Below are 1,153,433 nucleotides of genomic sequence, written 5' to 3'. Positions count from 1 at the left end.
ACCAACAATGTTTTCCAATAAATAGCGGAAATAAACTATGGTTACAATAAACATAGATTTCCCATTCTATGTCCCTGCCATCATTTGATGGGTTTTTAGTAGCAAAGCTTTTTGCCATAAGCAAAAATAGGGGAGGACAGTGGGATGGATAAGATAAAGAAAAATTAACCTCTAAGATTTTGATCAAAATTTAAACCTTTCATAACCAAGATGTGTGTAATTTCTGATGAAATATGAAATATTTCTGTATGTAATGATATAAATGGCATATCAGATACAATCGTGGTGCATAAGTGAAAGTGGCAGTAGATTTTGTAACCTAGTTTGGAAAGTGACAAATTTTTTCTAATAACATTTTCTCTGTAAATGACAAAACTACATAAACATAAAGGAAAGAACAGGGTTTAAAAAGCCAGAATAAAATATTTAGCAGATAGAGCCCATTGCAATCAGTGAAATATTTATATGCATAATCTGTTTTCCTATTTGACTCAAATACATGTTTGTAGGGTATACTATTTTTAATGTTCTTATTTCCTTTATTACAATTTAGAACTTGCTCTGCAGTTCTCTGTGTTCTTGAGTTTTTCTCTTCATCATCTCCTCAAAATAAAATAAAATATGGAGTCTCTGATATTAAATGCCTCAGCCCACCATTTAGAAATTTTCTCTGGAGTGCCTGTGTGGCTTCGTTGGTTAAGTATCCGACTTCTGTTCAGGTCACGATCTCGAGGCTCATGGGTTTGAGTCCCATGGAGGGCTTTGTGCTGACAGGTAGGAGCCTGGAGCTTACCTCTCTCTCTGCGCCAGCCCCCCCCCCCTCTTTCTCAAAAATAAATTAGGAAGAAAGAAAGACAGACAGAAAGAAAGAAAGAGAATTTTTTCCTAAGGGAGAAGAAAGAAAAAAGAAAGAAAGAAAGAAAGAAAGAAAGAAAGAAAGAAAGAAAGAAAGAAAGAAAACTTTTTCCTAAGGAGAGAGAAAAAAATAAAGAAATAAAAAGGAAAATCAAAGTTTTACAGAAGTGTGTGTATATTTTCCCCTGAAATTTAATGGAACAAAGCTGACAATATGCATATATAAGATAACTCTGATCTCTTAAGATGCAATTATTCATGTATTTGTCTACTATTTCAACAGATTATTATTCTGATTTCCAATTCCTACAACTTGCAAACCCCTCACAATTATATCTAACACCTTCCAGTTTAGATGCTGGTGTGTGTTAAGAATTTGCATTCATTCTGTATTAAATAAAAACCTGATAAAATATGATAAGGTATGTCAAACCTCCCACTATCCATCTCTACAAAATCCCATAACCTCATTAGACATGTTTAAAGGTTAATCACTGATATTCTATCTACCTTAAAATACTAATTGATAGTTTTATAAAAAAATTTGTTATAAAAATAATATTTCTTATGCATACTTTATTCTTTTTCAAATTCTTTTTTTATTGTTTATTTATTGATCCTAAGAAAGAAAGACAGAGAGCATGAGGGGGAAGGGATAGAGAGAAAGGGAGAGAGAGAATCCCAAGCAGGTTCAGCATTGTCAGCAAAGCGACCAACATGGGGCTCGATCCCACGGACCATGAGATCATGACCTGAGTTGGTATCAAGAGGCAGATGCTTAACTGAATGAGTCACCCAGGCGCCCTTTAAATTCTTTTGTCTGATTCACCTCCACAAACCACTATCTAGGAACTAGAGAAAGTATCTCAAATCCCATTTGACAGAGGCAGAAATTGAGGCTAGGAAAGGGAGCCAGGTTCGTGTCAAAGTTAATTACATGCATCCTGATATCAGGTTCAATGTATAGCAATTAACTTGTGTATAAACTGTTGGAATGATGAAGAGAATGGAGAAAGAAGAAAAATATTGACAAAAGAAGATGCTGAAATGGATGCAAATGATGATGAAAATTAATTGGAGCTCTCAAATAACTGGTGGGAAAGCAAACTAGTATGGCCACCATAGAAATCAAATGGCTTTCTCTTATGTTTGACTTACAGTTTCCATATGATCCAGCAAGCCCGCTCCTGGGTATTTACCCAAGAGAAACGGTGACTTACCCTCCCACAAAAACAGGTACATGAATGCGTATAGCAGCTCTATTCTGAATCATCCTAAAGCGGAAGTAATGTAAATGGTTTTCGATGGTTGAAAGCATAAACTGGTTGACCTATACAATGGAATACTACCAAGGAATAACACAAGAGCGAACTATTGTTCCGTGCAACTTAGTTGAATCTCTAAGCCGAGTGAAAGAAGTCCATTTCAAACGGTTACATATTGTGTGTTTTTATTATGTGACAGTCCTCACAATACAATACCCGTATGATGGAAACCACATTAGTAGTTTTCAGGGATTATGAGTGGGAAGGATAAAGCAACGATTAAGGGATAACAGGAGGAAGTACGGTGGGGTGGTAAAAATGTTTTGATTCCTGATTGTACTGGTGGCCACAAGAATCTATAGGTGTGCTGAAATTTATCAAACTATATAAAAAATTCAGTTTTACCATAAGAGAAGTTAAAAACTATACTTAAAAAATAAATACATTTTTAAAACTGTGAAGGGGTGACGCAAGTCAAGGTAGATTTAACTGATTTTCTAATACACTTTGCCAGAGTAAATGCCTGTACAGTATAAATGACAAAAACAAATTACAGATTTTTTAAATCAAATTTGAAATATTATTTTAAAACAGGAAAAGGAAGATTACTTAAATGACAGATTCAAAGACATATTTTTAAAAAACCTATTTATTTATTTTGAGAGAGAGAGAGAGAGAGAGAGAGCAGGAGAGGGGCAGAGACAGACAGAGGAAGAGAGAAAATCTCAAGCAGGCTCCATGCTGTCAGCACAGAGCCAGATGGAGACTTGATCTCACCACTGTGAGATCATGGCCAGAGTTGAAACCAAGAGTCAGATGCTCAACTGACTGAGCCACCCAGGTGTCCCCAAAGAAGTACTGTTTTTAATCACAGCCAATATTTTCTTAATATCTTACATGACTCCAATTGTATCTTTTTAACCTAGATGACTATCACTGTAGGTGTTATACATTCAATAACCCACATTTGGAGGGACTGTGTCCTTCGCTTTTTAAAAATCCATAGCTGAACAGTTTTAAGAGAACTTATTTGTCATTGATGTCTGGGGATAAGCCGGGAATAATATTCTCGAAGAAACTGGTTCATAAAAAGAGTAGAAATGCTCTGAAAGACTGTGGACTGATTAAAGAAGAATTATCCCCTGTTCTCCCCTCTAGGATTCTGAAATTTGCAGCAGGTGCCCATAAATATTGAAGACAGATTCATGAATTCCTCAGGGGTCTCCATTCACAGTTCTATATTATTTCCGATTAACATGCTAATGAAAAGGGATCTAATTCAATAGTAATATGTTAACATTCAGAAAGCAAGCTGATAATATTCTGTGGATAAATCCAGATTTCATTTAAACTGTTGCCTTTCTATCAGATTATTTTGGGTCAACAAATTCAGATGGAAGTTGTTTCATTTGTGACTTTTAAATTATGGTTTTTAAATGCACAAATAATTGAGGTGAACAAAATCTGCATAATAATATTGGGTGTTCAACAGGATAGATATTTAATGAATAGATTTAGTAATAAATGATAGAAACGAGTACCCTACCAAAAGGAAACCTTAACAGTTTTATTAAAATGTAATTTGCATGCCATACAATTCACCCATTTTAATGTGCAGTAGATTTTAGCAAACTACAGTTTCTTTTCAGGACACTTTAAATGCTGCAAAAAGTAATGATATACTCATTTGCTGTACCTTTCATGCTCCCCACCCCGAGGAAATAATTAATTTACTTTTCATCTCCATCAATTTGCCTGTTGCAGGCATTTCATAGAAATGGAATCCTGTAATGTGTGGTCTTTTATGACTGGCTTCTTGCACTTGGCGTGCTTTTGAAGTTCATCCCTGTTGTAGGAGGTATCAGTACTTGACTGATGGACGTTTGGGCTTCCACTTTTTGGCTACTTTGAATAATACTGTTACGAATATGCATGAGTTTCGTCTGAGCATATGTTTTCGCCCTCTTGTGTGGATACTTAGGAATGGAATTTCTGGGCCTTATTATAACTCCATGTTAACATTTTGGGATAATGTCTAACTGTTTTCCAATGTGCCATTTAAAATGCTGCTATTTTACAGTTTGCTAATTTGCCAGCAAATTCTAAGGGTTATAATTTATCTCCACATCTTGCCAACGCTTTATCATTATTATTATTATTTAAAATTTATAGCCATTTTAGTGGGTGTCAAGTGGTATCTTATTGTGGAATTGATTTGCATGTCTCTAATAACTACTCATATTGGATATCATTTCATTTGCTTATTGACCATTCGTATAGGCATTTTTTTAAAAAAATTGTGTTATACACTTTGATATTGTTAAGTTGTAAGTATTCAAGTTGTAAGCATTCTGTATAGATTCAGGATATAAGTTCCTTCGTAGATAAATGATTTCCAAATGTTTTCTCCCTGTCTGTGGATTGACTTTTCACTTTCTTGTGCTGTACTTGGGAGCACAAAAGGTTTTTATTTTGATGATCAAGAAACTTACGTTGGATGCAGAAAATGCACCTTATGAGCATCATGTAGATTCTACTATTCATTGTAATTTCATATTAGATTGAATTATGAGCGCAAATGTCTAGTCTTTAATACGGATTTTGTGCTGAGCTAAAATGTAGTGTGCAAGCAGTAGTGAGTTGTGCTTGCTAGAGAGCTGATGAGGTTCTAGTCCAGCTTTCTGGCAGCTGTGATTTGCCCCTGTGTATCTGTGGGTCCATCTTAGGGAGACTCCTAAAATCAGGGGATGGTGGAGAGAGATGTGGAAATATTTATGACTCTTCATCCTTCCACAGCTCTGCCCGTGTCACAGGAACAGAAGTGGCTGTTGGTGAATCGTGATTGTCAAGTATGTTTCCTTTTGCCATGAGGGTAGCAGTGTTCCACAGAGATGCTCTGCTCACAGACTGCGTTTCAGAATGAAGATGACATGGGCAGAATTTGACATGACACGTGAGTAAGGAATAATACTTTGTTGCTTCAAGAAAACTGAAATTTCACACCTGTTTATTTCTGCGGCATGACCTAGTTCCCTGACTTAGCAGTAAGCACGTATCTCCCATGCCATGGACCATATACTTCTTATGACTAAATCGGTATTTTGTCTCCATTTTGCAAGTAAGAAAACTGTCTTCTTATAGGCTATAGTGCCTTGGGAATTTTAGTAAATTCCCTTAAGCCTCAGAGTTGGGATCCAAACTCCTTTCTGTCTGAATTTAAAGCTCATATTCCAACAACTCTGCTTTCTGGGCCCACGAGTATTTATGAAAAACAACAACAACAAACAAGATTCATCATAGTTGGAAATTCAGGTGCTGTTGCTAGATTTTGTTTCATCTAATTCCATCTCTTAAAATAACATCTCTGCTACAAATTCTTTAATTAATTTAGATCCAGGTATTTCTAAAACTGGATTTCATATACTAGAGTTATGATCCTCTATCCAGAAAACAAACAAAAGCCAATGATATGAAATAAAGGTTGTGGTTTTATGGTCTTTTTTGATGAATAAAATATTAGGTTTAAATTAAAAACACACGAGGGCCTCCTGGGTGGCTCAGTCAGTTGAGAATCCAACTCTTGATTTCGACTCAGATCATGATCCCAGTGTCTTGGGGATCAAGCCCTGAGTCAGGCTACACACAGAGTATGGAGCTTAAGATTCTCTCTCTTTCCCTCTACCCTTCGCCCCTGCTTGTGCTCTCCCTCTCTCAAATTATATATATACATATGCATGTGTATATATATATATATATATATATTCAGTCAAATATATATATTATATATAGAAATACTCATATATATTTTTGACTGAATATTTCATTTGCAAATTAAAAAAACATAGAAATTTAGAAGAGGGCAGCACAAGGAATTAGAGAGACCTGAATCTCATATGGATATAGGAAGCAAACAGAGAGAGCAGGAAATCAAGGACGCTTGAAGGATTGAGGCAAAATCTTTTGCCGCAAGAAACCAAGAGCAGGATCTATAACAGTTACACAGTTATGCCATGTGATTTGATGAAATAATATTATTATCAGAGAAAATTCTATTACCTGTGTCACGAGACCTTACCGTATCCGGAATTAGATTGTGGGATCTGTGTTGATGTTCGTTTGTTTTTTGCTTATTTGTTTGACAATATTGAAAAAGAAGCTGTGAGGCTGAGATATGTATAAATGCAACGACCGAGCTACGTGGGAAAAGAGGAGAACATTCTGTGCATGTGTGTGTATGTGCCTGTTGTGTGTGGACGTGTGGACATGTTTTCTTAGGTACACATTTGCATGCAGAGAGATAAAGACAGAGAGAGAGCACAAATCTAAAGCTATCACTTAAGGCATACATTGGGGATGGAACAGATGTGGGAAGCGAGGTGGGAGCAGTTGCCTTAATCCTGTTATTTTATAGTTAAGGAGAAGCATGAAACAGGGAAAGAGCATGAGTTAGGAATTTGGCTTACTTAGTTTGAATCTTTTTTGTTTGTTTTTAATTCATCTGGCAAATTAGTTGACCTCTTTTGCAAGTTTGTTGTGCAAATTAAAGGAGTTCATCTTATAATATGCTTAGCGTAACTCTTGGCACACAGACATGCACATAAACACTTGGGCAACCATGACTATTATTCTGGAAGAGAGGACAGTCCCATGGAAAGTTTCATTTCCTCCCCTATGGAGTAACTGAGAGAAACAGTCTCCTGATTGTAGTGAGAACGTTGAGTAATATGTGTAAAATGGCAGACCGCATCAGCCACTTTCCCTTTAGGAACACACGCACACTCACAGAATGTTTTACTTTTTTCCCACATAGCTTGATCACTGAAATGATTCTTACCTCACAGACAGCCACATAGCTTCTTTCAACTTACTTAAGTGTTGCTCCTTTCATACAACAACAAGGAAAAATCCTTTCTGAGGTCCATATTCAACTTTCCATTGCAAATAAATAGTTAGGTCTTTTCTCAGTTTATTGGTAAATTCAAATTTTCTGACAAAACAATACGAAAATAAGTATGCCTTCTTAGAATAATCTTGGCTTTAAGAAATTTATACAAATTCAGCCTTAGCATTCTGCTCTCCTTCTTTCCCTTTGTGCTAAACTCTGGTATGAACGTTTATTATCTTTTTAAATGTTTATTTATTTTTGAGAGAGAGACAGAGCACGAGAGGGAGGTGGGGGGCAGAGAGAGAGAGAGGGAGACACAGAATCCGAAGCATGCTCCAGGCTCTGAGCTGTCTGCACAGAGCCCGACGTGGGGCTGGAACCCATGAACCATGAGATTATGACCTGAGCTGAAATTAGACGTCTTACCGACTGAGCCACCCAAACACCCTTCCGGTCTGAACTTTTAATCCTACTGGCTATGTCTATTTACCTTTCTTATACACATTGGACCTCAGAAAGCAAGCAAGGCTTTGTTGTGCTCTACCCTCTGTGCTTGCAAAGCTCTTGTGTATTTCTGTTTCTTGCTCATTTGACTATACCTTATTTCCCTAACCAGGGAGGGTATGAACAACAGTAGAAACACAGTCACCCTTGTATCCTCCAGAGAATGTAGCACAATAATTGACATAACCTATGTGACGAACATATGCTTCAATATAATTTCATTTTATTTTTGGATGGGGATGCATATATGTTAGTCCTTGTAAAGTCCTGATTACAAGGACTTTGTAATCAGAAACAACTGGGTTTGAATCCCAGCTCTGTCACGTATTAGATGTGTGGCTGTGAAGAGTTGCGGAAGCCTCAGTTTACTAATCGGTTAAATAGAGATACTAGTCTTTAGCTCAGTAGTCTATTGTGAGGATTAAAGCATGATTTTCTAAGGTGCCTGGCATGTAAAGTACCATTGAACAATGTGGAATTTAGATTTTACAGAGGAAGGAATGATGATTAGGTAAAATGATTTGGTCAAGGGCACACATCTTGTTATTACAAAGTCAGAAAATGTAATATGTAATCTTTATAAGAGTACATCCTGTGGTTCAATTCGTGTAACCTTGCAGGTTTTCCTCATGCGAAAGCCAATCTACTTTGTGCTGACAGGTTTATTTATAGTCTGATCTAATGAACCTTTATTTTATTTTATTTTATTTTCAAATTTATTTTATTTTTGAATTTATTTTATTTTACTTTTATTTTGTTTTTTAGAGAGAAAGAACACATGAGCTGGGTAAGAGGGTAGAAGGAGAAAGAGGGAGAATCTTAAGCAAGTTCCACACTCAAGGCAGAGCCTGATGCAGGGCTCAATCCCACCACCCTGGGACCATGACCTGAGCTGAAATCAAGAGTCAGATGTTGCACCAACTGAGCGACACAGGTGCCCCAACCCTTATTTTAAAATGGCTAGTTAATTAACATATCATGTTTATAATATTTAAATAATATCTTCGGGGTCAGGATTTGTGATATAGATTCAATGTCATTGTCATGGGGTGACCATGTATAACTACAGCCCGAAAGCAGTAAACTTTTGAGAGTGAAAGATGGTGAGACTCATACTAAGCCAGATAGAATGCCAGGACAACTAATTTGAAAGAGAACTGTCCTGAGCAAGGGAGGACATACAATTACCCTATTTGTAGAATTAGAATAAGAATAAGATCAAAGTGGCAGTCTGAGGAAAAAACAAATAACCACAACCTTAAATATGTCTAATATAGCTAAACTGAATGAAAGATGTAAGAAAAGAACACCTTGGATGAGTCAGTAACCTGCAGCTAAAATTATTATTTTGAGTTTTATGACATTTCTTAGCTAAAATATTAGAAAATATTATCGAAGAATAATGTCTGTGTCAATTGCCCAGTAGCACATGGGCAAGCTGTTTCTTCAAATATACTAATGAATCTTTAATGTCAGAAACGTGTGCAGGTTAATCCTCTGACATCAGTATCTGGGGAGTGTGCACGTGGGGGTTGGGAAATCCACTGTTGTTGAAGCGACAAGCAGAAAATTCATTTCAGCCCTTAGTTCCCTTCAAGTTTCCAGACTTTACATTTACAATAGCTTAGAAAATGACTAAATCTCTCATTAGTTTTTCTTTACATAAAAAAAAGGCACATTCATGCCTCAATGTCTGGCTTTTACGAGGGCAAATGTACTTAGGTGTTCAATATCAAGGACACTGATTTGCCATGAAAATGAGTTTTCTAACTCTCTTCTAGTGACTTATGTGGCTATTACTGACTTTACAAAAGCGAGAAAAAAGATTTTAAAGTCAAATAGTCAGTTAAGAGTTAAATCTTTGAGATTTAAAAATCACAAAACCCAGGGGCACCTGGGTGGCTCAGTCGGTTTAGCATCCAACTTTGGCTCAGGTCATGATCTCGTGGTTCGTGGGTTTGAGCCCCACATCAGGCTCTGTTCTGACAGCTCAGAGCCTGGACCCTGCTTCAGAGTCTGTGTCTCTGTCTCTCTCTGCCCCTTCCCTGCTCATGCTCTGTCTCTCAGAGTCTCTCAAAAATAAATAAAACATCAAAAACATTTGAAAAAAAATCACAAAACCTGTACATAATAAAATCCAGGATTAATAAGGATGAACTAAAATAAACATTATTTCAAAATTATACTAGCAAGCTTAATTAACTAACACACTCACATCCACCCTTGTGGGGTATATCTTTTTATAGAAATCAGACAGACATAGGTTTCTGCCTGTGTTTCCTCATTGATGAGGACTGACCCAAAGTCCATCTTACTCATGGTCATCCAAGGTCTTCATCTTGAGAGGCACTTATGTATTTGTTAAATGTGTGAAGAACAAATAAATGAAGTGGGTAAATTAGCAGAGCTGCAGTTCCAAACCCATTCCCTTTCCTGTGTAGAAGTTGGATGGGAGTTGCCCTGTGAGTCAGGCCTGAGTTTCCTCACTGTTTTGATTACTCACTAATCTAAATTCACCATTTGTATACTCTTCCTGAACAAGTTACACCACACCTATAGCAACCTATCGCCTGGGCTCTGGGACATGATCTATTACAGTTGGCACTTGTCAATTAAGCAAAAAATAACATACATAGTTTGTGTTCAAGACACATTTAATTGATCCTTGTTTGAAGGAAGGAGAAACAAAAGAAATGAAATTGAAACAATAGAGAAAACACAAAAGAGCAAATTCTTATGTGCCAGGACTTTTGTATATATCATTTCACAAAATCTTCACAAAATATTATATACTCTTATAATCCTTTTATATATTCAAAGTTAATATTATAAAATATGCATAATAAATGCAATATTAACACACTATAAATTCAGTAATCTTCATTTTACACATGAGAAAACTTGGACTCAGAAATGTTAAGTGATTTGCCTAAGGTCATGTGCAAGTTTACAATATATAGAAACCATATCTGTCTCATTTAGGGTTCAGGCTTTTATCAAAATCCCACTTTGCTTTGCCCAGGAAAAGGCAAAATGTAGATCAGAAGTGCCGGAAGCTTTGGAAAGTGTATGTAACATTGGAGCAACTAAAAGAACAAGTGGAGATTTATTGATCTGTCCCACCTGATCTCTCATCTTTTCACTGGTACACAACTTGGAAGGTCAAGCAAGATCACTCAAAAAAATGAAACATACATCCATGTGTAACTTTGGGAAGTAATCTCTGTAACTGTCTTTTGTATACATGTATTAGCGATGCATTTGTAACCTGAACGGCTATAACATTTTAAGTTTATCAAGTTTTGCCCCCCCAAAAAAAGAAAACAAACAAAAAAACAAAAAAACGAAAAACAAAAATGGATGAAAGAAGGAAGGAAAAAAGAAAAGAAAGAAAGAAAGAGAAAGGGAGGGCAGGCAGTAAGGAAGGAGGGAGGGATGGAGGGAAGAGAAGGGAAGGAAGGAAGGAAGGAAGGAAGGAAGGAAGGAAGGAAGTTTCCACTCTGGTATTTCCTGGCTTCCTCCAGAACTTGGAAGCCTTTTTTTTCCAACATCTTATGCTTTTATGTTTTCTGCAAAGATCTATATGCTTTATTTGTTAAGTATCTAAGAACATTTGCTTATATAAAGGGAGTCTTAAAGTATTAGATATTAAATGTTTGCCTGGTTTAGAGAAACATGGATCTTTTGGAATAAGTAGATATGCCACCAGCAAAAAACATATTGAATAATAAAATGTTCACGGTGCCCAGTATTTTTTGTAACTCTAAATTTATTTATAGATTTTGACTTTCTAATAGTAGTCAGTGCATCTCTGTTTCATGGCGTGCAAAGGCACCCAGAGGGAGAATTCATTCTAATCATATTTAACACGTCAGAAATAACCGCACAAACAAATCAGCCAGCCCCTCACATTGTAAACATTGGGTAGACAGATGATTACACTGCTAAGTTATTTTACCTCGAAACTAATTCTCACTGGTTGAAATGTTGATTTCTTTTCTACAAACTGCATTTCTTTCAATGTAGAATACATTTTAAGAATCTACTATCTTTGGGACCAAGTTTCAATATCTTTTACTTTTTACAGTATTGATTTACCTACACAATTTCGCTATGAAAGGACCAGATAGTTCACAATAAAATTTCAGGTCAGTCCAAAAAATGTTAATGCATGTAAAAATAACAGAGAATAAAAATAAGGAAGTAAGGAGAAGAAAAATTTTATATGCAAATTGAATCACATACATACATCTTTAGTTATTTATCATGTCAAAACAGAAACCCAGTGGGTTATATCACTCAGTAAAAAAAGTGGATAACTCGGTGAGAGCCTGTATACAAAATCCCTCACAATTGTCTCTACTTCAATATCATTTTTATTAGTTTTCCCCAAAAACCTATGTTATAACCATATTTAAAATTCTCAAAATTCATCTCCTTAAACAAGAACCATAAAGAGAAAGGAAAATGGTATATTAATTTATATATGTATTTCTACCACTATATAGACGACTGAGGCTGTGCCTTTTTTTATTTGCTGTTGTAATTATACCTCCAATACAGTTTCTTGAAAGGCCAAGGAGTCGAAACTGTTATTGAACCAACCCCCAAATAGGTAATTATATGGGAGAGATGCTCGTTAGAAACCGAGGCCATAGGTAGGGTGATGCAGCCAAATAATGAAAACCTGAAAACGAGGAAGCCAGGGAAATGAAGAACCTAATTTCACTCACCACCTGCACTCTAATTGGCTCTGTCTCCAAGTGGCTAAAACCTAACTAGACGCTGGATGACCTGGAAGCTTCTGCTACAGTCCATAGAAATCAGCGCACCAAGATACAGGAAAGCACAATCAAGGGTGGAACATGGATCCATTACAATATGGAAATGCAAAGTTACAAAAATAGCCAAACGATGCATGAAGAATTTCTAGTTGGAAGGATTTTTCCTATCAAATGTACTGATTTCTTTTTTTTTTAATTTTTTTTAACGTTTATTTATTTTTGAGACAGAGCATGAAAGGAGGAGGGTCAGAGAGAGGGAGACACAGAATCTGAAACAGGCTCCAGGCTCCGAGCTGTCAGCACAGAGCCCAACACGGGGCTTGAACTCACGGACCGCGAGATCATGACCTGAGCCGAAGTCCAACGCCCAACCGACTGAGCCAGCCAGGCACCCCTCAAATGTACTGATTTCTTATAAAGCTACAGTAATTAAGACAGAATGGCACTAGCATAAATAAGGTAATTAGACCAATGGAACAGAATTAAGAGACTAGAAACATATCCATGCATAAGTATGAATTAAAATATAAGTTAAAATGAAGGTAGCTTTTTGGAGCAGTAAAAATAGGATAATATATATTTTTTTTCATTCTCAAGTTAGTTAATATACAGTGTAGTCTTGGTTTTAAGAGTAGAATCCAGTGATTCCTCTCCTCCATACAACACCCAGTGCTTATCCCAACAAATTCCCTCCTTAATGCCCATCACCCATTTTCCCCAACCCCGCACCTCCTCACACCCGTCAACCCTGTTTGTTCTCTGTATTTAAGAGTCTCTTATGGTTTGCCCCACTCTCTGTTTTTATCTTCTTTTTTCTTCCCTTCCCCTATGAACATCTGTTAAGTTTCTCAAATTCCGCATATGAGTGACATCATGTCATATCTGTCTTTCTTTTACTGACTTATTTCACCCAACATAATACCCTACAGGAGGATAATATTTTCAATAAATGGTGTTGGGACAACTGCAGATAGTATAGAAAAAAAATGAACCTTCCAGCACATCATGCAAAAATCCTGGAAAGGTTGAAAAATACTCATGTCTAGAATGTATAAAAAATATCTACGTATCAATGAGATATAGACAATCTAATTGTAAAACGGCCAATATACTTAAAAATATACTTTATAAAATTGGATGTTCAATTGGCCAGGCAGTATATGAAAAAAAATCTTTAGTTAGGAGCAAGGCTCATCTACTCACAGGAACAGGAGGGAATAGAGATTTTAAGGATCAATGTAGATGTTGGTGATTATATGTGTGGGAGGAGTCTCATAGTCACCTTGTGATTACTTTTATTTTCTCATTAAAATGAGAAACAAGGTTAATGGGCAAGAGTAAAGATAGTGAAAGGAAGTGCTGGACAATCTAAACATATGGATAATTTCCTAGAAATAAGCAACCTATCAAGACTGAATGAAGAAGAAATAGATCATCTGAATAGATAAATAACAAGTAAGGCAATTAAATCAACAACAAAAACTTCCAAAGAAAAGCCCAGAACCAGATTCTTTCAGTGATGAATGTTAGCAAACATTCAAAGAAAAAATAAAAGGAACCTGAATCAGAAAGTAAAATGCAAAATTGTCTCTGTCTTCAATGACATATTATATATAGAAAACCCTAAAGACTCTACCACAAAACTGTTAGAATGAAAAAGTAAATTCAGTAAAGTTGCAGGATACAGAATCAACATACATAAATCAGTTGTATTCATATACTCTAACAACAAGCTCTCTCAAAAAGAAATGATGAAAATAATGTCATTCACAATAGCATCAAAAACAATAAAGCACTGAGAAATAAATTTATCCAAGGAAGTGAAAAAGCTGTACACTGAAACCTATAGGACATCATTAAAATAAATTGAAGAATATAAATCAATAAAATCAGAACAAAAATAAATGGAAAGATATCCCATGTTTATAGACTGGAAGAATGAACACTGCTAAAATGTCCATCCTAACACAAAACCATCCAGAGTCAGTGTGATCTCTGTTATGATTCAATGGTATTTTTTTATAGAAATAGAAAGAAAACAATCCTAAAAGTTGTATGGAACCACAAAAGATGTCAAATAGCCAAAGAAAGCATAAGAAAGAGGAATAAAATTGGAGGCTTCATGCTTTCTGAATTCACACAAAGTTACAGAAATCAAAATAGTATGGTATTGACATTAATATAGACACATAAACCAATAGAACAGATATAAAGCCCAGAAATAAACACATGACTATACAGTATATTAATGCTCAACAAAGCTGTCAAGAATATACAATGGGAAAAGTTAGTGTCTTCAATAAATAGTGTTTGGGAAACTAGATATCCACATGCAAAAAAATGTGAAACTGGACCCCTATTCTGCACCACTTGCAAAAATTAACTCTAAATAGGTTAAATTCTTAAATGGAAGACCTGAAACCATAAAACTCCTAGAAGAAAACATAGGGAAAAAACTCCTCTGCATGGGTCTTGGAAATGATTTTTGGATGTGATACCAAAAGCAGAAGCAACAAAAACAAAAATAAATAAGTAGGACTACATCGAACTAAAAATCTTCTGCAAAGCCAAAGAAATGATCAACAGAATGAAAAGGAAATCTATAGAACGGGGAACATACTTGAAAATCATTTTTCTGATACGTGGTCAATATCGAAAATATATAAGAAACTCACGCAGTTCAATAGCAAAACCAAATAATACAATTATGAGCAAAATAATTGGATAGACACTTTTCCAAACAGATATACAAATGACTAACAAGTACATGAAAAGGTGCTTGACATCACTAATCATCAGGGAAATGTAAACCAAAACCGCATTGAGATAGTACCCCACAACTGTTAGAATTGTTATTATCAAAATACAAGAGATAATAAGTATTGGTGAGGATGTGGACTAATAAGAACTCTTGTGCACTGTTCACAGGAATATAAATTGGTACAACTATTATGGAAATCAGTATGAAGTTTCCTAACAAACTTGTAATGTTACCTCTGGGTGTATATCCAAGGAATTGAAATCAGCGTCTTGAAGTGATATGTGCTCCTTCACCTTCATTGCAGTGTTATGTACAGGCAGCCAAGACATGGAAACAGCCTACATGTCCATTGACAGATGAATAAATAAATAAAATATCATACACACACAATGGGATATTATTCAGTCATAAAATAGAAAGAAATTCTGTCATACGCGACATATAGATGAGCCTTTTAGTCATTATGCTAAGTGAAAACGGCAGAGAAAAACACTACTACAAGATCTCACTTATACGTGGAATGTTAAAGAAAGTGAGTCATAAAGAGTAGATTGGTGGTTGCCAGGAGTGGGGGCAAGGAAGAAATGGCAGAATGGGATCAAAGGGTTTAAAATTCTGCTTATCAGATTCTGGGAATAGGTTTCTGGGAATCTATTGCATAGCATGATCATGGTGAATATTGTATACTTGAAAGTTGCTAAGAGAGTGATCTTAAAAGTTCTCACCACATACACACTCACACGAAAGCTAAGTATGTGAGATGTCAGACGGGTTAACATCCTTACTGTGGTAATCATTTTGCAATATATACATATATAAAATCATCCTACTGGACAGCAGTACACCTTAAATTTACACAATGTTATATGTTAGCTGTATCTCAATAGACCTGAAAAAATAAAAGCAGAGCACCAGCTTTTGAGGAGGCTAAAGGAGATGTGGTTTCTTCAAGAGAAAGAAATGTGAAGGTACAGGAAATGTTCAGAGCAGTGAATGAAGAAATAAAGCGTGCTGATAACTCGCTGGGTGGAAGGCAATCACATAAGGGCATGTGAGTGTGATTCAGGGAATGTAGCAGTGAATTGATACGTGGTGGAAGCATCAGGATAGAATTTTAAGGCAGAGCCAAAAGGATTTTCTACTGCACTGAAAGTGTCCCATGAATGAAAGAGGATTCCTTGGTGATTCCACGTATTTAAGCTTGAGCGTCTGAATTAATACTGTTATTGATCAAGATTAGAAAGGCTGAGAGAATGACAGATAGAGAGGGGGGTAGGACTAAAGATTTGAACACATGGATTTTTAGGTGACTATTGGCCGGGAGCTGTTGAAAAGCAAATTGGATCAAAAGATCAAGAAAGCAGGGGCGCCTGGGTGGCTCAGTCGGTTAAGCCTCCGACTTCAGCTCAGGTCACGATCTCATGGTCTGTGAGTTCGAGCCCCGCGTCGGGCTCTGTGCTGACGGCTCAGAGCCTGGAGCCTGCTTCCGATTCTGTGTCTCCCTCTCTCTCTGCCCCTCCCCGTTCATGCTCTGTCTCTCTCTGTCTCAAAAATAAATAAAAACGTTAAAAAAATTAAAAAAAAAAAAAAAAAGATCAAGAAAGCAGTTGGTGGCATCAGCATATACCCTGAGTATATTTTTTACATTGTTCTTATTGTATAAAATATACTTACAGAAAAGCACATAAAATAGGCATGTAAACTTAAACAGTATCTGTAAAGCAAATACCCATTTGCCACAATCCAGATAAAGAAATGGAGCATTGTCCGGACCCTAGAAAACCCCAACCCTTGACACCTTTACGTAACATAAACCTCTCTCTGACACCCTCCAGAAAAACCAAATTCCTGAATCATGTGATACTAAATTGCTTGTTTGCTTTATAATGTTCATATCTGTGAAGGCGCTCCTAAACAACACAGGTTAATTTTGCTTGTTTTCGAAATTTGCATGAACAAAATTATATTGTATGTATGCAATTTCATCTTGTCTCCTTAGCTCAGTATTAGTCTAGCCAAGACAATTAGGTGATAGAAAGTATGCAAATGGGAAAGGACAAAATAAAATTATCTCTATTTGCAGATAACATAGTCTTATATAGAGAAAATTGTAAAGAATCCACACAACAAACTTTGAGAAATAATAATTCTGACAAAGTTGCAAGATAGAATATGAACATACAAACTCATTTGTATTTCGATGCACTAACAGCAAACAATTCAAAAAGCAAATTAAGGAAACGATATCATTTGCAATGGCATCAAAAAATACAACTATTAGGAAGAAATTTAACTAAGGAAAAAAATATTTGTGCAATGAAAATGTCAAAACATTGTTAAGATAAATTAAAGATAACCTAAGTAAATAGAAAGCCATTCATATTCATGGATTGGAAGACAATATATATGATGGTAGTGCTCCCCAAATTGATATACAGATTCAAAACAATCCTTATAAAATCCTACCTCTTATAGAAATTGACAAGCTCTTCCTAAGTTGTATATAAAATCGTTAGGGACACTGAATATTCAGAAAAAAATACTTGAAAAGGAAAGCAGAGTTGGAGGACTTCTCAATTTCAAACGTTTTAGAAAGCCACAGTAATCATGAAAGAGTAATCATGGATATATAAATAAATGGAGTAGAACTGACTGTCCATAAATCAACCAATGCATCCATGGTCAACTGATTTTAAACAAGTGTGCCAAAATCATATAAAAGGGAAAGAATAGCCTTTTCAGCAAATGGTGCTGGGACAATTAGATGATCCTCATGAAAAAAAGGAACTTGGACCGTTACCTGACACTTTACACAATAATTAGGTAAAATTGTACCAATGACCTAAATACAAGAGCTTACACTATAAAACCCCAGAAGAAAACATGGTGAATCTTTATAACCTTGAGTTTCATAGTGGATCATTAGATCTAATATGTGAAGCATGAGAAAAAAATTTAAAAAAATAGATAAATTGGACTTTAGAAAAATTAAAAACATCGTACATCAAAAACCACTATCATGAAAATAATAAGATAGCCCACAAAATGGGAGAAAACTTTTGAAAACCACACAGCTGATAAGGGTCTGGTATCCACAACATATAAAAAAAAACTTTAATAACACACAAAACAAAGATGGCCCAATTAAGAAATGGTAAAAATCTGGTTAGACATTTCTCTAAAGATGTGCAAATGATCCATAAACACATAGAAAGATGTTCAATACCATTAGGTAAATTCTGATCGAAACCACATGATATGCTACCTTACACCCAGTAGGGAGGCTATAACTTTAAAAAAAAAGGGAAAATAAAGTTCTGGTAAGGACTTTTGGAGAAATTGGAACCCTCAGGCAGTGTTTGTAGGAATGTAACATGATTCAGTCATTGTGGAAAAGTTCGGTGGCTCAAAACTTGCCTATGACCCAGCAATGGTACTCCAAGGAATATAGCCAAGAGAAATAAAAACTTATATTCAATCAAATATTTTACACAAATGTTTATTTCAACACTATTCACAATAGCCAAAAGACGGAAAGAAACCAAAGGTCCAAAAATAATAATTGGGTAAACTAAGTGTATTTTATCCATTCAGTGGAACATGACTCAAATATAAAAAAAAAATGTAATAGGAACATATGCCACAAAATGAATGAACCTCCAAAGCATTATGCTAATTCAAAGAAATCAGATATAAGAGATCATATAGTGTCTCAGTCCATTCAGATGGAATGTCAGAGTAGGGAAATCCAGAGAGATAGAAAGTAAATTATTGTTTGCCATGAGTTGGAGGGGTGGTAATGGGAGGGTAATGAGAGGGACTGCTTGACGGATATAGTTTTCTTTTTTGGGTGATGAAAATTTCCCGGAGAGTGGTGATGGTTGCACAGTGCTGTAAACATTCTAAAAGCCACTGATGTGTACAATTTTAAATGTTTAAAATGTTGAACTTTATATTGTGACTTGTACCTTAATGTAAAAAAAATCACTTGTCAGCATATTATCCTTATTTACTCGTGAGATCTGTTTCCTAGACATTCATAAGTGAGATTTGCTTGAGTTTTCTACCCTCCTTACATAGTTTTGGTATTAACATTACGCTAACCTCATTTTGTGAGTTGAGAAATTGTCTCTTCTATTTTTTTTCCCCACTCTCTGAAGGAAATGTGTTAATGATTGGAATTATTTTTTCCTTGACTGATAGATGGAATTGGTCAGAGAAGTCACTTGATCAGGGAGTTTTGTCACAAAATTTCTGACTATGGAATAAGGATATTTCATGATTACAGGAAAGTTAATTTATACTTTTTGTGTCCAATTTGGTAACTTCCATTTTTGTGTGTCTATTTTATTACATTAAAAAAAAATGGGGCACCTGGGTGGCTCTGGCGGTTGGGCGTCCGACTTCAGCTCAGGTCATGATCTCGCGATTCGTGAGTTCGAGCCCCGCATCGGGCTCTGTGCTGACAGCTCAGAGCCTGGAGCCTGCTTCGGATTCTGTGTCTCCCTCTCTCTCTGCCTCTCCCCTGCTCACACTCTGTCTCTGTCTCTTTCAAAAATAAATGAAACATTAAAAAAAATTATTTTTTAAAAAATTAACTGTTTATCTAAATTCCAGTTAATTAACATACAGTGTAATATTAGTTTCAGGTGTACAATATAGGGATTCAACACTTCCATACATCACCTGGTGTTTATCACAACAAATGCACTCCCTTAATACCGAGCATCCATTTACCCCACCCCCCAACCCACCTCCCTTCTGGTAACCCTTAGTTTGTTCCCAGTTGTTAAGTTTGTTTCTTGGTTTGCCTTTCTCTCTCCCTATTTTCCCCTTTGCTCATTTGTTTTGTTTCTTAAATTCCACTTATGAATGAAATCATATGGTATTTGTCTTTCTCTGACTGACTTATTTTGCTTAGCATAATACTCTCTAGCTCCATCCATATTGTTTCAAAGGCAATATTTCATTCATTTATGGCTGAGTAATATTCCATTGTATATATCCACCACCCATTCTTTATCCATTCATCAGGCGATGGACACTTGGTTTGTTTCCATAATTTGGCTATTGTTGATAATGCTGCTATAAACATCAGGATGCATGTATCCCTTCGAATTAAGATTTTGGTATCTTTTGAGTAAATACCTAGTAGTGCAATTGCTGGATCATGGGGTAGTTCTATTTTTAAATGTTTGAGGAACCTCTACACTGTTTTCCACAGGGGCTGTATCAGTTTGCATTCCCACCAACAGGGTAAGAGTGTTCCCCTTTCTCCACATCTTCATGAACACCTGTTGTTTCTTGTGTTGTGGATTTTAGCCATTCTGACAGGTGCAAGGTGTATTGTAGTTTTGATTTGTATTTCCCTGATGATTAATAATGCTCAGCATCTTTTCATGTGTCTGTTGGCCATCTGAATGTCTTCTTTGGAGAAATGTCTATTCATGTTTTCTGCCCATTTTTTTAATTGGATTATTCATTTTTTGGGTGTTGAGGTTTAGAACTTCTTCATATATTTTGTATTTTATCTATATTTTCAAATCAAGTTCAAAATACTTGTAATGCATTCATTTTAATAGGAAAAACTTTTTTGGTAACATCCTTTTTTTTCATTGGTGACATTGCTTATTTCTGTCTTATTCCTTCTTTATAGAACAACCTTCATATTTAATATCCCTTTTAAATATTTCTACTTTTGTTTTGTTGATCCACTCCATTGTATTAGTTTTCCATGTCATTAATTTCTATTTTTATCTCTATTAATCTCTTATGTTTAGTTTGCATTTGTATTGCAGTTGTTTATAAAGCTTTTAGAGATGGATATTTAGCTCATTAATTTCAATACTTCTTTTTGGACACATACATTTAAGTCTAATTATTTCCTCTAATTACTTTTAGCTGTATCATATAAGCTTTTATTCATATTTTTATCACTCACTTAAACATATTTCCAAAATTTATCTTTTATATATCATTTATTTAGAATTGTGTTTTAAAATTTCCAAATATAGAGATTCTAGGGAAGATGGCGACGTAGGAGGACACTGGGCTCACCGCGTGTCCTGCTGTTCACTTAGATTCCACCTACACCTACCTAAATAACCAAGAAAACCGCCAGAAGACTAACAGAATGAGTCTCTGGAGCCAAGCACAGATGAGAGGCCCACTGAAGAGGGTAGGCAGGGTGGAGAGGCGGTGCGCGCTCCACGGACTGGCAGGAGGGAGCCGGGGTGGAGGGGCGGCCCGCCAGCCAAGCAGAGGCCCTGAGTCTGGCTGGCAGAAGCGGAGGGGCCAGATGGAGTGTGTTCTGACAGCAAGTGGGACTTGACATCTGGAAGGTTATAAGATAACAGCTCTGCTCAGAGAACGGGAGGGCTAGAGGACAACGGGAGGGCAAGTTGTTGAGCCACGGACGACAGAGCTCAGTTTGGCTGGGAACGAAGGCACTCGCCAAGGCCATGTCCCTCACCCATCCCCCTGCCAAAAGCCCAAATGGAACCAGTTCCTGCCAGGGAACTTGCTTGCACTGCACAAACACCCAACTCTGTGCTTCTGCAGAGCCACCCCTCTGGCAGCAGATCTGACTCCCTCCCGCTGCCACAGGGCCCCTCCTGAAGTGGATCACCTAAGGAAGAGCGAGCTGAGCCTGCCCCTCCTGCCCCCGTGCACCTTGCCTATCCACCCCAGCTAATACACCAGATCCCCAGCACCACGAGCCTGGCAGTGTGCAAGTAGCCCAGACAGGCCACGCAACCCCACAGTGAATCCCGAACATAGGAGAAGGGAAGAGAAGGTACACACCAGTCTGACTGTGGCCCCAGCAGTGGGCTGGGGGCAGATATCAGGTCTGACTGCCGCCCCGCCCACCAATGCAAGTTATTCAAGACACACAGGGGAAGTGCCCTTCAGGTCCGCACCACTCCAGGGAATATCCAAAATGACTGAACGGAAGAATTCCCCTCAGAAAAACGTCCAGGAAATAACAACAGCTAACGAACTGATCAAAAAGGATTTAAACAATATAACAGAAAGTGAATTTAGAATAATAGTCATAAAATTAATCACTGGGCTTGAAAACAGTATAAAGCACAGCAGAGAATCTCTTGCTACAGAGATCAAGGGACAAAAGAACAGCCAGGAGGAGCTAAAAAATGCTATCAATGAGTTGCAAAATAAAATGGAGACAACTACAGCTCGGATTGAAGAGGCAGAGGAGAGAATAAGTGAACTAGAAGATAAAATTATGGAAAAAGAAGAAGCTGAGAAAAAGAGAGATAAAAAAAATCCAGGAATATGAGGGGAAAATTAGAGAACTAAGTGATGCACTAAAGGGAAATAATATATGCATAATTGGTATTCCAGAGGAGGAAGAGAGAGGGAAAGGTGCTGAAGGGGTACTTGAAGAAATAATAGCTGAGAACTTACTGGATCTGGGGAAGGAAAAAGGCATTGAAATCCAAGAGGCACAGAGAACTCCCTTCAGACGTAACTTGAATCGATCTTCTGCATGACGGATCATAGTGAAACTGGCAAAATACAAGGATAAAGAGAAAATTCTGAAAGCAGCTAGAGATAAACATGCTCTAACATATAAAGGGAGACCTATGAGACTCGTGACTGATCTCTCTACTGAAACTTGGCAGGCCAGAAAGGAATGGCAAGAGATCTTCAATGTGATGAACAGAAAAAAAAATGCAGCCAAGAATCCTTTATCCAGCAAGTCTGTCATTTAGAATAGAAGGAGAGATAAAGGTCTTCCCAAACAAACAAAAACTGAAGGAATTTGTCCCCACTAAACCAGCCTTACAAGAGATCCTAAGGGGGACCCTGTGAGACAAAGTACCAGAGACATCCCTACAAGCATGAAACCTATGGACATCACAATGATTCTAAACCCTTATCTTTCTATAATAACACTGAATGTAAATGGACTAAACGCTCCAACCAAAAGACATAGGGTATCAGAATGGATAAAAAAACAAGACCCATCTATTTGCTGTCTACAAGAGACTCATTTTAGACCTGAGGACACCTTCAGATTGAGAGTGAGGGGATGGAGAACTATTTATCATGCTACTGGAAGTCAAAAGAAAGCTGGAATAGCCATACTTATATCAGACAAACTAGACTTTAAATTAAAGGCTGTAACAAGAGATGAAGAAGGGCATTATATAATAATCACAGGGTCTATCCATCAGGAAGAGCTAACAATTATAAATGTCTATGCACTGAATACGGGAGCCCCCAAATATATAAAACAATTACTCACAAACATAAGCAACCTTATTGATAAGAATGTTGGAATTGCAGGGGACCTTAACACTCCACTTACAGAAATGGATAGATCATCTAGACCACGATCAATAAAGAAACAAGGGCCCTGAATGAGACATTGGATCAGATGGACTTGACAGATATATTTACTCTGCATCCCAAGCAACAGAATATACTTTCTTCTCGAGTGCACATGGAACCTTCTCCAAGATAGATCACATACTGGGTCACAAAACAGCCCTTCATAAGTATACAAGAATTGAAATAATACCATGCATACTTTCAGACCACAATGCTATGAAGCTTGAAATCAACCACAGGAAAAGTCTGAAAAACCTCCAAAAGCATGGAGGTTAAAGAACACCCTACTAAAGAATACATGGGTCAACCAGGCAATTAGAGAAGAAATGTAAAAATATATGGAAACAAATGAAAATGAAAATACAACAATCCAAAAGCTTTGGGACGCAGCGAAGGCAGTCCTGAGAGGAAAATACATTGCAATCCAGGCCTATCTCAAGAAACAAGAAAAACCCCAAATACAAAATCTAACAGCACACCTAAGCAAATAGAAGCAGAACAGCAAAGACAGCCTAAATCCAGCAGAAGAAGTGAAATAATAAAGATCAGAGCAGAAATAAACAATATAGAAACTAAAAAAACTGTAGAGCAGATCAACGAAACCAAGAGCTGTTTTTTTGAAAAAATAAACAAAATTGATAAACCTCTAGCCAGGCTTCTCAGAAAGAAAAGGGAGATGACCCAAATAGATAAAATCATGAATGAAAATGGAATTATTACAACCAATCCCTCAGAGATACAAGCAATTATCAGGGAATACTATGAAAAATTATATGGCAACAAACTGGACAACCTGGAGGATTTGGACAAATTCCTAAACACCCACACTCTTCCAAAACTCAATCAGGAGGAAATAGAAAGCTTGAACAGACCCATAATAGGCAAAGAAATTGATTCAGTCATCAAAAATGTCCCAACAAATAAGAGTCCAGGACCAGATGGCTTCCCAGGAGCGTTCTACCAGACGTTTAACGCAGAGATATTACCTATCCTTCTAAAGCTATTCCAAAAAATGGAAAACCAAGGAAAACTTCCAGACCCATTCTATGAAGCCAGTATTACTTTGATTCCTAAACCAGAAACCCAGTAAAGAAAGAGAACTACAGGCCAATATCCCTGATGAATATGGCTGCAAAAATTCTCAATAAGATACTAACAAATCGAATTCAACAACATATAAAAAGAATTATTCACCATGATCAAGTGGGATTCATTCCTGGCATGCAGGGATGGTTCAACATTCGCAAATCAATCAATGTGATACATCACATTAATAAAAGAAAAGATAAGAACCATATGATCCTGTCAATTGAAGCAGAAAAGGCATTTAACAAAATTCAGCACCCTTTCTTAATAAAAACCCTCGAGAAAGTCGGGATAGAAGGAACATACTTAATCATAAAAGCCATTTATGAAAAGCCCACAGCTAACATCATCCTCAATGGGGAAAAACTGAGAGCTTTTTCCCTGAGATCAGGAACACGACAGGGATGCCCACTCTCACCGCTGTTGTTTAACATAGTGTTGGAAGTTCTAGCATCAGCAATCAGACAACAAAAGGAAATCAAAGGCATCCAAATTGGCAAAGATGAAGTCAAGCTTTCACTTTTTGCAGATGACATGATACTATACATGGAAAATCCGATAGACTCCACCAAAAGTCTGCTAGAACTGATACATGAATTCAGCAAAGTTGCAGGATACAAAATCAATGTACAGAAATCAGTTGCATTCTTATACACTAACAATGAAGCAACAGAAAGACAGATAAAGAAACTGATCCCATTCACAATTGCACCAAAAAGCATAAAATATCTTGGAATAAATCTAACCATACATGTAAAAGATCTGTATGTGAAAACTATAGAAAGCTTACGGAGGAAATTGAAGAAGATATAAGAAATGGAAAGACATTCCCTGCTCATGGATTGGAAGAATAAATATTGTCAAAATGTCAGTACTACCCAAAGCTATCTACACATTCAATGCAATCCCAATCAAAATTGCACCAGCATTCTTCTCGAAACAAGAACAAGCAATCCTAAAATTCATATGGAACCACAACAGGCCCCAAATAACCAAAGTAATTTTGAAGAAGAAGGCCAAAGCAGCAGGTGTCACAATCCCAGACTTTAGCCTCTTCTACAAAGCTGTCATCATCAAGACAGCATGGTATTGGCACAAAAACAGACACATAGACCAATGGAATAGAATAGAAACCCCAGAACTAGACCCACAAACATATGGCCAACTAATCTTTGACAAAGCAGGAAAGACCATCCAATGGAAAAAAGACAGTCTCTTTAACAAATGGTGCTGGGAGAACTGGACAGCACCATGCAGAAGATTGAAACTAGACCACTTTCTCACACCATTCACAAAAATAAACTCAAAATGGATAAAGGACCTGAATGTGAGACAGGAAACCATTAAAACCCTAGAGGAGAAAGCAGGAAAAGACCTCTCTGACCTCAGTCGTAGCAATCTCTTACTCAACACATCCCCAAAGGCAAGGGAATTAAAAGCAAAAGTGAATTACTGGGACCTTATGAAGATAAAAAGCTTCTGCACAGCAAAGGAAACAACCAACAAAACTAAAAGGCAACCAACGGAATGAGAACAGATATTTGGAAATGACATATCAGACAAAGGGCTAGTATCCAAAATCTATAAAGAGCTCACCAAACTCCACACCCGAAAAACAAATAACCCAGTGAAGAAATGGGCAGAAAACATGAATAGACACTTCTCTAAAGAAGATATCTGGATGGCCAACAGGCACATGAAAAGCTGCTCAACATCGCTCCTCGTCAGGGAAATACAAATCAAAACCACACTCAGATATCACCTCACGCCAGTCAGAGTGGCCAAAATGAACAAATCAGGAGACTATAGATGCTGGAGAGGATGTGGAGAAACGGAAGCCCTCTTGCAATGTTGTTGGGAATGCAAATTGGTGCAGCCACTCTGGAAAACAGTGTGGAGGTTCCTCAGAAAACTAAAAATAGACCTACCCTATGACCCAGCAATAGCACTGCTAGGAATTTACCCAAGGGATACAGGAGTGCTGATGCATAGGGGCACTTGTACCCCAATGTTTATAGCAGCACTCTCAACAATAGCCAAATGATGGAAAGAGCCTAAATGTCCATCAACTGTTGAATGGATAAAGAAATCGTGGTTTATATACACAATGGAGTACTACGTGGCAATGAGAAAGAATAAAATATGGCCCTTTGTAGCAACGTGGATGGAACTGGAGAGTGTGATGCTAAGTGAAATAAGCCATACAGAGAAAGACAGATACCATATGTTTTCACTCTTATGTGGATCCTGAGAAACTTAACAGAAACCCATGGGTGATGAGGGGAAGGAAAAAAAAAAAAAGAGGTTAGAGTGGGAGAGAGCCAAAGCATAAGAGACTCTTAAAAACTGAGAACAAACTGAGGCTTGATGGGAGGTGGGAGGGAGGGCAGGGTGGGTGATGGGTATTGAGGAGGGCACCTTTTGTGATGAGCACTGGGTGTTGTATGGAAACCAGTTTGAAAATAAATTTCATATATTGAATAAATAAATAAATAAATAAATAAACAAAATTTCCAAATATATGAATCTTCCTGGTTGTTTTTTAGTTTTTGAAATTTTTTTGTTAGTTTCATTGTGATCAGAGAATATGCTCTGTATGATTTCAATTAGTTGAAATTTACTGAGGCTTGCCTTATGACGAATGCAATAGTTAATTTTTGTAAATGTTTATGCTTGAAAGTAATGTGTTTTCTTCACATTTTCGAGAAGCAAGAGCAAATGGGAAGGTAGCACCCCCTGTACCTCTTCTGGGCAACATGTATTTTAGGTACAGAAGCAACAGATAACAAATATGCATAATTCTCTTTGCTCACCAGCTTCAAGGGTCAGTTCATAGGGATCTACTGAGGCCAGATGTCAGACTACATAAAGGAAATTGATATTATATCTATATCTATTATTATATTCAATTTTGTAGGGGTTTGGGGCTGCATTACTGATAAATAATCAAGAGATGAAGTTCCAGTTGGTAGACCTTCAATACAAGGCAGCTAACCTTGGCTCTGAGTTCTGTGCTGCCACCTAAGCATCCATGGTTACATCATCCCTCACGTAATCAAGAAGCTGGAGTGCAAGCCTTGCTTTTATAAAACTCTGTGATGTCTTGAACCAATGGCTTGACCGCTGACCTTAGAACTCTGCCAAGATCAATTGCTTTACAAGTTCAACTGTAATTTATTTTCTTGGAACTCTGCAGAAGATCAATTGTATCTATGGACAGCCCACCTAAAGGACTCAGTTTTGAGTAAATTGACCCACGTGGATCCACATACAGGAGGTCAACTCTAATTTTGCCTTCCATATTGATGTTTTTATTCCAGGTGATGATTTTCTGCTCAGTCTGTGTGTTACTAAAAGGAGTTTAATGAATTGACTATGGTAATAAATTTGTCTGTCTCCCCTTGCAGTTTTGTTCAGTATTGGATTAAAATTTTATGACTCTATGATTAAGTAAGTATAAATTAAAATTTGAATATTTTTTTATTAAGTCAATGTTTATTAAAAAGTGAAAATTTTTATGTCTAGTGTTACTTTTTCATGTTAAAGTCTATTTTATTTGTGTTACTAAAGCTATTTAGGTTTCTCCTGGTTCATAGATTCACAATTTATCTTTTCTCAACTCTTTTCATTCAGCCTTTTTTAGATATATCTCTTTTAATAGCACATAGGTGGCATTTCAAAAATCTAATCTTTGCTATTTATTGCATAATTCACATTTACAGTTGACCCTAGAATTGCATGAGTCCATTCATGCAGAATTTTTAGTACAATACTGTAAGTGTATTTTCTCTTCCCTATAATTTTCTTAACAACATTTTCTGTAACTTATTTTATTGTAAGAATACATAATATAATACATAAATATACAAAATATGTGTTAATTGATTATTTATGTTATCAGTAAGGCTTCCAATCAATAGTAGGCTATTAGAAGTTAAGTTTTGGAGAAGTCAAAAATTATTCACAGATTTCTGACTGTGTAGGGTGTTGTTGTCCTTAACATTATTCAAGGTCATTATTCAAGGTCAACTACACTGTCATTATTGGTTAATATAAACAGTAAGCATAACATTTTATAACATTTGTTCTATACATTTCAAATTTTCCATGTTTCTTGTCTTCTTTGTTGACTTCTTTCTTGCATTAAATGTTTTACCACTCTTTTTCCCCTTTACAAATTTGGAGATTATATGCTATATATTTTCAGAGGTTGCCTTAGAATATTCAACACACATATTTAAATTACCTGTGTCTAGTTTAACCAATGCTTTTTAAACATCCTCCAGACAGATTAAGGATTTTAAATGATTATATTTGCCTCACTTCCAAATTCTGTTATTATGCCCATGATATCTTCATTATTTTATTTAATTCTTTAAAACACTTCACGTGACATTATTTTTACTGCTTAATCCACTCAGTATTTATTAAGATTTAATCATAAGTTTAGTTTTTTTCCAAATCGTTATTTATTTTTACCTCATTCATTGTGCACTTGGGATCGCATTCCTTCTGTCTCAAGCATCTTATTGATGTTTATTAACGATCTGATGTTCTCAAACCCTTTAGTTTTCTTGGTTGAAAAATGTCTTTCATTTGTCAGTTATCATAAAGACAGTTTTCCCTGCATATAAAATCCTACGTTGGCAGTTCTTTGTAAGTAAAGATATTTTTCTATTACCTGCTAGCTCCCATCAATGCTGGTATTCTATCATAAGGTTAAAATGTTTGTGGGGTTTTTTTGTTTGTTTGTTTGTTTTTTGTTTCTTGTTTGTTTTTGTTTTAATCTGTAGCTCTAGTTTCAATTTTCTGTCTTTACTGTTGTTTTTGTTTGTTTGCTTTTTTTTTTTTTTTGTCCTACCCTAGATGTGCCTCATTCTTTATATTTTTCCTGGTTGGAGTGTGTTGTGCTAATTGAAACTTTAGATTAATTTCTTGTATTACTTCTAGAAAACTTTGTCCCTTTGTATCTTCAGATATGGCCTCTATCCAGTTCCTTCTCTGCCCCAATCATTTTACACTTGCTCCTCCATGTTTCTGAATCTTTATCCTAACTTTTTATCTCTGTGATTCATCCCTCAAGATTCTTCTGACTTATCTTCAGAAATTTTCTCTTGAGGATTATCTATTCTGGTCTTCAACCTATCCACTGGGTTTTAAATGTTGGCCATTACGCTTTTCAAAAACATCAATTGGATTTTTGTTTTCAGAGTTACCTGGTCACATTTTATAGTTTCCCCCTCCCTGGGGAAATTTTCAAGAAAGACCTCCTTTTTTTTTCATTTCTCTAAACAGTAAGCATATTTGTTTCATAACCTGTGTGTCTGCAACACTCATTCTTCTGTATATGTGTGTGTAGGTCTGTATGTGTTAATTCACTCTATTCTCTCTCATAGCATCTTTCCTGTGTCTGCTTAGGTTTGTTTGTTTGTTTTGGTTTGGTTTTGTCCCACGGGTCCTCATTCTCAAAAGATTATTTGTGTGGATCGGGGCCTAGGATGAAAGTTCCTTCTTCTAAAATAGTATCTATAATCTATAAACTATCTGAGGCACTGAAACTAAATGGACAATTTGAGGATTCTTTTAACAAGCACCTGGTAGAACTACCACTTGGAATATTTTAAACTAAATCCTTGGCTTTATTTTTTTGGATTTTGGTTTTGTTTTGGATTTTTATTTTTTTTTGTTTGGTTCGCTGATTGTTTTTTTGGGGGGAGGTGGGGAGCACATGGGGCTAGATTGCTATTATAAGATCTCAGAATCGTTGCGTCCCTCCTATCTGATTCTGGGCCATAGTATGTATGTTTTCTAATCCTTGTGATGTAGTGGAGGGAAGTTTACATGGGTTCATCTTTACCCTTTATGTTACTGTCTCCTTGTGCCTTCAGCCTACTATGAATGGGTCTCCAGTTGGCTAACGTCCTTGAAGTGGTCTGAGGTGTTTAGCTTTTTAGTTGCTTTTGGTTGAGGTTTAGTGAAAATAACCTTCCCTATATTAGTTTAAGAAATTATATTAGGTGGGCACCTAGATGGCTCAGTCAGTTAAGCATCTGACTCTGGCTCAGGTCATGGTCTCATAGCTCATGAATTTGACCCTTGCATTGAGCTCTGTGCTGACAGCTTAGAGCCTGGAGCCTGCTTCAGATTCTGTGTCTCACCCTCTTCCCCCCACCCACCCCCCATTTGTGCTCTCTCTCTCTCTCTCTCAAAAATAAACATTAAAAAATTAAAAATATATTTTTTAGGAATAATATTATAACACAGCTTATTATATCCACATATTAATTTCACAAAATAATTTAACGTTAGAACTGCTATATCTTATTTATTTTATTATTTTTTTCTTTCTCATAAGGGGCATAATAGCATACCAATTTGATTATCAGTGTACATTCAACTGGTGGAGTGTCAATGGCCCCAAACTCCCAACTATTTGGAAAAAATAAACAGACAAATGAAAAATCCTAAGTAGCTTATTTTAAGCAAACAGGAAATCAAAACCACTGCTGCAGAATTTACAAAACCTAAATTAGAACATTATATATTACAAATTATAAAAATGTTCATAATAACTACAAGCCCTCTGTAAAGAAAATAATGTTAATTTAATTTTTAAAAATCAGAGACTTCCACTTCTGGGGACATGCACCGAATGTACTTTCTCTCTTTCCCCCACTAAGTACAACAAAGACCCATGTAATTATATATAAAACAAATAGCGAGAAAGAAGCTGATTTTCTAGAGACTTGGGAGTCAGGTAACCACATAACAGTGAGTTTTCTTGTTCATCCATCATCCTTAATATCCTACATTGGATCCTGGAGACGCTGGCAACCCGGAAACCCCGTGGCACAGATAACAAAAAAAGGAAGACTTCCGTCCACCTGGAGTTTGCTCTATGCAGCCAAAAGACCAGGAAAGGGGAAGAGCATTTTTAGACAATGAACACTCTAGCCCAGTCAAGTGTTACCCACATACAGTCACACATATACAAATGTGGCCTTCACCTTACTCATACTAGCCAAGTCAAAGGGGGAACCTAGATTCCCACCCTTGCCAAGTTGTAATGAGACACCTTTCCTGCCAGTGTCTATGGAAACTAATTCAGAAGCCCTAAATGGTAATATTGAGGTGTGTTTCCAGGTCCTTGTAGGGGTCGTTCCAAGAGAAACCTACTGGAGCCCCAGGACTTTCACCACCACTCAGAAGTGAGACCAACCACTCTGCATTGTCAGGAGAGACCATGTGGGGATGCTGAATGTCCATCCCCACACATAACACATAACTAGTGATATCACCTTCATCCACCTCACTAAGGTGGTGTGAGAAGAGGCCAAAGAAAAGGAATGATTTATACCACCTTTCAGTGGTAACAAGGTCACATCTCAATGATGTCAGGGAAAATCATTTGGTGGGTGGTAACAAGGAGTCTGTGACCTTTTGAGCCAAGAGGGAGGCACAGTGAGATGCCTGAACCCCTGCTCTCATTCAGAAGTGGTGAGGAGCCCACCTCCTGATGTCAATGGAAGCTAATTATAAAATCTGGAAATTCACCACTTGCCTGGAAATGAAGTAGAAACTCCCCTAAACGTACTTGAACACTGACAGAGGACTCCTCCTAAAACATAATATATTAATAGATTCCACCTTAAACAACAATGCCCCTAATGCTCAGGTTTCAGTAAAATATCACGTATTATGCCAAGAACCAGGAAGATCTTAAAGGAGAAAAGATAATGTTAAGATGCTGTCACTGAGATGACACAGACACTGGATTATCTGACAGTATTTTAAAGCAGTCACCATCATGGGATGCCTGGGTGGCTCAGTCAGTTGAGCACCTCTTGATTTCAGCTCAGGTCATGATCTCATGATTCATGAGTTTAAGCCCCACTTTGGGCTCTGTGCTGAGTGTGGAGCCTGCTTGAGATTCTCTCTTCTCTCTCTCTCTCTCTCTCTCTCTCTGCCACTCCCCTACTTGTGCTTTTTTTTCTGTCTCTCTCAAAATAAGTAAATAAACTTAAATAAAAAGAACGCAGCCACCATCTAATGTTGTAATGAGATGTTCCAGACATACTTGAAACAAATGAAAATGTTTAAGTGTCAGCAAATAAATAGAAAGTTTAGAAAATACATAGAAGTTAGATCAACATAGATAGATAGATAGATATAGATATAGATGATATAGATATAGACATAGACATAAAAGTAGACATTTTAGTATTAAAAATTGAAATAACCAAAATAAAATAGCTACATAGCCTCAACAGCAAATTGTAGAGGACAGAGGAAAGAATCAGTGAACCAGAAGATAGAACAATGGCAATTACACATTCTGAAATACAAGGTGGAAATAGTCTGGAACAAATTAACAAAGCCTTAGGGATCTATGAAACTACAAGAACGATGTCAGATTCCTTCCCCTGTCCCATTTCCTCCCTTCTTTCCTCCCTCCTCTCCTCTCTCTCTTTCTCTCTGGGTGTCTCTCTTTCTTCCTTTGTTTTTGTTGAGGGAGGAGTTCTTCAGAAGAACTATGCTAGTCCAGGCTGATGAATGTGTACTTTCCAGCACTACGAAGTCACACAGAGCCTAAACTCATGCAAACAATCCAGGGGTTACCAGGAAAGAATGACAGCAATTGGGACGAATGTAAAGAAAGATGGGAGTGGATTGTTGATTGAAACAAAAAAAAATGAAACTGAAAATTCAAAACACATGCTCTTTCCAAGACTTTGAAGAAAGGACAAAAATGTGGTGCCAAGGTGTGCTGAAGGCTTAAATGGCCAAGAGGCAAGCTTAACAGGACACATAAGACACGTCTCTAATGTTTACACTTCTTTAACATCTTTCCAGTTGCTGTGTTATGAGACTGTACTTCAGTGAAGCCAGATACAAAAACTTGTAAAATTAATGCAAAGCATCAAGAGATGGAAAAGAGCCACTACAAAAGTGTAATTACCTAAATACTTGTCAGTGAGATCATCTTTGCTGCAGCAGTATTGTTCAAGGAGATGGAAAGGGCCTTAAGAGAGTTCCACAAAACTTGTGAAAAAGGGAAAATTGAGGCTATCATGCATTTTGTTATAATCAACTAACCTCATCTAAATATAAATAAATAAATAAATAAATAAATAAACAAACAAATAAGTAAGTAAAAATAAGAATATTTGTCATACCATATATAAAACACAATTCTTTTTTTGGAACATAAAAATGAAAATGATTCATTTTACATTTATTTGTTGAGTGCCTACTATGCACCCGTCATTATTCTAAGCACCAGGGTAACAAACAGAACATAGACATCAGCACCATTCTCATGAGCTTTATGTTATACTGGGAGAAAGATAAGAGTAAATAAAATTAATAAAAAATCAATAAAGCAACAACAAACAAATGGAAAGTCCACTTGCGAAGAACAATAATATGTTTGCAAATTATTCTAAAAATTAGCCTTCCAAGAAAAGATTAATATATTTACTTATTTACATTTTTACCAACTAACTTCTGGGAAGGTGGCAATGTGTTTGTTCATCCCTGAATCCTTCTCCCTCCCCAAATCTCTATATTATGAAATAATGTAACAAAGGGTGACATCCAAACCACCCTCAAGTGAAATCCCTCTAGCTCCCCCTGAACGTTCCAGACGAGAAAGCAGGGACCAAATTTCATTATCCTTAGTCCTCAAAGAGATCCAAGCAAACAGATATTCCTAAGTAAAATTGACTTTTTTTTTTTACTTGCAAGTGCCAATCAGTGAAAAATATAATGACCAGTAGTACACTTGGGTGCCACTACCTTGATTTTTGCTAAGGCATCACCAGCGTTACCCATCATTGCTTTTGTATCATGATTGCAAAAGTAAACACAGTTCTTCCATGAGGTTAAAGAAAAATGAAGAAATTTGGGGGCACTTAGGTGGCTTAGTCAGTTAAGCATCCAACTCTCGGTTTCCACTCGGGTCATGAGCTCACGGTACACGAGTTTAAGCCACACATCGTGCTGTCAGTGTGGAGCCTGTTTGGGATTCTCTGTCTCCATCTCTATGGCCCTCCCCCAGTGTACTCTCTTTCTTTCTCAAAATAAATAAATATACTTTAAAATGTAAGAAATTTGGGCGCCTGGGTGGCGCAGTCGGTTAAGCGTCGGACTTCAGCCAGGACACGATCTCACGGTCCGTGAGTTCGAGCCCCACGTCAGGCTCTGGGCTGATGGCTCAGAGCCTGGAGCCTGTTTCCGATTCTGTGTCTCCCTCTCTCTCTGACCCTCCCCCGTTCATGCTCTGTCTCTCTCTGTCCCAAAAATAAATAAACGTTGAAAAAAAAATTAAAAAAAAATAAAAAAATAATAATAAAATGTAAGAAATTTAAAGACATTACTCAACACTGTGAATATTTCAGTTTCACTTGTGCTTGGTGCCAAACATTCATATAAAACAAGATCTTCCTGGCTGCTTAGTTCGTGCCCTTACCAGATAAATACAAACAAATGGACAAGTCCAGCCATATCTGTAGATTCACTGATTTGTAAGAGAAAAGTACAGTTCTGAAGATATTATCAAAACTCCATTCTAAAAGAAGGTAGTTCAACGTTTCCTCACAAAATCTGGCAACTATGTAACCAAAGCACTTTTTTTTTCCAAAATTAAAATAGATACACTTTTCTGACAAAGAGCTTTTACATTTATATTTCTACATGAATCGGTTTCAGAAGTGGAACAGTAGTGGTTTACTTGCCATCGTGAAAGATGAAGACATTAACATGTTACCATTCCTTCCACCCTGTCCACCACCCACACCTCTTAGTGTCATGGGTATCCAATAGGGTTTTCTCCAAAGGAAGAATTTTTACATTATTTTTGTGTCATATAGCTATCATTTGAAGAATTATAGTGCTTTCATACTATGTATTATAATGTATCATAGTTGATATAAACTTGATTTAATTTTTAAATGGACAACATGTTCTCTATAAGTTATTTCACATGCAAATTCATGTTTCCTATGAATAGATTCCTTGGTCAAGCTTGAAGTGCTTGTTTATTTGTTTTCCTCCATTAAATATCAGTGGTAATAAAGCTATTGAATCTTTTCATATCTGACGTCTTGCTTGGGATTCACACATGTGCAACAACTTAACTGCATGTGGAAATAAATCTTAACAGATATCTCTTCAAAGCTATAGATTCTATTATACTTTATTCTGGAATTTGAATACGGTGTAATTGAGTAGAAGTCTGAGAACAGCCTATTTTTCCCCCTTTGGACTTTAGTCCAATCTCAATGTTTGTAGGATTTTTTCATTATGCTTAAAATGAAATACTTACTCAAAAATATAATCTCATACATGTTACTTCTACTTATACTAGAGAATTACTAGACAATGTTAATCAACAAATTCCTTTAGCACAAAAATTTTTCTCCTACTTTATTTTGGGAAATTGCTTTGTTCATTATTATGTTTTATGTTTGAGAAATCAAACCTTATAAATTTTACTTGCTATTGTCTGTTTTCCTTGCAATACTTTTCTTGAAATCACTAGTTCTGATACATTAAATTCTGTGATCATATTACCTGTATATGTGAATTGGTCTATTTGCTCGCATAGATACATTTTTAGTCCACATTCTGTTTGTTTGTTTGTTTGTTTGTTTTGTGAGGGGGGTGCAGGGCCGAGAGAGAGGGACAGAGAGAATCCTAAGCAGGCTTTGCTGTCAGCACAGAGCCCAGCAGTGGACTGGATCCTACGAACCATGAGATGTGACCTGAACTGAATCAAAAATTGGATGCTTAACCAACTAAGCCACTCAGGTGCCCCTTAGTCTACATTCTTAACATCATAACTTTTATCTATAGTTCCATAGTGTTAACACTTCTGTCATTTTCCTTTAGAAAACAAAATAATTTTGCCTAAAGTTCTATTTTTCCTAGAGCTGAGTTGTCCCAAACTCTGCATGTTCTCTGAAAATACCAATTTTTCCAGTTTTCTTTTTTTTTTTGAAGTGATTTTTACAGCTCCTGTGGTTTGTCTGTATTGTTTGTTCATCTCTGAATAAAAACATCTCTAACCAGTCTTCCTTTTTCTCTGAAAAGATTCTTCCTGGCAACTTTGTTTACCATTGTATCACTTCTGTCACCCCTGTGTGAATAAAGGTAATGGGCAAGTTGCCACAGACGTCTAAACTCTGTAGGGCAACTATATCTCTAAGTAGCCGGAAGTCCAGCATTTTCGTGGCTTAACATAACAGACATTTGTTTCCTGCCTACAAAACAATCCTGTGTTGGTGTTCCTGGTCTGAGATAATTAGGGGATCTAGACCTCTTCCGTCTGATCGCTGTACGATTCACTAGGGTCCTCCTTTTTGTTTTCAACTGGCTAGTAGAAGGGTAAGAACAAGAGTATATGGAGAAAACGTTATCTGCTATTTAAACTGCCCTGGGGGAGAGTAACACTTTGTACTTGTTAGCCTTTAATTGACTCAATGATGGCCCATAGCCATACCTACAAATAGAGGAGAGGGGTTCCTGGGCAGCTTCTGTATATTTCTGTATACCAACGTAATGGGAGGGAGGAGGACACATGTTGATGGACGTCTTCCACCTCTGCCTAGTGTGTCTCTCTGACCATTATCAGTGAACATCCTTCGCAGAGCTAGTACACATTCATGCCTCTCCAAAAGACAAGCCAGAGCCCCATCCAGTAGCAATACCCATCTCAGAGTTCAGGCTCCCTGAGTGACAGGCGGTCGGTCCTCTCCTTCATTTCTGGTTGTGATTTCACACGTCATCTTGTCCCTCACCACCGAGCAGGAAAGAGACAAGATAAACTGTAGTAACAACTCCCATTCGGTAAACGGAAGCATAAGAAACCTCGGTTATATGCGTCCACAGTGAGCTAAGTACCTGCTGGGCAGGTGTTAGGAAAACCGCTGCCCTGCCAATGGGGGAAGGTCCTTGTTTGGATGCTGCTTCTGCTCCCTGGGAATAATGACCTTGTCCACGTTTCTCCACATGCCCTTGACACGGCCTTTGGGGTTAAAACTCTTTGCCTCTCCTCTAGTGCTTTCCAAGGTGCCACTGGGGAGCGTGCATTCCTTGGAGGACATACAGCTCCTTCCTTGTGCCATCTCCAAACACACCCTTCTACCTTCTGCTTCGTGGTACTGATGCTGGCACTAGTCAAGCCACACTTCTGCTTTCCCAGCTGGCTCCCGCGTAGCTTCTGCCAATAGGGGCACTGAAGGAAAGCTGCTAGGCAGAAGTAGAGAGAAGAAATGTGTGCTTTCCTATCTGCACCCCAGAGATGTTTCTTCACCACAGCTGCAGGAGCGACTGGTCCTTCTTCCAGCTGAATCCCAGAGTTTGGCGTTCATCCAACACTTGCAGGGATAGCCAGCTTGCACCTCCCTCAGAGGCACAAATATCAGCCCAGCAGTTCTCAGCATCACAGTGACGGAACCCCTCTTCGAGACATCTAAGGTTTAATACCTTCAAACCCTTTGCTTTGTTCCTCCAGCTCTCGGGATAATAGGTGCCTCCTGAAGTGACTGCCTCTAAAAATATCTTAGTCTTATGTCTTTTTAGCCTTTATAGTTATCTAGTTACCAAATTTATATCTGATCAGCAGTTCTTTATCTTATATTATCTCTGTTAAAATAGCTGTCATGATTTCCGATGCCTGACCAGACCATAGATGATGCCGACATTGCCACCAGCAGGGGTACTGAGAAGTGGAAGCTCAAGACGAGGTTTCGGCATATCCGTTGGGTTGTATCTTTGGGTTTGAACACAACATTGGCTACTTGCCAATGGGTAATGGGAGTCTCTCTAATCCATGGAATATCATGGCCCCCTGATTAACCCAAATTTCACTCATGGTTATTGTGATAAATTAGAACTAAAGAAATTGTTGGGTGACCAATGAACTGCCACTATTCATTTGTAGTAATTATCATGACTACAAGACTTTGGTATGGGACAAATTTTTATGATTATTCTGAAGCATCTATAGGGAGATTACAAACTAAGGCAATTAGACTCTCAACTCACGTCACAGAGAATGAGAATACTTCTAATGAAACCTTAAATTCTCTCTTTTTTCTTATAGCTACAGAGATAGTATTTCTGAAAATAAAACCAAAATTGGATTGTGTGGGTTATAGAATTATAACACAATCTGAATTCACAGACTCACCAGTCTTTCCTGTAGAAGTTAGAACTTACAACAGGGACTTCTGGGGGCACCTGAGTATCTCAGTCAGTTGAGCATCCAACTCTTGATTTTGGCTCAGGTCATGATCCCAGGGTTGTTGGATCAAGCCCCGCATCAGGCTCCACACTGAGCATGAAGCCTGCTTAATTAAGATTCTCTCCTTCTCGCTCTCTAATAAAATAATAATTAAAAAGAGAACGGGGACTTCTGGTTGGAGTTATATGAAGCTAAGAATATTGGAGCTACACCTCACTGTGGGTTTCATTGACATAGAAGGACCTTTTCCTACCCAGTGTGAAAAAACTAATATTTTTCTTTAAAATCTTATATTAAGTTTATCTAGAGAATATGCTTTATATAAAGATAGCAATTATCCCCAAGAGCCCACCCCAACCCATCTTTGTTGCCACTGGACCCACAACTATGGTAATATATTAGCATATTCCACATGTCAATTACAAAGTCTGATACAGTAGGAAGTAACTTACACAAAATTTTGCAAAGTTTTGCTTCATTAATTTAATTAAGCAGAAACCCAAGGTATGTGTATATTGTCATTCAAAAGCTGTTAGACCAGGGAATACAGAATACAACACAAAATCAGATGTTCTGTTTTGTTGTTTGTTTGTGTTTTGGTTTTAATTTTGGGTTTGGTTTTTTATAGGGGTGCACTTGTTAGAGATTTTAGGAATGTCTCCTATATTTCATTTGGTTAATTGACTGCACTTGGCTTAGCAATGACTGATATATAATGAGGTTGAGATGTCAGAACTTCCTTCTCAAACATAGAAGATCCCTAACAGCTGCCTGAGATAGAAATGTCAGAGAGGATTTATCATATGCATTATTTACCTCATCCTCTAAGACACCCCAGAGACCAGTATCCTCAGTAAGGCATTGAAAAATCTAGTGATGGAAAGCTCTATGGTGCTGTCCTCTCTTGGCCAGGAATGATGATGGCAAAGACCACCATTAAACTTCCTGATTTCAGTGGAAATTATAAAATCCCAGAGTAGCAGAGGCCAAATGACAGTGTTTGATTATTAAAGATGAGGCAGGTGCATTTATCCTAATGTTCAGCAGGTACCAAATGGTTATCAGAATGTTTAATTGCAGGATCTTGATCGGTAGCTCATTCATGATAATGTTCCTAGGAATGAAATAAATGGGTGTTTCCTTGTGTAACAGGAAAAAATCCTGTTTGGTGGCCAGAAACATGAACCGATCACCACGATGGAGAGTTGCACCTTCTCACCCTATTTTCAAATCTAAGCCAGTTTGCTTTTTTTTAAAATTTTTTTAACATTTATTTATTTATTGCGAGAGAGAGAGAGAGAGAGAGAGCGAGCATGAGTGGAGGGGTAGAGAGAGAGGGAGACACAGAATCTAAAGCAGGCTCCAGGCTCTGAGCTGTCAGCACAAGGCCCGATGTGGGGGGTCAAACTCACAAGCTGTGAGATCGCCACCTGAGCTAAAGTTGGAATGCTTAACTGACTGAGCCACCCAGGTGCCCCCAGTTTGCATGCAGTCTTCTTGATTAAAGGAGAGGCTCATTTCCCTTGAGTAAACACTGCAGTTCTGTCACTGTAAATCATCCTCCAAAACTTCTGAGAAATTGATGACCAATTACTTGAAAAACTGTGTCTTGGGGAGAAGAGATATGTAGATTTTTCAGAGATTACTAGATACTAGCCCTGTGACACTAATTCCTGGGCACTGAGTCCTGGCCACTGTGGTCCATGGTTTAAAATGGGGCATGTGTGGGGCGCCTGGGTGGCTCAGTCGGTTACGCCTCCGACTTCAGCTCAGGTCACGATCTCGAGGTTGGTGAGTTCGAGCCCCGCGTTGGGCTCTGGGCTGATGGCTCGGAGCCTGGAGCCTGCTTCCGATTTTGTGTCTCCCTCTCTCTCTGCCCCTCCCCCATTCATGCTCTGTCTCTCTCTGTCCCCAAAATAAATAAACATTAAAAAAAAATTTTTAAATGGGGCATGTGGTGGAGTTTTGACCCAAATTCATAAGAGTGACCCATATACTTAGTAGATCTGCATATCCCTCCTGTGTCTGTGGTTATTTCCTCACTTACTGAATGTATACTTGGAATGGCCATTCTTAAATGATGGCAGGATGCTCCCATTAAATCACAGGATTTTGGGATTGAGCCTCTCTTTGATAGTCTCTTTCCTTCAGGAACAATGTAGGCTTTTGATCTATTTGCATTCCATTCTGTTCAAAATCCCAGGAACCACATTAATAGTTACCACTTAGACTAAGACAAAGTTCTCAAACCCTTTTTTTTTCTTCCTTGCCTTATTTATGGAGCTTAAATCATTTAATAGGTGCTACCATAGGATCATCTAAAAGAAATAGGCTGTAATGAGGAGGCAATACCCTTAATCTAATCTGGTTCTCCAAGTTATAGTAGGAATATATTTTACCAAATATTTTGCCTGTTTATTATTATAGGCCTCTAACTTTTACATGTTTTTTTTCTCTCTCTGCCTTAGGAGAGGATATGAGAAGAAGGGACTTTGAAGCATACACTTCCCATTACATAGGGCTCCTGGCTATGCTGTCACTGCCTGAATGAAGAGCTAGAAAGAGACTGTAGTGTCTAAAAGCCAAAGAAAGCTGTGGCCTGCAGGAGCCTAGACCTGTAAGGGGTCGTCCAGGGGAGACTGCATGCTCTCTGGTAGCCTAGTGCGTAGGCTAGTCTAGAACTACGAAGAGACAACCCTTTCTTCCCCCATGATTCCCCGTGTCCTTTCTATTACAAGGCTTGAAATTGTGCCACTCATAAAAAGAAATATTTGCAGGACCCAGCTTTTTTTTTAATGACAAAGCAGGAAAAAGCATGAATTTATAGTTGAGTGGTGATAGGTTGATAAGGGGCACAGCTGGTAATAACACAGCGCCTCTGTTCAGGAGACACCTGCATCAGCGGGTCACATGGTAACATTCAGACAGGAAGGGACCAGGCAAATGGACTTCGTGAAGGAGCGTCCCTTTCTCATGCTGTGTCCAGGGACTGAGAGATGGCATTTTTGTGGCAACCACCATTTCTGATACAGTTCAAGTTGTCCATGCGTTCAGTGGCTCATGGGGAATCGAGAGAATATGAGGCTTCGAAGTTTTTAATTTACATTCATTCTATTGCAGTACAAGATAAATCAACTGTAGGTCAGCTTGCTGGTGTTAAGGAGTTTCAGAATCCCACTGGTATTCATTCCCTGCTTTGGTGTGAGCCTGTCTCATTAGTGCAAAGTTGAGAGAGGAAAAACTCAGAGTCTCTGTCTTTTCCGATTTGAGGATGGCATATATTATCTACCATGCAGTTGTCTTTGTTGTTTTTAGTCTACAGTTGTGAAAGTAGCTTCCACTAGTTTATCTTCTGGATCTATGGGAGTTCCCCACTGATGCTAGAGTCCCCCGTGTACCATCCTGGACGCCAGTCTTTGAACTTCCAAACTGGGGATATCAGTTATTTTCCTTAAATCTCTACACTTACTTCCTGCATATCATACTCCCTCCTAAGAAAAGGAGTTATATTTCCACTAAAGCTTAGGTCTAGTCTTTCTTATGTTTGGTCATATATCCAGATCCTTGGGCATTTCCTGTTGTAAAAGTCAGTTTAATTATGGCATTGTGACTAGGAATGATTGACTAACTTTCAATTAAGTAAATTTAATGAAAAGCTAATTGCAGGAGAGACATGTATTAAATGCTGTTAAATCTGTATAAAGAAAAAAGTAATCCTCGATGATCTTATAATTCACAAGGATCTATCATTAATTTTAGGGGCGTGTCTTTTTAGTTCCTTTACCTGTGCAAGTTTAATATATTTTAATTTATGCTAAAATAAAGTTTATCCTTTTAAAAGTAGGATATAATATTAAATCCTTGTGAATGTCGTTTGTAATGTTTGCACAATTTACTAATATCAGTGTGCTGTGTTTGAAGTAGTCACTCTACTACATTTGGAATTGGTATTGGATCTGATTTTTCTCTGTTATGCCTAGGTTTACAAATAAGCAAAATCAAACACAAAATGGTTTCCCTAAATTTAAATTTTGTAAAAAGAGATTTAAAAAGGTCAAATTTATGGGATGCCTGGGTGGCTCATCAGTTAAGTGTCCGACTTCAGCTCAGGTCATGATCTCCTGGTTTGTGAGTTTGAGCCCCACATTGGGCTCTGTGCTGACAGTTCAGAGACTGGAGCCTACTTCAGACTCCGTGTCTCCCTCTCTCTGCCCCCTACCCCCCACCATTCACACTGTTTCTCAAAAATAAATAAAACAAATACAATAAAAACATTTAATAAAAAAGGTCAAATTTCAAAATTGAAAATTGTGAAATATTAGGTCTTGATATATATTGATAACTGTTTTCTTTCTTTTTTTAAAGTTTATTTATTTATTTTGAGAGAGAGAACAAACACGAATATGGGAGGGGCAGACAGAGAGGAAGAGAAAGAATCACAAGCAGGTTCTGTGCTATTAGCGTGGAGCCCCACACTGGGCTCTGTCTCATGACCCTGAGTCATGATCTGAGCCAAAATCAAGAGTCAGACACTTAACTGACTGAACATCCCAGACACCCATGACAATTTTTTTCTCAAATAATTTTTCTTCTTAACAAGAATTATGACATCATCTTAATGAAATCATCACCAGCACCAACGCATGTTTTTAGTGTCCACATCCTTGAAGGGATATTGTCAACTTTGTAATATCCTTTGTGCCTAATATCTTTCTAAACACCTGGTGCTAGAAATTTCTATCATGTGACATTACAACTGTCTGTCTCTGAAAGTCCCCAACTGTCCCCCATATGCTTGGGGGATTATCTCTTGTCTTTTCTTTAATGTTGATATTTTTATTTTCTCCCCCAGAAGTAACTAGGAAAATAAAACTAGTACTTCTGACATTAGGTGTTACCTGCTTTTTTCACATGTAAAGAATCTTCTGATGTTCTTTTTATTTTATTTATTTGTTTAAGTATTATTTTTTAATACAACTTATTATCAAATGCCTAACATACAATGTGTAGTGTGCTCTTGGTTTTTGGGGTAGATTCCCGTGGTTAATCACTTACACACAACACCCAGGCTCATTCCAACAAGTGCCCTCCTCAATGCCCATCACCCATTTTCTTCTCTCCCCACCCTCCCCATCCACCCTCAGTTTGTTCTCTGTATTTAAGAGTCTCTTATGGTTCTTGATATTTATAGATGACAATACTTCCTATGTGAAATCTTACATAAGAATGAAAGGACTAGCTGTGTCCTGAAAAAAACGTAGAACACATGAAAATGACACTGAGTTTGGTGAGTACCCATGTACCAAGTACTTGGCACTAATGATCGCATTCAAGTTTTAAAGTTAACTTTGAAATAGTGTTAATTCAGGTACTGCATATGCTCCTTTCACACAGATACCAACATTCAACGAACTCAACATGGTGTAATAGTCTTGACCTCCACAGTTGGCTCACACACATGCTATTCTCTCCCTAGCAATGCCTCTTGTAACCCTCAGTGACTCTCTGCTAGGGAATGATGCCACTTCTTTCAGGAATTAACCTCTAGTGCATAATGCCCCCCCATACATAAAACAAAACAAACAAAACAAAACAAAATTCTTATAATTCTGTCCGCTGGCTAGGTGGATCCTCTTAATGTTCCTGTTGGCTTACTCTGCAGCTGCTAGAGGGTCAGTCTGGAAAGACGACCTAATTCACATATCTAAAAGTTGCTGCTGGCTGTTGGCCTGGGAGTCTTGGTTTCTTCTTCATGTGGCCTCTCATACTCAATAGATGACACTGGTTTCTGTTCATGAAGGTCTTAGGACAGAATTCCAAGAAATTGAAAACACAATATGGAAGGCCACTTAAGGTCTGGTTTCAGAAACTGTGTAACATCACTTTTGCTAAATTGTATTGGTCAAAGTAAATCACAAAACCAGCCCACATCCAAGGAGTGGGAAACCCAGTACTCCACCTCTGGATAGGACTGGCCAAGTTGCATTGAAATGGCCATGCATACCAGATTGGGGAGAATTTGTGGCCATATTTTGCAATCTGTTTTAGACCTTATCTGACTATAATTATTTACATTTCTCCTTCATTAAAAATTCACTCGTAGTACCCGTAAGTTTCACCCAGTAATGGCATTAGACTCAAAATTCAGTATCCCAGGAACTGAATCTGGCTCATAGACAGATGAGGCTTCTTGGATATAGCTCCCTTTGATCCAGAAACCTATAAACTAGAAAACTAAGTTATCTACCCCATCCCTCACCTCCACAATGATGGGATGAGACAGGATAACCATCAGACATTCACATCCCAAAAAGAATAGTGGGAGAACACAGTAATCGCCAGTTTGTAGTAATTCTGAAATTCAGTCAAGCACACGTATTGCCGGATCTCTCTACTCTAAGAGCCAGGTATGGTCCTTTCCTTGATGAAGAGCATTTTTCTTTTTTTTTTTTCTTTTTTTTTCTCTAGGAGTATTTTTCTAGTGCATTCTTCCACTTGGTTCTTGTCTCTCCCCTCTTGAATAATCTAAGACAGTATTTTTTAAATATGAAAAATTTTAAATTTTAAATTTAAAACATGAAAAGTTTAAAGTTATGACTACATTGTTCTCCCCTCCTGCTTTCTGACCATATAAATTGAGGGGAAAAGACCTCTTTTGATTTTGAACTGCTTCAGTGTGACACTATTTTCAATAATACAACTCTATTTTGAAGTATGTGGGTTTCCTAGAAATCTGGCTGTGGTTTCCTCATGCCTCAATAGTCACATCTAGAATTGTTCTGGAAACAATCATTCTATTTTGGGTCATGTATGACGCTGCTGTGGGGTTACACACTATTATTTCTATTTTGTATGAACTTTTTCTTTTTCAGCTGTAAAGTTTTACCAGGCATTTCTTAAATCTTTGAGAGGGCTTAATAAAGAGTTTTCGGCTTTGTTTTCAAATTTCTGTTCTTGCCTCAGGGTTAATTCTTACTTTGGGAATCTCTTCTGGGCCGACATGAAATGAAAAACAGCTTTATTTCCAATTCAAACATATGCTGGATCTCTCGATTTTTTTCTACATTCTGCTTGAGAACTAAACATTTCCTTCATAAGTTCATTTCTGTTTCACATGCCTTATAATAGCAATCCGAAAAAATTCAACCGCCACTTTCAGTAGTGTGCCTGGAAATCTCCATAGCCGTTCCATATGCTCGTTAATTACATGTTCAATATTCCACCCTACCACAGGAGAAAATTCACCGATTGTTCTGCTACTATTGAACACCAGTGTCCCTTTCTTCAGTCTCAGAGAACAAATTCTTTACCACTCTTCCTGCCCTGGTGCCCGTCCTTGTCCCACACCCAATGGCACATTTTAGGTTTCTATTCAGGCACATTTCCTGATACCAACTACTATAATGTATATACAAACACCTCAAAACTCAGTGACTTGAAACCGTGGCCATCATTTATATCTTCACAATTTTCCATTTGGTCCTAAGCTTAGCTGGGTGTCTTATCTCTGATCCGTTTGGCTCAGTCTTGAGTTCCTCATGATTGGCCTGAGCACAAATCTCCTATTTCAGCTGGCATGACTGGCATGGTAGGATTTGGTTGTTCCTTTCCATATTCTTGGGTCCTTTTATTCCCCAGGGCCTCTCTCTCCATGTGGCTTCTTATCGTCAAGGACAGTCCTTTAAATGGCATGTGAGAGCAAAAGAGAGCAAAAGCAGTAACTGCACATGCTCTTTGAGTCTCAATTTGTCTATCTGAACAATGGGATGGGGAAGCTAATAACTGTAACCTAGCTTATAGATGAAATGAAAAAGTTTGTAGAATCGTTTCTGGCATAAGGTAACTTTTAGCAGCTATAGTACGAGTAAAACTGAGAGGAAGCAAAAACAAAATTTTAGCTGATGGTTTAAATGTTTTTACAAATGTATTTTCAAGATTCTAGGGAAGCTGAGAAGTGGGCAAGCAAACAAAGATTGGGAACATCATTCTAAAATATGAGTGGGAATAGATGTGGTACCATGGAACCCAGGAAAAAAAAGAAGCTTGTGGAAATGCAGCACAGGGAAACTGAGGGGGAGCAGGGTCATGATTCAGCAGCAGAAGAGGATGAGAGATGAAGACAAGGATCAAAAGGGTCTTGTGGTCTACTTCCTATTCAAATGTATGGGGAGCTATGGGCATACCTTATGTAGAGTAATTTCATGCATAGGTTTGTATTTTAGAACAACACTCTGCCAGCAAAAAGATATAAGTTTTAAAAGACCCTCAGAGAGAGAATCTCTATCACCTGATACCTGGTTGGATGATGCCATTTGCACGTGAGAAGAAAGAGTCGACATTTTAATGTATAAGAAACGATTTTACATACATACTATTTCCTTTTTATTTTTTTTAATGTTTATTTTTGAGACAGATCGACACAGAGAGAGACAGAGCGTGAGCAGGGGAGGGGCAGAGAGAGAGGGAGACACAGAATCCGAAGCAGGCTCCAGACTCTGAGCTGTCAGCACAGAGCCCGATGCGGGGCTCGAAGTCACGAATCGCGAGATCATGACCTGAGCCGAAGTCGGACGCTTAACCGACTGAGCGACCCAGGTGCCCCTATACATACTATTTCTTGATAACACAGTTGCCGCATAAAATAAGGTGTATGTGTACACTTATGAATATGAAAGAGTTTTCTAAAAGACAATACAGACCCACAGCCATTTATGCAAAATTCTCAAGTCCATCAAGTTCAAAAATAAAAAAAAACTTTTTTGTGTGTGTGGCAACAGAAGCTCACTCTACTTGACGTTTGTAGCAAAATTGTAGCTATGTGTAGCATTTATTATTGTTTTCCCACTTAAGTAATATTTATACTTTTGTGATTTACTTTTTAATTAGGGCGGATGCATTATAAAATATATACACACTGTATTACCATTTATATAATACTATAGTATATAATATATACTATAGTAATTATATATTATATAATTACTATAGTATATTATATAGTATATAATATATACTATTATACTATTTATATAATATATTTATATTTGTGTTTGTATTTATATTTATATTTCTTTTTTGTGCATATTTGAATTCTGAAATACTTCTGATCCCAGAAGTTTCAGATAAAAGATTATGTATCTGTGCTACACAACGATAAGAATTTAATAGCATTATTGTCCAAGTCAGAGCAAGAAAAGTAGTCAAAATATCTAATTAAATGCATTTCAAATGGAGAAAAGGAATTATTTCTATACACTTTACATCATCTCAAGCCAGATATTGTTGACTTCCAATCTGGTTGACAACACCATTATCTGCCTAACCTGATTCCATTCAATCATGACTCCAACGAAGCAGTTTGAATAAACAAGTCTGTTATGACTGTCATATCTTGTTAAAAGGAGATAAAAACACAGAGCTGGGGGAGACCACTGCATATGGTCAGGAGTCTGTAAAAGCAAGTACTCACTAGAAACCAGAAGAAGAGCCCACAGCATTGTTCTCAAACCATCTGCTTACAAACCAGCACTCCAACCCTTGCAAGATCATTATTTTATTAATTTAGAAAGATCTCTATGTATTTTCATATCATTTAAAATATTTAGAATGTCATTAAAATGAGAAAGCAGTTTCAATGATTGTATGCCACCTCTGACTCCTCCAACATTTCAAAGGTCTCAGGAGAATGGACCTAAATTTCCTTCAACCTATTTTATATTTTCCACAGCACCTGGTACGGTGTGATTTGCAGGTTTGGCATCAGCAAACCATTACTGATTGCATTAATATTTGGCCTTCTTCTAGACCTTCTAGGGATCAGTGAAGTCACACATGGGCTGTTAACTATTGATAATATATGATGCTCACCATATTCATCCTGACTGGCCATGGCCACATGATCATACTATCAGGTTTTTCTAAGGGCACAGGAAATTTAAGGTGTCAGTGATCCTTCTCTTGATGTACCAAAATGTTTCCAATTTCCTTATTAATGTAGCGTATATTGAGTCCTATAACATTCTGAGATTTTATTTCATCACTTAAAATCTTTCTTTGGATATCTAAATTAACTGAACATGTATTTCAAATATAGGCAAAAATATGGGATCACAATTGCATATTATACTATCAGAGACCAGTCAAATTTGAACATCTTACATACTTTTCTCATATGAATGACAACTTGGCTAGATAAGTAGAACATCTTTGAGACATAATTTTGCTCTCAAAATCTAATTCATTGCTTTCCTGGAAATAATGTTGTAGAGAAGTCTAACATCATGGTGATGCTTCCTCTCTGAGCTTTTTTATTTTATGTGTGTGTGTGTGTGTGTGTGTGTGTGTGTGTGTTTGCCTCATGCTTTAAGAACTCATTACTTAACTTGAAGTTCACTGTTTCACCAGGATATATCTGTGTCAACATCTGCTGATGTGTGCCATGATACAATATTTCCAAGAGATATATTTGAAAAAAAAGTTTTCATGGTTTCGTAATTTGATGAGTGGATTATGCTGTATCACCCTTCTTAAAGATCTATGGTGCACACTAACATGTCAGGCTATGAGAAATCCTGCAATCAAGAAACCTGGTGAATCATGGCTCTGTCCAACGTTCTCCAAACCCATTTAAATATTCAAACACTTGTTTCCTATCCCTTTTAGCCACATCCATGGACAAATCATTCTTTTTTTTAAATTTTTTTAATGTTTATTTATTTTTGAAACACAGAGTGTAAGCAAGAGAAGGTTCGAGAGAGACGGAGACACAGAATCCAAAGCAGGCTCCAGGCTCTGAGCTGTCAGCACAGAGCCCGATGCAGGGCTTGAACTCACAGATGGAAAGATCATGACCTAAACCGAAGTCGGATGCTTAACCGACTGAACCACCCAGGCGTGCTGACAAGTCACTCTTTTAAGAAATGGTTTATAAATATTAGTACTTTTAAATAATTTTTGATACCTTGTAAACTTTTTCAATATATAAATTCCCATATTACGTTTCAGTAGAAAGGCTTTGTTATACCGCATTGTTGACTATTATTTCTATCTTGTTTTTTTCTTATCTCTTCAGGAATATTTGACATCCATTCCTTCTCCTTTATTTCTAACATTATTTCCTCTCGGTATGTTTCCATAACTTTCTGAATTCATCCCCCAAGTCGCATGAATCAGTCAAAAATCTTGGTTGTAGACAACAGAAATGAACTTTTCACAGAACACAGCAGAAAAAAGCATTTGGAGAAAGCATATTCAAATACTCAAATCTCTCCCTGTAGCAGTGAATGGGTGGCATAACTGAGTACAAAGAGTTTGTGGAAACAGATGGAGGGGCAAAACACAGATAGAGCCTCACCAGAAACCATCTGACTTAGACACTTGCATGGCCACCATGGTCACTGGGCACTCACCTAGGTCACTATTGTCAATGCTCCTGGACATGCAAGAGTGTCCACTGGGGCTCTCCTCTCCAGGACCTTTGCTGCCACACTGACGAATGCTGGACCAACTATAAATCCCTCCCCCAGATTCCCTAACTTTTCTGTGGGACAGCATTCCATTCAAATTCTTGAGCCATGCTATCAACCACTTTCGGCCACGCTATATGGCAGAGACAAAGGGGGAAATATGGACCCATCTTTAAGGGGAGCAGGGCTTTATCCTTTTCTCATGTTGAGCTATTCCCCCCACTTTAAAGGGTACTTTTTGACTAGGCTACCAAATACACACACACAATAATGTCCATTATATCACTAATTTGCTTTTTGATGTATCCTTTTTAAGGATATGTGTAATGTGCATTGTTTATAATTATGTTGATGCATATTTGATTTTATAGCATTCTTTATATTATCTAGCTTATTTGCTTTACATTTCTGCTTGCCTTTCAATTAACTTTTCACCTCACACTGCTATCCTATCTTATCTCTCATTTTGTAGAATCCATGCTCCATAAATTTGACTAAGATAACAGCAGATGCTGTTTAAAGTTTACTCCTCTTCCCTACAGTGAAGCTCTTGAAAAATATGTACTTCTGCCTTTTATTGTTGTGTTTTGTCTCTGGCATAATAGAAGATTTCCTTTGGTTTAATATGATTCTTTCCCATCTTTATTCATCCTTTTAAAATGAGATAACTGTTAAGATTTAGTGTCTGCTCCTAAAACAAAGCAAGGATAATTATCTTTGATATGTCACATTTACATTCAGATGTCTCTTCTTGCATCTGGGGCTGGGGAGCTGATTCAGCAACCCAGGACCTGTACAAAGGGCCAGAGTCACAGGAAATTGAGCAGGGGAAATTCATGACCCCTGCCAGGCACCAACTCTCATGAGGCTTATATGCTTTCTTGCTACGGTCATCTTCAGTATCACGGAATAGCCTGTAGTCTGTAAGAAGAAACTCCTGTCATTTCTCCAACCCCCAGTCAAATTTGAAATTTGTTTGGTGGCTTCCTCTCTGTGCTAACACCTGTCCCAACAGCAAAAAACAAACAACAAAAAAACCCCAAAAACAAGCAAGCAAACAAACAAAAAACAACAGTGTCATGCCTCCAAAGGTACCACAAGGGGCTATTCCATGGTTTGTGAATTCATGACTTACTGAATCTCGGGTTTACTGGATTATTCTGCACACATTTTCCTAGCCTCATTCTTGAAACTACCTCCTACAATTTAAAGGACAAGGACGTCCCACTTTTTCTCCATCAATGGCCATAGCTGATGTCTTCTTTTAGGTGTAGTCCATTCCTTGGAACAGGGGAGGGTACAGTCTGCCTCAAGCTTGACTGGCATTGGTCCAAGTGCTGCCTGCTCACCAGGGAAGCACATTTCTACTCTGAAGAAATTAAATCCTTTGGTTCCATAGTTCACTGATCCTCTGGCTTCCATTCACTGGATCCACATGATATCCACAGATATCTCAGCCTCCATCCCAAACTCTAGAGAACTCATGGAATCCAGAATTTTATTGCAATTACTTCTTACATACATAGAAAAGAAATTTCAGTCCTGTCCTTCTTCAAAGGTTGTGGTAACTTAATATTACCTGTCCTTAGTTTCCATTAGAGAGCAGGGTTATTTTTGTGTTCTTATTTTTTATTGTTGCAGATACGGAAGGAAGGAAAGTCATCTACTTCTACCCAAGCTTTTCCCATATCTGGATCTGTAAAAACTTTTCAGCAGTTTGTTTGGATCTCATACCAATCTATTTCCTTACTTGTAGATCAGTTGCAATTTCCCAGCCTTTGGTCCTCGACTTTACTAGTTTTATATATTTTTAAAGATTTGCCATTTATTTATGTTTCAACTTTTATGCCAGTTCAGAAAATTACTTTTTTACTGTTTGACTTAATTGCAATTCAGTGTAATTCATTGGGTTGACTTAGCTCAGTCTAACAGACCATTGTGACATTTTCTATTCTTTATTTTGGTTGTTCTGGTGTTTTTTAAACAGACTTTACTCTTGTATATACAGATATACAGACTCTCTGTATATCCTTCCTACTTCTTGGTGAAAGTGCTAAATATAAAAGTGACAATGGCAAAATACAGGCCACCTCATAAAAGCCCCTCTTCCATACATTACATTTCTACTCACTGCCTTACTACCTTTATCACCTTATTTCTAGGAGTGATTTGTGGTGTGATGGGTTTTGGTTATTAACAACTATGGTTAAAGTATGGTAGAACTTTCCAAAAAGGTCCCTAATGTAAATTAAGGTATCTGATCACAGAGGAATAATTGTAAAGAGTCCATGATTTTCCTTAAGGAGCTTAACTTTCTTTTATTAGTATGCACAAAAGCAGTATCAGTAATTTGTCTAGAACTCTATACATTCTAATTCGTGCCACATGTTCCTATACATCTGACTTTTACCCTTATTGTTTTTATTGAAGTGTAATCGATGCACAATGTTCCATTCATTTCAGATGTATAATAGTGATTCAACCACTCTATACATTATGCTATGCTCGCCACAAGTGTTATGGTTGCTTAAAAGATCAAGCCTATCATACAGTCATTGCTTTATTCTGTGACCTTATTTAAAGGAACCTAGTACAAAAACACCAGGTTCATATGTTAACACTATTGTAATATGATGTCTAGATTATCTAAATGCCCAGAGGTTTTTTTTTTTTCTGTTTGTTTGTTTGGTTGGTTTTTGGTTGAACAAAATCTTCTCTGAACAAAAATTACCTCCCCTAGAAATGAACATTTTTTTCCCCTAATAGAACACAATAATGAGAGAGACCCGGGAAGATGGCAGCATAGGAGGATGCTGGTCTCACCTTGTCCTGCTGATCACTTGGATTCCACCCACATCTGCCTAAAAAACCCAGAAAACTTCCAGGAGCCTAGCAGAATGGACTCTCTAGAGCCAAGTGTAGATAAGAGGCCTACGGAAGAGGGTATGAAGGGTGGAGAGGCTGTGCATGCTACACGGACTGGAGGGAGGGAGACGGGGCGGTGGAGGGGCAGCCCGCCCGGCAAGGTAGAGCCCCGAGTCTGGCTTGCAAAAGCAGAGCAGCCAGACTGCGTGAGTTCTGACAGCCAGCCGGACTTAACACTTGGAATGTTATAAGTCAACAGCTCTGCTCCGAGAGCAGGAGGGTGAGAGGACACCGGGAGGGAGAGTTGCTGAGCCCCAGGGAGACAGAGCTCAGCTCGGCAGGGGTACAAAGGTGCTGGCAAGTGCCATCCCCCTCTCCCATCCCCCAGCTGAAATTCCAAAGGGAACCGGTTCCCGTCACTGAGGTTCCTTGCACCGCACAAACGCCCAACACTGCTTCTGTGGATCTATGCCTCCCACGGGTGTGCCTCCCTCCCAGTGTTGCAGAGCCCCTCCCACAGGGGACCACAGATGGCAAAGCGAGCTAAGCTTGCCCGTCCTGCCCCTATGCACCTTGCGGATCCACCCCAGCTAATATGCCCTTGGCCAGATCACATTGAAGCAGCACCACAAGCCTGGCACTGTGCAAGCATCCCAGACAGGGGCCACACCACTCCACAGTGAGTCCTGCCCCTGGGAGAGGGGAAGATAAGGTGCACACCAGTCTGACTGTGGCCCCAGTGGTGGGCTTGGGGCAGACCTCTGATCTGACTGCAACCCTGCCCACCAACACAAGTTACTCAAGACAGCACAGGGGAAGTGCCCTGCAGTTTGGAACCACCACAGAGACTACCCAAAATGAAGAAACAGGAGATTTAACCTCAAAAGAAACTCCAGGGAGTAGTGACAGCTAATTGATCAAAAACTATTTAAGCAATATAACGGAATAAGAATTTAGAATAATAGTCGAAAATTGATCTCTGGGCTTAAAAAAAGCATAGAGGACACCAGAGAATCTATTGCTACAGAGATCAAGGGACTAAGAAATAGTCATGAGGAGCTAAAAAATGCTATAAATGAGGTGCAAAATAGAGTGGAGGTGGCCATAGCATGGATTGAAGAGGCAGAGGAGAGAATAGGTGAATTAGAAGATAAAATTATGGTAAAAGAGGAATCTGAGAAAAAGAGAGATAAAAAAATCCAGGAGTATGAAGGGGAGAATTAGAGAACTAAGTGATGCAATCAAACAGAACAATATCTGTGTCATAGGAATTCCAGAAGAAGAAGAGAGAGAGAAAGGGGTTGAAGGTGTACTTAAACAAATCATAGATGAGAACTTCCCTGATCTGGGGAAGGAAAAAGGCATTGAAATCCAAGAGGTGCAAAGAACTCCCTCCAGACGTAACTTGAATCAATCTTCTGCACAATGTATCATAGTGAAACTGGCAAAATACAAGAATAAAAAGAAAATCCTGAAAGCAGTTAGGGATAAACAGGCTCTAACTTACAAAGGTAGACACATAAGAGGAGTGGCATATCTATATACTGAAACTTGGCAGGCCAGAAAAGAATGGCAGGAAATCTTCAGTGTGATGAACAGGAAAAATATGCGGCCAAGAATCCTTTGCCCAACAAGTCTGTCATTCAGAATAGAAGGAGAGATAAAGATTTTCCCAAACAAAAACTGAGAGAATTAATCACCACTAAACCAGCACTACAAAAGATCCTAAGGGGGACTCTGTGAGTGACATGTTGCAAGGACAACAAAGTACCAGAGACACCACTACAAGCATGAAACCTACAGACATCACAATGACTCTAAACCATATCTTTCTGTAATAACATTGAATGTAAATGGACTAAATGCTCCAACCAAAAGACATAGGGTATCAGAATGGATAAAAAAAAACTAGACCCATCTATCTTCTGTCTACAAGAGACTCATTTTAGACCTGAGGACACCTTCAGATTGAAAGTGAGGGGATGGAGAACTATCTATCATGCTACTGGAAGTCAAAAGAAAGCTGGAGTAGCCATACTTAGATCAGACAAACTAGAAGGCTGTAACAAGAGATGAAGGCTGTAACAAGAGATGAAGAAGGGTGTTGTATATTTAGAACTCTGCATACCAAAGCAACAGAATATACTTTCTTCTCAAGTGCACATGGAACATTCTCCAAGATAGATCACATACTGTGTCACAAAACAGCCCTTCATAAGTATAAAAGAATTGAGATCATACCATGCACACTTTCAGACCACAATGCTATGAAACTTGAAATCAACCAGAGGAAAAAGTCTGGAAAACCTCCAAAAGCATGGAGGTTAAAGAACACAGTACTAAACAATAAATGGGTCAACCAGACAATTAGAGAATAAATTAAAAAATATATGGAAACAAACGAAAATGAAATACATCAATGAATGTATTGATGGAAAATGAATACATCAATCCAAACGCTTTGGGATGCAGCAAAGGCAGTCCTGAGATCCAGGCCTATCTCAAGAAATAAGAAAAATCCCAAATACAAAATCTAACAGCACACCTAAGGGAAATAGAAGCAGAACAGCAAAGACACCCCAAACCCAGCAGAAGAGAAATGATAAAGATCAGAGAAGAAGTAAACAATATAAAATCTAAAAAAACAGTAGAACAAATCAACGAAACCGAGAGTTGTTTTTTTGAAAAAATAAACAAAATTGATAAACCTCTAGCCAGGCTTCTCAAAAAGAAAAGGGAGATGACCCAAATAGATAAAATCATGAATGAAAATGGAATTATTACAACCAATCCCTCAGAAATACTAGGAATGATCAGGGAATATTATGAAAAAATTGTATGCCCACAAACTGGACAACTTGGAAGAAATAGACAAATTCCTAAGCACCCACACACTTCCAAAACTCAAACAGGAAGAAATAGAAAACTTAACCAGACCCATAACCAGCGAAGAAATTGAATCAGTTATCAAAAATCTCCCAACAAATAAGAGTCCAGGACCAGATGGCTTCCCTGGGGAATTCTACCAGATATTTAAAGCAGAGATAATACCTATCCTTCTCAAGATGTTCCAAAAAATAGAAAGGGAAGAGAAATTTCCAGACTCATTCTATGAAGCCAGCATTACTTTGTTTCTCAAACCAGACAGAGACCCAGCAAAAAAAAGAGAACTACAGGACAATACCCCTGATGAATATGGATGCAAAAATTCTCGATAAGATACTAGCAAATCGAATTCAACAGCATATAAAAAGAATTATTTACCATGGTCAAGTGGGATTCATTCCTGGGATGCAGGGCTGGTTCAACATTCACAAATCAATCAGTGTGATACATCACATTAATAAAAGAAAAGATAAGAACCATATGATCCTGTCAATTGATGTGGAAAAAGCATTTGACAAAATTCAGTATCCTTTCTTAATAAGAACCCTCGAGAAAGTCGGGATAGAAGGAACACACTTAAAAATCATAAAAGCCATTTATGAAAAGCCCACAGCTAATATCATCCTCAATGGGGAAAAACTGAGAGCTTTCCCTCTGAGATCAGGAACACAACACAGATGGCTGCTCTCACCACTGTTGTTTAACATAGTGTTGGAAGTGCTAGCATCAGCAATCAGACAACAAAAGGAAATCAAAGGCATCAAAATTGGCAAAGATGAAGTCAAGCTTTCGCTTTTTGCAGATGACATGATATTATACATGGAAAACCTGATAGATTCCACCAAAAGTCTGCTAGAACTGATACATGAATTCAGCAAAGTTGTAGGATACAAAATTAATGTACAGAAATCAGTTGCATTCTTATACACTAACAATGAAGCAACAGAAAGACAAAGAAACTGATCCCATTCACAATTGCACCAAGAATCATAAAATACCTAGAAATAAACCTAACCAAAGATGTAAAAGATCTGTAGGCTGAAAACTATAGAAAGCTTATGAAGGAAATTGAAGAAGATATAAAGAAATGGAAAAACATTCCATGTTCATGGATTGGAAGAATAAATATTGTTAAAATGTCAATACTACCCAAAGCAATCTAAACATTCAGTGCAGTCCGAATTAAAATTGCACCATCATTCTTCTCAAAGCTAGAACAAACAATCTTAAAATTTGTATGGAACCACAAAAGACCCCAAATAGCCAAAGTAATATTGAAGAAGATGACCAAAGCAAGAGGCATCACAATACCAGACTTTAGCCTCTATTACAAAGTTGTAATCATCAAGACAGCATGGTATTGGCACAAAAACAGACACATAGACCAATGGAATAGAATAGACTCCAGAATTGGACCCACAAAAGTATGGCCAACTAATCTTTGACAAAGCAGGAAAGAATATCCTATGGAAAAAAGACAGTCTCTTTAACAAATGGTGCTGGGAGAACTGGACAGCAACATGCAGAAGAGTGAAACTAGACCACTTTCTTACATCATTCACAAAAATAAACTCAAAATGGATAAAGGACCTGAATGTGAGACAGGAAACCATCAAAACCCTAGAGGAGAAAGCAAGAAAAAACTTCTCTGACCTCAGCCACAGCAATTTCTTACTTGACACATCTCCAAAGGCAAGGGAATTAAAAGCAAAAATGAACTATTAGGACCTCATGAAGATAAAAAGTGTCTGCACTGAAAAGGACACAATCCACAAAACTAAAAGGCAACCAACGGAATGGGAAAAGATATTTGCAAGTGATGTATCGGACAAAGGGCTAGTATCCAAAATCTATAAAGAACTCACCAAACTCCATACCTGAAAAACAAATAATCCAGTGAAGAAATGGGCAGAAAACATGAATAGACACTTCTCTAAAGAAGACACCCAGATAGCCAACAGTCACTTGAAAAGATGCTCAACGTCACTCCTCATCAGGAAAATACAAATCGAAACCACACTGAGATATCACCTCATGCCAGTCAGAGTGGCTAAAAGGAACAAATCAGGAGACTATAGATGCTGGAGAGGATGTGGAGAAACAGGAACCCTCTTGCACTATTGGTGCGAATGCAAGCTTGTGCAGCCACTCTGGAAAACAGTGTGGAGATTCCTCAAAAAATTAAAAATAGATCTACCCTAGGTCCCAGCAAAAGCACTACTAGGTACTTACCCAAAGGACACAGGAGTGCTGATGCATAGGGGCACTTGTACCCCAATGTTTATAGCAGCACTTCCAACAATAGCCAAATTATGGAAAAAGCCTAAATGTCCATCAACTGATGAATGGGTAAAGAAATTGTGGATTATATACACAATGGAATACTACTTGGTATTGAGAAAGAATGAAATATGACCTTTTGTAGCTACATGGATGGAACTGGAGAGTGTTATGCTAAGTGAAATAGGTCATACAGAAGAAGACAGATACCATATGTTTTCACTCTTATGTGGATCCTGAGAAACTTAACAGAAGACCATGGTGGAGGAGAAGAAAAAAAAAAAGTTAGGGAGGGAGAGAGCCAAAGCATAAGAGACTCTTAAAAACTGAGAATAAACTGAGGATTGATGGGGGTGGGAGAGAGGGGAGGGTAAGTGATGGGCATTGAGGAGGGCACTGGGTGTTATATGGAAACCAATATGACAATAAATTTCATATTGAAAAAAAATAGAAAATAAATTTTGATAGAATGTATTTCCTCATCAATATAAAAATCTTGCACTTAGAGTTGTATTACTTAATAAATTATATAATATTCATACAGTGCTTTCCAGACTTAGACACACACACACAATGTATAAATACATGAGAAAATCATAAAAAAAGAACACAATAATGATGAGGAAGAAGCAAATTCAGTAGTTGCTTTTCATGGCAAAATGGGACAAATTCCAATGATTCTAAAATTTGACCAGATCATTCTGAACATAATTTATAATGAAAGATCACTTTAGAATCTTTTGACATTTTTGAAAATGTACAAGATGTTCTTATTCTAATAGCCACTTGTCCCTAAGGCCCCAAGCACCATTTCCACTTTAGCAGAAAGCTTCTTCCATGAATAGAGTCATTCTGAAGAAGTAATCCTTGAAAAAAAATCAACTCGTAATTCTAGGTCACATTGGGAAGAAGCAGGAGAAATAGGATGACTGGAGAAGGTCATTAACAAAGGTGTCATTTCTAGGACTTTAAGGAAAAAGAGGTTTATACATTACTTATTTGCCTGCTTACTAGTGTTCATTTTAAATTGGCCAGTGAATGAATATGAGGTTTGTTATAACCTGCAGTCAAACTTCACTATACTTCATTGAGTGTGCTTATTGGAAACTTGTTTTTTATTTTATTTTCGGTGAAGGAAAACCCCCAAGTAGGTGTAGCCATAAGCAGCGACAACACAGAGGCTTCCCAGCATTAGGTATCTCTGGTGCAATTTAAAGGCAGTCCACCCTTAGCCCACTTTCTGCAAAGTTTCCAAACTAAGACAGTGGTGTCCTGAAATACACAAGGGAGTGAGGCTTACCTCACTTACTCATTCTTGTAGAAAATTAAACAGATTACCGTATTTAGGAAAATGTATATGTTCTACTAGGTTACTAGATCCTTCTTTCAGAAGGAGAATAAGTAGAGATGTATGCTCTTGACTTTAAAAACTAAATGAATTTAGCACATAAATAGTAAAAACTTAAGGATCTAGATAAAATACTTAACATATCAAATGTTGAAAGCAATTATTGAATACAGAAAAAAAAAAGACAACAAAACCATTGCTAAAATACTGACCATTGAAAAAATCAAAGTTGAAAATGTGTTTGGGGTCAAACATAGTTATTAAATTAGACATATTATTGGAAACATCGTTGTGATCTAGATGTGAAGAATGGGCAGAAAATCAGGAATTTCTGAGAGTGGATTTCTCATGTAGATATGGAGAAGGTGTGGAGAGAATGGTATAGGCAGCAAGGAAATAATTCTGAAGGACAGGGGTTTCCCATCCTCATCACTTTCACAGGTTTCAACAGTAAGAGTCTGCAACCTAAGCTAACATATCCTCAGAAAATGGTGCTTTAATTATGTTTTATTTTCCTATACATAAATACATTTATTCATATCAACAAATGTTTATCTTGTTAAAAAAAATCCCAGGAAAATTGAAAATATTATTGATAATAGTATAAAATTAGAAATTATCTAAATGACTGACAATAAAGATATATTACAGCATATACACTCAATGAACTATCAAGCTGCTGATTCAAGTGATTGTTCATATCCGATAATTGTATGTAAAATAATTATGTGGGATAATTATAAAGTTAAAGCAGTTGTGTTTAGATATCAAATTATGATTTTTTTGGCTTCAGGATACTTAACCAGTTATTTAAACAAATATTTAATAAAATATGGAGTAGCAAGACACACAATGTAACACACTGAATGCATATTTTTAAATGAAAGAAGCCTAGGGGCGCTTGGGTGGCTCAGTCGGTTGAGTATCTGACTTCAGCTCAGGTCATGACCTCACGGTCTGTGAATTCGAGCCCTGCATGGGGCTCTGTGCCAACAGCTCAGAGACTCGAACCTGTCTCGGATTCTGTGCCTCCCTCTCTCTGACCCTCCCCCGTTCATGCTCTGTCTCCCTCTGTCTCAAAAAAATAAAGGTTAAAAAACATTTTTAAATGAAAGAAGCCTATATGAACAAGCTTCATGCTGTATGATTCCAACTACATGACGTTCTGGAAAAGGCTAGACAATGGAGACAGTAAGAAGATCAGTGGTTGCAAGGGTTGGGATAGGGAATGGAAGGGAAGGATGAATAGGCAAAACAGAGTGGATTTTCAGGACACTGAAAATACTACGCATTATACAATAATGATGGATGCATGCCATTATACATTTGTCCACACCCATAGAATATACAACACCAAGAGTGGACTGCAATGTAAATTTTCAACTTTGAGTGATTTTGATTGTGTCAATGTGGATCCATACGTTGTAAGAAATGCACTACTCCAGCGGGGAATGCTGATGGCGAGGGAGGCTATGCATGTGTGGAAGCAAGCCATATATGAAAAGGCTTTGTGTCCTCTCTCCAATTTTGCTGTGATCCTAAAACTGCTCTAAAAAAAAAACAAGGACTTAATTAAGAAACGTTAATACTGATTTTGTGAAAGCACATTAGTTAAAGTGATAACTCCAAGTACTGTTCCAAATAAGCCCCCAAGCCTTAGGGTTTAAACATAATGGAACATTGCAGTAATTTTAGACTATTTTTAGAAATAAATAATATATTTATAAGACAGGTAGCAACCAACACCATTATGCATTTAGAACCTAATAATAACATATTATAAGTACTCAACATATTCTATCTCCAATTTCAGTGACTCTTGCCAATATACATTATTATATGATGTTTATATATACGAAAACTAAGGATTGGAAAACTTAAGTAACTTATCCAAGATCACACTAAAATTAAGTAGAAAAGTATGGACTCAAATCTATTTTTGTGACTCCAAGCTCACTTACCTTTCCACCTGGAATGTTCATGTTTTCATAAACCAGTATCTTCATGGCAACAATGAGGAAACTCAAGGTGACATTGCACAAGGTTTTGTTCATGATGCCTTTAGAAAGAAGACAATCTATCTTCACTTTGTCCAACATTGGGAATTGTTTTCATGAAATGTCAAGCCCCCACCATGGGAAGGTCTTCATCTGATTAGCTATCACCATCCCCTGATTTACAATAGCCATTAGTTGGGGCAAGCCACTTTTGCAGGCATCCATATCCCAGTGAAGTGATTTGTCCATGGCCGTATATAATCATAGGCCAATTGGATCAGGCAGGGACCGTCCAACTGCTCCAACATTCATTTTATTATCAGCCTTGATTTGAGCTTTAATTAAATAATAATTTATTCAGTACCTCCCTCAAAGCAGCCTGCTGTGATTAATACTCATACATCACTTCAAGTGTCTATACATACTGTGGAAACTCAATAAATGGTGCTGACTAACTTCATGCCTGGCAGAAAGAGAAATACTGTTGAGGCAGTTGGGGTGGAAACAAACCCAGTAGTGTGATATGTAAAATTGAATCTGTTGATCTGTGTGTTAGTTAACACAGGGACACAGCCGCGTATCAGATGACAGGCAACGGTTCAAAGCCATGTAATATCAGAAGCAGCTGTATAACCTTAACTGCGGTGCCCACTGGCTTATTTCCTTGTCGTTAGAAAGATCAGCTATGGCATTTTCACAAACATAGCTAGCATTTGACACAGCAGGCTTCCCTGGGGGTTAGTTGCATGGTGATCCTGGGCTGAAGCTCCATCAGCCATTGCAAGATGGCACTCTTTTCCCTAAACACCAGATCCGCACAGGAATGGCAAATGCATGCTGTTGACATTAATAACACCCTGCTGTTTATTTCTAGGGAAAGGAGTTAAGATATGTCTGCAGTGGAGGGAGTTCAGTAGCTCCATGAACTCCATCTGCATTTTCCAGATAAGAAAATAAACACCCAATTATAAATAAAACATAAATAAAACAAACGAAGGTAGTCAGATCACAAGCACACCATACATACAAAGGCACAAAGCATTAACCATTATAATTGAGAAGTCTAAATGGCAATGAATATTTAAGAAGGGACTTACCTATATCAATGGTTCAAATAGATAAAAAGCCTGTGATTTATCACCAAAATGATTCTTAGGTAGAATTAAAACACATAGGATTGGATTAATATACAAAGCCATCTCGACTTGCATCTTTGTATTTCTTGCCTCTAGGAGAAATGAGGATTACATTTATATATTTACACATATATGTTTATGTTTATGTATATATATATATATACATATACATATATGTATATATACATATATGTGTTTATGTTATGTTTATATTTATATACATATACACACATTTTAAAAAATATTTATTTAGAGAGAGAGAAAGAGAGAGCAAGTAGGGGAGGGGCAGAGAGAGAGAGAGAAAGGGAATCCCAAGCAGGCTCTGAGCTGCCAGCGCAGTGCCCGACATGAGGCTCAGTCTCACCAACCATGAGATCATGACCTTAGCAGAAATCAAGAGTCAGATTCATAACCAACTGAGCCACCCAGACACCCCATATTTTTTTTTTCTTTTTCAGAAATGGAGCCAGGCTCCTTCCTAACTAGACAGGTTTTTTAAGCTCCTGAGAAGTTTATCCAGAATTGCAAAGCTGTGGAGGTCATTGTAAGCTACAGAGACTAACCAGGAAGTATAATAATGACCACATCCTGCCAAGCTTCACGACAGAAAGGATTGTGACAAAGATGATATTTTAGAATCCACAAGCATCATTAGGTAATGTTTTACAAGTATGGGGCTTCTCCAAAAGTTTTCCTTTACCAGTATTACCCATTTTGCAAAATAAAACGTTAGTTCACCAACTGTTTAAAGCCAAAAACCCGGAATTATTTTTTTTTTTCCTTTCCTCTTCTCCTGCTTTACATCAAAACCATCAGCAAATACTATGGGTTTTATTTTCAGATTGTGTCCTCTATCTGCCAACAACCCCCTATGTTCTCTGCTACCAGCCTGATTGGAGCCTTGGTCATCTCTTGCCTGGACTGTTGGCAATAACATCTAAAGTTTTCTGTTTCCAACATGGCCACCTGACATTTCTTCTCAACATATGACCTTGCACTATTCTTTTAAAACATGAATCACATTATGTGATCATTTTGCATAAAACCCTTAAGAAATTTGATTTCATTTAGAGTAAACACAAAGACCCTATTATGGTAAACAACCCTGAAAGACCTGGCCCCTGCCTACCTTTCTGACTTCACTTATGTGCCCGTAATTTTCCTTGCCATCCTATGGAGACATCTTTTATCACAGATGTTGATAAAAATGGCAAAATGATAAAATGATGACCACAATTTCATGACCTTATTGGTCATTTGTTTATAATATTTGGAGAAATGTCTACTTAAGTCCTTTGCCCGTTTTTATTTTGGGTTTTTTGTTTTTGCTGTTGAGTTTTAGGAGATTTTATATAACCTGGATAATAACCTTTATCATATATATGATTGAAACTATTTTCTTCCATTGATTATTTTTTCCAATATTGACAATGCCCTTTGATGCACTTTGATGCACAAAATTTTAATTTTGATGTGGTCTATTTATCTTTTTTTTTCCTTTTGTTGCCTATGCTTTTGGTGTCATAGCCAAGAAATCATTGCCAAGTTCAATTTTGTGAACACTTTTCCCCATGTGTGAGTATAAGAGTTTTGTATTTCTGTTTTGATCTATTTTCATCTAGGTTTTATGTGTGCCATCATGTAAGGGCTCACATTTCTTCTTTTACATGTGGATATCCAACTTTTTAAGCACCATATTTTGAAGATTGTCCTTTTCTTATTGAATGATTTTGGCACATTTGTCAAAAATCATCTGACCATATGTGTGAGGTTTATTTCTAGTTTCCCTGTTCTATTTCATTGGTATATATGCTTTCTTATAACAGTACCACATTGTATTAACTACTGCAGCTTTCTAGTAGGTTTTGAGTTTTAGAAACTATGAGTCCTCCAAGTTTGTTCTTTTTTTTTTTTCCAGATTTTTGGGCATATTCCAGGTCCCTTGAGATTCCATGTGTATTTTAGGATTTTTTTTCAATTTCTACAAAGAAATTGCCAATGGGGTTTTGATAAAAGTTGAATTGAATCTGTAGATCACTTGGGGCAGTAATTTAATTATAACATTATTAAATCTTCCAATCTATGAGAATGGGATATCTGCTCATTTATTTATGTCTTCTTTAATTTCTTTCAGCAATGGTTTATAGCATTCCGTGTATGTCTTTCAACGTCTTAAACTTATTCCTAAATATTTTATTCTTTTTGGTGCTATAATGAAGGGAATTGCTTTCTTAAAATTTGCTTTTCAGAATATTTATTGGTAGTGTTTAGAAACATAACAGACTTTTCTGTTTATATTTTGTATCCCACAATTTTGCTGAATCTGTTTATTAGCTCCAACAGGTCTTCTTTTGTTTTTGGTTTTGTTTTTATGGAATCCTTAGGGTTTTCCACATATGAGATGTGGTCATCTGCAAACAATTTTATTTACTTAATTCCAGTTTTGAAGTTTCTTTTTCTTTCTTTCTTCCCCCCCCCCCTCCCCGGGTAAGTGCTTTGGCTAAAACCTCCAGTGCTTTCTTGAACAGAAATGGTGAAAATGGAAATCCTTGTTTTGTTCTTAAGCTTGAGGAAAGCTTTCATTTTTTCATCATTGTGCACGATAGTAGCTGTCAGTTTTTCATATATGATCTCATTATGTCTTCTTCTATTCGTAATCTGTTGAAAAAAATCATCAAGAAAAAGATGTTCAATTTTGTCATATGTTTTTTCTGTATCAGTTTAGAGTATCATGTAGCATTTTTATCTTTGTTCCAGTAATGTAGTGTGTTACATCTATTGAATTCCATATGTTGACCCACCCTGCACTGAAGAAATAAATACAACTTGGCTGTCATTATAATTCTTTTAACACACTGGTAAATCGGTATGCTAACATTTTATTGTTTAAATCAATATTCTTTTTTTAAGTTTTCATTTAAATTTCAGTTTGTTAACATACAGCATAATATTAGTTTCAGGTGTGCAATACAGTGATTCAACCCTTCTGTACGATACCCAGTGCTCATCACCACAGGTGCACCCCTTAATCCCCATCACCTATTTCACCACCCCCCCATACACTTCCCTCTAATGAACATCAGTTTGTTGTCTATAGTTAAGAGTCTATTCTTGGTTTGTCTCTCTTTGTTTCTTTTTTTCCCCCTTTGCTTATTTGTTTTGTTTCTTAAATCCCACATATGAGTGAAATACTATGGTATTTGTATTTCTCTGACTGACTTATTTTATTTAGCATAATATTCTCTAGTTCCATCCATGTTCTTGCAAATGCCAAGATTTCATTCACTTTATGGCTATTATTCCATTGTGTGTATGTGTGTGTGTGTGCGTACACATACACACACATACACACGCATACACACACGCACACACACACACATATACATACACACATCTTCTTTATCCATTCATCAGTGAATGGACCTTTAGGCTGTCTCCATAATTTGGCTATTGTATATAATGTTACTATAAACACCAAGGTGCATATATCCCTTTGAATTAGTATTTTTGTATCCTTTGGGTAAATACCTAGCAGTACAGTTGCTGACTGTGGGGCAGCTCTATTTTTAACTTTTGAGGAAACTCCATACTGTTTCCAGAGTAGTGGAACCAGTTTGCATTCCCATCAACAGTACAAGAGGGTTCCCCTTTCTTCACATCCTCACCAACACCTGCTGTTTCTTGTGTTGTTGATTTTAGCCAGTCTGACAGGTGTGAGGTGTTACCTCATTGTAGTTTTGATTTGTATTTCCCTGACAGTCAGTAATGACCATCTTTTCATGTGTCTGTTGGCCATTTGTATGTCTTCTTTGGAAAACTGTTTATTCATGCATTCTTCCCATTTTTAATTGGATTATTTTTGGTGGTGTTGAATTTTAGAAGTTCTTTATATATTTTGGATACTAACCCTTTATCAGATATGCCATTTGCAAATATCTCCTCCCATACATATACTGATTTAATCTCCTTACTATTTATAGACCAATTGCAACTTTATATTTCTTTATAATTTAGTTTTGGTATTTTTTTAGAAATATGTCCATTTCATCTTGGTTATTCAATGTCTTGGGTAAATTTGTTTATAGTATACTCTTTAAAAAAAAGTTTTATTTATTTTTGAGAAAGCCCAAGCAGGGGAGGGGTGGGGAGAGAGGGAGACAGAGGATCTGAAGCAGGCTCCATGCTGACAGCAGCAAGCCCAAGGTAGGGCTTGAACTTATGAACTGCGAGGTCATGACCTGAGCAGAAGTCAACCGACTGAGCCTCCCAAGTGCCCTTGTAGTATACTCTTAAAATCCCTTTTATTTCTGTAAGTTCAGTAGTGAAATATTCACTTTTATTTTTGATTTTATAAATTTGAGTCTTCTTTTTATTAGTCAGTCTAGTTAATGGTTTTTAAAATATTGTTGATATCTTCAATAAAACAACTTTGGCTGTATTGATTTTTCTCTTTTGTTTTTCTTTTTTTCTAAATTTTTTTTTCAACATTTATTTATTTTTGGGACAGAGAGAGACAGAGCATGAACGGGGGAGGGGCAGAGAGAGAGGGACACACAGAATCAGAAACAGGCTCCAGGCTCTGAGCCATCAGCCCAGAGCCTGACGCGGGGCTCGAACTTCCGGACTGCGAGATTGTGACCTGGCTGAAGTCGGACGCTTAACCGACTGCGCCACCCAGGCACCCCTCTCTTTTGTTTTTCTAACCTCAATTATACTTATCTCTGGTTTAAGCTATCTTATTTCTTTTATTTTGTAAGCTTTGGGTTTAGTTTGTTCTCTTTCTAGCTCATTAAGGTGTAAATTTAGTTTTAATGCATGTATTTATTTACAGGTAAAAATTTCCTTGTTAGCACTACTTTCACTGCATTTCATAAATGTTGACATGCTGTATGCTGTATTTTCACTTTATGTATTTCCAGGTATGTTCTAATTTTTCTTGTGACTTTTTTTCTCAAACCAATTGGTTGTGTAAGGTATGCTATTTAATTTTCACATGTTTGTGAATTGCCCAGGTTTTTTTTTCCTGTGACATTTAGTTTCATTCCATGAAATAAAACATACCATGTAAGATTTAAATGTTTGAAAAAAAAATTAAGTTGATTTATTTATTTTCAGAGACAGTGCGAGAGCAAGCAGGGAAGGGGCAGAGAGAGAGAAAGAGAAACCCAAGCAGGCTCCACATCATCAGTGCAGAGCCCAATGCAGGGCTCGAACTCACAAACCCCGAGATCATTCTGTAAGTCTGATGCTTAACCAATCGAGCTACCCAGGCACCCCTGAAATTTTTTTGAGACATGTTTTGTGGACTAATAAAAATTAGACTTCTGTTGCCTAACTTGTCTTTCAGTCTACGTGGAGAATGTTTATTGTGCCCTTGAAATTTTCAAGAAAAAAAGTGTATTCTATTGTTGGATGGAGTGTCTTATACATACTACTAAATCTACTCTGTTCATAGTCTTCAGTCCTCTATTTTCTTATTGATCTTCTCTCTAGATATTCTATCTGTGTTTGAAATTAGTGTATTGAAGGTTTTTTAAAATTTTTTTCTGTCGTATTTTATATTTGAGAGTGAGAGAGAGAGAGAGAGTGAGGTCGTGGGAGGGGCAGAGAGATGTAGACAGAATCCAAAGCAGGCTCCAGGCTCCGAGCTGTCAGCACAGAGCTGGACGTGGGGCTTAAACCCACAAATTATGAGATCATGACCTGAGCCAAAGTCAGGTGCTCAACCGACTGAGCCACCCAGGTGCCCCAGTGTATTGAAAATTTTTAAGCATTATTGTAGAATTCATTCTCCACTTGATTGTCTACTTCCGCTTTATGTATTTTGGGGCCTCTGATGTCTGATGCGCATATACTAATCATTGCTATATCTTCTTGATGAATTGACCATGTTTTTCTAAATAAAATGTCCTTTTATCTCTTAAAAATATTTGGCATAAGGTCTCTTTTGTGTGATATTAGTGTAGCCATCACAGCTACCTTTTGGTTACTGTTTGCATGAAATATGTCTTTTCATCCTCTTATTTATTTATTATTATTGTTATTTTTTTTAATAATCCAGGTTAGTTGGCATATAGTGCAATAATGATTTCAGGAGTAGAATCCAGTGATTCATCCCCTACATAGAACACTTAATGCTCATCCTAACAAATATCTTTAATGCCCCTTGCCCATTTAGCTTATCCCCCAACCCCAAACCTCAGTTTGTTCTCTGTATATAAGAGTCTCTTACGTTTTGTCCCCCTCCCTGTTTTTATATTATTTTTGCTTCCTTTCCCTTTTGATCATCTGTTTTGTCATCTGTTTGTATATATGAGTAAAGTCATAGGATATTTGTCTTTCTCTGACTAATACACTCTAGTTCCATCCAGCTGTTGAAAACAGCAAGATTTCTTTCTTTTTTTGATTGCCGAGTAATACTCCATTTTTTCCATTCATCTTTATCCACATCTTTATCCATTCATCCGTTGATGGACATTTGGGCTCTTTCCATACTTTGGCTATTGTCGATAGTGCTGCTATAAACAAACAGTGGGATGCGTGTGTCTCTTCGAAATAGCACACCTGTATCCTTTGTTCATTGTCTCATTTTAAATGTATTTTACTTATTCAGGTCATTTTGACTTATTTAGATCTATAGAGATTTCTTGTAGACAACAGAGATTTGGATCATGGGTATCTGTCTGTTCTACCAATCTGTGCATATTAATTGCAAAATTATACACTCCATTTCGAGTAATTACTGATATGGAAGGAATTACTTGTCATTTTGCTGTTTGTTTTGTGTATGTTTTACAGTTTTTGTCATTAACTCCATTACTGCCTCTTTTCATGTTTAGGTTTCTTTTTCCCTTTTTTTAGTAGTGATATATTTTGATTCCTTTAACATTGTATTCTGTGGATATTCTATAGATATTTGCTTTCTGGCTACTATGAGGATTACATTTAACATCCTGAAATTATAACAATCTATTTTGAACTGATGACAACTTAACTTTAATTGCATACAAAACAGTAATCCTATTCAACTGTGTCCCCTACTCCTTTGTGTTATTGGTGTCACAAATTACATTTTTATCATTGTGAGTCTAATAACAGATTTATAAGTATTTTATGTACTTGTATTATAAATTCTATAGTAACTAAAAAATGGAGTTATAAAATAAAAGTGCAACAATATTCATTTTTTATTTGCCTATGCATTTACTTTTGTCATAGATGTTTATATCTTTATATGGGTTTGAGTTAATATCTAGCCTTTCATTTCAAGCTGAAGGGATAACATAGAATTTTTATAGGTTAATTCTAGTGCTGCTCAACGCATTCAGCTTTTGTTTATCTGGGATTATATTAATTTCTCCTTCAGTTTTGAAGGACAACTTTGCTGGATATATAATTCTCAATGACAGGTGTTTTTGTGAGTTTTTCAAATTTGTTTATTGTTTGCTTGTTTGTTTGTTTCCCCTCCAGGTCTTATTCCACTGACTATTTGCCTTCAAGGTTTCTGGTGAGCAATCGGCTGAAAACATTACTGACAATCCCTTTTATGTGAATTACTTATCCGTTGGTGCTGTCAAGATTCTCTCTTTATCTTTGATGTTTGACAGTTGGATTGTAATGTGTCTTTGTGTGTGTATCTCTGATCTTATTCTACTCTGGATTTGTTGAGTTTAGAATTGTGCCTTTCATATGATTTGAGAAGTATTGAGATATTATTTCCTGGAATAGCCTTCTGCCACCTTTTCTCTCTCTTTTTCTAGTATCCCCGCAATGTGATCTATGGAAATTCACAAACCTCTTAAGTTCTCTTCACCTCTTTTTTCTTAAGTTTATTTATTTATTTTGACAGAGTGAGAGACAGAGAGAGACAGAGAGAGAGAATGGGGGAGGGGCAGAGAGAGAGAGATGGAAAGAGAGAGAATCCCAAGCAACCTCCACACGCTGGAACCCACAAAACATGAGATCATGACCTGAGCTGAAGTCAAAGGCTTAACTGATTGAGCCACCCAGGCACCCCTAGTTCTCTTCTTTATTCTTTTTTTTCTTTCTTTTTTGTTCCTCAGACTTGGTAATTCCAACTGTCATCCTATTTTCATGTTTTCTGATTCCTTCTTCTGCTTGCTCTAATCTTCTTTTGAATCCTTCTTGTATAATTTCCATTTCAGTTATTTTACTTTTCCATTCCAGAACTACTTTTTTGCTTTTTTTAATAATTTGTATCTCTTTACTGATATTCTCATTTTGTTCATAAATTTTTCCATCTTTGTCCATGTCGTCCTTTAGCTATTTGGACATTTTAAGAGTTATTTTGAAGTCGTTATCCAGTAATTCTAGTATCTCAGTTGTTTTTTTAAGTATATTTTCCATAGGTTTATTTTGTTCCTTTATTCAAAGGATCCAAATTCTTGTTTCTTTGTATGCATTGTGATTTATGTTGAAAACTGGATATTTGAATCAGATTCTTCCTTTTCCCAAAAGTTTGCTGGTTTAACGAATGTTGTTGGAATCAGTTTGAGATGAAAGCTTCTTGGGTTAAATATTTAGAAAAAAATTAATTCCTACCTTACTTATATTCAAAATAAATAGTGGATGGATTTAAAAAAATTGTTTAAGGGGCGCCTGGGTGGCTCAGTTGGTTGAGCATCCGACTTTCACTCAGGTCATGTTCTCATGGTTTGTGGGTTAGAGATCTGTGTCGGGTTCTGTGTGCTGACAGGTTGGAGCCTGGAGTCTGCTTCACATTCGGTGTCTCCCTCTTTCTCTGCCCCTCTCCTGCTCACGCTCTGTCTCTCTTTCTTAAAAATAAACAAACATTAAAAAATGTTAACTATTGTGTAAAATACAGATTCATAAAATCATCAAGAAAAATTTAGTGAATTGCATTGAGCTTGTAAATAAGCAAGGTTTTTGCAAGCAAGACAAAAATGCAGAAGGTAAGATTTGATTATATAAAAAACTAAAAGAATTGAACAGCAAAAGGTACAATCAATCAATGAATCAATAAACAAATAAATAAAAGCTATATACTGGATGAAAAAGCTTTCTTCTTGTAAAGCTAATAGATACTAGAAGTAATATCTCAAATTGATAAAAGTTCTGCAAATAAAAAAGAAAGGAGACAAGTAAAAAGATAAATTGATAAAGGATAAAAACTGACAATTCCACAAAATAATACAAACATAAGGCCTGAATATGTGAAAAATGCCCCATTTTACCAGTAATTAATGGAAAGAAAATTAAAATGCAAAGTTTATCCAGATTGATAAAATTCTTCAGAGTTTGATAATATTGAGGGTTGTCATGGGGATGTGGGGTTTGAGTGGTTATTCCATAAATTGTAAGTGCAAAGTGAAAATTAGCTTAACCACTGTGGATTTTCTATATGCATAGCCTTTGCTGTAGAAATTGTATTTTTCAGATTTGATCCAGAGAAGTATTTATGCAGGTGGATATGAATATGCTGTATGTTGCAGCACTGTTTGTAATGGTGTAATTGGAAACAATCTATGTGAGGACAAACTGAACAGTGTAATAAATAATAATAGAGCTATTGTTAGGAATAATAAGGAGTCATTAAAAACAATGTATAAAATCTGTATTTATTGGGGCGCCTGGGTGGCTCAGTCGGTTAAGCGGCCGACTTTGGCTCAGGTCATGATCTCGCGGTCCATGAGTTCGAGCCCCGCGTCGTGCTCTGTGCTGACAGCTCAGAGCCTGGAGCCTGTTTCAGATTCTGTGTCTCCCTCTTTCTCACCCTCCCCCGTTCATGCTCTGTCTCTCTCTGTCTCAAAAATTAATAAACGTTAATTTTTTTTTAATCTGTATTTATTGACACAGAAAGTTAGGTAAGCTTTATGTTCAAGAAAAAAAACAGAGTGATAGTGCAATACTAATACAGTAAAACCTTGGTTTGTGAGCATAATTCGTTCCAGGAACATGCTTTTAATCCAAAGTACTTGTGTATCAAAGCGAATTTCAAGAACCATTGGCTCAGCTGTGATCATGTGACATTCAGCCTCACGTACTACTCATATTGCAAGTCAGCTCTGGTTTATCAGGTAAAAATTCATTAGAAATATTTTTCATCTTGTGGAACACTTATACACGGAACAAGTTACTCGCGATCCAGGGTGTTACTGTACTAAGATTCATATGCGCTCAGAATAAAAAAGTTTGTGAAGATTCAGTCTTATTAACAGCAAGTATCCCTAAAATTCGAACAGATGAAATGGGTTTGAGTGAATAGGAAGGGAGCTGAAGGGAAATGATTATTTTTTTTCTGTATCGTTGTTACCATAAGCATATATCCATCCTGTAATGAAAACAAATAATTATTTAACACTAATTATGATAATAATTACAAAACAATATCATCTAATAATAGGCATTAAATGAGCATTAAGAAACCATAGAGGCAGCCTCAAACTAGCAGAAAAGAAGTTCCTATAAAAGCAGAGGGGTAACATTGGAAAGCCTTTGTTCTACAAAGAGACTTTAAATCACTTTTGATTACTATGATTATTGAATACCTGTAGATGAGCATATTCTAAGTTCTTGCTTGCCTGTGTCCTTGCATTTTATCAGAAGTTTCCATATGAGATTCATAATTTGTCTATGAGAGTGTGAATGTGTGCATGTGTCTGTGTTCATGAATGTAACATTGGAGCCTTAAAAAAATGCATTGCTTATTTATCACTTATTGTTTTAAGGTATCGATCACAAAGAACCTCAAAGTATTTCCTTTTTAACCTGTGTCTCCCCACCTTACTATTGCTTGAGGCCTGCTGATATTTATTTGCAGCATAAATTGTGGATATAAAACAGCAAAGGAAGGATGTTTCCACTAGATGTGCAGCAATCGAAAAGGAAGCTTTTGATCATTTTGGAAAAACTGAAATTCTTCAGTCTCCATTAAATGTGTATTTTTCCCCCTAAGGCCTCTTACAGTGTAGTTGTAAGATTGACGATCAGTAGCTCTCCCTAGGTGTATTTATTGAATTTAGTAGTTTCATTTTGTTGCCAGAAATGTCATAATTGTGAACAACAGCAAAAGATAATAAAATATAGATAGAACCAGGCTGATCCTGTCATCTCTGGAAATGTTTTCTGTGGGCCTTAAATTTGGATCCTGACTCTATTTCAGTCTGTTCAGTGTTGTTGGAACCATGAAATGCAGACCTTACTAGCCAAGGAAAATACTTGAATCATCAGGTAGGTGTGTGGCAGGCAGCCATACAGGAATTTAGACTCAATAAATCTAAAAATCCACGCAAAGGGAGAGGCAGGGAGCCTCAGAACACCATTGCCTTAGATGGCTTCTGTTCATTTTGCCAATCACCAAAGGCAAGTTCAAAGCTCTACGGCTCTTGAGAGAGCCGAACACACAAGGTTTTTCATTTATTTCAATAGATCAGGTCTACAAGTGCTATCTGTCTCTTAAACTCAGTTTCTAACCAAAACTGCTTCTCCGTGGCTGAAAAAGTCATTGCTCACAGTAACTCCTTTCAGTTAAATGTTTTTCAAAGTACTAGCATATCAGAGCTATGCAGTATTTGGAGAGATTAATAATTTACCTTGTGTACTTTAGAGGTGGGCACACCCACATACAGTAGGCATCACGTGGCTTGCCTAGAGCCATGGCATATTGGTGGGAAACCTAAAACTGATACCCAGGATGTTTTGTCTCACAGTCCAGAGCATTTTGGAGGAACCACACTAGTTTATCACAATGAAATGTGGAGTCCAGAAAGCATTGACAAAGAATGGGACAAAGAAAGTTTTATATGAAACAAATGAATGAACAGAGAAGGTGGAAAGAGAAAAGGGACAAGATTGAAAACAAAGCGAAATTAGAGAAAAAAATTGAAACCAAAGTTAAATAACTCCATTATCATGTGCTGTTAAAATAATACATAGAATATAAAGGTTCAGGCACAATTCCGTAAAAGCCATAATTCACTCCAGCAACTTGTATCAATGTTCTACTGCACTGTATGAGAAGATACCAGAAAGAACACAAAAGAATAGGACTGAGATGTGATCCACTCCAGCAAGCAAGTCAGACCACAGCATTGTGTCAAATCTATGTCATCGTGTCTTTCCAAATATTCAAATTAGCTTTTATAACATAAAAAAGTAAAAATGGGGCAGAGAGAGAGAGAGAGAGCAGAATGGAAGCTGTTTTTTTTTTTAATTGCACTCATTTGGAATTTGTTCATGTAATATTAACTTAAAGTATGCAAAGCCCAGAAAATTTGGGAGATAAGCCTTTCCAGTAGGAGGAGAATTGTGCAGTCGTATGAGATGAGGACTTACTAGGCGGGATTATTGGGGATTCCATTAACATCGGCCTGTAAGGTTTATGGAGTGTACATTAATGCAGTGCATTATTAAATGGAAGTCAGTTCAGAGAGGTTCTGCTGCAAATGACCAATAACCATATGTTGCCCTTTCAGCTCTAGTTTGCTGAATTGTTCTGGAAATGAACTCAGTTGGGAGGCATTCCTCTAAGTGATTTAAAAGAATGAATTTAGAAGCCTCCAATGTATGCTGACTGTGAATAAACTGTTCTAAATCCAGAAAGGATAATTTTCTCCTTTTGAGATGATTCCTCGGTGTGGGAAACCCCATCTTCCTGCAGCCAGCCAGAGTGATTTCAGCACACCATCAGCACACAGCTAGGATTAGAGGTTCTATGTGGCATATTCTTTCATGTGATGTCTGTAAAATGTGAGCCAAGCTTTTCAAGATGTTTTTCAAGTTTAAGGCAAAGTAGCTGAGTCAGAGGCAAGAGATGTTGTCCAAAATTATTCTTTTGAATCATTGAACATTCTTGGTGATAACATATATTTGAGAGAAATTAGCTCAAAGTTTCTGAAGAAACAGGTAAAAAACTGGTAGTTTTCAGGATCTGATTACTGTGTCCACATATGCATGCATTTGTGTCCACACCTGTGTATGTTCATGCGCACATTGTGTGTGTCCATTTCTTTATACAACCCTGCTCTGTAACAGTCCAAAGAAGCTAAGCAGTAGCTGGAGAAAGCACTCGTTTTTTTTTTTTAATTTCATTAAATCTTGGGGCGCCTGGGTGGCGCAGTCGGTTGAGCATCCGACTTCATCCAGGTCACGATCTCGCGGTCCGTGAGTTCGAGCCCCGCGTCAGGCTCTGGGCTGATGGCTCAGAGCCTGGAGCCTGTTTCTGATTCTGTGTCTCCCTCTCTCTCTGCCCCTCCCCCGTTCATGCTCTGTCTCTCTCTGTCCCAAAAATAAATAAACGTTGAAAAAAAATTTAATTTCATTAAATCTTTGCTGAAATAAAACCTTCATATGTGTACTTGCTGTTTGACTGAAACATACATGGCTCTCTAGTTTACCACATTAGTGTAAATAACTTGGAACTGATGTCCACCCTTAATCTTACCTCACCATCCAGAAGGAATATAACTGATGGACAATAAAGCTCAAGAGGACACATCTCCATTGAACCCTTCTTACTTTCCTTATACTTTGTTTTTCCTTCTCTAATCCGGTCCCCACCCTGCATTTGAATGGGATTACTATTCACCTATCAATCACGGAGGACCTACTATGTACCTGTTGAATTTTTTTGTTTGTTTGTTTGTTTTTGAGAGAGAGATGGGGGGAGAGAGAGACAAAGAGAGAGAGAGAGCAGGAGAGGAGTGGGGGGAGAGAATCTTAAGCAGGCTCCATGCCCAGCGTGGAGCCCGACAAGGGACTCAATCTCACAACTCAGAGATCCGGAACTGAGCAAAAATCAAGACTGGGACGCTTAACTGACTGAGCCACCCAGGTACCCCTCTACTGAGTATTTGAATAACACATACTCTTTGACTTTTTAAAGCATTTTTGAGATCTTTCTCTTGTTCTAGACAAGAAAAAAAAATCAGCTTGACCTGCGTCACACACTACCATGACTGGAAACATCTACTGACTCCCAAATCTATGGTTTCCCTAATTAATCATTAGCTCCCCAGGGGACATGAGACCTCCATTCACTATGTAGTTTCCTTAGTTTAATTCATTTGAGTAATTTTGCCTAATGCTAGCCTTCTGGAAGAGAAAACCTTAGCTCTACTTTTTATCTTTGTTGTTTCTGCAGAACCCATGTAGTAACACACAGAATTGCAATCGGGGGGGGGGGGGGCGGGGAATAAACACTACGTGCATTCTGAGATTTTCTTTTGTTTGCTGTATGATAGGCACAGCTAAATTCCCTGCTGTATGTAAGGATGCCGCAGGAAAAGGCCACATCATGATGCTTCATACAGTTTATTTAAAAACATTAGGCTTGGGTTGGTGCTCCTAACCCAGTTCTGAATCCTGTAGATCTCCAAAATGGGTGTTCTATCTACAACTTAGGCAAAATAATTCATCAGAGGTAAAGAGATGAACACATGTCTTGGGAGCACCTTCACCCCTACATTTAACATTCAGTGAATATACATAACTGTCTCCTACTTTAGGGATTGCATCATGTGCAACGGTTCAGTACGGCTACATTGTTCGCATGGAGCTTTCCCCCAACCCTGGGAGATGTGCTGGTCAAATTTAATTAACCAGCTGAGCTGGTCTTTTAATTTAAAAAATAAGTTTCAAAAGAACTCAACTGTTTCCACTAGTTAGTTCTGGTAGGACAGCAGTCTTGCATTTATTTGTTGTTCTCACATTAATATTTAACAATATATTTTGTGCATGATTGGCTACTATCCTACCCAAATGCAGATGATTTCAGGAATTGCACTCTTCTCCTGTTAACAAATGGATGGTTTTAACATATTTAAATAGACTTAGATATTTCTATTCATTCACTGCCCATTATTACTATTTTAAACAAAAAAGTCTTTATTTTTTCATATAAGAATGAAAAGCTTCTTTATGTCAAAATGCAGTATAAACAAAAGAAATTAGGGATAATCTTTGCTAACAGGCAAAAAAGTTTATATTCTTAACACAATTTTACAAATCAGTAAGAAACACATTCCTAAATTAAATGAGAAAAAGACATTAATGTGACACACACACACACACACACATACACACACACACACACACAAAGTAGAAGAGACCTAAACTGTGAAGAACCACTATTTCTTACTGGAAATAGAAGAAATGCATATTAAATAGCAATGAGCATCTCTTTCTTTGTCAACTGAGCATTTATTCAAAGGATAATGCTCAATGTTGACAGTACAAGAAAAAAAATCTTTCATACAGGCTTTAGCAATCAATTTTAGAATGTTTTAAAACTAATTGGTTTTGGGACACTTGGGCGGCTCAGTTGATTAAGCGGCTGACTCTTGATTTCGGCTCAGGTCACAATGTCATGGTTTTGGGTTTCCAGCCCCGAGTCGGGCTCTGCACTGACGGCACTGAGCCTGCTTGGGACTCTCTCTCTACCCCTCTCTCACTGCTCCTCCCCCCTCAAAATAAGTAAACTTAAAAAAATAAATAAAACTGATTTGTTCGGGCACCTCTTTAAAATCACATAGATTTGAAAAATCTCTTACTTTCTTTTCCATATCAGCAGTGTTATCCAATTTTTCTACAATAAATATGTATCCTTTTAATAATTAACTCTATACATACGCATCTTAAAAAATGTATGTAATAGAAGGCAAGATACGAATATGTTCATTGTTTTCTTTTTTATTGTGGTAAAACATACATAACATTAATCTTACCGTCTAAATCATTAAAAATATTTTTTAACGTTTATTTTTGAGAGAGAGAGAGAAAGCATGAGCTTAACTGACTGAGTCACTCAGGCTCCCCCATCTTAATCATTTTTTAAGTAAATAGTTTGATGATATTAAATAGATTCACGTTGTCATCCAACCATCACCGCCATCCTTTCCTATAACTCTTTTCACCTCGTAAAACTGGAGCCCTGTACCTATTGAATGGTAACTATCTATTCCCCCAATATATTAAGATGTTTACTAAGTACGTGCTATGTGCCAGGCATTGTGCTAGCTACTGGATATGCAATGCGTTTAAGAAGCATCATCTTTGTTCTCATAAAACTTAAAGTCTAATAGAGGGTTCTAGCTCTGACAAGCACAAGGCATGGAGGTCATTACTCATATCCTTGTAGGAAAAAGCTAGACAGAGAATCTCTGACATGGCTTGGATCCAGCTGAAAACTATAGCTATAGGGCAAACTTCCACCTCCAGAGAGTCACAGCTAGGAACTGCTTAGGTGGCAGAGAAACTGCTGAGGAATCAACTAACAAGAACACTGGAATGGTAATTTTGTAAACTGCTGGAAGCTGAGTGTAGGAGTAGTGCTAGTGAGAAATTCCTGAGGCTACCGTCTTAGAGAGACCCCTACACTTTCACATGTTTACCTCCAGACAACCCATGTTCCCACAGTGAAAATGTAAAAAATATTTCATCCTTTGTGTGGATATACCCCAGGAGTTTTTAGATAGAACACCAAAAACATGATCTCTGAAAAAAAAATAATAATTTGAGCTTTAGTAAATGTAAATCTTCTGCTTCAAGAAAGCATATTAGTAAGGGAATGACAGGGAAAGCCACAGCCTCAGGGAAATTATTTGCAAATTCATCTTTGGTAAAGGATTTGTTTCTATATCAAATGAAAAATGGAAAAACCAAGCAAAGAAAAGCTGACAATATGAACTGCTAGCAAGGATGCAACAGCAACTCTCATTCACTGCTAGTAGGAATGAAAATGGAAAATGGTACCACCACTTTGGAAGATATTTTGACACTTCCTTACAAAGCTACATGTAGACGTACTATATCATCCAGCAATTGTCTTCCTACTGATTTTTCCTTCATCTGATTTGAAGTTTTATGCCCATACCAAAAACAAACAAAAAAAAACCCTGCATGCAAGTTTTTATAGCAACTTTATTATCTCCCCAATCTGGAAGCCACCAGGATGTCCTTCAGGGTTTTGGTTACTGATTCAGTCTTTTTGCTAGATATATTGTACATTCAGATTCTCTATGTCTTCATGATTCATTCTTGGTAGGTCTTGTGGTTCTAGAAATGTGTCCATTTCATCTACGCTACCCAATTTGTTGGCAAATAATTCATAATACTGTCCTATTTTTGTTTTTTATTTCTATAAACCTGGTAATAATATCCCTAAGTCCACTTCTGATTTAGTAATTTGAGTCTTTTCTCTTTTTATTTGTAAATGTAACTTAAGTTTGTCAAGTTTGTTAATCTTTTAAAAGAATCAATTTTTGGTTTCCTTGATTGTCTCTACAGTTTTTGTATTTTCTATTTTATTTACTTTTGCTCTAATCTTTATTATTTCCTCCATTCTAGTATTTTGATCCTATTTTTCTACTTCCTGAAGGTGTAAAGTTAGGTTTCTAAGTTATTTTTTTTGTAATTAAAAATTTTTTAATGTTTATTTTTTTTTGAGAGAGAGAGAGAGCATGAGTCAGGGAAGGGCAGGGAGAGAAGGAGACACAGGATCTCAAACAGGCTCCAGGCTCTGAGCTGTCAGCACAGGGCTCAATGTGGGGCCTGAACTCATGAATGGCAAGATCATGACCTGAGCCTTAGATGGACACTTAACTGATTGAGCCACCCAGGCGCCCCTAAGTTATTTCTTATACATTTCCTCCTTAGAACTATTTTCGCTGGCTTCAATATGTTGTTATGTTGTGTCTTATCTTCACTTGTCTTAAGGTATTTATTAATTCTTCTTATAATTTTTCTTTGATTCATTTGTTGAGTGTTTTGTATAACTTCCATATATTTGTGAGTTTTCCAGTGTTCCTACTGTTTGATTTCTAGTTTTATATGCTATTGTGATATGGAAAGATACTATGTAAAGTATCAGTCTTTTCAAATTTATTAAAACTGATTTGGTGGCATAACATAAGGTCTATTTTAAAAAATGATCAATGTACACATGAGATAAATATGTTTGCTGCTGCCGTTTGGTGCAGTATTCTGAATGAGTCTATTATATTCAATTACCTTATAGTGTGGTTCAAGCCCTCTTTCTTTATTGATCTTTTATCTGGTAATTCTATCCATTATTGAAAGTGGGATATTCAGTGATTTTGCAGAAATGTTTGCTTCCCCATTCAGTTATGCTCAGCTTTGCTTCACATTTGTTTATACTCTAATTTGGGGTGCATATGTTTTTATAATTCTTATATCTTCATGGTTACTGCCCCTTTGTTCAGTATACAATGTCTTTGTCTCTTGTAAGAGACTTTTATTTAAAGTCTATTTTGTCTGATATTAATATAGAGGCTCAGCTTGCTTGTGTGCTCTCTCTCACTAGTTACATGAAGTGTCTTTTTCCATTCTTTCAGTTTTAATCTGCTTGTGTCTTTAGATATCAAACCAGTCTCATATGTGGGCATAATAGAGTTGGGTTTTCTTAATCCATTTCATACATCTAAGCCTTTTGACTGTGGATTTTAATCCATTTACACTTAATGTAATTACTAATAAGGAAGAAGTTACTTTCTCCATATTATTATTTTTTGTCATAACTTTTTAATCCTTTATTTCCCTTTTTATTGTTTCTTTTGTGTACAGTTCCAGTGGCCAACTTTTGTTCATCTAAGAATGTCTTAAATTATTCATAAGTTTTAAAGGAAGTTTTCCTGGATATAGAATTATTTTTCCCCAATACTTTAAATATAATATCACACTGCCCTCAGGCCTTTAATGTTTTCTAAGAAATCTACTGATGATCTTCTTGAAGATTTCCTTTTAAGTGACAGGTTACTATTCTCTTGTTGCCTTCAAGATACTCTCTTTGTCTTTGTCTTTTAAAAGTTAGATTAAGTGTCTGAGTGTGAGTAACTTTGGGTTTATCCCATTTGGATTTCATTGAACTTCTTGGATTTTTAGATTCATACCTTTCCTTAATTTGGGGACATTTTATGCCATTATTTTTTCAAATAATCTCTCTGCCCTCCTCTCTCTCATCTCCTTGTCATGTAATTGTGTCCAATTTAGCTTCACAGCATTATCTAACTGCACCATCCAACTATATTGCCACCCACTAAATTCCTCTTGGATGGAAGTCCATGAGCTGGCATTTGTTTTACTGTGAATCTAAGTGAATAATGCTAAAGATATGAGACACAGAACAGTGTGCATTTTCTTTTTTTTTTATTTATTTATTTTAACATTTATTTATTTTTGAGACAGAGAGAGACAGCATGAACAGGGGAGGGGCAGAGAGAGAGGGAGACACAGAATCCGAAACAGGCTCCAGGCTCTGAGCTGTCAGCACAGAGCGCGATGCGGGGCTCAAACTCACGGACCCTGAGATCATGACCTGAGCCAAAGTCGGACACTTAACCGACCAAGTCACCCAGGCGCCTGAGGACAGTGTGCATTTTCAATTAGCAGACCAAGGACAGTTAGGATACCCGCTGAGCAGGGGCACCAAAAGAGGTGGGGATTTTGTTATTAGTACTTCCAGGGGAAAATTCCTTTTTAAGTTTGATTTAGTCTTATTTCTACTCATTTGGGTATTTGGGGGGTGGGTTGGGGAAAGATTAGAGTATCAATCTTTTTGGCATTCGTGGCGTCCATAGTTCCTTCATTGGTCTGATATGGCAATGGCAAATTGCCATTGAGATATGTAGGCAAGAGACTTGAGTGATAATACAGAATAAACAAGACCTGTGTTTGGAAAAAGTGATCTTAAAGAATATAATGACAAAGTAATACATTCCTTAGAACACCAGTTGGGAGCAAGAAAAAATTCCTGCTAGAGAAGAAAGAGATTAACCTAAAGCAGCTGGCCCAAACTGATGGCCCTAGGAATATTGTTCAAAAGGATACTAAAGGCATATATGAAAAAAATAAAAACATGTTCATGTCAGTATGAGATACTCTGGATACAATAGAGTTATTCAGATTTCCTTATTTTATTTCTTATTAAAGATACTTCTTAGAGCTTTTGATATGCTAATAACAGTCCATGTGACTAGGAAGTTGGGGTATAGTACTCAGAATTTCCCTTGATAAAATTACCACCATACTGTTTTCCTTGGGGAATTCATCTAGCACGTCTTAAAAATGGTGTCTGCAAATCCAAGTTTGAGAAATTTTTGGACAGATAGTGTTGTTCTAGAAATGGAGAGCTAGTGTTACTCACTGAATCCTTTACACAAATGAGGATTCCTTTAGAAGAGAGTCTTTTCAGAGCAATTTACCATTAACTGTCTTTTCTTTCCCCAGCTTTGTTGAGATATAATTAACACATAACATTGTAAGTTTAACATGTGCAATGTGTTGATTTCATACACTTATATATTGCAAAATGATTCCCACAGTAGGGCTGTGGTTAACACCCCCCATCACCTCCCATAATTACCAATCCTTTTTGTGGTGAGAACATTTAAGTTGCTGCTCTCTTAGCTACTTTCAAGGATCTAATACAGTATTGTTAAATATAATCACGCTGCCATATATTAGTTATCCAGAACTTATTCCTCTCACACCTGAAGTCTATACCCTTTCACCAACATTGACTTCTTAAGGTATCTTTTCTAAAATTTGGTACTTATTAACTGAAACTTGTATTATTTCTAGCACATAATGAAGACTGGAACTATGTATTTCATTGAGACCCCTAGTTGTTAGATAAGTTGTATGTTTCCTCTTGCTTACATACATTTATAAATATAAGGACTGCAGTTTATGAAAATACACGTTGTTACTGTTGGTTTATGGTAGTCATGGTTATCACTTCCTGGAGCTATACATAAATGCATTTTAAGATATTTTTGCAGAATTAAATTTCCTATTGCTGTTCCAATGTAATCGCTACCCTGTAAATATTTGGACTTCTTTTTAATTCTCTAGCATCAGTGAGTTCTTCTTCCCGAAAATATAGGAAAAGGGGAGTGAATGATCCTGGAGTCTTTTACCTGGCTTTAGGAAGGTTGCCAAACAAAAAAGCAACAGAAAACAAACAAAAAAAAAACTTACTTAAAAAAACAAAACACACACACACACACACACACCACCACCACCACCACCACCATCACCACCAGCAATAATGATAAACAATATTGGTCAAGAACCACTATTCACACCTACCACATATATGTCTGTATGTTAGACATGCTGGGAATTATTCCTGAAATCCACAGAGGTCTTTCTTAACTGTCATATCTATAAAGCTGCACCTACCTCCTCTGTCATCATGCTTGTTTGTATCCTTCTTTTTTTTCCCCAAAATATGTGTTAGTGCCTGAAATTTGGTTATTTGGTTTTTAAATTAATTAATTTTCTCATCTCCACTGAGAAGGCAAACCACAAAGACATGGAAGGATGCCTTAACTTGTCTTGTTTACCACCAAGCCCCCTGTGTCTAAAACACTGTGACTGGCACAGGGTGAAAAAGAATTATAGACATATTTTTTGGGAAGGGAGAAAGAGAAACAGGAAAAGAACAAAGAAAAAAAAGGTGAAAGATAAAAAGGGAAATCAAAAGCAAAGGAAGGAAGGGAAAGAGAGAAGATTGAAGGGAGAAAGGGACAGACACAATGAAAGGAGAGAGAGGAAGAGGTCAAAAGTCTTCAGTGTCTCACACCTTTTTCTACACTGGTCATGCCCAGCATAGTATTTAGCACAGCATCTACCTTATATAGGCCAGTAATCTGAAAATAACCTAAAAGAAAAACTTCAATATCTCACCCATTGCATTTGTCCCTGTATTTGGCATTCAACATGTGCCAGCGTTTCAAGGCTCTTTGTTGCTATAATGTCTTTTCCCTTTGCCCTCCGTTCCTTTTGCTTGCCTCCTCTTCTAGGTCCCTTTGTACCACGTAAGCCCTAGAGAGATGGTCTTTTAACAAGTATCCCTTCTCTCTCAAAATCATGTCAGATTAATCTTCCTAAAGCATAGATCAATGCATGCCCATTCAAAAAACAAAAATTAAAAGTCTCTAATTACATAGAGAACAAGATCGAGTCTTCTCATCCTCACATTCAAATAGATTTTCTCATGAAATTTCCCTCCAGATTTTCTAATTGATTTCTTACCAATAACCCAAACATGTGGACTCTGGACACAGACCGAAACAAACACATAAACAAACAAAAAGCCTATACTGCTAGGAATCTACCCAAGGGATACAGGAGTGCTGATGCATAGGGGCACTTGTACCCCAATGTTTATAGCAGCACTTTCAGCAATAGCCCAATTACAGACTGAGCCTAAATGTCCATCAACTGATGAATGGATAAAGAAGATGTGGTATATATATACAATGGAATACTACTTGCCAATGAGAAAAAATGAAATCTGGCCATTTGTAGCAACGTGGATGGAACTGGAAAATATTATGCTAAGTGAAATAAGTCAGGAAGAGAAAGACAGATACCACATATTTTCACTCATATGTGGATCCTGAGAAACTTAACAGAAGACCATGGGGGAGAGGAGGGGGGAAAAAGTTACAGAGTGGGAAGGAGGCAAACTATAAGAGACTCTTAAGTACTGAGAACAAACTGAGGGTTGATGCGGGGTGGGAGAGAGGGGAAAGTGGCTGATGGGCATTGAGGAGAGCACTTGTTGGGATGAGCACTGGGTGTTGTTTATCTGTGTTTCCAACTTGCACATAGAAAAAAAAAGTATACAAAGGAGTACCAATGTTACAGAGTGTTTGTGATAATCATGTGCTGTAGATAGAGTGCCTGACTCTCTGGGCTCAAATCCCAGTTACTTAACCTCTGTGTGCCTCAGTTTCTCAAGTGTAAAATAAGAATAGTACCTACTTCATAAGTTTCTTCTAAAGATTGAATGGGTTTATTTTTTTTTGAGACAGAGAGAGACAGAGCATGAGCAGGAGAGGGGCAGAGAGAGGGGGAGAAACAGAATCTGAAGCAGGCTCCAGGCTCTGAGCTGTCAGCACAGAGCCTGGCATGGGGCTCGAACTGTGGAGTGTGAGATCATGACCTGAGCTGAAGTCAGATGCTCAACCGACTGAGCCACCCAGGCACCCCTAAATGAGTTTAAAATTTTAAAGTCCTAGGGCGCCTGGGTGGCTCCTTTGGTTGAGCCTCCAACTTCGGCTCAGGTGATGATCTTGCCATCCGTGAGTTTAAGCCCCATGTTGGGCTCTGTGCTGACAGCTCAGAGGCTGGAGCCTGCCTCAGATTCTGTGTCTCCCTCTCTCTCTGCTCATCCCCTGATCAAACTCTGTCTCTCTCTCTCAGAAATAAATAAAGATTTTTTTAAAAATTGAATTTTAAAGTCTCTTAGAGCACACAATAGTGTTCATATATGCTGATTCATAATATATTTATACTTTTAGGCAATTCTCCTTTAAGAATAAATTTTCCATCCTCTTTTTTATTTTTTGTATAATATTAACTGATAACCCCTCTGACAACTCTGCCAATATTTTTTTCACTCTTCAAGACTTCTTCTTGAAGCCTTCCCTGGTCCTTTATTGAAGCCTTGATCTACCTGACGATCCTAGTTTTTTTCTTGTTTAAGACTTTAGTGACGCATGGCTTTCTCACATTATTGTTCTTACTCTTCATTTACTGACTTAAAAAATAGGTACTAATTGAAAACTCCCGTTTTTTAGATACTATACTTTGGCTATACAGATAAGCAACTTTTAAAAATGTAACTAAAATGAGACATCAGCAAGATAGCAGACCAGGAAACTCCAGGTCCTCAATCCCCAAAGGAAACATAAAAACAAACAAAAAAAGCTACAGAAGGGTAAAATACTTTATAGCTACCATGGAAATTAGTCAAAGATTGCAACAACCACACAAATGCTCAGTCAAGAAAAAAATACATGCAAATGATAGGAAAGTTTGTGGCAATTTCATTCACCTTAACTGCAAGCCCTCCCTCATGAGGCAAGATAAAGAAGAAGAAACCCAGTTCCTGGTTCACTCTTGATAGGAAGGGGCAGAAAAATTTTTTTTTGCAAAAGTCTAAACTATTCATGGTGTGCCCTAAGGACTGGTTTATTTTGCCTGACTGGGAGCTAACATGAGGAAAGTCCACATAGCCCAGATTTCAGGTTGGCAAAGGCCACAGAAAGAAGTGGTTGATCCTACCATTTGTGTAAGAGTCAGGAGGTCTGAACACCTGTGGAAACCTGGCACAGAGATTCTGGTGACAGAAATACAATAAAACCCCTAAGACATTGAGAAAGAACTGGAATTAATCTTTGGGAAATTAAGATCTTTAAAAGCCATTGTGTATATGATGGAATTTTTTTAAACACACACACACACACACACACACACACACCATTCTAAGCAGGACATTTCAGCAAAAGAGACATGAGACCATCTTAAGCCTTCACTCAGAGTGGATCCCAATGCTAAGAAAATGCCCTATTAATTAGTGAAGTTCTATCTGCCAAGCTACAAAGATTTGAAGAGGTGGCTGTTTTCCGAATTTTGAAACAAAACATCTTCAGGCATATAAACAAGCAGGAAAATATAATCCATTTAAGAAAAAAAACACAAAAATAAATCTCAGAAACCATCTCTGAAGAAACACAAGCAACAGACTTGCTAGACAAATACTATAGAACAACTTTTAATATGCTTAAATAGCTAAAGGAAAGCATTGATAAATAACCAAAGAAAATCATGAAAATGACATAGGAAGAAAATAGAAATATCGACAAAGAGGTAAATATTATTTGAGAAAAAAGGTTGAAGAGAAGTTATGGAGCTGAAAATCACAATAACTGAATTTTAAAATTTATGAGAAAGGAATCAAATAGGCTGAAGAAAGAACCAGCAGGCCTGGGGATAGGACAATTGAAATTACTGAGTGTGAGAACAGAAAGAAAGAAAGAAGAAGAATAAGGACCTAAGTGATTGTGGGATATGATAAAGTCAACCAATATATACATTATGGTAGCAGGAGAAAAAAGAAGGAAAGGTGGGTAGGGACTATTTGAAGAAGTAATGGCTACAAACATCCCAAATTTGAGGGAAGATATGAATCTACAAATCCAAGAAGCTCACTGAAATTCAAGTAGGATAAACCCAAAGAGACCCACACAAAATCATACTAAAATCAAACAGTTTGAAAGACAAAACAAAGACGGATTCTATAAAGCGTACAAGAATAGTAACAAGTCACTTAAAAAGTGATCTTCCGGGCGCCTGGGTGGCGCAGTCAGTTAAGCGTCCGACTTCAGCCAGGTCACGATCTCGCAGTCCGTGAGTTCGAGCCCGGCGTCAGGCTCTGGGCTGATGGCTCAGAGCCTGGAGCCTGTTTCCGATTCTGTGTCTCCCTCTCTCTCTGCCCCTCCCCCATTCATGCTCTGTCTCTCTCTGTCCCAAAAATAAATAAACGTTGAAAAAAAAAATTAAAAAAAAAAAGTGATCTTCAAGAAGCTTATCAGCAGATTTCTTACCAAAACCTTGGACGTCTTTGTCGCTTGCTACAGTTTTCTACTAAAAGTATCTTTTGTCTCATATTAGTATAGTCATCCCTGCTCTATTTTAATTAATACTTGCATGGAATTTTTTTTCATTTTTTTCAATATCAAATTATGCATGTCCTTAGATCTAAAGTTAGACAGCTTATAGTTGGATCCTGTTTTTTTTTTTATTATTTTATTCACTCTTCTTGTTACAGATTTTGATTAAAGAATCTAATCCACTTATATTTAAAGTAATTACTGATAGGGAACAACTTACTTTTGATATTCATTATTTGCTGTATGCATGTCTTTTACTTTCTTGTCCTTCATTTCCTCCCTAACTGCTTTCATATTTGAAAGCCTCATATTTGGAAGCCAGAAGGCAGAGAGATAATCTATGTTAAATAGCCAAGGAAAAAATTATAAAACTAGAAATCTGTATCTGCCCAAACTGTCCTTCAAAAATGACAAAGAAATTAAGGCATTTCAAAATAAAGCTGAAGGTCTTCATTACCAGCACACCTATCCTAATAGAAATGCTAAATGTAGTCCTTCAAATTGAAATGAAATGAAACTAGACTGCTACTCAAAGTCGCATGAAAATATATAGTTCCCTGTTAAAGGTATACACACATAGATAAATATAAAAGCCAATATAATTATAATTTTGATTTGTAACTTCTCTTTTTATTTTATACAGAATTTTAAAAACAAATGCATATAAAATACTATAAAATCTATGTTAATGGGTAAATATATATAACAATGTAATTTGTGACATCAGTAACAAAAAGTGCAGGAGACATTGATCTGTACATGAGTAGAGATTTTATATGTAATTAAAGTTAATTTGGTATTGGGGTGCCTGGGTCCCCAGGCTCAGTCCATTGAGCATCCAACTCTTCATTTTGGCCCAGGTCATGATCTCACAGTTTGTGGGATCGAGTCCCACATTGGATTCTCTCTCTCCCTCTTCTGCCCTTCCCCTGCTTTTGCTTTCTTACTCTCTCTTTCAAAATAAACAAACTGAAAAATTAAAGTTAATTTGGTATCAATTTAAAATAGAGGTTTAAAACTTTAAAAAACATTTTAAAAATAGAACTTCAAGATGTTATATGAAATCTCTATGGTAATCTTTATGCTGTAAAGAATGTATCTACAGACTATATTTAAAGGGAATTAAAAGAGAATCAAAATGTCACCAAAAAAATTTTTAAAGCAAATATGAAAGCAGTAGTAGAGAAAATGAAGGACAAGATGCTAAAAGACATGCATAGAGCAAATAACGAATATCAAAAGTAAGTCATTCCCTATCAGTAATGACTTTAAATATAAGTGGATTTGATTCTCTAATCAAAAGATGTAACTAGGAGAGTGAATAAAAAAAAAAAAAACAGGATCCAACTATAAGCTGTCTAACTTTAGATCTAAGGACATGTATAGATTGATATGGTAAAAATTAAAAAAAAATCCATGCAAATACTAATTAAAATAAAGTAGGGATGGCTATACTAACATGAGACAAAAGATACTTTTAGTCAAAAACTGTAGCAAGAGACAAAGACATTATATAATGATAAAGGTTAAGTTTACCAAGAAGATAAAGCAATTAAAATCATACTTGTACTAAACATTAGAATTCCAGAATGTTTGACAGAAGTGAAAATATAACTAGACAGCTCTACAGTAATAGAAAAGGTCTTTAATACTCTATTTTCAATAATGGATAGACCAATAAAAACATGCTATACAGTCCTATATATAACATAATGCCATGTTTATCTGTGTTTAAAAACATACTAGAAGACTATCTGCCTAAATATTAACAAAGACTATACTTGAGTGATACAATTTTCTTTGTTTTCCAAGTTTGCTGCAGTGAATATGAATGTGTATTACTTATGAAGTGAAAAAATTGATGTTAAAAAATATAAGGATATAGAAGACTTGAACAATACTATAACCAATCAGAACTAACATCATTTGACAAAAGTAAACACCCTATCCTGTTTTAAAAAACATCAACTCAATACACTATGCATAAAGGACATTTCCCCAACATGATATAGGGATTTAAAAAAAATGAAACAAGAAAAAACAAAACAAACAGCCATCAGAGGTGAAAGATATTTTCTTTAAGATCAAGAACAATGCAAGGGTGACTGGTGACTAACCAGATCATTTAGGCAAAAAATAAATCAATTTATTAATTAAAAAACATTCAAATTGGAAAGGAGGAAGTACAATTATCTCTCCTTGGAAACCACATAATCTTACATGCAGAAAGCTCTAAATAGTCTGCATTCAACATACACACACACACACACACACACACACTGGTAAAAGTCATAAATGAATTCTGTGAAATTCAATACACAAAATTCAGCTGCATTTCTATACTCTAACAGTGAACAATGCAAAAATGAAATTAAGAAAACAATTACATTTATAATACCATCAACAGGAATAAAATAGTTAGGAGTAAACTTAACCTAGGAAGCATATTCAATACATTGAAAACTACAAAATATTATTGAAAAATTTTTATGGAAAACACCAATAAATGGAAAGATATCTTATGCTAATATGTTAGAACACTCAATCTTGTTAAGATATCCATAGTAGTAGCCAAATGATCACAGATTCAGTATTAAACCTATCAAAAATTATAATTTTTTGTCAGGAACAGAAATATACCTCTTAAAACTCATATAAAGTCTCAAGGAACCCTGAATAGCCAAAAACATTTTCTTTATTTTTTGTTTTTCTTTAATGCTTTTTTAATGTTTATTTACTTTTGAGGGAGACAGAGACAGAGCACCAGCGGGGCATGGACAGAGAGAGAGCAAGACACAGAATCTGAAGCAGGCTCCAGGCTCTGAGCTGTCAGCACAGAGCCTGATGCATGCCTCGAACCCACAAACCTTTTGTTTTTATTTATTTTTTGTTTTCTTAAAGTTTTTTAATGTTTATTTAGTTTTGTAGCTGAAACCATTTTGAAAAAGAGCAAAGTTGGAGGGCTCACACCTCCTGATTTCTAAACTTACTACTAAGTATCATCATTGAAACAGTGTGGTGCTGGCATAAAAAAAAAGACTTATAGACCAAAGGGATAGAAAAGATTGCCCAGATATAAAGCTTTACATTTATGGACGAATGCTTCTTATCAAGAGTTCCAAAACCATTCAATTCAGAAAGAACATCGTGTTAATAAACAGTGCTGTATGATACCCATATGCAAAAGAATTAACTTGAACCTTTACCTTACACTATACACAAAAATTGATGCAAAATAGATTAAAGATGTAAATGTAAGAGCTAAAACTATAAAACCCTTAAAGTGAAACACAGGGGAAAACTTCATGACACTGGATTTGATAATAATTTCTTGGATATGACATTAAAGGCAAAGACAACAAAAGAAAAAGTACCCAAATTGGATCTTATCAAAATGTAAAACACTGCACATCAAATGACACTATAAACTAATTAAAAAAGGCAACTTGTAGAATTTGAGAGAATACTTACAAATCACACATCTTTTATAAATCAGTATCCAGAATAGATAGAGAACTTCTAAAATTCAACAACAACAAAACAATTCAAAAGTGGGCAAAGAACGTGGATAGCCATTTTTCCAAAGATCAGTCGATGTCTGATAAGCACATGAGATGTTCAATATCACTAATCCTTAGGGAGATGTAAATCAAACCACAGCAAGATACAACTTCACACCCACTTGGATGGATGGCAATTGTAAGAGCACAAAAAATAAGAAAAAGTCAGTTTTGTTGAGTCTGTGCAGTCATTGGAAATCTTGCATATAGCTGGTGGGAATGCAAAATGGTGCCGCTATTATGGAAAACCATGTTGTGCGTTTTCATAAAATTAAACATGCAATTAACATATTACCTAGGAATTCCATTTCTGGGCATGTTTCTAAAATAATTAAAAGTATGGATTCAAAAAGATAGTTGTAAACCCACATTTATAGTAGCATTATTCTCAATAGCCAAAAGGTAGAAAAAAAAGCAGGTGTCCATCTACATGTGAATGGGTAAACACAATGTGGTATATAAAACAATGGAATTTTATTCAGCCTTAAAATGTAAAAAAGTTCTAATGTATTCTAAACATCAATGAACCTTAAGGATATCATGCTAAGTGAAATAAACAAATCAGAATTGTACATTAATTCCTCTTATTTGAGGTATCCGAAGAAATAAAAATCACACAGAAAGAAAGTAGAACAATGGCTGCCAGAGGCAAGAGAAAGAAGAAATGAGTTGTTAGTGCTTAAAGGGTACAGAGTTTCAGTTTGAAAAGATAAAAAAAATTCTAGAGATGGAAGGTGGTGATGGTTGCAGAACAGTGTGAATGTACTTAATGCCTCTGCACAGTACATGTAAAAATAGTAAACCTAAAATCACAATCCAAAACTGCTATAAAAGAGCTTAAAATCTATTGGAAATTGCAAACTCACTCACCTTCAGGGAGTGGGTGATGAAAGAAAATGGAATAGTAAGGCTAATGTTATAAACAAAGAGTGGGTTTCCCACCCAATAGAATTCATTGAAACCAAAAGAACACATAAACAAAATAAGTCAGTAGATTATATTTAACTCACAAGCCTTAAATTTAAGCCTTCTAGTCTAGGTTTACATTTTTTTTTTTTAACACGACAACAACAGGGGCGCCTGGTGGCTCAGTTGGTGAAGCATCTGACTTGGTTTTGGCTCAGGTCACGTGTGGGAGTTCAAGCTCCACATCGGGCTCTGTGCTGACAGTGCGGAGCCTGCTTGGGATTCTCTCTCTCCCTCTCTCTCTCTCTGCCTCTCCCTGGCTTGTGCTCTCCCTCTCTATCCCTCAAAATAAATTAAAAAAAAATAATAATAAACTTAAAAATTATTTTTAAAAAACGACAACAACAAAAAAAGAGTTGTGAAATGTGTGTAGCTGCACAAGAAAAACTATTTACCAGCCAGGCCGGTTTCCAGCCCTGTGTGCTCCTGGATTGTCCAGTCCTGCTCTCCTCTGTATCTGATGCAGCGCAGATCAGTCTTTTGCTAGATGGTCAAGTAATATGTGTTAGATTGTCTGTATTGAATTCCATCCGGACAATCACTTCTTGGCATCCAGGCGCGATTCAATTCTTTGACAGCTCATCCTATGTCTCAGCAGCTAAAGACCTAGGCTCTAAATTGACAGTTCCCCAAATTAGCCCAAAATCTTTCAATGCGAAAAAATTTCAACATAAACCCTGCTCTCCCGTGCTCCATTCTGGGTTCACATGGGCAGCTCTCTGGGGTTCATAATGTAGCATAAAGAGACATTTTTTTTTCAGTGTTTATAGTTTAAAGGGTCACTGTGTAAAAGCAGTGAAATTAAACTCCCAGGGATACAGTTCTGGCATGAACAGAGCTGTGCCATTATCCATTCAGTTCTACCATCCTTTAAGCAGAGATTTTAACCTTACCTTTCCTATTTCTTTGTCCATTAATAAAGAAAATTATAGAACACCCTCTATAGTTGATGCTTAACTATAATGACACTTGAAATGTACTGATTAGGCCATTATAGAAAGGGCCTTAGCAATCTTGCCTCCTGTCTGCTCCAGGAGGGAAAAAAAAAAAAAATCAAAGCTCTCAATGTGACTGTTGGAAATGACTAGCAAGAGCTTTCTGTCCCTTGTTCTTATTTATTTGCATTTTAGAAAAACTCTTTAGAGGGACAGCATGCCCTTGTATCCTTCCCACCCCACATGGCCCATCAGAATCCATATAAAACATATTTTGTTGATTAGAATCACATCTCTCTGGGGTCTCATGCATGACTTATTCCTAGACAGAGTCCCTCTTCTCTCAGCCCGGTACTTCCTTACCTGCCTCATATGTGCCCACATTCTAATGCAAATAAGAAGTATTTGGACCTTGTAGACACTGCTTTACTTTGCACTGGGTTCTCTGACAGGTTTCTGGTGTCATGTACCATGCTTCCTGTATCCTTGAGGTCTAACCAGCTAATTCACAGAAATATAGTGTTTACCAATACATAGTTCCTGATAATATAATTAAGAGGAGGAAAAAGTCCAGGAATTTAATCACTGAGTGTTTAGGATTATAGGCAGCATAGATTTGTACAGATTTAGGGGTCCAGCCTCTTTTCCCCAGAAGACAATGTGGCTTGAATATTAGTTTTGGAGTGAGACTGTTAACTCCTTGAGTTTACATTTCTTTGTGACCTTGAGAATGTTGCTTTCCTTCTCAGTGCCTTATTTTCTTCATCTATAAATTAAGCTATAATAATAGTAATTAGATAAAATGATTTGTTATAAGGGACCAATGAGTAATTTACATAAAATGCTTAAAGAGATGTTTGACAGAAACGTGCTCAGTAAATTTCTAACTGCAGTAATCATACTTATTCTGAAATCAGGCAGACGTGGTTCAAATTCCAGATCTACTTCCTGCTAATTTAACTGCATAGAACTTTAATTTACTCATCTGCAACACAGAGACAAAAAGGTTATATAGGCAGTCAGTGAGACAATGTACCTAAAAATCTTATTAAACTGGTGGAAATCCAATAACAAATACCTTTTGATAAGCATGATGACAATGTATTCAAAAAAAGGTTGGTATGAAGTCAATAATGAATAAATATTAGTTTTCTGTCTCTAATATTCTAACATTCCACTTTGTTAATGCCTTACATCTGTGTTAAAGATGTGACAGATAGAAGAAAAAACAAATCATTTGACCCAAATTAGCTAACATGTTTTGCACTTCAAAATCAACCTATGTTTGAAATTAATGACTGTAATAGTCACCATTTTCTGATCATTCTCTTCCTGCTTCACACATCATCTTGGTGCTCTGTAGAGTCTTAGAAGCTCATTATTATATAATTATTACTCCTGCTTTTCTGACGGATAAACCATAGCTCAGACAATGAACCCAGCCATGCACAGTTGTCACAGATAACATAAGGCAGAAATTGGCTTTGAAAGCAGAAGTGTCCATGCTTTTTTTTGTGACACCTGTCTTAAAATGAAAGTAAATGGTCTCTTTAAATATTGTAGATTTAAGTTTTATGAATTCAATATTCATTTTCAGGCCTCTTTCTATAAATTGCTCCTAAATATTGAGACTATTAAAAATAGAACTAGAACCAATTGCATTCTGAAACACAGAGTATCTAGGAAGCAAAGGAGCCTATTTATATAAATGGCAACTGAGAAAAGGATTATAGAACCACCCTGAGCTGGAACAGACAGCTTTCTTGAAGCAAACAGACTGGGTGGAGGTGATAAAACGATGTCCAACAAAGGAAAATCACACCCCCTGAACACTTAAAAGAGACTCTTGCAATAGACTTCACCACCGTTCGAAACATCTGAGGGCTTAGAGAACATAGTAGCATGTATTTCTAATGCTGAGGCTTATTGATGGAGTAAATTACATATAAATTACTGAAGATCCCCCTTCATACACTAAGAAGGGCTGGGTTGTAAAAGTTTTAAATTACAGTCACAAGTAATATTTGGAAATAATTGTAATTGTTTATTTGAATTAAATTTAAAAAAAAATAAAAGCTTAAGGGAACAGGATCTGGCCTGTTTTTGAATAAGCTTCAACATGGTCCTTCAAATAAAAGTTCCAGAGAAAAACAATCCGTGTTGTGTATTTATACTTAGCAAACTCAGAGTTTAATTCTACCTCTCACTGCCTCTTTAAATTCGATCACTTTGTGAAGTCTACCCAACCCCAACATAATTCAGGTCAAACACCATTTGGTGTTGGGTCTTTTGCCAGTCATCCGCCATTCTGATTGGCAGTGAGGGTTCAGCAATGACTATGCAGACAGTATACACTGGCAGAACCTTTTTTCTGGTAGAGACAGGCGTGAAGATTTTTCCTTGCAATTGATATTTGCTTTAGTGAAGAAGGATGGAAATATTTGTAGACCAGTTCTGGAACCAGGATGGCCTGCTGAGATCACCTAGAATTCCAAATTATACTCCTAATATTTCCTTTAAAAAAAAAGTATATTTATTTGAGAGACATGGCGGGGGATGGAACATGCACACAAGTGGAAGAAGAGCAGAGAGAGAGGGAGACAGAAAATCCCAAGCAAGCTCCTTACTTTCAGTACGGAGCCCAACACGGGGCTCGAACTCACCAACTGCAAGATGATGATCCTCAGGTCAGATGCTTAACCCACTGGGCCACCCAAGCACCCCTTAAATATTTCATTTCATCTAATGCTTAGGTCTTGGAGAAACTTAGCATAACTGAAGAACTTAATTTCTCTGATAAGCATTTGAAAATCATTATAGAATTTGTGAAACATGTTGCCAAAGTTATAGTGAAACAGGTTAACTCTGATGTCAGTGTCCCTGTCATTATAGCCTGTAAGGCATTCTTCACACTCTCATTTCATCCCCTATAGAAATGTTCCTAATTTCTATACATGTCTGGCAATGTAATGGTTTTATATTTATCCTGGTTCTGAGTTCTTTTTTTTTTTCCTGCTGGATCCATTACTAATGTGTCAGCTCAAAGTTATATTCTCAATGACTTCCCTTCAATCAGCCCTGATTTTAGGCTCTCCCTTTTGATTGCCACTGAAATACTCAAAATTTAGTGATGTGAAGAGATTATATTAAAGCAATGTAAACAACTTTAAATTCAATATTACACATTTATATAGGTAAAAAAAAAATCACTCTTAGGGTGCCTGTGTGGCTCAGTCAATTAAGCATCAGACTTCAGTTCAGGTCATGATCTCACGGTTTGTGAGTTTGAGCCCTGCATCAGGCTCCACACTGATGGTGTAGAGTCTACTTGGAATTCGCTCTCCCTCTCTTTCTGCCTCTTCCCCCATTCACTCTCTCTCCCGAAATGAACTTAATAAAGAAATCACTCTCACAGGTGGTTTAAGATGGTAGACTAAGAAGATCCTGAACTCAGCTCCTTCAGTTAACACATCAAATACAGTTGCATATGGAAAAATTCACTCCAAAAAGAACTTGAGAACTTGCCGAACACCTGTTCCACAGCAAAGGATCGAATGACCACACGGAGGTGGGTAGGAGAAGCAGAGAAACATTTGTGCCCCAAACTCCACCCCTGAGGAAAGGGCAACCCACAATTTGTAGGAATCTCAAAACGAACAAAGAAACCAACAAACATATAAATGGGGTTTCTTCTATGGAGTAACCCCACACCAGGCACCCCAAACCTCAAATCCTGCATGAGAAATAAGCCCCTGAAACATCTGGCTTTGAAAAGCTGAGGATTACATTCAAGGTAAAAACAGAGCTGTAGAGAATAAAGATTCTGCTCTTTAAGGGATTGTGTGCAGACCCAATTACCTCAGGACACAAAAAGCCCCTAGACTGTATGTAAAGGAGATTCACTTGACAAACTTAAAGCAGCTGCCAAAGGTGCAAAAGCCTTTTGGGGCTGTCTCCAGGGACAGAATGCTGGCCGATGACATTTTACTGAGCTCCCTCTATGTTACCAACACTCGTGTTGGTGGGCACCATTTTTGCACCTTCACGCTATTGACCTAATAGCAGCAGGTGAATCCCCCAGTTCCCCGACCACTCGTGCGGTATTGCCAGGCATGGAGAGGGAGTAGATCCACAGCCCCCTCTGCTGCTTGTGCTGCCCCAACAGGCACAGCAAGTGAGGGGACATATGCTTCCCCCACCCCACACCACTCATGCAGCCCTGACAGACACAGCAGTTGACAAGTCCTGCCTCCGTGTGCTGCTCGCGCAGCCTCAACAGAGCCAACACGTACACCAGCCCACACGGAGGACTCCCCTTGTGCACCAGACTCAGATCACAAGGGAGAATTGTGTTACAGGAACACACAAGTCTGAAGGAAGGAGAGTGAACACAAGAGACAACCAAGCACTACGGCAAGGTTAAATGGTAAGCTTCATCCTCTGCACAGAGCCATTGCTTCAAGACAGGGAGAGATTGTTGTTTCATATAATGCACAAAAACACAGAGAATCAAGCAAAATAAAGAAGTAGAGAAATATGTTTCCAATACTACCTAGATGATAGAATAGAATGGATCAGTGACCTAGAAGACAGGGTAATGGAAATCAGCCAAACAGAACAGGAACAAGAAAAAATAATAATAAAAATAAGAAGAGCTTAAGGGGTCAGAAGGATGTCATCGAGTGTATTAACATTTACATTATAGAAGTCTCAGAAGGAGAAGAGAGAAATGAGCAGAAATGTTATTTGAAAAAATAACGGCCAAAAGCTTTCCTAGCCCAAGGAAGGAAACAGACATGTAGGTTCAGAAAGCACAGAGAGAGTCCTAAACAAGATGAATCCAAAGAGATCCACACCAAGACATATTATCATTAAAATGTCAAAAGCTACAGAAAGAACCTTAAAAACAGCAAGAGAAAAATAACTAATGACATACAAGATCAACTCCGTTAAGACTATCAGCTGATTTTTCAGCACTAACTTTGCAAGTCAAATGTATAATATATAGTATTACTTGGTCATAAAACAGAATCAAATCTTTACCCGGCTATCAAAAGGAATGAAACCTTGCCATTTGCAACAACATAGATGGAGCCAAAGTGTATCATGCTAAGTGAAACAAGTCAGTCAGAGATAGACAAATACCACAGGATTTCACTCATGTGTAGAATTTAAGAAACACAACAGATGAAGTGGGGAAGGAGGGGGTAGAGATAGAGGGAAATAAACCATAAAATACTCTTAGAGAAGAAATGGAGGGTTGATGGAGGGAGGTGGATGGGGATGAGTACTAAGGAGGGCACTTGTTATGATGAGCACTAGGTGTTGTATGTAAGTGACTGATTGCTCATTGAATTCTGCTCCTGAAACCAATATGGCACTGTATGTTAACTAACGAGAATTTAAATAAAAAATCGAAAAGGCAAAATAAAGAATGTGACAATATGGATGGGCTTGGAGTATATTATACTAAGTGAAATAAGTCAAAGTAAGACAAATACCACATGATTTTACTTATATATGGAATCTATCAAACAAACAAAAACAAGCAAAACAAAACAAGAATAGAAACATACCCACAGATACAGAAAACAGACTGATGGTTTCTACAGGCGAAGAGGTTGGTGGGTGAGCAGAATGAGTGAAGAGGTTCAAGAGGTACAAACTTTTAGTTATAGAATTAGTCATGGGGATGTAATGTGTAGGATGGGGAATATAGGTAATAATATTATATTATTTTTTTATGTTACAAATGGTAACTAGACTTATAATGGTTCTCATTTTTTAATGTCAAATCACATTGTTGTATACCTGAAATTAATAGAATATTGTATGTCAATTATACTTCAATAAAAATTTCACTCTCATTTCCCAAATTCAGACTACAGATTCTTGCATGCCCTTTACTCTTTCCATGTTTTAAACTTCTCTTTTAATCCCCGGGCTCCAGTATCCACTTTTAATCAGGTGATTTGTTCATATATGAATCTTTGTTCCTTTGTCTAGACTAGAAATGACTTTGGCTACTAGAGCTTTACCTATCCCCCAAGCATCACTTAATAATAAGAAAGAAAAATTCTCGGCACTAATTTCAAGATGATATATGGTTTTACTTTTCTACAGTATGTAAATAAGGAGATGATTTAACAATAAAAGTCACATATGTACCTTGTCTCTCAATTGGACACTATATTCTTTGTGAATGATATTCATATTTTAAACTCCTTTGAATCCTCTATTTCATTTAATGCAGCACTCTAAACAGAGTACCATGGAAGGCAGAGAATGTTCTCAATGCTAATGTTCCTTTTGGTTGTCCTTTTGCACCAGCAGAATGTAGAAGGTAGAATGCTAGCTTTCAAGCTAGGTTCTTTTTTTTTTGTTTACTTATTTACTTTGAGAGAGGGCGAGATAGAGAGAGTCCCAAGCACAAAGTAGGCTCTGCACTGTCAGCTCAGAGCTGGACACGGGAACTGATCTCTCAATCTGTGGGATCATGATCTGAGCCTAAATCAACAGTTAGATGCTCAACTGACTAACCCACCCAGGCACCTTGAACTAGGTTCTATTAGCTGCTTGCTGTCTGAATTTGGGGTAAATCATTTAACTCTTCTTCTCTTTAGTGTCTCCATTGGCCAAATTCATTCCATATGGTTCAGTGATGTCTTAAGAATAAAATAAGGTAAGAAATCAAACTAAAATTATGTGTTTTTCTTTCTCTTCACTGTCTATAGTTTTGCAAAGCAAAAGAAAGTATAAAATGAAACATTTTGGGTGCTCTTCATGGTCATCAAGCAAATATAAAGGGAAACTTTCAGTTGATTGAAAGTTTGTGTGTTATGTCTCTGTTGCCCTTCCCCCAACTTGCATTCACTTCCAGGGAACACCAATGTGTTGATCATATTTCTAGCTTCTGTAAACCTGATGCTTTAACATCTGCCCTACATGCATATGCTGGACCCACTTGGTCTGGGACATGATAATACGTCTGAGTTACCCGCCCTTGACCTCCTGCCTCCCTTCTAGCTCCCTTCCTCCTCAGCAGGAGCCCTCCTCCCAAGGGCATAATTTTCAAATACAAACTGACCAATCCAGAGTTCATACCCCAACCACTTGCTTTATCAGGCATTCAAACTGCAACCACTATACACCTGTACTCTTCACCCCACAGTCAGGTACCAGAGAAGCAGGGACAGCCAGTCCCAGTAGGCTTTAGAGCCTATTGAAGTTATTCAAATGAACCGATCCTAAGACCGCTTACCCTGCCTCACCTGTTTTTCCTGAGGAAATCACAGCTGATGCTCTTACCTCTTCTCCCCTTTCCCTCTGCCTTATAACCAGTCCTGGTAATTTCCATTTGCCCTACACCCACCACGATATGTACTCCCCCTCTTGGTATCTATGACTAAGCAAACTCTTTTCAATAACAATACTCTCCCGATAATTGTTCTTACTCAACCTCAATTTTGTAGGAATACACTTTATTTTAAAACATACCACCAGCATAAATCAGTGAAGTTACCAATAGGAGCATCGGATTCTTGTTGTGCCATTAAGCCAATTAGTCCAAGTTGACTTTTTTCTCTTAAATGGATTTCTGAGAAAGAATTAGATCAGTCTATGACTACAGAGATATGTCACGTATGAAGAACACTCAGTATTTGGTTTCTTGTTTGACCCTAATATTATTATTTTTATCATTTTTGAATAAAAAATGAACACACAGACTCTACTGGAGCTCAAAAACCAATAGGACACACACACACACACACACACACACACCAGGCAAAGAAAGATGTGGGAAAATGACATACTGGAGAGTTGGTTAAGGAAGAGCTTTGTTACTTCTCTCTCTTATCAACCATAGAGTCTTCTGAAAATCAAAAAGAAGAAAGAAAGAAAGAAAGAAAGAAAGAAAGAAAGAAAGAAAGAAAGAGGAAGGAAGGAAGGAAGGAAGGAAGGAAGGAAGGAAGGAAAAAAAGAGCAGTATAACATGTTTATTCTTTAAAAGTCCATAGTACTCAGCTCAACTGGCATAGTTTTGATATGAAATATGATAATAGACACATTTATACTGACTAGTGACCAATCGCCCCTGTTAAACATATTTGGAAATAAAAAAATAACTATCCAAATTGGCAATAATAGAATATTATGATACTGAGGTTGAGAATGGAACTAACTGGAAATGTAATGAAATATTTCTGTTTAATGTATTGGAGAGACATTGCAGTGCACATAATATATGTTCCATGTGTTGGAAACACCGCATCATTCATTTGTGCATCTGTGAAATATTTACTGAGAAGTTACTGTGATCTACATATACAGGATGTAATGAAGAGCCCGATTTCCTGTGTGCAGTTGTCTACGACAGAGCTGAGGGTACACTCATAGAGACAGACATATCATTACAATCCAGGGACAGCTGTACATTAAAGGTCCTTAAGGAGACACCTAGGAGGGAAATTATATTAGACAGAGAGTCCTGATGGCTTTTTAAAGGAAAGGATACTTGAAGGGGGCCTTAAAGAAGTAAATGGCATTATTCTCTCCGGGACTCTTGCCACACTGAACAAAAGCAAAAGAGACGGGCTGAGAACACAAGGAAATGAGAAGGCTAGGAATATCTTCTAGACAAATTTTCATAAAATTTCATAATCAGGATCTCAGCAACTTATTCTTCATTTTATAGACGAAGATTTACTGCGACCCAGGGAGGTTAAGTGACTTGCTAAGGGCTACGCAACTAATTAGCTCCTTAGTCAGAACCAGACTTTCTGCCTCCTAAGTCCACAGCATGTGGCAGGAGCTGAAGCCATATAGAGAAAGTAAAAGGACTATAACATAATGGTGAGGTATTTTAGGGACATGTTCTTATCCTGGAGTCTTTTTCAAGGCTTTGTGCTGCCAAATGTGTTTGGGACTAGATTCGTTTCCCTGTCCCCGTGTATCCTCAGAAGGTTACACTGCAATTGACCCTACTAGGAAAAACCCACAGGTGAGAAGAAAACATCATGGCAAAGAAGTCAGCTCACCTATGAAGTCACTAAATAAAGAAAACAGAACTTTATATCAGGGTTGGAAGAATGTTTTAAATAGAAACTTAGACAACAAATATCATATTGACTTATTAGTTTCTTCTCTCATTCTTTCTAGAAAATAGGTTAGCACAATAGAGGAACAGATTTTTTTTTCTTTCTGTTTTTGTCTAAGGGACACACATAGGGACCGGAAGTAGAGTTTTAGTTTTGTTAGTTGTGTCTTCAAAAAGTTAAGGCAAGTGCCTTGCATAGAACATAAATTTGCCCTTCTTAATAGGTCCTTTTATTAAACAGTTAAAGCAGTCACTCAGAAAACAGTAATTGAGTACTTACCAATATGTCTTACATTGAGAAAGACCACGGTTCTTCTTCATGGGGAGCTTAATATCTCTTAAGGTTCGAGGTGGGAAAAGCCAAGAAACAAAACCAGCCTATCTCTCAGCCTGCGAAATCATCCCACCCCAATCAGCCTTAGTTGGGCTTACTCTAATGGTTGCTTTAAGATTCAACTCAAGTTTCACTTTTTCTTCCTTTTCTTGGCTTGATGTTTCAAAAATGGCTCATATGTGCTTCCTCTTTGCTCTTGACATCACTCTGTATGTATTTCAATTGTAGTATTGACTGCATCATGCTGTGATCATAAGAACCTTTCTCTCTCATTAGATTGTATATATATATATACATATACATGTGTATGTATATGTGTATATATATGTACGTTTACTCATTTATTTTGAGAAAGAGAGAGAAAACATGGTGGGGGGGGGGATAAGAGAGAGAGGGAGAGAGAGTATTCAAAGTGAACTCCATGCTGTCAGCACAGAGCCCAATACAGGTCTCAAACTCCCAAACCGTGAGATCATGACCTGAGCCAAAGTCAGATGCTTAACCGACTAAGCCACCCAGGTGCCCAGGTCAGGGACTATATTTTATTTTACATTCTTTGCATTCTGAATAAAGGAATATAGAGTGTTATGGATGTCCAAGCAATAATTAACTGAAGAAAATTCAACACATGCCCAACAGCTGTTTATATAGGTTTATATAGGTGGAGATCGTGTCATATTCATGTTGGTATCTGAGACTTCTGAGTGTGATACAGAATAGGAAGTCATTAATTTTAATAAATAAATGTAAATGAATAGGAGTTCAACTGAGGAGGTGAGGCGTTATATGTAACTAATAATAAAAAAGAAAGATAAATTCATGTTAACTAGAACAACAGCAAAGAAAGTTAATAGATAATGAGAAGGCATTAACTGGACCTTGAAAGACCCTAGATTTTGGATGGAGATTGAGGAAGAGGGCAGGGATTTCAAGTGAGATATAATTTATATGAAGACATATTAGTAAGAATGAACTTAGGATATTTGAAGATAGTCAATTGGAATATTGCCATATGGGTGGGGCAAGTCTGACCAGACAACCTACACAAGATTCACACGCCATAACTTACAGGTCCTTGATGGTATATTACAAGAAACATTAAATAAATACAGATCAATACTCCCATTGTAATCAACCCAGCACAGTTATTGCATACTGATGCAACGACAAGTGTCTACAACAGTCTGCACGTGACATTAATCTCTTCTAATTAAGACTAAATGGAGTACAGATTTGTTAGACATTCCACAATCCAAAAGATACAGCAATGTTGAAGATTAGCAGTTAATAAAATTTCTTTGGCAATATTACCTAAAAATACATAAAGTTTCATGAACATGACTTAATTAGATGCTGGTATTTTAGTCCAATCATGTAACTTCTGTTGCAGTCAATTAGAGAAACTTCCCACAGCAGAAGATTTAGACATTGCCTATATGATCTGAGTAGGGTATTTCCAAAGATATTAGAGATAATGTCCTCCAGAAAAGCCAGCATATATGCATTGGAACCAGATGAGTCTTCTTCCAAATAACTGCTTGCTACTTACTATTACAGAAGATACTTAACATGCTTGAGCCTGATTCTTATCCGAAAGTGCCTACCTTGTGAGACTCACATCAAAGGTTTGCAGTCAAGATTAAAAGAAATAATCCCTATAAATTGTTGAATATAGTATCCAGAATATATTGGGTACCAGAAAATGGAATTATTTTTCATAATTCATTTGTTTTATTTGTTACAGTTCAGTTACTGATTGACACTCATCTATTTATCCATTCATATGTTTATTGTGTGACAACTATGTGTGTTTAGTTCTATTGTTATGTGCTAGTGATGTATCAGTAAATTAAACAGACAAAATAATCCGTATTCTCATTTGTTTATTATATTCTGTTGGGGAGAGGGAGAAGAAATAACAGCCAGTGAAATAAAGAAGTAAACTTTATAGTATCTAATATAAATGGTAATTACTAGGGAAGGGAGTTAAAATAGGGAAAAGGACAGGGAGTGTCAGAGGCAGAAGAGTTACAATTTTATTTATTTATTTATTTATTTATTTATTTATGAGAGAGAGGGCGGGGGGGGAGAAAGAGGAAGAGAGGGGCAGAGAGAGAATACTAAGCAGGCTCCACACACAGCCCAGAGCCAAAAGAGGGACACAATCTCCCAAACATGAGAACATGACTTGAGCTGAAATCAAAAGTCTGTTGCTTAACCAACTGACCCAGCCAAGTGCCCCAAGAGTTACAATTTTATTTATTTTTATTTATTTATTTTTTATTTATTTTTGGGACAGAGAGAGACAGAGCATGAATGGGGGAGGGGCAGAGAGAGAGGGAGACACAGAATTGGAAACAGGCTCCAGGCTCCGAGCCATCAGCCCAGAGCCTGACGCGGGGCTCAAACTCACGGACCGCGAGATCGTGACCTGGCTGAAGTCGGAGCTTAACCGACTGCGCCACCCAGGCGCCCCGAGTTACAATTTTAAAGAAGGTAGTCAGAGAGTGACTCCCCAAAAACTGATAGCGAGTCACACTTTGTTTTTAAGTAGGTTTCACGCCTATCATGAAGCCCAATGCGGGGTTTGAACTTGACCCTGAGATCAAGCTCTGAGCTGAGATCAAGAGTCAGATACTAAACTAACTGAGCCACCCAGGAACCCTAGCACACACTTTTAAAAGGATGGAAGAGGGAGACGTTCAGGTGTCAGAGAGAACATTCTAGTCAGAGAAAAAAAAAGAGTGCTGTCGCCTTGAGGTGGGGTTGGCCAAACCTCATCTAAAGACCAGCAAGGAAAATGGCATGGCTGGGGCACAGAAAACTGGGGAAAACTGAAGATGACTTCAGAGAGAGAGTGGAGCCAGACATTTAAAAAATTAATGGCTTTGGCTTTACTTCTGGGTGACATAGGAATAGTGGAGGGAACTGAGCAGAGGGGTGGTGTGACCTGACCGCTGGTAGGTTTTAATAAGGTAGCTCCAGCTGCCCTGTGAAAACAGACTACATGGGAACAAGAACACTAGCTGGGATCAGGGTAGGGACAATGGAAGGACCAGTGCAGATCACACTCTGGATACAGCACAGATATACTAGGCATAGAGCCTGAAAGAAAAGGCAGTATCAAGAATGACAGCAAGGTCTTTGGTCAAAACCACTGGAAGAAAGGAATTCCCAGTAGAGGTGTGCAGAAAACAGTGGAAAGGACAATCATGTCTTCTGCAGACCTCATGCCTTCCCACCCTCTGCCCCAGAATTTCAAGTTCTGCAAAGGCCATATCCTATGTCTATATTCTACCTGTGTCTCTAAGAGGTCCAGAAAAGAGTGCTCTTTCATATAGCTAGTGGTTAATAAATATTTGAGTAGAAAAAAAAAAAACTAACCTTTGTAATGGTGGCACCATACCATGTCAAGCACCTCATATATGTAACATCATTTAATGTTTGATTACTAAGCAAAGCTTAAGACTCTGGATGGTCTGGCTACACATTCCACTAAAATTGCCAGTGAAATGTTTCCCAGATCTACAGAACTGGAATTTCTTGTCCCAAGACCTAGGATTCTGAATTTTTTACAAGGACATACGATGATTTTCACACACACCCAAATTTTGGAACCACGATTTCAACCGACTGGTGAACGATTGGAAAGGATTAAAGTGGTAGAATAGATGATCTTCCTTGGTATAATTGCACTCCATTATTGCTATGGTTCTGGCCATCGTTTTATATGCATTTCAGATGTTTGAATGTGGATGTATATAGAACGTATCTGCATACAGCTTATTACTTCAACAACTAAAAGAAGTAAGTTACAATCTCTTTCCAAATATGCAAGAATAATACATTCTAGGTTTTATAAGGAGATTATATTCAAAGTATAAAAACCACACCTCTATTTACAGGTGAGCAAAATTAATAGTTTTACCAGGCGGCACATCTTCCTTTTAGAGGAAAAACCCTTAAACCCATAAGTGTTATCTGTCCTTGATATAGCTCTGTGATGATCGGTGTTTAATAGATAACATCGGTAGTTTTTTCTTTAAATAACCAAAATCTTTCACAATTTCAACCCTGAGAGCAGGCATATGTTTTCTTTTTAGAAACATCAGAATTAAGGATTAACTTTTGGGGGGAAAATAATTCGTGATAAAGAAACAGAAGGGAATTATTACTTAAATAAAATATAGAAGGGCAACTATATTTATTTTTGTTATTCAAACTGCTTTGTTAATCACTCCCTGTATACCACCCACTAGGCTCACTCATCGTTGAATCACAAAACCATAGTCATATCCTGGCTGTAGATTTAGCCCGGCAAACAATCCAGATAGTTTTGATAAAGTTGGAAATTTAATGAAAGTCCTTCTATTATGCTCACCGATGGCAGTCTAATATTGGAAGATTGAGTACAGTTTGTGCCTGTGGCGTATTTTTCTAGAGTCAGATCAACCTCAGCAATAATTTAAGTCCTTCCCTGTACATTATGGTTTCTCCTGAACTAGATCTTTACCTATTCACTGAAGCAGACTTTTCTAATCTGTGTCCTAAGGGACACTGATTCCAGATAATGCCCTGGGGTCAACAGAATATAGGACATATATTTCCTCTTTGAGTACATCATATATTCTAGCAAAATAAAGCATCCGAGACATCCTGCAGCAAACGAATATGGTTTTGTTGGTTTGTTTGTTTGTTTGTTTAACTCGGTGTTACCAATATTATTGTATCATGGAACCATTGGCTACCCAGCAGTGCAGTGAAATGGATTATGACGAACCACACTTGGGAAGCACTATTCTTCTTAATTTACAGGTAACTTTGACTATAAGTGTCATAAGTATGGTTGAGTATACACAATTGCGATATCAATTCACGACTCCAGGCCATTTCCCAAATACTAATTCCCAAGACTGTAAATTCCATAAACTTATTATACTGCCTACACTCACCAATCCCACTATGTTCTAGCAACTTTGGTAGGCACTGGGCATTCAGTAGAGAACATAATCTCTCAGCAAGTCACAGCAATAGGGGAAGGGGTCACAAACAGTGAACAATCAGAGTTGTGATAAGCTTAAAGAGAATAATGCATGTGAGGACCCGTGCCTGGTGGTGGGTATATGGTCTACTTTCTTTTTCTCCCCTTTCTCTTTCCCTCAATGTTGGGAAGTATCAGGATGTGAAAAGGTGGGCAATAGACATTAAGAGCAGGTCTTGGTAAGATCTTGGTGCCAACTCTCAGAAGACTGTCTGTAGAAAATAAGAGACAACTCAAATCCAGAGGTGGATAGAAGGGTGATGCTCAGTAGACTCAGGAGCAAAGATATGTGTGTGGCAAGATGGTCCCAAAAAGGATGGCGGCGGGGTCGGGGAGCAGTTTGGGGGCAGGAAGAAAGCCCCGTCATCCCCATTCTCTGCCTTCCAGTATTAGAAAAATGAGACCCCAGTCAAGGATATTAATAAGTGAAAAAAGGGAACTAATTTTGTAAAAAATGTAGCAACTGAGCCAGGAAAGGCAATCTTCCAGTTACAGAAGCAAGAGAAGAAGATCAGTGTATGATCCACATGGGCTGATCCAATATTGAGATCCTGGCTACTAACTTGCCATTTCCTAAAAGGACCTCCATCCAAAGTCAATCAGCCTCATGCCGGGGACAGAATTCCAAGTAGGGGACCAAAGGCCAGCCAAAAATCTCTAAGTCAATACTTCCAAGAGCGTATTGCCGATACTGATTTGCTAAACCTATCAATTCGCTCTAAGATCCATGAGTGTCAACCCTTCAGGAGTAAAGGGAAGTCATACTGAGTCAAGAATAATGAGCCCTAACCTTTTAGACTCTAAGCCTGAAGTGGGAATGGTTAGGATTATAAAGAAAAGCCCGGAATAAGACCAGAATGTTTGACTCTCCTGGGACATCCACTTGGGCCTGCTTTTCTGCCTTTTCTCTCTAGGGTCCTGGCTGTACGTGAGCATGCGCACATGCGCGCGCGCACACACACACACACACACACACACACACACACACTCATACTCTGAAACCAAACCAGGACCCCGTTGCTGCTCCTTTATTTTTTTATTTTTTTTTTTTTATGAGGTAACTTTATTTTTTTTATTTTTATTTTTTCTGAAATTTATTGACAAATTGGTTTCCATACAACACCCAGTGCTCATCCCAAAAGGTGCCCTCCTCAATACCCATCACCCACCCTCTCCTCCCTCCCACCCCCCATCAACCCTCAGTTTGTTCTCAGTTTTTAACAGTCTCTTATGCTTTGGCTCTCTCCCATTCTAACCTCTTTTTTTTTTTTTTTCCTTCCCCTCCCCCATGGGTTCCTGTTAAGTTTCTCAGGATCCACATAAGAGTGAGACCATATGGTATCTGTCTTTCTCTGTATGGCTTATTTCACTTAGCATCACACTCTCCAGTTCCATCCACGTTGCTACAAAAGGCCATATTTCATTTTTTCTCATTGCCATGTAATATTCCATTGTGTATATAAACCACAATTTCTTTATCCATTCATCAGTTGATGGACATTTAGGCTCTTTCCATAATTTGGCTATTGTTGAGAGTGCTGCTATGAACATTGGGGTACAAGTGGCCCTATGCATCAGTGCTCCTGTATCCCTTGGATAAATTCCTAGCAGTGCTATTGCTGGGTCATAGGGTAGGTCTATTTTTAATTTTCTGAGGAACCTCCACACTGCTTTCCAGAGTGGCTGCACCAATTTGCATTCCCACCAACAGTGCAAGAGGGTTCCCGTTTCTCCACATCCTCTCCAGCATCTATAGTCTCCTGATTTGTTCATTTTGGCCACTCTGACTGGCGTGAGGTGATACCTGAGTGTGGTTTTGATTTGTATTTCCCTGATAAGGAGCGACGCTGAACATCTTTTCATGTGTCTGTTGGCCATCCGGATGTCTTCTTTAGAGAAGTGTCTATTCATGTTTTCTGCCCATTTCTTCACTGGGTTATTTGTTTTTCGGGTGTGGAGTTTGGTGAGCTCTTTATAGATTTTGGATACTAGCCCTTTGTCCGATATGTCATTTGCAAATATCTTTTCCCATTCCGTTGGTTGCCTTTTAGTTTTGTTGGTTGTTTCCTTTGCTGTGCAGAAGCTTTTTATCTTCATAAGGTCCCAGTAATTCACTTTTGCTTTTAATTCCCTTGCCTTTGGGGATGTGTCGAGTAAGAGATTGCTACGGCTGAGGTCAGAGAGGTCTTTTCCTGCTTTCTCCTCTAAGGTTTTGATGGTTTCCTGTCTCACATTTAGGTCCTTTATCCATTTTGAGTTTATTTTTGTGAATGGTGTGAGAAAGTGGTCTAGTTTCAACCTTCTGCATGTTGCTGTCCAGTTCTCCCAGCACCATTTGTTAAAGAGGCTGTCTTTTTTCCATTGGATGTTCTTTCCTGCTTTGTCAAAGATGAGTTGGCCATACGTTTGTGGGTCTAGTTCTGGGGTTTCTATTCTATTCCATTGGTCTATGTGTCTGTTTTGGTGCCAATACCATGCTGTCTTGATGATGACAGCTTTGTAGTAGAGGCTAAAGTCTGGGATTGTGATGCCTCCTGCTTTGGTCTTCTTCTTCAAAATTCCTTTGGCTATTCGGGGCCTTTTGTGGTTCCATATGAATTTTAGGATTGCTTGTTCTAGTTTCGAGAAGAATGCTGGTGCAATTTTGATTGGGATTGCATTGAATGTGTAGATAGCTTTGGGTAGTATTGACATTTTGACAATATTTATTTTTCCAATCCATGAGCAGGGAATGTCTTTCCATTTCTTTAAATCTTCTTCAATTTCCTTCAGAAGCTTTCTATAGTTTTCAGCATACAGATCCTTTACATCTTTGGTTAGATTTATTCCTAGGTATTTTATGCTTCTTGGTGCAATTGTGAATGGGATCAGTTTCTTTATTTGTCTTTCTGTTGCTTCATTGTTAGTGTGTAAGAATGCAACTGATTTCTGTACATTGATTTTGTATCCTGCAACTTTGCTGAATTCCTGTATCAGTTCTAGCAGACTTTTGGTGGAGTCTATCGGATTTTCCATGTATAATATCATGTCATCTGCAAAAAGCGAAAGCTTGACTTCATCTTTGCCAATTTTGATGCCTTTGCTTTCCTTTTGTTGTCTGATTGCTGATGCTAGAACTTCCAGCACTATGTTAAACAGCAGCGGTGAGAGTGGGCATCCTTGTCGTGTTCCTGATCTCAGGGAAAAAGCTTTCAGTTTTTCCCCGTTGAGGATGATGTTAGCTGTGGGCTTTTCATAAATGGCTTTTATGATCTTTAAGTATGTTCCTTCTATCCCGGCTGCTCCTTTAGATAGACCCCCATGGTAAATGTGAGCAAGTTGCCTCAGCTGCCCTAGATAGAGTGCCCCATCAAGGGGTTATATGCTGACTTAGTCATGTGGAGAATTATTTTTTAATGTATAGATTGTTGGCAAATTGTTGTTCTACCAAAGCAGGGGACAAGACAGATATATTTCCATGTATGTCCCATTTCTCTTTCCTTTAAGACGTGTTACTGTATCAAACAAAAGTGTCCGGCAGAAAACTCTTATGTGCTAGGTTGGCAAAATAAATACTGACACTGATACCTTTCTAATGTTTTCTTCTCTGGTTGCTAAATGTCTAGTTCAGGTTGGAGGGGGGGGGGGTCTAGCTCCTACCCTGACTCTCCAAATCGCTCTGCTTTGGATGTTTACTCAGGCATCTTGTCTTTGCAGACGTGTCTGTTTTAAAAATTTCCTTCTCCTTTTCCTCACTCTCAAGTGCTCATTTCTTTGGTAAGGTGTTATAGAGAAATATGGTTGATTAAAATAGTTTGTGTTAAGGTGTGAATGACTCATAACTCACTTGATACACCAATGGGTGTTGCATCTTAATGAACACCTTTCTGGAAATGATAGTGGAAGTAAAGAATTTCATATGAGAAAGGAGAAGACAGTACCTGCCTAGAATTTTCTAAACTTCAGTATTTACTACATGCATTCATTTTTAGTCTAGGTCTTTATAGCTGATATGACATTTGAGGTAACATTAAAGAAAAAGAGAGGGGGATAGAATTTGGGTCTAGAATGATCTATATAATTGCTTCAATTCTGTTTTATTTGGGCTTCTCATAACTGGCTTTCCCAAGAAAAACTTCTGCAAGAAGCAAACATTAACAATTCCAACACAGCACTGAAACTCTAAGAAGTATAGCTAATGGAGAAGCCATACAAAAATAATGAGCTATGAGTTTCAATTGTTGTCAACCTAATGCAGCATCCTTATGACAGAAACACTAATCAAGTTTAGAACATCCGGTTCATTTCCAACTTTTGTCTTAAGTAACCAAATTAGTCACCCATACAATATTAAATCTCTTGTTCATTACCCATAAAATGTTTTGCTTTATTTTTGGATAGAAGTTGCTGAAATTAAACAGAGAGTGACACATAAAGCTATAACTAGTTTTCCTGTAAACGGATGTCTTAGTATAGCATATCTTTTCTCTTTTTCAAATGCATTTGGCTTCACACACATCATAATTCCTGCAGCAAATTCAATGTTGATCCTCAAAACAGAAATATTCCTGCAAGTTTTATTGTCCTATAGCATCTAGTATAATTCTCATCTTCCCAAAGGTTCAATCTCTGCTGGAAAACGGACTACTAACTGAATCGGGTTTTCCTCTTGTTAATTTAAGCATGAGTGTGCATGTGTCTATTGGATATTTAATAGAGGATCAGAGTTAGAGCTGGGTCAGAGTCAAGACTGTGCCTCCACATCACTGAAGCTAAAATCAGGATCTGAATCTTTGGGCTATTGCTGAGTGTACTGGAGATTAAGGGAAAGGAGGTGAAGTGGCTGGAGGAGGAGAAAACTATGTTTTTGTAATAGACTTGAGATAGATGAAGGAAGTTTACAAGTCAACCTATGCTCCAAATAGAGGGCATGAGGCTTACCTGGTTAGTGCAAGTAATATAGTCAAGAGAGGGTGTCTTTTGTGCAGGGTGTCTTATGCACTGGGGACCTCATCCTGGAGAGAGGACCAGGGAACCCTACATGTCAGATAGTGAGACAGAATTGCTGCTCAGAGCCTATGCTTAGTGCACCTTTGCAAGTAATATATGCAAATGGAAGGTATAAAATTGCATTGCATATCTATGATGACTTTCCAAATTTCTCTCTGAGGCTGTACTTCCTGAGAAAAGAAATGGTTGGTCATAAAGAGAACTTCCTACAAGCTATTGTCCAAGGTAGCTGTTGTCTCTACCTGGAGAACAGCTATTCATTAACTTGAATGCTCATATCTTCCATATTTAGCATCCCTCTTGCACGTTAGAGGGTACTGTGCTGTTTTTGGTCACTTTGTTTATTTGTTCCTAATGTTTCAGGCCCCTACCCAACACAGTCTTTCTTTGGTTACCTTAAGTCACCATTTAAGATATAGCATAGTAATGTTTCTGTCCTTTCAGGAAATACTCTGACTCTTACTAGGCATGAGGAATTTGCTGTGGAGAAATGGCAACAACATGTACTTCGTCTCTAAGAGTTTGAAAAGCAACTACTTTTATCCCCGGATGTTGCCTTCAGCCGCCCAAACCCGCTAGTTGCTAAACAACATCATAGTCACTCAGATTTCCAGTACAGTCAGAGTGGCCAAATCTATTGACAGACCACAGCGTGTTCCATTTTGGACCCAGAAATTTAACGAGCAACATCACACACTGCCCACTGACCTCGTAAAAGCATCCAATGTCATTAGGCTTTCATTTGGCAGCCCCTACGCAGGAGAAGTTCAGCGAGCACCTCAGGCTATTGGATTGTGCTGGAAAATGTCATCCACAACTGGTAACACACCATAAAATTGTGCTAACCGCAGCTGGGCCCCACTGAACCTTAGCATCCCTTTTCATTCATCTCCAGTTGGCTTCTCAGCACACCTCTGGCAAAGGTGCTTCACTGTCCCCAATGCTAACATCCTCCTACTCTCCGCAGATGAAAATTTCCTAGTGCTTCCCCAAGACTCCCAAGACCTTTCTATATACCTTTTCCACTTCAAAATGATCTTTATTTATTTTCTCCTCCCTTCAACTTTTCCTTTCTCTGCCCTCCCCTCCTCCCCTCCCCACCGTGCTTCCTTCCATTTTTATTTACATTTAATAAGGACCTATTCTGTAGTTTATTAATCCCACGGTTTCTAATCTAATGCAAATTCCCTTCTGCCACAAACTAAGTGTTCCTCTATTTCCTAAAATAGGATTAAAGACTTAAATCAGGTGGAATTTCTTCCGAGGAGTGTTGTCTGAACTCTACAGGCTGACTTGGATTCTCCCTTTCTGTGTAGCCAGAGACCACATGCTGACCCTTAGCAAACTCGACTGTAATTACCACTCACTGTTACACTGCTGGCTCCCCTCACTTGTGATCCCTTTGAAGAGAATGGTTGCCTGTGGTCGGTCTTATGCTTTTTACAGCATCAGACGCAGAGCAAGTTCTCAATAAATGTGTGTTGGATCCCTAAAACACACACACAAACAAGCAAAACTTATTTCTGATCCCTCTCTATGCTTGTTCATGTACAAATTATTCCCTGTCTCTGCCTGGAACATATCTGACCTTCCTACCTTCTCCTTTTCGGTAGCTTCTATATGTGCTTAATCTCCCCCTATGAGAAAGTCATTTTCTTGATCCTCCTAATAACTCAAAGTATCCTTCATCATTTGGGAGAATAACTTGTATTTGTTGTCTCCACTTTATCACCTCGAATTCACCATTCTACTCCTGTGGCTTCTCAAATTGTGGTTCCTAGGTAAACATCATTGACCTCTCCTGTGATCATGTGACATGTGCAAATTCTTGGTCTCTAGTCAAGAACCAGTGGATCAGAAACTTTAGGGTGGGGCTCAACCATCTAAATTTTGATAAGTTCTCCCAGCGATACCAATGCATGCTAATGTTTACAACCACTGTTTTTGAATTATTTTTCCCATACAACGAAAGACCTTGATTTTATTGTCAAATTGAATACAACTTTTTAGTTCTTTTCCTAATAGGTATTTAGAAAACATTATTAGAGCTCAATAACACATCACACACTATAAACAATGATATATAGCTAACATAGTACCTAGAAGAAAATTTATAGGGGAGCCTGGGTGGCTCAATCGGTTAAGCTTCCGACTTTGTCTCAGGTCATGATCTCAGGGTCCATGAGTTCCGGCCCCACATCAGGCTCTGTGCTGACAGCTTGGAGCCTGGAGCATGCTTCAGATTCTATGTCTCCCTCTCTCTCCGCCCCTCCCCCATTCACACTCTGTCTCTCTCTCTCTCTCTCTCTCTCTCAAAAATAAGTAAACATTAAAAAAATGATTTAAAAACAAGAAGAAAAATTAAACCATTAATTGAAATTATTGAAAGATTGCTTCATAGCTTTCTCTGTAAGTATTTAGAGTGTTGTTGTTTCTAAAGATTTGAGGGGTGTTTTTACTGGTTTCTAATTTTATTTCATTTTGATCAGAACACAAGATCTATATGAATAACTATCCTTTGTTATTTTTGATATTTTTATGACCTATACATGATCATTTTTCCTTTTGTGTTTGAAAAGAATGTGTACTCTATAAGTTGTTGGTATAGCTTTCTATATATGTTATATTAGGCTTGATGATAGGGTTGTTAAAATCTTTTATAGCCCTACTAGGTTGCTGTCATTAAATTAATTGACATAATATTGACTAACATAATATTGATTGTGGGTTTGTTCATTTCTACTTCAACTTCTGTTACTATTTGCTTTTGGTATTTTGATACTGTATTATCATGTATATATAATTTTAGAGTTTTTATATTTTAAATTATATATTTTTTAATATTTATTTATTTTTGAGAGAGACAGAGACAGAATGCGAGTGGGTTGGGATAGAGAGAGGGAGGCACAGAATCTGTAGCAGGTTCCAGGCTCTGAGCTGTTCAGCACAGAGCCTGACCCGGGGCTAGAACTCACAAGCTGTGAGATCATGACCTGAGCCGAAGTCGGATGCTCAACCGACTGAACCACCCAGGCGCCCCGAGAGTTTTTATATTTTATCCGTACATTATTTTTATTATTCAGTGTCCCTTGTCATCTGTAAATGTATTTTGTCTTACTATTATCACTATCGATATATTAATATTGGTTATCATTGACTTGTTAGATCTTTTTTCCAACTTTTATTTGTGTGTGTGTGCTTTGGAAGAAATTGGTGACATCAATTCAGTCAACAAGTGCTTAACTTAAAACAAATATTGCACTCCAGTTGAAAAAAAATAAATAAGTGGAGTTTCTTGGGGCATCTGAGTGGCTCAGGTGGTGAAGCTGTGACTCTTAGTTTCGCCTCAGGTCATGATCTCCTGGTTCATGAGAGGGAGCCCCGAGTGGGGCTCTGTGCCGACAGCAGGGAGCCTTCTTGGGATTCTCTCTCTCCCTAGCTCTCTGTCCCTCCCCTATGCACATGTGCTGTCTCTCTCTCAAATAAACTTTTTTTTTTTAAAAAAAGAGTTTCTTTTTGGCAGACGGGATAGAAAGTGAAAAACAAGGCATTATTGTTAGAAGAGAAACAAAAGTTAAAAATAGTGAGGTAATAGGGTGCCAGGTTGGCTCACTCCGCTGAGTATCCTACTCTTAGTTTCAGGTCAGAGCATGGTCTCACTGTTGGTGGGTTTGAGCCCCGCATCTGGCACTGTGCTGACAGTGTGAGGAGCCTGCTTGGGATTCTCTCTCTCTGTCTCTCTGCTCCTCACCCAGTTGCACTTCTCTCTCTCTCTCTCTCTCTCTCTCTGTCTCTCTCAAAATAAATAAATAAATAAATAAATAACTTAAAAAAAGTTTTTTAAATAGTGAAGGGAGAAAAGTTTTTTAAATAGTGTGCTAAAAATGGAAATGATGAAATAGAAAATAGCCTTGGAATGATTAAAGTAAATGCAGAAGAAAAATACAGAGATTAATAGAAATAGACTATAATGGCTGTCAAGACAAGGAAGAATGGTATCCCCAGCTCCTGGCACTTCCAATGCTAAGAGCACTGAGAATTGGCCCTTGGATGTGATGATGATGATGATGGGGTCCTCAGTGACCAGGGCTGCTGCTCTAGAGGAGGTGGGTGGGCAAGGCGTCAGAATGGACAGCAGTCATGGGAGAACGAACAAAGTGAAGACAGCAAGTACAGGTAAATTTTATGAGCTTTTGCACTTCTAAAATAGTGATGAAAAAATGTTTAAATCAGCCAATCATAAGAATTGAGTCACTTATGAGGGAAAACACAAGTGTAGTTTACACGAAGAAAATGGAATGACATGGGAGGAGAGAAAAGTGTGACCAAATAATGCTCCCAATCAATCTTTTATTGATTTATAGAGGACGTGAAAGTTATAATCAGTGTGTAAGAACTTGGAAATATAAAAAGTATGCATGCAACTTTCTTTAAAAGAAGTAAAATCGACAAAATCCAACTGGCTGTGGTAAAAGTCATATCTTACAGAGGACAAGAAGCCACACTGCCAAGTATCCAAGCAATTTTAAATGGCTGAATAAATTTATATTTAGCCAGGCTTTCCTGATATATAAAAACAATTTACTCAAGGGATACAAGAATGCTGATGCATAGGGGCACTTGTACCCCAAAATTTATAGCAACACTTTCAACAAAAGCCCAATTGTGGAAAGAGCCTAAATGCCCATCAACTGATGAATGGATAAAGAAATTGTGGTTTATATACACAATGGAATACTACTTGGCAATGAGAAAGAATGAAATATGGCCTTTTGTAGCAATGTGGATTGAACTGGAGAGTGTTATGTGAAGTGAAATAAGTCATACAGAGAAAGACAGATACCATGTTTTCACTCTTATGTGCATCCTGAGAAACTTAACAGAACACCATGGGGGAGGGGAAGGGGAAAAAAAGTTACAGAAAGGGAAGGAGGCAAACCATGAGAGACTCTTAAACACGGAGAATAAACTGAGGGTTAATGGGGGGTGGGAGCTAGGGGAAAGTAGGTGATGGGCATTCAGGAGGGCACCTGTTGGGATGAGCACTGGGTGTTGTATGGAAACCAATTTGACAATAAATTTCATATTAAAAAAAAACAACATACAGGTAATGCCAATAATGCCAGAAATCAGAATATGCTAGATCGGATCCATTTTATAATAGATATATTCCAATGAACTAGGAATAAAATATAAACCAAGATAAATGGCTGAGGAATGAAAAAGCTATGACAAACAGTGAATGTGTCATCTTCTGAGATATTGAAATAGGACTGAAACCATCTGGTAATTACTCTTACAGAAAAGAATGCAGATGTTCTGAACTCTAACAGGGTCAATTTTTTTCTTTTTAATTAAGTAAAAAAAAAAATATATATATATATATATATATAGAGAGAGAGAGAGAGAGAGGTCAGAGGATGGAAGAAGTGAGAAATCTTGTGACTATTTTTTCCAGTTCTGAAGTAGGGAGAAAATCACTATACGTAACCCTGAAACACGTAGTTAATGTGAAGTCATTATAAACATAAAATACTAATTTTTTTATAATGCTTGCAAAACATTTTAGAAATCAGTAATTTCTTTCTTTGATTAAATATTTGCCTTATGTTTATCCAGTTTTAAAATTCATCTTTGTTTTCTTTTGTTATTTTCAAGTTAAAATAAATTTGATGATGTATATGAAGCGGTATAATTTTATTGTTTCATAAAATTATTTCTAAATACCTATTAAGCTATGTATGAGTACTTATATATCTCTTTCAGTACATACCCATAACAAGATTTGGGGGGCGTTAATAATCATTTATGCTAGATGATGAAATTTTGTCGTTTCTTTTTTTAAATACTTTTCAATACTGTTGAGATTTTGTTGTTGTTGTTAATAAAGAGCAGTAGCTGGCTTTATAAAATTAGGAGTGTCTTAAATTTTGTAAAAGATAATACATTTATTGTGAAATACATTTTGAAAACACAAAGAAAAGAATACAGGCCTTTTGTGTTCATTCCACCTGGACCAAATTTACTTTCTTAGAAAATCCTTAGCTCCCCTCTGCCATCTTCAGTATGGAGCTCAGGTGATTCCCTAAGTCACAGGGAAGGCTGTCAAACCCACTTCATCTCTCCTGGTACTAACGTGTCAATCTGCTTTGAGCTGGTAAAATTAGAATATGTATTTACTCAAGTGACTGCACAACTGCAAACTCTCTTCCACTGATTTCTTTAAAACAAAATGAGGCTCTCACCAATACAAGTCAACTACTCACGAGATAAGTTCACACTGGCAGAGAAGAAAGGATAATGTTAAGTTTCTGAACCATTGCACTTGGGGTGATGGCGAAGAAGTAAATGAGTGTCATGTAAGCAATAGAAAATGCAGGATTGGGCAGGAGCTCAGGGCCGGCCCTATACATTCAGGAGTGTGAGAGCAGTGGACTCTTCACAAAGGTGTCCAAGTGGTGTGTGGGGGTCCGGCGGGGTGGGGAGGGTCTTCAGGGGCCACCAACATGGGCAGTTATCCCAGGATGTCACTATTTCCTGTTAGCAGCTTGTCTTCCACAGTCACTGAAGGGCAGCACTATATTTGCATGCTAGAAAGATGATCACATCAAGACCAATTTACAGTCTTTCAGACGTCACGGAATACTGTGTGTAATTAACACATATAAATTAACGCCAGTGAAAAGCAACTGTATTTCTACCAGAGATTTTAAATATCAGGTTATTCTTTTACTTTTGGGGGTAAGAACACTGGTTTTCATGTTTTTGCTTTTCAAGCTCTGTAGATCTGTGTCAGGATAATTAAAGAAGGCATGAATACATATTCATCAGAAATCAGAATGATAGAATCAGAATTGGTGAAGCAAAAAGTTTCCCAGATGATGCTCTTATAGACCAGAATGCTATGAAAAAATAATTATTAAATAACTGAGTGGTTTTGTTTGCATTTCTTTTCTCTCATCACTCCAGCTTAACATTTTTGCTATATCATTTGAGCTCCAAAAATAACAGCCAAAAATGAAACTACCATTTGGTAAACATGGACTTTAAGAGGAAAAAAGGAAACTGAATTAGATTCAAATACTGGTTCTACCATTTAACAGCTATGTGACCTTGGGAATTAAACTCACCTTTTCTGTCATACTTTTCCGCATAGCAATATGGGGCCATGCCCATCACACAGAGGGGTTGTGAGGTTGATACAGGTCCATGTGTGCAAAGAGCTTGGAATGTAGGAAGGGCTTAATAAGTGGTAGCGACTGTTGCACTAGACTCCATAAAAATTATATTTTGAAACTTTTGCCCCTTTAAGGGATGCAAAATTTGACATTCCGAAGTCCTTATAAATTTTCACATTTTTTATTAGCATCCTCATTTCATTAGCAGATGTACTGTTATTGGCACAGGCTGCTATTTCTTAGGTAGGAACATTTGCTTTCAGCTTAGTTGGCTGACATTCTCAGTTATATCCTAACTATGATCTCACATTCTGTCCCTGAAGTACCGAGCACTCAAAAGCACACTCATTTTTTTTTTTTGCATGAAACAGACATGAATATGATTGCACAGTTGTTGATGACAGAAAACAGTCATCAATACAGTTTACTCATTGAATCCAAATAAGTTATGTATACTGGACCAGACTCAGCTAGATACATCTCCCTTTCCAGTCCAAATCCTTAAAACAATATGAACAAAGAGCAAAGCCCGGATTAGACCATGTGTTCTCCCTGCTTGCAATTTCTCCTCCTCTTATACCCTGAACACCAATGGTTCTACTCAAGAATACCTTAAAAATGTTAAAAATACCCACATGTGAGGCAACTTGTTAAATGATTTGTATACATTAACATATTCAAGCCTTACAACAATTTTGAAAGGTTAGTATGTCTATTTTAAAATGAGAAAGTTGAGGCTCAAAGGGTTTATGTAATTTGCCAGATATTGTACAGCCAAAACCCAGCTGAGCTAGACCAAGTTCATGTCTTCCTGGCCCTTAGACCCAGAAGTTTTGTAGTACACATCCCTGCACAATTATGGTTACTAAAACATGGTTGTTCCCTCATATAGGTTTCTAGTCAAATACCCATCACCAACTGCTCACTGCCTACGAGGTAAAGGTCGTGTGTTTAGAATGTTAATACTCTTACCCAAACTTGGGTTCGGCTTGATTGACTTACCTGCCATATCAGAGAAGGCGACCTGCCTCTGGTAACCCCATGTCCCTCACTCTAGCAGGACCCTGGTGTTCTAAACCCCCTCAGGAAAGAAATGTGTAAATCAAATCCATCCCAAGCCAGGATGATTGATGATTTCACAGGGAGAAGTGAAGGACTAGAGAACATGTTAGGGGGCACTTATGAAGGACATCTTGAGAACACCCTAGAGCTATGTATTTTATTTCCTTGTTTTCCTTCTTAGGGTGAGTGCTTCCAATATTCTTTTCATCTACAATAACTAGGGGATTTTCTTGATATGGAACTTGATGAAAGGTAGAAAACTCAATTTTTGACTCTGATGACCTTTGATTCATTTCAGATTTTCATGAAGTACACAGTGTAGGCATATGGTAGGTTGGTAGAGTGCATGGTTAAATTAAATCATCCCTTTTATTTAAAGAATGGGATATAAAGACAATGTCATAATTTAGACAAACTGTTTTCAACCATGGGCATACTTGCTTGGGGCTAGATGCTCCTTTAAGCCACAGTGGATGGGATGAGAAAGAGAGATGACATCCAAAAGAGACCAGACAGAGTCTCATTTCTAGTCAACACCCAGCTGGGTCTCCCATTCCTTCCCATTTGAGCTTAATTATGGAATTTCATAAATTGACTTCATCCAAGGAACTGATGATTAGATTCAAGGGTATTTCTGCAAACTGAATTTACTTGACTCAGATGTATAAATTACATATCAGGGTGACTTTTACAATTGGGTTTTTTCCTTTCTTCTGACTGAAATACTGTCTCATGTCATAGGCCCTTCCCTTTTGAAGTCATGCCCTCTGAAGATTGAATTCATAATCAAAATATTGAAGCAAAGGCAAATGGATAGTCTCTTGGTAATGGTTACTGGATCTAAGGTAAGCTTTGTTGAAAAAGTTTGCCCCACAATAAGATATACCATGATAGGGCTCAGAATATCTGGGCCACAATGATGCCCTATGTTTTTATAAATAATTACCTCTGTAATGATAACACTACTTGAGAACCATTTTGCTGGTTTTTATTTTCTTTGCAGATGACTTCTGCAAAAGGCTGACTCACACTCCTGGTGAAAGGAGTCTGTGGACGTCCACAGAGTTGCCCTGATGGAAAGAGGGTGCTGGTATGGGTGGGTATTCACTGGGAGGCTGCCCCTGGCTCTCTCCTGGACCCACTGAGAGAGTCCAGCCTTGTTCCTCTCTATCTCCATCCTCCACAGTGGCTCCCACTTTGTAACATTGACTCTTGAACTTTGATAATAGAGTGAGAATACAGAAGAAAGCAAGCCCCTGAGAGTGTGTGAGAGCCAGGGCTCGAGGGATGTTGAGTAAAGTAGCCCAGGCGAAACCATATGCCCTGTAAACTCCATACTTGGTGTAAAGCATGTATCTGCTTTATATAAAGGGGAAAGGAGCTGGATTTTTAAAAGCTTAAAAAACAGGATTATCTTTGTTGTTATAAAATTGTGTACCTTTTCCATGAAGAAACACAAATAAAGCACTAAGTTTGATATTGCATTCGACTGCATAAATTTAACAAAATTAAACATTAATCCTTTATTCATTTTTAGCCCGGTACCACATTACTGTTGCCCTTGTCTGGTACAGCCCACTTTTCCAGTGTACTTAATATGTAGTTTTGTTGTTATTGATTATTGCAAAATGCATATGTTGTTTGCATACTTTCCCATTTCTATGAATAGTATATTGTTATACGGCACGTTTTCTTCGATGTTTTTCAATGAATCACTTAGATTTTACGCTTCATCTCTATTCCTATGTAATGCTTTTCATTAGTGATGCTAATGTAAAGCTCATAAAACTCCAAATGTTTACCTGTCTACTCTCCTGCTTCTGGCCACACACATTGCCCCCAGTTTTCAGACACTATACATAATATTGTATTTAATATTTTTGTATATGTTTCTTTATGGACCCATTGATTATATATACAGGGATATACTTGAGATACATACCCAGAAGTGGAATTGCCAATTCAAAATAGATGCATATATTTAACGTAACTGTCAGTACCCAATGCAAACACTGGGCTTTCACCACCGTTCTCACATTGTTTACAACCTACTGTTTCAACAGGTATTTTAATTCTAGACGGTATTATTTCAATGGTATTATTTTAACTGTCTTGAATTTTTAACTGATTTATGCAGGTTACAGCTTTAGAAGGACTACAACTCTGTTCTTCCAGTTAAGGTAAAGCAAAGAAGGATGATTCCAGCCAAGGGGAAGGTAGGAGCCTGCATTTGACTTGTTTTGGTTTGGAAAATAAAAAGAAGCAAAAGTCAAAGAACTAATGTAGGCTGTTGAGAGCTTCACATAGTGGCTCTCGACCTTACAATGACCAATACATCATTTTATTTTGTTTTCTTTTAAGTTTATTTATTTATTTTGAGAAAGAGAGAGAGAGAGAGAGAGAGAGAGCACAAGCAGGCTCTGCACCACCAGCACAGAGCGGATGTGGGTCTCAAACTCATGAACCGTGAGATCATGACCTGAACAGAAATTAATAGTCAGTTGCTTAACCAACTGAGCCACCCAGGTGATCCACCATTTTATAATAAATGTTTCATAATGCCCCTCTACTATTTGCAAGTGGCATTTATAGGTAATGTAACTTACCAACACAATATTTTCAAACTATTGCTCTAAGACTAATATAAAGGAAAAACAAAAGGGAAGTAATTTATACTGAAATAATATGCTTTTCAACTTGCAAATGACCAGGAAGCTCTAGTAAAGAAGACATAAAGAAATAAATGCTTGCATCTGTACACAGAATGATAATGAAACCACAGCTATAGAAATTGTCTGAAACAGGTGTATTTTATTAGCAATTCAAATACTACAGCATATTGCTCATGATGTGCTTTTCCAAAAGAGTGAACAATTCCTGGCAGCCTTCCAAGAAAGAAAGAAGGAAAGAAAGAAAGAAAGAAAGAAAGAAAGAAAGAAAGAAAGAGAAAGAAAGCAAAAGCTTGCCTCAATTTACAGGTTAGTTGCATTCTTGAAAAAAATAGTAATATTAAAACCATGAAAAAAAAACATGTTTTCTAAACGTAAAATGGATTTAGGTTCTAGGCTCAAAATCTCTAAACAGGTTTTTCCTCCTGTACGAATGTCCATTAAGTTATTTGATAATGATGCAGAATACAGGGTAATTCCTTTTTGGGGACCCGTCCAGCTTTACTATGTTTGTCTCTGTCCCCTGAAACCACCAGCAACATCCTTCAATAAACCAAAACATCCCCTGGATCTGGAAAACTACTAGCCTGGCTAAGTGATCCTTGAAATCAAATCTAAACGTGTAATTACTATTTTAAGTGTGGTTAAATCTTCTTAACCTAACAAGTCGTTTTCCAGTTACAGTTCAAGCTAAGCAAATACCAAATTTGAATTGCTAAGTCTAAATAAATCACATACACAAAACAATGATGTGTGTATAAGAATAAACAATGAAATTTGGTAAAGCCAAGGTCAATATCTCTCCCATTATCAATGATAGAAGAAATAGTTGCCAAGAATAGAGAATATAGGGTTTTGGGGGGATTTTTTTTGTTTTTGTTTTTGTTTTGTTTTGTTTTGTTTTGTTTTGTTTTGTTTTTAATTCAGGTTGGTTTCTAATCTGATTCTCTCACTAGGATATACAATCAATCAAGTTACATATCCTCCCTAAGCCTCTGACCTAACTTGATAGACTGGTTGTTGATATTTGGTACACAGCATTGTTGTTTAGTACAAACAAAATAATATATGCAATCCCATGCCCCAGAGCAGACAGCTAATGAAGGTCACTGTACTTTCAATGAGGGATAACTGTTTCTGCAAATGGACCTCGTGTCATTGACTGCAGGAATTGTGTTTGCATGGCTTCCTCTCCATAAGTACACAATAAGTTCTGTGGATTGATCCACTTCTAACTAACTATAGACAGAATCATTTAGAGTAAAATCTGCTTTAGAAACTCCAATTTGTATTCACACAAAAGAGAAAAAGAAAGATTAGTAAGAGGAGATATTTAGCAAGGAAGAAGGCCAATGAAACTCTGAGCACTGGGGTTAGGACTTTGCTCCCAGATTCATTCTGTAGCATTTTATCAGTCTTTGGAAGGCAGAGTAGCTGAGTCTCACATCGGGGGTCTAACACCTTTTGAAACACTGTACAAGAAGGATGATATTCTCTTCTTGCAAATTGTTCTTCTTTATCTAGAGTGTCCACTGTGTGTGTGTCTGTGTGTGTGTATCTGTGTGCTCGTGTACATTTAAAGTGTATCTCTCTATTTAATTTTATGATGAGCTGTAGATACACAATGTATTTGTGTCTCTGTGGATTCTGTCTTCTGTCTCCTGTGTGCTATTGAAGAGTCAGTTTTGTCGAATCATCACTCCATCTGTCACATTTCATTTATCGTATGGAGTTGGTCCTGAAGTTCAATTTTCCAAAATGCACTGTGAGAGACCACTCTTACACAGAAACTGCCTTTTAATATTTACCCACCATGCCATTTAAGCAATTAGTACATTTTAGAGAAACGATAGCAGCTCCAGCAAGCACACAGACTCTTTGCATTCCTCTACAATCCACCGGAGCTGATGAGATGCTGTATTAATCAAGAGAGTGCCTTGCAACCAATGCCCCCTTTGGAAACCAAGGATGATAGCCAGTTTTGTCAAGCATTTCTGCAGTGGGTGGAGATCCCAAGATGAAACATGCAGGAGAATAGAAGAGTATTATAGATGGAGTATGGCGACTTTTATCTTTTAAAAGCACAGTCTGATCTTTGTTCCCTGTACCTCTACAGCAAGACCCGATAAGATGGGGGAGTGTGGGGCGCACCCCGTCACAAGGGTGGGAAAGGGGGAGGGGCACAGAGAGATGAAACCTGAAGTGGAGCCTCAAAAGCTTCTTTCCAGAGTACAGAACAAGAAGCTTCTTGCCAGGAGACAAATTTACGAATGAATCTGATGTTCTTTTATCTTGCTGGTGCTTTTCAACAGTTGAAAGTGTTTGGGGGCAGACACAGCTGTCTGCATTGAGACAGTCTGTTTGCTTTAACAGAGTACTGCATCCAAAGCCTGTCCAACGGCAAGAGTTCAGATGATCTGCCTTCACCTGGAGCAGAAAACAACGCAGGCTCACAACTCCACTGCTGCAAGAGTGTGTGACTGATTATGGGACAGAGTTTCTGAGGTGAGACCACAGAGAGCTGAAAATGGAGAGAAACAGAGGAATATGCAGAGCCTGAAATTTGGATAAAGATGCCCTATTACCAAAGGAAATGCGCTGCCATGGGGCCAGATTGGCCATGAGGGTAAAGAATAAAAATAAAATGTACTTTTGAACTGGTACATGGGAATGTCAAATTTATTTATTTATTATTTTTTTAATGTTTTTATTTATTTTTGAAGGAGAGAGAGAGAGAGACAGAGCATGAGCAGGGGAGGGGCAGAAAGAGAGGGAGACACAGAATCCGAAGCAGTCTCCAGGCTCTGAGCTGTCAGCACAGAGCCCGACGCAGGGCTCGAACTCAGGAACCGTGAGATCCTGACCTAAGCCAAAGTCAGACGCTTGACCAACTGAGCCACCCAGGCACCCCGGGAATGGCAAAGTTAGAGAAATCAAGCGAGGCAAACTTGAGGACAAGGATGTTTGACAGATCTATCCAAATCATAAAGACTTGAAGGACCACTCAAAATTGAAAGGAAGAGAAGAAAATCGTAGTTTTACTCCCTATGGCCCTATGGCCAAACCCTGTTTAGTGGTTCTCAAAACATGGTCTCTAGCTTGCTCTCTGCATGCTGAGTATTGTTTAGATTGACTTTTAAGATATGGAAGCAACTCAGTGAGATTAGGGAACCAGTAAAATGTAGTCATCAGGGCTAAGGTTCACACCCAGATGGGTCTTACTTTAGAACGTGCTTCCTGTCTGATTTTTTTTCCACACTGTTTCCCAATAAGCACTATAAATATCTGGTATGAATGCAAGGGGGAGAGAGGTATTGTATAATCAGTCAAGGAATGAGTGCTCGGTGGGGAGGTAGTAGGAGTTAGGCAAGGAGTTACAAAGGTCCAGACTGCAAGAGTTTTAGATTCTAACAACAGATTCCTCAGAATCTGTTACCCATAGCAAAAGTTTAGCGTTAAGTTACCTGCAACAAACAGCTGAATACTGAGCCCAAAGCCCTTCTGGGCCATATAGTATCTCTCTGGCCCGAGTAATGATTTCCCAGCTGTGCCCTGGCCCAACAGCAGCACTTAGGAACTTGTTACCAATGCAAACTCTGGGCCTGAGAAAGAAACTCTCGTGAAGCAGAGCGGTCGTTATCTTAGCGAACTCTCCAGGAGACCGGGATGCACGCTGAAGTTCAACTACTGGACTGGAGACAAAATTGGGCTCCGAGGGAGGACAGGAGAGAGGTCATTAATGAGGTAATTAGTAATCATGTGGATTGAAGGAGCAAGGAAAGTGCAGGGAGCAAGCCAGCCTAAAACGTGAGGCTGCAGGAAAGAAAAACAAGGAACCTACAGAAGAGCAAGGCAGGCCTTGGGGAAAACAGTTGGAGGCACATCAGTGCTGCTTTTCCTCTAGCATCTCATTTTTTGCACGATCAATGCAAAGTCCGTGTCAAAGGGTAATTTATCCACTGTTAGCGAAGCAGTTAATTGTGTTGTAATTTTCTTCTGAATAGGATATTGTACACTGATTATTTGATGTATTTACTAGAGCTTGAAATTAACACTGCCATCGGACCGAGACTCCCTGACGTGGCTTCCAACCTCAGCAGGGAGTGTTCTTTTGCAGGGAATACCCTCACACCCGTCTGTCAGTGGTGATGCTCCTGGAGTTGCTGTGAGAGAGAATCAGAAACAGTGAGGTTCCTAAAGTCATTAGCATTTAATTATCAGTGCTATTTGTCAAGGTCGGTAACGATCATTTTTCAGTTTATGAGTTTATTTTGCTGGTTCGTGAGGTTAGTTCTAGGAAAGAGAGCATGTCTGAATGGCCTAGCTCATTATGGAGCAAAATAAATGTAAGAGCTCCTCCTTGGATCCTTTTCTATATATTCAGGTAGGGCCACTCCCCCCCACAACACAGACCCTAGCCACACTTTTCCATTTAAAAGATGATACAAAATCAAAAGGCAATGAGATTTGGCATCGGGCACATGTAGGTCTCTAGCCATTCATGAACTAGACTAGGCTCCCCTGAAGCAGTTTCCTGTTCCTTGGAGCTTCTCTTTTCTCATATATACATCGGGAATAGTGAACCCTAACATAACCATAGCTCATGGGAGTTAAACATGATACCAAATACAAACAGTATGGAATAAAATAATGGTCAGCTTTTTTTTTTTTTTTAATTTTTTTTTTCAACGTTTATTTATTTTTGGGACAGAGAGAGACAGAGCATGAACGGGGGAGGGGCAGAGAGAGAGGGAGACACAGAATCGGAAACAGGCTCCAGGCTCTGAGCCATCAGCCCAGAGCCCGACATGGGGCTCGAACTCACGGACCGCGAGATCGTGACCTGGCTGAAGTCGGACGCTTAACCGACTGCGCCACCCAGGCGCCCCAATAATGGTCAGCTTTTTATTGAGCACCTACTCTACACTAAAATATGCTTAATTAGGGGTTTTTTTTTTGTTTGTTTTTTTAAGTTTTCACCCTGGAGCTTCTCAAAGATACCATTATAATAACTAATAGAAGAGGAGGTAAAAATTATACCACAGCAATCCAAAGACAGAGTCTGATGTGGTCAACAAATAGCATTAAATGTGTATGAACACATTTTTTTGTTAATTTCTATGTGAATTGTAAATGTAATTCTGGAATATAATTATATTTGTTTCTATTAAAATCTATTTTTTATTTTCTATTTTTTTAATGTTTATGTATTTATTTTGAGAAACAGAGAGATTGAGAGCAAGCTGGGAAGGGGCAGGGAGAGAGGGGAACAGGGAATCCCAAGCAGGCTCAACACTGTCAGCACAGAGCCCGATGTGGGGCTCAACCCCAGGAACCTGTGAGATCATGCCGTGAGCCAGAATCAGGAGCCAGGTGCTTAACTGACTGAGCCACCCAGGCACTCCTAAAATATATTTTTTAAATTACTTAATGCAAGCAAATAAGTAATCAGAGATATGCTACCTTCACCCCCTGGCTTCAATTACAGTGAATGGCAACAAAATCCAACTGGAAAGCAGACTTTGTCCTTCCCGCCAGTGACTTTGTGAAGTTCTTCCCTTGCACTATCTTGTTCAATACTCACAGCGATCTCATGTGGTAGATTTCATTGTTATTCCCACTTTACAGTTAAAGACACTGCACATTGAGAGGTTAAGTAAACTTCTCAAGATTGCAAATGCTGAAAGCGATCAGAATTTGAACCCAGGTTCTCAGCCTCCAGACCCCAGGATCCATTTCACATGCCAGTGGAGGCTTCATTCTCCTTTGATTTCTTTCTTCACCTCCACATGTTTATTTCCAAGTTATAGTTAAAATTTGGTTGTTTTTCTATTCTCTATTTCATTTACTTCAGTTCTATTGTCATTTCCTTCCTTCCGCTACCTTTGGGCTTAGTTTGTTCTTTTTCTAGTTCTTTGCGTTATAACATTGGGTTGTCTGAGATCTATCTTATTTCTTAATATAGGAATTTACAGATTTAATCTTCCCTCCTAGAATTGTTTTTGCTGCATTTGTTAATTTTGGTATGTTATTTCCATTTTCATTTGTCTTAAGATTTTTTTTTCTATTTCCTAATGAGCATATTGCTTAATTTCCACATATTTTTGAATTTTTTTCATTTTTTTTTAAAAAGATAAAGAAAGTAGACTTTTAGCTATACTAAGGAAAAAAGAGAAGACTGAAATAAATAAAACTACAAGTGATCAATTGACCTGATACCACAAAAATACAAAGGATGATTAAAAATTATTATGAATAATTTACACACCAACAAACCAGATAACCTGGAAGAAATGGATACATTCCTGGAAACATACTTGTTACTGGAGGGTGGGAGGGACTCTGGTCCTTGTCTCACGGAGTCAAAGAATGAAACTCGTGGACAAGAGAGAGTGAGCCAAGCGATAGAATTTATTGAGAGAAAATGTAAAGCTCTCAAGAGTGAGAGGGGTCCCGACTGGTTTGCCGCTGGGGATTTCTGTCCCTGGCTTTTTACTGGGACCTTATCAGCAAGTTGGTGAGACCCCATGCCTGACACCTGGCCCAGGCAGGTCTGGAACACACTGATCTTCTCCTCTTCTTCCCCAAACTCCGCTGCCATTGCTGCTTCTTCAGCCTCCCACTTGTAGCTACACCCCACCTCCCGGAAGGTCCCTGGTCTCTCCTTGCCCAACACAACCCATTTTCTACTCAATACTGAACCTAAATCATGAAGTAATGGAAAATCTGAAAGATTAATAACAAGTGAGGAGATTAAAGCACTAGTTAAAAACTTCCAAACAAAGAAAAGCCAAGAACCTGATGGCTTCACTGGTAAATTCTACCAAGCATTTATAAAAGAATTAACACCAATCTTTCTCAATTCCTCCAAAAAATGAAGAGGAGACAATATTTCCAAACTCATTTAATGAGGCCAGAGTTACCCTCAAAACAAAGCCAGTCAAGGATATAAGAAAACTACGGTTCAATATCTCTGATGCACAGTACAAAAACCCTCATCAAAATACTAGCAAACTGAACTGAACAACACATTCAAATTGTCATACACCATGATCAAGTGGAATTCATTCTTGGAATGCAACGATGATGGTTCAACACACACAAATCAATACATATTATGCACTACATTAACAAAATGAAGAGAAAAAAATCATACAATTATCTTAACAGGTGCAGAAAAAACATTTGACAAAACCTAACATGATTTCATGATAAAAACTGTCAACAAATTAGGTATAGGAGGAATGTACCTCAACATAATCAAGGCCGTCTATGACAAGTCCATAGCTAACATCATTGTCAAAGGTGAGAAAGCTCAATGTTTCTCCTCTAAGATTAGGAACATGACAAATAAGTTCACTGTCACCACTTCTTATTCAACATGGCACTGGAAGTCATGGCCAGAGCAATTAGATAAGAAAAATAAAATAAAATAAAATAAATAAAAAGGAAGAAGTAAAATTGGGCCTGTTTGTAGATGATGTGATCTTGTGTATAGAAAACCCTAAAGATTGGGGCGCCTGGGTGGCGCAGTCGGTTAAGCGTCCGACTTCAGCCAGGTCACGATCTCGCGGTCCGGGAGTTCGAGCCCCGCGTCGGGCTCTGGGCTGATGGCTCAGAGCCTGGAGCCTGTTTCCGATACTGTGTCTCCCTCTCTCTCTGCCCCTCCCCCGTTCATGCTCTGTCTCTCTCTGTCCCAAAAATAAATAAACGTTGAAAAAAAAAATTAAAAAAAAAAGAAAAAAAAAAAAAAAAAAAACCCTAAAGACTGCCAAAAAAAAAAAAAAAACAATAAACTGTTAGCGCGTATAAACAAAGTTACTACAGTTTGAATATTTGCAGCATAAAAAAATCAATATGCAAAAATCAGTTGCCCTTTTATACACTAACAAGAAAATATCCAAAAAAGAAATGTAGAAAATAATCCAATTTATAATAGTATCAAACATAATAAACTAGAAATAAATTTAACTAAGGAGGTGAAAAATCTGTTCACTGAAAACTATAAAATACTGATGAATGAAACTGAAGATGACACAAATAAATGGAAAGATACCTTGTGTTCATGGATTGGAAAAATTAATATTGTTAAAATATCTACACCACCCAAAGAAACCTAAAGACTTAATGGAATCCCTATCAAAATCCCAATGGGATTTTTCACAGAAAAAATAAATGTTAAATAAAATTGAATAAAATATTAAATAAAAAGTAATATTAAAATTGATGCAGACCCTGAAAAGACCTTCAAGAGCCAAACGGATCTAGAGTATAAAGAACAAAGCTGTAGTTACCAGATTTCAAAATATACTACAAAGCTCTATTAATCCATCCAGCTTGGTGCTAGCATAGAAACAAATAGACCAAAAGAACAAAGTAGAAAATGTAGAAGTATATCTATATCCCTATGGCCAATTTATTTTTAGCAAAGTTGCCAAGAACACAATGGGTAAGGACATTCTCTTTAATAAATGGTGTTGGGAAAACTGGATATCCACATGCAGAAGAATGCAATTGACTCTTATCCCATACTATATACAAAAATTGGCTCAAAATGCATTAAAGACTTACATATAAGACCTAAAATATTTAAAACTATTATACTAAAACTTTGGAGAAAATCTTTTTGACATTGGAATAGGTAGTGATTTTATGGATATGACACCAAAAGCACAAGCAACAAAAGCAAAAATATAGACAAATGGTTTTGTATCAAACTAAAACACTTTGTCACAGTAAAGAAAATAATCAAAAGAGTGAAGAGACAACCTAGAGAATGGGGAAAAATATTTGTAAATCATACAGCTGATAAAAATTAATATCTAGAACATATAAGGAATTCATATAACGCAATAACAATAAAAAAATTTAAAAATAGGCAAAAGACCTGAATGGACATTTCTTAAATGACATAAAAATGGTCTATACATATGAAAAAATCTTGAACATCCCTAATCCTCAGAAAAATGCAAATCAAGAACCGCAATAAGAGATCACCTCATACCTGTTAGAATCCCTATTATTAAAAACATAAAAAAATAAGTGTTGGTAAAGATATTGACCAAAGGGAACCCTTGTAAACTGTTGGTGGGAAAGTAAATTAGTACAGCCATTATGGAAAGTAGTATGGGGAATTTTTTTTAATTTCTTCAGAAATTAAAAAAAAAATAGAACTTTTATGATCCTTCAACACTGCTTCCAGAAGAAATGAAATCAGTATCTTGAGACAAAAATTCTCCCATGTCTATTGCAACATTATACACAATAGCCAAGACATGGGATCAACCTAAGTGTCTGTCACATTTGCAACCATATGGGTGAAACGAGCACATTATGCTAAGTGAAACAAGCCAGGCACAGGGCAAAAGGAAGGAAGGAAGGAAGGAAGGAAGGAAGGAAGGAAGGAAGGAAGGGAAAAGAAAGAAAGAAAGAAACCCTGCATGATATTCCTCATGTATTAAATCTAAAAAAAAAAGCAATTTCACAGGCGCCTGGGGGCTCAGTCCGTTAATCATCTGACTTGGCTCAGGTCACGATCTCATAGTTCGTGAGTTTGAGACCCTCATAGGGCTCTCTGCTGTCAGCCTAGTTGGATCCTCTGTCCCCCTCTCTCTGACCCTCCCCTGCGTGCCCTCTGTCTCTCTAAAAATAAATACATAAACAAAAAAATCTTAAAAATAACAATTTCATAGAAGAGAGTAGGATGGCTGTTTTCAGAGGCTGTGCGTGAGGGAAATGAGAGACGTTGGTCAAAAGATACAGTTTCTGTTATCCAAGATGAAGAAATTCTGTGGCTTTAATTTACAGCATGATGACTATAGTTTAACAATACTATATTATATACTCGAAATTTACCAAGAGAGCAGACCTTGAATGTTCTCACCACCCCCGCAAAAATTACCATGTGACGTGATAGAAAATGTTAATTAGCTTGATTGTGGTAATCATTCCACATTGTACCCATATATCAAAGTATTTTACAAAGTAAATACATACAATTTTTGTCAGTTACATCACAGTAAAAACTGGAAAATACAGTTTTTCAAAAATCTTTCCATATTCTCTATTCTCACCACTCCTGTTTTTGTTTAGGGCTGCCTCACTCTGCAATGAATTACAAGTAAGCAAGCAGTTATTATAATGTAATTATTTCTATAATTGAAGATGGTAAAATTTGCTGCAGAATTCATAACAAATGACTTGATAAGTAATAAACAGTACAATCTACCACCAAGATAAACACTGTATGTATAAAAAGGCCTTCAATAAATGTTTGCTGAATTTAATAAAAGCTTGTAAGGAAAGCGAGTGAATAAACTAATTCAGTTATCTTAGGAGAAGCCACCTTATAGAATGATTACCGTAACTGATTATAACCCAAATATGTTTTTAAAACAACTTCCTTCAGTTTAATTCCAAATGCCTTAAATTCCTTCAGTTAAATTCAAGCTGTTCATTCATTCCGCTGTTTATTCATTCATTTATTCCACAAACACATATCTGCTGCTTACAATGTTACGGAAACTATGCTGAATCCAGGAAATATAAAGAAGAATGAAGCATAGTCTTTGCCTTTCAGAAATCACAACTTGGTGAGATTTGAATTTCATGGAAGTAATGAATTTTCTCAGTATAAGTAGGTCCCATATAATCCCTGGGCTGTACTTACATAAAACATTGTTTTTTGCTTATCTGAAATTCAAGAGCGTCTGTGTCCTGCATTTTACCTGGCAACCCTCGTTTGGGGGCTTTTACAATCTTGTTCCCTCTTCTGGTTTTAATGGAGTTATAAGGGTGAACAGAAAAGAGCACAGCCTACTTACCCATGGTGCCCAAACCACAAAGTGGCAGCACCTAAAACAAAACTAATGAGGTTGTGAGACCCTTGTAAGAAGCATTTTTTTTTTCAAGGAAAATTATGTACCCTGTGAGACATATTTTCCACTCAGAGAGCACTAGTTTTCTCATTTAAGTCTGCCTGTCAGGGCATATTTTGAGTGCAGTGGTATTTTTAATATCATATTTCACTCAAGGATTTCAAAGTACTTTAGAAATAATTACATTATTAATGCCTTTGTGACCCCCGTGAAGTAGCTAGGGGGCATATATTATTTATAATCACATTATGGATGGAGAAACTGAGATAAAGAAAGGCTTAGTGGTTTGATCAAGGTCATGAAATGAGTCACTCGTGAAGCCAAGCACAGAACTTACTACTGGTGAGTGGTACAGTTCTGTGCACTTAGGGTATGAGGGTTGGGGTGGGGGAGGGGATTATGGGAGATAAAATTTGGCGGAAGATTTGAAATAGAGGATAATCACAATTACAATGAACTAGAATTATTCTTCATGTCCTTTCCCTGCCCTTGCTCATCTCTCCTGCCCTATCCTGGGGCAGTGTCATGAGGGCAGGATAGCCACATGGCAGGTGACATAGGAGATGTCACACTGAAGGATGTGACATCATCTGTGTTGTGGTCCTCATCTTAATCAGATGAGGCAGAAATTAGAACCAAACAAAGTCAGCTTCAGTATAGTCTTGTCACTGCATGAATTGTGCAACATCTAAACTAGATGTGCATCCCTGAGAAAGACATCCAATTTCTTCCAGTTTTCGGGGCCTTATCTCTGTTATAAAGATACTGGTATCAATCTTGACACATTGTGCTATTATAAATGCCATTCATAAAAGACTGAGCGAATGGTAGCACATATTTTGACCAAATAGGCTAAAATCGAACATTCTTTTTTTACAGTTTATTTTATTATTTATTTTGAGAAACAGAGTAAGAGAGAGAGAGAGGGCAAGCATGAGCAGGGGAGGGGCAGAGAGAGAGAATCCCAAGGAGACTCCAGGCTGTCAGCACCTGATGCAGGGCTCGAACTCAGGAACCATCAGATCATGACTTGAGCCAAAACCAAGAGTGGGAGGCTTAACCAACTGAGTCACCCAGGGGCCACTGAAATCAAATATTCTCCAGAATTTCTCCTTTTCTCTGGTTCTTGGTTTCATCAGCAATGGAAAATGATGGCATTAGGAGCAGATGACCTCAGAGGTCTTCTCTGGCTTTAAGATGATCTGATTTTATGGATTGCAGCTTTGAAAAAATCGCCGAGGTTCACCTTAAAACAATGCTAGGTTTATAAGCTGTCTCTTAAAACAGACTTCAATTCCGTACTATTCTGGTGCAATGATGCTACTACTGATAATCCTGTGCAAGGTGCAGGTAACGTTCTTTTACACACACTTATATACCCTCTGATAGCTGAAGATTTATTTCCAGCATTAAGTACAACCCCCCCCTTTTTTTAATCTCAAAAAGCCCTGAAGTTATGGCATTTACATGCAAGCTGTGCCTGTGGAAAGCAGGGTATCTGTGCCTCAAACCAATTTTCCAGCAGGTTGGGTAACCCAGGAGCAGTCCTGGACTTTGGAGATAGACCTTCATTTGACCTTGGGCAGGATGGTTCACTTTTCTGGACCTCCCTTGGTTACTTTTATATGAGATAGATGTAATATGATCTAACTTCCAAGTTTGTTATAAGGATGAAATGTCATAGTAAAAATGTTCTCTTACAGAACTTTCCATTTTAATTAAATTTCCTACTAGTTGAGGTTGGAAAGCCTCATTAGGGGTACCCCCTCCCTATGCACAGGTCTTTTCAGGAAGCTCTACAACAAAGAAATAAACCAGTGTACTTTTTTAAGATTCATTCATTCATTCCATTCATCCATTTACGCATTCATTCATTCATTCATAAGAATGCTTTCTCTTTTATTTAAAAACAAAGCAAGTTGTTTCAAAGGAGAGAATGTTCCTTAGATTAACTAAAATACCTTATTCTTTTTTCTTAACAATTCAACATTTGGAAACACGTGCCTATAAGATAATGTGTCCCTTAATTTTTCCATGATCAGTTGACTAATCTTCCACCCACAGTTTGAAAAGTCTGCTCAATTTATAGTGATATACCAAATGAGAATAAGAGGAAAAAAAAGTAGAAAATTATGCAAAATTAGTAGCAAGTGTGTATACACACACACACACACACACACACACACAATTAAAAGAAAACATTGCAGTGAACCAACACATTCTTTTAATTAACTGCTTGTGAAATCCCAGAATAATGAGTCGCTGTTCAAATCCCATTTCTATAATCTTACCACACCTTTAATCATGCTATTTCAGCACCTACCACATTAGATAGAACTCACATCTCCCGTGGGGAATATAGCCCTGACTGTTTACCAGGGCAGCAAAACACAAAATCACGTAAGATGACCGTCTCCCACGTGGCACCATAGTCAGCTGGACCACGCTGTTTGCCCTGTCTCCAGGCCACACTCTCTCCACCTGTCAGGTTCCTTGCTGCGACCCCCAGGTCTATCAGTCCAGCTCCATTGGGTACCACACCCATCCACCTTAGGCTCCTTCCCACTGCTCTCCTTTCTCACTCCATGGTCAATAAACTAGCAGGACTTCTTCCACAAGAGGCTGGTTCATGCCTCTGTGCTTCTGCTGTCTGTTCCTGCCACCCTTCCCAATGCACTTCATTTCCTTGGATGCTTCTCTACTCAGATTCTGTTGCTTCCCTAAAGACTTTCTTGGCCCCTCAGGCTGGCCTAGACACAGTTTCTGTTGTGGGCTGTGATCTCTGATGCTTCAGTCAGAGCGTACCTACTACCATATTCACTGCCTATGAGCTCAGGAAGGCCGTGGCTATGAGCCACCATGATTTTATTCCTGAATTCCCACAGTCTGGCATGTAAAAGCTAAATAAATGGAATATGAGGGAAGCATTGGGTAAGTAAAAGATCATCTTCATTGATGTCTTCCATAGAGAAATCTATAGCCAATCTGTAGGAGAGGCAGGAGCTTGTGAAGAGGTCCTGCATGAAGATCTTAGCCCAAGATAGGTAAAAGCAAGAGGATTGTGTTTGTTTGTGTGTTTGTTTGTTTTTTAAGGTTTATTCATTTTTCAGAGACAGAAAAAGCGTGAATGGGGGAGGAGTAGAGAGAGAGGGAGACACAGAATCTGAAGCAGGCTCCAGGCTCTGAGCCATCAGCACAGAGCCCAACGCAGGGCTCAAACTCTCAGACCGCGAGATCATGACCTGAACCTAAGTCAGATGTTTGACTGAGCCACCCAGGCACCCCTGTTTGTTTGTTTTTAATGTTTATTTATTTTTGAAAGACAGAGTGTGAGTGGGGGAGGGACAGAAAAAGAGGGAGACAGAATCTGAAACAGGCTTCCAGCTGTCAGTACAGAGCCCAATGTGGGACTCGAACCCACAAACTGTGAGATCATGACCTAAGCCAAAGTCTGATGCTTAATTTACTGAGCCACCCATACCACCCCAAGAGGATTGCGTTTCAATGAACAAAGAAATGTTTCTCGGGAGTCTGAGTGTAAGATATATGGAGAGTGCTTGATGTTGGAGGCAGAAGCCAGAAATATACATGGGGAAAAAAAGCTGTATATGTGCCATGAATTATAAGAAATCACCTGCAATGTGGGTGTGATACATGTACCTCCCTCATAAGTAGGTTTCAAACATTCGAGAAATGCATGTAGAACACTTAGAATGGTGCCTTGCTCCAAAGAGGCAGTGCAATAGTGCTAATAATAGAAATCATTAGTATATTGTTAATTATCAGTTTCATGAAGATGTTCTAACTCTGTGACTAAACTTTGATGATATCCTATGATAACTCTATTCCATCACTTATTAGCGATTTACTTGTCTATTGATTGAAAAAATCCACTTACCACATACATATTGAGTGCCTATGATATCGCAAGCACTCTTCTTGGTGTTTATTTTATCCCTATGCAGTAAGCTTTTGGTGACTATATTTTTTGTTGAAGTTAACTGACATACAATTTTATATTAGTTTCAGGTGTACAATATAGTTTACTTATGTATATTATGAAGTGATCACGGCTGTAAGTCTAGCTACCATCTGCTACTAAAGTTGTTACAATATTAACTATATCTCCTATGTTGTACATTGTATCCCTGTGTTTTACTTATTGCATAACTGGAAGCTTGTACCTTTTAATCCCCTTCCCCTATTTTCTTCTCCATCTCCTCACCCTCATTTCCCTCTGGCAACTCTCAGTTTGTTCACTATATCTATGAGTCTTTCTCTGTTCTATTTTGTTTCTTCGTTTGTTTGTTTCATTCTTTTTTTTTCCTTAAGTTTATTTCTCTGTTTTGAGAGAGACAAAGAGAGGGAGTGGGGGAGGGGGGAGAGAGAGAGAGAGAGAGAGAGAGAGAGAGAGAGAGAATCCCAAGCAGGCTCCACACTGTCACTACAGAGCCTGATGCAGGGCTCAAACCTCGAACCATGAGATCATGACCTGAGCCAAAACCAAGAGTCAGACACTTAACCGACTGAGCCACCCAGCTGCCCCCATTCTTTTTTATGGCAGAGTAATATTCCAGTAATATTCCAGTAGTATAATATACTGGAATATATATATATATGTATATATATATACATATATATATACACATATATACATATATATATATACACACACACACACATACATATATATGTATACATACATATATGTACATACATATATATACACATATATACATATATATATACACACACATACATACACATATATGTATATATATATACAAATATAGATTATATTGTATACATTATAGATATATAGATAATTTATGGCTATATATAGATAGATCTATATTATTATATATATCTATAAATATCTATCTATCTATAAGTGTGTGTGTGTGTGTGTGTATATATATATATATACACACATATATATATAATATCACATCTTCTTTATCTATTTATCGTTTGATGGCCACTAGAGAATATCCGGTCGATTAACAACTTTGTTTTCCACATGTAAAGGTATTTTAGCTCAAACAAAGTTCAGGTCCCTTATGAAGATTCTTTCTAAGTCTCCCAAGGGGCTCCTAGTTTTCCCAAAGGTGCAAACAGATCACTGTTTTTTTTGACATCTCCAGGGTTTTTATCAAAGAAGGATCCCAGTCTTTGCCTTTGGGTGGAAACAGGATCACACTGGATCAAAGATGTGTGGCCTTTCTTTTCTTGAATATCAATCCATAAGTTTCTATTAGTAAGTGTCTACTGTGTACGGGGCAATTTCTTAAGCACAAGGGATAAAAAAGATAAATAAGGAAGAATCCTAGGCTTTCAGTTATGAAAATTCAGGCTCAGTTATGAAAATTAATCACAACATAACAATCTGAAAATGCCCATTGTATAGAAGAATAAACTACGAGAGCATATAAAAGGGGCACCTAACAGTAAGGGAAGGAGTGGGTCAGGGACATCTTCTTTGAGGAAGTGATGGCTAAATAAATTTTGAAAAAAGTCAGTGTTAATGAGATAGTAGAGGAGAAGTTTCTAGGAATGAAGAATAGTGCTTTGAAGGCAAAAGATATAAAACAGCAAAATGCACCCAAGTGATTACCCATACATATTTCAGACACGTTTAACTGTAATATACAACATTATGATATACATCTATCTATGTGTCTCATACAAGTACATCTAAAAGAGGTAAAAATTCAAAAGGATATATTTTGATGCATAAAGCCCAGATTTATTATAAGTCCAAATTTCTTGATGAAGCAATTTGACTTTTATAACTTCACTTATCTCTCTAGCTTCCTATTTCTCTCTTCCCTAAGGATAGTCTTTAATTTGGGTGTAGGCATATTTTTTCTATGAGAGACCAGATAGTAAATATTTTAGGTTTTTTGAGCCAAGCAATCTCTGTTGGGACTACACAACTCTGTTGTTGCATGAAAGCAGCCATAGGCAATACATAAACATATGGGCATGGCTGTGTTCCAAGAAAACTTTTTTCATGGACTCTGATATCCGAATTTCATGTAATTTTCATGTGATATGAAATTGTATTTTCTTTTGACTTCTTTTTCAATTATTTATAAATGTAGAAAAGTTTGTTAGCTTGTAGGCCATAAAAAACAAGTAACAGGCTGGATTCCATCCTCAGAACATAGTTTATCAACTCCTGTTTCAGGAAATCATTATAACTTAGGAGGAATTATAGAACAAATTTCATTAGCATTTTCTCACTGTTAGATCTGAAATCAGAATACACTGTTATTAGTTTTATGTATCTATACTAAACTTACTGTGTTTTTTTTCTGATGTCTTTTACAAATATGCTATATTTTCCATTGCGAAGTAATTAAAGGTCAACTGTATATGATGACCTTGTGAGTATCACATTTGATAGGAATGGATTCAGAACCTGCGAACTGCAGATAGGAATGCCTTTGTAAAGCATTTTTACCAGGAACATGGACCATCTGTTTCCTTGGGTGATACAGTATCTCAGTCCACAATATGGTTCCAAATGAATAATGGAGATTGGTTTTTACGAGTCAGCTTTATCTGTTTCAGCAATGATTAATAGCTCCCTGGTCCACCTTGCTTACAAAAAGGGAGAAAACATGTGAAAACAATTTCGTATCTGAGTGAGATGAATCCAAATTTTGCAAATAAGATTACAGTCAACGGATGCAGATGCCACTGAGTTTAGAGCTTTTCCTTAATGTGTTGTTTAAGGGAAAGAAGGTGGGGATTGGAGACTGTATGTCTTGGATTAGGGACCAGATTATTCCTTTAATGTAGCCTCTGACAAATCACCTCACATCACTGAGCCTTCGTTTTATCTCTGTGACATGAGGATACCAACACATCTCATATGCTATTTGGCTGAACATTTATTATTTTGCATGTATAGGATCTCGAACATGGTAACCTACATAGTATTCAATAAGGTATTTAGATTTATTTTGGCAATGATCTCTGTGTGTGTGCGTGCGTGTGTGTGTGTGTGTGTGTCTGTGCGTGTGTTATGCATATGACTAACTCCATTCCAATAGAACTACCCTACAATCTAGCAATAGCACTGCTAGGAATTTACCCAAGGGATACAGGAGTGCTGATGCATAGGGGCACATGTACCCCAATGTTTACAGCAGCACTTTCAACAATGGCCAAATTATGGAAAGAGCCTAAATGTCCATCAACTGATGAATGGATAAAGAAGATGTGGTTTACATACACAATGGAAAATACTTGGCAATGAGAAAGAATGAAATCCTGCCATTTGCAGCAACATGGGTGGAACTGGAGGGCATTATGCTAAGTGAAATTAGTCAATCAGAGAAAGACAGATATCATATGTTTTCACTCCTATGTGGATCCTGAGAAACTTAACAGAAGACCATGGGGGAGGGGAAGGAGGAAAAAAGTTACAGAGAGGGAGGGAGGCAAACCATAAGAGACTCTTAAATACAGAAAACAAACTGAGGGTTGATGGGGGGGTGGGGGAGAGGGGAAAATGGGTGATGGGCATTGAGGAGGGCACTTCTTGGGATGAGCACTGGGTGTTGTATGGAAGCAATGAATCACAGGAATCTACCCCCAAAACTGAGAACACACTGTACACACTGTATAGTAGCTAACTTGACAATAATATATATACATATATATATTATATTACGTATATACATATATGTATATATTATATACATTACATATATTATATATACATATATATCATAATATATATTATGATATATATTATAATATAATATATAATTATAATATATACATATATAATTATAATATATTATAATATATATAATATAATATATACTATATATGTGTGTGTATATATATATATATATATATAATTAAAACATTTTTTAAAAAGCTCTTATTCCAAATTAGCTCTTGATTGAGGCCCAATGACCTCCATGTCCCTGAAACAGACTTTTTTCTTCCATTTTCCTTATTTAACTTCTCAGTACTATTATTTAAAAAAATTATTCTCCTTTGGTTTCTTGAATACCAGATTATTTTGTTTTTATTGTTACTTCTCTGATATCTCTCTCCCTTTTTGCTCTCTCTTTCTTGCTTTTCCTTTTTCCTTCAGTAAAAAGCCATTAAACAATGGACCTCTGTAAGGCTCAGTCCTAAGGCATTATTTCCTTTTACCTTGTGTTCTAACCCTAGGAGACATTTTTGCTCATGATTTCAAATATCGTCTGTACCCAGATGACTTACAACATATGTCTTTAATGCACAATTCTCTTTTGTGCTCTAGAACTAACTAAAACCTAGTGAGTACATGACGCCTCTCTTTGATTGACTAATCTGGCATTGTATCCTTCAAACCCAGTATGTTTCCTGTGTTTTCTATAGTGTTGTTACAGTCTTTCTGTTGCACGATATCCTTGATACCTCTTACTCTCTTATCCCACATACCTTGTCCACCATCAAGCTTTGTTAACTTTCCTCCTAAAATATTTTTATAGCAGAGTTTTCAACCTTAACACCATTGATCCTTTGGGCTGGCTAATTCTACACTATGGGGTACTATCCTATGCATTGTAGGAGGCTTGGTATTATCCCTGACCTCTATCACTTGATACTAGTTGTATGACCCTCTCAAGTTCTGACAATCAAAATTACTCCAGATGTTGCCAAATGTCCTGTGTTGGGAGTATAGAGCAAATAGCTCCCCTTTGAGAATCATAATCTATCCATCCCTCTCTGTCCATCTCACTTGAATCACATAGACCAAGCTTGTATTTCCCTCGCTCTGGAGGGCAGAAATAGCCTTCTAACCAAGCACCCACATCTACTCTTTTCCTCTCCCCCTCTTCTTCCACTGTAGGAGCAGTTTCGTTTGGGAATTCACAGTGTGAGTGCTGAAGTCTGACAGCTGGGGTCTACTCTGCCGCATATTCACTGGGTGAACGTGGACCAGATAATTGCTCCTTTCCTCAGTCTCCTCACTCTTACAGTGGGGATGGCAATACAAACCCTGTAGGGAAGTCATGTGCATCCAATGGGTAACAGGCGGGTAGTGCTCAGAACAGTGTCTGGCACAGGGTAAGCTCTCAATGAATATTAGCCATAATAGAATGGTCTTTTGAAAACAAATCAATAATGACAAGTCTTTACTAAAAAATATGCTTCAATCAATTTCATGGCTCTTAAGGGAAAGAAAAAAAAAGTTATTAGCATGGCCCACAGGATCGCCTGGCATTGGCCCTATTTATCTCCCTTGTCTTAGGTTGCAGAAAGCTTTTTCTTGATATCTTGCCCCAAATGCTTTTGATTTTTTCATGTTCTGTACATTCACGATATATGTATCATGAATCCTTCAGCTTCCAGGTCTTTGCACCTGCCATTCTTTCTGGAATATTCTTTCTTACCCTAACCCTATACTCATTGCCTCGATAACCTCTACTCTTCTGGTTTCTGTCCAATCACCACTTCTTCAGAGAAACCTTCCCCAGTCTCCCCAACTAGATCTGTTATCTTTATTTTATCAGTTGATAGTCCCTTATGCTTGCTTTTCACATTTATTAATTTTATTTTGTGTGATTCTTGGTTAAATGTGCACTTTCTCCACTAGACTATAAACTCTTTGAGAACAAAGTTTCCCTGTTATTTTTTTTATTTTTTTAGTTTTACTCACTGTTAGATCCATGCCTCACGTAATTCTGGACTTACAGGCATTCAAGAAGTCTTTCATGGTGAGTAAAGTATATAGATAGTTTTATAGATGATTAAATGACTTTATAGTTATAAAATTAATGTATATTGCTATGTAGTAAAGACAGAAGTTAATTTAAGTTCTGTGAAAAAAGCAAAGACTGAGAAAAGCCTTACATGTGGGAGGTTTACCCAAAGATATGTTACCTACTTGATGGCCACCATGAGTAGCTATGGCTAGATTCTGCCAAGGAACCTGTAGAGAATGCAGCCAAGAATTGTCTACCAGTTAACAGAAAAGAGGGTTATTTATTTACCAATTCCTATTGCCTATGTTCAAGTGTCCACTTGAGTACCAACTTCCTCACATATCCATTTTTTTCTCATATACCAAGAAGCTGAATGGATGGCTTGTAGGCTTTCTATGTGACAAAATCAGAATTTGCAGGATAGAAAGCAAAATAGCTAAAAAGCAAACTTTGATGTCTAATCATTTTATCTCTAGTACTTCTATGAAGCCACATTTTCATATATTGATTGGCTATTTTGTTGTTGACACAACGTGTGTATGAGTCACTTCTCTTGGCTATTCACAATTTTAGGGGGTCTTTTGTAGACTGATAAGATGATCTCTTTGTCTCACATCTTATTTTAATATAAGAGAATCTGATAGTTTGTGCTTTATAAATCTTTGGTTCCTTCTCTTGTTTCTTGATACCAAGGGAACAAAATAATTAGAATGTTTTTTTTCTAAAAAACTTATACAACATATATTATTTTTATGCAAATCTTTGATCCACTAAGAATTTATTTTGGTGTATCAAACAATGCAGGAGTGATTCAGATCTTCCCCTTCCTTGGCAACATTTGGTTGCCATTTTGGTGGCTATTTTCAAAAAGCCATGTTTTTAATTTATTTTTTACATTTATTTATTTTTGAGAGACAGAGCGTGAGTTGGGGGGAGGGGGGACAGAGAGAGAAAGAAACACAGAATCCCAAGCAGGCTCCAGGCTCCAAGCTGTCAGTACAGAGCCCGACGTGGGGCTCAAACTCACAAACCATGAGATCATGACCTGAGCTGAAGTTGTACGCTTAACCGACTAACACACCCAGGGGCCCCTAAAAAGCCATTTTTATAGGTGTGTAGTGATATCTCATTGTAGTTTCAATTTGCATTTTCCTAATGACCAACGGCATTGAACGTCTTTTCAAGTGTTTATTCACCAGCTCTATATCTTCTTCAATGAAATGTCTGTGTGTTTGTGTGTGTGTGTGTGTGTGTGTGTGTGTGTGTGTGTAATTTCCTAGTTGGATTATTTGTGGATTTTTTTAAATTTCCTTTATTTTTTCATACTGTTGACTTTTGGGAGTTCTTTATACTAGTTCTTTTTTTCTTGGGTATGTAGTTTGTAAATATTTTTTTTTCCTACTCTTTAATCTTGCCTTTGTTCATTTAATTAGATCATTCACAGAACAAGAATTTTTAATTTTTTTGAGATCTAATTTATCACTTTTTCCTTGTATGGATCTTGCTGCCCCTGAAGTACTCTCTACATTCACTGTTTAGATTCTCATCAACCATCTCAAACTACAAACACATAGCTCATAAACACCTCTTGGTTACTATGCAGACCTAATTAGTTCTTCTTGTACTTCCCCTGTCTATCAACAATAACAAAAAAAAAAAAAAACAGTTGATCTATAAACAATCTACACATTCATTGAGATCTGCTGTCCCTAGAAAGAAATCCATGCCATTGTTGAGCCATGGGCTTAAACAGCCCATAGCTATTTCTACTCAATCAAGAGACATGTAGCTAGTGACAAGAAAAAGGAAAAAAAAAAAAAACAAACTGTTAGAGCTACTTATCTTAACCATATTATAATTAACTATTAGAAATTTCATGTAAATATTGGGTGATCTAGTGAAGTTAAGCTACAGACATTTAGAATAGAAAGATTATTGTTAAGATAAAATATCCAAGAAAGGAATCTATTTCATTAGACTCATAGCTTGGAATGTTGTATTCCAAAACATTCCACCATAGAGTCAAATGTGGTCTAATATGTGCATGGAATAACCACAGCATTGGTTTCATATTTGATGAATACTAGAAGTTAGGATGAACAAAAAGGAACAAAGGAAACAGAAGATTCATGTTCCCTCTCTGAAAGATATAATCAGCAAGCACAATGTAAGGGCTGTGCCGACTCTAGGGCAGAGTTGTTACATCAGTTGCTGTTAATATCAGTTGGAAAGATAAGTACTAGATTTCAGAGAAAACAATGCAGTGAACCTTGTTAGTAATTGCAAGAGATGCATTTGAAAGAATTAAGCTGAGTTTCTCTTCAGATAGCAAAGAAAGAATAAGACCTGTGGCTGAACTTAGATTCCCCTGGAGAGAGTCGTGGGGGAAATCGCTTAAGCAAAGTTTTCAGGGGTAAAGGGCATAAGAGCAATAGCTTTGAAACTGAAATCAAGCCAGTTAGTAACTTGGCTTCATTTAGTTTAATTGCATTTAATGAATATCTCTCAAATTCCAGTTACAAGCTTGGCGGTTACTAGACACTGGGACCATGAGGAAGAAAACCACAGTAAAGGTTGTTAAATAATATTTTAGTATATCAGAGGAGACAATCGGCCAAAAGTGTAAAAATCCAACTATAATGACGATGTGCAATAACAGAAATTTGTAGGGGCAAATAGCTTATATTAATTAAATGGATTGTAAGCATTACTTTTAATGAATACCGTAGCCCGGTATCTATAGTACCTTTTCTAAATGAGAACAGAGGTTGTGTCAGTGTTACTTTCTTGATCCCACGTGCTTTTCCTGACACTTTCACAACTTTTTAAGTGTATTTATTTATTTTGAGAGAAAGAGAGAGAGGGAGAACAAGTGGGGAAAAGGGACAGAGAGAGAGAGAGAGAGAGAGAGAGAGAATCCAAGCAGGCTCTGAGCTGTCAGCAGGGGGGCTTGATTTGATGAACCATGAGATCATGACTGGCTCAGGTCATAAGCCAAAATCAAGAGTCAGACGCTTAACCTACTGAGCCACCAGGCGGCCCTCTCACAATTCTTTCTGGTCCTGGTAACAAATATGTTCCAAACAATATTTTGTATGTGTGGTTTTCAAATGTCTTTCTGCTGTTGTCTCTTGCGTCTACTGCAATTGGGTTTCTGCCCCCAACCTCTCCATAGAAGTCGCTTCTCTCTGTCACTTCCTTTCCTGTGGACCTTTGCTTGCTCCAGCACCACTTCCAGAAGAGGATATCTCTCCTGCACTGAATTGCCTTTGTACCTTTGTCAAAAATCAGCTGAGCACATTTAGGTGGGTCTTTTTCTGGGTTCCCTGTTTGCTCTCGCTGACCTAGATGCCTCTCATTCTACCAATGCTATGCTATCTTAATTAGTGTAGGTAAATATTAACTCTTACATAAGGGTAGAGTTATTTCTCATTTTACCCTCCGAGATTTTCTGTTTAGTTAACCTGGTGCCTTTTCATATAGATTTCATATAAATTCTAAAGCCTTGGGGCGCTTGGGTGGCTCAGTCGGCTGAGCATCCGACTTCGGCTCAGGTCATGATCTTGCGGTCTGTGAGTTCGAGCCCCGCGTTGGGCTCTGTGCTGATAACTTAGAGCCTGGAGCCTGCTTCGGATTCTGTGTCTCCTTCTCTCTCTCTGCCCCTCCCCTGCTCATGCTCCGTCTCTCTCTCTGTCAAAAATAAATAAACATTAAAAAAAAATTCTAAAGCCTTTACATAGGAACACAATCAAAAATTTGTTTTTGTCTGCAAAAGAAAAACATCTTACTGGGATTTTAGTGGGAATTGTCTTAAAGTTATAGATAATGTGGGGGAGAATTGGAATCTTTACTATGTGGAGTCTCTTAACCTATGAACATGATGTCTCTCCATGTATTTATGTCTTTTATTTCTTTTATCAGCATTTCATATTTTCCAGCATACGTATCTTATACATGATTTGTTAAGGGTATACCGGGCTGTTCCACTTTCTTACAATGACTGCAAATGGTATTTTGTTTTTTAATTCTTATTTCCACATGTTGATTTTTAGTATATAGGGATGTGTCTGATTTTTGTGTACTGGTCTTGGATCCTGTGACCTAGCCAACCTCATGTATTCATTCTAGGATGTGTTTGTTTACAGATTCTTCTGGATTTTTCACGCGGACATTCAATTCATCTATAAATAGAAGTAGTTTCTTTTTTTATCTCTTCCTTCCTAATCTGTATGCTTTTATTTTTCGTTCTCTGAATGCACTGGCTAGAAATATCAGTACTGTGTTGAATGAGAATGATTCCCAATCTTAGAGAGAAAGCATTCAATCTCTTGGCATTAAGTAGGATGCTATCTTTAGGATTCTTGTGGGGACTCTTCAGAAAATGGAGGTAAATTCTCTCCACTCCTAATTGGTGGAGAGTTGTTGTTTATAAATAGGTTTTGAATCTTGTAAAAAAAAAAATTACACATTAATCCGTATGCTCACATGATTACTCTTCTTTAGTGTGACAATTACTATATTGGCTTATGTCTGTAGTATAATTTTATATTATCTTACTTTTTGAAAGACATGTCCACTGGCTATACATTGAATGTTTCTTGTCTTGGGTCAAAATTCCACACCATTGTCTTTTGGCTTCTACTATTTCTGAGTAGAAGTCAGACATCTTTATTTTTGCTCTCCTGGATGTCATATGTCCGACTCCTTGGATGATTCTTAGATTTTTGTTTTCTCTTAGATTTTTAGAAGTTCATCTCTGATGTGCCTAAGTGTGGCTAGGATTGTATTTATCTTGTTTGAAGTTGACTGCTGTTCTTGATTCTGTGGGTTTGTTTCTTTCATTGCTAAAAAAATTATATCTTAACCCCTCTCACATCGCCTTCTAGGATTCAATTACATGTGTATGAGACCATTTAATATTCTCCCACAAGTCTCGGATGGTCTGCTCAGTTTTCTAAAATCTATTTTGGTCTCTGCATGTCAGTTTTCTTTGTGGTGTCCGCTCTGCTGTTATGTCTATCAAATGACTATTCATTTCTAATGTATTTTTTTAAATCCTAAAATTTCCATGACTTCCTGTTTGTAGTTTCCTTCACATTGCTTAAATTCCTCAGCTGATCCCATAGATCACTTTCCTTTTCCACCTGGCTTTGGTATGTATTTATCATTGTTATTTTAAGACCCTTCATTAGGCTGCCGCTTAGCAGGAATATAGGCAATGGTCTTGTGTATGTTTGGGGAAAATGTCTACCCCCTTTACTGCTTACTCCTGAGTCTTTTCTGTACTGCTGCCCATGGTGAAAGGCCCATGGGAAAAACAAAAGTGCTGATTCTTGTAGATTCACTCAATGATCAGGGTATCTGGGAACTCTCATGCCTCATGCCAGGTCTCAGGGGGTCATTTAGTTTGATTTGAATTTGGGATTTTTCTTCCATACTCTTTTCTTCTTTTTTTTTTTTCAACGTTTATTTATTTTTCGGACAGAGAGAGACAGACCATGAACGGGGGAGGGGCAGAGAGAGAGGGAGACACAGAATCGGAAGCAGGCTCCAGGCTCTGAGCCATCAGCCCAGAGCCTGACGCGGGGCTCGAACTCACGGACCGTGAGATCGTGACCTGGCTGAAGTCGGACGCTTAACCGACTGCGCCACCCAGGCGCCCCTCCATACTCTTTTCTGATTGCCCTTTCTAGCACTGGACCAGTGATAGGGTATCCATGGGTCTCTAGACTCCCAGGAACAGCCTAGTCGTTTTAGAAATTTAGCTCATTTATGGAATGTTTGGGAGGCTCAGTTAAGCATACAAGTTCGGTTCAGGTGATGATCTCACGGTTTGTGGGTTCCAGCCCTGTATCAGGCTCTGTGCTGACAGCTCAGAGCCTGGAACTTGCTTCGGCTTCTATGTCTCCCTCTCTCTCTGCCCCTCCCTCACTTGTACCCTGTCTTTTCTCTCAAAACTAAACTTAAAAAAAAAATAAACAAGCAAACAAAAAACCAAGTAATGTAACCAAGTAAACAAGCCTCACAGTCAAGCCAAGTCATACAATTTATTTATGAGAATTTAAACAGACTTTTCAAAACTCTAATGAATAGAAAAGTAAAAAACCAGGAAAATGATCTGTAGTCATTTTTCCCACATTTTACATTAAACCCACAGGACAGCATGAAGTATTCTGATTCGTTGGGATAATTCCTGCCTCTGGATTTTGCTGCTGTTAATTCGATGGGCTCTGCCTCAGTGGCCTTGCTGCCTAGCCTCTGTGTGTGAGAGGTGGTGGCTAGATGCGGTTTCAGAGTTCATAGAGCTGTGGGATGGAGCTCCAAGATGTGAGCTTTAACACCAGTAAGTCCTGGTTTATAACCCCACTTCCGTATGTTACTACTAATGCAGAACTTGGGTTTTCAACTTGGAACCTATTGACCGTATAGGACTAATATGAGGATTAGAAACAGCAGGTGTCAAGGATCCTGCACCCAACAGGGACTCGGCTGACTGTAGTTGATGCTGGGCTAAATGCTTTGTAAGGAGGCATATGCTTGGACATAGTCTCAGAACAGCACCTAGAGGCTAAATATGCAAAGATTCTGGCTGCAAGACTTCTCCAACTCTTGAAGGATCTCTGAGTCTCGGAGGCACGCTAGAGAGACTTTACAGGACTGAAGATGCGTGAGACTGAATGTATATTTTATTACAACAGTGAAAATATAAACTATCAACTTGGAGATGATTTTAAATATCATTTAAAAATATTTTATTCATGACTGGACAAGTATTTATACTATATATAGCTATAATAATATATAAATATTAAAATATGTGTTATAAAATAAAAATTATAACAAGCTAACCTATAAATAAACATAAATATATAAATCATATAGGTCATATATAAGTATAATAACATGCAAAAGTATATATTTCTTATAACATATGGTATATAATATATTTTATATGTAATAATATATATAACAAAAAGAAATCATGTATACATTAGCTAATATTCACTGAGTTTCTTTTCTCCAGACTCTTCTATAAATAGGAATCATTGGGGCGCCTGGGTGGCGCAGTCAGTTAAGCGTCCGACTTCAGCCAGGTCATGATCTCGCGGTCCGTGAGTTCGAGCCCCGCGTCAGGCTCTGGGCTGATGGCTCAGAGCCTGGAGCCTGCTTCCGATTCTGTGTCTCCCTCTCTCTCTGCCCCTCCCCCGTTCGTGCTCTGTCTCTCTCTGTCCCAAAAATAAATAAACGTTGAAAAAAAAATTATAAAAAAAAAAAATAGGAATCATTAAAGCAACCCAATTCTGGGGCGCCTGGGTGGCTCAGTTGGTCAAGCGTCTGACTTCGGCTCAGGTCATGATCTCACGGTTCGTGGGTTCGAGCCCCATGTCAGGCTCTGTGCTGACAGCTCAGAGCCTGGAGCCTGCTTCAAATTCTGTGTCTCCCTCTCTCTCTGCCCCTCCCCTATTCATGCTCTGTCTCTCTCTGTCCCAAAAATAAATAAACGTTGAAAAAAAATTAATAAAAAAAGTAAATAAGAATCATTAAAGCAACCCAATTCTGGGGCGCCTGGGTGGCTCAGTTGGTCAAGCGTCTGACTTCGGCTCAGGTCATGATCTCACGGTTCGTGGGTTCGAGCCCCATGTCAGGCTCTGTGCTGACAACTCGGAGCCTGGTGCCTGCTTCAGATTCTGTGTCTCCCTCTCTCTGCCCCACCTCTGCTCGTACTCTCCCTCTTTTTCTCAAAAAAAAAAAAAAAAAGGAATAAATAAACATTAAAAAAAACCAAACCAGTTCTGCGTAACAAAAAGGGAGGAGGGCACACTTGGAGAGGCAGTGGAAGGCAGTGAAGAGGGGAAGAAGGCTGTGCCAAGTTCACGCACACTACACATATGCTCCATCAAGAGAGAGGAAAAATGAATCGGATGATGAAAAATGTGCAGCGACAGCCTCTAAATACATTTATCATTGCAATTTGACTTCATAACATACCCACGGTATGGTTTCTGTCATCATCCTTATTTTGCCTATGAGTAAACCCAAGAACAGAAAACCGGAATTATTTGTCCCAGTTCACACAACTGGCAGGTGGTGGATCCAGGTTACAAACCCACGCAGCAGGACTCCACACCCTGAAAACCAAATATGCACTTAAGACTATGGACATACCTGCATTTTTATTGTTTAGAAATGCATAAGTGAAGTGATACATCTCCTCTTATGTGTCTTAATATTTCACAAACTGGGACCCGTGGGACACTTTTTCCAGGAATTTTTCACCCTTGGCCAGAGAAGCTAGAGACAGACTGAAGACTGATCACAGCATTTCTTTCTTGGAGATGGACAGTGTTTATTAACATATTAAGGCTCTCTGTAATAAAGAAACTTCTAATAAAAATAAACCATTTGGCCTTAATAGTTAAAGAAACAAATTTATTTATGTATGGAGAGAACATAGATTTCCTTTGTGTATCTATCAAGAGCCCCTGATATGGTATTTCTTTAAAAGTACCTTGGGGAGTATGGCTTGAGGTCATTCTCAAATTAGGACCCGAGGGTGAGGCCAACAAATTTCCTTCTATGGGAAGATTTGACACACTAATTAGCTTTGTGGCACCTGGTAATATCTTCATCCACTTCAGACCTTCCTCGGCACAGTTTCTGACAGAGTCCTGATGTAGATGTAATTTTGTGTTTCCTTTTCAGTATTGGTCATACTGAGGAGCTTTAACTTGCAGGCTTTGGGTATAACAGTACGGTATTGAGAAATCTTCAGAAAAGATTCCAAATTAAAGGTTTAAGATGTGGAATTGTTTTAAGATTCCTAGTGGAAATTTTACAAAGGAAAAGTGAAGCTTAAAATAAGTCAGCCTGAGTGGGGGTGGGGGGGAGTATGTGAGTGGCTCAGTCAGTTTAGCATCTAACTCTTGATTTCTGCTCAGGTTCTGATCTCATGGTTTGGGAGAAGGACCCTTAAGTCAGGCTCTGCATGGGATTCTCTCTCTCTCCCTCTCTTTGCCCCTCCCCTGCTTGTACTCTCTCTCTCTCAAAATAAATAAAATAAAACAAAAATTTTTAAAAAAAATTTTTTTTTCAACGTTTATTTTATTTTTGGGACAGAGAGAGACAGAGCATGAACGGGGGAGGGGCAGAGAGAGAGGGAGACACAGAATCGGAAACAGGCTCCAGGCTCTGAGCCATCAGCCCAGAGCCCGACGCGGGGCTCGAACTCCCGGACCGCGACATCGTGACCTGGCTGAAGTCGGACGCTTAACCGACTGCGCCACCCAGGCGCCCCAAAACAAAAATTTTTAAAAAGCTTGCGTCACCCTGTTTTCTACCTGGAAACCCACTCGGTGTTTAAGGTCACAGTCTCAGCTAAGTCAATAGTCTCCCTCTTTATCTTTTTAGCCTCTGTTGCAAATGAGGCAGAGAGAACCCCAGCGTGGGGGGGGGCGGGGCGCGGCAGAGTGGAGAGCAGTGAAGGGGAAACTGCATGTTTGTGCTCACTACCCCCCTGTCCCTGTGAGAAGAGGCAAATGGATGGGAATGAGAAAACTCAGGCAGCTACAAGTTTAGAATACTGTGTTTGTCCTTGGACAGGTCACTTTACAGCTTGGGGCCTCAGGCTCCTTATCTGTAAAATGGGCTCCCCTATCTTTCTGTTTCTACGTTTAACTTGATAGCTTGTATTACAGAACCCCTTCTCTGCATGTCTACCCCAGTTCTTTCCAAAGACTTTTAGACAGCCTACCAAAAACGTGGATAATTAAGATAAAATCTGTTTTAAAATCAAAGAAAAATCAAAAGAAAGGATTGAGTCCCCAGTGAAAATGAGCACGGAGAAGCCCGTGCATGCAGTAAGGTCTTGCACAATTAAAGCTTAGTTCCGAATTCCCTAGAAGCTAATGCCCCACAAAAGATGAGAGGTCACAAGTGTCATGTTGTCAAAGAGCACGACTTCCTGGTGTTTCGAAGCGGGAAGGCATCTTTAGTGACAGTGTGTGGAATAAACCTAGCGTAGTCTCTCTGCAAGGGAATGCACACATTGTTCTGGCAACAGCTGGAAAGCGGAGCTTGATCCTGCATCATGGTGGACTGCCCTTACACCCGTGTTCTTTAACAACCATCATAAAGACGCGTGCCGGACGTGACGACATCTCTGCCATTAATACACCAGACACAACTTTCAAAATGGCTATTTCTAAGAACATTGATCACAAAAGTCGGCTCTATATTTGGTCATTATAATTTTTCAGGGTCACTGGCTGAAGCCTCTTCACTACACGCATATTAATTTGTGCTTGTGGCGCAAATAACCACAGACAGCATGGCCTCTATCAGCAAAAGCTTCTGTTTGGAGGAAAATAAACGATTTGATTTTAAACACCATTGTGTACACTTAAGAGAATGTTTAAGTGACTTATATAGCTTAGTATACTCTTTATTACCTATGCTTGGTAGGAAACATGCTTTCCACACTCCCTGTTCTAGTAGGGAAGTGGAGGTGCGGAGAACATTCTAGTTGCTGGCCATGTGACTGACCCTTCACACTCCCAACTGAGGATGCTCATCTGTATTAAAAAGTCAATGGTGGCTGACTTATAAATGGAGTGATAATTAATACTGAGTTTGTTTTATTCTTTAAAATTTTTAAATGTTTATTTATTTTTGAAGGGGAGAGGGACAGAGCATGAGCGGGGGAGGGGCACAGAGAGGGAGGCACAGATTCCAAGCAGGCTCCAGGCTCTGAGCTGTCAACACAGAGCCCTACATGGGACTTGAACTCACAAACTGCGAGGCCATGACCTGAGCCAAAGTCGGCCACTCAACCGACTGAACTACTCAGGAGCCCCATGAATTTGTTTCATTCTTTGAAGAAATACTTGCTGGATGGCTACTATTCCAGGCATCAGCCTGGGCATCAAAGAAGAAATAGAAAGGACATGGTTATTGGCTAATCATGATGGATGTGAAACCTGTAACAGTCTTTAAATCCTATGTATTGTTGTGACTGCTCATAGACAATGTTTATGTTTTAATTAAAACATAAGGAATAACGGAGATATTAGGTCTGCAAAAGAGTAAAGGTTATGTGATTACTACCTTCCAAGCTCTTCTTCTCTGCTCAGTGGTGTCTGCAAAAGTCGACGGCAAAGTCTCTGCAGCTACAATTTGCTTGAAATGTAGGAATCTGTCTGAGGGACGCCCTTGAGATTTCACTTCCTTGTAAGATATATCTGAATTGTGCATATCTCTTCATAAACAATTCATGCAGCATTGTGCTAGCTGATCAAATATATACCAAAAAATTACAGAACCTACTCCATATCCTAATCTGATGGAACTGATAGAATTCCTTTAAAATATCAATTATGAGGAGCTATGAAATTATTTTTTTTCCAGAACACTGTGTAGCGTATACAAGGATGCATTCTCTGGACAGACTATAATGGCAACGCGACCTCCCCTATGGATGGAAACTGTTTAAAATAATCCTTCCTTCCTCTGAGCAGACGCAGCTTTATACCAGAGCACACAGCTTGAGTAGCCAGAATGTGTTGGATACCTTTCCCCACTCACCCCGCTTTGACAGGGGTTGGACAGCTTTGGACAGGTCCCAAAGCACAGGGGAGTGTGTGCAATCCTGGGTTGGTGCCACTGGAATGAATGCAAGAGTAGTAAAATATTAATTAGAAAATTAGTAGAGCGATATTAGCCTTAAGATATTCCAAGCAGAAAAGCTCCCTTTGGACTTTTTTTTTTTACCCAGGAAGACATTATGAAAGATGAAAAAGAGTAATTGCATTTTGAAGGCTAGGTATTTGCACTCGTAGAAAAAGCCATAGAGATATTTTCAGTTGGGGGGATGGAACAGAATGAACAAAAACTGCAAAGATAAGAGAGGGAAATTTGTGGGAACAGCTGGTAACAGCATTTGGTTGGAGCCATTGTATTGAGTGTGAGAATGAGGATAAGTGTGGAAATGCAGCTTGCTGCCAGCTGACAGAGGACTTTGAATACGAGAATAAAGAATTTAAACTCTCCCCTCTAGGCAGCAACAAATCATTGAGGCATTTGGAGAAAATGATTGATATAATTAAAAGGAATCATTTTGGAAAATACCAGTACAATACAAAAGAATTGTTTTCCACTTAAAAAGAAAATTAGTAATGGTTGCTACTGAGAAATGCTAAATGGCAGATCAGGTAAATAAAATCATCTCCAATTCAACTACAGTGAGGTAATGAGTGGTAATGCCTTGGTGCACTTAAATTTAGATTCATTCCATGCATATAGCGCATTTTATAATCATATAAGCATAGATGTTATAAAAATGATGTCCCGCTGTGCATATTTTAAAAATACTTTGTCATTTAACTAGAGACTATGGATTTAGAGTTAATAAGGAGCACACCTTCTATTGGACTCCATAGAAGTTATACACTCACACATGTGTGAGTTCAATTTAAAGGTAAAGAATACAACTATAGCTCATTTGTACACAGAAGTATGAGACCTTGAAGACTGAAGGCCCGGACACAGGCAAAACACTGTCAGAACTGGTTAAAGGCAAAGAATAAAGAAACTCCCAAATAATATTGGGTTTGAAAAATTGACAATAATTATAGATATATAATTGAGACTTAAAAATCAAAAGAAAATTATGAACAACTTCAAATGAATACATAAGAAAACAGGTAAAAATGACAGTTTCTATGAATATATAAGATCATAAATTAACTATCTCCCAAATATAAAACCTAAACATCGTCAAAACTGTAAGAGAAATTACGTCAGCACATAAAAGTTACCACAAAATATTATTTATTACTTCACAAATGTTTTGAACTAACAAGCAAGTGTTAGGAAACCATCAAGGGAGTAACAATTTCTACATTGTACATTTTTTTTCAGAGAAACACACATGAATATTTGTTTAATAAATAAACAGCTAAGAAATTTTATAAAGATAGAATAAGATTAAAACCAAACAGAATAACAAAAGATAAAAAATATAAATATTAAACCAACTCTTTTCTGTAAAAATGCATTAATAATAACTAATTATAAAAATATAAAACATATAATATTTCATCTATATTAGTTTATTTAATCCTTAAAAATACACTATGTGTTAAATGCTACTATTTTACATTTTATAAAGGAGAGACCTGAGTGATAAGGAGATTAACTACTTTTGTTCATGGTCCCAACTATTTTTGATAAAACCAGGTAGTCTAGAAAATATATCTGTATTCTTATTTATTCCATTATATATCACCTCCATATTAAATAAAATACGCTGAATCAAACACAGCGGTATATTAAGAAAAATATTCTATGACCAAAAATGCTTTATCCCAAGTGTATGATGTATTCCAAGAAAGGGTAATATATTTATGTAATACATATTATTAACAGATTAGAGGAGAAAATGTAATTATATCTATACATAGTGATAAACCACTTGATTAAACCCATAGCTAACATCAAACTTAACGGCAAAAGACTAAAAGTTTTCCTCCTAAATTCAAAAACAGTATAAGGATAGCCACTCTCATTCTACTTAATATTTTACTAAAGATTGTAGCCAAGACAATTATGCAAGAAAAGGGGGGGAAAAAAGGACATTGAGATTGGAATGAAGAAATAAAACTTTATTTTCATATCATGTGATCTTGTGTATAGAAAATTCTTAGAAACATATAAAAATATATAAGGAAATTTCAATGTAATAAGTGCAGCTAGGTTTCAGATACAATACCAATATACAAAAATTAGTTGTAATTTTATATACTAGCAATGAACGATCTGGAAATGAAATTACAAAAAAATAGGGGTGGCTGGGTTGTTCAGTAGGTTAAGCATCCAACTCTTGATTTCAGCTAAGGTCATGATCTCAAGATTTCTGAGCTCTGCACTGACATTGTGGAGCCTGCGTAGGATTCCCTCTCTCTCTCTCTGCCCCTCCCCTACTCACACTCTCTCTCGATGTGTATGTAGAGAAATTGGAACTCTTAACTATTCCTTGTTGAAACATAAAATGGTGAAGCTCTTTATTTTTATTTTAAATTTTTATTTTTTAATGTTTATTCTTTGAGAGAGAGAGAGAAAGCATGAACAAGGGAGAGGCAGAGAGAGACACAGAGTCTGAAGCAGGCTCCAGGGTCTGAGTTGTCAGCACAGATACTGATGTGGAGCTTGAACTCACAAACCATGAGACCATGACCTGAGCTGAAGATGGACGCTTAACCGACTGAGCCACCCAGGTGCCCTGGTGAAGCTCCTTTGTGAAGCAATTTGCCAGTTCCCCAAAAAAGTCAAATATAGAGTGAAATATACTCACCAATTCCACTACTAAGTATATATACAAGAGAATTAAAAACGTATGTTCACACACAGAAAACTTGTATATGAGTGTTCATAGCAACATCATTCGCAACAGCCCCAACTGGAAACAACACAAATGTTCATCAACTAAGAAATGGATACACAAATTGTGGCATATTCATACAATGGAACACTAGTTAACCATTAAAAGAAAGAAAATATTCATATATGCTACAATGTGGATTAATTTTTTTAAGTTTATTTTGAGAGAGAGGAAGAGAGAGAGAGAGAGAATTTTTTTAAGTTTATTTATTTTGAGAGAGAGAGAGGGAGGGAGGGAGAGAGAATGAGTGGGGGAGGGGCAGAGAGAGAGGGAGACACAGAATCCGAAGCAGGCTCCAGGCTCTGAGCTGTCAGCACAGAGCCCAAACCCAAACCAGGTCTTGAACTCATGAACCATGAGATCATGACCTGAGCCGAAGTCAGATGCTTCACTGACTGAGACACCCCAAACTTGTACATTATTCTAGTGAAAGAAGCCAGACACAAAAGCCACATATATAATTTCATATAAATGAATTGTCTAGAATAGGCGGATCTAAGAGACCACAATCAGACTAGTGGCCACCAGGTCTGGGGGAGGAGAGAATGAGGAGTAACTGCTAGCATCTATGGGGCTCCTCTTTTGGAAAAATAAAAACATTCTCAGCATTAAATACTGGTACTGATGATGGTCAATATACTAGAAACTTAAAAAGTGCATGAGCCATACATTTTAAGAGAGTGACTGCCATTAAATGTGGATTATATATCAATAAAAAAGATGCCAAATCTAAATGTGAAGTATGAGATTCCTGATCGGACCGTGGAGCAGGAATATAAACTGCAGACATTGAGACAATGGACCAAGCTTGAAATCGGCACGTTAGCCAATTGCATCAATATTAAATTTCCAGTTTTTGTGGTGATGTGGGGAGTTGCACTGAAGTACTTAGTGGGAAAGGGGTCCAATGATTGCTCTCTAATGATTCAGGAAGAGAGAATAATAAAATCGAATGGGACAAAATGTCAGCAGTTGCTGAATCTGGGTGAAGGGCATAAAGAAATTGTTGTGTTTTTTCTTGATATTTTTATATAAGTTTAGATTGATTTCAAAATAAAAATGTTTACCATATTGTAAAAAAAAAGTGGGAGAAAAAGGGAAACATAAAAAGGAACACATAATTTATCTGGCAGCATACGGATAATGGTCCCTTCCGAAAAGAAGAGATGTTGAATTCAATGATTCTTTGAGGTTGTTGGAAGCTTTCTTGGCCTGCTATTAACAGGGAACTTATAACATGTCAGATTAGCTATTGAAAAAAAAAAATGTCCACTATGTTGTTAGAAAAAAAAATGACAGGCGGAGACGCCTGCGTGGCTCAGTCAGTTAAGTATCTCACTTCAGCTCAGGTCATGATCTCACAGTCCGTGAGTTCTAGCCCCATGTTGGGCTCTGTGCTGACAGCTCAGAACCTGGAGCTTGGTTCAGATTCTGTGTCTCCCTCTCTCTCTGCCCCTCCCCTGCTCATGTTCTGTCTCTCTGTGTCTCGAAAATAAATAAAAACATTAAAAAAAGAAGAAGAAGAAGAAAAATGACACTGGGGGAGGGGCCAAGATGGTGGAGCAGTTTCGAAGGTTTTTTTGCCTCTCTCGTCCCTGAAATGTAGCTGGATCAACACCAAGCCATCTTGCACGTTTAGAAAAGTGATTTGCGGATTAACACAACAATCTGCACAACTTGAACCATAGAACTCAGCAGGTATGTGTGCGGAGAGGTGAACTGGAGGAGAGAGAGACCATGGAGGAGAGGGACATGTTTTTGCCTGAGGAGAGAGGATAGAGACAGAGGGGAGAGTACAGAAAAAGCACTCCCCCTGAAAGCAGCTGGAAAGAAAGAGAAAGAGTGGAAACACCCATAAAAGACTGAACAAGAAAGGGAGAAAGGAGAAAGGAGGAAGGAGAAAGGAGAGGGTTTCAAGACGATCAAGATTCTAAAAAACAGGGGAGCGCAGAGTCTGAAACTCCACAGCTTGATACCTCGCAGTACTCCGGTGGGAAAGGTGAATCCTCAGGAGCAGACAGCAAGGTCTGAGGGATCCTCGGGCCACATGGGGAGAGGTAGTTCCCCTTCTAGGAGGACATGAGGTAGAGGCTGTGTGGCCTCCACACAGGCAAAGGTCCCAGAGGACCCTGGAGAGCAGCCACATTCACTGGTGTTGGAACAAGGACATTAAGGGTGAAGCCTGGTGCCGGATGTGTGTTGTGAGTTACCATAATCCCTTAAATGCTGCTGCTATAAGATCCTGCAAACTTATTCTGGGGTGGGCTGGCACCCAGCCTCAGTCTCTGGGCATCTGCAACAAATATTCTTGGGGGTGCGCCAGCACCCAGCTATTGCTTGGTGAGACCCTTCCCCAGAGGGTCTGAGTGGGTCAAAGTCTCAGGGCCCTCAGAAGTGAGGGGTTTGGAAACATAGCCCCTTCTGAGAAAAAACTCTACAGGGAAGTGTCTCCTGGCAGGCAGATGGCTTGGTCACAGTGTAGAAGCAGGTGGTGGACTGAAGCCAGAGACAAAGGAGGGGTGCTTGATTGCCAGTGGGCGAGAGCAGAGAGTTCTGATACTAGAGACAGCATAGCTGGGTGATGCCATTTTCACCCTTCCCACGCATGGGCGTACATGCCTACATGCACCACAATGATCCACCCCAGTAAACTAAGCAGTATCATCTAGTGGAGAATGAAGCCGATACAACAACCTTGGCCCAATGAGGCCAACTGCCCTCGAGAGGACCACCACAAATCACCTTAGATTATGGACTATAGAGTGCTTCATGGTTTAACTTCCAGGGGACACTGGATGCAATTTCAATTGTATTTCATTCTGTTCGCTGGCCCATCTATTAAATTTGTTTTTGTTTTTCTTTTCTTTTCTTATTCTTGAATACAGAAAGAAAAACAATTTTTAATTTCCGGTTTTATAAAAATGATTTTTCTTCATTTTTCTACTGTATTTCTTACTTTTTTGTAAATTTTTAAAATTCTCTTTTACTTTCATCATTTTGTTTTATTCTATTTTACTGTACTCAATTTTTTAAATGGTAAAATTTTTTCCTTTTTTTTCTTTTTTTTTCTTTTCTTTCCTTTTTTCTCTATTCTATCAATCTTCTTTCAACAACCAGACCAAAACACACCCAGGATCTAGCATTCTTTATTTGATCTTTGTGTGTTGTTTTTAATTTTTTTAATTTTTATTTATTTTTTAAATTTCTTAAATTATTTTTCTTCCTTCAAAATGATGAAATGAAGGGATTCACCCCAAAAGAAAGAACAGGAAGAAATGACAGCCAGTACTTAATCAACATCGATATAAGCAAGATGTCTGAACCACAATGTTAGATGTTAGATGTTAGAACCACGATAATAAGAATACTATCTGGGGTTGAAAAAAGCATATAATCCCTTCCTGCAGAGATAAAAGAAGTAAAATCTAGTCAGGATGAAAAAAAAATCCTATAACTGAACTGCAATCTTGAATAGATGCTATGGTGGCAAGGATGGATGAGGCAGAGCAGAGAATCAGCAATATAGAAGACAAACTTATGGAGAATAATGAAGCAGAAAAAAAGAGGGAAAGTAAGGCAAAAGAGGACGATATAAGAATTAGAGAACTCAGTGACTCATTAAAAAGGAATAACATCCAAATCATAGGAGTCCCAGAATATGAAGGGAGAGAAAAGCGTAGGTTTTTGTGAGCAAATCATATTGGAAAACTTTCCTAACCTGGAGAAGGATACAGTCATCAAAGTCCAGGAAATACAGAGAACTCCCATTAGATTCAACAAAAACCGACCATCAACAAGGCACATCATAGTCAAATTCACGAAATACTTAGGCAAGGAAAGAATCATGAAAGCAGCAAGGGAGGAAAAAGTCCTTAACCTCTAAGGAAAGACAGATCACGTTCACAGCAGACCTATCCAAAGAAACTTGGCAGGCCAGAAAGGAGTGGGAGGGTATATTCAATGTGCTGAATAAGAAAAATATGCAGCCAAGAATTCTTTATCCAGCAAGACTGCCATTCAAAAAAAGGGGAAAGATTTATGTGATCTGGAGAGAAAGCAGAGTATAAGGCTGTCATTCAAAATAGGAGAGATTAAAAATATTCCCAAACAAAAACTAAAAGAGCTTGTGATCACTAAACCATCCCTGCAAGAAATTTTAAGGGGGACTCCCTGAAGGGAGAAAAGGCTAAAGAAAAGAAAAAAAAAAAAACAGAGAGAGAGAGAGAGAGAGAGAGACCAAAAGCGACAAAGACCAGAAAGAACCAGAAAACACCACCAGAAACTCCAACTTTACAGGCAACATAATGGCAATAAATTCATATCTTTCAGTACTCACTCTAAATGTCAATGGCCTAAACACTCCAATAAAAAGACATAGCATAACAGAATGGATAAGAAAACAAGATCCATCTATATGCTGTTTACAAAGGACCCATTTTAGACTTAAATACATCTTCAGATTGAAAATAATGGGATGGAGAACCATGTATCATGCTAATGGTTACCAAAGGAAAGCTAGAGTAGCCATACTTTTATCAATCAAGATTTTAAAATAAAGATTGTAACAAGAGATGAAGAAAGGCATTATATCATAATTAAGCAGTCTATCCACCAAGAATATCTAACAATTGTAAACATTTATACTTCAAACATGAAAGTACGCAATTATATAAATCAATTCATCACAAACACACAGAAACTCATTGATTAATAATACCATAATAGTAGGGGACTTCAACACCCCAGTTACAACAATGGACAGATCATCTAAACAGAAAATCGATGAATAAACGATGGCTTTGAATGACACACTGAACTGGATGGACTTAACAGATATATTCGGAACATTTCTTCCTAAAGGAGCTAGAAAAAAACAATCCTAAAATGTGTATGGAAACACAAAGGACTCCGAATAGCCAAAGCAATCTTGAAAAAGAAAACCGAACCTGGAAGCAACACATTCCTGGACTTCAAGATGTATTACAAAGCTGTAATCATCAAGACAGTGTAGTATTGGCACAAAAGCAGACACTCAGATCCATGGTCAGAATAGAGAACCCAGAAATGGATCCACAAACGTAGGGCCAACTAACCTTTGACAGAGCAGGAAAGAAAATCCAATGGAATAAAGACAGTCTCTTCAGCAAATGGTGCTAGGAAAACTCGACAGCGACATGCAGAAAAATGAACCTGGACCACTTTCTTATACCATACACAAAAATAAACTCAAAATGAATGGAAGACCTAAATGTAAGACAGGAAGCCATCAAAATTCAAGAGGAGAAACCAGGCAAAACCCTCTTTGATCTTGGCTATAGCTTCTTACTCAACATGTCTCCAGAGGCAAGGGAAACAAAAGTAAAAATGAACTATTGGGACCTCATCAAGATAAAAATCTTCTGCACAGCAAAGGAAACAATTAGCCAAACTGAAAGGCAACTGACAGAATGGGAGAAGATATTTGCAAATGACGTATCAGATAAAGGGTTAGTATCCAAAATCTATAAAGAACTTATCAAACTCAAAACCCAAAAACCAAATAATCCAGTGAAGAAATGGGCAAAAGACATGAATAGACACTTCTCTAAAGAAGACATCCAAATGGCAAACAGACACATGAAAAAATGCTCAACATCACTCATCACCAGGGAAATACAAATCAAAACCAAAATGAGATACCACCTTGCCCCAGTCAGAATGGCTAAAATGAACAACTCAGGCAACAACAGATGTTGGTGAGGATGCGGAGAGAGAGGATCTCTTCTGCACTTCTGGTGGAAATGCAAACTGGTGCAGCCACTCTGGAGAACACTATTGAGGTTCCTCAAAAAGTTAAAAATAGAACTTCCCTACAACCCAGGAATTGCACCACTAGGTATTTATCCAAGGGATACAGATGCGCTTTTTCAAAGGGGCACATGCACCCCAATGTTTATAGCAGTGCTATCGCCCAAATACTTCGGCGGATGAGTGAATAAAGGAGATGTGGTATGTATATACGATGCAGTATTACTCAGCAATCAAAAAGAATGAAATCTTGCCATTTGCAAGTATGTGGATGGAACTAGAGGGTATTATGCTAAGCGAAATTAGTCAGTCAGAGAAAGACAAATATCATATGACTTCATTCATATGAGGAATTTAAGATACAAAATAGATGAACATAAGGGAAAAGAAACAAAAATAATATTTTAAAAAGGAGGGGGACAAAACATAAGAGACTCATAAATATGGAGAACAAACAGGGTTGCTGGAGGGGTTGTAATTGGGGGGACGGGCTAAGTGGGTAAGGGGCATTAAGGAAGACACTTGTTGGGATGAGCACTGGGTGTTATACATAGGGGATGAATCACTGGATTCTACTCCTGAAAGCATTATTGCACTAGATGCTAACTAACTAACTTGGATGTAAGTTGAAAAATAAACATAAATAAATAAATAAATAAACAATGTCAACAAGAGTAAAAAAACAGGAAAGAAAAATTTTTTTAAATGACATTCATTTGATGGACTTATAAAGTTAATTTTACTATTGGGGCATGTGGGTGGCTCAGTTGCTTAAACATCCGATTTGGGCTCAAGTCATGATCTCAACAGTTTGTTGGTTCGAGCCCAGGGTCAGGCTCTGTGCTGACCGCTTAGAAGACTCTAAGCAGCCTGCTTTGGATTCTGTGTCTCCCACTCTCTCTGCCCCTCCCCTGCATTCACACTCTGTCTCTCTCAATCTCTCAAAACTAAATAAAAAATGTTTAAAAAAATAAAGTAATTTCACTATCAATATTTGAATTGTTTACATTAGGGAAGTTTATAAAAGATGGATGATAATTTTGTGATTCAAGTGAACTTCAATCAAAATTCAAAAGAAATGAAAAGAATTATGGATTGATAAAATATCATGAATAAATATAGATACGGAGATTATATTTACATTTCCTGACTTTGCTTCCTTTTACTCATTAGTAGTGTTTCTAAATCACCAAACATTAATATTTTATTTTCCAGCCTCAGTTTTTTGGCCTGCCTCTATGAATTATTGCATTATTGTTCACATCACTTTAAATTTGAATTTTTCACTGCTAGATTATCGTTGATATCCTGAATGTGAGTTTGTATTAAAGCCAAGAAAAAAAGTGCAGATAATTAAAATAGCTCATTTCTATCTACCCTCAGATGAAAATAAAAGCGAACTATCACTTTCTCCCCATTAGCTATCCCAAGATTCCTCTTCCACCGAGAAATGTCTGATGTCAGGGAAGTGGACTGACCCTGAAAGATAGGAGGGAGTGTTGCCCAGTCCTGCCCAGCCCTTTGAGGTCACCAGGTGGAGTATCTATCTGGTAACATGATGGGGAGGCCTCTGTCACCTCATCCCCTCGCAGCTTTCACCTACCCTGCATACCTTGGCCTTCCCTGCTTTCCATTCTCCTCATTTCTTCCCCACCCTCTTGCTTCTGAACTTGTTTCTCCCCAAAAGCTTTAGAAGACCCCTAATAGCTCACCTTACATGCTTATAATACTTCAGGAATTGAGGTAAACATATCATTTCATCCTCACAAACACTATCCCAATTTATTCTCAGAAAAATAGGGTGAAACGAATGGGTTTCCAGATCTGGCAAGGTGGAGTAGTCCCAATCCTCACTGGTCTTGCCCTGTACGACAAAAAAGCTCTGCACAAAAAGCAACAAACAAGCATGGGAAGTGTCTGAAAGGTAAGAAGAAGAAAGAAAGCATGAGGCTTTGAGACCAGAGGACTCGAGGGACAGCATGGCAGGGGGCTCTCTGAGTTTCTTCTGCCCCGCAGCGGCATGCAATCCTGACCCACCAACAAGTACACACCAAAAAAGCTCCACGATAGCCTGCTTTCTCTCAAATGGCCAAAACAGGACAGCCCAGCATTAGGAGATGTTTTCTGGTAATATACTTTCTACTCCAACTAAATACCAGCAGAAAAACCAGGATGCTGCCCTCCCTCCCCACTGTGAATTCATTGGGACCTAGCAAGAAGCTGATGGTTTTTCTTCCACCTCACCTCTCCTCTCCTCCCCCTTCTCCCATCCTCCCAAGCAGGCAGGGTGTTTCTCAGATGACCTCCGTTTAATTTAAAGTTCCTGAAAAAAGAAATCTTCAGGCCCAGATTGTTTCTCTGGAGAATTTTACCAAACGTTTAAAGAGAAATTAATATTTATACAATTACTTCTAGAAAACAGAAGAGGAGAAAACATGCCCCAAGTTACTTTTATGAGGCTAGTATTATTTTCATACCAAAACCAGACTGAGGCAAAACAAACAAACAAAAAAAAAAGCCTAAGATAATATCTCTCAGGAACCTAGATGCAGAAGTTTTCAATAAAATATACCAAATCCAATCCAGCCATGTCCACATAAAATTATATAACATTTCCAAGCACAATTTATTCAGTTATGAACAGTTATGCTAAAGTGATTTAACATTCAAATACCAATCTCCATAATCTACCATATATATGAACAGACTAGAGAAATCATATGTTGATATCAATTGATATAGAAGTAGTATTTTACAAAATCCAAAACCTTTTCATGTGAAAACTTTTACCAAGATGGACATAGATGGGAGCTTCTTCAACTTAATAAATAGCATCTACAAAACCCTTTGTAACCCACGTTGTACTTAATAATGCAAGACTGAGTACTTTCCCTCTAAATTTGGCAACATGGCAAAGATCCACTCTCCCCATTCTTACTCAACAAAGTCTGGAAGTTCTAGCCCCTGCAATGAGATAAGAAAGAAAGGGAAAAAAATATGCAGACTAGAAATAAGTACATAAAACTGCCCCTATCTGCAGATGGTACAATTGTCTATTAAAAATCCAAAGGAGGGGGCACCTGGGTGGCGCAGTCCGTTAAGCGTCCGACTTCAGCCAGGTCACGATCTCACGGTCAGTGAGTTCGAGCCCTGAGTCGGACTCTGGGCTGATGGCTCAGAGCCTGGAGCCTGTTTCCGATTCTGTGTCTCCCTCTCTCTCTGCCCCTCCCCCGTTCATGGTCTGTCTCTCTCTGTCCCAAAAATAAATAAACGTTGAAAAAAAAAATCCAAAGGAGGGTCACCTGGGTGGCTCAGTCAGTTAAACGTCTGACTTCAGCTCAGATCATGATCTCATGACTGGTGAGTTCGAGCCCCATGTCAGGGTCTGTGCTAACAGCTCAGAGCCTGGAGCCTGCTCAGCTTCTGTCTCTCCCTCTCTCTCTGTCCCTCTCCTGCTCGTGCTCTGTCTCTTTTTCAAACATTAATAATCATGAAAAAAAAATTAAAAATCCAAAGGAAACTAACCACCACAACAAAAACCCTGGAAGTAATGAGTCGTTCAGCAAGGCCATAGGATACATGACCAACAAACAGAAAGTAGTCGCATTTCTATATACTAACAATGAACATGAAAACAAAAATTAATCACACAATACCATTTGTAATTGCTGCATAGCAAATTAAATATATAGTCATAAACTTAATAAAATATGTATAGAATATGTATGCTAAAAATCAGAAAGTGCTGACGGGGAAAAAAAAAGTACATCTAAATAAACATGACCAAGATTCAATTATTTCCAAACTGATCATTACATTTAATTGAATTCTTATCAAAACCCCAGCAAGCATTTTGCAAAGATAAACTCACAATAAAATTTACATGGAAAGGCGTACATCCTAAAATAGCTCAAACAGACTTAAAGAAAAATAGAGTGGCAAGAATCACTTTATTAATATAAGGCCTGATATGTAAGTACAGATATATATCAAGTCAGCGGGTTGGTGGAAGAATGGAAAACACATAGATCACAAACCAAAACAAGATAACCCAGAAGCAGACCCACACAAAAAGGCCAAGATGATTTGTTGTCAAAATGAAACAACAAAACAAAACTAACAAAACACAATTCAATGGAGGAGAACCTTTTTTGCAAATGGTACTGGAGTAGTTGGGCATCCATAAGCAAAATTTTTAAAAAGAACCTCAAATGAAACTTCACATTGTGCAAATAATTAACTCAAAATGTATCCTAAATTTAAATGTAAAATAGAAAACCATAAAACTCTTAGCAAAAAAAAAAAAAAAAAAAAAAAAAAAAAGAACTAGACAAATACTTAGGATCCAAAATTTTGGCAAAGACTTCTTAGACTTGACACCAGAAACTTGACCCATAAAAGTAAGAATTGAGCAACTGTAGCCCATCAAACTTAAATATATTTGTTCTATAAAAGATCCTATTAACAGGGAGGGAAGAAAGGGAAGCTACAGAATGGGCTAAACTATTTGCAAATCACGTATCTGACAAAGGGCTTTTGTCTAACATGTAAAGAATTTTCAATACTGAACAGTATAGAAACAATCCAATTAGAAAATGGGCAAAAGATATGAATAGGTATTTCACCAAAGAATATATATAAATATAAAATAAGCACATGAAAAATATTCAACATCATCAATCATGGAAATGTAAATGAACATCACAACAAATTTTCACTACACATTTTTCACAAAAGCTGAAATTAAAAATCATTCAATACCAAGAAGATACAGGAAAACTGGATCGTTCATACATTATTGGTGGGATTATACACTGGTACAGTGATTCTGAAAACCAGTTTGTTAGTGTCTTATAAAACTGATTATGCAACCACCATAGGACCCAATTGCATAGATGGCCCTTTATCCCCAAGAAATGAAAACTTAAGTTCACCTAAAAGCCCGTCCACAATTATTCAAAGCAGATCCACTCACAATTGCCCAGAACAGGAGATGATACAGACATTATTTAATGGGTGATTGGTGAACTATCCTTGGGGCTCGACCACATCAGGGAGTACTACTCAGTAACAAACTGTTGATGCACACACCTACTTGGATAAATCTCTAGGTAGCTTTCTGTGTAGGGGAAAAAAGCCAATCCCAAAAGGTTATGTATCATATGATTCATTTATAGAACATTCTTGAAATTAAAAATTAGTAGCTGCTAGGGTTCAGGGACCAGAAGACAGAGGTGGGAAGAAGACTGATATAATGTTAAAAAAGCAATGGGAAAAATCCTCATAGCAATGGATCTGTTCTCTATCTTGACTCGATCAATGTCAATATTCCAGTTGTGATATTTTGCTACAGTGTTGCACCATGGTACCATGAGAGGAAACTTGGTCTGTTAGTTTTCTAGGGCTTCTGTAACAAAATACCACAGACTTGATGACTTAAATAAACAACAGAAATTTATTTCCTTTCAGTACTGGAGGCTAAAAGTCTGAGATTAAGATGTCATTAGGTGTGGTTTCACCGAGGAACCTGCTTGCTCCTTGGCTTGCAGATCGCCACCTTCTCCCCGTTGGTTCACGTGGTCTTTCCTCTATGTCTTTGCCCTAATGTCCTCTTCTTATGAGGACACTGGTCAGATAGGATTCCAGCCCACCCTAGTGATCCCATTTTACCTTTGTTACCTATTTAACAATGCTATCTCCAAAACAGACACATTTTTGAGATACTGAGGGTTAGGGCTGCGACATTTGCATTCTGAGTGACACAACCAATCCTATAACACTGGGTAAAGGATACATGTATGTTTATGAATTATTTCTTGTATTACTTCTTATGACTACATGTAAATTTATAATTATCTCAAAATAAATAGTATTTTTTTAATAATGTGAATCACTATTATGCCTCATTGTATTCAGAAAATAACTGGAGCCCAGAGCATTACAGTTACATTGAAGTTACAGGCATCGCAAGGTAGCAACAGGCTATAATTAATTTATTCCATTTGATTGAGCCTTTAATAGGTATCTAAAACATACCTATTATGCCAGGTGATATTCTTGCTTTTTAAGATATAGAGATGAGTGGGGCACCTGGGTGGCTCAGGCAGTTGAACATTTGACCTCGGGTCAGGTCATGATCTCGTGGCTTGTGGGTTCAAGCCCTGGGTCGGGCTTTGTGTTCACAGCAGGTAGCCTGGAGCCTGCTTTGGATTTTGTGTCTCCCATTCTCTGCCCCTCCCTCACTTATTCTCTCCACCACCACCCCCCCCTCAAAAATAAACATTTAAAATTAGTAAAAAAAAAAAAAGTTACAGAGATGACTAAGATCTGAGTAGCTGTGATGGTTAATTTCATGTGTCAACTGGAGTGGGCTGTAGCATGCCCAGATACTTGGCCATGTGTTGTTCTAGATGTTATTGCTCTTAGATATGTGTGAAGGTGTTTTTAGAGGAGATTAACATTTAACTTAGTAGACGGAATAAATCAGATTGCCCTAATGTGGGTGGTCCTCACCCAAGCAGTTGAAGGCCCGAATTTAAAAATATATATATATATATCTGATCCTCTCCCAAGTAAGAATGAATTCTTCCTGCCTGCCTGACGTCAAACTGGTATATCTCCAGTTTTGTTTTGTTTTGTTTGTTTTGTTTTGTTTGTTTTTGCCTTTGGACGCAAACTGAAACTTGGACTCTTTCTGGGTCTGGACTTGAGACCAGAACTGCACCATCAGATTTCCTGGGCCCCTAGCTTTCCTATCCACCCTGCAGATATTAGGACTCCCGAGCCTCCACAATTGTGAATCAATTCCTTATACTAAATCTTCTTACACACACACACACACACACACACACACACACACACATCTTCTATTGGTTCTGTTTTCCTGCAGGATCCTGACTAATCACTAATTCAGGAGCTGTAATATTCTCTTCACATGGAAGATGTTCCCACCCTCAGTTCTCCAGGGGTCACCCCTTCATCCCTATCTTGTTTGAACGCATCTAGGCAATGGAGTGCTGTAAGTTTCCCATTGAAGTTGGCTGCGATGGGGCACCTGGCTGGCTCAGTCATTTAAGCATCCGACTTCGGCTCAGGTCATGATCTCATGGTTCGTGGGTTCGAGCCCAGCATTGGGCTCTGTGCTGACAGCTCAGAGCCTGAAGCCTGCTTCGGATTCTCTGTCTCCCTCTCTCTCTGTTCCCCACCCCACCCCCAACTCATGCTCTTTCTCTCTCTCTCTCTCTCTCTCTCTCTCTCTCTCTCTCAAAAATAAAAAAAAATAAACATAAAAAAATTAATTTAAAAAATTTGGCTGCGAGTGGAACTGTGTGATGCTCTTAGAGGCTCTGAGCACCTGAGGCCCACCGTTGTCTTGGTCTTGACATGATTCCTAGAGTGTCCTACTTCCCAGCTGGAATGAATATCCTTGGAAGCATGTGATTCCAAGATAAATCCTCTCCAGTCAGAGCCTTGTTTGAATGAAGCATCCTGAGAGAACAGATACAGTGAGCATGTTTATGCTATATTCTATCACCAATACTCAGAATAGCATGTGTTTGGAAGTCATTCAATAGACAGAGAGATAAATAATAAAGAAATGATAGATATATGGATGGATGACAGATAGATAGATAGATACATAGATACATAGATAGATAAAATGATTGATTGATAGGGTGATAGGTTCTATTTATATTTTGAATGAAAGAGTAAATCTCTGCTTTATATAAGTAAATTTATATCCGGGATGAATTTGTGAGTCACATTAAGTCTTGTCTAGAAGTAGGTGGGTCCAAAAGAGATTGCAGGTGGGACACATGGACTTTCTGCCATAGACTATCCTATGATAGTGTTTTCCAAAGTGATCAATGATTGTACCCACATCCAAAGCCTTCCTTCTTTAGTCAGTGTTTTATGCTGGCTTTGAACACAGGACAGTTGTCAACCTCAAACAATTTTGGTTCCATGTGGCATAACTGCCTTGACACTTATTAGATGCTATTTTTTTTTATTAATTAAAGGTTTGCGGGGCACCTGGTGGCTCAGTCGGTTGAGCGTCTGACTTCGGCTCAGGTCATGATCTCACAGTTTGTGAGTTCGAGCCCCGCGTCATGCTCTGGGCTGACAGCTCGGAGCCTGGAGCCCACTTCACTTTCTGTCTCTCTCTCTCTCTCTCTCTCTCTCTCTCTGCCCCTTCCCTGCTCGTTCTCTGTCTGTCTCGCTCTCAAAAATAAACATTAAAAATTAAATTAAAAGTTTGTTCCAGTTAATTTTTCCAGAGGTGAGTTGTCAATATTCCCAGAAGTCCTATGAGGAACAAGTAGAAGAAGGGACAGGCACCCTGGTGGCACTACACCACGAAACCACACACCCTGGAGGGATATACAGACACGTACCATTTGAACAGCACACTACATCTTGCACAATGGGCTCCCATCTCCATTCCTCCATAACCATGGGGCACACCATACATCATCCCTATAACATTCTTCGACTAGGAGACGTGCTGACTTGCTTGCCAAGAGCTATGATTGCTCTCTTTGCTATTCCAGCACTGAAAGCAGAGTAGCAGGATTCTTTGATTGGACTGAGGTAACCAGTCTCTTTAATATACATTTAAGAAATCAAGCCCACAATCTCATTTAGAAATCTCCTGAGGCAGACAACTAGTCAAGCAGATGATTCTTGCTTTTTCCTTAGCAATCAAAATTGCCATCGTTGCAAGGATTGCTTGCAACAGGATGAGAAAATATCGGTATTATTTTTGCCACGATGTTGCCGTATTATTAATAATCGCTTCCTGTGCTCTGAAGCTGGACCAGACATGGGTTGTTCTGAGAAGAACATGAAATGAGAGTGGGAAGGGGAGACTGTCATTTGTTTAGAAATTGTGACAGTCCAAGGGGCGCCTGGGTGGCTCAACTGGTTAAGCATCCGACTCTTGGGTTCATCCGGCTCACGTCATGATCTCCTGGTTCACGAGTTCAGGTTCCATGTTGGGCTCTGCACTGACAGCATGGAGACTGCTTGGGATTTCTTTCTCCCTCTCTCTGGCCTTCCCCTTCTCTCTCTCTCTCTCAAAAAAAAAAATAATAATAATTTTTTTTTAAAAAATACTGAGGCTGTCCAGGGTTGAGTCCATGAGTACTGGAGGAACAGACTAGAATTCAGAAAGCAGGAGTTGTTGCAACAGTAACTGGGGCAGCGGCAGCAGCAGGGGCAGGGAGGGGGGGGGGGATACATTAACAGTAACTGTGAGTCAGAGAGTGAAGATACTGTATCTTCATTTTTTTCTTCTGTCAAAAATCATTAACCCCTATCATCTCCTCCTACTTGTTTCCCATGTTTAAATTTCACTGTCCTGGCCCCTAAACCCAATTCAAGTTACACACTTCCTCCCTGATATAGAAAAAAAAGTTAAAAAAAGAAGAATTGGCAAATTGTTTCAAACATGCAGTTACAGGAAATAATACAACAGGTGCATACCAGGCTGATGTGACACGTGTTTGCTTTTATTAATCATGCTTCCCATTCTTCTTTTAAAGAAACAGCAGTTGAAAGCCTCTAATTCTTGCAATTGACATCTGCACATCCTCTCCAGGAATAGCAGGTTTCTGGAGCTGGTGTTACCATGTCTCTATATGTTTAATGATTTTACTCCACATACAAGTTTTCACAATCACTACAGTATTGTTTGGTGTGTTTTGAAACACACAGTAGTGCTAATTTTTTCTACGCCACTCATCTGTATCTTCCTTTCTGTAATGTTTCAAATATATTTTCAAGGATATTTCCATATCCATCCTGAAATGCTAGGATGTAACTCCCTGGAGGTCACTATTCAGAAATCTCTCTCACGACAGGAACTTGGGTCTTCCTAACGTGGCGTAAAAGACAGGGATGGGAATTATATAATTGAAATCTACCTCCTTGGCTTTGGGACAAAGAAAGTATCGAAAAACATTTTGTAAACGGATACACGGTCTCCCTGCATCCCACTGATATGGTTAAGTCAAAGAGTAAATGAAGCAATGGAAGTGGAATTGCTTTAAAAGGCACAAAGTTCAGTGTAAAAAGGAGATCATGCTTATACTCATAGTGACCAAAATAATAATAATGTTGCTGAAATCATATATCCTTACTGCACTGTGTGAAGATTGCTCCCTGCTTTCTCATCGTCTTCAGCCACGCTCTCTGTGGTGCTACAAAAGTACATCCAGGACAAGAAGCATACCCACAACGACGCTTCATAGCTGCACTGCATATCACCCGTTGACATTATGATTGCAGGGACAATAACCTGGTAACGCTGGCACTATTTTCTTGTACTTTAAATTAAAAACAGTTGCCAGGCACCTGGGTGGCTCAGTTCGTTAAGACTCTGACTCTTGATTTCTGCTCAGGTCACCATCTCAGGGTTCGTGAGTTTGAGCCCCGCATTGGACTCTGCATAGGCAAGGGCAGAGCCTGCTTGGGATCCTCTCTCTCTCCCTCCCTCTCTACTCCTCCTCTGCTCACTTTCAATTTCTCTTTGTCTCAAAATAATAAGGAAATGTTAAAATAAGTTAAAATAATTAAAAATAAATAAATAAAAACAGTGGTAGACATAATTCTGTTTAAGTAATAACGTGGAATGATAATTATTACCTCTCGCTTATGATTGCTTATAAATCGTATGGTATTCTCATATAATTCTCATCAACTATGAAAAAAGAAAAAAAGGAAACAGTCACAAGTTGCACACTCCCTCCTGCTATGGACTCCTGAGGGCCCACATTTGCACTATCTGATTTTATAGCTGGACCATGTTTCGAGTGTTTGCAGTTTTGCGAACAACCCCTCTGCCAAGAACCTGTCTTCTCCTGGCAGACCCACCTCACTTTCCAGTGCTTACTTCTCATACCGTATGAGTTTCAATTTCATTTTGTCATGATTATGTCTTCCGAATATGTGTTTCCCCTTCCCCGCAGCCCTTGTGCAAAGATCGTGCCTTCCTTGAAGTGGGTCCTTGTCTTCTCCTGGGCTCCTCCCTCCGAGCTGACCCTAGAATCTGCTCCATGAAAAGTGTGCCAGTTCTACAGGTTTTGTCTCGCGGCTTCAAACCTGCAGTTTATACTCTGCCGTGTGATGCTGGGGCTGAGACTCAAAAGCACATTCCCACTTTGTCGGGTGCTTTCCGTGTGGCTCTGCCCGTGGGGAGTGCAGAGGACCCGGCAAGGTAGAGCGGGAGGAGGGCCTTGCCCCACCTCTCCACTTCCTGTTCCTTTGAGGATCATACCAGCCTTGCTTCTTCACTTTGGTGGCTGTGGTTTACACTAGGAAGACTCAATTCACTTTTTAGTATTTCCAGCATTTGCAAGACTAGTGTCATGGTGTCCCCTTAGATGCCCTCCTCAGAAGTCTCACCCCCAAGGGAACCTTCAGAGACACTGACCCCAGCCAACCCCATTCTTGGATATCTGAGTTTCAGTACAGCTCCCGCTCCAGGTCTTAAATTTAAATAAGCCCAGCTTCATCTGCTTTGCACAGCCAGCCCCATGGTGGCAACTACCTCATCAAAATCTCAAAAGAGTTCTCTCTCTCCAGTTTTAATCTTTATACCTAGTAATTATAAAAAATCAAGAGTCTGCAGTGTTTGAAAAAAATACATTGATTTTATCAAAGTTCTCCGCAAGGCATCAGCAAACCGAAGTTAGTAGCCTACAAAAAAGAATTATAAATCATGACTAAGTAGGAATGAAATATTGACTTAATGTCTAAAAAATCTATTAATATAATATACCATATCAATAGAATACAAAACAAAGACACGTGATCATTTCAATAGGTTTAGAAAAGCCATTCAACAAAATCCAGTATCTTTTTATGATTAAAACTCTCAAAATCCTAGAAGAAGAAAACATCCCTAACCTGGTTAAGGGTGTGTAGAAAAAAAAAAACACAACAAAAATCATACTTAATGGTGAAAGACTGGCTTTTCCGAATAAGTTTAGAAATAAGACAAGGATGTCTGCACTTATCATTTCTATTCAACACAACCACTGTAGGTTTTAGACAAGCAAATTAGGCAATAAAAAGTACTTGAGAGGCATCTAGATTGAAATAGAAGTAAAACTATCTCTATCTGCAGATGACAGAATCTTGTGTGAAGAAAATCCAAAAGCATCCACTAAGACATTATTAGAATTAATAGGTGAGTTCCATAAGGTTGCAGGACAAGGATACCAGTTTCTAGTTATGGAATAAACAAGTCAGTATAAATAAATAAGTACAGCATAAAGAATATAGTTAATGGTATTGCAATAGCCTTGTGTGTGTGTGTGTGTGTGTGTGTGTGTGTGTGTGTGTGTAGTGTTGGAAGATAGTACACGTGTGATGAGCACAACATAATATATACATAGTTGTTGAAACACTATATTATACACCTGAAACTAATGTAACATTGTGTGTCCACTATAATCAAATAAACATTAAAAAATTAATAAATATTTCGAGCCAAACACACAAAATATGCAGATCTAAATAAGTATTCCTCTGCAGATACACAAATGGTTAGGAAGTACACGGAAAGCTTGGCTTTATTTGTCACAAGTAGTAAGAAACAACTTCACACCCACCAGGATCAAACAGTGACGCGATGACAAGTATTGGCAAGGATGTGGGCAAATAAAATCCCCCATTCACTGCTGTGGAAACACAAAATGTTGCAGCAACTTTTGCAAGTAGTTGGCAGTTCTTCAAACAACTAAATGCAGTTACCATGTGACCCAGCATGTTCACTCCTGGAGAACTCTACACCAAAGGGAGGGTCATATGTCTACACAAAACCTTTTACATGAAAGATTATACAGCAGCATAATGAATAATATCCAAAAGTTGGAAACAATTCAAATGTCTGCTGACGAATGAATGGATTTAAGAAATGTAGCCTGTCCACATGAAGGACTATTATTGGTCATGAAAAGAATGAAGTACTGGGGCACGTGGGTGGCTCAGTTGGTTAAGCATTGAACTTTGTCTTGGGTCATGATCTCACAGTTTGTGGGTTCGAGCCCCACATTGGGCTCTGTGCTACAGCTCAGAGCCTGGAGCCTGCTTAGGATTCTGTGTCTCCCTCTCTCTCTGTACCCCCTCCCCCATCTCTCTCAAAGATAAATAAAAAACGTTAAAAAAATTATAAAAAGAATGAAATACTGATACATGAGCCTCAAAACACTATGCTAAATGAAAGAAGCAAGCCACAAAAGACCACATACTGTATGATTCCAGTTGCATGAAATTCATATGAAATATGAAGTCTGTAGATAAAGAAAGCACGTGAGTGGTATGTGGGACTACAAGGGCGTGAGATAAGGAAATCATAGCTAAAGTGCACGGGGTTTCTTTTGAGGTGTTGAAAATGTTCTGAAATTTGACCGTGGTGAGAGTTGAACATCTCTGTGGATATACTAAAATCATTGATTTGTACACTTTACATGGATGCAATGCATGGCATGTGGATCACATCTTGGTAAAGTGCTTAAAATATTGGCTGTGATGGGAATTGAGCAGAGGCCTAAGCAAACACAGTTACCTTACACCATTGCACATTTGGTTAGCTTATGTGGTTAGTTGGAGCTTTGGAATTCAGATGACCTTTGCAGTTCAGAAGACTCAGAAGGGGAACGTGTTGAGGGTGCCTAGGAGGTGTCATTTGGATCCATGTAAGGGGTATTTGATCTTGATGATTGCTCAGTAAGGGTAGAGGTTGGAGATTGAAGAACCTACCTTTTTAACCTGCCACACTTGACCCTGTTGATTGGATGGGCTCACTGGCTTGTATTGTGTGAAATGAGGGTCCCATGGTCCATTGATGTGGCCTTCAGAGGCCCGCCTGACCAGGAGCTCTTTGCAGAAGCCTGACCAGAAGGCCCTACAAACTGCCAGAGGGCAGGCTGGCTGCTGTCCCTCATCTTTTCCTTCTATTCAGAAAACCACCACTCCTATCTCTGTGGTTACCTCCCTGTCAAGTTTTAATAGACTGGAGTATTTGTGAGGTCTTGTGTGTTGAGTCTTACTTCCCCCTGGGAGTTAGATAAACAAAAATGTCCACTCTGCTTCTCTTCCCTATTTGTGTCTCCACTCCGCTGGACATTTCCATTAACTCTGACTTATAAGACATCAACTGCTTTGCTTCGGGCTTAAATTTTCCTGCAATTTCATAATATTTGGGCAGTGGCTCCATTCTGGAAACCTAACCAGTGCATAAAATGTACTCGGAGATGATTTAATCAAAGCAGTCTATGAGTGGGAGCCAGTGGGCCCGAAGGATGGGGGACTTTGTCTTAATGATTACCTCTTCAGTCCTCAGGAGAATTACTGGCTCACGGCAGGCTTTGGATGCATGTATGATGAGCAGAGCTGACATATTATCAAAGGCTTGGAAAGAAGAGTAGGTCAGGTGTTTGGGGGCAAGTGAGTAAGTGTTGACAAGATGCTCACAGGTCACCTCCCAGCTGCATCATTACATGAATAAGTAAATCTGACTGTGGTATGCCTGGATATAATTACAAAACAATTCCCGGGCTAAACTTTGGTTGTGTTTACTTTTTTCTGAAACATTACAGTTACCTGCGACTGCAGGGATCCATACACGAGACATTTTACTTTGTGTTATTTCTGAATGTTAATTTCTTTTCCTATCGCAGAGTCTTAGATTGCCTAGCTATGGGCATTCTAAAAATCAATCCATCAATGAATAAAAATGCTGACATTTTTTTTTTACCAAAATTGCTTTTATAATTAAAGGGTGTATGTTTTGTCTCAAATGCTTCCAAACAAAGGAAATAGCTTGGGGGGTAAACTGGGACGGGGGTTGCTTTTTCTCCACCAAATAAATTAGTATAAATGAGAAATTGATAAAGTAATCCATTAAAAGTCAACTCTAAAATTCCTAATGTTCCTTGTGACTATGAATCCAAAAGTTCACAGTCCATTTTCTCAGCTCATATAAGAAGGGCGGTTGAAATTACCTCGTGTAAGCTGTGACCTGCCAGGTTTTATGACTCTGTGGCTAGACAGGTAGGCTATGTAAATGGTTAGCGGTGCCTACTCCAGAATTAGACACATTTTGAGTGGAGTCCTGGATCCACTATTTACTAGCTGAATGAACTCGAGAAGTTATCTTCCTTTTCTGGGTCTCAGGAACTTCATGTGTAAGATGAAAGGAAGAACAGAACCCTTAGTAGAAAGTGATCCTGTGAATTAAACAGAGAACAAATAGAAAGCATTTAGCACAGTCCCTGGCACATGCAAAGCATTCACGAAATGTCAGCTGTGTTTACTATCATACCTTGGACGATGTCAAAAAGGGTAGTCAATGGAGTACGTAACATGACATGACTAATACAGGCTGTGAGAGCTGAAGGCATGGGTGAGCCTTTTGCCTGATCACCCTTATTTTGGTTTCAAAAATAATAATTTTGATTATGAGATGTATTCATTTCACATGAAGCAAATTGCTCAAAAAACACACAGTGCAGAGAAAATATATAGATAAAATTCTAGAGTCCCACAACTTGAAGAATGTAACTGCTAACACTTTGGCATATAACTTTTTTCAGCCTGTGTGTGTGTGTGTGTGTGTGTGTGTGTGTGTGTTATAGTTTCATTTTGCTCTTTTTTTAACTTTAAGGCTTAATGGTTTTAGAGAACTTGTAGGTTTAGAACAGAATTGAGAGGAAGGTACAGAGATTTCCCATATATGCTCTGCCCCACAAACGCCTCCCCTGTTATCAACATCATTTACCGGAGTAGCACATTTGTTACAACTGCTGAACCTACCTTGAGACATTATAAGCTCCAAGCTCCATAGTTTACTTTAGGGTTCACTTTTGGTGTCGTATATTCTATGGGTTTGGACAAATGTATAATGTTATACATCCATCATTATGGTGTCACGTAAAGTATTTTAACTGGTCTAGATATCCTCTATGCTCTATATATTCATTCTCCTGTGTGGTCCCAACCCCTGGCAGACACTGGTCCTTTGTTTCTGTACTTTTATATTTTACAGAATATCATACAATTGGAACCATACAGTATGTGGCCTTCTCATATTAGCTTCTTTCACTTCAAGTATGCATTTAATGTTTCTCCATGTCTTTGCATGGCTTGATAGCTCTTTTCTTCTTAGGGCTGAGTGATATTGCATTGTTTGAGTGAACCACAGTTTACCTATCTATGAAAGGATAGCTTGGTTGCTTCCGAGTTTGGGCAATTATTAATAAGGTTGCTATAAACACCCGTTTGTAGGTTTTTGTGCAGACATAAGTTTTCAACTCCATTAGGTAAACACCAAGGAGTGTGATTGCTAGATTGTGTGGTAAGTGTACTGAAACTTTCTACAAATGAAGATTCATTGCTTTTACCTCTTGGAAGTCCAGTCTTCTCACATTAAAATGTGGGTAGTATATGATTACAAGTTAAGGATTCATGGGGTATTTAAACGGAATAGTACACTTCAAAAATATAGTAAAATTGCTGACTCATAGGACTCTTCTAATAAATGACAGTAGTAATTATTATCCTGATTTAATGAATTATGCCCTGTCTCATCCATCAGCTGTCTCCTCCTCCCCTCTTAGGACATTTGTATTATATAATTAGTAACATCATGAGTACCTTTGCATATGAGGCCTTTTTACAATTTGGACTTTTTCTTTAAAGCTGCAAGATTTTTTTCAAAACTCTAATTCACAGTTTTCATGTGTTAAGCCGTCATGTTATTGTCACAGTAGCAAAGACCAAACACATGTGTGGTTTTATTCTCATTGTCACACAGCAAGTATGACATCACATACAGATGTGACAAAGTATAGCCAAAAATCCAGTCCTCTTGGCTTCCAGGTATTAGCTTATTCTATTAAACTCATTCTACATAACCATGGCACAAGGGCAGTTGATTTTTCATACCTTCCTGTATGACTCACAGCAGCCAAAGTGATTTAGTCTGGGGAAAATGTATTCACACATGCACCCAAACATCTCAAACCCTTGTTAATGAATGAATAATGTAAACTGTTGCCACTTTCATTCGGACTCTAAATATCTTAAGCATTGAGATGCTAGGGAAAATGCATTACTACCAACAGTGAACCACCATTTCTGGTCTTGGTCACAGGATATGACATGTTTCCTTTGTTGTGTTACAGGGTCCACTAATAGCAGAAAATAAAAGTTTAAATTAAGTCAATGAAAAAATTGAAATTAAGACAATGAAGAAAAGTTAGAAAAGTTTTCAAAAGAGCTGGAGAGTCCCCCAGGACCAGAGACATGGAGTCAAGAAAAGGAGTCCACTGGGAGAAAAAAAAATCAGGTCCTGAAAAAAAGACTCAACCTTGAGATAGACTGGTCAGAGTGAGATATTTAATTAACAGTTCTCAGTGATGGGATTTTCTACAAGGCCACATGTTGACTAGTTGGTTATTGTCTTCTGGGAAAAAAAAAGCCAACTTGGAATACCAAATTACATTCAAGAACTACGGAAGGAAGATTCCTGAGTGGGAGACCCCATCATATCCACTAATGTCCATTCTTCTCATGCTTAGGTTTTTTGCCACCAAGGGATACTTTTATGTTTACCACTATTCAATTGAATTAAGTAATAAGCTTAGTTTAAAATGCAATTCTTATCAGAATGACCATAAAAATCATGTTACTCTCATAGCTGTAGCATTTCATCTGGACATGGGGTGGGATAAGGATGGCATTGACCGTAGTATCACAAAAAAAATGGTTATGTGTTTCATGCTGAATGAACATCACTTTTGTCAACCAACAAAATAAAAACACAATGATCATCCTCCCAAGATGGCTGCAAAAAATAAAATGTAACATATAAACATACCTTATGTACTGTACATATTTAAAAATATATTAACGTGCCAAGTAAATTCCTTTGGGGAAATTAAAAAAAGTGTTTTGCAAAACCTTAATAAAAAATTGTTTTTCTACCTTGAAGCCAAATTGATTTCATTTAAAACTATGTTTGTCATGGTGATAATTATTATTATAAAATATCTGAATACATATTAGATGCACCCTAGGTACTAGGCATTGCTTTAAGTATTTCACATATATTAACACAGGTGGTGTTCACATCAACCCAACAACTCCAAGAGGTAGATAATAACTTGATCTTCATTTCTCAGTTGAGAAGGTCTTACCACATATAGGTCAAATAACTTGCCCAATATCACATAGTTCTTGCTGGCAAGTCAGAATTATAACTCAGGTGGTCAGACATTACAGTGTATCCTCTTACCCATATCACCATCTGTGTCAATCAGGATGGGGCGCCTGGGTGGTGCAGTCGGTTAAGCGTCCGACTTCAGCCAGGTCACGATCTCGCGGTCCGTGAGTTCGAGCCCCGCGTCAGGCTCTGGGCGGATGGCTTGGAGCCTGGAGCCTGTTTCCGATTCTGTGTCTCCCTCTCTCTCTGCCCCTCCCCCGTTCATGCTCTGTCTCTCTCTGTACCAAAAATAAATAAATGTTGAAAAAAAATTAATATAAAAAAATCAGGATGGATTAAGTTACGCTTTAATAATAGCTCATCTCCAAATGTCAATGGATTGTTTCAAGGCATATAAAAATATATCTGGTCCACAACAGACTCATTCAAGGCCTCCACCATCTTGAAATGGTAGCCACGAAAATGAGAAGAAAGTGTGATAAATATTTTAATGTCACCCAGAAGTGATGGATGTCACATCTCCTCACATTTCATTGGCCAAATCAAGCCATATGGCATACTCAACTTCAGAGCAGTGGATTATACAAATGAACCATGGTAATAACTACAATACTGGTGAAGAACCCTACTGACTCCAAAACTAGGCATCAAACACACATGCATACACAAGCATACTTGTGTGCACATGTATGTATACACACAAACCTATTGCAAAGCAGCGTGTATATTATCTCAATGTCTAGAAGCAAACTGAAAATTTCAGTAGGTTCTTTCTCTTCTTTCTTTCTTTCTCTTCTTTCTTTCCTTCTTCCTTCCTTCCTTCCTTCCTTCCTTTCTTTCTTTCTTTCCTTCTTTCTTTTCTTCCTCTCTTTCCTCCTTCTTTTTTTCCTCTCTTTTAGAATTTGATCTTTATTGAGGATCATTTTGTGCTAGTTACTTTGAAACTATGCAGTAAACTACTAATACAGGATGCCTTTTTTTATTGTTTTAAATACAAATTTGGACATGTAACAGGTCAAATCCCTACAGTATGAAGTGGAATTACTCTGACATCAAACTCTGATATTCTAATTAGTCTGTGACCTTTTAGCTACATCTCACTAAGGGGCACTAAAAATTACTTTGTCAACAGTTGGTCTACAGATATTCAAGGATGTTAAAATAATCGATACATTTGTCTAATCTTCATTCACATGAGAATGTCAGTCTCATTTTTTTCTTGGTCATTTACATTTACATATATTTATACATAAGTCTCATTATGTATCATCTGAATGTAAACCAGGTATTAATTGCCTGGTAGCTTCAAGTTTCCATTCTGTCTTTTAACAGTTTTAAGGAGTGTCCCGCTGTAGACATACCAGCAAAAATTCAGCATACCATCAAATATTTCTGGAGATTTGGGATAGGAGTGAATAGTTACAATCCACCAGGGACCTTTTTACTCTAATTCTCTATCTTACATTTTTTTCATCTTTCTTTTGTTTTACTTCCTAACGATAATGCTTTTAAATGCAAACATAGTTACTGATCCTTTTGCATAATCACTTGCAAATAACATGCATTAGCCTCCTTGGGCCACCATAACAAAATACCACAGACTGGGCAGCTTAAACAAAATGCATTTATTTTCTCATAGTTCTGAAGCCTGTAAGTCTAAGATCAAGGCCTTGTCAGGTTTGGTGTCTCCTGAGCCCTCCTTCCCTTGCTTGCAGATAGCTGCCTTCTTATTGTATCCTCATATGGCATTTTCTCTGTGCAAGAACACTGCTGAGATCTCTTCCTCTTCTCATAAGGAAACCCCTCCCATTGATGAGGGCCCCACCGTAATGACCTCATTCAACCTCACTTACTACTTACAGGTGCTATCTCCAAATGCAGTCACACTGGGGAATAGGCCTTCAATACATATATTTTAGAGGGGACACAGTTCAGTTCATAACATATCACTACATAAGACTCATAACATATCGCTACATAAGACATGTACAGAATAGTATAAGTATTCTATACTTGGACAGAAAACATGATGAAAATAAAGAGTCACTACATTATGGCACAATCCAAAAACTATCTTGTTTTAATGTCACTGGATTATATTTAGTTTCTTTCTTTCTTTTTTTTTTGGCACTGTGTACACAGCTCATAAAATAAACAATATCGAAAACTAAAGCTTAGACATCAGTGTTCTAGAAAAATCTTTTGGCCATTCTTTCCCTTCAGAATTCCTTACTAGTTGCCTCTGTATGCACAGCCCTGCTATTCATCAGGGTCTCCTCCTCCCTGTCTCTCCTCAATCCAGCTGCCAGTCTTTCACTACCTCTGACCCTTCCCAAGCCCTGTATCCATCTCTGATGTGGAAACACTGAGCCCCGTCTCGCTTTCAGTGTCTCTACCAGATCTTATGCTAATGAATTTTCAACTTCCAGTCACTACACAGCCTCTTAGAGCATTTCCCTAAACAAAGAACCAAATACTGAAGAAAGGACTTAGCTCCTGCCTTAGCAGAAAGAAGGGGATACAGTCAACTCTGATTTTCGATGGATCTTGAACAGTTAAAATGGTGGAGACAGTACCACTGAGGCTCAGGGCATTGTTTTAAAAATAACTTCAGAAACTCAGAGACACAAAGGAATATGTCGTATTGTGTAGAAATAAAAAGTTTCATTCCTAAGGCATATGGTTGACGCTGATAGTTTCTCTCCTATTTGCATATGTTGCGAGTATTGAATGACTTTTACAAACACTAATGGGTTGTGACCTGCAGATTGGAAAAGACTAGCTCAAGAAGGTGAAATTAATTAACAAAAATCCAAGAACTACTCAGTGTTGGAGACAGAATTCCAACACTAGCTTGCCCAGATTGAAAGCCTGTGCAAGCGCTATTAAAAACATGAAAAGTTTAGGTCTTCTCCAGGGGATGAACAATGTATTCATGAATCTGCAGGAGTTCTCCACAGAAGCATTTCACAGAGAAGCAAAGAAAGAGTTTCCACCTTTTACCCAGAATTTCTCATGCCTGCCAGGGAGGGTGACTGACTTTTCCTTGAAATGGGAATGCAGGCTCGGTTAGGCAGTTCGCTTTGAAGATGTTTTCACAACTGCTGTTTTAAAGCATTTTTATAAAACTCAGTGCTGTCATTAGAACTGTGATCCTTGCGCAGAGGTGAGACCGTAGCTCATTAGGGCTCTGCGAGTTTTAATAAAAAGAGGAAGAAGTGCATGGTGTACTTAATGCAGTGAGTTTAATACCAGGATAAGTACCTACGGTGGATTTTTTTTTTCCTCTCTCCATTAGGACTGCGCCAATCTTGGATTAAGTACACACGCACACACACACTCGCAACTACCTCACAGCCCCTAAGATATAAAATAGTTTATTCCCAATGCTCAAGAGCCAAGTGGAAAATATGTGACAAATAGTCAACATTTGTTAAAGGGAATAAGGCAGAAGTAGACTAGAAGCCAAGACTTTAGGAGGAAAATATTTCTATTTAGAAATAGCTCCTCTGCTTTGCCCATACTTCTCAACTAAGAACTACTTCTAGGGCCTGGCCCCCACAGTGACAGAACAGGCATTCACTTTGGGAGATAGCGAGGACAGGGACTCCAGCTTCACCCACACTTCTCCCACTGCCCCATCACTGAAGTATAAAGAGCCACCCCCTGGGGTAGACATCGACCCTGCAATGGTATGCTACTTAAATCCCAATGGGTGGTCTCCCTGGGACAGCAGACTCAGGCAACATGAACTCCATTTGGCAAGAAGGAGACAAAAGAAAGGACAGGCGTGAGGACATGATGGAAAACATGTATATGTCATAACATTTCAAATGTGAACAATAGGCTTTTCTATTTTTCTTTTGTCCTTTCACAATAAAACAAGAGAGACTCAACAAGTCATGTCATAGGACTCCTCAAATGATGTTTGAAGTTACTCAATCACATCATCCCAAACCAACTAGCAAACTAGATGTGGTGAAGAACCCCCACTGTTTAAGAAAAATTTCAATCCTCGCAGATGGATCCTTGTGTACAATATAAGACAACCTGGAAAGCTTGTTAATTTCAATTTCTGTAAAATGTCTAAACACTTTTTCTTTCTCTATTTATCTCATCTTGGGCTGTAATAAAAAGTTACAACACTCGTGTAACGTATGTTTGAACACCTTCAGCATCACTGCAAAGATCATTCTGTCTTGAGACAAGGAGATTGCATTTCTGCACCTTGACAGAGTGAAGACAGTGTGTCAGGCATTCAGCTGGGTGAAGGAGATACAAAGGTGAGTAAGTCCGATTTGTGTGTGAAGGGGCTCTCAGCCCAGCCCAGAAATGTGAGGGCTTGGGGAAGGCTTCCAGAAGCTGTCTCAAGAAAAGAATAGGAACCAATCAGATATGATTGGGGGAAAAAAGACTGTTCTGAGCAGAACAAACAGCATAATTAAACATATGAAAATTTAAATCAGTACTTGCAAAGCTACAAGCAAATTTGGTGTATAGGAACTTAAAGCTATCTATTTCTCTCTCTCTCTCTCTCCATCTGATATAGACCATATTGGTCTCTCTATAGCTTCCACTCACTGATCCTAGCTTTACTTGTGAGGACCCATATCGATTAGGGACTTTATCATCACTATTGGCCAAAATAAAAGAGAGAAGGAGAAACAGAGGGAGAGAAAGAGAAGAAGAGAGAGGAGGAAAGAGAAGGGGGGGGGGGGGTAAGGCAGAGGGAGGGAGAGAGAGAGGAAGGAAAAAAGGAAGCAAGAAATCTCAAATTAAATAGGTCTAAAAAAGGAAAGTGAATGCTGTTAAATCTCACGGAAAAGGCAATATTTTCCATTCCTCAAATCTCCAGTCAATTTCTTATTGGTTTAATTAGCTTCATTTCCTTAATCTAACCATGCTACCAGAGCAATGTGGGATGTGCACACTATTGGAGCTTCATACATTCTCCTCCTAGAACTGTCTCCAGTGAATCCCACCTAAATCACGTGGTTGCTAATTAGGAAAGAGCGAATTCCCTGAACAAAAATCAGGGTACATTCTGGAAAAAAGGAGAATGGATATGGGTCAGGGCAAAGTGAGGGATGCAATAGGCCTCCCAGCATGTTCGAACTCCTTCTTACACATGGCAGGAATGCAAATCTTTCACGTACTTTTGAGCACTCCTTAGGGTTAAACTAACACAATGTCTTAATTAAAAAAAATTTTTTAATGATTATTCATTTATTTTTGAGAGATTGAGAGAGAGAGAGAGAGAGAGAGAGAGAGAGAGAGAGAGAGAACAAGGATGGGAAGGGCAGAGAGAAAGGGAGACACAGAATCCGAAGCAGGCTCCAGGCTCCGAGCTGTCAGCACAGAGCCTGATGTGGGGCTTGAACTCACGAACCATGAGACTATGACTTGAGCCAAAGCTGGACACTTAACTGCCTGAACTCCCAAGGCGCCCCTAATCCAATGTCTTTAAGTGTGCCCTACACTTCAGGTTCTCTCAACATCTTGGTGACCAGATTTAGGGAGATAAATGTACCAAAATATTTATTTTTTAGAAAAGGAGTAGTGGGAACTTTTCAGTGACTTCCCAGTGGCTCCTAGAACCATGTTCACAAGGTCTAAGGTGAACCCCTCCCCCATGATAAGTCTTGCCTCCAGATTCAGACTCTCCTCTGTCACAGCACAGACTATTGCCACCATTCTTCCTTGGCTGTCCAAGTCCAACTCCTCCCCTGCCATGGACCTTTGCCCACGTGCCTTTCTCTGCTTAAAACACACCCTACTCTGCCATTTGCCTAATCACCACGTGGCTTCACCTGCATCTCCCTGATCTTTGAGGTCTCAGATTCAATGTCCTCTCCTTAGAGAGAGAGACTACCTCTCTCCTTCCAGTATAGGGTAAGTCTTCCTAGTATATGTTTCCACTGAACTCTCTCTCTCTTGCTTTCCTCTTCCATAAATTAATTGATAAGAATTGTAATTGGGGCATCTGTGTCAGTCAGTCAAGCAACCCTTGGTTTTGGCTCAGGTCATGATCTCACGGTTTTATGAGTTCAAGCCCTGCACTGGGCTCCGAGCTGGCTGTGCGAAGCCTGCTTAGGACTCTCCATCTCCTTCTGTCTCTGCGCCTCCCCCACGTTTGCTGTCTCTGTCTTCCTCAAAATAAATAAATAAATAAACTTAAAAAAAAAAAGAATTGTAATTACATAATAATTGTGATATCTCTCTTCCTCCCTAGAATGAAAGCCCTTTGAAAATAGGAAACTTGTCTGTTTTGTCTTTCTAGATGTGGGGTAGTGTTTCTCCGTATCCACTGTGTAACAAATACTTGCAAATGAGTATGAGAATTTGCCAACTAATATTATTAAGGAGTATACTCTCCTGAGTACTTGCCACGTGATCCTTTAGAGACAAATACTATGAACAACAGAAGGTATAAAGAAGTTAAATGACTTATCTAGGGTGGCACATTAGCCGAGCTGGAATATGAATAGTAACTCTCAGTTAGTAATTCCAGTAAAAACCCAACACCATCAGAAAATCAGAATTCTGGTTCTCTTTCCCCCAATCCGAACTTAAACCTCTCTGACTCTCTCACTGCTCCAATGTACTTACCTCCTCCAGAGCCTTTGCTGGGAGAGAAGGATGGGGTGTGGATCAGAACACTAGAAGCCCAAGTCCCAGAAAGTCTTGGCAATGAATTCACCTGTGGAAACAGTACTTCATGGTTACTTGACAGCTGGGAGCCTTGAATCTGGGGACAAAGTCCATGAGAAAGGCAGCTCTATAATCCTGTTTGGGGAGGAGAAAGACAGAGGAGGCAAGCTTCTGCAGTCTCTGGTGTTGATGGTGTAGACCAGTAAAGGTATGGTGAGGTTCCAGTCCCTCAACATGGCCCACCATCATCTTTGCCAGGTTCTACACTGAGGATTTCATATCATCCCTTGGATTAGGAGAGAACAGAGATTCTCTAAGATGGCCACTGGATCTCACTGGGAGAGAGAGCCCTCATGCAGCCCTGCTAGTCCCCTAATGCCACAGATCAGACACCACTTTTTATTTTTTACATTTTATTTTATTATTATTTGTATGTTTATTTATTATTTTTTGAGAAAGATAGTGAGCAGGGGAGGGGAAGAGAGAAACAGGGACAGAGGATCTCAAGTGGTCTCTGTGCTGACAGAAGAGAGCCCGATGTGGGGCTTGAACTCACCAACCACGAAACGAAGTCAAGCGCTTGACTGATTGAACCACTCAGGCGCCCCTTGTTATTATTTTTTTCATCACGATAAGTGACTCTTTAATCCCCGTCGCCTATTTCCCCCATCCCCCACCCACCTCCCCTCTGGTACCCACGAGTTTGTTCTCTAGAGTTAAGAGGGGAACTTCTTTATTTTATTGTTTTCTTTCTTTAAGTCCGTGGATTCTGCCGGAGACAACAGAGCATAAATATGTGCGGAGGAAATTTTGAAACGTCCTCTTGCCTGCAGGAAATATAACTTCTTAGAAAAGGAAATGGTTTTGTTTGGGGAAATACCTTGATAAGCTTTGGGGAGGAAAGGGGAAGCCGGAGGGTGTGAATGTTGGCAGGAAGCAAGAAAGCATGGGAAAAGTTCAAGGGCTCTGCTTCAGCACATTGGCAGACTGGGTGCTCAGTGAGTGAGGGAAAGAGGCTGTGGAGACGCTGAGAGAGAAGCTTGTGTGCAAAGGTAGGAAAAGTAGGCATTTGGAAGCCAGCTTCCCTACAGAAAGAAGCAAGTAGGAAAAGGCAAGTGGAAGGTTGACCAAAGGAGATTTTATTTTTTTACCTTTTTAAAGATATTTTTTAATGTTTATTTATTTTGGGAGAGAGAGAGAGAGAGAGAGAGAGAGAGAGAGAGAATCCCAGGCAGTCTCCACACTGTCAGTGCACAGCCCCAGTGGGGCTTGAACTCATGACTGCGAGATCATGGCCTTAGCCAAACTCAAGACTCAGACCCTTAACCCCCTGAGCCACCCAGGCAGCCCCCCATGGGACATTTTAAACCAGAGGCAGCTTGACATTGAATTTGGAGAGTTTTGCACAGCTGTGGAGATATCTGTCCCCTCCTCCTCGCTGCCTCACCTCGAGCCCAATAAAGTCTACAGCACACACGGGTGCCACACTTTATTTTTGTTGCATTTGTCTTTTATGTCCTGTCATTTTATCTTTTATAAAATATGGAGAGGGGGAGTACCTGCCTGGAGTGAGGCAGTGCAGGAAGAAGCAGCATGTACAAGAGAGCGAGACATAAAGAGATGACATTAGGAGGAAGTGGGGGAATTTGAGGCCCAGGAGTCTGTGATATGATGCCAGCTGGACTTCTAAGAAATTACGGAGGAGAATTTAGACTTTTTCTGGCTTGGGATTGATCCGTTTGATTCTACTTAGATGTCAAAGTACCAGGATACCTATAAGGACCTCTGTGTTACAAGTAAATTAAAATTAATGACGGTTTTATGCACTTTGCCGTTGATTTGCCCTACTTGTCTGCCCACACCAGAGATCGGTAGCCCACCAAAATCAGGTTCAGGGCTCAGAAGAGACACACTGTCTTTCACACTCTGATGTTCATGGGAAATGCTCATACCAATGAAAGCCTGCTAAGAATACAAGTGCCAGCTGAAGCATTCTCTGTCAATACGCTGATTATTGGTAACCATTTTTAGTCTAACACACATACAGGGCAGCACAGTTAGAGGAGGAGAGGCATAAACTTTGAACCTAAGTGTGTCTGCCCCAAACTGCATTCATTGTTTACCAACTGTGTCTCCAGGTGATCTAAAAATAAATTAAAAGAAAAAAATGAAAACTTTAAAAGTATCACTTGAATCACTCGCTTTGAAAAGAGAGATGTGTCTTAGTCACATCCACCAGCCCAAGAGGATCCGTATCCAGTAGGCCCTTCAGACATCCCAAGGGGTTGTTTTCTTGCCAACACAGAGTTAAACACAATGAGAAAGAAAAGCAACTTGCAAATCTTTCTTTTTTCTTTTTCTTTTGAGGAAAAAGGACGTTGGGAAATATATCCACTTCAACTTTTTTCTACTCCCCTCTACCTTCCATCCTTGTGACCAACTTGACAAAAGTTTATCGTTGGCTGTTTGCATTGCTGAAAATAAGTGTTGTACCATGGAGCTTCAAGTTCTATATTTTGGTAGTGAGAGGGAAGGAGGTAGGAAGGAAGGGAGGGAAGAAAGAAGGGAAGAAGGAAGGAGCAGAAAGATAATACTATGGGAGCACCTGGGTGGCTCAGCCAGTTAAGCATCTGACTTCAGCTCAGGTCATGATCCCATAGCTCATGAGCTCGAGCCCCACATCCAACTTTGTGGGCTCTGCAGTGACAGTTCAGAGACTGCCTGGGATTCTCTCTCTCCCTCTCTCTCTCTCTCTCTCTGCCCCTCCACTACCTGTGCTTTCTTTCTCTGTCTCAAAATAAATAAACTTAAAAAGAAATATAATACCACAGACAAAAATCCCTTTTAATGGTAGACACTCAAATTAGCAAGAGTGTGTTACAATGCCATTGTTTACTTACTATAAACACAGAGATTTCTGAAAACATTCAGATTATTGAGAATTTTCTTACTCAACAAAGTTTGAAGCCTATCTAACTTCTGCTATAAAAGCTTCTGACTGCTATGTTAAAGGTCAACTGATTCCAACCAAGAAGCTTTCGTGATAGTGCTGGTTGTGGCTCAGAACAAGAGGCATAGACGTGTGGGCATGCTACAAAGTGACTGGCATCTGGATCTACTGTAAAGACAGAATCAACAGGATATCTGATGCACTGAATGTGGAGTTGAAGGAAAAGGAGGGGTGTGGACTGAGCAGAGAGGAGAAGTGAGGACTAAACTCCCTGTGCTCTTCTGAGGCATATGTAAGTCTTGATCCTTTGTTAACTGAGAACCCAAGGTTTAAAATTGAACACAAAGAAATCATAGAATATCACATCGAGATTGTGTGTGTCTGTGCTTCTTTATTCTGCAGATATAAAAAAGAGATCCCAGAGAGGGAACCCAATTCCCAGAATTCCTCATGCTCGTTTCATTCCATTTTTACAAATGCAACCTTGTACGAAGTAGTACATACACACAGTGACACACGCAAATCATAAGGTACAGCTGGCCAATCACACAACATGCTCACACTCAGCCAATCGGCACTGAGATCGAGAACATCAACAGTACCTGAAAAGTCCCCTCAGCCCGCCTCTCCCAGGTTTCTATCTTCCCTCCAAAGTAATAGGCAATTTTGCCTGCTTTGGAACTTAAAAATGTTAAATAAAAGCATACGGTATATCTTTTATTCAAAATTACTTTCTTGAGATTCATGCATATTGTAAAGTGTGACTGTAGTTCATTTACTTTCACTGTAACAGTTTGCTCCATAAGTAGAAAATGTATTAATCCAGTTTACTTTTAACAGACATTTGAGCTGATCTCTCTCTCTCTCTCTCAGCTACTATGGTTAGTGTTGCTATAAATATTTTTGCATATGTTGGGGAACTATTTTATTCCTTACCTAGAGTTATGTGTCATTATCAATTATAACTTCATCTCCCTTCCCATAACACAATGGCTTCACAAATACATTATTATTTGATGATCTGGCTTTAGCACATGATTCCCTAGGAAAGTTGGCATCAGCTACATTTTATGAAAACAAAATTTGTGTCCTTCTCAAAGATGTGATTTCTGCCAACTCTCTTGTTCTTAAAGATTCTCTAAAAGGTGGCAGAATGCCGTCCTTACCTGAGGATAATCGACAACTAAAGAGTGTTTTGACACATATAAGTCCTGTAATGAGTCATTTAGTTACTCAGGCATGGGTCTAAATTAAAACAAAACAAAAAAACGAAACAAACAAAACAAAACAAAACAAACCATGGAAGAGTGTATGCTATTATTCCAAAGGGAGATGTTAGAAATAACAGGAATACAGAAATACAGAACAGAAATGATAGGAATAACAGTCATGTAATAACAATAATGAGGATATGAGTTATAATTATCGAAGTCCGTAGCATGGTACAGTGGTTAATAGAATGGGAGCTCCTTGGTTAGACTCTTAACCTTCACTTTCTAGCTGTATGAACTTGTTTTACCTCAGTTTTATCATCTGTTGGATACAGAGAATAATAGCACCTATTTCAAAAGCAATTGATTAAATGAGATAACATGTGTGAAGGACCAAGAACTGTGTTCGAAATATGGAAAGCGTTAGACACGTATTAAGAGCCACTGTTATCATTCTTCCCTAGCATGTACCTACATTATCTCTAAGTCCTTTTACAACCTCTCAAGATAGCTATAACTATCCCTAAACTTACATAATGTGCTTTTTTTTGGATGTCATATTTAATTTTGTGGTCTTTGTGGTTAATAAGGTTTCTTTTTTTTAAAGTATCTTGTATCCTATGTCATTAATTTGCTTTTTGGAGTGCCTCCCTTTACTGGGCACTTTCCATTTGTGTTGTCTCCATGCATCAAGTGCAAATCTAGCTAGAATTTTCTTATAGCCTGCTTTACAGATTCAGTTATGAAGGCCAATATAGGTTAAATAACTTACCCAAGGCTTTACAGCTTATTAAGTAACCAAATTGGTGTCTTCTTTTCTGCCAGCGGTCTTTTGCTATTTCTTGCTGCCCCCTGTGGCTTAATGGAAAAATTAAGTCTTCCATGAATTTGACTATTGTGAGCTGGTCTTAATACTCTGAGTTAGTTGGATATTGATGTTCTAGATCCTCATTTTTGGACTGCTGCAACAAAAAGGGCTTGCCCAAATTATCAAGCCAAATTTTGATTTCCGATTTTGGTGATTTAAAATGTCATAACTAACAGAAAACAACAACAACAACAAAGGAATGCATATAATGCCATGGATATTCCCTTCTTTTCTGTGCAGGATTTTTAAGCTAGACTGAAGCTCATATCAGTTATAATTTAAAAATAGTTAATAGTAAACTAAGAGATTTTAATTCTGGTAAAGCTGAGTAAGTGAGAGGTCAATGTGTCTCTCACTAAGTGCAACCAGAATTCTGAACTGAACGTATCAAGAAACAATCTGAGGAATCCAAAAAATAAATAATAGCTGAAAGGTTATGGTAAAAAAAAAAAAAAAAAGATTTTTTGAGCAACTATTGAACTAATAGTAAGTTTCCCTTTTTATTTCCTTTCGCTTTTTCCTAGCCTGGAATCAAAGACCACATGCTACTTAGAGTCTGTATGTGGCCAGAAAGAACCTCAGAAGAATCTCTCTGTGCAAGACGTGGGACAGGGAGCATTTATAGGGCAGATAAAATAAGAGAAAGCCCACTAACTTTTCATTGTTGTTCTCTCCCAAGCTGGTCCCTGGGCAATCGCACAGTGGCACGCAAGCAGAAGTAACCAGAAAGACACCTACAATTCCAAGAGAAAAGTTATTGGTGGTCTGTCTAGAGACAGCCATAGCCACAGAAAGTTCATGACAGAATAAGAAGAGTATGTCCAGGTTTTGCTTTCAGAAGGTCAGAACACAGATCCCCTGGTGCAAGGAAGTTTCAAGGAAATCAGACAACTCAAGAAGATGACCCCTTATAGTTGTGTATGAAGTCCTGAACTCCTCCTAAATCTGGGCATGACTCAATCTATCCAACACACCAAATAGTTTGGGAACTGAACTAAAGCACTGACCACTACTCAGGTCCTGGGCTGGCCATCGAGTGGTCACATGTAAAAGACCTAAATAAAATTACTTTTATTTAAATTACTTTTATTTTCAGGTTCTGAAAACTGAGCTGAGATTGGCAATAGAGCCCTCAGGTATGTAAGCTGCTGAACATAACGTGGTTGATTGTCTACTAAAGCATAGAGATCAGGGCGCCTGGGTGGCTCAGTCAGTTAAGTGTGTGACTCATGGTTTTGGCTCAGGTCGTGATCTCAGTTTCATGAGTTCGAGCCCCTTGTGAGGCTCCGTGCTGCCAGTGCAGAGCCTGCTTGGGATTCTCTCTCTCTCTCTCTCTCTCTCTCTCTCTCTCTCCTTCTGTTTCTGCCCCTCTCCTGCTCACGCCATCTCTCTTTCTCTCAAAATAAATGGATAAACTTAAAAAAAAAACATAAAGATCAACATTATCGTTAGGACTCTGAGACTCATAACATAGTACCCAAAACACACAGATGTGATGTGATCCTTAACTTCTCAACATATGACATCACAGGAAATCTGGATTCTTGCAAAAGGAAAAATAAATAAATAAATAACTAATGTTGACTCTGAGGTTACATAGATGTTGGAATTGTCAGGAAAAGACTTTGAAGCAGCCATTGTTAACATGATCTAAGAAGTAAGGTTGAGTGCTTTTGAAACAACTGAAAAGATCTAGGATCTCAGAATAAAAGGCAGAAAATAGAAAAAGAAACAAAATAGAAAATTTACAAATGAAAAACATAATAACACATATATATATAAAAAGTATTGGATAGACTCAGTAGCGGATGGGGATGCCAGAAGAAATAATTTACTAATTTAAGGATACATCAACAGAAATTTACAAATATGAATAAAAGTGGTGGGGGGGGAGGAGAATGAAAAAATTAACAGAGCCGCAGGGACCCATGAGATAAAACCAAAGATCTAGGGTTTATGCCATCAGAGTCCCAGAAACAGGGGATAAAAAGCAGGAAAGCAGGCTTGTAGAAAAAAAATTAAAACAATAATGTCTGAAATAAGATGACAAATATATAAATTAATTTTGTTTACTGTTTTTTTATTTATTTTTGAGACAGAGAGAGACACAGAATGAGCAGGGGAGGAGCAGAGAGAGAGGGAGACACAGAATCTGAAGCAGGCTCCAGGCTCTGAGCTGTCAGCACAGAGCCTGATGCAGGGCTCGAACTCACAACCTGTGAGATCAGGACCTGAGCCGAGGTTGATGCTTAACCGAGTGAGCCACCCAGGTGCCCCACATATATAAATTAAAAGGTGCAAAAATGTCAGTGAACCCCAAGCAGGACAAATTCAAAAATATACATCATGAGACAGCTAAATACTTTTTAAAGAAGATTTAAAAAGATTTAAAAAGCTAAAGAAAAATAAAGCATTAATTATGGGGGAAAATAATTCAAATGGTTGTGGATATCTCAAAAAAAAGCGAATAAGGTCTAAAAATAGTAAAAAAAGCATTTAAAAAACTTTTATTAATGTTTATTTACGTTTAGAGAGACAGAGCATGAGAGGGGGAGGGGCAGAGAGAGAGGGGGACACAGAATCCAAAGCAGATCCCAGGCTCCGAGCTGTCAGTACAGAGCCCGACACAGGGCTCAAACTCACAAACCACGAGATCGTGACCTGAGCCAAAGTCAGACGCTCAACTGACTGAGCCAATCAGGCACCCGGTAAAACAACATTTTTAAAGTAGTGAAAGGAAAGAGCTGTGAATCCAGATTCTAGATCTCTCAGAAAAATATCATTAAGGAATAAAGGGGTAATGAAGAAATTCTCCGATAAAAGAAGGGTGATAACGTTGGTCAGTAGCCGATCAGCCTTATAAGAAATGCTAAAGGAAATTGCTCAAGAAAAGGGAAATTGTACTAGATGGAAGCTTGGACCTTCCAGACTGAAGGAAGAGCTACAGACATGTAAATGGTTGGCTGCATGCACAAAGAACTAGGGTTATCCTCTTACGTTCTGTAAAATTTATATGGCACTTGAAAGCAAAAATTACAATATTGTTGGCTATGTAGACATAATAGGAAAGGCAACTACAGCATACAAAGCAGAGGGCACAAAAACCTCTGTGCTGGTAAAGTTTTAACATTCCATCTACCCGTCACTTGAAGGAATAAACTATGAATTCAAAGTAGACTGTGAGGGGCGCCTGGGTGGCTCAGTCGGTTAAGCGTCCGACTTCAGCTCAGGTCACGATCTCACGGTCTGTGAGTTTGAGCCCCGCGTCGGGCTCTGGGCTGATGGCTCAGAGCCTGGAGCCTGCTTCCGATTCTGTGCCTCCCTCTCTCTCTGCCCCTCCCCCGTTCATGCTCTGTCTCTCTCTGTCTCAAAAATAAATAAATGTTAAAAAAAAAAATTAAAAAAAAAACAAAGTAGACTGTGAAACATGAAGTGTGTGTATTATAATCTTGAGAGCAACTGCTAAAAAGTAAGCAAAGAGAAAGCCAAACACCTAATAGGTTAAGAAGACATAGCAAATACTATTAAAATCAAACAAAATTAGGGCACCTGGGTGGCTCCATTGGTTAATCGTCCAACTCTTGATTTCAGCTCAGGGCATGATCTCACGGTTCATGGGATGGAGCTCTGTGTTGGGCTCTGTGCTGATAGCACGGAGCCTGCTTGGTTCCTCTCCCTCTCTTCATCCACCCCCCCTCTACTTCGCCCCCACTCAGGTACACACTCTCTCTCTCTCTCTCTCAAAATAAACAAACTTAAAAAGATACAAAATACGATGTAAATGGAAACCACAGAAAAACAGACAGAGGAAACAAAGAAAAAGCAAATAATGACAGCATCCACTTAAATCTAAATATGTCAAATGTTGTGTTAAATATAAATGGTCTAAACGCCAAGTAATATGTCCTAGTGGATAAATAAAATGAGGAAATTATACCCTGTTTCCAAGAAATTCACTACCAATGTGAGAGTAAAAGGATAGAAAATGATACACAATGTAAACACTAATAAAAAGGAAATAGAAATGATGGGAGATAATTTCCCTGGGTGTCTTGCAATCCAGGCACTGACTGACCTCTGTTACAAACTATATTTTTCAGGATTTTTTCAATAGTCAATGGTCTTGGAAGTAAGCACTGTACCTTACTCTGAACCAAAAGGCAGGTTTATTGTAGCCAATTTTAAACTTTTTTTAAAAAATGTTTATTTATTTTTGAGAGGGAGAGAGAGAGAGTGTAAGGAGGAGAGAGGGGCAGAGAGAAAGGGGACAGAGGATCCCAAGCAGACTTTGCCCTGACAGCAAAGAGCCCTATTTGGGTCTTGAACTCACAAACCACAAGATCATGACCTGAGCCAAAATAGAATGGTTAACAAACTGAGGCACGAAGGTGAACTCTTGTCTTTTGTTTTTTTTTTTTTCAACTTTTTTTTTAATGTCTTCCAATTTTGAAATGAGAGTGTCTCCACTCAGACTTCCTCACCTTTACCCAACCTGCTGCTTATGCATGAGTCCCCTGGTTCCCCTCACGTTTCCCTGTGGGAATGGGGCCTTGGGAACCTGAATCTAATCCTCTGGATCCTGCTATTTCTGCGAGGCATAAATTGCCCTCGGGCTCTGACTCAATACCGTGTCCTCCATCAACAGTCACGGAACTGCGACAGGCTGTTAGCTTGCGAGTAAAATAAAGTCTCAGACTCTCTCAGCTCTTGACGTGGAGTGCCTACATTAGTATGAAACAAAGCATACTTCAGAACGAGAAAAATTGGGGATAAAGAGACATATATTGCATAATGACAAAGTGCCTGTTCAGTAAGATCCGAAATGCCTAGATACGGAATAACAGAGCCTCAAAATACATGAAAAAGAACCCGTAAAACTAAAAAGGGAAAGTGGACAGGTGTGCAAGTATAGTTGCAAACACCAATATTCGTCTCTCATTAACTGTATATATTTATATATTATAGATAGATAGATAGATACATGGATAAATAGGTTCATAGATAGATACAAATATATAAACTACTAGAAAAGATACATAAGAACCGGAGAACACCATCAACCATTTGGAATCTGACATTCACAGAACACTCCATATAACAGCGAAACACAAATTATTACCAAGTGTACGTGGAACCTTCACAAAGATAAACCATATCCTGGGTTATAAAATATCTTTAGTACATTTTAAAAGACTCAAAGTCGTACTTCAAGTATACCGCCTGATTATAATAAAATTAAGCTGGAAACTAATAGCAGGAGGAGAAATGGAAAATCTCCAAATATTTGGAAGAAAAACAACACATGTCTCCATAATCCACCAGTCAGGAAGAGGAGTTGGGGCAGGGGGTGGGGGGTGGGGGATGTGACTGGAATTATAGAGCCTAAACAGATGATCAATTTTGTGGTACAGAAATGTAAACATTTATAACAAAAAAGGTTAGGTTAAGAACCATAGCCAGTGTAGACAGAAAGGCAAAAAATATATTCGTCACTGACAAATTTACTTTTTAGCTGGTAGCTCTATCACTTTGTATGGACTTCTGAGTCTCTATAGAGCACAGTATACAGACATCACCCCACTGGAAGTGGCCAAAGGAGCGATCTTCCAGTGCTATAATGCAGCTTTAACTGATTACAAGCCGACCCAAAGGCCTAAAGTAAATTGAAAATGACAATGTTAATCATCAAAATATCGGTGCACTGAATACACCTGTGAAAGCACCCATTACTCTCACTGAAGAGACCTTATTTATGTATAAAATAATAAGAATGGAGGCGCTGGAGAAAACAGAATACACTGCTTACTAGCTTCCGATCCCAAACTATTCTATAAAATCCGTGAGCCTTAGCTTCTTCATTTTAAAAATGGGGCTAATGGTAGTAACTATTTCACTGAGCTGTAGGAAAGAGAAAATTAAACCTGTATCAAACGGTTAGAACAGGGCCTGAAACAGTAAGAAGTCAATATGTGTTGGCTATTATGGTAAGCTGAATACTGCCTATCAAATATGTGCATCGCCCAATGTTAATCAAGGATATGCGACTTTTCATGGTAGAAGGGACTCTGCAGATGTGATTAGGGTAAGGATCTTGAGATTATCCTGAATTGCCAGGGTGGGCCCAGTGTAAGGGCAAGGGTCCTTTCTCGTAAATGAAAGAGGGAGGTCTGAGGGCCCGAGTCACAGAGTTCAGAAGATGCTATGGTCTTCAATATGAAGTAAAGTGCAAGCACAAAGGAATGAATGAGGTGACCCCTGGAAGCTGGAAAAAGCAAGGGAATGGATTTTCCCCTGGAGACTCCAGAAGGAGCACCACCCATTGACTCCTTGATTTTAGCCCAGCGAGACCCGTTTCAGACTTCTGAACATCAGTACTACAAAATAATAAATTTGAGTTGTGTTTAGCCACTGTCCATGGTGGTTTGTTGCAGCATCAATAGGGAAATCATATATTTATTTAAAGCAAAATAAGTTATTTCTCATTTCAATTTATACAACTGCTATTTTACCACTTTCCAAATACTCTTTCAAATCCTCTGTTATTTTTCTTGCAGAAAATAGACACTTTGAGATCATCCATAAAGGTGTTCTGCGTGGTGATAGAAACTCAGACTTGGAGTTGACCAAACTTGGATTCAAATCCTGACCCCCAACACGTACCAGCCCTGTGACTTGAACATATTACCTGATTTTGGGTTCCTGTTTCCTTATAACCAACACAGGGATTAAACTCTTGTCAGTCCACAGGGCTGTTATGAAAAATAATTAAGATACTGTCACAGATCATTTAGTGCACACCCTTAATTAGTAGTCATTAATGAGAATTATTAATACTAATGCTTATCCAACATCCTCACTTTCTAGATGAGAAAACTGACCCCCAGAGAAGGCAGATGTCTTGCCTGAGGCACACAGTCATTTCCTGGTATGTGTCTTACAGCCCATAAGACAAGTGCAAGCTTCTCATAAAGTTGACTGTTTCTGAATATCTGTAATTTGTCTTATTTTTCCTTTAGGAAACTTTGAGGAGGCAAGCAGAGGTTGACACTAGTAGGTTGTGGATCCCCAATGTCCCCTTGTAGAAATCACTGTTCCGAGTTCTCATGGCAAATTCACATTTCTCTTTTCCAATCTCCTTTACCATATGACAAACGTTCTCTTCAAATTTCAATTCAAAAACAGCTCCAAGTAAAGCTGCCTCCTTTCCCCTTGCGAAAATAAAGGTCTCCTATTTTCTTCCCCTTCAAGTGTCTTCTTCTGAAGTAATGAGTCACATGTCAAATGACAACATGATACGCTCCCAGGTATGAAATCATGCTTCCTTAGACCTTTTGTGCTGAAGAGGTGGTAGGAAGAACTGGGAGTGGGCCCAGTTGGACCAGGATTCGCTGCTGTTTGCCACCTGGTGGACACTTGCTATCACTGCAAAATAATTCAAATCCTTGCTTTTAAAAGCATCTCTGATCAATAACCTTAACTCCTTGGTTATGTTTTCTGACAGCAAGTAGAGATCTACTGATAGGAGGACAGTTATAAGTACATGTGATTATCCTTACTTTGGGAGAAAAAAAATCTATATTCAGTAAGCAATTAGTTGCCTGGCAGTTACAATTTCTTAGATGTTCTCAAAGAGACTCTAAATACTACCCAGTGGATCACTATCACTGAAATCTGCATTTCTTGTAACTTTAAATAAAAAATGTTTACCCATTGAGGGGCACCTGGGAGGCTCAGTTGGTTAGGCGGCTGACTTCGGCTCAGGTTATAATCTCACAGTTTGTGAGTTCGAGCCCCGCGTTGGGCACTGTGCTGCCAGCTCAGAGCCTGCAGCCCGCTTTGGGTTCTGTGTCTCCCTCTCTCTCTCCCCCTCCCTTGCTCGCACTCTGTCTCTCTCTGTCTCAAAGGTAATAAACATTAAAAAAATTTTTTAAATGTTACCTATTGATTTTTTGAAATTATTTTATATCCTCCGGTAGAACCAGAGTGTTCAGAGTATAGATAGATATATAGATATAGATATAGATATAGATATAGATATAGATACAGATAGATATAGGCACCAATCTCCTTAAAAAGCACAAACTAGCCCTGTCACCCTTGTCCAAGATCCTCTTTATACATCCATCCTCATTTTTCATCATTGTTTTCAAACTTCATTACATGCATCCTCCATAGGTTCCAATAGCTAGAGTATACAATTTGTAATTGCCTACTACGGACTGAATGTTTGTAATTCCCCCCAAAATTCGTATCTCGAAACTTAATCCCTCATGTGATGGTATTTGGAAATGGGGTCTTTCCCATTTAATCACTATGGAGGCAATTAGGTAACAAGAGTAAAGTAATCATGAGGGGATTATTGCCCTCCTAAGAAGAGATAACCAAACAAGAGTGTTTGCTTCCTCTCTCTCTGCTGTCAGCCACATGAGACTACAGCAATGTGTCCATCTGCAAAGCAGGAGGAGGGCGCACACCAGGAGCCAAAACAGCCAGCACCTTGATCTTGGGCTTCCCAGCCTTCAGAAATGTGAGAAATAAATGTCTGTTCCTTAACCCACCCAAGGGACAGTATCATATGATAACAGCCCCAGCCGAGTAGGACGGTTTCTGTGTTGAGTCATACTCTCCCATGCTTCTCTTCCTTTGCATGTCCTAGTTCCTCTTCATGGGTGACCTTTCCCCTGCTTGTTTTAATGCCACATCTTATTTAGTCCAATATATCTTTCAACATGTAATCACTAGGCAAAACTTAGCGAGCTATTTTGCACATGCTTCCTCAGACGAAGTTTTCAAAATCCAATGTACAGTTTTACACTTACAGAACATTTTAATACAATTAAAAATGTAGTGTCATTGTCACATTAGACACCTTTTAAATGCCCAATAGCCACATGGGGCCACATCAGACAGAACAGCTCTATATAATCTGGGACAGACTCACCTTGACATGGGCATCATTTAAACAAAGATGATAGCGTCGCCATATAGAAATTTGTCAAATTGGTTTCTGTGTCAAAAGAATGATCTTATTCAATTTAAGCATTTATTGGGTACCACAGTCAATGGAGAGGGCCGACCAGAGTTGAGACAGTATCTTCTTCCTCTGTAAATCCCTTGCTTTTATACCTATCAAATTCCATGACTTTTTCCACTTAGTGGAAGAGATCTGAATCTTGCTTTTTTTGGAGGAAGCAGAAAGCAGCTGCTGGTCTCCCAGTCTGGTCGAGAGGGCACCCTCAGTGTGTCCACACATCTTTCATAGCAGTATGTTATCAGTGGATTCATTGCTCTGTGCTCTAATTGCCTGTTGGCTTGGCAGTTTTTCCCATGTGGTGGTGTTTTCCTTGAGGTGTAGACTAACTGCTCCTTCTCTGCATGCTCAGTGCCATAGCCACTCCTGGCACAGAGCTGTGTGCTAGTAACTGTTCAATGAATGGATATCAATCCCTTTAATAGGCCTCAGTTACTAAAAAGTGTCCAAAAGGATGGGATTTGAACTCAAGTCAATGGGGAGAAAATACTGCTGCCTTAACCCCATCTGAAACTTTATTTTACTTATCATGTTTGTTGAAAATACATTTTTGAGACTTTATATAATATATCATGAAGGTGTTTGTGCCACATCCCATTGAAATTCTAACCTCTTTGGAAAGGGGGGAGCTGCTTTTCAAGACATTAGTTATTGTTAAATGTGCTTATTGACAGTGACAGGCAGCTGGAGGTAAGTTCTTTGGGAGCAGAACAACATGGGAAGGAGGGACTCGAAAATACCATACAGAGAACAGAATATGAAAAAGCAAAAGTAGCAAAATAGTAGAAACAAGTATAACATCACAGCTTTGCTTATCAGTATATCTTCCTCCTGCTCGAGGACCTAAAATGGATTATTTTGTTAAAATACAGACATGGATTCCATTAAATCCGAATTGAAATCCAATTTCTTCCATTTCTGAGGTCTCTGAATGAGGGAAAGTTATTCATACTCTCTGAGCTTCATCTTTCATAATGGAAAAAAGGGGGACACATTGTGTGCTTTGCAGGGTTGCTTTGGACTATGATACACACATGATGCATGCCTTACATGATGTTGGAGTCACAGCAGAAACTCAATAAATGGTATAGTATAAATCCCTTCTGCCCTGTGCTCAAGGCTGTTCATGATGTGCTCAGCAATCTATCTGATATTTTTTCCAACTTCTTGCCAACAATAGACGCTAACATCCATTCCTTGTGTGTTCTTCATGCATTTGACCACCCGAACTTTCCACATGCTATTCCTATATCAAATGTGTTGAGCAGATTACTCCCAAGCTTTCCAATAAACACACAATTGTGGGTGATTTTAGAGAAAGCATGTGGGTTGGGGTGTTCATTGCATTTTGAGGTGGAAAAGAAGGGGAACATTTCCTTGTTAATTGGGTTTTGGAACCCACACACTTTGCCAGCTAAAATGTCTGGCTAATTATATGCACAGAAAGTTCAGAATATTCCACATTTATTGGGGGCCTTCTATGTATGAGGCTTAGAGCTGTTTTGCCCACCATCTCTGTCATTTCAGGGAGGAAAGTTAACAGTTAAAAATAGTTGTTTTTCTACAATCCCTTTCAATTTCACCTGATTTAAGTTCTGAATGCACTTAAACGGTATGTGCAGCCTCAGCACAGGGATATATCTACTGTCCAAAAGAAGTAGACTACATTCCAAGAAACTCTGACATCAACGCGCAGGAAGAAAATGTCCCCGAGGTTGAATTACAACTGCCGCATGTAAGGCTGAAGCATAGAGGTCCTGCAAGGGCCCTGCTTTTTTTATTAAGAAATCTGCTGATGGAGTTTGGTTTGGCCTGAGCTCGAGCTCAGCGCTCATAATATCCTGTTCCACCTCAAAATCAAATACAAGTCAATCAAAAATTATTTTAGGCCTGCACTCTGTGCAGTTGTTAGGAAGGCATGATGCAGGTGCAGTTGAATCTGACAATGTGTCCGCCAAGCTGCCCCCATTCCCCCAGCTCGGCTGAAAGGGCAACTCCATGCACAACATCAACTTATCCGCATTTGGGGTATTCGTGTACTTGGGGTTGTCCACCACAATTATCAGCCTCCCAGGAGAGCCATGTGGTAACGTGGACACACTCTGTTCCATCACCTGTTATGTTTATTAAATCAATAGCCCACTAGCAAAACACGTTTCCTAACTTCCATAAGATTTTGGTTATTATTGCTATTAGAATAATACATTTTTTAGGATTTACTAAAAAACTTTCCATCTTCTGAGTCAAACTTCTGACAAGTTTAACACACTTTATAAATATATTAAACAGCTGAGGAAATCATCACCTGGAGTTGCATCTCTGTCTCTCCCCCAATATACTGAGTTCATACAAAAGTACAAGAAAAATTCATTCCCCAAATTCCAATACATAAAGACACGTACTCACATGCACATGCATGCACATCCATCCCCCCACACATATTCAAATAGAAAGTATTTGAAAATCCTACATGTGGGATATTATGACAATATTGGATTCAGCTCTGAAAAGTGTCCCGAGTCCCCTGTAGGAGCTTACGTGCTTTTCTAGTGCTTCCCTAGCATTCTTGCCTTTTTCTATCAAAAGCAAGACATTATATTTAATTATCATTTATTTTAGTGTAAATCTGCATGGGCTCCTGCGTTTTGAGAACGTGGTTACGTTTCATTCACCTGAAGTCTCCCTAGGAAAATCACACAAGATTTGGCACACAGGTTGTGCCCAAGAAATAGAAGAAAAAAACCCAAGTGAAAAAATAAACTCAAGGTTGAATAAATGTAAGAGACGTTAACTGCGCACAAAATTTTGAGGACAAGGTAATCACTGTGGGATAAAGTTAGAAAGGTCATATTAAGGAGGTGAGAATAGATTGGCTATTAAAGATTTGTGAGGAATTTATATTCATCCATTTTAAGTTTAAACGGCATTTTGAGTTCCATTTTTTAATTCTTCATTTATCCATTCACTCAAACACATATATTAAGTTTCTTTTCCATACCAAATCTCATAGTGAGTCCTAGGGTTACAGTAATGAATAAGGGAGACCCTTGAGGACAGGGATATGTCATCAAGGATGTACAAGCTAAAATTGTATCCACTGGACAATGCCATATTAATTTAAATAGATTCCTATTTAAAAAAGCAAAGAAGAAAAAGTATTATCTCCAATTGCTAGGGGAAAGCACTAAGACTCAGGGAGTTTAAGGGATACATCCTATACCCAAAGGAGGTGGATTTGGTATTGAAACCCAAGACCTTCCCACCCTCAGGTTGTTTATTGTTTCTACTGCTCCAGAGTCGTCCATAAACAGGAAGTTGCGGGTAGGTACAGAAAATGAACTAGAAGGAGGCGAGAAACACGCCCTTGCTATAATAAGGTGCACAGTAGTGAGCACCACTTTTGTTTCGGGAGTGCTACATTAGGGATAGACTTATTGACCGCTCTGCGCAGCTCCCCCCTGAGCAGCCAATTTAGGCGCCAATGCAGTTAAAAATAGGCTCTCTAGACATTTTCCTTTGCTCTAGCTCCAGGAGCTGACCACATTACCTCTCCTCACCCCCAATTAGTTCTCAATACAAAAGCACTTTGGCCCCCAGCCATTTCTAGAACCAGGGAAGCAGACTTCAGACCCAGCCTGAGCATAATTCCAAAAACAAGACCATAAGGGGAATGATGTGGAGTGAAGAACATGGGCCGGATGGAGAGAGGTCATCTGACAGCATCATCCACAGTTCATTTGCCATTAAATAACAAGACAGCCTGCATTCCTGGGCCTGCTTCAACCTGCTAATAGGTACTCTCTGGGGACGGTCTCATCCCTCCTCCTCCGGCTGAGTGGAGCCACTGCCGAAGTATCCAGGGACTTAAACTATCGTGTGTAACAACAACGGGACCCTACAGCGTCGGAACCTCTGGACACTCCTCTGTTCCAATGGAAGGGCTTCCTGGCCCTTCTTGTCTTCTATATTCCTCACAAATGAGGGCATTTAATATGTCATCCTAATTCTCTTCTGTTTTCCATTTAAACACTCTCTTTATTAGAAGCACAAGCAATTGATTTAATTAAAAGGTTAATGCCAGAGCAATCTAATCTTCACTCCCCACCCTTCTCATCTGATTTATCTGGGGTTGTAGCATACATGAGCAATCACACAGAAGGAAAAGGGAAAAAGCATCAGGCTAGTTTTATAACTAGATAAATCAAAGGACAGCTGTGGAGGACTTAGTGTAGTGAACACTGCACTTTGAATGGAGATTTTTAGATATGTCACTCAGCGAGACTCTCATCACAAGGCATTTTGAGCAAGTTCGTTCCCTTTCTAGGGTTCAAGTTTCTGATTCATTAAATGAGCGGGGTTTTCCAAACTTGCCTAATTATGAGGATTATATAAGGTACTTGTCAAAAATAGATTTCCAGGACCCACGTGGGATGAACTCATTCTGAATCTTCAAAGAGGAAGAGGTCACCTAAGGTGTGACCTAATGGCCAGAAGAGTTCAGAACACTCTAGGCAAATGGGCCCTGCAGTCTTGTCTATCTCTGATACCTTGGCCACATCTGACTGTGATTCTAAGGTATCATTAGATTTGGGTTATAGATAGAAACAAAATCAAGGGTTCGGGTTTTTTTCCAAAGTTCCTTTGAAGGTGTTAAAGTACAACAGCCAGAAGGCGTACCCAGGGCATGATCAGCCCCATAAAAAATCAGAAGACAAACAAGTTTATTCGCATATCCTGCCCAAACTGCCCTTTAGATGTCCCCAGTCTGTCTCAGTTGCTCTCCCCTCTTGCTGTTATTTGGCTCAAAGGTGGCTTCTGCTTTATATAGACTACCCATTGTGTCTGCTCCAGGGACTAGCACCCCGTTCTCCCAGCCATCTCTCCTTTTCTGTCTCCTACACAACTATTCTCAACTGTGTCTCACCAGACAGTATCTGCAAACCAATTAATATTTATGTGTTAATAACTAGTTTGGGCATAATGTATTTCCTCAGGCAGAGTATTTGCATTTTAACTAGATATATCACCTAAACTTGAAAGAATTATTCTCTGTTGGAATTTTGAGCAACGTGCACAATCTAGCGTAGAGATATTTGGGGCCAATGGGTTGCTTCTGACACACTAAATCACATCATATCATCATGGAAGAAAGTGCATTAATGGGGCTTTATTTTTTAATACTTTGATGTGTATAGAAGATTTAGCTACTAGGCTAAAAATCTCTCTGCCTCATCCACATGAAAAGGAATTTTGAAAATTTAATCAAAAATCCATTTAGCCCTTTCTGCTATTACCAAGCCGGCTACTCTTTTCCCCCCATTAGAAGCATCCCTACACCTTAGCTTTTTATGACAATGAAGTCTGATTTTTCTGCAATGCAAATCTAAAGAATAAATTAGAACCTTGTGAAATATGTGCATCTTTGAAATGTTTAGAAAGGAAATATGATTGTAAGTGTCAAAACCACAGGTAGCCACATTTGAAAATGATGTGATGCACTTTTTTTTCTATAAAGCTGAATGGACACTCCTGATTTTTTTAAACAATGTTTGCAACATCAAGACCAAATGCCTGAGGATTTTCCTGTGTGCAGAATAGAAAACAATTGGAAGATAACATTACTGGCAGAGACAAAATTTAAAGGAAAATATTGTCACCAGTATTCATCTTACAAAGTTCGCGTCAAACCTGACCAGGAAGGCCAAGCACAAGTGTTTTAGTTTCTGTGAAGAAATGGACAATGGTTCAGTTGCCTAGGTTCTAAACAGACTTCCTGGACTGGAATGATGGCCTGCCACCTTTAAGCTCTGAGACCCTGGGCAAGCAGATTCATTCCCCTTGCCTTAGTTTCTTCATTTATAAACCATTAAAATATTACCTACTCAGCAGGATTTCTGTGGAGAATAAATGAAATCATGCAAACGACAAGCTTAGAATACTGCTCTGGCACTCAGTTATCATGGAATGTTAGTGACAAGTGTTATCATCATTACCCAATAGGCTTTTTCCCCAGAGGGATTATTAACTGGGGCCAATCTTTGCAAATCCAAGCTCTTAATTCCTGTTTATCACTTCGGTCCCCATCATGACCAACGTCCTTATAACATGTTGAAAAATTAAGGAAGTCTCAACAATCCTTTTCACCCTTATGACTTAAACTTGGCAGAATCTTGTCCTGAGCGATCGGCTCTAGAATTCTTTCTCCAGTCTCCACCCAGGCTAGAAGGATCCTTCCTGATCTTCTCTCACCAGTGCTCTGCAATGTGAGAAGAGATGCCCCAGTGGAAGAGCAAGAAAACTTTGTCTCCTTGTCCCCTATAGCTTCCACCAATGAAAAGTGTGGTCCAACATATTCATTGGTGGTACATTTGTGACTTCCATTCTCCATGTATCCATTTTAACTTATCCCCCATTGATTTTTTTTAAATGTTTAATTACTTATTTTGAGACACAGAGAGAGAGAGAGAGAGAGAGAGCAATAAAGGGGTAGAGAGTGATCGAGAGAGAGAATCCCAAGCAGGCTCCACACTCAGTGTGGGTCCCAATGATGGGCTCGATCCCACGACCCTGGGATCATGACCCAAGCCAATACCAAGAGTCAGACCCTTAACCAACTGAGTCACCCAGGCACCCCTATTTCCTATTGATTTTAATGTGAGTGAACTATGTATCACTTGAGAAGTCAATAACTACTTAGTAAGAGCCAACTTTGTGACAAGTACCATCCCGGGACTAAAGATTTATTGATGAAAAAGACAAATAGGATTCTTGATAGTCAAGAGACCAACAATATATGTTTTAAAAAAACCCCAATTATCAAACAATCAAAATATGATAAGTGCCATGAGGAAAAAGTAGAGGTACTCTAAAATAGGAAGTTGGGAGGGGTGCCTGGGTGGCTCAGTCAGTTAAGTGGCCGACCTCAGCTCAGGTCATGATCTCACGATCCGTGAGTTCGAGCCCCGCGTCAAGCTCTGTGCTGACAGCTCAGAGACTGGAGCCTGTTTCAGATTCTGTGTCTCCCTCTCTCTGACCCTCCCCCGTTCATGCTCTGTCTCTCTCTGTCTCAAAAATAAATAAACGTTAAAAAAAATTTAAAAAAAATTAAAAAAATAAAATAGGAAGTTGGGAAAAGGACATATAAATTGGACATGTGAGATATAAGTTTCAGTTGACAGGTTGAAATAAAGAGAAAAGGTATTCTATTCAGAAGAGAATGTATAGGGAGGCCATGTGAAGGAGAACATAACAAGCAAAAGCGTGGTGCATGAAGGGAATGGAAGACAGAGCAAACAGAGAGAAGCAGAACCAGCTCATTTGCGGCCTGGGAGACTATGTTAAAGATTTGAATATTTCACGAAAGCAATAGAAAATCACTGAAAAGTTTTTACGAGAGTAATTAAAAGTTCGGAATTGTTTTTAAGAGATCAGTCTGGCTGCAATATAGAGGTGTCTGGCTAGGGAACAAATAGATGTGAGTCTACTGAGGATGCTCCTTTAAGTAGACATGTAAACTATTACGGTGGGTCTCGCTGAAGGGCTAGAAGAGGAGAGGAAAGCAAGTCAATACTTTTTGGACATGTATAGGGATTAGAATTGATGAGATGTGTATGAGAAAGGAGATGTGGAGGGTATTCTGGAAAATTCAGGAAAAGTTGTTTTTTGTGTAGGCAGCCCTGATGTAAGATAATTGGGACATGCTGAGTTTGAGGGTCTCAAGGATATCTCAGTAGAGATGTCAGGAAGATGGCTGAATATGTGGATCTGGAGTTCAGATGAGTGGTGTTGACTTTGGATATAATTTTCAGCAATGAAACCACGGGAGTATAAGAATTCACCTAGGGAAATTGTATCCAGTGAAAAAATGAAATAATCTAAAATTGAACCTTGAGGTACTGCAAACTTGAAAGACTCAAGGGAAGAAAATAAACTATAAATGAGCTATGAGCAAAGCGGGAGACACTGAATAATCTGTAGATGTCAAGAGGAAAGAATACCTCACAACAAGGGAATGGTAGAGTGTGAAATGCTTGTGAGAGGTCAAGTGTGCTGGGGAGTAGCAACGTTTAATGGTTCTACCATCAGGGAGCATTGGTGATCATACCTCGAGCCATTCTGATGGCTTGACATAGTTGGCATGTGACTGGGAAGTAACAATACCTAGATGGTAAATCTGGAGAATTTATGTTCTTCGGTGAAAGGGAGGAGAAAGAATGGGAAAGTTTGATGGAGAATGGAGGTCACGGTAATGTTATATGAGGTTGTACCTTGAAAGGCTGAAGGAAGATATCTAGTATAAAGGGAAAATAAAGAGATTGATCCATGTCTCAGAATTCCTGAGAAAGCAAAATGAACTGAGAAGTGGAGGTATTGGTTTTAAGTTGGGGAAAAACATACCATCAAATCCCTCAGCTTACCAGGAGAGGAGAATGTACAAATACATGAAAGTCCTAGCGGAAGTTTTTCTATCATTCCTTCCAGGCTTCCCACTGCGAGTTCCACTGTTGCAATTTGAACATATGTAGAGCATATGACTTGTCTGTTTGCTTCCTTAGTCTCTGAAATGAAGTAATCTGTGTCTAGAACTGGTGTAGAGACAGGTGCGTATCTCCCTGAGATCTCAGAGTTTGACTTTGGTGCCCTACCTAGATGTATTCTCAGTATTTTCACTTAATGAAAGGTTAGAGTGTTATCTTTTGGAAAACAGCAAACAAGAGAAAGAGTTTCTGAGAATAGCACTCTCTATTTCATAATCCCTGTACTACATATTCTCTCTCAGAGCCAGGATAGGCTAGGGTTATGCTACCAAAACAACTATCTCCATAGTTTATTTCTTGCTTTTGTTCCGTGTTTATTTCAGGCTGTAAGGGTAAAAGAAGTCACAAGCTAACTAATGATCCACTGTCTTATTACTACACCATCTGAAAGCACAGCCTCCCAGTCTATGGGGTAGGAGACAGAAAGCTGAAAATGTGTATGTCATTTTCTGTGTGTGTCAGTCCAGCCTGGAAACCTGTTATTTCCTCCCACAGTTATAGTGGTTTGAACAAGGCCCTTGGCCCTACCTAACTAGAAGGGGGCTTGGAATTTTGGGTGAACATCACCAACTTTGCCACAATCCTCCCACTCTAGTCAGTAAACTTTTCTTTATATCTTTTTCCACACATATAACACACTTGACTCCTTACCAAATTAAACAACCCAAAGTCTCATCCATCCAGGACATTAAACTCAAAGTCTGGGATCTCAGTTTGATGTTCTATAGTTTCATAACTTGTTTTAGACTGGAGACCTATAAAGCAAAAATACAAATCATCTAAACCTCTATACTTAAACTATACTATGGACCAGAGACAAAGTAACCACCATAAGCATCTTTATCTCCTTCAGGAAGGGAAGGAAAGAGAGACAGGCATAGATCTAAAGAAACCTGAATTTTCATTGGATGAATATTGTGAATGTCTCCTGCTTTGGATCAGGGAACATTTTTTTGGCTGTACCTGCGTCTGTGCCCAAAAACTCAAAGCCCTGAGTTTGACACTCTGGAGTGTTCTTGCTTTTCTCTTCTCATTCTTGGACACATCTGAAGTCAGTATTTAGAAATCTCTTGTCTTTCTTGAGAGCTATACAGCTCTCGGAGAAAGTTGAAAGATCTAAGAATTGCTCTGAGTCTCAAAGACTTTAAAACTTAGCTCAAGTTCCCAGTTTCCTAGCAATACAATTCTCTCAAAAAAATTAGTATGTTTCTTGTGTATTTAATATAGATTAAAGTCAATGTCTATATTTGTTTATGAGCCCCCACTCCCCTTTCCATTTGAGGGGGGATCTCTTAATACTAAAATAGTTTATTTTAAAAGGTGTTGCTTTAATAATCCTTGCATTTGTCAGTTAATTCCATTTTTAGGAAAGATTTTACTATGGGGCATGTCTTCGTCTTTGCCCTGTGGGATCTTTTTCATTTGGGAAGTTTTATCAGCAGGTGTGAATGCCATACCTATGTGATATTTGTCAAGAAGCTGAGTTTAAATTAATCCATGTCTTTCAAAGATTCCTCAATTTTATTTCTTAGTCTTTAGGGTCTCAAGGATATCTGCTCCTCCGATATTATAAGTATGAATTTCTGGAATCACTCTATTCTGTTTTATTTCTGCTTGACATCAGAACCATTCCTCCTGAGATGATGTTTTTCTTGTAATACCTTTCCAAATGCTCCCTGTAAACATTAGTTCCCCTCTGATATTTATTAGCTCGTATATGGATCATTAAAAATACCTCTTGACTTCTTTCCAGGCAACTAATCTCTCTTATTGTGATGCAGCTTCCATTTTCCTACCCGATTATGATCATGAAACCACAACTCTGATCCCATTTATTTTTTTAAGTATCTTCATATATAACAAGAAGAGTGTTTATGTAAGGGGTACACATTGTGTGCCAGACATGGTTTCATGTGTTGTCTCATGTAATCCTTGCAGCAATATGATAAATCATCACCCCATCCAACTTGTAAGTGTTTCAGACATAGAGAGGTTAAGCAACTTTTTCCATGTTAGATAATATAACTGGCAGACCTAGCCCTGTGGTTATGGATTGTGTGGATTCCAAATCTCATCTCATTCCCTCCCACTCTTATCCCTGAAAGAGTTAAAATGATAGGTGCAATCCATACACTGCAAGTAATTAAGCCAGCTGGAGTCCAGTGAATGGTTCAGATTTTGCACACTATAGATAAGGTCTGTCTGAATTAAAATGTCTGAGTCCCAGGCACCTTGGTGTCCTTAAGAAATCACTGCAATTTAACACATCTTCTAGACATATTTAGAATGTCAAATTTTAGGCTTTTTTTTTTTGCTTTTTTTTTTTCACTTTCTCCTTAATAGAAATCTGGCAAGGATAAGTGTGGGTGAAATGAGGGAAACCTCTTTCAAGGGAAAAACTGCCAAGGACACCACACCTCAAACTACAACCTGGTGACCACATGATCAAAAAAGCCTTAATTTAAAGAACTAGTAGGAATCACACATAGGTGTTTATTTTTTAATTTTTTTAATGTAGCAATTTTGTCTTACTTTTTTTTCTCATTTCTTAATTCACACTGTGATACTTTTAGACTTTTTTTTTTTTTTAACAGGCAGTGCTGTTGTTTGGAACACTCAATTCACACTCTCTCTTTTCCAGTTCTTTCACACTTCCAGAAAAACATTGCTTAAAACTGCCATTATATGTCTTAGATCTTAATGTGCTCTACCTTGTCTTTTGAATTTTAATCTCTCAGTGACTATCTTTATGAAAAATAAATGGCCCCAAATAAAAATTACAAAATAATCAACCAATCTGGGCTCACTCACAGTGTCTGAAATACAGTACACACATGTAATGTTTATAAATGAAACCAAATAATACGAGCCATGATTTTCTCAGTGATCACATAATTGAGCCATTCAGCCTTTGTTTTGCAACTAACGAGAACTGGTCATTTCAGATTTAAAAGTTTTGTTCTGGATTAAAATAATATAAATTTATAGAAAACATGGAATATTCAATAAACCAGAAAAATCCCATCACCTGAAGAAAAACACTTCCAGTTTTTATGTTCATATATTTTATAGTACTGTTTATATATAACTGCACATATAATGCATATTGAGTTTCTTCTTAACAGTACAAAATGGCATTTCTAAGATCTTCACAAGTATCATTGATGAGTATCATATTCTAATTCATCATGCATTAATTTACTTAATCAATCTGCTATGGTTCTGCATTTATCTGTCCTTTATATTCTTGTGGGATATAAACGACTCTGCCATGGGTATCTTTCTAGTGTTACTTCTTTACAATTTGTCCCCAAAATTGGGATTACGGGGTCAAAGTTTACTGATGTTTTCAAGCCTCCGAGTACACATTGTGAGGGTGTTTTCCAAAACATTTGTACAATTTTAGGGTTTCAACAGTGAAAAACTGTTAGTCACTTCACTCTAGCAAACACTGAGATTTATTAGAAAATCTTTCATTGATAACTAGTTTATAGTGAGCATATCTGGTGTATTTAGCACTTTGTTAAGTGCTGGTATTTTTAAAATGCTTACACGTACAATATCTCATTCAGGAAGACTTGCAAAAAAAAAAGATGGATAAGCTATTATTAGACTCTTGTGTAAGTGGAGCATTTGAGGCCAATTACAGTCAAATAAAATGCCTACGGTCACTCAATGGAGGAGCTGAGAGTCTAGGTCACATTCTGCAACCCGCAGGCTGGTCCTTTTCTTTCTATCCCATCTGGCCTTGTCTGAATGAGTCCCTCTGTGCACTCATGCAGACAGAGTGACACTTTCCTACAGCATGAGGACAGGTGCACGGCTTCCATTTAGCTACCATTTTTTTTTTCTGTCAAACACATCCATTATGATGGGTCCCACTAAATCCTTTTAGATTATGTCTAGGGCCATATTGGTATAAAAGGCTGCTAAGAGCTGAGATCACTCTTTAAATTATTGGGCCATTTACAGAAAGAGAAAACTGAGGAAGACACATGTGCCAGATTCATTATCACCCAGTACCCTGGTTCATGTTCATCACTGTCAGTAAACCTATTGTGTACGTGAAAGGAGTATAGCACAAATCCATGTGTGTGCCCTAGCGCCTGGCAGAAAGCCAATCCTACTGGTTTTCTCAGTTTCCCTCTCATATTCTTTCTTCTTTGGCCACACATTGTTATTCTGAGATCAGAAATATGCAATGAAATCTCACTTCTACCTCTCACTTTTCACAGCAGGCTACCTCATTTGCAGATTGATTTTATATCATTAGCCAGTGATAATTAGAATGCTAACATTTTAATTAATGTAGTCATCATCAGTTGTTTTCTTTTGCTCTATGATATCCATTGCTACATTTTGAACTTATTTTTTAGACCACTGATGGATATAACAACACTAAAGAAAATGTTCTAAAAGGAAAAATCTCACAATGTTTATTCTAGCACATCTATTTCAATGCTTGCTTATTCTATGTATTATTTGTCCATATGCATAATATGCATATATTTATTAAATTTTGAAATTATGTTGTATGAATTTCCCTTCATATGTCATGCAATTTGGGGTCTATGTTTTATCCATAATTATGGTTTGTAATGGTTGTGTGAAATTTCATTGTATGCATATACAAAGTTTGTTCGCTATACATCATATGGAATAGGGGGGTATTTATAATATTTTTTCACTCTTAAAAAGAAAGCTGTAATAAATACCCTTGTGCGTTTGTAGGATTCTAAATTGAGGAACACTTCCTCATATTAATTCTATATTGAGAAGAATCTCCCTAAGATCACTCCCAAAAAGTGACCTCAGAGGGCTACAAAGTGTATACATTTGGCAATTCTTGATGCGTATATCACAATTACCTTTCCAGAGGACAGTGCTATTTCTATTGATTCTTTTTCTGACAAATTTTATTTAAATTCCAGTCAGTTAACACACAGTGTAATATTAGTTTCAGGTGTAGAATTTAGTGATTCAGCTCTCCCATACAACACCCAGTGTTCATCGCAACAGGTGCACTCCTTAATCTCCATCACCTATTTCACCCATTTCCCACCCACCATGCCTCTGGTAACCACTAGTTTGTTCTCTATAGTTGAGTCTGCTTCTTGGTTTTCCTGTCTTTTATGCCCTATATTCATATGTTTTGTCAATTTTTTTATATGAGTGAAGTCATATGGATTTGTGTTTCTCTATTTCACTTAGCATAATACTCTCTAGCTACATCCACATTATTGCAAATGGTAAGATGGCATTCTTTTTTATGGCTGAGTAATATTCCAGTGTGTTAGTGTGTGTGTGTATGTGTGTGTGTGTGTGTGTGTGTGTGTGTGTGTAGTCAATGGACAGAAATGAACCCACAACTGTATGGTCAAATAATCTTTACAAAGCAGGAAAGAATATCCAATAGAAGAAAGGTAATGTCTTCAACAAGCAGTGTTGGGAAAACTGGACAGCAACATGCAAAAGAATGAAACCTGACCACTTTCTTATACCATACACAAAAACAAATTCAAAATATATTAAGGCCTAGAACTGAGAAGGAAACCATTACAATCCCATAGGAGAACAGTTCTTTCTTGATATGTCTCCTGAGGCAAAGAAAACAAAAATAAATAAATAAACTATTGATATTTCATCAAAATATTTCTACTGATTCTTATAAAGCTTTCTGAAGCTGTAGACCATGGTTAACCCATTTTACAGTAGATTTAATTAGATTTAATTTTTTTTAAATTTTTACTTGTTTTTGAGAGAGAGACAAAGACAGAGTGTGAGCAGGGGTGGGGAAGAGGCACAGAGAAAGGGAGACACAGAACTTGAAGCAGGTTCCAGGCTCAGGGCTGTCAGCACACAGCCTGATGCAGGGCTCGAACTCACAAACTGTGAGAGCATGACCTGAGCCAAAGTCAGATGCTTAACTGATGGAGCCACCCAGGTGCCCCATAGTAGAGTTTTAAAGTTGTCAGCTATCTAACATAATAAGGAAAGCCTACTGAGATATGTACTAGAGGAACACAAGTCCCTGTGTTAGGGTATGGCTTGTAGCAGATGATTCCTCTCCTCAACAAGTTCTTAAGGCAGGAAGAGTTGATATTTGGTCTCTATTTGGATAATCATGCTAGTTTTATCCTTTATTCTGTCAATGCAGTATACTGCGTGAATTGGTTTTTATATGTTGAAACATCTTTGCATCTCAGGGATAAATTCTACTTGGTCATGCTATGCGATCTTTTTATTGTGCTGTTGAATTCAGTTTCGTAGTATTTGTTGAGGACTTTTTCATCTACATTTATTAAGGTATTGGCCTGTAGCTTTCTTTTCTTGTGATGTCTTTGTTTGACTTTGGTGTCAGGTTAATACTAGCATCATAAGACAAGTTTGAAAGTGTTTTTTCTTCTTCAGTTTTCTGGAAGAATTTGAGAAAGATTGCTGTTAATGCTATTTAAATGTTTGATAGAATTTATCAGTAAAGCTATCTAGTCCTGGGCTTTTCTTTGTGTAAATTTTTTTAATACTGATTTAATCTCCTTACTAGTTATAGTACAATCTGTTTAAACTTTCTATTGCTTCAGAATTCCATCTGCTGGTTGAAGTTCCAATAATTTATTTATTTACTTTAAATGATCTAGTTTATTGGTATATTAGTGGTTATATTAGTCTCTTCTGATCGTTTTTATTTCTGTGGCATCAAATTTAATGTCTCCTCTTTCATTTCTGATTGTATTATTTCAGTTTTCTTTTTTATTTTTATCGGTCTAGCTAAAGGTTTACTAATTTTGTTTATCGTTTCCAAAAACCAGCTCAGTTTTATTGATTTTTCTATTCTCTATTTTGTCTACTTCTTCCCTTTGCTCTCTATTTTTACCTTGAATTTTTTTTAACTTCCTTTCTTCTACACTTTTAAAATTCACAGGGAACCCAAAGGATCTTGAATAGCCAAATCAACTTGAGAAAGAACAAAACTGAAGGCATCACAATTTCTGATTTCATAATATATTACAAAACTAAAGTAATTAAAATATTATGATATAGTATGATACTGGCACAATGACAGACATATAGATCAACAGAGCAGAATAAAGAACCCAGAAGTAAGTCCACACATATATGGTAAACCGATTTTTGACAAGGATGCCAAGACTATACAATGGGGAAAAGATAAGTCTCTTCAACAAATGATGCTAAGAAAACTGGATATGCACAAGCGAAAGAAAGAAAGAAAGAAAGAAAGAAAGAAAGAAAGAAAGAAAGAAAGAAAGAAAGAAAGAAAGAAATTAGATCCTTATTTCACACCACACACAAATTCAAATCAAAATAAAGATCTAAATGTTAGACTCTCAGAAGAAACTGTAAAATTCTTATAAGAAAACATAGCAGAAAAGCTTCATGACATTATCCTTAACAATAATTTCATGGATAGGACACCAAAATCACAGCCAACAAAAGCAAAAATAGATAAGTAGGACTAAATCAAGCAAAAGCTTCTGCATAGGAAAGGAAACACTCAACAGAGTTAAACGGCTTCCTGTAGAATGGAAGAAAAGATTTTTAACTGTATATCTGATAAAGAGTTAATTTCCAATATTTATAAAAAAAATTCCTACATCTCAACAGCAAAAAAATGGGTTAAAGACATGAATAGACCTTTCTCCAAAGACATACAAATAGCCAATAGATATATGCTAAGATTCTCTGTCACTATTAATCAAATTCAAATCAAAATCATAATGAGATATCATATCACACCTGTTAAGATGTCTATTATCAAAATCCCTCCAAAGACAATAATTTTGATGACGATAAAAGGATATTGGAATTCTCGTACACTTTTAATGAAACTGTAAAATGGTATATCCTTCATGTAAAATTGTATGGAGATTCCTTAAAAACTTAAAATGGAGCTATCATATGATTTAGCAGTCCCACTTCTGAGTATTTGTCCAGAAGAACTGAAATCATGATCCTGAAGAAATATTAGTACTCATGTTAAAGTGCTATTCACAATAGCCAAGATATGGCAATAAGCAAATGCCTATTGACTGATGAATGGATAAATACACACACACACACACACACACACACACACACACACACACACACTGGAATATTGTTTAGCATTTAAACAGAAAAGAAAATTCACAGTATGTAACAATATGGATGAACCTTGAGAACATTATGCTAAATAAAATAAGCCCGCCACAGAAGAACCAACTGCATGATTCCACTTCCATGAGGCATCTAAAATGGTCAAACTCAGGAGTGCCTGGGTGGCTCAGTCAGCTAAGCATCCAACTTCAGCTTAGGTCATGATCTCACGGTTCATGAGTTTGAGCCCCGTGTCAGGCTCTGTGCTGACAGCTCAGAGCCTGGAACCTGCTTCAGATTCTGTGTCTCCCTCTCTCTCTGCTCCTCCCCTTATTGTGCTCTATCTCCCTCAAAAATAAACATTAAAATTAATTAATTAATTAATTAAATGGTCAAACTCAGAATCAGACAGTAGAATGGTGTTTACTAGGACCTGGGAGGAGGGGAAAATGGGGAGTTGCTAATCAATGGGTATTAGGTTTCAGTTACACAAAATGAGTAACTTCTAGAGATCTTCTGTAGAACATTGTGTCTATGATTGACAGCACTGTTTTGTGCACTGAAAATTTTATTAAGTTGGTAGATCTCATTTTGAGTGTTCTTACCACAATAAAATAGAATAAAATTTAACAAATTTTACAATATTATCAGGTCATGTATTCTTCTATTCTAATAGAAATATCTATAGTCTTTTCTAAGCCTAAAAGTAAAAATGGTCTACTTCGGATTACCAGTTTGCCTTCTGCATTCAAATCTCCCTTCTGAGTAATCTGAAATATAGACAACATTGACACATTTAACACTATATATACTATTTATTCCTCTCATTGTTTCTGTATTCATCCCAGGCACATAACATTTATTCTGGTTCAAATTTTCTCCAGCACATGACAAACAGGCTCATGACTTTGGATCCTACTTTGGTTTTGCCTGAAATTCTGCTTTTGCTTTGCTTTTGCCTGAAATTCCTCCATTGCTCCCACAACAGACGAAGTTTTGCTCATCACCTCTGGATTCAAAAAAATCTATCTTGCTGAGTTTTAGGAAGGCAGAGTCCCTTTCTTCCTGTTCTGGCTTTCGCTGGTAAATTCATCATTTAGTATATAGTTAGTGGTTGTGATGTCTGCCTTACTGTCCACATGTGGGAGTGTTCTGAGGGCCGAGAACATGGCGTATTCATCTAATAGCTAGTGCAGCTCTCTCATGTTGACTAAGCCCCCAGGAGGTGATCAATATGTTTGTTGAATGTATAAACTCTAAATTGTTGGACTCCTCCCATCCACAGACCAAACCTCACCGTCAAAAGTTTAGAACTACATTAGTTATAGAACTACATCCTCAGGGCTGTAATGATACATCAAGAACATCAAACATGTCTATGGAAATTGCCCAAAAAGAAAATATGTGTCAGTGTCATGTTTTTATCACGGTCTCCAATGGTCTGGTGCTGTGCAGAATTAACTCACATAGGCAGAAATGGGTATAATTGCAAGCCATGATTGAAAGTCTTGAAAATAGACAGCAAACAGCCTGCCTTCCTAAATCCATCCACGCGGGGAAACTTGGTCTTTTGTGAAATAAACCAAAGTTACAAAAAGTCTTTAATTTCCTTCTTTGTTACAACACATTATTAAGTGATGCTATCATCTTCCCCTGTTTCCCTCTAACACATTTGGTTGGGGCTGGCTTTATTTTCTGTTTAATAGCAGAAAAAAAATGTCATTAAGGAGATATGCAAATGGTTCAAAGATGGTGAGCTGAAGTAATTAAAACCCTCCATATGAAAAGCTTGATCAAGATTAAATTGTATATATACTTTATTCACACATACCTTTTCCCCCAAATCGAATTTAATTTATCCAATCCTATAAACCTAAAGTTGCACACCAGCAATTCATAGACTCATGCTGCATCAAGTTCTCATTTTAATCCAATGAAAAATTGCCAGGAAACCGAGATGCGGATTTTGAAACCCATTAATCAGGTTTTTTGACAAATAAGAAGCAAAACAAAAGATGGAAATATCATTTTATATAGAATTCCAAGAATATAGTAAGAAACCAACTAAGGTTTCCTAAGAAACCAACTGAGGTTTCTCCATTCTCAATGCAGCTATGTACTAAATGCTTTCTGGGGTTGTAAAGGCAGGATGACTCTTTCCTAAACCAGGAAATAACATCATAGCAAGAAAAGATAGTTTCGTATTGGGAACTGGAGGTACAGAGTCAGTAAATTCTGAGCGATGGAATATCCTTGAGAAGCATTTGTCTAGTAAATTTAGCACCAAACTTTTGAACTTCAGCATCTATAAATCTAATCTTACCCAATCTCTAATCATTTTAGACCAAAATCACTGAGCTACAACTTTCTGCTTTTACTTTAAAATCGTCTTTAAATAAATTGCTTTCCATCTGTCTTTTTCCCATTATAAATTTTTAAGACAGACTTTATTATGCCAACTCATTTTGGCTGTATTGAAAACAAATTCTTTTTGAGGGTGAGGTATCATCATTCAGATTCTGAAACTTCCTATTAACGCTTCGGAACATAAGCCAGAGTCCACCAGACACAAATTGTCAGACAAATGTCAAACACAGAAAGTTTGCATTGGCCATATTCTAAGGTCTTTTTCCCCCAGGGGAATATGATCGTCTTTGATAAGTAGGATCTTGATATCCCTACGAAGCTTTGCTATGAGTGAAACCGAGTGGTCCCAAACAGGACTTGCTGGAAGTTAAATTGTCATATTTAATGGCACCAAACTATGAACAACAACCATTTCATGAGCGCTTCAAGTACTAAGCATTGCATTTCATTTGGGATTTTCACAACCACTTTGTCCTTTGGCACAATCCCATTAAAAAAAAAAAATTCAATGTTCATTTTTGAGAAAGCGAGAGAGTGCACACACACGCACAAGCTGGGGAGGGACAGAGAAAGAGGGAGACAGAGGATCCAAAGCAGGTTCTGCGGTGATAGCAGATGTGGGGCTCGAACTCAAGATCGCGAGATCATGACCTGCGCTGAAGTCAGTTGCTTAACTGACTGAGCCACCCAGGTACCCTGACATTCTCCCAATTTACAGTTAAAAAGATTTTAAATAATTTGTCCTTTTTATCATATGCCTAACATGAGATGAAATCTTAATATATGTCCAACATCCTGAACACCAAATCTCAAACCCATACACTGTTATTTCTTTGAAAAGGTGGTAGACACATCTAAAGTGACAACAAATGTTCAAAGGAGGAGTACACATTATCTCCTTGCAAGTATAAATGCATCTATGAAAAGTGGCTTGACTGACATTTGAAACCAAAGAACTACAAAATATGAAACCACGAGTCACTTCCTTCCTTTAAAAAAATAATTAAAATTCCCTCCAATACCTTTTACTATCTCCTTTACCAGATAGCAAACCCTCAACAATTTTCCTATAGTCTGACCCTTAGCTAAATCACTTGTTTATTTGGAGACCACTAGTAGTTCTGGTTGTCTTCACCCTGGGCGTTCTTCACTCAAACTCCTCAAACACACCCTTCTCTTCCCACCTCTCTTGGCTCAACACGTAAGCTATGTTCTCTAGGAAACTCCGGGGCCGCAAGAAGAGGTCAAGTCCTCTTCTAGGTGTGAGTCCCCACTGTGTTGGATTTGTTTCCCTTGGCATGTAATTCAATTGTAATTAGTTGTCAGACAGGGACAAAATATAGAACGTCCTCAACTCATTATGGGGGTATGTCCTAACCAACCGATGATAAGTTGAAAATATTGTAAGTAAAAAATGCATTTAATACATCTAACTTACATCATAGCTTAGCCCAGGTGAACTTACAGATGCTCAGAACTTACACTTACATATATCAGCCTACAGTTGGGCCAAATCATCTAACGCAGAGACTGCTTTATAATAAAGTGTTGACTATCTCATATAATTTATTGGATACTGTAGTAAAGTAGGAAGTGGGATGGTGGTGTGGGTACAGAATGCATTGGTTATTTACCTTCATGATCTGTGGCTGACTAGGAGCTGTGGTTCACTGCCATTGCCCAACATCATGAGAAAGGATGTTACCACCTTATCCTCCTGGGGAAAAGATCCAAAATAAAAATGTGAAATATCATTTCTACTGAATATGTATCACCTTGGGATCATAATAAAGTAGAAGAAAATTGTAAATAGAACCATCTGAAGGCAGGAACTGTCTGTATATGAAATCATGAGTATCACGAGCTTTCACTGCTATTCTCTGCCTGACACTTTCTGGATCTTTCCTTGTGTCGACCCAGGTGTTGGATGAGTCAATGAAATAGAGGAACTATAGAAGATGACAGCCACAGAAAGAAAGCGAAGAGAGAGAAAGAGTATGAATTATTAAGTAAATGGGGCAAAATGTTAAAAAAAATGCTAAAAGCAAAATGTATATAGGAGTTTTTTGCAATTATGCAAGGTTGTAAGTAAGCCACAATAAATACCAAAATGTAAGCATACATAAAAACATGCGGTCAATAAGCAACAGGAATTTACGGGAAGAAAATCAAAATTTCTCAATAATCTCTAAAGATCAAAAGAATAGGAACCAATGATATTTTATGTTATTATATTTTATATAATAAATAAAATTATATTTTATTTTATTTAGGGGAAGTGAAACATTGTGAAGATCCAAACTCAACTCATTTAACAGAAATATGTTTAACTCAATCTAATTAGCACCAATAAATCTACATATCCACCCCTCAAGGGATTCTTTTGTTAGTCAGCTTATCCCATGGTGTCTGATATATCAAAGGGTCTTGATAAAAAAGAAAAAAATCTGAATGGATGAATGAACAATATCATGTCCTCCAATGTATAGTACATCTATACCTTGAATTCTATTCTAGTGTTGCACTTTATAGACTATATCAGGGGTCAGTAAAGAGTCATCTAGTAAATAATTTAGGCTTTGCAGATCTTATAATTTCTGTGGAAACTTCTCAACTCTGCTATTGTAATGCAAAGACAGCCATATATAACATGTAAACAAATTACTGTGGCTGTATTTTAAAAGAGAGAAAGAAAGAAAGGAGACAGAAAGAAAGAAGAAAGAAAGAAAGAAAGAAAGAAAGAAAGAAAGAAAGAAAGAAAGAAAAGAAAGGAAAGAAAGAAAGAAAGCAAGAAAGAGAAAAAGAGAAAAAGAAAGGAAGGAGAGAGGGAGCAGGAAGGGAAGAAAGAAGAAAGAATGTATTGTAGACCCTAACATTTATTTATAGACCAAAAATTTTTGTAGACACTGGAATTTGCATTTCTTTGCAGCCACTAAAAAATGTAAAACAAACAAAAAAAATTCACAGTATGTGTACTGTTCAAACACAAACAGTAGACCTGATTTGACCTATGAGCTAGGGTTTCCCAAACACTTGCCTATATCATTTTTTTGCTTGTATGCCACTCCTTTCTTAAGTTGTATATAGCTTTAGAGAAGAGCAGGTACTATCTTTGTACCTCCACTATCTAGTTATACATTGTAGAGATTTTTTTAAATAGGATACCAAATAGAGATCTTATGTGCATTGAATCAAAACACATTCCACTTAAATGAATTAATGTAACTAACTTATTACAAACATCCGTATATTAATAATTTTGAATGGAGAATGTCTTAAGTCATACATACATATTAACTTAACCTTTAAAATAGTTTCTTTTATGATAAAACAGGGGAAAATTTGTATTTAACACATAGCAAGTTTCCCTGAAATTTGAAGGCATTTATCTTCATAACTGTGCCATAATTTCCTCAAAATCACAGTTATCCCTAATTAACTGAGTATGTGCAGTTCCTCATACAGGGCTAGACTAGAGAAGACACTTAGTAGATAGTGACTGATGTGACTTATAAAGAAAATAAAGATTAAAATGGAGCTATACAGAAAAAACACAGTCAAAATGTCTGTATCACTATACATATACGAAACCCTGAAAATATTTTTTTTCTAAATTGCACAGCTTCAAATGATTACAAAACTCTAAGTTTTTCATTGAAAAAGACATCTGGCATATTTATTTTTAATAAAAATAAAAATAATTAAGATCATGGATTTTATTCAATGTGTTTGATCATAAACTTCTATTATTATTCTTGGTCATGCATGATTTCTTGAAAGACATAATATCAGAGGTGTAAGGAAAAACTTAAAGTAAGTCATCAACAGATTTGGTTTTGTTCCTTTACCCTTTCTGGCATTCTCTCTCCAGGTTCCTCCAAATGAACAATAATTCAGCAACCTACGAAGTCCCCCACACTGCTGCTTCAGATCTGCTTGGGAATTTTTTCTTCCCACTAGTCAACACACCCCCTGCTGGCTCTAGGCTAACATTCACTCCACCTTATTAAAAACGCCAGTAAAAAGCAAATTATAGACGTTTGCACCGTATTTTCGGTGCTGATTCAAATGGAAAAGGGACAAAAGGACAGAACTGCTAGGTATTAGGTTACATAATGAAATAATCCTTTGAAATCAGCTCTTTCTCCTTCCAAATAATTTATTTCCTGAAAAATACACCTTTGGAAAATGGTAAAAGGTTGTAGGGGAGCTTTCACCGTAGTGGTTACCACGGATCTTATGTTCAGATGTCAGCCTGACTTACTTAAGCACCAGATGTGCACATGGAACGGAAGAGATCATTGCTGCTCTTCATTAATTTTCTTCAACCAAGTTAGTAATAGCAAGTTGGCTTTAGAGACAGCTATTCCCTCAGAGACAGAAACACGGCAGCAGTAACCCTAAAGAAGTTTTTTTTAATAGTAGAAACCAATTTGCCAGTCATCTCTGAGATCAAATGAGCAAGGTTTTTTTTTTAATTTTTTTTTTCAACGTTTATTTATTTTTGGGACAGAGAGAGACAGAGCATGAACGGGGGAGGGGCAGAGAGAGAGGGAGACACAGAATTGGAAACAGGCTCCAGGCTCTGAGCCATCAGCCCAGAGCCTGACGCGGGGCTCGAACTCACGGACCGCGAGATCGTGACCTGGCTGAAGTTGGACGCTTAACCGACTGCGCCACCCAGGCGCCCCTCAAATGAGCAAGTTAAGTACACACACACACGCACACACACATACACACATATACACACACAGGATTCAGTAGATTTATTTCATTGCTGAGCATTTGTGGCACTAGCAATGGCATGATAAACCTAAACTCTGGAATTGGAATCTCCGCATTTCTGCTTAATACCTTTGTGCTTTGGGCAATGTTACTCAAATTTCACAAGTCTTGGTATCCTTATCTGCCAAATGTAGCTAATGATACTTCCCTCGGAATTTTGCCATGAATTCTAAAAGAGAAAACAAAGTCACAATGCCTACTCAGGGTGATATTTAATAAATGTTCTATACTTCTCCAGAGAACCTAACTAGGAGTGGTTTAAACAATACAGACATTTATTGTTCCACAGTAGAAGTAACTCAATATTGTAATTAATACCCATGCCATGTTTCTGCTTTTTGCCATGTCAAGGTCCTGGCCATTCCCTCATATTCCCAAGATGTCACAATACTCATGCCCTCATAAGATACTGACCATGCTGTGGGGAAAGCTGCAGGGACAACAGGATTTGTATTAACACTCCTCTCCCTTTCCGAGAAGACAATCTCTCCATCCCCCGGAGTCTTATTGGTCAGAACAGGGCCACAAGGCAAGAACCAGACACTCACTCTCAATGGGAAATATAATTGTAAAGGCTTTCTCAGATCATGATTCCTTCACCAGACTGGATTGTTGTTTTTTGTTTTGTTTTATTTTGTTTTTGTTTTTTTGTTTCTTTCGCAATCAAGGCAGAAGTTGGAAACTTACATTTGCATACACTACCTCCCCTATCTAGAAATTGTGAGGGGTGTAAGAACCTTGAAGACAGGACCGGATCAGCTCTTTTCTATGGCAACTATTTAACCAAAGGAAATGATACATGTCTAGGCACATCATTCTTGCTCAATAAATTAATGTCAGTTGACTGAATTATTGTGTTGCCTTTGAATAATGAATTATGTATATTTCCCATAGAATGGATGGTCTTTTCAGATATTTGCATGTATTTTTACTCTATGGATGAACTGGCAAATAAAATGCATGAGAAATCCAGTGGTTAGGGGCTGAATAAATTGTCTTTTTAAAAAAAAATACATTTATTCATTTTTGAGAGACAGAGAGAGACAGAGCATGAGCAGAGGAGGGACGGGGAGAGAGAGACACAGAATCTGAAACAGGCTCCAGGCTCTGAACTGTCAGCACAGAGCCTGACGTGGGGCTCGAACCCACAAACTGCGAGATCATGACCTGAGACAAAGTTGGACATTTAAGCACTTGACCCACCCAGGCACCCCTAAATTGTCTTCTTTGAACTAGGGCATAATATTTAGAACTTTCCTATATAACAACAACAACAACAACAACAACAACAACAACAACAACAAACTTTTACATGTATGATTCTTTCTATTCACCATGCCCAAATACCAAAGCCAGAAATGATCACACTTCACAATTTACGGATGTAGAAGCTGAATCTCAAGAGTATTTACTCAAGGTCTCATATCTGGTAAGCTGCAAAGTCAAGGCTAATGCTTGGGGTTTCTGATCCTAAGCTCAGAATACTTTTCATTAAACTTGAAACAGGTTTGTCCTGAAACATGATATATATCACAAATGACTTCTGAGTGATTGTTGGAACCACTTCTCTCAGAAAGAGCCAGAAATAAGTAAAGAGGAGACATCCTCTTTGTGACATACATTCTGGATGTGGCATGGCTGGAATTATACAAATATACTTATATAAATACATTCAAAATACTTTTGAATTCCTCTCAAAAACTAAATCCAAGTTTTTGAGAAATGTATGGCTAGGAAAAATGAACTATAAAGATAGTAACCTAAACTGCGTTCCTATTGATTTTTTCATATAACTGATATCTTGATTTACAAGGTAAATAAACATAAATGCCTTCAAAGGAGACTCTGAATTCTGGTGCAATGGATGAAGAGGGGTGAGGGGAGGGGATAGGTATACCTTTTAAAAAGTTGACAAGGCTTTTTTATATCTAATATTATTCATTCATCATTTTTTTTTACATTTTATTGACAGAGAGCGGCAGAGCATGAATGGGGAAGGGGGCAGAGGGAGACAGAACCCCAAGAAGGCTCCACACTCAGCGCAGAGCCTGATGTGGGGCTTAATCCCATGCCCTAGGGGTCATGACCTGAGTGAGTCAAAATCAAGTCAGATGCTCAACCGACTGACCCACGCAGGCACCCCTCAAATATTTTTCAAAAGCCTCCATGTATGCTGAAGACTCTAAGTTGAATGTTAACTGATAAATTACTTCTGAGAAACTACTCAGAGTGAGGAAACCCTATGAAGAGAAACAATATAAAGGAATCGAAAAAGACTTCAAGAGAGATGCGTTAGCTGAATTTGGAGTGCAATGGTGAGCAAAAAGTAGCCAATTGGGAAGAAGCAGTCCACAGAAGGAAGAAACAGTAGTATGTATCAACAGAACGACATATACCAGCTGAACAAAAACATGTGTTTCAGGTGAAGGTATATAAAGGGTTTTTCTACTCATAGGAGATCGATGTAAGAAGATGGCTGGTTTTGATGTCAAGGATGAACACGGTGGTTACGAGATTGAGTCTGAGATGGAACAAGGAGACAGAAGTAGCGGGGAGAGGCTCAAGTGACTTGTTGTCAACCTTTGGCTGAGGTCCATTTGCCTTAATGGAAAAGCCAGTTCTTCTGTAAAAGTAGAATTCTGCCTTCATTACCCTAACATGTGACTTCCTGTGAGGGCAAATGCACCCGACCTAACCTGAATTCAATAACAAGCCTCATGGCAAAGAGTGACTCAAATCCATTTACCCCCAAAGAGACAACCACTTCCTTATGCCAATTGCAAGTTTTCCTTCCCAGAGGAAGCAATCTTTGTCAACTTAAAAACACCTATAGCACTTATTATCTGGGCGATTTGGCACTTAAACATATGCTAATTTGTATTGTCATCTTAACTTTTTAAACATCTTACTCTCCCAAGTCATTTTTAGCTCCTCGAGAGCAGGAACTTTTTTTTTCTTGCCATTTCCTACACCCTACAGGTGTAGCAATTACTGGCTACATGCTCTAAGGAGAAAATTTCAAAAACAAAAACAAAAAAAGAAAAAAATTTAAAACATTTTTTAAAAGAAGGATGAAAAGAAGAATATTAAATTAACTTTCTGCCACATCAATCTTTTTAAGAACTCTATTTTTAAACATATGAGTGGCAGCAGAAATCATCCTGCCATCTTTACAACAAACCATGAATATGTGAAACTGAAATAATCCAAAAGTACTGAGACGCACAACAGACTATGGTGACCAATGCAGACTCCTCTCTCGTACACACCAGGTACCCATATGTCACAGTGAATTTTACCTATTAGCTCTATAAAGACAAAGGAAAAAAAGATGGATGGGTTTTCACTTTAAGGTGTCCTGTCAGTTGGGGCCATTCATTCTGTGTGATCCTTCAGATGTCAATATCTGTCTCCTCTTAGGATATCATCTGTAACATGGAGATGGTCAAACATAGCTGCTACATGCCTCACAGGAGAATTACAGAATCAAGGAGGCAAACCACCTGTTGAATATTCCAAGGCTAAGATGCCAGGGGATGAATGCTTCTTTCCCTTCCACTCTATTAAAAGGAAGGAAGTGGGAGGGCCCAAGGGAAAATCGAAGGGACATGAACGCCGAATCCTGTCCACTTCATTTCTTTTTTAAGATTTCAGATATGCGTTTGTCTTGAGAAGATGTTCCGATTTATCCTTCTAAGATGCAGGCATCTGAGGGTTTCAGTGATCCATTTTTCCTCATTTCCTAGGAGCAATCAATCTGCTCTATCTATGCATCATTTTTAAGCTTCTACAAAGCAAGGTGTTCTGCAAGTATGAGTTCTATATCAAGCAACATGGGGGTTAAGGGACGATATTCAGCTTCCACTCCAGCATTTGAAAGGTGGATTTGTCAGACTAAAAGGTTGACAAAAGAATTTCAAAAGGTAAATATCAATCTGGCTGAGAACGGTTTTAACAGTGATTAATATTCTACAGCTAATAAAAACGTGTTGGCAAAATGCCCCCAGAAGATGGTATTGTTTACACTATTGTCTAAGAGGAACAGCTGTTTACCCCTGAAATGTTAACAAATCTTAGACAAATGTCTGCTGTTTCAGGCTCAAAGTTGCTCTGAGAACAGGTGTATTTGAGAGAGAGAGAGGAAAGCTACAACTGTAAATAGCGCTTTAAATTAGGTGCAATTTATATACTATGCACTAGGATTGCATGTGAACATCTAAATGCAGAGTTCCAATATTTACTAATATCTAGAAGATTATTCACAGTTTGGGGGCTTCCTGTAACAAATTTCCCTAGCTGCCTTTTAATATATATTTCAAACACATTTTATTGACCCAGATAGATTCAGTTTTAAGTCACTGTAATAGGAAATGAAGCCCACATCTTTCATAATTAAAAGAAAATATTTATTTATGTAAATATTTTTTGGAGAGGTGTAGAAGATGGGATGATGTCGGGGAGCGTTAAACTCTGTGAACAAAAATCTGTACTCTCTGGGTATCATTTTCCCATTTGTAAAAAGAGAGGTCTTATGGAGCAAGGGGAAATCTCACCCACTGCTAGTGGGGGAAGACATGTGAATTGCTAACATCATTTTACAAAGCAATTGGAGATACCTGCTAAAGCTGAAGATAAGCATTTCATAAGATATGGAAATTCTACTCCTAAGTACATATTTGAGAAAAAGTAAGAGACGGGTATAAGAGTGCATAGTTCACATTGAGAAAAAACAAACAAGCAAACCTGGAAATAGTCTGTAGGTTCATAAGCAGAACAATTAATGACTACGTTGTGGCTTATTTATAAAATGAAATATAATACAGCAGTTAAAATGAAAGAATTAGCACTACATATATCCAAGCAAAGAAATTGGAAAAATATAATGCCGGGTAAATTGCAAGGTGCAAAATGAAACAGTATGATACCATTTATATATTGATTAAAGGCAACCAAAGTGATACCGTATATTGTTTAGGGATGTAAATATGTGTGGTAAATGTATAAAAACACAATGTATGAGAATGAGAATAAAAGTGTTTACCTTTAGATATGGTAGGAGATAACTGGGATTAGACAAGAATGCAAAAGCAACTTAAATTATATTTGTACTATTTTATTTCTTCTAAAAACCGTCTGTTAAAGAACATGCAAGGCTGGATAATGGTGCCTATTATTTTCTACACTCTCCAGTATGATTAAATTACCTACATAGGTGTTTTGAACCTGAAATGCTCAAAGGCCACAGATTGGGTGGCAGCACTTGGGACACTCAGTAGGAGAGGCAAGACCGATCAGCTTGACTTTGGGCACCAGCGCCCTCCTTACTCAGACCCCTGCCACCAGGGTAGCTTCTTGGATCACCTCAGCTTTGAAGTGTTGTGACTCACCATCTCCTGGAAATGGCCGTCCTTCCACAGGTAAAGCCTGTGCCGGAGAAGTCTTCCGGTTGCCCAAGAATCTAGTAGCTGGCACAGTTATTTTCAATTAGAAGCTCGGAGACAAGAGTATCATTGTAAGTTACACGTGAAAGACCCCCAGAATTCTCTCCTCTCTATGAAAGTAATGGTGTCACAAATCGAATTGTTATTCAACTCCCTTTTAGTATTCCGAAGATGTGAGCAGAGCTCTAACCAAAAACCACAAAGTTAACCTTAGGATTCATGCAGAAGCAGCCTAGATGCTCCTGCAGGAGGGACTATGGGGAGGGAAGGGGAGACATCAACTTCCTCTGAAGTGACTCTACCCCTAACTTGATTGTAAGCTTCACATAGGAGAAATCGTTATGGTCCCTCATTTTGTTAAGGTTTGGCAGCTCTCTGACAGTTTCCAATAAAAACAAAATAAATTGATTTATGGTAAAGCAGGAGAGTCCCCAGATGCAAACCAGAAGCCAAAGACAGAACCAGGGTTTCTAATAAGCATCCAGGAAGAAAAAGAACTACTCTTTACCTCCTTTGAAATTTAAATCCCTCAGCGGGGGTGGGGTGGGGTGGGGGGGTGGGGGTGGGAGGCTCAGATCTCCAATCTTCGGAGTCAACCGGGGCCCTCACCCTGACTCTCCCCATTACCACACCTAATTTGTGTCTCCCTCTCTCGGAGACCTAAAGCCCGGAACATCTTACAGTGGTCACCCCAAGCTCCCTGCCAACAGCATGGAGGGTGTGTGTGTGTGTGTTTGTGTGTATGTGGCCGCCCTGAAAGTGCGAGCTGTGGCATCCCGGCGCGGGGGTCGCAGAGCAGGGGGCGCGGACCCGACATTAAGTCGCTACATCAAAAACCCCAACACCGCCCACACCCGTCGGCCTTCCTTAGTAGGAAGCAACCCCGGGGGAAATCCTTCAAAAATTCAAGTCTTCCCTCTCCCCTTAAAAAAGAAAAGAAAGAAAGAAAGAAAGAAAGAAAGAAAGAAAGAAAGAAAGAAGAAAGAAAGAAAGAAAGAAAGAAAGAAAGAAAGAAAGAAAGAAAAGGAAAAAGGAAAAAGAAAAAAGAAAAAAGAAAAAAGAAAAAGAAAAAGAAAAAGAAAAAGAAAAAGAAAAAAGGCATGTCATTAGCTCCTTGCCAAGCTTTCCACGGGAAATTCGCTCTGGCCGCTGCGTTCTGTCTTGCAACTCCCTGCAGAATCCCTAGGGCAGCGGCGTTCTAGGAAAACCTGGGGGATAGGTCAGCGCCTCTGCTCCCCCGGGCGGGGGCGGGGCGGGAGGGTGCGGAGGGGGGGGGGAGGGGAGGGGAGGGGAGGGCGGTGAGCGCGCGCGGGAGAGGGGCCCGCGGCCCCCGGGGCAGCCGGAGCGCACGGCCGCCGCGCGGGGCCTGAAGGACCCGCCCAGGCCGCTCTCATAGGAGGGCGCGGGGCGGGCCTGGCCGGGGGCGGTGCCGCGCGCCCTGCTCGCCTATAAGGAGCGGCCGGCCCGGGTGCGGATCCCAGCGCCCGCGGCCGAGGTGCAGCGGCCGTGCGCCCGGCTCGCCGCCTGCTGTTGCAGCGGGGCTCGGCTTTGCGCCTTTAAGGAGGGGGAGCGGAGGGCGAGGCGGGCGAGGCGGGCGAGGCGGGCGCGCACAGCGAGCGGCAGGTGCGGGCCCCGCAGCTCCAGCCGCAGCTTCAAGGCAGACCCCGCTGTGCTTTCGGTGGAGCTTCTGGACACGGGATGGAGTGAAGCAGCGAGTGGCTCTCCTTGGGGGGGCGGGAGGGGGCCAGGCGGCGCGCAGGAGAGAGGACGACAGGAGTGAGAGAGAGAGAAAGAGAGAGAGAGAGAAGGCGCAGCGGCAGCCGCGGCCGGCGCCTGCGAATTTGGGATCCGACTGGGAGGGACCGCTTCCTCGGGGGAAATGGATTCTGTACCACGGCTGACCAGCGTTCTCACTTTGCTGCTCTCCGGCTTGTGGCATGTAGGATTCACGGCGACAAATTGTGAGTACCAGGAGCTGGGAGCGGGTAGGTGAGGTGGGGAACGCGAGCGTGGGAGAAAGACACTCAAGTGTCCACGCGTGTTCAGTTGTGCCTGCCCCGAGCAGGGGGGAAGGGGGGCGGGGGTTGCTGATTGGTGTGGTTCCATCCCTCAAACCATCCCAAAAGTTAGCTCCGATGAGCCAGCCCCGCCGGGTTGCCTGCCCTTCTCCCCGAATCGCAAAGTTCCGGGGAGAAGGGAGGGATCGCCTTCCTTTAGCCTCAAGCCAGCTCCGCGTTCTACGCCTGCCTGGTGTCTAAGCAGAGCTTTTCCTGAGAAGGGCCCCGGGTTCAGATTGTAGGCACCGAGGGCTGTGAGCTCCCCAAGATACAGATGCTCCCGGCCACCGCGCTGGCTGATAGCGGTGACAGTCTCCGAATGCGGCTGCCTGGGATTTGCAGTGTGCCCACTGCCTCACGAGACGCGGCTTTCAGCTCTCCCCCAGGCAGAAAGCTTCAGCTGGGGTATCTCGCAACCGAGAGGCACCGGTTTACTGGGATTGGGAGTTTTGGCCTAAGAGTCGTGGCCCACTGTAGTCAAACCACAAGATCAATGGCTGCCCCTGTTCCAGAAGGAAGAGCTTTTGATGCACACTCCACCCCCAAAATCTTTGTGCCAAAGAACACATAATGAGTATGCACTAAGTGTACCCTCTGTCGTCCAAGCTCTAACCTCAGCAAGTGCAGGGCATTTAATTTAATAGGCAGGAAGGCTGGACACCTGGGGATCCGCCACCTGCACTGTGTATTTAAAGAACCCAGTTCGTCAAAGTTGAATAAATCGCTGGAGCCATCAGAGGTTCAAGCTCAATTGCTCAGCTGCCTCTCTAGGCAGAGAGAGGGAAGTTTTTCCAGCTTGGGAACTCCTAAATGAGAAAGAACGCAATTAAGCCATCTGTGTTGTTTCCAAAGATGGTTTATCAAGGTTCCTTGAGTTTCTGTGCTTGCTCCCCTCTCTGCTAACCCGTCCAGGAACCTCAGAATTGCTTAAGCACGTTGGGACATGACATCGCTGTTAGAGAAAGATGGGAAGACTACTTAGTACTTGTCAATCCCCCTATATCACTCCTCACCCTCTTAGGTCCAAGAGGACCTTGGGTAAGAGGTACTCAACCCAGTGTTGCATCTCAAGGGAGGACATTTAGACAAATGTTGTTTACTGGAAATGATCCAAAGCAGAGCCAGAGTCTCTATCTGTGATTGGAAGTTTTGGAGACTGAGAATCCATAGTTATAAGGTATATGCCTTCTAAAGACACTATGAAAGTTTGTATTCTAAAGGAGGGCTAAAGAGGTCAGTCTCTCTAAAGGGAGGAAGGAGCCAGAGGGACTTAGTTTAGAAATCATTTCAGAGAATAGAAAGAAAATGGTTAGAATCTGATGTTTCTCTTTTCCCCCTCCTCCCTCTTTCCCCCCCTCCTCCCCCTCTTCCTTCTCCTTTTTCTTCTTTTAAGTGAAATTGTTCCCATGGTGCTTTAGAAAAACATCTAAGTGGTTTAGTTAGAGGAAGTTAGGCATGATGCTGAGTTAGCCTGTCTACCTCCTAAAACACTAGAGGTCAGTATTGTCCTAATGATGCAAAGGTGTAGCCGTGAAATGGCTCTTTTTCCTTCAGCACATTTACTTCTCTGGAAATAGTGAATATTCTGAAGATCCACAAAGGTGGGGTGAGGAATAAGGGCGAAAGAGGTAGAACATACTCTGTAGGAATGTGGTTTGGGCTTCCTTATATAGCACCTTTTCTTAAGAACAAAGGAAAAAAAAATAAGTTGCAGAATGCCATTTTCTGTAAATTAATTGAATTATGGTTAATATGTTGTAATAATGCTCATGAAACCTACATGGAGTGGATTTAAGTCTCGTGCTTACTGATGCAGCAATAAAGCTAATTCTTAACATTGAAAATGGAACTTTGTGATAATGAGCTTTAGTATTTCATCAGGTGACAGTTTGATTTCCCTATTTCCAATCAACATTTCAATTGAGGGTACACTGCTTGCTAAATATTTGGGGGTCGGTGTTCTCAAAGAATGATACATGTTTTTTATCATGCCGAACAAAATGCGTTAATTCAATAGAATGGCAGCAGAAAATTGCCTCTCAAATCAGTGTATCTTGGTGGTCTTCAGAACCTGTGTTGCAGAACCTCTAAGGAAAAAAAAAATTAACATTCCACAATTCTCCCAGACTTCAATTGTGCACACACTTTATCCATTAAATACAGGGCTTTGATTTACTATTTATCTACAATCCATTAGCAATTATATGCATATACTGAGGAAGATAAATCTCCTTTCTAATAGTCAATTTGTGTAAGTATATAGGTTATTTGGAGAGTTTTTTTCAAGATTTTTTTATATTTTGAAGTAATATTTTCCCTCATTCATGACAGTAGCCCCCAAAATGGGGTATTTACCCAAGATGCTAAATGGTACCTAAGAATGCCTGTGAACTTTGTTCAAATAAAAACCACTTTTAATTGTTTACATTATTCTAATAATAATGTGTTGATATTACTAGTGTGTGTAGAATGAGTGTGTGTGTGTGTGTTTAATTTTCTCATAATCTGACCAAAACTTGGGTGTTCATCTGTAAGAGAGAAATGAATGCTTACCCAATTATAGATTTTATAAGTTTCTAATTACACAAAATTAAAATAAAGTCAGGTTAGAAGGCCAGCTACAGAATAGATATTAGGAATCTGTGCGGAGAACATAATTACCAACCAGTAATAAAAACTCTGGAAATTCCCCCATTCCAGATTTTCAGGATATTAAGTAGCTACAACATCTCCTTTGGGTTTACCCTGAGGGAGTTAGTTAATTTCGAATGTAGCTATGATAGACCAGCGTTAAATGAAAAACCATTTTACATATAATATCAACTCCTTTGACACAAGAAGAAACAATGTGACTTGCTGGTGTTCGAGGGAAGGTAGGAGTTTGAAATGCTGACGGGTTCTAGCCCTGGTTATGCCACAGCTAACAGGTCAGACGCCTGTCCGGTTATGCAACTTTCCCTGTACTCAGAGGCTTGGGTATAAAACAGCTATTGAGATGCGTTTCTTCTCCCAAACAGAACAGCAGCTCAATATTTTACTGAGAAGATTCTTCAAATATTAGGTATGTTGAAAGACTATTGTAATAGAACTTGCACTCAGAAGATAAAAGCAATGCATGGGATACTCACAGGGTCACGTTTTGTTCTATTTTTAACAATCATCAGATGTTATGTGATTATGACAGCCTTAATTTTGACCCAGTAAGTCACTTTGAATGATCCTCAAGCATCTTACCTGCTGGTGCTACATACCAGGTTCAAGGAGATAACAGCCTTGAGAAAGAAATAAACAACTCTTTATTCTCTGATGATGCCATTCATCACAGACGGAACTTCATCTAAAGTATCCTAGGACGTCACTCCTATTCATAAACATCTTCAAGTAAAGAGATGCGATATACTTTGAGTGATCTGAAGCTTCTGCGCAAACCCAGTCGATAGGTAAAATTATAAATAAACAAAGATCAGGCTGACTTTTTCCAGCAGGAGAGTGTTTGAGGTGTATTTTTGTGGCATTTACAGTCAGCAGAAGTAAAGGAAACACTACAAGGGTGATTTGGAAGAGTCCTAAAGATTTTCCCAAGGTTGAACAGGCTAGGCTGATCTTTGACAATTCATGTGAACTCTTTCCCTTCAACCCTTAGAGCCCCCATCTCCAAACCAGATTCATATTTTCACCATTGGAAAATATACCTGAAAAACTAGAAGAGGAATGTTCACACCAGGGTATTATGAGAAAATTGGTTTCCATTCGAATAACCGCACCCCAGCCCCTATTCTCATTCAAATGAATAACTTTCCTCTAAATTGACGTTTTCTTTCTTTTTCATTCCAGCTCTTCCCAATTGCCTTTTCTTTCTTTAGTAGGACCCCGTTTTCCTTTTCTACATCATTTTACTTTTCAGTGCCCCTTTGTTACAAAACAAAGCAATGTGATATCGTTTGAAATGTTCCTAAAAGCTTTCACTGGTGATCCAAAGCCCTGTAGCTTCTTTGCCAGAACTCTGCTGAAATATGGCTAGAATATAGGATGCTAATTATCCCTGCCAGTTAGGAAGATGGGGAGAGGGTCCAGTTACCACAAAGATCATAATAGAGTCATCGTTCACTCAATGAGACTTTGTCCTGAAGATTCTGTGTACTCACTTTGAGCCAGTAATAGCATTTTTAATACATTAGGGAAGCTGTCTTCATTCATCAGATCTCTGACACCTTCCGGCAGGTGTCCTTGTAGAGGTTATTGACTTATCCTAATGATCTTGGTGTATTAACTGAAGGAGTTGTATCGAATGATTATTAAGGTCCTATTTAGTCCTAATGTATTTTTGTCTTTAACTCCTGATGTTGCCTACTGGTCATTCCATTTGGATGCTTCTGTGATGGCCATGCTGAAAATTGTTAAGCAATTATATTTAGAATAACAACATAATAGGTTTTAATTCCTACTAACCACGGTGCACTTCGTATCTCTCACTTCATATGCTGTGTCCACATAATTTGGCAAGGTAGCACAGCTAGGTAGACTTTATTAAATCCAGTTTACAGATGAGTGAATCTAAGGTTAATAGAAGTTAATAATTTTCCCAGGATCATAAAACTAAGCAATGAAAAAAAAATCAGAATTTGGACCTGTGTCTATCTCCAAAGATCAGACTCTGCAAGCTATGAAATTAATTCCCGTGCATTCAGTTGGGAGCTGTATGTGAGTTGGCAAGTTGCCTTGGGATCCCTATGGTTAGGATAGTCTCCATAGCTCTATCCATAGTAAAGGGCAGGGAGGGAGCAGTTTCCAACACAGCCAACTCCTGAGTTATACACTACAAAAAAAAAAAAAAATAGAAAGAAAGAAAGAAAATTGGAATCTAGATTTGATGCTAGATCCCAAACATCACAATGGTCAAATATAAGAGGCCTTATATCTGGATGAGCACCAGATGCTTTAGTTTTCTTTTAAGTTTCAATAAAAAACTGGATGGAGGAACAGCATAGCCTTGATGAAGACTTGTAAGCGCGCGCGCACACACACACACACACACACACACACACACACACGCTTTCCCTCTACTGGGTCAAGTGCCCCTATGTATGACTTCTCATATTTCCATAACACTTCTGTTAATCCTTGTCTCTCCACATAGGTGCACGGTTCCCCAATTATCGTATTTCATTTGAATGTCTATATTCAGTACCTAAAACATTGGCTGAAGGAATGGATGAGAGAATCAGTGAATGGTTTCCAACTAAGAATTTGAACAAAAATTCTTCTATGGTCCTGTTGCTAGAGTCTTTTAAAATGTATTTGGCTTGTTTTTTTTTTTTAACTGGCAAGTATTACTTATTATTGTTTTGGAAATGGTAAGAAGACCTGACCTCCGTACCGAGTTTGAGCTAATTTTATTAACTTGCTTTTGCAATTTTAATGAACATTTCCTATATAAGCTGGAAACATACAAATATATAGCCATAAAAATCTTTCTTCATAGCCCAGGGTTCAGTATAAAAAGGAAAAGTTTGAATGCTATTTAACAGGATTTTAGTAGTAAGGTACTGGAAGGATTTTATTTTATTGAATACTGACCACATGACCCCCAAAACATTGTCCTGAGCCTCCAATGTCACCCCTCTAAGCTGTGCTTGGAAGAAGCTTGAAGTGTTAATAGTTCATATATGTCACTCATTTGAAAAACTTATTGAAGAAATGTGTCCCAACTGAAGGCTCTCTTTCCTAAACTCAGGTTTTTCTAGAAACCAGAGAAAGTAAGATGAATAAGAAAATATAGTCTATGATCTCAAGGAACTTTGCACATGGGCAGCCAGAAAAATAAATCTTTAATCACATCAAAGTGATAAGTGCTAGAACAAAGATAAGCACAACGTGTAATGTGAGAGACGAAATGAGCATCTCAAACTGACTGGGGCATCAAGGCAGGCTCTTGGAGGAAAGAGACTTAGAAGTTAAGACTTCAACAGAGTCAGATTTCACTCACTGGAGAAATGGGGTGGGGGGTTGGGGAGGTTATCACAAGCTGTTTGTATGAAGGCTTAAGAGCAAGGTTTATTTTTGGTGACTAATCGTGGGAGCAGGCTCTAGGCAAACGGACAGAAAAATTGAGAAATCGGTAAGCAGGGAGGGGAGCTCATCTTTGCCATTGAAGCTGTGAAGCTTCATTGAAGGATTTTGTATATGTAATTTGATAATACAGAATCAGGTATTTTTTTTTTTTATCACTGTATGAAGCGTAGACTGGACTGGGCCAACACTAGCGGCAAGAAAACTAGGTAAGAGATGATCACGGTAACTCAGGTGATAATAAATATGAGCCGAAAGAAGGAATTTTCAGAATCTGCAGAGGTCACAAAGAACCAGAAAGCAAGCAATGGCCAAGCCCATTGAAAACATACGGATACATGAACTAGTAAACTCGCAGAAGGCACAGATTTGTGGTTAAAATGTATTCTATAACTGCTTCCATTGTTTTTGACAAATGAGAGCTATAGATGCTAGAAAAGGTGCTCTGTTCTCTGAAATGAAGTTCTTCTCTGGGAATACCAAACGACCATATTCTCAGAGCAGTATATTTCATATTTGCATGACACTCTATAGCACATGCTGTCTGTATCCATCATTCTGATGCATCTTGTAGTCTGTAAATTACGCTGGATTTTGCCAGCAGAGTGAGAACTAGTCATTAAGGAATGTGTAATTAAACCTCAGTGTTTCTGTTCTTGATCCCCTTCTGGTAGGGGAGGGGGTAAACCAGAGATCATGGCTATGATCAGTGGCCGCTCTTTGGAAAGAGAAACAAAGGGAACTTGGGTGTGCCACCTTGATTTGCTATCATTGGTAATTGATTTGCTGGCATAAATTCCATGTCTCTACATTTCTAATTGCTTTTGTGCATATTCTTGGGGGTTGATTAATGCCATCTGTTCACTGGATCAGCTGAATTGATTGAGTTTTAAAGGATGACAACAGTAATGTTGAAGAGAGGGAAAAAAACGAAAGAGAAATGCCAAAACACACTCATGATGTATATTATTTTTAACTATCCACCTTTGGAAGCAGAAATATCCCTTTGAAGATGGTCCAAGGCAAATAGCAGTCTAAAGGAATTTGCCTAACAGACAGATGCTGGTAGGTGTTTGTCTAGGCCACTGTTTGCTGAATATACATGTTCACTTCTCTCCCCCTCCACCCCCTTGCCCCTTCCCTCTCTCCCTCCCTCTCACTTTCCCTTCCTCTGTTTCCCACTCCTCTCTGTCATGTGGCCATGCATTTTTGATATTACGATTGGCTCTTCCCTGAGCTCATGATTGTGTTAAGATGTGAGAAGGGGGGGAGAAAAAAAAGTCTGTTATATTCTAGCATTTCCTTGTTATAAACTACGTGGGCACAGTCACCAAATGTGAAGCCTCCCATTAAGGCCTATTCTAAGGTCAGGCCTGACAGGGATCTGCCTCCCACAGGGCATTTGGGAAAGCCCACTTGATTCCAACACCCCCTACCCATCTGTCCCCAGACAGTTCTTCCGCCAACTCCATCAGTGCCCTGAATCTGTAAATACAGGAGAAAGCCTTTCAATGCACGGAAATAATCCTTAAGACACAAAGCCCCGCTGGAGAGAAAATATAGGGTTGTATATCTATGCTGATCTATACTTCATGGGGAAGAACAGACTTTTTCCTGAAGAAAAGTTAATAGAAGAGATGGTGCTGGATAGCTGAAGAAGAGAATGTTCTGAGTGGGGGAGGGGCAAGGAATGGGAATGTTCAAGGTGTCTAAGAGAAGTGTTACCAACTTCCTGGTTTTGCCCAGGACCTGTCATATTCCAAGCAGGTAGGCAATGGGGCAGCAGTGAGGGAGATTGGGAGGGGTGTATGTCATAGAGTTCTGGGTTGATTTAATTCTCACTCGGCGAACATTTCCTATGGATACTAACATGGACCTTGTAGAGTTAGTATGAGGATAACGTGAATTACTCTATACAAAATGCACATGATGTGGGAATTAATAGTTAAGCCTGTTATTATAATTACGAATGAACCTCAACATGGATTCTCTCAGGATCAGTTATAATACAAATCAGGGCGAAGATGTTTCCATTCTCAGGCAAAGGCAGAAGGGCTCACACTCCCTTCATCTGGGTGAGCAGACAGCTGAGGGATTGGTAAGGCAAATAAAAACTTGTTCTCATGTTAACTCCAATGTCAAGGGGACTGTGGGGAGAATCGGTCTCCACCTGACAGAAACATGACTGATGGGATTCCTCACGTGTTTCCTGAGCTCCTTCAGGGTATGACCACAGCTTCAGGGCCATGGCCAGTGAACCTGCTCGCTGAAAAGCTCACAACGAGAGCCTTATGGGAGAGTGGAACAGGGAGATCCATCTAGAAAAAATGAGCACATCCCTTCCAGAAAAGTGAGCAGACCATTACAGATAATATCAGCATTATGGGGGGAAGTGACCTTGATCAGACCTTGAGAAAAACTGGTAAACCTGGGCAGGAGTCATGTGAACTATCCCCAGTGTCCAAAGCCCTCTGTTTATGGGAGGGTCGGGCAGGAGGTCAGGAGAAGCTTCCTCCCGTGCGCTGCTGAATCCTGTATGGGGTAGATAATAGTAGATATGCTCTTGTTAACATTAAGTTATAAAGTCAGGTGCTGGTACAATGATTGGTGAATCATAAATGCTTCTTCCATTTTCAAGTGAATTATTCATTCATTCATTCATTCATTCACTCATTTAAAAAATATTTATGAAACCTCTGCTGTGCATTCATTTCTGTGTGCATTCCTAAAGCCTTTGGTTCACTGTCTGTGGATGGGGGGTTAGGATTGCTGTCCATGTAGTGCCAGAAACAACAACGAAACAAAACAGCAAAACATAACAGTGTTTCTTCAAAACAAGACTGTGGCACCTTGGCCTCCACTCTGTTCTTGACCAGTTTATTAAACAGCCTTTCCCGTTCCTAGATCGCGTCTCTCTGCTTTCTTGTCTTCGGTGTCCTTCCCCTTGGCCCCAATTCACCTGCTTCTTAATGCTCCTTCCTTTTTGTCTCCCCTTGTCCCATCCCTCCCTTCCTTACGTTCTTCTACTCTTCTCTTCTTCCTTTCTCTGCTCCATCTCTATTGCTACCTTTTTTCATCCTGCCTTGTCTCAATCAACATTTAATAAATGGCTCGTTTTTGTGTTTTGTGGCCAATGCTAACACTTTTCAAACTTTTCCACTGAAGTGCCACTCACCAGAAAAAAAAGAAAGAGAGAGAGAGAAAGAAAGAAAGAAAGAAAGAAAGAAAGAAAGAAAGCCTGAAAACCCAGGGGATCCTTGATTCTGCCCCAAGTAGCCACTGAAGCATGTAATTTCTTGAATTTTTGTCTTAAGCTCTCAGACACATTTGCATTCCGTTCTGCATTATAGCCATGTTTATACTATGATGAAAAAAATATTTTCCCAAGATCACCAATTAAAAATGGATGAGCAAAGTTGATTCACTTAACCCATGGCAGAGGGCCACATATGCCCAGAGGCACAGGCCTGAACTTTCTGGCTGTTTCTTTCTCCCTACGTGTGCCTTCCAGGGCTCCTGTGTGACGAACAACTTCTCTGTGTCTCCTGTCATTTGGAGCAAAAGCAACTTCATTTGCCATCAACTGCGACTGGTCTGTGAAATACACATTATGCTTAATCAATAATGGGAGGTGAGAAGGGCTTATCCATTCACAGGAGGAAAAGAAAGCCACAAGCCTGCTAAGTGAACGGAAATGGAGCTGTTTGGAGGGGCTGTGGGCAAGAAGTCTGTTGAGTCTCTTCCAGGTCCGCCCTGCACCCCTGCTGCAGTAACCTGGAGATGTGCAAGCACATGCGTGAGGTTTTACCCTTGAGTGAATGAGCTCTGCCAGGTTACAGGATTGGGGTCAGCAGGGCAGATTCTTTCTGATTGGAGACAGGCTGAGCTCACCAGGATATGAAAAGAGAGATTAATGCCTCTCATTCTACAACAATCAGGAACCTTTTGACACAATCAAAAGAAATGAAACCAACAGATTGGAATGTTGGAACACTGGAGATTAGAGATAAAGTTAAGTCACATGTCTGGAACACGTGTTCGGAAACCTCATCCGGTGTCCGGGGTGGTACCTGATGAGGTCTCCTTCTGTTTCTCCCCACAGTCCTATGGGACAGTCATTGTCTGCTCCATCGTAGGGTGAGGACGTGCTGGCTCGAATGGTCAGATTATTTACCCAAGATCCAATAGCTAGGAGGTAGTCACACTGGGATTATAGTGCACATTTCCCCAACTGCAAAGTCTGTACTTGTTTTCACTCTACTTGCTGTTTTCTCAAACCCAATGCCAAGGCTGAGCCGTTTTTGAACTCGAGTTGATGTTCAGCCTTGCAGAGCCAGCCTTCTCTCTGACCCAGGGTGAGAAAACCCTTGTCAGGCTAGACCTACAGACTCCTCCCGGTGTCCAGGTTTACCTTTTCCTAACCTTACAGGCAATCCTTTCCCTACATCTAAAAGTCCTCGTGGCAAACACCTCCTGTGCCTCTAACCGTTTGTAAAAGTTGATTGCGTTACTCATTAAAGCTTATGCCATCAACTGTCCACGGCCAGGCTCCGTGCTGTCACTACCAGCCCCATGGATTCCATGATCAGTGCCCACTGTTAGTGTCTGTTCAGTTTCAGCCTCCTTTGAGAACTTCCTCAGTCAGTGCAGTATTTCTTTTTCATCTACATCATACTGCACTGCTCCTGGGATTTGTTAGATGGACGTTCTGGGGGTTTTATTATTGTTGGTTTGTTTCTGTTGTTTAAGTTCGTGCTAATAAAAAAAACTGTATTTGTGATACTCAGGTCACAGGTTCAAATAAGGCAAAAATTGGATGGCCTTCAGATCTGTTCTGCTTCTTTGGGCTCTAGTGTTCATCCCACACACAGCCCAGAAGGTCCTTTCATCCAGTGGGTGTAGCTGGGAGGCTGCGTTTAATAAGTACATACCCAGTACCATCAGTCTTCGCACAGACTGGGTGCAGTGATGAGCCCCTGCCCTGTTGTCCTTGTAGTGTCTCCTTGATGGAGGAGGTCCATGTGTGGACCTCCTTTTATCACAGCCTGCTGGAAAGCCAGGCCAGGCAATTTTCTGCTTTATTTTCTAGCTGTCTGGTGCTTCTCCCTTCCATCTGGGCTGTTGCTTGGCTCTGTTGTGAGGTCTGTCTTTGTGTGTCTCCTTTGTCCTCTTTTTTAACTATTTTCTTGTCTCAGTGGACCTTCTTGCTTGGGTTTAGAGAGGCTAAGTGACTCGTTTGATGGCCAGCACTCTCACGGTCTTGCCTCTTCTCCTCTATCAGTGACTGCTTCAGGAAAGGACACTGAGGCTTACATAGACGCTGTGTTCTAGCTCTCAGAAAGAATCAGTGTTTCAAAGAATAAGACCTTAAATATTTAAAAAAAATTTTTTTTTCATGTATTTATTTTTGAGAGATAGAGTGAGACAAATTGAGAGTAGAGGTGGGGAAGAGAGAGAGGGAGACACAGAATCCGAAGCAGGCTCCAGCCTCCGAGCTGTCAGCGCAGAGCCTGACGCGGGGCTCGAACCCACAAACCGTGAGATCATGACCTGAGCCGAAGTCGGACACTTAACCGACTGAGCCACCCAGGTGCCCCAGGCCTTAAATATTAAAATGTATTTCAAGAGCAGAAACTTTTGGCTTCCAAAATGAAATCTTACATCGAATTTCTGGATGTGAAAGAAATTGCAACAATTGCTGTTTGGGGGAAATAGGGAGAGGACATATAGAATTCCACGGCTCAGTCTACTCTTCTCTTGCTGTTTCTTTGTAGAAGTACCCTGTGAAAACTTAGCCTTAATTGCAGGAATCTCTGAGCTTACAATTTTATGAAAAAGTGATTAGGCATAGGAGAGTGTTGAGGAAGGAGGAGAATGGCAGCCTCCATGGTGGCCAACATTTGCTGGTGTGCCAGCAGCAAGGCCACCCTAGGTGCCTAGCATCTGCGTCTGCTTGGAACAGTTGATGATTGCTATTAAGGTTATTCATTTTTTTCAGTTTGTTTTTTAAAATGTTAATTTTATTTATTTTTGAGAGAGAGAGAGAGAGAGAGGGAGAGAAGGAAAGGGGCAGAGAGAGGGAGACACAGAATCCGATTCAGGCTCCAGGCTCTGAGCTGTCAGCACAGAGCCCAACGCGGGGCTCAAACCCACGAACCGTTGAGATCACGACCTGAGCCGAAGTCGGACGCTTGACTGACTGAGCCACCCAGGCGCCCCAAAGTTATTGACTGTTTTAAATATTATCTGTGCCCAGGTGCCTATTGTTAATACTCTTTGAAAATCTATTTTTGTCCCGATGCAATTTTATATAAGTCTTAGGACAAGAAAAGCTTATTGGCATTTACAGAATGTAAAAGATAGTAGCTTATCCAGGATGTGTCCTTTTGTTTTGATCTCCTTAGTTAATATAGTTCTTCTTATTTTAGAGAAATATTATCTTGTAAAGGCCCTTGAATTATCTACCTCCATCCCAGGTATTCCCTTTGGACCATCTCAAAAGAAGGGATTTCATGTTAGCGTATGGTGACTAGCAAAATAACTACTTGATAGATTGAATTAAAGCATAGACAGCTTCCGTGAAACCCAAGTGCAGACAGCACCTGGATGAGGGACAGTATAGAAGCGAACCCCTGAATGTGGCAGTCAGTTCACCCATAACTGGGCGGACTGTGAATCGTAACCACAGGCTTGTGTTTGCTTATAGTGCCGTGGATTAAGAAATCACACTGACTCTAGACTTATGCTGTACTTGCTTAGGAAAATAAACCCCCTAGCAAACTCCAAATGTTCTTGCTCTGCATCCTTAATAGAAGTTAATATAATAAATAATTTAAGATAATATATGTATGCATCCATATACATATATGTATATGTATAATATATTTGAGTTATTATTCATTTTCTTTCGTGGTTAATGTACCAGGTAGAGTTTTACATGTGTATACACTCTATGCAACTGCTTATTCTGGAAAATGTCAAAATTTATTATCCCCCAAGGTCAATATTGACTTGGGTGTCGCCTTTGTGAATATTTACCTCTGCAGATAATGAATTGAAAGGGGCATTTGGATGGAAATTAATATCTATTTATTTTCTGAAATCGAATATGTTTTGCCAGAAAGGTGGATAGATGCTGGGCAGAGGGGTGCAGACACCCCCCACTGTGGCTGCTCTGGTTCAGGGCGGTATTCAGTAAGCATCCTTTGCATTCTGATTTGATGTGGTTATTTTTTTTATGGTTCTTTCACATGGTTCTTTTACCTAATAGACAGAATGCAGATCTTCAAATATATTCAGCTTGACATTTCAGTAACATAATCGGGAGATAATGATACGTGAGCATATGGATAAGTATACATGGGATTAATGAGCACCTTGGCCTTGGAATTTATGTAGGCCAAGATGCTGTTACCTGAGAAACTCAAAGCTCCTTCAACAATGATCTAATTAAATGAAGAACACAGGAAGAGACATAAAACTGCAAAATGGCTCCTTTGGTTTTAAGGTATCGAATCTTTGTCTTCAAATGCCCTGTGGCATGTCGTGTGTTTTGGAGATGTGAAATGTATGTCTGTGTAACCCTGTGTGTGTGTGTGTGTGTGTGTGTGTGTGTGTGTGTGTGTATGCACCTGTGCACGTAAAGTGCTTGCTTCTGTATTAACAAAAGTTAGCACCACATGTTTTGGCACCTTCTAATATATCAAACCAGGTTGAAATTCTCTCTAAAATTTGAGTATGCGGGATGCCTGGGTGGGTCAATCACTTAAGCATCTGACTTCAGTTCAGGTCATGATCTCACAGTTGGGGAGTTTGAGCCCTGCCTTGGATGAGATCAAGCCCCACTTTTGGTGAGCACAAGCCCTGCTTTGGGTGAACCCTGCTTCTCTCTGTCTCTCTCGCTGTCTCTCTGTCTCTGCCCCTTGTGGAATTCTCTCTCTCTTTCTCTGCCCCTTGTCTTTGCCCCTCACTCACTTGTGCCCCCCCAATAAATAAACAAACAAATAAATAAATAAATTGTGAGTCTGCAATAAAAATATTTCCTGCTGTTCTTGTCATCACTGTTTTAGCCATATGCACACACACACATACACACATTGAGTAATTTTCTGGGTTACAAAGAACTGATAAGACATTTAAATGAAAGTGTAATTGTGGCAGGTGCTGTGTGCTGTCATATAGGCATGGCATGTACATATGTTTCTCTGTACAAATATTCACATACATTGTGTTCCTGATTTTCTCCTTTATAAACAAGACGGATTAGTTTACCTGTCATGTCAGCACATCTTCTCCAGCCGTTAATGGCCTGATAAAACATTTGGATTTAGGAAAGAATATCATAATTAAGCACACAGACTGTAGCTTAGTAGTCAAGGGAATAGACCACTGTGCAAATTCATTAGTGAAGTTAATCCAAAAAACATCAGAGCATGTGAAACAAAATCAATTTAAGGGGAGAATGTATAACTCTATTGATGTTCTCACCCTTGTTGATACATTGTTTGGGGTAAAGATTTCTATGTTTTCTGTATAAATATCAATTTTATTGGATAATTCAATGTGACTTACTGGGTTCCTATAGCTAAGTGTTTTGTGGCTTCATTGGGAAAATGATGTCATTCTGCATATGGGGAAATAAAAACACCTCACTCGATGTCCAATGAAACTCCCATTTTACACACCTTCCAATTCTCATTCTAGATTAGAAACCAAAGCCAAGATGGCGCCTCTGCTTTTGTTGTGCTAGAAAGACTTGATTCCTAGAAGAAGCCAAAGGCACTGGGAAGTTTCTTTGTCATTGTTTACATGTGCTTATGCATACATGTCTGTACAAGACACATATGTGCTCAGTGTCAATTAATTTAGTTTGTGCTTCTCTTAAAAAAAACAAAACAAAACAAAAACCCTGATAGTACTAGATCAGGAGTTCTCAACTAGAAGTGATTTTGCCTCAGGAAACATTTGTCAATGTCTGGAGATATTTCCAGTTGTCACCTCTGGAGGCTTGCTACTGTATCTTGTGGAGAGAGGAGCCAGGGATGTTAACTAAGCATGCAGCCGTGCACAGAAATGCACCCCCCAACAGAGAATCAGACAAGTATCTAGTCCAAATTATCACAGTAGCCAAAGTTGAGAAACTCTAGTGAGATCTGTCAGTTATTTATGGACTATCATGTGTTAATTGAAAAAACAACACACACACACACACACACACACACACACACACACTAAACCTTTTTCTAACATCTAGTCCTATCGCAAGATCCTTAGAATAGAAGAAGAAATATCCTGGTCGTGACTTCTCCACTTACTGGCTGTATGACTGTGCTCATCATTCCATGTTTTTCCCAAGCAAGGTTGATGGTATCTGCCCTATCAGGTATTGTGAATAACAAATGAGAGAGGGAGTGTCTTTGGAGAAGCTGCACACATATATTTTTGATATACTGATATTATATATATATATATATATATATATATATACATATATATATGCATATAATATTTTTTATCAAAAATATTTTATTTTTTGGAGGAATAATGGTCTGGCTATACTGTCCTGGCAGACTAGACAAACAAAGGATAGCAGGGCGATGTAGGCACAATGTGAAGAGGGACCAAGGGGACACATCCTGGACTGGGAATTACAAGGTAAATTTCACACTATTTTTCAGTTTTTCTAGTTACCTTGTAGTTCAGCTTTCAGTCTTGAACATCATCTGGTCATGCCACTAGTTAGAGTGCCATGGTGCCCCCATGCAGTAGTGAAAATCTGTTTCATAGCAAAGCATTTTCTAATTATTTATCTTTTTTTTCTTCTTTTTATAGCCCCATGCACGCGCGCGCACACACACACACACACATGTAAAAAAAAATATGTAAACATATATATACACACACATATATATGTACACATATATGTTTACATATATGTATATATTTGGGAAGTTCTGGGAAGAAAGAAAATGTGCCAAGGTGGTCTATGGTGCCTCCTGACAGGAAAGGCCAGGAACCAGTCTATTCAGATGACATTTTTCTACCTCATCTAACAACTCAGATTAGTTAGATAAGGATCCTGGCTTTGATTGCTTATCTACTCCAAGCCAATCTTCAATTTTTAAAAGTGGTTAAAGCAGAAATACAGTGTTTAATTTGTCTTCTCAATGAAATGGGATGATTGGCCTTGGCCTCTACTGGATTTCTGCTTTTTGAAAAAGACAGGTTATAAAAGCCAGAAAGTGCAGAAGTGGCAAAGAGACCTTTGAAGTTCCGTGATGAAGCCGTAATGTGTATAGCCCATATAGATCTCCACATTCCCTAAAAGCATTCCAGACAGTTGGCAGCTCCATCCTACTTTTTTTAAAGTTTATTTATTTATTTTGAGAGAGCGAGAGATAATGAGTCGGGGAGGGACAGAAGGAGAGAGAGAATCCCAGGCAGTCCCTGTGCTGTCAGCACAGAGCCTGATGCAGGGCTGGATCCCATGAACCGTGAGATCATGACCTGAGCTGAAATTAAGAGCTGGACACTCAATGGACTATGACCCCTGGGCATCCCTATCCTACATCTTATAAGCATAGAACTGTGACTTCACAAGATAGCTCACTTTCCTCCACAAAAAATAAAGTTCATAGGGCATCCTTTCTCCCTTTGTGCCCAAGCCTGCACCCATGCACCACCAGACAACTGCCCTTAGCTCTGCTCACCGGGGCACCTCACACCATTTGTCCCTCCTCATCATCATGATTTTTCTGCAAGTCCATCAGGGTAGCACCCCCATTTGTCTTGTCTTCTTTTATTTTTCCTACAACATGGTTCCCCCTCCTTGCACTTCCCGCCATCACGTTCCACTATTTTGTACACATTCTACTTTGTCAACGCTGTATTTAAAATATAGTGTCCACAGGCCACCGGGGCAGCTTAGTCGGTTAAGTGGTTGACTCTTGATTTCAGCTCAGGTCATGATCTCCCAGTTTGTGAGTTCAAGCCCTACGTCAGGCTCTGTGCTGACAGTGCAGAGGCTGCTTGGGATTCTCTCTCTCCTTCTCTTTCTCTCTCTGCCCCTCCCTTGCTCATGCTCACTCTCTCAAAATAAATAAATAAACGTTAAAAAATTAATAAAATATAATGTCCAGAATAGAACACAGTCATTCCTCCAGACTTGTCTTACTGACCTGTGGGAGCCACAGTGTGGTGACCATAAGGAAAGCCTGGGTTGCAGGGGAGTTTCAGAAAGGTTTTCCAACAACATAAAGCTTTAAGTTGAAAATGAATCAAGCTAGAAAGCACCATATAGCTGTGTCGTGTAAAGGCCATTGGTGTCTTTTCTGCATTAACTTAATTAGCCCTCTGTTGATATAAATGGTTCTCTTCACTTTGTTCAAGGATATCTTGCAAAAGTTTTTCTTGTTGGTTTCTCCTAAACCAAGTAAACTAGAAATTTGCATCCTACCTCTATCTTCAGAGATTTCCCCGATCCAGTCTTGGGCCTCTCTTCTGTAGTCTTCATTACTATTATTTTCCTCTGAACCCTTAAAGCTGGTACTATATATGTATATATATATGTATATATATATGTATGTATATACACACACAGTATATATATATTGTATATATATATTGTGTATATATATATATAGTGTATATATATATATTGTGTGTGTGTATATATATATATATATATATATATATATATATACACATAAAACATCTTTAAGCTCTTAATTATATACTGCCTTTTATTGGCCTCAGTTTTGTTTCTTTTCATCCAGAATATGTCTGGTTGCAATTTATCATAAGGAATCATAGTCTCTGTTTATAGTATTAGTAGCTACCATTATTGACTACCTACTGTATACCAGGCTTGTCATTAACACGCATCACCACTAATTGGCCCCACAACCCTATATGGTTAATGTTTACCAAGCACTATATTCTTTCCACTGAGAAGAGAATTTTAGACCCTTGGTAGGAGCTGAGATTCTAACAGCTTTTTAATATATAATTCCGGTTGACTGGAGGAAATCACATTCGTTTCCCAAAAAATTTTGGAGTACAGTTCCAAATTAAGAACTGATTTTAGCTCTTGGTGTTGACACACATTCAACTTCTGAATATAAACCATGGTCACTTTGATAGTGGCAGACAGAGTCCCACCAGCCTGGGGTTCTACCCTCCCAAAGCCATCATTATGGAGATACCTGTATTGGTCCCTACTCAGGAGCCCCCCCACTCTGTGCCTTTACTCTTGCTTAAATTTTTCATAAAGCCCTATGGTTGTTCCTGTCTCCTGTACTGTCGTGATGATGGATGCTGTGAAATGATCACAGCATGTTTGGGGACACGTATCATTCAGGGTGACCTCATCTCTGAACCCAAGCTTTTCAACTGTAGCTTTAGCATTATTGCCATCACAGAAGAAAGCAATGATAATAAGGAAAGACACACACTGCACACACACACACACACACACACACACACACACACACACACACTAATTGGTTCCTGGAGAACCAATTTCATTCAAAGGTTAAGAAATGCACGTCATTTTGTTATTTAAGAAAATAGAAATGTTTTGGAGCAAGATATAAAATATCACGGAATTTTCAAATGAAACCTAAGATTTCAAACATGTCTCTGGCTTCAAAATGTGTATCCAGTCATAGTTTAAAGGCTCATTCTTCTCTGACTTATGGACTCCTCAGGAAAAAACTTGGTAAAGAATTTCTGAGTCCATTTCTGTGGGCATACGTTAAGCCTTTTGGCTTGTCCTCCAGTTGAAAATTTCTTTCTCAGGGCACCTGAGTGGCTCAGTCGGTTAAGCGTCCAACTTAGGCCCTGGTCATGAGCTCACGGTTTGTGGGTTCAAGCCCCCCATCAGGATAGGCACTCAGTGCAGAGCCTGCTTAGGATCCTCTGTCTTCCCCTCTCTCTGCCCCTCCCCTGCTCCTGTGCTCACTGTCTCCTCTCTCTCAAAAATAAATCAACATCAAAAAAATTTATTTCTCTAAATCTTTTTTCCCCTTTAAGGCAGTTACTAGATTGTGTTACAACAGAATGATGTTATAGTTGTGTGTGTCTCATTTCTCATCACCCACTGATCAAAGGACACTGTGTGGCTAATGATAACATTAACTTAACTCACCTTTTAAATTCTAACACCAGTTTTTAAACATACCTCCGCTACTGGCTTTATGTGTAGGGGAAGAAAGTGGAATGAAAGGACATGACAGAAAGCCCATATCTTGCCCCAGCTTCCCACCCATCCTGACCTTCTCACAGAAAGTCCAGCCGGGTCTGCATTAGCACTCTCCAGGATTTATATTTTGCGTTGAAGAGGTGCCCGTGACTCCCCTGAAATTGTGGATGGACTGCTGTGTCTGTGTATGCATCTGTGTGTTCTTCTTGGATAAAGGGCTTATATTTCACCTGATTTCCAAAACATGTCCGTGACCCAGAAAAGACGAAGAGAGAAAGATTTTGAGAGCCTCATTACCCTGCGTGTCCTCAGAGAGGGGAGGAGGGGAAGGTCTTACTCCAGATGCCAGGGATTGTGAATTTTATCTATGTGTGCATGAGTGAAGCATTCTTTCCCAGCTTTTGACAGGGTGGTTGTGAGCTCCTTGCCCCCCCCCCCCCCACCTACCCCGTGTGTGAGAAGGAGCCCCTCAATGAGGACAGCCATATAAAACCTAAAAGACAAAGACAAGAAAGAACCTCTGAGATTTCACAGTTTTGCCAGTGGCCAAATATGCACGTGGCAAACAAGTGGGAATTTATACAGATGAACATTTTTTATTACAAAGAAAGGAGATTTAAAAAACTTATTCAGAGCCTGTCCCTTTGTCTTTTCCAACCCCTCCCCTGCCATGCCTTCATAAAAGAGAAAAAGAAAGACAAGAACAGCTTAATGTCTAGAATTTGCAAGTCTCTGAATATCTGCCTGAAAACAGCTACCCCCCACTGAGAAATCACTGAACCTTAATCATTTTCCATGGCTTCAGAGGAAAGATGGCTGAGGTATCCATTTTTTCCTTCAAATGTCAGGTGCCCACAGCAATTAACTAATCACACTCCTACCAGGTCAAGTTACAGGGTGAGGTACATTTCATATTAGAAAAGGAGACAATTGGGTTGTTAAGGCTAAGGGAACTTTCTGGAGGGAGGGAAATGAAGAGAGGTATTTCACAATAGGCGAAAGCTCCCAGGGAGTGCCTTGACATCCCCTAAGTAATCTGTGCCTTGAGCCTCAGAAGCCAGGAAATGACAGTGAGTTTGGGCTGTAGCCCTTGGGCACACATTTTTATTAGGTTCATACTGGAATGCCCTCTAAAATCTCCAACATAAGAGATTTCTTTGATACTGAAATCTCCAAAATCCCTAAGACTAAGCGTGGGAGGGCCGCTCCTTCAAATCATCCTTCCTCAGTTATCTACCAGGGCCTAAGAATTGAGTGGTATTATGTGACAGCAATATTAAGAACACAGAGGACGAGGAAGGACTAACCTTTATGCGACACTTGGAGACCAGAAACAGTCTGCCGTTTACATCTGTTAGCACACCATCTACATAATAACCCTGCATGCCAAGTGTATGTCGAATGCGAGTTTATAGATAAGGAAACAGAGGCACAGAGAGGTAAACTCACTTGTCTGAGGTCACATAGCTGGGAAGCGGAAATGTCAGCTCAGGCTGTCTGGCTCCAGGGCCCCAAATCTTTGCGTCAGAGATGGGCTTTATGATCCTCATTTCACGAAGGAGAAAATGAAGGTAGGTCAGGTGAATAAGCTTGCCCAAGGTTTATTACTGGTTCACACAGAGCTTGGCTTTGACCTAGGTCTGTCTGATTATACATGCCTTTTCTGGTGCAACATTCCTTCATATAAACTGCTTCTTGCATATCATTATATTGGAATTCGGCCCTAGGGGGCATGTTGGTCCCTACCTCTGGTACCTGAATGCAGTCAAGTAGAAAGTCTATGGCTCAGCTGGACTCTGTATAAGCCTATCACTCTGGAACCCCTGGGTCCCGTGTACATTCAAGTGCAGTCAATGCCTCTACTCTATGAGGTGTAAGATAGAAGCCTCTTATGCAGAATTGTGAAGTCTTCCACAAGCCGGCTGCTCTCCCTTTGCAGCCAATCTTGCCATGCACCGGGGGTGCATTTAGCAAGCACCTATTGTGAGCACTCAGTGAGTAGTAGTGGGAAAGAGCCTGCTCTGGTCTCATGACACTGTAAGGAAGACAAGATCATATGTCCTCTACGTGTCTAGGTGTAGAGGGGCTAATCCCCCCCCCCCCGCCACCAATAAAAGACAGATTCACTTCAGAAAAAAACAACAACCCTGGAAGTTGAATATCACCTGTACCTCAGGTACACATGGGAGAGACCCGGGAGAACTGAGTAACTCCCTGAAATGGCCCAAGCCTTTGCCTTAAATACTTTCTTTAGCTAAAGACAAAAGAAAAGTATTGGGGATGGGAGAGGCCAACTAGGGGGGATTGCCAGGAAAAGCACAGTAAACAGGAGTAAGAGGGCTGCGCGGATTTAAGTCTTTGCCATCTTCATTGAGAAGAGTTTCTAGGGGTTTATTCCTTCTCTTCCTGGAACAGAGGGAGACACCCTTACAAATGGAGATTTTCCTTATAAATGTAATTGTCTCTTGCCAGAGGGTAACCTCTACCGGGTTTCCAGAGTTTCTCCTGTGTCTGCTGTTTCTTAAAGACACAGCTCAAGATCATCCATATGCCAAATAGACATATTTGGGGGTAGCGTGTTCTGCTCCCCTTAAACACATGGAGGTGAGGATCAGAGAGGCCCATGGGGCTGTTTCTGGTGCTCTCATTATTTTCATACTGTTCCCTGGCCTTGCCTATAGTACATGCGCACATACATCTATACGGATCTCGATCACAGCCATCCCCAGGCCTGTGCAGAAACCTTCATTTCTCTTTGTTTCTCTGAGTCATTTATACATTCTTCTGTCTATGTTACTCGTTTTCCTGGCATACGTATCCCAGAAGCTAGAGCCACTGATTACCCATCTTTGTAGTAGTGATCATCTATTCCCATTGAACTTGGACATTGGGTAAGTAAAGACCTGCTTTAAAGTCAGACAAAACTGGGGTCAAATCCTAGCTCTACCTTGGAATGTCACCTTGGGAAGACCCTGTTAACCACCCTTTTCCCTATCAATAAAATGAGAATTCCTCTCCACCCCCCTCATATTTATTGGGCACGTTCCTACCAGATACAATGCTCATATGTCATTTAGTGATTACTCTTTCCTTTTTCTCTGCATCTACTATGCTCAGTAAAGAGTTTTATTGGTTCTTCCTAAGGTACCGAGAATTAAAGTCATGATACTCTTGTTTGCTTCTAATCTCTACTTAGAGGTTTGTTAGCTGGGTCGGGGCACAGGGGTCCCTGGGACATCTGGGCGGGGGGGGGGGGTGGGTAAACATAAGCTTCTTTAAATTATTTGTAAAGTTATTTGCACCTACTTTTGAATTCATCACACTTTCTAGTGGGACAAGTTAAAAAATGGCAAGGTTTATTTGTGGTTTTTGATTTTAATGTTTAGTATTTTTGAAAGAGAGAGAGAGAGAGAGAGAGCAAACAAGGGAGAAGCAGATAGAGAAGGGTACTGAGGATCATGACCTGAGCCCAAGTTGGATGCTTAACAGACTGAGCCACCCAGATGCCCCCAAGAATGGCACGGATAATAAGCCTTTCTCTGGTACCACCATGAGCCTCTAGGTTTGTCTTATCATTTCCTTTGAATGTCCTGCAGTGACATAGAAGGAACATAGTAGAACATTTATTGTCACCAAGAAGCCCTCCTCTTCTTGCTCTTTGGAGTAAACAATGCCCAAGGTTCGAGAAGATAGGGTGCTTTATTTGCATCTCATGAGACAAGCAGAGGTGGTGTTAGTTCATGTATAAATCTTAAACCTAATGTTCAAAGAATGGCTCGTGTTTATTCTCAACCTGAACAGTCAATAGTTTGGTGTATAGTATTTACCTTTCCATGTACAGAGCTGTGTGTTTCAAACCAGAATAAAATTGTCTGCTGTCTTTTCTGCTAGATAAAGCATAATAATATTTTTAAAAAATAACCAGCTTAGGGGTGCATCAAATCTGAGTTTAAATGTGGGCTCTGTTACATTCCCTAGTCTGGGATCTCCCTGAGCTGCTTCTGCAAGGTGGTAATGATATCTACCCTTTCTGATTAAGGAGCGAGTTAACGGGGCTCCCTTTTACGTTATACTTGAGGTAGGGTGTTGAACATTCAGTAGATGCTCACCTAGTGAGAGATATTCTTGGCTTAAAGTCTGCACGCTTAACCATAAGGCTGCACTACCTTGCTTTGCTAGATATTATTAAAAATGACTGTGATTATTAAGAACACATCATTAGATTTTGTTAGCATGATCGTAGAAAGGAAGCTTGTTGGAGGCCACAGTAATAAACCTGTTTCTGGGTTTTCTGGGTCCGTCCTGACAAACTCCCTAGTGCACTTGGCCTCCTTCTATCTGCCCCTGCCTTTGTGCGTCTCTCTTCTGATGTGGGGCTTTTGACACATGGGTGAGAATGTTGAGCAGTTCGGGGCTGGGGCCCCGGTTCCTCTCAGATTTTCAGGCAGAGCTCTGGACTTTGATGAAGACTACTTTTGAATGAATTTCAATTTCTCTGAAACATCAATCTCTCAAAGTGTCTGAAGCCTTGGTTACACTTGGCACACTCTTCTCGGGACCTGGCAAGTACTGAAATAAAATTTATAGGAGGAACCCACTCAGAGACACAATCTCTCTTCAAAGTGTGTTATTTCTGAATGAGATAGGCACCAGGAGAAAATCAACAGTGCTTAATCTTAGGCATGTGGGAAGTTCTCCTGGATGCAGCATGTTAAATGTCCATGGTCAAAGCCTGAAAGAGAAGTGTGCACAAATGTTCAGTTAATCTAACATTACAGAACGCTGAGGTGGGATAGGGACTGATATAACAACATGTGACAAAGTGTTTCCTGGTGACATTATAGTCTATGTGTACATCTCCAAGAGTTTGAGGCCTTAACAATTATAAAACCTAGTTTTCTTTCCATCTTCCCTCTTCTCAAAACGAACATGTGCACAAACACAGTCCTTGTAGATAAAAACGAAACGTCCCATTATCCCATTAGACCCAAAGACATGGTAGGAAGTTTAATTGTTACTGGGTAAAGATCGGATGCAAACACCCTCCCTAGTAGAAGCTTTGGCCTTCTTCTGAGAGATCCTTCACTTTATTCCTCCAGAGTACTTGATACTGGATTTCATTTACATCTAAAGCAGTGTGTTAACAGCAAGGGCAACTCTAGGGTGATAACCAGTTACCCAGAATATACTGAAAATCTTGTTCCCGCTAGTGCTGTGCTATACAGATCATGGACATTCTTTTTGGGTTCCTAGACTCCATTCCAACAGGTGGGTGAGGGTCCCTACACACAACACCAAGCAATTCTGAGACACCAGCAGGACATCCAAAAATTCAACACAGATCTGACACTTCCTCCTGGAGATAGCATCAGATCCCACAGCTTCAGGGTTCAGTCCTACAAGACTGCCCTCCATGGCCCTCATAGGCCAGTTGCAAGCTTCAGACTGTTACCTGTATTTCTGACTGATAGCTACAGATTGGCAGTTCCAATGGCCTCCTCCTCAAGTTTGATTAATTTACCAGAGTGGCTCACTGAACTCAGGGAAACACATACTTAGGTTTACCAGTTTGTTAAAGGATTTGAATCAACAGTCACATGAAGAGATGCATGGGGTGAGGTATGGGGAAAGGGCATGGAGCTCCCATACTTTGTGCAGGCATACTACTCTCCACAATATCCATGTGTTCACCCAACTGGAAGCTATCCAAGCCCAATCCTCCTGAGTTTTTATGGAGGTGTCCTTGTAGAGTCATGATTGAGTGTCACTGGCCATTGGCTGATTCAACTTCCAGCCCCTCTCCCTTCCTTCGAGGTTGGAGAATTAGGACCAAAAGTTCCATCCCTCTAACCACATGGTTGATCCTCCTGGCAACCAGCCCCTGCCCCTGGGTGGGGTCCAGAAGTCACCTTCACTACTAATAAAGCATACATTTCACCTTCATGGCTCTGAAATGTTTTCAAGGACCATGGATAAAAACCAAATTTATCTAAATGATCAAATATATATTTTGTATAAATCACTATATCATGGCATATCGTATGGGTCCTTATCTTAATAACCTTTCTGTTTCTTAAAGAAGCTAAGCCTAATTTTATCAATAAATTATATGCTTTCAAACAGGGAAGCAGGGGGTATTTAAAAGAGTATTGATTGGGGGATCATATAGATTTGAGGTTGATTTCCAACGCACATAATCTGTATAAATGCTGCCAGCTCCATTTTTTTTTCTTTTGCAAAATGTATGTAATAATGTCCATCTCACAGAGCCTTGGGAAAGGTCAAGTGAGACATCCAATTTACCTGCCTGACACGTAGTAGTCACTCAGAAACTCTTGGACAGTTTTGCTTTATTTTATTTTCTTATGGCATTCATTTTGCAACAGAAGGTGGAACAAGGTTTCCTAGACTATCTGTGATGAAGGACCAGTTCCTTCCCCATCCCTCCCTCTGGCCCCACCCATCACAGATGAATCCTTTTGTAAAAACACAACAAAATGGATTATAGAAAAGTAGAATGAAGAAAATACCAAATATATAAAAGAGACAAGCCAAAGTTTTATAGTTAGATTCCACATGGATAAAACTATGCAGCCAGTTTGCTAAATAGGTGTCTAAATGCTCACGGTGAAGTTCTGCACTAATCCCATCCTGCACTGGTGGCAGAGGGTCCCTGGGCCTGCCGTGGTCTACATGTTGGCCCGCAGATCACACTTGGAGTAGCACAAACTGCAAGACAGAGGTGTTGTCCTTAATGTGATTAAAAGTGGAAATCACTGAGTTACCCTGTTTGAAGCATTTACATCCTGCCAATATCTACAGAAACCAATTTTCATTTGCAAGTAATAAAAAACAAAACAAAACAAAAACTTGACCCAAGGAAGTAACCATGCATACGCAGATATCAAGGACAGAAGCAGGGAAATAGTCAGTGGGCAGTCACTAGGCACAAGAAATGAAAGAATTAGGGGTGCCTGGGTGGCTCAGTCAGTTAAGTGTCCGACTCTTGGTTTCAGCTCAGGTTATGATCTCACAGTTCATGAGTTCGAGCCCCAGGTCAGGCTCTGCACTGTGGAAACCAAAGTTTCCATTCAGTGATTATGAATAATCCCTTCGCTTTCTGGAGAGGGTAGAGATCACCAGGCCAGTGGTGAGACCTTCCAACTCCTACCTCTTTCACTGCCTCTTCCACTTGAATTCAAATGATCTGAATGCATGTCGGTTCATGTCACTCCCCTTCCTGCAGCTTCAACACCCAGACGCCTGGTCCTGGCTGACCTCTCTGAACTCAGCTTTCCTCCCTAGCTCTGCACTAGCCTTGCATTCAGTGTTCTAATGGTTCTGAACTCTTGGCAGTTCCCTGCCCCCACCTCACTCCTGCATTCCTTTGTGCCTTCTTTTTGTGCATGCTTTTTCCACTTGTAGCCTAGCATGGACCCCTCCTTGTCTGACTGACTTCTAGTTATCCTTTAAGAATAACTTCGGATGTCCTCCAGAATGTCTTCCCTTGACTGCCCCTCCCTCATTCTGAGCTAGATGTCCCTGCTCTGTGGGTCCCCACTTTTCTCTGCATACCTTGACCGCTGAACCGACCACATTATTCTGCAACCATCTGTTTGTCCTCATTTCTTATTCATAGACAAATGCCCAATAAATGTTTGAGAAGTGACCATAACTGAGGTACCTGTCATGATAGACCTGCATACTGATCAGTCAAAAACCAAAATTTATAGCATAGATTTGGCTGAGGCAAAACAGAACCAAAGATCATCAGATTCACCCATCAGTTAAATATATAATCAAGGCAATCTCTGTATGCATCCCTTCTGTTTCTTTGCCCTGGTCCCCCTTTGATATAACTACATTTTTAAGTCCAGTTAATTGAGCACCATCAGCCACCAGGACAAAGGTCTCCACTTTGCAGTAGCAAAGAGCATGAGAGATGTTAGGCTTGGTTTAGAATACTGGATAGAGCACCCGGTTTTGATTGGAATTTTGGCCTTGCTACTTTCAAACTCAGCAGACTGTTGGCCTTTCTGAATCTGTACTTCCTCAATAGAAAAACCACAGTAATAACCTATGTCATAGGATTATTTTGAGAGTTAAGTGGCATGATTTACATAAACACCTGGTACAGTATCAGGCATAAGAAGTGGTAGCCATTATGATTATAGGCAATGATTTATTTATATTCTGTTTAAAAGCTTGCTTTATATTACTGTGCTATGTAATTTCTTACAGTCTAATGTATTCCCAGAAACAAGTTTAGGAGGAATAAACTCTAGAAGGCCCATCCCAACATGCCTTTATTCTTCTTAAACCCTTCCCTAGAAATTATAACAAACATCTAATCTTAGGTCCTTGCCTTTCCCTAATGAAGATGTTGGAGGATCTGAGGTTTTCCAAACTATGGCACTCATGCTGAGGAACAGGGATGAAACGAGATGAAGGCAAGAAATGATGCCAAATGGCTTGCGGGAAGAAAATGGCTTCATCTTGGCATCAGAGAGTGGTATCGATGAGACAGGGGTCATGGGTACAAATACAGCTACAGATGTTTCACCTAGCTTAGAGGACCACTAAAGAGGCAAGAGTGCTAGTAAAATTCCTCCATTTGTACATAAAAAAGAAACACGTACCCTTTGCCATCCATCTCCCATGAAACTGTGCTGCTGGCTTTTTGTCTGGATGCTTGGGTTAGTTTTCTTCTTAAGCTGAATATCTGGGGGAGAGAAGGGATATGGGCATTTGGAAAGTGGGAAAGGCTTTTGGTTTTTCCAGTAATGCCATGGGGTAGAAATATTAAGCAAGGTTAAAAAATATTAAAGAAATCATAGTTGATGTGGTAGAAACATTATAGTTGACGCAGTAGGGTCCTTGGTCTCCTCAGACCCTGTTCTGCAGACACCAAGACAAGGGAAACTAGATCATGCTTCAAACAGAACAAGGGTCACAGTGACTTTTCCAGTTACAACAGCTGGCAGTGGCACCATCCCACCTCCAATAGCCTGGCTGGAAGATGCTGGAAGCAAGACTCCTAAAAAAAGAAGGGGCAAAGAATACAAAAACATTAATTCAAAAGGGTATATGCACCCCAATGTTTACTTCAGCAGTATTTATAATAGTCAAATTATGGAAACAAACCAAATGTCTATTCATAGGTAAATGGATATGAAGATGTGGGATGTGGTATGAATCATTCCTACATATATATATATATATGTGTGTGTATATATATATATACACACACACACACACACACACACACACACACACATTTATATATATATGTATATGTGTGTGTATATATGTGTATGTATATGTATGTGTGTGTATATATATATATATATATATATATAAAATATATATAATGGAATATTACTCAGCCATAAAAAAGAATGAGATCTTGTCATCTGCAACAGCATGGATGGATCTAGAGAGTATAATGCTGAGTTAAATAAGTCAGAGAAAGACAAATACCACATGATTTCACTTATATGTGGAATTTAAGAGACAAAACAAAGGAAGACAAAAAGAGAGAAACCAAAAACCAGACTCTTAAGTATAGAGAACAAAGTGGTGGTTTCCAGAGGGGAGGTGGGTAGCGGGATGGGTGAAATTGGTGGAGTACACTTGTGACGAGCACTTGAATAATGTATGAAATTGTCAAGTCACTGTATCGTAAATCTGAAACTAATATAACACTGTATGTTACCTATGCTGGAATTAAAATTATAAAAGAAGAAGAAGAGGAGGATAGAAAGCCCAAGGAGGGAAGGATGCACAAAACGAAGTTAAATGCCTTGGAATTTTATTGCTGCTCGAATCCCAGAATTATTGCAGTAGATCCCAGGCCCAGGCATCTGGGTGGTCCCTGACTATTTCTTATAGCTCTGAGGGCTATGGAGACTACATAACATACTTCACCAAATCCCTTTCTTTCTTTTGGTTCATTGATCAAGTTGTTTTCCCTCATCTAGGTGAAAGGAGCACTTGACATTTCTATTTTTCTCCCTACAGCTGTCCCAGAACTTATTTTTTTTTTTTTATTTTCAGAAATCATTTCTGCCATTAGGACAAAGAGTAGTACTTCTTGTATGCAAAAGGGCTCTCATTAGGAAGTGACTATTGATTGATGCTTTCCCACTAATTATGTACCTAAGAGAGTTTATAGACTGGAACCAAATATTGGGTGGGAGCATGGACTTGTAAGGCTGTCCTTCATACCTTTGTGATGTTGGCCCAAATGGACATAATCACTACCTATGTGAAGAATGGATATAGTGTATGTAAAGTCTCTTTCCAACTCAGACAAGGAGCCAGACAATTTTTTTTTCCTTTCCATGACATCATGAGATACAGCTGAATATGAACACCTTTAAGCCTAAAGCAGGACACTTAGTGAAGCCAATGGTGATCTTCTGCTTTGGAAACACTTGACAAAGGATGAAGTCCAGCAACTTTAGCTAGACTGGAGATCTTTTCAGAAACTAAGAATCATCTGACTCTTTCTTAACATCCCCAACAGTGTCCCTCTCCTCCTCCTCATTTCCTTCAACACTTCCACGTTAATTCGTAGCCTTTAGATAATGCTTTTCCACATTTTGTGGTCGCTCCTTCCTCTTGTATTGTTTTTTCTCCCTCCCCTCCACCAGTCCACATTCTGTTCAACTTTCACAGTTTACCTCAGGCCTCATCTTTTCATGAATCCTCCCTAGAATGTCCTCATACAGCTATTCCTAACCAGTGGTGTGTGATCCTCCTGGTGGAACACAGAGGTTGTCTAAAGTAGACATCAGGTTTTGCCCCAAGCTTCTGAGAGTTACCTGACCATGGAAAGTGAGAGCATTCCAGATTCTTTGACCCCATTCTGAGCTGGACCATTTAAACTGCTTGGCCATGTTTCTACATGTCCTTGCTAACCCCCTACTCTATGTCCTCTAAAAGATTATTTGCATATTCATTTCATTTTATTCCAGCTCCTATTTTTACCATCAGGTCTCATTATTTTCATCAAATGTCTCCTAAGTCAGTGAGAAAGTGGGCATACAATTTGTGTCTCCCTGGGGAGACCTTCTTGAACTCTTCCTCCCTTCCCATCTAACAACACACGTATTTGTATCCTTGATCTCTTCTCTTTCACCACTCAAATGTCTACAATCATGGCTCTGAATTCCACTCCCCTGTGACTGTAAAAATAAAACACTTCTGTGTCTCTCCTCCAACTTCATCTCCTTCCTCTCTCCTGGTTCCTTCCCTTCTGAATGGAAACATCTTTTTTCTTTCTTTATTTCTCAATTTTACATCCCTTCATCTCATGTTACTTTTCTTTTGTTTTCAGACATGAAGTTTTAAAAACAATCACTGACATGCAGTGCCTCTTGTCTATCCCCTGTCATCCACCCTTCCACTTACTGGGCATGAGTTTTCTGAAATTTCTTTCACTCAAGCTTCTAGGAAGGCAGCATGTGATGAAGGATGGGCTGCAGGCTTCCAGACAGAGCAGGGATTGAGGCTGAAGTCAATCTCCTCCTCTCACGGGCCATACGAACATGGGCAATTTATCAAGTCTCTTTTGTGGCTCAGCATCGTGCATAAAACTGAAGTGAGCCTCCTGCTATGTAGTCTTGGTGAAAAAAAAGATGATAACATCATCAAGTAGAACATAAAGGCTCTTGGACACTTTGAATCTCTATGAATCTGACAACCCATGAGAATTTTCACACTACAGAAAGTCTGTCTCTTGGAATGCACTTTACTTTTGTCTTCAGTGATACTTCTTTCCTAACTTCCCTTTCTTTTTCTGGTTATTCCTTCCATATCCCCCTCCTCCCTCCCCCAGTTTTCTGTCTTCTATCAAGCACCACCTTCTCCAGAAGTCTGTGGATACCTTTGTTTTCCTTGATTGTTTTGTGTTCTTAACTCATCCAGACCCTCACTGTAGCTAGCACTAACAGCGTGACAGTTACTAGATGCTGATGTCCAATGCTGATCTCCTGAACTTGGTTACATGAACTGACATCACAATCTGGAAGGAGCACAGGCAAAGAACGCCCACTCTGAGCTCATCTCTTTCCCTAATCAAGCTCACACACTGTCCTATCTTCCATCACTGCATAATAGCTCTAGTTTTCAGGAGTCATCCTTGAATCATTGCTTTTCCTTGTCCCCTACATAAATTAACTAGTGCATGTAGCACTTCTCACCTGGATTAAGGCAATAACCTACCAAGGAGTCACTCTGCCACCTGTTTGCCTCATGTGTTTTGAGTGTCCAAACCAGTCTGCAATTTACTTTGCCAGAATGGAACTTTAAGTGGATAAACATGGCCAGTTCTCCCAATTAAAATTTTTTCAGTAGTTCCTGTTCCACAGAGGATTGTGATGTTCGACGTACCAGAAGTAATACAGTCTGGAGAGATTGTTTATAATGCTAATTTCTAGACTTCAACTCAGCCTCTCTGAATCAGTATTTCCTGATATTTATGGTGATATTGATGCAGAGTAAAATTTGGAAACAACTCCAGAATAAAGACCAAATTCCACAGAATGTTATGTAAGACTTTGGATAATCTAGCTTCTGACCACCTCTCCACCCTCACTGTCAACCTCCTGGCCGTATCACTTGCATGTTCATCACACGGTCTGATTCTACATACCACTCTGACTTTGCATGAGGTCACAGTCCTGCCACTCCAGGCTTACCTTCCATACTTGTTCATCCTTCTAAGATGAGCTCACATCAATCATCTCCACCCTAGCAGGGCTTCCCAGAAACTCTCTGCTCACCACCTATTCAATCCGAGATAGAGGTCCATCTTCCATGCTCCCATAATCCAAGGCATCATTAGGTCACAATCCCTTTCCTTCTTGTGCTACCCCAAAGTCAAGGATATTTTTGGACATATCTCACTGTCATTAATTATTTATTTGCCTGTTTTTCTCACCAGCCAGAAACTTCCTAGCCCTTAAAAAAGCTCCAGGGCCTGTATTAGGTCCTAAAATATTATTTGTTAATTGGAAAATTCTGTCTCTTTAAATCACCGTGTCTACTGGCTGTCTCCAGCAGTCCTATGGGCTAAATCTTGTCTATCAATGACATTCTGAAATTCAAGTAGTAACCTTGTGTGGAAGGTTTTCATCCTCCTGTCCAGTCCTGCTACTTCTAAGCAAGTGCTTTTGCAAGCTGCTTCCTGCTGATCCAATCTGCCAGGGATATTTAATTGGCCTTGTGCCTAGTCCCCTAGCATTCTGAAAAGTAATTTATTGTCCCACCTGGTGATGGAATTATTTCTTATTTCACAGGCATTTGTTTTTAAGTTATAGAAGTAAAATTATTATCAACAAGCAATATTATTGCCAACAGTGTTATTGAAACTTTGGTTACTAATGTGTTGTTTATGTGATAAGTCATGGAAATAAAATGTATTTTCAATAGTACTAATGCATTTTTTATTTATTATATTTATTCTATACTCTTACCTTAAGCAGTAAAAGTTGCCCTTAGCGGTGTTATTAACATTTTCAAAAACTAATGGACTCATTAGATTTGTTTGTTTGTGTTTTAAAGTCATAACTATAAAATGAATTCACTGTTTATTAAAATGATGTATATACATCACATTCCTGTGAGCAATAAATAAAATAATGGAAAGCGTCTCATCATATGGATGTTCTCAGAAAATTATGCTTTTGATTTTTCTCCCCAAAGGGAAGCTGTGCTGCACTTAAATGAGCAGAGCCTTTCAAATTAGACTAAGTTGGGGTCCTGGTCCTGTAAGCTATTAGCATGAGATTCAGATTTTCCTTCTATAACATGGAGATATTGATATGAAATTTGTAAGAATGTGGTAGGTAGTGGCAAAAATAACCTGGACTGCTTTACTGTGATACCTGGCATATATCAGGCACTCAATAAATCCATTTCCTTTCTTTTTCTGTTTTCTATCATGGTAGGAGGCAGATTTGTTTTACACAGATCCATTAAGAAGGAGTTGAGAAGCCCCTATGCGCCTGTCTCTGGCATTTCTTTGTCAGCCTTGATTATCTTCTGTCTGACGTCATTGTCAAATTATTCAATCTACATGTGACTCTGGTCTCTCGACAAGATGAAAGTTCGTCAAGGACAAGAGCCTGTGAACGCCAACACAGGGTGTGCTCAGTAATAAAAATATCCGATGAATGCAAACAAAAAAAAAAAAGCAGGAATACCATTACATAAGGGAAGCAACATTATGCTTGAAAAATAATCCTCCTCCTCACAAACATGGTTTCCTTAAAATAATGAGGTTAAAAATGAAGGTGCTTCAGATCTTTTCTGATTCTAATAGTAAGTGACTTGTAAGAGACTCTTTCCGTAGTTGACTGAGGGCCATAACCTCTAAAGCCTCAACACATATGTGTAGCTTAAGAAGAGCTTTGTTTTACTGTGAGTAGGGTGGCCCCTTTACCTTTCCTGAACTTAAGCGCAGGGCAGAATTACAGGCTGAGAGATGCTGGTACCAGAAATCCCTCCACTATGAAGACATCTGTCATGATTAATCAGGCTCAGGAATTCTCAGTAAGGAAAGCACGCATGAGTTTGTTTTGCTGTAAAGGCCTCCCTGGATCACATGCATTTGGGAGGCAGCTGGAGGTGGCAGCTTACCAGGGGAAGACAGATTGGGAGACCTATGAAATTATTCAGTTGCTCATGGGAAACCCTTCCTGTAATCCACAGGCAAGCCTATTCTTACATCTGAGAAGCAGGGTTACCAAAAAGTCCTGTCAGGGGGCGCCTGGGTGGCTCAGTCGGTTAAGCGCCCGACTCTCGAACTCGGCTCAGATCATGATCTCAGGGTTCATGAGTTCGAGCCCTGCATCAGGCTGAGGGTGTTCAGGGGGCAGAGAGAAAAGCACAAATTTCAGCATTGGGCAGATTTTAGTTTGAATCCTGGCTCTGCCACCTCCTGGCGATTGGAGCTTCTGCAAGTTACGCGAATGTGGTTTTCACATCTGGATAATAGAAACAAGAAGCCATACTTCACAGTTATTGTAAGGATGAAGCGTGGTCAACTTCTTGCCCATGTGGTTGATAAAAAGCAAAGTCCTCATCCTCCCCATTCCCCCCTATTTCTAGGTAATTCGGTGATACGATTTCATAAATATTTAAAGGTGTTTTATTTTTTTCAAAATTATGTCCCCCTGTAATCTCACAGAGTAGCAGACATTTTCACCATGGTCATTTTGTTCCTATGGTTAAAACAGAAGTTCCTTGTTAGCATGCAACACTCCCCTCAGGGGAGAGATAACATAACATAATGGGCATTAAATTCAGATAAACACTTTGGAGGCACCTACTATGTCTCATACACTATGTTTCTATAAATGGGCATCTGGGCATCCAGTGGGCTCTTCAAAGCCTTGATCTCAGAGAAAGGAAAGTCTGGTGATAAGGGAAGTAAGGGCAGATTAGTAACATAGAGGATTCTCTAGGTGCCGACCTGAGTCAAGGCCCCCCAAATCCAAAGAGACCTTGTTATCCAAGGGGTAATGAGATTTATCTTGCCTCACTGGAAGTCTTGCTGGTATGGAGGTCAGATGCTACCCTATATACCTCCAGATTTTGAGTTCATCAAGAACACGAAAAACATGAAAAATGTCCTTTTCATCTTTGTAGTGCCAGTGTCTAGAAGAGAGCCTGATACAATTCTCAATAAATATTTATCAAATTAGGTCAAAGTGAGACATCTGTATAGAAGACTCCAGTGGAGATCCAAGGACCTTTATTTACTTCAGAAAATGAAAATCATAGCTGAGTGTAGTATTCCTCAGAGACTACAGCAATAGACTTTCATCTGAAATCCCATGGATGGTGTTTATCCACTCCTTTCATAGTCTGGCTTTCTCTGATATTATTATCACTGATGTTTCTCAATGCCAGGGGCTTAAGGCCCACATTGTTCCTCTTGGAACTCAAGAGCTTTTAAATCTGAATCTCTCCTCCCTGGCCAACTTTGTTTGCCAGACTTTCTACTAGTCATTCTGGTGGCTTCATCTCCTGCTGGCTCTCATGTCCCCAGAGTTCAAGTCTGTCATGTCTTTCCTTTTCCCAAAATGGCCTTCTTCCCCTACCCCTGGCCCAGCCTCACCAGATCACCCCCACTCAGCTGCAACTGTTCTCGGAAGGCTCAGTACTTCCAAGGGTAAGCCTCCTTCTCACAGGGCACCCAACACAGCTGTCTTCTCTGTTCTCCTCCTGCACTTAACCGGCCCCATGCCATTTCACATTTTCTTAACTGATTGCTTCCCCAGTTGCTGTGTGTGCAGCAGCTGTACCTCTCCAAATAGATTAGAGAGAAGTAATGTGACTGTGGAACTGTGGAACTGTGGTGAGGAATAAGTGAGGCTACAAATGAGACAAAGATTAGCTCAATAAATGAGTTCTGAGCTTCCTCTTTCCCTTCACTCTTCACATAGAGTCTTAAAATAATCTAGATTTTGGAGATTGTTTATATCAACGTATGTCAAGCAATACGTTCCACAGCAGTGCTTTGCATGGTGTTTCACATCATAGAACACAGAAAATAAACATGTCAGTGTGGACCCTGAGGTAAAATCAAAAACTGCTCTTAGTTATAACCAACTGGCCAGAGACTTGGTCCATCCAGACCCTGCCTTTCTGCTCAGGAATTGAGAGAATCAATGCATTGGTCCCTCTGTGACCCATTGGTGGCATACTGACCACCTGAGCACTTAGTGGCTGAGAGCAGTACCTCCCTGAGAAAGTACACCACTATTGAGAATGCTGGCTTTTACCTTAGGGTGAATGAGAGTTTTCTTCTCAGATCAATGAATCCTTGTTTTGACTTTCTAAAACAATTATAGAAATTAAGTTTAAACCCTTCCTCATCTGAAAAATATTTTTCACATGAAAAACAAATGAGTTCCTCCCAAGGTGCTCATTCCTTTATCCTACAGTTTGAAAGCCCACAGTGACCCCAGAATCCCACAGTTACTCCCACACCCCAGAATTACTCCAGAGCTCTACAGTTCCTCCACAATCCCACGGATACTCTACAGTCTCACGGCTACTCCATCCATACCCCATGAAATTCAATTTTCAGACCTCTCACATCCCTGGCCCATTCTCCTCTCTGTGTTTACCATGCCTACTGCTTTTCCATCTTATCAGATAGCAAATTTATTGATATAAGCAATTATTATAGCGTCCAGGAGTGTATTTGCCACTACAGTGACTTCTCTATGATTTCCTAGAACTCTGTATACAGTGTAGGGGAATGACCAGCCTTCTATGTGAGTCCCTATCCAAGCATCACCTCATTGATAGGTGGGACCCCATTTTAATCAACTTTTTTCTCACTGGAGTATCTATTACTGTCTCTAGTACCTAGTAGATGCTCAACAAATGCTTTCCAAACACAACTGAAAGGCTCCTAATAACATGTGACACAGCAAAAGACAGGGTGGTGGCCACAGATTTAGAGCTAGAAATGCAGAAAGCTCTACATTGTCTGTGTTTGAAATCCTAACGCTGAATCTGGACTAAGTGGAGTAGAATGCAAAAAAAAAAAAAAAAAAAAAAAAAATAGAGGCCTCTTTCTTCTGTGGAGGTTTTTGTTTTTGTTTTTAAGAAACATACAGAAGATTCTTCTGGCACTTTTCCATGGGGGAGCCAGCATTCATATTTATATCCCCACATTGGCAGGAAGGTCTCCGGGAGGATGTATCACATTTACTCATTTGTGAATTCATCTAATTGATGACTAAAATGTGCTCTAATCTTAGTGATAAGAGATGCAAGTTGTTATGGGGGTTTTGTTTGTTTTGTCAAGCTTTTGTTTCTTTTTCTCAGTTCTACTGATTTTCTTCTATGGTTCTGTTCTGGAAAACAGATCAAGAGAAACTTGGGGCCAGTAGTATCTTTTTTTTTTAATTCCCCATAAAGCCTAGAAAAATGATACAGCCAAATCATGAGCTCAGAAGTACTAATTTATGAACCAGTAGAAATCACACCTCATAAAGGGCCATTTAACACTGCACTTGGAGCTAGAAGATTAAGTTATATTTTCCAGATCTGTCACATCCAGTTATGTCATGTTAGACTAGTTAGTGTGCACCTCCAAGCATAACTTTCCTCTTTCTTAAATGGGAACATTGATTTAGATGTTTCTAAGATTCCTTACAACATTGGTATTCTGATTCCAAATTCTCTAATTCTGATTTAAGTGATTCCAGAGGTATTTACTGAAACATTTATGCTTAGCAAAACCAGCCACAGAATAAGAAGTTCTGGTCCTTGTTCTTACTGACTTATCATCTGGAAAGAGAAGTATAAAGTGCAAAAACATTAAATGAAAATGTTGAAAGCACTTAGACTCAGTATGACTTATAGCACTCAATATGTAATTCTCACATTCAGCAATATTCTTTGAGTCCTTTCATATGCAAGGTGCTACAATAAGTGCTTGGAATACAAAGAAAAAAAAAGGCAAAGCCTTTGCCTAGAATATAGTAATGCAAAGTTATACAAGTAATTGTTAATTTCAATATAAGCCACTTAAAATACAGCATTCATTATAAGTTTAAGATATAACAGGATTATAAAGGAGTAGGCTTTCAAGGTTGCTGCTATTGTATCCTGTAGGGTGTGATGGCTTCTTTTCAATAAAATGAACTAAATATTGAAAAAAAAAATGCTTGTTTTCCATTGGCTTCAACTTAGTCTCATGCTCACTTCCAGCTATAATACAGACTTTAGTTGCATAAACCATGTGCCCAGAGGAAACTTAATAGGAATCTATTAGAGGATTAGTGGCTCAATTATATATATGACTGATACAAAATGGTCTTAGCCTGGTTTGGGGGGTCCTGTGATTAACATCTGGCAGCTATGCAGTCTCCCAACAAATAAGAGTCTAGTGTCAGTTGGCTCTCCAGGGGAATTCTACCAAACATTTAAAGAAGAGTTAACACCTATTATTTTGAAGCTTTTCCAAAATATAGAAATGGAAGGAAAACATCCAAACTCATCCTATGAGACCAGCATTACTTTGATTCCAAAACCAGACAAAGACTCCACCAAAAAGGAGGGCTACAGACAAATTTCCCTGATGAACATGGATGCAAAAATTCTCAACAAGATACTGTCAAACCAGGTCCAAGATACATTAAAAGAATTATTCACCATGATCAAGTGGGATTTATTCCTGGGCTGCAGGGCTGGTTCAATATCCACAAATCAATCAATGTGGATATATCACATTAATAAAAAGAAAGGATAAGAATCGCATAATTCTCTCAGTAGATGCAGAGAGAGCATTGGACAAAATACAGCATCCTTTCTTGATAAAAATGCTCAACAACATAGGGATAGAAGGATCATATCTCATGATCATAAAGGCCATGTAGGAAAGACCCACTGCTAATATTATCCTCAATAGGGAAAAACTGATGGCTTTCCCCCTTAAGGTCAGGAACACGACAGGAATGTCCACCCTCACCACTATTATTCAACATAGTGTTAGAAGTCCTAGCCTCAGCAGTCAGACAATACAAAGAAATAAAAGGCACCAAATGGGCAAGGAAGAAGTCAAACTTTCACTCTTTGCAGATGACATGATACTCTATATGGAAAATCCAAAATACTCCACCAAAAACTACTAAAACTGATCCATGAATTCAGCAAAGTTCATGCACCTGGATTGGAAGAACAAATATTGTTAAAATGTCTATACTACTCAAAGCAATCTACACGTTCAATGCAATTCCTATCAAAATAACACCAGCATTCCTCACAGAGCTAGAACAAACAATCCTGAAATTTGTATGGAACTATAAAAGGCCCCAAATAGCCAAAGCAATCCTGAAAAAGAAAACCAAAGCAGGGGACCTCACAATCCCGGACTTCAAGCTATATCACAAAGCTGTAATCATCAAGACAGTATGGTGCTGGCACAAGAACAGACACATAGATCAATGGAACAGAATAGAGAACCCAGAAATGGACCCATAAACATATGGCCAACTTATCTTTGACAAAGTGGGAAAGAATGTTCAATGGAAAAAAGACAGTCTTTTTAGCAAATAGTATTGGGAAAACTGGATAGTGACATGCAGAAGAATGAACCTGGGCCACTTACTTACACCACACACAAAAATAAACTCCAAACGGATGAAAGACCTAAATGTAAGACAGGAAGCCATCAAAATCCTAGAGAAGAGAACAAAGGTCAAAGGTCAAAACTCTTTGACCTTGGCCGCAGCAACTTCTTACTTTACATGTTTCCAGAGGCAAGGGAAACAAAAGCAAAAATGAACTATTTGGACCTCATTAAGATGAAAAGCTTCTGCACAGTGAAGAAAACAATCAGCAAAACTAAAAGTCGATCGATGGAATGGGAGAAGATATTTGCAAATGACATATCAGATACAGGATTAACATCCAAAATGTATAAAGAACTTCTCTAACTCAACACACAAAACAACAAATAATCCAGTGAAGAAATGGGCAGAAGACATGAACACTTTTCCAAAGAAGACATCTAGATGGCTCACAGATATGAAAAAAATCTCAACTTCACTCATCACCAGGGAAATACAAATCGAAACCACAATGAGATGCTACCTCACACCTGTCAGAATGGCTAAAATTAACTCAGACGACAACAGATGTTGGTGAGGATGCAGAGAAAGAGGAACCCTTTGCACTGCTGGTGGGAATGCAAAGTGGTGCAGCCACTCTGAAAGACAGTATGGAGTTTCCTCAAAAAAATTTGAGGTCCCCCTCCGCAAATTTTGAGATTTCTCAAAAATCCTGTGACCCAGCAATTGCACTGCTAAGTGTTTATTCAAAGGATACAGGAGTGCTGATGTGAAGGGGCACATGCACTCTGATGTTTATAGAAGCACTATCAACAATAGCCAAAGTAGGGAAAGAGCTCAAATGTCTTATCGACTGATGAATGGATAAAGAAGATGTGGTAAATGTATACAATGTAATATTACTCAGCAATCAAAAAGAATGTAGTCTCGCCGTTTTCAACAATGTGGCTCAAACTAGACTGTGTTATGCTAAGTGAAATAAGTTAGAGGAAGACAAATATCACGTGATTTCATTCATATGTGGAATTTAAGATACAAAACATGAATCTAAGGTAAGGGAACCAAAAATAATATAAAAATAGGGAGACAAACCATCAAAGACTCTTAAATACAGAGAACAAACTGAGGGTTCCTGGCAGGGTGTTGAGTGGGAGAAAGGGCTAAAGGGGTGAGGAGCATTAAGGAGGACACTTGTTGGGATGAGCACTGGGTGTTATATGGAAGTGATGAATCACTAAATTCTATTCCTGAAATTATTGTTACACTGTATGTTAACTAACTTGGATTTAAATTAAAAAAATAATTTAATTTAAAAAATAAACAAAATCTGACAGCTATGGAACATTCACTGACTGAATATAATAGGGATAGAAGTGGGAGATGTGCAGAGGGGTGAGTCTGAGGATAGTATACCAGTGAGGGAGCTATAAAAATCATCAGGTCAAGAGATGAGAGCCTTTGTTAATATGAAAGCCATGAGGGTAGGGAATAAGACCAAGTTGAGATTTTTATCCAAGAAAGAGTAAGACATAAATGGACCCAGAGAAATGTAGGTTGAGAAGAAGAAGGTATGGGGAATCCTTCACTTCCAAGCTTGATAGACCTCAAATCTCAAGAGAGAGTGATGGCTGTCAAAGTAGTATGATACCTCTGGGCATAGGACATTCCACCCTGGGTGAATAGTTTAAGGCAAACATAGCATTTCCATACAAGTGCTAGAGATTGTGTTCAGGGATGGGTGAGACCATTGCTCATTTGGGCCTATGAGATGCAAAGCACAATCTGCCGTATTTTCTGGAAAAGAGAACCTAGGCTCTTTCTCTTGGTGGGAATGACAATGTTGTTGACCCCACTGCTTCAGGAAAGTATCTTATAAACACCTACAAAACCAGACTTAGGATGAAGTTGATGCTTCTAGAGGAAGGGAAGTATGGAAAGATGCCACCTATCTGATGATATAATGGAGAGGTTAAATCCATTAACCTTAATTGTTCTCCCTTTGAATTTCTGGATATCTAAGATAAAATCCATCTGCATTAAGTGCATTAGAATTGAGGTTTTTACTATTTAAAAAGAATAAGATTGATGCTTTGAAAGGGCCCTAAATTGGTAATAAAGGCCAAGAATTAAGATCATTATCTGATAAAGGTCTATAGTTGGAGGGTTAATATAATTCATTTTTTTAGGTATAGTAGGAAGGATCCAGGCAAGGATCCATAGGCATTCCTTTCCCTAATTCAACATGTCCATTCAATCACAAATCCTGTCAATTTTATGACCCTCTTATGTCTTACATACTTTGCCCAGGAGGTCAGTCCAGTCCTTTTCACACCAGGATCACTACTTTGCTGCAGGCTTCTTACTGGTCTCCTACATGCATCCATTTGTTTTTTTTTTTAAATTTTTTTTTAACGTTTATTTATTTTTGAGACAGAGAGAGACAGAGCATGAACGGGGGAGGGGCAGAGAGAGAGGGAGACACAGAATCAGAAGCAGGCTCCAGGCTCTGAGCCATCAGCCCAGAGCCCGACGCGGGGCTCGAACTCACGGACCGCGAGATCCTGACCTGAGCTGAAGTCGGACGCTTAACCGACTGAGCCACCCAGGTGCCCCCATGCATCCATTTGTAACTCCTCTGCTTTATTCTCTACCATAAAACTCTGGTATTATCATTTCCTGGCTTAAAGAACATTTTCAGGAGAACTTGGGTGGCTCAGCCGGTTGAGTGTGCAACTCTTGTTCTTAGCTCAGGTCATTATCTCCCAGTCATGGGATCGAGTCCCACATTGGGATTCTCTCTCTCTTTCCCTCTGTCCCTCCTCAGCTCATTCTCTACCCTACCTCTCTCTCTCTTTCAAAGAAAAAAAAAAGAAAAAAAGAATATTTTGAGTGGTACATCATTGCTCGTTGATAAAGTCAGAGCTCCTTAAAATAGCTCATGAAGATGTCAATAATCAAGTCTACCCATCCCACATAATTATTCATCATTACTCTGTCTCTATGACCAGATCGGGGTTTCAGCCATTCTGAGTCTCTTTGAAATCCTACCAGTGCATGTGTGTCCTCACATGCCAATCGTCCTCAGACATGATTTTCACAGGAAAAGTCAGGAATGCCATGATGTCACATCAGTCTGACTCCTAACATTCTTTGGGCTTTGGCTACAATATCAGATCTTGTGAAAGTTCTCATCTAACCCTAGCTTAGACTGCTTCCTTCTGCTAGACATTCTCGTGATTCTGTATCCACTTTATCTCATTCTAGTGTAACTGGTTTTTATTTCTCTTCATTCTTGCAGGTTCTAGTCTGTATTGTTCACCCATGTAATACCTAGTGCCCATCTAGAGTGAGTACTCCACCCTTATTGAATCATGTGAATCAGGTGAATCATGTGACTCAGGCAGACAATCCTTAGTAAGGCGGTCAGGTTAGGGAAGGCACAGACACTGATGACAAGTAGAAGTGTGTTTTGGCAAAAGAAGAACAACTAATTACTCAATATTCTGTCCTAAGAATTGAGCAAATGACAAGCATTCAAAAAAAAAAATACAGGACACACTAGTGGTTCCCTGATGCCTACCCTGAATCATGCCATTACTCCTGGCCAGTTTCACTCCAATTGTCCAGCCTGATCCCTATGTACTGCAGAGGTAATTATTCAACCTAATTATGTGGGTACTAAGGACAGGAGATCTGCCCACAGTCAGAGGTGAGCCCAGAGTGTCAATGTGGAAATGAATGAGTCACAGAGAGCTAGGGTCAGAAGCCAGCTTGACTAATTTCAAGCTCCGTTACTTTAGTCAAGTTTCTAAATCCCCCTAAGTGTCTGTTTCCACATCTCGAAAGTGGAAAAAAAATTAATTCTTTAAGTAGTTGTACAAATGCCAACTTTGTATGCATAACAGAAACTATAATGCACTGAAAAATGAAACTTGTCATTGTAATAACACAAAGGATCCAAATTTAGAACATTAGAAGAATGGCAATAGCAACCAACAGAAATAAGAATTCAAGTGCTGAGCAAAAGCCGCTTCGTCTCATGGTTGGTGTTCTCAGTTTAACATGGTTGAGCTACAATCCACAAACTAGATGACTCATAATCAAAGGTAAAAAAAAATCCAATTTAGTTCACAGTGTTGATGCTAATGTTAGTCTCCGTCTGGAGGTTTATCAGCTTAAAGTCCATCTGCTTTATAACACTAAAAAAGGACGATGTGTTCACAGTCTGATTTCAGTTTCAAATTGAGAAATACTTTCTGGAGCTCTGAACAGTGGATATGCTCTCGAGGTAGAATATCAAAGTAGCCGTTGCAACAGTCAGAGGAATGTCTCCCTTTTGCTGCTTCAGTGTTTCCATTTGGAAAACCTCCACTCAGCTACCATGGGAACTGTGGCGGCTGCATCTGTGACTGGGGGTGGGGGACCCCGCTGGCGGGTGGATGCAGCACGAGTGACAGTGTTTCTTTTCTTCCTATTTCTTGAAGGGGGTCATGGGCAATAGCCACTCTCACTAACAATGCTTGTTTTTAATCCCAATGGTTTCACTTCAGCTTTGAGAGGGAGATAAACCCAGTTGACGTTTGGAAAATTGTGACATTTTCTGAAATTTACTTTACTGTGATATTTCATCACAGTATTTCATTGAGATTAGGATATGCGTTTTTAGTCTAGTGATCAGTTTTTTTCTCTTTGAAAACTTAATAATTAGTGATGTCCACTTTAATCAATGGCATCTGAGCATTGAATGAAATTGGCATATACTCTTCTGGGTGGCTAAAACCCCTGTCATTAGGAGAAAATAAGGTCCTTTCATTGTGCTCTGGGTCCTTGGAGGAGGAGGCCTGTCACCTGGTCAGTGTCCCTAGATCCCACCTCTCTCTTACTTTTTCATCCTGAAAGGGCTTATAACTGGTACTGAACCAGTTTTTAATTAAGAAAAATGCTTTTATTGTTTTCTCATTAATAAAAAAAATCAGGACAGTGAGCCTGGGTGGCTTGCTTGGTTAAATGCCAGACTTTTGATCTCGGCTCAGGTCATGATCTCATGGTTCATGATTTTGAGCCCTGCATCGGGCTCTACACTGATGGCATAGAGCCTGCTTGGGATTCTGTCTCTCTTTCTCTCTGCTCTTCACCTGCTTGTGCTTGCTCTCTCTCAAAATAAATAAGTAAACTTAAAAAAACCCCAGGACATTGGCAAACACAAACACAGAAGAAAATAAACACCAGAATCTCACCACCCAGAGAAAACTGTGCTCATGCCTTGGACCATAGGCTTACTGAACATTTTTTATGCCCTGTTAAAATTATTTAATGGTACCTTTTTTTCTAATTTGAGAAAGAAAGAGAGCAAGGGAGAAGGGCAGAGTGAGAGGGAGAGAGAGAATCTCAAGCAGGCTCTACACTTTGCATAGAGACCAACACAGGGCCCGATCCCATGACCCAGGGATCATGAGCTGAGCCGAAAGCGGGAGTCAGATGCTCAACAGACTCAGACACCCCAGACCAACGTTTTTAATATGCCCATATATGTGAGCATATTTCTAGTTCAACACATTTGCTTACAGTCTCATTTTAAATGGCCAAATAGTATTCCACTATGCAAATATGCTACCATTTGTACCCAACTTCCAGAATTTGAGCCATTACACTATGTTGTCACCGTTCTAGTCACTGGTTCATGTAGATTATGCACACCTATAAGACAAGGGACTTTTCTTATTCGAATTTTTATTCTGGATGCCTTGCACTTGGAGGTACTCGATAAATGTTTTTGTATTTGAATTAACTCTACAAACAAAAAGGTACTTGGGATAGTACACAAAATCCAGGAAGATAACAATTTAGTTTCTTATGGCTGCTGTAACAAATAAGCTTGAATTTGATTTTTTAAGCCTATTTATTTATTTTGAGAGCAAGAGCTAGAGCAGAGCATGAATGGGGGGGCGGGCAGAGGGAGAGAGAATTCCAAGCAGGCTCCGCACTGTCAGTGCAAGGAGACCAATGCCAGGCTGAAACCCACGAATGGTGAGATCATGACCTGAGCCGAAACCAAGAGTCTGGTATTGAAACTACTGAGCCACCCAGGCTCCCCAGAATGAACTTGATTTCTTAAAGCAACAGAAATTTATTGTGTCCCAGTTCTGCAATCCAGAAGTCTGAAATTAGTATCACTTGGCTAAAAATGAGGTGTCAGCAGGGCAAGCTGCCCCCAGAGTCTCTAGGCGAGAATCTGTTTGTTATTTGTTTGTTTGGGTTTTTTTTCCCTGCATTTTCCAGCTTCTGGAGACTGCCAGCTTTCCTTGGCTGTGGCTACATGTCTCCAGTCTCTGCCTCTGAAATCACACTGTCTCTGCCTCTTTGTGTAAAATGTCCCTCTGCCTCCCTCTTATTAAGGATCAGTATGGTTGCAGGGCACCTGGGTGGCTCAGTTGGTTGAGTGTCCGACTTTGGCTCAGGTCATGATCTCACAGTTTGTGAGTTTGAGCCCCACGTCAGGCTCTGTGCTGACGCCTGCTTCAGATTCTGTGTCATTCTCTCTCTGCCCCTGCCCTGCTTGTGCTCTCTCTCTGTCTCTTGAAAATAAAAAAAAAAAAAAATGTAAAAAAAAATTTAGAAAGGATCAGTAGGGTTGCATTAGGTCCCATCCAGATAATCCAGGATAATGTCTCCATCTCAATACTGTTTACTTCATCACATCTGCAAGGACTCTTGTTTTTTTTGGCTGTACAAGGAAAATTGACAGTTTCCAGAAATTAGGGCATGGATATCTTTTTTTCTTTTGGGGAGGATGTTTTGGTTTTTTGTTTGTTTGTTTATTTTTAGCTCACCACTAATAGTACATGTTTGGCCACAGCTTTTAATCATAGACTTTGCATTTTTAGAAAAAAAAAATATTTGTTACATGCTGGTTATTGCCAGTATTATTCTAAATGGTAATTCATTATGGTCAAAGCATGGTTTGCTCTCCACGTTACATAGTTTATCTCATTCACTCTTCACAGCAATGCAACTTGGCAAGTTGAAACTGTGCCAAGCAGACTCAGTGGCCAAGGGGGAGAAAGTACAGTTGTTCTGTAGCTTTTAAAAATTACCTCCAAAAAATACATAAAAAATAAAAATTACTTTCAAACCATTGGAAACATTCTCATAGTTGGCTTTAAATGTATAGGGATATGAGAAAAATAGTCAAACTATTAATTCCTTGGTACCCTTTAATTTGAAATATTAGAACCATAGGGAAGCAGTGTGTTTCTTATTTGCAAAAAAAAAAAAAACAACAACAAACAAAAAACAAAAAGCAAAACAACTTACCAAGAACACCTGCAGGTGTTCTCGCCTTCTTACTGCACCACTCACAGCACAGAAGCATCCTTTGTACACCTTGGTGGATTGTCTCAGTTTAGATCAGGGCTTTTAACATTGTATTGTGTGTCCTTTCAATGTTGCAAAATATCTCTGAGGGCATCTCATTCATTCATTCATTCATTCATTCACTTATTTATTTATGGAAGTACAGTACAGGATGTTACATCAGGTGTAGGATAGAGTGATTCAACAAGTTTATGCCTTGTTCTGTGCTCTCCCCAAGTGCAGCTACCGTCTGTCAACATTCAAAGCTACTAGGATATCATTGATTGTATCCCCTACTCTGTGTCTTTGGTGCCTGTGACTTACTCATGCCATAACCAGAAGCCTGTACCTCCTGCTCCCCCTGACCCATTTTTCCCATCCCCTGCCCCCCTCTCCTCTGGGAACCATCAATTTGTTCTCTGTATTTATGGGTCTGTTTCTGCTTTTTGTTTGTTTGCTTTTTATTTTTTTTATTTAAAAAAAATTTAATGCTTTTATTTATTTTTGACACAAAGAGAGAGCATGAGCAGAGGGGGGCAGAGAGAGGGGGAGACACAGAATCTGAAGCAGGCTCCAGTCTCCCAGATGTCAGCACAGAGCCCGATGCGCGGCTTGAACTCACGGAGTGTGAGATCATGACCTGAGCCAAAGTTGGACGCTCAACCGACTGAGCCACCCAGGCGCCCCTGTTTGTTTGCTTTTTAGATTCCACACATACGTGAAATCCTATGGTATTTTCTCTGACTTATTATTTCACTTAGCATAAGCCTCTGAGGTTCTCCTTAATGTGGCTTTTTCCATCATCATCATCTCTTCTTCTGAAACATCTTCATCTCCTTTATCGCAACCACTTTTCTCATTTATGTTGGTAAGTGTGCCTTCCCTAGAGTCCTCTGGCTTCATATCCCATCTCTCGAAAGATGGAATGTCAGCCTTCCCAAGGTCAGCTCTTGGCTCTATGGTTCTATTCACATTCAAGTTGCGTTTCATTTCCAGTGTCACAGCTTTTCATTTCTTTAAATTTTTTTTACATTTATTTTATTTATTTTTGAGAGATGGAGCACACGCGGGGGAGGCGCAGAGAGAGAGGGAGACACAGAATCGGAAGCAGGCTCCGAGCTGTCAACACAGAGCCCGACCCGGGGCTCGAACTCACTAACCGGCAGATCATGACCTGAGCCGAAGTCGGGCGCTCAACCGACTGAGCCACCCAGGCGCCCCACAACTTTTCATTTTTTTACTGCGCTTGCGTTTTTGTTGCCCAGTTCCCTCTTTCAATCATCCACGTTTGTCAGATACCTCTTTCCTTGTTTCACTGGGAACAAGGAAGCCACACAATCATACGCCTGGCTGTCTGTGTGTGAGCGAAATAACATGCCCAGTGACTTGAGAGGCACAATGCGATTGGCAACTGACCCTGCTGCCCATCTGTTCTGCGCACGTTAATGTTAGGACTCAGCTTTTGACTTTCTGCGATTACATACTATACTATAGTATTTCTGCACACATACTATACCATGGGAACTGAAATCTGAACCATATTGTTGGAAGATTTTGTTATTGACCCAAATGGTGGTAAGTCAAATGTGTGCAGGTCAGAAACATGCAAAGTAAGGACTGCCTCTACTCTGAAGCGGGGATATTATTTTACCCATTGCATGAAAGAACAAATTGAGCCAGAGTAGATTAAATCCAAGGTATGAAGTTGTGAAGCCAGAGTTAAAATCCAGGCAGCCTCACTCCATTCCACAAGTTTACGTTCCCTCTTTTGGGCTTCAGCCTGAGTCCCCTATCCATAGCCCTCTCAATAATCAAATAAATTCTGATTGCTAATCTTGTCATCTGTACTTTTTAGGGACAACAGTTCATTCTGCGTCCGCTGTAGTTTAGCAAGAACCCTTCTGCGACTATCCGAGCCTACAGCTCCTCCATTGTCCTGAGCAACTGGAGTGTATATGACAGTGTCCACATTTGGTGGTTCCTCTTGTATCCTCAACCCCCTGACTATGTCCATTTGTTTGAGAACTTTAAGCTTGTCCTTTTTTTCTCCTCCTTCAGTTAACAGTACTGGACCCAATATCAACTCCCTTTCTGCCCTTGTTTCTTTTCCACAAACACCTTCCTGGTGCCTTTGATGTTTTCTCCTCACTAATTCCCACCAGCAGAAGAGAAATATATGCAACCTTCTTTTCTTTCTGGGTAGTTCCTTTGCATTTTTCCATTTTCAGGAGAGTGTGCCAACCCTCATTCTATAAACAAGGGATGGAATAAGCCTGAGCGATTGGGTCTGGAAGGAACCAAAATGGTGCACAATTGCTGAAAAAACCAGGAGATAAAGCCATCTCTTCTGTTCAGAGAGCTGACATCTACTCTTCTCATGATGCCAACTTGACCACTGGCTGTTGTCTCTACTTACATTACCATTTTCCAGAAAGAATAACAAACTGAAGAGATGAGGGCTTAAAAAGGGGATTTTTTCTTGTTCCAAAGTGGTGATGCTGGAATTGGAACCAACACGATATAGAAGAAACACCTCCAGGTCTGAGACGCACAGGCCAGCTCCCTCATCTACCCATCTCTGTGGCTTAGGGAAAGGCTGAGCATTTCAGAACTTCCTCTATAAAATAAAGAAAAGCTCAAACACTCATTATTAGTGTAAGTGAAAATTAAAAGACAGTTTATGTAAAGTGTCTGGCATATATGAGGTCAAGCAAAAGTCAAGTCTTACTATGAAGACTTGGAGATTTGGGCCACAGTGGCATGTATAAATCATGCACAGTTTTTTCATTCATTCGTTTATTCATTCAGAAATTTTTTGTCATATCCCCCAATATCTGTGCTCCAATCATTTTTGTGAGCAAGATACTAGACCAATTTATTTTTTTCTTTTAAAATATTTTATTTTTTAAAATAGAATTTATTGTCAAATTGGTTTCCACATAACACCCAGTGCTCATCATAACAAGTGCCCTCCTCCCTGCCCCTAACCCACTTTCCCCTCTCCCCCACACCTCATCTACCCTTAGTTTGTTCTCAGTCCTTAAGAGTCTCTTATGGTTTGCCTCCCTCCCTCTCCCTCTCTGTAACTTTTTTTTTTTTACCCTTCCTCTCCCGCATGGTCTTATGTTTCTCAAGATCCACATATGAGTGAAAACATATGGTATCTGTCTTTCTCTGCCTGGCTTATTTCACTTAGCATAATACCCTCCAGTTCCATCCACATTGCTGCAAATGGCCAGATTTTATTCTTTCTCATTGCCAAGTAGTATTCCATTGTATATATAAACCACAACTTCTTTATCCATTTTCCAGTTGATGGACATTGAGGCTCTTTTCATAACTGGGCTATTGTTCAAAGTGATGCTATAAACATTGGGGTACAAGTTCCCCTATGCATCAGCACTCTTGTATCCCTTGGGTAGATTCCTAGCAGTGCTATTGCTGGGTCATAGGGTAGATCTATTTTTAATTTTTTGAGGAACCTCCACACTGTTTTCCAGAGCGGCTGCACCAGTTTGCATTCCCCCCAACAGTTCAAGAGGGTTCCCGTTTCTCCACATCCTCGACAGCATTTATAGTCTCCTGATTTATTCATTTTAGCCACTCTGACCGGCGTGAAGTGGTATCAGTGTGGTTTTGATTTGTGTTTCCCTGATGAGGAGTGATGTTGAGCATCGTTTCATATGTCTGTTGGCCATCTGGATGTCTTCTTTGGAAAAGTGTCTATTCATGTCTTCTGCTCATTTCTTCACTGGATTATTTGTTTTTCGGGTGTGGAGTTTGGTGCGTTCTTTATAGATTTTAGATACTAGCCCTTTATCTGATATGTAATTTGCAAATATCTTCCCATTCCATCAGTTGCCTTTTAGTTTTGTTGATTGTTTTTTTTTTTGCAGTGTAGATGCTTTTTTATCTTGATGAGGTCCCAATACTTCATTTTTGCTTTTAATCTCCTTGCCTTTGGAGATGTGTCAAGTAAGACATTGCTGCAGCTAATAGACCAATTTATTAAGTATATCCTGGGTAGCATGCTTTCAAGTGAGTCTGAATACAGCCCTTTCAGTTTGACAGGTGTAGTCAGAGAACTTTAATCAGAATTATAAACTTTATTTGGAAGGAGGTCCTTGGCATTAGGTTGTCCTCCGAAACCAAACTGTTTGACAAACCACAGATAATCTCCCAAAATTACACTCCAGCTCTAGTTTCCTGACATTTGTGTTGTCATAAATTAGTGGGAGACCTTGCTTGAGAATGCCTTGTGTACCTGTAACCCGATAACAGTGTCTCATGAACACACATAGGCAAGGGTATGTAGACATAGGTTCTGGTCCCTAAAAATACTCACTGCAGGAACCCCCACCTTTCGTCACCCGGAGTCAGACCCAAAACCTTGCTTTGTCCTTATTCTTTCAGCTTTGTATCTGTGTTTAGTGTTCTCCCAAATGTCATCCTGCCTTGGGTTTGGACTGGTCCTTCTCATTCTGATTAAACAGATGGATAAAAAGAGATTTTAAAGCTCTGCTATCAGCTTTAGAGAAAGTAGGCAGAGTCAAGCCAGATTCTCTCTGGCTTGTACTATAACTTGGCTTGAATCAACCTTTTGGAGTGCAAGGTTGGCACTACTCTAAAAGGATTCAAACTGGAGCTGTAACTTCAGGGTATTTTGCCGTAAGCACAAGAATACAATGAAGGTATTTGGACATGGTTCTCCATTTCCTTACAAAGCCTATTGTAAGATTGTGTGGTGGGGGTGGGGAGGGTTAAAGGAGCAATGACAATGGTGTCAATTGTAGTATTTGTTGAGTTAGCTCAAGTAACATATGTTGACTCCAAAAATAAAATATTAGAAAACATAGAGAAAAAAATAAAAATGCTAAGCCAAACCTAGACTCTACCCATGAAAGGGTGACTACTTTTTAAATTATAATATATAGCTATCGAATTTTATTTTGTTTATGATCACATATACGTTTACTCTTGTAGATGTTACGTTTATAAACAAGATCATGGTCTCCTTATCAAAGTCCTCAAAACCACTATTAAATCTGTTTTGTTCCTCTTAATTCATGTTACACTGATGGTAGAGACTGAGACAAGACTTTGGGTGCAGGTAGTTTATTTGGGAGATGATCCCAGGAAGTATGAGTAAAAAGGTGGAGAGAGTAATACAGAAGAGAAGGTGAAGTCACCATAAAGGGCAATGGCCTGGTAGCTTCTGTAGGCAGTGGGGACTCAATTCTGTGGGATCTCTGGGAAGGGTAGAGAATAGTTTTCTACTTTTCTGTTCTGAAAACATAAAGTTAGGGATTACACTGGTTGAAGATTGCCTCCTTGGGCATTAATTCCTCCTAACATGTAGGAGATCCAAAACCTCTGGAAAAGACACAAGGCTGGGCTTGGAGATGAGACTCCCTCAGTGTAAGTCAGCTTAGATGAGTCTGTCCACTGTGGTTGTGGTTGATAAGTAGGATAAGGGTATATGATTTCCAGCAGCAAAACATCTGCTACATTATTTCAGAAGAACACCAAGATCTCAGAGAGATTATTTGCCTGATTCCTAGCCCTTAGATAGTAATTGGCAGATCCAGGCTTCAGTTTTCTTGGATCCAACACACATGTTCTTCCCATCATACCGTATTGCTTCCATAAATGATAAGCACTTTATGTTTGTATGGAAGCTCCAAACACTCTGCTCTCTTTAGTAGCAACTTGGGCATACCGCAGTGGCTTGCCCTGTGCACCATTCATCACCCTCTCGGTCTCCAATAACCTCGGCATTTGGACATAGGCTCTTCATCCTTTTTTTTTTTTTTCTTTTGCAACTCCTAATTTCCTACTTAGCAAGGATAGTGCACTGTGCATTTTATTTCAAGAAGTGGATTGCAATATATTGATGAGTTGTGAAATTAGTTTCATGGGCCTTGACTAGAATTTTAAAAATGAAATAGATGAGAAAAATATTGCATGGCTTCTATCACTTCAAAAGTGTTTCCATTGTGTGTGTGTGTGTGTGTGTGTGTGTGTGTGTGTGTGTGTATTAGGTTTCCATGGAGAACTTATTCCATATAACTTGTAACTTATCCTGGATAAGAAACTTTGGAAGTCATTACTTAGATGCTCAATGATGTTGAGACGCCTGCGGTCAATTCCCAGCATCACTACGCATTAGCTGGACATGTCTTAGTCTTCCTATTTGTAAATATTACCAACCTTAAGGACTGTTGAGGAGAATAAATGGATTATTATATGTAAAATATCGAGAACAGTGTCTGGCACATTAAGACCAATAGGTAAATGTTGTTATTATTGCAAATGTTCAATCAATCCATAAAGTATATGTGCAATCTTTGTTCAGTATGGAACAAGGGAAATGAAAATCACCAATATTTTGAAGTGTTTGGACAGACTTATTATTGAGATAGAATTAAAATAAAAATTTCCTGCAATTTTCAATGTATTCTTTCTCCATTGTTCCTCACTGGCAAATGTTATAGCTCTATATACACAGGGTTTATTAATTTAAACCATGAATACCTTAAGAAAGTTATTGTAAACATTTTACATTAGTAAGCTAAACTCCTTTCAAATATATGTATTTTTCTGGTATCCTGGAGGATAAATAATCTGCCTAATATGTCCTATGCCATAAAGAGTCTTACAGTATAAACAAATAACTCTTAAATTGCCATAAGCTGAAACAGAATTATAGTTTCTAGCTCAGAAAGAAGACTATAACCTGGGCTTCCTAACTGTAACCTTGAATGAGTGTGGATGTGCTCTGTTTTTGTAATCTAGAGTAATCATTCCTGAATAGAGTGCACATTCAATTCATCTGGGAGATTACTTAAAGTCATTTCCTAGGGCACCTGGGTGGCTCAGTCATTTAAGCATCTGACTCTTGATTTCAGCTAAGATCATGATCTTTGTGAGATTAAGCTCCGTGTCAGGCTCTGTGCTGATAGCTCAGAGCCTGCTTGGGATTCTCTGTCTCCCCCTCTCTCTGCCCCTCTTCTGCTCTCTCTCTCTCTGTCTCTCTGTCTCTCTCTCCCCCTCTCTCCCTCAAAATAATACATTAAAATAAATTAAAATAAATAAAATAAAAGCAGTTTCCCAATTGCACGGACCAATTGTGTAGGAAACTGTGAAAGAGTCCCCAAATCCGTTGTGTAAAAACTGTTCCTAGAAAGTAACATTGGATCAAAGGATACACAATTTTGAGAATTGAATTTGCTGATTGCTCTTTCTAAGGTTGAAATAATGTCATTACAATTATTTTTACTACATCTGCCATGATTATACATTAAGCTGATTTCCATGGGTCCTCCAAAACCATCCTCAGAAAATCATGGATCCTAAGATCCTGAAATGTCAGGAAAGGTTCTAAGGGATCACTTTTTCCAGATTGTCAACTGTGGTAAGAACCCTTCTTCTTCTTCCTTTTTTTTTTTATGTTTATTTATTTTTCAGACAGAGGGAAACAGAACCCGAGTCGGGGAGGGGCAGAGAGAGAGGGAGACACAGAATCCAAAACAGGCTCCAGGCTCTGAGCTGTCAGCACAGAGCCCGACACGGGGCTCAAATCCATGAAACGTGAGATCACAACCTGAGCCGAAGTCAGACACTCAACCGACTGAGCCACCCAAGCACCCCAGAACCCTTCTTCTAACGTCTTCAATGCGTTTTGTTAGATCTGACTGAAGACTTAAACTGATACATAGGCATTGGTCTCTAGTGAATACCCACAGTAGCCTTCATAAACAGTCTTCAAAATTGTCAGTCACTGGTACACTTATTTAATTATAGTTTTCTTTTTTAAAAAATGTACTCTTAAAACTAGACATGTTTTTAATAGAGAATGTATATATCCTATTATAAGTGAAACTTTGTATTACTAGATGTACTATTTTTGTTTTTCTGATACATATACAAAGGAAAGCATAATAATTAACATGAAGTATGTTAGGTCGAATAATCTGTGTGAACCACCCTTTGGGAAACACATTTTATACGTAAGAAGAAATAAGCTCTTATTTTTATTGCCGAACAGCCCTTCAAATGCATGTACCTGTTCACATTTCTCCTCTCCAGGCTGAATTTCCATAACTTAACTACTCCTCATATGAAATGATTTCTTGACTGCTCTCCATTCTATCAACCTTTTTTAGATGCTCTATGGTTTGTCAAAATAGCTTTTAAAATGTGGAAGCTTCTGTAAGGTGTTAATTTATGACTTGTCTCCGGAAAATATAAGCATTCCACTATAGCTTCCTTTTCCTGTGCCGCAAACCAGAGGGACTCTCTTCCTCAAAGTGTAAAGGAATCAGTGTAATTTCTTACAGTTGCAGTGAGTTTCTCTTTGTGCTTCTCTGATAGGGGATTGCATTAGTAAATGTACTTCTTTCCAAGGAGGACAAGCATAAGGTAAATGTCCCACCCATCAAACATTTTAACTCGCTTTTTTACATTCTGAGATGGCTATAGATTCACATGCAGTTGTAAGAAATAAAACAGAGAGATCCTATGTACCTTTTATCAGTTTATCACAATGGTAACATCTTGCAAAATGATACAACCTCACAATCAGGATAATGACATTTATACAATCAAAATATAGAAAATTTTTATCACCACAAGGATTCCTCATATCACCCTGTTCTAGTAAATTTCCTCCCAACTTGAATTTCCCCTTACCTCCTGGCAACCGCTAAAACCTGCATTCCAGTAATTTATGTCATATCAACCGTGGCATGTAAATGAAATCATACAGTATGCACATGTTGGGATTAGCTTTTATCAATAATTCTTCCTTTTTCATTGCTGGGTAGTTTTACATGGTATGGACACACCATAGTTTATTTATTTATTTTTTTACTATTCACCTGTGAAAGGAGAATTAGGTTATTTCTGGTTTGGGGCTATTTCAAATACAGATGATATAAAATTCATGTGTACATTTTTGTGTGAACATAATTTTTTAAAATTTATTTGAGATGAATATCCTGTACAGTTGATGGGCCATATGATAGTGACATATTTGCTTTTCGAAAATAGTGCCAAACTCTATTCCAGATGTCTTTATCATTTATGTTCCCACCAGCAACATATGAATGGTCCAATTTCTCCACATCCTTGAAAGCATTTGAGGTTGTCACTACTTTTTATTCTAGACATTCTGATAGCTTGATAGTGAGATCTCATTGCGGTTTTAAGCGACCTTCCCCTACTGCCTAATGATGTTGAACATCTTTCATGTGCTTATTTGCCATTTGAACGTCTTGTTTGGTGAAATTTCTCTTTATGTCTTGCTCAATTATAATTGGTTTACTCACAATTGACTTTTGAAAATTAGTGGTGTGTTCTAGATGCTATTCCTTTGTTGGATATGTGGTTTGAAAATATTTTCTCTTATTCAGTAATTTGCTTAAAAACCACAAATGGGTCATTTTTGTGGAGCAGAAGTTTTAAATTTGGATGAAGTCAAATTTATCTTTATGAATTATGCTTTTGACATAAAGTCCAAGAACTCTTAGTCTTAAATTTTGATGATTTTCCACATTTTTCTAGAAGTTTTATAGTTTTCTGCTTACATTTAAATTTATTTATAAATAATTAAAGTGAATTTATTTATGATCTGCTTTGGGTTAATTTTTATATACCATCTGAGCATCTAATCAAGCTTAGTTTGTTTCATTTTTTTTTCTATGTCCAATTTCTCTAGCACTATTTGTTTCAAAAACAATCTTTCTCCATTGAATTACTTTTGAGCCTTTGTCAAAAATCATTTGGGCACATATGTATGGGTATATTGCTGATATTCTGTCTCATTGTTCTATGAGTTATTTAGACAATGGTGTTAAAGTCACCCACTATGACTGTGGGTTTGTCTATATCTCCTTTATTTTTGATAGTATTTGCTTCACATATTTTTCAGTTCTGTTGTTTGTGGCATACGTTTTTATGATGCTATATTTTCTTGGTGCATTGACCATTTTATCATCATTTTATATCTTTCTCATGTTGCAGCACTTTACTCCAAAGTGTACTTTATCTGATATTAATATAGGCCTTCCTGTTTTCCTTTCCTGATTAATATTTTCATGATATATCTTTATATTTCTCTTTAAAGTATCTTATATTTACATATATATGTATATGTGTATATATACATATAGAAAATGTATGTATATTTATATTTTCAACCTGACTATATTGCTATAGTTGTAGTAAGGTTTTGTAAACAGTTTGATGTTTGCTATAATATAGTTTGATGATGGTCTATAATCCACCCTAAGAATCTTTTAATTGGTGTATTTAAACCATTTATGTTTTATTTTAATATTAATATATTAGGGATTAACTTTTAATATTTTGTTTTCTGTGTGTTATCTCTGTTTTTCTCTTCTGTTTACTTTTCCATGTCTTCCTGTGGATTACTTGAACACTTTTTTAGAATTCAGTTGTGATTTATCTATAGTGCATTTGAGTATATTTCTTTATATAGCTTTATTAGTGGTTGCTCTGGATATTATATTATACATAAGTAATTTATCAGAGTCTACTGGTGTTGTCATTTTATTTTACCAGAGTAAGTGAAACACAGAAATCTCACTTCTTTTTAAGTCCCTTTAGTTTCCTCAATTGGTAATATAATTATTTTAAATATTTCCTGCATATTTAGAACCACATCAGATAGTCTTATGATTTTTGCTTCAACTGTCAAAATTCAAACTAAGGTTCCCTACTCAACTTCCACTGACACCTGACTGGAGGGCCCCTCTTTACTGCTAGGTAGGAATAAGAACTCTGGCTCCCCAGGTGGATTCCACTGAAACTGTGGGTGGAAAACTGCTTCCTGCCACAGAGATAAATAATTTAGGTAACTGAGGAGGAGGAGAGCCCACTGAATTGATCCATAGTTTTGCTAACTGTGTTATTTTATTTCTCCCTAATGTTCCAGTGTTCCTTCTCTTATTTTCTTTCTGGTTAGAGATCATAGCCTAGCCATTCTTTTAGGGTAGGTCTACTGGTGACAAAATATCTTCATTTTCCTTTACTCTTGGTTCTTTATTTCCTCCTCCTTCTTGAAGCATATTTTTGCTGGGTTAAGAATTATGATTAGCAGTTCTTTTCTTAAGCATGTGAAAAATGTTGGGCCACTTATTTTCTGGCCTCTGTGGTTTCTGATGAATAAAATGCTGTCACCTAAATTGTTTTTTCTTTATGGGTAAGGTGTCATTCTTCTCTGGCTCTTTCAATAATTTTTCTTTGTCTTTGGTTTTTGGAAGTTTAATTATGATATGTCTTGGTAGGGATTTCGTTGAGTCCATCCTATCTGAGGGTTACTCAGCTTTTTGAATCTGTAGATTTATGTCTTTTGTCATATTTGGGAATTTTTCATCTATTATTTCTTTGAGTTCTTTATCAGCCCCTCCTACTTTCTTCTCTTCTTCTTTTTTTTTTTTTAATTTTTTTTTCAACGTTTATTTATTTTTGGGACAGAGAGAGACAGAGCATGAACAGGGGAGGGGCAGAGAGAGAAGGAGACACAGAATCGGAAGCAGGCTCCAGGCTCCGAGCCATCAGCCCAGAGCCTGATGCGGGGCTCGAACTCACAGACCACAAGATCGTGACCTGGCTGAAGTCGGACGCTTAACCGACTGCGCCACCCAGGCGCCCCATCTTCTTCTGATACTGTGATGACACAAGTGTTAAATGTTTATTATAGACTCTAGGTCACTGAAGCTCTTTTTTTTTTTTTTTCTTTTTTGTCTGTTTGGGTATATTTTACTGTTCTGTCTTCCAATTTTCTAATTCTTTCCTCTGTTTCTTTTCTTTTGCTGTTGAGGCTATCCACTGAAATTTTTTATTTCAGTATTGAGTTGTTCAGATTTAATATTTTCATTTGGTTATTTTTCTCTCTTCCATTTATTTGTTGATACTTTTTTTTTTTTGCTGAAGCCTTCTAAGTTTTCATTTGTTTTACATGTGTTCATTATTGATCACTGAATTATTTTCATCATGGCTGCTTTTATTTATTCATTTTTTTCATTTTTTTTTCAACATTCTTTTTTTATTTATTTTTGGGACAGAGAGAGACAGAGCATGAACGGGGGAGGGGCAGAGAGAGAGGGAGACACAGAATCGGAAACAGGCTCCAGGCTCCGAGCCATCAGCCCAGAGCCTGACGCGGGGCTCGAACTCACGGACCGGGAGATCGTGACCTGGCTGAAGTCGGACGCTTAACCTACTGTGCCACCCAGGCGCCCCCATCATGGCTGCTTTTAAATATTTGCCAGATAATTCTGATATATAACATCTTGGTGTGGCATGTATTTTTTAAAAATTCATTTTAAGATCTTAGTTCTTGGTAAAATGAGTGATTTTCAATTTAAACTTAGATGTTTTTATATTATATTATATCACTCTGGATCATTTTTAAATCTTCCATTTTAAGTGGCTTTTTGTGACACTGTTTCATCAATCAAAGGGAGGAGCACTGTCTCATGTGAATGGAGAAACCAAGGTTCCTACTCAACTTCCACTGGCAGCAGACTGGAGGGCCCCTCCTTACTGCTAGGTGGGAGTCAAAATTCTGGCTCCCCGAGTGGTCTCCACTGAAACTGTGGGTGGAAAACTGCTTCCTGCCATGGGGATAAAAGTCTTAGTTCCCTACTTGGTCTTCTTTGATACCACCCGGTGCCTCATCACAGTCTGAAGAAGATTTAAGGATAGTTTTTTCATTTAGCCTTTGCATAGGGAGAAATGGGGCCATGGTTTTTTCCTGTGGTGTTTGGCCAGAGCAAAGCAGTTATTGTCTATAAATTTTCTGACTTGCTCGGCTGCTCTTTCCCTAGTCCTTTGCCTAAGAGAAACAACTTCTTTTGGGATGTTATTTTGTCTACCCCTATAGGCATATCCAGGTGGCCAGCTTCTTCACCTCCATGTCTGAGATATGTGAGACAAAGAGAAATCTCAGGGCACTCACCACTGTGTCCTTCCTTTGGTCTTAGGTTTTGAGCTGGTCTTTTTTTTTTTCCTCTACAACTCTGAATCTTTGTAGGATTGTTTTAATTATAATGTCCAGAATTTTCCCTTGTACTTAGTGAGAGGAGTAGGGAAAAGTATGTCTCCTCCATCTTCTTAGAAGCTGAAGACCCTCAGTCTTTGTTAAGTACAAAAGGTGAAAACAAAAATTTGTTGGATACTATACCCCAAGTATTTGACTTCGTCTCATTTCATCTTTCCCCTACCCTTTTTGTGTTTCCCAAGTATTCAGGTTCCACAAAACTTAAGAACTCAGGTTCCAATGGCCTCCTTCAGTGCTCTAATGTCTTCAGAGTAGCAAAAGCTTTGTAAAGCAGTTTAGTAAAAATTGTTCCCAAGTGTTATAATAACTTTGTAAAGTCAGAGGAGGAATTTTTTATTATTTTTTTGTAAATTTGTGGAGCTAGTATGTTTTTAAGTTCATTTATTTATTTTGAGAGAGAGAGAGAGAGAATGTGCAAGCAGGGGAGGGAAGAGAGAGAGGGAGAGAGAGAATCCCAAGCAGGCTCTGCACTGTCAGCCCATGAACCCACGAACTATGAGATCATGACGTGAGCAGAAAGCAAGAGCCGGGCTTAACTGACGGAGCCACCCAGGCACCCCAGCAGATGAGGAATTATTAATCAAAATGATATAATTTGAGAATAAAAACCCCAAAAGGTAATTTCATTTACCCAAAGGGGTAAATGTTTAGGTTCAAAATATAAGTTTCCTAATCTAGATCTCCTTGCTCCAGGGTGCACCTTCTGCTATAATAAAAAGACAATGAATTAATCCATTAATTCAATTATTGAATTGAGTACAGCTTAGTTGAGCTCAGCTCTAAGGAGATGATAGAGTGTTACAAAGGCATTGGCTTCCTGGAATGTTCTGGCCTGCCTTATTGCAGCCTTTGAGTCCATTCATGGTCATCCTTCCAATCTTAGCCTCTAGGCCATGAACCATTCTGAGAGTGATGTTTGCACACATACCATTATGACAGTCACCTCATACTGCTGTGACTCTATTTCTCGCTAAGAGTGGGGTTGTTGAGAGAAAACCCAAACGTTTCATCTTTATAGTCCTAGCACCTATACTGTTCATTACGCGTTAGGGCCTGATGACACAATATTGAGTGAAAGTATGGATAAGGCAAAGAAGGTATGAGCAGCCCAAACAATCATCTTGTATTTGTGAAAAAGTATTTCTTGATTATTTTATGTCGTTAAAAATATCCTGCCTACACTAAAAAATAATTGGAGATGATTATAAAATTACACAAATAATCAGTCCCATCATGCTCTAATTGGTATCTAATATTTCTCTAAAAGTTACTTTTGATGAGAATATTTGTTTCCTTCCAATAACAATTTGAATAAGAAAACTTGCAAAGCACTGCCTGAGGGTAAATTTTCTCATAGGATTATATTGATTACATTGGGTTGAAGGTAAAGCCACTGATATCCCCCATCATCTAGTAGATTCTACTTAATCAATATCAAATATTTTATTTATTAGTTCCTGTATGTTCAACAAAATCCCAAAGGCTAGAGTAATGAAAGAAGAAATGTAACATGTGGTCCTTTCTTCCATGGTATTCATGTTGTAGTTGAAATACATAGTTTCTATTGATGAAAAAATGAAGGGGGTGGGGCAAGACTGGAAATAGCACTGGGTTTTGTAGAGTGTGTAATATAAACACAGTGGTAGCCTAAAAAGAAAGAATGCTTTAATTGCCTAGTATCTATTAGCCATGATTCATGGCACTTTAAATGTTAACCCTCAGAAAAAACCTTTGGAATGGATATGATCAGTCTCCTTTTATCCATATGAGAAATCGGAGACTTTGGGAAGCTGAATAACTCGCTTAATGCTATATATTAACTGAAAACGTAGGATTCAAATGAGGTTTGAAATAAAATGTGTTCTCTCCAGAACACATCAAGCCCATTGAGCTGAATAACCAGTGAGAGTGTAATGAATAATACGTGTTTTAGAAATTAAGAGGAGAAGAATGAGCAGGATAGGGAAGAGAAGGAGTCTGTGTGGAGGGAGTGTGGACATGAAGATGTGTAGGGTTTGGATGCATGGAGAAGAGAAGACAAGATGGAGGGCTGGCCAGAGGCACAAAGAGTTCCTCCTAACAGGGAAGACCAGACCTGGACAGAGATGCATGGGAAGTGAATGAGGCCTCCCCCAGGATGGTCAGGTGATGAACAGAGGTCTGCAAGTTGGACGTGATGGGAGGAGAACTAGAAGGACATTGGGGACTTTTGATCAACAGACTAGTATAATGATGGTATCATTCAGAGGCTAACCTTGCAGCTGGGGCAGAATGGATCAGAAAAAAGGCATAGTCCCAGGGAGGAAGAACAACTAGGGGCAGGGACAGTTTATCCAGGCCTAGATTCAGAGGGAAGGGAGGAATCTGTGCCAAGAAGGGTTGCCCCCCAGGTCTGGGTGAGGGACTGAATGTGAGGGGAGGATCGGAATGACTTGTGTAGCTCACACCTGCTTGGATGTCAGAGCAGGTGAAGCACGCGGTAGGGAAGGAGCCTGTTGTGATGTCACCACGTAGTAGTTTGTGATCTGGGGGTGTTATTACCATTCTGAACCTCTTTATGGGTTCTTTATCATTAAAATGAGAATATAAGACCCACTCCACAGGGTTCCTACCAAAATTAAGTGAAATAAAATATGTAAAGCACCTGACCCAGAACAGGCTCCCGACAACTGCAAGCTTATATCTTTGGATGGATGGTAGGGCCTGCCTTTCACAGGGAGAAGAAACACAGAAGAGTCGGCAGAAGATGAGTGTGACTTGGGAGCCCTGATACTTGTTTGTGGAGGGAACCACCATGTGTTTGTGGAGGGAGACACTTGATGTGGACCCTAAGGTAGGTCAGGCATCCTAAACATGAAGTCAGGTGACAGCCTCCGTGCCCTAAGATTCTCAGGTGAGAGCAGCATGGAGCTGTCTGTGCCTGTGATATTGCACATGGTTTCTGCTGAAAACCCAGTGTAGATCCAGTACATTCTACCCCAAATCCCCGGGGAATGTGGAGACTTGTGTTTTGCATATGGCGTGCCCATGGCTTCTGTGCCTTTTCTGCATCAATCTGGGCTGGGCTGGTGCCCTTTTGAAATTAAATGGATAATAGTCTCTATATTGCTTATGATGCCCTCTTATATTTTTTATCATATTATGCTTTCTGAACACCTCCTCCTTTTTTTGTTTTTTTGTTTTGTTTTTCTTCCCCACAATCTCTGGGCTTTATAATCATCCTATTGCAATGCTAGGCTATATTATACAGGAGAATAAACTAAGGTACAGCAAGGTGAAGGGATCTATTTGGGTTATAGAATTGTGGAGGAAACTGAGGACTTGAAGAATCTATAGGCATCAGCTAGCCCAGGGGTTGGCAAACTCCATAAAGGGCCAGATAGTAAATACTCTAGGCTTTGTGGGCTATGTATCCTCACTGTTACCCATTCTCCTCCCCTTCCTCCTCCAGCTTCTCCTTCCTTTTCTTTTTTGTGGGGGAGGCAAAGGGGCAGAGAGAGAGGGAGAGAGAGAGACTACCAAGCAGGTTCTGCACTGTCAGCACAGAGCCCAACATGGGGCTTGAACCCATGAACCATGAGATCATGACCTGAGCTGAAATCAAGAGCTAGATGCCCAACTGACTGAGCCACCCAGGTGCCCCTCCTTCCTTTTCTTTAATAATTATTTTAAAAACTTAAAAAAAATTAAAAGAATTCTTTGAAATCTTAAAAAATCATTCTAGCTTATAGGCTGTACAAATAGTGCATGAGCCAAATTTGGCCCCAAAGCTATAGTTTGCCAACTCTGAGCTAGTTGAAACATTTAATTTTATAGGTGAGGTGACAAAGAGACATACAGGTTTAGTGAGGTGCCCAGGGGTCACTTGGCTGGAGACTGACAGAGCTGGGCTAGACCCAAGGTCTCCTCATCAATATTTCCTTCTTACCATGGTTCAGTATCTTGGATACTTGCCAATTGTGGAAATAGTTACTTACCTATTTAAAGTCCAAGTAGGGCCACTTAAAGGGCTATTGGAGATTAGGACAACAGGCTTGTTTCTCCCCTCCTGTGCCTGTCCTCATTAATCATTTCTGTATATAATTATTCATTGCCTTAGTCCACAGAGTATTTGAAGTTGTATACAAAAGCACAAATAACCGACAATAATTAAAAAAAAAATTGAAGCAATCACACGAGGCACAAAATAAAATAAGGAATAATAATGCCAAGAAAATGATTAGCAGTGGGTTGTAAATTTTGCCTTGAACGGCTAAGTACTTATTGCAGAGTGAGATTCATGTTAGTCACAAAAGCCTGTGTCCAAAAGATTAAAAAGAATCAATTGTTGGTTGCAACACACATTTTCCTAGTTTTGAGATTTGAGAAGCAATTCCCCCAGGAGCTGCACGTGAAGAGTACACTATGGGACAGAGTGACCCAGGCTGCCCAACTAAGCTGGATAGAACTGTAGGAACCTGGGGGGTTGCTCAGATTCTGGGGAACCCCATTTCTTTTGTCTCCAAGATTTGAGAGTAGGGATTCTCAGACTTTGACTAGCATTTTAAGAAGCCTGATTTCTAACCTCTTACCAGACATCAGTGTCAGACCTAACTTCTAGGTCTGACAGCTGCAGGGAATAGACCTCCCTGCCCTCTGACCTCTAGCCTCACTGTAGCTCTAAGGTTTGAGATAACGAGAAGAAGGAAAGTGGGGCAGGTGGTGGCCACAAGAGCCTCTTCCCACCCCTCTGGCAGTGTGACCTAAGCCTGTCTCACTCTCCTTGTGGGCTGAAGACTCTAGGAGCCAGACCCCATCAGAAAGACCAGCTCCAAAGTGGAAAAAGAAGGATAATACAATCTGGGTCCCACCGAAGCCTTCCACATCAAAGCAATTCTTACATGGCAGAGGCTTCACTGCCACACATAGATTTCATGCAAATTACCAAACGCTCCGTACATAGTAGGTACATAATGTTACTGGATTTCTTGTCCACTCTGCCCTGATGTCCACCTCTTTCCAATGTGGCTGAGGATTTTCAATGCTTCAAGACAACATTTATGTAAGTTTTCACCTAGCCCAGTTGACGGTCCATCATCTTGCCGTCTGATGAGACGAAGGCCAGTCTTAGGTTGGTAGGACAACATGCACATCTGGAAGCATCTGAGCTCTTCTTCCTGAGTCTTTTCCATGAACACACACAGTCTCCTCCTCTTTCCCTGGGCTGCTTCCTCCTCAGGGGACATTGGCTTATTCCTTTCTTTGTTCTGCTTTCTCAAGCTAGGTGCATGCAAAATCCCTCATCCTAACCCAAGGTACTCACCATTTCAGAGCCTCTCTGTCCTCTGAGCTCTCATTTTCTAAGCACTGCTTTACCCCATCTGCTCCTTCTTGGAACCATAGTCCTTAATTTACCTTCCCCATCTGGGTGTCTTGCAGTTTCCCTAAGAGCTACACCTCAAGTTACACCGTGCAAACAGGCTGGGAATGATAATAGGGGATAGTCACTCCTTCGGTGCATATTTGGTGAGCACATTTAGGGGTCTGGGAATACAGTGGCAAACAAGATAGGAGCTAGTGATCAGCTTATAATTGTAGAGAGCACTATTCATTGAAGTATTTTCATGCTTGTACATTTAATTATCCCCCCTATTAAAGAAGGGGAGTAATGGGGATTTGACTTTAATTTACCGTCTCCACAACATACACTCACTTCTTTGGGTAGTCAGTATCCCTCTTTTCCCATTAAACACCTGGTCCTCCAACAGTCTTTTGTGATATTCCGGGATATTCACAGTGTAACTTAATTTCCACACGTAGAATGGAGGGCATCATCTCTTGCCAACATAATCCTTGTCAGCAAGTGGGAAAAGGATTAGGGAAGGGAGGCCTTCCAGCACAGCAAAAATCCAGCTTATGTCAATGGCTGGATTTTACAAGATCTTCTTCATTTTTTTCATGTTTTTTCTTTCATAATTATTACCACATAAGAGGCTGATTTTTTTTTAATTGAGCGGACCATGGCCTGTGGAATTAGGCAAGCCTGTGTTGAAATCCGATTCTGGTGTATTCTTGCTATGTGGTTTCAGCAAGTACCTTGACCTTTCTCCTCCTCTATGGCCTTATCTGTGACATGAGAAATACGAATATCTACCCTAATGCTTGTGGTAAGGAAAAGTAAATAGTCAAGCCTAGCATGGGATCACTGTTCAAGAAATGGTACCTATTATGATTACTCACTGTAGAATTCTGACTTGCATTTTGAGGGAGTGATGATTATTTAAGCGTCTGCAGCTCAGTACTGATTTGGTATCAGATGAATGCTTGATGATTCTCTGTAAATGCCTGAATATGAATGATTAGTCAGTAGATGTTCAGGTTAGTGGAGGAGAGGAAGGAATCTTTTCCTTCTAGGGGGAATGCACACCCATAGTCACGTTAAAAATGAAAGAACATTTGACACTGTAAAAGTCAAAGCCCCACAAAGCCACTGTTGGTATTTCATCTTGCGAAATGTCTAGTTTGGGCTTCATATTCTCACACTGTCTAATCTTTGTACTCTGGTATAAGATAAGGAAATAGCTCATGGGATATGGACCACAATAATAATTGCATTACATTTATATGCCAGCTCGATGGGGGTGAAAATAAAGATGTTTGTTTCAGCTCAGCATTATCGTACATGATTTGTATTACTGACATCACAGCTCCAACGTTCAAAACCAAGCTTGGAAATTTGCAGATGCCACTAAATTATGGGGAACAACAAATAATGAGGTGCAGTGCATTCTGATGGAGGAGAATTTTGCTCATTTGGGCACCTCAGGCTAGCAGAGAGCTAATGGATGGCAAATACAGTTTGGTGTAGATAAATGTTGAATAATGAGTTTTGAAACACAGACTAAAGAGAGGGAATGCCTCATGAATTAGAAGTGCTTCCATACAATGAATCAGAGAAGGCTGGTGAGTTATTAGAGGGGATGGTCTAAACTGAAAACTCTTTAAGTGTTCACCCTTTGCAGAGAATAGCAGAAGTGGCCACCAGAAGGCCCCTTTGGGCAATCGGCATTTCACAGAGTGGAGGGAGCAGGGGCTTTGAGTCAGGCCTACATGAATTTAATGTCTGCTCTGTCATTTTAAAAACTCACACGATTTGGGACAATTCTATTCATCTAGACAAACCCTATTTCCCTCTCTGAAAATAGGAATAGTGATATCTATGGTGTCAGTTTCACAGTGTGCAAGGTGCCTCAGCTGAGGGGGCACATTGGTTACAGGATAGATTTGTACCTTTATTACAGCAGTGTTCTTGCAGATGGATCCAAAGCTTTATTTTCTTAATCAATATATTATAAAGCATTCCAAATAAATGGAGGCATGGGATGTTGACAAGGGCTGCTCTTTTTCTTCCCACCGTAGGAGGGAACTGATGGGAGCCCCAAAGATGACATAGTTCCAGGAACAAGGAGGTACACAGTGAGGGGGCAGTTTGGGAGTGAAATGTGGGCACAAGCTCTAGTGGGCACCCCTTTAGGATTGACATTGCCCACCAATAAGATGGTGGCCTCACCAGGGATTCACGTGGAACTACGGGATTTGACGGGGTAAATGAACCCATCAAGGGCCACGAGGCTAATCAGCCAGGTAGATACTGCCTTCCTCCTCCACAATCCTATTGTTAAAATGCATCAGTGCAATTGTCGCATTAGCTGTCTGGTCTTTCCCTGATGTGTGTGAGCTGCTTGTAAGGATGAGGGCAGATCTTAGTGTCCCCATTTCCACAGGAGAGTGCCTGAACATATTGGATACAGGGTTCCTTGTTTCTGAATGAGTCATGAATGAATCTCTCTTCTGCTGCCTTCCATCGAGGAGAAAATCATATTTTTAGGTTTTTTTTTAACTTGTCATTTGTTTTCACTTTCATGTGCATCTGTTTTTCCCTCTTTATTTTCAGTTTTCTCAGCATTTATTTACTGAATGCCCACTGAACGATAGTCATTGTGGTAAACATTTTTCAGTATTTTTTATTTTATTTTTTTAACCTTAAAACAAACTTATAAACACACCAGTCCCATTCTCCAGATGGAAAAATTGAGGCTTAGATAGGAAAATAGTAACCGCCCAAGGTTGCACAATGGGCAGAGATTCAAAACTGAATCCACCCGTCCCCAAACTGCTCTCAAACCCTACACGTTAGGATCCTTCACAGTGCTTCTCTGAGCATTTTCCCACCCTGATCTCAAAAGTTACACTGGTATTTTCCTGTTAACATCAACCTACGTGTGATTGAAGTATTTGTACCTCATTTTCTTCTATTCCATTATATCACTCCCGTACATTCCCCCTATCCTGTGAGTCATTCGACTTTCACTAATTGTGTTTAATTACCATTTGTGTTGAGATAAATATCCTACCTAGTTGGTCTTAATTTTGGCCCATTTCATATCGACCCATCAAAACACATTCGTGTGAGCCATGGTGGACCCTGCCAAAAGAATGAAAAAGAATTCCCTTTGGGCAAGAGTTATGCATGAGAAAACGGAGTTTGATTTCATCACTCTCCTGCAAAAACTTCCACTGGGTTCTTTTTACTGATTTTGTCAATTCTGTTGCATGTTAATTGGGAACCATTCCTTTGGGGGTCTAGATACCATTTCCAAGCCTATTTCTTTCATGCTCCCTAACATGACCCTCTGTGACCCTCACCTGTCTGTCTCCATGATTAGCCTATTCTTTTCAACCATAGGAAGCATGTGCTATTCATTCCAATATGCTGTTTGGTGAACTGTATTCACTAGTCTGCATGAAATGTTTTCTTCTCTGTAATTCAAATAAGCCAGATCTTTTCATTTATCCACATTGTTTCTCTGGCTGGACTGTTATTACACTTCTCTGCTATCCAAACATGACCCATTACTACTAATAACCAGAACATATGAAGCATGTTCATCTATGTTATCTCACGCAATTCTCACAGTATCCCTCTGAGAAAAATATGATTAAGCCTTTTTATTTTTCAGATGAGACTTGTAGAAGCTAGGTGACTGGCCCAGGGATTGCCAAATGAATGAAGGCTCTTGTTGGCTTTCTGACACATTTATTCTGATTCTGAAGTCCACCTTTTATGATTCTTTCATGCTGCCTCACCTTGGCCCCATCTGCACCATGATACCTTTGCCTCTAACCATCTGCTCCTCTAGACGTCCGCGCCCCTTGATGATTAAGACAGGTGTTGTCTTCAGTCCACCAATATCGTGATTGCATGAACAACCAAAGAAGCAGACAAAGTAAAACAGCATGCGTGTTTTGCAAACACACATTAAAAACAAGTCCCCTCCTCTCCTATTTTCTCTCACTCTCACCTTTTAATCACACCCCCCTTTTAAGACATTCTGGCAACGCCAGAGCCTGTCTTGCCTTACTGTGCGAGTGGCATCTAACACACACCACCTGGCAGGGGACGATCTGGTCCTTCCTCTCCCTTTTCTCTGTGCTTTACCTGAAGAAGAGGGGAGACAGCATATCTCCAAATGTGGCAACTGGGGGAGGATCTGCACTTGAAGGCTTTAATAGAAGTTGAATTTACTGACTACTTACCATATGCTAGAGATGGTTCTAATGATATTCTGTGTATTGAGTCACTTAACCCCCACAGCAACTCCAAGAGGTGATGTACTATGTGTACCCCATCTTCCAGATGAAGAAACTAAAGCACAAGTATTAAAAAAAAAATTGTCCAGTGGCAAAGCTAGTGTGAGACTTGGAATACATAGCAAGACTGTTCTACCCCATAGTCTGGGCTCTATGACTCTGTGTTTAAGATAGGCTAGAATTGGGGGAAATAAAGCAAAGCAAAACAAAACAAAACAACAACAGCAACAACAACAACAACAAAAACAAGCAAGATGTCAGCTTGAAGAATGGCGTAGAGCCCTAGACAAATGAACTTTATTCCTTTGGGAAAAGCTAGGGAGGGGTAGAAAGTGTCGGCAGCCCTATGGCAGCAAAGTCCCACGTGCAAGGAAATCAAGCTTGTGTAAGCTACATTGGTCTGAGGACATTCTGAGCTAACTGTCCCATTAGCAGCACTAATAATAATACCATCCACCATTCATTGACTAATTCCTATGACTCTCAATGTTTCCCTACTATCTGTGAATAAAGCCCCAGAGCCTTTGTGAGGCCCTCAAGAAGCTTCACAATTCAAGGCCTGCCCACTTTTTCAGACACCTCTCCCATCTTGTCCACCTTCATGCTGTAAGCTCTAATGAAAACACAGGATTCCCCTGTACCCTAAAGTTTGAGGGCATGACTTATACTCTTCTTTTGCCTGGAAAGACCTTCATGCTCTCTGTGCCTGAACAACTGAGCCTCAAATCAGCTATAATCCATTCCAGGATATCTCCTCTGGGCACGTAAGTTAAAGGTGAGATTTCTTTCCTCTGGCCTCTAGAGTACCAAATCCTCACATATATATGGATCTTTACCTATTCTAAGGACCTCCTCAGTTTGTTTTATCTGTCATTAACCAAGTAGCAAGGCCCTTGAGAGCAGATCTGCCATATTCACTTTGGTGTCCTGGCATCTAGCACAGCACCTAACACATGCAACATGTCACAGAAAGGGACGGAATTGTGTAGCAGACCCTAGTATGGTATCTTGAGTCTAGCTCTAATCACAACATGGCCTCATGAATTGGACATTGCCAGGCTGACTTTACACATGAAGAAACTTAAGCTCAGAGAAATACAATAACGTATTCAAAATTGCATCCAATAGGCAATGCATATAATAAGGAAGTGAGAGACACAGAAAGGACCCAAGCATAGCGCTGTTCAGAGTCTGGTATTGGTTCCCAGGTCAGCACACGGCACCACACTGACCGTCTCCACACAAGTGAGGTGACAGTTGAAGTTTGGGAAACTGGGCAAAAGAACCAAAAATCATGACAGTGAATGGAACTGACACACAGAATAAGAGGGCAGCTTTAGAAAGGAAATACCTTGGGCCTTCCCTTGTCCTCACCCACAGCTTAACTAGAAGGGGGCGGGCCCATAGAACTTGGCCACGCCTAAATTACAGTCATAAGGAGGTGAGAGAGCCCTGGGGTGGGTCACATTAATGATGTTCCTCATGAAAATGAAAATAATCACAGCTAGCATTTCTGATCACTTACTATGACATTGATGGTTTTAAATGCTTTACATGTATGACAGTTCTCTTTCACAATTCAGGCACCGTCTTTATTAAATGAGAAAACCAAGGGAAATTAAGTAATTTGCTGAAATTCATGCACGTGAAGTGAAAGAACCAGATTCCCAAACTCAGACTGTCTGACTTCAGATCTTAAACTCATGACTGGAATCCTACACTCTGTGATGAGGGTTGACCTCTAAGGAGGTGCTGACTCCAAGGTATGTCAGAATCCCAGACAAGGGCAGACAAAGGATGATACAACCAGACAAAGCTGGATGTATTTGAGGTGGATTAAGAGCAATTTGCACTGGGACTTTCTAGCATCTATTGCAACTTCCTTTTAACATGCACTTTACCCTGGGTGGGAGTAGGTGCTACAGAACAAATCCAGATAAGACATTACTCTGATTGTAGAACAGGTGCCAAAGTTTAATTTGAAAGCTTATTTAATTCATCAATTCACTCACCCCTGTCCTTATAAACCCATGGACTGGAATGTGGGACTGTGCCAATATACCCCTAATATTTGAACCAAGACAGAAGTAGCACGTCAATGTTATTATCAACATGGAGTACTTACATGACCACCTCACGCTGATCACTTCTTTGAGGCCTTTTAGCAAATAGAATTAGGTTGATTTTATTAGACATGTGCTTTGGCATGGATCAGTAGTCTGTCTCAAACCAAGCATACCTCCCTTATGACTTCTCTCTCTCATGAGCTAATGGGGTCTCTGGCAGCATATCCCTGTCAGACCACCACCAGCTCCAGAAGTGCTTACTTGTGTCTTCTTGGACCCACAGCACATGCTAAAGCCAACATGACCTCCATGTAAACTGAACCCTTTCTAAAAACTGAGGCTTCCAGATCTTTGCCACCACCACCCAAGCCAGAATTAAATATCAAGGGAACAAAGTGCGCTGTACTTTTTAGAAGTCATCTTTGAGTTCACTTTTGCAAATATTAAAAACAATGCCACAGGCACAGAAACAAATCCAGATCTGCTGGGCGACTTTGCAATGAAATAAAAAGTAAGTAAACCTCTGCCTGAAACAAATGAAGAAAGTCCTGGCAAAAATTACTGAAGAATAAAATAGAGAGATTTTAATCATCCTCAGGGGATAATTATATCCTCGACTCTGGCTGAGTTGGCAGGTGACAAGAGCACAAGGCAATCAGCGAAGCGACCAGGGTCTTCATCCTGAGTCTGTCCATTCACTGGATTCGGGGTTGCACCTCAGACAAGCCACTCGGACACTTTGGGGTCCAGTTACTCTACTGCTGCACAGAAATGGCTAACACCAACAGAAGTCACAGAAGTGGACCTGAAAGCCTGAGAAAGCAAGTGTTCTGTCTCTGCCTCTCTATTCTCATGGTGTTCATTCAAATAGGGAACTCCTTGAATTCCTCCTTGACCTCCCCACTCCTTGGTGCCAAGATGGTGTCTTCTTCTGATGGGAGTTGATCTCTCCATTGGTGCTCTGGAAATGGGCTCTCATTCCCTTGGGGGAAATCTAGCCTGGGAAACTCACTGAACTTCTCTGAAATGCAGACTGACTATCTATGAATTTGGGTTTAGGGGCACCTGGGTAGCTCAGTCAGTTGAACGTTCGACTCTTGATTTCAGCTTAGATCATGATTCCAGCTTAGATCATGATCCCAGGGTCGTGGGATCAAGCCTGGCATCTGTGGAGCCTGCTTAAGATTCTCTCTCTCTCCCTCTGCCTCCCTCCACCCCCAGTCAAATAAAAAATTAAATTAAATTAAAATATTACCTACTTCACAAGTCTGTTGTAATGATAAATGAGATAAATCAGGTAAGGCACTTGAAACAGTGACTGGCACGTTCAAAACTAACGATAAACATTAGCTCTTATTATGTCTGGTGCTTATTTCTCTACATATAAGAAATTTCCAGGTGTCTATCATCTTAAATATGCATATATAATATAAATATACTATAATATATATACATATAATTTAATTATTATATGTTATTATTACTAAAGCATAATCTATGAGGTTTTTTCCAGATTTCACCTGTAAGTGAGATCATACAGTATTTGTCTTTCTCTGTCCGACTTACTTCACTTCGCATAGCTTGTTGTGGTAATCATTTTACGTGTGACGTCAAGTCATTGTGCTGTACACCTCAAAGTTTTACAGTGATATATATCAGTTACATCTCAATAAAACTGAAGAAAAACTTGAGTGAATCATAATAATAAATATTAAGTATATATATCTTCACTTCTTTGGACACTTATCCTCCTCTAGCTTCTAGCGACCTCATTTCTCGGCTTTCTGGGATAGCTGATCTTGTTGACCAGAGGCTCAGCATTGGCCATCTTCACGAATTTTTGTCTATTTTTTCAAAGAAAAACAAAAATATAATGAACCCCATGTAATTCTTCCTCATCTTTATCAATTATCCACTCATGTTTCATTTACCTCACCAATTTCCCATCTTCTACATGATTTTGAAGCAAATTACTGGCATATGTTATATAATCTGTCCCCAAATGCCTGTAGGTGCCTTCGAGAGGTTTATTGATTTTAGTTTTTGAGTTTCCATTGACTCCTCTACAAGGATACCTTTGTCCACTCCAGACATAGACGTGATGAACAGATTGGTGGACCTTTCTCAATTCTCTGGGGAATATTGCTTGACCACCTTTCTCAGGCATGTGACTTAGCCATTCTGTCTCAATTGCTCCCATTTTATTAAAAGTTTTGTTTTTGTTTTTAAGCAAGGTAGCTATGACTTCCACATTGTCCAATCTAATGGTAATTTTTCAGTACTAACTGTACTTGATTTTCTGAGGCCCTTGGATATTTTATGGTGAGATGAAGCTAAACTAATATTAGCATCTGAGATAAGTTAACCTGGCCTTGTTAACACTTACTTTTTAAATCTTTAAAATGGGGGAAAGTTATATTATAAAGCATCATGTAACATAATTCATGGCATATAGTAAGTACTTATATGAGACGTACTAACTATATGAGAAGTAGGATTATTAATACATTAATACATTATGTTTTATGTGTTGTGTAAGTAACATTATCAATACTACTTAATTACCTATTTGCTTCCATGGTCCCTCACCCTCTTTGTTTACTTCCTACCCATCATAACTTCAAGTCATTCACAGCCACAGGTTTGTTGTATTGGCATTTGAACCTGGACCTTATTTCCTGGTGTTCTATGAAGCTCATGGTCATTGCTTTAGTTCCCATGTCCAAGTATATGGCCTGTTTGGCCTACTTCCCCTTCATCTGCTGCCAGTGGGTACTTTTCCACATGAGTAATCTCACAAGCTCCCAAACTAGACATTTTCAAATAAAATTTGTCACCTTTCACCGCAAAACATTTCTCTATGAATCCTCTCTGTAGTAACATTAACGAGACATGCATGCAACATTATTTTTTGTTAGCAGAAGAGCCAGTTACACTTGGGGAATGGGGATAAGAGAAAAACATATAGCAATACCTTGGTTTGCGAGCATAATTCATTCCAGAAACATGCTTGCAATCCAAAGTGAATTTCAAGATCCATTGGCTCGGTTGTGATCACGTGGCATTCAGTGTTATGTACCACTCGTATTGTAAGACACCGTTCGTTTATCAAGTTAAAATGTACTAGAAATGTTTTCTCATCTTGTGGAACACTCGCACAACCAGTTAGCTGCAATCCAAGTCTTACTGTACTTGGATTTTCTTGCTCATGATTCTGTGCTCGTGAGCTCAGGTATTTCTACACTGTTTTTAATCCTTTGCCCTACCACACCAATCCTGCTTATTCTCCATTGTCACAGTCTATTGGTTTGGTTCCTCCCATAGACCCACAGCTCCTTCTCAGGGACTAAGTCCTTGGTCTTTGTAATCTCAGTGTCTAGCTCAGTGTCTGGCACACAGTTGTAAATTAATGCACGTTTGATTATTTTTTTTTATATTATTGTCTGAAGTTGAGACCCCAGGTAGGGAGACAATGGAGAAGTCTTGTATCTGTTGATTTTATAGCTACAAAAAGCACTCATGAATGCCTGGATTAATTGCACTTTCGAGGTTTAAGTCAAAAGAGATAGTTCTGGATGTATTTCATTTGGTTAAAGAAGTAACTACAAGTTTACTATCACCATCATCAACCTTCAGTGAAGGAAAAAAGAAAAAACTATATGTACCTACTCATTTGCTCCTTGATTCTCATAAAATTTATTAAATTGTATAGATTCCAACTCATCAAAGTACACATTAAATATGGTTTTTATGTATCAATTATACCTCCATAAAGCTGTTAAGAAATAAACAAAAGAATGAGAGATAAAAACTCCACTTTATATAGGAAAACCCATCAACTGCAGTGACAAATGTTCACGAAATTTCCTCTTCCTCCCAAAGAGATTTATGAACTCGAAGGAGAAATGAGATATGCATATAAATGACTATATGTGAATAGCGCCCTGCGTGCAACAAGAAGAGTGGCAGGAATTTTCGGGGAGCGGGCAGGGTATTGGATGTAGAAATCAGGGGCGGCTGGGCGAGTGTCTGTGAACTGGCTTTCAGCATCAGCAGGGATAGCAACGTGTAGAAATAGGCATGGTGGGAGTAAATGTGAGACTCCATGTGCAAGCAAATAAAATGAGAAAGCAGTGGATTCAAGGACACGATGTGTGTTTGCCAACAAGTGGGTATTTCGGTAACATTGAAGTAGAGGATCCATGTGGAGTGAGGTGGATGATGACTCTAGATGTTGAGGTTGCCCAGACTGTGGATGGTTTTGAGTACCACGTGGGGGATGTGAAACTTGGAGGACTATGGGATATACACATCATGTTTGGGGAGAAGAGTGATAGATGTGGAATAAGAATACTGCATATGTATTTGCATGTGTATAAATGGTTAAATTAATCGTGGTGTTTTAGCTTTAGGAACCTGTATGTATCAAAATTCTCTACTGTATGGTAAACAGTTATCTAAGATCCATTTAATGTTCCCCACCTCACCCCCAACACAGGCAGGGTACACTCCCGTTCTGTGTGGGTCGGGGGGTGGGATGGTCTGATCCTTGGTATAAATAAGAAAGATTTTAGAAGTTATATTCAGTTTCCCATGCCTGATACAAATTCCAGTCCATTATTTTCTCATACCAAAAAAAAAAATTTGCTCATCATACTGATGGCTTTACTTTGTTGGGAGTAGGGATGCTATTGTCCTTATTTTTATTTATTTTTGGAAAAATAATACAGTGTACATTTTTAGAAATGTATTTAAAGATGGACAGGTGAGAGTCTCCTGACATACCTATCCTCCAGAAAACCAGGCCCCCTCCTTGAAAGCAACCCATTTCCAGTCTTTTGTGTATGGTTCAGGGATACTCTAAAAGTATCCAAACATATATAGATGTCTCCTCCCTATCTATCTACCTATTTATTTATCTATCCATCTATCTACATCTATCTATTTATTTTTAAGTAGGCTTCATGCCCAGTGCAGAGCCCAATGAGAGGTTCGAACTCACTACCCTGAAATCATGACCTGAGCTGAGATCTCAAATAGGATGTTTTACCAACTGAGCCACCCAGGAGCTTCTTTCCTCCCTTTGTAACACACACATGTTGGTATAAAGATGAATTGTTTTGCATCTTCCTTTTATTACTTAGCATACCTCTGTGATCCCTTCAGATCAGCACACATAGAACTTCTTCATTCTTTTCTAAGATGCAAAGTGTTACCTCGTGTAGGTATATTCTCATTTCTTTAACCAACCTGTCTTTCACCAATAGCCATTTAGATTGCGTCTACTCATTGCCATTAAAGACAATGTTGCAGTAAATAACTCTGCACATTCCAGAGTTTGCAAATGTTTGAATACATGTATGAGAAATTTCTAGAAGTGGGGCTGTTGAGTCAAAACATATGAACACTTGTTATTTTTAGAGATAGTGCTGAATTGTCCTCTAGAGACTGTGTACTGATATATACACTCCCATCAGCAATTAAAAGAGTGGCTTTTTCCAAAAACTCTCATCAAAATAGTTTTATTAATCTTTGTGATGTATTCAAGTTTAATTAATGAAAAATGATATCTTGGTCTAATTAATTGGCATCTTCTGCCAGCTTTGCCTTATCTGGATCCTTTAAATTTCAGTATGTCTTTTGTTCATGATTGTCACTTTCTGAATATTCAGCATTTTTAGTATTTATCATTCACTCTTAAACACAGGAGTTGTTTTAGCACATCGTCATTGCCTTGCTGTTGTTTTGGTTGCTAATTTCCCAGTGGTAGAGTTAATTGATTTTCTAGCTTTTATATTGATTCTAGTTTTGCCCTGCTGTGATCACAGAATATTGTCTGAATTATTTCTGTTTGAAAACATATTGAGAGTTTCTGAGGGGTCATTTATTGAGAATGTTCTATGGATCATCTGGAAAAAAATGTTTACTCACAGTTATCGGGTTACAGAGGTTAAAATAGATTACTATATCTGCTTTTGAAATTATATCACTTAAGGTATCTAGACACTTCTTTTTTCAACTTGATCTTTCATGGAATGAAAGAGGGGAATCGTATTCCACTCTTAATTTGTTTCTATGTATTTTTCCACATGTCCCCATTTTTTTTTTCTGACCCATCCTCTTGTTATAGGAAATAGGCTTACACAAATGTGAGAGAGGCTGGGAAAGCAAAGGGCAGGAGGTGAGTAGAAGGGTCACAAGGTGCCCCCACAAGCCAGTCCTCCTGAAACACCAGTGCAGGGAACAGTGGGGAGGTTCAGACACCTCTGAGCAACCATCACATTCAGCCGCTAAGGTGGGGCTGAAATGGGAGCTCATGGAGAACGGAAGTGGGCACCCTCAGGTAGTAAGCACCTCTGTGTGTCCATAGCTAGCCTCTGGGGACACTTGGGACCACTGGTGGGCAACAGGGCTAGCAGTGGGGAAGAGCTGGACCTGGAGTGGGGGACAGTGAAGACAACTTGTACCATCTGTCTGTCTTTAGATCTAACCATGAAGACCTTCAGAGGACACATTCCAATCCACCTCCCAGATCCACATCAAGTGACACTCAAAGCCATCTAGGAAAGGGAAATCTGGATAAATAATTTCTTAGCGTAACAAGGTTGGCTCAATACAATCCAGCTCACTTTGCTCAAAATCTTATTTCTAAACTCTGAATTATTTGTGTGTGTGTCTCTCATACAGTATAAAATTGGGGTTTGCTTTTGTCCAATCTTGGAAGGTTTTTTTTTTCTTTTATAGGTGAGTTTAGCTATATAGATTTTGTTGCATGGCAGAAATGTTTTTTGTTAGTTCATCAAAAATTTTCTGTATAATTTTATTCCTTGTGGCTTTATAAAAAGATTTCTGCAAGTAGTCTACATGTTCTTGGCTTTGCTTTAGTGACGTGTGTGTGTGTGTGTGTGTGCATGCACACGCTCACACGTGTGCAGAGGGGATGTTTATTTTGAATAATTCTGAAGGCTAATGTTTTTGCTCTAGTGGTTGACATTAGAGGAAAGATTTTCCTATATCCTTCATTGTCTCTTTCATGAAAGAAAGACCTGTGGGGGGGCGCCTGGGTGGCTCAGTGGGTTAAGCGTCCGACTTCGGCTCAGGTCGTGATCTCGTGGTCTGTGAGTTCGAGTTCTGTGCTGACAGCTCAGAGCCTGGAGCCTGTTTCAGATTCTGTGTCTCCCTCTCTCTGACCCTCCTCCGTTCATGCTCTGTCTCTGTCTCAAAAATAAATAAACGTTAGAAAATTTTTTTAAAAAGAAAGACCTGTGGTTGTGATCTGATTAAATTTCTCTTTCCTCTAACTTGCACTTACCTGATCTTACTTTTTTATGTGTTCTTTATCAGTGTTTATATTTAAAACATTAAATATACTTATTCCCCCATTACTTGAAGTTTTAGTATTTAACAGTCTGACCTCCTAACCTTTCTCTTTTATACCATCTCTGTACTGTTGGTGTTTGTAACATAGTTTGCATTTCTGATACTATTGCTTCTCAAGCTTTGTTGTTACGTCTCAGAAAAGAAGCGGAAATGCCTGCGTCACTCTGTCATAATGTACATTTGAAGCATGTGGACAATTTTTAGTATGTTCAAAATAAATGCTTCCCAAATTTGATCCTTTAGATATTGAAAACAGTCTATCTGCCACACAGTCTGCTGCTTTTAGTCACACACAAGTTTGTGGAAACCCCGCAGTGGTGAACCGCCTTTTCAGCACAGATATGATAGCAATTTCCTTATACATTTCAGAAACCAAAAAGTACTCAGAAAATGTGTTTTCCACGTTGAGGTCATAAAGCTCATGCACGTGCTTTAGAGACTCCCTCCGTCTCTCACTGCAGCCGGGGTCCTCTTTATGCACTCACAAGTCTAACAAACCAGGTTATTACTGAACCCCCATCACATTAAAAGCACATAATCAGAATTATCGAGAACTGTGTTGAGTAAACCTTGCATCCTGACAGACAGCAAGGAGATCGCAGGAAACATAGCAATATAAGGCCATCAGGACTGGCTTCATGAGTACGTGCCAGTGTGTTCACACAGAGCCCTGTGCCCACGAGACTCTCTACTTGGGCACCCTTGAAATTATTAATAATTTTACCTTTGAACTTGTGCTTTGTAAGGGATGTCCAGTGGGAAAAAGAAGCACGTGCAGGGCGCTTTAAACCTTGGCTCACAGATGGATTTTGAGCTGCCAACTTCCCCACCTGCTGACGTCCCAGGCTCCCCCTCCTGGCACCCACGTAGGGATGGCTGTCACCCTCCTCTCATGGCAGGGATCTTGGCACACACATGGAGTGAGTTAGGAATAAACACACATTTCATGGTGTCTTGAGGCAGGACATGACAGAGCTGGCCCTGTGCCAGGTGGGTAACATGAGGGCACGTTAGGCAGGTGACTTGGTGGAGGCGAACCTCTGATCCCAATGCAGATACCAGCCATGTCCTGGAGCCCACGTTGTAATCCCACAGGGGTTGCCTACCTCCCATAAATTGGCATGTAGGCCCTTGGGAAGAGACACTGGCTTTCCCACCGAGGCGGGGCCATGGCCATCTGTTGGGCAGCTGGCAGGAGGCGTAAACTGACAGCCGGTGAGCCCACAGCACCTGTGAGAGTCTGCACTCACTCAGCAAGTATACCTTTGCCCAGAAGAGTGTGACATTAAATAAAAACATCATGACACATCAAAGACACTAGGAAGAAAAGAAAATTTATGTGTTTGTATTTCAGCACTTTTAATGGCATTTTTTGGTCTGTGTTTTCTTCTGCATTGTTGTTATTGTTGTTGTTTGTTTGTTTTGCTTTCAGAAAGGACCCAGAGTTTTATTTTGCAGTAGGCTTCTCAAAGCATCTAGTCAACCTGCCAGTAATTTAGGTGCAAGACAAACAGCTTTACTAATGGTTCTAACTTTTAGGGCTTAATTCTATGCACTTAAAATAAGTGCTCAAAACTACGAGTGCAGGTTGTACTTACGGAGAGGTAGGAATCAGCTTCCTATTGTTGGCTGGCTTTGGTAAACCCAGTCATTTGCAGGCTACCTCTCCAGCCTTTGATTGATTTGCTGTCAGCTCAGTGGAAGCATCTTGGATTCCTATCAGTGTTCTCTGCCCTTTAAGATACCTGTACCTATGCATGGATTTCCCCCTTGGAGCTAAGCACGTGGCTTCCTAGTTAGGAGTGGGACCATATAGTCAAGGATAAGCAGTATGCTGAATAGAGATGCCACTTGTCAAACTCTCTGGGGACTCTTACCATTGATAAATCCACACGCAGGTATCTGGCATGATGCTTGGCCCTGGGAGCAGGGAGGTTCAGACAGCAAAGAACTTTGTTGTGCTTTGCGACTTCAAATTGAACCTGTAGCCAAGCACATATGCACATTAATGAAAAACAAACAAACATAACACATTCATGATGCTGCCAAATGAGCAACGCCATCAAAGAACGATGGGAAACAGAAGACTCTGTGTTGAATACCTGACATAGGTATGGCACGGTGCTAGCATTTTACATATGTGACTTCACTTATTCCTTCTCCCCTTCCTGAGAGACAGCTACGTGTGTTCTCATGTCACAGGCAATGCGACTGAGTCTCACGTAGCTTAGGTTGTTCCCCAGGGTCACGCAAGTGGTTGGCATGCGAAGGCAGATCTAGGTGACCTCAAAGCACTCTACTTAAAGGGCGTCCTTCCCACGGACAACTGGCTTTATTTACTCGGTACATTTACCATTCAAAGAACTCTTCATCTATTACCTCATTTGATCTTCACAAAGCCCTTGATAGAGAGCTCACCACCAGAAAGGGGAGCCGAGGACAGAGAGGGGGTGAAGAACCCAAGTTCATTATCCATTCACACATGTGGCTCCTCTGATCTCCCATGATCTCTACTTGTCTGGTAAATGAATGGACTGAAAAATGACTGTATAATCAAAGTGCAATTTGTCCAGGGTGGTACTGTATGAATAATTTATGTAGCATAAATACTGCTGGATAGAGCACTTAACTAAACCCTTGATCAGATGCCTGTTATTATCTGGCTGGCAGACAATCAAAAAATGAAATGAAATTTGGGCAAATTCCATACACACTTGGGAAAGGCCACAGAGAGCAAAGGAAGAACAGGGAAAAAAAAGAGGGGGAAGTGAATGTGGATTTCTGGGGCTGCTGGAAGCCCCTTATGAAAACAGGCGAAAGCGTAGCGGCATATCTTAGAGTGAAATTATGTGTAGTGACGGTGATTACAGAGAAACCAGAGGCTCCTTTCTGGCTATGATATGGGGGTTGGGCGTTTCTTCCATTTTCTGCCCTGTGGTGACTGACTCTGACATTGTCCATGGGCTCCATAGCACCTGTATGCTGATAAATAGGAAACTGTTACAGTGTATATTTGACAATTCATGGGACATAAAATTATTGATCTCTCCGAGACCCTCAAATGATTGTGCCCTCAACTTATGCTCCATGAGTGATGTGGATAACTGGCAACAGCCCTCATGAAGGGATTGCAAGATGCCTGAAACAAAACTCAGAAATACTGAGCATTCAAAACTCCAAAGCCCTGGACAGATGATGCATTGGCGGTGTCATAAAAATTTCTGTAACACCACATTGTCTTCTTTCTGGCCTTTGTCTCCATTAATCATAGAGTGGGTCTCCCTTCCAAGTAACAGCTTTCACTTCTGACTTTACAATTTCTCCAGACCCAGAGCTCTGAGTCACCAGCCTGTGTCTGTCCAGGGATTTTTTTCAGCACCGTGTGGCTCAGCACACCCACCGCTAAGGTGCTGGTCAGGCCCTTCCCACCTTCGTCCCATCCCCAGAGACATCCTGGTGGGCATCGACACCTGCAGTGATTCATCCCTCACTGAACGTCAGAGTCCCACCCACAGGAGTTTGCTGGGATCTTGTGCCACCATGAATATGACAGTAGTATCTGATGTATCTTCCCAGGGAAACTTAAACTTCTTGAGGTCTAACAGAACACATGTCTTTTCCATTCAGTTTTTCTGTACATAAACCTGGCTTTCCTGGTTGTCAGGCTAAAAGGATGGACCAATGCCTGTCACTGGCTGGCTTCTTTAATATTCCCAAGGATTGCCTTCCAGTTCACTCACTTAGGTTTGTCACTCTTTGATATTATTTCCCCTAGTTCTCAAAGTCATTGATTTCCCATTCTAGCTCCTAATACTGCCTTAGATTTTCCTTGAGTTGACTCTCTACCTCGACATGATGTTTAGTTCGTATCCAGGGCTATGTCTCAAACATGAAACATTGCTCTTCCTCTGATTAGAAGCCATACAGTTCCATCTACGAGGTGTTCTGACCACCTGCCTTGCACAAAGGACCCATGTAAGCTGAGCCAGCTTCTCCTACTCCTCTTGAAGAGGGCAATTCAGTTAGATATCATCCTTCTTCACAAAATAAAAAAAAAATACGTGTTACAGAGTGATTACCCGTGTAGGTACCAAGCATATCGATGGAAAAAAGAAGTACCTCCAGCACCCAAAAAGACCTTAACGGGACCTCCATACCACCTCTACCCTCCCCCTAAAAGGCAACCACTGCCCATACTGTTGTAGTATCCATCTTCATAATTTTTTAAATAGTTTTACCTCTTCAGAAGACATCTCTAAACACCAAACATTTTTAACACTATAAATAGAATCATTTAGTGTTCGACTTCTTTTGTTCAATATTATTTTCCTTTGAGATTCTTTCAAGTTGTTATTTGTAACTGTAGTTCATTAATTTCCAATAGTAATTAGGGAAAGATACACTAAGCAAGATTCCATATACAACTGACAGAATGTCTACAAGTTTTAAAAAGCCCGATAATATCAGGTGCTATGTTGCTGATATGAATGTAAATACATACAGACACTCTGGAAACCAGTTTGCTGTTATGTACTAGAATTTGAGAGGTGTATACCCATGTCCCGTGACTTAGCAATTCTACTCCTAGATATATATCCCCCCAGAAAGGCATGCACAATTTATATCAGGAAACATACACAAGAATGATCATAGTGGCATTATTCACAGTATCAAAAACTAGAAACACTCCAAATGAATCAAGAGTAAAAGATAAATTATTACATTCATACAATGAATTATAACGTGTGAGAAATCTTTGAGTTTTAAAGCTTTGTTTTGTACTTTTCTGTGCAGATGTTACATTTCTCACACAGGCAAAAAGGCTAAACACACACACACACACACACACACACACACACACACACAGAAAAAAAAAAAACTTCTTTATTTAACAAATTTAAATAGAAGGAACACTCTACACCTCCTTGCTGGGTAAATGAACTATTAGGTTTGTTCAAATATTCTGCCCATTTTTCTGTTGGACTATATATATATGTATATATATACTGGGAATTCTATTTATATTCTAGATAGAAGCCCCTGGTCTGTCATGTGTTGCAAACATCTCCTCCCATCCTATTGTTTATTTGTTCACTCTTTTAATTAAGTTCAAACAGAAGTTCTTAATTTTAATGATCTCGTTCGGCAATGTTTATCTTTATTGTGTCTTGTATCTTAAGAAATCATTAAGACATTCTATCATCTACAAGTTTTAATGTTTTATCTTTCACATATATATCTGTCATCTGCTGGGTTATATTTTTGTGGATGTTGTGATGTCACATTTTCTTTTATTTTTGCCAGTTGTCTCAGCACCATTGAGAAGACCGTTTGATGTCTCCATGGCTCTACCATGTCACCTTTGCAATAAATCAAGCATCTACATGTGCAGGTCTATTTCCAGGTTTCTGAGTCTATTCCACCATTCTATTTGTCTAACCTTGAGCCAAGATCACATTGTCCTAATTATCGTAGTTGTAATAATTCATGACAGATGAGAGAACTCCCTCCTTATTCAAGAGCATCATTAGCTCTTCTTGTCTTTTGTTTTAAATTTCCATATAAATTTCAGAATCAACTTGTCAAGTTCCAAAACACAATGAGTTGCAATGTTGGTCAGGATTACACTGAATCAATAGACCAGTTTGGGAGTAACTGACGTGTTCACATGAAGTCATGAGTTGACGGATTTGGTTTGTCTTTCATTCAAGTTTTATTGTTTGTATCTCCCAATAATAGAGTGTTCTACATATGCGACTGTAGTTCCTATTGATTTATTCTTAGGTATTTTCTATTTTTGAGGCTGCTATAAATTGTATCTAATTTTCAAATATAATATCCTATTTGTTGCCAGTATATGTGTGTACATTTCTTTTAGTAAGTTGACCTTGAATCTTCCAGCCTTGCTAACTTCATCAATCCTAATCATTCAACTATGGATTCTTTCATATTTTCTATGTATATAATTATAGCATACATGATTAATGGTGGCTATGTATTTTCCTTTCTGATGTTAATATTTAAATCGTCCCTTTGCTTTCCTGCATTGGATAGGTCCTTTAGTACAGTGTTCTGCAGAAGTAAAGATGGTACATAATCTGTTCATTCCTCATCTCCAAATAATAGCTTTCAAAATTTCATCAGTAAATATGATGCCTGTTTAGATATGTTTGTAGATTCCTTTTATCAAAGATTTTCCTTTCACATATGCGATATTGTCTCTCTACGTATAACATATATAATTATCAAATGCTTTTTCTGCATCTAAGATGATATTTTCAGTTTGAAAATATAATTAGCTATACTGATTTTCTTTTTTTTAATTGTATCTTTTTAAAATTTACATCCAAATTAGTTAGCATACACTGATTAATTTTCAAATGTTAAACCAACCTTGCATTCTAAACTAAGTCCAAACTGATGAGAAGTATCTATATATAAATATACATTTATATATATAAAATGTAATGGCAGGATCTTATGATAATAGTATATGATTATCATGGTATTATCATGTCATGACATATAAAATCAAAATCTCTATATATCCTTTTTAGACATTGCTAATTCAGTTTTTAATATATCTTAATGTTCTGTTGAAGCATGAAAAATATGCAAAAAATACAAAAATGCAATGAATCAGCACAGAATGGATCACAGAATCAACACTGCCATGTAATTAAGTTTGCTAATTTGTTTCAGATTTTACGAGGTTCATGAACACGTAGCAAGTTCTTAAACCATGGACACGAGTTACATGATTTTCAAAAATCACTTCACTTAGGAATCTCAGACTTAAAGCCAGAGGGTTGGGATTAAAGATCTTGACATAAATATCACTGACACTCTCCTCAGCTAAGAAGTAGCCAGGCTCTCACCTTCTGGATGGAAGTGAAAAGAGAGATACATTTTGAAAACAAAACAGAGTGAGATCGGGGCAGAACCACAGGGACTCCTTAAGGTAGGAAAGATCAAGGACTCTTAAGTCAGACAGGCGTGGGCTTCCCATATGTCGCACTGCTATTATTTACGAACTGTGTCACCTTGGACATTTTATTTGCCTTCTCTAAAATTCAGAGCCCTCACTGATACAGCCAAGAAATGATGACATTCTTTACGAGAGTCTCAAGGACTAAACTGCTCTAGTTTGTAAAGCACAGTGTGTAGCACACAGTGGATGCTTGGTAATACTTAATTTCCCTCTCTCTGCATCTGCTTTCAGTTAACACAAATCCAAAACAATGAAGACAAATGTTAAATTATTTAAAGGCTGGTTTCCTTAGGTGTAAACAAAGAACTGACAAGAACGAAAATGGGGGAGAAGTTGTTTCCTGAAGGAAGGTTTAGACCAGACTGTATCTCAGATTGTGGTTCCTCCCTCTGCTTTTAGAACAGTGATAAAGTGGGCAGCAGGCCTTCAGACTAGAAAATGGTGAACAGGAGGCACTGCCTGGGAGGGTGTGAGTCCTCCCACCTAAGTCCCCACAGCATGAACATGTGAGCTGTGACTGTCCTCCGGGTATGCAGGAGGACAGGAGGTGACTTCTCTTCTGCCCGGGTATTGGCACAAAGGAATCTGAGAGAAGGGAAGGATCTGTGGCAGGGGCTGGGTGTCCTCAGTTTAGTTAAATGCATCCAGGCACTCAGTCCCCCGAGGTGAGCCTTGCTGTTTCTCTCCATTTTGGTGGCTCAACACAGGCTTCCTGGCTGTGCACGGAGCACCCCGCATACTTGGAGTTCCCCCAAGATGGTTGTGCTCTTCTTGAAGATGAACTCTTCCTTTCTCACATTAATTTCAATGTGTAGCCCAGAACTCCTAGATATTTGGGGCTGTTTCTATTACGAATTTTGCACTTGCTATTCATACCTTTCAAGTATCTGAGTTTCTGTTAACACTGCCTTAAGGAATGGCTACTCTTCCCACACCATCCTACTCGGTCGTTCACTTCAGGGTTGTCTACAGTTAGTCCCCCGTGGAACTCGGTTCCAAATTCAAGATAGCTTACTGCAACTCAACCGAAATCTCAGGTGAAAGAAGGCAGGCCAGGACGTGTAAGAAAATGAAACATGGCTGCGATTTTAAACACAAGTCTCTGGCCTGTTTTGCCAGAGTTTCCATTTTGTTGCCCTTAAAACTCTAAGGGAGTTCTTGAATTACTTTCTCCCCTTCCCGCTTCCCCAAAGAGAGCTACAGACCAATAGTGTCAACATGATTCTCAAAGTGTTACCTCAGTTTACCTTTTCCTTACTCCCTTTTGATTTCCAGGTTTGACTTTCAGAGGATGCAAACCAAGTCAACCATTTCAGTTGTCCTGGGCCAGAATTCTGAGACCTTCTCTGGCCGCTTTAAAGTTTCCTCTCCCCTCAAAACTTCCTCATTCCGCTTGCCCAGTTGATAATTTTTTTTATTACTAGTTAGCATACTATATATTTTATTTACGGAGCTTGCCTCTTCTTGTCTCCCTTACCAGAAGATAAACCCCACAGAGGCAGACATTTGACTCTATGTGTCCCCAAAGCCTAGAACAGTGCACAGCATTTATAGCATGTACTCAGTAAAATTTGGTCAAGATGATTATCCCAATTTATAACAAATGCATTGAAGTCTAAATTGTCGAGGATAGTTTGGGGTGAAGAGTCAGGTTGGAGGATGGGCGAAAGGAAAATTCAAACCATCTGTAATGAAGTGTACTAATTCAATGCGTACTTAACACAATACATTTTCTTTTTTTTTAATGTTTATTTTATTTATTTTGGAAGAGAAAGAGCGTGAGAGAGAGAGAGAGAGAGCAGTGTTGCAGGATTTCTTACCTCAAAACCCAGGGTTCCTTGTCTTACCACTTCGAAGAGTGAAGAGGTGGACACAGAATGAGCAGTAGCCAAAAGTTTATTAGAGTAGAAGATCAAAAAGGACAGCTCTCTTTACAGAGAGGAGACATTCGAAAGTGAACGCCCACGATAGGAGGCAGGGGTCCTTATTTTACAAGGTTCTGGTCAGCCCTCCCTCCCTTCCCCCTTGTTCCTTCTCAGGTTCTACCCTTTTTGGCTTGATAGCTCTAGGTGCTGGTTGCCCATTCCTGATTGGTTGGTTTCCATTGTATGAGGGGTGGTCTCTGGCCATATCATTCGTTGTGGGTCATGTGGTTTATGGGCTACTACTTATTTTTAGTTAGGTCTTTCATCAAATTCCAGAGGGAAATCTGATGGGGAGTAGGTGGGGTCTGTTACATTCTTAAGAGGAACCTTATGCCTACGGGGTTTGCTGTGGTCAGATGCTCCCTGCATTGTTCCAAAATATGTGTTTTTCCCCACCCAGGGACCTCAGGTCCTAACCTTTCTCTCTCTGCCTATTTTATCCTATTTTTTCCCTATTATACAAGCAGGCTCAACATGGGGCTCAAACTCACAAACTATAAGATCATGACCTGAACCGACATCAAGAGTCGAACACTTAACTGACTGGGCCACGCAGGCACCCAAACACCATGCATTTGCTAATCAAATGATACTCTCATCCTAAGCAGGACTTGTTCTGGAGACGTGAAGTTCCTTCTGTAATAGCAATTCCTTCAGGAACCCTTGCTGATCTACTCTCCTGTTCTGCATTAAAGCACAAATCTGACTAAATCACTGAGATCAGTAGTGCTCAAATGCAGATTCTGAGACCCTGCTCCAGGGTGACCACATCAGAAAGACTCGGGGTTGGGATTCTGAGCAACAGGGGTTTTAGGGTCTCCAAGGGCTTCTGTTAGATGCTCAAGTTTGAGAACCATTGGTCTATGTCTTAAAAGAGAGAACACACTGTTTTATCTTAAAATCATTCTTTTTCTATTCTGAGAGAAGATTTAAAAAAGGAAGACCTTGACAATGCAACATATTCATATGAATATGTGTATGTGTACACGCATCAAGTACACACACACTCACATAATCATGTAAAAGCCATGTACATCCTCCGATGTTTTGATAATTGAAGAGCCTTCCACGCCACAATACCTGCCTCAGGTTGTCATTTGTGTAAGCTACATGTCTTGGCATTCCACTTAGGAGAGTTGACGAGTTAATTCTCCGACCTGTTCCTTCTAGGGGACACCTCTGTCACTAGGCTGATTGAAGGGATAGTAAAGAGGATGCAAAAATAATAAACCTTATTTCCCAGTAAGGAAGTGACAACAACAGTAAGCCAGTTTGCTTCCTAAATCATGGTGACCCAGTCTGCTTGGGGGAATTCCCTGCTTTCCAGAGAACACGGGAAGAGTGTTTCGGAGGGGGATAAGGGTAGTGGAAGGACAATGAAAAATGGCTCTGTGAAAGAGCTCATACTTCTTCATCCAAGCTGCCTATTGCATGACTTGTGGAAACTTGGTATTGACACTTTGGGGAGATAAGTGAGGTGAGGAGAATTGACATCTGCTAAATGCCCACTATGGACCGACTGATTACACGTGCATCTTAATCTTCATAATGCCATACTGTCTAAAACTGCTTCTCCATTTTAGAGAAAGAAACCAACATGTAGAGAAGCCATATAATTTGTCCAGGGATCATAGATCTAGTAAATGGGGTCATTCATTAACAGTTACCATACACGTATTGTTGGACACTCTAAGGCAGTGATTCTCAAACTTGGAACCATGTCAGGGGCTTAAAAAATAATGATTGCTAGGGTCCACGCCAAGTTCCTGATTTAATTGTTCTGTGGGCCAATCTGGGCATGGGGATATTGAAATGCTCCCAGATCACTGTACTACACAGCAGCCAGTTTGAGAACCTCTGTACTGCGGATAGAGTACCAGCTTTAGTGGATGTCAGAGTCTGATAAAAGTGACAGCTACGACAGTTATGATACAGGGCTACAAATGGTGTGTAATAATGATGGTGGTCTGAGGGTGCCTTGGGAGCACAGAATAGATGCTTCTCCATTAGGCCACTCATCACTCCCCAGAATCTAAGCAGACTTACAAAGCACAGAGAGACGAAGAAAGAGAAGGGACATCAGAGGCTGAAACGGAGTTAACACTTGATGAAACAGAGTTAACATCAACTGGAGAGGGACGAGGGGGAGCTAGAGAGAACTAGAACATGAGGAAGTGACAGGAGAGGGGAAGGGGAAAAGCCAGGTCTGGGCAAGTACCTTTGAAGGACTTGAGGCGTAAGTGGTATCTTAAGAGATGGATAGAATATGAAGAGACTTTGAGGAAATGAGGTTAGACTTTGAGAAAACTAGAGTTATAGAGAGTTTAGGACTGTCTGATCTGACCAGCTCATTTTACAGGTGAGGAAACTGGGGTGCAGAAAGGTTACTCAACCTGTCCCAAACCAACAACCAAATCGTGTCAGGAGCAGAACCACAGTACAGATCTGGAGACTTCCAGGCAAGTTTCAGTCACTGAAGTGCCATCAGGAGAAGTTACATTGAAGAAAGTAGAATGGTCCTTGTGTGTCTGAGTCAGAATACTGGTTTAACATGGGAGAAAAGTAGCCACCAGCTGAATAAAGACAAACATGTCGTTTATCGTGTTGTTGTATGACCTCAGAAAAGTCTCTGGGCATGCATTCGCCCATCCCCTCATCTTGTTTCCAGAGATGTTCTTTTTTTAAGATAGTTGAATGTGGAAGGTCTATGTGTTCAATCTACTCAGTGTGTCTTTGGTGTGGTATAAGTGAGTAGATTTTGGAGTAGCAAAGTGATGTGAATTGATCGTAGTGCCATAGTGGACTTGGGTTATTCTGGCCATCTTATGTGTTCCTAGTCGCGGCTACCTCGATCTTTCTATCAGTGTTTCTTCACCTTGAAAGGGATGGAAGTTTTTGATATTAGTGCTTGCCCCAGGCCCCCCAGTCCCCTCCAGGCCCCCAGCCCCCCAGTCCCCCCAGTCCCCCCAGTCCACACACACACACACACACACACACACACACAGGCATGTGCATACACCGATGGCCTTTGTTTTGAATTAAAAGAGTTTTTGTAAGCCTCCTGTGAGTGTCTTAACTCAGTCTGTATTAGGCACAGACTGACCATTATAAAACACATTTCATCAATGCAAGACATTGATGAAAAAATGCTACACTTCCTCTCCAGCTGGTTTTCTAGCATGTTTTTACATTTTCCTTCCCTGCTTCTCGTACTCATTTTCATCCCAGAAATATTTCAGAGGCTTTCTCCCTTCTCTGTATTTTGGTTTCACTGAAGTCTGCACAGTCAACACAATTGCTGCTTATGTCTGGCTTCCAGGACTTTTATCATTTTGAGGAGAGTTGCAAAACCCAAAGCACGTGCCTTTGTGGTCAAATGCTGAATTAGGCTTTGAAAGGGTCTAGGCTTGGTAAAATTCTGGCATATTTTGAGTCATGAGAAGTACCACTGGCGATGAGCTAAGGAACTCATTGTCCCCACCCCCAACCTGCCCTGAACGATCCAGTGCACCTGCATTAGGACCTGAAGCTTTCCCAACCACTGCAACCCACGTGTTGATCTTTCCCTTATATGAACATCAGCTGAGTTTTATAGTGTGTACCAAACAATTTAGCACTTAGCGCTAATTAAATGAGGTTAAATAAAATCACTTCTGTAGAAGTGCCTGCTGTGAACTGTAGTAGACAGATGCATGGTCGTATTACCACCATTAATTAGATTAATTGCCTTTTGTAGGTTCATTTTTTTCTCCTCCACTCTTTTGTCAGCTTTCTACTGGAGGTTCTATGCCAGCTAATGCATGATGGAAAGAGATAAATAGCTGTGGATTTATTAAAGATGGAATTTCTTGGTGGGTCTGATCCATGGCTGCTTATAGAAGGAAGTGTCATTTCTTCCTGCCGCCATTTTCTCCTTGAAAATCCTCACCCATCCCTGCGAAGGGAACAATGCCAGCACTCTATCCAGCTATATTTAGACAGCCAGAAATGAAATAACGGTAACATGATTGATAACCTTAAGTCCAGGGAAATGATATTACTAATTAAATCGTGAAACATTAGGCAGGCTGTCAAGCACAGATATATTTAAAGCTGTAACAGCTCTTGCTTATTTTTAAAGTGTTTGCATATTGAGTGATTCGGGTAAAATTGTTTCTATTTATCAGGCCAAGTATAAAGTGCTCATTTCCATGGTATCTGCAAGCATAACATGCAATCCAAGATAAATCTGGGTCCAAGAGAGCAATGCAGACAATCGGTCAGATTCTATGAATCAGAGCTACACTCAATTTTGGAATTAGAAAAATCTAAGACTTTACAACTTCTAGAATCAAAGTGTGTGGGTGAAGTAATGTAGAAGGAAAAGATACAAGTAACCAAGCTACAATTTACCTAATGCATATGTTTTGCCAGGTTCATCCACACATTGCTAACCTTACTGGTCCCATTTCACAGATGAGAAAACCCAAACACAGAGACATGAAAAGAAAGAAAAAGCAAACAATCTTCCCTGTATGGTGTAGCTAAGAAGGGGCACATCACTCCTTGAACTCAGGGCTCTCTGAAGCCAACGTCGGGGTTCCTTCTGCGTGGTGACTTCTATTTCCTCTGTGGGATCTTCCTTCCATGCTTACTACCTTTATATCTAGTAAAACCCTTAAGCTAACATAAAACCCTGAAGACTAAGAAAAAATTCTCTCACATTAAAGAGTAGATGAAGGTATATTTCTTCTTCAGAGGTGGTCACATTTATAAATTAAATCCTTGTAAGGGATAAATCTCTAAAGCTACGGAGGAGTTAAGAATACTTGGTGGGCTCTGGGGTCAAGCGGATCTTTTGTCCCCCTGGCAGGTCAGACAGAGGATGGTGTGACCACTAACATACTACTCCTCAACTCGAGGGGTCCTTACCCCTTCTCTAGAATGGGGTAATGATACCCACTTTGATTGTGTTGAAGAAAATTGAATGGAGGGGCACCTAGGTGGCTCAGTCAGTTGAGTGCCTGACTCTTGATGTCAGCTCAGGTCATGATCTTAAGGTCGTGGGATCGAGCCTCACACCGTGCATGGACCCTGCTTGGGATTGCTTCTCTCTCTCTCTCTCTCTCTCTCTGTCTCAAAAATAAATAAATGAATAAATAAAATTTTAAAAAAGATTGAATGGAGATAATTGTAAGAGATCTACAAAATGAGAAAGGGAAGGGGAAAATGGAGAAAGGGCAGGATTTCCCAACATTTCCTAAATTGCATTCAGGTGAATGTTTGCTTATGCTCTATTGAAAGATGGCCTTCGATACTGCATAGTGTACAGATTTTGGCAAACATAATAAGCACATCCTGCTTCAGCACAAGGTATTAGATTGAGCATAATAAAATTGTGGTTTAAGATGAAAGGCCTGAAAATCATGTTAAATAGGATAAGGAAGCCTTAATTGAAGCTCCTGCATGATTGCTTTAAAATCTCTTTATCTTGGTTTGTTATTTTGCCTTCTGATCTGAGAGGGAAGAATGACCCCGGCTGACCTATCTTGCATTCACTGTAACAAGCTTTCAGTCACTGTTGCAAATGAGTAAACAGATACTGTTCCTAATTCCCAGTGCTGCAGAATCACAGTAAATTACATGCACCCAGGTAAAGAGAGGTCTTTTGGCATTAAATCCCAGCCCGGGACCTCATCATCATTCCATATGGATTGGCAACTCGCCAAACTCAAGGCTATAAGCTATTGTTGTAATTAGACTTTGAAAACCTTCTTCTGATTTTCCCTTTTCTGTGACAAGGATTTGCTACTTAAAATTATAAATTGCAAATATATTGCCAGGGTCTGGATTTGATCATCTTTCATTTCCTCCCTAAGCTCCAAGAAATTGCTTTTGTTTTCAGGGTTGAATTTGGGTGGCTTTGAAGTGCTAATTCTGATATGAGTGAACAGGGGAGGGAACAAGAAGGCAGGGGGACCCTTTTGTCCTTGCGCAGCAAGGGTTGTTTCCATGCTCGAGGCCACATCTTTGGCTCCTTTCACCCAAGCTGATTGTTTCACGTGAAATGGTTGCCTTTTGGCCTATCCATGCAGTAACCATATTCTTTTGAGTGTGAACAGTATACTTTTGACTTAATAATTATGCCTGAAAAAGATGTATAAATCAAGATCCATGTGGGCCAGCCAGGACATCTGGTCACCCCACCTATGCACCCCCACCAGTGTTCTCTGACCCCTTCCAGCATTAATTGTGAGCCTCATTTCTTCTTGATGTTTAATCCTTTCATTTTATGTATGATTTTGTTTTTAAAATACTTTGACTATATATTTTATCTCACCAGCTAGGTTTCTAACTTCGGCATAGAGACACTGATCCTTTAGTGTCTAATAACGTATTATGGGATGGTCAGAGTAGACATTCAAACACTGAATGAATAAATACACATCAATTAAAACTATTTGGATGGTTTCCTTTTTTTTTTTTTTTTGTAAATGGGAAAGAAGAAAGGTGATGCTGATGTAATAGTACCAATCCCCAGAAGTATAAAAATGCCCAAAATAATGTTCCCATAAACAGTAGCAGCAGCTCCTTTTGAAGTTTGCTGTCTTTAGAAAAAATCTAAAAACTAGGGTACTGGTTGACCTGTTTTCCGTTAATATGAGTGCTTGTGTTTTCATAAAGGGAGCACTGGCCTCAGGACATTACTTGACTTGGGTTATAGTCCTGGCTCTAAGGAATAGCTGTGTGGCCTTAAATGTGTTATTTCCAGCTGGTGAGGCCCCACTTCTCTAGTCTCTTTATTGGGTTATTAGGCAGATCTTTTTTTTTTTTTCTTTCCTCCAATTCACAGCCATGCTCTGATGATGTATTTGACAGTACGACCATTAGGATCACATCCTATATAGGAAGTGCTTTATTGTTCATCCTATATGGGAATGCCAAAGAGTATTTCCCATACAGGACCGTTAAGTCCCCTCCACGATATTATGCCATAAGTATTACTAACTCCACTGACAGATGAAGAAATGGAGACTAAGGGTTAAATAAGTTGGCCAATTCTGTAAGTCAGGGTGTACTGAGGTCTGTACCTTCAGCCTCAGGCTCCTCCGACTCTGTAATCAGGAACTGAATTGTGTCATTGCCTCAGAAAACCCAACCATTTCCTGTTGGGTAAGTGATTGGGTGGTAATAGATTGGGAATTGATCGCAGGATTCATTTAGCTGCAGTGGCTCCATGCAGATTCAGTCCACATGTGTGTTGGTAGGTGATGCAGTTGGAAGACATTGCTTTTATTTCTCTGTTGAGGAGAGTGGGTGGTTTCTATGCAGCAACTAAATGAAAGACTTTTAGAGGGGAAACAAAAGCCCCAGTGCTATGTTATGAACACTCCTTTGCTTACATACTTTCCCTTTCCACTACACAAGTTTCAGAAGGAGACTCCTTCCTTGTGAACCCCCCATTTTAGATAAGCAAGAGCAAGGGTATTTTCATTTAGCTTTCTGTTCTGACACTGTGCCTCGAGAATAAGCATGCAGGGTGCCTGGGTGGCTCGGTCGGTTAAGCATCCCACTTCAGCTCAGGTCATGATTTCAGTCTGCGAGTTCGAGCTCCATGTCGGGCTCTGTGCTGAAAGCTCAGAGCCTGGAGCCTGCTTCGGATTCTGTGTCTCCCTTTCTCTCTGCCCCTCCCCTGCTCATGGTCTGTCTCTCTCTGTCTCAAAAATAAATAAAAACATTAAAAAAAAAGAATAAGCATGTCAGTGGGAATGCAAGCCGGTATGGCCACTCTAGAAAACAGTATGGAGGTTCTCAAAAACCTAAAAATAGAACTACCCTGTGAACGAGCAATTGCACTACTAGGCATTTATCCAGGGGATACGGATATGCTGTTTCGAAGAGACACATGCACCCCCATGTTTATAGCAGCACTATCAACAGTAGCCAAAGTATGGAAAGAGCCTAAATATCCATCAACGGATGAATGGATAAAGAAGATGTGGTATATATATATGTGTGTGTGTGTACACACACACACACACACACACACACACACACACACACAATGGAGTATTACTTGGCAATCAAAAATAATGAAATCTTGCCATTTGCAACTACATGGATGGAACTGGAGTGTATCATGCGAAGTAAAATTAGTCAGAGAAAGACAAAAATCATATGACTTCACTCATATGAGGACTTTAAGAGACAAAACAGATGAACATAAGGGACGGGAAACAAAAATAATATAAAAACAGGGAGGGGAAAAAACAGAAGAGATTCATAAATATGGAGAACAAACTGAGGGTTACTGGAGGGGGTGTGGGAGGGGGGATGGGCTAAATGGGTAAGGCGCACTAAGGAATCTACTCCTGAAATCATTGTTGCACTATATGCTAATTTGGATGTACATTTTAAAAAATAAAAAAAATAAAACGAAAAAAAAGAATAAGCATGTCAGGGTTTTGCAGAAAGAATGGATGAAAACCAAGGGCCCGGTCCTCTCCAGGTAAGATGTCAAAGATGCATGGGCAGAAGTATCTCTGTGGTGTATTGAGTGTGATCACATTCTTCAGGGGACAAAAAAGGATTCCGTGGGGGTATCCTACCCTCCCTTGGCAGGATAAAGGAGAATATTTAAATGTACTATCCATGCTACACCATTAGGTTAAAAAGGAGCCCGTTCTCAGAGCATATCTGAGCAGGAAGGGTGTCCACGCACCAGAAGGGCATTGAAACCTCCCCCGCAGGTATAGTCAGAGGTGATTCTGCCACCAGCTGGGGTCTCAGGGAACACAAAAGCAGGGAGGCAAAGCAAGAAAGACCCAGAACAGCAGCTGCCCTGCCTGGAGTCAGACAAGAAGGACTGGGAAAGTATCTGTGATCAACAGTCAGGACCCGAAGAAAGAGGCAGGCATCCAAACCGTAAAGAGGCCACACCCTGCACCTCAAGTACGCCCTTGTTTAGGCTGCATCACAGTTGTCTTGTTCCTGAGCGGAGGGGCCTGGGTATTTGGGCACAAGCTATTGCTTCTCCTTTACAGATGGCTGACTGTAAGAGCCCACGACCTCTCAGGCAGTGCTCACTGTAATGAAGGGGCTCGCTCACTCTCCGCAAATCCTTCTGGGGGCTTCAGGAAGTGCAGCGCTTATGGTTTGTGTTATTACAGTTAGATATTTGAATACAGTGAAGCATGCCCCGCGATTAGAGTGCAGGTTTTCTTGCATAGGTAAATATTCCCGATGGAATGTGGTCTCACTGTGAGCTGCATTTATCTGGCCGCATTGCATAATATAGTTGCAAATGGGTCATGTGACTTTCCCATTCAGATAATTCTGTGAGATAAATAGAATCAACCTTATTGACCCCGTTTTATGGATCAGCGGCTTGGTTAATTATGATTGCTCCTGTTGATACCCAAATATTCAAGCCATGCGAACTTCAAGTCGTTGTGATAAAATAATGGTAGTGCTAAAATAACACCATTAACTAATATGGAATGAACACTCAAGTATGTGTCAGGCACTCGGCGAACAATCATCTCAATCTCTCACCTGTAAATTGGAGATACAATTATGGTCCCGTCCATTTCACAGCGTTGTTGAAGATTTAGAAGCAGTAATGCACGGCCAAGTGCGTTGGCATGTTAAATACCGCTAGGTATTAAGTGTCCGTTTATCAGCCTGTCAGCTGTACGAACAGGCTCTTCTCCGTCGCTCACTGAATCACCCTCATCTGGAACTGCTGTCAACTATGCTTTTCTCAGGCACCTCTTCTTACATTTCTCTCTTTAACTCCTTAATAATGATACCAGTGCGGCAATAATAATGAGAGAGATAATAATAGTGCATTTCTTTCCATTGTGGAAGCCTGTCTGGTTGACAAAGCATCTTATACATGTGATCTACAAAACATCCGTGTGAAGAGGACAGATCAGATAGCATCAGTCGCACTTTCCAGAAGAGGCAGCTGAGAGCCAGAAAGACTGGCTTTTCTAATTCACATCAGTAGCAAGGGGGAACTCACACCCGGAGTTTTGTCACCTTGCTTCACAGCTGCCTCTCCTTGAAGTGAGTGCTCCTCTCCCGAGTCCTTTTTGTCCGAAACAAAAGTTCTGGAAGAGTCCCTCCGCCTTCTTCAGACCTTCTTACATGAACAGCTACTGCCACGCTGCTCGCTGCCGCAGGTGATGTGAGCTCCCGTACCGTCTGGAGGAGGCTCTCCTACAATGAGCATTTCTTGTGTTATTTCTGTCTGGAGTACCTGGTCACACAGATGGGGATCCAGAGGTCACGCTGCTCTCTCTACAGGCAATGCTCTTACTGTCTTCCTCGATGGAAGATTCAGCTCAAGTGTGTCCACTCCTTTGCCATCACCCCTCATTAAGCACTGCTCTCTGGGCGTCCCTTTGGTACACAGCCCCGACTTTCAGTGAAGCCCGGGCAATGCCTTCCTTCCCCCAGGTAGTCACGAATCGGTCCCACTGCGTACACGGTGGGGTCCTGGAGAGGCGGAAGCACACCTTGGGCCTCTCTCTGTGTGCATACCGTAACAAGAGAGATGCCAAACCCACCATCGAGTTGTGAATTAAAGGCTAGAAAAATAAACAAGCCAATACATAAAACCCGTTGCCTCTGCTAAAGGACAAAGTGTCTGTTGCTGTGGTCAAGCCTCTGTGCTCTGCCGGAACCTGAAGTGCCCCAAACAGCCCCCTCTCTTGTCATGACTCTTCAGTTGCCATTCTTCCCCACAACATTACCAGCATAATGTGCTCATTCTTCCTATGTGTCGCCTGGACACATTTTGAAGTGTATGTGGAGGCTAATTCTCTTTCACTCATTTGTAGAGACCAAAGGTGAGGTGTGAGAGTTTCACCTCCATGAATCGATGAATTTCTTTGGGGTTCACTCCATGGGGGGCCAAGAGTTCCCTAGCCTCCCCCTCATTCTCTTCCTGCAGTGAAAAGGAAAAAAAAATAGGGCAATGGGACTGTCTCCATTAAAGGAAAAGAGAGGTGAGGCAATTAAAAATCACTCCCCAGACTAATTAGCACAATAGAAAAAAAATGGGTAAGTTTTCCTTGATATTTATATTAATGAACTGGGGTTCCAGACAGTAACTGTGGGGTCTATTAATAAAAATTAGTTTGGAAACAACATTGCAGTGGGTTCTTTTATATGGCAGTCTCTTCTTCAGAAAGCTCGCTGTTAGTAAAATACCCCCAGCAAGGGGTCTGGCACAATGCTATTTCTATCTCGTAAAATCCATATTGTCTACTTCTAGTCAATGAAACACACTAACTAATAAAACTCAATTGTGCATGGTCCTGGGGCCCGGAAATCATGTGGATAATTTAAACGAAAGACACAGAATTACAGATAATTGGCTATGGCCAATATTTCTAATGAGCTGCCCCACCTAGTGTTTTAGATATACCTCTATTTCTCAGCAGTCTTTCAGAACTTGGCAACCAGAATTCCTCAACAGTCCCCCTGACCTGATCCCACCCCAAAACTTCATCCTTGTGGAAGACATGTTCTATCTACAGCAGAAAGATCATTGAGCTTCACGATCAGGTACATGAGGCTTCACATTGTGATTCCATCTCGTCCCGGTGTGGGAGCTGGGATTTTATGCCAGCATCTCACCTTCTTCCTTTGTATAATTGGTATAAAAATATCTACTATAAGATTATTAGGAGAAAGGATTAAATTGAAAGGGGCAGGTACACCAGCCAGACTTGCTCAGCTCCATTTCCATTCCCATTGCTTCCCCTTTGAAGCAGAGAGGTCCTTCCTGGAAAGGCAGGAGGGGCCAGAAGTAAAAGCCTAAAAAATTCACAACCTGCATAAATGTTCTATGCAGAAGCTAATGAGTGGCCAGGATTTTCACGTCTTCGGAAGCCTTATAATTACAATTTTCTCAGAATTTCTAGCTGCGGGAGAGCAGGGCATTTCCCAAGCCAGCGCTAGTTGAGGGTCAGGTGCGTATTCAGAAAACGAGATGAGTGCTGGTGGCTGATGGTTCAGCTTCCCATCAAAGCGCAGGCACAGGGAAGAGGACGTGCCTGGGCCATCTTCTACCTCCCCAGGCCTCCTTTCCCTATGTGAAGACACGTATGCTTGATGTTCTCCTTTCCTCTGGGTTTCTATCATACATGTCTACACTGGATCAGTAAGGAGGGGCTTGAAGAGCGATAAGAAGAAAATGAATGGAAACTCCAAGGGTCCTAACCTTAACACATACCTTGCAGATATCATGGGTTTTGTTCTGGAGCACCGAAATTAAGTGAATATTGAAATCAAGCAAGTCAGATGAATTTCTTTTTGGTTTCCCAGTGCAAAAGTTTTATTTATACTATAGTCTTAAGTGTCTAATAAGTTTATTAATTTATTAATTATGTGTATAAACACAATGTACATACCTTAATTAAGAAATGCTTTCTTGCTGAAAATGCTAACCATCGTCTGAGCTCTCGGTGAGTTGTAATCATGGATCACAGATCACAATAACAAGGATGATGATAATGAAAAAGTTAGATATGTTGCAAGAATTACCAAAATGTGACATAGAGACACCAAGTGAGCAAATACTGTTGGAGAAATGGCCCTCCTAGATTTGTTTGATGAAAGATTGCCACGATCCTTCCATTTGTAAAAAAACAAACAAAAAACCCCACAAAACCCCCACAAAACCCCCACCAAAAACCACGCTACCTGTGAAGCACAGTTAAGTGCAGCACAATAAAATGAGGTATGCCTGTATATCTGTCAAAGCAACGTCTGTTTCCCTGTGAAGCTGCCAATACAAGTCCCTCTTCTGGAGACTTCAGGTGTGTGTCGCCATCTACCTATTTCCACTCCTGTTCCTTTCTCGACACCTACAGTTCACCGCCATCTAGATCTGTATCTTTACCCACATCCACATGCACGCTACCATCTTTCTCACTACCAGAAATGAGGTGTGGAGACACAGGTTTTCTTTGTTCATGTTGTTTTCTTTTGTTTCTAAATTGTTTATGCAAATGGTGATTCTTGTGTGTCTTCTGATTCGTGCTGCTTTTTGCCCTATAAACTTCATTTATTCTTATTTCATTCTCGAAAGCTAGGACAAGCACAGCCTCTTTCATAAAGATGTATTGATGGCCTTGATCTTTATTCATCGTGCAATTCTCTGAACTCCTGCATAAATTATTATGGCAGCCATGAACCCTAAATCTCTAAGAACTGACTCACATTAGATGAGAAGCGTTGAAATTGTGGCATTCAGATAATCTAGGGCATGTGGCCTTCATACTTGGAGACTCGGTAGCCCATTTTCAATTAAATATAGTCTACCATTTTTTAAGGGTATAGTCGTATCATGTAAGCATCTGAGACTCTCAAGGACGGGGCCATGGCTGTTCCATCATGGATAGCTCCATAGCTCTCTCTAGCTGAATCAGAGAAGTCTTATAAGTGTACCCAAGACTTCATGTTTTGAACTTTCCCACTGCTGCAGCCATAGGGTGACTGGAATGGGAAGAGGAACTGATAGTGGGGGTGGTGGGGAGTGAAACAACGTGTGCTAACCATAGGGCAAAGACATGTGCCAGCACAGGTATGTGTGTATGTTTGTGCTAGAAACCTACAGAATCAGGTTCATGCTGGAACTGGCTGGCTGGGAGCAGTGGACCTCTTCTATACATATCACTTAGATTGACTGTCAAGTCCTCTAGGACATGTCCCTTCACGAGGAAAGCTCTGGCCATCGCAAACAACATGCCTTTCTTCCAACATGCTCTATGCTCTTTGTCATTGTATATACCATAGTGTGTCCTTTGGGGATCTCCTATCCCAACTCCTTTAGGGACTTAGGCATAGCATTCTATATGGGGGGTGACTCCTAATCTAGGCTGGATAAGATGTCCTTCCTCTAGGTTACCCCGTGTCACTTTTTTCATAAGCATGACTCATATTGTATTCTGTGTACACATTGGTCTTCTTCACCAGGCCATGAATCCCTCAAGGGTTGGATGGCTCTTTTCATCGTCACATTCCACTGCTTAGAACAGATTCCCCCTCAACATTGACATCCCATCAGTGAATGGGATGAGGGATGAATGTGTGTGAATGAATGAATAAATACATGAATAAATAAAACCACCTATTACACTTTTATGATATTAGTTTTCCTCTGTTATTTTTTTTTTTCAAATTTGCTCCTCGTGTTCATTTTAAGCAGATTTTATTTGTATGTAAATGAAAAAGAAAGGAAAGAAGGAAAAAGCTCAATTCTGGCTGGACCCACACATGGATTGATATAGAGAAAACCCCACTGAAATCTATTGACCATGAATGGTAATCTAACATAAACTCTAAGCCCATTCACTAATTAGTAGCTTTAATCGCTTAGAACCAAATTACATGAGTGAACTCCAATTCTAGAGAATTTTTTCCTCAACACCCACGCATTGAACACACACACAAAATTTTGCTCTTTTGGGTACTTCAAGACAATAATAGGTGAAAATAAAACTAGTCTCTAACTTTAAGAGGCTTACCTTCTAGTAAGGAAAATTTGACTGGTATGCATATCAGTGTTTTGTGAGGTATAGAAACATTGTTGAAAGCTGTAGAGATCAAGCTTAATTTGAACTTGCCATTGAAGAGATGGCAAAACAGGGAGAAATTGGTCACCATTCTGGGTTGAAGGAAATCACAGGATCCTGTTAATTAGAGGGTTCTGAGCCTGGAGCCCATAAACCAGAAAGTAAGCCAAGGGAATGCCCCGCCAAGGCCTTCTCTGTCCCACTTGATCCGTATTTGGAGACAATTCTGTTTTGCTGGATTTTGTGGAAAACTTCAGCAGTGAACACAGATTTCCTCAATGAGAAAGAAAGAATTGAAAAAATGTTAGCTCAAAGAGAAATGTTAGAGATTATCCATTGCAGCTGAGGAAGCTTTGGGCCGAAAGCTGGAGGAGTGAAGACGAGAAGCCCCATTCCCCCGTCAATGTCCGCATCTCATGGGAGCTTGTGATCGGTGTTGGATATAACCTAGGTACTGCCTAGAGACCAAATGTCTCTGTGCTCCCGTTCCTGTCACATCTTCATGTGTCCTTTCCTACATAACATCAAGCAAATGAGAGCACAGGGGTGAGCATATGCCAAGGTCTACTGGTTCTTAAAAACATCCGTGTCATGATTCCATATGGAGTGATTATCAAAGCTTTGTTTTCATTCAGGGTTCTTGAAACCACGCACCAGTACTCCTCTAGAGGATCTTGAGTTCTCAATGAGGTAGTATTGAAAGAACTTTTGGCCTGAAACCTATTTCATACCAAAGCCTAACTGACATGGCTTTCAGAGATAAGTAAGCATGCCATTTCATGAAGACCGTCAACTTTCTTTTTTTCACGTAAGGGTTTCTTCATGATTCGCCATGTTATCCCTCAACTGCCATCCATTGAAACTTCGGCTATTCTGGCATTGTTGGAGTGTCTGGGGCTGTAGATGGAGCCGGGTTCTACTCTCACAACCAAATTGAAGAAGTAGTCCCTGAGGTCGAAATAAAACCTATTTAATTTGATTATTGACAGAAGAATAAGTGGTGCTATTACTTCAGTCTAACCTCCTTAATAGGGCATATTCGAACCCACATGATTTGATTCTCTCCAGCTGCTTCCTTCCCCACAGCCTCTCTCTCTCTCCATCTCTGTCCCTCTCTCTCTCACACACACAACAATCTGTGCGTCAGCCCTCTAGAATTACTCGTAAGTCTACAAGAAGATATGCTCTGCCCACCACCACCAGCCTTTGCACAGCAAATGGTTCCTCTCCAGAACACTTTTTGCCTAACCCCAACTAGCCCTTCGGGACTGCACTAAGGTGCCGTATGCCGAGATGTGCTCCTTGCTCTTTCACATCTATAGCTCTTCAGACTCCCCTTCTTTCTGGAAACAAATCTGTTATGGTAATTATTCATTTACTTATTTTTTTTTCTTATAAGACCGTAAGCCACACCTAGGTAAAGGCCATGCTTTTTATCTTTACTCCAGAAACCCTTGCATATTTCTAACACGCCAAATGGTGTAGAACAAAGAATTTAACATCAACATTTTCTATTTCTACACACCGCAACGCACATGCGTACTCCCCTCACACACATGCACACATGCATGCACTGAGTCCAGAGGGCTGAAAAACGCCACCGAATGCCATCTATTCATCTTCATGCCATTGAACAAGGAATTGTTGTCCATTGAAACACACTGAAGGTAAGAGAAGTTCAAAGGATCTCCCGAAGTAGGTCCAGCCTCTGAAAAAGCAGTGGGGTGGTTTGCGCTGTGATACTGCCTTTCTTGGCATAGCCTTTTCCCAACTACCCTTCACCTCTTCAGAGGAAGAGAGATGAGGTCCCCGTGTTAACACTCAGAGATAGTGCCCTTGTCACATGAGGAAGGCTTCAATTTGCTCATGTTCTGTGTTCTCTTTAGAGTGGCAAAGGAGACTCTGGTCTATAATTATCTGCTTCCTTCAGTTTCTTGTTAGTACGTGTGGTTGCTGAATAGAGATAAGTCTATTTTTGAGAATTCTGTGCCCAATCATTGTTATTAATTATAGGGAGGATTTGATGGTTTTAAGTATATTTAATAGGATTTTGAGCTTTGGATGTCATGGGAAGAATGGAAATTTGATACATGTTGATAGTGACTGTAAATAGTACACAGCTGACCAAAATTTCCATTTCTGGTGTGTTGAATAAATAACACCTTGCAGTTCTGCAGCAATTTTTACTTTAAAGGGCCCTTCATGAGAAATGTTTTATCTTCAGAATAACCCAGTTGGAGCAGTAGGGCAGAGGTCATCCTACCCATTAACAAAGAGAAGGGGAAACCCAGGAGGAGAGAGAAACAGGTATTCAAAGCCAGGAAGCTGTTGCCAGCTCTCCTGACACCTGGGCAGGTGTACTTTTCACTGGCAGCTGCCACATCGGTTGGATCCTTGTTGCTAAATGTCCAAATCCTGAATGTGCCAAAATCACTCATACTGCTAAATTTTGTTCCAAAATGCATGCGTGCGCGCGCGCGCACACACACACACACACACACACACACACACACACAACCCGCCTCTCCTGATGTTTCCTGAAGGAGGGATAGGACTCAGGAACACTAGAAATTATTCAAGTCAAATTCAATTCCTTTCAAATATAATGAGCTCAACCCCCTAGCCCTTTCAGGTAGGAGTCCTTCTTCTAGAAAACTACTCTAAATAGTAGAGACATGTGAGCATATTTTGATGTTCATCTCAGAATTATGAAAGCAAATATTTGAAAATGAAGTCCAACATTAGAAGAATACTTAAATAATTTATATTGTATCCACATGCTAGAATTGTATAAAGCTGTTAAAATGCATACTTCTCAAGAATATTTCACAAAGATGGGGAATGCTTTGTGACTTAACATTAAATAAATCAAGAATAAATAAAAATAAAATGATACATCACTAGTAAAGTCTTTTGTATCATAAACTTATGGATTATTTTTCATTTTCTTATTTCTTTGTTTTAGTTATAACATTAAAAACCTTATTTGAGTAATAAGAATTTAACAAATACTTTAAGTTCTATTTGTTCAAACAATAAACTAAATTAACGTATGCTTTCATTCATTGTGTTTTACAGAACCCCTTTTATGATATGATCAGACACTCATCTAAAGGGCTGGGGTACACTGATCCCTGCCTTGTGGAACTCACATTTGGTGATTGGGATGTGGGCGGTGCACAAGTCAGATAACTGACAATAAACGTACCCAATAAAGGCCATGGCATGTCTTTATTTGACAAATATTTTATAAAGTACTCTCTGTCCCAGGTGCTACTAGTACTGAATAATCAGGTGATATGAAAACAAGAAAAAATACAGAGTTTTCCAGGGGAGGGAAAGTTGAAATTTAAAAAGGTGGTTATCAGTCAGGCTCATCAAGAGAGCAATGAAAGAAATGAGAGCCTGTAGCCAAAGCACAATCCTGTATTTGAAGCTTTGGGAACAGGTTTGTTTTCAGAATGTTTTTAAACGTGGAGAAGTAGTTCAATGCATGTACTGTAAATTAGCTAGCATTCCAGTGAGGTCTAAGCAGTACTCTTAATCGAACCAGATAATATTTCTACAGGAAAACGTCTGAATATTCACACAAGGTGGAATCGATAAAAAGTATGTTCTCCCACGTTAGTTCAGGTTAGGTTTCTTCCTCAGGTGAGCTATGGGAAAAAAGGTGGTTTAATCTCAGATTGTTTGGGATTCCAGAAATGCAGATAGGGGTTGTAAAATGAAAATACACAGAGATTGTGTGAAATCATCCTTCATAGTTATTCCCATAAAAATGTACCATTTTGCTCCAGATGCCTTTCTGACAACAGTGCAGCCTTAGGGGTAGACTTGCCAATAGTTCAGATGTTAGTAGATGGAGTGAGCTACTCTGCCTGTGCTGATGAGCTGCTTAGCCCCCAGAGCACCAATGGGCCAGGCTTTGTCCCAGAGAGAATTCCTGCTTGGCAAAGAGGCTTGGGCTAGCTCACCCTTGACCTTTCTCTACCTTAAGAAGATCCCACTCCATCAAGTCATAAATATATTGCATCATCTCTCGACGCCTGTCTTCAACAGTGACCAGTCCAAAGGTAGTACACTGACACAGATGCCTGAAAGATGTGTGGTCAAACCCACCATTTGGATGTATGAACATGATCTTGGCACACGTAAAAGAGTCAGTAAATATGAGTTGAAGGAATGTTCGAGTAACTGAAGATGCCTGGATTCCGCCCATGCTGCTCAAGCCTTGCCCCGGCCCAGGGTGTCCCAGGTTAACTGCCTTATGTCTTCAAGGGTTATGAGGTACTTTATTACATCATTTGCTGTCTAAATCACTCCGGTAACCATGCTTTCCAAAATTTCCAGGACGGCGCATGATTTAAATATTCTCACTTAGTTTTGGTTTACATATCCCAAAAGCTAATTTAGAAAATATTTTACCGTGGAAATGGCATGAGGCAGGAACTTGTGTTGTTTTTGTTCCCTGTTATATTGCCGACTCCTAAAAAAGTAGGCATTATACACACACACACACACACACACACACACACATACACAGAATAAATGAATCTTATCAACAGTTTCTCTTGAACACATTGAATTCTTATAAAATTGTGGGCAAATATGCCATTTTTAACTTTTGTTAGTCATATATATTGTTTTCTTGGAACCCTTTATGGCTGTAAGTGTTCCATTAAATTCTTTATTTCCAGCCGGATCATCCAACCCCCTTCAGTCTGTCTGCTCATATCTCCTACTCCACTTCACCATTCTTCCAGTAATTACATTATTTTGAGTCCTTCTATATTACATTTAATTTTTATAAATGAGTAAAGAAAGAATGTGGCTGTTTAGACATTAAATTTTGATGCTTGTCATTACAAAGAAGACTTAAATGCAGGAAGTAGAGGAAATAGGAGTTTGTTATCATGCGATCCAAGGTAGTGCCTGTCACAGAGGAAACAAACCCAGAAGAATACTGACTTTATTCCAATGGTAGTGAAAATGGAGGTTGATATCACAAATGAGCCAGTTTTATGGTTGCATTATCCAGATATAGAGCTCTCATTTAGGTGTGTCACCAAGGAGAACAGCGTGATTTTCTGCATTCCTTCTCCATTCCTTCTCCAAATAGAAGGAAAAAAAAATAAGCTAACAAAAAATACTAAACGCTTTTTAAAGTCCATTTGTGAGTTCTGAGAGCCGCACGGGATGGGTAGTGAGAATCCAAGGGAGAAATCATGGTGTCCAACCTGCCACACTCCTTCCCCTCCTGTGATCCTGACTGCAAAATGAAATCCTAGAGCTTGAACAGAATCAACAAACACTGGACAACTTACATCTGGCCAGGCCACCTGTGCATCTTTTGTGGCTGCCAAAACAATCCCCTTGTCATCCTTGATCGGCACAGAGACAGCCTGTTGGCCCACCCAGACCAGTCCTGCTGGCAATGAGAGAGTTCCAACTTCTGACTTCCGGGCAAGTGTTACTGCTGTTCAGTAACCTCTGTCTTTGCAGTTGAAAATCCGATCTTCTGTCTCTTGTGATTACCTCTGCATTATTCCAAAAGCTCTTGGGAGTGGTGGAGTGGGAAAGAAAGTCCTTCGTTCTCTTTACTACTTAAAAAACTACTGTGGACAGTAAAGGGCTCAGCGCCCAATCAAAATATCTATTTTTTTTTTCTACAAGGGACTGTGAAATTTATTTCCAGTTAAAAAAAATACAACTAGAAAGTATATGTTTGCTATTATATCAGAACACAAAGTTTTTGGCATCTGTAATATTTGTCATTGTGTTGAATAACTGAGACTTGAAATACGGTGACCCATGGTTCTAAATGTGCCCAATATGTGAGTATCTCAGCTTCAATTTACTAATTTTATGCGTTCATTTACTGCCTTAACCAGTGGAGGTTTTAGTTATCTGCCAGAGTTTCTGCTGGTGATTTATAAATTAGCTATAGATACGAATAATGAGAGCAAATACTCTAGATATCGGATCCTGGATATTGGGTAGTTGTTATTCAGTACCCTCCCCCTCCCTCCTGGAGAGCTCTCTGTCCTTCTTTTGACACATCCAAGTCTGTTCCTTTTTTTGATGCCTATTTAACACCTACTGCTTGGTCACTTGTTAAGCTCTGTGCTGGAGATACACAAGCGAGTAACAGAGAATCAGGATGTGAGAAGGGTCCTACAGGCAGCACATGGGGAGTTCCAAGTAGAGGGCTTGACCTGGGATGGGAAGTCCTAGTTAAGATCCCAGAGTGGAGCAGAAAATGGAAGTTTCCAAGAGGAGGAAGAGCACGTATCAAGAGCCATGGAAGAGAAAGCCTGCCATTGAAAGAATTCAGGGTGATAAATAGATCATTGGGTGCAGTGTGGGGGCTAAATATTCCATGACCCAGGGTGATTCGGTCTGGAGCACACAATGGAAAGCCTTGTGGCTGATATCAGGGATTGAGGCTGTATCATACAAGCAGTGCCAAGCCATGGAAGGTTTCTAAACAGAAAAGTGACAGAAACACATTCACCCTCCTGTGTCCTCCAGGAACATCTTGCTTTACCTGCTCACGTGATCACGGTCCCTCTCTGACCACCTTGCCGAGCACCTAAGACTTGCTCAGTGCCACTAACCTTGCCAGGAGGACTTGGAAGTATGAGGAACCAGGTTTAAAAAATCTGTTCTGCCACTTACTGGTTGTGTGATTTCAGACATTGCATTACTAAGATGTTCTTCCTTAATTGGACCTCCTAATGGGCTACTAATTAAGTCTATGTTTCAACACTTTAAAAATGTTCTCCTCTGTTGTCGTTGTCGTATGAATTTCAATTAAATGTCTTAACTCACTGGCCTTAGGCCCTTAAGCGGATTGCCAAGATGAATTCATTTAAAACTATGTATATCTACATTTCAAGACTGCTGTGCCTGAAAGATAACACGGGACCTAACTTTATGAAGTTGTCTCATGTAGATGATGATGTCCCCTTGTCTCTGAAGCCTACATAATCTCTATCCTTTTGCCTATGTGGGCAAAGCTCGCAGACCCACGAACCAAGAGCAGCTACTGTTACTTTAGCGTGCACCTGCACTGCTTGTGTTTGCACCAAAGGTAGCTGTGCCCTCCGTCATAGAATGATGCATTAATTATCTGGTGGACATCAGATACTTACTGTCATTAAGGACATTACAACTTTGTAAAGGGTAGGCGAGAAGATATGCGGGGCAGGGGAAATAAATGCATAGGGCATCCGCTAAAAGCACGATAGCAGGTGCTTTCCGGGTGGTGATCCATTGAGTTATACTTGACCAACATGCATTGGCGGCCGATGCATTTTCTAGATGAAAACATGGAACCTGAGGGGTACAGCGACTTGCTGACTGTGCTCTGGCTTATACGAACCAATGCACACATAGGGCAGTTGTGAAGCAGGGCCTGGCTGCCGGTGCATGCTCCTGATGTGAGTGTTTCCCGGGAAGTGACACAACAGTAAAAAGTGGATACTGATTTGGCTATTGTTTACTGAATATATACTACATGTTCGGCACTGTGACTGCCTTACCGCATAGGTAGTAAGTTCTATTGTTGTCCAAATGTTGCGGATGAAAAAACTTGAGACCCTGCCACATGAAACCAATAGCCCAAGGTCTAAGAATTGCTAAATGGAGGAGCTGGAATCATCGACCTGCCTTTTGCCAACTTCATTGTTCTTAACCAGTCCACTTAAGCACGATAATATAATCATTATATACATCGTATGGGATTAAAATTGATATATCACTCAGAGTTGATACCCGTTAATGAGGATAAGATGAGATTTTGTTGAAGGAGAGGGCAGCAGACACAGAACTAGTGGCTGGAGGGAATCCGGAAAGGCAGAGGGGAAAACAGAGAGCATTCCAAGCAAGACAACATCACAAGGCATTCAGGGTGTTGGAGAGGAACGTGACAGATTTGAGGGGCATTGAAGAGAACAGACCAGGCAGAATCTAAATTTCGGTTTTGAAAAAAATAGCTGGTAATCCTATCCTATAATAGCATATACCCCTCTGCTTGGTAATCATATTTCATATTTCTCCTCTAGTTTCCTATTAAAAGAAAGTTGGGACTCAGAGACAGGCAAATGAAAATCATCCTCATTTATCAACTTTGGTTGCTATGGAAACTATTGGTGAGGCTCTGTACAAAATCCTGCAATCAAGGTCATCTAGACCATCCCTGGGGTTAATTCCTCTTAGAATATTCCAGGAGCGATTAGCCAACCTAAAACCACCCTTGGGCTGAGGCTGGAAGTTGAGGTCAGGATTACTGACAGATTTATAAAGAGTTAACCCTTCCTGTCATAATGACATGATTTAAATAACTCATACCATCCATTGATTTTTCTGAAGAAGAAAGGATAATGACATTGATCAAAAAATAGAAGAAAATAGAAAACTAGAAAGAAATACAGAGACAAAATGCTGGGAGGCCATGTACAATAAATGCTGCTTAATAAATATTTAAAATGATAGTCTCTATCATTTAGAGAGGACACATAATGCTGGTTTAGAATGTGACCCCTGGCATCAACCCATGCTGGACTCATCCCGATCTGGCTGCTTGAGAACTGAGTACAATGCAGCAGCTAGGTAAATTCCAGAACCTTCCATCTCATCTGAATATTTGCAATATGGCCCTCCTTAGGTAGGAATTTTGCTCACTTGTTGGCTTTCCTCATTGTGGTGTGGGCTCCCCCAAGCCTGGGTGAGCCTAGTTTGGATTCCCCTGTAACAGACTCTGAGAAAGGTGTTCAGCCACAAGGGGTTTGTTTAGGAAAGAAAGGGAACAGCTGTAGGGGGCCTGGAAGGGAGACAGAGAAGAGAAACAGGGTATCACAAAATGAGTGTGGTCAGCTAATGGAGGTGGGGAGAGGTGGTAGGAACTTAACTCCACTGGAGACACTCTGAGGGGCAGTGTAGAACGCACACCTTAAATTTGTCCCTCTATAACATGAGTGGGTTCCCATCGGTCCTGGGTTGAGGAATAGTTCCAAGGAGCAATGGTGGTCTGGCACTTCTGTCCTGCCATGTGAAGGACAGAGGAGGTAAAGAGTCCTCCCATGGGAAGAGGAAGTCTTTGGATGATGAAAAGCAGGTGCTGCAGTGAGAAGTCTGGTGTGTTGAAGTGTTACAGGTGAGGGGTATGGGTGGGCACCTCTAACACTCACTATTCTCCCTACTTCAGAGCAATCAGCCCTCCAGGATTTTCTCCCTAAATATCTGTCAACAGAGTGATGGATAAGATGAATGCCTTCTCTAGCCTTGTGATTCTTTGGTTGCACAATGGAATCAGATGGGGAGCTTTTAAATAATCCTAATGGCTAGGCTCCACTGTGGACCCATTAAAACAGAATCTCCGGGATGAGGCCCGAGTATCGGAATATTTAATAGCCAGGACTGAGAACCACTGCTGTTGTTCAAGTAATGTGTGAATTCTTTCTGCAAAACCCTTGGCAGATATCCCATACAGGCCTCTTTGTGAAATACTTCATAAGGAAGAACTTTGCTACTCTCAGAAGCAAATCATTCCCTTTTTTGATAGAACTAATTGTTCCATTATTTTTTATACTTATGTTGTCCCAAACTGGCCTCTGTACCTTCCTTCCATCAGTCATCCTAGCTCTCCACTTTGGAACAGTGCAAAATAAGTCTATTCCATTTTCTACATGACTGCCCTTTAGATATTCAAAGGCGGTGATAATGCCCCAACTTGACCTTCGTTTTACACTCTGAACACTCTTAGCTCCTTCAACACTGCTATTCAACCTCCTCTAATCATATTTGAGTTCTCCAAGTAGCACTTTTATCCTTTGGAATTCTCAAAGGAACCCATGGTCTATGTCAGCACATGGGCATAAAAAGAGAATGAAGTGTATTGAATGAAGTGTGTGTGTGTGCGTGTGTGTGTGTGTGTGTGTGTGTGCATGCACGTGTGTATAAAATGTTCTCAGTGATGGGTCCACTTAAAATATATCTACTTTAATTGGCTTATTAGGAAACAATAAGATTTTCACTCCTACTTTCCTATCTACCAGAATTTGCCTTTTCTAACCAGGATAACTTTTCTCCCTTGGTGAATTTGTTTGAACACCTCATTCCTCACATTGCTTTTCAGGATGATGTAGATAGATTTCCAACATACATAACAAGGTGGGGGAGAGGGGAAGGGTTTGCAGTGAGGTTTGTCATCAGTCCTTTGCACAAGTACTGAGTGAGCCACAGGATCCATGACCTCAAAAACAAATAAATAAATAAAATAAAAATAATAAATATACCTCTGTGAGAAAGAGATTAAATGGCTGTGGTACTCCAGGGTAAACAATTGTTGGCTCAGTGACTGTATCTGCTACAAATTTGGAGCAAGTGTAGTGGGGCCTCCTCTGGACAGGTGCAATGGAAAAAAAAACAACTTCACTGCTCTGGAGACAGTGTGCATGCCTGGCCGCCCCCTCTAAGACACACAATAAGATGCCAGCAGGCTTTGGAAAGTGCTTCTAAAAGAAAGTTTGGGGAGAAGGTAGATTTGTGCCACTTAATGTAATATGTTCTCAGAAAACACAGACAAATAGAATTGACAGATGGCTGCAGTCAGCAGTCTGGATCTGTAAATAGGATTAAGACTTGAAGACTCAAATGGCCAAGACTGAAAAGTGTCAACAGGTAGTTTGGTATACTGGCAAGCCCGAGGAGAGATGGCAGGAGGACGGTAAAATCCCATGAGGACAAAAGGAGAGACTTGAATCAGAGAGACAGCACTGTGACCCCGGATCCACCACAGACCATCAGGATGACCTTCTGAGAAAGATCTTTGTTTTCCAAGCTGCAGTTTATGCATCTGTGAAAGGAAGGAAAATAACTATCATTAGGTGAATGCCCAACCATGGTCCAACAATTACTGTAGGAATGGTAGGATCTTCTGTCTGTGTCAGGCCCAGGGTAGGACCCCGTGAATGTGAGCATTTTGTCTAATTCTGAAGAGTTCATAGACTTAGAAGCCCTGGCTGGGGCAAACCCTAGCCCCAAAACGCACCCAGTAATGTGACCCAGGGAACTCTTTTATCATCTCTGTGCCTCAGCTCCCTCTTCTGGAAAATGAGATCATAGCACACCTACCTTGCAGGGTTATTGTGAGGACTGAACGGTCTAATATGTATGCAAAGCTTATGGAGCAGAGCCTGGTACATAATAAGCATGCAAAAGACTTAGCTAGTATTTAAGGATCTGTCCCCAACTGTTCCCATTAGTTAAAAAATCTTTGAGGCTTAGTTGTTCCACATGTAAAACAGAGAAGGGGCATTAGAGTCACTGAAGATCCTGGCTCTTATTTTTGGTGACTCTCTATTTATTGCAGGACTTGGCAAGTTGCACTGGGAATACAGGTGCATGTCACTCCTCACGGCTGGCTGGCTGCCTTCTCCCTAAGAGCAGAACCTTGGTCTTAACTTTCAATTCCAACAGGATAGACATTTGGTGGTTCTTCCTATTGATAAGGTGAATCTGAATAGCCCCTTGCAGGTGGGGAGCAAGTGTGTTTCTGGAGGTGTGTTGCATATGGCCAGCAGACCATATGTTGATGACTCAAGCAGCGAGCTGCCTTCAGTGACCACCCCCCCCCGCCAGAATCTTCCATTTCACCCTCCCTGACAAGTCTCCTTTAGGTAAGAACTCATTAGTGGTCAGTGTAGACCTGAGGAGAAAGTTTATGTGATGTGGCTCAGAGACACATATAGTTCATAGGTTTTACTGCTTGCTCTCCACAGTCCTGTCCCCTAACAGGAACAGCTGCCTTTAACATTGACAGTGCATTTGTGACATTGCGTGTCTCTTGGGATATAAAACTCACTTAAGGTAAAAAGTGTTGAACATTGTTGGTTGGTTGGTTTTTCCACTCAAATTCAAAAAAAAAAAAAAGATTTGCATGATAACTCACTTCATTAGTTGGAGTATTGGAGCTATTCTTCTTGACCAAAGGTTCACAAACTTTTTCCGAAGTGCCAAATGGTAAATATTGTAGGCACTGCAGGCCATATGGTTTCTGTCACAACGATTCACTCTGCTGTTGTAGCAGGAAGACTATAGGCAATATGTAAATGAATGAATATGCACTGTGTTCCAATAAAATTCTATTTACAAAAGTAGGCGGCAGGCCAGATTTGGCCTGCGGGTCATAGTTTGCCAACCTCCATACTTAGTCAGCGAAATGGTCAGTGTGAACATTTTGTCCCTGTTTTGTCACTAACCGACTGTGAGAGCATTGAGAAGTCATTGACCTTCTCTGGGTCCCGGTTTTCCTCATCTGGAAAATGAAGGCACTGGACAAGGGGACCCGTATATTTCTTTCTACACCTAATAGATGATGTTCTGTGATTCCAGTGTGACACTTCAAAGGCATAGCTGAAAACCTAGCAGACAAGGATAAAGAGGTTATGGTCGTCTTTTGAAAGCCAGCTGTCGCATCTGAGCTCATTGTCAAATATCAGCAAACAACATAGCTGCCTATATGAAAGAATCAAGGATTCTAGGGAATGCACAAGGGATATCTGGAGGGATAAATACATTTGAAGAATGAGGATAGGAGAGGAAAGGAGAGTCAACCACCTATCCAGAGCTTCCCAAACACTAAACAATATTCTTGTCCTTCACGGATACTGATTATCTTGACAAATAGCCTATCATGCAGATACCACTCTCCTGTCTGAAGAAGCTGAGATTATGCACAGTCAGGAAATTTACACTAAGTAAATGGCAGAGCTTTGAATCACATCTGCTAATTCCCATGTTTTTACCATGTCGGACTTTACTAAGGCAATGGAGGAAAAGGCAGATATTGCCGCCAAGGGAGTGAAAAACCCTAAACTAGGGTGAGCAGGGGAAGGCCAACTTTAGGGTCATTGAATTAATGGGCTGGGTCCCTCTCTTCTGCAACAATACATTCTGCAGTGGTAGATGTCACCTGCTTTAGTCCTCTTCTCTCTTTGGTTGCTCTCTTTGTTTTATTTTTCTTTTTTTTTTTTTCCTTTTTTTTTTAAGCTTGTGAGCAATGGACCATGGTACATAAGCAACAAACTATAAAAACTGGGCATGCAGGTGAGGAGAATCGTGGCATAATCAAATAAAACTTGCAACAGAGTTAATCTGACACGCACCTAATGATATACATAATGCAATTTTGAGGCATGGTAATTAGGTATAAATAGTGAGCTGTTGACATAAATGGCTGTAATTAGTATTGCTCCTGCACACGCAGGCCCCGTGTTCAATTTTGTATTTCTCACTTTGTTGGTTCTTTGAGATTTATAAATTATCATCATTGTTGACAGAGTTTAAAACTGGAGAAGGCGAGGCTTTGGGAATTTGTGGCCAAAAGGCCATATTTATTTGTTTTATTTTATGTGTTTGCTTATATTGTTTGTCTATATTATGCACTGCCAATTTCACAAAGGCTTTGTGGATTATCTGCAATCGCCATAGACAATGCAATAGGAAAATATACAAATTCAATGATAAACAAAAAAAAGCAGGATCAGAGGAAATACCAGTGAGAAAAGGAAGTTTAGACCTTAAAAGAGGCTAAAAGTCGACTTTGTTTCTTCCGGCAATGGAGAGATGATAATAACTTTTGTGAACTGAGTGCCTAGTGCATCAATTTATTTCTAATTATCTTAACAACACTGTGAAGCAGATATTCTAATTCCAGTTTTGCATATAGGTCAGAGAGACAAAACTATATTTACTAAGTTCATTCAGCTAGTAAATTGATAGAGCTGAGATGAGAACACGGTTGGCATGAACTCAGACTCATAGTCCACTCTGCTGGGTTGGAGACCAGTTGCCCGGGGGGGAGACAATGATGCAGGTGATGATGAGACTGAGATTTAGAGGAAATAAACTGCATCCAGAATAGTGAGGGAGCCAGAGAGGCCAGGAATAAGCTGCCTTGCAAGGTCAATGTACACACACGCACTAATGAACCCCTCAGGAAGAGCCCGCTTGGAGACCACTAGGACTTCGCAAGTACTCATTGTTTATACAATGATTCATTGACCAGGGTGGATGTCAATAATTTCAAAAAAGTATCAAGCGTGTGAGTGTCAATTCAATAGCATTATTTTATGCTCATTTTATTTTGGACCCCTTCCTTACTTTAAAGAGATTTCCAAGGGCGCCTGGGTAGCTCAGTCGGTTAAATGTTCAGCTCTTGGTTTTGGCTCATGTCATGATGTCATGGTTTTTGAGTACAAGCCCCACGTTGAGCTCTGTGCTGACAGGGCAGAGCCTGCTTGGGATTCTCTCTCTCTCCCTGTCTCTGCCCCTCATCTGCTCATCTTCTTTTTCTCTATCTCAAGATAAATAAATAAAACATTAAAAATAAGTAAAGAGACAGCCATACCTCAAAAAAATTATTGAGATTTCTGTGCTTATTGTGTACGTATGGAAAAACAAAAACTAAAGCAAATGGTAACTGCCCTGCATTGAAAAGAGCTAATAGTGCCATGGCCTATGACCCCCCTCAAATTAAAATACAAAAATCATTAAACGTATCTTGATAATTACATTTTGGAAATCTTTTCAAAATTCATCCATAGAATTGGGGCACCTGAGAGGCTCAGTCGGTTTAGCCTCTGACTCTTGATTTCAGCTCAGGTCATGTTCTCACAGTTTGTGAGATCAAGTCCCTCAATGGGGCTCTTTGCTGGCAGTGTGGCACCTGCTTTAGATTCTCTCTCTCCTTCTCTCTCTGCTCCTCCCCTGCTTGTGCAGGCTCTCTATCTGTCTCTCAGTCAGTAAATAAACCTAAAAAAATAAATAAAAGTTCATCCAAGGCATCTGGGTGGCTCAGTCGGTTAAGTGTCCAACTCTTGACTTCGGCTCAGATCATGGTCTTGTCGTCATGAGATCAAGCCCTGTGTCAGGCTCTGTGCTTAGGTGAGCCTGGAGTCTGTTTAAGACTTTTTTTTCTCTCTCCCTCTTCCCTCTCCCCACTCATGTTCTCTCTTTCTCTCTCTCTCTTTCTAAAATTAAAAAAATAATAATAATAATTATCCATAGATTTAATATATGATTGTGAGTGATTGGAAAATGTCTCAAGGTGAGATTGCATTTGAAACACATCCTTACTTATGTCTTCAGGTTTTAAGAGTTAAGAAAACAAAGCAAAAAAAAGGGAAATGCTTATTATAATTTTTTAAGTAGCAGGTGCATACATCATGTGCAGTCACTGTGAGGGTATAGCACTCCTCTCTGGAGTCACAGTGAAATCCTGTACCATTGGCTTGAATAGTCTTGGGCAGATTTTTTTACTCCTCTGGACACATAGTGCACTCTGTAAAAATACCTACAAGTAAAGTTTAAATAACATAGTGCACTTGAAGTTCACAGCACTGAGTCTGGCATATAATAACTGCTCAATAAGTGTCAGCTCTTTTTATTCTAAATATCAAATGAAGGGAAGGATATGTCTATGTAGGGAGTAGGACACTGGAGTTGGGATATACATCATTAAAGAGAACTTCTTGTAGGGTCACCTGGGTGGCTCAGTCCTTTAAGTGTTCAGCTTTTGACTTCGGCTCAGGTCATAATCTCATGGTTTGTGGGTTCGAGCCCTGCATAGGGCTCTGTGCTGACAGCGTGGAACCTGCTTGGAATTCTTTCTCTTCCTCTTTCTCTGCCCTCCCCACTTCCCATGCTCTCTCTCTCTCTCTCAAAACAAATTAAAAAAAAACTAAAAACAAAGAGAACTTTTTGTAGATATAATTTTAGTTGCTCTTGATCCCCCTTCTTATAAAAGTATGATTTTTGAATGACAAGAAAAATGCTTAAACCCACATTAAGAGTAGTTAGTCCACAATGTATATTTATTTTGTACGTCATTGGCATTCCTTAATTTAATATTTATAATGAAATTTTGAGGTTAGTCCTCTTTTATTTATTTATTTTTTTTTAATTTTTTTTTCAACGTTTATTTATTTTTGGGACAGAGAGAGACAGAGCATGAACGGGGGAGGGGCAGAGAGAGAGGGAGACACAGAATCGGAAACAGGCTCCAGGCTCTGAGCCATCAGCCCAGAGCCTGATGCGGGGCTCGAACTCACGGACCGCGAGATGGTGACCTGGCTGAAGTCGGACGCTTAACCGACTGCGCCACCCAGGCGCCGCGAGGTTAGTCCTCTTTTAATTTGCATTTTACAAACAGTAAATCAAGACACCGACAGGCTAAGTGCCTCACCAGATGGTAAATGTGGCAAGTCTGGGCTGTATGCTCACATGGGCCAACGTAGCTAGGTGGACCGCTGATTAGTTTTACTCAAGTTGTCCATAAGGTGGATGAAACCCTCATCACCGACTTGAGAATGTTGATGCTAGTGTTAAAATTGAAGAAACTTGACTCTCAGTGTTTATTCAAAACTGCTCTACCCTCATCCATAGTTTGAAATGAAAGGAGGAAAGTAGAAATCAAAATGAAGGTAAGATAATTATCCCCCCTCCCTCCAGATTTTATCTAAAATTTAAAAAACAGAAAAATACTAATTGATCATATTTTGAAAACTAAGCTAGGAGTTATTTGGTTGCCATATGACTATATGAATTAGTAACTATAATAATCATAATCATAATAATCACAAATATGCCACAGAGTGTATTTCAAAGATGCTTCCTATGCATGCCACCATAGTTTCTGCTTCTCTGCACATCTCCTCACATTGCTAAATATCAGCAACCTGGGAGAAATTCCAAAGATAGGGCACTTTGAAACCAAATTTTCTCTAAATTACATGTTAGCTTTCAAAGTAGAAGATAAAAAATGGAGAGTTCAAGTTGCTAGTGAGAGTGGCCCTCCAAAACATTATTTAACTGACAGGTTCTTGAACTATTCCTGTGACCATTATACTTTCATAATTATGGGATTTTAAATCTGGGAATGGACCACAGAACTAATTTGATACCTCCTATCCTTTTATTTTAAAAGTGGGGAAACAGAAGCATAGAAATGAGAGCAAGGGGAGCTAATGGCAGAAACAGATCAGAATGAACATACCATGACCGCCATGTTTGATATTTCAACCATACCACACCAGGCCCATTCCCCCACCCCAGGCTTCAAGGAAGACAGGGACATGTGGTTTCCAGGCCCAGGAAGCATAGCTAGGGAAGTAGTTACTCTGTTCGTATCAAGCCATCATTACAGGAAAACGTCAGAAGGAAACTATCTTAGCTGTTTACCCACAGAAAGTTTTCGTTTATAGCAAATGTCAAGATGGGATCACGGTGCCTTGAGGAGTCAGGCATGGGAGTCTGCATCTTATTTGCATGAAGATATCTCAGGACAGAAATGCTGGCTGTCAGGGCTCATCATTCTACATGAACTTAAACAAGCAAACTCTATTTACCTTCCCTTCTTAAAGGTCAATAAAATCAACATTGGCTTTGCTTAAAGCTCCCATTTTGAAATCAATGTGGTTTCCTCTCTTACATCTGCACTACAGAAAAGCCACCATCTCCTATGACAGCCTTCAAGATTATACACTTCTCCCCATTCTTTTGCCTTTGTTTCTCATCTCATTTTCCAACTTAAGGAAAGAAGAGAAGAACATTCTTCTTCTTCCATAAAAAAAACCTCTTTTTTTTGTAACTCCAAGTTATTTTCTCTGCATGAGTCTGAAACATTCTCTCTAACATTTCCAGCTTAATAATTTTTATTCTCTGATCTAAGGTCTACGACTTGGTTCTTTACTGACTTAGCTGGAATTCACCAGGCATTTCTTTCTTACATCCGTGTTTGGCCATCGCATTTGTTTTCAGTGGATTTCAAACCATGACTGTGTTCCTTGTGTTTGGGCTCTGAAAACATCAACATGCATGCCAGCTATTAGAGAATATACTTGGGTCCTTGAAGTCACTTAACCACACATAAAAAGATTTATGTAGTTCATACTTATTCAGACACCATTCTAAGTGCTTAGACACAACTGTGAACATGCCAATAACTTTGCCCTCATGGAACTTGCATTCCAGTGCAGGAGACAGTCATAAACAAATAAAGAGATAATAGTATAATTTCAGATAGCTCTGTGTGATAAAAAGAGGACAAACTTAGTGCACAGATGCTATTTTAGATACTGATTTCTAATACAGCCTCCTTGAGGAAGTGATACTTGATAACTAAATTTGGGGAACATTGGGGCACCTGGGTGGCTCTGTCAATTAAGTATTGAACGATGGTTCAGGTCATGATCTCTCAGTCCATGAGTTCAAGCCCCACGTCAGGCTCCCCACGTGCTGACAGCTCAGAGCCTGGAGCCTGCTTTGGATTCTGTGTCTCCCTCTCTCTCTGAACCTCCCCCCACCACCTCAGAAATGAATAAACATTAAAAAAATTGAAGTGGGGGAACAAGGTTTGGAAGAAGAAAATGCTTCCCGGAAGAGGCATGAAACTAAGACACCCTTGGTTAACTGAAATAACTGGGTGAATGTCCAGGTGATAAGAAAGGCAGAAAGGACAGGTGGAGAGGAAGAAGAGGGCTAGGCAGGGACAGATGATAAAGGGCCACATACATCCCTGAAAGAATTTGGATTTTATTCTTAGTGGGAAGAGCAGCTTTTGGCAGCATCAGAGCAGGCCTTTAAATGACACAGTTCTGATGTTCTCAAACACACATAGGCAACACTCTGGAAGGGAGACCTTACTGGGGGAATGCCGGGCCACAGGTTTGTCCTAAATTGCTGGCGACTGAGTGGACGGTGGGGGGGGTGGGTAGTGAGCTTGTCCAGGAGAGGGCACCAGTAAGGGTGGACTGTACAGTGTGAGGTGTGGTGGAGCCAGACAAGATGGGGCTCGCCCCTGGGATTGCAATCCATGCCAACGCGGACTTAACTATCTACACACACTTGGACAAGAGCTTACCCTCAGCTGTGAAGGGTAGGGACTGTAGCCTGTTCTGCAAGGATATTATAAGCCATCATGATAGAAGACAGACAGGGCATGTTGCTTGTTATTAATGTAAAAGGCATGTTCTTCTGAGTCAACGGACCAGGATTTGAATCTCAGTTTAACTAGTCACTTAGGCATTTGCTCAGTGCGCGATGATTTTTTTTTTTTTTTTGCATTAGCTAAGGCTTTCCCCTCCCCTGAAATATGTGTAAAACGATATCCATCTCACACAGTTGTTTTGCGAATTAAATCCACGTGTGTGGAAGCACCTAAGGCAGCGTGGATTCAATTTAGTAGCTGGCTGATTTGGGACTGGTTGCCTTAATTTCTCTTTCCTACAGTTTCTTCTATTAAATGGAAAGACCTGATAATGTTTGCAAAGATCAAATGAGAAAATACATCTACAGGGTTTGCCAGAATGTCTGGAATATAGTTCATGTGAAAAAATGCAAGATAATATAATAATTATCATCAGCACTTTTCTATCACCCCCCACCCCTGCTCCATGTATATGAGACAAATTTTCATGGTAAAGATCTAGTGTAAGGATGGCTTTAGAGGCACAGCCTAATGTATGTCTGTAATCCTCTTTCTGTGCCTCTGCATCACTAAAACCTGAGAAGTGGCATAGCATAGGCTCAAGGACACTAGACAGAACCTGAACCTGTCCCTGTCGCTACCTACCTGCCCATGGAAGAGCCCCTTTCCATCTTAGTACCATTACACCTATTGGTGTCTTTCCTTCATTTATTCACCACACACGCAAGGGTCCATTCCGTTTCAGGGCACTAGACAATGAAAAAGATGCCAATAATAATAATAATAATAATCAAGAATATGTGATCTCTATCCTGGAAATACACACAGTTCAGAGCAGAAGTCCCAAAACTACTGACCCATGGGTGCCTCATGGATGGTCCATGCATAAAAAATGTTTTATTATCATTTCCATAATTTAAAGTCAGGAATGTTTCAATGTCTAAAGCCCCAGACTATTGACTTTTCCTTGTAAAAATATAAATATTTTACAACAATTATATGCAGAAGTATAGTAGCTGGGTCTTTGCACGAGGCATGGGCCCTTCGTTAAGACACAATCCCCAAAACCCCCAGTTACTTTTATATGCAGCTGCCTCGCTCATCCATATTGCCTGATGGGTGTACAGGATTGTGAGTGTGAAACCTTGGTTGACTAGGAAAGAATATGGTCTAGACATGGAGACTCTCCAAATATCCAGGTCATAGAATTCATTCTTCCGGTTGAAACATGAATGTTAACAATCCAAACAAAAGTCTCCAAACAGCCAATTATTTGGGCTGTGATTTGCCTGCTTTGCTTCATCATCTATCGCTCCTATGGCTTAACATCTGTGAGTTTGTAAACAGGACGGGGATTGAATTACACAGACTGTTGTTTTGTTTAAAACTGATGTGCCATAATCCTGATTAAAGCATCATGTGGGAGATTTTATAAAAATAATTATATGTGGTTCTCATTAGAGCGAGTAAGAACCTAAATCGCATTTAATGATCTAAAGCTTGGAACTAGTTACACTGACTTATCATGAGGTTTAAGGACAAGCAGCCCAAGGATGAAGAAATGGGCACTGTTGCCTTGCATACTTGATCGCATCTTGGACAGGCAGACAGCTTAGACCAGTTGATACTGAAGTCTTGTCTGGCTTCATTAGCCATCATTTACCTAGTTATTGCCAGTTTTCCCTTTTCCCTTGCTCTCTTATTGGCTTCCATTTTTACTTATTTTAAATGGTGGTGGCAGCTCTTACTATTGTGCCCAGAACCCAAGCTAATTAACAGAAGCCAGCAAAAGAAAGAAATCTACCATTTCCAGCCCCTGGGGTTTCTTGCCAGTCAGTGTTTGCCACCAGGAGGAATACACACGACAACTGGGATGTGCAAGAATATTTACATCGACAAAGACTACACCAGCGGGAGGAATGAGGGGGTGTACAGAATCCAAGAAATTCCTAAGCTTGAGTTCTAGCCCACTCCCTTTGTCCTTTGACAAAACTTTCTCAATTTCCTCTCCAAACCTTCCCCCAAGGTGGAGTGGGAAGGTCAAGTACTTCCCAGTTCCTATATCCTGTTCCTTTGCTTTTCTCATTTCAGTGTTATTGGCATACTGCAGCGGTCTGTAACCAAGGAAGCAAGACAATGGCCCCTGGGAAGTTCAATTCTAAGCCTTTGGCTCCACGTGGTAGAATTCCAGTGGACATTTTTTATTCACCTTGTCTCTTGTATTTATGAAGATAAAAACTCTTCACTCTTCTCATTTTTTGTCCCATGATCTCCCTTAAATTCTCCAAATTAATACATTCTATTTTGTAAATTGTGTCATGTCTCTCTTTCAAAATAAAAGATTGCTAATTAATACACAGAAACATCCTCTTAATTTCTCCTCCCACCCAAAGATTTACTTTTTTTAAGTTTGTTTGTTTGTTTATTTATTTAGAGAACCAGCAGGAGGGGGGGTGCAGAGAGAGAGAAACAGAGAGAATCCCAAACAGGCTCTGAGCTGTCAGTGCAGAGCCCAATGATGTGGGATTCAAACTCAGGAACCGGGAGATCATGGCCTGAGCTGAAGTCAAGAATCGGATGCTTAACCAACTGAGCCACCCAGGCGCCCCCCCAAAGATTTAATTTGAAGTGCAGTTCTACAGTTTATGAAAACCATACACCATTTAGAAAATCCTGCTTCTCCTCCTCAAAAATAGTTTGACAGGTGCTTCCCCCTTAATATATTGCCATATGTGACTGTGGAGTCACAATCAGGGAAATTGAAAAAGTTTCTCTTCCACTCCAGAGCCCATTTTTACTTGGAAGTTTCACTCTACTTATCACTTAGAGTTGTCAAGTTAAAAACAAAACAGTTATTTTAAAGGCTCTCACTTTTCTCAACGCTGTATAAAAATTCCTGAAAATTTTTTTTCTCAGTTTTTTTTTTTTTAAACAGGGTAAACACAAGGTAGGAAGTTTTATGTGGTGAAATGGGCTTCATGACCAGGCAGTCTTAGTAGGATTTTGAAAGCAATCACAGAATGGTGGAGAACAGATTGTGTCTTTACATCTCCTTTTAGGCTGGCTGCAGAGAGCCTGTCTAGCTTGGAGTTGTCAAGGGCAGCTGAGAAGCTTCCACGCAGTGTCAGAGCCACTCTGCAGTGCAGGAGGACCAGCACCGGAGGATTGCCAGAGTCCAGGGAGGTCATATACACAGAGGACTCCTTGCCCCTTCTGTGTGCTGATTGCTGACATCAGAGATTTGTTGAAGGAAGAGAAGGAAAATCCCAAGTGGTGCAAGGCCAAAGCAGGCAGTCAAGACACAGCTATGGCAAAAAGAAGGAAAGGAGGGAGGAAGGAAAGAGGGAGGATATGTGTGGAGGAAAAGAGGAAAGAGGACCAGTGAGGAGGAGAAGATTAGAAGCATATTTTAATTCTCAGCCTTTTCTGGCTGTGTGACCTGGGGTGAGGCAGTTCCTTGATGTAAAAGAGGAAGAGGTGCCCTAAATTTATAAAAAGATCATTGGTTTCCTTCATCTCTCCCTGAGAAGTGTTCTCATTGTAAATTATTAATCATATCAAGGAGCAGAAAGCTGGTTTTTTTTTTTTTTTTGGTTATTAAATTGTTATTGACTATATTCCGTGTGCTGTACTTTTCATTCCCATGACTTATTTATTTTATGCCTGGAGGTTTGTACCTCTTAATCCCTTTCACCCATTTTGCTCACGTCCCCCACCCACCCACTTCCTTCTGGCAGCCATCAAGTCGTTCTCTGTATTCATGAGTCTGTTTCTGTTTGTTTGTTTTGTTGACCAGGGCTCCATGTTTACAGTGCACAAGATAGTATCCATGAGACTCTAATCGTTTCCTGACAGTTCATACAGAAACTAGGCAAAGAGTGTACACAGTCCCTGGGCTCTTGGAGAGCACGAGGACTGCTAAAACGTAGCTCTAAGTTTTCAAGATTTTCTCAATATAGGCTCTGTTTGTTTGGTAGTGGTCGTGACAAACATAAGCCTGTGATAAACAAACGTAGCTCAGTTTCTTGGGCAGAAAGTCCTTTTCCTACTAAACTTTCAGGTTAGGGTCGAGACAGCCCGGAGTAAATCTGTCTGGATGTAGTAGAATGAAAGAATAAATTAGGAAACGTCTTGATTTTTCTCAGATGTCTGCAAGAATATCCTGTGTGGAACTAGCATTGACCTGAACAGAGAGAAGAGCAGGCAAAGAAGCAGCCACTGGAGTTGTTTAGTATCACCTGTGTTGTGGAAACATTATCATGGATCACCAGCTGTGTCAAGTTCTCTATATAAAAAGATGGAGTATAAATAAATAAAAATAGCAATTGTTGTTATCATTACCATTTAGTGATGTGTATTTCTCACCCAAAACCCAGTTGAGCATTTGTATATTAGGAAAGACTGTGAATTGGGGATACAACCCAGTGCTTTGGTGTTGAGGCAAACTTTAAAAGATCAGTCCGTTAGACCTTCTCTACCACACAAATAGCGTACGTAACATGGCTGCCCTCCTCAGCAGAGTCCAAGGAAACCTCGTCTTCCCCAAATGTCCACCTTGGAATCAATAGGCCAGCTATTCCTATACCCAGCACTGCCTCCTTCTTTTCTTCTTGGTTTTCTTTGCTGTTTTATTTACATTTGTGTCTTCTTGAGGGCAGAGGCTGGATGTTATTGATTGCGCCCTTCACAGTCCTTACTCCGCGCGTGATATGGGAAGATAGCATGTGCAATGCTGAGGAGGAACTGAGGGCCTCTTTTCTTTCAGTTATCGGTTTTGGTGGTTGGGGGTCCTATGGCGCTGAGCTTTGGACTGGCACAGGGAAGGTAGAGATGCAGGTCACAGCCAAGTGTGAAGCAAGCATCCACTCACACAAAGGATGCATGAATGTAACCAAAAAAATGAGTCCAATGCATCCATTAGGGAAAATTAATTGTGAGGATGATGGAAAAGCGCCATCAAGACAAAGCTTCTCTTTGAAAGAAAACTTTACTGAGGGTGAAGTTTCTCTAAAGACCCTTGGGTCATTAACAGAAACTGTGGAGACTTGACATTTGTTGTGAACTTTCAAAGAACACTGGAAAATATAGTTATTAATTTTCAGATAAATATTAACTAGTAATGCCGTGGTGCACTTCCAGCAAAACTCACTGGAAACTTCGTTTCTAAGATCCAAGAACCCCGGCCCATTAGTGCCTCAACAATTTAAATATGGTGCCCAAATATTTCCATTTCCTTTTTATTTTTAAAGTGCAGACCAAGATGATGGTGTATTTAGAGCCCTTACTCAGACTTAGGCTCAGTATAATTCTGCAACAGATGTGAAGGGGAGGGAGTTGGGTGAAGTCTGTAGCCCCTGGTTCCAGGAGTCAGGGCCACTTGAGCTGAGGTCCAACGCTTGCCATATCACATAGATCTGGTTTGCTCTTTTCTTTATTGCAAAGATGGCAGGTAAAACCCCAGGCAGGAGTGGCACCAATGAAAGAATCTATCTATAGCCAAGGCCAAAATAACACAACCGGACATTTAAGGGAGCCCGGTTGTATCTTCACATTTTGGAAGGAAAAGAGGCAAGGTGGGAAACCAGGGCAGGCACAGGCACACTGCAAGTGACACAAGGCCTGAGGACAGAATAGAGAGAATAAAGAGAGGTAGGTGGCATATGGAGATAGTTGTGAAGAAATCTACTTGAGGACTTTACATATCTTAAATTTTTCATTTTTTTTTTCCAGAAAGGGTCGACTTCTGTTTCAGTCACTGACTTAACCTTTACTTTTCTCTCTGAGAATTACCTTGGGAGAAGCCCAGTAAGGGTTTGACTTGTCCATTTGGCATGATTTAGTACCTGAGTTAGCTTTTCAGAAATCTTGCCAATATTAGCATTGTGTGCAGACGCTTCTCAAATGAGTGGCGCCCTGGGATACCAATGGAGATGGGACTATTAAATCACACAGCAGTGTCCTCTGTCACTCTGAAAGGCAGACAGTGGGGCAGCGGCTTTCCGATGCTGTCCTCTGGGTAAACTATGGGGTCTTGTTGTAGAGCATTTGGGGTGCACGGTGGTGAGGTGCCATGTGGCGAGCACGTAGCAGACATAGGGCAGGGTCACAGTCTGGGTGGCTCCCACTGGCCACTGTAAGCTGTGCCAGTGTCTCCCGCTGCATGTGGATACCTGTGGGCTGAAGTGGACAAAGGGTTGGTAAGAAGACTGCAGGAGTGGGAACAAGGGAGGAAGTGCCCCTTGAGATAGGAGGGTACAGACGGGCATAGTGGAAAGGCAGTGCTCACAGACCTCACGGCCTGCCCCTTCCAGCTGAGTGACCTTGAGTCAGTTACCCTGACCTCCCTGAACTTTAGTCCCTCACTCTTAAATATGAAACTTGGCAGACCCATGTGCTGCCCATTCTGACCCATTAGCCATGTTCTGACCCATTAGCCATTTGATGAGCCCCTTCTTTACATCTAGGTGGACTTTTCCATTTCTAAGCTGCTGAATACTGTAGTGTCAACCCCATATGGCTGTCACTCCGATGGAAAGAAAGCTATTGCTTTTTCAAAACAGGATAGAATTACAGCAGGGATATAAAATGTTGGCTTCCATCGAGTAATTTCAGATGTCGTGTTGGCTCCACTGCCTTCCACAAATGCTCTCTTTCCCTGCCCACTGGCCTAATGCTCCCTCTTCTCCTTGAGCAAGGTTAGATAGAGGCATTGCATTTAATTCATGCAATTTATTGAACACACCAATTATGCCATTCCAATTTGCCAGGTGCAAAATATCCTTGCATAGTTTTGATCACAATGGGTGCTGCCATACAAGATCTCCATCACCCCCCAGCACGCAGCTAATTTGAGCTGTCCTTTAGATGTGAAAAAGGTGAAGGACTTATGACAACTTGGCTGGGCACCCACAGTCACCGAAAGGCAGAGAAATGGCAGTGTAGGCTGTCTGGCCTTAAATAGGCCCCACCAGAAATCTTGGGATCATCGCGCTACTAGAGCTGTCCTTGGAGGCCACGCGATACATACAGTTTCTGGTTTTATCTCAGACTCTTGACCTTCTCCTATTTCTGGTTTTGGTATTTATTGTTTCCCTGGAGTCGAGGCCTGTCTCCTAGAGCTAAGAATGAGGTGTGCTCACCGTGGTGGGCATTCAGGAGAGTAAAGGTCAAGCCGTTCCTATACATGTGGTAAATGCTGAAACGGGCCTCTCTGAGGAAAAGGTCCAGAAAGGTTTTCTGTCAGCCAGACTTGGTGGAGGTTCATGTTCTTATCAGCAAAGAGCAGCACAATGACTTCACCTACCTGCGTGCAAGACAGTCTCTGTTGGCCAATTTATCAGTTCATTTGTTGTTGTGTGCTCAGAGCCTGGCCACAGCATTGACCATTGACGGCAAAATGCTTAATAACTGAGTAACTGATGATTAACAATCGTATTTACGTTTCACTATTAGGATTTGGTTAAACATAGTTCACTTTTTTTTTTTCTAAGCACTTGAAGTTTCTATATCCCAAGTGCTTATATTAAAAACAAATTATCTAGAAGAGGGCTACCTTTCCCTCTCAAAACAGCAGGGAAAATGGTAGGAATTCTTGAGTAAGGGGAAATATATACACAGTGAGATGGACATTATTATTGCTATTATTTTTGTTATTAATTTGGAGTAAATTGTTAAATAGCTACTAAAATGTTTTTATATTTTTCAGATTATAAAAGTAATATATGCTCAATTTAGAAAGTTTATAAATTACAAAAAAAAAATAGAAAACACACCACACCTATAATTGAACTGCTGAGCACTAATGCCTTAACATTTTGATTCCATGGCATTTATTTTCTCATTTTAAAAGTTCTCTCCCTCTCTCTCTCTCTCTCTGTGAGCCTTAGAATATGCGCTTGTATATGTATCACACAAATGGGAACTACATACATATATATATATATATGTGTGTATACACATGTGTGTTGATTAGAAGCCTACATATTTAAAATTTAGTAGACTGATTTTTTTATACTTTATCTTATATTATGACCTCCTCCTCTGACATTAAATTGTCTTCCGAATTACGCTTTTAAGAAGTTTTTAACTCATAAAATCGAAAACTCACACACTTGAGTCCTTGAGGCTGAAAATTCTGTGTCCATAGGAGAGTTAGCTGTGTCTTTCCCATTCCGTTCCCAGAATCCCTCTCTTATCCAGGCTCTTCAATGGTCCCCCCATCCTTGGTCTAAAAAATGATTGAATTTGCCAGCATGTGCTCTGCTGGACTTCAGCTCCCTAAAACACAACAGTCATTCAATGAGAGATAATACCCCTGGCTTCACACCTCATTATTGGGAGACATGAATTACTTTGTGTGGCTGAATCAAGGGAAGGAAATGCCACTTTCTGAGCCTAATGATGAAATAACTCAAAGTAGAAATCTTAGAGCTCTGAAGAAGCCTTCCTCTCAGCGTTTCTGTGGCCTCAAAACCGGGCAACACTCCTCTCTAGGAGACAGACGACTGTCTAATTTCTTCAAGGAAGGCTGCTGGGTTCTCTATCAGAGTGTGATAAGAAAATAGAGGCTCTCAAGTCAGGTGGTTCTGGATTCACATCCTGCCTCTTACACTTGAAACATGCCTCTCTATACATGTCAATTCATCCTTTTTATGTGTCATTTTCCTCTTATGAAAAAAAAAAGTGACAAAACCTGTATTCATTTTGGTGCTTGTGGGAAATAGATACATAAGGATATAAATAGGGCCTGGCATGTGGGCGTTATGTAATCAATGTTCATTCTGTGTGCACGCACACAAACACATTTCCCTTAGAACCTCATAGCAAGGAGATGTTTGGGGTAAGTACTGTAACGTCTCTGCAATGTTGGATTAAAAATCCTTCCTGCTTTCTACATCAAATTTTTTGTAATGACTTACTTTTTCCTTACTGTTCCCATTCTTCAGCATCCATTCTTGCCACATCTGGCTTATTGCATACAATTGAATCACTGCCTTAAATATTGTTTCCCTTTCAATTGAATCCATTATCTGTACAGAAATTAACACCCTCAACCAACCCAAGTCTTTGTTAGGCTATAAATCAATTTTTTTAAATTATTTCTTAGAGTCTAATTTCTTTCTTTTAAACATGACTCTTGGTTTCCACTGGACCTTCCCCGGATTCTTTTTTCTTTTTCTTTCTTTCTTTCTTTCTTTCTTTCTTTCTTTCTTTCTTTCTTTCTTTCTTTCTTTCTTTCTTTCTTAATGTCTACTTTTGAGAGAGAGAGACAGAGTGTGAGCGGGGCAGGGCCAGAGAGAGAGCGGGAGCCACAACTCAAGAAGTGGGTCCCAGGCTCCATGCTGTCAGCACAGAGCCAAACACAGGGCTCGAACTCACAAACCGTGAGGTCATGACCTGAGCTGAAGTCGGATGCTCAACTGACTGATCCCCCCAGGCGCCCATCTTCTTGATATTATCATGCAGTTGCTGACACTAGAATCTGGACTAGCACTCTAAGTAGAATCTTACCACAAAATGTAGGGCTTACCTGGTGTTTCCCCCCATACTGAAATATCCTGTAGTTATTCTTGACATCTTGTTTACTGTTACAGTTTTAGTGTTCCTTGAATAGTACCATATGGCTTGTGTTCCACTAAGACTACCAAGTCCACTCTGGTCTCAGTCCCTCAGAGGCAGTATTTATTCTCCACCTTAGGTTTGGAATGCTTTTGTTGTTGTGATTGTGGTGGTGATGATAGTTGCTTTTGTTTGTCTTAACCCCTGATGTTAAGGCAAACTTTTAAGATACCTACATGTTACTTGTTTAGACGCTTGGTAGTTTGCTCATTATCATAGGATTGATATAATTTAGAAATAGATCTCAGAAGCGGTAGTTTGAATAAGAAAAAAAAAACAAGTATATATAGAAAAGCTCTCAGATTTTAGAGCTCTTCCAAGAAAGACTATGTCAAATTTAGTTCCTCACCCATCCCAGCCCCCTCTTACCCTTGCTCACACCTCTGGCCAGGCTCACTCTAAACTTTAGTCAGATATTAGGAAGGTCTACACCACAAGATCAATTTTACTTAAGGGAATGTGCGCCTTCTTTTATTTCTCTTCCTTTTTTAAGATCGCAAAACAAAGATGTTAAAATCTTTCTTAGAGTGATTCCGTTACTGTCAGAGACTGCATTCTATAAACCCAGGAGTGATCAACATCCCAGATGAAGATACTTCCTGTAATTATATGAAATGTCAGTCTGCAAGTCACATGGAGGTGAAGGGGGAGTTTTATTTCAATCCACTCAATGACAGATGTCCTTCCAACTTCTAACTATTAAAATCCAAACCCTGTGGCTCTAGCAGAATTAATAGGATTTCGATGCATTCCTGATAGGTTTGACTTTTAGATTTCAACGGTTGGCCCCATGCCTGTGCTTGGCGCGGTTCATCTGCTCATTTCTGCTCCCCTAGGACAAGGCTATTTCAGAGTACACATTTCGTATTTCCATCAACCAGTGAGGGCGTCTCTGAAAAATAAACCTGTGTGCTTTTTTTTGTTTGTTTGTTTTTTGTTCTACCAATGTGATTTGGATGATTCCACAGTAAATAAAAGAGATGAAAAGACATGATTTCAGAAACATTAAGACTATAAATAAGGGGGGGAATCGTTTGGCTTCTGGTGTCTTTTCCAACAATTAATTTCATGAAAGAGTATTCTCATCGTTTACAAACAATGCATGAAAATGCACAATGGTCTTTGACAGGACTTCACAGAGCCTGCAGAGCTGAGATGATTTCCATCACAGAAAATCAATTTCCTGTAAATGGTGAAGAAGCAAAGATTTTAGGCCAACATCAGATAGGATTCTCGAGAGTCTATTTTCTGCTTGTTTTCTGGAAGCGCTCAATGGAAATTTGAAATAGATATATTGTACCTTCATTTACTTTCTCTTTTTTTTCTTTCCATCCTGTGCAATGATACCAAAGTTCATATTTTAGGTATATTTTTAGGCCTAGTTTTCTTCCACAAAGAATGCAGTACAATTACATACATGTTGGGTGTTCCCTGTTTGCAATCTAAACATAGGTGCCAGTGAGAGATGGAGAAGAGATAACGGTACAGGAATAAGTCCCTGATACCACCTTCCCCCCACTCCCCATCCTCTGGTTGTCAGGAACCCAGGGCCTAAATCTATACAAATTGAAAATAAAATGGGAGCTTTAGAAATACTTAGATATCGGGGCCCAGGTTAGGGGCGCCTGGGTGGCTCAGTCGGTTGGGCGTCCGACTTCAGCTTAGGTCATGATCTCACTGTTGGTGGGTTCGAGCCCTGCGTCAGGCTCTGTGCTGTCAGCTCAGAGGCTGGAGCCTGCTTCGGATTCTGTGTCTCCCTCTCTCTCTGCCCCTCCCCCACTGGCACTCTGTCTCTCTCTCTCTCTCTTGAAGATAAATAAATGTTAAAAGAAATGGAAATATTTAGATAAGGTTAAAATTGCCTATAAATTCCAGAAGAGTTTTATTAGCACTCATTGTAACCAATTCCAACAACTGATAGAAATCATTTAAGAAATTACCATACTGTTTGGTCACATGTTACATGAAAACTAATACTTGGTTAATGTTTCCATTTTCTGGGCTCTGGATCTCAGGAAATGAAAATCGCCCCCCTGTTAATTCAAGAGCTGCTGTGTAAGTAACAGGAAATGCCCTCCTCTGCCAGCTCATTTCCTCTTATTGTTCATTTTCAATGGGCCCCTAAGCTACATTTTTGTGCCACCCTCTCCCCTCACTTGCATTGAGCCTGGTAAAAGCCAGCAGCTTCCACTGAAAACGAGCTGGGTCAGAGACACCCAAGAGGACTATGAACTCCCCTTCTGTAAGAGAGAACATGAAGGGCAGTTATAGAGAAGCTAGACATTTTCATCTAGCAAAGTCTAGTCATTTAGACAGATACGTTAAAGGAAAACAAAAATACATCTTTTCAAAACATTTCAATATAATTATACATATATATATTTAATTTTTTTAATGTTTATTTTTGAGAAAGAGAGAGAGTGTGTGAATGGGAGAGGGACAGTGAGACAGGGAGACACAGAATCTGAAGCAGGCTCCAGGCCCTGAGCTGTGAGCACAGAGCCCGATGTGGGGCTCGAACTCACGAACCATGAGATCATGACCTGAGCCGAAGTCAGTTGCTTTACCGACTGAGCCACCCAGGCACCCCAATATAATTTTATATTTGATGTCATTGAAATATTAATTTTATATTTCTTTTATTTATATTTTAAGTATAATTCTATATCTTTTTATAAAGCCCTTGATGTTTCTTTGGATATCCATAGCTTGGTTTGGCAGCTCAGTGACAAATTATTGAATGAATAAAGGTAAAGTATATAAGAATTTCTGTCATCCAGAGAGTGATTTTATTATATTTTGGAGTCAAAATTCCTTCCCTTGTACAGAATCAAGCTGTGGCAATATAGGATACAATTCAGCATGCTGAGCATGATCAAGATGTTCTAGGAATACATGTTGCCTACAGGCAAATAAACCTACATCCACCTGTTACTTTTCCTCCATTCTTCAGTCATTTGTTTCGAGCCGGCTACCATCTATATGTCTCAATACGTTTTCATTCTATAAGCATTAGACCTCTGATCTCAGGCGCCTGGGTGGCCTACTTGGTTAAGCGTCAGATTTTGGCTCAGGTCATGATCTCACAGTTCGTGAGTTCGAGCCCCGCATTGGTCTCTGTGCTGACAGCTTAGAGTCTGGAGCCTGTTTCAGATTCTGTGTCTCCCTCTCTCTCTCTGCCCCTCCCCTGCTTGTGCTCTCTCTCTCTCTGTCTCTCAAGAACAAACTTTTTAAAATATATTAAAAAAAATGAACTCTTTTATCTAGCAAACAGATCAGGTGGAGAAAAGGAGCTGGATGGATTATGTGAAGATCATCCTGAAAGAAACAAGATGAGGCCGGGTTGTGGCCCTGGCTGTGTTTGCAACTACATGTACTTGGGCAAGTTACCTCATTTTATGTGTCCTATTCCTTTTTTGTGTAAGGAAAGGCATATATCTCCCGCCTGCATCACGTTTGTGTCAGAAGCAGCTAAGATTGTCAATGCATTCTGAGATACAGAAAGCACTATATATTTATAAGATGGTATTATTTATACAATGGTGTTAATAATATTATTGGGTAGTAGACCTATATTAACAAACAGATTAGGGTTTTCTCTTCCACGCTTTCAATCTTGATCTCATCAGTAGCTGCTCTGGCTCTAAGATATTTTGAGATTCGAGGTTGGCTATGGGATAGGCACATTGTGATTCTAAAAAGAAAGTCATTCAAAGAGCTAAGTACAGTTTTGACTTGACTTTAATGATCTATAATTTAGGGAAAGTGGATTCAAGATTATACCTTTCTAAGTGTGATTCCTTCCCAAGAGAATCAGGTTTGGGAACACACTTTTGGTCATTACATTTCCTCTCATTCTCCTATTGTGATAGAAAAGTAGGTACGTGTTTGCTCCTTATCTGCCAACGCAGTATTTATTTATAGGAGCACTGTTTATCCTACTGGAAATCACTCTCATATTCTCCTCAAAGGAAATACAGAGAGGTAATCATCCCAAACACAGTTATGTATTCTTCGTTAAATGTAATGATTCGTGACATCATAGACAGTATCTTGTTTTGTTCTGAAAGTATTTCTAACAGGGAGATTAATTGTCCCAATTTTACAGATGAAGAAACTTGAGACTCAAGAAGATAAAGTAACTTGCTGAAACTCACACAACTGTCAGGAACCTCAAACTGGACCCCAGGTTTCTTTGACTGCCGATTGCATACATCTTTGCTTCTGTTTTCTCTGGAAGCTGAAAGCTTGTACCAGTCAAAGCAAGCATGTTGACATTGACACAACAAAGTTCTGGAAACTACTTCATCACTGACAAATCCAGGAAATAATAGTTTAGTCTCATCCCTCTGGTTCTTTAACCATGTGTTTTTACTTATGTATTTGCCAGTTACTTAAAAGTGTGTCTACCAAAATTCTCTAATGTGTTTACACTTACCAAGAATCTGCCATTACCTTCGCATTCTTGCCTTTAAGTCATTCTTCTTCTCTAGGGTATTACCTTTTCTCTGACCCCATCTTCTGCTTGTGTCTTGAGTACCAACAAACAGCTTTGGCTGTGCTGTCTTCTCTCTTCCAGTCAGAGGCTTTCCGCCATTTTATTCCCTAGCGGCAAAATTATGTCACCTTTGCACTTCCAAGTTTTCTATCTTTAAATTGTGCCTTTTTTTTCACCATGAAAACTCTGCATATTGGATGTAGAAATTCTGTTATTCATTCTCCTAAGTAGCAAAGAGGTATCCAATCAATCCCTCAGCATGGAAAACATCCCACGTTTTGCTTACTCATTTCTGTGACTTGAACTAGCCCTTCAATATTTGGCTTAGACTTCACTTCTGCCTGATACCTCACCAATGTCATAAGTATGATTTAGACTTTTGTTCTTTACAGCCATTTAGTTTCTGTATTCCTAGCACTGGACATAGTGATTGGCATTTTGTAAACATCTATTAATAAAAGAATAAGTGAACATTTTAATGAATGAATGAATGAGATATATGTCTATAAATGAGAGCTTGCTTTAAAATTCTCTATTTCTCCGATCCAATTTATAATGTCACCTCCTAAAAAAACACATTGTCTGCTAATTATTTTATGGTAACCTTGAAACCCTTGAAAGATTTTCCTTCTTAACTATTTTCAATAAATGGTAAAAATGTCTATTTTCCTTTGAAATATGTTCAAGTCTTATGAAAAGTTGAAAATGAAATGTACATTCAATGTGTTGTAATCCAGTGGAATCAATTGATATTGAATTTATGTCACTGTGCTTCTGCTGGGTTGAATAGCTTCCTTTCAGAAACCATCATCCATTGCATTAATCAATCTAATCAAATAGTAAATCACACTCAATCCTTTCTCACTTGGCAAAGGTATAAAACCCAGTTAATGTATTTCGTTGCAACCCCCACATGGTCTATTTCTAATGTTTTTATGAAAGGTTGTAATGAGTTTGGCTTAATTTATTCATGCATTCATTCAATACCCAGTTTGTGCGCGTGCGTGCGTGCGTGTGTGTGTGTGTGTGTCTGTGTGTGTGTGTGTAATGCACAAGGAACCTCTCAAGGGCAGGATAAAACATATGCCCCCTCGGATGTGTGCCATCGATGTGGGGAGGTGGATGATAAGGGGATAATTAGAACAATGTGGAGTATTCCAGAGGAAACTACATATTTGCTAACGGTGAGAAGATGCTAGTAGGGTATGGAGAAGGAGGAGGTTGAGAAAGCATTTGAGGGAGAGAGAGCAGCCCATGAAAAACAAATAGGTAAGAATGACAGAGATGTATTTGGGACTGAAAATATATTGGCTGGATGAAAGGAACATGGGAATTGCATATCTGAGAGAAGAGAAGACAATGAGACTGGAAATGTATGCAGCAACTACTTCAAAGAGGCCATGTGCCCTCCCCAGCATTTTGGTGGCAGAAGGGGGAAGGCTAAGTTAAATAGGGGGGCAGTGTGATCACAATAGCACTGGGAAGCCGCACTCTCGTGGAGAGTCATCAGATAAAATATGGTTAAATTCCCGATAATGAATAATTCTTTAGTAGAAGCATATTCTAAGTATTGTGTGGGAGTATACTAACAAGGTCTTCATTGCTGATCTGAAATTCAACTTTAGTGTTTTTTTTTATTTTTGAAAAACAGAGAGCATGAAAGCTGGGGAGGGGCAGAGAGAGAGGAGACAGAAGATCTGAAGCAGGCTCTGCTCTGTCAGTGCAGAGCCCAATGCAGGGCTCGAACGCACAAATAATGAGATCAAGTTCATAACCTGAGCTGAAGTCGGATGCTTAACTGACAGAGCCACCCAGGCACCCCTGAAATTCAACTTTAACTGGGTACCCTGTATTTTCATGTGTTCAATCTGACAACCTTACTCTGGTGGCAGCGTGGAGAACGAGTTAGTGAAGAAAAAGCAAGGCAGAAAGGACAATTTGGAGGATAGGTTATTCAAAATTTCAATTTACCCTTTGAGCCACAGTGGCGGTGGGAATGCACTGTGCTAGATTTCAGAATATGAGCCACCACCTTATGAGGGTTTCTGAGGCTCAGAGAGGCAACAGTTTGAAGAGAAGGTGGCCTTTATATCTTTAGACTTGATTCAGAAGCCTGTGGATTTTTGGAATGGATAACTTTATTGGGCAGGGTTCATACATGATAAACTGGGGAGAGGGCAGCATGTATGCATGTCTGCGCTGAAGACGGAAGTGGCATAGATACTGTGATAATTAAACCCAGGGATACAAAGACCCAGTGTCTCCAGGAGGCACTCTCAAACATGCACCACATTGGTGTTCGAATGATGCTTTGAACTTTTCAATCCCCTATCATACTCAGTATCTCACATCTACACCCCGTGGCCTCACAGACCGAGTCAGTTATTATTAACGCAAAGCCACAGATGAAGGAAATGCACACATGTAGAAGGACTCAATTTTAGCTCCCTTTGCTGTTCCAATTCCAGTTGAAATGCCACCTTTCCCACAAAAATTTTTATGGTTCACAGTTTACTCTCCCTGCCACGTACAATGCCAGCATTATTTTTTAAATATTTTATTTTTTTAGAGTTTATTTATTTATTTTGAGAGAGAGAGAGAGGTCAGGGCAGGGGCAAAGAGGGAGGGAATCCAAAGCAGACTCCACACTCTCAGCACAGAGCCTGATACGGGGCTCTGACTTATGAACCATGAGATTATGACCTGAGCCAAAATCTAGAATTTGATGCTTAACCAAATGAGCCACCCAGGCACCCCGAGATCTTATTTTTTAAATTAACCTCTACACCCAATGTAGGGCTCGACCTTACAACTCCAAGATCAAGAGTCACATGCTCTATCGACTAAGCCAGGAAGGTGCTGCCAACATCAACATTATTAAGTCCACCACAAGGCTGTTCTCTGAGATCTTATTTTTGATTTGATCTTAATCAGATTAATTTGATTTCATCTTAAGCATTCATATTGCCAGCCACTAGACTGCATGCTGCCAAAATGCAAAGGCAAATTCTTGCATTTTTGTGGAAACTTCTCAGTGAGCGTTGGGCATCTAAAAGACTCTTAGTAAATGTTGCATTATCAGACTAGCATTGGCACAGCCAGAAATAAAAGTTTCTGGATTTGCAGGCTGCTTCTTTTCTGGCTCATGCTCGTACCTCTTTTGTGTTCCCTCATTTATAGAACCAGGCAGAGCTACATTTGTGAGCAGAGCAAACACAGAAACTGTGGGTCACAGTGCTATTCAGAAGACACTTTGGTGTCACCTGGGTGGCTCAGTCGGTTAAGCATCTGACTTTTGATTTCAACTCAGGTCATATGCTCTCACGGTTCAAGAGATTGAGCCCCGTATGGAGCTCTTCACTGACAGTGTGGAGCCTGCTTGGGATTCTCTCTCTCCCTCTCTCTTTGCCCTTCTCCTGCTCACTCACATGTGCTCTAAACAAACAAACAAACAAACAAACAAATAAAAGATAATTTATTCATCCAATAGACTTAATGCAGGACTGGGTCTGAAATGCACTAAAGGAATAGTGTTTATAAACTGCATGGGGGCGGGGAGGTACAGTTTAGTGGAGTGACAGAAGTCTATACCTGGCACACACCTAGCCTCCTCTACCCTCCAAAGGTGGCTTGCTCCAATTCTGGGCTCCCTTCCACCCACACTAGAGGTGTGACTTCATTCCTCCTCCGACACTGCTCAGGTTCTAGAAGTGCTGAGCTGAGAAACAGAGTGTGAGCAGGGTCTCCTCGGCACCCCAAAGGGGTCCATCCACTGACTAGTTGATTCACCCCTAACTAAAGGGCGGTCACTTTACATCTATGAATATATTCAAGCATTCATTTTATTTGTTGGCATAAGGGCATATGTGTATACACCTGTAAATAAAAAATGTACAAAATACATGTACTATATATTTTAAAAAAGAGTCATTGGGGCGCCTGGGTGGCGCAGTCGGTTAAGCGTCCGACTTCAGCCAGGTCACGATCTCGCGGTCCGTGAGTTCGAGCCCCGCGTCGGGCTCTGGGCTGATGGCTCAGAGCCTGGAGCCTATTTCCGATTCTGTGTCTCCCTCTCTCTCTGCCCCTCCCCCGTTCATGCTCTGTCTCGCTCTGTCCCAAAAATAAAAATAAAAACGTTAAAAAAAAAAAAATTTAAAAAAGAGTCATTTTCATCTGAAAGTGTCAATCAGAATTCCCTCGAAGACTTGTTAAAACAAACTTTCTGGATTGGCAGGGTTTCTGATTCAGATAGTCCGGGTGGGGTCTGAGAATTTGCAGTTTTAACAAGTTCCCAAGTGATGCTGATTATATTAATCCAGGACCACATTTTGAGATCCGTGGGTATAAAATATATAGTCTTATATTTTTTGTGCTTGTGTCTTATACATGTTGGTTTACAGATAAATGCATCTCTTCTGTAATTGTGTATTATGGTTAAAGAGAAATGAGTAGACATATGCTTATCTATGTATTTAAATTCACACACATATAAATATATACAAATAGTATGCATATTCATAAAGTTGTTTATATGTGAATATAAATGTATATAAATGCATATGCAAATTTATAAGCCCAAATACATAATTTTACGTCTTTGTATACGGGCACACACACAAATTTGTATATAGAAATATGGTTATAAGTACGTTTGTAGGTGATGTTTACACTGTGTATGTGCATATGTATATTATCAATGTGTCTTTCCCTTTTACAACAAAACCCTTAGTCAGTCAAACATAAAACTTGGCATTTTATGTTCAACTCATGAGAAGCCCTGGTTAAGTGTTGCAACCTGAGACTGAGCTACCTTGATGCTCTTCATGTTAAACTTTCTGGGATGATCTTTTCAATGTCTCTGGAGTCTCTTGCACATTTTCCATATTTCACATACGAGAGTGGTGAATTAAACCAGCCGCATGTGCTTTCAGAACCACTATGGTCACCCTGTGAAGTCAAATCATTTCACTTTTTTTTTTTGCCTTCCTCTCAAGAGATCGTGCAATCTTTCCAGCATTTAAGTGGCAGACTTAATGAAAAAGAAGTACAAACTCAATGTGCTGTGTGCTCCTGGGTCATGTCTCCTCCTCCTGCTCACGGTGTCTGGTTTTGTCACAGGCAACTATAGTCTCTAGAGGAGGAGGCAGTGAGAACCACAAGTGGGGAGACTGATGCTTAGGAGGGCAGAGGTAGAAGCGAAAGAAATGAAAGCACCAGGTTTACTGGATTTCATGGGACCCTCAGTATAATAGTAGCTTCTCTCCCCTCTACCACTACCCTCCCTGCTCTAAAGTCCTTCCAGCACTATGGAAGAGAGGAACAGATGATCTGGAAGAAGAAAAAAAAATGTAGAGGGAGGAGATTTCTCTGTGCTTCACGAAAGTGATCATGTTCTGCTTATATCTAATGACACCATATTGAAATAAATATTGTCCTTAATATAGAACGCTGTGAGCTGAGGTTCAGAGTCTTTAAGTAGCATGCTCAAGGGCTCTCAACTAGAAACAGAAGAGCCAGAATTTGAACGAAGATCTGTCTGATTTCAAAGCATAGATCCAGGCATTTTGATGAGGGCTTTCCTAAAACAACTTGCAAGAGAGGCCCAGAAAATAACTCAGCATTCCTGGAAATTTATCAAACTACACTTGTCCTGATGGGAATGAGAGGAGCAGTAGGAGACCTAGTGGAATTGTGCATTTTTAAATAGGAAAATAAATCTGGGATACGAGGGATGGGCAGGCAAAGATATGTTGTGAGCTGTCATCAACAGCATTTATCAAATACAGCGTGGTGAGTTGGCCAACCTGGATCTCCTCTGGTGTGAAGCCTGAGGTTCACATGCTTTTATGGCCATAGCTTTTATCAGGGTGTTTGCCCTGTGGTAAATTCACCACGAACAATCATTGAATTAATTGCCCAATTTGAGTGGGCCTTGCTTAAAGGTAGTCTTTCCTGGCCTGTTCTCTAATGCCTGAAATTCATTTAACAAGGGATAAGATTTTATTTCATGAAATGAGGTAATATAAATGTAAGTAATGCAGACGGAGAAAACGTTGACTCAGCACCTGAAAGTATAAATAATCAATGGAGGATCATCTTCTGAGATTATGGTTTATTAGAGAGGGGGAGAAGGTCACTGAATGTCCCATAAGGGAGTCAGAAGAGGAACAGAAATGACAAATCTAGTGGTATTGGGTAAAATGTTCTGATCTCACTAGTTTCTTGAGATCTGATCCTTTGGGGAGACTTTCAACAAAGAAAAGGTGAGGAGTGACTTTAGGAGCTGGGAGACCCTATGCACAGAAACTTTCCTGGCAGTCTGTCTATCCAGTGACATAACTCTCAGACTCTTCACTCGAGCAAAAAAGGGTATCTATCACTGGCCCCTGTAGAAACAAGAGATCCTGAAGGAGGGAAAACACTGGTAAAGAGGTTTATGAGTCGGCTGAAGCAGTGCTTCCAATGAGGCTCGGGAAGTTTGGAAATAAAACCCTCTTAACAAAACCCACAGTGGATTCTCAAAATTAAATAAATTATTTGAAAGATCTGCCCTGCCCCCCACACACAGGAAGAGTAAAAAAGAAAGAGACAGAGAGACATAGGATTATTTCAACACCGGCCAGAATTAAAGAGTGGCATCTGCCATGCTTTCTGCCTTCTGCTGTCATGAAGAGAAAGATTAATCATGGCCTGAGGGATTTTACATCTGGATGCCTTAAAGTTTGGTCTAGATGATTGAATTCAAGACCATGTATAATAAGATTTCAGTATTTTGAAGATTAAGCCTTTCACGAGTTCTTCATATGTTTTCCTCCATCAAGCAAACTGAAATGAACCAAATATTTAGGAAATGCACATTATAATCATGCACACCCTCTTCATGATTAGGAATTGCCATTTTTAATTTTAATTCCTGTTATTCATACAAAAAATATTTGTTGAGCCCCTGTGTCGGGTACTCTTTTGGATGCTGGAGCTACAGCAGTAAACAAGGCACAAATCTCTGACCTTGTGGAACTTACACTCTAATGGAGGAAAATAAACAAAATAAATCTGCAAAATATGTAATACTCTGAACACTTTATGTTGTTGAAAACTTTTGTAAAGTCCTCTCCTGGGCCTTGTTCTCCAGGAGCCATTGTTAACCTTGTGAGGAGTGGAGGCCATGCAAGCTGGAGTGTTCCTCACACATCTGCTCTGCAATTGCCTAGTCCCCAGACCCTAAACAGGTCATTGATATACCTGAGCCTCAATTACTGCAGCTCCAGTATCATGGTTCTTATATTTACCTTGGAAGTTACTATGAGTTTTATAGGAGAAAATATATGTGAAAGAATGTGAATGTAACTGGTGATGAGGAGAGTCCTGGGTGATCTTTATTAACACACTTGTATCCACATAATTAACTCAGAATAACCAAGGAGAAAATTTCCTTTTATCTAGAGAGACTGGTGTGTGTGTGTGTGTGTGTGCGTGTGCACGTGTGTGTTTTGTCCTCTCTTGTTTTGTTTGTGTTTAATGGACTGGCCAGAGGTTGATATCTTAAGAATTGGCAAGACTCTTGTCATTAGATTGCTAATAAATTCCAAACCACCTTGTGGGGTCACAAGAGTGCTATTCTAAATATATAAGTGATAGTTCATCTAAAGGACATAGAGGGCGAAGGGACAGGAGGCTGTCCTCAGCACATGACCTATGAATGTCAGTGCTATAGAGTAAAACAGGCATCACCTCCATATTGGGGTTTCCATCTGCTTTTTGTGCCCCCTTTGAACGTGACTTTTTTTGTTTAATTTTTTTTACATTTATTTATTTTTGAGAGAGAGAGAGTATGTGCACAACCGGGGCGGGCTGGGGCGGAGGGTGGTGGGGGCAGAGAGAGAAGGAGACACAGAATTCGAAGCAGGCTCCAGGCTCTGAGCTGTCAGCACAGAGCCCGACGTGGGGCTCAAACTCATAAACCTGAGCCAAAGTCAGACACTTAACTGACTGAGCCACCCAGGCACCCCTGAACATGACTTTTAATCTCTTCAAGGTTCTTAGAAAAAATATGGAGCACCTGGTGGCTCAGTCAGTTAAGCGTCTGACCCTTGATTTCAGCTCAGGTCATGATCTCACGGTTCATGAGATTGAGCCCCACATCGGGCTCCTTGTTGATGGTACAGAACCTGCTTGGGATTCTCTCAATCCCTCTCTCTCTGCCCCTCCCTGGCTCACTTGCTCCCTTCTTCGCTGTGTCTCTCTCTCTCAAATAAAAATAAACAAGTAAATAATTTAAAAAAAGAAAAAAATAGCAACTTGCCTATTTGTGGGACTTAGACTCAACGTGCCTCTCCAAAGAGAAAAAAAAAAGATACAAAGGCTTCATACTTGAATTAAAAATTACAGCCTTCATATGTTTTGCTAGACCACTTTTCTTAAGTGCCCTTAAGGGTGAGCTTTCTCTCTCTTTATTCCATAATGTGTGTGTTATTTAAAGAATTTATTGCTTTGGTGATCTGCACAGGAATATGATATGAGCCACTATTAAACTAACAATTGGTAGCAATGATCTTTATGAGCAAACTTCAAGGGTAATTGGAGAAGAAGTCTAACAATACCTGTTTTATGAGTTAAACACAACAGTGGGTAGTAACCAACAAGGAAATCTCCATTAAGAAGGAGGAGAGGATGAGTGTAGTTTCAAATAACACACAATTGACAGACACCACATTTGGCCCAGTGGGACACTTATGGGATCAAGTACCCTAACCTTAAATCAGATATATAACATTCTTGCAAATAATCACTCCATAGTATATAAATTAGTAAAAAATGTGTGTAGCAAGAGAAAAAAAAATGTCTCAATGAAGGTACTTGCACACCGAGAACAGAGACATGACAATGGCAAGTGCTCACACAATATACACTTTGGTTTTCTTCTTTTTTTTTTCAATATGCACTTTTTGAAGCTGCCTCTTCTTCATTAAAACAGAAATAAGGGTGTAACAATACATGCCTATCCCATTACTAAGATCATATAATATCTAACAATTAGTATCATTGTGAATAAAATTATATATAAATATTGCATGCCTCTGTGTGTTTATATATGTGTGTATGTTTTTATTTATGTAAATTACATGTCTGTGAGTGCTTTGTTCTAAGTATATTCTCCAGCTTTCATCATTTATAGTAACTATTGACTATGTGTCATTTCCCATGGCATCAATTTTTTAACCCTTCTCCTGCTCTGGGATGATACCACTTAAGGTGTTTATTTTTTCCTGCAAAGATAGATGCCTCTTCAACTATTGGATGACAGTGGTACAAGCTTGACTTCTTGTGACATATCTTATTTGAACTCAAAAAGCTGAATAGATACTTGTACTTTTTGCAGATTATGTTTTATTTTTATTGGTGGCTTTGGAGAAATGTCCATGTCTTTTGAGAACAAGCACCAAAACATATCTGGATTTGCTGAATAAAGGCTTGAAAATGACTCACAGTGATTCCTTTATTCTACCCATATCCTTAGGCCAACAAATATGCATGACACAAGTTGTGTGTATATGTGTGTGTGTGTGTGTGTGTATGTGTGTGTGTGTGTGTGTGTGTGTGTGTGTCTTTTCTGGAATGTAGGGAAAACTTCAAAGGATAAGGATTTTATGAACTGCTTTTCTTGTGCATTTCAGAGTGTGTTCACCCTTTGGGTTTTTGAACCTCCATGTTCCCACATATGCTTCTTTCATTTAACAAGTTTTACTTGTATTTTTTTTGTCCTTCAAACAAACTTATAAAAAAAATGCTTCCAGTTCTTGAAATTCTTGAAAGTGTTCTAGTTCATGATCAATTTCAGATCCATGGCATTGGCATTATCAGTGTAGTAAAAACGATTAAAATAGTTGTATCCCAGGGGAACCTGGGTGGCTCTGTTTTTTAAGTGTCTGACTCTTGATTTCAGTTCAAGTCATGATTTCATGGTTCATGGGATCAAGCCCTGTACTGGGCTCTGTGCTGACAGCGTGGAGCCTGCTTGGGATTCGTTCTCCTACTCTCTGCCCCTCCCCACTCACACCTGTTCTCTCTCTCTTCCTCAAAATAAATAAGTAAACATTAAAAAAAAATATATGTATCTAATGTCAGCAATCTCCAAATCTTCTCTACCTTACACCACCAACTTTTACCCACATCATACCAGCCCAAGTCAGACACTGCATGGTCTCAGCTTTAGTCTACTCCACATGACGTACACACTTACGAAGGTCAATAAATGCAACTATTCTGTGATTATTCTTCTATTTAGAATAACTAAGCTCACATTAAATTGACCTTTTAAGTTTAGTTGCCTTTCCAGTTTTGATGGACCAAATGTTCTGTTTTACCAAGAGAAAAATAGTAAAAACGAGGGCAATGTGGCTGATGTCACACAACGTGGCTTGGGTAGGACAAAGCAAGAAAACAAATTCAGGTTTCCACTTTCTGGCTTTACTAGCCTTACACAGTTGCTTTCTTGTTAATTTTTTTAACTTCATTACTAATAATTTGTTCTTTTTTCCTCCTTTCTTAAAAAGTGGCATAAGCATCCGAAAGAAAGTTGTATCCGTGTACTATTTATAAAAGCCATATTTTTTAGCAAATGTTGATGGCGACCGAAATAGAAGTCTCAGGGGAAATCTGGCTTAACAAGTTAGTAATGGGTAAGTGTATTTATTAATATGAAGGATAATTGTATTCAGACTGAAGAGCGGATACTCTCTGTTTGCTATGAAGTGCTTGGTGTTACACGAATCTAGAGATTAGTCACTATTGAGAAACTAGAGTTTCTGGTCTTATTAAAATCTGGATAATTCGAGTCAGTATTCTTCATATTAACCACAGCTCGGAAAAATGGTTCTCTTGCCAAGGTTGCTTTTTCAAGTTAGAAGTGGTAATGAACATAGATTATGTACTGCTTTAAAGCGTCACTAACCAGATTCATAAAGGCAAAAAAAAAAATCCTATTCTTTTCTTTTACTTCATTCTATAACTAACAGCTCTGATTTTTTTCCTGAAGCAAAAATAAACAAGGAAGAAAGATTAATTATTAATTTATAAATTGACAGCTTTAGCTCACATCTTTTATTCAGAATAAAAAACTTTGATGTATCCAGATGTATAATGTAAGGTCATGTTTACTGTTAAATCAGTATATTTTTATAGTCAAAACCAGACGCAGAACTTGTTCTATTTCTTAATACTCTAATACCGGAGTGTCCTGAAGAATAATTGTAACTCTCTATAAATAAAATTATCCAAGTCACATCCCACTTTTGAACCATTGTTGAGCTTTAAGAGACTTTATTTCTAGGTATGAATGTATGTATCTCTCTTACTTTGCTATATTGGAGCAGGAGTGACTCTTGTTTACAACTGAAATTATTTTTAAATAAGCAAAAGAGATGTGAAATCTCCCAGTTAGAGTTAACCCCTCATATGTATATGTGGAATAAGAAAACAAGAAAAAAAATATTTGTAAGCATTGCAGTTTCCTTGGCTGTCCTAATATTTAAGGAAATATTATCTGAAGTTACTCCAAATGAGATTATGATATTACTTGGAGGAGAGGTTTAGGTTGTCTTTGGGTCCACCACAGGATAGAACATACAAGATACAAGGGAACTACAAGGTGAACTAGGGGCCAAGCAAAAGGATGCAGATTTAACATTCATACATTAAGTCAACAAAGAGGCACTGAGTGTCCACACTACATGAAGTCTGTACTGGAGAACAAGGCGAAGAAAGTGTAGATGTTACTTTCAAGGATTTCATCAAGAAGAGGAAAGATATAGACCAATAAATTTCCAAATATGGCAGTTGTAATAGGTTAGATGACACAGACAATCTTTAAAACAGACTGGCCTGACACTGAGAGTTTGAGCCTTTTTGGGTGGGGCAGTGGATGGAAGGAGGCCCCCCTTCAACAAGCACACACAGGGTGGTTTGGGCATGCTCTGCCCCCTCCCCTGGTCTCCAGTTAACCTGCAATGTTGCCCCCTCCCTGCTGCTACCTTCTCTCCTGGGAAAGTGGTCGCAATGAAAGACTCTGAGCAAGCAATGCCCACTTGAGATATTGAGGAGATATTCAGGTGGAGAGCGTGGCTAGGATTTCCAGGAAGAAGAACAACTTTCCAAGGCCAGGGAGCCAGGAAAGAACTGGTCCACTCAGATAACTGAAAGTTATTTGATGTGACTGGGAAAACATGGGGTAAAAATGGAAAGATCAGGCCAAAGAGCTCGAGCAGCACCATGGTTGATGCCATAATTGATACACCAAGGATTTGACCTTTTTTTTTTTTTTAAGCTGTGAGGAGCCATTGATGAATTTTAATGTGAGTTACATGAAAAGACAACCAAGAGTAAACTGCCAATTTTTCACACATTGAGATTACAAAGCCTCTTTCCTTGGGATGCTTTAATAGGCTGCCATCTTTGGGTCACGTCGGTTTTGGACATTCTGGGCTTGGGTTGGTAAACTGTGATGGGGAATCTGTGATGTTCTTTCACTGCTATAAAAAATAGTTTAAGCATTGTCTAGAATACCTTCTACTGGCTCAGCATATCTACTCTCCACCCTTGCCCTGCTCTGGACCCTGGGGACTGAGCTCATCAGTTGGTCTTCTTTCCCTCTCACTTCTGCTGGATTCTGTCCCAGGAGACATGAGGAGGAGACACAAGTCTGGGGAGAGCAAGATCAGAATGATTACTCCACAGTCCATTCCTGCCCCCTTCTACCATGCTGGCTACCTGTCCTTAGAGGAGTCCATCCCCCTTCCCCCTGTGTTCACTTCCCGCTACCCTTTGCAGATGTGCTTCTGGCCTGTCCATGTACACCTTCCACACTGTGCTCACCTCTGCCACTGTGGACCACCCATGATGCTCCATCCTTGTGGGTGGCTTTCTCATCACTCTTCCCACACTTGCAAGGACAGTCCCTTTGTTATATTCTCTTCCATGCATTTCCAAGTGCCATCTTCTTCCTGCCAACACCCAGACTGCATAGTGACGTCTAATAACATTTCAGATGTCTAAAACATCTGAAACAGCCTAAAACAACAGCAATTTATTGGCTCACAGTTCTGGAGGCTAAGAGTTCTAAATCCAGGTTTTAGCAATGCCCTGCTTCCTCTGAAGGCTCTAAGAGAGGATCTTTCCTTCTCTCTGCTAGTTTCTGGGAGCCTCAGGCCTTCCTTGGTTTGTGGAAATGTAATTCCAATCTCTGCCTCTGTCTTCACATGGGTCTGTGTCTCTGTGTCATTACGTGCATTTTTCCTATGTCTGAGTATCTATATGTCCCTTTTTTTAGAAAGACACCAGTCATATTGGATTAAGGCCCATCCTCCCTAATTACCTCATCTTGATGTGATTAAATTAAATTTGCAAAGATCCAGATCTGAATAAGGTTGCATTCACAGGTACTGAGGATTATATATATGTATGTATTATGTATATGTATACATATACATATTATGTATATGCATATATCTGTATTATATGTATATGTATATGTATATGTATATGTATACGTATATGTATATGTATAGTATGTGTGTGGGGGGGACATAATTCAACCTATAACATACGTTTTTCTTATTTATTATGTGAATTGCTTATTGTCTATCTTCACAGGCCAAGAGTTCGTATTTTCTATAGTAGGGATCTTGACCTCCTTTGTTTCCTAATCGGAGTGTTTAAGTTCGCTGATCAAGTATCTAAGGTTGTGTGGATACATAGGGGGCGCTCAACAGATATGTGTTGAATGAAGGGAAAGTCTGAATAACAGGCTGTTTTACAGGTAAATGTGAATGGAATTTTATGCAGCATGGAAAAAGAAATATCTCTGAAGCTCTGGTTTGGCAACCTTAGGTTTTGAACAGCAAACACTTTGTTAAGATTTAAAAAGACACCAAACCATGAGCCTTTCGCCGAGAAAGCAATACCTCACTGGACAGGTGGGGATCCACATTTTATTCTCATGATTTATTTTCTGTATTTTACAACATGTTCATGAGATTTGAAATATTTTTAAGCCAATCCCTGTTACATCTTCTGAATATCAGACCTGGGATTTGACTCTACGGCAAAGGGTTGATGTGTACCTTGGGGAGTGGAGGAGACGAGAGGGCAGGTGCAAACCTCTCTGTGAGCAGGCTTTGGCAATAAAGGGACGTGAGGTGCAGCGGCACCTCGTGTGGCGCTGGCCTCACTGCTGTCCTCCAGCTCCGGGTCATAAGTGGCCTAATGGAGCTTAGCCCGGCACCTCTCTGCCCATAACTCGGTGCCTGTTGCTGCACGTGGATCCAAATCACCCGTCCCAGGACTGCGGGTGCATCTGGATCCCTTCGTGGGTTCCAGGGCCAGCTGTTGGAACGTCTCTTCGTTTCAAATCGCTGCCCGACCCCTCCCGCATTTTCTTCCCTTCTGGGCTACTCAGGCTTTCCAGGACTTAATACATCAGCTTGTTCTTCACACTGTCCCTGGATGATTCAGCCAGCTACAGAGGAGCAGGAGCAGGAGCAAACAGCTGTCATATATGTTAATGAATCCCAAATTGCACATAGTACAGATATAAACCAGGTCCCTCATGTACAGGCATGTCATGACTGTCCATATTCCAGTAGGGCCTGGATTCTCTAGTCTTTTTTTATTATTTATTTATTTTTAAAAATTTTATTATTATTATTATTTTTTGAGAGAGAGAGCAGGGGAGGGGCAGAGAAGGAGGGAGAAAAAAATCCCAAGAAGCAGGCTCCCCACTGTTAGCACAGAGCCCAACACGGGGCTCGAACCCACAAACTGTGATAACACAACCTGAGCCAGTATCAGTTTGGATGCTTTACCAACTGAGCCATGCAGGAGCTCCTGGATTCTCTAGTCTTGAACATGTGGTCATTTGACCAAGATGCATCCACTGGGCCTTCATACACTTCCTTTAGAGGCTGGCAAGTAATTTCAAATATTTGGGAGTAGCTCACATCAGTTACTAAACCAGTGAAAAAAATCTATCATTTGAAAGTAAAAACATATCCATGAAAACACTTAGAATAATTATTATACATTCATAAAAATTATATAATAATATATAATATGTAATATGCCACATATATAACATTATAGATAACAGTATACATAGTATAATGACATATATAATGCAAGTCTATATGGTTTTATATAACATATAATATTATTGGATTATAATGCTAATTCCATTATTTCATCATTAATCCTCCGAGAAAGGATTTCTTTTTGACATTAGACACACACAAAAATATTAGCAGGTGAATGCCAGGTGATAGAAGTTATTTGAAGTGTCCCAATTCAGTAAGGGATTGTTGTCAAAATACATAAGGGTTCCTGCACACCAAAAATAATGCCTAAAAGGACAACCACTCCAGTAGAAATAGGCCAAATATAGATCATAGCCACTTTTAGAAGAAATAACTCAAAAAGCATTAAAAAAATCAGATGAAAAGCTCAATCTTTTAAAAACTCAGTAATGTAAATTTAACCCAAACGAGGCATTACTTAACATCTATCGCCCTGGCAAGAAGCAGACAGCAGAGCAAGGTCAAGGGTGGGAGTGGACAAGGTGGCAATGGCAGTGTAGGCTGCTGCAAATGTGCTGGGGAGCCAGCTGCTGTGGATGCCCACCCTACTATGACCCTGCATTCCTGCCCTGGGCGTGTGTCCCAGAGAAAGTTTCACTCAGGTCCATGGAGGCACGCTTATGAAAATCTTTGTTTTAGTGCTTTTTAGGATGTTAGGGAACATGTGGGAGGCTTGCAACCCTTGCTGCAAAAGTGGGTCGGTAGAATACGGTCAGTGAACACCCTAGAGCAGGGGTAAGTAAGCAAACTTGTTCTATAAAGGGCCTGGAGGTAAATATAGTGAAACCTTGGTTGGCGAGCATAATTTGTTCCAGAAACATCCTTGTAATCCAAAGTACTCGTGTATCAAGGCGAATTTCAAGACCATTGGCTCATTTGTGATCATGTGACAAATTTGCATCACATACTACTCATATTGCAAGACATCGCTCGTTTATCAAGTTAAAATTTATCAGAAATGTTTGCTTGTCTTGCGGAACACTCGCAGAACAAGTTACTTGCAATCCAAGGTTTTACTGTTTTTTCAGCTTTGGGAGTCAGAGGGTCTCTCTGGCCATTGCTCAACACTGACAGTGCAACATGAAAACAGTCCTGTAAACATGACCCAAACGAATGGATATGGGTGTGCTCTAATGAAATGCCATTTACAAAAATAGGCAATGGGTTGGATTTAGCCTGGACTACAGTTTGTCCATTCCTATCTGACTAAATCTGTTTATAAAATTTGTTTTAAATATATACACTTGGTAAAAAAAATAGCAAAAGTAAATATAATAAAAGATCCACATCAATCACATATGAATGACTCCTTGTGGGGAATGGAGAAAGGGATAAGGATGATATAAAAAAGAATAAGAGAGGCGCACGGGTGGCTCACTTGGTTAAGTGTCAGACTCTTGATTTTGGCTCAGGTCATGATCTCATTGTTCGTGAGATCGAGCCCCACATTGGGCTAAAAGCACAGAGCCTACCTGAGGGTCTCTGTCTCTTCCCCATTTGTGCGCGCACACACACACACTGTCTCTCAAAATAAAATAATCATTTTAATAAAAAGAATAAGAGACAAACCATAAGAGACTCTTGGATACTGAGAACAAACTGAGGGTTGATGGAGGGGGTGAGAAGGAGGGGAAAGTGGGTGATGGGCATTTAGGAGGGCACCTGTTGGGATGAGCCCTGGGTGTTTTATGGAAACCAATTTGACAATAAATTATATCAAAAAGAAGAAGAAAATAACTCATAGCAACAACAAAAACAACAACAACAACAAAGAATGAGAGGTGAACGAGTGATGAAAATTAACGTAGAAATAAGGAATATCATTAACTCAAGATTTTGTATTTACATGTAATTTCTGTTTTTCTAAACAAGGGAAAACAAGCTACAGTTTCGAACAAGGAACTTTGATTTCCTCACGACTTCAAGAACTGGGGTACTGCGTAAGTGCAGCTGAGTGCCCGTGGTGGGCTAACATGAAATGTGGGCTGGTGTGATGTTGTACCTAACTGCGGCAGGGAATCACGGCACTTCGTGCAAAGTCATTTTTAGTGCCTTTTTTTTTTTTTTTAATAAATGGCACTAGATAAAAATAGCAGCTTTTTTTCCCCCTTGATCAGGAAATAATGATTTGAAAAATGCCCAAGGGGAGAAGAAAAGTGTCAAGCTGCATGTACAATGGCTTAAATCGTTCAAGATACTACCTCTGATAAAGAAGAAATAGGGCTCTGTCTTACAAGGAAACCCTGTCCATACAGGAGATGGAATGAAGGATTAACGTGCAACCATGGTTGAAAGCAAGGGATGGGAGTCAATTTGGGATTCATATCCTGGATCTTCCACATTCTAGCTGAATTACTTAACCTTTGTCAGTCTCTATTTCCCCATGTTAAGATAAAGATAACTTGAAGAATTGTTTTGAGACTGAGAAGCTCATTTTTAAAAATAGGATGAGCACACAGGTATTCCTCTTCTCGTGGAAGATATATTAATGGTTTGTATGAGTAGTAACTCCTCATTTCTTTCTCCATGTTTCCATGCAAAGACTATATGCTCATTAACAGAGAGATGATCATTGCCACAAAAGTGTAGGGTATTTTCTGGAAGAACTACCAATGTATTGTCTTGAACCCCAAAGCATCTAAATAGAAAGCATCCCAGTTCCTGTAAAATACTCGTAAGGCATTTGCAAAAGAGATTAACTAAAAGAAAATGCAATGCTAACGAACTCACTAACTAATTAGAAAATTAGCAAAATGCAAAGAAGCACACCATGATGGTGGAAGGTCACCCGGGGTCATACATGACTCCTCTGGCTCAAAAATTATGTAACAAGATGCAGACTCTGTCCTCTGCTTTAGTCCTTTCCAGACTGCAAGACTTGGAGACAATGTTTGCTTTTCTTAAAGATTCAGCCACAGCCGATTGCCAGCGTCTTTTGGCACTGAGACAGGTAGTGACACACATCATCCACCAAGCCTCCAGTGAAATGATAGGTGGTTTGGATAAATAGGATTTATGCAAAGTCTCATGTTTCCCAATCAGTTCTAAATAATGTATATACTTTTGTTCTCACGTGAAATATTCATTTCGTCTCTAAAATTCTTTCTTATTAAATTGAGAGTTTATTAAAAGCAAGCTTGGAGATTATGTGCAAGGTGTGAATAATAAACAGTGAATACATATTCTTCATGCTCACCATCTCAATTCAGGGAAAATGACATAGTCATTGTGTGACATTGGCCTGTGGGCCCCTCTCCAGTCTTTTTCTCTTTTCTTCCACCTTTGCAAATATTCCAGATCCTGAGAAGGGCTGTGTTTTTTGTTCCCTTGTCTTCCTGTAGGAAGATTTTACCACCTATAATTCTATTTTTTAATTTTTGTGATTTCAAACTTCATATGAATAGATTAAATCACTGCATCTTCTTCCAGGACTTGACTCTTCACTCAATATCATTTTTTGTTGTTGTTGTTTCATAGATATTTTTTGCGGGCAGCTTTAGTTTACTTTCCATGTGGAATGATTTTCCTTTGTGACAATACACAACAGTCTATCCCTTCTGTTGTTAGCTGATATTTGTGTGGATTTCAGTCTTCTGCTGTGCCCTGATAAATATTTTTGCACATATCCTAATGCACTTGGAAAAACATTTGTTTCGAGTATGCAACGAGCAAGGGGATTTTGTCCTCATAAATTGTGCAGATCTTTAACTTGATTAATAATATCAAGTCATTGTCCAAAATGTACCAATTCACAAGCAACTTGTAGGCATTCTAATTGATATTTACCCTCATCAAAACTCATTGTCAAAAATTTTCTTTTGTCTCAAATGGAGGGTGTGAAATAGTATTTCATTTCCATTTTAATTTTCATTTCCATAAATATTAATGAATTCTTTTGTTAAATCTATGAGTCGTTTGAGTCTTTTTGTTTTGTAAAGATGCTTTTCAGATATATTTCATTGGACCATATGCCTTTTTAAAATTTATTTGTATGAATTATTTAGATATTCTGAATTCGAGTAGTTTGTCAATTAGATGGCTGCCAAAACTACCTCCCAATCTGGGACTTGTATTTTTACTGTTTTTATGGATTTTTCTTAATGAACAGAGTTACTGATTTTTATATAGGGGAATTAATCCTTTATTTCCTTGATAATGTGAATGTTCTCTGTTTTTAAAGAAAAGTTTTCTACCTCAAAGTCATAAAAACGTTCTTGTATACGGTTTTCTAAAATAGTTTTTTTAGTTTTGTCTCTTACATTTAAATCTTTAATCTGACTAGAACGTATTTTTTATGTGTGGAGTGAGAAGACATTTGTCCAATTTCATATATTTCCACATGAATAGTTTTCCAGGACCATGAATTGTAAAGTCTCTTCCTTCCCTACTGACACATAGAACCAATTCTGTAATAAATCAAGTCTCCATATATTTCAGGGGCTGTGTCAGCTTGATTGATTGATTGATTCTTGATTTACTTGTTTGTTTTTCCATCGGTAATATTCAATCTCATGTCAATACGCATCCTGCCTTAATTACTACACATTTTAAAATAATTCTTTATGTATGTGAAAGCATTTTCACTCATTTTATTTTTCTTATTTGGGAATATCTCAAGTCTTTAGCTCTTCTACATATATGTTAGTATCAGCTTGTCAGAGGCAAGAGGAAGAAAGGAAGGACAAGAGAGACAGGAGGGAAAGAAATTCAGATATGACATTTGAATTGATGTTTCACTAGCTTTATAGATCTCTTTAGGGAATAGCACAATTGCCAGTTTTATAATACCAAATCTTACTAATTTCTATTTACCTGGGTCTTTTAAAATGTCTTTCAAAAGGGTTTTATAATTTTCTCACTGTTCTATTAGATTTATTCCAAGCTGCTTGAGACTATCATAAACTTTGTTTTCAAAATCATATTTTCAATTATTTGCAGCTGGTGTGTATAAACACAATTGATTTTTTGTACATTGATTTTATGTCTAGCAACTCGAACACTCTTAGTAATTCTAATAATTTTTATGCAGATTGTTGACAGTTTTCTTCTAACAATTTCTGCATAGACTGTTTATGGTTTTCTAAGAATACAGTCATATCACTGGCAGATGATAAGGGCTACTCTCCCTCTTTCTTAATGATCAAGAATTCTTTATCTTTTTCTCACCACGCTATGCAATCTAGGCTCTGTGTAAAGTAAGAATTGTTCATCATGGGCATATTGGTCTTTGTTATGACCCTGGAGACATGCTTTCAGCAGTCGGCCAATAAGGATCATGTTTGCTCTATGTTCAGCATATATTCCCTTCTATTTTAACTTGTTACAAGTTTTTGTCAAGAGTAGAGGTGTAGATATGTTTATTGGATATGAATTTTGATATTTCCCATCTATGAACTAATCATATTATTTCTCTCCTTTTATACTTTAATTTGGGAAGTCATACTGAACAATTTTCTAGCATGAACAGTCTTGTCCTGTTGACTATTGCTAAGGCCTCTGTAAGATTCGTTCTATTCGATCAAGTACCGGGCTCTTCTTAGCATTTGTTTGACGTGGCCATGATGGTGATCTTTAACACATTCCTGGATCTGTTTAGGATTTTTGCCTCAGTGGTGATGAGAGTTGCCTAGAACTTTCTTTCACTGTCTTTGTTGAGTTTCAGTAGCTTCTGTTAGTGTCAGAGAATTCGTTGTAGGGTTACTTCCTCATTTATGCTCTGGACTGATTTATGGAAGGCTGCCATGGTTGTTTCTGTGAAAATTTGGTAGAATTTCTATTAAACTTCCTGGTGCACACACACATACACACACACATTTCTTCTTGGGAGACCACTAATTGTGTAACATTTGCCCAAGGTATTTCCCTTTAACTAGGTTTTCAAATTTACTGCCATAATGTTGTTTAGATTATCCTCTTAATAACTGGAAAATCCCTTCTGTGCCTTCATTACACCCTATTTTCAACTCCTAGCTTCATTCGGGGGCTACAGGCACTTCTGTCTGATCTTGAATTTCTTACTACCTGGGTCCTGAACCTCTTGTCCGTCCAGACTCTGTCCTCTTGTCCACACTCTGGCTGCTCCCGGTCTGCTTGTCTAACACCTAACTGCTGACTGAAACCTGGAGTCCCCACTGCTTGGCTACCCTCTCTTAAGGAGGTCCCTCTGTCCATCCTCTCCAGCAGGGCCCTCTTCGGGCTGAGTCTCCTCTGAGGCCCACAAACTCTCTGGAACCAGTCAATATGCAGTATCAACACCTTTCTCAGAATAATAGATTTCATCAGCAGGTGTAGGGAGTGACCTGATGTGTTTCATTTTCTTCCTTTCTTGGACTTCTCCTTCATGAGTGCTGAGAGTGGACAGGCATGGCTTGGAAGGAAAACTCAGTCCAGGCTCCTATTCATTTTCCATGTTTCACTCCAATAATGTGGAACCCTGAGGCTTATAGTGTGACCTCCCTATAGGTCACTCATCCCTGCTCCCCACCTCAGCCTGCACTACTCTGATTTCTCCTAGCGCTGGTGGTGGTATCTTCCTGGAAACGGTGGACCAATGCCCAGCCTCCCCTGCCCATCCTGGCCTGTGAGTCTTGAGTACCCAGGCAACACCTGGGGATGCCTTGTGGCTCCTTTCCTCAATCCAGGGCGTGAGTTTCCTCCCACAGATTTCAGGGCAGAGGCATTAAGTTCCAAGGCTGGAGCTGCTTCAGTCTTATCCCTTCTGTGTTCGGCTCCACTCTCTTGCTCATACTCACCAGGGAAATAGCTCTTGTTTTTTTAATGTTTATTCATTTTTTGAGAGAGAGAGAGAGAGAGAGCGAGCAAGGGGGGGGGACATCGAGGTGGGGGGGCAGAGGATCTGAAACAGGCTCTGTGTTGACAACAGAGAGCCCAACGTGAGGTTCAAACCCACGAACAGTGAGATCATGACCTGAGCCGAAGTCAGACGCTTAACCGACTGAGCCACCCAGGAGCCCCAGAAGTAAGCTCTCTTTGAAGGGCATCTTTCTCCCTGTTCTTTTTAATGTTTCCATTTTCCCACAGGATGATCTTGCACTGAATGACTGAAATCATTCGACTTGTTAGGATTCTGCACTTCCAATGGCACCCTCCTCCTGTGTCCAGGATACACCTAAATGGACGAAGGCTCTGTCCAATCTAGACCTTCCATCCCCACCATGCTGTCTTCTTGGAGTCCTCAATCAGAGTCCTGTCTTCCAGCCATGCCAGATGTCCCAAGCTCCTATAAACCCTCTCCGGTCACTTTTTACTTTCCCTCATGCTTATGTCGCCATTGCTTAGGTGTATACTTACTCAGGACACACTGAGCACCTACATTGTGCCCAAACTTGTGTTAAGCACTAGAGATGCATGGATAAAAAAGAAAGTTGAAGTCTTTGGTGTGGATTAAGCATGTGGCTTTGCGGACAGTGAAGTGCACAGTCACCTTTCATCCTGAGAGTAGCAGTGTGGGTGAGGACAGTGGAGAAGAGCAGCCTTGCAGGGACAAGGGGATTCACAGGAAGGATTTCTACATCAAATGAGGTCAGGGTGAGACCTGAAAATGAGAGGAGCTGAATTGAAGAAGACAATAGCAGGATAATCAGGTAGCATTACCGTCATGTTTATAGTGAGAAACTCAGTAATGACCTGGAAAAGATGCTTTAACTATATAATGTGTAAATTAGCATCCACAATATGTGATAGACTCCTAAATATGTGATAGAAAGCAAGCAGCATAATTAAAACAAAAACAAAAACAAAACAAAAACAAAAAAAACCAAAAACCTGAGCAAAGAGTATAAGCAGTCAGTTCATTCAAGAGGAAATTTAAATGGTTAATAGAATATTAAAGTGACAACCCTGGGGTGCCTGGATGGCTCAGTCAGTTAAGTATCTGATTCTTTATTTCAGTTCAGGTCACAGTCTCATGGTTTGTGAGTTTAAGTCCCAGGTCGGGCTCTGCTCTGACAGTGCAGAACCTGCTTAGGATTCTCTCTCTCTCCCTCTCTCTCTGCTACTCTCCTGCTTGTGCTCTCTCTCTCCCTCTCTCCCTCTCTCTCCACCTCCTCTCAAAATAAATAAATAAATATGTTAAAAAAAGGACAACACCTCCCCATAATCTGGCAAATATTGTTAACCTGCTATATTGCCAAAAACAAAACATCTACAACATGAAATATTGAGAGGTATAAGGAATAAATTAAAGCCATCTTATATTCTTATATTACTGGGAGTGGATGTGTATTGGTACAATCACTTTGGAAAAGAATGTGACAATTTTTTCTAAAAATGAAAATACATGTGTATCATAGCCCAGAAACTTGACTTCTGGATGCATTCACACATGCACACAGGGATGTTTATTGAAATGTTATTTGTATCACCAAGAAATAAAAAATAAAAATAAAAAACAACCTCAATTCAATAGGAAAGTGAATAACTAAAATACAGAATACTCACATGACCAAAAACACCAACAAAGCTTTAAAAGAATGGGTTAGATTTAAATGTATGGGTAGGGAGAGAGCTAAAAATCAATTTTTACTGGAAAAAAGAAGTTGCAGAATGATTTAACACCAACTTCCAGTTTTATAGAGTTACGTTTCATTCTGTTTTATAACATTCCAAATGATCCTGGAATTTAGAAGTTTCTAAGAAAACTATGTCTTGAAAACTAGCATTTCTTTTATTCTTTCCTTCCTTCCTTTTTCTTTCTTTCTTTCTTTCTTTCTTTCTTTCTTTCTTTCTTTCTTTCTTTCTTTCTTTTTCTCCTTCCTTCCTTCCTTCCTTCCTTCCTTCCTTCCTTATCTACCTTCCTTTCCTTCCTCCCTTCCTTCCTTCTATCCTTCTTCTCTTTCTTTCTCTCTTTCTTTCCTTCTTTCATTTGTTAGGTTGGGGGAGTTGTGGTTGGTTACAGAGTTGGAGGCTGGTGAGTGATTTGCTGCAAGGAAATCATCAGCAGAGATTTGGGTTAAATATTCATTTACATTTTGGAATGCTTTGGCTCTTTCTCATAGCCATCATTTCAAAATGAATCAAAAAAAGTCATTTGTATTATTACTTTTTATCTTCTTTTAAAAGCCAGAATATAAACATAAAATTGTTCAATGTTATTTGCAGTGCTAAGGAAATCAAGAAACAGCTTTATCTAATGTTTATGAGACTTGAAGAAAGAAAAAGAGGAGATAAAATTTTGATAAATTTTTGATAACTTTTGACCAAAGTTCAGAGATACTTGCCCAGTTCTATGTGAAATTTATCTTGGTCAATCTTTTAGTTTTCCTCCATTCCGATAAATACATAGGTCCACATATTTCTTGAAACATCTTTCAGCCCATTCTCCCTCCAGAGAGGGCCTGATTGGATCTTTTTCATTAGTCATGGAAGAAAGAGTCTAGGCATATGCTTTCAAAGGGTCAGAAGCCTTTGGAAATGGGTGATGCGTTTCTTGTCCTTCTACATGACATCAGAATGCAAAACAGTGTCTGGTACTGGTCTAGTCATCTTTAAAGATAATTATATTGGGATGACAAATCAAAATCTTCAGGGAGAAACTTCTAAAGCCCACTCTTAAGTATGTAAACTACTTATAAATGTAGCCAAGAAAAATACAAACATGATTAAAGTGTGCTGATTTATAATTATGAAGATGATATTAATCAATCAAATAATCAGGAGATATTCGACCATAATCGCCTTTTGAAAAAGAACAAGAATGAACAATTACTAAATCCTTGCAATAAATGAAGTCCATTACATGTTACCACATTTAATTTTCCTCCAAACAATCACAGTAAAAAAGGTTAATTATCTCATTTTATGTCAAAGAAAACAAAGGCTGGAAAGGTTAAATAAATTATTCAAGGGCTGCATCTAAAACCCTATTCCTTTTACATGATACAGTCTTCCCCGTGGGGCTCAGTGTAATGCTGGATTACAGAAGAATTTGTAGGTTTCCTCTTGAGGCTCAGCATCTCATTGGAGAGACAGTAACTATCATGTGTAGCAATGACGGAAGCCACCCATAGCCTGGTTCCAAAACAGGGAACAAGAATTCAATCAGGGTATTCAGGAATGGTGTTTGAAATTGACCCGGGAGATTAGGATTTCACCTACTTGAATCTGTTCTCAAATGTCTACAAGATAGGCTTACAGAAGCAGTATTTCAGAACACATTCCATACTCCATAATATCGTTTCATCTTAGGTATCAAAATTGGCAAAGAACTGTAGACTCTGCCCATTAGTCTCATCATGAATATTGTTTTGCTTTTCCTTTGCCTCCAAAAGTGTTTCCATAATTATGAAAAGAAACTTCTTGAAGTGGGTTTTAAAGATCTATGTTCTAACACAAAAGGGTCTGATTTGAATTCACATATTAGTATAATTATGTGCGCACCTTAAATTTCCAGAGATAGCTAATATGAAAACTGTTAATATAATCATTTAAAACTTTCTAAAACCAAGGTAGCAGAATGCATTCTGTCATTTCATTAATGTCCCTAGGATTCTGGACTGAGGCTTCTCCCAATTTCCTATTCTCAATAGGACTGTTACAGTGATCACTCAAAATCGCTATTATGGCTATGCCGGATTGTGGGAGTGTCACCGAGGCCTCACGGAAGTGATTCACTGGCCATCCTGAGAGCATTCAGAGGAAGGCCATGATTTTTACCTGCCAGTTCCATGTCAGTATCTCTTCAGTAGCGTAAAGCTAAAGAACAAAAACTGTCATGCAGGTCTGTGAGTGCGAACCTGCTGGTCAGGTGGGGCTGGACTTTAGAGGAAAGAAAAGAGCCAGCTTTAGAAGCAGAATTTGCATGCCAGCCTTCTGATCAGGCCAGAACACATACATAGTCTGAGAGTCCACAAGCCAAGCTGTCTAAGAAGAGCCTCAAAATCCAGGGTAAACTCCTGTGGAAGTCAGAAAGTTCAGGACGGCAAGAGTACTTCCATCTGAGGTGTCACAGAAGACAAAAATTCTAAATTTCAAGAAAGTACAGCTGATTGTCTGCTGGCCCAGGAGCAGAGGCAGTAGAATGGACCTTGCTCTAAGTCAGAAATCACTCATTTTACCTCCTCTGTGTGCCCTGTTGGCTCTGTAGACCCAGGAGACATAGTCATGTGTGTGCTCAGGATAACACTAAAGGCCAGGTAATGTAATGTCTGTGGAAATTTCAGTAATGGACGTTTACCTACGCTTGGTGATTTAGTTAATGTTTGGTTTGGATATCCTCTTACAGATATTGTGATCTATAGATCTTATAGATATTGTGATCTATAGCACTTGGCAGAGTGTATATAAAGAGCACTTGTATTTTTTCTAAACATTCCAAGGGTGCAAGATTGGCCAAGAGTTTGAGCCTTTCTTCTGAGGTGCCTGGGTGGCTCAGTTGGTTAAGCGTCTGACTTTCAGCTCTGGTCATGATCTCATGGTCTGCAGGTTCAAGCCCCACATCGGGCTGTCTACTGTCAGTGTAGAGCCTCCTTCAGATCCTCTGTTTTGCTCTCTCTCTGCCCCTAATCCACTCTTGCATGCTCTCTCCCTTAAAAATAAATAAACATTTAAAAAAAGAGAGAGAGATATTGGTCAAGAGTTTGAGACAAACTGAACAGAATAGACTGAAGATTCCTCGGTCAACTTTGCAGGATGGTAATAAGATAGTTAATGCTAACAGGCACTGGACAGATCTAGGGCCAAGCCAAGCCTTGTGACCTTGGTCAAGCAACTTAAATACTCTGAAATTGTTTTCCTTATAAAACCAAGACAATAATGCCTCATTCATAATTAGTATTAGGAGGAGGCAATGAGGTAATTTATGTAAATCCCCTGTCACGGTTTACCATTGTCTGCATTCAGTACATGGTGTGTTCTCTTGTAATGCCAGCGGTTATAGCAACTGGAACAGTACACAGATGGCCTACATTGCAAGACACTTTGTGATAGGAAGGGAAACTGTCTATATAACTTTTCCATGCTGATAATCTTCCCTTCTACTTCTCTATCATTCCTTTCTCTTCCACTATGGGGCTAGATAGCTTTACCAAGCTCTGTCTGTGTGTTAGATAGATCCCGGAGGCCCAAGTCAGCCAGTGGGGATGGTTACATGAAATAGCAAAGTGAGAGAAAGCTGCAAGACAGAGACCACCAGTGTCGCAGGGCTTTCCTGACCCAAGTGTAGTGTCAGAGATCTGGGAGCTTGATCTTGAATCAGGATCTGTTCCAGGGAGTACCCTAGGAGATCAAAAGCAAACGCCTGGACCATAACAGGCCACAGAAACCACGAGGATGCCAGAATGGGGTGATGTAGAATTCCAATCAGGCTCCAACTCTTTTGAAGTCACAGCGGGAGCAATGACAACAAAATAGTATCCAGTCGCCACATCAGTACATATTAAACATGAACAAATGACTAGATTTTTTTTCAACTTGTCAGTGTTCATATAGATTCAGTCCAAGTCTGTTTGGCAAATCTAGTATTGAGTATCAAATGGCATTCATTCACATTTTCCTGGTGCACTACATTTACTCCCCAATTAAAATTCCATTTAAACAAACCAGAGTGCCTTCCTAACACATTGTACTGACTCCAAGGAACTAGACTCTGTGACCCACTTCATCAAAATGCACTTGAAAAATTCTGTTTGGAGCTCTCAGACCAATGCTATGCAGTAAAGGTTTTATTTTCTTCATTCTGCCTTTTCTCTTCCAAGGCTTGACTTATAACCACTTGAGATAGAGCTAAAGCTGACAGAGAAAGTGAAAATCTTCTGCCTTCTTGCCCGCAGGAAATGCTTGGCAGGAGATTTCCAGGCTGTGCTGTCATCAAAGCTAAACTTAACCTTGTTCAGGAAAAGAACCCTTCACTTTCAAACCAACTCCTTGTCAGACCCATTCAACTTGCCGAGTACAATGTTGGGGGAGAAAGGAAGGAAAAATAGCAATGAATGCATTTCAGTTTGAGGTTATTGAGTCTTGAAATGATGACTTCTCATGTTTTGCAATGACATTAAAGTTAAATGTCTTAGTTCATGGGCCCTTACCATTCCCTTCATCTCCATTAATCTTTGCTCACAGTTTTGAAATATACCACTTTCTGTCTTGAGCAATGAAATGAAATTTTCCCAGGGTTATAATTGCTTTCCAGTGTGTCTTTTCTCATGTTATTTGATTGCTAAAGATTTCATCTAAAATGGGAGATATTTAGTGAACACAATACAATGCATTTTCCTGCTATTTTTAATCTGTTCATGCATAATTTGAAGGGTTGGGTATGGGGAAAATGGAAATTGAACTCATCTGACCGTGACAGATTTGCAAACTCTGAATACAACTCAAAACTTTATTGATGCTTTTGAATTACAGCACCAAGTACCTGGACATGTCCATAGAACATCTACAGCATTTTATGTCTTCATAGCTACAGCCAACATTTGCTTAAGAGTCACAATTGTAATTCAGGATTGAGCAAGGAGAGCATTTTACAAGGAAAAGTAGAACATGCTGAAGCATTTTGCCTGGAACAAGCTTTTTATTTTTAGCCTGTCCCCAAAAAAATCATTATCTAGAGGCCTGAAATGTCTCAAAAAATCATTATATTTGAGTGCCTGGTAGGTCATATCATAGAGTAGAGGATCAGATGATATTTGGTATCAAATGGGTAAGCTCTCTGGACCAGAAAAACAATTGGTAGAATGGATTGTCTGTTAGAATCTACCCCTTCTTTTGTCTTCTGATGAGTACACATTCTCCAGAGAATGTTTAACAAACGGCACACCATACTGTGGTTCAGTAAATTATATCCAGTATTTTTATTGAGTTATATAAAAGATAGCACTTCCAAAATTAGAATCTGATAATCTGAGGGGCTCAGAATAATTGATATCTGCGTGCATGTAGTAAATGAAGATCTCTCTACTTCTGCAGCTTGGGTATATTTTGTATGAGTGATGACGTACAAAATGATGGCAAAGATGGAAGGGCCAGATTTGATACTTAGCTCTGAACTCTGCCTGGTTCCCTCTCTGCCAGCAAGAAAATTCTTTTTAGAAGAGAATAAACACATAAAGTAGAGCCATCCATCATCAGTTAAAGGGAACCAGCTGGTAAATTGGGGACCACCAATGCCAGTTTATTGGCCATCCCTGCCTAATTCCCATCTTCAAATATTAAAAAAAAAAACTATGTCAAGAGAGGCCTAGTCATAAATTAAGGGGGATGATCACTGGGAACTGGAAATTTTTTCACTTCAAAATGTTAGGATTCAAGTTTAGTGCATTCTCTAAACATTATTTCCTTACTCAAAAATCTATACGGAGACTTACTGGATAATTATAATGTTATAGTTACCATTGATTGAGCACTTTATATGTTCCAAGCATTATTTTCTCTGTTGGCTGTTCGTAATAATCCTAAATTTGTCACAGTACCCCTGTTGAAAACAGGCATCACCATTGGCATTTTCCAGGGAGGGAAACTGCAGCCCAGAGAAGTTAATGGATTTCCCTAAATTTACCAAGTAAGTCAGTAGAACAACCAAATACACGAGCAGGGTGATGGAACCCACAGCAGTAATGTTTTCACTCTACTTGATACTTGAACACTCATTGGACTTACACAGTTAGGCTTCTGTCTGTATTTCCTGTTCTCTGAAACTTGCTTTCTTTGCCTGTAGAATTGGGGTTGGGGAGATGCTTGAGGCTAGAATAAGTACTTTGGGAGAATAGCTAATACCTGTGTGTCATTGATAACTATGCCCCTCACCTGTTAGATGGCCACCATTATAGCTGTCCTACTTGCCTGAGACATGTTCTCCCCAAATATCCAATAAAGAAAGTATTTAGAAATCACACACATATAAAAATAGTAATGATGACCTCATCAAAATTCTCTTCAAGTACTCAGTTTTTCTTTCACTCCTTTATGTGACTTGGGTAAAGACTTTATTGTTGCCCAGACATTTCCCATTTTTGAAAGCTGTCTAGTTCCTACTCAGATTTTTAACCTGAATTTAAGACCATCCTCCATGTATCTAAAATTCTACTTAACAAACAATTATTGAGCAATTGATGTGTGATCATCACTGTGAAAGGCAATGAAGATAGGAAGTAAGACATGGTCTCAGTTCCCAAAGAGCTTGATGTCTCATATGCAACAATATCATCAAAACAAAAACCCATCAGTGAGCTAGGTACTCCTACTGACTTGGAATATAGGATAAAATACCCTCACAGGAAGAAGCATTTCTATCTGATGAGATCTAGACATGCTTCTGGGAGCATTTGCATTCTGTGCAGGGAACAGGATTTGATGGGTGGGGAAGAGGAAGGTGATGTGGAGGGCATACAGGACATACTAAAATATGGAAGGGCACACAGGTGTGACACGGCGTGTCCAGAAAGCTGTCAAGAAATTGGCAATTCTGAGCACAGACTGACAAATAAGGAGTGCCAGAATATAACATAACCAACAATATGATTACGAATGGAAATAGAGAGGCAAGGAGCTAGAATTTTATTCTGAAATCACGGGACAACTATCTACCTCAGGTCAGCGTGATGTTGCTTTTTACTGAATATAGTAGTCACTACTCACTTCTCTCTTTGGACAATTAAGAATGTATCACTTGATAACATTATATGACTTTCCATGCAAGACATATATTCATGTATATATTAAATATATGTTCATATATATATGACACTATTTATTACAGTTATCTAAAGGAAAGGTGAGGAGTGTTAACTCTCCTTTGGAAATCATTTTAACATGGCCATTCGTCTCTGTTTTGCTTGATTTAAATTTGTTAATTTTAGAAACTGATTTGTGAGCTTACGTCTCTAGAATACCAAATAGCCAAAAATCTTGACATTATTCTTTATTCTTACCTCCCTTTTAATTCACCAAGCAATGATGATTTTTATATAATATACCTCAATTCCCTTACCTGTGTCCAATGCAATTGCTATCGTTTAAGTTCAGGCTCTTATTGTCTCTTCTTTACTATTTCCATAGGCCTGGATTGGTTCTGTCTTTCACACTCACTGACTTCCCCTATCCTTACTCCGTGCATGCACACACATATTTGTCCCATTCTCTATGCTGCAACTAGCATACACTTTCCAAAGTACAAATTGGTGAGCCTCTCTCGTGCACAGCACGGTTCCTTGGCATTTCAAGCTTATGATCTCAAAACACAAATAGGGCAGTCCCTATTTTTTAAATATGTGTGTTTTTTTAATACATCAAATATAAGGACTAGCAAGAAATCCAAATATTTTCCACAGCCTTATTCTTTGTAATGCATATATGAGCAATACTTTATGTTCTTCTTAAGAATTCCCAGCATAATGGAACAGACAGCATGATGCCTGGCACTTTGTGCTTAAGAAATGTTATTGAATATAAGAAAAAAAAGCGGTGAAACTTAGAAAGTGTGCCGTGTTTGGTCTTGGAGGAAAAGTAATGCATAAACAGAATAGCTCTTGGTACAGAATTATCCTAAGAGCCCTGAAAGGCTGATAAAGAAACAGTGTTAAAACCATCTGGATGGGAAAAGTCTAAAATATATAATAAAGGGTACAAGAAATGTCATTTTTCAAATGCAGTGACTGGAACTGGAGATGAGGAACTTGAAACTAAGGAAGAAAGAATGGCAGCAAATGAAGGGAATTAACGTGTATCCAGTTATGTGCCAACCACTGGGTTAAATATTTTACATGAATTGTCTCTTTTTGTTCTCATAACAAGCCTATGTACACTTATTATCCCCATTATATATAGAGAAAACTGAGATTAAATAACATCCCAAAGGACATATAATTAGTAAGCTGCGGAGTCAGGATCTGAATTCAGACTGGGCTGGAATCCAGTGTCTGGGCTCTTTCCAAATATACTAGTCTCCAACTGGTCCAGAAAGAACACACACACACACACACACACACAGCCACATTATGATCTTGAAAGACTACTGCTCTGTGTCTGTGCTGTCATTATTTTCTCATCTACAAAGATCAATAAAGATCAATATTTGTTCACATTATCAGTAGATGTTTATCCCATCCACTCATAAATGGTTGGCGTTGACCTCATTGGGTTGTGCTGTCAGCCAGCTGGCCAGTTTCCAACACAAGTCTATCTTTTTTAATCAGGCATTTTTCCTCAATTCCAATGGGCAGACTGATGACACACAGAGATGTTAGTGTTTCCTTTAGAAACTCCATGCCTATATCCATTAAAGATGAAGAGGGTTTTACAAATGTCTATGGATTGATTGATCTACACTTTAAAATCATGGTTTCTAGAGTAACTAGAATTTCCAGTGTAATTTAGAACTACTTGATGCAGGATCCTGAGCAGCTATTGGAAGTCTGGCTTCATTGTATTCAAAGAAAGAATAGATATTTACTGAAAAAGATACAGCTCTAGAAAAGACATTCTCAGCTCTGATGAATACTGAGTTGGCAGAAGCGTTATCTTTATAATTCGTCAGTTGTCTTCATTCCTTCATCTTAATATTCCACCCATAATTCTTTAAGCAATGCACTTTTAAAAGTAAAAAGACATCATCTGTACTTTTAGTTTTTTAAGCCTGTGGTCTTATTTTTCTCATGTTCTCAATCTTCTTCATTCTATATATCCCATTCATTCCATTTTTAGCCTTACTTAAAAACCTAATAAATTCCAAATCTGATTGACACTGTACTTTGCAATGATGTGTACATGTGTGTGTTGTGTGTGTTGTCAGTAATGCTGATAGGTGCGTTCTGTGTAGAGTGTTGATAGGTGGGGATGGGAAGAAGGGAACAGGGGTGTATGGAAACAAAGTTGGATTTAGAAATTATTTTAAATATGAAATTTATTGTCAAACTGGTTTCCATACAACACCCAGTGCTCATCCCAACAGGTGCCCTCCTCGATGCCTATCACCCACTTTCCCCTCCCTCCCACCCATCAACCCTCAGTTTATTCTCAGTTTTTAGAGTCTCTTATGGTTTGGCTCCCTCCCTCTCTAACTTTTTTTTCCTTCCCCTCCCCCATTGTCTTCTGTTAAGTTTCTCAGGATCCACATAAGAGTGAACACATATGGTATCTGTCTTTCTCTGTATGACTTCTTTCACTTAACATAACACTCTCCAGTTCCATCCACGTTGCTACAAAAGGCCATATTTCATTCTTTCTCATTGCCACGTAGTATTCCATTGTATATAGAAACCACAATTCCTTTATCCATCTATCAGTTGATGGACCTTTAGGCTCTTTCCATAATTTGGCTATTGTTGAAAGTGCTGCTATAAACATTGGGGTACAAGTGCCCCTATGCATCAGCACTCCTGTATCCCTTGGCACATCTCCAAAGGCAAGGGAATTAAAAGCAAAAATGAACTATTGAGACCTCATGAAGATAAAAACTTCTGCACTGCAAAGGAAACAATCAACAAAACTAAAAGGCAACTGATGGAATGGATTTAGAAATTTTTTAAAAAAAAGGTAAAATTTTATTTTTTCATGGATTGACTTTCCTTTATCATTTCTTCTAAATCCCTCCAAAATCCTAGTCACCACTCAGCTTCTCACATTACAGAAATTTCCAATCCCTTTTACCTTTTTTACCCACCAAAGATTTCATGCCTTCTAGCTAATCCAGCTCCTCTATGAAGGAACATTCATAATCCTATAGGTTTAATAACTTTAGCATACTTGAGTTTAGGCAACCACCAGACTGATTCTTTTGGCGGTCGTGGTTCTTAGTCTCTGACTGAAGCTGATCTTAGCAACAGGCACTTTATTCCTGACTCTGCTGGTTGGACCTCAGCTTCTGATTCTTTTGACCAGCCCGCGACCCCATCAGTGGTACCCTGACCTTACATTCAGCTGGAGCCTCTTATTTGCTCACAAATCTCTCTTTGTTCTTTCATCTTCATTCTGCCACCTCTGGAAGCCAAATTTAAGGCTGACATACCTAGTAGGACTTGGCGAGAGAAACATGTTGAAAATTGGTTTAGAAATGGCGATTGGATATAGATGGACACGAGCAGGAACCTGGGAAGACGGTTGCAAAAATTGTAACACGGTGTTCGTAAAACCCGAAATAGGATCAAGTAGAGGGCAACCGAGAGAAAAATAAAAAAATAAAAGTGAGTATAAATCTGAGAAATCTTTCTTTCAACTGGTTTAATCAACAAATATTATTGGACATAGACATAGTCCCAGATACTAAATGGTAGAATAACATAATATTCTCGGTCAACAAGATGTTTCCTATGGCTTACATTGGCCCTATATCATAGACCTTACACATGAGGGACTCAGGAAACACTTGTTCAGTTACGTTAAGTCATTGATAAATTATATTTAAAGTTAAAATAGAAAAATTAAATAGCCAGTTGTGAACTCAATATTCCTAACCTGAGAATCAAAATAATAATAATAATAATAATAATAAGTCATCAGTGGCGGTATGGGAGGGAAAGGAGTAATATAAGAGGAAAGCAACCTAAAAAAGCATATTTGCGGCATATTTTGAGTTTGAGCTAATTATGGGACATCCATATGGGGATGTTCTTGAAAATCCAAGAATGGCTAACCTCACACAAGACAGCCAAATGGAAGACTCCCCACTGCCAGTCTGAACGAAATTCCTGCTGTCATTTTAGGGACTGGAAGCCAATTTTCAGACTGACAATATGCAGAGTCACGCTGACCTTGGTTCAAAGCCCAGTATAGACATTGACCAGGGTGTGAAATGGACTAAAACCCGTGTAGCCTCCTCATCCATCCACCGCAAATGATGGTCTCCCTCTGGCTGGGCTGCAGTGACTGCTGACAACCCAGACAGACAGCTGCACCAGAAGTGCTGGGAGAATTATGGTGGCCACCGCTGCCCTGCTGTTATACATACTGGGTTTGATTATGGTAGAGTCCTAGCAAGCCACTTATAAGTGAAGGACAGTACCTCCAAGCCAAATGTTACCTAAAATTTTAAGTAGAATTGTTTGTAAAGCTGAGAAAATATCCCAGAACCCTCTTGTGAATTCGTAGACAGGACTAGCTTCTCTTAGCCAGCTGCACCCCATCCGTCATCAATCACTATTGTAGGGCAGCAAGCGATGTGCCCAAGTCCACAGTGTTTGAGTGCTTTATAATTGCTTTAACTATCTTCAAAGCCTGGCAGACACTCTGATGTCTAGAATGTGCGCAGTGAAAGCTTGTTAAGTGGACAAATGAACGATAACCCCCGCCATTTACAGTTGAGGAATCTGAAATACAGAAAAGGAAAATGAGCGCATGCTCACAGTGAAGGTAAAAGAGGGCCCAGGATTCCTGGATCCGAAGTCAAAGGTCTTTTGCCTGGAATTGTTCATAAACATAAGGAGCTGCTTTAAAAAACATACGGATTATCTTTCAACCCAAAGTAGATGCTTGGTTTCCTGAGCTCAGGCTCTGTGTCTTTGACTTTCGTCTTTATCTTCCTACAGCAAAGAACACAACCATGCATGTTCAGCACGTAATCAAAAGGCGGATCCTGCATTAAGTTGGAGATGGATGTTTAGAAGAAGGTTTAACCTTCTTTTCATGACTCATTCTAGAGAGCCATGTTTTTTGGTCTGCTCATTATGAAGTCGTTTATCTCCTAGGATTTCATGGTGGAAAATGAAGATGGGGTCAGATTCAAGAGTAATATTAGAGTAGTTATTTTTGTTGTTTACTAAGTGAAATTATAGGTAACGAGGGGAAAAATAAATGAAGTTAAAAGCGTGAGTTGTCACTTCTAAGCACCGTTGTAGGCACTATACAAAATGCATGCTTTATGTCTTTTAAACAAAGTAGGCCATTAAGTGTGCAATGCTAAGAGGAATTTTATCTCACCTATAAATACAAGTGAATCTGTTAAGCTCCAAATCCCCACGTACAGACAATTTACTGTGGTAATCAAGACGATCCTCACAATTTAACTTTGGGCCATCTGTTACTCTATTGGTATTTTAATAATAATGAATAAAAATATACGTTGACAACAAAAAGTGTTACTTAAAGTAGAATCGTCTTAAAGAGTCAATGATAATTTCTAAAAAGGTGTGTAAATATCATATTTACTCAGAATTCTTTTGGGCCTTTACCTTTTAATTAATGTGAGAGAAGACCTTTAGTATATAACTGTACATATATATTGAGGAACAAATTACCCCCACTTCTTCAGATTGACAGTATCAACTAAAATGCTTGACTTGAGGATCCATACAAATATTCATAAGGACACAAGTCACTTTTCTTTTTCTCTTCTTACACTTTTTTGAATTTTTAAAAAATGTTAAAGTTTATTTATTTATTTAAGAGAGAGTGAGGGGGGCAGAGAGAAAGAGAGAGTGAATCCTAAGCAGGCTCCATGCTGTCAGCACAGAGCCCAGTGCGGGGCTGGAACTCAAGAACTGTGAGATCATGACCTGAGTCAGTCAGGAGTCACACCTTTAACTGACTGAGCCACCCAGGCACCCCTCTTCTTCTGTTTTTTTAAATCCTTTCTTTAATGTTTTCTTATATATTTTTTTCTTTTTCTTTTCTTTCTTTCTTTCTTTCTTTCTTTTTTTTTTTTTGGAGAAAGAGAAAAATGAATTGGAGTTGAGGGAAGGGCAAAGAGAGAGGGAGAGAGAATCTTCTTTTTTTCTTTTTGTTCTGATTCTTTATATTCTATGAAACTTTTTTTTTTCAATATATGAAGTTTATTGTCAAATTGGTTTCCATACAACACCCAGTGCTCATCCCAAAAGGTGCCCGAGGGAGACAGAATCTTAAGCAGGCTCCGTGTTCAGCACAGAGGTCTATGTGGGACTCGATCTCATGACCCTGAGATCATGACCTGAGCCAAAATCAAGACTCCGATGCTTAACTGACTGAGCCACCCAGGCGCTCCATGTTTTCTTTACTTTTTGATGTTGAAGGAAGAAATAAGAAGGCAAGGAAAATAGGGAAGAAATTAAAAATATTTTGAAAGTTACAGGCTATTCTTTACTATTTTTCTGTTATCTAGGAGGTGGCAACTATGCCTTTCCTTTTGCACAAAGAAAGTTATTCATTAAAACAAAATGTTTTGAATAATAATATTACTAATGGTTATCAGGCTAAGGCAAAGGCGGCAGGAAATCCTGCCCTAGTGGTCGCCATCTGGGAGTGAGGAAACCTGAGTTTTGGTCCAAGCTAGTCAGTCCATCGATTAACTGAATAATCCTGAGCAGACTATAAACCTGAGGTTCTCATTGCTGAAGTGAAGGGCTTGAATTTCACAACTTCAGATGGGTCTTTGGGTTTTGCTACCCTCTTAGTCCATGAATGTATGTCTAAGTCATTTGCAAATAAGAATGAGGTTGTTCAACAGTTACACAATGCAAAGAGCTGCGTTGCTTTCCATCATACCCATAGGAGTGGATTTTTATCTGCCAGGGCATGGGGTAGGGTAAGAAGTGGCATTTCTATTATAAAGGAAAATATTAAAGATGGCAATGAAGTTATTTTTTGAGGAAAAAGGGAGAATTAATAAATCGCACGAGAGTATGGGTTTGCATTTTTAAATAGCCTTTTAATTTCATCTCCTTTCCACACCAAATCTTTTAAAGACAAGCCCTATCCACAGTATTTTTAAGAGTATATTTTGAAAATATCCTACTATGCCAATGCATCCCTAAAGTGTGGAAAATGGTTTTCTGGTAAAATCATGATGGTCCATCTCAGGTTCTGTGTCCCCTTGAAAGCCTGACTTTGGTCCCTCGGTATGTTTTCCCCAAACTTCAAATGTCTCTCTCCCCACCTGAGTTTCTTCACTGTCTCCACTTTCCTCATGTAAATACAGACAAACATCCAGCTCGCTTTTGTAGGAACCGACTGCTCGATTTAGCGTTGTGGAGACATACTGTCAGAAGGCTGGGATGCGAGTGGTGTCTAAAATGTAATGACAACACGAGTTTGCTTATTTAGAGCCTGCAGAATTGGTGGAGCAAATGGCGCTTTGTTTCTTTCTTTCCCAGCCATGTGTTTGGTGTGATGTTGGCCCAGTCTCTGCAAGGCTGGCAATCCACAGAGGGGACGGACTGCCCCATGCAATGTGTCCTCACTTTCCAGTGATTCCTCACCCCTTCACTTCCCCTCCATTTCATATTCTTCTTCTCATCTGGCCTTCCGTAAACCTCCAGGGCCAAAGAGCTACCAGTGACACCAATTCTTGAGGAGGTATTGTGACAGAGACAAGATCCCAGAAATTGTTGAAATGGTTGTTCTCAATGATAGCAAGTATTACAAACCAGTCATACAGTGCTTCCTGTTTTCCTTCTGTGCTTTCTCCTTTAAAGGGGACTTTTCCCCATTTTTTTTTCATTCTGTTTAAAATGAGAAACAGAATGAGAAAAGAGGTTTTCTCATTTCTGAGAAATGAGACAGTCTTCTCTGCCAGAGAAGACTCTTGATTTTGCAGACAACGGAGACCCTGCTTAGTGCATTTGAATATATTACTTGGAATCACCAAGGCAAGAGAAGGAACCAATGTAGAGTGAGGAGCTCCTAGCTCTAGCTTTTCTGATGCTTTCCACTGTCCCAGACTGTCCCAAATCATGAATTAAAGCATACATAAATTGTTCTCACTTATGCTAGATCCTTCTCTTCTGCTTTAAGAATAAGATGCATGTCTACAAATAATACACACTTTTGGACTTAGAATGGTTAGGTGGACAAATCTTAATTCCCCATGACCAGGGTTAATTTGATTAGAGGCCTGGTCTATTCTCAATTTAGGTGACATAGAGAAGACAGAGGGGACTACGTATTGGCTGGAGAAAAGAGGTCTTTATTCCTTTCTGATCTGAAAATTTCCCATTATTATCGCTATTAGGGGTAGAACAAAAGTTCAGCCGTGTTCTTTAAAGGCCACTATTGGGGCGCCTGGGTGGCTCAGTCGGTTAAGCGGCCGACTTCGGCTCAGGTCATGATTTCGCGTTCCGTGAGTTCGAGACCCGCGTCGGGCTCTGTGCTGACATCTCAGAGCCTGGAGCCTGTTTCGGATTCTGTGTCTCCCTTTCTCTCTGACCCTCCCCCGTTCATGCTCTGTCTCTCTCTGTCTCAAAAATAAATAAACGTTAAAAAAATTTAAAAAAATAAATAAATAAGGGCCACTATTGCAATGAACAGGGTCCATGACAAGAAGTTTCCTGAAGGCTCTCCTCTGAACCTATCCTTTGACACAGATTGTTTTTGATGGGTTTACTAATTCCCAAAGTGGAAATACTGACCCCACACAGTGAGATACAAGGAAGGTACAGTTCAGAAGAGGAAATGGCCGGTGGAAATGGCAGCTGTTTTCACAAGGCCAGTGAACTTTGGAAGCAAACCTCTCCCTGAGGCAAGCACCTTGTGAAAGGGGAGACTGCAAAGGCCTGGGGCAGACACAGCAGATCACTTACCTGGGTGTTTGTATAGTCGGGTCCCCATTTTAGTGGGTTGAGTGTAACCTTGGGTAAAATTCTCCTAAACTTCCTCATAAGTTTTATTTTTTCTTTCTTTCTTTCTTTCTTTCTTTCTTTCTTTCTTTCTTTCTTTCTTTCTTTCTCTTTCTTTCCTTCATTGCTCAATAGTCTCTGAGATACTTGAGGTCTAACTCAATTTTACTGCACTCAATCCCTAGTGCCTATCCAAGGTCAAACATAAAGTATATCTTTATAAATATTTATTGGACTGAATTAAATTGCAATGATTAGGTCACTTCTGTTTCTACTTAGGGGAAACATAGGGTTAGGGGCACAAAGCTCAAACATGTCATTGGTATATATTAAAAAAAAAATCCTAAGAGGAGCACCTGGGTGGCTTAGTTGGTTGAGCATCCGACTTTAGCTCAGGTCACAATTTCACGGTTTGTGAGTTTGGTCCTGTGTTGGGCTCTGTGCTGACAGCTCAGAGCCTGGAGCCTGCTTCAGATTCTGTGTCTCCCTCTCTCTCTCTGCTCCTCCCCCTCTCATATTCTGTCTGTCTCTTTCTCTCTCAAAAAATAAATAAACATTAAAGTTTTTTTTTTTTAATCCTAAGAACCTAATAAAAATGGTAACACGACTTCATACATGTTATATGTTTAAAGACTACGTAAATGCTATAATAAACATGGTACTTTATCTTTAGAAAATCTTCAGTTTGCTTGTGGAAGTGGGTGTCAGAAGGGTTGTGAGCTATTAGAGAGTAGTGGGAGGAGTGTTATCTGAAATTGGAAGATGGTCGTACTACAGATGCAGACAGGTGTGGCTCATAGCATAGCTGTGAAGTCCGATATTATATGGTCTTTGACGTGGGTGTGTGTACAGGCGTGGCGTATTTCTGTGGGCTTCAGTTCCACTGATTCCAGTTTTCTGTATTCACCTAGTGTTTCCTGATGATGAAATAGGCATAAGCAAATGTGAGATTTGCATTATATTCAAATTGTCTCCTACTACATAAATAGTGTAACCGATCTGCGTTTCCATACAAATGTATTGGAAGTGTATATGCATCTCCCCTCACCTGCATTTTATGCCTGGAATAAAGTAGCTGTGAGCTCTGCTTTCTATTAGCAGAATGACCATAACTGCAGAGGTGTCCTTGCTGTGATTTTTATGTCGTTCCTCTTTAGTGAGGATTTGGCTGTCTTTTGTGTTTGTCAAATACCTCAAAATATTTTTCAAACATTTGTGTTGGGGTAAAAAAAAAACCCTCAAAATACACTTAGCCAGTGGATTTTTTAACACATTTAACAAACAAAAATTTAATCCTTATGTTTCTCATTAATGTTCCTGTGGTGAGATGAAATAGTCCTCTCTATGAATTTTCTGGATAAAGAAGAAGCCCCATATCCAATGTACATTTAAAAATTAAAAAAAAAAAATCAGACCAACTTTTCTTGAAAGCCCTTAATACATCAAGTTTACCTTTAATCTGAATGACGTAAAATCATGGTTGAATGAGGTATGTCTACATTTCATGATGTCATTTTGCAATGTCCTGCAAAATCAACTGTGCACAAAATGAAAAATTGGAAAATCATTTGGTCCTGTTGTGTGAACTAGTTCCTCCCTTGCTTCCTTCCTTCTTTCCTTCCTTTCTTCTTTCCTCCCTCCCTACTTCCCTCCCTCCCTTCCTTCACCATCCATTTCTTTCAACAAACCTTTACTGAAGGCCTATTATGTATCAGATTATTTGCAAAGTCCCACAAAGAGTGTACCATTTGGTGTAAGGTGCAAACAAATAAATGAATTATTACAGAACATTTACATGACCAGTTTGCTATGTGAAGAGCAGAATTGTCTGCATGAGATCGCATGCTTCATTTGGAGGAACATGTCTGTGTTGTCAAGACCACATCTCTGCCCATGACCCCACCCTGTTCTACATTTGAACAGCATCAAAGAAGCCTTAGAAAACATACCTGTCTGTGCTGTTTCGAAGGGACACATGCACCCTCATGTTTATAGCAGCACTATCAACAATAACCAAAGTATGGAAAGAGCCCTCGGTGGATGAATGGATAAAGAAGATGTGGTATACACTCACACACACACACACACACACACACACACACGATGAAGTATTACTCAGCAATCAAAAAGAATGAAATCTTGCCATTTGCAACTACGTGGATAGAACTGGAGGGTATTATGCTGAGTGAAATTAGTCAGAAAAAGCCAAATATCATATATCTTTATTCATATGAGGACTTTAAGAGACAAAACATAAAGGGAAGGGAAACAAAAATAATATAAAAACAGGGAGGGGGACAAACTCATAAATACGGAGAACAAACTGAGGGTTATTGGAGGGGTTGTGGGAAGGGGGATGGGCTAAATGGGGTAAGGGCACTAAGGAATCTACTCCTGAAATCATTGTTGCACTTATATGCTAACTAATTTGGATGTAAATTTTTAAAAATGAAAAATAAAATTAAAAAAAAAGGAAAAAAAAAGCAAGCATACCTGTCACATTTGGGAAGGCTGGAGAAGCTGTTATTGAAGTGAATAGCAGATTCAAGATTGTACACGATTGGGGACTATTCTCGCTTACTTTACGCAATGAATTATTACAATTAGCCGTTCATTTTCCAAAGATTTTCACACAACTGGGAGTGAGACATTTTAAATCATTCTGTCTAGATACAACTATGGCAGGATCCCTTAGGGATTGAAGATGGGAAAATAGGTAAACAATCATATCCCCCCTTCAACAGTCTTCCTCCTTCTAGAATAAGCTCAATAGCCATAACTTGAGGCTTTTCTCAAGTGAATGATTAAAGTAATGGGTGATTGTTAGACTCCTGAGTGAGACAAATCAGTGAGATTTCTGGCCACACCAGTTTCTAGTGTTGTGACCTTGGACAAACTATTTAACATCTCTGAATATCAGTCTCTCCAACTGTAAAGGAATTTATACCAGTCTTTCAGGATTGTGAGGAATGAATGAAATAGCCCATGGAAACAATTGGTACTGGCCTTGTTCAGAGCATTGGTTAATTAATAATGGGGTTAATGCCATGATTCTTCCCTTTATGGGCTCTCTCTTGCTAATACAATTTGTTTTCTTTCTTTCCTATCATTATAGACAATTGTGATGACCCATTAGCATCCCTGCTCTCTCCAATGGCTTTTTCCAGTTCTTCAGACCTCGCTGGTACTCACAGCCCAGCTCAACTCAACCGAAGAGTTGGTGAGTAAGATGACTAAAACTCAAAAGGCAAATGCTAAATAAGCATGCTGTGGGGAAATGGAATAAAAAGACATTCCTATTCACTGGGATCATGTCCAATAGCAGTGTTGAGAAGAAGAAAGGGAAAGGGGGTTACAATGGAATTAAGCCATGTTTCCTAGTGCATAATGGATATTCAAAGTATGCTTGTTCTTGCCTCCCCAACTCACACTATTTTTCTCTGATTATCATGAGAGGCTTTTGTAAAAATAAGTTTTTAAAAAAATGCTTTATTTTTATATTTCATGTCTCTAACATGAATAGCTACCAACATACATTATTATTGTAGCATGTACACAATAAATGTGTGAAATCTACTAAGATTTTTCTTTCAAGAACTTAAATTTTAACAACAAAAAATGTTGCTAATTTTAAAAATATATAGTACTATGAAGTAAAAGTAAGAAAATACAATACAGAAAAGTAAGTAAGTAATAAAGTAAGTAAGAAAATGCAAGGCAAACCTACCAACTAGTACTTGTGGTTAAATGTTGGGTGTGTATCTTTACAATGTGTGATGGAAGTAAGAGCAGACACCCTTAACTGATCTCTTATGTGATGTGTCTTTAACAAATTATAATGTTGGATATCTAGATAGATCTGTTTTTAGTCAGAGTTGGATGTTGACTTTTATAATGTGTATTTGAATTTGTTAATTTTTAAAAATTATTTAACATCTGGTTATCTTTGTATATTTACATATCTAGTGAATATTATAAACGTCTTCAAGTTGAGAAAAATAATTTATATGCAACTTCAAGAGGTACAGTGATCTGTTAGAGTTCATATTAATTATTCTTGACTGTATCTTCTCATCGATAATATGAGCCCCATCATATTAGTAAGCTTTCTAGTGTTGGCCCATCTATACATTCTGGAACAGATTTTAATTGCTCATTGTGTTATGGATATCATTTTTAGGTGTATTTATTTATATATGAGAGAGGGCGACAGAGAGAGAGTGTGTGGGAGGGGCAGAGAGAGAGGGAGAGAGAGAATCCCAAGCAGGCTCCTCACTGTGAGCACGGAGCCTGATATAGGGCTCAAACTCACAAACCATGAGATCATGATCTGAGGCAAAACCAACAGTCAGGTGCTTAAACAACTGAGCCACCCAGGAGCCCCAAGGGTATCATTTTTATAAGTGCAGGATGATTTAACTGGTTGACATTTTAATTTATAGTTTTTAATCTTCATTAATGGTGAGAGTGCTGTGTAATTTTTGTTTGTGTATTTGATGTTTGTTTCGTACTACGTTTCACAAGTATTCTGTTATAATGGGATCCGTAATTTAAGTTAGCAATTTCTATGGCTTTGTTAAGAAAAGATTTTAAGAATGCTATTCTAAAGAGAAATAGAATGACCAATCAAAAACCCAGCAGGAAAATATTAATAATTGTGTATTAACACTGCCTTTTTGCTGAACACTCTGTGCCAAGAATTTTGTAAAGCATTTCACCTATCAAGGAATTTCGTCTTCGGAAAGCTACCGTAAGATGACTGTTATTACATTTTAACTTCAGATGGGGTTCCTGGGTCTCAGAAAAGTTGTATAACTTGCTTAAAATCACAAAATTTGGAAGGAGAAATGCTTTGATCAAATCTAAGACATCTGAACCCAAAGTTTTGCTCCTCACCACCACGTGAGCAAACCGATTCACTAAGACAGGTTAAAGAGGGCTGTGTTAGAAAGAGACTTGGAAACTAATTGGCCAGGGTTCAAGTGCTGCCCACAGCATTTACTTGCAAGCCCTGTGAGTGTCTGAAAATTGCCTATCTGCTCTTAACTTCAGTTCTTTATCTGTAAAGTGGACCAGTAATGCCTGCTTTGACACATGATGCTCAGACTGTGGCAAGCCTTGCATATTAAAAAGATCCTTCTCGATGCAGGGTAGAGAGTCTGACCCAAGCAGGGAGGTCCACTTGGCAATTTCAGGAAGAAACCAGAGTTGGAAGATTTTAATTTGTATGCCAACAGGGCATCTGGAGCCAGAGTTCTCCCCAGTTTAACCCAACTGTGAAGTGGCAGAAAGTCATTACTGCCTAGGAGCACCTCTGCAGTTTCCTGGGAACCTGTGAGTCTGGTCACAGGCCGGCTCATCCCCTGGTGGACGATATTGACAGAGCAGATGTCTCTGCTCCGATTTATTGTAATTATTCTGCTCACTGGGAAATCTGGGTGCCGGAGTCCAAGGATAGCACCGGCGTGTTCAGAGAGGACATTGACCTCTCTTTCTTCTTCCAGCTAGAGTCTAAATCAGGAAGGTCATGCAGGGGCGACAGTCTCAGAATGTTGAAATGCACTGGTCTTGTCCTCCAACAAACTCCCAGGCCTGGCAGCCTCCGGTTAACTCACTGGGTCCAACCACTGCCCTCAGGGGGAAGTCAACACAGCCTCAAGGAGAGAGTGGATCACTGGTTCCCATCCAAGAGCTGTGCATTTGAATCACCTAGATAGCTTTAGAAGTAGCAATGCATGAGCTCGTAGTCCAGATACTCTGAATTAATTGTCTGGAGTGGGATCCAAGGGTGGATATTGATAAAATAAGTAAATACAAGCTTTCCAGGTGATTCTAAATTGCAAGACTTGCAACTACTAGGTTGAGTGAATTCATAAATCAAAAATCACTCTATTAATATTTATTGAGCACCTAATATGTGCTAGGCACTCTGTTAGAACCCTGGTACATAGTTGGTAAAAATAGTCACAAATCCTATTCATAAAGAGTTTACATGGTTAATTTAAATTAGCATATCATTAATAGCTAACATTTGTTAGTGATAATATTGATATTATTACTTTTATATATGTAATATAAATAATATGTATGTGTAAATATACATATATATATAGTTGGATAGATAGAAAGTCAAATATATACGTATGGTTATGTATATATACACAAAGTCACATATAGAGAAAAGGTGATAAATACAGGGTTGGATATATATAAATATATATATCCATATATTAGGGTATATATACATATATAGTATATGTGTATATAGTATATATATACACACATACATAATACTTATACAGAATATATAAATATAGTGTATATTATAATAAAACATTATATTCATATTAAGCACAGATTTTTTCATATGAGTTTTATAAATATAAAATTTTTAAAGTTGAGAAAACTGTAATTTTTTATTTTGATTGGAAATATTAGTATAAAGCAGTGATTTATTTTTCACCTGCTACAAAGACTTACATGCTGTCTGTCCACCGAAACAGCCTAGAAGTAATTATATATCTCTGTCTAATGAACACCTCTTTCTATATTTCTTCCTTTAAAATGTCCCTTTTATTTTAAAAGAGGAAAGATATTCAATATACCCCAAAGTGAAAACTGTTATGCACGGTGTGAAACAGTTATACAGATATACAGATATACATGGAGATTTCAAAGAACATCTTGGTTTTCATTTGAATTCTCCATGTAGTGTTTTAAACAGCAAGTTCCCTGGCAGATGGAAATCATTGCTACTCAGCACTGTCATGATCAGGTTTGGCTCCTCCCTAAGTGGTAGGGTTGGGTGTCTGCCATCATACAACTAAATCTCATAAGTAAGCAATCTACTTACTACTTACCAAGAGCCATCACTCTTCTAGGCCTTTAAGGTGCATCGCTACTACCCTCTACACAGGTGTTATTATCTTGGTTTCATAGATTAAAAAAAATGCCATGGCACACAGTGGGGAAAAAAAAAGAATATTAGAATAAATATGTTTAGGTAGACACAAAATTAGCTACTATCTTACAATACAATAAAATTGGGGGGTTGTATCTTCTCTACTGGAAAAATACTTATAAGTTAACATGTAACTTCTCAGTATCTAAGATCTAATAATCAATCAATGAATAACAAAACCAAATAACAGGCATATTCTAGAGAAGTAAAGAATCATTGAGTGGTCCTGTTGAAAACTGCCCAGGATGATATTGAAAAGACATAGCATACTCTTTTTTGATTTCCAAGTTCTGGGTGATGTTTTTTCTTAACATACTCCATTTCTTCATCCCTGCCTTCATTGGTTCATTCACCTATCACAGTATTTCATGAATTCCTTCTACTCTACCCCATTCAGCCTTCTATCCATTTATCAGGAAACATCCTGGTATGTCACCCAAGATGAAATACAAGCTGTAAAATTCTTGACCTCCATGAGACTATGTCTCCCTCGTATTGAGTGCGCTCAACCGTGTTCTTGTAGCTGTTCACTCTTGAGCTATTTCACAGAGGTGAACTTGGCTGCAAGTCCTGGGCACGATTTAAAACTGCTGCCTCCACTGGGATCACACACCTCTGGCGTACATTGAACATAGGTAATGAAGGACCACTTTACCTCTCATCTGGGCTCAGAACTCAAGTGCACACAGTTTTCTGACCTATACGCAGGAAGAAAGGATGCCCCACTGGTAACTTTGTCACGTTGGAAGCAGGGATCAACTCAAAAGTTGAAAAGAAGACTATAGAAAAGGCGTGTCGATGAGTGCCCTCATGCCCTAAGTAAAGCAAGTGTCATGAGTTCTGACTAGTGACTAGTGACAAACTAATATTTCTGAGAAAAAAACGCAGTCTTGGAAACAGCCTTTGCCCTTAGGTACTGCTGTGGGAGCCACATTCTGGGCAACCTGCAAAACTAACAGGGAGATTGGTTGGCTAATGCCCACCATAATAGCATTCGTATTGTTATCTTATCTAGGGATGGGATTTGCCAAATCGAATTTGTGTTCTCTCCCTCCACAACATCCCTCAGCCCTTTTGTCATCCACCCACAAGGAAATAAAAATTAAAAAAGAAGAGAGACAGAACAAATTACTTTTAAAAAGAACACGACAAAATATATCAAACTGGGGGTCAGATCGCCATTAACTTAGGTTACCAAGTCAATCTATATAATTGTGGCTTAGGAGGGATCTGACTTTGTCAAATGGGATTTGTTTTGTGGCAAGAAAGCTTTTGATCTGGGCTTTAAAGTCAGCTGGGCTTTGAGAAGCACTAACTGTCAGCAGGAAGCCCAGAGCTGGTGGCACTGTGTGAAGCCGCTGAACTGTGGGTTAGATGTGCTCCAAAGTGAGGGGAAGGTTTTAAGTTACTTTCTATGATTAAAAGGCAAATAACAACAGACATCTCTGGCCCCGGGAGAGGAAAGGTTTGTATTTTTCTTTCCCCGTCCCATTCCTTTCCCCATCCGCAGTTCTGCAAACCATTACGTTTGCCATTTGTTCCTTGAAATTTTAATCTCTCTTCCTCACTTGATATATTTTTGAGATGCTTGCCTGTGTAAGTTGAGATTGTGTGTTTCTAGCATGACAATTTTGTTGCCATGGAGAATCCGATTTTTTTTTTTTTTTATGTCAGGGCCTTTCCCAGCTTCCTGGGCTCACGGACCAATGAAGAGGCTCACAACCCTTGCCCCCATTTCGCCCAGAATCCTTGCACACTTTTTATTTTCCCCTTGGGCAACACTGGTTGCAAACAGCTGAGGACCCACAAAGGCCTCTGTAAGTTGGTTTTCAACCTGTTCTCACTGGTCCTTCCATGCAGAGAAGTGGATTCGGGACAATTCAGGAATCGGGGTTCTCACAATGAGCATCTTGGCTGTCTGGGGACTTGTCCCAGATAGCTAGGTGACAATCTGAAGATCCCGTTTCACAGGCAGCACTGCAGTGCCTGCCTGCAAATGACAGCACCAGTCTCCCATATGGATTGATGGAGCCAGACGTGATATGCGTATCATCTCATCTGTTTGAAAAGACAATGGGACGTACAGAAGTCTCAGTGTTTCCTCCTCTCCACTTGAAGGGTCCTTTCCTTATTTTCAGTACTTTTCCTTTCTTATGTCCTGTCCTAGCTGCCCCCCTCCCCGCCCCCTGCCCCCAGCATGGCCAGCATCAAGTCCTATGCTTCCTTTGTGAGTTTATGCTCTCCTCACTTCTCCAAGTGTGGGCTCTATGTGACAGTGCGGGCAGCACCTGGGAGCCTGTTAGAAATGCAGGATCTCAGTCTCTGTCCCCAAAACTTCTGATTAGAACCTGTGCTTTAGCAACAGTTGCATTCAGGCAGTCCAATTGTTGGGGATGCCCTATTCTAGAATATCCCTAGACTTCTGCTCCTTCAATTCTTAACCTCTGTGCCTTTTTCAGTTCAGCATCTCAGAGGTGGCTGGAGAGTGGATGGGAGGAAATAAATCAAAGTTATCTAAGTTTTTATGAATATGAAACCACGCTCAAAACTAAGAAGTAGAAACTTAACCTCTATTTCTTGTCACTGTGTCAGTATTCCAAGATAGTTGGTATCATTCACGTTTGTTAAGGATGAGGAAGTGGACTCAGAGAGGTCAAGTCACTGACCTAAGGATACACAGCTAATTGTTGGTAGGACCTGGACTTGAATCTAATTCTGTCTACCCAAGTTTAACTAGTATCTTTATTCATATTGATCTGAGATATTAATCTGAGTAAAGGTGGTGCTGGTGTAATAGTCACCCCTTTAGGTCACTTTGGCATTTCAGGTGGTGTTGCCAGTGTTTTAACCACAAAAACTGGACTTTCAGGTGTCAAGAGAGAAAGAGAGATATGGACACCTGTGCCTTGTCGATGCCCCTGAAATCATACTGTGGCCTAATAGGCCAGTGGGCAAAACTAACCTTGACCTACATATTTAAACAATGCCCTAGGCCTCTTCTCTGACTAGGATAGCAATAGATCATTGAGAGGTACAGAATAGAAATCTGCTGCTGTTTAATAGGAGCCTTGGGACCCTATCGCAAATGCAGACAAATCCAATGTGATGACCCTCTCTTTATTCAGCCAGGGTAACTGAAAAACACAATGATGTTAAGAGGGGAAGGGGGGATCATATGAAGACTTTTTCTCACCAATAATATAATACTTCTGAGATTATAAACATCAGCATTCGGCACAACAAAAGTGATAGATAAACCCATGCAATTGACACTTTACTCCTTCCTCTGATGGCTGGTCACTTCCTCTGAAATGCCAAGCTGAGATTATTTCTAAGCAGCACTCTGTAAAATGCTAGCTCAAGTAATCACTTATTTGATGCCACCCCTACTTCACAAAGAGATAAGATCTTCAGTTTGTCAGTTCACTGCATTTAATTCGAAGCATTTTCACTTAAAAATACAGTAATGCAGTTACGGGCATGGCAATTAATAACAGATATTTGTCTAGTGGTTGACAGTTTACCACTGCATTTGCAATGAAGGTCACACCCAGGAGGAAATAATGTAATTGAATAGCATATTGTATGCTGGATACTTTTGCTTTGTCTAACCTGGAGTAGTTAGGTAGGAGCTACTCAATTCGTTTGTTTAAAATCCATCTAGCAATCTTTCACTTAAGACATTGTGGAAATGCCATTAAAAAAAATGAGCCAAGGATTATTGAATCTACCATATGGAGTGAAAATGATAACATATATCCAACTCCAAGAAACAAGAAAATAGGAGTTAATATAAAAAAGTAGTTCATCCTTCTCCAGGATTCCCAGTGGGTGCCTCTTATCCTGTGGTGGCCCCTCCCCTGGGGACCCCTTTTGAATGTCTCACACCACCCTTCTCTTACTCAGACTTATCTATGCAATCACTTATGTGTGTGCGGACTAAATTAAAAAAAAATAATGTTTATTTATTATTGAGAAACAGAGAGAGACAGAGCATGAGCATGGGAGGGGCAGAGAGAAGGGGAGACACAGAATCTGAAGCAGGTTCCAGACTCTGAGCTGTCAGCGCAGAGCCAGACCCGGGGCTAGAACTCAAAAATCAGGAGATCGTGAGATCTGAGGCCAAAGTCAGATGCTTAACCAACTGAGCCACCCAGGCACCCCTGGACTTAATTTTTTAAATCAATGTACACATTTGCTAAAACCCCAGATTTTATAAGAGAATCCATGTCATTTGTTTTGCTAAGGACTTGCTTCTCATTAATCCCTTCCACAAAAATATCCAGAGCAATTGATACTGTCTCTGGGATATCTTTGTTAGGGTAATTTTGTGTGTGAGTACAACAGAAAACTCACTAGTTTGAAAAAAAAAAACCTCAGTAACATGAAAAATTATTAAATGGTGGAAACTCGGCACATGGAGATTGAGAGGTGTCCATACTGTTACTTCTTTTTTTCAATTTTATTTATTTATTTTGAGAGAGAGAGAGGGAGAGAGAGAGAGAGAGAGAGAGAGAGAGAGAGAACAAGTGGGGGGGGGGCAGAGAGAGAGGGAGAGAGAGAGAATCCTAAGTGGGCTCTGTACTTCCCCCTGAGCCTGAGGTAGGGCTCAATCTCTGTGAGATCATGACCTGAGCTGAAGTCAAGAATTGGACCCTTAACTGACTGAGCCACCCAGGCACCCCCATACTTCTTTTTCTTGAACAGCATGATAGTTACAAGGGTGTTCAATCTGTAATAGTTTATTAAGCTAAATATTTGGTTTGTGAGGCTTTCCTGTATCTGTGTTTTATTCTATATTTTTTCAAAAAAAACCCACCAGGAATAAAAATAAAATTTATTACCCTACATCAAAGGAAGCCCTCAGTGAAGACAGGCTTCAGAGCTAGTGGATTAGTTCATCAATGCCATCCTCGGCGTCTACATCCTTCTCCAGCTAATATGCCTGCCCCACAACTCAGCGAGACTTAATAGCATTCTGAGAAACAGAAATCACGGGCACCTATGGCTTGCTTTTAAGCCATCCAATTTGATTCCTCAGAACAGCGTCAGGATGAATGTCACCTCAGAACTTGTTTTAAAAAAAATGTAGCCTGTCTAGACTTATCCTAATCCCAGATCTTCTGGACCAGAAAGTCTGGCAGAGGGACCTAAGAACCCCTGTTTTTCCAAGCTCCTCAATTGATATTGATGTGCGGAAGTTTGAGAACTATGACGTAGAGCTAGGAGACTCTTCCCGGCCCCACAACTGCCCTACTACTCTGCTTTCACATCACCAGCAGTTTTTGTCTGTCCAATTAGCCATAATGTGGTCATGTGTCCACTCCTGGACCCAATCACAGTCAAAGGTGGTAGAATTACCTTGACTGGCTTTAGACTAGTAATCTGATCCAGAGTAAGAGAATAATTGACTCTATTTCTTCCCTCTCCTCTCTCTCTCTCTCTCTCTCTCTCTCTGTCTCTCTCTGTCTCTCTCTCTCTCTCAAGCTGTATCTCCTACCATTTTGGTGGGTTATACTGCACATCTTCCAGTCAAAAGAGTAACTTCTTAATCAAGGGAGGAACTGATGCCAGAGTTATTTTTTGAGCCCCAAATGAAGCTTTTGAAATAACAATGAAACACACTTGTATTTAACCATTTTGTGGCCATAGTAGTTAAACCTATGAAGAGACAAATATTATCTTGATCCTTGATTCTTGGTAAAGTGGACACTTAACTATATTATTTTTGTAGAAGGAGAGAAATTACTTGCCCAAATTCATGGAGTCAAAAGTGATGCTTTCAGCTCAAACACTGGCTTTCAAGACTAGGCACTGTCTTTCAAACAAAACTGTCCTAGGAAGCCAAAGTAAATGTAGAATGTGAGCTGTGCTAAAAAGTATGCTGCTCACGAGAGAAAAGTTTTAAGTGGCAATGCCAGCAAGATGAGATCTGCAGGTTTAAATGAGTTTTGATTCCTCTTCTCCATTTTCCCTTAAAAACTCTTGGGAGAGTCATTTTTCCTCTATCTGCCTAAAAACAGGGAGCGTGTCTTATCTTGCTGCTCAATCTTTTATACTGCTTTACTCATGGATGGAACTCAATAATTATATATCCATTAAATGAGGAATAAATAATCCACTCACAGCTCCCCAGGCCAGAGCAGCCGATGAGTGGAGTTAAACTGTATTGATTTGACAAATTAAATAGAACTCAGCCTCTACCATTTTATAAGAGAAATTCTAGAACAATGCTATCCAATAGAAATTTCTGCAAGGATGGACTATCCCTTAGCTGTGCCATCTAACATGGTAGCCCCTAGCCACACATAGCTTTTGAAATGTGGCTATTTAAGAATTGAAACTTTAATTTAAGTTAAGCTAATTTACATGTAAACAGCTACATCTGGCTATTGGGTATCACATTGAACTGTATGACTGTAGGGTCTTTTCAAGTTTTATATACAAGAACTTCTCACGTGGATGTTTTTCACGTGTATATGAATCAACTGTTGGCCTGCAAGGGGCATCAACGTGAGATATCCTCCTTGGGACCAAACTCCAAATTTTCCAAGCCCTAAATGCCTTCCTGCTGCTTTCCCTCACTTCTTGTGTAACTTCTGAACTGTGAAACGTGCAGCCAGATATACTTTTCCGATCCATGAGGACCTTAATGGCTCCACTGTCTCACAAGGGAAGTATTCACTGTAGGACATCACAGCTGAACTGTGGGAGTAATGAGCTTTAGAACCCTTCAGAGTAATAATACAGCTCTCTCCTAGAAACACAGGCACACAGGTGTGTGACCAAGCACACTCACTGTAGCAAAGGCTGTTGGCACCCACATCTCCTGGACTTTACCACTTTCAGAACAAGGACAACATCTTAGATGAGATGAGATGGGATTTCTTGTTCAAATGATTTCTGAGGGAGTGATTTCTGGAGACAGGCTGTGAGGGAAGACAGAGGGGAAAGCTAGTAGGAAATGTGGTCTCAACTGAGGTCTAGCTTCCTTCCAATGCCAAGAGGAAGTTCTGGGCCACCATAAATATCAGCCACGTCTTGAGACAATGGGATCGGCTTTTGGAACTTTGTATCCGTCCATCACTGGCTGAGATGAGAACCAGGAAGTGGTAGCTTCCCAGGCAAGAACACTTCTGTTTGGACAAGAGCAAATCTCTGGAGAAGGGGGCAGACAGTTCTAGTTGTCAGCCTGCACCCATAGCTGGGCGATGAATCCATCTACTAAGGAAGACCAGAGAGGAACCCTGAAGACGACATCCCCAGCATCACCACTTCCAACCCCAACATCTACACATTCTGTACTCTGCCCGAAGGGCTATCTTTCTGTGCTTTAAACACCACCCTGCCCACCCGCAGTTTCAATCAACACCTGACTGAGTTCGTGTATAAAAAACCTGTATATGGTAATGATCTGACAACAGAACCCTAAAGTGCATCCTGCACTGGTGAGATTAAGCTCCTCCACAGGAATGGCTGGCTTGTAGATGTGCCACGGGTCAGCTCTCCTCCCTTCCCTGTCTCATCTGCATCCCTCTCACCCAGCTTCCTGGGGTCAGTTCCCAAATGAGCTACTTACACTCAAATCCATTCTTCATAATTGACTTCTGGTAAACCCAAACCAAGTCACACACGCAGAGTCACTGCTCCTGGCATGACTCTCGAGGCAGCCTCTATCATGAATGGGTCCGAATGGAACCCAGACTCTCCCTTGCCTTTCATGAGTGTCGTCTTATGATCACTTTTGGTCTTCTCTGTAAATTGGCCTCAACAGGCCCACTCCACATTTTCCTACAAGTGTATCTGTTTTGAAACCTACAGGGTATTTGTTCAAGTTCCCACTTGCTTTTTCCCAAGAGGCTCCTTAGTCCCTAAATAAATGTCCCTAAATAGAAGTGTAGGGGGACCAACCTGCGACACCCAGGTCCTGCTCCACGTGCCCAGTAGCAGAAGGATGATGCCCAGTCTTCCCTCCAACACCCCCCGACCCCAAGCCTCAGAAGTTACTTCCCAGGGACGCCTGGGTGACTCAGTCGGTTAAGCGACCGACTCTTGGTTTCTGCTCAGGTCATGATCTCACCGTTCATGGGCTCGAGCTCCACATTCTATCCCATGGCCTGATCTCTCTCTCTCTTTCTCTCTCTCTGCCCCTTCCCGGCTCACCCTCCATCTCTCAAAATAAATAAATAAACATTAACAAGAAGAAGAAGAAGAAGTCCCTGCCTAGCCACAGGTCCCATTCCAAACGAATGATAATGACGCTGTGCTTGCAGATGCAGGAAGCCCCCCCTGAGGGCTGTGGAGAAGTTTGCCAATGTTGTCATCACTCTTACCCATACTGAATAATGTTAAATATTTATGGGACCATCTCTCTGCCTTATTCATTACCATCACTGGGCAGTTTTGTCCCTGAAAACTCTTGAACCTTTGCTTACACAGGCACCGAATATTTAATAATGATGCAGCTAGTAATTCAAGCTAGCTTCCTACTCATTTGTGATGATGTGCTTGTGGTTTTTTAGGGCCTTGAGTAAATCTGGAGGAAAGCACCCACATAAGAAACCTACTCCCTCTAGGGTTTATTTTGGGGATTTTGTTTTAAATGGCCATGTGCTTCAAATAGTTTAGGTGTGAAATGCTGTGTATGTGATTATTCTACCTCTTGTTGGTCTTGTACTAAAGGGACTCACTCTCCTTTTGAAAGATAGTTGTAAACTTTTGCTGAGCAGAGACCCATTTATAATCCGTTTTGTGCCCATTTCTAATGTGTGACCTCAATCAACTCTCATTTCCTTTGCTGAGTTAAAAGTGGCAATAAGGGTAGAAACTGAGGAATTTCTGCCTTCTACCAGTTATTCTGTCTCATGCTCCAAGCTTCTCCTAGTGTGTAAAGTGGGGAATAAGTATCATGGTGTAAAGGGCTGGGAAGGGAGCTGGCTGGGTGTCAGAAGACATGTCTCTTTGGTCTTACTTTAAACCTGTTTAGAATTCTCCATGAAGAAGAAGCATCGGTGAGACATCAGAACGTTGGGTCTCTCCCCACAATAAGCTGGTTGACTCTTTGAGGCTGCTTTATTCTCTCATAAATGGAAATTTAAAAATATATTGCTGATCGCTATGAGAATCAGGTGAGATGTTGAAAACGTGCAAAGAATTATGTTTCTAGTGATAATTGCTGTTTTGGAGAAGGAAAAGGAACAGGAGGGGGGTACTCTGACCATCCTGTGGAGAGGCGGTGTCGCCGAATAGTTAAGAGATTGGGCTCTGGGTCCTGGTTTTGTGAGTTGGAATCCCCTGTTCTGCCACTTACTAGTTGTGTAGTCATGTGATCTTGGAAAAGCTGTCCAACCTTTCTGGCCTCAGTGTCGCCACCTGTAAAATGGACATAATCATAATAATTAATATCTATGTTGCAGAGATAACTGTGAGGATGAATGAGTCCGTGTGTGCCAAGTGCACAGGGTGGTGCTGAGCACTAAGCAAGGACCATCTGTTATCTAATAGTGGATATGAATGAACACTTCAAGGGCTTGCATAATGGGGGTGATGGGAAGGAACAATAGGCTTAACTGGGAGTGATAATAACTATTGATGCAAGAACAGAGATGGATATTTCCCAATTCACAAAGTTTCAGATTTCCTTGGCAATTTTAAGTCTCCATTTAACTACACCTCTGTGTCTGGTGTGAGGAATTGGGAGAGAAGGGTGCCCATCTTAAATCCAGAGGCAATTTCATGTGGTTATTTGTTATTGTTATTTTTGATCATCAAAAATAGCATATTAGATTTAAGCTATGTCGGTCTACTAAGTAGATAAATAAAGCAAATCTCATTTGTAAAATATTAGAATGGAAACCGTAGAAGCTGTCTCATCGAGTTTTTCACAAACCACTCAGCATGTCAGAAACACCTTTCTAAAAAACAAAACAACAACAACAACAAAAACAGATTCCCAGGTTAGGCGTCTGAATACATTATCAACGAGAAGGCCCAAGGATGTATATTATCATCTTTACAAGGCCTCAAGGTGTTTCTGATGATGGAACACCTCTGAGAATTTCTCATCCAGTCTAACCTCAGGAGCAGAACTGTGCCTTGAACCAGGTCTCCGGGCTTTTGGTCCATAATCTCCTTTTCCCATCCTGTCCCCAAAAGTCACATAATGCACAGGTAGAGTATGGGGGCTTGGGCTGTGCTAGGATTAAATTAAGATACAGCATCAAAATCATGCAGGATCTCGTATTTGAAAACAATTGGAAAATTCTAGGTGACAGAAAAATGTAAAGTTACTTTTCCTTTAAAATCAAAATCTTCTTTGAAATGTGCATTAAAATCTCCTAAATTTCAACTGCAAGGATTGTGGGGATTGCGGTTAATAATCATCAATACCTTAGCCACAATTACAGGCAGCACTGCTTTAGTCAACACCTTTGACTTGCCAAACACAGGTATCTGTGTGTATGTTACACCCCCAATTTAGAGAATAATTCAGACACAGAAAGCCAGTGTGGGCTGGTGTGTCTTCAGAGTAACTGCAAATAGTATCTTCAGGGTTCTCTCATCATTTTGAAAACACATTTATTGTTTGGTGCAAGGAACAAAATGTTTGTCATAGCAACCATGGCAACCCCGGGTACTTGGCCTATTAGCTGTAATGCAGGAAACATCTTCAGCAGCAGGAAAGGAGTCCTTGGCAATTATCACCCAGATAACGTCCTTCTGTTTTAAGAGGGTTGGCTGAAGCTTCTGGGTTTGGAACATTTTTTAACTGTTTGTGCTAATGAAGGAGAACAGCAACAATTCCCTTTTGGTTAATTTCAGAGTGGCTTTGGCTCAGACAAAGTTGAAGAAATGTTTTAGCGTTAACTGTCCCTCTTTTGTTTTGGTTTGGGTTTTGGTCAGTCTTCTGTGATTGGATGCTCTGCAAGTTGACAAGGAGAATTCCTTGTCATTTAAGGCTTTGCACCATCAGCACAGAGTCCGACGCGGGGCTCGAACTCATGAACCGTGAGATCATGACCTGAGCCGAAATCAAGAGTCAGATGCTTAATTGACTGAACGCCCCAGACACCCTTCTCTCTTCCGTCCTTAACATACATTCTTATCATATATGAGTATGATGATAATAATTAAAATAAATGAAGAAAAAATCCTAAAGCACGACTAGGAAGTCTGGATAAAAGAGAAAATAGTTAAGGTTTGAGTATTTTGATTTTCAAACATAGTGATGGTCACCCAGCAAGTCACAAGTTCCATATTATACCCACAGCTGTCAAATTGTTGCATATATTCTTTATGCAATAAACCCCATAAATATGAATTATGTGAGTCTCAGTTTCTGTAAGAAAGATATGCTGATAAGAGAAAATATGTTACAGGCAAAAAGCATAAAAGGATGGAATCACTCATATTTTCATCACTCAGAAGAAATCACCATACAAATTCCTCTCCTATCACGTTTTAATACTGTTGAGATCATATAGTTTATACAGCTTTGCTTTTTTCACATAAGAAGAAAGAGGCATCATGAAACGGACAGGAGGAGAAATTGAATGGAAATAACGAGCAGGTTCAGAATCACTTTAGACTTCTTTTGGAAATGTGAAAGATCTTCTTAAGCCTCCCTGTCAGTTGTGAGAAGTTGAAAGAAGGTCTGTACTGGGAACTGTGGACGTGTTCGTGAAGACAGAGCTGGTTGATAAAAATGTAGCTCTGGGTCTGGCATCTCAGAATCTCTTCTCAAATGCCTCCTGCTTATTTATTGATTTTCTGGGCTTTTAGAAACTTTTTTTTTCTTCTGCTACATATTAGCCTCAAAGAGCTATGATTAAACTCTGAGTGCCAGGGGTTCTAAACTTGCCGGATCTCAGTCTCCCTGACTATATTATGAGAATTGTGCTTTTTATCTCACAGGATATTATGCATGTATTTAAAGTAGGCTGAACTGCAATACCAAATAAATTCCAATGTGCCACCAATGTCTCAAACAACATAGATATTTCGTTCTTGTTCATATTGTAATATAGGGCAGGTGTTTGAGTAGACAGCTGCTTTCCTCCATGTGATGATACAGGAATCCAGGCTCTTTCCAAGCTGTCATTCTGCCATCAGCTAGGGCCTTGGTGCCAACTGGATCCATCAGTAGAAAGGGAAAGCAAGTGGGGAAGAGATTTCTTGGCTTGCAAGGGGCATATCTTCGTAGTCACATTTTTATTGGAGAGAACTATAGCCATGTATGTGGCTACAACTCCAATAGTGTAGAGAGCTGAAAAATGAAATTGAGCCTCACAACCACCACAGAAGAAGAGATAATGGATAGTAGGGAAGTCAGCCACATCGGCCACTATATTCATGTCTTGCAAAATATATAATAAAATACATTCCACAGTAGATGCTGAGAATGTTCCTTCTCTTCCTGTTTCTGCATTTCAACGCTTAAGAGTAGTAGCTATTGGTTAGGAGAAAATCAACCCACAACCTGTAGGATGTGCCTGTTGACCAAAGTAGGGCCCACCTCATGTCATGTATCTCCTGTGTCTGCATGTCCGCGCCCATCGATGAGAGGCTGTCTGCACTGGGCAGCCAGGGCTCAGGAAAGTTCTCGGTTACCAAGGAGAAGTCCCATTGACTCCTTCCGAGATAGTGAGAAAGTAGACCGGGACATTACTAAAATGATTTTCAGTGACACAGGCTGAGCTCAAAAAGGAATTTATTGATTAAACCTTCTAAATTATAATTTTAACTAATTCCTCAACTTGATGCCCTGAGCAAGGTGCCTAACAGAGGTGTTGTTTTCATCTTGTCCCCACCCAAGGTGTACGTACTCTGCCATAGTTTGCACTCAGGATTCAGAAGGTCTGTGAACTCTCGGGTCAGTAAAAATGATTATTAACTTCTTTGTTCCTATGTGAAATGCAAATAGAAAACTGAGGCCATGGTGTTCCCACTAAGCAAGAGCTAATATTGATCTTCTGCAGAGTTCCAGGGTGTCAAATAATGAAATATTGGGCCCAAAGTCTTTTGTCACATGTAAGCATGTTCCTGTGTGTCAAGTACTCTGAATCCCAAGAAGATCCAGAAACACAGCGCACTCTGATGTCCTTCTGAGATTTTGCATATGATGTTCCCTTGGCCTGGCCGATCTCTCCAATGTTTCCTCTAGTTAACCTTGTTTGCCTGCAAAACGGTTATATTTGCTTCAGGTTTAAGCTCCACCATCCCTGTCTATAGGCCTTTCCAATCACCTAGCTAGGCATCGTGTCCTCTGTGCTCCTGTTGTACCTTCTGTTTGCCTTTCATAAGGCTTCTCGTCATATAACATTGCATATTTTTGTCTGTGTGTCTTTGGTACCAAGAACGCCTCAGGTGCTCGGTGAACATTGGACAAACAGATGAGGCAGGAGTCAAAGACATAGTCCATGAACTTTCATCTTTGTATCCACAGCAAAAGAAGGAAAGAAAGAAAAAGGAGACTGGCGCATGGTAGGTGTAGAGAAAACACAGAGAGGGATGAAAGAATGAAGAAAAGCAGGAAGGAGATGACAATCAGGCGGAGGATAGAAAACATGTTACAAGGTTAAGGCAATAAGCCAATAAAAATAAATAAACAAAGCCAATTCTACTAGGAATCCAGAAAATGGAAAGTGTAATGACTGAGGAAAGACCAGAAGACTTATGGAAGGAACAGCATGGATTTGAGATGAATCTTGAAGCATGAGAGGGAATAGAATGGAAGAGAATGGAAATTGAGCCCAGTAAGGGTGAGCAGGGCACGTTTGGGGGTAAAGACATGTCAGTGGAACACCATTTCATTTCTCTTTGAGAGCTGTAAGGTGTGGCCCTGTGAGATGTTACTACAACCCACTGTCTCTGATCTTCTTCCAGGAACTGGTGGTTGGTCCCCAGCAGATTCCAATGCTCAACAGTGGCTCCAGATGGACCTGGGAAACAGAGTGGAGATTACAGCAGTGGCCACGCAGGGCAGATATGGAAGCTCTGACTGGGTGACGAGTTACAGCCTGATGTTCAGTGACACAGGACGCAACTGGAAACAGTACAAGCAAGAAGACAGCATCTGGGTAGGACATCTTTTCTCTTCTGGTGAATAAAACTGAGATGTGGTAATGGTAACCAGTGAGCGTTTCTATCATTTTCCTATACCCAGATTGTTGGTAGCTTAGAAACTATTGAGTACCCATTCAGAAATAATTAGACCGTATATGGGTCCTATCTCCAGCATGGCTCTCGTTCGAAGGGAAATTAGGATGTCTGTTGCAAAAGTTTAGTGTTTTCCTCCTCTTCTGGTAACTTGAGTAATTCACTGACTAGGCCTCAGTTCCTTCGTCCATAAAACCAGTAGGATGCTACAAGAGTCTGATTGTTAATGACAATGTATTGATTTATTGAGTAGTATTTACTCACTTGTTTATTATGTACCAGGCTCTTTGCACACTTTGTAGTGCCCCAACTAGCTCAGTTATGTAATTTGACCGATACTGCACAATTCGTAAATCTTGGCATTAGAATCTGTAATCAGGTCTGACATTGAAACCACTGTGCTCAACAGCCTCTATCAAGATTTAAAAGGAATGAAAATGTTTAAAAACACAAGGCAACTACAAACTGTAAACTCATTCTGTCTTTATAAACAATCAGCAGCTAGGAAGCGAAGGAGAGTTTTCTCCAAGTTGTGAAAAAGAACTTTCCTTCCCTACCGCAAGGCCCAACCTCTTGACCTTCTCTTGTTAGTGAAAGGCTGTCCCCAGACTGAAGTTAGAAAGGGAGAGCACACAGCAAGAGGTATCTGGAGGAAGCTTCAGAAACTCATGCACTGGATAAAAAAAAAAATGTATTCATTTGCGTTGCTTACAATTTAGGGAAAAACATCTCCAAATATTTATTTTTCTCCCAATGTGAATAAAATGTGAAGATTTGACAATTGATAGAATTATCTGTCTTTCTCATAATCTCCCTACATGTTTTTCCTGTGAAATTAATTCCAAGTTTGTTTTCAAACTGGTATTGGTCTACATTTGTCTGTGTTGGCCCTGCTTTTTTGGAAAAAAAAATTTCCTATTTTATGTTTATTGCTTTTTGCTAACCTCCTACTAATAAATATTGCAAATTGAAAATAATAGTAAACTGAGGATTAAGATTAGTCATGAACAGATTGCATCTTGAGAATAGTATTATTATCAACTTTATTCTGGGTTGCCTATAATATTAGGTTGATTTATTTTCAGAAAGCATGTGTTTTCTTCATTTTAAAAATAGGCTTTTGGGGACTATTCTATTTTTTCACTCAATTTTGAAGCCCCTATACAATTTTACAGGTTTTTTTTTTGCTTCCTTTTGTTTTGCTTTTAGTTCTAAAGGAGAAATAATCACACCTTCCATTCTGAGGAAGTTTTAAGGTTTTATGTTGACTTTAGAGGGACTAAGAGATGTGGGATTACTTATTTTCTTTGGCATGTTCAGTCAGAACTGGTCATTTCTCAGAATGAATTGGAGTTTTGAGTTATTTTTTGTCTAAATATTTTTATTAAAGTGTAATTGACATGCAATATTATATTCATTTCAGGTATACGACCTACAATTCAACATTTGTGTACCTTGCAAAATGGTCACCATAATAAGTCTAGTTACTGTCTGCCACCATACAGCATTATTGTCCATATAATATTATAGTCTATATTCTCCAAGCCGCACATTACATCCCCATGACATCTTTATTTGATATCCAGATTATTTTACTTCTTGATCTTCTTCACCCATTTTGTCCCTCCCGTTTGGCAACACCAATCTTTTCTCGGTACCTCTGAGTCTAGGTTTCGTTTGTTCTGTTTGTTTGCTTTGAGTTTTAGATTCTACATGTAAGTGAAATCATGTGGTATTTGTCTTTCTACGACTGACTCATACTACTTAGCATAACTTCCTCATGGTCTGTCCATGTTGTTGCAAATGGCAAGATTTCCTTCTTTTTTTATGGCTGAGTATTATTCTTCTGTGTGTGTGTGTGTGTGTGTGTGTGTGTGTGTGTGTGACATCTTCTTTATCCATTCATGCACTGATGGACACTTAAGTTGTTGGGTATTGTAAATAATGCTGCAGTGAACATACGGGTGCGTGTCTTTTTTGAATTAGCATTTTAATCTTTTTCAGATAGATAGCCAGTTGTGGAATTACTGGATCATATGGTCCTTCCTTTTTTAAATTTTTTGAGGAACCTCCATGCTATTTACTATAGTGGCTGCATCAGTTTGCATTCTCAACAACAGTGCGTGAGAACTACTTGTTCTCCACGTCCTCGCCAACATTCGTTATTTCTTGTCATTTTGACAATAACCATTCTGACAAGTGTAAAGTGATAGCTTATTGTGGTTTTTATTTTCATTTCCTTGATGATTAGTGATGTTAAACATCTTTTCATGTACCTGTTGGCCGTCTGTATGTCTTCTTTGGAAAGATGTCCATTCAGATTTTATGCCCATGTTTCAATCAAATTATTTTTATTGTTGCTGCCACTGTTGTTGAGTTGTATGAGTTATTTATATATTTTGAATATTAGCCTGTTATCAGATATATGATTTCCAAATATCTTTTCCCTTTCGGTGGGTTGCCTCGTGGTTTTGTTAATTGTTTTCTTTGCTATACAGAAGCTTTTCAGTTTAATGTCCTGTGTATTTATTTTTGTTTTGTTGCTTTTGCCTTAGAGTCAGATCCAAAAAAATATACACACAACTGATTTCAAAGAGCTTATGTTCTATATTTTCTTCCAGGATTTTTATGGCTTCAGGTATCTCCTTCAAGTCTTTAATCAATTTTGAGTTAATTTTTGTGTATGCTGTAAGATAGTGGTCCAGTTTCCTTCCTTTGCCTGTAGCTGTCCAGTTTTCCCAGCACCATTTATTGAAGACATCATCATTTCTCCATTGTATGTTTTTGCTCCTTTGTCATAAATTACGACTCTCTATTTTGTTCCAATGATCTATGTGTCTGTTTTTATGCCAACACCATATTGTATTTTGATTACTATAAGTTTGTAGCTATGGTTTGAAATCAGGAAACATGATGCCTACAGCTTTGGTCTTCTTTGTCAAGATTGTTTTGTCTATTTGGAGTCCTTTGTGCTTCCATATAAATTTTAGAATTCTTTCTTCTACTTATATGAAAAATGTCATTGGAGTTTTGATAGGGATGGTGTTGAATATGTAGATTGCTTTGGGAAGGATGGACATTTTAACAATAGTTATTTTTCTAATCCATAGCATGAAGTATCTTTCCATTTATTTCTGTCCTCAAAATCTTTCACTGGGGTCTTATAGTTTTAAATGTACAAATCTTTAATCTCCTATGTTAAATTTTTTACTAGGTATTTTATTCTTTTGGATGTAATTGTAAATTGGAGTTGGTTTTTTTTTATTTCTCTTTCTGATACTTTTACAGTGTGTAGAAACATGACAGATTTTTTCATATTGATTTTGTATTCTGTTACTTTACTGAATTCATTTTTAGTTCTAACAGGTATTTTTTTTTTGGTGGTCTTTAGGGTTTCTTATATATAGTATCAGGTCATTTGCAAATAGTGACCATTTTGCTTCCGCCTGTCCAACTTACACCTTTTATTTATTTTTCTTGTTTAATTGCTATGGCTACAATTTGCAATACTATGTTGAATAAAAGTGGGGGGAGTGGACATCCTTGTCTTATTCCTGAGCTTAGAGGAAAAGGTTTCAGCTTTATACTGTTGAACATGGTATTACCTGTGGGTTTGTCACATATGACCTTGATTATGTCCAGGTACATTCCCACTATACCAGTTTTTTCAGAGTTTTTATCATAAGTTGATGTTGAATTTTATCAAATGCATTTTATACATCTATTGAGATGATCATATGATTTCTATCTTTCACTTTTGTTAATGTGGTATATTATATTGATTGACTTGTAGTTGTTGAATCTTGTATCCCTGTAATAAATCCAGCTTGATAATGGTGTATGATCCCTTTAATGTATTGTTAAATTTGGTTTGATAACATTTTGTTGAAGATTTTTACATCTATGCTCATTGGGGATATTGGCCTATAATTTTCTTTTTTTTTTTTTTAATTTTTTAAGGTTTATATATTTTTGAGAGAGAGAGAGAGAAGAGAGAGACAATACGAACAGGGAAGGGGCAGAGAGAGAGGGAGACACAGAATCCAAAGTAGTCTCCAGGCTCCAAGCTGTCAGCACAGAGCCCAATGCAGGGCTCAAACCCACAAACTGTGAGATCGTCACCTGAGCCGAAGTCAGGCATTCAACTGACTGAGCCACCCAGGCGCCCCAGCCTACAACTTTCTTTTTTGTGTTGTCCTTGTCCAGTTTGGGTATAAGAATAATGCTGGTTTCTTAAAATAAGTTTAGAAGCATTCCTTCCTATTTATATTTTTGGAAATTTGAGAGTAGGTATTAAATCTTTGAATGTTTGGTACAATTAACCAATGAAGCCATCTAGTTTGTTGGGAAATTTTTGATTACTGATTCAGTCTCCATAATAGTAATTGGTCTATTCAGATTTTCTATTTCTCCATAATTCAGTCTTGGAAGATTCTAAGTTTCTAGGAATTAATCTATTTCTACTAGGTTGTCCAGTTTGTTGGCATGTAATTGTTCATAGTAGTCTTTTGCAATCCCTTTTATTTCTGTGGCATGAGTTGTAACTTCTCTTTCATTTCCAATTTTATTTGACCCCTCTCCCCTTTTTGGTGCTGAGTGTAGCTAAAGTTTTGTCAATTTCAGTTATCTTTTAATTTCATTGATCTTTTCTATTGATATGTTTGTTTATTTGTTTGTTTTTCATTTTTATTTCACTTATTTCCACTCTGATCTTTATTATGTCCCTCTTTCTACTAATTTTGGGCTTTGTTTCTTCTTCTTTTTTTCTAGTTTCCTTTAGGTACAAAGTTAGGTACAAAGTTTATACCTTTAGGTACAAAGTTAGGTGCAAAGTTCATTTGAGATTTCGTTTCTTGAGGTAGGTCTGTCTTGCTATGAATTTCCCTCTTAGAATTGCTGTTGCCTCATCCCATATATTTTGGTATGTCATATTCCTGTTTTCATTTGCCTCCAAGTAGTTTTTTTTTATTTCTCTTTTGATTTCCTCTATGATCCAGTAGTTGTTCACTAGCATGTTGTTTAACCTCCATGTGTTTATAGTTTTTTCTAGTTTTTTTTTCTTATAATTGATTCTTAGTTTCATACCCTTGTAGTCAGAAAACATGTTTGATATGATTTCAATTTTCTTGAATTTACTGAGATTTGTTTTGAAGCCTAAAATGTGACATACCCTGCAGAGTGTTCCATGAGCATTTAAGAAGAATGTGTATCCTGCTCCTTTTTGACTGGAATGTTCTATCTCTACCTGTTAAGTTAATTTGGTTTAATGTGCCAGTTAAGGCTGATGTTTCCTTATGGATTTTCTGTCCAGATACTCTATCCATTGATTTAAGTGAAGTGTTAAAGTCCCCTACTGTTATTGTACTGGTGTCAATTTCTCCTTTTTAAGCCTATTAATATTTGCTTTGTATATTTTGGTGCTCCTATGCATGCTGCATAGATATTTATATCACATTTCTTCATTTGATCCTTTTATGTACAGCCCCTCTTATTTCTTTTATCACAGTCTTTGTTTTAAAGTCTATTTTGCCTGATTAAGTGTAGCTATACCAGCTTTCTTTTGCTTTCCACTTGCATGGAATGTTTTTTTGGTTTTTTTCATCCCTTAACTTTGGGTCAGTATTGCTTTGCCTCTGAAGTAAGTCTCTCATAGATGGTGTATAGAGGCATGAGGCTCACAGAGACCAATCCAAGCTCACATAATCAGGCACTGACAGTGCCAAAATATTAAATATTAAGATTTAATTCTAAATATAGGTTATTGCAAAACTGTACTTTCTATTTCTCCTTTACTATACTTGATTATTTTTTAAGCTTAACAAAATTGATTTACTCTTCTCACTTTCAGTGTGAGTTTTAATGGACCCACTGTGTGCAAATAATGTTAAGTCCTATTGCTTAATTCACATGTTGCTAAAGTATGGGTAAGAAGGCAGCAATAATATCAAACTGTGTTTGCATAAGGTAGAGATGTTGCTCAAACTCTCCAAAACTATATCAGCCTTCAAGAATGTCCATCAGAGACTCAGTATTTTACCAAATACTTTACAGACATAGGCAAAATCTGACTTGTGTATAATATTCATTAGTATTTCCACCAAATTATGCTGCTGGATGAATAGATTACTTTAAGGATTTTTATTTGTTCATTTTACTTTTTATTTTAAATTTAAACTTAGAAGTAAGATTATAGATCCACCAAAATTAAGCCTGGTACACAAGGTGAGCGCAATGGGAAAACAAGAGATTTTTACAAAACTCTCCAAATTGTTTTATTCAACTTTTCATAAAAAGTCAACACCTAAAAACATCAATATCAAGTACTGAATTAATTAAGTATGGTGTATAATGGAAGTAAAGAATCTCTTGAAGAAGACTTTCACATGGTCTTTTGAAGATCTTCAATTTTCAGATGATATGCTTTTAAAATTGAGTTAGCAAACAATGCAACTTAGTACATGCCATGGATGGCATATCAATTTACCAGTACTTGAGACTTATTTTATTTTACAAAGTTCGTTTTGGAATGGGGAGCCTGAAAATTTATCTGTCTACACAATGTACACTATCAAATATTCATGCCCTAAGAATTCAATTTGAAGACTTTCTGACCTGGTACTGAATGGAATGTTCATGAATGAGGCCACCAAGCAGCCGCTTAGAGATGAATCATGATTTATGAACAAGCCAGAGTTTCCCACTACATTAAATAATCAGGTGTGAAGGTCTCAGGGACAAACATAGCAACGATTTTAGAATCTTAGCAGATTTAAAATCTCTTCCTGGTTGGCTCATAGACATGCCAAAGAAATGCAAATATTAAGTTTCCTAACTCTGAGCAGCAACATTATCCTAAGATTGGTAAAATGGATAAATATATTTGGAACAAAGGGACCTCTAATTAAATCCACACAGACCAGAATCCTGTTACCACCAGTCATTTTGAAAGATAGGTCTGTAGAAACACTCACTTTTTAAAATAGATATAGAAATTGCTGCTTCAGCTCTGGGTCCCTCTTGTATGTGTTCAAACCCTTAATAAATCTATCTGTGTTTCCCATGTACAGCATGCAAGTGTTCTAAATATGCATCCCCCTCTACATGCATTGACATTTTCCTTTATTTTCTGATGTTTATCACTCTGAAATTTCAAAGACAGCTACTGTGCTTGTGTTTTAATACATGGTGTCCTCTTTTTAAATCACTATCCACATGGCTCATGATTGTGAACAAGTCAATTAGGATCGTCTCCTGTTCTCACCTAAGACAGTTTTTCAATGTATTATAAAATTTCAGGCAAAATTTTACTTGTCTTGTCCTTGAGCTTTCTTTGTCCCTCCCCTCCCCCACATTTCTGGGTAGATCAGTAATGCCAAGTATATTAGGAATGGACACAAAAGCTTTATAGGAAGATTCCAAAGTATGATCTGTTTTATTTCCTTTCTAATGGCAAGTGTCATACCCATTCTGGCTACAGCAGCATATCGGGGTAACAGTTCCAGTCAGTGGACTCACAAGTATTTAATAATTATTAGTACATTAGTACAGAGCAACAAGAGACTGCTAAGATCTTCAACTTTAAGTTGGGCTCCGCCAGTGCATGTTGAAAGGGCATTTCACTCATCTCAAAGTTAATTTCCATTGTCATAGCCCCCAGATTCCATCACCCTTTATCACATCATCCTTTATCACATGTAAAAAATGGTATATATCACAAATCTGTTACCCTTTTATATCCAAGAACTTCAGTACCAGAAACCCACAGTCTATAAAAGACAAAGAAAAATCTACCTGAAGTCCCCAAAGTTATCTTACACCTGACCTGCAGGCCCCCTACTCAACCATTTTTAGTTTATAAATAAAATATCTTTTATTGAGACATATTGAATACATTATTTGTTTTTCCTGACCACTTTTACACATATATGAAAGTATGCATACAAATTCTTTCTGTAATTCAATTATAAATCCCTCCTACTTAGAGATTTTAATGTCACGTAAACACTTCAATAAGTTTTTCACTTACCCTACTGTGCTTTATTTATGAAGATGACAGAAAGTAAGAACTAGAAGCAATCTATAAGAATCCTGGAATTTCCAAATTTCTCTTTCTTCTAATTATTTGCCATTTTTTCCCTAAGTTTACTCCTCCCATTATCAATGTTAAAGCTATATTCATCTCTGTAGGTAAAGTTATTCTACTTGTCTTTTCCAAAGATAATCTAATGAGGCCCCCTCAGGTACTAGTTTTAGACAAGTATCTGTTATTGCTGGATTCGTCAACATTGACCACGAGGATATTAATGGTCTGTTTTACCTACATGTTCTCTTACTTGTCTCTAATCTCCATTTAATTAGGCATTCACAATCAGCCTCTGCTTAATGTAGATCATGTATTTTAAGATGGTATCATTCTAATCATTCCTCTTGCCATTACATAGGAAGGTTTACTCATGGGGGATGTAAGGGCCACAGTGATATGGACCACTGGGGGAAGACAAGAAGCTTAAAGAATTGAAGTCATTACTAAAGCAAGGGATTTTGCAGGGCTGGCACCTAAAAATGAAATAATCACAGGTTAGAATACATCCAAAGGGTTGTAGTGAATTGGGTTAGTTCCTCTGGGGTCTATATTCCAGGAAGCCCAATGCAATGAAGGACCTATTCTATCTGGCACTCAATATGAATAGTCCCTCAGCTAAGATTACCAAATATATTATCTAATACCTTCTAAATAATGTTAATGAATTTCTATTTTACAGGGGAAAAATGAAGTTTAGAAGGGCCAAGGAACCTAGTCCATATCACAGAAGTAACAAAGTGATGAACCAAGATACAAACCCAATTCTATGTGTCCATAAAGCCTAAGCACCTGAATCGCTTGATAACACCTTACTCAGTAGTTGATGACGTAAGAATTAAGAGCCAGTATTCTCAGACAAAGGGCTGATGTAAACTGGGCTAGGATCAGGACACATTCTGGTCCAATGGGGAAGTAGCCCACTAGGCTAAACCAAAGTGGAAAATTCAAGTCCCATCTGGGCTAAAGCAGCATGGCGAGCCTTGTGGGAAAGGTTGGTGGGTATGGTGATGTCCAGAATGTAGCCCTAGCACATTATATCTTTGTCAACTAGTTTCAGATTCTTCCTACTGGTGGCTCTGAAGTCAGTGGTGTGCTCATAATTGTTTCAGAAAGAGGTTAGAACTAGCTCACTGGCCTAAGCCTCTGTTGATGTTTCTATAAAACAGATCATCAGAACAAGAGCTGGGAGAGACTGATGTATACAAAGCCAAAATCTGTCTCCCTCGACTGTTTACACATTGAACCTCAGTTGTTTGCTCATGCAATGTGGGCATGAAAATGTCTACCTCCTACTCTACAGAATGGTTTCTCAAATCTTTTATTTTTAAAAAATGTTTTAAGTTTATTGTGAGAAAGACAGAGACAGCACAAGTGGGGGAGGGACAGAAAGAGAGAGGGAGAGAGAGAATCTCAAGCAGGGTCCACATTGCCAGAGCAGAGCCTGACATGGGGCTCGAACTCATAAAACCATGAGATCATAACCTGAGCCAAACCCAAGAGTCAGACGCTTAATTGACTGAACCACCCAGGCACCCCTCAAATATTTTAACGACAACTAGACTCTTTGATTCCTTTCTGTCATGGATGCAATTTTCATTCCAGTAGGCCTGCTCAGTGATGGCCAATAATCACGTGACAGATTCCATCTGCCTCATTAGCTCATCATTACCCACTGAAACTACTGTAAATTATTGATATTCAGGTTACAGTTTTCTTTTCTGAATATCATGTTGCCTCTTCCCAATATGTCAGGCATTTAGTTCTATATTGAAGAATCCTTTGGCCTGTATGATAAAGTGGTCTATGATTTCTTGTAGCTTTATGGCGTCTGTCTTAATATAAAGCACTTGCATATGTTAGCCAACACTTTTCTCACACAGAGGTCAATAGAAACAATGGATTATACATTTAGGTCATCAGTTCCCTGATTTCATCCTTGAGTGACTTCCAAACTCTCTGGAAGATGGCTGTCTGATCTTCATGATTCATGCACATTTATTTTGCCAATTTGGTCTAGAATATCTTGAGTATTGATCAACTGTTTGATATAGTATTTTAAGCCTACCAATTTCAGAAAACAATTTGTGAGTGAGAATCTCATTACCATCCACATATATCTTTTAAATTCTCATTATACACCAGACAGTATGCTAGGTGTTGGGCATAAAAAGGGGTGTTCAGGTCTGATTAATCCCTTCCCTGAATGTGCAGAGCCATCAAGGGGAAGTAAATGACACTGCAACAGAGCATGTGTGTTTAAGTGGCACCGATGGCCATCCAGGAGCAAGAAACTTCAAAAAGGTGTGCTGGTCAGTAGGGAGCGCAAGGGACATAGTTGAGTCGAAAGGGCAGGGGCTGTGTTCAAGTTACTCTGGCTTCCCAGCAACTACAGAATGCTGTGTGCCTAATACTAAGTCAACAACTGTAAGAAGGGAGGAAGAGGAAGTTGTATGAAGGGAGGAACACTCACAGGGGAATAAGTGCTAGAAGCACAGTCTTAAAAGAAGTGGTATAAGATGCATCTGAGGTACGCAGAATTAATCAATTTAGATGGAATATTTCTCTGGTCAATTCTACGAGATAAACCTGGCAAGCAGAGCTAGCTAGATATTATGGGCTCCTAGTACACACATACTTTCTTGAGCTACAGACCAAGAACATAAGTCATCATGTGTTTATAACTTTGTTTTAATTTTTTGGTTGTTGTTAAATAATAAACATATCATAAAATGCTATCAAATATATTTTTCAAGGTTTTGTTAATAGTTATATCCTTGGTTCTTTCTCATACATATATACATACAAGCTTTTAATGTATTTATTTTACAGTTGGCCATTAATAAAACTTCAGTATTACGCTAAGCAAAGGAAGTCAGTCAGAGAAAGACAAATATTGTAGGATTTCACTCATAGGTGGAATTTAAGAAACACAACACTAAGGAGAGCACTAAGGAGGGCACTTGTTGGGATGAGCACTGGTTGTTATATGTAAGTGATGAATCACTGGGTTCTACTCCAGGAACCAACAGTACACTGTATGTTAACTAACTTGAACTTAAATAAATAAATTTTTTAAAATTCAGTTAAGAAGTTAGCATGTTTAGAATTCTGCCTCTGATTGAATAAAGACCATCAGTGCAAAAGCCAGATATCACCACATAGCAGGCCAACAGAAGCAAAGAATGAAGGGAAATGCAGAGGCTTTTGATTACAGTAGAGTCTAGTTGCACCATTGCTTGCTTGTATGACTTTGGAAATGTCACTTCATCTTTTTGTAGTGATTCTCCCCATCCATGGCAGGCATATATCTAGAAACTTCCAGGCCCTTTGCATCTATTCCTCTACACTTCCCTGCTTGGACTCTTTGTGTTAATGGGCTTCCTTGTGGGTTGCAATGAGAAAGACATGGCAATCAAGTCTGAGTTTCAGTAGGGATCCAGCTCAGAATTGACAAGGTCTTCAAAGCTTGATATTCCCTGTGAATCATCCCCACGGTTTTATCCTGAGCACTTTCCACTGACCTTGGATTCTCTTATCACTAGATGAGGCTCTGCAGAAAAGGGAAGAAACAAGTGGCCAATCAGCATTGTGAAAGCAACAGCTGGGCTTTACCTCAGAATCAGCAGGCTTCCCTCCAGCCCTCTGGCTCCACATGTAGCCCTTGGAAGTTCCTCGTTGATGCCCATCTGTTTTCCTTTCTTAGTGTTAGAATTGGCTGAGATGTTTCAGAGAACTTCCCAACATGGGGTCTAGCCTCTTTAAGGAGTAAATACTTTCACACATTTACACATGTGGCATTTAAACACGTCACATGGACACGGAGTCAACACACAGTCTTCAGGATTAATATTCATGTGGACACTTGCTAGGGGAGAGCAGATGTTTGCGATCTCCTACAAACTGGTTGCATTTGTAGTGGGATGGGATCCAGCAGCTGATAATCAAAGGAAGGAGGAGGCTCTGGTTAAAATTAATTCTTCTAAATCCACTGCTTTTAAATTAATCTTATTGTTTAAGTCCTCAGTTCACAGGAAATTTGACTTTAATTGTATTTCTGATATATATAAACCAGTTAGGTTTTGGAGACATCCACCTTAGATTTGGAGAAATTGGAGTTAATATCCCAACTTTAACATATAGCAAAGCATTAGATTTTTTATGTGAACATATTTCATTATTTTAGTGAAGTATAATGACCAAGAGGAAGATATCCTATTAGGTACCTTTTGTTTATTTAGTCCTTTTTAAAAAATGTTTATTTATATATTTTTTGAGAGACGGGGAGAGAGAGAGAGAGAGAGAGAGAGAAAGAGAGAGAAAGAGAGAGAGAATCCCAAGCGAGTTCCATGCTATCCTTGCAGAGCCCAATGAGGGATTTGATCTCACAAACCATGAGATCATGACCTAAGCTGGAATCAGGAGTCAGATACTTAACCAACTGAGCCACCCAAGCACCGGCCATGTAGTCTTTAACTATCATGATTTTTTTTTCTTTCCTCCCCTTAGATTATACCCATCTTTGAAGTCTGACAGCTAGAAATTCCATGACTTTGATAAATGCTTTAGTACGTACGAGGCTCAGTGTCCTCCTCTGCAAATTGGGTATATAAATGTGCTTACTTAATGTGGTCTGTTAAGGAGAGATTCTCAAAAAAAAATGTGCCTCAAAATGTGCCACATTGCTTATGACACAGATTGCTGGGCCCCACCTGCAGAGTTTCTAATTCAGTAAATCTGGGACTGAGCTGAAATTGCATTTGTAACAAAAATTCCAAGTAATGCAGGTGCTGTTGGGTAGGGGGCTCGCTTTGGGAAACACTCGCTTTGAGAAACTGTCAATGGGTTAATATGTATAAACTTTACACAGTACAAAATAAATAAAGGATAGATACAGTTGCTATCACTATTGAAGGTAGGTGTGTGTGATGCACCTGGGCACCTGGTGCAGATACCCAGAGGAAACTAGCTTTCAGTTTTCATTCTTTTGAGCTTTGTACGCAAATGGGAAGCAATCTTAGTAAGTCAGCTTTTTTTTTTTCCAATAAACTAAATACTCAGTGGAGAAGGTAAGATCTCCTTGTGGTTGCAAGCAAAGATAGGTACCCACCCAGGCTCATTAAAAACAATTAGCTGAGAGTCCTGGTAGCAGACAGAAGAGGAGAGGAGGAACCTGGGGGAGTTACTGACGCCTAAAGAAGAGGGCTCTGGTCCAAAGTCTGAAGCCCCGAGTGCCTACTTGGCTGTAGTCAGATGGAAGGATTCCAGGCCTGGCAGGGACCTCCAGCAGGCTAAGAGACTCTCAAGTGTTCTTTAAAAAGTCCAAAAGAAAGCAAGCTTCATTAAGTTTATGATTACAATGATAGCAGGTGATAGTAAAGAGAAAAAAAGCATAATACAGTCAGCACAAGTTTCAATTCCTATTAAGTATAATTTCTGGTTGAGTTTGCCTTCCTTTAATAGGAAAAAAGGAGAGAACACAAGTGAAATATGAGTGTGAGCGGGACTTGTGAGTGTGAGCGAACTTGTGTTTCGAGTCCCTGATCGATTGCGACTGTTCGTGGTGGGGGGGGGACCCCCCTTCCCACTGCTGGGTCACCAAAGGCATTGCTATGGCTGTAGTGGCCATCTGGATTAGAGAAGGAGCTGAATGGTATCACTAAATTTGTCTAGACTCTAGATTTACAAGTAATTCTCCAATTTAGGGGCTCAAGAATTATTTGGAAATTAATTCACAAGTCTGTATAAAAAAAGAGCAAAGTTTTTCTTTCTTTTTTTTTGTCTTGTTTTGTTTTTAAGTATTAGAAGTACAGAGAGGGCGTCCATAAAAATCAGGCTTGAATTATTGTGGCCCGAATATCCTAGGTGCTCTGTTGTGTGGGAAAGGAGATGTACTTGGAAAAAAAAAAAATCTGTACCAAAGAATCATGGGCCTCTAACATCCTGTCTTATCTGATTGTAATTTAGGATATCAAGCATCTGTTAGGGACATTCTGCATGCAGTAAATTAAGGGGACTTAAAGAGTAGGAGATAGAAATCCCTAATCAAAGGTGAGATAAATGCACAGAAAGGTACACAATAGAAGGGTGTGCACAGATTGGCATGGACATGAGAGCATGAAGTTTCTGACTTGTCAGTAGGATAAGTGCTGTGAATTTTGATCTTGCAATGGCTCTTCCACAGTGGTGAACTATCTGTCCCTGTTTATGACACACTGCAATTATCTCCAGCCCAAGTCCCACTAATGGACTGTGAAACAAAGTGGAAGCAACCGATAAGGGCCGAGCAGATAGGCACGAACAGGTCAGTGCTCTGTTCTAAACAAGACAGCTGCCGGTGTGTGGGAGCTTCTGTGAACGGGAAGGAGTCTGAACCAGGAGAGAACAGGGGGAGTGCTGTGTAGGCAGAGAGGTCCCAGGTATACCTGCTGCATTTACCCTGAGGGGCGGGTCCTTTCTGAAGTTTCTATGTCCACACGCCCCGCCCCCCCCCCCCCCCCCCGCCCTGAGCCCCGCACTTTTCCCCACCCATCACCAATTTCTGTGAGGCGTCATGCTGTGTTTCAGACACTGCGTTTACATGTGTGTTACAGGCATGTGACAATTTAGGAGTGTATGTGCGCACACAGAGGCGGCGCCAAGCCATCGCTTGGGAAGGGCGTCCTGAGTCACCCGCAGAAACAGGTAATTTGAGGGAAGATCCCGTGCTTGTTGGCCACGCTCTGCTTGGACCCCCTCCCTCCATCCCCACCCCATGAAGCCGGCTGCCCTTCCCCCCCCCCCCCCCCACCGCTCATGTCCACCAATGAATAGCTGCTATTGCTGGGGGAGGTGGTGTGTGTACCTCGCTGCAGGAGGTCACAGGTGATGCCCAGGGCCTGTCTCTGAGACATCTCTGGGAGAGAAGGCTGCTCTGGATGCCCTTGACCCCGGTTTCTGTTTCCTCGAACCTGTTCTACTGGGTCCTTGACACACCCTTCCCTCATTCCACGCTATGTGCTGGACCTCTCTTTTCGACATGGATTTGTCACTCGGTGAATAATTTCTGAAACGAATGACACCTCAATAAATGGCCTTGTGAGTGTTGTGCAGGGGCAAGCTAAGTCATCGTGTAAGAAAATGCAAAATCTTTCTTCTTATGACGTCGTAAACACGTTTCCGAAATAACTACAGGGGCGCCTGGGTGGCTCAGTCGGTTGAGCATCTGACTTCTGCTCAGGTCATGATCTCAGTTTGTGAGTTTGGGCCCCACGTGCTGAGAGTTCAGAGCCTGGAGCCTGCTTCAGATTCTGTGTCTCCCTCTCTCTGTCCCCCCCCTCCCCCCCCCCCCCCCCCCCCCCCCCCCCCGCTTGCGCGTGCTCTCGCTCTCTCTCTCTCTCTCTCTCTCTCTCTCAAAACTAAATAAACATTAAAAAATATTTAAAAAGATGAAAATAGCTACACAGTTACAAAAACTTTCTCTCAAAACTAAATAAACATTTAAAAGATATTTAAAAAAAATGACAATACACAGTTACAAAAACTTTCCAGGTCTTTAAGTGTGCAAAATCAGTAAGAATGCTTTGTAAGCCTCCTACCCCCAGCCCCTGAAACTTGAAAACTTACAGATGATGTTATTTACATGTAGAGATATGAATGAAACTGCTGTTTTATGAGTGTGTTGCTATTATTTTAGCTAGAGTTGATAAATTGCATTGATATATATGTGTATGTTTATATGCATACATATTAATATTTAAAGATATATTGGACATATATATTTGTAGATTTAAATCATATGAATATATTTCTAGATTAAATATATGTGTGTACATTTATCTTTAAATAAACTTAGATAAATACATGTGTTGTATATACATCTGTATATGTATGTTACATATTATATATATATATATATATCTTTAAATATTAGCATGTATCACCTTGATTTCTCCATAATTATAAATTCTGGAGACTTTATGATTCTTCCAGATCTTTTACCATTTTGCCAGTTATTAGAAGATTTAGATGATTTTGCTTTATTTACTTTGTATTAAAACCTTTATGTTGGAATTAGATGTTGCAACAATAGCAATATATAAATTATGCCAAGTTACTGTAAAGTTTCATTGCTAATTGCCCAAGTCTTATTAAACTGCAGAAAAATGGAGACATAGTACTTTAGTGACACGATGACCAAGCTGGACTCTACATTTTGTCATAGAAGTTGCTATTAAATGAGAGGCACTATTAGATGGGATTGCAGATACAGATGCAGATACAATGATACAATATTTTTGGCCTGAAACCGTCTTTTAAGCATATTAGAAACAATGGCGCTAGCAACACATACGGAGTGTGTACTGTGAGCCACACTTGTGCTGACAACTTTTTATAAACCCTGCAAAGGAAAGATTATCCTTACTTAAAGATGAGACCATAGGGCTCATGAAGTTAATCATCAACCCAGCCTAATGTGTGTAGCAAAGCTGAGACTTGAAAAGGGGACATCTGTGCTCAAGGCTCATGTCCTTCCCTTCACATGACTCATTCACAACCAACAAAAGTACTACCTGCTTGTAACACAGACATGCCAGCTGCCTTAATTTAGAAAAGTAGCCAGCACTAATAATTCTTTGAAATAATCATAATTTCTGTATTTTATCTACTCGGAATGACCCCCCGTTGAACGTGTTGCTGTATTGTTCAATGACTTATGTGATTTTTTTTTATTGAAACCTGAAACCAAAAACATAAATTACTGTGTTTTGGAAATAATTGGGCACCACTTATCAGAGTTCCTACAGACTGGATATTAATAAAGAGAGTGCACTCTGAATTAATTGTCTTCCACTTGGAACTACATTTGCTTATCCAACACTAGTTACAATGCTGTCAGTAATCGAGACTGTACTCCATGGATTCAGCTAAGATGGTGATGGCAGCCAGCAGGTGGATTTTCATTTTATTTTATTTATTTTTAAAGTTGTAGTATAGTTGACACCCAATGTCACATTAGTCTCGTGTGTACGACATAGCGATTCGACATCTCTATATGTGATGCTGTGCTCACCACACATGTAGCTGCCCTCTGTCAGGGAAGGTGGATTTTTGATTCAAATTGGATCTGGATTATACTGTTTCATTTGAGTCTCTTTTGAGAGTCCTTAAAGAAATTCTCTTCCACGAACAGATTTGGAACACGAACTTTGGATTTAGGCAGATCTGAGTAGGAATGCCTGCTGCTTACTAACGTTGTCAACCCTGGGCAGCATTTTATGTCTCTGAGCCTTAAAGTTCGCATCTTTACAAGTTTATAAAACCTGCCTCTGAGTGGTGCAAGAACTCATTGAGTTATCAATCCGTGCAGATCCCCAGTGTCTCTGACATCTAAGAAGCAAATTAGCCACCTTTGAGTCCTTATTTGAAACGACTTTGGTTGTTTACCAAGACTGTGTCAGCCTTCCGAAAGGCACGTAGTTTTCTTCAAATGTACGGTGATAAATGCAGACAAAATAGCCCTGTTTGTGTTCCCAGTATGTTTTCTAGGCCACTGGCATTTTCCAATCCCTAAGGCCACCCACAACATGCTAGGGGCCAAGAGAGTCACCTTGGAGGCTCTGAACAGTTGAGCGTTTCCCCTGTCGGTGGCTGTGCCTCTCAGCCTGGTCCCAGGGTGGATGAAGCATCTGCTATTCTTGTGCACAGACACAGGTTACTAAGTCAGGACAGAAAGTGTAAGTGGGTCTAGAAACACGGTAACCCACCTGGAGGGCCAGGGATTTAACACTGAGCAGATTTTTAGTCACTGACATTTTGTTTCATTCGGTTCCCAGGAAAATCATTTTGGCATCATTTCAAATTAAAAACTGGGGCCTTGGCTGAGGATGGCGTCTTATGATAGGCATCTTGCTGAAGGCCCAGAATCTCCAGGGCCATTCATCAACACCCAGTCCCGCAGTGCTACGTAATAGCAGAGCATTGTTTGTTCATTTCAGAATGGGCTGGCTAGCCAGTCAAAACGAGTCAGTCAGAATGCTTGACTTCCAGAAGCACAAGCTTGCTTTGCAATTTGTTCTACTACTGACATAGAGTCCTTAACCTTCTCCCACTAAATAAAAATATTGTCTAACATGGGGCACTTGGGTGGCTCAGTTGGTTAAGCAGCTGACTTCGGCTCAGGTCATGAGCTCGTGGTCTGTGAGTTGAAGCCCTGTGTCTGGCTCTGTGCTGACAGCTCAGAGCCTGGAGCCTGCTTGGGATTCTGTGCCTCCCTCTCTCTGCCCCTCCTCTTGATCGCCTCTCTCTCTCTCTCTCTCTCTCTCTCTCATAAGTAAATAAACATTTAAAAAATTTGAAAAATATTGTCTAACAAAGATTTCCATGTGAGCAAACATGTTACCCAAAGTCTCAAGTAGCAGCAAGTTCTGGATGAAGATGTAGACAAAGATCAGATATAAAGATAGGAGGGAGGGAGACATTGTGGGAAGTAACAGATTCTGGACAGGGTATAGGAATAGGGGCTCAAGAAAGATCTGGATGGTGTTGAAGGCACCAAATTCAGAACCATCTCTCTCTGGTGAGACTTAAAGAAACTTTCAAAAGTGGTACCAAGTAGAACAAACACAGGGTTTGGAATTAAGGAATCTATGCCTCCATGCTGTCCCTGTCCCTAATTGTCATAGGCATCTTCAGGGTCACTTAACTTCTCTGGTCCCCCAAGGGTGTATCTTATTCTAATGCATGTACCTTGTCTGGGCACTCAATAGGTGTTCAGTAAATGCTGGCTGTAATTACCATATCACTTTCAACAAGTATTAGCTGAGTATGTATTGTGATGAGTCACAGGACTGGATTTTGGGGAAAAAAATACATATAATAACTGCCCATAAAATAAAGAAATGCCATCTGTTTGGCTGAAATGCAGGACTTGAGTTGGGCACATAGGAGAAAAGCCCGGGCAGTATATTGATACACCTCCTGGATTTGTTCAGGTAAATTTCTTGTTTACACTTGCTCACACCCACATGTTTTAATTGTGTCACCTTTCGCTCTCAAAACTGTTTTGGTTTAGATGCTAAATTATATGGGCAATGTGCTTCTAGGGTCCATTAATTCAGTGCAAGCAAATTATAATTAACACAGAAAAAAGAAGACTAAGGGAATGTGGTATCTTTTGATCAGGTGTGACCAGAGAATGGTTAGTGATATTAACTGATGTTGGATGATCCTTACATCATGTTAATTCAGGAGATGGCCAGCAACATTTTCTTTAAGAGTTTAAAGTTAAAGCCTGATGAAAGAAATACCATAGATAACATTTTCGTTGTAAGCCTCCAGTGGTCTTAAAGTTCAAGGTCTTTAAGAATCTATATGACATCAGTGTGAGCAATAATGCAGCACGTATAGAAACCTAATTTCTTTTTTTTTTTTTGAAACAAGAAAACATTTTATTTTATCTCAATTTTGATGTTTAAAAACGCTAATTTCTAAGGGGTTCCTACAGGATGCCTGTGAGGGTAATCAAGGATGGGGCTTACCTAACTCAATTAATTTTTACTAAGGACAAAATCAGCTTATTTGGGAGAAAGATGTCTAGCAGAATGCATATCAGCCTGTAAGAGACCAATACATTTGATTTTGAAGCTTCAGAGGAATCAAGGAGTGCCTGGGTGGCTCAGTCAGTTAAGAGTCCAGCTCTTGATTTCAGACTCAGGTCATGATCTCATGGTTTGTGGGTTCGAGCCCTGCACTGGGCTTTGTGCTGACAGCATAGAGTCTGCTTGGGATTCTCTGTCTCCTCTCTCTGCTGCTCCCTGCTCACACTCTCTCATTTGCTCTCTCAAAAATAATAAAATGCAATCAACATTAAAACAAGTAGAAAAAAATTAGTAATAAAATAAAGTTTCAGAGGAATTAGGTCACTCTTCCATTCAGTGAAAGTGTATGTAGGGACTACAAGATTCAAGTATCTTCTTGCGGTCACTTTTTAACTTGCACACAGACTTGTAATGGGCTGAATGGCGCCACCCCAAATCCACGTCCACCTGGAACCTCAGAATGTGGTCTTCTTTGTAAATAAGGTCTTTGTGGATGTAAGTATTTATGGATCTTGAGGTGAGATCAGCCTGGAATTTGAGAGAGAACTGTAAATCCAATGACTGCTGTCCTTATAAAAAGAGGAGAGGGCACCAGAAACACAGGGAAGGTCATATGAAGTTGAGGGTAGAGACTGGAGTCTTGCAGCTGTGAACCATGGAACACCAAGGATTGGCAGGACCTCCCCAGTAACTAGGAAGAGGAAAGAAAGGGATCTCCACTAGAGCTTTCAGGGAGAGCCCAGCCATGCTAACACTTTGATTTGGGGCTTCTGGCTTTCAGAACTAGGAGACCATGATTTGATTTTGTTTTAAGCCTCTCAGTTTGTGGGAATTTGTGTGGCAGCCCTGGAAAACTATTACGCTTCATGTATGAGATTGTGAAATGTGCTGTGACTCCACACATGTAACCCTGACCTTCTCTGCCCGAGCATGGACCCTATGCAGAGCGGCCCTGACTCACCTGACTCACCGACAGCACCTTGCTGTTGCACAATGCTGCCACTGGTCCCAAAAAGCCATACTGGCTGTGCTCTATAATCCTTTCTGTCTTGAAGCATTTACTCATAGAAACACCATCATCTGTAATTCTTCCTCAGTCTCCCCTCCCCATGTCCCTTCAACACATACACCTTCACTTCTGGAAATTGTCTCTCATCTTCTGAGATCCAGTGTGAATATAATCTCAGACCCATGATGACACTTCTCCTGATTCAGTCACTTCGAAGAGAAGTGATCCCTTACACATCTGCATTCCCTTCCCACTTTCTTGGCCCACGTCTTAGGATGTGTAGTAAGTCTTCTGTACATTGTGTTGTAATCCCTTCTGGTGTGGGTTCATGTGGGATAGTCTTGTCCAAGGAATGAAACGGCGTGAGTTTGAAAGACAGAGTCCTGTCTGATTCGTATCTCCATCTCTGGACTTTGCCTTGCACAAGTAAATGTTCAACAGCAACATGTTGACTATTTTGCCCTGGCTGTCTCATTCCAGAGTGATAAAACTGAGATGTTCTCTAAAATTACTTTTCCATCACTATAAATTTGACTTGAAAGCCATGCAATTGATGCATTTGCAAGGGATTATCTTTTGCCCATAGCTCATTAAGCCTGCGCTCAGAGAAACAGTCATCCTCAAGACCCCAAGTGAAAAAGTGGCCCGTGAAAATAGCCTGGCATAAGGACACATACCCACAACATCACTGCTCATGCAGTGACTCTGCTCGGTGACTCTGCAGTGACTCTGCTACAGATCTGGGGTGTAGGCGATGGATGAGTTAACTTGGAAAAGGCACCCAGAATTTGTCAGGGGGAATAAGAAGGCACAGCACCTCATTAGTTTGTTCCCAGCAAACAATTTTCAGGAATTAGCCACATAGTGATACTCCTAAAAAATGCTCTTTGTAAATGAACAGAACTGATATGACAGGCATTTCAAAACAGTAACCGTTGGATTAATGACACTGCTGAAGAACGAGGGCTCATTATACCTAATTTGGGAGATTGCGGATATGTTGCATAGATGAGTTACAAGGTGGCATTTGGGCAAATCGGCTGGACAAATGTGATATGACATGATAGTGCCCCTTTGGATGTTTTAGAGATACATCCAAAGGGGCACACTTTTATTTGAAGAATATAGAATAATATTGCACATTTAAGTGTATGAGTTCAAACTGAGTTCGTAAGAAATTGGCCCTATGATGGATATACAATCAGGAATATGTGATCACACTTAAAGGGACTCCACCAGATAAAAAACCACATGTGGCAAAGAGGATTTCATGGCGGTTGCCTTCTGAGACTCACATATCTTCCTATAATAATGCAATTATTCATCAGTGGCCATTTGACATTAAACAATGTAAAGTGAGTTTTTTTTCGGTTTTTATTTAAATTGCAGTTAGTTAACATACGGGGCAATATCAGTTTCAAATGTTCAATTTAGTGATTCCTCACTTCCGTACATCACTTGTGCCCATCACAACAAGTGCGCTCCTTCATCCCTGTCACTTGTTTCACCCATACCTGCTCCCACATCCCCTCTGGTAACCATCAGTTTTTTCTCCATAGTTAGAGTCTATTTCTTGGTCTGTCTCTCTGTTTCTTTTTTTTCCCTTTCTCATCTGTTTTGTTTCCTAAGTTCCCCATCTGAGTGAAATCATATGGTATTTGTCTGATGGACTTAGTTTGCTTAGCCTCATACTTTCTAGCTCCATCCATGTCATTGCAAACGGCGAGATTCCATTCTTTGTTTGTTGTTGAGTAATATTCCATTATATGTATATATACCACATCTTCTTTATCCATCCATCAGGCGACAGATACTTGGGCTGTTTTCATAGTTTGGCTATTGTAGGTAATGCTGCCATAAACATCAGGATGCTTGTAACCTTGTGGACTAGTATTTTTTGTATCTTTGGCTAAAAACCTAGTAGTCCAATCACCAAATCATAGGGTAGTTCTATTTGTAACCTTTTGGAAACCCCCATACTGTTTTCCAGAGTGGCTACAATGTAAAGTGATTTTAAATACATGTATCAATAACCAGTAATACTTCCAACAAGTATAGCTTCATATGCTCCGTAATACAAAACAGGTTGGATGAGACAGGTAGATTCTTAAGAGTTTAAAAGGAAATGTTCATTCATCCATGAATAGAGAAAGAGCTACATGCTGAAATTAAAACACCACGCAATGAAAAACAGAATCTCTTGCCTGCAGATCTGACTCCAGGTAAATGTAATAGATATCATACATGCTTGTACACACACACACACACACACACACAGAAAAATGAATACAATTTTCACATCTTAAATAATGTTGACCAGTTACAAGTTTTACTGAAGAATTATTCCCTTCCATTGTCATTTTACAATAGCTTAAGAGACATAGTCTTATTTTTTATTCACAATTTTCTGTGGGAATGCATCCCTTATTTTATTTATCATTTAGTTTAGTATAATTTATATAAAAAATATTTTAAAATAAAACTAGAATGGTCAAGGGACTCAATGTATCAGAAATTCCATTATGGCAACTTAAAGTTTTTTTAATGCTTATTTATTTATTTGTTTATTTTTGAGAGAAAGAGAGAGAGAGACAGAGCATGTGTGGGGGAGGGGCAGACAGAGAGACAGACAGAAACACAGAATCTGAAGCAAGCTCTGGGCTCTGAGCTGTCAGCACAGAGCCAGACGTGGGCCCCGAACTCGTGAACTGAGAGATCATGACCTGAGCTGGAGTCAGACACACAACATACTGAGCTGCTCAGGTGCCCCCCATTAGGTCAACTTAAACACAGAAATAGCCGTTCTGATGATGATACACATTGATGCAAAGATTCACAGTGGCCATGTTCATTAGATAATTCAGTTAATCTAGTAACTGGAGAGGTAGTGAGCTTCCTGTGTTGGGGCTTATTTAAATACAGAGATCTCCAAAATACAGATATCCCCCCAGCAGAATCAATCACATCCATATTTCCCTGCTACTGCCTCTGAACAAGGACAGACATATCACACACCATTCTTTTTTTTTTTTAACATTTTTTCATTTTTGAGAGACAGAGAGAGACAGACTATGAGAGGGGAAGGGGCAGAGAGAGAGGGAGACACGGAATCCGAAGCAGGCTCCAGGCTCTGAGCTGTCAGCACAGAGTCTGACGTGAGGCTCGAACTCAGGAACTGGGAGATCGTGACCTGAGCCGAAGTCGGAGGCTCGATCGACTGAGCCACCCAGGCGCCCCTCACACACTATTCTAATAACTGTTTTGTTTGTCTCTCTCCCCAGAAGAGAGTGAGCTTTGAGAGGCTGAGACATAGGTAAGAATAGCAGTAAAGGGTGATGGCAATGATAATAGTATCAAGTAAGAACAGCAGCAGCCATAGGTTCCTCATGTCCCCACTTCCCCTGCCCCTCCTGCCCCGGGCACACATCTGCCCCTTGCTTTCTGAGCTTGCAGCGTCCAGATCTGTGGCAATGTGGCTTTCTGCCCAGGACACGCTCCACCTGCCTACTGCCTGCCGCAGTGTTTGCCTTGTAACCAGGCCACTCTGTACTTGGGAGCTGCAGGCAGGATGCTATTTCTGCAGTGACATTTCCTTCTTTCTTGGCTGTCAAAAGCAGAGGCTGTTCAGGTACCAATCCTCATACTCTCGAATAAGAGAAAAATTGCTGTATACGTGGTTGGAAGGGTGTGGGTTGGAGGTTGGACCCAAGCAGGGTTTTTGTAACTGCAAGGGTCAAGGAATTATGGGAAGATTGGATAAGTACAGCTCTCAGTTTCATTGTGATTGCTGTGGCTGTTTACTAGTTATTTACAAACCACCCATGTTAAGCAGAAGTAAGATAGGTGAAAATGTATATAATAGGAAAGAATTAGACGAAGCAATGAGGGAATCGTGGGGAAGAAGAGATAATGGCAGAAAAACAAAACAAACCGAACGTAAGGTTAATACAACAAATTAGAGTGAATACATAGCAGGATTCCCTATGATGGATATCATTTTTGCTAACACTGCCTTTGCGTATGAAATACAAACATCATTCTCCAAGTTGAAGAAATTAGGATAGAAATGTTAGCAATGTGTCCCCTGGTCCCCTTTTACTTCTATCCAACCAGGTAGATACCATGCAGGCCAGTGAAAAGAGAGGCGTTTTGTTGTTGTTATTGTTGTTGTTTGTTTTATTTCAATTCGGTTTATAGAGCACAGCATGGGGTTTTACCCGAAAGCCTTCTGGGAAAAAGCAGCAAGTAGGAAGGTATCACCTGTCAGTGAGTGGCCTAGAATGCCTGGGCCAGGAGCAAACAAGAGCTGGAGGACCATAACAGGACATGTGAGATAATGTCCTCCGTTGAGATATTCCACCTGGATATATGCCCATGTTCGTAAAATATACAGAACCTGAACCATATGTATTTATCTCATCCACCACTAGTGGATACATGCTCCACGGTCCCTATGGCAAAATTCAAGGACCATCTCTTCCCCCGGCCAAAAATGTGATTGGTTTCATGATCAATGTGTCTCAGCGATCCTGACCAGTGTTTCAAAGGTCATACATGATTTGGAGGCTGCTTGCTTTCCACTGACACTCTTTTGGGTATGACAAGTGCTCCCAGAGTCCTACTGAAGGAGACCTGAAGGTGACGTCAGAAAGAGCATGGGGTATATGTCCACAAAGCCTTCGCTTTGAATCTCAGCCCCCCGCCATCACCAGTGTCCTGTGCCCCTAGACCAGTTCTACCCAGACACTTCTACCCTGCCCAGTGTCCTCTTCTATGAAATGCAAATCACAGTGTTAGATTACTGGGGGATTAGAGGTGATGTAGAAGAGGTATCTCTCACACAATAGGCGGTCAACAGATGGTTGATATTATTGGCTACTTTTGCTTTGTGCTAACCCATTTTGCCATATACAGGAAGAGAATCTTTTCAATCTCTAGATGCCAGAGTAGTGAAAACCAGCCTGACCTTGGGAACTATCTGGATACTCAAACTAAACTATGGGTGTTGGTAAGAGACTTCTGAGTTGATTAACAAAATAAGTTCATTTACATCATGTAAATTTTGAATCTATTCTTGTATATGACTGCCTAACTTGGATTCTTCCTATAATACGATACATAAATGATCCTCTGGTTGACAGTCTTTGAGTAAACTAAGTGATGCCCAACTCTGCACACACACACACACACACACACACACACACACACAAACCCTGATCACCAGGCCCAGTGATCAGTATCTGAATTAGATTCCAAGACACCAGAACTATAAATATTGATCCTTTCCGAGGCAACATGAATGTGAGCAGCCAGAGAATCAGTCCCAACAAGGTTCCATGGGGAAACTCTAGAATCAGATGTCTGAGAGATATAGGACCAACACCAAGGCTTAAAGCCCAGAACCAAGGCTGAATTTAAGTTGTCCAGTGGAGATCTCAGGTTCATGGAGAATGGAGTGAAACTAGATCTGGTCCAAGGTAGGAGGGTCCTAGATGATCACCTCCAACTATCCCTGGTGGTTTTATGAACTTACTCGACGTCCAGAGGCAGATCAGAGAATTACCAAACCAAAGGCTGCCCGACTCATTCCTGTTATTTTATTTGCAGGCATCACTGCACAGGAATCTCTCTATAGTACTGTTGTGTGAGTGTGTGCATAGCTAAATGTGCCTATGTGTTTCAGCCCATGTCTATGTATTTGAGGATGCGAGAATTCCTTTCAATGAGAGACACTACTCTGTGGTGAAAGCCACGTGGAGTGTCAGTAACACCGACCCTTGAGAGATCCCAGAGTCAGAGTTGAGACCCTAAGTGGTGCCGCGAGAGGATCTAGGAGGCCTCTGGCTCAAGGTGCTTGTGCTGGGAACATGTAAATTCATTGTATTGTGAATGCAAGTTTTCAGGCAGAGGCCATGATAAGTGCTTCCAGCCTCTCTCAGTTTGTGGAGTGATCGCCATGTTGCCCCCACCTCGGCACATAAAAGGCTGTGAAGAAAGCTCCCACTGTGTGCACTTTGCCATCTGGAATCCCTTAAGTGAGAACCGTGTCATTCCAGTGCTGCCCATCAATGCCTGTCTGCCTCATCTCTTAGTGTCAGTTTCACTTTCTGCGTCCAATAAGGTCCAAATGGATGGCTGGCTATCTCCCCACACTCCAGTTTGGCTAATAATGGTTCGCTGGCTGCGCTAATGTGGTCATTACCCCCCTCACGTTCATGGGGTGCAAATGGCCACTTTAACATCCGTCGCTGCTGTCCTAATCCACCACCACCCTTCATACCAGCTGCTCTTAGAACCCAAGAAATTCTGTCTAAAAAGACGGCATCGTGCCCGTGCTTCCCACAAGCACTCGGAGATGAAAGAGAGGGTACTGAGGACAACGTGCCTGAGAGAGATGATAGCAAGTTCGGGAAGAGAGGAGGCCCTCTGGCAAGGTTTTGAGATGCAGCAAATGAAACTAATTCATGAGTAAAGGATCCTGACACGAAATTGGAGCTGGCGGGTGCGTGTGTACAGTCTGGCTTATCTAGGTGACAGAGGGCCGCTTTGGGAGCCGGGGATCTGTCTTCTGCTCCAGGAGCTCTGGCTGGGCTACACAAAATTAATGGGCCTTCGCATTTCCATTTGCGGCATGAGAATGGTAAAAAAAGAACGGATTCTGTCAGTCAGGATTTGGGTCAGTGCAAAGTCAAACAACCAAGCAGATGACCCAACAGCCACAGAGAAACAAACCACATAGTCTCAAATGTGGCCCTTGCTGACACCCTTCTTTCTGTGCCCATTACACTGCCCGTGCTGATGGGTTCAACCTCTGGAGTCCCACCGTCAGGGGACAACCCTTATTAGTTATGTGACTTTGAACTGGTGCTTAATCTCTCCAAACCTTCGTTTCTTCATCCACAAAAAGAAACAAAGTAACTGACCTCATGAGACTGATGCGATTATTAAGTCTTATCTCCTAAGCCTGCTATGTGGTATCTGCTCAACCAATGGCTACAGATAGTACTTTTATTTTCAGAATCGGATGGACATTTGAGAAGTTTGAAGTATTTTAAACTATGATATCCCAGCATCACCATGCCTGCTAACCAGTTAGAATTCCCTAGTCTACATGACTAGAAATGACCATTTAAACATAAAAACAAACAAACAAACAAACAAAAAACTGAATTGACCTGTTATTAAACTAGATGAAATCAACCACTTGGCATTTAAGGATACAATATCAATTTCTTTGCAGACTTCAGAAACTGATTTTGTTCCAATTGGCTCTGGGAGAGAGTTAGATTTCACCTTACCAAAAAAAAAAAAAAAAAAAAAAAAAAAAAAAAAAAAAAAAAGTTGGGCAACCCTAAGAATGATTTATGAAGAGGTCTCTGATGCATAAAATCTCATTTTCTTCAGTGCATTTGTCAAAAGGTTTTCGGATGTGTGCCTTGTGTAGGACTTGGTTATTGTAATCCCCTCAGCCGCCCATGCAGGAGGCGTATTTTTACTGAAACTTTCTCTTGACAGGTCTTGGGATGATCATACTTGACTGATGTGTCGGTGTTCTTCCTTTAACTCCTGCACTATGAACTTTATAACAAGTTTTACTTCCCTACATATTAATGCTCGGGTCTTCATGTGCAGATGAACCCAAGCCATAAAACTCGGTCCCGTCGGCCAATTAGGATTCATCTGACAGGCGACACTTTGTCTTTTGTGTGCTAACCCAGCAACGGTGAAAAGACAGCATCTTGTTTGCGTTTCCAAAGATACACCCCCACAGAATAGAAATTACATACGCTTTTTGCTGGCTTAAGCATAATATGGATTTATTATATGGGGAAGATGGATGAGAGATTTTTTTTTTAATGTGCGGCGCAGGCTTTAAAATTATTTACTGTCCTCATTATCATTAGGAAGCAGGCGTTATCTGATCTATCTCTCCAGCTTTTTATGGTGAAACTCTATTTTAAGATTCATAATTTTTAAGCATCACCTGTTCCTGCACAGAATATGTGCACACCGCGCTGGAAGGAGTGGCGTCTGACGGGTGTCCGATTGCTTTCACAAAGTTGAGAACGTGTTTTCTAACAGAATGCAAAAATTGGGTCCTCAGCAAAGCGGATGCCGCTCAGAAGAACGTTCGCAAAGGAATGGCTGCTGAATTTATGTAGTGTGAACACTGAAAGTAAAAATTCAAATCCTCACCTTTGGGGTCATGGTGATTAATTTCCATTCCAAATGTAACTCTTCTTATAGGCAAGAAATCCAGTAAATATTCCCCTGTGACCATCAGCCCCCTGAGCTGGTGGCAGAATTAATAAAGCTGTCGGGATTTCTTTGGAATATTGCACGTCTCCCTGTATGTCATTTAATTGTGAAGTATAAATATGCATATGGCGCTTCCAGGAAGACTAAATATATTAGTCTTTAGGGCTTCAGCGCCTGTTTCTGTACTCATTTATCAATTTTGATTAAATTAGGGGAGAGCATTTTGAAACAAAAAAATTCATGAAAATTATGTAGTTTTCCTGGAGAATGGCTTGCATTGTTTTTCCAACCCTAGTGTCTGGGGAGAAATATATATTTTTCGAACACGCAGCTTTGGATAATATAAAATGTTCTGTATATGAGATTATGTTCACAGCTTGGGAGAATTGGGGGAAAATGCTCCTGGCAAGCAAACTGTGTTTAAGAAGAAAAAGTAGAATACCCAGGAGCAGAGGGAAAACGTAATGCAACTTAGTTTCTGGCACTTTAAAATAGGCAGCTTCTAATACTGCCTGGCAATCCAAGGGAGGCTTCTCAGGAAGATTCTGGGTCTGCGGTAGTGGGGAGGATGGTGTCTAGATGGAGGGGAAAAGCTTCTGTTTATGTCAAGATCGAGCCCAATTCTTCAAAGCAAATGAATCGTATTTAAAAGGAGATTGGCTTGTCTTTTACTGGGTGAACTTGGGGCCCCACGTGCTGCCCCACACTAGTTGAATTACTCTTTCTTTTGATTGATAGATATGGGCACAGACAGGAGTAAGTCAGCATTTGGTGACTATCAATACTGTTTTCACTTTGAAACAGTCAAGAAAGAAGACAACCTTTTAAAAAGAATAACAAGACATGTATAAGTGGATATAACTGAGTTTTTTTTAATTTTTTTAATGTTTATTAATTTTTTTATTTAAAAAAAAATTTTTTTTAATGTTTATTTATTTTTGAGACAGAGAGTGACAGAGCATGAATGGGGGAGGGGCAGAGAGAGAGGGAGACACAGGATCGGAAGCAGGATCCAGGCTCCGAGCCATCAGCCCAGAGCCCGACGCGGGGCTCGAACTCACGAACCGTGAGATCATGACCTGAGCTGAAGTCGGACGCTCAACCGACTGAGCCACCCAGGTGCCCCATGTTTATTAATTTTTAAGAGAGAGAGAGAGTGCAAGCAGAGGAGGGGTAGAGAGAGAGACAGAGACAGAGATGGAGACAGAATCTGAAGCAGGCTCCAGCACAGAGCCCAGTGCGGGGCTCAAACTCACAAGCCATGAGATCACGACCTGAGCTGAAGTCAGACGTTTAACTGACTGATTCACCTAGGTGCCTCTAATTGAATTTTTTAAAGGTTTATTTATTTTTGAGAGAGAGAGAGAGAGAGAGAGAGAGAGCAGGGGAGGAGCAGAGAGAGAGGGAGACAGAATCTGAAGCAGGCTCCAGACTCTGAGCTGTCAGCACAGAGCCCGACGAACTGTGAGATCATGACCTGAGCTCAAGTCGGATGCTTAACCAACTGAGCCACACAGGCGCCCCGGATATAAGAGAATTTTATTAAAATCCAGGTATTGAAGTATTTTTTTGTTTTTTGTTTTTGTTTTAATAATTTTTTTTCAACGTTTATTTATTTTGGGGACAGAGACAGACAGAGCATGAACAGGGGAGGGGCAGAGAGAGAGGGAGACACAGAATCGGAAACAGGCTCCAGGCTCTGAGCCATCAGCCCAGAGCCTGATGCGGGGCTCGAACTCACGGACCGCGAGATCGTGACCTGGCTGAAGTCGGACGCTTAACCGACTGAGCCACCCAGGCGCCCCAGTATTTTTTTGTTTTGATTTGTTTGCTTTGTGTTTTGTTTTTACTTCCAAGACTGAGTTTTAGTTTGGAATAGAAGATTAATAAATATTATTAACTGATCAGTTAATATACGTTCTGTGTTGTTATAAGTACTATAAAACTAATTTCAAGCACATTGTAGGTATTATTGTCCCATTTTATAGATGAAAGAATTGTGGCCCATAGCAATTAATCAATTGCCTTCAAGCCCTGCAGTGAGGCAATATTTTCCCTGACAATAATGTGGCTTGGGGCAAAATTATAAATGCTATCATGCTGTACCATATGTGTACATGTATAAGGGCTATAAATCGTATCAACAAACTGTGAATTAACTTGTGCTCTCTCCTCCTCTGTTAACAAACATACTTTCAAAACAACATGGAAGTCTAGGTTCAAACCAGAACACGAGGTACACGGCACACTCTTCCCTTCCGACTGGGCACAGCTTCTATTTCCAGACTCTGATCGTGCTTCCCCCAATGCTCAGCTGACCCTTGCTCGTACCCACACTGGTCTTGTGGCCTGGCCCATCTTATTTGAGGAGGATGAGCCTGGGAGAGGACTGTACAGACCCAGGAAGTGGGTTGGGGGCCATTTGATTGGGGAATTCTCAGATCCCATTACCTGAGAGAATGATGGTCTAGACTAGGATGGATGCAGTGTGGGGGTGTGGGGGGTGGTGCAGTCCAGGCTCCTAGTGAGCTCACTGCCTGCACGGAGTCTGCATCTTCAGGGAGGAACCCCTGAAAAGGAACACCACAGTAGGTTCCCTAGAGACCATGGGACCTGGGACAGGGGGCCTGCCTACCTGGTCTAAAGGAGATTTTACAGCCTGGAAGTAGGGCTTGAAATGAATTGATTCAAACTAGGATCTTGTGACTTGGAAGCTGGTATCTTATCCATTCTACCTTGCTGACTTCCTAGTGCTTTAAATGAAAAAATACAAGATAAACATGTGAATCTGTCTATCTGACCATTTGAGGACTCCTTTTCACATGAACAAGATAAAAAGATTTCAAGAGTCAGGCCTCAGTGCAAAGCCTTCATGTCCCCGTGTGCCCTTGAGAAGTGGCCAGGGTCCCTAAATCAGGGCCTTCATTAAACCCAGCTAGGTTTTTTTTTGTTTGTTTGTTTGTTTGTTTTTTTTTTTTTTTTTTTTTTTTTTAGCGTCTTCTCGAATTGGGCCTTAGGTGCACCTCAGGACCACTTATCTGTTAGTAGTGCCTCAGATAAGATATTCAGGGCTCTGCAGATTTCCCAGCTGTGTTTCCAGTGAGCGATAGGAGCATCGGGATCCTTTGTGTCTGCAATCACTGGGAAAGAGAAGCCATGATAAGCACCAGGGAGAGGGATTTTTCTCGCCTGTAGTCTGAACACAGAAAGTGATAAGAGAGTAAGGCCTCTGCAGACTGACCCCAAAAGTGAATGCAAGCCAAACAAAAGGAAGCCCTGAATATAAGAAGATAAGGCAGTTGCACAATTGGTAACTGGCTGTAGAATATCCATCCATTCAAGTCACAACCATACCCTTCAGCATACATTGGGGCAAAAAAAAAAAAAAAAAAGAAAAAAAAAATATATATAATAAGAAAAAGTCTCAAGGTCTCCACTATTAAAATAGGTCCGAATATCCAATCAGATTTAAAGGAAATAAGGCAAAAGCCTAAGTCCATTGGAAAATTGAAGGCATTGTTTGGTCAGATAGATAGTCTACTTACTCAAACCATGTCCATAGGTATTAATGAGGAGAAGGCAGTGCTGGACTACAGGAAGTACAATGGTCCTTACATGAAAAATTTTTTAAATATTGAATGTGAATGTGAGTGAGGTGTCTCTGAATAACTTGTAAAAATGAGATGTTGAGGGGCGCCTGGGTGGCGCAGTCGGTTAAGCGTCCGACTTCAGCCAGGTCACGATCTCGCGGTCCGTGAGTTCGAGCCCCGCGTCGGGCTCTGGGCTGATGGCTCAGAGCCTGGAGCCTGCTTCCGATTCTGTGTCTCCCTCTCTCTCTGCCCCTCCCCCGTTCATGCTCTGTCTCTCTCTGTCTCAAAAATAAATAAAACGTTAAAAAAAATTAAAAAAAAAATGAGATGTTGAATCCTGCAGGAGGGAGACTGATGGTGATACCCCATAATGACCATAAGCTGGGTCACAGGAACACCCCACTTTGTAAGACTGTGGTTTCCGTGAAAGGACAAAATCAGTGCTTTTAGTTCAGAGATTGGTTAGGTCTTGTGTGTGGGACGTCCCAGTCTTACCCCATATGTACTCAGTGACAGCCAGAGCACCTCTGTCCAGCAAGTGGAATATTTGAGTTCTGTGAGTCTTGAAAGAGGGGAATGAGAATGTCTGTTAACATGCATGGCTTGGCAACTTTTAAGTTTGTAAATCAAATGAGTTTGTGTCTTTTTAGATTGAGGCAAAATGTCACCGCATCAGAATTACCTATTAATGCACTGTGTCAAATACTCCTGTTCCATACAGTATTGAAGTGGCCAGATCAAAATACCAGAATCAAAATGTCAGACCTCCTTTTCCTCTAAGCATTTCTTTCACTGTTAAAATAGGCATTCTTACCACACTATATACCTGGTTTTTGGTTCCCCAGTTATGATCATCAATCCCAGAAAACAGAGCTTCTTGACTGCTGGATTATGGGAAAGAGGAGGCTATTTTTACATACAGCCACTGATTCTCAGCCCTTGGAGCTAGCGGACAGGGTCTGGGGAGAGGTCCAGTCCCAGTGAGTAAGCAACCTCATCCTACACGGTACAAACAAAATCATTGTGTGTTGTGATCTGAGAAGGGTTGGGAGACAGGAACAGACAGTTCTAGGAAAAGGAGAGATGAAATTGGGTTGAATAAATTAGAGAAAATATACAGAAGAGATAGATTTTACATATGTAGACTTGCGAAGGGCACTGAATTTAAAATTAAAGAGGAAATGGGGTGAGTGGATTGCACCAGAGAAGAATAATAAGAGACACAATTGGAAAGATGCAATTAGAAAGTGGGAAGGGGGTGCCAGGGGGGCTCCATCAGTTAAGCATCCCACTCTTGGATTCCACTCACATCATGATCTCACTGTTTCCTAACTTTGAACCCCCACATCGGGCTCTGTGCTGACAGCGTGGAGCCTGCTTTGGGATTCTCTGTCTTCCTCACTCTCTGCCCTTTCCCCACTCACTCACTCTCTCTCAAAAATAAATAAATAAGCATTAAAAAAGAACACAGTGGGAAGGAACGAGTGGGGCTGACATTATGAAGGGGTGCTCTCAGGCTACCAGAAGAGCTGAGCCCAGTCCTGTGGTCTAAAGGGTCCGAAAGAGGGGTCTGGCAAGATGGCTAGAGGGAGAGGAGGTCTTAGGGCAAAGATGTGATGAAAATGGGGTTCAGGAAAATACACCCTTTAACTGTAGGCATACAGGAAAGATGGAAGAGAAGGAAATGGAGTCTGAAAAATCTGATAAGGGGGCCCTAAATCTATGCCTTTTCAGGTTTCATCTAAAATTTGGCATCACAAAGATACTAAAGCTGTATCTTCTATTCAATTGATTTTGTGTATTTAAAAAAAAATAGTTTTCCGCTTGAGAATTTCATCTTCGTTTTGTTTTAGGTTTTAATTGCATGTGCCTGTGGCATAAACTAACTCGTCTTGTCCCTCCACATTTGAGACTTTGCTATAGATAGCTATCATCAAAAATTAAGCAGAGATCGAGCTTATTTCTAAGATATTTTTAGTTTTCCCAATCCCTGATCTGGACTTCCGGTTCTCGTTGATTTTCTCTAGTTCAGATAAGATGGATTGCTTTGGCTTATGAAGTGAGTACTTTCTCTAGCAATAAACTTTACTTTTAAATGTTATGAAAGTGGATTGAAATGGACTTTAATAGGAACTAGCTGTAGCATATATACACCAGACATTTTTATACAGAATGTGCTTATGGAAAGGGAATCTGAAGCCTGAAAACTTTCCAGAAACCATCTGCTCTATCCCCCACCACTTCAGGGGAGGATAGGGAAAAAAAAAAAAAAGAGAGAGAGAGAGATAGAGAGACAGCATGTTAAATCATAAAATTTTAGGGTAAAATAATGTATTTCTAGTTTTATCATTGCACAGAAGAGGAAGAAGAGGTGGGTGAATAAAATACATTTTAATACAGCTTCCTTGCCATATATTAGCTGTAAGTTGATAATCAAATGGCTTAAGTTCTCTGAGTCTGTCTCATCTGTGAAATTAGATAATGGTATCTACCTTACAAGACTGTTGGAATGATTAAAATAGCATGGCATATGTAAAACATCAGTTCTGAGGTAAGTGTTCAATAAATTATGACCAATACACTATTATTATATTGCTATTATTTTTATAAGAATAAATTTGAAATATGACAGCAAAGATTCATACATTTAATTTGCGAAGTAGAGAATTCAGCACATGAATCTGTCTGTCCAAAGCATGAAACACTATCTCTAAGCTTCGGATGAGCAAATGCATGACCTTAAAGGTCATGATCCTCATGATCCTTAGCTCTTGACCTTGTTCTCCAAAGGAAATGTTAAAACATACAAGGAGTGGTGATAGTCTAGATTCCGATACTTATTAGTTGTGTGTCCTTAAGAGAGTCTTTAAGATTTTTCTAGCTAAGAGACCTGTAAATATTAAATATGATAATGTACAACATACCCAGTGTAATGGCTCTCACATATTGCAGTCTGTAAACATTAGTTCCGTATCCTTGCACTTCACCTGTAATGTTAAAATGCTACCAGACTTTCCTACTCTCCAGGGTTATTTGGTGCTCAGATCTAGCAATATATTATGGGTAAGTATATATACGTGAACTTAAAATTAAAAACAATTATCAGAGATTCGTGTCCTGATATGGAACAATGGATGGGCAATGGATGCCCTGAGAAGTTGAAGAGAAAGATAGACTTCCAGATTTCCCTGTACTGAATAGACACTCTGCTTCCTCATTTAATCTATCAGTGTCTAGACTTCAGATATAAACACTTTTCTTAGCCCAATCATTGAAAGTTCTGCCCAGAACAATCCATATGTCTTTCCCACACACAGAATAGGTATACAATGTGCTTCCATGTTGGATGCTATGTTGGCCTATGAGCCCTAAAGGACCAAATGAAATGCTCCCCACTACTGACTCCTGCCTGCCAGGCTGTGAACCCTGGTTCACCTTCCTTTGACCCGAGTTCAATGCAGTGATTTCACCAACGGACCCGAGAGGGAGACAAGTGGGGGTGCCACTTATAAAGTCTCCTTCATAATCTAAATGTGGGCCCTTTCTAATTCACTGCTTATGAAGATTAGCTTTGAAACAGACATTATTTATACCAATATTTTGGATGTTGACACAGAAGCCCCAAAAGTGTAAGTAACCCGACTAAAGTATACGTGGCAGAAGATATGGTGTCTGTGAACAGATCAGTGTGATTCCAGAGTATATAGACCTGTGCTGCCCCAAAGATAAAGAACACAAGCTACCTATGCAATTTTAAATTCTCTAGTAGCTGCATTGAAAAAGCAAAATGAAGCAGTTGACGTTATTTTTAATTATATACTTTACTCAATCCAATATGCCCCAAATATTATTTCAATATATAATAATGTAAAATTATTAATCAGATCTTTTACTTTTATGCTAATGCAAAAAACGACTTAATAGTCCTTAAAACTCATTGTGTCTGTTACACCACCATGAGCACATCTTTTTTTTTTTTTTTGTTAAACTTCTTTTTTTTAGATATGTCTGACATACAAAAAGTCGTACATATTTAATTATACAACTTGATGAGTTTGGAGATAAGTATACATTCATAAAACTATCACCATAACCTATGCCATAGCATATCCATCACCTCGAAAAGTTTCTTCCCACATTATTTTGGGGTGGGGATAGAACACTCAACATAAAAGCTGCTCTCAAAAAATTTTGAGTATCCAATACAGTATTATTAAGTAAGGCTCCACTGCTGTATAGTAGACCTCTAGGAGTTATTTATCTTACATAACTGAAAATTTGGAACCTTTGACTAAGGCTCTCCTCAGCCCCTGGCAACCATCATTTTACTCTCTGCTTCTATGAGTTTGACTATTTAAAATGCCTCATGTAAGTAGTATCATATAGTATTCGTCATTCCGTGTCTGGCTGATTTCACAGCATAATGTCCTCCAGGTTCCTCCATGTTGTCATGAATAACATGATTTCTTTCTTTTTTAAGGCTCAGTAATATTGCCTTGTATGTGTATGTCACACTTCCTTTTTCTGTTCATCTGTCAATGACATTTAGGTTGCTTCCTTGTCTTGTGAATAATGCTGAAATGAATATGAGAGTACAAGTATCTCTTTGAGATCCTGATTTCAATGCCTCTTTCCAGAAATAGGAACGCTGGATCACACTGTAGTTCTATTTTTCATTGTTTGACTAACCTCTACTATTGTTTTCCACAGTAGCTGCACCAGTTTATATTCCCACCAACAGTGCACACAGGTTCTGATTCCTCCACATCTTTGCCAACCCTTACTATATTGTGTGTTCATGTTTTCTATATCACACAAAATCCTCCTTTTTTCAAAGTTTGCCCTTAAGGCACAAGATATACACCAGATTTATCCAAGTTTGGTGCAACATTGAGTCAATTCAGTGAATCAAAATTAGCCAGACTGTTTGCCTGAATGGGTTAATTGGCCAATCCAATAACAGATCAAATACCACAGAATCAAACACCACAAATTTGGTTTTTCATTGGCTGAACAGAAAGTACAGTATCTCAGGGATAGAAGATGCTCATTGGCTGCCCTTTGGGACTCTTCACCTTTTTTCTAAGCCTCTATGCCCTCTTTTCCAACTCCAGGTTGGCTTAGGGGCCAATATTTATAAGTACGGTAAAATGAGTCCTTTTCCTTTTGCCTCCCTTATTTTATATTAGATGCTGATGATTGAAAATGAAGACTCCTTTACAAAAGGTTATGCATTATTTTATTTTTCCCTATTACATCAACTGAGACACCCACAGTCTGTGTGGGGACAGGGTATGAGTATGTGGTCTTGTCCTGTGTACTCCCTCAGGGGATCATCCAGATTCCCACTAAAGCTGATGAATTATTCTGGGCTATCTGTGCATCTGAACTTGGGAAAGGCAAGATGTGAAAAACAAAAACAGGAACGCTTACAAGAGGCCATTCAAAGGGCTTATCACGCATATTTTGTATTTTTGATAATAGCTATCCTAACTGGCATGAGGTGATAGCTCATTGTAGTTTTCATTTGTATTTCTGCTATGATTAGCAATGTCGAACATCTTTTCATATACTTGCTGGCCATTTCTATGTCTTCTCTAGAAAAATGTCTATTCGGTGTATTTACCCACGTTTTAATCAGTTTGTTTTTTGCAATTGAGCTGTGAAAGTTCCCTATATATTTTGAATATTAATCTTTTATTGGATATATGGTTTGCAAACATTATCTCCCTTTCTGTAGGTGGCCTTCTCGTTTTGTTGATTGTTTCCTTTGCTGTTTAGAAATTTTAAATTTGGTGTAGTCATGCTTGTCCATTTTTTTTTTTTCTTTTGTTACCTGTGCTGTTAGTGTCTTATCCAAGAAATCGTCACCAAGACTAATTTCAAGAAGCTTTTCCCTTACATATTCTTCTAGGAATTTTATGGCTTCAGATCTTATGTTTAAATCTTTAATCCATTTTGAGTCAAAGTGATTGACAGATTCTCTATCAAAACCTCAATGTCATTTTTTACGGAATTTCTAAAAAGTTCTAAAATTCATATGGAACCATAAAAGACCCTGATTACCCGAAGCAATTCTGAACAAGAACAAAACTAGAGGCAACATACTTCCTGATTTCAAAATATATTACAAATCTTTAGCAATCAAAACAGTATGGTAATGGCATAAAAACAGACATATTAACAAATGGAGCAGAATAGAGAGCCCAGAAATAAACCCATGCATATACAGCCAACTGATTTTCAACAAGAGTGCCAAGAATACACAATGGGGAAAAGATAGTCTTTTCAATAGATAGTGTTGGTAAAACTGAATGTCTACATGCAAAAGAATAAAATTGGACTCTTATGCCATAGCCCAAGAGTTCATTTTAATTTAAACTAATATGTCAATTGTTCAGTGGCCACATATGAAAAGACCAGGTAGATAATTTCGCTATTTTGTGCTACTTCTCTATCAGTCTTCCTTCTTTTGACACATTCTGCATAGAACATCTACATTACAGTTTAATTTTCTGATACTTGTGGAGGCTTTAAAGGAACCAAAAGTGAAAGGAAAAATCTTCCTTCCTTGTATTTTCCTGTGGTATTGAGTTTCTAAATATCATTTTCAGAATATGGATCTTAACTACCATTGTCTTACATGCTCCGTCCTATCAGACAAAACGATACACCTGGTTATGAACTACAGACCCCATCATGCTCACCTTGACCTGAGTTCCTACTTTCAGATAAAGCACGTAGGGATCACCAAACTGGGCCCAGATCCCACCTCATTATCTTCATGGCTCCACCATCTCCTGGCTGTTGATGACTCATATTGATATATTTTTGTTTATTTGAATTTCTGACCCATTGTTTGATCTTAATCCCTGGTCACTTTGTGGCTGCCTTTATTCTTGACCCACTGTTTCCCTTATTTTCTGAGACAAGCACCTCTCCACCACAGTTTCTCTAACATGGCATCAGACAACTTTCTTGACCCGTGGGACTATTCTTTAGTCTCGCCCATCAGCTGTAGTATTCTTGGCAATTGTTGCTTGCTCACTGGGCTTCATACCTCCACACTCTGCATGAACTGTCATTTGAAGCCTTCCCCAGTGGCCTTTCAGGGACTCCTGCTTTGCACCTGGTTGTCAGGCTTTCTCCTCACTTGAATCCTCATGTGACTCTCAGTTGCTTTGCCAAGCTTTGCTGCCAGTGGATCTATCTAACGTCTGCCAAGTGGATGGGTTTTTTTGGTTGTTGTTTCTTTCCTCTTCGTTTCAAACACTATGAGTTTTCTCAGAAATAAGCTTAGCATCCTTATTCAGCAGACTTCACACTGAAACATTCTGTACTCCTGGGAAATATTTTAAGAGCCACAGAAGCCAAACGTATATGAGAACAACTTCTTAAGCAAGAGATTCCCAATGAATCTAGCGGGTGATAGAACACAGTTCTGAAGTACAGGAAGCTAGGAAGGAAAAAGGAAGGAAAACTAATATTACATGCCTTAGGGCAGCTTAAACGTGCTTCTGATATGAAATGGATTTAAAACGAAAGACCTCAACGGGCAAGTTTTTCTTTTTTTTTTTTTTTTCTGATTTTAACTTAAAGAAAGGTTTGTTGACCGATCCAATTAAACACCTAATCAAGAAAAAAAAAATGGATCAACCTATCTCCCAGTTGTGATGTATGAAAATATACCCCTCAATTTATTCAAATTATACCTACATCTAGTAACTTGCAAAATACAGATCCACCAAACTTTGTACATGTTTGGATAACACGTCCTATCCAAGGAGAGGACAGTTGGGCCCCAGCTTCCAATATTCCAAGTTCAGTTGTGATGAAAACTACATTCCCATTGAGGGAATCTAGAAATTTTAACGAAGTCTGTAGTAGGGAATACTTAAACATGTGGCACACTCTTTTCCCCCAAATTCACTCATGAGAAGGGTTTCGATACTATTCTTCTCTGGGTTGGTAAGGAAAAATCTTAATTGGGGAATTATGTTGGGTGCTACACGTGTAAAGAACAATGCAGGTGAGCGAACATGCACCCGGGGGAAAAACAATAGGGCAGTGAGCACATTATAACCAAGTCACATGGAAAAGTTTGAAAAATGCTACAGATGTCCGGTCTAAAGACTACTGTTTTGGCAGGATTGAGAGGAGATGGCATGTAGCCCAGATGCTTGTGCCCAAGCACAAGAAGCCATAAATGAAGGAGGCTTAGGATACATCAACCAGCCTGACCACCTCCTACAGGTGATGGTACAGGCACAAGATGGGGGAGTTCATGTTAATGACTTTGAAGGGCAGCTCCAACCTTGAGATTCTATCATCAAATATTCCTCTCCCACAACCACATGTGAGATATAAATGTTGTTTCATGAAGCACAACCATGAGCAGACTGCTTTTGACCATGCCAGTAAAGGGGATTCCTGCTAGTGAGGAGTTTGTGCTTTGACCTGAGGCTTGTTTTTCTATAAACAATCAGCAATACAACATGGCTATGCAAGGCGGGGTTGGCCCCAGCACGTTTTCCTGGCCTCATCTCATTAGATGAAAGGTGGAAAACCAGGCCCTCTCTGGCCTTGGGCAAAGAAGCTTTTGTTGATTGCACTTGTCACGAGGAATCTGCAGCCAAAGAAGAGAAACTGGAGGAGTCCTATAAACTGTTAACTCCTGGTCTTGCCTTGGCCATATATACAAAATGGACACAATATACAGGAGCTATGCAGAAACCGAAATGGCCCATATCCCTATTTCTATCTCTAGGAAACCCCAATATTTATTTCCTTTGTAAGTGATTGGGTACAACCCCAGTCTTCGTTAACTTTCAGCTGCAAAAGCTTTAGTATACACCACTGTGTTAAAGTAAATATTATGACAATCATCCATTATTATTATTATTATTATCACCATCATCAATAATGACCTTAGCACATCAGTTAGGAATAGGTTTATCTACTAGCAAGAATAGCTTTAATTGGATGGGGGAAGACTGTGTATGTATGTGTTATTATTTGCTTGTTTTTGCAATCAGAGATCCCATGGCAAGCAAATCAGGGTTGGCAGAGCAAATGCCAAGTAACTAGTAAGTGTATGAATCTGGATTCATGTCAGGTCAGGGCCCATGCATTTGCAGTCATCATTGTGTTGATATACCGAAGAGGTCAGCCTTGGGACATGTATCATCCCATGCCTGACTTTGTTACCCTCCTGCCAAGTGTCCCTATGTTCCAGCAGATGGAACAGCAATGTTCTTATTGTGTTACGCTGGCAGTGCTAATTCATCCTCTAGTGAATATTTGCAGCATCTTCACTAGATGTGATTAAAGCTAAGAAAGCTGAAGGCAATTTTAGGGCTGAGATGGCATATTTCATAAATACAGATGAAGGCAACGCTTAAGTTAGATGGGATAATAAGATCATTGGATTTGTACGAAATATCCAAGATCATCAAGTTTAATAGACCCAACGCTATATTTAACGAACGGCATTGAAAATAACAAGTTTATAATAAGGTATAAGCAGATTCTACTCATTTAATTAATTCTCACCAAAGGAATCGCAAATTATTTCCAAAAGAAAAATACTGAAAAAATGTAATTCAACAAAAAAGTAAGGCATTTATTTCACAGAGAAGTGATCCAAACAGACTTTTAAAAACATTTACCTTTGCATAATTATTCTTTATAGTAAACTTTATATGAAATTGACCAAATCTTAACACCCCAGATGGCCAATCATGTGTTTGTTTACCCGTCCACAATCAAAACAAAGCCCTAGATAAGCAATGACTTCAACATTTTCTACAAATGAGAAAGAATTTTGAACAAATAGGCCTCAAGTGGCTGATGTAGTATCTTTTCTGAGAGATGAAACCTACGAATTAAGATGATTTAGAATCCTGTCATTCCAAGCTATGACTTCTCATTGCAGAATAGTGACCTTTGATGAACGGCTCAAATTAGAGAGGTATGTACCCATATTGAACTACGGTTGGTTTGTATCCCTTGACTTTACTGATGTTTTGAGTGAGTCTTTCTTGTCTCCTTCATGCAATCATTTTATTCTCTTCCTCTTTTAATTATGTTCCACGTCCGATATGAGGAAGTATATACCTCCTTAGAGAATGCTTCCACTGTAATTCACCGTGGGTCTTATTTATGCCTCAGGTTATGACATATGTAAAAGTTTATTTCTATTCCTTTCTTCAGTTTTATGTTTAATACTTACTAAACACTTGCTAGGTGTCAATAGTTTGGCGTCATTCTTCCTAGAGAATGAAAGAGATAGGTTTTGGAAGTGCCATTGTTTGCTGTCCTAAAGCCCAGATGGAACTAATCCTCGGTTGATCATATACAAGTGTTTGCAGGAATTGCCCTAGTTTATGCCTATTATCTGATCTTAACTATGTATGTTGGCTTTTTTTTTTCATCTTCAAGTGTTTCAGTTTGGAGGGTAAACTATATGTTGATTCTGGGTAAAACCATAGGGAATGTGGTTACGTAGGTAACCACATTAGCATGTATTCCTGTGTGTATAAGTAAAGAAACCTCAGATCGCCTGATTTGACATGCTAGTGCCACTGTTCACATATGGAAAAAAAAGAATAAAGTTGGAAGTATCACACTCTCTGATTTCAAACTTTTTTTTACAAAGCTACAGTAATCAGAACAGTCTTGTATTGGCATAAAAACAGACATGTAGATCAATATAACAGTATAGAGAACCCAGAAATAAGTCTGTGAATATATGATCAATTAATGGAAGACAAAGGAGTCAAGAATATATAATAGGAATAGGACAATGTCTTCAGTAAATGGTTCTGGGGAAACTGGACAGTCACATGCAAAACAGTGAAACTGGACCACTATCTTATACCATACACAAAAATTAACTCAAAATCAAGGTGCCTCGATGGCTCAGTTGGTTAAGCATCTGAGTCTTGGTTTTGGCTCAGGTCATGATTTCATGGTTCATGAGTTCTAGCCCCACATCAGGATCTGTGCTGCCAGTGCTGAGCCTGCTTGGGATTCTCTCTCTCTATCCATCTCTCCCTACCCCTCCCTGCCTCTCTCTCTCTCTCTCAAAATAAACAAAATAAACTTAAAAAAATTAACTTGAAATGGATTAAAGACTAGAACATAAGACCTGAATCCATAAAACTCCTAGAAAAAAGCATAGGTGATAACCTCCTTGACATAGTTCTTGGCGATGACTTTATGAATCTGACACCAAAAGCAAAAAAGTGGGAATGCATTAAATTAAAAAGCTTTTAAACTAGGACAGCAAAGGAAACCATCAACAAAATAATTTTAAAAAAGCAACCTACTGAGTGGGAGATACACCGGATAAGATCCAAAGGATCTAAAAAAACTCACACATCTCAACAGCAAAAATCCAAACAATCCATTTCAAAAATGGGCAAAGGATCCAAATAGACATTTTTCCAAAGAAAACATACAGATGGTCAGCAGTAAGTGAAAAGATATTCAACATCACTAGTCATCAGGGAAACGCAAAACAATAACAACAATGAGATGTCACTTCAAACATGTCAGGATGGCTAGTAGCAAAAAGACAAGAAACATCAAGTGTTGTTGAGGATGTGGAGAAAGAGAACGCTCATGCACTGTTGGTAAGAATGTAAATTAGTGCAGCCACTGTGGAAAATAGTACAAAGGTTCCTCCAAAACTAAAAATAGAACTGTCATAGGATCCACTTTCAGTATTTATCCAAAGAAAATGAAAATACCAATTCAAAAAAGGTATATGCACCTCCATGTTCATTACACCATTGTTTACAATAGTCAAGATATGGAAAAAGCCCAAGCATCCATTAATGAATGAAGGAATAAAGAAAATATGGCAGGGGCGCCTGGGTGGCTCAGTCGATTAAGCGACTGACTTCGGGTCAGGTCATGATCTCACAGTTTGTGAGTTCAAGCCCCGCGTTGGGCTCTGTGCTGACAGCTCGGAGCCTGGAGCCTACTTTGGATTCTGTGTCCCCCCTCTCTCTGCACCTCCCATGCTCATGCTGTGTCTCTGTCTCTCAATAATAAATAAACGTTAAAAAATTTTTAAAAAGCAGAAAATATGGCATGCATGCACAATGGAATGTCAATCAGCCATTAAAAAAGAATGGAATTTGGCCATTTGCCACAACGTGGATGGAATTTGAGGGCATTATGCTAAGTGAAATACGTCAGAGAAAGGCAAATACTATATGACCTCTTATCTGTGGAATCTAAAAAATAAAAGCTCATAGATACGTGAAACAGACTGGTGGTTTTAGGAAGTAGGAGTTGGGAAGTCATGATTTGACAAGCTAGTGCCATAGTTCACGTATGAAATCAAGCTTCAACACCTACCAGAAAACAAAGTAACCACCTAAAATGCTCTGCGTAGTGTTAGCTTATAGAAGAGAAGTAATAATAGCTAACATTTATTGACTATATATTATGTACCAGGCTGCGCTAAGGGCCCTCAACCACCGCCTAACCTTCAGGAACAATCCTACAGGGTGGGATTGTTTATTTCCAATTTCTTTGTGAGGACATTAAGGTTCTGATCAGTGAAGACAGGTGCCAATCATAACCTCACTGGAACCGAACTAGGGGATTTAAACAGTTCTGCTTACAAATTACACAAAGCCTGTTCCCACTTGGCTGTGATGTGAACAATGAGCTAGGACAGAGGGAGAGAGTCACAGCCACTGTATTTGATGAGTCTGTGTGGTTTTCCACTCTCTGCCAGCATCTATTGGATTCGAGGACTCATCCTGTCATTCACACTTACTACATGCACTCCAACCTCCTCACCTCTAACCCCCCAACCCCTGTATATGCACATTACTTATTTGTCACCAAAAAGGAATATGCATTTAAATTTTATCCCATGCCTTTCAGCCTTCTAACATTACCTTTCACTCAATATCCAAATGTATAGTTTAAACATCTATCTAGCATTTGCTTGTAGAAAATGTCACATTCCTCACCTTTATCAGAGACCTCCTATTGTGTGGGTTTCAAGACCTGATTGTTATCTTTAACTTCCAACTCTCTTTTTAAGGAAGAAATTTCTTTTTTCCCCCTGCTTCATTGAGATGTAATTGACATATAACAGTGTGTATGTTTAAAGTATACAAATCGTTGACCTGATACACTTACATATTGCAAAATGATTACCATCATAACATTAGCTACGGACTCCATCATATCACATAATTACCATTTGTTTTTGAGTGGGGGTGAGAACATTTAAGATCTGCTCTTTTAATAACTTCCAAGTTTTTTAAATGGCCCAGTCACTTTCACTGTGATCACTGCTTGCTACGCGTGTGACACAACACCATATAAACCAGACTGTTTATTGCATAGCACGGATTTTTTTTAATGTTTTTTTTTTGTTTTTTATTTTATATTTGAGAGAGAGAGAGAGAGAAGGGGAGGAACAGAGAGAGAGGGAAACACAGAATCCGAAACAGGCTCTAGGCTCTGAGCTGTCAGCACTGAGCCCGACGTGGGGCTCAAACTCAGGAGCAGTGAGATCATGACCTGAGCTGAAGTCGGACGCCCGACCAACTGAGCCACCCAAGCACCCCTGCATAGCACGGATTTTTACTGCACTTTGATCACAATGTAGGATGATGAAAGCATCAAAAAGACATGACACATCGAGGCCTGGATGTCACTCCCCCCATAATCATCAGCTGCTCTCCCACTTTGGCTCTCTAACAGGACTCTCCCTTCAGAAGCCCCAGTGTCCCTGGAAAATGTCACATCTTCAAATCAAGCCCCTCCCATTATTTGATCTTTTTTACATGGCCCTGGGTCCTAGAAAAAACAACAACAACAACAACACATATTTGGATTTTAACCTGAAGTTATTAAACAGTTCTAAAGACAATAAACAAACTAAAATCTGTCTACAACAGAATAAACACTTCACTCCCCCCCAGAAAAGAAAGGTGACTTTTCCTGTTATTGAACCCTGAAGGTTAACTTCCTTTGTCTAGACCCTCTCATAACTGAGCCATTTTCCTAAACAGATAAACAAGTTTTCTTTTTCTATTGCTCTAGAACAAGGAAATGCTGAAACCAGCTTTTACATTAGCAATTTTCTTCTAATGATATAAATAAAATATATTAATCACTAAAAATGTGTTTATTGACCACCTGCAATTCTCCAGCAATGTGGGGAAGATTACGGGCATAACAGCATAACATATGGATCTTCAAGGAGCTTTCAAGTCCATTGAAGAGAACAAATCCTCAAAGAATAGATAGAAAGGAGAAAGAGGCTAGCTGTTTCTCCCACACATCCTTCTCCTACCTAGTTAGGCAAAACTGGCTTGAAGATTAAAAGGAAAGCATCTATGGGAGGAGATATGCCCTTTAAACTTTAAGTAAGTTAATTGAAACTAATTCAATGTTTATTTATTGCCCCACCCCCTCATCCCTCAAGTAAGTGTTGACACCGAGAAATTGTGCAAAAATTATTTTAAGTTCCTAACTGGAGAAATACGTTATGGGGCACAAAGTAGAAAAGACAGACTGGTGAAAAATAATTTACCATGGAAAGAGTAAGGTGACTATCAAAAAGAGATACCGTTTTGTTTTGATTGCACACGGTAGTATTTAAAAGACTATCATCTCTATAAAGCTGGTGCCATCCTGTAGGTCAGCCCCAAGGAAGAGCCAGCTAATTGAGAGAACTTGGCAAATGTAGATTCTCCTGGGACCAATTAGATAAGAATAGGAGAAATGAGCTTTTTCTTTCACAAACTGGTTGCAGGATTGTTGCTGACCAAGTATGGAAGCCGGATGGGACCGTTTAAGCAAGAAAGTAAAAAGTGTCTTTTACAGTCTCTCCTTCCCCAGGCTCAGGTCAAAGACCTAGGACCTTCAGTAACTAACGCAGACACTTCCCTCATGCTGGCATGTAATTCCTCCCAGGTGTCCCCATGGCATCTGTCTGCAGGCAGGTTATACCTTTAGTCTCACATAAAAATGATACTCTTACCCTTCCGTCTTTTCTGAGGCTGAATCATTACTTGACCATGTTTGAAATGCAAAGATTCAGAGCAGTGTGCTTTCCAGGCTTTGAAGACAGATGTTTCAAAAGTTAAGCAAATCATATAAAGTAGAGATCCTAGGTAGAGGCCTCAGTATAGGCACTCAGTAAGGCCCAAACAAATTATTGGTGGTAAAACAGAGGGCTTTGGAATCAGGCACACTTGTGTGTGGATGCCAGCTTTTCAGTAAACTGGCTGAGTGATTTCGGTCTAATGTCTAGCTTCTAGAAGCCTCAGTGTACTTACTTCTAAAATGGAAATAATAGTAGGTTCTGAGGTTTGCAATTGATGGGTATAGAGAACCAGGTGTTTAATAAGCTATGGTCATGTGGCTGAAATAAAAATGATATAGCAACCAGGAGTTATTCTCCCTTCATTCATCATTGGAATTGTCTGTGATGGTTGGTGTATGTCATGCATGCCAAAGAGCATTTGCAGTCGGCCGTCTCTGACTGGTTCACGTCTCTCCAGCATATATATTCACGGCATCGAGCATCTCTCCTCGATGTTTCCCAGTTGGAGTTTTCTATTTATTCCTGCACATGGTTAAATTGTGTCTCCTTCCGGATTGTATGTAAGCTCCTTAAAGGGTAAGTGCCGTTATGGTTTCATTACTTTGCAAAGGAGTGAGCATCCCTGGGGCACACCAAGATGCCTAGCTCACGTTTGGCACATGCAGATTTTGATCAAATGAAATTTTATTTTATTTTATTTTTTATTTATTTATTTTTTTACATTTGTTTGTTTTTGATAGAGAGAGACAGAGCACAAGTTGGGGGGAGGGGCAGTGAGAGGAGACACAGAATCCAAAGCAGGCTTCAGGCTCCGAGCTGTCAGCACAGAGCCCGATGCGGAGCTTGAACTCACAAACCATGAGATCATGACCTGAGGTGAAGTCGGACGCTTAACCAACTGAGCCACCCAGATGTCCCGATCAAATGAAATTTTAAAACCTTGCCTTCCAGTTTCACAGGTGAGCAGACTAAGGCTCCAAAAGAATAATTTTCCTGAAGTAACTTAGGTTTTAAATGGAGAGCCTGTGATCCAGACCTAAAAGTGATTGTGAAGAATCCATATGTTTTCTAGGAAGGTAGACAATTTTGCATTATGGTCTATTTTTTTTTTTTTTTTTTTTACAGATGAGTAAACAGAACCTTAGAGGTTGTTAAATAATTTTTCCAGGCAGATGCCTACAGATTTGGGGGCTCAAACCCAGGCTGCCAATTAGATTCCTACAGTTCCTTCCCTGTAACCTGCTTCCTGTTCATGATGAAAACTATTCTTCAGATATTGCTAGAGCCTTCCTTAACTGCCCTCTCTGCTCGCTGTGCGGGATTTGCTTGGTCCAGGCAGGAGTGATTTTTTTTTTTTTTAACTCCCAATGACCTGGAGGAGTCAGTCCTTGCAGAGTCTTGGATTGGCAATGGTTGGGGAAGCAGGCTTCAGCTGCCTCCTGCTTGGTTGTTCTAGTTTTTGCTGGAGGGCATTTTCTCTGAGTATCTTTGACAGGCGGCCAGATCTTTTTATTAGGTGAAAGTGAGACTCGGAATCCACCACAGTGGAGTGTGGGAGGGTTATGCTGTCAGGAAGTTAAGTAGGAGAGGTTGCAAGAATTCACCAACTCAGGAGCAGGTGGTTGAGCCCTCTGCCCACAGGATTTGCTGAGGCCCGTACGTGAGTGTCACAGCTAGAATGATCCTGACAGGTATGCCTTTGGAGTCCAGTGTGGGCTCTGAGTGTCTTGAGCTCTTGTAAGCCAGGCAGGGATGCGGGCTCAGTCAAGTACTTCAAACTCAACTTTTTCAGCCTGCCAAGTGAAATAAATTCAGGAAACAACAGGAAGGCTACTCTGTCCTGGCAATGTTAATTTTTGCTATGAACCTTTGGGTAGTCCACAAGTTCTCTGGGCAGTTGCTGTGGGCTAGCTCAGTACCTGTACTGGTTCTAGGATGTACTGGTTCTAGGATGAACCAGTGTTGCTGGAGTGGTAGAATTATCACAATATTTCCTTTCCAGTTAGCAAAATACCAAAGCTATCCAAAAAGTCCCTATTACCTTGTTTCTACCCTGTCCCCTCTGCAGGAACCCCTAAGTGTTCCCTGATCCAGCCATGACTCATCTAGAAACTGGTTCCTATAGTGTGATAACTGGAGCCCTGGTGGGCAAAGATTTATTAAAAGTTTTTTAATATTGCCAAATTTATTGTCAAATTGGTTTCCATACAACACCCAGTGCTCACCCCAACAGGTGCCCTCCTCAATGCCCATCACCCACTTTCTCCTCCCTCCCACCCCCACCAACCCGCAATTTATTCTGTTTTTAAGAGTCTCTTATGGTTTGCCTCCCTCCCTCTCTAACTTTTTTCCCTCCTTCCCCTCCCTTATGGTCTCCTGTTAAGTTTCTCAGGATCCACATAACAGTGAAAACATATGGTATCTATCTTTCTCTGTATGACTTCTTTCACTAAGCATAACACTCTCCAGTTCCATCCACGTTGCTACAAAAGGCCATATTTCATTCTTTCTCATTGCCACGTAATATTCCATTGTGTATATAAACCACAATTTCTTTATCCACTCATCGGTTGATGGACCTTTAGGCTCTTTCCATAATTTGGCTATTGTTGAAAGTGCTGCTATAAACATTGGGGTACAAGTGCCCCTATGCATCAACACTCCTGTATCCCTTGGGTAAATTCCTAGAAGTGCTCTTGCTCGGCCATAGGGCAGATCTATTTTTAATTTTTTGAGGAACCTCCACACTATTTTCCAGAGTGACTGCACCAGTTTGCTAAATGTTTTAAATACTACTGTGCTTTGAAATGGCTGTGACTTACCTAGTCTCTCTGCTAGACTTGCATTCTTGAGGGCAAGAATTGTACTTTGCTCCCTTGTTTTGCCCTAACATGCCACACAGGAGTTGGGAACATCCTGTATTTTCAAAAAAAAAAAAAAGAAAGAAAGAAAAATGAAGACACTGTCAGAGCAGCTTTTGGTACAGTTTGCTATTTTAAAACAGGCTAGTGGTTCAAGTGTGAATATATACTCAATGGTGTGGCTGTGTTTTTTTCTTCCTGCAGGACCATGACTAGTTTCGGGCTGTAAGATCACAGGTGGTGTTCTCTTTGTTGCTCGCTACTCTCTGAATGCTCCTGTAATACTGGAGTCATGTAGTTCTACAAGAAGAGTTCCCCAGATAACTAGTTTTATGAACCGTGGCCACTTTGGCATCTCTCTGTCTCTCCTGGCACTCCTGGGAATATCCGGGACAGAGGATATGCTTTCTTTTCATAGAGTTATCTTAAATGAAAGGAACTCTACACTATGTAATATATACATTACCCAGTAGGAAACGAGGTTATACAGAGTCATTTAAAATTGCTGGCTGACTTTTATGTGACTTTCATCTCATCCATAGTGTTGGACTTTTGTTCTTTCTCGTCCTCATCAATGGAATCCTAGGCGCGTAACGCTTGTTAAAATCATGGCCAACGTTCCCAGTTCCCAGCACAGCATTAATTGCAGTGTGTTTGGTCATTTGGATGCCTTTCATCTGGAATAATAAAATATGTTGTTAATATTTTTATTTAGTGGACAAATAATGTTTTTAATTTAGTGAATACTTTTGTTGACGGATCTCCCACCGTTCAGCAGGCCAATATATTGCCTTTTATTTTAACCGTAATACTCCAAACTAGGTATCCTTATCCTGTTTTTACCTAGGAGAAAACAAAAAAACAGAGTGATTAAATAACTTCCCCATAGGCCCTCCAGTTACTAATTGGTGGTTCTGGGATTCATCTCGAGTCTGCCTGGCTCCAGCCTGCAAACGCCTTTCCTCCTGGGAGTGCGTGTCTTTCATTTCCCATGGACTCGTGTCTTCCCGAGGACAGCCTGATTCTCCGGACCAACTCAAACTCCACAGAGCCATCCTCACAGTCACAATCTGGAACAACGGGTGTCAGATCCTGGGAACCTTAGAATTAAAGAGGGAGCTGCAAAAATTAGACGCCCAGGTGCCACTTCCAGATAGTCTGTCCGGAGGGGTCTGGAGTGGGCCTGAGCATCTGGATCTTTTTAAGTTTCTTGGCAACTGGAGGTGGGTTAGGGGATGGGCTAAATGGATGATGGGCATTAAGGAGGGCACTCTTCGGGATGGGCACTGGGTGTCATATGTAAGAGATGAATCACTGGGCTCTACTTCTGAAACCAAGACTAACTTGAATTTAAATTAAAAAAATAATACAGGAAAAAAAGAGTAAACAAACAAACAAACAAAAATGTGTGGCAGAGTCTGAACCACTGTTCTAGGGCAGTGCCCCCCGCCCAAGGTTAGTATGCATATGCACCCCTGGAGATTTGTTAAGGATGAACATGAATCTGGAGAACTGGCATTGAGCCTGAGTTTCTACATTTCCAGAATGCCCCGTGACACCACTGCTGCTGGCCCAGCAGGTTTATAGCAAGGCCCCAGAATTTCCATGGTTTCTCTGTCCAGCAGGCCTCATCTTCTCTGGCTTTCTCTCCTCTTGGGAGAAATTCTCCTGCCAGGGCTTTGCAGTGAGTTCTCAGCCACTGTCCTTCCACAGGCTTGGTAAGTTATGTGAAAGCTCTGGTTTTGACTGAAACCACCTGTTAGCCGATTGGATAGCGAGTGGTGAGTAATGAAGTCCGGGTCACAAGTTCAGTGCCCCAGTTCAATGCCCACAGGGATCAGTTAGCTTTTCTCCACTCCTAGCCACAGTCTCCAGGCCTGCGATCGTGCACATGTGTGTGATTGGCCCTGAGGGATAGATGCTTCATCCACCATGCACGAAACACTCCCCGGAAAAGCAGCCAGTGTATGAGTCCTCCTCACAAGGAAGTCAACAGCATCATCTGGAAGTAAGCATTCAACGATATTAGCTAAAACTGGGTGTTCACACATTCTAGACACTGTGCTAGACACTTTAGAATCTTCGCAACATCTACTAGGCATGTAGTCTCTTGATCGCTATTCAGAGATGAAGAGGTTAGACTCATGGTTGTAATCTGATTACACACACACACACACACACACACAACAACCTGTAAGCAACCTGGAACTGCAAGGGCTCAGGCTGGTGTGCTACATGCCATAGAGTAGAAATTAGGGTAATACATTATTTCTAAATTTTAAGGCTAGAAACTTTAAAATTCATTCTTGATTCTTTATATTGTCCCCTCAATTTATAATGAGCGACTGCCTCACTGTTTTGTTTTTAGAGGAGTATGAATCAGACTCTCCCTGTATTTAAAAAAAAAAACTGATTAACTCTGTCATATTGGAAGTATATTACCTACATTCAAGATGGACAGCAAGAGTGTTCACAGATTTAACTACCATAATAAAGGCCCTGGTTTTTCCGATATACCTGTCTTAGGCCTTTTTGATTTGTCCTAAACTTACAAGAAATACATCTAAGTCAGGAGCCTGGGGATTTCTCCATTCAAATTTAGGTTGGATTCCTATGTGTCTGATGAGTGAGGTCTGCTTTATTTTTGTCTGTTAAAGAATCACTAATGTGGACATGGGTGTTTTGTTTTCAAGCATCAAATTCAAGAGGAAGCTGTATCTGTGTTGCTTCAGTGTGCAGAAATATACATCTTAGAAATTAATACTGAATATTGAATGCTAATAAGTGGGAAAAGAATTATTATTCCAGCAAGGTCTAAAAACTGTATGATTTAACACTAAAGCCAAATCACTAAAAGCGGCTGATCCTACAGCTTTTGGGTTGTAATCACTTTTCCTGGGAAGCGTGTCAGTTATACTGTTACTCTGAATGAAGCCAATCCATTAGTCAACACATTTTTATTGACAACTGTGGAAACTGTCTTAAGCCCTAGGAATTGAAGCAGTCAGGCCTATGGCCTGCCCACATAGAGATTTTGTCCTTCCTGATCAATGAAAAATTTTATTTTTTTATTCTCAATTTTTTAATGTTTATTTATTTTTGACAGAGAGGGAGAGAGCGAGAGAGAGAGCGCGCGCACGCATGAGTGGGGGAGGGGCAGAGAGAGAAGGAGACAAAGAATCTGAAATAGGCTCCAGGCTCTGAGCTGTTAGCACAGAGCCCGACATGGGGCTCAAACTCACTGACAGTGAGATCATGACCTAAGCTGAAGTCATATGCTCAAACGACTGAGCCACCCAGGCGCCCTGAAAATTTTATTTTTTTTATTGAAGATTTGTTTGCTATCCCTAGGGAGTTTTTTATCTTGCTTTAATGGAAGACTTATAAATTCTGATAAATACTTTGCTGTTGAGCTACTATTCCTCAGGGTGTTTCAGGTGATGATAAAAAATAAAACTCATAGGTCCCTACTATTTTAACTGAAATATCTCCCTCTCTCAAACTGAAATCCCTTTGGTGATTTTCCAACCCCTCCACCTGCTTTATTTCCTTATTGGTATTTTATCGCTCTCTGAAATTATTTATTAGTGCCTTTAGACACCCTACCTGTCTTTTCTGCACTGGATGTAAGCTCTGTGGCCACAGAAGTTTTTGTCTATAGTTTGGTGGTATGTCATTATAACCAGGAACAGGACTCAGAAAATAGGAGACACTCAACAAATATTCCTTGGAAGGATGGGTGGATGAATGAAATGAATGAATGAATGAATGAATGAATATTGGGCATGGATTCAGTTCAAGAAATTCCTACACTGAATGAGAGGTTACTAAAGATGGCTTTTTAGGCTTCTCCATCTAACCATAAGATTTGAGGATTTTATAATTCAGCTTCCCAATTACCATTATTAATAATCACTTATTGATCCTGTAGCATGCGATGGGGGTGGCTTTGTGGTTAATAATCCAAGGACACTGCAGTCATATCAAAATGGCATTCAGTATTGACATTCGTCTATAATTTTATGCTATGTTTCAGTATTTGAAGACTTCCATGTAAAACAATTTTTATCATCTTTTGTACCAACTGAAGACCATTTCACTTATTACAGACACCTTCCATTTTTGCCAGGGACCCAAAATTATTATGCATTGGATTGCTTTAATAAAGATTGTTTTCAATCAAGTTGGCAACTAGGCTATTGCTAACAACAAGCTAGAGAAAGGAATGTACGACAAGTTTTCAGCTGTCTTCAGAGTAAGTGACAATAGGAATAAAATTGGTTCCCCACGTTTTAAGTGCATGGCCACTTAAAGGAGTAGGTTTAAAGAGTATGAGCAAGTATGAGTTTGTGTATACAAACTTGGCATTAGTCCCCATAATATGAAAACAATATATAATGCTTGAAGCATAAGCACATTGGTTTGGTTTTAGAAGAACTAAAAGAAAACAACACCCTTGCATTATTTAGCAATTACCATTATGAATGCCTACTATGTAGCTAGACAGTGGGCCAAGTGGGCCAGGCACTAAATATATTTATTACTTCTTTTAAAATTAACTATAGCTCTGAGAGGTAGATATATCATCACCATATCACAGATGAAACTGAGGGCCAGAGAGATTTAATAAATAAATAAATTGTGAGAAATTGAATCCGGATTTTGAACAAGGTATGCTCACTGTACCATGGTCTTTGCATGCTGCAACACTGCCTCCTGTTGGTCTAGTCTGGAATTACATACACTAATTTATAACAAGCACACATATATGTAAAGATTATTATACACAAAAGATTATGCATTATATATATTATGGTGGTAGGATTGAGAGTGATTGTTTACTAATTTCTATTTATTGTTATAAGTGTCTACAAAGAATATAAGTTAGTTTTTAAATTTGTGTTTAAAATATCCATTGGACTCTTTGGAGGGCATCTATAGATCTTTGGAGACTGATTTCAAAGGGAGCTAACTATGTTTACCCCAACTGTGCCTTGGGCTGCTGCAAGAAGCAGGGTATCAGCCTAGCGGACCACTGGTTAGCCTCAGCATCACATATTTGAAGATAAACTACTCATCAAGTTAAATCCAATGTGACTTCCACTTTTTAGTACTTCCTGCAACTCAATGCCTAATAGCATGCTATATTCAAATAGCATTGCACAGTTTAATGTGTTTTTCCCAGTGCGTTGAGTTTGGAAATCACTATATAAGTTATTACTACAATTATTTTCCACCTTCATCTGCCAAAGAGAGAGAAATCAATTCAGTCCACATCTTGACTGCAAGGCTGTTATAAAAGATCCATTGTCTGCACCTATTCTATACATGGATTTTTGAAATTGAAACCAGCAATGCACCATAAATTTCAGAAAAGTGATCTTCAACTGCCAGGCAGATCCCAGGACTATTTGAAACATGATTTGGGGACTTGCATTTCAATTTCCATTACTCACAGGTCTTCACCTTTGCTGAGGCAGGTTCTAGGCTTAATGTTCTCACTCAATAGTTCTGTCATGTTCAGTAGGTCACTTGGTGTCTATCCCAGTTTCTAGTTGGATAAAATGGGAACTATTACACCTGCAGTTCATTCATCACATCTGCATTTTGGGATTGCCACTCACCATGGTGGTGTTAGAATAACCTGTGGGTTTCTCAAGGTACTGAAGAGCAGTTATCTAAGTCAGAATGGCCCCAATTTCTGGCTCCACAACTTGCTTCAGGGATTGGTAAGCCCCTGCACCTCCCTAACCCTCAGTTTCCCTATCCTTAAAGTGAGAATGATTATGGGGCGCCTGGGTGGCTCAGTCGGTTGAGCGTCCGACTACGGGTCAGGTCATGATCTTGCAGTTTGTGAGTTCGAGCCCCGTGTCGGGCTCTGTGCTGACAGCTCAGAGCCTGGAGCCTGCTTCAGATTCTGTGTCTCCTCTCTCTGCCCCTCCCATGCTCATGCTCTGTCTCTCTCTGTGTCTCAGTAATAAATAAACGTTTAAAAAATATTTTTTTTAAGTGAGAATGATTATACACATGCCTCAAGGTCATTGTGAATAACAAATGAAATACTATGAGTAAAGAACTTGGCCCAATGACGGTCGCAGAATGATTTCTCCTTGGACGACATATGCAACTATCCAGAGACATACATGCAGGGGCACCTGGGTGGGTCAGTTAGTTAAGTGTCTGATTTCAGCCAAGGTCATGATCTCATAGTTTGTGGGTTCAAGCCCCGCATTGGGCTCTGTGTTGACAGTGTGGGCCTGGAGCCTGCTTCAGATTCTGTGTCTCCCTCTCTCTCTGCCCCTCCCCTTCTCATGCTCTGTCTCTTTCAAAAATAAATAAACATTAAAAAAATTTTTTTGAAAAAGACATACATGCAAATAATTTTTTTTTAATTTTTTTTCAACGTTTTTTACTTATTTTTGGGACAGAGAGAGACAGAGCATGAACGGGGGAGGGGCAGAGAGAGAGGGAGACACAGAATCGGAAACAGGCTCCAGGCTCTGAGCCATCAGCCCAGAGCCTGACGCGGGGCTCGAACTCACGGACCGCGAGATCGTGACCTAGCTGAAGTTGGACGCTTACCCGACTGTGCCACCCAGGCGCCCCCATGCAAATAATTTTTAATGTAAGTTCTTGTGTTTAGGTTTTGCTATTGTTTGGTTTTATTGATTGATATGGTAAAAATGCCTACCTCTGTGTATTATGTATTTATTATTGAAAATCGACAAGGAGAAAATCAAGCTGGGATCCATAATCCTATCACTGCTCCCAGCTGTCATTTTAAACTACTGTTAACATTTTGGTGGTTCTTTGTTTCATTTATATTAATTCTATAAGTATTTTCATAGATAAAGTCATATAAAAATATATAAGTTTTATCTTAATCTTGTTATTATAAATACTGGCAATTTTTTGGGGCGCCTGGGTGGCTCAGTCGGTTAAGCGTCCGACTTCGGCTCAGGTTATGATCTCATGATCCATGAGTTCGAGCCCCGTGTCAGGCTCTGTGCTGACTGTTCAGAGTCTGGAGCCTGTTTCAGAGTCTGTGTCTCCCTCTCTCTGACCCTCCCCCGTTCATGCTCTGTCTCTCTCTGTCTCAAAATTAAATAAACGTTAAAAAAATTTTTTTTAAATAAATACTGGCAATTTTTAATCTATTTTCATTATATAAGTAATTATATATGTATATATATTATTTATTTAGAATCTATAAATAGAAAATTTAGAAAATTATAATTATTTATAATACCATAGGCTAAGAATAGCCACTACTAACATTTTAAGAGCTTCTCTTTTGGTCTTTTTAAATATGCATATATTTATGTTAATATAAAATGCCAGCAATTAGAAGGCCTTCCATTACTTTTTAAGAAAGAAAAAAAAAATGCTACCATATCAACATTGACAGTGCTTTCTTATCACTAAAAACCTTTATTTTGCATATCTTTAAATGGCCCTCTTAAATTATATAGACGGAGGTTTTTATCATGGTATCATTCTTGTACATAAATAAAGAGAAAATAGAGGGGCACCTGGGTGGCTCAGTTGGTTAATCATCCAACTTTGGCTCAGGTCATCATCTCATGGTCCATGAGTTCGAGCCCCGTGTCGGGCTTTGTGCGACAGCTCAGAGCCTGGAGCCTGCTTCGGATTCTGTGTTGCTCTCTCTCTCTGTCCCTCCCCCTCTCACATTCTCTCTCTTTCTCTCAAATCTAAATAAACAATAAAAAATAATAAAAATAACAATAATAATAAAAAGAAAATAGATACAAAATACAATTGATAAGACAGTCATAAAACTCCTGCACATTCAGAGTTTGTCTGTCTGTGTCCAATACAACATCATCTTCTGTGCATTTTGTTATTCCCTGTAAAGCAGCAGGCTCTCAACACCACTTTAAATAGCAATTAAACCCAATATTTTTAGTACCAACAATGCACATAACTCATGTAGTGACTAACTATGCCACTGCTCTGTTCAAATCTACACAATTGTTATGTGGCCAGCAGAATTCCATGATGGCCAACCATGAGCCATTGATGGGGAGACAAGCCCCAATTTCAGGCAGGCTGCAGGTGAAAATGCACATCTGCCTTAGCACTAGGGATATTTTACCTAATATTTCTGTTACGGCTCTTTATTTAGTTTTATCTTTTTTTCTTTTTTTTTTAATTTTCATTCAATATTAAATTGGGAACATTTCCCAGTTTCTTTAAAACTCTTTTGACCATCATTTCTTTCAAATTATTCAACAAATGTAGAACCAAGGACCTTAGCTTTTGAGGCTTTTAGAAAATTACCACTATTGAAAACAAAACTAGCAAACAGGAATATATTAAAAATTCTCTCTATAAAAGCGAGGGAGGAATTGGACAAATTAAATGATGAACGCTGAAATGTGTACAAAATTTAATTTTAAATCTCTATAATTGCACGTTGGAATATCTTGACTTCTGGGAAGAATATTTTGATGAAGCGCCTATTTTTAATTAGATAAATTCATATTCTGTATCAGAAGGGAATGAAATTGAGAAAGCCTATGATTTCCCATAAATCTAAATCTTATGAAACATTCAAGAGAATCATAGTGGCAATTTATTTGACAAGTTTTGTTGTGTAAAATATCTATCAAAGAAAGATACAGTGAAAGGAGGCAAATACACTACATATATAAATTATTTGGGGACAAATATATAAACATTTTTATACAAAGAAATATTGGGATTCAGAATATCCTCCATTTAGCAAGCTTGCTCTGAATATGTCAACCATTTATGATACATAAAATATAGTTTTGAAGAGAACTATAGGCAATTTTAAATTTTTTAATATTATGGCCAAATTGAAAAAAGTAAATTTTTCCAAAATATGATAATGAGGTGGTATATGCATGTAATATATGTATGTATGTAAGTGTATGTAAATATACTAGATAATTGTTATTTTTATTTGTTAAAAATAATTTAATTAGGAAAACAATTTATTTTCTTAATTTTATAAAGATTACCCACTATTATAGATTATGTTTACCTATTGTATTTTATATACCATGTTATATATTAAATTTTATTTTACACTGGTTTGTTATTTAGTAAGGAAATATTTAATCATTTATTTTAGGGGTGCCTGGGTGGTTCAGGAGGTTGAGCATCCGACTCTTGATTTCAGTTCAGGTCATGATTTCAGAGTCGTGAGATCGAGCTCTGCCTTGGGCTCTGCACTGAGCATTTATGATTCTCTCTCTCTCTCTCTCTCTCTCTGTCTCTCCATCTGACCCTCTACCCCATTCACACTCTTCTGCTTGCTCTAAAATAAAAATATATATATATATGTATTTTAAATAAATAATATATACTAAATAATAGACTTAATAAATATTAAATGATAATATTTTCAAATCTTTTAAAATCTTCTTTACTTACACCAGAAATGAATCCCTCTTCTGATGTGTAATAAGGTCTTTAACCCTTCCCATTGTAAACCATGTAAGTGTTTCTATCCCTCCTATTGTACTTATTATTATACATATTAAATGGATATCTCTCCATCTGCAATCCTGATCATTTTGTTAGGATAGTTTCCACGTAATGGAATTTCTGATAATATGAACATTTTATATCTTATAATTTTAACATCTTAAAATTAAATTGCATTAAAGTCTTTTGAAAGATTTAATATGTTCCCTGACTATTAAGAAATAATAGTGTAAAAACCTAATGCATAATTAAAAAAAAGAAATTATTTAAAAGAGGCTTTAAATAACTACAAGAATATCAATAACACTTTGCAAAGAGATCATGTCAGGCAAATAATGTGAACAGTACTTGTGAAAACTATTTAAAATAATTATATTTGTTTGCAATCAATTATATTTTTAAATCCAAGGGACTCCTGTGTTGGACAGTTACCATGCCCCGGGCATTATGCATAATGCTCTAGATACCCAGGTAAATAAGACACAGACTTTGTCGTTGAGGGATTCTTCTGATGGTGGCCAAAGTGCAAGCCACGTAATTACCTGGAACCCTTGCAGTTGTTCCCATAACTGTTCCTGTAACAGAGCGCCTGAACGCCTTGAGCACAGGGAGTGGCCTGCCCCTTCTGCTGAAGTGTGGGGGTGGCGACAGAGAGAGCATACACCAGGCAGAGTTCACAAGCAACAGGACAGAGGAGCTGAGTCTGGAAGGCTGAAGAGTTTGACAGCAGACGTGTAGAACAATATGGACAGAGTCTTCCCAGTAGGAAAAGTGTAGCGGGGCTGAGAAACTGATCTTTAGCATGCGTGAAGCTGAAAGAGAAGGGGGAGTGGAACACGGGAAGGGTATCCGGGATAAAACTGGGCTAAGTCTTACCCGTCTTTCTATGGGTGCTCCCACTGTGTTATCTCATACCTTTGTGGCTGAGGCTGCCACTTGTGCCACTATTCACACAGTATATTCATTCAAAGTTTATTTACTGATACCTTACTTCCTGTGTGCTGCATAGGATTCTAATCCGCAGAAACAGTGCTGGGAGGGGCACCTGGGTGGCTCAGCTGGTTAAGCTTCTGACTGGACATCAGCTCAAGTCATGATCTCACGGTTTGTGTGTTTGAGCCCCACATTGGACTCCATGCTGAAGGTGTGGAGCCTGCTTGGGATTCTCTCTCTCTCTCTCTCTCTCTCTCTCTCCCTCTCTCTCAAAATAAATATTTAAAAAAATGTAATAATAATAAAGTTAGAAAAAAGAAACAGCGCTGGGCACAGCAGATAAGCACATAGGCAATAAATGACTACAATAATATGATAATTTAAAATAATGACAAGTTAACAAAAAAGGTAGAGTTTTAAAGATGTTTGGCTGCAGTTAGATGTGGAAATATTCTGGATGAAGAGGTCACAGAAGGCCTCTCTGAAAAGATGATATGTGTTCTATAGCATAATGCTAATGAAGGGTTTAGCCTTCTTTAGTAGTACTGGAGGAAAACTAGTCCAGACAGTAGGAATAGCAAAATAACAAGTGCAAATGTCCTGGGGCAAGGGCAGACCTGGCATGTTTGAAGAACTGGGAGAAAGTGAGTGATTGAAGTTCAGGAGCAAAATAAGAATGAGAGAGGTGGAAGAGAATGTAGAGATAAAGAATAGAATGACTCTGGAACTTGGAGTTCTTGGTGATGGGTTTGAATGTTATGCTAAGTGTTATGGGCAGCTACTGGAGTTTTCTAGAGGGAAAGAATGTGATTCTAAGAGCTTATTTATTTCCTTGTAATATAAAAGTTCACTCATACTGTTATTACTCTAATGTAGAGGGGAATATATGCCACATGTATGTGTCTCAAAATAATGAATCTCTTGTTTATGTTTAATATTTGAAGACGTAGCTTTGTATAAAACTAGAGTAGACCTTCAACATGGTTCTCGATTTTTGTTTTGAGTACCTATGAAGATCATTCTGGATTTTTTTTTTTAATTCAGAAAAATGTTATTCTCTCTCAAGTATTGAACTCTTGAGCTCACCCTGGGCAGAGGTGGGATGAATCACCTAAACGGACTAGTGGTGTGGTGTAGAGAACACGGGCCTGCCATGCGAGGCCTCGGTTTCAGCCTGTAAACTTGAAGGTATAGGGGAGCCTTTCCGACAGTTTTTCTTTAAGTGTATTATTACTTCAGAAATGAGTTAATTTCCCCTCTGATTGTCCTTATGCCAGTGGTTACTACCATTTTGACTTTGATTGATTTTGCCTCAGCCTCTTTCAAGGAGGTAATCATCTGCACAAAATGAGCAATTAAAAGAATCCTGTAGGCGATTGAAAAGTAACGAAAATTTGTGGATACTCCTCTCCTAAGTAGCGTAGTATGTTTGTATATTCGAAAAAGAAAGTCTTAAAAAATAATTATACACCTTATATCACACCTTCTCTTCTATTAATGCTTTGGTCTATTTGCTTCCTGTCTTTTCTCTATAAATGTTTTATATAACTTTATTCATATCATATAGGCTGCTATTCACTTGAGTATAATGCCAGTGCACACTTTTTATGCTGTTTGTCAAAATAATTAATGCTGGGTTCCCACAACAGAAAAATACTTTTGAAATCTCAGTGGCTTGATGCTACAAAGACTTACTTCTCAAGTCACCTCACAAGTGATTGGGTGACCATCCGCCATCTTGTACCATTCCATTTAAAACAAACACCCTGTAAAGTTGCATGGTGGGGGGAAATGAGAGGGTGCATGCACAGTAGTTCTTAATTGCCCAGAAATGAAAAAAAAAAAAAAAAATTCTAACAGTCCACTGAGCTGATGTGGTTTCATGTCTAAGTACAATAGATGACATGTGGTGTTTGATGAGCACTATCTCTGTCAGCACCTACCTTTCAGACACTAAATATTTGCCTCCCTCTCATTCGCATACATTCCGACCTTGTATCTCACCACACACTGGACTTCTCATATGCTTCCTGAAGGAAGACATTTCGTAGTCTCATTCGTTCACAGCATCTACTTCCAAGTCCTGATGTCTGGTAGTGTCTCCATGAAGTCTGTGTGTGTGTGTGTGTGTGTGTGTGTGTGTGTGTGGCTTCTCTTGGTACAAAGATCTTCGATTTAAGAAAGAAGGAAAAAAAGAAAATCATCTTTTACCATCACCAATACCATTCATAGTTTATACACATCTGTACATGCAATGTGCAAAGATGGACCAGAAACAAAACAATCACAATAGACACTGCCACCCAGAGAGGAGAAAACTGGGGGAAATGACACAGAACTCACGACGGACACTGCCTCATGACCTTTCTGCACAATCCTGTTCAGTAAATGCTAAAAAGTCTTCCTACCCTGGAAGACAGAGGCTTGAGTTGCTCTCTCAAATGGCTCCTTTATGGATCATCTTCTGGACTCTTCAACTCCTCTCTAGAAGGTTCTTCCTTTCCCTGGCATCAGCAAAAATGAGTATCAAGAGATATGCCCACTTTGGAGGCTATAAAGCTTTCTCATCTCACTTCCTGTTCTCAGAAAGTTGGAGCCACCAGGAAAATTTTAAGGGTCAAATACTAAAAGCCTTTTTTTGCTCCAAATCCATGATACGTTTATATGTTTACATTTATATTTGCCTCAAATACTAGAAAATTTTTGATCCATCTACTTCCCCCTTAGTTCTGTGTGCTAATAATCATGCCTAAAGTTCCTTCTGAAGTTTATATAATCTCTCAGAAGCCCTATTCAAAGCCTTTCTCTCTCAACTCAATGGCAAATACCGACCTGGAAAAATACTTGGGAAATGGTACATCCTTAATCTGACATTTGCCTTGATTTGTTTTTTCTAACTAAGAGGTTTTGCTGGACCTTTGTTGCTCAAAATCCTTGGAAAAAAACAAAAAAACAAAAAAAAAGAAACATTATTTTCTTTGTGTAACTAGGAGCACTCCTGTTTTTCCAATCAGGAGGGCCTCAAATTTCTGTAATTCCCCAAGTCCTTTTGTTTCTGCATGTGAACTAGCAGATTCTTTCCTGAGCCCTTCTCTTTCTTCTAAACCTGAACAAACACAGCCAATACACACTTATATCCCCATCGCCAGGCTCTCCCCTTAATCCATAAGTCCACTGTGTATGGTTGACCCTCCAAGTCAATGATCTCACCTGATGTGTCACCACTGCCGATCATAGATCTCCACTGTTCCCACTTCCGCTATCAGACTGTACTGTCCATCAGAGAAACACTAATCTTGGCCACCAACATATAATTATTTACTTAGTCTTCTTTCTTTTTCTTCCCCCTATTTGTTTCTTATGCACACTGTTCACTTCAAGGTACTGATTTCTGTATGAGTCTAAGTGATTAATACTCACTCCTCACAAAAGGCAAACTTCTGACATCTCAATGTGAAATGCAGTGCTCTTTTCCTCACACTTCAGTCGGGTGTGAATGAAGCGGGCTTCCTTCACCGTACAGCTTTGCCATCTGTAATGATGGCCAACCCCTCGCTCCACATGTTACACATCGCTTTTGCTTGTGTCTATTTGCTCGAACCAGTTTGACGGCCCCAACATAAATTTGAGGGTGGCTAGGGAATTTAGGGAAACGCAGGTAACATTTGGTAAGTGTCCACTGCATTGTTGTGAACCCGTCTATCTTTTTAAATTGCTTTCTCATGCGTGATTAAGTATGAATTTCAGGTCTCTCTTAGAAGTGAGGTGGGAAAGTCATGACTCAGTCCAGCTTACTGGATAAGAACTACTGTGTGGCTATAGACCTGCCTTTGCACTAGCTTTGTCCTCTTACGTTTAGCACTCACAGGAATCTGCTTTCCTAATCCTCCAAAGACTATATTGGGCCCAAACATGCCTACAATCGTGAAGGCATGTAATCACAAGAAAGGTAAGTCATTCCAATGAACAATGGCGAGTGGTAGGGGAACCCATACCAGATTTCCCTTACTGTGGGGGCTAGGAAGCGTCTCCTGGAGCAAGAGGCATTTAAGTGGATGTGCTAGGGATGGGTAAGTGAGCCATCCGAGGGTAGGGGAGATGGAGAATGTTCCAGAGAAAGAGCAAGCAAAGAGGAAGAAGGAGCTTGAATCTTTGCTGTCATGAAAGAAGGTCAGCAGGGCTGCAAGCTGAATGCAGAGGAGACAGCGGTAGGAAGGGAAAATGGGCAGACAGCCCAAATGAAAGGTCTGGTAGGCTCTGTTAAGGACTTGAGAGTTTATCGAGGACAGAAGAGTTAAGCCAACCACTGTCAGGAGCCGTTCACCCCCTCTGCCTTCCTCCATCGCACTGCTGGCTGTGTTAACTTAGAAGCATGTTTGGCCTGAGGGCTGACAGCAGCTTTTCGGGACACAGGTTTTCCAGCTGGTTCTACAAAGGTAATCTAAGTGCCAAAGGACTTAACTCTCCTGCAGTTTTAACCTTGAAAAACTGGGCAGAAATGTACTTATCCATCAGGTTGAGTTACAGGAACTATATAACTCAAGCAGTCTATTCAAAACATGTTTCTGCTTTGGAGAGAAATGTACCTTCAAATATCTTTTACAGGGTATAAAAGTAAAAAAGTAAAAAAAAATGCATATTTAAAAAAAATTTAATGTTTATTTATTTTTGAGAGAGAGATAGAGAGAGAACAAGAGCAGGGGAAGGACAGAGACAGAGGGAGACACAGAATCGGAAGCAGGCTGCAGGTACCTGACTGTCAGCACAGAGCTCCATGCAGGTCTCAAACTCAAAGAACCTCGAGATCCTGACATGAGCCGAAGTCAGACGTTTAACAAACTGAGCCACCCAGGCGACCCCCCCAACCCTTCCTTTTTTTTCTTTTTTTCTTTTTCTTTTTCTTTTTCTTTTTCTTTTGTTTTTAATGTGCTCCTCCAAAGAAGTTGCAGGATCTAAGGGCACATTGGTTTCTTTTCCAACTTGTGATTTAGCAATTATGTGATTAGGTATTGCATGTTTTACAAGGGCATCAGTGTTATTGCTGCTACTAAAGCTTTTGCTTTGATGATGGACTATATAACACTGGCAACTGATAGTCTCTGAGTCTTTATTTTCTTTGCAGAGGCAGTGTGTAATCTCCCAAAACTGGACAGCTGTACTTGCTAAATAAAGTATTGTATCGATCACTCTCTTAAACTCTCATGCCTTTTGCAGTTGGTGAACACGCACTGCACTCTTCATTTTGCTCATATTCCTCACACCCGATTCTTGTCTCTTCTGTCTTTCGACCCCCCGATATATGAAGGGAAATCATTAATGAAGAATTTAAGCATGATTTAGCATTATTGGCTTTCCTACTGTAGTTCAATTTTGTTCATATTCTTTTGAAAAAATGATTTTTTTCATTTATTACATGTATTGTCCTATTGGACTATAGTGCTCAGCTTGGCTTACGATCTTGGGTTCCACCTGACACTCGCCCACACATTATTCAGTGAAAACAAGAATGACACTCCCTTGTATCCCACTCGTTGTGAGTATTCAAAGGTCCCATTCCCAAGAGCTTCTATTTGGACATCATTTTCCATTCCGTCCTTCCCCTTGGTGTGTTAAAAGGCTGACAGTGATAAGCCTGATTTTTGGTCTTGCTATGTTGTCTCTGATCTCTCTGGGGACTAATCTGCATGTCCACCTTAAGTATGCCATTTCAGATTATTTGGGGGAAGACACCCACCAGAGGTGACTCCTCTGGAAAGGCAAAAACTTAGTGAAGTAGGACTATTTGCTCTTAAGGATGATGATGATGGTGGTGGTGGTGGTTATGATGACAAAAAACATACTTTCTCTAGCTCTTTGCTCTGTTTTGCATTTGTGTGACCATTTCTCCATCTTTGGATTTGACCTCTTCCCTCCATCAAAGAAGTTCTAGGCCTGAGTAAGCTAAGTATGGTGTAAGGAATACTTAGTTTAGAAGGCAATTAACTCAATATCAAATTCTTTTTTCCCCTTCGTGTACTATCCCTTGTTTCCAGATCTCTGGCCAGGATCATGCCTTCCAGTGCTTGGAGCTTTTGCCTAAGAATTGAATTCTTTTTGCTCATTTTCTGCATTCTCACTACGTACACTTGATCTTTGCCTACAGAAAGGTACAGGTATCAATGCACTTCTTGTTTCTTCCTCAGCAAATCTACCTTCTTATATTTGACTGCAGTTCACCATGAATTATGTTTTCCACCAGTTTTCCCAGTATTGTGGCAACACCCTCCCTCCCTCTCGTGAACATTTGGGCGTTCTGTTTTGTCACGTGGTTTAAGGCCTGCTTTATCATTTACCTGCATGTGGGGAAGAGGGAGGCGAAACCCAGCATCACTTCCCTGAATTGACTCCAACGGGGCAGTGCCTGTTTGGACACACAGCTAGATGGTCTGGACGATATACATGTAAATGTATGTATTGGATCATGGCACAGATTTTCGAAATGGTGATTTTCAAAACTAGAAGGCTCCACCCTATAAACTCTCGTGCACATGTTTATAGCAGACAGATGAAGCAGCTGCTCGCCCATGACACCGTCACAGAAGTGTCTGACCCTTCCTGTGATGCCAAAAGTAGCCGCTTTTAACACCAATCAAGACAGGTGTTCAGCTTACAAATAAACGATTGCTAAAAATACTACCTCTGCCTGTGTCTATAAAACAGTGACACCTTAAAGTGAATTACAGCTTTCAGCTGGTCATGGCACTAACTGTATGAATTATCTGAAAGAAAGGAAAACTATTGCAAGGCCATCCTCTTTGGGCTTAATCGTCTTGATAGGATGAGGCGTGACCTGACTCACTCCGCCAGACCATCATCATCACCATATCATCATCGTCCTCTTCCTCTTAATTTTCCTCATAAGTTCTGTTGGTGCTGAGAACTATGCTACGGGCTGGGAATAAATGGTGAACAAGACAGACAGAAAGCCTAGTTTTATAAATTACATGTTCCAGCAACAGGGATAATTAAGGAAATAATAAAGCAAATAATTAGAAACATGAACAATTTTAATTGCTATGCTAAGAAGAAGTGTTTCATGGAGAGAGAATTCAGAACTTGAATACTTGACTGCAGCTCAAGTACCAAGAAAGGCTTCTCTGAAGCAGTGCCATTTAACCGAAGATCCAACATATAAGAAGAAATAATGCTGGGGAGGAAAACGGAATAGTCGGTCCAGAGAGAGAACAGTCTGTGTGAAAACCTTGAACCAAGAGGATCTCATTAAAACTGCAGAAGTTAGGGGCATTTGGATGGTTCAATCAGTTAAGTGTCTGACTCTTGGTTTGGGCTCAGGTCATGAACTCACGGTTCGTGAGTTCGAGCCCCACATCTGGCTCTGTACCAGCAGTGCTTGGGATTCTCTCTCTCTCTCTCTGTGTCTCTCTCTGTCTCTCTCCTGCTCTCTCTTCCTCTCTCCCTCTCTCAAAATAAATAATAACATAAATAAACTTAAAAATTAAATTACAGAAGTTAGAGGAGCTGGAGAGGAAGGGGCCAGATCCTTCAGGTTTCTGATGGCAATGAGAAGTTCTGAGAGAATTGGACAGCTATTACTAGACCTCTTTCCCATTTATAAATAACATTTTGGGGGCCCCTGGGTGGCTCGGTCAGTTAAGCGTCTGACTTTGGCTCTTGTCATGATCTCATGGTTCATGGGTTCAAGACTCGCATCAGGCTCTGTACTGACAGCTTAGAGCCTGGAGACTGCTTTGGATTCTGTGTCTCCCTCTCTCTTTCTCTCTGCCCCTCTCCCATTCACACTCTCTCTGTCTCTCCCAAAAATAAATAAACATTAAAAAATAAATTAATAAATCAATAAAAATAACATTCTGGGGGCACCTGGGTGGCTCAGTCACTTAAGCATCCGATTTTGGCTCAGGTCATGATCTCACAGGTCATGGGATGAGCCCTGGGTCAGGCTCTGTGCTGACAGTTCAGAGCCTAGAGCCTGCCTTGGATTCTGTGTCTTCCTCTCTCTCTCTGCCCTTCCCCCACTCAAGCTCTGTCTCTCTCCGTCTTCCATAAATGAATAAACGTTAAAAAAATAAAAATAAAAAATAAAAATAGCATTCTGGCTGCAGTGTGGAGAGTAAGGTGGAAGGACGGAAGAGCAGTTATGAGCAAATAAGGGGGACATTTTTTAATCAGTCAAAAAGTGTTGGTATCATCTTTTAGACCATACCTCTGATCATGTCTAGCTTTCTGAGTTCCAAAAATATTCACGAGTCCTAGGTGTTTTCATGAAGATGACTTCAGTCACTCAGCCACTCATTCAGCCTTACTTTACTGTGCATTGACCCTGTATGAGGCACTTGGGTTCAGGGAAGAAATGCAAAACACTGGCCACCAAGGAGCACCATGGGAGAGGCAGGCATGTGAATGACAGTATGCCAGGTGCCATCACAGGAGCAGGCAGGAAAACAAGGGTCACGTAGGACAAGGCACCTAACCAGCTATTGATCCAGAGAGGATATGTCGTAGACACAGAGAACTGAAGCAAGAATCAAAATTAGCCAGATACATCTGGTAGGTATTGACTGTTTTCTGTAAGTTGTGAGTTTGGGACTTTGAAGAGTTGAAAACAACAATCATCTTTGGGGACTTCAAGAAAAGAAGCACATCATGTTTTCGTCTGTATCCTTTATTGCTCACCCTAGTAATTACCTATATATGCCCTTGCTGAGGTTCCTGGATCTTGTTTTAATCCGGCCTCATTTTTCCCCGCCCAAACATACTTTCCACTCATTTTCACCTCTGCCTCTTTCTCACATTTGGCTCTGTCTCTTTAATACCTCTTATTAGTCAGAGAACAGGAGATTGCATTTGCTAGAACCTCAACCAGAATTGTGACTAAGAGAAGGATCATGACTGGTTTATGTAGATGATAATTGAAGACAAGACCAGTTCCAGGCAACCCTGGATCCAGAAATCAAATAGTCCAGAGACTGGAGTCTGGAGTCTGGAAACTTGGTCTCTCTTCCTCCCCAGGGGCTCTCATTTGTTCCCACTCTCTTACTCAAGGTCACTTTATCTAGCTCCAGTGTCTGCTGCACTCATGGGCAAAGCTTTCCGCAAGGAAACGAGTTAGCCATGCTCTTTCCCAAGATGGCGGCCTAGCAATGTGTCCGACATGGGAGAGAGTCACCTTTTCTTTTCAAGTGGTTCTACCAAAGTCCAGAAGTGAGTCCGTATGGAAATTGGAGAATTAATGACTCTAACCAAGAGTACGACCTATGTTGGCCAGCCAGATCTCAGCCATCCATACTACATGCATGCATCCCTGAAAAAGGAGGAGTGACATTTGCTGCACCCAGATTGAGTGGGTTAACAGTGGATGTGGTGCAGATTCTCCATGAGGGTGCTGATGTGTCAACATCAAAGTGGGGGGAAATGTGGATGGCATCCACTACACTTCTCACAGAACACACCTGCTTACCCTGGAGTCCCAGTTTTGCTAACTTGGTTTCTCATCAGAGTCTTTTCCTCCAATGGAAGCAGGGATGAAGAAACTTTCCTCATTGAGATCACCTACACTTGTTAACATCTACAATTCTTGATGGGCATTGTCTACTACTCTGATTTTTGGCCCTAGTCTTTTATCTTTGACCTGAAATCTGTAGGATTAAGGGCTTTTGTCTTCAACCCCAGCTACTACATTTTTCTTTTGGTTGTATTCTGAATAATACTATGGGATACTCTGGCCATCCCTGAAAAGAGCAATCATTGCCCTTTGGGACCATTCTGGAAAGAATAACTTTATATACCAGGAAAACAGAGACTTGAAAGGTAGTTGAAATGTAGGAGGACATGTAACTTGTGTCTTGGGCCAAAATGGCAAAAGTTGACGATGGCTAGGTGTCTGCTACAGGACAGCGGATGTTCCACTCGTATTTCCTAGGACTCCAGTGAGTAAGGGGAGACACTGGTAGGGGAAGCAAATTATGCCTTAGTAACCAGATCTCACAGTTTCTTGATACATATTGCTTTATTTCCCCATTGGTCCTCTATAGCTTTCACAGAGTCTTCTCTAAAACCTTTCTGGATGCTGGTTAGAAATGCAGAGTTTTAAACCTCAACTCAGGCCTACCAAATCAGAATCTGTAATATAGAACAGGGCTTACAGGTGATTTTACCCTTGGTTCCGATTCTGCTTCCAAACCCTTTCTGCAGGCTCTGCCCTGCTTTCTAACGTGATTCTTTATTACCTGCTCAGCTAATGACTGACTTTCTCATTTTCCATTTTCTTTGGCAAAAGTAGACAATGCCAATGCTGCTAACTAAAATCAAAACAGATGTGCTAAGAATCTCATTGACTATTTTATGTAACTACTTGAATTACCAGAAGGCTCAAACCAAATTCATGGAAAATTAAAGCATAGGAATCTTAAGCCAGAAACTGTTTAAACAGGCTTAAAAGGTTACTGCAGGAAAAGAACAGGATCAGTTTGTTTAAGTGATAAAATAAGAACTTAAGCTGAGTCAGGGAGAGAAAACCTGCCTCTTGATCTATAGATTTATCTCCTTAATGAAGTATTAGCTGTTTTACTATTCGGGGAATTAAAAATGACCTAACATATAAATATAAAAGCACCAAATTGGCAAACATCCCACATATTGTACTGAAAAAATCATTTTGTAGATTTGCAGGATTTGAAAACAGAGACTGTGAAGTAGGAAAAAACAACAACATATGTCTGTGAATGAGGCTGAGTTGGCTTCCAGTCCCCATGAGCCATACGCCTGCCTCAGCAAGTAACTTCGGTTCTCCGGCTTGGGCTCCTGATTTACAAAATTACCTATTTTATATAATAATAATAAATTATTAATAATGAACAATAATAAATCTATAAAGAGCTGTTGTACAGATTAAATGAGACTGTTTGGTCATAGAACCCACCATAAGCTACAGATATTCAGTAAAGGGGAGTTGGGACTATTAGGAGAAAAAAGTGGTAGAGAAGTAATGGCAGGAGAAAGTCACTGCTTGGTGCTAGGGAACATTTGTCAGTCAACTTAAATTTTTTTTTAAAAGAAGGTCATCTCTATTTTCATACTTGAGACTTACAGATGGCTTTTGGAGTAAGGAAGATAGATACTCTTCCAACTTAATAGATGCAGATGGAAAACAAGAAGCAATGAGATCAGACAACTCCTTAAGGCACCCTGCCCTTGTATGGGAGTCACGGCTGCATGACATCCGGGGCTTTTAACCAGAGTGGTGCTTCCCAGGCTTTAGCTACTCTGCATCAGGCATCCTTTGGGGCTATGTCCCCTGGCCTCTGCTCCTTGCCAACCGAGTTTCACACTAAGACAGTTGAGAGATGGAATGGAAATGGAGCTCTACATGGAATCCAGAGTGTTGGTTCCATAAGCAGATGTTCTTTTCTATTCAACAGATTTATCCCAAGTATGTGCAACAGTGTCTCCCACATAGTGGGCATCAGAAATATTTGTAGGGATAATCACTAAGCATGTATTTTTATATTAAAAGGTGGGTAGCCTACAGAGTCAGCCTGTGTGTGTGTGTGTGTGTGTGTGTGTGCACGTGTGCATGGATGCACACAAGCATGAGTGCTCTCCCACACATGCTCACACAAGGGCATTTGTGATTGTGTGTCTGTGTGTTTTGGTGGGTGGGGAAGGACGGAGGAAGAAGTTGCCAAGTGATAAAGAAAACATGCAAATGTGTGGCACTTCCTACTTAGAGGGTTCATAAACTCTTTCCCTTCTATTAATAATAACCTTTATCTTTACATCCCTTCAGAAGGAAAGGTCAAGATTGGCTAGAATCATAACTTACCATTATAATTTAATTCCCTTTCTTCCTCCGCTGCCCCCTTTACTGTACTCAACCCCTCCCTTAATGAGCCCTTGGAGAGAGTGAGAAAAGAAAACAGGCCTCATCAATTTCCCTAATGACCCTTTCAAAATGCCTTTTTGTTAAACTTTTTATTTTTAGATCTTTTCAAACAATGTTCATATTAGAGGGTTGTCAAAGGCCTCATGGGATTTATGGAAACTTTCATTAAGAAAAATAGGCAATGATTTCAAGGACAGTGTCAAATGTCATAAAAAGAGCTATTTTTAAAGTTATGGATAAGTAGACAAAGTTTCATTAAGTAGTTAACCGGATTCGCCTTGGGAGCTTGAGGGTGGCCATAGAACTCTATACTGCGACAGGCTTAGGTTTGAAGCCTGATACTTACTGGCCCCGGGGCCCTTGTGCAGGTGCCTAAATACTCTGAGGACAAAGTCATCTCCTTGAAAGTTCCTTCACTGTTTTTTTTTTTTTTTTAATTTTTGGATTAAAATGAGGCGCCTTTTGTAGATAAAACTTAGTACATGTCCTGGTAGTTAGAAAGACATCCAACAACCTTTGAGTTCCTTCACTCTGATGATGTTTGAAAAACTCATGTCTTATTTGAGTTCTCCTCGAAATCTCTTCAGATGACCTTTTATTATTTCTTACCTCTTAGACTATATCTAATAAACTACCGTGCTTTGTTTTGTTTTGCTACCTGTGGGAATCAGCTCAGGCCACCATAACAAAATACCTTAGACTGGATGATTTAAATTTATTTCTCACTGTCCTGGAGCCTTGGAAATCCAAGATCAAGTTGTCATTCAGTTCTTGGTGAGGAATCTCCTCCTGGCTTGTAGACAGCTGCCTTCTTGACGCATACTCAGATGGTCTTTCTTTGGGGCATGTTGCTGAAGACAGAGTAAGATCTCTATTCCTTCCACTTTTTATAAGGTCATCAATCCTATCAGATCGAGATACCATCCTTATAACATCACCCAATTTCAATTACATCCTAAAAGCCTGATAGGACTTAAGGGATTAAGGCTTCAACATATGAATTTGGGGGGAACACAACTCATAAACCACAGCACCACCCAACTCCCAAACTGCAGTCCTCAGCTTCTCCAGTTTCCTAATGTCCCCACAGGAAGAAGTTGCACAAGTCACCTAATGGTAATGTGTACTCAATAAAATGGTAATGTGTATTCAATGCACAATGATAATGTGTATTCAATAAAACTTTGTTAAGAACCTACTATCTGGTGGGCTCTATCCTAGGATCTGGGTTATCCTCATTAATAAGACATGCTCTCCATCTTATGAAATCTAATAGGAAAAAGGGATGCCTAAAAAATAGACACAACAGAAAATTACTGCTGTGATCATAGAAATAGGTTTATGGTAATGTGGTGTACAAAGAAGGGAACTCATTTATGGCTGAAAATTAAGATTCCATGGAGTCTTGCATTAGTAGACAAGGATGTGGAGAGAAAATGGAAGGCAAGAAGCAGCCTAGTATGAGGAAGACAACAAACAATCTGCAGACAATTTGGAGGGTCTAGTAGTGGGATTGGCAGTGGGTGACTCAGTGAACCATAAAACCCCCATTTCAGACAGGAACCGGTTTATAGAAAACTTTGTATGTCTTGCTGAAGAAGAACTCCTTTGTCCTTGAAGGCATTAAATACATTTTAACAATAAATTATGGTGCTTAAAATAAGAATTGGGTTGGAGATATGTGGAATTGGGACAAAAGTGGGCTTTGCAACTGAGTAAGAATATAGCATTATAATTGCTAGTGATCAGTCCTTTCATCAGGGGACTATTGAATGAGCCTGGGTTGGAAATGACAGTGAATCCGTTTGTACCACTGCATCAAGAAGCCATTTGTCACTGTTCCTCAATTAACCTTGTGCCATCATTGATACCTGAGTTACTTGGGTTTGTGCATTCAGTTCATACCAAAAATAGTCTAGTAGGAGATAATTATCTTCAATTATTATATGATTAATCACTAGTCAGGTGGCTGGGAAATGCTTTCAAGTTGTTTTATGGATCAGATCATTAAATATATTTGTAAGAGAAGAGGTAAAATGTCTAGGTTCTCCCTTACCACAATAAAAGTTTATTCAAGATGTAGTCCCTGAGTTTAATACCATTGGAATTCATTAGACATCGTCAACCCCAGCCCTGATGCTGGGTTGGTACATGAGGCCAGAAGCCCACCCAAGAAAGATATGAATAGTAACCAACAGACCTAATCAAGCTCTAAGGACTCTATTTATGTTTACACAATTGCCTAGAAACTCAAAATTCGACTTTTGCTCCTTATATCTTTCTTTCTCTATCTTGATATATTTATTTTTGTCTCTTCACTTGAAAGTATGAAATAAGTTTTGGCTCCTGTCTCACACTCTTTCAACCATTGACACTTGTTAAGAATTTGAGTTTATGGTATTGTCTGGATCATTGCACTCATGTCCATGCTACTAACTGGGGATACTGAATACACCCCAGGTGAACTAGCCCCAATAGAATAATTTGGAATCCAACAAAGCCGTGGGACAGGCAGGGAGAGAGGGATGGTGGTGGTTTAGGGTGCAAGGGATACCAGAAATTCTTTTCTCCCAGATGATTTCTGTTCTTCATTCAATTGCTAATGGTTTGCCTGGGACATCAAAATTTGTACTTCCAGATAAACTTAGTATTTCCTTCATTTTGTCATCTTTGGTGATGGAGCTAAATCACAGACTTCAATTGCTTTTCTTAATAACCCAAAACATACTATATTATATTCCTTGTCCTTCAAAGTAGACTTTGATTTGTTGCCCCAATGGATCCTTTCAGAAATACTGTGGATGGGTGATTTGCAGGAAAGCCAAGATGCTGTATATTTTCCAAGTACCGGATTCGCAAAGAATAATGTGATAATGATGCCTTGTTTTCTCAAGCTTTCAGATGCGCAGTCCTGGAGCTGGCAGCATGCAATCTCTGACTACTTCATCTGAATTACTTAAATGGGGAATTTCTGTCTGCATTCTCTTACTGATTTTTGTGTTTCACAACCTGCAGTTTCCAAATCTTCAGGGGTAAAGAAGGCATAGCTCAAATTAGAAAGTGTCTTGCCAAAGCCCATAAGAACAGCCATTTCTCCATGATTTGCAGTGACTTGTTTGAATCTCCATAGTAGGCCCTGAGAGACCCATATTTTGTCTTTGGGAGCAAGCGCAACATGGAGTTGATTCGTGATTTTAGCTGAGGAGCCACACTGAGGCACCAACTGACTGAATTATTTTCATGTGGATAATGTACTTGTGGGCCTCCAGCTTCTCCTAAACTGAACTCAGGATTCCCACTTTCATATTTTAAATTAACAACACCCGTGGGTTTATTTTTCCGTTTATAAAAGTTATACGTACTCATCTTTAAAATATATAGAGTAGAAATTAAAATCTCTCGTAATCTGTTATTTGGGTGTTTTAATGACCACCCATGTATGTATTTATCCATCCATCCATCCATTTATCCATCCATCTGTATATTCATTCATATCCAGCTTCATTTAAGAATGTATTTAAGACAGCTTACTTTATATTATGAATATGTCCCCATCAGAGTATTGAAACGTACATCAAAAATAATGTCTCATATCTGTGACAATTTTGACTTTAAAAATATATAGAAAAAATATATATGTAAGAAAAGTTAGAGGGAAATGTATCTGAATGTGTATATAGTATATGTGTATGTGTGTCAGTGATGTGCCTAATGCATACAAATGGCAACTAAGCATTTCTGTTTGGTTGGTTGGTTTTGAACTCTGCTTTGGCTGTGCTATTCTTCCTCCAATTAGAGAAAAACTGGATTATGCAGAGTATATAATTTTAAAGGTGGAAAGTGAGCTCAGAGACCATCTGACCCTGGGTTTTCAAATCTCAAGGATTCCAAGCAGGTGCCTCAGGTCTTACCTTGGGCAACAGGGCTTCACCTCTATTGCACGGGGGGTTTCCACTTCTGTTTTAAAAAATAGTGCTATCCCACAAAATAATGTATTTATTTATTTTTAATTTTTTTTAACGTTTACTTATTTTTGAGACAGAGAGAGACAGAGCATGAACGGGGGAGGGTCAGAGAGAGAGGGAGACACAGAATCTGAAACAGGCTCCAGGCTCTGAGCAGTCAGCACAGAGTCCGATGCTGGGCTCGAACTCCCGGACTGTGAGATCATGACCTGAGCCGAAGTGGGACGCTTAACCAATTAAGCCACCCAGGCGCCCCACAAAATAATATATTTAAGTGTGTGTGTGTGTGTGTGTGTGTGTGTGTGTGTGTGTGTAAAGCTTTCTACTGCTTAAAAAAAATCTTTGAAAACTGTTGATTTGGTCTAACTTCTTACTCTGGGGGGGTTATCTCTCCTGCAAGGGGCCTGTCAGCTGGCCATTTAGATGCTATCTCATCCCCCTCCCTCAGTGACTTCAGCTAAGCTTACAAATATAAAGGCTCTCTTCTGAAGGCAGGGGCGTGATCGCTTTAAGAACAATCCGGCACCTCTTGCCAGTGATTGGTAGTTTGGGAATCCAGGTATATGTTTCCTCAGGGGTCAAATGTAGGAAACAACCAACCGTAGGAGAAGAATTTTACGAAGAGCTTTTGAGAAAAAAAGTTTCCTCATCTTTGACCAAACAAACAAATAAAACAGAAGTGGGGGGCCCTCTTCCTACCTTGCTGAAGTGAGGCCTGGAACAACTGTTGTGAAAACAGCCTGTGGAAGGAAGGGTTAGATACAGATGAAGGCAGAGCTCAGAAAACCTCAGAAATGTGGAGACAGACCCCCCCAGCTGAATCACCCTGCCTCCCAACCTTCCCTCCCCCACCCTCAATGCCCAACTGTTATGTTTTGTTGCCATATTGAACCAGGCCAGTGGGAGTTGGGTGTACATCTGCTGATATACAATGTGGTCCTCACTATGCCTGTAGACCAAAGGTTCCCAGGCAAGCTTAGAAACCTGCTGGGTGTTGCACCAGAGAGTGGGGCTGAATCCAGAGAACTCGCATATGATTCCAGGCAGAATCACCTTTTCTTCATGTGAGAGTTGCCTAATCAGTCTATATCTCAATGATCCCATGAGAGAATTGATGGTAAATACCTACACAATACCTAAGTGACAGGGTTGCTAAAGGACTCACATTAAAGTGTGTGAAGTCTTGTGCAAAATGTGAGGTGGCATTCTCATGGCTGTGGTAACTGGACTGCTGCACCCTACAAATCATTTTTTATAAGGGCTGCCTGGACTGGGTTGTTTATTTTTTGGACGTTGAGTTTCATAAGTTCTTTATAGATTTTGGATACTAACCCTTTATCAGATATGTCATTTGCGAATGTCTTATCCCATTCCACAGGGGAGGGGCAGAGAGAGGGGGAGAGAGAATCCCAGGCAGGCTTCACACTGTCAGTACAGAGCCCAATGTGGGGCTAGAACTCAGAAACTGTAAGATCGTGACCCAAGCCAAAATCAAGAGTCAGGTGCTTAACCAACTGAGCCATCCAGGTGCCCCAGAAGAAGCTTTTTATCTTGATGAAGTCTCAACAGTTCATGTTTGTGAGTGATGAACCACTGAATTCTAAACCTGAAGCCAAAATTGGCCTGTGTGTTAACTAAAATTAAAAATAATAAAATAAAAAACAAAACAAAGCCTGCCTGGATAGGTTCCTCTGTCTCCAACCTCGCAGTTAATAGAGTGATCTACATTACCTTTTTAAGAGGATTTTTAGAACACAGAACTGTGTCAAACAAATCTCAGCAATTAATCTTTAGAGCAGAAGAATAAACAGATATGTTTGTCTCCTTTTTCTGCTTGATCTAAAGAGAAGTTGGACCCTTATTAACATTTAAGAGAAAAATATAATTGTGAGAGAGAACAAGCACAGATACAAGCACAGGTGCCAATTTGGTGGTCATTGAAGTCACTGATTTAAAATACACACATGTGGGGCACCTGGGTGGCTCAGTCAGGTGAGCATCCAACTTTGGCTCAGGTCATGATCTCACGGTCTGTGAGTTCGAGCCCTGCGTCGGGCTCTGTGCTGACAGCTCAGAGCCTGAACCCTGCTTCAGATTCTGTATTTCCTTCTCTCTGCCCCTCCTCTGTTCGTGTTCTCTCTCTCTCTCTGTCTCTCTCTCTCTCAAAAACAAATAACCATTTAAAAAATTTAGAAAAATAAAATACACACATGCATGTATATATTTAAATTCATACACACATGTTATATATACATCTTTATATTTGGAGGACATGCATGTGTGCCTGTGTGTGTTATATGCCTGTGCGTGTGTTACCTACTATGTACCAGAATCTGTGTGCGGGACGTGAAACTGGGAGTATGGTAGAGACAGAGAAGCAGATAACAGATTTTATTTTTTTTTAATTGCAATATGTGCGGTAAATTCTAGAATGGAATGTGTGCAAGTCTTCGTAGGAGACGTGACAATGAAAACTTGTCCACCAAGTGCTTCCCAGGAGGCACAGCCCTGCAGCAAGACAGGCAGAAAGAACAGATAGTTCACCGGAGAAAGTTAAGCAGCGGACAGTGGTTGTAGTCGGTGAACACGGTGGATGCAAGCGTACCATGTTCAGTACCGCTGGACCCCAGAGCTGCAGGGTGGAGGGTGGACTGTTGACAAGGGCTAACTCACCAAGGCCTCTTTTGCTTTGAAGGAGTGCCACTATTTTTCTGTCAAAGTTACCATCTCAACCTTAAACAATGCTAAGCTAGAGATCACTGTTAAAATATGCCTTACGTTCAGAGAGCGTATATATTCATACCACCCATTTTTGTAAAGCCCTGAGCTAAAGGTCTGACTTACATAATCAGCAATTCCTCAAAGTGTGGATGAATCTGTCTCACATTCCGGGTACAATGCATAGACTTGCGATCGGGAAATAATGAGATAATTATATTACTTTATGCTCCACAGTCAGCCTTTATCATTTTTAAAGGATGTCTAAAATTCTATTAAGCTTAATTGTTGCAACTATTAATAACCCAAGGGAAGAGTTTGGAAAACAGCACTTACAGTTTTACTTTAGTGATTCGGCTCATGTCTGAGAATAAGGATCTTTATAAAATCCCAGGACAGGCTATTTTTGTAGTGTTTCAGCTTATTCCAGTGTGAATAGCTGGCCACAGAACCACTCTGTTCCCTAAGGCAGAAAACTAGGCATCTCTCCTTCACCTTCTTCCCTCAACCCTCACTTCCAACCGGATTGTCATTTCTATATCTTAAGTATGTCACCCTCTCTTTCTCTCAAACCTGTTGCCATTACAAGAATTTCAGAATCCACTTACCGTCATGGTCCATCATGACTCAGCTCCCCATGAAGCTCTCCTGCTTCTCCTCTACCTGAGCAGAAATGATCACTCATATCTGAAACTCCCACGACAGTTTGGGGGCTGTTTTCCACTATATCCGACTTCCCTCCTGGACTGGATATGACCTGCCTTTGGAAAGCAAAGATGCATGGCTGTTCACTTTTTTATCCATATACTTGGCTCTTGTCACACTCCTGACACAGAAAATGATCAGCCAGCACTTGTTGAGTGAGTGACAGAACATCTATAAATATTTTCCCGACTTGTGGTTTTATTCTTTAATTTCTGTGAATGGTTTTTCCCATTAATTAACATGCTCATTAATACATAAGGCCAACCAAAGCAGATGGCAATTCTTTGCTCTTGGGACTTTTAGGACGTTGATGTGGCAAATGGCAAAAATGTGTACAAACAACTAATTTTCAACATGACACCAACAAAATGAAGAGGTCTCATTGGTTCCCTGAGAAATGTATCAAAGACTCTTTCCTGTGGGGACTCTGCCTCCTGGTGACATGAAGGAAATGTAGAATCTAAATTGGGCAGGTCAAGATAGGTGAATGATCTCATATTTCCATTTAGACTTGCATATGTTTGTCTTTTGTCTTTATTTTGGTGATATTGTGTTTGGTGTGTATGGGTGTCTGTGTCTGTGTGTGCACGTGCGTGCATGTTTTGGCACAGACTCCTTAACAACAACAAACAACAACAACAAAAACAAACAAACAAACAAAACCAAACATAGCCAGGGCACCTGGGTGGCTCAGTGGGTTAAGCGTCCGACTTCAGCTCAGGTCATGATCTCACGGTTCATGGGTTCGAGCCCCGCGTCCGGCTCTGGGCAACAAGCTCAGAGCCTGGAGCCTGCTTCAGAGTCTGTGTCTCCCTCTCTCTCTGCCCCTCCCCTGCTCACTCTATCCCTCCCTCCTTCTCTCAAAAATGAATAAACTTAAAAAAAATAGTCATTTGTCTTTTCTCACTTTATCATCTCCCTCCCGTGCTTTCCTTCCATTTCCATTCCCTAGATCAACATTTCTCAGCCTCAACAGTACTGACTTTTTCAGCCACATCATTCCTTGGTGGGGAGAGCTGCCCTGGGCATTATAGGATGTTTAGTGGCCCTCTGGCCTCTAACCACTAGATGCTCCCCTATACATTTCCCCCTCCAATCTGTGTCCACCAAAATTGTCTTCAGATGTTATCAAATGTCCCTGGGGTGCTGGGATCTTGCCCTCAAGTGGAAACTTGATAGCCAATACTGAGGGTCCAATGGATATCCATCCTTTTATAACTAATTGAATCACCTTATGACCATATAATAAAGGACATGCATAGGAATTTTGGTTATTCCTTCTTTTATAAACCAAGATCCTATTATATCCCCTTCTCAGCTTCCTCTAAGCCCATAGGTAAGGCACCAAACTGCTCTTTTTTTAATGTCCATACAGTCCTTCCATGGTATGGATATGTTACCATCTTTTTAGCCATCATCTCTCTGTGAACATCCCCTGGGTTTCTATTTAGGTGCAAACACACAATACTGCATTAAGTGCCTTTGCATTTATAGCCAGACCTGCTGCTGCTTCTATTTCTATGGCTTACCTTCCCTGGAGTGAGCTTTCTGCACCATTAAGTGTGTGTATGTTTAATGGAAATGGATGTTGATAGATTGATTTCCTACAAGGCTGAAACAATACGCATTCTCTCCAGCAATGTTGAGTGGACCCACCCTTCCTCCTGCCTGCCCACCAATCAGCACTAGCTGTCAAGGCTCTCCTTTTTTCCTTTCTAATAGATCTAAAGAGCTGTCCCACTGTCACCATAATGTGCGTTTTCCTGACTGGCTGCTATGTTGAAGAGCCGCTTTAATTGAGTATCTAACTGGAGTAGCATGACACCAGACACCTGCGGGGCCCCACGTCACTACTCCGCTGCCCACCTCTAATTTCTAGAGCAGCTGCCTCCGACACTTCAGGGCAGACACCGACTCACCTCATCGCACATGCTTGAAGACAATGTTCTCAGTTATAAGTCTTCAGCCTTTTCGTCAAATAAGGTTTCCCTGTACTCCAAATCATCATCATCATCATCATCAAATACACGAGGATTTGGACACTTTGTTTTTTTAAATATTTTTTTTCAACGTTTATTTATTTTTGGGACAGAGAGAGACAGAGCATGAACGGGCGAGGGGCAGAGAGCGAGACACAGAATCGGAAACAGGCTCCAGGCTCCGAGCCATCAGCCCAGAGCCTGACGCGGGGCTCGAACTCACGGACCGTGAGATCATGACCTGGCTGAAGTCGGACGCTTAACCGACTGCGCCACCCAGGCGCCCCATAGGATTTGGACACTTTGTTAAGCACCATTTGAGGAAGAAAAAAAAGCTTCACTCATAATTGAATTTTTTGAGTGTTTCTCATAGTTTATATTTGTGGGCATTTGTGTGTTGAGTGTGTGTGTGTGCCCTCCAAACACAAAACTGGACATGTGCTCACTGGTGGGCCATGCATTTCTAATGTCACGTTAAGTATTCTCAGTTTTTAGGAATGTGCCACAATGGGCCACAAGATCACACATGAAATGGGTGACCGCAGGTTTTAGTTTAGGGGAAAACGGAATGCTCTGTGGGGGAGAATGGAGTCGTTATATTCTGGGACCCAGATGAGCAGTCAGTCTGGTGCTCTGTGGAGTCTTTAAAAACACCTACTATAATACGGTTCCAAAGAGGATGAACTGGAGAAAAAGCAGTGCAGCAAGACGGATGTAGGGGCAGTTCTGTGTGGGGGCTAAAAATTAAAGAAAGAATTAGAACTTGTTTTTCACTTTTATCATCCAACACAAGGGAAAAATATTAATTTCTCTTTGACTTTTTGAAAATATTTTTCCATTATAAAAGAACATGTGCTCATTAGAGGAAATTTGAAAAATCATTTTTAATAGACACTGTGTTTTTCAAATTAGAGTGTGCTTGGAAGTTAGGGGAAATGCCTCCCGGACTCCGGTATTGTGTTGACTCTCAGCCCAGATGTTCAGTATGAGTTTGTTGTTGTCGTATTTAAGGTTTTTTGTTTTTTTTTTTTTAATTTGAGAGAGAGGGAGAGAGAAAGAGAGAGTGGGGTGAGGGCAAAGAGAGAGGAGAGAATCCCAAGCAGACTCTGTGCTACCACCGATGTGGGGCTCGATCCCGTGAACAATGAGATCATGACCGTGGTCAAAATCAAGAGTCGGACGCTCAACTGACTGAGCCATCCATGTTCCACCCAGTATGAGTTTTTATGTCTTCTTGACTTTCGGAATATAAACAAACAGGAACTTGGGGCACATTCTACTGGAGCCTCTTGAATTTCACACTTCAAATTTAAAAGCTAAAATTTTTATATTGTTTTCATAAGCTATTTTCCTGTTGACTTATTTTTCAAAACAAATCTCCAAAGACAACAAATTATTCTTATTTGACACATGATACATCTAGAATGTGCTAAGACCAGTGACATATGACACATACTAGTGATTTCCACCATTTCTAGCTCTGCCAGAAGTTAGGCACATCTTTCACTAGCTAGTATTAGTCTGTTATCAGCTTGAGAGCTTACCATCTGTAGTTAGTTAGGTTAATCTGAGAAATATCACTGTAGCCAATGACCAAGACAGGAAGGTGATAGAAAGGGGTTAATAGGCAAAGAGCAAAGGAATACAAGGGTAATAAAATGATTTGGACAACCCAGATTAGGACAAAGTGAATAAAAATAATAATAATAATCATGAAAATCAGGACAATAAGTATGTGTGCAAAATGGCTATTTAATAGAGCTGGTTTGACCTTGTCTGGGGACTCTCAGCTGAAAAATGGACCGATAGGCATTTTATTAGCTGCTTTGTTTTGCAATAATAACCTCCTTGTGCAGTTGGAACTTTCTGTGTAAAAATGTTTGTGAAGTAGGTGCTCAGATGACAAAAGCATTACTTCCTCCAGAATAGCAAAACCTTGCTGGTAGAACTGCAGTCCAGTTAAATCCTTTTGCTGCCTCTTTAAAATTTTAGGCACTTGGGACGCCTGGGTGGCCCAGTAGGTTAAGCAGCTGACTCTTGACTTCAGCTCAGGTCATGATCCCAGGGTTCCCAAGTTTGAGCCCCACGTCCGGCTCTCTGCTTACAGCACCGAGCCTGTTTGGGATTCTCTCTCTGCCTCTCTCTCTTTCAAAATAAGTGCATACATTAAATAAATAAATAAATAAATAAATAGATAAGTAAGTAAGTAAAATTCCAGGCACTCAAAATTATGCTTTCAATAAACATTAACTGAACATCTGACATATGGCCAGGACTAGATAGTTCTTCCATACATAAAGTTACCACATATGCCCAGATGGGTCATAGACACCTTCCCAGGGGAGGCACTTGATCTGGGCACTGACGTTCCCATGGAAGTCAGGAACTTACAAAACAGATACCTTAGGCTCTTAATTCTTAGCACCTCTAGTTGTCTGAGTTGGTCTTAAGGCTATAAACAAGTCCTAAAACAGAACTTCACAGAATCAAGTCAGTACCTCATTTTATATGCAGATGTGAATAAGGTCTTAGAGTCCTATGAGTCATAAAATTCAATAATACATCTCTTGGGGCGTCTGGATGGCTCAGTCGGTTGAGCTTCCCAGCTTTGACTCAGGTCATGATCTCATGGCGTGTGAGTTCGAGCCCTGCATCGGGCTCTGTGCTGATAGCTCAGAGCCTGGACCCTGCTTCAGATCCTGTGTCTCCCTCTCTCTCTGCCTCTCTCCCACTCACATTCTGTCTCTGTCTCTGTCTCTCTCTCAAAATAAATAAAAAAACATTAAAAAATTATAAGAAAAAAACAATACATCTCTTGCATCAACTAAACTATCCAAGGGAATCAAGCACAGCAAAACAGCCAGGGACAGGGATTCCATCTATAGGAGGAGATGGGCACATATGGGCCCAGACCCTGGGGGATAGAGGCACCAAGACCATGGTAGAGATGGGGGCATCATGTGTGTATAGATGTAACAGCGCTGCCACAGAATCCTCAGATCACAAGCAGAGGCAAGCTAAGTCAGGTCTGTCAACCCTGTCTCCTGGGGGGGTGGGGGGGGGGGCTCTGAGAATTAACTAAACAGTGCTTGTCAAGATGACGGTAATAGCTTAGGTAGGGAGGCATTACGTCATTCTTACATTACTTCATTAGACCTTCGATAACTCCTTCAATTACTCAAATTGAAAGTCAAAATAAAGGGGAAACATTATGGCCTTTGTGTATGTGTGTCTATGTGTATGTGAAAGAGGGAGATGGAGAACAGAGAGCTTTGAGGTGAGTTGTAGGGGTAGAAAGAGAAGGAGAAGGTATTTGTGTTGGGATCTGGAGGTCCAATTTCAGAAAAGTACTAGATAGAATCTGGACCAAGAAAAAAAAAGACAGAGCCAGAAATGGATGTGCCAATTGACATTCATTAATCTGTTTGCCTTTTAATTTTTTTTTTAATTGATCATCTAATATGTGTCAAGCACTGTGACAGACAGTGAGGATAGAAGATGAACAAAACAAGCTATGGTCCAATTCTGGAGTTCCCAGAGCCAGAGTGTATGTAAGCTGCATTGGCAATGGTTATGGAAGGTCTAGAAATTGAATTTCTAGGTCCATAGGTATGTATGTTGGATCCAAATGGGTCTATGGAAAGTTAAAACAAAGTCAGAGAAAATTGGGCTGGGATGAAGATGGCAATAGAGAATGAGCAGATATGTGGCAAATGGAAGGCAGGACCCGGAGAGAATTCTTCAAGCGCTCATGTGTCCAGATAGTTCATTGGGTCCCCAAAGTTTGAGGGTAGGGGCAAAAGTTATAAGTCAATGTATATAACACATATAAAATGGGTTTACCCCTGGGGGTTTGAGAGTGAATGAGTTACTTCCTTTAAGGGGTGTGTAGTCCAATGAGTGAGGCAGTCCTGTCAACTGACAACCTTAAACCAACATGTTGTGTGTAACAGAAGCAAAAGCCTGTAAGAATGATTGCTGACCAGATACAGGGGGCAGGAAAGACGGCTTCCTGAAAACCTCAAGGGGGAAGAAAGGAGAAATTAGTTCTTCACAATGAAAAAGGGGGCCATTTGAAAAAATAAGTTCCCATCAGCTTCAAGGTTTTTGTGGTTCTATGACCTTAAAGGCAATTGACTATATCTTCTAGAAATCCTTTTGAGTGGGAATAGCATAAACACACAGTACAAGAAATACTGTTTTATTACAGTTCTACTCAGGATAGTTTGAAAATGAATGGAAATAGAAACAGAACCATTCATTCAGTTTCAGAGTTTCCAGGAATGGGTCATGAGAAATTGAACCAGTGTCATGACTAGTGATACGGAAGAAAAGAAGCAATTCGCTATCCCATGATGGAATCCTGCAAAACTTTATCTCATCAGTGATGTGTCTACGACACAGGGTGTCTCCATGCATTATTATTATTTTTTTCTTTTTGACCTGTAGTGCAACTGATTGGAAAGTATTAATCTTGGAGTCAAAAACTTTTGCTGCCTCCAAATCTGGCACTCATTAACATAATTGAAGACATTGATCAAGTCCCTTCTCCTGTCGAGCTTCTATTTCTCCATCTGTAAGATGAGAAAGGGAAATGAGAATATTTCCAAGCTTCCTTCCCAATTGAATATTTTATATTCTAACTATTCACATGTTGCAAATAAGGACGGAGATGCCTAAGTAGGGATCTGACTGCCTTAACTCAAATTTACTTAGACTACTAGAAGAAACTGTAACTGGAAATCTTCCCTGGAAAGTGAGCTGCCCTGACTGGGCCCCCTTCCCCCTCACGTCTCTCTAAAGTGGGTGGGGCACGGGGCTCCTGGGTGGCGCAGTCGGTTAAGCGCCCGACTTCAGCCAGGTCACGATCTCGCGGTCCGTGAGTTCGAGCCCCGCGTCGGGCTCTGGGCTGCTGGCTCGGAGCCTGGAGCCTGTTTCCGTTTCTGTGTCTCCCTCTCTCTCTGCCCCTCCCCCGTTCATGCTCTGTCTCTCTCTGTCCCAAAAATAAATAAACGTTGAAAAAAAAAATTAAAGTGGGTGGGGCAGGTTCAGGGCTTCATACAGAGAGAATAAGCATGAGCCACACCAGCCAGAGGCTTAAGATTTAAGCACAGTCACTCTGGCTCCAACAATGAGAATTGCAAGGAATTTAAGGAGGATAAATGCAGATAACAAACAAGTAATAAATAGGATTAAATGTTTGCAGAATGTATCAGAGTGGAGTGCAGTCATGGGAGAGAGCCAAGAGAACATTAAGTTTAGACACAGGAGGGTAGGCAAGTAGGCGGGTAGGCGGAATGATGTTTCTTTGTAGAAGGCTCATCATGAAGAATTCATCCCTCCTGAGAGTGTGCATGGGGCTTGAAATTCCTGATAAGCTATGTGCATGGCCTGCACAAAATACACTTCCTTCTTGAAGCAGTACTATAATTAGGAAGTTTTCAGTATGATTTTTAGAGCAATGAACTTGCTTTTCAGCTAAGAACTAGTGGTGAGTTTTTGCAAGCGTGTGTGCGTCCGTATGATGGCTGTGGGAAGAAACCCCTAAAGTAAAGCATCAAGTTTTTCCATACATGGCCGAGCTATGAGTACTAAGCATTTACTTGACAGAGAAGAGGCTGTGAACTGATCAGAATTATACTGTGTTAGAAAGGAAGTTTATTAAAACAATGAAACACAAAGGTTCTGGAAGCAGATTCCTTGGTTAAAATCCCTACTCTGAAATTTACTCTGAGCTGTGACCTAAGCACAAGGTACTTAGCTTTTCTCTGCTTCCACCTTCCTCATGCATAACATGATTATTATAAAAATGTTTCACTCACAAGATGGTCCTGAGAATTAAGTGAGTATTCCATATTAAAACAAAACAAAACAAAACAAAACAAAACACGACCTTAGAGCAAGGCCTGTTTGTGTTCAAAACTGCTGAAAGTTTTCATGGAAAGAAAGTTTTCAAAACATATAAGATGCAGAGTTACAGGGAAAAGAAGGTGGGATTATTTTTTTTCAGTTGGCTTAATTTCAGGTGCTACAATGTGTATGTTATATTCGAAGGACAAATAGTGCTCTTATTTTTCTTATATCATGTATGAGACAAAGAAGTTCTGGGATTTGTTCCCTTTTGGAGTGGAAATTCCATGCGAGAACCTATAGTTTCTAAATGGCAGGTTTGTATTGTTCTCTGTTTTTTAAAGCAGTAGTTTTGTGCTCATTCCCCCTCCCCCAGTGAGGCTGTGAGCTACTGGCTCATCTTGGATACTGCTTATAATATCTTACTTCTTTCTCTGAATTCCAGGAGCTCATTCAAATCTTGGTCTTACCCCAGAGCTCTCTCCCCCAAATCTTCCGCTTTGTTCTTTAAATTAGTGACTTCTCCCTCCTCACCCTCCAGGAGTTCCCTTCCTTTTACTGTTCCTTTTAAATGCATATAAGTATTGTCCTCTTGCAAGATTTCACCTCAAAGAAATGCAAATGGCTGCAACTCTTCTCCTCACTGCAGAGGGTGAAGAGAAGACTCTAGTAAGCAGTATCACCAGACAATAAGATTTTTGCTGAATGGTTCTAATAGGACTGGCAGAGGCAAGTATTTCTATAACAGAAATATAAAAGGGAAGCTAGGGAGATGTAAAGGGAGAAATTTTTAATCTAGTGAGAAGAAAAGCTTTCATGGAAAAAGTGCTGTTGAAACTGAACCCTGAGGATGGGCGTGACTTGGTCTTATGGATGTGGTAGCAGGGAAACCCTCCCAGTGGGTAGAACATCATGAGCCAGAGAAGGGGTGGATGGCCCTAGGGGTTCTGTTGCCAGGAGAGCCAGTATCCTTTCTGTCTGAGACTTGTGATGCATGTGGGGGATCAAAGTCAGCTAAAGCTGCAGAGAAGAGCATGATCAGTCGATCATGCTGGATGCTTTACATGGATTCCGTACCCTCTGATCATGACACAGTGTTAAGTGGTAAATTGCACCTCCGTTTTACCTGAGGGGGGATCACTGGAAGTTTGAAAATCATGCCAGAGATTGCTCAGTGAGAACATGGTAGACCTCTTTGGCTCCCTCCATCCTGGCTGAATGGCCAGAAATGTTTCAATAACAAGTTACAATAGGTCTCTGACATTTTATAAGCAGGAGTGTAATGTGATTGAAGCTGTAAATGAAGATGAATCCTGTAGCAGTCTGTTGACCAGGTTGGAGAAGAGAAAGAGAAGAGGCGGGAGGCCAGTTGTGAAGAGTAATGCAGGCTTACAAGGAAAAGGCAACTTGGGCTGGAAATACCTGAATACCTGTGGGAAAGGAAAGTGGAGGTAACTGTGTGTAACACTGCAGAGTTACAAAGGTCTTTGGATCTAAGGCAGTGTGGTTTTTTGACTTTAAGCCATTGAAGGTTTTGTTGTAACTAGTAGAGTTTGAATGCACTTATCTCCTATAATATTTTAACTATGTCAGAATATATAGTTTAGTCACCTCCATTGTGGGGTCGTCAGGCAGGCTTCTAGGAAACCATTTCCTCTCTCTCAGAGTTTGCTCTATTACCGTGACCCAAATAAAAACTCAGTGGAAACCGGGACAACATTGCAGCAAGCTCATTATCAGTTGCGTGGAGGTGCAGACCTACTGTCATTAGCATGGGGAAGGACAGATGCTAAAATCTGACTTCCCCAAAGAGGAATTACACAGCAAATTGAATAGCGGCTTAGAATTGAACAGAAGTGGAAAGAAGGGCTTATGAAAATGTCAGCATCCGTAAGTAAAATAATGTAGTGAATGTATTCACAGTACAGATCTAAGTCTGTCCATGCGTCCTTACATTGACATGCTAACCATTATATTCCAAAGTGCTTTTCATATCCACCGTCCCATTTACTCATCACGGTAATTGGAATAGAGCAGAGGACAAAGTGAGGACCAAAACATTGAACGACTTTGCCATGAGGCAGCAAACTTTCTTCCTGCTTCACTATGGCCTCTTTTCCTTACTGAGTTCAGTGAAATGATCCTTTACCCTTCGAGTTCTAGCTTTTTCCCCTCCCACCCACATACATTTACCTAAAATTCCCATCAACCCGAAGTAGTTACTAAAATTGAGAGGTAACAATAAAGAAACTACCAACTGGCCTGACCTTGCCATACTCTGAAGACTACGGAACAGAAGACACGCTCCAGACACATGAATCTCTTGGTTTTAAATCAACACCTTGCCACACCAGTGGGTTGAGATCAATTCTAAATCGTACTGCAAATATTTTTCTATCATAATACTGTGTTGAAGTTTGTGAATGATTTACTTTTTAAAATAAACTAAGGTGCATTCAAGGTTATCTCAATAGTATCTCTAGAATAAATATTACTCACTTGCTTACTTGAATTCCAATGTATTTTCTTCGGTGGGGAAAAAAAAAAAGCATGGCATTGTAGTGAACAAAATAGAGAAATACTTAAAACTCCAACACTGGGGAAGTAACTGTCACTGATGCCACAGTATGAATCTTGAAGTTCAAAAATCATCAGCAGGGGAGTGCTTGGGTGGCTCAGTCTGTTGAAAATCCGACTCTTGATTTCAGCTCAGGTCTGATCTTACAGTCATGGTATTGAGCTCCAGAGTTGGGCTCTGCTCTGAGTAATGAACCTGGCTAAGATTCTCTCCCTCTCTCTGTCTCTCTCACTCGCTCTCTCGTTCTCTCTTCCCCCTACCCCCTTCCCCTGCTCTCAGTCTCTTTCTATCTCTGTCAAAAACAAAACAAAACAAAACAAAGCAAAAAAAACATCAGCAAGATTGTGAGCTGTGATTATTATGGTTTACTTTGGTTTCTTCTTCCTTTTAACCATAGATACATTTTTTTAGTCTGGAAGGAAGTAAATTGGAGGCTGAGAGGCAAATAATGTGTCAGTATTACACATGAGTACAAACACTACAAACATATCAATTAGCAACAACACAGCCCCTATGACTTCTACAGGAAATGCAAAGGGTTACATAGATGGACATTTTAAAAGTGCTAATTAATAACACTTTAAAATGCATAAATTCTACGGATTAGAATTTTAAAAATAAACTAAAAACAATTATTCTTTAAGACTTGCTCTCCTAATTAATATTAGATAAAGTGGAAAGCTAAGGAAGAATATCAAGACTTATTTTTAAGAAACTGAACTTATATTTTTTTATTAAATGACAAATCTTGAAGATATTTTATTAGTGATTTCAGTACATAGATGCTCATAAATAACTGAGTGTAGCATCACTAAAATCCAGTACAATAAGATAATAAATCTGTGTTGTTTTAAGCCACTGAATTTGGGGTACTTTGTTACATCAGCAATAGGAAACTAATATGGTTGTCAAAGCTTGAATGCTTTCTTAATTTTTCTCAGCACAGCCTTTTGCTCTTTTGGGGGACAGCTGGTGGAGGATAAGGTGCAGCTTCTTTAAATGTTCCTTTTCTTGTGAAGGAGGAAGGTAAGGAGAAGCTTCTTGGTGGCTGATGGTTAAGGGCTGGTCACTGACTCACAAGAGCCTCCCAGAGCAGGAGGTCAGGTCCAAGAGCACTTCTAGAAAAACAGACCAATGAAGGGAGGGCAGGGGAGGCTTAAGGAGTTGCACAGAAGAAAGCTGTGAAAGAGAGGCTGATTCCTTTTATCTCTATTCCCTGAATTAAGTATGTGTGCAGTTTTGAGGTGAGCAGGTGAACAGGGATGGCCAGAGTCCGGCTTACCATTTGTATAACTTCGCAGTGGGGGTGCCTGCTACCCTCCTCTCTCACACTTCCCTTGTGTCACATGACACTTAACCCAGGTTCTTCATCAGCTGCCAGTTTAAAATTAACATTGTAAATAATGCCCTTTCCTGCCATCTTCGGTATTTAGAAAGGCAAATATGTGAGCGTGTCTGTACGTTTACATCTATCTACACCCCAACGGACACAAACAACTCACATACGTGTAATTTGCTCTCCCCCACCTTTAAAGTTTTTACCCATGACAGTTTACATGCTACTTCTCCTTAGCTCTTTACAGGACGGAAAATAGAGTGAAAAAGAAGTGCTGAACTGTGGCTTCAGAATTCATGGCCTATTCATCTTCCAAATATGTTCATCATCTAGCAGATTCTGATTGTTATACCCCTAAGGATTTGAAACTGTATTTAAGTAGAAGTGTGTGTGTGTGTGTGTGTGTGTGTGTGAATACATGACACTTTAAAAAAATGTTTTTTTTAATGTTTATTCATATCTGAGAGACAGAGAGAGAGAGCACAAGCTGGGGGTGGGGATGGGGGAGGGCTAGCAGAGAGGGAAACACAGAATCCGAAGCAGAATCCAGGATCTGAGCTGTCAGCACAGAGCCCAGCACAGGGCTCGAACTCACGAACCGTGAGATAGTGACCTGAGCTGAAGTCAGAAGCTCAACCGACTGGGCCACCCAGGCGCCCCCATGATACTTATTTTTTAATGGGAAATACATTTGTTATTAAGGTATTACTCACATAGAATAAAATTTGCCGCCTTAGAGCATACTATTCAGTGCATCTTAGCCTATTCACAGCCATCACCACTAATTTCAGAAATTTTCATCACGCAAAACACAACCCCGTTCCAATTTGCAGTCACTCTCTGTCCTTCTCCCTTTCTCATATAACTCATATTTCATTTTTTAGGAACTGCCAAACTGTTACTCCAATGACTTCACCACTTTGCATTCCCACCAATAGTGTAATTTCCCTACATCCTTGTAAACACTTGCTATTGTCTGTTTTGTTTTTAAGTTTTTTGTTTGTTTGTTTGTTTGTTTTAGATTTTAGTCATCCCACTGGTGTAACTTAGAACATCATTGTGGTTTTGATTTGGATTTCTCTAATGACTATGCTGAGCATCTTTTCATGTGCTTAATAGCCATTTGTATGTCTCCTTTGGAGAAAAGTCTATTCAAATTCTTTATGCATTTTTAAATTGAGTCCTTTGTCTTTTTACTGTTGAGTTTTAAGATTTTGTTATGAATTCTTGTACTGGACTCCTTTTAGATGCATGACTGCAAGTATTTTCTCCCATTCTATGGATTGTCTTTTCACTTTCTCATTGGCGATTTTTAACCCACACTTTAAAAAAAAAAATCATTGGGGCGCCTGGGTGGCGCAGTCAGTTAAGCGTCCGACTTCAGCCAGGTCACGATCTCGCGGTCCGTGAGTTTGAGCCCCGTGTCAGGCTCTGGGCTGATGGCTCAGAGCCTGGAGCCTGTTTCCGATTCTGTGTCTCCCTCTCTCTCTGCCCCTCCCCCGTTCATGCTCTGTCTCTCTCTGTCCCAAAAATAAATAAAAACGTTGAGAAAAAAAAAAATTAAAAAAAAAATAAATCATTAAAGTCTAATTTCTCTATTTTTTTTCCTTTTTTTGTCACTTTTGTTTTTGGTGGCATGGCAAGAAATCATTGTCTACTCCATGGTCAGGAAGATTTATGCCATGTCTTTTTCTGAGAGTTTTAGAGTTTCAGCTCCTGCATTTAGGTCTTAGATCCATTTGATATACATTTTTAGAGATGGTATAAAGGAGGGACCTAAGTATTTTCCTCGTTTTAAAAAAATTTTATGTTTATTTATTGTTTTTGAGAGACAGAGAGAGCCAGAGCACAAGCAGGGGAGGGACAGAGAGAGAGGGAGACACAAAACTCCCAAGCAGGCTCCATGCGATCAGCACAGAGCCCGATGTGGGGCTTGAACCCAAGAACCATGAGATCATGACCTGAGCCAAAGTTGGATGCTTAACCTACTGAGCCACCCAGGCACCCCAATATTTTCTTCTGCATGTGGAATCCAGCTATCCCAGTGCCCTTTGGTGCAATGACTATTCTTTCTCCTTTGGATTGTCTCGGCATCTTTGTCAAAATTAGTGGAAGGGTTTATTACAGAACTGTTTTTTTTTTAAGTATATTTACTTATTTTGAGAGAGAGAGAGAGAGAGAGAGAGAGAGAGGATGCACGTGTGTTAGTGGGGGAGGAGCAGAGAGAAGGAGAGAGAGAATCCCAAGCAGCCTTTGGGCTGTCAGCAGAAAGCCCTATTCGGGGCTCACTCTCACAAACCTGTGAGATCATAATCTGAGCTGAAATCCAGAGTTGGACGCTTAACTGACTGGGCCACCCAGGCACTCCTGTCACAGGACTCTTAATTCTATTCCATTAGTCTGTATTTCTAACTGTATTCCAGGACCAGTAAACTGTCACATTTACTACAACTTTGTCGTAATTTTGCAACTGAGAAGTATGAGTTTTCCAATTTTGTTTTCCTTTTTCATGATTGTTTTGACTATTCTGGGTTCTGGGCCTCTTGTATTTTATATGAATTTTAATATCAGCTTACCTACTTCTTCAAAAAAAGAAGTTCAAACTTCAATAGGGATTGTATTGAATCTGTTGATCAACTCAGGAAGTATTACAACCTAACAATATTAATTATTTCAATCCATGAAAACAGTATTTCTTCCCACTTGTGTGGATTTTTTTCTTTCAACAATGTTTTGTACTTTTCCGTATCAAATCTCATACTTCTGTTGGCATTTTTTTTTCTAATTATTTTTGGTTTTTTACTATATTGTAAATCATTTTCTCAATTTCCCTTGCAGATTTTTCATTGCTAATGTATGAAAATAAAATTGGAGTTTTGTATATTGATCTTGGATACTACGCTTGCTGAACTCATGTTCTTCAGGGCTTTCTACATATAAGTTCTTGTGAGCTGCAAATAGAGATGGTTTTACTTCGTTCTCTCCAACCTGGAAACGTTTGATTTCATTTTCTTACCTAATTGCGCTAATTAGGACCTAGAGTAAACACTGAATCAGAGTAAGGAGAGCGACATCTTTATTTTGTTCCTAAACATAGGAGAAAAGCTCTTAGTCTATCGCTATTAGATATAATGTTCGTTATATTTTTAGTAGATGTTCTTTTTCAATTTGAGGACATATGAGAAATTTGTAAAGGGACTTTCTCATAATAAATCTTCCTTTTTAGTTATTAAAAAGCCATGGTTATTATATTAAATTTAGAAAATGCTAACACGTATTTTGAATCAGTCATCAACATACCACCTAAACAAAACTGTCACTAACAGTCACTCTGGCACACAACCAAGAGGAAAATACTAGACTTCAAGCTTTTGTTCCCTATTCTCCACTTTTGTAGATAATGTTATAACGAATGTCGTTGTGTAAGTTCCTTTTTTCCCATTATTCTGGATTACTTTCTGAAAGATTTCTAGAGCTTGTGCTTTAAGATCAAAGGACATAAGTATTGCATGTGCTTCAATCTCTTATCCATCTCTCTTATCTATTTTCTATCATTTGCCTGTCATCTAGCCACCTCGCCATCTGTCATCTATGTATTAAGTATCTATCTGCATATATAATTTTCTTTATAGATCTATGTATGTAAATACATGTAAAATTTAAAATTTTTCTTCAGGAATTCTTGTTTCAATCCATACTCCTCTAAGACGTGCGTGTTTTCATTCTTTGGTAACCTATAAACATTTGGTACTGTCTTTTCTTTTTTATTTTAACATTTGCTAATTTAACAAATAGAGATTGTATAGGATTGTTGCTTTGAGCTGGCATCTCATGTTTAAAATGTTACTTTGAATTATACATTTCGAATGTGTGAGCCATTTGGTTTTCTTCCTTTGTGAATTGTTCATGACCTTTACACATCTATTAGGTTGTTAATGCTTTCTCTTAAATTGTTTGATCCTTGTATACGGTAAAAGCACCAATCTTTTGGCTATCACACCTATTAAGAAGTCTGACTCTTTTTGAGTTACTAGAAATTATACTTTCAGAGGCTCCTGGCTGGCTCACTCAGTGGAGTGTGGTACTTGTGATCTTGGGGTTGTAAGTTTGAGCCCACATTGGGTGTAGAGATGACTTAAAAATAAAATCTTAAAAAAATGTATACTTCCAACCAAGTAGCATTTCAAAATAGTCACTATGGGAAATTACACTTATTTCAATGTTGTTTCCATTTATTACAGCACCATGAGATATTTTTATTCTGGAATGACCTTAAGATCTCTAATGCAAACCACAGAATTAACCCAGCCTTCTTTATTATTGTGAGCTCAATTCAGTGTCGCCAAATTGCTCATTCACGTATTCCCCAGACTTGATTTTGAAATGACTTCTGGCTCTTTCTAAACTAACATCCACCTTGAAAGGATGAATCTTTGTTGCTATGGGTAGCATCAAAAGGATGAGCTCTTAGTTCTAACATAAATTGGTTAGAAAGAAGAAGAGTTATAAACTCATAAGCAAGCCTAGCAGTATCAGGAAAATTTAATCTCCACCCACTGTGACTACTTGGAATGCTAAAATATTCGTTATGTTTTCTTATACATTTAAATACCTATGTAAATACATGCAATTTATAGAAATACAAATGGTTTGTTCCTCTTTTAATCCCTCATCTCTTCTTGTCAGTTTTTACACCTCTACACTCATAAAATGCTTGTTGTTGTTGTTTTACATTTCTTCAACACGTTTACACAAAGCGATCAACCTTTTTCACAGCTCTTAAAAAATAAATTTCAACATCTAGTGTTTGTGAGGAGACATGACTTTAGTAACTTTAACAAAGAAGAAGAAGGCGTGAAATTCTTTTTGCTACCTTATCTATAATTTCTGAATCCCATTAATGAAAATTCATTGAGTATATATTACATATAAGATTCTATACATTCCTACCATATACACCTGTAACATTCCTGGGCCCCCAAAATAAACATAAAGAAGTCTTTGTGCATTCTAACAAAGTAGCTAGGACTGGTTACCTTGTAGCCCTGTCTTTCAAGGACTTCTCTTTCAGTGCTTTACCTGATATTTTAAAAATACAGACAAGCCAGGATTTTCTGTGTCTCCCCAAAGAGGCTACTGCCCTGAATGAACATCATTAGAAATGCTTCCCTTTAAACTTTCCATTTTTCCAAAGACTTCGACTTACACTGGCTTATACTTCTCTGTATCGTCCCTAGACTTCACCTTATCTGTACACCACAGATAATGCCTTTGATAGATACATTTCTCTAGAGAAGAGAACAAGTTTTCAACATCAAACCAAGAACTCATCCCTTTTGGGGGTTGGGGGACGTGTTTGCAGAAATGTCATAGAAAAGATGTTTCTTAACACCAAAGGTATTCTTTACATTTTTTCCCTAACACTTTACAGATCCTTGAGAGTGTCCTGGTTTCAGAGATGATCCATTTCAAGGCAACCTTTTTCTTTCACCCCAGTGCAAGGGGAAAGTTAAGACAGAGGTTGTATTAGGCCAGTTCTTTCTGTTCTGTGGCTATATACTCTATCTTTACTTTAATGGTGGACACACCATTAGTCGTATTCACTTTCTGTGACAGGCAGACCTGTCAACCTGGTAGCGCTCTCCTTGGTGTGATAGAAGCATCACGATCTCATCTCTAAACTCAGCTGTGGGCAGAGAGCCAATGGAACGTGCAAAGAGTGGGTTCAAATCAGTATATTGGAAAGTCTCATCTGAATGAGTTTTCAAAGCAAAAAGTGCATGATGAAGTTGGGGGTTGGAGGGAGATAATAGGGAAAAAAAAAAGATTGAGGAAGCAGAAAGAATACGAAGAGGTACAAAAGAGCTGTCTTGGAGAATAAGGAAGATGCGTTTTCTCACATCTGTTGCATAATCTGTCCAGGTGTAGTTAAGGGATCTGGGAAAATTGTATAACAATTGGTAGTCCCAAAAAGTATTTTGCTTTGGAATTAAGAGAGATTGACATACATTCATCAAATGTCTATTATATTACTTAAAATTAATTTCGGTAACTCCATTACAGAAGCAAAGCAATAAATACGCAGCTCTAAAAGCTGATATCTACATGGAGGTGTAAATAGGTAAACAATTTAACACGGTAACTACAAAGGTAGAGCTAGGGTAGAAACACCGAGAAAGAATACTGAGCATAATCTTGGGAGTAGGGGAAGCATTCCAAGAATACGTAATACTGACCCATAATAGTAGGATGAAGTTGCAATTCTGGAGAAAATTTCTGGACAGTGCCAGTGTATTCTTGCCTTGTGTTGTGCAAATAGGAAAGTTGCACAACAATTACCTGCTGTGGTGGCCTTTCCTCATTTCATCCAATCCATCGGAAATAAATATTGCTATCAAGGTCCATTTTCCTCTGACACATGATGTTTTCTAATGGTCACTACTCTGAGAAGAAAATTATCAAGGGAGAAAGAAGGATATTAATATTAAGCAGGTATTATGTGTGCAGCACTGCCTTACCCATAGGGAGTCTTTATCACAGGACTATTCTCTCACATGATGAAGTGAGCCTCACTTAGGTTAAACAGTTTACCAATGCTACATATAGAAGGCGAGGGCTGGAGCTCTTGGTGACTCCAGTGCCTTGGAAACAGAGAGATGCCTTGTCTGGAGGGAGAGCGAGCCACTGGTTGGGACATCTGCCACTAACCAGTTGCGCATTCTAAGGAAGGCACTTGGTTTCTCTGAGCTTTTGTAGCTGCTTTGTAAGGCACGGATATAAACCCAAAGGTGCAGTAAATATAGAGGGATAGTGAAAGTTTTGTGGAGTTTTCTGGCATCTCTAGTGAAAACTATGATTTGATAAGCACACTTATGAACAAAAATTTAGGCTCCAGGGCCTAAATATAGGTTACATTTCTCTGCTTATAAGACAAGAGAAAAATTTTTGGTGTTGCTTCCAAGTGTGAGTAGAGCCAGCAGGATAATTGAGAGCTGGAAATACATGAATTGACCCGTCCTTCAAACAGCACAAATCTTTGGTGAAGTTATTAAACTCATAAAATACTTAGGTAAAGGTGTTTTTTTTCTTTCTTTCTTTCTTTCTTTCTTTCTTTCTTTCTTTCTTATGATTTTTTTTTTTTTTTTTTTGATAGGAAGGAAGACCAATAAAGTGGTCAAGTTTTAGGCCCAAATCAAGGTGGGGACGAACTGAAGCAAGATATGCAGGCGTGGAACGTAGGCAAAGAGAAAAAGTATGGGGAAGAAATGAACCAGAAACTTAGATGGCCACAGAACTGGGATTGGGCCACATTGAGCTGGGTCTTTAGCCGACATCTTTTAAAATACTATGAAAATCACAACAGGTACAGACAGAAAGGATATTTTCTTTAACAAAAATTTTTTTCTTAATGTTTTTATTTATTTTTGAGACAGAGACAGAGCAGGAGCAGAGGAGGGGCAGAGAGAGACGGAAACACAGATTCTGAAACAAGCTCCAGGCTCTGAGCTGTCAGCACAGAGCCCCATGCGGGGCTCGAACTCAAAGACTGTGAGATCGTGACCTGAGCCGAAGTCGGACACTCAACTGACTGAGCCACCCGGGCGCCTCAGGCTTATTTTCTTTCTTTCTTTTTTTTTTTTTTTTTCCAACGTTTATTTATTTTTGGGACAGAGAGAGACAGAGCATGAACGGGGGAGGGGCAGAGAGAGAGGGAGACACAGAATCGGAAACAGGCTCCAGGCTCTGAACCATCAGCCCAGAGCCTGACGCAGGGCTCGAACTCACGGACTGCGAGATCGTGACCTGGCTGAAGTCGGAGGCCTAACCGACTGCGCCACCCAGGCGCCCCTCAGGCTTATTTTCAATGTAAGGTGACACTACTATGATAAATACAATGGGTTTGATGTGCTCTGCCTCATTCTTGGGACTTTAGGGTATTGATATGAATTTAAGATCAGTCTTTTACGCTGTCCCAACTTTTCACAAAACGAAAAACCAAGAAATGGGCCCCTGGGTGGCTCAGTAGGTTAAGTGTCCAACTCTTGGTTTTGGCTCAGGTTGTGGTCTCACGATTCATGAGATAGAGCCCCAAGTCAGGCTCTGCACTGACAGCGTGGAGCCTGCTGGTGTGTCCTCAGGTCAGAAATGCAAAAGGCGTTTCAAACAGGAATCTAGGCAACTGCTCTATTGCAGGCCTGCTTCGAGACAATTGCAGTCTATGCCATCCTCTTCCACTATATCTCCATAGCAGACTGCCCTCAGATTCCTATATGAATTTCCCTATTGCCACAGAATCCAGAATAGAAGTAGTGACATCTGTGCAAGTTTAGAAGGAGAGAAAGAATCCAGAGGTGGACACTGATTATCAGGGAGTGGTAGTCTTTGAAACTTAAAAGTATTGACAGGGTTGGACACAAGAATACTCGAGGGGCACCTGGGTGACTCCAGCTGGTTGAGTATCAGACTTCAGCTCAGGTCACGATTTCATGATTCGGGAGTTCGAGCGCCGCATCAGGCTTGCCGCTGTCAGTGCAAAGCCCTTTCGGATCCTCTGTCGCTGCAGAGCCTGCTTTGGATCCTCTGTACCTCCCTTTCCACCACCACCCCATCCCCTGCTCCTCCCCCAGTCATGCTCTCTCTCAAAAATAAATAAACATTAAAAATAAAAAAAAGAATACTCAGAACAAGGGATTTCAATTTCCTTTGTGCTTCTTTTTATCTCCATGCATCTGAGAGCCATATGTAAAGAGTGAGGACAGGTTGGATCACATTTCAGTTAAAAAGCGGTGCGTTTGATAAAAGTCCATTGCAGACTGCAAGTTTGTTTAAAAGATGCAAATGATCATATGACACCCATGGGGCAGATGGAAGTAATTTATTACTTGGACAAGAACGATTCATAAAACTTCATAAAAACTCAACAGGATTCAAGAAGATATGTTTGCAACGAAACAAGGACATAAGTATGAATAAGAGGCATCAAGGTGAGATGAAATAAACACGTGTCAAGTAAGAAAGGATTGAAAGGAAATTAAAAATGGCCACATAGGATTTATTGTCTTCTTCCGTGGAAGTGGTAAAGAACATAAATAACTCTGCAGATATTTAAAACATAGGTGAAGAGAAAAACAAACAAACAAACAAAAGAAACTTGAAAAACTAGTCCAGAGCATGAGAGAATGCTTTTGGTTCTTTAGTAGTGTATAAGGACAACTCCTCAAAAGACAACGATAAAAATACATTGCGAGAGGAAAGCTATTAGACCTACCATAACGAGGGAGAACCCACTTGGTCGGAGCCTCAGTAGTTCTTGGAAGAGGAAAGGCACAGAAGGATATTTTTGGAGGTCAAGAACCCGGGTTGAGTTACTTCAAGGCTGGTCTCATAAGTTGGGCAATTGGTTAGTAGCAGGCAGCTTATACCAAATCCGTTTGGGTTGAAGGACACAGAGAACCAAGAACTCTGAAATGAGTCTTGATGAATGGACTGTTAGTCTTGACGAAATAACTATTTTAGTTGGTTGACAGTTTCATGTCAGGAGACAAGAGTTTTCCAGGGTAAATGGTAAGTCACTTTGGCTTAGTCTCTGTCCTGTTTAATACAGGGGCAAAAAGTTAAGTTGGTTTTAGTCTTCAATGAGTAATCTAGATTGTCTTTCTATTTTTTCCCCTTTGTTCTTCTATCTTGAAAAAAGTGGCCAGATGTTGCCACATGTGGAGTTTTTGTGATTAATTTTGTGTGAATGTAGTCCTGCCTTTAGGTAACTACAATGGGATTGATCATCAATTTAGGAAGGTACATGTCCATTGTGTCTGAGATAACTCTTGTCCTATGCATGAGTTCTTTCTTCTGTAGGAAGAGTTCTCCCTAAATCAGGTCCATGTTCTGTACACTCCATATATATCATCTTTCTCCTCATCATTTTTTGTTCTTTTCTGTATAATTTGTTTTCTAAAAGAAGTGAGTGATAATTTCAAAACTTAAAAATAGACATTTAAATATATGTGTACAAAAAAGGATCAGAGGATAAATGTTCTAAAATCTTTACAAAGTCTGTTTTATTTTGGAAAATGGGCCAACTAGGTGAATTTTTTTAAGTCTACTATTCTTACTTTCCACATCCCTTTAAGGAATAGGTATAATTTTGGCCATAGGTGGAAACCTCATTTTAATTTTATAAAGAAGCATAATAAAAGAGATACACAAGCTTTCAAGCTCTCTTTTCCTACTCTTAACTTTTTCCAGTGTCCAATTAGTGTGTGAGAGAATGTGCTGGTGGAAATGAGCAGAACAGGTCTATGTGATAGTGGACAGCCCCACAGCAGGAACGCGATTTCTGTCCCATTGAACCAACTTTTCCACAGCGGTTCTTTGTGCAGCATGAGCCATCTTCGGAAGAAAACCTATGAAAGTTGAGAGACTTTCCATGCAGGTGAACCTAGAGGTTCCATCTGCATTGCCCTCTTGGGAAGTGAGGTTCTGGCTTTTGCTTTCAGGAGTGAGCTCAGTGTCACAGCAAGGCAGGATAACGTCTGTACAAATTTATGTCTTTTACAGCCAGGGTCCATTTCTATTTGTCCAACTTATGAGAGCTAAACATAGAGGTGAAGCTAGGCTATTTCTGTTTTTTCATTTTTTTTTTTTTTAATTTTAGAGATAGAGAAAGAGAGAGAGGGAGGGAGGGAGCAAGTGCGAGCAGGCAAGAGGAGCAGAGGGAGAGAGAGAATCTCAAGCAAGTTCCACGCTCAGTGTGGAGTCTGACATGGGGCTCAATTCCGCGACTCTGGGATCACAACCTGAGCCAAAATCAAGAGTCAGTCACTCAACTGACTGAGCCACCCAGGCACACCAAAACTTAGATATTTCCAATTTGAATTTACTAGATATGATAAAGAAGCATGAATATCAAAGAGGCAGGAGGGCATTTCCATGGTTGGAAAGACCCACTCTGTGAGCTTCATTTTGCATTTGATGTACCCAATGTCAGCAAGGACAGATGTATTGCCAGGATAACGTATCTGCCAATGAACTGGAAGTAACTTTAGCTTTCCCTCATGAATTTTAATTCATTTAATTTAATTTAATTTAATTCTGTGGGTGTTAAGGGTAGGTGATAAACAATGCTTATAGATGAAACATAAACACAATTTCCTCTCTCTAAGCCTTGGTAGTATGGATAAATATATTATGACCAAATGACAGAATCAAGATTGTGTCACATGATCTGGAGACTATCTTTAGTAAAACCATTATAAAATATGATAAAATCATAACAAATTCTCTGAAGGTATAAAAATGAAAGATAATATCTTGTTTCCATTAAAATATGTACTCACTCAATGATTTTAGCACTTTCTCTTTAGAAATATGCAGACAGATGTTGGTACATAGAAATCCAACACCTTAAATTTCACGAAGAAGAAACAGCTAAGTACTAAACAGTACCCTACGCCTACTAAGTACTGTTAGTTTCCAGAATCTTATCTCTGTTTAGTATCTCATGATAAATTCAACAAGTAGTTACAGCGTATTTTTATATCACTTGCTACTCTTCCAAAATCTAGACTTCTGTTCTGATTTCTTTAACCACTGTTTACCTCAGTTAGTCTTTGAGCTTCTCTACCATGGATGATAGCAGCGCATAAAGTCAAAAAGAAAGCTGTTGTCCATCGGGCTGTGAGGGAATAAACATGATAGCATGCTGGCCTGATACCTCTGCCTTCACCTGGCTGTCAATTTTAATTGTTTCAGCCCTCCAGGCCCAGCCTTAGATTTGACCTTATTAAAAGTGCATCTGTATCTCCTCCATTCAGCTCCCTCAGTGCACACTACACCTTACCGTTTAGCAATGGATTTTATGGCGGACAAGTCACTGCCCTGTCAACAAGTAATGGACTACATTTGATTTACCTGTACATATTCAATCACTGTTCAATAAGTTTTTACGAACACACCTACTGTGTGTCAGTCAGGCTTTCTGTTGGAGTTCAAGATAGAGCAGAAAACAATCCAAGAATGTGGCTTATGGTAGGGTGAAAAAGACAGATGCTAAACAAATAATACACAAATAAGTTTTGCTGATTTCAGTTGTCTGCAGGGATTAGGATTGTAATGTCTCACAGTGATTCCCCTGTTGCTAGCTATCAGTCAGGACATGTGCAGATGTAATTCCACTGTAAATCATATTTTGTCACTTCTTTCTTTATTGGCTCCCTGGACACCTCCCCCTTTGGGTTTTCCTCTTGTATCAGTAGTACATCCTTATCATATTTGCTTATAAAATTTTTCTTTGCTCTCTGACTGGATCTCAACTATTCTTATATTCTCAAATGTGTATCTGCCAACAGATTCCCTCCCCTGACCTCTAGACCTATAAATCCACCTGCCTTCTCAATATCTCCCTTGTACCAACTCAGCACACCTGAAACAAAATGACTTCCTCTCCAAACTTGTTCCATCTCCAGTCTTTGAAATCTTAGTAGATGGCAACTCAATCTTTCCAACAGCCCCCAAAACCTTAGCTACGTCCCTACAACTCCTCTCTCTCTTTCTCACAGACACATCACAGCAATCCATCTTGTCTACCTTCAAAACCATCCACTAACCTTCACCTCCCCATCACTACCCCATGCTCCCAGCCTCTGTCACCCTCCTTATCTCCCTGCAGTCTATTTTCCACCCAAAGGTCGGAGGCACCCCTTTATAGTTTGAGTCGGATTATGTCTCTCTTCTGCTCAATCTCAGGCAGCAGCTTCTGATTAAACTCAGAATAGTAAAAGACAAAGTCCTTGGACTGGCCTATAATGATGGATGTCATAATACACACAACTTCTTGAGCCCCCTCTGATCTTGTTCTTTTCCTCTAGCCACCTTCCTCCTGCTGGAACACACCAGGGCCTTTGCTCTGGCTGCTTCTTATTTCTGGATCACATTTCTGATAACATATGGCTCCCTCTCTACTCCTTTAAATCTTTGCTCAGATCTCACTCTTTCAACAAATACTTCCATGATGGACCTCCTTCATGCAGCTGAGTGCCTCCTTCACTTGTGCACTCTAGCTTTCCTTACTCTGCACATCTTTTTCTTTTGTCCATAGTACTTGTACCTTTCTATCATACTATTTCATATGCTCATGTTTCTGTCTGCCCCTCTGCTAGAACGTAAGCTCCACGAGGGCATAAATCTTTTTCTGATTTGTATGTTGCTATACCCCAAGTGTGGTGAAGAATATCTGGCACTGAGAACATTCAGTGAACAACAACAACAATAAAATGGACGAAAGAATCAATACATTTAGTGATTTTTATTTTTTTCTTACAGAGGAGGAAACTGGTGCTATAATTCTGGTTAATTTTCCTCACAATACTCTGAATTCAGACAGTGACTGCATTGGTAGAATGCAATAAGTAAATAAATAAATAAATAGTACAAGAGGAGAGAAAGGAAATTAATGGGAGATAATACAGTAGAACTTTGGTTCTAAGAGTTGAGAGACACAGCAGTTATCTTACTAAGGTCACCCTCATCACCCTCCTTTCCTCTCACATGGTCATGGCACATGGTAGACATGCAATAATTGTTTGCTGAACTGAACTGAAATTCTAGAAGAGATATCAATTAACCACGAACAATGACCACAAAGTTGATATAGCACTAGTTAATGGTTCTTGAATGGATTTTACCAAGAAATATCAGAAATCCTAAGAGATATTCCATACAATAGGAAGAATGTTAATGGGGAATCTGTGGGGAAACTATTCTGGGGAATCTTCACATGCTTTGCACTTCTCAGAAATGGTGGTTCACATCAATAGGTTAGGTTTTAAGGACACATTTCTTTGCTACGATAAGGAAACTAATTTAGTGAAGTTTAGCTGATTACTTTCCAAATATCTTACACAACACTGGTGCCTCAGAAGGCATGGTGTTGGAAACATTGAAAAGGATGATCTCAAATGGTCCCTTCCAATAGTAACACTATAGGGAAGTCGAACAAAAGCCAGGCTTTAAATCCGGAGACCTGAATTTAAGCTTCAGTTTTACTACTTCTTAGAAAAGCTTTCCTGGGAAAATCCTTCTACCTTGTGAGGCTCACTTTATCAATCTGAAACATGAGGTTGATAAAGGACATCTTCACCAAATGGTTGTGGGGATTTTACAGGCCAACTGACAGTCCTTGCCTTCTTCTTCCTTCTCCTCTTTCTTTCCTCCTCCTCTCCATTAAACAGTTATTTCCTTTAGTCAAATGTATTAAATTAAAAAATTAAATCAAACACAATCTAATTCAATTCAAATCTACACTGAAATTGCTAGGGCAAGACTGACAGTAGTGGCCATCTGGCAGCATTCATAGGAAAAATAATGCTGGTGAGTATCTTGTATCACGATGTCTGCAGCCTCAGGAGAAGGAAACCAACCCTGGGCTGAAGCCCTGGTTACAGAGGAACTTTCTTTGAAGACAAGTAACAGCCTGAGCTTTGTACAATCTTACCTCTCAAGGTGTTTATTTTATTTTATTTTATTTTATTTTATTTTATTTTATTTTATTTTAAAATGTTCATTTGTTTTGAGAGAGAGGACAGGAGAGGGGGAGAGAGAGGGAGAGAATCACAAGCAGGCTCCACCCTGTCAGTGCAGAGTCTGAAACAAAGCTAGATCCCACAAACTGTGAGATCATGACCAGAGCAGAAATCAAGAGGTGGTCACTCAACTGGCTGAGCCACCAGGTGCCCCTCAAAGTGTTATTTTAAAGACACGTCACAGCAGCATAAATCACCAGCCATTTCTTCCCCCAAGAAAATAAGGACACACTCCAATTACAAGTCTAGTTGAAATGCATGTATTCTCACCAATAAAATATTTTAGTTAGGATTATTGACTTAAAGCTATTCATTTCTGGACACTCTGGGATACTTTCCAATCCTCTGCCTTTGGAAGCTCTCTAAGGCAGATAACCTTGCTCCATTTTCAAAATGTAGAAATTGAGGTTTAAGGAGGACTAACGAATTAGTCTCAGGTCACCCAGGGTTATCAGTGGCTGAGCCAGGATTCAATCCTTCATCAATCTGCCTCCAAAGTTCATAGTCTCTAGATTTTTAATTATAGTCAACAACAAACTTGATATGAAACTTTAAAAAAAAAATTGTTAGCCTCCCCCCATGGCCAACAGGAAGCCCAGAGTAAACTGAGGAGCAGGTAGGAGAAAACAAAATATGATGCTGAAATCTCTATGGCTGCAGAGAACAGAATATCCTTGGTGATATCACTAGACTACAAGTCAGTCGTTGTATATTCACAGTGTAGCCTTGCATCACCAAAAGGCTGCAGACATCTCCTTTCACTGTAGCAATAATAAGGGGATGGGATGTCTCTCATGTTTGATTCTCACCCTGTTAGTTTAATTAATTCTGAAATTATCAAAATGCTGGCAGAGGGATCAATGTCATATGCAGCATAATAATTGTTATACCTGGTGCATGTACGTGGTAGAGAACCATCACAGAGAATGTCTGGGATTACAGAAAACAAGGCAGAGTGACCTATTTAAAGGCTGTGACTAAGTGCTCATTATATTTCCTCTTTATCCGATAAACATATCCAGTATTGAGGCATAGGAGTCTTTCCTTGTGACTTGGTTTTTATTAATGTTTTTACTCTCAGCATCTAGTCAGTATGTGGCACATGATAGGTTCTCAATATATGTGATGCTGAATGGGTCTATTAATACAATCAGCAGATGTGTGCACATACCAAGGAATTAGGGCTCCAAATTAGACAGGTGTATGGGCATTGGTCACGTTCCCCGGGAAACAGACTTTGGAAGAGAGTGGTGTGTAGGAAGATTATGGAAGGTGCATTGGAAGTCAGTAGCAGTTGAAGGGAAGGAAAAGCAGCATGGTTGGGTAGAGAGAGGCTGGGATACGATGTAAGAACTTTAACCCATCTTATGGAAGTTCTAAAGCTAGGAGAGCCCGTCGGCATTCTCCAAATCGAGAAAAGGGGGCTGAGCCTTATTCCAGTCTCCCATAGATGCTGACGAGTCTTAGGTTGTAGGCCCTAGGGAGGAGACATGAACTTGGACAAGGAGTTTCTATTCCACCAGCACAATTCCCAGGGATGGACTCAGCCAAAGGCTGTCTGGTGGCAGCATTTCCATCAGCTAAGAGAATGAGAGCCTCAGTCCTGACTGGGGATTGGGCCCACATGGCCCAGCACCCAACCCAGGTGCACATGGTAGCTATGTCAACGTCATGAATGAGTTCAGGTACTCTCATTCAATGCCCAGTCAGAAGAAATAGAAATTACAGTTGACCCTTGAGCAAGGCAAGGATTAGGGACACTGACTCCCAGGCAGTCAAAAATCCACCTTTAACTCATGACTCCCCAAAGCTTTACTAATAGCATACTATTGACTAGATGTTTACAGATAACATAAAGTCTATTAGCTCTAGATAATTAACATAAATCAATTTATGTTATAGGTATCTTATTCTGTATTCTCACTGTAAGTGAAGTTAGAAAAAAAGAAAATGTTATTAAGAAAACCATAAGGAAGCGGGGATACACTTACAACTTGGTAGGTGTATTATTGTAAAAGAACTCAAGTGCAGGTGGGCGGGGCCAGGGGTGGGGGAGAGGTAGGGCTGCAAGGCGGGGCGTGGCCGCTGGATGGCGCTGGTCCTTAGCCCCGCCGCTTCCGCTCACCAGCCCCCGTGGCCTGCAGGCGGCGGCAGCAGCAGCCTTCTGGAGCGCGGGAAGGCTGCCCCGTCCGTCTTGAGCTGCGCCACCAGCCCCGGACCATGGCAGCTGAGGCCACACGTGAGTGCCGCGGCCTTTCGGAGGCTGTGGGGGTCCAGTTGCAGCGCTGCTGGGGAGAGGGTGCCACGCCCGGGAGGAACCGAGGCCTGAGGCCACTCGAGTGCAGCCCAGCAGCGGGCGTGCAGAGGACGGGGAGGGGGCAGGGGTGCTGGGGCACAGGGCTCCCTGCACTGTGCCATCCATGCCATTTGGGAACGTTCTTCTGCGTCAGCCCAGCCCCCTGCCCGTCTGCCCCAGCTGCCAGACCAGACCACCCTGGTGGCACTCCCAGCGACCTGAGGGCCTGCCTCGGCCTGGGCCTGGGGCTGCTGAAGGCTGGGGCGCTAGTCCCGCGCGCGCTGGATGGGTTGAGGGTGCCATCCCTGCACCAGTCGCCTCCATTGGATCCCTTGGAGACCAGGGTGGGCAGTTGCAAATACATGCCTTGTGACTTTTGCTGTCAACTCTAATGAACAACAACAACAACAACAACAACAACAAAGGCAAATAGCCCATGCTTAAGTAGACCCACGAAATCCAAACTTGGGTTGTTCAGTGGTCAGCTATAGTTAGAATGACTCTTTTCGTATAATTATGAGTTTCAGTTGAGGACTGTTGCTTCCTGAACAGAGACACGTTCTTTTGGAGAGGTGAAGGCAGACAGGGTAGAGAGAAACCTTGGTGCTAGGGGCCAGAGGCCTGGTTTCTGATTCCAGCCAGCCACCAGCAGCTTGAGCCCATGCTCGCCACCAGCCCCATGGCCTCCGTTTCACATCTGAAAGCTGTGTGTTGGCATAAATTGATTTGTGAGACCCTTGGGTTTTAAAGGACGCTCCATCTGAACCACAGAAAGGATTTGGCTCCCTGATGTGATGGAAAATTATAAGATTCACAAAACCTTCTAAAATGCTAACTCTCATTATGGCCGTTTAATGACCTTCATTCAAAGAGCAATTACTTAGGGAAAGAAATCAATTCTTGGAAGGGGACTAGCAGATAATTTCTAAATTCACTTGCTTTTCAGCACTGTGAATCTTGAGCAGATATTTTGTCCCCGTCAAACATGTAGCACATGCATGGTGTGGAGCACTGGTGTGGAGAATGGGGACTGTCTATGTTCTACAGTGCATGGTTTTCAAATGTGTACTTATAATTCAGTTGTACGGAACAGTAGTGGATTTTTTATATAAAAATTGTTGTAAATGCTGGCAAAATTCCCTGTCTAGCCCATGTATTAGCCTTCTAAGCTTATGTTGAGACAAATAGTTGCAGTAATAAATACCAAGTTTGATTGGTGAAACACTGAGAATGAATATAAGAGAAACACAAAAAGATATAGCTTTAAAATTTGGCTTCTGAAACCTGATCATACTGAGATATGCTGGAGAGCATTTCACCTGTTGGTTGGCAAAAAAGATCAAAACGCTTCATAACACAATGTGTTGGTGGGGGTGTAAGGAAAGCCACATTCTCACAGATGCTGGTCAGAGTGAAAATCGGTACAGCCTCTAAAGAAATCAATTTAGCAATATCCATCAAAGTTACAAATGTGCATAATCTGACCCAGCAATTTCATTTCTAGAAATTTATCTTAGAAATGTATTTGACATGGGCAAACTAATGGAATAAATTAGTTGAGATCCTTTCCTATAATACCAAAAAAATTGGGAACAAATCAAATGCCCATCAGCAGTAGAAGAGTGAGATATAATTGAGTGCACAAAGACATAAAAAGAATAAAGAAGTACCTTATATACTGATATGGAAGGAAACCCAAAATATATTATTCATTGAAAAAGCATGATGTAAATTAAAACAGATTATATAGGATAATACCACCATGTAATAAGAGCAAAAATTACATGTCTTTTTGGTATAGGCATCGGATACCTCTGGAAAGATACAGAAGAAATTAGACATTGTCACTTCAGGGCAAAGAAGCTGAATGGCTAACAGTGCACGCAGGGTTGGGAGAGAAATCTTCACCGAAAATTTTATCATTCGGTTTTTAGCTACATTAAACAAACAAACAAACAAAAAAAAAAAACCCAAAAAACGTTAGCCATGAGCTGAAAGAAAGCTGGTAGCTTGAAGAAAAGCTGATTTAATTAGAAAGGTATAAAGAGGGAGAAGAAAAAGGGTTGTGGAAACTTGGTGGTCCCTGTCTGGGTGGACCTGGTGGTTCCATAGGGTCTCAGGGTTTTCCCAGAGTCCTGAGGAGGGTGAGGAGAGAGGGTGAGGAGAGAGCGTGATTCTTGGGGAAAGGGAACAAGCAACTTCCTGTCATCCAGTAGTTTCAGAAGTTTCCGCAACTCAGAATCTCAGTGTCTTTAAATGATTTTATGTGTTTGCATAGAAAAAGATCTTGGATACTACTGAGCCTAGAAGAAAGATAACTTGAGTCAAAACCAAGAGATTCCCCTTCTAATTGCAGCAGTCAATTATATGGTTTTAGTTGTGTCATTTAATTTCATGATTCTTAACTCTTTCTAAGATTAGATGTAACTGGAGAGCTTTTAAAAAATATACCCATGTTGGAGGCTTCACCTCAAACCAATTAAAACAGAATCTCTAAAGGGACATAGGAATTGATATTTTTAGAGGAGTCCCAGGTGATTTCAAATTGGAGCCAGGCTTAAAAACCATTTTTTTTCTTCAGTTGTATAACTTGTCAAAGTGTTATTTCTAAGCATCAAATGAAATAATAAATGGACAGTTACACATTTGTACCGCATAAAGTGTTTTAAGAAGAAAGTGAAGCTTTTAAAGAGCTTGCTGCAGTTTTCAGCACAAAGTGTTCAGCAAATTGTCTATATACATATATTCCATATATGTTTTTTTAAAAATCTCCATGGAACAAATGTAAGGAGGTCCTGATTACACCTGTAGCGATTATACTATATGCATATCAATTACCAGTAAAGATAGTTTCCTTGGGCTTAGTAGGAAGAGCACCAAATTAAAATCAGAGCCATCTGAGGGGCTCCTGGGTGGTTAGGTTAGTTTAACTCCTGACTTTGGCTCAGGTCATGATCTCTCAGTTCATGAATTCGAGCCTTGCATCGGACTCTGTGCTGACAGCTCAGAGCCTGGAGCTGCTGCAGATTCTGTGTTTTCCTCTCTCTTTGCCCCTCCCCTGTTCGCACTCTGTCTCTCTCTCCCTCAAAATAAATAAACATGTAAAAAAATTCAAAAAAAAATTAAAGTCAGAGCCATCAGGGTTCAATTGCACTCGTTATTCATTCTTGTTATTTTTTATGACTGAGTAATATTCCATCGTCTATAGACCCCATCTTCTTCATTCATCTATTGATGGGCACTTGGTTTACTTCAATATCCTGGCAATTGTAACTAGTAGCAGTGAACATATCTTTTTGAAATAGCGTTTTCCTTTTCTTTGGGTAAAAGAAATTCCACAGTAGTGGAATTACAGGCTCATATGCACAATTCTTTCGTTTTTGCTTTTTTTCATTTTTTCCAGTTTTATTGAGAAATAATTGGCATACATCCCTGTATAGCTTAAGGTGTATAATATGGTTTGATTTGCATATATTATGAAATGGTTACTACAATTGGTTCAGCTAACATCCATCTTCTCATATAGATAGAACAAAAAGAAAAGAAAAAGAATAATGTTCTTATGATGAAAACTCAGGATTTTAACAACTTTTCTATTTATATATCATACAGCGTATTAACCACGGTCATCAGGTTGTACATCACATCCCTAGTACTTATTTACCTTGTAACTGGAAATTTGTACCTTTTGACCACCTTCCTCCAATTTCCCGTCTCCCTGCCCTGCTTCTCAGGTAACCACAAATCTGTTTTTTTCATCTATGAATTTGGTATTTTGCTTTCTGTTTTCTTAGATTCTACATATAAGTGAGACCATACAGTGTTTGTGTTTCTCTGTCTGACTGATTTCACTTAGCATAATGCTTTCAAGATCCATCCATGTTTGTGTGTGTGTGTGTGTGTTTGTGTATATCTCTCTATCTCTATCTCTATCATCTCTATCTCTATCTCTGTCTCTATCTCTATCCCTGTATTTATATAACTCCTTTTGTTTTATTTATTTATTATTTATTTTCAGAGAGAGAAAGAGAGAGTGAGAGAATGAGAGCAGTGGAGGGACAGAAAGAGAAGGAGAGAGAGAATCCTGAGCAGACTCCACACTTGACACAGAGCCCATCACAGAGCTTGATCTCACAATGGTGAGATCACGACCGGAGCCAATATCAAGAGTCGGACACATAACCAGCTGAGTCACCCAGGCATCCCTATACCACAACTTCTTTATCCATTCACCTATTGATGGGCGCTAGCTTGTTTCCATGTCTTGACTCTTATAGATAAGGTTGCTATGAACATGGGTCTGCAGATATCTTTTGGAGTTAGTGTTTTCATTACCTTTGGATATAATCCCCAAAGTGGAATTGATGGATCCCTACAATTTTTCTAGTGGCTGCACCAAGTTACAGTCCCAACAGTGCAAGAGTTTCCTTTTCTCTACATTCACACTAGCATTTATTATCTCTCGTCTTTTTGATCTTCATTCTATCAGGTGTAAGATAATATCTCATTGTGGTTTTAATTTGCATTTCTCTAAGGATTAGTGACCTTGAGCATCTGTTCTTATACCTGTTGGCCTTGAATATGTCTTCTTTGGAGTAATTTCTGTTCAGTGGGCAAATCTTGAGATGGTGAAGTCCTTGAGAGAAGTCTGAACTCTTGGATATTTGGGTCATTTTAATTTCCTATTTCCCACTCCAAATCAAGGGACGGGGAACTAGGGAAATAAAGTTGGATATGAAGTACAAACTGCTGGTTATGGATTTGATATTTGACATCACAATTTGATTTTTTAGAATCGTGCTTTAGATGCCCTCAGCTGGAGATTGAGCATACCTCATGGGTATAGGAAGAATGTGTTTGCTCTGACATTTGAAATCTTGATCAAAAATGTCTTAGTCTATCAATGTATGGAATGAGGGATAAAATATATAATTAAAATAACTATTGTATAAAATAGAGAAGCTTTTCTCAAAGTGTTCTTTTGGGGAACATTACCATAAGATCAAAGAAACTATATGCAACATGAGAGTTCCATGATAGAGTTAGTTTGGAAAATTTTGGGTTAAATATGCCAAAGGGGCTTTTGCTTTTAATCATGGAGCTTCTTATGAACTTCAGCAAGCTAATATGAACTAGGAATGCCCTCTGACAGATACAGCATATTGGTTTCATAAAGTTGTAGAACTCATACGACTGAAATACTCTGAGAAACATTGCAGTCATTGGTAAGAATAAAGTTAAAGTAGCAGTAAATGTGGGGGAAGATGTGGAAGGATATAGGGAATCATAGATATCATCATAACTTCCTGTATATAAATACTTAACCCATGGGTAATGAAGAAATGCATGGGACGTGTCTACACCATTGCCAGTTTCAGGGCTGGATCTAAAAGCACAGGGATTCTGTGGTGTTAGGGAAGGCCATGATGTCCTACGTTTTCAAATAAGACTGCAAAGGAAGATTTATATTTTATTATTGAAGGGATATAGATTTTTCCTACTTATGAGACCTGGGAGGGGCACATGGTGGTTCAGTCAGTTAAGTGTCCCACTTTAGCTCAGGTCATGATCTCACTGCTTGTGTGTTCGAGCCCCGCATCGGGCTCTGTGCTGATAGCTCAGAACCTGGAGCCTGCTTCGGATTCTATGTGTTCTTCTGTCTGCCCCTCCCTTGCTCTCTCTCTCTCTCTCTCTCTCTCTCAAAAATAAACATTATTTATGTATGTATGTATGTATGTATGTATGTATGTATGTATTTATTTATTTTAAAGATCCCTGGGAAACAAGTTGCCTGGTGCCTGTTAGTAGCCAGTTTCTGACAATGAAGTTAATCAACCTTGGGATGAAGCTGCATCTATGGACAGTAGCAAGGATAGTTGTAGAGAACTTAAGTTTCTGAAGATTTCACAGTATTACTCAGTCAACCCTTAAACTTCCCCTGCTTCTGGACTTACTAATTCTAACACACTGATATGTATTAAATTCTTTTTTATTTAAACCAGCTTGACTATTTATGTTAACTGGAACATCCCCAAAGAATTAATAACATGGCACTCATCAATACAGATTGGAAGAGCAACTGTGTCCAAAAGAGTTAGAATTTATTGAAAAAAGATAGAATCGAATATGCATGTGAGAAGAATATGCTACTGTCTAGAATTCTTTAAACCTGATGGTTTGAGCACGTTCAAGGAACTTTGCAGAGATGCAAAAAACAAAGGCAGCAGAAAATTTATCCTTGAAGGGAGATGGTGTCATTCAAACTTGAGACAAAGACATGACAGTCCAAAGATACATAACAGAATAGTCACATATGGAATGCACCACCGTGCTGGAGTAACATCATTGTTCTTGATATTAGCTGGGAGTCTCAGCATAAAGAAAAACATTTGATAAATTTTTGATTTGCTTTATAGGCAACCTTAAACTCCTGGAATGTATTAGAAAGGATAAAGAACTATTACTTCTTATCCACAAAGGGATGTTTCTTTATAAATTAGAACAATGGAAAACTCATGAAAGCATTGAATCTCCTCTATATGAAGTATTCTAACACATTAATTTAATGGTGGCCATCATCATGATTTCCAGAAAGGAGAATTATAAAGGGAATATATTAAGAAAAGTGGGACACAGTGTGACATGAATTGTCATTAAAAAAAATCAGCATTGACCTTGACAAATGAATTGACAAGGAAGAACTAAAGTATTTGAAGTGGTGGCAAGGAGTTCACTATTAAACTGAGATTTTAATAAGGTGTCTATAAGTCATGTGAAGAAAGACATGTCATTAAGGACAAATACACAAACCTTGCACAGGATTGTAATAATACTACTTAGAAGCCTAAAGCCCATTGTAATTGAGGCTTTCAAAAAAGTGCAAAAAACCCCAAAATAAAACAAATATTTTCATTTATGTTGAATACATTTGGTTAAATTAAGAGCTATGTGATTTTATTTCTAAGGATATCTTTTAAATAGGTGATTATAAATTTGCACAAAGATTTATGTACCAAGGTGTTTATCATAGTGTTACTTATGGTACAGTATTGAAAGAAAACTGACAATCTAATAATAGAGAGTAGGTTAAATTAATTCTAATGAATATGTAAAATGATATACTATGTATTACTAAAATTTTGATTTTGAATAATTTTAGATGTGAAATTCCTCTCATGATACCATGTTAGATGAAAAAATAGCAGAATATAGTTATATTCAGTGTAAAATCACTTGTATGTATTTTGCATATACGTGTGTATATGTACACAGTAGGTAAAATATGTATCTCTGGTGGTGACATTATGGAATTTTTTATTTTATGGTGACCTTGTATTACAGGAGCTTGGCATTATTTTAAAATTTTTTTTTTCTACGTTTATTTATTTTTGGGACAGAGAGAGACAGAGCATGAACGGGGGAGGGGCAGAGAGAGAGGAGACACAGAATCGGAAACAGGCTCCAGGCTCTGAGCCATCAGCCCAGAGCCTGACGCGGGGCTCGAACTCACGGACCGTGAGATCGTGACCTGGCTGAAGTCGGACGCTTAACCGACTGCGCCACCCAGGCGCCCCGGCATTATTTTTAAATAAAGACAAATTCTTAAACTTTAAATATAAAGTGAGATTAAAATTAGATATAGTAAGAAATAATTGTATCCGGAAAAATAAGTTTATGTAAGCTTATATATATATATATATATATATATATATATATATGGAGGATTATGTTCTAATAACAAATGGAAACTCAAAGTTATGTAATGTTTTATCATATATAGTTTTCTTCAGGTTAAAAAGATATGAACCAACATGGTCAGTAGTATAGGAAAGTAAAATAAAAGTAAGAGAGCCCATGAATAAATGCTAATGAATGAAATATTTATCTTTGGCAAAATCATAGAATGACTTAGTTAATAAGTGATGTGTGAGTGCCTAGTAAATGAAATAGTAATTACTGCAAGCTGGTAAGAGTTTATCAGGAATAACGCCTGCTCCAGTAGGAATGAGCACACCTGGTGGCAAGATCTTGGTCTCTAAATACCATTCTCCAATAATCAGAGCCAGGGATTCTTGGAGAAGTGATTGATACCAGAGCTGGGGCAGGGAGAATACAGGGTGAGCCTGGAGCATCTTGTGATGCAAAAAAGAGTAAGGGGGTGTTGAAGAAAAGGTGGGACTGTGTCATGGGGACACACAGGTCAACCTAAAAGAGCTCCCGAAGCTGGAGCAATTTGAGAACATGATAAATCATCATATTAGATTATAACCCATAGACCAAACTGAGTCTGTCCTGATATAAGTAAATCATTGAATACATAAATAAAACATGAGAGAAGGGACTGCTTTTCCTTATAGAAGAATTCTAACTGGCCAAGTAGATTGAGTGAGCAAAATCAAAAGTCACTGTGAGAGTACCGCAGTAATAAGCAGACTAGAATCATCTATGGGTGCTAAAGTTAGTGAGTAAAAGTTTGAAGAGAGACAAGATATCTGCAAAGCCTCAAACTATCTCTCTAAAAATATTAATTACAAAGGGAAAATTATAACTTTATAATAAAGACACCTGTAGACTCCTCCTAAACTGAGTGATCAAGGTTAGCATCACCCATAATACAGCATAGCAATATTATCATCCCCCAGTATGATGTACTGGCAAGGGCACAGTGTCACTTCTGTGGGTTCTTGCCCCAAATACATAACCTCAATATCATCATTAAAAAAAATCAGCCCCGGGGCGCCTGGGTGGCGCAGTCGGTTAAGCGTCCGACTTCAGCCAGGTCACGATCTTGCGGTCCGTGAGTTCGAGCCCCGCGTCGGGCTCTGGGCTGATGGCTCAGAGCCTGGAGCCTGTTTCTGATTCTGTTGTCTCCCTCTCTCTCTGCCCCTCCCCCGTTCATGCTCTGTCTCTTTCTGTCCCAAAAATAAATAAACGTTGAAAAAAAATTAATAAAAAAAATCAGCCCCAAATTGAAGGACATTCTACATGATAACTGACAGGTAAGCATTCTTTAAGTCTGAGGGTCATGGACAATGAGGGAAGAGTATGAAACTGACAGATTGCAGGGGACGAAGGGGACATGGCAGTGAAATGCATGTGGGATCCTGGATTGGATTCTGGAACAGAAAAGGGACAGCAGTGGAGACCCTGGTGAAATGCAAGGGAAGACGACAGTAGAGGTAATAGAATGACCCAGTAGACTTTTCTGGTTTTGATGGTTGTGCTGTGGTTATGCAAGTTGTTAACAGCAGGGGGATCTGGCTGAGCAGTTTTTAGCTACATTCTGTATTATTTTTGCAGTTTTCTTTTAAGTCTAAAATTATTTCAAAATAAGAAGTTTAGAAAAAAATAGAACAATCCAGCTTCACATGTTCTCATATATTTATATAGATAAAATTTTAAAATCTACTAAATGTTAACACTGATGAATTCAGAGATGTTGACCACATAATATGCAAAATGCTTTGGGAGAGTGTCCCCCGAGGAATGGCCTCAGTGAGGAATCACAAGGTCATTGAAGACCTTAGCCTGCTGCTCTGTATTGTAATCAGGATGCAACAGGTACCAAGCTTCCAAGTTTTTCATATAATACAAAACTGGGAAGGAGGAAAAATATAATAGAACTTGGGTCCCCAAATTTGTGAACTGGAGGAGAAAATACTGCCCTTCGTTTCAAAATAATCATCCACACTGGAATGGAAGTGGAAAGATGCTGATTGTCACGACTTCAGGTGAAGTAGGATGAGCTGTAGCTGCTATTCACGTAACAAATTTGAGTTCCCTTTATTGCAAATCCATAATGAAGAATAAATAGTTTTCCTTTTCATATTATTCTCAAAGACAGAAGTAGGAACAACAATAAAAGTTAGTGGGAAGTACATGTTGGCTCATAACCAGGAAAACCCAGCAGTGGTTACTTACGAGGTGGAGTGTCGCAGATCCATGGTTAATGCCAGGAAGAGCGGGGTGGTCACTTTGGGGCTGATTGGCCAAGATTCTCTGTGCTAGGATGAGTTTTTCATGATTCCTAAGAGTGTCTAAGCTAAAATGTTGTGACATTAGAGTATGTACTTTGTGTATGTATGTGTAATCCAAAGTGGAATGCACAAGCAATATTATTATAAAGTTTGGCATTTGGGGGTAGCAGTTTGTGGTTGCATAAATGGCTTTTTGTGAGCATGCCATTCCATGTTAATCTCCAATTTCTTCTATTTTTAAAGAAGATATTTACTTTGGTGTGAGCTTCTACAAAGGGTCCAGATGGCCCAACCTTTTTTTCCTCTTAAGCTTAAGAAAGTAATGAGAAATGAATTAGAGTTCTTTGATGAGTCAAGCTTCATGCCTCCAGAGGAGTGCTAGGGAAGGCACTATCGATTTATTTTCTTCAACTCATTTCCTGTATTTAAATGGAAATATTGATACCTGTAAACAGGTTTCTCCTGAGGTTTTGGGGGATGTGAGGCTGTGTTTTGTATTTGAATCAAAGTAAGATTTAGATTTTATAGCATTAAAGTAAGAAATGTGAGGGATTAAAATAAAAGTTTCTGGGGAGAAAGAAGCTGGAAAAAATCTTTGCTAATAGCCTTAAAGCAGTCCCAGAGGCAGTCAGTACTTTCAGTGATAATGTGGTAGGCAATACTCAAGCTTACCAAGCAGGTAACTAAGTGGAGGTGGTTAGTTACATTAGGAACACTTTCTTCCATTTCAGAAATAATTATTTGATTTTGTAGAAGGATTTATTCTTCAAAAAGGGTCTCTTCTTATGTTTTTAAAGGTTAGCGTATGGGTCACTTTTCGGTTGAGAGAGAGAAGTGAAGAAGGTAGTGGGTGTAGAAATGAAAGAATTACGAAGAAAAATCATAGTCGGGGCCACCAATAATTTCTGGAAACAAAAATAGGGGTCAGGCATCCTAAGGATGATAATTCAAGTCACTGGAAAAAAAGGAAATTGATTTTGGAAAATTTTGCCATTAAAAAGAATGTAGTACCTACAAATTAAACTTTCTTTTTAGTTCCAAGAAATACAGGAATTTCTGAGCTAAATGTGTCCATGCTATTGAAGGGAAAGCTTTCCTGTGTACCTTATGTGCACATCTTAAGTGGTGTCTTGATTCAAGTGGGTCTCTTTGCTGAGCCAGGAGATAGCCAGCCTTTGGATTCATGCTCTTTGCCACTGGTGATTCTAGGAGCCAATGCTAATTCCTGGTAATGTTGTTTCAGGGTTTCTACTTCTTTGTATCACTTTTAGCACCATCACATGCCATATGATCACAAGATTTTGTAAATGGGGACTGATGCTTATTTAGAATCTTTATCAGATGGTCTAAGAGGACTGAACTGGTCTATATATACACATGGGTATTACACATCAAAAACCTAATCCTTTAAGTTAGGACTTCATGAAGACAACATAAAGACTGAAAAAGAATGAACTCACTTTATGGAATAAACCATATATAATTTAACAATTATATATATGTGTGTATATATATATACACACACACACATATATATATACACACACACACACACACATATATACACGTATATATACATATACATATATATGTGTGTGTGTATATATATATATATGTAGGAGGTGGCTATTTTTAGTATCTTTGCATGTGTTTTTACAGATATTTCTCTAAATATACAAGCCTAAACATATACATATGTATGTCAAGGAACACATATTTTTTTAATTTTTTTCTGTCATCACGTGTACATTTGCCTGATTTTATTTTTCAGTAGCTGCTTAACATTTCATTATATGGTCTTACCACTGTTTCCTTCATTTTTGGACAGTTTGATTTCAACTAGGTTTTCATGTTTCAAATATAGTGTAGACACAGTCTTTGTAAAAATTTTTTGGCATACTTGGATGAGAAATAGTTAGAAAGTCATTTCCTGGGAGTGGAACTGTTAAGGCAGAGGGTATAAGCACTTATATACCTATTATTATTAGTATTGTTGACCTCAGTTATTATTGACATTTGTGAACCCTTGTTATTCTCATTTTACATCTTGATAAAAAGAAACGTGTTCCATCTCAGAAGTCTAAGGACAAGCTCACTTTGCAGATGGATTATCTTGCATTGGAGGCTTGCTTCCTCTAAAACCCTATGAAAAAAAAATCACTACTGTTAATTTTTTATTATTTTCATGAGGTCTGTAAGCATGCTGGTTCTGACTTCCCTGAGAATTCTACACTCAAAACAGTGTTCTTCCTCCATCCCTGAGATTCTGCTCCTGTAGATGGTAAACACAGCCTCCTGTGTAGTCTAGCCTGAATATGGACCCATGGTTCGGCAAAAGGGAGATGGTATAATGTATCCTATGGAATAGCACAGTGATACTCAGGGACAGCAGATGGTCAAGGGGGTTAAAATTTAAACTCGTTGTTTCTCATACTTTGGTTGTGGAAACTGCTTAACATAACACTTAACACGTAAATCAGAATTGGAATTAGGACCTGGATTAACATATTTGTCTTATGTTTGTTTTATTTTCTTTCCTTAAGCTCGTTTTCTGAATGATGTGGTTTGACATGTTGGGGTTCGGAGCCAATAGCGAAGAAAGAATTCTTGAGACGTCTTTAGTGCAAAAAGGTGGTTTTATTAAAGCACAAGGACATTACCTGTGGGCAGAAAGAGCTGCACTGGGCTTGTGACTGGTGACTGATTAGATACCTTCAGGTTGGGAGGGAGTTATGGATAGCTTATGTCTCTAAGGAATTTTGGAAGCAATGTTTCCAGGACCTTGAGGGGGCTAGCTATTGTTAGGAAAAGGTAATTTATTACTGTCTCATAAAAATTCAGTCATGAGGGGCGCCTGGGTGGCTCAGTCAGTTGAGCGTCTGATTGTGGCTCAGGTCATGATCTCCAGGTTCATGGATTCAAGCCCTGCATCGGGATCTGTGCTGACAGCTCAGAGCCTGGAGACTGCTTCGCATTCTGTGTCTCCCTTTCTCTCTGCCTCTCTCTCTCTCTCTCTCTCTCTCTCTCTCAAACATAAATAAACATTAAAAAAAAAATTCAGTCCTGAGATCCTTCACATGTGTATCAGGGAGTCCAAAAGCTTGGAGTATGATTGCTAACATATGTCTTGCGGGGTAGAGGTAAAGGAACTTTCCAAAGGAATTTTTATATGTTAAAGTTGACTTACAGGATCCTGGAGGTCAGGATAATGTTAAGCTAAGATTGCCTATTGCCCTTAGCAAAGTGTCATCATGGAGACAGCTGAGTTCCTAGAGGAAGGTCACTCTGACTGTTTCAAGGACTTGTCAATAGGCTGTAATTTGTAAGGAAATCTAATTTTTCTCCTTCTGCCTTTGTTTCCCACATCAATGAATACAGTCCATTTGTTTTGTATATCCAAAAATCTTATCCTATATATTGATTTATTATTGGAATTAATGCAGATTTTATATAAATTTTAAAAAGACTTGAAGATGTTTTTCCAGATATTAATAGCTATAGTTTGTTAAGACTAAGCATATGGCAAGAACTGCATTATAAACATCATCTCATTTAATCTTAAAAGTCATCTTGAAAGATAAAACTGAGGATCTAAGAAATAAGGAAAATTGTCAGAGCTGGTACATGGCTGAGCTTTAAGGTTCAAAGTCAGGTTTTTCTTCTTGCAACTCTCATACTTTTTCACTATACTGACTAATTTATATTGAGTTTGCCCTTGGGGAAATTGGAGAGTACAATATCTCCATACTGTGGTAGAGAGGAAGACAGATAAATGCTGCAATTCCCTGAAATCATAGGAGCGTAGACGTCAGTTAATTTCCATCTTCATCAAATAAGCATATTCCTTCTAGGACTTGCCATACACATTATGTATTTTATCACTTAGTTATATATTTTGTGCTGCTCACGCTTCCTCTTTTCACTGGTTTATACCAACTCCTTCCAAATTTCTAATAAAAACTACCAATTTTTTTTTGTCTCCCCTTTGAAGCAGTTTTTGAGCAAATAGCCAGTCATAACACAGACATTCTTTGGGAATCTTCCTAAATGCAAGGCACTATTGTAGACTCCGGGGATAGAACAACAATCAAAACAGAGTCCGTGTCTTCACAGAATTCATATTGTTCTGGAAAGAAGAAAACATACCAAAAATAAATAAGTGATTTTAGATCATGGTATGTGTTGTGCAGAAAAGGAAAATACTGATCCTCGGGAAGAAAATGATTTGGAAACCAGAGAGAGGGGTATTTCACTGGGGAAGAGAGAGTTGGAGTCTCTAGTATTTGAGCTGGTACTTAATTGTTCAAAACAGGCAGCCACAGGGGAGAAGGGTGGATCTAGGGGAAGTGAGTTCTACCCAGAAGGAACGTGAAGTGCAGAGAATCTGATGTGGAAGCTAGCTGGGTGTGTTTGGGGATGGACACAGGTCTGACGTAGCTGGGTGGTTGGAAACAAGTAGGTATGGTGGTAAGAGTGGTGGAGAGCAAGGTGGACAAAAAACATGTAGGGGTCTTGCAGAACTTGGTAAAACGTCTGGAGTTTGAACTTCATTCAAACTCCCATCAGGCTGCCAACACAACGTTCTACATGGGTGTGTAGTGTGACTTGTTTTACCTACGAGAACAACTACACCAACTTGGGGAAGATGGACAGCAGACAGAATAAGAGTGGAAGAAGTGAGACCACTTTCTTAGAAAGTCATTTCAGCAGCTCAAGAAAGCTGTGATTATGGCTTGGACAAGAGTGGAACAGTGAGGAAATGAAAAAGTGATCATATTTGCTAGAGTCATTGGAAAAGGTGATGCATTATCTTGCATATGTGAGGGAAGGATGGGAATAGGAGTGACCCCAGGACTGAGCCTCTTAAGGGCATCTTCTGATGGTGGCGCAATTACCGACCTGAGAAAGCATCCAGTGAGAGATGATTTGTTGGCAGATGGAGAGAGGATGGAAGGTTTTGTTCCAGCTCGGAAGGTTTGAGATGTCTATTAGCCAGCCTGAGAGATGTGGGGCAGGACCTTCAAGGAGCTGTGCTATAGGATTAGACCTACAGACCTAGAGTCACTGAGCATACATCAGTGGTAGTTACATCTATGGGCTTGAATGAAATCATCTAGGAAAAGATCTTCCTCTGGTGATGAAGAGAATGGGACACAGGACAGCAGATCCCCGAGGTGTCCAACAGTGGGAAGCAGGAATAGCAAGAACAGGGAGCAAACTGAGACAGAGAGATAGGGAGAGTTTAGGGAAGCAAGGAGGAGGTGATGTCGAGGAAGCAATGCAGGGAAGCAGGGAAGCAGAGAAGCAGGGTGGTGGTAAAAAGGGGAAGTGGAATCTAGGTCAGCTTTCTTGTTTGCCTTATTTTTGGTACTTGTTTTGTAAGATGAGGGTCATTGAGGCATATTTACATGCACAAATGCATGATGCAATAGGAAGAGAAAGTTAGGGCTCCTGCGTGGCTCAGTTGGTTAAGCATCCGACTTCGACTCAGGTCGTGATCTCATGGTGCATGAGTCTGAGCCCTACATCTGGAACCTGCTTCAGATTCTATGTCCCTCTCTCTCTCTCTCTCTCTCCCCTCCCCTGCTTGTGCTTTGTCTGTCTCTCAAAATAAATAAACATTAAAAAAAGAAGAAGAAAGAGAAAGCTGATGATAAGGAGTAGCTTCAGAAAGAAAGAGTGGGCAGGAGGGTTAAGAGTAGTTAGCTGGTCCCATGTGCCCAGGTGGACACTTGGTTCACCTGTCTGGTCTGGACAGCAGATAACTATGCGAGCAGATTCAGACTGAGTATGGTTTTGGGGATAGGGAGATGAGCTAGTTCTAGTCTGTTTCTGTTGTGTTCTAAAAATATGAAGGAATCATCAGCCAAGTGTGGGAGTGAGGAGGGAATATTGGAGGTTTGAGAAGAGAGAAGATTGCATGAAATTATCTTCTTGGAGAGTGGGAGAGTGAGTTTACCTAGCAGTGGTTTTAAAACTCTGAACAACATATTTGAGTTTCAATTTAGTCCCCTCCCCAGCTTCACAATCTTGCAAAACCTGCTTAAATCTTTTCACCTAGTCTCTTCCATCAGTACAATTAAAATAATCTTTGGGAATCTTTACATAAAAGCTCTGGGATGCCAGACATCTTCATATACACCCTTCGATTTAATATGCAAAATGAAGAAATGACAGTTACTAGGAGATCATATATATATATATATATATATATATATATATATATATATATTGCAATGGCATTATAAACTATTAAAACATGTAACGATTAAAATACTTTGCTGCCATTGAACATGTAACGATTAAAATACTTTGCTGCCATTGTTCTTACCCACAAATCTTAGGTCAAACTATTTGGTGCTTGATTGATTCTAAGGATTCTTTCTGGTTAATTCCAATGTCAGAAGTGTGGAAATTGAACCTGTGTTTCTCTTAAAGCAAAACAAGGTATTAACACAGGAAAGACTTTTTTTCCCCCTTTTAAAGTGTCCTTAACATTCCTCAAATTCTAGCATTTTCTTGAAATGAAATTACATATGTATTTGGAAATGCCGAGTTTTCAAATACCCTCCTTCAACCCAGGTGCAGAGTAGCTCCCTTTGTTTTAGTACCTTCTGCAGACACACCTTCCATTAGGTTCTGGGCCTCCCGCCCCAGTTTCACATTCTTATGCCAGGGATCTCAGTGGCCCTGTGTGTTTCCCTGTCACCTTTCTTTCAAGGAGTTTAAAGCACTTGGCAAACATTATCTCAGGAGTAATGATAACAATTCTTTAGGTTTGCATAGCCCACAGCCTTCCCCGGAGCCTACTGTCTGCATTCATATTACCTGATTTACTCTTCCATTACCATCTTGAAGCCAGTGTTAGTTTTAGACGTGTAGATAGAGAAACGAAGGTCTTGAAAGTTTACAAGCGTAGCGATAGCATTGGCTTGTAATGTCCTTCTTCCTAACTCACCAGTTTCTAGCAGCCTTTGGAGGTCTCTCTGCACCAGGAAACCTTCCCTAATCACTGAAGCAATGATCGGCCCTGCTCCTGAACTGATTCCATCACCATGATAACAGCCCCAAGCACAGGCTGCAGTGGGAGGCAATGTGGTCTGGGAGAATGAAAACAAACAAACAAAAAAACCCCACAAATCAGAGCTTTAAGCAAACCCCATCTTTTGCTAGCTGTTACATAAAATCTCAGAGCCTCCCTTTCCCTTATTTGTGGAAATTGCAGGGCTATTATGAAGGTCAAGACTAATTTATGCAAAGTGCTTCCCTAGTATGTTCCTGACCATATTTGGGCTCAATGAATTATAACTCATGAGTTATAATCAACATACATTTTATCATTTGCTAATTGTTTCACATAAATATGCTTTTATCTTCCTGATAATAAGAGGGTCCTGCAGGATATGACAGAGATCACATCATAAGAACTGAGTTCTTCAGTTTGACTTTGCTCACGTGCCTTCATGTTTCCATATTTTCTAACCAGTGTAGTCAAGTTACACATTTCCCTCTAGATAATGTCCTTACTTGGATGTGGGTCCTACTACTTGTCATTCAGCTTTAAATTACAATTTCTTTTATTATTCCCCCTTTAATTCATCATTTACTATCAATAGATTATTGAGTTTCTACATATGTAATTTTTAACATTTCTTCTTTGGTTATGTGTTTTTTATATTTCTTTGTGGTCTTCGAACATAGGTCTATTTGTGTTTAATTCTTTGGAATCTATTCAGATCTCTTTTGTGACATCATGTAGGGTAGCTTTTTGTTGTTGTTGTTGTTGTTGTTTTGTATGGGAGATATTTATAAATATTCCAAGTATGCCAAGGAGGAATGCGTATTCTCTACTATACTGACCTTACATGGCCACATTGTATTCAATTTTGCCTGCATATAAAACTCAGCACTTCCCATCACTGCTTTTTCTCCTGTGGAAATATATATGTATGTGTTGTTGTAGTGGAGAATTTGGAAGTTTACATGGGTTGACTTGGAGAGGATTGTTTTATTGTCTAATGGAACATGGAGGATAGAGAAAGGGGGTAAACTCTGGGAAATAAAGAAGGGAGGAGATATTTATTAACTATTATGTATAAGGTCCTTTATAGATGGTGTATCTTTATCCTCTTTTGGGATAAAGGCATATTCTCTTCATTTTAAAGAGGAGGAAACCAACACTTAGAAAAGGTAGGAAATTTCAGTCTGAGTTCCTCTGAATCCAAAACCTGTGTGGTTCCTCTATTAAATAGAAGAAACAGACATATCCAATAAGCTTTGGGTTTGTTTTGTTCTTCCTCCGCTATTTAATTTCCTCAGTCTTACAACCTACAAGGAGAACGGAGCAGGTACACTTTCAGGGCCAAAGGTGCCTCCATCCATCCTTTCCTGTCCACTTGATGTCGCCTGCCTTTCCCTTCCGTGACCGCACCCCTGACAGGCGAAATAGCAGAAGACAGGGATACCATATGGACTCAAATATGGGACACGTGTCTCACTGGCTTGACTGTTTCCACAGAAGCAGCTGGTACTTAGCAAATGATTAGAAGTCACTTTGCAAATGGCAGGTAACCAACCATGGAGCAAGTGTTCCTCACCACACCCCATTTTTTTGATGCAAAAGACATTTTATCTGAACACAAATTGAAGATATAATTTAGTTTTGTAGATGCACAAGGATGTTCGGCTTGAAAAAATCAGCATAAAAAGGCCTGTTGGTAGGTGAAGATGGTTTTTATGTTTGTTCTCATCACAGAGGCTTTAACGAGAGAGGGATACACATCGTCATGGACACTATGTAAATAGCGAACATGTTTCCATCATGTGTTGTACCAGCCACCATGCTAAGCACTTTGCGTGCCTTGTCTCACTTTACCGTGTATCAATCCTGAGAGATAAGTGTGTTTATTATCCCTGGCTCCTGTGGTCAAACTAGGCCCCTGTTCCTCTCATCACAATTATGCTATACATGTATTCAAGTGAATTAATGTGCAATTAATGACTGCCTCCCCCATGAGTCTATATCCTCTGCAGGGACAGGGTCTGTGTCTGTCTTTGGATAACTCTATTTTCGATGCTCTGTACAATGCTGGCCACATGATTAAGCACTCAAAAATAATCTTTTTTGGGGGTAAATGAATCTGCTTTTACAGACGCTTAAGTAGCAAGTAAGTGGCTGAATCAGGATCCGGTTCCAGGCCCGCCTGAGCATCGTAAGTGCTACATTAAACAAATCTGTGCTTCCTTCTTGACCAAGAATGATCATATGTATCCGTTCAAGACAAGTAAAATGTCCCTGAGAAGTGGGAAAAGTTGTCGGAGCCCTGCAGCCCGGGATAGGAGCGCATTACCCTCCCAAGTCTCCATGCCCTTCTTCAGCAGGCTGGGTGACGGTGTGTTTCTTCTCTTTTTCCTGCTCCCTTCCTTTTGGCTGCAGATTCCTACAGAACCCATCATTCACCTTGTATCTCTGTAGCATCCAGGATGTGGACAGCATGTGTGTGTGTCGAGTGAATGAACGAGTGAGTGAATAAGTGAACTTCCTGAGGTGAGTTTGAGCCCTAGACTCTTCACATTGTACGTGACCTTGGCAGTCCTCCAACCCAGTCGGCCCCCTGCAGGAGTCCCCCCTCCTGTGCCATCCCTGGAGAGCCTTGTTAGCTTGCGGGGTGGTGGTGCCTCCTCAGGCAGTCTCTCCCATTCTGGAACAGCGTGACTCCCAAGAATTCCTTCCAACTAGTTCTACATCTCTAACGGAAACCCGTACATGGAAAGGTGCACCTTTCTTCAATAACAGTCTGATGGTAACTGTCCCTTCCCCTTTTCACCATCTTCCTTATCACACTCTGTGTGCTTATCTCAGTAGATCTCACCTCAGTGGCTTCGTGTTCCTCCTGTACTCATTCCCAAACATCCTCCCGCTCCTCCAAATGTCCTCTTGTGATCACGCTTGGTGGATGCATGCTCTGGGGCCCGCAGCCCCCACCCCAAACACGCATGCTTCAGGTTTGGCCTCATAAGTAGAGCTTAACTGGAACGTCATCCCTCCGCTGGGGACAGGCACCAGCTCTTTGGCTACTATGATCCCTTGCTCATTTTCTCACAATCCATTACTTTCAAGGAAGAATTCTGTTTTGTTTTGTTTTAATCTCTGGGTTTGTACTCTGAGATCAAAACAAGTAGAATGGGGGTTAATTTTGAGTTCAGTCCATAGCCCTCAGATCTTAGCCAAGGTTTCCTGAGAAAACCAAGCCTGAGGCTAAAGCTGTTTTGACAAATTCAATTCCTGGGAAGCCGGAGTGAGGGGAAGGGGGTGAGGGAATGCCATTACATCATGATAAAGGAGTGGCACTACAAGCTGGCCACGTCTCTCAAGGCTTCCTAGTAGCCTCACAGAGCCACTGCACATCGTCGCCGTGCGCCCGACGACCCAGTGCGTGTCCTCACCTTGTGCCCAGGGACCCAGTGCGCCTCCCAGCAGCGTGCCTGAGGACGACGGGGAGAAATTTATCCATCAGCTTGGTGTCATAGACCAGTTCCTCTCTGCACATTAACTCCTCACACGTTCAGTTGACCATGTGTGAACACAGACTGGGCCTCTGGGGCCAGAGTGCAGAGACGTGTGGCTTGGGCTCCAGCCAAGGTGCCATCAGGCTGGGGCTGGGAGAGCAGCTGTTGCCCAAGTGATCCTGCCCTACAGCAGCCACTGCAGCCACCGGAGCTCAGGGGCCTTGCAGAGCACTGGGGGCACCTTCCGCGCTGCAGGTGTGGGGCTCCACAGGGACCTCTCATTCAACTCAGCATGCCGCAGGGGTTCTGTCCTTCCCCCTTCCCATGTTTAGTAAAAGCCTTGGCTGTTTTAAAATAAATATTTATTTTTTGAGAGAAAGAGCTTGCATGCACACACATAAGTGGGGGAGGGGCAGAGAAAGGGGGACAGAGGATCTGAAGCCTGATGTGGGGCTCGAATTCCTGAACCATGAGATCATGACCTGAGCCCACATCAAATGCTCAACCACTTAACCTGCTGAGCCACCCAGGTGCCCCCAAGCCTTGGCTTTTAAGAAGCTTAGGGAGCCGGCCTCACTCAGCCCAAGCATCCCATTTATGGGGAGGGCATTTTTTTGAACCTTCATTCTAGGTTTAGGTACCAGAATTATGTGCTCTCAAGGTGTGTGTGTGTACATACATATATACACTCCTTTTCTTCCCCTTCATCATCACGCATTCATTTGTGTGAGTACTAGAGTGTGTATCCTGGACCTGATTTCAGACCCTCGCACGAGGATTATTTGGCTTTCACCATTATCCCCACAGCCTCACCGAATGCCAGGCACACAGAAGGGCTCAGGGTTCATTCATTCACAAGCCAGTGGCTGAACTATGCCCATGAGACCTGAGAGATGAAAGGAACCCATTTCCCCACACCTGTCTTTTTTTCCAGAAATTTGATTCAGTAGAGCCAAACTCAGTGTAGGCAAATTAAAGGAGAGAGAGCTGAAAACAAAACATGACAAACAGACAAAACATCGTTTCTGGGGGGTAATGTTTGGGTGCAGAAAGGAAGTACAAATGAAAAGTTTGAAAATCTAATAAAATGCATGGCTTAAAAAATATATATGTCTCTACAATTTGGGAGGAAAGATGGTCTGCTGGAAATATTCTTTCACTGTTCTCCTTCCCAATTCCACTCAAAATAAAATTCTACAAGTTTCTTTTTTTAATGTTCATTTTTTTTTTTTTTACTAGTAATAAGAATATAACACTTAGTGTCTTTTTTACACGAAGTTTTTGACACTTTTCACAGTCCCTGGTATGGTTAATTACCCCATAGGTTATGTCTCTTGCCTTCTAAAATATGTTTTTGCTTCTATGTTTTTCACACCAGGACTAGATTTTGACAGACAAAAGGCACACATCTACTTAACAAATGAATTAATTATTCACATAATATGGATTATGGCATTAGTTGCTTTGAGACCAAAAAAACAAAACAAAACACAAAAACCAAAACCAAGGCATTTCTGCCTTTTGCAGAGAATACAGATGCAAAGAATTGTCAGACCCTTATTTCTTGTTTAAAAAAATCTAAACTGGGGCTCCTGGGTGGCTCAGTCGGTTGAGCATTCAGCTTCGGCTCAGGTCATGATCTCAGTTCATGAGTTTGAGTCCCCACGTCAGGCTCTGTACTCGCAGCTCAGAGCCTGGAGCCTGCTTCAGATTCTGTGTCTCCCTCTTTCTCTGCCCCACCCCCACTCATGCTCTGTCTCTCTCTCTCTCTTAAAAATAAATAAAACACTAAAAAAAATTTTTTAAATCTAAACAATAACAGTAAAGACAACAAAGCATCTGTTGGTCACCGCTATGAATGTGAGCCCCGAAGTCTCATCCAGCTAAAGAATCTGAGGTATAGGTGCCCCTAAAACATGACTAAACATAACAAAAGGGAAGTAAGTTTGTTTTGGTCTTCCAGGTGACAAACCATGTGTTAGTTCCTGTCCTTGGCTTCAGATAATCTGACTGCTGACCAAGTCAACTGCTAGATGCTTTGCTTATTTATTGTGTGTGTGTTCACATGTGTGATTTTAATTCCTTTTCTGCATCTTCTGGTTCACCTCTCACCTGTCTGACTTTCACAGTTTGGCAGCTGGCCCCGATGAGTGACTTCTGACTTCCTAAATTTATTTTCTTTTTTTTTTTAAGTTTATATATTTATTTTGAGAGAGCGTGTGCATGAGCAGGGGAAGAGCAGAGAGAGAGGGAGAGAGAGAATCCCAAGTAGGCTCTGTTCTGGCAGCACAGAGCCTGATGAGGGGCTCGATCTCAGGACTGCAAGATTACAACCTGAGCCAATGTCAAGAATCGGATGCGACTGAGCCACACGGGCACCCCTGACTTCCTCAGCTTTGTCACATCTGTTCCCACTATGTAGGAAAGTTTCCTTTCTAGCAGAAGATTCTCTCCTGAAAAGCCCACCAGTCCTTGCTTTCCTCCTTGGCTGCCCTCACTGATCCCCATCAGTTTAGGAGAGAGGAGACCATGGAGGACAAAGACCACCAGAGGTGATCATACTGAAGGGAAACATAGCGGAATATAGTTGGAGGCACCTAACTGAGTAAACTGTAACACCTGGGAAAAACCTCTTTGTCTAGCAGCTGAGGCAAAAATAATGACATGTTGGGATGCCTGGATGTCTCAGTCGGTTGAGCATCTGACTCCTGGTTTTGGCTCAGGTCATGATCTCACAGTTTCATGAGTTTGAGCCCCTCCATCGGGCTCTGTGCTGATGTCATGGAACCTGCTTGGGATTCTCTGTGTCTCTCTCTCTCTGCCCCTCCCCCACTTGCGCTGTCTCTGTCTCTCAAAATAAATAAATAAACTTAAAAAAATGGTAACATGTTGGGATGCATCCTTTTCACCTATATTAGTAGAAAATACACATTCAGCTGTGCAGTATTTTATTTTTTTTCTGCGATTAACTCAAGAAGGAATTTTTTAATCACACCTGAGTAAAAAGCCATTAAATGTCATCATGGGCAGTGTATTAAATAGTACTTTTACACAACACGCATAAAAGATGTGACAAAAATGCAGTTCAGCAATATTTTTGCACAAGATCAGAAAAGCATAGCCACTCTCCATAAAGACAGAGAACTAGAACTGAGACCATGTCGTAAGGGTATTTCTGTAAGGAAGATATAACGAGAATTTGTGCTGGACATAAGTTCTGAGAGCTGTGGGCTTACATGTTATCCTGCATTGTCTGGTGGAAATGTTAAATTCTGAATCCAAACCAGCATGGGTTTAGACCTTGATTCTGTGAATTATCAGAGGTATGTCTTGGAGAAGTCATTTGAATTCTCTGGGTCCGAGTCTTCAAGAGATGGGTAGAAATAAATCTATCTCACAGAGAAATTTTAGGGAATTAGCCAAAATAACAGATTTCTAGTGTGTGTGTGGAAAAAACATTAACATGACAGATGCATAATATTTAAGAATAATGTATGAGGAGTGAGATGTTTTGGAGACTTCAGATGATTTAAATGTTAAACTATTAATATGCTTAGGTATGTTAACAAGAATAGAAACTATAGAACTTTCAAACTGAAAGTAGATACAACTTGATCATAAAAATGGATGGATTTGATAAAGTCATCTTGCTGAATTCAACTTATTGACCTGCTCACATCACTTCGTACCTGCTGTCACTCAGACAATAAAAAGAGAAGAAAGGGGCCCCCCTTCACTCATGGCCCTCGGGAAATTGCCACTTGCACTGGGCAAATGGTTCTGTGGCAGGTTGCCTCAGTGCTTTCCTTTGTAATCTCCGAGTCTTTTGTTTTAGCTCTGGTGTAGCAATCCCAAACAGGACCAGTGACAGTATCATTAATCCAGAGCACTTGCTGTTGTCACAAAAAAAAAAAAAAAAAAAAAAAAAAAAAAAAAGGCAAGGTGAGACCAGGCATCAGGAATGACAGCTGAAAAAGGCAAGGAGCAAGTAATCAAACGTTGCTCAGAGTGAGAAAGGTGACAGAGGACATGAATCTGGATGGAAGGCACAGAGCAAAGTGACTTCTCCCATGTCTGCTTTGTGCCCAGCAAACTTAAATGGAGGCATAAAGATATTTATCATGGGAACCTTTTAAAGGACCAATTAGCATTTACTATATACCAAGACTGCTTACTGTGAAGAAATGTTAGCAGGAATGAAGAACTATAAAAGCTGACAAGGAAAAGGTCAAATAATCTAAACAGGATAAAATGGTATATACTCAACAATTACCCCTGATGATGGAAAGAAATGGCTTTGATTGCCTTTAAAAGGAAAACAGTTAAAAGGATGCTAATCCTTTAAGCCAGTTGTCTTTACAAGTCTCTAGGAACCGGTTAGTTAAATGAAATCTCTAAATAGCTCAGTAAGTCAGTTCACAAAACCAAAATCTCTTTAATGGAGACTCTCATGCATTTTGACAGCCACATTGGAAATTAAGACTGAGATTATATCTAACAAAGTAAAGCCATACTGAAATTTATTCATTCGATCCTGCTGTCTCTTTCAGAATCCCTACTTCCTGCTCTGAATAATTTTCTCAGATATGTTTCCTAAGTGTAATATTTGAATAACTCTTTTTGGTTCATATTTTGTTGTTTCTTACCAAAAGAAAATATGGAAGGGAGGGAGGAAGGGAAGAAGGAAGGAAGGAGGGAAGGAAGGAAGGAAAGAAAAAAAGGAAAAAAAAAACACCCCAAGATGCTTTGGTCAGTTTGTTTTGGCAATTTGGGTATCAGGTTAACTGAGAAATTATGAAAAAGACACTTTTCAGAACTCCTCCTGAAATATATTCTGGCACACACAGACAACTGAGACTAATCTACATTGACCTCATAGCATTCCTAAAAGTGGTTTGGTTTTTTAGTTAGCTCTCTAACCGATTTCCAAATACTAGCTTATTTTGGTTTTTTTGCTATTTTTTCCTCCTGATCATTTCGTCTAAACACAGGAATGAGAGAACGTAGTTTAGTGGGCAGAGGTTTTTGTTTTGTTTTGTTTTGTTTTTTTTCTTTTGTCAGATCTGAGTTCATGCCTGTTTACTGTTGCACATCGTGAAGTGTGGAGACATTGTAGTGTGGCAGTCCGAGCTCCCAGTCTGCAGAGGACACCCTGCCACTTAGTCCCCACGTGGCATTAGCCAGACCTCCATTTTTCATGATTGCTCTGACCTCCAAATATTTCTGAGATGCTGGAAAATACTTACGTGTTCTTCAGAGCCATCCTGGTTGTTACTCTTCATTTCAGTCAGGACTCAAGGCCTTTTTGCTGTATCAGGATTTACTTCCCCGGGTCTCCCAAGTGAAGACGCATTTCGCCCTAAGAATTCTCTAAATGCCAGGAAAACTCAGCTGTAGGGTTTGGACATAAGAAGAAGGCTTGGAGGGGCGCCTGGGTGGCTCAGTCAGTTGAGCGTCCTACTTCGGCTCAGGTCATGATTTCACGGTCCGTGAGTTCGAGTCCCACGTCGGGCTGTGTGCTGACAGCTCAGAGCCTGGAGCGTGCTTCGGATTCTGTGTCTCCCTCTCTCTCTGCCCCTAACCCACTCGCATTCTGTCTCTGTCTCTCTCAAAAATAAATAAACATTAAAAAAAATTTTTTTAATAAAAAAAAGAAGCCTTGGAGATAAGTAAAAGAAACCTAAAACACAGTAGAACTTCAAACCGATGATCACCTATTCAAGATCCTTGACCAACTTTCCCAGCACATCTTGGCAGACTGTCCTTCTGGGCACCTTTCTCCTTCACTCCTGGGGTATCCTTCTGTTGCAGGGACTCAGGTGGCTGCCCTGCCCCTCCAGGGTGCCTTTGACTAGACTAACCTGTGCTCCAAAACCAGGGGCACCACTCTGCCCGCTCAGTCTAAGGGGCAGGACACAGTTTCTCCTGCTCTGAGTGCAAGGTCAAGTGTGCATAAAAGCTACACATGTCCTTGTCCCAGGTTTCACTTCATCCAAACCGGCTTGTGGCTTTACTTTGGCAAGACCGAGGGGACCACTGAGGTATTGTGCTTGATTTCTACAACACAATCTTGCAATCCCTTTCTACGCATGACTGAAGAAATGGGGTTCGCTTTAAACTAGCAGTCCATCGTGGATTCCAACCACCAAAGTTTTAGAATGCTCAAAGTAAGTTAGAGAACCCTCTGTAGGAGATATCTCTCATATTTTAGACATTTCTAGTACTTACTTGTTACAACCATGTGTGCTTTCTCTAGCCGTTAATAAAGGAGGATAAAGGGAGGGAAACAGGAGAGACGGAAATGATATATCACAGAACCAGCACCGGGAACACAGTCCCTGGCAGAACGTGGTTTGGACCCCAGGGGTACTTTGAGCTCGTCCTGACCCTATCCTGACAAATGACATATTACCGACGAGAAGGAGAATACGGGTAGCGTACACGTAATGAGCATTGGTCTCATGCAGGACTGCTGTGTATTTTACATGTACCATTGTCTTTTATCCTTCCAACAGCCCTGTGATGCACACACTGTCACCATCCCCATTTTACAGGGGAGGAGGCAAAGGCACAGAGAGGTAAAGTAACTAATGTATGGGGGCTCCCTTGTGATGGAGACAAGACTGCACTCCATTGGGTTGAATGTCCCCCTTCCTTTGGACTGCCCCCCTGCCCCCCGAGAATCATGCATTCTGCCTACACTCCACGAGAATGTAGTCAAACTCAGATTTAGGCTTAAAATCCCATGAAAATGTCAACACCCCTTGTCATAGCGGTGATTTACTTACGGTTTTTTAATGTGAATATTAGAATACTTTGGACATTACCTATCGTACATGCTAGAGTGAAAGAGTCAGCCCCAAATTAAGTTCACTCAAGGAATGTAGACTCTAACAGAAGAAACAAACATGCCCGTTGATAAAGCAAAGGGCTGAACAAAGATGGAAAGAGGGAGGGGCTGGGTGTGTGCTGCGTAAAGTCAAGCTTTAAGCACGTACACACGATACCTGGCAAGCGTGGAGGTTATCAGAGGGAATTCTGTTTGAAATCCTGCACTGAAAAATGTTCATTCCTTCATAGTAAAAGTCAGGTATGCACATGCATCACTATGATACAAAATAGAAAGTGTTAAGTGCCCTGACAGTTAGTAATAGTATACTGTTATAGTTCCCAGGAGAGGGAGACTGTGTGGCTCCTGAAAAGTGACTGGGTGGGGGACAGTGGAGGCTTGGACTGATGGGCAACCTAGCACTCGCATCCCAGCTCCACCATCCGGGACTCCGCAGACCTCTAAGTCTCAGTCTCCAAAATGCCTGGAAATAACGTGGGATGGGGTAAGGCCTGATGCGAGAATGGGTGCTTGGATCATAATCCACATCCAATAAGTGTGAGCTCCCCTCCCCCTTTTGCATGGGGAGTTAGGGTTTGTTTAGTAAAGGAATTAACTTTTGACATGGGCTCAACAGTAAATATGATCTAACTAAATATGTAGAACTAACAATAATAAGAGTTAATAATTATACAGGTAGAACTTTATGCCAGAACTTCATATGTCACGCAAGAACTATTCTAAGCAATATCCAAGCCATATATATGAATGTATGTATTACTTATGATAATTCTGGCATGAAATAGGAGACACATGCGTGCGTGTTAACAAATTTACACACAGACATTCCTGCGTGTGTGTGCACACACAGACACACACGCGCACACACTCAACCCAACAATCCCAAGGGAATGTTCTCTTATCCTCATTTTAAACTTGGGCAAATATTAGTACAGAAAAGTTGAGTACTCATCCAAGTTCTCAAACTCAGTAAGGATTTAAACTTAGGCACATGATCCGGAGTCTGTCGTCCTAACTCTACACTGAAATGCTATGCAAATGCATAGCACAAAGGTACTGAAACAAACTTCCATGTAATATCTGTGGCCAGTGACAGTGAATAGCCTAGTTTACAGAGCATGAAGGAATTGTGAGATAGAAGTATCAGGAAACAGAGTAAGATCAGCTCACCATGCAGAGGAACTCAAAACGCCTGTTTGACTTGGTTCAGACACCATCACCAATGAAATCAGACCGAGTGTAGAATTGTCAAGCTAGGTAGTCTGAAAATCGCTATTTAAATTTGAGGATGAAGCAGAGTATGAACAGCACCTGAGTGTTGCTTGACACAGCGAGGTACAAAGGCATTATCCAAGTTTAATTCTCTGCATTCAATCTGGAGTATGCAGACTTCCCTGGTATTTATACATGGCAGCAGCTGGAAGGATGGTTCATGTTAGCAGTAGAAGCCACTGGTGCACATTATTGGAGAGCGGACCATCCATTTATAGTTCTAGAGAATCTTTTTTTGGAAAAAGAAAGCTTTGATTATATATATATATATATATATATATATATATATATATATATAATTCCTTCTGTATGTCTTATTACTCCCATTTAATAGATAAAGAAACCAAGGTTCTGAAAGTCAGAATAAGTGGCCTTTGGCTATATATGAAATAATGGTAGGAAGTGATTTTCGAGGGTGCCTCCACCCAAAGTCCAGCAGCTTCAAACTGTGTCATGCAGCCAAGGAACCAATAACTCTTCTTACAGAGGGCTCAGGGATAATACATGAAATGTGGAATGAAAATGGCATGTATTACCCCCCCCACCCCCCACCATGTATCAGGTGCTAGAGACACGAAATGATCAGGGTGTAGGTCCTCAAGGTGATTGCAGTCTATAGGAGACCACTCTAATGCCCATGTTCCAGCCCTGCTGCTGATGTGTGGCCAAGATGGAGACTGTAGGAATAAATAAGGGGGGGGGGGTGTGTCACCAATTTAAACAAAGAGTTTGGGAAGAGCACAACAGAGAAGATCCTGAAAGAAGGAGTTTGCAGGTGTTTTTGAGCGAACCTCAAGCAGTGCGATATGGTAGAAGGGCCCTGTAGGGAAAGAAGAAGCAGGAGATGGTTTGGAAAACAGAGGGCTTTTGTAGGGCATACTAGAAATTTCTCCTTGATTTTGAAGCTAATATACCCTCTTGTAAGATTGATGAAATGGAGTAAGACCAGAGAGAGAAAGATTATCTGGTGGCTGTTACAGTCATCGAGGGAAGAGATGATGAAGGTAGTGCAGAGAAAGAAAGAAATAAAACTTCCGCCAGATGTTTCCTGAGTTCTCCTTTACTCACGGCCACAGCTCAGAGGTTGCAGCAAATATCCAGGCATTTTATTTCAAGTTACCAGCCATACTGTCAGCAGAAATCAAATATTTTTGCATGCAAGTTTTTCTTCCTTTCTTCCTCCTTCATTGTACTTCAAGGGTCCCTTTTAAAACTGTCAACCACAGCGAGATGTCACCTCACACCTGTTAGAATGTCCATGATTGAAAGGACAAGAGGTAACTAGTGGTGGTGAGGGTGGGGAGAAAAGGGAATCCTGGTGCGCTGTTGGTGGGATTATAAATTGGTGCAGCCATGATGGAAAACAGTATGGAGGATCATCAAATGATTAGAAATAGAATCATCATATGGTCCATCAGTCCCACTCTTGGAATATATCCAAAGGAAATGAAAACGCTGATATAAACAAAGATATCTGCACCCTCATGACAATGAGCTAACGCCCAGCATTATGTACAATTAGCCAAAACATGGAAACAACCTGAGGGTCCATTGGGAAATGAATGGAAAAAGAAGGTGTGGGGGAAGGGGACTGAAGGAAAGTGGTCAGAAGCTACAAATGTCCAGTTATCAGGTAAATGACTACTACGGATGTCATCTACAACATAATGATGCCCGTAGCTAACATAGCTACGTGATGTTATAGGAAAGTTGTTGAGAGTGAACCCTAAGAGTTTACATCATAAGGAGAATTCATTTCCTTTTCTTTTTATTGCATTTATATGCAATATGATGAATATTAACGAAACCGATTTTGGGAATCATTTCACAATCTATGTAAATCAAAACACCATTCTGTACACCTTAAACTTATACATTGATGCATGTCAATTATTTCCCAATAAAACTGAAAAAAAAAAGGAAATTCTGATGTTTCCTAGAGTCATTGCTTGAACTACTAAAAATTTGACAGAAAATAGCTAAAAGTCAGCTAAGAGCAGAAATGGAACAAAGGAGGAAAGGATAAGAGAAGTAGATCATGATAAACTTGGCCTATTATATGGTTTTGCCAAAGGCTGACAATGAGCTAACACCTTCTCTTCAGAGTGCTGGTTTGAGATCCAAATCTCAGGAAAACGAATGAAGGGAAAAAAAAAAAAAAGACATGTGTTGACTGCTTCCATGCTCCTATTTCCAGAGAAATCTGCTGTCTCCTCAAAGGTTTCTATTCAGCAAGGTTAAATTATCTTTAGGAGAAAATCAGCTACATGACAGGTGAATTGGGGCTTATCAGCTGGTATAGACATTGCTATTTGGAAGTGAGCCCGTAAAGCACTGTGGAGGAAATAATGGTAAGAACATCCTAGAACCCTTTAGTCCTCACTTGGTCCTCGTAGGACCTAGCCTGTTCTCTGCCCAGTTAAATGTAAAGGGCAGTGGGAACCACATCCACGGTCTTCATATAGTTTGTGAGGCGAACAATTGAACCATCACAGGCACAGAATAGAATGAAGGAAGAAATGTGGACAATGTATGTTGCCCACTCTCTCCTTGTGATACTTCTCCCTCAGGTAGTTTTTGATAGGCTGGATAGCTTAGGCTTTCTTAACTATACAGATTGAAACTTCCCTCTCTATTTGCTTCTCTGAAATGCTCTAGTCAAGGAATTAAGAGCATGAAAGTCAGCCGTAATGGTAGAAGGAACTCCTATACATAATATTGCTTCAATTCTCCCTTCAACTAATTGTCCTTCCTTGAGAAAATGTCTTAAAACTTCTATCTTTGGTTTGTCCACCAAAAGGTATGAACATGAAATTCTTTCAGGGTGATGCTTTGTGCATATTTCTATAGTGCAATATTCTTTTAAGATGTTCCATGGAAAAAAGAGCAGGGTTCCATAATGGAACAATTTAGGGGGAAAACGTGTATCGTTCCTTTATTCAGCAAATCTTTCTGGGCCTCACATATGATTCCAGAAGTCCCTGCTCTCTTGAGCAAAGCAAGATGAGTTTAGGAAGGAAAATAAAGCAAGATAAGAGGGTGGGTTGTACTGGGAAGGGAAAAGGAGTTGGCAAGAGCCCCTACAAAAGACTGCAGTGCACATAAACGGGCAGAAAAGCTCAACAGTCTTTCCATCTTGGTATTCATTATTCTCTTTGCCCCATGACTTTACCCTGGATGTATCGGGTAGTCTCTTTCTAGCTCTGGACCAGGTCCTTACTGTAGGGGATCTTCGGTCTGGATCCTGTAATAGAAGACCAGGTCCTCCTGGCAACCCCCATGCTCAGTTCTCCATTTCATGAACCAGGAAGTTCAGAAAGCTTTGTCTTTCTTTTCCAGAAATCAGAAGAGGGCAAAGGAATTGTTTCTTTTTGCTTCAGTGGAGTCTGAAAAGTCTGATTTTGCTAAGTGGGTGTTTCAATCTTCTCCAGTTGTGCACCATATGGTCAAGCTGCCATACATGATGGTGTTATAGCTCTTAGCACAAGAGATGGAAACGTAAATATATGACAGTGTTGTCAACAATCACTTTATTACCCATTATACTTAACGCAGCAGAAGTCACACAACAATCGGAACCTCTGAACAAACACAGCAATGACAATGGAGGAATTTGGTGTCTCATATAAATACATATTTTTAAACAAATATTTATCTGTACATGCATAGTGTCCTCAAGAATAATTAGGGTTCTGGATCATCCACTCTGGTAGACAAAATACCACATTTCTATTATTTATTAAATTTTTTTTTCTTCGTTTTTTTAATTTATTTTTGGGACAGAGAGAGACAGAGCATGCACGGGGGAGGGGCAGAGAGAGAGGGAGACACAGAATCGGAAACAGGCTCCAGGCTCTGAGCCATCAGTCCAGAGCCTGACGCGGGGCTCGAACTCACGGACCGTGAGATCGTGACCTGGCTGAAGTCGGAGGCTTAACCGACTGCGCCACCCAGGCGCCCCAACATTTCTATTATTTAGCTGTGGGTTAATATATCTTATTTCCACATTATTAGTTGATCTTACTTTATTTTCTAGTAAAATGTGACCTAGATCAATAATTGTCACAACGATGCTGATAGCCTAATTGTATGCATAAGGTTCCTATTGGTCTAGGGAGAGTTTTGAGCAACTTAACTTGGAAACTTCCTTTAAATCAATGATGATTTGTTAAAGCTGTAAATGGGCAGAAGCCAGTGGCCATTTGAGAGCCCTTCCTTCAACTTCTACTTTAACATAACTTTAGCAATGCCCTCTCCTAGTGCTTGTAACTGTTGACATTCAATGAATTAATTCTCTTTGTACTTGAGATATTGATGGAATTGTTTTAATTCAAGTAGATTACAGAGGAACACACTGGTTTATCAGACTAGGGGGAAGATGAGGAAATGGATATAGAATCAATCACTTTTGAAGGAGAAAGTGGAGGTAGATATCCAGATGCCACGGTCATGGTCCACTGTATCTATGAGAAACCAGTTTTTCTGCCTAGGGATGGGTACTGGTTTCTGAGGGCACTGGTGCCTCCAGTGGGAGAGGCATTTAATTGAAGGCCTTTAATCCTTGTAAGTTACTCACTAACTTCTGCTGGCAAGTCTCACTATTTCCCTCACTATCTCTGGCTTACTCTGGAATAAGCCAGAATGCATGTGATGGGTTAAGTTTGTTTGGAGACTTTATACCTGATGAGATTTGCATGCAAATAACTTTAATATGGGTAATTTAATGCTAAAGTGATCAAAGAGCGCCTGGGTGGCTCAGTCAGTTAAACGTCCGACTTCAGCTCAGGTCATGATCTCATAGTTCATAGGTTCAAGCCCTGCATCAGGCTCTGTGTTGACAGCTCAGAGCCTGGAGCCTGCTTCAGATTCTGTGCCTCCCTCTCTCTCTGCCCCTCCCCAGCTTGCACTCTGTCTGTCTGTCTCTCTCAAAAATAAATAAATTAATAAAAAAATAATAAAGTGGCCAGTATTATGACTTCACATAGGATTCCATTTTCTCAACTGGCCACACAATAACCACAGTAACCATCCTTTCAAGCAGATGACTGACAGTTAAGGTCAGGACAGGGAGACTAGGAGCAAAATGACAATTGGCCATTGACTGCATGAGAGCACATGTCTGACAAAGATTGTGTCAGGGCTGGGGTGGGAATGAGGAAGCACTCATACCTCAACCTGGAGGGCACTTCTACTTCCAGAAACAGAGGAGGAAGCAAATATCTCTTCAGTGATACAGTCACCAACTGGAAAAAAATAAGAACATGTCATTCCTAAGAGAAGGGAACAGAACATGAGTGCATGATGGTTACTAGCAGGGCTTGACCTGAGAACCCTACTCCACTTGTGATCAAGGTCAAGTGGGAGTGACAGTTTTTCTCTACTATTGCCCTCAATCCTTGAAGTGTTCTCCTACTCTGGAGACTGTACTGGCAAAGGAGGACAGTGCCATGGATTGGTTTTCTTCTTTGCCAACAATCAGGATCAAGCGACAGAGGTGGAGTTGTTCTTATGCAGTTATCAAATTCAGGGTGGCTTTCTAGCCCAATTAAATAATTGCTCTTATGAAATTGCAAGTAGATATACCACATCTGCTCTTATAAGGATATAATGGTGTAATGGACACTTTTCCTACAAACAGGAGTAGAATAAAAAAAGAATTCAGTAGTCTAATTCTCCTTTTTATACCCCTAAAATTTGTCACTTAAGGAATATGGTCAATGATACTGTAATAGTGAGGTATGGTGACAGGTGGTAGCTACACTTGGGGTGAACGTGCCATAACTTATGAACTTGTCGGATCACTATGTTGTACACCTGAAACTAATGCGATGCTAGGTATCAATTATACTCAAATAAAAACCAATATATAAAAACAGCAAATAAATGGTAAGAAACAGAATTCCTGTCTCCCACCAATAGTGTCTAGTTCTTAACACTTACCTCTCATTTTCTTTTGGATAAGTGCCTGTCTGAAATCCATTTCAGCACATACACCTACAGAGCAGTTTGGAACTTCAAAGCCTGAATGGGTGTATCAATTTTAGTTTTAACTCCGCAGTTTGCATGTTAATTACCCTCTGCCTTATTAAATGTATCTTATTAACTAAGAAAAAAATGTATTTCTAATTAGCTCTGGGCTGCTAGTCCTTCCTTAGCTTTAGTTTGTACTGTTTTTCTGGGAGAACCCTTTGAATGTCATTCAGAAAAAGTAAGTATGATTGACAAATGCCTTGCATGGGGCTTGAGGGTATTAGTAAGTCACTGCTTCAGAATATGCTCTCACACAAAGATATTTTTACACAGGAACTAGCTATTGGAATTTCTCTCTTTCTGTCTCTCTGTGAGAGTATTGTGTGGTTTGTGAGAATCTATTATGTGCAATGTCATTTGCATGTAGTATTTAATGTAAGTTTCGCCACTGCCTTGGAGATTTTATTTGCGCGGTTCTCCTGGTGAGAAAACCAAGAGTCAGAAAAGTTGTGTTCCTTTGCTTATTCATTCACTCAGTGATTCAGCAACTTACTAATACCAGTGTGAGCGAAGTTGAGATGCTGTTTGAAATTCACTGATTTTGAAATAACTACAGTGCACAGATTTGGTTTGGGTTGCCGAATGCCATTTCAACATACCTTGAAGAAATACCACGTTCCGTGCACTAGACATTCTGGTTTAAAATAAGATACAGCCCATATCCCCAAAGGAACTACAGTCCTTGCGCTTTGCAAGGGACGACAGAGCTAATCAGCAAGGTGGTTAGGATTAGCACTCACAGCTCATATCCTTTCTCTCCCACTCTACTGCTTCTTTTAAAACAGACCCTTAGGCAGCATGGAGTTTGGCAGAGCACCAGACTTGAAATAGGTCTCCCTGAGAATTCCTGATATTCCCTGTCAAGGTTACGGAGGCAGAATTTGGTTGCTGCACCTGTTATTTATTGCCCACACTGCAGTTAGGCAAATTAATGACATCTTCCCTGCGGCACCTGGATGCTTGCAGTCTCGCTGCCAGTCAGAGCCAACAGTGGGTTTGGCACAATGTGATGTATTTGTTACAGCCAAGTGAGTTGCTTGGGTAGCAGCGAGCCCAGACCCGTTCACTCTCCATGGGTAAGTGCCAGTGACCATCCCGTCTTAGCCTCATAGTTTGTGCCTACTCCATTAGCTGCCTAGTAAAGAATAAAAAGAGTATCAGCACTTTCATCATGAGCAAAGGGTCTTCCTTTCATAAGCCAAAACGTTGTGTAGTGACAAGGAATGAATGTGTAAGGGGAAGGAGCTGAATGCTGACTCTGAAACTCTCGTTTTCTTGTGTGTTCTCCTACATGCTCCTCCTGTGAGCCCCCTTCTAGGTAGTTGTTTCTCTTATGAGCACACGTGAACTCACCTTCTGTGGTCATTACACTTCTTGAACTATGGGGGATGATATGGGAGAAGAAAGATGAGCTTATGCACTATGTTCTTATGTAGGGACCAAATCAATGAACAGCCTCAAGAACCATATGCATGAGGGGTTCCTGGGTGGCTCTGACTCTTGAGTCAGTAGGGTCAGCATCTGACTCTTGATTTTGGCTCAGGTCATGATCTCATGGTTCATGAGATGGAGCCCGACCGTGGGGTCTGTGCTGACAGTGTGAAACCTGCTTGAGATTCTCTCTCCCTCTTTCTCTGTCCCTCCTCCCCTCTCTCTTTCTCTCTAAAAATAAATAAATAAACATTTTTTAAAAAGAACAATATGCATGATATTTTATAATAAAATAATGCCACTTATCCCACGACAACAGTAAAAGGCCTGTGCCCAGATTCAGTATACTGTTGGTTGATGTGGGGTGAGAACCAGACAAACTTGTGAGAAACAGTATAGATACCGTTGCCCCAAATTAACCCGATTCCCAAAGTCTGCCAGTGAGGTGGGGAATCCCTTGTCGACGGGCAGCACAATTGTAAGATGTGGCACAACTTTGGAAAGTTGAAATGTACGTGTGCAGAGGAGCAGGGGGAGGCTCCTTTAGTGAGGAAGCTGGCTAAATCTTCTTGAGTAAACAGAGTGAACTAAAATTATACGGAGGGCCTAGCAAGTGCCTGGCGTGGACTAGACCCTCAAACCTGGTAGCTCTCATTGTGCCACAGCCATGATTTGGTTTCAGAAACCCAATGTATATGGGCAATAATGAGAATGCAATCAGAGGGTCACCGGACTTTAATCAGAGTCTCTATAATCCAGTCTCAATTTGATAATTTCTTGATTTATAATTTATGATTCAGTTTAGGCTCTCCAAAATCAAGTTGTCTCATCTTTAAAATGAAGATCATGCAGATTTTCTACCTTGTGTGGACGTTATGTTCAGATGAATTGATGGATATTGTTTGTGGTCATTTTCTGTCTCCCATCATCGAGAAAATTGCTGATGTGATTTCCATCCTCAGAGCTTAGTTCTGCCCCTTCTATAACTTCGTATACATAGAATCGTGTAGTATGCACTCCTGATGGCTAGCTACTTTTGCCCAACACACGTATTGGAGCAGGTGTTGTTGGTTATTTTTTATTGCTGAGTATAACATTGAGTTCAGATTTACTAGTTTTTTATCTTCTTAGGATGGAAATATAGATTTTTAACTTTACTTCTTCCTTCTCATGTAAAAAAAAAGGCATTTGTAACCATCCATTTTCTTCTAAGGGCTGCTTTGGCTATGTTCCAGAAATGTTGATACAGTGTTCTTATCATCATTCAATTAGAACTATTTTCTAAATTCCATTTTGATTTCTTCTTTGACCTATGAGTCATTTAGAAGTGTGTTGAATAACTTCCAAACATTTGAGGGTTTCCTAAATAAGTTATTATTATGACAACTTAATTGTGGTCAGAAAACAAGCCATATGATTTTTTTTACCATATATGATAGGGTCCCTCTTAGTGAATGTCCTATGTGTGCACTTGAAAACAATGTATTTAACCTGTCATTGTTCCATGTTCTGTGAACATTAATTAGGCCAGTTTCACTGTTTGAATATTCTACATCCTTACTGGCTTCTTCCTCACACACACTTATTCCATCAGCCCTACAATTTCTAACTTTTCACTGGAGTTTTAATCATTTTTCTTTTAATGTAATCACCAGTTTGGTAAAGTTTAAGTTTACCTTTTTGTTTTGTTTTGTTTTTTCCTGTCTGTGATTTATTCCTTTGTTTCTCATTTCCTATCTTATTTTGTGTTAAACTGGGATCAGGTTTGTTGTTGTTGTTGTTGTTCTTCTTCTTCTTCTTATTATTATTATGTTATTCCATCCTTTCTCTTTTATTGGCTTTGTGGCTATACCTTTTTGATTTATTTTTGTGCATCTTTAACTTATAATTTATATAAAATTGCTAATATATCAGTTTATATACAGTGTGCAGCCTTGAACTAGTGTAATTCTATTTATCCTGTATCCCGTTCTATGCAGCTTTGTTGACATATGTTTTCTTCTATATATGTTATAAATCTCACAATGTGTTTTTAGTTTTCCTCTAAAGTGTGAATTGACTTTACAATTTTTAGGAAAAGAAAGAAATCTAGTCTTTTATTCTTACTCACACATTTAACCCTTTGAGTATCCTTAATTCCTTCCTGCACATTGAAAATTCTGTCTTTGGGGCACCTGGTTGGTTCAGTTGGTTAAGCGTCTAACTCTTCATTTCACATCTGGTCATGATATCACAATTCATGAGTTTGAGCCCTGAATTGGGCTCCAGACTGACCGTGCAGCATGGAGCCTGCTTGAGACTCTCTCTTTCCTTCTCTCTGCCTCTCCCCTACTCAAGCACTTGCATGTGTGTGTTCTCTCTCTTTCTCTCAAAAATAAACAAATTAATTAAAAAAAGAGAAAATTCTATCTTGTATCAATTTCTTTAGATAGAATTACTTATGTAGCAATTCTTAGCAGTGGAAGTCTATTGGTAATAAATTATCTCAGCTTTTGTTTAAATGAAACTATGTTTATTTTTTCTTCAGAACTGGGAGCTATTTTTGCTGGGTATAGAATGTTAAGTTGAGGGGCACCTGGGTGGCTTAAGTGTTCAACTTTTGATTTTGGCTCAGGTCTTGGTCTTACAGTTCGTGAGTTTGAGCCCAGCATTGGGTTATGCACTAATGGTGTGGAGCCTACTTTGGATTCTCTCTCTCCCTCTGTCTCTGCTCTCTTTACTTTCTCAAAATAAATAAACTTAAAACAAAAGAATGCTAGGTTAATGGTATCCTACTTTCAGCATTAGTTGGTCTCTAACATTTCTCATGAAAAGTCAGCTGTCACCCTTAATGCTGTCCAGGTATCTTTAGCAGTTGAGCTGACTTGGGGTGAGTGATAGCTTTAATGAATCTAATAGGGCCTTGGAATTCAAGCACTGGAAGAGGAAGGAGACATTTGTTTGCTTTTCTTTCTAGCCTACAACTTCCTGCATTGCTATATGATGATTACTTTTGATCTTGTCAGAAGTTGAACTAGTGAACTTGGTGAAAATTTGGGTGAAGCTTCCTTTAGACTCAGTCTGGCTCCAGCTTTAAGTATTCCCAAGTTAATGTTAGCCTCTTAGCTCCAAGAGGGTCCTGGGACCATGCACTGCATACTTTGAGATCTCAAACTTTGAGACCTTGGGTCTCCTCTGGCATGAGCCTATGAGGCTATGAAACTACAAATTATATAGCTCTGGGACCGTGAGATGTTCAGATCATGACATGAGACTCAGAAAGATTAAGTCACTTGCCTAATGTTATACAATCTTTCCAAGATGTGCCCTTTTTTGATGAGAATCCAAGATTCCGTCATCAGACCACTTAGTACATGAGTTAAGGGATCCTATAAAAGATTTCAGGTTCACAAAATAAATCTTATATCTAGAATTATACAACCAGGATTTAAATGTTAGCTTAAGATATATTTGGTCTATATATTACATAGAACTCTGGAGGGGGCACCCCATTGTCCTCAGTGTAAGAAAGATTTTATTGAAAGTTTGGGTTAGATAGAGATACTATAGACCCAGGGCCTTTATGTGCCTGGGAGGTGGGTTGTATGGACAAAAGAAGAAGTATGGACAAAAACATATTAAAAATGGAAACCAAAAACTCTAAACTCTATAGGGAAAATTCCTTTCTTTTTTTTAATCTTTATTTTTGAGACAGAGGGAGACAGAGCATGAGTGGGGGAAGGGCAGAGAGAGAGGGAGACACAGAATCTCTAGGGAGATTCTCTAGGGAGAAGCAGGCTCCAGGCTCTGAGTTGTCAGCACAGAGCCCTACATGGGGCTCTAACCCACGAACTGTGGGTCGGATGCTTAACTGACTGAGCCACCCAGGTGCCCTGGGAAAGATCCTTTCTAAGTGAACAAGGGACTGAAGAAGGTTTATACCTGTACCAGTTGTAAAGTTGGGAGCAGGATGTGTGGAAGAGCCAGCCTGCCAAGTAGAGTCATTCTTATTTGCATGAAGAAAAAATGGTACAACCTTGCCTAAATCTGTGGCCTGGATGTTGGATTTGAATCTTGAGGAATTCCTCTCCACTAAGTCATTCCGTTACATGAGAATTTTGTTGCAGGTGTAGCTGCAAATTAGGAAGTGAATGTATTCATTCTTCAGTAAGCCACTTTGTGCTGCGTAATAGTGACGCTATCAATTGCTTCATGTCAGAGTTAGTAGCCCCTGGGTGTATTATGTGCTGCAGAATGTCTGAGTGTTCACAGCTGTGGTGAGGATACAGACAAGGTTCAGACTGGATCTTTGAAAATGGGTTCACTTCCATTGTTTACATAAGATACTTTACTTGGTGTTCATTTTGGCCACTTGACAAACTAGTGGATCTCCCTTTTATTGACATTGATGGGACATTAGCAAGTATGCTTTATCTACAAATACTTGAATCAGAAGAGAAGGCAAATGACGATTTTTAATGAAGCAAGCAAATCCGTGTGCTAGATGACATACTGTCTTAAGGATTAGGGAACCTTGGGGTGATGAGAAAGTTGTCCGGATGGCTAGTGGTGAGGGTTGCACAATGGTGTGAAAGTATTTAATGCCACTAAAATATACACTTTAAAAATTTTAAAGTTTCAGTGGTACGTTTATGTTACGTATATTCTACCCCAATGGGGAAAAGAGATGGGGTGTGAGACTTTGGATTCCATCTCCAGAAAAATTTTTACTCCAGAAATCCCTCTTCCAAATGAAGACTAGAGGACATAATTCTGGTGCGCCCAATAGTTCCCAAACTATGTGCTCCTTTGCTTCAACTTCCTGAGAAAATGAGTTACCTAAGAGTCGTAAGAGTCAGAACCCCCCTTCTACCTCCAGTAACAATTGACATGGCGATAGCTGAAGAGTGTGGGGCTGTAGAAAAACCACAAGCTTTGGAATAGGACGACCATGGAATTGAATCTCAGACCAATTCCTAACCAATTGGATGATGTAAAGATTTCTTTTTTCTTCACCCTTTTTCTCTTTACGCTTCAGGTATTTTTTTTTTAATCTGTGAAATGGTAATAATCATAATAGAAAGTTCTTAGCATAGTGACTGGCCTCAACTGATGGTAACAGTTACTTCAATGAAAGCCTTTTCCTTTTAAGAGGAGATGGCCACTTATCTCCTCTACCACAGGGAGGGACTATGAGCATTAGAAATATTGGAACGTCATGGTATTATTTACTTTGTGAAGCTTTCAGGTGTCATGTCTAACCTTGGGAGAGAGAGTTCCTCAAAGAATAATGGATAGCATTTCTGAAAAAAAAGGCACATAATGAAGAATTTTCACAGGAGTCGGTTTCTATTTGACATATCTGTGAAATTGAGGATTTTCTTGGAAAGACTCAGTGGAGTAACATATGTGAATTTGCAGTGAGGTGCTTTGAGCTCGGCATGGGAAGGAGACGCAATGGTGTCACAAATCTCACGGGGCCTCCTTTTCTCTCCGCAGACCTTTGCAGGAAACATGAATGCTGACAGCGTGATGCACCATAAGTTACTGCACTCAGTGAGAGCCCGCTTCATTCGCTTCGTGCCCCTGGAATGGAATCCAAGTGGAAAGATTGGCATGAGGGTGGAGGTCTATGGATGCTCCTATAGTAAGTGTAGACACGCACCCTCAACGTTGATGTGTTGTGAGCGCCGCCCCCCCCCCCCAGAAGGATTGCCAGCTTATCTACATTGTGATGGCAATCTCAGGTTGTTTCAAAACTCTTTGAAGCCTTTAATAACTTCTGCACATTTGAAAATGTAAAATTCAACCCAGAGCTAGAAAAACTCTTCTTCTGTCTAGGGATGAAGCAGCTTGGTAGTGATAACGTGATAAGAGCTTAACAACAGCCCAGAGTTCAAAGTGAAGAGCTCTTGAAATGTGAGAATCATTTGTCCTTGAAGTAGAAGAGGAATTTGGGCTCCATTCTTTCCCAGAAGTGAGGTATGACAGGTATGATAAATTCGCCCCTCCTTCAGCACCGTGAAGAGAAAAGGTTCCCCCTCTTCACTTGTTCTAGAAGGGGAGGAAAAAGAGCATTCCAACCTGATGTAACCCAGGGAGTGCTTCTCGCCTGGAGTTATGCTAGCCAAATATTCATCTGTGAGTTGTTCTTGAACGTAAAAGTGGCTGGCAAATAAGGAATATGGTAACCACGGGTAGAACTGGCAATCGCTCTGGAATACAGTCAGAATTACGCAGGAAATGTAATCATTCCTATAATTCTCCTCTGCAAGTTTTATATTTAAAACTAAAAGTAGGCCATCATAAATTAGTTTTCTACCTTAGCAGTGACATCTCCTGCTTATATACTAAAACCCAGTGACCCCTAATGTATGAACGCATGTGATTGCTACCACTAACATGGTTCAACAGATCCTGGTTTTGGTTATAAGAGTGCCTATTGGTTATGTGCTTGTACCGTTTTTTTGTAATATGGCCAACTGAATGCCTGTATCAGAATCATCTGGAGCGGTCCTTAAAATGCATTTGCCTAGCCAAGTCCTGTACATACTGGATTATGATTCTGGGCATAGGGACCCGGAAAGCTGAGTATTAACAAGCTCCCTAGGGAAGCGATGGACATAAGAGCATCTAGTAAAAATAAATTTCTTCACAGAGGGGATTGACTTGTGAAATGGCCGTCTTTATCTTGAACAAGCATTTCCAGAAAGAGTATGTTATACAACAGATACATCAACAGCACACCATTAGGCTAGGGAGACACTGCATTCCACTTCAGCTCTTGCATAACACAGCACAGAATGTCCATAAGGGCACATGCTTCCAATCCCAGGTTCTCTGGCATGCCCGGATTCCCTTGTTGCCTCTTCTCTTGATAACAGATGTCGCTACTCGGAGGTTTAATTTTAAAACTTTTTTTAAGTAATTTTTTGTTACATTTATTTATTTATTTATTGAGAGAGAGAGAGAGAGAGAGAGAGAGAGAGAGAGAGAGAATGAGGGGTGGGGGCAGAGAGAGAGGAAGAGAGAGAGAATCCCAACCAGGCTCTGTACCATCAGTGCAGAGCCTGATGTGGGGCTTGAACCCATGAACCATGAGATCATGGCCCGAGCTGAAACCAAGAGTTGGACGCTTAACCAACTGAGCCACCCAGATGCCCCCCCCTTTTTTTTTAAAGAAAACTTTTTTTAAAGTAATTTTTTGTTAAGTTTATTTATATATTTTGAGAGAGAGAGAGAGTCGGAGGTTTATTTTTAAGTAAAAGGTGACACTTTCATGCTGAAGTAAAGAGGTTACCTATGTTATGACTTCAGCCATCTATTTTGGGGTAACAGTCCCATTACTGTTTAACATGTCCTCATTGTTTCCTGCCAGCCAGTCAGCTTTCCTTTGCTGTTCATGTACATCGTTCTGCATGCATACACAGAAAGATTCCTCGCATCAAGTAGAAGAGCAGACTGGAGGGTTGAAAGAGACCTTGGAGGGACACATTCATCTTTTTCCAGTGCCAGACCCCTTTGAGACTCTGATGGCAGCAAGGGACATCCCCTTAAGAAGAGCACCCACAGTGACATTTTTTCATAAGCAGATTTTTCTATAATATTAGGAGGCCCACAGATCTCTAAAGCCCAATTCTTGACCAGGCTCACAGTCCCTGATTTGGAGGAAGCCCAGTCCTACGGGGTCTGCCCTCCAGGTAGGCTCCATGTCTACTCAGTGCATTCCCTCAAGGGATAACTTATCTTTGGGTACCTATTTGAGTGATGGGATGTTAGCCACCTGGGGAGCTGCTGAACACTCGGTCCTTTCCAATCATTGGTCCTGGTGCTTTGTTGCTTTCCCTTGGGGAAAAAAAAGAATTCACCTCTCATTTCTTTTTTCTTTTTTAACATTTATTTATTTTAAGGGAGAGAAAGAGATGCGGGGGTGGGGGAGAGAGTCCCAGCAGTCTCTGCTCTGTCAGTGCAGAGCCTGAAGTGGGGCTCGATCTCACACACAGCGAGGTCATGGCCTGTGCTGAAATCAGGAGTCGCCTCCTTAACAACTGCCCCACCCAGACGATCCCTCATCTCTCATTTCTATCTAAAAACAAGTCTCTGTGTGTCCTCTGGATCAGAGGATGGTCCTCCCTTTCAACACCATCTCATCCTCCCTTTGACTGGGTCATTCCTGTACATAGAAGACTTTGCTCTATAAGCTATCAAAAGGAATACAACAAAAGCTGACTAGCCCTACTTAGCAGCTACTCCTTCTCTCCCTTGCTTTTCACAGAACAGCTTCTCTCCAAGGTCTGTGTGTGGTTAGCACCTCCACCTGCTCACACCCCAGCACACTGCACCTGATTCTCTGCGGTCTGGACACACGTGGTGTTCCGTTCCAGGTGTCTGCTTGGCTAGCCAGGGTCCCAGGATCCAACCAAACACTAACCTAGGAGTCGCTGGGAGGTGGTGACCATCTGCAGTCACTGGGCTTTGGGGAAAGGAGAGTATTCTTTTTTTTTTTTCAACGTTTATTTATTTTTGGGACAGAGAGAGACAGAGCATGAACGGGGGAGGGGCAGAGAGAGAGAGGGAGACACAGAATCGGAAACAGGCTCCAGGCTCCGAGCCATCAGCCCAGAGCCTGACGCGGGCCTGGAACTCACGGACCACGAGATCGTGACCTGGCTGAAGTCGGAGGCTTAACCGACTGCGCCACCCAGGCGCCCCAGGAGAGTATTCTTAATGTCTAGGTGGGCCAGATTCAGTCGGTTGAAAGATTTTAAAATCAGAACTGAGGTTTCCCTGAGGAAGAAGACATTCTACCTGTACAGTGTAGCTTCAGGTCCTGCCCGAGTTTCCTCCTCCCCTTCCTGACAGCCTGCCCTGCAGATGAATTTTGGACTTGCCTGAGTGGCCCCCACACTCATGTAAGCAGTTCCGTGTAGTCTATTTGTATCTGTATCTGTATCTGTATCTGTATCTGTATCTGTATCTATTTGTATCTGTATCTGTATCTGTATCTATTTGTATCTGTATCTATCTATCTATCTATCTATCTACGTATCTCTATTTATCTCTCTATCTCTCTATCATCTAATGCAAAACACCCCACAGAAACTACTTCAGCAAAGACCACCAGTGAAGAACTCCACATCACCAAATCCAGTGGTCACTTCCCTTTTCTCACCTCACTCAACCTCTCAGTAGTATTTGGTTCAGTTACCTATTTCTACCTTTTAAAAACCTGGTTTTCCCTTCTGGCTCACCAGCTACCTGTGCTCAATCTCAGGGCTTTGTCTCAGAACTTCTTTCCATCTACACCCCAAGCCCATCTGAATTTACAGAGTCCCATGAATTTAAACACTGTGGATCCGCTGATCATCTTCACATCTGTATCTCCTGGCCTGACCTCTAGAATTATATAGGCAATATGCTAGGTATGTCCTCGTGAAAGTCTAAATTGAATAGAGCAGAAATACAACTCCTGATTACCATTCCCTCAAACACCTGTTCACATCTCCCCGAACTCAGTAAATGACACCACTGTTTGTTCACCTGCTAGAGAAAAAGCCCAGAAAGCAGTCTTGAGTCCTCCTTTCCCATAACTGGCACTCCCGTGCAACTTATTTAAGTTCACAGTAGCTGCATCAGCTCTCTCCTCCAAAACGTGCCCTGAATCCACATATTTCTGCCTTCCGGAGCTGCAGCCTCTGTCTCTTCTCCCCCAGTGTATTTAAATCACCTTCCAGCTGGAGTTCCTGCTCTATGCCCCAGTCTCCCCAAACCTATTTGGGAGGCAGTAGCCAAAGTGATTCTTATAAATATTATAGAGAATTGCATCATTCCCCTGCATACTTCACTTAAAATAAAATTGAGACTCCTTTCCAGCAAGTAGAATTTCTTATTGGAGGTTCCTTGCCAACCTCTTCAAATTCCTTTTAGTTCTTCCATCCCTTAGAGGCCATCTTGCTATTCCTGGAACATGCCAGGCTTTTTCTACCACAGGGCCTTTGCACTTTCTGTTCCCTAGGCACAGAACAGCTTTTCCAAGAATTTACAGAGTTACTTCCTTTAGCCAGTGCAATTCCAATTCTGATGCCACCTCTTCAGAGAAGTCCACTTTTCTTAAAATGTTATTTATTTTGAGAGAGAGAGAAGGAGAGGACACATGTGCATGAGTGGGGGAGGGGCAGAGAGAGAGGGAGAGAGAGAGAATCCAAAGTAGGCTCCACTCTGTCGGTATAAAGCCCTATGTGGGGTTCAGTCTCAGGAACCATGAGATCATAGCCTGAGCAGAAATCAAGAGTCAGACGCTTAACTGACTGAGCCACCCAAGTGCCCCCAGAGAAGTCCACTTTAATTGCCCTTCTAAAGTGTCCTGCCCTACTTCCTGTGTATCAGCTGTTATCCCCTGGCTATATGCTGTGCCTTTATTTTCTTCGTGGTTCCTCTCACAAAACAGAATCTTGTTTGTTTGTTTTGGTTTACTTGTTTGTTGTTTGCCACTCCAAAGCTCTGCACCAGAATGTAAGTGTCATGAGAATAGGCACCTTGTCTATTAAGTCTCAGGACCTAATAGGCAGAAATAGGTATTTAGGAATGAATGGATACATATATCAGTCCAGTCTCAGCATGGGCAACCATGTAATTCACCTGAAATTACTTGCTGTTCATAACACCCATTGTAGTTTCTAGGGAACTGTTTTTCTCCCCACACCATGGGCTCATAAACCTTTTTGTCAAAAAGCCATTTGAGTATGTTGCTAAAGATTGGTGGAAAACTAACCGTTCTATAATTTCTTAAGACTTAAAGTTTTAACTGTTTTGGAAATATCTGCATATTCATTCATTCATTCATTCACTCATTCACTCATTTATTCCTTCAGTTGACAACTTTATTGAGCAATTAAGATACATCACATACACCACGCATCATGCAAAGCCCTGAGGGATATAAGAAATAAACAAGACCTTTCTGTGAACTTTAATGAGTCCTGTAGTTTTTTTTTCTTTGAAGTGCTTTTGTATGATTGCATTTCATTAATTAATTCTTCAATTGTTTCTTTGACATATGTCTCCCGACTGGACCCTCTGCTTTGAAAAGGCAATCACTGCACCTGTCAAGTACCCCCACGCCCATCGCAATGCTGGGTTCTTGGTATTCTTTCAGTATTTGTCAAATGATTGACATTGCTGATAGTCAGAGAGGGTATAACAAGCATGTAAATAAAAATCTGCCACAAAATACGGCGTGTGCCTCATAGGAATCCGCAAAGGGGACCCGGGGGGGGGGGAAGAGGACAAAGTAAGCCAGTGCTACTGTTGGTATCAGAAAGATTGCAGAGATACCAGCCACCTGAGCTAGGTCTCAGAAGTTGAGTAGTGACTTGCCCGGCAGAGGGGATCTCCAGGCAGCAGGAGGGGTGAGCACAGAGGGGAAACTGGGGTAGAGCTGCGGGATTTTGCTGCTTAGTGCACAAGAGGCAAGGGCAGGAAGGTAGGAAACAGAGCCACTTGTCTCTCTCTGCTCCCGCATTTCCCTACAGTAACTTAAAAAACTTCATCTAGCCTGCAGGAGGAAAGATATTTATAGTAAGAGATAGCCTTTCCTCTTCTCTAACCTCTCCTGGGCTTCACTTCCTTCCTAATAAAGTCTAGCCTTTCCAGTTTGAAAAGCTCTCTCCTTGTTGGAGGAGTCAAAGCGGGCTGCCTTTCAGTGTCTTCCAGTCATCCCTCAACATGGCAGAGTCCGCCCCAGCTGGAGGCTCTTGTTTTGTTCCCTTTTGCTTTCTTTGAGCCTCTTTCTTCTTTCTCCAAACCCGGCTTGAAAGTCCCGTGGCCTGTACACTTCTTCTGCAGACCCCAGTCACGTGATCCTCTGATTTGTCCCTCCTCTTATCTCAGCCAGCATTTCAGCAGCTGTAGTGGCTGTCTCCCTGCTTACAGGACCTTCTGGAAAGGAGAACTGGCTCACCCTTCAAGGGCTCCTCACAGCCTTTGGCGGAGCTCAGAGTTCTCCACCCCTCTCATTTGCCATATCCCCATATTCAGCTTCCGCTGTGTGTACATGCACGGTCCCCGGCACAGACCTGGGCTTCTCTCCAGATTGCATGTTTTCATTCTTGCAGCTGCCTTTTTCTGAAAAATCCCCTTTCTCCTTCATTAGGTTTTCTCTCCTGATTGCCCTTCACCAGCCAGATCAGTTATCATCTGCTTTTGAAATCTTTTTGCCTCCTAGACCTTGCCATGTGGCCCCCTTTTAGGTTTTATGTTTCAATTCTAGGTTTCATCTTGTTAAATTAAAGTTACCTGGGGCTTCCCCACCAGTCTGTCACCAATCTGTTCTATAAGGTGGAATCATGTCGTACCTCTCAGCTACCTGGGACCTAGATTGGTGTCTGACAGCTGCTGTGTGTTCCGTGAATATTTAACGTGCAATTAATTTTTAGATGTAGATGCTGGCATCGTTGTTCATTTTTTAACGTGTTTATTACATTTTAAAAAATTGCAGTACTCCTTCTAATTAAGGCCTTTCCCTTACCTTTTTATTTATATTTTTTAACGTTTATTCATTTTTTGATAGAGACAGAGCATGAGTCGGGGGGTGGGGGCGCAGAGAGAGAGAGGGAGACACAGAATCCGAAGCAGGTTCCAGGCTCTGAGCTGTCATCACAGAACCTGTCCTGGGGCTTGAACTCACGGACTGTGAGATCACGATCTGAGCTGAAGTCGGACACCTAACCCACTGAGCTACACAGGCGTCCCTCTCTTGCCTTTTGTAAGTAATGAAATTTTGAGCTTGTGAGAATCTTCCTTCCACATGGCTGTCTTTCATACCTTACACTTTTTCTCGTTGAATAATTGAGATTATCTGTGGTTGCAGTTCCCAGATTGATTTGTGTTTGGAGCCTCCTTAAGGCTATTCTGGTATATTCTGTCTTAAAATCTCTAGAAGTAAAAGCTTATCTCCATTTTCCCTAAGTATTTATGTTTTTAACATCTTTTCTTCTTGATTGTCTTCATTCTCTTTTATTAATTCCCCAGTGACCGTCTCATTTTACTGACGTTCCCACTGCTTTCGTGTTACCAGTGCTGTCTTTTTTGCCATGGTCATGATGAAGTTCAGAGCAATAGATTCCCTTTGTGTGCTCAGATAGGAACGGGTGAACAAGTGGCCTGTTATTAAACACGTGAACCTTCCAGCAAACCCTGCTGATGTCTCTGAGTCTCTTGTTTCCTCATCCTCAAATCACAGTGGTAATTACTTTAAAGACTACTGTGTCACCTTTGAGTTACTGTGTATAAACATAAAGCAGAGTATGTAGCAAACAGTTTGTGTTTAGTAACTGACAGCTAGTACTAAAGTAGGTGTGTATCCATAGAGGAACGCCCTGTATTGCCAGGACATGTTGCTTTTTGGGGAAACATTAACCAACCACATCCTCTGTCAGAGAAGGGGCCTCTCCCAGATTCAGATGTGTTCTGCTGGTGCTTCTGCTGCTGTCATGGGCTCTGGGATCTCCGCTCTCTGCCTCCTTCCGGTTCTCTCTCTCTCTCTCTGCCCAAGAGTAGGATCCAATGTGGTCTTCCATGGCATTCTGCCAAGACTACAATCCAAGTTCTTCTTTTCGGATTGCTTCTGCTGAATGATTTCATGAAGTGAATAATTCCCTGGTGAACCAAGAAGATAATTTTACCGTGCTGACAGCTAATCTGAACGAGTTATAACCACTTCTTGCTGTGTGTCGAGTTCGTGATGGCTATGACACATCTTCCATGTATGCATCCACACTTGCTAGATTCTCATTATGTTCTCATAAGAGTTCTTGAATACCTCCTCTATTACCATGTTTCCTCTTGTGTTACCACTGTTGTCAACTGGGGGTGCCTGGGTTTTTAAGTTTTGTGGGGATGTTTTCTCTCTCTGACCAGTTTTCAGGTTGATTAGTTTTTGGCCAAACACGTTCATGCGGTGACCCAAGTAAGTAAAGGACATGGGTCCTCCTACATCACTGAGTTGGTAGCGTAAAGATGCACACTTGAAATAAAGATGTCAGTATAGAATTGGGAAAAATAATTCATCTCCTGTAGAGACTACAAAAGAAGAAATAGGGAAATGGGGAGCACCATTCTTCGTTGTGATTAATGGCGACTCTGTCTGGGAGAGGGAGCCAGTATCTTTGCTATTGGTGGCAACTATTCCATCATTCAGTTATGATTTCCATTAGAAATGCCACTGTCATCATCAACATACCCCTTCCCCACTGTCATTTAATATGCATATTACAGTACAACACAGTCCAAGCCTCGACAGTCTTTCTTTCTTTCTTTCTTTCTTTCTTTCTTTCTTTCTTTCTTTCTTTCTTAATACAATTTATTGTCAAACAAGCTACATACAGTGTATACACTGTGCTCTTGGCTTCAGGAATAGATTCCCGTGATTCATCGCTTACCTACAACACCCAGTGCTCATCCCAACAAATGCCCTCCTCAATGCCCATCACCCATTTTCCCCACCTCCTGACCCCCCCGACCCATCAACCCTCAATTTGTTCTCTGTACTTCAGAGTCTCTTATGGTTTACCTCCCTCTCTGCTTGTAACTATTTTGTTCCTTTCCTTCCCCCATGTCTTTCAAATAGGAAGTACTCCTCCTATGTACTGTACAAGGACAGATTGAAATTTATTATTTTTTAATGTTTATTTATTTATTTTGAGAGAGAGGGAGAGCATGAGCAAGGGAGGGACAGACAGAGGGAGAGAGAGAGAGAATCCCAAGTAGGCTCTGCACTGTCAGTGTAGAACCCAACATGGGACTCCATCCTAGGACTGTCAGATCACAGCCTGAGCCAAAATCTAGAGTGGGACACATGACTCCCAAGGTTCCCTTCTGACTGACTGAAATATATAAAGATGAAGTGTCTTTTAGATAAGTTAAGTGATTTTCATCCTGAGCCAAATATCTCTTCTGAGCTCTAAAACTACATATGCATTTGTCTGATTGGTATCTCAATTTCATTATGTCATAAATAGCTTAAATTTCACATGTCCCAAAGGGAACTCTTAAAATCAACCCTCCAACCACATTCAGTTTCATCTGCTTGTGGACCTCCTCATCTCAGTAGACAATACCAGGTGCCCAAATCAGCCGTCGGAAACTTTCTTTCAATCTGCCCTCTCCCTTATTTCCCATAGCAAATCCATCAACAAGTTCTATCGGTATGACTTCCCAATCCATCCCCAATATGCCCATTTCTTTTCATCCTCACAGTCACCAGCCTCATTTAGTTACTTCTTGTATCACCTGGATTTTTAATTCAGCAACCCACTTTCACTCTTTTTCTTTTTGTCTTTTTCTTCTTTTCCATTATCTTCACTACAGTCAGCAGGATTGTCATAGAATACAGAGTTGAGCCCCTTCGTCCTGCACACTTTTCACTGGCTTCTGCTTGCACGTAACACAACCAAAGCCCTGTGCACCCTGTGCATGAAGAACAGACACCAGGGGACCTGGCCTTCACCTGCCTCACTGGCTTCCCCGCTCTGTGGTGTCCCTCCCTACCTGGGCTCAAGCTCTAGTGACTTCTGTTCTGTGGTCTCTCATGCCATGCTGCCTCCGTCCTTTCTCAGGGCCCTTGAATGGGCTGATCACTCTGTTTGGAGGGCTCCTCCTCCCCACCTCCTCTGCCTTCTTTAGCTCAACTCTTTTTTTTTTTTAATTTTTATTTATTTTTGAGACAGAGAGAGAGAGACAGACAGACAGAGCATGAGTGGGGGAGGGGCAGAGAGAGAAGGAGACACTGAATCTGAAGCAGGCTCCAGGCTCTGAGCTGTCAGCACAGATCCCCACACAGGGCTTGAACCCATGAACCATGAGATCATAACCTGAGCTCAAGTCAGATGCTTAACCGACTGAGCCACCCAAGTGCCCCTTTAGCTCAACTCTTCAATTATCTCAGCTTTATTATAACTTTCTCAGAGAGGTGCCAATTGATTCCCAATTCAAATAAAGTTACCCTTCCATTTTTTTTTTTTATCTTAACACATACCATTCTTTTATTTCAAAGCATTGATCTCTGCCTCAGTCTGTTTGGGTTGTTATAACAGAAAACCATACACTGGGTAGCTTATAAACAGCAGACATTTATTTCTCACAGTTTTGGAGGTTGAAAAGTCCAAGATCAAGGCACAGCAAATTTGGTGTCTGGGTAGGGCTCACTTCCTGTTTCATAGATTTGCATCTTCTCACGGTGTTCTTACCTGGCAGAAGGGACAAGGGAACTCGGTGAGTCTCTTTCATAGGAACATTAATCCCATTGATCTTGTCTCCTTTCCCAAAGCCCACCTCCAAATACCATCACACTGGGGAGTAGGTTTCAACATACGAATTTTTGGGAGATACAACATTCAGCGTATAGAATGAATACATGTACACACACACACACACACACACACAGTAAGAGAGAAATAGAGATAGATCAATATAGATATCTAGTAGCTATTTAAATGTGTATTTCAGGGGCGCCTGGGTGGCGCAGTCGGTTAAGCGTCCGACTTCAGCCAGGTCACGATCTCGCGGTCCGTGAGTTCGAGCCCCGCGTCGGGCTCTGGGCTGATGGCTCAGAGCCTGGAGCCTGTTTCCGATTCTGTGTCTCCCTCTCTCTCTGCCCCTCCCCCATTCATTCTCTGTCTCTCTCTGTCCCAAAAATAAATAAACGTTGAAAAAAAAATTTAAAAAAAAATGTGTATTTCATTGTGAGCTACCTATCTCACTATTTCAGGCTCTATAACATCAAGGAGCATATCTACTTTCATACCTAGTTCATAGTGCAAAAAGAGGCTCATTTCAATTAATAGCTATTAAATTTGTTGAATGAACAACTTCCTCAAAGTGGCACAGCCAGTGGCCTTCTGAGACAGGCTTTGAACCCAGTTCTGTACTGTTCCTATATCCGTGGGCTTTTTACTATGTGTCTGAAAGCATTTAGTCGTATGACATGGGAAAATCTTACTGGAAAGCATTATGTTCAGCTTTCTGATACCCGTATTATTGGTTTATTCCCAAAGCCCAGTGTGAGCAACCTTCAGTTCCTGAGCATAGGAAGGTGTCCAGGAACAGAGTGTGGCTACTGCCCCGTCCAGTAGCTCCTTACCTCTTTGTCCCTTACCTGCATTCTCAAACCTAACTCTCCATAAAAATCACCTGGGGGATATTCTGTTTCTAAATACTAAGTCATAATCTCTGGGTAGAGAGCCCAGCATAAGCATTTTTTTTTTTTTTTTTTTTTTTGCTGTTCCTAGGTGGTGGTCATATGGAGCCAGAGTTTAAAACCGTTTTCTCAAGCTCCTCTCCTAGCTATGAGAGTCATTTCATTCTTAGTTTACACTGTCTACGTTTTCATGTCTGTGATTGCAAATCTTAAGGATTTTAAATGGAATGTAAACACTGTTATAGGCCATATATAGTCACGTCAACACACGGGCATACTCAACACTAGAGATGCAAAGCGAGCTTTCTCACCTACTGGTTGTATAATCCTGGATAATCTCGGGTCTTCTGTGGACGCAGCTTCCTTTTTAGTGAAAACACAGGTAATAATAGTGCTTGTTTCACATAGGCAAATTGGTTGAAACAGCGTTTGGCATAAGATAAGCCTTGAAAAAGGGTTAGCTCTGATCATCATTATCTTCGGCTGTTATTTAAGCTGGTCACCACACTTCTCCCCATTTTTCTTTTCCCAGCTTATTCAGGACCACATTCCACCTGCACCTCAAAGGAAGAAGGTGAACTTTTTTACATACTAGTTCGTGAAAGGTTCCAACACCTTCATCAGGCCCATCTGGAGACTTTAGGTTAAGGGGACTTCTGTCTGGGGGCTTCTATTTGAATTCCTTTCACTATGGGAAGCTAATTTTAAAAAGTATTATAAATTCTGATAAGGCATCATGATCTGCCACACTTCCCAATCTCATTAAAATTTACAACCGTGTTAGTATACCTTAAGTTGCCTCCTTTCCACACAGAAAAAGACTTTGCCCCTACTTGGTTAATTATTGCCAAGTGGTGACATCCAAAATTGATCAGCCTCAGAGCTGAAGTCACATTCTCTTTCCCCAAATAAATCTCTTTGTCATCCCAGCTTCAGCTGCCCTCTTTGTTGTTCCCATCATCTGGGGCCATTTGTCATACATGGTAGAGGCTGAAAAACTGTAAATTTCATCTATGGCATGTTAAGGTCCATATCACAGGGGACTTTAAGAGGCTAGGTTTATAGCTATTTAAACCCTAGAGGAGCAGAGGACATGATGACAGCAGTCAGGCCTCAGGGCTTGGAGACCCCAGTGTGAGCTTTGAATCCTGCTTTAGAAATCATAGATAGCATTTTATAGCCAGAAATACCTCCACAATCACTCATTGCAATTTCTTCAGTCTATTGATGAGGAAATCAGGGCCCAGAAGGGTCTTAAAATTGAGTTAGTCAACTTCTTCCCTTCCCTTTTTTTTCTCTTTTTTTTTTCTCATAGTTCACAGAAGAATAACAAAAAAAGAAACTCTTCTATGAAGAGACAAATATACATGTACATGTGCAGTGAGAACATATTAACTAAAAAACACTGTGGTATTCTCTCATAGGTCAGCATTTCTGATGAATCTGAAATAACAGTTATTATTGATTGAGGTTCTTAAAACTACTTCAGTAGGCAACACATATGACTCACTAGTCCCCTCTCTGCTACGCTTTGGAGATATAGAAATATATAGGACAATATGAACTCAGGAGTTTTAGTAGCTTTAAAAAAAAAAAAAAGCAGACATAGAGCGCCTGCATGGCTCAGTCGGTTAAGCATCTGACTTCAGCACAGGTCGTGATCTCTGGTTCATGGCGTTCGAGCCCCATGTCAGGCTCTGTGCTGACAGCTCAGAGCCTGGAGCCTGCTTCGGATTCTCTCTCTCTCTCTCTCTCTCTCTCTTTCTCTCCTCCTCCTCTCCTGCTCATGCTCTCTTTCTCTCTCTCTCAAAAATAAAACATTAGTATTAAAAAACCAAAATAAATAAAAAAGGCTGACAGATTCTTATAAACGTGGGGTTAAGGAAGCGAGGTGTTTTGTAAGGCCAGAAAAGGAGGGGAAATCCACAGATAACCATTTTTCCTGATGAATTGATGTTTGTCTGCCTGCTCTGTGCTTTGACTGACTATATGGCTCTGATTCCTGTGACCCTTATGCTAATGGGTATGATTTTAAAGGAGCCTTAGGAGGCAAAATGGACTGATAGTTAGATCAGCCACTTTCTGCAGCCATGGGCTTCCTCACAAAGGCCAAGGCCTTGCCCCCTATAGTTTGTGTTACATTTACTCTCTGTTGAAATGGTCACTGGAGTGACTTCTTCACTGATGGTACTCAGCTAGAATCATTAACAAGGGGTATTCAGTTTCTCCCCCCAAATGAAACCATGGTCAATCTTTTTTAAGACAAAAATACCGGGGCCCCTGGGCGGCTCAGTCAGTTTGGCGTCCAACTCTTGGCTGCGGCTCAGGCCACGATCTCACGGTTTCATGAGTGTGAGCCCCGCCTCAGGCTCGGTGCAGGTGGCATGGAGCCTGCTTGGGATTCCCTCTCTCTCTCTCTCTCTCTCTCTCTGCCCCTATCCCACTCACACTGTCCCTGTCTCTCAAAAATAAATAAACTGTAAAAAAATAAAAGAAAAAGAAAAAAAAATACCCATTATTTTTCCGGTGGGAAATTACAGCTGTTTTCTCCAATGTTGACCCTCCTACTTAAATGACACTCATTGTTCGAACTCCCTTTCACGGGGAACGTTTGTGCGTTGCGGCTGAAGGTTACTGGCGATCTGGAAGGCAAGCAGACAGTTCATAACTGTGTTATGCTATTTGCACACCAAAGGCTGCCTGCACAGGACTGGGCTTTGCCTTGATGCCTCCTTCTGGGGACTTGTGAATAAGAGTTGTGAAACAGTACCCCTTTAACAAAACCTTCTGTTAACCTGTCACGCCTTAGTGGCTGTCACCTGCCACTTCCTGTGGTCTGCCCTGTACCTTTTTCCTTGGGGTGACCCAGTCCTGGGCCATACTGTTGTGACAACAGTTTAGTTGTCCAACGCTCCCCTTCCATCCCACATATGTCTACTTGGGCTGAAAGTTAAACAGACTGTAATCATGCTTCCCTTTATCACCTCCTACTCCACCAGAGTGATTCATTTGCTGGGTGTTCGTGTCACTGTGTCTGTGTCCCCGGATGGAACGACCCATGTCTCAATCATCTGCATCTCATAGCTCAGCATAGTGACCAAAAAGAGTACAAAATAGGCCCAAGATCTGCCAGTGGACTTAAGAATAAACAGCCAAAGCATCTCTACTGTTTATAGCATTCCTTAAAGTGAGTACATTATTTGGGTATAATTCTTCGTAGCTCGTGAACAGTCCGGTTGAGCTACAAACTTCAAGTGTGTTCAGAGATGTCTATGTGTCTAAGATATCCAAAAATCCCTGGGCGTTTTAAGAAGGCAAGTCTGACTGTCAGAGCTAAAAATTCTATCTGCTAAAGTTAGGGTTGAAATTCAAAGTTTTTTGTTTGTTTGTTTTTGGGTTTTTTTGGTATTCTTACTGTTTTTTATGTTGTCTTCTTGAGATCCATTCTGTGCTTTCCCTGCTGTCTATCGTACATAGAAATGTCAGAAGTTCCGTGAGGAAAGCGCTTCTTAGGGATTGTCAGTGCTAACTTTGGAAACTGACATTGCTTTCATAGTTCATCTGAGGTTATCATTAACTTCTGATAAGGCCTGGCAAAGTCGGGATTGGTAGAGGATCTGTGTAAGTGCGACCGACTGTGGAAACCTTTGTGCTTTGCGGATTGCTAGCCAAAGCCCCCGAGTCCTCGGTGCAAGCATATGGTCTGAATAATAATCATTTTTCTTATATAATGTATCATAAGATAAGCTTCAACCTGTGATTGTATTGAAAATCATGTTTGCTGTGAACAGCCAAAGAGTCTGAGTGGGACTAATTGTCTCAGGGTGAATCGATGGTGTCTCCTGTCAGCTTTGAGCTTGGGCTTCTGTGTCTATGAGAAAACAGACTCTGTGTCCTGGGCCCACACTAGCATCCTTCTCAGCTCACTTGGGGATTTGAGCTTGGAATCTTTAATTCAGTGGAGCCCTTTTTTTAGCTGGTTTGTTGACAAGCTACCAACATCCATCAAATATGCCAGAGTATGCCTCCAGAACTCTGTCTTTCTCAGAAAACAAGCTCTGACAGCTGGGTCAGCAATTATGGGCCCAGTGGGAAATCGGCCAGTGCTGGCATTTCTCAGTACTGCTGGGATGGAGGGGAGTATGTTCTGGTTTTATCTTGACCTAAAAGGACAGCTTTGTGGGCTGTAGGACCTACCTGCCCATATCCTGCACCTTTTTGGGTCCCCACATGGGCTCTCCTTCATATTCTGGAGAAATCTGCCAATGTATAACCACCTTAACCGGCCACAAATTGAATGGAATTAAATTCACAGTAACGAGATCCTAAAAATTGATTTTGAGAGAGAGGAAGATTGTCCACTCTGGGAACTAAATATCTAACAGCTGTCTTCTCTGCAAGAAGAAATTGAGGAACGCCGCTGGGGAGGGGCGGGACGGGTAGCCAGGACTGGAATGTGGGCTGACCAAACAATACAGTGGAGTTTATCACTGTCTTCCTATGCTGAACATGGGTGATCACGTGTGTTGAGGGAGGTCAACAAATTTTGAATATAAGAATGTCTTACTGAAGTGAGACCACAGAAATATACTAAGAAAGGGGGTTTGAGCTTAGTGGAGATAGTGAGGGTGGGAAAGGCATTCCACGTCTACCCTAAAAAAAGCCTCTCAGAAGTTTGTGTGGTTTCCCTGGTCCTCTTAGGAACAGCACTGCTCTGAGCGAAAAAAGAAGTACAACAGAGTGGGGACACCAGGGAAATTCATATCAACTTTTAAGGAAAAGAAAACTTCCTATTTAACATTATCTTCCTTTTCAAGTTTATTTATTTATTTTGAGAGAGAGAGAAAGAGAGAGCAGGGGAGGGGCAGAGAGAGAGAGAGGGGAGGGAGAATCCCACACACCATGGGATCAATCCCAATGTGGGGCTAGATCCCACACACCATGAGATCATTACCTGAGCCAAAATCAAGAGTTGGACGCTTACCCACCCTGAGCCAGCCGGGAGTCCCATCCTTATCTCCCTTTTAAATTGGCATCTCCTTTCTTGTATTCACATTCCCACACACATACATACTCTCTAGAGCATGATTCATTCTCCTTGTACAAAGTCATGTACATTCTCCTTGGACATGAGATGTAAGTTTTGTTGTATCTTCACACCCACCCATTTTTTCAGAGGAAACATTGATGGTTTCCGGGTCACACAACTTATTACCATGTGTATGCCTTTAGGCAAGGTACATAATCTTTCTGTGCTTTGGCTTCCCCATGTTACACATAGGGAAAAATATGGACGTTGCAGCGCTGTTGAGAACGTTAAATCAGGCAATATGTCCTAATTTGCTCCTTTTTTTCCCCCAGAGAATGGATTACTTCATCCACAGTAAGAAATTTCTATGGGTGGCTTAGAGAGGCTGTGATAAAGGACACAAAAGATATATTTAGTTTTGTCAGTTATTTTCTTGGTGCTCTTAAAACTATATTCTGAGGTGATTACATACTTTTCCACCTGCCAGTAGGGGCCTATCTCTACCCATTAAGCACCTTGCAACACACTTCATTTTCCTTCCCTTCCCTTTCCTTCTCTTCTCTTCTCTTCTCTTCTCTTCTCTTCTCTTCTCTTCTCTTCTCTTCTCCTTTCCCTTCCTTTCCCTTCCTTTCCCTTCCTTTCCCTTCCCTTCCCTTCCCTTCCCTTCCCTTCCCTTCCCTTCCCTTCCCTTCCCTTCCCCTCCCTTCCCTCCTCCCTTCTCCTCTCCTCTCCTCCCCTCTCCTCTCCCCTCCTTTCCTTTTTTTTTCTTTTTCTTGGTATTTTTAAAAAGATTCTTCTTTCAGTTGCTTGTAAAACATGAATGAAGGTGTTCATGTCTGTAACCAGACCCCATGCCACAAATTAAATCCTGAAAGTACTGAATGAGAGAATCAGGACAATGTGATTACAATAATAAATAAAGAGAGAAAAGCAGTGTATTACAGAATTGTTTTTCTTCACAACCACAATTTAAAAATATTTTCATTTTTCTGTAAACTTTTCTTTTTCTCTTTAACTTTCTGTTTCTTCTTCTGAGAAATGGTTGACACATTTTACATGTGACTCCATATTTCAAAAGGTTCAGTGTGTTTGCCTGAAGTCTCTTGGATTGTCAAAGTGTCTTTCTCATTAGTTATTGGTGGCCTTGGGTGGAAAGCCTCCACTCTGCACCAGGCCAAGTCTGTCTTTCTAGAGGGGGCCTTTCACCTCTGTGCTGGCGAGCATGTGTCTGCAGGGAAAGCACTTGTCACATCCCAGGTGGCTGAGCATGTACTTCCAGGGAAATTAACCCTCTGAGTGTGAATGGGTAGCCAGACTCTTAAATGGTGGGGACAGGTAACATGACAGGAAGTTAAGGGACAATCGGCAGTACTACCTTTGAGCATGGTTTCCTTACTGGGCCCCTAAGTCATTTCACAGGTGTTTCTGGACAGCATAATGTCCTGGGCCCAATGCTGGGCTCTGAGTCAATGAGGTGGTTAATACACATCTGACCCCTGCCCTCATGGGATGCTCTGTCATGCTGGAAACAACCAAGTGTCAAATACCATTTGGGAGGTGCATTGTGAAGGAAGTATCGGGGCATTTAGGGAAAACTCGCTAATCCCTAACCTGTTATGGAATGGCCAAGCACCTGCCTGACAGCTGGAAATGAGAGTGTCAGTGAGACAGGGGTGGACCTCGTGTAAGTGCTCAGCACATGCAGAGTGGGTAAAGTCAGGTGGGGCAGGTTGGAATCCTGGCTCTGTCCCTTGCTAACTTCATACTTCTGCACCTCTTTGAACCACGGTTTCTTCACTTGTAAAACTGGAACCCAAATAGTAGGTTCCTCATAGGCTGATTGAAATCAAGATCACATAAATCTATATCTGTATCTGTATAGATAGATACAGATATAGATATAGATATAGATATAGATATAGATATAGATACAGATATATATATAGATATAGATACAGATACAGATACAGTTATAGATATACATGACATCACAGGGCTCATGGCGTGTGCTCTCTACATATCCAGACTACCTCCCACGTTGCACATGCATGTACATTGAAAGTACATTGTGCATACAGTGGAGTCAGGGTTGGGGAAGGAAGTCAAAGATGAGGTGGGAAAGCAGGAAGGCCAGATCACAGGAAGTCTCAGAGACAGAATTTAATTCTCAGTGTAAAGGGAGTTCACTGAAGGGCTTCAGTGAAGGTGATGGGTAATGTTACTTATGTTTTATGAAGATGAGAGAATGGGTCAGAGGGAAGTAGCAAACGTACAATCAGGGACGGCAGTTACAAGGCTATTTTAAGACTACGAAGGTGATGATGTAGGCTTGAATGCATACCTGCTCAGTGTGATATGACAGATACTGAATCAACTGTGTTCTTTGGATCGTCTTCATACCGTGCACAAATCTTTACCACTGTAAGTAATGCCTTTGGATTAATGATGGATGAGATGAGGGGTGTGAGATACTGACTCTTCATTTCCAGGTACGGTTTATGGAATTCTCATGACGACTTTGTAGGGTAGGCTTTGCTTAGCCCTATTGTACAGATAAGAAGACTGAAGCTCAAAGACATCACTTGAGTTGCCTCAAGTCTTCCAGCTTATAAATGGCAAGACCATAATTGAAACCCAGGACTGTTAGATTTCCAACAATATTTGTTGTTTTTGTTCCTGTCGATTGCCTCTGTCTCCTTTAGGTTTCGTGGCAATAGGGAGATGTGTTTTCTTGGAGGTAACCTAGGTCATCAACACTTATATCACCAAATTAGTCACTAGATTAGCCAGACATTAGAGGGAACATAATGCAGGTCATAAGTGCTGTGATGGATTAGGAGGGAAGGGAGTAGGGCCGTGGAGTGGAGAGAGTTCCTGTGTACTTCAAGCTGAGACACAGGGCACAAGGTGTGTCTGTGAAGTAATAACACACTCCCTGTTTACTCATGAAAGCATTTGTCCCACACCCACAGACAATAGAGTGTTTCAGCTTTCTGTTCCCATAACGCTGGGTATACTCTCTATTAGAGCTCGTAATAGCCCATACTAGTGTGGCTGTCCATAAATAGTATGTGTTGTATCAATTCACTCAACAGCAGGCTCCTAAGGACCCAGTTTCTTACCCAGAGTCTGGTGCAGTGACAGAGGGGGACAATTAGAAGAGAGTATGGATGCATATTGTATGCACCCAGCACTCATGAAGAATTGCAAATAGAGTGTGAGAAGCTGGGGCAAACTTGGCATCCCCTGGGCAGTAATCCATTGATTCAAAAAATGGAAAAAATGGAATAGCACCATTTTGGGTGAGAAAGTGGAGTGTGACCCACCAGATTGGACTGGTTAGGAACTCAGGTCCCTCCAGTCATTCCAATCTTATTAATACCCCTACTACCTATCATTGATGTAACACAATGTGTCAGACATGATGGCATCACTTTGTACGTATTGTCAATTTATATGTATTAGCACATTTAACTCTTACTGCAGTCTTCTCTGAAGAATGTTAAGTACCCCATTTTACAGAGGAGGAAATCAAGTCTCAGAGAGATAGAGTTGCCCAAGGTGACTCAGCTAGCAAGCTATGACTATCATTGTTTAAAATCCATGACCTTATCTACGCATGGACTCATTACAACATAACTGATGACATATTGTTGTCTGTGGCCTCCATTTGCTTTGGATAGGAGTCCAGTTCAGGGGACAGGTGTAGGGGTAGCGATGGGTGATATGGGAAGGGTCTAAGGGAGGTGGGAATTGATGAAAACCTCTGTAGCTGGAGTATTTCTTTCTAGGGTCTAAGGAGTCCTCAACAACCTTTTGGTTTGAATCACTTTGTTCCTTAGGAATAAATTGCTAAATTGCATCTTAAAACTAATTACAGTAAAAGTATGATTTCACTTTTACTTTCATTTCATAATTTTGGCTTTACAAAGAATGTTTCTAGATCCTTGGCCAAAATAATATACCTAATTTATCATTGTGTATGCTCAAGCCGAGCATTTTAATTGCTTGATGAATAATGAAAAATTGAGTTTTTATGAGTGCTTGGTTTCAAATAAGACCAATCCCACCCCTTCCATACACCATTCACCACTGTCCCACCCACATAAGATGGTAAATAATGAATCTGTTTCAAGTTATATTAAATAGTCTTGAATTTTTTCTATTGTAAAAGTAATAAGTGTTCGTTGTAAAAGTTTTTGTAATTAAAAAAATAGGAAAACTAATGTGAAAATAACATAGAACACCTCCCAAGTAGAGTCTCTATTAACTTATTTTTAAGGACTTACTTTTTTAAAGAGTGGTTTTAGATTCACAGCAAAATTAGGTATGCAGATTTCCCACATACCGCCTGCTTCCACATATACAGATCCTCCCCTGTTGTCAGCATTCCCTGCCAGAATGGTGAATTTACTACAATTGGTGAACCTACTGTCCCCATAATTTTGCCTTTTCTAGAACATCATACCGTTGGAATCATACAGTAGCCTTTTCAGATTGGCATATTTCACTTGGTAATACACATTTAAATTTCTTTCATGTCTTTTCATGGCTTGCTAGCTCATTTCTTTTTAGTGCTGAATAATATTCCACTGTCTCGATATACCAGTTTATTTATACATCCACCTACTGAAGGACATCTTGGTGGCTTCCAAGATTTGGCAATTATGAATAAAGCTGCTATAAACATCCATGTGCAGATTTTTGCATGAACATAAGTTTTCAACTCCTTTGTGTAAATACCAAGCAGTGAGGCTGCTGGGTAGTGTGATGAGAGTATGTTTAGTTTTATGAGAAGCCACCAAATTGTCTTCCAAAGCAGCTGTACCATTTTGCATTCTTACCACAAATGAATGAGAGTTCCTGTCACTTCACATCCTCACCAGCATTTCTTGTTGTCAGTGTTCAGTATCTCATTCTTGTTTTAATTTGCCTTTTCTTAATGACACATGATGTGGAGCATCTTTTCATATACTTACTTGTCATTTCTATAATTTCTTTGGGGAGGTGAGAATCCCTATTAACATTTTGACATACAATTTTCAGATATGTTTATACGTATCTACAAAGTGAGTTGATTTAAATCACGATCTTTCTCTTGACTTTCTCTTCTTTGCTTTAACAATAGTAATTGAACACTTTTTATATATAAAAACTAAAACGAGAGCTATCACTGACACAGGATAAGTCAGGGATGGTAAGGGTGCCATATATTTGCCTTCCCTATACAAACAGCAAGTTTTCCTTTACCGCATATTCTTTTCCACTGAACTCAGAGGAGACCTCACAATATTTTTCAACACAGGTTCTAAGAAGACAGTACTATTCAGTTAACTGTGGAATGATAGACTGTATTTTTCCGTCTCTAACCTTGAACCTGAGATGAGGAGGTCAAGTGGCTCCAGATATTGGAAACAAATTGATAATGAAGATCAATCATGAGAGATTATTACTACCAGGCACCTGACACTGTAGAGCCTGATGTAGGTACTTATGGTATTCTCACCCTGTCCCCTCAAGCAAAATATGACATATCACTAATGAGGGGTTTTACTTCCAGGCTACAAATCAGTTCACTTTGATTCAGTGTGTGATGGTTGCTTATAAATGAATAATCCCCCCTGAGTCTAATTAAGTTGAGCCTAGTCTATATGCTTCCTGTTGAGATGGGACCTTCCCAATGTCAAGAACATTCCTATAACTTGCACAACTAAGATGGGAAGCAGGAAGAGCAATTATGAGGATATTAACTGATCTCTCTCTCTCTCTCTCTTTCTCTCTCTCTGCCCAGAGTCAGATGTCGCTGACTTTGATGGCCGAAGCTCCCTTCTGTACAGGTTCAATCAGAAGCTGATGAGCACTCTCAAAGATGTGATCTCTCTGAAATTCAAGAGCATGCAAGGAGATGGGGTCCTGTTCCATGGAGAAGGTCAACGTGGAGACCACATCACTCTGGAGCTCCAGAAGGGGAGGCTCGCCCTACACCTCAACTTGGGTAGGGTCAGGCTTTGCTCCTTTCTATGTAGAGATAGCAGGAACTCCATTTTGTAGTGGGTCACAGTTCCTTATTGCCCAGGTGTATCAGGTGAAAATTGCTGGAGCTCAGTGTAAGTGGTGTTTTCCCCTTTTACATGTCAGAGAAGAAAAAATTACCATTTTGTGAAATAGTTAAGCTGTACATAGCATTCTTTGAAACAAGATAGTATTGGCAAGTAGGGAGCTCTACAAGTTCACTGCTATCATGTATCTATGTATCTATGTATCTATCTATCTGTCATCTATCTATCTTTTTTAGTAATAGAATTTAATTTGAGCACATTTAACACACATGAACATATATTTTTTTTTAAACTGAGTTGAATCCTCAGCAGCTTTTTTTTAAGTTTATTTATTTTTGAGACAGAGAGAGACAGCATGAATGGGGGGAGGGGCAGAGAGAGAGGGAGACACAGAATCGGAAGCAGGCTCCAGGCTCTGAGCCATCAGCCCAGACCCCGACGCAGGGCTCGAACTCATGGACCGCGAGATCGTGACCTGAGCTGAAGTCAGACAACCGACTGAGCCACCCAGGCGCCCCCATGAACATATATTTTAATGAAGCTTGCTCATAATCTATTCTGATTGGTATATTTATGACCAATCATAAATTGGTACATTTATGAAAGTTGAATCCCAAGAGAAAAATAGAGAAGACACATTTTAATTTATTTGGTTTCTTTCTTCTTTCTCTCTCTCTCTCTCTCTCTCTCTCTCTCGTTTGTTCTTTCTTTATCTTTCTGTTTTTCTGTCCTTTTTCTGGTTGAAGGGAGATAGAGGGTTATATGTATAGTGGGAAAGTCTAAGTTTCTAGGCAAACACAGTTTCCTTCAAGTGCCCTGGTTGTGCCAGGATGAACCCTAGACTTGCCAAATACCAGTTAATTTGGTACAGAATGTCCTCCTGCCTTCTGTGCATTGAGGACACTGGCCTCCTCCTGTGGGCTGGCACCCAGCATGGCCTCACCACAGGCAGGCCATCATTGTAATCAACTTCCTATTCCAGGGAACAAAAGAGAAAGGAACAGCCTCCTTTGTGTGCTCAAAGGTACTTCTGAAGGAAGAGTGAAACAAGTGCTGACGGCAGGGGGCAGAATTCCAAGAGGTGCAAAAGCAAACCTAAAAGCTCTTCCGTAGAGAAAGAAACCAAAAGAAAAAACACACACACACACACACACACAAAAACCAAACAAACAAACAAAAAAAACACGAGCCCATGCTGAAGGAACAGCAAGTGCCATTCCTTATGAGAATGATTCCCTGCCTCTCATTCATATTTGTTAGCATTTGGGAAAGGGGCGGTTATGGTACTTGTGGAAGATAATTATCACTAAGTATTCGCTATCAGAGTAAAGAAGGACAGTCATAGCAGAATTGAGTTTGTAAGTTCAAGTTGCATGGAAAGCTGGAAAAAAATCTCAAGTATACTTTCACAATTAGGAGGAGAGACATAAGAATAAAGATTAGTGTGGACTCATCCCAAAAGCCAAACTATGTAAGCCTCTATTTTGAGTCATTTCTGAGTATCTTCTTACTCACCATGGTGAATATTGACAGGGGTAACAGGGAAAACATCTGGAATCCCAAGTTTAATTCATAAAATTGACATCTAGTGCATTAGATTAAATATCCACCAAAAGCATCCTCAGAAGCAGAATTTTACCCAGAAGAAAGCAGCAAGAGGATTTGCTAGTAACCTGATTAATTGTATTAACATACATGGAAAAGCAACTCAACAATGAATTATCTGAAGGGCGGGCATACACATATTCAGCAAAAGATGTATCAGTTTATTAACTGGCCTTCGATTTTGAGGAAGGGACTGTGGATGAATGGAGTGGAGCCCCTCAACTGGCCATGCCTCAGAGAGCACTGTGCGTCGTGAGTGAAGTTACAGTTATTTGTCAACGCCAGAGCAGGCGCTTTCTGATGACACTCAGTCTGCCAGTTGCTGCCATTCCCAATTATGTATGCTGTCCCTCTACAATGCTCTGCTCCAGCATGCATAATCCAGTGTTGCAAACCAGTTTCACTCACAGTATTGGATGATGGAAAGGAGTAGGTGTGGTCACTCAACAGAACTGTTTTCATTGCAGACACATGCCAGCTATTTGTTATGGGGAAAGTCACATAACCCACAAGCCTCTGTTTACCTATGTAGAATCCGGGGCTAAGGAATAACTGTCTTGTAGAGCATGGACACGAAAACGAAAAATATTATAAATTAATATTCCATGTCAGTAAGTGAACCTAATGAAGGATTCCAAAGATAAGCTCTTAATATTGCTCATTTCTTCATGAAACAATATCCAAATGCCCTGTACTCTTCTCCATGCCAACCTTCCTGAAAAGAAATGGTGTATGAAATAAATAAGACCTATTCCTTGCAATGAAAAACAAGGCAAGTCTCTTTTCCCCAGATTCTATGTGCCCTGTTTTTCTAATCAGGATGGTGACAAAGTAAAACCTCACTGAGTGAATGATTCAGTAGTGAGAATATGTTCTTCATCTAGTCTGCATGGTTTGAGAATTTCTTCATCTTAGAAAATGAAATGCTGTGGATTTGAGTGTTCTCTGTACTTCCCTGTTTGAAGCAGCCACCTAACTTTCCTATAAATCAGTGCCAATTTGCATGTTTCTTCTCTAGAGAGACACTGCCACATATCAGTTCCTTAGCCCTTCCTACCTCACAAATAGGCAGCAGATCTCTGGAAGCACTAAGTTAAGGGCACGGGGGATGATAACTGCTTTGATTTGCTCATAACAGACAATCTGTCATGTAGATTGCAAAAGGGCAGGACAACATTTGTTCATTTCTATAGCTCCAGAACTTAGGAAAACACCTGCCTAAAAATGAATACATTGGAAAAAGGGGGTTCCATCTAAAATAGCAGGGGCTGGCACAATGCACGTTGTTACCGTTGGGCTTGCTCACCCCAAGCCTGTGCACCTGGCTCCCTCATGTGCCACTCTCTCTCCTATGATGGTGCCCTGCTATTTATAAAATCCCCACAATGTGCTAGGATCCTAGCCAATCTTCAAAGCAGCCCTGTTAGGTGAACAAACCAAATTAGCCCAATTACCCATAAGGAATATTAAGATCAAAAAGAATAAATCACTTCAGTTTACACAGTTAGCTATAAGGTATCGCCACTGTTAAAATGTATTATATCCAATCCATTTTTTCACTGTTATGTTCAGATTATAAAATATATGTCAGTTTTAGAAAATCTGAAGAAAAAATAAAATCATTATATTTAAGAAAAAACAGTCACTTGAAATCCTACAATTCAGGCATTTCTGCTATTAATGCTTTAGTATATTTTTCAAATGTTTTTTCTTAAATATTTATATAAACATTTTACATATTATACAAAATTCATGTTCTTTCTATGTTGCCACACAGCCTCCGGAATAGAAAGAATTCATGTTATGCATGATCATGTGTACCTCTTAATATTTTAAATTTTGTAAAAGAAATGAATCAAGAATAGAAAGAAAGAAGGAAGAGCTGGATGTGAGGGGGGAGGGAGGAGGGGGAGAAAGAGAGGCAGAGAGAGAAGGAAGGAGGGAGAAAGAGAAAGAGGCAGAGAGAAGAATGAGGGGAGAAAAAGGGAGGGAGAGGGAGAGAGAAAGAGAGGAAGAAATAAAGAGGCAGAGAGGAAAGGAGAGAAGGAAGACAGGGAGGGAGAGAGAGGGAGAGAGAGAAAGAGAGACAGGAAGAGGAAGAGGCAGAGAGGGAGGGAGGGGAAGCAGGAGGGTGAGAGAAGGAATGAGGGAGGAAGAATCCAAGAATCCAAGATAGTGGGCTAAAGTATAGTGCTAGGCCAATGAAAGAGGTAGTTGTTTTTTTGTTTCTTTTTCTTGTTTTTTTTTTTTTTTCGTTTGTTTGTTTGTTTTTTGTTTTTTTCCCTGCCCAGCTCTCATGGGCACTCCAGCAGCCTTTCCTTTAGTGACAATTCTCCAGTGTGTGTCCTTATCTAATCTGAGACTTTACAATTCAGCAATTCAGGAGAAGAGTGGAGGGGTTCAGCACCATGGACAGCTTCCAAGGCTCCTGCTTGGGAGTCCTTTGGGCTGTGGTTCTTTTCAAGTGATGCTCTTTCCTGGCTGATTCACATTGCCTAGTTACCTCTACTGTGACTGACTTGGACAGGTCAGTTCTATGGTGAAATTGACCTAGGTCAACTCATTTAATTAATTTCTTAGGGTAAAGCAATATTTTTTTTTCACTAAAAGTATTAATGGGAAAGAGATTTCTTCTCGTAAGGAGATCATAGAGACTCCTCACTCTGTACACATCTCATTCACACTACCTGTGGCAGTCTGCCCTCTGCAGAATTCCAACGGCACAAACCCACACATACAGGTGGGAGAATCAAAGAGCTGAGACATTACATGACTGGGAAACTGTTGTAAGAACTAAGCAAGACATCAATAGTACATGTTGGTCATTCATCCTTACAAGAGTTCAGTGCCTTTGAACTGAGGCAGAATGTGCAATGTGCAGTAAATACAGCAGTACTAAAGTGAGAATCCTGGAATAGCATAGACACACGTAAAGCAGTGTCCTTGGGGGAGCAAGCATAGGGTTCAGAGGCCAGAGCACTTGATTGAATATTCAATTTATTGTAATATCTGGAGATGTAGGTGATAGATCTGCATATTCTCCAAAAAGTAAAATGGACGTTTACTATACTTTTTTGAAATCTAGACATTTGAATAAGTCAACCCCCATGTATTCATAAAATGTTTATCATGTTTCTGAGTTGGTACTGAATAGCATGGAAGATATTTTAAATGTTGCCGTTTTTGAGAGCCTGCACTTATGCTGTGTAGCAGATACATTAAATACATATTTCATTTAAAATCACATGATAGTCCTAAAAAACTATCCAAACCCATTTCCAGATGAAGAAACTGATGGTCAGTGATGTATAGTCAGTTGCCCAAGATCACACAGTTGGATTATGTTAGACCTTGGATTAGAACCCTCTCCAGTCCTACCCCAATGCCCTGACATTAATAATTAAGACGTTATAAATCTTTATGAAATAATTATATATTAAATATCATGAAGTCCAAGTTCATATGTTAAATTGTGACGATGGAAGGATCAGGGTGGGAGAGAGGAGCCCAAAAAAGCATTATGGATGAACCCCGACTTACCTGGGCATTTTATTATGAAAAATAGAGGAAGACAGGTGTTTCAAAGTATCATGGGGATAAGGTGCATCCCATTTTCCATAAATTTTGTCACTAATGTAGTAACAATTTGTTGAACAAGTATATCAAATCAGATGCTAAGCTAGCCACTGGGGGTTAAAAGTTCTATTTACCTGTCCCTGTATTCAGGGAGTTCTTAACCTGGTAAACTAATTATTTCTATTTACATTCTACCTTTTTAATTTTAATTTAAAAATATAATTATGTATTATCAAAACCATATACCATAACTGTATTAAGATAGTGTTTTTATGAGGACTTTAAGTTACAAAACAGATGAACATAAGGGAGGGGAAGCAAAAATAATATAAGAACAAGGAAGGGGACAAAAAAACCTAAGAGACTCTTAAGCGTGGAGAACAGAGGGTTACTGGAGGGGTTGTGGGAGGGGGATGGGCTAAATGGGAAAGGGGCATTAAGGAATCTATTCCTGAAATCAGTGTTGCACCACATGCTAACTAACTTAGATGTCAATTTAAAAAATAAATTAAATAAAAATTAAAAAAAAAAGATAGTGTTTTTTAACATAGCAGCAGTCACAGAAGATGGATACAAATTAGGGGTCAGACTTGAACAACCATTCCTAAATCTGGCAAGTGTTTTATTGAATGAATTTTAGAAATTCCCCAACAATTAAAGAAGTGTGTTTCATTGCTTTAGTGATACATAAATATTTTCTCTGATTTGAGAGTCAAATCCACCGGTATCATATGGCTTACTGTTAGCTTCTTGGGTTTTCTTTTTTTTTTTAATTTTTTTAATTTTTTTCTCTTTTTCCAGAAAGTCTCACTTGAGCACTTAGGAAAATATTCATTAGCCCTGCATCTTGCCAAACAAGGGTCTTTGTAATACTGGATAGCCCATGGAGTTGAAATTTGCCTTCTTCTGCTAAATCTTAGGCTTCCCCCTTAGTGTTGCCCCATTTTTCTTTTCCACAACTTTTTGCTTTCCATCCATCAGACTCTTTCCTGCTTAGCTAAGCTGCATAACTCACACATGTGTATGGTGGGATGCAGAAGGTAAGAAATGAGGGTGAATGGAAGTATCTTTTTTTTTTTCCCAATAAGGGTAGCAGTGAGAATATTAGTGTTGGAATAAGATAGAGCTGGGTTGTAACCCTAACTCTGTGTTCTTGGGTGAGTCATGTGTCTTCTTTGACAGAGCTTTTTGCAGGGTTTTGGTCAGGAACGATTGAAACAACATGTATAAAGTGCTCACATTATGTGAGAAGTTTATAATATAAGTGAATACCGATGTTGATAATCTGAAAAATTAAAGGTGGAAAGGTTAGTTCTGAAGGTCAGATGGAGGCAGGCATTAGAGACTTCCATACGAGTGGCCGCCTATTTCCTGAACAGTAAATGAAGCCCTTTCCACGAGTGACTTTTTGCAGAAATACAATCTGATACAAGAGTTCCCTTTCCCTTTTGCTCAGGTGATCTGAAGTTCACCAATTGTGAAAGGTGATGTGGCATCTATGTTTGAACTCCTAACATAAGACCAAGCAAGAAGATCCAAACAAAGACGACTTTGGGTGAAAACCTAGTGATAATGTGTGCCCTTAGACAGAAAATGTTAAGTCTAAGGGTGGAGAAATTGACATGCATATCCACAGTATGTTGGCAGGGGTCAAAGATGAGAAATTAAATCATAAATATTTTGGAAACATTACAAGCTTCCTGTAAAAATTGTTACCTGCTTTAGGGCCTTGAGAATATTTACATTGTTTCATTTTAAATGTATCTCAAACCACATGAAAACAAGTGGTTTTTTGTTTTTGTTTTTGAGTAAAAGGTTGTTTTATTCCCTAACATGTTCCTGGTCTAAAAGGTAACTTCTGCATAATTTTGTCTTTGACCTCTACAGTTGCCCATGGGCATTTTTATCTTGCCTTAAGAAATTGGAAACTACTGAAAGTTAGTGGTCGAACCTCACTTGCCACTGAGGAAAAACTTGAAATATGTATTTCAAGATAAAGAGTTTGATAATCTCTTGAGAATTAAGTGTTTCTTAATTTCTAATAATGGACATGTCTTGGTAAGATAGAACATTTCCTAGGACTAACATTCATCTTTCTTTATGGTAACATCTAATGTAGGTACAATTCAAAACATCCTTCTTGATGAATTTCAGAAATTCCCTGTTTCCCCAATTGTTTAAACAAACTAATTTTCACTCAGTTTGTTTTAATACAAGATTTCTGAATGTTAGCGTAGGATGATTGATGGAGGTGTGGGTGAAATTCATTCACATCCTCCACTTTTTTGCTAATAAAGAAGTAACTTGTACTGCAGGGAATAGTCAGTAATTTACACATCACTTCTATGTAGTTTTCAATGAACCAGGAATGCATGATAAGGAATTTGTTTTTAATGAATTTTATTATTTTTCTCATTATCAAAGATAGTTATGCCCACTCTAAAAACAGCGGAAAGAAAAAGAAATCAAAGTCTCTTAATATTTTAGTAAATGCATTTTTTGTTTATTTTCACATAGTGCTTATCTGTTTCCTTTCCATACTTGTTACTTAGTCTTTATATATACTTTTCTATCCTACCTTTTTATAATTTATTTTAAGGTTTTTTTTTAATATTTATTTATTTTGGGGCACCTGGGTGGGTCAGTAGGTTGGGCGTCCGAGTTCAGCTCAGGTCATGATCTCACAGTCTGTGAGTTCGAGCCCCGCGTGGGGCTCTATGCTGACAGCTCAGAGCCTGGAACCTGCTTCCTATTCTGTGTCTCCCTCTCTCTGGCCCTCCCCTGCTCACACTCTGTTTCACTCTTTCTCTCAAAAAGAAATAAACATTATTTTTTTTAAATGTTTACTTCTTTTTGAGAGAGAGAGAGAAAATCCCAAGCAGGTTCTACACTGTCAGTGCAGAGCCCAACATGGGGCTTGATCTCATGACCATGCAATCATGACATGAGCTGAGATCAAGAGTCAGAGACTTAACTGACAGTCACCAGGCTTTCCCCCTGTCTTTTTATAATTTAAATCAGGAAGGTGCACACTATTTAATATCCTTTTTATTAAATGTTATTTTTTAACGTTATCAAAAAATGGCAGTTACTACTGAGTATACTTTTGAAATGATACAAATACTTTGTATGTATCATTTAGATTCATATGTAATATTCCATCTGGTGATTCTGCCTAAGCTTACTCAAAGTTTTTTTTTTTTTGTCTCTTTCCAAACGATTGGACATTATCGCTAATATTTAAATTATTAGATATTTTTAAAACATCCATATTTTAATTTTAGTTAGTTATTTTTTAGAAGAGAGTTCCAGAAAGTAGGTTACTAAGTAAAAAGTTTGAGCATTTTTTAGTTCCTAAGTATGTATTGATTTTTTTTTTTTTTTCCAAAAGAATTGGTGGGATTTTCTTTTGCATTATTTTTGGGCAATAAATAAATTGGACCAGGTAAGTAAACAATGTAAAGAAGGAACAATGTTAATTCACCTTTGAGGGCAGGTCAACAAATTGCTATAAATATTCATGAAAATTTCATAACCTATTTTGCATGAGAAGATAAGTATGTTAATTAAGGTTCATGTTTTCATTAGGTGCAGTAAGACAGAAGTAGCTGCCTTTTATTTAAGAAGATATACAGTGTTGTTCCTCTGAAGTTTTAAAATTATGAGCAGGATTATTGGCTGAAATAGCAAACTTGGTGCAGTAATATTAGGGTGTGGGAGAGGAAGGCTGACTTTAATGTTGATGAGGGTATGTACTGATGGGATTACAGAAGCTACTTCCTCTTCCCAGGTGTTCTGAGGCATGACAGTGGTGGTGATGGTGGTTCCAGTGGATAGAAGTAGGTAGACTAGGGTGGTAGCAGCCAACTTGCAAATGTACTCCTTGAAGTTTCAGAATTTAAAGATCCTAATATACATGCCCAGAGAACCTTGATCCAATCAGGGTAACATATCAACTCATCCAATTTAGTATTACATTTGGAAGTTGTACACCTGGTTTACTTAAAAAAAAAAAATCACCTAAGGATTTTAAAACAACGGATCAGGGACATATAGTTAGCTATTTAAAAAGACAAAATAGGAGTAGGGGGTGCTGGGTGGTTCAGTCAGTTAAGCTTCTGACTTTTGGTTTCAGCTCAGGTCATGATCTCATGTTTGTGAGTTCGAGCCATGCATCTGGCTCTGCACTGACACAGGGGAGCCTACTTGGCTCTCTTGCTCTCTCTCTCTCTCTCTCTCTGCCCTTCCCCTGCTTGCTGTCTGTCTCTTAAAATAAATTAAAATACGCTTTAAAAAGATAAAATAAAGGAGGAACTCTACCTTATGTCATATGCATCGAAATAAAATTCAAATGAAATGAAGTGGAAAAAATGGGAGAATTCTTTAATGATCTCAAAATGGAAGGGCATTAAAGTATAACAAAAATACATAAAACAAGCCATAAATGAAAAAGAAAATGGTGGCTTTTTCAACCAAGAATGTCTGAATGACAAAAAAAAATTAAAAATAGAAAAAAAATTTAAAGTGAAAGCAAAAAACAAAGAACAGCAACAAGGTATTGGCACCATTCACATTAAAGACAATGGACTAAATACAAATTGATAAGGAATTTGACACAAGAAATAGGCAAGAAATGTGAGGAAATAGTTCATAAAAAGGAATTAAAAATGAAAATATTTTCAAAATCACTCACTTTAAGGGAAATGTATATTAAAACTGCTCAGAAATATGCTGTTTTTGTCTATTAGACAGGCAGAATTCCAAAAGCTTGAACATATTTTCTTGACAAGCCTGTGCAGAAGAATCCCTCTCATAACTTGCTGGTAGGAGTTTGAATTGTCACAACTTTCCTAGAGGACAATTTGACAGTACCTGTCAAAACTGCATATGTGAAAACTTTTGACCACCAGATCCTTACCTAAGAATGCATGTTACAGAAATCCAAAGTGCTGTCTACATACAAGGTATTTGAGAAGTTTTAAGTATCAATAATAGAGAGACTGCTTCAACATTTATTCATAGGAAACTGGTTAAAATGCATATCACATATATCATTCAATGGAATGCTATGCGGCTGCAGAAAAGAATGAGGCAGCTTTTTATATACTGATGTAAGAAAACTCCGAGGATAAATTAAGGGAAAATGAAAAGGTACACAAAAGTTGTGCACTGTATTTCATCATTAAGGTAAAACATTAATGAGGAGAAATAAAGAATATCTTTGCATATGTATATGTGTGCATATGTGTGTATATAGTCTTGCATATATTGCTATATATGCATGTATTTAATGTGTGTATGTATTGCATTTATATAAAGTATATATGTACATATAAGTTATATATACATACAGAGTGCATATATATATATAAATAAATTGTGTGTGTGTGTGTATACACACACACTGGCTTGCATATGCCTCAGGTTTTTCCTGGAAGGAGAAAGAAGACATTAATAACAGCAATTCCTTATAGGACATATATGGAAGATTAGCATATGGAGGCAAGGATGGAGGAAGATTGATTACTGAATCCAGAAAGTTAAAATATATATATAGTCACTTTGACCCATTTGTAATTAAATTCACCTTTGGAAGCTGGAATAATAGTACAGACAAAAATATTTAAATACTTTGCTTTAATCATTATCCTTGGCTTTATTAAAGAACTCAGTATATCTCCAAAACCCACCAAAAGCAGCACATAGAATAAATAAGTAGGAAGAAAGGATATGGTTCCTTTTCCTTTTTTTTTTTTTCATTCTGTGACTTGCAGTGGCTTTACATTTTCAAATGTTCAATGTTTGCGACTTACTGTTTAGAAATAATTGTTACATCATGCATTTTTAATTTTTAAGAAAAAAATTGAGGCACATACCAAAGTCAAATCTCTACTATTAATTTCACGTGGCTTATTACCTGGAACTAACTGTTTATAAGGCACACTACGTTTCCTTCAATAGTTCATTAGCCTTTAGAAAAATTTTATTTTAAAAATAAAGGGTGTGTGTGTGTGTGTGTGTGTGTGTGTTATGGGGAGAGAGAGAAAAACAGCAAGATAGAGAGAGAGGGAGATGTTCTCTCTCTTTCTTATCTCATGACTGGTACCACTTTTCATGCATCTGCTCAAGAAAAAAAAAAAAAAAAACTAAACTAAAAGTCATCCCTAGGGGACTCTTCCTTTATTACTTCCCCCTCCAATATCCAAGGGAAAATATCCAAGTGAAGTCGCCACATGTTAGCTCCTTATTACACTTGGAAATGCATCCTTTATGCCTTCTCTTTTCCTAAGCCCCTGGGTCCCCCATCTGATTACTGCAGTCTTACTTGCCTTCTGATCAAATTCTCATACAGCTGCCAAAATAATCTTTTTTATGTAAGAATAAGCAAACAACAACAACAAAAATTCCAAGGCACTCCTCTCTCGCCCTCAATGTGATTTGAGTTCCTAATAAATTAATAAATTGCTTTCTTAGATGTTAATATGAGTTAGTAATCTCTGATTTACTAATTCACCACATGCCTATTCCTTAAAGGTAAATGAAATGCATGGTTATGTCGCACACACTAGCACACTATTCCCAGATGATATAAGCCAGGCTGGTGTCGTCATGGCACACTGCTGCGTGGACTCCCCTACCACGGTCCCCTCTATCTCCTAGCCTTGGCACGTGCTTCTCCTGGCTGTGTGGGGGTGTTCCTTCTTCCAGCCAAATCTTAAACCTGTCACTGCTCCATTGGAGCTTCACAGCTGCCTAGTCTGCATTTGCTTGGCTCCTGGCACTAAATGCTATATACCGGCAGCATACTTTTTATCAATTTGCTTATTGACAGACTCCACATTAAGACTTTCAAGGAGGGCAATAAGCCTTTTAACTCTGTATCTCCTTTATCTCCTTTATATATCACATGCCACTATATATCACTATAGCCAGCACAGGTAGATATCAGTGCCTTTTTTCTTTTTAATGTTTATATATTTATTTTTGAGAAAGAGAGAAAATGAGCACATGGCATGTAAGGGAAGGGCAGAGAGAGAGAGAGGGAGAAAGAGAATCCTAAGCAGGCTCTGTGCCATTAGCACAAAACCCGATCCTGGGCTTGATCCCATGAACCATGAGATTATGATCTGAGCCGAAATCAAGAGTCAGATGCTTAATCCACTGAGCCACCCAAGTGCCCTGGTATCAGTGCCTTTTTATGGAAGGAAAGGAAGAAAGGGAGGGAATAAGGAAGGGGAGAAGGAAGGAAGGAAGGAAGGAGAGAAAAAAAGAAGGAATGGAGAAGGTGAGGGGAAGAGGGAGAAAGAAAAAAGTATCTTTTAATCGTTAGCATAATTTCACCAATGGCAAGAACTCACAACGTGGGATAATGAACAAATCAATGAAATAATGTCAGCTATGAATGCACCACCTATCATTTTTCAATTACAATAAATTTGATGCCCACCACCACCCCCATATGAAGCAACCAAGTGTTATGAAGGAAGCAGTGCCTTGGGGCCATAATGAAGGTGGGAGTGAGCAGCCTACGGGGGAAATGGCAGCTCCTGCCCCCTTAATGCCACACTGTTGAGCATGCTGTTACAGCACTCTGGTAAAACATGACTTAGAAGAGAGGAGGAAGACATTCAGCTTTCAGTTTCTAAGGGGACCGAATAATAAAACACTCAAAAACTTGAAAGTTTATATATAAGTCATAATTAATTGCATTTAACTGCTCATTTAGCTAAATCTGAGCTGTTCTAAGGAAAAATGCTGTAATCTTTTGGACAAAAGGTACTGGCAGGAACTTCCATAAAAATTGGAAGAGGGACGTGGTGGGGGGTGAACAAGCCCAACTTGATGGAAAAATATGCTTCTTCACCAGAATCTCTCATGGTCCCTCTCTCCTGAGGGGTGTCCTCCAAGCTCCATTTCGGCTAAATCCATGCCTATGACCCATACTATCATCAGAGTAAAAAGGCTCAAGTGGACCTGGATTTGAATGCTGGCTACATATCTGGGTCATGGGTGCTTAACCTCACTGATCCTCAAGTTTCTTATTTGTGAAATTCAGATAATAATTTTCCCTAAGAGGATTAAAGATGAAGGGTATAAGCTTCCTACTTATGTGCTGTTCATATAATATAGTAGGCACTTGAAAATGGCAGCGGATGTGATGATTTCCTCATCGTTGCCTTGACCGCAGACTTAACCTAACTCAGTGTGCCCATTGCCTTCCCTTTACTTCTCCAGAATTCACTTTTCCTCCAAGGCATAACTCAAGATTCATTTTCTTCATTCAAGAGTCGTTCAAACACAACGTATGTATATTATCTCTAACTGTGATACCCTCTGTTTTCGATATGATTGATGACCATTAGGATATGGTTTATTTTATTATTTAATTGTTCACATTCTGCAAGCGTGTTCTTTCATGTCTACAAGGGGATGTGTTTATCATCTGACCTAGATTTTGTTCTTTGAACCTACCTTGTTATTCCCTTACAAGCACAGCACGGTCATGGGCCTGTGGAGGGAGAATCATGGTTGACCGTTAGGATATAGAGCTGGCATTGCTTGCAGAATGTTCCCGTACTCAAGACTGCCCTTGTGCACAGATGCCATCCCGTCTTCCTCTCTCCTTCACAGATGACAGCAAACCTCGGCTCAGCAGCAGCCCACCCTCGGCCACCCTGGGCAGTCTGCTGGATGACCAGCACTGGCACTCGGTCCTTATCGAGCGGGTTGGCAAGCAGGTGAACTTCACGGTGGACAAGCACACGCAGCATTTCCGCACCAAGGGTGAGGCCGATGCCCTAGACATCGACTATGAGGTGAGTTGACTCTCCCCGCAGGTCCCCAGGCCCCTTGCTCAGTATCAGTAAAAAGTGGCCAACAGAAGAGCAATGGAGAGAATTGCTCAGGCAGCCTTCAGTGGAAGAGTCCAAGGAAGGCATCTGACCCGTGAGTGTGGGGTACATGCCTTGGCAGTAATGGGGCATTAGCAAATTCTGTGCATTTTAAAATCAGGAAATCTCCTTGTTCACTTTTATAGATGTGTTCTGCTTGTAGCCTTCCTGGATCACTGTGTAGTCTCGTAGTTACACTCAGCTGGACTGTTTTCAAAAATCAATTTTGAGAATAGCTGGAGAGATACAGAAATTATACTAATACAATATTATTTGTCAGTAATACCTGGGTTTAAAAAAAGAAAGATAAACAAAATCCAAAGGAATCTGAAATCCACATGATATGCACTTGTTTTTAACCTTCATTCCTATACAAACTTTTGACAATACATGTGGACAGTTGGTTCTTTCTTGCTTTCTTATACAAGAGGCACCATGAAATGCACCAGACTTACATCACAAAGAAGATTGCACAAAATTCTGCAAACTGACAGCCAACAGTTATCCATCTTGGCTAGTAGTTCAGTTCAATAAGTATTGTGCCCCAGCTGTATACTGGACTTTGTTTTAAGCCATCAACATACAGAGATGGCTGAGACAGAGTTCCTGAGTTGGAGAAGCATACAGTCCAGTAGCAGACCCAGACCCAGAGATGAGCTGCTGTGGCATAAGGGAGTAAAACCTACTGGGGGGAGAAGGGAGGGGTATTGCAGGGATACTGGGAAGAGGGTATTTGGCTCAACCTAGGGAGACCTGGAAGGCATCTGGAAAGAGACACTTTTGAGTCTTGAAAGAAGAAGAGCACTAGCCTGATGACGAAGGTTAGAAAGGCAGGCCAGGCCAGGCATGAGATATCACAGTCCAGTATTTATGGGGTTTGAAACAATAGACAGGCAATGGTATGTTGGACCAGCTGATATTGATGCATGAGGGCCAACTGGTAGATTTTTCAGGAATTTTGTGAACTGGATGGCAAACATGGACTTTAAAAATTAAGTTAAACAAACTAATAATTCACTGAAGTATTTTTAAAAGTAATGCATTCATTAATTCCTCATTATTTTACTATGTTATATCAATTTATCCGTCTATCCACCTACCTACCTACCTATGCATCTATCTATATGTACTCTTGAGGTTTTTTATATCTGTTGTATTTGTGTGGTAAAAATACTGTAAAGTGGGTTTGCTACAGTACATCTCTTCCCAATTTCATATTCAGTGACATCCCTTTGGTAGTTTGAAATCCACCATGGTGAGTATATTTGTGCCAGGGATTTGGGCAAATGCTATAAATTAGGGCTTGGTTTATTGTTATTTAAATTGTCCAGACCAGGGATTTGTGAACTACAGCCTGTAGGTCAAGTCTGGCTTGAAGCCTGTTTTCCTGGAGCCTGTGAGTTAAGAATAAAATTTACATTTGTAAAGGGTTGTTAAAATTTATTTTAAAAATTAAATAAAAGTGTATGTGACAGAGACTGCATGTGATCACCGATAAATGAATTCAGTGAAAAATCAACAAAAGCATTCTATAAGAATCAATTGGTTACATGGCATTTACAATAAAGGTTATTGTATGTTATTTGCAAATTGTGTCTACATGTTTCTATCAGTAAAATAATCTCATGCTTGTGTAGGCACACACACACACACACACACACATAACATACATGTGTGTGAGCCACACCCTGAACAGCCAGATTTTAAACCTTTATGAACATGCCACGTGAGGCAGGGTATGTTAGAGATCAAACATAAGAATTGGGGAAGACGCAGATGATGATAAGCCATGTGACCTGTGTTAGCGAACTTAAACTATGGGGGCTAAGGGGCCTCTGAAGGACATTTTGCAGGATTGTGGCTGGTTTTATGTTTTAGACTAGTAATTCTGAATGTCTGTTTCAGGAGTCAGCCCAATTAACATCCCTTGGGGATTTGTTAAAAATAAAATCACTCAGGTCTCACCCAGACCTGCTGATTAGAAACTCCAGAGGAAGGGCTCAAAAATCTGTTTTTAGAAATTGTCCAGGTGACTGTGATGTACGCTACCATTCGAAAACCACTGTTTTGGGGCGCCTGGGTGGCGCAGTCGGTTAAGCATCCGACTTCAGCCAGGTCACGATCTCGCGGTCCGTGAGTTCGAGCCCCGCGTCGGGCTCTGGGCTGATGGCTCGGAGCCTGGAGCCTGTTTCTGATTCTGTGTCTCCCTCTCTCTCTGCCTCTCCCCCGTTCATGCTCTGTCTCTCTCTGTCCCAAAAATAAATAAACATTAAAAAAAAAAAAAAAAGAAAACCACTGTTTTAATTTTTTTAAAGTTTATTTATTTATTCTGAGAGAGGGAGAAATGGGGGTGGGGGGGTGGGGGAGAGAATCCCAAGGAGGCTCTATCACATGAACTGCGAGCGCATGACCTGAACTAAAACCAAGAGTTGGGCTCTTAACCAACTGAGCCACCCAAGTGCCCCAGAAAATCACTGTTTCAGAGCAGTTACACTCTAGCTTAGACTTGAAGGCAGGGGATTGTTGGACAGATGGTGGGGATACTCTGCTAAGAGACAATTTCTGTCACCAGTGGGGTACATGCTAGAACAGCAGAGGTGGATATGAATAATTGAAAAATTAGGATCTGACTTATTTTTTTTCAATCACCATCATGAGCTGTAAGAAGGACTTCATCTTTTGATCCTAACTTTAGCTTAGCATACTGTTGATGAGATATGCCATGCATTAAATTCAAAAGAGAATTTGTCCCTTCTTGACTCAGAAAGATACCAGATCTTTTTTTTTTTTTTGAGTGGCTGATAACTGGAAATCTATGAATATCAATTATCTTTCTTTGCCAAATTTAAGTAATTGCAAAAAGAGAAAAGAAGAAAGCATGCACACAATATTGGAAAATATATCATTCATGAACTTGAGGACAACAGAAAACATAAAATCATCTCTATGTCTTATCATTTCACCAAATACTTTAATTCTCCTGGCCTGGGAGATGGTTCTAAAATTCTCCCAGTTGCCTGATTTAACATTTATTTTCAAGCCTATGTCCACCTGTCTCTCCTGTGTAGAGAATCTTTATCGGATCACAGCTGAGTAGCATTAAAGTGAATGTCAGCATTTGAGGGAAATGAAATCCAGTGATGTCATTCAATTTATGGAAGTGGAACAGATTTCTTCAGGAAATACCTAAATTTCATGTTGCCTGATAAAAAGTATTTCCTAGGAAAGAAATATCTTGGAGTGTTCCTTTGAAGTAAACTCTGCTTCAGAGAATTCAGGCCCCTGCTGGAGGGCCCAGCTGGCTTGCTCCAGTGACCATATAGGAAAACAGATTGACTGTAATGGCAACCTTAGACATTGGCTATATGAGAACGCAGGAGTTATGTGTTGGGAGAAGTCTCTGGAATGACTGGAGCTCTCCAGCTTTTGCAGATTCACCTTAAAGACTATTAGGGAGAAAAAGAGCACTAGAATAGGAGTCTTGTGTTTTGTTTTTTTTTTTAATTTTTAATGTTTATTTTTGAGAGAGAGAGAGAGAGAGAGTGAGAGAGAGAGAGATATAGAGCATTAGCAGGGGAGGTGCAGAGAGAGAGAAGACATAGAATCTGAAGCAGACTCCAGGCTCTGAGCTGTCAGCACAGAGACTGATGTGGGGCTCAAACTCACAGACTGTGTGATCATGACCTGAGCTGAAGTTGGACACTTAACTGACTGAGCCATCCAGACTCCCCAGGAGCCTTGTGTTCCAGTCACCACTTTGCCACTAATCGTGCAAACCCAGAAAATGAAAACTCTTAAGTTACCCAGAAGTAATATTAGCACCCTATTGGCAGGCAAAGAGATAAATAAAATATCTAAGTCTAATGTTTATTTTGTAACAGTATTATCTATTAATCAGGATCTGGGCTATTGATATTATTTCTACCATGGGACCCTATGTGCACATATAAGCCCTGGATACCACCAGCCAGCAGGATAACTAAAATCAGCTCCTTGGGCTCCAGTGACCCATTGTCAGAGCACATCCTGCTGCTCTACAGTTATCCCCATTCAAATTTTATACCAAGGTTGAGTACATTATGAAAATTTATGTTCTTCTTAAAATTTTAGCATTAGGAGTTAATAATTGACAAGACAATATGCTAACTATGGTGGGCTTCCTTCCTTCACTTTAGACTACCTTGAGGATATCAACTAATGACATGATGTCTTTCCATGCGGCCCCGTGAAGACTTTTGTTTCACTAAGATGTATGAAGTTGTTTGTTTCTGCTCCTGGCTAGTGCTGAGATCTTCTGTCAAAAGAGAGAGAAAGAGAGAGAGAGAGAGAGAAGCAGAAAGTATATAGATTCTTGTTTCACTTTGGGAAACTTACGCCAGTTTACATCACTCAGCTTATACGATTTTCTCCAAATGCCATGTGAGAAAGACTCTAACCATTCACTTCACTTCTGGCCTGGAGCAGAAAAATTTTAGGAAAGAGATATTTTTAGGATCTTAGTAAGGGCCCGTTTCTCTGAGATTCTTATAATCCAATAATTCTTTTCTTATCAAGAGTGCTCAGTGACCCTGTTTACATAGCTGTTTTACAAGCACCAGAACTATTAAAAACATAGTTTGGAATGTATGATTTGCATTGTGTCTTGGCATAAATACCAAAAAGGCATTTTACAAAATAAAAAATACATATATTTAATAAGAATATTTAGTTAAAAAAACTAGATTGAACTAAACCCTCTAAGCAGTTAAAAGCACGTATGTGTGTGTATACATATATATATATATATATTATATATATATAATATATATATATCTTCAAGTGTAATTTTTATCAAAGTTTCAAGAAAATAAGAGATAGCATTTTTAATCAAGAGTTGTGGGAGGTGCTTTTAAGTCTGACATAAATTTCAGACACCTGGAAATAGAATATATTAAAAATGTTGTCCGTATAAATGTTTTAAAAACTTCCCTATGACCTTCCATAAAAATACATATATAATGATATCACTCCTCAATAACTTAGAAAGGTAGTTCAAAATTTAATTAATGGGTAAAAATCTCCCACAAATGATTTTTAATAAATAACTTAAAGAGAAATCAAGAACATGAATATGTAAAAAATTGCTCTCAAATATATGAAAAGATATTCAACAACACCCATTAATAAAAAGGAATGCAAATTCATGCTACAAGTGATATTTTTCACTTATACTGCAGACACCAAAAACCTTATAAATGTTGGCATGGATATGGAGTAACCAGAGCTATTTCATACATTGTTAGTGGGATGGTAATTAATATTATAGCAAAGAAAGAGCAATGTCTTCAAAATTAGAACTGTATGGTCTTCAACCCAACAGTTCTGTTTCTAGCAATGTATCCTACAGTCATAAGCAAATGTGTGCAATGGGACATATGTTAGGAGTTTTTATAGATTGGAAATTCCCCAGAAGTCCATCAAAACAGGGTTAATTAAGAATCGTGCTAAGCCCTGTAGGGTAACAGCTCTGCCAGGGTGCCCTGGTGACCTCACACTATCTACGTGGTCCACACAACCAGAGCTTTCCACAACAGCTGATTTGAGGCTTGGCGGGATGCCTTATGCTCTTGCTGAAACACCAGAGGTTGGAGGCCTGCAATTAGCAGCTTCAAGGCCATTTCCCACTCACTGCACCTGCTCCGTGGGAAGCTGTCATGACAGTTTCTTGTTGCCTCCTAGGTTCTGATAAGGCATGAGGCTTTCTGCCATGCACTCGCAGAATAGAGGTGCATCATCTAGAATTGGTGAGCTAAAGTCTAGAATAAGATCTGTAGCAATGGAGAACCGTGTAGCTTATATTGTGGTCATCTGACCCCTTTTTTATCACCTTTTTTTGGTGTGTGGGACAGGGACCATGGGGAACAGCAATGTTTGGACACTCTTGCCTTTGTTGACTCTGTAAGTTAAAACCGTCTGAATCTACAAGTGGCTCCTTTGCCTTTACAGGTGGGTCAGTCAGGTCTTGGTCTTGGGCTTGCCTTGTTTTGTGTGTGTGTTTGACAAAGCCGTACAGAAGCATTATGCAGCCATTAAAAAGAATGAGGCAACCCTATATATTCTGGTGGGAACCATCAACAATATGATTAGTTTTTTTATGTAATTTTATTTATTTTTTAATGTTTATTTATTTTTGAGAGAGAGACAGAGTGTGAGCAGGGGAGGGGCAGAGGGAGAGGGAGACACAGAATCTGAAGCAGGCTACAGGCTCTGAGCTGTCAGTATAGAGCCCGATGTGGGGCTTGAACTCAGGAGTCATGAGTCATGACCTGAGCCGAAGTCAGATGCCCCAAAATAATTTGTTAAGAGAAAAATCATTGTGGACTGCAGTGTAAACAGTATCTGTGTTTAAAATTAGAAAGAAAATATGGACTTGACAGCAGACTTCATATAGACAGAAACCTCTGGGAGAGACTAAGGAGACGGACAAGATGGAAATTAAGAGAATGGGGTCAATGAAGATGGAAACCTTACTTTTCCCTGACTACTTTAAAAAAAACGCTTTGAATTTTGTACTACATGCGGAAGTATTTTAAGGAAAAACTGAGATGATAGAAAGAATATATGACTTAAAAGGTTTCTTTTGTTACTAAACTTACAACCTCTGATTTATGTTTATTAATAGTTTTTTTAAAGCAATTACCACTTCAGAATATGTTATTAAATTTACTTATTTTAAAGGTTTATTTAAAATTTTTTTAATGCTTATTTATTTTTGAGACAGAGAGAGACAGAGCATGAATGGGGGAGGGTCAGAGAGAGGGAGACAGAGAATCTGAAGCAGGCTCCAGGCTGCAAGGTGTCAGCACAGAGCCCAGCGCGGGGCTCAAACTCATGGACTGTGACATCATGACCTGAGCCAAAGTCGGATGCTTAACCAACTGAGCCACCCAGGCGCCCCTTAAAGGTTTATTTTTAAAGTTTGTTTATTTATTTTGAGGGAGAGAGAGGGAGCACATGCATGAGGGGTGGGAACAGAGAGAGAGGGAGAGAGAGAATCCCAAGAAAACTCCACACTGCTAGTGCAGAGCTTGATGTGATGCAGGGCTTGATCTCACACATGGTGAGATCATGACCTGAGCCAAAACCAAGAGTTAGATGCTAAACCAACTGAGCCACCCAGGAGCCCCTAAATTTACTTATTTTAAATTGTCTCTCAACATCCCTGTCCTACTTGTAGAATTCAAGCTTATCATAAAAGTTGACTTTTTTTTTTTACTTTCATTTATTTATTTATTTTTAATTTTTTTTTAACATTTATTCATTATTGAAATACAGAGAGTGTCAGAGCATTAGCAGGGGAGGGACCGAGGGAGAGGGAGACACAGAATCTGAAGCAGGCTCCAGGCTCTGAGCCGTCAGCACAGAGCCAAACACGGGGCTCGAACTCACAAACCGCAAGATCGTGACCTGAGCCGAAGTTGGACGCTTAACCGACTGAGCCACCGAAGCGCCCCTCATTTATTTTTATAGAAATGTGTCTGGTACATAATATACACTCAATAAATATGGGCTGACTAAATGAAGGAAGCTTCCTTCTGTAATTATAAAAGGTAATATTTCCTGCCCAACTTTTGTTCCGGTGAGAAGTTCCTTCTAGGTCTGCCATGTTTGAAGGCCACCACCCTTGCTTTAGCTTGACATTGCCTGAAGGACACTTCTCTTAGAACTCAGGCATGATTTGGGGCGCCTGGGTGGCTCAGTCGGTTGAGCGTCCGACTTCGGCTCAGGTCACGATCTCGCGGTCCGTGTGTTCGAGGCCCGCGTCCGGCTCTGGGCTGACAGCTCAGAGCCTGGAGCCTGTTTTGGATTCTTTGTCTCCCTCTCTCTGACTCTCCCCCGTTCATGCTCTGTCTCTCTCTGTCTCAAAAATAAATAAACGTTAAAAAAATTTTAAAAAAAATTTAAAAAAAAAAAAGAACTCAGGCATGATTCAAGGACTGGCCAGAAATAATGCAACTACTTATTTAGTGATCAGAATAACCACGGATCACCAAGGAAATGGTTTTCCAGATCACATGGTGGCGTAATCGATCCTTTTCTTTCTTTGGAAACTCAGTTGCAAGGCTAAAGTAGAGGGCCTATGTGGAAAAAAATTAATGAAAGAAAATAAGGAAAAAGATAATGAGTAAATGCAAAGCGGAAATGAAGAGGAGGAAAGTGGGAGGAATAAAAAAAAAAGAAAAGAAATACTATTTTGTGTGGTATTTTGTGATTTTGTTTTACCCCTAAAGCAGCCTTGTGAGGGAAATTATTATGGCTAATATCACAAACGTAAAACCAAGACAAGAGAGATGGATAACCCACCCACCCCATCCCTATCCCCCAATAACCACTGTGTAACAGAAAGAAGACTTGAGCTCAGATCTGTGTAACTGTTCAACTGGAGACCCTTCTAGTGACCAGACATTCTCCCAAGGATGGATGATCCCTCAATATATGAGCTCAGCCTCTGGTCCTTATCCTGGCCCCTGCATGTGTACAAGACTTGAAGCCACAGTGATTGCTTCCATTTTTTCTTTCTACTTTAAAATTTGAGATTGTTGTGATTCGTGGACTTGATAATTTTACGTTTCCCCACATTTTATAACAGCAAACTGGAATATAAAAAGTTCTCTTCTCTTCCACGTATATTAAAAGTGAACTAATTGTGTTGAACATGGTGGAGGGAGTATTTCAATACTAGCATTAAAAAAAAAACTCACAAAAATCTTTGTTTTCATTGACATGAGCTAAAAGAACAAATGAAAAATCCCTTCCTATTTTATTTTAACTGCTATTGGAGTGGGGGATGTAACAGGTTTCAGTTATCTGATAAGACGTCTTGAGCCTGGCTGAATTATTATAACCATCGATAAAATATTATAGAATTAGCCATGCCACAGTTGAATATGTGTATAGCCCAAAAGAAGAGTACAAATGGAGGTCCACATACCATGAGTTTACGTATTTAAAGGGTTACAAATAAGCTAACAAGCTGTTCAATAAAATATGTTCTAGTCTCCTGCTTTGATGAATGTAACTTACCTGGTACATCCCATATGTTCAAGCCCTGTCTACAGTGGAAACAGTTGCCCCTTGGCCACTGCTCAGACCTATGCATCCATGGTCCATCCTCAGGATGGCAGATAAGGAGAGAACCATTTAGGCCCACAAGGCACTTTCAGAACTGTTTCGGCAGGAAGCTCTGGGGTGCTGTGTAAGGAGATTGTGTTTTATAAGGGTGGTAGCAGCTTTCCATAGTTGTTTCCCCTTGGCTCCCCCACGAGGCAGGATGGAACTGGGGAATGGTCAAGTGGGGCCCACCTGGGTTCTGGCTCCACAGCAGGAGCCCGTTTTGCCTGGGTGTATGGGGGATACTGCAGTTAGGATTTTTAATGAGCTCCTTGTTTGAATGCAGAAACATACATGATTTAACCCACTGTCCAAAACCTAAGGTAAAAATATTGTTAAGTTCATTCAGACAGAACAAGTTATAAATATGTGTTGAACCAATTGGGCTGTGTCAGCACCTGACGTTATGAGTCTGTAAAAAGATGCTTATTTAGAGACAGGAACCATAGGCTAGCAATTGACAAAAGTCGGGCCAAGAGCAACACTAAAGATACTACTGGAAAAAAAAATAAATAAATAAAGGTGGCTGGAATCTATCCGCAGGTGCAAAACATGCTTATAGATTGAGGACATAGGGTTGCTCCAGCAGAGGAAATAGGGAGAGCTGATTTATGCTGTTGAGGAAACTGATGGTTTCTGCTGCAATAATTGTACATCACCTCTTCTTTTCTCCCCCTCAGGGAGACTGCAGACATCCTACCAACAGTGTATATGACACAGTTGCCCAGGATTAAGGAGGTCCAGAGGGTATGAGGCTTTCAGTTTTAAAAATGGGAAAGTTTCCGGAAAACCAGGGCAAGATGTTGACCTGAACCTGGGGCCTGATTTACTAGGAGGGCCACTCTATGGAACCAGCAGTAGCAAAAGCGATAGGGGAGGTAGTGTGTGCAGTGGATAAGAGATGGGGTTCTGGATCGAAGCGCTTGACATTCCAACAACTCCACCTCTTGGCTGTAAGGCCTCAGTCAAGATGCTAAAGCTCTGTGTGCCATCATTTTCTTCATCATTAGTCTGGAGCAGAGAACAATACCCAACTCAAAAGTCAGAAGTAAAATAATGTAAGTAAAGTCTAAGCCTAGTGCCCAATGTGCAAAATGAATCAATGCATGCCACTGTTGGTATTATTAGAACAAAAACTTATCCAAGAGAGAGTTCTGAGGCCAAATCCAACTGACACATACAGAGCAAAGTTGGGCTTGGGTTCAAAGGCAAAGCCAGAGCAAGGTAAATGTGGACCTGGAGTGTTAGGCAGGAGGCACAGGCACAAACAAGGCACTTTGTATGACGAGGGGGACTGGTGAAATCAAGGCTCCCTTGTACTCAATGCAAGTCTGTGTCTGGGTCAGAGATTACTCGCTTTCTGTCCCCAGCAACACAGACATAGGGCATTTCTTGTGCAGAAATGAGGGGACACTGGGAATTTATAAAAGACTAGATTATGGAAACAATAAAGAAGAGGTAATTCTTGATGAACATGTAACCTTTTATATCCTTTCATTTGTGACCCTAAAGTAGTGACAAAAATAAGACATCATATATACAGTATGCCTTTTAAAGAGATCAAACATTCCAGAAAAGTTACAAACTGAGTCATCAATCAAGTCAAATAGAAGAGAAAAAGCCCTAAGATGGTGACCTTGGGAAAGATTTTGGGCTGCTATTATCTCATGTGGCCAGTTTGGTATTTTTCTTTTTTTAACTATTTAAATTCAGGCTACTGTTTAAAAATCAAAAGATTTCATGGGAAAATTGGGGTTTCTGGTCTCATTTCAAATGGCAGAAACTCATAACCTTTGAGAACATTCCAAAAGTCAGTGATGGGCTCTTCCTGCATAAGGGCCACGGACTCTACCCATGGTTCACCAAGCACCAAGCCAGTAGCCATCAACTCGACCCATGGTTCACCAAGCACCAAACCAGTGCAAGTTGTAATGGTTGAAAAAGAAGACAGCTGTTTGAATCTATTTTCATCCACTCTTTGTTAAAAAGTGGACTATCAGAGCAAAAGTGAGACAAACATTCACAAACTGGAAACTTCAAAAGTACCAGAAATCTCAGTCTGACAGAAAAAGGAATCTTCCAAGCAGGAAGACTCTCAAATTTAAACTGGGCCAGGGAAAAAGCCAATAAAGAGGAGTTAACTCAATGCCATAGAAGTAACATCAAAGATTTAAAAAGAGAAGCAAACCCCAGACAAACAAGAGGACTGAGATCAAAGGAAGAGAGAGTGGCAGATTCTGGACCTCATACATTTAACATCAAAGCAGGTTTTCTTCTGGGACTCATCCAGTTGAAGCCCACCTGTGACACCAGCAAGCCCATCAGGTTACCAGATGGACTATGTTGCCCAAGACACTGAGACTGTGAGTGGAACTTTACAATCGAACCCCCGGTTTTGTTGCCCAATAAGATCAATGAAAGGCACACTATGCAATTTGGCAGGAACAAACAAACAAGAAAAGTAAGCAAAGAAAGGGGCTAGATTGACCAAAGCAAAAGAACAATCATAAGGCAAAATCAGTTTTTAAAGTAAATCGCTAGTGTTCCTTTTTTTGAAGCAATTCAACAAATATTTGTTGGATTTATTAGGTTTTAATCCTACCTCTTGCATTAAATATTCAAAAATGAGTGAGATATTGTCTGTGTCCTTGAGAAATGTTTTTAGAGAGATGATTCCAAAACATTCAGCTAATATTTATTCAGCATATATTATATATCAGGCATCATTTCAAGTGCTTGGAATATTGGAAGATGTCAGAGAAAAAACAAAGACACTACCCTCATAATGCTTGCATTTTAGCAGGAGAATCAAACCATAAACATTAAATATAACAAGTAAATTACGTAGTGAGTAAGATGACACATGCAAAAATATATCTAGGTAATAGATTGGAAGGTCAAAGACAGACAGAAACAGGTTACAGTTTTGAATATGTTGTTCAGGGTGGGCATCACTGAGATGGTGTTAATTGAACAAATATTTTTTAAAAATGTCATTTTGTCAAAGGCTATTTGGAAAGAACTGGTTCAGGGTATCTGGTCCCCTTACACTGTAACAATTATATAGCGTTATGAGCCCATGAACTAATAGAAGCTGGTTTCCAGCTCTGCGATCCATATACTGAAGACCTTTGGGCAACATCATACAGATGATGCTCTCTGAAATATCTCTGTTCAGTATCATCAATATCTGCCCCAAGGTGGAATATGCCAGAGTCTGAATGGACAGGAAGGATCATATCATAAGAATCCTGCACAATGAAATTAGTGAATGAAGAGGTTCATAGCGTACAGCAAGGTTTGGCTTGAAAGCAAAGATTAATTTAAGGAGACTCATTAAAGTTTAAAGGAAATATATGGGCAATTGTAAACATAATAATGATATGTGGGGCAATAAAAATAATAGTTTGTACAACACATATATTTAAGGAACTGAAAAAAATTAGAATAGAAATTCAGGAAATCAAAAAAAGAAATAAATCAAAAACAATACTTTTTAGAATGATGACTGAATTTAAAAATGTAGAACATGACCCTGAGAAGATATCCTCCCTACCTGTAGAACAAGTGATAACAGATTTTTAATTACTATTCTTATAATACTATATAATTACTAGTCTTCCTAATTTGAAAACAAATGAAAATAGTCAGTGACCATAAAATTCTAGCAAGACATATCTCTCTTTTTCTTTTTCCACTCAATATAAATGGAAAACTAGAACTGACCAATAAGCCTTTTTAAAGGAGAACACAATGTATTTAGTTCTAGTGTTCTGAAAATCTAAAAACCAGAAGGAGGCTTCTATAGGATGTTGGGGGAAAGTTAGTCTGTTTATTAATTCAAAACAAAAGTCACTCTCTTGAATTGCTATTGAATAAAATATCAATATAGATTATCACAACCTTTAGACTGAAAAATATTAAAGGAATTACTGTCCATATAGATTTCATTCAGAAATTGTTGAATCTAATGCCACAAAATGACAGTTTGGAAAAACTTCTTAACTGAGAAGTTTCTTCAGTATGAACGACACTGATAACAGTAAGCATTTATGCCAGGATCTGTTCTTAACCCTTCAGGTATAGGAAAGCTTTTAATTCTCACAACACCCAGTCACATTAAGTTGTTTATGTGACAGAAGTATCATCATTACCCTCATTTTGTATATGAGGATCACGAATCAAATAGAAGTTATGTCTTTTTCCCAAGGTCCCACAGAAAGTACGAAACAGATATGGCCTTGAATCCAGCCAGAGAAGTTCCTGAAGCAGTGCCTTTAAACACTTGGCTGTGAAAAGGGAGATGAACACTGATATAATTTATAAATTTATGCAATTTCCTGACAAATTGCTACATAACATAATACCTTAAAAAGGAATTTCAAACTGGAAAAAGTAGGAAGACTGATTAATAATAATCATTATTATAGTTTAAGTAAACAAAATTAGAGCAAGTTGGGGCTGAAGAAGAAACACAAAACAAAACAGTCTGTGCTTCATGGAAAGTAATCCAGGGGCACCTGCATTGCTCAGTTGGCTAAGTTTCCGATTCTTGGTTGCAGCTCCAGTCATGATCTCAAGGTTTTGGGGGTTCTTCCATCAACTGATGAATGGATAAAGAAATTGTGGTTTATATACACAATGGAATACTACTTGGCAATGAGAAAGAATGAAATATGGTCCTTTGTAGCAACGTGGATGGAACTGGAGAGTGTTATGCTAAGTGAAATAAGCCATACAGAGAAAGACAGATACCATATGTTTTCACTCTTATGTGGATTCTGAGAAACTTAACAGAAACCCATAGGGGAGGGGAAGGGAAAAAAAAAAGAGGTTAGAGTGGGAGAGAGCCAAACCATAAGAGACTTTTAAAAACAGAATAAACTGAGGGTTGATTGGGGGTGGGAGGGAGGAGAGGGTGGGTGATGGACATTGAGGAAGGCACCTGTTGGGATGAGCACTAGGTGTTGTATGGAAACCAATTGGACAATAAATTTCACATTAAAAAAAACGGTTTTGTGGGTTCAAGCCCCCCATTGGACTCTGCTCTGGTGATGTGGAGCTTGCTTGGGATTCTCTCTCTCCTTCTCTCTGTCCCTCCCCCACTTGCACTGTCTGCCTCTCTCGAAACAAATAAACTTAGAAAAGTTAAAAATTAATAAAAAGAAACTGATTCAAAGCCATTGTTTGAGAAGCTAGGTGATCTTAGTGACTGACTTCCAAGTCAGCTTCATAAAACAGTAACCACTGAAGAGTCTATATAGCAAAAACGTGTAAGAGACAATAAAAAAATAAGAAATAAAATAGAATAAAGCAATGTAGATAATATTAATAATTACAGCAATAAATTTAAAAATTATCTACAATTCCACAGGGGGTAAGTAGTCTCATACTGCTTTAATAAACAAACACCATACATATGTGGTTTACAAGAAACACACTTATTGTAGAAATAAACAAAAGTGTTTTTTTGTTTTTTTTTAATAAAAATTTGGAATCGGGGACAAAGATACACCACATAAATTTATAGAAAAAGCAGGGTTGGAAAAAATAATACCACTGAAAGTAAAAATTAACATCAGAAGATAAAGGCCATCATAAAATAATAATCATTGTGGTCCTTATTTAAAAACACCTATACTGGGGTGCCTGAGTGGCTCATTCTGTTGAGTGTCCAAGTGTTGATTTCATCTCAGGTCATGACCCTGTGGTTTGTGGGTTCAAACCTCATGTCAAGCTCTGCACTGACAGGGTGAAGGCTGTTTGGGATTCTCTGTCTTTCTCTCTCTCTACCCTTCCCCCGTTTATTCTCTCTCTCTCTCTCTCTCTCTCTCTCTCTCTCTCTCTAATAAATAAATAAGCAAACATTAAAAAATACCCACTTATGCTAGGCAGATGTATCAAGTAAAATATCAAATACAAAATTTAAAAAAAAAAACAACTATCTGTTCCTACTATTTAGATATTTGTTAACACTACCCTTACATGAGCTGCCCGTGTGGCAGTTCCAGGATAGATGCCCAAGAGCCAGACTAAAGGAAGTGATCATTAGTTTTCCAGTTCTGCTGCCAGATGAATGAACTAATGGGCAGCATTAAAGGAGAAAAGTCAGTGTTGTGAACTTGGGTGACAGTCAATCAGATGCCAGCTGAAGTAAGCAGAATAGTTTGAGAATGATCAATATTCATTTTTTGCAAATAATAGTCAAATAATTTGGCCATCTCAGGTCATGAAGAAGAGTGAACTTAGTGTGAATGGCTTGATGGACAGAAACATTGTCCAGAATAATATTTTAATTTTTATTCTCACAGTTTTGGTAAACCAGATAAAAATATGAATGTAAATGATCTGAGGAACAGAATTATTAATGCAGAATTAATAAACACATACCAAGTACAGCCTACAAGGGTTTATGAAGTATTTATATAAAATCAATACTATATGTGTAGGAAAGAATCAATATATGAAGCACATTTTTCCATTCTAACTTACAACAAACAATAATTCAATAGTATAATTATAATCCCAAATTTTCAGCTACCTGAAAAATTTGAAAATATAAGAGGTCAAAAAATGTACACCGACACTCAAATGTGCAGAAACATCATTTTGTTTCTTCTCCCCAACTGAATTTGACATGCTTATCAGCCCCTGCTTCCCTTGACGGCAGAAAAATCCAACCCGGATGATAAATGATAACTAGTTAATGCCTGCTTAAGACTTAGTGCACTGTGTAAGTATTGGGTTATATTGATGTTTCCTATTTCCTCTTCTTCTTCCCTTTTCCCTGGGCAGATCACTGGCTGGGGTGGGGGAGGGAGGCTGTGTATTTTCCAGCATTAGAGGCAGTATGGGATAAAGGGTTGGCTTCTACAGTTGCTGTCCATGGTACTGGCAATGGGCTCATGCTTTGAGGTCTGGTCACTTGGCCTCTCCCAGACCTCCAGGTCCAACCACCATCCTCAGTCCATCCATATCCCCTAGCCTGTGAGACCCTCAGCAGCCTACCTCACACTATACTAGAATAACCAGGTTGTGGTGAAGAACCCTCACACCTTTCTGTATTATTTCCCTCAGCCATTGATAGTCTGTCTCCCTTCTGGCAAAGTTTGCTCTGGGTCCCTGCTGAACTAGAGGCATCTCTAATAGACTTCAGCCATCACTGTTGTGGGAATGAGGGGGGGAGATACTTCTGTGCTTTCCAAAATCCATCTTGTGATCAATATGACTGTCCCCCAGGCCTCAGCAGGTTTCAATCTTGAAGAGAATCAAAGAACAGGGCCTACACTGATTTCTAACTATACTCTTGTCTCTTGTCTCTACCAAATTTCTCCAAAAATCCCCCACCCAGGCTATAAACAGCTTTTGCTGTCCTTAGTGTGATTGAAAATTACAATTTTATAGAAGATTGTACACTCTATATTACTTGACTTCTAAAATAAATTTCTCTACCCCAAATCTTTCAAACACTAATTTTTTTTTTCTATTTAAAAAAGTGTTTTTTCCTCTTTCTCTCTTTTTCAAGTATTTCCTGTAATTCTTATTTTCCTAAATCACAACTGAGTGAAGTAGAGCGTTAAAAACATTTTTACAAATTGAGGAAGGTGGCCAACATTTAAAAAAGTATCATTATATGTTTTAAATTATAAAAATGAATAAGAACTTATGTCCACACAAAAACCTGCACATGAATGTTTATAGCAGCTTTATTCGTAGTTGCCAAAACTTAGAAGCAACCAAGATGTCCTTTAGTAGGTGAATGGATAAATAAACTATGGTAGATCCAGATGGAATATATTCAGCAGTAAAGAGAAATGAGCTATCAAGCCATGAAAAGGCATGGAAGAACTTTAAATCCATATTACGAATTGAAATAACCCAATCTGTGAAGGCTACATACTGTATGATTCCAATAGTATGCCATTCTGTGAAGGGAAAAACTTCAGAGGCAGTAAAAAGATCAATGGTTGCCAAGGGTTGTAGTTGGGGGGCACGGGAGAGGGATGAATTGGCAGAGGACAGAGGTTTTTTTAGTGCAGTGAAACTATTCTATATGATACTGTAATGGTGGATACATGGCATTATACATTTGTCCAAACCCAAAGAATGTACAACACCAAGGGTGAACTTGAGTGATCATAATGTGAGGTTCACCAGTTAAGACAAATGTACCATTCTGGTGAAGGATGTTGACAATGAAAGAGGCTATGTATGGGTGAGGACAGAGGGTAGATGGAAACCTCTGTACCTTCCTCTCAGTTCCATTGTGGACCTAAACTGCTCAGCACCCAAAAAAAATGTATTTACAAAAAATAATTAAAAATGACAAATATTCCATCTTACGTTATAAATTTGACTTATGGAAACAATGTAGAAAACAGAAATGGATCTTTTTTAATGTAACTGATTCAAATTGAAAATATTTGAATACTGCAACAAATGAAGAAGGAAGATTTTATACAAGTTATCAAAGAAAGAATTGCACAAAATATTTGTGAACTGAACAATTTCCTTGGTGTTTTAAGTTTTCCACAGTATTTCCCAAGATTTATGAGCCATTCTTAAATAGAGTCAAAGATAACATTCCCATAGTTTTTCTCAGAGACAAATCTAGGCTTGATCTAAATACTTGACAAAAGATGAAAATTACAGAACAAATTGATTTACTATTTAAAGTATGAGCACGTGTATTTCAGGTCAAATGAAGCACACGTGTGGTTCAATCAAAGAGCCTATTAATTTATGATCTATTAATATAATTGAACCTATCAGAAGTTTCAATATAATACCCTGTATTCTTATTTTATGGGGATTTCTTAAAAACCAATGGATAAAACAGCATTCATTTCTCAGTTTGAATAAACAAACAAATGAGCTAATAAATGATTTATGTGTAAAATAGGAGTAGAAAGATATCTCTTTAATGTGATGTGCTGTCAGAATCAGTATAGTATATACTCAGGAAATACATAAAAATTACTGTTTTGTTTTTGCAAAGTTCTATATCATGAATTTAAGAAGTTTTTACAAAGACAGTGAAACAAGAGAAACATGTATAAAAATTGGCTCGAGGGGTACCTGGTTGGCTCAATCTGTTAAGCTCCCAACTCTTGATCTCAGCTCAGGTCATCTCATGGTTTGTGAGTTTGAGCCCCTTGTCGGGCTCTGTGCTGACAGCTCAGAGCCTGGAGCCCGCTTCGGATTCTGTGTCTCCCTCTCTCTCTGCCTCTCCCTCGCTCATGCTGTGTCTCTTCCTCTATCAAAAATAAATAAACATTAAAAAATGTATTAAAAAAATCAACTTGTATTTTACTGGAAGAAAGTGGTAAAAACTAATAATAATGCAAAAACTAATATCTCATGTTCTTCCCAGAGACAGCCATAATTAACAGTTCAGTGCATTTCCTCCAAGTTTATACTGTAAGAACAATTTTTGTTGTTGACATCATACATTATACCCAATTATAACTTGCATTTTTCAATCAATATTATGTTCATTTGCCATTTTATCACGTGTTCAGTAAACACCAATATCGACAACTAAGTAACCTTCTATCATACTAATTCTTTATCATTTCCTTTAAAGAAACTGTATGGCATATTTACATTATTTCCTATCTTTCATTTTTATAGAAAATAATTTGGATATAATCATGTACATAGGCTCTTTTGCTACAATGCAGACTTTTAAACTAGGTCTCCCTCCGGGTGAATTGAGGTATATTATGTTTGTCCCTTGGCTTTCATTTGGCCATACTATCTCAGATGTTTGGACCAGAGATAAATATAACGTTGTTGATTTTCTTTTATTTTTTTCACCTTCTATAAATTATTGTTTTATTTGGTATTAAAAAGGTTCAGAAAGGAAGTGAAATAGTTTTGTAAAATAAGCCCTTAAAAAGCAAGCAATTATAGTTATTTTTATGTGGGCTAATCAGTATCCTTTTAAATGTGCAATCAAGTGGCATCTATAATTATTTGAGCCACTTGGCTCACACATACAATTGAAACTACTAAAATTCACTCTCTTTTCTTTCCTACTCCTTCGGGGCTTATAACTAAGAGTTGATTTTTTTTCTCTCTCTCTTCATAAAGCTTAGTTTTGGAGGAATTCCAGTACCAGGAAAACCTGGAACCTTTTTAAAGAAAAACTTCCACGGATGTATTGAAAACCTTTACTACAACGGAGTAAACATAATTGACCTGGCTAAAAGACGAAAGCATCAGATCTACACGGTGGTAAGTTAACATCTTTCTCAGTGTGGTGATTTCTAACATGTTGGAGTAAGTCTTTCTTCCATCCTGAACCTCTTTATAATGTGTTTATATTACACACTTTGAGGTCCTATCAGCCTCCCAAGTGAAACTGGGGAGCAACAGAAAATGCAGGAATCGAGTCAGTGTGAATAACGTTATGAGGAGTAACAAAGCATGAGAGGCACCTGAAGAATTCTATTTTCCTGTCCAGCTGTGGGTAGTGTTTGCAGCTTCCTCTGTGTTAACATAAATGTCTTTATTATCTCTGTGAAATGCAACAGTAGAACCACAGATTCTGTTAAATTCTATAGCTTGAGAGTTATGTATTTCTCTACTTATCATTTGTATTAAAATTTTGAATGAGGGCTTAAACCTTTGTCTTTGAGGTTTCCTCTGATGAATTTATCATGCTAGCAAGTTATATAATTTTCTAATTAATTAACTAATATTTATCTTCCCCAATAGACTACGAGTTTCGTGAGTGTCAGACCTGTCTCTTTCTTGTTCACCACTGCATTCCCAATACTAGCAGACTGCCTTGTATATAGTAGGTGCTCAATAATGGTGTTGATATTTACAACGATATTTGTGGATTGGTTTAGTTCTCTCTGTTTTTATTTCATATATTTTGTATCCCTGTTGTTTAGTACATGCACAGTTAGGATTGCTATGTCTCCCTGGCGGATTGGCCATTTTGTCATTACATAATGTTCTTCTCTGTCTGTGATTGTTTTATTTGCTCTGAAGTCTACTTTATCTGATATTAATATAAACACTCTTCAGTGTTTTTGATTAACATTTATACGAAATGTCATTTTTTTCATTTGCATACATTTAACCAGCCTATATCACATATTTGAAGTGATTTTCTTGTAGACAGTAAATAGTACAGTTATTTTTAAATCCACTTCATCAATCTCTTTTAATCGGTCTATTTAAACCATTTACATGTAATGGTAATTATCGGTGTGTTGGTGCTCAAATGCCTGTTTATTTTTTGTTTTCTGTTTGTTACCTCCATTTTTTATTTCTCTTTTTCTCTCCACCTTCCTGTGTTTTCCTTGAATGACTTTTAGAATTTTGTTTTGATTTATGTAGTGTTTGAATGCATCTCTGTGTATACTTTTTGCTGGTAGTTTCTTTAGGTATTATAAATATGCATCTTATGACAGTTTACTGGTATTTCACCAATTTAAGTGGAGTTTGTAAATCTTACCTACCTTTATATTCTTTTACCTTTTCCTGTTTATTATATAATTCTCTTAATTATTATTTCCTATCTATATAATTGGAATCATAATAAGTGTTATTTTGCTTCAACTGCCAAACCTAATTTAGATATCTCAAAAGAAGAAGAAAAATCTGTTTTACTATTTTTGCTTACTGTTGTTCTTTATTCCTTCCTGAATTTTCCAGATTTCTTCTTTTATCATCTCATTTCTGTTTAAAAAAATCATTTTTTGCCATTTTTCGAGGTGTATGCTCATGACAAATTCTTAGTTTTCCCTCAATCTATAATGTGTTGGTAGCTATTCCATCCTTGAAAGATATGTTCTTTGAGTATAAGACTTTGGGTTGAATGCTGTTTTCTTTTAGGCCTTGAGAATGGAGCCACTTCCTTCTGGCTTCAATGGTTTCTGGTGAAAAATCCACCATTATTAAAAAATTCTGGGGCGCCTGGGTGGCGCAGTCGGTTAAGCGCCCGACTTCAGCCAGGTCACGATCTCGCGGTCCGTGAGTTCGAGTCCCGCGTCAGGCTCTGGGCTGATGGCTCGGAGCCTGGAGCCTGTTTCCGATTCTGTGTCTCCCTCTCTCTCTGCCCCTCCCCCGTTCATGCTCTGTCTCTCTCTGTCCCAAAAATAAATAAAAACGTTCAAAAAAAAATTAAAAAAAAAAAATTTTGTCCCATGGATAAGCTGTCATTTCTCTTTCAGTGCTTTCAAGATCTTTCCTTTGTCTTTAGTTTTTGCGAGTTTGACCATTATGTATTGTGTGATTTCCTTAGGTTTACCCTGTTTGGATTTCATTCTGTCTCCTGAATCGGTGGCCTCTTGTCTGTCACTAAATTTGGGAAATGTTCTGCCGTTTATTTGAGTATTTTCTAGTCCTCTATTTCTCTTCTCCTTTCTGAATGTCACAAATATGAATGCTGGATCTTTTACTATAATTCCACAGGTCCCTAATCCTCTGTTCATATTTTTTTTTTCTTAGCTCTTTTGTCTTGTGTTCAAACTGGGTAATTTCCATTGTCATATCTTCAAGTTCACTAATTCTTTCCTCATTCTATTACTTCATTCTGTTTCCTTCATTCTGTTACTGCACATATTTGTTAATTATTTTTATGTCTGTTACTATATTTTTCAGTTCTAAATTTTTCATTGTCTTTATTTTCTGTTTCCTTGCTATGACTTTCTGTGTTTTACTGGATATTTATATTTTCTTACTTGTCTCAAATATCTACTTGTTCCTCGGAGGAGTTTTATTATAATGTCTGCTTAAAAATACCTGTCATGTAATTCTAACATTATTTTTTCTCATCTCAGTGCTGGCATCTGTTGATTGTCTTTTTCATTCAATTTGATGTCTTCCTGTTTCTTGGTGTGACAAGAGATTTTTTTTTTTATTTTTACCTGGACATTTTAGAGATTATACTATGATGAATTGTATTTAAACCTGCTCTATTAGCTGTATTCCTCTGACAATATTGCAGTAGTAGAGAGGGAGATATTACCTCCACTCTGCTAGGGGAGGGGAGGGTCCAGATTTTCCGCTCAGCACCCATTGACTCTTAAGGGTAAGGTGGAGAGGGATGAAAGTTCCAGCTCTCCACTAACACTTAAGTGATAGCTCTCCCTGGCTGGGGTATGTATGAAAGCCTCATTACTATTCTTCATGGCACATCCATTAACATTACAATGTGTATGTGTGTGTGTGTGTGTGTGTGTGCGCCCTTCTTATTACTAGACTGTGATAAATGTCATGACTCTGCACTAAGACGTCTTCTACACCATCCCTACAGTGGATGGGTACAGTTCCTCTAACTGCTGAGTGGGGGTAGACAGTCCAAGTTCTACCCCACATGTGGTTTCAGTTGATACTACAGGTAGAGGCTTGCTACTCTCTGACAAGGCTTAAAGTCCCAGCTTCCTAATCAGTCTTCTTTGACACAGCCTTGGCCAGGAATTTTGACATCTTGTTGCAGCATGAATGAATGGAAATAGGGCCACAGTTTTTCTGTGGTGTTTGGCTGGCATAGAGCAGTTATTGTCTGAAGATATTCTGTCTTACTATGTCGTTCCTTTCCTGGTTCTTTGATTATAGAGAGCAAACTTCTAATTGGGATTCACTTTTGATCTGCACCAGTTTGTCTCTACAGGTTGCTGACTGCTTCAGCAACAAGTCTTAGATGTAAATAGGCAAAAAACAAAAATCTGGGGGAACTTTCACTGTTGTTCTGTGGGTCTCAAGATCCTTATGCATGCTTTCTTCTCTCAACCATTCAGAGTCTTCTTAGGTTTGTTTCATACATAATGTCTGGCAGTTTTTATTTGTACTTAGTAGGAGAAATAGAGAAAATTATACTACTCCATTTTTCCAGAAGTGCAAGTCCTTTAAACTGATACTCCTAAAACCCATGACAAGAGTAGGCCACTGTATCATAGACAGGCCAAACCTGATTCTCTTTGTGATCTGGCTAGTGGACTATTTGGAAAACCTATAGGTCTTAAATGACCTTGATGTTTATTTTCCCCTTGATAAGTATACCTTATAATGAATATTGTATTTAATTTGGGTTTTTGGATTTTGTACGAGTAGTACATTTTTTTTGTTTGTTTTCATTTTATTTATTTTTGAGAGAATATGAGTGGGGGGTGGGGCTGAGAGAGAGGGGAACAGGGGATCTGAAGCAGGCTCTGCATTGACAGCAGTGAGCCTGATGCAGGGCTCAAACTCACAAACTGTGAGATCATGACCTGAGCCAAAGTCAGGTGCTCAACCTACTGAGCCACCCAGGTGCCCCAGTAACACATTTCCTAAAGTGGCCATTGGATTTGAGGGTATGAGATAGATTTGCTTGAAGGGAATCATAGTGGGTTAGATGTCGCCAATATTTTATTATTTTTTAATGTTTACTTATTTTTGAGAGAGAGAGAGACAGACAGAGTGCCAGCAGGGGAGGGGCAGGGAGAGTGGGAGACACAGAATCCAAGGCAGGCAATGGGCTCTGAGCTGTCAGCACAGAGCCTGATGTGGGGCTCGAAGCCATGAACCATGAGATCATGACCTGAGCCGAAGTAGGATGCTTAACCGACTGAGCAACCTATGTGCCCCAAGGTTGCCAGTATTTTAAAAGGCTTGGGCCAAATTTCGGACTCCTGTTGTTTTGAAGAATAAGGCTGGTGCTAAGAAGGGGTTAATCCTCCTACTCTCATTCTAAGAGTTCCATTGACATTGCCTATCCATCCTTGGCTCATGCTCAGGAATCTTGACAATTATCCTACCCACATGTACTTCAGTATATCCATCTCCCAATTGACCTAAGTACTAGATTGCTGGTGATATTTTTCTTGAGTCTAGTTCGGGACTTGAGCCATGTGAACACATTCATTCATGCCCACCCCATCCCCACTAATTAAGTATTTCATAATATACCACTTCCTTTAAGTTCAATCTGCCTATTGGTAGTAAGATCACATGCTACTGGCAATTTAGTTTAGGGTAATGTCATCAGCGTCAACACGTCTAAAAGGCAGGACACTACCTTCTGCTGTTCTAAGAGTTGGCAGATCATGGTGAAACACAGGCGTTTATAATAGCATGTTCAGTCCCATTGTTCATAAACAGGTTCAAAAGTATGTGACACTGGGTGTTATAGGTTAGTGATGAGTCACTAAATTCTATTCCTGAAACTAGTGTTATGTTATATGTTAACAAACTAGAATTGAAATAAAAATTGGAAAAAAAAAAGTATGCGAGCCTGAGACTTACATATAAATAACTAAAATCATTATGGCAGTATCCAAAAAGGAAATATGCATACATATTACATGCTAGAAACATCTTTAATGATGATATATATTTAAAATTTACTGGTTACACAAAGCAAGAAAAGGAGAAATAAAGAACACAAAGGAAAAAAATGAATTGCTGAATATTGGAAGCTTTCATCATCTCCTTTTCTGGGCAAATGATTTACCAAAAACCTTAATAAATGTTGTGTTGACTTTAAACTACTTTAGCACTTACCAAGTTACCTGAAACTTTGGTAGCATCCTTCATTCCTGAGAGTTTAATTGGCGGTATTGTTAATACAAAGCACGAGGAAGCCATTTAGCACTAATGTACTTGGGGGAAAAAAAATCCCAAGAAAACTGTTTTACTTTGCAGGTAGACAGCCTTTAGTTTTAACCTTCAAAATTTAAAGGGGAAATAAAACGTTATTTTTATCCAAAATTGCTTCCATCACCTTGCTTAAGTGAGAATTCACTTCATATCACTACACACACACACACACACACACACACACACACACACGCACCTTTATATACTTAGTCTTTTTTTCCTTTAGGAATGCTGTGAGGGAAGGAATGGTTTGCACTGTTAATTACAAGCACAAACTCCTTTATTCCCCTACTCATCCTTAAAGTTTTCCCCCAAAGACACAGTATCAGCTACAGAATCAGCTTGGCTCCAGGTTACTAAGTCACTGCTGTGCTAAGTAAGGGCTTTTGAAAGGGGTGGCACTTCTGTTTGCCGGTGTTCACAGACTCTCTCACAGCTAGTAAGTCTTGGAAAGTTCAGAGTTTAGCAGGAGAGTCATGGAATCAACGCATTAGGTAGCAAGGGTATGATATTACCCATAAATTATAAAATGTGATTCAAGGCTCAAAGAAGCATCTGTGTTGGCCTCATGCAGCACAGACCTCTTTAGCAAGTGGCATTCGGTGAGTATCACCATTGCAATTTGTCATTCCTTTCTGTGGGACCTGCCCACTCCCTGGAGATTTAACAGCTGTTCCATGGGGATAATTCAATTTAGTCTTTATGACTCGATTTGACTACAAGACGATTCTCCACATCCCGAAATGCAGTAAAACTAACAGCTTAAAGTAGACATAAAAAATACCTCACTATTCTTCCTCAAATCTTTCATACTATGCTAATACAGCACCATATAATAAACAATCAGAAAGTAAATGGTCCATTGAAGTGTGTGTACAGTACCTGTAATGTGGATGATTATATACATAATATAAGAAATATATTGCCCTGCTAGTTTCCTGAAAATGATTAATTTCATACCCTCCACTTCATAAGAAATGATGCTTTTTTTGAGCTCTGCTTTCCGAGTGTTAATCCCCTCTTCTAGAGGCAAGGAGAGTAACGTGATTGTTTGGATGTTGGCTGAGGTCTAACCCACTTCACTATAGGTCTTAAAATGATTTTTTTTTCATTTAAAGGAAGAGCATAGCAGAAATGGTCTTATTACTTTACTTGGTCTTTGGTAGAAGAGGGGGGGAAAAACCATTGGCTTAGAGCAGGAGTATAGACATAGAATTGACTTTGGGGCTAATTGACCATGTCAATTCACTTCTGTGCCTTTGTCTACAAATAATTAAAATTAAGGAATTGAATGGATGATAGCAATAGCGAGCACATATAATGATCTCCCAACCTCATGACTGCAATTGCTGAACAGTCACAAAACGTCTTCCACTCAGCTATCTGCTACGGAAGCCGCACAGTCTTCTGAACCCAGGACCTGCAGTAACATAATGGTTGATAGACTAGTTACATTCCTAAACACGTAGTTTTGTATTCTGTGATCCCACCAAATAACAAAAGTAGATTGGTGACAGCTTAGGTTCTACGTCCTGAATCTGACATTTAGTTTATTTCCAAACCGTATGAACCGTGAAGTGGGTTTTGAGTAAATATATTCCAATCTTATTCATGTCATTCATTTGAGAAAATTGAATAGCCATCTCTAGTCCACATTTGATCAAGTGATGGACTTCTTTGAAATGAGGCATGTAAAAAAGATGTTACCCCATGGACTTGACTATAACAGGCATACGGATATATAATAATAGCAGGCTTCTATGAAATTTATCGTCTGTTTGTATCTACTGCCACGAAACTCACTGGAGTATGGTTGTTTATTTCTTGCAGCTCTGAATCCAAGAAAATACACTCAGAGATAAGTATAAGTGTGCACATGAGATCACACACACACACGCACTCACCTCTGTATATGCACGCACAGGCGTATACATGCGCCTTGACAGTAACCTTTGTCCTACCTTCCTGTGACCCAGAAGTTTATGAAAATTGCTCAGAGAAAAGTCCCTAGTGTCTGGTGAAGCCTATAATCTCTTCAGTTTGTCCCCGGGATCATGTTTCATATCTGTGAGCATGCTCTGTGATAAATGATACTTTCCCTTGATGGAAGGAATCACTTGAAAAAGCAACTAACATATCATGTCTTCTCTCTGCACTTTCCTGCTATCTTCCACTGTCATTTGACCAGTCTGACATTCACATTACTTGCTTCTGTGTCATATGCACCTCATACCCTGGAAAAAATATTGCTAAATTATTAGCTTCCAGAGAAGTTGCTTCCTCTCTTTTCATGGGCACATTAAAATTAGTTTCAAGGTCATATGAGGAATAATATGACTTAAAAGTTAAGAAAAAGAAACTAACAGTGGAATGGTTTTTCTCCCTGAAATTGTTCTACCTTAAATCAATGTTATGACCTGTTTTTTTCTAAGATGACTGATTTTCATGAGCTCATCTGGTAAAATCATTACGTGAAGTTATTAAAATTTCTTTAGAATGTTAAAAATATACATTTCTATATATTTTTAGGGATATTTGGAATATACAGAATAAAGCAATAAGCCAGAGAGGGAAACACTATTCTCATCTATACGTATTTTGTTTTTGTATTTTAAATGTATATTTTATAAAGCATAGGTGTTATTTTATTGACAATTTTATATCTTGCTTCTTATGGTTAATGTTTTTCTTAAAATATATTCTATATCTTTAAAATTTTTATTAAAAATTTCTCTGTATAAGCATCATTTAAACGTTAACTCACCAGAGTGTCTTTGGAGAAAACAAACATAATGAAAAAATAATTTTCTGAACATTAAAAAAAATTTTTTTGATCTTTATTTTTGAGAGAGAGAGAGAGACAGAGTGTGAGTGGGGGAGGAGCACAGAGCGAGGGAGACACAGAATCCAAAGCAGGCTCCAGGTTCTGGGCTGTCAGCACTGAGCCAGATGCAGGGCTCAAACCCACAAACCGTGAGATCATGACCTGAGCTGAAGTCGGATGCCCAACGGACTGAGCCACCCAGGCACCCCATGAACACTTAGAATAGATAACCAGGAGTGAAGATTATTGGGTGAACGATTATGGATTTTTGACTCAATTGTTTAAAGTCTGTTCCAGTTTAGCCTCCACCTGCCCCCCCCCACCCTGTTTTATCCTTGTGGGTTCCACCTCATACCTTCCATTCATTTGAATATTCACTTGTATTTTTTTTTTTTTTTTCTAAATTTTTTTTCAACATTTTTTATTTATTTTTGGGACAGAGAGAGACAGAGCATGAACGGGGGAGGGGCAGAGAGAGAGGGAGACACAGAATCGGAAACAGGCTCCAGGCTCTGAGCCATCAGCCCAGAGCCTGACGCGGGGCTCGAACTCACAGACCGCGAGATCGTGACCTGGCTGAAGTCGGACGCTTAACCGACTGCGCCACCCAGGCGCCCCTATTCACTTGTATTTTAACGCTTATTCATTTTTGAGAGACAGAGAGAAACAGAGCATGAGCGGGTAAGGGACAGAGAGAGGGAGACACAGAATCTGAAGCAGGCTCCAGGCTCTTGAGCTGTCAGCACAGAGCCTGACATGGGGCTCGAACTCATGAACTGTGAGATCATGACATGAGCTGAAGTCAGATGCTCAAGGGAATGAGCTACCCAGGTGCCCCTCATTTGAATATTCAAATGAATTTAAAAGAGTGTGGTTAATTTGCAACAACATGGGTAGACATAGAGGGTGTAATCCTAAGTGAAATAAGTCTGTCAGAGAAAAACAATTATATGATTTCACTCATATGTAGAATTCAAGAAACAAAAGGAACAAAGAGAAAAAGAGAAAAACAACCAACCAACCAACCAAACAAAAACAAACTTAAATACAGAGAACAAACTGGTGATTGCCAGAGGGAAGATGGGTGGGAGGATGGATGAAATAGGTTAAGGGGATTAATAGTACACCTAAATTGATGAGCATTGAGAAATGTATAGAATTATAGAATCATTTTATCTTACACCAGTAACTAATGGAACACTGTTATACTTCAATAGAAAAATAAAATTAAAAAGAAGTTGGGTCTAAATGAAACTTGAAATCAACTCAGGCTCTTTTCTTCTATGCAAAACTTCTAGCTAATGAGCTAAGCATGTGTTTTAGTGCTCTTTTTTTTTTTCCAACAACACCAGCAATGTTAGTACCTTCACTTGAAGACGTATCGTCTCAGAGAGCTGTCTTATAGATAATCATGGTGCCACAAATCACAATGCTAATGCCAGAGGAGAGGAAAGGGGGGTGACATATGGACCTGTGGTTGTGTTCACTCCTTCGTCCCTGGGACCTCTGTGACAGACAGACAGGGACAGACATTGTTATCCACAGTTTATACTGAAAGATGCTTTTTGCCCAGGACCAGGGAAAGTCAATGATATATAGGCAGCGGCTATGTCATTCACAGTCTTCTTCCTCTTCTTCTGGAAAGCACTACACCATCAGCTTTTATTCATTTTTATTATACATCTATTTTTTCCTGGGGCCTTGAATGACTTTCACGTCAAAGTGAAAAAAAAAAAAAAATACAAGGCTGGGCAGATTCGTGAATAGCACCACCGCTTACTTGGGAATTGAAGACCAATGAGGTGTTTCAGAAATGGCCCCTGTGTGGTTTGCTAATTGACAAATAAATCTCTCTGGGGTATCTCTTGCCGTGTACGGGCATTGAGGCAGAACCCTTGCCTTTGGCCAGAGGAGGAAAGAGCCGCAGAAGCAATGTCTGGGAACAGCCTAACTCCCTTACACCGACATGGCTGTGGTCTTGGCAGGGGCTCCTCACTGGTTCCGTGGCTCTCAGCGTGTCCAGTGCCAGCGTCCCGCTTCCAGGCTCTTCCTTCCGCATTTAAGGAGGTGGCTATGAGTCTTGCACAGGGATTTTTTGCCTCCCTCAACCCTCTGTGACCAGTGGCTCTTGTATTCCGTGATGGAAGCTTCTGTGCCTGGGTTTTGAATCTTTCATAATCAGCTGCTCCAATATATAGAAGTTTATTTCCTCCAGTTTCTCCTCAATGCTGGCTCTTTTCTAGCCAGGCCTAGATGCTTCAGTGTTTCTGGAATTCACTATGTACATACCCTGCTCTAGACCTATTCATCCCATGTTGCTCCCATACCAGCTGAGCTCATTTTTACTTTCAGCTCTTCCCTGACCTAGCCCCAAACCAGCCATCCTTTTCCAAACTCACAAGTATGGTTGACATTCTGAATCAGGATGAGCCTCAAAATATTCAGCTGCTTCTGAGAGATGGAACAGAGTACAGGAGCCCCCAGGCTTGAGTTGCTGCCTTGTGGGGAGGCCCAGAGAGAACTGGTAATCAGACAGGTGTAGATTTCAGGGAGCCACTTAGGAGCTTTAGGGCAGTGGACATAATAGCAAATAATTAGGAAGTTTCAGAAGTTTAAAAATGGAACCACCATTAGGGTAGACCAGTGTGAACCTACTGCATTCCTGCCCTGCCTGTGTCAACCCCAGTGGATTGTCTGTGGCTCCCTGGACCATAGGGCTAGGGAGAATCATGGATTCAAGTCCAGCCTGTATAGAAGAAGTTGCTATGATCCATACGCAGAATCCACCATGGGTTTGGGAAAAGTGTACTGACGAATACGCTGTGACTGCTGGCCTCATCCGGCCACTCCAGATCCCACCTTCTCCTCAGAGTACCTTTCACCACTCAGCTCCATTATGCTTTCTTTGTTGTGACCCTCACACTTATACAGCATTTGATTCATCATCATCAGTCATCATTATCAAAATATAGTTTATTGAGTATCTACTGTGCTCATAGGAAATGACCCTTGCCTTAAGGTGGGAAACCTTAAGTCTCTCTCTGCCCCAGTATGCACATACTGGGCATTGAGTCCCGTTTCAGAACTCAGAATTAGAAGCCGATGCAACTTTGCCTGTCTCTTTGTATATACTTTCTGCTCTCCTGGCCACCATTTTGATGGCCGCCCTTCCTCATCTCCTCTCAGTCGCCTTAATGGTTTGGCATATATTTTTGTTTCTTTTGCCACCTTGAATACTCTAATGATTATCAGTGGGTCTCTCAATGATTCCATTCGGTTTCATAGCTTCTTGCTTTCTTGCTTTGACTACAGCTCTGCTTTCCCACCTGTAAGGCCAGGTGTGCTTTTGGCCGTCATACCCCCAACCACTGAAAATTATTGGCAGGATTCAAAAATACTTTAGAGGAGTTAAGGAGGAGAAGTCACAGGGCTAGTGGGTTTAGGAAAGACTTCAGGAACGTACAAGAACTGAGGTAGGTTTTGAGGAAAAACATCTCAGATAATTCTGAGGTGATAGGAAGGCATTTCAAGGCAGAGCCACGGAAACTCACAGTGGAATGTAGTATTTCTTGGAAACAATGTTTTATTCTAGTCTAGTTCTTTGCAAGAGTTTCTCCTTTCACTTAAGACATTAAGTATGTTGTAAGTTTCACAAACTAAACATACCTTTCTGTGTCACTCATAGTGTTGAAATGTATATAAGGAAGGTACTGTGTGTTGAAGAAGTGTATAATCTTTGAAGGCAGTGAGATTAAATCCCAGCATCATCACATAATAACTACAGAATCTGGACCAAGTTACTTTACTTCATCATGATTCGGTGGCATCATCTACTTCATAGATGCATGGTGACTTCTGGGATATTATAAGCATTGAATCACTAATAGCTAATAATAGTGTTATAATTATTTTTATTGCTCCACTTTGCTCATCATTTCTCATTGTATGCTCCCCATAAAGACTGTAGTCCTATGACTATGCCTGTCCTGTTCGGTAAATGGCCTTCTACATGAACAACTCTAAAGATTTTAGGTCAGTGATTACTAATATTTTAGGAGGCACGTACCCCTTGAAGAATATAATGAAAATTATGGGCACACTTTATTTTGCATAACATTTCTGGAGCACATACATACCCCTGAAGTCTATCTATGGACAATAAATTAAGAGCTCCAGATTGTATTTTAGATTAGGAAAATAGTAGATAAAATCAAACCTTTTCCATGTGTTTGTAAGTTCCTAATAATCTTATGTAAATTGTCCTCATTGAATCACCACGACCTCGGTAAGAAGGGACCTGACACTGGATCTGTTTCATGTGTGACAGCTGAGATGGCTTCTGAGAAGCTCTTTGCTTCGTGTCACAAGATTTAGAAGATATCTCTATCTGCCAAGATCTAGGTTGTTTGAAAAGGATACACACACACACACACACACACACACACGTATATATGTATATTATTACTATTATTACTATTAAAAAAATGTTAGCTAGTAGAAGGTGGTTAACTTGCTAAAATGGGCAAAAGAGGACTTAAGGATCCAGAAAGGGCAAGTTGAAAAAGATCAGGTAGTTTCTCTTGGCCCTAGGGAGAATAGGCTGTGAAGGAACTAGGGACTAGGAGAGCTCCCCCTGCCTGCCTCCCAGGCTGAGATTCACACCTATTGGAAAGGGAGGTTACCAGGGAACCAGGCAGTCTGCAGATAACAGTGAAACTTGCCAGACAGCGCAGGTCGAAGTTGCCTGTGGGAGCTGCCCCCTACGGGGAAAGTGTGAGCTGAGGGCACAGCTGGAACTCAACTGTGAGAAATCATGGGGCTCTCCAGTGACTTTCCAGTCATGGAAGACAGGAACCCAGAAAAGTCTCCCAAATGCAGTCTCCTTGCAGTGGCCCTCTAGTGCCCTCTACTGACAGAGCCTAACGTTCAGGTGAGAAATGTTTACAGGGTCCAATTCCAGTGTCAAAAGCAGGCCAAAGAAGGGTGGCTTTGGAGCTGAAACTCAGAAATGGGTAACTGGCACTCTCTCTAGTCTCTTTTATTTCTTTTAAAATGTACGCTAAAAACCAGAGGCGCTGGACATCTGGAAGAGGGGGTAGGGAAGACAAAGGGAGACATGTGTATATTCATGGTTCCATGTCACCTGGGCATAGCCTTGGGCAAGCATAGCATGTCTCACAGGGGTTTAAGTGCAAACTCTTAAATAGACGTGCAGGCTTGTGTGAGTAGGGACGTGTTAATTTATTTAATTGTGTCATTGCTTGCTGCCTCAGTAGAAAATAGTGAAACTACTCTTACTCTCTTTTATGGGTCCATGTAATCTGTTACATTGAAAGGAATTTCTCATACTCAGAAGGTTTGGGGCGTGCTGTGGGTAGACTAGAATGGGAATCACTTGAACAGTTTACCCTTCTGGTGAGGATTTGACATGCTGCAATTCTCACAAAACTTCTCACATTTCACCGAAAGGTTTTCTCATGCAACTCACCATCCTCTCTCTTTGAAACAGTTTTATTTCTTTGCCATTTGTTTCCACATTTTTCTCTAATGTCCTAGTTCAGCTCCCCATTCTATTCCTACATCAGCCCAAGTGGTTATCCATTCTCCCCCATGGTGGTCAATTATTACTTCAGTTTCCTCCCTGACAACAAGGTCCCCAAAGTACCTTGCTTCTGCCAAGGAAACAGCCCTTTGAAAGACATTCATATTTGTCTTCATTGTACCCACAGAGTCCAGTAGCTAAATAACATGTTATCTTTTAAAAATAATAAGGATAATTTAAAAGTGAAAAATAGATCGACTAGGCCTTTAAGAAAGGTGCCCGGAGATGAAGAACAAGGCCAAATGGACACGTTCAGTCTCCACAAGCCACAGTTGGTGTGTCTGATAGAAATGTCTTGTGTGACCACATTTGGGGCTGAGGGAATGCCCTAAAACCCACTGTTTACCTCAGTGATGGATGACCCATGGTGAAACTTAGAAGCACAGTATGATTTGGGGGAGCACTGCAGGAACACAGTGCTGAGATGCAGTGTTCAATGCTAGCTTCGCAAGGTTAATGGAAGATCAGGCAGCCCCAGAAGAAGCTCTTAGTTTTAGAGGCTCTGGTGGATGTTCGTCATTCTGTTATACACCGGCAAATACAACATTTCACACAGAAACAGTAGCAAGCACCTGTCTCATATTCTTCCAGGAAACTAGAAAGCATGTGAATTTTACCAGACTTTTAACAGTGTGATGACTGGGGAAAACTGTTAAGACAATCCAGACTTTTTTTTCCATGTTTTTACTTATAAAATTAAGTGTTTATAACCAGGGTATGGCCATTTATAGCCCAGAGGTCCAATTTTAGTGCTTCATGACCCAGATAACCCTACAACCTTATTCTCCTTACAGGATGCAGTGGGGCCCACGTTTTATAAAAATGTGGGGCAATTAGGGCTGATACTGCCCTGGGAAAGCACAAGAGTCATAGTCCTCCCAGCGATGTAATTTAGTGACCAGCATAGGAACCAATAAGTATCTTAGAAAATGACATTTTTTTAAGTTTATTTATTTATTTTGAGAAAGAGAGAGCAAGCGTGGGAGAGGGACAGAGAGAGAGAGAGGGAGAAAGAGACAATAACAAGCAGGGTCTGTTCTGTCCACACAAAATCCAGTGCAGGGCTCAAACTCCCAAACTGTGAGATCATGACCTGAGCCAAAATCAAGAGTCGGGCACTCAACGGACTGAGCCACACAGGCACGTCTAAATAATATTTCATTTTCATTTTTCACAAGAGAATTTGGGGGTATAAGCCAGTGGTAGAGCATTTGGCTGCACAAGAAAATTCATGTTTACAGATTACAGGAAATTTGTAAAATATAGAAAAGTAGAAAGAAAGAAAAAGATCACCGGCATTCCTGTCAAACAAAGGCAACCATAAATACTATGCCAGTGTAGATTTTCCAGTCTTTTTTTTTTTTTTAAGTTTATTTATTGTGAGAGAGACAGAGACAAAATGAGGGGGGGGTGGGCAGAGAGAGGAAGAGAGAGAGAATCCCAGGCAGGCTCCGCACTGACAGTACGGAGTCCACCATGAGGCCGGAACTCATGAAACTGTGAGATCACGACGTGAGCCAAAACCCAGAGTTGGACGCTTAATCGACTGAGCCACCCAGGCTGCCCTCCAGTCTTCTTTTTTAAGAAAGGAATATTCTTTCATATAACTTCTTTTGTTTTTCTTGTCATCAACATAGTCTGTAATGAAAATAATAACTTACTGAGCATTTAGTATGTGCCAGATACTCTGTCAACTGCTTTTCGCACTTATCTATTTTAATCCTCGAAGTCACTCTATGAAGTAGACAACTATTTGTGAGAAACATGAGTGTTAATGATCTTAAAGTCACTTCTCAAGTTACATAGCTAGGAAGTCTCTCTCCCTGGCTTTTCTGATGCCAAATCCATGTTCATTTGCTGTGATATGTGTTATGTACATTTTCTACCCTGCTCTAATCACTGGGTTTCTAAATTTTAGCTAAAGTAACATCACATGAAAATGGTGATCAACAGAAGTTGAATAACTGAATTACTTTTTTTTTTTTTTGTAAGAGGAGCAAGGACTCATTTGAATTCCCAGTGAGGAAGCTAGCATACTACAGGTAGTACATGCTTAATAAGTATTTGTTTAAATTTGTGCTGGGATGATTATACCAATCCAGACCTTCAGGGTCTGATTAGCAGTGAGAATGTCTCCTTATTTAACATTGGAGGGTGGAAGCACCTTCTGAGGGGAGGCTGTTCCTCTGTATACCTAGTGATCTTCACATATAAGCAAGATATCATTGGCACCACCTACCGTTTAGCCACCTGAGATAGAGAATTAGAAGATGACCTTCCAGGGGTGGCTCCGTTGGTTGAGTGTCCGACTTCAGCTCAGGTCATGATCTTGCAGTCTGTGGGTTCGAGTCCTGCCTCGGGCTTGCTGTTATCAGCGCGGAGCCTGCTTCTGCTTCGGATCTCTTGTTCCTCTCGCCTCTCTCTCTGTCTCTCTGTTTGCTCTCTCTCTCTCTCTCTCTCTCTTTCAAAAAGGGATGATCTTCGGGCTGTCTACCTCCAGTAATAATCTCTGTCCCTGATGCAGCGGCAGCGGCATGACCTAATTAGATTCACTGTATGAGTCAGGAGATGAGGCTTCTCCATCCAACTGGGTTACTAGGTAGCTGGGTAAACTCTACAGTTGATTTCTTCTTTCTGGTGCTGTGACTGAGAAACATTCTTTAGATCATCTCTAAAATACATCTCAAGGCAAAGATTTCATTAAGAAGAGTTATTTAGCAGCCCTCTCTCACTGTATGAGTTTACAAGGATTTCCATAACAAAACACCACAGATTGGCTTGGCTTAACAGAAACTGACAGTCTTAAGGTTCTGGAGAGGAGAAGGCTGAGATCAAGGTGTCAGCGGGTTCGGGTTCTCCTGAGGCCTCTCTTCCTGGCTCGCACATGGGCACCTTGTCCTCTCGTGGCCTTTCCTCTGTGTCTCCATGCAAATGGTTTTTCTGTGTGTCCAATTACCCTCTTCTTTTATAGACACCAGTTAGATTGGTTTAGGGTCCACACTGATTGCCTCATTTTAACTTAATCACCTCTTCAAAGGTCTCATCTCCAAATACAGTCCCATTCTGAGATACTGGGGATTAGAGTCTCAACATATGAATTCTGGAGGAACAATTCAGCTCGTTACAATTGCTTCAAATGGTATTATCCTAAGACCACTGGCAATGCTTGTATCAGTTATCTATAAGCTCTTCTGCCCTGTCCACAAAACAGTAACGGAGGGATGAGAAGCCTCAGGAAGCAGTGAGGGACCCAGATCATTCCATCCTTCATGCAAGCCATACTTGCTCTGTGGCTTTTATCCTGAGGGTCCCAGTAAGCTCCTGGAGCTTGAGGTATTGTGTCTACGTACAAAGCTGCTAAACAGGAGAAAAAGCAGAAGCCAAAGGAATATCCCTGCTGGCTGAGTCAGCTCTTTTTGAGGCTTCCAGGAAGTCCCAGTTAATGCTTCTGCCCTGTCATGCCTCAAAGGCAGACTAAGTCACCTGGCCACACAGATTTGCAGAGGGAGTGGGGACATGTAGCCACCCACTGGAGCCTATTGTTGCCTCAAGTTCATTGGAGTTCCACTACAGGAAAGGCAAGGAGAATGGATTTTGAGTAGGGAACTAGGGATCTCTGCCCAAATCTCTTTGAACAATAAAAGTCAGTATAGGAGAGTTCTCATATGAAAAGTGGTGCAGAATCTACTTTGGCGTCAAGGTCTATCATCACCATTATAACGGCACTCTAGATTTATGCTGTCCAATATGGTAGCCACTAGCCATGTGCGACTGTGGAGCATTCAAAATGTGGTTAGAGCAAATTGAGATGAGCTGGAAAGGTTAAAAAATATATAATCTCGATTTTAATATTGACTTCATGTTTAAATAATATGAATGTATTGAGATAAATAACCTAATATGCAAATTAAAAATTAAATTAATCTCTTTCATTTTACTTCTTTCTTTTTAATATAGGTAGCAGAAAATTTTAAACTACGTGTGTGGCTTGCATTATATTTCTGTTAGTGCTGATATTCACCACCTCAAATAGGAGTAATCTAGTGTCAGCTTCTAATTTTTAAAGTTACTTTTCTGGAAAACTTTTAAAATGTCTATTCAGAGACAGCAGCGATACTCAGAATTAGATACGTTTCTTCTTATTTCTAAATCCTTATAGAGGAAAATGAGCAGCTGATTTTTATGATGTATTCATTATCGATGTATGAATTTGCCTCATTTTCCAGGCCAGGTAGTGGCACTTCCCTTTCGCACGCCCTTGCTGCTTTTCAGTCTCTACCCAGGATGCCCGAAGCCCATACTGTGTTTTCATTTGTTTCTCACCTCCGCGAATTTAGTCTAGAAAAGCACCATGTGCATGCATGTGGAGTAGAAAGTTGCTTTGGTGGTGGGCCAAATTTGTACAAGAAAGTTCACTCAAAAGGAAAAAGTGATGACATGTACATGCACACACACACACACACACACACACACGCACACATACACACGACACCTTCTTTTGACTGTCCTGCTGTAATAACTTGTTACATGTGCCTACTTCAGTAGACATGTAACCTAAAGATTATAGTAGAAGGGACAAACAATTCTGAAGTTATTCAGGTGTGGGAATCATTTGAAAAATAGTAGTCATTGGGTTTTATCAGCTGCTTCTATCCTTGCTTAGATTCCATTCTTTCAATAATCCACACTGATGCCTTTGATAGCAGTTACTAATCCACAATATTATTGTCGTGAAAACTTTCCAATAGTACTTGGACAACTATTTAACTAAAACTTCTATTAGAAAAGTAATAATTTTGGGGCACCTGGGTGGCTCAGTTGGTTGAGTGTCCGACTTCGGCTCAGGTCATGATCTCATGGTTCGTGGGTTCGAGCCCCACGTTGGGCTCTGTGCCGACAGCTCAGAGCCTGGAGCCTGCTTCGCATTCTGTGTCTCCCTCTCTCTCTGCCCCTCCCCCACTCATGCGCGCGCACGCACGCGCGCTCTCTCTGTCAAAAATAAACATTAAAACAATTAAAAAAAGAAAAAGTATTAATTTTTCATTTCAAATAAATTTGAAATGGGGAAAAAATTCATTATGTAAATAAAAATCACCACACTTCCACAACCCAGTTGGAGTCACTATTTAGCAAAGGGGCCTCTGTTCTATACCTACATTTTTATCCAGCTATATTTTATCTGATTCATACGTGCAATTTGTATCCTATTCATTTCTTTTGATGTTGTAGTAAAAGCAATTGTCGTGCTTACCATAAAAAATTGTTATTAGTGGTGGCAAAATAATATGTCATATGAAGATACCATACTTTACGTAACTGTTCTTTTAATTTTAGAGCCAGGTTTATTATTATAAATAATGGTTGCATAGTGTGTAAATCTTGGTTTGATTTCCTGAAAATAGATTTCTATAAGTGGAAGTAAAGTGTCAAAAAGGATTATTAATATTCTTAAGCTTCTTGATCCATATTTCCAAATAGCTTTGTACAGTATTTGGAAATAGAAATTCAAGTGTGTTCAAGGGAGAGTTACAGCTTTATCTTCTACCTTAAAAGTAAGAGGTTATCAGTTTAGTCATGGGTCTGTCATTCCCTTCTACTCCGCAGTTCGCAAGGACCTCTCCTAGGGTTTGTTTCTAGGGGAAAAGCACCACTATTTGTAAAAACTGGAACTCAAGTCGGGGTATTCACCTTTGACACAGAGAAGAAGCATGGAATATGGGGCCAGAAACAGAGACACACACAGGCAGAAAACTAACACTGACTCCACAGCCAAGGAGCTGAAATTGGGAGCCAGCAGTCTTGGGGTGGGGTGGGGGGCAAAAGAGAGGCAGAGTCAAGAGTGGATGTCTGAGGCCAAAAGCAGCATGTGGCTCTCACTTGGTCCCTGTTCACTGATATGGACATGTAGCCAGATCGTGGAAAGCCAGAGAAGAGGGCCATGTGGGGAGCCACCTGCCAGCACACCCACAAATGGGACATTCCCTTCAATAGTAAAGATGCTTCTCCCTGGGTATCCCCCAGATGAAACCCAAGGAACATGATCTCCATCCTTGAAGGCCTTCTTTGGCAGAAACAAAATGTTGCCTACATAGCCTAATGCCAAGCATCTCCTCTCCCTTAAATTCCAAGAATGCATCATGACTTTCTTCCCAAGGATTGTCTTCCTCTTCTTTCTCACCATTCACACCAATCCTGTTCCCACTCCCACTACTTCCCACCTGTCATCCAATTCAAAGGGTACTTTGTGAATCCATTTCACATGCTGTCCCAGCAACCTCAACTTCTCTCTCCTGGCACCTAATCGTAGTTGCGATGACACATTCGGTGTCCCCCACCAGATGCAGTGTGAGCTCCAGGTGAGCAAGTTCTGAGCCTGCCTGTCTCCTGGGCTGTGTCCTTGCTACTAAGACTGAGCCTGGCCCATGCAAATGATTTAATACATCTCTCATAAATAAACAAACAAACAAAGGGGCTTATCTTTGTCTAAATATAAACAAACAAGCAAACAACCCTAAATTTGGCCTCTTGCTCCTCCTAAGTTTGTGAATCAGAAAGATAGCTTTAGCTAACAGTACATTCTTTCCTCTACATTTGCTGATAGCACACCAGTCAGTCCTGGGAGTTCTCAGACAAATCAAATTAGAAATGGTTGTACTCATTTGGAAAATCAAGAACTGGCTTTGAAATCTTTCCCCACAAATTAGATTGAATCAAGATCATTTTCCCCCAGCTTATAAATGCTTGATTGGCTTTGTTTGATGCCTCGTGATTGAAACTCAGCCTTGCACTGCTAGCTGTATTTTTTTGCTCACCAGGGTGTTGTGATGTCTGGATGATGATTAAAAACAAAACAAACACCCACAATGAAAATGCTTTGTAAATAACAGCTCAGCACAGTAGTATAACCCTTAGAAGTGCACATTTAGGATCCTCTAAAACCAGTTGAGGTAAGCAGAACCTCAGGATAGGTTTGCTCTATATTCCCTTGAGGTCTGAACTTGGGTTTTCTGGTGGCACCTGGGTGGCTCAGTCAGTGAAGCATCCGAGTCTTGATTTCGGCTCAGGTCATGATCTCCCAGTGTGTGGGTTCAAGTCCCACATTGAACTCTGTGCTGATAGCACAGACCCTGCTTGGGATTCTCTCCCTCCCTCTCTCTCTCTCTCTCTCTCTCTCTCTGCGCCCCTCCCCCCTCATTCTCTCTCTCTCTCTCTCTCTCTCTCTCTCTCTCTCTCTTTCTCAAAATAAATAAATAAACTTTAAAAATATTGGTTTTCTGGTACAGCAAGACAGCCATTCCTGACATATCATCTCTACTCAGGACCAAAGGAAGAAGGGACATACCAGGACTTGGCTGTGACATTTGAAGAGTCCCAGTGGGAGTAGACTGGTCACCAATCTCCATCTCCCCTAGTTACTCACAAAGTCTCTTTATCTAACTGCTGCTTTGTTCCCCAGACTAGATGAAGACTCATCCTAACTTTGGTCAAGTTCTGTTCCCACTCTACCTCCATCAATGACTGCAGGTTTCTTGTCAACAGATAAAGACTGGTCTACTCTTTGAATGCTTTCTGCTTTTCCCCTCTCTTTTTCTGCAGGGGTGGACAGAGGTGGACAGAGATATTCTCAGATGAGTGACAGCTATGTGTCCCCAGGGCCAGAAGACTTGGGTCCCATATCTGGTAGATGGTTTTCTGGTTCGCACCACCCTTCCAGCTAAAGCCAATCCCCACCGCCACCCCACCCCCACTTCAGAGGCTTGGTGAAAGTGTGTGCTTGCCCCTAGGGGGGTGAGTGAACTATGTGTGCCCTGGGGCAGTTCCCTGCCACCTCCATGGGGGACCATTCCAATCATCTGTCAAGGTTCAAGACCACAGCATCCCAACTGCCTCCGTTCCATTGCACATCCTGGTGGCCAGTAGATCCCAGACTAGGGCCTGGCAAGTGTCTTTCCTCAGTCCTCCTCTCCCCCATTGACTCCAGGCCAGGTGAGGGACTTACTGTCAGGTAGTGAGCAGCATTTAGTGGGTGGAATGAAGTCCTAGAAAAGACTCAGGGAGTAGTGGCAAACAGCCTGATTGGGAATGAGTTAGAGGCCATTGGCCTTGCAGGCTCCTCTCATGCCTTGTATCTATGACTTCTTTGAGACCGTAATTTAAAGCAGCAGGAGATAACTTTCTGGTGCCTTCCACAAAATAGCCAAATGGCTTGAATCACTATCACAGGCAGGAATAGAGGTCTTTGGGTAGTGAAATGTGTCAGGAAAGAAGGCACTTGCCAAATCAAGACAACTAGAAAACGATGGTGCCAGTCATCACTGGCCAAAGTTTGACTGGAAGAAAATGCCCACAACTGAAAAATGCCTATGTTCACTCCATCACTGGTGGCCCCTTTAGCCATAACCTGTGGTCTGTGCAGCCAACACAAGTAAGTAAGGAACTATCTTGAAACAAAGTGGATCCCTTAGCAGAGAGATAAGGTAAAGGCAACACCTAGGTAGAAACTCGGGCACAGGTAGCTTGGGCTACTAAGATCTGAACCATGTCATGTACGTCCATGACCTCATCTAAAATAAGCATAGGATTATGTTCAATAATACAGCTGTGAAATAGGCACAGATTAAGTCATTTGTTCATGTCTTTCTTCTCAGTTTTGTTAGCTCCTTATTCTACCTTGGTGAACCATGGCATTTTCGCCTTGTGCTGTCTGAGTCCTGGCTAAAATACCCAGTGGCCAATGGGAAAAAGATGATGACTGCATATTCATCAATGTGTGGCAAACCAGAGACCATTAGCTCATCATTCAGTGCATTTCAGTCTGTTCCATCTATTATATACTCACATTGAGACCTTGATGGTGTTTCCTCCACCGTGTCCATGACAGAACAGCATCTTCTGAAGTTTGTCCCTCTGTATGGACAAGAAGTGTTGTGTGTGACAGTTCATCGGATTCATTCCGTGGTCACATGACAAAGACTTAAATGTACAGACACTCCTCACTCACAGGTCATCAGGAGACCACAGTAATTATGAGATTACTGTAAGATCTCCTTTTCGACAGGCCCCTCCACCAGGGAAGAAGGGTTTTAGTTGGATGGGTTTTATTTGGAATTCAGTCAGCTTTTCACTAACTTCTGATCTCATGGCAGAATGATGGGGATTCGTTTGGAAAGGGGGTAGCTGTTCAGCACCTGTGTTCTCGCTCATTGTTTTCTTCTGATTTTCACTGTATATCCCTTGGATCAGCACCAAGCTAAGCAGGTTACAGATAATTTCACCTATTTTATTATCTGCAAGAAATTTTTAAACACCATAAATCCTGGTTCAGTGAAATGTTAACCCAGCATTTTCTTTGTAAAGTATTTATGGATGCTTTTTGTGTTGAGGGAACTAAGGAGAGGAATAGTCAGTCAGTTGGTTGTTATATCATGTGAAGTATGGTTTTAAAAATTGGACCTCTTCTTTAATTTTTAAAAAAAATTTTTTAATGTTTATTTATTTCTGAGAGAGAGACAGAACACAAGTGGAGGAGAGGCAGAGAGAGAGGGAGACACAGAACCCTAAGCAGGCTCCAGGCTCTGAGCTGTCAGCACAGAGCCTGACAAAGGGTGTGAACTCGTGAACTGCGAGATCATGGCGTAAGCCAAAATTGGACACTTAACTGACTGAGCCACCCAGATGCCCCAAAATTGCGCCTCATTTTTAAAAACATAAATAAAACAAAATATTGGGCTTCTTTTTAAAAATATGAAACACAATCATTTTCTGTTTACTATTTTTGTAATATACATCATCCTCTCTGGAGGCTTGTGCTTTCTTCCCTGCAGTTAGAAGAATTAGTAGAAGGACGAGGTGTCCTTCCTTATGCCCTGAATCATTCTAAAGAAAGGTATTTTAAAATGTAAACACTTGGCTGCACTTCTCATGCCAACAATAGGAATCATCCAAATGACTCCTGTCCCCCCCTCTAAAGAGGACAAATGATAAGGATGTGGGTGCACTCCAACTCAGAGATCCTAGGAATGGGAAGCAGTGGGACCCTTAGAACCATCCAGGCCAAAGGCTTTAGGTTACAAAACAGAAAACTAAGACTATATAAGTGACTTACCTCAGATCACTCAAGAAAGTGGCAGACCTGGGAAAGCAGAAAAGCACCATTAGGAACAATGTTGGGCACCTTGCTCATGTCCTCATTTGATCCTAAGTCAACCCTCTACTATTATCCTGGTACAGTAGCCAAAAATAAGGATCAGACAGAATACGTGTTTTTTCCAGTAAATACTTATGACAAGAAGCCATTTCTCCCTAAATTGAACAGTTTTACTTCCTTCTCAGAATTCAATGGAAGATGTTCTGTACCCAGTTACAAATGTATTAATGCATCAAGCCTAGCCAGGTATTCAAGAGTAGCTAATTACAACAAGGCAGTATAAGAGATGTAACAGATGTATGGTAACACACGTGTAAATATGTAGATAAATGGTATGGTACACAGACCAATGAAAGCTTGTGGAGATGGCAGCCACCTTGTGGATGGAGGGATCTGGAAGGGGCTCAGATATGTGGCCCAAGAAGGAGGGAGTGGGAAGTTGGGTGCCAATGCCTAAGGAAGCCATTCCTGGTGGAGGGAGAAAGGCATGGAATGTGTTTAGGGGGCAGTTGCCATAGTAACTATACAAATTGATTGGATGGGTCAACTTGAGGACTTCTGTTTGCTGTCAGTGTGTCTTCACACTCTACTGGGGGTGGATGCCAGCCATGGCAGGTGGCAGTCAGTCAGCAATTAAGGGCCATCTCTGCTCTTACTTACTTGAAGTCTGTTCAAGCGGAGGAGAGTAGGAGCTATGCTTGGTCTCCCTGCCCCTTCACCCGGCACAGCACCTCCTATCAATTTGACCTACAAAATACCTGTTTGCTTTTCTCCCTCTCCCCCTTTTCCATTCTCCATGGAGCTCTCCACAAGCACTTCACTGCTGTAGTCTACTAACTGTGATTGAGAGCTTCCGGAAATATGGCTCTTGACCTCTCATCTTTGCACACAAAACACTCCACTCACTAAGGACAGCCCCCTGAGGGATGCATCTGAGGCACAATATGACTATGCATCTATCCTAGACTCTACAGCTGTTTCCCCTTCACCCCCTTCCCATTGTCTTGTTTCCATAGGATCAAGTTCTAGTAGCTCAACATGGTCTAAAGGCTTACACGATTGTGTCTCTTTGTGTCCTTTCCACTTTATCTTGCCTGCTGACATGCTGGCTGTTGAACTGCAGTCAGCTGACCTTCTTGTAGGTCCCTGACTATGCCACACACCTTCCTGCCTCCAGCCTTAGCAAATGCTTTCCCGCTGTACTCAGATAACAACACTTTCCTTACTCTCCACTTTGCTTCTCCTCTGCTTCCGTAAAATCTCAATTCCAATGTCGCCTCCCTGAGGAAGCCTGTCGTAACCTTCCAGATTAGGATGGGCTTTCTTTGTGTGAGATCATGTACTGCTTCTTTGTAGCAATTAGTGATGTGGAGATTCTTCTCTGCCCTCTGGATGGAGGGCCTCCTTGGGGAGGATGAATCAATGAAAAGAGTTTGCTTTCTTCACCGACACAAACTTGGTTCTTCGGTTTCAAGTCATGACCATCTGTAGGAGGCCATAAAGCTGCTCATGACAGCTCAGTGCCAGCTCTTGTTGTTTATGGTACGGAACACTGTTTTTACACAGATATGGGAAGTCTCTCTAGTATGGCCTATGAACAGATCTTTAGGGTTTCAAAGTTCAGTGTTCCATCTGCAGAGATCACTCTTGTGTAAGAAAGGTGGGGTGGGAACGTCTGTGTTTTAAGGATTTTAAAGAAAAGGCGTGGTGTATCCTTGAGAAGAAACATAGGTATTGTTGGGGGGTCTCTAATGGACAGCTACCTGCTGTATCTTGGTTCCAGAATTTTTGGGTATCTCACCTTTTGGAGGATGGGCTTATATGAACATGAAAGCACAGGGCACTAAGAACCGCCATCCTGGGGACAAAGTGATGTCCCCACTCAGGGGCTCCAGCTCCCTCTTGCAGTTGTTGCCTTGGGGAGGCCTTACCACAGACTTGACTGGCAGCCTCTGGAGGGTTACCATCCAATCAGGACATGGTGGAGTTGCCAGGAGAAATACATCAGGTACCAAGGATTTAGCCTCTTCAACATAGAGTGACTTCTTTTTTGAACAATAAAGGACACCGCAGGTTTTGTAACTTAGGGAGGGGGCAAAGGGACCCGTGGCAGTGTTACTGACTTCCTTTTAATCTCATCTACAGAGCCAGGGTTGGCCGATTTATTGTGAAGATTTGGCCACAGTGCACTCCTGTGTCATGGCATGCTCCATACTTATCAGTCAAAATGTACATTTAAGGACTAATGCAAAGGATTAAGATCACATTTATAACTTATGTGTAAGCACATTGGTTTACAGTGCTTGAGAAATCGTGAAGGGTTCTTGAATTCTCCAATGAATTCAGTGTGCAGTGGAGTAGAGAGTCTGAGAAATGTAGTTTCTTTCTTGGCAGGACGGTGGGGAGGGAGATGGAATGAAAGTTGAATTGATAGATCGAAGGGGTAGAATACAATCTGTAGACTTTTAGCCACTTTCTGTTTTGACACTGTTCTAAAGTGAATTGCCTTCCTTCATGCTGTTTCTAAATCATGGCGGGGACTCCCTCAAATGCTGCCTTGAGAAGGATTCCAAAGTCACAAATGGCATTATTGAGAAAGATGAGATAATCCATGCTGACTTCAAAAGTAGCACTTGTGCATTTAGCTGATTTTTTCTTCTTTCTCCCTACTGGGGAGATGGGGGTGGGGTTTGGTATAGATGTTTCTCAACACTGTGGCATTTCTGCCAACAGCAAGCATGACTGAGACAGGATTATACACAGAAATGGCACATGGCAGCTGTGGCATGGGGAGCTGAGCTGGAAACACTCACTTGCAGGCATTTCCAGTCTACTCCCATCTCTTTCCTACTTGTTTGTTTTTGGACTTGCCGTCAGAGAACTGAGCAGGGCTGTGCTCTAAGAGCAGGGAGCTTTTGGACAGCTCACGCAGCTGCCCCAGGGCAAGGGCAACCGAGGACAGTGTGAAGGATTGTGGAGGAGTGTGACCTGTAGTGAACCAGGGACACCTCAAAGCATTTCAACGTTGTCCCGCTCCCTGAGCATGTCAACAGTGTTGATCACTGCACATGGCCTTACCTTAACTGGGGAGAATCCCTGAGGCATTTATCTGAATTTCTTGCTACCAGAGACTAGCCGGGACACTTGAGTGTCCTTCAAGGCTTGCTGAGTCCCCTTGCCTATTTCAGAAGCATCTGAGCTGAAGTCCATTGGACACTGAGTAGATGAAGCGAGTCTGAGGGAGACCTGTCAGATATGAATGAACTGATCAGATCAGAGGAGAATCACAGTTTCTTTAGGCCCCCATCCCCATGTCTGTGGATCCACAGAACACTCAGAGGATGGCTTGGGTTGAGCTCAACATCAGATTGTAAACCAGTGGAGGAACAGGGACATTGGTATGACCTCCTACTCTACTACCTTCCACCCCATCACTGCCCCCCAACTGTTCCCCTTTCTGCATAGCCTCCAACTTTGGGTACAGTCTTCCTCTGGCAAATTTGTTACCAGAGGAGGGATACTGACTTCAGGAAGAGAAAAAGAGGAGGAAAAGGACTGCTATCTCTGAACTTTGCTAGAGGAGTGTTTGTGATTTTGCTCCTTCCAAAATGACAGCTTTGCCTCGGTCAGTCGGCCATCAGTGGGGATGTTTTCATTCTTGAAAAGAAGGCCACGAGAAATTTTTAAAATGTGCAAATTCAAACAATGGATATCATGAGCAAATGGGTAGAAGTTTTAGAATGGTTGTACCTGGTACAGAGAAAGAACATATCAAAGATGGTGGCTGAAAGGAGATCCTTCCATGTCAGACAAGCAGACAAACAGAGTCCTGTTGCCCCTGCTAAGGAGGCAGGTGGCTTTTGTTAAACTTCTTACCTTCCTTCATGAAGCTGGTTTGTGAATTCTTTTTTTTTAACGTTTATTTAGTTTTGAGACAGAGAGAGACAGAGCATGAACGGGGGAGGGTCAGAGAGAGGGAGACACAGAATCAGAAGCAGGCTCCAGGCTCTGAGCTGTCAGCACAGAGCCCGACGCGGGGCTCGAACTCACAGACCGCGAGATCATGACCTGAGCCGAAGTCGGACGCTTAACAAACTGAGCCACCCAGGCGCCCCGGTTTGTGAATTCTTTAAATGGAGGCAGTGTTACCGTGCAGAACACATGAGATAACATGGTTGAGTGCTTAGTCTATTGCCAGGTGTGGTGGGTAGTGTGAGCCATAGGCAATTTCTTGATGGATATCAAGGCCTTACCCTTTGACCCATTAACTAACTTCTGGAGATCTAGCTCAAAGAGGAGGAAACATCTAAACAACGACAACAAATGATTAGTACAAGAATATGCTCATAGCGGCATGGTTGATGAGCGGACCCTCAGAAACGTGCTATTGGTAGCAGTGTTTAGAGACTGTTGCTTGCCTTCAGAAATGTAAGACTATCATTAGGAGGCCTGGCTAGGATCTAGGGATGTCTTCCTGGACTATGGGGATTTGGGAGTTGAATGATTCACCTGCTCTGGTACTGGGGGCTGCCCCAGGTATCTAACCTCCCTATCTGGCCACCTTAGTGGAAAGGTGAACTCAGGCGGCCAATTAAGGCAGGGCATTCCCCCCACTTTTGGAAATCGCTGTCTTTTTTTGTGTGTAAGTGCCTGTAAAAGTGTCTTAAGAAGGCTGAACCTAGCATCATGCAAAGAGAGACCATTCACGGCCTTGAAAGGAAAGATTTGCAGGAAACATGATGTGTCCATGACTATTTAGATGAGAATATTATGTTATGCTACCTGAATAAGCCTGCTGCTTTGTTGTGGAGATTAGTTTGGAGTTTAAAAGAGACAAATGGTATGGATAGAAACTAAGATGTGGTTGGCTGCTGGGTTTGCAATACAAATTCCAAATGGCTTTCATAACATAACACCTATTCACAATTTATAAGGTATCCCAGGTTCTCTCTTTATTGACCTAGCAGAAGTGACTCTGGAACATTTTTTTATTTTCCTGTAACTGCCTGATGTAAACACATCCTCTAATCATCCTCCAATAAACATGGACCAGTTTTCCCTCACTTAGGCAAAGGGTAATCTTCTTCTGCGTCTTCCTGGTTCTAGTCTATGCACACTTCATATTCCCCACCTCTAGTCTTCCCACCACCCCCCCACCTCGCCCCGCAACCCATGCTGCTGAAAATCTTCATAGCTTGAAATCAGGTGGCTGTCACTTTATTTTTTCTAAACTTGAATGATAACTTAGCAAACATAAACTCTACCTGTTTATCTTTCTGGTCTGACCTCTTCCATGGCCCCTGGCCCTCCCTGCCCCATATAATATTCAGAAATGACAAGTTCTCTGTAATCCCCAGGTATGCCATTTTGCTATTATATTCAAACCTTCCCACACAATGTGCCATTTATTTGCTGAAAAGCCTGGCGGGGCACACTCACTTCTCTCCTTCCCCCGCTTCCTTCCAGGAAAGCATCGCCTCCCTTGTGAAACCTTTGCTTGTATAGTTATTTCTTCTACCAGCACCCCCCCCCACCCGGGACCTTTCGTGTCCTTCTTTTAGCACATCCACATTGTAACAAACTTGTTTCATGTGTATCTCTCTGCTTGGCCCATGGTTGACTTGCGGTACATATTTATTCAGTGGATGAGTGTAATTGCTTTCCTGTCTGATTCCTTAGAAAATGTTGATGCTTACCCCTTTACCCCCTACCCCAACTGGCGTCTTTGATGGCCTTCTTGAAGATAACACTCCAGAAAACAGGAGTGGGAATAGTCTTGCAGGTACATCTGAACAAAGGCGACGTATTTCTTTCCCTTTAAGATCTTGCAGCTGAATGTGGAATGATCCTGAAATTAAGGTCAGCATCAGGTGGTCGTTTATATCAGCTGTCAGATTGCAGAATAAAAAATGGCTTTTATATGTTTGATTTTTATTGTTTTCCAGGGCAATGTCACTTTTTCCTGCTCCGAACCACAAATTGTTCCCATCACATTTGTCAACTCCAGCAGCAGTTATTTGCTGCTGCCCGGCACCCCCCAAATTGATGGGCTCTCAGTGAGTTTCCAGTTTCGAACATGGAACAAGGATGGTCTGCTTCTGTCCACAGAGCTGTCTGAGGGCTCGGGGACCCTGCTGCTGAGCCTGGAGGGTGGAACCGTGAGACTCGTGATTCAGAAAATGACAGAACGCACAGCTGAGATCCTCACAGGTACGGTGTGCTGACAGCCACTAGCTCGCTTTCTGGTTTGGCCAAGTTGACAGATGTCTGAGATTCTGACTAAAACATATAGAATCCAGCTCGGGGATGTGAGATGACCCAGTATTCACAGATTTACTCTAAGTATGAAGAGGCAACATTTTTAAAAAAATATTTTTAAGTTTTTGAAGGTTTATTTATCTTTGAAAGAAAGAGATAGAGAGACAGAGAGACAGAGACAGAGAGGCAGACAAAGGCAGAGAGAGAGGGAGTCACAGGATCCGAAGCAGACTCCAGGCTCCGAGCTGTCAGCACAGAGTCTGATGCTAAGCTCAAACTCATGAACTGTGAGATCAAGACCTGAGCTGAAGTTCGATGCTTAACAGACTGAGCCACCCAGGTGCCCTGAAGAGGCAACATTTTTAACTTTTTTTTTCCTAAACAAAACAAAACAAAACAAAACACTACTGAATTCAGATGTGTCTATTGAACCTTTGAAAAGTCTCTTAATTCCCTTGTTCCTTGTCAGACTGGTTCCAGTCGTGGGAATAAGAATTTCTATCTAAATATGACATAATATAGACCATTTATGGAGCACTTTGCTGGGTCTGGACAGACCTGGCATCTATTATATAGAATCTTCATCATGCCTGTTCAAGGAAGGTATTTTATAGGTACTTTGTAGAGGAGGAAACAAAAAGTCACAGAAGCTAAGGAACTTTCAAAATCACATATTAATAAATGACGGAGTTACAATTTCATCCTGAATCTGTCTGACTTCGATGGCTGCAGTTTCATTGTATACCACACACATGACCACGGACCTTTTACAGTCACCAAATTTTATTTCAAGTAAAAATTAGCGAGTTTTAAGAAAAAAGTTTTTAACATAATATTTTTAAGATGTTATGTGAATACTGATACATACATCATCTAGGTACAGCAAAAAAAAATAAGTTTATTTTATTTATTTATTTATTTAGGGGGAGGTGCAAAGAGAGAGAGAGAGAGAGAGAGAGAGAGAGAGAATTCCAAGCAGGCTCCATGCTGTCAGTGCAGAGCCCTATGTGGGGCTTGATCTTTTGAACTATAAGATCATGAACTATAAGATCATGACCTGAGCCAGTACCAAAAGTCAGACATTTAACTGACTGAGCCACACAGGAACCCCATAGGTATGGCCATAATGTTTTAAATGGTCCTCGAATTGCTGAAGTTTGGAAAGTACATATTTGGTAATATAATATAGATTCTAATATGTAGCAGTATGGAATAGATTTATGGATAAGTCATGTTTTTCCAAACTCTGACTCTTTCATTTGCTGTTTCTGCAACATGGAATGGTAGAACTTTCTCCATGTTTCTCTGTTTGTCATCTTACTGTCTCCTGTCTTTCCAGAAGCAGTACTTATAGCTTACTACGGTTAGACCACATGCCACACATTATATTAGGGGCCAAGGCCAGCTCCTAGGTCAACACATCATTTGAAAAGCCTCCCTGCTTTACAGTCTGCATCAAACACCCCTCCTCTGTGCATTCTGAGCCACTATCCATCCTGGATTACACTCTATTGCATTTTTCTTTAAATTTCTTTCTTTTCCCATTGGACTGTGAGTTTTGTTCTCCAAATAAATTAGAAAAAATTGACTTAAATAGTAAAGGACATGCCTTAATACCTAAGATCAGGTCAGACTGCGGGAGAACCCCATATGCCAATAAGTGAACAAAAACATCCATTGAACCCCTGGAACAATGGGAGAGCCTGGGTTTGGAACTTAGATTCAAAAGGTACTGCCTTTCCTTACTGTTCTATGTCCCTGAATACACTTGGCTTTGTCTCACTTGTCAGTGAGAGTGTATTAGTTATCTATGGTTGGGTAACAAACTGGACCCAAAGGTAGTGGTTGAAAATGTTAATTGTGTGCTAATTTATAAGAGTTGGGAATCCAGGGGCACCTTGGCTGGACAATTCTGGCTGCAACCAAGTTGTTGGCAGGGGCTACCTTCATCTTCAACTTCAACTCTGAGTAAGTCTGCTTCCAAGCTAACGCATACAGCTGTTGGCAGGCCTCAGAAGATCCATTTCCTAGCTTATCCCCTGGCCTCTCCAGAAGGCTGCCTCATGAAATGATAACACTCTGATCCCAAATGAGTGATTCAAGAAAAAGAAAGAACTCGCGAGACAAAAGCCATTGTCTTTTTATAATCTAACCCTGGGAGTGGTGTTCCTTCACTGTTACATGCTCTGTTCAGTAGAAACAAGTAAATAAGTCTGGGCCTTGCCCGAGCCAAGGGGATTATACAAAGCTGTGGATATTAGGAGTCGGGGATCACTGGGGACCATGTCAAGGCTTGCGTATTACGTGAGATGGGAAAAATGAATTCTTATGTCAGGAGACTGCTGTGATGGTGATTAACAGAGATAATGCATCTGAAATCCTAAGCCCAGTGTTGAGAAGCTCTTTAGCAAATTTCTCTCCCTTCCCTACTGACTCAAGAACTATCGCTAGAAGGGACCTCACCACATAGTCGTAAAAGCAGAGCCAATTTGTGCAGTCACAGGAAATACTTTTATAAAATTTATAAAATTTATAAAATTTCCAGTAATGGAGGTGAGTTAATCACTTAGAAACATAGTATTTTTCATGTTCAGAGTTACAGAAGTTCAACTGCAACCCTCCTTATTTGAAGAAGAAAAATGTGAGCTGGTGCTAGGCTGTTTCTCTTTCTAATCGGTGAGATGTTCGAGTACAGAGACTTGTAGGCCTGAGGTCAATAACGCAGTTTTAATATAGTTTCGGCCCTGGCGGCACTGTGCTCTACAGCAGCCAGGTGCTGCCTGTATTATTAAGCACATGTCAGTCCATTAAAACACGTTTATGACCAAGAGAGGCTGCTGAAAGCTGTCACATTACCCAGCTGCAGAAAGGGGGGAAAATCATCCGTTATTTCAGACCTGTCTCTCAAAAAATGAAATGAGGGGCACCTGGGTGGGTCAGTCGGTTAAGTGTCCGACTTCAGCTCAGGTCACGATCTCACGGTCCGTGAGTTCGAGCCCCGCGTCGGGCTCTGGGCTGATGGCTCAGAGCCTGGAGCCTGCTTCCGATTCTGTGCCTCCCTCTCTCTCTGCCCCTCCCCCGTTCATGCTCTGTCTCTCTCTGTCTCAAAAATAAATAAACATTAAAAAATAATTTAAAAAAAATGAAATGAGTAAAAGGAAGTTTGAAAAATGTGCTGACTGGGTTCCTGAAGTCTGGCTCGGAAAACTCTTGCTTTTTTCTTTCCCCACGAAGAGTTTCTAAATTTTGGAAAACTGGAACTTCTTTCATTTTGAATTTGAAATGGAATTAGGCTTGGTGTCGGCTGGACTTTTTCTACCTCATCGGGGGCGGGGGGCGTCAGGCAAAACAAAAACAACCAACAAACAAAAAGTCCAACAAAGCTAGTTTTCCTGTTCCTTCCATTTCTCAGGAAACTTATTTTCAAAGTCCTTGAGATCATAGTGGCTTTCCAAGGGATGACAGCCCCAAATGAGAAATCAGAAAGTGATGATCATTGTCCTAGTAAGGTTGGAGGCTCTCTGGGGCCACCATGACACATGGTACCTCCTGGGAAACAGAAGCAAAGCCACTTTTGGTTAGTGGGACAGGGAATCCAGATACTTAACAATTAATTTGAGACTAGGTCAGGTGTTTCTACCATCTAAAAGAGAAGGTAACCCCCGTGGAAATGGACATGCAGAGATGTCTGGAACATTCACTTGTTTCCAGAGCTTCGTACAGGATGTGTGTGGCCTTTTGTTGAGGACGTCCTTTCATTGTGAGTGATGTGGTTGTAGAATCAACAATCATTGTAGATGCCTTACAAGTCAGGCGTCACTCCTGGGCCTTGTTATATGCCGCAGGACAAAACACACCCCTGAAAACTTATGGAGTGGTTATTATTTTACCAAAATGGGTAGGAAGAAACTGGGAACCCAAAAAAAAAGTGCAAGTGACGAAGATGGTGTTTAACATCAGGTCTTTCCTTAGGATTCCCAAGTTCATGGTCTTTTTACGGGAACTTGCTGCCATCCATATTCATTTTATATTATCAAATGTTTAATTCAAATGTAAAACTCTACTTTGGATGAAAGATCTATAGACAAATGTTCAATAGGCTGTTATGGTAAATAGCTATTTAGTATTTAAAGTTAAGCATTTTATTTGGTTGCCCTATTATTGGCAGATTCCTGGTTTAGATGAGATTGACACAAGATAATGAGTCCATCCTCTTTAAGACTTCTTACGTTTTATGGGGCACCTGGGTGGCTCAGTTGGTTAAGTGGGTGACTTCGGCTCAGGTCATGATCTCACAGTTCATGGGTTCAAGCCCCACAATGGAGTCTGTGCTGGCAGCTCAGAGCCTGGAGCCTGCTTTGGATTCTGTGTCTCCCTCTCTCTCTGCCCTCCTCCACTTGCACTCTATGTCTCTCTCTCTCTCTCAAAAATAAACATTAAAAAAAGGCGACTTGTATTTTAGCTATGTTTGCCTATATAATATTGTAATAGTGTAAAACAAATAATCCACATCTACATATCAACACACACATACTTCCCAGTATTCATTATGTATACATGGCATAAATGCTTAGTGCTGATTCCTTAGTAAGATTTATCTAAGGACTAAGGGTAGTAAGCAGCAAGAGGTACTAATTAGAGTCTGTCTTCTCCCCAAGGCTTTACCCTCTATTGTATAGCTTTTCCCATTCTGGTCACCTCTGTGCTCCAAACCCCACATGGAAGTCTTGGGGCTGCATTGATCCCTACCTTCAAGGGGTCCTGCTGCACAGTGAGACTTGCCATTTCTCCTTTCAGGAATCACAAGAGATATACAGGCAAATATTAAATAAATGAACAAACACCTGGAGTTTCTACTTTGTTCATTTCAAACTCCCAGTTCTTTACCATGTGTCACAGTGACCACCTGTTCATTGAGCAGTAGATACTATGTTCTATTTTTTTCTTCTTTGAGAAAAAGAAGGAGAGAGAACAAGGGGGGAGAGAGAGAGAGAGAGAGAGAGAGAATGAATCACAAGCAGGCTCCATGCTCAGCATGGAGCCCGGTGTAAGGTCTCATAATCATGAGATCATGACCTGAGTCTAAATCAAGAGTTGTTCGCTTAACCATCTGAGCCACCCACGCGCTCCTATGTTCTATTTTTTAATGTATGATATAGATGCTGTTTTAAAGACTCTTAAACAGATGCTAAGAATCGAGATTGGTATTGTCCAAACTCGTCTGAATTACTAAGAAAACAGGGAGTTATATAAAGGTAAAGAATGCCACCTGGTCTGTTTCTTTGGAGAATTACGAAGGAGGATTTTGATTTTCACATGAAACATTAAATAATCTAAAGAAAAAGCTGGTACCACTGTAATTATTTTAATGTGATCTGAAATTTCAATGTTATTTGTATTTTTTGGATGGGAGAATGTTGGGGAATGAGAAGAGGAAGAAAGAGGCCTGGGGGCTTTAGTCATTAAAGTTTGAAATCTGTTTTTTTTTTTTTTTTCCACTGTGGTGCTTCTCAAAATGTCAACTGCTCTCTGAAAAGTGAGTCTGGGCAAAGAGCTTGAACACAGGCTTTAGAATTCAGGGCTCTAGCTTACCTGGGCTCTACAGTGATGCAGAATATGCGTAACTCTTATTCTGTTAGACCTCATTGTTCTGTTTTGTTAAAGGAGAGACTTGGTCTAGAATTAGTAAAGCCTTCTCTAATCCTTTATATGAATTTCTGAAGAACAACAGATGTCAACCCTTTTCCTTATTATGAAATCATCAACCCGAGAGTCTTCTTTTGAAAATAGGGTAAATGGCCTTGATTGGGGATATGAAAGGCCAAGTCCCCAGTCAGAGGTGATGATTCTCAACTCCCAAAATTGTGATACATTTTGTGAGGTAAGAAAGGTGAACCTGACCTTTGTCATACAGTGATTTTTGTGAATTAGATGCTTGGGTTTCCCAGAAAGTTCATGCGTGTGACCCTCAGTGATGTGTATAGAGTTAGGAGCCAAAGATCCCAATATGAGAAGTTGTTTTTTTTGGAAAATACCTTAAATATAACTATAATAGTGTGTGTGTGTGTGTGTGTGTGTGTGTGTGTGTTGGTTAGGGGGCAATAAGAATGTACAGGCTCTTCAAACTGTGTTAACAGAGGAACACTTGTAGGTGCTAAAGCTATCACATGTGGAGACAAAACAAGACAGAGACATGGCAAGGGTCTCTGAATAAGGCTTTCTCATAGTTGAATTTTTAAAAATGTATTTATTTATTCTGAGGAGGAGCAGAGAGAGAAGGAAAGAAAGAATCCCAAGTAGGCTCTGCACTGTCAATGTGCAGCCTGACATGGGGCTCAAACTCACAAACTGTGAGGTCATGACCCGAGCCGAAATCAAGAGTCGTGCACTTAACTGCCTGAGCCACCCAGGTGCCCTATAGTTGAGGGTTTTTATGGTTATGTCACTGAGAAAGTACAACAGGGACCAGTAAGGCCAAACTGTGTGAAGAGCACTTTTGCTTTTCCATTAGAAGAATAAACTATCCAGAGCTTTCCTTGGTGTCACTAGAGGTATTGAGCTCTCGGCGGAGTTTTTGGGATTACACAATGAGTCTTGGCCATACTGAATGGAACCTGGGAAATGGAAGTGGAAGTCTCCAGACTCAACCTAACAGCTGGGCATCATGGAATGATTATAGCCTGGGAAGATGGAAAGTAAAAACCAGTACCCAGGCACAGAACAGAATTCTTGCACAAGAGGAGATACAACTATCAAAGATCCACAAATCAACCAGATATCAAGGGGAATTTTTCAGTTGAGGCAAAGAGCATATTTTGAAGAGGCCCTCTCACCTCACCCCATTTAATCCCTAGGTAAAAGCAATTGTTTTCAACTATTTTGTAACTTTCATATTTCCATATAATGGCTTTGAATAGGAAGATTTCTAGAAAGAGCATTCCAAAAATACCAATTAAGCAATCCATTTTAACCAGCTATCCATTTTCCATACTTAGTAGACTTTTGGGACTGGAGATAAGGTGAAATTCTAGCGGCATAACCTAGGTCAACAGCTAGATGGGCATTTCTTTGATCGTTATTTAACATCGACTGTGTTTAAATTAAATAAGTCCTACAATTATGGTCAACACCACCCCACTTACCTTTTAGAATACATTTCAAATGGTTTCTCAAGAAACCTTGCCAAAGCTGGCCAGATGCCCCATCACAGAATCTTCTAGCTCTCTCTGATGTAGCATTTACCCGTGTGTGTGTGTGTGTGTGTGTGTGTGTGTGTGTGTGCGCATTATGACTACTATAACAAAACACCATAGACTAGGTGACTTAGGAACTTATTTTTGCACAGTTAATAAGGCATTATATCTTTTTTCTTATAAGGACATCTATCATATTGGATATGGGCCTGGTCATATAACCTCATTTTTCCTCAGTTACTTCATTAAAGGTTCTCATCTCCAAATACAGACACATTCTCAGGTACTGGAAGTAAGGACCTCAGCCTGTGAATTTGGGAAAAACACCATTCAGCGCATAACAAGGTATATCAATCATGTGTCTATTAATTGGTTATTGGTTGCTTCTCTGTCCACTAGAACATAAAGCTCCATGGGAACCAGAATACTGCCACGCCCATCACTATTTGCCCAACGCGTAGTATAGCACCTTGCTTATCACAGTTTTTCAATAACTATTTGCCCAGTATATAAGCAACTGTCTAAATGAATAAAACAGTAAGGTTGACCTCCAAAACAATTTGGAGGGATATCATTTTAACAGTGAAAGGAGAGGTAATCGTACTTTTTTTTTTTTTTAACAAATGTTCATGTTACCACAGTTATATGCTGCCTACTGTGTCAAACCTGGGAATGAGCTACCCTCAGGGGAAGTGCTAATTAGACAAAGGCCAGTGGAGCTCCCAGAGGTGGAGAGATGGTTGGGAGAGCTGCATCATGCAGGATAGAACTGCTCGCCCTGATTACCACTTGTGGCCAGATGGTTTTAGGCTACGACCCTGCAATTATCGGAGCTGCTCCCCAAATATCACCCCTTTTCATATAAGCTGTTTATATCTACCCACCATCTGCACATCAAGTAAACATGATAACTTTGTGAACTTTGTCCTCTGCTTCAATTAAGTTGTCATTAATGCCTCTGTATTTGAGCTAAGATAATGTTGATGAGAGAATCCCATTAACAAGGGCAAAGACATAAATAGCCACAGGGCTGTGACTGTCACAACAAGCTGTCTGCCGGGCACAGAGTTCAAGTTTCCAAAGACAGAAAAGTGATGAGGTGTTCCAAGTTATGGGAAACTGAGAAATGCAATTGCCTGAGCTTCGAGATATCCTGCAAAGGTTGGGAATGTTTCCCAAAACAGTGATCTCTTGGATGTCTGCAGCTTTTTCCAGTCTGATTAATGACAGTGGGATCATTTTATTTCTTAACTGACTCTTCCTTCCTCACCATTCACTCAAAAGAGTAACTGAGGGAGCTAGGTTTTTATTATTACATCAGATGTTACACTCTAATAGTCAATGCTGATCTCACTTCCTTTGCTCTTTCCTAGTTTCTGCTTTGATAATTCCCTCGTATAATTTGCATTACCTCCATTTAATTCAGGAAGGTTTTGAAGTTTCTACTCTCTGCTGGCACTGTATGTATGCTCAGACCTGAGGATTGGGGCATTGGCCACTGGGAGCCCATGGGTACAGTTGGAAGAGATGGTCTTGGGGCATTTGTGATGCAAGAGGATGTATGCTCAGGATAGTGGGGGATCATGGAGGACAGGAAGCCAGATGAGTGAGAAGGGAAAGGTTTTCTAGGGGCAGGGGCAAGGACAGCTTGTTTTGAAGAATGGATAGAATTTGGCCAAACGAAGAGGGAAGGAAAGGATGTTCCAATCCAAGGAAAGAAGTAGGAGATCTAGGAGGCTAAGACTCCATGGCTGGCTCAGGATGACTGGGTCACCGAGGACAAAGGAGGACAGACAGAAGAGAAAGCAGCGTTCTGACAGAGACATCGGAGTTGGGGCTGTATCGTGAAGGCAATAGAGAAATTATCTGTCTCTGGAGTTGAGCTTGATTTTTACCATGTAGATTTTGGAGCTGAGCATTCAAGTCAATATCACAGAAACAAGGGCTTTACCATCAACCACAAGTACGTCACATTTCTTGCCTGACTCTAGTGGATGGCAGAACCGGATGTTTTCCTTGCATACCCTGCCCAAGGAGGGTCTTCAGGATCCAGGTCACCTTGATGTATAGGCTGGGCTTTAACAACTAGGAAAGGTTTGACCTGTGATTTATGGCCCAGGCACCAGGGAGAGCCCTGCTACTGACACTTGGCAGTGGAGATTCAGCTGGTGAGATGCTCAATCAATCAGTGAGCATTTGGAGAGGGCAGAATGCTGTCCTGTTGATGCTGAGGGGGATACCAAAACAAGACTCAGACTCTGACCCCCAGGAACTCATCTCAGTGGGAGATGAGACTTACAGCTATGCATTAAGCATAATGCATGGTTCAACACAATAAATAATATGAACTAACTGCATAGATCAGATAGCAGATGTTATAGGGATTGAGATGGAGAAATCACTGTGTTGGTCTAGTCAAGGTAAACCTGCTTTGCTCATTTCTTGGTTTATTAACCTATTCACTCAATCATTAGGCACTTGTTATGTGCTCTGCACTGTGCTTGGTGCCTATGATAGAAAGTTAAAAAAAAAAGAAGGATACTTCCTTGTTCTTACAGTTGAGGAGAAGAAGCTTTAAGACAAATACTGGGGATTAGAAGGTAGGGAAATGGGCTTGGTTACTGAAAGCTGGGAGTGGAGGCACCGATTAGGTAAGTGGATTCACTTAGAGCATAATGAATGCACTAGCTTAGTTACAGTAGGGAGTTTGCATAGGAGTATTGGGAAATGGGATTGAGACAATAGATGGAAATTCGATTGTCAAGCTAAGCAGTTTGAGATTCATTCTCCAAGCTCCATGACCCACTGGAAGGACATGCTGTGGGGTACTCCTTAGACAGTTCAATGTAGCGGGCTGTCCAGCACCAGAAAGAAGTCGGAGGCTGGGGAAAGAGGGAGGTCGTCACAAAATTCCCCAGCTGTGGTGATAAATAATAGAATAATGGCTGGGGAAGCAATTGGAAGAAAAATATGAATTCAATCTACCATATAGGGAAGGGTTAATAAAATTTGATAATTGATGGATAAAATGTATCCAAGGAAAACAGAACTCAGGACCTAAATCATAGCATAGTGGTACTAATAATTGTAATATGCTCTTTTACGATGTGATTTACATTTTAAGACTGCTTTATTCAATTATTTATGTATTCCCTACTTTGTTCTCACAAAAAATTGAAACTACCTTTGAATTATTAAGTTAACAGTGGACATGACAGGATGTGGGAAAATCAGCTGAATTGGGTTTTCTGGAGAAGATAAAGCCTAGAAACTTCCAAGTCAAGCTGGGTAATTCTGTCTCTATTTTACAGATGAGGAAGCAGGTGTCGAGGGATGAAGAAATCTGTCTAAATTCCTAGAAATTATAAGTGGCACGGCTTTGAGCAAGGGGTAACGGGTGAATAGAGGCATCAAGGAAATCTGTGACAAGTTATTTCCAGGGTTGGAAATAGAGTCATCAGGGATGTGCCTCTGGCCTGGGCTGAATCTCTGCATGCTGGCCTGTTGCTGTATCAGCTGATGCTTAGAGGTCCTGCGACAGCCATGATGTTCCAAAGATTCTGTGTTCAAACCATCAGGAGAGACAGTGAAATAAGGTGAAATCTAAATGCAAATATCTATTAGGCATTTGAGGACAAGAGAAATACAGAAAGATAGGGTGGGGGTGAGAGAGAACAGCAGGGCTCTGTAGACTGAAAAATTAGTTAATGTGTCATTCTCAACCAAGGGAGATTCCCCACCCTTCCACCCCAGCCTCCCATTCCCCCAAACCTACCCAAGGGACTTTTGTCAATATCTGGAGATATTTGTGGTGCTGGGAGTAGGGGGGCTGTTACTGGCATTTGGTGAGTCAGGGGTGCTGCTAAACGTCCTACATAAGGGGCGTATTACAGAACGCCCTACCCCCAACAAAGAATTATCCAGTCCAAATTATCCAGGGACAGTGTTGAAGAACTCTGCTTCTAGAAAAACCTTACTCTTCTTAAAAAAAAAAAAAAAAAAAAAAAAAAAAAAGTTTAGGCCTTTCAGAATATTACTTAACTGCTCTGAGTCTCAATTCCATCAGATGTGAACTATCAGTCGCTGTGAAGTTCTCATTACAAAAAGTATACAAAATGGCTTATTAAATGCTCGGTAAGATTACTTATCTGGAAAAATAGCATCGAAGTAATGGCGATTAGCTAGAATTCCACATCCGATCTAAGTAGACGTTCTAAGAAACAGAAGTTGAATTGTATTTTAATTCTTAGAAGCTAGAAGATCCACCAAAAGCCAGGACCAACGTTTGAACTCAGTATTGTCGAAACGGAAGTTTCCTTGTGAGAAGATGAGCTGGTCGGCCATTTTGGAGATGCTCTGGCTATAAAGTCACATATGACCCAGTGGTCAGACTCCAAGGTGCTCACTGCGAGAACTGAAAGCTTAGGTCTACACAGAAATTGGCACACATGTTCACAGAAACTCTATTTATAATACCCCTAAATGAAAACAACCCAGATGTCCATCAGCTAGTGAATGGAAAAATAAAATGTGAGTTAGCCATACCATAGAGTATATAATTCAGCAATATAAAAATATCCTGACACAAGCTACAGCAAAGGATGAACCTTGAAAATGTGTTAGATGACAGAAGCCAGTCATAAAAGGGAACCCGATGCACGAATTCATGTATAGGAAATGCCAAGGACGGGGAAATCCATTCAGACAGGAAGCAGAGTAGTAGTTGACTAGGGCTGGAGGTGAGGGGGGTGAGGAGATAGGGGAGGAGGTACCTATATGTTATAACATTTCTGTCGGGCGTTACAAGTGTTTTAAAATTAATTGTGATGGTTGCCTGACTGAATATACTAAAAAAAATGACTTCTTCATTTTATTTATTTTTCATTTTTTTAAATGTTTATTTATTTTTGAGAGGGCAGGGGGTTGGAGGGCAGAGAGAGAGGGAGAGAGGGAATCCCAAGCAGACTCCTAACTGGTCAGTGTAGAGCCCAATGCAGGGCTCAGTCTCACAAACCCTGACATCATGACCTGAGCTGAAATCAGGAGTCAGACGTTGGACCGACTGAGCCACATGGGCATCTCTTGAATTGTGCATTTTAAATAAATGAATTGTATGGCACGTGAATTTTATCTCAATCAAGCTGTTCCAAAAATACTAATAAAGAAAAGCAAAGTTGCATTCAATGACAGAAGATAGAACTTTGCAGAAGTAATTGGCCATCAGTTCCTGCATCAGGGGCAGGGTTGGCCTAGGAGGGGTGGAGAGAGAGAGCAGGAGCTCAGCGTGGTTCTCCGGAACCCACCCCCCTCCCTTCAATTCTGACTCCACCTCTAGTAGCCATATGACCCTGGACAGCCTCTCTGGCTTTTCGTTTTAGCATCTGTAGCGGGAGGACCATGAAACTGGGCCTCCTGGACCATTGTGAGAATTAGGAATTACACATTTAAAATACCTGGCACATCACAGGTATTCAGCACTGTTAATGTGCGTTACTAGCTATTTTTACAATTGGCCCGTATTTCAAAAGTTCATTTGCAAGCAATGATGGAAACTGCCTTTTTTTTTCCTTCATGGAGAAAAACTCCATGTTAAGCCTTAAGCAAGCACAGAGAAGTCTATCCAACCCTCTCTGTAAAGGAGCTTATTTATTTATTTATTTATTTATTTATTTATTATTTTTTTATTTATTGTAAAGGAGCTTTTAGACAAGTGGCTTCAGCTGAATTCTGGGACCTGGGAGCGGTTGCTTTGTTAACAAGGAGGGCCAGAAGTGGAAAAGGATGAAAATGTTTCCTATTCTTCTCAACTCAGTTTGTTAGTCTTAAAAAATAATCATAAAAGTTGGACATTTTGTTTTTAGAAACTCTGAAAATTCTAGTACTCTCTGTAAGAAAAAAACAACAACACACTAATCATTCCATGTCATTCCAGTATTTTCTCTTTGTAGCAATTTTTGATAAAATGCATACCATAACCACATATGCTATTTAGCCTGAGTTTTCCACTTATCTGGATATCACTTGCATTCTTGGACATTATAATTTTTGATGACTACATTATATTCCGTGTTACTAAATATGCCGTATTTGATTTAACTAACCCGCTATTGTTGGAAATACTGGTAGTTGTGAATTTTTGCTCTTAGAAATAATGGCCTCATAAACTCTCCTCCCCTTAAATCTTGGCTGTAATGCTTATACTATTTCAGGATTAATTCTTCAGAAAAAAAATATGGGAAATGAGGTATGATATTTTTAGGGCTTTTTTTTTTTTTTGATGCCCTTTGGTATTTTGCCTTCCAGAAAGAAGGTACAAACTTACGTTGCCATCAGCAACATGAAATTGCCTGTTTCCCTCTTTCTACACTAACTGTGTTGGTTTTGTATCCGTTGCCTGTCTGGCAGATGGCAAATATTTGACATCACTTTGCAGGTCAGAAAATCCATGTGTGTCATCATCCACCAATCTTTCCAGAACCCTAATCCCGCATTTTAAGCCTGGGCTCCTAAATCCTATGAATCCTTTGGGGGCCACCCTAAAGTGGCCCTGATTACCCTGTTCTACCTCCAGGAGCATTTCCCCATCGAGGTGTTCCTGGCCTCAAAGGTGGTACTTTCTCATTCTCCCCATTGAAAACTTTTCTTCTTTCAGACCTTTCACCTCAGGGAGGTTTTGGGAGGAAAGCACTCTGACAGCATCGGTTTTCCCCAATTTGTGAACAATTAATAGCACTTAAACCTGTACCTTTAAAAAAAGAATTCTTAGAAACGAAACCTTGGAGAACTTCTAGGGGTGTTATTTGGTTATAAAAATATATATTACATATATAGCCATTAACAGAATGAAGTGGGAAGGAGGGCCCAGCAGAAAGCAGATTTTTAGAAGGGAATATGTCACTTCGTTTGCCTTGGAATCTGTTCCCAACTCAGCTCCTCTAAAACCAGCCTTGTTTTTCCAGGCTTCTTTTCATCTTCCTCTTCTGAAACCTCAGATGGTGTAGTTTCCTAACCCAGGCTGCACAACCTTCCAAGGCCTGGGGCCACCCTGAAGCCTGCCTTAATTAACCCGGTGTGGGTCCCAGGGACCTGTCTTTTCAGAAGCTCCCTAGGTGCTGCCTTTTGTGTGGTCAGCCTCAGGAACCACTGTCCTCATAATTTTCCTCTGAAGAGTGAAGATTTCACACAGGGACTCGGGACCATGGAGGAAAAGATCAAACCAAAAGGAAAAGCAGACCAAAAAGGGAGGGAAAAAAAGAGAAGAAGAAAGGAAAAAAAAAGACAAGCAACCATGCAAACCCTCATTAAGTGACAGTGTTGAAGAGAGCGATATGGACAGTGATGTGGGAAGGGGAGGGGACCAGGCAGCAGAACACAAAGGCCAGTGTTCTGGCCTTGCCACTCCCACGGGTCAGACCTCTTGTCTCAGGCCAGTGTCATCTGTGAAATGACTAGAGGATGCATCTCTGATTAGGCAGGACACTCTGCACGCCTCTGTTCTCTTCTTACTGGAGCCCTGATGCTGAGCAGGGCACTGGTCCCTGGGAGGGGCAGTATTTACATCCTCTAAGTTGGGTTAGTTACTGACGCCTCTTCCAGCTCAAACAGTCTATAGTTTGTCTGCAGATGCAGTCTCCTGTGTTATGCAAATGTATTTAAATCAGCATGCAAATGAGAATAAAAAGAAGTAAAGACCCACAGCTGGCCGTGCCCCCCAAATGCCCCTGCCGGAAGTCAAATGTTCATCGCCGGGAAACGCGTGACACAGCCTCTACCTCATTAGCAGAGTCCCCGTGGTTAGGACCCAAACTCTGGCTTTTGGGAGGAAGTACGGCCGCCAGGTTGAGCAGCCCTCGGGTTCACCCCAAGCAGATGTTCAGGGCTGCAGCCAAGGCTGCCAAGAAGATGGCTGGAAATGCAGGGGGGTCCCTTGCATCTGGCCTGTTGTGAGCAGATGGGACCCAGCTGCCTGGTGCAGTGCAGCTGGGCTCCCAGCCTGGTGCTGTGCTGCTCCCTGGGCACCTTCTCCAACCCTATGAGGGCTCAGGGGCACACGCGCTTCAGTAGCTATTCTGAGAAGCCCTGCAGACCTCTCTTCTGATTTTCAGTGCTTGCTTTCCAGCTGGTTTCTTAGGACCTGCTCCAGTAGGCTCTACCAAGTCTGATTTCTTTTACCTCCAGAAACAGCTCTTACTCTGTCCCTTGCTTTCCATTGTCACTTCTGCTACTTTGGCTGAGACCTTATCATCTGGTCTTCTGGGGCCAGCGCAAGCAGTAGGCCCCACCCATTGTGCTTCCTGCTTTGACTCCCAGCGGTCCTCTGCCACCCCGTCTTTGCACAGTGGACCTCCAGCTAGGTCATTCCCATGCTGAAGACCCTTCATGGCCTCCCATTGTTCTAAAGCAGTGGTTTCCATTCCTGACAGCACGTTAGAGTCACCCAGGGAGCTTTTAAAAAAATGCAGACGCAGGGCGCCTGGGTCTGTTGAGCATCCAACTCTTTTTTTAATTTTTTTTTTCAACGTTTATTTATTTTGGGGACAGAGACAGACAGAGCATGAACGGGGGAGGGGCAGAGAGAGAGGGAGACACAGAATTGGAAATAGGCTCCAGGCTCTGAGCCATCAGCCCAGAGCCTGACGTGGGGCTCGAACTCACGGACCGTGAGATCGTGACCTGGCTGAAGTCGGACGCTTAACCGACTGCGCCACCCAGGCGCCCCGAGCATCCAACTCTTGATTTCAGCTCCGATCATGATCTCACGGCTCATGAGATTAAGCCCCATGGTGGGTTGTGTGCTGACAGCGCAGAGCCTGCTTGGGATTCTCTCTCTCTCACTCTTTCTGTCTCCCTCCTTCCCTCTCTCTCTCTCTCTCTCCTCTCTCTGCCCCTCTCCCCGCACTCTCTCTCCGTGTCTCAAAATAAATAAATAAACATTTCTTTTTTTAAATGCAGATGCCTTGGGTCCTATCCCCAAAGGTTTTGATGGAATTGGCTTGAATAAAGCACTTTACACAATCATTTATCCAAGGAAATTGTGGAAACCCATTCCTTAGTTTTCCATGCCAGGTCCCTGGGTGAATGGATCCTTTCTCACTGGCTTTCTTCTTGTTCTCCCCTGCTTCTCATTGCAGACCCTGGCTTTTTTGTACAGGCTCTTTGACTCCTGGACTCTTGCTCTCTGAGTAGAGAACTCTTTGCACTTTTCAGAACTTCCCTAAACTGTCACCATCTCTGCTGTGAAGTCTTTCGGGGATCCTCCTATGCCATTAGTTAGGTTTTCTTTCTTCTCTGCTTCCATAGTACCACTCCACCCAAAACTGCATGCAGTGTTCTTTTCTTGCCTTTTTTGTCTGTCCCAGTACCCTGAACTCGAAGGACAGAATTCTTTTTTTTTTTTTTTAATATTTATTTATTTTTGAGAAAGAGAGACAATGTGGGCAAGCTGGGGAGGAGCAGGAGAGAGGGAGACAGAAGACCTGAAGCAGGCTCCTCACTGACCATAGAGAGCCTGATGTGGGGCTTGAACTCACAAACCATGAGATCATCACCTGAGCTCAAGTTGGACGCTTAACCCACTGAGCCACCCAGGCGCCCCACAGAGGACAGTATTGTAACCCTCACTGCGTGCCTCTTCCATTTAATGGTAGCCTATAGACATCATGTGATATGTCTCTCCATCACATGGTGATGGTACTCTCCATACTTCACAAGCCAGGGACCATTTTATAGTTGCTCTTTTGTCCACTTGTTTTAGCTAACATCATTGTCTGCTTATGACGCGACATGGACCGTTCTACATGCACTACCGTATTGACTACTGTATAATTATCACAGCAGCCTAGAAGTCATTTCCCCCATGTTGCAGGGGAGAAAACTGAGGCAATAAGAGGAGGAAAACAACTCCGCACATAGCAAGACACAAGAAATGTCTACTGAGTGGAGATGTGTGACTGTGTGCTTTTGTCACAGACACATCTTTGTGACCAGACTGATGAATAAGACTGTGTTTCCTCGAGCAAGTACTTGGCACCAACAGAGTCTTAATAGCTGATAGATTTTTTTAGAAAGAAACTATTCCCATCTTCATGACTAATTCCCAGTACAGTTTTCTCAGTAAGGTAGGCTGGCAGGGTAGTTATGCACCAAAGACATCTGAGGCAAAAGAACAAGATGGGAATTACCTTAAAAAAAATTGTCATTATTATTTAGAGAGAGAGAGAGAGAGAGAGAGAGAGAGAGAGAAAATGAGGGCACAAGTGGGGAGGGGCAGAGGTAGAGAGAGAGAATCTTAAGCAGGCTCCACACTCAGCAGGGAGGCTAACACAGGGCTCGATCCCGTGACCCTGCGATCATGAACTGAGCTGAAATTGAGAGCTGGACCCTCAACCTACTGAGCCATCCAGGCACCCTTGAGAGAATTACCTTTTAATAAACACTCAGGATGCCTCCAACTGTCCTAGGACATTTCCTGCCTGATCTCAATGGATCCTCTTAACAAGGACACAGAGTAGGAATTATGATCTTTGCAGACAATAAAGCCAGACTTCAAGGAAGGTAGGAATAGCCAGTGTCACCTAATTAGTTAAGGAAAAATGTTGAGACTGAGCTAGTGTATCACGTGTCTCCAAAGGTAGACGGCCTTCGCCTGGCACATCACTAGAATCTGGCTTTCCTCTTCTACTTTTGCCTTTAAAAATAGTTTATTTTTAATTAAAAAATTTTTAACTTTATTTATTTATTTTGAGGGAGAGAGGGTGTGCAAGCAGAGGAGGGGCAGAGAGGTAGAGAGAGGATTCCAAGCAGGCTCTGTGCTGCCAGCACAGAGCCCAACACAGGGCTCGAACACAGGGCTGGTATCATGACCTGAGCTGAAACCAAAAGTCCGACACTGAACCTACTGTGCCACCCACATGCCCCTTACTAAAAAAGAAACATAAGGCATTTGCAGGAAAATGTGAGAAAAACAAATCACCTATAATCCTAACACACAGAGATAAAATCATCATGGGCATTTTTTTTGTAAGTTTATATATTTTGAGAGAGAGAGAGAAAGAGAATGAGCAGGAGAAGGGCAGAAAGAGAGAGGGAGAGAGAAGATCCCAAGCAGGCTCTGTGTTACCAGCACAGATCCTGACACAGGGCTCGAACTCACAAACCGTGAGATCCCGACCTGGGAGGAAATCAAGAGTCAGATGCTGAACCAACTGAGCTACCCAGGCATGGGCATTTTTAAGTTTTTTCCTTTCAACCTTTTACTTTGCATTTATAGCAAGAGGTCAGTTCATTTGGCAACACCTGTAGTTGTAATATACAGACCAATTTGTGTTTTGCCCTTTTGTTTTGAACTCAAATGTATCAGACATTGTTCAGCCACTTTGAAAAAAAAAAGAGAAGTGAAGTGGTAAAGAGAGGAGGGAAGGTGAGGCTTATGGGTCTGCTGGGGGTTTGGTTTAAGCAAAAGGAGACATGGGGAGGCTGCTGAGAGCACGCGTGGAGCACGGAGCCTGGCAGGTGAGGAGGATGAGCCCCGCTGGCTCCAGATCTCCCCAGTCAATCATCCCTACTGCCTTCTCTGTTTCTTTTGCAGGCAGCAGCTTGAATGATGGCTTGTGGCATTCAGTCAGCATCACCGCCAGAAGGGACCGCATCACTCTTACTCTGGATAATGATGCAGCATCCCCGGCCCAGGACACCACTCGTGTACAGATTTATTCTGGAAATAGCTACTACTTTGGAGGTAAGTTCCCCAGCTTTTGAAAAATAAAGGACGGAGGGAGAATGCAATGGACAATTATTTTGCTCTAATCATTCTTTTTTTTTTTTTTTTTGGCAATTAGACCATTCATACACACGCACGCGCGCACACACACACACACACAGGTACCCAATCCCAAGCACAAAATAATGAAGCAAACTCTCTGACAGCTGTGCAGATATAAACTATCTAGGTCAGTGCAGAGGGGAAAAAAAAGAAAAAAAGAAAAACTTTAGCTATAAGAGCTGGTGTTATGTAACATGTCCAAAGGAGATTTTTGTAGCCATGCCAAGCTCCGTGATCACGTTGGGAAGGAGGAAGTCAGCTGAAAACCTGGAGGATGTGTACCAACAGTCAGCGGTACCTGCGAAAGGAAAAATCCAGATGGGAAGGCAGGGAAGGCACAGCCAGGATCCTCAGCCACATAGGCAACTCTGCCGCTTTGCGGTCTGAATCCCCCGTCTGTTCGTTCCTTCCCGACATCCCTGGAGGCCATGCCCGTGGAGTAGGGCTCTAAAAATGGGGAAGGTCTAGAAGTCCTGTGAACTTGTAGCTCCAGTGGAGCAGGCGACACAGGTCCAGCTGTCCCCATTTCCAGGTGAATCCTAGGAACATTCCCAATGACAAAGACACGGGGCATACTGGAAAGGATGAAAACTACATGATGAGGAATTCATTGCCTTTTTATAGATGCATGTGCAGTTTTATTTAGTTTTTTTTCCCCAAGTTATTTCTTTCATTAAAAGTCTTAGTATCTATTTTTTTTAGTCATGTGTTTGTATTATAGAAACAGTCTCTAGAGAGTAATGTCAAAGAGCCGTCTGACCTTGAGGAAGACCCTGATGGTCCCTGAACTTCCTTATCTAGGACATGGAGAAACAGAGTCAGACTGCTGGAGAACTCCAGCAGGGTCAGGGTTACATGCTTGCAAATGGACACATGGGCTGCACCTTTTGTAAACACGGGTGTGGGCTGGGCCTGTTCTCCAGTTGCTAATTCTTCGTCCGTTAGGAAACTGAAGGGAAGTGTTTGTGTAAAATTACAAAGTGCGGTCTCTCAAATAGACTTTGCAAATCACTTCTCTCATGGCACTGACACGGGGTTAAGTTTTGAAATCCAGAAGGGGCTTTGCATAAGTGCATTGTACATAACAAGGTATCCTGGAAGGGAAGCAGCATAGAGCAATACTGTTGTGGTTTGATTTTTTAACACCCCACCAAAACCCTCTGTCCTTCACTCTAAATCCCCACGTCTGGCAAGGACAACAGATTCCAACAAGAAAGGAGCTTCCCTTGCCTCTAAATGTCATATGTGTCTTACGCCATTTAATTCATGCAGGAACTTTGTGAAGTAGGCAATTGTAGCCCCATTTCACAGACAGTAAGACTGGTGTTTGCTGAAATGAAATAACTTGTGTAAACGTTAGAATCAGGACCCACCCCCAGGTCTGTGTTCTCCACAACCTGCTATGTTGGGACAGCAAAGGGATGCTAGCAAATGTAGCATAAAGGCAGCAGAAGAAGGGTCTTGGGGACCCTAAGATACATTTCACAGACTGCATAATTCTTGCATCACATGCAGTGTCTCATCAACAAAGAGAGAAAAGCATTCTTGTATTTGTTTCTGAGGAAAATGATGTTCGATGATTACGGTATACAGAATGCCTCGAAGACGAAATGTCTGGGTTCCCCCCAGTTAAGGGGGCACTGGGTTTACAAGGCCGAGACTTATCTGCGATTTGAACGGCATTTAAGCGAGTGCCCCACACGTAGACCATAAACTTAAGGGAGGTGAAAAATGAGCCTGAGCAATAATAGTCAACTTACATAAATTCTCTCTACAGTTTCAATTAGAACTTGTAGGAATCTCTCTTCGTTTTATGGCGTGCCTGTGAGCTGTTAAGCAGCTGCTGGGCATCAGCCCAGCAGTGACTGTCTATTAGAAATGGCTGAAATAATTCCCAATTATTTATGGGTTATTGCCATGTTTTCAAGCTTGCATTCCCATATGCTCTGAACCTATTAAAACCCATCGGGATGGAGCACAAGCACTCATATACCTACATTGCCATGTACCTGTCTTAATGAGAAGTGCCCCGATTGCAAGCTATGCTAAATCAGCGTAATGCGGTGTTTTTTTAAGGAACACCCTTTAAAGAGGTACGATGTTAACCTTTCAGTGTGCTATTACAGCCCTATAACTAGGTGCGTTTAAGCTCGTAGTTCCTTTGGCATCTGCGTTTGCTTTGCGCCTCACTTCAGAATTCCAGTTCTGTTCCTGCATGTGTACCTTTCTCAGGAACTAAGCCTATTAATGCCAACAATTAGCCAGACGATTACTCTGCCACCATCCTTACCCAAACCATAATTTCCTTTGAAAGTGTAATTGAGAATTGAATTGTGCATTTAGAGCGTGTTTCGAGACAGAACCCAAACTCCCAAGTAGTTATAATATGTTGCCTCTTGGGATGAGTGAAATACACCATGCGACTGGATGGTTGGATAGTTTACCGACAGGTGAAAAGAAAGAGGGACCAGGTGAATGTGACAGTATCAGTGTTCCCTTTAACGCATGTTGTTTTCTGTTCCGTACAACGATTGAGTATGCCCCGTTTTATACCAATTCTGTCCCTTCTTTGAGAATGCTAGGATTTCCAACGAACATGTGTGCACTGCTGTGAATGAAAAAGCCCCCAAAACAATTAGACCTCCAGGTCCTCCATCAATAGGTCGCCAAAGCAATGACTGATCATTTCAGTATTCTTCCTCATTTTTTTTTCTCTGTCCCACAGGGTGCCCCGACAATCTCACCGATTCCCAATGTTTAAATCCCATTAAGGCTTTCCAAGGCTGCATGAGGCTCATCTTTATTGATAACCAGTCCAAGGACCTCATTTCAGTTCAGCAAGGTTCCCTGGGGAATTTTAGTGATTTACACATTGATCTGTGTAGCATCAAAGACAGGTAATTATTGTCTCTTCTCCTCTGTTCTCCCACCCCCTTCCCATTCTCACTGTTCTAAATATGAGTTTCTTTAAGCAAAATTCTAATCCACTGACATTAGCCACATTAGACATAATTGAGTTGCCTAATGGAAAATATTTCTGAAAGGATTTCAGGCCCAGAGAAAAATGTTTTAAATTAGTTGAGTCTCTCTTCATGTTGACTTGCAGTAAATGGGATATGCAAATTAAATCAAAATACAAATTTGTGACAGGATTAAAATTGTATGCATAAACAACATTTGATTACTTTGAAGTTAAGAGTGAAGCAAAAAGGAGGGAGGGATTACTTCGGTCTTAAGCCATTTTATTCTTTAGAGCAGGGAGCATCCTTTCTAACAGGGGCAGATGAACATCAGGCCCTCAGGGTCTAGAACAGAGGTTCGTGTGGTCCAGTGGTGAGGTGACTCCTGGGGCCACTGACCTGTGGTGTCACCTCCAAACCACGGCTTCTTTGGCGCAGAAAAGAGCAGGTCCCCCATGGAGAGAATCAGCATTTAATACTGTGCAACCCACAGATGCGGCACAAGTTCAGTTTCTTTCTTTATTTCTTCTGGGCTCCAACTCTTCTTACATTTAAAATTTCTAGCTTCAAAGACACACTTTGGAAAATTAAAGAGGACCAGTTCTGAGTTTTCAGCCAGGCTTAGCGTGCTCTCCACGTTTTATCTCTAGCACTTACCTCCTTCATTCTTGTGGTTACAGTCATCCTCGTCCATATATCGTTCAACAAATGGGTGAATAATAGGTGTGCAGTGCTTACCCATGTGTTGGTGTTACAGGGTCTCTGCTCACGTCCCATCATGGAATAAATGAGCCATTATGATAAAATGCAATAAATGCCCAAGTAGTGCACCCTTATTTGTGGGACGTCTGGCAGCCGCAGCTCAGCCTGGCCGTGGGGAGAATGAGGTCAAGAAGGTTTTCAGGAAGGGGTGCTTAGCTAAGTCTTTTTTTTTTTAATGTTTATTTTTAAGAGAAAGAGCACCAGCAGGGGAGGAACAGAGGAGGCGGGGCGGCGGACAGAGACTCCGAATCAGGCTCTGCACTGATAGCAGCGAGCCTGATGTGAGTCTCAAACTCACAAACCATGAGATCATGACCTGAGCCCAAGTCTGACGCTCAACAGACTGAGCCACCCACGTGCCCTGGTGCTGAGCTAAATTTTAAAGGATGAGCAGACTTGGCTGAGGCGTGATGAGGGGTGCCGGTGTACGATGGGTCCTCTGGATGTAGCATGGGGAGTGGCAGAGAAATAGGAGAGATCATGGCTTGCAAGCATTTCAACAGTTCCAAGTGCCTGTTTTCCATTGTTAAATATTGGGATGCATTTTATAATCCATGACGCATCATCATTCAATTGGCAACATGTCTTTCTTAGCGGCATATAAACTAAGGGTATATGTTAACAATGAATAGGTGCCTTAGGGTCAATAAAACATAGCTCAGTGGATATGGAAGGTCACTGTGATGGAGTACATGGTGTGCACACAGCTAGAGATTGGGGCCGTTAGGAATTATGAAGAAATTAGTGTGCCCATGGAACGTGGCCCCATGTGCTAAGTGACAATCAGGAAGGGAGGTATCAGATTTGCTTACAAGAAAGAGTATCCAGGAAAAAGGGAGAAGGATGGATGGACGGAGAACCAGCCTGGAGCTAGGAAGGGAACCACCCCCATCCATGGGGCACTGATGAGAAGTAACAGGTGTTTCTCCTCAGCAGCACAGCCATCAGCTCTGTAGGTTGTAGTCTCCTCGGATGCTCCGAATGACCAATATAATTTTATGGAGTTTTATGTGCATGTTTCTCTGTTAATACCACTACACATGGGATCCTCAACAAATCACACAGACTTCCTGGCTCTTCTGCTTCATTTTTTTTTCTATTTGACCAGCTGGATAAGTGGGTAATAAAATGTGTGCTTCATTAGAATGTGCTAGTTTAGCGATCTCAGAATAAAGGGTACTACACGGAATGGTTGCCACCCCGATAGTCTTTATTAACGATGAGGGGGAAGCATCCGACTTCAGCAGCCAGCACAGCCTTTTGCAAAGTGTAGTTCAACAGAGGGAACATTCATCAATAGGGATCTCTTATGATACCTTAATTTCTAATCAAGGACGCTCTCATTATTTTCGATTACATGAAAGTCATTGCCATCTATACTGCATCATTACTTTTGTGTAATTGTAGTCTGTATAATTGTATTACATACAATTGTGTTTTGGTTAATTGTATAATAAGGGATTGTGTTTAGTTTAGTGAGTAAATGGCACGTTTTTCTTGATTTACCAGGCATTGCCTCTAACAGAAGGGGATACTGTGGTAGAAGGCTTTGGTTGATTAATTATTTCTTGAACTTATATTTAAAATTTGTTGGAGAGGGGCAGAGGTTCAAAAGCAGGTGGTTCTGAGTTTTGTGTTGCATTTTTAACATGTTGATCAACTAAACTTGATTTAAGAGCAAGTGCAGAGTTTTTGTCTAGAAAGAACTTGCCATTTGGGGATGGGGTGGGGTGTGCTAGAAGAGGTGAAGGTGGAGAAGTTTGGCTGTGTTTTTGTTTTATTGTTTTTGTTTTTTTCTGGCTGTGTTTTTTATTATTGTTTTTTTTTTAAGTTTATTTTGAGAGAGAGGATGTGGCAGGGGCATAGAAAGAGAGAGAGAGAGAGAGAGAGAGAGAGAGGGAGAGAAAGAGAGAGAGAGAATCCCAAGCAGGCTCCACACTCTCAGCGCAGAGCCCACTGTGGGGTTCGAACCCACAAACTGTGAGATCATGACCTGAGCTAAAATCAAGAGTCCGATGCTTAACAGACTGAGCCATTCAGGCGCCCCTGGCTGTGTTTTTTTCTTAACTATGCTCCTGTCTGGAAAGTCCAAGGAGGGCAGCCTTTGATCTGGCCTGAGAGTCTCTTCTCTCCCTGGCCAAATTCTCTGCCCTTTTCTCGTAGGCTTTAAAGACCCAATCCTCCCCCTGGCCTTTCAGTGGTTGTCTGCCCCACCCCTCCCTGTTCCCTTTCTTCTCCCTCAAAGCTAGCTGACCTGGCTGGCCAGAAGAATCCAGCCCTCTCAGTGACCCATAAGGCTCTCAGTGCTAATCACTCTAGGAAAACCAAGGTGGCATTCACAAACATTCCAGGATTCGAAGTGCTTCCTCCCATGAGGGTCACTGAAACATGAGCAAATTCACAAAATGTTCCTGAGACCATGCCTTAGGTAACAGCTGGGAGGGTCCATTCTCATGGATTAAGGAGCCTAAACTAACAGTTTGCATTTCAGCCATCTCTATGATGGGTAAATTACCAAGTCTTCTGGCTTCTCTGGAAAGAAGGGGGCTGAGCGATTGGCCTGACCCCCAGTTCTGGCAGCAGAGACTGCTGACTTTAGGAGGTGCCATCAGTAAAATTGCTGAGTGTCTGGCAGTCCAGGGATGGACTGGGAGAAGGAGGTAGAGCACCTTTGTGGGAACCACATGTGGGGCCAGAATGGAGCATTCCCAGCAAATCCCGTGCACTTTCCATAGTCTTTCTAAACCTCTCGACTAGAATGTGCATCCACCATACCTCACTTTGTGGGCTGAATCTTCAACCTCATGTTTTCCGCACCCCAGACCAATGTTCTTCGAGATCCACACTTACCTCTTGCAGTCTTCTTGGACTTAAAGGAGGCAGGACATGATATTTTAAACCACACAAAGCAAAGTCAACCCCGATAAATGCTTTGTTCCATGAACAACTTTATCATACCCTCCGGTACTCAACCTCTTAGATAGGCATTGAGTGAATGGGTGAGGCATTCTATGGGTGAGGTATATACCCAAGTATATACTTGGGTGGCAAAAGATGTGGTAAGAACTGTGGAAGCCTGGCAGTGCAAGGGCATCGATATTCCCATTTCTCAGAGAGAGTCAACTAAGACCTAGAGACATATGTCAGTTTTTCCATGACTACAGGATTGAAGTTGTGGGTCAGAGTTGAACCCTGCCAGTGTTCTCTCCCTGACTTGCACCCAGCAGACACTAGCCTGGAAATGGCAGTTGTGGGGTGTCTGTGGCTCCTAAACAAGTGGCCCTATCTTCTGCCCCACCGTAAAAAAGTTTTTCTGGGATATTCAACGTATTAAATTCTTTGTAAACGTTAGTTGCCTAATTAAATGCCATTTAGAAGGGGGCATTCAAAGTGGTGTGCAGCATCAGGGGTTGGGGGGACTGAGTGAAGTAAGTCCCGGTGATCCAGGTCAAGAAGTACCTCTTCCCAGGACTTTTGTTGGAAGATCCTACCAAGCCCACTCGAGGAGCTGTGTCCAGTCCTGCTGAGTCCAAAGTCCAGGGCAGAAGAAACACATCACCAAATATTGTCTTAGAATATGAAGAGGAGACGGGATCCAAGGTGTGAAGCCAAACTTAGAGGAGCAAACAGGGACACACTGTCTGAGGTGGGGTGAGTGGGTGTCACACGGAGGGCAATTCATTAATCTCTGTGCAGGTGGCAGCAGCCTCGAGAGGTGATAGAGTGTGTTTAATTCCCAGTCACTACTTGTCAGCTTGAGATATGACACATATCATTTAACCTTATTGTGTCTGTTTCCACTTTTGCAAAACCGAGATTGTAAAATCTACCTTTGCATTGAGAGTTAAATGAGACAGTGTGAGAAACCAGGCACTGAGTTGCATGGCTAGTAAACAGTAGTAGATTGTATGTAAATGTTCGCCATGTTAACTCCCCATAGCCAACGTTTGCTAGCTCTCCAGATTCCATGGAGAGAGGAGAAGGCTCTGGTCTCCCTCCGAAGTTCTTCCAGCCCACTGTGGCCAAGTGATTCCCATTAGTTTGCAGGGTGGATCCCCTTAGATGTACCTCATATGTACCCTCAAGTTCCTCTGCTTAATGACTTGGATTGAGTTGTTGTTCAGAGGAGTTCTCCCTGAGGGCCACAAACAACCACCCATTAGGAAAGTGCCCATCAGTTTGGGTGCCAAGGCCGCAGTCTTTCAATTCTACCAAAACTTGATTCTCAGGGCCTGGTTGGGTAAGGAAAGCTTGTGATTGGTATGCCTCGGGGCGCAGAATTTAAGGCATTTCTTATTTCTTGGCTCACGCAACTGTAGACCCTGAATTTACATGAACCTGGGAGCAAGCGCCTCGTTAGCTTGTGCAGGCGAATTTCAGCAGGATCACATCAGAATCACGAGGAGGGGTTGTTAAAACCCAAACCACTGGGCCCCACCCCTAGAGTTTCAGATGTTATTGTTGTGGGCCAGGGAATGTGCATTTCTACCAAATTCCAGGGTGCTGCTGGGCTGGTCTTAGGAGCTGACTTTGAGAATCACTGTCCCAAAACCTTCCAATCCTAGAAGTCAGGGGACTGTGTAGATTCTGCACAGAAGTGGTGTAGGTGTGGGGAAGAGGTATGACTTCTGCCCCAACTGTGCCCCCAGGCAGCTGTCCTCCTGATCAGAATCTCACAGGGTCTCTGAAAAGTTCCAGCAACTCTATCTCAATGTCCAGCTCCAAAGTATTGAAATCAGTCCACGGGAGGCCCTTGGGTGTGAGCACAAATGAATCCCGTCTCCCTCCAGCTTTCCTGGTTTTTGTCTCCGAGCTCCTGCCCTGCTTCCCACTGCAAACAAAGCTTTTGGGAATACAAATGAAACCAGTCAGATCCTCAGGGGTGCCTTCGCGAAGGGATATTTTGGTGTGGAGGGAATGTGCGTCTTAGAATAGCTGCAGTTGCCATGAAACATAACTTGTCTTTGTGTTATCTGAGAGACAGTTGACTTGCTGGCCCTGCTGTAAGTCAGAGCTTGGTCTTTCATTCTAGATAAGCCTCACACCCTGTGGGTGGTGGTGCTGCCATTAGAATGATGGTGACCCTGCCTACCAAAAAATATGACACCGAAGCTTTCTACAGATTGAAAGAGACTGATTTCATCCGGTTTCCTGGGGTCTGGCAAAAGGTCTATGTGGTCACGTGTTGCCTTGCCCTGCATCCCTTCCTCATAGAGTGATGGCACTGGGGAATGTCCTTGGAGATCATCCACCTTTGGTTTTGCATAGGAGAAGATAGAGGTCTAGCGGAGTATGGCAAAGCCAGGTATGGAAGCAGGGCTCTTCCCGTGGGGTCTTTGTTTTTACCTCCAATGGGGACTTTTTTGCTCCAGCCCTTTTAAAAATGAAACAATTGGCTTGTTCCAATGAGTGAGTCACATGTGAAATGCTGCTTTAAATGTCTTGCAGCCAAATAAGTTATGAAATGTAGCTTCTCACTCCATAACCACTTCCTTCCCCCCCTCCCCCAACACACATTCGTTTAAGAAAAGCATCTGCTAAACTCTCTGGTCAAGATTCTTACCTTCTTGGTTCAGAGTTTGGAGTGTTGTAAACACTGAGAGTGGAGAAGCATTATTTTGGATGACCTCCCATAAACAGACTTATGCTAAAAACCCACTCTGTGTGTGGGAGTCTGTTAAAAACAGTAGGCTGTATAAAAAGCTTACATTGCATGGTAATGCATATGTTTTAGTTCTTCTCTAAAATTGAAAGCCTATCCATTGGGTGCCAGAAAAGCCATTGCAAGGGCAATGCCCACACAATCTGAGTTTCTAACTCTCAAGTGAGAAATGCTACAATATGGTGTTCTCCTTTAACTCATGGGATGGAGCCATCATCAAAACAAGAGCACTTCTGCTGTTTTTATTTATCATGCTAGTCTATTTTATGGAGGAAAAGAAAAGGTTAGAGTTTATGTAACAGTTACTGAGCAAACATTCTCTAAATACGATTTCATTTAAGCCTCTCCGCAGCTCTGCCAGCCAGAGTGGTTCTCAAAGTGTGGCTCCCAGACCGCCAGCACCTAGAGGCATGTTAGAAATGCGTATTCTCAGGCCCTGTACCTTTTGGATCAGAAACCTGGGGAAGGGGAGCAAGCTGAGTTTTACAAAGCCCCTGCCACCAGGGTGATTCAGATGCACAGTCAGATTTGTGAACCGTTGGGTTGCCCTCTTACTGTTATCTTAGGGATAAAATCACCCATGCTTAGTAAGCTGCCAGAGGTCGCATTCTTTGTATTTGGTGGACCTGCGATTCAAATCCAGATTTTGCTGACTTTTCGATCCACAGAAAGGTGGAGGGCCTATTGCCTAAAGGAGAGAAAAAGGAGACATGCATTCAGGTATGCAGAGCAAGTCAGAGGAATGTCACTGAGGAAATAAGATGTTGAGAACTTGATGTGTGGGCTGTGTTTAGGGAGGTCAGGCAGGGCTGTTTCAGGTGAGGTGGAGGGATTAAGCCTGGGACTCAGAAGAGGTGAGATGCTGGGCATTTGTCTCCCTGTATGGGAGAAGCTGTATCAGCATCAGTGGGTAAAATAGAACTTAAAGTCAAAGCCATAGGGAACTTGCAGCAAACAAAACAGTTTAAAATCTGAATAACAGGCCATATTAATAGCTAATCCTAAAAAATGGTTACTGTGTGCCAGAACATTGTGTGTGTGTATGTGTGTGTGTGTGAACCCTATGAAGTGGGTAATACTGTTAACTCCATAGTATGGAACAGGATTGAGACACAGCGACGCTAATACCTTGTCTGGGTCACACGGCGAGTTATGTAGCAGAGCCTGGCTACAGACCAAAGGGTCTGGTTGAAGAGGTTCGACCTGTCCTTGCCTTGCACTTGACTACTTATAACTTTGTAGTTAGCAGGTATCCAACATTCTTCAGCGGGATTGCAAAGTAGAAAATGATGTGTTTTCATCTTGTGTCCTGATCTTGAAGCGGGTTGTATCGATGCAGGCAGAAAAAGGATATGGGCCACAGTGATGGACCACCAAGGATGCCTGAAGGGCTGTCACCCTTGCAGCTCATTGTCACAGCCTTGTGACAAGCACACTGAGGTTCAGAGAGAGCTGAAGTCTCCACCTCTATTTCTTCAGGCTGGTTAGGGAATACAGAAGCCTCACAAGTGACTTGAAATGGCTGGCTGTCTTCACGAGGCAGATTTTGAATGGGTTTGTTAAGTGCCTTTTATCTAGAAAAGAGAGATTTACTCATCTGCTAATTGAATGAGAGTTACTCCCCATCACCGAGCTTATACCTCTTTGAAAAGTCAGAGGGAAGAGGGGCATTGGGGGAATATACCACCTGGCTTGGACCTGAATAAGTGAGCTTGAACGAGTGAATCTGTGTTCTGTGCCCAACCTCATCTCTCATTCCTTGTTTTTACAAGAAAAGTCGATCATTATCTTGATGAAATGGTCCTTCTCTACCTGTGCGTGCGGAAGGGCATCGGGGCACCAGTGATTCACAGAAGGCACAGAGCGCCAACGAAGCCAAAGGTGGCTCTTGATTCTGTCCCATCAGAAGGTGGTGAGACTGTTCCCTCACCAACCAGTGATCTGAAATACGGCTGCAGAAAACCAAGCCGGAACAACGAGCTGGGTGAATTATCACCAGGGCTTCTGGAAGCTGAAGGATTCATTCCAAGAGCTATAGTCATGAGGTTGAGGCGAGGGGTGCAGCTTTAGATCGCAGTAAGAAAATGTCTTTTCCAATCAGGAAGCGCTTGGAGCCTGTCTCCTGAGACATACTGGCTAAGGAATTCAGATGTTTTAGATGACATAGAAACCAAGAAAAACTTTCGATCTGGATTAAAAACAGGGGGAAAAAGGTGATTTTAGATCCTCAAGTCACTTCTGGCAGCCAGTGCTTATATTTAACTGTGTGGAAAACATTTCTAAATTAATAAGAAGAAAGAGACTTTTCTTTGTTGCTCCCTTCACACAAGCATTACGTAAATAAGCCTCACCCAGCACCCCGATAAAGGCCTTCTGTCTGTTTTTCTCATTCTCCAAAGAGTGCTCCTTTCTCCATGGCCAGTGTCCCAATCGTTTGTTTTCTTTTTCCCTCACTTATACTGATGTCCACTCATTGGGCTGCTGAGGCGAAGCCCCTGGCATCTTGGGCGCTGTTTTCCTCTAGTCCAAAAGCATTCACGGGTGGCTCCTCGTAAGCACTGTTTCTGGGCACGATCGGAAAGAGCAAAAACCTTACTATGTTTTCACTTGTAGAAAAAACAGGTCTGACTTGCGACAAAATGTCCTCACCTGTTTCTGCAGCGAAACCTAAATTTAAAATCAGTTCCGTGCTATTTTTATCTTGCACCAAGATATCTCACAGGAAGCTCCCGAAACTGGATTTGGCCTCTTGGGTTTTGCTGCGGCCTGGACTTCTGAGCGCAGGGTTCGGCCTTCCCGCTGCCCATCTCACATGCGCGGCCAGCATGACCACGTACCATTGCTGTAACCGTCACAAAGGGGACACTGGCTTCCCCGCTCAGCAGATGAGGAGACCGACTTGCACATGAATTTAATAATGTGCTTCACAACAGAATCAAACTCGGGATTTCAGGCAGCGGTGAAACCCCTGCTGTTTACATTTTAGCCTGACTTTGGACACAGCCAGTCACTTAACCTCTTCATGTCTCACTTCTGTCCATAGTCAAATGGGGACGCTGGCTGCATCTGACCACTCTAGGGGGCTAAACGAGAGCAACGTGATATTATTACGGCCTCCCTCTTGAACTTAGGGCAAGGATTGACTGAGGGCAAGACGATGAAAGTTCTTAAAGTGAAAAGCAAGAGAGACAGAAATGGATGGGGCTGTGTGTATCTCAGCGGGCCTGGTGTTAGGAAACCCATACACAGGTAGAAGAAGATGACACCCTTCTGAATAATTTACCTACATACATAACCCATTTTATTTTTTGGACAAGTGATGAATGTTTTCACACAGTTCAAGTTACAGATTTGAAATCTTCCCTCCAGGTTTAGCTTCATCTTGACTAGATCGCTTCGACGTGATTTACTAGGGTCTTTCTCTCCTAACATTGGGATATGCTGTGGGTGGAGTGGGAGATCATTTCCACACCTGGAAAACACAGAGGGAAGAAGCATTACAAACCTCACACTGACAGTTATGCAAAAGAATACGAACATATCAAACTTCATAGTCTTTTCTTTTATGTACAAAAAAATTAATGTTTATTTATTTTTGAGAGAAAGAGACAGAGCATGCGGGGGAGAGGGACAGAGAGAGACAGAGGAAGACACAGAATTGGAAGCAGGCTCTAGGCTCTGAGATGTCAGTACAGAGCCCGACGTGGGGCTCGAACTCACAAACCATGAGATCATGACCTGAGCTGAAGTCGGACTGTCAACCGACTGAGCCACCCAGGCTACCCCATAGTCTTGAGTCATGTGATACCTCATGTGTCCAGGACACCATTAATTTTATTATGACAAAAATGTCATCATCAGCTTGCGACCTGCTTTTATCCATGCCAAAAAAAAATTTTTTTTCCCCCTGTAACAATTAGGTAAGGGGCTATCCCTGCTTTAGAATTTAAAATAATCCCAGACAGGGGCACCTGGATGGCTCAGTCGGTTGAGGATCAGACTTGGACTCAGGTCATGATCTCACGGTTTGTGAGTTCAGGCCCCACATCAGACTCTGTGCTATCATCACAGAGCCTGCTTTGGATCTTCTGTCTCCCTCTCTCTCTGTCCCTCCTCCACTTGCGTGCTCTCTTTCTCTAAGATAAATAACATTAAAATAACAATAATAATAATCCCAGACAGTGGTAAATGACTCAAGGTTTATATGTTTGACCAGATAGTTCTGTTGAGAATTACAGACTCACACTCTGAAATGAGAATCGTATGCATCAGCCTGGACATTTGTGTGCGCACAGATGTCAGGAGATATTCACACACACAGGATACAAAAATATGACGCTATCTGGTGAGTCCTGATGTACTTCTTGGTCCTGCTTGCTGAGAGACCGCCCATACTCTGCTAATCTTCCTCTGTGACCCACACATTCATTCAGCAAATCTTTTCAGAGGGCCTACTATGTGCCAGGTGCTTTTGTTGTTGTTGTTGTTGTTTTGCCCTGGAGATCCAAGGCTGAACAGGACAGAGAGTTGCTGCTTGTCCTTCCTGGTATGCTTGGATTAGGAGTCTGTTTGTTACTATTGTGGGTCGTTCGTGCACTCCTTATTCATTCATTCATCTCCTGTATTTGGAACATCTCTGCTGGGTCACCTCCTGGATAGGAGCTAAGGATGGACGTATGTGCTGAGCATAGTAGGTCTTCATGCCCCTGATTTCAGAATGCTCCATGGAGAGACACAGATTTTAACCCAATAATTATGGAAATGATCACATATGCTCCTCAATAAGGTGTGATTAGCATGAAGCAGATCCACAGAGTGCTAGGAGAGACTGAGAGGCAGCTGGCTTTTAAGGGAGTGGGGGTGGTTGTCAGAAAGGAGACATGTGGGTGCCATTGTCTTCAGACTCTGCAAACACAACTGTTCACTGCCAGTCTGGTTTGTAGTTTCCAGTGCCTCCTACAGACCTCTGGCTGGCGATTCTGATCTCAGTGTCCTGCCTATATGTCCTCTGCTGAAATCACTGTGTGCTGGGGGGAGGGATAGGGGGATAGGGGTGGGAAATTCAGCTTTCTTTAGTGGGAAGAAACTTTCTGTGTTTTTAGCTGAAAACAAATTTCTCAAAATTTCCCCCAAGAAGAATGTGCTGGGAATTCTTCTGTCTTTCAATAATAATAGCATGCCTTTAATTCCCCCGACCCCAAAATATGCTGTCCTGGCTGCAAGGCTAAGGGGTTTACCTTTAACCTTAGCTGCACTTACACTTAGCAAAATAGAAAAACAAAAACAAAAACAAAAAACAGGTCCATGTCTTCCCATCCAAAATAAACCCCAGTGTAAAGGTGGTAATGATATTTCAGCTGGCAGCTTGGTAAAGCGCAAGAATCTGAACGTGACAGGAGGCATATGCATTTTAAAGGTCATTCTAATTACCATGCTTACTCATGCTAAGCTGCTACTCTGGGGTTTATTGGAGAAGAACCACACGCTGGGGGGAACTGAGACCATGTGGTCGGCAGGGACTTGAGCAAATAGTAAGGAAGGTAATACAAATTACTATTGTTTCCAGTGATATTAAATAATTCTTCAACGTCTGAGACATCTGAGAAGAGGGAGGGCGGGCATTGATGGAGACCAGGGAGAATCCTCACCGTTCTGAAAGCTGTGATGCTGTGATGCCTTTTCTCGGGATTCGCATTTGACATGGTCGTACAGGGACCCATGAAAAGAGGCCCTGAGGACGAGCTCCTGCCTGCATTAAATTTTCCATTTGCGACCACTTCATTCTCCCCATCATAGTGAATTCATAACACAACTTTTCTTGATGGAATTATCCTAAATGTAGAGCCACTTTTTAGATAGGGAAATAAAATAGCGGAGAACTATTCTCTTAGTGGCAGTTTGCCCCGTACCTCGCTCCTAGTTCCCGAAATACAGATTTTATTACAACTCTAGCCATGGTGAAATTCAGATTCTGTACATGTGTTTCCCCTGCCCTCTTGTAGTTGATGGAGTGAGGCATTAAAGACAAGGATCCCCACCCACCCCCCCACCCCCGCTTGCCTCTTTGGTCTCCCTTGACCGCTTCTGCCATTTCCTTCCTCTTCAACATTATCTCCTCTATTAATTCATCATTCTCTTTATAAGCACTTACTGAGCATCTGCTATGTTCCCGAATACGTATAATCTCTGCCTGCGGGAAAGCTCAAGAGCAAGAAAGCCAGACAAAAAGCAGACAGGGTACACAGGGAAACTTGTGGCACGGAAGGGCATGGAGTTACATCTGAGCTGCATTGTGACAGGCAAGCAGAGCAAGCTGAGGTGAAAATAGCAGTCGAGGGGCAATTCAGTTCCAAAGTGAACCCCTCCCTGCCCCAGAGCAGCCGGTCTTATTCTAGCCCCCAGGCACCTGCTGCTATTTACTTGTGTGGAGTTTCCTTCCACCGTTCCTCTTACCCCAGTTCTGCCCATCTCTCACAGACTAGTTCAGATCCCACCTACCCTGTCAAGTCTCCCTTCCTGTGCCTGATGTTCACCAAGACCTTATGTGACCGTCCCTGGCACTTCTTTTCTCTATTACATTTAGCTCCCGATCATGACTGTCACCTGTTTTGGATCTGTATTTCGCCCTCTCAGAGAAAGTTCTTGATATGCCCACTGATGCTTTCTGTTGAGGGCGCATGCTTCGCCATCATTTGTTGAATAAATTGAACCTTAACAGCATCTGCTGTTGGTGGCTGGGGATGAAATGCATGTGTAACTGACAAGACTCAACACTCCTCTGGGAGTCGGATGTAGTGTCACCTCAAGAGATGGAATGAACTTCATCATCTTTAATATCTTTTCCCGTCCCACACCCTGGAGACCGTTGTCCAAGATTTGGGAACTGAAACCCTTCACCTCTTTCTCCTATTGAAAACTTCCCACTGTGGTTCACACTAAGCGGCACTCTATTTGAATAGCTCGAGTGCCTAATAAAAGCAGCTGGTGCCAGCTGTCATCGTTCACGTGGTGTTAAGTGCTCCTTCTGTAAGCACTAGCGAGCAAGAGTATTTTTGTTTAGCAAGGCCATCATAAAATTAGACAAGCAAACCATAGCAATGTATTTGAGCAACATAGCCTATAAATATTACAGTGGAAGGAAGCATGCGAGCGCATTATCCTTATTACAATCTTATGCTTTTAGAAGATAAGGGGGTTAGCTCTGAAAAAGAAAAGTGTGTCTGAAGAGAAGCCAGCTCTAGAGAAACATACAGAATGTCTGCGGTGATTGTCAAAGCATGTCACCAGTCTCCTGGTAATAGGATCTGGGGAGTGCACCCCCTGGATTCAGTGAGCTCTAAACAGCCTCCTGGAGGCTCAGTTGGGAAAGCTTGTGAAATTGGCATGGTTCACCTGTTAGGAATGGGATTAAAAAAAAATGATACTGACGGGTGCCAGCGTGTCTGTAACTATGTCAGCTGTTTATCTGAAAGTGAAGTCATTGAAGAAGGATAAAGGTTTCCCGTGAGCCCAGAGAGCAGCATCGGAATCATATACAATCCATACTCTGTCACCGTCTTTATTTTTCTCTCTTTTTTTTGGAAATGCCTGGCAGAGACTTAAAAAACATTGTTATTATTCACTGGGCTGTGTCAAATTCTCTAGTGCTTTCTAACAGAGAGAGCCACTTCCAACTTTTTCCAAATGCCATCTAAAGCCTCTTTGTAAAAAAAAAAAAGTATATGGAAGTTGTATTTTTTTTTCTTCTCCTATGAAATTTTCCCCTTGTTTCTATAGTATAACTGGCGTCATCTAAATTTAGTAGAATTCAGCCATGGGCCAGGTGCCATGCTAGGTTTTATCCTCTACTAATTATATTACTCATATCTATGGAGACCTATACTAAAATGTTTAAAATAAACCATTCTCATTTTACGAAGTAGAGAACTAAGGTTTATAGGTGTTCAGTGACTTTTCCAAGATTACATAGTTAGCAAGTATTTTCATTAGAGGTTAATGGGCTCCCAAGCAACTTAGAAATAACAGAAATAATGTTGCCTTTACAAAATTAAGCTAAACATCTCATAGGATTGTCTTGAAGATACACTTAGTATCTATGCCAGGCTGAATTATACCTCAATTAATGGCATCAAACATATACATACCCCTTGAGTTCTTGTACTCCTGATGTCAGAGTGAAGGAGCATCATGGATCTGACTATATCTCCCTAGGAATGGATGAAGCCTATGGGATGTAATAGAAATGTTTGTGTCAGTGAGTGAATTGAATACTAATTGGACTAGACCTTTACTGCCCACTAGAAGAACACTGTGCAGTGATGGAAACAATCTCTTTTATGTTGTCTACCCCCAATCACTAGCAGCTTTTGTGCAGTTGAAGTGTGGGTGTTATGACTGAGGGAGTGAATTTTTAATTCAATTTCATTTTAATAAAGTTAGATTTAGATAAGCATGTGTGGGTAGGGTCCACCATATTGGATAATGCAGGACTAGACTCTCTGTGCCAGTCCCCATGGAGCTGTATATCTTTTTCCTAGTTCAGCAACCTGAAGCTGCACCTAGGGTGACCCTAAAGATGAGGTATGGGTCTCAGAATCAAGACCCAATGAGTGTATATAATGCCAGCCTTAGCAGTCCAGGCTGTGTATGACCATTGTCTATACCTTTCCATACCTCTCCTCAGAGCATTTGTATCAGAAGACAAAAGCTTATCACTCTTTGCCTTAATTTCTCCCAAGCTCCTGGGCAGACAAGTGGTTTAACTATTTTTAGCTCAAATGTCAAAAAATTTGTGTTGCTTAAGAGATAACTTTACTATATCAAGTATTCTTTTGCTGTATCTGTTGACCAGTTCAAAGTTACCTTCAAAATAAAGACATATTTTGAGCAAATATATACTTATCATCTAATTATATATCATCACTAAGGATTTAGTTTCTAATATCTTTTACAGAAGAGAATCTTCGCTTTTTTTTATTCATCTCAAATATCATAGAACATGCTAGAATTAGTTATTGATAGCTCTATAAAAACTTCCTGCCTGGGGCACCTGGGTGGCTCAGTCGGCTCAGGTCATGATCTCTAAGTTCATGAGTTCGAGCCCTGCGTCAGGCTCTGTGCTGACAGCTCTGAGCCTGGAGCCTGCTTCAGATTCTGTGTCTCCCGTTCTCTCCGCCCCTCCCCCACTCACACTCTGTCTCTCTCAAAAAATAAATAAATAAACATTACAATTAAAAAAACAAAAACAAAAACAAAAACAAAAAAAAACCTTCCTGCCTGAATCCAAGCAATTTGGAGTAAGAAGTATCCTGGGGGCCAACAAAACTTGTGTGGGTTCACTCACTAATGTGGATTTGGATCATTCAATCTGTCAGACAGTACTGGCATTAAACCAAAAATCCTTGAACCATCCTTGTTCCGATTTTAAGTTTAAATGGCTGGCCTCCTGATATTTTGTAATCGATCCATGGAGCTTACCTACAGGAAAAGGATGTGTTGGTCAATCTGGTGGGAATACCAGGCCCTTTGTAAATTCAACTTTTCAGTGTACATCCTTAAACTGGAATTCTAGTATGCACCAGGCTCTTGTTAGATTTGCTTGCATGAGTCATAATATTGATGATTAGTGGTCCTGATCATCTGTGAAAATTGGATTTCAGTGCTTGGAGGCTGAGAGCCTTACCTTTGGATGGAATGCTTTCCAAGGTAAAGGCTACCTAATGGGGGTCTCTGTAGGCAAATGGTTGACTTCACCTGAGTCTTTGTATTAATTAACACAAATGACCTCAAATAAAGATCCATACCAGACTGCAGGTGTTAACCTAGCACAATTTCCAATACTACCAATGGATTAAAGGTAATCTTAAGATTTAACCCCAACCCTGTTGGAGAATAGCTTCAACTTTTAGAATGCATAAAAATCACTTTTTTAAAATGCAGATTTCTGGACTCTATAACCCCAGACATTCTGATTAAGTCCAAATGAGCTAGAGACATGGAATCTGCATTTTATCAGACACCCCAGGATGTCTGTTTATCACTCTTTTAGAAATATTGTGTCAGCAGATTAAACAATGAAATTTCCTTATTGAGCTCATCATAGTACAGTTTCATCCAAATTTTCTCTACACAGTGGGGAACAACACTCTAGTTCTGCCTGATGTTAATGGTATTCTTTGAAAAATGATTTCTTTGTTCAAATAAGTTTGAGAAATGCTGGAGTAAGTAAAATTAAATGGGTTTCTTTACTGCAGGATTTCCCAGTGTGTCATGTGGTGGTGGCAGTTTGTGTGTGTGTGTGTGTGTGTGTGTGTGTGCACCATACACTTCTAAGCTATGTAAGAGGGGAATTAGTTAGAAGAAGTTCACAGCATCACAGATATATTTACCATGAAACCCTTCTTTACAGACTACTCATCCACACAAGAAACTTTTGGAAATGCTACCCTGAAGTATATAGTACGTCAGAGTAATCACCAGGAGGTGTTCAGTAGTGTAGACAGAGTGACTTCAAAAGCTGGTGTTAAAGAGAATGAGAGGATCATAAGCAGACCTTGGCCCTCCTTTTTTTGCCTTTTTCTCAATAAAACAAACATTTTTTCTTTAAAGTGAATCCTCTACCCCCTTTTTTCCCTCTTTTTTTATTTTTTGTTTTTTTAACGTTTATTTATTTTTGGGACAGAGAGAGACAGAGCATGAACGGGGGAGGGGCAGAGAGAGAGGGAGACACAGAATCGGAAGCAGGCTCCAGGCTCCGAGCCATCAGCCCAGAGCCCGACGCGGGGCTCGAACTCACAGACTGCGAGATCGTGACCTGAGCTGAAGTCGGACGCTTAACCGACTGGGCCACCCAGGCGCCCCTCCCCCCTTTTTCTCCTTCTAATTCTGATGCCTAGAACTTCTTCCTTTGATTTGTACAGACCGAGATTTACAGCCTGCCTTTTACACTTCTGTAATCTTAAATAAGCTGCTTAATATGTGATCCTCACTTTCCTAGAGATAGCGATAACTGTCTCACAGGGGTGTTTTATTGATTAGCTGAAATAATGATGTGATAGCGTGGCACGAAGTCTAGCACACCAAGTGTAGCATTTATTGAAATGGTAGGGAGGTTAACATTCTTTCACGTCTATAAATATTTTGGGAAAATTCAGACAGAAAAAGGAAGAGCACAGTGTATGATTTATTTCCTGAAACTCTAGAGCTGGCAAATCGGATGCAATGTTTGTACCCACCATGATGCTAGTGACGGTGGCTTTGGACAATATTCCAAGGGATTCCAAGATAGAATTTAGACTCAAAGGTGAAAGACTACAGTGGATGAGTGGTGGTACCTACCAAAGATGTAGGAGGGAGTGAAAGCAACTTTTTTCTTAGCCATGCAGGGAAATATTAAACAGAATTGCCAGGTGGCCCCAGTCATGTAAGATCTGTCAGCATGTCATTCAATTCCAACAGAATAAAAATACAGTTGATGAACAGTGACGGGCTGAACTTTGCTGTGTGCATTATTAATTTTGAAAAGAGACAGAGTAGTCTGGGAATGAGGGTTCAGTTTTGGGATGTCATGTGTGGAGGAGCCTCAAATGACAGAGAAGATTCTTTCTTTTTAATATTTTTTTTAAAGTTGATTGATTTGAGAGAGACAGAGAAAGCATGAAAGGGGTAGGGTAGAGAGGGAGAGAGGGAGAGAGAGAATCCCAAGCACACTCTGCACCACCAGCACAGAACCCAGTGTGGGACTTGAACTCATGAAACTGCGAGACCATGACCTGAGCTGAAACCAAGAATCAGACACTTAACATTGGTGCCATCCAGGCACCCCTGACAGGATTCTCATACAAAAGTGAAAGTGAATGCAGGCTGTGTGAGGGTTAGTGTGTTAAAATGGGGACTGTGGACAGTCCTTTAGAAGCCATCTATAATTTTATGTGTCTGGGGCCTCTTGTCCTGCTGTTGTCTGGGGTCACTCCTCCTCCTGCCCTTCGCACCCCATATTTCTGTGGGAAATGTATTCTTCCGTGGCTTCTAGCCCTCGGCCAGAGTGGACTGACCCATCAATCTGGGCCAAATTGGCCCCCTCTGGGAGGTCCCAAACTTGACATTAGAGAGGAAAGCTCTTTTCTCATAGGGGACACCTTGGGTTGCAAAACTTGGCGATTCCCAGCAATACTCCCTGTCACAGGGAGGAAGATGGGACAGAGGCAGAGTGAGGGAAATCAACCCACAGAGCGCAGCCAAGGCCAGGGTGCCATGAACCCCCTAGTTGTATCCAGGTGTGCAGGCTCAGCTTCTCTGAGGTCCAGCTGCATCCCGACTCCCCCCAGCCGGCTTGGGGTTCAGCTCTTAACTGTGCTCTGTGGGCCTGTGTCTCCTTCTTGACCTAAGATGGCTTAAATTTTGAATATTTTCAACTAAGCTTCTCCTTAATGGAAGGCTTTTCAGCTCCCATTTTCCACACGTGTAAATTAGATAATGAAGAGTCTAAACAAGTTGAAAGGGGGGAAAAATGTGTGTATAATTATCGTAGGAAGGATTCGGTATTTTCTTTCTTTTTTGTGTTCTCCATAATCTCCTCGTGCAAGGGTCATAGCATTTGAGGTCAGATCGGATTCAGAGCCTGTGCCTGGAACAGACACAAAGTCCGGGGCCAACCAGACTCTTCCCTGGCTGTGGTTGGAATGACTAGCCACAACCTGCGGTCGCTGGCAGTTTACCACAAGGCAGGGCATTGCCCCTGTGGGGTTCAGGCCTCAAGCCCCAGACACAGATCTTAACTAAACCAGAGCAGTGACTGCTCAGTTCCCTCCAGGAGGCCAGGTTTGCTGCAGTGGACAGGACACTGGTAAAAGTTAAATGAGCAAAGATTTAGTGTGACCTTTCTTAGCAGCTCCTGAGGTTAGCGACAGAGAATAGAAATGTCAGATCTGCATCAACAAGCCCAGTGAGCAAACTGGACTTAGCCATGTGCAGACCAAATAAATCTCCCTCTCCATGAGCTGGGAAATACATATCTGTTACAGAAAGAAAGAAAAGAAAACACACAGTCTGGGTCTGGGTCACAAACCACCTACAAGTATACGTGAAAAGAATAATGGGTTTATTTACATAGAGTCATGTTCTACCAGACCTTACTTGATTTTCAAAATGATTTGGAGATGATTTTAGCTCGATTTTACTAAAGAGGAAATTAAAGCTGAGAAAAGCCTGCAAAACTTCAAATGCCACACACGCTAGAAAATGGCAGACTAGGATTTGAACTTGGAGCTCCCCAGTGTGACGTCTGGGTTGTCTAAATGCACCCTGTCTGTGAAGGAGCCCACACTGTTCCTCAGCTAGAACACAAGGGGACAGTCCCAGACCAGCCCTTCCTCATAGCAGAGTTTCCATGCTCAAAAATGAGACCTTCTGGTAGACCTCCTCATTCCCCAGCTCAGGTTTAATTTTATAGCATGACCTGTAAAGTGAAAATCAAAGAACCTTCCCAGAAGACATGCCCAAATGGATCAGCAACCTGGATATTTCAGGCCCTGCTGGTGTCGTGATGTTCACACTCTCTCTCTTTGTGGGTTCCAGAGGCCATGGTGGTGACCACAGCAGCCAGGCCAGCCTGCAAAATAAAACCTTGGAAGGAGATTCAATGAATCCAGTCATGACCTGTGTCCTTCTTGTCCTGTATATAAGAGGTTTTTCTCTCTGTTTTTTTGTTTTTTGGCAATGAAAAATTTTTATTCTGCCAAATAAAACCATAGGGCTATCTATAAAAGATTAAAAGAAATATTTGAAGATCAAATTAAATATTTCTTTAAAAAAATTTTTTAATGTGTATTTATTTTTGAGAGATAGACAGACACAGAGTGTGAGTGGGGGAGGGGCAGAGAGAGACAGACACAGAAGCTGAAGCAGGCTCCAGGCTCTGAGCTGTCAGCACAGAGCCTGACGCAGGGCTCGGACCCACGAACCATGAGATCATGACCTGAGCCGAAGTTGGACGCATAACCGACTGAGCCACCCAGGCGCCTCTCAAATTAAGTATTTCTAAACTTGGTCTATGAAACCAATGAAGCACTTTGAGGACTCGCATGTACAGTCATGTGTGAGCCTTGGCGTTCATTTTATGTGACTCTTTTAAAAGTTTAGAAAACCCTGATTTACATACGTAAGCAGCTGCCAAGTGATACAGGTTTTGAATACCTTTCCCTGAAATAGCTGATATTTTGCAATAAGATTTATCCAGAAGTGTTCAAAAGTAGGTATATTTTTTAAATTTCAAATTGGAGAACTGTGTTCATTCCTTATAAATACAAGAGCCAGATAAATGGGTAGTCAGTGCTATTACTGTCTGTAATATGACATTATTCTGATGTCACGTTCATCCATTCATTTGTTTTTGCTCTGTTATTATGCAGTGGAAAGAGCATGTGGCTAGCAGATGTTCCCGAGCATGGCTGGGTTTAAATAGATTTAAGTGGGTTTAAGTGTAGCAATGCCCACTCTACCTTCTGGGACCTGAGCAGACCCAACGGGACCCAGCTGGTGCACTGCAGCATGCTTCCTCATCGATGATGGTAGTACATCCTTATTCCCACGAATACAGTGCAGAGAAGGCAGAAGAAGATTGACATCGAGTTCTCCAGAGCTACTCCAGGGCACAAAACTAACATATAGCTAGTGTGGTGTATTAAAATCTGATATATAACACATTGGAAAACTATAATGTGTTTTTAATGCTTATTTATTTATTCTGAGAGAGGGAGGGAGAGAGAATCCCAAGCAAGCTTCACGCTGTCAGCACAGATCCCAACATGGGGCTCGATCTCAAGAATCGTGAGATCATGACCTGAGCCAAAACCAAGAGCAGGATGCTTAACCGACTGAGTCACCCAGGTGCCCCAGAGAACTATAATGTTTTGGTTTAAAATTACACAAAATTATGGGGCACCTGGGTGGCTCAGTTGGTTGAGTGTCTGACTTCAGCTCAGGTCATGATCTCGTAGTCCATGGGTTCGAGCCCTGCGTCAGCCTCTGTGCAGACAGCTCAGAGCCTGGAGCCTGCTTCAGATTCTGTGTCTCCCTCTCTCTCTGCCCCTCCCCTACTTGTGCTCTGTCTTCTCTCTCTCTCTCTCTCTCTCTCTCTCTCAAAAATAAATAAATATTAAAAAATTAAAAAAAGAAATAATTGCAAAAAGAGCCCAAGAACTAAAAAAGGGGAAAAAATAATCCTCACAACTTGCAATCCCCTGATCCATCTCTACAGGATGGTTATGGGCTAGAACTTGAGCCTTGAACTAGAAATCAATCCTTGGTATTCAAGGTGAGGACTAGCAGTTCTCTGGCATCTTTAGGGAGCTTATTATAAATACAGAACATCACTCTCTACCCCAGACCTACTGTATCACATTTCAACCAAAATTTGAGAAGCACTAAACCAGACAATAGAATTGTTCTCATTCATAGTGGGATATGAATGATGTTCTAATGTTTAAGAATGAGACCACTGTAATAATCTGGAAAGCCCTCTGCATTTCCTGACTCACTTTAACATAACAATTGATACACCATCTATATGATGGTACACAAAAGCATCCCAGTGCAAGGCACGCAGAACCATTTACCTAACTGATATGTAGTAGATGAACCCAGACCAGATTTCTCTCCCGTAAAGTCCAGAGCCCGTCTGTAAATTGTGTGGTGCTTTTCCATTCTGTTGAATCACTTCTAGGCCATGGAGACAAACGGATTGATTACAGAAATTCAATTCTGCCTTATTTAGTCAGAATGACCCATGTCAGACTGATAGGGAATTCTCTTCCCTTGTGATTAAAAAAAAAAAAAAACATTATTTTGTTATTGGAGAAAGCGTGTGTGTGTGAGGGGTATGTATCTTTGTTTGTAAAGTGACCAGGTAGCAATGATTTTGATATTAGTTTCATGGCCTCAGCTTGCTCCTCATATTAGCAGTTTTGGAATAGATAACACTGATAACATTCTTCTTGAATCAGAACATCCTCTGCTTTAAAGAAGTGGCCTTTGCAGAGCACTGAGCATCTCTTCGTCATGAACCTTAGGTTTGCAGAAGAGTGGAGAGAGGACCTTCCCATTTGGCCATCAAAAGCCAGGGCAGGGAAGAGCTGTGCTGCTGTGGATGCCTGGCTCTGGGTGAAAGGTGGACAGTACTCCTGGGAGGTGCACCACCATTGTTTAGTCCGTTATCCTGGGATCTTCTCAGCAACACTTGACAATTGGCTGCCTGCTGTGAACTAGACCCTGGGAAATTTAGGAAGCTGACTTCTGACACTTTTCTTTTTATTCACTTAATTCCTTAATGTCTGCATCTGCTGTAATTACAACAAATTTCAATTATAATGAAGATCCAACTGTGGGGGTAAAATGGGATTATGGTAATTGTTAGAATGGAGAGGCATAGAAATAGGTTTCAAAAGCTTTCAGAGAAGCTATCTGACCAAAATAAGATCAATGCAGTTGGCTGCTAATTAAAGCAAACAGACAAAGGAACGCAACCTAGCTGATTTTTAATGTATGAGCTTCATTAAAAGGCTTGCATTAGTCAGCTTGCATTTTGAGGACTATTGAAATGTTTTGTTCTTTTGTCTCCAAGGAAAGCATATAGAAATTGAAACTGACCTTCAGCTGTATAAAGAAGGGATGAGAATTCTTAAAAAGGGAAGTAACTCAATGGAGCATAAATACATTCAGACTCATTTGTAGGTAACCATTTATCTGAACATTTGGGAATTTCAAAGGTCTGCCAATGGATGTCCTACTCATTTCAATCTGTTATGGGGAATGCGGAAAGGGGAAATTTCATACTGAGGACAAAATTTTTCTGTGGGTGTTTATAGACATACACTGAGTATTTTTTCAGGCTCATCTAAACAGATGAGTTCCTCTAGCTGTGTTCAGGTTGGGGATTTTTTGGGGGGATGTGCATGTATCTAACAGTGCATGTGTTTAAATAAATGACTGTCATAGAAGGATAGCTACTCAGGGACACACACCATTGCGTGCTTATTTTCTCAGACCAAAGATGCTCTTTTTTTAATTTTTACATGAGACTTTTAAAATTTACATGGATCAATAGAGGGTCATAATGAATGTGATCATTAGGACTCTATTACCAGGTGGGCTGTGTTCCAGAGGAACAGAGGCCTCACCCACTGAATTTTATTTTCAGAGTTTAATGAGGAAGGTGGAGGTTGGTCAGTTGGACCTGGGTTTGAGTGTCTGCTCTGCTTTAGTAAGGGACCTGGGGGCTCACTGAGCCTCTGTAGCTTTAAGCAGAAAACAAGACTCATTCACCTGAACCTCTTCTGTTGTCCAGCTGGTCCCCAACCTGGGCTGACACTGTGTCTTGGGACAGCCTGACTCACTCTTCTTACAGACCATTTCTTAAAAGAAAAGTTTCTCTTTGCTTTTGTCTAATAGCAAAATAAAATATGAATGTAAGCTCGTGTACATATTTCTCTCCAGTTTCGTTGTAAAAGCAATGACCAAGCCGGAAATCAATAAAGAGTGGGATGGTACTTTCATTCCCACATTTAACCACTATTAACAGATTACCATTTTGGACCATTTCCTTCTAGACCTTATTTTCTCTTTATAATGATGAGGGCCATAACAGCAGAAGCTAAACATGTTATTATGCAGTGCGGTTTCTGTACTTAATATTATATTACACATGTAGAACTTTCCAGCATCCTTACATATAGATGTATGTATTCATTTTAATTGCCTCATAACATTCTGTAGTATGGATGTACCACCATTTCTTTAACTGTTCCCAAAATGGTGGACTGTGTTTCCATTTTTTTAAGTTGTTAATAATGGTTATAATTTTGGGGCACCTGGGTGGCTTAGTCAGTTAAATGTCTGACTTTGGCTCAGGTCATGATCTCATGGTTTGTGGGTTTGAACCCCACATCAGGCTCTGTGCTGACAGCTCAGAGCCTGGAGCCCACCTCTCTCTGCCCCTTCCCTACTTACATTCTGTCTCAAAAATAAATAGATGTTAAAAAATAAAAAAAGTAATGATAATTATCTTGTATATCCTTGTGCATTTAAGAAAGTATTTCTAGGGCATTATTCCAAGAAATGGAATTGCTAAGTCAAAGCAGATACATAATTTAAATTTTGGAAATGCCACCACATCAGTCAGTGGCAACAGCCTTCACATGTTGCATCAACGCCAAAGAGTGTAACAGGCAAAGGCCAAACAGGAACAATGTGTAAAATAAGAAGAAATACTCAGAAATCATAAAAAAATACAAAGAACCACTGTCCAATATTAAAAACAAATAATGATAATAAAAGGATGTAACAGTTTTTCCCTGACACTTACAAATTAAGAAAAGTAACATAAAATCCAAGGTTAGCTGGTTTTCGAGAGATACATTCACCTAAATACTGTTTAAGGGAGTTTAGAACATTTGGGAGGAGAATTTGATTAACAGAATGAACCTAAAATCTACTATTTTCACCAAAAAGTACTCACTAAAGTGACAGAGCTACACTGATGCAGGGGAACTAGAGATAGAATTCAGCGTCCAACAAGTGGAAGTTGCTTTCAAGGTGAGAATCAAGGGCACTGTGTAGAGCCTGTGGATGAGCACGGTGTCCCCCATAAAGTGGGTTAGGAAGGTAAAATTGAATTCCTGTTGGATTAATCAGCCAACATCAGGTATGATGAAAGTGTGGCATGCACAAAGGAGGATTTTTTCATGCAAGTTAGACTGTTTGTAAGGTCATTTTTCTTTCAAAGAGTGATGCTAAATTTCTTAAAATTATGAATTCAAAATCTTGCTTTTTTACGGTTTTCTTTTCAACTTTGTAAATTCAGCTTCTAAAACTGTATTCTTCTTGTAAGTCTAGCAAGTATTAGCACTCAGGTCTAAAGCCCTTTGAATAATGCTTAAGCCCATTTATGGACTTAGTGACTTAAATACCTTCAAATGTATTAAACTACATTTATAATATGATTTATTTGCTTTCCAAGTTGTTCAGGTTACTGCATTAATGCCACAAATATTTCTACAAGTTAAGCATCCAGAAAACGAACATTTAACTTTGGTGAACTTTATTTATCTTAGATGTTCTACTAAGGAAGATTTTTAAGGTCTAGGTTGGTCATCTTACACTTTTTAAATTGGTGTTTATAAGGCCAAATTAGGCCACATAGGCCAAATTTCTTTAAAATTACAAATGCAAATTTAAAGTTTTATTTCAGTCTTGCTACAAGATAAAAGACCCATCTCCGGCCAATTCAAAGATCCATTCTTGGCAGAGGCTTTTTTTAGGGGCCTTTTAAATATGTCCCTTGTTAGACTGAATTAAAAAAAATTAATTAATGATTATTAAACTCCTGGACTTGATGCAAGACTGTTTAAGTCAGGTTCCCTGTAAGGTTGACCATGGACTGACATTGGTCTTAATCCTATTAAAATCCATGATAAATATGCTTAAGCATATTTATCAAAGTCAATTATACTAATTTCTTCCCAGCAAGATGTAGATTATATTATACAAAAGTTTCTGGCTGAGATCGGGTTTGGGACCATTTTTCTCTTTCAGTACCTTATTCCTTCTTAACCCTCAAATATTAATACTAAGATTTTGTTCATCTTAAACTTTTGATACTAAATTCAGAAATTTCTGGCATTAAAATTTTTGTGCCCAAAGAAGACACTGACTCTGCTAAATGACGGAGATAGAAACATGAGCTTTTTTGATGTTAGTGAAACACCTTGAACCCTAGTTATGTGTGGGTTCTCAGTCAAGGGCTCCATGACATCCTGGTGGACCGGCCATGAAGTCTATAGCCCTGAGTTCAAAGGCCAACTTTGGGTCCTGAGTATATTTTCTATTTTTCTTAATAATTTTAAGAATTCAACAATTTGGTAGTGAAAAGAGATTGAAAACAAGATCAAAACCTCTTTTCCTCTTGCTTTATCCCTGAATTTATAGAATTTATAGAATGAATTATATAGCATTGTACTAATTATATAATATGTCCTTTATTCTCTACCTCGGGTTTATTTCTTCCCATTTAACACAGTTTTCACTGTCATTAAGACCTCTTTAGCTACCGAAAATATCTTGAAAAAGTCTAACCTTGCAGCTCTAAGTTTGCTAATGAGTTTCTGGAATCAGTGGGCAACTACATGAAGCCTCCCTCCCTCCCGCTCTTGGCAGAAGTGATGTCCTAATGCATGCTGAGAGTTTGCTTGTAAGGAGCTGGATCATCTTCCATTGGAGAGAAGGTGCACAGTGTTTGAGAATACAGGCTTCAGTGACAGGTAGCGTGGCTCACGTTTCTGGCTCTGTCACTTCATAGTCAGACAAGTTATTTACTCTCATCTTGTCCTACTTTCCTCATTTATGAAACAGGGAAAATAACAGCATTAAAGCAACATCTCAGATATGACTGTGTGCACATCTCCAAGTTTCATTTTAAGCTTGGTAAGAGGAAGTGGGTAAGAGGAAAGCTTTCAAGAAAGCAAATCTAAATTGCCTCTTGGTGGCCGTATTTTGTAGGAGATTAGCCATGAAAATGATGTTTGGTTAAACATCATTAGGATAGTCACAAAGCTGGTTAAAGGTCATTGCATTTTGGAATATCTGGTTAAAGGTGACAGTAATCAATGTGAGCTAGATGGGTAAATTGCATTTCCTAAACAGCCTTTTTATCTCATTAATATCTATCAGAAATTGCACACAGCTTATCAGCAATGCTAGATGTTTCCTCTCAGGAGCTCTTAAGTGGCATCATTCAAAAGTGTTCTGCTTCAGATCAATTTGGAGCCAGTTATCCCTGTAAGTACCTGGGAGATAAAATTGTTGCGACCCAACAATACAGCCCAGTAGTCACAAGTAATCAAAAGGGATTACATCATTTCTGTGCATCCATAAAGACCACTAAAGAGGATCCATTCATGGTGTGCATCAACTTCACCACCTCTTCGCTGTGTTTTTCTCCCTTCTTTAAATTGCCCTTCATCTATGACTGTGCAGAAAGCTCTCTTTACTTGTATCACTATTTCTTTACCATTTAAAAAAAAAGTGAGGCTCTTGTGTCACCCCCTCATCCCCACTCACCTCTTATTGTGCTTCTCAGTGTCAGGCAGGTAATAACAAACAAAAGAAGGCCAGATACACTGCAGCTAACTAAAGAGGCTTCGCTAAAAGCGGGCAGCTTCAGCTGACTGTTGCACTCCAGAAATGTCCATCCACCCATCCGACCATCCATTCATCCATTCATTCATACATGCATTCATCCAATCAATCAAAAATCATTTGTTGAGCACCTACTGTTTACTACATTGATACTCAGTGAACAAGAGAGAACAACTCTATGGAGCTTACTTTCTTGTGTGGAGAGATAGGCAACAAATCATAAACTGAGCACATAAGCGGAGTATACAATGGTTTAGAAGATACAATAAAATGGTAGACAAAATAGGTAGGGTTGAGAGAAGGGATTGGGTATGTAGACAGAAGGGGGTTTTGCAATTTTAAATAGCATAAATGTGGGAGGCCTCTTCCATAAGGTATCATTTGAGCAGAGACAGGGAGACAGTGAGGTGTGGGTTGTGTAGGCATCCAGGGAAGAACATTCTAGACAGAGGGAATCTGAGTAAAAGACCCTGACAAAGGAGCATCCCTGGTATGCTTTAGGGACAATGAGGAGGTCAACTGGAAAGATGGAAAGCTGGCTTCTGTGGCTTGGTCAGATGTAGAAAAGGGAGAAGATTAGGGGTGAATTCAGAGAATTAATGGGTGTACAGATCAGCAGGGACTGGTAGGTCATCTGAAGGATGTTTCTTTTACCCTGAATACAGCAGGAAGCCATTAGAGAGTTTCAGTACGACCTGCCTTAAGGGTTAAGAAGATCTCACTTGCACTTGTGTTGGGAATTGACAAAAGTGGAAGCTGGGAGGTCAGTTCACTGAAGACTACAGTTGTTGAGGCGAGAAATGCTGGTGGCCCAGACTGCAGTGGTGGCAATAGAGGTGATGGGAAGTGGTCAGATGCAGGACAGATTCTGGAGTCAGAACCAGAGAGCTTGCTCCTACCTTGGACCTGGGCTGAGGGAAGGGATTCAAGACAGTCAGTGTCAAGTATGGGGTTGCTGTCACCTGATGGTGAAGGATATGGGTGGAAGGTGGGCTGGGGGAGAAGCAGGACATAAGAAATTTAGACGTGCAAAGTTTGACACATCTGTTAGACACCCAAGTGGAGCTGTGAAGCAGACAGCTGCATTTATGAGCACAGAGTATAAACTCAGAAGTCACTGGCATATACTTATGAGACTTGCAATGTCTATTGCTCAGTAATCTGGTTTTTGTGTATGAAAAGCCAAAAATGGGTATTAAGTATACGCAACTTTTTAAATTATAAATGAATGGACAGACTACATTTTCCAGAACTATCTTGAACCCCACTGGTTCCCTAATGCTTTTCTCAAGCCTCATCTGCTCCAGCTGGAAACTTTTTCATGGTCTCCGTGAAAGCTAAGTTGGGGAAATAACCACTCCGAACATTCTTGACAAAAACTCCAGGCAGTCTTTTTGTTCTTCCTAATGCCAATGGAGAGAACTTGTGGTTAGCAGAAACTGTGCTGGCTAGGATGTTTGAAGCTGGGCTCTGGTTTACGTTCTCAGAAATGTCCATCTTTGGCCATCTGACTGGCACAATCTCCCAACATCTTGACAAATTCTTTCCCTTCTTCGAAGCAGCTTCTTTGGCCTTTAAAGAGAAATGTTTTGTTCTCTCGTATATCCTTATGAACAACCTGCCACACCAGAAAACAACAGCAGTGAAGCAAGAACCATGCACTCCCACAGGCTGGGTGGTGGCCACTGGAGAGGTCCATGGACCGGTCTGGAGGACTTTTCCTTCCCACTTCACCTCTGCCCTCGCTTGTCCACAGCTCCAACCAGCAATGATCTTTCTCTTTCAGAACAAGTTTTGATTTGGGGGAAAATTACAAATTCTCACTTAAATCTCATTATAATTTTTATCCATATTCCATTTTTTTCCCTCTCCTTCCATTTCTTACTCTCATCTGCCTTTCCTTCAACTCTTTCTGTCCTCACCCTTCAGCCCATGCATTCTCTGTTTTGATAAAGAAGCAAATAGCTTCCAGTGGGTCTTTCCCACTCTCTAAGTCCTTGCTGACACACATCCCTGCATTTGCTTGTTTGGGCTCCTGGACAGGACAAAGGCAAGTGTCATGCTCATGCTGACGGCTTTGTTAAACCAGTGTGCACCAAGAAAAAGCACATCCATTCAAATCCAGTTGCCTATGAAGTATCATTAGAATTTGAGGAGATAGGAATTCAGAGTGATTATCTCCTAACAATTTGAATTGAGGGCTTTACATCTAAGATAGTGATGGACTCTCACCCTTAGTGGGCCCTTCTCACTTTGGTAGCACCTCCATTTTTCTCTTTCTGCGTCATGCCTTCAGTGCTCAGTTTATGGCAAGTAGGGAGAAAAAGAAACAAAGCACAAGTTAAAATGAACTGATTAAAGAATGTGGAAATTATACTCATAAAACTGCCCTTGTTAAATAAGCAAATTGAGGTTATGCATCTTTTATTTTGAGTGTCAGCTTTACAGATGAGTTTTTCTAATCATAGTATGCGTTGAACCAAAATGAACCAAGCTACAAGCATCTATTCGTTTTTTTTCTCATTCTAGGAATATTAGATTTTTTTTCTTACCAAAGTACTCTTTTCCCTTTCAGAAATATATCATTTTTTAAAGTGACCATAAGCAATGAATTTCTATCCTACCCTTTCACTGGCAAATTGAGTTTATTAACACTGCAACATGAAGTCTGTGTGAAGCTTATTAAAGATGTGTTCAAAGTTCCCACATATTTCTTACCATTTTCCCCCAGGCCTCTCCTGCTACATGCCAGACTGAATTTGGCAATCTTGAGTTTTAAAATATTTTAACGTATAGAATAGAGGGAAAACAAGGGTTTACATTTGTTTTTGTATTCATAGAGTGCTGTTTTACAAAAGGTTAAGATTCTGTTAGTTGAAAGTCATGGAATCCCAGCTGAAGCCAGCCTGAATGGAATAGGGTTTTTTCTAGATTGATCTTGGGTTATCTCACAGCACCTGATACAGATTAAAACAGGCAGCCCTCAGAAGTTCAGGGGTACAGCCAAATCTTGGAATAACCAAAACCAGCCACACAAGTACTGTCAGAACTCTCGGTCTTTCTGCTGCATTCTGCACCCCAGTATTCTATCTCTGTCTCTCTCTCTCCCTGCCCACAAGCTTTTTTCCTGTGGATGAAAACATGGCCCCTGAAAACTTCTGAGTATTCTATAGTGTCAGACGTTAAAAGAGGCCAATGTGGACCTTCTTGGTACTGAAACCAAGAGAACTATAGGATTAAGTACCTCACCACCTGGCTTTGTTCTGCTTTCCATCTTTAAAGCAATTAACTATACGCTGGGGGAAGAAGGGGAGCACGTGTGTGTGTATGCGTGTGCATGTTTGGCATTGGGACAAGGGGAGTGGAATGGAGTTGGATAGGGGTAAAGAGAGGTTGTGTAACAACTTGACAATTCCAGTGGGGAAAATGATGGAGAAAATTCCCTGCAGGAGCAGTGTGATCCAGAAGCAGGGAGGTGCTGGGATGTAAGAGAAGACAGGGGTAGGGTAGGTGGGCTTTCACAGGCTAGCCCCACAGACTCTCCATCAGGGTACACCCTGGGGCAGACATATTTGCTTGGAATATGTGGAATGTGGATGTGGACACTGATGCCTCAAGTTTCTGTAACTCCCCACAACTCAAGGCTAGTGGGGGGGTGGGGACTTTGGTCCATATCAGTGACAAGCCTGTTTCTTTCCCTTCGACCAAGACTAAGAGCTGGGAATGGGAATCAAGAGGAAGGATGCAATCTGGAGTAGAAAAGGGACCACTTGTTTTTGCTTATGTGTTGATTGCTTGGTTTCTGTGAACACGTTCCATAGAAAAATTACTGGTTCCTCTTTCCCCTCCCCCCTTCTGTTCTTTAAGCCACAGTTAGATACTATGGAGTTACCAATATGCTTTCCCCAGACATAAGCCCTGTCAGCACAATTGTACGTTTGCTGTGCTGAGCGGAAAATTTCTAATAATACGTCTGAACATATGCAGGAATATTAGTTTCTGGGCTTTGAAACAATCATTGCTGGAGGGTTTTTTACCTATATAGGACACTTAGGATAAATCATCTTACTTTTGCTTGCCTCACATTCTCAGAGGCTACATAATGAACCCTTTCATTGTATTAGACCACTTCTGTAACTTCCTTACTCATACCCTCTCCCCCTTTAAATTCATGGTATTTTTTATATTTCAAGATTATTTTCAAGAGTTCCCGTATTTATCACTGCTTTTACTCTTAATTATATTCATTGTTAATATTGAGCATTCACCAGGTTATTTCTGTCACAACCATTCCTGTGCTGTAGAGATTTTAAGTTGTGTGTGTAAGAAGTGAAGAGAATTAATTGCCCCAAGACATCATGCAGCAAATGCCTGAGCTGGGATTCGAACTCAGATATAAGTGACCCTAAAGCACATGATCTCTGTCCAGAAGATATGAACCTTTGCCTTCACTCCCATTAATTCAAGTGGTGCTTGAAGTCTGTCCTTCCTATCATTTTTGTGATATAACGTGTTCATTTTACTTTGTTGTGGCCATGCTTAATATCTTGAATTTTCACTTACTCCAGTCTCAGTTTGTTATAATCCTTTTTGCTAAGCATTTGCAGTAGCTTTATGATAGCCCATTAATTTTATGTACTAAAAATTCCCTAAGAAGTTTTCTAATGTTGGACATCTACATTGATTCATCATGGCTGCCTTGTGAATGATGTTAATTAGCATGCATAGTCTTTATATTTTGAAATATATTCTTAAGATAGAGCCATTTAAGTATGATCGCTGGGTCAAATTATATGAATGCTTCAGAGAATTTTTAATGTGTGTGGTGAAAATGTTTTTCAGAATAGTCGTACTGTTTTCATCATAAGTAGTAAAGGCCTCGTTTTAAGGGTGGGTTGGCATTTTTTGAAATGATAAAGCTTCCTTGCATGTTAAATGAGCAGGTAACATCTTTTCAAATTTCATGTGTAGTTTAAAATAGATTCCTGGCCATCACCCAGAAGAGAATCATGAGGACAGTGACCTCAATTATCTCCCCCTTTTCCCTTTCCTTAAAAAATGCAAAACCTTTCCAAAATGCAAAATTGCAATCTTTGTACATTTTGTTCGATGGTAAATGAAAAATCTTACAGATCCTGACCAGTTCAAATTAACTTTAAGTCAATGGCAATTTGCCCCAATGTTGAAATGCTTCATGTAATTGCCTAAATCAGCTGTGAGCATTTCATCTCACAGTAGTGCTGGACAGACCTGTGTCTTGCAGTTAAGCCAAAGACTTGTTTCGCTGTTATTCAAGTCTGACTTAGTATAGAAAACCAGAAGATCAAATTCTTCTATCAGTCCATGTAGTTGGGTATCAGACATTTTTGTGTTTTCCCTTCATGTCAACTGAGTTGGTTTATTTTGTTTGCTCTTGCTTTGTTTCCTTAGGTGTTTGCCAAACTACTGTGAACATGGAGGAGGCTGCTCCCAGTCCTGGACTAGCTTCTCCTGTAACTGCAGTAACACGGGTTACAGTGGCGCCACCTGCCATAACTGTGAGTGGTCCTGACTTACCCACAAAATGGGCACACCTCCAGGAGTGCCAGTGCTGACTTCAGGATGCGCTCAACGTGGGGCAGGCTCTTTGGGTTCATTCATTCAACACGTGTTTCTTGGTGGCCATGTGGGATACATATAGGACTATAAGCCATATCCTCAGAGAGTTTGTGGCCTGCCAGGAACACAGATAGGAAAGGGAATAAGTGTTGGAGGCAGAGGAGAGACCATGTGCCCTAGGCTCACCAAGGGGAGCTATTAGGTCAAGGGTGTTGTCTGGATGGGCTCGGTTAGGCTACTGTAATAAACAACTTCACCTGTCAGTGGCTTAAGTAACCAGTGGTTGTGTCATACCTGTGTTACATGCTTATGTCACATTGGCAGGGGCCCCTCTTCCACTTTGTCCTCATTCTGGGATACTGGCGTTGCTCTGACACCCAGAAGGTTGCTGTGGCAGAGAGAAGAATGAGAAAGCATACACTGGCCGTTGAAAGTTTCCCCCTGGGAGTGGTAAACATCACGTCCACTCACATTCTATTGGCCAAGGAAAGTCACAAGGGTGCACCTCAATTCAAAAGTTGCAGTCTTGCTGTGGGATCAGAGAGAACCAGCATCTAGATGATAACTTCCAATGATGGCATGTCAGTGTTAAGGAGGCTTCAAATAGAAGGCCTGAGTTGATATTTGGTAGGAGTGTGGCAGAGAAAGAAAAGAAAAAGGAGACTGAATGTGTGAGTGACTTGACGTGGCTGGAGAGTGCTGATAGTAAGAAGTAAGAGAGGAAGCAGGGTGAGTGAGGGAAGCTGGAGCACACAAGGAATAAGGGGTGATGAGTAAAAAAATAAATGACTAGCCGGGGCCCCGATTACTGTAATTTTATAGTCTCGTTGGGGTCACCAAACAAAAACACACGACAAAATAGAGGTTTGCCATTTACAGAATTGTGTGTCAAACTGTGTGAAGTGAGCTGTAAGGATAATTTAGAAAGACACAATCTGAAGGTGCTGGCTATAGTTGTGGGAGATTTCATCGAAAATGTGAGTGTGAAATTGACTTCAACGGTAGAGAGGTAGGAGGTGGAACTGTTAGAAAAATGTAAGAACCGAGCCAGGGGGCTGCTGAGGACTACGGTGAGGCCCAGCAGGGGTGGACCTCACCAGGGTTTCCTAAGTTCCTGCTGTTGCCAGGATGGCACCTAGAGATTCAGAAAACAAATGGGAGATGCTGGCAGTGCTGAGATCAGACTCTGATGCAGGGGGCACTGTCGTCACTGTCAGCCCTGAAGACCTCTCAGCCATTCGACAGCCTTTCTGTGCCTTGCAAGGTAGCATTTACCAGTGATGACCACAGAGATGTCTAGTCGCATCAGAGACGACACAGCCCAAAGGTCATCACGGATGATGTTACTATTTTTTGGATGCCTGTGGAAATGAAAAATACCACCTGGCTAAAACCCCACCTGGCTTTATAAGTGAGCTGTAATGAAGTATATTATCGGGGCACCTGGGTAGCTCAGTTGATTCAGTGTCCGACTTCGACTCAAGTCATGATCCCAGGTTCATGGGATCAAACCCCACGTTAAGAGAGTAGAACGTGCTTGGCATTCTCTCTCTCTCTGTCTCTGTCTCTCTCCCTCTCCCCTTCTTTGTCTCTCTCCCCTGCTTGTGCACATGCTCCCTCTCTAAAGTAGAACTAAAAAGTATTTTTTTTTATTTTAAAAATATAATGAAATATATTATTTAAAATTTTCTATTTAGAAATTTGGAACACAGTGAAGGTAACACTGGACTAAGAGAGATTAAATTTGGATTTTACCTAGCTCTTGTACTTGAATAAGCGTATCATTGTGTCACTCCAAAGCTGTTTCTTCACAGACTCTATACTAATGAAATCTTGTGGGCCCTTTTAAGGCTAAAATTACATGTTTTGTTTAAGATTCCTAGTAAATACCAACCTATGAGTGTTGAGCCTAATTCCAGAGATATCATCCTTAAGTAGCCAAGAACAATGTTTACTTGCATAGACACATTGCAAGACATGTATAGTACTGTCTGGATTCTAGATTGTCACATCAGTGCTCTTGTGAGATGCTCAGTGACCACCAGAAGAGCCATCAATGTAATAGTGAGAACCTTGAAGAAAATTTAAGTCAAAGATGCCCAAATTTTGGCAAAATCACATGACAACATTTCTATGAGTTTTTATAGCTTATTCCATTCACTTTCTCCTAATTTAACACTATGTTGAGGAGTTCATCTCTATGGATACTCTTCTCCTCTAATTTTCTCCATCCATCAGGCTAAAAATAGAATATTTCCAGCTTTTAAAAAAGTGTGAAGTTGAAAATCAATGGAGGTGAGGTGCTGATTTTTAATGGAACGCTATCCCAGCTGATGAGCAGGAGACTCAACACACAAAGCCTTAAAAATACCATTCTGTTTTTATAACACCTTCTATTCCCCTTGCTGTGAAATTGCTCAGTGCTCTATGATAGGTTGCCACACTGTTAGGCTCTTTCTTCCCTTCTGGGCACCCAGCCAGGAGAAATCAGGTCCTTGGATGGTTGTGAGGGCTGGCAAACACACCTGGTATGCCTGTGCAGTTCAAGAATTTGTCATCCTCTAACTGATTTCTTCCCCTTCCCCAGTTGGGTGAGGACCATTGTTTTGAGTCAGATTTGTAAATTGAGTGACCCAAGGCATGCTTTCCTGCCTGCAAAACCCTGTCCTTCCAAGCCCCCTGCGCTACCCCCCGCATGGGGCATCAGAGATGAAAGTTGCCAAAATGCAGAAGACAATACATAGGCCCCTAGGCCCCTTGGCCCTCTACCACGTAAGAAAACTACCAGAGGGGTTATAGGGCTTCTGATCCCTCAAATCTCACAGGTAGCAGGCTCGGTGGTATTTGAGGACACCCTCAGATTGAAACAACCCAAGTTCACAGCCCCACTCCTGTGGAAATGGCAATGTCTTTGGTGTGTTGGGGCCTGTGTTCTTGAAGCAGTCATCCACACAACATTATATACAGTCTTTAGATTTGTAAGACAGTTCATATTACTCAAAACTGATAATTTCTTGAGTATTCTTAATCCTTTGTTTCTTCAAGCTCTTCAAGGTGTTTTAATTTTTCATTATGGTGCTTCTTAGTGAATGTAAACCAACAGGGCTGAGGACAGGTAGGGTTAACTTCTTTCTTCCAGCTTTTGTGGATAAGAGAGGAGTCTGGGTAAAGGGGAGGGTATGATGGACTCTAAGAAATAGCACAGTGGGAACCCCAACGTGTTTAGGCAGAGCAGGTTGCTGGTAAAAGTAGATATATCATCATTCCATTTCAATTTTCCTTCCACCTTACCTGATGACACATAAAGAAGTTGGGCATACGAGTTACATTTCTTTTCAAATACACTTTGTTCAAAACCACCTGTTGAAGAAGGAGGTGGTGAGCATGTGGGGAATTCCTGTCTCTAGATAGGGAAGATATGTGAGTCTCTCACTTATCCCATGAGCTGTCATTGAGCCCTATTGTGTCGTGTCCGTAAGTTGTTTTGGTTAGGAGCCGCCTTCTCTGCATTGTATTCTGTTCTCCAGAGGAATAACTGAAGGTATACCAATGTCTGCAATCCACACAACCCCTGGCAACCCAACCAATGAGCAGAGCCTTCAGACCACCAGAGATAGTCACCCGTGTTCTTGGTTTGATGCAACGTGCAGGTTTAGGAGGTTAGGTAGTTAAAGCCAAACTTCTAAACAGGTACAGTATATCTTGGTCATGCTATCCTATGAGTGCAAGTTAATATTAAAGGGAAGAGGTTTTGATTATGGGAGTTTAATGCATAATTAGTCTACCATGTAATGATAAAGTCATATGGTATTACTATCTCCATTTTATAGAGCATCACATGGCAACCCAGAAAAGTTACGTACCTTCCTCAAGATCACACAGCTAGTGGAGCTGGGACTTGAATGAATGGAATCTGGCTTCAGATGCCAGACACATTTTAAGCTCTGTGTTTTATTTCCTTTCTTAAACACATAAGACATTTGCAAACCTCTCTGTGTGAACTTAATGGTGAGGCATCCAGGACTTCCTTCATATTGCTTGAGACACACTGGGGTATTGTGATACGTGATTGAAAATGTAGAAGACTGCGAGATGAAGATGTTTTTGCATTCTAGAATAATCATGCAGTGATCATGGAAGAAAGTAGGATGAATTAGCACTTGAAAGACAGAAAAAATTAAAATGAATGTAAGAAATAGGAAAGCTTATGGAAACAGGCAAGAGCCAAGACGTGATGGTAGGAATATCTATGCTGTACTTTGGAACACTGCATATATTTCCCTGGCTCCAGAAAGGAAAGATAAATAGCTCCATTCATTCCCAAAGCCCAAATGATATTCCTATAAAGCAGTTTTCCCTCGGGGAAATCTGAGCTCATTCCCATTAAACCAAACCTTTTTATGTGCTATTGCAATATCTATAAATACCACTTTAATGGTTACATAATAAATAGTCCATTTAATGACTTTTATTCAAACACTGTCATCTTTTTTTTTGGGGGGGAGTGGAGAGGACCTGTGTTGTTTCCAAATATTTATTATTATAACCAACTGTAGTGAGCATCTGTGTGCTTAAGTAATCTTTAAATCCCTCATAGTCTATTGTTTCCTCAGGATGTCTTAGTAGTGGTATTACTGAGTCAAAGACCATGAATAGTCTCAAGGATCTTGATTCATATTTTCAGCTTTTTTTCCTAAAGTCTGGCTACAGTTTGTACTCTGATTATTATTTTCTGATACCTTGTTTTGCCTTCTCTGCCAGAATTGTTTGCTGCAACTTAAAAAAAAAAAAACCTCTTCCACTTGCATTTTTACTAAAACATTTGAATATTGAAATGGAAATTATTATTGACCTTCATGGTGAGTTCCAGATAAAGAAAACGGTTGATGTATTTATTTATTTTTATTTTTTTAGATGACTTATACAATAAGAATAAGACTGTCTCTCTCTGTAGAATTCTACTTTGTCATGCAACAAGTACCTTTTGAAAGCCCATCTGGTGTCAGTAACTATGCATGTGATTCCTTTCACGTTGAGTGGACTCGATAAGTGACACAAGTACTTACTTATCATCTTCTCTATGTCTCCTATTGAGTGGGAATGCCCTTGATCTTCTCACTAAGTCTGATGACATTCACATGGTCCCTTTCCAGGGTCTCTTTACCATTTCCCAGCCTTGGCTAATCTCTTTTTGCAGTCCTTCCTGACACCTTCACAGTGCCTTTTAGCTCACTTTGCAGCTGGGCAAGAGGATGTCAGCTTTCTTCCTCTCCCAAGCCTGATATAGTGCTTCTCCCATTGGGCAGTCAATAGCTGGGTATTGATTGGGAGCATGTCAAGTTGTCTGGCTATCAGACTCTACACTAGTCATCACAGAGGGATAACGCTTCTGGCTGTTTTAAGAGTAGGTAAATGGTCTGTAACCGCATGGCATTTCGTGGTTGGAGCGACAGGTTAGAGAGGGTGGGGGATTCTGGTAATAAGAGGCTTATTTAAAGGCATCACTTATAGCTCTTAGCTCAGAACAGCTCATATCCTAATATTATTCTGTGGGTTTCTTATCAAGATCTAAAGCAAATTCATCTTCATGCGTAACCCCAGTGCCTTCTGCAGATGTTCCCAGCTACAACTAGACACCTAAAGGAGAAGAAGAAATAAATGAATAATAGTAATAAATTGTGGAATCCACGCCCTGCTTCATTTTATGACACTAACCACAGTCTTTTGTGTCATCATTATTTTTATTTATGTTAACTCCCCTAGTGAGACTGAAAACTCCTTTGGAGAAGGGACCACGTCTTGTTTATATTTGTACTAAAAACAGCCAAGGAACTGGTGGCATAAAGGGCACACCGTGTAATTGGCAAGATGGAAACTTAAGTGGGAATGGGTCATTCGGTGTGCCATTAGATGGGGACTCCATAAGGACAAGGTGGTATCTGAGTCTTTTCTGTCTCCAGCCACTGATTTCCACCTGACACACAGTAAAAATCTGATGTTTGCTGTGTACACGAATACATGAGGTACGAGCATGACGTAGTGGTAAGTTACTGGGGCACAGGCATGGTCACTTTCCGTGCGGAGGTGAGAAAGTTTTCTCAGTTATTGACCTTTGAGCCCTGAAGCCTTAATAGGGCTCAGAGGATGAGAAGGAAGAAGAGCAAGGGGAAGGAACAATGAGCAACATGTAAAAAGGCAGAGAGACATGAGGGTCACGCAGCAAAGAGAGGTCTATCCGGTGCCCAGCATGGCTAGAATCTGAAGTGCAATGGGGAAGTTGGATTGGAAGGCAATGCAGCCAGAGTAAAGGAAGGGGGCTACTTTCAGAAGGAGCTTGCTTCTCTGTTGAGCATTGAGGAGCCAGCCGTGGTTTGTTGGTTTCGCTTTAATTCTCAGAAATGACTTGCTAATATTTATTTTGCTGTTGTTTGTATTTTGCTTATTGGAGTTTCTTTTTTTAAAGGGAATTATAACTCTGATGGTTTTGCAGAGCATGCACTGAAGTTGTAAGATGAAGATATGGGCACAAGGAAGAGATACTGGATGCTCTTTACAGTTGTGTGGACAGCAAATAATGAGAGTCGGAGTGAGCTAGGAAGAAGGGACCTGACTTGAAAGGCATATCTAAAATTCGATCAAACAGACTTGAAGACAAATCGAATACAGCAGAAAGAAGGATGACTGCTAGCTTTTTAGCTTGGAAGACTTCATGAATGAAGAATATAGTGACTAAGTTCTCAGGTCTGTCTGGGCCTGACAGCCTCCTGTCAAATCCAGGCCCTACAACTTACAAGCTCTATCGCCTAGGGCAATTTATATGAGCTCTGTGTGCTTTGACTTCCTTATTGGTGATATGGGACTAATAATAGTGGCCCCCTAATGGAAATATCATGAGGCTTAAGTAAAATAATCCCCCCTAAAGTATTTAACCTAGCATCTGGCAAATGCAAAGTGCCTGTTTCATGTTAGTTGCTATTTCAACAGGTAGAAGAGGAGATTTAGTGGATGCTGTTATCAGTTCAGTTTGGGGAGCAGTGTCAGTCTGGAGAGGTGCTCACCATGCTGAAGTAGCTGGAAATCCCCAAGTGAGGCCTGGGAGGAAAATCAGAATCATGAGGGGTCTAGTTGCCAAAGCCTTTTGAGTAGCTGAAGTTGCCCAGGTGTGGTAGGCCAAGGATGAAACCTACAAAGTAAATCATTTTAAAGGACTCAAGAAGGGCTACAGTGAGTCACAAGTGTGAAGGAATGGCGAGGAAAGAAGAAGGAAGACTAAGAGGAAGTGGTAACTTAAAACACAGAATTGATTATAAATGGACACGTCTGAGTGATATCCCCCATCATAGGGTGTGGTGATAGTTGAATGACCGGATGAGTGTTTAAAAAAAGAAGTTGCAGTTGGGGCACCTGGGGTGGCTCAGTCAGTTGAGTGTCTGACTCTTGATTTCGCTTCAGGTCATGATCCCAGGGTTGTGGGATCGAACCCTGTGTCGGGCTCTGCACTGAGCATGGAGCCTGTTTGAGATTCTCTCTTTCTTCCCCTGCCCTGCTCATACTATCGCTCTAAAAACAAAACAAAACCAAATAATAACAATAATAAATGCAATAAAAAAGTTGTAGAAAAGTACAATAAGGGAAGGAAAGAAACCATTTTTCCATAGGGAATCTATGACTATAGAAGTATTGAAAAGTATTGGAATTTGCTGTTCCCAGAACATTTGTGAATTGATGACTGTCACAGGTGTTATCAGGATCCAGGGTTCAGAACCGCTACCTGCCACTAAGAAGATTTGACTCTCCTTCAGCAGCAAAGGTCATTATCTTTGTATTCATCAGTAAAGAAGTAAGAGAAGGCACTGCTTTCTGCAGGGGCATTGCGTCTCTATGAAAAGAGAGATTGGAGCGGGTTGAGCTGGAGGGAAAGTTCTCAAAGAATGGATGGGGAATGTACCCTAGGGCCAGACTTGGATAGGCAGGGAAGTCTTAAGAGAGTGTTTTTCCAAAGTGAGAACCAAAGGAAGGATTCTATATAAGGAGGAGCACCAAGAATGTTTGAGTTTCTCCCAAGTTACTAGCCTAGGGATGAGGGAATGGACATTTGTTTGGTTTTAGCTTCTTTTCAGTGCCATGGATTTATTGGGGGGCTAATCTATGTCATCTCACTCTCTCAGGCCCCTTTGGTTCTTAGCTCTGACCTTGTTAGATGGTGGCAATTCTTCAAACCACTGGGTGTTCACACATGCATATTTCTTGACCAGAAAGTCTTCTTAACACTTGTTTTGCCCAAGTAACCATGTCAAGTCTTGCCAGAAGCCTACCAGGACCTTTCCTAGATGTTGTTCCACTTTGCTCCTTTGGTACCCATTCACATAGAATTTATTGCACTATACGAACATGCAAAGTTTGGCTCTTGTTTACCTTTCCACACTGCTACTATTCTGTGCATCCCTCTTTGTATCATATCTGGCACATATGGGTGCACAGCAGAGGATCAATGGACATAAACATCTCTTTTATGGCCAAATGCTTAAAGCCACAGAGCTAGAGGAGGTGGGATTTGAACCCGGTTCCAAATGGCTGAAAGCACTTCCTCTTCACATTACAACATCTCTAAGTGGAAGAAAGAGCACTCTTAAATATTTTATAGAACATGGCAGGATTTAATAACAAAACTGATACAAAGACTTCTTATTAGAAAGGAGGAGGAATCAAGGTTGCATAGTCACCTCGGATCAATTTTCTTCCTTTTGAACACATCTCAACGATTTAAGACTTTCCCACAGTCATTTCCTACATGTTAATTTGTTCTGTTTGTTCTTTCCTTCCTCTTTTCCCCATCTCTCCCTTCTTCTCCCCTTCCCGTCATTAATTGAGGCTAAGTAAAGCCAACTTCAAATACTTAGGTTGGATTGACAATGCAAGAAATGTAATCACCAGTTTTGGCTTTGTTCCAAATCCTTAGAAACAGCAAAAGATCCCCAAATATGAAAGAATATAATTAACTGGAGATAATTTAATTGTTGATGTTGCCTTCCTTTGGAGAACCATTGGTATTTACTTTGAACACTGAGTGGGAACAATGAGCATTTATTTTTAATGTATTTCAATCAACAGAAGACTAATCACCATAGAAATATAAAGCTCTGGTATGTCCCATGAGCTGGAAGTAATCTGGACTGGATACATACATATTAAACTCAATATATGAAGACACATTTTCCATCTGTGCTTCAGCTTTGGATCCAGACATATCTAGGTTATATTTACAACTCCCTGGTCTTGGGCAAATTACTTAGCTTTTTGCAGACTCGGTTGCTTGATCTCTGAGATAATAACAGCTCATTCAAACAGCTATTGCATACACTACAGCTAAGAAACCAGAAACATCTAGCTCAATATTTGTGATTTGGCACTTCCATGTTAAACGGTATCTATTATATATTTAAAATTATGATTATGAAAATTTTGGTGTATTTTTCATATAATTTATAATACTCAGTAATTTATATGCCTGTGCTAAGTCGTTTGGCTGGAAGAACACGTCTCATGCTGTATATTGCAAAACAAAGTTTAGGTTCTGGTGCAGGTGTTGCCATTAGCAGAACTGAGAGGCACAGTGTCACTGAGAAAAGCCCAAGTGGGGGCTCAAGGGGCCAGAAGTTAAAGCTGTCTCTGCCACAGATGGCCTGAGGCAAGTCACATACTCATATAACCCATATTCCTCGGGGGTACAATGTGGATTATATATGGATTCAACGTGGTCACTAAGAAAGATTATTTTGATTTCCTCTGATAGCAGGACTCAGGATGCACGTGCTGACTTTCTGTAGTGTGTTGTTATCATACTGTACACTTACTGTTTTTCATCTTAGCCATTTTCCAGTGTTCTAGCTCAGGATATTATTTGCATGGATCATGTAGCTTATCTCTTGTTGTGGTTTATAAAGCACAAAGTGCTCTTTTACACTGTTACCTCAAAAAATCCTTTAGGGGCACCTGGGTGGCTCAGTGGGTTATGTGTCCGACTTTGGCTTGGGTTGTAATCTCGTGGTTTGTGAGTTTGAGCCCTGCTTTTGGCTCTGCACTGACAGCACAGGGCTCTCTGCCCATCCCCTGTGTTCTCTCTCTCTCTCTCTCTCTCTCTCTCTCTCTCTCAAAAGAAATAAAAATAAACTTTAAAAAGAGTGAAAAAAAAGTCTTTCAAAGTAAAACAAGTTAAAATATGAGGGTATAAGGGTCACAAATGCTTAAAGCTCTTACATGTTGCCCTTGAAGCATTTGGTTGAGTTGCACTACTGTGAATTTCATTAGAAATGGATCAACTCGAAGAGTAATCAGTGTAGTAGGTGATGAGTGAATGAGAGAGATGGCATGATCATTCATTATAGGTTATCAGTTTTACTTTAAATGATAGGGTAAGATTGTACTATATAACATGTCATGAAAAAGGAATTTCTAGTGTGCTCAGCTTGAAACTTGCCAAAATATTTTTACTATGTAATTTAGAGATAAAATTTAGAAAATATTTATTTATCCATTAAAATTCCATAACACGATCACACTGTGACCAATGGCAAGTTATTTCACCAATTTGAGCCTCACTTGCACCATATCCCAAGGCAAAATAATAGAATCTGTTTTTATTGCTCCTAGGATAAATTCATGAATCAATGAGCATGAAATCCCTTTGACAAGTATGATTCTAGCCCTTCCTTATATGTTCCTTCTTCTTATATATTTACATCAATTTGTTTCCACGGCAACCTTGGTGAGGGACAAGGCAAGTATTTAGAGGAAGGACCCCAATATTCAGAGAAGTTTAGAAGGCAGAGCCCAAGGACATTCCATTATAAGACTGGAGCAGGACTAAAACCTGGATATTCTTGTTGTCTCTGAATTTATCCGTGTGTGTATCCCACAGAACTTTCCATGGCTGTATCATGTTCTAGCTAAGGTAAGTTGATAGTGATGAAATTCTAGGGTTATTTCAAAATTCAGTTGATGTTACCTGTATGGTAAAAGGAACTCTGAGTATATCACTTCTCTGCTTCACATTCTTCAGTGGCTCTCCATTGTCTTAATGATTAAATCCCTGCTTCCCATTTGAGTAAGTATGGCTCTTCATCACCTGGAGCCCTTGTAAATCACACTTTTCAGTCATGATCCCATATGTATCCATGTTATAGTAAGTCTGATCCGCTTTCACTGCTAAGCACATCAAATTCTTTTTTCTGCATTCTTTTGACCCTAGATGTTTGTTTGTTTGTTTGTTTGTTTGTTTGTTTGTTTTTAAGTAATCTCTACAGCCAACATGGGGCTTGAACCCACAACCCTGAGATCAAGATTTGGACGCTCTACCCGCTGAGCCAGCCAGGTACCCCTGATCCTAAATGTTTCTCCTGACTTTTTCTTCCAGATAATTCTCTATTCTACCTCGATGCTCTGCTTGAGGATCACCTATTTGATCTTCTGTTAGCATTAACTTAATCTCCTTGAGGACAGGTACTTGGGCTTTTCATGCCTGTGCCCTCAATACCTAGCATCGGCTCTGGAATATGGCGTATGCAAAATAAATGTTGAGAGAATGGAGTTTTTACTGTCAGCTTGTTGGCATTTCCTTGATGTGTGTTTGTATATCTTCTCCACTGAGAGGAGAAAGACAACACAATGTGTGATACCCCACAAGGTCAGTTAGGCTTTCTCTTTGGTCACCATGAAGAGAAATTTCCTGTTTTTCACTTGAGTGGAGCCCTGAGGCTCTTTCTTTGAATTAGGAGCACATTTCTTACGGACCCCCACGTACAGTCCAGTCCCCCATTAGCTCCCAAACTGGCTTGTAAATCATCTTCCAGGCGGCATAGGTGTAGTCTGCATTTGAAGATATTAGTGCAAGAGGATTTTTGGGTGCGTCAGTATATGTAGAAAACATGAAAAGGAAATGAAGCTGTCCATTGTCAGAGCAGGATGTGTAACTGAGTTTATTAGTCTGTCAACGGACGAGTTGTCAGAGTCGTGTTTTGGCAGTGCAGATTTCCCACTGGCAGCTAATGTGATGATGAAGACCTTGGCAATCATCCCCTTGCTCCTGTCTCCCTGATCCCACTGTCATGATGGCTGAAAGAGGAACCAAGTGAATCGTCTGCTGACATTTGATTTCATGGCCGCGTGTTGTCCAAATGGGCTTTCAGTGGGATAAACGTTACATAATCTGCAGTCTGCCTGGAGCTCACAGGCCATCAGTGTAAGGACCTATGCTCTACTGATTCTACCTAGGGGAAGTCTTCAGTCTGATGACATTAGCAGGGGATTGTCAAAAGAGGTAGACAAAAAATTAAATTGTGTTTTGTTTTATGGACATGAAGCATGAGAAGAAAACTTTAGTTCTATGGAGATAAAGTACGAGAAGAGAAATTCATTCACTTCCAGGCTCTGGCAATTAAAAATTGGGTAACCTAGGAAAAATTACTCAAATTCTCTGAAACTTCCTTTTCTTACCTCTAAATATAGGAGTAATCATGTCTGTGTCTTAGGATTTTTTTTTTTTTGGATGACAAATAAGGGATCACTTTGGAGCGTCAGGTATGGTGCCTTATGTAGGAGGCTCTCTTGATTTACTTACTTTCCTTCATAAATCCTCCACACTTTTACCTTTTCTGGTCTTCAGTAGAGAGCTTTTAGATTAGTAACAGATGCTGATTTCTATGTTTGGAAAGGACCTTTCAGTACAAATATGTTATTTACATCCTTCCTCAAGTGATGCTGTAGAAACAGGGTGATCAATACCTCGTGCTATTATTGTGCCTCTCTGGTGGGTAGAAGATCTGCTTCTCTTAGAAGCTAATACCTTCTTTTAGCTTTCTCTGGTTAGTCTTTCTTGTGCCTTCTATGAGCCTACCATGGACAACCTGCCGTTTTCTCTTCTTGCTTGGTGTTGAGAAGTTCCCCCAAAAAGGAGGACTTGACATGATTTTCTTCCACCTCTATCATACCTCTGTTGCCTTGAATTAAGTATGATATCACAGGTCTCCATAGATCTTATAATCACTGGATTCAGAAAGTACTTAGGTAATAATAACCAAGGAAGGAAATTGCTTTTGCCTACATTAAGCAATGCATAGTTTACTTATTATCATCATATTATAATGACCATAGTTGATCCCCAAATCTGTGAACATAGATGATTTCCACAGTTTATATTGGTTGCTGTTATGTTAGGATTTAATCAAGTTGTTTATTTTCATTTAGCGCCGGTTTGTGAAAATCTCTTCTCCTTTCAGATCACCCTTCCAGACAGCATAGGCTTCTGTCAGGCATGTGTAAGTAAGTGCTCATTCCAGGTCCAACAATATCATTGTGGGTGATACCAGAGTAATTAAAGATCTTATGCCTGTTCTCAAGGACTTTGAAATTAGCAAGAATGGTGGGGGTCCTATATTATATACTCAGAAAATAGTTCAAGATGGTACATGGTCAAGGAATAAGTTGAATTGAATATGGGTAAAGATAAACGTATCCGAGCAGGAGGGACCAGATGAAACATGAAGTGTGGGGGGGAATGTTCAGTAATTCTAGAAGTGAATTATACCTGGTGTGTAAGTGTGATCTGCAAGGCCAGGCCAGGGAAAGAGGGGGATGGTCAGGAATCCAGGGTGGAATTAACTGGGCTGGAGTTGGGGTAAATAAGGAGACTGACGTGTATAGATTGAGGTTCTTACTAATGGAGAAGAATATTGATGATAACAAAACTGTCATCAGTCAGCAGGGTTTCAGCAGAGAAACAGAATCAGGAGGAAGTATGTATTAAGGTATATATCCAACCATCCCCCCGCCCCCTGCCAAATGGCCTGTGCTGTTGTGGGTGCTGGCCAGGCAACCCTGGAATCCCAGGGTGGCAGCTGGAGGTACCATTCACAGGGATGATTTCCTCTTCTTCAGGGAATCCCAGCTCTGCTCTCAGGCCTTTCAACTGATTGAAGCGAGTCCATCCAGATATGTTAGGATGATCTTTCTTAGTCAAAGTCAATGGATTATGGACTTCGATCACATCTTCAAAATATAGATAAGTGTTTGATTGAATAAATGGGGACTATACTCCAGCCAAGTTGACACCTAAAACTGACCAGTGCTATCTGTCAAACCATCACTGTGGTACCGATATTCATCTTGCCATATTTGGTTATACTTCCACCTAATATGTCATGCTTCTGCCTGATATGGTACAACTGTCTTGTTATAGCTGATGCCATATTGAATTGTTTAGCGTCTTTGTTTCAAGTTTATTTATTTAATCTGAGAGAGAGAGAGAGAGAGAGAGAGAGAGAAGAGAAAGCACACATACAAGCCAGAGAGGGACAGAGAGAATCCCAAGCATGCTTCACAGTGTCAGCCTAGAGCCTCATGCTGGGATTGATCCCACAAATCATGAGATCGTGACCTGAACCAAAATCAAGAGTTAGATGCTTAACCAACTGAGCCACCCAGGCACCCTTAGAATGATTTAACACCTTAATGATAACACGGGCCACAATGTTATCCCCATCAGCCCTGGTGTGTCTAAGATGCTGACCATGTTATATTTTATGCAATCAAAGCACAACCCCATATTTGTTTCCTACCCTTGCTTTACATTTTATTTAATGAAGATAATTTCTTCTGCCTTTTGTTACAATCTTGGACAAGAGTTAGATTTTCTTCTCACTTGCAAGTGATAAACATCCTTATAATGCCTTTATATCACAAAGCATAAACCCAATGCAAGATTTAAAAAGTCCCAGTTTAGGGGCACTTGGGTGGCTTAGTCATTTGCACCTCCAACTCTTGATCTTGGCTCAGATCAAGATCTAATGGTTCATGGGATCAAGCCGCAAGATGGGCTCTGTATGGACAGCACAGAGTCTGCTTGGGAATCTCTCTAAATAAATAAATAAATATATATAAATAAACATTTTTTTAAAAGGCCCAGTTTATGCTAAGCATCAATACCTCATCTTCTATCAGAGATAGGATTTTTTTTCAAATTTTATTTTATTTATTTTGAGAGAGAGAGAGAGAGAGAGAGAGAGAGAATCCCAAGCAGGCTTTGCACTGTCAGCATGAAGCCTGACACAGGGCTTGATCTCATGAACCACGAGATCATGACCTGAGCCAACATCAAGAGTCAGATGTTTAAATAACTGAGCCACCCATGTGCCCCCAGAGATTGAATTTTAAAATGCCTATAGCAGTTAAGGACTTGTGAGAGGGGAAGGGATGTGTGGGTAGAATTAACTTTTTCACTCGGCATAATGCCCTGAAGATTCATTTAAGGTGTTGCCTTTTTCTTTGCTCAGTAGGAGTCCATGGAAGGACCACAGTTTGTGTTTTTGGGCAGAACAGCTGATTTTTCTGCTTCCCATCAGGCTTCTCTCTTCCATGGCAGGATCTGTCCTGTAAGTGTTTGCGGGCTTGCCTGGTGGCTTTTGGTAAGGAAGCCTAGTGTCAGCCCTAACAATGAAGGAGACCCCTTCTCTTGGCCATTTACTGGTAGTGGGATCCCAATTCCAGGTTCTGCCAGGTAGTGCCAACCTCACCTGTTGTTGGTAGAGGTAGTCTCTTTCCATTCAGTGTGCTGGGAGTCGGGGGAGGATGATCCTATCTCACTGCTTCCGTGCTACATTAAGGTAAAAAAAATGCTGGATGTGGGTCACCTTCTTGGGCCAGAGGGAGGGTATAGAATCACTGTTGTGTTATCTCTTCAGTTTTGAAGTCCCAAAGCATGTCTTCCTCCTTTTTCCATATTTCAGTGTCTTCCTTGGCTACTTCTTGCATTATCTTCCCAGGATGGTAGTTATAATTAGCAAGGAAGATCAGAGAGAGGCAAGTCTAAGTTACCTTGTCTGAACTGGAAGTCCCTCCATAGATTTTAAGAATGTGATTTTAAATATATAAAAATGATGCTTGAATTTTTTATTTAAATTTCAAATAGGGGGGCGCCTGGGTGGCTCGGTCGGTTAAGCGTCTGACTTAGGCTCAGGTCATGATCTCGCGGTCCGTGAGTTCGAGCCCCACATTGGGCTCTGTGCTGACAGCTCAGAGCCTGGAGCCTGTTTCAGATTCTGTGTCTCACTCTCTCTCTGACCCTCCCCTGTTCATGCCCTGTCTCTCCCTGTCTCAACAATAAATAAACGTTAAAAAAATTTTTTTTAAATAAAAAGAAAAATAAAATAAAATAAAAAAATAAATTTCAAATAGGTACTATGTTTTCAGGGATACAGATTAATTCATATAAAAAAGATATTCAGTGAAATCCTGATTTTCCTACTTATCTTCTGTCTGCCCAGACCTGCCCTGAGGCTATCATAGGTAACTTGTGTCTTCTACCTTTGATTTTCTTTATAGAAATACAAGCAAATACAAATGCACGTTATACACTCTGGTTTTCAAATAGTGATCTTAGAGCTCATCTTTCCATATCAGCACATAAAGAATTCTGTCATTGTTTTTTCAGTTTTTGGGATTCACTTGTAGAGCTGTGCCATAATTCATTTCATAAAGCCTGGATTGATAGGCTTTTTTAGATTTCTTTTTCTAATCCTACACGAATAAAAGCACAATGCCTAACCTTGAACGTCTGCCATTTTACACACTTGCAAGTCTATCTGCAGGTTAGATTCCCAAAAGAGATTGCAGGGTCAAAGGATATGTGTGGTTTTGCTGGATGTCACCAAACTGAGTGCCCCAGGCACTGAGCCATTCAGGCGTTGAGCAGCACGTGACAGTGCCAGTTTCTGCGTGTGCAGAACTCACTAACAAAGAGCATTGCCAAAAGTTTGGATTTTTGCCAGCCTGATAATTATTTCTTGGGAAAATGGAAATCACATTTTTAAAGGCCTGGTGGTGTTTAGCAAATGATAGGAGAGACTTATGAATGTTTGGTCCTCCTCCTCCTCAGAGCCTTCAATATGCTTACTCATTGCCCCCACTCAGCGCTGGATCTCACAAACTGCGAGATCATGACCCAAGCTGAAACCAAGAGTTGGACGCCGCTTAACCAGCTGAGCCACCGCAGAGGCCCTGTGCAGCTGTATCTGTTGATGTGTGTAAATGGGTGTGTATTTACACATATCATATCATGTCATATATGTGACCTATATCATACCATATAGGTATATATGTAACATATATGTTACAGATGGATATTTAGTTTCTGCCTTTATGAAGTGTTTAGGGGATATAATCTGTGCATATGGAGTGATTAAGAAAGTTAACTGTTTGGTAAAGTCTTTGCTGAATAAGTGGAATAGAAAAGATTCTAGAAATCGGAACAGTATGGGACACCTAACGTTGGGTCACCTTTATATGAGAAGTGGGGAGGAGTAAGTCCTTACAAGATGCAGATGTTGGCACAACTGGGCGGAACTTAAGAAAAGAAGGAATTTCTGGTTTCTCATAGGCTCTCACTAAAGGATCATGGCGTGTTGATGGAGATGATAAAGGCGGGCACAGGTAGCTGCCTTGGGAGCCAATAAGGAGATAGGTTGACTGGACAGACTGTGTAGGGAGGCAGTGGGCATTCAGGCTGGGTGTCTTCAGCAGTCTGGGGTGGGGATACCCTCTTTTACCCTTTCCAGTTCTTCAACATGCTTGTCTGAACAATATGGATCTCTTTGTTTCTCGATTAGTAGAGATCATCTCAGGTTTCATAATTGTAAGTTAAAATCATATTAACGTGAGAATAAAAGTGAAAAAGGGAACAAAATTGAAGGTTGAAATAATGTCTTCATGATAAGCTTCTCCTAGCTTCCTCATTCTTCCTACTTAAAAAAAAAAAAACTCCAATCTTCTAATTAGAAGATAAAGAATAAAAGTGAGTGCACAGACTCCCTTATGTGATTCCTCCAAGAAATCAAAGCTCTTTCATCTCCAATTTTCTAGCGTGACAACATAAAACAATCTCATTAAGGACTTTGTGGAATATTGGTAAAGGTTAGACAGAGTTCAGGCAGCAGTGACTGAGAAAAAGTGTTTGAGAGTTTGTACAAAGACTGGGCAACTTCAGTTAAGTTTTCCAGAAGGTGGGACTGCACAGAAGGGGAAGGGTCTCAGGCAATAATCTGTCAAGAGATGTTCCTTCACACCAGAAGACTTGGCAGGCACAGGAGACAAACAGAGGCCCCAGAAGGCAAGCTTACTAGCAAAAAGAAAAAAAAAAAAAGAGGAAAAGGAAGATTGTAATATATGCTCATAATGGCTATCCAAGCAAGACGAAGGTTGTCTCTGTTGTAGCAGAGGCCATCTTCCCCAAAAGTGATTGTCATGTTGCAGTATAAATCGTACTGCAGGGAATCTATCCCGGAGTCCAAGAAAGAGGCACATTCTTAGGCTGGGGCTCTGTTCCAGACCCGGAGGCAGGGCTGTAAGTTACATATTAAAACATATGGTGAAAGCTCTCTGCCTTCAATCGGCCTTAAAATGCGTCTTGAAAGATTGACCTACAAGCGATCTGGAAAGACTGGATTGCGGTTTCAGCCCCGTGCACTTTCCAGTGCCAACTGAAAGACGTGCCATCCTGAATGAGCTGGTTTTCTTTGGGTCAGAAGTCCTGGGCAGATGTCTTGTCTGTCCTTAGGTGGGCATGTGGTGAGGGAGCAGAGAGCACATGCGTGCGGTGAGCGGCCTCATTAGGACAACACGAAAGTAGGGGCCATGGCTGCTTCCCTGGCTTTGCCCATTCTGGGAACCAGTATCTGACTCTAAGAGGTAGGCAGGTTTCCCCCGTGAAGTCCCATCGGGGCTTCTTCTCGAGGTGTCTGACAAGGACAAAAGGATAACTGAAGATTTAATCCGTTCTAGAATGGGGATTACATTCAGTTTAATATGAATATTTATAAAAACTGGAAGTAGATTCAATGGATGATGAGATCAGGCTCCAGGACCCCCTTGCTGGGAGGCTGTATACACCACCTAACCAACAAGGTGACTATTTCTGCTGGCCTCTTCCTCTCTTAGGCCCCAAGGCTATTGTACTGTATTCCCTCTGTTCCGCACTGTCTGCCAGGGATGGCATCTTCTTTCCCTGGAAACCTTTGCACAGAGTTCCAACTTGGGTCTACGCAAGTGCTCAAAAAGGATTCTTTTACAGCACGACGATATCGCTTGCCTTGGTGGGAGTCCATGGTTACTACCCCTGCGTGTTCACCATTCTGAACGCCGTTGTTCTCTCTCCTCTCCAAGCAAATCCATGCCTCCTCCTTAAAACCATCTCAGACCATGTGTGGGAAACCTGAAGAGCTCTCCCACAGTATTTCCAATATTCTACTTTATAGTTTCTGTCCACTTTAATTTCTGGTTTCCTCTTCTCACTTTGCCCCTCCTTGATTTACCAGGCACCTACAACACATCAGACAGTTTAAATGCACGTTCCCATGATCCCATTTAACTCTTCAAAACAAGCCTGTGGGGTAAGCAGATTATTATATTTTACAGAAGAGGAAATTGCAGTGCAGTGATAATTGGGTAGCTTTGCTCTCTCTGCCTCGCTCTAGTGATCTATATGGTTTTCAATTTCCTAAGACCCTGCTGCACACATTGCTCTAGTGAAGAGTGAAGTCAAAGGCAGGGTGAAGGTCCTTGGACACCAAGTGAATCCTATGTCAAGAGTCCACAGCTCCTGCTTACTGGAGAGAAGAGCTCAGGCGCATTGCCTTGAGAGGCAGGCTGACAGCTTTGCTTACTGACCTTGGAAATAACCCACTACCAGTGCTGTTCTCAGTCTCCGTGCTCAGAGCTGGGGCAGATCAGCTTCAAAATCCCTCAAACTTATAGAATTATGAAGATAACTTTTATTTTTTTGAGCTTATTTGTTTATTCATTTTAAGTTTATTTATTTATTTATTTTTACAGGGGAAGGGGGAAAGGGGCAGAGAGAGAGGGAAAGAAAGACAATCCCAAGCAGGCTCCACACTGTCAGTGTGGTGCTCCATTCACGAACTGAGAGATCATGTCCTGAGAGGAAACCAACAGTCACTCATCTGACTGAGCTACCCAGGAACCCCTGAAGATCCCCTTTAAGAATTGTTTTTCGGGTCGCCTGGGTGGCTCAGTTGGTTGAGGGTCCGACTTTGGCTCAGGTCATGATTTCGTGGTTCGTGAGATCGAGCCCATGTCGGGTTCTGTGCTGACAGCTCGGATCCTGGAGCCTGCTTTGGATTCTGTGTCTCCCTCTACCTCTGCCCCACCCCTGCTCACACTCTGTCTCTCTGTCTCTCAAAAATAAACATTTAAAAAAAATTTTAAAAAGAATCGATTTTCTGTATTACTTTTAGAATGAGAAAATAAATCATTTACAAATGGTAAAGATAAAAGAATGGCAACTGTCAGAAACACTTACAAATTAAAAAATAGTATTTTTATTAATTTCCTAATACAATTTTATACTCCTTTGCTTTACTTATACATCTTTGGGCTGTTTTTCCTTTGTCTGTTTACAAGATGCTTTTGTTTACTTTTTTTTTTCACAGAAAATAAAGTGGCAAATCAGTTTCTCCTCTAATATGGTTGATCAAAATAATTTTTAAAAACTTATGCCGATCATTTAGAAAATTAGCTTTTCAGTTTTATGTTTTATTATTGGTAATGCCACATACACTTTCAAAATACCCATTGCCTACTTACTTTAAAGTAAAACAGCATGGCAATAGAATGGGAAATTTCAAATATCCCGTTTTCTTATCTGCTTATCTGATAAATGAAACAGCATAATGGATGCTGAATGTTATTATTTTTTACTCATGCCTACTACTGAATATATCTATTTTTAGGACTATCTTCAGAAGTTTATAGGCAAACATTTAAACTTTGTTTTTTTTCCTCAAACTTTTTTTTTTTTTGCTATGATAAAATACACACAATTTAAAATGTACCACCTTAGTCACGTTCAGTGGAATTAAATACATTCAGAATGTTGTGTAACTAACCCCACCGTCCATCTCTAGAGCTTTTTCCATCTTGCAACAGTGAAACTATACAAATTAAACAATAACTCCCATTCCTGCCCCCTGTGCCACATAAACTTTTATGAACGTGGTTGAAGTTGGGAGAATTCCTGTCAAGTTTCATAAATTCAATACAAGATTTAGAAGGATTTCCTACACGCTGGCTTCTGGCAGTGTGCATTTCAAACCCGGCTTCTCCATGAGGATGCAGACATTGCTGGTGCTCAGTGCTGCAGGGGACATTTCTATGGAGACATGGCCTCTGGTCCCGCAGGGTTGGGTGTGATGTTGTGGGAATCTGCAGAAGCGCCAACAGAAGTGTTCACAGAAGCTCCTCCCAGGTCACAGCAGCTAGTAATGACCATACGTATAGATGGCGGCAAACCATGTGGTTATAACCCATCAATCTGCAGTCAGATATGTATCCACACATGCCTTCCCTTACTCTGCAACTGAAAAGGTTCTGTGGGTTCTCCAGTGCCACCTGGCCTGAGAAGTGTGACAATAAACAGGACGAGGCGAAGAGGCAATGGTATTAACCGGTTGCAGTTAAATATTTTACTTTAACTGATGATGATCAAAATACCCCACTTTTACAAAGTTTTGGAGCTTTATAGGTGTCAACTTGGTTTGACTTGAACTGTATTCCCCAGAGTTTTCTTTCCTGTGTTATTTTTGAGAGAGAGAGAGAGAGAGAGAGAGAGAGAGACAGAACAAGTGAGGGAGGAGCAGGGACAGAGAGGGAGAGGCAGAATCCGAAGCAGGCCCTAGGCTCTGAGCTATCAGCACAAAGCCAGATGTGGGGCTCGAACTCATGAACTGGGAGATCCTGACCTGACTGAAGTTGGACGCTCAACCGACTGAGCCACCCAGGCACCCCTATTTCTTGTGTAGGAAAAGAATAAATGAAAGATACAGTAAAACCTTGGTTTGCAAGCATAATTCATTCTGGAAATGTGCTTCCATTCCAAAGCACTTGTATATCAAAGTGAACTTCTAGAACCATACCATTCACTCAGGTGCGATCACGTGATGTTGGGCATTACTTACAATTCCTGTTGTAAGACATCGCTCGTTTACCAAGTTAAAGTGTATTAAAAATATTTGCTCCTCTTGCAGAACATTGCGGAACAAGTTACTCACCATCCAAGGTTTTACTGTGCTTTTAGCAGGTTTGAATGGTGGAAGGGAGACAGCCACTCTGTGTAGTTCACACTGTCTGTTGCTGATAGGGTGCCTCGCCATGTTTGTTTGGGGCATTGGCTGCACCGCCTCTTGCTGTACCTCCCTCTGGATCCCGTGGTAGGGTAGCCTCTCTGACTCCTGGGCCAGGCGGGTGAGTTTACCTCTGTGACAAGGAGCCCCAGGTTTTGCAAGATACTCACACGGCTTTTGCGAGACACAACCAGAAAACTTGTGGGGTTTCCATCCATGCTGGACTCCAGTGCACACTCAGGGGGTCCAGCTTTCCTTTGCTTCCCCACTTCACATCCCGCTTCCCTTCTCAACGCTGCCTCCAGGCTCCCACATCCAACAGAAACACCACAACCTCACAGAGACTTCTTTGCCAGCTCCCACAAATCCCGTAACAGATGCCCCCTGGTAGATCGATATAATTTCCCTATGGTCTGCTTCTCTGATTTAACCCTGACTGACACACAATGTTTACAAAAATACATAGGCATGTCAACACGTTGCTGGGACACCGGTTAGGGCTGCCAGCGCAGAGCTTGACGTGGGGGCTCGAACTCATGAAACTGAGATCATGACCTGAGCCGAAATCAAGAGTTGGTTGCTTAACCGACTGATACACCCAGGTGCCCCGTTTCAACTTTTTTAGCTTTATAAAATATATAAAAGTATAAGTAAAATATAAAAATCTGTAACCCAGGTTTCTGTCTCTGCTTCCTCTTTTGTGGTCAGGCTGTTGTTTCATGATGATTAGTATTCCGTGAACACTGTGATGATGAGAAGGATTTGGAAGCATAATCTGGTAGGGAGAATTACAACGGGTTTTCACTGAGATGCCCTGAGTGACAAAGTTAAACATCCTCAGTGACGGTAGCTCAGGGCATTTTTTGTTCATATCTTTGCGTCAAATATGCGGCCCGCACATACTAAAAGACAGGCATTTCTCACAGCTTCAAAAAATAGGCATCTGCCAATTTGTACAGGAAAGCACATTCTTTATGGTGTGCAAATGCAAAGCATTAATTTATTTTACATCATGGCCTTTACACAGAGAATTCTGGACTTGTTAACAATGATGGTAAAATATAGACAGATACATATATGCGTAATTATTTCCAAGGATGCCTTCAAGCAACTTTTACTAGGATTGCCCTTATTACTCTGTCTATTTGAGGCCAGTTTTGGAAACTTACAACCGCAGTATAACTATCTCATGAGTGTTTGTTTGTTTGTAGCATTTAGAGGAGAGAACAAAGAGTTTTGAGTCAAGGAACCCATGTCAGTTGACCAGTCCCTCACCAATTGGGATGGCTTGGGGCAAAGCTGTCACACTTTTTGAGCTCATTTGCATTATCCAGAATTAGAAATGCTCGTTACCAAGCTTGGCATTCAGGAATCTCCCAGACACTGAGCTAAAGTTTTAAGGAACAAGGTAAAGGTAAGCTAATAACCAAGGTGGTAAGCCATCCCCAGATCTCCATGGCTTAGCAAAATACAAGTTTCTTTTTGTCTCACATCACACCGTAGTGTGGCTGATCTCTTCAGCCACGTGGGGACTCAGTCCACTTCTGTCTTAGAGTTCTACTTCTTTCTAAGTCCTTGGGAACCTCCATTCAGCTGGTGGAGGAGGAAGAAGCTGAGAATGACACATGGAAACTTTCTGAGGGAAGTGGGGCACATGTCTCTATGCCATTTATGCTGGAGAGACAGTAAACTAATCTCAGTAGCCTGCATATGCTGTGATGTGTTACCTCTGACTTCTTTTATTTTTAATTAATTTATTTATTATTTTGACAGAGAGAGAGAGAGAGAGAGAGAGAGAGAGAGAGAGAGAGAATAATTGGGGAAGGGGCAGAGAGAGAGAGAGAGAGAGAGAGAGAGAATTCTAAGCAGGCTCCACACTGTCAGCACAGAGCCTGATATGGGACTCGAACTCACAAACCATGAGATCATGACCTGAGCCAAAGTCTGATCCTTAACCAACTGCGCCGCCCTGGGGCCTCTCCTACCACAGACTTTTAAAACAGCAAGTATGTGTTTGCTTGGAAATGTGTTATAATCTTCCAAAGTAGATTTATTAGCATGCTTTTAGATTTAAGATAATGGAAACCTAGTGTGGTAATGAGGCTAGGTTTATAAGGCTCATAAGTGGAATGGCTAGGGCTTTAATGTAGAACTCCTTGGCTAAAACAACACAACAAAACCGTCTTTCTTTCTCAATGTACCCCTGATCTCTACTCACAAGGAAATTACCATTTGGTTGCAAAGTCAAGGCTTACTCCCTTGGAGTAAGCATGCACCACCCCAAGCATGATAGGAGTCTAGTTCCCAGAGCATCACCCCAACCAGGAGCAGGCAGATTAGGGGAATGTGTGCCTCCAATCAGGCCTCAGGGAGGTGGATGTGGCAGGCTGATTTCACATTTTCATACCTGACTGGGTTAAACAGGTTGGGGAGCCTCGCTGAGAGGCCCCCCTCACCGGATGGCAATTTCAGCACCAAAGCCAAGGGCACTGAATAAGTTATGCTATCTTATCTTTCTAGATGATTTTCCAGCTGTCTGAATCAACCAGCCATTTGTACTCCTTATCTAATCTGCCCACAATGTCCCAGCCAGCTGCATTAGTGAAGTTTTGTTCTGTGCAACATGATAGGGATGCCATGAATCGGGTTCTTGAACACTGTGAGCCCAAGGAGAGGCCAGTGGAGCCGAGTCTAGAGTTGACACTAGCCTGTCTGCAGGGCTTATGAGTTTTTGTTTGGACTGGATTTTTGTTTTATTGTGTTTTCTGTATAAATGGAGAGTAAAATATCCTCACATCTTCATATTAAGTACATCTTAGGAGCTTCATTCTTTACGTTTTTAGCTTAGAAAGAGGTAAAGTGATACGATCAGGTTAGAAGCCCCAAGCAAATGCAAAGACAAATATAGTCCATGGATGCTTTTCCAAATTTAAGCATTGCAACAAAAGCTTTCTTTGTTATGAGTAAAGCTACTAAGTCACGATTAGGTGGATAGGTCCCTCCAGGGACCTTGGGGAACTCCCAGAGCTAGAAGGGCAGCTGCGTTTACAAAGCTAACTCTGAGTGGTACTAGAAAGTTTGTAAATGCATGCTGGAGACTCTGAAGTTGAAATAAGTCTCTGAACATCACATTTGATTTTTCATATTAAGTGTATCTGAGTGAGAAGCAAGCACTTCTTTCTGTGAAGGGGAGAATATGTTGAGCACAGCCATGCCTGGGGGGTAGATGTCAGCTGCTGGGCTGATGGGTGGGTGAGCTCAGACAAAATCAGGGTGATCTTCTGAGCCTTTGTTTACATGTGTGTAAAACTGAAGCTTAGTATTACTGTATAAGGTTAGCTATCCTGCATGTAACGTGTGTCTATGGCTGTGCCTGACACACACCGGGCATCCTATAGTATCGAATAGTAACTATTTCTTAGTATCAAATGGTAACTGTTAGCATTATGTGACCCAGTAGTGTGTCCTTTTGTCATTTCCTTGTGCTGGATACATTTGTACCTAACATTGTTATGTTTTCCTATTAGGTGCTAGCCTAGATTTACACTGAATCTTTGTGTAATTTAAAATGGATTTTTGGATTACAGTGACAGATACATTTAGGCTTAAATCTTACCATTGTATTAAATCAACTTGTAAGCTATTTTTTTTCCTCCAGAAGAAAATAATACTGCTTCCTATTTCTCTTTGATTGCTGATTAATTCTTTCCAAATGAAATGCCCAGATATGTGGAGTCCTAGATAAGCTGTAGAGTAGTTCTTTTCAAATTCAAACATGCATAAAAATGCCCCTGTGACATACTTAGGCCTCTTTTTACAAAGACCTACAATGGCCTCTTACTTGCTTAGACCTTCATTCTTAGGAGGACTATTGCTGTGGCCTTCTCACCTGTGCCCGCACCTCGCCCACCACCCACCCAGTCTAACTTATTTTGCTCCGGCTTCCAGAGAGGTCTCTCAGAAGGGCATATCTGCCAAAAACATGTGTGGTCCTCATGAGTCCCCACAGGGAATAGCCTTGCCTTTTCATCTGTATGTTTCTAAATTCACAGTCATTTGTTGAACACCTACTGGGAACCGGGCTCGCCCCTGAAAATACAGAGACATTCAAGATCCAATTCCCTCAAAATTTATCATATAAATGGAGAGTAGAACTCAATCTACTCTCTCACCTGGCTTATAATCTGATAGCAGTGGCAATATCTTATTCATTTTTGTATCCCCAGAACTTAACTCTATACCTAACATAGGGCTAGGGTGCCATATATATTTGATAAATTTCCTGATGAATATCCTAAATTTACTATGTACACGTATTCAGTCCTTCTTTCTTTAATTGTTTTAGAAGATTTATAAATCATAACAATTGGATAACTCCCATTGTCTGGATCCCTACTATGGGCAGGGCAACATGGCAGCCCATTTCCATGTATTAGTTTATCTAATCTCATAAAAGTCTTGCAAGAAAAATAAGACTTGAGAGATGAAGCAATTTGCCAAAGTCTGTTAAATTTTCAGTGGTGTTTGAATCCAGAGCTATTGCCCCCCGAAGGTTTTCTAGAAAGATATCAAATGACACAGTGAAAAAATTATTAACCAAGAGTAGGGTCATGTATCGAGTGAGCTGGTAATCAGTCTTGATTTACACAGATACACGATGAACATTACTCCCAAAAGAGGTGCAATATCATAAAGGAAAACAAAAGGGGAGAGAAGTAAAAAAAGTCATGCTCTCTGCCACTATTTTATAAGAATGTCTTTCAAAGTTTTGTTTTTTTGTTTTGTTTTTGTTTTTGTTGTGTTTTTTGTTTTTTGGGGTTTTTTTAGAACAAGTCTTACCAATTTTTAACTTTGCAAAAGAATTACGGTAAGATCTTGTTCAAATACTGTTTCTTTTTTTCTTTCTTTATTGTTTATTTATTTTTGAAAGAGACAGAGACAGAGTGCGAGTGGGTTGGGGCAGAGAGAGAGGGAGACACATAATTCGAAGAAGGCTCCAGGCTCCGAGCTGTCAGCACAGAGCCCAACGCTGGGCTCGAAGTCTCGAGCTGTGAGATCATGACCTGAGCCGAAGTCAGACACTCAACCAACTGAACCACCCAAGCGTCCCTGTTTCTACAACACTCTGCTCAGATATTCTGATGCAGGATGGAGTCCATGAATGTGCATGGCTAGTAGCCTCAGGGTGATGCCCTTCGCAACTGGTTTAAGGACCACACATAGAACTACTGCGTGCCCCCTGCGGTTCCTGCTGGTACCTGCCCCCAGAGTCCCACTGCTTTGCCTCCATGCCCCTGATTCGCTAGACTTAATTCAGATGTGGACTGCCAGGAAGGCTTATAGGAAGTGTGTTTACATGTTTATACTTTACATATAACACATTATTAAGGATAATTACTCTAAGATTTGTAGATTAATTTGCTGGATCACAGAGGGTCAGGATGACAACATAACAGGCATATTATACAAGATTCTCTGTTTAGCAACCGTTGCTTCATTTTATCTTTATTTTAATGAAATGGATTGTGGCTTCTAAGGAGACAATGGAGTTACTGGTGGAGTGTTCGGTGGAAATAAAGCTGGGCTCAGACATGCTCCTTTGCCTTCAGAGCTCACCAGGGGTCATCTGATGGGCGTGCTGCTGTATTTAGACAGAGTGGGTCAAATGTAATAGATTTCAGGGCTCTGATGCAGTGTGTTCTGGAAGAACCTGCATCTTCTGGGATCTGTCCCTGTGACCTAACACCCTGCCTTTGGCTTTTTTTTCAGGTTTATTGAGGCATATTTTTGTGTCATAAATTTCACCTGAAGTGTACAGTTCAGTGGTGTTTAGTGTATTCACACAGTTGCACACCCATCATCACTACCTAATTGTAGAACATTTCAACGCCCCCAAAGAAACCCTAGACATGTTAGCAGTCAGTTCCCATTTCCCAGCTCTCAAACACCTACTCTTGGCTGCTGGCAAGGTATATATACACTGGTATCTATACAAGGTATATACAAGGTATATATATATATATATATATATATATATATATATATATATACAAGGTATAGATACAAGGTATATAAATATATACAAGGTATATACTGGCTGCTGGCAAGTGTGTATATATACACACTTACTGTATATATAGCCTTATGTGGACACTTTACATTTATGAAATCATGCAGTGTGCAATCTTTCGTGACTGGCAGATTTCACTTTGGTGAAATTGGTTTGAAGGTTTAACGGTTCACGTTTCATCCATGTTGTAGTATGAGTCAATGCTTAATTCTCTCCCGTTGCCTGATAGTATTCCACTGTATGGATATACCTTATTTGTTTACCCGTTCATCACTTGATGGGCATCTCGATTGTATCTGCTGTTTGGCTATTATGAATCGTGCTGCCAAGAACATTCAGGCACAGGATTTTATGTGGACGTGTGTTTTTGTTTCTGTAAAGTATATACCTAGGAGTAGAATTGTTTGGTCATCTCTCCCTTTTGGAAGTTTTTAATTTTGAAATAATTCACAGTAAATTGAAAAAAAAATACATATCAGGTGGTGTTGTGTGCCCCTTACCCAGTTTCTTCCAATGGCAGCGTCTTGCATAAGTGCGGAACGATATCAAAATCAGGAAAACAATATCTATAATACACACCGAATTTATTGATTGTTCCATTTGACATACACTTCCGCGTGTGTGTGTGTGTGTGTGTGTGTAGTTCTGTGCAATTCTGTCATGTGTATGGATTTGTGTAATCACCACTATAACTATGATGAGGACACTTTCATCACAGAGACCCCTCATGATGTCCCTTTATAGCCATACCCCTCTCTCATTCTCCCCATTTGTAACCGTTAGCAACCACTAATGCATTTACATCTCTACTAGCCTCCTTTCCAGTGAAATACCACAGAATCTATGCCTGTTTTCAACCTGTACCATGTGTCTACAGACTGTGACATCGAAAGATCTATTTTCCAATTTAATTTCTTGACACATGTTTTTGAGCTAATGTCAGCAATCCAACCGGCTTTTGCGTACTTTTTTTTTTCTTTTCTTGTATGGTAACCAGGCAAGGCCAACTCCCACAAAACTACTGCACAAGGGGTTTGCTAAATGTAACTAAATAAATGGTTGTTAAGTATTTACTTAATTACTAGAGTTAATTCGGTCTTCTTTGTGTCTGTAGGCCGTGTGTAGATCTGTAACTAAATATTCAATCATGTGGTAAATGCTAGATTGCCAGGGGCATAGAAAGAAAGGAAAGAAATAGGACTGAACCATTTTTAAGGCATCAAAAAACATGTACTTGTCTTGTAAGCAAGTTTCTTGTCTATTTCTGTAGTTTTACAATAGGAATATAAATGGTGGGGCAGAAAAACTACAGCTTTGACCTTGGTACTTGAAAAGGTGGGATCTAAATAAAACTATTTTGCTGTCTGAATACTATCATTATCTTTAATGAGAGTGGGCATCACAAGGACATTTCAAATTGTACTTTAGGCCATAAATTAGCTGCCAGAACCAGATTCAGACTATTTTCCTTATGAAAATACTCATCCATCTGCCCTGTCCAGCTACATTACACATCTGTTTATATTAATATAAAAATCTATTCTAAACAATCTTAACATGTCCATTCTTGTCCTTTTCATTGAAGAGCACATGATCTTTGTGTATCCCCATAACGTTAGACCTTCAAGTGTAGCACGTTTAGTAGTTGCTGTTTTGAGTGGAAACAAATCTTTCCCCATTGATAAAGCTTCTTGTGCTTTCCCTTCATGGCCCTGTCTTTGTCCCGACAGGAAACGGGGCGCTTCTCACATAGATGGCCTCAAAGGGCAATTGAGAGCCTGTACAAGACACATTGAGTCTTTGTAAATGAGTGGAGATGATCACATACTTCTCTTTGGCCCTGATATTGGATTAAGCCTCCATTTGGCTATTATGTTCTTTTAAAATATGCTTTTGGGTTCTAATTGCTGATAATTTCTGTAAAATTTTGTTATTGATATTCATTAGTGATTCTGTAGGCTTCTTTTTTGGTGTGATGTCTATTATTTTGGGGGATCACCTTTATACTATATTACAAGTTTGGGGATTTTTTTTTTCTGTGCTTTAGAGATATGTAAGTAGAGTTAAGTTTATCTACTCCTTAAGATTCTCTTGAGAAACTATATGACCCTCCTGTTTTTTTTTCCCCCAGGGGAGCTCTTTAAAAATTTTTATTTTAGGGGTGCCTGGGTGGCTCAGTCAGTTAAGCGTCCGACTTCGGCTCAGGTCATGATCTCGCGGTAATTTTTCAAATTCAAATCCAAAAAAGACCTGAAATACCTAAATATTAAAAGCAAACATTAATTTTTAGAGACATTTTCAAATATACACAAAAAAATAGAATAGTACAGTTGTTAACTCTGTATCCTTTGCTCAGGTTCAGCATTCATCAATATGCTGTGATTTTTGTTGCTACTATTCCCTTTTGGTTTTTTTTTGGGGGGGGGGGAATTTGTTTTCTTTTTTAATTTTAATTCCATTATAATAGGCATACAGTTTTACATTAATTATTAGTTTCAGGTGTATAATATAGTGATGAAACAATTCTGTACATTATTCAGTGCTCATCATGATAAGTGTCCTCTTAATCCCCTTCCCCTATTTCACCAATCCCTCCGCCCACCTCCCCGCTGATAACCACCAGTTTGTTCTCTGTAATTAAGAGTCTGTTTGTTGAGTTGTCTTTTTTTTTATTTGCTTGTTTTGTTTCTTAAATTCCATATGAGTGAAATCATATCATATTTGTCTTTCTCCGACTGACTTAATTCACTTAGCATTATATTCTCTAGTTCCATCCAGGTTGTTACAAGTGGCAAAATTTCATTCTTTTTTATGGCTGAATAATATTGCACTGTGTATATATACCACATCTTCTTTATCCATGCATCTATTGATGGACACTTGGGCTGCTTCTATAATTTGGATATTGTGAATAATGCTGCAATAAACAAAGGGATGCATGTATCTTTTCAAATTAGTGTCTGTATATTCTTTGGGTAAATACCCAGTAGTGGAATTAATAGGTCACATAGTAGTTCTGTTTTTCATTTTCTGAGGAACTTCTGTACGGTTTTCCACAGTGGCTGCATCAGTTCGCATTCCCACCAACATTGCACGATGGTCCTTTTTTTCTCTGCATCCCCTCCAGTATTTGTTGTTTTGTATCTTTTTGATTTTAGCCATTCTGACAGGTTTGAGGTGATAGCTCATTGTGGTACTGATTTGCATTTCCCTGATGTGAATGATGTTCATCATGTTTTCATGTGTGTGTTGGCCATCTGTATGTTTTATTCCGAGAAATGTCTCTTCATGTCTTCTGCCCATTTTTTTAAGTTGGATTATTTAGTTTAATCAGATATGTAATTTACAAATATCTTCTCCCATTCAGGAGGTTGGCTTTTAGTTTTGTGGATTATTTCCTTTGCTGTGTAGAGGCTCTTTGTTTTGATTCGGTTCTTTTAGTTTATTTTTTGCTTTTGTTTCCTTTTCCTCAGGAAACATACAGAAAAATGTTGCTACAGTCCATCTCAGAGAAATTACTGCCTGTGCTCTCTTCTAGGATTTGTATGGTTTCATTCTCATGTTTAGATCCTTAATTCAATTTGAGTTCATTTTTGTGTACAGTGTAAGAAAGTGGTCCAGTTTCATTATTTTTCATGTAGCTATCCAGTTTTTCCAACACCATTTCTTAGACCCATTGCGTATTCCTGTCTTCTTTGTCAAAGATTAATTAACCATATAATCACGGTCTATTTCTGCACTCTCTGTTCTATTGATCTACGTGCCTATTTTTTTGCCAGTTGCATACTGTTTTGATTGCTACACCTTTGTAATATATCTTGAAATCTAGGATTGTGATACCTCCTGTTTTGTTCTTTTGCGGGATTGATTTGGTTATTTCAGGGTCCTTTATGGTTTCATACAAATTTTAGGATTGTTTGTTCTAGTTCTGTGAAAAATGCTGTTGGCATTTTTGTAGGGATTTAATTCAATATGTAGATTGCTTTGGGTAGTGTGGATATTTTAACAATATTTGTTCTTCCAGACTGTGAGCATGGAATATCTTTGCATTTGTTTGTGTCATCTTCAGTTTCTTTCATCAGTGTTTTATAGTTTTCATAGTGCAGGTCTTTCAAATTTTCTTTTAAGTTTATTCCTAGGTGTTTTATTATTTTTGGTGCAATTGTAAATGGAATTGTTTTCTTAATTTCTCTTTCTGCTGCTTCATTATTAGTATATAGGAATACAACATGATTTCTGTGTATTGATTTCGTATCCTGTGACCTTACTAAATTCATTTACCAGTTCTGGTAGTTTTTTGGTAGAATCATTACAGTTTTCTATATATAGTATCATATAATCTGCAAATAGTGAAAGATTTAGTTCTTCGTTACCAAGTTAGATGTCTTTTATTTATTTTTCTTGCCTGATTCCTGTGGCTGTGTTGAATAAAGTGGTGAGCATGGACATTTTTATCTTTTTCCTGATCTTAGAGAAAAGTTCTCAGTTTTTCCCCATGGAGTATGAGATTAACTATGCAGTTTTTATACATAGTCTTTGGCATGTTGAGGTACTTTATGTCTAAACCTACTTTTTTCAGGCTTTTTTTTCATTATGAATGATATTACACTTTGTCAAGTGCTTTTTCTACATCTGTTGAAATGGTCATGTTTTTTTTTATCTTTTCTCTTATTGCTAAATGATGTTATCATGTTGATTGATTTACAAATATAGAACCACCCTTACATCCCAGGAATAAATCCCACTTGATTATGGTGAATGACTTTTGTAATGTGTTATTGGATTCAGTTTGCTAATATTTTGCTGAGGATTTTTGCATCGATGGCCTGTTTTTTTTTGTTTGTTTGTTTGGGGTATGTGTGTGTGCATGTGTGTGTGTGTGTGTGTGTGTGTGTGTGTGTGTGTGTCTTTACTGTTTTGGTATCAGGGTAATTCTGGCTTCCTAGAATGCACTTGGAATCCTTTCTTCCTCTTCTATTTTTGTAATAGTTTGAAAAGAATAGGTATTAACTCTTCTTTAAATGTTAGGTAGAATTTGCCTGTGAAGCCACCATCGGTTCCTAGACTTTTGTTGGGAGTTTTTCGATAACTGATTCAGTTTCATTTCTGGCAACCAGTCTATTCAAATTTTCTGTGGGATTCAGTTTTGGGGAGTTATATATTACTAGTAATTTATCCATTTCTACTAGGTTGTTCAGTTTTTTGTCATCTAATTTTTCATATTATCTAATAATCCTTTTTATTCCAGTGGTGTTGGTTATTATTTCTCCTCTTTCATTTCTGATTTTGTTTATTTGATTCCTCCCTCTCTCTCTGTCTGTGTCTTTATCTCTCTTTTTATAGATCTAAAGACTTATTGATTTTATTGATCTTTTCAAAGAACTAGCTCCTGGTATCATTGATCTGTTATTTTTTTTTATTATTTTCTATTTTGTTTCTTTCTCCTTTAGTTTTTATTATTTCCTTCCTTCTATGTGTTTGGGTTTTTTTTCCCCCTTGGCTCATTTAGGTGTAAGGTTAGGTTGTTTATTTGAGATTCTTCTTGCTTCTTGAGGTAGGCCTGCATTGCTATAAACTTCCCTCTTAGAACCACTTTTGCTGCATCCCGAAGATTTTGGACCATTGTGTTTTCATTTTCATTAGTCTCCATGTAGTTTTTGTATTTCCTCTTTGATTTCCTAGTTGATCCATTCATTGTTTTAATAACATGTTGTTTAACTTCCATGCATTTGTGGGTTTTTTTTCCAGATTTTTTTTCTTGTGCTTAGTTTCTAGTTTCATAACATTGTGTATAGAAAAGATTCATGGTACGACTTCAGTATTTTTGAATTTGTTGAAACTTGTTTTGTGGCCTAATGTGTTACCTGTTCTGGAGAATGTTCCATGTGTACTTGAGAAGAGTGTGTATTCTGCTGTTTTAGAATGGGATGGTCTGAATATATCTGTTAGATCCATCTGGTCCAATGTGTCCTTGAAAGCAGTGTTTCCTTGTTGATTTTCTGTTTGGATGATCAATCTATTGATATAAGTGAGGTGTTAAAGTCCCTACTATTTTTGTATTACTATCTATTTCTTTCTTTAATAGTTCTTTGTGTATTTGGATGCCTTCATGTTGGGTGCCCAAATACTTACAATTGTTATATCTTCTTGTTTGATTGTTCCCTTTATGATTATATAGTGTCCTTCTTTGTCTCTTGTTACAGTCTTTGTTTTAAAGTCTATTTTGTCCAATATAAGTATTGCTACACCATCTTTCTTTTCACTTTCATTTGGATGATAAGTGCTTTTTAATCCCTTCACTTCAAATTTGCATGTGTCTTTAGATCTGAAATGGGTCTCTTACAGGCAGCATCTAGCTTTTTCATATTTTTTTTTAATGTTTAATGAGAGAGATAAAGAGAGAGAGAGAGAGAGAGAGAGAGAGAGAGAGTGTGTGTGTGTGTAAGCCAGAGAGGGGCAGAGAGGGAGACACAGAATCCAAAGCAGGCTCCGGGCTCGGAACTGTCAGCACAGAGTCTGATGTGGGGCTTGAACTCACGAACCACATGATCATGACCTGAACTGAAGTCACACTCTTAACTAACTGAGCCAACCAGGTGCCCATAGCTTGTTTATGATGGGACATTTTAAAAACAAATTTTGTACTGATGATTTCATTACAAACACCCCAGTATGTATCAGTAACAAAGAAGATCTTTTTTAATCTTTTGAAACAAAGCCATACTACCATTATCATACCCAACATAATTAAAAATACTTTCTTCATACCATCTGATGCCAAATTTGATTTTACTTTTTCTGATTGTCCTTTTCTTAAGTCCACACGCAGTGTTTGATTGGTATGTCTCCTACATCATATCTCCTTTTCACTATTTATTTTTTGAAGAAACTGAATCATATGTTCCCACATTCTGGATTTATCTAATTACATCCTTAGAGTGTGGGTGAGAATGTTTCTTTACTTCTTTCTGTAAATTAGCGTTCAAATCTAAGGGCTTGATTAGATTAGCTTCGGATTTTTGGCAAGTCTTATCTAGTGCTGTGTATTTCATATTATATCACATTAGAGACACCTTGATAATCACTTTTGGGGATGTTGAGATTGATCCAGGTTTGGGTATTGTTAATTTAATCTATCCACTAAAAAGTTCTCTATCAACTTATATTTTTTGTGGAATATTAAGTTACCATCAAATATATTATATGCAAGAAAGGTAGGATATGATCTTTTCTCTTTCCAAAGAATAGGACTTTATTCTCTAGCATCCTCGAGAGGTGACCAATGGACTTAAATAGATAGATCAATGATAGATAGGTAGGTAGGTAGATAGATGATAGATAGATAGATAGATTAAAAAACTAGTAGATTGTATATATTTTAATCTATAAATTCAGTTATGAGTTTTTTTGATGCTCACATGCTTCCATCAAATTGGGTCTTGGGGCATTTTTGACATATTTTAATTTTTGCTAGCTTTTATGTTTTCAGGTAAAGGAGGCATTCCAGTCTCATCCTGTTCCAAACATAAACTCAGTAAAACCCTTCTTCCTTTTAGTAAGAAAGTATTCAGTGGTCCAAATGTGGAAATACATAATCAAAACAATTAAATAATGAGTTTATACTGATACCACCAACTCAAATTCAGAATTCAGAATTACATATTTTTTACATTTTATATTTTTAATTTTTATGGCAAAGTTTTAGTTTCTGTTGTTATTAACAACATAATGTGCCATTAATTTTTTCTTGACAGATACAATAGTTTAATAAATCAATACCAATGTTATTTAATAAGAAGGCTTTTTAATATATTTTAAGATTTTTGTTATTTTCCTTTGATTGGTATATCCTACTGTTTCCTACTCATGAAATTACCGTTTTCAATATGCTTAAATTTGTGAATTGATAATAAAGCTAAAGCTAAAAATAGTTTTATTGGTCACTTTTGGAGGCTACTAGAGGACAAATTCAGCCTTTTGATACTGATGAATTAAGAGGAAGCATGAACTATCACTCTTGCTTTTTTCCTACAGTCTATCTTTTGGTTAAGGAAACCTAATAATTGATGAGGAATGTTTCATTTTTATAAAGTATTCCCACTGAGAAATCAAGAAAGAATGGGAAAGTAAGATCAGCAACATACCAACTGATGTGTTTCGGGGCAAAGTCCTTATGTTTCATGAGTTATTTGTAGTATTTATAAGTGGGAATGCTCATTTCCAGGCTTTGCCCTCAGGTATCTCCCTGTAACTGAATCAAAGTTTACAGAGAAAGTATATTAGGAATGGTAGGCTAACTACAGTGGTAAACAGCCCCCACATCACAATGCCTTAGTAAAATAAAAGGGCTTTTTAATACTCCCATTACAGATCCATGTGATTCTTTTTCAGGAAGTCAAACACGGATACTGTCCACTTCTATAGCTCCTTTTCCTTTTAGGTCCTTGGGATGCTTTATTTGGATTTTGTTTCACTAAGTGATCTGCTTTGGTCAAAGTTGCATCAGCAAACATGCATTCAAAGGCCTGACAGTTGCTTGCCATCTTGTTGATGTTGGAGCCTTTACCAGGGGAATTTGTCTGTGAGACTATGAGAGATCAAAGCACCCCCAGAAAGCCCTGCTGACCCAGAAGCTAAGTGCAGATGCCTGGAGAACCCTCACAAGACATCCTGAGCCTGGCCAGGAACTTTTCCAGATGAGCCCTGATCTGTAGAATCATGGAATGATTATCATTTTAAGTCAGTTTTGGAGTGGTTTGTTATGTGGCAATGAATAACTGATATACTGAGAATATTGATGAAGCAAGATTAACCAAATGTAATAATGGGTGATATCAGGTTCATTTTATTACTCTGTATTCTTAAATTTTTTTTTAAGATTTATTTATTTTTAAGAGATGGACAGAGTGTGAGCGGGGAAGGGGAAGAGAGAGAGAGGTAGGCACAGAATCTGAAGTAGGCTCCAAGCTCTGAGCTGCCAGCACAGAGCCTGATGTGGGGCTGGAACCCACAGACTGTGAAATCATGACTTGAGCTGAAGTCAGTCGCTTAAGCAACTGAGCCACCCAGGTGCCCCTCTTTTGTCTATTTTTAAATTGGGGTATTTGTCTTTTTATTGTTGAACTTTAAGAGTGTTTTACGTATTCTGAGTATGTCTCCTATTAGATACATGATTTACAAATATTTTCTCTCATTTTATGGGTTATCTTTTCACTTTCTTGATGATGTCCTTTGAAGCATGAAAGTTTTACATTTTGATGTTCAGTTTATCTATTTTTTCTTTTGTTGCCTGTGCTTTTGATGTCCTATCTAAGAATGCATTGCCACATCCAAGGTAATAAAGATGTACACCTATGTTTTCTTCTTAGAGTTTATAGTTTTAGTTTTTACAATTTGGTCTTGATCCATTTTGAGTTAATTTTTGTATGTGATATGAAGTAGGGATCCCACTTCATTCTTTTGCACCTGGATACCTGCTTAAACCAGCATCAATTCTATTTTTTTTAATTTTTAAAAAATGTTTTATTACTTATTTTTGAAAGTGAGAGAGACAGAACACAAGCAGGGGAGGGGAAGACACAGAATCTGAAACAGGTTCCAGGCTCTGAGCTGTCAACACAGAGCCCGACACGGAGCTTGAACCCACCAGCTATGAGATCATGACCTGAGCCAAAGTTGGGTGCCCAACCAACTGGGCCACCCAGGCACCCCAATTACTCTGTATTATTTACATTAATTTCAAACTTTCTGTAATCACAAGTTACAAAGAAACTACTTAATGTCAGTATTACTTGAAACAATTTTTAGTGAATTTGTTTAAATTTCCTTTACACTGTTTCCCAGAGCGGCTGCACCAGAATGCAAACTGGTGCAGCCACTCTGGAAAACAGTGTGGAGGTTCCTCAAAAAATTAAAAATATACCTACCCTATGACCCAGTAATAGCACTGCTAGGAATTTACCCAAGGGATACAGGAGTGCTGATGCATAGGGGCACATGTACCCCAATGTTTACAGCAGCACTTTCAGCAATAGCCCAATTATGGAAAGAGCCTAAATGTCCATCACCTGATGAATGGATAAAGAAATTGTGGTTTATATACACAGTGGAATACTACGTGGCAATGAGAAAGAATGAAATGCCTTTTGCAGCAATGTGGATGGAACTGGAGAGTGTTATGCTAAGTGAAATAAGTCAGGCAGAGAAAGACAGATACTACATGTTTTCACTCATGTGGATCCTGAGAAACTTAACAGAAGACCAGGGGGGAGTGGAAAGGGGAAAAAAAGTTACAGAGAGGGAAGTAGGCAAACCATAAGAGACTCTTAAATACTGAGAAAAAACTGAGGGTTGATGGGGGGTCGGGGAGAGGGGAAAGTGGGTGATGGGCATTGAGGAGGGTACCTGTTGGGATGAGCACTGGGTGCTATATGGAAACCAATGTGACAATAAATTATATAAAAAATAAATTTCCTTTAAATGTTTAGTAATTGCTCTTTTTCCTTTTTCTGTTTAATTTTCAAAAATTATTTAAAATATTTGTATTGCTTCAAAATTAAAACTATAAGTGTCCAGAAAGTTCTAGCTTTCAGCTCTGTCCCCATTCTTTCTCTCTCTCCCCTTAGGTACCCATTTATATTAGTTGTTACGTGATTATACTGGGAGTCATTTTAGATATTTGTTAGTGAATTAGGAGTTAAATTGGTGACAGATACATAGACAAGTAGGCAAATGAGAGAATAAGGCAATTATTAATCTCAACAAGTTACATTTGTTTCAGCAAAGGAGAATTAATCACATTATAAGATTTGCTATATATGAATGGATGTATGTTGTCATGTCATTGCAAATAGTATCCATCGATCTAACTAAAATTACAATACAACTGTATTGGAAATTTGGGGGATGTAAAGTTGTTTGAATATGGGTATGACAAAAAAGCTAATTCTGGGGCACCTGGGTGGCTCAGTCAGTTGAGCATCCGACTTCAGCTTAGGTCATGATCTCATGGTTTGTGGGTTCGAGCTCTGCGTCCGGCTCTGTGCTGACAGCTCGGAGCCTGGAGCCTGCTTCGGATTCTATGTGTGTCTCTCCCTCTCTGCCCCTCCCCCACTTGTTCTCTGTCTCTCTCTGTCTTCCAAAAATAAATTAAAAAAAAATTTTTTTAATTCTTAAAAAAAAGAAAAAGCCTAATTCTTATCTTTTATATTGGTAAGTGAATAGCCTGTAAAAATGAAAAACAAATCAAGCAGCATCAATTTAAATGTGGTATTCAGAGATAAAATAGTCAATATCAAAATAATGGACTAAGAATTAAAAATCATCATCTCTGGCGGTGCCTGGGTGGCTCAGTCTGTTAAGCGTCTGACTTCGGCTCTGATCGTGATCTCACGGTTTGTGGGTTTGATCCCCCCATCAGGCTCTATGCTGACAGCTCAGAGCCTGGAGCCTGCTTGGGATTCTGTCTCCCTCTCTCTAGGCCCCTCCCCTGCTCACACTCTGTCTCTGTCTGTCTCTCAGAAATAAATAAACGTGTAAAAAAATGTTTTTTAGAAAGTCATCATCTCCGCACAGAAGGGAGGCAAGACATGTTGGTTTTGCCTAACAAGCCTTGTGGTTATGTTATGAGTATCTCTTCGAATCCTTACTAGTTGTATGAGGCAGGCTCTTTCTTATACCTGTAGCTCCATGAGAAAATTAATGCTTTGGGAGTTTGTTAGCCATCTACTGCTGTGTAATGAATTATAACAAAATTTGGCATCTGGAAACAGCAAACATTATTACCTCATAGTTTCCCTGGGCCCTTGGGCTTCTCTGGGTGGTTCTCGCTCAGTCTCTCACAGGGCTGCAATTAAGATGTCAGCCAGTGCTGCAGTCATCTTGGTGTTTGTGGAGATCTGTTTCAGGGCTTACTCACATGGCATGCCCAAAGCCTCCAAGCTCACTCCGGGGGTCCTCTTTCCAGGGCGGCCACGGGACACAGCAGTTGACTTCCCTGACAGAGAGCGATCCCAGAACACCCAAGATGGAGGCCACTGCCTTTTTAAAGTCCAGTCTTGGTAATGACAGATGCTACCTCTGTCATATTCTGTTAGAGGCACATCTGTAAGTCCAGCCCACACTTAAGGGGAGGGCATGAAATCAGGAACAAGACATGAAAGCTAAGGGTGTGGATAAGATGAGTTATCGTCAAGGTTGCCTGCCATAGGAGAAGTGGCTTCTCCCAGTAAGTGGTAAGCCTAAGTACGTAAGTCTAAGTGGTAGCCCTGTGATGCAAAACCACCCAATTCGATTCCAGGGCTCGTGTTCTTAACCGCTATGTAACCTTTGTATGTTGCCTGCATGGAATTTACCCTGAATGGGAAAACAGTACCTCCTTTGACACCACTGCCATCTTGGATGTGTGGGAGTGGCCAGGAGGGATAACTCACGTAAGAGCTGACTTTCATACGTGTGTCGCACACTCCGGTGTGTTAGGTTGGGGCAAACATGAATAAGCTGTACGTTACGCTCAGTGTGTACGATGCAAACTAGACTCCCCCACTTACCTCTGCTTCGGAAAGGGTGCATGACTGCAAGAGAGAATTATATGGGTACAAGGATAACCTTGAATTCACTCTAATTTATAAAAAGTCACATTCTCTCAAGCTTTAGAACTTTATTGGTAATGAATTACCTGAGAACCCCCTCACAGTTGATCATGACAAAATGCAGCTTCGTATTTCTGGGATGGGGCATTAGTCACAGGGGCACGCTGGCTAAGGTGAGGAGTTGGTGCTATATCTTTAAAGCTGTTGAGAGCCACTGAAGTGTGTTAAGCGTGGAAGGATGACATAATTGGATATGTACCTGCTGCTCTGAGCTATGCCATCGTGTCTAAAACATCAGACGACATTCCACATTCTCATGCATGAGACGGCAGATGCTTCCTTTACACACCACCGAATCCATTCATGTTGATGTAATGAGATTTATAAATTTCTCCTATCTGCATATTGGTCCGAGTACCCCATCTCCAGGCCCCCGTGCCTGCCTCTCTCTGTGTGCATAAACACCTTTGTGGCTACGGCCACAGCTTCTCTCTGTGTGCTTTTGATGGCACAGACTGATTGCCTCATTCAGGGTCTGTGGTCACATGGCAACCGTGCTGTTGACACATCTTAGGAACTTAGTGAGTGCTTGTTAAGTCAAAATGGACTAAACCTGACTGGACACCTGCTCTCTGTTTTAGGTACTGTGCCGAGCTCTCGTTGTGTAGAAATAAGACAGTGTTATTTTGTTAATAAAAAAAGACATGACTGTATGTATTCATTCAGTTTTTCATCCACTAATCAAACATTTTTGAAGTCCTGCTGTGCATGTGGCCTTGTGCCAGGTGCTAGAACACAGCCTGAGACAGCACTGCTCTTCCAGCTTCTGTGACCACTGGGGAAGACAGAACAGTGTATGGTGATCCTAGCTCAGTCCACTGTGTGGGCACAGAGGAGGGGCACAGACGTCAGCAGAGAAAAGGGCCACAGAGGAGTGAAGGGGAGACTTTCTGGAGGAAGTAACCTCTGAGCCATTTGGAAGAATAAGTGAATAAATGCTCGGGTGAATGGAGGCTCAACTCCATCAGTATTGGGACACTGGTTTGTTAGGACTTGATGGGAGGGGGGAATCGGGGCTATAGAAGCGGGAGGAACCGACACTGAAAGTAGATATAGGTAGGAGGTACCGATCCCTCCAGAGTGATATGTAGAGCCAAGCAAAGCTTTATCTCTGCTGTCTTTGTGTCTTTCCAGCCCTCTACGAGCAATCCTGCGAGGTATACAGGCACCAAGGGAACACGGCTGGTTTCTTCTACATCGATTCCGATGGCAGCGGGCCGCTGGGACCCCTCCAAGTGTACTGCAATATCACAGGTAAGGGGCAGAGTCCCCACTCAGGCTTAACCGAGCTACCTGATGGTACACAGCACAGGGGAGTCCACTGGAAGGGGACCTGTGTAAATAAAAATTTAAAGAGCCAACCTCAGGTGTGGGGGGCATGGTGTTTAAGTAAATAATAGCAATTAGCAGCTGGATTATCTTTCATAGGAGAGGAAGACTTAATGGTCTTAATCACATTCCGCCAAACCTAGAATTAACCAGGAAGCATTTTCTGTAGACCCTGCCAAGGACATTTTCTCTTTTAAAACTCAAGAGCAGAAAGAAAAGGAAAAAAAAAAAAAAACAACTAAACAAACCAAAAGCAAACCTGAAAATCAATAGAGAACCCTGACTCAGGAAGTGGGGAAGTGTGATTCATGTCTGGCCCCGGGGATGGTGTGAATCCCGTATGCTCTCTGAGGCTCAGTTGTTCATCAGTGAAATGGGCAAAGTAGTTCCTTCCTCCCAGAGTTGAAGGTTAGACACAATCATGAGTATTGGAGGAATCAGCAAGGCTAGTTACCCAGTAGATGCCCAACAAGAAAAGTGAATTACTTGCATTTTCCCAGCCACTCCTTCCTAAAGTGCAGAAAGACATAGTAAGAATCAATTATTGCACGGATTTAGAAACAATCTATGATCACTAACTTATTCTGCAAAATAATTCCACAAAGCCCAAACCTGATGTAATAGTTTCTTAAAAATTCAGCAGTGCAAGTACCCTCACCATCGTGAGGGTCACTCATTGGCGCATATGCGTTGTGTGTGTTTGTTCCGAGCACTGGCCTTTGGAAATGACAACAGAATCATGTAATAAAGCAGAAAAGCAGGGGCTATTAAAGCTCATTGAGTCGTCAGGCCTCAGGCGTCCCTGCAACAAGGCAAGCACATTCCCTGAGCTCCTTCTGTAGCCGCAGACTGGCCTTGGCACGGAGGATATGCAGAGAAATTAGATACAGCCACTCTCATTTATGAGGCAGGAATATCAGGAGAAATGCCGGGCATATCACAGGTAGAAATGCAAGCAAACCATTGCAAAAATGGTGATTATAGGCACTTTGCAATTTGTTCATCTGGATGCAAACGACCAAAGTTTTTCTGCAAAAGATGCTATTTACACGGATTTAGAAGCATTTCCTTGCATTTCCTTAACACTTAGTGCGTCTCTCCAACCTGCACGTATGCTAACTGCTTCCCAACTAGCCCATAATATAATTAGAAACCGTGGGACTGTTTTCTTTTCATCGTTATGGTAACCTATAGGGCTAACCTGGAGCTAGTTTTCTCCCTGGATCTTGGTTATTTTCCAAATGTAATTAACAAATGGATCTCCAGCAGTTCCTGCTAAGAATACAGACTTTCTAGCTGAGGACATTCGAAATTAGTAAACGCCCTTTTACTGGGCCCCGTAAGTGATTCCGATGCAAGTTGTCCCCGGTCTACACTTTACCAAAAAATGGAGGAAGTGATTTAGCTGAAGAGTGAGGACGAGGAGAGTGGTTCCTGCTGCTGAGAGATCAGGTGTGGTCACTCAGCTCCGACCAACTTCGGGAGCTGAACTGAGAGCTTACCAATACCATCTCTTTCCCTCCTCACCATAAAAATCCGAGGTAGATATTTTTACCTCTGTCTTACATAGAAGGAAAGAGAAGATGAGAACTTCATGACTTTCTCGAGGTCATAAATACTGGAGCTAATAGTCAAGACTCAGGAAGCAAACAAAACCTTCTGGTGCAGTAATAATTTATATCACTAAAACATTAATTGGATACTTGTATTGCTTATGTTTTGCTTTACACAGTGATGCAATTTTTGTTATAAAGTAAATCAATATTAATTATAGAAAATTTAAGGAGAAAAGCAACGTATCAAGAAAATGTTGAAGTGACCCCTCAGCCACAACCCAGAGACTGCTGTTGGTACTCTATTGTTAGGATTTCCTTGGGATTTTTTTTTCTGTGAATGTGTATGTGTATTTCTTCTGTGGATGTATCTGTTTTTTAAATATATATTTTAAAATCAAGCATCAACTTTCCTTTTTGTCATTACATATTTTGAATTTATTTTTTAATTTTGTTTTTTAACATGTATTCATTTTTGAGAGTGAGAGAGACAGAGCATGATCAGGGGAGGGGCAGAGGGAGGGAGACACGGAATCCAAAGCAGGCTTCAGGCTCTGAGCTGTCAGCACAGGACCCAACGAGGGGCTTGAACCCACAAAGTGTGAGATCATGACCTGAGCTGAAGTCGGACGCTTAACTGATTGAGCCACCCAGGCGCCCCTGAATTTTTTTTTTTTTTACATTTATTTATTTTTGAGAGAGAGAGAGACAGAGCACGAATGGGGGAGGGGCAGAGGGCAAGGGAGACAAAGATTCCTATGCAGGCTCTAGGCTCTTAGCTGCCAGCACAGAGTCTGACTCGGGGCTTGAACCCACAAACCATGAGATCATGCATGACCTGAGCCAAAGTCAGACGCTTAACCGACTGAGCCACCCAGGCGCCCCATGCCATTAAAATATTTTGAAAATAAAATATATACATTAAGTGTAGCTTTAAATTTTTAAACTCTTCAAACTAATGCGAGTTCAGGGACACAAAGGGTGTCATTGATTCATAGGTCTCATTTACATGGAGCTCCCTGCCTCTCATTGGAAACATTTCTCTCAGGGCTTCTGTAGGATGTTTTGTCCAAGAATGGCTAAAGATGAATTTTCACTTGTATTTAAAGGTTGCTATTTTGCTGATGTGATACTGAAGGAATCAGGACCTCAGAGTTGTGTTCGGGAATGGATAGGCTTGATTATCCCTGATCAGGCAATTCTTTTACATACGGTTTTTGGTTATGTGCAGTTGCAAAACATAGAGGTTTTGCTTTTGTTTTTGTTTTCTAAAAGAACTATAGAAATAAAAGCAAACCTCGGCACAAGCTGAATTCTGTAATTCTCATATTTGACATTTCTAAAAACGTAAATATAATGATCACATACATTTTTTTTTATTTATACATGCTAAATGTTCTTAACTATGAGTGATTTGTAACACCTGTAAAAATGTGACAAAGGGGTCCAGGGAAAGGAGGGTCCAGGAGAAGGGAGAGAGGAAATGGACAGCGAGAACCAAGAGAACTGAACAGGGGTGGGGTAGGGTGGAGGGGAGACTCATTCTGCTTAGGATCCGGTTTCTGAAAACAAAAAGTTGCTGTTCTCTGCACTTTTCAGCAGCATTACTGGGGTAACCCAGAGAGTGTAAATGACACCGGAAGGCAGGGAACCTTGTGCTAGTCAGCTGAGTGTCCCTGGCCTACTTGTCCATAAATAAGGTCTGGGATCCTAAAATAAGGATCTGGGGCCAGGTGGTCTCACAGGCCTTCCTCATTTAGAATTCCATGAGAGATCATTTGAGGTTCAACTGAAAAGGGGACGTTTCTCCTAAGAAGTCTATGGATACTTGCAAACAAATGTCATGAAAGTGAAGAGGGACAGATTTTCGTCTTGGAAAACAGGAAATTCGAATCCAAAATACATCTCTCTTTACAATGTACCCTGGGCAGGGGAGGGCATGAGCTCCCTTTCCTAATGGCAAGGTGGTGCCTCACCCCTCCCGGGAGATTAAGTCTGTGCATCTCACCTAGGACAGGGTGATCTTGGGGAGATGACCTCCCAGATGCTCACAGAGTAACTGCCCCGTTCACTGGATGGCAGCATAATCTCTGCACAGGGACAGTATGCCAATGTATGGGAGTAACCTAAGGGGGCGATTAGATTTATGTATAAAGTGGACTGTATCTGAACCTCTACACATTTTGATCCTGTGCCTGCCATCCCTCATACTGTGTTCCAAGCCAGTTCACCACGGAGCTAGTGGGTAGGAGAGAAGGAAGGGCCACTGTTTGGATGGAGTGTTGAGTCAAATCATAGATGAGGAAGATAAAGAGGAAGCTTCTGCAGGAATGCACATGTGGGCTACTTCTAACATCTCTATATATGATTTACCATTCAGTTCAGCTTAGTGTACATTTGCACATTTCAGGCACTGTGCAGATTGCCAAGGATACAAAATAGTGTCTGCATCAGCTTCTCTTGGCTGCTATAACATTGAGTGGCTTAAAAATACCAAGAAGTGTGTGCATCACAGTTCTGGAGGCTAGAAGTCCAAAATCAAGGTGCTATAGGGCCACACTACTTCTGAAACCTGTAGGGGAGAATCCTCCCTTGGTTCTTCTGGCTTCTGCTGGCTCACCCAACCTTTGAGCATTCCTAGGCCATAGCAGCAGCCTTCAGTGACTGCCTCCCAGCGATTGTCACCCTGCTTCTGTGTGACATAGTCACAGGTAACTTTCTCCTCTCATGTATCCTCTTATAAATAGGACACCAGTCATATTGGATTAGGACCCCTCCTAATGGAGTATGACCTCATCTTAAGTTGATTACATTTGCAAAGAACCTATTTCCAACTGAGGTCATGCTCGCAGGTGCCGAGGGTTAGAATTTCAGGAGGACAGAATTCTACCCCTAATGGTATCATTTCAGTCTCCTTCACAGGTTAATCATGGAGCAGACACAGTGGAAATTATAATATAAGGATAATGACAGGAAGTGTATCGTGTTCTTCCAGCCTCTTGTGGAGTGGAAGGGTTTTTGGGCAGGCAGGCAATGCATGTTTCTGATACCTGGAGGGGGAGCACTAACGGGCCAGAAGCAGAGACGAAAGAGGGCATTTCCAGGAAGAGCAAATGAATGTCAGGAACAAAGTTCAAGGGTCTCGAGCCTGCATATTTGTGGGGGCCACAAAACTCACCAAGATGAGTCACAAGTTTAGAACACTGAAAAACTAATCAAATTGCATGAATAGGAAAGGATCAGTTTTACTTGAGCAGGGATAAGCAAAAGCTGTTGCAGGTCCGTAATCTGAACGAAAGTTTCCCAGTGAGGAAATCTACTGCGTCAATTCTGGGGAAGAGAAGGAATGTTTTATTATAGACAGTTACTGAGCATGTCAGACTAGTTAAATGTCTCTGAGTGAAAGATGAACTACTTTCTGAACACCAGCCACAGGATGCCATCCTCAGAGCATTCGTAGGTGTTAGCACTGTTCCTTTATATTGAGGACAGTGGATCTCTCAGAGGGCTTGCTCAGATTAGGGACTGTTTACAAAGGTGTGAGCCTACAAAAGGAAATTATGGGAAGGGGACCACAGAACAGAGCTAGTAACAGAGGGGCTGTTCCCACCCTCAGGCCCAGGGAGGTGAAGAGAGGGAGAGTTGCTGGAGTAGGAAGGAGAGCAGCATATGGAGAGGTTGAAAGAACTATGGCCTCTTGTGTGGGAATAGCCAGCAAAGAGCTTGGGGAATGACCTCGATCTCCCCTTGGTCCTACCAGTCTGTTTCCCATGTCTCCACGGACAACCCAGCTAGAATTCAGAAGGCAAGAGCGCTTGCTGATGTAATGTTTTTCAGCCGCCTTCCTGGGCACAGAGAAGGCAGCAGAAGGAGAGAGGGTGTATTGGCAGGGCAAATGGAAAATACCCATGGTAGCCTGTTTAAGGAACTGTGTAAAGAAGGTTGGGGAAACAAATGATTAGAATTCGTCAAGGATCAAGGATGGCAGTGAGGCAGAGGGCTGTCAGTGAAACCCACAAAGCGTGCAAATATATGAAACATGGATTTGTTCAATAGATTCCAACCTGAAGCAGATAGGACCTCCCTTTGTGGGCCGAATGGGAGTGAGGTTAAGATGAATGAAAGAAACACACATGAACAAGAGACAGAGAGAAGTAATCGATTAAAAGTTGCTAAGTCACTCAGTTGGTGAATTACTGAAGGACATATAGAACACCAGGAGAAACCATGGCATACTAAAATGTAATGTTTGGTTAAAATGGAGACCTGGGCCCCATACCACTACCTACCTGGTGTTAAAATTTTCCTGGCCTGAATGTGGGTAATTTTAGCCAATGATGTGAAGTTTGTGATCATGCTTGGCTGTGTCAGTCTAATTGGGCAAGTATGTAGGAGGGCATTTAACACAACAAGTAATCTAGGCAGACTCAGAACTAGTTTACTGGATGAAAATGCATGTAAGGTGGGCTTGCAGGGCGGGTTAGAAGCCATCAGGAAGTGAGAGAGTTCTGGGCACTGGGATCAGTACAAAGGAGAAGATAGGAATGGAGAAAGAGAAGGGCACAGAAAGCAGTTGAAATCAGTGAATATCTGAGGAATCTGTGCAAGAACTTAGGGTTGGAAGATAGGAGAAGGAGGCTTCTCAGATGTTTCCTTCTTCCCTCAGTGCAATGGTTAGTTTTATGTTTCAGCTTGGTTAGATCGTAGTGCCCAGATATTTGGTCAGTAATTATCATTAACATTTCTGTTAGGGTGTTTTTTTTTAGATGAGTTTAAGATTTTAATCAGTGATCTGTGAATAAGACAGATTACCCACCAAAATGCGGATGGACCTCATCTGATTAGTTCAAGGCCTAAGTAGAACAGAGACTGACTTCCAACAAACACAAAGAAACTCTGCCAGCAGATGGCCGTCAGACTCCAACTGCAACTTTTTGCTGGGTCTCCAACCTTCTGGTTTACCCTACCGACATTGAACTTACAAAGAAAGCCTCCATGATCTTGTGAGCCAATTCCTTAAAATTGATTAATTGGTTGATAGATGATAGACTTATATATAGATATAAGTAGATATTAATACTCATATTCTATTGGCTCTGTTTCTCTGGACAACTGGACTTGACGTACCTGTATTTTGGGTGCTCCCACTCTGTGCTCTCCTCTCATTTCTTTGTATTTCCATCCTGATGCCAACCATACTGCATCATAAACATCAGTGTTTACTTGTGTGTTCCTATGGATCTGTGAGCTCCTTGATGGAAAATTAGGGACAGAGTATGATGAATCCTGGTTCTACTTTGTGCATGCTCCAATGAGCTCATTGTAAATGGAACTCTGAGAAATTGCAGCCAAATTAAAGATTAATTTTGACCTTTTCTCTTTTTGCTTTCCCACTTCCCCTAATTTATCTTAGATTAAGGTCCTGTCCTATTAAATCAATAGCAGTCTGGAACTGTGGATACTGACTCAATGTCTGATTTAAGTGGGCTTGACTCATTTCTACTATGTGGAACATCTTCTACAAATCCAAGAGTACCTGTGCCCAACTGTTCCCCATTGCCTCCAAGACCTCCCATTGATAGCCTTCCCCAAATCCCTTCTTATCTTCAAATACGGGAATGACCAGTGGGGGTAGCACATGTGTTGGAGTCACATTGGAATTTAAATTCTAGTGCCAGCATATTCCAGCTGTGTGACCTTGGACAAGTCGGTTAGCATTTCTGGACCTTGGTTTCCTTATCAGTAAAATGGAGATGATAAAAAATGGCTGCCTTCAAAGGTTCATTTGAGGATTATAATATATATGAGAACTTCCTAGTTTCAAAAAGTAGATGGTCATGAAATAGGGTAACCAAATACCCTGGTGTAATTATTAATCACGCCCTCATTCTCCCTCACTGCTGTCCTAGTATAGATGGTATCTGTACACTCCTACTAGCTGTAAAAGATAGGTGTGCACCCTTGCCAGCGATAAAGTCTGTGCTGCTTTCTGCAGGAGTCATGAGATTTCTGAGGCTCGAGAAACCTGGAGGTAGCATTTCTGAGGGGAAGCTTCTAGTATTTATAAAGCAGAACTAGAAAGGTGAGGCATTCCAACAAGATTTTCTTTAGAACTTGACATTTACACTCATTCTATGTAGCTTCCATTGTGCCATGTTTAATGTTAACAGGATACCTTGTCAACATGTTAAAAGATGTTTCCCAGGCACACACAGTTTTTCCTTTGTACAGTACAATTGTATACGGATATGCAAAATTGTTTGTTTAAAACCAGTAACAAAAACGCATTGATTTTCTCTCTTGATGAATACAATACCAATTTCATGTATCTAGACCTGCACGGCAATCATCAGCCATTGCAAGGAATTTACAAGGAATGTTTAGTCAAATCTCTAAAGCAAAACTTGTTTCTCATTCTCAAACAGCTCATAATCCATTTGCAAACCACCTTACAAGTCGCCATGTCTTATCACTCTCATTATTATGATGCTCTGTTTCTCCCTTCTTTGGCAGCAGGATCTGTTTTCATTAAAACTCATCAAAGCATGCATAATGGAGTAGGTAGAGAAGCTGCAATTGAGGTCTCTCTAATATTCCTGCACATAATTGTGCAGTGTGATTGCAGGTAATAGATTATCATCCAGACTGTTGACAAAAAGAAAGAAATGCATCCATTCAGTTAGGTCTAACAGTTCGCGGCCTCGCTTTGAAGTTAGAGCAATGCCAGAGAGTTTACTGTTTGTGTCTGGACTGTACAAAGGTCTGTAAGTATATAGGAAATTAGGAAATAAGAGTTACCTATGACATTGTATAGAACCAACTTATGGCACATTTATCTCTCCCTGATTTGCTTAGTACATTGGTAATTTTCGGCAGCTGGATTTTACACTAAAGAGAGGTAAAATTTAGTTGTTGATGACTTGCCCATCTATAATAAAGTTCTGTCCTCGTGCCTCCTATTGGCATTCCCCTTCAGGCTTCTACCCCAAACACTCCACTTCTTACACACACATACACACACAGGCACACACACACACAACAAAAAAAGGAAGTATTAACTTCCCTGCCAAAGTCGTCTACAGGAACAATCGAGACTCAGGTTCTCAAGTTTGTCTCTCATCATAAGTTAGATAGCCGTCATTACAGAAATATAGCTGCCAAAAAAATTGTCATTCGATTACAGACTTCATACAGTTGTGCTGCATATCTGCTGGCTACTGGGCTAGTTCCAGATGCAATACTGGAAAGTAACTGGAATTGGTTTTGCTTTGCAAATATGTTAATGAGGCTAGCAAGTTACAGAAACAAGATCCCAAGTATATCCAGCAGACTTAAAGCTGTTCCTTCTAGGTACGCTGTGTGTCTTACCAGAGGGTCCCAAGGCCTGGGACGTACACTCTCCTCTAGGACTTTGAATCACTATGCATTGCTTGTCTGCTCTGGGCCAGGCAGTGAGGATATAGAAATGATTAAGATATGGTCCCCCAGCAGTGCCTGGCTGGCTCAGTAGGTTAAATGGCCAGCTCTTGATTTCAGCCCAGGTCATGGTCTCACGGTTTGTGAAATCAAGCCCCGTGTCAGACTCTGCTCTGACACAGTGGAGCCTGCTTGGGATTCTCTCTCTCCTCTCTCTGCCCTTCCCCTGTGCTCGCTCTCTCTCTCTCTCTCTCTCTCTCTCTCTCTCAAAATATATAAATAAGCTTTTAAGAAGAATGATATGGTTTCTCAAGTCCACAAAGTTTATAATCTCATGTCCTTGTTGTACACACACACACACACACACACACACACACTCACAGGTGCCTGGGTGGCTCAGTCGGTAAAGTATCTGACTCTTGTTTTCGGCTCAGCTCATCATGTTACGTAGCCTGCTTGTGATTCTCTGTCTCCCTCTTTCTCTTTGCTTCTCTCTCCCTCTCTCCTTCTCTCTCTCTCTCAAAATAAATAAATAAAACCACCCATGTCCTCAGCCTTCCCCAGTCTGATTCATAATTCACACAACAGCTAGAGGGATCTTGTGAAAGCACAGGTCTGACCGTCGCTTCCCATCCCTGTCCTCTTCTACCTGTGCAAATCCCAAGCTCCTTATTCATGACTGCCGATCTTGAAGGGCATGGCTATGAGGGTATGTGCATTCATATGCATTAATTGAAAGTCTTACAACAATTCCTGGTGCTTCTTACATCCTTCAGATTATTATAATTAATATCTGTTATACTTATTGTCTTGGGACCATGCGCAAGGCCCTCATTCTTTGTATCTCTCTTCCCCTCTCTGTATATGAAGGGTGATGTTAATAGCTTTCTGTGATTGGTGTGTACTCCGTTAAATGAGTTAACATTTAGAGAATGTCGGAGAGTGACTGACACCGAGCAGGTGGTGGAGGAAACATAGGACTTTCTCCTCTTCTTTCCCCTTTCCTTGGAAATGTGTCCACTCAGGCTCACTCATGAGTGACATATATGCCGTGGCTCACTAGCGGTTTAATCAGTTGGAATAATAGTTGCATTGTTGCTTATATTTCAGAGGGACAGTTTGCTTTTTATAAATTAAGTGTTTTCCGAAGGACTGTTTTCAGCTGATGAAACATGGCAGTTCCACGGCTTAGAAGAAGGAAACTTTTTGTAAGTGTCTCTGTCCCTGTTTGATATCTTATGCTGTCCACCAAGGTGTGGCGACTTCAGAGGGCTCCTAGGACTTCCAGAAGGCTGGTCTCTTAGGTGAAGCCAAGGAGCATATCTGCTTGTGTCCAAGGCGAGAGCTTTAAAGTGGTCTCTCTGGGCCAGTGGCAGACGGCATAATCTCCTGCTAAATTGGGCCATTAAATAAAACTACTAAGTCATAAAGCTGTAGCATTACCCTTAAATTAAAGCATTGTCACCTTTGAATTGCCAAGAATTTTAACAAGCACTTAGAGAAATTCCTTTCACACACCCATTTAGCATGGCCAGTTGACTCTGACCATGTGGATGAGAACAGAAGGCTCAGGACAAAAGATGGGGAGGGTGATTGCAATGTGACTTTCATTCATTTATTTGCTTATTCGTTCATTCACACACCCTCCCTTACAAACTCACACACTGCTTTATTTTATTTTATTTTATTTTATTTTATTTTATTTTATTTTATTTTATTTTATTTTTTAGAGTGACAGAGAGAAAGAGAACACAAGCAGGGGAGAGGGGCAGAAGGAGAGAGAGAAAATCCCAAGCAGGCTCTACACCATCAGTGCAGGGCTCCATCTCACAAACCCCATGAGATCACGACATGAGCTGAAATCAAGAGTTGGATGTTCAATCAACTGAGTCATCTGGGCACCCCGGAAATAGCATTTTTAACAAATACCTGAAGATACCAAACTTTGGGAAATATCTTTACAAGGTGATTAGCATAGTGCTTTACTCTTAACATGTCCCCTTCCGTATTCATCCCCCACTTCTAGGAGGGGCCTGGTCAGTGCCTGAAAGAGTAGTTCTTCTTAAGATCTGAACACAGAGCCTATCCTGACACCTTCCTGGTGGACCTTTCACAACACATTTTTATTGCAGATACCTGGTGATTCTTTCCTTTTAGTGCTGTGAGGATCAGGGCACAGTCTGGTCAACCAGTGTTTACTGAGGCTGCCTGGTACTTAGTGCTGTACAATCCACTGTGAATCACTACCCTCAACGTCCAAGGATCTCATATTTAACTTCCAGCTCTTAAAGCACTTTTATATAGGCCATTCTATTTAAGTCATGTGCTTATCTTGTAGATACTTGACAGCCATGGTATTCCAGGCACATTAACTTCTATGAGACTCAGTTTCCTCATCTGTATAATAGGGATGATCAGTTACCCTTACCTCAGTGTGCTGATGTGTACATTGCATAAAAGTAAATGAGCATTGTGCATATAGACTCAGTACAATCTGTGACAGTGTCTAAGAGCTTCTAAAATAGAAGTCATTATCAACAAGTACTGCCATCATAGCAGGATCTAGACGCCAAAGGAATTCAGAGAGAGGAGCAATCAAGAAAGGCTTCCCGGGAGACGTAGGGCTTGGGTTTGACTTTGAAAGATAGGTGTCCCTGGGCTGGACAGAGAGGGCAAAAGGAGGAAAATCAATCCTGTTGAGAGCAGCAGGGTCCCGGATGTGGGGATGTAATGAGCAGGTACCCAAGAGCCCTTGGCCTTTTTTGAGGGCTCCTGGCTCACCTGTGAATGCTGATGCAGTGCCACCATTGGGCAGGACACTTTCCTTGTCTGGAAGAGTGAAATAAGTGTCAGTCAAAGGTGCCTCCCCAAACGCTTGCTTTCTTTTGTTCACTTTTGCTCTGAGCCCAGGATTCCAGGGAGAGATCATGAATCAAAGTCAGTCTAGACATTCCAAACTGTAAAACAGCCAGGATGTGCTAGCAGCTTGTGATTCTACGCTCTGTGAAGTAGGGGAAGCAGAGGGTCCATTTGTCTGGGAGCCTTGTTCCTCCTTCTCAAGTGAAGGGAGCACCAGTCAGCCTTGTGCTGTCAGTATGCAAGCATTTGGATATGTTACATGTGTTTGCAGAAAGAATCTGGCAAAAGACATTGGCTGGTTAGTGGCCTGGGGGGCAGTTCCACATGGGTTTAACAGTGCCAGGTCTGAATGTTCTGTCCAGACCTCAGGTCTTGGGTCTTGTACCTGGTTCTGTTCTTCTGGAATACCATTCCCTCACCTCCTTCTTTAGACCAGGCTCTCCTCTCTTTCTCTTACGAAGCTTCTTGGCCTATAACAATTCTCATGAGTCCACCTTCAATGCATGTAATAGACTAACATACACCAAATCTAGCGTGGTCGTAAAGAGCTTGGGCTTGGTTTGAATCCAACCACTGATACTTCTTAGTTTTCTCGATTTTGGTGATGGTAAGTTACTCAGCTTCTCTGTTCCTGAGTTTCGTCTCTGTAATGAATAATATAACCTATTTTTTAAGGTGGTTATGAAGTTTATATGAGATCATGATAACCGTAAGAAAAAAAAATGCCTGGCATTATATACCTAATACATGATAATTGTTACTTATTTTTACTACTCTATCATCAGCAACCTTGACTCTGGTTTCTGGGGATGCAGTAATGAAAATAATAACTAATTACTTTTACAAGCGCACAACACCTGATATACTGAAAGCACTCATGAAAATTAATTCAACATTATTAATAAATATGCACTTGAGAATGGATGTGCTACCATGTATGAACGGTTGAGTTTGATACTAATTTTTGCCACTTGATAATTATTTGGATAATTAGTCCTCAGCCATGTGTGTGTTGGTATAAGGGCACATGCACAAGAATTTGTCAGAGCACAGTGGAATAGCTTGGAACACTTACTACAGGCGTAGTGCTGCACAAAGCATTATCTTTTCCTCCCAAATGTGTTTATTCTAAAATGTTCAAACTTACAGAAAAGTTGAAAGAACACTAAAATGAACATCCATACGCCTTTCACCCAACTTTTCCAAGTGTTAAAATTCTGCCATACTTGCTTATTTGTGTGACCTTCACTTTCTCTCTCTCTCTCTCTATCTCTCTCTCTCTCTCTCTCCCCCCTCCCTCCCCCACATCCCTTCCTCCTGGTATAAAATGCTTCTTGGGGCACCTGGGTGGCTCAGTTGGTTAAGCATCTGACTCTTGATTTCAGCTCAGGTTATGATCTCAAGGTTCATGGGATCGCACTCCACATCAGGCTCTGTGCTGACAATGTGGAGCCTCCTTGGGATTCTTTCTCCCCATTTCTCTCTCTCCCTACCCTGCTCATGTTCTTTCTCTCAAAATAAATAAACTTAAAAAAATGCTTCTTCTTTTTTTTTTTTGTGAACTATTTGAAAGTAAGTTGTCAACATACTGATCTTTGAAAACTAAAGACTTCAGTTTATATCTTTAAGAACAAAGGTATTATCCTACATAACCACAATACTAATATCGTACATAAGAACATAAACATTATTCCAATCAAAACTGTTCAATGTAGGGGCGCCTGGGTGGCGCAGTTGGTTAAGCGTCCGACTTCAGTTAGGTCACGATCTCGCGGTCCGTGAGTTCGAGCCCCGCGTCGGGCTCTGGGCTGATGGCTCAGAGCCTGGAGCCTGTTTCTGATTCTGTGTCTCCCTCTCTCTCTGCCCCTCCCCCGTTCATGCTCTGTCTCTCTCTGTCCCAAAAATAAATAAACATTGAAAAAAAATTTAAAATAAAAAAAAAACTGTTCAATGTAGAGTCAGTCTTGTCTGTACAGTGTTATCTGGTTTTGTACTTCTCTTCAGGATTCAAGCAGTGTCCACATGTTTAAATTTGATGGTCATATCCTTTTAGTCCCTTTTAACTAGAAACTCCCTTCCCCCAACCCATCTCTTCTGTATGGCTTTCATTACATTAACTTTTTGTGAAGTGTACTAGCCAGTTGTTAAGAAAAATATTCCATATTTTTTTTTAGATTTTTTTTCTGATAATTTCTTTATCGTTGGAATGCTTTGGCAAGAAAACCTCATGGGTGATGTCTGTCCTCTTCAGTGCATCTCATTAATAGGTACATGATGTTATTGGGGCAATTCAGCCCCAACACCGGCTAACACACTCCTGCCAGATCTCTGCACTGTGAAGGTGATTTATAGTCAGTGAGTTGTCTGTGGGGTTATATGCAGACGCTGTGTGAATATCTCCTTCCTCAACGTATCCTCCCAATCCGGGAATGACCCTGACCCATATGTTATCACACTGGAATTTGTAAAATGTTGTTTTACTAATCCTATAATTCCTTCTGCATTTTCAGCTGTCATTCTGTACTCTTCTCTACAGAAGAGCTTTTTTTTTTTTTCAGAATAGCTTTTTATTCCTTGCCCTGCCTCCACCTCTCTTATGTCACTCTAGACTCATCTAGACTCATAAATTATTTCATTTTAAAATGTTGTTACCATTATCATGATGTTCTTTGTGTTCCAGTTTCCCCAAATGTAGCTAGTCCTACTCCGGCTAATTCTGCTCCTATGGCTTTGTTACCTGCCTCCATTAATCTTGGAGTACTTCCTTGTTTCTAACACCAGATATCCCCTTGAACTTGCCCTACCTAGACCCAGACTCACTTTTTTCTCAAAAACAAAAAAACAAAAAAACAAAACAAACAAAAAAAAAAAAACATTGCTCCTTTTTGTAGCAAATGGCATTTAAAAATTTGGATCTAGGTGTTAGGTTTTCTTATTACTTCTAGTCTATTTCAGTGGACCGAACTAGAAAATGTGAGTTGGGGTGTGTGTGTGTGTGTGTGTGTGTGTGTGTGTGCGTGTGCACACTTGTGTTTAAATTATGATTTCTTACGGTTATAGCCAATGCAAATACAGCACCATTAGATTTTCCCTCATCGTTCTCTCTTCTATATGGATCTCTCTTCTCTCACAGTGAGAACCTGTCTCAACAATACCAATATATTTACTCATTTGTTCTACCTGACAATATACACAAAATAGATTCAGAGTCACATCAGCCATTCGCTACCAATAACAAAATAAAGTGTAGCATTTCTTGAATTTTAACTTTTGTTCTCAGAATATATTTTACCAAGGGGGTATAGCTAGACGGAATACCTCATTGAAAAGTTACTTGAATTAATATTTCCTTATTTGTGATTATTTTGTCTGTTTAATATACAGGGAGGCTTTTTGTTTCTGCTTAATGTTCAATTTTAGGTTTTCCCTCTTTTTATCCTTTTGATTTAATCCCATATTTTGATTATGCAAAATATTTGCATGTTACAAAAGCTAAATATACATATTTATATATACTTGTATTTATATATTTACATAATATATGAATATATTTTTATATTTATATTATATATAAGATGGTTGACCAAAGATGTCTTACTCTCTCCTATTGTATTCACCCTCTTCTTACCCATCTTATCCAGGTCACCATTTATATTGGTTTATCCTTCCTGTGTGTATTTCTATTTCTTCTTTATTCTTGCACAAAATGTAGCATAGTCTTTGCACCTTGGTGCCTTGATCTTGTCACTTTACAGTGCTTCCTGGGACGTATCATAAATCAGTTTAGAAAGGTGTTGTGTGGTATTTATTATAACTGCATAGTATTTCACTGTGCAAATTAACTATGCTTTATTCATTCAGACACCTCGTGATAGATATGTGAATTTTTTTTTCAATATGCTGCTCACACAACAGATATTCTGGGCTGCAGAGCAGAATTTCAAGTATATGTCTAAACATACTTTCACATCCTGTATCACTTCCCTGCTAATTTCAAGAGCTGTCACTGAAGTCAGTAAAACCCTGGTTGTGTGGAATGTTTCATTCCATGGTAAGTGAATGCCCACTGTGGGTCAGGTATTTGGCATACAATGACTTAACATGACAGTCTTTTTGCCTTGTGGAACTTACCGTGTCGCGGGTGGTGGTGGTGGGGGGAGGTTGAGTAAACAGGTCATTAACAATGATTGCTGAGTAAGAAGAGAGCAGGTTGCTGGTAGAGTCAGAACAGGCTTCCCCCTGGAGAAGACACTGGCACTCTGGCAATATCATTTATACTGTGATGAGCTCTGGAGCAGAGATGTCAGCTGAAAGAAAGACAAATCATTCCATGTGCCTCTTTGAGTTACTTTTTGTCAATCACCTCTAGAGCCAGAATCTAAAATCCGTGAGAGCAGAGTAAGAAGACAGTATGAGATTTACAGAAGCCTTGTCTTCCTTTGTGACCTTGTGGAAGGAGATGTGAATGCTGCCCTTGGGTATCCCTCCTCAGGACTAGGACCATGGGGAAGACTTTGCAGTCAATAGTCTCCCTTTTGGGCTCCTAACTTCAATCTTGGCTACCGTGGCGATTCTTTTATTTGTTTGTTTGTTTGTTTGTTTGTGAGAGCGTGCATATGGGGGAGAGGGGCAGAGGGAGAGAATGTTAAGCAGGCTCCGTGCTCAGAGTGGAGCCCGACATGAGGCCCGATCCCATGGCCCTGGGTTCATGACCGGAGCTGAAATCAAAAGTGGGACGCTCAACAGACTGAGCCACCCAGAAACCCCAACATTAGACCTTCTTTAAAAAGGGATGGAAGGGGCGCCTGGGTGGCTCAGTTGGTTAAGCATCCAACTTCAGCCCGGGTCACGATCTCGTGGTCCGTGAGTTCGAGCCCCGCGTCGGGCTCTGGGTTGATGGCTCGGAGCCTGGAGCCTGCTTCTGATTCTGTGTCTCCCTCTCTCTCTGCCCCTCCCCCGTTCATGCTCTGTCTCTCTCTGTCTCAAAAATAAATAAACATTAAAAAAGAATTAAAAAAAAAAAAGGGATGGAAACTACTACTCATGGTGTACTTGTGTCCCAGATACTGGGCTGTATTTTCTGTGTTTATCTCATTGAATCCACATCAAGTGTGAGGTAGAGTCACTTCTTGCTTGTGTTTTGAGAAATCAGAGGTCCAGAACGGTGGAAGAGAATGTCCAGCATCATTCAGCTAGTAAGTGACAGATGTAGGAACTGGATTTAGATCTATGTGAGTGCCAATTTTTCCTCAGCATGCACCAAACAGTACCTGCTACCGACGTAGTCCTAGAGATTTCATAAGTAATACTAACAGCAACCAAAGGCGGCCCACCAGCCCCACCAGTGATTTCCATGTGGATAGTCCTTTCTCCTGTCCCCTGCCCAGAGGGCAGGTGCAGTGGGTGTGTCCACACCCACCCCTCCGGCTCCATGCTGCCGGACTTTCAGCTTCCTTGGGACCTTTGCTCCCAGAACCAGCTGTGAATGCCTTGGGCTTAAGCGTCCAGAGTGTCATTCAGCCCCCATGCCCCTCATCTTTCCTTCCCAGCCCCTAAGATAATGCTCTGCACACTCCAGACATTTACTACATTTTCCTTGAAGAAGCCCATGAGCAACAAACAAACATGATAGGATGTGCGCGTGATCTGTTTCAACCCCCCCCCCCACTCCAAGACCGTAAAACAGATTACCCAGGTCTCTGTGATCATACCACCTATTTTAAAGCAAGACAAGAGAAAAATAACCCCCCAAAAAGGTACATAAAAAGTAAAGGCTCCAGCGAAGTAGGAGAATAAATCACAGTCAAGTATGTTGTCTGGAAGTCGTAAAGCGTGGCCCGCGCAGGCAGGTGGAAGCGCAGTAATGGCCAGAGCAGGGCGTCGCTACCCCCCGCCCTCCCCTGTACCCCCCCTCCCTGCGCCCTGGTGTCTGTGTTCCAGCTAATGCAGGGGAGCAGGGGGCGGGTGGTGGGCAGAGCTGGGCTGTAAACCGGTAATGCGCTCCCCTCAGCAGCAGAAGGCCAGACGCTGAAAGCAGCCGCATCTGCAGTGGTTTTAGCGCCGCACGGGTGGATTCTCGCCCAGGCAGCTGGCTGATCCACCTGAGAGGGAAGACAGCTCCTGTGGGAATCCGAGGCCATTTAAAGGAGTTGGACATTGTTTTACACCAAGTGTCCCTCTTCCCTTTACAGGTTGGGGTGGAGGGTGCTGACCCCCTCAGCACAGGTTCCCACGCCTGTCTCTGATGCTGAAATGACCCTTTCTGATGCTCCCCAAATGGCTTCATCAGAAGGTGGACTTTGATTTACCGTCTGGTACCCAGGGCCAGGCTGTGTGTCCAGCTCCGCCCTGTCCGTTTTGTTCCATCCACGCATCACCACTGCTCAGAGGGTCATAGCCAGTTTACAGAGGACAAGACTGAGGCTTGGGGAGGTTAAATGTCTCTGCCGTGTTCAGGAATGTAGTCCATGGCAGAGCTGGCCAGGCCTACCCATCCCAGACCCCTCGCTTTTCTCATCCACATCTGCCTCCATTAACCAGGGAAGCCCCCGCCAAGCAGACATTTACTCAGCGGCCGTTGCCCGTGCTTTAAATGGAGAGATAAGGTACAAACATATGAAAAATTAAATAACTATCAATGCAGAACGACAAGAGATGTCAGTAGGCTGTGCATGCATAGATGGCAAATGAGTGGTACAGGCAGTGGCGTGAGGATTATTTGAACTGCCTTTACCCCTGGCATAGAAAATTCACTTTGTCAACATAGATAACTGTACCAGAAGTGACCCCAGGGACCTTAATATAGACTTGCTTTATTATAATAGGAGCATAAGTGAATTGGCACACTTTTCAAAGGACTATAAACAGCTCCCCACAGTGATTTAAGTTCAATTAAGCTGGGTATTGACAATCTGTAGACTTCCCTTCCTCTCATACGTTGTGATAGAAAAATTGCACATTTTTTTGGTCCTGCAAAGAGACAGATATGTGTGTAGAATGAGGTCTCATTAATCAGAGTTATTTTGTCTCTCTCTCTCTCTCTCTCTCTCTCTCTCCTTTTTTACTTTCCTTTTATTTGTTCTTTCTTCTCCGTGACGATCTCCATGGTAACAGATAGAACAGCTTACATCATCTATAATTACTGCTATTATTAATAATAATAATGATCATCACAATAATAATAGCAATCAGATAAAATGAGAGAAAAGATATGAAAGAAATTAAATTCTGGCTTTGTAGGTAAACAGTTTACAGCTTCTGAAGTAGAGCAAGAGAAACCAGGAGGTCATGGAGAGACCCAGGATGTGCGTTTCACAGAAGAATTTCTGGGGTGATGACCGGGAAGGATTTCACAAGAGAGATGATAATACACAATGTTTCAGAACATCACAGCATTACTACTATGCAGCCTCTTTTTCTTTTCTCTTGTCAATAATGTTGGTGGTCATATTGAATGTCTGTGTGTGTATGTCAATCTCATAACTTGAAACTTCTTTTACATTTGGACCGTTGGACCACTACACATGCATAGAAAAGCTGCTTTGGAAATGCTGGAGGAAAAAACTTGGCAGAAAGTAAATGGTGATCAACTAATCTTGTCCCTTGACAACAATTTCCTGAAATCCTACGCAGTGCTCCATGACAGCCCAGGTTCTGGAGGTCTGAGAGTGAAAGGCTTCTGTTGCTCTGTCCATTCTCAAGGAAAACAGTGCATTCTCTGCTGGCAGACTTCTCTAACAGCCACTCCCAAACCTGCCCCCCCGCCCCGGTCTCTGGGTAATCCCACTTATTTATAATCTGAAGAGTAAGTACCATAGCCTGAGACATTTGTCTTTCTTCTATGCACAACCCCCACCCCCACCCCTAAACGATGGTAAGCTTTTAAAGAGTTAGGCAGTGCATTATCCTTCCGGTCAGGTACTCCTGTGGCTGGCCCAGCACTACCTAGGCACATATTTGAAAATAAGAATGAATGATACACTTTATATTTTGGGAGATCTCATAGCTTTATGGGAAGACAGACTTCAAAACTAAATTCACGGGGCGCCTGGGTGGCGCAGTCGGTTAAGCGTCCGACTTCAGCCAGGTCACGATCTCGCGGTCCGTGAGTTCGAGCCCCGCGTCGGGCTCTGGGCTGATGGCTCAGAGCCTGGAGCCTGTTTCCGATTCTGTGTCTCCCTCTCTCTCTGCCCCTCCCCCGTTCATGCTCTGTCTTTCTCTGTCCCAAAAATAAATAAACGTTGAAAAAAAAAAAACAAAAAACTAAATTCACAGTGCGGTTTGAGAAATGGCTTTGCCAGCCTGAATCACTATACTCTGTTATGTCTGTGAAATGATGCTATAGAATTTTATTCCACAAGCTTTCTTGATACCTCATGGCCTGTAACTCCTTTAGGAATAAAGGCAGGCATAATAGCTGGTGTGGGTCTGGCTCATGAGATCATTCACACTCACGCCAGTACATTGGACACCCTTAAACAACATCTCCCCATTTCCTCAAAGCTCTAGTAATTAAAATAGTAGGATACAGCCATAAAAATAGACACATAGACCAACAGAACAGAATGGAGAGCCCAGAATTACACCCCCAACAAGTGTTTTCAATTAATATTTGACAGAGGAGCCAAGAACACTCAAAGGGGAAAGAATAGTCTCTTCAACTAATGGTGCTGGGGAAACTGGACAGCCACATGCAAAAACAAACAAACAAACAAACAAACAAAAACACTTGGGCCCTTATTTATACCACTCACAAAAATTAACTCGAAATAAATTAACGACTTAAACATAACACTTGATACCATAAAAATCCCAGAAACACAGGGAAGTTGCTCCTTGACACTGGTCTTGTCAACAGTTTTTTCGGATATGTCATCAAAAGTAGAAACAAGAAAAGCAAAAATCGACAAGTGGGACTACATCAAACTAAAAAGTTTCTGCACAGCAAAGGAAGTGTGCAACTAAATAAAAAGGGGATCTATGAAATGGGGGAAAATATTTGCAAACTAAGTATCACATAAAAAAAGCAAATATATAATTGCTGTTACGATCCTTAATGAATGGGCTAGATTCCTGCCAGCTCAAAAATCTCTAAATGCAGTTTTCCCTGAAGCAGAGAATTTATCTTGGATAACTTAATACATGTATTCCTTTGAGCAAGTTAGAAAGATGGGGCTATGCTGCTTATCGTGGGACTGAATGGTAGTCAACAGGAAGAAATAATAGAGACTGGATTGGGTAGCCGAAAGTGGTATCAAGGGCAGTGTTTTCCAGGACCAACAAATTCCATTGACTACAGACCAGGAAATCCAAGGGACACCAAATAAATACAGAGACACAGGAGACGATTCCAAAGGGAAAAGATGATTGAACAAGATGGTAATAAGTTATTAGCAGCAGCTATATGACAAGAAAATGCAGTCCATCCCACCTGCTAACCTTATTTTCCAGGTGAGCTCCCACCCTCAATTCTTTAAAGAATGAAGTCTGGGTACTGGACCTCATGTTACAGAAGAGTTCTAATGTAGACGTTCTTTACTCTTCTGCATGCCATTCAGCCTGCCTTGTGTTCAAGTAAAACGTGATGCCAAATCACTGGGATATGATCATGGATAAAATGACTGATATTGGTATCCCATTTTCCAGTGTGGACATTTCCGAGGTTGACAACTTGCCCAAGGCCTCAGTGCTGACATTTAGCGGAACGTAGTTTCTAATCAGACAGGCAGGTGTCGAAAGCCAGGCTGCTATCTTGTGGCACCTTGAAGCCCTAGATGAATCTCTAGAGACAAGAATACATGGCCTGTGGTATAGGGTCTGGTCTGGAGGCAGACCAGTAGAGGATGATGCCTGAAGCCTGGAGGCGTTCATGATGTTCTCCCAATCACAGCATTTAGAGTATATATTTCTCTGTCCCTGAGTGTAACTGGTCCTTCTTGCATTGTAGGGAAACCTCCATTGGTTTCCTTGTGTGGGAGTTCAAGTTCACAGAACTGCGAGAAAGGAGCATTTCCTAGTCCAGGTCTCTTGAAACTGGCGTGGTTTCCCCAAGGATCTGCAAAGAGAGGGCTAGTCTCAGTTTCCCCCTACCCTCTCCTTCAGTGTCTCATGTGTCCTACTTTATGTTCTGGGAAAGAACCCAGAACTACTGGTGAACTACAGAACACAGTAAGAACTACTGTGACAGCCACCAGAGGCCGTCTCCTCCTTGATGCTATTGTTAATAATAGCAGCATCTGCTGTCTGTGGGATCCTTGTAGACAGAGTTGATATATCCTTTATATAACAGGTGCGTACAGATTTCTGTGGGATGCTTGATAATTCAGGCACTAATGGACCTTCTCACACAATTCCCCTCACTTTACAACCACGCGGTACAGTTGGCGTTCATTTCTGCTCTCCAGATGCTACTGATGAGGAAACTGGACTTTAGAGAAGTAATAATTTGACCAGTTCTGCTTAACTAGTAAGTGTCGACCTGGTACACAAATCCAGATCTTCTAACTCCAGAGCCCAGTCTGTGTCCACTAATATCCACCAGCCCGCGACCAATTTGACCATCCTGAACATTTAGCTTCATGGGTTCAATTTCAGTTAAAGCACCTGTGGGTCTGTGAGTAGATTCCCACCTCCGCCCACCTAGAAGACAGTTCCAAATGAATCTTTCTTGTTTGAAAATCTTTAGAGCTACAGTTCACATTGACACCCCTTAGCTAAAACTGCCTATCCCCATCCTAGACCAGACATCAGGGGCATCAGGCACCAAAGCTAACTTTCATGAGTGGCATTGACCCTCGCCTTTAATATTTTGTCAAAGTGCAGGACTTAATCTACACCTGCTACCAGTGAAACTGAGGGGGGAAAATAACAGAAAGCAAGAAGAAATAGTATCCAATTACCTCCTTCTTTTCAATCTTTCTTCTTCTAACTCCCAGGGGGAACAAATAATCAGAGGACAAAGGGCATCTTTGAAAGGAAAGCCAGCTAAGAAGCTCTAGGTTTCACATAATCCTCTCTCCTCTTATAACTCATCCTGCATTTGTAGGGCTTGTGATGTCTGGGTAAATCACAGGGGGCCCTTTGGACCTCTTAATTGTTCTTTTGTATCTCCTGTATATTTGCATATATCAAAAAGTGCCAGTAGTTGAGTTATTAGAACTGCCATTCACCCTCAGTTTCCAGAAGTCAGGGTTGGCAACATTAGTGGCTTTAAGATGAAATGTTGTCTCTCCTACACATCTTCCTTTTCCATCTTGCTAAAGATAGAATGTGACTCTGGCAAAATGAGGCAGTGAGTAAATGAATAAGCAAATCAATGAATGAATGCATGAATAATCAGATGAATGGATGTGTGGGTATAAGAATCTGTGTGTATTTGGAGGGAAATCTAAATTCGTAGGATTTAATGATGCTGTGTGGACCACTTCTGGCATCAGATGACAGTGAGACTGGGGACAAATTTATTGTCTCTCTCTAAGCCTTCATATATCTATATCTCTATGAGTATGTTTGTGTCTGTATCCATAGCTGTACCTGTGTCTATATCTCTCTGTCTCTCTATCTATCTGTATTTACCGTGGTGGAATGTTATATGTACCAGGGATAAGGTATGTAAAATGTCCTTACACGAGAAAGTAACACAATATCTATTATTATACATTAAACCAGGTGGTTCTTTTCTTCTTCTGAGAACCATGGACATTTAAAAACTCTCAGTCTTTATTTCTCTGTCCACGATATTGTATTAATGAACAATCACTTTTCTCTGGTAATTATCAGTGTTTGTTTATATTGGCATGAACATTTTTTGAGTTTCATGTTAATTGTTTGTGTAACATTATTTTTACAAATTAGAACCAACATCCTATCTTTACTTTCAGTCAGAATCTAATAACTTTCATTCAAGTATGTTTTTGAGAATTTATAGAACATGTAATCCTGCCTGTGTGAAACATTGGAGATAATGTGGTTATCAGTGGGCTGGTTTTAGGGAATAGTCTGAAGATGATTTAGAACGTTTGAACAGAGTTAATTTCTTGGCTGCAAGCACTATTTCCTTTTTTGAAGTTGGAAAATACTTTAGAGACAATGGAAACCAAATTTCTTTCTGTCCCTCCTTCTAATATATTGAAACAGAAGAGCAGAGCAGTAAAGTTACTTATCCCAAGTCACCCACAGAATTATGGTAGAAAAAGTGTTAAAATTGGGGGTCTGGGTGGCCTGTGTTTTTCCTTTCCAGTTAAATATGCCAACAGCCACAATCCTGCTTCTTAGTAGTACTAATTAATAATAGTTACTTTCAGTATCAGCGCTTATCATTATTGTCTGTAGGTATGCCCTGGGTCATTTCTTTACTTCCTAGACCTTGATTTCCTCCTTTGTAAAACTAGGAGGTCAAAGTAGGAGGAAACCACATGATGTCTATGGTAAGTTCTTTTTCAGCTCTGAGAATCTATGAAGAGTAATGATGTTATTATGTGGGCAAGATTCTCGGATGACAAAAGCTTTTTAAGTCTTCCTATTTCCTCATTTGCTTTATTTGTGAACGTGTTCGGAATGAAATTCTATGTCCCATTGCAGTCAACGTTTTAGTGTAGGTTATTAGTACAGAATGTCTGATGGATCTCAGACCATGCCTTGCGACTTCATATGCTGGGTTGCTATTCCGTATTCAATTCCTGCTGATATCTCTTTCTTTCTTTCTTTCTTTCTTTCTTTCTTTCTTTCTTTCTTTCTTTCTTTCTCTTTCTTTTTTCTACTGATAATAAAACTGAGCCCTAGAAAAGCGAAGTGACTTGTCCAAGCCTGTCATTGGTGGGGGTAGGTTTCAACTACATATCTCTCAAGCTCTAAAACTCAAATGTTTCTGCTCTCTCCTCACCATCCATTCTTACCTATAGGAGGTAACACACATTCTCCAAACCTGCTCTAAAGGTCCTCATCTCTGCATGTGAATTTTTATGCAAACCTCTTAAAATATTTTTTTGGTAACTAGAGGTAGCATAGAGAATTAAAGCAAAAAGGAACTTCATCTAAGTACCTTGTATAAACAGCATGGATCACATAACCTCACCCTTGTTAATCAGGTTTATTTTACAGATACCTTCTATACGTAGGTCTTTCTATGTGCAGCAAACATTCAGTGGGATACTTGTGTTTCTGTGAGACAATTATCTATGCTAGCATGTGTCTTGTGGGGAAGTGTGTGTCAGTACCTGGAAGCTACTGTGTTTTTTTTTTGCAGTCAGACACCCTACGTTCCTATTCTTGCTTGGTCATTTGCTCAAGGGTAAGCTGTTCAATTCTTATCACTTTTCCTTCATTTCTAACATGGCATTTCTAACTTCCTTCTGATTTAGGTAATGTCACTTTAAAATGAGATAACGGGCATTAAGTGCTTAGCATAAGGGGTTCCACAAGTTTAGCTCCCATGATTATTAACCCGCATATTTTTTAAATGTTTATTTTTGAGAGAGAGAGAGAGAGAGAGAGAGAGAGAGAGAGAGTGCAAGCAGGAGAGGGCAGAGAGAGAGAAGACACAGAATCCGAAGCAGGCGCCAGGCTCTGAGCTGTCAGCACAGAGCCCGATGCGGGGCTCGAACTCACAAACCTCGAGATTATGACTTGAGCCAAAGTCAGATGCTTAACTGACTGAGCCACTCTGGCGCCCCTATTAACCCCCATATTAAATTAAGGCAGAGCTTTATGAGAAACAGAAATCCTCTGGTCATTTTTTTGTTTGTTTTTTGCACGAGTAGAGTGCTGTAGTGGTGATTGATTGCCCCACGTGGAGCCAAGTATCACATTGCTTGAGTGATCTCTTCCCCACCTCCTCCCCACACCTCTGGCTTTATTGAGGTATATAAGCATGATCCCCTTTTGACCTTCCTTCTGATGTCTCCTTCCTTGGGTTGTGTTTTCTGGACAGAGGACAAGATTTGGACATCAGTGCAGCACAACAACACAGAGCTGACCCGGGTGCGGGGCGCCGACCCAGAGAAGCCCTACACCATGGCCTTGGATTATGGCGGCAGCATGGAACAGCTGGAAGCCATGATTGACGGCTCGGAGCACTGTGAGCAGGAGGTAGCCTACCACTGCAGAAGGTCCCGCCTGCTCAACACGCCAGGTAAGGCTCATGCCTGCTCCTCTGCGTGGGCCACAAGGGCTGACAATAGATAGGCTTCCCAAACACAGAATGTCAAGGACAGGGGTGTCTGCCCACGAGGGGGCTGCAGTGATGGTTGTTCACCCTGCCACGGAAAGAAACAAGGTCGGGAGAGGACCAGGGATGGATTTCTCATCCTGGCTCTGACTCCCAGGTGTGGCCGAGAGTGAGCTTTGCAGCCTCTCATAGTTCCATCCTGATATGCAAAAAAATAAAGAAGACCACACCCGTCCTCCAACAGCTGAGAGAATGAGAAGGTTCTTGAGAGCAGCAGTACTCAAAGAGAGCATTTAAACTAGACATAGAAGGTGTGGACTTGGGAAGAGATTTCCTTGGGAAAGGGAATAGCATATGAGAAAGCACGAAGGATCTCAGCACATTCACCAGAAAGCAATGAGTTCTTTCCAGGGCAAGATATGCAGAGGGACGTGGTGTTGGGCAAGGAGGCCAGCAGTATAGGCAGGGACAGTCCTGTGTGTTCCCAGCTCTAGTGTTACCTGGAAAGTACAGGCCTCCATGGAAATGACTCTTTTTAAAAATAAGGTTGCTGTTAGAAAAACAACAACAACAACAACAACAAGCAAACCAGACTTCTAGAACTCTTACCAGAACCCAAAAGGGTTTTTTTCGCAAAATGTCAGGAGGGCTTTGTCAAAGTTCATGGGTACTCTGGGATTCCATCATTTTCTGTGACTATCAGTTTATCATCTATTCCATGGTCTTAAAAAAAAAAAAATAAGAGGGGCACCTGGGTGGCTCAGTCGGTTAAGCGTCCGACTTCGGCTCAGGTCACGATTTCGCGGTATGTGAGTTCGAGCCCCGCGTCGGGCTCTGTGCTGACTGCTCAGAGCCTGGAGCCTGTTTCAGATTCTTTGTCTCCCTCTCTCTCTGACCCTCCCCCGTTCATGCTCTGTCTCTCTCTGTCTCAAAAATAAATAAATGTTAAAAAAATTTAAAAAAAAAAGAAAGAAAGAAAAAAAAAAGAAAAGGAAAAAGAAAAAGAAAAAGAAAAAGAAAAAGAAAAAGAAAAAGAAAAAGAAAAAGAAAAAAGCCAAGAACCACAGGGACATAGAATATCCAAGAATGGGTGTCACAATGTGTCATCTCAAGAAACTTACAACCCCATTATGCTTAGAAGTTAGGAAGTTTGAAAGGCCGAAGAAGATTAGACAGTGGGAATGTCAACAAAGGAGAAGTGATAGAAGCCTAACTAAATATAACATGCCGCCTCACTGATCTAGAATCTTTAGGAAAGACGTTGTTCCACATAAGTGAATTTTCCAGATAAGTGTCACTTATCCCTTTAAGCACCAAAAATGTTTTCAAAGAATTTTTAACTATTTGAAATGAAAATCTTTCTCAAATGGATTACATGCTTCCCCGCTTTCTTAAACAGAGGGTTCTGAACATAAAATGTAACCTTTTCTTGATGACTAGAGATCATCATTGTGAAAATCAATTACCGTACTCTCCTTGGCTTCAGCCGTGCTCACAGGGCCGATTGGATATGAGGCACCGGGTGCTGGCCCTCCCCGGTGTCCTCAGATGTGCTGCTTGAGAGACTCCATGTTGATACGTGTTCCCATGTCACTCTATTCTGGCTGTCAAGCCTGCACCTGTCACTCTCTGCACTATTCAGAGTACCTGTGTCTGGAAAACCAACCTACCCTCTTTTCCTTGAGTGGTTTCTAGTTTTCTGAGGATTGTGTTTGGTGAAATTTTCAGAAAAATGGGGTAATGTTCATTCTGACCACGGATTCCCTTTAGTGTATGTATCGTGTGATATCAATTTAGTGACACCATTGCCTTTGTATGTGCTTTTTTTTTTTTCCCTAAGTCAACTGTCATCAGATCCCTGAGTATATTCAGGTGCAAGGGCATGGATTTGGGGGTACATATTGAGAGGGACTCTGCCTCTTACTACTTCGAGAAACTTGTGCACATTGCTACCTTTCCACTAGCAAGTTCAGCACCTGAGCGATTTCGTCCTGGTACTGTGCCTGGTTCTTATCAGGTGTTCAACAAATGCGAGTGTCGTATTTCTTTCCTTGCTCACAGCTTCAGTCCCAGGGGAGAAGGTCCAGATTTGCACTGCCATGAGAAATAGGTTCAAAGGATGATTTTATTTCTACTTCAGTGGTATAAAATGAAGAATTACAATAATTGTAACTCACGCATGCAGACAATCTCACCACCCAGAGAGACCAATGTTGCACTTAGGTATGCGTTTTTCCAGACATTTACCCACATGCGTGTTCACAGAAACACAGTTAGAAGATACTATCTGTATCTTGGGGTTGAGAACGCTCATTAATCGTCTTTTGCCCCATGGGTTATGAATCAAATGAGGTACGTGAACGAGGACAATGGACATGTGCACCCAGTGTCTGCTTTTTTTTCTGGTGAGCTGGCTTGCATAAACCAGGCACTGCTTGTGGGTGGGGTAGGACTGCAGACAGAGAGCCCCTTAGAGATGTGGCCCCAACCTCACAGCCTTCAGTGCAGGGATGGATCCTGACTCAGTGGTGCTTACCTCCCAGAAATGGGCAGACAACCATGTACCATTGTGGGAACATGAATGAATCCCCAGCCAGGGCCTAGTGGACTGCTTTTGTCAGGCTGTTATAATAAAATACCGCAGATTGTCTCTCTTATAAAAAAAAAGAAAAGAGAGAGAGAGGGAGGGAAGGAGGGAGATCAGGTTCTGGGACCCGGCTTCACCTGTGGTCAAACCAGGGATGCCATTTCTGATACACTGTGCAGACCTCACAGATCCAGAAGTTAGAAGCAAGTCAAGTAGTCTGGGTAAGTCAAGTAAGTCAAGTAGTTAGTAAGTCAAGTTAGAAGTAAATCAAGTTAGAAGTAAGTCAAGTAGTCTGAGGCCCCGTGATCATCAGGGTGGCTTGAATTAGGGCGAATCCCTGGGTATCTTCAAAGGCGGTGCAGCATTCTTCCTGAGGTTCAGCTGCATCCAGGGCTCATGCATACCTTCCCAGGGTGGCCCTGAGGACCCCCACAAGGGCATTCCCAGAGCCTCTTTCTGTCTGCTCTCAGCTCTGGATTTGGCTCCAGGTGTCTAGGAGCAGCAGGGGGAGAAGGAAAAGGAAGACAGGCAGGAGAAGTTCAGGCTTGGTTCACCTCTGTGTATTTTTCATTCAGTCAGTGACTGAACCATGACACTGTCATTTTCTGGCAGTTTCCTCTGATATCCTTCCGCAGGGTTGATGATAAGCACCAGCCAATGGAATGTGTCATTTGTCTCTTTAACTGAAGATTTACGCTACAAACTCTCTGAAGGGCCAGAATTCCAAGCCTCAGAGGTCCATGGGAAAGGTGTCTTTGCTAGTCCCATGCATCTTTGTAGTCATTTTCCCTGGGCTTCTACTTACTACCCTGGACTTCATGCAGGGCCTGCGGTCCTGTGCTACAGAGTAGTTTCCAGGACAGGAATCAGCAGCCTGACAGTTCTCAGGGCACCTTGTCACCAGGATAGGAGGTGGCCAGGAACATTGTCCCCAGGAACAAGGGCTACCCTGGTTGAGCCCAGGCCTTTCTCACTGCCAGCATCTTCCTAGGAATTTTGCCCAAGGCTGGGGTCCTGAGGGCAACATGTGATGTACATATGAAATAAAATAGAACCCAGCTTCGGAAACACACAGAAGACACAGGAAGAAATATTGAGTCAATGATCTGGAGGATGCTTTAATACTTGGCCAGTTAGCTCTATAACCCATAAGGAAGACAAGATTGAAAGGGGCAGAGGAAGGTGATCACCTGGGGGAACCCAGTGCCCAGGTTGCTGGTGGGGATGAGGACCGAAAGCCCTGTCTATCCCAAAAATCTCTTCCATAGTCTCCATGGCACCACGACTTTCCTCATTAGATTCTCTCATTGGAGTTTATCTGGCGTTTGCATCTTTTTATACTTAACCCCTCTGTGGAGTGAAAGTCTATTTGGGAATATTCTCCCTAATAAAACTGTGAGCTCTCTAAGGCAGAGGTAAAAAGTCATAATTGAAACATATGAACACTGAAATAGTTTGAAAATACATAGGAAAATTGAGACTCCATTACACTGAAATTAATAGCCATAGGATATATTGAGCTGGAGTTTACTTTGGTTCTGGAAAGAAAGCATTTACCAAGCAAATCAGCCAAGCAAACAAGTTTGCCATGAGGATTAAGTTCATCAGTAGAACTAGTTACTTAGTCCCCTAGAGTGCTTCAGAGTCCCCATTTCCCTACCTGTAATGGGCTAACATCATTCCTGTCCATCCATCCATCCATCCATCCATCCATCCATCCATCCATTCAGGCAGGCACATGAGTGGTTTCCACTTGGGGTCGATTGCTTTACCCAGCTATGTCCCAATGGATTTGAAAGTGATTAAATCCTATTTCTTTTAAACTCTTCCAAAACTTTCAATTTTGTTCTTTTCCCTTAATTAATGATATTTTAGTGAGTATGCAGCTAACTGGCTATATATATGTATACATATATACAAGGGTATATATATATATATATACACACACACACACACACACACATATATATATATATATATAATGTTGACATATAGTTTATATTATATATAAATATATAGTGTAGCATGTATGAATATATCATATATACATACCACACACTATAACGTATATGCTATATAATGTATATTATTTAATTGTATACATACATATTATATGCTTTGTGTATGTCCAAATATATCTACAAATGCACTTGTGTGTACAAACCCTCTTGTGCATTTGTAATATTTGGTTTCAGATGTGTACAAAACAAATGATCAGACTTAGAAATCTAGTTAAGGAATTGTGATAGAGAAAAGTCAAATCATGGATAGAAACAGGTAGCTTTTCAGGGTACTCTGGAGTTAACTAAACCTAAAACTCTTTGTCCCCAGTATTTGTACCAAACATGGTACAAATATTAACAGATGATTATATTTTCTTTCAAACAATAAGCATTTATTGGTTCTCTCCATTTGGTATCACATACTTTTCTGTCTGGTGGGAATGAAACACTGAAAAAACAGAGTTCCTGCCCCCATGATTGTAGCAAGTTACGAGAGAGACAGACCAAACACACACGAACACTCCCACCCCCACCCCCACACATGCTCAGTTCATGAACAGCATGCAGGGGAAAAGTTGAGAAGCACAAGGATCCTGAGAGTGACCAGGCCTGGGGAATTCTGTTTCATAACAGGGTAGGAAAGCTCCCTGGACTAGGAGGGGCACACCATCAGAATCTTGGATAAAGAGAAGGTGTGGGCCATGTGATATCTGGGACAGAAGATTCCAGGCAGAGGAACAGCAAGAGGGCCAGTGAGGCTAGTGGAGAGAGAAGAAGGAATGGGGTGATAGGAGAATGAGGCTGGGGTATCCAGAAACCAGATCATGACAGGTCTAGGGTTACGGGTTTTATCCTGAGTGTGCAGGGAAGTCACCAGAACATTGAAGCAAAGGATTGCTCACTCTTCCTCTTCCTATTTCAAATCCAAAGGCTAATGTCAGTTTATTTAAGTCAGGCTAAACCAGGTATCTGTAATTTTCTAAGTCCATAGACAGTTTAGGTCACTCCTTATGCCTGATGAGCTAGAAATAGCTACTAGCTCTCCGAGGACAGAAGCCTTGTCTTATATAGCCCCGATCCCCACAGTCTAGCTGAGCACTGTCAGCAAAAGTCTTAGAGGCCACCTCTGATTGCTTCTGATTCATGGCAGAACTTTTGTCCTTGTTCCCCCAATTACACTGAGTTGAGATTGCATTGGCCCCTTCACCCATTATTTTACTACTTCCCACCTACCCCCACCACATTCACAAATTCTAGAGGAGGTCTCTATGGGAGCTGGAATCCTTGTCCTTTGCAGCACACCCTTCCCTCCCTTTTCTTCCTCCCTCCCTTCATCCCTTCCTTCCTTTCTTCCTCCTTTCTTTCCTCCCTTCCTTCCCTCCCTCCAACATACACACACATGTGTGCACATACATGCATAATTGATACCCAAATCCATAGTCCTTTTGTTAAGCCATGTCGTCACCATTCTACTTAAAACAATTTTGTCACAGGAACAGCATAATCAAGATCACAAAACTGTGGCATGACACCTGCAAAACAAAAATACCAGGGCAGTATTTGAAATCTCTTTAACAAAAGATTATTTCTACTTTAGGTACAGCAAGAATCATAAACAAGATCATGACTCCTGTAAGGCATACTCTTTGGTATTACCACTGCTGCTGTTGATTTTGGTTCTTGGCTACTGGGAGCCTTCTTTCTGGATGGCATTTCTAATGCATTATCTCACTTAATCCTCTCAATGGTCTTATGAAGTCTGTATTATCATTCTCATTTTTTCACGGAAGTGAGGCTCTAATAACTTAGGTGGTCTGCCCAGGGTCTTATAGATACTAAATACTGGAGACCAGTTCCAAATAAATGTCTTTGACTTTAACCTCCATGTACATTCCAGACTAACATGCAGCAAAAGAAGAAAGGTCTCACAGAGGGACTGAAAATAATATTTAGGTACTCACAGAAAAGGTTCATCTTCTGTTCTGATTATCAACTGTTATTTAACAAACTTAAACTTAAAACTTAGCACTTTAAAACGATGGCAACGTCCATCTTGTCCACTCATCTGAAGTTTGGGCAGGTGCCAGCAGGATTTGCCCATCTCTGCTCCACCCTGGGTCACCAGGGCCTGGGGCTGGCGCTGGGTGTGTGCTGAGAGCTCACTCACTCAGTTGGCGCTGGCTGTTGGCTGAGTCCTCAGTTGGGCATGTGGTCTTTCCATGTGGCCGCTTGGCTTTCTCATAACACAGTGACGGGGTCTCAGGGCAAATATCCCCAGAGAGGGAGAGAGGAAGGCTGAACCTAGATTGCATTTTCTTACCTAGTGTTGAAAGTCATGCCTTATTATTTCTGCCATTTTCTAATTATAAGATAGTCACTCACACTGGCCCACATTCAAGGGGATGTCAATTTCATTCCATCTTTTCATGGAGTGAGTGAATGGACACTCATATGTTCTTTAAAATTTCATATAGATATTCAACCAGCCTAAGGAACAGAGCAAATGGAAGGCAGAATCAGGAGTCAAATCTATATCTCTACAACTCTGTGTAGATGTTTGCACTCTACTGTCCTGCTGGCCAATAAGTCAGTTCTAGTTCAAGCAGGAAATGTGTCTGACTCTCCATTTTTCCCTCTTAGGGACTTTTGTTACCCTTAAAATAGCATGGCTAAAATGTGTTTATAGGAGTTTGCCATAGGTCTTAAAAAAATATAAAGAGACTATCACATGAATCAAGTCAATGCATTTTACTGTTCATGAAAGCCACCTTTCCTAATGTCCTAATAATTCACTCTTGGTGTTTTGCTAGGGACATAAAGTCAAAATTAGATGTGGGTGGATTTTACAAAGAAGACCTACACCTTAGAGGAGCTAGAGATGTGGGTGTGTATCTAAGGGAAATAAAAAATACCCCACATCAATTCAAGAGATATGTGTCTGGTTGCAAATAAATTGCTTTCCAGACCATTGATTACTTCAGTAGTCAATGTGGATTGCTCAATAATCAACATTTAGACCCTGTATGAGATAAAGTTTTTATTTTTCTCACCACTCTATGAAATGCTGTGTTCACTTAGTTTATCTTGAGTACTTACAGGAAACAGGGTTCTTTTTTTTTTTTTAATTTTAAGATGTAGTATAGTGGTGGGGTGCCTGGGTAGCTCAGTCAGTTAAGTGCCCGACTTCGGTTCAGGTCATGGTCTGGCAGTTCGTGAGTTCAAGCCCGGTGTCTGGTTCTGTGCTGACAGCTCAGAGCCTGAAGCCTGCTTCAGACTGTGTCTTTTTCTCTCTTTCTCTCCCTCCCCCACTTACACTCTGTCTCTCTCTGTCTCTCAAAAATAAATAAACATTAAAAATTTTATATAAACAAAGATATAGTACAGTGGCAACAACATGAAAAGAACATGAATTTTGGAATCATAGAAAATGGTTTTAAATTTTACTTTTTCTACTTCTTAGCTCTGAGCATGTGAGCATATTACATGGACTCTCTGAGCCTCAGTTTCATTATCTGTAAATGTAATTAAGACAGATGTTGTGTCTTTCATATAGTAGACATTCAAGATACTACTGTTATTTTAGCTAGTATTTTATCACATTTTCCAAAGAGCAAGGGGAATATCAGTTCTTCTGGCTACCAGGTGAGGGTCTCAGAATCCTATTTTATGACTGGTGAAAAAGTTGAATTTTGGGATCTGTCTCTTGTTGATTTATGGGCATACTGACTTCTAAACTAAAGTTTAGGTATTTGTAAATGTGATATTTTCTTACCTAATAGCACTGTTGAAAGTGTTACAGTTAAGTCTATGCCCACCCCACTCCCACTGCCGACCACTCAAATCCATTCATCTATTTTTTTTTTTTTTTTCATTTCAATGAAGGACACCATCCAGTTTCTCAAGGCCAAAGCCTAGGACTCATTCCCTCCTTACTGTCTCTGTTCCCCATCCAGTATACATCAGCAAATATTCAAACTCATCAGTCACAGCTGACTTTGACCCCAGCCTTTTCCCTTCATTTCCACTGTTAACTCCTCTCCTATCCCACCCTTACCCTACCTCCCTACATTTTCTATCTCACACAGCAGACAATGTGATGATCTTCCCAAAATGAGATTATATAAACTGGCTTTAAATCCTTCTCAGACTCCTTACCATGGCCTATAGAGCTCTGCAGGCTGAGCCCACTCCCCAGTTCATGTTCTCCCACGCCCTCCCTAAACCTTTTATTCTATTCCTTGAGAAACTAGCCCTCTACATCTTAAACGGATGCACTCTCTGTTTTCTCTACTCAAAAATTTTGTTCCTCTTCCCATGATTAGATGTCAACTTAAATTTTACATACAACTGGGGTGCCTGGGTGGCTCAGTCGGTTAAGTGTCTGACTCTTGATTTTGGCTCATCATGAGCTCATGGTTCGTGATCGAGCTCTGAGTTGGGCTCTATGTTAACAGCACAGAGCTTTCTTGGGAATCTCTCTCTCTCTCTCTCTCTCTCTCTCTCTCTCTCTCTTTCTCTCTTTCTTCCCCTCCCCCACTCATGCTCACTCACTCTCTCAAAATAATAAAACATTTAAAAATTTTTACATACAACTAAAGTATATACTCTATCATTTTTTATCACTTCATCCTATTTTAATATTCTGCACAGAGGTTATTACTACCTGATATTTTCTTCCTATTTGTTTGTTTACTATCTGCCTCTGTCAGTAGAATGTGAGCTCCATGAGGGAGGGATCCTTCTTTGTTCAATTCACCACTTTATGCCCCAAGTGCCTAGAACAATACCTGGCACCCAGGAAACATGGAAGGAGTAGTTGTTGAATGAATAGAATATTCCACCTCAATGAATAGTTAGTATCACTGGTGTCCATATTATGTCAGAGGACCCATGATAAAAGAAGTACATTTGGCTAAACCTGCTGCAGAGACCCTTGTAAGCAGAGAGGAGTTTGTGAGTGGGAAGGGCAAGACTGAGAGGTGGGAGCCACCATTCTGCTTCTGGCTCCAACACAGACTCTCTGTGACCTTGAACAACTTACTTACACATTTTAATGGACCTCAATTTCTCTTCTTTAACCTTAGTGGGTTATATTTGATGTTCCCTAAGTGCCCTTCCCACTGTGACACTTCATGACTCTACTAACCAACACAAAGTGAGTTAAAATGCATGTGACGGTTTATTACTTTCTTGTCACTGTAAGGAACTGGAGGAGTCAGTAAAACAAAAACAAAAACAAAAAAAAGAGGACTTTCCTAAGACTCTGAAGACAATGAAATATGATAATTTATTTATATAGTAGGTGACATTTTTCATACCCTCATGCACCTGATCTTCTCCTCAGAACATTTTTACATATGGTGATACCGATTGTGCAGGGAAGGTGCGAAACTTCCCCAAGGTCCTAACAAGTCAAGAGTGGCAGGGTTAAGAATAAGAGTAAGTATGCATGTCTTATGGTAGTTACTTTATATATAATAAATATATAGTATTTACTGCAGTGGTTGGGAGGTGGTGTGGAAAGGGAGTGATACCAACTGCACCGATGAGGCCTGTCAGTCTGCACACACTTTGTGTCTAATGGCAGCTCAGCTTGTTATGGGGAGTCATGGCTGACCTGGCATTTTCCTCCCACCTGGGTCCTCACTGCAATGGTGCCAGAGCGAAGGCAGCAGGGTGCCCATGAAGAACGCAGGCATCACTTGTCTTGGGCTACTGCATATCAGTCATGTGACCTTAGAATAGGTACTCAACAGCCGTCCGCCTCAGGTTCCCCATCTCGAAGAATGCAGATGACATAAATAACGCTAATTGTACTCACATCATTTCTAAGGATAAAAATAGGTGGAAACTTTATAATTGAAGTTCCTCAATTTACCTAAGTTCATTTGAAATGACACAGGTGTCTTTCTCTACCTAACTCCCCCCGCCCTCTCACTTTTGCTGAGAGACAAGAATGAGCGCATTATGGCGGTTTTATTCCTCCATGCTTTCCTACGCACGTGTGCGCCTGCACCCCTGTGTGTGCCTGTGTGCACGTGCGTGCCTAAGTGCACGTGCAGGATCTGATGAGAAATACCAAGCAACGTGCTGCGTGCTGTGCAGATGTCAAACCATAATCTCGGTATTTCATGGTGGACATGTTTTAGGCTCTGAAGCAATAGGTAGGTAGGTAGGTAGGTAGATAAAAATAAATAACTCAGCTCCCCTGTTCTGCCACTTCTTTGCCAAGTGGCCATTGTCAGGGTATATAACTAAAGTTTCTGAGTCACATTGTCCCATCTTCACAATGGGTAACATATTAACCCAATTTGCAGCCTTTTTCAGGGATTGCGAACATATACACAAAGGGGTTGACCACACTGACTGCTACCATTAGGACCCTGTGCCCTTGTCGATAGAATTAGAGACAATATTTAGAAGTTAGAAGGATGTAAAATGCTCCAGAAATGAACAATTAATTCAATTTAGGTGAATCTTGGAGATCTTCTGTGGTAAGGCTTTACTTTTGAGACACAGCATGGATAAGAGTCACTGTGAGGGGGAGAGGCATAGAGGGAGACCATTCTTAGGGAGTGGAGGAGAATCCTATTTAGGAGTGAAGTAGTTGATAGTGTTGCTATTTATTTCAGTGAGGAGGCAGAAAGGATGGGAAGGAGGATGGGTAGGAAGGAGGGAGGGCCTTCTATGTTGCAGATACCTTCCAACATGCTTCTGTAGATGAACTTCACTACTTCTGCTGAGTGAAGACTGGAAAGTGATACAATCGGAAGACTAGCCATGAAGCCGTAGAAACAGCTGACTGGGTCAGGAGGACACTACAGGCAAGGAGACTAGTGAGGTCCATCTCTGCAGTCAAGGGAAGAGGTAAGAAGCATGGGGTCATAGAAATAGGAAAGGAAACAAGAGAGAGATCAGATTGCTCTTGATGAACAAAATAGACTCAAGAAATGCTGTTCAATGGGAATGTGAAAGTTTTCTGACAACTGCATTATAAACATAAAAAGAAACAGGCAAAATGAATTTTAATACTATGTTTTATTTGTGACAATATATCCAAAATAGTATCTGTTCAATGTCTAATTAGGCGAAATGAATTTTAATACTATGCTTTATTTGTGACGATATATCCAAAATAGTATCTATTCAATGTCTAATTAGCAAAAGAAAATTATTACGATTTATTTTATTTTTCCCAAATCTTGAAAATCTGATGTGTATTTTGCATTTATAATACATTACAACACATCTCAAGAGCTGAATCGTTACATGTGGCTAGTGGCTACCATATTGGATAGTGCAGGTCAAAAACGTTTTCATTCGGGATAAGGCTTCCAACGCAAAACCAATTAACAGAAAAATTGGAGTTAAGTGGCTAGAGTGTGTTTATTCTAGTAGGGAATAAAGTAGATTTTGTACTCAGTATGCTGATTTTGAGATATGGGATAGGCGGTTAGGCTAGCAGGCTGTGCTGAGGCCTGAGGTCAGAGGTCAGAAGTGGCAAGGTCACAGGTGAGCAGAGTGGGAGACATCAAGTCCATTAAGTAGCACATTAGGGGAAGGGTGCTAAGGGGAAGTGGGGTGGGGGTGATAAAAGAAAGCTGTAAGCAGTGAGAATGGGGCCCTAGGGTGATGTGATAAAGGAAGCAGCGTGGGAAGCAAACAGTGCCCGAGCCCTGGAGATCCCATAAGTGCACAGAGTAAAAGTTCTAAGCAACAGTCATAGAAATATTGCAGAGGGGATCTCTGCAGCCCTAAAGATGGGTTACTGTTAGGAATAATGGACTCTCATACTCTTAAAAGTTGGTATAAAGGCGAAGAGGGGGTCTAGAGTCCCTGTATCCAGATGTGGAAGTTCAGCCAACAAGAGAATCAAGAAGTACCAGGATCACTAATTATTATAACAGTAACACCCCCAGCAGTGATGGCAGCACCTGACAGATGTGTAGCATGTGGGTGTGTGCATACATGTGTATACAGATACATATGTCCGTGCATGCATATTCGTGTGTGCGTGTATGCATATTTAAACACACATGCTATTTTATATTTTTTCCTCGCCACTTAATAAGGTGTTATTATTCCAGGTACATAAATGAGGAAATGGAGACTTCAAAGTAAAGTAACTTGCTGTAGGTCATACAGGGACCATCCAAATTCAAGTAGCTCTAACTTCAAAGGTCATACTCCTAGAAGTCAGAGACAGATATCAAGAGAAGATGAAGGAAAAGCAGGATCAAGATTCTGAGTCCAGATAACTTATTCTGTGGGCTGATTCTGCCAAATGAAGAGAGATGTGTTTACTGAAGAGAACATATCAATATAGGGTACATGTAGCTAGTTACAACATGTCATGTGTATATACATATGTAAAACAAATCCATGTATACATATGTATACATACACAAATACCTGTATATGATATGTATATATGCATTTTATTCAGTTTTTCTTTTCAGGCTCCTAATGATCCCCATGTAAGGGACACTTAAAATAGAGAAAAAAGAAAAGAAACAATATTAGCATGAAGCCTAGCTTTTGAATCTAATAGCTTTAATGTGCCAGGATTTTTAATATGTATTTTTCAGTTCTTAGTATAGATGGATTGCACACCCATCTCATTTAATCTTTACAATGTCATGAGCTATGTTTTTACTGATAAACAAACTGAGGGTCAATGAAGTTAAGTGAAGGAAGAACCACATGACCCTATCCATATCTGAACAAACACAAGTGACTCTAATAAAACCTGTGGTGATTAACTTCAGTTTGGTGGACAAATGAAAACAATCCTTGTTTTAGTCTGCCAGGTCACCAGCTCCTCAGAAGCCAGTTATACAATATTCTCTTGAACTGAATCAGGACAAGGCTGGATTTTGCCCAGTAAACTGGTATTATATATACAGCCAAGTCACTACAAAATCTCTCTGGGCAATCAGTTCATAAGATGTCCCCAAGAATAGAAAACTAATTCTCTCTGTGAACACATCGCTGACAGGGAAAAGAAGTCAGATAAGAAGAAAATCAGAAATGAAGTTGCTGACACCCTAACAGACCATCTGTATATTCAGCAGAGTTTTTGGATTGAGTTTAGAGAGGATAAGACGTAACAATATTGGAGTAGGTTGCAGAAACCCACTTGGGAAGTTTAAGACAGAGACAAAGGAAAGAAGGAAGGGAGGGAATGAGAGAGGGGAGAGAAATAGAGGGACAAGGGGTGGGGGTGAGTGTCATGGAGAGAGAGAGGGAGGGAGGGAGGGAGGAAGGGAGAAGAAAAATAACCCCTTTGAGGAAATTGTCTCTGAATTAGAATCCTGTATTCTGTTTCACTGTGTATCTTGAATAAAGTTGAACAGATTCTCAACTTGGAGATATGATCCTAGGCAGATAGCCCTGTGTGATCTTCCCAAGGGCCTCAAGTTATGAAGTTGAAAAGAGGAGTCCATGACAACAGACATAGACATGACAACTCTTCTAACCAGGTCCCCCTACAATGAGCTTCTTAAAGGGAGAAATGGTTATGGTGGCAATAGGAACCCTAGGATGACAATCTGTTGGTAGCTGAGAGGCACAGAAGACCTACATTTCCTCAGCGGCAGAAATGAAATAAAAATTATTTCCCAAGTGAGACTTTTCTACCTCTGAGTGTTTAAGAATACCTACTTGGTCTTACTCATTTCTGAACACCTCTTCTAGAGCCTTGCCTGTACCTGGCACAAAGCAGGTGCTCAAAATTTTTCCTTGTATGTGAAAACCATATGAGAATATGGTTTTAACAAAGTACTTGGAAAACATTAATGGCATTCCTGTATCAGACAGGATTGGCTAAATTATGCTGCAGTGGTCATAACAAAATAAAAACCAGAACTTCTCTATGGCTTAAGATAACAAGGTTTCATTTGTCATGTAGACCAGATACTCATCAGGGAGTGGTTCGGGGCCCTGCCTTCAGTCTTCTCACTCCATGACCCAGAGTCATGGAGTAGCTCCTCCTTGGGGGTTGCTGGTCACCTTGGAAGAGGAAAAGAGGGCTCTGGATCACCTCAACCCTGCTCTAGCCTGGAGTGACATATGTCACTTCAGCTTACAATTCATTGCCCACAATGAAAGACATAGGGGAGGAAAAGTAATTTTTCCTCAAAACTTTTGAGTTTCTTGGCTAAGACCCCTGTGAGAAAAGACAGATGAACAAGAGAAAAACAAACAGAAGTTTATTAACATGTATATCTCATGTATACACAAGAGATGCCCAGGGAGAAATGAACAATTCAAAGAAGTGGCTTAGAACTCCAGCTTATATGACAGTGCAGCAAAGAACAGTACATCTGTGGAGACATGGTAAGACAAAGGAAAACAGTTTTAGGTTTCCAAGAGCAGAGGTAAAGGCCAGTGAGTAAAATTGTTATGTGGATTCCTCTGGTGCCATCTCTAGGCTGATAGGGTCTAAAGTTGTCTGCAATTGGTTAACTTTTGTCCTCCTAAACAGAGACAGGAGGAATAACTTCGTAAATGTGTGTCCTGCTTTCAGGCAAATTTAGGGAGGACGAGGAGGTTTGTTTGTCTCTACTTCTCAGTTACCTTCAGCTCAAAATAATCCTTAGGGCAAGTGGCATATTTTGAAGTGTCATATTGTGCTAGCCTTCAAATACCTATAACCCCAAGGGGACCAGAAACTATAATGCCACCATATGCCTGCAAGATGAAGAAGAGAAATAATTGGTGCATAGCCTCAATGCCCATCACAGAGTTCGGGGGGGTGGGGGTGGGGTGGGGAGGGAAGAACAGGAAAGAAAAGAACTGAAAACAAAGTCATACCCTAATTAGAGTTGAAATAAAAGGGTATGCTTGCAATATTGCTTTCTTCTTCTCATCTACTACAAGATGTATTACCAGAAAGAAAGTGTATCAGATTTATAAAATACTAAAAGCTATTTTTAAAGCTACAAGTCTATTTTTAGGTCCTCACTTATGAATATATATATCGCATGAATTTTAGTTTTAGCTAAGATAGAGTATTTGATTAATATCAAAATCAACTTTACTATTTAATTAATATTACAATTTCAGTGTTAGTTCACGCTAATGTCAACATAACTTGTAGGGGTAATATTTGGAAAGTATTATTATTATCCCTTTCTTTTTGAAAATCAAAGCAAACTTTCAAAATCAATTCTGTAATTAGTCACAAAGCCCTAACACATGTGTGGATAAAAATGTGTCTATATGCATGTGTTGATGTATAGATGAAAACATTATATATTTTTGACTCACACAAATGTTTTGACTCACAAAAACATCACACAAAAATGTTACTTCTGTGAATCCATTTGCCCCTGAAATAACATTCTTATGTGTATGTATTTGCACAAATGTATAAAACAGAACATCACAGTGTCCTGTCGATATATTTTCCCTCATGCTCTGAATGCTAGCATACTCAGTCTGGCATCTGGAGAGCCGACAAAGCAGATGGTACTGGACGCTCTTGGCCAACAGGGCTGGTGCCCCATCCTGCAAACGCCCCAAGGCGACAAGCACACCGCTGTGCCATCTTGCACTGAGTGCATCCCGTTAGCTTGGGTTACTTTCCCGCAGGGCTGCTTCTGCTGTTCCATATTTTATATTTGGGGGAGTTGTTTTGATATTTCAACACTTTCAAATGTGTTCAGGTGATGGTGCGTGGACTACAGCAAAGAACCAAAGGGAGGTTATTACTCTGGATGTTATAAGATCAACATTTTGTGACAGCTAGAAGTGCTTTCTGAAAAAGATGAGGGGAACACTAAAATGACCAGGCAGTTGGGGATTGGTAGAAATCCTCTAATACCATGAAGGACTTTAGACATTGTAGCAGCTGGAGAAGATTAGCCAATAAATGAATGAAGAGAGCTAGAAGAAAAGATATCCTGGGGTAGTTCCTGCTGCAATTTGAATGGGTCTCTGTAGGGTCTACCAAGACCATTGTAGTGCTGATTGATTAGTACCAGAAAAGCAATCCTACACCCTGCTACATGAAGGACCGAAGGATGAAGGGTCTGTGCCTACTCTGAATATTCTTTATACTACACAAGGGTGCTCTGGGTGCCACAGAAGTATGTGTCCTGCTTTTGATAACTTAAGTCGTTGGCTTCTTAGTGATACCAAGCTTCTTGCAGTTGCAGGAAGCAACTGTTCAATTTGTACCTAAGCCTGTTCAATCCCATCTGGTACTTTTTTGGTCAAAGTAAGTATAACTCCTCCTCCAGTTACTCACCAGTGCCCTTGGGTCTTTGGGAGATATGTTCTTTCCTGCCTCAGGGCAAGTGGAATTTCATTTCTCATCCTCCATTGTGCCTGAATACACAGTTTACCTAAAGGTTAAGAATTATGAGTCTAATTAAGAGGCTGGACCAATTCCACTACATTAACATGAATAGTGCATGGAAAGCACTCCCCATGGCTTCATTTTTTAAGCTGTAACCATTTCCATGTCGCTTCGCTCTTTCCTGTTTTTTCTTCCTGCTCCACTTAATGAAAATCTAATGGTGGCAATGGTGCCTACCTTGACCAAAGAGAAAAGGTGGTAATTGTTCCCGCCTGTCTCTTTCTCATTCCCTCACTGCTAAGGGCAGTGTCCTAGAGACAGGTTTACTTTACTAATCAAAGGCACTCCATGGGAGAAGAAACCCAAAGGATGCGGAGTTGTCAAGAAAGCTCCACCACAGACAAATATGATGGGACTCGTTCATCAAATGAAATCATCAAATGATAAAATGTGAACTTTTCTTGAATCCTGGAAGTGAAAGGTCATTATAATAGAGAGTCAGTTTTATAAAGGTTAAAAGTAAGTGATGGATGGTGATGTATCCTGGAATCCCCCTGGCCTTGTAACACTGCCTGCATCAGACACTCCTGCCCTGGTTCAATGGATACACAACTGTTAGGGCCTCTGAGCCAACAGTGAGAGTGTGCTTCAGTCACACGTCTGTCCAGACAATCCTCTGGTGTCAGGAGCTTCCACAGGGAGAGAGTCTAGAAGTCCCACTCTGCTGTGGGTTTCCCTTAAGACTTACCTCAGGACTCCCCTGAGGGAGGAGCTGGGGTCTGAGATCTTTTGCCACTAATTGAAAGGTTCAGGAACAACTCTTTAGCATGGCGTGTGTTCCAGAGGTGTTGAGGGGAAGATAACAAATTGAACATGTGTTAAATCATCGCTAGAAGGAAAGTAATTGCCCAGGAAACTGGATGATGGGGAGTGAGCCTTCAAAAATATGTTATTTACCAAGACTTGGCAGGCTGTAGATTATCTTCCCTCAAGGGGTCCCTTCTTGTCCTTATTTCCTCATGTATTATCTATCTATCTATCTATCTATCTTAACTGATCTATCATTATTTAAATATTCTTTATTTTATCTTACTTCCCTCCGTGGGTCCTTTCTGATACTCAAGCTCAATGCTTGAGCTCAGGGATTCACAGAACACGAAACACAAGAAGGTTTTGTGTGGTATATGAGTGCACTTTTCAAAAGCATTATTTGTATTTTTAATTTGATGTGTGCTAGAAAAAATATATGCAATTAACATACCAACCACATGATTTCAAGGAGAGTAGTATAAGTTGAAAAGAAGTTAGTAAATTTAAGGTCAATTAGATTTTTTGAAAAGATATGAAATAAGGGGTGTCTGGGTGGCTCAGTTGGTTGAGTATCTGACTTTGGCTCAGGTCATGATCTCACAGTTCATGAGTTTGAGCCCCATGGAGAGCTTTGCACCGACAGCATGGAGCCTGCTTTAGATTCTCTGCCCCCCTCTCTCTGTGTCCCCCCTCTTTCTCTCTCTCTCAAAAATAAACATTAAAAAAATTTAAAAAAAGATATGAAATAATCGTGCAGGTAACAAACTCCAAGCTGATTCTGCTATGACAGAAGGTGGGAAGTGTTAGGACACCTTTCCTTCCCCAGACAGTTCGATTCTGTTATATCACCTTGTCTTACTCACGCCTGGTCTTACTTCCAGATGCACCTGCCCTATGCAGTGCTGCTGGTGACATTTCTTCTTTCCCACGTCTGCTCCCCTGTGAAGCCCACTCCGGTCATGTGGGCCAAGTTAGCATCTGCTATTCTTGACCTTTTTACCTGTTTCATCTAGTCACTGTATGAAGTATCCACTATGTAAGGGGTTGCATACCTACAGCTGGTATACAAACGGTAGTCACTTTTATATGCTCAGTACATAAACCTGCATTTAGAAGATCCTGCATAATTTGTTTTGAAGACGCAATTGGTTTCTCTAGAACTTCTCTTAGGAAAGTCACCAATGAGCCTCACAGTTGCCCAATTCTATGGGGATCCTGGAAGTTCTTCCCTTGATGTGGCAGCATTTGGCACCTTCCATTTCTTTGGAATACATGCTTCATTGACCTTGAAGATGCAACAGCCCTGTGTTTACACGTTCCTACCTGACTGTGCTTTCACTATTCTTTGCTGCTTCTTTCTTTTCTATTCTAGAATGAGGGGTCATCCTTGGGCCCAGTCCCTGGCTCTCTTCTTCATTCTCCTTTGGGGTTACAATCCATTCACACAATAGGGTCTCTCAAATTTAGATCTCCAACCAAGATTCCTTTTCTGAATGTATGGTGCACATACCCACATGCCGAATGGTTATGCAGTGTCCAGAAATAATTTTCTGATCTTCCTCCACATCTGCTCTCCAGCATTCTTGCGCAGCTCTGTCAGGTGCTCCACCAAGAAATCCTGGAATTATACCATGATTCCTCTTTTTCCCATACCTCAATCCTGCCTATTATGATTTAAATGTATTGGGAATGTGGGGTACCTGGATGGCTCAGTCTGTTAAGAATCTGACTCTTGGTTTCTGCTCAGGTCATGATCTCACGGTTTGTGAGTTCAAGCCCAGCATTGGGCTCCATGCTGACAGTGCAGAGCCTGCTTGGGATTCTCTCTCTCCCTCTTTCTCTCTGCCCCTCCCCTGATCGCTTTCTCTGTCTCTCTCAAAAAATAAATATGCTTAAAAAATGTACTGAGAATGTAGCCACTATCACCACCACCCTGGTCACTTCTCTGGTCCAAGATGCATCATCATCATCTCTCATTGGGTTTCTTAAGATTGCTTCCTAAATGGATTTACTTGCTTCTTCTTATCACACACTTCAATTTGTTCTCAACATAGAAGTCAGTGTGCATTTCTTCCTGACACAGCAACCAGTGTCTTCCTGTCTTACTACAAGTAAGACCAGTGACTGCTCAGGTCTTCCATATTTTGGACCTACTTGATTCCTTTACATTGTAAGCAACTTGTTGCTTTCTCGTTTCAATTGTGGCCATGGTAGCAGAGGTATAGTGATATCTCATTATGGTTTTAGATTTGCATTTCCTTAATAATTAATAATGCCAATCATCTTTTCATACACCCATTAGTCATCTGTATATCTGCTTTGAAAAAATGTTCACTCAAATCCTTTGCCCATTTTTTAACGTTTTTGTTTTATTTTGTTTTTGTTTTTGTTTTGTCTTTTTGGCGTTGAGTTATTAAGAGTTACTTACATGTTCTGGATACTAAACTCTTATGAGATGTATGATTGCAAATATTTTCTCCTATTCGCTAGTCCATTTTCTTCCTAGTGTCCTTTAATATAAAGTTTCTAATGAAATCCAATTTGTCTGTTCTTTTTTCTCTTATTATTTGTACTTTTGGTGTCCAGTCACTTGTTCCTCTGCCTGCAAAGTCCTTTTCTAACTTACTACATGCCTTACTACTTTACCTCTTTCAGAACTTGGCATAAATACAGCTTCTTAGCTGGGCCTTCAACTATTGACCCTATTTAAAATTGTCACCCTTTGTGGCCCCAGCACTGCCTACCCCATTTTCCTGCTTTATTTTTTTCTTCATCAGCCATTTCCACACAATATGATTTACTTATTTATGCACGAATGCTTCTGGACTTATGCTGGATAAGGCAGGGATTAGTGGCTGATACTGTTGTGCCACAACCCTCATGCCTGTAGCAGAGTCTGCTACAGAGGAGGGACTCACTATACTGACTGGTGAGGGAGTACAGCTTGTCACCAGAGAGCTGCTTCTTCCTGTGCGTAAGCAATTTTATGTCTCTTCACTCACCTACCTTTGACTTCAACTGTTACTTCATCATTGGTGTAATTATCAGCATAATCATCACTATCCAGCCATATTTAGAAGGGTTCCACCTCCTCATGGTGCTAAACTAAGTATAGCTATGGAAGCATGCATCTGGGATTTTCCATGACAATCTCGATATAAAAATAAGTTTATTAGACAATGTAACCCAGTTTTCCCTCAAAAAAAAAAAAAAGTAGGCATAAGAAACAGCAATTCTGCACCACCACTGATGAGCTGAGTTTATGACCTTACATCAATGTCACAGCTTTTCTGAGCCACAGTTTCCCCATCTGTAAAAGGAGGCTATTGTGAGGAATAAGGAAAACCATTGCTCACAGTGGGAATCGTGTGCTCAATTTCATTCGCTGCGAAACTGGGCATAGAATACTTAAAATGGTAGCCATTATAAGAAGTATTAAGCTTATTAGTAATAATAACTGTGATGTCTCATTTGAAGAATTGGAGTACTCAGTCTCAAGGCACTACATTATCTTAAAAAATTAACTTACACTCAGAATGTGCTTTCGTAATGAATTTTAGTTAGTGATTGCAGTAGTGGCGATGGCACTGATGATGTTCATTAAAATGATAAATAGTGAATTAAGAATTCACAATTCCTGATAGGGTAGTAGAAATGCAGTGTCATAAACAATGTCAAGGTATTTGTGAGTTACGCTTTTTTTTTTCCTGCCTCTTTGCCTGAGTTCCTAAACATTTCAGCTAACTTAAGTTTTTTTGAAGGCCTCAACATGTCAATGTTCCTAGTAGACTTTATTTGTTGGGGCCCGCTTGTGTGCAAAATAAAACATCTACCAGTGTAATAAAAGCAGAATCCATTTGTTGAATACCTACTCTGTGCTAGAGATCCAGGCTAACTTCATCATCACATGTACTATTTTTCTGATTTTATAGAGAAGCATCTGGGGCACAGAAAAAGTGAGAAATTCCTGCAGTCAATACAACTATAAAGGGAAAGTGGAAACTTCAACTCATTTTTTTTCTGACTTCAAAGCCCTAAAATATTTTTGCAGTGATTAGGTGCTATTTTTTTACAGCTTTATTAAAATATATTTAACCTGTCATAAAATGTGCTCATTTAAAGTCTGTAATTTGTGGTTTGAGTATATTCACAGAGTTGTACACATCACCATAGTCTAATTTTAGAACATATTTTAACATCTCCAAAATAACACCCCCTGGAAATTTATGGTCATTCCCCAATGCCTCTTTGCCCACAATGCCCCAACCCCAGGCAAATACTAATCTACTTTCTATACTCGCGTATCAACCTCATCTAGATGTTTCATGTAAATGTAATCATGCACTATGTGGCTTTTTTGTAACTGGATAATTTTACTTCGCATAATGTCTCTAAAATTAGTCTATGTTATAGAATGTGTCAGTATTTAATTATTTTTTATTTCAATTAATATTCCATATGCTGGTTACTAATGTTTTGTTAATATATGGATATACTGCATTTTATTTATTCATTCATCAGTTTATGAGCATCTTAACCTGTTCCCACATTTTGGGCTATTATCAATGATGCCATTAAAAACGTGAAAGCCAAAATAGATTTTCCTTCCTCTTGGATTATACACATGGGAGTAGAACAAGTGGTCATGTAGAAATTGTATGGTTAGCCCCTTGAGGAACCACCCAACCATTTTCCAAGCCACTGAACCATTTTATGTATCCATCAGCTGTGTAGGGGAGTTCTGATTTCAACACATCTTTGCCAACATTTGTTATAGTCTGTCTTGCTTATTTTAGTTATTTGAGTGGGTGTGAAGTAATATGTCATTGCAGCTTTGATTGTCATGTTTTCTAATAACTAATGTTGTTGACCACCTTGTCATATGCTTAGTGGAAACCTTTAGATCTTCTTTAGAGAAATTTCTATTTAAATTATTTACCTACCTTTACATTGGATAATTTGTCTTTTCATTGTTGGCTTGTAAGAGTTATTCATATATTCTGGATCATAGTCTGTTATGAGATAATAGGATTTGAAACTAGTTCTCCCATCTGTGGGATGCCTTTTTACTTCTTAAAGGTGTCCTTTGATGTTTGTTTATTTATTTATTTTCCTCATTTTGATGACACCGATTTATCTACATGTTTCTTTTGTCACTCATGTTTTTGATGTCATGTGTAGGAAACAATTACTTAGTCCAAGGTCACAAAGATTTATTTCTATGTTTTCTTCTAGGATTTTTATGGTTTCAGTTTTTAAATTTAGAGATATGACCCATTTTTAGTTAACTTTTATTTATGGTGTGAGGTAGGGAGTTGACTTCATTGTTCTACTTGTACCATGTCAATTGAACTGGCTCCATTTCAGGTTTTCCCATTAATATTTCCCATTGCATGGTCTTTGTGCCCTTGTCAAAAATTATTTGATCATGAATATGAAGGTATAACTGCACTCTCAATTATATACCATTCATCTATTTTCCTGTCCTTACTCTAGTATTACACTGTTTCAATTACTATAGTGCTGTATTAGGTTGTAAAATTGAGAAATATTAGCCCTCTTAGCCTACTGAATTCTTTTCAAAATCAGTGTGGCAATTTTAGGTCCCCTGAATCTCTAAGTGAATTTTCAAATTCATGTGTTGTGTCAGTTTCTGCAATGAAAAAGCTATGATTTTGATAAGGATGATGTTGATCTGATGATTAATTTGAGAATTACTGTTACCTTAAAAATGTCTTCGGATCCATAAACATGGAGTGTCTTTCTGTTTATTTAGATTTTCTTTAAATTACTTAAACAGTATTTTCTCATGTACAAATTGTGCAATTCTTTTGTTAATTTAATCCTAGTTTTCTTATTTTCTTTTTTTATATACCTATTTATTTTTATTATATAGTGTTTCCTTAATTTATTTTTACATTTTCATTGCCAGTATATAAAACTACCTGTGATTCCATATATTGATCTTGTATCTTGCCACAATCTTAATTTATTCATTGCATAACTTTGTATTGGCTTCCTTAGGATTTTCTATACATAAGATTGTGTCATCTGAAAACAGTGTTACTTTTTTCTTTCTAATTTACTTGACTATCTTTTTCTCCTTGCCTAATTGCCCTACCTGGAACCTCCAGTACAATATTGACAAGAAGTAGCCAAAGTGGAAAGACATCCTTGACTTGTTCCTGATCATAGAAGGAGAGTATTCAATCTTTTCCATTAGGTATAATGTAGCTATAGGTATTTCATAGGTACGCTTTATCAGGTTCAGAAAGTTTCCTTCTAGACCTGGTGTCTGGCTTTTTTTTTTCATCTTTTTAAAATTATTATTGTAAAATCATTGAATTTTGCAAAATGCTTTGTGTGAGTTTCCTGAGATGACTATATAGTTCTTTCTTGTGTTATTATTATTGTCTGTAATAGTATCAATTTTCATGAACTTACCATGTTTTATAATCTTTTTATATGCTGTTGAATTTGCTTTGCTTGTATTTTGCTGGATATTTTTGCATCAATATTCATCAATGATATTGGTCTATAGATTTCTTTTGATGTCCTTGTTTGGTTTCAATATCAGAGTAATGCTGGTCTCAGAATGGATTGGGAATTGTCCTCTTTTCTGTATTTTTTTGAGAAGTTTGGGAAGGGAAGGAGTTAATTTTTCTTTAAACATATCCAGGTAAAACTCATGGATAGAGTCATCAGGACCCAGACTTATGTGTGTATGTGGTTGGGGAGGGAAGGAAGGATTGTGGTTTTTTGTTTTGTTTTGTTAAGTAATTCAGTCTCTTTATTACAAGTATTCAAATTTTATATTTCTTCATGAATCAGGTTCAGTAACTTTTTTTGTTTCTAAGATGTTTTCCGTCTCATCTAGGTTATCTAGTATGTTTTTACGTAATTGTTCAAAGTATTCTATTATTGTCCTATGTATTACTGTAAAGTCAGTAATGATGTATCTTCTTATATTCCCAGTCGTAGTTATTATAGTCTTCTGTCTTTTTTGTGCTCAGTATAGCTAAAGTACTGTCAAATCTTTTAACCTTTTTTAATCAATCTATTGGTTTCCTTGATTTTTCTCTATCACTTTGCTAATGTCTATTTCACTTATTTATTCTCTAATATTTAATATTTCTTTCTTTCTACTTGATTTTGACTTAGTTCTTTTTCTAGTATCTTAAGGTAAAAAGTAAGTTTGTTCATTTGAAATTCTTCTTTCTTCCTTTCTTTTTCTCTTTTTCTTTTCTTTTTAATATATAGGCATTTCCTATGATGGGAGCTTCCTGGTCCAACAAGTACCCCCAATATGAGGGTAAAAAAGTATGCATTATAGCAAAATTTACCCTCTTCTACACAAAGGAGAGACTAGGAAGGGAATGTATCTGATTTTGTCATGATATGCTCTTCTGATTGCTCTCTGCTTGATATTTGGCTTCTCTGGGTGCCTTTGATGCTCATGCTTATTTTATTCCAGTTCTGTCCACTCAGTTCCTTACCTGTTGCTTCCATAGCCCTTTGCCAGAAAAGGAGCTTCCTCAAGGACAGGAACAATGTCTGGTGATTGTCACTTTGCATCCCCATGGCTTAGATCAGGCTTGGTACATGACAGGCGCTCAGTAAACTTTCAGGAAGTAAAGTGAGCTGCGTAGACCTTTCATTTCAGAATCCCAAACATATGTCATGAATGAACAGTTGAAATCTCTGCTACAAACTCATTTCCAGCAGGAAAGCAAAGAAGGGAGAAATGCCTCCAACCCCTCCCCCACTCTCCTTATTAGAAGGATGAGTGGCCTGAGGCAAAGCCACCAAAAAAGAGGCAGGCACAGGTAAGTCACAGCAGGATGCATCTGTTTCTGGTCTCAGGGGCATTTCTGTGGTAAACCAGACAAAAGACCCTGTTAAATGACCAGTCTCCTCAAGGAGCTGAGCTGAGCTAACAACTGGACCTACCTGCTGATGCACACCTTGGAAATGCAGTGTCAAAGACCTAGGAGTCTTATCCTTTCCTAATAGGACAAGCTTGCCATGCTGCCTCAGTTTTCTGTGGCTAATGAAAACAATCCTTATCACGGTTATCACCTCATCCCTTTTAATTCTAAGACACTTCAAGGTTTACAAAACTCTCACCTACAGTGATCCTTATGGTGTTGCTATTATGAGGGGCAGAGATCAGATACTTGTCAATCTCCACTTATAGCTAAGAAAACTGAAACTAAGGATCTTGCCCCAAATCATTAGTCAAAGTAAGTGAAAGAGCTGAGCCTAGAACATAGGTTTCTGATCAGTGGTCCCATTTCTTTTACTGTTTCTCTTGAACTCAAAGCAAAATGTATTTCCTTGGTAATTCCTTTGGATACATGGCTATTCACATTCTCAAGTGGGTACCATCAACTCTGTAAATAGCTCTCCCTCTCTCCATCGTGTCTTTAGTCAATGCACACACTAGTTGCCATAGTCTTTACCTTTGAAGTTTTGAAGGCGTGGAAGTTATATCTGATCCTCAGAAGGGCATCTAGATAAAGAAATCTCATTTCTATCCAGGTGCCCTCAAGTTTCTTTGTCAAATTTCTCATTTAGGTGAGGGTCGGCCCAACTCTGTCCTTCAAGATTCAGCTTAGATGTCATATCCTCTAGAAACTTGTTTTGGACTCCCAGACTAGGATAGATTCTTCTTTCCTCAGCCTTCACAGCATCCCATACTTTTCTCTGGGGAAACATTAATAGTATTATTCTCTGCTGTCACTTCTTGTAATATTGGATTGACTGCTTCCCTTTAGTGATCTGAGTTTGCTGCAAGGGTAGGATGTCTAGAAAAGCTAAGAATGACTTATTATTCCCAGCCATATTCCTGTGCCTCACACAAAGCCTGACACATGATAGGGTGCCATAAGCATTTTCCAAATGACTGACATTGACCTTCTTCTCCCCAGCCATCTAGCTCTCCGTTCAATAGTCAACCCAGTGTGAAAACAGAGACTTCCAGGGGAAATGCATTTCAGACAAAACATTTTGGACAAAATGTTGACCATGGTCTGGTGATGATGATGCTTTTAATGGAACTGCAGATCTCTCCATTGTCTGCAAGATTGCAAGTTATTGGCTACCAAGCCCCGAGCTGAGATAGGAGAGAAAATGGAACATCATATATATACCCAATGTCTTCCTGACGTTCAGTAGTTTCACTTGGATAGGCAATTTTCAGTTGGTTCTGTTGCTTAGGTTAATTACTAGAATTCTGAAATGGTTGATTTTAGTTGTTCTGCCTGCAGTTTTGTTGTTTTAGAGAGAGAGTGAATTCAGCAAGGTCCTCACTCCGCCATTTTGGAAGACATGATGATTTTATAATTTTGATTTTGTGAGAGAGTATAGGCTGGGTTTGGAATGGATTGTACCTTGTTACCAACTACAGAAAAGGATGTTGGCTAACTAGTGATGCAAAAATAGGAGAGAAGTCCTTTAGATACTTAATGAAACAAATTGTTTCAATCATTCTGTAAATACTTATAGGCAAACAACTATAGCAAGCATGAACTTCTTCATCTATTTAAAATAATTTTATGGATTTTTGTTGTTGCACTTGATGGTAGTGGTAGTGATGGCATGCGTGTGGGTGTATTGTGGATGTTTGGGGTGTTCGTTTTCACTTGAGAATGCTTTATTGAGGGTGAGATCAACATTTTCAGAACCGAAAGGCAATAATCTGGGTGTTTCCTCCAATTAATATAAATTATTCAGGAGTCTCTGTAAGCACAGTGTGACTGAATGTGAATATCTGCTTTTGAGGGATCAGTGTGCCTTACTCTTTCCCAAACACTGTGTAGCTGGATACTGTAGATTGTTTGGTTGATCCATTATGGGCTCTTCAAACGGGGGAGTCCATGAAGCACCTTCCAATAATTTCACTGATTTTTTTGTTTTTGTTGTTCCACTGATCACCAGAAGGGAATATTTGTGGCTTTGCTCAGCTTAAGTTCTGTAATACTAGTTTATATATGTACTACATTAGTTTTTCTATCATTTTCCTGATAACAAAGAAAAAATAGTGCTCTAGTCAATCCTCCAGTATGTTAGGCAACTTAACATTTATTGACTGACTAATCACCTTACTTTATTGAGTGAGTAATCATTTTATCTACATGGTGCCACCGGGGAGGTAGTAAATTGTGAAATGCCACCTTGGACAACTCATTTTCTTTCTCTGCACAAGGCTTGGGGATCCTTCTAGCCAGATTGTACTGAAGAACGTCATGTTTCCAAAGGATAAGCTTTATCTTCCGTGAAACAGACCATTTGCAAAATTAATAGGTAAATTAGCAAAGTGTAACAGCCCATTAGACCCACTGTCATAGTTTAGAATCTGGGCTGGGGAAAGGAAGCAAAAGCTGAATGTGTAAACAGAAATTCCCTGAAATGACAGGAACTGTCTGTCTGTGCGGAGAGTTGTGGCCACTCAAATGGAGCCCACAAACTGCTATTAACATGTGGTCCCTTCAGGGCCTCACTACACGTGCACTAGGGGCAAGCTGTTGGGCTTTAAGACCATAGCTAGCAATCTTAAACTGTGTGTTGAAAGCATTATATTGCCATAAAAGTGCCAGCGCCTACTTTACTAACCATTTCTTCTTTTTTTTTTTTTCAAAAAGTATCTATTGAATACTTGTAGTATTGAAATTTTAATAGCCCTTAGTATATACCAGGGCTTACATATGGCCACTGTTGTCCACTTGGGGAGCTTACTCTCTTATGCAGACTCGAAACTACTGCCCTACAGACTAAAAGATGATACCAGCTGAAATCATGAATTTTGCAATCAAATAGACTGCTGTGTGACCTTGGTAACTTTTTTGGCCTCTTTTTGAGGCCTACTTTCATTAGATGTAAAGTGAGGATAATATCACTTTGTGGGGTGGTTTTAATTGCAGTAATTAAATAAAAAGGTCTGTGCCAATAATAACCGTAGGCAACTCTTATTGAATCCTTAACATGTGCCAGATAGTATGTTAAGAGCTTTACGTGCACTGTATCATGTAAGTCTCACAACAAAACTTATAAGGTGGGAACTAATACACACACATCTTACATTTGTAGAGACTAAGGCTGGAGACATCAAATGACTTGGCCAAGTTCACTCAGCAAGTGAGTGATGGAGGTGGATTTCAACTGTACAATGTCTGGCCCCAGGGCCTTGATCAGCCTTGACTGTTAATCATCAGACATGATTGTGTTTGTAAATAGTAGCTCTCAACCAATGCCAAGTTCCTTCTTTTGCTCTTATTACCACTTCGACCTCTCATATCTGCCATAGGGATTAAAACTCTATTTGAGTACTTTTCTAGCTAACCTCTGAGGTACACGATCTTCAAATTGGTTAATAAAGCCTCTTGATCTTCAAAATGTAAATTACTTGAGTGCTTAGGTGCACCTGGAGGAAAATCCCCCCTGGACTCTTCTTTTAATTCCAACTGCCAAAGTGCCGGGGGTTCATTTCCTTTTTGCCTCTCATAGAAATTAAAGAAGACACATTATTTCCATTTTCCTGTCTCAGATCTCGTCTTCCTCACTATTTTGGAGGCTGTGCAGAATAAATACCGTAAAATGGCTCATTTCTGCTTACACTTTATTTCTTAGTACCCACATAGATCATCTCAATCACCTATAGAAATATTTGTGTCAAAGGCTAAGGCAGCTGATAAAATTTTTTGCTTGTAGGTTATGAGTCTGAGTATCCCAGCATCTCTGCATTGAAAGAAAAATAGTTACATTTGGTGTTTGTGATGATTTGAGGTAGTGAAAATATTTTTACTGCCAACAAAAGCAGTTTTATGGTGTTCAATCCTGAATCACTAAAATCTGGATTTTCAGTGGAGCAAATTGCACTGCTTACAACGGAGGTTTTTTAAAATGAGTGCTATTTATTATCTAGGCAGTGTTCATTGGCAAGTTTGTCTATATGGTTAATGCCTCTAAAGGGTCGAGAGACACCCAACACCTAAAGTGTGTGTGTGTGTGTGTGTGTGTGTGTGTGTGTGATTGGTTATTCCTGTGAGAAGGAAGGAATAACATAAGTGAAAATGCTGAAATGATAAGCAATATAAGGTTCAGGTTGTAATTTCTTTAAGAGTTGTCATTTTTGCTACTGTTTCCTTGTATTTTTTATTTCTTATTCTGTAGTTAACTTTTCTTAGATTTAAGTCATCTCTGCAATTACAGCATGAAGCGCCTACAATTGTTTTTGAAAGCAACATGATATAGTGGGGCATTTGATCTGAGATTTAGACCTTAGTCCATCTAATTCCAAAGTTTATTGTCATACTACCCTAAAAAGACATCAGTGGATAGTTTCCTGCTTTGGAACAGAGACAGTGGTGTCTGGGATGGTTGGGGGGGTGGTGCAGATTCAATCTAATATTTTATTTATAAATGGGTAATTTGTGTACAGCATTCAGTTAAGTACTGGAAGTCTGGGAGAGGTACACAGAAAGTAGGTATTTAGGATTCGATTCCTTTAAGAAACTCAACATATATTTTGGGAGAGTGGGGTGGAAAAGGAGGCATGACCTCAAGAAAGATTTGAAGGGTGACATGACACTTATGTGAACTCATATGAAGGCTCCAAGCAAAATAGTCCTGTGCAAGTTCATAGAACTATGAACTGAAGTGGTAGAATCCTTCATGGAAGACTGTGATTTATGGATGTATTAAAAGTTCTCCAGATAGGGTTCATCTGCAGAGGGTGAGAAACTGGGACAACATGGCAGTAGAGGGAGTGAGAGGAGAGAGAGAAAGAGAGAGAGAGAGAGAGAGAGAGAGAGAGAGAGGCCCAGCTTACTTGTATTCCAGACAAGCTCAGCCTTTCCAGCATGCTAATATGCCAGTCATGGAAGTAAAGTCAACAGTCCCTTCCAACATGGTACTCATGGCGACAAAGTCATTTCGGACCCTCCAACTTTAGGTGACATCTAATCACAAATATGAGAAACTGTATGTGAGACTGGAAAAAGAATTGTCCACCTGAAACCTAGTCAACCCACAGAATTGTGAAAAATAATTAACTAATTATTTAGAGCCACAAAATGTTAGGGTGACTGATGATGCAGCAATGGATAAGTGAAACGGTGGAGCTCTGAAGCTTGGATAACTTGAATAAATAGATGGGAACTACAAGCAGAAGAAGTTATGAGAAATGGTTTGGTATTTATTGATTTCTTACTATGTCTTTATAGAATTAGTTAATATTCTAAATGAATTCTCTAACTCAGCCCTGTCCAATAGCACTCACTGCACTGGTGGAAATGTTCTCTAGTTACATTCTCTTATATGGTCGCCACTGCCACATGTGACTATGGAGCACTTGCAACGTAGTGATTGTGAATGAGGAACTGAAATTTCAATTTTGATTGATTTCACTTAAAATTTAAATACCTACATGCAGCTACAATATTGGATAGTAGAGCTCTAAAGCTTTGGAAGTGGATACATTCGATGGGTAGATAATGTTAATCCCCGGCTTCTGCCATCAGTAGTTGGGTGGGTGGGAGAGGAATTAGCCAACTTGGTGGCTGTGTTCCTTCTAGGTTTGGCATCTGACCAGCTAGATGACTAGGGCCAGGGCAATATGGGAAAGAAGTGGTATAGTTACTACCAAAGGCTTGACACCAGTATATCTCAAATTGTGATACAAAATATTGGGGTGCTCATTAACAATGGTCCACCCCAACTGTTCTGTGTGAAGGTCTTGAGCACTGTATTATAAAAAGGCTCCTGGCTGACAGAGCTACAAGTCCAGTTCCTGACCACAGCTCTTCTTTTAATGATCAATTTACCTAGATGTCTGTGTGTGGTATAACAGTTGGGCCTCCTTAAACAGTTATTACGCATTTCCTTAGATATGTTTAACTCTCTTCCGACCTTTTAATTTTTCGTTTTTTTCTTTCTTTTTTTTTTTTTTTTTTGGTCTGAAATGCTTTGCTCTGGAAGTTTCAAGGTTCATGATTTTCCTTTTCAACCAGAATTACATTTTTCTTAAGTTCCTCCCTTGAGTGCTTAGAGAATATTGATGTGAAGGGTGGTTGGTAATCATAGGAAGCAATTTCTATATTCAGAAAGGATGGAACTTCCTGTGCATGGAAACTACAGAGAAACCTGTAAGTGGCAGACAGGAAGATCTGACTGAATTACAAAACGTCTGTCATGAAAAATAGCTATTTGTCTTTAGAGCGTGTATTCTCTTCTGTAAATGTACTCGTGGTTTTGGTGAATACAGAGACACATTTGTAATTGTTAGTAACCATGTACGTATAATTAGAGTATTGAAATATTAAAGGAAATACTATGGCACCTCAGTAAGGCAATTTTGCCCTGTTTGTTTATACTGAGACATTGACTTATTAAAATATTTATTTAAAAATTGAGGCATTTGTTCACATAAATTTTACTAGCACTAATTCTGAGCTATTGGTGCCCAAATACATAAAACTGTATGTTCAAGAAAAGTGTGCTAGGTTTCCAGTATCGCATGCCCTCCAGACCTTAGTTTTTTTTTTTTTATTTTGTTTATATTGGAGGAAACATTGCTATCTAAAAGATACTCCTTGCTGAGTTCTATGACTCTCTACCCCAAATCCTGTTCTATAAGCAATAATCTCTATAGTGTTTGTAACAACAACAAAACCTCAAATTGGCCTTTGTTTTGTTGAAATGAAATCAAGATTAAGCCTTTGATGATATTTTTGGAACTGGTGGAAGATATTTGGTGAGGGGTGGGGAGTCTGGAGCAGGTTAAGCAGTCATGTGGCATGGTGTGGTTTCTTGCTTGGAATTCTCAGCAGAGTGGATGTGAGGGGAGAGACAAGGAGAAAAACAGATTAGGAACCTGGTGTTGCTGACTTAGGGATACTGAGACCCAACCCGGGGCACTGTCAGTAGCTGGGACAGAGAATGGGGCAAATTTCAGGAAAGGTCTGTCAGCCTTGTTGACTAAGTAAGAAAATGGAGAGTGCAGGAACGTGAAGCAGACAGAATGGTCTGGGGTTCGAGAATAACTGGTAGAATTTTGGCTTCACGATAGAGGTAAATGATAATACAGTTCATTCAGAGAAGGGGGGAGACTCCCTGCGGTAACTGGAAACACTCTGAGATCATTTGGGGACACGGAGTTAGCCAGCAAGCATTATGTCTTGGGGTGTGTGAAGGAATTAAAAAGCAAAGGTGTGAAATACAACATCAGATGGACATGTTAAGCAATAATGTATTGCCAAACTGACGAAAAGTCATTCGACTTCAATAATGGCCCACATCTGAAAGTTAATTATTACAGGGTGAGTGTATGGGCGCCTCATGCAGACAAGGTCAATTATCTTATACATACCTAAAATGTATTATGAATAATTTACAGGTAAAAGTTGGCGGTAAACATGTTAAAAAATAAAAGGTGGGGAAAACATTGAATCAGTGGTAATGCATTCTGATAATAGCAGGTAGATAATTATACGTAGATAATGTTCATACTTAGGGGATAAAGAATTATTCATTAGAATGAAGATATTCAACCTTTGCCACTATCCTGCTCCTGAGAATTGTGATGTTATTACTCTTAGTACCACCACTGTTTTCATTTTGCATTTTACCACACCCAGCACAGTGACCATTTATCAAGCATTTACTCTTTGCCCGGCTTAATGTGAACTCCCAAGGATATAATGGTAAGTAACATAAGAGCTGTGCTCCTTTGGGAGTTCAGTCTGATGGAGGAGATACATTGGTAACCAAAGAATTTTAAACAAAATAATCTTTGTTGAAATGGAGGTAGTGAGGCCTGGTCCTGGAAACAGATTCCTGAGTGAGATTAGATCCAAGCAAGTCTTGAAGGACTAGTGGGAATTAGCCAAGCTAAGGTGAACACAGAGGATGCTGTGGCTGGAGAGCGAGGCTGAGTCAACAGCATGAGCTCTGCAATATGAAACAGCATGGTGCCCAGACGTGTGTGCATGCATATGCGTGTGTGTATGTGTGGGTGTGTACATGCATGTGTGTTTATGTGTGCCATGTGCATGTGTGCATGTGCGTGTGCTTGTGTGTGTGTGTAGTGTTTGTGTGACTGGGGAGGATGGTGGGACCAGAGGTAGCTCGTTCTTTCTAGAGTTTGTATAGGTCCAAAGGTTTTCGGTCTTGATGTCTAATCTCCATGATGTTTTTATTCTCATTTCAATTGGGTTTGCTCTGAATGCAGGACCAGAAGTTCCTATAGGAAGTAAAATTAACAGTGCTGTTTCTTTTCTCTTCCATTGGGCCTGCTTGTGCCTCACACCTGTGGGAAGTAAAGAATGCACATGCAGAACATACTAGAAGGGGAATGTCTCCTGTCTCTCCCTTTTATTAGTCTTCCCTTTTGGAAAAATTATCTACATGAATGAATACACGTTACTTATATAATAAGAAAAATTAACGTGTGTGATAAGAAGTAACATGCTTTTAAAACATGTTTAAAAACCTGGGGCGCCTGGGTGTGGCTCAGTGGGTTAAGCATCCAACTCTTGATTCAGCTCAGGTCATGATCCCAAGGTTCTTGGGTTTGAGCCCCATGCTGTGCTCTGTGCTGACAGCACAGAGCCTGCCTGGGATTCTCTTTCTTTCCCTCTGCCCCTTCCCCACTCATGTGTGCTCTCTCTCTCTCTCTCTCTCTCTCTCTCTCTCTCTCTTTTACTCTCAAAATAATAAACTCTTAAAAAAATGTTTAAAAGCCTTACCTTCAGCACTCATATGAATTCTTGCTTGGAGTTTTAAAAAAACACACTACCGGCTTCGAATATATCAAGTGTCCATACAGGGTTCCTTATTGAAGTTAAAAATGCTTTAATTCTTGAAGGTCAAATTAATTCTTTGGGTTTGTTCAGAATGAGGCTTTATTCCACCACTCTTACCGCAAGGCAACATGCTTTGTGTTTGTTATTTCTTCACATACTCTTATTCACGCAGTGGTCTTGCTCTGCACTGAAGTCTCCCAAAGCAGATTTCCCCCTCACTGAGCAGCATAAATAAACAAAAGTGTTGAAATGTGGTTTTTTCCCGAGTGGTCATCTGTTCTTGCCTGCAGTACTTTAATTGCCTTCAAACAGATATCTGTGTCTTGTTTCTTGTTTCACCGATTTCTGTTGTACACTGTTGCTTAAAACTCTTACCATCCTGAAATCTTGCCTCAGATCACTTTTGCCTGCAGGGTGAACATGGGGTGTCTCTGTGTGTCACTCAAAGGCCTCTGTGACTGTGCCAGGCTGGACCCTCCAGCCTCTTCCCTCCTGTTGGTGAGCAGACTCCCTGGGCAGCCATGCCCTTCCTGCCTCCTCCCATTTCCACACTGTCCTTTCTTACTAGGACACCCAACACCTGGTCCATTGTGTCAACTTCTCCTTATTCGTTCAGATTTTGTCCTAATATTATCTCTTCCTCAAAGCCTTCCTTAGCATCTCCAGGCAGAAGCCCCCCTCACTGTGCTCCCATGGTTCTTTGAGCATTCACTTTTCCAGTCTAGGATGTAGTCTGTTGCTGAAATTGTTTTGTTTCGGCACCATCTTTCTCATATCATGTGAACTTGAAAAGGGAGATATGTCTGTCTATATTTGTGTCTCTAGCATTCTAGCACAGTGACTGGCACTTACTGAAAACTGAGTCAGTATTTGAGGAATGGATTATTTCTTTCCATACAGTCAGGGGTCCTACTTTCTTCAGGTACACTGTGAACTTCTGTGACCTGTACCTCTGCGCACACCATTATCATAGGATACATTATGTGATAAATGTGCTAAGTCCTGTGGTAGGTTTTTTGTAAAGGTGGCTGCTGAAAATCCCTTTCATTCCTGTACATGCTCTTCCCACGAAGAGACAGAATCTATTTCCCTTCCCCATGGGTCTAGGCTGCCTCGTCATTATGACTTGCTTTGACTATATGATTAGTTCTGTGCCAGTTCCCTGTCTAGGCATCAGGAGGCCTAACAGTTTTTACTTTTGTGCCTCTGGAAATCTGTCTAACTTCCATGTATAGAGGTTGGGGCTGGAGTATTGAATGAAAGAGGTGATATGAGAAAAGAAAGGGACAGAAAGTCCCCAGCTGTTCCAACCACTCCAGTTGAGGCGCCAGACATGTTAGTGAAGTTTTCTGGCATGTTCCAGCCCAAGCTAAGCTCCCTAATTAACGTGGCCACAACCAATGTCACATGTAGAAAATAACAGCCCAGAAAATTGTGATAAATAACAAATTTTTGTTTTCCACAAAGAGTCAACAAACTGTAGCCCGTTTGGCCTACTGCTTGTTTTCTTCTGATAAAGATTTATTGGAGCACAGACATGCATATTGGTTTCTATGTTGACTGTTGGCTGCTTTTGCTACCAGGACAGAGTTGAGAGGTTGTGACAGAGACCAACCTTATGCTTTCCGAAGTTTAAAATATGTATTATCTGGCCCTTTTACAGGAAAATATGGGGATCCTTCATATATATGTGTGTGTGTGTGTGTGTGTGTGTGTATGTACACACACACACACACACACACACACATATATATATAATTTTAGTATCTTTTATATATTTATATATATTTATATAATTATATATTTATATATGTTAATAATATATATTATTATATATAAGATACATTATATATAATATATTATATATAATAATTATATTTATATAATTAATATATATTTATATATATAATTTTAGTATGCCTTTCAAAGTTTAAAATATGTATTATCTGGCCCTTTACAGGAAAATATGGGGATCCTTCATATATATGTGTGTATGTGTGTGTGTGTGTGTGTATACACACACACACACACACACATACACACATATATATATAATTTTGGTATCTACAAACAACAAATATTTATCAGATTCTCAGTTTCTGAGAGTTACGAATCAAGAGTGGCTCAGCTGGCTGATTCTAGTTCAGGGTTTCTCATGAGGTTGCAAACAAATATCAGCCAGGGTGGCATCATCTGAAGGCTTAACTGAGGCTAGAGGGGATCCCTCTTTTAAGGCACTAAAGGCAGAAATATAATCAATAATAAATATACAGAATAAATGCATTTTTGTTCTTCTTATAATGAAAATGTCGTTTTTACTGTGTTTGGATATGATCTCATTTAGTATTCCAAATAAAAATCCCAGGAATTTCCCTGCTTCCACAGTTTAACAGTGATAACCATTTGGCATAGTTTACTAAGAAGTAACAGATCACCAGAATGAGTGCTGTCAGATATCAACTGATCTCTGGAGGGGGAAGGGGTAAAAACATGTCACAGGTGATAAGTTAGAGGGAAGGCTGTGATGTGTAATTATTGATGAGAGCCTAGTACATGAGACTTGGTACAAAGAGAAATCAATACCTTTTTTGTTCCCGATTCTTTTCTTTTTCCCTTCCTTAGCAACATTGGAAAAGAAAATATTAACACAGAGTAAGAGAAATTAAGTAAATATATCCCCTAATTATGTGAAAGTGATGGGATTTAAGTTGTTTTAAGTATTGTTTTCTGGTATCACCAAATGGAATCCAAGAATTAACTGTTGAGAAGCCAGCACAGGAGCTGTAATGGTCTCTGGGGAATGTCCTGGCTGATGAATAGGGCCTTTCTTGGTTTAGCTTCTTTTACCAGCTCTCAGTTTTCCCTTGTGATTCCCCAGTGGGGTAATCCATCTGTTCTTTTGAAGTCAGATAAAGATTTTGTTTTTTCCATGACACATGAATCTTTTCTGGTGAATTCTGAAATTCTTCAGAGACAGATCTAGAGTATGGAAAGAAGGCAGTATGCTGTAGTGGCAAGAGCCTGAGTTTTGGACATTCGTGGTTCCAGGTTCAAATCCTGCTTCATCAATTACTTGCTGTGAGTACCTGGACAGCAAGTTTTAACCTTTCTGGGCATGACTTCTCTATAAAGCATGGACAAAAGCAGAAACACAGTTGGCACAGAATACATGAATTTTTTTTCTTTTTATAGTGGAAACATATGATTTTTTTCTGTTCAGAGATGATCTCATTCAGTGTTCAAAATAAAAATCCCAGGAATATTGCTGCTTCCCCAGAACACTTTAACAGTGATAACCATTTGTTGAGAACATAATGCCAAAATATCGTGCCAAGTTCTGAAATTACAAAGATGAATAAGTGATAAAATCCTCTTTAATACAAGGAATCAGAGGTTTTAACTGTCCCATCCACTGGAAGACATGGTTAGACTACATTTTATTCAGTATTTACTGAAATAAGACTGTAAACAACTGACACCAATCAAGTGTTGACTGAATGCCTAATTTTAAGCACTTTACATACATTAGTTTATTTCTGAGTTTCCTATGGAGTCGATGATTGTGACATAAGTATGCCACAGTGGGCTATACTTCTGCTTCTGTGAAGCATGTCCCTACTGTCGTATCAGTGCCTTAGGGCAGTCTGTTTTGAACAGAATGAAACCACTTTTTTCTTCTAGATACTTTTAAAGATTTGAGTCCAACCTATTTTAAATGATGTTAGATGGCAAACAAAACAAAACAAACACAAGAAAACAAAGCCAAGAAATGTAACTACTGTATTTCATTTCAACTGTCTCTAACCTGCTGTGGCTGATAAAGGACTGTGAATTTTGACCATTACTGGGTCTAGCTGAAGTTACTTGCCTGACCCAGGAGCAAACGGAATTTTTTATAATTACCTGTGTACAAACTCATTTGCTCATTCTGTTATGTCTGAACACTGGTTTCATTGATGAAATGGTACACTCTATAACCTACCCCTTTGAGCCTTCAAGAAACCCTGACTTTCCCCTCCTCAGAGAATTTGTTTCCAAAAGAGTAATCCCTGGCCTGACAAATAGAGTTAGCACTGTAATTTTTTAAAAACTTTTGTTTTCTTTTTACAGTCCGGTAGTTTTTGTTTGATTCTTTGATGAGACATTAGATGAATAAGTAACTTTTCGGTAGACATTCATTAGCTTGTTAGTACAGGCTGGGATTTGAACCCAAGCTGTCTGGCTCTTGAATGCACATTCCTCGTACCTCAGTACGGTTGTCTACATGTGGTCAAACATTAAACACCAAGTTCTTTTTCATAGGAAAATGCCAAGCACTTGAGCACAGGTTTGTAATGATCTGTTAATGATATGATTTGGCAGAAGCATTGGTAAAGACATTAATATATGAAAAGATATGACTCATTCACCATAATGCATATGGAACAACAACACATAGGCACATTTTTGTGTATGTGTGTGTCCATGGTAAGTATTTAACAACAAACTCTCCAAAACGGTGCCCATATATATACATATATACATATACATATGCCTATATACATATATATGTATATGTATGTATACATATGTATTTATACATATATGTATTTATATATAACTTTGTCATAAATTTACTTATGTAAAGGCTGCCTAGTGTAAAATTTATAAATAATAAAAATAAGTATTACTCTAATTATAAATTCCATGTAGACATTTGATTCTCACAGAATGTCTATGTTGATTTTTGACAGATACTGGTATTTATAGCCACCCTATGGGTACAGTTGATTAAAAGAGTGAAGCTCCAACATGAATATTGTTAATACTTTCGTATGTATTAATGAGTAAGACAAAAGTGAAATAATGGAGGCAGATGTTGAAACTTCCCTTATTAATGATGTGGGCAACTACTCTGGTGAATCAGATAATAGTTTCCAAATACTAGGAGAATATTTCCTCAAATTTTTGTGTCATCTAAATGTCATGGATGCAAGGTAACACACTTTTAAGTTTAATCTATATCATTGTGCCTTTTCCCACACTTTCTGCAGTCCAGACAATCAATTAAACAATAAATCAAGCCCTGATTTATAGCGATTGTCAGTTTCTGTGGTGTGAACACTCACCATGACTGATTTCATGCTACCAACATGGAGTCAACGGAAGTGGAGCTGGGAAGACATGCCCAGCAGTGCATCATTCTAGGTTTCAGTCACAGTAGACAAAAATAGCCCCAAGAACATAGATAGTTGTAAAGTGCAACAAAACAATTGAAAAATAAATAGCTTCGATTATTCCCTTTGTTTTAAATTTAATCATTAATTATAAGGTTACATACTTTATTTTCTAATCATGAGCAAGTTTCCCAAGCAGCTCATAAAATTTCTGAATATTTGCCAGTGCACTCTACTGAGTCAGCGTAGGCTGACTGCAGAACACCTCTGTGTATACCTGAAGGATTTGGATACAGGAAAAATACCATCTCGATTGTGACTTAGACTTTAACATATGCACCTGAACTATCAGGAATTTTCAAATTATCCAAAAGAGGCCAAATATCTCCTAAGCCAAGTAGGGCATAAAGAATATCTAAAGAAAGAATGTGTTCGTCAAACATGAGCTGGTAGCCTAGGAAGCAGAAATTCACATTCGGTCCAGACAGTGTAAGCCTGGCTCAAAATGCTAATGCTGAAGTCCCCACCTTAGGGCTGTCCTTAGAGACAGGATGGATGGGAGCTCACATTGTCAACTGTTTTCTGGGAAGTGAAGAATGTCACTGAAGGGGAGTCGAGAATGCTCTGTACTCTTGGAGGTTCTTTGTATGTGCTTTTGCTTTTGTTAAAACAAATCTCCTAGGTAAAAATATTGCTCCCATTCTTCATATAATGAAGCTGAGGTTGAAGAAAAGTAATTTGTCCAAAATCACTTATCTGTTAAGAGGTAGAGCCAGAATGTGAATCTGGAGAATGACTCCAAAGCTTTCATTCTTTTATCCTGAAGATTCAGCTAGAGGAAAACAACAAAAATGATTTACCTATGGTAGTAAATGCATTTCTTGGTACCACTAGGGCATGCCTCCCAGGAAAATGTAGTCTTTAAATGACCAACATGATTCCTATTAAAAGTGAGGAGGGGCACCTGGGTGGCACATCGGTTAAGCTTGTGACTCTTGAGCTTAGCTCAGGTCATGATCTCACGGTTCCTGAGTTCGAGCCCCACATGAGTCTCTGTGCTGATGATGTGGACCCTGCTTGGGATTCTGTTTCTCCTTCTCTCTGCCCCTCCCCCACTTGTGCGTGCTTTCTCTCTCTCTCTCTCCCTCTTTCTCAACAAACAAACAAACAAACAAACAAACAAAATGAGGAAATGTTACCAGTAGAAAGTTTGTTGTGTGTGGGAGTATTTGCTTTTGAGGTTCTGGTTGAGGAAGAAAGCTTTTCAAAGCTTTCTTGTGCATTTGTTCAAAAACAGTGGTTCCTTTGAAAATAAATCAGAGAAGCAGAAAATTGTTATGGTTTAATGCCCCTGATCTTGTCTCTTCTTCTTGCAACTGGAGTTGCAATTCAAATTTAAAAATGCTTGGAATCTTTTCTGTCCTAGAGCAATAACTCCTTTGACTTCCCATACCACCTCAAGTGCACTTATTTCACTTTTTCCTTCTGCCTCTCAGTAAAAAGTGGTCTTTAAATGACCAGCAAAAAGCTCATTCCTTTCTTGCAGGCATCCCTGCTAACCGCTTTCAAGGTACTCTGTCCTGGTCTAAATCGTTGAGTTGTATGTTCCTGAAGGGGAGCAAGGACGTTGAGTTCATTTACAAATTTCCTAAAATATTTCCTTCATCCATAAATCAATGAACTCATGAAGACAACCATAGCTCAGGCCGACTTGCTGACTTTTGAAGTATCCTAAATGAATAAGTGACATTCTTCAATTCTTTTTTTTTTAAAGTTTTTATTTACGTTCCAGTTAGTTAATCTACAGTGTAATGTTAGTTTCAGGTATACAATATAGTGATTCAACAGTTCCATGCAACATCTGGTTCTCATTACAACAAGTGCACTCCTTAATCCCCATAATCTATTTGATCCACCCCCCTACCCGCCTCCCCTCTGGTCACCATCAGTTTGTTCTCTCTATAGCCAAGTGTCTGTTTCGTGGTTTTCCTCTCTCTTTTTTCCCCCATGATCATTTGTTTTGTTTCTTAAATTCTACATGAGTGAAATTATATGGTATTTTTCTTCCTCTGGTTTATTTTGCTTAGCATAAGATTCTTGCACTCCATCCACATTGTTGGAAATGGCCAGATTTCATTATTTTTTGATGGCTGAGTAATATTCCATTGTGCATATATGCTACATCTTCTTTATCCATTCATCAGTTGATGGACCCTTGGGACTGTTTTCATAACTTGGCTATTATTGATAATGCTGCTATAAACATTCTTCAGTTCTCAAACCTACCCCTCTCTCTGACAGCATCACATCATTAAACACACCCACCCACACACACACACACACCCACACACACACACATTCATAGTTACAATTGCATTTTTTTTTAATTTCTACATTACAATTTACTTCAACAAAATGTTACTTGATACAGCTAGTTCATCATTTATGAACAGAGTCTTTTCTATTGGAAATTCATGGCATTTTAGAACTTTGTGAAAAAATAAATTTTTCTCCTTTTAACCATCTCATATCATGAGGAAATATCTCAGAATGGCTAATGAATTTAAGCCACAGTTCTGCATCTACTCAATGGTGGGTCTGTTTATACATCTCATACCCCATTTTTTAAAGACTATTTTTTAGAACAGCTTTAGGTTCACAGGAAAATTGGGAAGAAGGTACAAAAATTTCCCATATACCTCTTGCCTTAACACATGCATAGCCTCCCTTATTATGAACATCCCCCACCACTGCAGAACATTTTTTACAATTGATGAGCCTACACTGACACATGATGATTACTCAAAGTCCAAACTATAAATTAGGGTTCACTCTTGGTGTTGTTAATTCTATGGATTTGGACAAATGTATAAAAATGACATGTATCATTCATTATAGTGTCATTCAGATTATTTTCACTGCTCTATTCATCCCTCCCCAGGCCCCAACCCCTGGCAACCACTGGTCTTTTTAAGATCACTGTAGTTTTGTATTTTCCAGAATGCCATATAATTGGAATCATATAGTATGTAGTCTTTTCATATTGGCTTCTTTCATTTAGTGATATGTATTTGAAGTTCCTCCATTTTTTTCTTTTCATGGCTTGATAGCACATCTCTTTTTAATTCTGAATAATATTCCATTGTCTGGATGCAACAACGCATATTTGTCCATTCACCTATTGAAGGACATCTTGATTGCTTCCAAGTTTTGGCAATGTATACCTGATTTTTTTAATAGTCTTACTTTTTAGAATCATTATTATAGATTCTCAGAAAAATTGAGAAGAGTAAAACAGAGCTTCCATATACCCTGTACCGAATTTTTTCTATGTATGAATATATAACATTAGTATGATAATTTGTTTTAATTGATAAACCCATATTGATTTTTAGTATTAACAGAACTCCATAGTTTATTTAGATTCCCTTAGTTTTTCCCTAATGTCTTTCTATTTCAGGACCCCATCCTGCATACCACATTACATTTACTTGTCATATCTCCTTAGACAACACTTGTCTGTGACAATTTCTGAAACTTTCCTTAGATTTGATGACCTTGACAGTTTTCAGGAGTACTGGTCAGGCATTTTGTAGGATGATGCCCTGATTTTGAAACCAATGTTAGGTCTCCACTTATTCCATACTGACTTTTTTTTTTAATGGCAACATCAACAAGGCTTACCTTAACTGAGCAATGCTAATAAATGATTTGATGAAACAGCCCTCCCTTATGTAGAAGAAGGAGGAGAAGGAAAAGGAGGAGGAGAAAGAGGAGAAGGAGGAGGAGGAGGAAGAGGAGAAGGGGAAGGGGAAGGGAAAGAAGAAGAAGGAGGAAGAGAAGAAGAAGAAGAAGGAGAATAGGAGGTTGAGGGGAAGAGAAAAGAGGAGAAGAAGAGTGGGAAGAGGGAGTAGAATAGGAAGAAAGTAAGGAGAAGAAGAAGAAGAAGAAGAAGAAGAAGAAGAAGAAGAAGAAGAAAGATGAGGAGAGGAAGAAAAAAATGTCATCTCCTTCCAGAAGCATGGTGTGAGGTGTGCACTTCCTCCAACAGAGATTCCTTCACCTGGAGTGTTGTCTGGAGGATGCATAACCTTCCAAGCTGAGGTAGCACATTAGCCCTCTGTCATCTGTTAACAAACTAGCACGATTGCTTTGTTGTTTTTTTAGCTCTCCCTACTACATACTTGATACTGTTCTATGTACTTGTATTAATCATTACAACAAGCCAATGCAGCACCAATGCAGAAGGTCCAATTAACATCCTCCTTCTGTATAAGGAAACCAAAACATACTGCATGTACTGGGACCCCCAAGGGGAGCCAGAGGGTGGACTCTTGGAAAAGAAGAAAACCTTTCAGTGTGCTTGAAGCCTGGAGAGAAGTGAGTGGTAAATAGTGGGGCTAGCAGTATAAGCAGGGACTGCATACTAAGGACACTTTCTGGACATGCCAAGGCTATCGAATTTCCCCCAGGAAATAGGTAATAATGAAAGGTTTCTAAAAAGGAGCATGGCATGCTCAGGTTTATTTTGTCATTTAATGACTTTTCCTGCAGTGTGCGGAATGAGTTTGAGATGGACCAGACTAGAGTAGGGAGGCTGTTACGTAACACAAGAGAGAGAGATGGTGGTCTGCATGAAGGCAGGAATCCTTTTTCTTTCTCTTTTCAAGGAAATGAATACTTTTATTAATAAGGTTATTTTTTTTCTTTTTATTACACATGGTAGGGGTTTGACCTCAAATACTTGTCAGGTCTGCTACTCAAATGAACTTGTAGCAGGACAGCTTATGAACTTCAAAAATATTTAGTCCCTGTGCAGTTTAGGGCCCAATGTAGACAGCCTTCCTTTCCTTCCCCAGCCCCTCAAGAGCCTTTGCAAATATCTCTTCCGTTTTATGCCCAGAATCCCCTGAAATGCATCAGGGCATTACATCAACTTGTACAGAATACCAAGATCATATTTCTGTGCTAGGTTCCACGTCAAATAAAGCTGAGTTGGGTTGTCCAGACAAACTGACCAGACAGGTCACATCAGATAGTGTCCCACATAAAAATTTAATTTTGAACAAGCTACATCTCTTTTCCTTTGGTCTCACACAGAAATTAAAGTCTCAAAATACAGACATTACCATACTCCACCCCTTCTTCTGATTTCTGTTCTTGGAAATTTTGCTTCAGGAAGGCCTCACTCACCCTTGTTTTGCAGATACTCTTTGGAGATGCAACTGGAAAACTCATGGATTTAATATTCCTAAAAATGTTGTAGATGCACATAGGTTCATATACGGGGGTATTTGATCGATAGCAAATATTAATATCTTTTTCATACACTTTGCCAAACAAAAATAGAACCTTTTTGTATTTTCTTCATTTCAAATTGAATCTGAATCTGAGCAGATGTAACAAGAAGTGCAGTCTTCATGATTTTGGGGTAATCCTCCCTAGGCATAAGGGACTAGGAAACCCCACAGAGTATTCCATAATGGAGGAAAGACGTCTACACTTCTATTTATCATGGTCAACGCTAATATTCCCATTGTGCAGGTGAGAGTTTCCATTGCGAACTCCTTGGCAATATGGGCCAAAATTTTTGTCTGTGCTAGAAGTGCTGAGGCCTAGAGTCTAGCCATCCTTGATAAACCAAGAGCTTTTTCTCTGAACACTTCCTGGCCCTGGCCCATCATTTAGCCTGCCTGAGAGGCCCACTCTGCCTTTTTCCCATGGACAAACATCTCTCTTTCTCTCACTGTTTCTGCCTCTGTCCCTCCCAAGTATCTACAGCATGTGTCCTATGGAACACTCTGTGATGGTGGAAATTATTCCACTCTGCACTGTCCAACACTGGCTGCATATGGCTATTGATCACTTGAAATGTGGCTAGTGCCAAAGAGGAACTGAATATTTAATTTTAATTAATTTAAATTGAACTTTAAATAGTCTCCCATGGCTGTTAGCTACAATATTGACAACTTAAGAAAGAGAAAAGGCAGTATGGCAGTTGTTTTAAGGAGCTTGTGCTTTCTGCCTTGAGATGCAAATCACCCCCAAGACAGAGAACACGGACGCATAGTCACCTTCTTTGAACAGAGAAAGATAGACACACAGCTTGCTGTCTCCATAAAGCATCTCTTCCATTCTTATGTGGTTTGACTGCAGTGCCTATCTACAGGTTGGGAGTTCAGATTAATGACTGAAGAACCATTGGAAGACTCTCTTCAGGCCCTGTGCTGCACCCTCAGCCCACCCACTGAAAGCCTTGCTGGAATGACATAGAGTGTCAGGACATTCAAAGGAGGTGGGCCAGGTCAGCTTTAGCATCACTTCAGTCCACAGAATCAAATGAGCAGATTGTGTAATGAAATGAAATTTCTCAGATTCCCATGGCCTGTGCCAGATGTGCCCACCTCCCAGCCTCCCTCGCTCACACACCAACCCCTCTCTGTAGCATCTCTCACTGTGCCTCAAAACACTTGCTTACAAAGCACATACACCATCCTTTTCAGGCCTATAAGAATAGCTGGTTGAGATGGCCAAGGTAGTGTAGCCATCATTGTGATCATGCCAATAAAGTCATTTCCAAGGGGCTCCTGGTTGGCTCATTCAGTTAAGCATCCAACTTTTGCTCAGGTCATGATCCTGTGGTTCATGAGTTCGAGGCTCGCGTTGGGCTCTAGGCTGACAGCTCAGAGCCTAGAGCCTGCCTCAGAGTCTTCCTCTCTCTCTGCACCTCCTCCACTCAGGCTCTGTCTCTGTCTCTCTCTCAAAAATAAACATTTAAGTCACTTCCAGGCTCTTTAGACATCCTTCTCAATTCCTATGTTTAATTTTTCATTCTCCTTTTCTTTCTTTTTATTATTGGGATATAGCTTCATACCATCAAACTCACTATTTTATTTTTTTATTTTTTTTTCTCATCATATATTTATTTATTTATTATTTTTTATATATGAAATTTATTGTCAAATTGGTTTCCATACAACACCCAGTGCTCATCCCAAAAGGTGCCCTCCTCAGTACCCATCACCCCCCCTCTCCTCCCTCCCACCCCCCATCAACCCTCAGTTTGTTCTCAGTTTTTAACAGTCTCTTATGCTTTGGCTCTCTCCCACTCTAACCTCTTTTTTTTTTCCCTTCCCCTCTCCCATGGGTTCCTGTTAAGTTTCTCAGGATCCACATAAGAGTGATACCATATGGTATCTGTCTTTCTCTGTATGGCTTATTTCACTTAGCATCACACTCTCCAGTTCCATCCACGTTGCTACAAAAGGCCATATTTCATTTTTTCTCATTGCCACGTAGTACTCCATTGTGTATATAAACCACAATTTCTTTATCCATTCATCAGTTGATGGACATTTAGGCTCTTTCCATAATTTGGCTATTGTTGAGAGAGTTGCTATGAACATTGGGGTACAAGTGGCCCTATGCATCAGTACTCCTGTATCCCTTGGATAAATTCCTAGCAGTGCTATTGCTGGGTCATAGGGTAGGTCTATTTTTAATTTTCTGAGGAACCTCCACACTGCTCTCCAGAGCGGCTGCACCAATTTGCATTCCCACCAACAGTGCAAGAGGGTTCCCGTTTCTCCACATCCTCTCCAGCACCTATAGTCTCCTGATTTGTTCATTTTGGCCACTCTGACTGGCATGAGGTGATACCTGAGTGTGGTTTTGATTTGTATTTCCCTGATAAGGAGCGACGCTGAACATCTTTTCATGGGCCTGTTGGCCATCCGGATGTCTTCTTTAGAGAAGTGTCTATTCATGTTTTCTGCCCATTTCTTCACTGGATTATTTGTTTTTCAGGTGTGGAGTTTGGTGAGCTCTTTATAGATTTTGGATACTAGCCCTTTGTCCGATATGTCATTTGCGAATATCTTTTCCCATTCCGTTGGTTGCCTTTTAGTTTTGTTGGTTGTTTCCTTTGCTGTGCAGAAGCTTTTTATCTTCATAAGGTCCCAGTAATTCACTTTTGCTTTTAATTCCCTTGCCTTTGGGGATGTGTCGAGTAAGAGATTGCTACGGCTGAGGTCAGAGAGGTCTTTTCCTGCTTTCTCCTCTAAGGTTTTAATGGTTTCCTGTCTCACATTCAGGTCCTTTATCCATTTTGAGTTTATTTTTGTGAATGGTGTGAGAAAGTGGTCTAGTTTCAACCTTCTGCATGGTGCTGTCCAGTTCTCCCAGCACCATTTGTTAAAGAGACTGTCTTTTTTCCATTGGATGTTCTTTCCTGCTTTGTCAAAGATGAGTTGGCCATACATTTGTGGGTCTAGTTCTGGGGTTTCTATTCTATTCCATTGGTCTATGTGTCTGTTTTTGTGCCAATACCATGCTGTCTTGATGATGACAGCTTTGTAGTAGAGGCTAAAGTCTGGGATTGTGATGCCTCCTGCTTTGGTCTTCTTCAAAATTCCTTTGGCTATTCAGGGCCTTTTGTGGTTTCATATGAATTTTAGGATTGCTTGTTCTAGCTTCGAGAAGAATGCTGGTGCAATTTTGATTGTGTAGATTGCTTTGGGTAGTATTGACATTTTGACAATATTTATTCTTCCAATCCATGAGCAGGGAATGTCTTTCCATTTCTTTAAATCTTCTTCAATTTCCTTCATAAGCTTTCTATAGTTTTCAGCATACAGATCCTTTACATCTTTGGTTAGATTTATTCCTAGGTATTTTATGCTTCTTGGTGCAATTGTGAATGGGATCAGTTTCTTTATTTGTCTTTCTGTTGCTTCATTGTTAGTGTATAAGAATGCAACTGATTTCTGTACATTGATTTTTTATCCTGCAACTTTGCTGAATTCATGTATCAGTTCTAGCAGACTTTTGGTGGAGTCTATCGGATTTTCCATGTATAATATCATGTCATCTGCAAAAAGCGAAAGCTTGACTTCATCTTTGCCAATTTTGATGCCTTTGATTTCCTTTTGTTGTCTAATTTCTAATGCTAGAACTTCCAGCACTATGTTAAACAACAGCGGTGAGAGTGGGCATCCCTGTCGTGTTCCTGATCTCAGGGAAAAAGCTCTCAGTTTTTCCCCGTTGAGGATGATGTTAGCTGTGGGCTTTTTATAAATGGCTTTTATGATCTTTAAGTATGTTCCTTCTATCCCGACTTTCTCAGGGGTTTTTATTAAGAAAGGGTGCTAGATTTTGTCAAAGGCCTTTTCTGCATCGATTGACAGGATCATATGGTTCTTCTCTTTTTTTTGTTAATGTGATGTATCACGTTGATCGATTTGCGAATGTTGAACCAGCCCTGCATCCCAGGAATGAATCCCACTTGGTCATGGTGAATCATTCTTTTTATATGCCGTTGAATTCGATTTGCTAGTATCTTATTGAGAATTTTTGCATCCATATTCATCAGGGATATTGGCCTGTAGTTCTCTTTTTTTACTGGGTCTCTGTCTGGTTTAGGAATCAAAGTAATACTGGCTTCATAGAATGAGTCTGGAAGTTTTCCTTCCCTTTCTATTTCTTGGAATAGCTTGAGAAGGATAGGTATTATCTCTACTTTAAACGTCTGGTAGAACTCCCCTGGGAAGCCATCTCGTCCTGGACTCTTATTTGTTGGGAGATTTTTGATAACGGATTCAATTTCTTCGCTGGTTATGGGTCTGTTCAAGCTTTCTATTTCCTCCTGATTGAGTTTTGGAAGAGTGTGGGTGTTCAGGAATTTGTCCATTTCTTCCAGGTTGTCCAATTTGTTGGCATATAATTTTTCATAGTATTCCCTGATAATTGTTTGTATCTCTGAGGGATTGGTTGTAATAATTCCATTTTCATTCATGATTGTATCTATTTGGGTCATCTCCCTTTACTTTTTGAGAAGCCTGGCTAGAGGTTTGTCAATTTTGTTTATTTTTTCAAAAAACCAACTCTTGGTTTCGTTGATCTGCTCTACAGTTTTTTTAGATTCTATATTGTTTATTTCTGCTCTGATCTTTATTATTTCTCTTCTTCTGCTGGGTTTAGGCTGCCTTTGCTGTTCTGCTTCTATTTCCTTTAGGTATGCTGTTAGATTTTGTATTGGGGATTTTTCCTGTTTCTTGAGATAGGCCTGGATTGCAATGTATTTTCCTCTCAGGACTTCCTTCGCTGCGTCCCAAAGCATTTGGATTGTTGTATTTTCATTTTCGTTTGTTTCCATATATTTTTTAAATTTTTTCTCTAATTGCCTGGTTGACCCACTCATTCGTTAGTAGGTTGTTCTTTAACCTCTATGCTTTTGTAGGTTTTTCAGACTTTTTTCTGTGGTTGATTTCAAGCTTCATAGCATTGTGATATGAAAGTATGCATGGTATGATTTCGATTCTTGTAAACTTATGAAGGGCTGTTTTGTGACCCAGTATATGATCTATCTTGGAGAATGTTCCATGTGCACTCGCAAACTCACTATTTTAAATTGTGTAAGCTTAGACTTTTCTAGAGGTGGCATAACTACCACCACTTTTTTTAATTTTTTAATGTTTATTTTTGAGAGAGAAAGAGAGAGAGACAGAGCGTGAGCAGGGGAGTGGCAAAGAGACAGGGAGACACAGAATCCAAGCAGCCCCAGTCTCTGAGCTGTCAGCCCAGAGCCCGACACGGGGCTTGAACCCACAGATCGTGAGATCATGACCTGAGCTGAAGTCAGACACTCAACTGACTGAGACACCTAGGCGCCCCTATCACCATTCTTTAATACCAGGGCAACTTAATAATGACCCCCCCTACTCATTAGGTTCTCTCCATTCCTCTTTCTTTCCAGTCCCTCTCAACCATTAATCCCCCATCTGTATGTATTCATCCTACTGGATATTTCATATAAATAATAATGTGGGATATACTGCCTTTTGTTTATGGCTTCTTTAACTTTTTGTAATGTTTTCATGGTTCATCCACATTGTAGATATATCGATACTTCATTCCTGTTTATTGCCAAATAATATTCTACTGTATGGACATGCCACATTCATGTATCCATTCATCAGTTAATGAGCATTTGGATTATTTCCACTTTGGCACTATTACAAATAATGCTGCGATGAATAGATTTTATGTGAACGTAAGTTTTCATTTCTCTTGGTTGTATACCTAGAAGTGAAATGGCTGGATATATGGTAATCCTTTTTAAGGAATTACCAGACTATTATCCATAGGTGCTGCACCATTTTATGTTTAATCAACAATGCTTGAATCCACATTTCAATTGGATATGAATCCAATTTCTCCACATTCCTGCCAACAGTTGGTAGTATTTATCTTATTTTATTATATCATCCCACTCAGTGAACTGATATCTCATTGTGGTTTTGATTTGCATTTTCTTAATGGCCCGTGATATTCAGCATCTTTTCATGGGAAAGCATGTGATACATTTGTTTAATTGGGTTATTTTTTTTTGTATTTTTCTTTGTTGAGTTAGTGATAAGAGTTCTTTTTATATTCTGCTCACAGACCATTGTCAAATATATGATCTGAAAGTATTTCCTCCTGCTTTATGAGTTGTCTTCACTTTCTTGTATGATTAATTCAAGGAGAGTTTCTATCCTATCTTTTCCAACATCTTATTGTGAACTTTGCAAATATACATACATACAAAAATTTAAAAATTGTGTAGGGCACATTCATATGTATTACTTTGATTCTACAATTAATATTTTTAATGCTTATTCATTTTTTAAATATGAAATTTATTGTCAAATTGGTTTCCATACAACACCCAGTGCTCATCCTAACAGGTGCCCTCCTCAATGCCCATCACCCACTTTCCCCTCCCCCCCATCAACCCTCAGGTTATTCTCAATCTTTTTTTTTTTTTTTAATTTTTTTTTCAACGTTTATTTATTTTTGGGACAGAGAGAGACAGAGCATGAATGGGGGAGGGGCAGAGAGAGAGGGAGACACAGAATCGGAAACAGGCTCCAGGCTCTGAGCCATCAGCCCAGAGCCCGATGCGGGGCTCGAACTCATGGACCGCGAGATCGTGACCTGGCTGAAGTCGGACGCTTAACCGACTGCGCCACCCAGGCACCCCATCAATCTTTAAGAGTCTCTTATGGTTTGCCTCCCTCCCTCTCTAACCTTTTTTCCCTTCCCCTCCCCCAGGTCTTCTGTTAAGTTTCTCAGGATCCACATAAGAGTAAAAATATATGGTTTCTGTCTTTCTCTGTATGACTTATTTCACTTAGCATAACACTCTCCAGTTCCATCCACATTGCTACAAAAGGCCATATTTCATTCTTTCTCATTGCCAAGTAGTATTCCATTGTGTATGTAAACCACAATTTCTTTTTTTTTTTTAACGTTTATTTATTTTTGAGACAGAGAGAGACAGAGCATGAACGGGGGAGGGTCAGAGAGAGGGAGACACAGAATCTGAAACAGGCTCCAGGCTCTGAGCTGTCAGTACAGAGCCCGACGCAGGGCTCAAACTCACGGACCACGAGATCATGACCTGAGCTGAGGTCGGCCGCTCAACCGACTGAGCCACCCAGACGCCCCTGTAAACCACAATTTCATTATCCATTCATCAGTTGATGGACATTTAGGTTCTTTCCATAATTTGTCTATTATTGAAAGTGCTGCTATAAACATTGGGGTACAAGTGCCCCTATGCATCAGCAGTCCTGTGTCCCTTGAGTAAATTCCTAGCAGTGCTCTTGCTGGGTCATTGGGTAGATCCATTTTTAATTTTTTGAGGAAACTCCACAGTGTTTTCCAGAATGACTGCACCAGTTTGATTCCCACCAACAGTGCAAGAGGGTTCCCGTTTCTCCACATCCTCTCCAGCATTTATAGTCTCCTGATTTGTTTATTTTAGCCACTCTGACTGGCGTGAGGTGGTATCTCAGTGTGGATTTGATTTGTATTTCCCTGATGAATGGATAAAGGACCTGAATGTGAGACAGGAAACCATCAAAACCCTGGAGGAGAAAGCAGGAAAAACCTCTCTGACCTCAACCATGGCGATTTCTTACATGATACATCTTCCAAGGCAAGGGAATTAAAAGCAAAAATGAACTATTGGGACCTCAGGAAGATAAAAAGCTTCTGCACTGCAAAGGACACAGTCAACAAAACTAAAAGGCAATCAACGGAATGGGAAAAGATATTTGCAAATGACATATCAGACAAAGGGCTAGTATCCAAAATCTATAAAGAATTCACCGAACTCCACACCCAAAAAACAAATAATCCAGGGAAGAAATGGGCAGAAAACATGAATAGACACTTCTCTAAAGAAGACATCCAGATGGCCAACAGGCACATGAAAATTTGCTCAATGTCACTCCTCCTTAGGGAAATGCAGTTAATAATTTGCTCCTTTTGCTTAATCACACGTCAGTACTCTGCTGATGTTACCTTCATTTCCCTTCAGCCTCTCTGGACATTCCTGGTGCAACCCTGCTCTTCCTTCGTAAACTTTAATACTTCTTTTTCTCAACATCTACCCAGGCATTAGACCATTCAAGACCAGGGGCAAAAGAGCCATGACATCAACAATAAAATCAAATTGTTCTGCTCCAAAATAAGGACATTTACTTTAAAAATCTGAATTTACTTTAAAGATCCTGTCAGTTGTCATAAGAATTCCATTTAGCAGGAGCACTCCCATCCTTCAGATCATTTGGAATTTAGAATTTAGAATTATGAGGACTTCCCGCATCATAAGACCTAACGATGAGAGCCTATTAGCCCTTCCTTCCCCTTTGCCAGTGAAGGACTTCCCAGCTAGAGAGGACTGATAATGCCGCCCGCAGCTCTGTGTGTACTCTAAACACTAAGGTGATCGCTTAGGGATGTGGGTTTTTTTTTTAAGTCTTTGTGAGTGGGAAGCTATCTCCTCCAGTGCCTTATTTTATGTCCCCGAATTTAATAGTGCCAATTCCATGGCTGTTGAGTTTACCTGCTTTATTTGCTCTAAAGAGAAACTTCAGCAGAATTTCAGAAGGGGCTGGAGAATTGCATGTCAAGCAGTGCCTGTCCTATATCAATTTTGCACTGCACCAGGGAAAGAGAACTGCGATGAAATTTCCCATTATGTAAAATCAGCTACTAAGAAGATGCGAGCAAAGTTAAGATGATTGGCAAAGGAATGGGATGCAACATTAAGGAGAGTTGGGGGCACGGTTAAAAGATTGATTTGCCCCTTCCCCCAGTCTCTCTTTCGGATCCTGCCATTTATTTCAGAGGCTATCAAAAAGCACTATTTTGAAACCCATCTGAGTTTTTGAGCATTACCATCTGACGTGCTTATTTCGACATATGAACATGAACAGATGTTTACATTATAATGTTAAATGTGCCAGCTGTTCTATGTCAGAATAAGCATCTATGCATTTTACTTAAAAGTGAAACAAAGTTTCTAAACCTCTTTCCTCTCAAACATCGAAATAAATGACACTTTCCTTCCTTTCTTCGTTTCGCTTCTCTTTTGAACAGCAATAACAAAAAATGTTTCTTGGAACATGTGCCATTTCTGGAGGTATCACAGATGTGTGCCCGATGGTATCAGCCGGTCAATGCCATGCTTTCAACATTCACAGGGTAAAAACCAAGTTTAAAAAATTTGTCCCAGATATTTAGGCTTGAGTTTTTAAGGCTTCATCCACAGCTGTGAAAGTCTGGTTACATCGATGTAGGCAAATGTCCATGCACTTTGATAGCTGTCACCATTTAAATAGTCTTGCCCATCAGGTTTGCTTTTTTTTTTTTTTTTTTTTTTTTTCCCTGCTTGTGATACACAAGCCAGAAGAACAGGGATTATCTCTGTTGCATTGTGTTGTAGTTCTGTATTCTATATAAAATGAAAGATTTCAGTTTGCTTTCTAAGAAATGCACTGGAGATAACGTGATTCATAGACACAGAATAGATGGCCTGAATCTGATTAGTGGTTACAAGTGAAAGTTTTCGGGTTTTTTGTTTGTTGGTTGATTTTTTGTTGGGTTTTTTTTCCCTGATTTTCTCAAAGCATTAAACAAAACCTAACAAGGGAATGTTAGGGTTATCAAGTGTGAAACTCATTATATTATTCCAGGAATATGCCAGGGGCTGTATCTGTTTTAAGCCTGTCCGTTGGAAAGATAAATAGAATGTTATACAATCCTTAAATGTTTTTACACAGAATGTTTTTGGTTTTTTTATGTGACCAGGAAGTAAGTTTAAAGTATGCTTAATTGGTAGCACAGAGTACTTCTTATATGTTTAATGTTTCCTCAAACATTTTAAATGTTTTTCTGAGTGTAAACAGCAAAAATACCAGAGGAAAAATACCAGAATGTTTCCAGTTGTCTTCTGAAGTGGCTACAATACCTACATAATCTAGCTGTCTCCCTCCCCATCCCCCTCTCAACACCTACTATCCCCTCCTTGCTTGCTCTTGCTCCCCAGTTAAACCAGCATGCTTGTTATTCCACCTTCTCTGGGCTTGACATCTTTGTGCCAGTTGATCCCACTGCCTAGAACCTTCTCCTCCCTGCATGCAACTGCTTAGTGGTTCATTCACGTCCTTCAAGGTTGAATCAAATGCTGCTTTTGCTGTGGAATGAATATTTATGTGCCTCCAAAATTCTTACTGAACCCTAACTCTCTGATGTGATGGCATTTGGAGGTGGGGCCTTCTGGAGGTGATTAGGTCATAAGGATGCAGCAGCTCTTATGGATAGAGATTAGTGCCCTTACAAGAAGAAACAGGAGACAGACTACCTCTCTCCTGGCCATGTGAGGACACAGCTACATACCCATCTGCTGGCTTCCCGATCTTGGATTCCAGCCTTCAGGATGGTGAGAAATGTGTGTGTGTTTCAGCCACCCACTACATAGTACTTTTGTTATAGCAGCATGAACATCAACATACTTTCTTCTAAAATGGATACCCTTGTATTTAGAACTTCCTCTGCTGCTTCTCTCCATATCCAACTCCCCTACGTGTCTTCTACTTTTGATTTTTTTGTACTTTCCACTGAATTGTATGCTATGTAATTATATCATATAATATGTGATTATACATTTTATACATTACACACACGTGTGTGTATGTATATGTATATATGCACGTATATATGTGTATATATATATGTGTGTATATATACATACACATACGCACACATATATATACATCATAGAATGACATGTGTCGGGAGGGAGGGGAACTCCCCTTTCCAGAAGCTAAATTTCATTAGAAAAGGTTATGTTTGCTCTATTTAAATCTAGCGATATATCACATGTAGTTAGGACAGTGCCTGCCATATAGGAGGCACTCTCTAAATTTTTGAGAGAATAAATGAATGGGGGGTGGCATTATATATAATGTAATAAGAATAGAATAATATAATTTGATAAAATGATGATTCTTTAAAAATGAAGATGTACTGTATAACAAAATGAATAGCATAAAAAACTAAGTTAAGTTTCAAGATGTTCAAAAGCCTAGAAACAGACTTTGTAATGAGTAAAGTAACTATTAACAAAACATGCTCTTACCGCCCTGTCATCTTTCATAATATCTTTAGTTTGAAATGGACTTTCAGTTTTGGCTCTTCCCCTCCAGATGGCTGGCTTTCCCAGGTGAAGGGAAAATCTAACAGGTCATTCTGGCCAGCTGTTGTCCCTCCCACCTGCATAACAACAGGTACTGGGCCCAGAAGACAATAGTGAATCTTTGTAGGTTTGGCCTTGAAAGTTGAGAATAGTGAAACATGGTAGTTCCAGTGCTGGGTTACTTCTCTACATCATATGAGATTTCATCACTGGTAATAAACAGACTTGACAAACATCAAGTATTCCCTTTCCAGATGTTAGAAGTAATTGTTTTTTGGTGACTTGGGGCCAGTGTCGATCAGTTTAGAAAGAAAGGAAAAGATTAAAGTTTCATGTGGGTTCAACTCTTTTGCTCCTCTTAGCCACAACTGAAACTCAATGCTAATTACTAATTTCTTGATAATTTTATTTGGGGAGAATGTACATTTATGTGAAAATGTGATAATAGGTGTCTTTCTTCCCAAAGTATTATTTATCCACTGCTCATCTGTCATGCTTATTATGGCCTTTAAAGTATCCTAGAGTTGAAGAAGAAACTTATAGCCATTTAGCTACACTGAGGAGAGAGGTGGGTAGTCTCTACCCAGTGGCGATCCCAAGAGGTGACCTGGTGATGAGCACACGACTACAGAGGTGTAAGGGAAGGGGATTTGATCCCTCCAAAAATCTCCATCAAAATATGAAAAAAATTTTGGGACATTTGGGTGGCTCAGTGAGTGAAGCATCCAACTCTTGATTTTAGCTCAGGCCATGATCTCACTGTTCTGTGCTGATAGCACCAAGCCTGTCTCTCTCTCTCTCTCTCTCTCTCAAAATAAATAAACATTTTTTTTAAAACAATCTGAAGTAAAGTTTCACTTTTGATATGGACAAATGCCCATTTTTTTCAAATAAGTGGGAATAAACATACTTCTACAAAGAATGGCTCAGTTATTGAGCTGCACCACACACTGCATATTATCTAAATAAACTCAGGGTGCAATAAATATAAATAAAGTATGAAGAAGAAAATCACCTACCCCATCATTCCTATCTCTCAGCCACTTAGGTTACAGATAATCCAAATGAAATAAAATACTAAAATACTATCTAAATACTAAAATAAAAATCTAAAATACTTTTAGATCATGGCCAGGAATTGCTAGAACATTCAGGGATGGGAGAAGGGAGTAGATATGGAAGCAGTGGATTTTATCCTCTATTCTGCAGCGGCTCTGCCCGTGACATCAAAGATGCCTAACATCTCATTTTCTATTTTTATAAAAATGAGCATCTCTTCCTTTATATTTCCAAAAAGATATATATTTAGGTAAAATATTGACCTAAAAACAATTTAATTGTAAAAGAGAAATGTCTCTCATCAGCCTCAAGTATTCTAAGTTTTGTTTCCATGCAAGAAAGATGATAAAAGATTATTATCCCAATTTGGATATCTTAAAGTATAAGTGAGGGTAAATGACTTTTCATTTGCTAATCAATGTTGGTAGGATGAAATTCAAAATAAAAATTATATCCATAATGATGTAAATAGAAACTACTCATTTTTGTAAAGGAAATTCATATGTCAAGGAACTAGTTGGACCCATATGGTATTTTGGTAGTGGTTGTTATTGTTTGGTAAATGATCTGGGTATTTACAGTTGAGCTTATAACGTTTTTTGGATTTATAATTAATAAATTGAAAATCAAATGGACTTTCTTCTTCACATCTGTTAATGTATGATCAACTCAGTCAAAATGAAGAAGTCGCATTTTCTTTTTTTTTCTTTTATTTTTAACCCAGTATACTTAATATATAGTGTTATATTAGTTTCAGGTGTATAATATAATAATTCAGCCATTCTGTACATTTCTTAGTGCTCATGATGACAAGTGCACTTCTTAATCCCTATCGCCTATTTCACCCACCTCCCCACTCACCTCCCCTCTGGTAACCGTCAGTTCTCTGTATTCTGGTCTTGTTGTTTGTCTCTTTCTTTAACTTGTTCATTTGTTCTGTTTCTTAAATTCCACATATGAGTGAAATCATATGGTATTTGCCTTCCTCTGACTTAACTTCACTTAGCATTACACCCTCTGGATCCAAAGTGCTATTACAAATTGCAAGAGGTCCTTATCTTTTGTATGGCTGAGTAATATTCCAGTGTGTGTGTGTGTGTGTGTGTGTGTGTGTGTGTGTGTGTGTGTATACCACTTCTTTATCTATTCATCTATTTGTGGACACTTAGGTTGCTTTCATATTTTGGGTATTGTAAATAATGCTGCAATAAACATAGGGGCGCATATATCTTTTTGAATTAGTGTTTTTGTATACTTTGGGTAAATACCCAGTAGTGGGAATTACTAGATCCTATGGTAGTGCTATTTTTAATTCAAAATGAACAACTTTAATGATGGCACTGGTAACTGTGGCAACAGCAGGAATGGGGACACAGTTGCAAAGTGAAACTACCTAGACACTAGCAAAAGCAGGAGTCGTCATTGCTCCTGGAGCTGAAAAGGAAATCGAGCCAGAGTAGTGTAAGAGGGCTACCAGATAAAGGCTGGATTCCGTTAAGAAGCTCAACCACTGGTAGTTCTCACAATACAGAGAAGAAACCAGAAACAAATACTCTGACCTCCCTCTCCTCTCAACTTCCTGCTGCTTTCACTGCCAGCAGCCATGGACACCTGGGTAGCACAGTCTGAAGAAGCAGATCCCAAGGCCACAAAGAAGGACAAACAAAGACAGAGAATGTACCCTGGGTGTTGGAGGTCCATGGGGAATAACTAGACTGAGAAGGATATAAGTTGTATTGCGGTTTATTGTCATGTCAGACACTGGCATGTATGTGTCTTTCCTGGAACCAGCAGTTGGAAAGTAGCTTTCTGGGATTCCATAGACTAAGGATGTTTCAAAGTGTTCTTGCAACTACCTGATTCGTAAGAATGAGTGTGGCTCTGTGTTTATGGCGGCAGCGGATTCCCACACCGTCGCTTAGTGATCGTTAAAATTGGCGTTAATTGCTGAGTTCTCCAGGCCAGAATTGCTCAGCAGTTGACAATTGTGGTGAATCAGCAATTACTTATGTACAGTTTCTCTTTAATGTGGTCTTACCTGACTGCAGAGAAGCTGCAGAAATGAGTTCTTTCTGTTCCACACCCTGGGCAGAGAGCCCAGCTTATGACATCCTTCTCTGAACATTAAATTGTAATGATAAGTTCCTCACCACGCACTATGTTCAGTTTGACGGAGTGTGGAGCACAGTTTCTCTTAGGCATAACTGTGAAGTGGGCATCTCTAGTATCACTTTTATTTGATATCTCTTCTGCCCCCAGGCCTTTGTAAAAGTGCTGCTTCCTTGGAAAAGTCCTATCTCAGTGATTCACACTGAGATCTGAGTAGAGTTAACAGCTTAAAGAAGTATTACCAGCTTCATGGGTGTATGTGTGTTCATTTTAATAGAGATCACCAATGTAAGTGTCTGTGGAGGTCAAGCAGCTAACATAAATGAAAACATTACTTCTACAAAGACTCATTTTATATAAACAAAAATACAAAGGAAAAGCTGTCTCTTTCTAAAAAATGTGAAATTATAATTGTCATCAAGTTAAAAACATGGCGTGCATAAAAATATAGAGTGAATGCATGTGGAAGGTTTTTATAAATCATTAATAAGGAAACTGGCAGGGTGGTAAAGTCAGGTCAAAGATCACTTGAGAACACAGATTTACATAGTTAGTCAGGAAAACATGCTAAAACAAGTTAGCTTGTTAGACACAAAAGTGGTCAAAGTTTATAGGTCAACAAAACTATAAATTTTGGAGGTAGAAATCATTTTTATCTCTACTGGACAAAAATCCACAAGTTAACATGTATTGTGGTCTTAATCAATAGTAAAGAACAAGTCAAACAAAGATAAATCCCTTAAAGAAATAATTAATCCCCTAGATAATTAAATAATCTTTTAGAGAATTAAATTAAGTATTGGATGGGCCTGTTAAACAATGCTTCAACATGACCTTGAAAGGGTATTAGCCATCCTTCTGCCTTATTTCCAAGTTTCAAATAACTTTTCTTAACAAAGGAGCTTGCTGTCTTCTATTTTTCTTAAAACCACAAAACCACCCTGGTATTCTTTGGTTTCCCAATTTTGATAGATGTAAAAGAAATAGTTACTTTCCTTTTAATTATTCTATAAAATTATAAAAGTAACAGAAAGTAGGCCCAGCTCTCACTGTTTTACCATCCATGGTGAATGAATAGATGGTTGCTGAAGGGCTCCCTCAGTTCCCGAAGAGGATGTGATGTGTTGGAGCTGATGGGAACAGGAATCAGAAATCCAAGTCTATCCTTAATGGAGAAACTGGTTTGTGGGAATGCGAGCCTAGTGATGCCAGGTCTTCTGATTTTTCCAAGTGGGCCCAGAAATCTGAACTTTTCTGGGTTATATCTCTTAATTTTTAAGTGTTGGCAAATTAATTTGAAAAGTTAAAAACATGGCAGAGGTCAACAATTTGAGGCTACCTCTGCTCAGGGAGCTTCCATGTTAGAGCTTTGGTAGGGAGATTTTAGTTTATTTGATACCTTCGTACGTGAGATATGATAGAAAACCAGTGGGTTTAACCAATTTAAATTTACATCTTTCAGCCTAGAATACTTAAGTCTTCTCGGTTTAACAAGAAGACTTAACATCCAGTATCTGTTCATCCACCCATCCATCCATCCCATTCATCCATCCATCCATCCCATCCCATCCCAACCCATCCCATCCTATCCTATCCCATCCATCCATCTATCTATCCATCCCATCCCATCCCATCATATCCATCCATCCATCCACCCATCCATCCATCCATCCACCCATCCATCCATCCATCCCATCCATCCATCCATCCATCCATCCCATCCATCCATCCACTCATCATTCATCTATTCATCCTTCCAGCCAGCCATTCATCCATCAAACATCTACTATATATAGATAGGTCAATTGCTGTGCTGAAACATGACGATGAATATTATTCCATTTCTCTTTGAACCTTTGCAGCCAGATTTCCCACTTGTCCACTTTTGACCCTCAGCTGCCTCCTTCATCTATTTCAGAAGGCCTCCTCTTTTTAGCACTTCTCTGGAACTATGCTTTTCAGGTAAATTTGGGACCAGGGCCTTGTTAAAGAGAGCAAACATTTCTTAGTCGCTATTTAACCTGAGTTTTCTGTGGCATCTGAGCCTATTCTAATTTGTTTGAAAATCTTCCTTTTGGTATCCAGGAAAATGTTCTATACTGATTTTCTTCTTGATGCTACTGCAATTGGTCTCCTAGAGGATAAATCTTTCTTCCTTTCCCAAGTCCTCTGTGTTATCATCCCTTCACATTGCAATTCCCCTTTCTCCTATAAGACTCATTTGAGTGGCACTAACAGAACTGTTCCCTATCACCTTGCCCTCAACATCCAAATGATCACTGGCTCTTTGATAAATCATACCCTTAATATTCTCAAAACCACCTTCATCCCCCCATCTCTATCTGCTTTCATTCAGGTTCGTCTCATTTTGTATTAATTATAACCTTCAAGATGCCTGTGGGCACGAGTAACAGAAAACACAGTGCCAAATGGTTTACACAAAAAGGTTTCTTAACTCATTTACAAAGAAAATTTTATATTTTGACAGTTCCAGGATTGTGTGATCCAGCATCTCATCACAGACATGTTTCGTATAATTTTTTCAATGTTTACCTCCAGCCTCATCTTCGTGATCCCCTGATGCATGTAGAAGGTCCAGCCTTTCACCAGAAAGAATAGCATCCATTAAGCAGAACAAGGCCCTTCTTGCGACCCATTTTAAGCCCCTGGCCTGATATCCTTTTACATTTTATTGGCCAGAATTGTATAATACTTCTCTGTCTAAAACAATTACGGGAAAGAAATTGAATTGCATCGATCAGTTTAAGCCAGTTGCAGTTTACTTTTCATCTGGGACCCACCTTCTTGGAGGCTTGTGTAGGATGGATACATGAACCAAATAACAGCAAGAGCAATACCAATAGCTAAACTTGAACATGCCAGATGTTCTTCTAAGTGTTTGCTTGTATTACTTCATTCAATCCTCACACAACCATATTTGGTAGGTAGTATCTTCTCCATTTTTCAGAAGCGAAAACTAAATCTTAGAAAGTTTAAGGGTTGGAGCACATTTGCATAGCTATCAGGATTTATACCCAAGCTGAATGATCCAGAGTTTTACTCTTTATCCCCATATATCCCACCTAATATAGGTTTTATCAGCAGTGAGCAGAGGATCTACAGGAGGAAAAGTTGGTGCATTGGCTGCCAACAGTATTTGCTGTATTTCTGCCTCAATGACATGCTAGTTATGTATCTTATTTCCCGTATTATTTACCTCCTTGACTCCATCTCAAACCAGCTTCTGTCCTGTTATCAGCGTGTCTTCTGAAACACAGATTTGGTCATGTTGCTCTGCTGATGTACTAATTTCTCAGTGTCTCACCATTGCCTTTAGGAACAATCCCAACTTCTTTATGAGGGTACATACGATCCACCACTGTCTGACTCCCTATCTCTTCCCTTTAGTTTTGAAAAAACTTTTCTCCTTGAGATTTGTGCTTTAACGTTTACTAATTACAGCTCATGCCATGTTCACACCATGTTCTATTACATCCCCTTGACTTTTCATATATTCTCTCTCTCCTCTGTCCTTCCTGCCTGCCTGACTGCCTGCCTGCTGGGAATATCCTTGGGCGACTCTTTTCCAAGATTAATATGTCACCTCCTTAGGCTTTTTCTCCCCTGACATCATTTCCATTCTCAGTTTGATGAGCCTCATTTTTTGTTCCCATAACACTCCATGTATTATGACATATTTTATTTGTCCTCCCATTTGTATCTTCCAGGGAAGGGTAAGTTCTTGGAGAGCAGTTACCATGCCTTACACATCTTTATATCCACAGTGCATCCTGGTGTACAGTAAATATTTTTAATATATTTTCTGTATTTTTCCAAGTTTTTATTTAAATTCTATTTAGTTAACATGCACGGTGATACTAGTTTCAGGTGCAGAATTTAGTGATTCATCACTTCCATACAATGCTCAATGCTCATCACAGCAAGTTCCCTTCTTAATCCCCATTATCTGTTTCACCCATCCCCCCATCCAGTTTCCCCTCTGTTAACCATTGGTTTGTTTTCTATAGTTAAGAGTCTGTTTCTTGGTTTTCCTCTCTTCTTTTCCCCTGTGTTCATTTGTTTCGTTTCTTAAATTCCACATATGAGTGGAATCTGTTTATCTTTCTCTGACTGACTTATTTCACTTAGCATAATACTTTCTAGCCCCATCCATGTTGTTGCAAATGGCAAGATTTCATTCATTTTTATGACTGAGTAATATTCCATTGTATGTATGTATGTATGTATGTATGTATATGCCACACACACACACACACACATGCACCACATCTTTATCCATTCATCAGTCAATGCAGATTTGGGCTCTTTCCATAATTTGGTTATTATTGATAGTGCTGCTATAAACATCAGGGTAAACATATCCCTTCAAACCTATATTTTTTAATCTTTTGGATAAATATCTATTAGTGCAATTGCTGGATCATAGGGTAGTTCAGTTTTAACTTTTTGAGGAGAAGAAGAAGAAGAAGAAGAAGAGAGAAAAAGGGGGGGTAGAAAATTGATTTGAGGAAATAATAGCTGAAAATTTCTCAACTTTGAGGAAGGAAACAGATATCCAGATCTAGGAGGCACAGAGAAATCCCACTGAACAAGTGCACAGAGCTACCCTGAAGGGGCTCAGAATGTCTTGAGTTAAGGTAGAAATTTGAATTAGGTATTTATGTAGTAAGAGAAATATTGCAATAGACCATTTTCTTAAAAACAGAACCCCATAGCATCTGAGTAAAGTTACTTAATGTAACTCATCTTTAATAACACATGTTAATTTCCTTGATGAGTTGTTATACACCCTTGGTAAAATGCAAGGGCTCCCCATAGAATGGGAGAAGAGAGAGATTTGTTTATTATTTTACACGGTGACCCTCAATTGACTCCAGGTCATGGGCTAGGTGCCTCAGATATGAAAATTAAAGAAGTAAACCAAAATGAAACAAAAAGAAAGAAAACACAACAAAACCAAAAATCATAAGTATCGACATTCTTCTTGCAATTCACTGGGGGTAAAGCGAAACAAGCAAATAAGTAGTAAAAGTAGGGTGTGTTCCCTTCTGTCAGTAACATCAACCTTGGGTGGTACAGAGGCCCAAGGAAGTGTCTCTAACCACCTGGGGAATGAAGGAAGGCTGTGACACTTACCAGAGAAGTCCAGCTCAATGATCAAATGTTTCTGTGAGTTAACTGTCAAGAAGGGCATTCTGGGTGGAGGATAAGCGTGTGTATCAGCATGCCTCCCGGTGCATCACCATTTGTGTCTCCCGTGTCCCCATTGATGGCCTTAGCCCTCTGCTAAGAAACAACTCAGCCTTAGTTTTTAACTACTGTCACCTCAAGAGGTTCATGTGCCCTTTGGCAACTGGAAGCTGCTGCATTAAATTTACAACCCATACAGATTTCACACTGAGTGGTTTTCTGATTGCAGCCCTTAATATTTCATTGAGGATATTTCAAAAAGTGTTGTGAGATACTTGAGCCTTGATACCTGCAGTGACCAGTTCCAGGAGGTCCAAAACATACTGGAGTGATCATGCTAATCACTGACAATATAGAATTTATACTCATGAACTACACCAAGCAGAGAGTTGGCTACTCCAATTATGTGGAGGTTAGGGGGAGCACCATTGGGAAGAAAATGCTAGGGCTCAATGAGTAGGTTGATGAAGTTCACCCATTTCTTTTTAGCACCTGAGATTGAGTCATCACTGGGCTTATGGCATTATTTATTCTCCATTAGGGGCAGGGCAGGCATACACTTTTCATGGTCTCTAAATTGCCTGCAATTTTGGCATGAAAATGATGGCGATGTCATGACATTTTTTTTGATACTTTAGGGCATTGTATTTATACCTAAAAACAACTATTCAAATTTATTTTAGTTTAAACAATTGATATTCAGTATCTTACAGTTTAAATAGACTTTAAGAACAATTTTTAATGCTTTTAAGTTTAGATTAAAATCTTATTCCATTTGTAAACCTAAAAGATCTTAACAATCATACCTAAAAGAACTTTGAATGAAAATTGGTTCCATTTACAAATCTTGTTAAACACCTAGAACTGTTTCAGTATGCAATTATGAATCTATTCAACCTAATTTCCTTGTTAACTAGAGTCAAGTCTGGTAACAATACAAGTTTTGATGTGAAACCATTCTTAATGGGCACCTTTTCTCAGCCTGGCCCCCAGTTGTCAAATGCTGGGAAGGAATAGGAATGGTTATCACAAATAAAGCGATTGATTTTATTGACTACCCCCCCCCCCCACCACACACACACACACTCCTGCCCTCAAGGGCAACACAAAGGAAAAGGATTTTTTTTTTCTGTGCTTGGACATCACCTCTGGTTCTTTTCTTTACTTCATAGCAACCTGACCACATATGAGGACTGACTAGATTTTGAGTAGAAAATAAATCTTCTGGGAAAATATAATTTAAAGAAAGCTCAGATGACTATAGTGAAAACCACAACTTCAGTTTTCAGGATTGTAAGCTTTAGGTGAGATCAAGTTTCAGATGTGTTACTTCAAAGACAAAGATACTACCTTCAGGTTGGTATCTAAAATTTACTCTTATTTTTTTCTTTGAAGTAAGTCCAAAGTAGTCATTCATTTAGGTAATTATAGACACAATATTGCTTGTGAATTTAAATTATATAGATATAGATATGTCATAATGTGTAATAGGTATATTATATAGTATACTGTATATTATACTGGATACTATATTAAGATATATAGATGTAACTATCATGTATGATATGTACATTATATGTGTTATATATACTATATATATAACATGTCTAATATATTACAGACTATAGGATATATGGTTAAGTATATGGTTATATCTCTATGGAGCCATTTATATATTAAATATAAAATTATATTTTACTAGAACCACATATACATAGATTTTTGACTCTCAAAACACATCTAAGAATCCAATCTGAAAAACAGACAATCTGGAAACACTTCACTCTGTAAAGATTCACAAAGGCATGTTCTTGACTTATAGAAATTACCTCACTGACACTTTTAACTCCAGCACATTTTGTTAGGAACTCTTAAGACATATTAAAAAATACAAGCTCACAGAAGAGATCTAGAAAGACAGGAATATTAGAACAAGAAGACAAGAGAGTAGAAAATTGTAATAAGAGACAAAACATGTTCTTATTATTGGCCACAGAAATTCAGAGTTATGTTCAATATTTGGTCTGATACACATGGCAGCTGAAGTTAGTGGGTATTTCACTGAGCAGGATGCCAACTGAGTTCCAAGCCTTCTGCCTCAACTTTTTAAGCAATTACTGTGTGTCAGGCATTGGGATAGCATGAAGGATACAAAAAAATGAGTAAGACATTCCACATGGCTCTTCTGATATTTGGAACCTGTTACTTAGAAAACACATTTGACTGTTGAAATAAAGAATCAAAATAGCAACGTCTTGAACACAAGACACATTTATGTCTCTCACATAATGATACTTGGTTATATTCAGGCTTCTTCTTTCTCATTGCTTGGCCATTCCCAAAAGTCTGAACTTCTCTGCATCATCTTGGGTATGTCACCACCATCTCCCATGAAGGCTGTAGTACAGAAGCAAGAGCATAGTTCTTTTCTTGAGAGGACATAAGTCATTTCTACTCATATACCACTAATCAGAGCTTAGTCACATGGTTTTACCTCACTGCAAAGAAACACTGTATATTCATCCTTTATCTGGGTGACATACTTCCCTGAAAATGCCATTGTTATAGGAAAAGGAAGAATGAATATGGGGGAACAACTACCAATCTCCATTACTTTGTCTAATAGAGGAAGATGGGCATGTGAATAAATAGACAGACATATATCATGACTTCCAAGTTCCCTTCTCAATGTGTAAATCTTACAAGCTTAATTATACTCAACGTGACCTCCCATTGTAATATACCAGAACCAATCAAAAGTACAAGTTTATGACTCATCCAGAATCAGTCCTTCTGAGATGTATGTTTACATAAGTCCTGTGAGCAGTTACATTTTCAAACTCAGTTGTACTTTGACTTAGCTCTTCTTTTGTTTCTTATCTTTATGGTTGCACTGAAAAAGAAAAGTCATCTGTAGTCTTCCATTTATTCTCTATGTCTTTCTCTTGCCAGTGGACATTTCTTTATTTTTTTTTAATTCTTCTCATATTCCTGTCCAGCCCTGTATACAGCCACCAGCAAAAGGGAAATGATAAAAAAGAAAGGTAAAAAAAATTAAAATAGCTCTAAATATTTAAAAACAGTTGGGTGGCTCAGTTGGTTAAGCATCCGACTTCTGCTCAGGTCATGATCTCACGGCTCCTGAGTTACAGCCCCACATCAGGCTCAGTGCTGACAGCTCAGAGCCTGGAGCCTGCTTCGGATTCTGTGCCCCGCCCCCCATCTCTGCCCCTCCTTCATTCATACTCTGTCTCTCTTTCTCTCAAAAATAAATAAACATTAATAAAATTACAGTAATAGGGGCGCCTGGGTTGCTCAGTTGGTTAATCATCCGACTTGGGCTCAGTCATGATCTTGCAGTTCGTGAGTTCAAGCCCCACATCAGGCTCTGTGCTGGTGCCTCGGAGCCTGGAGCCTGCTTCGCATTCTGTGTCTCCCTCTCCCTGCCCCTCCCTCACTTGCACTTTCTCTCTCTCTCTGTCTCAAAAATAAATAAACGTTAATTTTTTTTTAATTACAATAATAAAAAAACCCTGGTATATACAGTTCTTGCTCATGGTAATGATGCTGAATGATTGTAACTATATTCTACTTAAAAAAAAACTTGGACAGGTGAAACATTGATATAAGATATTACTATAATTATTTGTCTTAAAATTGCATGATAAAAAATCTACATCTATAAATTAGGAAATTTCTTTGCTGTCTGAAACTGCGGCACATATCAGGTGTAGCAGTAATGGTATTGGTAGAAACAAAAGCCCTCACTTACACGATACCTGTAAACTCTAAACATCTTTAATAGGCCATTGTCTTACCAATGCACATTTGTTTTTTTTTTAATTACATAGGCTGTAAACAACTTAAGAGAAATGAAAAATGTTTTATTTGTCTGTATTCTGTCCATATGTAAACAGCGATCGAACACGTGCTGTGTGGATAGACCCGTGCTAGATATCAGGGATGCCTCGGCGGATGGAAAATACAAACATACACACATTACTTAGAATAGGCAACTACTAGATGAAGAGTAAATAGGTATTGATTAGCTGATAGATTTTTCTGGCATAGTACCTAGTTAGGATGAGAGGAAATAAAATTAGGCTGTTGGTCTCTTTGCAATTTCCAACAACCTGTGGATAAATATTCATCTCTTGGGAAATCATCTGCTCTAAAATAGGGCTGGTCTGGCAAAACTTCTATGGTTTCAGTTTAAGTGTTCCTTTGCCTAATTTCTTCCTGTTCCTCATAATCACGCCCTGCTTAAATACCCTGGGTACTTATCCCCTCAACATGATTCTAAATATCTAGATGATCATCCCCCACACTTTGTTTTCATTTGGCCAAGCTCCCACTATATAATTATTTTAATCAAGAGAACCTCTCCTTTAACCATGATAGCAAGTGATGCCATTTCCAGAGCACGGTGGAAATTAAAATGGTTAGAATCCAATTTGATTTGCTGTGTGATGGTGATTCAGAGGGGGTGGAGGAGAGGAGTGTAGGCTGTGTTTGCCACAATGAAGTTCAGAGGCTGCATGCTGCCAGATTGGCATAATTTCTACCTATGAAAGGTTTTTTTTTTATTTCAGAATGGAATTCTGGAATTTCTGTTATTGAAACATGTAAGGGGTACTTGAGTAGTGTTGAATATTGTACATTGGTGTGTATAATAATAGTTCCTGCCTAGAGACACTCAATATTTGGTTTAAATAGATGATAACACAGGGGGCACCTGGGTGGTCCAATCGGTTGAGCATCCAACTTCCTCTCAGGTCATGATCTCACTGTCTGTGAGTTCGACTCCCATGTCGGGCTCTGTGCTGACAGCTCATAGTCTGGAGCCTGCTTCAGATTCTGTGTCTACCTCTCTCTCTGCCTCTCTCTCTTTCTCTCTCTCTCTCTCTTTCTCTCTCTCTCTCTCCCTCCCTCTCTCTCCCCCTCTGTGTCTCTCTATCAAAATAATAAATATTAAAAAAATTTAAATAGATGACAACACAGACAGCTGTAAAATAAGCCATTGACTTGACACAGTGTCCCCCAAAGCCCAGTGTGCATGAGATCATCTGGGGGGCTGCTAAAATGCTAAATTCTAGGGGCACCTGGGTGGCTCAGTCGGTTGAGCTTGAGGATCTGACTTCAGCTCAGGTCATAAACTTGTAGTTGATGAGTTCGAGACCTGCATCAGGCTCTGTGCTGACAGCTCAGAGCCTGGAGCGTGCTTCGTATTCTGTCTCCCTCTCTCTTTGCCCCTCCCCTGCTCATGCTCTGTCTCTCTCTGTCTCAAAAATAAATAAACATTAAAAAAAATTTTAAATGTTAATTTCTAGGCCCCCTCTCCAGAAATTCTGATCAGTCAATGCGACATAAGGCTCTGGAATCTGCAATGTAAATGACTGAAAGACGCTGTGCATGACTCAGTTACAGCTCAGACATAGATTGCAACTTTTACACAATATTGGGAAATCTGACATCAACAGTATAAGCCACAGAGGTTGAAGTGAACTGTAAAATGTAGGGAAAGGAGGGTGGAGTTTTCATAGGACATGCTCACCTTCAAGAGGTACTGGATTTGTTCCTCTTTAACTTCATGTTTGTTAGACTGCTGGATTCAAATGCAAATATGTTCATACAGGTTTTACAAAAGTAAATAAGGATGGACTGTCCCACAGTAAACGTTAGACATTCTTTATGGCTGTAGATACGCAGAATTCCAAATTGCTTGCCTGCTCCTGGAAGACAGTCTTGAAGAGTGGACATAGGTTTATCCACATAGATGTGACAGCCCTGAAAATGTGGTGACATTGTCGTCTGTCCACGGAAGTTGTTTCAAACCTCTGCACCGAATAAATTAGAAGATGAACAGATGCAAAGAAGGCAGTAGTTTGATTGATCTCACCTAAATGCCCACATTTCCACTCCTGCCTCATTTATGACTAAATGAGATCAGAACATGAACACGTCAAATTAGAAAAAATATAAAAAGACAGAGTAGTTCTAAATGATTATTATTTAGTAAACATCCCCTCTGTGCCTAAGAAAACTATCCTTTTCAGATTTGGTAATAAGGGAAGATGATTTTTTTCTAGTTTCACTTTATAAGCCCACCCTTCCATGTAGGAAAAAAAAGTGTAAAAATAAGCCCAACGAACTCTATTTTTTAGTAGACTCAAATATGAGTGAACTTCTGTGACCTTTGTTTTTCCTGTTTGTCTTTTTTTTTTTTTTTTTTTTTTTTTGCTTTTTCCAACTGTTCCATAATGTGTCAGGATATAAATGGGGGGGGGGTGGTGGGGAAAGGAGAGAGCACAAACTGTCCATTCATTGAAAAACAAACAAACAAAAACCCAACTATTGTCTTTATAAATGTCACTTCCGCTGTTGCCCAGACAGTGTTGGTAATTACATGTGTTGAAGGTCATCCCATTGGATGTGATGGGTTTTCATATTCTGTTTCCTTGGGGACCAAATATGTACATTTTGCTACACCCAGCATATATTACAGAAGTCACATGAGGTCAGTGATTTTTAGCGAAAGGCATGGACTCATTAAACAGCAAACCAGTGACTTTACTGAACCAAGTGACCGAGTGCCCCTCAAGGGAAGAGATAGAACCCTCCTGTGGATAAGAGAGTGGGTAGATCCTGACATGGCCCAGTTCTTCTCCTATACCTTGGGTAAATTGTTTAACCTCTGTGAGTCTCGTGTCTCTAGCTATCAAATGGGCCTAATATAACTCCCTTTATAGGATATTAAAAGGATTAAATAGAATGGCATATCTAAATCTACAGTTACTAGCAAATAACACCTTTATTTTCTCACTGTCTCCTGTGAAGTGCGTGCAAATTAGGGGGATACAAAGATTTTTAATACTGTGCTTCACACAAAGAAATGTTTTACAAATGAGTGAAACCCAAGTTCCCATTTTTGAGAGAGTGCAATCTATAAGGAAATATGAGGGACAGACATAAAGAATGGCCTTACCAAGTAGTAAGCTTATCATGGGATTGGAAATGGAGGGGATATCATTTGTTCTGATAGCTGGTTATTAAAAAGGGATTTTTAAATGACATTTAATTTTAATTTCCTTTCTGAATCACAATTGCACAATCGAAGTTTGGAAAACTTCTTGCATAAAGTGATTTTAAATGGCTGCATAATAGTTCCTTATGTGATTGTGTGGCAATTTCTTTAATCATTACTCTATTGAAGGGAGTTAGATTATATCCCAATTTTTTTTTATTCTGAATAATACCATGATGAACATTCTTATTAAGAATTTTTTAAAGGTCTTTAGAAGTAGATTTGTAAAACTTTAAGAATATTAAAAAATATTGTAAACTTTAAAAAATGTTCCTCTAGAAAGTTTGTCTAATATTTAGGAGAATGAATAGCTAAGATTTTCATGTGAAAAATAAGGTTAGTGTTTGGAACCCAAGGTCTCAATGGTCAGAATTTTGGTGAAGGACGGTTTATAGATTTCTTTCCCTGAAACAGACGATTTATTTGAGGAGTCATGGAGAAAGAAAAAAATGGTGGATTGTTAAGTCGGCGAGATTCTCTCAGGGATGAATTCAGGATTTTGAGTAGCCCACCCAGTGGGCATGAGATGAAAATGAGCCTCTTAGCTGAACTACAGTTCTAGATTATTTGTGAATCCAGTGTTGCCTCTGTCCCCTGATCCCAAGGTGTCTGGGTTCTCATGTTGACTCCACATGTGGAGACTAGTCCCCAAGGCTGGGCTTCCGTTCCTTCATCTGTGAGAAGAGAGTGTTGGCTGCCTGGATGTCTCATGTTGACTAATTTATTGGTTGTTTTCAGAGTTTGTATCTGAAGCATTTTAACTGCTAAATATTGTCACCAAAGCTGTTGAAAAACCCAGTGGTTTCCTCCTTTGAATATTTTCTGAAAACATGTGTTCCCATTTCCCCTCTTGAAGCTGAATTCAGTCACATCTGGTTGTTGCTCCCAATTCCTGTTCCACTCTGATGAGTTTAGAGTATACAACTGATGAAACCAGAAATAACTTAGCAGCTGATGGTATTTCAGGAAACATTTTTTTCCCCAATCCCAATTTTTTAAAGGACTCAGAAAATGAAAAGTTTGTATTTATTTATTTATTTATTTATTTATTTATTATCAGGTCACTCTACTACTTTTAGAACCAGTTTTAGTAGAAACCAGATCACGGGACATGAATAGAGAAAATGTAGAGCCAGGAGGGTCATTGTCCCTGAACAAGCTTTGCTGGGAGACTTGCAAGTACAAAACACAACTATATTCAAAAATTGCAATGTCAACTTTAGATCACCTTGCCATATAGCAAAATACATTCATTGCATTTTTCCCCCAAATGACAAAATATATCATTTTTGTGTCTCTACCCCTTTAGGTATGAAAATAGAATGCTAATTTTTTTGAAGGCTAATGATACTAGTTTACTAGATCACATGAAGAATACAATTTTTGGACCCTTATTTTTTTTTTTCTTCTTCGATAGATTTTAAGGTGACAGATAACGTTTTCTTTCCTATCAAACTAAATAATACTGTTTCACAGACTGTGGAACATTTGTCTGTATCATTTCCATCTTTTCGTAACACTCACATACCTCCTGAGGAGTTTAGCTAGCAAATCCTGTTAAACACATAGAAGAGGAGAATATATTCCAATACTCACCTTTGCCTCTGCCCAGCTCCCTCTCCACGCTGGGTGGTAGATAGATCTCAGTACTCAGAAATGCCAGGCAGATCTCCAATTTATTTATCTGTAAGAATCTAATGAAGCGTGCTGAAAACAGACAAACCAAACAAAAGCAAAAGCAAAAATCACAGAAGACCTCAAAGTTAGTAGCTTATAAAATCAAATGGGCAAACTAAATTTGTCTTGCCCTTTCATGAATCCCACCACCTCCTTTAATACGTAAGGTCCATTTGAGTTACCATCCATGTGTCAGGGATTTTAGAATTCAAATCTCTCAAAAATCAAGAGGAATCCTAAACGGTACTGGTTTCATTTGCTAGAGCTGTTATGACAAAATCCCACAATTTGGGTGGTTTAAAAACAGAAATATATTCTCTTACAGTTCTTAAGACTAAAAGCCCAAGATTAAAGTATAGGCAGGGTTTGCTTCTTTTTTGGAGGCCTCCCTTTTTGGCCTGCAGATGGCCACCTTCTTGCTGTGTCCTCACATGGTCTTTGCACTGTGCACATGCGTCCACTTATGTCTTTTCAGAAGAGACTTTATAAGGGCATCAGTCATATTAGATTAGAGTCTCACACTAACAGCCTCATTTTAACTTAATCATATCCTTAAAAACCTTGAGGTACTTGGAGTTGACCCTTCAAGTATGAACAGGTATGTGTATGGGTGGGGGACAATTCAGTCCATAACAAGTATAAAGAGTTAGAAATAATTACAGATGCCATCAATCAGTTACCAAGCTTTTCTGAGAGCCTCAGAGATCACCTCAGACCACCCGGATGGTAATCTATGGGATGTAGGTGAAGGGTCCAACTCCCCACTCCCCTCCCTTCTCCAGTTTGACTATACAGGGTGGATGATGGCTTCATTGTCTCTTCTATTCTCTAAAGCTGTTGGACCTAATTCAAAGCAGCATCACATATGACAGACTCTTGTCAGAGACTCTATTCTCAGGGTGTCTTCTATCAAACACTCACCCAGAGCCCAGCTCAGAAAAGTAGTACTGGGAGAGGAGTGGGTCATGGGAAGGCCATGTAGTCGATCTGTTCCTTAATTTCACTCTTTAGGTGAAGCCAGTAATTTGAAGGTTAATTCTTAACTATAGTACATTGTCTTATCCACAATAGTCCCTTAGTTTTTTCCCTTTTCCCAAATGACCTCCAAGAAATTCCTCCAAGTGAAATTCAATATATGCCCTTTGTGGTAGGCATGCTATTGAGGGCATTTTTTCCAGTATATTTCTTTGTGTCCTCCTAAGAAGATCTTATATGAAAACTCACTTTCTAACTTCAATGTCCAAAAAAATAAAAAATTCCTTTACCTCCATTGAGAATTGGTAACGTTTCTTTTTATGAGTAAGAAATGTGTAACTGATGGTGTGTTTCTTGTCTCTTTTACTGACAAATAGAATGTTACCAAATAATTTATTTCTATAATTTCACTATTTGTTCTTATGAGGACAACCCTAATATATATTTCATCACGAATGTATTGGTCATATTCTTTTTGAAAGCCATCTGAAATCAAAGAATTGAATAGAGGCAGATAATATTGCTCTTTGTCTCAAAGAACTTAAAATATCCCTAGACTACAGAAGAAATTTACATACACACTTTTTAAAAAATAAAAGTTCTAAATGAGTGGTAGCCATCTACAGCTGGAATTGATCAATGAAAGCTTCATGGAAGAGGTAACGTTTGTAGCAAAATTAGGCATGGGGTATTAAAAACTTTAAGATGATTCTAAGTCCATTTAGAATCTTCTGAATGATCTCTTTGGAATCTGCTAAGTCCACAAAAAGAGACTTGACTGTTTTTTGTAATATAATTATAAACAAAACTAGATGATAATTCATAATCTAACTTAATCTAACATAACCTAAGCTATTTTCTATTATCTTCTGTCAAATTCCAAATGAAAGGCATTATTAGACCACTAGATAGGCCTTCTCACCTCTTTGGTATACAAGAGGGAATGTTTCAGGTTCCTGGACATAGTCAGCAAGGCTCTCATGAAATCACAGTCCAGAAACTACCAGACGTGGCCTGTGAGGACATCACCTGCCTAGTTGCCTAGTGTCACTTCTGCCCCTGCTTTCTTGATCGAAGCTCCCAAATCCACTCGGATTTAAAGGCAGGGGAGTGTCAGAGAATTTTCAGACCATCTTTGGAAACCACCACATGTACACCCATTTCTTATCTTAAAACTCTTGTCTTCAATTATTTTAATAAAACATGTACACCCATTTCATATCTCAAAACCCTTGTCTTCAAATATTTTTATAAAATACTTATATTGAACATCTAATTTAAGCTAGACAGTGGTTATTGTTCATAAGAAAACTATTTGAATCCTGTTGGATGTTCTGTGATTGTTTTCTGTTGTGGACGTTAGTTTCTATCCTTGTTATATCTTCAACAAAAAATACTCTGCAACTTTCCTGATTAGGTAAAAAAAAAAAAAAGAGCATTAATTGCACATGGAATGAGTCACAAGAAGTTTGACTATGTATATAAATGTAGGAGAAACCAAGTTCCTTTTTACATTTTTAGTATCTCTCAAGTTGGAATAAATCTTACAATCAGTGGCATATTTTAGTTAAACTGGTAGTATTTTTTCTTTCTTAGCGGTACATAAAATAATGACACAACTTATTATCTATGGCAACTAACACTTGATGAAATATGATAGCTGTTATTCACAATTCCAGAATGACCAAAGACGTTTAGCTCCTAATAATACCCTCCATTTGGGGAGAGTTTTTTATGTAACCAGAACAAGTCCTAGACCTTAGATCTTGCTTGAATTGTACTGTCCTAGAGACCTGTTAACCCTCAGAGGTATTTTTCCCCTTTATTAATGTGCTCATTTTTCTAATTTGATTCTAGACTTCTAAGAGCAGCCGACAATGCATTAGCTGTCTCTTTCAACTGAAAGGTCCCTTAATTGACTTGTTTCTATTGACTGAGACCCAAGAAGGCAGTCTCTGTTAATGGTGTATCCTGATGGAGACAAGGACTGGGTTTGCCAGCACTGGGGCTGAGTGCTAGATCTATAGTGTATCATGTTATATCCCCATCACTTAGCTTTTCCTTACGATAGCAACAAAATGACTTCTTGGAGAATGAAGCCCTGCATCATGTGATATGAAAAAATTCATAGCTGCCTGTGAGCAATGTTGGTACAAATTTCTTGATAATGATCCGGCCTCAAATCTTAGGTCAACTATTCATTTTGGGGGAAATTTTATTGAAGTTATCATTAATGTTGTTTATACTACTATACCTTTCAAATAGGATAGTGTTTTGTGTAGCACACTAGACAGTGTATGTGTGCACACAGATGTATATCTACAAGTATATTTGTAATCGTTTAAAGAACTATTGAGTGTGTAATATATACTGGGCATATGATAATGACTAATCATCCCTGCCCTGAGGCAGATTAATGCCAACCTCTGTGGCCTCATCTCTTGCTCTGTACCTTTTGTGATGTAGAAACATAGCAACTAGTACATTGTAACTCCTGAGTGAAATCTTGCCAATGTTCTCACTTTCTTATTTAGGAAATTACTTTGAATCAACGTATATAGTTAATCAGTTTGTTCAACTGGTCATTTGATCTAATTTTTTCAAAGATAAAGTACTCTTTTAAACAACCTATTCCTGCTCAGAAACCAAAATTACCACTTTCATGTATTTTCTGATTGTAGAATATCTTTCAGAATAATTAAATGACCTTTGTGGTCTATCATGGAAGAGAAAATCCTTGAAGGCAGGAAACTCATAGCCTTGTTTTATTTTTTGTCACATACCCTGCAAATAACCATAAACAGGAGAGTGGTTAATAAATATTATTCAGATTTGGGGATGTGAACTAGGAGATACAGGCATGAAATCCTATTTTTATTACTATCATTATGCTGATGATCCTCTGGCCACTTCTCTCTGGTCTGCGTAATTGCAGAGTTCTTCATATTTTATTCATTAGAAGAGCTGCTCTGTGTCCATTCTTCTTACGTTGCTGCCTTGCACTGTTTCCAGCACTTGCCTGGTGGGCGTGATCTGTGGGCTCCATCAACTTTCTGCCTGTGCCTTGTTCGGGCCTCTAATGAATATGAGACTTGCAGCCATCAGTTATGTTTCGAGTACAGAAATGAATGAAGAGGGGATTTTTGTTTGTTCATTAGCACTATGAAAAAGCAAACTCACTTTGTCTCCTTCATGCTCTCTTTCATGAATTTGCTCACCTATTATAATTTGAAAGGAAACTTGATTCATGTAGGTATTTACACAATGGGTCCCAGGTAGCTCTTTTTTTTTTTTACCATAAATAGGTAATATCTCGTAAACATCAGTGACAGAATATTACAAATAGACTTGTGATCAATTCTTCTTGTATTTGAGATTGTGTTTATGTATTTAAGATAGAAGACATTGAAAATTATTGTTGGTAGTTGGTCAAAAAGAAGGTATGGAAGAGAGAAGGAACTAAAGAAGGAAAAACAATTCTGGAGGGAGGTATATAATGGAGAGGCGAGAAGGAGGGAGAGAAGACGAAATGAGAGAAAGGAAAGGGGAGAAATGGAGGGTGAAAGGGAGAGAATGAAGGGGAAAGAGAATGAAAAAGAAAAGGAGAATCAGGAGGAAAGAAAAAATTAAACAGAGCACCTGGGCAAAAAAGGGCATGGGTGTGTGTATGGGTGTTTATTTCTAAAGTTCTGTAATTTACAGTTGAATCTGTAGTAGTTGATCAAAGGGACAGGAAATACTGAGTGCCTTACATAAACATCCTTACCCTCTGTTACAAGGTTTTCAACACGCAAACACACACACACACACATACACACACACACACACACACAACCCACAAAAGATGCCACCAGCAAAAGGAATTTACAGTATGGCTGGAAAAACTCGTGCTGTAAACCACAGTGGGTTAGTTAGTGTCTTGATAAATGGTAACAGTCACTTAGAGGTCATCTATTAACATGAATGGTCACAACCACATTTTGATTAGCAATGCAACATTTACTCCTTTCCCACATCAGCACACAATTACTGATGTATCAAATGCCTTATTTAGTCAAAGACTAGTAGATATTTGGGGAATACATACATGTGAATATCTGTGTGTATATTTTATATACATTCCTATGGATCATGAGTAATAAATGTGTTTCAGGCTTTGTGAGGAAGTATTGGAAAATACTGATGGGACAGTCATGCCCACCAAACAACTTAGGAAAGAATGCACAGTTGGGAATCTAGGCTTTTTACGTAGTTGTGTGTAACTAATAGAAGAAATATTTATGAAGAAGGACAAGGAAAAATACTCTGTATCTCCAAGAGCTAGGCCCATCGAAGGGTTGTGGGTGAGAAAATTATGGGTAAAAACAGCTAAGTGGATGGATGAATGGATGGGCTAATGAGTAGACAGATGGAGTAACAGAATGGATAGATGAACACCTTCATCATTTTCCATCAAAACAAATGAAAAGTGAGCCTGGGAGAGTCATTTGACCTGGAGCGGGAAGGTAGTAACTTTGTTTTGTTTTGTTCTGCTTTTTGAGCCAGAGTAGCCAAAAATTAAGAGAACTTGAACTGGTCCTTTCTAATGTTTCCAAGCTTGGAACAGAGTTTGTTAAAGAAAAGGAACTGAAGTGGAATGGGCATGGGAGCTAGAGGAAGCTGGATCACTACGGGACATAATTCTCTGGTGAGCCTTCTAGGAATTCATGAGAATATGAGCAGAACAAATATATACTAGCTGGATTTATATTAATCCAAAACAAAAGAGAAAAAAATTAGTTCATGTTTATTTCAGTGGCCTTATTCTCAGTTGCAAGTTAAACGTAATTCTTAATAAGTATTTTATTCATCCCCTCCTATCATTATATCTGTCTTTAGATGGAACTGTAAAACGTAATGCATGTGGAATTAAACCTAAAGCTAAGTGACTCATTAGTATCTAGCAGTCTGCAGTGTCATCAAACAAGAATTCTTGACAAATAACAGGAGGGTGGTATCTGAACCTTTTCGAATGAGTTTCAACCCATCTGACCGTGATTCCAAAATTTTAGTGTGTAAAATTTCAGTGCTGTCGCTTGGTGAGTGTGATAGAAATGGAGAGTCTTGGACTCTGCTCTCAGAGTGTTTGGGAAAAGACTGTGAGCCCTGGTTCTTAGGAGTGCACCAAGTCATTCGGATTAAAGTCAGACAGAAACTACACTTTGAGAAATAACTGATCAAAGATTTCTAGAAATTCTATTCAGTGCCTGTTTATATTATTAGCCTGTCACTCCTTAGGTGGCTGTTGAGCAGTTATAAAAACTCAGGCAAATTGGCTTTCTCAGAAACAATGGTAATTATTAGAACATTTATTTTTGCAGGTATTGTTTGTTTGATTGATTGCCAGTATAGTTGGGAAGACAATACAGTTTGGAATATCCCCAAGAGAGTTGGGGATACAAACTCAATAAAGCCCTCCAGTTTAACCAGTAAAATACTTACTTGATGTGTACTCTTATAATTTTGACTCAAGACCAATTGCTATGAAGATCTATAATACCCTTTCATTTCTAGCTATTATAGGACTAGGTTTTGTTTAACAAAGTAAAAGTAGAATTAGAATTTGGAGCCTTAAGGCTTAAATTCAAGTCTTCCTTACCTTGTGATCTTGGGAAATACCTTAATTTTTTATTACCTTCAATTTATTTGTGAAATGAAAATAAAAAATCTTCACAGAGTTGTTGGGATGTGGGTGTTGAATGACATATTATGTGAACCTTGTTTGGAAGGCTAATGGTATGGAAATCCAATTTTATTTCATTAGTTGGAAAACAGAAATGACAGATGTCTTCACAAGAAGAATGACTTAAGAATTCTCCCCAAGAACTGTGCTTTCCACTAAACATCACCCTGCTTTTTTTTCCTCTTGACTCTCCACATGTTACTTAAAATTCTACTTCAAATGTATTTCATTCTGAGTTGCATTAAAGATAATTTTCGGGGCGGCTGCATGGCTCAGTCGGTTGAGCGTCCGACTTCAGCTCGGGTCATGATGTCACAGCTCGTGAGTTCCAGCCCCGTGTCGGGTTCTGTGCTGACAGCTCAGAGCCTGAAGCCTGCTTCTGCTTCTCTGTCTTCCTCTCTCTCTGCCCCTAACCCACTTGCATTCTGTCTCTGTGTCTCTCAAAAATAAGTAAACATTAAAAAAAAAGATAATTTTCAACTCCCCCCCCCCCATCTACTATGTTGTGAGGTCCTTATTGGCAGGGCTCCTGTTTTGTGTTTTTGTGTTCCAACCAGACAAGTGGCTTGTCCACCGTACGTGTTTTATGCCATTTTGTGAAATGCACAAACTGGTGTGTTGACACCTTTGTGTGTGGTGACTTCATTCTATGCTACATTTATAGTTAGCACTTACTTCAAGGCTTGATAGGCTCTATTGCTAAAATTACAAAAATACTTAATGTCTTCAATGATGGCATAAAATGCCAAAGATGAATATACCTATATAAAGACTAAAGGCGTCACAACCATATGTATTTCTATAACAATATATTTTTGCAAAATCTATTTTTAATGGAATCTGTGGGAAATCCTTCTGTGCTAATGTTTCTTTTTCTTGGCATTTACTCATTTATTTATTCAGCAAATACGCATTTGGTTCTTGTCCCAAATCAGGCATATTCTACATTCTGAGGATACAGTCATGAACAAGAATAAAAAACCCTTGCTTTAATTCAAATGAGGGTTGACATATGGAGAACATGTTAAACAAACAAACAAACAAACAAACAAAACAAACAGAAGTATGGTTTCAGGAAGTGGTAAGTACTTCTAAAAACATAATGGAGTGATTTTGGAGCACTTTAGTGTCAGTGAGGAAGAGGTGAGATTTCATTTCAGGATCTAGTGATACAACACAAACAGCCACTGTGAAAACCCATGAGAAGACAGATCTGGGCAGGGGACAAACCAAAGACAGCATGTGTAAGGGCCCATGATAAGGTCAGTGAAGTTGGAATGGGCTGGAGCCTCTAACACAATGAGACTGAGAAGTCTGAGGGAACCAGATGTGTGTGCTCTTGGGGGTCATGGTAAGGAGTTCGGATTTTGTTCTCAGAATAGTGTAATACAGAAGGATTTCAACCAGACAGATAAGTCATCTAATATGGACTTTAAAAGCCCTTGTTTTTTGTTTTAAGAATAACTTTCAGGAGATAGACCAGTAGCGGAGTTAAGGATTTTACTTTTGAGTCTGTTGCATTCAGCTACAACAGCTCTCTGTGGCTTTGGCCAGAAGCTGTCATTTGCTAACTGAGTGACCTGGGGGAGGTAATTTATCCTTGGTCTAAAGCCTTTGTTTCCTCATTTGTAAAATGGGATAGAAGAATTTACCTCATAGGGTTATTGTGGAGATTGAATAAGATAGGATATAAAAAGTGTGTAAAACTGCCTGAAATATTTTAAATGCTCAATAAATGCTGGATGTTTTAAATTAAGATTACTTGGAGCGTCTGGGTGGCTCAGTTGGTTAAGCGTCCAACTTCGTCTCAGGTCATGATCTCACAGTTTGTGGGTTCAAGACCTGTGTCGAGCTCTGTGCTGACAGCTCAGAGCCTGGAGCCTGCTTCAGAATCTGTGTCTCCCTCTCTGTCTCTCTCTCCCCGTCCCCGACTCATGCTCTGTCTGTATCTCTATCAAAAATAAACATTAAAAAATAAAAAGTAAATGAAATTAGGATTACCAGTATTAAATAGGTACATTTGCTTTCGTCCCCAGGTTTTTGCAATTCTCTATTTTCTATGACTGTCTGTGGACATTAGGTGATTTACTTTTCTAACTCTGTTTCTCATGCATTAGTGTTTTTACTATATTCATCAGTATCGCTTAAGCTATGCTATGGTGATAAATATACCACACCCTAAGTCTCTGGGGCTTCACACAGTGATGGTTTGTTTCTTCTCACATTACAGTTTGATGTGGGCAGGGAAATCCTCCTCCATCCTTCTCACCCAGAAGCTACTACTGGAAACTACTACTTTCAATTTTGTCCTATCAGAGAAATTGTGTGTTAAACCAAAGATCTTATATTCGTGCTACAGTGGTTATTTTCTTATTGGTTCCCACACACGTATCCTAACTGGTCATTTTCTCCTGCAAGGCTCGTATCTCCACACGTTTTTTTGTACATTGAAAAGTATAAAGTTCCATGACTATTTGTGAAGGTGAATGTTCAAAACCTGAGCCATGGAATGGCGGGCCTCAGGGATCCAGAGCTGTGAGCCCAGCTTTGCCCCCAGTTACCATATGACTTGGAAAAGTCATTAAACCTTGTGAGGACGCCTCATTGTAGCCCTAAAGATAAAATACACTACTTATTGCAAAGTATTATTATATTCTTTCACAAATCTTAAACAATATAAATATAACTTAAGTTAATCATTTTGTCTATCTGTTTGCCAAACCGGGAAGAATCCGTGTGCTCAATTTTAGAGAGATTTGTCTAGTCCTGCTTTAAATAACCCCATCAAAGTGACTTTTATCATTTGTTTTGAGAGGACTGTATCATCAATCTTTCCTGCCCACCCCCTCCCCCAGCCTTTTGTGCTCACTTCAATTTAAATAGGCAGGGAGAAGAGAGCATTGAACAACATTATAAAAATGTTAATTCCTAATGTCACCGAGTAGCTCTTAATCACACTATTAGACATATGTTCTGATTTAATGATCCTGACCAGCAAGCAGTAAGACCAAGTTTGACTTTGATGAATGTCTACCATTATTTTCTGATATGGATGAGGTTGTTTTTCTTTCTAACTAAATGTTTCCTCAGAAATGATATTTTACTTAGAAAGAGCATATAAAATGCTTTCCTTAGTGGCCAGAATCATCTTTCCTAAATTGGTGTTGGTGTTTCGATGATTTGTATTGTGATCATAGAATGAAACATTTTGATGCAATCACTTGTAATTAATTATTTGCCCTTTCAGGGTAGGTGATGTCTTTTCTCCCTCTCTTATTTGTTGAACCCACAATGTTCAACCACAGTCAATGAAATAAGATATCTTTGGTATGTGCAGAAATCTTCTTATTTCAAACCGTTGCTTTCTAAGGATGCTGTAGCGAATTTTGAGTCCCCTTTTCTTTGTGTCTCGTAACTACATAGACCCTTCTCCAGTGGCACCACCCCTTTCAACACCAAGCCTCTACTCAAATGGCACGATTTTCATGAAATGAAACCATTTCCATGAAACCTTTCTCAGGACTCCTGGACAAGGTTTATAGTTTCTTATTCTGGACCTGCCTAGGAATTTATTAACTGCCCTATTTTGGTCCTAATCGCATTCTAACTTTCATTTCTCGCAGCTGTGTACATGTCCTTCTTCCCCTAAATGTTATGAGCTCCTTTGAGGCAGTGACAGTCTATTAAAATTTATATCACTGGGATACATACCATGCCCTTCAAATCTTCGTACAACATAGAATTAAGAAATAATTAAATGGAATTATATATGTGCATATATATATGTGTGTGTGTGTGTGTGTGTAAGTTTAAAATCTTGTATTGCCCTATGAGTGAAAGCTGGGACAGACAGTCTAGTGACTGGACATTGGAATAAATTCTCCAAAGTTCTTTGCACAATTTCTAACTAGATGCCTGGGTGGGAGACATTGAACCTAGAAGAGGTGAACTGGGACTATCACATTGGGGAAAACTTACCTAAATTGTAGGAAGATCCAAGCACCATATTTGAAGAGGGCAAAAGTAAGCATGAGAGTCAGGGTTCCATTGACAGTAATTGACATTGAGTTGGGACAGACTGGGCTTGAGTAAGGAATATGGGAAGGGAAGAAGGGCAACTGCAGAAGGGGATGAGGAGTGACTTCCTGAGCAACCGCTCAAGTGCCTCCTACAGCTACTTACATATATGGGCCAGAAGATAGATAATTAGTTGGGCCAAAACAGAATTGGTGTTTCTCTTTATTTTCCTTAACCACCTATATTTCCCTTTATGTGTTTCCAACCAAATTGCAAATCCTTTGAAAATAGAGCCTTCGATCATTCTATTTACTTCCTTATAATCCCTACAGAATTTTTTGACATGGTTGATATCTAATTTGTATTATCAGTTATTGTCACAATAGTGTTATCTAGCCAGTTGCCAAAACTCAGTGGCATACAGAATTCAGTACTTATTCTCAGCTCACGCATCTGTGCATCAGGTGGGATAAATGTACTCCATATGCCACATTCTGAGGCCCACACTGGAGAGGTGGTGGAAGTCTGCAGCATGTTCTCATGGTCCTGTCGAGAAGATCCCCAAGGGAAAGTGGAAACATTTGCATGACTCTTTTAAGGTCTAGACTCTGAACGGACACACTGCCATTTCTGTTCGTATTCAGTGGGCCAAAGTGACTAAAAAGACCCAAGTCTAACATCATCCCTGGATAGGGATGTTGACAACTCCCATGAACCCACTATACCATATATGTACTGATCGGTGTGGACATTGTTGAAACCGTAAAAGAAGAGACAGCTAAGTCTTTCTGTTGGCACCCTGAGGTTACCAGAATTTAAGGCCATGAGCATCCTACCTGTAAACTGAGAAATAAAATAAAGAAAAACAATAAAAACAATGACAACAGCTCAACATGGTAGCACTGTCTGTATATATTTACAGAACTTTCCACCTCCTTTCTGGTTAGTTTGGAATTATGTTTAGACTGTTCGTAGTAGTGGGAAGAGCCAAATTCTCTTGGCTCTAGCTCCAGTTACCACTGAGAAGCTCATTATTTTCCCAGATGTCAAGACTTTGGTTTTAAACAATTGCAGGCTTAAAGAGGGCTCTCCAGTTTGAATTCCGTTCAGCAGCTCGTAGTGATTAAGTCATAGAAGTGTGCAACGAACCTGCATCATGATTTCTTTTAAATTTCCTACATTAAGAAAATCATAAATGGAACTAAGCAGGTACATGTTGGGTTTCTGCTTAGGAATCCTATCAAACTCCTTTTGATTTTTATTTCTCCTTGAACTCTGTCTCTGTGTATATCATATAAGGTTCACGTTGGAAGAAAACTTAGGGGCAGGATGATGTGCTTATGCACTTATTAGCAAAGCTTAATACTTTTCTGATGCTGTTCATAAAGTAGGTAATACGGGCTCAAATTTCTGAGTTTAAAACTGAGGATAATATTGCTCCTTGTCTACCTCCTCATATGTCTCTGTCTCTCACTTGCTCTCTGTCTCTGTCTTTATCACACACACACACACACACACACACACACACACACATTCACTGCCTCCCCAAACTCAAATTCTTGTTATAAGTTATTCTACGATATGAGGTTTGTGTCCATATTTCTTTGGCCCAATTGTGAGAAGTATTTTCCAAGTTTATTTTGAATTGTCTTCTTGAGGATAATTAGAATAATAATAACTTAGTGTTTTACAATGTAAATGCGAGTCAAAATACACCTAGAAATTTCTACATGAGCCCAAGGATGGAGAAAGCCTGCCGAGTCTTGTACTTCACCCCTGGCCTGATTAAGAAAGAGTCTTGCTGTACTGAAATAATGGAAGGGGAGCTTGACAGTTAAGGGTTATTATGGGCAAACCTAAGACTACATACCCCGAATGGTCTGCTGTGACAATGGGGTTACGTGGTGGTTTTATACAATTACCTATTTTAACTTGTTTGTCAAATACCCTAGCTGCATTGAAACGGAGAACATTTGAGTTCCCAGGAAATGGACATAAAAACAAAACAAAACAAACAAACTATGAGTAAAAACCCAGAAAGATATAGAGCATTTAAAAGGAGGGTATTATGTTAAGTGAAACAAACCAGGCAGAAAAATACTGATTCCGTATGTTTTCACTCATATGTGGATCTTGAGAAACTTAACAGAAGACCATGAGGGAAGGAAAGGGGGGAAAAAATTACAGAGAGGGAGGGAGGCAAACCATAAGAGACTCTTAAGGACTGATAACAAAATAAGGGTAGATGGGGGGTGGGGGATAGGGGAAAGTGGCTGATGGGCAGGGAGGAGGGCACCTGTTGGGATGAGCACTGGGTGTTTTATGGAAACCAATTTGACAATAAATTATATTTTTTTTAAAAAATGAAAGGAAGTCTAGCTTCAGGGCATAAACTGTGCTTTCAGTTTGTGTGCTGTCTCTAGCAAAACCAAATGCACTCGTGATGATGTTCTTGAAATTCCTGGCAGGGAAGTCCTTAAAAGGCTCCAGCAAGCAATGCTAGTATTAAATTCTTGTGGTATTATTAGTGCGTATAAATGTGTAATAGTTACATATATTTATTTATTGTGTTGTCTTTATTTTAGGTTATGTAAGAGATTATCCAATCACCTGTAATTTTCTTAGTTATCTCTCACTTAAATCCACTCATATGGGTTTTGCTGTAAGGTCCTAAGTTTTTTAACCACACATTATTTCCCCACATGTCAGAGCACAGTGGCATAACATAGGGATTATAATAACTTGTAGACTCTTGGACAAGAATTCTTGGGTTCAAGTCCTCATTCTGAACTTTCTGGGTGTATGGCCTCAAGACAGTCATTCAAACCTTCTTTGCCTCAGTCCCTTTGCCTGTACAGTGAAGGATAATAACACGTAACTCCTAGGATAACAGTCATGATTAAATGAGTTAATACATGTACAGCATGTTAAAAAACTGCCTGTAACCGAGTATATGCTCAGTAATGTTTCTTATTGTCATTTTTATAAGCCCCATGATAAATGACTCATCTTGGGTTTGGTGCTGGTCTGTTTGATATTAACAAAGGGCAAGGGATCACCTTCTGTGCTCACTTACTGCCATACACTGAGGTCATTCACTCTATACCATAAACTTTCTCAGGAGGGTTTTATATATATATATATATATATATATATATATATATATATAGTTGTATACATGAGGTTACATAACAATAATACGAAGTTACATAACAATAATAATCCCAAATGCACAGAAGTAATGCAAATAAATTAAATTATTTAGTGATTTTTGTTCTGTATGCTGCATACTGAGGACCTCACCACCTCTCCCAGCCTCAGTGCTTACTGCTGAGTTTCTAAGAGAGGGAGACACAGAATCTGAAGTAGGTTCCAGGCTCTGAGACGTCAGCACAGAGTCCAATGTGGGGCTTGAACTCACGAACTATGAGATCATGACCTGAGCCAAAGTTGTATGCTTAACCGACTGAGCCACCCAGGTGCCCCCAGTTTAGAGTTCTGATCGATTAAGTAATACTAAATGTGTATTTAGCTCCAGAGGAGCCATTTATCTTATTTATATCTGTCCAATATCTTTCGAGTGACATTTCTGTATTAGGGAAAATTCACACCGTGAGTCCTGCCTCTGTAAGGAGTCAGAATTTGCATCCTCAGTCTCCCTTCCAGCTGGGTTGCAGAGGTGTCCTTGTGCTTCCCAGATCAGGCCCCTGTGTGCAGCTCTGACTGGGAAGCAGGCTCTACACAGAGCTTCTGTTCTGCTGGTTGGGGTTGAGGGCCACAGAAACATCTCTCTTTGGAGGGATGGGGCCTGTTAACCTGAGATGCTTAGGGAGGAGTGGTCCTGGCACTGGCAGTGTAACATACTCAGATGCATAGGTCTCCAACTTTTAACTTTCGGGGACAGTGAGCCAGGCAGAGCTCCCTGAGCAGGCCAGTGAGCAAGGTGGTGAGCCCATTAGCCAAAAGCCCATTACTTCCTTGGTCATGGTTTTGTGGCAGTCTGGTATCTTCTTAATAAATACTCCTTGATGGGGTGCCTGGGTGGCTCCATCACTGGAGCGTCTGACTCTTGGTTTTGGCTCAGGTCATGATCTCAGAGTTCATGAGTTCAAGCCCCGCATCTGGGTCCACGCAGCTGGTGTGGAGCCTGCTTGGGATCATCCTGCTTGGGATCCTCTCTCTCCCTCCCTCTCTCTCAATATCTCTCTCTCTCTCTCTCTCAATCTCTCTCTCTCTCTAAGATAAATAAACAAACTTAAAAAAAGTTGGACTTGGAACTATCAGAGTGAATTCTTAGTTTGTAGGCAAGAACCTGATTAATAAATGTTCTATTTTGCGTCTTTCCTGATATTTTTTTCTTGTTAAATGTTCCAATTAGAGTTTCCGCAAAATTTGGAAAATCGTAGTTTGAAAACCTGGCGATAGATTTTAGGAAATCCCCTTATTTTACATTGATCCCACACTCCCTGATCCTTTACGTTGAATGTTTGCATTGTTTGCTGGGTTCTTCTCTAGATGACCAGCCACATGTCACTTGCTCCTTCCTTGAAGTTTTGCTCAGAGAGTATTTTTTTTATCAAGTTCTATCCTGACCACTCTCAAACTTCAGCCCACACTTTTTTTGCAGCCACTTTTTCTAGCCTATTGTATTGTTTCCATACCTCTTGTTCCTTTCTAAACATGAAATGTATTATTATTATTATTATTATTATTATTTGTTTACTGTAATTACAATGTAAGATTGGGGGAGGGGGGCTTGTTTTCTTTGGTTGGTTGGTTTGGTTCCTCTTAAAGTGATTTATCCCAAGTGCCTAGAATAGTTCCTGGGATATTATAGATCTTCAGTAAATATTTGTTGGATGAATGTTGAGATATATCTACATATTTATAATTGTGCTTTGTTCTTTCACTTTTTAAAACACCTGGGCAGGTGAAAATAAATCGGACTTCCCCAGTGGTCAAAATGTGCAGCTAGGGTGTAGACTACCCTTCCTGACCACATCATTAGTGTCATGAATCAAGGCAAGTCCCACCCTTTTTGATCCTGTTTCCTTGTTGCTTACGCTCCATTTAGTACTCCTCAGGAAAACAAACACAAAAGTGGAACATCCAGGAGGAAAACTGAGCAATGATGGTTCTGCTTTCAGATTTATGCATATGAGTGTGTGAGTGTGTGTGTGTGTGTGTTTCTCCTCTCTGTCGCTTCCTTTCTTCTTGCTCATTTACAGTCATTCAGTTAAAATAATTTAAAACCTTAATACTAATTTCCAGACATGAAGAGGGGACCTTAAGCCTCAGTTCTACAAGACACTGATGGATTTACAACACAGCAAAGCCTTGAGCTGCTGTGGAACTTCTAGGGGCTTAAGATAACAAGTAAGCATTGGTGAAACTCCTAGGAAGCAACATAGACACCAGAAGCTATGCACAGATTGGTTGTCCAGAACTCATACCATTAGTAATGATGCTATTAATATGATTACAACTTGGGGTGCCTGGGTGGCTCAGTCGGTTGAGCGTCCGACGTAGGCACAGGTCATGATCTCATGGTCTGTGAGTTTGAGACACGCATCGGGCTCTGTGCTGACAGCTCAGAGCCTGGAGCCTGCTTCGGATTCTGTGTCTCCATCTCTCTCTGCCCCTCCTCCGCTCATGTTCATACTCTCTCTCTCTCTCTCTGTCAAAAATAGATAAACATTAAATATATATATATATATATATATATATATATATATATATATATGATTACAACTTTTGTTTAGCTCACAAACAAAAATGATCCATGATGACATTGAACATTACTATGGGATCTGGATTCTAGATTATGGGGGAGAGGACTGAGCAGTGTCAAAAGGAGCTAGAGATGAAGAGATTTCTTCCTATTTCTTGGACCCAAAGCCACCATTGGTAAACATATCACATACACAATATTTTACCCTCGTGTTGCCTGAACTCACCCACTGGAAAAATCTCTCTAGGCCACTTGAACGTGGCTTATCTAAGCTAGGATTTAGAAGCAAAGCAATTCATTTGAACTAGTGTTTAATGATTTACAGCTGTTTGAAAGTAGGGAAAATGGATTTATACCATTGAGAATTAGTCTTTAAAAAGAAGGTACTCGCTAACAAACATCTCTAATTCTAGCTTAGATAGAATTCTAGCTTAATAGATAATAAGGGGGCTTGGGACATTATAGGCAGAGTCAGGAGTGGTATTTTGGCATGAGTTTGGTCCTTCAGGCTGACCTCCCTCTAACTCGGTAATGCTAAGACTCTTCTGCTTTTCACAGCATCTTCCTTATGTTTTTCCAATGACCTACTGATTCTTGGAAGTTCCAGATTGTCACTTCTCTCCCTGCTTGCCTCAGTGACTTTCATAAGGGTATTAGCATTGAGAGCATTTCTTGGAAAGTTGTTGCTATCTGTGCATACACGAATGGTTTGTAAATTATGTGTTTGTAAATCAGAAGTTGCATGTGCAATTAAATCTTGACTTGGCGAAATTCCCACCTAGTAACATTATCAGACGAGTATTATTCTACTTTAAAATGGCACGCCACTAAAAATGGCCCCTCGTAAGCATTTCTTTCATTTTTTAAATAATCACATATTAAGTGCTTGTTGTATGATAAACAGAAACAAAACAGCAATTTCCAAAGGAACCTGGATGTAACTCCATGAAGACAAAAATGCATAATCCATGTCTGCCTACAACCCATCACTTGGATTCTTATGATAATTATCATTTTTTGAGTAATAATTTTAATCTCCTGACATATTCCCAGTTATAAAGGAAAACTCCAACAGATTTTACTGAACTTAAAAAAAAATAAATTGCCAAAAACAAGACTCGAAAATAGTTTTCTGTTTATTATATAAACCAGAAATCAGAGTTTATATACCAGATGTATAGGTTAAATATGACATTCAGAAGGAATTATTCGGCCCACCCACACAATTGATCTTCAGAAGGTTTTATTTTTTTCCTTCTAATCTTTGAACTTGAAATATATGACCTCTGTTTAAACAAGTTAGAAGCTATGGTAATCCAGGGTACCACCATTCTTTCTTCACCTTAGTGTCCCCCTGCCCTCAGAGTCTATGAGAAACTGAGACCAGTCTTGGCCCTCATGCTGTTATTTTACCTTTGGTAATTTTATAAGGAAACTAATTATTGTATCTGTAACTTAAAAATTTTTGGTCTGAAATCTAGCCCAATTTAATTAATTATGATACCTGCCTGATTTGAGTTTGTGACCCTGTCTCTGACCATTGTGATTAACTCATGTCCCACTACATAAATACTTTTCATGACAGTGTTTTTTTTTATCTATATCTTTATATGTATATAGATATGGGTATGGATATAGATATATAGATACAGATGTGTGTATATGGATACATAGATTTGTATGTATGTAGATAGATAGATAGATAGATAGATAGATATACAGGGAGAGAAAGAAAGAAAGAAAGAAAGAAAGAAAGAAAGAAAGAAAGAAAGAAAGAAAAAGAGAGAAAGAGGAAGGAAGGAAGGAAGGAAGGAAGGAAGGAAGGAAGGAAGGAAAGAAAAGAAAGAAAAAGAAAGAAAGAAAGAAAGAAAGAAAGAAAGAAAAAAAGGAAAGGAAAGGAAAAAAGAAAAAGAAAAAAGAAAAAAAAAGAAACAAAGGGAGAGAAAAGGAAAGAAGAGAAGAGAGGAAGTGAGAGACAGAATATATATAGTATGTGTATGTATATATGTATAGATATGTATTACGTATATATAAGTATATACGTATATCTATCTATCTATACATATGTATATTCTTCAAGACACTTTCGTCTCAGCTTCTGACACTCTCTGCAAACTATCTTGTCTTTCAGATGGAACACCATTTACCTGGTGGATTGGGCGGTCTAATGAAAGGCACCCTTACTGGGGAGGTGCCCCTCCTGGGGTCCAGCAGTGTGAATGTGGCCTGGATGAGAGTTGCCTGGACATTCGACACTTCTGCAATTGCGATGCTGACAAGGATGAATGGTAATGGGGATCATGATCTTTCTGCAGTTGTGGAGGAAACACATTAATTGATGCATAAAATTTCCCCCAAGAGAAAAAGACATGGTTGAGAAATTCAATATAAACTAGGTCCCCCTAATGATTGTGATTGTTTGTAACTTGGAAAATTGCCAGCTCTAGTACTTTTAGGGCTATCACTGAGGTTTGTAACTTAAAACACGTCACCTCATCACCACCTTCTATTCTGAACGTTCGTTTTTTTTCACAACAGAATGAAACGTAACATTAAGCTTTGTCATGTAGTCAGTGTTTCTATAATGTGTGGAATATAGCTTCTGGGAGAGAGTGGGGGAGGCAGAGATGTGTAATCATACAAACTGTGTCTTCATTCTCCCATTTTCCCACTGATGTTTCAGTCACCGGCCCACCCTCTCCTGGCCAATACAATGATAACAAAGGAAATTTATATTTATTGAACATCTACTTAATCTTCACAAAAAAACCCATACTAATTCCTTATAATTGTCTCACTTTTGCATCTTAAGGTTGAGGAATGTGGTTTACAGAGAAGTTGAGTAGGGTCACTGACCCACATGTATTAAGTGACGGATCCAGAATTTGAACTCAGTTATGGCTGGGGCCAGGGTCTCTTTTCCTCTCCCCTACCTTATTGCTTTTGTAAGGTTAAGACCCTTTGTCCTTCAAGTGAACTACCTGTTTTTCACTGTATTATGAAAATACAGAACATTTCCAAGACCATTTTGTTGTCACTAAATTTCAGGCATTCTTTAGTTTTGGCTTTGTAATTTTGCTTGTTTCATGAAATTCTGCTCAATTAAGAATTCCTAAGTCCAACTGCTTTCAACCCACTTAAAAATGTTTAAGTACTTTTTCTCTGGTGTTTAAATAGATAACAGCAGAGACTGTTTTGAATAAAACTTCAGGTAGAGTCAAAATCTAAATTCAATGAGGAAAGGACCAAACACCTCCCCCAGGTTCTTCTAGATGGGCCACCCTTTCAGAACGCTGTAGGGCTGCCTGGGCCCTCAGGTAAGTTACCTCAAAATCTTCACATGGGTAAAATCAAACAAAGTTGACTGGAGGTAGGATGGAATTCTCCATTCTTTGGGCTCCCACTTTACCCTGTGGTGCCTTCTATCATAATGTCATGAAGACCTGCAATCAATTATAACTCATATTTTGGATGGAGACTATGTCTTTTAATATTATATCCCTCAGGATCTATCCCTTGTGCAGTAGAAACTCAGTGGTAGTTAACTGAATAAATGAATTTAGAAGACCTCTGAGGATGAGGGATGACCACAAAATGGCTCCTCCAAAGCTTGAGATATTTTTTGTGGAAAAGTTAAATGGTTTTGTTGCCAGGAAAACATAGTCAAAATGATCTGCAATCAGCAGCTTAGAATCACTCACTTTTGCATGATTCATTAATTCCCCTTCTCTATGCTTGACATCAGAAATTATAGATGTATACACCTAAATGGAAACACCTTTCTTTCATCATGTATAATCAGAGAAGTTGATATGGGGCAGTAGAATATAAAGAGAAGGTGAAGTGTTTCTCTTAATTACCTTCAATTCACTCCCTAGTGGCTGAACTCTTTGATCTTTGCTCACTGTTTTATTTCCTGTGGTGTGGCCCTTTGCATACAGGACACTGCCTCAGTGCCTTTCCTTCCTAGGGAACAACTGACCAGGGCTGGGCTTAATTTATTAAGCAATGAGGGGCAGTGGGAGAAAATGACATCATATTACTTAAAAATAGGCCACCATGTTGATATGTTTCCACACTCTCTTCTCTAGGATTTTCCACTGACTCTCTCTTTTAATCAGATTACACCCTCTTCCTCGTTTGACCTGCTCACTAGTTCACTAAGCTTTGAACCCTTTATAAAGTGTTGACTCAACTTCATCATCTAGGCTGTACCCAGAGGAACACTTCAAAATGTCCTTTCTGTCAACTCTGGTGTCATCATACCTCTATCAACATAGAAGTTATTGCATTTTTCATATCCTTTTCCAGTTCCTTTAAAGCCAGGGAAAAAGCCCCATTATCTGCCACTTTCCATGGCAAACAACCTTTATTAGAGGCAGCAGCATTTTATTTTAGATATAAATTTTGTTCAACAACCCACATAGCAAAGATCAAGAGAACTGACCAGACCTTTCTTTTGTAAAGATGCTTACTTCACCAAGACTAGAATAACACATTGAGTGTCTCAGGGCAAAATCCAGGTGAGATAAGGGAGTTCCTTCTGTCATTCTTATGAAGGAGCAGAGGCTGAGATTCTGATTTAACTCTTCTGGATTTCATTCCTTTGTCTTCGGACAGTCACACACTCTAATATATTGAGTCTGGAAAATACCCTGTTATAGAAGCAACTGCATGTACTATTCCATTTGACATTTACTCATGTATCACCTGTTTATTGAGTGCCTAGTCTATGCCAGTCAAGCAGTCTGCTTTGCAGGGAAAGCCAAAGGCATTGTAGTCTCTGCCCTTGAGGAACTCACGGAACAGTGAGGGGGAAAAATACTTAGTTAGCAATATACGGATCTTTGTGGTGAATTTGGTAATAGAGATAAGTATAGATGTGCCCAGACCTGTGGTGGATATGGGCTGGGACAAGTGGCAATTAGGTTTTGAAGGACCGAAAGAAGTTAGCTAAAGTTAGTATAGTATGGGTAGGTAGAACCTTCATATGCTCAGACAGGGAAATGTGAAATAATATAAAAATCACTACTTCTCCTACACACAAATATTTTGGTGTGATTGTTGCCCCGTTTTCATGTGGGGGATTTATAAGAGAGGAAGACAGGAAAGAAGACTAAATCCAGATCAAGAAGCTTCTTGTATTTGAAATAGTAATGAGATCCCTTTGTCTATACCAAGATTGTGGACACAGAATATCCTTTCCAATATGAACCCTGCCAGAGCCTTGTGGAAATGCATTCATCACTTATCTATTCAAGTCTATTATTTAATGCAGAAGAGAAAAGGATAAAAGCACACAGGATTGTGAAATAGTCATGTTTTTGTTTTTCTATCTTTTTTTTAACATTCTTCCAACCACATTCTTAGCTTCCATGTGGTCAAGCTGGCTTTCCACACATCTCAACTTTTTGTTTCAGAAGAGAGTGCCCCTATTAGTATCGCTGGTGTTTCAAAATGCTCCTAAGAAACCTCAAATATATTTATATTGTAAAGTTCCCTCAAGTTTCTGCTTTTGGCAAAATTGATCAGAAAACTGATTTGGGCTGGTGGAACATCTAGCTGATAGCATTTTGATGTATTACAACTTCTGGGTAATATTGTCGCTTAAAAATGTTACCTATCATGCACTGAAGTGTTCTTGGCATTTTATGTGCTCTATTTCATAGTGTCATCCCCACAACGCTTGAGGTGGGTTTTATCATTTTTTTTGCCCAGAAAAGGAAACTGAGGCTCTGATATGGTAACCTCAGTTCAGATCACGTGCCTAAGGGGGCAGGGTGGGATTCCTGCTGAATCCAAGGATACTCTTGGTTACTACATAAAAGGAGCCACCAATTTGAGATTTTCAGTTGTGACAGCAGGTGAGGATGCCAGAGACCTCTCCCAGGGCTTCTCCAATCACATCGTGGCAGCCTGTGGGTTTCCTTTTGCTAAAACAGGCTGCTCTGGGAGGCTCAGCCATCTTCCAGGCCTCTGGTAGTTGATAATAGTTTATTCTGTTTTAATTAACCTCTGGAACTGAATACATTGGTGCCAGACCAAGTAAAGGGGGAAAATGAGCATGTGGTGGGTGGGAGGGGAGGTGAGTCAGCCCAGAAGACGGAGGTGGATGGAGGGGAAAGAAGAACTTGACAAACACCAAAAGCACAACTCTTTCTTAGAGTAAAGGGAAGCATCAGGTAGGCATCACGGTCAGGTGTTCTATCTCCAGGGGTTTCTGTCTCAGCCAAAGAACTAAACAGAAGGAAAAATTTAAAAAAAGGAAGAGAAATGAGAAGACTTGGAATGAGTAACAGTTTTACAGTCAATGATTGTAAAGGAACTTGTCTTCAACTTAGTGGTTTGACATATAGAAATCTTGCCAATCGGGTGTTTTCTGATCCCATTACTTCAGACTGATGGACTGTGGGGAATAACGAAGGACACTGGGGGCAGTTCCAGGCTGGAGACAGCACAGGGACAGTGGGGCTGTGTGGGTGGGAAGCTGTCAGCCAAGTAGAGGGATCCAATGGGAGGAGGGATCCAATTGGAGGAGGCAGGGAGATCCTCCTAAGGGTCCCTGTTGGTGGGGGGCCATGGCCCTAATGAGGACTTTGCTCAACCAAACAACCAGGTGGAATTGAAATGAAGCTCTGTTGCTTAACAGTAGAACATTTTTAAAAATTTATTCATAAGAAAGTATAGACATTTTTATATGATTTTCAGTAACTCTGTTCTTTGCCTTTTGTCCTTGATGTACCCTTACATAAAGCGATATGGTACAAGATAGGAAGAGAAAATGGTATAAGGTTTAAATTCTGGTCATCTGGTCATCCAAAAAAAGGGAACCTATTATTCTGTTTCTTAAAAAAATATATATACAGGATATTTTTAGATTTTTTTTTCAGTATATGGAATCCTAAAGCTTCAAACCATTCTTTTGCCATTGATTCCACTTCTCTACCACAGAGAAATTATTTAATAAATGGTGTCAAATCCATGAATGAACAATTGAATGTCTTCCGTTGGGCATATTTTTACTTTCCGTAGGTCAGGCCATGGTCATTGTAGGATTAACTGATCTTTATTTCATTGTTAGCTGTTATCCAGCTTTTATAACCTCACAAGAAACATTCACCCAAAGTTTAGCCTAAACTTTCCACCACACATTCATTCCCCTTCTGGCTCTCAAAGAGTAGTTAGAAGTGGCCACTGTGCTCCAAAAGTTATCTTTTTATACATTTGCCTTCAGCTTTTCTCTTTGGTAACTTCACATCTAATCCAGTCCCAGGACTTTGACCTTCACAAAGACCCTTCCTACTTTTCCCGCAAGATTTACTGAGACAGTTGCCTTCAGGAGGAGGATGCTGGATACACCCAAGGGGTTTAGGATTCTGCTGTTCCCTCACATAGGCTGTTCTGTGGTCTCGCAGACCTCCTTTCCTCAGCCTTCCACCCCTGAGATTCCCAGACTTGGGACAGGAATGGTGCCTCATTCTTGGTAGTGTCCTAAGATGGCGCAGGAGTCCTGAATCCTGAGAGAAAGGAAAGGATCACCTCAGAAAACACTAAGATTCTATGTTCTTTGCTGGTTAAATTTTATTATTCATGAAACTGTTTATGAGCTGTTCTACTGCCTATTGAGTTTTGAAAGTGCGTTTGTTCCTAGCAGGCAGAAATTATGAAAGCTTTATCTGTATTTTTACTTGCACTCTATGAATTCCCACACGCATCTAGTACTATAATCAGGGCCTGCACCTCATGTTAGAGAGAAGTATGCATGGCACATGGTAGGTCCTTCATGCATTGACTGCTGAAACAAGGAATGAAATAATGAATCCATGGGGTTTCCTTTCTCCCCATCCTCTCTCCCTGGCCAAATATGCCCTTCACTTACTAGCTATTGTCTGCTGTTTAATTCATTACATTTCCACTTAAAATGTATATCCTGGGGCAACTTTCTTTGGCTTGTTTAAACTATCCCATGACTAGATTTCAGATCGTTTTTAGACAGAATGTGTCATGGTGCATCTATTCTCTCAATAGAAAGCATCACATACTCAAGAAAAGAAGGAACAGCACAAAAATGGGGGAAAAGAATCTATATCCAGAGGGTGATAATTCAAAAGTATACCACATCATTATTTTATAGAATTCTAAATGGAGTGAAATAGTTGATATCGTACCAAAGACAGCATTAGGGATTGTTTTCTGTTTGTTTATTTGTTTGTTTTAGTTTAGTGCTGCCACCATCTATCATTTCTTGGGAAAATATTCAATATAAGGAATTTAAGACCTGTTGGTTCTAGAAAACAAAGCTCAGTTATAAAATACTTGTTAGTATTTTAGACTCAGACTTCTATTACATCAGTTCTCTGTCAGGCTGTACAAATACAGTCTCTAAATTGTCTGTGGAATCGCATTACTTGGGTAATTGCAAAATTGTGAGTATCAGAAATAGAACTCGAAGTCAATATGAAGGTTAAGAGTTTGCATTTATATAGTATATTTTATATAACACTTTGATTCGGATTGTTATTATATAACAATATATTATAATTATACTGAAAAATGCAGTGGGACTTTGGCTTCTATTTTCATTTGCATACTTATCACTAAGTGTACAGCATTACTCACCTAACAGTAGCTCTTACTCAGATCCAAATTACATGAGCTGCTTACCTCTTTTATCTGCTCTGCAAATTTGCTCACAATTGTCAGTTCTGACTCACCCAATTTAGGTTTCTATATTTAACAAAGCATAAGGGGACTATTTCTCTTGATTTTTTTTTTAATTTTAGGAGCTCATTTTCATAAAATAAATCCATTCTATTATATACTTACTATAAAAACTCAAATGTTTCAGAAATATTTAAGCAAAAAAGTAGAATCTCCTTCCTCACCACCACTTGGAATCCATACTTGTGCTCTGTATATATAATCTGACACCTAAAGATAATAGTTGGGCACATAAGGTACTTCTACATATAAATATTTTCCTATGTGTATGTCATATTCACTAAATGTGAGATCATATTGGGGTGCTTGGGTGGCTCAGTCAGTTAGGCGTCTGACTTCAGCTCAGGTCATGATCTCGCAGTTCACGAGTTCGAGTCCTGCATGGGGCTCTCTGATGACCACGCAGAGCCTGGAGCCTGCGTCAGATTCTGTCTCCCTCTCTCTCTGTCCCTCCCCCCACTCAAAAATAAATCAACATAAAATATTTAAAAAATGTGAGATCATATTAAACATATTATTCTGTAGCTCACTTTTCTCACATAAAGTATGTCTTGGAGAGCTTTTACTTGGCATCATTAAATAAGCATGAAAACAAGTATATCCTGTCCATTTTAATAGCTGCAAAGTATCCATAGTATGTCTGTATCATAAGTTATTTTACCGTTCCTTTATGATAAACCTTTTCCTTGTCAATGACTTTTCACTCTTAGGGGGAAAAACGCTACAGTGAACATTTTTGAGTCGATTTGCAAGACTCTTTGAAAATTATTATTTCTGCTGCATAGATCCTTAACTTAAAATTGTCAAATTATCCACTTTTCTATTTTGGTAGGTGTGGCCAAATTGCCAAAGGGACTTAGGATGTTACCCAGACCTCAAAGGGGATCAGTTCAGATCTGGATGCCCTGACTCTGGGGGACATGCTCCTCTACCTGAGGAGGAATATGCAGAACTCAGTAGAGGCAAACATGGCCACAGAGAGAGACACCAGGTACAACTTCTTTTTGCTCAGAACTTGCTGGACACCTCAGCCAAGTGTGGACAGCTGTGATGGGCCCCAGGTGATAATGAGTTCCTCTCCACTTCCTTCTCTCTGCCTTGGTCATTTCTGCCATGACTGGTATTGCTTCTGAGGTCCATGGGGACTCTGTAGGCTAACTCCAGATAAATCCTAGTGTTTTCTGCATTTTTCTCAAACTGTAGAGTCTTCATCATTAAGAACAGGAGGAGCAGGAGAAAAAGAGTAGGAGAGGGAAGGAGGAAGAGAGAAAATAGCTCTATCTCCTTTGCAAATCTGCCTTATAGATTTGCAGTAAAAATAGCATGAACTAATACCCATAATACACCTGGAGCACACAACTGGGGTGCCTGGGTGGTTCAGCCGGTTAAGCAGCCTGCTATTGATTTTGGCTCAGGTTGTGATCTTGTGATTAGTAACATTGAGCCCCACACCGAGCTCTGTGCTGACAATGTGGTGCCTGCTTTGGGGTTCTCTGTCTTCCTCTCTCTTTGTCCCTACCCTTTTCACACGCTCTCTCTCTCTCACTCTCTCTCTCTGTCTCAAAATAAATAAATATACCTTAAAAAAAAACAACACACAATTGTAGCTACCTTTGCTGGCAGCACCCTCATTTTCTGGATATAAAATGTAATTTATCTCTAAGTAACATTTTATTATGTAATGAGATGATCAAATCCTGGATTTGTCATTTAAGTAACTATACAGCCTAAATCATTTAGCCTCTCTGGGCTTCAGGTTCCTATTTTATTTAAAGGAGAGAAAGAAAGAAAGAAAGAAAGAAAGAAAGAAAGAAAGAAAGAAAGAAAGAAAGAAAAGGGGAGGGGAGGGGAGGGAAGGGGAGAAGGGAAAGGAAGGGAAGGGAAGGGAAGGGAAGGGAAGGGAAGGGAAGGGAAGGGAAGGGAAGGGAAGGGAAGGGAAGGGAGAGAGAAGAGAAGAGAAGAGAAGAGAAGAGAAGAGAAGAGAAGAGAAGAGAGAAAGAAAAGAGAAAAAAGAAGAAGCATATCTCTGGTGTCTCTGTTGAGTCCTGGCTGAGTTAGCAGTAACTTCTGCATATAGCTGATGTGCCATGTATTTATTTCTCAAAAATTTGTTAGTCATCATTTTTATTATTTTCCCTAGTTTTCAGTGTCTTAAATAAATGGGAGGAGGCAATATTGATTTATTGAAGTTAATTTCTAAGAAAAAATACCTACATCTATGTCATAAAATAAATAGAATTAAGTAGCACACTGGAACACTCATAGGTGAAATGAGGAAAGAACAATGAAGGCCCCTCTCCCCAAAGACAGGGCTGCCCTCTGAAAGTTCACTAGTTAAAATCGTCCTGTAATGGATGGGTCTTCCCGCAACAGAAATAAACCAAGAGATTGCTTGTAAATGTGTAACCGAAGAGTTTGTGGGCTCCCAGAACTCCTGTCAAGGTGACCCCCGTGTAATCTCAGGGAATGCAGGGCTGGAAAATGATTGCAAATTAGTAAACTGAAACCTAGTCAATTGAATTGTATCTGGTGTGGAGAAAGCCTGTGTGAACGGAATGGGGATGGTCAGCCAGAGACCCACGAGGGCAGCTCAAGGACTCAGGGTCAGTGCTATTATTCCAGCACGGTTCAGAGAAGATGTAGGCTAACTGTGAGAAGGAGCAGTGTCCCCAGGCGAAGGAGGGAGACCAGGAGACCAGAGGATCAAGGTGATGACAGCAAAGGTGTGCTGTTCAAATCCTGGCCTCTCCACTTGAAAATGATGCACCCTAGGAAGTTTGGTCACCTCTGTGAAGCTCCACTTCCTCTCCTGCACACGGCAGGTGATGATTACAGCATTGTCATAAGGATGTTCTGTGGACTAAATGACAGCATGTGTGAAAATCTACTTTTATGCTCACATGGCCAGGGAAAGGCAAGAGGCAGCTCCCACGTTCACAATCAGTGATAGGAGGCACTCAGCTGAGCCCCAGAGCCAGCAGTAGGTTCTAAGAATAGCAGCCTTAAACTGGAGTAATGCCTCTGACCCCTGGGCCATTTTCTTCAGAACTCACCCTCCACGGGGACGCCTGGGTGGCTCAGTCGGTTAAGCGTCCAACTTTGGCTCAGGTCATGATCCCGATGGCTTGTGAGTTCAAGCCCCACATCAGGCTCTGTGTTGGCAGTATGGAGCCTGCTTGAGATTCTCTCACTCCCTCTCTTTCTGCCCCTCCCCTGCTCGTGCTCTCTCTCTCTCTCTCTCTCTCTCTCAAAAATAAATAAACATTAAAAAATTTTTAGAAATAACACTCTATAAATGGTAAGAGTGGTTTTAATAAGAATTTTATTGTACATTCAACCCTGTTAAATATTTTGGAAGTTGGACCATACCTCTAAGAGACAGAGACCTCTTATCATAACCAACCAACTTTTAAATAAGAGTATGAATCATGGTTCACATTGCTGAGTATGTTTCTGGGAGTCTTATGGTGGAGAATGAGAGCAGGAAGATAGTAGTGAGCTTGACACCAGAAAGCTAGTGTAGGTAACCATCACCAAGGCCTGGGCCAGGACCCTGGAGCTCCCTCTAAATAAAACTGAGGCCTGGAGGGTGAAGATAAGGCAGTTGGATGGACAGACATAAAGCAGGTGAGCTTGGTGGAAGTGGTTGATAAAGAATGAGGGAGGAGTGAGACAAAGAGAGAGAGAAGACCTGTGTGTGTATGGCCTCAGTCACTGGGAGAACGGAGCCGTGTCCTTCACAGGACTGAGTAACACAGACAAGTAGAGGAACAGATCCCTGGAGCAGCGACAAGTGGAGGGGGCTGGGGCATATCCGTTAGAGATGACAGTTGACATCCAAGGAAGGTGTTCGGTAGGCAGCTGAAAGACTATGTGTTCATTGTGTCTGTGACGGGAAGGAAGGCAACGCTGTGAAATGCTGCCACAGAGTGGAATGAGTTAGGGGCTGACATATTCATGGAAGTTAGCAATTCAGTGAGTGGGGCTGCCATGGCATGAAAGGAGAGAAGGCTGGTTGGGGGAGAAGAGGGCCAGGAGATAAAGAGGGAGAATGCAGACAGTTCTGTGAAGAACTTTCCTGGCACTAGTGAATGCTACTTCTGTTCATATCCAGAGCAGATCAGTCAAACCAGGCCTCCAAAAATCTCCATCTGTGGTAGTGTTTTCTTAATTAATTTTATACTCATAAAATCTTGAGGGTCATGAAAATTTCTTAATAATAAGGTAATATTGGGTGGACTTTGGCTGTATTCATATACCCAGTCCTGGTTTTGTTTTCTCCCATCTATTTGAGAAGAGCACTCTGGTTTCAAGTTTCTAGAATGTTTTAGAAAAACTATAGTTTCTGACATGTTTAAATATTTGCAAAATTGTCTTGTTTTGCCCCTCATGTTTCTTATGCTGGGAATGGAAAACAAGCCTCCAGACATGTTCTGGTCAGCATAGGGAACAGGGGAATAGATATGGCCTCCTGGTGTGGACTTGCATATGTGGCCACAGTCGACGCTTGCATTTGCTTTTTTGACAACCAAGTGAGAGCCAACCTTCAGTCTAATCCCCTATGTCATTTTTATTAGGAAGTCTTAAGAATGAAGACCGAAGGGAAATAATTACCTTAACCAAAGTTAGGGTGGAATTACTGGCAAGCATCAATACAGTTCTTCAGACTTGCAAACTTGCTCATGGGCATTTAGTTGGCCATTCTTCCCACCCAGCCATGGAAGGTGAAGGGCATTATGTCACCAGCTCAAGGGAAGGGTGTGCTGAGGGTCTTGAGACTGATGCACTCAGATTCACGCACAAGGGCTTCAAAGTTAGCCGGGGCCTTAAGTTTTTGCATAATTTTCTAGATTTTTCTACCTTATGCATAATGATATTTATTTATTTATTTATTTATTTATTTATTATTTATTTTACTTTGGAGTGACTGAAAGCAATAAGAATGTAAAAAGGAAACAAAAATCTCTCTTGATAGGTTGAGTTACCCAAATGACTCTACTAAAAGCAGCTTACCGAGCAGAGGTGAACTAAAATTGGCTGATGAAAAAATAAATGACAGCATGTGACTTTTCACCATATTTTACCCCAGTGATTCACTAAAGAAATCAGTGGCCCCTTTTTGCCTCTGCAATTCTGAATTTGGTAAGATCCCAAGATGCAGATAATAAAAGGAAGGGGAGAATGACCCTTGTGTGTTTCCTGAGGACCACATGTCTGTCCTTTGTACCCTTGCAGCCTCCAGAAGCTGGAGTCACTGACTGCCTTCTGCTCATTCATGCCAACCGTGAAGTTCCCTTTGTTATTTTTCTTTAAAAAATTCTTTTTATTTCACTTTTTTTTAAATTTCAAAACTTACAGGGAATTCTAATAATTATTGAATCCCCACCTTGTGTTAGTGTGTGGTTTTATATACGTTATCTCCTTCCATTTATATAGTATCAAATTGGTATTATTAAAAAACAACAAATTGATATTATTATCCCCATTTTAGAGGTAAGGAAACTGAGGCCCAGAGTGACCTCACTGACATTTTATAACTAGTGTCTTGAGACACATGGATTCAACCCATAACAGTCTGGTCAAAATGGCAGTGCTTTTCCACTACAACACAATGGCTTCTGTACTTATAAAGTACTTAAGTGCCCTGTACCCTTAAGAATAGGCTCGCATATTGTTCCAAAGGAAGACAAAGTCTATAAAATGTGTGCCCTTAAGAAGGTAAGTTCAAACAAAAGAGAAAGGAAGACAAGTCAATGTGTGGAAAGAAATGTATAGCTCTAGACTCCCTACTTATCACTAGGTACCACCCTAATTTGTATCACTGGGTATCATCGTATGGTTAAAATCCACCACCAAAGCCCCCAGGTATCCTACCCATTGATGCTTTGAAATCATACCTATCACTCACAAATTGAATTAAATCCACTTTTCTTCTCCCTGTGACATTAAGAGCATGAATAAATACGCAAAATATTGTTGACACCTAGATTGCTCATAGACTGCACACAACCCTCACCTGCATTTTATTGGCCAGTGCAGTGTTGGCTCCCACCATATCCTTCCTTCCTTCCTCCCTCCCAATCACTTTCTTCCTTCCTTCCTTTCTTTCTTTCTTTCTTTCTTTCTTTCTTTCTTTCTTACTTTCTTTTTCTTTCTTTCCTTTTCTTTCTTTCTTTCTTTCTTTCTTTCTTTCTTTCTTTCTTTCTTTCCTTCTTTCTTTCTTATAGAATTCTTTCTTATAGAATTCTTATAGAATTTTAAACCTTTGTCAAGGTTTAAAAATTGAGAAGTTTTACATTAATATTCCAGTCTGACCCACTTGTTTTACATTCATGAATATCATTATTACTTGTTACTAATAGATTCACTGTCTCCTTTAGCCAGAACAACTGTTTTCAACCAGTTTTCCTCTCTGTCTCTTGAACGTATGTGTCAGGTTCCATGTATTATCTAACACAAAACTGGCTTCACTCATTTTTATTACTTATTTGGCCCTTGTAGGGAATTACTCATTTGGCCCCTGTGTCTATCATAATTCAACAACTTTGGAAAGCAACTTTTTTGTTGTTGTTGTTGTTGTTGTCAGATTTAAAAAAAAAACATTTTTGGTATTGTGTCTTGCATCATCAAACTTTTTTCTCTGTTATTTGGAAGAGATTGTTATCCTTAGAGTGCTATTTCTTTATTACAGCACTTTAACCGAGGACATCAAATTGAGGCAGACAAGGTGTCAAGTGTGTGAGGGAGGCAGTAGTTAGCATTGATTGACAGGCTTCAGAATCAAACATTTTCACCCTGAAAATGAAAGTGGAGAGAAAATCCTAAAGCAAAATGGTTTCTTCAGGGTTGCATATGTGTTTGTCTGTATTCTACTTTGACTATGTGGAATTTGCTTTGAATTCTCTGCTTGAAAAGATATTGGAGTATGAAGACTCAAATTTTATTCTGTGTCTTTGTAACATTCATAGAAATCCTTTGAAACATAAACTAAAGTCTTATGCCCAGCCCTTTGAATGGCCTCTAAATATGGTACTCAAATAGTAGAAAATGGATTAGTGCATTTCTTTACCTTTTTGGCTACTTGACCTGAAGGGTATGTGTGCAGGTGAATATTTCATTTATTTATAACCAAGATGGATTGGTAGGTTTTTCTCCAAATCTCGTGAGTTGGATGCCAAAACTTAACATTTAATTTTCTGTAGTGTTTTGTATAGTAGGCGATATTCAATACAGAATCATAGCTGGAGGTGTGAAAAAATGGATTGACTTGTCTGAGGCTGCAGACGTTTCAGGGACAAAGATAAGAACTAAAATGAGTATTACCACCACCATTTCTGAACAGTTACCATAGCTCAGGCACCATGCTAAGTGACTATATGATCTCATTTAATTTGTTCAATAACTCTGTGGTATAGACTTTATCTCCATGTTAAAATTGAGGACTCCATGGAATCTCAGAAATAAAATGATTTGCCCAAGTTAAAACAGCTCGGAACTGGGGACTTGGGTTCCAGAACCAATCTGTGTGCTTCTAAAACTATGTCCTTGAAGCATTACATCACATTACTGCTGCCAGGCTTCCCAGTTAAGAATTTGGGATACTGTTTTCTTGGTCTTTAAACTCAGAGATGTACATGCTATACAATGCTAATGAAATATAACATTGGTTTTGAGTGTGTTTTGAGTGTTTTGTTGACTTCTTTGTGACTACAGAGAGACAACCAGTATGAATCTGCTTCTTTGCGTTGTTGTTACTTTGCCTTGAATGTTGGTGTGCGGTTCTGGGTCTCCCAATTCCCAGGCACAGGCAAGATGATCCATCCAGTGCTTAACTGAGGTTGTATAGGTGGAGAGTCCAGCCCACTCTGTGGGGTTCTCAGACTGCCCCCATAGGATTGAGTTTGGCTTGCCATTTTAAGTTGGTAGCATGCCTGATGGATGAAGCATGGACATGAAAAATGCCCCATCATCTTTTCTAGCAAGGAACCTGATGCTCAGATCAGTAAAATGGAACAAGACCATAACGCAGAGTTTGCCTTGCACGCTTAAAAAGGCTATTGAAGAATGTTGGTTACTATCTCAAGACTCGCTGTGGTATAAAACATTTTGTATTTTTTTTGCCCCGTCTTTCAGAAATTTCAGTCTTTTGTTAGTCATGAGTTTCAAATTATCATGTCAGGATGAAATACACAATATACAGGCATCTTCAAAGTCTTAAAATATATGTGTATACATATATGTTAAATTTATACCAGGCTATTTATGGCACGCTTGTTAAATTTAGATGCAGGGTAAATACCGAGCATGTGACTGAGCCTCTGCCCCTTGTGTCCTGTGAACTTAGGCAAGTTATCTGATGTCTCTGAGCCTCAGTTTCCTCATCTGTGAAGGAAAATAATGGTACCCACTGCATAAGGGTGCTGTCTGGGAAAAAATATCTGCTGGTATGTTTCTGGCTCAAAATATTAATTCAATGCCAGTTTCTTACCTACACTTTTATTCTCTCAGTTATTAAATGGTTTGTCCTTACCATGAGTCAAAAAACACAGCTTTAAAAAAGGGAAAAACAATAGCTTCATCCATTTATTTTTAACTTTTTTTTTTGCCACAGGGTGACTAGTTAGTTCTCCAGCTGCATGATTAACAAAGACAAAGCCCAAGCCCTTAACTACCAACATCTTTAAAACATAGAGCACAATGAAAAGCAATAAACCAGTAACTCTAGAGACTTGTTTTTACCTAGAGTTAAAAAGGTGATAAGAAACATCCCAAGCTGATCAGAATCTGGAGGCAGGAGGCTGAAACAAGTCCTTGGAGTGATTTCAAGTGGGATTTGTGGCCCCTATTTCAAGTCAGTTACTGAGCTACCCAATCTCTTTGTGGCAAGAGAGCCGATGTTTGATGTTACATCAGCACTGCATCCTGCAGGTGGGGTGCTGTTAGCTACAGCAAGCCACAGCAAGCTCTGTAAATTACCTGTGTTTCTGGAAAGACTTAGGGAAAATGTAAATGCCACTGGTTTTTGGAAGCTGGCCAAGGATTTTGTAATTAGCATTCCAGTCTTTTGCATATGCTTATGAGATGAAGAGCCTTCTGTCTCCCCCATCCCTGCCCCCACCCTGCTGCTACAACCACCCAAATCACCTCGGAAAAGAAGAGTCTTGGAGAAAGAGTCCCTACATAATCCACATTTTCTCCTCTTTTTTTCTTAAATTTATGTTTTGCAGGACAAATGATACTGGCTTTCTTTCCTTCAAAGACCACTTGCCTGTCACTCAGATAGTTATCACTGATACCAACAGATCAAACTCAGAAGCTGCTTGGAGAATTGGTCCCTTGCGTTGCTATGGTGACCGTGAGTACTAAATGGAAAGAAGCTTTCTCTCTTCATTACATAAGCACAAGATGTTTTTATTCCCTTATCCCTTTTCCCTGCAGTGTCCCTCAGTCTTGAAAATTATTCACATGCCCATTGCTTTTCTCTATCCCATTCCAAAACAATGAATCACGCTTAAGGATTTTTTTCATTTGCAGGGCACTTCTGGAATGCGGTATCATTTTACACAGAAGCCTCTTACCTCCACTTTCCCACCTTCCATGCGGAGTTCAGTGCTGATATTTCCTTCTTTTTCAAAACCACGGCTTTATCGGGAGTTTTCCTAGAAAACCTTGGCATTAAAGACTTCATCCGACTTGAAATAAGCTGTAAGTGCCCTCATTTATGAATTTAATGTAATGCCAACAGAAGTTCGTGTGTTATCTTCACCACTAACAACTAGTATATGTGGATACTATCAGATTAATAACTCTGGACATTTGTAAAAATAGCCATGATAATTTCTGGTTCCTTCTAATGCTTTTTGTTTCATTATTACCTATCGGTATTTAGTTGTTCTCTCTTCAAAATAGGGCATTCTTTGGGGCGCCTGGGTGGCTCACTCGGTTTAGCGTCCTACTTCCACTCAGGTCATGGTCTCGGGATTCACCAGGTTCAAGCCCCACCCCTGGCTTTGTGCTGACAGCTCAGAGTCTGGAGCCTGCTTTGGATTCTGTGTCTCCCTCTCTCTCTACCCCTTGCCCACCACACTCTGCCTCTCTCTCTCTCTCTCAAAAATAAATAAACATTAAAAAATTTTCAAAATAGGGTCGTCCTCAAATTTCCATAGGTACCTATTACAGTGTCCTTTATCTGTCCAGGGGTACTTCTCACCTTTGACTTTAACCTTCCACACCCCAAAACTTTTTCAATACAATTTCCATGGGAAGCTGAATGTGTTCTTATTGTGCATTCTATTCACATTTGGGGTCTACTTTTTTTTACTGTACTTTTGCTCTGAAAGTGATTTCCTGATTTATTTCCCACCATTAGGAGTGTGTGACTATCCAATCAGAATCCCCATTGTTTCTCTACCACTTGTACCTCCTAAATTTTACCCCAGGACGTGGCTCATTTTGTAACATCCCATCTCCTATATACAAGTTGTATTCATTAATCGTCATAAAGCTAAATGGAAACTAATAGAAATGCAAATGGCAAAATGTGCTAATATTGAACTCCTGTATATTATCATGCCAATCAAAATTTCCAATACAAAAAGAAAAGACAATGTAGTACATGAAAATTTTCTAATTTTAAAATAAAAAGGGGGAAAACATCCCTGTGTATTACTTTGTTCCGGTAATAGTCATATTCAAATGTCTGTTCATTAGACTTTATTTCTGCAAATTTATGGATGACTTCATCAAAACTGATTATCTTCACATGTGCATGTTCAAAACAGTATAATCAGATTTGTCCATCTATCTTCTCTTATACTGATCAAAGAATACTTTTACTAATTTTAAATGAAAATTTTTTTTTTCTCATCAGGCAACAGACATGTAAATTTTAGGAAAGGTTTTAAACATAAAGATAAGCTTCATAGAGGGGCACCTCTGTCGCTTAGTTGGCTGGGCGTCTGACTCTTGGTTTCAGCTTACGTCATGATCTCATGGTTCGTGGTTTCCAGCCCCGCGTCGGGCTCAGTGCTGTAGGTGCGGAACCTACTTGGGATTCTCTCTCTCTCTCTCTCTCTCTCTCCCTCTCCCTCTGCCCTTCCCCCACTCTCTCTCTCCCCCTCTCTCTGAAAATAAATAAACTTAAAAAAAATTAAGTTTGGTAGATATTCAAAAAAATATTTTATTTACCATAAATTCCAGGAGTTGCAATTCTTTCTACGTGTTTTCTTCAGAATCAATTCTAACAGCTTTTAGATATCTCTGCAATCATTAAAAAAATCCACTAAAAATTTTGCCTGGAAAATCCATCACAGATCACTATTCTATTTGGTAAAATCTCATAGAGTTCCTAAAGGTTTGTTGTTGCTCAAGCTCTCCTGGGTGCAGTTTGCATCCACAAGGCCTGTGATAATGTGTATTTGTGTCTTCTAACAGTAGTTTTGAGTTAAACAATGATCGCACAATAATTGTAAAAATGAGAAATGAGAAGCTGAATTCTTACTTTTAAGACTAAGCACATATGTTTAAGTCTGCATGTTCAGGAGCCAAAGGTATATCTGGAGTTCTCTGCATTAACTTCCCTCTTGAATATAATATTTATTAAGTGGTGAGTAATAAAATGTGCTATTTGAAGCTTACATATACATTATTAAAAATTCATACTAACATCAGCATTTGTTAGAACTTAGACCAAGAAAAGGTTTTTTTTGGAGGAGGAATGTTTTTTTTTTTTCCTCTGAGATTGTTTAGAATTGCTGTTTTTCGTTGCTTTTGCTGGTTTTCCAATTTTCTATACTCAGTGACTGCCCCGCCCCCCAACTTACTTCTTCTAAAAGAATGGACTGTTCCCATCATCTTGCTCTTGTTATGCCCATGACTGTAACTTGCACTTGTCATTAGATGCCTCATTTTTCTGTGTCTGAATTTTGTTTAATGTTTATTTATTTTTGAGAGAGAGGGAGAGAGAGAGAGAGAGAGAGAGAGAGCGCGCACAAGCGGGGGAGGGGCAGAGAGAGAGGGAGACACAGAATCTGATGCAGGCTCCAGGGTCTGAGCTGTCAGCACAAAGCCCCACATGGGGCTCAAACTCACAAACCGCAAGATCATAACCTGAGCTGAAGCTGGACACTTAACCGACTGAGCCACCCGGTCGCCCCTCATTTATCTGTGTCTAAATGGATGCTTTCTGTATTTGATTAAGGCAACTGACCCATATTCAAATAATGATCTGGCTGCATGAAATACCCTTGAAAGTAATGTCTTAGCAACAGAGCTTGGAAATTTCAGAGCTTTAGGAAAAGAGCACAAGCGCTAGCTGGAAGAGATGACTGAGGTGTTTGCACCAGTCCTTTCAAATCACCAAGCAGCTAAGTGTTTCTTTTGCAGTTATAGCACAATACGTACAAGGAAAGAGATCTTCTTAATTGGTAGTTTTAACCTCCTTTTACTCCAACAATTTAGACTATTAATGGGAGGAAGCTCTTGTGGCTTTAATGTGAAAGAAGATCTCTCATATCTAACTTGGCCAGGCTCTGAAAATGTGGAGTTGAGTGCCAACCATTGCATAATATGGATATAATAACCTCAATGTAAATTTAATAAAAATCAGACCCCGAGGCCTTTTGATTCATTAAAGCAGCAGCAAATGTCATGGCATATTATCACAAGGTAATGAGCAATGATTTAGTGTTAATTACATTTCAGTGTCCAATTTGTTTGTACTTTCTGGTACTGTATTTTGTCCTTTTGGTTGTATAGAAATGTTGAAATGCAGGTGGTATTAAATTTGGTGAAAATTTTAAAATCTATTGACATGATTGTTTGCTGTACACTTTTTCACCAGGTTGAAGAGCATATATGTTTTGGAAACAAGATTTTATATAAAAATTTTAAAGTACAAGACTTCATGATTTTCAGAATATTTTATTTTATTTTATTGTTATTATTTAAAAGGAAAAAAAATTGGGGGCGCCTGGGTGGCTCTGTTGGTTAAGCATCTAACTTCAGCTCAGGTCATGATTTCACAGTCCATGAGTTCAAGCCCCGCGTTGGGCTCTGTGCTGACAGCTCAGAGCCTGGAGCCTGCTTCAGATTCTGTGTGTGTGTCTCTCTCTCTGCCCCTCCCCCGTTCATGCTCTGTCTCTCTCACTCTTAAAAATGAATAAATGTTAGAAAAATTTTTAAAGGAAAAAAAATTGAAAGGAATCTTGCATTTCTTATTAATAGCTGCGACCATCCTATACCTTTTCTGCAGATAGAATGTTCACCCTAAGGGGTTCATGACAAGATACTTCTACAGATCAGCTACTTATAAAGGAAATGGTCTTTAAAACACATGAAGTAGCTCAGAATAGATTTCTCTTCCATCCCCAAGGAGTGTTCCTCTATAACTATCTGGACAGAAGCTTCCAAAGTTGATAAATCCATGTTGTTCGACAGGGAACAAGAAATGTCTGTGAAATTTTCAATCCATTTCTTTCTGGGGCACTTCCAGCTAACACCTGTGAATTTTGTAGTGTTGACATTAGTCTGTAGTGTAAAAGAAGCAAGACATTTTACAATGTCCTCAAGTCTTATTAGTGCATCTATTTCAAATGAGACTAAGAAAAAAAATCAGCTGTTTTGGCCATTATCTCACAATGGCTGTGCCCGTGGAAATCAATATTTTGGAGTAGGTGAGGAAGAGCAGAAAGAAATGGCTGTTGAGAGTCGAGGGGGCCATATTGCTTGGAACCCCATGTGGATTCAAACTGCCATTACTCTGTTTAATTGTGAGCATGTCTGTCACCCCTTTAGTGGTTACTTGTGCAAAATGGGGTTTATGACACCCATATGCGAATCAGACATATTTGGCTGCAATTAAAAGAAAACTCAGGGGCGCCTGGGTGGTTCAGTTGGTTAAGCATCGGACTCTTGATCTCAGCTCAGGTCATGATCTCAACGGTTTGTGAGTTCAAGTCCCATGCCAGGCTCTGTGTTGAAGGTGCAGAGCCTGCTTGGGATTCTGTTTCTCCCTCTCTCTGCACCTCCCCCATTCATGTTCTCTCTCTCAAAATAAATAAATAAATAAACTTAGAAAAAAAGAAAAAGAGAAAAGAAAACTTGATCTGAACGGGCAGATACAAGGATGGGAATTCACTGGTACTGAAACATGCGACTAAGTCCAGAATTGGTGGGGCACTTTATTTCTGGTTGGATCCATCAGTTTAATAATGTTACCTGCGGTTTAATTTATTTCTCTTCTTGCACTGACTTGTGAATATCTCCCTCAGTCTAAAGCTACTGCATCCTCACGGGAGGGCTATATTTCAACTGATGGGTAATCACTTCTTTGCCAGCTATCCACACAATCCTGCTGATAGGCAACTCACTTGACCCCCTATGACCAATGCCTCTGGCCATGAAAGGAAAGATTGCCGAGTGGTTTTTCTAGGGCCCACCTTTACACCTGGAAGGGGGACTAGCTTTCCCTAAAGACTATAAAGGAGGAAAAATAATTTCCTTCTTAACTTTTCAGTTCTTGGTTGAGACCCCTGTAATAAAAGAGTGACGAGAGAAAACAAACGAAAGTTTATTGACAAGCGCACATCGTGTGTTTATGGGAGTTGTATGGAGAAAAATGAGTAACTCAAAGCGGTAGCTTAGAACTGCAGCTTACTGGGGTGCCTGAGGGGCTCAGTCATTTAAGCTTGCAACTCTTGATTTCAGTTCAAGTCATGATCTCGCAGTTTCATGAGTTCAAGCCCTGCATTCGGCTCTGCACTAGCAGTGCAGAGTTGCTTGGGATTCTCTCTCCCTCTCTCTCTGTCCTTGCCCCCACTTGCACCGTCTCTGTCTCTCTCATATAAATAAATAAAATCAAAAAATTATAGAAAAAAAGAACTACAGCTTATTATATAGCATGTTCAACAGGGAATAATAAATTTATGGAGAGATAATTGGACAAAAGAAGGCAGTTTTAGGTTTCGAACAGCAGAGATTAAGACTAGTTAGTAAAGTTTGTTATGCAGAGATGTTTGGTAGGCTGACAGAGTCTACAGTTGTCTCCAAGCAATTAACTTTTGTCCTGGTAGAGAGGAAAGGAAGGACATCTTTGTCAATTTATGACCTGCCTTACATACACAGGAGGAGAGCAAGGAGTTTTTCCTTGTCTCTGCTTCTTCTCAGTTGCCTTCACTCAAAATCAACCTGATTTTAAAGTAGCATATTTTGGGGTGGCGTATTCTGCTGGCCTTCAAGCCCATGGAAAAAGTGAGTGAGATATACATATTTCATATATGTTATCTGTATGGAAATATATGTGTGTGTGTGTGTGTGTGTGTGGAGATATATATATGATATATGTGGATAAAATATGTATACATGACATACATCCATATAGATATGTAATATATATATGTGTGTGTGTATATATATATATGTATGTATATCGGGGGGAAGAGAGAAAGAGACTTGAGTTGTGATGTTTAGTGGTATCATATCAAGAATATTACCAAAGAGATTACCAAATAGGATGAGAATTTGAAGATGGAATCCTCAGATCTCCAGAGAATGGTAAAATTAATATTAATAGTAATTAGATTTATACATTTATATGATATAATATAATATAATATAATATAATATAATATAATATGATATAATATAATATATAATATAATCAGACTAAATTATTGAGTGTCTTCTCTGAATAGACACTGTACTAAAAATTTTACATTTATTACTTATTTTGCTCTCGAACACTCCTGTTGATGATCAAGATACTGTGCTATGATTTTCATTGTTCAACTCTTACTCCAATATGCAGATGAGGAAGGTGACCCTGGTTAGTAACCCGAGTCACACTGCTGCTAAGAGTCAGAATCCAGAGTCAATGTACCTCTCTGTTCCTTATTCTGCTTTGCAACACTTCCTCAATGCCCAAGAATGTTAAGACTCAAGAGAAAATAGAATTTTCTTTGTGATTTGAGACAGAAGACTTTCAGGAATTCCTTGAAATTTTATGCAAAGGGTATGTGTTTTTTTCCTAGAGTTTTCATCAGATCATGTCTCCAAAAATGTTTAATGATATTTCATCTAGTTCATGTTTTTAATTTTATCAGTGTATGCGTGGAAGGTCAGAGAGGTGACTTCTTCTTTGTCCATAAATGGTCCCTGGGATCTCTCTCATGCCCCACATGGGGTGGGGGCTGAGTACACCAACATGGGTTTCAAGAAAGGAAGAACTTTATACAGGAGACTCTCCTTAAAAGTTTTCTTCTCATCTTCTAGAAATACTAGCTAGATACTCTCTTGCACTTATGCACTTTCCTCCACTTAACATGTCCCTTCTTTGATTCTCTCTCTCTTCCTCTCTGTCTCTCTCTGCCCCTCCCCCACTCATGCATGAACTCTCTCTCTCTCTCTCAAAATAAATAAATAAAAATTAAAATAAAAAGAAAGTACTTTGTGAGCTCATTGGATTTCATTCATCTGTACATTCTCAAGGCCTAGCACAAGGCCTGACTTGGTAAAAACTCATTGAATGCTAAGTGCTACTTTGGCTTTATCTTCAACCAAAAGGTGAGCAAATGATGAGGGAAGATATTGGTGAGACAGGAAGGAGAAGGGAAGTCCAGGGGGTAAATTCATGCGGGAGATGAGGCTGACACAGGGCTTCTGGTTTTCCCGTCTAGGACCATCGGGTGACGTCCATCCTTCCAGCAAATAAGAGCAGGCTTACGTTTGCTTCTGGTGCCCTCCTCAGAGTCACTAGTCAGTGTTGGAAGTATCACTCATTTACTTAGATTATTCTTGTTCAGATGCATTCAGGCACTTATGTTATATATTCTAGGTTTTGACCCCTCCTCCCCCCACTGACTAGGTTTGGAAGACAAATATTTTTTTTTTTCCATAGGAAGAGTAGGTTAAAAAATGAACTCCAGGGACACATCATCTGGATTTAATTCTTGACTCTGCCGCATCTGGGTTAGGACAACTTGTCAGCTCAATTCCCTCAGGGGTAATATGTTACCTGTCTCATAAGACTAGAGTGAGGCTTAAAATATTAAGGAGTTCATTCATGGAAAATGCTTAGCAGAGTGTCTGGCTCATGGTAAGCACTCAATAAACAATTAGCTGTGATTATCGCATTACTGATTCCCCCCTACCCCGACCCCAGTTCTAGGGGGAATGGGTGAACAAAGTAGGTCCTAAATACTGACCTAAATAAAATTAAATAATACTAATTTTTAAAAATTCCAAGGAAGTTAATACCTGGGTATAAACAAAAAAAAAAAAAAAAAAAAGAAAGAAACTTACAAAACTGCATTGAATATATATGGTGTAACATTTTAATGAATGAACCTTTAGTTGGATGAGAACTCCCTATATACAAGCCCAGGTGGTAGGTGTCCAATAAACCAGGTGTTCATCTACAGTTTGTGGACTAGTTGGGGAGACAGACCATAAACAGATCATTATACAACAGAAGGACAAATGTTGGAGCAGGGATAAGCCCAGACAGGAAGCCTAACAAGGAAGGGGGGGGGTCACCGGGTGATGGCAGACACAGCAGTAGAACAAGAGCTCTGCAAAGATGTGCTGTCCACGTAGAACTTAATATCCACAAGACCAGCTTTGCAGGAAGGCTTTTAGAAAAATCTTTAACATTTTTCCTCTCCAATTCTCACCAATCTTTACCTGTTTTCTGTAAAGAGAAATAAATTGAGGACCCAGTTATCTCTCAGTTAGTGTTTATTTGATCTCAAGATATACAGGGCTGTGAGGTAGCATCTGTGGCCTGAATAAGAAATAGGAAATGGCTCAAAGGGCCAACTTCACTCTCATTTAATCTTTTAATTTCTGAACCCAATTTGTTCTCTTCAATTCTGTCTGGGTTTATGAGCCGAGGCATTTAGCTGAGTTGTTGAGCCACGTCACTGCTATAATAGCCATAGCTATCACTTTGAGTATGTCTCGTGTGCCAGGCGAGGTCCTGTGAACTTCGTCAAGGTTAATTCATAAACAACCTGACAATGGGGTACTGTTTTTATTCCCATTTTTCAAATGGGAAAATTGAGGTGTGACAAGATCGAAAACATGCCTTAAGTCATGGTGGTTCCAGAGTCCATGCTGTCAAATCCCATTTTAAGGCCTCTACCTTACTGCCTCCCCTTTAGGTCAAGGTCCACACTGACCAGAATGCAAAACAGTTCAATCCTCGGTTACTTGCAAATTCTACCTACTGGGGGTTTCTTATAATGAGGCTCATTCTCTGGGTTTAAAGGCTGAGGAGGAAGTAGTCTGGGATGGTTATTAGACCTTTGGGATTACCTGATTACTCAGATCTGGAAGTTGATGACTTTGTCAAATATGTACCCATGTCCTGCTTTAGGTATAATGTAGAAGAGGCCAACCAAGGTGCTGAGAAGGAAGGAAAGGTCCTGCCTAGGCAGGCTTCAGTGACTTAAAGGGGACTGTCTTCTTATTGACATCAATTTATAATTTGCCTCTCCACATCCTTCAAATTTAGAAAATTCTTATGTAGTAATGGAAAATATGAAAAGACCTACTCACTAGAGAAAAATGGAGAAGAATTCTTTTGGAGTTAGCTTCTTTGTACTGTGTTGTACTTCTCTGAACTTCAGTTTTCTCATTCATAAAATGGGAATAAAAATGATGCCTTTCTCACAGGGATTTCTTTGAAAGATTCAAATGACAGAATCTTTGGGTAGTGCTTAGCATGGCACTCAGCAGAGTTCATTGTACCTGTTGTACTCCTGCTACTTCTCTTTTTTTCTCTCTTGCTCAATGGCTATGTGGCCAAACCACCACCATCATCCCCACCATCATCATCATTATCATAGGTGTTATTACCCCTGACTGACTGACCCCTGGCATGTGTGAGATGCAGAACTTTATCAAAGGGCAGAAAGGGTCATGGGAGGTGGATGGGGGCCTGTGTTTGATCCCAGGCACCACTACTTTCAATGACACGTCCTTGAAAAAAGCACTCAAACTTTCTGAGTCTCCTTAAAAAAAAAGTCATAAGATTAGCCTGAATGATTATAATCACATGTATGAATGAAATAACATAGAGAACACTAGACCTCCAAGGGTGTCAACCTTCTCCCAGCGGGAATGTAGCTGGCTCACAAATCCAGTATCTACAGATATCCATGAAGGGCATAGTTGAAGCCAAAATAGACCCAGAAAACCCAAAGCCTTGGTGCCAATGAATGTTTATCAGATTAGCATTTCTGTCCCTAGCCCCTATCCTATTGGCTGAATTCTCACAGTGAGTACCAACTGGGCCAAAGAAAGAGCTTGGGACTTAGTATTTGGAAGTTTTTACTATTAACACTAAGTTCGATGTCGTAGAGATTTCAGCTGGAGGCCTCTTCACCTCATACTGATGCATAGTCATTTATACCATTCATTCAGGTTGTGTGCCGTCCATTCACTGACGACTCCCCTCAACTTTCTACCTATTTCTCTTGTTGGTTTCAGCTCCGTCTGAGATCACTTTTGCCATTGACGTTGGGAATGGCCCCGTAGAGCTCATAGTTCACTCTCCTTCTCTTCTGAATGACAACCAATGGCATTACGTCCGGGCTGAAAGGAACCTCAAGGAGACTTCACTCCAGGTGGACAGCCTCCCAAGGATGACCAGGGAGACATCAGAGGAGGGCCACTTCCGATTGCAGCTGAACAGCCAGCTCTTTGTAGGTAAGAGACATTTTGAGGCCCCTCTGTGCTAAAACCCTCTAAGATCTCTGCATGACCAGGCCCAAGGAAAATTATGATTTCGCTTCAGACCTAAGGAATGATTAGAATATATCCTAAAGCACTCATAACTGTAAATGTGATTTTATAAATCCTTCTTTTCTAGCTTCATGAGCCACAGAAATAAGAGATTATGCCACCCCTTAGCAAATTTTGAGGTGGTTTCAGACTCTTTGTATCTTTCTTCCTTGTGCATATTATCTTCAGGTGTCTGAGGAATCCTATTGTTTTTCATTCTTACGGTCAAAATCTACTCAGAGAAAAATAATATATCAGCTATTTACACTTCAGTAGATGTTGTCTCTAAGTCTGTGAGCCACCCTTCCCCCTTCCTAGTGATACGTGACTCCTGATTACTGTTGATAACTATGTAGTGAAACATGTTACAGCATCTCAGAGGGATGTGTTGTCAGGCTTATGGTGGGGGAAGGGACTATTGTTTACCACGGGCTTCTTTGATACTCCCTGAAACAACATCATGAAGGTGGTTGCCTTACACTTGCACAGGAAAGCAGGCCTGGTTCCCGAGCTGACATCTCACCACTGGTCAGTCCCTCCTGAGACTCACAATCAGCCTCTAGATAGGTTATTCATCCGAACTGATCGCCTGTCCTGACATCAAGGACAGGAAAGCCTCAAATGTCACTTATTGAGTCCACTCATTCATTCGTTCCTTCATTCATTCCATAAATAGTCACTGAGCACTGAAAACAGGTCAGGTACCTTGTTAGATGATGGGAATTGAAAAATAAATTGTGGGATGACATTACTTTGCAAAGAGCTATGTGTGTGTGCCTCTGTGTACGTGTAATAAAAAGAGACCGAGAGACAAAGACAGGAAGAGAATTTAGCCACATGAATCCAGGTAGGAAATGTCAGCCTCTTTGCTATAATTTAGAAATGACTTTTTGAAAGTAGGTGGAACAGGGCTTGTAAAGCTTTAAAGTACAAAATGTAGCTGTAAATATTAGGTTTATTGTAAAATATCAAAGCTAAGAAGCCGCTCTTGTATAAAACTTGAAGTTCAGATGCTTAGAACACTGATATAAATAAGTCCCAAAATGTGCTAGTCAACCCAGATTTAATTTTCTTTCCTTATTCATTTTTTAGCCAACGCTCACACTACATAGCTTTACTACTAGTAATGAAATGTCATCAGCAATCAATGGGTATTTCTTACCTCTTTCCTTACATTGGGTTTTTGCAACTTTGACACTGACAAAAGCAGTCACTAAAAGCACACCAGCTAAAAGAAAAAAAAAGTAACAAAATATGTCATATTTTCTCTTCTCAAGAGGAATCATATTTCTTTCTTCATCTGTCATGTTTTACTGCTCTAGCAGAAGCTATGATATAAGTGATTAAAAGCATTTTTATGATTATAAGGCATTTACGTAATTAATAACCTACATGAGTGATATGCTTTACTCTTAAAATATTTTTGAAAATTTATATTGCTGCTTTAATTCTATTTAAACATCACATTTCATTTCTCTGAAGAAGTTTGCTAGTCATCAAGATTTAATGCCTTTTTTGGTGAAATCAATTCAAGTAGTTTGTAATTTTCATAAATTATATTCCATGCCAAAGTTTAATTTATCTTCAGGCAGTATTTATGAATCTTTCTGGAGGAAAGGTGTATATAAAGATGGAACAATATTTTTTATCCTTTCATGCAAATTTCATGTCATTATGAAATTATCATATGACCTGCATATGTGATAAACTTTGTGCAAGTCAAAAAGGGAAAAGACGCAGCTGTGTTTCCTGGCAGGTGTTTATCTCAAGACATTTCAGTTGAATTGATCACAAGGGCAGGGAGTTGTAGGAGCATGTCAATGGCTCTGGAGGACATTCCTTGCTTGAGCTGAAGCCAAGGTCAGCTGTGGTGAGAGCGCCTGTTTCTGTTATGTTTCTCTCCAATAAGTTCCATCTCAGATGTTACTCTGCTTTATTGAATTTGTCTTAATGTACTTGAAGAAGAAAAAAAAAATGCACACTGTTGGAGGTCACTTTAGTCTGTTGGTTTGCATTCTGTTGTTTAGTATACAGCAGTGTGCCCATTTAGAAATGTGTGCGATAGCCAAAAATGCTGAAGTCCCAGTGTTTCTATTTTGTGTAATTCAGTGGTTCAAAAACAAAAACAAAACCCCCCTGCTTAGCTCTAGCCATCAAAATGAAGAGTTGCATTCCCTGTCATTCAGAAACCTAGAGACACTAGATATTTATATTTGCTAGGCAGAAAAAAGAGATCATTGGTGGGTACTTCTTCATAGGGATAGGTTGAAGGTAGCCGTACTTAAGTATTCATTTGGACATGTCTGTCTGCATACCTTTGGCCATGAAAGGATCTTTCAATCAAAACAGAGCATCGGTCAGCATTGCAATCCCTGGTATTGAGCTGTGCTCCCGAGTGCTTACTGAGTACCAGAAACAGCTTGAATTTTATAGAATAGGATGTACCTCCTTGCACTGCCCCTGTCATTGGAATGGGACAAATTAAAGTGCTCATACATGAGTCAATGCATGCTCGATTACTGGAATCAGTAATTTTATCTTCAGACTTTTATCACCATGATGGTTAAGGACACTGGCAGCCATGTCATCCGACTGGTCACATTTTTTGTGACAGAGCAGGAGAAACTTCATAGCACGTGGATTCTGAAATGTATGCTGTGAGCATGTCATTGTCACATCGTGGAAGCTCCCGGAGGTTTCACCCCTCTGCTTGCTGTTCTCTACGAATGTGCTAGTCAGTGTGCAGATGACACAAGAGGACTCCAAGAACTAGTACTTGCTGTGGAAAGTCAAATGGAGACATATGGGTGTGTACCCCAGGTCAATTGCCAATAGGCCACAGGACCTGGGTAGAAAAACACTAGCCTCGTTCCGCCCGTTTGTCTTTATCTCCAGAATGGAAACAAAGCATCTGGTAACTGATCCCTCAGGATTCGAGGATATGTGATTTCCATTATTTATATTAAGAATGTAATCATCCTTATCCTCATTCTCCCCAAATCGGATAGTGTGTCTTTCCAGATTTGCTGCAATTATAGAATAGACATTTCTTAAAGATATGGGCCTGTGTGGCTCATTTTCATGTGATTTTACTGCCTTCTTTTTTTTTTTTTTTTTTTTTTTGTCTTTCATGGACTTTTGTTTTGGAGTTGTTTGTTGTTGTTGTTGTTTTTAGTATGAAATTTATTGTCAAATTGGTTTCCATACAACATCCAGTAATCATCCCAACTGGTGCCCTCCTCAATGCCCATCACCCACTTTCCCCTCCCTCCCACCCCCCATCAACCCTCAGTTTATTCTCAGTTTTTAAGAGTCTCTTATGGTTTGCTTCCCTCCCTCTCTAACCTTTTTTCCCTTCCCCTCCCCCAGGTCTTCTGTTAAGTTCTCAGGATCCACATAAGAGTGAAAATATATGGTATCTGTCTTTCTCTGTATGACTCAATTCACTTAGCATAACACTCTCCAGTTCCATCCACGTTGCTACAAAAGGCCATATTTCATTCTTTCTCAATACCAAGTAGTATCCCATTGTGTATGTAAACCACAATTTCTTTATCCATTCATCAGTTGATGGACATTTAGGTTCTTTCCATAATTTGGCTATTGTTCAAAGTGCTGCTATAAACATTGGGGTATAAGTGCCCCTATGCATCAGCACTCCTGTATCCCTTGGGTAAATTCCTAGCAGTGCTATTGCTGGGTCATAGGGTAGATCTATTTTTAAGTTTTGAGGAACCTCCACAGTGTTTTCCAGAGCAGCTGCACCAGTTTTCATTCCCACCAACAGTGCAAGAGGGTTCCCGTTTCTCCACATCCTCGCCAGCATCTATAGTCTCCTGATTTGTTCATTTTAGCCACTCTGACTGGCGTGAGGTGGTATCTGAGTGTGGTTTTGATTTGTATTTCCCTGATGAGGAGTGACGTTGAGCATCGTTTCATGTGCCTGTTGGCCATGTGGATGTCTTCTTTAGAGAAGTGTCTATTCATGTTTTCTGCCCATTTCTTCACTGGATTATTTGTTTTTTGGGTGTGGAGTTTGGTGAGTTCTTTATAGATTTTGGATACTAACCCTTTGTCCGATATGCCATTTGCAAATATCTTTTCCCATTCCATTGGTTGCCTTTTAGTTTTGTTGATTGTTTCCTTTCATGGACTTTTGTTTTGGAGTTGTTTGTTGTTGTTGTGGTTTTGCGCTCAGTTGTGTATGTATGTCAAAGGAAACTGCAGTTCCCAATTTCTAGCTCCTTGGGGAAAATACTAGACTGTGAAAGAAAACAAAATGATTCTTGATACATCATAAAGTCTAAAAAGATCCCTAAAACTTCTGTTCCTACCTCGATGCTGGTGGGGAACTGTTTAGTCCCATTTTCAGGTGAAGCATGACCGACTTGGAGGGGTCAGTGGTGAAGCCAGTCAGGAAAGAACAGTAACACTCAGCTCTGGCACCATGTAAGTGGGTTCTCTGTGGCAAAATGCAACCACACACACACACACACACACACACACACACACACACACACGAGCTGCCAGAGTCTCTATATGAGAAGTCACTTAACGTTTATCCTCGTGAGTGCCTCAAGGGGATGGCTTTCCTGATGCAGGCCAGTAGAGTTTTCTATTTGAGAGGATATAATGTGTTGCAAAGCACAGGAGGAGGTAGCTATCCCTTTCACATTAAATAGTCACTGAAAAATCACTTTTTAGCCTACTTATTATATAAGCCACTGTGCCTGGAGGATGTTACTTACCATTACGTCTGTCATTAAAAGAAATCATTGTCTTCTCAACGTCCTATACCTTTCTGACTATAACATCTAATTTACCAAACAAGTTTAGTTTTTCAAAGGTAAGGAGTCCATCAGGTATACCTGAATTGTTTTTCTTAGGAAAACAATACATGATTTCTGACATTCCCCATTAATACAAGCAATACCAGAAATGGTTATTGGTGAGTTTAAGACGTGGGTAAGAGACCGCAGAAGGCTGGCAGGGTGAGTCCAAGAATTGCTTTGCTTCCTTGCTACATATGAACTACCTAGAGGAACAGCCAGTACGCACAAAACGGTGATGAACTACCAGGTTCCTCATGCATTTTCCTTCCCCAATACCCCTGCTCCACAAAATCACACTCTTATAGCTTGAAAGTGTTTTGAAAGAACATTGGCTCTGTTTTTATATTCAGAGGAGTGGATGGTTAAATGACCCCTTCTGCAGAATTTTGTCTCTTCTTTAAGGTGTTCACAGTTGAATCCATTTAACCTATACCAATAGCCCATTTTAGTGTTTTTCACCCTCCCCCAAGGGTCCAGACACTTACTTGAAATGTTTACCTACAACCTCTTCTGTTTTAACTGAAACTGATTTCATCATATGCTGGTACAGACCATTGGGTTGACAATGGCCAGTTGAAGTAAAGTGTTTTCTTATTTGGTTTGGTTGATTGATTGGTTGATTGTCTTTGGTAAAATGTTATCACAAGTCTTATTGTCTTTTTTATTTTATTTTTTTAATTTTTTTTACATTGATTTATTTTTGAGAAACAGAGTGAGACAAAGCGTGAGCAGGGGAGGGGCAGAGAGAGAAGGAGACACAGAATCTGAAGCAGGTTCCAGGCTCTGAGCAAGCGGTTAGCACAGAGCCTGATGTGGTGCTCAAACTCACACACTGTGAGATCATGACCTGAGCTGAAGTCGGACGCTCAACTGACTGAGCCACCCAGATGCCTTCTTATTGTCTTTTTTAAAGGAGGGTACAGTGTGGCAAGCGGCATCGTTTTCTCATGCAACCCAGGGAGAGAAGCCCGGAGGTTAAGACTACACAAAAACCCAATGCTAGAAGCATTCCTCTAGCAATGCCATCATCAAAGTTTATGACTAAAGAAAAAATTAGGGCAGTGTCATTTCTGTAGCGCTGGGGTGATAATCATAAAAAGAAAGTAAATCCAGATCTTTCTGGAAAATAAAGTCAGTACTCCCGGACATTCAAGGGCCCAGTCTGAGGGACAGAGGGAGGTGAGAAGTTGTTTGTTTCTTTCCCTAAGCCAAGATGCCATTGAGTTAGCATTCAGAGAAAGTCCAGGTTGGAACAAAGCAGACCCAACAAGGCATGTGGATACTGGGACCCCACCTACCACCTAGTGATCCTGTTTTGGTTTCTCCAAGGCTTTGGTGACAAAGCTGAGGATTCAGGGAAGGAGGTGAGAAGCCCTGAACAGAGTGATAGAGGGGAAGAAATGTAACCACAATCCTCACCAAAGTGTTACACTCAGTTCTCATGTTGTTACCAAGTTCCTTCTGATCCGGGGAGGAAGGGATTTGGCTTCAAAACCACTTGTATAGGGGAAGGTGGTCTTGCAGAAGAGATGAGAAGGGCCACATTTGGATTCAGTTTTCTCCTCCATCAGCCATGTGTCAGGCTACACGGTGAGGGTCATCTCAGGACCTGTTTATGGTGCAGAGAGAGGCTTAGGAACTCGTGGTAGACCCAGGACTATGCTGCTAAAGTCCCCTTTCAAGGATTACCTGTTGCCTGTCACAGGAATGCTGTTGGCACACATTTTTCTAGTGTCTGCCCCTTTAGGCACTGCCTCGGTTGCAGAGAAACACCAGGGCAAAGCCACATCCTTGGCAAGGAGGCCCACATGCAACGACCATTTGAGTCCAGGGTATAAAAGTTTGGCCATTTTGACCAAGGGGGCACATCTCTGATGGGCTTTTCTAGCTCTAGTGTTCTCTGTGGGCTGCTGTAGTCTAATGTCAGGCCTGCACTGCCACTCTCGCCGTCTCTGCCCACCCCTGCTTCCCTCCCCTCCCATCCACAGGTGTGGTTCCCAAGGGCATCTTTAATATACCACTCTCCCCTTTACATCCATCCATAGCCTGCTTGCTGGAAAGCACAACCTGAGCCAGAATCATAGAGATTTCTTGCACAAGACACACAACCACACACAAACACACACACACACACACACCCCTTTTTTTTAATCATAGTAATCTTCTTAAGCAAAATGTATTCCTCATGTCTCCCCCAAATCAACCATAATATAATGCCTTCTCCCCCTTTCTTCTCTGAAACACTCTTTAAAGCTGATGGAATCCTTGGAGTCAAGTTTGCATTGTTTTCATTCATACCTTTTTTTAAAATTTTTTTAAATGTTTATTTATTTCTGAAAGAGAGAGACAAAGCATAAGCAGGGGAGGGGCAGAGAGAGCAGGAGACACAGAACTGAAAGCAGGCTCCAGGCTGTCAGCACAGAGCCCCACACGGGGCTCGAACTCCCAAACTGTGAGATCATGACCTGAGCCGAAGTCAGATGCTTAACCAACTGAGCCACCCAGGCACCCCAGCTACTAGCTTTATTTTTATTCAGTTACCTTTACAGAGCCTCAGTTATTCCATCTGCCACCGGGCTTTATAATCAATACTCCACAAATCAATTGAAAAGATTTAATTTTTCTCCTACTTGGAATTCTCTATCAAGGTTTATTAATTGGGAGTTGCAAGCAAAATCATTTTAAATGGGAAATTATTTGTGGCCCCACCCCAGTGGGATAATGAGGCACTGCTTGGCCTGGAAATTTATGAGGTTTGACATTTAAAGGACACATTCAATTAGTGTAAAAGCTCCCAGGGGAGGGATCTTGCCCCACACTGGGTTTTATCCTTCCTTTGCGCAAATCAGCAAAAGTGTCCCCACATGGTAGTGTATCTGATATGTGAATGCCCCAAAAGCTGGGGTAGGGCCTTTGTTAAAGGGAAAGTTACAACGGCCGTTGTCTTAGCAACCAGCTTTCAAAGGTAAAGGAATTTTCAAAACCCCGCTTTCAAATTGTTACATGGTATACACAAGCTTGCTCTGAGGGGCTTTCACTGGATTCACATGGCGGTTGCTATTGTTTTCCCTGTGCTCTGGTGGGCAAAGATGGGCTCATTTATCAGATCAGAGAATGTGCCCAGACAAGTCCCTCCATTTGTGATTCAATGATACTGGAAGTTTCATGAAATAAACTGAAAGCCGACCACATCCGACACCCATTTGTGGAGACATCTGAGCCGGCATGACCTTCAGAGACTGTCCTTCTCTGAGCCCCTGTTGCCAGTGAGGCAGCAGCAAAAAGCCAACCTAGTTTTGTTTTATTTTGTTTTGTTTTCAATCGAAGTAATTTTCAGTTTTTGTTTTAATTGAAGTAATATTTTAAGGCAAGTTTATTTTTTGTTCTGTCACGTATCAGACTTATCCTCTCTTCCTTCCTTGTCCAAAACACCTGAAGGACCAATACATTCTTCTTCTTTTTCTTTTTTTTAATGTTTATTTATTTTTGATAGAGAGAGAGACAGAATATGAGCTGGGGAGAGGTAGAGTGAGAGGCAGATAAGCGGGCTGTCAGCACAGAGCCCTACACGGGGCTTGAACCCATGAGCTATGAGATCATGACCTGAGCCAAAGTCGGACCCTTAACCAACTGAGCCACCCAGGCACCTGAGGACCAAGACATTCTTTATAGCAGGTTATGCACCATTTTTGCTGGGTTGGGGAGAAAATGCTCACTGCAAGATGTCTGATGCCCCATTCCATCTGCCACTGTGTCCTTACTCTTTTCTCTCACTATTTCTTTTTCTTTTGGTCACAATTCATTATTATTATTTTTTTTTATCTGAATGTACATTCTGCTCTCAGCCCTGGGCTGGACAACAGGAGCATGAAAATAAATAAGATTCATTTGCTATTTAAGAAGTACTGGCTTTAGGGGCACCTGGGTCCCTCAGTTGGATGGGCGTCCGACTTTGGCTCAGGTCATGATCTTGCTGTTTGTGAGTTCGAGCCCCATGTTGGGCTGTGGGCTGACAGCTCAGAGCCTGGATCCTGCTTCAGATTCTGTGTATTCCCCCCTCTCTCTCTTTCTGGCCCCTCTCCCACTCATACTCTGTCTCTCTCTCTCTCTCTCTCTCTCAAGAATAAATAAGCATATAAATAAATAAATAAATAAATAAATAAATAAAATTTTTAATAAAAGTACAGGCTTTGAATGGGGAGCAGAGGTTCCCATTAGGGAACCATTAAGCCAGGTTCCCGTAGGGTGCAGTGTAGGGTTGATATCCAAGGGCGGGGGGTGGGGGGGGGTGGTGAGCAGAGCTAAGGGGGTGTGGCTCTCAAGTCTGATCTGGAGGCAGCTTCCAGACTCTATCCCTCTTACATGTGTGTGCTGACTCCCTGCCTCTCTCCTCCTTACATTGGGGAATGAGGTTAGTAGGAGACTTCGTACAGTCTCTAAAGGAATCGGTGCTTAGAAGGCAGCCTGGGATGTGTGCACAATTCGGTGTGCAGGGAGCACCTCTCTCAGCTTGGCCAGTCACTTGTTTATTCAGGTTTCCAGGAGTACGACTGGAGCCCAAATGTCCAAAACCTCAAAGCAGGCAGTGCTTTCCTGCCCTGTTGTTTATTTGGGTGCCCGTGAGTGGCCTCTTCCTAGGGGAGCCTCAGGACAGCGCATTCCCCGCTGCCATCTGCATTGCACCAGAGCCCTTCTTTGAGCCCTGAAGCATCTTAAAGTATCTTAAAACAATGGGGTCCAGTGCCATTCTGCTTCCCATTCCACTTGCCATCCCCCAAAACCTTTGTCCTCAGAGACCCTCCCTTCCCTGCCTTTCATCTTCATATCCCTCCCTGGGGAAATTAAGTTATCAAACAGCTGGGAGTTGACACTACTGGCAGGGTGAAGTTGTTGCCCTGAAGGCCAGATTTGGCTGTCTACTCACTGGGTGCTCACCTACACAATCTGAGTAAGAAAAAGCTCTTGCCCTAGAGGAGCCCCTTTCTAGAAGTTATAGTGCAGGCCAATGGATGGATTATATTTATGTTGAGTTTCCATTTCTTTTTACAATACCGCCAATATTCTGGGGTCCCTAACAACCATAGCTTTTCCTTTCCTCCTGAGCAAGCTGCATAATGGTTTTGGTCTGGTTCCATCACTTTTTGCCTCTGGGTCTATTCACCCTCTTTTTCTTTGCTACCTTCTTTTCAGCAAAGCTACCTTGTTTCCTTCCTTTTATTCCTGAAGGCCATTTAGCCTCTCTGGATACCTGCATTCCAAGAGGGAAATGTGGATGATATACATCCAGCTTGCCTCATGTTTACAAAGACTAAAAGCTCCCTATATTTATATTATTATTATTATTATTATTCTACTTATTATACATTGGGGGATGAAGACTTGTCCCTCACAGTTTTTAAGTTCTAACAAGATTTTAACTGATGCTTGTAATATGTGTTAAAATATAATCTTCAAGGGGCGCCAGAGTGACTCCATCAGTTAAGCATCTGACCTTTGATTTCAGCTCAGGTCATGATCTCAGGAACCTTGGGTTTCTCTCTTTCTCTCTCTGCCCCTCTCCCATTCACGTTCTCTCTCTCTGTTTCTCTTGCTCTGTATCAAAATAAATAATCATTAAATATATACAAATAGTCTTCAAATATATAAAATCATGAGTCATGGGCAAATAGAAAATAAACTTGTGTCAGAGACTTTATTTAATGCATTTGTTAGTGAGGAAGCCAGTAAGATGTGATGGCCGGTTCAGAGAGCATCTGAAAATCTAGGATATGTATAGGCAATTTAACAACAACAAAAAAAGTTAGGATAAGGTTTTGGTGTTAAATATACAAGTGTTGCTCAAATCAGGCCATCTTTGGAGTTATCTGTTCTACTGGAAAGAAAAACTAGATAAAACATCATCCATGTTTTTTGCTTAATTTCCAAGTTACAGCTAATTTTTTTTTTTCTGGCAAAAGAACACACACGTTTGATGGTACGTCCCTAGTCACACTGCAGCCATCACTTCCCCAAAGAAAGCTTGGGATAAGAAAAAGACCCAGAGTGATTACTGCACAAATGCATCAAAATGTCATGACAGCGTTAATAGATTAGACTTGAGAACTGGTTGGCCCTGACCTGCCATTGCTACTCTCCTATTTACTGAATTTCAGGCTTTTTTTTTTTTTTAAATATTTTAGGATCTCCTGGTATCACTCATAAAATTGCTCTGGGTCAGGTGAAAGATTGGGGAAAATTCTGAAAGCTCATAATTATAGAGCTTTTTCTTTATCTGCTGATTTCTTTAAATGGGTGTGTGCTTTAGCTCCTGGGACCGTATTTGTTCTCAGTAAGGCCATGCTGGAGAAAACTAGCCAGTGACTGCCAGGGGCCCTAGCATACAGAAAATCCAGACATTGGTGCTAATAGGACAAGGATGTCGCCGGGCAGCCAGCTGGGAAGAATGTAGATGCTCCAGCTGATTCTAGAAAAGATCAGGAGCTCATACGGTATTTTTCATTCCATTGCCCTTGCAGGAAGGCTCCTCTTTCACGGGAACCTTTGTATCTTTTCTTTAAAGCTATTTTTGATAGTGATTTTTCATCTTCAAAAACTGGCAGAAGGGAGTATGGTGAGGCATGGTTTGGCACTCATCTTGGCAAGATGGGACATGTTCCTGTTCGTCAAAATGGCTCCCGTGGCTACTCTAGACCCGTCGTTAGGATTATAGGAATTTTGCTGCTTCATCATCTTGATATTCCTTCAGGGGTTCCTCCAGATGATATGCAAAACCTTAATCAGCCACCTTGAACTGCAGTGGGATTTGTTCCCTATGGCTCCACATTAGCAACAGAAACAGAAGCACCATTCAAGTGCTTGCTTGTCTTTCCCCCTCCTCCTGGATGTAAATAACCAAAAGAGGATTTCCACAGAATGCATATTTAGCGCTCTGCCTGGGCAAAATGTTGGGCCCTGCCACCATTCTGTTAAAAAGAAAGCAAATATTTGTTTTTTAGCCAGTAGTCTTGAAGAAAAAACAACAAAAAAGCAAGCCTCTTTACTTTAGAGAAAACCCAAGTAGCAAGATAAATACCTCTGACACACCCTGACCCACACTCCAGACAAAAACAAGCTGATGCTGAGACAGGTTTTCCTTAATGCCCAAATACCACGTGGATTAATAAATGGCTTTCAGAGATATACACAATTCTGTAGCAAGGAGTTATATTTGAAACTTGATAGAAGATTACTTCCAAAATGACTTTTAGAAAAAGGAGAGCAACAGCATTATACATAATGTACATAATAAATGAAAAGATTTATTTTAAAGTGTACAATCAATATGCAAATACATGTTCACTGAGAATTAGTCAATAATACCTCCAAATACTCTTATTAGAGGCAACCGATATTAGCCCAATATGAGACTTTCTAGACAGTGTTCAAGGTTCTTACATACATTTAAGTACCCTGAGGAAGCACTGTACAATATTATTATTTGTGGCTATATTTACATAAACAATATATTTATAGGTATTATGCCACAGCTTTCTCACTGTTTTTTGTTTGTTTGTTTTCGTTTGCTTTTTGACTTCAAATATGCCTCGGAGACCATAGCATGTCAATATAAATAGCATATTAAACTGCTGTCTAGTGTTTTACCTAATATTTTCAGTTTTTGCTTGTTTTGTTGCCATGTTTATTTTATATCCTTAATGTATCTGGAATTTGTTTAAGGTTTTGAGGTAGGATTGTAATTTTATTTATTTTCCAAAATAATTTACCATCTCCATTTATTTCATGGTTCCTCTTTTTCCTAGTTACTTAGAACTGTAATGTATGTTATAATGTAAAAGCCATATTTCTTTATAAAGAGTCTGTTTCTGGAATTCTTAGAAGTTTCTGGTTTCTTGGGGTGCCTGGCTGGTTCAGTCATGAAAGCATTCAACTCTTGATTTCAGGGTCAAGAGTTCCAGCCCCACGTTGGCTATAGAGCTTACTAAAACTGAACACAAAAACAAAACCAAAAACAAAACCCATAAATTTCTGGTTTCTGTTTTATTTACATAGATTTTTTTTCCCCTAAGTACTGCACCACTTACAGGGCACACACTTACAGGGCATATTTTGATACTGAATAGGAGAGGTTTCCCCTTACACGTGCGTGCGTACACACACACACACACACACACACACACACACACACACCTACTTCACTCCTGTTTTTAATCCTGTATCTCTTCTTGTGGGATTTTAGATTTAGCTTTTCATGTTCTATGAAAATAATTTTGGGGGCTATTGATTAGATTGTATTGTGTTAAAGGAACTAGCTATACATTACTGACTCATACTGAAGCATGTTTTGTTTCTTCAGGTATCCTTAGGAATGAAGGTAAAATTGTATCATTTCCTTTATATATACACATCTTGTTAATTTCAAGGTGTTTTGCTGCTTTTGTTGTTAAATAGGATTTTTTCCTAGCTATTCCGTCTTCCAGTTGGTTATCGTTGCTATATAGAACCATGATTGATTTCGCAGGTTGATGTTTATATCCATCCACATTCTTATACTTTTAATTGTAATAATTTGTCATTATTGTTTTGAGGGGATTTTCTAGGTAGATAATTATACTATTTGTGCACATAATACACTATTTGTAATGACTATGTATGAAGCTAAATTAATTATTTTGGGGTGTAATCATCACCACTAGCTCCATGTTAGGATATTCGTTTAAAAAGGTAGAATAAGGCCAATGATAATAATGTTTTCATGGCTCTTGATACACATTGCTGAATTATTCTTGATAAGTTTTTCACAACATTCATTTCCACCAAACAAATAGGAAATACTTTCAATCTGTTGTTATGTGATTCTAAGTTAACAATCCGTTTCCCAATTTTTTGAGGAGGATTCGTATTTTATTTGAGCTCCCAGTTTGTAGTGAGGATTAAATCAGAATATGTCTGTGAAGCACAGTGCATAGAAGGTGCTGTATAAGAAGTAAGCTTTTAGTTCAACTTGACTATTGCATCGTTATTTGACCTTTTAAACATCGAGTTAGTGCCACCTGTATTGTTACATAGAGTGTCTTGATTGATTTTTGAGCAAGAAATCACTATATCTGGCCAAACTCAACCAGACACATGCCTTGTTTTTAAGAAAATCATATTTTGGAATGAAAGTTTCTCCTAGGATTTCCTTCTGGTACCAAGACTGTCAGTTGGACGGGCAGGATAAAAGCAGAAGACAAATGATAGTGTATTTGCTTTTATCCATTAGGTATATGCTAAATCCTCTGTCATTTTAGAATTTGGAATCTAGGTGGTACATGTACCTGTACTTAACATAGCTATTGTGATTCATATAAAAAACAGCTACTCCAAGTTCAACGTCAAAAAAGTAAGAAAGAAAGGAAGAAAGGTAGAAAAACAGAAAGAGTTATTATCTTTGTGAATCCAGAGCCCAACCTGGCACATTCAGTGTTTTGCCTGAAGAGGAGTCCTCAACGAAGGAGTTTTGCTTGAGCATGAGGAGGAAAGAGAACAGGCACCCACGAGAGAAACAGAGGCTTTTGCACTTGGTGCCAAAGACCAGAACAAAATTGAGATGTTCCTCTGGAAGCGATGAGGATGTATGGAGCTGACACATGGAGGTTTTCTAAGACAGGCTTGGAATGATGATAGTGACCTTTGTATGTAGTTCAAGGAAATATCATCACAATGAACATGCTTGATACCAAGGGCCAGCTGAAGAGTCTCAGGCAGAATTGCTTCTCGCTAGGCCAACAAGCTAACCAATAGTGATAGTAATCCAGAAGGGTGAGGTGGAGGTCAAGAGAATAAATGCCTATGTGTATATTACTTGATGGGGGGGAAAAACATGGTAGAGATAAAGGTAAGAAGGTAGAAGGATCCCTTGGTTATAGGAATGACTCAAGTTGTCTAATCATTTCATTCTTTTTAGGATTTTAGAGCTTTTAAGGTATGCAGGCTTTGAAGGTCAAGAGACCCCAGTCTGACACCTGGCTCTGCCACAGAAAATCTGTTTGAGGGGCCCCTGGGTGGCTCAGTCGGTTGAGTGTCCGACTTCAGCTCAGGTCATGATCTCACAGCTCATGAGTTCAAGCCCCGGGTCGGGCTCTGTGCTGACAGCTCAGAGCCTGGAGCCTGCTTTGGATTCTGTGTCTTCCTCTCTCTCTCTGCCCCTCCAGTGCTTGTGCTCTGTCTCTCTCTCTCAAAATAAATGAATGTTAAAAAAATTTTTTTAATAAAAAAAAAAGAAAATCTGTTTGATTCTTGACTCTGGCCAAAACAATCTCTCTGACACTAAGTTTCCTCAGCTATACAATGTGAATAATTTGAAGAATGCCTTCTTTTCCTTGGGGTATTCAATAAGTTAATTTTATCTTATTGTTTTAATTTTTTTAATTTATGTTTATTTATTTTTGAGATAGGGAGAAACAGAGCATGAGTGGGGGAGGGGCAGAGAGAGAGGAAGACACAAAATCTGAAGCAGGCTCCAAGCTCTGAGATGTCAGCACAGAGCCCAACGCAGGGTTAGGGATTATGACCTGAGCTGAAGTTGGATGCTTAACCAACTGAGCTACCCAGGCACCTCTCAATGAGTTATTTTTAAAGTTTCTAGCAGACAAGTATGTTTGAAATGTAATTTTTATTTTAAATTAGAAGCATTGTTCTGATTCTTGGTCAGCTTGCAGATTAACTACAAACCTCGAAATCATGACTTTCAAGTGCTTTAAGTATGACGCTACAGTTTTGTTGTTGTTTTTTCTTGTTGTTCCAACCTTTTAATGAACTGTAGACAAGATTCAGGTGAGTAAAGAGAAAAGTATCTTAGAGCTTAGAGCAGCAGCTTAAAAATCAAATACCTGCAAGGGCAGGGAAGGCCATATGAATGAATGAAGTGGTCCCGGAGGAGAATGTGGCCAAGTGGGGATGGGAGTCCCTGTCTTAAAGGAACTGACCACAGCATGGCTACAGCTGATATTTGCCATGCAGGAAAGCAGGTTCATTGTTAACATCTCTTCTGATTTTTCAAAGATTTATTCGAATTTAAAAAATTTTTCTCATTTTTTAAAAAGTGACAACTAAATAAAGTAACTAAATACTGGGTTGCAGAAACTATGTGAGGAAGGGATGTGTGTATATGAATGCAGGTGTGTGTGTATAAAGACAAGGGTGGAGTAATGGGATTGTGGAATGCATGGAGATGATAACATACCACATTATGGCAAGTACATGAAGAGATCCAAAGTCAAGACCATAGGGCATTGGGGAGCCTCTAGTAGTTCAGAAGGCCCAGTGCACTGAAGTCAGAGAAGGGAATATGGGCCAGGGGGAGGGGGAGAGCTAGAGAGGTAAATGAAGGCTAGATCTTTCATACTGTACCATCTGTGCCAAGGAATTTGAACTTGATCCTGAGGACAATCAGTAGTCTCTGAAGAGCATTAAATAGAAATAGCCGAGTCCAAAGTAATGAATGGATGGGAAGAATCGGGACTGAGGGTACAAAGATCAGTTGGAAGGTTGTCAAAGGGAGTTAAGTTGGAGTGAGGAGCATTGTACTAGGACTATGGCTCTAGGTGTATAAAGAAGCAGATGGCACTTTATGTTAACTACACTAAAATTAAAAAAAAAAAAAAAGTAGATGGAGCCAGAGATAGCTGGTAGAGCAAATCCGAAGGGCTAGGTTGGGAGGGGGCAGGGGGAGGACTGTGTGGAAGGAGGGGGTGGGAAGATTGTGGCTACATTTCTGTATCCTATTCAAGTTTCACAGAAGGTTCACATCTACACCAATACTCTACAGGTAGTAGGCAACATCAGAAAATGGAGAGATCTAGCAACCTGACTGGGTGTGAGTGTGTGGGTGAGGGGCATCTTTCTGGAATTATTCTATTCTCAGTCTACCTATTACCTCTCCAGGAAGACAAAAGAGAAGCCCAACCTCTAGTTTTTTACCGTTTGTAAAGAATGAAAAGCAGTCAGGTGAACCCTGAAAGTTAGTTCATTGTGTAACTTAGTTCATAGTTCATTGTGTCATTTGTTTTGTCAGCATCTGGGAATGAAATGCTCCTCTTGTTTTAGGTCATTCTCTCTATGTTCCATATGTCTCAACCCTCAAGGAGCACATTTCTGCCAGAGAAACCACCCCAGCCACTCTTGTCTCCATTTATAAACTTGTTGACTAAGTCACACACGAGAAAATGTGCAATAGGTCTTGCATTTCCACCTCTGCTAGAAGCAAAATGCCCCTAACAAGATGTATGAAGAGTTATTCAAATCTACTGCAGAGAGTAACTACAAAATAAGGGGTGGGAGGAGGGAGGCAAAATGGTTGACTACATCAATCCTCCCCTCTTTATTCTGTACAATCTCTGGGAAAGAAATAATGAGCCTTCCTTTATGATCTGCTTGTATTTATAATTGATTTATCTTGCGGTTGAAAGGAGATTTACTCCCTCAAATTGAGACAGGCAGGAGAATGCAATTTGGGTTTGACCTCCTGGCCCTCTTTGGGTATCGCTTATCAGAACTGAAAATACAGTAGAGTTTCACCATTATTTCAGAATAAAAGACTCGATTAATCCTTTAGCAACGTTATGTCTGTCTGTGGATGCAGCCAGTGACTGCTGTACACATATTGATGTGTCTGTAGGCCTGGTGTGATTCAGGGAAGGCACAAAACCCCCTTAACCCCACGGTACCTTCCCATCATCCCCATTTCCAATTATTTCCTTGTCCAGCCTGCCAGGCTGACGGATGCCAGGAATTTTTAGGTTACCTGACTTATTTCTTCAACTTACCGCTTTGTTTCTTGCTTTAGCATCTATATTCCTCTTCTGAGATGACACATTTGGAATTCTCATCTGTATCCACCCTGGTGGGAATATATTTTTATGTGGGCATTTGCTAGACCAAGATTTAATAGGATTGTAGGACTAGAAATGAATGGGGCTCAGAAAGGAGAGTTGATGGATACAGAAAATAAATGATAAGTTGGTCCTGCACCTATTATTTTTTTTTCTCTCTGTTAGTACACTTTGTAGACCTTGAAGACCTAAATGTATCCTCCCTTTATTCATGTGTGTGGACTTGAGGCCACAGTGTTGAATTTGTACTAGAACTTTTGTTTTTAAAGGCAGTCTGGGCCCGTGTCTTCTCTGGGATCTCCCATGATTCCAAGCACCAAATAAAGAAATATATCCTGATTGGGGGGCGTGGGGGTGCCTGCGTGGCTCAGTCAGTTGAGCGTTTGACTTCCACTCAGGTGATGATCTCCCAGTTCATGAGTTCAAGCCCTGCATCAGGCTCTGTGCTGACCACTCAGAGCCCAGAGCCTGCTTCAGTTTCTGTGTCTCCCACCCCCCTCTACCTCTGTCTCTGCCCATTCCCCTCCCCCTGCTCATGCTCTTTCTCTCTCTCAAAAACAAATAAACATTAAAAAATTAAAAATAAATATCTCCTGATGAGATTTAGTTTAATTTCTTGGCTTATTGTCTCTCTGTTCACATTTTTCTGATATCTGAGGTTTGGGATAGTAGAGTCCTGGGTTCCCAATGGTAACAAAATCCTCTGTCACTTGGAATGTCACCCCATTCTTAAATAATTTGCAAAGAGCATTGTGAATCTCTCTGATAACTTCAGGATGTACCCACAGCAGAAAAGTTGGGCTATAATCCGGTTCTGCATTCCAGAAGGAGAAATTTCTCTTCCAAATAATAATTTGGAGGTAAGTGCTAGGATAGTGCTCTCTGTCTCTCTTTATATATACACATACATATAAATGACCTACTGGTTCCAGTCATTGTAAGGGCTCAGGAGAAGGCATAGAAAAGAGTAATGATTGAGCACATACTGCATTCCACAATCTTAACTAAGCTTTACGAAAATACACTAAACAGACTTATTATTATTTTACAGATCAATGAGCTAAGATGAGGTCATCCAGTGGTCAATGTGGCTAATCAGCTAGTGACCTGGAGTATGACTCCATGTCTGTGTCCCAAAGCCCGCCCTCCTTCCAGGGCTCGCATCGCACTACAGGAGCCATGCAAGACTTGTTCCCATGTTCTAACTTCATGTGCCTAACAGCTTGCTTCTCACTTTGTCCGAAGGGACAATCTCCCTTGTGCATTCTACTTCAGACAAAAGTCTGCTGGAGACTACATCAGAACACATTTTATTTCATTTGCAAGGAACATGGTGATCGAAAGTTTCTGTCTGAAACATGTAAGGTACAGGATTCCATGTGAAGCATATTATTTTTTCTTTCTTTCTTCTCTCTTTTTTTTTTTTTTTTTTTGAGTTGGGGTGAGCTTCTTCCCGGCCTGGAGAGACATGCAATGCATTTTGCACATGCTGTTTGAATTCCTAATTCTCACCTGAAGCTATAATTGAAAAGTTCAACACAGCAGGACAACAGAACGACACATAACTGTTATGAGTATCTCGCTATTAAACCTAAAACATTGAATGGTATGATACCTTACTTTTTTTTTCTTTTATTTTTCACTGCTTAGGGGGAACATCATCAAGACAGAAAGGCTTCCTAGGATGCATACGCTCATTACACTTGAATGGGCAGAAGTTGGACCTGGAGGAGAGGGCCAAGGTCACGTCTGGAGTCCGGCCGGGATGCCCGGGCCATTGTAGCACTTATGGTAGCATCTGCCACAACGGGGGCAAGTGCGTGGAGAAGTACAGTGGGTACTCGTGCGATTGCACCAATTCACCATATGAAGGGCCCTTTTGCAAAAAAGGTACAATAGGCACCTCTGTTTTTCCCATGTTGTATTCTAGTGCCTCCAAGCCATGGTCAATTCATGCCCTCAGTCAGTTTCCAAGCGATCATTTATCTTTTTCAGTTTCACTCTGTTTAAAGACTCTGTGTAACTCCTCAACACAATTACATATACCCATCTCACTGTGTGTTGACATTGGCAGTACAGTTGAACTGGATAGATAGTAACAGTGTAACATGTCTCCTTGGCCCAGGGGCCAGCTGAGGCCTGGGAGAAGTGGACTCTCATTTCTGTTGTATCAGCCAGATTGCCAGGGGTGCACTGATCTTCCCAGTTCCAGTTCCTTAGCCCACACGTGTAATCACAGAATTATAGAATCTGCCCCTGGAAGTGTCTCAAGGAGGCTTAAAGTCATTGTAAAGCATTTTTTTACAAATAGAGAGCTTATAGGTAAGTGAGTAGACATCTAGCATACATCTAGTAAAATCAATAGCATACATCTAGTAAAATCTCCCTATTATGCAGATGATGTGAGTACGGTCTGAAGCTTTAAAAGCCTTGCCTGGAAACTCACATTTAGTTCATCAAGGGTCTGGGAATGAAACACAGAGATCAAAATCCCTGCCCTGATGTCTTTCTATATCCCCTCCTAATCTTATTATTTCATTGCATTGGCAAAACTAACCGTGATGGATGTATATCTTGAACGAGGAGTGATGATCATGGTGTAAATTCTCTAGAAAAATTCAAGATAACTCTACAAACTATAAAATGGGATTATTCAGTATAAACACTTAGTATTTTTTCAAACACAAAGGCAAAAGATTAGGTCTCCTACCAATATTCGCAAGATTGTAAAGTTTATTTTATTGATAGAAAGAAAAAAGTTTGTTGAACAAATAATGTACACAATATTTCAAGAGCAGCATTTAAGCTATTAAAATGTTTCAATTACTTTGAAACACCATTTACATATAAACAATGATGGCAATTATACACAATTCTTGTCAATTCATTAAAACTCATTTCACAAACACCTCTACCAAACAGTGCTTTATTTAGTCCAATTTCCTGTTGGAACTTAAAAACAATGGAGAAGAGAGGAGCACTCAGTGTTCCCTTTGAAGGACTCTGTAGCTCTTCATCGTTCACACTGGCCCTCTCCCCAGTCAGATTGAATTACTTGCTTATTATTGTTGAGAACCATTGTATTTGTTGGGGGAAAAAATAATGGTACAAACTTTAGGGCCAACAGTGTGTTGGGCCCTTCCTTCATGAGCTTGACATAAAGTGGTCCCATCCCAGTAGGTATTTAATGTGCTAAGAGACACAAAGACACCACTGGATTTTTACCCTGAGTGAGGTCTCTGATTAACTTCCCCTAAAAAAAAAAACCTTAAATGCCACCCTTAGTCTAGTCCCAGAAGAAGCAAATACAGAATAAACACCACCAGGCCTAGTTACAAAGGTATACTAGCATTGTTTTACAGGATCTATATCCAAGTTGTATGCTTTGAAAGAAAAAAAAAAAAAAAAGAACAGTGTTGTTCTATATTTCTCCAGAGACATTGGTCAGACATCTCATAGATCATATTGTTCTAAATTTAGCCTAATTTTTCATTGGCTTTTTCTTTCCCCTGAAACAACTCTGATTAAGTATCTTCTGTCCCTACCCCCATATCTTTTTGCTGCATATATTGAAATAGCCTGTGTTCTCTCCCCATTTTTTACTTTGATCTATAAGCAAAATAGACAAATATGTGCTTAGCCTTTTCAGCTTGCTTCATATTTCACAGCCCCAGACTTTCACCCCTTTCTCATAAATCTAAGGAAATGATTCCCTTTATATTCAGTACCTGCATAGTATGTAGAAGAAACCTTTTAACCTAGTCTTCTAGCCACACCAATTGCCTAGGGAAGTGTACCATGGGAGCCATTAGCTATGTGATGATCCTGAACAAGGGTGCTTTTCTATGCTATTAACTAGTAGGGCATGTGTAACTTAGGGGGTGCAGATACTGGAAATATGTGGGGTGGAGTTACCAATGCCTGGGCCAGAACCATAATCCATTGATCCACTTCCTGTTTCTGATGATAGTACAAAGTAACAATAATCTTGAGATTACTTAGTAGTTATTGACTGCAACATGCATTCCTTATGACCAGCCTAGTGGGGAGGATAACATCCACATTTAACATATTGGGAACATTGAAGTTCATGGAGTTTTAATGACTTGCTAATAAATGTCAGAGCTGAAGATCCATCCAGCACTTTTTGGTTTCTTTTTTCTCTTTAAAAACCCTAATTTCATTCTGTATAGGAATATAGTATTAGGATTCAAATATTATTTTCTGCTTTGTGTGTGTGTGTCTTTTTTTTAATGTTTATTTATTTTTGAGAGAGAGAGAGAGAGAGACAGAGTGTTAGCTGGGGAAGGGGCAGAGAGAGGGAGACATAGAATCTGAAGCAGGCTCCAGGCTCTGAGCTGTCTGCACAGAGCCCAACGTGGGGCTCTAACTCACAAACCGCAAGATCATGACCTGAGCCGAAGTCAACACTTAGCCGACTGAGCCACCCAGGCGCCCCTCTCTCTCTTTTTTTAATTGAGATGTAATTTTAATACCCTAAAATCCACCGTTTTAAATTGTATAATGAAGTGATTTTTAGCATATTCACAAAGTTGCATAGCCATCACCATTATTTAATTTCAGAATATTTTTATCACCCTAAAAATAAATATTATAGCCATTAGTAGCTACCTCTCATTCACCTTTCCCCACTGTCCCTAAAAAACAACTGATTTACTTATCTATCTGGACATTTTATATAAATGGAACCACTAGCCTTTTTGTGTCTAGATTCTTTCACTTACCATTTTTCTAAGATTCATCCATGCTGTAGCATTTTTTAGTATTTTGTTCCTTTTTTGTTTCCAAAGAGTATTTTATGCCATTATATGGATCCAACACACACACACACACACACACACACACACACACACACACATATATCTGTTCATCACTTGGTGGCCATTGGGATGTTTCCATTTATTTGGCTATTATAAATAATGCTATTAACATTCATATATATGTTTTTGTGTGGACTTATATTTTCTGTTCTCTTGGGCATATACCTAGAAGTAGAATTACTGTGTCATATGGTAAATGTATGTTTAATTTTTTGAGGAAACTGGCAAACTATTTTCAAAGTGGCTGCTCCATTTTACATTCTCACCAGCAAAGTACAAGGATTCCAATCTCTCCACATCCTCACCAACACTTGTTATCTGCCTTTTTAATAACAGACATGTTACTGTGAATGTGTGAAATGGTGTCCCATTGTGGTTTTGACTTTCATTTCACTGATGACAGATAACACTGGACATCTTTCATGTTCTTATTGACTGTATACCTTCTTTGGTGATACATTAATTTAAATTTTTGCTTGTTTTTTGATTGAGCTATTTTTCTTTTTCTTTTTTAGTTGCAGGAATTGTTTGCATATTCTGATTACAATTCTCACATTAGATATATGCTTTGTAAATATTTTCCCCCATTTTCATCTTCCCCATTATACCTTGTGAAGCACAAAAGTTTTTCATTTTCATACCATACAGTTCTTCTTATTGTTTTATTTTAGTTGATTGTGTTTGGTATTATGTCTAACAAATCATTGCCTAACTGAATCTCATGAAGATTCATGTCTATGGTTTCCTCTTAAGAGTTTTTATAGCTTGATCCAGTTTGAATTAATTTTTGTAGCTGATGTAAGGCAGGGGTTCAATTTGATTCTTTTGCCCATGGATATCCAACTATTCTAACACCATTTATTGATGTGTGCTTGGCTTTAGCCCCCCTCAACCCCCACTATTGTATGAAGAATCTAGGTATAACTGTCATACTGTTGTCATTTTTTTCCAATTAAAAAGTTAGACAATATATTTGGAAATTTACCTGGAAATATATTTGGAAATCTAGAAAAATAAAAAATCTAATTCCTCAAAGACAAGCATTAAAAAGGAAATCTGATTTTCTATTTTCTTCTAGCTCTTTTCTTTGCATTTAACCTAGCTGCTGTAATTCTGCATTTCATATCTACATTTTATGCCTAAATTTTCTTTATTTTGTTTTATACACATTTCTATATAATTCATCAGTTTTAATGACTGCAGTATATTTCATCTGGTGGGGTTGCCTCTGCTCGTGTCACCCATTCTATCCCCAGGGCAATTTAGCTTAGCAACAATGGTGCCATTCTGCAATCTGGCACTTGATCTGCCTAAATTCAGCTTCTAGCTCCTCTACAGTCTACAGTGTGTGGCATTGGTTGTGTAACTCGCCTCCTGATTTCTTGGTTTTCTCATCCAAAAAATTAGAAAATTCAAAAATCCTTTACGAAGGATTGTGGTGAACATTTTAACGAGCACTTCACAAAGCATTTGGGATAATGCCTGGCAAATAAAGTCCTACAGAGCGCTTGCTCTTATTATTGTCTTGGAATTTTAGATTGCTCCAATTTTTGCACAAAAATAATGCTGTGATAAACACATGTATTGATTTTTTTCTCCGTAATGGAATTTCAGTGAAAAAATAGTATGCATATTTAGGTACTCTTTACCAATTGCCAAAAACCTGTTGAAAAATTATTTATTATTTACCTTCCTGCCAACATATCTTTCTTTTTTTTACTTTTTATTACAAAAAAACCCAATTCTGTATGATAATAGGAAGAAGAGTTTCAGAACCCTCATGCATCCATTATTTAGCTTCAAAAATGACCAACTCATGGCCATTTTTATTTCATCTATACACTCACATCCTCTCCTCCTCCTCCTTTATTATTTCAAAGCAAACTTCAAATATCACATCATTTTGTCTATAAATATTACAATATGTATTGCTAAAAGATAAGAGCTTATTAAAAACACAGATCCACAGGATCATTGCAATAAGAAAAATTAAACATGTCTAATATTACGAAATATACACTCACCATTCAAATTGCCAATTTTATCATTTATTTTTAGTTGGATATTTTGCCAAATTAATGACAGCTTGATTAATTTCTAGGTAATCACTGGCTTACTCATTACCTTTATACTCATTCTAAGTTGTGTCCCTATTATTGAGAGCAACTATTGTCCATTGAGTTCCTACCATGTGTCCTGCTTTTACACTATGTCTTTCAGTTGTTCTACCCACCACAAGATTAAATCCACCCCTCTTTGTAGGTGACATTTTGAACTGAGGTTGAGGGGGATCCCATGAGATTGTTGGAGAAGGGGCACAGCCAGGTTCCAAGCTCCCAGTCCGTCAGACTCCACAGCTGGCTCAGACATATATTCTCTGCAGTGCCACCATGTTTCCTGGCTGTTTCTTATAATTCACTCAACACTTTACTCCTGGTCAGTGTGGAGCTCCTCTTTCCCATCTGATTAGGCTACTCTGACCATAGAGACATGCAGCCCTGGGAATCACCATCTCTGTCACACACACATCAGACTCTAGGCTACCTCTCATTGTGGTTTGTTTTGTTTTGCTTGATGCATGAGCTTTCTTCTCAGAATGTAATCAGCATAGTTTTAGATGATCACATCAAGTTAAAATGTTTCTTCCAATTAGACCAGTGGTTTTGTGTGTTCAGATAAATCACTCAGGGAGCTTAAAATCTTAGACTATAAAATACAAGAAACTTAGAGAATAATAGAATCCAGTGTTTTGCTGAAGGAAGTTTTATGTTGAAAGTGACAGTATCTAAATATTAAACATTAAAATAATTAAACATTAAGAATAATTAGATCTGGGGTTAGGGGAGAAGGGAAGACAGAAATTTGGTAAGACACTTCTAGTTTAAAAATGCTTTACATTGTAATTTCCTGTCCTAAGTATAAGGAAAAAAATGAAATCTGTATATGCCCACATCTAATATGCTATTCATAACAGAATGCTCTGAATTATAGTTATATTTGAACACACACACAACATCAAATAAAAGCCATTATTCTGTTAACGAGGAGATAGTAGCTCAAAATGCAGGCCAAGCGTCCCCAAGGAAATTCACTCAAGGAAAGTGCTTGAATCAAGCTGATGATTAACCGGAATCCTCTCTGTCACAAGTCTCTGCTGCATATCTTTGTAATCAGGAGTACGGATGTTGTAACCTGAATGATAAATGCAGAACACTTTCTCTGAACCTTTAGTCAAAATGAACTGGTATTCCCAATCTGCCACCAATATGCATAAATATGCAACTTTAATTTTTTGGCACTGTTACAGACTGTTATAGAATTTTCACAAAGGTAGAACAAATTTGCAATGAAATTAGGAAGGGAAAGCCAGGTTTGATTATGTTCTAGGTGCCACCAACTCAATCAAGAAATTTCATGGAGAATTAGGTGAATTCCACATATCATTCAGGAAAAAAAAGAAATCAATCACGCCAATATGGGTTCATGTTTATTGTGCTATCTTTATGGTAAAGGTTTGCTGCAAGATCTGAGCTATGTTGTTCTAAAAGGAACCTTTCCTCTGTGCCTTGATAGTATATTACTCTATAGCAGTAACATTGAAAGAGAACTTACGAGCAGCCTTGATTGAAAGAAAAGAATATCTCAGGGCACCTGGGTTGTCTCAGTCAGTGTGGCATCTGACCCTTGGTTTCGGCTCAGGTCATTATCTCACTGGGGTTCGTGAGTTTGAGCCCCGCATGGGGCTCTATGCTGACAAGGCCGAGACTGCTTGGGATTCTCTCTCTCCCTGTCTCTCTGCCCTTCCCCTTCTTGTGCTTTGTCTCTCTCAAAAATAAACAAATACACATGAAAATTTAAAAAAAGAAAGAAAATATTTAGGCATTGGGTTGGGTATGCAGTCAATAAACAGATAGTTTGTGAAGGAAATTGGGATGGGTTCAGGTTGAAGTCTCTTCTAATATGGAAAGTCTGTAAGTTCACACTGTAGTGGCTAACTGTTAGAAGCGCTCTACACACAGTATCTCATTTATCCACTGAGAAATATAGTTGACGTAAGTGTTACGCTTCCCATCCACCAGATGCCAAAACAGTCTCCACAGGATTCACTAGCTTGCCTGGGACCACACGGCTAGTATGAAATTGATCCAGCCCAGACCCAGGGCTGAAGCCAAATCCTGTGCCAGTTCCACCAAACTAAAGTGGTAACAGTTGGAGTAAGCATATTATAGAGGGAATGTGGGTGACTTGCACATTCCTGCTAATTGAATGTCATAAATTTGTAGATGCTGCCTTTCTCCATGGTGGCGGCAGAACTCCATCCAATGTGCGATGCTATAGGAATTGTTTCCCATAGGAAGCCCTGTTTGCTCAAGTCTTGGCTCTTTTTGGACTCGAATGTCAATTCCTAGACATCCCAAAAAATGGAGTCCAGGGGTTGAATACCCATGCCTTTTCTACTAGTTCCATGGATTCTCTCTCTTCTGTTTCCATGGATCCTCACGTTTTATCCAACACCGTAGAGGGTTACTGCAGAGCCTCCTCCAGTGTCCTATTCTCAGTAACTTAGAACCCACTCACAATCCTCCTAACACACCAGAAAAGCACTAGCTGGAACAGTTAGAACCTCAGTTTTGAAACGAGGAAGGTCGCAATAAAATTTATCACTACGGTGCTGGCGGCAGGGACGGTTTATCTTTGCTTCTCGAGAAATCCGCCTGGCACATGGTAGTTATACTGCAAATGTATGTTAAGCTGGAACTAAACTCCAGGTTACAAATCTCAGCTCTCTTTTTTAAAGCTATGCAACCTTGTTCAAGGTGCTTAACCTCTGCAGCCTCGTGTTTCTCATTTGTAAATAAGAGTAATGACTTCTGCCACTTCGAACTTATTGTGGGAAGCATATTGTATAATTCAGGTAAAAAAAAAAACCTCACATAGTGCTTGTTGCTTAGCAAACAATAAACAGTTATTGCTAGCCTGAATAATCGACTAAATGTGGCAATGTGTGCGTTCCCCTCTTCTATGTTTCAGAGGTTTCTGCTGTTTTTGAGGCTGGCACTTCAGTTACTTATATGTTTCAAGAACCCTACCCGGTGACCAAAAATATAAGCCTCTCATCCTCGGCGATTTACACAGATGCGGCTCCATCCAAGGAAAATATTGCATTTAGCTTTGTGACAGCTCAGGCGCCCAGCCTCTTGCTCTACATCAATTCATCTTCTCAGGATTCCCTGGCCGTCCTGCTCTGCAGGAATGGTGAGTACTGACAGCATGAAGCCTGGCGAAGTGTCCTGTTGGGCTGAGGGACAGTGCATGCCCTCCAGGACAGTGCATGCCCTCCAAAATACTGCAGAATTTCAACTTAAATTTGGTCCCACCTGGGCAGCTTAATGCCAGAGCTCCAGCCAAAGCCTTGATTGTACTTTACCTTTATGACTTGCAATTGGTATTCAGGGCCAGTGTCAATTCATTGCTGAAGTCTCAAATGCTTTGACTTTAATTTGCCTCAACTGTGTCGCAGTAATTCTTTATTATTTATTCTGTGCTGGAGTCCATTAAGTGCAAAGGAGAAGATCATAAGCATATCTGAATTTCGGAAGGACACTCATCACATATATCGTGTCATCTTTGCTGCAGTCTCCTTTACTGGTGGCCGTTAAAACAACTGGCATAAATGCAGGCCGTATGCCTGGAAGTCGATTGCTTAGGTCTTGAAGAGAAGTTGTAGATGTGAGTCAAAACATTGTGAAATACGGGGCTTGGTGCTGAGGATCAGACTTTGAAGAGAATGTACACAAAATGGAATCTGCAAAGGTTAGAAGGGTATAGGGGCTGGAACGCACTTGATGCAAGGGATGTTGAAGGACACCAAGTCTGACAGTGCTTAGGAGAAGTCAGGTTTTCTCACTACGTAATTCCAGCCAGCACTGAGCAGGACTTGTGGTCCTGGTCAAGATCATGTGAGATCAGAATCCTAGGGGATGGAACAAGTATTAGAACTGGTCATGAGGGCAAAGATGTGGCCATCCCAGTAGTCTGATCTCAAAGAACACATTCCCATGATTAAGAAAATGTTCTTTCTCCTCTTGGAATCTGCCAATGTAATGAGAGGAGGCTGGGCTTTAGAATCATCCCTGGGATGGACTGTGCTGAGGCCATAGAAGGCCATTGGAATATGCAGCCATACTCTGACCACTCTCGACCTTAGACCGATTTCTCTTGCTCTACTTTTTTTTTTTTGGAAGTCGGAGAGTGGTAGGAGGTCTTCTTCTTTGCTTCATCTTGCTTTCTGACGATTTATGACACTGAAAGTAAAGAATGATGTGTGAGCCTCACACAAAGATCAAACCTGGTGGGCGAGCGAGTTGAATCAGGCCTGAAGTACATTAAGAATGACAGCGTCCCACTGACAATTTTATTCTATGAGCAAATGCAAGGGAAGAAAAAAAGAGAGAGAGAGAGAGCCTGGGTGGTGACTGACCACTCCAAGGCTATCTGATCTTGAAGAGCCTGTAAGACAGAAAAGAACCATTATGGGTTTTTAGACCTCTTATTAGTCAGCAGACCTTTGTATGATTAGAACCATTATATTAACATGTCAGTTCTTAAACTTTGCCCCCATAATGTCTCTGTGAGGTGAATAAGGCTGGCTGAGGATGCTGAGGCATAGATTAACTGATTAACTTAGGCCAGGCAGATAACTCAGGACACGGCTGAGACCAGAGGCCAGATCTCCTGATAATCAGCCCCGCCATCTTTCCTCTAAGCTAGACGATCCTGCTGTGATGTGGCTAGACTACAGTAAGTTAGTTATAGAGCAGTGAGGTGCAAGTTTTCTGCAAAGCATCTCTTATGTGTGGTTCCATGTCCCATTTGTACCTGCCAGGTTGTATCTGTGGATATAGACAGTGCGTAACAGGAATAAGTATATCTGATTACATAAATACTACGCCACATACTCTCCTTCTCTCTCTCCACACACACACACATTCTGGACACCATTCCAATTAATGTACACAGCTCTTAATTCTTACGATAATCCAATGTGATTGGCGGTATTAATCTCATAGTTCCAGCAACTAAGGCATACAGAGATTAAATAACTTGCTTAAAATCTCACAGCAAGTAAGTAAAAGAGCTATAATTCAGTCTTCCCTCCTGGAGTCTGGTAGCATACTTTATGTCCTTAACCGTAAGCTCTAAATGAAGAGTGTTAATTTATTTTTTGAAACAATGTGCTTTAAATAAATTGAATTTATTTCATTAGGAGGGCATGCTTGAATTCTGTCTGATCACTTATTTTCTTAAACTCTAAAGCCTCACTTCCGTGAAAGCTCTACTGGACCCTATGGGCATTTATGTTCTTTAAGCCCTGGGTAATTGCAAGGAGATACTTGTGCCTTGTTTTTTTGTTTGTTTGTTTGCTTTAAGCTTAGGTCTCAGGGAGAGACTAAAAGTTCAGGCTTCAAGAGAGATGAGTGGCCAGGCAGGGACTAGTCATGGAATGCCCCCACTCTCTTCACTGCTTCAGAACCACCTCCCCCATTGCTGTAGGAACTCTTGTCACACTGGACAGTCCATGATTTAGGACCCTGGGCACTTCCTGCCGTCTCCTTGTCCTACAGAGACACAGCTGAGATATATCCCCATTCATTAATTCTTCCACCCATTCCCCACTGCACAGTATCAGGAACTGTGGAGAGCAAGAAAAATAAACAGGATGCAGTGCTGTCTAAACACCATAAGGAAAAAGACTCGAAACTGCCTTACAGTTTTTGATGGACAGTCCAGGTACATGAGGGAATGAAGTTGTCCAGATTTCTCAGGGAACCTAACTACAAGTTAGATATTGTCTAACTTTGAGAATGAATCTCCTAGGAATTCAGGGGTTATATAATAGGGCAAATGCCTTGAGCAAGAGTGAATCCCTTGCCATCAGAGGTCTTCAGACAGTAATTAAATGACAATTTGTTGGAGAAACCATAAGAATAATTCTGGCAGTGGATGAGGGAGAAAAATAACTTCTGAGTTCCTTTCCAAGTCTGAGATTTTGTTATTCTCTGTTCCCTTCCTGTGTAGTCTTACATTTATATTTCTTTCTGCTGGGGCCGTGTTTGCAGCCTTTGAAATACTTCTATGAGGAAACAAAACTTGGTATTGGTACAACTTGTTCCCAGTATGCTCACGGTATCAGGCCGCTGACCTAACTTCCAGGGAGTCAAATGGGGACCCTGCTTAGTGAGGAGCTAGGGATACTTTTACTAAGACTTTGATAGACTTCAGTGAGAAATATAACTTCCAAAAATACTAATGGTAAGAATACCTACAGCTTATAAAAAAAAAGAATTAAGTGAACAAAGGCAGGAAAGGGTTAACTAGGGATAGTCTTTCTGTGGAAAGGTTTTATAAGACTGACTCACACCTCTCTGCGATGAAGTTAAGCGTTTTCTGTTAGTACAGGTTTCTTCACCTTTCTTTGATTTAAGACCCCTCTGGGAATCTGGTGGAAATCATGATGAGAAGATCATTGTTAAAAGGAGTCCTTTTTGTTCTTCCCAGGAGGAAGAAAATGCCCACGGCCATGTCGTACAAAATGGCCCCCGTTTCAGTACTGTGAGTTAAGAAGCCAGGGAGTGGAGACAGGTGGATAAACTGTGTAAATACTGAACAAAATCCTTGGCTTGCAAATCTATTTAATATGGGTGTTCGGGCCGGAGGAGAGAAGAGCAGTGGGACTCCAAGTCATGCTTCTGAGTCTCCCCCTGGCGGGGGTTTGGTTGGCACATTTGGAATCCTTCCTATGCCCTTCATCATTTTTCTTGAAGTTTCGCCAACCAGAGACTTATTCAGGTTAAGCCGCTGCTGTCTTTTCGAATGAAAACACATCCTTTTTTCTAAAGGAAGAAAAGAATTTTCATTTCTTGGATGGAAGATTAGAGAAAGAAAAGGAGGCATTTGGGTTTAGGGAGACCTTAGGAGAGTGAGGGTGTTTGTGGTCTGATGGGCTGGAGCTTTGGGCAGAAGGCCACTTCTCAGAGAAATGGCAGCTGGGAGAGAAGGGGCGGATGAAGGAGGAAAGGGTCCAGAGAAGGTAATGGGAGTGTACATTTCAATTCCACAGCATTTCACTGAAGGATGGCTGTACCTCCTGCACAGTTCTATGGAGTTCTTCAAACTTGTCATTTGATAAATATTCACAGAGCATCTATCAGGGAGCAGGCACTATTTTATGTACAGGAGAGACAGATTCAGACAGGATCCTGTTCTGCCTTCCAGGATCTAGTCTGGGGACAGAGGCACAACAAACAAGGAAAACAATGTGCCACAGATGTGGGGTAGAGTCTGTTCCAGATAGAATGAGGGAAGGAGGGTGACAAAAGGCTTCTTGGAGATAGTGAGCCTTGAGTTGGGCCATGAAAGAGAAGTGTTTTCTAGGCAGACATTAGATCATTGTTTAATAAAATGAGAGGTTTCTTTGATTGTTTCTCATTGTCTCCATTTTATTTCCATTGCATGTGAAACATATATATATATATATGTATATATATATATATATGTTTTTCCCCCCAATCATTTCCCCTTTCTACTCTTTCATTGCGTGTCCTTCTTGGTCCCTTGATAGTAAAAATAAAAAAAAATCAAATTGAGAATATGTGCTAAGTCTAAGGCCATCAATCTATGGTGAAATCATTTGAGTACAACATCCAAACAGGGCCCCAGGTCACCTTCCCCTGGTGGCTGTTCTGCTGCCCTCCAGCACCAAACGGTTTGTCTGACTTTGCCTCAACATTTCCTTTTTATCAACTTTTTTTTTTAACATATACATTCATAAGGATTCACTGTCTGCATTTGTGATTGCACACACCTTGGAGGGAATAATGATGAACCCGGACATTTTACATTTTGAACAGACTGACTCAAGGGAGACAGGGATAAGGAGGAATCCAGAGAGGGGGCATCTTCAAAGTACAGACTTCAACAGCTGCTGGCCAGGGCTGGCTTGACCCTAGACTACTCTCAGCTTCTCACTGCTTTCTTGTGGAAGACTTTCAAAGTTTAGTTCTGCCTCCTACCACTCCCTTTGTGACACCAGCATATACCTGAGTACCTCAGAGTAGCAGGAGCCCCAATAAACAGCCTGAGAAAAGCATACCTCCAAAAGCATGACCGTGACCACTTCAGTCTCTGGCTTATGTTAAGCAACACTTTGCTGCTTTTGAACTTCAGATTCCCAAAAGTCTTTTGATATCTGCAGGACTGTTTTGGTTGGTGCATTTCCATCATTTCTGGGCTTTCCAATAATCTCTTGCTGGGAGGACATACCAGCCAGGTCCTGCTGGGCAGCTCTCCTCCATTTCAGACTAATGTGGTTATGCCACACCATGACCTTGAGAGGGCAGTCAAGAATCCCTCCTCCTCGTGTCCTCTTAGAGGAAAGTCAAAGATATGGGCAGGCACAAATGGCATCTCTAATATCAGACAGTTAATCCACTGACCAAGGTGGGGGTCTGAGAGAAGAAATAGAGGTATGATGAATAAAACTGGATCTAGGTCATCTTTCTTATTTTTCTTCTCTCCCTTGTTGTGGATTTCTCTCTCTCCCTCTTTTTTAAATGTTTATTAATTATTTTGAGAGTGAGATAGTATGCAAGCAGGGGAGACAGACAGGCAGGGAAAGAATCTCAATCAGGTTCCATGCTCAGCATGGAGCCCGATGAGGGCTTGATCCCGTGACCTGAACCAAAATCAAGAGTCGGGGGCTTAGCTGACTGAGCCACCCAGGCAGCCCAATGTTGTAGATTTCTTATTTTGTGGTATGCTCATAAGTCCATGAAGATTGTGTCCTTCAGAGTGCCTGGGTGGCTCAGTGGGTTAAGCGTCTGACTTCAGCTCAGGTCACGATCTCATGACTCATGTGTTTGAGCCATACATCGGGCTCTGTGCTGACAGCTCAGAGCCTGGAGCCTGCTTTGGATTCTGTGTCTCCCTCTCTCTCTGCCCCTCTCCCACTCATGCTCTGTCTCTCTCTTTCAAAAATAAACATTAAAAAATTAGAAAAAAAAAAGATTGTGTCCTTCTAAAATCCATATGTTGAAGCCCCAATTCCTTGTATTTTGAGTGAGAAGGAAGTTAAGGTTAATTTAGGTTAGAAGGGGAGAGCCCCAATCTGCTATGGTTAGTGTCCTTAAAAGACGAGGCAGCAGAGTTTTCTGTCTGTCTCTGTCTCTCTCTGCCATGTGAGGACACAGTGAGAAGGTGGCCATCTGCAAACCAGGAGGAAAGTCTTCACCAGCGACTAAACTGGCTGTCACCTTGATCTTGCTGCCATCCAGAACTGTGAGAAAATACATTCCTGCTGGTTGGTCTACCTGGTCTACAGTATTTTGTTATAGCAGTTTGATCAGGCTAAGACAAAGCTCAAATGAGAAAATGTAAGAAGATGTGCTTCATACACTGTAAAGTACAAAACACATTGTATTTTCTTATTGATAATCATAATATGAATTATTTGCATGCTTGGGTGGGCAGAACATGAATGTTGAAGGTGGGATTCGGGATAACAGGGATTAAAATTTCATCCGAAAAGGACATGAAAATCGCCCATTGCTTAGAGGCAGAGCATCTAATGGTGGAGGAGGGGGACATTACCCTGAGGAAGGAGAAAGATGAGGCAGAGGGTCTCCAGCCTGCATCTTAGCTCCTGTCATTAGGTACAGGCATTTGCTTTTGATATACACAAGTATGAAAACCAAAAAGAAAAAAAAAGAAAAAGAAAACTTTAAGAATGGCTTTCTCAGGTACCCTCTGAACTAGACATTTGGGGAACTTGTCTGATGTTTCTGAAATAAAGATAAACAGACAGGCAGACAGACATAAAATAACTGAAAATCAGGACATATTCACAGGACTCACTGTATGACCAGGCCCAGCAAGATACAACTGAGGGACATAGTCAAACTCTTGGAAACGCCCACCTCACACCCTGGCTGTGGAGTTGGCTGGATGGCAAGTGCCAGCATCGAGGAAGCCAAAACAAGAAGAACAGAGCTACTGAGTCAATGCTCTAAGCCCCTGCATAAAGAGCAATAATCAAAGACTAGTATGGAATTAAGGGTAACCAAAAATACAAAATGCAATTAACTCTGCAAACATTTATTTAATACCTCCTCCATTTATCTGCCAGGGCTGCCACAACAAAATACCACAGACTGAGTGGTTTAATCTACAGAAATTTATTTTCTCACAGTTCTGAAGACTGGAAGTCTGAGATCAATGCACCAGCCGGGTTGGTGTCTGGTGAGAGCTGCCTCATTGAGTTGTAGGTGGCTCCTTTCTTACTGTGAGTTCACATGGCCTTTCCTTAGTATTATGTGCCTGAGAGAGAAAGGGAGTGTGTTCTGAAAAGGACACTCATCCTATTGGATCAAAGTCCCACCGTTAGAAGCTCATTTAACTGCAATGACATTCCTACAGGCTCTCTTTCCAAATACAGTCCCACTGGGGATTAGGGCTTCAACTATGGAATTGAGGGGGACACATCCATTCAGTTCACAACAGCTCCCATGTGCTAGATGCTGTCCAAGGTGCTCATAATAGAACAAATATGGTGTCATTGAATTGGGGAGATTCTCGACATTGGGTTCCAGGTACAATTCATCTTTGTAAGGTCAGCATCCAGCAGAGTACTCAGCAAAGAGTTGGCTTTGGTATTCTTGGATTGAATTATGTCTTGCAAGTGTTGGGGACGTCCCCCAGAGTCCATGAGATGACAGTGGGGCTATTGGGGGACAGAGGACACTTCTTCTCAGTCCATCATGATCCAAGTAAATATGGGCATGAATATAAATTATTAGCATGCTTAATTCTGTTTTTCCTGAGATTCCATTCTGTCACCTGTGACATACTTCTGAGAGGCAGGGTTGTTTGGGCACTGGGGCTCTGGGGAGCTGGCATTCTTTTATTTTATTTTCTGCGGCCCTTTGAGATCTCTGTACTTTCCCCGTTTAAAAACCTTTTTAGAAATTTTCCAAGAATTGAGCAACTGTTTATTTTTTTCCAGCAAGGCTGGTTGCTTACAACTGTACTGTGAGAATCCAGAGAATTATTATCTGGTCTTGTGCTTCATTGTTTGTAAAAAGAGAAAAGGCGTGCGCTTGGTGCCTTAGTTTCTTCATCTGTAAATTTGGGATAATTGTATTGGTCAAGGGTTGCACAGCAGTGTTGTTGAGGATTAATAAAATCCTGTAGTAAAAGGTTTGAAGGAACTCAGATTAAAGATCTGGGGATAAATACAAAGAAGGGTTATTATAAAACAGAGCAAAGCGCTGGCTGGTGATTGAGCCACCTTGATTTTTTTAAAGCCAGGGCTGGAGAGACCGGGGAACTGGATGGTTAGCTTTTGGACTAGAACTCTAATTAGGGGCTTAAGGATTAAGAAAGTAGTTGAAGTCTGTGTGAAGAAAGCTTTTCTCAGAGAAAAGACATGTTTTTATTCTTCTTAGAGTACTTGATCTGTAAATACTTACATCTTGAGATGTGAAACAGTCAGCAGAAAGCCCAAGCTCTGGGTTTATTCAGTTCTCTGTGCAGTTAATTACCTTTTGTGAAGCAAGTAGGCTTTGGATTATCATTATTTCTCTTCATTCAGAGTTATTGGAGATGTGTTTCCACTTTAATAAGTAACTTATCCTCTCAAAGTTTAGAAATGAGGGTCCTGGAAATCCAATCCCCTATTATAAAGCTGCACTGGAGACATGGTGAGCAGGGTTTCAGCCTTATGAGGAGTCCAGTCAATTTCTAACACCACCCACTGGAGACCTTCCATGATCTCCCGGCCCAAAAGCAACTGATAGCAGCTAATTCTTGCCAAGTGCTTAATGTGTGCCAAGAGGTAGTTTTAGTGATTTTAGTCTTACAATTAGTTCATTTAATCCGTTTCACAACGGCTGTGGAGTTAGTACTAACATTTCCCATTTTACAGATGAAGAAACTTAGGCACGGAAACATTAAGTAACTTGTCCGAGAAGACACAGCATTGAACCAGTGAGGCTGAAAATCAAACCCCGCTGGTCTCTTTTTAGCCTGTGAACTGTTCCGCTCTGTTCTGTGACCTCTCATTGTTCTGGGCACGACTCAAAATGGAACCTGCTGTTTTCTCTCTGGTGTTTGCTTTCACTTTTGTGGAGGGAGCGTGCTGTGTCAGGAATGCCATATTCACTCCCTGTGGTGCTTCCAAAACTCTGTTTAAATGATGGGCCAGACAGAAAGGATGGCACAGTAGAGACGGAGGACAGCCCCGTGGGATATTTGGAAATACACTGCTGGTGGAAGGGGTGCCAGATAGCTCCTTCTGTTTGGCAAATTGTACTTTGATGCACCTGACTTCCACAGGACTCTCTAGTGGAAACAAACAAACAAACAAACAAATAAACCAGCATTCTTTATTGATGCCAAATTCTGTGATGCGAGTTGCCCAGTACAGCTAGAGCTCCTGCAGTAAGACCAGCCAGCTAAATTTGACAGTCATAGTCATGTGACATAAAGAGCACATGGGTAAGTGTGTGTTTCTCGGAATAAGTGATCTTAATGTAATTAATAGGGCTCAACAGAATTTTTATGGTTCAGGAAAATCCCATATAATAAATGCATGCTTTTATGTAAACATGAGGATAGATGCACAAGTTTATTGTTGTTCTCTTCTTAGACTCCTCTACAATTACATAAGCAAATTTAAAAATTAAAAATAAAGATAGGAACTTAAAAAAACAAAGAGAACAGAATAGAGCTTAGGATGGGTAAGAGATATGAATACATTTTTAAAAGATGAACAGCAATGGAGGAGGAAAGCTGGCTTGGTCCAGGTCACTATGAAGGCATGGTAATGGGAAGGGGTCATGGGACAGGCTGAGGCCTGGCCGTTCTGCACACCATGGATTCTGGCATGAGGCGTGAAGTCAGGAGAAAACGAGAAGTTTTTGCAGGGAACTGTTGACCTTAATCCAGTTTCCTTATCTGGGAAGATAAGTTCCTTGGGAAGACCAGACATTTGGTAGCATATAGAAATTGAACAAGAGTTTCTAAAGCTGAGGGTGAGAGCAAGAGACAGGGTTAAAGAGAGAAATGACATGGCATTTTGTACACCTGGGGCCTCATTTGTCCCTTTTTCCAAGAGCTCTTACAGTGAAGCCTTTCTCTCTTCATGCAGGATATGAGAGGGTTTCCCTACCGAGGAACTGAACGGGACCCATGAAAAATATATGTGATGGGGCACCTGAGTGGCTCTGTTGATTAAACATCTGAATCTTGATTTGAGCTCAGGTCATGATATAATGATTCATGGCTTTGAACCCCACATTGGGCTTTGTGCTGACAGCATGTGGAGCTTGCTTGGGATTTTCTCTCTGTCTCTCTCTGTCCCTCTCCCTACTCACACATGTTCTCTCTCTCTCTCTCTCTCTCTCTCTCTCTCTCTCTCATAATAAATAAATAAAACTAATAAAATAAAAATATGTGGATAACTAGAATTTTAGGGATGTCCTCATTGAAAGGAATGATTTACCGATATGGTCACTTATCAGAGAATCCCACCTGTTGACACACTCAGCCCGTGCACATGGAATCTTCAATCCAGTATGCAGTTCTGAGTCACAATTGTGAACAGATGACCATGACTTACCACAACCATCAGACATTTCCATAAAACCTCCAAGATGAAAGAGAAGGATCAGGTAAATAAACACAGATAAGTGGAGAAAACAGGGATAATGCAAGAGGGGGAAGAAGCATTCAAAATCTAGTATTTCAGAGAGATAGGAGAATATATAAATCCATGAAACAAGAACATGATGCTTTAAAATGAAACTGTAAAACAATAAGAAAGAACTCTCAGAAATGTAGCAAATTGTGAACATTCTAGAAATTGGAAGATAACATTTGGGAAATCTCCCAGAGAGTTGGACAAAAATACAGAAATGTGGACAATATGAAGACAAAAGAGGAAATTAGAGAGCAAAACATAATGTTCACTACGTAAAAGGAATTACAGAAAGGGAGAATAGAGGAGGAGAGAACATTAGCAAAGATGTAGTGAAAAATACTTTATAGAATGAAAGAAATCGGCTGTAAAAGTTTGCTTCCCTCTCCAGCCCAGAAGACACACACCAAAGCAAAGGCAACCCTAATTTTGCTAAAGACAGTATCAGACTCGAGCTAGCAAAGAATCTCTTAACAAAACCACTGGAAGTTTGAAGATGTTGGAAAACCATCTTCACAAGCCTAAGGGAAAATGGTGTTCAAACTGGAATGCTATACTTAGTCAAATTATTAGTCCTGTGTGAGGGAGCAATGCAAACAATTTCATACATAAAAGAGAAGAGGTATTCCAAGTCATTGTTTAAGACTCCCTAAACACCTTAAGATACGGGGCACCTGGGTAGCTCAGTCGGTTAGGTGTCTGACTTCGGCTCAGGCCATCATCTCATGGTCTGTGAGTTCGAGCCCCTCATCGGGCTCTGTGCTGACAGCTCAGAGCCTGGAGCCTGCTTCAGATTCTGTGTCATCCTCTCTCTCTCTCTGCCCCTCCCCTGCTCACACTCTGTCTCTCTCTCCTTCAAAAATAAATATACATTAAAAAAATGCTACTTGATATGCATGTATTAGTTATCTAAGGCTGTATAAATAAAACACCCCCAAATTTAACACTTTATAACAGCAAAAATGTACCCCTTTATACAGTTCTGTGAGAGGTCAAGGAATCTGGAATTGGCTTAGTTGGATGTCCCTGGCTCATGGTCTCTCATGAGGTCACACCCCTTGGCCTGCAGTAGTCCAAAGGGACTGGATAATCTGCTTCCTAGCTCTGTCTTGTCACTGTTGACAGGGGCTTTCAGTTATTTGTTCTTGACTTTTCCATAGGGCTTCACAGACAGCATGTCAGTCAAGAGAAAGTGATAAGGGATGGCAAGAAGTTGAGAAAAAGAGATAAAGACAGAGAGAAAGGGAGAGAGAAATACATAAAAGAGAGAGTACCTAAGACAGAGAATGGACTCTTTTCAGAACCTGAATTCAGCAGGGGCCCCTGCTGATGATGTGAGAGGAGGTCACATGAAGGTGTGACGACTAGGAGGCAGGAACCCATGGGACCATGATAGAGGCTTCCTGCTACAATGTACTTCACCCAAAGAAAGACATATTTAAAAAAGAATGGTATGGGCTCCAGGAAACGTCACCCACCACAGAACAAGCAAGGTAATTTCAGGATAACAAATATGCAGAAGTCCTAGTGACCAGCCAGTCCAGACCCATGGTTCTCAACTGGGCATATTTGCATCCCCCCAGGGGACATTTGGTGATATCTGGAGACATTCTTAGTTGTCAAGATGAGAAGTGCTACTGGTATGTAGTGGATAGAAGTGAAGGATGCTGCTAAATATTTTAAAGACCGAGGACAGCCTCCCTTCCCCCTGCCCCCCCCCCCATGACTGCACACAAAGAATTATCTGGACCAGAATATCCGTACCTTTGAGGCTGAGAAAACCTGGTCTTGAATAAGGTATACTGACAGAGGGCTTTTGGAGAGTGGCTCTTAGAGAAAATACGCAAGTGAAAGATACCAGCAAAGGGTGATACTGACATCAGACACAAAGATGTGGACTTTGAAAACCAACCTAAGCAAAATTGTAAATTATCCAAAATTGGAGCCATATGTGACTGGGTCCAAGAAAGGTAATTCCTCATCTGTCATTGTGGGAAGGCAACATATAATATTTAAATTAATAAATCAAAAAATAGCAATATATTTAATAAAATAAAGTTGAAATAAAATAACAAGAAAACCAATAGAACTAAAACTCACTACACAGGAGGAGGAGGGCCCAGAGTAGGAAAGTGTGGGCCCGGAGTTGCTGTCTCTTGTTAAGTCTTTCTATACTATTTGACTTTTAAAAAGTATTATTTTCATAAACAGTAATTAAATGCATGAATAAATCCATTGCTTGAATGTTTTGTTAATAGAAAACTAGTTCTCCCCCCTCTAGTAAATACATATAAGCACATATAAATATGTAAAGGATATTGGTTGAAGGCTCCTTAGATGATTATCTACACAGTTGAGTCCATGCCCTATTTCCATGTTTTCAATTAGTGAATTAAGTCCTATAATGAGTGGATGGAAGAATAAATGAGTGACATAATTTAATTGGAAATATTCAGTATAACAAATGGTTTTACTTTTCTTAACAGTTAAGCACACTTTATTGAAATGGCCCATGCCAAGACCACTAAGAGGCGGCCTCATCACCAGATCTCTTTCAGGCCTTACCTTCTGTGGGTTTGCTACAACATGTTATGGTGTTGGCTACCTCTTCTCAACCTTCTGTGTGGATACTGCATCCTCAACCTGCCCTTTACATGTTGGCTTTCCTGTGGCAGTTCCAGCTTTTTCTTGGATGAAGGATACACTTGCACTGAGATGTCATCCATTTTCATGACTTTAGGGATTATGTAGATCTTCACGCCTTTACGAAAATTGTCCCAGCTGCTTGAGGAGGGCATCTTTAATTGGCTATCCCATAGACACCTGAAGCTCCACATTAACCCCACCTCCCAACACACATGCAATACACACAGACACATACCGCACACATATAGACACATACGCACACACCCAGACATGTGTACACACATATGCACACGCACACACATAGAGACACGCACATGCCTGCATGTACATACACATGCACACAGGTAGATCTTCCCTTGCATGAGTCTTCCCTTTCTCAAAGAAGTGCTCTCTATTCACCCAACCAGAGACACGCTTCACCCATGACTTCCTCTTTCCTACCCCGCTTACCCCCCTGCATCAATCACCAAGCTTTACTCAACCTTCTTGCATCGCATTGCATTTACTTCCCCGGTCTCTTATATCTGTCAACTTTGTATGCTCACACTATGGTCATCTAAGCTCTGGCCACCCTAATCTCAGAATCAAATTACTGCAACAGTATCCAAATACTTCTCCCAGCCTCCAGGCCTGTGTCCATTTAATCCCTTCTCTATTCTGACCAGGCTGATCTTTTTTAAAATTCAAATATATTCATGTCACTCATTTCTGATCTCTCCGACTGCCCTTGGGCTAAGTTCCAAACTCTGTTCAACCCTAGGTCTTGCTTTCCTGTGAAGTTCTAATTCTTCTTATTCTCACACCCCACTGTCCCCTTTCCCCATATTGAATTATGTCCCCATGGTTGAATGCATCACGCTGTTTCACCTCTGGGCCTTTATACATCTTGTACCTTTACTTGAATCATTCTTTCCTTCCCCATCTTCTCCTCTTTGTTGGCAAATTCTCATTTCTTCGAGGCTAAGTGTAATGTCACTTCTGGGAAGCATTCTGGTTCCCTCCCAAAGACTATGTTAAGTACCCTTCTAATGGGTTTCTGCAGCAGTCTGTTACAGAAACTGTCACAGTCTCTGTTAACTTGTTGGATCCACAGCTATCACAGTCATTCAAGGGCTCAGCACAGGCCTAGCACCATTCGGGGGCCGCTATATACTTTGCCACTATAGATAAGATTTTCCGTGTGAAATCTTGAGAGCTTTTAATGAAAACAGGGCACATTTTTTTCAAGCAAAAGAGCCTTTTTAGAGGCATATTCTAATGGTTCATCTTCAAAAGAGTTCACTGTCATATCTTTATGGTGCACTAAAGTGCAGCTAAGAATCAAGGAGAATAAATTAAATTGGATAACGACTTTACTTAAAAGCATGAAGCTAAAATGAGCGAAAAACCTTAAGAAATAGCAGATAATAAAAATGGATTTCTCTTAGCCTCTTATCTCTAATTTTGATACGTATTTTTCTTCTCAAGGTATACGAAGGGGCCGAGGAAAGGTATCGTAAAAGAGAGACAATTTGAAACAGATAAAATACTGCATTTAAAAACCGTAGATGAAAAACCAGGACCAAGTCATCAGCTCCATAATGGTACTGCTGCTGTCGGATTTTGATTGTTTGTGTCGCCATCCTTAGGTGGGGCCCCTAAAAGACAAACGAGATTAAAGATGAAATGCCTGATGGTTCAAAGAAATGAAAGCGCGACAATAAAAATCAAAGACACAGCACACGTAAATCCCCTTTGAAGGTCCCGATTTCCAGCTCTCTGTAGCAATAACTAAGTAAGCCTGGGTGTCCTGTACCATAGGCCACCGACATTTGTCAAGCTTTCCAATAAATTGGCAATGAAAGACTAAATCCGTGCAAGGTGGGAGATGAATTAGCACACAGTCAAAGTACTGGAGAAATAAGCACTGGGTTCGTAGCTGAAATATTTTTTGATAAAGTAATAATCCCCCGTAATCTCTCTCTAGCTTTAAATAACAGCCGGTCTTTGTGCCGGCAGTTTAATTTTGTTGGCTGCCCTTGTCTTACAAATATATTTAGTGGAGTCTGGAATATCATTCTGTGCTGAAAGCTGGAGCCTTTGTCATGCTGAAGCTGGGCAAAGGCAATAAATCAAGGACGCAAGTGAAAAGGAATAGAAACGGGGTATCGGAAACTTATTCCCCCAGAACGGGCGAGCTTTCTTCTCGTGCGAGCAGGTGAATTGCATCAGTTATGTCTTCCTGTTAAGTGCCTGTGTTGTAATGATATTGACTTATATCTGCATTGCACCCTGGTTGGCATTGCTCCAAAGTACTTAAGATGCATCTGTGGGAAATACACGCTGAAAATAGCATCTTGAAAATATACCACCCCCGTTTTCTTTTCTTCTTTTCCTCCTCTAAGATCATTCTTCCCAGGAAATGCCCCGAGATGGCCAACCTTAGCTGCTTCCACTCGATTTCTCATTTGTGTCTGACCAATTAATAAATGGCTTTTTAAAGGTAAGGGACGGACCACTGTAGATTGAAAATGATTGAACCACAACTAATGTGCTTCATGATTTGCATTTGCCACATTTGGTTATTGTTGAAAATGGATTACGGAGAAAGAATGTTGAGTTGTTTATAAGATTTTTCTTTTACCTGAAGCAACACAAAGGAATAAAAGTCGCTGTGTGAGAAAGCCAGAGATCTGGGTTCTTATATTAGTTTTCAGTTCTATTTCCAAGTTAGTGGCTCAGAAGAGCGCACATTTCTTATCTCACTATTTCCTTGGGCCAGGAGTGCAGCACAGTGTATCTGGTCTTCTGCTCAGAGTCTCGTAGGTGGGCTGTGGTCTTACAAGGTTCTCCACCAGGGAAAGAACTGCTTTAAGCTTCCTCAGGCTGTTGGCAGAGCTCAGTTCCTTGAGGTTTTAGGATGAAGATCCCAGTTTCTTGCTGGCTGTTCACCGCACCTTGCTCTCAGCTCCTAAAGGCACTGACAGGTCCTGGCCACATGGAACTCTCTATAGCCCCTCATAGCTTACTTCTGCAAGCCAGTAAGGGAACACCAGCAGTTACATAAATGGATGTATCGCAACATAGAATCCCAGAAAAGATATCTCATCACCTTTGCCAGCTATTTGCTAAAAGCAAATCACGGGTCCTCACCTACACTCAAGGGTTGGACATGTGGCCCATCTTGGGGTCTGCCTACCACATTTCTAGTCTTGGTGGGGGGGCATTAAAAACTAGGTACTTTTATATATTCACTCAAAGCAATAAGAAAGAATGACAAATGTGCATCAAACACAACTGGTGAATTTCACAAATTTAGTGTTGAAAGAAACCAAATATAAAAAAAAGTGTATCTCTATGATTTCAATGTTTATGAATTTTAAAAACGTGAAGAAGTAATCTCTGCTAGGAGAAATAATAATGGTTAACTTTGGGGTGGGAATAGTGATCATCAGGGGAACCGAGGGCACTCTGCAGTGATGGAATAGTCAGTCTCCTGAACTGACGGCATTGTTGATGAATGGCTCAGTTTCATTTAGGCCCTGTGAGTGGCATCTGACCTTAGAGTCCTTCCTAGATGACAGGCTGCAGTAGAAGGCCCACCCTGTCTGCAAGTCAGGCCCTACTTCTCTCTCTCTGCCTTCTACACTGCTAAGTGTTCCTTCATCATCTTATTATACATATTATATATTTGTTTGTTGCCTGTCATCAAAACCAGAACATAAGCTCTGGAGATCACAAAGTTTGTCTTTTGTATCTCCGGCATCCAGAATGAAGCTCAGCCCATTGTACACAGTCACTAAATTATTACTTGATTGAATGATTGAAAGCTTACTTAAGCTTTTACATTAGCCACATTAGCTCCCCAACATCACCACTGGGGGTTCCTGTTTTCTATTGGTAAAATTCCTAATTAATAAAATGGCAGTATGGGCCTGTTAGAACCCAGTGACCTGAGATTTGTGGGAGATTTTAATCGTCTGTCACCAGAGTTTCATCACACTTGTCTTTTTAAAGAAAAATCAGTACACAGTTGATGATGCTGTTAATGGAACACTCACTTAAATCAGCATTCGACCAAGGATAGAGTTAAAGTTGACTTTAAAGTAATAGTTGGTCAGTACGATCTGATGAATTGAGATTTGTTTGAATGATTAAATCCTCTAGCTTCAAGGCTAAATTTAAAAACCAGACTAGACACTACCGAATTAAGGGAAATAAATAAAAGCAGAAATGAAGCAAGCACAGGAAGCCATAAGAGCAAAAGAGTAAATAATAATTAATAATAATTATTATTATAATAAAATAAAAAAATTTAATTAATTTAAAAAAGAAAAAGTAAAAAAAAAAAACAAAACAATTCAGAATCAGAATGAGGGACAAAAGAAGAATAGCAAGGAAAAATCCACACCACCAGTCTACATGTTCCACAAGCTTTTCTACCCGTGGTAGTTCACCCCATAAAGTTGCATACTTATCAAGTGTCCTTTTCTTGACGTTTCTTTTCCTGGTCCCCATGCTTTTCCTATATAGGCTCTATCTTACTTATTAGGCCTCTCCTGTAGGGATGTTAGCTTGGGAGGTGTAATTGCATATCAACTTAGGGCCTTAGAACAACATGACTGTTGATTTGTAAACTGATAGAATTACCCAGAAGGGAGAAGGTTCTCCCCAGTGTAGAAATGGGCTGGGTCTAGACAAAGTCCTAGAAGCTCCGTTAGTACACATCACACATCATTCACATGCCTCTGTCCTGTTACACACCTAGAGTCAAGCTGTTGCTACTATAACTTCTATTAAGACCTTAGTCCATTTGTTTGTTTACCCAGAAGGTAAACGTGATTTCAAGTGTTTGAGGCATTTTTAAAAATTGAGAATTAGTGATCTCACCATCCTAATAATTGGGTAATTGTATCCATTTAGAATCAATATTCCAGTGCTTTGGGCTGATCTTATCATTCTTTGGGAGAATAATGATTTTCTTCTCTGGAATGATATCTAAATCAAGACCTGATTAGGAACCAGGAGGGGAATGTCTGCCCTCTCTCTCTGTTTCATCCCCAGCCCTACTCTTCACATCAGCTAGGGAAGTAAGGAGAAAACCAAAGTGAAAATGCATGGAAGGTAGGAGAGATAGGAGGGGGAAGAGGGAGAGTGAACAAGACACAAAGGAGAGAGAGAGAAAACCAAAGGTAGGCAATCTCATTAAAGAGGCACAGTTAGGAAAATCCCATCAGGGCTGCCCCTAAATTGCCTGGCTTCTTGTTTTCAGTCTTTGAAATCCTCCCCAGAAATATGGTGGCCCCTCAAATTTATTCAGTAGGTTTTTATGTGCATTATGTCTTCTCATCTGTCCACGATACCCACGTTAATCTTACTGTCACAACAGACGCAACCCAAATCTTAGTGACTCACAAGGAAAAATGTCCACATGATTTCTCTCTGGCTGTGGCTCAGCTTCTGTGATTTTCCTCCATGTGCCATCTCATTGGGAGGCCCAGGTTGAATCCATAGTTCTATTTAGGACTCTCTCTTCTATGGTAGAGGGGCAAAGCAAGCATCCTTGTGGAAACATGCACTGCTTCCTAAAGCTTCTGCTCATAGGCACTTTGGCCAAAGCAAGTCAGATAGTCGAGCCCAATACGAACCAGGGCAACACCAGTCTCATGGCCACAGGCAAGGGTGTCTAAGTTCTTTACAGGAAATACAAATCTGTATTTGGAGACACTCATACAACCTACCTTAATACCTGAATAAGTCAGAAAGGCTGTGGGTCCACTCCGTTTATAGGTAAGCAAATAGAGGCACAGAAAGCTGAAGTGGTATGTGTAGATGCATGAGACTGAGCAACAGAGCTTGGTGTAGCTCTCAGGTTATCTGATCTCCAGCCCAGTGATTTGGACACCTATCTACATCTCTTTCTCCCACCAGCATTTTCTTTCATCCTAAGGTAATGCCTGTCCAACTTCAGTGGGTATCAAAGCCACCCGCGGGCCTCCTTAAAGCACACACTGATGGGTCCCACTCTGAGAATCTCTGGTTTGTTATGTCTACAATGGGGCCTACAGAATTCTATTTTTAGCAGATTCCCAGGTGATGCTGAGGGTATTGGTCTAGGGACCACACTTTGAAAACCACTGCCTTAAGGTACCATCTCCAGAACATGGTGCAATGTACAACTCCCACGTTAGATTTGTGTGTGTGTGTGTGTGTGTGTGTGTGTGTGTGCTTTATTTTCAAAAAGTAAGAAATGGATTGGTTTTATATTTAACATTGCCTCCCTAAAACTTAGGAGAGTCTGAGGGTCTTTATAGTAGTATTTCTCAAGGTGTGGTCCCTGGCCCAGTAGCACCAGCATTGCCTGGGAACTTCTTGGAAATGTAGCTTATTGGGGCACCTGGGTGGCTCAGTCGGTTAAGCGTCCAACTTAAGCTCAGGTCATGATATTGCGGTTCATGGGTTCGAGCCTCACATTGGGCTCTGTGCTGACAGCTCAGAGCCTAGAGCCTGCTTCTGATTCTGTGTCTTCCTCTCCCTCTGCCCCTCCCCTGTTCACACACACTCTCTCTCAAAAAATAAATAAACATAAAACAATTACATTAAAAATTAAATTAAAAAAAAACAGAAAAGGCAGATTATTGGCTCTGCCTTAGACGTAGTGACTCCTAACTTCTGAGTACAGGGCTGAGGCTTCTGCATTTCAATAAGTGATCCAGGTGATTTTGACATACACTCACCCTTGAGAACCATGGTTTGGCCCTACTTCTGGGGCTACACTGTAGCACCCTGAGGAAGGTCTTCCGGCTCCTGCTCTTCAAAGTGTGGATCACATGGGGCACCTGGGTGGTTAAGTGTCTGACTTTGACTCAGGTCAAGATCTCACAGTTCACAGTTCGAGCCCCCCGTTGGGCTCTGTGATGATATCTCGGAGACTGGAGCCTGCTTCAGATTCTGTGTGTGTCTCTCTCTCTGCCCCTCCCCTGCTTGCACCCTGTCTCTCAAAAATAAACAACAACCACAAAAAGTAGGGATCACAGACCAGCATTCTCCTTATCACCAGGAACCTTGTGAAAGAAATGCAGGCTTTCAGGCCCCATTCTAGACCTACTGATTTCTCCTCATGTTCTGGGGTTTCCTCTGCCTGCAGAGGACCTGGCTTCTGTCTTATTATCATCCAGCCATTTCATCTGTTATAACTGATTATTTACTTGACTTTTGATTATGATTTTATTCCTGGATGGTCCTTGGTTTCATACTCTGTAGCACTGGGATTTCATAAGGCCTCCCATCCTCCTGACTAATATGGGTTCTCAGAACTTTATTTGCCTGCAGCCTCCAGTCCTCTTCTCTGCTAGGTTGGTGTGGGAGGTTTAGGCAGAGCCATCTTGGAGAGCCTCTGATTCTCCTGATTTCTATTTTTCCATTAAAATCCTTCACCTCCCTTCATTACAACATTATCTCTTTAACTCTTTTCTTCATCTTTTGAGACTAGCATTATGAGCAATTTTACCCAATCTATTAAACAAACAATTATAGCCATATTCTTGTGTATTCATGGAACACAAATCATCTAAAGAACCAACATGGCGGCCTTCTCATGATTTGTTCATGGAAAAACATTATATGATCAGTAGTTCCTTTGAACTGGATGCATTATTGCCATTTTTGAAAAGCATTTCTGTATCCAAAAGTTATTTAGTCTTTGCTTCAAGTTAAAAAAACAAACAAACAAAAAGTCACAGGCTGCAGACAATGAAATCAGAGGCACAGATCAACATCTCCAGTGATTTCTAGGCAAACTCTGAGTCATTTCACTTTGAATGTGTGGTGTTTATATAGCAAATGCAGATGTTGTGTTCACTTACTTCTAGAGCATTTGCTAAAAGGCTTGGCTTATATGGGAAACTTTCCTGAGATATTCTGTTAAACTGTGCGTATTTTGCCTGCTGAGAGAAATTTTAAATTAAAACAAAAACAAAAATGAAAAAAAAACCAACTACATCTTTGGCAGAAATTGAAGTAGGTGCATCTTAAGCAGAAACTTAAGGAGGATGATGTTGAATAACAAGTCAGTATAAACTCAGCCCCAACTACACCTATGTGTGCCCAGCATTGTACTGAACTGTAGGGACAGAGAGGTGCATAAAACCTTCTTTCTATCCTCAGAGGGCTTATGATCTTGCAGAATAAAAGTAACTCAAAAAAGAAAATGCAATATTTTATCATAAATCCTGTAATTGGTGCAACCAATGATTTGTCATCAATGTAAGGAAACTTCTGACAGTAAAAAGGGGAGTTAATTATATAATTTTACCCTCATAACTGGGGTAGTCTGGGGTTGTTCCCAGTACACCAGTACACCAATTATATGGTCACCCTATATACAATTGATAAGCACAGGTCTAGTGTAAGCTTGGAACCAACCTCTTCTTGGGGGATGATTCTGGAAGAGTTACCCGGACACCAGATAAAGTGCTAAAAGATACTGGTATGCTTCATTGTCGTATTGATCTTTAGAGACCACTCATCTATTGATGAGCTGTTGTGTTTGGTGTGGGGGTCACTTTCTAAAACTGACCAGCATCAAATTCTTAGTGTCCCCCTACTCACCAGCAGGCCCTAGCACTATCATTGTCCTTGCCACCTTCGCACATCCCACCTTGGCAAAGACCGTCACCACCCTAACCCTGTGCCCTACAGATTAAATGCAGAAGGAGTTGCAGAATAAGGTTTCCAAGAATCTGGGTTTAACCCTGGCTTTACAGCAAACTAGCCATGCTACTTTTTGCAAATCCGTGAACTCTAGTCTAGAGAAGGAAAACAAGAGTTCCTGCTCACATTGTTCTTTGGTGCCCCCATCAGACTAAAAAGTGGTATAGTATATCAAAACAGGTGGACATAGGGATCAGTCTCAGCACTGACACTCCCTAGCTGGGTGACCTTGGACAAGTCTCTGAACACATCTGAATCACAGCATCTCCATTTGTAGTAACACAACCCTAGAAGGCAGTCTATATGCCAATGGCAATGATGGGTACAGTATGTGAAGTCCCAGACAGAGTGGCTAGTGCAGAGTAAGTATTCAGTAACCAATGATGAGTTGTCATCATTACTATTACTGATGTAGTTGTTGACTGAACCATGGGGGTGGCAAAGAGTGAAGCTTCTAATGTTCTTTCAGACAAGGGACTATACCCTTTCCCAGAACCATCTGGGAGTCATCATTCCTTTTTTTTTTTCATCTTTGTTTGATATTTTCAATTCACTTGCTAAAATTCCAGAAACAGTTTGCTGCTCATTCCCCTGCTGCATTCCCAAGCAGGAAGTAGCATGCTTGCTGGCAGGTGTTGGCTGTTTGACTGAAAGGAATAAACAAAAAGCTGTGATGACACAGTTTGCTCGAATGTTTTCTCCATTGTGTGCAGGAGAAGGGGGTTCGTTAGCAAGAAGCTCACTCTGAAGGGCGCCCAAGGCGGAACAGTCAGAAGAGGCATCAGTCAGTATTGGCATCTGGTAAACGTTGGCATGAGAAAACCTGTGTCATGTCAATTATTTAAAAGATCATCTTGTCCAGAGATGGTGATTCTCATGGCAACTCCCACTGATTAGTAGTGGTGCCCTGGGAACCATTGGGAGGTTACTTGGCCCTGGCTTGAAGGAGGGCATGATTAGTGGTGTCTGCCTGGGATGGAAGGTAAAAGAGCACATGCGCTCTCTTGTGCCTGCACCTGCCCTAGTACCTGAATGGTTTGTCTGCAGGACTGTCATGTGAGCAAATGGTCTCGTACTTCAGTCGCTAATTTCTCCATCTTTAATAACTCTTGTATTCCCGGATTTAGCATGTTTTTATAATAGCTCAGTGATCAAACAAAGACTTGTTTAATTCATGTTGTTCTTCCCTACCCACTCCATTTTTTCCTTCCTTGGAAACAATAGACTTCTATTCATGCAAATATTACAGCTACTTATATATTCATAACCATTGTAAAATGGGAGAATGGCCAATAAAGAAGATAATAACAAAAGCTGGAAATTATTAGATAAATGAAGATAGTAATTATTTAAACCATGTATAATATATTTAGAGTTCTTGATAAAAATACTGTTTTCAGCTATGGTCTACCTACCATCTATTTTTTCTCATACAGAGCACAGGGTATATGTCATCTCTTCTCCTGTGTCACAGTTGGGATAACAAATTTATATTCTTAAAGTAATTAGAAAATAGTGATTCATTTGCCTTTGATAGGAGTTATTTACCATATTGTTTCATCTCCAACAGATACCTGTTGGTATTCAGAGATGGGTATGTCAGCATTGGGAATGTTTCCAAATTTTTTGTCACTCTAAAATCCCACTTAAGCCAACTCTCGCTCAAAAAGGGCTCTTACAGGTAACAGAGCAAAGCTATGAGGAGCCACTACAGAAATTTGATAGTGACTATAGAACAGTTCCTGGTATGTGTGTAGAACACACAGAATAAGGAGATTATAGGACTCAGAGCAGAACATCAGGGGGAGAAATGAATGCATCAGGAAGCTTCTTTCTTCTTCAGATATGAACCCTTCCCAACCAGAACAGCTTTTGAGATGGAAATACCTGGGTGGGGGGGGAGGGTTATACGTTAGGGCCTGAGGGTTGCTACCCATCAGAGGTCTCCTTTTTTTCTGGAATCTGGGGAAGAAGAAAGGCAATATGCTTTCTGCAGAAGACTTGCTGTCATATCTACACTTCTTGGAATGGGGTCATCAGACCACCCTCTCCAGCACATGTCACATCCAGGAACATCTGGAATCAAATGTTATGTGTTGTGTGCAAGATTCTTCTGTGGAAAGGATGCATAGCTTTCATAAGAACCTCAGAAGCATCTTGGGAAGCCTGGGTAGCTCAGTCAGGTAAGCGTCCGACTCTTGATTTTGGCTCAGGTCATGATCTTACGTTTTGCGAGTTTGAGTCCTATATTGGGCTTTGCACTGACAGCGTGGATCCTGCTTGGGATTCTCTCTCTCCCCCTCTCTTTCTGCAGCCTCCTCTCAAAATAAATAAATAAACTTAAAAAAACATGTGTCTTTAACTGTAGAAAAACAAGAACACGCAGGAAAGAGTCTTTATAAATCACATTGGCTTATTTAATAAAAAATAGTGAATTTAGGGATTTAAATCTCTCTTCTGGTTATTCTTGTATTTTAATATACTTTGGTGTTTCTATCACCAAAATACTTGCATATTAATTTAGTTAACATAGTATTTGCAAATGGTATTTTTTAAAAATCTGCATTATCTGTATTTTGAAACCGCACCCAGAGATTTATGACTGTACTAAATATTAAAAGCTGAAAGAGGTACCTTAGTTTAAGAAACTTTATGATCATATTCTCACCCTGTTTAAAACCTTTTTAAGGTAATTAATCTTGTTTAATTTCATTCCCTGAGTTACTAGTGAAGTTAAATATTTTAAGTTAGTTGCATGGCTTTGCAGAATCCATTCATGCCCCACTGATGTTCAGATCTGTTGATGGAGTGACTTAGAATTGGGAGCAGGATGCCCCCCACGCCCCCCCCAAAAAAAGAAAAAGATATGTACAGAGAGAAGTAAAGAGAGAAGGAAGGGAGATGGTGAGCAGAATTTCGGGGCCCAATTTCCAGCCCCTCCTTAGACCCAGACTGCTTTTTAACTCTGGAACACAACCCAGAATTCCCTCTCCTCCCCATCCTCGGGACCAGAGATGTTATTTTAACCCAGAGGATATCAAAGTGTGGAGTCTCTGGATCATCAGCATCAGCATCACATGGGAATTGACTGGAAATGTGAACTCTGATGTCCCACCCAGACCTACAGAATTGGAAATGTGGCGGTAGGGCCCATACTTTGTGCTTTACACAAGGTAGGTGATTCTCATGTAGGTTCTCATTTGAGAAACATTACCTTAACCAGATAATAGCTCCAGAACTTCCTTGTGAGAGGGCTCACCTGGGCAGTGGATCAACATACACCTTCTCAGGTCTTTTCTTGGAGATTTGATTCAGTGGGTCTGTGATGAAGCCCCAGAAATAATGATTGTTAATGAGTATGTACACGGATTCTCATCATTAGGAAGCTTTGGCTCCACCCAGCTGGCTTCTTTCCCATGTCCCACGGCACATTGCCTGCTGCCCATGGGCCACGGAGATTTCCGGCAGCCTGTCTCCTCAACTCTCAGTGTCCAGGCAGGCCTGAGGCAGATGACATCTTTGGAACGGCCATCTCTGAACACCCAAGTTCGTACGTTGTGGCATGTCTATGGATGTTATGAGAAGGTCATGACGCCTTCCAGACATCACCCCAGGCCCCCAGAATAACCCACAGTAACCAAGCCCTTCTTCTCCCATCACTGAGGACCTGTGAGAGACTCAAGCCACCCAGACAGCATCTCTTCGGCCCGGCCTCCGGGCTTCTCATGGAGGAAGCAGTATCTGAAGACAAAGGGAGGAAGTCAGGGAGACCATAGCCCACTTATATCCTTATTTGATTTTTACATAAAACATCACGCTTTCAGTGTTTGTTTTGTGTAATGCATTTTGTTGCTTTATTGCAATTCATAGCTAAATGTGATGTATCCTTTTGTAAGGAGCTCCATGTCAGGACAATAAACACTAATGCTCACTGCCTGCTGTAATAGAGGGGTTCTAAGGCAGCTGCTGCATTCTCTTGTCTGGGTCTGTAGCTGTCCTCCTTGCTGTCAGCTGTCTCAGATCAAGGCTGTCTGTGTCCGGGGAGCCCTTTAGCTTACTGTCTGTGGTTGGTTCTGGTCTTGGTGAGCTGCACACCGTATATCAGGGGTGGATGAGAAGTCCAAGGAAGACAGTCTCCAAGTCAGCTCCACCTTCTATTGCCCTACGTCTGAGGTGCATTCACAGCGGGCCACAGCTGGGCACGCCAACTTGGATGGAATAAGGAACGGTGTACTTGACACATCATGTCGGGAGTCCTGATGCCACATAGCAGTGACCGTAGAACTATTTCAGGGGCACCTGGGAGACTCAGTCAGTTAAGTGTCAGACTCTTGAATTTGGCTCAGGTCATGATCTCGCGGTCTGTGAGTTCGAATCCTGCGTCCAGCTCTGCACACGCAGAGCCTGCTTGGGATTCTCTCTCTCCCTCTCTCAGAAATAAATAAACTTTAAAAAAATGTTAATGTTTATTTTTTTTGAGACAGAGACAGACAGAGCATGAGCCATGTGAAAATAAAGGCTCATGCATCTAAAAGCCAGGGAACAGCAAATATTGCCAGCAAACCACCAGAAGCCAAGAGAGAGGCATGGAACAGATTCTCGCTCACAGCCCTCAGAAGGAATGAACCCTGCCAGCACCTTGAACTCTGACTCGTGGCCTTCTGAACAGTGAGAAAATACATTTTCACTGTACCCCCTTATGGTACTTGGTTATGAAGGCTCTAGCAAACTAAACCCATCACTGTAGTCTTTCTATGGCATTTCCCAAAGCAATTCCCCACTACTCCAGAAATGCCATCCTGTTAAAAAATTTTTTTTTAGCGTTTATTTATTTTTGAGACAGAGAGAGACAGAGCATGAATGGGGGAGGGGCAGAGAGAGAGGGAGACACAGAATCTGAAGCAGGCTCCAGGCTCTGAGCCATCAGCACAGAGCCCAGTGCAGGGCTCGAACCCAGGAACCATGAGATCATAACCTGAGCTGAAGTCGGACTCTCAAATGACTGAGCCACCCAGGTGCCCCTAAATAAATAAACTTAAAAACAAAGAGAACTATTTCATTTCTCAGAGACCTTTTCCATGCCATCGATTTGATAGTGATGTCTACTTATTTTTTTTAATATTGTGTTGCGAAAAAGGAAGAATTTGTAGAACACCTAAAAACATACCTGCCGTATTTTCAACAAAGGCAGGCATTTTCAACAAAGGCAGGCTCCCTTCTTCTCTTAGCTATTCCTCGGCTGTTTGCATAGTTGATTTTCCTGAGAAATGGCTTCTCTACAAGTATAATAGAAGTATTTGCTTACCAGATGTTTACCAGGGACCCACTATGTGCCTTGCACTACATTTCAGACGCGGCACCAAGTGCAGTCCTATGTAGCACATAGTATTTAGTGTCATCCCAAATCCCAGATGATGGAGCTGGGACAGAGCAGTATAAATGAATTGTTTATAAAGTAAGCAAGATCCAAGATTTACACCATATACTCTGCTCTGAAATCTCTATTCTTGCTTATTTTTTTATTAAAAAAAATTTTTGGAGAGGTGCCTGGGTGGCTCAGTCAGTTGAGCATCTGACTTTGGCTTAGGTCATGATCTCACGGTTGACAAGTACGAGCCCGCACTGGGCTCTGTGCTGACAGCTCAGAGCCTGGAGCCTGCTTCGGATTCTGTGTCTCCCTCTCTCTCTGCCCCTCCCTTGCTCACAGTCTGTCTCTTTCTGTCTCAAAAATAGGTAAACATTAAAAAAATTTAATGTTTATTTATTTTGGGGAGACATAGTGAGGGATGGGCAGAGAGAGAGGAAGACACAGAATCCAAAGCAGGCTCCAGGCTGTGAGCCATCAGCACAGAGCCCAATGTGGGGCTCGTACCCATGAAGCCCAGGATCATGACCTGGGCTGAAGTCGGACACTTAACCGACTGAGCCACCCAGGCGCCCCTGAAATCTTTATTCTTTGACTATTGATGACCCAGACTTTAGCTTTGAGAGGCTCTCCACCTAGAGCCTGAAGTCTGGTGTTTTTACTCAAAGCCTTCACCACACACACACACACACACACACACCACATTCACAAACGATGTTTCCCTTAAAAACGAATTTTAAGACAATTGACTGTGTTGTTTCATCTTGCCAGCTGTACTTCCTCTGAAGAGTGAATTTACTGAGCACAAATCCCCAGGGAGAAACGGCTAATTAAGGCACAGGCTTCCTAGCCAGCTGTTTCACACAGAGAGAGGTAGTTCATGTTTAAATATCCAGGCTGTAAAGGGGAGGTGAGGCAGCAGAAGGCCTCTGCAAGCTGCCAAGAGATATTTCTTGTTGAATGGCACTGGAAGCAGGGACTGACAGGGTGCAATCTGTAAGTAACAGGACAGCGGGCTCCCCTAAATCACGTCAAGGAAGCTCTGGGCGTAACCATAACCATGGATTCTCATGCGCTATGGCATTGAAGGTGCCACTTGGATATCTCCTCAATACCTTCCTTTATTGTACTTGCTTTCAAGATATCTTTAAAACGACTTCCGATTAATACCCTCCTCCGAAGGGTTATTGCGAGGATTAAGTAACGTGCACACAACAGAGAACGTAATGAAGGTGACTTTTATCTATCTATTCCTATTTAGTACAAATATAATCAGACGAGGCATACGGTTTTAGAAATATTCTCTTCTAATATTATGTTGCAGGGTCTTTCCATGCAGTTATATACTAGCAGATAAATTGTGTTAGATTATAACTTGTTCACATTTTTCCTGTGGTTGAATATTTAGGTTGATTTTTCATGCTTTACTGTTTTGGTTTTTTCAATGTTAGGATGAATTACTTACCACTGAATCTTGGGGCCTCAACTGTTTCCCTGGGTAATTCCTACATGTGAAATTGCTCAATCTACATGTATGCATATATTTTAAGGTCTTAGATATACAGGGCCAAATTGTCAAGGGTGCTGCAGAACTTGGTAAAGGTCCCACGTGGCAACTCTGACTGAGCTCCCAGAATGCAGAGGGGCTTGCCTAGGACCGAGTGTCCCTCCAAGGTGGCAACATCCGGATCCACACGTAGAACTAATGAGTCTAAGTCCTACCCTGTATGGCATTTAGCACTCCTCTGTCCCCGGGCATGGAGCCAGGGGTCTGGCTTCTGGAAAAATTAGTATTTGCTGAATGTCTGTTATGCGCGGTGAAAAGCCAGAGCCTACATTAGTTTCTGTTTGCTTGTTTGTTTGTTTGTTTTCAAAATCTAACACGACATCTGCAAATAGATGTTACTATTTTTATTTTGCTCTGGGGAACAGAGAGGTTAGGTGACTTGTTAAAGCTCACACAGTAAAGCATGGCTGCCTAATTCCTTCTGTGTGACTGACCTAGCACAGATGTACCAGGGAGCTACATCTCTTTCCAGATCACACCTGCCAGCATTGATAAGGAGGACACTAACATCATGGCAGGCATATTGATGCTTCCACTCTCTCAGTCACAAGAAGAACACCTCCCTCCTTCCACTGATCTAACTGACAGCATGAGAGAGAGGAAGGGGAGTTGGAACACAGGTGGGTAGCCCATGGTAGGAACCTTCAACTTTGTTCTCTGGTAAGCCCGAGAAAGATTTAAGGATAGGGAGGGTAGAAAGGGTAGAAAGGAGAATGAAGAAACAGAAAAAAAAAAAAAAATAGAGTGGTTTCCAAAGGATGATTCTTCAGAGAGAATTCTTAGCACATTTAGTCATAATGACAATCACTGCTCCTGCCTTCCAGTCCTCAAGTCAGGCTAGTGGGGTCATTTCCTGTGAGAGGGTATGCTGTAGCTTCCTGAGGTAGGGGCTGACTGAAATACGCTGTGTCCTTGGTAGCCTCTATCCACACTTTGGAGTGCTGTGCAGATGAATTCTCCCTGCATCCAGAGGGAGTATGCCTTGGGCTGTTTTGAAATTGTTTAACTCTCTTCCATGAGTGTCAGTGTATAAATACACTCTTACTCAAAGAGGCCATAATCCCTACTGAAGAGTTATTAATTATACACGTACCTAGTGTTTGTATTCCAGCTTTCCCCAGGGAGCTCAAAGCACTTTGCAAATATGAATTGCAAACAATAAATAATGCCTTTGACTTCTAAGAAACCTGTCTCTGAGGGCTTAAGTTGATGCCTCCCTGAGCATTCTTACAGGAGTGAAGCCCTCCCTTCCCTAGGGCAAGAACGATCACTTCCGCTCTTCTCCAGTAAGAGAATGGTGGCTGAACAGACCCAGTTTTACCAAGGTGCCACCAAAGTGGCACGAGGATATGTGAGGGAATGACTTTGCAGTGATGTTTTGCAAGACAGATAGGGGACACTAAGCGGCTTTTGGAAGCCAATGTGGCTTTATGCTAATGTGAGACCAAATCTTGATCCTGTGTACCTGTTGACATGTTTTCTGAGAGGCAGGACAGAGTAATAGTCACAATTAGCCGGCGTTCCAGAGTTCAGACCCCAGTGCCTCTCTTCATATTACCAGTGAGGCCCCGGGTCAGTTAAATGGACTCCCAGTACCTCACTTCCTGTGTGTGTGTACAAACTGGGTATATTGATAGCATGTACTTCATGAAATTCTGGGAATTTAAGCCATATTAAGTAATTTTAGAGTATCTGCAGCATGCCGTTCATAAATGTTCGCTCGTGTTCTAATTATTATTTTGATTATTATGCAATCCCTGAAGCTATTTTGCAAGAATTCCATATACTAATCAACGGTGAGCATAAGGAGAGAGGGCGTGGACAAAGTATGGGCTACAATTTGACAATCCCATGTTGAGTATTGGCTCTGAAGCACCTGAATGGCTAAATCTCACTGTTGGCTAAAAGAACTTGTTTCTTGTCCTACTGAAAGGAGTTATCCAAATGAAATGTGTGCACATAGGATGGACCTATTTATTTCATAGTTTGCTCTATTTTGAGTCCCTCGCCCAGGGAAAGCAACAGAAGAATTATTTGGGCCATGTTTTGGTTTAACACAGAATCCAACTGCAGTGGAATTAGTATGTAGCAAGTGTGATATTTTAGGCACAGTTTTGTTTGCAAAACAGTAAATAAATGAGAACCACTGGTTGCTTTCTATATAAACCTACTTCTCCTAGGAAATCATCTGTTCTGAAATTTCCCATTCACTAGGCAGAAATTTGAACTTGAGATGAGGGTCAGTCTTTCAGAATTCTTCAAGGCTGTTGCCTACCCAGCAAATTGTACACATCCAATTGATATCAATTGGTAATGAGACCAGCTCTCCAGGTGGCTTGTTTCAGTGCTCGCCACCACTCTTGCTTCTTTCCAATTCCCTATTGCGTAAATGGAGCTCTTAAATATGGTGCTGCATTAAATCAGCTCTTTGCAGAATCATTTTGCAACCACAAAAATGATGGAGTATTAAGCCCAAGCCAACTAAGAAGATGATGATGATGATGATAATAATGATGATGGTGATGGTGATGATGGTGATGATGATGTGGCATTATTTATCTTGATCCCATATGGAATTCTTGCAAAATAGCTTCAGGAATTGCATAATAATCAAAATAATAATTAGAACACGAGCGAACATTTATGAACGGCATGCTGCAGATAACTCTAAAATTACTTAATATGGTTTCAATTCCCAGAATTTCGTGAAGTACACGCTATCAATATACCCAGTTTGTACACACAGGAAGTGAGGTACTGGGAGTCCATTTAACTGACCCGGGGCCTCACTGGTAATATGAAGAGAGGCACTGGGGTCTGAACTCTGAAACGCCAGCTAATTGTGACTATTAGTCTGTCCTGCCTCTCAGAAGACATGTCAATAGGCACACAGGATGAAGATTTGAACTGAGCCCCCACAGCATGGAATTCTACAATGATTCTGTCATTGGAAAGGGTATGGAACTTCTTTGAAAGAGTGTCTTTTATTCTCATACATTCTAACAAGTCTTTGAGCTGGGAAGCAATATCCCTAACTTACTATAAAGCAATATCTTATTACACATGGTTGACTGTGAATGTAATTGGGTTGCAGCCAACACAACCCCCCGTCAGTGGCTCTCAGATCGCTGTTTCCAGCCACCACTTTTCTCCAAAATTCAGTCCCCACATCTCTTGCTGTTTGTTTGCCATCTTTAACTTTATTTTTTTTAATGTTTATTTATTTTTGAGAGAGAGAGACACACACACACACAGAATGTGAATGGGGGAGGGTCAGAAAGGGAGGGAGACACAGAATCTGAAGCGGGCTCCAGGCTCTGAGCTGTCAGCACAGAGCCTGACATGGGGCTCGAACCCACAAACGGTGAGATCAGACCTGAGCCAAAGTGGGACGCTTAACCGACTGAGCCACCCAGGAGCCCCTGCCATCTTTAACTTTATATTATAACCTTAATATCCCACATAAATTATAGTAGTTAAACCTACTTTTGTTCCATTTTAAAACTTGTCTTTCTTTTCTTTCCATATTGCCTGTATTATCTAAAGCTATTAATTAATTCCTTCCTTCATGCATTCATGTTAACTACCATATGCCAGATGCGTTTGATACATGCTGAAGACACAGAAGTAAATGAGATAGACAGGAACCTCTGTCCTCCTGGATCTTGCATTTTGTTGGAAGATGTGAATACACTGCGAGAAATAGAATTACAAACCGTGAAGTTTCCTGTGAGAAAATACAGGGTAGTATGAGAGCTCCTACCAAAACTGGGGGAGGGCTGCAAAGAGGGATTCCCTGAAGGAGAGAGGGTTCTCCTCAAGTAGCAAGGGTGGGTGGGGCCGGCTGGTTGGGTGGGGTGGATTCCAGTAGAAGAGATGGCTCCAACAGATTCTTGGGAGGGAGGACGGTGTGTGGAAGAGCTGACCGACGTCCAGTTGGCCACAGAGAATGGGGTGAGTGATGTGAGAGGGGTCAGCTGGCACAGAGCACCCCAGACCTGGAACCCTACAGTCATGGCTCTTCTCTTTGCCTGAATACACCCAACCTTTCACCAAATCCTGCTGATCTTGGTGTTGCCCTCTCATAATTATCATTTCTCTTATTCAGTCTTGCCTTGATGGTACCTAAAGGCCTTTAGATGGTTTGCAGGGCTCCCATCCCTCACTGCCCTAAGTCACTGAGGCCTGGAGTTCTCTGGAATTCTTCTCAAATATATCCTACCATATTCTTTCCATTAGAAACTTCACTGACTCCCCAACCCCCTGCAGTGTAAACCCAGATTCATGAGGCTGGGTACACAACCCCTTATTAGCATGTGGCATAGCCGGGATTTACATGGGGAACTGAATTTCCTGCTTTAACATTCCCTTCTCTGAACTATAATGTATTGTCAACCTTGAAGAAGTGCTTGAGGAACTCTAAAGATCTTTGCTAAATATTTGGAGACACAAATGTAGTTACTTTATTTTTCTTCCAAGCAATGCACACTTGTCTCTTTTTCAATATTTCCATAAGTGAACAAATATGTTTGATGTAGTGAACAAAGTAACATTAGTCTTCTTTGTAAGCATAGGTCTTCTGAAACATATTCATCCTTTCACTTGGCAAGTATTTAGGCAGCCCTTACTATATGTAAGAACAGTGGAGGAAAAACAAGAAAGGTTGCAAGGATGTAAACCTCTTTTGGCCAGAGTGTAGGACTACAGGAAGGGTTGGGTAGACATGGCTACCAGATTGAGATAAGGTTGGAGAATACAAGTCTTTGGACTTGACTATGTTGATAGGTAGGGAGTATTCTTCACAGCGAAGTCACACTGTCAGGCATGGTGAAGGAAGGTAAATTTGGTGTTGATACAGGAGAAAGGACTAGAGAAAAGGTGGTCAGTGGGAAGGCCATGCATGGCTCAGGCATTGTAGAATGTCGGGAGGATATCCTTGAATAAGGTGGCCACCTTTCTACCTGTTAATATGCTCCTGTCGAAGCTGGGACATTTCCTCTAGGTCATGACATTTGTTTTGTTTATAAATTTAGGTTTACTTTCCATCCTCCCGAGGAGGTGTGAGCTCCATGAAAGCAGAATCCTTTGGCTGAGCAGTCCCAGTACCCAGCAACAAAATAAATAAATAAATAAATAAATAAATAAATAAATAATAAAAAAAAGGCACACAGTAGACATTGATTAGGCAGAAATGTAGAGGATTCACTATTAAGTACATGGCCTCTGATTGGTTTTTTTTTTTCCTCAAAGGACTATTATTAATGTTTCCTCTTCTTTTTTTTTTCTTTTCTCCCATAAGAATACTACATAATGTTTATCATCCCAGGAGAGTGCAGTTTCTTGTCTTTTCTCCCCAGTTCATATGCAATGCATACATCTTTTTTGAGAGGTTAAAGCAAATAGTTAGGAAGACACATGTTATGTGTAAGTGTGCATGTATGCAAGTGCATGAGTGAGAGGGTATGAGTGCGTTAGTATGTTGTGGGTATGCGGGTATGGGGAATGATGTTCTTTATTATTATTTCATTTCTATTGGACCTCATTTTCAGAAAGGAGGGGTTGAGAAGGAAAGCAGAAAGTATTCTGGGCTGCTACTGTAGTTTCTTCTCTCTTTGTGTCTCAGCTCAGGAGGCGGAGACCCTCCTCCAGCTTCTTATCTACCTCAAATCCATGGCGGCGTGCAAAGGGAATAGTATAGGCCTTGGGTTCAAAGCCCCATATTGCCACTGAGACTTCATTTTTAACTTCCCTGAGCTTCACTCCCCATTTGTAACAAAAACAGTAACTTCAAAATTGTTGTCGTATCACAGCCTCTGACCCAAGGGAGTGGCTGGTTCCTCTTAGGGGTGGGACAGGAATCTTGGAACGGGTCTTGGGAAGGAGCCAGAGGAGTCTCTTTGAGCCCACATCCTGGGACATCCCCAAGTGCTCCTCTGTTCGCTCATCAAGTGCAACGTCACACATAAATATACAAGAACTTTCACAAGGGGAGGCACAGGATGGGCACTCCGTAAACTCCGCTTTTATCCTCTGCGCACATCCCTCGGATGCAGGTCACTGTCACCATGGCTAAGGCCCATGTTGGAATAAGAAAGAGTCAGGATCCAGGAGGGACCCCATCCTGGATAGGGTCCTCACTTCTGAGCAGATGGGACTCCCCCGTTAGAGGAAACCACCCCACCCCCCGTCAGGAAAGACCGCCATCCGAGTGTCTCTGCACCATTAAACAGGATCCTGTGGTTATGTCTTGATGACTTTGCATTGTAAAAAGTGCCTGAAGTTATTCATGAGCTAGTTACGCTGTTTGCTAATGATTTTAGAAAATGGTCTAGGAAATCATCTCTAATTGACCATCATTTATATTTTCATTTATGGAAGTGCCTAAAGCCAGCACTGACTGCTTCAGTTTCTGCATTTGGCAGGCTGCATGGGGCTGGTGGGTGCATCAGGAAAACACAAAGGCCCAGGCGTGTGGGTGCCATGTGGACCATGCTACACCTTTCACATATTTCAACTTTGGAAAAAATCATCATTCTATGCTCAACATTTATTTTTAATGTTCCCTCTTCACCCTTTCTAAGTGGTGCACACAGTATTAGATGGTGAGGATACTTTTTGACCTGATTATTAAAAACAGGTTGGCTCAGCACCTTGTCATATGGATGTATTTGTGCTGCTGGGTCAAATCACCACTAGCCCCCCAGTCCCTGGACTGACATCCTTAGAGGATATATCAGAGCTGTCATCCAGAGCAGTGCTTTTGACTTTATAAATACCGTTTAGAAAAAGCAGAATTATGAGTTGAAGAATTAGTGAAAGGTTTCCTGTAGGCACACAGGGTTCACATCCCCAATTTCTTTAATCTTCTGCTCATTTTCCATGTGCATTCCTGCCTTCCATCCGATCACAGACATGTGCATCTTCCTCTTTTTCTTTTCCCAAGGTTTGCATGTTCTTTATGATTCCAATTCAGGTGTTATCACCACTGACAAGCCGTCCCTGATTTTCCAGTTTTTTACCTGGACGTATGCATTTCCAGAATTTGTCTTCACTCTTTCATATTCATCTTCTACAGTCCTGCATCACTCTCTAGGCTGTGCATGTCTTGGGAGAAAGGCTGTATCTCTCTTGTCTAAGCCAGTGTTCATAACACCGTTCCTGGAACAACACAGTGTGACCGTTCTGTCCACTGTATGCTGATGGAGGGCCAGCTCTGACAGAGCTCTGCCCTGGGCACTGTGGGACATGCAAACACAGGAGCATAACTTCCTCATTGGAGGCAAATAGTGGCTCTCAGTGGCATTTTAGCCAACCAGATAAGTCACAAATCGTGACCTCATATTTCTGTGATTCTGCATTGTCACTACCTGTTGTCATCAATTTTTTTTAAATGTTCAAAACTACATGTACAACTAACAGTTCCAAATATTGTAAAGTTTTTAGTGCCATGATCAAAAGCATCTATATCCAAAAGCATTGGCTCATAAAAAGTGAACATAAAATTTACAAAAGCCGCCTCATCCTGAATTCTTTAAAGACTAATTACTATGTTGAGTTCTAATGACTATTGCCTTCAAACCCCATAAATCATATACAAATAAGAGGAGAGAGTTTTTAAATGTAAGTGAACTCTAATTGGGTCTCAGCAGAAAGGAAAATAGATCTTTAGTAGCTCAATGAAATCTCTAAGCACATAAAACATAGCCAGTGTTTCCCATGGAGTTTTGTGGACTGTGCCTTTTACACATGCTGTAGAGTGAATTCAGAGAACAAGCCTGAGCCAGAGGAACCTGTTTGGTTCCAGTCATCTGTATCAACTGAAAAATAGAAAAGTAAAAATAAAAAAAAGTAAGTGAATTCCTCATTTCATCATTCGGTGTGTCTTTCTTTTGTCAAAAAAAAAAAAAAAAAAAAGGCTGACATCCCGTGATGCAGGCCATAGGGAAACAAAGTGTCTGGACAGAGTGCCATGGAAGAGGGGTAACTGGTCTGCATTGATTCCCAGTAATGGGACTCTGTTGCCATGCAAATGACTTTTGAGTTAAAAGTGAGACAGGTTGTGGAATATTTTGTGCAAACGTAAACAGAAGCACTGAAATAGAAGATAATTGTTACTTCTTAAGGTGCTGAGAATAGGACTGAATGAAGTAAACCAGAACCCATCACTGAACAAGCTGGAGGATTTGGTACCTGTTTATTACTTCCTCTGAGGGTTTTCAAGGTTGTTTTTGAATAAGAAATGAATTGAGCCCTAGAAAACCATCATAGCTGAGTGGATCTGGGAATGCTCAGAGCATTGCAGTTACTGACTCATGAGAAATTCTCAAATAGCAGAGAATATATATATATTTTTTAGAATAGCTGATTCTTTTCGGTGCTAATCTCTCCTCACCTTGCCCAAGATAGAACTAGGAAGAAGAGCCTTAAGGTTTAACTTTGCCATGAAAATTCACTTTATCTTTCACGGGGTTTGCAATTCTTTCAGTATAAATGTCTCCTTTTTTCCAAGTAGCTTAAAAATATACGATTTTTTTTTAATTTAAAGACATTAAATTTAGCATTCAGTTGTGCATGCAGTGATTTGAGGACAAACTCTGGACAACTGAGTTTGGCTTCAGATTGGCCACAGATTGGTGTTTAGGTTTTCTCTAAGAAGTCTGGCTAAGTAGGATTAACATACAGATAGGCCTTCATCCCAAGGTCGTTATTTTTTATATGCTGGGCTCCAAGGCAGAAGTGCAAAGCGTGGCTGGTACCCTGAGGAGAAATTCAGATCACAGGTCAGAGGGAAGATCTGGGTGTAATGACTAATATCTAAATGTACCAACTGCGTTAGACAAGCTACACTTTTCCTTTTATGTAAAATTTGTATAGGCAAATAGTGAACGTGTCATAATTTTTGAGGTACAAAGATGAAATATGAGAAAAATCAGTTTAGACAACCCTAGAGCAAAATAGGCAACTGGTGATAGTTTAATAGTACTGATTATACCCATAACAATAACTAACATTTGTAGCTATAAGGGTGATAATTATTGAAACGATCATGATCAACTCTGAAATAATTGTTTGCATTATATGTGTGTAAGATGGATGAGATAAAAGGAATATTTTTCACTCACCACCAAACCATTCACTCATTCAGTCTATAAAAAAAATTCAATAAATATTCATCGAGCCCCCACTATATGATAGACATTTTTTTTTCTCAGCACTGGGAATACCCCAGGAAAAGATACAGGTAAAGCTCTGTTATCATGAAGTTTATAATTAAATGGACGGTGAAAATCACTAGGCAAATTAAAAAATGCATGACTTAAGAAATGAGCAGGATAGTGACAAGTGCTCTGAAAACTTAGTTATGTGGAAAACCATGCCTTTCCACAATGTCTGACCAAAATCTATATAGGAGATATTTTTACATAGTGACTCAGAATGGGTTTGTATGACTGGAACAATATGTCTCCTATGTATAGTGAATCATGTTCATATTTTCTGTTCTAGACCCTTCCATTTTATTAAATCTATGCCTTTATGGAACTTGCATTCCAGTGCAGGGAAATAGGCAATAAGTAATAAATGTAACAATAAGCAAAATGCTGCAAGGTAATAAGCTCTGTGTGGAGAAGAGCAGGTTAATATCAGGAAGTCAGGAATATGTGTAATTCAGGTGAGGGTCTCACATTTTTTAACATGGCAATCAGAGAAAAACTCTTTAAACAGGTGGTATTTAAGCAAAACCTTAGAGGATTTGGGGGGGGGGCAGGAGGCAGGGGAGCCATGTATATATCCAGAGAAGAACATTCCACACAGAGAGAATAAGGAAAGCAAAGTCCAAGACAGACATATGCTTGCTTGAGAACTTGGAAGGGAAGCATTGTGACTGGACCCCAGTGAGGAGTGATAATGGAGTAGGTGATGAATAAAGAGAGGTAATGAAAGCCTTGGGACCCTATAACCACAACAAAGATATTGCCTTCTACACTGGGTAAGATGGGGGGGCATTTAAGGGCTTCAACCAGGGGAATGATTGCTCTTTTTAATACTGATTTATAGCAACTGATCTGATTTACACTGATATATGCTTTATTTATCACAGGATTGTTCTAAATGCTCTAGTAAGAGTAGTCTATATGGGGCTAAAGCTAGAAGAGGAGTAGTTATGACTCTATTGAAATAAAATGGATAAGGGAGAGAGCCAAACCATAATAGACACTTAAAAACTGAGAATAAACTGAGGGTTGATGGGGGATGGGAGGAAGAGGAGGGTGGGTGATGGGCATTGAGGTAGGCACCTGTTGGGCTGAGCACTGGGTGTTGTATGGAAACCAATTTGACAATAAATTTCATATTTCAAAAAAAGAAACAATCTCGGTGAGAAATGTTGGCTGTTTGGATGAGAGTAGTAATAATGGAATTGGTGGCAAGTAAAGAAACTGATTCAGGATATATTTTGAGGGGGGTGTGTAAAACTATGTCACACCCTACTGGAAATGAGACAAGGAGAGATATCAGGAGTGGTTCCCAGATTTTTTGGCCGAGCACATAAGAGTATAGGCTTGCCGATACTTGAGGTGGAAACATATTTAGTAAAGAGGATCATGAATTCAGCCTTGGGCATATTAAAGTTTTAGGTTATTAGGCATCCAAGTACAGATGTTGAGAAGGTAATTGTAGAGAGGAGATTGCCAGTAAGGGTAGGAGACCAATTTGGAGATAGAAATTTAGAATTCTTCTACATTTAGACAGTATACTGGGCTCATAATGTCCCCCAAATTCACCCCAGAATATGATCTTATATAGAATTAGGGTTGTAGCACATATAATTAGTTAAGATCAAGTCTTGCTGGGTTAGAGTGCATTCTATATCCAATGACCAGTGTACTTATAAAAAGGACGGATATGGATACTCAGAGATGCATGATGACACATAGAGAAAAGAAGGACATGTGACATGACAGTAGAGGCAGAGATTAAAATTATGCAGCTACAAACCAAGGGATGCCAAAAGTTGTCAGGCCCCAAGAGAAACTAGGAAGAGACAGCAAAGAGTTACTTACCCCTAGAGCCTTTAGAGGAAGTACAGAAATGCTGATGCTTTGATTTTAAATTTTAGCCTCCAGAACTATGTGTAACAACAATTCTAGGAAACCAAAAAGATAATATTGGAACCATAACACTGGATGAGATTGTCAAAGCAGTGAGCATTGGTAGAGAAAAGTTCATAGACTGAGCCCTGGGACTTCAACGTTAAGAGGGCGAGGAGAAATAGAGGAATCAGCGAGAGGGAAGATGGCCAGTAAAGAAGGAAGGAAGCTAGGATAGGGAATGTTTTGGAATCTAAGTGAAGAGTTTTACAGAGAAGAAAGTGACTGTAGACAATATCAATGGGAGTTAAAATGGGGATTTTGAGTGGAAAATTGGATTTAACATGAAAATCATTGATGACCTTAGAAATAGAAGTTTTGGTGAAGATACAGGGTTGAAATCTGACTAGAGGGAGTTTAAGAGTAAATGAATGAGAGGAGCTGGAGATAGGAAATATAGATTAAGCCTCAGGAGATTTTTTGTAGACCAGAAGAGAACAGAGAAATATGGCAATGGCTAAAATTAAGAAAGTTGAAGATATTTCTTTTATTTCCTTCCTTCCTTCCTTCCTTCCTTCCTTCCTTCCTTCCTTCCTCCCTCCCTCTCTCCCTTCCTTCCTTCCTTCCTTCCTTCCTTCCTTCCTTCCTCTCTCCCTCCCTCGCTCCCTCTCTCCTTCCTTCCTTCCTTCCTTCCTTCCTTCCTTCCTTCCTTCCTTCCTCCCTCTCTCCCTCCCTTCCTTCCTATCTCCCTCCCCCTTCCTTCCTTCCTTCCTTCCTTCCTTCCTTCCTTCCTTCCATTTCCTCCCTTCCTCAGCCTACCTTCCTCCCTCCCTCTTTCTTTCTTTCTTTCTTTCTTTCTTTCTTTCTTTCAGGAAAAATTCTAATACGAATGAAGTAGTACAGAGAATTAAAGAAAAACTGTAAAGGAAGGAAGGGTTGCCTGAGTGATGTGTTCAAGTACATGAGAAGGATGAGAAGGAATGCATAAAATGATACTAGGTGAGATCATAGATAGTTTGTCTAAGTTAAAGAGAAGAAGGTAAAACATATGGGTTCAGAAATTGACGGGTTAGTGTATATGGTGGCAGGAGGTTGTGGTACTTATTTTCTGGTTACTTTAGTTTTCTTGGCAGAGCGGGGATATCCCCTTAGATTAGGGAAAAAGGCAGAGGTGGAGGCCAGAGGACAGAAGAGAAGACATTAAAGAGCTGTCTGAGCTGCAGATGCACAACTTAGCAAATGCACCGAGACAGAGAGGGCACAAGAAAGACCCACTTGAAGTTGGTGGGGTTGAATCTGAAGTGGCCTACCAGCAGTCTGCATTGTTTGTATTGTCTTCTGTCAGCTAAACCAGGCAGGAGTTGAGAAAAAGTCGGTTGCATTTTAGTAGCTAAAGTTCTGCCAAGCAAATATGTCCATTCAGTAAAGCGTGACCAAGGTAAGTAAGACCATATAGGAAAGTATGATTTACAGTGATGGGCCGTGTAGTTTCAGCTGGGTAAGGAGAGCAGAGAGGACATGAAGAGGTTGAGGAACAATAAGTAGTTGGTGAAATTAGTCTTTCTAGGGATTATGGGAATCCAGGCATTAGAAAAAGGGAGCCAGAAAGGGAGAAGGTTGTATTCAGAAAGTAGGATGCCCGGGTGACAGCTGGTGATGGATTGAAGGAGGGTGTGTTAGCTGAGCTGGAAACAGGTGTGGAGATGCACAGTTTACTTTGTAGAGACCAGATGGCTGCTGATAACTAGGGTGTGCATCATGTATGCAGGGGTGCTGGTGAAGGAACCCAACAAAACAAAGATGACTCCTAAAGCTTTGAAGTGAGCCCCCAGTGGGTGGGTGGTGCCACTGAGTGGGGCAGTGAAAACGGAAGAGAAGCTAATTGGTGACAATGGTCTGGTTAGTAGAGACTAAAGGGTGCAGAGGAAGCCACATAATTCGGGATTGATAGGGATTGATAGGGAATGGAAAAGATTCAACATGTAAAAGAGCTCCTGCTTTCAAAGTGAAATGATAAAGCAAGAAACTGACAATGCTCTGTGGACAGAAATATAAGAATGGACTCCACTGCAGGGGTCCAGTGCCTTCATGGGTTTCTCTTTTGATGTTGAAGATACCACTTTTTGTACATCAGCCCAGTCACATACGTGTCTAAAGCCCTTTATGGGTCCCCTTTTTAGAAGAACAAGTCCAGGTTCTTTGCCTGGACTGTCTCTTTACTGCTCTGTTCCAAGTTCCCACTCAAGGTACAGGATATTAGTTTTTCCATCTTTCAGAATGAGAAAGCTTGGTTGGGTGCAGATCTGCTAAGGTTTTCATCAGCGATGCTGGTCTACAGCTTTACTGTTCCAAGCATGGTAAAATTTAGCCACAGTGCTCTGCTTAATTTCTACAACTGAAATTGTAGAAATGCCTGAGCATGTGAATGCCTGAGCATATCACCTTATTTTTTTTTCCCTAGCTAATTTCTACCTTCCGTCAACAAGCCTCTTTCTCTGAAAAGCTTTCTTACTACCTCAACTCTTTTAACCGTTCATCGTTTTGAATTCACAAAATATGCATTCTGTATTGTCTGCCATATCATTCACTTTTCCCTTTGTGTCACCATCCACTTTCTGTCCATCCACTCATCCATCTACCCGATCACATGCCTTTGGAGTCAGGGTAGTATAGTGGAAGGAACATATACTTTAAAGTTCTATACTCCTGAATTTGAATCTTCTTCTCCTTCTCATTCTCATTATTATTATTATTATTATTATTATTAATTTATGTAGCTGTTTACCTCCCTGAAAATCTATTTCCTAATCTGAGGATTTGATTTAAAAATATCAATATCGTTACTACCGGGTTAAATGTCTAAAACATAGAGGTGCTTAAGAGCAAGCCAGCATGATCTTGTTTTTGCTTTAAACTGGATCAAAAACTTCTTAAAATTTTTTTTTTTTTGCAACGTTTATTTATTTTTGGGACAGAGAGAGACAGAGCATGAACGGGGGAGGGGCAGAGAGAGAGGGAGACACAGAATCGGAAACAGGCTCCAGGCTCTGAGCCATCAGCCCAGAGCCTGACGCGGGGCTCGAACTCACGGACCGCGAGATCGTGACCTGGCTGAAGTCGGACGCTCAACCGACTGCGCCACCCAGGCGCCCCTGGATCAAAAACTTCTTAATGATAGAACTGTAGCATTGTAACTGTTGTTTATTTAAATTCTGACACACAGTAGGCATTGAAAAATTATTAGTTTATAATTTTGTTGAAGTGGTAATAAAATTCTCCAGAGTGGATACTTTGTTCAACAAATGCTTTCTGGAGACTTAAGACAGCAAAACCTGCTTTATACTTTGTAGACACAGGGATGAACAAGCAGCTATTTCTCCTACAGGACCTTAATAAATTCAAGGAGAAAGGCAAAATAATCATGATAAATTGAGTTTGTTTGTTTGTTCGTTTGTTTTATTAAAAGTGAGCACAGTGGCAATATAATAAAATATTTTATCAGTCTTAGGAGTGAGTAGAGACCTGGGTCACCTGAGATGGGTTTTGATGAATTAGGAGGAGCTTACCAGGCAAATAAGGAGTTAGGGGTATGATTCCAACTACAGGAAAAGAAAAACACACAGAGGTAAGAAGGAGCATTATTTGGGGAGATGCTGAGTGTTCAGGTATGATTCAGATGTGGGTAATATATAGGTGATAAAGTTGGAAGGTAAAAATAAAAGGCTTTGTATGTCAGGCCAAGAAGCTGAAATACATCATATAGAATTAAGGAGGCTTGGATTTTTTTTTAATTATTCATCACTTCCATATAACACCCAGTGCTCATCATAACAAGTGCCCTCCTTAATACTCATCATCTATTTAGCCCACCCCCCACCCACCTCCCTCTGACAACCCTTAGTTTATTTGGCTTGGAATTTTTTTTTTTTTTTTAGTTCTAGAGTCACAGAGCAAAATATGCACTATTCCCACTCATGGCTGTGTGGAAGACAGAGAAGGAAGAATGGGAAAGTGGGAACCAGTAAAATAAAAGAAAAAGAAATAATGTTTTTGAATAACTGAGATGCAAGCATCATAACCCAAAGGCTTGGCTCAAGGCATTCAACTAGAAATTTTTTTGGATTTTACAGGTTTGAGTTTCCACTTCATATTTTTTCTATTTTTATGAGAAGGAAATTGTCAAGCAGGATATGAATAATAAAATGTCTTGCTAAATGGTATATGGTATCCTTTGTTGAGTATTAGAGCAGCTTTGAAAATAGGCCCAACAGAGAGACACAGGGAGAAGGTCATGTGAAGATAAAGGACATCAGAGTGACGCATCTACAAGCCAAGGATTGCCAGGATTCACAGAAACTAAGAAGAGGCATAGGAGTATCCTAGCCTCGAGCCTTTGAAGAAATATTTTTAACTTCTAGCCTCCAGAACTATTGTCGAGAGAGAATAAAATGTATGTCGTTCAATAAAAAAGAAAGAGGGGCACCTGGGTAGCTCAGCTGTTTGAGCATCCAACTCTTGATTTCAGCCCAGGTCGTGGTCCCAGGACGGTGGCATTGAACCCTGCATTGGACTCCACACTGAGCATGGAGCCTGCTTAAGATTTTCTCTCTCCCTCTGCCTCTCTCTCTCTCTCTCTGTCTCAAATAAAAAATAAAAAGGAAAGAAAGAAAATAGGTCCAACATCTCCCAAGGAGAGCATGGCTTCTCTCTCCTCAGCCAACTACATCCACATAGATATGTACAGAGCATCTGGCATTGGTCAACTTAATGTCTATACAAATCCAACAGTAAGCTTATCAAACCTATGGGTCTATGGGTATTTGAAGTGTGGGATCCCAAAGGTCAGGACTGCAGAGAAAGAGTGTTCTATGGGCTGTGTCTTATGGGATGCAGAGAACTGATACAAAGCTGTCCAGAATAGATGTGACCAAATCCTGGTACGCCGAGTTGTTACTTTGTAGAGGCTTTCCACTACACTCCTGGAAAACCAAAGAGTTCTGCTGGCCAACATGAGGTTGTGGGTTGAAGGTGGGTGGATTGGGAGAGGACAGTGGCAGCAGCAGCCTAGAGACAGCTTCCCATTCCTACTTCAGCTCAAGAAGCTCCGTATTTTTTTGTTTTCTATAATAGCGTTCACTATCATTTGAATGCAGTGTTCTAATTTGAAACCAATTTGAAAACGACTGGACTAGGCATATAAAACAAATCCAGATGTGTGGGAAAGAAATAGAACCCTAAATACTAACAAGAGACAGAAGGTTCAAGACAGATGGTGGGAATTCAAACCTGAATGAATTCCCTAAAACATCAGAGACTCCGATGCAGAAGGATAAACTAGTGCAGACATTACTACATTCTAGAGGAGGCCTTCAGGAATTATCTAATTCCTTAGGCATGCAACTCTTCTATTCTCCAGATGTTCTCCCAACTCCAAGTCAAGAAATACCAGGGCAAAACAATTTCTAAGAAAAATGCTTTGGTCTCTGATCCTACTGAGAATAAGTACAACCTAAATTTGTACTATTTCAGGGAAGTGATTCCTTTAGATGTAAAAAGTTTCAAGATCCCACTGAATTTTTTGACCTTCTTCCCTCCCTCCCTTCGTTCCTTCATTCGTTCATTCGTTCGTTCGTTCCTTCCTTCCTTCCTTTCTTCCTTCCTTCTTTCCTTCTTTCAAAATTTACTGATTATTTACCATATGCCAGGCACTGGGAAAGTAAGATATGTGCAGATCATCAAGGGGGTTATAGATTTGTAAGAGAGACAAGTAAGAGATAGATAATACAACTCAGTACCTGTTAGAATAGAGATGAACACAGGGCCTATAGGAGCAGAAGAAGGCATTGATTCCATCAAAACTCCTAAGAGGATGAGATGAATATTTGCATGGCTCTGGAAGAACTTGTTGAGGTATTTTAGATATAAACTGGAATGTTGGGGAAGCTTCAGAATACTTTGATAGACAGAGTCACTATGAGATTATTGACATCTAAGGTGGATGGTTGTGAGGCAGGTGTTGGAAAAGATGTATAAAATAGAAGCTATGTTTAAAATGGACAAATGCATCCAGAATATGTATGCAGAATCTGTACATGTGTATGTATTACCCAGACAGTGGGATGGTAAGAGTCCAAATGCCCTCAAGGAATGTGGTATTCACCATCATACCTGACACAGAATTATCTGTCACATGCTGATTTAGTTTATGGGGTTGAATTCAAGATGGAAACACCAGGAGTCTGGAAGGACATGCCACCCAACAGCCTGCAGGTGCACAAGGTGGGCACTTCCCTACCAGAGCCTGGCTGTGGCCCTGTGTCTACACTGCACTACCACTCCTGCTCAACTCCTCTCAGCACCAAATATGCTACTGTTAGAGAACTATTATTCATGTTTAAGGGATAAAAAAGTAAACAGTAATAGTTGAACAGTAATATTTGGAAATATCCGATGGTCAGATCTAAAAGGAGAGAGCAAACCAGGAAATCCAGCATTAGCTTGTAGACTTTGTGATACTGGTGGACTCTGTTGGGTAATGCTTTCATAGGCCAAACTTTTTCTTCTATTCTGGCTTAGATTATTTTACAGTCTGATTTCATATCATGTATTCTGAAATTTCATGAAGGCAATTATGAAGAAAAGGAATTATAGGAAGTAGTAGGAGTTGAAGAGAGAATAGAAAATGAATCCCTGCTATTAAAGTTTTCACAGCCCAATTACAGAATAGACTTGTGACTGTTTTATTTTCCAACCTGGCATTGTGGTTTCTATACACACACACACACACACACACACACACACACACACACATAAATGCACACAAATTTTGCACCTATACTCTGGATTTTCCATGTGGACCCAGATGTTATAGTAATAGCATATGTAATGCCTTTTAAAAATTTGAATAATGAAAAGATTGAGACATAGATCCCTAGAAAACAGTAATGATCAACTAAAAGACAATCTGATCATATTTTTTCATTTTATGGGTCCTATTTTTAATTATAATTTCTAATTTTTTTTCAAGGAAGCTTACAGGTTCGCTATCAGCTAAGCAAGGAAGAGACCCATGTTTTCAATATGGATGCAGAGAATTTTGCCAACCGAAGGTTGCACCACTTGAAGATTAACCGGGAGGGAAGAGAGCTTACCATTCAGGTACCTTACTTCTCTTCTCATTCAGCCAAATATGTTTTGGCTGTTCAATAAAATATTCTGTGCTTCTACCCTGAGCTAAGTGTGAAGCCAAGTCCTGGGGATAGATATCAACCACACTTGGCTCAGCCTTGGACAAACTAGACAAAAGTGAACTACAGTGAGCTCCCCCCCTCCTACCAGCATCCACATCACCTGAGTTCTTGCTACAAATGCAAATTCTTGCGCATTACATCAGATCTACTTAATCAGAAATGTTTTTGCAGGGGAGGTAGCAGGTGATTCTGAAGCCTAATCAGGTTTGATAACCCTGAACTTGAGTATAAGAGGAAGATGCACAGCTGAAGAGGAATCACAAGAGACTGACAAGGGCTGGGATAGAAGTGTGTACAGGTGCTTTGGGAGCATGGAAGAGAACACTGATCTCTTCTGGATATAAGTACCTGTTTCTTAGAGAAAGTTACTCCTAACTCTAGTTAGTTTAGAAGGCAAGGAGGAGTTGCCTAAGTGGAGAAGAGAGAAGGAGGTGGTCATGTGGTGGGTCCACGTGAGCATCGGCAGAGACGTCCAGAAGAGCACAGCATGTGGCAGGCACTCTGGAATTCCTGGGGTCTCATTATAAAGGGCAGCAAGAAGGGGAGGGCACATCACAACAGAGAACATGCAGAGTCCAGATCATCCTGGTCAGAATCGTGTCCTCAGGTGAGCCTTTCCATCTGCCCGCAATCCCCCTTTATTGTTTTAGTCCATCACTCTCTTGATCTCCTAGATGACAATTTTAAAACCTCCTTCTTTCTCCTTATACCCCAACAGTTACAACCCCATCTTCCCTTGTGAAAGATGACTTTCTTTTCTTCTTTCTTGTGAGAAATGTAGCATCCAGAAGAGAATACCCCCGTACACTCTCTCCACCCTATTTACCCACCTCCTGCATAGGTGTCCAGGCACTCTATCTCCCTCATGTGGGTGAATATGAGCAAGCAATGATTCTAGCTCATGCCAGACCCACCACCTGTGGGCCAGGTGTCAGACCCCACTCAAGAACATCACTCCAGCCTTCATATCTTCCCCGCCCTTGTCAACATTTCCCCGTTCTGTTGGATGGCTCCCCAAAACATAAACATGCAAAGATTGCTTGCATTAAGAACATAATTACAATAATAAATAAAATAATAATTTGCATACAACATGATAAGAAAAAACGCTCTCTAGATCGAGGGAGGAAACCTCTGTCTTCTCTGACTTCATATACTGCTCCGTTTCCTCTTTCAGTCTATTGCCCATGTCCTTGGAAATGTCTACCTCCTTGGTCTTCTGAGTTTCCCTTCCTTTTTCTTAAACCTACATCACAGAAGGATTTTTCCCTGTGCTGGAGTCAAATTATACTTCTCAAGACACCAATGGTCATACAGAATCCAGCAATCTTTTCCTGACTTGGCTTCTCGTTGGCATTTGACACGGCAATTGCCTCTGATCTTGACACGCATTCTTACTTGGCTTGTAGGACACAGCTTTCACCTGCTGTTTCTACTGCATCTGATGGTTGCTCCTTCTTTTCTCTTTGTTTGCCCTCCCATCATCATTCAAACTGGAACATCACAGGACTCATTTTCATACTCCTCTTCTTTTCTGTCTACGCTCATTTCATGTCTAATTTCATTCAGACTGACAACTTCAAATGCGCTGGGATGCTGATGAATTAATTCCAAAGGTGTATCTAGCTCTAAACCTTTCCATGAATTCCAGATCTAGCACTGCCTGCTTGGCTATCTATTTGAGTGTCTATTGTGCATCTTGAACATTACTATTTCACGCTAAGTTTCTGAGAATCTTAACCCCAAACACTCACCACATCTCAGTCCGTGGCATAATCTTCCCCATCTCAGTCTGTGGCAGCTCCATGCTTGCAGTTTCCCAGTCTAAACATTATGGTGTCATCTCAGATATCTCTTCTCTCACATGCAACAACATGTTGATCAACAGCGTCTACCCTGCCCCAGCCACTCTCATCTCTCCCTTGGATTATTAGAGTTTACAGTTGCATCTTAATTGACAGATAGGCCCTTGCTTCACTTTTTGTTCCCCTGCAAGCTTTTCTCAACACAGTGGCCAGAGAGTTTGTATTAAAACTTTAGTCTTAGGCCCCTGGGTGGCTCAGTCAGTTGAACATCTGACTTCGGCTCAGGTCATGATCTTGCAATTCGTGAGTTCAAGCCCCGCGTCAGACTCTGTGCTGACAGCTCAGAGCTTGGATGGAGCCTGCTTCGGATTCTGTGTCTCCCTCTCTCTCTGCACCTCCCCTGCTCATGCTCTGTCTCTCTCTCTGTCAAAAATAAATAAACATTAAAATTTTTTTTAAAACTATTCTTAATGACGCCATTTTTGATCACCTTATTTAATATGGACAACCTAGCCCCTTGACTTCTATCCTGCAGTGCTTGAACACTATCTAACATTCAGTATAATTTATTTATCTAATTTTTTGTCCTCTCTCTCTCCCCTAGAGGACAGGGATTTTTCTCTGTTTTCATTACCATAGAACTCCCACTTTGTCAAGCAGGTGCTCAATAAATATTTCTAAATGAAATGAATGAATTCCATAGGGTTTAATGTACTATGTGGGGGAGATCAAATTGACCCTGTGAAGAAGGTTTCCCATAGGATTTTAGTCATGGAATGTAGCATGGTTAGATTTTCATTTTCAGGGGGTTCACTGTGGTCACTGCATGGAAATATACATTTGATTATGAGATAGAGACCAGCCAGAAAGAGATTATGAGGGCCTCAATTAGTGCAGTGGGCAGAACCACAGAGATAAAGATGTGAAAAATAACATCAGTAGCATTGTGTGCCCTTTTGGGTGTGGGCTATGGGAGAAGTCAAGGTTGACTATTAGTTTGCTTGATTGAGTAGAAGTTCAGGAATAATTGGCAAATATATGGTATGAAAACAATCCTTGAGTGATTATAATTTAATGAGTTTACCTTTAGAATTTATTCTTGAAATAGGGGGATACATCTTTGGAGAAAGTTCGGGCTGGGGCAAGATTGGAGGATCAAATGGATGGGAATAAAGATTTCTTGTGTGAATATCTTGACTGGGGTCCTGATGGAACATACGGGCACATTCTGGTGGGCATGTGTATATATGATTCCTTTTTCCTTTTATATTTCCTGTATTTCTTTCCACAAATGAAAGATGCAGACAGGTCAGTGGGAGGACAATAGAAGGTATTTCCTTCTCTTCTCCATCAAGAGGATCTCTACCAATCAGTTTAACAATCAACAATAAGCATGTATTGGTTGATAACATATGGTTCCCAAGACACTGAGGAAGCAGAAAAAACTAGAGCTAGACTTTTTTTGAACTTGGACTCAGTTTATTGATGCAGGAACACAACACACCTGCCTCTCAGTCACCCCCACCCCTCTTGCCCTAGCTAGATCTCTTCTTCCTCCCTGTGTGGAACTCTTCAGTGAAAACAGAAAAAGGTAGGCTCCTACTCATCACCAGTCCTGCCCTTAGGCCATGTGGAGCAGGGTGTAGGCCTTACTCAGAACCTGTTTGAGAGAGAGGGCAGGCGGGCATCACCATACTCCACCAAGCAGAGGCATCCTGTACCTAAAAACAGATTCTTCCATGTCCTCCCAGGCCCTGAGTGGCTATTCCTCCTCTTCTCTTTCTTTGTGATGCCAAGAAGGAGGTCATGGGGACTGGGCCTGAAATTAGGAGCAAGTGTCCCTGGTGATGATTTGAGAATTATAATTTGGCTAGTGTTTTTTTAAGGTATAGGTGCCCACCAGCATGTCCTGGCAGTGGAGGTGAACTTCAGTGTTCTTATTTAAAATGCATCCATGACATTAAACGGATTAAGCCAGCTTACCAAAATGCCAGCTCAACAAGCTGTAAAGAAGGAGGTGCCAGGCGCTTTTGAAATCCAGTAGTTAGTTCCTTCCTTAGAGAGATGAAAATCTCAAGGTCAAGGCGTCGCTACGGGGAGACAAACTTGAGTGTTAAATTCCTGTTCCACCACGTGCATTATGTGATCTTAGACTATAACTCACCTTTCTGAGCTTCAGTCTACTGCTGTACTAAAAAAGAAAAATAAAAACAGGCGGGGGTGGGGTTCAAATGCAACCAAGCTCAGTTTTCATAAAGATTAGATGAAAGAACATAGCTGAAAGACCAAGCATGAAGCCTGGCATGTAGGATGTACTCAGAAAAGGTTGGCTCCATTTTCATCTTTTTCCATCTCACTTAAAACTTGACAAGACCACTGGGTATCCTCAATTCTGAGATCAACAAGGCTCTGTAGTCCAGATGACAAACTTAAGACATCCCACTGTTTTAAAGGACTACAATGCTTCACCCCTTAGGACCTCACCAATTATAATGAAACACAAACACAATGCTAAACTGTAAAATGCACAAAAGGAAGCCTGATGAAATAATGCATTTCCCACTGAATCCCTCAATGATTCCAATAGCCCATATTATAACTGCTGAAGCCCTAAAATAAGTATCTGTGGGGCACCCCTCTTTTTTACGTGTGTGCTTCTGTCCTATGAGTTGGCTGTTTTTCCAATCGGTGACCCAGCAGCTGAACCAGTACTACTGCTCAGGTGCTCACATCCCATGTCAGGGCTGGAGCCCGTCCCCAGCTCTCCATAGTCCACCAGGAGCCCCAGGTATCCTGTGAGCCATCTTCCTTCCTCTCTGAACCTTTACAATTACTCATCTTTTCCGAAAAACCCCTTTGATTGTCATTCACCGCCTCTCCTTCATTAGTCATCTGGTTTAAGTGCTAACCACCAGGTAAGTTCCCCAAAGCAGAACAGCAGGATAGGGAGGACTCATGTACTTGACCAGTGAGCTCTCCCATGTGTGACATCTGGGCATGGGCCTGTCAAGGTTTAGGGACAACTTGCATGGGAAGCTGACCCTGGGGAGCCCGGGGAGGAGGTGAGGGGCAGAAGCAAGGGCAATCTCAGCTCCACCTTCAGTGCTACGAATCTTTCCACCCTTCTCCACTTAGCTGGAAATTCCACCCACTTTAACCTCCTCTCCAACCTGGACAAGAGCACATGAGGGGAGGCCCCCTGCACCTGCTGGAGGGGGCAGTTTTAGCCAGTGGAAGAGGCAGGGGAGAGCTCTGAAGTGGGGCAGGAAGAAAACATTCCTAGAGGCAAGGACTGAATCTGAACCCATGGGTATTATTCAGACTACGGATGGGGACCGTGGGGACTAAAACCCTATGTTGTACCTAAAGGTGAAGGAGCTGCCAGGCAGTGAGAGACATCCTGGTGCTGTGACCGACTCTGTCCTCATAGCTTCAAGATAGAAAAGGGATCAATACAGGATGTTTATTCATTCACTCGGCAAACCTGTGTTAGGAGATACTTTGCCAGTTTCTCTAGTAGGTCCTACAGAAAACGTATATCAGTAAGATGTATGAATTCTCAAAGAGGCAACAGTTTAGGGAGACCAGGAGGGAGAGAGAAGCAGATCATTATAATGCAGCACTTAATTTTTTTTTAATGTTTATTCATTTTTGAGAGACAGAGATAGACAGAATGCAAGCAGGGGTGGGGCAGAGAGCCAGGGAGACACAGCATCCGAAGCAGGCTCCAGGCTCTGCACTGTCAGCACAGAGCCCATTGTTGGGCTCGAACTCACCAGCCGTGAAATCATGACCTGAGCCGAAGTTGGATGCTTAACCGACTGAGCCACCCAGGCGCCCCAATATAATGCAACACTTTAAATGCAAAGTTAGAGGCAGAAAAAAAAAGACACCATGAGGACAGAAAAGAGTGTCAACCGATCTAGCCAAGGCATCAAGGAAAGCTTCCTGGAGGAGGTAGCCTCTGGGAGCACTTAGAACAGTGTTTGGCATATAGTAGATACTCAAACATTTGTTGAATGAGTTTTGTAGAAAGCCAGAAATTAAACAGACAGTGATTGTCTACAATCCCTATCTAGAGAGGGATGGACAAGGAAAGCAAACCCCATAGAGAGTGACAGGTGGGCCACATGACAGTGGGACACTGCTTTGTGACACTGTCTGGCCCTGCCCAAGTTATGGATCTCTAGGACATCATCTCCTCAGTCTGTATAACAGGGGTAATAATGCCTATCTCACGGTATTCTAGGGAGGCATGTATTTTGAAAGCCGCTTCAATATGATGTCTCATACATACCAAGAGTTCAATAAATAGCAAATATGATTCCAGTCTAATTTCACAAATGAAATAGTAATAAAGCATGTAACCATGAGCCACAGTCACAGCCGGTGACTTCTCTCACAGTGGAAACCACCGCAGGACCTAGAGGTTCCTGGAGGAGGGTTCATTTGCGGAGGGATAGTCGTGGCCATGGGATCTGGGAGAATCGAGTACCACCCCTGGGTCAGCTGCTCCCCAAGGGAAGAGCGAGGCTGGGCACACAGCTTGCAGAGGTCTTAGTCTCCTTTTCCTTCCACATGAAACTGTAAGATAAAAAGGATCCTTTGTAGGCACAGCATCATGTGAATGTGCAGCGTAGATCCTGGGAAAACTAGACCAGAAAGGCTGAGAATGTAAGAATGGATGGATAACATTGCCTCAGAATGAGGGGCAGGGAAGGAGATGGAACTGGATTACACAAGGAGAGTCCCCTAAAGGATTATGGTGCAAAACAAGTCCTGGAAATCCCAGTGGTGGCTTTTGTTCACCCCTATGAAGCGGGGTTATGAGGTCTTCCTGTTGGTGGTGACCGTTCAGTGAGTCTCTCCTCCCCATTGTCTAACTTTCTGTCACCCTGAAAGATTTGCTGGGCAAAATCCCGCAGTCCACACTTGAGTGAGACCAAGTCAGAATTATTGTAGCAAAGGGAGCAGTGGTGGCCCTAAAGACCCAATGAGGAGAAAGGGGGAATTGGGGAATGAGTGTGGGCTTTCTGTGTAATGGCAGGCGTGCACAGCACGTTCCCAAGAAGGCTTCATTTGTTTCCTTGTTTGCAACAAAGAACTTGGTGAGAAAATTTCAGTGGGAAGATAAATACCTGTCAAAAGCTGTACAGAATTTCCCAGGGAGAAGACTTGTGTGAAGGCCTTCATTTAACCAAGAGGGAAGAAAAAAAGTATTTTATGTGCATTGTGGGAGAATTAGCGAGACTTTTCTCATCTCCAGAGACAAAAATCCCAAAGAGGGGTCTGCTCAGTGTGTGTTTCCAAACTTTTTGCAGATGGGAGGGTGTTCTGCCCTTTCTGTGCAGACCTCTGCTGATGCACGTTTGTCTTCTGTTTTCCTGCAGGTAGATCAGCACCTGCGACTCAGTTACAACTTTTCCCCAGAAGTCGAATTCAGGGCCATACGGTCACTCACCTTGGGCAAAGTCACAGGTTTGTTTTCTCATCCTTTCTTTTCCAGTGGGCTTCGTTGAAATAAATGAAGAAACAAATAATTTCCATCAGGCAGGTTAGTGATTCAAATCTGGAGCCTCTGGCTCACCATAGGTAAGATCTAGAACCGAGATTTCTGGTAGGGGAGTTGCTCAGGCATATGTGGCAGGGTTGAGAGCTGGCATTTATACCTACTTTATGGAATACTGGGTAAGGCAAAGTAACATAGAAATTAAGTAAGATAATGTTTACTTATGTTCTAATTAATTAATTCTCAATGTTTGTTTTTTACTTATATTTTCTTAATGTTTACTTACCAAAATTAAGGATTTGACCTACCCAATTAGTGGATTGCTCAGATGCTCAGTCCCTTTATTAATTCACCACCAACTGAAAGAGGATTGAAATCTCCTCTCATAATGGTGGATTTTCTTTTGTTTTCTACCGGAAATTCTGTGAAATTTCATCTTCTATGCCTTGAGTGTCTTTATGAGGTGCATGTAAGATTGGAATTTTTATAACTTGATGAACATTTTTTTTCATACTGAGGTGGTCTTTTTAACATTAAGTATCTCTGTGCTTAAATCTACTTTGTCTATTATTAATATAGCTGATTCACTTTTCCTTTAGTTAGTATTTGCATGGCCTGTCCCTTCTCGTGTATTTCCTTTCAATTTTTCTTTCTTTTTTTTCCTTTTTCCTTTTTTTATTAAACTCAAGTATGGTGAACATATAGTATTATATCCCTTACAGGTGACCATTCAGCAATTCTGTACCTTTCTCCGTGCTCATCACGATAAGCATACTCTTAATTTTCCTTTTACTTTAAGCCTCTGTGTGATCGTGTGCAGAGCACAAGGCTGAATTTTGTACTTTATCCAATCTGGCCAGCTTTGTGTTATAAATTGGCAAATGTAAGCTTCTCTACATTTTCGTATGGTTGGATTTGTTTCTGCTTCCTTATTTTCTGTTCATTCAACTTTTTTTTTCTTTTTTTTTTAACGTTTTATTTATTTTTGGGACAGAGAGAGACAGAGCATGAACGGGGGAGGGGCAGAGAGAGAGGGAGACACAGAGTCGAAAACAGGCTCCAGGCTCTTAGCCATGAGCCCAGAGCCTGACGCGGGGCTCGAACTCACGGACCGGGAGATCGTGACCTGGCTGAAGTCGGACGCTCAACCGACTGCGCCACCCAGGCGCCCCACAACTTTTAAGGCATTTCAAATAGGAATGCATTTAACCCCAGAAATGAGTTGCTTGCATAATGGCAGCACCCCTTCCATTGTTGGTAGATTCTTGTTGCAGTCTTTTGGAATGACTCATCAGCCGTCCCAAGTGGATTTATGGGAAGCTGCTAACTCTGAGGCCATCACTGATGAGATGCTAGAGTCCAGAGGCCACTGAGGCCCCAGTCCTGGAGTAGTCCTCCCCAGGAGGCGGGAAAAGATCTCTGAAAAGTGATGGTAGAAGACATGGCATGTAACCATGAGTTTGCTTGCCAATAGAAACAGCTGAAAAAGCATAAAAATGATGCCTTTCTCACTGCAGCCTTCCAAATCCATAAACTTATTTAATTTCCAGAGCATAATATGTGTCCAGAAACCCAAATGCAGTTGGGTCTGAGAAATGTCAATTTTAGTCTGCAAAATGGCAGTCAAAGGAGGCAGTCAACACTGACTGACTTCTAGATTGAATTTTGTTGGTTGTTTGTTTTCTCATTTCCATCCTACCTCCTGTAATAATAATTATTTTATGTAGATACTTTTTTGATTTACCGAGGCAGTCACTATTTGACTTGTTCCTCACTCCTCCAACTTTCTACGTATTAACAGGTTTGATTTCCTTCTTTCTGAAGTACATCCTTATGAATTTATGTTGTAGAAGTGTCCCCTCATCTGATAAAGGACTTTATTTCACCTTTTTTTCTGGGAAGATAATTTTGCTAGACATACAAGTCAATAATAAAGGGCAGTTCCCCTCTGTTATTGAAAGAATTATTTAGGTATGTGATGGAGCCAGCTCACACAAGCTCCTAAGAGCCTGTTAGATACATCTTGTGCCCAATTTTGCATTCAGTGATGTTACAGTTCAGGCTGAAATTGGCTAAACTCAGACTGTTCATGGAAATCAGAAATGCTACAGGGCTTCTCTGCTGCTGGGGAGCAAGTTTTAAACCCTTACCAGCACATCCCTGCAGTCTTCTGTCTTTTACTGTTACTGTTGAAAAGGTGGCTGTCAGTCTGTCCCACCTTTGAAAGTGCTCTGACCACCCTGAGCCCCAACACCCACAAGCTACTTTTAAGATGATCTCTTTTATTTTGGTGTTTTGTAGTTTGATTACCTTGCATCTGGGTGTAGATTTATTATTGTTAAGTATCTCATTCGATGTGTTTGTTTCCTGTTTGTATCTGTTAGGTTCTGGTTCATATGTCCTATTTACCCATATATCTATGGGTTAGTTCTCGGAAGTTCTCAGCATATGAAATTGGGCTTCATTCTTATTCTCTCTCTTCAATTATTTTAGACCTGCACTAGATAAGTCTTTGATTTTCTATCTTCATGTTTCTTACTATACTTTTGTAATAAGTATTATTTTTTGTCTATCTTGAATTCTGGGCAGTGTATTCAATTTTATCTTTAAATTCACTAATTCTTTCTTCATCTCTCCCTAATATCTCATTAAACCCATTCAATGAAACATTTTTCATAAATTATGTCTTTATTTCAAAAAATAATGTTTGTTCTTTTTCAAACATATCTGTTTATTTAGTCTGTTGTTCTCACTCTTTTTTTTGTTCCTATATTTTTGTCTTTAATTATTATGTTAATAACTATTGAACATAGCTCTGTTCAATAGCCAACATATATATATATATATATATATATATATATATATTGCCTCTGGCAATCCCAATATCTGAAGTATGTAGGGGTCTAAATCTGTAATTGTTTTCCTATTTTTTTCATATGATTCCCATTCTCTCATGTGTGTGTGTGTGTGCACATGCATGCATATTTTGTTGAAATTAATGTGTTGGAACCTTGATCAAAAATTGGGAAGCTTTTGTCCAGGCAAGATTTGTATTTTCTTCTGCCAGGTGCCAGAAGGTGTTACCAATTTAGGAATATTTCAAGTTCTCACTTTTTTTTTTTTTCAAAAAAGAGAGTGACTATAAATTTGAGCTGCAGGCCTGAATGGGAGCAAGCCTGTGACTAAAGTATCAGCAGAAATGCTGCTCCTGTTAATATCATAGTAGGTCATGCTACTGTTACTTTTGTTGCTTAGTTTTCAATTGAGAGCCACAGTAGAAATGGGAAGGTTTTATGTGTATTCCCTTTGCTGTGAGGTGATATTCTTTTCTAGTCTACTTGTCACTAAAGCTTCATGTGAGAGTCTCAGGTTCAATGTCTTCACGTGGCAAAGGCTCAAAGCTTAGATGTCTGTTCTTCTTCGGGATGGTGCAGGTATTTTTCCGTGATACAACCCAAATGTTGGTTTATAGCTCACCAACTTGGTTGTGTCCTCCCATCCCCCCAGAACTTAGGATTCTTCTTTGTTCCCCAAGCTCAGTGACATAGTAAAGATATGTTTGTTGGTATTAATGAAGCAGAATTACTTTTTAGAATATCTAGTATGCTACATGTTCTATGCTCCATAAATGTATCTAGAGTCATATAATCCTCACTGCAAACAAATAAGAAGAACCTTGGGAGGAAAGAGAATTAGAGCTGAATGATGACAAAACTCAAGTTGTTTTTCATAGCACCTGATTTGTGCAGTGGAAACTCTGGAAACATCCACGTGTTTAAACAGCATCCCCTCATTAATCTTGTCACCATGTCGGATGTTCCTGTGGTCTTCCTGTCTTTTGAATTAAACCCGTAATACATAAGACTAAAAAGGTGAAACTTCAAATAAAGGTACTAAATCACTGAGGGATACTTTCTCATTTTGTTTTGGATACTTTGTGAGGAAAGATTGGAAAGAGCTTGGTTATGGTTGAAAAATAATACTCAGTAAAGTTTCTTCATTGTGCTAAGTGTTGGACACTCCTGCCTTCTGGTCTCTCTCCCCATCCAAATTGCTATGACAGACCGGACTCCCATTTGACTTCAATGCTTCTGGCCTATGAGAAGTCTCTAGCTGGTGGTGAGGGAGAGGATGTGAACATAAGCTTCATCATTAAGTAAGGACACTAATTGTGGCTATTCTTTGGAATTAAGGCTAATGCATCAGAAAGAGCATGGTGCAGGGGTAGAGGGTATGGGTAGAGATGGTGTGGAAATGGGTAAGTGACAGTGATGACAAATGAAACCCTACTCCACAGTTTTAGAAGAGCCTGGCACTCTGTTGGACATTTTCAACTCTAAAGCAAAGATGTGCAAGCATTTTTCAGAGTAGATACCCAGAGCAAACAAGGTAATAAATCTATTGCCTCAGTTTTCTTTAGTGCCACTAATAGCATTCCATTGTGATACAAGAACAAGTTTGTTTGTTGTTGTTGTTGTTGTTTTCATTTTCTTTCTGTAAGAGGAAGGACCAATTGACCATTCTAGAGGATAATGATTTAGTACATAATCTGTACCGACCGTGGTGCTCCATGGTATGTGCTATATTTATACCATGATGAGTAAAACACTTTCCTGAGAATTCCTGTGATGCAAGAACTAGTCCATGACATTAAAACCTGCATCGCAGGCGCTCACCTCTGGGAAGTCATGGAATGTTGCTAGGTTTATGCCTCAGTTTACTGACACCGTTGGACTTTTAAGGGAGACCTTTTTTTAGCTTGGGTACTATTGCATCAATGGGTTTAAGAGAAATTAACATTAAAAAAGGAAAAACAAGTGTGTATTTAAACATTTCATCCTTTTGGACAGTATCATCTCATTCTGGAAAATAGCTTCATTCTTTAGAAAATATAGAAATGCTTTCTTGAGGTTCAAATAGTGTGACTTATCTCTGTACTTCTAAGTCTCTCTCCAACTTGGCCTGGGCATGAGAGTGTGGACATTCAGACATATTTAGGAATTCAAAAACCTTTACCCTTCTCGGGGCATCTGGGTGATTCACTTGATTAAGCATCCGACTTCAGCTCAGCTTATGATCTTGTGGTTCCTGGGTTCAAGCCCCACATCAGGCTCTGTGCTGACAGCTCGGAGCCTGGACCCTGCTTCAGATTCTGTCTCCCTCTCTCTGCCCCTCCCCTGCTTGTGCTCTGTCTCTCTCTGTCTCTCAAATATAAACAAACATTATTTTTTTTTAAATATCTTTACACTTCTAAGAGAAACTGTTTTGGTTTTGGTTTTGTTTTAATTATTTTTTTTTTCTGGTCCAGGTTTCCCCAAATTTGCTGTACCAGGATATGTCATTAAATTGGATTGTAACATTTAAAAAAACTATTTTGGGTACAAGTAATAATTAAGGAACTGTAATTATTATTTACCTCTTTAAAAAGTCTTTTTTATTTTATTTTATTTTATTATTTTATTTTATTTTATTTTATTTTATCTCATCTTATTTTATTTTATTTTAGAGAGAGAGTGAGCAGGGACTAGGGGAAGAGGGAGAGGAAGAATCCTAAGCAGTGCTCAGTGCAGAGCCAGGCACAGGGCTCAATCCTACAACCCTGGGATAATGACCTGAGCTGAAATCAAGAGTGAGATGCTCAACTGCCTGAACCACCTGGGTGCCCCCTGAGAAAAGCCTTCTTCACTGTACTCCAGATTTAGGAAGTAGCTCCTTTTTAAGATATGAGAAAATGTGAAAGTTTAAGTGGAAAGAAATCAAAGCACTGCCTTTAAACTGTAGCCACCAGATTCTGCATAGATAATAACAGACTTGCACTCAGGACACGCTTATAGGATTGTTTGTTTATGCAGACAGCGTTTGCTAATACCCTGCCTATTTGCCGATTTCGAAGCTCAAAGCTCACACCTGGCAGAGACATTATTCTTGTGCTCTAATGCCTGTTTGCCCACCTAGCTTCAAAGTTCACTTGGTCCTAAGAAGCCATATAGAAATTGAAAGAATTCCTTCTTAACCTGCATAAAACTGAGCTAATCTGGAAATTGCAGGGCTAGCTGTGAGCACCTACAGATGCTTTTAGTCTATTAAAATGAAGTGGGTTTTGATTGTGTCTATAGAGCAGGGTTCTTGACGTCATCCAAATCCCTCACTTTTGAACTTTAAGCCTACTGTGTGTCTTCTGCAACATCAGACCATTGTTGAATGAATGCCCTGCTTGGTGTTACGGTAAATTTCTCTCAAGCATATTGTAGAAGTGCATTATGGCTGCCATTTTTAGAAAGCAAAGCAGAATTTATGCATATAAATGAAAGGTGGGTGCTTCAAAGAACTCATTTTGGAAGACTGCATACACCTTCATTTTGTTTTGATTTCGTACAGTTGGGGCTCCTTATGACTCATCTGGTACAGTTGATATTAAAGTGAGAATCCAAATTAACAAAGTAAGAAGCTCAGCTTTTTAGGGACAAAGTGACATGTGTTTGGTCCTGTAATTGCTGTCATGTGACCGTGGGGGAGTTTTCCAATCTGTCTCCTGTGCCTCATCCGTAAAATGAGGCTGATGATACTTGATTCATTGAATTCACAGAGCTGTGTACGGGTTATGCGAGACCCTGTATACAAAGCATTTGGCATTTAGCACACACTCAATAAATCTTGGTTTAAGCAGTTTAAGATTGTGGCAACATAAAGAACTGATGTTTTGTTCTGTTTTAAGACTCCGGAAAGGCAGCTATAAAGGTAACTTCCGAAAAGGCACACAGACATGTTCTGAGTGAGCAGTTCTGAACCATGGTGTTGGCTGAAAATATGAGTGTCACTCACTATCGGTTAGGGCCGTTCAAGGGCAAGTTGAGTTCATACCAGCCTAAGCGGCGGTGACAGTGGAGAATATAATAGTTGGTAAAAATGGAGGGTTCTGAGTGTAGGCTTTGCTTCAGGCACAGCTGGATTCAGAAGCTCAGATGTGACCGTGATTCAGTCTTTGTCACTCTATCTGTTTCTGGCTCCACTTTTGACTCTGGTTACATTTCTCTGGGGCTTCATTCTCAGGCATAATTTCAAGAGGAACAAAGGTAGACTCAGCAACCCTGGGCTCAAATACTACCATTTCAGCCCCTCTGGTAGAAAGCCTTTGATTTCTACAATTTCCAAAGAAAGTCCTGGATTGAATCTCAAAGGATCAATTTGTGTCAGGTGACCATCCTAGATGACTACAATGTCCAAGTCACTAGAATACACCGAGTGGCCGTTCCTGAATACAAAGCAGTCCGCTATGGCCCTAGAGGGGGTGAAGGGGTCAACGCAGTATTAACCACATTTGCTGAGAATAGGGAAATGGTATCTTCTCAAAAGGAGGCCGAGGTACTCTTCCCAGAATGCGCGATGGAATGTGAGGAGGAAAAATCAACAATAATTGAATAATGCCCCTGCCTTTTTCATAGGTGCTTTCTGCTTTGTGGAAGCAGGAGAGAGGAGATTCGGTTACACAGGAAAGGCTAGAAGTTGCACACGATTTGGGTAACTGTATGGTGCTTGTGGGCATTGACAGTCCTAATGCGTCACAACAGAAAAGGTATTAATTGAGAGAGATGCTCTTTTAAGATATGCATGTTACCAGGAGGTGGGGGGGCTCAGTAGGTTCTGCGTCCCACTTTGGCGCATGTCATGATCTCGTGGTTTGTGACTTCAAGCCCCGTGTTGAGCTCTGTGCTTCAGCACAGAGCCTGCTTTGGATCCTCTGTCCCCATCTCTCTTTGTGCCTCCCTACTGGTTCTCTCTCCTCTCTCAAATACATACATACATACATACATACATACATAAAAACATTTAAAAAGGAAATGCATGCATGTTACCTTCCTTGGGACAAGTTTATAGCTCCCCAAGAGACTCCTTTGAGGAAGTATTCACTTTGAAGCAAGTATTCATTCCATTCACTCATTCATTCATTCACTCTGAAAGCATAGGTTTCTTAAATGTTTACTTAGTGTCTGTTCATTCCTAGTTCCTCAGTGAATAGAAAGATTGCAAGCCACAATCCTTTTCTGACTTCTGAGAATGTGTATCATTGTCTCAGACTGCATCCAGAAATTTCTTTAAGTGATAGTGTTTCTCTGAGTCATAAGATATTTCAGATTCATTAACTTATCTGATCTCACGAAGTGACTGATGTGCTTTCAAGCATCCCGAAACATCAGATGGCAGTAATCATACCAATTTCTTAAATATGCACACTGTATCTTTTGTATTTTCAAGATAGCCAATATTGAACTGCAACTTGGCTATATAGAATTGGCTACTGTTTCTTTTGAAAACAATGGATGGCCTTTATTCCCCATAGAGAATTTCCACAGATGATTTCATTTCACCTCATGCAAAAGGAATGTGTGTTATCTTCTGATTTGAAATGCAATTTTATTTTGTGTTTGAAATGAATCCATGATAAGAACCCAGACCTACTCCGTGCTCTGTGCTGCTCTGCAAAAAGTCAAGTCTTTCTTGTAAGAGCAAAAATTCACTTTGAACCACATGCCCCTTTGTTACTCGTTCAATGCAATCGCTTGCTCTGTCTAAACTAGTAGGTAATAAATGAATGAAAGGAAGGTATTTGAGATACATTGTTTCCAAAAGTAGACCTTCCTCAGCTCCGAGGAGCTGTTTCTAATCTATTTGAAAGAGGGGTGGCCCTTTCAAGGAAGTACCTTTGCCTAGCTTTGTTAGCAAAGCATGTTTCCTGGAGTCTACCAGAAGCCTCCTGACATGATTGTTATTAATAAAAGTTCAAACAATTTTTATCATACAAAACTGAGCGTTGTTATGGACCATGCAGTTTACTAGGCCATATAGATACTCCAATCAAATTAACAGACTCTCCCTGTTATAAAGTTCCCTCTTACTTTAAAACTCTTCCTCTTGCAGGGCGACTGGGTAGTTCAGTCGGTTAAGCATCCGACTTTGGCTTAGGTCATGATCTCATGGTTCATGGGTTCGAGTCCTGCATCAGGCTCTGTGCTGACAGCTTAGAGCCTGGAGCCTGCTTCGGATTCTGTGTCTCCCTCTCTCTGTGTTCCTCCCCTACCCGCTCTCTGTCTCTCTCTCAAAAATAAATAAACATTAAAAAACTTAAAAGAAATTCTTCCTCTTGCAAAGGAAAGTACTCAGAGTGATCTTGGTTTTATTAAAGTTTTCAAGGGTTCAGAGCGCCTCTTTTAGACTATGGTAAATACTACATTTTCCTCACTAATCAATAATATACTAATTAATAATTATTTTTATAATTAATAATATACTTCTCTGTGCTCGATCTCAGTTCTTATGTTAACTCATTTTTTTTTCCTCACAGCAACTCAAGAAGGTTGAGTTTGCTGTTTTACAGATGAGACTAAGTCACAGAGGTTAAGCGACTTGCCCCATATCACAAACTTAACAAGTGGCAGACCTGGTATTTAAAGTCAGACCCTGTAAGTCCAGATTTCATGCTCCCAATCGGTCCTTCCATATTTTGGGTTTTAAGGAATGGCATGAGATATTCCAGAAAGTGTACATGTCTTCTTCTTCTTCTTCTTCTTCTTCTTCTTCTTCTTCTTTTCTGTTAAGGACTCTTGAATTCAAGCCTCACATCTTTAGGTGTTGTGGGCTTAAAAGCAGAATGTAGGGGCAGGTTTTAATCATGGCAGCAGAGTAGCATATTTATCATAAGTCAGGCTTTGGGATCAGCCCTGGGTTCCAGGCACGATTCGGTGCTGACTCACTGACCTGTGCAAATTACTTAACTTTCTCAGCTTTACTTTTCTCAATTAGAAGTAGGCATGTATTATGATTATACTGCCTGTTCCTATTTGAAAGATTAGGTTATAATGAAGATAAAGTGACTAGCGTGATGCTGACATAAAAAAGGTCAATAAATGTTTGCAATAATAGTAGTAATGATGACGATGATGATGATATAAGAGGCCGTGTTAGCCAAACCGACACCTTTTCTCTTGAAAAATGGCTCCAGACTCTAATGTCATCCAGAGACATAAAAGAGACATAAAAGAGATCTTCCAGGGAAGAGGGAAGTGTAACAAGGCTTGCATTTCAGTCTTCCTGCAGGCGGGCGGTGGGGGGGTGGGTGGGGAATCAATGAATATGGTATTCTATAACCTTGACTCTCGTTGATGCTTGGTAAATAGCCAGTTCTTAGTTTCTGATGAATTCATCTTAAAAGAATTAAGAGTTAAACCCAGCCAAATGTACCCGATAGTATTCACATTTACATTCTCAGCAGTTGAGCTGAATTAGTGGATCAACTATGCTTAAAATTTTGGGATCCAGTCTGATCGTTCAAAAGGTTGTCGCCATCTCCATCCCTCTCCCGTTCACAGTATGGGGGGAGTCATGAAGTTCCCAAGACGGGACTTGATGGTTTTACTTCCTTGCTACTCTATCAGGAGGCACATATTAAGTGTTCCTTGAAGGACAATCAATGGATGATATGTATTAGTTGTAGGGCTCAGTGCCTTACTGCTCAGTTTTCCGTAGCTTGATCTTGGAGGGGGATCTCCAGCCTCCCTGTACACTCTGTTTCTTCCTTACAGTGGTCCCTTGCCGTGAGGTGGAAAATTAACAGGTTTGGAATCAGACAGCATGGGGCTTAAGTCCTGTAACAGTCACTTATTAGCTGTGTCGCTACTAACTGCACCTCTCTGAGCCCGGTTTCCTCATCTGTAAAGTAGTAGTGATGCTTGCTGTATTGACTTGTGATGAAGATAAGAGGGAATGTGTGTAAAGGGTCTGGCATATGGTGGTATTTGAAAACAGCAGCTATTGTTAATAAGATCATACAACCATCCTGCCTATTGATTTTCTTCAGCTGGTATCACTTTCCCTTGCCAATGGCACTGCTATCGACTTGTTTACCCTTGGCCTGGGGGATCTGGGACAATGTTATAAGTGTCAGTGTTGACAGGGTAATGGAGTAATGAACTCTGCAGCAGCCGCTCAGCTACCTCTCCCATGCTGCTGGGGACAGAAGCACGCACCTGGTTAGAAGCTGAAAGAGAAAAGGGCAACAGACATGCATTAGAATTCTAGATGTTGCCTCATGGAGAGGAGAGAAAGTCGGGCCACAGGGAGGGTTGTGTGGCCCTGGTTACTCACGTAGTCTCCATGGGTTTTATTTTGGAAGATGCCATTAAGGATAATAAATGGAGTATTAAAACAGGTTAAAATAGCATGAAGTTCATTTACACTTAGGAGTGATTATGGGCTATCCACCTCTAGGAGAGATTTGCTCTGAATCCCTGCATTTTTTTCCATTTCACTTCCACAAGGATTATTCCCAACTGATCAGTATCAGGACTTGACACCCGTAGCTAATACACCAGTGTTCTCTACCTTAGGTTTGAGGAAGAGTCGCATTGCCTGCTTCCCAGGGGGAAGGATAAATAAGTCAATTTTCCACCTTAAAAATGTCTTATGTTGATCCCTTAAAATGAATCACTACCTGTTGGAATCTATCCAAGACTTGGATGTATGTGTTAGCTTTCCTATTTCCTTGCCTTTTCCAAAATACTTCTATAGAATATAAGCTTTGCACAGGGCATTCCACTCTTAAAATATTAATGTTATATAAATGTTTAGAATTCTAAAGATTACTCCCTAGCATTATTCCCGGGTAATTAATTCAATGAACAGCTTTTGAGCACTTAATCTGTACAAGGCAAGATTTTAAGTGAAACTAAGAATATTTTAAAGAGGGGTAGCCCAGGGATCATTGCTCCTAAAATGATCAAACACAAATCTATGTAGGTAAGATAGTTTTTTTTTTAATGATTACAATATGAGTAATTTTGATAAGTGTCTTGAGGATTCTTCAGGGAGAGACCATTTCCAGCTGGCCTGATTCAGAGCAGTGTCATAGAAGACATCATCCTGACTCTACCCTTGAAGCACAGAGGTGGTCTTAACAGATGGGATGCATTCTGGGAAGGAGCGGTGTAAAACCAAATAAGGCAGCAGGAAGAAGGCAAAGATGGAGTGCTAGCAACAGGAAGTAGATGTCCGCCCTCCAAGCAGGAAAGGACAAGAGTCTGGACCAGGGGACAGCAATAAGACGGGGGAGCAGGTGCAGGTGACCTTCATGAAGTAGGAATTGGGGCATTTGGGTAATTCACTGGGTAGATGGGTAGAAGTATAAGATGGACTGGAAAGGAGCACGAGAGTGGGGGGGGAGTGGAGCACAGTTGTGGCATTGGCCAGTCATTGCAGAGGGAATCAGTCCATTCTGGTGAGGCCTGAGCTCAGACTTACTAACTTGAGGCACCCCTCACAATGGATTATAAAGCTGATACATTACATGCTCCTTTTAAGCCAGCACTCCAGGCCTGCTCAGCTGCTTCTGCATTTGTGAAATCCCGATCCTCAAGGACAGGGCAAAGAGCCACAGACTGGATTATGGTGGAAAAGTCCAGCCTGGACCCTTCTCAGTGTGGCGATATCCACATCGGTCCACTTCTGCACGAGATATCTCTCCCCATCCTGAGTTAGCTCGCCATTCGCAGGCTTGTATTTCTTATCTGTATATGTACAGTTTCCCTGGGGAAGCCTGTGGTCTTTGAAAGCAGGGACTTTTGCTATCCATATTCTTATCACACCCATGTCACAGCACATGCCTTTGTGCCGTGTTGGCTCTCCATATGTATTTTACAATACAGTTCTTTTGATCAGTGTATGGCAGATAGAGTGCTTGCTTTCAATGCAGGAGGAAAACGCCTGTGTTCGTCTTCCTGATTTTATAATCTGTGCTAGGGTGAACAACCACTCTCGTCTGCGGGAGACTGGGGGATTGCTAGGGACAAGGGATTATCAGTGCTAAAACTGAAACGATCCTGGACAACCCTGGACAGTCAGTCGCTCTGAGCCATGCTTAGTTGAGGGGTTTTGAATAGTTTGGTGGAACCAGATTCCAGGGTTTGGATGCCACATGAGCAACCAGCTCTCCCATTTTTTGCAGTCCCAGCCAAGCCCAAAGGTCACCATCCCAGCAGGTGTATTATAGGCTGACCCAAGTAAGGCTGGAGAAGAAGTGACAATGAACCAATCAGCCTCCTGACTAGCACTTTACCAGCCCCTGCTGTGGTGCTGATCACGGCAGCTCTGTGTGCAGAAAGGCCTGGAGAAGGTGTGAGGTCGCTTCTGCCCTTGAAAATCCAGTGGCCTGAGTGGGGACATAAAACTGCACACAAGCAGTAATTGCACAACGATTAATCTCTAACTCATGGAAATTGGATTCTAAGGGCATTAGGAGCCCAGAGAAAGGAGGAATCCAAAGTAAACCATCTGTAGCCAGGATACTGTTCCCCTTCTGTCCTGGGTGGAGGGTCAGGACCTTGTTTATGAGCATATCATTTCTAGCTATGCCGAGCAGTGGGGTCTTTCCATTAGCGGCACCTTGCAAGCACATCGGTGTCAAATGCACGTAGCATGAGCTGCTCTTAGTCTCCGGATGGGAAAGCTTGTGTACATCTGACATTCCAATAGGGGTTCACCTTATCTTGGGGCCTGTGGACGTTACTTTGCCATGTAGTAGAAGGTGTGGGGGCTTTGGTTATTGCTACAGCGGTTCTCCTGAGGTCTGAGTGGTATGTTTTTTTTTTTTTAATACTTGTTTATTTTTTTGAGAGAGAGACAAAGCATGGGCGGAGGAGTTGCAGAGAGAGAGAGGGAGACACAGAATCCAAAGCAGGCTCCAGGCTCCGAGCTGTCAGCACAGAACCTGATGTGGGGCTCATACCCACGAACCATGAGATCATGACCTGAGCCGAAGTCAGAGGCTCAACCAACTGAGCCTCCCCGTGCCACTGAATGGAAATTTTTATACATGCGAAGCTTTGCTCTTGCAGACTAATATGGGGTTTCAACATGGAGTTTTTTCTTATTACTCTGAGTATATTAGTCTGTGTGTGTATGTGTGTATGTGTGTGTCCCTGTGTTGTGCTTATCTCTGCGTAGTTACTTTGTCCCAAGTTGTTTTCTCTCTGTTATGTCACTTGATCTCCTTCATTGCTAGTAGAGGATTTCCTCAGAGTTCTAGTGATCCCGGCCTTTCTGCCCATACTTAAGAATGCATGGTGAGCATGTGTTGATTGGGAACCACACTGAGGGATATAGCCGGGCCTTTAATTAGAGAAACTCAACTGTGTCTTCTGGTCACTCTTCCTGGGATAGCTGTATTTCCCAAGCAAGACTTTTCCAGTCTCCTGCTGGGAAGGAGGGAGGTTCTGAAAGTCATGATGGCAAAGAATGCTGGTGGGGCTCATTATCTCTGGGGAAAATCCTCGTATTTCCTTCATTTTTCTATTGAGCACCCGTGACCTCAGTTGTGGGCATTGCCCTCACCTACCTGTCATAATCCCACGGGATTGTAGCCCTTCCTTTTCTCCAAGAACTATGGGCAGTTAAAGTTCTAAAGTACACTGTTTCGAGCTATTTTCTCTTTCTTTAGGATTTCTGTCTTTCTGAGGGGATTGCCACAGAGTTGGCTGAGAGAGAACAGAAGGCTTTTGGATACCAAATATTCCAAATTTAGAACCCACTATCAGTCAGGGTTCAGCCAGTAAACCTAACTGTAGGAGGTACTATATTGAGACTTCTCGCATGGAGTGGGTTTACAGGAGCATGGACGCTGGGCACGAGCTCGGAAGTCTGCAGGGCGGGCCCCTGGGAGGTGCAGGCTGAAACGCTCAGGCATTGGTTGTGCACAGTGGAATTTCTTCTTCAGCAAAGCTTAAATCGCCACTTTGCTCTTAAATCCTTGCAGCTGATTGAATCAGACCCACGAAGATTATCTAAGGTAACCAGTCAACTGATTATGGATTTCATTCACAGCTAAGAAATACCTTCACAGTAACACCTGGATTAGTGTTTGAAACAGTAGATTGTAGCCTGGCCAAGTAAACATATCAATAGACCATGGTAGCACCCTCTCTTTATTTGTATTTTTTAACCAAAATAAAATTCTTCCTGGGGGCCTGGATGGCTCAGTGGGTTAAGTGGCCAACTTTGGCTCAGGTCATGATCTCAAGGTTCATGAGTTCGAGCTCTGTATCGGGCTCTAGGCTGACAGCTCGGAGCCTGGAGCCTGCTTTGGATGCTGTGTCTCCCTCTCTGTCTGCCCCTCCCCTGCTTGCATTGTCTGTCTCTCAAAAACGAATAAACGATAATTTTTTTTAATAAATAAAATTCTATAACATAATTAGCCATTTTAAAGGGTACAATTCAGTAATATTTAGTATATTCACAATGTTGTGCAACCATTACTGACATACAGTTCTCAAAAATCACCGTAAAGGGGACCCTAAACCAATTAGCAGTCACTCCTCATTGCCCCCTCCCCCCCTGCTCCAGGCAAGCCCTAATCTGCTTTCTGTATCTATTGATTTACCTATTCAGGATATTTCACATAGTAGAATCATACAGTTTACAACCTTTGGTGTCTTGCTTACTTTGCTTGCTTTCACCTAGCATAGTTTTTGAGGCTCAGCAACATTGTAATATGAATTCCTTTTCGTGATTTAATAGTATTCCATTGTATGGATATGTTGCTCTTGTTTGTATCTTTATCTGCTGATGGATATTCGGCCATTTTCACCTTTTGGCCGCTGCAAATAGTGCTGCTGGGAACATGCATGTACATGTATCTACAGAATACCTGTTTTCAGTTTTCTTTGATAGATATTTAGGAGTGGAATTGCTGTCTTTGGAAAGCCATCATACCCAAGGGTTAGGCAAACAGGGGAAATTGATGCAATCCTGAATTGTAACCAGGCCTTTAAAGAGGACTCCTGCAATGTGAACATAGACAGAAACCATGAAAGTAGGGGCACCTGGGTGGCCCAGTCGGTTGAGCGTCCAACTTCGGCTCAGGTCATGATCTCACAGTTTGTGGGTTCGAGCCCTGCATTGGGCTCTGTGCTGACAGCTCAGAGCCTGGAGCCTGCTTCAGATTCTGTGTCTCCCTCTCTCTCTCTCTGCCCCTCCCCTGCTCATGCTCTGTCTCTCTCTCTGTCAAAAATAAATAAACATTAAAAAAAAAAGAAACCAACAAAGGAAAAAGTGAAAATTTTTATATGGGGCAAAGGAAGATTAAAAAAAAAAAAGATTTGCCTCTGATTTTAAAGCCTTAAATAACCCTGAAAAGAGAAATTGATATCCAAATTCTGTATTACACATAGGATTTGCCTAATAAACGTATTTTTTTAATTAAAAAAAAATAAAAGCTGTTTGCTTTTCTGAGGACCCTACCTGTGTGTATTCTGGAGCAGGCAAACATAGTACCATATCTTATCCTCCTAAGCCTCAAATATCAAATAATTAAAGTAAGCGCATATGTCTTTCCCTGGGCTCTGACGCCGAAACCTCTAGAATTCTACGAGTCACATCTAGGTGATTAGCAATTGCAGCTTGCATTTTAACATGCCAGCAACATTGAAAAGCACTGAATTCAGATTTTCACCTCTTGTCCTTGGACAGCTCAGTGGTCATGAGCACTCTGTTCAGGGCTTCCACAGACACTGACAGATAGTATTTCTAGGTCTGTACCTCTCATTCGGGAGTGAGCTGTTTATTAATCATCAGGCAGGGACTTGTCCGAGGAGCCGCGTACAGTGAAGTTTGAACAAATTGTGCAACACGAGAACATGAATTCTGACATCGGACAGGCCGAGCCTGAAGCTTGGCTCCAGCTTGGCTCAAATACTGGTTGCTTGAGACCCTCGCCATTTCCTTATTTTATCTAGACCTCGGGTTACCTATCTGGAAAGTAGGAATAACCATTACTATCAGAATTGTTTTGATGACTAAATAATTGTATGCGTAAGAGTATGTGTGCACAATGTATCTGCATCCACGGTGCTTAGCACACAGTGACTAGCTGATATTCCGATGCTAGAGGGAGGCACCGTTGCAGAAGGGGAATCTGAATTGGAAACACTAGGAAGACGTCCTGTAAAATTCATGCTGGCAAGAAAACTCTGCAGATGGGAAACCCCATGCCTTGTAGCTCTCTTTTTTACATATCTTTACTCTCTGGCGGAGGTGTCCCCTCGCAAAGAAGTAGTTCTGCGGCACTACGAACAAAGTCGGTGATACTGCGATGAGATGTGGGCAGGTCCAGATCCTGAAAAGTCAGGACTATTTGTTTGTTTGATTTTCTATAATGTGATACAACGCCAGAGATGGTTTTAATCAGGAAGGAGATGAAATTCTTAAATACACCATTTTGTCTTCTCTATCTAGAGAGCTCTTTTCTAAGCCATGGTATTATATTTATCGTAGTGTGAGGTATTTTTGCAGTCATAGACTGAAGTGCCCCTTGTATGATATGGCTGGTGTTTATTGATCAAATTAAAATGCAAATACTCTTATCTGTTACTGCTAATGCCAATAATTGCTGGGATAAAAATGGCAGCAGGTGCTTTCTATTATCATTATTTCACACAAGGTTTTTTTCCATTGACTCGGCATATGCGTTTTGCTTTTATCAAAGTATTTGAGTGGTTTAAACTAAGACAGTAGTATCTCCACTGTTATCTTCACTGTTTCCAGGATGACTGGAGTAACTACTTTAAAGAGAGTTGTGTGTTGTTATTTTTAATTGAATGAGTTCCAGGCAACTATCATCTATTGATATCGGCTATTTACCCAACTTTATTCTGTGGTATCTGTGAATTTCACAAAGACAGGACTTTGGGAGCATTACTCCTAATACTCGCAGAGTGTAAGAATAATATTCCTAAAGTATAATCCTTTTTCGGATGAGTTATTTTTATCCTAATTTGAGAGATGGGGAAATTAAGGTTCAGTAAGTTGCCTGGTCCATTTTAATGCCAGCTCATTTACAGTTTCTATCACCTGAAATCATTTTGCTGAGCATTTTCTCTGGCTACTAACTCATGTTTTGCCCCTATACTAAGCAGGCCAGGCAGGCCGGGGGTTTAATGCCTGCTGGGGAAAAGTCTCAGTCAATGATAACATGAGCTAGTGTATAAATATTCCACCTCTTTGCCACCAGTTGGGATAAATCTGATGTGGGGGTGTGTGTTCCCCTTTTTCTATTAGAGTTTTCCCAGGAGGATCAAGTTCTAGTTGGCCTCTGGTCGGGATGATAATGCACACATTCCCAGTTTCCTTCCTGCTTTTATCTTCTCCCCCAGCCTGCCACAGTTTTTCTTCACTTCCCAAATAAAGTAATGATACTCCAATGCTTTCCTTGGAGTCTCCTTTGGGGAAAATTCAAACTAGAAAGCTCAACCTCCCATTCATTAATTGGCTAAAGTGTTATGCAAGCCAGATTTGCCTGGCTCCAGGGATCATATTTATTCTACAATGCCATACAGTTTTTAACACACAGCAAATAAAATATAAACCCCATTTTACAGAGCTTGAGGTCTTAGTAAAAAAAAATTAGCACATGAAGAGTGAAGGAGTAATGAAATAGTGGAATCAAAGTAAAATATCAGCTTAAAGAGGCTAATTAGACAACTTAGTTCTGAGGTGGTGGGCACATGATAGAGATCTGCATTGGATGGGGAATGTCCTTCTGCAGACAGGTGTATGGGATCTTAGAGGATAATATAGAAGGTAAACATGTTGGGCATTTGCTGTGTGCCAGACCATAAGCTACGAGTTTTATCTTCATGATTATATTTAATTCTGATACCAAGGAGGAGGTAGAATCTTAAGCATCTATTTCTGGGTATGAAACTATCCCATAATTCAGTAGTTTAATCCAATAACTATTTTATTTTTTTACATTTTAAAATGTTTATTTTTGAGATAGGGAGATAGAGCGTGAGCAAGGGAGGGGCAGAGAGAGAGACAGAATCTGAAGCAGGTTCCATGCTCTGGGCTGTCATCACAGAGCCTGATGCAAGCCTTAAACTCATAGACCAGGAGATCATGACCTGAGTCAAAGTCAGATGCTTAACGGACTGAACCACCCAGGCACCCCAATCCAACAACTACTTTAAAATATCTCATGATTCTGTGGGTCAGGAGTTTGGGCAGAGCTTGCCTGGTGGATTTCTTAGCCTCTTACAGAGTTAACTAGAGTCTGTGGTGATATCTGGTTAACAGCTGGGCCAGTCTGCAGGATCTGAGATGTATTTATTCCCAAGTGTGGTAGTTTGTAAGGGACATCTAGAAGACTGAGCTCAACCGAGCCCTTCTCTTCCTCCACTTAGTCTCAAGGTCTGTCCACATGATCTCCCTAACAGGGCAGTAGGGCTTCTTATATGGTAGATAGGGGCTCCAATCCCCCAAGGCAGAAGGTGCCAGTCTTCTTGAAGGTTAGTCCTGGGACTGGAAGAGGGTCATTTGCAATGTGTTCCATGGATCAAAGCAGTCACAGGTCAACTCATGTTCAGAGGGAGGGGAGAGAGCCTATGTCTCAGTGAAAGAGTGTCAACGATTGTGGCCCCTTGTAGTCTATCACGCGAAAACACTCTACTCTTCATTCCTATTTTATAAATGAATAAAGAGCCCCAAAGATATCATGTAAGTATCCTTAAGGGCACAATGTTAATAAGTGGGACAGTTGAATGCTGAACCCAGGTAGTTATGAAAACCTGTTTAACTGGATGAAAGTATAAAGAAGAAAGTTCGTCTGAAGGGAGTCGAGTCAGAGACTGTAAAAAGCCTACATAATATTCAATATTTATTCTTCTCTTTTTAATAGAAAATAATAGTGTTTTCTGTTTTTGTTTTAGTTTGAGGGAACAGTGTTCCCAATTATTCAGTACCTTCCCAGCCTTCTTGACTTAAAAATGTCCATGGAGATCATCCTAGATGATGGGCATTACTTGAGTTTTCCAAAAGGCCTAACATAGCAAGTTTTTACACTTTTGCCCTTCAGTCTCCCTACTTTGTTCTGCCTGGAAGAGACTGTTAGCTGGAGACCCTCTACTTATGTTATGAGGAAGAAGACAAAGGTTTTAATCTATGGAGCGGGAAGTACAAATGTGTAAAAAAACAAAAAATTAAAATTCTGGTAATATCTGGAGCCAAAATACTAACCCTAGACTGGTTGACATCAGATTTCTTACTAACTGGGAATAAAATAAGCTATTTTTTGAGCTACTTTTTCTTTTTATTTCTTCCTTCCTTGCTTCTTTCCTTTTCTTTCTTTCTTTCTTTCTTTCTTTCTTTCTTTCTTTCCTGATACATGCAATTAAATACAAATAGCTGACACTGATAATTTGTGATTTGTATTCTGTGAGTCAGAAGGAGAAAGAGGAAAGGAAATGCCACTATTTTAGCCAAACCCAAAAGCTGTGGTAGAAGAACAATGATATAAATTACCAAGAACTGATGACTGAGGCCTGGGATGATCCCTAGTGGGTTCCTTGCCTTACAGAGAAATCTGTGGATGAAATCTTTGTTCACATCTGGGTCATGACACCAGTTTGATCTCCATTATTTTGGAGGTCACCACATGGTGAATTCTGTAGGTTGTGGAGTAGGGAATACATTCTGTAAACTGGCATGGACAGGAGACTGCCTGTAGGATGAGGCTTCTGGACTGGGGCCGTTGCCCTACTGGTGGATGCTGCACTGAAATTGTGGTCTAACTGCTCTAAGAGTTAAGCAGACTCAACCTATAACCCATACTTTGTATACACTTTGCCCGCAATTAGTATTTACTGAATTAAATTTGTGGTATGGTTTGTAGCATGCTACAAAACACACTAGTTCTGGGATACCTCATGTAATGAAATCTCAGAAATATGCTTCTTCTTTTCATGAAGTCTTTCATGAAGATTCATTTTATTTATTTATTTATTTATTTATTTATTTATTTACTATTTTTATGTTTATTTGTTTTTGAGAGAGAGACAGAGCACGAGCAGGGGAGGGGCCAAGAGAGAGGGAGACACAGAATCCAAAGCAGGCTCCAGGCTCTGGGCTGTCAGCACAGAGCCTGATGGGGGGCTCAAACTCACAAACTGCAAGATCATGACCTAAGCTGAAGTTGGACGCTTACTGACTGAGCCACCCAGGCACCACAAGATTCATTAGAAGATACACATATGCTTTTGGGGCACCTGGGTGGCTCAGTCAGTTAAGAGGTTGACTCTTGCTTTGGGCTCAGGTCATGATCTCACGGTTCACGGGAAGGAGCCCCACAACGCCTGGTACATGCCTGAAGCCCTAGGAGTGTTAGCGATTACAAGAGGAAGGCAACATCATGTTCCACATGGCATGTTCACTTTGGGCATATTGTTTAACTATTTTTTTAATTTCTGTTTCCAAGCTTTAAAATGGGTATAATAACACAAATGATATATGGTTGTCATAAGGCACTTAAAATAGCATTTGGTACTTATTAAGTAATCTTTTCATGATGAATATGATATGGGCAGCCCTCACTTCACACAATATAGCAAAACAGTAAAAGTGACCCCACATGCTGTACCTGGGACAAAAGTTCTTAATGATTCATGAGAAATTAAAAAAATTTTTTTAATGTGCCTCTATTTTTGAGAGAGATAGACAGACAGACAAGCAGAGTGCGAGCTGGGGGAGAGGGAGACACAGAATAAAAAGCAGGCTCCAGGCCCTAAGCTGTCAGCACAGAGCCGGACACAGGGCTCGAATGCACAAGCCTCAAGATCATGACCTGAGTTCAAGTCAGATGCCTAACCGACTAAGCCACCCAGGCGCCCTGAGAAAATTTTTGATAGTCCTATAAACTTTAATTTTTTTTCACAGCATTAAAAGCGCTCATAGGGAAATAAAAAGAATAGTAAAACTAATATTTATTTAGTATACTGTAACTTAAAATATTAGAAGCATTGAGAATTAGTGTGTTTGCTTGTGAAAAACAGCAGGAGTTGTTTTCACCATGCTTGCCTTCTTGTGCAGCAAAATAGGGAGGGAGTATCTTTTCTATGTCATGGTGACCTGTCCCTAAGTTTGGATCAGCTTCTAACATTTCATCCTTTATGCTTTCAATGTCATGAAATGTCTTGGAGAGTTCCTCTCATGTGAAAGTTTCCGCTGGTCCCGCTGCCTCTGGGACATTGTCGTTCTTTTTGCCATGAACCACTTCCTTATTTGTATCGATTTATATCACCTTCGCTAATCTCGTGTGGCTGTGTACCTAGACTCTGTCAAACAGTGTGTGTCTGCGTTTCCGTGGTCAGCTGGCTCTTTTTATAAATCTATTTGCATTTGAATTTGACTTTCAGTGTGATTTCTTGTGTCTTTGCTGCACTTTCATCTTTGTTGAGCAATTCCCTCTTTTGGTCATCTATTTTTTTGTCAAATGATACATGGGCTTATTGAGAGATGATGAAGCAACATGGCCCTGTGCTTTGCTGTCTATGTGGGGACTGAGTAGCAGGTGGCCCCATGACAAATCACCTGTAGACTTTGAAAGAAATGATGGGACTGATCATGAATTATGATGAGGCTCTGTTAGTTACATGTCTGTTTGTGGACTGAAGAGCTGGCAGGAGAGTTTGTACTTTATGCAATTATTCCCAATTAATACACTAGGGCCACTGAAACTTGAACCGTGTTGCTTGGGGACTGGTATTATTTAAATTGTGGTAACTGAAATTCATGCCTATCGGAGCCTTACAAAGTGGAGACTTTGCAATTACCAGCTTTACTGAATAGAAATATTTAAATGAGAAAATTACCACTGTTATATAGCCACTAAAATATTAATAGGTAGGCCTGTTTTAAAAGTAGAAACGTAGAAGCACTTTAACATTCACAAAGAAATGTTCCTATGTGTGTTGCTTTCCTGTCGCTGCTGTAAGAAGTTATCACGAACTTGGTGGCTTACAGCAAAGTAAGTTTGTCATATAGTTCGAAAGGTTAAGAGTGTTAAATAAGCCTTATGAGGCTGAAATTGAGCAGAGCTGTGTTTCTCTTGGGGGCTGAAGGGGAGAATCTGTTTCCTTTCCTTTTCCTTCTAGTGGCCACTCACATTCTGTGACTTATAGCACTTGCCTCAAATTGTTGGAACTTCCTGCTTCTCTTATCACATCCCCTGCTGCCGCCCTTGACCTTCTTGTATCACTCTTATATGGACCTTTGTGATTATATTGGGTTTACCTGGATAACCAAAGATAATCTTTGCATCTCAAGACCTTATCTTAACCATATCAGGAAGCCCCTTTTCCACATAAAATGACCTATTCATGGTTCCAGAGAGTAGACGATGGATATCTTTGGGAGACTATTATTTTCTGCACCACCATTTGTCTCAAAAAGTGAACTTCAAAGCATACAGCGTGATCAGCTCAATTTTTCCTGTCAGGAAAGTGAGGCCTAAAGAAACGGAGTGTGTTCTTCATGGTTAACATGTCACAAATGTTGTTTTAATGAATCCTGTTTATTGAATATAAAATTAATCAATCACATATCGGGGGATAATCTAGAGATACAATGATGAATATGTCCTCCCTCTCTCCCCCAGGTCATGAGAGCAGCATAGATGGTGTTGTTAGTTTCCCAAAAATTTCAGGTGCCAGGCCCTTGGGCTGTGCTGATCCAGTCACTCCTATGGACACACGGCCACAGGACACAGAGTTCAAGCCTGTTCTGGACCCTGTCTCTAAGGTGCTCTCTTCCCAACCCCAAACCCAGGCCTTGCCCTAGTAGACCTGAAAATGTCCCCTCCTTCTGGAGGTTTTCTGTAGCCCCACCATACCTCAATATATCTATAGTCTACTAACTAATTGTCTAAAATTACAAAATAAACCATTTAGTACACTAAGCAAGCTATGCTGCAGGGCTTAGCTATTAAGCTCTGGTATGTGTGTTCAAAAGACTAGTATGATGCCTGAGAGGAAAAATGTAATTGAAGAGCTAGATATTCATGCTACAGATACTTTGAATCCCTATAAATTTATTTTCCTCATTGCAGAGAAACTATAATTCCATACTACTCTGTCTTTTCCAACTCTTAAAGCTAATGTGTGCCATTTGTCTATATGATGCTTTACCACTTAATCTGATAGATGCTCAATAATTAGTATCCCCTACTGTTATTATGCGACAGCATTTCAAAGGTCGTCCTGAGTGACATATAATAGCGTCTAGTGTTATGAGGTGTCTGTTACAGGTTAGCACTAGAATAGAAGATAATTGGCACAAAAAAAAGAAAGAGAAAGAAAGAAAGAAAGAAAGAAAGAAAGAAAGAAAGAAAGAAAGAAAGAAGAAAGAAAGAAAGAAAGAAAGAAAGAAAGAAAGAAAGAAAGAAAAAGGCAGAAACAAATATCATCATCACCAATGGGGCAACTTTGCCTATGGCTGATCTCTATTCAATCCCTAAAGAATAGCTCTGTTTTTCCTTATTTAGAGCAGCCAAATTTAGGTCATTAAACCTAGACATCAAGATCTTTAAAAGGTGAATATATAGCACATCAAAAATAACTGCCTTTTAAATTGAATGTGTGTGTGTGTGTGGGGGGTAGGATTTTTAAAAGGTAAAACTTTTGTTTACTGAAATGACTTTGTTCTTTAATGTTATTTAAATGGCTTCTTATAGGGGCACCTGGCTGGCTCAGTGTATAGAGCATGCAACTCTTGATCTTGGAGTTGTGAGTTCAAGCCCCACTTTGGGCATAGAGATTACTTAATAAATGGTTGCATATGAATATATGTATATGTATATATGTGCGTGTATGTGCAAATATATATGTATTATATATTATGGTTTCGTATAAGTGTGTGTGTGTGTGTGTATGTTGTGTGTATAGATATAGACAGATATAACTTGGCTTCCAGAGATTGGTTTGTATGTATGCAACTAACAGTATTGGTTGCCTACCCACCACTCACTCTGACTTCTTTCCCACTTCCTAAAAAAAAATTCCAGTTTTATTCAAGCTTTCATGTTCCCTCATGACGTTGTGTGCTCCTGGAAGTTTTCCTCCATTTGCAACCCTAGAGGATGCCTCCTAACTGATCTGAAGCAGTGGTTTTCAAAGTTCGGTCCAGGGGTCACTGGGAGTGGGGTTTGGGGAATCCTGGGACCATTTCAGGGAATCCACAACATTGAAACAATCCTCATTTTTGTACTAGATATTACTGTCTTTGTTATATTCCTTTCCACATGTAGAAAGGTGTTTTTCAGGGGCTACAAGATGTGTGATGACACCTCCACTCAGACAGCAAGGAGAATGTGTGCTGTGAGTTCTTGTTTTCAAGTTTCCTCAGCTTTCATTTTGAATACAGTGGATATGGATGGATATAAGACGGATAGAGATATCCAAAAATCTCCTCAGAATTTTTAAGAGTGGAAATGGGTCTTGAGACCAAAAACAAGTCTTAAGAACTTATGGTCCAAGCAAATGACTATGGTCCATTTTCATTGCCAGAAATTTGAGTAGGCATAAACACATGACACAATCTGGCCAATTAGAGGAATTCTGCAGGGTAGCTGAGTAGCTGATGTGTTTCTGAGAAAGGATTCTTCATTCTTAAAAAGAAAAACAGCAAGAGGCAGCCTTTTCTTCCTTCCTTTCTCCCTTCCTTCCTTCCCTCCCTCCCTCTTCCTTTCTCTTTTTCTTTCTCTTCTTTCTTTCTTTCTTTCTTTCTTTCTTTCTTTCTTTCTTTCTTCTTCTGGATGTTGTTGGATCTGGATATGTCTGATGACCTTGGAGCTCAGCCACCTTGCTCCAGCTAGAAGTTGAGACAGCAACAGAGTGGGGGGTGGGGGGGCTTACCTTGCCTCTAAACACCTTGTTATTTGACATAATTACTCCCTGCGCCATTTAAATCTATAAACAACAAAAAAAGAAATAGCCATCAAAGCACTGAAGTTGCTCAGGATGGCTTTTACTTTTCTGGACGCTTGTAACTCCACAATTAGCATTTCCATATCAGAGTAGAATATATTTCTATAGGTTATTTTGGGACCCTGTTAAAACACTTTCTGTTAGGACAGGCAGGACCCCAGTTTTGCTCATTTCCTTTAACAGAATAAACAATATAGATATAAATTAATACACATAAGTTTGGTTCTGACCCCACATCAAATAATCAGTACCCGAGGAGGAATTATTTTTGTTTCTTTGAATCCCAAAGAATGGATTTATACATCAGCTTATCCCAGTATTAAAGTCAGAAAAGTGAGTTTTCTAAGAAAAACCAGCAGAATTGTCATTGGGGGTATGATGTCTAGAATTTTTAAATTTGGTTATGTTGCTGAGGTTTTACGGAAGTCACCATTCTATATCCGTAGAGGTGCCTTTGCATAATGCACATAACTAAACAAATCAATTTAGAAATGAAGAATATAGTTCAGCTACTAATTCAGTTCAAATAATAAATTTTTATTTTATTATTTTTTTAATGTTGATTTACTTTGAGAGAGAGACAGAGCATGAGCAGGGGAGGGCAGAGAGAGAGGGAGACACAGAATCTGAAGCAGGCTCTGGGCTCCGAGCTGTCTGCACAGAGCTGACACGGGGCTGACACGGGCTGACATGGGGCTTGAACTCACAAACCGCAAGATCATGACCTGAGCCAAAGTCAGATGCTCAACCTACTGAACCACCCAGGTACCCCAAATAATAAATTTTTAAATGGTAGAACTTTGGGGTGCCTGGGTGGCTGACTTTGGCTCAGGTCATGATCTGACTGTTCGTGGGTTCGAGCCCTGCGTTGGGCTCTGTGCTGACAGCTTCGAGCCTGGAGCCTGCTTCAGATTCTGTGTCTTCCTCTCTCTCTGTTCCTCCCCTGCTCATTCTCTGTCTCTGTCAAAAATAAATAAACGTCAATTTTTTTTTAATGATACAACTTTCGTTTACTGAACTGGCCTTGTTATATTTTAGTCTTTTTGTATCATTAGCATATGTTTTTTATGTATGTATGTATGTATGTAATTTTATTTAAAGAGTCATGGGAGATCTTTATGGGACAAACCCTTTGCAATGCAGACTCATTCAATCACCCAAAATATTCATTTAGCGATTTCTATGTCAAATACTATATCAGAAAATAGGTAGTTCATAGTAAGCAAGTAAGTACTGTTTCTTCATAAAACTGGGTCTGGAGTGGTGCATAAAAGGTAAACCAATAATCACACATGCATAAACACACCCATACAATTGCAAAGTTTGAGAAATGAGTTAGAAGGGAAGTCATCTGGTTTCAGTGCTGGGGAATTAGAGAGGGAGAAGAGGGCAAGTGTTCCTTGGTAAGGTGTCTAAGGAAGTGTCCACTGATGAAAGGACTTTCAGGCTGAGACAAGAAAAGGAGGCTGTCATGCAGTATTTGGGACATGCTTCCTCGGCCATGTGAAAAGCAAATTCACAGGCCCTGCCTCTTAAAGCCTGCGGGGTCATTATGAACAGGACAGACCCTGTGACGTACAGCAGCCAATCTTACACAGCCATTCTGACTCCATACAAATAGTAGTACATTTATAAAGCTCCAGGTAACAATGTGCTGAAATAATAGGGACAGTTCCATGTGCACTCCTGGCAGAGATGTACGGAATGTAAATGAACTTGGCCTGCCTCATCAAAGAGAGTTCCACATAACGTGTCCTGAGTGTGAATGTAAAAGGCAAGAAACTATATGCTGATCAATGGCCAGAGTGATGCAGTTTGAAATGTATGTAAATATCGATGATTAGGCTGCATTACTGCTCATAGTAGGAAACATACATTTTTTTTTCATTCATTAATGCCTTTTAGTGTTTACTAAACACACACTCTATGTGTTGGGCACCGTGTCTGGGTCTGGTTAATGAGGGTGGAAATCTGTAAAAGACAAGTCTCCTGAAAGTAAGAAGCTTCCAATATTGTTGGGGGACAGACTTATAAACATGATCACGAAATAAATAAATGTCATAGAAGGTAAGCAAAATACCTGTCCCTGGCTCCTGTCTATCTTTCTAACTATCTTTTGCTTTATTTTAAGGCAGAGTTGACTTGAGTTTTCTGTGTTTTAAATGTGATGGACTTTCTCATTGTAGGCCTTATATAGGCTTTGTGTCTGTAACACTCTGCCCACCCACTCATGTGTGGTTATTGTCTATTCATCACTTAAGCCTTGATTTAAATACATTTATTCTAAGCTATCTTTCCTAAATCAGTGTTTCTCAAAGAGTAGTACGTGAACCCTCCGTATCACAAGTGTCTAAGAATGTACTTTAAAAATGAAAATTCTTGGGTACCTCCACACCAGACCGACCTACGGAATGATTAGAGATCTAGAAAAAAGGCATTTTCGTGCATTTCACTGGAAATTCTTTTGCACCTTCGGTTTGCTCACCACTGTCCTAGATTGTGTCCAGGATCTTTTCTGTGCCCCCATAGCCACAATGATCTGCCCCTACCATTAAGTCTTACGGCCTGAAACCATAGGTTGTCTGATAACTTAATCCTCCAAAATGACTGAAAACTCTGAGATAAGGGCATGTCTGCTTACTAGCAGTTGTGAAATCCACGGTCTCACACAGAGCATGGTTGCCAGAGGTGGCCCATAAATAGATGAATGTTTTACAGTGGTGAAGCAGATGTTACCCGGTAGTTAAGGGACAGAAGGGCCTTCTAGGCAGAGTGTATGCCTGTTCAGGCAAGACAAAGCGGTTCAGGTTGTGTGCAGCACAGATGGGGCTGGGTGGGTGGGTGTAAGCTAGCTCATGAATGGCTGTAAGGCACGCTACAGAGGGGGGGGCTTCTCTTCATGTTATCAACAGTCAATACCTACAGGTGTTATGTATGATGAAGTAGGGGGAAAAAAAAGAGGATAAGGTCCAAGAGACCTAGGTCTGAGGCCATGGACTGGTTAATTTTCTTAGGACTTGTCCTTGATCTTATGTCTTAGTTTGCATAACTGGTAATTGAATAGAACTATCTCCCCCTTTCTCAGTTCACAAGGATGAATATTTACACAGAATATACAAAGGAACATACCATGGAAAACATAAAGCATTAAGTAAATGTCAAGTCGTTTTTTTTGTTTTTGTTTTTGTTTTTGTTTTTAAATACAGTTTAACATTCCACTTTAAGGATTAAAAGCTTTATCTGAGGGATACAGTTCTCGGCCTTGGAAGAGTCACAGTAGTTAAATTTTCAGGCTACTTCTCTCTTGCCTGAAAGCCACAAAGGACTCTGGAGGCAAAAACTTTTCACTTGTATACTGTTCATACCTTCCATTAACATCAGCTTCCTTTATTTATATTTTATATTGGTACAACATTTTACTCTTCTAAGCCCAGGTTAGATGGGTCTGCATAGCTTGTACTTTGACACTTTAGGATTCAAAAGTCATAATGACTTTTGACATATAGCAAATGTCATGTTACATCCTAGAGCCATGTCTATTTTTAGCAAATGGCTGATCTTTTCTCCTCCTCCTCCTCCTCCTCCTTCTTCTTCCCCTTCCCCTTCCCCTTCTTCTTCTTCTTCTTCTTCTTCTTCTTCTTCTTCCCCTTCCCCTTCTTCTTCTTCTTCTTCTTCTAATATCCAGAATAAACTTCCTACATAAAATTAGCCTAGATTGGCTCAACCATGATCTTAGTGTCAAATAATTTTGACCATGTGAAGTGTTGTGCTTTCTGTGGCTAGAAGAAGCCACTTGCTTTAATAGAGGGGCGTAACTTTGATTTGAAGAGATGAGTGTTTCTAAATTACTGTAGAAAGTCCAGTTTAAAAACGCTTGAAGAAGTTAGTCTATAATAACTTAACCAATCAAGTCATTCAGAGTTTTGGTACAACATGCATTCAGTTTGTCTGTGTGAAGTGGAAATTTAATGCAAAGACTTTACAGCAAACACATCAACGTTTACATCTTTGTTCTCTCATAAAAAATGCAGTTTATTTGAGCATGCTGAGGGCCATTGAATCTAGGCAAAGGAGTCTGGAACGGATGACTAGTAGGAAGAATAAAGATAATAATTAATAATAGCATTAATAACAATAACAATAAATGCATTTAAGGGCACTGAACTAAGAATCAGACTCTTTATATTTATTTCCAGCACAATCCACGTGCCGAGTACTCCTTGTCACTGTTTTACAGTGGACAGAATTAAAGCTCAGAGATAAGAAACACAAGTCGTATGTGCAAGTGCACAATCCACCAACAGGCACATCTCATTTCCAATCTGTGCTTTATTTCAACACACCATGCTGCTTCTACCTCAGTATTTGAGGGCAGTGGGGATAGACTGTAATGAGAATCAGAAACCGTATTTCAATGATGTTCGAAGCATACTGAAAGGGAGAAACTAAGTCAATTTCAAACAAGACGTTCTGTAGGTTTTTTCTTTGTAAAATACCTGCGGTTCCTTCAGGTGGTGGTACGTAGTATAAGGAGACACCATGTCATTCTCCTTGAGTGGATGGCACTCTTAAGTGGGAGCAGAAAATTGTGAAAAGAGTGAGAAAGAGAACAGCAGCATCCTTCACTGGTGGGGCCTTTGTATTCTTGTTCTGTCATTTCGGAGGAGCCACATTCATGGTTGAGTTCGTCTTCTGTTTTTCATTCTGTAGCCCACACATGCTCTAGTTCCTTATGATTCTAATGCAACTGTAATCTAAAAATAATAAAATGAATTATGAAACGCATTATGTATTTAATATAACACGGAGTTCAGCAAATTCTAACAAGCAAATGCAATCAAAATGACTTGTGTTTTCCTTAGTTTTTGCAACTTATTTCTTCTTAATAATGTAAAAAATATCTTTTTCTACCCAGGATATGTTTGGGGAGTTTTGGGGAGGCAGCATAGCTTAGATAAAGAATTTGGCATTTCAAATGGAAATCCAAAGCACAATACACCTCATACCATTCAGAATGTCAAAAATTAAAAAAGGCAAGTAGCAAGAATTGGCGAGGATGTGGCGAAAGGGGACCCTCATGAACTGTTGGTGGGAATGTAATTTGGTGCAACCAATGTGGAAAACAGTTAAGGAGGTTCCTCAAAAAATTAAAAAAATAAAACTACTGTATGATCCAGTAATTGCCCTGCTGAGTATTTACCCAAAGAACACAAAAATGCTAATTCAAAAGATATATGCACCCCAGTGTTTATTGCAACATTATTTACAATAACCAAGATATGGAAGCAACCCAGATGTCCATGGACAGATGAATGGATAAAGAAGATGTGGTGTATACAATAGAATATTACTCAACTGTAAAAAGAATGAGATCTTGCCGTTTCCAACACGGTGGATGGACTTAGAGGGTATTATGCTAAGCGAAATAAGTCAGAGAAAGACAACATGTGACTTTACTTACATATGGAATCTAAAAAACACAAAACTAATGAAAAGACAAAAAAAATCAGACTCATAAATACAGAAAACAAATTGGTAGTTGCCAGAGAGGAGGGGGTGGGGGGATGGATGAAATAGGTGAAGGGAATCAAGAGGTACAAAATCCCATTTGTCAAATAGTCATGGGGAATAACAGTACAGCATAGGGAATGCAGTCAATTATATGGAAATAGCATATGGTGACAGATGGTTCCTACACTTATGGCGGGTATTTTGTAATGTGTGTAATTGTCATCACTATGTCATATACCTGAAATTATTATACTATTGTACGCCAACTAAATTTCAGCTACAAATAAAAGGAAATGACAACACAGGAAGTTCGTACAGATGTCTCCATTTTCTGGTTGGAGAAACTAAATCTCAGAAAGGTTAACTTACCCAAAGATCTGCAGAAAGTGGTGGGGATGGAACTCAAACCAGCAGGGGGAGGTTAACTGAATGGGAAGAGTTAAAAAAATATATAGTTTGGCATTTCAAGTTATAACCTCAACTTTGGTGGGGCCTCAACTTTGCCACACAATCGTTTTTATATCTTTTAACTTTTCGGTGTGTCAGTTTCTTCACCTGTAAATTTTGGAAGAGAGTAACAAATATCTGGAAGAAACTTTGAGGGGAAAAGAAATAATACTTTACAAAGAATTATTGCATACTTACATAATAGGTACTTAATACATGGTGAATATCAAGTCCTTGTGTCTTTTGAGGTGTTTTTGTTTTTGTTTTTGTTTTTCTTTGGGTTGTTTGTTTGTTTGTTTGTTTTAGCAAATGATTATTCCTTACTGCATATTACTTAACAAGGTTATAAAAAGGAAAAATAATCCTAACTTTTTTTTCTGTCTCCATATATGTAAATATATGAGAAATCGTTATATCAGGCCTCACACTGGGAGTATTTTCTCCTATAAGTGATTCTTGTCCCTTTCATTTCTTTTCATAAGCATCCCCAGGTTTCCATCTTTATTATCCATCTAGAATAAATGCACTTTCCTCGACATAAGACTTTGTCCGAAACATCTCTTCCTAAGGAGAGAATGTCATTTTCTGGCATTATCCCCAATCTCTCCACATGCTGATTCTTGTACCTGGAGCATGTATTCCTAGCAGTCACTATAGTGATGTCCTCTAAAGACCTTGGGCCTGATATAAGCTTCTTTCTAACTGGGTTCTGGAAATGAGATCTGGCACTTTTGACTTAGACCCTTAAGACATAGTGATATTGACATGTCACTTTCAGCTGCTTTGAAATCCTTCCTACAAGGCAGAAACTTCATGCTAGTTTATGCTTTTCTGCTCTTGTCTTCTGCCTCTTTCGCTAAATGCTCTGATCTCTAATTGAACCCCTTGATAACTTCCACTCAGTAGTGAATGTGCATTTGGAATTATAGCTGCGTAGATCGCATTCTAGTGACATTTGGGCAGGAGCAACTGGTCTTCATTAGAGAAAGCTTTTTGGCCTGAGAGACTATTAAATAACAATGTTTAAAAAGTCTCTTCTCAGACAAAGTCTTTTAAAGCCCGTATTATTAAGAAATAAACATACGTATGATCCTTTAATGAGTAACAAATACATACAGCTACTATAGGGTGTTTTTTTTGGAATCTATAGGATATTTATTGGAATCTTTGGAAATCAGCAGTTTCCTCCCCTGCCCCAATGTTCTGTTACATTCACAGAAGTGTCACTTCACATCGCTATTGAATTTTCATTATCATTGCCTGGACAATTCTCATGAAATCTCCGACATGCAGGGGTAGGAAGAATGGCCCACGGAGATACCCAAGCCCTAATCCTCAGAACCTGTGAATGTGTTAGGTTAAGTGGCAAAGAGGAAGTAAGGTTGCAAATGCAATTAATGTTGCTAATCACCTAGCTTAAAATAGGGAGATTATTCTGGAGAATTTGGGTGAGCCCACTGCAATCACAGGGGTCCTTAAAGTGAAAAAAGAAGGCAACAGAAGCGAATTAGAAGCAGATGTAGCTGTGGAGGAAAGACGTGCACCATACCTGGCTTTGAAGATGGGGGGAAGGACAATAATCTAAGGATTGGGTGTCTCAGAGGGGATAGGAAAAGACGACAGATTACCCCCCTAGAACCTCTGTAAGAACTGCAGCCTTGCAGGCACCTTGATTTTAGCCTGGCAAGATCCATGTCAGACTTTTACAGAATTATAAGACAACAAATTGGTGTTATGTCAGGTTTTTAAATTTCAACTGTCTAGGTTTGTGGTAATTTGTTTTAGTGGCTACATAAAATTAATATGCATGGTTTCTTTCCTTTTTTTGGTAAGAAGGGAGGGACGATACACTGGTGAGGTATACATGGGTGTCAAAGGCGGAGAATATAAGGGCAAAACTGGAAAAGGTATTGTTAAGTGATATTAATTTCTCTTTTTCTTCCATATTCTCATCACATCTCTTTCTGCATGTTGCCCAAAAAATTCTCACCTGGAGATACATGGAGGCACTCTTTGACCATACGTGGATTTGAAATAAATTTAATCTCCAATGGGTACAGAGGGAAGCACCTGCCTTCTTCCAGAAAATAAACTGAGTATCATAATAAAATAATGATTTGAATCATCTAGGTAGGGTTAAACTATTGCACCTTAAATAGAAGAAACAGCTCATGTGTATTGTAGTTGTATGTAATTGTATCATAGCAATTTGTTTAAATGATCTTAGCTAAAAGAGAGAAAGTGGCTGAGTAATCTTACTACAAATCTTGAAGAGAATAAGGCATTTGATCTTGCTGTGAATCAGTGATTGCTTCTTCACCTTTCACAAAGAGTCAAAGATACTTTGGAAGACTGCTGTCAGAAAATCTGTGCTCCCCAATCAGTACCATGAACAGAACTAAGCAGGTGAAAATCTCGATTCTGGTCAGTTTATACAGACCGCTTAAAACACTGAACATGAGAAACTTCTGGAAGTGCCACTTTAACTTCTATTCCCTCTACCTCTTTTCATTTTTTTTCCCCTTGTGACACTTTTGAGTGTGATGTTGTAATGAGCATTGTAGTGTGCTTGAACTAATCCCCGGCATCCATAGATTAATGGTGATGAGGATAATGAAATAAATTTTATAAAACATTTAGAGTGTAGAACAGATTTATTAAGTCTTTGTCGCAGTGCATAAAATACACGAATGAGACTTTGGAAGTTTGAAATATTATCTCAAAGCAAAGATGGCCCTAACAGTTTCCTATGAGAGGTGGTTGATATATCGATGATAATCATGGGGATAAGGTTTGGGAAGAGGAGACAAAGAAAGACCTGGAATGGTTTCCCTTAATACAAAGAATTACAAGGCAATTTCTGGAATTTTAGACATTATATAAAGAGGTTATGAGGCATAGTTTGAAAAAGAAAACACACACACACACACACACACACACACACACCAGCTTGTCTCCCATCTTGCAGAGCATCTTGGATTGGATTCTGAAGTCGCCAAAGCAAACATCATGGGTTTTGTCGGATGCCTGTCTTCAGTCCAATACAACCAGGTAGCACCCCTGAAGGCAGCCCTGCGTCACACCACCATCGCACCTGTGACTGTCCAAGGGACCCTGACAGAATCCAGCTGTGGCTCTGTGGTGGATGCGGATGTGAATGCAGTGACCACAGTGGACTCTTCATCAGGTACAGTGCAACTGCCCTCCTTTGATAGTGCTACTTTTTTTTTAAAGGAATGAAAAATATTTTTAATATTTATTTATTTTTGACAGAGAGAGAGAGAGAAACGGAGAGACAGAGCACAAGTGGGGGAGGGTCAGAGAGACAGAAAATGAAGCAGGCTCCAGACTCTGAACTGTCAGCACAGAGCCCAATGCGGGGCTTGAACCCATGAACCGTGAGATCATGACCTGAGCCAAAGTCGGGCACTCAACAGACTGAGCCACCCAGGCGCCCCCTGATAGTACTACTTTTGATATCTTCATGAATTTTCTAGGTTAAAGGGTAGTATTACTCAAGTCCTTATTTTATATGATCACAGGTATTTAAGAATTATGACTGATTTCTCATGGTTGAACTTTATATATATTGAATATAATCCCACTTTTAATATGATGAGTAGTTAGAACTACATGCATATTTGTGCATATACGTGTATATATATATATATATATACACACACACACACACACACTATGTATATATACACATATGTATATATATACACTATGTGTGTGTGTATGTGTGTGTGTGTGTGTGTGCGTGTATATATACACTACAGTTTAAATGACTACCACCTACCACTCTGAGGATTGAAGAGTTTAGGGTCAGAGAGGCAGATTTGTTGTTGAACTAATATAATTCATGTGATGTAATCAGCCTTCCTTAACAATAGGAAAGTCCCACAGCAGTATCATCCATATATCTTCTCTCACTTTACCACTCCCTAAAACACCTCTTCTGTCTTTCCTTAGTCACCATCATCATGGGGAACTTAAAGCATCCCTGGGATTTGTTTTAATTTAATCAAGTGTGGTAATGAGTTGCCAAATTAGTTATTAATTATGAACAAAGAAAGCGGGTTGAGTTTTGCTGTTGCCCACTCGTCACCAAGCTTGGTGTCTTCCTGGCAGCAGTGAGGCATAATGGAAAGAAGCACAATGTGATAGGTGACTAGCCTTGATTTGAATTCTGAATCTGCCATGGATGAACTATAGAACTCCAGACAAGTTACTAAATGACTATGATCTAATCTCCTTATCTGTGAAACGGGAAAAATAATACTCATGTTGTAGGCATTTCCTAAGGATGCAGTGATAATGATGACAGCTGTTATAGGTCTGAAAATGTCACATGCACCATATGCATACATATCGGTACCATTATCCCCTTTTAATACATTTGCTGATTTGTTATTTAAAAAATGTTTTCTGAGGATGCCTGGGTAGCTCAGTCGGTTAAGTGTCCAATTCTTATTTTCAGCTCAGGTCATGACCTCACAGTTTGTGAAATCGAACCCCACATCAGGCTGTGCTGACAGCATGGAACCTGATTGGGATTCTCTATCTCCCTCTCTCTGCCCCTCCCCCACTTATTCATTCTCTCTCTCAAAATAAATAACATTTTTAAAAATTGCTTGCTTTCCAGCTCAATGTCACCAGGCCAACAAGTGGCAGAGTAAGATTCAAACCCAGATCTACGTGCCTTCCAACTTGATTGATGTTCGTTTTTCTTTTACTATACATGTAAACATGCATATAGTGAAATCCCCCTCCCCAACAGTGAGGGTTCCGTGGAGGTGTTAATCCTCCAGCACCCTTGTCTTCTCTGTTAATGGGCCCAGAATCCTTACGCAGCTAAAGAAATCTCTGAAGCAGACAGAATATGCATGCTTGAAGTAAGAGGCCATTGTCATGAATAGCAATGGTCCAGCAAAGCAGAGAGGGACATCAAGGTTAATCTGGGAGGTAAACTGTAGGCAAACACAGATATGGGTGGGTTCCACCATCTTCTGTTTTAGCCCCTACAGCTGACGTAGAAGCCAATAGTCACGGAGCTATGGGGTGGAAGTTGTGTACCTCGGATGCTTTTTTGTGCGTATGTTTGTTTGGGTTCTTAAAAAAAAAAAACTGCAAGCTCGCAACTGTTTGAGAGCACTTGGTCTAACCCACAGATGTGTCTTCTCAAGTCCGTATTGTTGACCGCCTTCCAGGACTCTGAGTGAGGAATGAAGTGCCATGTGTTTTACTCCTTGCAGATCCCTTTGGGAAGACAGATGAGCGGGAACCGCTCACCAATGCAGTTCGAAGTGACTCGGCCGTCATTGGAGGTAAATCATTCCTTGTTGCTGAAAGCAGAGAGGACATAAATGATTCTGTGCTTGGGAGAGATTTATTTGATTCCTTTCTTAATTATGGCCATCTAGCATCCAGAGCCCCGCATGATCTGTGAGACTGGGAGGGAGCGTTTTCAAGAATAGTCATGGGTGCTGTTTGATCAAAGGTGCCCTCTTCCCCCAGCATCTACAGTCCCATGGATGCATCCTGCTCCCGATCCATCAGGCAGCCGACTACTGAGTCAACAGCTGGGACATTTACTTAGCGGCAGGCAGTGTGCACCCTGTTCATCTCATGCAGTTGTCAGTTTTCCTAAAGCACAAACACAGCACACCAATAAAACATATGGGAAGAAGCCATGTTGGGGCAGACAGATGGGTGAAAGCCCCAGACCTGTCAGCTTTCTCCAGCAAGTGATTTGGGTTGGATCTAATGAGCAGGGTGAAGCCCACAGGACTGGAGTTTCAAATCCAGCAGCACATATGGTTACAGATACAGATCTTGTCTACTCTGCTGTGAGCTTCCCTCTCCCTCCCCCCTCCCCAGCCTTTCCATTTTCTCCCTGCCTGTTGGTCTCACCCCTTTTTATCCTGCCTCAGCCTGGCTGCGTCCTCCAGTGGCTTGTTTCTTTCTCCCTTGGCCTTGCAACACAGAACGATCCCCAAACCTTGTTTAATGTTAGACACTTGTGAGAGACTAAATTCGTTGTCATCCAGGAGCCATAGCTCTAGACGGTGCCCCCATCGCTGCCTTCTGGCAGGCCAGATGAACTGATCCACACCAGATGGAGTTCTGTTAAAAGTTGGCACTATCCATTCATTTAACTTCTATTTAATGAGCCTCAGCTATGGGTCAAGCCCTGTGCTAAGTATAGGGATATGTGGATGCTTCCCTCAAAGAACTCACAGCCTGGTGTGAGAGGGGACTGGTAAGCAGAAAACAAGGGACTAGCGAGTAGTGTTTTGAGGGAGGATGTACAAATGGCTGTGGAAGCACAGAGGTGCCCCATTACAATACGACCGTGAGCAACGGACACTGTGACCTTTCCTCCTTAAGGAAGTTCTTAAAATGTCTGACCTGAATTTCTGCTTCAGGGAAGAGAGTCCAATTTGATTTTTGTTTGGCATCAAGAAAGAATGTATTGTCTGTTTCTCTTCCAACAATTTCTCATTTGACATGTGGAGAAGAGACTTTTGTGACTGCTGACATTTCCCACCCAGTTATATGCTTCCGTGAGTCTCTAAGAGCAGGAAAGGCATCCTAGCCCCTTGGGAAAATCCCTCTAACAGTCTGTGTAAAAGAAGTAGAAATTAGTTCTGTATTTCATCTCATAAAGCTGCAGCCCGTTCTTGGGAGTCCCTCACTGCCACCCAGTTTATTCATAGGTTTGTTAACTTACGTGGCTTTACTCTGACTGATTCTGAAATAGTCAGGGAAAATGCTGTATAAGGGTTTAGGAATATATTTTTTTTAAGTAAGCAATCTTAATGATGGCCCCAGCTCTGATACAAATCGGTAGAAGATGTGCACTCAATATTTTTAACTCTCAAATATCCATGCTTATGTAAATCACGGTGTAGGATGTCCAAAACTAATGTTCTAAAATAAACACATTTTGTCACTCTCCATTCTACTCAGAAAGAGAAACAAAACAGCAGAATACACACTTTCTTGGGAATAAGCTTATATGTGAATGTCATACATACTTCTCAAATATTTGAATGTTGGAAAACCTACATTCATGTATAGATGCATTCTCCCGTTTAAAAGTCACCAGATTCTACATTTTCACCCTCTTTTTGCTGACTTTGCTCTTTGCATCCCGAGAGGCTTCCTGGCAAAGGGTAGGGATGAGACCTTCGAGTCAGCGAGGGCAACTTGCCGAGTAGATGCAGTAAAATCACATGCAATGAGAGCAGGCGGGAACCTGATGTAACTGGAAGAGGTCTGCCATTTCAGCTGACTCGGCGTCTCCGGAAAACAGAACATACCATCTCTGCACCGGCCCATGCCTAGCAGAGCACGGAGCAGTGTAGGAGTGCCCTGTATGTTTGGGAAGCGTCCCATTACATAGCAAATCATTTTTAGCAAAGCAAACATACACCCTAAAGGAATTTACATCAGGAGAGGGTGTATTGAGGTGTGTGATGCTTCGGGATGGTTCTCTAGGGTGCTGAAGTAGTTCTAAAATATTTAGTTGCAAGGGGACAAAGAAATTACAAGCGATTACAAATGGCACATGTGCTAATTAAAAGATTCTGTTGGATCTTTAAGCCTAAATCAGGTCTTGAAGAAATAACTAAGAAATCCTTGGCCAGGATGAGTCCATATTTATATGATGGCATTCTCTGATTTAGAATGGCTTTCTTTCTGGCTTCTTAGAAACTGAAGACTGAAGGCATTTCAGCTGGTCTTCATTTCTGGGCAAGAATCTGTTGTTCCTTGTTGGGTTAGTTTTGTTTCGTTCTACTGAGTGCCTTGCCTGCCTCGACTGAATCATCTCTTCCGAGTAGATGATCCATGATGATTTCCTTCTCTCTTTCTTTCCTCTTTCTCAACAGGAGTGATAGCAGTGGTGATATTCATCATCTTCTCTATCATCGGCATCATGACCCGCTTCCTTTACCAGCATAAGCAGTCACACCGCACTAACCAGATGAAGGAGAAGGAATACCCAGAAAATTTGGACAGCTCCTTTAGAAATGACATTGACTTGCAAAACACAGTGAGCGAGTGTAAGCGGGAATATTTCATCTGAGAAACTGCAGGGTCACCTAATATTCTTTGGGTTGTTGTTAAATTTTTTCTCCTTTCTCCTATCTTTTCATTTTGGTCATCCTCCTTTTCTCATTTGTTTGCCAATTATGTTTGGCACACCCCTGTATCAACCACAGCATCTGTCCTCTTGACGCAGCCCAGAAGACCAGGCAGCTATGGCCACTGCCTTCCTTCCCGACAAAGTTATGGTGGTGATAGTGACCACTCAACAGACTGACTTTACTCTAGACAAAGAAGAGACACATGGGTGTACATGTGCATATTTAGTTCTATATTTCCAGTTTCTAAGTAAGATGCACTCTTTAATTTCTCAGCCGTCCAGTCTTGCATTAAACCTCAGGCTTATGTTGAACCTGAGCTCTGTGACTTAGGCATATGACAGTCACCCTTGACATCCTCCCCCATCTCAAGTTTATTCCTACCAAGGAACTCAGGGTAGAGAAAGAAGACGCTAAAAACCTGGTTTGCTTCAGTGGCACTTTCAAAGGATTAAGAGAGGTTTGTTTTGTGTTGCTTTTCCTTACCACAGGACTCCCATTGCCCTAACCCATCACCCTTTTTCACTTTGACTCTTCTCCCCTGAGTATTTCAAATATAAAATTCCTTATAGTAGTGAGCCATTCCTTTGCTCCTTTCATGCCACTCTCTCCTGGGGCTGACACTTTAGAACAGCACACAATAGCATAAACCTAGGGGAAGCATGGAAAATAGTATCTTGAAACTAGGAGGTAAAAAGGAAAGCTGCTAGGAAGTAGATGTTCTATAACTTCAAAAATGCCTCTTCCAATTTTGTAAGAAATGTTAGCTAGGTTATTCCTGGGATTATTATACTAAGGTATATATATATATATATATATATATATATATATAAGTTGCTGCAACATAAAGAAATTCAAATAAAGGTCTAAAATAGTACTGGTTCCATGAAGAGCTTTAAAAACAAAAATGAAAACAAAAAATTTAAAAAAAAAACAAAACTGCACGAAAGAAGAGAAATATCAAGGAGGATTCTTCCCTTCTATCTACTCGCCAATGATCTAGTGACTAAAGTGAATGAATGCAGGTGTCATGTTTTCTAGCAGACACAATGACCCACCTCTGTCCATAGAGACATTCTCTGGGAGGTTCAGGGCGTAGTGACTGGGGCATTATGGTTTCCCTGGTGAACCCTCACTGCTTAGTTTGAGAGGCCCTCTTAGGTTCTACAGTGAATCACATTTTAAAGTCATCTATATTCCATGTATATAAAGGCCCCCACACACATCTTTTTGCAGGCATAGACTCTCACATGAGGTGATGTGAAGTTTCAGGGTATCTGTCCCTCCCAAAAACAAAGCATCGAAAAAACATAGTTATTCCTTCAAGAAGGCATCCCTAGCTCATCCACGAGGTGGTGGTAAGAATCCTAACGATTTTACTATGGCGATGGGTCTCACTCTGCCTCTGGGCCATCTTGGAGAAAAAGAGAAGGGGAAAACAATATAAAGTCTCCAGTATGCTGAAAATGCCAATGTAATGATCCACAAATGTGGAAAGTCCTTGCCGATTCTCTTTACGAGACAGATTCAGTTTGGGAAACAATTACCACGTTGCAGTTTGCCAGCCTCGACAGTGAGCAGACATTCCATTTTCTTCTTAGTGTGTCTATCTCCCCTGGCGTGGCCAGGCTCACGAAGAAGAACTCATTAGCTCCGTCTCATCTCAAATCCGTTTCAGGCTTTCCTTTCAGGGTCTGAGCACGTGGGCAAGGATCAGCTTGTAATCATATTTATCAACTTGAAGATGTTGTTCTAAATATACATTCTCTTCTTAAAACTTTCTGCAGATTCTTAATCACATCATCATGATATCATTTTGCTAGTAAATGTATTTAAAGGATTCCAACGCTGGCATCTTTGTTTTTTTTGTTTTTTTTGTTTTTTGTTGTTGTTTTTTTTCTTCTAGCATTTTTAATAAGATGAATGATTCATCAATAAGAGGAAAGATCTTTAAATATTATTTTCTCCTGCCCCTTCCACCCCTGTTTCCAATGTTCACTTTTGAATTGTTGATTTCCATGAAAAAGGCTGTATATAAATCAGCCTCTTGCTGATTTGGACTAAGGGGACATAGTCCTTTCTCCCTGAAATAAAAGTCACCACGAAGCACAGTAGGTTTAGCCTGAAGCGTCTCCAATAATGAAATGGAAAGGCAAAGGAAGGTGTGAGGAATAAAACTGGAACCCCTCATTATTCAAGTCTCTGAGAAGCGAGGACTGTATTTTGCTGGCATAGCGCTGACAGAAGAAACGGAGAACTAGCAAAGGCCAACTCCGAGTATTTGCTTTCCTCATCCACATATAAATGCTTGTAGGTAGTTCTATAGGGTGAAGATTCTGTGAAGCTCTCTTCTTGCCCCTCCCACACTGCAGAATCTACCAGCATGCCTCCCCACGCATGTAGACTGTCTATACGTACGCGCTCCGTATCACAGGCCGAGAAACCAATGCCAAGACCGTGCAATCAGCACATCACTCTTGTAAGTAAAGTCTCAGGGCTAAACCAGAATTATTTTTACAGGGTTGGATTGTTTCGTAACCCCAGAGAACACTGACTTTCACTAGATGTATATGGAAACAAGCAAGCAGCTCCCTCCAAAGCAACACAATTTTCACTTAGAAATAAGTGCTAACTCTGCCTGTCTTTCCTCAGTGGTACCAAACCCAGGTAGTTTTGTGCAACTGTTGAATCACGTGAGTGTTCTGACCTTTGAGCGATTATAATCTAAAACAAATCGTCATTGAAAGCACTCTGCCCCCTCCTTAACCCCTGTTTTCTGCTTCGGTAATCAGGTTTCCTAACTGCATGCTCTGAGAGCTGGACCACCATAATCCCCCACTGTAACCCTCGGTCCTTGATAGCTGTGGATTACAAAAATATTTTATGGAATGTGGTCGCTTTACAGCAAAACCGAAAGCACCTGTGCAATTTCACATTCTAAGGGGGATACTTTATTGATATAATTTCTACCAAGCAAACCTATTTACATAAGCAACAGTACGTATGCTTACCCTAAAAAATACTTCACACCCACTGCAACATTCGCTGGGTGTATAGGTTAGACTGCTGTGGTCTCTATGAGAATTCACCTAGAGAATTAGACATTTGTCGCTTCTCTGGATAAGGGTTTATGGATAACTTAGCCTCTTCTGTTCAGTCTCAGCTGCATATGGGAGATTTATTTTAAGGATCCCAGGACTGATTTTTTCAAACAGTTTCTGTTCCCTCTTGTAATCACAGACATGGCACTAAACCTGACTTCTACCTTTTGTTAGCTCCATGACCATTGCAGGGTAACAGGAGAAGGATCAGAACAAAAGAAATAGATTGTTCCCTTTCCTTATTCATCATGAAGTTCATACTGAATGCCCAGTACCCCAAGGGTTGAACTAGACATTGGCTGCACAAATATAAATTATACCTTGTTCTTGCCCTTAGAGGAGCTCCACGTCCATCGGGGCAAGAACAAGGAATAATTGTTGTAAAAGGGCTAGGCAGAGAGTGTTATAGAATATAGATCAGAGGTCCTGCATGATTATTTTTGCAAAGCCTTGGCTAGGGACTGAAGCAGACAATTTTCTGGAAAATGTTCATAATTTTTCTTGTATATTCCACTTTCAATATGCCGCCGTGTTTCTCTTCTTCGAACCAAATATCTGTCTATGCAGATGTATTTCTGTAGAGGGAAATGGATTAACTCTTTAAGAATGGCAAGAAAAGATGGTCCTTGTCTCTAAAGTACTTTGGGGAAGGCCTGATTCTTTCCATTCTTGCTTCTTTTCTGGTTGAGGGATTCTGAAGCCCCTTCTCATCAGTCAGACCTAAGCGATGGCTTGGGGGCCCTCTGTGGGGGAGGGACAACAACCTCCACTTCCGCTCCCCTCCTCCTCTCATATCAATTCCTTCAAGGCCATGTGGTTGTAACCATTTGCTCTTCCAAATGCCCCTTAACGTGTCTGCTGTCCTCTTGCCCCCTCCTAAAATCCTTCTTTGCCCCCACGAACCATTTGACTCTACTTAGAAAGGTCTCTGAGAACGAGATGAAGTAGCTTCGAGTAAATAACTGACTAAAAATTGTTGTCCATCTAAGTGAGGTCTCACCTCTGTGCCCCGGGTGAGTTTTTTTTCCAATCCTGAAAGTCACACCTGTCTCTTCTCTGCAGGAAGCTCATTCACTTAGAGGAGCCGCACCGGGAGGCTACGAACAGAGTGTCTCCTCCAAGATATTCAGGGAAATAGGAATCAGGCTGTTGAAATCTTTCTTACAAAAAGCCTTGACAGTTTGTCCACCAACTTGCCCTGGCTTCCTTTGAATTTCCCCACAGCTGCAATCCATCAAGTCCACATTGCAACCCCGGGCTGCCAAGAGGAATTTGAGACAGTGTGTAGCTCTCCTCCTCATTTTTCCTTAGCCTAAAGGCTTTGACATACTTAGGCTCCCGTTGTCCTACGGGTCACAAGCGGACAAAAGGAATAAAGAGGTTTCCTTGTTCCCGCAGATGCGAAAATGGTTCATGGGAAAAGGCGAAAGCAAACCCCAAACTTTCAAAAACATGGAGGCTGACTGAGTGCTACTTCATGTCTGTCATGTAGTTGGAAAATGTTTTCTTTAAAAGACACGCAGCGTAATTGAATTACTTCCACACACTGTTCTTGGTTCTTTTTTCCGCCCTTCCTCCCACACTCCCACCCCCACTGTTGTTGAGCCCATCCAGTTTGCAGATTTGGGTCCCTGGTGTGCATCACTGCTTCCACAAATCCCAAACAGTTAAACCTCTTAAAGGGGGAAAAAGCAGCGTAAGCAGACACATACACAAAGATTTTGTAAATAGGGCTGTTAGTCAGGCTTTCTCCAGGACATCCTACATACACGGCTCTTCAGTAGGGATAGACGCATCTCCTCTTGAGTTGGCGGTTGTTTGAAACCTTCGTATAAGGTTTTGATACTGAACTCTTGCTATTTTTGAGTGATTTTTCTCTTATTTTGCACTATGGAGCTCTGAGAAAGAACAGAAAAGCACATTTTAGGTTTTTTTAGTGAAATATTGTACTTTGTCAGCTAGTTGTATGTCTTTTGTAATGTTTATAGACTACAAAGTGGCTGAGTAGACGTGAGCAAGGATGAAGGCAAAGCTTGGTGTGGGTGTTTCGACCACACCTGCTGTGAACACGTTGAGGAGGAAGGGGGGATCTGTGGCAACAGTCGGTGGCCATCTCAGGTGTGGAGGGTCATTGCTCCCACCATGGAGCAGGGGCAGCAACTCTTCCCTCTTTCTTGGCTCCTAAATCAGGAATCCCTTTAGTGCATTTGGATCACTGTCTTACACATTAGGGAAAGAGGCAATATCATGGGCTTCGCATGATGAATCCATTACCAACCTTGGCATGACATTTTTTTACCCGTCTCAGCCCTATTCCAACCACGTCTCCCTCCTGCCCCCAATATTTTTATTTCAACAAGATTTTCATTGTGTGCTATCACCACAGTGACCCAACCTGCCAAGGTTGAACACTCAGATACAATTTTAAGGACAAGAAGGTGCCAGAACAACTCTTCGAATCCACTATCCCAAATCAAAAGCCCCATGGGTGGGATACTTGAGGTCCTGAAATCAGTCTAGTGGTCCTTCTTTCCCCTTCATTGGTCCTGCCATCCATGTGGCATGCCACATTATAAGACGATGTGATACTGTCCATCCCCAACAACAGATATTGCCAGGGACCCACCATCTAACACTATTTAGGAACACTGGTTTTCTCAATCCTGACCACTGACGCAGAATACCAGAACAAAATTAGGAGAGCAGTCCTAAGCCATGACCAAAGGTGAATCTAATTGTTTTAATAATTAAATGTTGGTCTTATTTTCATTCACATCATGTTCTTCCATGCCTCAGATGCCAGCGGTAGCCTCAGAGGACATGAAAAAGGTGCTGGGCATTCAAGAGGAACATTGTATTACCCTGTAGATTCTTTGGAAGGCCCATAAGTAGAAACTTTCAGTGAAACTCTAAGGGATAATACTTAACAGGCTTCTGCCTAGTCATACTTTTCCATTATAGTCAACCCCATCCCCAAGGCTTTACATGAAATATTAACATAGTCTCTTCTATCCGAATGGCAGTGTCAACCTGTGTAACCTTGCCCTGCCTTAAATATGCAAAAAATACCAAACCTTGCTTTAAAGCAGCATAGTTATAGTGTGAGAGGGTCTTATTTAGTGAGGTCCAACACGAAGACTTTTCTCCTTCTGAAGCTGGTAGTTAACAGGCCTCCTGATATCATGTGCTGTCGTCTTAAGCTGTCCCTTCCTTCAGTCAACTGGAAGAGGCAAAAGGGGTGCAGGGTTGTCACTGGGAATAGAAGGGCAGGCTGAGGGGGAACCAGGAGTCTGCCTCCAGGATTTGATAAGGAAAGAGTCAGCAAACTTTTTCTGTAAAGGGCTGGATGGTTTAATTTAGGCTCTGCAAGCCAGACAGTCTGAAAATTGCAAATACTCCCTTCTCCTGCTGTGGCAGGAAGTGGGCCATACACAGACAAAGAGGCATGGCTGTGTTCCAATAAAACTTTATTCACAGAACAGGCCACATGTCAGATTTGGCCCATGGACTGCAGCTTGCTGATCTCTATGATAGCCCATTGCCATGTCCATTTCAGATGGGAAATCTCTCTCTGGCACGCAGTGGTCCTCCTTTTTGAGGAATGAGAAAGAGTGGGGGGATTATTTTTAACAAGTAAATAATAAAATGCAAAATAACTTCTCCGCCCCCCCTCCAAAACTATATGTAGACTTTCTATTATGGCAAAAGCACAAAACAGGTCACCTCTCTTTGTAGATCTGCCAGAGTCTTGCTTTTTCCTTTGGATCTTCTCATTTTTGTTCCCAAAACAGAATCTCAAGTGATGTTGCCTCGTTCCAAGTCAGTTTTGTAGACCATGTAACATGTCTTAATAATACACTGTATGGGGAAAAATAAAACGTTAGCCTTAGATTTCTTTGTTTTCTATGGTTACTGTTGTACAGAAGAAAGACTTAAACTGTAAATAATGTATATTTAATAAAGAGAGAATTTTGTATGATTTTGTGTGGAAGCCAAATGTGTCTTGCTGTGTTTTCTTGGGTTAATGAAGAGTCTAACAATTAATCCCTTAGCTCTCATTCTCATCCCTTAGACCATTAACTCCAAGACAACATGACCTGTGGTGTTGCTGGAGAAACATGAAACTCCCACTCCCTGGGTTTATTGATTTCAGCGGGCCTGAAAGTGCTGTCATGGGCTGTCTCGTCACTAGGCTAAATTATACTCACCTGCTTTCCTGGCTCAAATGCCTATGACAGCAAGCTCAGTGACTTGGTCAAAAGGCACATTCAGGGCTCTGGAACCATCCTGGTTTCATCCACCTGTATGAAACCCTAGGCCTCTCCTAAACCTTCATCCCTGCCAGCTTAACAGCAGCCACGTTGCTTATCTTGCCTTCCCCTTCTTCCCAGAGAAAACCCGAACCCCAATTGGACTTTTATGTGTTTAGGATATTAAACAATCCATAGTGATGATTAGAACTCACTTCATATGCTGATTAAGACTTCTATGTATGGGGTAGTCAGTCAACAAACAGTCAAAAAACTGGCAAAGGTTTTAAACAGGAGAGTGACACTATCAGATTTACCTTTTAGAAAATCTCATCTAACTTCTCAATGAAGAATTGGCCATGGAGAAACAAGAGGGGAGGGGGAGAGAACAGTTAGGACCCATTGCCCGGAGGGAGGTTGTTTGGACTAGAGCTGTTATAGAAGAGAATATAATAGTAGAGCTGGGTCCAGAGAGAACCAAAAGGGTTTGCTTATGAACTTGATGGAGATTATGAGCAGAACAAAGAACCAAGAAAGATTAGAACTTGGGGCTTAGGCCATTGAATGGACAGGAGAAAATAAATAGCTTTGTCTTGGAGAACGGTGGCTGAGAAGTAGGAAGAGTGGATCCTGAGCTCAATTTGGGATTTTGTTAAGTTTAGGATTCCCACTGGGCAATAAGTGTAGGTGTCAAGCAGGTATCTGGGTATACGTCTGCAGTTCAGGAGTGTGGTCTGCTCTAGAGAGATACTTGGGAGATATTTGAATCTGTATATGCATTTACAGATCTACACATCTGTGTGTATGTGTGTGTGAGCGTCTGATTGAAATCAGACAATGAATGCAACTAGGGAATAGAGCCTGGAACAATGGTCTGTTAGAGGAAGAGGCAGACATCGAGGAAGGAGGAAGACGGGGTGAGTAAGTTGGAGCCCAGAAAACAAAGTGTGTAATGAAGAGGAAGTGAACAGCTCTTAAATGCTACTGAGAAACCAAGTCAGATGAGAATAGATAATGACCATGGGCTCTAGCAAGATCAAAGCCCTGACGACCCTTAGAACCACTTAATGAAGAAGTCCATGTGATTTCAAGTCAGCTGAAGGGATGGAGAAGCTAGGGGGAAGCATGGGATAAGACTCAGAGCAATAATTTTATGGTACAAACATGGACATTGGAGCCAGGCAAGCCACTGGGGCTCAAATCCCACAAAATCCCATTCTCTACTTTTGTGACTTGAAATAGATTAGCCACCATAATCCTTGGGTTTTGAAGATGTAAATTGGAAAATTAAACACAAAGACCTTTAGAGACCCTGAGTATCAAATGAAATAACACATGCAAACCACTTAGACAAGTACATGAGCAGTGGGGCCCTTCATAAATGCTTCCTGCCATTATTTATCTCTTTATCCTTTCCAAATGTATTGAAAACAAGTGACACATATCACACAGAATTTACTAAAGCCAGCCATAGAAAAGTTAATCATGCTTTGCTCTGCAAGGAGGCTCAGTAATGGCTTGTAAGCAGATTGGACTACGAAGAAGTCTTGAGTTCTAGCTGTGCCTCTGCCATAAATGAGATTTTGAAATGCCCTGTCCCTGCAAAAGTGGGGACTTATTCTAAATAATGAAACAAATCCATTATCTTAAACGTTTACAATAATTCTGGATAGCAGAGAAATTGACCTATGGGCTTTTGGCCAGACACTCATGGCTTCAAATCCCAACTCTTCTAATTAGTAGCTGAGGGACAGTAAATACATAAATCCTTTCTCATCTCTGAGGTTCAATGCCTCATCATTCAATGGATTTTAAAACAATATTCATGTACTAAAAATATGTTCATTTCCCTACGTCTTTTTCCTGAGCTGCTTTCTAGTCACATAATATAATCAGAGAGTACCATTCAGAGTTAATGAAGGACTATGTTAATCTTATCCACTTTGCCATATTTGTATTGGTTTAAGCCTATAAAATAAAAGAGAAGGTGGTTCAGTCGGTTGTCAGACTCTGGATTTTGGTTCATGATCTCACAGTTCATGGGTTCGAGCCCCATATCACACTCTGCATTGACAGTGAGGAGGCTGCTTGGGATTCTCTCCCTCTCTGTCTGCCCCTCCCCTATTCATACGTTCTCCCTCTCTCTCTCACAATAAGCAAATAAAATTGAAAGAAAGGAAGAAAAGAGAAAACAAATGACTTTGAGTTCAGACATATACTGTGTTGTGGGGAGGACTAACCTCATGGTATTTTTTCCTAATACAATTTTTAAACTGTATGGGAATTGATTTCATTGTTCATGACGGTTCAAAATGAACAAATTTCCGTGGGCCTACATTTGATGGGGTCGATGAGCTCACAGCGTCTGCACATCTGAGACCGGCCAACAGGATCTGACACCAGCGAGCCGGCTGCTGAAAGCCCTGTCTGGAATGTGGGATCCATCCTTGGGGAGGAGACACCAGCGCCAGCCGATGACAGTGTTGAGCAGCGGAAGAAAAGCAAATCCACTTTAGCCTAACCCTCTGAGGCACTCCAACTGTTCAAATAGGCCTTAGAGAATTAAAGGCTGTCTTACAGCATAACTTTCACCGAACGGAGGAGAAATGCCAGCAAGGGAGAGCGCAGGAGGGTGCTCCCTGGAAAGGGCAGGTGGTCGTCCTCACGACCCCCCCCCCCCAACTCTGTGGTTTGGAGAGTGTGACAACTTGTCTGCGTCTCACAGGGCCCTTTGTTGTGTGCACAGCTCTCATTTAAAAATACTGGCTTTATGAAGAGAAATGGCATGAGTCAAATATTCTCCTAAATAGAAATGTAATAATAAAATAATTAAGAATCGTTGCACACCTGGTGTATATCAAGTACTTATACGTGCTACCCCTTTTTGTCCCAATGAAACCATCAGAGGAGGACTTTCTCATTTTGCAGAAAACTATACCTAGCATGAGTAAATTAATTTGCTGAAAGAACTGCACAGTGTTTGAGGTCACAGATGCTTGGAGTCAGTTCCCACTCTGTTATCTGTGTCGCTTCAGGCAATGGTCTTACCCTACCTGTGACTCAGCTTCTCATCTGGAAAATAGGAATGGTAACACCTGTTTCCCAGATTAATATAGCTAGTTAGTGGAAGAGTGAAGATTTAACCAATATCAGCCTTAAACCACATCTAGCTGTACCGAGCTACAGCTAGAACAAATTCAAATAATGTTAATTTTGCCATTGTACAGCTGCTCTGTCCCTGGCCTCTATGGCTCAATGAAACTAGAGGAAAATCTCCAACTAAACAAGATAAACCAAAAGGCCATAAAGAGAAAATCAAAGGGTTCTCTGGCTATACATGGTTACGCTTCAAAACACCAAAACTGCGCTACCAGTAGAATATGTAGGAATCATTTTGTGTCTGCAGGAAAACCTCTGTGATGTACCTGTCTCAGGGCCAATCCCCTGTGCATAGGGAGTGTAGCGGATCTTTACTCTCCAGAGGTCTAAAGAGGCAGAGCCTCTTCTTTTATTTTTTTTTATTATTATTTTTTTAACGTTTATTTATTTTTGAGACAGAGAGAGACAGAGCATGAATGGGGGAGGGTCAGAGAGAGGGAGACACAGAATCTGAAACAGGCTCCAGTCTCTGAGCTGTCAGCACAGAGCCCAACACGGGGCTCGAACTCACAGACCGCGAGATCACGACCTGAGCCGAAGTCGGCCGCTTAACCGACTGAGCCACCCAGGCGCCCTGAAGCAGGCCCTCTTCTAGAAGAGAATAGCATTATTCAAATGCTCACTTAAAGCTGAGCCCACAGAAAACATTTTTCAGCACATAAACTTGCAACCAAGTAAAATCAAGTGCCCCTTTCCAATAAACAGGCAGAGATCTTCCACCATCCATGACACCGCTTTGGAATTTTGGTGGGACATTCATGTTGTAAAATATTCCGATTCCTGTGGCTCTTCCCTTTGGGTGTCTCTGAGGGAGCCAGTGAGCGTCTTAAGGAAACCTGATGATGTGACATTAATTGAGAGCCTGCAGTGTGCTAGATGCTGACCTTCCTGTTTTTGCCTGTAGTTATTGAAATTATAAGGAAACGTAAAGTTAAAAATCAAACTGCCAGAAAAAAACATCAATATCAAGCGGCCAGAAATCAAATAAAAGGGGATCAATGTCATGTGACATGTATATAGGTTCTTTAGCATTTTATCTTATACAAAAAGACATCTTAATTTATCACCCTTTACATTTTGTAAGATAACTTTATAGTATTAATATTATAGTGTGTAATATCAACTGTTGTATATTCTGAGACTAACCATTAATTTCCTAACTCATTCATTTAACAAATATTGATCAGCAATTTTGATGTGAATTTTGAGATGTTGGGAATAATCACATAATAAGATATAGCAACTGCTCACAAAGGGCTCTACAGGGTTTACTTAGGGAGGCTAGTACAATCCTGTACAACAGGTGCCATAGAGAAGGGCCCAGGCCCCAATTAACACACATGAACAGGGAGCAGGCATTTGACTAAAGAAGGTGTTGTTTCAGTTGTGTCTCAAAGGTTTAGAGGATGATCACAAGTTAAGTTGAAAATGGCAAGTAAGAGAAAGGAAACAGGCACCGAGGCAAGAGTGTGTGTGCCAATTCAGGAAACCATACATAGCTAAATGTGACTTAGAACAAGGGTTAGAAAGTTCTTATTCAAAAATGACAGGCAACTCAGTAAATATGTGGAATGGCCTTTTATTTTTTTTAATTTTTTTAACGTTTTTTATTTATTTTTGAGACAGGGAGAGACAGAGCATGAACAGGGGAGGGTCAGAGAGAGGGAGACACAGAATCTGAAACAGGCTCCAGGCTCTGAGCTGTCAGCACAGAGCCCGACACGGGGCTCGAACTCACGGACCGCGAGATCATGACCTGAGCCGAAGTCGGCCGCTTAACCAACTGAGCCACCCAGGCGCCCCTGGAATGGCCTTTTAGATCAAAGTCTCCTCATTGGGATGAGCAAAGCAGAAATGAAACATAGGGGATGTGCAGAAGTAAAATAGAATTATATTTTGGTGACCTCATGTTTGAAGCAAGCATTAGATGGGATTTGATGCCAGAAGATTTCCATTGGGTCCCAACCCTCTCTTTTCTGACTATGGACACCACTATTTTGAGCCTTGGGCATCTAATTTATCATTTGAGTTGTTATGAGTAATTAACAAAAGAACTATGAAAGTATCTTTTAAAACTACAAAACAATACAAATATTAGTTATTACTATTGCACCTCCAAACCCAGAGTGGGAGAAAATATCCATCAATTACAGCAGGGCCAGGGAGGAAATATTTTAGGCTTTAAGGGCCAGTGTCTGCCGTCAACTCTCAGCTCGGCTGTTTGGTACTAAAACAGCCATGGACACTGTGTAAATGAGTAAGTATGGCTGGGTTTCCATAGGACTTTATATATGGAAACTGCAACTTCATAACTTTAGTTTAAATTTAAGTTTCATGTAACTTTCACATAACATGAAATGTTATTCCTCTTTTTATTGTACTCAACCATTTATAAATACAGGAAATCATGCTTAACAGGCAGTTGGCCAGATTTGACCCAGAGGTCATACCCTGTAAACCCCTTAATTAGACAAACATTCACTGCATTTGAAGTCTCTCCTCTCTTAGTGTGGAAAATGGAGATATAAAATATATGCTTATTTTCTTTTGGAGACCAGTATCATGAAAATGTACACACATTTTAGAAAATAAGGCTGAGGATGTGGAGAGCTTAGAGAGATTCAAGAGATTCAACTCCAGGTGTGGGATTTAAGGGATCAATACTGCTCTTGAGTTGGTTGAATGGGAAAGGGTTGTAAAACAGAGGTTCCTTGGGCCACAGCTTGGACAGGAATGGACTGGATGACCTCAGTTTCCTGCTTACCAGTTGACATAGAAACAAGAAACAGAAGAAGCTATGAATAAGAAAACACCTATTATCCATAAAACATATAAAAATGTCAGTTATGGTAACTATGAAGTCTTTCCTTTGTTGTCATCTTGTTTGTTCAGTTTGAGAGACCCAAAGGAAGTTAGCAAATTTTGCAGAAGTCACGGGATATGACCAAATTACACATTTTACTTGTGATCAAGTTGAATAGGCCGAGCCACTTTAAAGAGAAATAAACATTATTGTGGAGAAAGGGAGTCTTGTTTGCTCAGCATGGATGATGTTAATGTATAATAAGATCAATAGGACAATGTTAAGCTTCCAAACCTATGTATTGTTTGTGGGTAATTCCTGCCTCCCTTGGTGAGGAATGGCAGGGCTTTGGGTGGCTGGACACTCCAGCTGGTGCAAAACTCCTAAAATGATGGCCTGTTTAGGATGGCGTTGTAGAGATGGTGGATCAAATTCTATAATCCCATATCTCCATTTTTGTGTTGGGATAGACAATACAGACTAAATAGCTAAGTGGAAAGCTAAAGAAAAGCTATTTAAAGATTAAATTTAGGAAGGCTATAGCTAGCAAGACAATACCAAGCAAAGGGAATGGAAGGGGGAAAAAAAAGATGAAAATTTACATAATTGTTCAGAAAGTTTTGTGTTCTTCTAGAAAAGAAGAGCTCTTAACAGAAAGCCATAAAAATCCGGAGGGTTTCTATGACTTTTTCACTTCTCACTTTTAGCAAAACTGGACGTGAATTTTTGAGTTGAATAACTGTCAGTTCTGTTGCAAGGTCAAATCGAAGTGTTGAAAGATAAAGAAGAACCAGGAACACTGTCATATTTAAATCAGAAGAATTGAATGCCATGCCCTTCAGGCTTTCAATGGGCTTGGCCATGGTCCCTGGCATTGACCCTAACTATCTGTTCTAAAGAAGGAAACATTCAGAAAAGAAAGAAAGAAAGAAAGATCCTAGCGAACCATCAAATAACCCATCTGAGATACTATGGTATTAGAAAACAAGAGTCTGGAAAAAAACCAAATATTTTTAGATGAATTTAATTTATTTCAGCAAAAAAATTACAAGAATGTGGGAATAAGATGGAAACAATAACATACAACTATCTTCTTTTCAAGAAGGCTTTGATCAATTCTATCTCAAAAGACATTCTTCCAATAAGTGATGACAGTGCAGACCTGATTATAATATTTTGGTACAAAAATAACTGACTTTAAGAGTAATTATTTATAACTCAATTTCAACCAGGGCCATAAATATTATTTCACAATAATTAGTCCTAGAATATGTTACATTTTACAACTTGAGATAACTCCTTTCAAGAATCGAGAGGAAGCTTACCAAATATATAGATAAATCTCTCTAAGCAGAATTATTAATAAAAAACAAATAAATATATTTCAAGATGATATTACACACTAGCCAAAGTCTACTGCTGAAAAAAACAAAAGGTGACACAATTTGACGAACCTGAGGGAATATAGCCAACACACTTATATCCAGAAAGGGGAAGGATTTGTATGGGGGAAAATAAACTGAGGTCAAAGAAGACCATACTTTTAATGTAAATAAAAGTCAAAACAAAGGACTCTTTCTCCATTGTATATTATTCATGTATGACATAAGTGTTGGTCCCTCGGCTCTTCTCCTATTGTAACATAGGTATGCCTCTCTGATTAGGATTTTGCCTACCGATGATCTGTTTCCATCCTAAACTGTTAGTTTCTGAGCCTTTTGAAGGCAGTGACCAACCCCTACTACCCTCCCCTACACACACGAGGGAAAGTGTAGAAAGCACAAAAGGTTTTGAGCCACTCCACTCATATTATTGAATGGATCGATGGTTAAATGTCAGACTAAAATACCATGACAACTTTATGGAGAAATGTCGGACAGAGAAGTTTATGATGAGTACTCAGAAAATAATAGAAGGTATTTAAAAATGTATCCCACAAAATATTTGGGGTTTGAAGAAAACAAAAATACAGTAGAGCATAAATCTCCAAAAACCTTGAAGAAAAGAGAGTAATTTATCCTAGAAAACTTAGCTATCATCTCTACTTTCTTATTATCAAACATGTATTGAGTTTCCTTATGTGCCGGAGTCCAGCTCCAGCAGGTCCAGAGGTTCCTAAAGGATGAACGGTGTCAGTGAAAAAGTGAAAATAAAATAAAACAAAAATAAAATGGACACAGACAACAGCAGTGTGTTGGACTGGCCGCTTTATTGTGGCAAACGTGGCTTTATATATTAGTTAGCAATTTCTTTATAGTGCACGTCATCTATGTTTTCTGGCATTACCTAATTCTAAAAATGTTCTTATGTGTAATCACCCTTTAAGGAATAACATGGTTATTTTCTCATAACGTTCCCTCCTGCCCTTTGCTTGTTGATTAATTTCTTACATTATTTTCATTATGTTTCTATGTTTATCTATAATCTACAGAACATTTGCTTTGTTGCTTTCATGAAAGGTCATCTATTTCTCACCATCTCAAGTGGAACAGTTACAGGGACATGACCTCTTAGTTGTTTCCCTGAACCATTCATGGTTCAATACAAAAGTATTCGCCTCGGTCCGAGGTGCCAGGAAGGGGCCAAGAGGGCCTTAGGAACCCATGCCTTATGCATTCTCGGAGAAACAAGGCACCTAGGAACTAATGAACCATTCTGTACTTTAACTGACTAGGTTCAATCATCATCTGGAATGCTTCCTGGGAGCCAAGTGGGCCTAGGGATTGGAGTAAAGTGTGCCCATAGATACACTCTTTTGTTGCCGGAGTGGGGCTTTCAAATCCATTTGTCCCTCCTTGGCTGGGAAATATATGAGGCTATCCTTCCTTTTGGTAGAGGAGTCTTTATAGGGGGTGGCAAGGGCTAAATGTAGGGCCACACAATTTCTTTGCAGAACTTTATTTTCTTTCCCCAATGGTTCTTTTCCCAGGGGGCCTGTCGAGGGCAATTCCCCAACAGACAATTCCCCAGGTACTTTTATTAAGGCCAAATTACATAAAAGCGGGAGTACAAGGAGCTTCACTGTCGGTGAGCCACCCTGCAGTCCTGATCCGTCCACCGCCAGGGCCCTGACGTCAAGCTGGCTGGATAGCGTGGCTTCCAGCACTTACATTAAGTTTCATAAATGTACTTTAAATGTAACCTCATGGTAGGGGCACCTGGGTGGCTCAGTCAGACGTCCAGCTATTGATTTCAGTTTAGGTCATGATCTCACAATTTGTGACATCGAGCCCCGCATTGGGCTCTGCACTGACAGTGAAGAGGCTGCTTGGGAGTATCTCTCTCCCTCTCTCTCTGTCCCTCCTTCTCACATGCTCTCTCTCTCTCTCTCAAAGTAAATAAATAAATGTTTAAAAAAATGTAACTTCATGGTAAGGAAAGCATTTAAAAAAGTTTCAGTTGATTATTAATAATTGATGAAGAGACAAGACTTGCATCCAATTTTTTAAATACATTCTAATAGTAACGTGGCAGGCTGTCACAGAAACATTAGTTATTGGGCTAACTGCTCATTGGTAATTTTTTTTTTTTTTGCTGATGGTAAAAATAAGCACTAATATTAAAAACTCACATAATAACCATGCCTGCCAGGTCTTCAATAGTCTTGAGGATACAGGATGACTGAGGGTGGTCCTGGGTCTGAGGGCATTAAAATGAGGTTGATTTATGGTTATGGGTAGTTAACGCAACACCATCTGAACTGTGGTTTTCAAAAGACTTCCAATAGCTGTGCACATTATATTCTATAGATGATTAAAATACTATAAAAACAATTGAAAGAATTACATGAATAAATAATAGTTGAGGGGAAAAGTATATTCTCCAAATCTGGTACTTCAGTGCATATGCACAGACTGTAGAATCTTTGCTGAGAAGAAATACGATGAACTTTGTTTATCCCGTATACACCAATGTTTTGGGGCATGGAATATTTTATTCTCAAACTCCCTCAGTAGTTCTTATTTATGAAAGTGGACAGTACACTGGCCCAGGAGCCAAAATCTCGGCTGGATCCTACAGTCAAATCTATTCCTGACATATTATTTGGCCTTGAACACGACACTTCTACTCTCAGTGACACAGTCCAACGTAAAGTAAGAGAGCTGGTCCACATGTACCTCAGAGCCTTCGCAGCTCTCAAGCCTGATGATACTAACAAAGGTCTTGACATAGAGGACACTGTTTCCTCCATATTGATTTCTCACCATTAGTCTAAGTCAACCCTAAGAACACAGAGGGATAATATTAATGGAAAATGAGAGTGAGGACTGACAAAATTAGTCACCTTAAAAAAAATAGCACGGGGGCACCTGGGTGGCTCAGTTGGTTAAGTGTCAGACTTCGGCTCAGGTCATGATCTTATGGTCTGTGAGTTCAAGTCTCTCAGAGCCTGAAGCCTGCTTCAGTTTCTGTGTCTCCCTCTCTATGCGTCTCCCCCGCTCATGTTGTCTCTCTCTGGCTCTCAAAAACAAATAAATGTTAAGAAAATTGTTTAAAATAAATATAAAAAAATAGCGTAGATGAAAAATCTGAAGCGTTTTAAACTCGTGTCCTGAATGTGATAAAGAATTTGAACCCAGCTCAGTCTGAAGGGATGACCAGGGAAACTCAAGAAAGGCATATGGTAAGAATGCAAGGCTCAGGATTGTAACGTTCTGGCAGAAGACACCAAGAAATGCTTTGTGCAAGACAAGATGTCCTCCACAAAGCGAAATAACCTCCTCCAGTCCTAGTCTACCAGTACCACTATTGGTAATCTCCTAATCACTATCTATTATCTGTGGATTAGTTAACCCTTCTTCAATTACATCTGAAAGAGGAGTCTACCAGTACCACTATTGGTAATCTCCTAATCGCCATCTATTATCTGTGGATTAGTTAACCCTTCTTCAATTACATCTGAAAGAGGACTTCAACCACCTCCACTGTGGCCTCAAACTTTCTAACAGATTAAGTTCTTCCTTCCAGGTTATCTCTGAATTCAGGCCAAAGACCCTGTAGGCACAGCATCCCCTCCTAAGAACTGGGAAGTAACGACAGCCCAGAGCCCCCAGGACCCTGCCCCATGATCCAAGACAGTGATCAATTTAACCTTCACTGCCTACCTGGAGGTGCCCACCGACATTTTACTTATATAAAGCTGGAAGTATTTGGGGCACTTTGCAGACAGTCTTTGAGAGACTATAGTCTGCTGTCTTCCCAGTGTTGGCCTCTCTGAAATAAATCCCCTTCTTGTATCACCACCACTCATTTCTCTGACTTTGGATTTTGTCAGCTCCACGTGGCTGAATCTGGTCTGTTTGGGACCCCTACAGCCACATGCTCCTGCACCCCTGTGCCCATCTTTATGGGCCCTGTCCGGCCCTGTCCCCTGTGGCCCTGTCCCCGTGCTTTAATAAAATCACCTTTTTGCACCAAAGGTGTCTTCGAGAATTCTTTCTTGGTCATTGGCTTCGCACTCCATGAACCCCACCATCACGCCAAAATTTTATCAAGCTTTCAGGGGTGAGCACAGAAATCTGAGAGAAGGTAATGTGTGGAGAAGTTGAGGCTTGGCATCACCAAGCCTTCCCAAGCTCTGCCTTCCTTGTTTGTTACACCTCCAGGCAGGGAATGATCTTAGTTACAAAATGCCTGTATGAACCACAGAATGACTCCTTTGTCTCTTTCATTCCTCACAAATGTAAGCACAAGACATCTAATTATGCAAGACACGTAATTGTCTTAAATGTTGCAGCCCATCTTCACATCCTTTTGTCCTAGAGAACTTCCCCACTGAGCCCATTCAAGTGAATAACATGCCCTTCCACCCTGGGAACCTCCCTCTGGCAGGGGAAAAGACAGGACACTGAGGAGATAATGGACCAGGGAAATGGACCCAAAAGAAGGAATTAAGAGAGGTAGCAGCATTCAGATGAAAATAGAGAAAGGCTTAGTCAATGTGGTGCTGTTTTCCAGTTTCAAAAATCTGAATACTCGGAAATTTGTCAACTTGATGAGACTTCATTTTAAGGGACACTCTTCTGAATGAGTAGCTCTGTGAAAGCCGGAATGAGCTGTTGGATAAGATCACTGTCCCTGTAACTTGGTTTGAAACAGATCAGAGACATTAACTGGGAAGATGAAGGTGCGTTTCTTCACAGAGAAGATGCTTTCTTGAGGCTGGAGTGATGACAGGGCTGCGACGTAATTGTTAGAGTTTACTTCACAGATTTCAGTAATCACAAATGCTAAAGAGATGTCAGGAAGCAGAAGATGGTATTAAACCTCATCAAAGAACAGATAATGGGAGGGCCTGGTTGGCTCAGTCAGTTGAGCCTCTGACTCTTGATTTCGGCTCAGGTCATGATCCCAGGGTTGTGGGATTGAGCCCTGCTTTAGGCTCTGTGCTAAACATGGCACCTGCTTGGAATTCTCTCCCTCTCTCCCTTTGCCCCTCCCCACCACTCGCACTTGCTCTCTCTCTCTCTAAAAAAAAAAAAAAAAGGCATTAAAAAACAACAAAACAAAACAAACAAACAAAAAATAGACAATGAACACTGTTCCTGAGGCAAGAAGCCCTCTGACTGGGCAGAATTCTCCTCAGGAGCCGTGCAGGTCCCGGCCAGGCTTGTACCATTCTGGGCTTCAGTTTCTTCCCCCTTGAAATGAAGGGAATAGACAGGATGTGTTCTGGGGTTCTCTCCCCCCAATTTATGAGTCTGTCCTCAGAACTCCATTGAGAGTTGAGAAATATTTTCAGAAGAGCTGGGGAAGAATCACATGATGCGAATAGAATCAGCTCCCATGAAAAATAAAAAATAAAAAAAACCCAAACACATTAAAATAAAATTTCGTGCCTCTCGTGAGCAAATTCTGAAGTGAAAATAATGATCAGTTAATATTTTCTTCTAGCTAGCAGCCATAACAGTGACAACGTCTATGGAGCGTAAGGTTCTAAATTTTTTTTTTTTCCAACGTTTATTTATTTTTGGGACAGAGAGAGACAGAGCATGAACGTGGGAGGGGCAGAGAGAGAAGGAGACACAGAATCGGAAACAGGGTCCAGGTTCTGAGCCATCAGCCCAGAGCCTGACGCGGGGCTCGAACTCCCGGACCGCGAGATCGTGACTTGGCTGAAGTCGGACGCTTAACCGACTGCGCCACCCAGGCGCCCCGAGCATAAGGTTCTAAGCGAGGAATGTCACGCATTATCACTAATCCTCAGGGATTACTTGACATTACTTGACATCCCTGCAAGGTAAGGCCTGCCATTCCCAGTTTGCTGATGAGAAAAGCGAGTCTTCAAAAAGATTACATAACTGCTCCAATTTCTGCTCTTCTAGCCATTGTCGGAAGAGGAAGAAATCCAGTATGAGGTGATTTGATTCCAAATGTTCTTCAGAGTCATCAACACCACTATATTCACCTCTTGGTCCCATCTTAAAAGGAGAGTCCCATTAGTAGAAAAAGACAAAATCCAGAGATGGGACAAAGTGACTGGTTAACATGAACTTGATGGTTAGTCCTGAAGTTAGTACACTCAGGAGTGATCCCAACATAACCAGTGAGTTAACTGGGGTTTGAATGGAAACAAAGTTTAAAAAAAATTCAAATCAAACTAAATCAAAAACAATATTTGATATTTGTTGAAGGCTTAAAATGTCAAATATTGTGCTAAAACCTTTATGTTTATTGTCCCTTTGATCATCAGCTCTGTAGAATAGGCATTATTTTTTTCTTTCCTATTTTGTAGATAAGGAAGAGAGTCTTAAAGAATTTAAGAACGGAGGTCTTAGAGCAAGGACACCAGGACAGGTCTTGAATCCAGATCCCATGATTTCAACCACTGCATTTTATTCCATTCAACAACCAGGATGAAAATATATGCAAGGAGAAAGCCTGGGCTGAGCCTGGTAATATCAGGTTTAGCTCTTAATACTGAGTAAGCACACGCAGCCTCAAATACCCTCAGTGTACGAGATGTGAGACTGGTAATTCATAAAGACAGTAAACGCTTTGCTCTGGCTCAAGCATCCAGACAATATGCCCATCTCAGAATCCAGGTTAAAAACACTTGGACCTGTAAACTGGGCTGTTTTCCAAATGCAGAAGTCACTGACCTAGAAGCCAGGGAATAGCCACCTTCCAACAGTGATGGAGAAGACCTGTAGTCACAAGAGCAAACTAGCTGGTGCATTATTGAATTTTTGAACATTGGGGGCTTAACCACCACCCACTTTTCTTTTTCTTCCTTCCTTTTTTAAAAATATTTATTCATTTTTGAGAGAGAGAATGCAAGTGGGAAAGTTGGGGAGGGGGGACGGGCAGAGGATCCAAAGTGGGCTCCAGTGCTGACAGCAGAGAGCCTGATGCAGGACTTGAACCCAAGAACTGTGAGATTGTGACCCGAGCCAAAGTCGGGCACTCAACCGACTGAGCCACCCAGGTGCCCTCCCCCTCTTTTAAACATGGAGCAAAATGGTTACTATTACCCAAGTTGTAAAAATGAGACATAACTATGCTGGGTGCTTGCTGCTCTGCCTACCCCATCTCCAGTCAAGCTCCAAATAAAGTCACAATTCAGGTATCATAGGATCAAATAATCTTGGGGTTCATATAACCTAATATATGTATTTTCAAAGGAAAAAACAGAACTCTCATGCGACTTGCTCATTCACCCCAAAATTGTTATTTACAATTTATGTGGGTTTGAGGAAGACTACTCAATTTGTCTAGATCCTCAGGCATTTCATCTATAACAGAGGGATAATAATAATCAAGCCTACAGCATGGGGTTGAGCCAAGAATTAAATGAATGAGGGGTACCTGGGTGGCTCAGTCGGTTGAGCGTCCAACTTCGGCTCATGTCATGATCTCGTGGTCCGTCAGTTCGAGCCCTACATCGGGCTCTGTGCTGAGAGCTCAGAGCCTGGAGCCTATTTCAGATTCTGTGTCTCCCCCCTTCTCTACCCTTTCCCTGCTCACGCTCTGTGTCTCTCTGTCTGTCAATAATAAATAAACGTTAAAAAAAATAATACAAAATGAATGAACGAATAGATATCATCAATGATAGTACTTGGGACAGAGGTCAGTAAATGCTGGTAAATTTCAGTTCACATCAAATATCTCCTTCCAAAGTCTGTTGAAGTTGACATCTCTTTGTGAAGCACCCATGACTAAAGTCCATATGGGATTGCCTTCTCTAGCTACATATCACTCCAGAAAACTTACCACTTAATTATAAGTTAGTAAGCAGTGTATTTATATATGGGCCTTCGGCTCTTAATTCCCGAGTCATTGAAGATTGTGTACTGAAATGCCTCTAGTAACCCCCATGTCCCCACAGGGCCAACCTCAATGTTTAGGTCCTAGTAAATACCCACAGCTAACTCTTAACTGAATAATTAACTTTTAAAATCAACTAATCAACTTAAAAGCCACAGCTATTTTTAGAAGTTGTTTGATAAGTCTTATAATTAAAATAATCATTCTCTGCTCTACCCACCTCCTTACCTGATTTTAATACCCTCAAAGAGAAGACTTGAATCTATTTCAGTTCTTTCTTCTGGTACCACACCCCATTTTTCTAAACCACATGCTTATGCTGCTAATTTTGACTCTTCAGTTTAAGATATCACTGTGCTTTCCCTGCTACAGAAAAGAAGGATTTAGCTCTTCTTCATACACTCTTTACCATCCACCCAGAAAAATTAATGCACAATTGTTGGTTACATCAATATTCAGTGTTCGTATAGTTGTGACTACATAAATATTAGCCAGCCTAAGGCAATTACTGTGTAATAATTGCATTTATTCTCTTATAAATCTTTATTTCCTCATGTTTTCACTTGCTCGATTGGCTATATGCCTATCAAAAGTTTATCATTCAACTGCCTGGAGAGTGAATTTCCTTTCAATATGCTAAAGCCCATCAGGTATGCAGTTTCATTTCATCCTTCCCTTCCGAAGCCTTTGATCTGCCTGCTCTAGTCAAGACTTTTGCTCTCAGGCCTGTTGCTGAGCTATTCTCCTGGGGTTTCCCTTCACCCTCATGTAGGAAATACAATGTACTGCACTTTATTTTGCATTATATTCCCTTTGCCTGAATACCATGACCTCCCTGCTTTTTTGGTTCTCTCTCTCAATTGGGGAAAGTGGATACTGAGAAAAAAAAATGTGACAAAGATGAAAACAAATTACTCCTTGCTTATATATAAAGTCTTAACTTCATGCTCGATAACTAGCTAGGTGAGAGACAGGTTTTTTAGCTTGAGAATATTTTCCCTGAAAAATTTGAAGACGTTACTCCAAGGCAATTTTAGCTTTGATGTAGGGACTCAAGTCTTATACCATATAAATTCCTCATTCATTATAGGATGACTGCTTATTTACACTTTCTAAAACCTTTCAAGATTTTCCCTTTGTTGCTGTTCTGAAATCCATCCATGATATTTCTGGGTGTGAGTGCTTTTCCATTCATTGTGCTTTGCCCACAGCAAGTCCCTCTAGGCTGAAGCTTGAAAAGCTCAAGTATTCTTTGATAAATTCCTCCTTTCTGACTTCTCTGTCTTTGTGAAACAAAATGATTTGGGGCGTCTGGGTCTGAGTCTCAATTTTTCCATCATCTCACTCTTCTTTCTGAGTTATTTTCCTCAGTTATCAGCCCTGTTTTTTGAGTTTCGAATTTCTACCATCATAACTTTGCTTTCCAAGAGTCCTCTTATATTATCTTAATGTTTCCTAATATTATAGTGAAAAGAACAGCTTTAAATCCAAATGACAGCCCTGCCTTAGTTTAAAGCTAAAGTTCTCTTTTCTGCTTATTATGGATCTTTGATAAGAAATACAATTGCTGAGAAGTCTGTTTTGCTTGCTGTTTGCTACGAGCATTGTGAGGCCTTTCCTGAATGTAACCCGCTGTGTAGTAGAATGGGTTGTAAACCTTCCTAAATGTAGTCTGATATGTGATGGAATGAGTGATTGTACATAAACTAACTGGCATTTCTCGCTTCTGTAAACCTGCTTGCTTAGCACATTCCTCACCTAGCCTACCCCCTTCCCCCTTCCCCCTTTTTTCTCCCGCCACAAGTAACGGACAAAGCCTTCCCGCCAAAGGACAGACAAAGGACGCCCAATCAGAGAACAACAAATGTCCTTACTTTAAAATCAACTAATCAGGCCCCTCATAATTTGAAACCTCTCCTGTGCTATTTGTCTCTGTCTATAAAAACGCTGTACCAACCCTGATCGTGGCCTCTTGCGTCACCGGCGACGAGTGCGCAGAGGACCAGGTTCGAACCTGCAATAAACAACCCTTGCCGCTTGGCTTTGACTTAGACTCTGGTGGACTTTTGTGGGAGGTTTCGGAACTTCGGGCATTACAATAGCATCCTGTTCCTTTATTTCTTCATTTTCTATCTCCATTCATCAAAACAACTACATTACAGATATGAGTTTGAGTCAGTCTACATTGAAAGTTTGAATGAATGCAACAGTTTTGTTCAGTTTGATGTTGTAATGTCGTTTTGAGAAAGACTCATGAGTGGAACTTGCTTTCAGATAGACTGCTCCGTTTACACTAGATTTGCTGAAACATATATGTGTGAGGAAATGTTCTTCTCCAAAGGTATTAGTGAGAAAATGGTAGGACCGTGGGGAGAGTGGGCTAACCAGACCCTGCTGTCCCTGGGCCTGTCTCACTGCCCTATCCTCCCCGAGAGCTGTTAACCAACCACAATTCACCCGATCTCATTAGCTGACACGTTGCTGTCACATACTCTTGAAATAAATGCAGTTCTCAAGAGTACTTACCAGTTGTCTTTACCAGAATTATTTTCTGAACTGAATTTTGTCACTACTTCCACAAATTCATATATTAAAGCACTATCCTTCAGTGTGACTGTTTCTGGAGTTAGGACCTTCAAAGAGATAATTAAGGTTTAAATGAGGTCATAAGGGTAGGTCCCTAATCCAATAGGACTGTGGTCCTTATTAGAAAACAAAGAGACACCAGAGAGCTCTCTCACTCTTCCTGTGAGCACTCAGGAGAGGTGATGTGCCCCTGCCATCTGCAAACCAGGAAGAGAGCACTCACCAGACACCAGCCCTGACTTCACCTCCATCTTGGATTTCTAGGCTCTAGAACAATAAGAAAATAAATGTCTGTTATTTAAGCTACCCAGTCCGTGGTATTTTTTCGGCAACCCTAACACACTAACAAAGTCATTTGATAATCAAATCAAACTTTCACAAACTACTTTATGACTGTTCTATACTGGGTCTGTGGAATGGGGGTGAATCCAACCACTAATTTCTAGGAATTATCAGCTTGGAACGAAAGTGAGAACACCCATTCTCTATTCCTGGTGCAAAAACTTGTCTCTCTGATTTTCTCATGGTCTTAACTGAAATTCTAGAGTTACTTTAGATCCCAAATCGTCTCATTTCAGTAATTTAAAATGTTCAGAATCCGTTATTAATCAAAACTTTACTAAATTTACCTTAAAATGCCTCTCCTTTACAAGCTGCTTAATTTGAGGGGATGATGGTGATTTTTTTGTTTGTTTGTTTGTTTCCAAATATCCAAGCATTTAAAGATCCACAAGCTGGAGTTTCCCACTCCACTAGGGGAAGACAGAAGAGGTAAGCAGCCAAAATGAATCCTAAATGGACTCACTACACACATTCACTTGAACAGAGTAAGTTTGGAATGGGTTGGAATTGTTCATGCTTCCTCCTGGTGTTGTGTCTACAATGCTTGAGGTACCACACAGATTCCTGTAGAAAATAAACAATGATCACATAGTGATAAAAACATGAAGACATAGAACTTCAGCTATTTCAATGTGACCAACTGGAATCGTTTTTGGATTAAACTTTTCTTCAACTTTATTGAGATAAAATCGACAAATAAAGCTTGTATACATATTTAAGGTGCACAGCATGATAATTTAATATACATAAATTATGAAATGATTACCACAATCAAACTAATTAACATATCCATCAAAAAGTGGGAACTGTGTTTCCTAAGAATACAATTTAATTCATCCATGAAATGTTATACCTATACAAACATTAGCTTTAAAATAGAAATTCATCCCTGTAATTGATCTGCCTTTTTTTTTTTTTTTGGTACTGCAATATTCACTTTATTTTATCTTTTTTTTTTGGTTTTTATTGATATGATTACACAAAGTTTATTGAAAAGACATTTTTGTTGTCCATATTTCCATTTTGTCTTGATATTATTAACTTTAGTGAAATAGTAATACTGAAAATAATTGTGCCTAATAAAGGATGGGATTAATTAAAAAAAAAAAAAAGGACTTGTCATGGTTATAAACTAAGCTGGTTATGCCACTGGGGGTAAATATAGAATTGTCCCTGACCTAGCAGGGGACCCAGAGATGTCTACGCCAGAGGAGCTCATGAAGTCATTCTGTCCTCTGTTTGCTTCAAGCACCAGCCTTGCCCTCCTCTAGCCATGACATTTCCACAGCAGCGAATCTACACAGACATACCATTGCTCATGCAATTTCTTCTAACTATACTTTCTGTTCCCAATGTGCATCCCTCATGAATCCTTACAAGGCATTAAAGATTAGAGGTAGTTCTATCTTCTTCATGAAATCATGTTTTGTTATTACTCTAAGAGTACTGTTCAGTCCCTTACCTAAGCCCCACTGCATAACAAATAATTCTCTACTGACTCCTATATAATTTGCACATTTTTTGGTGAAATACTTCAAATATATCCTGAGCTCACATTCATGATATTCTTTTTGTGAAATATTTCAATATAGATAAAAGTACAGAAAAGTATCAAATTCTTAAGTGCCAACCAACCAGATTTAATAAATGGTAACACTTTGTCATTTGGGTTAGATCTTTTAGTTATTATCATTTAATAATAATAATATTATTAAATACATAACATATAAATCATTGAAGGATATTTTTCTTCTAATGCCCATTTCCATACATTCATTAATTAAGGTAATTAATATTCTAAAGTTGATGTATACTTTTCTGGATGATCTTCTATACACTTGCTATACATGTGTGTGACCATAACATACATTATTTATATTGGTAATTTATTTTTTATTTCGAATTTTTTAATTAAAATAAATGGTATCATAGTGCTGATATCTTTCTACTACTTCTTTATTTCCACTCACCATTAAGCCTTTAAGCTTTATCTATTTGGATCAGATTTATTACTGAAAGCTGTTGTGTAAAATATTGTTATATATGCCACAACTTACCTATTTGTGTAGTGATGGAAATCTCTAAAACCAATCTCTTCTCACATCTTCAAAGCATGAGAGTGCCTGCTTCTCTACATTTGTGCCAACTTTAAGAAACTGTGTTTTTGTAAACACCTGTGACTTGATGAGTGTGAAATGAAATCTTGGTATCTTAATTTGATTTGACTCTCTAATTCTTGGTAAAGTTAATTTATTGCATTGAACATCTGCTATGTGTCTATCACTGTTCTTACCTCCTGGGATGCCTCAGTGAACAAATTAAAGAAGGATCTTGCCCAGTGAAGCTGATATCTGGTGGGGGAAGGGGAGACAAAAGATAAGCAATATCAACAATACATAAGTAAATTAGTAAGCACACAAGACCTCAGAAGTACATTGTGCCACTTTTACAGTCACAAAATGTGAAATATACTAATCAAAACTTAGGGAAAGAAAGACTTAATCAGATACACCACTTGTTATCATCCACCTGGAATGATTGAGAGACGTTTCTCTGCCTAGTCAATTGCTTCCACACCACGTGAAACCACCTACTTAGATGTGAAAAATATTGTCTCATGACTTCAGTTGGTCTTGATACTTTGAGATTCTAGTCTTAGGTTACCTGTGAAGAATATTGTTTTTATTTGTGGATGCACAATTGTTCCAGCTACCTATTGCTACGTATCAAACCACTTCAAAAGAGTAGCTTAAACATTAGCAGCAATCTCTTTGGCTCACTAATTTGGGAGCTGACTGGACTCAGCTAAGCAACTCTGACTTGAGGTTTCCCCATTCCATTGCAGCCACATGGTGGCTGAGGCTGGAGCCATCTTGGAGCTCCTTCTCTTGCATGCCTGGCTCCCGGGCTGGAGACTCAATCATCTGGAGGTTGGAAGAGTTGGGGCTCCCTGGGCTTCTCCATTTCTAGGAGCGCTCTCCACTTTGTTTTTCCAGATGTCTGTCTTAAAGTAGCAGTACATCTTACACGTTGGCTCAGGGCTTCTGAAGAGACTGTCCCAAGAGAAACTAGAATAAGCTGTGTATCCCTTTTTAAACTAGATATGGAAGTCACTCCATGCCATTTTTTTGCCATTTGCTATTCACTGAGACAGTCTCACAGATCCACCCAGGCTCAAGGAGACAAAATGTAGACTCTGTTGATAGCAAGAGCATCAAATAATTTGCATTTTTTTAAACCATTGCAGTACAAAATCATGATCACCTATCAAAACAAACATATTTTTACTTAAGCTACTCATTTTACAAAATACCTAAAAAAAAAAAGCTTAGAACTATCAACTACATGCACAATGAAGGCAAATAATTTAGCTGAAATTCTGTTTCTAAGAATCTTCTTAGCAAAGAGAATGTGTCCATCCTAAAATAATCACTATGAAGAGCAATATGGTGAATCATTTTACTGTCAGAGTTTTATCTCAACAGGATAAAAAAGGGAAAGAAATAGCCCAGTAAGCTACAGACTGCCTGGATAGACTTCTATGAACAAGGGCCCTTGAAAAATATACTGGGGACAAAACAACTTCAGAAAAGATGAGATCTATCAGAAAAAAAGGGACAAATATTTTACTAAAAAGATACTTCTCTACCAGAATATAGTATCTCATGCTTGAAAATTTCCACTGCACAAATCTCCCAAAGCAAATGATAGCAACTGGGGATATTAGCTCAAAATTTATTGAATGTCTTTGTTTAGCCCCTAGCTGAAATATAGAGATTAAAATGTTATCAGTTTTGCCTCAAAGGATTCATAGTCTAGTAGGAAGTTCTTTATGCATATGGTTACAATACAGTGTAATCAATGTTATAATGAACAAAAGTGTTAAGACAAATGTTACTTAGACTTGTATCATCTAGATCTGATTTGCAAAAGGAGGAAAACTTTTGATGGGAAAAGTTGCTTAAAATGCTTGTCCATTATGTAATCCTTACTCCCTACTCTGCAATATTTGCATCATGGAGAATTACTTTTTGACACCTATAGTTGTATTTTTCTTCCCAAGCCCTCTTCAGAACAATAGTGTTTGAACTAACTTCAGTGAAACAGCATGCTTGGAAACCCTTGGTAGTAATAAAACACCAAAACGCCAGGTATCAAGTTCAAGGTATTGATTTAACCACAGGGAGTGTGATTGTTGCTGAACAATTTCACAAGCCCAGAATTGGGCCAGCTTCACTGGAGGTCACCAGCAGGTGCTCTGCAGTCTCCAAAAGAGGCTCACATCGTTGACATTTAAATGGAATTTTCTTGGAAAACGTATTTCTGTCTCTCAAAGACAAGGCAAAGAGTAATGTGCCTATTTTTGGTGAGATTATCTCTGAGTTGAAGTGATATTTTCAAAGCAAGGTCAGTTTATGGAAATTCATACTCGACTGTGGCATGACCAGGAGCCATTTAAATCTAAACAATGAGGACTCTATAGCCCCCACACCTGCCCTTTTGTGTTGGCTTCTTAAGGACTCAAAGTTTGGAAGTTCAACTAGAACAACAATCACACCTTAGGTGCCTGAAGATGTACACTCTTTGAATCTTTTATTTCTTTCGTATTCTCATTTTATTTGTTACAACATGTTGTTATGAAAAGTCCCAAACATGCAGAAAAATGGAGGGAATTTAACAGTGAACGTCCTCTACGTTCTGCCATTCTCATTTTACTGTGCTCACTTTATCACATTGTTCTATCCACCTCTTTCTCCATCTATTAATTCATCCTTTTTGATATGTTTCAAAGTAAAGTAAATAAATTTGCATGCCAAATCCCAACCCATGTACATCCTCGGTTAGAGGACAGTTTTGCTCACGGTGATCTCCCCTTGGAGGCAACAGTAACAATGATCAACTGGAGATATTTTATTTCATTTCTCTAGGGTTTGGCAAATGCGTACACTTGAGTAATCAAACCTCTACCAATACACTAAACTTACCACTGAACATTCCCTCATGATCCCTCCAGTCATTCGTTATCACCACCACTTCAGGCAATCACAATCATGATTTCTTTTATTTTTTTAACCATAGATAGATTTGTGTATTTTAGGAATTCATATAAATGGAATCCTACAGTGTGGCGTCTTGCGTGTAGAGTTTCTTTCACTTGGCAAAATATTTTTGAGATTCATTCATGCTGTACAGAGTTCTTTTCTTTTTATTGCATTATATATGTGTGTGTGTATATATATATATATATATATAGTCTAAATATACCACCACTTATCTATTCCTGACATATTTTTTTTTCCTGACATTATCTATTCCTGTTTCCATATTTTGCCTTCTCAGCCATACAGTTTTATGAATGTATTATTTAAGCACTTTTGTGCATATGTATTTTCATTTCTCTTGGATAAATACATGGTGTTAGAATTGCTTGGAAGGTATATTGTTAGTGCCATTTTTTATTCATATCAACACTGTAATAGAATTACTATTCCATACACCTGTTAACCTTTGTTTTTATTCATCATTAATTTTGCTGTCCTAGTGGCAGATAGTTGTATCTTGTCATAATTTCATAGTTTTATATCTGTGGTATAATAATTTTGAACAGTTTTCCCATGCTTATTGGCTTTTTTATACTTTTTTTATGAGATGCCTGTTAAAATGTTTTGCTCATTTTTTTTAGGATTGGTTGTCTTTTTATTATTGAAATGTAATATAGGCTTTTAAAAAATATGTATTTTCACTGTGTTTTATCCATTTATTTTCTTAGTGAAAGTCTCTAGTTTGACAAAAGTCTAACTTTTTTCATGATTCTGCTTTTTTTTTATTAATAGTTGCTTACATTGTGGTTAGCTTTGAAACTGCCTTAATCCCTTTGAAGCATAGTCAAACGTAAGATAAACTGGTGGAAGTAGATATCTGCTATGAGAGTGATAAGTCACTTATTCACTTTTTTTTTTTCAAAAGTGAAATGCAGATACCAGTTACTTTGCAGGGTTACAGTGATAAACAAAACAAGATGTCTGCCCTCATCGAGTACTGGGATGGGGCAAGTATAGAGAGGAAGGCAGTTAGTGAGTGATGAGGGAGGCTATTTTAGATAAAAATGGTTAGGAAATACTTCTCTGATGAATTAATAAAGACTATCATAATAACCAAAGTGCTAGAGCACATTGTGGTGTCTTTTCTATGAGCCAGACAGGCAGTCTGGCTTCACACGCTTTACTGTATCATTCTTTACACTACTCTACAGAACACTCATCAACTCACCATCCTTAGAAGTGAGCAATGCTGTTATCCTCTTCATTAAAAGAAAATGAAGAAAGAAGAAGAAGAAGTAGAAGAAGGAGGAGGAGGAGGAAGAGGAGGAGGGGAAGTGAGCATGAAGTTTAAATCAACTGTATCTTGGTCTACCTGAGTCTAAGGTCCAATATGTATATATATATATATATATATATATATATATATACACACACACAAATCTACACACACACATATAGGTATATATATACATATAATTAGAAATTACTTTCTTCTAATAATTAGAAATTATTAGAAATGCATATATATACATCGACATATTATATACATGCAGATATTACGTCTGTGTGTCCTGGTTAATTTTTTTTTTTTAATTTTTTTTTCAACGTTTATTTATTTTTGGGACAGAGAGAGACAGAGCATGAACAGGGGAGGGGCAGAGAGAGAGAGAGGGAGATACAGAATCGGAAACAGGCTCCAGGCTCTGAGCCATCAACCCAGAGCCCGACGCGGGGCTCGAACTCACGGACCGCGAGATCGTGACCTGGCTGAAGTCGGACGCTCAACCGACTGTGCCACCCAGGCGCCCCTGTCCTGGTTAATTTTATGGGTCAGTTTGTCTGGGTCTCAATGCTCAAATATTTATTTGGTCGAACCAAATTTTCTCTTTCTGTGGATCTGGGGATGTCCCTGTGAAGGTGGTTTTTAAATGAGAGTAACATTTAAAATTGGTAGACTTTGAGTAAAGCAGACTATCTTCTGTAATGTGGATAGGCCTGATCCAATTATTTGAAGGCTTTGATAGAACAAAAACTGACCTCCCTGAGCAACAAAGAATTCTGCCAGCAGGCAGCCTTCGGACTTGAATTGTAACATTGGCTTTTCCTTGGGTCTCTAGCCTGCAGGCCTACCCTGCAGATTTTGGACTTGCTGTGTTCCCTAATTACATGAACCAATTCCGTAAAATAAATCCTTTTCTCTCTCTCTACAGATGCACACGTAGATATAAATGAAGACATACACACACATATGGACTCTGACTAGCCATGATTAACACAATATGTATATGTACGTGTCTTTGTGTGCTGAGCTCTCTCTGTATATGAGAAAACCCGATCATTGGCATATACATGTGCATGTCTGAAAATGGACAGATAGAATTTGCTTAAGTGACCTGTTACTCAAAGTTATTAACTATGACTTAAACTAAGCAGCACTTGAAATAAACACTCAACCAAAAACTATTCTGTGGTTTTTGGATAAGTGTAGCTGATTGTCCACACCACGTCTAACACACCCCTCCCTAAGACTCATTAAACAGTAATACAAGACTTTTTGTTGCTGATGTTAATAAACCTACAAAGAGGATGAGAATGGTAGATAAATACAGTGATGGTAGGTATTTTGAGGCCTTGGAAAGCGCTAGCCCCAACGGACTATTCACTGAGTCCTGAGAAAGCTGAGATGTGAGTTCCGTGGGTGGATGGGTTTGTGGGTGGATGTGAGAAATGTGGACAGAAAAGCAGTATGATTTATATGGCAGTATCTCCAATAGGCTGGTATCCCTTGAAATTGAGGTAACGGGTGAGAGGGTGAGTAAAATGAAAGATGACTGGTCAGAAATAGTTGGGAATTAGTTAGATCCCCAGATCTGATCTCTCACATTGTTTCCCTGGACTGGTGTCCTCTTCTCCCCCAACCCCAATTGCAGGAGAACATTCAAACTTTTTCCCTGAGGAAGGTAAAATAAAATATCTCTACACAAGAGGAAGCTAAGATATTTGAGGGCAGGGGCGCTACTTTGGAACCACAGCCATTAAAGAAATGCATACTTATTGTATGAAGACAGTCTGAATTTCAAGTGCACTCTGCTTCCAGAATGCTGGCAGACAAGCCTTTATCCCCTTGACTGGAGAATACAAGTGATTTCTTGAGGACTCTGAGCGGCCCAACTGAATGGATCAGTCCAACTCCCATCAGGGAAGTCCATAGCACCTATACTCTGTGTTTACAAAAAAGTCTTACTCCTCTGCACTTCATATAAATAGGCAGTCTGAGATCATTAGGCATCTGAAGAAAGCCTCCAGCATGAAAGAGAGAGATAAGATACAAAAAAAGCAAATTTTGAACAACCTTTTCAAGAAGAGCAAGGCTTCAAATAAATATCAATAAATGTCCTTAGAGAAATAAGAAAAGTCTTTGCAACTATGAAGCAAGAAAAGGAAATTAGGAGGAAAAGGAATATTCATGGGACAAAAGAATACTTAGAAATTATTCATGAAAAAACTCGATGCAAGTTTGAAACATATAATTGGATGCCTAGTGGATACGGACATCTTTCCGAAGGTAAGGCAGAATAAAAATGAAATGCGTTACAGAAAATTAAGACCAAAAATAACAGAGAAAACATCCAAGAGTTATAATATGTGCCTAAGATGTATTTCACAATAGTTGAGAAAAGAATCATCAACAAAATTATTGAAATCTTTGAATATGCGGGACACGAGTGTCCAGAATAAAAGAGCTCAATAAAGAGTGTTATTAGCTCAATAGATGAAAATAGATCCATGACAAGGTATATCATTAGAGAACATCTGAGCGTTGAGAACAAAGAACAAAGAGAAAAAAAATCCCCAGAGATCTTTTTTTTTTTAAATCAAGAGTCAGTCAGAACGGCTTGAGACTTCTCTACACCAAAAACAGGGAACAACAAGACTTTCCATTCTTAAGGAAAAAATTATTTGTGATTTACAATTCTCTTCTAAGCTAAATTACTAACCAAATGACAACATATAATACTTTTTGTTAATAAGGTACGATATCTCCACAAGGGCATAATAATTATTCCTTCCAAAACAAGTTGTGGTGGAAACTAATAGAAATCAGTTTACTATGTGGCTGTGAATAGCACTTGAATTGTAAAAACGATGTAGGGGTGCCTGGGTGGCTCAGTCGGTTAAGCGACTGACTTTGTCTCAGGTCACGATCTCACAGCTCCTGGGCTCGAGCCCCATGTTGGGCTGTGTGCTGACAGCTCAGAGCCTGGAGCCTGCTTCAGGTTCTGTGTCTCCCTCACTCTCTCTGCTTCTCCCCTGTTCCTGATCTGTCTCTTTCTCTCTCAAAAATAAACATTAAAAAAAAATGTAGATACCGAGTACTCAATTGACCCCAATTACAATACTGTTTTGTTGGCGAGGTGACAGGAAAGAAGAGATATAAAGGGAAGAGGTGTTGTGGGATGGAGGAGAGGAAGGCGAGTCAACAACAGATTGCTGTGGAAAATCAATAGGTAATACTTAAAAGTGAAAACCTAAAGTAAAAATAATAGCATGTTATTTGGAGATATTGAGGCAAATAGGAGAAGAGTCTGACAAAGAAGTTGAGTGAGTTGGCATAGGCGGGAGGAGGAGACAAAAGGAGAGTATAATGCCATTTTTTTTGGCAACAAATTATAAAGAACACCTTGAGTCTTTACTGCATTAAAATATTGAGTAAACATTTAAAATAAATAAACAAAAATGAACCTGGTGCCAGTCTGCTTTCCCAAGCAATCTCTCAAAATTTTTAACTCTTTATTCTACAAATGGTCTCAAGAGTTCAGTGGCTATAGTGTCAAGGTTTTCTGATAGTTGTTTATTATATATCTGCCAGAGGCACACTCGGATTTTAGCACTTTGGTTGGTTTTTTTTTCTAAGTTTACTGATTTCTATATTTGTAGTCCTCTCTGCAGTCGACATGAGGCTTGAACTCACGACCCCATGATCAAGAGTCACATGTTCCTCCAACTGATTCGACCAGGCTCTGCCACTTGGGTTATTATTGATCTTCCTTACATATGAACTTCTTCCTGCAATTGCTTTTTCCCCCTCCATCTGTTTCCTTTTTACATGGGGGATCTCATAAAAACACCACTTATTGTACAGATGGGCATTACCATTCCTTTTCCCATTTGGCAGCTATAGCCTTTGTGACAGGTCTTCAGAAGACAGGGATTGCTACTGAATGCTGGACATGAGTAGAAATGTAAATGATCAACCTCCAAGAAATTCCGTACAAGAACCTGGCAAAACACCCATTTTACTTCAGTCCATTTGAAAGCATTCGGGCACCGTTTAATGATCTCACCTGAGGTACTGAAGGATAGATTTGACCTCAACCCCTTGTTCCCAGAATGGGGTGCATTATAACCCTTTTTGGAAGGCCCTCTTTCACCTTCCAGTTACATTTGGTATCTTCTCCTGGTCCTGTGGGGAAGCACAACAGCATCCATATATTGATTAGAACACAGTAATAATCTCCCAAACAGTTTCTCGTGTTCCCCAATTTTTCCAATATTAAATCCAGCTTCCACATTGCCATCAGAAAGACTTCTGAAACACTAATATGATGATGTTCCTCCCTAGTGTTTAAATTCCTCCTTCAGTATCTACCCGTTGTACTCAGAGCAAACTCCAACGTCTTTTAACAAGTATATCCTGATTTCTGATTTATTTGTATATCTCAGCCTCACATCTTCTACCCCTCCCACACTTTCTCTCCTCTAACCACACTGAATCCCTTGCTATTATTATCCAGGCCTACTGAGTTTCTCATTCCTTTGTGTCATTGTATACACAGTATACCTGTCAGAATTCCAATGTATCTATGGCCAAATGTTAACAGAGTGTTTTTTCATGCACACCAAACAGGAAATATTATGGGCAGGAATTACATTTTATAATGCAAACATATATTAAGAGACAAAAGCATAGGTTTAAGGGTTTGGAAACATGTCTGATCTGGGATATGGCTTTTATTAGATGTCCAGGTTAATTTGTCCCATTCTTCTTTTCAGGCCACATGGTCCTTTGGTGTCCTGAAATACTAATAAGGCAAAAATCAAGATAACTTCAAAGAAGGAACTTGGCTGAAGAAAATGCTTTCTTCCTAACCCCGGGGAAAGATATTGGAGATTCCAAAAGTCCCCATTATTTAATGAAGAGTCCTAATTTTGCAGAAAAGTAAAGGAAGGGATACCTTCCCTCTTTTGACTGCAATGAGAATGAGACCAGCAGAAAGAATAGAAAGAAAAGCTATATTAGCAAACAGCACTGGAGGAAGTGAACATGACTTTCTCACTTAGGGGCACTGACTCCAAATGGACCAGAGAACAAGAAAACCACATGAGTATCTCCCCAAGGAAATAAATACCCTCCTTACCAATAGAGTAAATGTAGGGCAGAGTATGATTGTTTCACAAAGTTCTAAACACAGCTACAGCTGAATTTTTGACTTCTCTTTCTTCCATTACAGCACAGTTTATCAAACACAATGTGTCCTCAACCATTTTTGAGAGGGGGATGCAGACACGTGCAAGAAAAATAAAAAAGGAATTTAGAAGAAAATGCCTAGAATCTCTCAAAGTAAATAGTGTCAGAACAAAGTTTCTCATAGTAAATTTGACTAAGAAGAGAGGAAGTGAATCACAGCACATGTTGAATAGACAAATGCAGAAGACATTATAATAAAAAAAGAAAGAGGGAAATTATAGCATGCAAAAGCCAAAAGACTCCATTATTACAAAATCAAAATCCAAGACATAGAATAAGATATTCGTTTGTGTTTCATACCCCAAATAATTTATTGCTATTACATTCACAACACTTAGAAGATCAATAAAGAAGTTGAGGACTTCAACAACACTATTAAGAAACAAAACAAGGTGCACCGGGATGGCTCAGTCGGTTAAGCACCCAACTTTGGCTCAGGTCATGATCTCGCAGTTTGTGAATTTGAGCCCAGTGTTGGGTTCTGTGCTGACAGCTCAGAGCCTGGAGCCTGATCAGATCTTGTGTCTCCCTCTCTCTCCACCCCTCCCCCACTTACAATCTGTCTCTCTCTCTCAAAATAAACACTAGAAAAAATTTAAATAATATAAAAAAGAAACAAAACAAAACTAGATCTAACACATACATAGAACAGTTTACCCAATAACAGGAGAAATCACATTTGTCTTAAGTGCACATGAAACATTTCCCAGAACATATGTTAAGCCACAAAACCATTCTCAATTAATTTTTAAAATATTGAAATTAGAGCATCTTTTCTTACCACAATGAGATAAAGTCTAGAAACCAAAAACAGAAGAAAACCTGGAAAATTCACAAATATGTAAAATTAAATAAATGCTCTTAAACAACCAGTGGTCAAAGAAAAATCACAAGGAAAATAGAAAATATTTAGAAATAAATGAGAATAAAACTATGAGATACAGTTAAGGTAGGCTCAAGGTGACATTTATAGCTGCAATGCCTAGATTAAGAAGAGAACTACAAATCAAGAAAGACCACAATGAGGTATCATCTCACACCTGTCAGAAAGGCTAGCTAAAATGAATAACACAAGAAACAACAAGTTGGCAAGGATGTGGAGAAAGGAGAACCGTCTTGCACTGTTTGTGGGAATACAATTTGTGCAGCCACTCTGGAGAACAGTATGGAGGTTCCTCAAAAAACTGAAAATAGAACTACACTAAGATCTAGCATTGTTAGGTATTTACCCAAAAGATACAAAAATACAGATTTGGAAGATTACATGCACCCCAATATTTATGGGAGCATTATCAACAATAGCCAATATGTGTGTGTGTGTGTGTGTGTGTGTGTGTATGTATGTATATATACACACACACTATATTGGAATATTCTTATCCATCAAAAAGAATGAAATCTTGCCATTTGCAATGAAGTGGATGGAGCTAGAACATATTCTGCTAAGCGAAATAAGTCAGTCAGAGAAAGACAAATACCACATGATTTCACTAATATGTGGAATTTAAGAAACAAAAGAGATGAGAGGCATTTGGGTGGCTTAGTCAGTAAACATCTGACTCTTGATTTCATCTGAGGTCATGATCCCATGATTTGTGAGATCAAGGCCCACTTCAGGTTCCTTGGAACCTGCTTGGGATTCTCTCTCTCTCCCTCTGTCTGTACCTCTCTCCTGCTCTCTCTCTCTGTCTCTCTCTCTCTCTCTCTGTCTCAAAACAAACAAACAAACAAACAAACAAACCAAAAAAGAAACAAAACTGATGAACATTTGGGAAGGGGGAGAAGAGAAAAGAGGGAAACAAACCCCAAGAGACTCTTAATGATAGAGAACAAACTATAGGTTGATGGAGGAAGGTGGGTGGGGGATGGGCTAGATGGATGATGGGTATTAAGGAGGGCACTTGTGATGAACATCAGATGTTGTATGTAAGTGACGAATCACTGAATTCTACTCCTGAAATCAATATTGCACTGTATAACTAAATAAAATTTAAATAAAGGAAAGAAAGAAAGAGAAAAAAAGAAAGAAGAAAGAAAGAAAGAAAGAAAGAAATCTAAAATAAGTACCTAACATTGCACATTGAAAAACTGGAAAAAGATGAGAGAACAAAGCCCTCAGGCAGCTGAAAATAAATAAATTAGAATAGATTAGATTAGAGCAGAGATAAAATAGAGAGTAGAAAATCAATAAAAACAATGAAACCAAAAGTTAATTTTTGAAAAAGATCAGAAAATTCATTTCCTTTTAGTTAACCTTAAAAATAAAAGTAGAAAGAAGACAATAACTAAAATAGTAAATAAAAGTGAGGGCAGTTGAAAAATATAAAAAGATTATGAAAGAATACTGTGAACAATTGTACGCCAAAAAATTAGATAGCCTACATAACCTTGAAAAATGCAAATTGCCTAAACAGACTAAAAATGAAATTGAAAATCTCAACAGACCTATAATAAGTAAAGAGATTGAATCAGTAATTAAAACTCCCTTAGCAAAGAAAAGCCCAGGACCAGATGGCTTTACTATAGAATTCTATCAAACATAAAAAAAAAAAAAAAAAAAAAAAAATTAACACTGATCTTTGTTAAAGTCCTCCAAAAAATAGAGGAAGAAACAATTCATAATATATTCATATATTCTATGAGGCCAGTATTACCCTGTTACCAAAGCCAGATAAACACATTATAAGACAATTACAAAGGAATATATCTTATGACTATAGATATAAAAATTCTCAGCACAATACTAACAAAGTAAATTCAACAACGTATTAAAGGGATTACGTACAATCTGTCATAGTTCACACAAGAAGAAATAAATGATCTGGATAGATCTATATCTACTAAAGAAATTGAGTCAATAATTAATAACCTTCCAAAACAGAAAACACCAGGCCCAGATGGGTTCACTGGTGAATTCTATTAAACACTTGAAATTGTGCTTATTCTTTATAATCTCAGAAGATAGAAGCAGAGGAAATATTTCTAATTTATTATGGGAGGACAGCAGTATCCTAATACCAAAACCAAAGACATTACACAAAAGAAAACTATAGACCAATGACTCTTATGAACATAGATACCAAAATCCTCGACAAAATATTAGCAAATCAAATTCAGTCATGCATGAAAACAATTATGTATTATAATGAAGTGGGATTTATTTCATACAGGGCTGATTCAACAGTTGAAAATCATTGTAATCTATCACATCAACAAGCTAAAGAAGAAACATCACAAGGTCACATCGACAGATGTGGAAAAATAATTTGACAAAATTCAACACCTATTCATGATAAAAGCTCAGAGGAAACTAGAAATAAAAGGGGCATTTTCCAACTTGATTAACATCATCAACAGAACACCTACATATAATGCAAGTAATAATGAGAAACTAGAAGCTTCCCCACTATGTTCAGGAACAAAGCAAAGATATGCCTTCTCAGTATTGATTTTTAACATTATATTGGAAGTCCTAGCTAATGCAACAAGATGAAGAAAAAATAGAAATGATAGTTTTACAGATTATAAAGAAAAAACAAAAGTGTATATATATGGACATGATATGATTGTCTATGTAGAAAATTAGAAAGAATCAGCACCAGCAATAAAATCTCCTGAAACCAGTAAGTGATTATAACAAAGATGCAGAGAACAGGTTTATATACAAAAGTCAATCTTTTCTACATGCAAAAAATGAAAAATTAGAATCAATTTAAAAATTTTTTAAATTTTTTAAAAATGTTTAAAAATTTACATCAGAGTTTCCACATAATTAAATACTTATACCTACATCTAATAAAATGGGTAAAAGATCTATATGAGGAAAACTGCAAACCTCTAATGAAATAAATTTAAGAAAATTAAATAAATGGATAGATATTCCACATTAATGAATAGAAAGTCTCAATATTGTCGAAATGCCAATACTTCCCAAAATGATGTATGGATTCAAGGCAATCCCAGTCAATATCCTAGCAAGTTGTTTTGTGGCTATTGACAAACTGATTCTAAAATTTATATGGAGATGGAAAAAAAAAACCAGAATGGCCAACATTATATTGAAGAAGAACAAGGTTGGAGGAGTGACATCGCCTGATTTCAAGACTTACTGTAAAGCTACAGTAACTGAGACAGTGTGGTATTAGATAAAGAGCAAAAACAGCAACAAAATAATAGATTAATGGCACCAAATAGAAAGCTCAGAAATACACTTACACAAGACAAAGAGCAAAGACAATACAATGGACAAAAGATAGTCTTTTCAGCAAATGGTGCTAGGAAAACTGGGTGTTCACAGGCCAAAAACTGGGATTTAGACACATACCTTACCGCCTTAACAAAAACTAAGTCAAGAGGTGCCTGGGAGGCTCAGTCAGCTGAGCTTCAGATTCTTGATTTCAGCTCAGGTCATGATCTCAAGGTTTGTGACTTTGAGCCCCGCCTGGGGTCCAGCGTTGACATAGTAGAGACTACTTGGGATTCTGTCTCCCTCTCTCTCTCTCCCGCTCCTTCTCTCTCTTGAAATAAATAAAAATAAATTTAAAAACTTAAATCAAAATGGGTCATAGATCTAAATGTAAAACACAAAGCTTAAAATTCCTAGCAGGTAATTGCAGAAAATCTAGATGGCCCTTGGTTTGATGATGACTTTTGGGATGCAGCATCAAAGGCATGCTTTATGGACCTCATTAAAATTAAAACTTTCTGCCTTGCAAAAAGCACTTTCAAGGGAATTAAAAACAAAAAATTCCATAGACTAGGAGAAAATGTTTTCAAAAGACATACCTGAAAAAGAACCTAGATCCAAAATATACAAAAGATTTTAAAACTCAACAATAAAAAAAGTAACAACCAGATTTTAAAAATAGGTTAAAGATCTGAATAAACACCTCACAAATGAAGATAGACAGATGGCAAATAAAGTATGGAAAGATGCTTAACATATGTTATTAAGGGATTTAAAAATAAAGTAACTAAGATGTACCACTACATACCTACTAGAATGGCAAAAATTGCGAACATTGGTAATACTTAATGCTGGTGAGGATGTGGAGAAACGGAAACTTTCATTAATTTCCGGTAGAAATACAAAATGGTATAGCCATTCTGAAAGACATTTTGACAGTTTCTTACAAAACTAAACATACTCTTAGCATATTATATAGTAATAACATTCCTTAATATTTACCCAAATGAGCTGAAAACTTATGTCTCCACAAAAACTTGCACCTGGATATTTACAGTAGCTTTATTCATAACTGGCTAACTACACTTAGAAGCAACCAAGATGAACTTCACCAGGTGACGGATAAATAAACGGGTACATTCACACAGTGAGCACACCAGTTACCACAGCAAGTAGAATCATAATGTATCTGTCCTTTTTAACTAGTTTATTTCACTTCACATACTGTCTTCAAGGTTCACCCATGTTGTAGTGTGTGCCAGATTTCTTCTGTTTTGAACCCTTGTGCTTGTGGTGAGAATGTCAACTGATGCAGCCACTCTGGAAAACAGGGTGGAGGTACCTCAAGAAATTAAAATAAGAACTTCCATATCATCCAGCAATTCCACTTCTGAGGATTTATCTGAATAAAATGAAAACACCAACTTGAAAAGGTACATGTGCCCCCATGATTATTGCAGCATTATTTGTGACAGCCAAAATATGGACAGAACCTAATGCCCACCCATAGATGAATAAATAATGAAAATGTGAGATATATATAATGGAAGATTACTCACTCACAAAAGGAAATTAAATCTTAGCATTTATGACAACAAAAATGAAACTTGAAGGCATTATGTTATGTGAAATAAGTCAGATAACAAACGATAAATGCTATATGATCTCACTTATATATGGAATCTAAAATAGCAACAACCAACACTGTGATAAATACTGAGCTCATGGGTATAGAGAACAGACTGATGGTTGCCCGAGGCAGAGGATGGGGGTGAATAAAATGGGTGAAAGGAGTAAAAAGGTACAAATTCCCAGTTACAAAATAAATAAGTCATGGGGCTGTAACGTATAGCATAGTGACTGCAGTTAATTATACTGTTTTGCATATTGGAAAGTAGTGGGAGAGTGGATCTTAAAAGCTCTCATCATGAGAAACAAAATTTGTAGTTATTTAAGATGATGGATTTTAACCAGACTTATTGTGGTGATCATTTTGTAATATATATGAATATCTTCATGTTGTACACCTGAAACTAATATAATATTATGTCAATCATACCTCATTAAAACAAATATATTATTTTTACTTTATAAGGCTTAATAATTTCCATTTTATGTATATGTCATGTTTTGTTTATTCATTCATCCCTTGAATATTCTTTACCTTTTGACTATTGTCAATAATGCTGTTATAAACATGGGTGTGCAAATAAATGTTTGGGTGACCGCTTTCAATTCTTGAGGAATATATCCAGAAGTGGAATTTCTTGATTATATGGAAATTCTGTTTTCAGTTTTTCTTGGAATAACCTCAAGTCTGTTTTTTTTTTTAATTTTTTTTAACGTTTATTTATTTTTGAGACAGAGAGAGACAGAGCATGAACAGGGGAGAGGCAGAGAGAGAGGGAGACACAGAATCTGAAGCAGGCTCCAGGCTCTGAGCAGTCAGCATAGAGCCCGATGCGGGGCTGGAACTCACGGACCGTGAGATCATGACCTGAGCCGAGGTCGGACGTTTAACCGACTGAGCCACCCAGGCGCCCCTCCAGACTGTTTCTATAGTAGCTACACCATTTTATATTCCCACAACAGTGCACAAGTTTGCCGATTTCTCTACATCCTCACCAATGTTTTTGTTTTGTTTTGTTTTGTTTTGTTTTGTTTTGTTTATGGCTAAATGATATTTGACAAGGTCACTAAATATATTCGATGGGGGAAAGAGAAGTCTTTTCAACAAATGGTCCTGGGACAATTGGATTTCCACATGGAAAGAAATGAAGTTAACCCCTACCTCACACCATATACAAAAATTATCTAAAAATAGGTTAACAATCTAAATTTAAGAGCTAAAATCATGAAGTTCCTAGAAGAAAACATAAGGGTAAATACTTACGATTTGGGTGTTAGTAATGGATTCTTAGATATGACACTGTAAACATGAGCAATAACAAAAAAAGATAAATTGGACTTCATCCAATTTAAAATCTTTTGTGCATCAAAAGACATCAAAGAAGTTAAAGACTCTACAGAATGAGAGAAAATATTTGCAAATTATATATGTCCTAAAGGCTTAATACCCATAATATAGAAAGAAATTCCCACAATTCCTCAATAATGCATACAACCTGACTAAAAGTGGACCTCAGGCTTATATAGACATTTCTCCATAGAAGATGTACTCAGAATGGCGAAATAAGCACAAAATAAGACTTTCAGCATTAGTCTTTAGGGAACTGCAAATTACAACCATGATGAGCTCTCACTACACACCTCTCAAAGTGGTGGAAGTGAAAAGTAGGGAGAAGAATAAAGTACTGTGCGATGAGACACTGGTCTCTTACACACTGTGGGGGAATGTGAAATGGTGCAGGCTCTGTGGAAAACACATAGGAAGTCTCTTAACAACACGCCAAAACAACCCCCCTAAAACAACCTGGGCTTTGATCACAGATAAATAGGTTTATGGTCACATGAAAACCTGTACACAAATGTTCTAACAGCTTTATTTGTGAAGTCTGAACACTGGAAAAATCCAGATGCCCTTCAATGATTGGACAGTGAAACATATTGTGGTACCTCCATACCGTGGAATACTACTCAGCAATAAGAAATGGATGATTGATATAAGTAGCAACTTAGGTGGATTTTCAGAGAATTATGCTGATTGGGAAAAAAATAATCCAAAAGATCGCATGTTATATGAGTTCATCTATGTAGCATTCTCTGAATACCAAAATTGTAGATCTGGACAACAGGTTAGCAGTTGTCAAGGGTTACGTAAGTGGTGATGGGAGAAGGAAGCAAGCATAGATTTAAAAGGGCAGCATAAGGTATCTTTACGGTGATGAACAGTTCAGTGTGGTCACTGTATCCATATCGATGTCCTGGGCATGAAATCATACCATCGTTTTGATGTTACTGTATGGTGAAACTGGTAAATGATGTAGAGGATCTTTCTGTATTACATCTTACAACTGTGTGTAGGTCTGCAGTTTCCTTAAAAATATAATCAAAAGGAAAAGAGTACCAAATCTAGGAATACTTCATAATAGAACACAGGTCATAAAGAGAAAATGTATTTAAATGAGGACCTCAGAACTATAGAAATTATAATAAATGGAGTGATAGCATTAATTCCACTTCACTTTATGGGTCATTATGCTTCAGATGTTTATTTGGTAGGCAACTAAAAAACTGAACAACTGAATTAAATAGGATGTTTTACATAGATTGCGGATTGTTATCACTGAAAAGGCACGTATAAGCTATTTGTAATTTTTTGTAAATATTGGTAAATGACACTTGTTCCTCACATAATTCTTTATTATACTATGAACTTGAAACATTATTCTTTTGATTTTATTTTATTTTAAACATTTAAAATAAAATTTGAATTTTAAACATTTAAAAATTTTAAATTTTAAACAAAAAATTAACATTTTAAACATTATTCTTTCAATCTGTCCATTAAACTTATCAGATTTATTTTATTCCTTTGTTCTGTCTCTTTTCCCTTGGTTTTGGAAGACTTTCTGGTATTTGCCTTATTTTTATAGTTTTCCTTACAACATAACATGTATCACAGAAAGTTAAGAGTTAGTGTTACCCTCCTTACCAACAACAGAGAAAACACAGTGTTTTATTTGTACACTGTGTTCTCAAACTTCAGTTCTGCCTGCTTTAAAATCCAAAATTAGTCATTATTTTTGTTTTTCAGTAGAGACCTAATTAGTTTTCCACTTATGTCTATTTATCTATTTGCTTATGAATACATCTTGTAGTCCTTTCTCTTTGTTCCAATATCCCTTTTCTGCTGAACTTGTTTCCATGAAGATCTGTGAACTGTAAACTCCCTTTGACTGCAAATAGCTTGAATTCATCATTCTGGAATGACACTTTGCAGTGCAGGGAATTCTAGATTGACAGTTACTTTCCATCAGTACAGTGTGAATAACATTATCATTTTTCTGTTGTTTTTTTAACTGTTATCCCAACATGTAGTATTGTATTATTTCACTAAGAATCTGTGAGTATGAATTTCATTTTATTTATCTTGCTCAGTACTTGGCACGCTTGTACAATCCAAGGCTTCGAGTCTTTCACGGAATCTCAAGAATTCTCAACCATTATTTCTTATACTGTATTCTCTTCATTTTCTCAAGGCACTTCTCTCTTTGTGGGCATTTGATGAACTATTTTATTTTATCATCCTTATATCCTTGCCGGTCATTTATATATTACTATATCATCTCCATCCCTCAGCACTCCATTTCAAAGTGTTTTCTCATATTGATCAGCTTTGTCTACTCTTGAAACTTACCTATTAAGTTTTTAATGCAAATGATTACATTTTCCTTTCTTAGCAATCCCGGTTGGTGCACGTTAAAAGTTGCTCTATTTTATTTTTATAGTCTCTTTTTCTTTCATTTTGCTATTGACTTGCATTCCTATTTTTAGCCCTTAATAATTTCAAAGATATTTATAGTGTCTTTCAAATTGTCTTATTATCTTAGGTTCTTGGGACTGTTAATCCTTCTGACTCTTTTGTTTGGTTTTCCCTCACACACAAAAAAGGAAGTGGGTTTCAGGCTTTCTTTACTGGCCCAATAAACCTGAGGATTACTTTTTCTGAAATATTACTTTACCCTGGGTTTATGTAGGTGTCTTTAGTGAGCTAGGGGCAGCGTTCACAGATCAGTTTTTGTGTTAAATTCCTAGTTTGGAGATACATTCCATGTGTGGCATGCAAATTCTGCTTCTCTTTTCACAGGTGCATAGATTTGTGTCTTCCTATCTCACAAGAAGTATTAATTTTTACTTGACAATTTCCTCCAGCCGGTAGATGATGTGATTTGGTTCCTCTTTCAGGAAAAGGCAGTTACTCCAAAGTTTCTTTTGTTTAGGGTCCCTAGTCCCAAAGTTCTTTTCATATAGACCATGTGTCTTGCCCCAAAATGATGTGACATCCTGTCTCCTGATTATGAAAACCCATGTCCTCACTGAATAGCATGCCTGGCTCTAGCACATGCCTCATCAGCATAGTGTATTGGAAACTGGAGTCACCTCAAAACAACATCAGGACTACAATAAAAGATTGGTTAGCTTTGACTTGCATCCAAGGATATTAATTAACAAAATGCGAGAGACTGCTGAATAGTATGTTCTCACCTGTCAGCATAGCTTTTTGCCACATCATTAACACAAGTGTTAACAGGGAATAGCCATTGCAAAATATTTAATGGCAATTTTTGGCTGATGGACGCTGCTTTATGACTAGTTATCTTGGAAATTCACAGGGGAGTGTGGGTGATGGGTATTGAGGAGGACACCTTTTGGGATGAGCACTGGGTGTTGTATGGAAACCAATTTGACAATAAATTTCATATTTAAAAAAAAAGGAAATTCACTTTTGCTGCTTGACATTTTTAAAAAATTATGTGCACCTAGATTTCCAACAATAGACTTTTTTTCATTCCCTTGCAATTTGTTGTTGTTGTTCTGTTTGCATTTCACCCAAAGCTCAATTAGGACTCATTTGCAGTTGTGTATTTTGTATTTTTTTGTATTTTTTTAAAGTTTATTTTTATTTACTTTGAGAGAAAGATAGAGAGCAAGTGGAGGAGAGGTAGACAAAGAGGGAGACAGAATCCCAAGCAGGCTCCACGCCAGCAGCACAGAGTCCGATGCAGGTGTCAAACTCACAAACATGAGATCATGACCTGAGTCCAAGTCAAGAGTTGGATGCTTAACTGACCGAGCCCCTCAGGATCCCCGGCAGTTGTGTATTTTTTAAAAGTAAAAGAAAACTAGTCAATTTGGAGATCTTGTTCTTCCCATGTTTTCAAAGTGATACAGGTCCTTAATTTTTTTTAAAACCTACCAGCAGTTCATAAAGCTTGAAGGTAAATAGGGTAATGTTAATGTCAAGGTCATGACATCAAATCTTTGAGCTTTATTTCAACAACTCTGGAACGGGTAATCATATACTCAGGATACTGTGCAGATTATATTAGATGAGGCATTAACTCTTTTTAGTATACTAATTAACGTTATAAATACATGTTGCAGCAAAGAATTACAATACAATAGTTAGCTGGTAATCACCAATAATCATAGCCGGGGTGAAAAATCGGAGATTTTTTTCTACCAACATTAGAACAAGAGGATGTTTTCTTTTATTTCACTGGATAAAAAGTGACCACATTATAGTTTTGATGAATAACATTAATCTGCATAGAACATTTCCCTCTAAACCTGTGAGTCATTGTATAATGCTTTATGCTCAATTCTTCAAAAGAGACATGGACCCTAAAATCTCCTGGTATGGCATGTGAGGAGACTGCAGCCAGAGAAGACATGAGGTCCCCCAAATCTGCTGACCAGCAGAAAAGGTGGGGTGAATGGAGGAGTCACATCACGAGGCGTTGCAGGAGGACTCTCTAGGAAAGTGTTATACGTTCAATAGCATCATTAAAGGAAAAAACCAACATCCAACAGGTAGCTAGTTCTGTGTGATGAATCAGATTTCCAGGTAATAGGTAAGACTTCCAAGATCAGAAATAGAAGAAACAACGTCAAACTCAAGGCACTGGTGTTTCAGCATTTGAGTTTCCTTTCCGTTTCCGAGGTACCATGACTCTTGGGGAATGGTATCAAGACAAATTAACAGTGAGGTAGATGGTACTGTGATTCCTTTAATCCTTCCAGCAACTCCACCAGGTCGGTAGCAGTCCTTCTTTCTAGGCAGAGAAACAGAGGCTTATGGTTTAAATAGCTTTCCCAGGATCACAAAGTGAAGCATGAACGCAAATCTACACCACACTTCCAGTACACTGTGGTCAATTATCTGTCTTGGTCTAAGGGCACTAACCAGGTAGGAGATGGTTTTGTCGGAGTTTGATTGATTGATTGATTGATTTTTTAAGTAGGGATAGCACAGGAATTAGAAAATCCAATACAGAGAAGCATGGAAATATTTCATATACTATGATAGAAATAAAACTTGCTAAAGCAGGAGTCAGTAATTGAGACTGATTACTTGTTCTATTCACTCTGGGGAGCAGAAAATTTACTCTGGTAGCCAAAGGCGACCTACTAAGTCCAAACACCAATCTCTAGCAATGTTAGAAAACTCAGTACCTTGAAAAGACAGTAGATTTTAACACGAGTGTCTGACTTCACATCTTAGAATAAATTATTCACAGATGTCAACAATAAACCTAGTTTATTATTAGGCATCAATAAACATAGGAACATCAATAAATATAGTTTATTAGTAAACATGAATAATGATAGGCACATAGTTCTGACACAAACTTTTAGTGCCTCCTCCTTAAGAAACAGGAGCAAATAATCCCATTTAAGTGTTCTGTGTTACAGTCTTTTTAAAGCCTCTTTTCTAATTTGTTGTATATTTATTTGGTTTCACTTTGGTCTCAGAATGGATGGTGACAAATCTTCACTCTTGTATTAAGCCTCTTATGATTACTTGACTGATCATTCTCGGGTTTTGTGGTAACTTCCACAGAAACTTGTTTCTGCCAATGAGAGTCTGGCAGAACGCGTAACTTAGCCCAACGTGAGCATCTCTTTTGTGTGATGATGGCTTTTCTGGCCGGTTGTAGTAAAAGTGGGAGGGATTTTTATACTCTTCATGCACAAGCCCTTCCTACTCAGGTCAGTTCTAGAAGCAAACCCTGGTATGGGAGGGCACGTGGAGACCACAGCAATTCCTCGCTCCTTGCCTCTCTCTCTCTCTCTCTCTCTCTCTCTCTCTCTCTCTCTCTCTCGATTCTTATCATCACACGTCCCTGCAGCCTCACACTTTTGACAGAAACTCTGTAAGCAACATTCCCACTTCAAGATCAGAATCCATTGCGGTGAAATGACAATTCCAAGTAAAGCTCATCAGTCACCAAAATTTTGTTATGGCTTGAAATCAAATACATTAAATAATTAAGTGGGGCTCAAAAGTTTTACTCTTAGTTCTGAACTCAAAAGAGGAAAGAGCCTCAGGTCTGAAACAGGGTACAGTCTCTGCTTGATACACACAGGGGTGGGATCACGACCCTGGGGTGGTAGAATCGTACGTGACATCATGATGCTAAGATTTTTATAGAATGTAGTGTTGAAATCACTATATTTCAACTCTGCCTCTCTTTCTTGTAAGGTCACTGAATCAGACTTATAATTGTTCTGGAATTGGGAAGAGATAAGCCATGAAAAAGTAGCAATTTATCCCCCATCCATAGAGTAATCTAAGATAGCTCTTTTGTGCCATTCTAAGTGTAAAATATTGCAGTTTACATTTTATTTATGGGAATATAAGTGTGCTGGCAATTTTCTTTGCATAAAACAGATGTGTTTTGAGGAAAATATGTATTTTTCATGTACCCATTTATAGATATATGGTTTCTCTTGGGAGCTGAAAATATTTCCTTTTTTTTTTTCTCTCAAATCCCCTTAGTGTTAATTATCTGCTTACAGTTCTTATTTGTTTTTATAACAAAAGTGATACAGGTTCCTAAATCAGTTAAAATACTTAACTTCCCAACTTGTTAAGTGTCTCGTGTTACTAAAAAGCAAAGTTTTAAGATTCAACTTTTTATCCTCTGATCAAACACTGTCTTGGAGTAGAATTTCAGTTCTGTCATATTTCAAGATCGAAACTCTAAGTCTATTTTTAAGGCCATATACATGCAATCATTTATACATGTGTAATATGATGAACTGTATGCATGTATGAAAATAGATGGAAATGTCTTCTTTTCTTCTGACAATGTTCCATCCGTGGTCTTATTTTCAAATATGTGGATCTTATGTGGACCTATGTAAGCAATTTTAAATTCCTCAAAGACATGATGAGTTGTAAGTATATAAATTTTATAGGATATTCCAATTTGGCTTGGATTTTCATGTTGAGGAACTTGAAGAAATTTGGTCATCAGTCCAGTCAGAACTGGTTATGGCAGTGAAAGCGGAAGTGGAATGTGTCAACTCAGTGCATTGAATTTTCCCCCCCTTGGGAATTTTATGTTCTTATTTTATCAGATACGGAGTTCTGGGCTTTCTGTTTGGAGACTGCAGGAAGTAACTTCCCTCCTGACTCAGCACTCAGCCGGGGTCCTCACTTCTTACTTCTGGCGACTTGTTCCAAGAAAAGTCATGCTTGAGATCAGTGTCTACCTGAAGAGGGAGTACCTGGGGGTCCCTGGGGTAGGACAGAGTGCTGTCCTTCAGTTACTCAAACCCTGGACTAAACTTGTGACTGGGTTTGAACTCAGATTGTCCATGTATCATGTCAGGTTGCTCAACTTCCTTGTTGGCTTTCTTTCCCCCTCACTTTCCTTCCCCTTTCCCCTTCTTTCTCTACTTCCTTTCTTCTCCCCTCCTTCCCGAAATACATGCATGGAGATAACACACGGACAACAAATGAGACCTGCTATCCATTCCCAGACTCTCCCTTTCTCCCCTCCAAACACCTGAAGTAAACTATTCAGCCAGTCACTTTGTATATGCAAAGATACGGAGCACAGTCTTTAATTGGAGGACGCCAGCATTATTTCCTCTCCTTGTTATAGAATGTAGTAGCTGTTAACCCTTCTGAGAGAAAAGGACTGCTACTTTTCTCGGGATCCCAGTGGAAAGGAAAGTTAGATCATGTAAGAGCAAATGAGTATAAAGATTTAAGACCCTGTAGGGAAAATGGAATTGCAGTGGTTTTGTTTTTCTGTCTTTTATCTTAAGAAATCTTCATTGTATTCTACAGAAAGCTTTAGAAATGTCAGTTCTCCCTAGACTTGAATTACCAAAAAGCTGGCATTCTATGGAGACAGATCCGAAATAATGTGCTTCAGGAAATCACTACCCAACCCTAGCTTCCCCACAGAACACTCTGCCCTCCTATCCACACTCATCTGTAGGCAGAAGATAAAAAGCTTCATTTCTTTTTAGTGGTTGGTCTGTGGCAAATTGTATCTTAGTGTTTTAAGGGGCGATCCACAGACAATGAATGCAGCATTTAAGTAGTCCTGGGGAGCAGGATGAGTCTTGCATTCTGTGCACTGCATAAGGCAAGCTTTACATGGCCTGCAGAATTCCAGAGATGGGGGTTACAAATGCTGCCATTACCTTCTGATTCCAGCTGTATGGGGCTGCCTCTACTAAATGAGTTTGGACATGAATAAAGCCAGTCTATTCTCAGCTTGCCAGCCAAGCCTGCTGCTCAGCTTTTGGGTGAAATGAGGTGCTTATCTGCTCTCTTCTCTCCCTGCAGGAACTCCTTTCACATGAATCCCGTGTGTGCATTTCCTTGTACCATTTCCGATTTTTTCTCTCAGCTCCACTCTATCTACATCCAAGGAGGCTTCACAGACTGAAAGACCTAGGATGGGATGGGAAGGAGAAAGTTCTAGAATCATAAATGGACTCCATACTGGATTTTGGGTCAGGCTGTCTCCACTGATAACAACAAACTTGACTGAACGGTGAGCCATCTCTTGTTCAGTGATTCATTGATGCAAGAACCCAAATTTCAGTTTAAGTATATTTCTGCCTGGGCAGATGAAGTGCTCACTTCTGGAAAAATTCCATAGTCAGAGCAATTTGTCTGCTCTCCTTTTCCTCTGCCAGCCCCCCTCCTCCTCCCCCATCCCACACTGGAGCTTTTAGAAACCCCAGTGCCCAGCAATTATATCAGAATCTCTAAGGATGAAATCTTGGCATAAATATTTTTAAAACTAAGTGATTCTATCCAGCAGACATTTTGAGACATTTTGTGTTGAGGAATTTCAGGCATTTGTGGTTACATGTGGATGTATTGTGAAGGACATAAGAAATTTGCTGAAGGAGTTGAACTCAATATTTCAACAAGTTTTTACTTCATTTAGAATAAAGCCAATATCCTAACTTTGGCAGGAGCTAGCACATTGTTAAATTCTTTACAATTTAGAATCTTGCTCTTGTCCTTGTTGACTGGAAACTGGGCTTCTTGTGTATCTACAGAAAACAGGACAAAAATGTCAAGTTACCAATATAGCATCAGTGTGTCAATGGCTCTTTTAATTGATGAGGATGTATGTGGCTCCTGTGCAGGGATTGGTGAATGTGAAATTATACAAGAGAGGGGGAGATAGTTTTCTAAGAACTTTCTTCTAAGAGAAGGTGGGACTCAATAATCTAGTGCTAAAACAAAGTCCTTTATCAGGTCTAAATTGCTGATGACAGCTGGTTTATCTCTTGCTCTTGGGATGTCAGAATAAATATTGTCAGTTTTAACCATGGTAGACATATCAATTATCACCTACTTGCTCACATGACTTATTAGGGACTCTTCCCTACAACCTTCCTTTTTATTTTTTATTTCTTCCTTTTTTCTCACAGTCGTCCTAAAGGCATGCTCACGGACCATCAGCATAGCATAGGGGGCTTCGATGGTCAGCTGACTGGAGAAGAACTAATCAGACCACAATTTAAGAATCTGGAACTGACAGGGTGACTTAAGTATAACTGAGAAGACAGCTGATGACCAAACAGATATTTTGTGTGTGTTTGTTTTTATTTTTATGTTTTGCTAGAGTCAGTGGCCCTAGAAGGCAAGAGGCAGACCCCACTGAAGTCACTACAAGAGTATGTAAGCAGAGAAAGCTGGTCTACAGAGAAGAGTTCTGGAGTAAAGTCACTGTGCAGAGGGAAGCAGATACACAATGCAATGCACTCCCATGAATGATGGGGGCAGAGTGGTGTAGGTCCCTGACTTTTTGTTACAGTAAAACCTTGGATTGCGAGTAACTTGTTCTGTGCGTGTTCCGCAAGATGAGAGAACATTTGTAATACCTTTTAACATGAAAAACGAGTGATGTCTTGCAATAGGAGTAGTATGTGACCCTGAATGTCACATGATCACAACTGAGCCAATGGTTCTTCCCCCTCCGCCCCCTTCTCTCTCTCTTGCTGCAGGATTGTGGGTGATTATCTCCTTTGCTTGGATGCTAAGTCCCAGGCATCCAATCACCCTCCTCTCTCTTGTCTCCCTCACACCAGCCACAAAAGTTTTCAAAGGCAAGTGCAGGCAAATTTGTGTATTTTTGTATATATTTTGTATTTTCTTCCTTATTTTGTATTATATTTCAGTATTGTAATCATTTTATATGAATATTTTTGGGTCGTGTAACAAATCATCTGAGTTTCCATTATTTCTTATGGGGAAATTCACTTTGATATACAAGTGATTTGGAATACACTCAAGTTTCTGGAATGAATTATACTTGCAAACCAAGGTTTTACTGTATATGGTATTTTACTTATTTTGTTGATATCCATAAGGTTGTGTACTGTTACTTTTCAGTCATCTTCTTCTATGTTTCAGTGTCCTCTGTAATTAAAAATATTAATAAAAGCATTATCCCTCAATGCCTCATTGTCTATATGTTACTCCCTCTCATCCTACAGATGAGTGTTAGTTTTCTGTGGCTACTCGAACAAAGTACCAGAAACATCGTGGCTTACCGGCACAGTAATTTGTTCTTTCACAATTCTGGAGCCTAAAAGTCCAAAATCATAATGTTGATGGAGCTGTGCTCCCTCTGTAGGCTCTCAGAAAGAATGCTTCCTTGCCTCTGTTTGCTTCTCTGGTGGTTGCTGCAATCCTTGCCTTTACTTAACTTGTAAACACATTAATCCAATCTCTGTCTCCATCTTCACAGAGTGTACTCCTCTAAGTTTTTGTATGCGTCTGCTTTTTCTTCGTCTAAATCATTGTATTAGAGCCAACCCTAATCTAGTATGACCTCATTTTAACTTAAATACATCTGCAAAGACTCTCAATAAAGTTACATTCTGATGTTTCCGGTGGATGTGGATTTTGGGGAGAACATTATCCTGTCCAGTTTAATGATATTGTTTATGAAATTTCTCTTCCTTGAATCTGGACATTTTGTTTTGGAGGGCCTCACACAGGGTTCCTCATACATTGTAGAAGTAAGTGACTCTCAGACATGTTCATTCACATCACTGTACTAAGATAGAGAGGAAGGCATTAGAGGATAATGAAAAAATCGTGGTTAGTTTCTGCTTGAGGCCAAGAATATAAAGTAGAACTACTAGATCCTGGATATTAAAGATCACGAAAATAAGATAAGCTTGGGAGGATCTTCTCAGAGGTTATGAAACGGTGAATCTATAGTCTAAAAGCATCTAGGAAGCTGCAATAAATATTCTCTGACAGAATAGAATTTAATCAGATGGTGGTGTACTGGGCAGAAATGCCCTCCACCTCGCAGATTTTTCTTTCAGTATTTAATATTCTCCACTTGGATGTGCCACTGTTCATAGACTGTCCTGATGACAGAGAGCAGGGGAAAAACATCTACCCTCCATACTGAGACAAGGTATTCTTATGGTCACAAGCGTGATGGCATATCTAATACTAGGTGGTCCCCAGCCATTTTGGCTTGAATCCCCTGGCTAGTTCTCCATCTACCTAAATTTGAAAAATCAGACAATTATATGAAAACCTCAGCAGAGCCAACTTTGCTTCTGGGGCCCATTCCTCTGTCTGATACCTGTATCCTTAATCTATATTGGTATTTGCAGCACAATTTGATGATGCTTTGTTCTTTTGCAATAATGATCTTTTTTTACAAAATAAATCCCCAACTAGACTATTTGTCTTCTCAATGTCTTTCTGCATCTGGCCCAACTCTGAGAACTTAGTAAGCTTTCATTGACTTTCTGACTTACATACAAGGAATAGAAGGCCCTATAAGTCATTAAACATGAGGAACTTGATCAAGGCATTGAATATCTCCAAATTCTTGCTCTGAGGAGTACCAAAGGCAACACTGAATACATGGAAACAACACAGGAAGTAGTTCCAGTTCCTTTTCTACTGGACCATGTGACCTGGAGCAAAACAATTAACAACTTGACCTGAGCTTCTTTTTGAAAAACATTCCACAATAGAACACCACCTCACACCTGTCAGAATAGTTGAAATTAACACTTCGGGAAAAAACAGATGTTGGCTACGATGTGGAGAAAGGGAACCACGTTTGCACTGCTGGTGGAAGTGCAAACTAGTGCATCTACTCTGGAAAACAGTATGGAGGTTCCTCAAAAAACTAAAAATTGTACTACCCTATGACCCAGCAATTGCACTACTAGGTACTTATCCAAATGATACTAAAATGCTGATTCAAAGGGACACATGCATCCCCATGTTTATAACAACACTATAACAATAGCCAAATTATGGAAAGAGCCCAAATGTCGTTGATTGACGAATGGATAAAGAAGATGTGGTATATATACACAGTGGATTATTACTCAGCTATGAAAATGAATGAAATTTTGCCATTTGCAACAACATAGCTGGAACTAGAGTGTATTATGCTAAGCAAAATAAGTCAGACAGAGAAAGGCAAACATCATATGATTTCAGCCACTTGTTCAATTTAAGAAACACCACACACACAAACATAAGGGAAGAGAAGGAAAAATAAGATAAAAACAGAGAGGGAAACAAACCATAAAAGACTCTTAGACCGAAACTGAGGGTTGTTGGAGGGGAGGTGGATGGGGGATAGGTTAGATGGATGATGGGCATTAAGAAGGTCACTTTTGGGATGAGCACTGGGTGTTATATGTAAGTGATGAATCACTGGGTTCTACTGAAACCAATACTACACTGTATGTTAACTAACTTGAATTTAAATAAGTAAGTTTTAAGGAAAGACCACAATGAAACATGATAAAATATAGTAACTTATGTATTAAAGAGTCATTATAGCTACCTATATCAAGGTTTACTGTAAAAGGACCTGTGCTATGCAATTTACCCAAAATATCTCATTTAATCTTGAGATTAATCCCTGGGTTATGTGCCATTATCAGAAATTTGAAGATGATAAACCTGGGATTCAAATAAGTTGAGTAGCTTGTCCAAAGTGAACAAGGCAGTGAGTAGCATATCAAGGATTCAGATGTAGTTTGTGGATTCAAAAATGTATTCTTTAGCATTCACTGCTGTCTTTATAGAGCTTGTGCTAAATGATCTCAGGAAGTTCTTTCTAGTCATAGCATCTATAATCCTCCAGCGTGATGCTGGTACAGCAAAGAGGGTTTATTTTTGTCACATGCTTGGTAACAGTTTGCAGTGGGAACCATCTATTTTCATTACCACTGTTTTCTTCAAGAAATCTGACTTCACAGATGTATGTCCAGCTTCTCTCCCTTGTCCATTGTCTTCCTGCCACTGTCTATTACATTAAAGTCTATTCTCTACCTTTTTCACATGAATCCCCTCTCCCCCTTACCCCATGAGTATAAAAACAGAAGATCTCACTTAGCTGTTGGTGGGGTGTCTGTATTGTCTAGAACAAGTCAGAGAAGTATGACATTTTATGTAGCATCTTAAGAAGTAAAGAAAATAATACTCATTAAGGGCCAACTCATCAGGTATTCTGTCAGAATGCTTTTATATATAATCTCACCTAATTTGCAACACCAAAGGCACCAGCTGGCTTTGTGATAATGCGTCTTCTGAATGCAGCAACAATCTTAAGCAGAAACCAGAAGGGAAGGGAAGCGGCAAAGATAGTTTTGGTGACTCTGTTCCCATCCACAGGGAGCCCCAGCCCCCAGGACAAGTGCTCTTTTCCCAGATGGGGCACTGAAGTCCAGATAATTTAAGCATTCTATTCAAGATCAAATAGCTATTCTGTGAGTCTGGATTCAAACCGAGTTTTTTTCCAGCCCCAAACTAACCACACTGTCTCTACTCTTCCCAACCCCCTAGTCTAGTTCACTCTTGGAAGGTATTCACTCTGTGTCAGGCCCTGTCCTTGGTGCTAGAAATAGAGCTGAGAAAAAACCCCTCTCAACTCTGTAATCTGATATTTGAGTGGGAAGTAATTGACAATCAACAAGGAAACTAATATATAATGAAAGGCAACTTTGTGTAACATTTGTGTGTGAAAGAGTAACAGGTCTTAGAATGAGCAATTTACATTAGGTTAAAGAAAAGGTATTTATTTATTTTTTGAATACAATTTATTGTCAAATTGGCTTACATACAACACCCAGTACTCATCTCATCAAGTGCCCTCCTCAATGTCCAATCACCCATTTTCCTTTTCCCCACCCCCCACCCCCCATCAGTTTGTTCTCTGTATTTAAGAGTCTCTTACCCTCCATCTCTGTTTGTAACTATTTTTTCCCTCTTCCCTTCCCCCATGGTTGCCTGTTAAGTTTCTCAAGATCCACATATGAGTGAGAAAACATGATATCCACATTTCTCTGACTGACTTATTTCACTCAGAATAATACCTTCCAATTCCATCCACATTGCAGCAAACGGCATGATTTCATTCTTTCTCATTGCCAAGTAGTATTCCATTGTGTATACAAACCACATCTTCTTTATCCATTCACCAGTTGATGGACATTTAGGCTCTTTCCATAATTTGGCTATTGTTGAAAGCACTGCTATAAACATTGGGGTACATATGCTTCTATGTATCAGCACTCCTGTATCCCTTGGGTAAATTCCTAGAAGCACTATTCCTGAGTCATAGGGTAGATCTATTTTTAATTTTTTGAGGAACCTCCACACTGTTTACAAGAGTGGCTGCACCAGTTTGCATTCCCACCAATAGTGCAAAAGGGTTCCCGTTTCTCCACATCCTCACCAACATTTGTTGTTTCCCGAATTGTTCATTTTAGCCACTCTGACCGGTATGAGGTGGTATCTCAGTGTGGCTTTGATTTGTATTTCCTTGATGATGAGTGACATTGAGCATCTTGAAGAGAATCTATTTAAAAGGAGGTCCTTATGCTAGAAAGCAACAGACAGAATACAGCCTGGAGGACAGTGTTCTGTGGAAAGGAAGAGCAGCACAATGGCCCTGGGACACAGGAGGAAGCTGGCATCGTCAAGGCAAGTTCCCAGAGCATGGTGAGTTTCCTCTCTTGTCCATTTGTCACTGATGAAAGCTGCTATGGCTTGGTCGAGAAGGAAGCCAGTGCCTTGGACCAGCAGAATGGTGGAAATCCCATCTGAGAGTCACAGTGGCATTCATCACCCTGAAAGGGGGCCCTGCCTTCTCTTTGCTGGGCAAAGGTCAGTCCTGCATGCCCAAATGAGTTCAGGCCCTCTGTCCCTGAGGGATCTCTGTAACCCACAAAGCAATTTGCTTTTGTTTTTAAATTACAGAAGTGGCCTTTCATTGCATAGATTCTAAACAAAAGTCATGAAACTACACAAGGAATTGCCACAGCGACTTGCAGAAAGTTCCAAGGGGAAAAGAAATAAACATAAGGGCTGGAGGAAAAGAACAAGGCATTTCAGTTGACGTTAAGCTGACTTTTCTTCATTTCCCATAAGGTCACATTCAAAACTCTCTGTGCACTTGGAAGGCTTATAGTGGTTGAGCGTTTATTATGGGAAAATCATCACCTTTTCTGCTACTCCTCCAGTCGAGTCCGTGCAGTTGATGACAAGAAGGAAGACAAATGCAAAACCTTCTGAGACCTTGCTCCCCTGGTAAGCATAGGTATTGGTAAATCACATTAAAAAGAAAGCATAGAGGATATATATTTAATTTTGATGAAATGATCTGCTCCTTCCTCCTCCCCTAATCTCTACTATCACTGCCTTTGCAGGAGGGTGATGGCTAAAAAATATGTGCTGGTGTTTAGGGCAACAGAACCCAGAGTATTTCAGGTAACATTTACCCCCAGGGGAGTCATACTTTTCCAGGTCTAAAAAAGTGGATGGTGTCCTGAGGGAGAGTTTATGTTGCTGCACTGGACAGTAGTGTTTTGTTTTTATTTCTATTTCAACACAATTTCCCTGTTCAGAAGGTCATGAACACAATATATGACTTACACAACAATATTAGAAATTCCCCATCCGCCAGCCACCCAAAGGACTGGGTAAGTCAGTAACCAGTAACAGTGACACATTTACTGAGCACTCAGTACATAAAAGGCACTGTGCTTCTAGGGGCATCTGGGTGACTCAGTGGGTTAAGGGTCTGACTCTTGGCTTCGGTTCAGCTCATGATCTCATGGTTTGTGAGTTTGAGTCCTGCATTGGTCTCTACGTTGGTAGCACAGAGCCTGCTTGGAATTCTCTCTCTCTGCCTTCCCCCAACACCCCTCTCTCTGTCCCTCAAAATAAATAAATAAACTTTTAAAAAAGCACTGTACTTCTTTATTTTAAAATTTTTAACATCTGTTTATTTTTGAGAGAGAGACTCACAGTGAGAGTGGGGGAGGGGCAGAGAGAGAAGGAGACACAGAATCCGAAGCAGGCTCCAGGCCTCAAGCTGTCAGCACAGAGCCAGATGCCAGGCTCAAACTCACAAACTGTGAGATCATGACCTGAGCTGAAGTTGGACGCTTAACTGACTGAGCTACCCAGGTGCCCCAAGAGTACTGTACTTCTTGAAGGAACATTCACTCTTACCCTAATATTATGGATTGCTAAGGTTGGGGTGACATATAGATACAAGAAAGTGAAGATATTATCTCAACTCATTTGTGCTGAAGAACAGCTCCTCCAAGGCAAAGTCAAATCCAGCCAAGGTGGTGAAGGGGAAAGGAGGGAATCACAAATAATTGTTCAATGCACATGGCCCTCATTTTTTTTGTTGTTGTTGTTTTCCGGGAAAAATTCCATGGTTTTGGCATTTTGAGTGTACACGATCAATTAAATGTTTTCCAGTTTCACTTTCTGAATCATCTTCTGTCCCCATATGTCTTCAGACCTCTCCCACTGTCTTAGTTCTGGGGTTAGACAGCAAAATAACCAGGACCCTCTTTCTGCCTTTAGGGACTCACCATATCCACTAATGAACAGAACACGTCTGCATGGGATACAGAACATGTGTTCTGTTCCCACTTGATGATTACCTAGCTGCCCAGAGCATATAGAATCCAGGAGTCAAAGTGAATGTGACCCACACAAGTTCTTAAGCTGGGACAGTCACGTTCTGCTACAAACTAAAAAGCATTGGTAAGAAGGAAGTGAACGAAAAGGTCTGATAGTGTGGAGAACCCGGAAATGTGAGTAGGAGTGCAAGACTGGAAGAAAAAGGGGCACGTTCAGCGTGATTTCAGAACAGACACTGGAGCGGCTGGGAGGGATGAGGCAGATATGCTCATGTGACACCTAGTCAGATGTTGCTGCACAGCTGAATCACCATTAGCAATTTCAACAACTCCTGACACTTGAGCTGCACCAAGAGCAATTAAACCAGAACCTCTGGGCTGGGGCCCCAGCATGCTGAACATTCCCACTGATTACAAGGAACAGCCAGGGCTGAGAACCTACAAAGGAAAGGGTTGGAAATGGTGGACCAACCCCACACAGGATACTGTCCAGCATCAGGCTAGCATGTTTTCTTCTGTTCTAGCCCCCAGTCCGGAGAAACTGGCCAGATTTCCTCCCCTCCAGAAAGTGTTTCTGCCCACTCTAACTTGGGAATCCCTAATCTCTTCTAAACCTGAATTCTTCTTTGCTTCTCCTAAATACAAGCCCATCAACTCTTCTTAATGGTACACACATAGAGGACAAACAGTGATTCCTGATGGCAAGTTAACAAGTGTGCATATGCCACCAGGCTTTAGGATCTGGGAACCCAGTTCCAGGTGCTGTAAAAAAATGTTTCCTGTGCATGACTTTACTGACTCCTCATAACCATCACATAAAAAAACAAACAAACAAACAAACAAACAAAAAAACAACCACTGGTTCCTTTTTACAGATGGGAAAACAGAAGATTCAAAAAGTTGAGTAACTTGGCAAAGATCCTTTGGCACGTCTGTGGTAAAGACTGGGCATGAACCCAGGTCTATGTGATTGAAGACCATCACCTTACTACAGGATGACACAGCTGCACGGCAATGTCATAGAGTATGATACTGGCCATCGCTGTTCATTAGTTTCCTTTGGCATAAAGCAGTGCGGGCTTGGGACTCAGAGTCATCCAGTTGAAAATTGTGACCTTGTGACTTACTTCTTTATCTCTTTGAGAGTTAGTGCTCATCTATACAATGAGAATTGATTTTAATTTTTATTTATTATTTTATTTTGAGAAAGAGAAAGAGAGAGCATGAGCAGGGGAGCAGCAGCAGAGAGAGAGAGAGAGAGAGAGAGAGAGAAGCCCAAGCAGGCTCCTTGCTGTCATCACAGAGCCTGATGCGGGTCTTGAACTCATGAACCGTGAGATAATGACCTAAGCTGAAATCAAGAGTCAGATACTCAACCAACTGAGCCACCCAGATGCCGCTGCAGTGAGAATCTTTTTTTTTTTAAGGAAAAGTGCTGATAATGAAGACTAAAGGAGAAAACACATAAAATGTCTATTAAAATGCAAAATTAAAATACATATTCCTAATAGGTGGGGGATGAGGGAGTGGATAGTTTGTAATTCTGAGATGCCATACACTCAAGACCCTCCAGGCACGGAACTCTCTGATCTGCTTCTGTGATGCTTTGGGGCATTGCCTTCCATGGGGACAGAATGGAAGTATGTACACACCTCAGTCAAGGGACTAGTCCCCACAGCACTTGCTCCGCTCAGTGAGGCCAGCCCAGCCCTATGTCATTTCTCACGTTTACCACTGTGGCTGCTCTGACCTGGCTTCTTCCTGCTTCCTTCTCCTGGGCCACCTTCACCATTTCCTACCTCGTTCATAAAACTGGGTTATTAAGTCTGTAAGAATTGGTTTTAAAGAATAATCTATCCTGAACGAACACTCTGGGGATTCACACCCACAGTCAAGAGCAGAGCTTCAATGTAAAATCTCTGTAACTGTCATTTTGATACTTCCAAGTCTTGTATGCTGTGGAAGGGTGGAAGAGGCTACCATACTTCATAAATCGAGGACACATTGTCCCTGGGGTATCTATCTGTCCCTGTGCCTTGAAAGGTATAAGGCAACAAGGCAAACATGGCCTGTCTTCATATACTCAAATTTTAATGGGAAATTAATAGTTATTATTATTTAAAATAAACTCACACACCTATATCCCCCCACAGAGATATATACAAATATACTCACAGAATTTCATTAATATTTAAGATAAAATGAGACTTCAAATATATTTGCCATTTGGAATGGGTTATTTATGACTAGGACGCCATGCTCAACCTGAGTTTATATTCAATCATCTTGGACTTCAAGAGGGCTTAGGTAGGAAAATATGAGAAGCTTTGGGAGAAGTATATAGAGGTGGAGGCCTGGTGGGCACAGAAAGAGAATGTGTCATGTTAGTTCAAATTCCAGTTCTTCGACCAGAGAGCCACATGATTTCTAGAGGTCATTTTGAACTTGAGCTTCCCACATGTGAAAAGGACCATTGTACTGGCAGTTCTGTTTGCTCCGTCTGCCTTCTCTGTCATAGCTTCTCTGCCCTGCTCTGGGTTCTGGAAGGCTGCCCCTATAGACTGCAAGCTGGGAAGGCCATGACAGAGCAGCTCAGAGAAGGAGAAGAGGGACATTGGAGGTATAAGCCCTGGCTGGGTCCAGAAACACTGTTTCCTCTTTGCCCCGTGATGATGGGGATGAGGGCTTCCCCTGCAGCCAGTCCCAGAGGCTGCTTCCTTCACCCTCACTCAGGGGTTCCCTTAACTTCACCACAATGGCACATTGCCATTCATAAAGCTCTAGTAAGTTCCACAGGTCCAGAGCCATTACTTTCCTGCCCCACCATGACTAATATAATTTCAATCCCTAAAAGGGGTGGATTGCTGAGGCTATGAGCACACATGTGTGCACTTAACAAGCATCAAATAGGTTACTCTTCATTTACTTCTGGATATGGAAAGGTTACCAGGAGATCCTGTGCTAGAAGTCATGTGTGTTAGAATGTCCACACTGCTTCCAGAGGTTTAGTGTGCCAGATAGCTACCCCTGCCCACACCTGCACAGGAAAACCACATGTATGACACCATGTTTTCCCTTACTCAAACTTTGTCACCTCAGGATTTATAGGTCATCATTATAGAACCAGAGACATATTTCCTTCCTGAACCCTATACTCTCAAAGCCCCAGTTACTGAGTCAGTGGCTGGCAGTGATCACACTGGGTCATGAACAAATGTCAGAAGAGGGAAAGCCATGTGGCAGAGGTTTCTGGGGACCCAGGACAAAAAGGCAAAGCATTGAACACCACAAAGCCATCTGTAGAGAGAACTGACCATCCTCGTGACCTGTGCCTCCCTGAAGCTGTGTTAATGCTAGATGCTAATTAGGCTTCCATGATCTTTTTTCTTGCTAGTTAAAGATGTATATATTTCATGAATTTCATGTTTTAATTAATGATTTTATGTTCTATATATTACCTTGGCTTATAAATTCAAATGGGCTCTTGGAGATTCTTCAAGTGGGAAATGCATTCCATAAATGTAAGATTGTTATTAATCTTGATTATTAATATTTAATTTTAAAATGAATAATTAACCTCATTCTAATTCCACCTTTTTATGGCGTTTCTGAAACTCTTACTTCCTTTCATGTCCGACCCAGAGGTCCTCACTATTCTGAGGCTGTCATTGGCTTTGAAATGTCAAGATCTCTATCCTCTTTGCATTCAGGTTTTATCTTCATGAGGGCTCCCAGAAAGCAAGTCAAAGACACACATTAGGACTGGTATGAGCAAAACTGGAAATTGGTGAATGGATGTCAGAATAGCGAAGGTGGAAAACCTGGCTCATAAATGGGCGAGAGAAAAGTGAGGTCACAGGTCAGACCACTGCCCACATCCCAGCACTGTGTGAGTGAGGGACACCACTGCCCTCATCCACTGGATACAGGCCACCACCAAAGGCACCACCAAGACTTCTGCACTAGACATGGGCCCAGACCCCACTGATGACCTTAACACCATCCTCAGTCACCAGAGAGGCTCCTCTACAGTAGCTGCTCCTCTGTGTCACAAACTCCCAGTCTGATACAATGGCACATGCATCTATCTTACTGAACCTTGGTCACCTGTCCATGCTCTGATGCAAGAGAGGCTGGAAGAACTTTGAGAGCACTTACATCTCTGGCATGACTGCACTCCAAATAGGCAAGAGTTTCCTCTGTGGGGTCTCCAAACCAGACAAATATGCTCAGTGCAGGCTCCATCCTCGTCTTCTTTACCAAGTGGTGTAATAGTGCAGCCCCACTGCCGACACTGCATGTTTTCAAAATTACTCCCATGATTCCTTGTAAAGGAAAAATTCTTTTTCTCTGTTTTTTTTTTTAATTTTTTAAATTTTCTTTAATCTTTACTTATTTTAAAGGAGATAGAGACAGAGGGTGAACAGGGGAGGAGCAAAGAGAGAGGGAGACAGAAAACCTGAAGTGGGCTGCATGCTCTGAGCTTTCAGCACAGAGCCCAACACGGGGCTCAAACTCACGAGCCATTGAGATCATGACCTGAGTCAAAGTTGGATGCATAAATTACTGAGCCACCCAGGTGTCCCTCTTTTTCTTTGTTAAGATATTTTTTCCCTTTTTCCTCCTCTACTTGGGCAACACTGGGTATTTAGCAATTTTCCAAAATTTCCCTTTCACTGTATGTGGTTAAGAATTTGAGCTTGAAGGGCTGCTTGGGTGGCTCAGTCGGTTGCGTCCAACTCTTGGTTTCAGCTCAGGTCATGATCTCGAGGTTCGTGAGTTCAGGCCCCACGATGGGCTCTAAGATGACAGTGCAGAGCCAGGTTGGGATTCTCTTTCCTTCTCTCTCTGTCTTTAGCCCTCCCCTGCTTGCTCTCTCTCTCTCTCTCAAAATAAGTAAATAAACTTAAAAAAAAAAAGAATCTGGGTTTTAAAGCCAGATTGCCTGGCTTCAGATCTATCTATTCACTCACCAGCTGTATTCATCTCAACCATCTTGTTTGTGCTTAGCATTTTTCTCCTAAAAATGAAGGTAATGATAGTAACTATCTCATAGGTGTTTCTAAGAAACCAATGTGTTAATACAGGGCTACTCAAAGTATGGTCCGTGGAGAGGACCAGTTACACAGTTTGCAGGGCTCAGTGCAAATGAAACTGAGGGGTCCTTGTTCACCAATTGTTAAGAATTTCAAGATGGTGAGAACAGAGCATTACTGTAAGCCTGTGTCTCTCTGGAGCACGTGTCCTATGCAACAGCACAAGTCACATGTCCATGAAGGGGCTTTGTGCAATATTGTTAAGTTACTGCTCTAGAAAAGATGCAGAAATGAGAAGGAAGCATTTAAACATTTTTATAGGGGGCGCCTGGGTGGCGCAGTCGGTTGAGCGTCCGACTTCAGCCAGGTCACGATCTCGCGGTCCGTGAGTTCGAGCCCCGCGTCAGGCTCTGGGCTGATGGCTCAGAGCCTGGAGCCTGTTTCCGTTTCTGTGTCTCCCTCTCTCTCTGCCCCTCGCCCGTTCATGCTCTGTCTCTCTCTGTCCCAAAAATAAATAAATGTTGAAAAAAAAATTTAAAAAAAATAAATAAATAAACATTTTTATAGTAATTTGATACCACACTTCACAGTGTGATCGGTGGGAATGTCTTGTCGACTATGGCAGATACTGGTTTGGATATTGTCCGACTTAAGTACTGAGTTGCATGTGTTATGAGCTGTGCATGAGTCCTGCCCAGTGTGCTGATTATCCAATTGGGGTTGATTAAAAATTAGACAATAAAAAATGGTTCTTTGTGACAGATTGTCTGAGAAGCACTAAGCTAAAAAAGACTATAAGCTTATGATGGTACCTGACACATAACTGTATGTTCAGTAAATGTTAGCTATTATCTATGATTATTTTTAACATACATCATTTTCTTTATGGAGTGTGTGTGTGTGTGTGTGTGTGTAGGCATGAGATGTGCTTTTTCAGAATCTTTTGTTTCAACTTTTATCTATCTAAACCTGACTAATTCTTTATGACTGTCCACTTCCTACTGAAAACCTTCTAGTCCCCTTACCTGCTAACTAGGTAGTTGGCCTTCATCCGTGGCTCTCACTTCCCATTAGCATCTTTAGTGCTAATCTTTTGCTGTATTTATCTCCTTTTCCTGAGATGTTTTCCTTCACACTTTTTCTGTTTCTAGGAGGTCCTGGAGGTTGAAGAGGGAATATTCTAATTATTTTGAACATATGCAACGCAGCCCGTGTGACTCTTCTGGTAACAGAATTAACACTAACTTGTTTCCACTGGTCAGAGTCACACATTTCTCCTAGACTCTGCCCCACATGACTCTTCCTTTGACTAATTTTGATCTGTACCCTTTCATGGTACGAAATAGTAACTGTGAGGGTAATCGCTTTCAGTAAGTTCTATGGGTTCTTCTAGTCAATCATCAAGCATGAAGGTTGTTTTTGCCTTCAGAGCTTCCAGTTACCAAGATTAGAGGGCACAGAGTGTCCCAGAAGACTGCTCTCACTTCTGACAAAGCAATTGTGATGCTAAGCCATTGTCTAAATACTACCCACCACAGGGAACTAATAATTGACCTGATTGCTGTCCAAGAGTCTTTACATATGAATGCCCATTTGTATCAAAGAGACACCCATGGAAATGATTTATATACCCTTAACAGAGGAATTTTGTTCATTTGTATTTTCTTTCTGTTTCTGTTTCCTGTTCCATGGATCTAACCATGTAATATCTGAACATGTAATAATATATAAGCATGTAAAATGAAATAACAAATATTTATTTAAAAGATGGTTGTAAAACTGTTTATAACAGAGAATACCTTGAAACAATTTAAATTCCCAACAAAAAAGGGATTATAAAATATATTATGGTATAAATTTCTAACAGAATAATACATAGCCATTTTTAATACTCTTTATTGAAAAATTTTAGATACATATGAAAATGCCCATGATAGAGTATTAAGTAGAAAAAGTAGAGTGCCAAATTTTATCAGCAATATGACTCTGAGTTTTACTTCAATGCATTTTCTAAATGATAAGTAACTAGAATGTTTATTTTTGTAATAAAATAAGTCAGCTTTATTATTGTAAGAGATTTAACATTGTAGAGTTATAGTGAGCTTGGGGAACCAGGGATGGATCATTTCTGTGCCTCTCCAACTTTTCTATGCATTACAACTCCAGGAGTCTCTGGAAATACTTGAAACACTATATTAAGATTTTTTTATTCTCTTATATGTGTAAAATATTTCCTCTTATTCAGTAATATATTTATGCTTCTTTTAATTAAAAAATCAAATTAGTTACCATCAAGAAAATAATTACAACAGAAAAGACCACAACCAAATTTCCCATATTGTATATGCAAGTTTTCTGTTCTCCCAGCTTTCACAAAATCCATGAGTTTCGCCAATGTGAAATTTGTATCCAATTAGATGGTGCATGCATAGCACAATTATTTTTAATTAAAAATTAAAAGTCTTCACCCAATGTTTTATTCAAACAAAAATATTAATCTACAAAGATTACTCATGTTTATCCTGTGGCTTTGGGTGCCCTTTGCCATCTTGGGATGTGCCCTGGTGTAGGGACACATACCCCTTTTTGAGGAACCAAGTCACTTTTGAAGTCCACTTTTGAAAGATGGCATATAGAAGAGTGAACATATTTTTATTTTAATTTCTGGCTTTTCATAGTTTTCCCTAACACTAGAGAACAGAACTTGTCAGCTGGTTTGTAAGAACCATAGGAACATTTCAGGTCAGGATAAGGAGATAAAATAACCAAAAAAAGTTCTCTTTAGAAATTAAAGAACTTGAAACAAATACAGAATATAAAACTATAATATAAAAAGATAAAAAAAATAATTAAAAATATATTAAAAGAATAAATTCCTGCTCCTCGGGTGTTTAAGCAGAAGGTAGATTACATCTCTGAGAGAGGCACTCAGTACCGGATGGAGTGTGGCTAAGACAACTTCTGAGTCTCCTTCTGAACCTGGATTTGGGTAGAGGATGCACCCTTAGCTGTTGAATGCTGACTGACACCACCAGCCATGTATGCACCACGACATTCTTCCTCACATCAACATCTTTATCTCCACTACTTTTTTCTCCTTCAAACAATTCCTCTTCCTCCGAGGATGCAGCTCTTAATGCTATGTTCCATTTCCCAATATGCCACCCCACACTCCTCCATCCTCCTTTCACTGACAATTCATTCAGGCAGTAGCTGGTAGGGCCGCTGTTTGTTCCACTCCAGATAGTCACACACAGTGGTCTCTGTGGTAACTTGGTTGAGCAGTACTTGTCTGGTTTCCATCATCCACAGCACCTTGGTGTGCCCTTTCAAATGCCTTTCTTCCCCCCTACTGCCACTCATTAAGATAATTGACTTTGTTAATTTTTATTTTAGCTACAGCATAAATTTCACTCCTTCAAAGAATGTGATGGCCTGACTGGTTTTTAATGATATTAAGGTGATTGTAATGACAAGTGCTCTCACTAGAAGAGGACGTGGGGTGAATGGTGGGGAGTAGCAGTTTCTACTTCAGTGAACAAGATCAAATAGGCTGGCCTTGAGGGAGTGACTTAGAAAAGACACTCCCGGGAAACTTCTGTGAGTAAGAGATTGGGACACAGATTAGAAAGGCAAAGAGAAGGTCTTGGAATATAATTCCTAGGGAAGGAAACAACAGCAAGAACAAAATTTCCAGGAATTCACAAGCAGGTAAGGGAAGCAATAAGGAGCTCTGAAGTCATCAGAACTGGGTTTGTGCCCTCGCTCTACCCTTCATTTGCTGTGTAACATCGAGTTTGAGGACTAAACTCAGGGTCTGGTGGGCAGAAATGTCAGTGGCAGGGATGTAACAGTTGAGAAGATGAGTCTGCACACATCATATAGTCTTAGATTATGAAAGACTCTGGGAGTTAAATAAAATTTTAATTTCATTAATGACAGAAAATCACATTGTCAGAGGTGCCAGAGAATTTGTAAACCAGAGAAAAAAAGAGAGAGAGAGAAAAAAAAAAAAGAGAGAGACAGAAAGGGGACAAATTAAAAGGTTGGTGCAACAATTTAGGGATCTAAATAAGTTAATGACAGTGGTAGTAGCAAGAATACAGATAGATGTAGGGTCGCCTGGGTGACTTACTCTGTTAATCGTCTGACTTCAGCTCAGGTCATGATCACACAGTTCGTGAGTTCAAACCTCCCGATAGGCTTTGTGCTGACAGCTCAGAGCCTGGAGTCTGCTTCAGATTCTGTGTCTCCCTCTCTCTCTGCCCCTCTCCCACTCACACTCTGTCTCTCTCAAAAATGAATAAATGTTAAAAAAAAAATTTTAAAGAATACAGATGTAACAACTTATAAGAAAGATCAATTGGATTATTATTTTCGACAAAGGTTACCCCTTGTTGTCTGGTTTAGCAACTGGAAGTGTCAATCATAACACTGGAAGAAGGTGAGACTTTATGGAAAAAAAAATGAGCAATTCTCTTGAGGTCATCTTGACTCAAAGAGCTTATGTATACCATACCAGTGAAAATGGTCTACAGATGATCTTATTTGGATCTGGAATTCAACTGAAGGTAGCAATTGGAATTCATTCCTTATGCAAAAACGTAGCAGGTGAGATGGCAAGTGGGATCAAGAGGCCACTGATGGTTATCATGGTGACTAATATTTCAGTGGTGCACTTTACAATATAATTTTCAATATACCATTCATTTCGTTCCATCACAATGAGTGAGATATAAATGACTAATATCATTATCTTCATTTTTCCAAGTATAACAGGAAGTTCTGAAGGTTATATGTTTTCACTTGAAAACAGCATAAATTAAGAGATTCAATGCCTTTCTGCTACCCTGACCTTGAGCTGCCCAACCATGAAAGGCAGCAAAAGACTAGAGCTAGCTGTCAGAACATCTGAACATCTGTGAAGCAAGAACACTCTTTGATGCTATAAATTATGGTTTCATTCCTCTTTTCCTATTCACACTTGAGGTCCTATAGCTATTGACTCTCTTGAATTTGAGCTCCTCTTCCATTAAGAAGATAATTTCATTTGGGGTGCCTGGGTAGCTCAGTTGGTTAAGCGTCTGACTTCAGCTCAGGTCATGGTCTCACAGTTTGTGAGTTCGACCCCATGTCGGACTCTGTGCTGACAGCTTGGAGCCTGGAGCCTGCTTCAGATTCTGTGTTTCCCTCTCTCTCTGCCCCATCCCCACTCATGTTCTGTCTCTGTCTTAAAAATAAATAAAATTAAAAAAGAAGGTAATTTAATTTATCCTATCTTATAAATATTGAGTTCCTTACATTTGGCAAAAGTTATTATCTTGACTTTGGTCTTAGGCAGAACTCACATCATCAGATTTCACCTAGCTTCCTAAGCAAAGGATGGAGAACTCTAGTGCATCCCCCCCAAAAAAATCAATTCTATTTAAAATGTTCTATTAATACTCTGAAGAGATTCTAAGTATAGCAGTGATTACCCCTTCACCCAGGAGAGCCGACAAGTCACCATATTCCTCTCTTGTGGACAAGAGGCACAGATGAATGTTTCCTGACCAAGACTTTTGGCCATTTGATTGAACCAGCCCCAGTCAAATGTGGACCCAACGTCAAAACAGCTGTGATAGAAGGGCAAGAGGACATTGAACAAGCATGATGACCAAGTGCTCTATCTGTCTAACCAAAAGATGGGCTAGAAGGAAAATAAGTTAGCATTATAAAATTGCATGCTCACAATTTCCTAAAGACCATTAACATTTTTTTAACCTCAGAAAATTATTCATTTGAGAAATATTTATATAACACCTGCGATGTTGTAGGAATTGCCTACAGCATCGGCTGTGTGCTAAAACCCTTGGGAACCCATGGTGATACAAATATCAACCAAAGCCAACACTCACCAAAAGTTTATAGGTAAGGAATAAAGAGAGGGCAATGTGGAATGCCAGGGATAGCTCTCATGACCCTTTTTTATTTTCCTTTTTTTTTCTAGCCCTGAAAAATTTTATAAATGTTTATGTATTTTTGAGGGAGAGAATGAGAGTGAGCAGGGGAAAGGCAGAGATAGAGGGGGAGAGAGAATCCCAAGCAGGCTCTACACTGACAGTGGGGCTGGATCCCACAAATTATGAGATCGTGACCCAAGCAGAAACCAGGAGTTGGGAGCTTAACCAACTGAGTCATCCAGGCACCCCTGGTCCTGATTTTCTTTCTTTCTTTCTTTCTTTCTTTCTTTCTTTCTTTCTTTCTTTCTTTCTTTCTTTCTTTCTTTCTTTCTCTTTCTTTCCTTCTAAGCTACTTTCTGGAAGGTAGGAGAGAAATTTTGAGGTAATAGGAGTCTAGAGTTTAAGGAAAGACAACACAGGGGCGCCTGGGTGGCTCAGTCAGTTAAGGGCCCGACTTCAGCTCAGGTCATGATCTCACGGTCCGTGGGTTTGAGTCCTGCGTCGGGGTCTGTGCTGACAGCTCAGAGTCTGGGGCCTGTTTCAGATTCTGTGTCTCCCTCTCTCTGACCCTCCCCCGTTCATGCTTTGTCTCTCTCTGTCTCAAAAATAAATAAAACATTAAAAAAAAAGTTAAAAAAAAAAGGAAAGACAACACAGTTTGGAAAAATAAAGCAATGAACCTATCTACTGTGCTTTGAGAAATAAATATATAGATGACCAGGAATATACAAAATAAAAAAAGCATCCCTGGAAATGAGGAGGAGGAGAACATACTTGGCTAGTCATGAATATCTTTGGTTCTTTATTTTACCTTTTCCCCTGAATTCCATATCACATTTTCTGGTATTTCCAATTAGAGCTTCATCTGCATTGCTCTTTGGATGAATTGTTTTGTAATAAACTTTGCTTTTAAAATAGTGTGACCCTGGGGAACATGGGTGGCTCAGTCAGTTAAGCCTCTGACTTCAGCTCAGGTCATGATCTCATGGTTTGTGAGTGAGTTCAAGCCCCGCATCCGGCTGTGTACTGACAGCTCAGAGCCTGGAGCCTGTTTCAGATTCTGTGTCTCTGTCTCCTTCTCTCTCTCTTTCTCTCTCTCTCTGTCCCTCCCCCACTCAAACTCTGTCTCTCTCTCTCTCTCTCGCTCTCAAAAATAGATAAACATTAAATAAAAATTTTATAATAGTGTGACACTATGCTTTTGGTACCGTATGAGTTACTGTTTGTGTTCTGTTAGCCAGTTCTGAAAGCTAACCCTGATTTATATATTGCTTCTATGAGCAGATGTGTTCTGAGTGTCAAATGTAGACCCTGTCTCCATTGAGGGAAGTCTTGGAAAACTTCTCCAACTGGAAATCTGTCCACGTCTGGCAATCATGGGTCAATTCCCAGACTTCTTGGCAGAGATAACAATTTCTTCTCATTTATTTTAGGTTTTGTTAGTGCTCTACAAACTCTCTTTCCATGTGAATATATGCTCCAAGGACAAAATAAACATCAAAATTGATGTTGCCCAGATATAGTCTAAGAGAATAAAGGGAGCTCCCATTCCGTGAGCAACCAAAGTGGGAATATGTTCTATGGGGACAAAGGGAGAGCACTGAAAGCCAATTGACTGGTCCCCAATTCATAAAGAGTCATTAAGTTCTGGGCACTGAGGCTGCAGGTGATATCATTGTTTTTCAATTAACAGTTTATTACACTTTCTCATTTTTAAACTGGTACAGTATTTATTGCCTGGACTCTGAATCTGTCACTTAACACACGCTGAAATGCAGGAATCTGAGCAAAAGTTTCCTTTCAATTGGCTGTAACCTTCTGGAAGGCAGAGCTCAACCTTGGCCTTGATTTCCTCACCCATGGAGTCCAGTTCAGTTTCTGGCACATGTGCTCAGGAAGTGAGTGAAGCATGAATGAAAGCATTTGCCAGAAGCTACTACATTTCTAGGATATTTCATTTAGCTTTCCACCTATTTCAGGAGTAATTTCCAAATTCCACAACTTCTACTAAAATATATGCAGGCCTGATATAACTAATCCATTGGTGAAAATTGTTATTACTATGAATCAACTAACAGATGGAGAGCTTTTCTAGCTGGAAAGGCACAGATAACCCAGCTCCATATTAGAAAAGACTCCGCCTTGTTTTTATTTTGTTTTGTTTTTTAATGGCCAAGACCTGTACCATAAAGAAATAAGTCTTTGAAAGACGAGTAGGAAAATAGACATCCAAGGAAGAATGGGGAAGAGACATATGAAACTGGAGAGTGATCTGCTTGACTTCTTATTCCGTAAGAACAAAATGAAACTGGGATAAAGGTAAAGGCATTGACATTGGCTTCAGATACTTGATAAGCAGAGTGATTGCAATGAAAGCATCCTTGTTTTCAAGTGGAGCCACTCTTTTATGGGGACAAAAATCAGAGCAGCGAAAAGAAGGAGAGATTTGCCAGCTTCATCCCAGCTTCTGCAATATCGTGAAATTGTATGTTTTTGTTGATTAAACATGTTAATTTTAATCTGTGACAATAGTACACACGATGTTTGCTTCAGAGATGACTATCAATTGGATCTGTAAAACATGCTTACTCATATATAGTACACACTAAACAATGCAGAATCAGACATCCATTCTTTACTGGTGGCTTAATACACCTAGGCGTAGATGTTTATAAGGATGTATGATTTGACTCACTTGATACCAGTTATTCTCGACCAGTGGAGAAGAAACCCCCCTCCTCAAGGGAGATCAGCATTTCAGAGGCAATATGTCAGTGGGGTGGTGTCAAATAACATAGTCAATATTGTCCTATGACTTCGTATTTAGACAATCAATATTTGTGGTCTCATAATACAAACTGTAGAGATTCTGTCCCTTAAAATCTTGATTGGCAAAACAAGGGATAAGTGTGGTGGAGAAGCACTGAAATAGGCGGATGGTTTCTTGCATGCTGAAACCATGTCTCCTAGTCATTTTTACCTCTTTTCTTCATTCTCCTTTCATGGTCCCTGCACAGTAGTTCAGGGTAAATCTGTAGTTGTGATTTATTAAACGTAGGCTCTGCATTGCTTCCTTCCCAGGCTCTAGACGGGACAACAGTAGCTACTGCAAAGTCTCTGGCCTCAGGATGTTCACACTCTAGTGAAGAAAACAGTTAAATATACAGACAGTTGAAACCAAGTAGCCAAGCTTCATCACAGGGTGTTGGGGGAGGGGGAGAGGGGGCGGTGGTATAAGAAAACCCAGGCTTCAGTTAAACAGATACATAAAAAGCTGATAAAATACCTTGACAAGTATTCAATAGAACAATTACTTGAGCAAATAGGTATTGGTAAAGACCACCTGTCCTCAGATATTATCTCACAAGGAGATTATGTTTATCTGGCTTCTTTGTCCCTCTTTTGCTGGAAACAAGCACTTTGTTCTCAACGTACACATTTAGCTTCTATTGAATTTATTACTGGAAATTCAGCAAAATAATTTATGAGTAAGATGTTTTCAAGTGTTTAATTGGAAAGATCTCCCCTTCTGCCTTCATTACACAGACTATAGGGGCATTATTCAGAACCCTTTCAAATAAAAATATTTCTAAATCTAATTACTTTTAAATGCAGTGAGGTTTTTTTTTCCCCCCTCAGTGACTTTTTTCCACATGAATAAATATCTCAATTGAGATGTAGAAAATCAGGTAAGTCTCTATTTATTTCTGCTTAGCCCCTGAGTACAGACTTCTCAACATGAGGCTGAGAACCATAGTGTGAAAGGTTACCCCCATCACAATAAGGAGGGGCAGTATGTTTCACTTCCTGCCCCCAGCAGAGTTGCCAGTGGTCCCAGGAGTCAGGGAACTGCTTTATGCTGAAAAACAATGGTGTTTCATCAGAAAGTGATTTCCAGGAATCAGCCATTTTCTTTTGCTTCCTTTGATGACTATCAAACAGGGCAGGGGAATGGCAGCTGTCTGTCCCCAATCTCAGATTGCTTCACTATCATGAACAAAGGGGCCATGGCCATATCACTTGGCTTCTCTGAAATGTCATCACTGCCTTCATGAGATGTTAGCCATACTTCATCTCCCGCCTAAGGCGCAATGAGCTGTGGTCTTGAAGCAAGTTCTGTCAGCTGTCTGTTTAGACTAATAGCTGTAAAATGAAATAGTGATAGTACTTATTTGAAAGGATTGTGGCAATTGGATGTGTTAACATATATCACATGCATTCAATAAGTGGGATTTTTTTTTAATGTTGTATTAGTATACTTATTAAATTTCTTGACCTACTAGTATGGGTCATACACTTTACATTGCTTATTTTCCATTAATATTTTATTTTCACAATGGCCTTGTGAAGTAATAACATTCATTTCACAGATGCCAAAACTGAGGCTGAAGCTTAGTGGAATCCAGTTACAGAGTATCACTCAGTGAGTGACTGAGACAGAATTTACCTGGAATTGGCATCTGAGGTTGTGTTCTATTTTGAACCCTGACTGGAATCGCTCCATACAATTCCACTTGCAGTAATAAAAAGTAAATAAAACTGTTAGCTGCTGTTGGGAAAACTTCCTTTACATGGATTAAACATGACATGGACAATGGAAGGAAGCCATATTCACATGAGTCAGCACTTTGACCAGGTCCTAAGACTGACAAAGAGACCAAGTTGGTGCCCCATATCCAAGGGGAGTATTCCTTAGTCAGGAGAATTGTTGGCTAATTCACATTATTTAAAGATCCCATCCACCTCCTATGTTTAAAAATGATCTTTATTTGTGCTAAAATGCTTGTGTGTACGTGTGAGAAAATGTGCATGGTTTTCATGTGGTGTCATCTGTAAACAGGACCCCAGGCTAAGCCATGATGGTTGCATTTAGTGAGTAATGGATAATAAACCAGGAGGGAAAAGTTGACAGGGAAAAAAAATCCGTGAATTCGTATGTACAGCCAAGTCTCTCTGTATTTAAGTGTACTCATCATACAAAATTTAAGACTTATCACGTAGACAAAGTTATAATAAAAAAGGTAGAAACTACCGTGTGCTGGTGTCCTACCATTAATCACCTCCTACATAGTATCTCACAGGTCCTCTACAACAAACATATAGGACAGATAATTCATTTTGCAGGTATCAAATTAAAAACAAATTACACTAAGTAATTAAACAAAGCCATAGAACAAGTAATGGTAACAAAGACTACCATTTTTTTTGAGCATTAAGCGCATATCTGATTCTGTTTTAAGTGGGTTTTAGGTATTGGGGCCCCTGGGTGGCTCAGTAAAGCATCTAAGTTCAGCTCAGGTCATGCTCTCGCAGTTCGAGTTTGAACCCTGCGTCGGGCTGTGTGCTGAACAGCTCAGAGCCTGGAGCCTGCTTCGGATTCTGTGTCTCCCTCTCTCTCTGCCCCTCCCCTGTCTCTCTCTCTCTCAAAAATAAGTGAACATTAAAGTGTTTTTGAAAAGTGGGGTTTAGGTATTATTCATCATCAGGTTGTTAAATATATATTTATGGCATGCCTACTATGTACCAGGAACTTTTCTAAGCCCTAGGGATATAGCAGGGTGCAAAACATAAAACCCTCCTGGAGCTCATGTTCTAATGTGTGGTGGGGGAGACGGTAAACAAATGACTATCATTTATGACATAACATTATAATATATTAATACATGGAGAGTAGTACCTCAGGAGAGTGGAACCCAGGGCTGGTGGGTTGGGAATCAAAATAGGATGAAGGATGGGGCACCTGGGTGGCTCAGTTGGTTGAGTTTCCGACTCGACTTCAGCTCGGGTCATGATCTCACGGTTTGTGAGTTTAAGCCCCACATGGGGCTCTGTGCTGTGGCCTGCTTGGGTTTCTATCTCCCTTTCTCTCTGCCCCTCCCCCATTTGCTCTCTCTCTCAAAACATGAAAAAAAATAAATGTAAAAAATAAGAAAAACATGGATGGAGGAGATCCCTAGAAAGTGAGTAGAATGCTCATTCATTTTGGTAGTTCATTCATTTATGCCTAGATGAAGCACTGTCAGGTTGCACTTAGGTAAATCTAGTTGATGCCCATCACTACAGCAGACACCAAAATGAGCAGCTGGGGTCAAGAGCAGGAGAGGAGGTGCATGATGTCATCACAGACACTCTGTGGGCTCACGTGGAATCAGGCTGCTATATTGCTTTCACTATTCACCACTACAACATGGTTGTGAACACATTTTAGAAATAGCCTTCCTTGGTTTGAATACTATCTTTAGAGGACTCCCCTTAGGTAAGCTATTTAAACTTGCTATAAGTCTCCTTAAGTTGTAAGTTGAAGAACATGGTAGACCATGTCTCATAAGGTTTTTGTGAGGATTAGTGATTCCCTGATCTCACTCCCTGCCACTCTTTCTCACAAATGTCTCCATGCACGCTCCCTAGTCCCTCAAGCCCATCTGATTCCATCAGCTACATTACATCTCTGTTCTGGTGGTTTGCCCCTCAGGTAGTCTCTACCTTTCACTCTTATTCTACATTTCACTATGGCATGTTTAGCCAACTTGTTTCATGTGTTTATTCAAGGATCATCTTTTTCATTGAGGCCCTTAAGGACCTCACCCAAAGCTAGTGTCTTTCAAGATGATTCTTGTCCTTCTGAAGGTTCTCCTCTACCATCCCTTATTGTCTTCAGGCTGGTTAGGAGCATTAGGTCTCAGCACAGTGCACATTAGGACATACAGTCCAAGATCCAGAAGGATATAACTCTAAAAGGAAAAAAAAATCAGGAACCACATAATGAGATGCCAGTAGGAATCTGGGAAGATGAGTAGAATTGGATTCTAAGGGGTTGGAGCAGGAGGTAGAGTGAAGAACAGGACCGTAAGTGTGAATAGGCAAGAATTTATTGATATAAGATTAGTGACCTCTGCTGTGGGTTAGCAGCCTGGCAAGTCAGCTAAAAGTAACCTAATGTGCTTGGGAATGGTTCCTTGAAGTTCTTTAAAAAAAATTTTTTTAATGTTTACTTATTTTTAAGAGAGAGAGAGGGAGAGAAAAAGAGAGACAAAGGGTGAGTGGAGGAGGGGCAGAGAGAGAGGGAGACATAGAATCCGAGTAGGCTCCAGGCTCCAAGCTGTCAGCACGGAGCCTGATGCAGGCCTCAAACCTATGGACCATGAGATCATGACCTGAGCTGAAGTCGGACTCTTAAATGACTGACCCACCCAGGCGCCCCTGAAGTTCTTATATAATAATAGCAGCTAAATGCCATAGACATGGAAGGACTGCAGAGCAGGGTATTGAAGTAAAGGCCAGAAGGCTTAAGGAAGTGGGAATGTGGAATAAGTTTATTATGCAAAACTAGAGAAACCATCACTTGACTGTTTTCTAGATAGGCCAATAGAGTAGACCTTTAACTAAGAGAAGTATATACTGGAGAGGAGACCTGAGCTGGCTCTCCTCTGGAGTCTGGAGCTGACAGCAGGGGATGTTACCACGGAACTGGGCTCCCCAGTAACAATGCAGATGATGAGCAGATAGTACCAATGAGAGCACTCTGTAATGGCAGAGGCAAGGTAATGACATTCAATCATCAAAAACAACGTGGAATTACCAAAATATACGGAGAGGGTAAAGTGACACTGAGAATGTCTTGTCCCCTGGGATCTGTCGTGGTGATTAATAGATTTTGGCGGGCAATGAGACAGCAGGTCAACACCCCTTTGAGAGGAAGCTGCTTCCCAGAAGTCACGTGATAGCCCTCAATGGAAGACAGGCCTGGGAGTCATCCATTGAAATGGAGACCAGAATTTTGGAAGGATTTTGCAATGCCCTCACAAGTCTTTATGCCAAATGTTACCCAAATTCCTTCTGACAGAAACCTGTGGTAATATATCTGGCTAAATTGTACCAGAGAAAAAAGAATGTCAAGACTTTTTTGGAATTTTGCTGTAGGTTTTGATATATGATTGATACCAGGGGACCAAAATGCCATCAGAATGCTCCAACTAGTAAGACCCCTATTGAGGCCACTGATAAATGGTATTCTAGACCAAGTCAACTCCCAATGGATTCATTGTTTCTTCATACCCTCCCTGCTATCATTTCCCTATCCTCCAAGTGTATAATTGAGAAAATATATTTAGTAGCTGGCAGAACCTCATTTTGGTTCCATGATAATATGGAATAAGAGCCATGAAGATAGTAAGGGTCAAATTCCTGAAATGGTCCTTTGTGACAGCCTCCTCCCTCAGCAATGGTGGTAAATCAGAAGTAATAATGTATACTATAGGAATTGCAGAGATTAAAGCCACCATTAAAGATTTAAGGCTTTAAGGGACACTGCAGTGGTTCTGTCCATTATAATCACATTCAATTAGTTTGTATGGCTTCTGCAAATGAAGATCACTCTTGGAAAATGACAATGGTCTACCATAAACTTAGCCAAATGATAGCCACAATTGCAGCTGCATGTATGATGTGATATTTCTACTCAAAATATTAACACAGCCTCTGGTACATAGTATGTGGCTATTAATCTAGTGAACAGATTCTCCTCAAAACATATCAGTAAGGAGGAGCTGAAGAAGCTTTTCTGTCAGCTTTATTGAAGGATAATTGACATATAGCACTGTGTGAGTTTCAGAAGTACAATGCGATGATTTGATACATGTATATATTGCCAAAGGTTTGCCACAATAAAGTTAATTAACACATACTTCACCTCACATGATTACCGTCTCTTTGTTGTTGCCATGGTGAGAACATTAAGGCTCTAGTCTCATAGCAATTTTTGAGTATAAAGCACAGCATTGTTAACTATAGCGACCATGCTATACTTTACATCTTTGGAATTTAAATTCATCTTGTAGCTGAAAGTTTGTATCCTTTGACAACTCCCCATTTTCCCACCCCTCAGCTTTTGGCAACCTCCATTCTACACTCTATGAGTTCAATGATTTTGTATCCCACATGTAAGTGAGAATGTGCAGTATATGTCTTTCTCTGTGACTTATTTCATTTAATATAATGCTCTCAAGGTCTATTCATTTGTCACAAATGGCAGGATATCCTTTTTATGGCTGAATAATATTCTATTGTGTATATATAGCACATTTTCTTTACCCGTTCATCCATTGATAGATACTTAATAGTTTCCATGCCTTGGTTATTGTGAATAATGGGCCACAAACGTGGGAATGCCGATAACTCTTTGAGGTTATGATTTCATTTTCTTTGGATGTATACCTGGAAGTAAATTGCCAGATTGTATGGTAGATCTATTTTTAATTTTTGAGGAACCTACTTACTATTTTAAATAGTGGCTATACTAATTGACTTTCCCTCAATGAGTGTACCAGGGTCTCCTTTTCTTCATATCTTCACCAATATTCATTGTATCTTTTCTTTGATGATACATTCTAACAGTGTAAGGTGATATTTTATTGTGGTTTTGACTTGTGTTTCCATGATTTGTGTTTACCTAGTGATACTGAGCACTTTAATAAATGTGTTTGTCATTTGTATGTCTTCTGTGAAAAAAAAATGTCTATTTAATTCCTCTGTCCATTTTTAAATAAGATTATGGGTTTTTGCTATTAAGTTGCATAAAATCCTTACATATTTTGGATATTAACTCAGCAGCAGATATATGGTGTTCAAGTATTTTCTCCATTCAGTAGGTTGCATTTTCATTTTGTTGATTGTTTCTTCTACGGTACAGAAGCTTTTTAGTTTGATTTAGTCCCATATTTTTACTTATGCTTTCATTGCTTGTGTTTTGGTGTTAGGTCAAAAAGAGTCATTACCAAAACAAATGCCAAGGAGAATTTTACCTATGTTTTCTTCTAGGATTTTTATAATTTTATGTCTTATGTTTAAGTCATTAATCCATTTCAATTTAATTCTTGTGTAAGATGGGAAATACTTGGGGTATTTTGTAGTTCCTTATAAATTTTCAGATTGCTTTTCCTATTTCTATAAAAAATGTCATTGGAATTTTGATAGAGATTGCATTGAATCTATAGATAATTTTTGATAGTAAAGACATTTTAATAATATTAACTGTCCCAATTCATGAAAACATAGTATCTTTTGTTTGCTTTTGTCTGCATTAATTTCTTTCATCAGTGCCTTATGGTTTTCAGTATACATATCTTTTACTTCCTTGGTTAAATTTATTCTTAGGTATTTTATTGATTTTGATGTCCATTGTAAAGGTGATTGTTTTCTTTATTTCTTTTGCAGATAGTTCTTTTCTATAATATAGAAATTCAGCTAATTTGGAATGTTAATTTTGTAGCCAACAACTTTATGGAATTTACTTATAGCTCTTTTTTGGGGGGAGTCTTTAGTAAGAGTTTTACTATATAAGATCATGCCATCAGCAAACAAAGATAATTTAACTACTTCCTCTTAGAATTGTATGTCTTTTGTTTCTTTTTCATGCCTACTTGCTCTGGCTAGGAATTCCATTATTGTGTTCAAAAGGAATGGTGAAATTGAGTGCCCTTGTCTTGTTTCCAAACTTAGAGGGAAAAACCTTAATATTTTCACTATTGAGTATGTTAACTGTAAGCTTGTTGTATATGACTTTTTTATGTTCAGGTATATTCCTTCTATGTTCTATTGTTGTGAGTTATTATCAGGAGAGAATGCCGAATTTTGTAAAATGCTATTTCTACATCTATTGAGTTGATCACTTGATTTTTCCTGCCATTCTATTAATGTGACATATCACATTTATTGATATACTTATATTGAAGCATCCTTTAATGCCAAGGATAAAGTCCACTTGATCATGGTGTATGATCTTTTCAAAATGCTGTTGAATTCTCTTTACTAACATTTATTTTGAGAATTTTCACATCTATGTTCATTGAGGATATTGTATTTTAGTTTTCTTTTTTTGTTGTTGAATCCTTACCTGGTTTTGGAATCAAGATAATGCTGATCACAAAGTAGATTCAGAAGTGTCTCCTCCTCTTCAACTTTTTGAAAGAGTTTGAGAAGAATTGGCATTAATTCTTTAAATGTTTGTAGGATTCACCCATGAAGTCATCTGATCCTGGGCTTTTCTTTGTTGGGAGTTTTTTGATTACTGAATCAATCTTACCTGTTATTGGTTTGTTTGGATTCCAATGTCATCATGATTCAGACTTGGTAGGTTGTACTTCTAAGAATGTAACAATTTTGTTTTATAGATTGTTCAATGTGTTAGTGCATAGTGGTTCATAGCTGCCTCTTATGATCCTTTGTGTGGTATCAGTTGTAATACCTTCTCTTTCTAATTTTATCTATTTTGAGTCTCAGTCTCTTTGGAGGGGCATTAAGCAAATACTAACAGAACTGGAGGAAGTAATAGACAATAATACAATAATAGTAGAAAACTTCAATACCCCAATTGCAAAAATGAATAGATCCTCCAGACAGAAAATCAATAAAGAAATGTCTCACTTGAATTATATTTTAAGCCAATGCACCTAATAGATACAGAACACTTGATCCAACAGCAATTGAATAAAACATTCTCACCCTGCCTATGGAACATTATCTAGGAGAGATCATAGGTTAGATCACAAAAAAAGTCTTAGGAAAAAAAAATGAAATAATACAAAATATCTTTTTTGACCACAATGGTATGAATCTATAAAGTAATAACAGGAGGAAAACTGAAAAAAATGACAAATATGTGGAAATTAAACAATACACTTCTGAAAAACCAATGGGTAAAAAATGAAATCAAAAGAGTAATAAAAAAATCTCAAAACAAAGATGGAAATACAGGATTCTAAAACTTATGGGATGCAGCATAAGCCATGCTAAGAGAAAACTTTATAGTGATAAATGCCTACATTAAAAAAAAAGAAGATCTCAAATAAACAACTTAACAGTACACTAGAAGTGGGAGTTTCTAGTACCTCGAGGAACTAGAAAAAGAAGAACAAATTAAGTCCAAAGTGAGTAGAAGGAAGGAGATAACAGATCAAAGATCAAAGCAGAAATAAATTAATTAGTAAATTAAATAAAGACAGGGAAAAACCAAAGAAAACAAGAAAAAAAAGGAAGAGTTAGTTCTTTAAAAAGGTAAATACAAGGGACAAAAAGAAGTTATAATTTATGTGGGAAGGACATCAATGTTAACTCTCCCTGGACATGGTTAAATCTACTCTTTCACAATCTAGTCCTAAGGGATTTTGATCATTTTGATGATCTCTAGAACATCTTGCTAATTCAATATGCTGATGATATAATGTTGAAAACGATCTGATGAGTAGGGTAGCAATTACTGTTGTTGTTGTTGTTGTTGTTGTTGTTGTTATTATCATCATCATTTATTATAGTGGTGGTGGTCGCAGTATTCTGACTGCTTATGTACTTGTGTTGAGGAATAAACTGAAGACATACCTTGCTGGACTGCTGATAGAGCGTTAATCAGGGTTGGTTGAGACCAAGTTTAAGAATTCAAGAGCGGGGCGCCTGGGTGGCTCAGTCGGTTAAGCCTCCGACTTCAGCCAGGTCATGATCTCGCGGTCCCTGAGTTCGAGCCCCGCGTCAGGCTCTGGGCTGATGGCTCGGAGCCTGGAGCCTGCTTCCGATTCTGTGTCTCCCTCTCTCTCTGCCCCTCCCCCCGTTCATGCTCTGTCTTTCTCTCTGTCTCAGAAATAAATAAATGTTAAAAAAAATTAAAAAAAAAAGAATCCAACAGCAAATATCATGTGGAGTAGTATAGGGAATGGTTTGAAGAACAGTGTTGTCTGACAATAAAGCAGGTTGCAGGAAGTAAGAGTAGGTACAGTGGGTACTTAAGACTTTGGGCTAACCCAGGTTGGAAGCCTATTGAACTCTCCATCAGCATTTGCCTCCTTCATGGGACGATGCCTGGGTGCCTGGGTGGCTCAGGCAGTTAAGTGTCCGACTCGTGATTTTGGCTCAGGTCATGATTCCACGGTTCGAATCAAGCCCCACATTGAGCTCTGTGCTGATAGTGGGGAACCGTCTTGGGATCCTCTCTCTCTCTTTCTCTCTGCTCCTCCCTCACTTATGTGTGCACATGTTCTCTCTCAAAATAAACAGATAAACATCTTAAAAATAATGGCAAGAGGCCAGAGCTCTGCTAGTGAAAAAATGTAGGGGTTAGTGTCTGAAAGAATCAAACATTATCCTTAACTACCAAGACCTTCTCCATTTTCATGACTTCCTGATGAGTTATGATATTCAGGGATGAGCAGCTCTCAGTATATATGATGCTACTCTCTTTTTCTCCTGCCAAGGTAGACTTCAATAATCAGCCATGACACCCTTTTGAAGTGTTTAGATGTGGCTTCCAGATCATTCTTCCCACCATCATCTGGGCAGCCACAGCAAATGAAGGAAGATTTTTATCTCAGAGAATCATCACAGAATTGTGATTAAGAATATAATAAATACTCTGGCAGTATTATAATGAAGCACCTACAAGAAAAATACAATACCTAGCCTAGCTCTGTTTTTTTTTTTTTGTTTTTGTTTTTGCTTTTGTTTTTAAATTCACAGATGCTATTACAAATCAGGTAAAAAGGGATTTAAGAAAATAAAGTTTTAAAGCCCATCTATCAATCACAAGCTCTGGGTTAGTAATTAGATGCTGTTGGAATTTTAGATGAAAAGATAATGAGGAGGATGTTATTAGAAAATCTGTACCAGACATTGCGCTAAATGCCGTCATATGTCAATAGTTAAACAACCTTATGAATTGGAAATCACTATTCCTAATTAAAAAGAAAAAAGAAGAAGAAGGAAGAGTGAAATAGAGATTAAATAACTTGTTGAAGGTGCACACTCAGATGAAGGTAGTCTGTGAATGCAATCACAATACTTTATCTGTAGAGAAAAAGATTAACTGGAAGATGTGTAAGTATATAATGGAATTTATTAACCATTTCTTCAATTATATTTTCAATTAAGTTTTCTTTTACAATGTGAATACAATTTATTCAATAAACAACTTCCAATAATTCTATCTAGCCATGGAAATAGGGACATGAGTACTTTTCCCTCTGGGAAATAAGTCTATCTGAACATATACCTGGACAGACAGGTATAAAAGCAGTAATTACTATAGTTTGAACAAGCTTATAATATCAGATACTTTAGAAACCAAGAGATATTGAGGGATCGTGCTGATATGCAACGAGTTTAGGGAAGGTTGATTTAACGGAATGGTGGAAGAAACAAAATGGGAAAGGAATTGGAAGCTAAGTGCAGAAGAAACATGGCATCTTGGAAACTGGAGGAGGACTTTGGAACTGGACCATGTGGGTTTTAACCCTCCCCTTCACTTACTAGTTATGTCACTATTGACATATTGTTGAATGTCTCTGAGCTTCACGTTTCTAACTATAAAATGGATATCATAATAACTAAGAGAAATAACTAATCTTCTTAAAAAACTTTCTATATTCTGGGAATGTTGTTAAAGGCTTCAAATATAGTATTTGACACAATCTTCTCAATTCTCTTACAACCAAGAAAACAGTCTCAAAACATTTTAGCAAGTTGCCCAGATCACAGAAATATTATTCAGTAGAGTAAGATTTGAACCCACAACGATCTAACCTCTGAGTTCATGCTTTTCCCTCTATACCACTCTCTGCTTCTCACTGGAAAGTTTGCTTTGGGGATTCCAAAATATAACACATGAAAAAAGAAAAATGAACACACAAACTAGCTATCAACTTTGCTGCATGACTGACATAAAACAGGAACCAAACAAATGCTGATCATTAAACCAACATTATCCCCATTTTCCTCCAGACCAAACTCAAGAATTTGCACAGAGTACACAGTCGTGAAAATTAGTACCTATTTAGCATGGCAGCAACATAGGAAAAGGAATCTGTATGTTCTTAGTGGGCAGGAAATGTATATAACCCATTCTGGGTCCCCAACCCTAGAAGAGCACCTTGTCAACGGACAAAGTAAATAACTGGGGAAAAAATGAATAACCACATCCACGCACACTACTCCAGGTTAATGTGCACCATGATTGTATAAAGAAATAATATTTGCAGTTTTGTTTCAAAACCTCTTTCCTGATGACAAATGACTTTCAATTGTGGAGTCTCAGGTACATAGATATTTGTCTCCTGGGAACCTGGGCTGTCACTTCATGGTGGTTTTTAGGGTTAGACACTAAACACCTGGGACTAATAAGTACTGAATTTCCTTCTAGCAGGAAACCTGAATAGACTAAAACGATTCATGTTTGACTAAATTATGACTTTATTGTGACCCGACTGAGTGAGAAGCTTAATAACAATGAATACTGGAAGGTAAGCCTAGTAAATTTCATAAGAAACGTGTGACTTTAAAACGCACTTTATCAGTGATATTTTATTTTATTTTATTTATTTTTTTTCAACGTTTTTATTTATTTTTGGGACAGAGAGAGAGACAGCATGAACGGGGTAGGGGCAGAGAGAGAGGGAGACACAGAATCGGAAACAGGCTCCAGGCTCCGAGCCATCAGCCCAGAGCCTGACGCGGGGCTCGAACTCACGGACCGCGAGATCGTGACCTGGCTGAAGTCGCACGCTTAACCGACTGCGCCACCCAGGCGCCCCTCAGTGATATTTTAAATCTCTGAATTTATGCTGTTTAAATTCTTGAGACGTTATCTTTTAAAGACACCTTCAATTTCAGGGTTGGAAGCTGCCAAAGATAGCTAAAACTTTGTTGTCCCATACCATAATTACCTAAAATAATCCAAAATGGCAATCTCATTACTGCTTCATTGAATAGACTTTGGCCCTTCTAGATCACTAGGAATTTGGATCAGAGCTCTCTTTACCCTAAATTTACTAAAATTTAAAAATTTTAGTGTTTAACTCTGGACCCATGATAGCCTAAAACAACAGGGGTTACTTAAGAGGATAGGATAATATGTACGGTATTGGACCTGGAAATAGGAGACCTGAGTCTTTATGAATACTGAGAGAAAATCCTCTGTTTCTCTCTGGGACAAGTTAGGAAGGAGTTTGTGGGGAAGGGATTCTCCTGCATGAAGTCAGGTCTTTCCAAAAATCAGGAGTGTGTCCGGAAGGAAAAACAAAACATTATCAGAGTGATCTCATATTCTATATCAATCCAGGCGAAGAAGAGGCAAAGCTTAACACCCAGGTGTTTATGGTGTTATGGCAGATGCCATAAGCAAGTTGTGTGACTTTGGGGCCCAAGCCCGATTGAAGAGCCAGAGAGATGCTCATAATTCTTAAATCTGCTCATTGTCTCTGTCATTTTGATCAGATTCACCATGTTTTGGGCCAAGTCACTTCTTTTTTTTTAATGTTTATTATTTTGAGAGAGAGACAGATCGTAAGGAGGCGAGAAGCAGAGAGAGAGGGAGACAAAGAGTCTGAAGCAGGCTTCAGGCTCTGAGCTGTCAGCACAGAGCCCGATGCGGGGCTAGAACTCACCGACTGCGAGATCTTGACCTGAGCCAAAGTCAGACGCTCAACTGACTGAGCCACCCAGGCTCCCTGGGCCAAGTCACATCTTAAACATCACCAGCTACTGGCAATTATTTCTATTCTATATATCTTTCCAACTAAACTGTTTTAGTTTTCAATAAAAAAAATGCATTTTTTCCCTCTTTGGATACACTGCAAGAGTTCTGTAAGTTAAAAAATGCAAATCCAGATGTGAGCACTACCCACTTGCTAGGTGTCTGATTTTTGGCAAGCCACACACTTCAGTACCAGTTGATTGCTCCCGCTTTCTCTTCTCCCCCTCCTCACCTCCTTTTCTCCTTCACTTCCTCCTCTTCAACCTCTTCCTTTGTCTACTCTTTACTTCTGTGTCCAAAATCAAGTGTGAGGATCATTATACCAGTCTTATCTGACTAGAAAATAAAGATCAGATTAAATGTTGTAGATAAAATCTGGAATGGGGAACTATCTCAGACTGTTTGGGCTACCATGACAAAATACCACAGACTGGCCAACTTAAAAAACAGAAATTTCTCTCTCACAGCTTTGGAGTCTGAGAAGTCCAAGACCAAGACTGATTTGGTTCCTGGTGGGAACAAACTTTCTGGCTTGCAGATGGTCAACTTCTCACTGTGTCTTCACATCACACACACACACACACACACACACACACACACAGAAAGAGAGAGAGAGAGGGAGGGAGAGGGAGGGAGAGATAGAGAGAGAGAGAGAGGGAGGTCTTGTGTCTCTTTTTCTAAGGATAAGAATTCCATCATGAGGGCTCCACTTTCATGACCTACTCACATCCCAAAGCCTCCACCTCCAAATACCATCACATTAGGAATTCAGCAAATGACTTCTTGGGGGGACACAGATATTCAGTCCATAACAGGCAATAGGAACCTCTTCCATAGAGGGGGAAAAAAACCTAGCCAAAAAAAAGTCAAAATCAAGTCATTGAGGATATTAATCAATTAATTAAAGTCTTGCAACAATATGAGGACTATTTGTTTCAAAAAAAAAATCGCTGAACCTTGGTAAGAACAAGAAGCTTTGGGACACCTGGGTGGCTCAGTCAGTTAAGCATCCAATGCTTGATTTTGGCTCAGGTCATGATGTCACAGTTCATGAGATCAAGCCCTCAGCGTGGACTCTGCCTAAGATTCTCTCTCTCCCTTTCCCTCTGCCCCCTGACCTCTCTAAAAGCAAAGAAACAAACAAACAACCAGAAAGCTTTGTGTCTTTTTATTGGCTTCAGTTCTCTTTTTCTCTTCCACCTCTGCAACATCCTTGATAACCAACATCCTGCAGACGCTGGAGGAATAGGCATTTAGGAGACTGGATTTAGTTGTGTTCTGTTGATTTATGAAACCCTTCCTATGTGCATTCACCTTTTAAGGCATGGAAAGGAACCAGCAGTTTTTAGTAGTTGAAACCACATGTCTAACACCTTCCCAAGAGACAGGCTGACTAGGGGGCTATTTCTATGTAAAAAAAAAAAACCAAAAAACCAAAAAACCCCCCCAAAAACAAAAAAACACTTATTAAGGATGACTCTCTGCTCTAAGGAGCTTAAAATTTTTCTCATTTAATTCAGAAGTGGGTATGTGCACGTTTTGAAGATAGGAATCATTGGAAGACTTCTCAAGAAGTGAAGGTCCTAGGTGGTGTCGGTGTCTTGACCATGTAGATGTATGAGCCAAGGTATAGAACAGAGAAATGAAGAGGTAATGTTTAAGGACTATTTTAAATAGTCCAATTGGGTTCATGATCTCATTATGGATTTTTCTTTTTAAATTTTATACTATTTAGGTTTCACCTCAATTTGGTGCTAAAAGCCAATTCCCTTAGCTGTGTCACAATTATCACCTCTTTACGCACTTTTGAGCAATTTCTCAGTCAATATGGTTTTTTGTCACACATCTGGAGATGTAACTTTAATTAGTCTCATATTTATTCTCTTTGCTCTGCTATGAATGGAGACTTCCCCTAAGATAAGCCTTCATCACATTCACTGGAACAGAGTCTATTGCCTGCTCATATAACTCATTTCCCTTTGATGACTGCGGCTGGCACAATACTTTAATTCAGTCCTTCCTCAGAGATTCTGATCCATTCAATGGGAAATAGGACAGTTGTTGCAGGACAGTTGTCGATCCCCTATAACTCATGGGGCCACTCAATCTGCCAATCAATGCCAAGTTTGCTTGACCCTCCCTTTATATAATGCTTTTATGTCGTGATTTTCCACTCACCCTTGACTCTTCATTTTTTTCTGGATCTGCACCCTGAATATCGCTCCAGAGTCATGCCTGCCCAGCCCCATATTTTTTTCTCCTGTTCTTTTGCCCACACAGGTAGGGTCAGCTATGAGTGTGTGTCACCTTTCATCCAGTGCTATTTTGTCTTTCACCTCCATGCATGTTTCCATAGGGGTTAGAATCTACTGCTCTAAACCAAGAAAAAGCATAGTCAAAAGCACTTTACTCAATTTATGTTTTTTTCCTCAATTTACAGGAACAAAGTCAGACACAAAAATTCTCTTGCAAAAGACATACTATTTTTTTCGCCAGTAAGTCTCTCATTCCAATGTACACTTTACTTCCTCACCTTTTATTAATGAAGAACCAATAGGCCCACATATTTCCCAGCATTGTTGATACAACAAGCTTTCTCCTCTCTCTTATTTTTTTGCTGATGGTACTTGCCATGGGCATTATTGCCACCACTGCTAATCACAGTTATTGTGCATTTTTGTTGTTGTTCGTAGCAGTACTCTTCTAATTGGGCAGGTCACACTTCACGGAGGCTGAAATTCTTGTTAATAGTATTGCCTCTCTCAAAAAGCACTTGACTATCAAGTATTACATACCATTTGTGAAGATCACAGTTTAAATGGAACTGGCTGAGGGGCACCTGGGTGGCTCAGTTGGTTAACTGTCCAACTCTTGATTTCAGTTCATGTCATGATCTCATGGTTCATGGGATCGAGCCCCACAACAGGTTCTTCCCTGACAGCACAGAGCCTGCTTGGGATTCTCTCTCTCCCTCTCTCTCACTGCCCCCACTCTGCCCTCAAAATAAATGAACTTACAAAAATAAATGAAACTGGATGAAAAACTATGGTTCAAAATACAGAGGGAGGCAGGGTGATAAAGTTATGTCTGTGAGTTCCTTCTGATTTCCCACCTCCACTGCCTTAGTTCAGACTTCTTTGCCAAAGAGACTGGCCAAAGTCATCTACATGGTCTCCCTTTTCTTATGTAATCCACTCTGATCTATCTTCCCAATTATGGAAAAACTGATTAGTGCTTAAAATATTTCTTCTGATTGTATCTTCTTTCAGGGTAAATAACTAATGAATTTTCTAGTTACATTCCATGTGTGAGAGCATACTTTGTGTTATTCCCATGCTTTTAAATTTATAGAGGCTTGTTTTATGACCTAGGGCATGACTTATTCTTGAAAATGTTTCATGTGCAATTGAGAAGTATATATTTTCTGTTGTTTTGGATGGAATGTTCTATAGATGTCTGTTAGGACTGGGGGTTTATAGCTTATTCAAGTTTTCTATTACTTGTTAATCTTATTTCTAGTTTTTCTAGCCATTTTTAAAAGTAGGATGTCGAATGTTCCAATTATTATTGTTGAATTGTCTATTTCTGCCTTCATTTATGTTAGGTTTACTATGTGTACTTTGGTGCTCTGTTTTAGGTGTATATATGCTTACAATTAGTATTTCTTCCTAATGTATTTGGAGGTTTTTGTGATTATAAGAGGTCTCTTTTTAAAATTATTTTTTAATGTTTTTGTTTATTTTTGAGAGAGAAAGAGAGAGAGAGAGAGAGAGAGAGAGAGAGAGAGAGAGAGCAGGGGAGGGGCAGAGAGAGAGAGACACACACACAGAATTTGAACCAGGCTCCAGGCTCTGAGCTGTCAGCACAGAACTCAATGTGGGGCTCGAACTCATGAACGGCAAGATCATGACCTGAGTCAGAGTTGGACACTTAATCAACTGAGCCACCTAGGTGCCCCAAGCGGTCTCATGTTATAATACATATTTTAAAACTCTGTTTTAAATTCTGTTTTTAGTTTTAAACTCTATCGCGTTCCATATTAGTGGAGTCACTGCAGATTTTCTGTTGTTGCTGCTTGCATGATGTATGCTTTTCCACCCTTTTCTTCTCAACCTATTTGTGAGTTCAAGTCTGTCTTCTATAAACACAATATAGTTGGATCATGCTTTTTGTCTGCTTCAAGCTCTCTTATTCTCTGGTTCTTTCCTGCAAACTAGCTGGCTTACAACCTAGGCCACATCCTCATTAGATCCATAGGTCTCTTCCCAAATGCCTTCACCACAAGCTCTGCATTCTTGAGAATGCCCTTGGGTTAAAACTCTCCACACTGTGTTATGAATGAAGTAAGTTCCTTTAGGAGGACATTAGGAGGTATATGATTTATGCTTCTCTTTTACCTCAAGGCAAAGTCTGGGACCAAAGGCTCTGGAGCTGGAGGTAGGGACAATGGAAATCTTCTCTGAGTGACACCCCTACTGTCTGATCTGAGTCCTCTGGGGGAGGGGAAAAGTCAACTTCCTGGCTTGCATTTTCCTGACCTGTAAGTACTGTCCCACAAGCTAGAGGAAGGGCTCTCATGGGCTCAGTGTCCTCAGCATATCATGCCTCAGGCAGAACTACTGTTCCAGCAGTGTGGACTGGGCAAAATAGTGATCTCCACACTTCTCAGTTGCACTCATCTGTGAGAAGTAAGTGAGATGATTCATTTTCAGAAATACCAAATACAAGCTGTGCTGTCTAGTTAACAATAGGTTTACAACCTATTGAGAATGTGTGCGAACGTCTCCCCCTGACAATGGAGTCCCAAACCTGTAGACACTTCACTTGCTGGTTCTTTCACTGTCCGTTTCACGGGCTTATTTTTCATAGGTTTTGCAATGAGCATGCGCCAAAGAACTGAAGTCTCTGTGTTACCTCAGGAAATGTACCTTTGTTCCAATCAGACTACTTTTTGCCTTACATGGGCATAGGCGACTTCTGGGTAACCTCTGTAGTGTCAGCCAAAGAGGACTCAGGGGAGGGACTTCACGCTAGGAGGTCAATTGCCTGCTGTAACTGCCTGGAGTGTGCCTGTGCATCAGACACCTGCTCTTGCAAGAACGTTGATTAAAGCTTCACGTCACTGTTCTTTGAGTCTCCGTGTCCCTCCTTTGATTGGGTCAGCGGTCTCATTTCTCACATCACCCAAGACAATCTCAGCAACAGTCAGCTGGCAGTAGGATAAGAAATGTTGAGGTCTTGTTTCTTCCAGTAAGAAATCCCCCTGGCCAGGTCCTGAGTCGGGAGGCAGCCATGTGTTCTTGGCTGCAGTATCCTGGAGGGCAGTCTCCTCTTTCTGAGCCAAGAACCTGGAGGGATGTAGCAGTGTTGCTTTAAATACTACATACTCTTACCTCTCTTAACAAGCTTTCATATATTTGCTTGAAAATATCTTTCTCCATTTGCTGTTGCCCTTAAGACCATTTCTAGAGTCTTTAAATGTTTTTTTTTATTTGTTTGATTTTTGTTTTTGTTTCACATTTTTCAAGTTTATTTTATTTATTTTGAGAGAGACAGAGGCAGTATGAATGGAAGAGAATAGAGAGAGAGGGAGATAGAGAATCTCAAGCAGGCTTCATGCTCTCAATGCAGAGACCGATGTGAGGCTTGAACTCACAAAACCATGAGATCACGACCTGAGCTGAAAACAAGAGTTGGATGCTTAACTGACTGAGCCACACAGGCATCCTTGTTTTTGTTTTCTTTTGTTTTGTTTTTTTTAAGTAATTTTAAACAAGTTTACTTGGAGTAACCAGAGTTCCCCATGTTCTCATGCCTAAAGCTGATCTCCTGTTGAATCTCAACACCTTTAATATTTGTGTAATCCATCCCTATCTTCAACCTCTTCGCATGCAAACAGAAGCATCACTCAAAGTACCTGTTGATCTCTATTTGAATTACAATTTCTTCTGAATCTTTTATGCTTTTAGAAAGCAGAAAATCTACTCTAGTGAGTTCTAGCAAATTCAATTACTTCAGATTTTCTCAGTTATTTTAACTCAAAGACCCCATTCTCTGAGGTGTTCAGTCTTGTCTGCTCTCTGACAAGTCTTGTCTGATCTATAGCCCATCTCCCCACCCTGACTTCTTCTGATGCTACTCTGTCCACTCTGTTCATCCCTCCAGCAACCCAATGTCCTGATGGTGTCATAGGAGTGTTCAACATTCTCCTTCATAAATAATGAGAATTCTACTAAGAAACTAGGAAACACAACCGTTCCCTCATCCTTTTCTGGGACAATAGGAGACACGGAGCTACCACTTTGGGTCCTTTCTTCCCCAGCAGGTATCTTGCTTTTTCTGTTTCCAAACCACAATGGAGAGAGAAACCTCCCAAAGGCTGATATATCTCAGGATTGTATCCCAAAACAAGGTAGAGGTGACCACTGGTCTCAGATCTCCAAACTTCCTCTTTGGAGCTCTCCCTAAGGAGAAAAGGGGACAGGTACATGATTCTGTTGGAGATCCTAACAATTGCTCTATTTCACCTTCTCTTTAACTCTTCTTCGGTCCCCTGTCCCAGTGATTTCAAATCCTTTCTGAGGTGTTAACATTACATCAGGAGGTTTTTCATTTTCAGAATCTTTCAAGTGTTAGGCATTTGTTTGTTTGTTTATTTATTTATTTATTTATTTATTTATTTATTTATAATGTAAAAGCTAAGTGTTTGAGGTCTCTATTCCCTGATGTTTTAGTACTGATACTACTTGGTTTTAGCAGCTTGGACTGTGAGAAGAAAAGATAAAAAGGGTGTATATTTCAGGAGTGAGTATGCCCATTGATTAAAAAAAAAACAAAAACAAAAGCATTTGGATAGTTATACATGTTTTTATTTCTTCTTCCTGGAATGCATTTCCCAGTCTATTGGCAAACTTATAATCACCCTATAGGATCCCAAACCCCATAAAACATAATGCCTGCCACAGAAAATCAGATCATTTCTTTCAGGTCCCCTCATGTGTGTTTATATTCATTGTTATATTTATTCTTTTGTATTATTCGATATTATTTTTGTCGTTATTTTGACTTGTCTGCTTTCTATTTTGGGCTATGGACACTGTGAGTGCTAGTTTTGACATTCTATTAGTATGTAATACATGTTTTATGAGTGAATCAAGGGGTGAAGACATGAAGGAAAGAATAACACATTGACAGAATAGATTTCAAGAGGGAAATGTTGCAGACAGGTGTGAGCTACTGATCTAGAGCACAGTTGGTATTAAGATTCTCCCATAGTGAGAAACATCGCAGAAACCCTGATTTCTGGCACAAATGGTTCCAGAGAAACTTAGTGCTATTCTTGGTTGGTAACAAAGGTCTATTCAGGTCAGTAGAAAACCTGAACATTCAAATGTTTTTGGAAGTCAAGAGACAAGATTCTAGTTCTTTTCTGGCCAGTATGCTTTAGACACAGACTTCTGGTTCTCACCCATTGAGGGGAAGAATAAGAAGGCTATATTATGTGATAAACATTGTGATTAGCTTAAGATATTCACTTATACAACTTTTACAGATTTGATACTCTCAAGTATACATTGAGACATGACTCACTAGCATATTACCTTGTATCCTACCTAATTCCTAAAGCTAGGGAGGCAGTTTTGTCCTTCCCACCTATTTACTAAGGACTTTTTTTTTTAACGTTTATTTATTTTTGAGACAGAGAGAGATAGAGTATGAATGGGGTGGGTCAGAGAGAGAGGGAGACACAGAATCTGAAACAGACTCCAGGCTCTGAGCTGTCAGCACAGAGCCTGACACAGGGCTCGAACCCACAAACTGCGAGATCGTGACCTGAGCTGAAGTCAGACGCTTAGCTGACTGAGCCACCCAGGCGCCCCTACTAAGGACTTCAAAAGCAAGTAATTCAAATTGCAGGATCATTTCTACAGATTCTTTGCAGCAGCTAACCTTTGTGTCTTTCCAGCCAACTTTATTTGTAGACTTAAAGGAAGGCTTTCTTTGTGCACACAAGGAATCTGAGAAAGCAAGAGAGGTTATAGATGATTGTCACAGACTAAGTTAAATACTGGATGATTTTCATTACAGCTGTTTATGCACATATCTTCTCTAGTGTCCAGTGATATCATTTCGGTAGCTTGAAATTGTTAATGGTGAACACATTTAGGAATAGTTACAACACAGAAATCAACAAAGCTACAGATCTGTTGTTTCACTGCCCCCGGCCCCTAGTTTCTTTTACAACTATATGGTACAAAGAGAATTTTGGTATCTATGATAAATAAATGGAAGTATTTCTTAATTGCAATCAAATGAAACATCGTATCCTGGGATATTACAAAGTATGCTGACCTAGGATTTCAGACCTGAGTTCTTATTCTGATTCTGCTGCATCTGTCACCTAATATGAACCATTTATTTCCTTTGGACTATCTATCATCAGTTTTATTTATTTATTTTTTCTAAAGTTTATTTATTTTGAGAGAGTGAGCATGAGCAGGGGGTGAGGGGCTGCAGAGAGAGAAAGCAGGGCTCGAGCTCACAAACCATGAGATCATGACCTGAGCTTAAATCAAGAGTCGGACGTTTAACGACTGAGCCACCCAGCCTCCAGTTTTAAAATTACCTCATTGGACTAAATAGTGTCCTAGAAGCTTCCAGTTTTATTTATCATGACTTTGGGCTTAGAAAAAAAATATATTCTGGAGTCCACTTGCTTGATAACATATATAAAATTATTTAGTAGAAAAAAGACTGGTTAATGTCTCAAAAGAACAGATATTGGCCTATATTGATACAAGCATATTCTCTTTAAGCATACCTAGTTATCCATATGGCAGGAGGAGTCCCCCCTGCCATGGCTTTTTAATCCTTTGAATATTTATTTCAAGTTCAATATTTCACCAGCCTCTTATCTGTTTATCTTGATGCCTTTGAAAGCACTTTGGTATTCACACCCCTCTTCTAGCGTTTGTGTTCCCCGCTCTGCAGATGGCCTGAATCAATTCTGATCTGTGCTGCAATTAAAACAACAAATCATCACTTATTCTCAAATGCTAATTATCTCAGTTTTTATTATCATTCCTAATTTCTTTTTCTTACGTCCCCATGTTTGCATTGGTGTAAAGATGTGGAAGAAAATTCAGTCATTTATTCCTTATTTTTGTTTAACCACTGATGCTAAGCAATTTCTTCGTGGTTTGTTCGGGCAGGAAGACTGGCCCTAGGCAGAGTTATAGAGTGTATGAAGCTGATCTTCGCTTCTCCATTCATTCTTTTATTTCTGATAACAATGTTAATGAAAACAACAAAAAGCAATAGCCAACAGTTTTTGATTTCTTACTATGTGTAAGGCACTGTCTCATGGCAGTAAGAGAGAGAGGGGGGATCTTTCTGACCCTGCCAGGCAGTATACTCTATCCCCACCTTGATCTCCACCTTTTAAGTCCCTTGAGCCCACCCCACTCAGGGAATGACCACATTCCTGCCCTTGCTACTGATTTCAGGCCTTTCCTGCTTCATAGCTTTCGAGTCCCTCAAACAACCTCCCCACCTTGCCCCAGTCCTTCTATGCCCTAATCTCAGCTGCCTTTCACTTAAAAAACAAAAACAAAAAACAAAAAAAGCCACCTGACATACTAATGGAAAAAAATGCTATAAAAGACAGTTTAAATTGTTATAAGAGGAGTTTTTATCCACCAAGTAAGATCGACTAAAACTAAAAACAAAAATAAGGTAATAAAACAATAGATATTTTCCAACAGGATATCACATAGCCAAAAGGCAGCTAAATGCCCACCTTCTTGCTATAGTTTGGGTTTTCCAGAGGCATCCACTGACAGAGTTTGAAGTATAAGGTGTTCATGGGGATCAATAGTTATGAAAGGAAACATCAAATTGTAATGCAGGCTCACAAAGTTCTAGCCAACTGGTACAAGCACTGGAGAAAATACTGGCTGATGGAATCTTTCACTTTGGGCAAAAGGGCAGGACCTGGGTATCCCTAACTTGCTCAATCAACACGTGTGGGCCACTCCAGGAAAAGCATGTCCTCAGGTGAGGCTACTCCCGTGGCTGAAGCACACCCAGAACGGTGGACAGCTGTCTTCTGATGGCACCTGCGAAGTTGGTCAGATGCCCGTCCTTAAACAGGAATCAGGCCATGTATCCCCAGGTTAATCACACCTCATACACATCTTTTATTGACAATTCCCTTGGTTGGATGATAGAAAAATGAGGGTCGCTGGGTGGCTTAGTTGGTTAAGCGTCAGACTTTGGCTCAAGTCGTGATCTCATGGTTCTTGAGTTCAAGCCCTGCATAAGGCTCCGTGCTAACGGCACAGAGCCCACTTCAGATCCTCCTCTCTCTTTCTCTCTCTGACCCTTCCCCAAGATGACAGAAAGTTTAGTCCATTGTGATCCAATCCATCTTCAGAAGAGTAATAATTTAAAAATTTATAAATCTCTACAAATGTTGCCATTATACAACTCTGAGAGTTTAGAACGCTTGTTTTCTCATTCTGGAATTTATTCTCTCTTTTTTAAAGTTTATTTATTTTGAGAGAGACAGAAAAAGAATGAGCTGAGGAGGGACAGAGAGGTAGAGAGAGAGAGAGAATCCCAAGCAGGCTCTGTGGAGGTCAGTGCACAGAACCTGATGCAGGCCTCAAATTGGTGAAACTGTGAGATCATGACCTGAGCCAAAATCAAGAGTTGGATGCTCAACCGATCTTTTTGGAATTTCTAAAATGTACCTTCACCATCTCTTTAAAAACCAGTAGAGAACTGAGGGTCCCAGGATACCTGTTTGAGGTTGCGATGGTGGTTGATACCTTCCACTGTGGAACTCTGAAACAGCTCCCTCTTAATTTGGCTTGTCTGAGACATTTAGTTGTTTGTCTGTCGATGTTGCCACTTGTCTGTGAGCCTCCCCCCCCCCCCCCGCCAAGGTTGAGGTCGTGCCTTAAATGTAAGTATTGCACAGGTATCTATTGGACATAATGATAACAATTGACCAAACTACAAGCCGAAATCACTAAAGAACGAAATCTCAAATACTTTGCTTATCTGTTCCCAGTAATATTTTTACATTTTCTAATTTTCTGCAGACTTTTGGTATTGACATCGCCTCCTGAGTCCTAGGGCTTCATGGATTTCTACAAAGCACAACAGTTGGTGGCTTCAAGGGGTGCCGGGTGGTGCTGGGTCAGCCATCACACCCTGAAGAAAGTCACACCAGGAAATCCAGGGCGCCAACTGTGTTCCAAATTGTCCTGATATATGAGCTACTGGCAAGTAGCACGCCATGTGAAGTGAAGCACATGGTTTTCTCCCCCAGCAAGACTTTTTTACTGTTGCCAGTAAAATAAATTGGGGTGCTGGTGGGGGTGGTGTACAGAGATACATTGGCACAGGAATGAGAAAATCCTGCTGACAGCAGTCTGATGGAAAGCAATCATAGCATCTTGCATGTAGTAGACAATTTTGAACTGTTCAAACTACACTTTCCTTGGGTCCCTGTAGTGTCACAAGCTTATATAAAGGCATGTAGTGTAGCAAGCATTTGACGGAAGAGGGAGTTGGAAGCCTGGAACACTGTAGTGTTTAATCCATGCCATTGTCCTTTATATTAGTTTGCCTACCCCTAGCACAGGCAGATGATCTTCCTTCTACTCATTGTGAAGAAAGTTCTTTGATATGTAAACCTAGCATTGTTCCTGTTTCTTTTCAAGGCCAAACCTATAGGGTGAAACTCATCCCCTTTCTACTTAATGATTTTGTTCCCACAATTACTCCCTTCTTTTAAATATTATGGTTTTCTCTTTTCTTTAGGACATTATAATCGGCTTCTGAATAGATCTTCCACTTTAAAACAAAATTTCTTCCTTAACTCATCCCTTATTTGTGAATGTGTGTGTGTGTGTGTTTATTCTTTATTTTGTAAAACTCCTCAAAGTCACAAAAGATAACCTCTACTTCCTCATCTCCTATCTTCTCTAAAGTCACTCCAATTAAACTTTGTCTCTGCCTCTCCCAAAAAGTGTTTCTGCTTTTGTCAGGATCACTAAAGGCTCACAGTTTACCAAGTTCAGTGGTCAGTCCCCAGTTTTTATGTTATTTGATCTTTCAGCAACATTTAACCTGGATGATTATTTCATCCTTCCATAAACACATTTCTCTTATTCTGATTCCTCTTTCTTCCATTTTCCATTCTACACCATTGAGGACTCTTGGTTTCCTTTGCTGAGCTCACCTTGTCTTTGTGACTCCTAAATGTTGGCATGCCACAGGGGTAAGCTTTAATTGCAATGTCTTCTTATCTATATTGATGTTTTGGTGCATCACTTCCAGTACTATGGCTGAATGTGCTATTTACATGCTGAGGAGACTCAATTATTTCTGATAACAATAAGAAAGGCATTTCTGTAGTAAAGGACTAACATTGCACAGCAAGCATCTAATTGAAGTCATGACAATATGAAGAGCTGGAGGTAAGTTTGTCCATGATCAGACAATGTCAATGCCATCACCACCACCACCTGACTTCCAGTCACTGAAAAGAACATCAATTGTGTGAGACATTTCTATTTTACAAGGATGTTAAAGTATGAAAGAACAATGAACACTGGGATCAGTTGAAATAAGGCGTATTCCTCTGCCTGTTGTACATCCTTACTTGTATGGCTAAAAGACAATTCAGATTTAGCATGCCCAAAATAAAATACATTTTTTTATTTTGTTTTGTTTACTTATTTATTTTGAGGGCGGGGACAGAAAGAGAGCGAGAGAGAGAATTCCAAGCAGGCCACAGAACTGGATGCGGGGCTTGAATTCAGGAACTGAACTGAGAAATCATGACCTGAGCCTAAATCAAGAGTTGGACGCCAACTGACTGAGCCACCAGGCTGCCCCCAAAATAGAATTCTTAATCTACTAAATCCACACATCTGCTCCTTCCCCATTTTCTCCAGATCATTTATTACATCCATTTACCCAGTTGCTCAGGCAAACAAAAAAAAATAAGTAGAAACAAGCTATTCTTGGTTCCCCCATATCTTCCTCACCACAAATTAAACTAATCAATGGATGTGGTCAGTTCTTCCTTTATTAGATATCTGAATGTGCTACTTCCCACTACCTTCCTTGCTTTCCTGTTTTTGACAGCATGATCTCTTATCTAGAGAGCCCCTCCCCATGGTTCTCTCTGTTTCTACTTCTGAATAATAATTTTAAATTTCAAATGAGATCATAACCCTCCACTGGTTTACCCCACAGTTAAAATTAAAGTTTGAGTTCTTACCTTGATTGTCAAATCCTATGTGGTCTAGATCTGCCAATCTCTCCATCTCCCTTCTTGTTCTACCACAGCTAAACCAACTTTCTTGCTCTTTCTCAAATGTGACAGTCTAATTGCTTCTTCAGGGTCTAGGGTTTTTGCACTTACTGCTACCTCTACAAAAACCCCCTAGGCAAGTCTCTATTGGTTTTATTCTAATTTTTGCAAAAATATTCTTGGTCACATTTTTTTTTATTGATCATATTGATGAGGGAACATAAGGCAAGCTGACAGGTTTCAAACACCCCCCTCACCCCCCCACTCCCAGGTGGGATATGTGGGATATTCCTAGGGCACTCCTGGCTGCTGAACAACAAAGGAAAAGGAGGAAAAAATGGTTAACTGATAGAGATCATGATCCTGCAGGACCTAAGTCTCCATCACCCCTCCATAGGGATGTGGGAAACAAAGGCAGAAGGAAATGGCAGATAGAACTAAATTTCCTTATAAACTTCAGCCCATTGACAAATACTTGAGGCAGGCAGAGTAACTCCCTATGTCTTAATGCTAATGCTCTGCTAGAGGGTAAGCAACCCTAGTTTGACACTAGCCAGGCCTCCACTATCCTGGGAGTTTAGCATATGAAAATCTCACTGGAAACTCCCCCTGGACTTTCCTCCCCACACCCCAAAGTATAAAACCAGTCTCTCCTCATGGTCCCAGGGCAGCTCTTCCCACCTACAGGTCCTGTCCCCGTGCTTTAATGCAATCACCTTTTTGCACCAAAGACGTCTTCAATAATTCTTTGCTGTTGGCTCCAGACCCCACGAACCCCAAAATTACCCCATAAAACCTCATCACCATTACATAAAATAGTGTCCTCATCACTCAGTCAGTTTCTGACTCCTTTCCATGTTTTATTTTCCAGTATAATGGCTATTTTCATTTGAGGTTCTATTACATACTTCTGCTTTTATTTGTTTATTATGCTCCAAGAATGTAAGCTACACAAGTGATGGATGTAGTCTGTCTTGTTCATACCCATATGTCTAGTTTTATCAATTTATTTTAAAAAATCAGCTTTATTGAAGTAGAATTGATAAGAAATTATATGTATCATTATATATTTCAAAATTGTATTTAATACATTTAATTTAATTCAATAACTTTAATATTTAAATTAAATTAAATAAATTATATATTATATGCATAGTGATTAATTATTAAATGTAATTATTTATTGATTCAATAATTAATTTATTTGATACTTAATAATAATTTTAGTTAACTTAATATATTGAATTAATATAAATATATTAAATTAATGTGTGTATGCATATATATATAAATATGAAATGTAAAACATGATGATTTGACATACATGTATTCTGTGAAACGATTACCACAATCAGGTTAATTAACACATCCATCACCTCACCCAGTTACAAGAGCGCTTAAGGTCTACTCGCTCAGCAAATGTCAAGTACCCGACATAGTATTATTGACTGTAATCATCATGCTGCAACTTATATCTCCAGAGCTCATTCATCTTATAACCAAAGGCTCATTTCTTTTTTTTTAATTAATTTTTATATGAAATTTATTGTCAAATTGGTTTCCATACAACACCCAGTGCTCATCCCAACTGGTGCCCTCCTTAATGCCCATTACCCACTTTCCACCCCCTCCCACCCCCCCATCAACCCTCAGTTTATTCTCAGTATTTAAGAGTCTCTTATGGTTTGCCTCCCTCCCTCTGTAACTTTATTTTTTTTCCTTCCCCTCCCCCATGGCCTTCTGTTAAGTTTCTCAGGATCCACATAAGAGTGAAAATACATGGTATCTGTGTTTCTCTGTATGACTTATTTCACTTAGCATAACACTCTCCAGTTCCCTCCACGTTGCGACAAAAGGCCAGATTTCATTCTTTCTCACTGCCACATAGTATTCTGTTATGTATATAAACCACAATTTCTTTATCCATTCATAAGTTGATGGACATTTAGGCTCTTTCCATAATTAGGCTATTCTTGAAAGCATTGCTATAAACATTGGCATACAAGTACCCCTATGCATCAGCACTCCTGTATCCCTTAGGTAAATTCCTAACAGTGCTCTTGCTGGGTCATAGGGTAGATCTATATTTAATTTTTTGAGGAACCTCCACACTGTTTTCCAGAGTGGCTGCACCAGTTTGCATTCCCACCAACAGTGCAAGAGGGTTCCCATTTCTCCACATCCTCACTAGCATCTATAGTCTCCTGATTTGTTCATTTTAGCCACTCTTGGGTGAGGTGATATCTCAGTGTGGTTTTGATTGGTATTGCCCTGATGAGGAGTGATGTTGAACATCTTTTCATGTGCCTCTTGGCCATCTGGATGTCTTCTTTAGAAAAGTGTCTATTTGTGTCTTCTGCCTATTTCTTTACTGGCTTATTTGTTTTTCAGGTATGGAGTTTGGTGAATTCTTTATAGATTTTGGATACTAATCCTTTGCCTGATAGGTCATTTGCAAATATCTCTTCCCATTCCGTCAGTTGCCTTTTAGTTTTGTTGATTGTTTCCTTTGCAGTGCAGAAGTTTTTTATCTTCATGAGGTCCCAATAGTTTATTTTTGCTTTTAATTCCCTTGTCTTTGGAGATGTGTCAAGTAAGAAATTGCTGCGGCTGAGCTTAGAGAAGTTTTTTCCTGCTTTCTCCTCTAGGGCTTTGATGGTTTCCTGTCTCACATTCAGGTCCTTGATCCATTTTGAGTTTATTTTTGTGAATAGTGTAAGAAAGTAGTCTAGTTTCATTCTTCTGCTTGTTGCTGTCCAGTTCTCCCAGCACCATTCGTTAAAGAGACTGTCTTTTTTCCATTGGATATTCTTTCCTGCTTTGTCAAAGATTAGTTGGCCATACGTTTGTGGGTCTAGTTCTGGGGTTTCTATTCTATTCCATTGGTCTATGTGTCTGTTTTTGTGCCAATACCATGCTGTCTTGATGATAACAGCTTTGTAGTAGAGGCTAAAGTCTGGGTTTGTGATGCCTCCCACTTTGGTCTTCTTCAATATTACTTTGGCTATTCGGGGTCCTTAGTGGTTCTATACAATTAATTTTTTTTAAATGTTTATTTATTTCTGAGAGAGATAAAGACAGAGTGCAAGTGGGGGAGGGACAGAGAGAGACAGAGAGAGGGGGAGAGAGAGACACACACACACAGAATCTGAAGAGGCTACAGGCTCTGAGCTGTCAGCACAGAGCCCAACATGAGGCTTGAACTCATCAACTGCAAGTCAGATGCTTAACCGACTGAGCTACCCAGGCGCCCCCAACGGCTCATTTCTTTTGCCAGCATTTCCCCCTCCCCCCCATACATCAAACCTTGGTTAACATACCATTCTACTCTGTTTCTATGAGGTCAACTTTTTTTCTTTTTCTTTTTCTTTTTCTTTCCTTTTTTTTTTCCTTACATTTCACATGTAAGTAAGATAATACAGTATTTCAGTATTTGTCTTTTTGTGACTAATTTCACTTAGCATAATGGCATCTAGGTTCATAGCTGCAAATGGCAGAATGTCTTTCTTTCTGATGGCTGAATAATGTTTATTGAATATATATACCACATCTTCTGTATCAATTCATCCATTCATAAACACTTAGGTTGTTTCCATGTGTTAGCTATTGTGAATAATGCTGCAATGATAATGGAAGCACAGCTATCTTTTCTAGATGCTGATTTCACTTAATTGGGATGTATACCTAGAAGGGGGGTTACTGGACCATATGGTCATTCTATTTTCATTTTTTCTACTGTTTTCCATAACAACTGTACCGATTTGCATTCCCACCACTAGTGAAAGGGCTCTATTTTCTTCACATCTTCATCAATGTTTGTTGCCTCTTATCTTCTTGATAAAAGCCATTCCAACAGGCATGAGATGATATGAAATTTCCTGATGGTTAGTGATGTTGAGCGACTTTCCATGTACTTGTTTACATGTATTCTTTGAGAAAATCCTTATTCAAGTCCTTTTCATGTTTTTAAATTACATATATATTTATATTATATATCAATATATAATATAATTATATATTAACATACATTATATTATAGATGGGATAATATATTATATTAATTACATATATTAATATAATGTGTATTACATATTAATTGATATTAATAATATATAATTTATAATGTATGTATATATACTATATATTAATATACATATATAATAAGTATATTATATTTATTTATAATATAATATAATAATACATATACATATAATATGTATATATGTATAATACATATAATATGTATATGTATATCCAATAATATACATATTGTATAGTATATATTATACAATATGTATATTAATATATAATACACATTATATTGATATATGCAATTAATATATAATATAATGTAATATAATATAATATAATATTAATTAATTAATTTTATTAATGCTAATATTAATATATTGATATATTATAATATAATATTAATATTAATACTATATTAATATATATAATACCACTATATATTATATAATATATAATATAAATATAATATATTTATATTATATATCAATATATAATATAATTATATATTAAAATACATTATATTATATATGGGATAATATATTATATTAATTACATATATTAATGTAATGTGTATTACATATTAATACATATTATTAATATATAATGTATATATACTATATATTAATATACATATTATATAATAAGTATATTATATGTATATTATAATATAATATAATTATACACATACATATAATATGTATATGTATATCCAATAATATACATATTGTATAGTATGTATTATACAATACATATATTAATATATAATATATATTATATAATATATATTAATATATAATACACATTATATTAATATATGCAATTAATATATACAATATATAATATTAATAATAATAAGTCTATAATATATAAATTTCTATTAATATATATATAGATACGTATATATTTGCTATTGAGTTACATGAGCTTCTTCGATATTTTTGATAGCAATCTCTCATGAGGTACAACGATCACTTTGTTGATTGTTTTCTTGTTGTGCATAAGCTTTTTAGCTTGATATAATTCCACTTGATTTTTGCTTTTGTTGCTTGTACTTTTGGTGTCATATCTAAAAACTGTATTCCAAGACCAATGTCAAGCTTATATTTTTTTTCCAGTAGTTTTATGGTTTCAAGTCTTCTCTTTAAGTTTTTAATCCATTTCAAATTAATTTATGTGAGTGGTGAAAAGTAAAAGCCCAATTTCATTCTTTTGACTGTGTATATCCAGTTTTCCCGTCCACTTATTAGAGAGACTATCCTTTTCTTATTTCATGTTCTTGACACCCTTGTCAAAAATTAGTTGACTGTACATGCATGGGTTTCTATCTGGGTTTACTATTCTGTTCCATTGATCTATGTGTCTGTTTTTATGCCTGCACCATATTTTGTTGATTAATATAGCTTTGTAATATAGTGTGAAGTGTGATAACTTCCAGCTTTGCTGTGCTTCCTCAGGGTTGCTTTGTAGGGTCTTTTGTGCTTTCATATGAATTGTAGGATAGGTTTTTCTATTTCTCTGAAAAATGTCAATGCAATCTTGATAGGAATTTCATTGAATCTATATATTGTTTTGGGTAGTATGGATATTTTAACAATATTAATTCTTCCAGTCCATGAATATGAGATATCTTTCCATTTATTTGTGTCTCCTTCAATAAATTTTATCAAATTCTTACAACTCACAGTGTACAGGCCCCTCATCCCATTGGCTGGACTCATTCTTAGGCATTTAATTGTTTTTGAAACTATTATGAATGGGAGTGTTTTCTCAATTTCTCCTTCTGATAATTTGTTGCTGGGGTATAGCAGTGTAAGTCTTTTTTGCATATTGGTTTTGTATACTTTATAGAATTGTTTATAAGTTCTAAGGATATGTATAATTTTCAGAAACAATTTTAAACCTTCCTTTCTGATTTGGATTTTTTCCCCTTAATGTTTCTGGCTAGGAATTTCAGTACTATGTAAATAGACTGGTAGGAGTGAACAGATTTGTCTTGTCTTGTTCCTGATCTTAGAAGACAAGTTTTCAGCTCTTCACAATGAGCATGAAGTTAACTGTGGGCTTGTTGCATATGGCTTTTATTAAGTGAAAATACACTCCTTCTATGCCTAATTTGTTGAGAGTTTTAATGATAAAATGAAGTTTAATTTTGTCAAATGCTTTTTTTTTTCTGAATGCTTTTTTTTTAATGTATTGATATTTTTTCCCTTCATTTTGTTGGTGGTGATCACACTTATTGATTTGTGGATGTTGAACCATCATTGCATCCAAGCGAAAAAAGAAAGCCAATTGGTTATGCTGTTATGATCCTTTTAACATGATGTTGAATCTGGTTTCCTAGTATTCTGTTGATGACTGTTGCATCTATATGTATCTGAGATACTGGGCTGTAATTTTTTTTTCTTATGCCTTCCTTGCCTGACTCAGATTTCAGGGTAATGCTGATCTTCCAAAATGAGTTAGGAAGTGTTTTATCTTTTTCAAATTTTTTTGGAATAATTTGAGAAATATTGGTATTAATTCTTCATTAAATATTTGATACAATTCACCAATAAAGCTATCAGTTCCTATTTTGTCAGGAGGTTTTTGTTTATTGATTCAAATTCCTTGCATATTACTAGTTTGTTTAGATTTTAAATTTCTTACTGATTCAGTCTTGGAAGATTGTTAAGTTTCTAGGATTGTATCTATTTCTTCTAGGTTTTCCAATTTGTTGGCATAAAACGGTTCATAATAATCTCATGATTCTTTGCATTTCTGAGTGTCAGTTGTAACATTCCTCTGTTATTTCTTATTTTATTTATTTAAATCTTTCTATATTTTAGCTAGTCTAGCTAAAAATTTGTCAATTTTTTAACCTTTTAATAAAGCTAGTTCTTGGTTTTGTTGGCCTTTCCTATTGTTTTTCTGATTTCTATTATATTATTTCTGCTCTGATCTTTATTATTTCTTTCATTTTGATAACTTTGGGGTTAGTTTGTTCTTTTTATAGTTCTTTGAGAAACTATAGAGTTTGAGGTAAAGTTGTAAAAGTAGGTTTTTTATTTGAGGTTTTTATTTCTTTATTAATGTAGGCATTTATCTCTATAAATCTCCCTCTTAAGACTGCTTCTGTTACATCCCATAAGTTTTGGAATGTTGTGTTTTCATAGTCATTTGATTTGGGATTTTTTTTCAATTTTTATTTTGATATATTATTTGGCACTTTGGTTGTTTAGTAGTATCTTGTTTATTTTCCCCATTAAAATTATTTTTTCAGTTTTCCCCTTGTTATTTATTTGTAGTTTCATGCCATTGTGGTTGGAGAAGATATTTAGTATAATTTCAATTTTCTTAAATTTGCTGAGACTTGTTTTGTGATCTAACATGTGATAAATCCTAGACAATATTCTCATGTGTGCTTGAGAAGAATGTGTATTATCTTGATGTTGGATGGAATGTTCTGTATATGTCTGTTATGTTCATTTGATCTAAAATGTCATTGAAGTCTATTATTTTCTTACTGCTTTTCTGTCTGAATTATCTATCCATTATTGAAAGGGGGTATTGAAATCCCCTGCCATTAGTATATTGTTGTCTGTTTCTTCCTTCATATCTGTTAATATTTGCTTAATATATTTAGGTGTGTGTGTTGGGAGGACACACATTTACAATTGTTACATCATGTTGACGAATTGACTCCCTTTTCATCATGTTATGACCTTCTTTGTCTCTTGTTACAATTTTTGGCTTAAAGTCTATTTTCTCTGCTATAAATATAGCTATTCCTGCTTCCTTTGATTTCCACTTACAAGGAATACCTTTTTCTATCCCTTCACTTTCATTGTATGTGTGTACTTCAAGTGTGTTTCTTGCAGATAGCATATAGTTAGGTCTTTTTTTTTTTTAACAATTTAGCTACTTTATTGCTTTTCATTGGAAAATGTTGTCCATTTAGTTTTAAAGTGATTATTGATAGTTTTGGACTTACTGATGCCAACTTACTGTTTTCTGGCTGTTTTGTGGTCCTTTTATTCCTTTCTTATGAATTCCTTCCTTATGTCTTCCTTATGAATTGTCTTTATTTCTTCCTTATGAATTGAAGACATTCCATAGTGGTATGGTTTCATTCCCTTCCTTTTATCTTTTGTGTATCTACTGTAAGTTTTTGCTTTGTGGTTACCATGAGGCTTACACAAATTATTTTATAGTTGTAAAAGTTATTTTATGCTGAAAACAACTTAATTTTAGTCACATAGAAAAATTACACTCTTTTATACATCCCCCACATTCTATGTTTCTGATATCACAATTTACATATTTTATATTGTGTATCCATTAATAAATTTTGTAGCTGTAGTTATTTTTAATGCTTTTGTCCTTTAATCTTTATGCCACAGTTTAATAATGAACACACCACCATATTTCAGTATTAGAGTATTTTTTTCTTTTTCAATTTTTTAATTTAAATTATAGTTAGTTAACATATAGAGTAATATTGACTTCAGTAGTAGAATTTAGTCACTCGTCACTTACATATAACACTCAGTGCTCCTCCGAATAATTGCCCTCCTTAATACACATCACCCATTTAGCTCACCCCCCCACCTCCTTCCATCAACTCTGTTTTTTCTCTAACATTAAGAGTCTCATGGTTTGATTCCCTCTCTCTTAGCATTATATCTAATTAGCAATTAGAATCAAATAATCTAATTTTATTCTATACTTACCTTTACCATAGTGATTTATATTTTCAAGTGTTTAATGTTACTGATTAGTGTCCTGTCATTTCAGCATGAAGAAGTCCTTTTAGTATTTCTTATAAATCAGGTCTAGAACTGATGGAGTTTCTTTTTCCATTTGTCTGTGAAATTTCTATATCTCTCCACAGTTTCTGAAAGACAGCTATGCCAGGTAAAGTATTCTCAGTTGCCGGTTCTTTTCCTCTGAACATATTATCCCATTCTGTGCTGGCTAATAAGGTTTCTGCAGAGGAATCCAGTGACAGCCTTATGGAAATTCCCTACGTGTGAGGAATTATTTTCATCTTCCCACTTTTAATATTTTTTGACAGTTTTATTATGTTTTGAGGGAGATTATCTTTTTGTTGAATCTTTTTTGAGAATTACAAGCTTCATGAGCTTGGATCTCCAAAACTCTACCCAGAATTGGAGAGTTGTAGCCATTATTTTCAATTATTTTATTGTTTTTAACTTATGTTTTTGTTTTGAAAGAGACAGAGAGAGAGAGAAAGCAAGTGGGAAAGTGGCAGAGAGAGAGGGAAAGAGAGAACCCCAGGCAGGCTGTGCTCTGTCAGCGTGGAGCCCAAAACAGAGCTCAGTCCCACAAACTGTGAGATCATGACCTGAGCAGAAATCAAGAGTTGGATGCTTAATCAACTGAGCCTCCCAGACATCCCTGTCCACTTATTTTATTTTATTATTTTATTATTTTTAATTTAAAGTAAGCTCTATGCCCAACATGGGGCTTGAACTTACAACCTGAGATCAAGGATCACATACATGTTCTACTGACTGAGTCAGCCAGGCACCCCTTAGCCATTTTTTTTTTGAGAGGGAGAAAGAGCACGCATGAGTGGTCAAGGGACAGAGAGAGAGGAAGAGAGAGAGAGAGACAGAGAGAGAGAGAAAGGATCCCAAGTAGGCTCAACACAGTCTTACGTGAAGGGTGGGATAGGGACTCAATCTCATAAACCATGAGATCAAGACCTGAGCTGAAATCAAGAGTCAGATACTTAACTGACTAAGACACCCAGGTACCCCAAGCATTATCTTTAAATGAGTTTTATGTGTTCTTTCTTGCTCCCTTCTTCTTCTGGGACCCCATTATATATGTAGCTTTCTTATATGGTATCTTGTAATCCACATGCTTTCTTCACACTTTGACATTCTTTATTTTTTTTCCCCTTTGTTCTCCTCTATCTGGATGGGCTTTGACTTCACAGTTTCTTTATTCTGCTTGATCAAGAGTGAGGTCAATGCTCTATTGTACTTTTTATTTTATTAATTGTATTCTTCAGTTCCAGGATTTCTGGTTAGATCTTTGTTATGATTTCTATCTGTTTGTTAAATTTCTTGTTTTGTTCATGTGTTGTCTTCCTGATTTTACTGAATTGTTTTTCTGTGTTTTCTTGTACCTCACTGAACTTCCTTGAAATGACTATTTTGGGCAAATTGGGCAACTATGATGGGGCAAATTGCAGATTTCCATCCCTTTCTCGTTCTCTAGAAAATTATTGTTTTCCTCTGGTGGTGTTCACTTAATTTTTCATGTTTGCTGAAGTCTTGCCTTGCTTTCTTTGCATTTAAGGAAGTAGTGACCCCTTCTACTCTTTGTGGGCCTGTGTTGGGAGAGAAATACCCTCTGTCACCCTTACTGGAAAATCTGAGGTTTTCTAAAACCTTTTCTAAGGTGTGCCTACTCCACATATGTTCCCTAATAAGGGAAACAATATATTAAGATTGAATGCTTCCCCTCAGTTCTGCAAAGTCAGCCTGGGTGCTGACAGCCTTCTGTATGCTTTCCCTAGAGCAGCGCTAAGTTCTCAGTTCTGCGTGCTTTCTCCCTCAGCAGCCAGCCTTCTGTGCATGCTCATTAGCGGTCTGCAAAGGTTTGCAGTCATGCCCCTGGGGACACGGCAAATGGAGTCAGTCACAGGGTGGGGGTGTATGTGAATGAGGCATGTGGAGCATCCTGGGTGTCTATGGGCCACTGAAGGGGGGAGTCTAAGCCAAGGCATCCCAAGAAGCTCATGGTGAGCTTTTCAAGGGAGTCTGCATAGTGGTTAGTGGGATTCCTATTCCTTTCATGCCCTTGGAGAACCATGGCTGTTGTTCTTTCTGCACTTCTACACTGCCCACTCTCCCTTCCCCAAGTCATACAGACACCTCAGCATCATGAACAGGACAAGAATGAAGTGGCAGCACAGCTGGGGAAGTCACATGCTCACGTCACACACCGTGGTACAGTCACAGAGTGAGAAAGATTCTGCTCTGAGCTGAGCTGGTTTAGAGGAGGGATGCCCCTGGTGCAGTGAAACTGTTCTTACAGTTTTGAAAACATACTAGTTGGCATTCTTTCTCTACAGTGGGGTTCTGGAACTTAAATGGTGGGGTCACTGACTTCCACAAAGATACTTTTATCAATGGGCTATTGTCAAAGTTGGTGGCATTTGGGGGAAGACATCAGAAACTCTTCTTCTGACATTTTTCTGGTGTCGCTTTCCCCACATGCCCATGTATCTAAACTTCTAAATTAGTGTCTGTTCTAAATTAGTATTTGCTCAATAGGTGCTTATTTAATAGATATATAAATACTTCTCTAGTATAAAAAGAACTTGGGTCTACATTTTGGCAAGTTGCTTTCCACTTTTGATCTTTTAAACTTTGTTTCCCCATGTGGTAAGGGGAGAGAAAAACCTAAATGGCAAAGTTTAGGTAAGAATTACAAAAGATTGTTGATGTTAAGTAAGTATGTATTGTGCAGAATGACTAACAAATGTTAGTTTTTATTTACCTTTATTTAAGTGTGAGTGATGGCCTTCTTGTTATTGCTGCGAAAGGCAAAGTGAATACCATGCAAAATTAGCGGAGCCTCTTCTGTCTCCTTTTTCATAACGTTCATTTTGGTGACCTAGGCCTCCACCTGGTCACTGGTGTCCTCTAGAGCAGCCCACCTACTTGCTGCCATTTTTTTCTCTGCCAAAGCAGGCTTCAAGCACCAGGTGAGGTCCCTGCCAGGAGCGGCAGAGGTCTGCGTCCCATTGTGTGTCGTGACTAAGGACGGTGGCCCCTCCACCTGGGGTGCCCTGCCTCTAGTGGCTTCGGGAGAGGCACACCAAGCATCAGCCCAGCCACAAGGCTCTCAGGAAACCTCAGATGAGGCTTGGGCTCAGAGGCCACCGTGTGCTTCTGCCTCCAGTTTGATTGATTGATTTCTAAGGTGAGGAGCATTTATTCTGCCTGTAAGCACACCGTCTGCCTCCAGTTCTTACCTTTAATCTCTTCATTTATAACATGGAAGTTGGAAACTCTTTTTCCCTCTACTGTAATACAAATTGAAAATAGGCCCAAATAAAATAATAAGAGTTTTGTATGCTGGTTCGTGAAATATGAGACCTTCCCCCAGCACACACACACACTGGAAAGGTAAAAGAAGACTGGAGACCATTTCCTTCCAGTCTTTTAGCAAGCTGTCCTTTCTTCCAATAATCAAGGAAAAACAGGAATTTACCTTGCTGTTTGTTTGTTTTTAACTAGGTAATCGTAAAGGGCAAAATTTAAGTAGCATCATGATGCAAATCATTTTCTACTGAAGCTAGAAAAGTAGGCAGAGTGTATCCTGTTCTGTTTCTCCATTGGTTGGCCCTTAAAAATGAAGAAGATAACTAAAGAAATAGCGGGATTAAAGCATGTGGATTCAGATTAAGAAATGTGTGACTTTTATTGAAAGTGTGCCAGATAAGTCTCCAAGCCCTCAAATATTTCTCAAAAAGCATCTTAGGTTGACTAAGCTCTATTATTAAAAATGGATCCGCTTTGGATTTTGATATGTTTCCTGGGTTTAATATTGCAGATTAAATTGAAATATACTCTCCCCTGCCTTATAACCAAGTATTTCATATTTATTTGGCTACACCCAAATAACCCAGGAGTAACCTTTATTATTTGGAATGAGATAAATGAATATTAGAAATTGTGTTTATTTTTACCTTTTTTGCTTTTATTTTATGATTTAAAAATAATTTTAAAATATTGTGAAATGGGGTGCCTGGGTAGTTCAGTCAGTTAAGCATCTGACTTCAACTTGGATCATGATCTCACAGTTCATGAGATCGAGCTCCACATCAGGCTCTGTGCTGAGAGTGTGGATCCCACTTCAGATCCTCTGTCTGACTTTCTCTCTCTCTCTGCTCCTATCCTGTTCACACTCCCATTCTCTCAAAAATAAATAAATAAATAAATAAATGCACATTACAAAATAAAATAAATAGAATATTGTAAAATGCATAAATGTGCTATTAATCCAATAACATAATATATATTATATTTTATAATTAATAACTATATAAATACATATATAGATGGAACATGGTCAAATATTTATATCAGTTAACAAGTTAAAATCTGAACTCCTTTTATTTGAATAGAATGGGATTCCTAACAGACTCTTTATTCTTTCTTCAATGCCATCACTCATATTTTATTCTACTTTACGCTTAGTACAAAACTGTTTGGGGTTGCTGGAACACTTGGTATGACCTCGTATCACTCTGCATTTGTGCCCTTAGATCCTTCTCCTGCAATCCCATTTTCTTCTCATCTGCCAAATTCTCATATCAGAACTGTATCAGACCTCAGCTTCTCTGTGAAGTATTCCCTGTCTTTTTAAACATCTTTATTGAAATATAATTTAAATACCATCAAATTTACACATACAAAGTGTAGAATTCAATGGTTTTAGTACATTTACAGAGCTGTACCCTCATTACTACTACATAATTCAAGAACATTTTCATCACTCTGAAAAGAAATCCCAGGGGCTCCTGGGTGGCTAAATTAGTTAAGCGACTGACTTCGGCTCAGGTCATGATCTCATGGCTCCTGGGTTAGAGCCCTGCATTGAACTCTGTGCTGACCGCTCAGAGCCTGGAACCTGCTTCAGATTTTGTATCTCTTTCTCTCTGCCTCTCCCCTGCTCATGAGCTGTCTCTCTCTCTCTCAAAAATAAATAAATACATTAAAAAATTATTAAAAAGAAATCCTGTATCTATTAAAAGTCACTCCTCACTCTTTTGTTTTGAAAACATATACAGTGGCAGTAATCAAAGCAATGCATTATGAGGTTAATGAAACTATATATAGTTCAATGAAATACAATTGAAGTTCAGAAATAAATCCTGGCATATATAGTCAACCAATTTTCAACAAGGGTGCCAAGACAGTTAAATGGGGAAAGAATAGTCTTTTCAACAAATAATGCTGATGTTAACTGAATAGCCACAAAGAAAAGAATGAAGTTGGATCCCAACATCATATCTTACACAGAAATTAATTAAAATGGATTATAGACATAAATATGAGAGTAAAATTATACAACTCTTAGGAGACAATATGAATGAATAGTCATGATCTTGGATTGGGTAATAATTTCTTAGATAGGACCTCAGAAATTCAAACGACAAGTAGAAAAAATAGATAATTTGGACTTAGTCAAAATTAAATTTCTGTTTTGCAAATGCTATCATCAAGAAAGTGAAACAACAACCACCAGAATAGAAGAAAATATTTGAAACTCATGTATGTGACAAGAAACGAGTATCCAGGATACAAAAATAATTCTTTAATGCAAAAATAAAGATACATAACTCAAAGTGTGCAAAAGATTTGAGTAGATATTTTGCAAAGAAGATATAGAAATGGTCAACAAGCACCTGAAAAGATATACTATATCATTAACCATTAAGGAAATGTAAGTCATAACTGAGATACGACTCTATATCCACTTACTGTGCCTATAATCAAGAATACAACTAATAACAGGCATTGAAAATCATGTGGAGAACCTGGGACCCTTATTCACTACTTGTGGGAATGTAAATGTTACAGTCCTTTGGGAAACTGTCTGGCTGCCCCTCAAAAGGTTATGGAACGTAGTTACCATATGACTTAATGATTCCATTTCTAGGCATGTACCCAAGAAAAATTCAAGAAAAGAAGAGAGCAAGTGGAGGAATGCTTCAAAGGCTGATGTTGGGGGGTGCAAATCATATTTTCAACACCAAGACATTTTGAGCAAAGTTACTCATGAGATGATGCACCAGGAAAGGATTTTCAGTCAAAAGTCAGGCTAACTCTGCTTATGACCACTAAGCAATGTGAAGAGGTGTGATGGCTCTAGCAGATCATAGAAGGATCATGCAGAGGAGTAATATAGTCTAAATGTTATCTTATCTTATCTTCATATACACAAAAATGAGATTTGACTCTGAATTGGGGTGAGAAATTCTCCTTCTCCTTTTGGTATACTGCTGCCAGGGGGATGGTGCTCAAGGCCTGACCATGATACCTCTGATGCCACAAATATGAACACAATTTAACAGCTATGCTTCTGCTTTACAAGACTGTTGGCCAGTCACTCTTCCACTGCAAATGTCAGCTGCATCTGACCAGAAGGAGCAAGATAACACCCTTTGTCACCATGATCCTATGATGCAGGGACCAAAGAGGTTTTTAGCCATATTCAGGCTTGGTTGAATCTCAGCGACTTACTGGATATTGATTATCAATACTCTTTCATATCTCCACAAAATGTCTTACTCCGGGAGCAAAGAGTGTGTTCTACCAAAGAATAGCTGATGGCCCCTGACATATACAAAGAGCTTCAAATTCATTTGAAACCAAAATTATGGTAAAGACTTGATCTTCAGGCTCTTCTTATGAGCAGGTCTAGGAATAGTCTACTTCATTTAGCTTTAAAAAATTCTCATTGTGCTCCTCCATATCATTGAGCAATTTCAGGATCCTTATAGATACCTATAGTAAATTCTAAAGTGTGTTTCAAGGTAGCTTTTCAGGATAAGGACAGAAACAAGCACCGCTTTGGTGGCCGTTGAGTCTCTAGTACCACACATCATTCCTGAATTAGCTATTTTGTTAGGCTTCTCTTCTACCATGGTTTTTCCCTAGAGCCATACATTTCATACTCTCAAGCCTAGCAGCACCATCAGAGACAACCAAGTGTAAAAGTCAAACAGAAAACTTTAGAGGAAAATAATATGCCTCAAGTGACCCTGTTTTCCACATACTGAGTCTGATTTGTCTCTTAGAATTCAAGACTTCTGGTCAAAATATGAGCTTTTTTGGAGTGTCACCATTCCTTTAATGAAGTCAAATCAGCCTGGGAAATTCCTTTTTTTTCCTTTTTACTAATAGACTGGAAAAAAGACCTTCACCCATGAATTTACAATAACTATGCTTACATTTCTTTGTGTTTTTGCATACATATCTTGGCTCCTGATATCTAGTTAGGGACCATTTCTTGATGTGAGACAATAGCAAAGTTTTCCTTTAATCTTTTTCATAACTTTGACTTTCTCAATGGCCTTCCTTCTTTATTTGCCATCATTTTGTTCTCTCTTCTTTATTCGGGCTCAAATCCATTATCAGGAAAATTGGTCAAGAGTCACTTCTAGTGATTAACTTAAGTCATTGTGCTCACTCTCCAAGGGGACTGGAGTTTGTAGTTGCTTCTTAAAAACAGGGTCTCAGGGGCGCCTGGGTGGCGCAGTTGGTTGGGTGTCCGACTTCAGCCAGGTCACGATCTCGCGGTCCGTGAGTTGGAGCCCCGCGTCAGGTTCTGGGCTGATGGCTCAGAGCCTGGAGCCTGTTTCCAATTCTGTGTCCCCTCTCTCTCTGCCCCTCCCCCGTTCATGCTCTGTCTCTCTCTGTCCCAAAAATAAATAAACGTTGAAAAAAAAAAAACAGGGTCTCAGACTTTGACACCTGGGTGGCTCAGTCGGTTAAGTGTCCAACTTCAGCTCAGGTCATGATCTCATGGTTTGTGAGTTTGAGCCCCGCCTCGGGCTCTGTGCTGACAGCTCAGAGCCTGGAGCCTCCTTCAGATTCTGTGCCTCCTCCTTTCTCTGCCCCTCCCCTGCTCATGCTCTGTCTCTCAATAATAAATAAACGTTAAAAAAATTAAAAAAACACAACACAACAAAACAAAACAATGGTGGGAAAGTTAGAGGGCCGGTGCCTCCGAACGTCCATACAGAGGGCCATAATTTTTCTGCTTAATCATAATGGTGGCCTACACCCTTGTCACAAAATATCTCACAAGGATATGTTCAATTGCCAAGCATAATATAGAGCTCTCCTGCATATAGCTGGCAAACTTAAATCAACAAAAGAATTCAGGAAAGAAAGGTAGAAGGATTTGGTTTATTTCAGACATAATGCTTGATTTCCAGTAGGCACATATGCCTGAGGACTTTAAATCTGTGGTACATGGAATATGATTTATTCTTAAGCTTGTGTCAAATAGTACTTGAAAATTTCTATTTGTTCTTCTGTTTGGAGCGTATATGTATGTTTTTGGAGTGAGTCTTGGGTGAATTTGCTCTAGTTTCAGAATCCAAATCTCATACCAGTTTTACCCAGGCATGAACACTGGCCAATTACAAAACCAAACAAGTAAAACAGTAACAAGACACTTTTAAAATAACTTGTTGTCTTCTTTATTATTATTTCTGAGAAATGCGATATTGAAATCTGGCTAAGGCGAATTCTTAGGTTGAAGGCGTTATGGTCATCATTCTTGGAATTGTGCTCAGTGGAGGAAATTCCTTAACAGAAATATCCCCTTCATATTTATCTCCAGGCGTTTGTACTTCACCGTGAGCTTGCCTGGTGATTGTCGAGCTCGGAAACACCATGCACTGACAGAATGATGTATGCGCTTCCCCGTGTCAGCAAAGTAGCATCTGCAGCAAACACCCAATCTGCCCGCATTTACTGTGCTTCTGACACAGACATCTCTTTCCTTTCACTTGACTCTCTCCTTTGTACAGACTCGTGTTGTTTGTTTTAGATAAGCCCTGTATCAATAAGGGCCTACACACTTTGAAAAAAGGAAAACAAAACAAAATAGCAGGGGGCTTATTGAAAATGAAAGCTGGCCTCTTAAAGTAAAGGTAATCCACTTAAGAAGCATAAATATTCAGTATTGATATGGGGATCAATTGAAGCAACGAATAAAGTTATTAGGTCTGATACTGCTTATGGAGAACACAATAATAGCTAACATTTATTAAGCCACTATTGTGAGTTTAACTTTGTACCAGTAGCTTTACATGGATTCTAAATCATCCCTGTTATCGGGTGGTTATGAAGAGCCTCCTATGCATGTGCTCCTGACCTAGATGACCCTCACCTCCTCTTCTTGTGGAAGAATTGTCTTTAGTTTATTCATATCATGCTGTGCATGCTACCACTTATTCTGTACCTGTCGTATAGAATATATATGACTCTATATAAATATATATATAGTGTTGTATCTAATGGTCTACCCTAAATACAAAGACAAAAATATTCTGCACTCTGTTAAATAGTATCTATGTACAGGCATTATGCTAAATGTTTATGCATATTAATGATGATAATATTGACCACTACATGATATATACATATGGATGATAATAATATTGGCCACTGTATGATAAACACTGTTTGCTAGAGAAGCCACCAGTTTTATGTGTGTAAAAGTTTTACAGGTAAGGAGACTGAGGTTCAGAGACATTAAATACATTATCCAAGGTCAGCTGGTAAGTTCAAGGGCTTTGAACCGAATCAGGGTTAGTCTGAGCCTACAGCATGGTCTTGTCCTACTCTGCCACAATGTATGTGTGCTTATTAACACAACGAAGTTGCACATTTTATGCTAACATACACATCTGAAATAAAGGCTCTTGACAAAAGACCCACAACTCACAGCTGACCTTTTTAAGACAGCCTTTTAAGAACTAAAATTACACATTATTTGTAGCAAAAAGAATCCTTAAAAACTACATCCAATTTATTTACACTGTGATTAAAGTGATGTGATTTGTGCTTACAAATACATTTTTTAAAATTTTTATTCAAGGAAAGTATGTTTTTCTTACCTATTTCATGTATGGGAAATATGAACCAGAATTCAGCAGCCAAAAAGATAGCAATCAAGTCTATTTGTTGGTTAAAAAAAAATTCCACAATGAAACAAATAAGAGGAACTGAGTTTATTTAAAGCAAGGAAAGTAATCAGAGACCACCATTATCTATAGTCAGAAATAAAACAAAGCAAAACAAAAGACCATACACAGTTGTGGCTGCTTCAGGCACTGATGCACTAATCACTACCCTTCTGTTTTATGGACTCAGCTCCAACCAATAACTTCATTATTTATGGTTAACATGCCTGGGATAATTACAGTGGAGGCATTTAGCCCAACCATGCATATTATTACATTCCTAGTATTTCTAGGTCATGAAAAAAAAAGTGTCTTAATGAAAAGATGGAAGAAATTGAATTACCATGTTGCTTTGGTCATGGCCAACATGGAGTATGGTTAAAAGAGTATTTGTTTTGTTGTTTTCTCTCTGTCTGGACCCTTGTAGGATCCCACTTCCCATACCCAGAGACCATTGACCATTGGCATTGCAAGTCTAGCACCCCTGCTTTGAATCCTTCATTTCATATTAACTCCTGTTTCCTGGCACATTTCTTAATCCCCATGACTCTCTTCTGATTGTCTTATTCTAGCCAATGCTTTGCCATGAGTCTTGTGCCCTGACACTTGGTATTATTCTTCTGGTTAAGTTTGAAGTCTTTCTCAAACATGAGTCTTTTTTCCCCTTTCTTCTGTTACCTTTGGAATGCCCATCTGATGCCAATTAGGTATGGGTCTGGTCCATGCTAGTAGATAAATACTTCAGGTTTTTTTCTGGGGACTTTCCAAAGAGGACCAAATAGTCTATTTTCCCCATTATCACCCATTCTGTAGCTTTCCCATTTACCAGGCATGCAGAAGCATCTTTCCTGAGCT

General features: G+C 39.9%; 1 protein-coding gene across 2 annotated transcripts; it reads left to right on the top strand.

Moving 5' to 3' along the window:
- Positions 1 to 234,475: 234,475 nt before the first annotated feature.
- CNTNAP5 (contactin associated protein family member 5) lies at positions 234,476 to 1,038,931 on the top strand. Of its 2 annotated transcripts, XM_043576518.1 has the most exons (25): positions 234,476 to 234,962; positions 413,259 to 413,363; positions 430,989 to 431,182; positions 581,590 to 581,737; positions 604,105 to 604,308; positions 618,185 to 618,369; positions 637,690 to 637,833; positions 667,713 to 667,977; positions 686,806 to 686,955; positions 689,765 to 689,936; positions 723,043 to 723,149; positions 765,249 to 765,368; positions 791,199 to 791,399; positions 883,342 to 883,498; positions 899,159 to 899,286; positions 899,466 to 899,636; positions 909,420 to 909,638; positions 929,068 to 929,307; positions 937,290 to 937,514; positions 984,396 to 984,526; positions 991,814 to 991,901; positions 1,026,655 to 1,026,873; positions 1,028,945 to 1,029,016; positions 1,031,585 to 1,031,758; positions 1,036,003 to 1,038,931. In XM_043576518.1, coding segments are annotated over exons 1-25 (3,903 nt in total). In that variant the 5' UTR covers positions 234,476 to 234,880; the 3' UTR covers positions 1,036,005 to 1,038,931. The 2 variants fall into 2 exon arrangements, with proteins under 2 accessions (XP_043432453.1, XP_043432452.1); XM_043576517.1 differs by having other exon boundaries at positions 1,031,585 to 1,038,931.
- Positions 1,038,932 to 1,153,433: the final 114,502 nt, after the last annotated feature.

This window comes from Prionailurus bengalensis, chromosome C1, assembly GCF_016509475.1.
Source record: "Prionailurus bengalensis isolate Pbe53 chromosome C1, Fcat_Pben_1.1_paternal_pri, whole genome shotgun sequence".
Classification (NCBI taxonomy): domain Eukaryota; kingdom Metazoa; phylum Chordata; class Mammalia; order Carnivora; family Felidae; genus Prionailurus; species Prionailurus bengalensis.
Note: the sequence above shows the minus strand (reverse complement) of the source record. Positions and strands in the feature narration are given on the sequence as shown.

Excerpts from the sequence above, each read along its gene's own strand:
- CNTNAP5 (XM_043576517.1), top strand. The coding sequence starts at position 234,881 with ATGGATTCTGTACCACGGCTGACCAGCGTTCTCACTTTGCTGCTCTCC. Across the intron at positions 581,738-604,104 it reads GGTCTATGGATGCTCCTATA|AGTCAGATGTCGCTGACTTT; the intron begins GTAAGTGTAGAC and ends CTCTCTGCCCAG. Across the intron at positions 929,308-937,289 it reads AGGGCCCTTTTGCAAAAAAG|AGGTTTCTGCTGTTTTTGAG; the intron begins GTACAATAGGCA and ends TCTATGTTTCAG.